We start from the raw sequence: 1,026,598 nt of genomic DNA, 5'->3' as shown, positions 1-1,026,598 counted from the left end.
GTATTGAAAATTGGGTTTTTATACATTATAAAATAAGTGCTAGAAATTGTTATAGATAGGTACCTAGTTACCCTTCAAAAAAATGTCGATTTCACATCAAACAATCAAACACGGATACGATAACTTTTAAAACCCGCCCTGTTTCCGCTTTGCATTTACATGTCAGTTTAGCTCGGCTCAAACAGACTGGGACAGCAAAATTACTGTCTCTCACATATATGCTAATAGCGTTTTAGTGTTTATGATCAAATCTATGCCATCCCGACATTTATACATACATATTGTATGACAGCTATGACACCGTAATTATTATACATTTACCGTTATAGCGATGACGCATCGGCGCGCGTGTAACAGGCACACAGCTGAGCATCAGCTGAGTTCGTTTCATTCGTTATCAACTCACGGCCGCGTGCCGCGTGCAGTACATAATATTATCATACGAAATTATCGATACAATAGAAAACAAATAAACGTGTGTATTCGTAATACCCGTGTATTTATATTAGCAGTTAGTCTCGTTGTTTTTATATGTGGCTACAGACATTTTTTTAAATTGTATACCTGTGTTTATTGTTTAGTGTTTCGGACTGGCGTTTTTCTCGTATTTTACTTATTTACGACATTTATTTATCGATAGTGTTTCGGACTGGCGTTTTTGTGACTTGTGTTTTTCTCGTGTGTTCTCATTTACGACATTTGTTTATCGATAGTGTTTCGGACTGGCGTTCTTGTGACTGTGTTTTTCTCGTATTTTGTTTATTTACGACATTAATTTAGTGTTATTAACTCAAGACCGACTTTATTTTATATTTGTAACAATGGCTAATGTAATTAAAAAAACATATAAGGCTCTTACGATCGCCGAAAAAATGAATTTGATTCGTGATGTCGACAATAAAGTTGACAGCAAAGGAAAGCTGGCAATTAAATACGGCATACCGAACTCATCGTTGTCCACCATCTTGAAAAATCGGGAAAATGTAGAAATGGCATTTCACCAATTCAAGATGAATGGTGATAATTTTCGATTGCAACACGCGAGTCACGAAGAATTAGAGTCTAAACTATTTGAATATTTTTCAAATATACGATCGGCTAATATTCCGATATCGGGCCCGTTGTTAGTTGTAAAGGCGAAATCGTTAGCCAATCATATGAACATTGTCGATTTTAAGGCGTCATCCGGTTGGTTGACTTGATTTAAAAAACGTTTCAACATTGTATGTTTGGCTGTGTGTGGCGATGCTCAGAAGGTCGACGAGACAGGTCTCAAATTGGTTGCAGACCAACAAAGATACCATTGATGGATATCAGCCAAGAGACATATATAATATGGATGAGTCGGGTGTTTTTTATAATTTGTTACCAGACCGGACGTTGGCTATAAAAAGCGAAAAATGCCACGGAGGCAAAAGAAGTAAGGAGAGACTAACAGTTGTTTTGTGTACAAACATGGACGGATCCGAAAAGACGAAATTAACTATAATTGGCAAATACAAGCGACCGAGATGTTTTAAAGGTGTTAATATGGCTAGTTTGTCAATACACTATGAGTACAATGGAAAGGCGTGGATGACGAGGGAAATTTTTAAATTATTCGTTATACGACTACAGAGAAAGATGGCCGCATTGAATCGGAAAATTTTATTACTGCTCGACAACTGTACAGCTCACTTTGTGCCCGAGCTAAATACGCCAAATGTAGTTTTTATTTTTGCCTCCATACCACTAGTATTTTACAGCCACTCGACCAGGGCATAATAAATAGTTTTAAATGCCATTTTAGAAAAATATTATTAAACTCTTGCATCATTCAATTAAATAGGGGCTGCTCCCCGAATAGTTTGCGGAAGTGGACAGTTTTGGATGCATGTCGGGCAATGTCGACCGCCTGGCAATCAGTCACCAGAGAGACAATTTCAAATTGTTTTAAAAAATCGGGAATATCGTGCCACCCGGTCGATCCGATTCCGGAAGTTCAGGAGGACTCGATACCGGAAAATGTCATATTAAACCCGGCTAATTTTAGTGATTTTGTTTCGTGCGACGACGGATTGGTGATATCTGCTGTGCAGACACAGAGACCGCGTCAGTTGCGGCGGAGCGTGAACGTGATGACGTAGTGGATGATGCAATTTCGGAAGATGATGGCGATGCCGATGAAACACCTCCTTTGCGTCTGCCCTCAAAAGTTGAACTATTTAACGCTCTTGACATCATGCAGATGCACGTCCTGTCGGGAACATCAAATATGCCGCAAAATATATTAGATTGTTACCACCAAATATCTAGACATTTGATAAGGGAAAGTGAATTAAATTGTAAAAAGAGACAAGGGAAAATTGTGGACTACTTTAAGTGATTTATTTTGGTATTTTAATTAGTGTTTTGTTTGAAGTGTTTTATTGTGCACCTATGTAACTATACCTATTGTCATGTTGAACAATGTGCTCATACAAAATTATTGCGGGTTTGTTAAATTACCTACTTTCAATGAATTTAGTATTTTATTGTTTGTCCCATTAAAAATATTATCACGACTGGCAATACACAATATTGTAATATTAGTCTATGGTACTGAAGTCTATGGTACTGACAAAAGGTAAATAGATTCAGATTGTCACTTTGTTTTGATTTGCAATGTCCAAAGTACTAAAAGTAAAATTTCTTGTGGTAATTGTAGGTATCTTTTTCTCTCGTGATTATTTTTTGTTGTTTTTTTTCAATCAGAATTTCTTCTGTGCAAACAGTAACTTATAGGGGTTAGTGTTTTTATTATATTTGACGTGTTTTGTATGTAACTTAACCTATCAATGTAAAATACACAAACAAGTTATCATTTCATTAAATGTTTTATAGTTCATTTTAATAGGTACCTATCGTTGATATTGTGATTAATTTGGCATTTGCATAAATAAACAATGAATTTCAATACTAAATACCACCCTAAGTTTGCCTACCAAAATTGCATTTGAGACATTTGGAGTTTTCGAATTGGATTTCGAATTACCGAGGTTTTACTGTATTTAACAAATTATCTGAGGAAATAAAAATGATATCATTTTTATCACGTACAAAAATGGAAAAGTAGTAACTACTTAATTATAGTACCTACATAATTATGGCGTAAAATAGTAATAATTGATTATAATAATATTATTTGCAATAAATGTCTATGCTATTTGAAATGTCACATTACTGTTCGATGTTTTCTTGGATTTTCACAAATTCTAAATTTGAAAATATACCGACACGTCAACTAATTAGTGAAATAAAACAAATGACAATCAGACTCGGAGTTAGACAGCTGGTGTGATTTCCAGTGTCGTGTTCTTAGATTATATTTGCGTAGTAATTAGTGAAGAAATATGCATATATTTCTTGTTAAAACTCATGGTACGCCAATATGCCTCTTACAGATTTGAATAGCTTTGTGGAATTATCATTGTGATTTTCTAATATCGATTATATAGAAAGTTTTAAGAGACATTATAATCAATTTGCGATAGATGGACAGCAAGACGCGAAAATGTATGGTGTTATGTTCATTTTTTAACGTAACTAAATTTGATACCGCTGGCAACCCCGACGATTATCTATGGTCACGTCGATGGAACGTACGCGATTTGACATATGTCGCTGATGGAATTTCCGGCAACAACGAAGGTCGCGAGGTGTAGAACAAGCAACTAGGCTTTTTGATTCTGACTGTCGTCTAGTATAGTCGTGCTCCGCTTGAGTTTACCCAACATTTACCATGGACGTCACTTAACGGAGCACGATTTCAGCCGCCGTGCCTGAAGCCTCTGATCGTTCCAGTTTGGGTATTTTAAAACTATTATTTGATTCACAACTCTTCCAATGTTTCTTTTCAAACTTAGCTGCTTGTATTTATCTTAGCATTTCCAAATTTCAGTATCGAGCCGCTTAACACATTGATCGCCAACTAGTTTTACATAAAATAGTTAAAAAATGATTATTTGTTTCTAAGGTATTATTTGATAGGATATGAAAGAATATAATGTTTTTTTTCATTTTGATGATTTTTTTACGTAAATATTGGTTTTTATGATGTACCGGCCACATGTGTCCGTCGCGGTGCCAACAAGTTAATTTATTCTATTGCGCCGGGCCGGCCATTTCGCCGGTCACCTGCCCATATGTGTTGACGAAAGCATGGTGCCATTTCGCGGTCCAATTATATTTAGATTTAGATAGTATAATAAACAGAAAAGGCACAAATACGGAATAAAAGTTTTCAAATTGAGTAGTATAATACACATACACATAAACTGGAAATATACGTATACATACCTTATAATCATTTTTGTAATTCTATTTTTTTATTATTTACATAATTTTTATAACTTACATTTTTATAATCTACTAGCTGAAGTACCCGGCTTCACACAGGGTCGCTTCGTGGTTATATTTATCTTAGATATTTAAAAAATAATAAGAGGTAATTATTTTTTTAATATTAAAATATCTGTGTAATACAATATGGCAATATGAAAATAATTCTAATAGGAGTAAAGGTCAAACAAAAAGCACTAAATTAAAATCGAATCCAAAATATGCAAACGTTATTGATGTTATTAATATGTAGTAAAAAAAATCAAAATTGCATGGAACAAACAAACAATAAACGTATTTTATATAATACTAATTTAGAAACCTTCGCAGGTGTGCGCACAACAACTGTCAAAAGTTTCATCGCAATCGGATGAATGTTATATGAACGCATACGAATAGAAGAAGATGATTTTCTAATTCAGAAATCGTCGGGGGCATGCACACGACAACTCACCAAAGTTTCATTGCGAATAGAAGAAGAAGAAGATGGTTATTCTAATTCAGAAACCTTCGCGGGGCTTGGCACAATTATTGACGAAAGTTTTATTGCAATCGGATGAATGGAATAGAAACGCAATGAATAGAAGAATATAAAATAAAAGAAGAAGATGGTTGTACTAATTCAGAAACCTTTGCGGGTGTTACCACAACAACTGACGAAGGTTTCATCGCAATCGGATGAATAGTGTAGGAACCATACGAATAAAAGAAGATAAAATTTTTGTTGGTATAATATTTTTTGCATGGTCATGCATAATTTTGTTAGTGACCGACGCCACTCAATCACTCCACTCCTGGATCTCCGGACTCGCAAATACCCTGCCAATACGATAAATAAACCAGCGCCGACAAAATACACCGTGCGTGGTATGCAGACTGGCTTTTAGGCACCCATATGCGCTAAAGCTGCACGAAGAGCGGCACCACAGAAACCTTCGGCCGCATGAGTGCCAATTCTGTCATAGCTCCTTCAGGAGGAGATGTGAATTACAGAATCACATCGAAATCCATTCTGCCCAGAGGCACGCTTGCCATCTGTGTCAGAGGGATAACAATACGAGGAAAATATTGCGTCGGCACATTAAAACTAAACACGAGTTTCAATGTGACCGACGCCACTCAATCACTCCACTCCCGGATCTCCGGACTCGCAAATACCCTGCCAATACGATAAATAAACCAGCGTCGACAAAATACACCGTGCGTGGTATGCAGACTGGCTTTTAGGCACCCATATGCGCTAAAGCTGCACGAAGAGCGGCACCACAGAAACCTTCGGCCGCATGAGTGCCAATTCTGTCATAGCTCCTTCAGGAGGAGATGTGAATTACAGAATCACATCGAAATCCATTCTGCACAAAGGCACGCGTGCAACCAGTGTTTTAAGGATTTTAATACAGTGCAAATATTGCGTCGGCATATCAAAACGAAGCACGACTTTGAGTGTGACCGATGCCGCTCAATTACTCACTTATTCAAAATTTTTGTTGGTATAATATTTTTTGCATGGTCATGCATAATTTTGTTACTTATTTTATAATTGCTTGACTAAGTATAACTACCGCCCCAGAAAATTATTGCAAATATCCTAAGCAAGCAAGCGGGGTCACCCGCCAACGCTCCGTCCGATAAATCATCAAATATCCGATCCCGATACATTCGCTGAGTCTCGATCTACCGCAAAACAGACCATCAACTTCACCAGAGATATAAAGCAGTATAATTCATCCGAATTAACCTACTTCTCACACCCGCCGTCCGCAAGCACACATCGAAGACCAAAAGGGCAGAAATAATTGTAGCTCGCCGAGCATATAATTGATTCTCCGCCCCACAAACCACCAGACCGCTGCCACCATGGAATTTGAGCCTACGGAGTCAACTCTGGCCAAACTATCCCACGAGCTAGCTGGACAGCCTCTCGAAAATCAAGATCCTCACTCTTTTGTTTACCAGGAGTGGTCTGCCTCTGCCTCGTATATGCGGGGTATGCGGACTGAGGTTTAGGCACCCATACGCGCTAAAGCTGCATGAAGAGCGGCACCATAGAAACCTTCGGCCGCATGAGTGCCAATTCTGTCACAGCTCATTCAGGAGGAGATGTGAATTACAGAATCACATAGAAATTCATTCTGCCCAGAGGCACGCTTGCCATCTGTGTCAGAGGGATAACAATACGAGGAAAATATTGCGTCGGCACATTAAAACTAAACACGAGTTTCAATGTGACCGACGCCACTCAATCACTCCACTCCCGGATCTCCGGACTCGCAAATACCCTGCCAATACGATAAATAAACCAGCGTCGACAAAATACACCGTGCGTGGTATGCAGACTGGCTTTTAGGCATGGGAGCTAATGAGACACGAAGGGGAGGCACATCCGATGCTCAGGCCGCACCAGTGTCAAACATGCAACTTTGCATTCAAAACCCGAAAAAACCTACGCGAGCATGTGAAAATACATGAACCAGACGTACCTTGCCCCAGCTGTAGCAAGACGTATAGCACTCAAAAACAATTGAGAAGGCATATACTACGACTGCACAATCACCAGTGTCCGCGTTGCACCTTGAGAATTTTGACAGCTCTGGAGTTGTTGGCGCACGACACCAAGGAACATCGATGGCGTCGTGCGATGGCAGCCATGGGATTTAACACGTAATAGGCTATTTTTAAATAAGTAATTATAATATTTGAACTTAGCCTTTCGTTGTATACTTAAAAAACGTATTAAAAATTGGGTTTTTATACATTATAAAATAAGTGCTAGAAATTGTTATAGATAGGTACCTAGTTACCCTTCAAAAAAATGTCGATTTCACATCAAACAATCAAACACGGATACGATAACTTTTAAAACCCGCCCTGTTTCCGCTTTGCATTTACATGTCAGTTTAGCTCGGCTCAAACAGACTGGGACAGCAAAATTACTGTCTCTCACATATATGCTAATAGCGTTTTAGTGTTTATGATCAAATCTATGCCATCCCGACATTTATACATACATATTGTATGACAGCTATGACACCGTAATTATTATACATTTACCGTTATAGCGATGACGCATCGGCGCGCGTGTAACAGGCACACAGCTGAGCATCAGCTGAGTTCGTTTCATTCGTTATCAACTCACGGCCGCGTGCCGCGTGCAGTACATAATATTATCATACGAAATTATCGATACAATAGAAAACAAATAAACGTGTGTATTCGTAATACCCGTGTATTTATATTAGCAGTTAGTCTCGTTGTTTTTATATGTGGCTACAGACATTTTTTTAAATTGTATACCTGTGTTTATTGTTTAGTGTTTCGGACTGGCGTTTTTCTCGTATTTTACTTATTTACGACATTTATTTATCGATAGTGTTTCGGACTGGCGTTTTTGTGACTTGTGTTTTTCTCGTGTGTTCTCATTTACGACATTTGTTTATCGATAGTGTTTCGGACTGGCGTTCTTGTGACTGTGTTTTTCTCGTATTTTGTTTATTTACGACATTAATTTAGTGTTATTAACTCAAGACCGACTTTATTTTATATTTGTAACAATGGCTAATGTAATTAAAAAAACATATAAGGCTCTTACGATCGCCGAAAAAATGAATTTGATTCGTGATGTCGACAATAAAGTTGACAGCAAAGGAAAGCTGGCAATTAAATACGGCATACCGAACTCATCGTTGTCCACCATCTTGAAAAATCGGGAAAATGTAGAAATGGCATTTCACCAATTCAAGATGAATGGTGATAATTTTCGATTGCAACACGCGAGTCACGAAGAATTAGAGTCTAAACTATTTGAATATTTTTCAAATATACGATCGGCTAATATTCCGATATCGGGCCCGTTGTTAGTTGTAAAGGCGAAATCGTTAGCCAATCATATGAACATTGTCGATTTTAAGGCGTCATCCGGTTGGTTGACTTGATTTAAAAAACGTTTCAACATTGTATGTTTGGCTGTGTGTGGCGATGCTCAGAAGGTCGACGAGACAGGTCTCAAATTGGTTGCAGACCAACAAAGATACCATTGATGGATATCAGCCAAGAGACATATATAATATGGATGAGTCGGGTGTTTTTTATAATTTGTTACCAGACCGGACGTTGGCTATAAAAAGCGAAAAATGCCACGGAGGCAAAAGAAGTAAGGAGAGACTAACAGTTGTTTTGTGTACAAACATGGACGGATCCGAAAAGACGAAATTAACTATAATTGGCAAATACAAGCGACCGAGATGTTTTAAAGGTGTTAATATGGCTAGTTTGTCAATACACTATGAGTACAATGGAAAGGCGTGGATGACGAGGGAAATTTTTAAATTATTCGTTATACGACTACAGAGAAAGATGGCCGCATTGAATCGGAAAATTTTATTACTGCTCGACAACTGTACAGCTCACTTTGTGCCCGAGCTAAATACGCCAAATGTAGTTTTTATTTTTGCCTCCATACCACTAGTATTTTACAGCCACTCGACCAGGGCATAATAAATAGTTTTAAATGCCATTTTAGAAAAATATTATTAAACTCTTGCATCATTCAATTAAATAGGGGCTGCTCCCCGAATAGTTTGCGGAAGTGGACAGTTTTGGATGCATGTCGGGCAATGTCGACCGCCTGGCAATCAGTCACCAGAGAGACAATTTCAAATTGTTTTAAAAAATCGGGAATATCGTGCCACCCGGTCGATCCGATTCCGGAAGTTCAGGAGGACTCGATACCGGAAAATGTCATATTAAACCCGGCTAATTTTAGTGATTTTGTTTCGTGCGACGACGGATTGGTGATATCTGCTGTGCAGACACAGAGACCGCGTCAGTTGCGGCGGAGCGTGAACGTGATGACGTAGTGGATGATGCAATTTCGGAAGATGATGGCGATGCCGATGAAACACCTCCTTTGCGTCTGCCCTCAAAAGTTGAACTATTTAACGCTCTTGACATCATGCAGATGCACGTCCTGTCGGGAACATCAAATATGCCGCAAAATATATTAGATTGTTACCACCAAATATCTAGACATTTGATAAGGGAAAGTGAATTAAATTGTAAAAAGAGACAAGGGAAAATTGTGGACTACTTTAAGTGATTTATTTTGGTATTTTAATTAGTGTTTTGTTTGAAGTGTTTTATTGTGCACCTATGTAACTATACCTATTGTCATGTTGAACAATGTGCTCATACAAAATTATTGCGGGTTTGTTAAATTACCTACTTTCAATGAATTTAGTATTTTATTGTTTGTCCCATTAAAAATATTATCACGACTGGCAATACACAATATTGTAATATTAGTCTATGGTACTGAAGTCTATGGTACTGACAAAAGGTAAATAGATTCAGATTGTCACTTTGTTTTGATTTGCAATGTCCAAAGTACTAAAAGTAAAATTTCTTGTGGTAATTGTAGGTATCTTTTTCTCTCGTGATTATTTTTTGTTGTTTTTTTTCAATCAGAATTTCTTCTGTGCAAACAGTAACTTATAGGGGTTAGTGTTTTTATTATATTTGACGTGTTTTGTATGTAACTTAACCTATCAATGTAAAATACACAAACAAGTTATCATTTCATTAAATGTTTTATAGTTCATTTTAATAGGTACCTATCGTTGATATTGTGATTAATTTGGCATTTGCATAAATAAACAATGAATTTCAATACTAAATACCACCCTAATTTTGCCTACCAAAATTGCATTTGAGACATTTGGAGTTTTCGAATTGGATTTCGAATTACCGAGGTTTTACTGTATTTAACAAATTATCTGAGGAAATAAAAATGATATCATTTTTATCACGTACAAAAATGGAAAAGTAGTAACTACTTAATTATAGTACCTACATAATTATGGCGTAAAATAGTAATAATTGATTATAATAATATTATTTGCAATAAATGTCTATGCTATTTGAAATGTCACATTACTGTTCGATGTTTTCTTGGATTTTCACAAATTCTAAATTTGAAAATATACCGACACGTCAACTAATTAGTGAAATAAAACAAATGACAATCAGACTCGGAGTTAGACAGCTGGTGTGATTTCCAGTGTCGTGTTCTTAGATTATATTTGCGTAGTAATTAGTGAAGAAATATGCATATATTTCTTGTTAAAACTCATGGTACGCCAATATGCCTCTTACAGATTTGAATAGCTTTGTGGAATTATCATTGTGATTTTCTAATATCGATTATATAGAAAGTTTTAAGAGACATTATAATCAATTTGCGATAGATGGACAGCAAGACGCGAAAATGTATGGTGTTATGTTCATTTTTTAACGTAACTAAATTTGATACCGCTGGCAACCCCGACGATTATCTATGGTCACGTCGATGGAACGTACGCGATTTGACATATGTCGCTGATGGAATTTCCGGCAACAACGAAGGTCGCGAGGTGTAGAACAAGCAACTAGGCTTTTTGATTCTGACTGTCGTCTAGTATAGTCGTGCTCCGCTTGAGTTTACCCAACATTTACCATGGACGTCACTTAACGGAGCACGATTTCAGCCGCCGTGCCTGAAGCCTCTGATCGTTCCAGTTTGGGTATTTTAAAACTATTATTTGATTCACAACTCTTCCAATGTTTCTTTTCAAACTTAGCTGCTTGTATTTATCTTAGCATTTCCAAATTTCAGTATCGAGCCGCTTAACACATTGATCGCCAACTAGTTTTACATAAAATAGTTAAAAAATGATTATTTGTTTCTAAGGTATTATTTGATAGGATATGAAAGAATATAATGTTTTTTTTCATTTTGATGATTTTTTTACGTAAATATTGGTTTTTATGATGTACCGGCCACATGTGTCCGTCGCGGTGCCAACAAGTTAATTTATTCTATTGCGCCGGGCCGGCCATTTCGCCGGTCACCTGCCCATATGTGTTGACGAAAGCATGGTGCCATTTCGCGGTCCAATTATATTTAGATTTAGATAGTATAATAAACAGAAAAGGCACAAATACGGAATAAAAGTTTTCAAATTGAGTAGTATAATACACATACACATAAACTGGAAATATACGTATACATACCTTATAATCATTTTTGTAATTCTATTTTTTTATTATTTACATAATTTTTATAACTTACATTTTTATAATCTACTAGCTGAAGTACCCGGCTTCACACAGGGTCGCTTCGTGGTTATATTTATCTTAGATATTTAAAAAATAATAAGAGGTAATTATTTTTTTAATATTAAAATATCTGTGTAATACAATATGGCAATATGAAAATAATTCTAATAGGAGTAAAGGTCAAACAAAAAGCACTAAATTAAAATCGAATCCAAAATATGCAAACGTTATTGATGTTATTAATATGTAGTAAAAAAAAAATCAAAATTGCATGGAACAAACAAACAATAAACGTATTTTATATAATACTAATTTAGAAACCTTCGCAGGTGTGCGCACAACAACTGTCAAAGGTTTCATCGCAATCGGATGAATGTTATATGAACGCATACGAATAGAAGAAGATGATTTTCTAATTCAGAAATCGTCGGGGGCATGCACACGACAACTCACCAAAGTTTCATTGCGAATAGAAGAAGAAGAAGATGGTTATTCTAATTCAGAAACCTTCGCGGGGCTTGGCACAATTATTGACGAAAGTTTTATTGCAATCGGATGAATGGAATAGAAACGCAATGAATAGAAGAATATAAAATAAAAGAAGAAAATGGTTGTACTAATTCAGAAACCTTTGCGGGTGTTACCACAACAACTGACGAAGGTTTCATCGCAATCGGATGAATAGTGTAGGAACCATACGAATAAAAGAAGATATAATGAAGAAGAAGAAAAAGATGGTTTTTTTAATTTAGAAACCTTCGCGGGTATATCGATACCCTAGTTCTATAGGGAAACAAGTCAAAATTTCAAGGTTTTGAGTTAATAATGCCATTCAATGTAGAACGGTTGTATCTTCATAATTCAATAAAAAAAAATAAAAAAATCTATTCAACGGGTCAAAAACTCGAAAAACCGTTTTTGGGATTAATCATTAATTCAAATATTAACGGGAATGTCTGAGTTAATTATTTGTTAAACTGTAACATTTCATTTTGCATTGCTAAGTTCATTTGAACCAAATAAAAAATAAATACATTTACTTCAAAAATCAAGGCTTTAACATCGAAATGAAAATTTGTTCAAAATTTTCAAAAGCCATTATCTTGGAACAAGGTATTTTGAGTTATTTCCCTATAGAACTAGGGTATCGATATGTACAATAACTGACGAAAGTTTCGTCGCAATCAGATGAATGGTTTAGGAACCATACGAATAAAATAAAATAGAATGATGAAGAAGAAAATGATAATTTTTCTAATTCAGAAACCTTTGCGGGTGTGCATACAACCACTTACCAAAATTTCATCTCAATCGGATGAATGGTATAGAAACGCATACGGGACAGAAAGACAGACAGACAAACAGGCATACAGACAGACAGACATTCATTTTTATATATAAGATATAGCCTATACTCTTCACGGAAGTGCATGCAATAAGTTAACAAAGTTTTATCGCAATCGGATGAACGGTATGGCAGTGCATACAATACGAACGAACAAACAAACAAATATTAATTTTTATATATTAGATTTAATTTTATTTTTATATCAATAAAAGCACATTTACAATTTAAAAGGAAAACTTTTTTTTTCATTATGTTCATTCTTTACATTAGTGAGCCTATATTTTGTGACTGGAAAGACATATTTTCAGGCCAAGTGGCAGTAATATACAGAAGGGCCATGCCGGTCACCACGTATCGAAAAATGCACTGCGCGTGTGCCCGGCAGAGCTGTAGAACAACTCTAAGGCAGGTCTTCTTTGCCGGTCACCGGTGACCCCCATGGCCCCCTTAACGTAATCCTATGCCGGTCTCCGGTGACCCCCATGGCGATCAACGTGTCAATAACCTTTTAATGTATTTTTAATTTCTTGCTTTTGCTATAATATAGTTTCAGTCATGTATATGAATCGCTCTTTTATTTATTGTTCCCACTTTATTCCCCACTGATAAATAATTATTATCTTTCACGGTCTTAAGATCGTGTGGCGTCCAAGACTTAATTATTGTACATCTTAAACCATGGATTGCACAAGCCTTCTGCCGTGCAAATCCCTTTGTTTCTAATTAAATTTTACAGTTGTCAGTTGCGAGGTTGCAGAAGTAATTATTGTTCGGCTTGAGAAAGATCAGGTAATTCACGGCCCTCGTTTCCCTTGTGTCTCATGCTCTTTGCTTTAACTATACTTTACACTTTTATCTATCCTATTAAGAAACTCTTTTATTTTGTAATTATGACGACAAAGATCACAATAATTTATCAATGGTGACGGATATAAAACGCGATTTAAAAATGATATTATCTGTGATTGTGTCGAGTTATATCAGATTGTGCCGGATTGAAGTTAATTTGGGACTCTAAAAAATGAATTGAAATAGATTAAAAATCAACAAAATGGTATTTAAATAAAAAATCCTTTTATTTTTCCTTTTAATTTCCAAAATCTCTTATGACAATAATATATAGGAGATTCTTGGGTCCTGGTAGTATAAACTCTGTATATCGGCCGGGCTGCTAAAAGGTTAATGTAAAACCTTTAATTAACTAAAATTTAAATTCAACTTCCATCAAATACCCTCGTCAACAGTATTATTTGTTCTAAATATGTGTAATTTTACGACAGATTCGAATTACAGACCTACAAACCTATCTGTAGAATGGCCAAAAATGGAAATACAAACTACCATAGCACGCCATTTTGAAAATTTCGTTCAAATGTCAGATTTTGTCCGTCACGAGTCTTGATTGGGTAGTTTTCGACAGTGGCTCCCCATCCCATTCTTCAGATAAGTTTGTAGGTCTATAACATGATTATACTCTCTAGCGATAACCTCATATCGTGATTTATACAAAAAAATTTCAAAAATCAAGCCGGATCCCTTAATCATCCAATTTTGTAGCTACACAACTGCAACAAATTTGGCAATGACATTTTTGGTCTGGCATATAATTTATAAATGACAACATAGAAGTATTGTTCATGTTCGTATGTCAATACAATAAATTAATATAATTAGGTTTATTTATATTCACAGTGAAGGGAAACGAGAATGTTGTCATAGATACAGAAATGCAATACTAGAAAACTATTATATACTTGATATTGGGAATCTTTTCACTTAATTACGTATGTTGTATTCTCTACTTCTTTCTACTCATTCGGTTTTTCTTCACAGTGCATACAACATTAACCTTGTTCATACATGGTATCAATGCTATCACAAACTTGTTAGAATAAAGTCACCGGTGATCTTCCTCTTCTCCCATGCACCAACATCGAATGTTGAACTACCAGTAGTTCCCACTTCTTGACACTTAACTTCATCCTGAAAGCAAAAAGATTGTCAACATAAAGAACAATATCTTTTGAAGATACATATCAATTGACCCATAGTAAAAAAGTATTATAGCACTCGATGGCAATTGTGGAGTATTTTAGTGTAGAACTTATAGCCACAGAAAACTATTATTTTGTAAGTTTTTTTGACCATGTTCGATCCTAATAATATCGTATGGGTCTCCGCAGAGTGAAGGTTTCTATTAACTTTATTATGAGAAATGGATGTTAGCCACTTGCTCAACCTATTAGGTCCATACTCTCAACTCCAAAAACAAATCGGAAAACAATAAGTATATTTGCCAGACCCGTGATTGAAACCTGGGATCCGCGACATTATAAGCCGAAGTGTTAGCTGCTTGGCTATCATGGGCGTAAGTTGTAAGCTGGCATATTGAAACTATGGTGGCATTCATTTTGTATACTCATTCGAAGAATAACATCTTCAAGCAAAAATAATGTTTTTATACACTTGATCAGAAAACACACAAATAATAAGTATTACATATCTCTTATTTGATATCCCTTTATATATTATTACATAATATATCCAATGACTAAGAGCGAAGCGACTGCAAGTGGGGGTGAGGACGCATCAGCGGTGCGTCCTCACTTCCGTTCGCAGTCGGATTACAACAGTCTCGCAACGCGGACGCATGGGCGGATTCGCTCTTAAACTGAGACACTTTCACAGACATAATCTCTTTTTTAAACTAGGTACACACGTTAAAAGAATTCCTCAGAATTTAATAGAATTTTTCAATTCTTCTTCTCCTCGAGCCAACTCCTAACGGAGGTCCGCCACCATCAAGGCGATCTTTGCTTTATAATCTGTTATCCAGAACAGTTCGGTGGAGTTGCAATCGTACCAATTACGGAGGTTCTTAAGCCACAAAATGTGACATCGTTTACCGCTGACTGTTCCTTGGATGACAAATTGGAGAATGCTGAAGACCAAAATAATTACTGGTAGATCCAAGGGTTGAGTCATTGGGAGGCATGGGCGGCGGTGGACCGTCCGTTGAACTCCTTTGAAGGATCGCAGACGTGCAGAGACCTAGAAGCGGGGCTTCTGATGGCTTTCTTCCATGGCTGGCACTCTACCAGCTTCCTGTGAACAAAAAACAAAAACGCTTGAGAGACTGGTCACAATAAAATTAATTGACACAGTAGAGCAGCGATTTCCAAACTGGGAGGCGCTCCACCCTGGGGAGCCGCAGACTATTACAGAATGATGAATTTGGATTGACTATTGTGGAAAACTAAAAATTGATTGAATTAACATGCGATACTTCGTCTCTTTTCACTAGGAAGTGAAGTGAACTCAAAGTGAAGAATGTAATATTTTGTCATGCAAAACAATGCGAGTACTGCTCCCATTCGTAACATCATATTTATGCGAAATGGGATTTTCTGCATTAGCTGCAATGAAATCTAAATATGGAGCCCGTTCAGTAGAAGATTAAGAGCTATTAGTAGTACTCTCCTCAATGACACCTACATGTTATAAACGTTGTGCTAATAAACAAACACATACATCATATTAAAAACCAATTAATCTAAATATGAATACATAGAAACCATATAATAAATAGAACGTTGGTATTATTCTGTTGAAAACTTTTATTTTTTGTATTGATACATAAAAAAAAATTAAAATGGGCCTGTATTATTGTTTTAAATAATGGGGAGGCGCGAAAATTAGATTTTTTTTTTTAAAGGGGGGCGTAGTAACATAAAGTTTGGAGATCACTGCAGTAGAGTGACTTGATGTCATTATTGTGATGTACGGTAGCAATGAACTAACCAACACGATTATTTATTTCGGCATATTCAGGTGAGTGACCGCATTGATTTTTAAGTACATAGGTACATCCATACAACATCTTAGATATTGGAGTTATGAAAGGATGATATTGTATAAAAATACTGTATAAAATATAAAAAATGGAGCAGCATTTTGGCGCTGCCTAGGGGCGGCATTTTGTCTAGGGAAATCACTGGTTCCGTACTCGGTAGGTAGAAATATAAATAAATAAAAGCGCAAAGTTGTCTCTGCATTTCTGTTTGTTGGCATAAAGGTAAATTTCAAAGGGGAATATTTTTTTTCTGAAACGGGGACAGAGGGCCAAATAAGTTTCGGAATATTTTAGACAGAACAATAAAATAGGTACAAAAAAAAATAATTACTGTCATGAAGTGCATTATCCGATATCTCCGACGGCAGGTTAGTGGCAGAGGATGGCGGCCGGTTACTGTGCATCATGTCGGGTGTCAATCGCTACCATTATCATACGCCACTTTTCACCGTGTTCAGAGGATGGCGGCCTGTTAGCGTGCATCATGTCGACCTTTATCATTTATACACTTCTTTTTTATTATTCTGAAATGAGACAAAGAGTCTATATTAAAACAGTGTTTCTCAACTTTCGGCAAAATAAAGATTTAATGACCCACTAACATCGACTTGCTAAAAAAACATCCCAATAAAACATTTTTATTATCATGTTTTGGTACTTATTAACCTATCAAATTCATTGATACAATGGAACAAAGGTGCCCAACCGGTGTGCTGCAGGCTTTGAGTTAGGATTCTAGACCAAAAGTTTCTTTTAGGGGGAAACCCAAAAAAAAACTGAAAAACGAACGCTAAAAAAATGAAAAAGGTCTTGAGTTGGATTTAAAGCTGAAAAATTAATTAATTGATTCATTTATTAGCCCCGGTAACAAAGAATTTGGGGTGATGGAGTTTACCAAGAGTGAGAGCATCACTGCACCCAATTAGTGGCCAAAAAATTAAATAATAGTTCATAGTAAATATTCTTCCGGGAACATTTTTGTGTGCAGACCAAATCTACAACATTCGATGTCTTCTGAAGCAGAGCCACAGGCTGAATGGTTCATTAACCTGCTGCTTAATGGATTAGTGTGGTCTTTTCAAAGAGTTGTGGAGAGGTAGATGTATCTTGGTCTGGACTAGACATCAGAATCGGGTTTAAAGTGAAATTGTATTAAAATTATTTCACATCACACCTCTAACGATGGAGTTGATTCTTCAGTCTTCTTGGGTAGGGGAGACCGAGGTGGGTTGAGATAAAGTTGAGTCAACACAATGACAATATCTCAAAATGTATAATTTTTAAGGAGTATTCCAATATTGCAGTTTGAATTCTTTTGACACGTGTACCGATCTGTTAGTACATGGCAAGGCTGTGTGACAAACGGTTATGATATTTTTTGGGATAAAATTTGATTTGATATTCAAAATTGTAATTTTTATATCCAAGGTGAGTTGAAAGAATTTGTTTAAATTCACTTCCCTTCAGAATATTACACACAATTATTTATGTATATTATGAGAGGTATTCTGGTATCAGATTCTTGTGACAGTGCAGGTGACTTATTTAGGTGTTGGTATCGTTACTTTCAAATGACACTAACACTGCTCCAAAGTAATTTTGTCATGGCCGCTATGTCAGAAGAATCTGTCTTCTTCTAACTATGGTTTTTTTGTTTTAGAATTCAGCTGTTTAATCAGATACTCTTGAAAAAGAAGCTTTAGAGGCAATAAAAGCAAACTGAATAGGTAGAATAAATCTGAGATTGAAGATAATGGAGATGACGATTGCGTTTGCTTGTGCTACCTAGAGCCGTATGACAATAGCAGATCTAATGAAAAATGAGTGCAGAGTATTTATTTGAGACAGTACCTAAGTCCTAAAGGCCGGTTTCACTTCATGTCAACCAGACTACACCAGATGTTAATTTGAACTAGAACTAAATGTTGTTTATATTGTATATTTTTTTTAGAATTCATTGATCGCATTGAATTGTTTTGTACCTACTAAATTAATGGATGCCTAAAAAGTGTCTTAAATATTTTTAGTTGTTTTTACAGTTACAAAGCATTGTTTCAACCCATTTTACTTGGTGTTTCAACTTACCTTGGTACTAGGAGCATGGCCCCCACATCCAGAAGCGGGCCCCCAGGCCAGGATCTATGGCGGGGGTCCCTACCTACCGTTAAGGTGGAGGGCAGTGTGACACTTTATAGCAGCGTTTCCCAACTGATATTGTGCATAACCCCAGGGTTCGCGGAAGGGAAAATGAATGGTAGTCTCTATGTTCAGAGATTTTTTTGAATTTTAAATAAACCCACATGAATTATTGTATTAAATTGTTAACATTGGAAGCACTGGTCATAACCTATTTTATAATAGCCAAGTGACCAGTATCATATTTTCAGTACAAATACATAATCAGTTTGATGATCCAGTAGGATAACGTGAAAAAACCATGAACAAGGAACATACAAGATAGATTTCTCATTGAAATAGATCTAGTCAAACCAATTTACTCAAATATTATAATATGGTGTATTATGTTAAATTTTTCACATAAAGACCTAAAATTTCCTGTGTAGATCAAAAATTACGAATGTTCACAATTATCTTGGTTTTTGATCAATGACGCACAGTAAACAAAAGTTGAGTATCCTCCACGTAACCTTGCCATTGTACACAGTGACAAGATTTTGTGTGTAGATGCAACCGTATAATTGTATTAGTAAAAGCCAGGCACTTGATTGGTTTACTCACGTACACCGTATAATTGTATTAGTCAATTTAATTTAATTCAAAAAAATCTATTCCAAATGTCAAGCTTACGTGACGGCTGTCTACATACATAAATATTTCAGCAATTTATTGATAAATCATAAAGATTCATACTTTTTAACATATGTGCATTTTTAATTGTTCAATTTAAGCATTTATTTCCTTAAAACAGAAAATGTCCATTTGCCGAAATTGCTTGCGTGTGGATTTGGCGGGTATTGGAAATAGACGCCTCATATCTCTTATTTGATAACCCTTTATATATATTATTACATATATCCAATGACTAAGAGCGAAGCAACTGCAAGTGGGGGGTGAGGACGCATCAGCAGTGCGTCCTCACCCTCACTCGCAGTTGGACTACAACGGTCTCGCGACGCAACACGGACGCAGCGCCCATGTGGCTTCGCTCTTACACTGAGACACTCCCATAGACAAAATCTCAATTTTAAAGTAGGTACACACGTTAACAGAATTGTCAGAGTTTAATAGATTTTTTCAATTCTTCTTCTCGAGCCATCTCCTATCAGAGGTCCGCCACCATCAAGGCGATCTTTGCTTTATAATCTGTTACCCAGAACAGTTCGGTGGAGTTGCAATCGTACCAATTACGGAGGTTCTTAAGCCACAAAATATGACATGACTGTTCCTTGGATGACAAATTGGAGAATGCTGAAGACCAAAATAATTACCGGTAGATCCAAGGGTTGAGTCATTGGGAGGCATGGGCGGCGGTGGACCCTCCGTTGAACTCCTTTGAAGAATCGCAGACGTGCAGAGACCTAGAAGCGGGGCTTCTGATGGCTTTATTCCATGGCTGGCATGCTACCAGCGCGTATCCTGTGAACAAAAAACAAAAACGCTTGAGAGACTGGTCACAATAAAATTAATTGACACAGTAGAGCAGCGATTTCCAAACTGGAGGGCGCGCCTCCCTGGGGAGCCGCATACTATTGCAAAGGGAGGCGCGAACAGGATGATGAATTTGGATTGACTATTGTGGAAAACTAAAAATTGATTGAATTAACATGCGATACTTCGTCTCTTCTCACTAGGAAGTGAAGTGAACTCAAAGTGAAGAATGTAATATTTTGTCATGCAAAACAATGCGAGTACTGCTCCCATACATAACATCATATTTATGCGAAATGGGATTTTCAGCATTATCTGCAATGAAATGTAAATATGGAGCCCGTTCAGTAGAAGATTAAGAGCTATTAGTAGTACTCTCCTCAATGACACCTACATGTTATAAACGTTGTGCTAATAAACAAACACATACATCATATTAAAAACCAATTAATCTAACTATGAATACATAGAAACCATATAATAAATAGAACGTTGGTATTATTCTGTTGAAAACTTTTATTTTTTGTATTGATAGATAAAAAAAAATTAAAATGGGCCTGTATTATTGTTTTAAATAATGGGTGGGAGGAGGCGCCAAAATTAGATTATTTTTAAGGCGATGCCTAAATTACACATATAATGTGACTTTTACGCCATCTATTTATATTTAAAGGCATCTACCATGAATTTCTAAAAATCTGTTACTAAAAACTTTGGTCGATTCCAACCAGATGGCAGTAAGTTACCATAATAAGTTGCAAGTATGATGAAATTGCCAGATGAAAAAAATCGCTAGACAAAAATTCATTTACATATTATAAGAATATAATATATTCTACTTACTATAATATTATTATATATATACTTATTCAAATAATTATTAATTTTTTTAAATAAGTACAATATTTTATTATATCGTATTGACATTTTTATGATAGTATAATAGTATATTATAATATATTGTAGGTATATAATTTGATCAAATTCAATTACACAAAAAACGTTGTTTATGGAATTACCTTCACTTATTATAATATAAAAAAGTTCTACTAGTTATTTTGTAATATGTGACAATCTAATTCACTGTGAATTGACACATATAATTTTAAATCGTCTGCCAAGAGTAAAAACTGGATTCCATTGATAACATTGACAATGTCACAAGATTTGATATAATACACATGATATGATATAAGAAAATAAAATATAATCGCTAAGACACTTCGCTTTCTTCCATTTTTTGTGATGCAAGTGCTTTAATCGTATGTTTTTAATTAAATCAAAATTGAATCATTTTGGGTAGCGACACGAAGAGCCCGATGATTTTTTTATAAAGAATGACTTGTCAAATACATTATATATACATTGGTAAAATACCTTCACTGCAGCATTGACGCCACTAATCGAATATAAAATTTCCCAATCAATATTCTGAAATTCGTAATACATATGCAATAGGTCGCCCTTAAAGAAGTTCCACAAATTATTATTAATAAACTTCGATTCAGTACATTCACTGTCTCCATTTCCAACATTATGATGTTGAATACGACTATTTGTGAACCGTAAAGAATTTAATGGCAAATCTATTGAGAGTGCAGGGTGATATTATGCATCTTCAGGTATAAGTGGGTCGGCACAGGCATGTACCGGTACACAACAATCTGAATCCGCCATAACTAAGTCTAAAATTCGCGATTTCACATTTTGATACACCCCTGTTACAGGCGGGCTTCTCCCGGTGTAAAATAATCATTTAGTAGTCATAAGTCGAAACGTAACCCTGACCTCTAGAAACGGCTTCATAAAACATCTAATCTGATTCCTTGCTCAACTACATAAATTTTTTTTATTCATAAGTAAAGGCCTTCGTCCGGTGTGTGAAAATCACATACTGGGCGGAGGTGTAATTAAGATAAATTTAATTTGATTTAAAAAGTTTAAATGATGATGGATGAGAGAGATAATTTTAAGACTAAATATAAGTATTCATATATAATAAATTTTGCCGTGCTTGCCAGCAACGTTAAAATCTCCACGCGCCTGCGCCGGGGTGGTCCTCGTGATTCGTCAAATCAAAAGCATCACGCGATAAAATTTGGCCAATCACGAGAGTCCTTTTTGCTGGACGGCGTGGGTACGGGGAATTTGAAAAAGAAAGTTAGTAAGCGTCCTTTGTAAACCGTGTACGGACCTGCGTAACTAATTGTAAAAACAAAATATGTAATGGACTATAAAGTAACGTTGTCCAACCAAATATTAAAATATATAACGCTAAGACCGCACGAGAAAGACTTAGTGTTTTATTTAATTTTACCAACATATATAAATCCTTTTTTTATTTTTTTTTTGTGAATCCGGGGTTCGATGGACACCTGAGCTAGCCGCTGGAACCCCGGGTATCTCAATTTCTTATCTCTGAAAACTGCTTGAGATTCATACAGGATAAAAAATGAGATGAATACAAATTGAAATCACCAATGATGGTTATACAATTATCAACTGGCAAGTTTTCAAAGTATGAAAAGAACGAATTATATGCATCGCGAGACAATCGCGGTGGAAAATACACGCAACAGTGAAAAATGACCCATTTCACCGTAATCGAATAATAACGACGTCAATAGCTGCAGCAAAGTGACAGTCAACAACAGATATACTGTCTGGTCGGTCGGAGCGTACAGCAATGAGAACGCCACCACCTCTCTGCCCAAAATAAAAATTGCATTATAGTGAATTTTTTTTTAGCTTTATAAGCTGGCGACCCCACAGAAAACCCGTCGCGTTCCGAGGTTGGGAACCCTTGCAGTGACGTCCCTAGACAAAATGCCGCCCCTAGGCAGCGTCAAAATGCCGCCCTATTTTTTTTATCATCCTTTCATTACTCCAATATCTAAGAAATGTGTTGCATGAAGCATGGCCCCCGCATCCTGAAGCGGGCCCCCATGCTAGGATCTTTGGCAGCCCCCCTACCTATCACTAAGGATAACGGCAGTGTGACGCTCTACAGTAATGTTTTCCAAATGGTGTACGCGTTAAAATTGATGTGTATATTTAGTGTTTTTTTGTATATTTTAATACACCCATTTGAATTATGGAGTATTTGAGTATCGCTACACAATTATAAATTGTATTGTACAACCACATAATTTTAAATATTACTATTATTGAAGAAAATAGCGCCGCAGGTGAATTTTTTGCTATTAGAGCAAATTTGTGATATGTGTCTATTTCACTTATCGAGCCCGGGACCCAGGCTAGAGCCCTGTCAGCCTCCCCTTGTGGGGGGCATGGTATGGATGGATACATTACTAACAAAATATATACCTACCACTAAGCTGAATCATAAAATATTAAATTAATATATTAATAAATAAATAAGCGAATAAATATAATATTAGTTAAACACTTACCCAAATCACCAGAGTCTGAGATGCCATTTGGTTGATATGTCTGACACATTTGGTCTGTACCATTTCGTAATACCTACGCAGACGTAATATTTTTACACCATTTTTTCTATGCTATTATTGTACCCTACAATATGTAAACACAATAATTTTCCTCATTATTTATTTAATATAAACCTATTTTTAATCATAAATACACTATTAATTAATAGTCTCAACACTCAACCGTTGATGATTGAAATAAAATACCCAAATCCACACTATTATCAGCACAAAATATGTTTACAAGAAAATGACTTAAAAAGAGGGTATTGTTATTCACAGCACGATAAATACGATATAATCTAGGTAGGTACCTAATAGTGTACATTTTTATTACAATTAGCTGGTACTTAAGGCCATGCATTAGTTGAGGCACGGTCTAAAAAGATCGTTGCTAGGCGATGCGCGGACTGCGGGTCGCGGGTGCAAATGACACCTGTCAAACGAAATATTATTTTTCATATAAATCCAACATACGTTCATTTTATATTCTGTTTATTGTTCTATTAGTAACAATAATAATATATTCATTGACATGTTTTCTTTTTAAAGTAAATGGGTAACGTTTTTAGTCATCTTTACACGATTTTAGAATTAATTGACCCGTCGCCATCACGCAGCAAAGTGACGTGCTTCTGCCTCGAGATTCTCTCAGTGAATGGCAGCGAGTCCAAAATTTCGTCGCGCCTACAGTTGGAAATTATTTGGCGTTTCACTGATGCGTCACCTTAATGTAAATACTATTATATGCACGAATACTAATTGATTATGACAAATGTCAATGGATTAATAATGATTATGAATATCTATTTTGCAATAGGTACATCCGGCAACTTTTATATCTCGGGAGTGACTGGCAAAAATATTTGGATAAATTAAAAAATACGGAAGTATGTACCTACCTATAAATCTCTACCATAATTTTCCTTGTTTCCTCACCAACGTTGAAATCTATATAGGTAATATTATTTTGTTTCAATACCTACCTACGTCGCTTGTTCGGCGCGACTGAGGTAGGTATTGAAACATGGCGCGACGGCTTTTGCGCGTATACCTACATAATATCACTGTTATGAATGGAACTCTTTAATCTGAGTAAATGACATTATATTATTATATTATGACTGATTTATTAAGGTTTTTTGGTATTTTACATGTATTATTCTTAATGTGTCTACGTGCCAAGAGTAGTAAAAATATTTTTTATTGGCATTTGTATACGAAACCGAGCAGTCAAAAATAAAACAAAAATTTCTCGCGAAGCGTGGTGACATCATACTATAATATGTACTCTAGTAAGTAGGTACTGGATAAAAAAAAATATCCGGAAAAAACATCTCCAACGCTCTGGTTATAATATAACTAATATAGGTAGCTATTTCTATATAATACCAAATAATTCTCCTCGATTTGCCGCCCTTCGAGTATCTGCCGCCCCCAAGCGACGCTCAATCTGCCTACCCCCACGGGACGTCACTGAACCCTTGGTCTAAACAGTCATCTCGCTCGAAAGTTTAGCTTTGCCAAGAAAAGTGCTGTTAAAACATAGCACTAATTGTAACAATTACAACAATTCGATACAAACCTTCCTTAGATAGCAGCGGGAAGCGTCTTGCGTACATAGTCTAAGGAATAGACACGCTGGATCCAAACACATGTTTGTGAAAAATTGTTTAGGTTTAGGAATCAGGTTATAGAAAGTATTGAGAATACTAGACGTGTTGAAAATAAATCTTGGTGAATATCTTCACCTTGGAAGTGAATAGAGGTAATCCACACAAAATTCAAAAACGTTTTTATTTGACCAAACAATTTTTGAAATACTTATTGGTTATAATTATTATTATGGTGAAGAAAAATAACTGATTTTTTTACAGGAACATGTATTTCCATCAAATTTGCTAAACAATCTAATACACAAATGACATCCGTGAAGCTCTATTCACTTCCAAGGCGACGATATCAGGAAAACATGTATAATAAATAGTAAAACGCATGCGTAGATTAGAAATGCTTTTTATTATCGCTCAAGTCCGACAATTCTAGGAATATATTCTGGAAGAATTGCCAAAGAAACCAAAATAACCACTAAATAAACTAACTATATATGGTATATAATTATATAAAAAAGTTCCACTAGTTATTTTCATTAAAACATTTTAGAATATAATAAATCATTGGTTACATTGTATAGCATTGTAAATTAATAATAATTATGAGATATCGTTATAAGCATAGAACACGAAAAATCTGAAAACCATCGTGAAAATCCACGAAACAAGCATGGCATGCATAAACAGCTGCAAAAGAAGTTGTTTATTCTAATGAAGTATATATAATAAGCAATATTATTGAAGTTAACCCTCGAGCCATCACGTGGCCCTACATTGGTTGATGTGAAGCATCTAGTTCAGTTTTAGGCTGGGAATGCCCTAGGAAAAGATACCCAGGACTAAGGTTGCTACGCTCAAAGTGAGCTCTGACTGAGTTTAAAGAAGTTACTTTCTAATGCAAAGTTCCGGGGAGAGAAGAGCGCAAGGAAATTATTAAAATAAAAATAATTCTATTGTATATATAAAAAAATAATGAAGCTAATCATACGAACAGCAAAAATTACGTGTAGAGATCTTCACGCCCGCAGTAAGACGCCGCAAATTTTTTAAATGCAGGATAATTGGCCTTAGTAGCAACCAAGTCGGACGGCCCGATGGGCCCAACAGCTGGTTGGACCGACCTGAGCATCTCCTCCCGTTCGGGAGCACATTCTAAGACATTCCCAGAGGATGTGGTTGGCATCCTGAATTACCCCTCCGCATGGACATGTCGGACGGCTTACAAGTCCAAGCTCAAAGAGCTTGCCAGCGAACCCACCGTGTCCAATCACAAATTGATCGGTGTGATGGTCAGGAGTCAGATATTTGAGATATTATCTCCAATCGCCATTTAATGTCTGGAAAAAATTAAAATGTGTGCCGGCCCTTGGTTGATTCATTCCACCGTCGCTGCCAGGTCTTCTATGCCGCGTCAAGCGTCAATAGACATATAGTCAGGTTACTTTTTCAGCAACATGCCGAGGAGGCGGGGCAAGGTGAAAGTCACCAACAACGGCCTCCTCACCTTTGAGGAGCTTCGTTGACGGACCGCTGACCTGTATGTGCAGGTCAAGTGGAAGAATACGGCCAGGACCGGAAGCGCGTCCGTTGAAGTTGATCGGTAGGCATTTGTGATTTCTAAGAGCGCACTACGTAGTCTATCAGTTTTATGGATATGCGAAATTCCATGTCCAAATGTCAAGGAAAACTATGACATATTTATTGCGAGAATTATATCAGAAGTCAACATAAATTACTTTTTTATTTTCTTCGCTTTAGTTTGCAAATTATTTAATATAAACTCAGGTTCGCGAATTCTCATACCCCGTTGGATACGGCTATCAGCTAATTCTGGAAGAAGGCAATCATTATAAAAACTTATCAAACGCGGTAGAACACGTGTCTCAAACTGTGGATCTGGCAAAAGTCGTATGATTTCGATTCCACTGTCGGCATATACAATTAAATCACAGTATTCCTTCTTCGCAATGTACAACTGTCCCTGTATTTGAAACCAATAATTATGTGATTCTTTTAAGTGAAGTACGGAGTTCACAATAGTTAAACATAATATATTGTTTTGTAATGCTGCCTCTAAAATTGGTTTGGAACCGATGGACGGAAGACATTTAACTTCAATCAACCCATTTTCCCCAATTAAACCGTCGGGGCTTGCTCCTAAAAATGGGAATTCCGTTCTTACAAAAAGACCACAAGGCATAACAGTGACTTTGTTTTTTGCTTCATATAAGGCAATAGCAGTGCATTCATTCTTCCTGCCATACATTATATCCTTTGTCACAATATCACTTGGGAAAAGCATATTTTTAACAGTATTATGCCGTGGTGTCGTATTTCTCATTTTGAAAATATTCCCAAACTTAGATGCTGTCAAACGTTTATGCCTGGCATCAATCCACAAATAATTTTCACTTTGCCCTACTGTCGCCAACTGCAATTGCTTACAATCTGTATCGCAAGAAACCCCAGCCTGTAAAGATTCCATAATTTCTTTCATTTTCTCCTGTTAGTCCTGAATCGGCAGCATGCGGGCCATATTCACAGTCAGCTTGGTTGCTTACAGGGACAGTTGGTTTTTTATACCTGAAAGTAAAATCTAAACGTCTCGCCTTAAGACGATTTTGACGATTTAGCCGACTAATAACAACACTTTTAATTATTTGACTAGGAGACATACCGGTTATATTTTTATGCATACCTAAAATATGTGCTGACCCCAGCGAATGAGCTAGTCCAGCACCATAACATCTACCCTTATAACTACTGCCTCTGGAGAAATCAACTCTTTTTCCACCTGTCAATTTGCTCACCAATGACATATAATTTTCTGCCGAGTTTGTGGTAACATTCGTTACCAGTCTATCAGCTTTTTGAATTATTCCGTCTAGATGGAGGCGTATACCTTTCATCATCAAAGATTTTTCCAAATATGGTACACATCAGGATGTGTCTTCTTGCAGTAATCTGCACGGCACTCAGAGTGTTCGCCAAATACATGATTGGGTCCATTTTTCAAATCCAACTTTAACTGAGTGATATTGCCTTCGCATCGTTTAATAGCGAATTATATTATAATCCCCATAATTCGTAATTCGAATTTTTTTTCGATTTTCGGTCCCACGGAATTCGTATTAATGAGGTTTTACTGTAATATGGTTTATTTAACGTTTTATAATGACAATAATTAATACAACACGGGTATAATAGGTTTCCTATTACGGGTAAATGTATAAGGCGAGGACTACAGTGTGCCTGATCATGTACCTAGTTCAATCGAATGGCTCATTCAACTCTGGTAGGGCTTACTGAATATAGCATATCCGTTTTCAGAAGTACCGCTAATGAACTGAACTAGGAAAGTGAGATCTTTTGACAGAGCAAACTCAATTGATAACTGAAGGTCAAGCAACCCCTTATATAGCTAAGCTGGCGTCAATGATAATGTTAGCTGCGCACTGTGGTGGGAGGCGCATGTACGCTACTCCGACATCCGAATGAGTAAGGAAAGAGTATTTGAATGCTCCCCATGTGGCAATTCAACAATTATCTTTATTATTATGAAACATTTTTATTCTAATTCGGCAGTCGCATTGAACAAAAGGTAACCGGACAAAACAGAAACAGCCAGGGGAAAAATAAAACATAAATTTTTGTGGAATCTATTTAGGTTACGTTATGTTAGGTTAGATCATTATTACATTGTACCTAGTCACCCAATCATTTTGAACATATTATATTGATTAAGATGAGATATCCTAAGCTTGCCGGCAACACCGAGTTAAGTCCCGTTTATTTGAGGCTTTCCAGCGATTAGGAATGCAGAAATTAGGTATATAATTTGATTAATTATGGCGTATTGAAAATCTGTGCTATTAAAAATCCATCAACATAATAGAGATAGGACAATTCGCTATAACCAAGACAAACCAAGCGCATCGTGCAGCACTTTTGAGATGTTTAATCTCCTTCCGCAATAAGCTTCGGCTTTTCGTATCGTATTTTACGTTATTAACCATCGTATAAAGTTTGCTAGTGTAGCATTTGACCATGTGATTCGCGCATTCCATTTTTTTAATTTTATACCCAAACGGTGCTCTCTCACGCACCCTAGCAAATACACTTGAATCACCATCCCCTATTAAAAATTTTACCCATACTTGATGTTTGTCAAAAATATAATTTAGTCCCTCAACTACAATGGTTTGCTCCATGCCTGTCGATGGTCCAGAAAAGGATATATTACACTCATGTTTCTTAGCTGGTTTTTTTTCATTGGCTGCGATGGTACAAATGTGGCAATATTTGTTCTTAACACCTAGGTAAAGAAGTTTTCCTGTTCGTTTTCCGATGATGCATGCCACTCCGGATTTGGCAGAAAAACTATGGCCATAACTCCTTCTTGACCAACCTCCGTCAACAATGACCGTTATATAGGGGTGTTTTTCATCAATTTCATTATTTTCTATAGCCAACTGTTTCTCGATCTCTATATCCTTCGACATTTGATCACACAAATGAGTTTTCCATGACTGGCCAACTTTTTTTTCATGCCTTTGGAACGTTCCCGAAGACATGAATGGAATTCCCACAATACCGCATAATTCCTGTGCCTGACTGTAACCAATCCCGATATTTAAAGATCCCCAAACAAATGATGTATTAATCGTAGACGTTTGGGGTTCAGTTAATACTGACGCTGTTTTCTCACAACACCTGCATTCAAAATGCAATGTTGACTTAATACCGTCTCTTGTTTCTCTTTTTAGGACCATTTTTCCTCCAGTGCATTTTAACGGATGACTAAAGACTTGTTCCATCTGTTTAAACAGGTATCCAATGTCGACGATGCGTCTGCCAGAAGGCATATAGCTCTGGATGTCTTCGTCGACACAATTGTACTCAACGACTAAAGGTGGTGGATTGTCCGAATCATCTGTGATGGTTATATCCAAATCATTATATATTACCGGAACAGGTTCGATAACCGATGGTTTAGGTCCGGTCGTTTTCGAATACGTTTTCAATTTTTTCGGCCAACAGCTCTGAATGTCTTCACAACTCTCAAGTCTCACACAATAATTGTGCTCATCTGTCAATACTGGAAGATTGTCTGGGTCATCCGAGATGGATACATCACTATTTATCACCGGAATTGGTTCACAAGCAACGGCTGTGTTGGATGATACTAACTTCCGTTTCCTAAAGTATTCATCACGACTTTCCATCAATATTTTGGTAGTTTTAGATAGTTTTGTATTTTTTCTAATGTAGGACTTATATTTTTTAACACTTACACATGGCACATCCATAATTATTAATAAAATATAGGTACTAGATCAATATGTAACAAAGATTTATATTCACTTATCACACACCTCTGGTATTCACTATTTAATTAAACTACACTGAATGTGTGATGTAATTTAAACACTCACAATATAATTTATCACAACAATATCACGTAATTTGCACTGAGTAACATAAATTATATAAAAATGCATAAAACAAGAATAACAACACGCCAAACGTCAGTAGCTACAACATAACCTAATAAAATAATTTTGGTTGCAGAAAATCATACAATGTGTGATTTCTTCACCAAAAATCAATCAATAATCACACGACCTACTTAGTAACGAAAATGTTACTGATTAGTCAATTAATTTATAATTAATTACAATTATTACAATTAATTAATAAAAAGAAAAAAATGATTGGCGGTTGCCGTAAGCGCGTGGTGATTATTGATGGTGCTGCCATATGTCAAAATGTGAGATTTGTTTATTTTTATCATAAATAATGGTAAAAAACAGTTGTAATTTAAGCAAATACTAATTGAAAATAATTTTCAGTATCAAATTTTGAATATAGGCAGGTTCCTATGTATATTAAGTAAATATTGTAATTTTAATTTGTTAAGTTATTTTTATTCATATGGCAATTTCGCATAGAATTAGTTTTCCACAAACTGATTTTTGCCAATGTTCAGAGAAAAATGTTATTTTGTCTTGTCTATGTGTGAGTTTCATTTTCAACGTCATGTTATGGTTGTGTGTGTATTTTGTATGGAGATATTTTGTTTCCAAATAATTCCACGAAGGCAGCACCATACGGCCAAGCGTCGGCTAAGTGTTGTCAGCATGTTGCCAATTTGAGCAATTATTATGGTTTCGATTTCTATCGATTCGTTAATATACAAAAATACAAGATTAAATTTAAATAACTGCCGTAAAAATTAATAAATAATATTTTTAATAGAAACGCTAATCGTTTTTTGCGATAAATTGCGTCTAAACCGAGATTTTTCGATTTTAATTGCATGCTTCTAACCTCTAAATCGATGTTTTTTAAATTTGAAAAAAAAGATATAAGGATATAATAAATTCCAATTTACGTTTAGCGTTTCGCTAGGTAATAGATTTACGTATATTTTTATCGTAATTTTGATAATAAATCTTATGTCATTCATTCTTACCACCCGATAGAAATGTACCGAATTTGACACGTATTTTTGGTATATAGAACTCCACGATACATCTTAATTTTTTATTTTATTTTTCTCATTACTTTTGAATATATATTTACCGATTAATAAACTTTTCTAGCTATTTTTCGATAACAACTTTACCTAGAGACATCACCTTAAAGGGGCGTAGTAACATAAAGTTTGGAGATCACTGCAATAGAGTGACTTGATGTCATTATTGTGATGTACAGTAGCAATGGACTAATCAACACGATTATTTATTTCGGCATATTCAGGTGACTTGACCGCATTGATTTTAAAGTAAGCACATATCGCCTTTTAAGAAACAGCACTGCGTAAGTCCCCATTTGGCGGTTTTGAGTTTTGAATAACATTCGGTAGGTAAGAAAATCCTACACCATGTTCCTTCTATGGAAAAATTCTTTTTGAATGGAAAAAATGTTTTTTTTTTAACTAAACACAAAAAAAAATAAGTTAAAAGGTATCAATTTTCAATTTTTTGAGACGTTTTTTGTTTCCCCTGAAAATTTTAATTAACTGACTTCTGCGGTGTTGTTTCTTAAGCGACGATATTATGCAGAGTGAATCTTTGTAGCTATTTACAGTCAAATATCTCCAAAATACGTAGGTACTCACCAACATAACAAATCCACTTATAATAAAAAATTAATAAACCATAATATGTTTGTACAAAGATAGGTGTTTTTATCGTAAAATGCAAGCAGCAAACTGCAGTCCAGTGTTGCCATGTTTACTGAAATTTTAGTACATCCATTGATATTTTGTACAAGAAAAGAAGAACATATGATTTTTCATTTCTATCATCCGAGGAATGGAATTTGAATTTAAATTCTATGCAGTGGAGCTAAGATAAGCGAGCGATAGGGAGGCCACCGTATGGTGCCCATATCCTCCAACTAATGCATTGATGACATTGACCTACTTTACAAGCTGCTTGTTGGCGAATTTATAAACGGATGAGTCAGCTAGTGCGATTGTGATGACACAAAACTTTCCACTAGCTCAGAAGCCAACAAGCTAGCGAGTTGAAATCGTCATTTATGGTACTATTTTGACAGGACGTATTGAGTAGTTCCTTTTTTACCGGGAGGTCGCCACTATCACTCTACTGCGCAGACGCATTATCGGCCCACAAGCCAGCGTGTAGCGTGTAAAGTTCCGCTTGTTAGCTTGTTCGATGATGACACTGGGCGAGTTTATAAACAGATTGTATGTTCGCTAACAAGCAGCTTGTAAAGTAGCTCAATGTCATCGAGCGGACATGGTTAAAGAAGAAACTTATGCAGACGTAGATATTGAAAATAACATACTCTTGTTTAAGTTCATCCCATATTTTTCCACAGTCTAGGATTGTACCGACTTCGCTTATTTTCATGTTCCCTGATGATAAAATGGAGGGATGGACAGAGGGCAAAGGGCATGATATCAATATAACACCAGTGCCCTAAATACAAAATTACGAACAGATGATTAATTTCGTTTCAACAATAGACAAGATTATTAGAATAAGCCGGCAGATATTTACTAAAAATTTATCATATAAGATCACCTTACCAATCAGGAAATTGAACTAGGAATCTTTTGAAGGATACCACGATGCTTAAAGTATCTAGCCAGAGAGGATAAAATTGAATATTAATGCAATCAAAATACATATTGATTGGGTTTACATATTTAATTGTGGGCAGTGGCGCACCCAGGGGGGCCTGGCACCCCCCAAACATGAAAATTATCAGAATGATTTTAAACATTGAAAGCCAATAAACTATACCTTTGGGCTTAGACAAATAAAAACACGGCAAAAAAAATATTTGTAATTCTCCAGCACCCTTTTTAGAAAAATTTCTTAAATTTTAATTTCTAACACAAAAATTTCGAAACACTAATGTCTGGTTTTTTTAGAAACCCAATCTCTAATGAACTGTCAAAAAATTCTCGGTGTCCACTGAATTCCGAATTGGTGTAGGTCATGGCTGGGGAGGGCTGACGGGGCTCTAGCCTGGGGGCCCAGCGTGTCGGGTTGACCAGATAATTGAAATAAACACACATCATAAATTATCTTTAATTGTAAAAAAAGTCGCCTGCGGCACTATTATACTTCATGGCCATGAACATTTTCAAATATATAATTGTGCAACATATTTTTTGATTATTATGTGTCGATACTCGACAGCTCCATTATTAAAGTAGATGTATTAAAAATCGCCAATAATACACTTTAATTTGAACTAAAACACAATTTGAAAAAAGTGTTTCACACTGCCTTTAATCTTAGCGGTAGGTAGGGGGCCCGCTAAATATCCTAGCCTGAGGGCCCGTTTCAGGATGTAGTGACCATGGTGTAGGTACACCGAGTGCAATAGACAAAAGGCCGATAAACGAGAAATTAAGCTGTGAAGAAGAAAAAGAGCCTATGGGACTAATTTACATTTTCCTCCTTGGGCCTCCCCCAGTATTAAATCCTGGGTGTGCCACTGATTGTGAGTATAACTATAAATTGAAGGCTAGATATAATACTATTATACGGAAATAGTAATTTAATCTGTATAAAAGATAAAAACTAGTAAGATGTAGCAGATACGCAGGATTTTCAGAAAATTATGAGTCAACGGATTGAAGGAGTACAAGCGAAATCCTTGCCCGAGGCGCATGCAACAGTTGCGAAATTATTGGAATTCCTCCGTGGCTATTTAAATTGACTGCTGTCAAACGCACGATGTAGTAGTAATAATATAGTTTCATAAACCCTAATTTCTGACGTGTCCGTATGCAGTTGGCAGTATCAGTGTTGGGATCAAATTAATATCTAAATAAAACAATAAAAAATACGTAATAAAAACGGAATACAAGGGAAAGACAAAATAGAGTAGGTAGGTAAATTAGAAATACAATCATAAATCTATCAAATATCTGACAATAATGAGTGTTATTATCAAATATTTTATATCAAAGTAGGAGTACCCGGCATGCGTTGCAATGCCACTCAAAGAAAGAAAGTGTTTATGTTTTAATTCCGTCTATTGAAGTGCTTTCAGATACACAATATGTTTTGTTTTTCCGTTTGGTGCATACACGAATAAATCAGGTTTCCCAACATGTGAGCAGGTCATATACAGCTATCCATGTGAGAAGCATGGATTTTCCAAATTTGGTATAGGAACGCATACGAATAGAAGATGGTTGTACTAATTCAGAAACCTTCATGGGCGTGCACACAACAACTCACCAAAGTTTCATCTCAATCGGATGAATGTTGTAGGAATACATATGAATACAAGAAGATAGTTGTACTCATTCAGAAACTTTCGCAGGCGTGCGCACAACAACTCACCCAAGTTTCATTGCAATCGGATGAATGGTGTAGGAACGCATACGAATAGAAGATGGATGTACTAACTCAGAAACCTTCGCGGGCGTGCGCACAACAACTAACCAAAGTTTCATAGCAATCAGATGAATGGTATAGGAACGCATACGAATAGAAGAAAATAGAAGATGCTTGTACTAATTCATAAACCTTCGCGGGCGTGCGCACAACTCATCAAAGTTTCATGGCAATCAGATGAATGGTGTAAGAACGCATATGAATAGAAAATAGAATAAAAGAAGATGATTGTACTCATTCAAACCCTAACCCTAGACGTAAACCCGCTGGATAGACGAGCTCGGTGAATATATGTGGCAGCGAAGAAATAGGGACCGAGAAGAGTGGAGAAAGCATAGGGAGACCTTCATCCAGCAGTGGATCGACCCAGCTGACGATGATGTTTGACATTGTTATATTATTTTTTTAATATTTACTCCAGAATCGAGTGCTAAAATACGAAGAAATAAATAATTATGTAATAGAAGTTTTTTACTAACCCTTTGCTTACGTGTGACGATCCGAGGACTAGACCTGGTTCAGCGGAGTGTTGGAATGACACCCATCTCTGGTTCAATCAGCCAATCGACCAACAGCGTTTCGATAAATGGCACCAGCTGGTTATATTCATAATCATTCCGGGGTGACCTTGGAAGAGCAAATGGCGAGCGACGAGGGTTCTTTAAGGCAGCCGTATGCTCCGATAGCAGACATGGACAACGAAGAGAATAATCTGAAACAAACAGGATTGTTGTTCTCGATTAGTTACATAGTCCACAAACGTTATATTTATGTAGTTTCATGGAGACGAACCTCGTGAATTGGTCTCCTCGTTCGTCAAGCTTGTTTGCGCGCATTCTATAGAATAAGGAGGGCGGGTGATATCATTTTTCCAATGTTGTTCCAGTATTTGGGTCTTTTTACTGGTTCTCCGCCACCGCTCGCTGTCATCTGTCAGTGAGCGCAGTGTTGCCAACCGAACTATTATTATAGTACATTTTGGTTCACGTACTATTAGAAAATTAACATTTTCGTCCGCGTACTATTAAAAAGGTATAGTACGTCAAAAATACCAATTTTGAAAAATGGAATTAAGTGCGAATATTCCCCATTGCTTTTTCATTGCGTTTAAAAGTTGTCGATGTTTAAAGTTCCGTAAAATGTTCGTACTTCAATCACAGCAAATCGTAATAACGTGAAGCGAGGGACGTAGTAGGTATAATCTATATCTCTATATATATAAAAATCTCGTGTCACGATGTTTGTGGTCGAACTCCTCCGAAATGGCTCGACCGATTTTTATAATTTTTTTTATGTATATTTTTTAGGTATGAGAATAGGTCAACAAGTATATTTCATACCGCTAGATGATTAGGGTATCTCTATCCAGAAAAATTTTCTTTTATTATTTGGCATAAAAAAATACCTATAACCCCAAATTTTCACCCTCCTACCCCCACCCTCCCATTTTTTAATCGCGATTTTATTATTTTTGTATGAACAAATTTAACCGTCGTTCGTATTTTCAAACAGAACGAAATTATTTATGTTGTTGAATGACAGATGGCGCTACGTCCGAGAAGAATTCAAGAGAAGCGTCGCGTCATTTTGACATTTCATTCGGCATATCACAACGCAGTGCGTGCAAAATTTTGTACGATTTATTTTGATTTATCTATTTTTATGTGCGTGTATTACAGTACACAGTGCCAGCAAGACGCAAGGGGGGCCATTTGGGCCGTCGAACGAATAAAGGAACAAACATGCGAAATAGTAGAGCAGAAAGAACAGACGAACAAATCCAACAAGATAACAAAAACGTGCGTGTAAGCATGTCGCAATTGCGTGCATCTCAATCACAAGAGGCACGAGCTGAACGAAATCAACAACGACAATTGGAACGGAGCCAAGCGCGCCGGTTCGTAGTTAACACACGCAGAGCAAATGACCGACAACTCCAACAAGTACATCGAACATTTACATCCGCTTCGTTCCTTCGTCTCGCATTCGAGTACGAGCCAGATATTGAATATTCCGCTCATCCGAAAGTGCTGATTGGTGCTATGGACATAGAATGTCCCCATTGTCATGCGCTCAAATTCCAACATGAGTCAGCCGGGATGTGTTGCGCATCAGGAAAAGTGCAACTACCAGAAATTGAGATACCACCAGAACCATTGAACGGCTTGCTCATCGGCACGGTTCCAGATTCAAACCTGTTCCTGAAGTCCATTCGCACATTCAATTCATGCTTCCAAATGACTTCGTCCGGAGCAACAGAAATAGTTCATAATACTGCGGCAAATGGTCAACAATTCCATTCTACGTTCAAAATCAAAGGCCAAGTATACCACAAAGTAGGCTCATTGCTGCCAATGCCAAACGAACCACATACATTTTTACAAATCTACTTCATGGGCGAGGTGAGGACATCAATCATGTGGATGCACGTTGCGGCTCCAATAGCCTCAATTCGCCTGATGCCAGGCGCATCGTCGGCGAACTGGACGCCCTGTTGAATGAGCACAATGAATTATTGAAATTCTTCAAAGCACACATGCACGAATTGCAAAGTGACAATCACGCTATTGTCATCAATCCTGATAAAACACCAGCTGGAGAGCACGTGCGTCGATTCAATGCGCCTGTTGTTGACGACATTGCTGGAATCATGGTTGGCGACCGCACATCGACGCGAGAAATCGTGATTCGAAGAAGAAACAATAATCTGGAGTTCATCGCTGACACACACCGTTCATACGACACTCTCCAATATCCGCTAATTTTCTGGAAGGGACAAGACGGATATTGCATAAACATTAAACAACGAGATCCTGTCACAGGTAATTCATTCATTATGAACATCATTACTCATTTTGAATTGAGAAAATGAATGGTTGATGTTTTTTTGTTTTTATCGGCGGTCATCGTCTACAGCGCTCTATTCCTCTTTCTGTCATAGATCCCATCCCCACACACTTACGATACATTCGTTATTTTTTATTTAACAACTAAAATATTCACTAGAAATAATTTATATGGCAGAACAACGTTTGCCGGGTCAGCTAGTAATATAAATAATATAAGATCTCAGTGTGCAATATTAGTCTATGGATGTAGTCTTGCGTTGTATACTCTAAAAAACTAACGTGACAGTCGATGACGGCGGCCGGTGGCATTTTTGGTCGTAAGAGGTGTTTTAATAAAGCAGGGCATCGGAATTTCTCGAATTCTCCGATATGTCTGTGTGATAAACAAAAAACTTACATTTTCAACGTCCTATAATTTTTGCCGAAATACTATAATGTCTTGGAACCGCGTACTATAATTCGATGACAAAAAGCTGAATGCCAAAATGGCGACTGACAGATAAAGACGACGGAGAACCAGTAAATAGCACCCAGTATTTTTTAATATGTAACAAGCGATCAAATCTTTTTGTATTCAACCAACAAAATACGTAGGTGGGAGGTTTGATATTTCTCCGAGTCTACTGAAATGATATCCTGCAAACTATATGCCTACAGTTACAGTTTTAATAAATTAGGAGTTATCATTTTCTGAAATTATTTATAAAAAAAAAACAAATGTATTTTCACATTATGGGATGTAATCGTTAAAATTCGTGATGTAACCTTTTGTTGTATTTCATAATTCGATTTTTTCTGTCCCTTCAATTTCGTTTACTGTATACTTAATGTGACCAGACGTCCCGTTTTCAGGCGGCGTGTCTCGGTGAACCCGAAAACAGCATCGGGACGCCAAAATGTCCAGTTTTCGAAAAGAAAGAAACTTGTGATCAAGATACAGTAATATTTGACGAGTATTCACTTTTTTCTAATTACATTACACGGCAAAAAGTGTCTGAATGGAACGCTAGGAATATTTCAACCGATAGTCGTTGGGTGGAATTGTTCAAATACTTTCGCGTCAATAATTTGGATCAGAAAACTTTTCATACGAAACAGAATTAACTAAAAGTGAATTCAATTCTACTTAAAGATGGCTAAAAGTATTAAAAAAATGCATTGGCATCGTGTTCTGATATATTTTAAAAGTTTCAAATGTCTAGCTAGTCGAGAAGTTAGTTAAAAATCGATTGCAAGATTTGTACCGGAAAAATAAGAATACGAGCTAAGAAAAACATAATAATAAAATAGGTAATCTAATATGACATGGAAAAACAGTACTATCTTGTCAATAATTGTATTGTGTGAAAGTGTGAGGCGCCTAAAATGGATAAGTACCACCTAGTGTTGCCAGCCGTACTATAATTATAGTATTTCTACTACAATTTTCGTCTGCGTACTATGTACGATATAAAACAGGTATAGTACGCCCAAAATATTATAATTTTGAGAAATCGGAAAAAACGTTGCCAATAGAAGAAAAACAATGCCAAAATAATGTGAGAAGCAAAAAAAAAAATAATCCCATGTCTAAAAAAAGGTGACGTTAATTACTTAACACAGCGATTTCTAAACTGGGAGACGCGGAGTGTTGCAAAGGGAGGCGTGAAAAGTTTAACACAATTAATGTTGCCACAGGCTTCCAGTTTGCAAATGCATAGTTTATAAAACGGCCGCTAGTTCTACACAAAAAAAACAGTCCTATAAAACGCCATAAAACCAACGATATATTACTTGTACAATATTATCAAAATCACTATCGTACATTTGGTCATCGCTTTCTTCTATTCTTTGCCTTTTTGAACAAGATGGCCGATACATTGTCAATGAGGAAAAAAATGAAAATCACTAATCACACAAACACAAGGGATCACACGCGCTAAAACGTCGGACAAAGTTTATATTCACACGGAATTTATCGAATAACTATATCAATATTATTTATTTCATAATTCATTGTACCTACTACATCGTACACAATATTTTTCTGAAAAACATAGGTTCCATAAATTATTAACGCATTTTTTAATTAAAAAATGTTGTAATATCAGAGTCCGTCCCAAAAAAAAAGACAACGGATGGCCGGAGTCTACTTATGAGTTTATGAAATAGAGCCGCCAGACAAACTTACGACGTACAGCATACTCTAACACTCTTTACTCTACTCATATTCACATCGAGAAGCGCTTTGCGCCCAAACATTTCCTGAAGAAATGGTTATAGTAATGAATTTCATTATCAAAGTAACTAACAGCATCTTGGCCAAACCCTTCTATCATCGCCAATTTAAGGTACTCTTGGACTTGGAAATGGATAGCGAGTACCTAGATTTACTTCTGCACAGTAAGGTTCGCTGGCTTTCTAGAGGTAACGTACTGAAACGCTTTGCTTCATGTTTAGAAGAAATAAAATTGTTCCTACACGAAAAAAACATCAAACATCAGGAATCAAGAATTGAGATCACAACGATATGGAGTAGAGTATCTTTACCTAGCTTAATAGCCTAAACATGTTGTCAATTGAAAAGAGAACTGAGACTGAATGGTCATAGGATATCGTGTTTAATTTCAAAGCATCTGCCTAATATAATACCAAGTTACAGGAAGGAACGTACCTCAAGGCTGTCTACACTTGTGTGGATAGGTAGGTACCTTTATACATTTCATAGAATAATATACTTTGCAAAGAGAGCTCGTTATCTGAATTGGAATAGCTAGCCGCTAGAGAAACAATGTCTAATAAAAATCGTTGCGATACTTACTAAATTTGAAGTAGTGGCGACAGCTATCGAATCGCCGTCAAGGAACTTGAGGCCGAGAAACTTCCATCTCACGTGGTACCTGTCACTGGTCCCTTGGCCACTCTTTGTCGCCTTATTTTTGTAATCTTTATATTGGCAACGCAAACTCTGCCATTTCCGTGTGGCATCATCCACCGAGTACTGAGAACTGCTTTCGCTGCTTTCAAGGCCCAAATCTTGTACGATTTGGACCCAAGCAGCATTTCTTTTGACCCTGCTTTTGTAATCGGTCAGTGTCAATCTCACAATAGTTGATTACCTTCCACCAATCCGTTTAAATTAATAATTGCTTCATCCGTCCACTCTAACACGATTTTGCGACTTCTTTTCTCCATTTTTTACTAGGTATTCTGTAATCTGTTTCGTTGTATAGTCAAGAATGTCAAGATGGCGTTCGAAATAAAAGACAGAAAAAACACTTCCCGCGCAATCTATGACCCGTAAACAATAATATATGACAACATGCAGTGTTGCCAAGTCAAAATTTGAAATTTAATAGAATGTGGAAAAAAATTCAGTAGATTCGACAAAATATCAGTAGATTTCTGTTTCTCAATTTAGACGAGAAAAATTATTTCGCCGCGGGCCGCAGGTTCCCTATTTTTCATAGTCGGCTCGTTTTTTTTAGGAGAGAAATTTCGCACAGACATGGAATTATACAAAATTACCAAGGTGCTTACACTGAGCCGAAAATCTATTGCTTCAAATACACTCTATGACGATCGGTCACATATATGTCGAAAAACCCGTTTCTGATGTTGGCGTCCTGTGTCACAGAGTGTAAATACGATGTCATAGACTGGCACATATATGTCAAACGATCTATGACAGCCTTCTATGTTATAGATTTTCGGCTCAGTGTAAACTCCTCGTTAATTATGTGTGACACTAGTTCCATGTCTGTGACATCTATGCCAAACATGTTGTCATATATCTGTACCTTAGAGGCAGACGGATGCAAGTGCCAAATACCCAATTGTTCAGGAGAGCCAAAAAACAATTTTTATTTTAAACGAATATTCATAACTTCTAAGAAAATATACATACAATGATCATTATTTTTTTTATTCTAATTCAATTAAAGTACTTCTGGAATACGTAAGAAAGGAATAAATATAATACAATTTTATATCTAAAAAAAAAATAAAATAAAAAACGTAGTGTGGATTTGCATCCTTCTGCCTCTAAAGATATTTTGTCAAATGTGGATTTGTATCTTATTTACCTAGCCAAAATAAAACAATTTATAAGTTAAAAAAATTTATAGGTATAAATATAACAAAGCAAAACACATTTAAAAAAAAAATATTATGTATTCATCATCATCACCAGCCTGAATCTATTCACTGATGGATGAAGGCCTCGCTAATCTCCAAGTTGATTCCACTTCTCTCGTCCCTGTGCGTTGCGTTGCCAAGTTTTTCCGCAGAATTTTATCATTTCATCGATCCAGCGGCCTCTAGATCTACCTTGCGGATGTTTTGTACCTCTTGGATACCACTGGATGAATAAATTTGTCCAACGATTGTTCTTTCTTCGACCTATGTGTCCAGCCCATTTCCATTTGAGGTTTTTACAGTGACGTCCCGTGGGGGTAGGCAGATTGAGCGTCGCTTGGGGGCGGCAGTTACTCAAAGGGCGGCAAATCGAGGAGAATCATTAGATATATATAGAAAGCTACATAAACTTAGTAATAACGGAAATATCTTCCCATTAAAAAAAATCAGCTCACTGGTTGGAAACAAAATATACCTATCAATTAATTAGGTACTTTACAATTTTCAACAGGAATTTATTTTTTGTCATGTTCGCGATGTCTAGTTTACTTCCGTTGTCCTTGGACATCACGTTCTTCACAGTCACTCGCGAGTCATGGAAGTTGTCAGGTGTATTTTTAAATGTACCTATCTGAAACCGTAGACTCGCAATACATATTGTCTATTGAAGCAGAGATGGCATTTAAGTTAGATTTAGTAGTATAGGTACCTATATCTTGTTAGTAATGTATCCATACAACACAATTCTTAGATATTGGAGTCATGAAAGGATGATAAAAAGTACTGCATAAAAAATTTGGCGGCATTTTGGCACTGCCTAACGGCGGCATTTTGTCTAGGGACGTCACTGGGTTTTTAGCAAACTCTATCACATCATTAATCCTTGTCTGTTCCCTTATCCACTCATTCTTCTTTTTGTCCGTTTGCGTTATGCCCAGCATGCACCTTTCCATTCCACGTTGTGCTACTCTAATTTTCTGGATCTCTCTTTTACTAAGGGTCCATGTTTCACACGCATGTGATTACGGGAAGTACACACTGGTTGAAAACTTTACACTTTAGGCACAGTGGGAGGTCATTTTTGAAGAAATTATTCAGGCAACCAAAAGCACTCCAGCCTAGCTTTACTCTGTGAACAATTTCATCAAATATACATCCATCTATAGACACTTGTTGTGCCAGATAGATGTAGTTTTTTACCTGTTCGAGCTGAATGCCATTGATGAGGATCTCTTTTTGGCTCGCAAAGCAGTTGAACATGACTTTCTTCTTTGACACATTTATTCTCAAGCCTACTTTGTTGCTTACTCCAGCGAGTTCCTGCATTCTGCTTTGGAGGTCTTCTGAGTCTTGCAAACTACTATTTATTGTCATCGGGAAAGCGCAGATGGCTCACGTATTCTCCATTTATGGGGGCCCGCGTCATTCCAGTCAAGTTATCTAAATAAGTCTTCAAGTGTAGCTGTAAATAGTTTAGGTGAGATTGTATCACCTTGTCGGACTCCTTTGCTGATAAGAAATGCGCGATGGTTTATGGAGATGTTGTTGCGCTATTGTATATATTATTGAAAATATTTATATAGCGCCCGGGGATTCCTTGATTTCTGAGTGCATCGCGTATTGAAAATTTCTTTATGGGTTTGAACCCTTTCTCATAGTCTATAAAACCCATGGATAGCGGCAGCTTGTATTCCTGTTACCGCTCTGATTTCTCTGATGACTTGGATGTGGTCCATAGTGCTGTATCCTCCTCTAAAGCTCGTTCTCCTGGCTGGTTCTCGTCTAGTACATATTGCAGACGGTTTGAGATAATTTTATCTTAGTGGATTATTGGATTTGCATCCTTCTGCCTCTAAGGTAGGTATGGCACTTGCATCTTTATTCTATGCATATCTTGGACTAGGACTTCCATCTCTCTGCTCTCATCCGTTAAAGCCGCAAACAAATTATTCTTGAAATATAATACTATTTACAATTTTACATACATTTTTAATATCATGTTGCTAAGGTGTCATTATCTCAGCTCCACATGATTGTGGACTGGCTACATTATGCATAACTACGTTCAATTATTGTAAAAATCCAATATTTACTCGATCCAGCTTATAGGGCGGACAAGTGCCAAAAGGACACTAAAAGACGGTGAAATTCACTGGATTGACAAACAAAAATGGAAGTCACGACAAAGAATTAGGGACTGGAAAAAGTTAAACACTATGGATAGGCATAAATAATAACCCTCTATCCAGCAATAAAAAGAAGCCTAAATCTAAAGATATCATACTGGACTTGTGCTGCAGACGCCTCACAATAATCTCAAAGACGCATGAGAGATGTGACGGTGTGCTCAACCCAATGATTCAAAAAAATACTTACAGCGTCCATTTCGGCATGTAGGTGACGCCAAGTACCCAAGCATGTCCATTGCACAACTGAAAAAACAACAAAGATTAATTATTTGTATTTGCCCATTTCCAAGCTTTGTGTGACCATTACAATATAACGCGCTGTACTCAAATGATATTGAAATTTTACCAGTGTAGGTATAGAAATCACGGTGGGAGATGTTTGTTAGAAAGCATTCAAGTCCTATCATTATGGTGTTTGTGAAATTGCGTATTACATGAAATCGGCAAAATTTTGTCAAATTCATGAAAAATGCAAGCCCGTTGCCTTTATTCATGAATTAGGCAAATTATCTGCCAAGTACGTGAATTCGGCAGGGTATAGAATTCTTAAACTGTCAACATGACAGTAGAAAAAGTAAATTTAATACGGATGGTTTTATTAGTTATAATTGGACATAATATTATAATATTATTATTAGGTTCGGTTAGGTTTTGTAATTCTGAATTCAACTGAATATCCATTTTAAGGTTACCTAACACCTGTCAACAAACTATCAAATTTAATCATACTATCACAAACAAACAATCGACTATTGCCTGATACCAAAGCTCAAATCAAATCGCGAAAATACCTTTTAATAAAATTCTCCCGTTATCATATTATAGTTCTAGATTTTTTGGGCATAGTAATTGGAAATGAACGTCATTTTAGTTATTAATAGGCATATTTTTATATAATCAATAACATTTGACATCTGGTTAGTTTGATTATTTGCAAAAAACTCCACCGGAGCTCCACTATCTATATTGACCAATGCATGAGCATTTGACAAATTTGATTTACTTGGAAAAAACACCACCGGAGCGGAGCGCCAATATCTAATTTGCCCTATGCATGAACTAGGCAGAAAAATTACTGCCAAATTCACGCACTCGACAGATGTTTTGCCTATTTCATAAATAAGGCAATGGGTTTGCATTTTTATGAAATAGGCAAAATTTAGCCGATTTCATGTAGGTAATACGCAATTTCACACGTAGGCGTAACATATACATACATATATCTACCTAAATATTTATAATGCCATTATCATAATCAGTTTGGATCAATACATATATAGACGAAGTCCTTTCTAACCCAATTACTTCCTCTCAGATCTACGAGTTCCTTCTTTTATCAACATTTGTTTCGATATGAACGTCCCGCACCGGGAAACATTATATAAAATGTTAATTCAAAATTTGTTTTTTTAAATATTATTCTATAGCTGCAAGCATTTTTTTTAGACAATTAAACAAAATAATTTAATAGTTATATGGCTAATCTTCATCTATTACCTCAAGGGGATACGCGTGAGATTAATATAAACGTTATATTATTGAATCGCAATCAAATTACCTGCTATTCTGCTAGGTCTAGCAGCTTGGGATGGTGAATCCAGAATAGACTCTGCATATGACGCCAAATTTATATCGAAAGTAACGACTTGCAAATTGTAAAAGTGAAAAATCAGCGAAATGTCAAACGGCGCCGTCTCTGCATACCTCACAATTTTAATAAAATTACCTAGCGAGACCTAGCGAGACAGACTGGCGAGAGCCAGCTGGCTCAGCTAGTCTTTCATTATTATTATCCTAAGATATTTTGGAAAATACGTCAACTTTTTTATTTAAACACCGTTTTGTTGATTATTAAAGGAATTCACTTCAATTTTTAGAGTCCAGAATTTACTTCAATTTGAATCGGGCACAATCTGATATAACTCGACACAATTACAGATAATATCGTTTTTAAATAGCGTTTTATATCCGTATAATCATCTATTATATATCCGTATAATCAATTATTACGAAAAGTATTTAATTTCACACACGTTTTAGTAGATTTCAATGTGTTTTTCACCAATCCGGTTGTGTTTTGTTTCATATTCATTTGACATTTGAAAAATCCAGTAAACAAAATATAAATATTCAAAATAAGAACTCTCGACCTAATAAACTTATTTTCATAGGATAAATATTACGATGTATTATACTCCATTTTAACCTCTCTGCTGCGAATGTCCCAGAGCAGAGTACGTATGGTTAGTACGTTTGATTCCTGATCGGTGTGCCATCTGTTGAAAGTCACATTGTTTTTTTTTTTTTTTTTGTAATACCTCATGGATTCATGAGTGTTTTCATTTTGGATATGATCTGGAGAATGACGAATAATTATTTATTTGTAAGCCAGTTAAGATGACACAACGAAAATCGTAATTTACACATTATTATTTAAAATAGAAAGGCTAGATCAAAAAAAAAAAATGGCGCATCAAAAATGTTAAAAGATAAAAATATACAGTACGACAAACACTTATTAAATCAATAAGCACGATATGGTCACAGAGTTTATTGAATCGAGATTAAGATAGGTCCATTTACCTGGAACACCCAATGTTAAAACTCCAACTTTTTTTTTCGTTTGTGCACCTATAATAACCGAAAAATTCCAATTTCAAATTGGGTGTTCCAGCTAAACGTTGGGTCACCCAATGTTGAAATTTCAACTTTTTTCGAGTGCATTCGTTTGTGCATCGTTAGTGCACGTTTGTGCACGCGTTTTTTTTCGTTTGTGCACGCACATTAAGGGGGTTATTCGCATTTCAATTTGGGTGACCCAGCTAAATGCTGGATACTTGTGTCACTAAACATGTGTTTTTCCTTAAATTTAAATTGTAAACACTTGTGCGTTGGTAGTGAACGTTAGTGCACGATTTTGTTTTGCTTTTTCACCTATATTCAGCGTGCTATTTAATTTTAAAGTTTGTATGCAAAACCTGACTGGGTGGGTTTAAAAAAATATTTTGTAGTGAAATATCTTGTTGCATAGCTAGTGCGCAATTCTGAATACTTTTTTATTTTTTTTCTCATATAGTGCGTGAGTTATTCTATATGAAATATTTAATTAACGTTAAGTAGAACCACCCAACAAACTTTTTTAACTTTTTATTAAGTCATCAATTTGTCTATTATTGGCTTACGTTTGTGCACGTGCTTTTTTTGTTTTATCGATTATATCGTGAGAGATATTATTTTTTAAAATTTAGTGACTTGATACTTGAACCATTAAAATTGCCTTAAAATTTTTTTGTTTAGTGTATCCATTAAGTTAATTTATGTAAACTTTTAGCACGATTTTTAAAATTTTTATCTCTTATATTAAACTAGTAATTAGATTTTGAGTGGCCGTCAAGTTTTAAAACCAAACATTTTTTTTCCACATTTTTTAAATGCACACCTTTGAGTAATTTAATTACATGATTTTTAATGAAATTTTTATTGTCTTTCCATTTAAATTACGCGAAAAATTCGCTTTTTTCCATTTTCACTAAGTACCCCGTCAAAATGTCCTGAACAAAAACGACCGCATCCATTTGGAACATCCAGTCAAAAGAGTCTCCTCAAAATAGCCAAAACGGTGTAAGGCTCACTAAATATGTCGGTTTATAATAGACTACTTCAAAATTGACAATTTGATTACACAAAAGTGTCAAAATTACAAAATCATTCAACTTTCTTAACATTTATCTATTTTTTTATGATTTTGAATGGATCAATGTCAGTTTCATAAGGAAAAATGGAGTAAATTATATAATTATACTTACCTACTGTTTTTTAAAATGATCTGTAATAAAAATAAATACCGTTAAGTTATTAGAATACAATTAGGTATGCATACTTTTGAAAAATGCAATAGGTATGTTTTTATGCAACGATATTTTCTTCAAAAGATAATATTGGAATGATATTTATATTTTTTTATATAAAGGGGTTAATTTGCAGGCACTTAACTCTTCCTAATAATATTTGCATCTTCTTTTTCTCTGTTTCTCCAGGTGGTGCAACGTATGCTTGTAGTTCTGGTAGGTGTTATGTTAGGAGAGAAGTGTTAGTCACTTCATATTATGCTATTCAGAATCGATATCAAATAAAGTTTTGTAGGTTCTTTAAAAAGTTATTGCCTCTGACAGCTTCGACAATTGTTTCACGCAAATGGTTTTCTTTTGAATGTGTGTGTTTATTAGTTCTTAAACAACGTACCTACTTACATGTATGTTTACATTTATATTTAAACTCATCACGATTATGAGTTTTTAAATGCCATATTTTTTTAGGTACTACTTTCAAAATTAAATTCATCACACGCAAATGGTTTTTCTCCTGTTTCGTTTTATGAGCGTTAAGATAATTTTGTTCCGAGCCTCCGTATAAGTAGTCAATTTATTTAAAAGGTTATTCACCATTCTGTGTCTTTACATATGTTTGAAGATTTCTCCGTCGCGAGCATCCAAATGAACATACATTGCATTTATAAGATTTTTCACGAGTATGTTCTATATAATATGTACATATTCATTTCATGTCTTTTAAGACAACAAAGTCGTACGCATTTATATGAATATACATCGAATTTTAAAGGTTTTTCACCAGAATTTGTCATTTGTTAGTTTTTAAGATGACTTAGTTGCGAGCATCTATATGAACAAACATTGCATTTATAAGGTTTTTCACCATCCACCAAAAATGGCCGCGCGGCTTAAGCATTGGCATATTGCGTCAAGTGTCCCTAGTTCCAATCCTCGGTCCGGTAAGTGTGCATATTATTCGCGAAAATCTATATGAACATACATTGCATTTATTAGATTTTTCATCGGAATGTGTCATTTTGTGTCTTTTAAAACTTTAATTTGCGAGCATCTATATGAACATAAATCGCATTCGTTAGTGTGTGCACCAGTATTGTCATTCCACATGTTTTAAGACTACTAGGTTTTTTAAATGACATATTTGATTACATTTCAAAGTCATCACTCATTACACGCAACTGGTTTTTCTCCTGAATGTGTAAGTTTATGAGTTCTTAAACAACGAATTCGATACGATGCTGCCAAAAGTTGGTAAGTTGATAGTTTAGGTATTTTGAGTTTACCACGGATAAGATGTCTATACTTATATACGTTAATGGCATTGATATCGATTCTGAATAGCATAATATGAAGTGACTAACACTTCTCTCCTAACATAACACCTACCAGAACTACAAGCATACGTTTCACCACCTGGAGAAACAGAGAAAAAGAAGAAGCAAATATTATTAGGAAGAGTTTAGTGCCTGCAAGTTAACCCCTTTATATAAAAAAAATATAAATGTCATTCCAATATTATCTTTTGAGGAAAATATCGTTGCATAAAAACATACCTATTGCATTTTTCAAAAGTATGCATACCTAATTGTATTCTAATAACTTAACGGTATTTATTTTTATTACAGATCATTTTAAAAAACAGTAGGTAAGTATAATTATATAATTGACTGCATTTTTCCTTATTAAACTGACATTGATCCATTCAAAATCATAAATAAATAGATAAATGTTAAGCAAGTTGAATGATTTTGTAATTTTGACACTTTTGTGTAATCAGATTGTCAATTTTGAGGTAGTCTATTATAAACCGACATATTTAGTGCACCTTACACCGTTTTGGCTATTTTGAGGAGACTCTTTTGACTGGATGTTCCAAACGGATTCGGTCGTTTTTGTTCAGGACATTTTGACGGGGTACTTAGTGAAAATGGAAAAAAGCGAATTTTTCGCGTAATTTAAATGGAAAGACAATAAAAACTTCATGATAAATCATGTAATTAAATTACTCAAAGGTGTGCATTTAAAAAATGTGGAAAAAAAATGTTTGGTTTTAAAACTTGACGGCCACTCAAAATCTAATTACTAGCTTAATATAAGAGATAATTTTTTTTTAAATCGTGCTAAAAGTTAACATAAATTAATTTAATAGGATGCACTAAACAAAAAAATTTTAAGGCAAATTTAATGGTTAAAGTATCAAGTCCCTAAAATTTAAAAAATAATATCTCTCACGATATAATCGATAAAACAAAAAAAGCACGTGCACAAACGTAAGCCAATAATAGACAACTTGATGACTTAATAAAAAAATAAAAAAGTTTGTTGGGTGGTTCTACTTAACGTTCATTAAATATTTCATATAGAATAACTCACGCACTATATGAGAAAAAAAATAAAAAAAGTATGCAGAATTGCGCACTAGCTTTGCAACAAGAGATTTAACAACAAATAATTTTTTTAAACTCACCCAGTCAGGTTTTGCATACAAACTTTAAAATTGAATAGCGCGCTAAATATAGGTGAAAAAGCAAAACAAAATCGTGCACTAACGTTCACTACCAACACACAAGTGTTTACAATTTAAATTTAAAGAAAAACACATGTTTAGTGACACAAGTATCCAGCATTTAGCTGGGTCACCCAAATTGAATTGCGAATAACCCCCTTAATGTGCGTGCACAAACGAAAAAAACGCGTGCACAAACGTGCACTAACGATGCACAAACGAATGCACTCGAAAAAAGTTGAAATTTCAACATTGGGTGACCCAACGTTTAGCTGGAACACCCAATTTGAAATTGGAATTTTTCGGTTATTATAGGTGCACAAACGAAAAAAAATCGTGCACAAACATGCACTAACGATGCACAAACAAATGCACGCAAAAAAAGTTGGAGTTTTAACATTGGGTGTTCCAGGTAAATGGACCTGATTAAGATACAAATTTACTGACGTATATTTATGTTTGGCCCATAATATATACTTGTAATCTCTATCTATCTATCGGTTTGTCTGATTTTAACGCAAAATCCACTCAACCGATATACCAATTATACAACCGAATATAGCAATTCAAATGACAGAAAGGAATAGAATCAGGCTAGGGAGGCCTTTATCCAGCAGTGGATTGGTTCAGGTCGACGTTGATAAGGATGATAGAAATAGGTATAATATCACAAATTCGTTTGACCGCTAGTAATAGAATCAGGTTGAGGAATCCTTCATCCAGCAGTAGTTTGACCCTAGTTGATGATGATGATGATAACGATATGAATATGTAAATAAATATAATATTAACGATTTTGATAAATACAGCAATTCAAATGACAGAAAGGAGTAGAATCAGGGTAGGGAGGCCTTTATCCAGCAATGGATTGTTTCAGGTCGATATCGATAAGGATGATAGAAATAGGTATACTATCACAAAATTCGTTTAACCGCCAGTAGTAGAATCAGGTTGCGGAACCTTTCATCCAGCAGTGGATTGATACTAGTTGATGATGATGATAATGATAACGATATGAATATGTAGATAAATATAATATCACTTATAGTAGGTATGGTATTTTTTTTTCACATGACACACCGCCATTTTGTTAAGCAGTCGATCCAACATATTTCTACTATCTGGACTGCATACAGATCATTTAATATCTCTGTGTATGCCTGATACACCTTGAAGAATGAGTTTGGACTGTTTGGAGAGACTGTCAGCCAGTGTTGCCATATTTTGAAAGTGGACTTATAGTACAGAGCCTCCAAAATTATAGTATTTGGGGATGAAATATAGTACGCATTGTCATCTGTTGAAAATATATGGGTTTTTTGTTTCTCAGAAGAAAAAAAAATAACGGAGAATGTGTAAATATTTCACCGCGGGCCGCAGGTTTCCGATTTTTCATAGTCGGCTCGTTTTTTTAAGGAAAAATATTTCGCCGCGGGCCGCAGGTTCCCTATTTTTCATGGTCAGCTCGTTTTTTTAGGAAAAAAAATTTCGCCGCGGGTCGCAAATTTCCAAAATTTCGCCGACGACTCGATAGCGAAATGGCAAATGCGAAATTATAGTACGATATTCAAAATTATAGTATTTTGGGGATACTATACCTATTTTATATCGTACATAGTACGCGGACCAAAATTATAGTACGCCCAAAATACTATAATTTTGAAAATCGTACTATAGTTTTATATAGAAGTACTATCATTTTGCATTTGCCATTTCGCAATCGAGTGGTCTACGAAAATTTGGAAATTTGCGGCCCGCGGCGAAATGTTTTTCCTAAAAAAAACAAGCCGACTATGAAAAATTGGGAACCTGCGGCCCGCGACGAAATATTTTACCTAAAAACAACAGATGACAACGCGTACTATATTTTATCCCCAAATACTATAATTTTGGAGGCTCTGTACTATAATTCCACTTTCAAAATATGGCAACACTGGAACAGTGTTAATGTGCAATTTTGACAACGCCGTGGCTGTCACTTCGGTGTCATTTAAACTTTCAATTAGTTAGATTTAATTAGAAAGAAAATTTATATATACTGACCGAGAAACAATGGCATACTTAATTCAACCGGACTATGTGCAATACGCATGCACTTGTGGCAAACTGAAACCCATCACAAACATATACTTTTGTAGACATTGCTTGAAAGTTCGGTGTGGATTTTGCATCTGTCATGAGGCAAGGATTACATGAATTATTGAGTACTTATATTTTACTACATTTATGATTTTAAAAGCTTATTTTATATAAATATGTTTTCGATTTCAGGTGGACTCTCTTTATTGCGCCAACTGCTTAGAAAACATGCCTTCCTCAGAAGCCCGATTGAAAAAGAACAGATGCGGTAGCTGTTTCGATTGCCCTAGTTGTTTTCACACACTCTCAACACGGGCGACGAATGTTTCTCAAGCCAGGCTGTCAATTGCTTCTGAGGATAGCACTAAAGCCGAAGCAAAACCCGACCCGAAAGTGGACCCGAAGGCTCCGAAGAAAATGTATTACCTGTCTTGCTCCAACTGTAGGTGGACTTCTAGAGATGTTGGCATGCCCGATCAGTCTGTTGGTAAGTGAAAAATGTGTAGTTGATTGATAAAAAAAGTAGCGGACCTAGCTGACAGCGGCCAACTGTTTCACAAGCTGGCAAACGCCGTTTATTCAATATTGCAACACAATTCTATGGGAATGTTAACTTGAAGAGAAGCCTTCATTTAGCAATGAATTTATTCAGACTGATCATGATAATTATGAAATGAATAGGCCCTCGTAGTCCAGTGCATAAGGCGCTGGCTTTCCATCAGGATTAATGTTTACCAACAAGAATATGTGAGTACCATTTTGATCCCAATTTATCTATTTCATTTTTAGCAACCGGAGGGTGGCCAGAACACATGAGTGTGTACTCCCAGAGGATATCTCTGTTGCAAGACCATTACAAGTCTCTGGCTATGCAAGAAAAGCAGACTAAGTTAGAGAGGGAACGCAAGAAATTCGTAATGAGTGGAAAATATTTAACATTAACTGTAAGTAATCATTTGTTTTTTATGAAATACCTAAAATCACAACTTTATGATTTAACTCTATTATAATGAAATTTAAAAAGTAGTTGTGCAACTAAAGCAAATTTCATTAATATTGGTTACCGATTTTTGTGCTTTGAATCTTAAATCTTGTGAATTATCAGTTGAATAAAAAAATAGTTTATCAAATAACTTTGAATATTGTTACATGTTCTAAAGTGATAATTTTATCTAAATTTTCAGGACAAAATAGGTTTGACAAGCGCAATGGCCCGTGCGAGAGTCAGCGGGGCAAGCTCTCTGGGCATCGGAGGTGGTGAAGGAGCTCCCATCGCCTCACCGGCTGTCCCCACATCTGATCCAAACGATTTACCAAGTGATATATTCACAAAACCAGTCAATCTTAAATATGGTAAAACATCTATTTGTTCATTAAAATTTTAATTCGTTTATTTAAAATACCTTTGATGTGAATTGAAATTCCAAGTTTCAAAAGCTGCTAAAACGATTTTAGGTACGAGGGTGGGTCAATAAGTCCTTAGAAAAGCCGACAGGTGGCGCGACTAGTACTGTAAGCGGTTTGTTTTCATGCAGCGGCACTACCGATTCAGTATGCTGCGAAGTTTCAATCAGATTGGTCGGGTTGTTGTGTGTTTCTCGTACATTTAAAAAAAAAATTTGCTTGTGGAAAATGGAAAAATGGAAAATGGAGAAAATTGAGTTTAGAGCTGTTATTAAACATTTTAATATAAAAGGGTTAACAGCAAAGGAAATAAAAAATGAGTTGGATTTAGTTCACGGCATATCTGCTCCTTCACTTGCAACTATTTATAACTGGTTAAATGAATTTAAACGTGGTCGTACATCAACAAAGGATGAACCACGCTCAGGACGTCCTGTAGAGGTGACTACACCAGAAATGATCAATAAAATCCACGATATGGTGTTAAGTGACCGAAGATTAAAGTTGAGTGAGATAATTGAGGTTACAGGGATCTCAAAAGGTAGCGTCATTTCTTTTTTACATGACAAATTGGGCATGAAAAATATTTCTGCAAGATGGGTGCCGCGTTTGCTCACAGTCGACAATAAACGCAATAGGGTGGTGGCCTCTAAAGCCCTGTTGTCGCTCATGCAACGCAATCCGGATGAATTTTTTCGTCGCTTTGTGACTGTATATGAAACATGGATACACCACTATACTCCCGAGACGAAAGCACAGTCAAAGCAGTGGATTGCGAAGGCAAACCATGTCCAAAGAAGGCGAAAACCGTAAAATCAGCTGGTAAGGTTATGGCTACTGTATTTTGGGATGCACGTGAAATTATTTTCGTTGACTATTTGGAAAAAGGAAAAACAATAACAGGGGATTATTATGCATCTTTATTGGACCAGCTAAAAAACAAAATTGAAGAAAAACGGCCTCATTTAAACAGGAAAAAAATCCTCTTTCATCAGGACAATGCCCGTGTTCACACATGTTTACGATCAATGGCTAAAATTGAAGAATTGAAGTTCGAATTGGTCGACCACCCACCGTATTCGCCAGATTTAGCTCCCAGTGACTTTTTCCTTTTCCCAAACTTAAAAAAATGGCTAAGTGGACAACGTTTTTTTTCAAATGAAGAAGTCATCGATCGGACAAATGCTTATTTTGAGGACCTTCCGAAAACTTATTGATCTGACGGTTTAAAAAAAATTGAGAAACGTCCAACCAAGTGTATTGAGCTCCAAGGAGATTATGTTGAGAAATAAAAAAAAAATACAAAAATAAAAACTGTTTTAATGCTTTTTTCTAAGGAATTATTGACCCACCCTCGTAGTTCTGAGAAAAATGAGAAAAACTCATCTATTAAATCTGTGAACTTTATGTATTTATGTTTTAATTCGTTACATTCTAAATAGTATTTTGGCTTTCCATTTTAGGGGTATTTGAAAAGCACACCCAACCATTTTAGCGGGTTTTAAAATTTACCTTAATTTTTGATCATTTGATTCATTTTGATTGACGGTTTTTGGCGTTTTTTAAAGTTCAATCTTTGGCCATCATATAGGTAACAAAAATATCCATCTAAATACATTGGTATCTAACTCAAAAATTTTCAAAAACTGTTTTAGGGGGATTTGAAACTAGGCGCTTCTGATTAATTAAAAACACATTATGCGGAACATAATGGCCCAGCTTTACTTCATTCCAAAAGAGGTATTCTAGAAATGCTTCCAACAATTTCTTCAGCTCCAACCGCTGAGAGATGCAATGTTAGAGAGACTATTTTGAAAGGGGCTAGGGTTTAGACAAAAACAGATGCAGACAATGAACAGACTTCGTATATTAGTGAAACATGAATTAAAATAAATTATTTATGTTTTAATTTGCATAAGTGTTTCGAAGAAATTTATAACTGAGCAAATAGGTTATAGCATTGGTATTTTATGATGATTTATCACATTCGCAGTGACCAACATGGAGCAGAGACTTGCGCAGCCGGAATATCAGCCGCCGACTGTGGATGGACTGTTCCCGTCAGCCAAGCAGTTGTTCATTAAGAGGTCACAGAGATGTAGACAATGTGACCATAATGTCACCAAACCTGAATACAATCCCGGGTCTATTAAGTTCAAGATTCAACTATTTGCTTAGTAAGTTATTGAATACTGAAGTATGAATATACCATGTTAGTACAGCGCAAGGTCGACCATGTCCGATCCTTATAAGATCATATGGGCCTCCACAGAATGGAGGTTTGTATTAACAGATTTTGTTTTTACGAGAAATAGAGCAAGGTCGGCATACTTTAAAGTGGTATAAACTAAGTGCTTTAAGAAAAAGATGGATTTAAAGATCAACCGTATTTTAAATTTTTTTCTGAAAAAAAAATCACTTGCAACTAAAATTGGTAAAGAATTATCATTACTTTCTCCAACAACTCTCTCCATCTGTCCCTATTGTAATTCTGTCTGTAATTCGATTCCTCAAGTATATAAGGTAAGTTGGCGGAATATGCCTAATTTTTATATTCAAAATAAAAACATCATTATAATAGAAAAACACTTTATTATATTATTTAGCAACAATATTATTAAAAAATTAACTGGAACAGTATAAAAACAAAAAAAACTAAAAATGCCAACTTCCCCCACTTTGTCGGGGAAGATGCTAAATAAAAAACTAAAAAAAAATAAGACTTCAGACACAGATCGCAAATGTCCGGATTGGATGTGCATGTTGCATGTAGCCATTTTTTGGCACCTTACACATGCAATCCAATCAACTGTAGGGCTTTCTCTGTCAAGTAATATCCCTTGCAAATGGCGCAATAGTTTTCTTCATCACTGAATTCACTCACATCAGAAAGGCTAATTTCGTTACAATAGGTACTGCAATATCGAATTTTTATATTACTTTGTCAATGACAGAAATACGTTTTAATGTTAATGCAATAATGATTAAAGATGAGGCTTTGAAAAATACTAAAAACTGAGATAGTGAATGACCAAAAATATTCAAAATGGCATCTTCCCCCATTTGTAAGGGTAAGATGCCAAGGACAGAAATAAAATAACGCCGGTATGCCACATAACCTCAAACAGTAAAACGTGATGGCAAACATAGTGTATTATTCAATGAAACTGAACTTAACCATGAATCAAATCAAATCTTTATGCTGAGAATATTTTGAGTAAATGTGTAAATAAGGTACCTACTACCAAAAAAATGGGTACTTACCTCGTTTTATAAGCGTATTTTTTCAATTTAAAATTTTACAGGACCAACGCCTAGCATGTGTTCTCCGGTACTAATGACAAATCCTAAAAATGGTTACTGCACCAACATCTAGCGATGGATGAATAAATTCATTGAGCTTTGCGTCTTCCCCCATTAGGCATATTCCCCATACTTACCTTACGTTGTAGTTATTGATGGCTGCATTTAGCCAACAAATTTTTGGCCTGTTTCTGCACCTTATTGGATTGCTCAACAATGCTCTCTTTGCTGTTGGTTCATGCAGTGCACATGATGTAGCCAGCGCAGTCTATCAATCATCATTGATTAGTCGTATAGACTAATATTTCCGCCTTTCAATCTTTGATTGTTGCCATCCGTGATTGATCCATAGATACGGTGGAGAATTTTGTAGGACACGAGCAAATATGCGGAATAAAAAGAAATAGTAAATAAAATAGAACATTGTCAACTGAATCAGCGGACGAAACCGATCCTGATGATTATTAAATTATATAGAATAAGTATGTACTACATAATAATATTGTGTTTTTAATACGATGTCTTTCCACCAAGAATTGTTTCAATTTCACACAAAAAAATGCTAACATCATGTTAGTAAACCTACTAACTAAAACTTACTGATCATAGCAGAGGATCAAGAAATGTACTATGTATTGTACTAGAAAATTTCTGTTGTTACTGCATTACCAAAGAATATTTTTGGATCGAGTTGTTTTTAGAACAAAATGTACCTATCCTTTTCAAGTCAGTTGCGATGGACTCATAAATGATGATCTACTATCTGGTAGGAAGATGTTCTATTTTTTAACAATGATTTTTTTTTATTTCCTTACAGTTATCACATTCCTGAAGTGCGGATTATATCTTGCAAAGACTTACGGCCTGGACAGCCGGCTGAATTGGTCTTGAAGCTGTCCAACCCAACGGGACATGACACGACCATTCATCTATTGCCAATCTCAGAAGCGCCAGCTCAAGAGGTTCCCCAAGAGAGTGGAGAAGAAGGAAAGACTAAATGTCAAGAAGTAAGTTTATAGATGTTGTAGTGTTGTGGTTGTTCCTTGCTGGTAGGATACAACAACTATTATAATTATCTTCAGCCCCCCCCCCCTTGTGGGGGCCATGCACATAAGCATGAAGTTCAATAGATTGACAGAAAATATGACGTAGTTAGAGCGAGACACCGAGCGAGAGAAAATGATGCAATAGGTCTCATAAGAGCAGTCGGAAATAATAACGGTAACAATAATTAAATTTACCCTATGTAATTCACGTGTAGTAGAAGAAATCGCAATCTGCGTAATTTCAAAGTTAAGTTGTTTCACTATAGTACCATTTGTACTCTGAACAATGTTTACTATCAGCTAATACTACGAGGGTGGGTCAATAAGTCCTTAGAAAAGCCGACAGGTGGCGCGACTAGTACTGTAAGCGGTTTGTTTTCATGCAGCGGCACTACCGATTCAGTATGCTGCGAAGTTTCAATCAGATTGGTCGGGTTGTTGTGTGTTTCTCGTACATTTAAAAAAAAAATTGCTTGTGGAAAATGGAAAATGGAGAAAATTGAGTTTAGAGCTGTTATTAAACATATTAATATAAAAGGGTTAACAGCAAAGGAAATAAAAAATGAGTTGGATTTAGTTCACGGCATATCTGCTCCTTCACTTGCAACTATTTATAACTGGTTAAATGAATTTAAACGTGGTCGTACATCAACAAAGGATGAACCACGCTCAGGACGTCCTGTAGAGGTGACTACACCAGAAATGATCAATAAAATCCACGATATGGTGTTAAGTGACCAAAGATTAAAGTTGAGTGAGATAATTGAGGTTACAGGGATCTCAAAAGGTAGCGTCATTTCTATTTTACATGACAAATTGGGCATGAAAAAACTTTCTGCAAGATGGGTGCCGCGTTTGCTCACAGTCGACAATAAACGGAATAGGGTGGTGGCCTCTAAAGCCCTGTTGTCGCTCATGCAACGCAATCCGGATGAATTTTTTCGTCGCTTTGTGACTGTAGATGAAACATGGATACACCACTATACTCCCGAGACGAAAGAACAGTCAAAGCAGTGGATTGCGAAAGGCGAACCATGTCCAAAGAAGGCGAAAACCGTAAAATCAGCTGGTAAGGTTATGGCTACTGTATTTTGGGATGCACGTGGAATTATTTTCGTTGACTATTTGGAAAAAGGAAAAACAATAACAGGGGATTATTATGCATTTTTATTGGACCAGCTAAAAAACGAAATTGAAGAAAAACGGCCTCATTTAAACAGGAAAAAAATCCTCTTTCATCAGGACAATGCCCGTGTTCACACATGTTTACGATCAATGGCTAAAATTGAAGAATTGAAGTTCGAATTGGTCGACCACCCACCGTATTCGCCAGATTTAGCCCCCAGTGACTTTTTCCTTTTCCCAAACTTAAAAAAATGGCTAAGTGGACAACGTTTTTTTTCAAATGAAGAAGTCATCGATCGGACAAATGCTTATTTTGAGGACCTTCCGAAAACTTATTTTTCTGACGGTTTAAAAAAAATTGAGAAACGTCTAACCAAGTGTATTGAGCTCCAAGGAGATTATGTTGAGAAATAAAAAAAAAATACAAAAATAAAAACTGTTTTAATGCTTTTTTCTAAGGAATTATTGACCCACCCTCGTAACATTTTTCGACACATATTTTGTAGAATAGCATTCACATTCATCACATTATCTCTTGAGAATGGCCTTTGTAATAAGCCTGAAATGACGAGGAAAGAAGTACACACGGTAACAGACCAAAATACGATAGCAAATAGTATGTAACTGTAAAAGTCTCGAGTATTGATATCATATCATCATGCGCCTTCAAAACTTAACAGGAATGACAAAAAACGCTGCAAATTTTAATGATTGCGTCCAAGAATATGGAGATATTTTTTTTAAACACTTCCAAAGTATCTATAATCAAATATTTGTGGGTATCTTTGTTGTGTGAATAAAATGTTATTTTATTTTTGTATGCATAACCATTTAAAAGGTTCAAAAAGTATATATACATATGTACAGCAACATGATCGTTTTAATTCAAACTTGATGAAAATAACTTGATGTACACATTGCCAGTTTTGTGAAATGGTGTGTTGAATTATTCAAATTTATTTTGTACGCAAACCATGAATAGTGTGCAGATATAGTGCAGAATAGGGCTTTGAAAGTGCAAGGACGATGTTTAATTAAATTTGTGTCTTCTAGATCGACAATGAGTATGCAAAGACCAACATTACTTGCAACGCAAACCTATTACCGCCTGCTGATCAACTACGATTGCCTCAACGAGACGATGCATCGGAATATGTAGATGACACTCAGAACTACAACGATGACCCAAAGTAAGTATTAGTAACACATATGGTATAATATTAAAAACTGATAAGATAAATAGCAAAAAATTCAATTGTCTTTCTTCTTTCAGGGTGATATTGTGGAGAAAATCCAATAAACTGGCTGTGAATATGGAAGTAGTACCGGAAGAATCATTATCTGTCGGAGACAATGTGATTGCAGGCTGTGCATTGACTTATACTTACACCAACACTGTGGCTAGCACGCCACGCCCTCCGTCGACTCATACGATACAAATTTCATTATACTTAAACCTTGGAAAGATTGTCGCTCCGGCTTAAGAAATAAACAAATTATAATATAGTTATGCAAGTAACGCTTTACACTAGTAAAGGGTTTAATTGTATTAATAGTATAATGGCTTACATAATATATATAGGTAACTCATTTTTGCTTTAAGAAAACTAACTTATTAATTATTTTATCCATTGGGATTCAGTATCAACCCTCTGTTAGGTTTAATAAATTTTATAATGATTATCGTTTGTGTGAATTAGGTTTAATAACGCTTTCTCAATATTATACTCACAATATTATAAAAGATTTTTTTCCGTTTTCCACTAAGTTTTAGTTTTATTTTAAGCCTTGAAATACCTGAGAGAATTATTTTTTTTTGAACTACTTAATTTAAATTTGTACTTATGTGCCTATATTATCTAGAACTAAATATGTATAGCCTTCAATATTATTGATTAATATTCTGTTTCTACTTTGTCGGTGGTAAAAGTAGAATTGCTAGGTACATACTAACTTAATCCTTTCTATGCCGCAATTAGTTGATTGATAGTAATTAACATAAGAATCGGTGTAATTAAGGCGTCCAAAGACGCTCTTTATAATATAAATCCTTTTCAATAAAATTCATGACTGTTCATATTATGCAGTACAGGTATCATGATTTACATAATATTGATTTTTATCATCACTATTCTACTTTATAAAATGACTTTATGTTTAATAACTATTTATCCTACTATTATAAAACACCTTTTTTAACAATTGATACACAGTAGAATTTAAAAGGAACCGTATTTATTGAATAATATGTAAAAGTTAAATAATTACATTATTCTCATTAACAAAATTATCTTAAAAAGAGACTACATAATATGAATTTCGGTATATTAAGTATATTTTTAAATGAGAAAATATAGGTTATCTTTTATTTATGACCTTTTTGCTATCGTTAACAGTTCACCTTTTAATTCAAATTAATTGGACAGATTTCAGCATATCCAGTCAAAGAAGTGTTCTGAAATCTTTTTTTTATTTAAATTTAATTGATAGTGTAAGAGAACAAACAGGAATCACTATCTATTTTACTGGATACTGCTAATGATGTATAATGTGTAAAAAAAATAAAATAAACATATAAATTATTTATGTTAAATAGTTTTATTTAAAATATACACCTCTTCGAATCCAAACTTCCAACAATTACCAAATTAGAAAAAAAAAATTCTGCATTATTTACATAGAATGTATGTAACACCAATTCTCTATATATTTATAAAAACCAGCATAACATGTAATCTGATTCTTAAAATAACGCTTCATAACATTGCAGCTGCCCTTGCCAAACATATATTATATAAAAATAAAACATTCGTAAGAACCTTTACAAGCAAGATTCCTTCATAAATAATGTCATACGATTTCCAGTATTTTTACACCCCCCCCTCCCCCAATCGTCATACTGTATCAAAAATATTTACCCCCTGTCTGAAATACATCATATTTTAAACCACCTCCTTTTATAAAAAATGAGTTTATATTTTGTTGGTTTTGTGACATTTCCTACCACCAAAGGGATCAGAAATCAAGACATTATATCAGACCCCTCCCTCCCTAGGGAATGACACCATAATATGGTATATATTATATGGTGGTCCCCTAGGTCAAAAGCTGCACTTTTTTCGGCTTATTAAGATTGTATCGATATATACAAAGACATTGTATGATCATTTTCTCAAACTTTTTCATACCACGACCCCCCCGATATCCGAAAAAAAATCCAAGGCTCCCTCCCCAAAAATTTTAGTCTTTAGAAACCAACAGTATTTTATTTAACATTAATTATGGTACAAGTCGGTTTACGGCAAGCCAGGCGGAACCGCGCTAATAATTTTCATAGCCGATTTTGGCATAATTCATAAATTATGAATGAAAATCTAACAAATGATCCAGTATATCAGCTTTTTTCAAAATTTGTTTGCCACTTGCTTCCCTTAAACCGAAAGTTACATTTTTATTAAAAATAAATGATTTCATTCATCTAGTGAACACGTTTTCATATTTTTTTCAAATACTGAAATATTTCGCGGCTCCTTAGCAGGAGCTCCAGGGCCCCCTAGAGCAGTACTTCTCAAACTGGGGGGCGTGGCCCCCCAGAGGGCCGTGGAGCTCCTCCCAGGGAGCCACGGAATATTTCAGTATTTGAAAAAACAAAAATAACGTGATCACTGGACACCTGATACAAATCAGTTAAAATTGCGAGGTTGAATTTTTCCACGATCACAATACTTTATCCGATATGAATAAGAATTGTAGAACTTAGTAATGAACTTCGCCTTTTTCTTCGTGACAATAAATCAGATTTTTCTTCACACTTTAGTTATGAAAAATGGATGTGTTTTGCTTCATATTTGCGGATTAGTAAATGAATTGGATATTTCTCTTCAGGGAAAAGATATCAACATTTTAATTCTGAATAAGTATCAAATTTCAAGCTTTCTAAAAATAGTTTTCTTCATAATCAAAAGGTTGCACTGACATGTTTTCATGCTTGAATGAGTTTCTTACTAATAATATCACTCTCGACTTCAATTAAGTGTTATACCTACTTGATCACATTGTCGAATCACAACGATGTTTCAACATATATTTCCCAAACTTAAATGAATACCAAAAGTACAATTGCATAAGAACACCATTTACGAAATCCTTAAAATATGACCATATTACATGGGCAGCTCAAGAAGAATTTGTGGATATTAGATCCGATAATTAATTCCCTAGAAGTCGAATTAAATGAAAGAAGTCTTGCATAATTTTGGATAAGGCAACAGCAAGAATATCCGTCAATCGCAAAAGCCGCATTGTTAATAATTCCTTTTGCGACAACATACCTACCTATGCAAAACAGCATTTTCATCATTACTGGTAATAAAAATAAACATAGGTTGTGTCTTTCAATAGAGACTTTGGAGCAAACCCTGCGAATTAGCATTTCAAACATTGTACTGCATATTGTTTTTGTAGCTGTAATAAATTTTAAGTTAATTTTTGATTTACAAGCAAGTACTTATTTGTTACTTTGTTATATTACTTTTAATAAAAATGTACCTATAATAATAATTAATGTTAAATAAAGGACTGTTCGTCACTAAAGACTAAAATTTTTGGGGTGGGGTGGAGGGGAGCCTTGGATTTATTTTTTCTGATTTCGGGGGCCGCGGTATGAAAAAGTTTGAGAAGCACTGCCCTAGAGGGCCGCGCCCCCCAGTTTAAGAAGTACTGGTATAATGGACCCATGTTATGGAAAAACATCAGCAAGCATGGAAATTTATACAAAATAGAACATAAGAGGGCTCGCACATCAGAACTCGCCGCATGCGTCTTACGACGAATTCGTCGATGTGACGTCATCGTAAACCAAGAAACAAACGTTATCAAATGGACCTTCGCAGATTGGCCGATGCAACTGCAACTCTGCGACCCTGCGACATTCGTCTAGTTGCAATGGCCAAAGCGTGCATGTCGATCTCGGGAATGTCGCCTCCGCGCAAGCGCACAGCTGGCGGCCATCGGTCATTTCTGTCTTTGTCTCTGTCTACAATGTCATTGCTCGCTCACGCCGCCGCGTTTGACGTTTGTTCATACAATCAACACAATAAAAATGGCAGACGAGAGACTTCTCTTTTTTCGTGTTTGACGTTTGCCGCTGGGCAGATGTGCGAGGATGTACGATGCAACATTCGTCGAAATTTTGTCAACTTTTGATTTATGGCCGTTAGGCACACAAGGCGAATTGTGATGTGCGAGCCGGCTAAATGATTACGAAAGACAAACATTTTCAGTAGCCTTTCTAGCAGAGAGGATGACATCATTGACACCCACACCATCATAAGATGACCCACACAAGGAAATAGGAAGTTGATTATCATTAATATACTGCCGTATTCTATTGACCCTGTTATGATGGCCAACCACATATTGTGGAATACATTTATTTAGAATATTAACTTTAAACGTATCGGGCTGAACGTCAATTCCCAAAATATCTTTAACTTGCGATAACGCAATATTGAGTACGAATTCTTCAGTTGGATTTTCGCCGAAATATTGTTTGAACCATTTACCGCCCATCATTGCGGTGAGGACGGTGCCTTTTTGATTAGGGAAACAGCAGGAGTCGAATATCACACCGAGAATTGGCAATTTTTCTGCAGGGGGCACTAAGAATCCAAAAGCGTCATGTTTTAATAATTCCTTTGAATTATATTGCAAATTAACTACTGCTACATTAACAAATGGGATGTTTCGTAATTCATCCGCGAGTTTCGGATGTTGGTTCCTTACCAGCGGTGCCAACTCGAAGGCTGGAATACTACTGATTAAATGTTGTGCGCAAAACGCGTATTTGTCTTTGATTTTAACGCAGACTTTCTTATTGTCTTTGTAGAATTTAATCTCTTCAACTTTATGATCTGTACAAATGGTTCCACCTGTTTGTTGTACAGATTCTCGTAATGAAATAGGTAATGTTTCAAGTCCACCATTTAAAGAATAAATACTCCATTTTTCTTCTTTTGCTTTCTTCGCTAAATTACTGAAATCAATGTCGTCGGGTTTAGATTTAGAGAAAGCCGATTTTATAAGACCTTTCACAACTCCACCGTGCTTTTGTTCCATTTCAAATAATGAACTCAAAAGAAATTTTACGGAAATTTCTTTAGCGTCTCCTGCACAAATTCCACATAACATGGGACTAATAGCATAGTCAGCGAGTTCTCTTCCAAACCTCCTCTCAACAAAATTGTACATTGTATCATCTGTCAAATTGTACTTTGCTTTTGATTTCAAATCATGAAGAAACGCACTCGCTAAAGGTTTAGTGAAAGGTTCTTTTACTAATAACGCTCCTAATAATGTAGAAGGCAGTAAATGCAGTTTTTTCTTTGCGTAAATCATCCGATTTTTAGCAGCAGTACTGTCTGGCAAAATAGGTAAAACTTTTTCAGTTAACCCTAATTCTTCAATCAAATTAAGGGTGTTAATGCCCGGTACGCCTTTCGGGCGTATTGTTCTTGGCCCCGATTCGAAGATGAATCCGGGATTATCTGTTGTATCCACCCAACCGCCGCATCTCTCGGAGGCTTCAACGAGGATAAGTTTTAAGCTAGACGGAGAGAATTTCTTTCTGAGGTAATAACCGGCGGATAATCCTGAAAGTCCTCCGCCTAATACGATTGCCATTCCCGAACTTTAGCATAAAATTATAACTAAGGCAGAAATGTAATATGATAAGTATGCACAAAGCTTCCAGTTCGATGCGCAATTTTTATTGATTCGCGCTATCGCCTAATAAACACTAATCAACTTGACACGACTATAATAAAATTTTAAATACGAACACGTCAAAATGTTTTGACATTTCACATTCATGTTGCTGCTACAAAAACATGTCTAAATAATTAATACTTGATCTAAATAATGTATTTTTTACTATAGCAAAAATAGTAAGGTCAAAAAGATAACTAAAGTAAATGTATTGAGTTATTCTGTTTTTATTAAATTAACTTAATTTGAGTCAACGCACTTTTTTATTTACTACAAAAAGAACAATCAATGTAAAAAAAATGACCCACTGGACCCATTATTATTACGCTATAACGTTAAATTGTCTTATTTAATAAATATTACATAATAATGTAATAAATGTATTTATTAAGTTTTTAAGGTAGGTTGCCATTGCCATTCTTCTTTTAGTGTCAAATTTGTATTCGGGGTGCTTTTCTCTCTCATAAAGTTGACTCTCTATGTACCAAAAATCAGTATTGGAGTGTTGGTTACATAGTACATAAGCATGATGGTGGTCTAATTCTAGATTACTCAATCCACCAGTTTGAATTAATTTCATATTCATATAGCAATACCAATACCATTCTGTTGGTTAATCGGCGCAATGAATCGGCGGGAAAACTTTTGCCGGGCCTGGCTGTCATTGACATCTAGTTCTAGTATTTCTTGTGAATTTGTTATTAATATTTTGTGTACCCAATAATAGCAGTTACATAAACTTTATACTCAAAATATAATATTTTATTACAATGAAGTGTTCTATACCAGAAATTTCGTGGCACGATCGAGGACCAGTTTTGAGTGTTGATTTTCAACCACAAAGAAATCAAAGTGACACACTTCGATTAGCAACTTCTGGAACAGATACCCATGTCATAGTAAGTGTGAAAATTGTCTTTTATTACAGTTTAATCACTCTCGTAGTATATTACAATCACAGTGTAGAGATATCAAATTATTAAGATCCCACTTTGTCATATAAATGAAAATTCTTCTAGATCTGGTATATTAAGCCCGAAGGAGAAGTAGTGTCCATAGAAGTTGCTGCGGATCTGACAAGACATCAAAAGACAGTGAACGTGGTCCGATGGTCTCCCAGCGGAGAGTTCCTGGCTTCTGGTGACGACGAATCAGCCATTTTTATTTGGAAACAAAAGAGCGATGTAGATCCACCCCAGCTTTTCGAATCGACCAATGAACAGGATAGAGAAATATGGCTTGTTTACAAGGTATTTTCTATACATAATTTGTAATATATATTTTTGGAAAGGGCTTAAGGCAAATGAAAATTTAACCCTCATCCATCGAAATCCTGACGAGAGAACTTTAATTAAAATTATGTTCCTGGGTCAAGTCTTATTCATATCAGAATGAAGAATGCAGTAATACCACGACTACGCGAACTCGGACTTAGGCGGTTCTTTATCCGACACTTCAGATCCAGCTCCACCAGAAAAGCACATGACAATTTTATTGCAAGCTTGACAGAAGGTCTCAACTCGATTGAAAAGGGCTTAAAAATTTTAGAAAACATAGACTCCAAATTTCATTCATTCCGACCATGTCCGATCCTAATTGTATCATATGGGCCTCCACAGACTGGAGGTTTGTATTAACAGATTTTGTTTTTACATGAAATGGATGTCAGCCACTTGCTCAACCTATTAGGTCCATACTCTGACTCATACACAAATTGAAAAACAATATGTGCACTTGCCAGACCCAGGTTTGAACATGGGACCCACGACGCGGCCATCGTCCAACTAAGAATGCCTTATAGCTAGAAAGCAAAGAATATTAAAATTATTAGCTTGCTACGAAGAAATCTGACTCATACACAAATTGAAAAACAATATGTGCACTTGCCAGACCCAGGTTCGAACATGGGACCCACGACGCTATAGGCCGACGTTTAAGCCACGTGGCCATCGTCCAACTAAGAATGCCTTATAGCTAGAAATCAAAGAATATAAAAATTATTAGCTTGCTACAAAGAAATTCTGCTTGAAAAAAAGAAGCCATTGTGTCGTCAGACCAATTTGTTAGATTTTATGAAGCCGTCGACTAGAGCTTCCAAATCAGTTTTAACCAAAACCGGGTAATTTTACACGGCTCACTCTTTAAATCTTAGTAGATATTTGTATGAGAGAGTCAGTTAAATAGAATATTATAGGAATAGATTGACAACAAATATATTATTAGGTAGGTGATGAAATTTCTTTACATTATAAATGTCACAATAAGTTATTTATTATGCAGGCCAATATGCTAGGTCAGTTGTTTTGCATCTGGTCTTTAGAGTAGGTCTAAAAAGTAGTAGTTTAAAATTATTAGCTACTGCAAGTAACGTTAAGACTAAAATATGGAGAGATCATGACGCTGTTATAAAACAAGGCAAGTAATTATTATTGGAACCTTAATTCAAACCACAAAAGCCAGTCGCCAATATTAACAAATTTGAGAAACATTTCGCTTGCATAACTATTAGTTAATTTCATCATAATTAGATAGGGTCCAGGTGGCTAAATTGCTAAAGTGTATTTACTTGAATTTGATTGATGTCCTGCCTGCACCATATTTTTTTCAAGATATTTTTAATGGGCATTTATGTTTTTAGGTGTTTCCGAATTATGTGTGTTTAATGTATTTAATATTTGTAATTCTAATAAATACTTGTTATTTATTCTTTTAAGCTTTTACGAGGCCCTTTGGAAGATGTTTACGATATCAGCTGGTGCCCATTTAGTAACTTTCTATTGAGTGGTTCAGTGGATAACTCGGCTATCATTTGGGACATTCACAAAGGAAAAACTGTTTCGATGTTGCCAGATCATAAAGGTTTTGTGCAAGGCGTATCGTGGGACCCTAAAAATCAATATGTCGTCACAATGTGTAGTGATAGGTGTGTATTATCATGTTATTCAATCACTATTTTTTTTTTTTTTTTTTAAATAATTTGTAGTTTTAAGTTCACCCTACTGCTCTCCAGCTCTGAAGCATGGAGCCGAGAAACAAATTTGCTCCCAAAGTTGTTGACAGAAACTTCTATGTAGACGAAGCCTAAATGTAAGAAGAATTAATTGTAAAATACTCAGTCAGTGGAAATATCGATGGTAGACACATACCTCGAGAGACATGAAAATGAAAAGAATATCAGGACGTGAAGCTGAGAAAAGGTTACTAAGACCCATAACGATCAAATTTGAAGTGAGATGGCAAAACATGATGTTTTTTCTAAATTGTTCAGGAGAGCAATTTTAAACTTCGAAAAATATTCAAACAATGAACAAATCACAAATTGACAGCTTATTCCTCCCGACCGATAAGACCTAGACATACCATATTTTGATATCTTGTAGATCTCACTGAGACGGGGCTGAAGGTACACATAACTCAATATGCCAAAAATACAGACATATCATGTTTTGCCATCTTACACAGAAATTATCTGCAAGTCAATTCATATTCCAGATTCATTTGTAAGAAACTTTACATTGTTGTCTCTCGCATTCCGCAAATTAGTTTATTATATCAATTATTATTGAATATATGGATTGCCAGGATAAACCTTGAAACTTGAATTCATTATGAATAGATATTATTGTTTTATTAATTGGGTACACAATATATTTCCATTATAGACCAACTTCTATATCGAGTCTTCTACGTCATAACGCTGCATGCGCTGACACTGTTACATCATCTGGTTTTTACGCGCTGATACTGTTATGTCACATGATTTTTGTCTGTTGACTTGTCATAGCAGATGCTCTATCTCTGGCACTATTGAGAGGAATTAAAAGCTTTTATTTTCTGTTTCTCCTCCTTACAATACTTCTACATTCGAAATAATGCTCTTCGTCTGCTTCCACGTAAGCATTTTAATGTTAAAAACACTTCTTGCGATATCGAACACACACTGAAGTGTGGAAGCTGGGAATTTAGTGGTGGGAAAAGTAAATGCAGGAGAGGGTTTTAGTTCCAGAAGCGACCGTGGTAACGTAGAAGACTTGATATAAAAGTCACACTTACCATTATGATTCTGAGATGTGCGACGTATATTGACCTAGCATACAATAATGTAGTTATTATTGTTGGTGAATGGAGATACTCCATTGATTATTGTACTATTATAAGTAGCCAAATATGTACGGTGAACAAATGAATTTAGAAAATTTAAATAAACACAAAAAATCGCAAATGTCATACTTACATAATAACTGGTTACCATATTTCAATGAACTAACATAAAAAATAGGTATTTAATTTTTCCATTACTACCAGTTCAACATTAAAAAATATTTTCTCCACAGAATATTTCGAACGTTCGACGTAAACACAAAGAAAGTAGTCGCACGGAGCACTAAAACAAAACTGCCTGTCCCCGAATCTCACCCGTTGCACGGCCAAACAGTCAGGCTATTTTACGATGGAACTCTTCAGTCATTCTTCAGACGGTTGGACTTCAGTCCTGATGGAGAACTGATCGCTGTACCGACTGGCCTCATCGAGAGTGAACAACCGAGTGGCGGAGTTAAGCCAGTCAATGCCGCTTACATTTATTCAAGATACTCATTAAAGACGTAAGTTTCGTTATTATACTATGTCAAAATAAAGTCAATATTTTCTATTTCTTCATCTCTATTCCTACAATGGGATTAAGTAAACTGCTTATAATCAATCATCATCGAAACGTCTGTTAAACAACCTCATACCTTCAAAATATCACTGTAAACATACCACATCTGAAGTTTGATAGTTTTGGCATGAAACAAAACATAGTCGGAGGGGCACTGAGTGAGAAAATACAATGAAATACACTTGGCTCAGTTGACAATAGCAACTGGTCGCACAGGCAGAGAAGAGATGACATCTGCGCATTTTCTTCATAGTGACCTGGATGATTTGGCCGTTTGATAGCCTTTACCACAACTTGACTCTATCCCTCCCTGGCATTCAACCTGACCGAATATCATAAATTTTTTCCAGATTGTCTTCTTCCATGCAGATTATAATTATGACCAAGTTAAATAGTACACTTTCTAGATTGAATTTGCACTCACCAGGTTATCAGTGAGTGTTCCTACGTGATGCTGACGCCAAGCAAGCTAGCAGTTGCGACTTAAAAGGCGGGTCACTGGAATGTTCGAAAGTTTCCCGCGCTTTTCCCGTTGGGGTAAGCTGCTGATATTCCTAGAGCAGTTTCAAGGAATTTGTGAACTTGCCGTATGCACAGTGCTTGTTTGTGTTCGATTCATACCTGCAATTTTTGACTTACTTGTTTTATACTATATAATTGGTGACACATTCATTCTTATATTGAAAGATTTTTATTGCGAGCGGTCCAGTGCAACTCCTCTATCCTATACAGTTACTGAGCTCACGCTTCTATATATTGCGGCATCATGTCAAGTCAGGCAAGATAATGGCGTAAGGTGGTGTCCCATCTGTGGGAGGCAAATTCAATGAGAATGCTAATATAAAAAAACAGTGAAATATGCAGCAATATACATTGATAACTTCTTACCTCCTTGAAGTCGACCCCCGTAGAAGTGTCATCTATGTAGCAGGAAAGATACACAATATTTTTATTGTCGGTTCTGTGAACGGGCAGGTCAGGAAAGCAGCCGAAATATGAGGCATATACCATTTAAATTTACAAATTTACCAGAAAAACCTATCATCAAGTAATTTACTGATTGGCGAGTAGTGACTGCTAATTTCGAGGGTCAGATGTAAACATTACATAATATATTCATTTTCAGGCCTATCTGTGTTCTGCCTTGCGGTGAATCTCCAGCCTTGGCTGCCAGATGGAGTCCTGTCAGATACAAAGAGCGAGACGGGGGACCTCTCTCTCTTATAAAGCTACCTCAACCGGGACGGTTGATCTTGGCGGTTGCAACTCGTCACGATTTACTCATTTATGATACCCAGCAGTCTACTCCCCTGGCAATTGTATCCAATATCAACTACACCAGGTAGGTCATATGAACCATGTGCTGTCTTAACAAGATTACTGAGTAACCTCAAATAAATAAATTTCCAATGAAACTCTTTGTATTGCAACACTACTTGACAGTGTTTTCAATGCTGTTGATAGCTATTTAAAAGCTCATTTTCTCAGTACCGGTAACAATGTATTTCAAATGGTGATGTGCTGTCGCTGCTCTTGCTTTGGTTACTTACATATTATGTTATTTATGAAATTGTTTATCTAAATAATGCATTGATATAATTATAATATAGTGTCACCTCCGAAAGGGGGGGGGGGGTGTGATGATGTAATGGTCATGTCTCGGTGATATCGTCTGCTGGCTTCTTTCGGGGACATGCTTATGTTGATTTACAACGCGGAATTATGGCGAAAACGGCGTTTTATTGTTCGGAATACATTTAGGTACAAAGTACTACAGCGTAGAAATATTCAAAAATATTTAAAAAAAAAAAAAAAATTAAAATGGCGGTGACGCCGGGAGCGCGGCGCCACAGCCGACGTCCGCAGAGAGCAAAAACCGAATGAATCAACCTTTTTGGAGTAGGTTAACTCAGGCAAGAATTAAATATTACCTACAAATTCTGTCACTGAAAAATGACAAAAGGACAGCCTTTACACCCTATGTACCTGGCTGGTAGGTACATTGGGTGTCACATTTCTGAGAATTTTTGCTAACCACAGAAATATTCAACCAGACCTTTTCCAGGTACATGCTTTGAAAGGGACTGCATTTGCTGGGATTATCATTACTGCACTAAATTACATCTTGCTTGTATGTTTAAAATTGAATAAGTATAAAATTTATAATGACGCTAGGTTTTACTTTGCTTGCATTCTAGAATTAATGTAGGTATAAAGAAAATGCAGGATTTTACATACATTAAGGGCTAGAATGATTTCATTTGTTGAAGTTGCAAAAAGGATGACTACTAGAGGTGGGAAAACTGGTCGATTTTGAAGACTAAGTATACTTACTACCAGTATAAAAAAATACTTGGTATCTAAACTTGTTCCAAAATACTTACTAGTATTTGAAATATCAGCTTTAATAGAATCGTTAAAAATACGTCGGCTTTTTGAAATGTCCCATTTTCGAGACAGGTACAGCTAGAACTGTGGCGCTAGTCACTCATGTTTCAGTAGTTATCCATTTATACAATCACGCATATAATTTGAATTCAGTTTATGTTTACAAATTACAATTATAACACTAAAAAATCGAGAAACTTGACGTGACGAAACCAGATAAACGCGTAGTCAGTTAACGTTATCAGAACTCCGTTATTCCGGCTTGCGACTGACGTCAATTCGATGTAAATGTCTTACTCAACTAAAACTAAAATTAAAACCCGTCGCATACTAAGCATACGCGAGTCGCGACGCCGAAGCGATGATTTCATACGTGGCAAAACTACGAACTAGCTAGCGGTCGGCGAGATCTCATACCATGTGTCGAACTCCTGGACTCGATAAAGTTTCATACTCAACTAAAACCAAAAACCAAAAACTCTTTTAAACCTAAAACCCTAAGGCGAACTCAAAAGTATCCTATAAAACGAACACGTGACCATTTCTGTCCTTCACTATACCAACTTTACAACAGAGGGGAAAGAACAATGACAGTTGAGTATAATATCACGGCTAGACATACGTGTATCATGATATCTCGCTCGCGCGCATTTAATATCAATAGCGCTGAATAGCGAGTCACGGCGCATATATTAGCGAATGCGTTCGAATTCGAACATCTAATACGTTTCAAGTTTCTTGAAACAAGTTTATTGGGCAACAAATACTTAGTATGGGTATTTTCATCCGAAACTTAAGTACACAAACTTGTGACAGTATTTCCAAATCACCTCTAATGACTACCTATAAATTTTCATACATCTAAGCTTACGGGCTAGTAATTTGTTTCGCAGTCGATCTGTTCATGTTTGCATGAATCAGCCCAATGATGATTCAGGCCTCATGGCCTTGGATCCTCTGAGGATGCCATGGTTTAGGCGGTATCAATAGGATACATTTGTAGCTAAATTCGCATTGGTTTAACCTGTTTATAGTTTTTGACATTTAAGAATGACTGACATTCCGCATAAGGTAAATAGGAACCTGTTTATTGGCAGATCCATTGGTATTAGGCAATATGCAATCAATGGGGTTTCACTCGCAATCAAAACTGACTGGACTCTGGACTCTGTATAATTTTTGAACATATGAGCATCTCCATAAACAGCACCATCATGAATGAATGATATATCATTTTTTTTAAAACTGCATTTAAGATCCTTTTAAATGTCCGTTCAGTCGAGGTTTCAGTTGCCAGGTCAGTTCGGAATCGGCGGTGTATATTTACGTATTTTTATCCACTAAAAATGAATATTGTTTTTATAATTACTTTCTAAACATGCTAGTTGATTTATAATATTTCAATCCAAATTAGAAAAGTAGTATTGCCAATATACTAATTTACACGTCAATTTAACTGGCAACTCTAAAAACGGATACGATAACCGGTAGAAAAATCCATCTTGTCTCGTCTCCGTCTTGGTTTCACTCGGCCGTTGAAGTTTTGCATTTACACGTCAGTTTAACAGACAGCTCGACGTAAACGGAGACTGATTGGATAGCAAAACTAATCGTTTGAAAGAGCACCTTTAGGCTTGTAACGCTATGTATGCATGGCATTTTTATCTCAATGTAGCCTCCATAAATAAATCTCTAAAAATCAAAGTACCAGAGTGAAACTTGGTAAATGAATGCGAATGTAGCGAATTTAATAAATAGCCTTTGTAAATTTGTTATTTGCTTCACTTTCAGATTATGAAGGCTTTATTTTCATAGAAGACTTTTCTTTAACATCTTTCTAAAATAACACATTTTTTTGAGAATGTGTTGCAGAAAAATTGAATATGTATTTTCTTATTTTACAGACTTACAGATCTATCATGGTCGAGCAATGGTCAGATCCTTATTGTCTCAAGTACAGATGGATATTGCTCAGTAATCAAGTTTGCCGCAGACGAATTAGGAGAAATAATCCAAGAACAGGAAACAATATCGACAAAATTGGATGAAGAAAAGGTGACACTGATGGATCTTGATTTGAGCAAGAGCGAAATAACAGAAGTCAAAGAGCAAATAATCGAATGCGGTGAAAATATTACGGAAACAGTAGCTGCAAAAACAGATACGGCATACAAGACTCCAAATAAAAAAGAAACAAAACCTATCCTACAAACAAAAACACCCAAATCAAAAGACATTACACCGGGCAAGAAGAAGGCTAAAGGAACGGCCACACCGGGTAGTGGTAAAAAGAACAAAGCCGAAGAAAAGAAATCGGACATGGTCATGGTCATTGACGAAGCAGCAATGGAAGCCTGGTCGCAGGATGGCATCTCTTCAAAAATTAATAACACTCCCGCAGTAACTAACCTAAATGAGTCAGATGACAATACTGAACATATAAAACTTGTTTACGAAGGCACGGAAACAGGTACGCCAGAAATTGCTGATCCTATCATCCAACAGAAGGAAATTAAACTGTCTCCACCGAAAACTTCTGTTGTTCCAATTCCTGCAACGTCACCAGCCGTATTGCCGAAAACTCCCCGTCGTGTTAATTTCATAACTCTTTCTAGTCCGAAAAGTAAAAAGAAGCTTTTGTAGAAAAAATAATCAACATTAAATAGAAAGAAAAAAACAAGATAATGTTGGTGTAGCAACCTTTATTATAGACTTAATTGAAAAAAAAAAATATTGAAAATTTTATCCATCGCTCTCAGGGGACATTTACATTTTGAAAATGTCCCTCTGAGGCGAACGTAACCTGTCCAATTATTTAATAAAAGTGGAATCAATACGAAAAAATTTGTGTTTTTATTCAAATTAATAATACAATGCATCTGCATGCATGCAGTTACATGACGAAAACAGCACTGAGTATACTATTATATATTTTAGAAAAATAATATATGTCAGTTTGTCTTCAAAGACACTTGAAATTGTCATTATAACATCATATTATCATGATGACCAAGCAGCTGATTTAATAGGTTTTCACTAGCAAATGCTTTTGGATGATCATACTTTCTACTTGTAAATGCACTAACATTACTTTGTACGTTTTTAAGTGGTTAAATTTGTTTGTTGAAAAACACCCACGGTGGCCGCGTGGCTTAAGCGCCAGACTATAACGCCGTGGGTCCCAGGTTCGAATCCTGGGTCCGGCAAGTACACATATTGTTTTTCAATTTGTGTGTGAATCAGGGTATGGACCTAATAGGTTGAGCAAATGGCTGACATCCATTTCTCGTAAAAACAAAATCTGTTAATACAAACCTCTACTCTGTGGAAGCCCATATGATCCTATTAGGATCGGACATGGTCGGAAAAAAAAATTGTATACAAAGAAAGATTGCATTTAACTGGGTTTTGATCATTTGTACATATCTGTAGTTATTTTGATTTGTAGTGCACGCATAAGCATGGGCGCCTGCAGCGTGGTGCAAGCGCACCACCTTCGATTCATTTTTTTTTAGATAATTGTCTAAATTTTAGTTAAGCATTTCATTGATAATTACTCATACACATATCTACATAATATACTCCGTATGTAGACAACACTGCCGGCGCCTATGCGTAGGTAGCAAAAATAATGTGCATAATTTTGTTAAAAAATGAAATTATTTCAGGAGGTATAACATGTCAATCTAAAAGGTACCGACAACGAAATATTCTTGGTTGTATAGTTTAGGTATGAATTACTAGCCGATTAAACGGTACCGTTATAGTAAGGTTTAAGTGAATGTCGAAGGGACAGGGGACTTTGGGGTGTCTGCAAATCATAAACTGCGACGTCTACGCAAAATAGCCAACATTTGGTGGAATAAGAATATGAGTTTTCTTACATGCACCACCTTACACAAAATCCTTGCGGCACCCGTGCGCATAAGAACTAGCATCGGTTTTATTTAATTTGGTACGTTAGACATAAAAAGATTTGCCATCGCTGGACTGCTAGTCAATTATGTAGACCTATTGACTATTGAAACAAAGATGTAATAGTCAAATTCATAAATTATTATTAGCACTGGAATGTAAATGGAAATTAAAAAAGGTTGGGGAAAATGAAACTCAAAATTACTTAAAAATAATGTATATGTATTTGCACTGGGAACAAATTAAACTAATGTCATCTCAAAAGAATGTTATGGTATGTTACATAATACTAGTATAAATTTACATAAAAATGCACTGGGAATATTGTGGTGTTGATATGCAAGTAGAGACTTTTTTGTAAATCACTTAATTATTTCGGACCTTTTCGAAATATTTCTTCTTTTCTACCGGATTGGGTATAATCTGAAAATAAAGTTTTTGTTTATTATAATAGTATGAAAACGTTTATAAGGCAGTTGAATCTACTGAAAAATTCTATATATATATTATATACAGTGAAACCCTGATTTTATATTTTTTAAGGGACTGACAAAAAAATCGAGCCTGGCTGAGTGTGATACATGATTGTTTGTAAATGAGCATGTGCACTAACATTTGTGCCAAAATGAAAATGACTAAAATAAAAGATCGCTCCCCAACTGCACCCTATAAACTTGGCCTTGTACACTCCAGCCGTGTTTATAAAAAAGGAATGCGCATATGCATCAGCAGTTACAAGGCAGGCGTATTTATAAAAAAAATTATAGTATGCGTCTCAACTCTCAACTCAAATTTCAATGATTGCCTTGGAATGACGTGTTAAAATAAATTTGATTTTTAATTATAATTGAATTTTGAATACTAATAATAATGTAAAACCGGGAATTATATGTGCTAAAATGTATCAAAGTATAAAGGTTTAAATAGACTATATTATTATGACGATCGGGCACATAAATGCTAAGAGCGATTTAGTGTCTATGATCATATCTATGCCATTCCAACATATTATACATACATATTGTATGACATCATATTTACACTCTGTGACACCCTGTGACACAGGACGCCAACATAAGAAACGGGTTTTTCGGCATATGACCGATCGTTATAGTCTATTTGAGCCATAACAGAAGCAGAAACTATACACAAATAGCGGGAATACATGAATTCTGGGCACGTAAAATCGTATATTCAATGTAATCAGACTCAAATTTAGATGTGGACTTTATATCATTATTCTTGTTTGAGGCAATACGTGTAAGGTACATATACCACTATTTACTTATTAATGATACAAAATATTATCAATACATTAGCAGAGTAGATCAAATATATTAAACACGAATTTGCAATATGCACCCCTAGGGCAATGTAGGTAGAATTCATTTTCAACCATAATGCTGAACACTATATTGAATAAAGGGTATATCAGAAACCAGATGACCAGATACAAAGCACAATACAGACCTACAAACTTATCTGTAGAATGGCCAAAAATGGAACTACGAACTACCATAGAACGCCATTTTGAAAATTACATTTGAATGTCAGATTTTGTCCAGTTACGAGTCTTGATTGGGTAGTTTTCGACAGTAGCTCCCCCATCCCATTCAGATAAGTTGTGGCAATATTTAAGATTAGCAGAAAGGACAACAATGATGTAAAGATGTGCATACGAATTTCCAATATTCACCCTTATTGCAATTTAAGTAGAGTTTATTTTTCAACACATTAATCTGCGTTAAGAATTAAATTTGCAATATGAACATCATGGACAACATGCAAAATTGGTTAGTCTTATTTCAACATACCGTATCCTGACCAGGTTTCCATCCAGCCGGGCATACCTCCCCATGCTTATCAGTATACTGGAATGCCTGCACAAGACGGAGAGTCTCGTCAACTGATCTCCCAACTGGTAAATCATTCATTGTAATCTGTCGCAGGACACCCTTATCATCAATGATGAACAGCCCTCGCAGAGTGTGGCCGAGATCTTCCAAAAAGACTCCATAATCTTTGGATATCTCGTGTGAGAGATCGCTCAATAGAGGAATCTGTATCTTTCCCAAACCTCCTTCTTTCCTTGGAGTATTGATCCACGCCAAGTGAGTGAAGTGAGAGTCGACAGAGCAGGCGATTACTTCCGTATTGATCTTGCGGAATTCATCGGCCCGGTCTGAAAATGCCAAGATCTCTGTTGGGCAGACAAATGTGCTGAAATAAAACAGATATTATTTTAATTTATCATAAACGTAGAAATATAGAACATATCGTCAAGGCAATCAATAATATTTATAAATGATAAGTAATAAATTTCATAAACATGTAGTACAATAATGATCGTGAATGTGGGTAACAAAAAACAGTTTATTCAATTTTAAAATAAAAATATGTTTACTTATTTAATGTCTGTATTTACATAATCCAATTCAATGTTATTTGTTCATTGGGAAAATGTTGAATATTGACATAAGATTGAAATCATCGCTGAACTTATCGATGGCTAAGTTCCATAGTGCGATAAGTAAAAAATTTTAAGTTTTGAGTTATGTTAGCCATTATATTAGTATATCGCTCCTCTTTAGTTCCACAAAATTACGACATGAAAAAAATACTAGTTGTCCTTTTATGGCCTATGTTTTAGTCACTTTTCTACAAGTCAGTATGGTGAGTCAAAACTTTGATCAGCCATTACTGAAAACTACTAATTCCTAGTTGTAGCACTATGGAACTGAGCCATCGTATAACAGTGGCGAAGATCGCCTGTTGAAAAGAGGTAAACAATTATTTATATTGATATATAAAATACAAAGTAGGTTTTGATTTTATAAGAATTATCGCCATTAAGTCATGAACAACTTCATCATAAAATTTGACAATAGACACGTGACAAGAACTACTAGGTCAACAGTTGAACTCTAACGGCTCGTCTTAGGTAAGCGCATTCGGCGGCGCGTGCAACTCAAACCTATAACCAAAAAAATACATTGTCTACGAACATTCTCACACACGGTTATACGTTTGAGTTGTGCGTGCCGCTCAACGCTCTGCCGACTTCGGCCACGTAAGACGCCCAGTCACGATTCGTCAAAAGTACACCCAACTTCAATTTTATTCCGATGAAGCACGCATTTATTTTTGTAATGGAAATGAGATTTTCAAATAAATAAAATAAAATTATTACTATTTTTTTTTCTGAATGGCAACTGTATTGAGTTGTATAGATGTTGTAAATGGCTCATTACACGGCACTGCTTTACAGCCAACATTCCACAAATGTATTTTAGCCATTAACCCATTGGACCCAATTCCGTGCCGCTGTTACAGGATGCAGGACATGGTGAAATTCAAACTATTTTAATTATATTTTGATTTTTTTAAAGTTGAAATTACTTAATAATAAGTGTAGCTATCATTTTATGATGTTAGTTATATACAGTCTGATATATTTTTTTAAGAATTATTTGATTTATAATCTATTTTTATTTAAATTTGTCAAAATAATGATCAGTTTGTTGTTTCAGTCAGTCAGGTGTTTGACACACTAAAAAATGGTCCTAAAAATGGTAATGGCCCTCCATCTTCTAAATATCTTGAAGAGTATTATATTTAGCTTCAGTTTTAGTATATCTTTCTTTTATCATTTACTACTATTATCGACTTTTTATCTATGTCATTTTGTATAAAACCCAAAAACTATATTTGACATGATTTTTTATTAACTTTAAAATATAAATAAATAATAGACAAATAATTCAATACCTATAAATATTTAAAATATTTATTTGAATTAAATGAGTATCAATTTTAGTAATCAGTGTGCCCTTTTAAGAGCGTACTTCAGTGAAACGGCAAATAATTTTCAACAGTAGGTGCGACGAAATTTCTCACTAGTCGCCAATCGGAGACCGACAGTCGAGGTATCTGCACGTCGATTTGTTTTGTCATGGCGTCGGATGATAATATTCTTAAATTGTGTAAAGATGACTAAAAAACTTTACGTATGTAAAAGAAAACATGTCAATGAATATACTATTATTATTAGTAATATAACAATAAACATAACATTACATGGACGCATGTTGGATTTTTATAACAAATTATATTTTGTTCGGCACGCGTCATTTGCACAATCCGCGCATCGCCTAGCCACGATCTTTTTAGACCATGCCTCAGCAGAAGTATAGCCTTAAGTCATCCTGAAAAATTCACCCTGTCTCCAATGGGTTAAGTGAGTTATTTGTCTAAGAATGTCATTTAAATTAGATATTGAAAGAATGTTTATATGCATATCATTGAAAGCTAAAACAAAATATGTGGTAGAAACCATACAAGTTCATGAAATATTTAAAATACAACTGAAATGTCAAAAATTTTAATACAGTATTGATTACTTTGCAGTTTTGACAAAATACTCAAGATATTCAATTCTAGTAGGATTATTTATTTATGGCCTAAAGAAAGTTATAAGTTAGCAAAATATACTATATTAGATGAGATATAATATTCTTATCTATTTCAGAAATTAATATATAATAATATGTTAAAGCTAACTCAATCATTATTTGATTTGAGATAAAAATTTCCAATGCAATAACTCGTAAGTACTACGTAGTACATAATATTCTGTTAAAATCTCCGATGTCGCAATTTTGTCAAAATGGTTTTTATTTATATTTTTCATTCCTTTGTATAAGACTGCATAGTTTACTAAAACCTTCAATGTACTATATAACACCAACATTGAAATATAGGTAATTATGTATAGAAATCTCCATATAACATGTCTCGTTTTAACAACAGTATGATTTTATCGTATATGAAACCAAATTGAATGTGTACCTTCAAATCAGGGCTTCGAACCGTTATTTTTTTTCATTTCGGTTTTCGTTCCGGTTCGAGTAAAAAAATATTTAGTTCCAAAAAAAAAATAACGGTTCTTCCGGTTTTCGTTTCGGCTCCGAGTGATTATTTTTAAACATTTTTATTTTCTACCATAGTTTAGAGCATTTTATGGTACTAATTGAATGATAGCCCGCCACCATGCTTCGAAACCAATGGTTATGCTGCACCGCATGTCCGTAGCCATAAATTATGAGAATTATGTAGAGATGTGTCACGACAACTGAAGCAGGGAGTACTTAACTTCATGTTAACATGCATGTTTGAACATGTATCGAACCGAAAAAAAAATATCGTTTTTCTGGGTTCGGTTTCCGTTCCGACAAAAATAACAGATTTTCCGGTGTTCGGTTCAGTTCCGGTTCGAAGGCCTGATTCAAATAGCAGTGATTTTACTTGTGTGATCATCGAACTGAATGCCTTGAACAAATGCATATTCCTACCTACTTAGGAATCGTTGCATAAGTGAAAACACCGCTTAATACCAACGTCAAATGTACGTAATCATCACATTGGAGCTATTACAAACACTCGATGAGGATGACACGCCCCCCCACTACTTGCTATTTAGATAAATGAAGTCCAAGTTTTGTACTATTCCATTTGAGTCAGTTTTTGCAACTAGGATTTCACTCTTCATTTCAAGAACTATGCGCACTCATCAATGGTAAATGCACGATGACAGAATAGAGTTAATTCTCATTCATATATATATATATATATAACAATTAATTAACACAATAAAAGAATATGAAAACATTATTGCTAGGTAAAGAAGCTAGTGTTGGAAATTTTAATTGTTCGGAAAAACCGTAGATACCCACTGTTAACAAATTTAGCAATGAAATAGTACAAAACTTCAATCAATTTAAATTAAAAGACAGTCAATAGTATTCATTTTATAAACCAAGTCATTCAGAGATTTACAAACAAAATTGAAAAACTACCTTCATTTTTATGCTTTGAACACAACCTCCTCTGCACAATTTTAATTTCGTCACACCAGAGGTTTTAATAGCTCTATGATATATTGCTACAAAATTTACTCAGATAGCTTCCAACATGTTATGAGTTGTCATTTAAAACATAAAAACAAACCAAAATTCAACAGTAAGTAAGCCTGGGTATGTATTCATAAGTTACCTTATAGGTTATGTCAGTATTATACATGCGTACTAAAATTTCTTATAGCCTTGCATACAACTTATTTGCCATTTTCACATAAAACAAATTAACTGAATATATTGATTAACCTATGGCCCTTTATATATAGAACTGTTATCTTTTAAAATATTATATTGACCTCTTGAAATAGGGTAAAGTAAAACATGCGTAAGTAGTTAACTAATTTTATTCATTATCAGCCGGAGTTGATCCACTGCTGGACGAAGACTTCTCTTAGCTACTTCCACTCTTCTCCATTCCTTGTTCTAAGCTGACACGTTTTTCATTTGTAATTAATTACTTTACAGTTTACACCTACTTATTGTCGACGGTCAGGTGTATTTTTATTCGAATTCTGTAGTTATGTGCGAAGTTGAATATCACTATAGAGGCCAGAAGGTCTTCCACGCAACATGGTGTAGGTACTTAAATACAATATATTTATATTACTTAGGTATATTATTTATATAAAATTCTTCCGGTCTGATAAAGGCCAATTCTAGATGTAGATTGAAAATAGGAAGGTGTAGTCAGCTTTTTATAGGAATAGATATTTAAAAACACAGAATGGTAGTAATAAATTTTGTGGTGAATTTATTTATAGCCTATGCCCTATATCTACATTCTACACCCACAGAAGAGTAAACTGCGAAAACTCTAACTTGAGGTGCGGCGGTTTGGAGAACTTATAGCTTGCAATACTCACATTGCGACACTAGTGCCCCAAGTTACAGTAACCGGCGTCTAGCAAATCTCGTGTCTGGCATATTTTTTTGTAAATCTGTATTTGATCGAGAGCATGGAACCGATCACCTAACTAACAACTGTTCCTCGTAAAAATCTTACTCCACTCCACGGAAATCCATATGATTGGCGTTCAACTGAAAATGGTGATTTACACAAACTATAATATTCTCTATTGAAGCAATTATTTGAATATGATGAGAGTAGGTACCTAATTAATACTGCAATAGTGTCTAATTAATTTTGATTACATTACCTTAAATATTGTATAAACTATAAATATATACCATGCTTCAAAATTCTTTCTAACATTAATTGCAAAGTTAGAAGATGTTTATGTGTATATTATTATCAGCATGTTTTACGTAGATAATTACGTTATGAAGTTGACATACTACAAGCAAGACATCTTAAAAGATCAGCAAACCACCCACAAATGAAAAATTCAAATAATTAATAATGTCTACCCACATAAAACTAGGTAGGTACCATAAGTGTAAGCACTGACTCTTATTTATTTTGACAGATGACGTTGAAAACAGCTGTAAATTTAATGTCTGCTAAATAGAACAACAGTATTGTAATATTTGATAACTTACAAATCCAATGGATAGAAGAAAAATACTACGTATTTTCCTTTGAAACTGCTAAGCGATAAATGCGTAAATTCTCCATTCACGACAGCTGTAGCTTCCCATACCGGTGCTGGTTTCGATACTAAAATCAAAGAAACATAAATGAAAGATTATATAATTTACGACGGTTTTAAATCTCTGATGTATAATAATACACCGTACTCACTGACAGCCTTTGTAAATTGTAATTTGTGGTCGATTTTCTTGTTTCCTTCGGGGAAAACATTGCCACCGGCATACGAATGACAAGTTCCGTCATCAAGAAATGCATTGACAGCAGTGTTTAAACACGCCGCCTTTATGAATAACAAAGCCACTATCTTCATTTCACTTTTATCGCACAGAGAAATTTAATTAGAATTTAATATTATTGTTTATAGGCAAACAAAGTAATGATATTCGGAATATTCAAAAAATTGTGCCACCTGTCAATTTTTTTACATTAGGACACATTGGTGGTTGGTGCTACTGCTATGTGCTTTTGCTTTGCTAATGTTGCCAATATTGTTATTGCAAGAATTTGGAAAGTGACTAACTTCACGATATTCGTTCTCTGTTACTAAGCTTTTGAGAGAAACAATAGATGCCATTGACATTAATTAATATATTGCAATATTACTATGTACATGATCTTAATATTATTTTTTTTGTTCGATTTTGACAAAATATGGACTGGTCTTATCGATAATAATGTCGCCACAATTAATATTTCTATGGTCGCTACATTGAGTAGGTTCAGTGTTGCCAACCGTACTATAATTATAGTATTTGTACTATAATTTTCGTCTGCGTACTATGTACGATATAAAACAGGTATAGTACGCCCAAAATACTATAATTTTGAGAAATCGGAAAAAAAAGTTCCCAATAGAAGAAAAACAACGCCGAAATAATCCGTGAGAAGCAAAAAAAATAAATAATCCCCATGTCTAAAAAAAGGTGACATTAATTACTTAACACAGCGATTTCCAAACTGGGAGGCGCGAAAAGTTTAACACAATTAATGTAGCCACAGGTTTGCTGTTTGCAAATGCATAGTTTATAGTAAAACGGCCGCTAGTTATAATCTACACAAAAAAAACAGTCTTATAAATATAAAAGGTTGTATGCAAACCTTTCTGCAAATATTGAGACCAATTTTATAATGCTTCACTTCTATACTATTGTCAAGCGCAATGGCTATCTCGTAAAAAAATTAAATAAAAGGGTCAAAATTAATCATAATGTTTAAATTTGAGGCAAATTTGTTTAGGAACGATAATTTTGTTGTTAAACTTGTCTATTTGGTTGAAATTTAAAAAAAAATGAGTGAATATATCAATCCAAGGACCACTAATGCATTGACTGATTTAAAATGACAAAGTGAAGGCATTCATAAAAAATTGGAGCTTAGGAAATCAAAATGACAAAAAAAAAGTTCGCCATGTCTCCACTTTTAAATGATTTCTACGCCAGATATATTGAAGCAAACAAAAATCTATTTACTGAGTTCTTGGTTTGTTTGCTAATGAACTTTTCACATTATTATTAATAGCAAAAAAGTAGCCTGCGGCGCTGCTTTGTTTCAGTCCTATTAAATATTTTAAATATATGGTTGAAAAATCCTGACCCGGGGGGTCTGCTTCAGGATGTGGGGTCCATGATAGAATCCAGAAACGAAGATGAATTTGGATTGACTACTATTGAAATTGATTGTGCTAATAAACAAGCACATTCGTCAAAAAATAATGTAATATAAGTAGTAAAACCTTGTTTATTTTTTTTCATTTTTGTATTTGTAAGTAGGTACATTGTTGACTATTTAAAAAGGTGTATTATTTAATGAAATAAGGGGGGGGCGCCTAGATTAATTTTTTATCTATTTATTATTATCTACTTATTATTTAAGGTAGGCGTAGTAACATAAAATTTGGAAACCACTGACATAACATTTGAATTTTGTTTAAAAAAACGAGACGTTAATTACCCTTCATGGATATTTTGTCTAAAAAAACAAGACGTTAATTACCCCACGTTTAATTTTTTGAAAATGCAGAAAATTATTGGTCACTTAACGCGTACTATATTTTTTGCCGAAATACTATAATTTTGAAGGCACTGTACTATAATTCCACTTTCAAAATATGGCAAAACTGAGTAGGTTACACTCCACTGTAATCATTGTAATCAATTTGGAAGAGAATATTTTTTAACTCGACTAAATGCGTTTAATAAGATTCTTGTCTTCACATAATTTGTATATTATAATATAATATTAATATGTATCCCAGCGATTTCCAAACTGGGGCGCGGAATGTTGCAAAGGCAGGCGCGAAAAGTTTAACACAATTAATGTTGCCACGTGTTTGCAGTTTGCAAATGCATATTTTACAAAACAGCCGCTAGTTATAAACTACATAAAAAAACAGTCCTATAAAAGGTTATTTTGCAAACCTGTCTGAAAATATGGAGACTAATTTTATAATAAGTACCTCACTTTTATACTATTGTGAAGCGCACTGGCTATCTCGTGAAAAATGAAATAAAAGGGTCAAATCATAATATTGAATTTTGAGGCAAATTTGTTTAGGAACGATAATTTTGTTTTTGGTTGAAATTTAAAAAAAATTGACTGAATAAATCAGTGCAAGGACAATTCACTGATTTAAAAAGACAAAGTGAAGGCATTCATAAAAAAATTGGGTACTGTTCGGTTATACCGGAGGCAGCGGAAAACGCATTTTGAAAATAGCCGATAAACTGGATTATTTGTTAGTTTGGGTTAGTTTAGGTTCGGTTAAGTTGGGTTAGGTTAGGTTAGGTTAGGTTAGGTTAGGTTTGGTTAGGTTAACCTAACAAATAATCCAGTTTATCGGCTATTTTCAAAATGCGTTTTCCGCTGCCTCCGGTATAACCGAACAGTACCAAAAATTGAAGCTTCGGAAATCAAAATAATTTGATCCATCCGTTTGCACTCTGCAGCAGTGACGTCCCGTGGGGGTAGGCAGGTCATGCATTGCTCAGGGACGGTACATTAAACGGGATCCTTATGCCAACAGAGAACCTAGCGGAAAAATACGAAGCTTGGAATTTGAGATTTTTTTTTGATAATTAACAATTTCAACTGTATTAATTTATAAATATTAAGTACCTATCGGAAAACATTAAAAAAAATTTAAGTCAAAGATGAACTTACAATTGTAAAAAAATGTGAATTTGTTACATAATATCTAGGGACGGCAGGATATATGAAGGTATGGTGAGGCAGGCTGGTAATCAAGTTATGGTAGCACTTCAACGTGCGTCACATTGACGCTCAGTTTGCATTGGTAAGTCAACGTGAAAGGTTCACCTGACGTAGGTAATATTCAGTAAAAATGGTTGTGTGTAGCGTGTTAAATTGTAAAACCGACAGCAATGAAAAGAATAAACGCTTAGGAGCCGTGACGTGTCACAAATGAGTATGTTTAATTGAATTTATACACGTTAAAATAATAATCTTAAATAATTTCGACTGCAGAACGCCTGCTGAAATTCGTTTCGTATTACTCTGTTTACACAGCACCCGTGTATGTATTGCTCAGGACCGCATTAAGTGAAAGCATTGATTATTAATATTATAATTGAATATAAGAAACACGTTTTGATTTTATCGTATATTTGAGTATTGTTATATCATTGTATGCGTTGATACTTTGATATTATTTATTGTTAATTCTTCGTGGAATCCCAGTACACAAGATTTTTTAAGATATATAGGTATATATATTTATTTTGTTTACCAAATTAGTCGATTATGAGACGTGTTTGTGTTCAGATTCATATACCTATATATTATATATGTACGTACTACTTATATTATGTTTTAGTATATCAGTGTTTCTTATTTTTAAATGATTAGTTGATGTTATTAATTCGAAAATTACTTATTAATTCTCTTAATATTTATCATAACAGAAATATTGTAAAGTTGGTAAGTATAACCTAATTAAACCCGAACTAATTACAAATATGTAAGTTAAAATTAATTAAGGCTGAATTAATTACAGTGATGGGATATTTGCAAGAATTTCATAATATTTTTCAATACATACATAGATATACATCTTTATGTAAACTTTATTTTTGATTATTATAATAATATGATGACATACTATATCCTTTTATAATTTTATTTACTTTAATTTCTTTATTGCTATTATTATAATTACTTTATTACTTGTATTACTTTTGAAAGACATGTAGGCAAGCACCTAAATAACCTACCAATCTTTTCATAAATACCCAACTTTCAAATATAATTATACTAAAATCCCAGTTAATTAATTAATAATTATACTAAACAGTGTTATTATTTTAAACTTTTCTTCGCTTAACATTATTATATTATTATACGAGTACGTTATAACTACGGTCAAAGGGCCAACGTAAGTCCTCCGTGATGCCCTGCATTTTTTTATCCCGTCGCTTTTTCTCGTAAGTTGTCGGCTATTGTCGGCATGCTTCATTAGCTACGTCCCCATTTAGTCACTTCAACGCCGACTTCCTCTTCAACTTTTAAATTCTGGTTTTACACCGAGAAGTTTTGTGCATGCGCAGAGGAGATGAATCCGTTTTACTGTCTACATTCGTTCATCACAGCTTACACTTCGTTGAGTCATATATTATACATCGAAATAGATTCGCAGGTGATGAATAAAATTATTCACGGTAATACAGCGCCACCACGGAGCGTACGGGAAACGAGTGTAAAATGTTAAAAGAAAACAGTAAAATTTAGAATAACAAATACTTAATTATATTAATTATTTTTTTAAACTTATTATCACAATCATATTTGTAATAAATGAGCATACTTGAGTGTGTCCTAACGACAAACCAGTCATGGAACTAGTTTAGTGCCATCTATCGGTGCACTTTGTATTAAATTAATGATATTTATTCTTGTATGGATATTCACCCTCGAAATTAAAATATTCTATGCCAAAACGTCATGCGAATAATTCTGTTTCTCAAAATAAATATTACAATTATACTAGGTATATTGTAATTACATCAATTTAAGTTGAAGAGATTTAAATTTAATGATATAATATATTTTCTGACTACTGTTCGGAATAATGAGGGCAACAGAATCGAATGAAAACGTCCTTTTTCAGAACTTGACACGGATGTCAAAGGCAAAATGGATGTCAGCCACTTGCTCAAACTATTAGGTCTTACCCTGACTCACACACAAATTGAAAAACAATATGTGTACTTGCCAGACCCAGGATTTGAACCTGGGACCCACGGCATAATAGTCTAACGCTTAAGCCGTGCGGCCACCGTGGGCGTTATACATAATACGACACATCAATACCTACTACAATACCTATGTCATTGAATAGGTAGGTACCTACAATAACTAGATAATAATATTATATTCGATACAACACAACAGTGACTCGTATGAGAACCACGAGGGTTCATTTTTGCTGTAGCCCCAGCTCAACTCATTGTTGTTTCCTTAGTCTTGTGGAGCTCTTTTGAAAAATACGAACTCAAGCTCTCAATTTTATTTTTAACCCCTATTATCGACATGCCATTTGACTCATGTCTCATATGCAAACCACGAGGGTTCATGCTTGTTGTCAGCCACAGCGCCACTCTTTGTTTCCTTTGTATGGTACTCCTTGGAAAAGTAGAACCGTAAACATTTTATTTTTACCCCTAAAACTGACATTCCAAATTTTCCTGCCAATAACATGTAGGTAGGCATCATTGCGCTTCAGTTTGTTCGTATAGTCTTTATGGTTATATGCCATAATGCGCAATGTGCCCCTACTCTCAATAAAATCTATTGTAATCATTTCAGTCGACATTTTGCAAAAAATCGTAATATTCCAATACTAAAATGCATCGAATATGATCAAATAGACTCAAATAAATACATTTATTGACAACGCAACTGACAGCCAAATGCACGAACGACCCGAATCTTACCGAAAAAATACGAAGCTGCTGGGGTGTTGAATAGAAATCCAAGCCGGTCGGATCGCAGTGCGTTAGTACTTTCATCACAAAATGGCGGCCATTTTCGAACCGATTTCAAGGTCGACGACGCATGCCCTGAGTTCAATTCGTGAGACGTATGGAAAAGTCCCGAGTGTAGACCCGGCTATTCGATTGCATGAGTGAACCGTTTCTTTGCCTATCTCTATATTTATACATCTATGCATAATATCTACGTTTATACGACTTTTTAAATAATGTGCATTATCAAACTAACCAATAAGTCAGTATACCTATAGATTTTTGTTTGCTTCAATATATCTGGCGCAGAAATCATAAGTGGAAACATGGCGAACTTATTTTTTTTTGTAATAAATAAGTATATTATGTATATTATAGTGAATTTTTATGAATACGTATTTACATCGCCGTATATTTATTTATTCAATAATCTTATTTCATCGCGGACTCGAACCATTAAAGCTGTTGAATGCTTCGTTTTATCCCAACAGATGTCGTTACAAAATCGAAATTATTTCAAACGCACATGTCCAGCGTGTTGTCATGGCTACACGGGCGCATCTACTGGCGTCACCGTCAAATTCCCACGCAAACGAAAATTTCAAACACCTATTCCCGCTCCGACGGGCGGGCGCGTTGGATCTCTTTGTAGTGTCGTGACAATATCTCGCTATGGCATTTCAATCCGAACGAATCTTACGACTATAATTTATAAAAAACGAACGTAATTAAAAGTGTAAATAGTACATAAATAACTGAACAAGTGTTATTATTATTTTTAAATATTATACATAGTGTTCGGAACTAAGTTTTTACTGGGCAAAAGAAAGTCAGTAAAGTTTGTGATCAGTGGCCAACGGCATGCATTTAAAAACTTTATAAAGCAACAAAGTTTTTAAATTGAATGTTATAGTTTTTTTTACTACAGTTCTGTGACCGTTTGCATGATTATTGTATTAAAACAATATGGTATTATTACAAGCGATACGTGTATAATGTACCTATATAAAATAGAAACAAATGTAAAGTTTTAAAGTCTTTTTATCCAGGTGTGTAGATAAATAAGTGGTCATCATGCCGTTCGTTCTGCGCGTGGTGGAGCCGAAGTATTTGTCCAGGACCAGTTTGCACGACGCGGACGGCGTGCCGAAGGTCAAGGAGGACGAATTGCTGGCCGTCACCAACTGCACCCTGAGCAGCGCGCTGAAGCAGCTGGCGTCCCTGGTGCTCCTGGCGAACGACATCTTCAGCGACTTGGCGAACCAGCTGAACGACGTCGGCGACCGCTCCAGGATCGTGCAGGAGAAGATCAGCAGGATCGGGCTGAGAGTCGAGGAGTTTGATCCCAAAAAAGTTACAGTCCGTAAGTATCAAAATTTCATTGTTATATTTTATTATTTAATCAATTTAATGTATGTGTACGTTTTACCTACTTATTTATTGTATTTTTCTTCTGGGACTTGACACGGAGGCCCCGGGTGCGGCCCAATGATATGGTCTTGCTATACGTAGGTACACAATAGTTTCGAAACATTGATAGATCATACTTAAAAGGTATGCATGCTAGGTAGGTACCTACTTATATTTAAATCTTATTGGCTATATTGAGATAGATACTTACTTATAACTTTTTTGTCGAACCGGATATTATTCTAATTTTGAAATAGGTACATTGTTTCTACAAATACTCGATGACAGATTTTCAAAATAAATGAATGTAGTGTTACTGTCATTTGATGACGCTGTTTTAAAAATAATGAAGAGCAATGAAAAAGATCTATCATAGCAAAGCCTCATACCACACTTGCTCCCATAAGGAGTAATATTGGACCGCATGAACCAAACGCCACTGCTACCTATAGTCATAGAGGCGTAGAAAATAAACAGATGGAGTGTTTTTTATACAGAAATACTACCACATAATTACATAGTACCTATGCCAGAGAATTTAAGTCAACTCCATGAATCAACAATGTTGAACCTATTGGATTCTACCATTTTCATTTTTTAAGACGAACCATCCCATGACAGTGCCAATAGCATGCCTCGTTTTCAATCGGTCTATGCTCAGGAATTGTATATATCAGTGGTAGCCAAGTTGTTTGTTCGAGCGACTTTTTACGTAAAATTAGTCATGATCTACCTACCTATCAAATTCGCCAAATTTTAGACGGTACTTCATTGAAATTACACCTGCGGACATGTAAAAAAGGGAAAAATTTTCGCGGACCACAAATACTGAAATAAAAATGGTTTTTTACATAATATTTTTTTTATCTTATATTGTGACAGATGGACATAACTATAACTAAGTAACAAATATACATATTATAACAGTCTGGTACAATTCAAATTTAACTAAAACAATGGGTTTTTTTCAACAAACGAATGCGAAACCTACTGTTGCATCTTTGCTTCACATTAATAGTTTTATAGCTTTACAGATTAAAGATGGATATTCATCTTCCACTGATATCCAAAACTATGGAAGTAATTTAATGTTCCTTGGGCGGTCCGGTACCGTTTGATCCACGGACCGGGGGTTGGGGACCACTGTTTTAGACCGTGCCCCAGCTGAAGTATAGCCTTAATACAGTAACACGTCATCTTCAAGAAGGATGGGTAGGTATTTAATAAGTAAAAAATATTAATGGCTATGAGCGGAATGAAGTTTGCTAAATAATATATACCTACCTACATTATATAAAGCCAATTCGCATACCTAAGTACCTATGTAGAACCAAAACAAGGATGGATAATATTCACAATATTTTAAAAATATTTGGGTGTTTTTGCATATTACTTACTTACATAATTATTATTATTATTATAAAATTATAAAAAAATTGCTGCCTTTTCCACCTGACTTCCAGTAAACAGACTTGTACCGAAGATTTTTATACAACTTGTTTAATGTCCTTACTAAAATGTATCTTGGCCTGGACTAGAACAACTTACACGCATCGATATGATAATTGAATCTCATCAAGTCATTCATAACTAATGTCAGGTATATAAACGTGGAATAAGTAAGTTGTTCAATCGGAAATCACTCACGTTTTGCCACTCAACTATAAAATATAATAGGTACATAATAATATGTGCTCAACAAAGAGTTTGAATAAATGCCCAACCTTGGGCACCATCGCCAGCCATAAATACATAATATAACTTTAATAGGTATAGGTATTGTATCAGTTCCACACCGTAATTATATTATTTCATACGCAACGTTGAAGTTGCAGCATCATCATATAGGTACATTTAAGAATAACCAAAAATAATAATCATTTAACTAGGTACCTAGACCTACAATGTTTTATATTTATTGTGAATTAATTTATTCACAGTGTAAATACTATAAATAGACTGACCATTTCACAATAATACGAACACACTTAAATATGCATTAGCGAAGGGTGGAGGTAGGCTGTTAAGATTCGACCTAAATAGTGCACACTAAACTTTGCCAGTCAAACAACGAATTTGTTTTCACTGAACTAAGACTACAATTTTTACAAATAGTAAAAAAATATTCGTTTATCTATAAAATATCTAAAAGTATACCTTTAAAGTATTAAACCGTACATAATTTTAGTTATTTTATAGATATAAGAATATTTTTTATCGATTACGGTTTGGTATAGGCATGGATGGCTTAATGAACTATGGCTTAAAACTAACCAACACCACCTGTAATATGTATTCATAATTCAACGAAAACAAATAAGTATGACTGACAAAGTGCGCACTATTTTTGTCAGATCGCCCATAGCATCTAAATATTCTAAACTATTATGGTTTGGTTTAGGCAGAGTTTAATTGAATTTAAAAAAAAAACTAACCAGCACCATCTGCAAATTGTAAATTTCTAAAGTTCAACGAAAACAAATAAGTGTGACTGACAAAGTTTAGTTTGCACGATTTATGTCGAATCTTAACAGCTTACCTCCACCCTTCGCCACGGCGGGGTTTAATTGATTTTTAAAAACTAACCAACAATATCTGTAAATTGTAGTCTTAGTTCAATAAAACCGAATACGAATGACTGATAAACTTCAATGTGCACTATTTAGGTCGAATCTTAACATCCTACCTCCACCCTTCGCCACTGCGCCACGCATATGGTTTTCTTTGTTGAAAATGTTTGTTTAAGTTAAGCAGACGAAACCGACCCCGATCTCTGAGGAAATCAGTTTATAATAAGTAATAATGATCATGAATTTTAGCACCACTAAGTAAACTCTGATGTTTTTGAGAAGATAAATTAATTTTATTTACTTATTCGAATTTCCAATCCAGCAAAATGGATCCTCCACTTTTCAATGAATATCAATTAATACTATCGACTGAGAGTAAGGTACCGACTTGATGGAATTTCATACTAAATTCTAATTAATGAAAGTCGTATACATATAATTCCTCGAAAATCCATTGGAATATAACAAAACCTCATGGAAAAGTACAAAACGTTCATGAGTTTGAATGAATTACTTACATACAATAAATTTTATATTATTATGAGGTAGTGTGATCAATAAATCGAAGCCATATCCGGTTTTCTTTTTATTTATGTAACCATAAACTAAGTATACCTACACGTAAGTACCTAATATATTTTACCACGTTTTTATTAGCTCGTATTCTTGTTTGTCCAGTACAAATCTTGCAATCGATTTTTAACTAACTTCCCGACTAGCTAAACATTTGAAACTTTTAGAATATATCAGAACACGATGCAATAATTAAGCAGAATTGAATTCATTTTCAGTTAATTCTGTTTTGTATGGAAAATTATTTCGGAAAAAATCATAAAAAGTAAAACACTATTATTGGTTGCTAAGGGGATCCTAGCAACTAAATCATTAATATATACGTGCGTTACTATGGAAATCAATATGAAATGTCAAAATGACATTTCAGTATTCTATATTTATTCAGTATTTCTATCAAGTATAAAAAAAAGTATTTATATGATTCGACAGAGAATTTAAAAAAGTGGTAGGTATATAAAAAGTTCTTTTTATTTTGTAATTATTTATAACATTTTTTCTACCTAAAAAGTTGTTTGAAACGGGATAAATACCTACGCCGTATTATAGGTAAACGTTAAACGGTTACGTTGATGTATCACAATCAACAGTGACCTACCATACCGGAATAAGATGGCCGTATAGCATTGGAGATAAAAAATGACGCGTTATTCGTAAAGTAATGTTCCAATTTTATTAGATTCAATTACAACATTAATTTCATGTTTATTGGTAACATTTAATATTTTATGATAACGCTGCCATTATCAGTTATTTAATATGTACGACTTGATACTTACAGGGGAGGGGTACTGTTCGGTTATACGGAATACAGCGGAAAACGCATTTTGAAAATAGCCGATAAACTGGATTATTTGTTAGTTTAGGTTAGGTTTGGTTAGGTTAACCCAGTGGTCGGCAAACAGCGACTCGCGAGCCACGTGTGGCTCTTTGGCCCCTTGTGTGCGGCTCTGCCACAAATGCCCTCTGCTCTATTTGACATGGCTACAAAGAAGAAGCAAAGAAAAACGGAAGACGAAAACCGTGAATTTAAAGTTGAATGGACCGAGACTTTCGCGTTTTTTCAAAACTTAAATGGCCTACCGACCTGTATTATTTGTTGGGAAAAATTGGCGTATAAGAAGAAGTCAATTTTGGAGAGATACTTTACAATTTAACACGCCCTATCGCGTCATTTAGCACTAAACATCCTGCCGGCGATGCAAGAAGAAAGCAGTTTAGGAACTTTAGAATAGTCAAGAAAAATCAAGTACTGTATTTAATTACTGAATACGACCTTCCAACAGTGTTAATATTGCAAGTTTTGTGGTTAGTAAAGAGATTTATAAGAGAGGATATCAAGGGTAAATTAAGACGTCGTCTTATTGATGAGAACCTGGAATCGTGCTTTAAATTAAAAGCAACAACATACAAACCTGACTTCCATAAACTTTCGAAGGAGATGCAAAGCTATTATTTACATTGAGTGTTTGACAGTCAATGTCATGATTTAAATTAAATTTTTATCAATAAATAAGATCATTATTATGTATGATATCAAGTTTTATTCAGTGTACCTATAGTTTAATGAAGACATGAAACTTTAACTAAAGTTTATTAAGTTAATAAACAGTGTATGTACCTACGTTTAGTATGTACCTAAGTTTAGTTTAAGACAGTTGGCTCTCAAAAGGAATCTCAATCGTTGTGCTGTTGATATTTGGCTCTGTTGACTAACGAGTTTGCCGACCACTGGGTTAACCTAACAAATAATCCAGTTTATCGGCTATTTTCAAAATGCGTTTTCCGCTGTATTCCGTATAACCGAACAGTACCCTTACAGGTACTTACTTACTTGCTAACCTACTTTTGAATTAATTAAAATTTATATTGATATATAGGTACTTACGATATGATTGTATTCCTTATTACCTTCTTTTTTTAAGTGTTTTATTTAGACATAAATTGGATCTCAATGCTATACGGCCATCGGTTTCCTATACAACAGCTCACGGTGATGTGTGATACGGCCAACTGCATACGTACAAATATTATTACAAGGATCAAATATTTTCATAATGTGGATTTTGAGCATTCACTCCAGCGAATAACAACTAACGGTCGCAAAAGTCGGTAGGTACATTCGTTCGGTACCTACACGATTGTTCCGTGGATTTAAAGTACCTACATAGGTACCTACATTGTGCACTACCATAAATCCATGAGCTGTCCCCAAAATGGAACAAAGGCCATCGGAAGTGCTTTCTTCTTTGATTTTCTTATTGTTCACAGTCCGCATACATGCTTTGGTTTGCCATTCTTGTGATCTTGTGATCTAAATCTAAATTTCAGACATTGTACAAATACGTACTGTCGCAAATAGGCTTCAGATTATGTATGTTAATTTTATTATTTTGGTATTCCAACTTTGCCTAGAATGTGCGTGCTCACGGCGTTTCTTTTAGTTTATACGAAGGCTGCAAACCTCAGATGAGTAAGTTAGCAAAGTTATTCAATGGTTTTTAATAGCTTTTAAAATTTACTAGTACCTACACTGTGAAATATAGTCTAATGCTCGCCTTTGTTTCATTAGCAGTGGAAATAGAACATATTAATAACGTATAAATGTGCACGTAAGTCGCCATAGGTAGACCAAGACATTGACAGCAGTTTTAGGTTATAATGACAAAGTGTTTGCAAAGCATAAAAGAGGTACTAGGTAGTAGGGAATCCAATCCCGAGCTAAAATTCTGATCCCGGGATTTCGGGATTACAATTTGACAATCCCGGGATCCCGGGACTGGTCCCGGGATTGGGATTTTTTTCCATTGTTAATATAAAATTTTTATATTTACAAATAACATTGATAAAATCGGTCAAAAATAAATCTAGTATAATTTATACTATTTAAGACATTTATTGTTAATATTGTATACGTTAAATCTTGGAAATACACAAGTTTAATGGAGTAAATAATATTGTAATATAAATAATAATGTGAATTTAATATGAGATTGCTATTTCTGATAGTAAAGACATAATGAATAGATCAGCGAGATTTAAAATAGTAAAGCAAATAATCATGGCGTACTTATGGCCTTTCCGCTTCATAAATCTAATTAGTCAGCCAAATATGAAACTGCCGTAAAACGTATGATACCATGGTGGAATTACTTTGTTAAAAGTGCGAAGCATTGTTTTTTTACCAATCTTTCTCATTTTTAATAATCTATGTGAAAAAATAAAATGAATCGGCAACCTACACATCAAACTTCATTCAAACTCAGTTTATTTCTAATGTAGTTATTTTGAATTAAAAGTATTTTTTCTGTTATATTTTCCATAAAAATTGATAAAAAAATCAATCCCGAAATCCCGGGATTATGTTTATCAATCCCGGGATTCATAGGTATCGAAAATAGCTCGGGATCCCGGGATTCGGGATCCCGGGATTGGATTCCCTACTAGGTAGCTAATACGACACCTTACCACATTTGCTCACTTAGTAAGCGGTACTGAGCAGCTAGTATGTCATTAAGTTTATGACATTATTATTTTATTTATATTATAATATGAATATGTAGTTTGGAATAATTAAGACCTAAGGCGAGTGCCGCATCCAGAGCATCTATCTATCTATATTCTTTATTCTGTATGAACCGCACGCCACTGGTCAATGATTTTTTGTCTTGTTGCGAAAAGTGTAATTTAACTTACTTACGTAAAATTGTTTGTATGTTCTTCAGTTTGGCTTTGAAGTACCTCGCTTGCTTCCATAGATTGATTTGATTTGTGAAATTGATTTTTAGATGCAACATAACATGGGTAACACATTTTTTGCATTGTGCTTCTAAAATAAAACTGCTGGGGAATGTACTTCCTATTTTTTGTGCCATTGTTGTGCCATTGTGAGTCCGAATGTTGGGCACATTGTTGTAACGTGCCAACGGACGAGTTTTGCTGGCCTCCGGATGCGATAGTGCCGCATGGCGGACCACACCTGGCCTTTTTGATAGCAGGAAAACATAAACCACGATGGTAAATTTGTCAAAATATGACACAAAAAGTTTCGTATGAACGCAAACAAAAAAATATAACACTTATACGCGGTAGGTATCGCTTTGTTTGGATTATACAAATTTCCAAGTATTTATTACGTATAGGTATAATAATTACTTAGGTAGGTACCTATACCACAAACTTCTGAACCTACAATATCAAATCGGGTTTGAAAATGACATTTAATTCAACCCTTATCATTCATTTTGTACTCACATTTAAGATAACATCACTCATTTTGATTTGAACACTACCTACATCTCAATATTATTCTGACGGATTATTGATAAAATTATTATTGAGAAGAGACGACAGAGATACAATTTCCGTTAATAAATTCTTGCGCATTCAACTTCTCATAAGTTCCAATAATTCTCCGTTTCTCTCATTGACACTTTCAATTTCAATTCGATAATTTTTATTATTAATTTCGATGAACGTCAATAATAGATAATTCAACGTGATAATGTAAATTTAATTTCTTGTATTTTCAAACCAAAGCGAGTACATTATAATATATTTCAAACCCGGAGCATAGATCTATTGACAACGAGATAACTTTTAGTATTCCAATTAGGTATTGTCAGTACCTAAGGTTATGAAAAATACCACCATACGTTCTCAGTGTTTACGAATCATGAAATTAGTTTAAATTTCAAATTCAACATGTCGTACCATTTCTCTATGTAAACGCTACATCTGTTTATTTAACTTAATCTGAGATGTGGGTATCATTCATGTATTTCGTGACGTGTGAATCATATCATCGTCGGCCTGAATCTATACACTACCTCTCAAAGCTGAGTCCACTTCTCTCGCTCACGTACATTGAGTTATTTCCTCATAACTTAACTATTTAGCCGATCCAGCAGCCTTTAAATGTACTTTTTCTACCTATTGGGTAACACTGGGTGGCTATGTTTGTCGAGGTATGTGTCCAACCCATTATAATCGAAAAGTTTAGTGAATTATGTTATGGTAGGTACCTACACACCTGCGAGTTTGCAAGTAGATGCGTACCTACAGCGAATGCACACCGTTGAGTTGTGCGCATTCCCACTTGGAATCATTTTTTATGGCGAAGTTGCTCTATCTATGACAAATATCGTAAAGCGAAGACGCGGTATGAATGGAGTAATAAATAATGTTATGTTGATGATGCTCATGCGTTGCGCTAAAAACTCAAATGGTTCATGGCTCGCTCGTTGGTCGTTCGTTCTGTGCGCGGGGAAAACTTATCTGTTCTCGCGCTGGGCTCAACTGCCACATTTTTTGGTGTGTACGGTGCACTGCATCAGGTACCCCGTTTGTTTCCATATTCAGTCATTATGTTTTTATCCTTTCGAATTATGCCTAACATGTACCTTTCCACGCCAAGCTGTGCCACTCTGAACTTCTATTTTACTTATATTCCGTGTTTTTCACACATATGTATGTGATTTCGAAGTAGGTTCCTAGTAAGTATACTAAATGCTGCATACCAATGTCTGAAGCATATCTAACTTCATATGGATTATTTATGTAGCCTAGGATTAGTTTGGGCAGTAGGTAATATAATATATTTTAGCCGCTAGACTGGACCCAATAGTTTTTTTTATTACCATACTGTTTTGGCGGCAAATCATTCAAGATCACTATAAAATCAAAATGGCGTACTAGTCAAATCGGCGTCCACCAAATAGCTATGTAACTTAACTCAAGAGTTGTGTCTCCATTTTATAGTTTAGTTTAGTTAGTAGGTATTTGATTTATTTTCGATAGTTTCTATCCATATATTTCTATGTTGTTGAGTTTTGACAGTGTAGAACGCCTAAACGTAGAATATTATCTTTGGTTTGCCTACATAAACTGGTTTGAAAATAGCCGGCAGGATTAGACAATTTTTTGCATGATCGAGCCGAGCAAAAAATATGTCTCAATTTCCCGGATTAGAATGATTAGATTAGATTAGATTAGATTAGATTAGATGAAGCCACGCATTTGGCATTAAGTGGGCAGTAGTAGTCAGTGTGCCAATGCAATGTAACTAGTTAGTAGTTACTGATACAAAATTTGTTGTCTTGTTTCGCTATAACTATAAGTTTGTTCCCGTCCTGATTACCTATCTATATTAATCACAGTGGGGAGTTGCTTCGAAATTTTTGTGCGCATGGAAAATACTGGTATTTTACTCACACATGTAAAGAGAGTTGATTTGAATTTGGAAGTAACATTGACATTTCGCCAGTAAGATGTCTTTGGTTACGACTGTTATGTGTTATGAGTTATGACTAGGGAGCGGATTTATATGCAACAAAAAACATGATTATATGCATGCACGTATGCACTTAAAATTAATAAAATATGCACTAAAACCGAAGAAATATGCAGTTAACAAATTGACATTTTTGTGGAAAAAAATTGTAAATACCACATACCCACTTTACCCAATATTTACTGACAAAAATCGAACAACTAGTTAATATTTTTTTTAACATAATACGATCGCAGAACAAGAAAACACAAACAATGAATAGGTATAAAGTTAATCAATTACAATTTTCAAAATAGTTTTTTCACAAGTACCTACAAATAATTGAATAATAAATGCAATGTAAAACAAACATAACTTAAAAAACAAAAACGACACACTTAACTATTCCTAAAAACTGTTTTCGGTTTTTTGCCCGAAAAAAATACAATATTTTTTTGAATATTATGCTCTGGCATTAAAATTTTCCACATAGGTATCTGTCAATATTTTGTTTATATGCGGAAAACGACCTCTCAACGTCCACAGAGGTGATTGGGCAAACTTAAAATAAAAGTGCCCGAGTTGACTTCACTTTTTCTGATAAATCCACAGCTCGGAGATGGCATTAAAAATGCAAGTGCATCTAAACTATCTACCTTCCTAACTTAGTTATATTTCGATAAAACGATTAAAAAAAACTAATATTATAAATTCAAAAGCTCTAAAATATGCATTTATTTATGAAATATGCACTAACGTCTCAAATATGCATTTATATGCACAATAAAATTTTATTTTTGGATTCTGTGTCTTTCAAAACAGATTTCTGTGCAACTCTCATAGCTGTGCATACACCCTAACAAAACATGCACTAGCATATAAATCCGGGCCCTAGTTATGACGCTTATGTCATCTCATATATCACTTTAATTAAACCTCGTTGGCATTTTGATTTTAGAGTTACCTGAAGTCACTGAAAATGAGCCTTGAACTTAGGTTCCTATTTGATCGGTTGCGGAAACAGAATTTAAACCGCCGTGAATACAAGTACAAGCGAACAACAAATCGGTTTTCAAATGGAAACATATAAAAATATGCTGTCGATTTACTTTCTGAGATTAAATCAATCCGCTTTTAACACAGGTATTTCGAAAGAGTCTGCTTTTTGTGTGTTAAGCAACATCTTAGAAGCCCGTCGCAAATTTCACACTTTCTCACTGAATTGCGAGTTACGCGGTGGTTGTGCTATTTATTGATTGCTTCATTTCCACAATTTACCATATTGCAATTGCTCCAAGTATGTATAAGCAATAACTAGCACTACGGTCGACATTTACAGTTTCGTGTCACAGTCTTGACTATTATAGTGGACCTTGCTTTGAAACAGTTATTACAGCAAACTATTGCAATACACCCGCGAATCATGAAGCCGTCTAAAGTCAGACCGCGGCATTAAATGGCGAGTTCCAATGGTAGTGCCAGTTATTGCGCAATTTCGAATGAGACGTGGTCCGCCACAGCCTACAATACTCATTGCAAGGTTGCCATATCCACGGAAGTATAATAGAAATCTGACATTTGTACTAATTTTAATGAGGTACCCACACATATTTTATTGACGCGACTTCAGTCAACACCGGTTGTGGCTGATTATTTTAGCCCCAATTATTGTTTCTGTTGCCTACAAAACTATGTTCTTTGACACCTTTCGAAACGAAGCCAATAAGTCAAAACCCCCCGGGATACTGCTGATTTGCGTTTGTTCTAGCTTGGATTATTTTTGCATTATTTTTTATTTCGGCGAAGTCTAGTAGGTACCCAAGTCAAGACCGTTGTTTTTCCATTCGCGCTCACTTTTTTTGTAGTTGATTGACAATCTTTGGCATTTCCGCAATATTCTTACTTTTAATAACTCATTTGGTGCTAACACCGCGACTGGCGCGTTTGGAGTAATTGGCCATTAGATATAATTAACATGTTATTTAATTGACTGCAATATAGATAGATAGGTACCCAATTGTCTTCCGTACATGAAAAATAAACCATTCCTAAATAACTTGCACTGTATTTGTAGGTAGTTCAATCAAAGTTTTCGTCAATCCGAAATAATTGTCTTCGAAATGTTTCCTTTCGTAAAATTAGGTTTGTATCATTGACGTATTAAATTAAATGGACGAATCATATGTACCCTAGTAATAACCATGTACCATAATGTTACGTTAATTTAATTGAGGTTAATTCCATTGATCGATTGATCCTACGAACAAAAAAAAAATATAAATTTAACCATGTCTCTCATTATAATACTAACTCGGGGCCTTCATTTTACAAACTTTGCAATATTATCCATTAACATTAAAAACGATTAAACTATGTATAAATAATTTATGTTAAGTGAGTTATTATATTATTTTTTTAACAATACCGAGTAACTTAGAGATAGTTATCTACCTTTGTGCTCCAAAATACCTGACTTACAGGTGAACTATTACATAATTTATCAAATTAACAATAAGTTCCTGGTGAGCAAAATATTATACAGATGGGCGAACAATGTGTGAGCTACAAAAGGCTTCGGAGCTCTGCTCCGAGGAAACGCATTGTTTTATTTGACCTCGTCGCGACGCCATCTAGTTTTAGCGAAATATGATACGCTTGCAATGTTGGTAGGTATTTTGGTTTTAACAAAAGTATATTCTAAGAATTCTATCAAGGATCATAATATGAAACTAAAATGGCAATTTAAAATACGCGCACACTCAACTAACGCTGTTCGCCCACTATAACGTGTAGCCGTTACGTTGCGACTTGACTTCCGTACAGACCTTACCCGCAGGGAGTCAGGGACACAGTTTAACCAATGTGTGCATGTATGTATGTGAAACATGTAACCTTAACGTATGAGATATCAAAAAATTACGAGTAATGCAAAAAAAAAACAATTAATAAGGAGACAGACAAGACTACACTATGTCGCTCAGCGAATGGACAATCGTTGGACAAATGCTGTCATAGATTGGTACCCAAGCGGATAGACGAACTCGTAAAATTCGGTGAATGTAGGTGACAGCGAAGACACGGGGCCGAATAGAGTGGAAGGAGTTAGGGAGGCTTTCATCCAGCAGTGGATCGATCCAGGCTGATGATAATTGTTTCGGTATATTTATTTCAATTCAATCCTCATTTCTATTATTGTAGGCACCAAATTAGATACTTAGTTAAAATATGTAGTAAGTTGTATTTAGATAAGTCTTATCATAACGTAGTGCGTTTGAGTAAATGCAAGTTCATGTTGCGCTTGACCTTTTATAATATTGTATTGCAGTTTGTTAATCAATGATGAGTCAGTGACGTGCCATTTTTTATTGATCCAATTAATTTTAATACATGGTGTCATCAAATCCACAGACCACATATGTATATTTATTTGAACCTTGTTATATTGTATAATTAATTATTACTTATCGATTATACACGTCATATTGTTTATTTATTACATTATTACACTGAGCACAAGTAAAAAAATATAAGAGTAATCTGTCAGCCACCAAGATAATGAATAGATATTTTTTGATTTTCTTCTACTTTTGACACTGTCTAGCTCACTCTAGCAACACGACGTAATAGTATGTTATGAACCAATCAAAATGATCGTAGTGATTATAGAATTTGTACACGAATAGTTAGGTGTTGGTAATTGCTAAGTAACATGAACGATTGCTCACGAGTCACGACATTATCCGTGAGTCTTCGGGTCTGTGAGGGTGCTCATCGAATAATACGAGTACAATTAAAACTGCACAATATTATTATAGTACCAAATAAAAACGAAATACAAATACCTGCACTAGTGTTCTTGTGTAGTGAACTTTCCGTTATAACGAACCAATTTGAATGGGTCAATTAAAAGTTCCATATTATGAACTGTGTTAGTTTTGTTCGTTTATAGCGTACTTACCCGGTCAAAACAAACTTTCGGATATAACGAACCCCTTTTGCATGTAAATTTTCAAAAGTTTTCCGGTTATAACGAACCAATAGTGGAAATGCATTGTATTATTTCTTAATTTAATACAACGCAAAATTATATAATTTATATTTTTATAAATGACGAAGTACGACAAAAATTTGCGTCTTATCAAATAAAACTAAAATAAACTACTTTTCAAGTAGACAAGCATGCATATTGTATTATGACTAAATTCTATTTACTCGTATTAAAACATTGGATTTTTTTTAAAATTTACCAGTATTTATCGAATATGAAATAATAATGGTTTAACTGAAAACATCAGGGTTTTTTTTACTGTACGTTATCGTTATCTTCGGATATAATGAACCATTTTCCGATCCCTCGTTCGTTAAACCGAACACTACTGTATTTTTATAAGTATCCCCATTAAAAACAAAAAGTACTCGTTGGATCGGTGGAGACCACAAATTAAATCTATACGTCTCTACTTTACATATTCAACAGACAATCCCAACATATTATTTGTACGGCGGATTTACACCGTTTTGTTAGCTGGACCTTTACCGTTTATGACTTTATTTTAAACCCCACAAAATATAACAATTGAATGCGAACACATTTTTCAATTGTTTTGATTTCACGCCAGACATAAAACCTGGAAATCCCGTATGGAGGAAATTATAGAACGTTGTTTGTTGCCAGATGTAGTATTTTATTGGAACTAATTCAAAGATTTTATATGCGTATTGTATAGAATGGCTGTTTTATGGTTGTGTCTGGGGTATTTTTACAGCGCGGTAAGTTTACATTTTTTTTTTATTATGGCATTCTGATAGGCAAGTTAACCACAGTCTCCAGTTAACGTTCACTTTGCGATATTATTATTGCGACACATCTTTTACAATAGGTACTCTTACTTCACAGCTGTTATGTAATATTAAAAAAGTACGATGATTGATTACCATGCCAGAGATAACTGATTGTATAAGAAAATAGTTGCTAGCTCTTCATAAGTAAGTATATAAGTAAGGGGTAACGATTAGTGACATTGTATTGTAATATAAATACATAATTATTATGAGTAATATAACGTAATACGTGCATCATAATTCATAAAATGGTTATTTTGATTCTGTTTGACAGAACACTTTTAGTAAGTAAAATATCTGGGAATTGACTGATAAAAATTAAGGCATGGCCCCCACAAGTGAGGGGCTGACAGGGCTCTAACCTAGGGGTCCAGGCTCAGGGGGGCCCGGTGTGGTGAGTCGACCAGATAACTTCCTGTAATATCAAGAAAAGTTGCCTGCGGCGCTATTTTACTATAAAATTTTAAAATATGTGGTTGTTTCATGAAATTTTTGATTTTTGTGTGTCTGAACAATTCCATAATTCGAGTGGATGTATCGAAAACAGAAAAAAATGTTAAAACTACACTGAATACTTACGCCTCATTTTACCTCAATCACCATTTGGAAAATGCAACTCTAGTTACATTTTCAAGTATGCAAAAAATCTGCTCTTAAATAGGAGATGCGTGTAACATTCGTAATGTGTGGTATTCTCCATTTGATGTTATAAAAAATAGTGATTCACAGAAGATTGTTGGCAACACCGCCATTTGGGGCAGCCCTTCTTAAATATGTCTGAGATTGTAAACATTTTATTATTTAATTATTCACGTTTAATTTAGCCAATTTATCTTGATTTTATTTGTACGTTTACTTCGTATAGGTATGTTAATCTTTTATTTTATATATTTTCAAATATATAATTATACAGAAGGTTAAAACAATATTTTTTTTATTCATGTATTTGTTCAATATAATATATTATTTACTATCTTATTCTAATATGTATTATTAATTTACTCGACAGAATGTACTGTACTGTCATATTGGTCAGGTGAGAACAACCTACGTCCTACGACCTACCTACATCAACATTATTGGCGTAATATATTATCTCAATGCAGTCCTGACAATATAAATCTCGGACCGCATACGTGCAAACTTAACACAAACGAATCATCAATGCAAAGTTACTTAAAACTGTTTTTTTATAAAAAAAAAATAGCTTCATTTTCATACAATTAGGTTCAGTTTCTATATAACAAGTTTTTTAAAACTTTCCTGTCTTGATAATATAGTTAAGTTAATTTTTTTTGCTAAAAAATTACATTATAAAAAATAGATTCCACAAAAATGAATGTTTTATTTTGTCCCCTGGCTGTTCTGCTTTGTCACTGTTCTGTTTTGTCATACCTATAACCTTGCATTACACCTCCTTAGCCTGAGCCAGTCGTATCAGATTCCCAACGGTTTGGTCATTTAGCCACTTATGGATGTTGCATTGCCAAGAGAGTCTCCTTCTACCTACGCTGCCCTATACCTTCCCCTGTAATTATGCGTTGTAGTAAATCATACATCTCATTACGGAAATTATGGCCGGCGTATGCAGCCTTTTTGCGCTTGATAGTGGTATAATTACATATATGCAAAACAGCGTGCGTATAAATAAGTAAACGTTATAAAAAGAATGGTTTTAATTAAATAATGTTTCAATATATTATTATTTTCGAATGTGGAACATAATCCACTGGTGTCACACCGCTGTAGATGATCCTTTCCTACCTGGGGCTCCCTTTTTTATTCACTTGTACGACCCTTCGTTACCGCCTGTATTGGCCTTTTAAAAAAGGTAAAGGCTCCTCTCTACATAAGCCCGTTTCCGACTGCAATGGTCCACCCGTGAGAGAACTAGGCTACAATATGCTCAACAAGTATCTATCATCTTCTCGTCCGAATGCGGAATTAGCATTGTTAGAAAAAACAAATGAATTACCAACTTGTATTATTATTACTATGAAATAGTATCTCATTGAAAGATTTTTTTATTGTACTCATAGATATTATGGTCACACTGATATTAATGAAGTACTTAATAGTTCATTGTTATTATTGTTAAAATTAAATTATTTGGTTCTTGTGGGGTTACAGGAAGCCAGCAGCAAACAAAATTTGAAAATAACCGATATACTGGATTATTTGTTAGGTTTTTATTCTTGAATATTAATGAATTTTGCCAAAATCAGAGATGACCGTATACCTACTATACCAGGGGGAGGGGGGGGCAAACTGCGGGCCGCATGTGGCCCGCCGAGTATTTTTTTGCGGCCCGCCATCATTAATTGTACTTCTGATTACGAATAACTTTTTTATATATTTTTAAAAAATATTGACAATAGATTAAAATTTGAAGAATTTGTTGTTTCGTAAATGTATTAAGTATCTCAGTACGTCTTCCTTGCGTCTCGTCTTACACTATGTAACCACTATTTTCTACGTTGAACATCGTGACACATTTAAATACTTTTTACTCCGAGTTGCAAGGAAAAAAAATATATGCCCATGATGTGGTAAAAATTTTGAATGGATTTAAATTAAAACTCAAGTTATTCCTTCGACAAATATCGAATAACAACTTAGACCACTTTCCAACTTTGAAGTTGCTGAATATACCTGAATATAAATTTGAAGAATATGGTGAAATTATTAAACCTCTGAATGACGATTTTTCACAAAGATTTGGTGACTTCCGAAAAATTTAGACAAGTTTAGCAATAGTACGCGATCCATTTTCAATAGATATTGATAGTGTACCGACAGAGCTACAACTTGAGATTATTGATCTGCAGTGTGACACTGAATTAAGAGAATTGCATCGTTGTGAAGAAATCTCCAAATTTTACAATGCCCTTAATTCAGACAAATTCGACCAACTTAAAGATTATGCAAGAAAAAACTTCATTATTTTTGGATCAACCTATATATCGTCTCTGTTCTGGCAGAACACACTAACTGGAGAATACTAGTTTTGAGTAATTTGACTTTGAAGTTGTTAAAATGTTTGAAATGGTCTATCACGTGAGTTTATTAAGTAATCGTAAAAAGGATGACTTTAAAATAAAGACTGTTTATTTATTAAGAAGGTTTCCAGACGGTAAAGTTTGAAATAAGGATCATTTTGGTATAACTAACTCAATATGTCATTTTTTCGAATTAGTGTCTTCTGTCAGAACAGTGACGATATGTGAACAAACATTTTCGATCATGAACCTCAATAAAAATTCTTTACGATCAAATATCTCCGATGCCCATTTACAAGCAGTTTTGAGAATATCAACTACAAAATTAACACCTGAATAAAAAAAAAAAAAATGTTTAACAGTTTCATTCTTCTCATTATTTTTTTTGTAATGTTTATTTTTCGTGATTATAAATAGTGTATACCTATCTAAAATGGTATTTTACTTGCGGCCCGCCGCTCATTTTGAATTCTTGAATTTGGCCCTCCATCCAAAAAGTTTGCCCGCCCCTGTACTATACGGTCATCTCTTTCCGAAAAGAAAGCTCTTGGTGAAATGTAATACGTACAATGTACATGTAACCACTGTACTCGATGTCTATATGCCCATCAAAATCTATAATATGCCACCCGTCGCCCACTTTAAATCATTCGTTTACACCAGGGACGGCAAACCGCGGCTCGCGAGCCACATGCGGCTCTTTGGGTATTGGCATGCGGCTCTTTGCCAAATTCCCGATTTACATTTTTTACAAAAAAGATATGATTGTTGTTGTTTTAAATCCGCCCATTGCAAAAGTCGACAAATTAAATTTTTCTCCATTTCACATTGACACGAGCTCTTTTGAAATATATTGTTTTTGGTGGATTTAACAAGCAAAGAGTTGTGTAGCTCCAAATTTGTAGGTCGCCACCAAAATTGAGGATTTGGTGAGAGAGACATTCAATTTAATTTCACAACACAGCGGAGCGCTCTAAAATAATAAGGTAGATACTACGATGAACAATATAAATAGCATTTAGAGAAGCCAAATAACCGATGAGAATTTGGAGTCACGCCTAAAATTGAAAACTACAAGTTACATACCAAACATACAGACACTCCAAAGAAATGCAAGGAAGGTCCATTGTTCACATTAGTCTTAACCCTTTACTGCATGATTTTTTTTTTTTGAAAAATTTTATTTTTTCTTGGTGTCAAAATGCCTTGTGAATGAAGGAAAAATAATAAAAAAATTTTTTTTTGAAAATTTCATTAAATTTTGTATGTTACTGCGTGGTGTCGCAGATTTACGACATTTTGAAAACTTACATTTTAGTATGACAAAATACAAAACCAAATGAAAACAATTATAAAAAACCAATGTACACACCTTATTTGATGTGTAGATATTTTTATTCAACCAATTTCGATCTTCCGTATATATTTTTTTATTTATTTACAAATGCGGATTTTCGCGTACATACGAATTCGTCAACTGTCAAAGCAGAAATGCAGAGACTATAATGTAGAAATGCTTTATTTCTTGAAATGTCCAAACAAAATCGGTAAAGTAGTATGTTTATGGTAAAACAGTTTTCTAGGCATCGAAAAAGGATATTATTTGATAATTTACACAGATGGCATTGGCTATATCAAAATAGTTTGAAATGTCGCAAATTTGCGACACTATGCAGTAAAGGGTTAAGGAATGCGTGAAAATTGTATGTAACTCATTTTCTGTAAAAATTATATTTATAATGTCAACAATAAAAAAACTTATATTTGCGTTAGTTTTATTCGCAAAATCTTCTTCACTTGATAAATAAACAATAACATTCACTTAAATATATTATATTTATAAAAAAATTATGTATGGCTCTCGAAAAACAAAAATCGTTCAGATACTCATATTTGGCTCTTTTGGTCCAAGAGTTTGCCGACCCCTGGTCACTAAACTTTACACTATTAGGTACGCGTAACGCACTTCAAATATAAATCTCCATAGTACGAAGGTAACGAGTACTTATTTACTTTATTTATTAAAACAACAATAAAGTCATTAAGTTCTTTCAAGCCTTTTTTTGTAACATCAATAATTACAGTGATGTTCGGGTATTCCGGTTGTTTCATCCTTCCTGGAAGTGATTTTCAAAATGTTTTCTGTAACGAATCTGTTTCCAGAACGTCGGTAGGTACATACCTGTCCTAATCCACCTTTAAAATCAATCACCGTCAATGCATTCATTGTGTAGTTTTAATACTTTTAATGTAGCTAAGTGTTTTTCAAAGTAAATGGAGTGGGGCCGAGTGGAGCCCTTACTTTTGTATCAGGTCATAAATTCAATATTATAACATAACTTATAATATTTATATAGGTACTTACTTAAAGTAAATATATATATAGAATTTTAAATATTGTGCACTTATCTAATTCACCTTTTCTACCCAGTTAACCGTGGATTAATTACGAAAAACATAAAAGAAAGAAATGATCCTTACATCACCATCATATCTTTTTTTTTAATATACCTAGATATTATCTTTCATCTGATTTCATTCGTGGCTTCAACCCTTCTCGGCGCGTTTGTTTTTATTTTTTAATCCACGATGAGCATTAATTATTCTCCTTGCGAATAAAAGCCGTAAAAATCCTCCAAATGTCACATGGAATAATCCGTACCATGTCAAACTTTTGTACAACGAACATATCCCCGCGATGCGCAATCCACGGATTTTAAGTTAACATCGTGGTCTATTTTCTTATTTCTTTCAGTCTTTTATTACTTAGTTTTTATATCAGTAACATTAAAAAAAAACTTTATTCAAGATAAGAAAGAACATCGGACTAAATTATACAGTTCATTCTCACCCCGAAACTAGAATTTAACTGAAGGTTTATGCACAGAAATGATTAATAATTTATCGTGTTTACTATATACTGTCCATACACATTTTCTATAGATTCAAACATAGATTTATTCAAAGTTAACTTTGACAAATATATACTTGTGAGCGAAATACGTGTCGTAAAACATTTTTTATATGTGGCGAATACCAAGATTGATTACAAACACTTTTTAATATTGTAAGTCAAGCACGTAACATATTTATCTAAGTATAGGTATTAAAATTTCATCTGGCGACACTGTCAAACATTATTTAAAAGTTTAAATACTATAAAAGGTAATTTTTATAAAATATCTTTTATGAATGACATTGTATTTCACATAATATAGATATACCTACCTTCTTACTATCCTACCATAAAAGTTTTTATAAAATATTCTTCATAAATATCTTTTCTAATACATACCCACCGGTCTTACGCTGTCGTGTTGCATTTTTTTTAATACGTGTGAATGGCCTTTAATAATCGTCTAAATATCTCAAATTTACGGATATGAGTTGAGAAGTTGGGCGCAGATGTAATAAATTTGCACTAGACAGCCGGAGAAGCCGCTTATTTCTAAAATTGGTTGCACAATCTAATTGCAACTGACTAATCCGAAAAAAAATAGTTCTCACGTCATCTTTTTTAGTCCACCGTTCTCACACCATCGCTAATTCGTCCATTGCTCTCATTTCCAAAGTGCATCATTAGTGTGATAAACTGCGTCCATTTCTAAACTTTTCATGCAAGTGTTAATAATCAAAGGAAAAAACATACAATAATTAACACTGACTCAGGCAATTAATGACGTCTTTAAAAGTTAAATAAATTAACCACGGACATCTAGCGGTTAATTTAAGAAATTAATCTTCACTGACCGCTATAACTAAATGTTTACAATAAAAACAAATTTTAATTGATGAGACATCTGTACTATTCTATACTTACTATGAACATAAACATAGGCTTAAGCTTAGGTACTAAATTAGCAAAAGAATAACCCAAAGTACATAATATTATGTAAATTTATTTTCTTAACTTGGATGTACATAGTATAGGGACGGGGTGAGGCCTCGTAGTAATGGCCTAATTCTGAAAAACAATCAGTGAAACTACTTGTACGAAAACACATGCTTAGGACGATTTGCAAAAAAAAAAAATCGCAGTCATTTTTAACGAATATCTACATAACATATTTAAGATAATGATTGTGAAATTTATTTTGTTAGAGAAAAAATATCTTTCACCTAGATTAAATCAGAGAATTCGACATTTTATCCGGACAAACTACATATTTCATAACAATAATGGACAGTGTTTACTAATATTTTATATTACTTTTTAGCCATGTTAAATTGTCTTTATTTATAGTCCTGCAATATATAACGAACAATGCAACGAATGAAATTATCATTATACACAGACAATATTTTATAACGCAAATGTCATTTTTTTGATATTTCGTACAAATTAATACTGATCGACAAGAAATGAAAATATAATTAATATTAAATTCTACAGGTTTTTAAAAAAAGGTTTGTCGATAGCTATTTCGGTTGTAACACCATTATCAAGACTAGATAGTTCATATAATGGTGTTACAACCGAAATAGCTATCGACAAACCTTTTTTTTAAAACCTGTAGAATTTAATATTAATTATATTTTCATTTCTTGTAAAATGGAATTCTACCAAGTAAATGCTAACTCAATTAATAATACTGATCGCGTCGTTGCTGCTCGAAACTGTTCGACGACAGTGTCCTTCGATCATACAATGCTCTTTTATAAATCGACGTTATCGTTTCGGCCAATATCCCTGCATACAAATTACCCACGCCGAAAATCTTCCACGCTTTTGCGATGTATCATCATTAATTATACTTTATCGACGCGACACTAGTGACATCTAGTGTAATGGATATACCCTGTTTTGATGGATACGCAATTGTTTACCAATATGGGCACAAAAATATGCCTTATGCTATTTTATCTAAGAAGTACTTACATAAATTAATATGCGGCAACACTTGGTGCTCATACGATATTTTCTATAGAAATATGAAGCAATTATCATTTTTATGATTGCAATAAAGAAGAGTTTTTCCAAACATTTTAATATTTCAATCGCGCTTGGCTGATTTTGATATTGCGTGCCAACGTTTATTATGCAAGAGATACCTATGATATAAAATATAATGTTACACGAACATTCTAAAATCTAGATCTACTCTCATTATTACCCACGTTATGAAATAACTGTAATACATAATTACTCTTATAATATTTTCACGGCTTACGGTGCAAATAATAGTATGACAACATGTATTGTCTTGTTATAGAATAAAATTATACATGTCAACATTGTCAACACTGGCAATACTTAATTTTCAATATTGTTTTCCCAATCTACTGTCAAATAGTGGTCCAGTGAGCTCTTCTATCGCTAATCTGTTTTCCTATGGTCAATTTGTCTATTTGGATCATTGGTTACAATTGGCTATTCTAACTAGTTACCTCGGTAACATAGTGTTTTCGTTATTTTGAAATAACACGGATATCACTCGGGTCAATTCTGTAAAAAAGGCGGTTGACTAAATTGGAAGTTTAGCTTTAATTAGAACGCTTTACAGACGCTGCGCATGCTACTGACTTATTTTATATGTTACTTTAACATTTTTTAACCTAAAAGTACCTGAAATTATGTACTTATATACACTATGATAATCTCAGTTAGTTTTCATATGGCGTTTATAATATATAATACATTTCACTGTCATTTCACAGACAGTGGGCGTGTAATATGCCAACTATGGTTTGGCTCGCTGCGCGGTGATGGTGGTATCGCAAATAGTCTTGGTAATGGTGTTATAACCGAAAATAGCTATCAACTTGTAAAACATCCTGTAGAATTTAATATACCTAATTAATATTATTATCTAGATTCTAGACGCATGCTCGTATTATATTCAAACAATTCTGATGGGATACTTTATTAAAATTAAATAAATCAATCTTGACTCAAATATTGAATTTTCTCATAATGTTACACGTGTGGGATGGGTCTTGAATGCAGAGATACGTCTATTTGTAAAATAACCAAGTAAATGCTGACTTAATTACTATTTGTCGTATAGACATTTCTGAATCTGTCTTATTTCCTTAAAAATGCAGGTTGACCCAAATACCTATGATGACGCAAATACTTTTCTAGCTACGATTACAAACTCAATAATTTTGATACTATTTAAAAATTAAAGGTGGCGCTAGTTTATCATGTTGTAATTTCGATTTGTAATCTTTAATTACGTTAAATAATCGCTTAGTATTGGGCAGTGTCGAATGATGGAGGTAGGCTGTTAAGATTCGACATAAATAGTCCACACTAAACTTTGTCATTCAGACATATTTGTTGTCATTTAACTAACACCATAAAACTGCAGATGCCAGATAGTGTAGGTTAGTTTTTAAAATTCAACCAACCCCGCGCGTAAATCAAGCCATAATAGATATAGTTAAAAGATATTCGTTTATCTATATAATACTAAAAAATGTACCGTGAAATCATACATAATTTTAAATATTTTATTTTATCTATTATGGTTAGGTTTAGACGCCCTGTCTAGGTTTAGACAGGGGTTAATAAATTTAAAAACAACTGACTAATACCATCCTGTAACATTATGTATAGGTACGTGGTTCAACGTCAGCAAATATGTATGACTGAAAAAGTGTTCAGTATTGTTGTTGAATCGCCCATTGCATAGGCACATAAATTTATTATGGTTTGATTTAGGCAGGTTTAACTTATTTTTAAAAACTAACCAGCACCATCTGCAATTTGTATTAATGAAAAGTATGATTGACAAAATTTAGTATCCACATTTATATCAGATCTCAGCAGCCTACCCCACTCTTCGCCACCGGTATCGAGTCTTCGTAGTTTGACAGGCGCAGTGAAAGGGAAGTATAAGTGATGGCGGGTTTAGCAGATTTGATTTGTAGTAATTGAATTCGTTAAAGAACTCTTTAGTGGCTACAATGTTCACTGACGAGGATTTATGGCTGAAACCAATACAGTTATGACTGGCTTACAATATATTTAATAAGCTCAAAGAGGCCTGATATCCTTAAGTCTGGTGCTTGTTAATACGATTAATGCCCATTATATTTTATACTCGCACCACGTCAATGTTTATTGGGTGCACGCAGTGTTGCCATATTTTTCTATGCTGTCTGTACGAAGGTGTAAAATTATAGTATAACCTCTACTATTTAACATTTTTCATGGAGTTAAAACTACATAGTATTGTACTATAGTTATATAACAATCAGCAACACTGGGCGCAAAGCTTTCACTTATTCATGTATGTTTAGTTTTTACACAATACGTGTTTCGTGTACGTTGTAAACATCGTCTAAGTATGTAGGTATGACATGTGTGTATATTGTATATTATGATAATTAAGATTTTTTTAATCATCACGAAATAATACCAACAGTTTTCAAATTTCGGGCTCTCGGTTAGCCAAAAAAGGTAGTGGAATTCCAAAACATATTAATAAGATATAAATGCGAAACCAGTTGCTATAGATAGATCAACATGTATGATAATAATGTCCTCAAATAATATTACCAATATTATAAAGTCGTAGGTATATATTGAAAATATATTCTTTAATACGTTTTTAAGTTTATCCCATATTTTTTATCCATGTACCTACTCGAGAATTAAACCATCTTACAATCATACATAAAAGGTCTTTTTGCAATTGCAAAGGTTGACAGTTTTTTTGATACTGGGAAGAATTTTCAATTCCCGGTTTACGGGGATAGACAAAAAATCGATGGAACGTTTTCAAAATATTTGCTCATGTCTGCAAGGTATAGTATCCTCCACGTAACTTTGCAATAATTGTACACTGACAAGATTTGTGTGTAATACACACTGCGTATTAGTGTATTAGTAAATGCCAAGCACCTGATTGGCTGATTTCATCAAATAATTCAAAAAAATCTATTCCAAATTTCAAGGTTACAAGGTGGGTGGTCTACTTACATACATTATAGATTATAATATTATGAATTGCCGAAAATATACTAAATTTTTTTACATCAAGTACTTTTTGATTGATATTGTAATGCTCAATATATAATTTTATAAAGATTAGTTTTTTATCTGACCCGTAACAGCGGTGTGAGAATTTAATATATTTTACCACGTTTTTATTAGCTCGTTTTCTTGTTTGTCCAGTACAAATATTGCAATCGATTTTTAACTAACTTCCCGACTAGCTAGACATTTGAAACTTTTAGAATATATCAGAACACGATGACAATGTATTCTTTTAATACATTTAGCCATCTTTAAGCAGAATTGAATTCATTTTCAGTTAATTCTGTTTTGTATGGAAAGCTAGTTCGGAAAAAATCCGCAAGGTGGCGCTTCGACCGAATTCAATGCTTGCACTTTTTCGTAACGGCGTTCGACGATTTTGAAAAATGAATTAACTCGCTTTCTTGTTTTTTGTTTGTTTGTTTTTTCTTCATATCAAGTACAAGTTTTAAAAATCTGATACCTATATGTTATTCAATTAATAAATGTTTGAAAATTTCTTGTATTTGCCCTCTTTATTACGTACGCATTTGATCATTTTCTTTCAAGTTGATGGGATAACTCATCAAAAAATAAATAAAAAAAATTATTAATACATAGAATTGTCAAGTTTATAATATGATTCAACAGAATTTAAAAACGTTCTTTTTATCTTGTAATTATTTATTTATATAATAACCATTTTCTCATAAATCATATTGAGACTAATCTTGAAATAACTAATCCTGATATTCCAACATCTTTAATACCGAGATATCGGGATCAAGGAATCGAACGGGATCCCAGAATTTCAAACCCTAGTTAGACAATGGAAATATAATTCCTCTTTACAATTAATTTGTACATACTGATTACTACACACCCCTTCAGATAAGCACAAACCCCACCAACCACTCATGGAATATTCTCTTCGCGGTATGGCTCATAATATCTGAACCCGGCTGAAAGAACATATAATTTTAATTTCTTGTCATTGCTAAAAGATTATAAATTGAAATTAGTAAACAAAACCGAATGTATCTCACGATAAATATATTTTAGTATTGAGAGACTCCTTTATTTACTGCGTCATGCCTAAGTAAACCGAACTAATTATTAGCTATAAGTAATTATAATATCGAGAGTGGTAAGTCAAAGGGTGTTGCGTACGTTATGGTGAAAATTAATTACTTTTGAGGTTAGGTTTATGTTTAAAATGTCATATTATTCAGTATCCCAAAAGTGCGTCATTAAGAGTTATTCCTTTTTAGCAGGGCGGGGTAGTAGGCAGAGAAGATTTTATGACGAAAGCAATATAACTATTTTTTCATATTGCTCTTTAATAAAATTGCAAATCGTTATATAGTATATTTCAGAGCGTTGGAGCAGACCCTTTTTTGAGTTGCTCCGCTCCGGGATCTAATAGTTGCTCCGACTCCGCTCCAGGGTCTGCTCCGCTCCGGGTAAAAAGTTATAATCAGTATTATATGTATACAAATGTTAAAAAAATAAGTAGTTTTTAAAATAATCGTCATTTTCATTATTAATTCTATTAACTCATTCGCTGCTGACTATATTATAATGAGATTTTAATTAGCACCTTTAAAATGCACGTTAATTACATCGATCGGCCGCCTGGTCATTACGCGCATGTGCGTCTTCAGCGTCCAAAGTATTAAACAAAATTACCGACAGAAAATCGTCTCTCATTATTTGCCTCTTCTGTCAAAAAAGTGAGGTTAGTTAACACTCGGCAGTGTTGCCACATTTCAAATAATTCAAGTGTCAATTCAATAAAAAAAAAACATCCGGAGCAGTGGAGCACTACACATGTTCGGTGCTCTGGCTCCCCTCCTGCTCCAGGTAAAATCCCATTGCTACAGTGCTCCGTGCTCCTGCTCCAACGCTCTGGTATATTTACAGTTTTACAATGAATATCCCATCTCGATCGTTGTATGACAAAAAACCTTTACACAGGTAAGCACGAGAAATTATTGTTTTTAATATTACCGAATATTTAAAAGTGATGAAAAAACAGCACAATTTGAAATATAATATTGTTAAATCGGTAAACGAAGCAACTGACGTACCTATTAGTATCATTCAGAGTGTAATGCGGAAAGGCAAACAATCGATAGATATGACGTAAGATAAAAAATTTGATCGGTTAGATCTTAATTACACTCCGAATAAACGGTAAGCACGTTATAAAAATCGAAGATTCTTATAGGGAAAGTGATTTAGAAATAAACACACATGGAAAACTTGATAATAAACATTGGTGCGGGTCGGATGACAGTGATGATTATTATTTTCAGAACAGAACATTGAATCAAATGAGATGTAATAGTAATGCGCGATTTATATTGTAAGTAATGTGATGTAGGAAAAGGTAGATAGGTAGAAGGTGGGTAGGATTTATGATGGGTAGGATGGGAATTGGAGTGGAAATATATAGGCAGGTGCGCCTGGGTATGGAGAGGGTGGATATGGGACAGGAGTGCGGTAGAACATGAGACTAGGGGAATGCAGGGTCGTGGGTGGTTTGACATTACCTCTAAAACCTCAGTTACCCGTCCGGTTGCTTTACTCATTCGTTTGTTCCTGTAATATAAAAGACATAGAAATGCAATGATGAATATCTCGGTTTGAGCGCCACTCTATGAAATGCATAAAGACAATGATAAAGGTAATTTAAATAAAACGCGGGTAAAGAATTTTAACAGAAGTATAATTAATATATAAAAATTACTAGCGGGCGAGAGTGTATAAAGGTGTAAAATAAGTTAAATCAATTACGAGCGCCTAACGTAGTATAATTTAAACAATTTAGAACACAAATAAAATGCTAATTCGGTGGACAATAAATACCACAATACAAATATGATCTCAGCTCTTCGCCGTCCTCGATTCCTTCCAGGGCGGAATCGAGGAGTGCGTCTTCAAATGTTTCGGGACCATGGGCTTCCTTCGATCTCCTGGCCTGAGAGGGACGTCCTTCGGTTGACCATAATAATCGTCTCCAAACGTCAGGAACTGAGAGCCATGTGCCCCGGTCCGAGGCTCGGAAGAGCGGTCTTCGAGAGAGGTCTTCTTCGCACCAATGTTCAGAACTGAGAGACTGAATTTCGCTTCGCCTTGATGTTAAAAAGCCGTCTCTCTTTTTAGCGCCGGAAATAGTTTAACGAACTGTATTCAAACTATCGTAGTGCGCATGCGTACTGAGGTCGTCATTTCCACTGTGTTTCTATAAATAAAGTGTGTCATCTGTGAATAACATGACAGTAACTTAATAATCTATATTGAAAGTAATTTTAACGATTTGCTACGTGTAATACGGGCTGCCGTTTTCGTAACCAACCGAAAACTTGCGAATCCGACATCCGAACTTCAAAAATGTCATGCTTATGTTGTCTAGTTATAAAACTTTGAACCAATTTATATTTTTGAACATGTGAGTACCTACTTACCTCTTTTAAAATGAACATAATTGGCAATCACACATTACTTACAATTTTAACCTTGCGCCACAACTTTTTAAAACGGAAAAATGTATAATACTCTGTCAGTTAATATATCAGAATAAATTAAAATTATTACATTACATAGATTTAATATACAATATGATACGGTTACATACATCCTGATAAGCCAGCTTTGCAAATCTTTGCTTGATTGGGTTTAGAGTCGCCTGTCTGACATTTGATACACTTACCCGTAACTTTTAATGAGGTTAGCCAAGTCGAGTATACTGTTACATAGTAGTTATTATTTATATATTATTAAATAAACTGTTAAACTCATATAATCTAATACATGTTACTAATACAGTATTTGCGCAATATTGTGTCCAAGAATTTTACGCAGCAGTGAACGCATCGCAATAATCCGCTTATGCAAATCTATAATTTATTTATGCTACTTAACCCAGAAAATAAATGTAGCTGCCATTTTCTTGTGGTGCCTACGGGTTGTTTAGGAAAAAAATCCGGTGAGTGAGGACGCTGCATGTTGTTAGGAAAATATCGATTGCAAAGTAATTGATATATATATATATATACGCAAATGGTGGGTAGACCCTTAAGAGAAAGTTTCACACAAATACTAAACCTACAATGCACGATAAATAATTTTGATGTAGAGATTAGCTATTTTTTAGAATTTGCTGTTATCAACTAAAGTGCCGTGATTTACGTCTTCTGTTTCTCTCACTCCTGCTTCGGGCCGTAAGTGACACAATTTGAATTAAGCGATACGACGAGGTCATGTGGGTTTGAAAGAATGAGCGATAAAGATGCATTGCATTCGGGGCGTTTAGATTGATGAGATCAATGGTGCCTTAACGGCCCACGTGCTCGTCGTAGGTCAAAATTGAGTTTTTATTGTATTTTCAAACCATGATCCTGGACACTCCTTAAACGTTATAGATAATCTATTTATATAATTTTGAAGCCTTATTATCCTTTATAGTTATTTTAAACATTTGATGACTGCATAAAGTATTTTTGTTACATAAAATAGTATTCTTTTAAACCTCTCGCTCTAATGTTTTAGAATATAGTCATATTTCGGTACATAACTGTGCAGTGGTGTTAAGATTTTTTACGTTTATTAATTTTTAAACGCATTTTTGAAACCATTAGTATAATTTATTACGAGATAATTTTTGTAAAATATTCACGATAAAAAATTATATTGATAATCTCTGTGATCCCAAATTTGACAAGAATTAGGCATTTTATTATTCAAAAAATCGGCAAGATTAACACATTTGAAGATGATTCTAAAGATTTTTATTATAAGCTATGTCTTTGACCATTCAAGTGTGATAAACATCTTATGAATAATGATTGCTTTATAATAATTATTGACCTAAGAATAAGGTAGAGTTTTTTTGAAATACGCCATTTCTTTTGTCATTCCCCAGTGGTTAAGCTACAACATACGGCCGTAGCCATAAATTGATAAACTATAATTGAAGTAGGGAGTAAAATGATATTGACGCGCGTGTTTATAGAATAGATAATAAGGCTTCAAAATTATATAAATAGATTATCTACAACGTTTAAGGAGTGTCCAGGATCATGGTTTGAAAATACAATAAAAACTCAATTTTCACCTTCGACGAGCATGTCCCCCCTTAAAGTAAATCTTTATCAAATGCATTCATTGCTTATTAATACATTATAAGAATAGGCTTAAAACTGCGGGGCTATAACATACTTAGCAGAATAAATAATGAATTTGTTATAACAACTTAATAAACTTGGGTATTAAATTGTTTTCAGTATAGTAATGGAAATCTTACATTTGATCTATGTTATCTGGTGAGAAATACACGTATAATTAGATACTGCCAGTCGTCTGTTATTAAGTATCACCATTACGCCACTTGCTCCAGAATTGCTGTAATACATATAGGTACCTAATTTAATTAACCCGACAAGGCATAGCAGTCATAGCATAGACGCCATAGACAAAGGCAGCAAGTAACTTATTTACCTTAAAGGTGTATGACTCGTTGTATGTTTGTAACAAACGGTCCATGGGTTAATTTTACCCAAAGATCGACAATACATGGGGGAAAATGGAAATAGGTACCTGTCTACTGTCACTCCCAAGTACCTGGTAGATAGTAGACCGTTTTATGATAGAAGATTCCCGGATGGAATCGACATGTATGTCCATATTTTCATTTATAACCGGAAACTTAATTACACTTATTAAGTTCTTCACATAAAACACTCGGTCAGTACAAAATTCACCCATTTTACGTGGAATGTTATTTTCATAGTTTTACAAAAATATAGTATGTACCTACCTACGGTGACGTCGCGTGGGGGTAGGCAGCTCATGTGTTGCTTAAGGGCGGTAAGTTTTAAAGAGTATGTCGAAGAAGTAACGAATATTAATATTAGAACTTTTGAGAGTGTCGGTTTTCCATGAACCAGATGATGCGGTCGATAGAAAGTATCGACATCTAAGTTTAAAAATAAATCGAATCATATTCTGACAGCATACATATTGTATTAATTTTGTAATACATAGTGTAATCGCAGTTTATCGCGCAGGTAAAACTTTCACAAGGGTGCCTCCAAACCTGTCAGTGTCACAGCTTTCCAAGTACCCTTTTTTGAGAGTGGATTTCGTAGAAATGTTCTAATTCTCAGTGTGTGTTTGGGAAATTTAAAGACTTTTGGTGTATTTGTCTGTTTTACTGTTTAATATAGCCGCAAATAAATAATAAGGTAGATAAGTAGGTACCTAACTAATTTGGATACAATTTGAAATTAAAAATATAAGGAGACTGTTTTCTAAGTCTGCTTAAGGGCGGCGCTTTTCCAACGAACGTATATAATATTTATTGTTGATCTCGCGTGCTCATCTAAGCATTCTAAGCGGTAGGTGCAGTGTTAAAAACGATATTGTTGACAGTTGACGTTTAATAACCCCGAGGTATGTACGTAACACTTGAAATACATCATAACATTCATAAAATCATAACATAATATAATTTATCACATTTTTTTATGATTTTGGAGTTAAGTGTTACGTTGGAATATATCTTCTGAAGTGTATAAGTAGGTACATTTTAACCGCATTCTGTAAACGTATGTATATAAACGTATATAAACTATAATATACATAGTTACAAGTGTGATCATTTGATCAATATGTAGTTGGTTCGATAGTAAGTAAATATGATGGGTGTGTTTGCTATTATGCAATGTGATATTATTGATATCGTATCTTCCGATTATATTTCTTGACAATAAATCGATTCACGAAAGTCGACGTTTGGCTTTCATAAAAAGTGAATACCTATAGATATTATATCTCCAATGCAGTTTAGATTTTATAATGTGTCATCGATCATTTCTCTCAAATGCATTCAAATGGAATAGTTTCTAGAACAGTGTAAATAATAAATATAGTGCTGTCAAATATTGTTTGTATGCATACCTGTATATTATCTGTACCTACACCGGTAAAGTAAATATGTATTGATAATAAAATAAGTAAAAGTCACCTGCCGATAATGATAGTCAATACTTGCGTGAAGTAGAACAACTGTAACTGTGGATAAGACATACGTATTACCTACCACTGATGTATAATACTGGTAATATTATTCTATGGAAGGCCACGTGCACATGGTAACCACTCGTGGGTTCGACATATTGTAACGACTGAAAGTTGAGCATCTTAGCATCTACTAGTAGATTTAACTACAAACCAGGATTTGTCTCCTGGTCCTGCGGGGAAGCAGCGAGGTGCGGTAAGGTACGAGGGTGGGTCAATAATTCCTTAGAAAAAAGCATTAAAACAGTTTTTATTTTTGTATTTTTTTTTTTATTTCTCAACATAATCTCCTTGGAGCTCAATACACTTGGTTAGACGTTTCTCAATTTTTTTTAAACCGTCAGAAAAATAAGTTTTCGGAAGGTCCTCAAAATAAGCATTTGTCCGATCGATGACTTCTTCATTTGAAAAAAAACGTTGTCCACTTAGCCATTTTTTTAAGTTTGGGAAAAGGAAAAAGTCACTGGGGGCTAAATCTGGCGAATACGGTGGGTGGTCGACCAATTCGAACTTCAATTCTTCAATTTTAGCCATTGATCGTAAACATGTGTGAACACGGGCATTGTCCTGATGAAAGAGGATTTTTTTCCTGTTTAAATGAGGCCGTTTTTCTTCAATTTCGTTTTTTAGCTGGTCCAATAAAGATGCATAATAATCTCCTGTTATTGTTTTTCCTTTTTCCAAATAGTCAACGAAAATAATTTCACGTGCATCCCAAAATACAGTAGCCATAACCTTACCAGCTGATTTTACGGTTTTCGCCTTCTTTGGACATGGTTTGTCTTCGCAATCCACTGCTTTGACTGTTCTTTCGTCTCGGGAGTATAGTGGTGTATCCATGTTTCATCTACAGTCACAAAGCGACGAAAAAATTCATCCGGATTGCGTTGCATGAGCGACAACAGGGCTTTAGAGGCCACCACCCTATTGCGTTTATTGTCGACTATGAGCAAACGCGGCACCCATCTTGCAGAAATATTTTTCATGCCCAATTTGTCATGTAAAATAGAAATGACGCTACCTTTTGAGATCCCTGTAACCTCAGTTATCTCACTCAACTTTAATCTTCGGTCACTTAACACCATATCGTGGATTTTATTGATCATTTCTGGTGTAGTCACCTCTACAGGACGTCCTGAACGTGGTTCATCCTTTGTTGATGTACGACCACGTTTAAATTCATTTAACCAGTTATAAATAGTTGCAAGTGAAGGAGCAGATATGCCGTGAACTAAATCCAACTCATTTTTTATTTCCTTTGCTGTTAACCCTTTTATATTAAAATGTTTAATAACAGCTCTAAACTCAATTTTCTCCATTTTCCATTTTTCCATTTTCCACAAGAAAATTTTTTTTTTAAATGTACGAGAAACACACAACAACCCGACCAATCTGATTGAAACTTCGCAGCATACTGAATCGGTAGTGCCGCTGCATGAAAACAAACCGCTTACAGTACTAGTCGCGCCACCTGTCGGCTTTTCTAAGGACTTATTGACCCACCCTCGTAGTATATGGGGTACGAGCCGAAGTCAGTGACTACAACTGGCTGTGGGCCAGTGACGTCCCTTGACAAAATGCCGCCCCATTTTTATACAGTATATTTTATCATCCTTACATGACCCCAATATTTAAGAAATGTGTTGTATGGATACATTACTAACAAAATATATACCACTAAATCCAATTTAAATGCCATCTCTACTTCGATAAATAATATTGCGAGTCCACGGCTTCAGATACATTTAAAAATACAAATGACAATTTTCAAAACACGCGAGCTAGGTATGTAGGTACCTACCTATAATTCAAAATATAATTCGCAAATCTGCACGTGTCATTGCTGGTCATCAAGGACGTGACGTCCAAGGACAGCAGAAGTAAACTAGACATCGCGAAACCGACAAAAACAATACAGTCCTGTTAAACCTTTTACGTTAATTCTTAATATATTTTGATTTTGTTTCCAACCAGTGGGCTGATTTTTTTTAATCAAAGGGTATTTTCGTTATTAGGTAGTAAGTTTAGGTACCTATTTCTATATAATATACCTAATGATTCTCCTTGATTTGCCGCCCTTCTGTCTACCTCCACAGGACGTCACTGCTGTGGGCATTTGAGTAGCGTCCCATATAGTATAAGTCAGTGGCGAAGGGTGACTTTTGGAAACAGGTAGGCTGTGTAGAAAGCACACTTGTTAGATGTATTTATGGGAAATAAGAAGGTAATCCGACATAACTACTGATGAATAGGTAGGTACACAAAAACCGATGAAATTTCAAAAGCTCACTGATGGTATAAAATTAAGCAATTAATTTGAATAATGTATTTTCTTAATTATAAACGCAAGATACGCTCAAAATATATTGAAAATATCCGTTGTTGTGAATCTGTTCCATAACAATTTATAATTTAACCCGTAAACTATACATTTTAAAATACTTCTATATTTAAAACACAGACTTAGATACAATATCAGATTTCAACTTACATAATTGGCTGAATAAATTGTCTTAAATTAACTGACAAATAAAAATCACGAGATAAATTATTTATTATTTTTAACAACAATCAATATTTATATGTGATTGAATCCCTAGAAATTATTTTTTTAAATTATCTTATAAATTATTTTGAATAAATGTGCGTAACGTAACCGAATTTTTTTTAATTTTTTTTTAAACGGTACATGTTCAAACACGCGCGTCAATATCATTTTACTCCCTACTTTAATTATAGTTTGTCAATTTATGGCTACGGCCGTATGTTGTAGCTTAACCACTGGGGAATGACAAAAGAAATGGCGTATTTCAAAAAAACACTACCTTATTCTTAGGTCAATAATTATTATGAAGCAATCATTATTCATAAGATGTTTATCACACTTGAATGGTCAAAGACATAGCTTATAATAAGTATCTTTAGAATCATCTTCAAATGTGTTAATCTTGCCGATTTTTTAAATAATAAAATGCCTAATTCTTGTCAAATTTGGGATCACAGAGATTATCAATATAATTTTTTATCGTGAATATTTTACAAAAATTATCTCGTAATAAATTATACTAATGGTTTCATAAATGCGTTTAAAAATTAATAAACGTAAAAAATCTTAACACCACTGCACAGTTATGTACCGAAATATGACTATATTCTAAAACATTAGAGCGAGGGGTTTAAAAGAATACTATTTTATGTAACAAAAATACTTTATGCAGTCATCAAATGTTTAAAATAACTATAAAGGATAATAAGGCTTTAAAATTATATAAATAGATTATCTACAACGTTTAAGGAGTGTCCAGGATCATGGTTTGAAAATACAATAAAAACTCAATTTTGACCTACGACGAGCACGTGGGCCGTTAAAGTGCAGGTTAGGCTGCGCGCACACGGCAAAGCGAAGTTTCGGATTCATCCGCCAAACGACGTTTGCGTTTTATTTGCGTTTTATTTGCGAGCCGATTGCGTTTTAAATGCGTTTCAAATGCGTCCATATTTCGACAATGCTGTCCAAGAGAAAACACGGTTTTCAAGGGGATTCATAAACGCCTTTTTTTGAAACTGCACCCTGCTGCGAGAGTATTTATCTTTCATTACAGTGGCGTACAAGGGTAAATAAATCAATATAAAATCAGTACGTAATATTGCATTATACCTACATTTATTTTCCCACTATTGCTTCTTTTGGAGCTGGACTGTTTTATATCGAAAGCGTTTTGAAAATTACCTATTGTTGAGCCTATTATATACCATCATCATCAATACTATCGACCGAGGGTACTTGATGGAGTTTGAATTTAAATTCTAATTGATTTAAGTTTTGTACTATTATTATTTATTAATACAATAAAAAAAGATTATAAGTTAATACACGAAGAAAGGGTAAAAACCTTATTACCTAGATACCTACTAAGTAAATGATGAAGTATAAAAACATAATATTTTGAATAATTTGAATATTTGCAGTGTTTCTAAAAAAACCCGTTGTAAATACGATTAATACATTCGGTAGGTAAGCGTATTAAAATGTCATTTCTCGTAAACAATAGTTTTCTCGTTGTGCAATATGTTGGGAGTTTAATAATATTAACTAATGAGAGATGTCACCAACTGTAACTACTCACTAAATAAAAAAAAAAACGAATAAACAATGTTAAGGTATAGTTCGTAATATGCAAATTTAAATAATTTTTGATGAATACCTATATACCTATACCGAAAATATTTATATAAGTACCTATAGATACGTATTGAATTACCCACCTACCTATTCATATTATATGAAATACATATTTAAAATAACACCATTCTTTTGGGAAGAATACAAGTAGGTATGCATTTGGTTATATTCGATATTAAATAAGTATGTATCTTTAATAGAATCATGCCTCCTTTTTAGTAGTAGAATCTTTATGTAGGTATCGAATCTATAAAATATTTTTATTAAATTTAATCTGTTTTTAAGCGTGAAGGCTCGCCATAACTATAAGGTAAACTAAACCATTATTATTTATTTTGTAGTAAGTATGTACTTCTTTAATTATTTTTTTTATTAGTTGACACTTTTATCTTCTATAGATACACTAAAATGGAAACGGGTGCCAATAATAACATATTGAAGTGAGAATAATGAATACCTTCCTACTACTATCGATAGGTATGTTCCTGTGTACTTGTGTAGGTACATGTATATTTATATTAATTATTGTTTTCGTGTTATAATATATTATTTGCGATTAATTGATAACAAAATTTAGATAATTTATCTATTCACCCGCTACAGTAAAATCTATAAAATATTTTAATTAAATTATATCTGTTGCTCTACATTGCATGAACGCCACTGAAGCAATGGAGTAATTAATTATGTCATACAATACGTGCCATGAATATACTACCTACCACATGTTCTTTTAAATCTTCCCATTTAGGCCAGGACCGAACTTTTGAAAGCTGAAATTTATGGGGGCGCGTATTAAGAAATATTACTGATTAACCACATAATTATGTTCAGAAAGGCCTAATAAATTTTATTTACCAATGACAAACTCATGACCGGATGAGTGGGTATTTTTCATTAAAAACTTGGGTATAATGTAAAGGTTTAAGCCTACGCAATCTGCACCTAGCACATTGTCATATATAATAATATGAAGAATGTTAAATCTCAGTCGGTTCCATGACAAAACAGGACAGTGACAAAACAGAACATGACAAAACAGAACACCTGGAGAAAACCTGGCTGTTCTGTTTTATCATGTTCTGTATTGTTATTGTTGTCGAAGTCATGATGAATTGTTTGCAACCAGAAAGATTCACTTGAATGATTAATGCTTATTTGGACTATGTCTGCATTTGCGTATAGCTAACAAAAATCCGCATGAAAGTAATTAAAAATAATTTCTACACTATGAAAATATCATCAAATTAAAAAACGCTTTCGATATAATATAACAGAATTCTATTCCAAATCAAGCAATAGTGGAAAAAATAAATATAGGTAAAATGGTAAAAAATAAATACTTAATAATTATGTAGGTATTGTTTACATATTATATTTTTATATTTTATTTATCTTAGTTCGCCACTGGCGACAAAAAAAGGTTTTTTTTAATTCTTCGGATAGTGCAATAAATAAATTCTTACATAATAACACTAACGGTGAAAACAAAAAGTACTAATATCCATAATAGCTATAAGTTGGCGAACACAATACGGCACATATTGTATGACATAATTTATTACTTAAAAATTAAAAAAATCTTCCTTCTTTCTTAATTAGTGTCATCAAGAATTTCACAGTGGCGTTAATGCAATGGGGAAAACAGATATAATTTAATTAAAATATTTTATAGGTTTTTTGTATATAATTTGTTAGAACAATGTAATATATTATTATACCTATTGTATCTTTTATTAAATAAACATTTAAAACATATTATTCATAAACATTTGAAATATCTCCCCTTAAAATCTGTTCATATTTCCAATAGAATATTATTGCTTAGAATTCAATAGCTACATATTAAAAAGATAGCTATTGTAATGAGACTATATCAGGTAATTTCGTGTTAGTGTACCTACTAATATTTCAATCTATTTTTTATGAAAGGTGTTTTGAATTCATAACTACCAACTTTTTTTGAATATGTAATTGAATAATATGTTACTGTAGCGGCTAAATAGATAAATTATCTAAATTTTATTGTCAATTAATCGCAACTAATATATTTTAACAAAAAAACAATAATTAATATAAATATACTTGTACCGATACAAGTACACAAGCACATACCTATCAATAGTAGTAGGTGGGTATTCATTATTCTCACTTCAATATATTATTATTAGTACCCGTTTCCATTTTAGTGTATCTATAGAAGATGACAGTGTCAACTAATAAAAAAATTAATTAAATAAGTACATACTACAAAATAAATAATAATAGTTTAGTTTACCGTATAGATATGGCGAGCCTTTCTTCTCGTGAAATACTTCTTCTCATAGCTGTGCTGTGTCACAACTTTTTATTATATTTTGTAAAACTGCTTACCTACCGAATGTATTAATAGTATTTACAACAGGTTTTTAGAATACTGCAAATATTCAAATTATTCAAAATATTATGTTTTTGTACTTAATCCTTTACTTAGTAGGTATCTAGGTAATAAGGTTTTTATCCTTTCTTCGTGTATTAACGTATAATCTTTTTTTATTGTATTAATAAATAATAATAGTACAAAACTTAAATCAATTAGAATTTAAATTCAAACTCCATCAAGTACCCTCGGTTGATAGTATTGATGATGGTATACCTACTAATATTTCAATCTATTTTTTATGAAAGGTGTTTTGAATTCATAACTACCAACTTTTTTTGAATATGTAATTGAATAATATGGTACTGTAGCGGCTAAATAGATAAATTATCTAAATTTTATTGTCAATTAATCGCAACTAATATATTATAACAAAAAAACAATAATTAATATAAATATACTTGTACCGATACAAGTACACAAGCACATACCTATCAATAGTAGTAGGTGGGTATTCATTATTCTCACTTCAATATATTATTATTAGTACCCGTTTCCATTTTAGTGTATCTATAGAAGATGACAGTGTCAACTAATAAAAAAATTAATTAAATAAGTACATACTACAAAATAAATAATAATAGTTTAGTTTACCGTATAGATATGGCGAGACTTTCTTCTCGTGAAATACTTCTTCTCATAGCTGTGCTGTATCACAACTTTTTATTATATTTTTTAAAACTGCTTACCTACCGAATGTATTAATAGTATTTACAACAGGTTTTTAGAATACTGCAAATATTCAAATTATTCAAAATATTATGTTTTTGTACTTAATCCTTTACTTAGTAGGTATCTAGGTAATAAGGTTTTTACCCTTTCTTCGTGTATTAACTTATAATCTTTTTTTATTGTATTAATAAATAATAATAGTACAAAACTTAAATCAATTAGAATTTAAATTCAAACTCCATCAAGTACCCTCGGTCGATAGTATTGATGATGATGGTATATAATAGGCTCAACAATAGGTAATTTTCAAAACGCTTTCGATATAAAACAGTCCAGCTCCAAAAGAAGCAATAGTGGGAAAATAAATGTAGGTATAATGCAATATTACGTACTGATTTTATATTGATTTATTTACCCTTGTACGCCACTGTAATGAAAGATAAATACTCTCGCAGCAGGGTGCAGTTTCAAAAAAAGGCGTTTATGAATCCCCTTGAAAACCGTGTTTTCTCTTGGACAGCATTGTCGAAATTTTGACGCATTTGACACGCATTTAAAACGCAATCGGCTCGCAAATAAAACGCAAATAAAACGCAAACGTCGTTTGGCGGATGAATCCGAAACTTCGCTTTGCCGTGTGCTCGCAGCCTTAAGTATCTAACTCTGTATATCTTTTTGGGGATATTGAATTTAAAAAAAAAACAGTCAAACCTTATCGGAAGTCCATAGGACGAGATATCCAAAATGGTGACAAAATGACCGCCGTTCAATGATTATAAATTTATTATTTTAAGTTACTTAAGTATATGTTTTTTAGTCATATTTTCTCTCAAAATTATCGAACTTCACGCTTATGTGGTATGTTTATAATATTAGTATTGAATCTTCGCCATCGTTTCTGAAAAAATTACTTCTCTCGATGGCCTTCTCCAAGGATCCATCATAGAACCATTATTTACGGTGATACCTACATCATTTTGTAGATTACGGTAAAATTATCAGTCGAAATAGCTTATTTTCTATATTTTTTTTTCTAAATCAAAATTTAATATTTTTATGTCTCGCAATAAAAAAAACAATCCGAACACATGCAGGTTCATCTCGCGATGTGGCCTGGCTTTATTATAATATGTGCAGCGTTAAACAAATGTCCTGCAATTTGCGCAAAGAATGAAACATTCGTCTTGCAAATGGCCGCTGCATTTCACATGAAGTGGTTATGAATAAATAATATTAACACTGGATTTATCGGTTTTCTTGGTGAAATAGGACCTACAGTGGAGAAATCATTCAATGTTGCTAAAGAAATGATTACTTTTGCCAACATCTTTATTTAAATCGACAATCGCAACAAAATTCTTTCGGGTTAAAGTAGGTAGGTAGATAGGGATCTGCATATCAAAATATTTAATTTTGAGATAATTAGGTACCGCAGATTTTTTTTATTAATTATAAAACACCTTAATAATATACTGTTTATTCCACATAAATGACATAATATCGATCAGAACCAGTTTCGTTCTTTTTAATGTATCATTATCATAATAATTATTGTGTTTTATTATAATTAAATCAGTACTATGCTATGACTATACAAAGAATTGACGGTTGGAACCAGTAAAGTGATTTATTTGCTTTATGCATGTTTTGCAACAATTGTAAATTATAGAAATTATACATAATATTATAGCAAGCAGTTTGTTTTATAACGAAATAAACAGATTGTTTTTTGTATTCATTTCTATTTACCCATGTAATAAGCTCCATTATTATTTTAAATTATGCGTCTTGGAAATATTTCGGATTATTAGAATAGGAATATGACGTAGGGGTGTACTGAATAAAAATATGGTAAGTATATGAGTATTATTATTATAATCAGCATTAAAATTGTGTTGAGCCGTTATAACTACTAACTAACAATCTTAAAACACATACACATCTATTTTTTATTAGCCTGAAAGTGGATTTGTCGAAAATCCCGTACGATATTTTGTGACTCCATTTTTACTATGTAAATCTGAATAAATACATGTTTTTTTCTGATATCATAAATAACATGTTTTTACCGTAACAGATAGGTCGTTTGAATTCATTGAAAGTGTGAAGTAGAAAACCAAAATATTTTTGCAATTTCCAAACTAGTCCGAGCACTCCAATGAAAAGATTTACTGGACGGATGCCAAAACGAAGTCATTTAAAAAGAAAAATAATTACCCAAGTTGTGTTATTTATTAATCGTTAAGCGGATATAAAATGTAAAACAATACTAAACCTCAAAGATTTTTTTAATATTCAGATTATTTTTTATTTAATTATATATTATATTATAGTATTATATTAAATTGAATTACTTAGTTTGGTGATGTAATTAATGTAGTGTGAGTTGCTAGATTCCCTAAAGCAGGCATGTCCAATGCAATAGACTTTGGTACATCACACCATTTTCCCACTAGAACTGAGTCATGAAAATGTAAAAAGCGTGAACACACGTGCTTTTATCTCTCTTGCTCTCATCTTATCGTTAACTTACTCATGGCCTGCCGCAGGAGTGAGAGAAAGAGAAGACGTGAATCGCAGTCGTAGTTCTATTACTGTCGCACAATGGGCTCTTTGCACAGTGGGCTAATAGTTTGACGATGAGTTCAATGAGTGCCCAAAATATGACATTGAACTAATTATTTCCACGACGAACGGGAAATTGAGAAATTTGCAACGCTTCGATAATGTCTACTAGGGAATCCAATCCCGAGCCAAAATTCTGATCCCGGGATTTCGGGATTACAATTTGACAATCCTGGGATCCCGGGATTGGCATTTTTTCTATTGTTTATATAAAAATTTTATATTTACAAATAACATTGATAAAATCGGTCAAAATAAATCTAGTATAATTTATACTATTAAAGACATTTATTGTTAATATTGTATACGTTCAATCTTGGAAATACACAAGTATAACGGAGTAAATAATATTGTAATATAAATAATAATGTGAATTTAATAGGAGATTGCTGTTTCTGATAGTAAAGACTTAATGAATGGATTAGCGAGATTTAAAATAGTATAGCAAATAATCATGGCGTACTTATGGCCTTTCCGCTTCATAAATCTAATTAGTCAGCCAAATCTAAAACTGCCGTAAAACGTATGATATCATGGTGGAATAACTTTGTTAATAGTGCGAAGCATTGTTTTTTTTAATCTTTCATTTTTTAATAATTCATGTGAAAAAATAAAATGAATCGGCAACCTACACATGGGTATAAATCAAACTTCATTCAAACTCAGTTTATTTCTAATGTAGTTATTTTTTATTAAAAGTATTTTTTCTGTTATATTTTCGTTTTTATTTTATTTTCCATAAAAATGGATAAAAAAAATCAATCCCGAAATCCCGGGATTATGTTTATCAATCCCTAGTGTCTACAGGTAAATATGATACATTTGTTCAAGTTAAAGAATGACAATGGGAGAGTGATAGATAACTATCTACTAGTATTTATACAGCCTACGCCCTACTTGAAGATAGAGATGTCTGCCCCAAATCAAAGTGCATGAAATAAAACATATTTCAATGCATTTACACAAACCCTACCATAACGCTTGGGGCCAAATGCACGGTCATATTTAATTAAGTGCCAAAAATAATCGAAGTGTTTATTATGAGAACGTCTTCGTTAGGCGAACTTAACGTTGACGTCTATGCATTTTGTCACAAGAAATTGAAAATGATAGGTAACCATATAGGTAAGTATTTAGTTTTTAATATTTATATAGTTACTGGATAGATGTCGTAGATCAAATTTTTCATGGTTTTATAAGAATCCAAACGGAATTTGACATACTATTTATTATACATATTTTTACTATCCAAATTGTACAAAAATGTACCAGCAGAAAAGTATTCTAATCTATTATAATGTACTGAAAATTTGTACGTCTGTTCGACATACTTATGAAAGTAATTGTAAAATCTAAGTACTGAACAATTTTAACGGACGAACATTTGGAATCATTTTTGAGAAATATTTTGAGTAATTACACCCCTAATTATACAAAATTTGTAGACGTCTTACAATGTAGGATAAGAAATTCAAGTTCTGTAGCATCCGAAACTCAAAATAAAATGTATGTATTCAAAATAAACTACAGTTAGATATGTAAATAAAAGAAATTCTATGTACAACGCTTTATTTAACTTTATTAGTAAGATTCTATTTTGATTTTAAAATAAGTCTATTATATACTATACTTATATATAATATGTCCTATGTAAAAATTAGTTGTCACCCAGAATTTTAGTTATACCTACTTACATACATTATTTCTGCACAAATACATCGTTATTGTATGCGATATCTTGTTTTATCGCAATTATATTATGGGCGCGAATTTTAGGAGTGCTATTATTTCTCTGAGGTGTTTTAAAATGACATATGTAGAGTTGGGTATTTCCCGAGAAAATCTCAATCTCGAGATTCGGGATTTCCAGAAAAGAATTTTCGAGATATCGGGAAATTCAAAAAACATGTAAAAATCCTAAAATCAGTGTAAAACAGACAAATTCCAAAAAAAATGTTTTTTTTTTTAATTCATGTAAGAAGACAAACAAAATAGAAGTAGGAAAACTAATATAATTCAAAACATTACTTATGAAAATAGAATTTCAAAAAAGACAGACTGTGAATCGCTGCGTCTGACAATCGCGTACGCTTTTGAGACACAAAATTCCCTGATTTTGCAAAAATTGCGCTCATTTTGAGTCGTCGTTGGCTTAATTGTGTTAAATGCCGCGATCAGTCTTTGAACGTTTCGTGTTTTCTGTCCACTTTTTTTCATATAGAACATTGTTTTTTTTCATTTAATATTTGATAATAAATAAATCCCTAATCCCGAGAAAAAATTCTCGAGATCCTGGATTTCCCGAAATATTAAAAATTTCAATTCTCGAGATTCGGAATGGAAAATCTCGAAAAATTCTCGAGAATTCCCGTCGGCAAATTCCCGAAACCCAACTCTACATATATGTAATGATATTGGAATATCTAAAAAGTCACTTACCTATGTTTAGCTCGTATACCACTTATCCACATTGCACAAGTCTTAATACTTGATGACAATCTCAAACTTGGCTTTCAAGTTATTTTCTTAACCCTCCAGCCTGAACCGAACTCTCCGAGTGTTAAGAACTCCGACTACTTCTTCAGGAATAACTACTGAAGGGATCATTGTGTAATCTCTTTGTACAAGTCTATTTCGAGAGTCAAACCTCCGCGGTGCAACCCTGGTAGACCCCGCTGGGGTTGGTTTAAGCTTCAAAACTATCTAAAGGTTTGGTCCCTCTATCCACAATTAATTTATTATCCTTAGCTCTTTACCAGGAATAATAGATTACTCTACTTCTGGGGTAATAAGTCAGTTAATGATTTTACTTATGTGTGTTGTACTTTTCTCTGTTTATAATATATGCATACTTACATATATAACTAAAAGAAGATTGCTTCTCAATTGTTTTACGATTTAGTTACCAATATAATAATATATGACGTGTCTAAAATTGTAGCAATATTGTGACCAAACCAAAATTAGATTCGATGTAAATATAATGAATATATTCTTATAGGTGTAGGTACTGGTTTTTATCTTTTAGAAGTTTTTTTTTAAATAAACATAACAAACATTAAAATTACGATTTTTTCAAAAATATTTACAATGAGTACATAAGAGAATAATAACCTTGATAAATTACATTTTAATCTTAAACATAACCATCAAATAATCGTGTCCGGAAATTTGTAAGTATGCAGTTCACCGTATCCCACTTCACCTCGAAATGTTGTATCGGAAATATATGGCCGTATATTAAAGACCGTCCACCCTCTTTGGGTCGTATAGTACTGAGGTAAAATTAATGTCTAAATAAAACACGGTTCTTGTCGGTTTACATGAAGCCAGCGGCAAACAAATTTTGAAAATAGCCGATATACCTACTGGATTATTGTTATGATAGGTTAGGTTTTCATTCTTGAATTCTGAATTTTGCCAAAATCGGCTATACAAATAGATATGACCGTATAGTATAAGATCATCTCTTTCCGATAAGAAAGCTCACGGCGAACAGTGCTACGGTGAAATGTATTACGTACAATTTACATGTAACCTCAAACAATACGTAATACTAAGATGGAATCCGTTAACGAGTTCACAATTTATAGTATATCTTTGACTTTGAATAAAAAATATTTTTCTTTCATTCAATCAAATTATCTACCTGTACACCAAATAGCCAACTTGATTCCTGATAACATTTACTTTATTAACATAATGCCGTGTCCACACTGGCAACAAGTTGCTGGCAACCTCATTGAATTTCACGATAATTATCAAAATTTGTTTTACCAAAAATTATTTTAAACGAAATTTAATGAGATTGCCAGCAACTTGTTGCCAGTGTGGACACGGTTTTATATGCAGGAGGGTGAGAGTCACGCCCACTACGACGGTTAGTGGGTGGGACACGTCGAAACAACTGGCGGGTAAGCCGCTTATAGGTGAACCATATGGCGCGGAAATGGGTAGATACGCTGTATGCACAGAACAGATTACTAAGATAAAAATGTGAAAATCAGTCGCCATAGACCAAGGCTTTGACGCCATTTTTGGTTTATTACTTAATGACGCTTATCCAATAAAACGCAAGAAGACCGCTGAGTGTGCCCAAATGTTACTAATATCGAATGCGCGTTTCGTTTTCGTGACAAACTTTAATACGTGACGTAAATATTTTGTTCCGTGAATGGGTGCTTCCAGCGATTTTGCAACCTACTCCAAGCTACCCTACCTCCCACTTCCCCGCCTCAAGCTTCATCTACACGCGAGCATCAATACAATCACTTGCAGTTAACCACCGGTGGTAACGCTCACCCTGCGGCACTATTTTCTTTTCAGTATATTAACATTTTAAAATAAAAATGTGGTTGTGTGATGCAAATTTTGATTATTGTGTGTCAATATTCGAAAACTCCATAATTCAAATAGATTTATTCAAAAATACAAAAAATCGATTTTAATACACTTAATACCCTTAATTTTACCTGGAACACAATTTGGAAAACGCTTATGTAGAGCGTCACACTACCTGTAACCCTAGCGATATGTAGAGGGGGGCACGCCAAAGATCCTGGTCTGTGGGCCCGCTTCAGGATGTGGGGGCCACTGTCAGCATCCAAATGTCCTCGATTCAAACACACCAACTTTACACACAAGTGTAATTTTGTTCTAACTTTGATCCCAAGCATAATTTATTCTTCTCTGTTCTTATAATAATGTAATTTATTGAATATAAATACATGACGTACTGATTTGTACTCGAAGGTGACGTTATGTTTATTTGCTTTTATAATTTCATTGAACGAGCTTTTAAAAAATAAATTTGATTATCCCGTGAATCATTATTTAGATGCACACATCAGTATATCAATATACAATACAATGTTATCTTTATCGTTGAGCTTCTTGACGATTTCGAATACGTACGACAATCTTTTCAAAGATAAACTCATTTCGTATTCACGATACGTGCAACGCAATGAATGCATGGGCATTTATTTTTCCTTGCTTAGATCATTAAATGTATTATTAGCCAATGTTTCCTGTTATCAAAATTTTACATAATTCTCATGAATTATTCTTGTTATTGATTGAGTCAGAATCCTGTTTAAACCTCACAAAGGATGTTAAGATGTCGTACTGATTCTTACTAAATAATAATAATATTTATACTCCCAATAGTCCCAATTAGTCAAATAATAATTGTCATACGCTTCAGTCAATAGTAACATGGTTTTTACGTTTTTATCGTAAGGTATGACTGGAATTTAGTGATGATACGATAATGATCTGAAATAGGTGTAAAGATATTCTATAAGCATTCAATATTATGTCCCACGTCAGGGAAAAATTCAATGTACGAATGACTAAAAACGACTCTTCGTTAAAATGTTCCATAACCAAGGCCTGAACAAAAACAAATCATAAGTGCGAGTGAGAAAGCATTCGGCACGCATATATTCTCCGTAATATCCGTTAGAGTAAAATATAATTTCTACGGCTGAATTAAATATTTCTGTGCACGTCGCCGGTAAATATTTATTTGGACGACTACAATCATTAAGAGATACTTAATCATTTGTCCAAATAAAGTTCATATTATTATGTAGCTACTTATATGGTAGGTACGTAAGTACACTAAAACTAAAAACAAAATATCATTTACAAAAATGACATAATATGTACCGAGTTACTTTTATAAATAAATCACGGAGAATTCTTCGTCGTGCGCCATAACATTTTATCATACGACAATAATTAATATACCTGTATGTCCACTTGGATGAGATGATGCCAATTATTTACCTTCAATAATTTTTGATTTAAAAATAGAATTGTTAAATATTCAGACAGTATTACGGGTAGAGAACCTCGTATATTTGTGTTATCCGTGTCTCTACAATGACGCGTTCGTCTTCTTCCGTGTATCCTGGAAAGCTTATATAATTATTATTATTGAACATCCGATTTGAATATCTATTTGCATTAACAAAATCAATGGTTTTACAGTATGTATTGTTGTGTTGTATTAAGTTGTGGACATGACCTATCCATCTGAGTCGTTCCATCTTAACGCAATGTTAACAAACGGTATTTTGTGTGACTCCATTAAGTACAGTTAACGAAACATTGTTTTTTTCATAGCAGCCTCTAGTTTAGTAGATCAGCTAAAATTAAACCTTCGTCAGAGAAGTCTATTTGAGTTAATTCGTTTTTAATCGTTCGCTTTGTTTTCCTCTCTTAACTCATCCGCGCCTTTCGTTCGTTTAATTATCAATTTTCCTCTCTACGTGTTCAATTAGGATAAGCACGAGTTCGGCGTTGAACAAGTTATCTCTATAGCAGGCTTTTCTGAAAGTTTAACGAGTGGATTTTTGCACAAGTTTGTACTTTCCAGCTAATGGGACGAGTAAGGCGCCATAGTTTTTTTATCACATACATTAAATCAAGCGTAACCTAACCTACGTGTATTGTAATATCTAAATAAATTTCTAATTACTTTTAAATAAACTATTATATTATTATTTAATATTATAAGATTCGTAATCTTCGAAGTATGTTTAAAGTACACAGTAAGAGTAACGTATAATGATAATGCAAAATTGATTATTAGCCCCACGTTGGGCGCCATGTTAAAATAGATTTAAAAAAAATCATCGGTAATTGTAGATATCATTCATCATCACATGAATAGCCCATCCTATGTGGCGGCATTTAATTTGTCACGAGTTTATACACTTATACCCCGTTTACACATGCATGGATTTACTGGTGACAGTAAGTATTATCGCAGCCATAACAAGAATATGTATGGGTAAACATGTATTATCCTGCAGTTGGCAAGATTGCATGCATGAATCAAAAAAGTTTGGAAGCTTCTGATTTTTCATGCAACAGTAGGATTTTTTCGATCTGCGCCTGTGCAGTAGAACGATAGTGGTGAGACTGCCGAACGAACTACAAACGAATTTGCAGGCTGACCGATTTTATTCTGTCAAATAGTACGAAATAGTACCATAAAATGACAGCATCGCGACTCGCTCACTCTTAAAGAGTGAATTGGAGAGACAGTCAGTACTTTTACGTGTAAACAGTTATTGTCACGATAGTTTAAAATACTCACTGTTGCTCCCAGTAAATCCATGCACGTGTACAGGCGCTATTAGACTCGTTAGTAAAAGTCGTTTATAAAGTGAGCCATGAAATCAAATGCAAAGTAATCATTGCTTCAATGGTATACTAATCTAACTAAATCTAAACGATTATCCAGATAAACGAAGATGCGGCTGTACAAATTTTTCGTGTGATCAATGCTGTAATCCGGGGCTGATACATGTATCCTGTACACCACTGACTGTCACAAAAATCATCGTGTTTGAGTTTTGGATATTCCAAAAGATCATCGAGTGGATATAACACGTAGGAAGGATGAAGATGGACAGTACATCAGCGTCGAAGTGCTTAACATCAACTAAGATAGAAATAAGGATGACGCCGCGCTGTGCGATCACAACTCCAGAGGCTGAACGGAGTAACAAAATAGACGTTCCAGAGTATCCATCTGGCATTCCAGGGAAAAGGAGAGGAGATTTCGGAAAGCTATCTTGGAGGCGGCCGGGTCTATCACCTGACCGTAGAGCCTTTAATGATTATAAATAATAATTCTACGTATCATCAGAAAGTTTCAATGCGCATTTCTTAATTTCTTTTTAACGTTTTTTTTTAAATTTCTTAATGCAATTTAAGACTGAATGTACGGGAGTTTTAATATTTACCACTCATCAAAATCATCTACCTATACCACTAATTTGTTTTGTTAATAATAGTATCTATGTAATTGCAGAGCAGTTTCACACATACGACAAAATTATTAATGTCACGTGTAATTTCAACTTTTCAAGCAGCTGTCACAAACGTAGGTGCAATATACAACCTCTCACACGTGCGTCTCGCTAGCAAGCTTCGACAAATTACGCCCGTAGTATGTTGTTGGTAACACCGTCGTCTTTCTTTGCCATTTCTTGGGGAGGTTTTTTAATAAAAATGAAACTCCCCTCACACAAGAAAAAAGACGTACAGGAATATCTCATTCAGACATATCCTCTTAAATTTATTAAAACTAATCAATAACGCTTGCAACCTGTCGAACATGTTAAATGAATACTATTGGGTAGAGTCGGTAGGGTGACGATTTTTTGAATTGACGCTTATGAAATCTGTATGATCTTGTTTATCTCCTTGGTTACGGAGTAGTTGACAAATTCCTGCACATTTATAATTCATTTTGAATATAAAAGAAACACATTTAAGGCCATGTCCAGGTGCTGCGATTTTACTCACGCGCATTCCAGGTACATGTGACGTCATTGAGCAGTCCACATGTGATCGCCACGTGTCACTTCTCGCGCGCGGTCGAGGTACAGGTGACCTCATTGAGCTGTTCACATGCACTCGCGGCGTATTGTGGCGAAACGCGCGTAATCTAGACAAGTTCTTAGGGAGAATATTTTAAAAATCAGTTTCTATTAACCATCAATAATAATATTATATTAAACATTTATTGAATCGTATTTGAACGCATTTGTTCAATTCTTAGGTAAGTACTCGATGGTAGCAGCGCCCATTCCGTAGCTGTTTTATTATTTATAGGAAACACACAATAACAAAAAACATAATTCCTAGTTGTAATTGTTGGGTTTAGTTATCAATCTGTTTGACAGTATTGAGTGGGGTGGTCATCAGCCTCTACTATCCTAGTCTTAGAGCAATATCTTAATGTATAATTATATCAAATATCTATCGGAAAAGTAAGACGTCATATGGAAAAGTATTGACTCAAAATGTTTGACATAATAAATAATGTATAAGAATCGACGTACTTATGTAGGTATATGACAACGCCACGAAAATGATGCTTGTGCAAACAATAGTTGTTCTCCATATTTTTGTACTATGTCGAGTCATGGATCCTGAGGGCAAGGAAGTGGAAGGTAAGTGATGCCTTCGAAATGTGGTGTTGGCACCAAAAAGACAGCGCACAGGACGAATCAGTCAATCAATCATCAAGAGACTGCAGATGAAGAAACGGATCTCGACAATATATGTGAGACGCATTCTGCAGTTTTTTGACATATTGTTTGACATGGACCGGATAACCTGGATAGAGGGAGGTTTTTGGTAGCCTCCAGGGAAGTCGAAGTGAAGGAACTTACTGGAGACAGCCTTCGCTATATTATGAGAAAAGCAGAGGATCGAGAGGGATGGAAAGTTTTAGTCGCTCAGAATATGACGGAATTTCAAAGTGCTCACAATCCTCAGCCATGGGGGAACGACCAAAATAAATTTGAAATTTCGACTTGATAAATTAAATGGGTACTTCTTTATTTCTCAGTTATCTTGTCCCTATTGGTTTCTATTTTTTGTAATTTGTATACTGCCACCTCTTGCTTCTAAACTTAAAGCGCACAAATATGACTTGAGTAAAGACCAATGAGTAATCAAAAAACCTACTAAAATATTTACACGCATTAGGATCCGCTACATACCCAGTGTAACGTGGGTGTGGAAAAAGATAGAATATTATCCATTAGATATTATATTTATGTAATACGTAACAGAGTTGTTGTTTTCAATAGAGAATTTCTATTTATAATGTGCATATTTTTAAAATCTATACAAAAATCTCTCCATGTATAAACCAGGTAAATCAGTTTCTTATTTAGTGGGTAGCTTTTTTATTTATAGAATGTTTTTTTAAGCTCAAGATTGAAAAAAATGGGGAGAAAATTCAATTTGGTTTCGCTTTTATGTTTTACGGCGTTTTCCTTATGTTTATCATATTGAATTTTAGTGAGTTTACACACATGCTTTTATATTACTTAATATTTGACAATACCAACATAATGGTGTTTTTATTAATCTGGCAAGTCATACCTGTTAGAATTTAAATGCCACTCGATACAAATTTCATTACAACACCATATTCTATAAAATTACGAAATCTTTTTACTAATCGATCACTCTAATATCGTTAACTATGAGCTCTTTCTTGCTCGTAATACTCGTAACGCAATCAATACAATATGTATGTATAACATATTGTTGTTCATCGAAAGTAATAGTCATTTTTTTACAACCCAGTTAATCCTAGCGTCCTTTGGCGGTTCTCTGTAACTATAATAATAATTATTATAGGTAATTATTACATCCCTACAGAAAGGTTTTATGTGTCTATGATTTACCGTCTTCATGCGTAGTTCCGTATTTTGACTTTCATCAGAGATTAATATATTATTTTTATATTTGCGTTTATTCTTATGATCTGCCGCCTTTTGAAATTTCAAGATATAAATTGACCAATCTGAACGATTGCCAGTCAGAACGATCAGAAAGTCAAAATTTACATTCAGTTTGGGAAGCACTGAGTCAAAAAGTTGAAGATCACTGGATAAGTGATAGGTACTAGATACTAATTATTATAGCATTTGACATACCGGATATAATTTGTATTACGAATATTATTTAATCGTTACTTTTTAATTAAATAATAACTACTTACGGAGATACTTAAGGATTGTGCTAAATTGTAGTTATATTACGTAGGTAGTTACAAAATGTTGTAATTTTGAGACATGCGAAACGGTCGACCGTAATTACACTGGCACACCTTATAAATTATTTAATTTTCTAAAGGCAGGACTCCAAATAATAAACTTTAATTAAATGTATACGTAGGTATACCTAATGTTCGAGATTTGGCTTACATTATACCGTGTGTCTATACTGTCCGAAAAATGGCAACATCGCGTGTTAAAAATAATATTGTGTTCTTTTTTCAAAAACTTTTGGCGGGACATTGCATGTTTAGGCAGCATCGGTGTGAACCTCTTCACTCCGAAAGATTTTTTAATAATTTTTAATATTTTTTCAGCTTAATAAAAATTATTTACAGAATGAGCTAAGGATCTTCGATTTAATTACTTACGTTTATATCCAGCATGTACCTCCTTCCCCTGAACCGTGGGTTCGACCCACAGCTAGTAAAAAATAAGGTTTTTTTCAATCTGTGTGGTTGCGCTTTTTGCAGTGGACTGTATTTTTAAGATGCTTCTGGATTACGGAATTAATGCCCAACCACTGTGTTAATCCAGTGCAAGAATTCATGTACACATCTACTACGGTTTTTATGGATATTTTCTAAATAAGTAGCAATTATTTTGTCCATGAATGATAATTGTCAATAAATACCTCATTTGACACCATTTCATCATAAATCATGTTATACCTACATTTATTTATAAGTAAGTAAGACATAAGTATTTTATCTAATTTGTCAACATTTATTATGTTTCCTAAATAATCCGTAAAATTTAAAACGAATTCGGGTGTTGAGGCGTTTTAATGTTGCGTGAAGAAGCTAAATTTGCAAACTTTAAACCAAGTTCCGACTCTTGATTTTAATTTACTAACCTACTTATATAGTTTTTTTCTTCCGCTCGTACCTATATTAAATTTGTTTCATGTCCTTTGCGATTTTTTAAACAACGAAAACACACTATTTATCCTGTCATCTGGTTCATATTCCTTTCATATAACCCGCCAAACGTTATTTACTACGAGAATCTACCAATGGTTTCCACCTCGACTAGGTTGTCAAGTTCATGATTCATATTTTGTCTGTGATCCAATTTGATGACAGCCACGAGGAAAAAATCTATCAAGGTCAATCCACATGGGCTAGAACTGGAATCAGTTCAGATCCATGACTGTTTTCATCAATCTTCTGCAAGTTGCAGGGCTGTTTGACTTAACCCTTAGTCTTTTCTATTTCTTTATTTTTTTTTCGACCATGTCCGATCCTGATAGGATCATATGGGCCTCCACAGAGTGGAGGTTTGTATTGACAGATTTTGTTTTTTACGAGAAATGGATGTCAGCCACTTGCTCAACCTATTAGGCCCATACCCTGACACACGCAAATTGAAAAACAATTTTTGTACTTGCCAGACCCAGGATTCGTACCTGGGACCCACGGCTTTGTAGTCCAACGCTTATGCCGCGCGGTGGAAATTCATGGTGGAAATGCATTGCAGAATGGCAGTAGTGTAGTGAAACAATAATACCTATAGTTAATAATATAAGCGAAACAATCACAAACACCCACACTTTGCATAAATATACTGCGACCTCTTAGCGATCGAACCAGGAGCCCCCGTATGAATGTTCAGCGCCTTACGCACTGGACTACGAGTGCCGAGTTTGAGAAGAATATGCAAAGTTTGGTGGGTATAATAAAATGTTGGTCATTTTTTAGCTTTAGTTAGTGTTTGTTTAGTCTATTTCGCCCACGGAACAGATTATTGAGATTTTGATGCAATAGCCAGTCGCAAAAGGCTAAAGTATTTAAGCCGGGCTTAATTTTTTACTCTATGACAGTCAGACGATAATACCCAAGAGTCCTCTAATATCACCAATATTTTACACGGGTTACGTTTACGAGACAAACTTTAATGCATACATTGAAAATAACATACTAATTATTGTTTAACACGCGTTTATCCCATTTATTCCTCACTTGATATTTAAATATTGTTAAAATAACCACATCCAGAGACAATCTATTATTTTTGTGTTCCCTGATTTAGGCATACGTAAAATATGTTATTTTATACAGTCTACGATATTTCTGCGTCCAGAAATTGGCTGCAACTGTAAGGGGAACGTTGCCCTGAAAACGGTTGTTCTGGAAAATAATACTGTATTTATAACACTGCAACCACATATAACTATAAATTACTGAAAGCTTCTGGTTATATAGAAAATAAGTTCGAAGCAATTCCTTCATATCCAAATTTTTGCGTTACTTTTCTTCCGTGAATTATTGGGGTGATTTTACATTTTATTTTTGCTAAATATGTCAAATTTATGCAGGTCCGTTTGATACGTTTTCACCATGCGGCGGACGGGTTAAGAGTTACAAACCCTTTCGCAGTCAATGATAACCACTGTTAAAGTTTTACGGACCAGCCAAAATGACTCCGAGATAATAATATTAAACAATACAGACCTTTCCAGACATCGAATTATTTACGATTAGACCGACACGGAGTCTTAAAATGCAGGGTTAAAACGTTTAACCCTCTCCTGACCATGCACAAATAAGTTTTTTTAAAATAAAACAGAGATTCAGCATCACATTCTTTATATTACATTAGTATACCTATACAATTTATTAAACCATTACGTCAACAACATTTTTATTTTATTTTTACGAAATTTAAATTTGTGAAATAGGTATTCGATTCTAGATAATCCAATCTAAATAATATTAAACAAATATATATCTGGTACAGATCTTATTGTTTTCTATTTTCATGTAGGTACCTACTTACCATTGACTGAATTTATTCCGTGATAGGTTTTTGAATTTTCAAAATAAAAAAAATGTTTATGGTACATCTTTGATAACAATCTTGATGTTAAAGAAATATATTATAGGTATGCACTATTGATTAAATAAAGAAAAATAATGTCACCCTTATGGATCTCTTGTAACTCGACATAATGATATTACAGAAGAAATCAACAAGAGAATCATGTCTGCGAATAAATGCGACTTTGGCATGTTAAGACATTTTAAGTCTCGCAAACTATCTCGCCGAACTAAAAGCACTCTTTACAAGACACTTGTAAAACCAGTGCTCACCTACGCATCGGAAACCTGGACATTAACTCTGCGAAATGAACGAGCCCTGAACATCTTTGAAAGAAAAATTCTCCGCCGTATATATGGACCGATCAGGGATGACACCAATTGGAGGAGAAGATATAATGCTGAGCTCTACGGGCTGTGCGAAGATTGCAGCGCAGTTCAACCAATTAAGATTGGGAGACTACGATGGCTAGGTCATGTGCACCGTATGAATGACAATGAACCGGCAAAGAGAGTGATATCCAGCAATCCAATAGGACGTAGAAGAAGAGGGAGGCCAAAGATTCGCTGGTTGGATGGAGCTGCCAGTGACTGCCGTATTCTGGGGGTACCAAATTGGAAAGCGGCCACACTGGATAGGGACAGGTGGAGGGAGCTGTTGGAGGAGGCCAGGACCCACTCCGGGTTGTCGCGCCCCTGATGATGATGAATGTCACCCATATGAATTAGGTTTCAAATAAGAAATTAAGCGTAACTACTCGCTGAAATGAGGGAACTGTGATACAGTGGCGAGGGGCTGAGGTAGGCTGCTGAGATCCGATATAAATAGTGCATACTAAACTATATAGTTTAGGTATGCTATGCACGATCCGACAAAAAGAATGCACACTATTTCAGACATTCTTATTTGTTTTCGTTGAATTAAGTATTAAGAATACATATTGATGGTGATGGTTAGTTTTTTTTTAATTCATTAAGCCCTGCCAAACCAAACCATAATCGATAAAAAATATTCTTCTATGTACTTATTTATAAAATATTTTTTGACTATTATGTATCTACTATGGCTTAATTTAGGCAGGGTTTAATTGAATTTAAAAAAAAACCAACAAACTATCTACAGTCTATACAATGTAGTCTTAGTTCAATGAAGACAAATACGTGTGACTGACAAAGTTTAGTGTGCACTATTTATGTCAGATCTTAATAGCCTACCTCTACCCTTCGCCACTGCTGTGATAGCATATCCCCAACTACTCGATAATTTGTATGAGTTTTAGCAAAAAAAGAAAAATTACAATATTAAACAACGTCGACACTCGAATAATGAGAATTATTTATGCTAATGATATTATTTTTGATGGGTAATAATAAAAATCAATGAAAATAAATATAATGATTTTTCACGTAACAAAATGATTGTTATTCCTATTTATTAATACAAGAAATAATATTTTAGACCCTTGTAGGTATATCCGAAGATTAATATATCGATCGTTTAATTTGATAGATTTTCTTTTATCCATTAACAGTAAAATAAATATTTTTTAAATTATTTGAAACAAGGTATTTTATATGATTTTATTGGCAAGCTTTTATAGTAACTATATGTAAAATATTTGCCTGATTGATAATAATAAAAGTATAACAAAAAAACATATACCAATCAAACTCAAATTATGAACTAGGAACCTAACATAGAATTACCAAGAAACCTCTCACCTTAGCTAAACTTCTCCAGATCATGTTTGTAAATAAATCAGTTTTTTAACTTTGATATAGTATTCAATTACTTAGCTTCATTTTAGTATAAATTTAAGACCGAACTAAGGTACTTTATAATTATTACGGAGGACACTATTTTCTACAGCTCCATCATACTGTGTAGTCACTCACTCGTGACTGTAGTCAGTAAAAATCTAAAAGCGAGTCGGAAGAAATCGACTTATTTACGATGCAATATAATATAACATATTATATAACTCAAGAATAGGGACAAAAATACTTATAAAGCAATAAAAGCAAACAGGCAAAATGTTTATAGGGCCAACACATGGAAAAGTGGTACTTCGCCTCAGGCACGGGGAGTATTGGCACCAGAAACACTTTCCGGGAGCTACCTGATTATTCTGAGGCTGGATTTTGAGTGGAAATTGTTCTTGGTAGACGGATAAACGGTAGAGATAACAATAATGTTTTAAGTAGGTATACCTCAAGGGTTGAACAACATCTAAGCATAAGTGTGAGTGAGAAAGGATGCGGCCTGTGATTAATCATTAATATTTGTTAGAGTAAGATGGCATGAATGTTTAAAATACGTTACACAGGATCGTAGAGCCAATAAATTGATCTTTGCCTGATAGGTCATCATAGAGTGATACGGCAAATATTTATTAGGCAGTAGGTACTTACGTATTTTTTAAAACGAAGAATTCAGAAAAGCAAGACGATATAATTAATATAAGGGTGGCGAATGTCTTTACGCTTAGGTGTCAGCAATTAAAAAAAATATATATATATAAAACGGGTGGCATGCTGCAGGTTTTTTTTTACATGAGGTGAGTACCTTTGACGTCGTGTTTCCGTTCAGAGAGTTATTGAGAAAACTTTGTAATTTCTTTAATAGTTAGACATTGTAATAAACGAAATAAAACACAATATACCTAATACTTATTCAACAGTATTTAATGCCAGTTTTGTCAGTTTCAATCGGACCAGTTAGTGTTTCATTTAAGCGGATGAAACCGGTATTGATGTTTATTAAATATTATGAAATAAGTAAGTACGTACATATTGTGTTTTATTTTTATGAATCTAAATTTATAACACTGGCAAAGAGTGCCTTTTGAAGACAGTCAGGCTATGGTAGATAACTGAAAACATGTCCTAGAATAGCTATATTTATAGTAGATACTTGCATTTGAATTTTGTTCGTGTTCAATATTTCACTGAACAAAAACATATTTTATTTAACCTACCTTTTTATATGAAATTATATGAAAAAGTATACCAGGCACCAAAATAGATATTTATAAAAAAATGCCCAACTGCGTCAACCACAATTCGAATTCGATCTAAAATATTGTGTTGTCACAAGCGTCGGACGCTTACTCATCAGGACCACTGTACAAATCCAGCGGCCATTCAAAAGGCCTGTAGGGCTCAATAACAAAAAGCCTCAGGTTAGGTGGTAGAATGACGCTGGTTTTGACATAGTATGTATGCGTTTTTTATAATACGTGTGTAATTAATAATTATGTGTGAAACGTACAAAATTAAAGCCTTTATATTATTGTCTTGGTTTTTGCTACGTATTAGTACAGACCAACCCAATTAACAAATATAATCATTCTGCAAAGACGAAACACTACTTTGACTTAAGTTGGTAAAGTAATATACCGGAATCTAGATCGTAAGGATAATAATTATTGTGTCGAATTAGGCACTTACTTGAATTCCCAGCCGTATCAAAACTGTAATTTCTTGTGCATTTCAGTAAATGTTGTTGGCAATGTTACAATATTTAACACCATTAAATACAACAGCAACGTTAAACAAGCGATGAACTCACTAGGTGATGAAGGATGCCAGGATCGTTACTGGGTTATAGAAACTAGAAACAACACACATCAATTCTAATGATGATCAACCTAACATACATGTAAATGTACCCAATATATTATTTTCTACATAACGTGAAAACTTAAGTTAAAAACACAAAAAATCGCAGTGTTTCGAGACATTCTTTTTCATATTAAACATTCTATGAATATAACACAATAATATTATGGTCCTTTTAAAATATAGATTTGTTTCTGTGAAAAGTAAGTAAATATTTTTGTATAGGAAAGTACGTATTTGTTTATTTATTCATTCTTTGATGAAGTTTTTACGTCATAGTAAAAGTTTGCGTCGAAATATTGAAGAAAATATAGGCGGGACTCATCTGTTTTTTTATTCACCTTGATATTAGATCGTAATATTATTAAGTACAATATTTCATTAATCCGTACCATTTTCGTCAGTGGTGTGCGGTGAAGCACATACGCTGGACTAACGGCTGTGATCGAGAAATCTCGTACCAATCTCGAATTCTCTAGAAAACACATATTCTTTATTACGAGAATTATCGAATCTCGAGAAATGAAAAATGTTGAGAGATCACAACCTCTACGTTGGATAGTTAATCTGTACCATTTTGTATCACTCGTTTGCTTCTAATTGCAATAGTGAAATTACAAAACTTGACTTTAAAACTCTATGATTGCACTCTAAAATGAAAGAATTCTAAAGAATATATCTCCCAGTACGAGAATAACAACAAAATAGTGATAAAATAAAATTTAGTACACGAAAAATCAATATTTTAATTAAAAATTAGAAACCATATTATTATATTCTCAATTTGACAGTTAGTTTTGGTCGCCAGTAATTTGCGGATTATTTCCCGACTTGTGTCCTAGCCATGGCCCCACTAGTGGGTCGGGGGTTTAACAGGCTCTAGCCTGAGGGCCCGCACTTAGAGGGTGCCCGGCGTGACAGATCGACCTATTTAGTGAGCTAAACACACACCACACAGCGCTATTTGACGATTGGAATTTTATTTTATAATTATTTTTTCGCGTATTTCTCAACTAATAAACATGACTTAGTCACTTGGCTAACACAAAATGGGGTCGCGTTCAGTGCTTCATAATATGATGCCGAGTGCCGTCAATTCAAGTGGATTTATTTAAATGTACCAAAATTCACTAAAAAAACACAGAATACCCATTATTTTACACGGAACCCAGGAGTTCCGCGGAATACCATTTGGGAAACACTGCTTTGTTTTCCCACCACCACCCGTCATGTATGTACAACCGTGGATATGCACGGCCGCCTTCCATGACGTTATAAACGTGTCTGAAAGAAGTGATTTTAAGTGCTCATTCCGTCCCATTGGAGCCGCACGGGACTGATGCTATAACCATGCACCGTAGTGCTTAAAGAAGAATGTTAAGAACTGTAGAACCATTCTTGAATTTAATATAATTATATTATATCATGTGGAGAACATTACACTGCCCTAGCGATATGTTGGAGGGCCCGCCAAACATCCTGCCCTTTTGGGGGCTGTGGGGGTTATGATACTTACTATCCCTAAGAAATTATGAACATATTGAATAATTAACTCTCTCTATATAATTTAATATTTTTATGATAATATCTCAAAAATTTATATTTTCTTTGTGTACCTAAGTGCCTACCATATTATTAGAATGATTATCTATCTGCTCTGCTTTCAAAACAAATTACTTATTTATTTTCTTGGAAATATTGCGAAGTGAAAAAGAATATCTTTTTGTATTTCGTGTCGAATTTCTGAAATATCTGGGAGCAAAATATAATAATGGAAAAGTTACGTTCAAATGTGAATTGGTTTTATTTTTCATTACTGAGGGCTCGTAATTTTATTGGTTCGGATTGTATTGAATTCCGACGACGATTTCCTATTGTGTAGTAACTAAGTAGCTATTTGACACAATATGTGATTTTTTGATTAATAAACCGATCACTAGGGTATATTTTCAGATATAATGATTTTCTCAATTTTCACAATTAGATGTATAAATTTTAAGAAAAAATGTTAATTTTTCAAAATCGTAGATAACGCAATGTATTTTAACGACTGCTTCAAAATTACCAAAACTAGTTGGTTCATCAACGCTCATTCGATTCTATAATTATTTTTTTTAAACTCTACTACACTAACTGGTTTTTACATGATGATGATAGCTAAGAGAATCTTCTTTCTTGAAATACGACGTCTTTTTCGTAATACAGAGCTCTACCTAGACCCGAGACTGACTATGGTTCTCTTTTATGTAATTTTAAATCTTTTATATGCAATCTAGTAAAGTAATCTGTAAACTAAGAAATAACATGGAAAGACATTCGAGATGTGAATGTGTTGTAGAAAATCATTGGACTGACAGGGTAACAATTAGAGACCGGAACGGACCGGACGGAAACCGTACCTATGTGGTTTTGAACCATGTGTTATTCTAAACCTATGATTTGTGTTCATAGAAATATATTGTCACTGTTAGCATAATGATCGTATAAGTATATCTAGTAAAAATGTATTTATACATGTTGTATATAAATCTAACAGAAATCATAGGTTTATGGCACACTGTTCAACGCCACACGCCGTTTCAGTCGCGAAAAGACTGTCTGCATAGCACAAGGCCCACTATAATAGTCAGGCCGTAACACGAATCTGTAAATTTCATCCGTATTGCTAGTTATTGCTTATAATTAGATTGCAATATGGTAAATTGTCTGTAGAAAATAATGATTATATCATATTGAAATAAATGGTGATACGATTTTTAATTTGAACGAAATATAAGTACCTACTTCATTCTTCTTCATATAAATATCTATCATAAATCTTCATGTATTGCAAACAGGTTACCGCATTGTATTTGAAAATAATCAATAACTAGGTATCACTACCGTCGAAACTCGCAATTCAATGTCCTAGCATGTCTATAGTCAGCATTCGCGTATATATTATGAGTGGACAAAAAATATATTTTCCAGTTCATTATCCAAGGAAATTATTTGAAATGTCCTTAAAAATTACAAAAAAATCTAATCTCCTTATTTACGGTTCGATTAATATAAATTGCAATAGATGATTAAATTCCTAACACGTCTACAAAAATTCAATGTTAAGTGACATTTACTAACCTATTTACACATATTATAATGTTATGTAGGTCTACTATTTTTCTCCACCAAACTGATTTAGGTAGGAGACGACGAAGTGAAGATCGTCCTGATGATGGCAATCATTCTGATAGAAGATAGAGGATGTCACAAGATGAAGAATGTGTTATACAATTATTTTTCAATTCAAGCAAGGTCTTTCTTTATAATAATGACTGTAATAGTAGATACCTAATTTTAAAATCCGAACTCTGTTGTAAGTATACGTATATTAGTACATACTTCAGATATTGTAATTAACTCTGTGTGCATTGTTAATTAGAAATTAACAGAGCGTAAATATAATACATGAATATACATTACTTCATGTTTATTTTACTGTAAGTGTAAATCAAGTTCAGTTATGTTATAATTAACATAATATGTTAATTATAACATAACTGAACTTGATTTACACTTACAGTAAAATAAACATGAACCATAAACATAAACATAAACATGAACCGAGAAATAAAACAATATTATTATTGCTTCCTTTATTATATTATAATAAAGGAAGCAATAATAATATTGTTTTATTTCTCGGTTTCATTATAATCGCCTACGCGAATGAAACAATGCTAGGGAAACTAACTCATAAAAGCTTTGTTCTGCTCTAAAAGCTCATTTGAACTGTGTCTCAAGACAACGTTTTAGATTAGTATGTTTCGCAGATTTCGCTAGGTTTAATACGTTATTTATATTTAATCAATGCTAAAATGATCAACATTTGCACCACCATGTTAGTTTTTGGCTGCAGGAAATGTCTCTGCTCTATTTAGTCAGCCACTAGCCCCCCTCATTATTTGCCTTGAAAATTCAGGAATACTGTATTCCAACCTCTGACATGTTCTCTCGAATCCTATTTTGTATGTTGAAGAATTGCTTCTTTGATGGTATAGTTTAGTGTCTTCCATCCTTGAGATCCTACCTAAGACAGTCGATCCACTTTCACCTGTGATATGATAAAGCCTTAACTATACAATGCTTATTAATAGTCCATGGTTGTATCTACCTCGCACGCGGCAATTTTGTCGCTGAAGATTATTCTCAAAATCTTACTTAAGATATAAGTAAAGATATATTACATTCCTTTAATTTTTATATGGTCCATCACTTCGATCCATACACCAATATGACCCTGATGATGGCTTTATAGTAAACTATGATGAAATAGTAGGTAGGTATCATAATAGTAATATTTTATTGAATAAAAACACCACAGCCATATTATACGATTCAATTTTATTTATTTTACTTATATAACCTATGTCAAATTACTAATTGAAAGCGTTCACGAGATAACATAAAAATAAGTGTTTACAATATTTAAATAAAAATACGGGGCAATATGAGTATGTTTTAAGTACATGGAAGCAAGCACACGGGATGAAGTAAATAGTAGACCCTGTCTTAAAAACCTATAAAAAAACGTCCACCTAAACTCACTCTCACGTAAGTGGTTTATATCAACATCGAAAGAGATTTGTACAAGCAAGACGTTTTCCACCCGTAAATGATGTAAAACTAATTAACTTTTTCTCATAATGAAAAATACAGTTCGAAATCTACCTATACCTATATCGTAATCTAGTCTGCAACAGCAAGTGAGATAATAAAGTTAATACAAAAATATAAGTCCCGTGTTTTAATATTATATAACAACCATATGATACGTTGTGCAATGTACAAGGTTTGATTTTTAAAAAATTGTTGACACTTTCCTATTAAGTAACTTATTAATGTTTAATTTCATAGAACTTTGTCCATCAAACTTTCAATAATTTACCATACCCAGCAATAAATAATTTACAACTTATTAAAGTCATAGTTTTATAGCCGAAAGCTGTCAGATAATAATGTCAGGCACTTATTTTCAATATTCAGTGGGAGCTTTACAGGTGTACCTATATACAGACAGCCTGGTAATAAAAATAAATAATATTAATACTCCCCAGGCATAATATAACGGGAGAATAATTTATGACACAAGCAGGTAGGTAGGATACATATGTATGGATGGAAATTTTATTCTAATTACGTTTTTGAAGTGACGGTTTTATGAGTTCCTACTTAGTCTGACATGTAAAGATTGTAAAGTAGTTACTTATTTTAATCATCAAAATGTCCCTATCTAGTTTAGCTGGAGTGTACTCAGTCGGTAGGGAACTAGATGCATAATGTCCCAAAACTCACAATAAAAGTTAATTTATGTATTATGTTTTTAATTCTACATTATTTGATTGTAATTAGTGATACTTACACAATGAAGACCGGTTTCGTATGTGAAACAGATATTATTCTATGCATTTGGCCGTATCTCAGTTAACCGTAAGATGTTGTATCGGAAACCGATGGCATTGTCTAAGGCCAAGAATATACGGGCAACTTCGTGTTGCTGCTGCAGGCAGCAAACGAGCTGCCGACCAAGGCTCATGCTGCTGACAAAAGAAAATAATATGTAGGTAAATACATTATAAATAAGTACGATAATATCTTATATAAGTACCTACTTATATGGAATTCTGGTTGATTGGAAAGTAGGTGCTCGTAAGTATCAAGCAGTGACGAAGGGTGGATGTAGGATCCGCCATAAATAGTGCACACTAAGCTTTGTTAGTCATACGTATTTGTTTTCATTGAAATAAAACTACAATTTACAGATGGCGTTGGTTAGTTTTTAAAATTCAATTAAACCCTGCTAAACCAAGCCTTTAAAAACTAACCAACACCATCTGTATATTATTGTAGTCTTAGTTCAATAAAAACAAATATGTGTGACTAACAAAGTTTAATGTGCACTATTTATAGCGGATCTTAGCAGCCTACCTCCACCCTTCTCTACTGGTATCAAGTCGTATCTACCTATCAAATATGATATTAATATTCTTACTGAATCTAATAAAATTGGAACATTATTGCCTGGATTGATCCACAAACAACGCGTATTTTTTATATCCATGTTATATATGGGCACCTCTTTATATAGATATATGGGTATATAATATTTATCGTTTCAAACAAAACCCTCCATAATTAGAAAATCATTATTTCGCTTAAAACAGAATTCCACCAAGTTTACATACTAGCTGATTAATTAATATTAATGTATACCAAAATTAAATCTTGTATTGCTTTAAATCAATTAATTATTTGAAATACATTCACTACAACTGCAATGAAATATTTACACTACAGGGTGGCTGGTAACTAGGTACATATCAAATTAATTATTTGCTGTTATAATCCCCTCTCTTTGTAAAGTTTCTCCTGATCAAACAATGCTAACCCGCTCAATACCGCAGTCGTTAAAACAAATTTAATTTATAAATCGCGTAGCCCCGTCGCTAAATAATGGGATAGCTTTTAATGTTAGAGGTAAAAATTGAAAAGGGGGCTTTTGTTAATGTGATAATTGAATGGGTGGCTATATCCCCAAACGAATTTTATTTCACCAAATCGATTGTTATTATTTTATCATTACAGAATGACACCATTATAAATGCGATCATTCCACATAACGCCACGTGTAGTTTAATATCTACTAAGGCAGGGATGGCGAACCTATGGCACGCGTGCCCCTAGTGGCACGCGAGATGATTTTGCATGGCACGCGAATGTTTCATTTTGAAGGGATAAGAAATTACTATTTTATATATATTAAAAAAAAATGACGACATAGCCGTGTATATTTTCTTCGGTTTTTCATATTATGTTTACCAATCGATGCGCAACAACGAAATTCATGCATAAATGACAACTCGCATTGTATAAAAATTGCAGACAAATCCTGTTCAAGAATAATCATTACGTTTTATGTAAATATACAATTGCATAGGTCGGTCCCTAGGATCGGGCAAATAAAAATATCCAATCAACAAACCTTGTGAATTTAATTATCGGCAGTCATTAAAATATAATAACTGCTTGTTATTATGTTATTTCGGTTCAAACATAATCTCTAAAATTGGAAAACCGTTTAGTGATGGAGAATATAATATTATGAAAGAAGAGTGGTTGAAATGCTTCCACGATCTCTTTGAGAATTTTGAAAACAAGGAACAAAATATATGCCTTCGGCTATAAAAACAATGAATGATAGAATATCAAGAACTCAATTGTAATTTTTAAACTTTTTTAATAGAATTCTTAAAAACTATTTTTTTAGAAAACTTTAAAAACTTTTTTTCGCCATGAAAAACTGCTTGGCACGTCAGACAGTGTATAAAATATTTTTTGAGAAATTTTGGCACCCGTACGCAAAAAGGTTCGCCATCCCTGTAGTAGGGTTTGCAATTCCGGGAACCCGCTCGATTACTTGATACGGAAATTAAGGGTTTAAAAATGTTGGAATACCGGAATTTCGTGATTACTTTTGACAAAAAAAAACATAAGAATATTGCAGTGATGGTGAAATTTTTCCAACTAATGGTTTAACATTGAAACTCCAAATCAAATAATAATTATTACTGTACAGTAATACTCGCGAAGCCGGAGTATGCGGTTCTTTATCCGTCACGTCATACCCAGTTCCACCAGAAAAGCACATGACAATTGCAAGCTTGACAGAAGGTCTCAGCTCAATTGAAAAAGGGCTTAAAGCTTAAACGAAGAACGCATTATAGCTACAAAGCAAGGAATAAAAAACATACTTATTAGTTTTCTACGAAGAAATTCTGCGTGAAAAAAAGGTATTGTGTCGTCAGACGAATTTGTTAGATTTTATGAAGCGACAACGATATAACTTTTTTACGTAACTCTACTAACTAACTAACGTAACTTTTTACTTTTTAATATTTTGTACATAATAATATTAATAATATGTACAAAGAACTGCAATTTTATTAAATATTTTTCTTTTAACTAGTGTTTTTATTAGTCCTTGATCGCAATTAAACAAAATATATATTTTATTATATGCGAAGTTGTACCCAGACTTACGCGAATTCTACTTCAGCTATTAATTGTCGTCGACCCACCTATCGCGTAACTTCGGAGTATTACTATAATCGCAAAATATTGAGTCGTCCAGCGCAAATTCTGGACATTTTGCCGAATTCGCTCCGGATATTTTTAAATCTCCTTTTATTATAAATTATATGATATTTTCTCGCGAAGTGGGGTATTTTCGATGATGAGAAAATTATATTACACTAAATTGACCGCCGGAGCTTTGAAAGGGGCTTCTCGTTCGTTACGCTACGCCATACGGTATGAAAGCATGTTTATTTTGTCTTATTTTGTGTGTATTATTGCGAATTAGCCAATAACTTTTATACCAAAATATATAAATGAATTATTAGACAAAATTATCTATTCACTTACTCTATTATTCACTTCATGTTTACTACGCATTTCCCGCAACATAATAATAATATGTCATATTTTACATTGCGACAATTCTAGTTCAAGAAAGCTTTCACGGTGCAAGAACAAGTCGCGATCCCAATTTCATAAAGCCTTAACTTTCCAAAGCATTATAACATGGCTTGATCCCCGATTCGCACTTGCTGGGATATTACATTATGAGACCTTTGTTAAAAGCCCATCATTCAAGTGTAAATACTGGAGTAAGGGACCCTTGACGGTCATTAAGGCGGGCCCATAGTGATGTCGGAACAGCGGTTACCGTAACCACACACATAGTAGTGCACTGCAAGTCTTATTAATTATTTACCATCGACGGGCCGGCATTAATTTACCCCTCGGGAAAAAGCTCGGCGCACAAAGGCCTGGTGCAATACGTGTCTGGTTTAAGTTAATGATTTAAGATATCACTAGGTAGTTTTATTAAAAATATGTTAGTATTTGAAATCAGTAGACTATGAAGTAAGTAGAAGGTTTTGACAACTTTACCGACAAACAATAAACTGCTTTTTCTAAACTAATAAAGTATCGATGACATAAGAAACTTGTATTAATATAGATGCTTACGAATTACCTACATACCTATAAGTATATAGTTTTTACAACATGTCGATAGTCATATATTAATTATTTGATATTTACTGCTGCTACTACCTCACACTGTCACGCCTTAGTGTTGGGGCATAGGACAACCACAAGGTCGCAACGCTGCAGTGTGTGGGAGCCATGTGCAGGGCCATGGTGACGGAACCCTTGAGTTTTCTGCCACAAGGGTGCGGAGTTTCGCACTCTCTGTGGCAGCATCCCATTTAATATTTAGACGCATTTCTCCCACGGACGCGACATTATTTTGTTTAAATTGATTGATATGCCGAGGGATTCATTTGCAACTTTATTGCTAAATACGGAAACCACTCCCCTCCCAAGACGGTATTTTCACTTTATTTGAAAGATAACTGATTGTTAACCATTGACTTAAACCGATTGGGTGCACGCAGGGAACTCAGAAAATAAATAATGAAATACCTAACGGGTGTGGAGGAACAGGCGACCGATCTCGAGTGTGGAAGAATATGGGATCAACTTAAACAGTGTCAATAATACGTTATTCTAAGCTTGTCCTTCGTTCTAACAATTGTTCTCGATTTATGCACTTATGCTCGTTCAATATTGTTTTAATTTAAGGTTGCAATACAGTATTGCACGCCTATAATGCATGGTTCATTTTCGTAGGACACTCACACATTCAAATCCTTACCTCAAATTGTAGTGTATTGGGGTATAGCTTATCGGAATTGTATTTAATAATCTGTTTTGTGGGTGCATGCGTTCGATCAGAACACATAAGTCAAGTTGCAAAATCGCCTCGACTAAGATATGCTGAAAAAGCAACTTTTACACAAACACCGATGCGATATTTTGCTATTCCATCTGTTCCCCATATCGAGTGAAAATTGTTACACGCGACAAGCAGATGTTTTGTTTTAGATTTAGACACTATGCGCGAGCGTACAGTTAGTTACATGTGTTTTATGAATGACAACAATATCACATCGATAAGTCCGACGTGTTGCAGTTGAGCCGAATTTATATGTGCGACAGTATTAATTGGATAAAAACCGCTTGGTAATTCGACCCAGTCGCGTAGCTTAAACCCAAATAAATACTCAGTGAGTTGATTGAAAATACCGGTAGGTACTTACTCAGCTAATCGATTATTAAATTTATCCCAAGCGCTCACTGTAGTAAAATGTCTGCTTCTAAATCCGAGGGTAGCAACTCATATTCCGCGTCTGGAAAATTCACTCACCAACAACTATTTCTCATAAAAAACGTTCATATATTGTGATTCTTGAATTTATTTCTCATTGTAGCTATACTTTTTTCCAAGGGACATAGTGAATGAGTGGAAAGTTTATTAATGCAAGGGAAGTGAAATAATTATCAACCCTCCGAGTAGAAGGCATACGAGGGAGGGGTTGGCGATTGTTTCAGTGTTTTTGGTTCAACGGAAGTTGTATTACTGCAATTGAAACTTTGTTTTATACCTATCACTTTCTCTATCTGTTCGTTTATTACATCTATTTAGAATAACTACCCGTGCGTCTACCTTGAATGTGAATGAATACTTTGTTATAGGTATGTCTACCTTGAATGTGAATGAGTACTTTGTTGTAGATATCGTATTTTATTAATGCTGCGATTTTAGCTGACTTTTCACGTTTTTCGTTATTTTATTTACGCTTTATTTTATGAAGGTAAACAAACAGTTAGCTACATTGGTTATAAATGTATAAAATAGATTAGGGAGAAGATGTTGCAACCAGCAAAGTTTCCACATATTATATAATATGTACGTAATATAATACAGTAAAGCCTAACAAGATAGCGATAAAATAAAATATAAAGATAATATAGAAGAAACATAGTAAAAGAATATTGAATAATTATAAACGAAAAGGTAAAATTTTTATAATTTATAATATATATATTCACACATGTGTTGGTACATTATGAGAAACGTAAGAGGGAACAGAAAAAGAAAATAAGAAAAGACAAAATACACACTCGTTCACTTGAAATTATTGATGGCGCGTTTAAATGAAACAGGTGAAATATGGTGGTGAAATAACTATCATAATTTAAATAAGGCCGCTGAATAAAGGAGTTTCGTGTAAACTTAGAACCACTACGATTAAAGCTATTGACTTGTGATTAAGTGACTACGTAGACAGAAAGTAGGTACATATTGATAAAATTGTTTTTGTCTTTTATCGAATAAACAAATTCTCATGTAGGTACCAATTAAATTTAGGTTTAGTAGTTTAATGGGTTTATAAATACAATAAATGGTTCTTTGATCGCAGTAATTAGCAATTTGGTTAAACGATTAAGACGTTAATTACCTCTTTAATGATAATTTTATTGAGCAAATAAAACACACTTGTTAAAACAATAATGTTATTTGGGTAACATTCGATAATTTTATTTTCTTATTCAAGATATGTTTAGATTATTTATTTAGATATGCGCAGTAATCTGATGAGTGATGAGTCTGATATGATGACCATTCTTACAATTACCCGATTACCGGCAATACGAAGAATTCAATACATGACGTAACAATACAACATGTTGTAATGTATCATTCTTCATTGAACGTACATTATTTTGACTGCAAACTTAGAATCATAATTATTTGAAAAATTCTAGCAAAATATTGCACAGTTTATTGTTTATTCATTGCTCAGTAGGCATGTTTATTATATTATTAATATTATAATATTATGGATATTGTTAGTTGAACTTGAATACTTGAATGTGATATGAAAATTTACACCTGAAAAACATTTGAGGTTAATAAAAATGTGAGCATGTTTAATTTTTCTTTTGATAAAAGCTTTCACAAAAGCTCCAATGTAATTTGACGAGGGTCAGTGCAAAGTCAATGCTGTACGGTTGACTTATGCGTTTCACAACAATGAAGGTCCATTACAATGAAATTATTCTGTCGACTGCTGTTTGCGATTCACAAAATCGGTTCGATTTACCATTAAAAGGGGTTCGATTAGCAAGTCACCACGAATTATTCCGAATCGATAACCAATATCCGCCAGAGTCTGTCACTTTTCATTGAAATATTGCATTTCTGTTCATTAAGAAGAATGTGGATTGATTGAACTAACATTTCCATGATACATCAACAACACCATGTTTTCTTATAACTGTTATACCTACTTCAGACGTCGAAGATAATCTTCTTCTGTGCAGTTTTACCATTGTATTCCGATGTATTATTGCGGTCTAAATAGTTGTTTGACTTAATCACACTAAGTTTTATTTTTCATTCAAAATTCCCGCATTTTCCGGTCACAATTCAAAAACATACCCTTGTAGCCGTATAAAAAGTATCACGGATCGCGTTAGCTACAAAGTGACTGCATTCGAAGACAACTTCACACTTATAATATGAGATTTATTTGATAAATTGTATAGCCCATGAAAGGACAATTTATAGCAACCGATGACACCTACAGCAAATCTTTATTTAATTGATCCTGTTACTTATTTTTTTAATTGCATGTAAGTAAGTAAATAGTGTAAACACAACGAATATCAAAAAGTAGAAGCCATTGCTTGAGTTACGAAACGGTAATGCCAACATAGGGGCAAGCCATGTTATTATCTGTGCAGTTTATCAACTTAACCATGCTTCATAAATGTTCGTTAATTACATTTAAATGCCATAATAAAAATAGTGTGTAAGAATACTGTTTTTATGGTTACATGTAATTTACATGAAACATGATACCTACCTACGATCCATCAGAACATTTACTCAAGATGTTATCAAGATTTAGATGGTTTGTTTTCATCGCTCTATTTGAAAATGTGATGTACCTACCTACCCACTTAAATTAAAATAATGCACCTGGATCCAATGCAGGATCAAATAATCAAACAATTATAGATAATTGTAAATTGTAGCTTGATAGTGAGAATACAATAAATTATCTGTAATATATTAGTTTTCAATTCACGTTTGCGAACAGGCATCCGCTTAATCGTACCCTCCTGCATAAAGCCAGGTAATCCCATTAAATTGGCTGATTTTCCTAAGAACCTGATTAACGGCTTTCAATAAACGTCCCTGCGCAGCAGCCATGTTGACCTCACCTTCCAAGGGAAGAATTAAAGTCAACCGAAAATTCCCCAACGCAATGATACCAAGGATCCCTAGTTAATCTTCAGGGCTTACCATAGGCGTTACCAATACGCATTCAGGAATATATTTGTATGCAATATAATAATATAGGTATAACAAAATGACTTCCACCCTTTGATAATACATTTTTTAAACATTAATGCACCCCCTACAATGTGGAAAGTATTTAAATACTTTTTAATGATTGGTTGTTAAAGATTCGCTTTAATACCATAATATATGAGTTCCTAAGTTTAACTTTACTTGATATACCTATGACTTTCTGTATAATCTATATTTGTATACTAATAATAAAATTAAAGTGTCTGACTATAGTTTGGAATTGTTTACCTTTGTACCGTTTTGACTGTTTCAATGACACACCATAATCATAAAATACGAGTATATCTAGTTTTATTTATGTCTGTTTCGCTATAAGTCAAAAACCATTTTAACAATATTTATGAAACTTGCAAGACTTTTATAGACATTTTTTGAACCAATTTAATAGTTTCATCTCTTTTCCGAGGGTCCTTCTCTCGAACCGTTTCGAAAAAAAACACTTGCATCAACTCATCACGAGTAGGTAAAGTGGTTACATAGCATCGGTGATAAGGTGGGGTGAGAGTAAATGGGCACGCGCTCATATCCAACCGTGATCTACCTCATTAATTTGGGGGGGGGGATCTAATCGACCATTTTGTTATATTATGTTTTCTTTTTATTTCTGGACAAAGTGTTGGGTTCTTGATGGTACACAATGTGTACTACATATTATTATATTGATTGGAGATGTAGTTCAAGGAATTTTAACACTGGTTACATAACAGAATAGAGTTAAAGATGTTAATATATTGAAAGGTTAACTCTACACTACTCCACTGTTGGAAGCTTTCCGTATAAAATCTAATATAAGAATCTCAAGACCGCTTTTTGCTTTTGGGATGAATCTAAACCCAGAAAAATCCAGATGATCCGTATACCTATCTAAATTCTAGTCGGGATTTTTCCGTTATAATAAATATTGTCAAAAAATCAACTATCTTATACATATACAGGAAGGGGAGTGAGATTTTTTTTGTCTTTGGTAATAAACTGGAAAATAACGCGTCGCGTTTATAATTTTAATATTTATTTTTATCGTATTGCAGTTATATTACCAGGTTGGTACCATTGTTTATGCGTTGTTACAATTTACAACTATGTTGTTATTTTTATATGTCTGAAGACATCACTTTTTCTCGCAAGCAGGTACGTCAAAACATAAATAATTCACGTCCCTAACTTTTCTCCCCACTTATGTATTCACTATGCTTCTACGTATTGCCTTTGGAAATAATAGATCAGGTAACATCGATATCACGATCAACTCTCTATTGTAAACACATTGACTTTGAGGGGTGATCCCCTTAAAATCCGGGAAAAGCTCAAAATGCATTTTATGTTTTCTCTTTTGTTGTTGCACTTGCCACCTTTTGTCGCGGGACGCTTTGCGTTGAAAGCTCTCGACATTCTTTCTCCCTCCCGCTCGCAGCGGTTTCATAAGTGCCTCCTTGTCGCTGGAGCTTTTACTATATTTGGAACTATTAAGGGTGGATTTTACTGCATGTCGCTGACATGAGTTCACAGTGCAATATGTATGTTGCTATACATGTAAAATTATAAGTACCTACCTAGTAACTTTGAATAAAATTTATAAAAAAATATGTAGGTAGGTATTTAACATCATCATCATTGGCTGTCCAATCCGATATAGGTCTTGATTCTCGACTGCCTCCCGACGATATTGGTTTGACTTATGTTGGTAGGGGCCGTCCATATAATATGACGTCACGCTCTAGGGGGGTCAGAGAAAATATGACGTCACAAAGTAAACAAAAAATATAAAATGATCTGAAAACACATTTTGTGGATCGGGGATTTAAGGATAAATATGTAAAAATGAAAACTTTTTTTAACGTTTAGGTTTTTGTAAAAAACGTACTGTTGTGTATCATACGCAAAGAAAACGGCTTCGTATGGCCATAGAGAAATGGAATTATTCCATTAATTTTTAGTAATATTGTTCTGGAGTTGGTGCACCTTTATGGAAACTTAATAGGCGCCCTAGATTCAAATATGCATTGAAAGAACTTGTGAATTTGCCAGTCCAAAGACACTGTTTCAGAAGCAGACAGTTTGCCACTCGTCCAACGCAGTCGCCTAATACAATGCTATTATTTTTATTAAGATTTACCGTATTCTTGCGTATGCATTTATCCATTCAAACATGAATCGAAGCAATAAAACTATTGCACGATTTTATAAGTACCATATCAATTTATAACTACTACCTATATACAATATGAATAAAGTGATTTCCACCCACGGTGGCCGCGCGGCTTAAGCGTTGGACTATAACGCCGTGGGTCCCAGGTTCGAATCCTGAGTCTGGCAAGTACACATTGTTATTCAATTTATGTCTCCCAGGGTATGGACCTAATAGGTTGAGCAAGTGGCTGACATCCATTTCTCGTAAAAAACAAAATATGTTAATACAAACTTCTACTCTGTGGAGGCCCATATGATCATATTAGGATCGGACATGGTCGAAAGAAGAAAAGAATTTCCATACAAATGAAAACAAAAATATTCTTCTTCATATTTCATAATACGTACAAAAAGTAGGTATATGATGTTTGTTTACAGTTCTTGAAAATATGTATATCAAAACCTTATTTTCGTCCCATATCCGTTATCGGACGTCGGTGATGCATTCGACCATTTTATCCCTGACTATCGCTGCCCTAAATAGGAATGGAGTGCTGGACTCAAACCAGTCTCTGAGATTCTTGAGCCAGGACGTTCTTCTTCTTCGGCTATTCTGACATATCACTCAACTCCAAAATCAATAAAAGATAATACATATTATGATATGCCATATTCAGAGAGTTAATATCCCGGTAAGTCAGAACTGTCAGGCGTAATATTTTTTTACCTCAAATACTGTCAAATGGTGTTGAGTAACACAATTAACACGTCTTAGTTGATTCGAACACATGCATTTAGAATTAAGTAAGATGCAGTGCGGTGTGTTAATATAAATAAACTAAATAAATAAAAATAAAATATAAATAATTGACTTGTTTATGGAATTGCTTTGAGTGATGTCCGTGTTATTTGGAGCAATAAAAATAACGAAAACGTGTTACCGTGTTAACGGTTTAGAATAGCTCTGATGGAACTCGCTTACCGGGAAATCTTCCATTCAATAATAAGATGCAGACGTTGATATCTCTCGGCATGCCCCATGATGTTGCCAACTTTACATAATGTGTTGTACCTTATGCCGGGTCCACACTGGCAACATGTCGCCGGCAACCTCGTTAAATTTTACGATAATTATCATACTTATCGTAAAATTTAACGAGGTTGCCGGTGACATGTTGCCGGCGACATGTTGCCAGTGTGGACCCGGCATTACAACCAAACCTACATTACATATTATTATGTGTTGTTATTCGGACGAGTACGTTAGAAAACATATACTTTTTTTTTTTTTTAAATCGTAGTAAATTTTTGGATATATACTACGTAAAAAGTACCAATATTTGGATCTAAAGTTCTCCATTTTTGTGTAGCTTTTGATTTCACAGTTATGATAGTATACTTTAGGCGTAGGGACTCACACACAGTGTCGTATTTTAGAATATAGGAAAGTGAACGCACCAAATTTACGGTGTTTTTGTTTTTTTGATGTAAGTTTATAGCCGAAAGTGATCATAAAATTATCGATCGTACACTTTTACGTGCGACTTGCACTCTTTAACGGCCACTCCGCGATGGCGCTTAGATTGTTTTACTAGTCAGTTTTACGGCCGGCTTTGCATTTTTGAGCTTTTGTTTGTTGTTCGGGCAATAAAAGTTAATCCTATTTCACATTATTACAAATTAAACAGAGTTGAAGTCCTAAGTGAGATGCTGGAAAATAAAAGCTTTAGCACAAAATTTAGGTAGGTACCTATACATAAAAACAACACGTCTTATCAAATATTTTTATTTTTAATATCAATTTATTCTGGTTTATCTATTCTTCCAATTATAGTATGTAAATTTTATTTAAATACTATTGTCATATACAAATTTATCAAAACAAATGGTTCTTGTCTGTTTAGTGGAAGCCAGCGGTAAACATTTTTTGAAAATGGCCGATATTATACTGGGTTATTTGTTAGGTTAGGTTTATGATTCTTGAATAATTCATAAATTTTGCCGAAATCGGCTATGAAAATTGTCGTTGTTACCAGATATCAGATTTGAACAAAACAAATTAAAGTGACAAATTTTTACATACCTACTGTACTGCAAATTATATAGGATGGTAATACCGAACAGCATTTTTAATTCTAAGATTAAAGTAATAGCATTTTCACAATCCAAGGCATAGACAAGACAAGTGAAGTTTTATAGGTTTTAGCATGTAAATACTGAAGTGGGTAAGTAATATAGTTTATTTTATTATGTAACAAAAAAAAACGTTTTTTAATTTATTTAAGAATTGATTTTCTCTTTATTGTAATACTCGTACATTAATTATTATGCATATTATTTCCTATCATATTATCCCGCGAAACTTAGGAAATAAATGCTGTATTTAAATTGCACTTTAATAGTTGACAAATCATGTAACATGTAATTGCGAGAAATCGAGAGGGATGGTGGAATAATTGCTATTTGCTTTTTCTTCACCCCTCGGTGCGTCGCTTCTCCTGATATGCGGCAGTATACGTTGGTGTTACAAACGTTATATCGACACTCAAAATTGTGTAAGAAGTGTCTCAGAAGCAACTTCGAAAAATCATGGTGTGCGTGTGAAAATCCTATAAGTAATATGTTTTTTGAAACGTTAGAATTTTTCATTAGTAGAATATAATACATATTTACATTTCGCTGTTAATCTAATGACATCTCTTTATTTGAATAATTATAATATATACTTAACGATTATTTATTGGTATTTTAAAAAACATGCTCTTTATTGTCTGTGAAAAGTGCAGAATATAAATATCATCGTTATATCGAACGAAAGTATCTACTTATACTTTTCTTTATAACCTTATAAACTTTTTTTCTATTACATCTTCTAGTAGACGTCAATTAGTATAGCCCTAGGGACGGCAGGTTATATGTAAGTATGGTGAAGCAGGCTAGTATGGTGAAAAAGTATGGTGAGGCGGGCTGGTAATCAATTTGTGGCGAAATTTGAACGTTAACATTAATTATTATATGAGTACGTTACAATGACCAAAGTAAATCCTCTGTGATGCCCTGATTTTTTTTTTATCACGTTGCTATTTCTTGTAAGTTGTCGGCTATTCTTGGCCTGCTTCATTCAGCTGTATGAGAAAGCCGATTCCTTGCCCCTCTTTTAATTTAATATCTCTATGGTATAGCCATTGCGATATTGGGTAAATTTATCTAATACGATGACATTTGGATATCTCAGAAAAAATATACTTTTGAAAAGTATGCGTAGGTACCTACGTTAAATAACGAATGCTACATTCTTAAATTCATTGAATATAATTTACCAAAAACATAAAGAAATACGTTGCCTAATATCAAATATCTAACACACAATAAAGTATTTTAAAAAAATGTCCGTCGTTTGACAATAACCATAATGTAATCTCCCTTCCACGATAAACTGACACTACACAATATTAACTTTATTAGGCAACAGTAACCGCATGTCTAAGTATACTTAATAAGATTAATTATTCAGCCCGCAGAATCTTCGAGAAGATATTATTTTTTACGCGAACACAAAAAATAGAGGGAATAATAAAAAACTTGACAATACAAAAAGCTCTCTCGTAACTTTGTCTGTCACGTGACGTTATGAACGGCAGCTGATCGGAAGTAGCTCACCGCTACGTTCTTTTCAAACCGGATGTCCCAGGTTCGAGTCCTGTCACTGTAGAATGTTGGTTGCCTAGTACCGGATCATATTTTCGGAGCTTTTTTGTTGTTTCAAGTATTCCCCCTCTGGGCACGTATAATAGAGTACGCGAGAGATTTATTGAAGTCATGTGGATGATATGACAGAAGTTAGGGCGTGTGAGGATTGGGTCTGCAATATTCGTCTCCAGACATTGTTTAAATTTAATACAGGTTGGCAAATAATGGTTTCCTCTACATGTATAATAAACAAGTATTTATTTAATTGACTTTATCCTAATAGATTCAAAACATCCACTCGTAGTTATCGTTTTTTGTACCTGCTTGTACCTTTTTGGCCTTCAGGCAAGGATCTTTGGCGGGTCCCCTCCCATCGCTAAGGTTAAAGGCAGTGTGCTGTTCTACAGTAGCGTTTTCCATATGATATTTAAAGTAAAATTAAGGGTTTTCGAATTATGAATTATGGGGCTGTCGAGTATCGACGCCCAATAACCAAAAATCGCATGGCACGATCACGTTTTTTTTAAATGTTAATTAATAGTCATGAAGTAAAATAGCAGGTGACTTTTTTACTATTAGAGTCAGTTTGTGATGTGTGTTTATCTCATTTATCTGGTCGATCCGCCACGCCGGGCCCCCCTTGAGCCAGGGCCCGCAGGCTAGAGCCCTGTCAGCTTCCCTCTTGTGGAGACCATGCTCTTCACATTGTTCTGTACAACGAGATAATAATATGACGTAGGTATATAACGGTGATGAGAAAGTGATTTAAAACAAAACATCGGCAAAACCAGAGGATAATACTTTTGAAATTAATGTGACAAAAAAAAAACTAAATTATTAAGTGTATCTAAATACCAAACACATCGAATCCATTGATGGTATGACCCTTCATAAATATTTAGGAATAAGGGTCAATGCTCAATATTTATTATTACAACGTTTTTATTAGGTCGTATTCTTGTTTGTCCGGTGGTTGTTTATCCAGTACAAATCTTGCAATCGATTTTTAACTAACTTCCCGACTAGCTAGAACATTTGAAACTTTTATAATACAGGAGGACCTCGACTTTCGCACATAATTGGTTCCTGAAAAGGTTTGCGAATGTTGAATGTTCGAAAGTAGAGGGAAGTAAAAAAAAAAAAAGAAATTGTGTGTGAAAATGTTGTTATCAAGTAAATATAAGATGTTTAATAAGAGACATGTTTAAGTGGGGGTTGCGGGTGTTTCCCTTAAAAAGTTATCAAGAGTTAACTGTTTGCCACTCTTCTTTTTCTTATTTTAAATAAAATATTTTAAATGGTAAATCATTAACTAGGGGGGACATGCTCGTCGAAGGTCAAAATTGAGTTTTTATTGTATTTTCAAACCATGATCCTGGACACTCCTTAAACGTTGTAGATAATCTATTTATATAATTTTGAAGCCTTATTATCCTTTATAGTTATTTTAAACATTTGATGACTGCATAAAGTATTTTTGTTACATAAAATAGTATTCTTTTAAACCTCTCGCTCTAATGTTTTAGAATATAGTCATATTTCGGTACATAACTGTGCAGTGGTGTCAAGATTTTTTACATTTATTAATTTTTAAACGCATTTATAAAACCATTAGTATAATTTATTACGAGATAATTTTTGTAAAATATTCACGATAAAAAATTATATTATATATAAAAATTATAAATATAATTATATAAAATCGGTTAGGTACATGTTCAAACACGCGCGTTAACATAATTTTACTCCCTACTTTAATTATAGTTTATCAATTTATGGCTACGGCCGTATGTTGTAGCTTAACTACTGGGGAATGACAAAAGAAATGGCGTATTTCAAAAAAACACTACCTTATTCTTAGGTCAATAATTATTATAAAGCAATCATTATTCATAAGATGTTTATCACACTTGAATGGCCAAAGACATAGCTTATAATAAGTATCTTTAGAATCATCTTCAAATGTGTTAATCTTGCCAATTTTTTGAATAATAAAATGCCTAATTCTTGTCAAATTTGGGATCACAGAGATTATCAATATAATTTTTTATCGTGAATATTTTACAAAAATTATCTCGTAATAAATTATACTAATGGTTTTATAAATGCGTTTAAAAATTAATAAATGTAAAAAATCTTAACACCACTGCACAGTTATGTACCGAAATATGACTATATTCTAAAACATTAGAGCGAGAGGTTTAAAAGAATACTATTTTATGTAACAAAAATACTTTATGCAGTCATCAAATGTTTAAAATAACTATAAAGGATAATAAGGCTTCAAAATTATATAAATAGATTATCTACAACGTTTAAGGAGTGTCCAGGATCATGGTTTGAAAATACAATAAAAACTCAATTTTGACCTACGACGAGCACGTGGGCCGTTAACTGTTGGCACGAAATGTAAAGTGAACCAATCTTTTAATATTAACGCAGTAAACCCAGGCTTTTTTATTTGATTACTGGAAGCAATTCTTTATCCTTCCCTTTCAATGCTCTAGGATTTTCTGGTTGATAAATTAACATTGGCATCAATTTTAAATCACCAGCCATGTTTCCACCAAGAAGCAATGTCAATCGGTTTTTAGAATGTTTATGCCCAGGGGCAACTGATTCTTCCTTAGATAAGAATGTACGACTAGGCATTTTTTTCCAAAATAAAACTGTGTCATCTACTTTAAATATTTGGCTAGAGGTATATTCTCCATCTTCAATAATTTTGGATAATGAGGAAATAATTTTTTTTTGCAACATCTTTATCCGCATCAGCCGATTCTCCAGTGAATTTAATATAAACCAACCGTTACTTGCTTGAAAAATCGTGTTCGAATCTTCTTTTAATCTAGCCTTCCAATCTTTGTGCAAACTAAGAGCCTTCGCTTGAATAATTGAAATATTCAGAGGGACATCTTTTTGATGTTGGTCGTCGATCCATCGTCGCTGTAGGATTGGTTTCCCGAATAGACCAAATGTTCAGGAGACGAAAAACAAATTTCATAATCCTATATTTAAATACATGGAGATATTTAAATTGTTATTTTTACAGCATATGAATGATGTATTCATAACCATTACAAAGTAATTTAAAGAAAGGGATGGTTCTCGTCCAATTAGATACAAAAAAAACATTTTGCATTAAGAGGTCGATTTCGACAAAAACGGATATTCGGGAAACCAATCCTACAGCGACGCCATGATGACAAATATTTTTTCCATTTCATCCATAACTATGCGAACGTCATGTGAAGTTTATAAGTCCTTGATTTCTCTTTGTTCGTATCAACACTGCAGTTTTTCTGTTTCTCAGAGGCTTTCTGAGCTAGAGGGGGATATCTTTACCCCACAGCGCGATGTTTAAAAGATTTTTTTTAATGTGCGAAATAGCGAATTGTGCGAAAGTCGAACGTTCGAAAGTCGAGGTCCGCCTGTATATCAGAACACGATGCCAATGCATTCTTTTAATAATTTTAGCCATATTTAAGTAGAATTGAATTCATTTTCAGTTAATTCTGTTTTGTATGAAAAGTTATTTCGGAAGAAATCCGTAAAAAGTAAAATACTATTATTGGTTGCTAGCGGTCTGGGGTCCAAGCAACTAAATTATTAATATACACGTGCGTTACTATGGAAATCAATATGAAATGTCAAAATGACATTTCATGACGTTTTCTATGTTTATTCAGTATAGAACTATCAAGTACAATTTTTTTTTTGATCGTTTAAGCTAGTAAAGTCAAGTTTATATGATTCAACAGAAAATTTAAAAACGTTGTATATAAAAAGTTCTTTTTATCTTGTAATTATTTTAATCTCTATAATTCACTACAGTAATTTCATGTAGCATCCTACAACTGTTTTTTTCTCTCTTCTTTATTCGATTGTTGTAATCTGCTTACGAATTGTTAGCGGAGTAATATAAATTGGGGTGTAGAGAAATGCCTTGCTTAACTGGCCCCACGGTATGTATGGTTCAAATCGTGCGTGTAATAATAGAAAATATTACTCCCCATATTTCCAGTTTTATAACATCGTTACCGTAATACCAATACCTGTGTTACCTAACCATAAAGTTATATTATCGTAATTTAACCATATCAGGTTAACTAACCTAACCTAACTTCAGCTACCATTTGACATTCAATAGGTTTACTACCAGTGCAAATATAATAATTATTATATTATTTATTAGTTTATTACTATTGCCAATTACGACAGGTTAATTTAGATATGAATGGATATTATTAAGTATTATTTTCATATTAGATACATAACAATATAACATATAACGATATAGCATACTATAACTAATTGTAAATAGATGCAATTACCAAATGAACAACTGTTGTCAATAACAAGTACATATTATTTTATATACGATAGTTGAATCATTGTTTTACATTTTAAATACTATTATTGTTCTTTAATGTATGTAGAAATCGTTCTATAAAGATATGTAGGTACTTAGTATTTCAATTTATTTTAACGCATTGTCGACAAGGAATATTATTATTTCAATACGTTCGAAATATGAAATTTACATGTTTTTAAATAATAATATAAAAATTTAAATTTATAGCAATAATAGTGACAAATGATATCTATAGAAACAATGAGAAATCATCCACAGAGTGACTATTTCCACCACTTTTTTATTTATTTATTTTTGATGACATATATATATATTATTATACTTGCGGGTTGTATTTTTTGAAATTGAATTTTGTTTCATCTTCAGTATTTTACGAATAAAATTTACTGTAAATTCATAATATTATTATATTACAATCGTTTTATTTTTCCGTATGGTCCATAAGCTTATCAAAAAACGCCTGCTTCACACATACAATCTGGCACATAATGTGTGACGTTATCATCGTGTCTGTTTCAATTATTGTGTAATTGAACGTGGATAAGGCTGCTAGTAATATGTATTACTTTTTCCACCACAATTCTCTTAATAATTTACATTTATTTTTGTTAATGTATTTATTAAAATAGGCTCTAAATAATCGAATATAGTGCGCCTTGTCGTCAGCTGATCACAGTGATCGCCTAGTAAAGCGTATTCGTAACGGATATGATAATAATATCGTACCTACTTATATTATGTATATACCTATATGGATATGGTTTTGGTTACCAGGCTGTGCGACCAAGAATCCCCGTTATCAAGTATGTCGTTTGGTGTTCTAAACCTGTCTAGACGTTTGATGTAATAATCGAGAATTGGAAAATTAATTACCTATCTCTAATGAAGCCTATGCGTCAATCTTTTAATTGTATTTATATTCATATTTAGTATATTTTCTTTAATTTACGTCAACTTAATTCTCATTGGTTTCACTTATTGCGGGAATTGTCGATGTAAATAATACAACATCTCTGATGGTTAACGTTAATGTATACGCGTGCCTGTCCTGCCCAATGTATTGGGGAAGTAACGAATGCATTTTGAAGGTCCTGCCTACTAAATATAAACTAACTATACCTACGGCCGGTTCTCGCCGGTCGATACATCCTGTGTGAGTCATGTAATAGATTGAAATGAACTGATAAAATGCAATTCGATTCGTTTATGTTATTAAGTTATATTGGATGACATTCTTTGAAAGCGACGATGTGGAAGTTTTCAAGGATTATTAAGTTTTTGGAGTACCTATACAGTGACATCCTTTCCTTGGGCACTCCTAGTAGAGGTGGGAAACTGATGGTAGGTATGGATCCGGGAAGATTTAATAACAGCGATAGCCAAAAGAATAACGAAACAACGTACTCTCCTATAAATTAACATCATTCAATGATTGTATGATCTACAATCTACATCAGGGGGCGGCAAACTGCGGCCCGCCGGGTATTTTTTTGCGGCCCGCCATCATTAATTGTACCTCTTTTATAATTTTTTAAATAATACTGTCAATAGAATAAAATTTGAAGAATTCGTTGTTTCGTAAATGTATTATCTCAGTACGTCTTCCTTGCGTCTCGTCTCACACTATGTAACCACTATTTTCTACGTTGAACATCATGACACATTTAAATACTTTTAACTCCGCGTTGCAAGGAAAAAAATATATGCCCCTGATATGGTAAAAAAGTTTGAATGGATTTCAATTAAAACTCAGGTTATTCCTTCGACAAATATCGAATAACGACGTGGACCACTTTCCAACTTTGAAGTTGCTGAATATACCAGAATATAAATTTGAAGAATATGGTAATAAAGCTCTGAATGACGATTTTTCACAAAGATTTGGTGACTTCCGAAAAATTGAGACAAGTTTAGCAATAGTACGGGATCCATTTTCAATAGAAATTGATAGTGTACCGACAGAGCTACAACTTGAGATTATTGATCTGCATTGTGAGACTGATTTAACAGAATTGCATCGTCGTGAAAAAATCTCCAAATTTTACAATGCCCTTAATTTAGACAAATTCGACCAACTTTAAGATTATGCAAGAAAAATATTCGTTATTTTTTCAACCTATATATGTGAACAAACATTTTCGGTCATGAACCTAAATAAAAATTCTTTACGATCAAATATCTCCGATGCCTATTTACAAGAAGTTTTGAGAATATCAACTACAAAATTAACACCTCCATTTAAAAAAAATGTTAAAAACAGTTTCATTCTTCTCATTATTTTTTTTGTAATGTTTATTTTTCGTGATAATATATAGTGTAGGTATATCTTAAAATGGTATTTTACTTGCGGCCCGCCGCTCATTTTGAATTCTTGAATTTGGCCCTCCACCCAAAAAGTTTGCCATTCCCTGATGTACATTCTACATAGTTATGCGTCTTACGTATTTTCAATACAGTCCAGCGGCGTAACAAAAGAATTGTGCACTTCTTCATAAACATATCAACTTTGCGGAACATATTATTGAAGGTATTCAGCACGTCCGTTTCTGAAAAATTGTACGTATGCAGTTGGCTGTATCACAGCTCAGAGAAGTTGTATCGGAAATAGATGGCCGTATAGTATTGAGATTAAATTCCTGTCTAAATAATACTCTTACAAAATACGTAATAAAAACTAACTAAATAAAAATAAGAGACAGAAAACAATCATATCGTATAATTTATATAAAATTCTGGTAGGTGCTCGAGAGTAGGTATCTGATAATAATGACAACGTCATCATCGGATATTTGACACAAATAAAGATCAAATTAATGTTCTTATTAAATCTAATAAAATTGGAACATTACTCTCTGCAATGGTCCACGCATATTTTTTTTTTATCTAAATGCTATATGGCCACATCTTTTCAGTACGACACCTCACAGTGAACTGAGCTACGGTGAAATGTAATTAATTCGTACAATTTACATGACTTCGCCCAGAAGCCCATTAACGAAAAGATGACTGCCAAAATTTAAATGTTCCACTAATTTGATCAGCTATGTAGGCACTTATATGTTTCCATATAGGTACCTATTATATACTCATACGATATATTATATAATATTTCATTGGTATTTCTAATAATATTATACCTTTGTCACACACCGGTATTTTAATATGGCTTCCTTGTTACGTATCGGAATACATTTTCCTCTTACGCTTGCACTCGTTTTCAACAATCGACCCCTATTTTTAGTCTGTTTCTAATATTACCCTTTTAAATATTAGCCATACAGTGCATTTTCCTGTGCCAATAAATACTTTCTTATGACCTTTTTTTAAAAAGCTTGTATGGCTTTACATGCCGTGTTGATTAAAACAACAACTCGTTGTCGGTTTAGATATTAATTTCTGATACACTGAGGAAATGTCATAGCATGCTCTATCTAGTAGTATTATCTACATTAAATTTTAATAAATCGAACATACAGAGGGGAATGGAAAAATGTACCTTGTATTAATCGGAAATACAGTATAATTTTGATAGCACCTACTATAGAGATTTACCCTTTAAATACTTCCGTAAAAACTGATTCTTAATTATAAAACCAATGAGTAGTTATATTAGAGCTATCAAATAAATCAACAGCGCGATATCGTCGCTTAAGAAACAACACCGCGGAAGTCAATTAATTAAAATTTTCAGGGGAAACAAAAAACGTCTCATAAAATTGAAAATTGATACCTTTTAACTTATTTTTTTTTGTGTTTAGTTAAAAGAAACATTTTTTCGCGGTGTTGTTTCTTAAGCGACGATATACAGCATCATGAAACACCTCGTCGGTTATACGGTGGGATAACTTGAAAACAGCAGAATTATAAGTGAAGTTGGTGGGAAGCCTACATTGAGGGTATTAAATTCAGAAATGGGAAAAGGGTCCATTAATACCAACAAATATTTTTTAAAGGTTTATTAGAATTTCAATGTTGTATGAAAAGTTTTGAATTTTTACATCATGATACAATAACTTCACAACGTTCTAATAAGTATGTCTTCACTGAAGATATTAAATTCAGAAATAGTTGGTGGGAAGTATAGAAACAAAAAAATATGTATAATAAGGTATATTATAAGGATTATAAATATACTCAGGAAGAAGTAGAATAAAATGTTTTAAACGCAATTACCGTTGACAAAAATTGTATTTATCGGATTTTTTAAAAAAATATTATTGTCGTAAAGCAGCGGTGCACAACCTATTTGAAAGAAGGACCAATTTATCCATTTTCTAATTTTTTACCAGCCGCAAGTAGGTAAAAGTGTAAAATACTAAATGAGACATTCATTTTATTATTTCAAATTTAATAGTTACATGATATTATCAGGTACTCAAATCACTCTCCTCTCTGCATTTACGTACTTACGTATTTGCACGATAGAACTTAGTATATAGGAAATTAGAATTTTGTCGTATTCAATGAGAAATTTGGTGATCAAGTAGGTACCTACTTGTTATTTTACACGGTTTGTGCACTGTCGTAAAGGAAGAATCTTCATGTCCTTAAATAAATAAAACCGATAAAATGTATTGCAACAAATGTTGTTAATCAGTTAAACTTAACATAATAATAATGTTATAACTTACTATATTGTATTCAGTGATAGCTGAAGTACCCGTTTTTATATGCCCGATATACATTTTATTTTGCTTAAAATGATGATAATTACATTTTTAGTATCAAAATAACTATGATTTATTTATGCAATCAATACCTATGTCAAAATAAAATAATTCTGACACCAGTAAAAGTCAAACGAAAGAACATTGAATCAAAAATATCAAAATTTTCAAATTTGGAAGAAATAAACAGACATACTTGCTATTTTAAATAATATGAAGTAAGTATACTTATTTAAGAGTAGGTACTATATTAGGCTAACTTATACAAACAATCTTAATGTCAACCCTATGTATGCTATTATAAGTATCCACTGGTAAGCCATACGCAAACCCCGGTTTCATGATGCTTCTGGTTAACCACAAAACCACGCGTTGAACTAAAAGATTAGTAATAATATCTCTGACTAGGCAAGTTATTAATATCAATGGACATAGGGGAAAGGTGTTAACACAATTTATTATTGTTATGCTGTTATATTATTATTTGATAAATATCAGCATTGAACATATTTATAAAAGGGGTGTACAATAATATGGGTCTAGGACGATTCGGCGCCGGGACAACTGGGCGCTACGCAATCGAATGAAATTCGAAAATAAACAGACTTTCGTTACTATATATTTTTATATTATTTAATACTCGGTGAGAATTTAAATATGCATACGTAAATAATGATTTAATTATGCATATTATGTTTAAGTCCCAACGAGAAACGAGTTCTTTTATTTTTACATGAAGCGTCAGGCCTAATAATTCTCAACCCGAAATAAACAAAAAAACATTATTTTAAGAACAAAATCAATTAAAACTACTACGTAGTAGATAAAGACTTCTTTAACGTCCTCGTCTACCTTCTCTATCAAATTGTAACAAACGAATATTTATTTCATTAATGAACGTTATTTCATTCGACATTGCGGCGCCCATTTGTCCTAGTGTCCAGTTGTCCCAGTGCCGATTTTTCTTCTGGCCGCTCCTGATCGTTGTTTTCATTAAGTAGCTACACCATTGATATACTACTGGATGAATCATATGCTTCTTAAAATGACGCCCGATTTTCAGCGACTCGGCCAACTTACTGAGTAAGCCCGATTTAGCTTGCATCTTACTCTAACTAATAGTCAGCGCATGACGACTTGCTCTGTCTGCTTTGGGTTGCAGCCACCCTTAGGTTCACTATTCCAAGAACGCAAATTTAGTTTTACAGCCAGGGCAATACGGGTGAAATTCGGGAATCCATGTTAACGGTCTTAACGCATTATACCTACAAGGAAATATTATAAGACGATATTCGTAATATCTTTTGTGGTACATTTTTAAAATGACACTTGTATTGGAACTCCTCATCTAGTAGTATATCAATGAGCTACACATACTTTTTTTATTACGTTCTAATATTGTAAATACGGGTCACACAAGCCACAAATGTCGCGTATTATGATATTTTCCCCCGAGCGTGGACATAATATTATTATTTATTTATTTATTTATTTATAAAAAAGAGTATTACGGCATTACAGCTTTTGGCCAATGCGCCATAATACATACAAATATATAAAAATATCTTAATTACAAATAACAACTAATATGACAAGAAAGTGGAAAAGACAGCATGTGTAAATATTAAAGAAATATGATAATATATACAATTATAAATTTATCATATTTAAAACGTCTACAAACATTATATAATTAATAAAAAACAAATCAACCTTTATGGTGCCATCAAATAAGCTAATTGCACGATACACAGCATCATGAAACATAACATCTGTCCTGCGACGAGGTATCTTGAAGACCGTGGAGCTGCGAGTGATATTGGTGGGAACATGAAAATTAATATTTGCCAGTATATGCGGATTGTAAATGAACCCACGAAGAAGTAAAAAGAAATGCTTTAAAAGAACAATCACTCTTCGGGTAGACAGGGATTGCATTGATAGCATACCCAGAAGAAAACGAGTCGGGAAATTCATTTTATTGTCATTATCATAAGGAAAGAACCCGTATGTTCTTAAGTAGAGAAATCTAAGAAATCTATTGTGGACTCGATCCAGCTTAATTGTGTGCATGAACCTATTAGGACTCCAAATAATGCTGGCATATTCAAGAATACTCAACACAAATGATACGTATAATGTACGTAGCACTCGGACGTTTTCGAATGATTTTGAAACCCTCATAACAAAACCAAGCATTTTGCTAGATCTAGTACTGATGTTAAGAATATGCTGATTGAAAGTGAACTTTGTATCATACAATACTCCCAAATCTTTTATCTCCGTTACCCTACTCAATATTATACCAGACAATGTGTATGGGAACAATAAGGTGTGCCTTGAACGATTGAATGAAATAATATTACATTTGGAGGTAGCGAATTCAAGTTTATTTAAGATAGACCATTGCGAGATAGCATCTAGGTCAGACTGCAACATCGCACAGCATAATGGGGTTTCAATAGTTCGAAAAAGTTTAAGATCATCTGCGAATAGCAAACAAGAAGAATTGGTTATAACTTTGACAATATCATCAAAAAATATTAAAAACAAAATTGGGCCAAGATTTGAACCTTGAGGAACACCAGAGTTTGTTCTAAAAATCCGCGATTCATTCCCATGGTAATCAACAAATTGACGGCGATTTTTCAAATAAGAAGCAAAAAAACATATTATACTATATGACGCGCCAAATGTACAAAGCTTTTGTAATAAAATATCGTGATCAACACGATCAAATGCCTTGGAAATATCTGTGTACACAGAATCAACTTGAATTGACTTATCCATAGAATTTGTGAGGATAATAATTGAATAGGTACTCAGATACTACGTCACAAAAATTGGTAGTACTGCATGGAAATAAATAAAAAAATGCTGTATAGTTTTTTTAATCAATTAATTGACTATATTCATTGTCGCACTAATATATCGCGAGGAAAATATTTCTCTAAGCTACGATTATATTATGTAAGAACTTTTTTAAGCATTTTTCCTAAAAGGTGAAGATTTTCATAATATTCGATCATTTGAATCTACAATTGACAGTTGGTATAGCTTTAATTAATAATATAACGAAAGTCTGTCGATATTGATCTTTATTGCGTTAAGTGAATTAAATTGAAGTGGGTAACTAAATTGTAAATCTATTTAAGTCTCAAATAAAACACTCGATAATTTAATTTCGAATTTTACCTCTCGTCCATTTCTCCTTCTAAAGCTCCTTTTTCAAAAGCTCACTCTATCTATTCTGTAAGTACCTGATTTATCGTTTTAATCGCTGCGTTATTGGAATTTTCTATGCAGATACTTGCTTTTTTCTTGTGGCCAGTGGCGTGCAGTGGTACATTATCAATTATTTAAAGTATATAATATGTATAGTAATTCGTCAAGAGAATTAAAGAATTCTATAACTTTTATATTTGTAATGCAATGAGTATTGTGTTATAAAACTACACACCTGTCTATCTAAACGCATTCCTTCTAAAATAAAATAAAAATAATACTGTTTTAGTTGTCATAGCATAGTAATATCAGTTACAAGATTAGATTTTTAAAATTAGGTACCTACATTAGCCAGCCAATTTTTACTAGGTGGACACATGTAGGCCAGCTATTTTTGGAACACAATAAATCACTTAAAATATGAAATGGCGAAATAGGAACATAATTATAAATATTTGTGAAAACTAACCAAATCAACATGTTTCTTGAATGAGTTTATCGTGAATATTTTCACACTAAAATAATAAATATTGTTTAGAAAATATACATAATTTATCCAGGACTTGTGATGTTTACAAGAACGCACGAGTTAACTCGTCTATGGCCAGACGCGACATACATGCTTTGACGAGTTAACTCGACTCTGGCATGATCAGGAAGTAATAATGTTTTTTAAACTACAACTACTTTTACTACTACTATTACTTTTTAGGTCTACAAAATATAGTTTCTAATAAATTATCACAATTGACATTTCATTGTCATTGACAAATCTATTGGTTAACTAGAAATTAACAGCTAATACCTACAAGTGTGCACAAAAGAATTTCCATAAATTATCCGAATATACTTATCGAATTTGACAAGCAAAAGGGACGTAAGTGACAGTGTTAATTTTTGCATGCGATCCAGAAGAAATTATAATTTTATTCATTTCGCATTATGTATTTTTTGCAACATCGTCACGAAATAGCTTTTGCTGACCGTTGGGACGTTGAAACTATTTTAATTAGGTACATAATATTTTATCTTCACAAGTAATTCATTTTCGCTAAAGTGTTCCTTGCGCCCTTTTTGCTTAATAATCTTAATATAACATTATGCTTTGCGAAACTAACCGTGAAATTGTTTACAATCGCAGATTGCTGTTCATCATTTGATACTTCATTAATGAATTGTATTTTATAGATACATCTTTGTGTTATTTAACTTTGGTATAACTTTCACACGCCACTGTTTATATCCTATAGAAATCACAATGTAAATTCAAGGAATACCTCTCCCGTAGCGGAACACTTGAAAACAAAATGTATCTCCACTCGAATTTAGCTGTCAAAATATGTACGTGGATTCCAAGCTAAGTTAGACAACTCGGTGGAAGAAAGTATTGTAAGCAGTTTTTGTTTATTTTCACTGTCGCATTGTTTCAATGACGAAATACCGAACGTAACTTGACGGGAATGAAACCACTCTCGCACTATATAGTTTTAATTTCTTTTGAGAATAGCTATGTCCTTTATAAATAGCACGATTGCTAATGCATTTACTTATGCATTCAATTCATCTGTGGCCTGTGTGTGAAAAAAAACGAATTAAAATAAAATTGCAGAAGCAATTGACATTTTTTCCTTATCATATAGAACGGACATGTACAACTTCAAGTAACTTGTGAATGTTATGATGTAGTTGTCCAGTATCTAAACTGGTAGTAATTTCCATACTTTCCCATTGTGATATTTCCCTTATTTAACTTGAACAAATGGATTATATTTGGCAAGTATAGGTATACACTGAGGCGTTACAACTAAAAAAAACACTTGTTTTTTGATCATCACAAAGAACATAAATGTGTGAAAATTATGAGTTATGGTCATATTTTGGGCACTCATTGCACACATCGTCAAATTATTCATAATTTAAAACTACCTAAAACGATCCACTCCTCAGTGTATTTTTAGTACACTTTATTTAGCCGCGTAGCATACAATCGCACGAAGATGATTGTAATGTTGATTAATAAAGTGATTGTGAGCCCAAAATTGTACACAAAATATGAAGTAGATATCTGGGTAGCATGAGGTGTTAAATTTTAAGATTAAAGAACCGCAAAAATGAAAGCATTTAAATTATATCTAAAATATTCAAAACAAGTGCAATGAATTTTAACGTCGTATCAATGAAACTTGATAGTAATATAATCATATTTATTATGTAACTCAACCTATGGTATAATAATGTGATTTAATAAAATATTTTTTTTAAAATGAACGGATTTTATTTGTATTTTAATGCGTTTAAAATAGTTAATTTTCAGTCTAATGGTCTAGTTTTGCTTCTGCTGCGTGAGGATTGCCATCTACATTATAATTCTAATGGATTCAAGCTCTGTACTATTCCACTACCCGGGTTTCGCCTTTCGGCATCTTCAGGCGCCATGTACACTCACTCATGATCTATTATTAGGTTTTGACGACTTAATATGCTATCGAGTGTATTGTTATTAATAAGATAGGGTTCTTACTAATTATGTTTTTTAGTTACACTTCAACTATTCATAATTTGTTTATTGTATTTTTGTGACGTTTGACTTGCTAGGTAGGTAATGGAGTTTTTACCTAGTTTATTGTATTGATTTATTTTATTATATAAGCTAGAGTAAAGAGTGTTCGTTGTCAGCGTGTGTTTCCCTTTGGTGAGTGTACACCGCGCCTGAAGATGCCGAAAGGCGAAACCGGATCGCAAAAAACGAATTAAATGGAATAGTACAGAGCTTGAATCCATTACAATTTAAATTCAAATTCCATCAAGTACCTTCGGTCGATAGTATTAATATTACACTATAATTGCACGTACTTATTTTTTCCGAAGTCGTATAGCCGTAGCTTTTACGGAATTAGGTACTTATGTGGAAGAATTTAAAATTGTAAACAGAATTTGGTGTAGGTAAATCAAATTAAAAAAAAAACTTGGTACCTAAGTACTAACTAGATCACTAATATAATTATTTATACCACAGTGCATATACATTATACAATATGAAATGCCTCAATATTAATTGTTTTTTTCTTTTTGTTCTAGGTAAGTACCCTGTTTTCCTGTGTTTCTGCCATATTGCAATACCAAAAACTCTGCAATCCAGTTTTGGTAAGTTCTTCCTTTCATAATAACAAACTTCACACTTTTAGCATAATACCTACTTATAATGATTTGTAGTCAGTAGAAAAATAAATATGCATGGACATTCTTTATTTAAATTGATCAAAATACCTGCACAATACCGCGTCAATGGTCGTTCCGGATACCGTGGTTGATCCACTTGAATCGCAATTAATAAAGAAGTAAACGATTACTTGCGACGTCGAAAAATGGTGCTTATTAAATTTAACCTACGCACGATATAAGCAACACGAGGTATGTATACGCTACTATTAATACCAAACCAGAAAGCATGCTGGTGCAGTGACGTCTCGTGGGGGTAGGCAGATAGAGCGTCGCTTGGGGGCGGCAGTTATTCGAAAGGCGGTAAATCGAGGAGAATCATTAGGTATAGCTATGTAGAAATAGCTACCCAAGCTTAGTAATAACTATTAATTAACATAAAAGGTTTAACAGGACTGTAGTTTTTTTTGTCGGGTTTGCGATGTCTAGTTTACTTCCGTTGTCCTTGGACGTCATCTCCTTGATGACCAGCGATGATTCGTGCAGATTCGCGAATTATATTTGAATTATCGGTAGATACATACTTGCATACTTTAAAATGTATCCAAAAATATTTTTGCCAGTCACTCGCGAGTTTTGGAAGTTATCAGGTGTATTTTTTCATGCATCTATGCAAATTGTCTGTCGAAGCAAATATGCCATTTAAATAAAATTAGATTTAGTGGTAATTATATTTTGTTAGTAGGTAATGTATCCATACAACACATTTCTTAGATATTGGAGTCATGAAAGGATGATAAAAAATACTGTATAAAAAATGGAGCGGCATTATAGCCCTGCCTAAGGGCGGCATTTTGTCTAGGGACGTCACTGTGCTGGTGTAATATTATGATACCAACTTGCGTTACGCGCCAAAATTACTCTTATGACCGGGGACAGTATGACGTATGATATTGTGTAAAGAATTGTCTCATATTCCTTTTTTTCGATTACACGATGTTGCAGTGAAAGGAGTGCAGGATACAATTCAAAATTATTGATCACATATTGTCTTCATGCACATGTGTCCCGAAGCCCAATTATAGTAGTGTAGCAGTATCAGTGAAAAATCAAAGAAATAACTCCTAATACAGGGATGGCGAACCTTTTTACGTACGCGTGCCAAAACTTCCCAAATATTATTTTTCGACTGTCTGGCGTGCCGAGCAGTTTTCCATAAAGAAAAAATGAAGAAAAAACATTTTTAAGAATTCTGTTACGAAAGTTGGAAAATTACAATTGAGTTCTTGAGATTCTATCTTTCGCCGTTTTTCTAGCCTTTTTATATCTTTTATTCTTTGAATAATTCTTTCCATGTTCAAAGAGATCGTGGAAGCATTTTAACCACGCTTCCTTCATATATTCTTCCATTTTTAGCGATAATGTTTGAGGCAAAATAGCAATCAGCTGTTTGTATTTGAACGAATTTCGATAAATTTCATCAGGTTTGTTGATTGAATATAATCATTTTCATTGGTCTCAAGCATTGTGAATCGATCAGAATCAGACGTTCACAAGACGGCTTCTCCCGCCGCCTGATGAGGTCAGTGCGATAATATTAGATATGTGTCTATGTGTGATGCATAAAGCCTTAGGACCGACCTATAAAATTATATATTTACAATTATTTTACAAACTTAATGCTTATTATTGAAATGTGTAGTATTAACATGCTATTTTTTATACAAGGCGATCTGTCATTTACGCATTTCGTTGATTCCATTTGCGCATCGATAGGTAAATATTATTCGGGAAAATAATATTAAAAATCGAAGAAAATACAGATGGCTATGTCGTCATTATTTTTTAATTTATTTGTAAAACTCTTTTGTATTTTTTTAGTGTCATTTTTTCTCTTCAAAATAAAACATTGGCCTGCCATGCAAAATCATCTCGCGTGTCACTGGTGGCACGCGTGCCATAGGTTTGCCATCCCTGTCATAATACCTCACCGATAATCAAACCCGGTATTCGTAGTATGAAAATACGCATTGTTTCATGAGAAGATATTCAATTAGTATTATTTTTCGATGCATTCTTCCGTAAATTTACAGTCAAATAAAATATATATCAATAAACAACATGATGACTCCAATAAAAGTCTGTAATTGACAGTAGAATTGATCGCATGATATTGTGTCGAATAGTAAATCACATCGCGTGGTTAATGCGCATAGCACATGTTAAAAGCGGACACAACATGTGCGAGCAATAATAGTGCAACATATTATTATCATCTGAACTGATTTGAATCACATCGGCTATTATAAATTGCATTCAGACTGAGATGCTTTTATGATAACACTGGTGTCGTGACAGTGCATTTTTTAATATCTCCGCTGTCATTAGCGATTTTTATGCCATATATACCTACAGTCAGATTTTATGATAGTTTATTCTAGCCAGAAAATAATGTATTATATTGTTTCTATTCTCAATAGGAACGATTTAATAATAATATGTAGTCGTACAATGCAGTACAGACCATGGGTGCCTCCTAAAGACGTCTCATAAAATAGTACTTAGTAGCAATTTTATTATTTATGTATGGTTTCTTACAATCTTTTATTATGTTGATTTAACGTAGATGCGCCTTAAGCAATCAGATAGCTAAATCTGACAAGCTGTCCCTGTCTTTTGATGTATGTGACATTATATCAACGTGTCTTTGACGCATGTAACGTTAAAAAATAATTCAATTACCGATTTAAGTATATGCCACCGTCGCTTTTAAAATGGCACATCGTGTTTGATATTAGATCCCAAGTGGTAGGTACTGTGCTAAATTATATTGGCAACTGCGCGAGAAATTTGTCAAAGTGAGATAGCATGTATATTTCAGCCATATGCCTTCCTAATTATTCGAATCGTGCATTGTTGGTATACAGACCACAATACAGTAAGTCCGATTTTGTGCCCGCTGTATATTTACCATTGACAGATATATTATATACGTAATATAGTGCCTGAAGATATCAAAAGTAGAGCCCGAGCTACAAAGAACGACTCAATTGAAATAATACAATTATTTCATAAATTAAAATCTTAAATTTTGTTTGCGACTAATGGTTGTTGGGCTGTTGACTATTCGTTCAACCCATTATGTGCATGTTCTGAATTCAAACAAAAACATCGCTGTTGGACATAACACAATAAAAAATTGAACCGAGAGACCTTTACTACGAAGTGCTTTCGACAATATTATTCGCAGTTTTTTTATGTGTTTTTGGATCTGGAATTTAAATGGCATGGCAAAATATCCATGAAAAAAATATCTGGCTTTACCTGTCATTGGCTTGAAAGCGTGTCACAGTCTCCACGAAAAGTAAGCTCTACTGCTGTAGGATTACTTTTCGAAACTTTTTGGCATTGTCGAAATTGCAGCTTCGATAAATTAAATATGGCAGCTGTTTTATTAGCCAAATCACCGAAATAAGAAGCTTTTAAATGACCCGAGACTTTCAGAAATTATAATGGTTTTAATAATAAATAGATGTGTAAGTAAATTCTTCCTTTAATAGCTAAGGCCCAGATGCGTAGAATGCCAAGTTAACGTAGTCAGTATTTTTTTTTTAAATAAATACAATTCATAGTTACTTATTACAGTTTAATAATTATACGCACCGGTTTTGTCCGATTTAATAGAAGATTATCAAGTGATTCTAATAAGTAATAATAATGCCTTTACACCAAGGTTTGACAGTTACTTACCTAATGCAATTAAAGAAATAGACGCCAAAATGCCATGCATAGATAAAAACTGAACGACAGCCGGAATCCAAATTGTATGAAACTGCACAATATAAAATGAATAATAATTTGTACTACAATGTTGTAATGAATAATATTTTTTTAATAATTCAATGGTTACTGTGCCACATTGTTAATGCACACATGGTGATAAAGTTTACCTACAGTGGCGTGTGTATAGTATTTCCATTTATTGATACAGCAAGAAAGTCGTGCACCGTACCAAGGTGGCATCTGTTTACGAAAGTATAATATTATGTCAATCTTTATAATACAAGTCTTTCGTATTTGCGTATATAATCGATGCTCAAAATAATTCCATTGTTAGGAACAAGCAAACGGCATAATATTATACACTATTTATTTAATTTCCGGTTAAAATGTGACTTTTATCAGATTAGCAGCTTATCCGCAGCACTCACACATCTGTATAGGCATGGCAGTGGCGAAGGGTGGAGGTAGGCTGTTAAGATTCGAGATAAATAGTACACACTGAACTTCGTTATTGAATTGAGTCATACGAATTTGTTTTTATTGAACTAAAACTACAATTTACAGATGGCGTTGGTTAGTTTTTAAAATTCAATTAAACCCTGCGTAATCCAAGCCATAGTAGATAATAGTTAAATCTTTTAATTTATGTATAAAATATCTACAAGTATGCAATTAAATCATAGACAATTTTAATCATTTTATATTATACAGAATAATATTTTTTATCTATTGTGATTTGATATAGGCGGGGCTTAATGAATTTACTAACCCCATCAAAAATACGTACTCTTAATTCAATGAAAACAAATAAGTATGACTAAAAAGTATGCATTATTTTTGTTGGATCGCCCATAGCATACCTAAACTATTACGGCTTGGTTAAGCAGGGTTCAATTGATTTAAAAAAAAAAACTAACAAACACTATCTGTAAATTGTATTCTTAGTTCAATGAACACGAATAAAATATGACTGACAAAGTTTAGCGTACACTATTTATGACGAATCTTAACAGCCTACCTCCACCCTTCGCTACTAACGCATGGGTACTAGAACCTAACCTATCACAATCTCTCGTTAATGGCTAATTACCTGACAATCGGCTAATTAGTGTTTAGTGGTTCGTAACATTGAATGCATTCAGCCTAACAAGATGCAAGGTAGAAAGTTTGGAGAGGTATCGGTGATTTTTGGCCAGCAAAATACCTACCAAAATAATTGACCAGCATGAATACGAAATCCGTTTAGCATGAATTAAGCATAAAACTAATCATTAACATCTATATACCTTATACTATTAGTAATAAACTTTTTAAATTAAGCTTACCCTCAGTTAATTAAATCTAGTTTAAATTTCGAATAGGGTCCGTTACTACAACAGACTTTTTATTTTCATCGCTCTATTGAAGCAGATGTTTTGATGTGATCTACGCACGTCGGTCTATTTAATTCAAACTATGTTTAATCAGCTTTCCCGGCATTTTGAATGTTAACCTAAAAGCTCGGACAGTAATATAAAATAATATAAAGTCCGTACTATATCAACGGCATAATCCCTGAAGACTTTAATCCATCAATGCAAACAAACGTTTGACAATGTTCCAGGTTTATGTCGACCATAACACACCTTTCGACTTCCCCTCTCAAAATTTTGAACTCGATATTACCTGTCTGTGATACGGCGACACACATGCAATATTTCGTAGTAATTCATAAATGTATCACCATTTATTGAAACACCGGAAATAAAACTACTTGATTTTTAATATTAATACTATCGACCGATGGTACTTGATGGAGTTTGAATTTAAATTCTAATGGATTTAAATTTTGTACTATTTTATTTTAGTCGTTTTTTGCGACCCGGGATGCCGAAATGTGAAACCCGGGTCACCCTTGTAGTCAAGTGTATAAGGCACTGACTTATCATACTTGGAGTTCCGGGTTCGATCCCAGCGAGGTCACAATATTATTTAAGTATGCGATTATCTCAAGCCTTGGTATTTCTGTGATTGTTTCATTGCTACTATTACACTACTGTAATTGGGCCCCGTGGCCTCTTACAGTGTTAATAAGAAGAAAAATAGTTTATTTCAAATTCCGTTAATATTACTTCCTGGTCACCTTATTTTCTAATTATTCAAATAAAACACAATATATAGGTAGCTAATATTATTATTCCACATTGTTCAATAATCAGCACGACCGGTTTATCCCGCCTCAGTGGGACCAGTTGACAATGTTTGGTTCAAGCTGACGAAACTGGTCCTGATTATAAACTACGTGGAATAAGTACTACATAGTATTTTTTTAAATTTTGATTAATAGTTTGTCTTTGACTAATTGACAGTTTGACACCCACAGTGGCCGCGCGGCTTAAGCGTTGGACTATAACGCCGTGGGTCCCAGGTTCGAATCCTGGGTCTGGCAAGTACACATATTGTTTTTCAATTTGTGTGTGTCAGGGTATGGACCTAATAGGTTGAGCAAGTGGCTGACATCCATCTCTCGTAAAAAACAAAATCTGTCAATACAAACCTCTACTCTGTGGAGGCCCATATGATCCTATTAGGATCGGACATGGTCGAAAGAAAAGAATTGATAGTTAACACCATTAAATATATTTCGTAATTTTTAATATAAGTATTAATTGTTGTAAGTCGGCACTAACCCTGATTTCTAGATGGTGTCTTCCAAATATAGTTTTAAAATAGGTTCACTTACTATTTTTTAGATTACATTTTTAATATAAGTAATTAATAATACATACAATTTAAGAATGTAGCCTTCTTTATTGACTAACTATTTTTTCATGAAATATTACAAATACTTTCTGTGATGCATGAGAAGGATTAGAAACAATTTCATATAAAAAAAATGGTCATATTAGTAAGAGCTTTCACATTATATTTTCCTCGACATATTTCTATTTACAGCAATTTATCGTATTGATTTCATCTTAATCAGTTATATTAATATGCTCCACTTAATAATGTCCGGGAAGCGAACGAAAAATTGCCTATCAGAATTTTTGATCTCTTATTTACGTCGTTTGCCATATAAGTTGCCATTACTAGAATTAGTGTACCCTTAATCCGTATGAGTAGATATTAGCAATATTAATATATTATATTATATCAATACGATTGAAAAAAATAATCCCGATTGATGTGTACGTACACCAAAGTTCACGAGTTTCTGAGTTCACAAAGCATACCATTTTGAGCCCGGGTAGATGATGAAGGTCTAAATTTTGCCAAAGTCATTTCAACTCATTCAACAATATTCAATAATTGGAATTCATTAATGCAGTCAGTCACAGTATCAGCTTACTGCAAGTTATAAACCTGATCACTCCCTCTCGACGTAAATAGGTATTGCACACTTCCCTGCATTCGTTTTATTCTTCTGGCACTACAATCCAGAGTGGATCTTGGCTACCTTAAGCAGACTCATCTATTCTCCTTCTCTAGTCGACCATGGCTAGCAGTCGTCATTTTGTAGATCATCATGCCACCGAAGTCGTGACATTTCCGTCATGCTTGTTCATTGATACGTCTCACGTTGCAATCTGACAACACAAGATACATCAATGCAGTGACGTCCTGTGGGGGTAGGCAGATTGAGCGTCGCTTGGGGGCGGCATTTACTTGAAGGACGGCAAACAGAGGAGAATCATTATAAATAACTACTTAAAGTGAAGTTAAATACTTAACGAAAATATCTTTCCTTTCAAAAATTCAGCTCCCTGGTAAGAAAAAAATGTATTAATAATTAGCACAAAAGGTTTAACAGGACTTTAATTTTTTGTCGGGTTCGCGATGTCTAGTTTAGTTCTGTTGCACTTCGACGTCCTTGGTGACCAGAAACGACACGAGCACGGGTGATAAAAATTTTGTATAAAAAATGGGGCGGCATTTTGGCGCTGCCCAGGAGCGGCATTTTGTCTAGGGACGTCACTGCATCAATGAGCTTGTAGAGGATCTCAGCTGCCCTCTCTTTCTTCAATTATTAGTACTCTTTAGTCTGATCAACCGGTGGGTACCCACATAGAAATGAATGCGTTAATTTTACTATTTCTTATTACTATTTTCCTGAGGGAATCTATAGACTGGAGTTTATATTAACAGACTGTTACTAGTAATAATAATTATTGTAGTTAGGCATTCACAAAAAGCAAATAGATTGACGAATGACATGTAATTTAGGCGAGACGCATCAGGGTTGGATCAACAGCCACGTCTGTCGCTTCACCAACTACGCCATCATTCGTAGGACTCAGTTCATTAAGTTTAGTTTTTTTTGTAATATTATATTATTTGAAATACCTACCTACTGAACAATGCGAGGTTTAATTTATTGGCTAATTGTTTAATGGTAATAATTAATAATACACATAGGTATTTTTGCAAACTTCTGTCTACAGGACATAATATAACACACCAAAGATCCACAATATTCTCTTCGTGTGACCGTTCTTTTCATTAAACCATAATTATTATTACCAACCCTCCGTACTTGAAATAGGAGTAGGTAGGTACCTACTATAAGGGATGGCAATCCGGTTGTTACTTCAATGCAGGGACCGTTATTCTCCAACCAATCACGCGGCGTGGCTACACCTGTCAGGTGTCAACGAGTTGCGTCTATGGATTATTTGAAATATTACGAACGGTAAATGAAATTTATTTTTTGAGGTTTATTATATAAAAACTAACTTTATTCTGAGGTCAATATCAGTTGTAGAAAATTTATTTAGGCTCCATATCAAATGAGTAATAAAATTTTCTTCCAAATATTTTTGCGAATTTATATTCTTACTTATTATTAATAGTTCTCCAATAATATATGCTAATCACTATATCCGAACATATAATATGTACTATTATTGTAAGTAGGTACCGACACCAACTTAATTATTTATTGTTTTACATTAGGTACATTTATTTCTTCCACATTATACTGTTTTTGTTTAACCCATTGATTACTATTTTTTCATAAGTGCTTTTCCGTTTGACAAACCTATACAATAAGGTTATTCATTTTCATTTAGATAAACCTGTGTTTCTAAGGAATACGGGTACTAGTTAGTTGAAATTGATATTTGTTGCTTTTGTTTTTATGTTCTCTCTACTTGAAGTGTTTTACTTCATCCTTTACAATTTTACATCAACAACAAAGTATATTTGAATATTTTTATAATTTTTATAAAACAAATATATATGTATAAGTGTTCCCTTGAATCTACATGTCCTACACCTACGATACCTACGTTCCAGTTGCGAAAGGTAGAGGTAGGCTGGTAAGATTCGCCATAAATACCTAATATAATATGACATACTAGCAACCGAGGGTACTTAATGGAATTTAATATAATGTGTATATTATTGTCGTATCTTGTGTACATATACATAGATCTTTTCTCTTCCTTATATATGTACCTACCTACTCGTAACTTAACAGCATATTAAATTTGTTATCCTTTGTAAACATAATATATTATATGCAGTCATATCTCGCATGCTTTTGTCACGAACTTGCAAATATAAATTCCTTACCCAAGATATTTTCTCATGTGCACTTACAAGATATATTGAGTAGGTATGTTCTTTTATCACGTTTGCGTCGTCTCTCATACAACATGCTGTTACTCTCTTGAATTTTGTACGGCATCTTATCACAACAAAGTGGCAGTTAACAACCAGCTTTGCTAACTTTGCATTTTTCTTGTCAGATCTAAGATTTTTTAGTAGGCACCTAGCTTGCAAAATACTCATATTTCTCATAAAGCTCACTGGAATATTATTACTCCAGATTTACTTGAAATTAACTGTAAAGTTATGTCCACAAATGTGACTTACGATAGTTTATGCATTTACTAAATTCCATCCCTACATAAATTTTTTGTTCTATAAATTATTTATTGGTAAATCATCTAATCTTCTTTAAAATTGGTTCTTGGAAAACAGTCTTCATTCAGTTATTAAAAAAAACTTGTTTCCTGTCCTGTCAACTAGTTTATTTTCTTACCCTGTTTGGCATATTTCTGTTAGTGACTATTCGCCTTTCCATAATATGCAATGAAACTAATTCTGAAGATATTTATTTTTATACTAAATGTACATATATGTTGATTTTGATTGACTCCTTACAAACTGATCATGATTGAATGTGCAAGGGTTGCGAAAATAAGTTGGATACTCAAGAGTAATAATATAAAGAGAGTGGCTATTGTTCGGCAACATGAACCCATGTTTCTCGCGTATAACGCACAGTAGAACCTCAATTTTAGTGTTATTAACTTAACTATGAAACGTTGTACTATCATGATGCTTTACAGTACGGCTACTTAATTTAAACACAACATATTTAAACATATTATTTTCTACTAATTAAACTAAAAATAATTACCATTAACTTTATATGTAATACAAAAACAATAAATTTCGGCAACACTTGCTAGCAGTTTTTAATTAAATGAATGCAATCATTAAAATCAATATTTACCGGCGACGTTTCCAAAAAATATTTAATTCAGTCGTAGAAAATATGCGTACTCTAACGCATATTGCGGAGATATAAGCGTGCCGAATGCTTTCTCATTCGTACTTATGGTTCGTTTTTGTTCAGACCTTGGTTGGATGTTTAAAGGCTTCGATATACGAACGGTGTCAAGGTACTCAGGGTGTCGATGTGTCCTGTGGGAATTACGATTGGTAGAGGAGATTATCTAGCCTGGGTCTATTTCGTAAAAAATCCCGGACCTATCGTGAATTTTGGAACTTAGTTGATAATAAATCCATAAATTCAATGTTTTTTTCTACACTTCTGACTTACACGAATGAGATTATTTGACAGATATTTGCTGCCTCCATCATTCATTATTCAATAATTCGAACGATTTTTGGCCGTAGAAATCTACCTTAATTTAACACGCGTTCTGCAATCTTCTACGTCAAATTTTAATTATTTTTCAGTCTATTTTTTAATCACCTTGTATGGTATTAGAATAATAAATTATATATACAAAATACCTATCCTTGAAAATTATTATCGCATGGAAGCATGCCTTTGTTTCAAAACATCACAATTTTAATATAGTTGACAATTATAATTAATAAACTTAATCTTTCTTTGCTAAACGTTATGCTAGCCACTTTAATTCGATAAGTAGGTTTTAATATTCCATTACTTAAACCAACAATAATAATAACTCTCAACTTTACTGATTGAAAAATTGTTCTGACGCGTAAACTTTAAGCTTCTTATAAGGATTATATTTCAGGTTAGGGGAGGTCCTCTACAAACAATAATTGAAAGCCCGCCTGTGCTTTAAGCTTCACCTTGAATAACAATATGGGAGATAAGGTTTCACCTGGCTAATTATAAGTAACTAATACCTCTCATTTTCGGCGACTTGGATTTACGTTTTTCGCAAGGTTGTCGTCCAAAGAGCTTCGCATTAATTTCATTGTGTAAGAACATAATAGTATTACCGAGAAGTTTCAGTTTTCTGAAATATTATATATTGACCAATCAGCAGATGTTGAGTTCTAATAATGTGTAAACAAAACTATCTAAACTGTTTCAAGATGATTAATGCAATAGAGATCGAGCCACGACCGTGTTCTTGCTTATATTACGATATGGTGAATAATACAATAACAGTATATTACGGATAAATAACTTAGGTTTTTTGTGGCAGCGTGGTCTACACTCATTTTCTTAATACTAATTACAATCATCATAATGAGTAGGAAGGGTGCTACAAATGGCAAGTACTAATTGTTTTTATTGTTTAATGTTCTCGTGGTTCTATCATGTGAGCTTATGTGACGTGATGGTAATGTGTTTCTATCATCAGCGTAATCGCATCAATATTACAAATTAAAGCGACCAAAACGAAGTCGAAGGTACTGAAACCTCCCGGTATTTTGTGGATTATTGCAAGCAATTTTAATATTAACTGGTATTATCGAAACAAAAGTGAAATTGACAATGTAAATGATAACCGCTTCAAGAAACATTGTGCGCGTACTTGGTGTCTGTGGTTTGGTTTCTGTGTGTAGTATTCCGCATTCTGCCGCCATACGAGAAGAAGGAGACAAATTTATCGATGTAGTTATCATACATTAAACCTACTATAGGTATATAAATTATCTGATTTTGTATATGAATAATAAATATGTACAAGAACTAAACTTCTAACAATATTTTTTGAGTGGGAGAGTGAATAATTTGAAGTCGAATGAAGCTTTTTGATAAGATTTTCTTTTACCATCAAAAGCTTATTTTTTTATCCTATATCTATTATAAAAGAATTTATGTTGGCATTACAATTTAAATAATGCATCCATTCATTCAGTGAGTTAAGATAGAAAAACGTTTTAACTTAATCTCCCGCAGCGTGGAAGTGGGTTATTTAAAACTTCTGTTTGTTTTTCCCGCGTAAGTACATAAAGACAATCGCAATTTTCAGCGAGCTTTTACCATCCCTTCTACTAACAGTTCTTGCACCAGATTCAGGGCCGCCTCGCTCCTACGTGCTTTATCTTAGCTGGCACACCAGCAAACAACTTAGGAAGTGACCTTCATGAATACAAATGCTTACGTATCATCACCATCGTTACTACAACCCAATGTGGTGATACCTACGTCTGTCTAATGAGACTATAATGAAGGTTGCGGTGTAGAGAGAGTTCAATAATAAAGAGTTGTAGCGGAGAACGGTGTAATTAACGATACAATCAGCGTAAGTACGTGTTTCCAATATTTTAAGCAGTCTAGAATAGACTGGGCAAGCGTAAAACACCAAGCCCCCGTGACAACCGCGTAAGGTAGCGTGGCCTGGTAACTGCGGTCTGCCTTCACGGAACTCAACAGTCTAAGCAGGTTGTTATTGTTACAATTAATCTTACAGCCAATTTAAATACAAAACAGTAATAAAAACCGTCCCATTTTCGTTAAAAATTAAAACAAATTATAAACACTATACTAAGTGACGACAATGCCCGGTATTTAGGAGATTTGCAAATATTTCCAATACACGGGAACGATACAGGAACCGTATTTTTTCATTGAATTTTGAATTGATTAGAATATAATTATTATGTTAACATATTATTACGTGTTTTGGGTAACCTATTCTAGATAAATCAAATTTGTAACCAAAATGGGATTAATGAGTTTACAATTACAAAATTTACTGAAAATATCCCTTTTGTGGATGGTAACTGAGAAAAGTGACAAAAGAAAAGATATTATGCGTCATATACCTATTTAATATTCAGGTGGTCATGTTCGTAGCGTCGGCCCTGAACAGGGGATAGTCCTCGAAGCTCTGAGTCTGATGCAGAGAGATTGAACCGGAAGGGGTTGAAAGGTTTCCGGTCGTTTGCGACACCCGCGCGCGAAAGCCTTTTGTTTTACGGCCTTTTTGTTTTGTTTTTATCGAGTAGCCTGTGTGCAAGTCTCTACACTCGACAGTAAGGTGACAGATCGTTGCATTTTTTCGAAACTTCATGATCCGACCATTCCTATTTGTTTGATAAAGAGGAATGGAAGATTATTTAATACTTACCGCGAATTTTCTGGTGTTGAAATGCTTTATTCCCGAAGACTTTGTAGCCTGTAGGCACTACATGGGATTTACATTATAAGAAATATTACCCTTACAAAAGAGAAGAAGAGAATATATATAATAATAATTTAAAAAAAAACATAAGTAGGTACTATTTTATATAGAAAAATTAAATTTTGAAAACAAAAAACATACAATTTTGTACAGAAAAATAAAATTTCGATTACAAAATACATAGTACGTCACTGAGAAAGTTTACGTCTTTGGGGAGCGCATTTACTAGTCTTGAACCCCTCCTGATGATCAGCTTGACACGAAGAAACGGTCCCGATCCAGAATAAGTCATGGCTGCGACCACGTAGGTGATTTACAGGCGCATGTAAATTCAAATTCTTAAAGACACCAGGATTGGAAACCATCCCTCGCGATAACAGGCAAAAAAAAATCAAGAGCAGAAGTGACCTACGAGATTCAAGAAATTGAAAAGTAAGCATGCCTTTTAAAAAGGCAGTCGGAAAATAATCATTTGACGAATTATCGTGTCTTCCATTTGTACAACATAAAAAATGTATATATTTATTGTGGTAACATCACCGAAAATCCAGTTCGGAACCCTGGATGAGAAGCCAGTGCCTTTCGCATTGGACTACGATGTTTATAAACATGTCTATCCAATTTCAACGAAATTCTACAAGACATGACCATCCATGTTTTTGCTAACCTCTAAAACCACACCCTGTAAAACAGTGGCGAAGGTGGAGATAGACTGTTAGGGTCCGACATATATATATAGTGACTGCACACTAAACTTTGTCAGTCAAATATATTTGTTTTTATTTACCTATGAGTACAATGTGTATATAGTGTTTGTTACTTTTCAAAATTCAATTAAACCCTGACTAATCCAACCCTCCATCCCTTACCACCCCTTTTAAACCTATCACAACGACGAAGAAGAAGAATTTTCGCGATTTGCTTATTCCGTGTGATAAAGATGTTATGGTCACTCTATTCACTGATACTATTTGCTCGTCCTTGTTGCAAAGTATTAATATAATATTTATCTGCATAGTGTTTTTGTTGACATACAATGCGGCCTGCTCCCAAGGGTTACGCACTTAAACACACTATTAGCGGAAGGTGTAATTGAGTTGTTATTTACCAAAGGGATAATAGCAACACTAACATTACTTGCACAAGGCCTCAAGGGATGAATATGCTTCAGTGTGAAAGACTGCCAGTTTTAGGCAGGAGGTAAACGATTCGTAGCTGAAAAGTAGTTCTACACGTGTACGTTCTGCAGAAATCCACATAACGATTTTGAAACAATGTTTTTGTTAATTCAACAATATTTGAACTATATATCGATATCCTAGTTCTATAGGGAAACAAGTCAAAATTTCAAGGTTTTGAGTTAATAATGCCATTCAATGTAGAACGGTTCTATCTTCATAATTCAATAAAAAAAAATCAAAAAATCTATTCAACGGGTCAAAAACTCAAAAAACCGTTTTTGGGATTAATCATTAATTCAAAGATTAACGGGAATGTCTGAGTTAATTATTTGTTAAACTGTAACATTTCATTTTGCATTGCTAAGTTCATTTGAACTAAATAAAAAATAAATACATTTACTTCAAAAATCAAGGCTTTAACATCGAAATGAAAATTTGTTCAAAATTTTCAAAAGCCATTATCTTGGAACAAGGTATTTTGAGTTGTTTCCCTATAGAACTAGGGTATCGATATGTTGACAACTATTCGGACCATCCAAAAATCCATTTTTTTCTTACATTTTCACGATCAATAGTCACATTTACTCATACTACTTAGGTCTGAGGATGAGTTGAATCCCAAAAAACTGATAACAAACATAATTAAAACACTTTCAAAATCATCTTATATGTTAATTAATCGCTATATTAAAGGATCTTAAAATAGATGATCATGCGGTTTTTTCGACGTAGAACCGGTAACACTCGTTGCGTGTTTATAGGCATATTTTTATCTTTGATATTTGAAAGTATTGGTTATTTAGAGTTTTCGTTGTCGTCTGGAACTCAAGCACGCAGACCATTTTTCAGTGTTCAACCTGTAGCATTCTTTATTCCTCCTCGCTCTCCCCGACCTTCGACCTGCCCAATATCACATGTTTTACAGGTTATCTTTTCTGAGAGCAATGACAAAAAAATGAGAGTCCAACGAAGGCAAACTGAGAACAATCTGCCTTGAATCTGGAGTACGCTTATTATGAAGTCGTAGGTACGTTTGTTCATCCACGAGATACTCAGCGTCCGTTTCCAGCACCACATTTCAGAAGTATCTAGCCTCTGCCTTTTTCTTGCATTTACCGTCCAAGTCTCAAAGCAAATAATATACATAATGTTGTTTTAGTAGTATTTTTGTTCTTCCAAAATGGTTGGAGTTTCTTCTTAGCATTTTTTTTTCTTTTTGATATCAGTCTCCCATCCACCTTTCTCAGATATTTCTCCTGATTTCCTGATTTCCTTGAAAGTTCCTGATTTCGTAACGATGGAGTTGGTAGCAGGAAAAACATGTAGGCAGTTTCCCTCGCCTAATGGCGGATGTTATCAGCTGTGTTCTTGTAATTGGATGAATTATTATTATATCAAATTGACGTCAACAAGTCACATTCAGAATACACTTGGGAGTTTGGACAATAATATTATGCTCAAAGGTTTTAGGCTTCGCCTCTCGAGCCTACCGTGTTGCATACATTACGGTAGACGGGACTGAGGTCCGTGAGGTAAAGTCCATACAAAAAAAAAACAGACATTCATCGCTCAATAATCTGATACATAGTATATAATATAGATGATGAGAGATAGCGTTGTTGCATTTTTAAAATATTTAATAGATGGTTCCGCCTATATTGGTAATAATACATTACTACATATTATATACGATAGCATTGTCTGATGACGTTGGCAAGTAAAATTATTGTTGTAGAATATAAAATAATCAAGTTATTATTATCAAACATGTACGTTAATATGCAATTCAAAATTACTTTTCTTAAGAAAGTATGCTTTAAATAATAGCCTAGCATGGAGTCTTCGCCACTGCTTAAACTAAACGACCGAAATATGTGTCGTAAAATATTTTTTTTTTTTTTTGTATATGAAGTGATAGATTGAAGTGGAAATGCCACGTCTTTAAAGAACAGATAACCGCACAAATATCATCATTAAAGGCCGGATCTTTCGAGTCTTTAACCGTCAACCCATAAAAAAACACATTAAAATGGTGGACGAATCCAATATCCTAAGGAGACTTTTGCCCAAATGATTCTTAGTATGGATTTCTACAATTAGTCAGTTGTTTTTTCTGGCAGCTCAGGTGCGATGATAATTATTGTAATTAAAATAATCGTCTTGCCAATATTATAATGCGAAGTGTGGCCACTTCAAACGAATTCAAATTCGCAAATCGCAATTAAAAAGATCGCATTACAAAATTGATGTTTTGTTTTATTGCAGGTAAGTAATGGTAAACCATTTTTATAAACTGCGTGTACAATATGTTTTTCATAATTAAATATCGAATAGCTTTTGCGTACCTACCATTAATATAAATACAAATATTGAAAGATTTTGTCCGCTGACCCGTTTTATGTTCTAAATGTATCATATTGATACCTATTAGTATTACCAAGTGACAATACCGATATCGCAAAAGTACCTACATATCTTTTATTTTGTTAACTGTTAATTCATGGTGGAACTGCATTGTATAATTGTTTAATTTAATAAAACGCAATTTTTTGTAGTACTTGTACCACTTTTAATCAATAAATTAGGACCGGTTTCGTCCGCCTCAGAGGGAAATGAGTTCAGCCTTTATGCCTTCAGTTGAAAATGTCCCTCTGAGGCGGACGAAACCGGTCCTAATTTATTGATTAAAAATGGAATAAGTACTACAAAAAAATGCGTTTTATTAAATTAAACAACAATACCTACATATCGATAAAAAAGTAATATACTTATATATTTATTTAGATATTTAAGTATTTTGAGGATGCTCTGCCCAATCTGGTCTATTTGATTATAAACTATTGACATTGAAGAATTTCATCAAATTGATCGTAAGAAATTTCCTCTTCAAAATACCAGTGGCGTACGGTCTATAGAATACATATGTAGATGCGAGACATCCCTGGAAATATTCGTTTGAATAATTAAAATACCTACTATTATAATATTGTGTATTGCATAAGCCGTAATTGCATTTTTCTAAAAGGTTTGCAGTATAATATTACTTCAGATTTTCACTTATTGAATAGGTTTATTATAAATATTACGTATTACGTTAATATATTTAGATTTAGAATATTCCAGAGCTACTAATCCGCAATGCCACACACTAAACTACTCACCGTGATTAAATTAGTTATAAGACCTTGAGTAGATAAAATGCATGTTACAGACCTACAAACTTATCTGAAGAATGGGATGGGGGAGCCATTGTTGAAAACTACCCAATCAAGACTCGTAATTGGACAAAATCTGACATTTTTCAAATTTTGACCAATTTTCAAAATGGCGTCCTATGGTAGTTCGTAGTTCCATTTTTGGCCATTCTACAGGTAAGTTTGTAGGTGTGTAACGTTAAAAAAAAGTCCCGCCGTCCCATTTAATACTTCAGATTTTCACTTAGTGATTGTATTGCGTTAATATTTATTGTTGTTTAATTAAAAAAACGCATTTTTTGTAGTACTTATTCCACTTTTAATCAATAAATTAGGACCGGTTTCGTTCGCATCAGAGGGATATTTTCAACTGAACAAGGGAAGATTCAGTTGAAAATGTCCCTCTGAGGCGGACGAAACCGGTCCTAATTTATTGATTAAAAGTGGAATATGTACTACAAAAAAAATGGAGCCATTGTCGAAAACTACCCAATCAAGACTAGTAACTGGACAAAATCTGACATTCGAATGAAATTTTCAAAATGGCGTCCTATGGTAATTCGTAGTTCCATTTTGGCAATTCTACAGGTAAGTTTGTAGGTGTGTAATGTTAAAAAAAGTCCCGCCATCCCATTTAATTCATTGTACGCTAAAGGCGCGCCGATTAGGTGGCCATTCGACATAATTAGCATTATATTTAAATGTTGTTGTTAAAAAGTAATTATCTGATATATGATTATATTATGTATTTGATTTAAATACTTACATATTATAAAGTGTAAAGAACTATTCATCACATAAAACGACTAGTACCTAGAATCTAGATACATATTTCATTAAAACACTTTATATGTACTTTCGTACTTTTTCCACATTTATTCCATAATGTTGATATTCAACCGATTTTATCCTAATGGACATTTTCAATTGAATAACAGTACAAAATATAGGTAGGTACATATTATTGCATAAAAAGTCAATTAAGTATAGAGGACGTGGGAGTCGATTGTTTACTTGAACTAACTTGTTGGTGATATTTGTCCTTATTTATTAAATGACTGATTTATATACATTAAGAAATAGCGTAACTTCAAAACTGTGAAAAATTTGCTGTGTTTAAAATTCCACATAGGTGTATGTATCAAAAAAGGTTCCCGACCAATGACAAAAACTTGAAGACGATTTTATTGCTTTTGTCGCATGATACGTACAAGAAGTCCACAACTTAAAAATGAATTATTTTCCATACGATAGTATGTATCATCATCAGCTGTAGTATATACCAATATTGTATATAAATTTATGTTTACATTTTAGATATAATAGTGCAACCATCTATAATACCGTGGATTTACAAGAATAAAATTACAAAGCAAAGGATAATATTTGCAATGTGCTTTTAAAACAATATGAACGGCAGGTTTACATAGGTCGTAAGTGCATTTGCTAGTCACGCAGCCTTCGCTATCGAGGCTTGATAATTATATATTATATACTTACACAATATTATATATGTGACATATTATAATATTTATTAATATTATATTTCATCCATTGTTGTTATTTTTAAGTTAATAAGTCAAAAGAATAATATCAACTAAGATTTAATAACAATAAACAAAAATGCAAAATGTACAAAGTGTTTAAAAGTACCTTATATACCTTCTAGAGGAAAGTGGTATAATGGTCCCTATATCTAAAGGGTACGAGTGGCAAAAATATTAATCAATAAATTCTAATTGATTTATGTTTTGTACTAGGTATTCTATTAGTCATTATTTACGACCGGGTTATGCCTTCTGGCTTCTTCGTGCACTATGCGCATCACCGATCGTAAATGCACATTGACATAATAAAAGATTGTTAAAACCTTCTTACCTATTAGTAAAGGATCAAGTAAAAAACAAATTTTGATTATCTGAAGTGTTTGTGAAAAACCCGTAATGAATATATTACATACTATTAATACATTCAATAGGTAAGCCCGTTAAATCGTCATTTCCCGTAAACAATGGAACCAGCTAATGTGAAATATCACGAAATATACCTACTCACTAAATAAAAACAAATAAACAATTTTAAGCTATAATCCATAATCGTCAAAACTGAAGTGATCTCGGATTTTAAGAAAATACGTAGATCAGTTAACAAACGCGCAGGTTAAGTTTTTTTTGTTTTTTCTACCACATTACTATAACATCAAATTATAGTTTCATGTGTGAACTCCCAGATTGGATAAAGCAATGAACTATTAGAACCAAGGTCAACTTGTTAAGGCAAATGGTAGGCACTGCAACTGTGTTATACCTATTTATATCTAATATTTTCTTGATAAAATAATTTATTATCAATGGTATTAGGTACTATATATACACAATGTATCAATGTCGACTAATTATGATTGTATCATTTTGATAACTTCCGAAATAAATAATTATATCGGGTTTATATATTTCATTGAAATAATACTATGATATATAATTTATAGTATTAGGGAGTAGCAATTAACAGAAAACGCATGTACTTACATATTTTGCATGATGAATATAAAGTGTTTGAAAATGGCCTATAAAAATGTCAAAAAAAACATTACAACATCAGTACCTACCTATATATTAAAATTTAATATCTCAATATGTCCAACCACTTGCTTGAAACACAAAAGTACGATTTGAAGTATCTTTCGTACGAAACTTTTTCTAAAGGGTTTCATTAACCACGTAGGTCCGATATTCCCCATTTTACCTATCCATAAATCCATATAATATAATAATATGTTTTCATATTATATATTTTCGTAGTATCAACATAATATACGAAATCATTCAGATTTGGTACGATTTTAATAATACGCTAGCTGTCAGGTCCTTCTCATTATGGGAGCAAGTGTGATTTGTTATTTGATAGTGAAAATAAAAGTAGTTTAGTAGAAATTTTAAACTTTGATTTCAATAATAGGTATATAAAAAGTGGAATATTATTAAATATTATAGATATTACTATTAACAACTAATTCTTCCACTCTATACGTAAGCGCTTCATTAATTTCTCTAAATAGTATAGTATATCTACTAATAGCAGCGTTTCTATATAATTAAGTATCGATAAAGTCTCTTGCACATATTATCAATATCATTTATTTCATATTTCATTGTACCTACTACATCGTACAACTTATTTTTCTGAAAAACATAGGTTCCATAAATTATTAACGCATTTTTTAATTAAAAAATGTTGTAATATTCGAGTCCGTCCCAAAAAAAAAGGACTCCAGATGTCCGGTGTCTAATCATCATCCAGCAGTGATACCTGAAGATATATTTAAATACCAGTCGACCAATTGGATTATCGAGCTTTGCGAAAGTACACGTTAATTAAAGGCTATCACAGAAAAAAGTGGAAACAGCAAATAAAGATCCACTGATGGATCAAGATTGGCTGTGATGATAACGATCTTGTGGTGAAAAACTATACTATATCGTATATATTATTCGAGTTCAACGTTTTCTCTATTTTTTCTGTTGTGTGTGTCATAAACTATTGGCATTGAATTTTAAACAAAAATATGTGCGTAAATATGCGACATTATTTTACGTACCTATATCAATGAACTCGTCTAATTATTATGCCGCGAAATAAAATACATACCTTTAATCTGATATCGCGAAAGCACTAATCTGATATTGCATACTAATTTCTACAAAAATTCTGTGTAGGTTGGAAACATATTTTGTGGGGATATTTTTACGGGTGTACATGCGGCCCACTGGATGTCAACTTGTGGCCCGTGGAGCAGTGAGAAAATAAAAATAATAATAAATCAAATAGATGTGCTAATTTCGCAAATTGGGATCAAATATTGGCTCAAAATTTTAAAAAGCACCGTGTGCTTTTTGCTGCATTTGCAACGCCTTTCTCCGTAGACGTGAATTTATTACCGGGAAATTCACAAATGGAACATTGTGAAATATGTTGCGATGAACAGTTGAAGGAGAAATTCCATCAGGTTGGTTTGGAAGAGTTTTACAAAACATATTTGAACAAGGAGAAATATCCTGATGCTCTTCGCTATTTGGAAACACTTACACGTGTGAATAGCTTTTTAGTCGGATGAAGCATATCAAATCCCGAGTGAGAACACGAATCACTGATGTGCATTTGGAAAACTGTTTGCATATAGAAACAACCTCACTCGATATCGATATTGATGCACTTAGTTCTGCCACACAAAATCAAACTTCTCACTAAAATTTCTTATTTTTATATTATTTTTTTTTATTTTTTATTAAGTATTTAAAAAAAATCCAATCTAATAATATGTTTGATTCTCATTTATGTTTTATTTTATTAATATATATATTTCTTTTTTGTTTTGTATAATAAAAAAAATCGGTTGTGCGGCCCGGTAGGAAATCTCATTTTTAGAATCTGGCCCGGCTGCTGAAAAGGTTGGCGACCCATGCGTTAGAGGGAACGTTGTAATCGAGCTACCTACTTATAGTTTACGCATAATCTGTGGCAATGCTTTGTGGCAAACATGCATGAAAAAAGACGATATAAAACCAATGTGTCATTTATTCAATTATAGCTCCGTTGATATTTATCTTTAGCTAAGTAATAAAATTCTTGAATTTTATTGCCTTTCATGTAAATCTAAAAGTAGGTACACGAAATGATTAATTATATATTTATATGAGTGAATCAGCACTCGAAATGGACGGGAATGCACCGGAGCACATCTCCGGTTCGTGAAATTCTCAAGACTACTTTAAAAATAACTCTCCCCAGTTCGGGAATTATTAAAATAAATACATTATTTTCCACTTTTTTAAATAAAGTTTTTGGGTGAACTTAATATCTATTCAATTTCGGTCTTCAGCGGCAGACTTTGTTTTTTTTTTATTATATTGCGTTCATCATAAAAACAAAGTTTTATATCAACACGTCCTAACCAAAATATTGCCTACACTAGTAACAATATTAATTTTAATGTTCGATATACATGCACACAAGGGCATCTTTAGTTGATATAACTAAAACTAATTAATATCATCATCAGACTGAATCTATCCACTGCTGGATGAAGGCCTCTTCAAGCTGCTTTCACTTCTCTCGGTCCCGTGCATTGCGTTGCCACGTACTTCCGCCCTTGTCTGCTTCCTTATCCACTCATTCCTCTTTTTGTCCTTTCGCGTTATGCCCAGCATGCACCTCTCCATACCACGTTGTCCTACTCTAAGTTTCTGAATCTCTCTTTTACTTAGGGTCCATGTTTCACACGCATATGTGATCACGGGAAGCACACACTTGCGATGCGAAGCACATTCTGAAGGTCACTTTTGAAGACATTATGCAGGCGGCCAAAAGCACTCCGGCCTAGCTTTACTCTGCGAACAATTTCATCAAAATATACTTCCATCTATAGACGCTTATTGTCCTAGATAAATGTAGCTTTTCACCTGTTTGAGCTGAAAACTAATTAGTATATATTTTTACTATTACAAATTCGCATTCCGAAATCTTCAATATCTATGGATATTGTTTGATATTAGATATCAATTTAACTACTTCAACGATCGTAGATAATACATTATTTTATGAGTACAAAGCAGTGACATCCCGCGGGTTTAGAAAAACCATGCACTGCTTACGATAAAGGAAGGAAAAATAATAATACCATTTTTGACAGGATATTTCGTAAGAGTAGGATTTTTGAGCATTTCGAGCGCTGTGTATGACAGCGTACTGAGCTTTCTTATTCAATACGTCTTCTATTATTCCTACTCTATCTATAATTCTATTCAAGAGCTTTACACGCCTACACATAATTTTCTTCTCGCCACATTTTACGATGCACTGTCAATATGCTAGTGAAACAACATCAATCTGTAATGTGTAAAAGTTCTCCACAATATATTATGCAACATTGAACATAATTCATTTGTCTACATTATAGCTTTGTAATTTTATTATATAAGTATCAAATAGATAAATAAACTTATTTTCCTAAAAACGTCTTAGGTACAACTTTCCGTAAATGTTAATTTATTTTACATACCGACTCAAGTACGAGTATATCAACAGGTTTAGGCACTTACTAGAACTTTAGAATTAGAGTAGGTTTATTATTTTATTGGACGAGCGGTAATTCGTCCGGCTTATAATGTCGTGGGTCCCGGTTTCTAAGGAATAATATGTCGCTAAGCCGGCTCTCACATCAAAACTCGTCTCGCCTGCAACGTGTCGAATATGTCGATGTAACGTCATCGTTATTCATAAAACACACGTTTGGAGATCCGCAGATTGGTCGAACAACATCTGCTGTTGCAATCGCCAAGTTGTACGCTTCTCGGGCTCCGAGTCGAAGACGCCAGGACATATACAAACACCTACGAATTGGTCTTTCCTATACCGGCTCGCCGATCCTCGCACCCAAATATAATATATACGTTTCGAAGGTTACTTGCGACTGCCGCTAGGTAGATCTGTGTGGATTTCATATGCAACATCGGATCGTTCTCGGAAGGTTTGATTTATGGCTTTGCGGCAGACGGGCGAGTTTAGATATGAGAGCCGGCTAACATAAATTTCTCGTAAAAACAATAAAACTCTGAATACAACCTCCACTATATGGCGGCCCATATGATCTTTGGATCGAACATGGTAGGGGAAAAATCTATATCCACCAAAGCATGAACAAAAACGAACCATAAGTGCTAGTGAGAAAGCATTCGGTATGCTTATTGACTTTTTTCGTACACGTTTTAACGAATACCTAATATATTCAATAAGAAATACCGGTATTGATATTTTCATTCGGTATTGCAATCCCTAGTGCGTATGTTTCTGAGGTGTTTTCAAATTATTTATGTAATCATCGAGAGAAAGTTAAATATAACATCATTAGAGTGAGAATATTAAAATAAAAACAAAATTCAAAAAACAACGTAATAACTAATAAGAGAGTATAAAATAACCATAAAAATATCTATTCCGAAACTGGAATCATCCTACATTGACACAGAAAAGGCGATTGGTAGTCATATTGGTTTTGTTAGGAAACAATTCATTATAATACAGCTGAATCTCTTTTACCGTACCAGTAGTGCCTTAATTTATAAAACTTATTTTAAGAATTTATAAAACAACGTCAACATAAACACAACCTCACACGAGTGGAAAATGTCGCTATTCAAAGCAATTTGGTTGAACACAGTTGTGCCCTCACAATTGGCATTAATATTTGTGCACATTGGAAGAACCAAGGGAGAACAAATAAGCGACTCCCCAGATTTATTAATTAACGAATCATCAGGGAACATAGAATTAATAGGAACTGAAATACCTAACGAGTGTAGAGTAACAAGCAACCGATCCCAAATGTGGAAGAATATGGGATAGACTTAAACACATGTCAAGAATACGTCATTCTAAGCTTGTCCTCCGTTCTGACAACTGCTCTCGGTTTATGCACTGACGCGCATTCAATATTGGTGTATTTGAAAGTTGCAACACACTAATTGCAGGTCTATAATGTGTGATTCAATCAAAACCCTGCTTCAAAATGAAGTGTATTGGGGATAGCCTATCTGAATTATATTTATTAATCTGTTCTGTTCTAATCGCGTTTATCTATCTAATCTATTGGCGTTTTTTGTTTGAAAGCAAATACAATATAATGTCATGTCATGTAAAACGGACTATGATTCTGTCAACGCAACGCTAGCTCCGTCTACCGCGATACATTGTTTTTTTAAAAGAAAAAATGGAATTCACATTTTTCGATAGATGGAACCAACGAACATTTCTTGCTTAAACGACATAACTGACTGATTCAAAATGGGGCTTGAGTTTAGTATACCTACGCATATTGCATACTGTTATATGACGATAACTGCTCGTTATTAATTAGTAATATATTTCATGTAAACTATTCACATCTCCTTTTTCATTCTTGCCCATATCTCTATCGACACCCCGCTCGATAAATCTCCATACAATGTAAGACAACATAATTTACAAAAGATAGCTTGTTTTTCACACACACACAGAACGCCGGAGTTAACCTACATTCTAATCATTATTAATCTATTTTTAAAATGCCTACAGATTTCATCAAAATAAAAGTAAAACGTTTCAAGATACGTGCACTGAATTAACATTTCCTAACACCCGGAAAATTCAACCAATATTTATTTTAGAATTCTGATTAAACGCAGTGTCATTTCCTCAATTAAGGTCATGCCCGATTTCCTCTGCTTTATAAAAAAGTACAGTGAAAAACATCAACGTGAATATAAATATATAGCTTATTGTTATGAATATATAGTACACATATATATATTTTAAATTCATATGTACACAGTGGTGGGCTTAGAGATTTGAAAGCACTCCACGATAAAAATAAATATAAATTCCAACTACCTACTAGTAAAGATAACGTATCGATTCCCTATCGAATTACTATTGAAGACAGTGATAACACAAAAATATTAAACATATATAATTTAGAAAAACACTTTCTGAGAGAGTATATTATAACCAATAGAAAAAATCTTTTTTGAAAAAAGTAAGCCACCCCGGCCGGGATCGAACCTGCATCTCCACGGGTAAACCCCCCAAACGTCGCATTTATCCAATATGCTACGGCGTAACATACTAATTGTGACAAATTTTAACTATTGGTCACTTTTAATACTTACTCATCAGCGATTTCGAAGAGCGTATGCCTAGTCATGCCTAGCCATGAGATTCCGACGAAGAAGGAGAATAATGGTGCTTACAAGTAATTTATAACACATCAGAAGTCAAGATGCATATAAAATTGAAGCGAGCACGCGGTTCTCTTAATATACTTAAATATCTACATAGTTATTTACCTACACCTACCTATACCTACAAGAGGCGAGGGGTGAGACCCACGGCTGGCACCATAACTTTATGTACCTATATTGTATACTATCGTCCAGGTTAGACGAATGACAAAACAAACTGCTTCTCTCATATTATGTGAACGATAAAGGTCTCGGGCACCTGAACTAGTGCGCTTCTAACGGTTGCTAAGCATTCGCCTTACCTTTAAGGTTCTTGCACTTGATCAAACACACGTTGAAAAACACTAGATGATTTTTTGCGCGGCCACCGAATAAGATCTGTGCTCGATTGCTTCAGAGATGGCCGCTTAAACAACTCTGTCAATGTGGGGGGTATCATACATTCATATTATGAGTTATGACTATTATGTCAATGATAATGATTAAAAAAAACCCAGTAGGTAAATTCCAGCTAATGTAGACGTAATTCAAAGTATGAATAAAGCTAATCTGTTATAACGAGTTTAGTATATAAATTCACATACTGACACACTACCATAAGAAGGCACACAAACACCACGGATATATAGATAAGAGATAAGTCAGAAGTATCTTATAAATAACACCCCATTTTTTATTCGCGTTCGAAATTTCTTGATTATTTAGATGCAGGGCTGCTTCTATTTTATCGCCATAGATTATAGATTTATTTTAAATATCTTATAGAAAGTAGTTGTAAGGTAGTCGGTAAAACGTATTGCGCTAATAATATTAGGTATCACATCGATAATATTGACTATGGATTGCACTACTGGAATTTTAGGATTCATGTTGTTTCAATTAAATTTGTAGATAATATGGAAGAAGTTCTCTAGTTGTACCGTAATACCGAGAGGAGTAATACAATAATTATTGACAAAGTCATGTTTGATTTAGAGTTTGTGTTTAAAGACAATTTTCTGGTATAGGTATGTTCTGTTATTAGCCAGTTAATAATGACATAAGTGATATTTAGTGTTAACAATCACACATACACTTTCAGTTCAATGAAATATATCATTAAAGATAGTCTTAAATTGAGTTAAATAAACAGTGTTTATGTACATAAATAATACGAAATTATTGGGCAAGGAATTACCGAATACATGTTTGTCCTACTATATAATATTTGTCCTGTGACTCTACCAATCAGGTAAATGGTATAAGTACTAAATAATTAAAAGTTAACCTTGTTTTAATCGAACCATACTCTGGTTTCGATACAAGTCTTATAATTATAATACCACCCTGGATGTCGCCCTAATGAATAAATCGAGCTGGAACCCAGGTTTAAAGATTCCTAGATTGCATTTTCTATAATGTAGCTTTAAAGTTATGCATCCATACGTGTTTCAGTTCACTATAGTGCGACTTTTATATTCTGGCCGACATGCCATCACGCCCGTCGAGGAAACTAAAAACCCCCGGCACTTTCACATAGCTGTACACCTATATGCCGCCACCCTCGCTTCCGTTCTTTATAATAATAAATTGTCAAGACAGTTTTTAGAATTACGTATACAAACTCTGAAATAGTGGTAGGTACTTGAAAATATGTTGAAGATAGGATACATGTTATATTGAATAATGCCGTTTCTTATCAATCGTACGTGATAAACTTTACCCTATAAACACCCTTTGACTAAGATAAATTAATAATTAGGTATTATCGATTTAATGAACACTTACTCTGCCCTGCTAAGTAAAAAGACAGTATTTTGGTTTTAGTGAACCCAAGTTTTAAACTACTGTTTCTCTGCTGGTAAAATTATTGGATTCTTTTGACATAATTTTACATAAACAGTAGTTTAAAACTTGAGTTATCTGACTTCACTTAAACTAAAATACTGTCTTTTTACTTAGCTGTACCTAATAATTCATATAGCAATGATTTTTTTGGCTCCTTAGTCAGAAAAATTGGTACCTATAAGTAAGTGTACGTGTTTCTCACTGTAGTGGGTAATTTATTAAATTTAAAATTTTAATTCAATAACGCAACATTCTTTATTGAACGTGAATTATTTGAAAAAGAGTTCGATATGTTTGTTCAATAAAGAGTGTGGTGTTATAAGACATTGTTTTATATTAATAAGTGAAACTACGTTCAAACTTCTGGACGACTTCTGGAAAACAAAGCTAGTAGTTAACCCATGGTTGACTTTGATTTAAAATTACTGAAGATGGTCGCCAATATTAACGGAATTTCACTTCAAATACGCGTTGCATGATTATCCCACCGTCGTCTCACGCGTGAAAGTGAGGCGACTCCAATGGGCCTCGCCAAGTGTCGGGAATGACATACATCCAACCACCAGATCGGCTTCTCTTCAATCGCCTATAATGGAACAAGAGGATTGGGGACTAAGACTGTGTTGGTTGGACAGTGTAAAAATAGACACAACATCCCTGGGGCCAAGATCAGGGAGAAGAGACGTTTTCTGGAAGAGGTCTACATTGGGTTGTAGTGGCCTAAAATGTATGTTCAAAAATTTCTTCTTGATTCGGTAGTTTGATTGGTTAAGTAATGCGGTTTTGAGTCCCATTAACACAAACGAAAATATAAAATTTTATATTTCTGAGGTTGTTCATAATAAATTATGTAGTTTATACTTATACTATTTTTAGTGTTGATGGATTTTTTTGTTATTGTGAAGATAGTTAACACTTTTTGAAAGCTCTCTTTATTGAAATCGTGTGATTGGGCCTAATAGATTGCTCACACCTGCCGGAGCTTTACCTTTACCAAACAAACCAGTGCCGTATCTGTAAAAGCTTGCATACCAGCCGACATTACCATCACCTAATCTGGAAGAATGTTCTGCGTAGGAAGCGCCCTCTGTGGCACTTAAATAGATTTTGTATGTAAGGGGGGTTGAGATTTGAGCATAACACTAAAAAAATAATGCCTGATTTTTAGGCGAAAGCGGTCTAAGTAAAAAATTATATGTTGAAAACATGTGGTAATAAGTAACTACCTATTTTTTTTTGCATTATGCTACTTTCAACCCTTAGAAAGCTTTTCAAACCCCACGAAGCTCGGTAAAGTGACATTGAAAAAAAAAATCGTATGCTGACAATGTAAGATAAATTTAACCTCACCCATCAACTATATAGAATATATCTCTACGTCAGAGACAAGCCAGTATCTTGATATGCCTTAAATGAGTACCCACAAATTTTACACCTAAAGTATCGTATCGTTCAGAACCGATTCACCTATTGATAACAATATCCTGAAATGCCATAAAGCCGTGAGTACATTAACATTAAGTGCCTGAAAAATCTTTAACGGCGAAAGTTTTCTTTTTGGACTTAGTTCTAGTATTTAATATTTGATAGAATATATACTATTTTATAAAAAAAAAACCGCTCGCAAAATTGGCGAATTGAATTCTGCTGTGGTGTTTGCGCCATATGCTTTACTTACTTTCACTCCAACTAATAAATCTAATTACAAATACTGATGGTTCTTGTCTGTTTAGTCATTAGTGGAAGCCAACGGCAAACACATTTTTAAAATAGCCGTTATACTTGATTATTTGTTAGGTTAGGTTAGGTTATCATTATTTAATTTATGAATTTTGTCGAAATCGGCAATAAAAATTGGCGCTGTTCCTGGTTCCTGGTTTCCCGTACACAGACTTACACCAAACTGATAATTCTACAATTGAATATTAATTAATGCTAAATTATATTTTTCTGGGTCTAGCTATACTATGAAAAATCGAATTGGACATATTATTATTCATAATGTGTTGACAACTTTACATAATTTATTGGATGATAAAGTTTTTACATACTTTATTGTATTAATTTATTACATAAGTTAGAATACATTGTATTCGTTGTCAGTGTGTATTTATTTACCTTTTGGGTGAGTGCACATAGTGCCTGAAGATGCCGAAAGACAAAACCCGGTAGCAAAAAAGACTTAAATGAAATAGTTTTTTTTTCGACCATGTCCGATCCTAATATATGGGCCTCCACAGAGTAGAGGTTTGTATTGACAGATTTTGTTTCCTTTTTACGAAAAATGGATGTCAGCCACTTGCTCAACCTATTAGGTCCATACCCTGAGTCACACACAAATTGAAAAACAATATGTGTATTTGCTAGACCCAGGATTCGAATCTGGGACCCACGGCGTGATAGTCCAACGCTTAAACCGCGCGGCCACCGTGGGCGAAATAGTACAAAACTTAAATCCATTAGAATTTAAATTCAAATTCCACTATGTACGTATTCTTTCAAAGATTTTACGTGTGTGTGACATATCGATTTTTGTTATAAGACGCATCAATTATGCGACTGACAACGTGTTCTTCCACACTATAATCATTGTTAAAAACCGCACTGGCATTGGAAGAGGTTGTATCCACAGTGTTAATTAAAAAATATTATAATTTAATTATTCATAAAATTGAAACTCCCCCTGTACCTACTTGAAGTACACTCACGCACAAGATGTCTAGGAAAAAATGATAAATGTAAACACAGGGCACCAGTTAGTGAGATGACATTAAGATAGGACCGGTTCTCCGCCTTCTACTGGCAACCCTTTTTTATCTACAATCAGGAGTTTTAATAGTATTACTGTTTGCCTAATAACGCCTATTCATTATGTATTCATTTTCGTTACACTCTGTAGATTGATTAAATTCATGACATGCTGTAAATAGTGTTGCCATCTTTTTTGTGTTGATTATAGTACACAATTTTAACAACTTGTTGAATCCTCAAGAGTTTCCAATTAAAAATTCCATCTCCTCAACCGTAAGTAGGTACAATAACTTAGAATTTTACCAACTATCTCTTTCCCACCTATTTTCTGACTCCTACCTCCCCACACATTTTAGATAATTATTTTAACATTACTTAAACTTAAACATACATATTGGTAATCATGATTGATTTATCACTCACAGAGAATATCAAGTGATAACCCGATTTTATAAACTATCATACTTTGAATTACCACATGATTACCACCCAAGGCCCACTATAATCAGGCAGTGATACATACGACACTGATAACTTCGATGTTAGTGTTTGTTATTGCTCATACTTAAAATGTATAATAAACTACTTGTAGAAAATTATGATTTTTACATTTTGAAAAAAAAATTGCGAGCATGGCATGGCATTCGAAGATAATTATTAATAACCAGCGGTTCTATCGTAATTCACAATTAAGTGCCGCTGCCTGTACATAGTCGGCCTTCATTATCTATCATCAAATAGACGCTGAATCTCTCGGAAAGTTTCAATTAAAAGTGATTAGGAAGTGCAATGTACGTTAAAATTAATATTTTGAGAGATTCTGACACCGTTTAAAAACCAAGTTAGTCCATATTGTTTAAGCCGGTATAATATCTATTTACTTGATAAAAAAAAAATTGTGACATTCAAAGTGTGTTATTGTTAATAATATCACATGTTTCTTTAAAAAAAACACTCAAATATGACCTTTAATTCAATATAATATAAATATAGTATATCAGTAGATCTACTGAAATTTTAGTAAACCTATTAACACTCAGTGTCTGTTATGAGTTATGACAACTCATCATTATAAAATAGAGTACGGCAAGAAATGAACCAACTAAAATATGGATGAAGAACACTAAAAATATGAAATGCTAATATAATTATATATTATAATAATCGCCAACGAGAACAAAATTATACGTAAAATACTACAGGACAAGCCAGCATAGTTTCGTTTTCCATTTTTTAAACATAACTTTTATAAAATTATTTTATGCAGTTGAATCTGTCATCTGATTGTTTTATAAAAGAAAAGAGCATGCTTGAAATGCTATAAAACATTTTGTCCAAAGTCTTTTATACTCTAATACCAGTGTTATACCTTGATTCAAAATAACAAAAGGTGGTCGCCTATAATAACGGACAACATCTCAATGTCGACTTTGAATTTCTATATCATTAGTATCTGGGTATGAATGATAGATTTAACCAGAAAGAATATAAAATGTATACTTGCAAAGGTTCTAAAGGTTATGTATACTGCAATTTTATTTATTGCGAATATTCAAAGAGATAATTACTTACAATTAATTACATTCACGTTTGTGTGAGCTTAACATACTGGTATTAAAAATTGCTAGATTAGAGTTTTAAGTGAAATCTGTAGTGACGTAAGTTCCTCTGTTTATTTCTTCAATTTTTTTAATGACCAGAATTCAATATTTTGTGTAGTGTTCATGTGTTATTTTGTTGTTTATTATTTTGTGATTATGTTGGAAACACAGAAATCCGACAGCCCATTGCTCATTTCATAATTTTGTTCACTCGTCAATGACGTGCCATAATGTTTGAGACATGTAACCATCACATGGACAAGCGGTCCACTGCAGATTGTTGTACAATCCGTTGTGGTACATAAACCATTATCAAACGTTTTAATGTACAATATTGTATTTACTAAAATTTAGAACAACGGTTTGAATTAATAAGAAATTTATAGTACCTACATGGGAAGAAGAAAAATACTACTGCATAATTTAAATAAACAAGCGGGCGGCGTTGCGCAAATAATTTGACCGTACCCCCAGAAATGCGTTGATTAAAATTTCATAAACAATTTCGATTTTGTTTAGCTGATTGAAAAATATGATTGATTTTGATTTGCTGTTTGAAGAAGCATGCCGCGTAGGCCGCGGAGATATATTTTAAAATTGAGTTCGTAAAAATAATCCATTTCAATATCGCGCTTGTGAAAATCTCAATCACGATTTTGAAACTCAAAAGGTTTTTTTTAATTCAAAGAGTTTTTTTATAACAAATATATACAAGAATACAAGCAAGCAACCAAGACTGAATCAATGTAACAATGATTGATTCATGAATGGAAAAGTATACGTGTATGTACCGCCCTCCCAGCAATAAATGTAAATATTGTTGCTTTGGCATTTTGCATAACTACTGTGAACGGCATACCTTGTTAAATTTTATAAATAAAACACTTTAGTGTGGTCAAATTGGTAGCTAGAGATTATTAATATCATGTAAAATACATTAAAAATGGCGCTTACTGTCGAACAAGAACTTCTTGTCCACGTGTTAAAACTGTGAAATAACAAGTTCCTCCTGTTTAGTTAATCGCACTTCCGTTTTCAAATGAGGAACACCCCTTTATCATTTCATTTTACGCTTCCGTGGTGTACAGATCTATAAATTTACATAATGTGATGCTTTTTATAATAAAAATATGTTTAAAACAATCAGGAAAAATATAAAATTATTATTAGTAAACTTTTTGCTTATTGTGAAGAAGAAAAGCAGTCGTACCTAAAAAGAGAGCCGATACATTATTTAAATAACAAGCGTTGCCGCCATGACAGGTACGTCACTGAGAAGTCTACTGTATGCGACTACAGCGACTTCCGGTTATTGACGAGATCTTGTTGTCGGACAGTAGTTTATAGCTGTCATCTTTGTCAGATTTTTTGACTTTTCGGTTTGGTGTAGGTACGTATAACATACGTGCATAACATTTATCATGTTATGTTTCTTCTGAATATTTTGACAGTAATATTTCTGCTGATAATTTCACATTGAATAGCGATTTGACGATAAATCTGTTGACAGCTAACAATTGGTATATTCGTCTAACTCGAATATAATTTACGTATATAATAATTATCATCAACCGGAATCGATCCAATGCTGGATGAAGGCCTCCCAGCTCTTTCCACTCCTCTCGGTCAAAATTCTTCGCTGCTACGTACATCCACCGAACTTTATTTATAACTTTGTCGATCCAGCAGGTTTTAGGTTGTCCCTGTGCCCCTTTTATACTACGGTGTGACTGCATTTGTCCAGCAATTGTCCGCTCGCCGTGCGCTATGTCCGACCCATTACCATTAATAAATAAATCTACACTTTCACTGTGTTAACGAGTCTAATTTACTTGAAATGCTTGCATTGTGAAGTTTTCTACTTGAATTTCAATTTAATTTGGAGGTAATTGCAGCTATTTTAAACGTTCTTTTTTATCAGTTTCATTTTCATATTTTTATTATTTGAAAAATACGAATATTACTTACAACACAGCCATATTTTGTTTTAGTTTGTACATATCCTTTTAATCCAAAAAAACTCTGTCTAGCTCAGAATAGTCAGAATTCGTAGGGGATAGTCTCACGGGATTCGCTTTGTAAATTGAGATTTGTAACTGGTCATTAGGTCTTATTAGTCTTGGTACAAATGTGCACCAACTTTGGCCTATCTTTTGTACTTTGTACCTCTTGTACATAATTCAACTGTAACCGTGTGATTCATTGATTAATATATAAATAATACTACTATCCTATTATATTATAAGGTAGCTCTCTTATATTGGTCTCTCTCACTCCTAGTAGCAGTAGGACGGTATATGTATATAAAATTATAAACCGTTCTTAGAATGACGGAAAGTAATATAGAATTCTTAAAACTGTGGAAATGATGCACATCACGTTGTAAAGTCGAATGACAAATTTTAAGCTGAAGCATGTAAAGATTCTTAGGGGCCAAATTGATTCATAGTTCTCTAATATTTGTTGATGCGTGAGCAGACAATATGTCCAGCATGTTATATTCGCAAACGCCAGTTCAATCATTTACAGCCCTCAGAAAGTAGGTACCTACTACACAACACGTATTCATCATCATCATCATCAGCCGGGATCAATCCACTGCTGGATGAAGGCCTCCCCAAGCTTCTTCCAACTCTCTCGGTCCTGTGTCTTTCGCTGCCACGTATTTCCGCCGAACTTTACCAGTTCGTCAATCTAGCGGCTTTTAGGGCGACCCTGTGGCCGTTTCGTGCCCCTTGGGTACCACTGGATGACGGCATTTGTCCAGCGGCCGTCCTTTCGGCGAGCAATGTGCCCCGCCCATCTCCATTTCAGTTGTTTGGCAACGTCTATTAGATCGCGTACTCCTGTCTGCTTCCTAATCCATTCGTTTCTGTTACGGTTCTTTCGCGTGATGCCCAACATACACCTCTCCATGCCTCGCTGTGCGACTCTTAGCTTTTGGACATTTCTCATGTTGAGGGTCCACGTCTCGCAGCCATACGTGAGCACGGATAGCACACATTGGTTGAACACCTTACGCTTAAGTCATAATGTTAGGTCACTCTTGAAGATACTATTCAGACGTCCGAAAGCACTCCATCCCATCTTTGATCTTCGAACAATTTCATCGTGCATGCTTCCGTCTATAGGCACCTGCTGTCCGAGATAGACGTAGCTGCTGACTTGCTCGAGTTGGGTGCCATTAATACAGATAATCGCAGGTTCAGAAAAAAACCCGACAACACTTATTAATGACTTTAAATTACAAAGATTGTAGCCATTTCCAAAAAAGGAATTTGAAAAACCTCTAGTTATCTGAAATTATTCGCATGAACGAAACCTGATATCTATATCTTGAATTAGTTAAGAGCACCCAGCCGAAAATTTAGTACCTACTGTATATACATTCGAATTGAAATTTATTTATTATTCATTTATACTTAATGAACTTTACAAATTATACATGCAATAATATGTTCACAACATAACATGAGGGGCAAAGCAATGTGCATAGGATTAATAAAACATTTAAAAATATAAATGGGGACAAAACTTATAAAGTAGATAGGTACATGGAAGTACCTACACCGAATGAGCTTAGTAGACGCTATTTTAAAATATATATATATATATATATATATATATATATAAACAATGTCCACTGACATGACCCCGAAATGTTGGCCTTCAGAAAATACTGAACTCTGTTTTAATCAATGTTAAAATATATACTGAATGTGCCAACCTCATCAGACCCCACACACTTCTGGGACCTTCATTGTTGACCACCAGCCGTGGCAGACCTAGCCAAGCCTGGTGAATCACACCACCTAAACTCATTTTCACGCAAGATGAATATAATATGATGCGACTTGGTTGAACACAGCTATTGTCCCCTTAATTGGCATTTCCAATAGCATGTTAGTTTTGCACCTTGGGAGAGGAAACAATTGATGATCCTGAAAACATGATAAAATTACGTATTAAATATACAGCGCATCTGTAGGTATAATACGACAACTATTAATTCGATTTAGCACTGTACTTAATACAGAGATTTTTTTTTTACTTAGGTAGCATCTAATTAAACTTATATTATAATAGTAAGGAGTCTTCGCCACTGTATAAATACATAATATTGTCGTGACTTATTATGCTTCACTTTGTAAGGAATATGAATCTAAATTATCATTCTTCTAATATTCGTCGCCCTTAAAAGGGTACGTTATATTATATCTAACGAAAATAAAATAAGTTATATCATAATAAATTATTATGAATGCATACCGTAGCTCTGCCTACATTCAAACTTGCCCTTGCCCTCGAGCGATATGTCCTGCCTACTACAATTTTACCTTTCAACATATATTATTATTATTATTGCTGTTATGACGTGATGTCTACTTTTTCTATGGATATTATTCTTGTATCATTGAACTTGCTTCGGCAATGCTTACATTAATAATTCTGTTACCCGTGTGCTTTTTACAATATTATGATGCTGTTTCATAAAGCATTACAAATTCCAATATTTTATATAAATTGATTTATTTTTTTCTATAATTATTGTAGTTTTACATGGAAGTATCGTCAGAAAGTACCAACATCTTTAAAATACGTGTGCGTATTTTTCAAAATCTGAATGTAAAAATATATATAAAAGCATTAACAAATCCTAATAACATAACTGTCTGTCACGAAAGGGGATACAAAATGATCATACACAAAACCATGCGAGAGATAGTGAAGAAATATTATAATGTGCAAGGTAAGAGAAAACATATGTAAATGTGTTAGAAAAGGGGAGAAAGAGTAGTGGTAAGGTAAGACAGAACATACACGTAAACGTTTGAGAGAGAGGTAGACAGGGAAAAGGTGTGTTATGTTGACAGGTGGCGCTGCTACCTTCCATTTTTGTTTATTACTACATATTACTATTTACACATTCAATAGAAATTTAACATACAGGCAAATATTTCGCAAAAGAGGTTTACAAACATGTCAGCGCCTCGGACCTCGACGTACCTAAAACCACCTCCGACTGGAGAGATGATTGAAATAATACCTTGCAGCTATCTATTTACATTCATATTAAAAAAAAAGTAAATATCACATAAGAATTATAATATAAACTTTGATAGATTTGAGAATGTAACATTTTATATATTGAACATACATAACTTGGAAACACCAACACACAAATTAGTCAAAGTTAACGAATTTGATAAGCATTTCATGTAGGACCTACTAGTTAAAATTATCGTAATTAAGTAGGAGGCCCGTAGTTTAATTGGCCAGTGGATATACGTATCCAAATCCCGTTGGGCGTCGTATATTTTTCAAATGTGATTTTTTCTAGTGGGTATATACCTATCTGAGGTGTTTTCAGGTTATGTATGTTCAATCTGAAACGTTCGTGCGGCTATTGGTAAATAATAATACATATTTTTAATACAAACACTGATTTGATATAAAATATCGAAAGAATTTTCAAAATCCATCTAAATATTTTAAGTCTCACGACATAAATCGTTTAAATTTCCACAATTACCGGTCTTCACTTGCACATCTAAACCATTTGCGGACTGCACAATAACTTCCCGGGCATGCGTATTTTGTCCAGTTAATAGCCTACCTCCACCCTTCGTCACTAATAAATGCAATAGGTAAATATTATCTATGATGGTTTTCGTTGTGAAAAACGGGCATTTCCCCTTCGATAATACATAACGAGTAATATCACAGATCGAATCAACTATGTCACCTGTTCACTGTCATAAAATAAACAATAATAATAAAATTAATATAACTTATAGAGGTTTGATGCTATACATCACAAATAAGAAATTTCATATAGCATCAGTCGGTGATTTCAAACTCAATCTATCATTATTCAATCCAGCGAACGACTTCACTTATATATCTCTATGTATGTATGTATGTACCCACAAAACAAAATTACCAATACCGGTTTCAAACGATTTCGGAATACATTCGGTGGAGATGTACCGAAAATACATTCGGAGCATTTTTATTTTAAAATGACATTCGTGATTCATCATTTTACCCTGCCTCCTGCTCTTATAGATCAGTTTATTATTAATTACAAACTATAAATGTTACATTTCGTCATCGTCAGATATTCATTTAATTCATTCAATTCATTCAATTCATTTTTTTTTTTAACATATTGTGGACATTACAAATTATAAGTTTAAGACGTTCACAACATGACATTTAGAAACAAAGATATATAAATATAACAGTATTACATAAAAAAGAGATATATCAGTAGATGAATTAGATAGGTACAAGGAAGTACACCGGATGAGTTAAGCAGACCCTATTTTAAGAATTTATAAAACAACATCCACCTAAACTCATTCTCACGTAGGTGGAATATATCAACACCCGAAGCAATTTCGTTGAACATAGTTATCACTCTCCCAATTGGAACACCCACGATGGCCGCGTGGCTTAAGAGCCGGTCTATAGTGTCGAGGGTCCCAGGTTCGAATCCTGGGTCTGGCAAGTACACAAATTGTTTTTCAATTTGTGTATGAGTCAAAGTATGGACCTAATAGGTTGAGCAAGTGGCTGACATCCATTTCTCGTAAAAATAAAATCTGTTAATACAAACCTCCACTCTGTGGAGGCCCATATGATCCTATTGGGATCGGACATGGTGAAAAGAAAGAAAGAAGAAATTGGCATTACCAGTGGCAGGTTGGTTCTGCACCTTGGGAGAATAAACAACTGATGGTCTCTATTTCTAAGATAGTTATCAGGGACACACAGGTCAACACTGCCCAGAATGGCAGAATTCTCATTTATACCTTGTATAAGTCGAAAAAATACGTAGCTAAATAAAGATTTCTTCTAAATTGCAGACTGCAGTATGTAAGCATGCCTAAGAGATAGTCAGTTGGATAAAGCCACGGATAGTATCCATACAACCTCAAGTAAAGGAGTCTCAAGAATTTCTTCTGTACCCTCTCCACCATAAGGCCATACTTCAACTGGTGCGGTGCCCAAACAATAGACCCACTCTCAAGTCTGCTTCGAACTAAAGAATTAAATAAAAGTTTTAATACCGTAACATCTGAAAAGACCCGGGAAGTACGCATGACGAAGCCCAACATTTTAAGCGCTTTGTTACAAATGGTAACTATATGGCTAATAAATGTCAGTTTACTCTCAAACGTAATGCCTAGATCCCTTACAGATGATATTCGTGACATAACTCTGCCATGCATCGAGTATTGAAAAAACAACACTTTTGAGGCTCTGGTAAACGATAAAAGATTGCATTTATTATCAATATTGAATTCTAGTTTGTTACGCCTGCCCCAATTTAATACATTATCTATATCTAGTTGGAGCTGCCGACAAACGTCCAAGGTGACAACTTCCAAAAAGAGTTTCAAGTCATCAGCGAACAACAAAAACATAGCATTTTTTATTACCAATGCTATGTCATTTATAAAAATCGTGAACAGCAACGGCCCTAAGTTTGAGCCCTGGGGGACACCAGAAAATGTGTAAAAGATCTGTGACTGATAAAGGCCGTACGTTACGTATTGTTGACGGTTCCTAAAATAACTCCCGAATAGCTTCAAAAATCGATCCGACAATCCAATAAGTTGGAGTTTTTCCATCAGGGTGTCATGATCGACCTTGTCAAATGCTTTCGAGAAGTCATTGTAAGAACAGTCAACCTGGTGGCCTCTATCCAGTGCCGATGACACATAATTGGTAAATACCATCAGGTTAGTTTCCGTTGATCGGCCTGCTCTAAATCCATGCTGTTTATTTATTATAAATGACTCAATTTTTGGAGAAATCATGTTGTGCATAATCATCTCAAGAACTTTTGCTGGTGCAGAGAGAACAGCTACCGGCCTGTAATTGTAGGGTTGTTTCCACAGAACAGATAATAAATATAATACCAATAGGCTATATTCAATACGCCACATGGTGAAGCAAGCTTTTGAATGTGTGAGTGTCCTACGAAAATGAAGCACGTATTATGCTCGTGCAATAGTGTGTGTAATACACCAACATTAAATGAGCGTAAATGCATAAACCGAGAGCAGTTTTCAGTATTCGACGTTAAACGTATTCTAGACACGTGTGTAAGTTTAACCCGGGTTCATCCTTACTCGAGTCGGTTACCTGCTATCGCCTTACCCGTTGTGTATTTCAGTTCCCATTATTTCTGAGTTCCCTGATTGTTTCTATGCTCGTTGTATCGGTATTGAATAAATTATAATATGATATAACGCCGTCATTGATAATGAACGCCGTAGTGTTTTTGAACCAACCTTGCAATTTTTAACTGTCACCGATCTAAGAAACACAAAAGTAATTGAAAGTGCATTACCTTCTGGTTGTGGTTGTAAGATATTATACATACGGGATAAACTTAAACACTTGTTGAAGAATATGTAACTTTCAATATTTACGTAAGTATCTACATAACATGTATCATACATAACATAATAATAATAATATGTATTAAATTTTGTGACGTTAAAGCAACGCACATTTAATATTGATAATATTTGAAGACATTCAATTATATATTATGTACACAAGGCGGCTATCAACGGTAGTTTATCATATTAATGCATTGAGGTATTATAATAATTATTACAATAAATTAGCCGTCTAAATCGTCGTCGAGAAGTTGTGTGTAGTATCAAAACCAGGAAACTACAGTACTCGGCCACATTATGAGTCGACGAAAGTACAGCATTCCCCAACTTGTCATTCAAGGAAAGATCAATGGTAAGCGTAGCAGAGGACGACGCCGCATTCCATGGCTTAAGAACATCCGTGATTGGCACGAGTTCAGCCCCACTGAACTGTTCCGGGTAGAAGATGACAAAGGTAAGATCGCCTTGATGGTGGCCTACCTCCGCCAGAGGATGGCACAATGAGAAGAAGCCTGCTAAACTGTCTATCTCGCTCGTTAACACAGCCAAGAGAGGGACTATTATTATAACAATCAACCACCTCAATACATAAATATGATAAACTGCCCTCGATAGCTGCCTTGTGCATAGAATATGCCCATTATTAATTAAGCATTAATGACTTGCATATAAAATCAAGACAGCCTATATTCAGAACGTGGCACTGAATTGCAAACTGCGACGGTAATGCTGGTTATTGATTATCATCGAATGCAATGCGGTAACCTGTCCGCGATAAATGAAGATTTTAAAATCAAATATACCAATATTCAACAATCATAATTTTCTACAAACAGTTAACCATGTGGTACTCCAAGTATGAGCAATAACTAACACTACCGTCGAAGTTTACAGTTTCGTGTCACGGCCTGACTATAGTGGGCTTTGGCATAAACCATAACTGTCGTCATTGACTTGTTAAATGGCGTCTGGCTTACGCATTTCTATCTTATTAATCTGTTTTGTAATGCTCATCTATGACGACCACGTAGTTAAAATCGATGATTCAAATTTGAAATTTATCTTAAAGTTGATTTATTTTAATATTAGGAATCACGCAATTCAATTAGTAAACATATCTTCATTTTGATTCATTTTTTTTTCATTACTCGGTTTGTTTATTTCCTAATTCTTAGTTAGATATTGTTTGCAGTATTCATTGGTAAACAGTCCTATCTATAATATCCTATCTGAATCCCAGATAAAACCACTTAACCTATTCATAAATTATTGTTTATAGATAATACTATTTAACGTAGTAAAATGCATCTCATAAAATATCTATTTATAACTTTATAAAGTTCAGATTAGTATTAGCCTTTACAAGTGAGTTCCATGCTAGATATTGCCGCCATCTGGCATTTGTAAATTCGAAAGCTTCAGACAGACGTTTGTGTTTATTCTTTATTTTCTCGAGTCTGGCTGAATCTCTCGGCTTATCAAAACAGGTATCTTCTATTGACTTCAGAGCTTTTCAATCAATGATGATATTAATATTATGACACATTACTTACTTTATCATATCACTCTCCAGTCTCGGATCATAGGAGACGCCCAGGGTCATGCTGTTACCCTTGGATCTAATGCCACATCCTGCGCCCCTCAGCTCGCGTAAATCGTTTTAGAATTAGAATAACTAAATTAAGTAGACTATATAGATAGGGTAGTCTACTTAATTTAGTTATTCTAAACTATATAGATCTAGACTATATAGATAGGGTGACACCCACGGTGGCCGCGTGGCTTAAGCGTTGGACTATCACGCCGTGGGTCTCAGGTTCGAATCCTGGGTCTGGCAAGTACACATATTGTTTTTCAATTTGTGTGGTAGTCAGGGTATGGACCTAATAGGTTGAGCAAGTGGCTGACATTCATTTCTCGTAAAAAACAAAATCTGTTAATACAAACCTCTACCCTGTGGAGGCCCATATGATCCTATTAGGATCGGACATGGTCGAAAAAAAAAATATATATAGATAGGATAGATTAGGAACGGTGGTGTGGGCTCACTTAGGTCTACTACAACCTAGAATATGTCGTTCGGCGAGTGGACAACTGCTAAATACAGTCAAACAGTGATGATTATCCAATGGGCAATAAACACCCACGATCGCCCTAAAACCCACTAGATCGACGAACTCATTAAATTCGATCGATGTATGTGTCAGTGAAGGATTAGGGCAGGAGATAGGAAAGGCCTTCATCCAGTTGTGAACATAAAAAAAACTATATCTTTTGTGATATAAACATTCTCATTTTTACCTATCTATAGGTATTACGTTACAATATATTATTATGTCTACAAAGGTTATGTGTATGTATTTATTTGAATATAGCGTAGAAATTCATTTATTCTAAATGTAAAAAAAATTCGTTATAAATTCATAGATTATTTACTAAGTTATCTTGATTCATTTTTAAGTGAAATATATCTGATTATAAGCAGTATAATATATTTACGTCTGCCTATTAAACCGTGTGTATATGTTTCCAACACAGAATTCATTTTGATTTTTTTATGAGGTAGGTACCTACCTACATTGGCCATAGTTGATTGTTGTTAGGCTTGCTATCTATGGTTATACTGTAATCCTTTTTTATAGATTTCTATTGCTGGGATTAAAAATAACTTTGACCTACCAAATCTTTTGAATTTAACTGTGGAGAGACTTTAAATCCATAACGTAAAATAAAATTATTTATTTGAATACATTTAAGTATGCATATTTTTACATGCTATTGGTACCATACACTGCGACGATATTATATACCTACTCCTTTTATAGAGATTTTTCAATATATTAAATATGTCTTATTGTGTGTCAAAAGAGGAACACCGGATACAATATCTTTTTCATTATATATTATATTGGTATATTCATTCAAGATGATATACAAGTGAAACACAAAATTCGTAATGTTTCGACACACTTATTTTCGTAACAAACACATTATGAGTAAAACAATTTTTTTCTTTTTTCGAAAGATATGTTAGTATATTACAATGGCGAAGGGTGGAGGTAGGCTGTTAAGATCCGCCGTAAATAGTCCATAATAATCTTTGTTAGTCATACGTATTTGTTTTCATTATGGTAATATATTTAAACTATTATGGTTTGGTTTAGGCAAGGCTTAATTGATTTTTAAAAACTAACTACATCCATCTGTGAATTATAGTCTAAGTTCAATAAAAAACAAATACGTATGACTGACAAAGTTTAATGTGCACTATTTATCTTAACAGCCTACCCCTATTCTTTGCCACTGGAATAGTATTATGTTAATTATTTATGGAAATATGAAGTATATTTAATTTATATTTAGTTTTCCTATCTTCAGAGGTTATTTTATAATTCATAGCAAACAGAATAGCAAACGTGTGCATCGAAATTATGATAATATAATAGCAATAATCGTCCAGTTCTATTGTAAGTTGTGATCGAGAATTGTCGAGAAATAATCAGAAAAGGTCAATCTTAAATCTTGTGAAATTAATTAAGCTGTAGACTGATGATTCTGAACGGAATTTCTAAAATTAAAAAAAGTATCTGGAGAATTCTCGAGAAAACAAACATTCTTGAATTAGAGAAATCACCAGCTCTCTATCTACTAGATCGTAATAATATACATATAGCTATTTAATTTGTTGATTCACTTTGAAATTAGGATATCGACAATAAGTCAATAATTATTATCAGCATAGCATTATTCAGGGAGTTTTTTTAATTGGGTATAGAATCTCGCAGGCCCTTCTCATTTTCGGGCCTTCTAGCTGTAGAGCGTAGGCATCGACGTGGATATTGCACAAAAATTTAAATTTTAAAAATCATACCTAATATTCTATCGTGCACTTCATGGTAGGTAGTCAATTTTATCGCCGCGTAGGAATTCAAATGATTTCGCGACTATGGTATGGTGAATCCTGATGTAACATCGTACGAGGTTTGATTATCATGGTTGTTTGCCTATACTTTTGGAGCGACACATAAAAGACTTCACACGAAGGAGAGGATTAAAAAGTTAACCTTTTTAAAGATTGCAAAATACTGGTGAAAATAAAATAACAATTTTCCTAACTTTTTTTGCTTAATTATGGTTTACGACCCCACTGCATTTTTATGGTTATAAATACTTATACTTACCTAAAAATAAATGTATAAAAAAGTGCTTCCCTTAACGGCTTTACGCGCCCCTACTAAATCAAAAACACATACGTTTTTTTAAGGATTATCAAGCCATATGGTTGAAGTTTATTTATCACTTTATTTTATGACCTCTTCTTTATTTCAAAGTGGATATTTTTATTATTATTTATATATACAAGATTTACATCTTGTCATTTTCCTCGGTCGGGCTCAATGAAGTTTACTGCTCTGAAATACGTGCCGGAGTAACAAAATCTCTTGCCACTATTAAACACACTGTACATTTTGTATGTGTGTTCAGCGTGCGTGTGTGGTGTTGCTCATTGATAGAAGCTTTAGCATTAGGGTAGCGATCGTATAATATGGTATCTTTTATGATTATAATAATAAAAAAAATATATTGTGTCGCGGAATATGTCACAGATTTGCAACAAATCTTGCGGCATCTGTTACCAATTTGAAACGCGTTACGCAGAGGCTTCTAAAACATTTTTTTATGAGTATCATTTCATTTTGCACCGCTTAATAAAACTCACATTTATGTTTATGACTTAAATTAAATCGCTTTCTTTAACTGACCAGTGGTTAGTACGCTCGTCTCCTGAACGATAATTCTAATCCCATACCTGTGTCTAATTCGCATAATAAACGGACGAAACGGCGTTGAATTAATGACTAAAAACGACTTCTCGAAAAAGTATAGGTACTTACAGGTGACATGTTGTAGTTGTTATTTTAATTTGTCCTTACGTCCAACCATTAAGAGCCGTTTCACACGGAACACCTGTGGCAAGCCACCGGCATGGCGAGAGATTTCGCGTTTACATAATATAAATGAACGCGCCCATTCAGTTACGTGTAATTGCGGAATCTCGGCGCCCAGGCCCCAGGTGTCCCATGTGAAACGGGTCTAAGTTTAGTTTTTTTTTTATATGGATACATATTTGATTAATAAACACATAACTGTTTTGTGGTTGTTTATTGTTTTACTAGCGTGAATCGACTACATAATCTAATATAATAGTTAATGTCATCATTATGTCAACTGTTTTTGTGAAGAGTACTTCATTATCGACTGAGACCGTTAGTTCTATATTATGTCGGTAGATGTTACCATAATCTGAATGAACTGTAATTTGGGTTTTGATGGCCCGGGGTCGATTTCTGATGAGGTCTCGATTTGTTTAAACAATTGATGTTTTTTGATTGCTTCACTTATTTTACTGTCATTAAGCCGCAAAAACAAGAATAATACAACCACTCTACCTTACTTATTATTCCATTACTTTAGGACTTTTAATGATTTTATCATAGTACATGATTGATATTGTCATTTTGTAAAATCGATTTCTTTAATTTATAGTAACGCTCATTATGACCAGTTTTGTATGATCAGGTGTCCGGAAATTTGTACGTGTACAGTTCGCCGTATCACACTTCACCGTGAAATGTTGTATCGGAAATATATGGCCGTATATCGTCTCTGTTCTGGCAGAACACACTAACCACTAACTGGAGAATACTAGTTTTGAGTAATTTGACTTTGAAGTTGTTAAAAAGTTTGAAATAATGGTCTATCATGTGAGTTTATTAAGTAATCGTAAAAAGGATGACTTTAAAATAAAGACTGTTTATTTATTAAGAAGGTTTCCAGACGGTAAAGTTTGAAATAAAGAACATTTTGGTACTAACTCAATATGTCATTTTTTCGAATTAGTGTCTTCTGCCAGAACAGTGACGATATTAAAGACCGTCCGACCTCTTTGGGACGTAAGTACAGTACTGGTATAAAATTCATGTCTAAATAGAACACGGTTCTTGTCGGTTTACACTTTACAGGAAGCCAGCATCAAACAAATTTTGAAAATACCCGATATACTGGATTATTTGTTAGGTTAGGTTTTCATTCTTGAATTCTTGAATTTTACCTAAATCAACTATGAAAATTGAATTAATGTTCATCTAATAAAATTGGAGACCATATACGGTCATATTTTCCGATAAGAAAGCTCACGGCGAACTGCGCCACGGTGAAATGTTTTACGTACAATTTACATGTAACCGTATGATCAGTATTATATTCCTTCCCTATATAATTTTCACTCGCATTTAAATTGAACTTTTCACAGTTTCCAGCGCCCCACAGTTGGAGTGACATTGGACATCACATTTGCCGAAATCACGCACGCCTTCAATAAATTCCACATCCTTGATGTTGGGCACTTTACAGTATTAAAAAAATAAATCCAAGACTCTTGAAATGATATTGTGTACGGGATCGCGTCACGTGTTGTTTTATTGTTAGTTAACACTCCCAACTTGGTAATCGAACAGTTGGTGGCAGTTTGTTTATTCGTTCACTGGCTATTTTGATATACTCTCATTCATGAACTAAACTTGAACTTTGTAGTATTTCACTACTTATCATGTGTTTAAAATAGACACGTTTGTATATGATAGGTATACTTATGTTCAGGGACGTGCGATGTGGGGGTGTTGGGGGCGCACAGTACCTGGCGGGAGGATTCAGGGGACGGCAAAATAAACAGAAAATACATTTTATAATACTTAATACAATTTCGTGTCCTGTCATGATACTCGCAGGCATAAAATATTTCTGCACAAATTGTAATGTAGGTATAGCCACGAAAATAACGTAGTATCGACTATAACCTTAGACCTATACCTTAGAAGCTATAACCTTAGACCAATGATACGCAACCTTTTTTTTCTTCGGGCCAAATACATATATTTGTAAAGTAACGCGGGCCGCATCACTACTGGTGTGACGAAAAAAATCATGAAACCCCCCCCTTTTTTACAAAACATTTTTGAGATTTTAGAAATTATGCGTGTTTTTTAAATTAATCGTGTGCAATAGCAACACTCTTATAGCAGATCTGATGTGGACCATAATGACAATCCTCTTCGGGTGTCACTATCTGTGCATCAAAGTCGAAACGAATCTGAAGATATACGAAATTCCTGATAATAAATGTGTTTCGGGCCGCACATAAAAGCTTAAAGGGCCGCAGGTTGAGTATCGCTGCCTTAGACTATAGATACATCTAGACGCCACCCATTGCATTGCCAAATGAAGCTGCGTGCCGTGCGTTTGGTTTGTGGGCGAGAGAACGCATTCGTACACAAATGTTCGAGACCATAGACCATTTCGCTAGTGCTCGCACTAGTCGCTCAGAATTAAAATATAATTTTCTATTTTTTACGTTATATAGTATTTTTAAGCGGTCAAAATGCAACCATTAGGTAAAGATATCCATAATTTAAGTTATTTTAACGAAACACTAGGTCACTGATATTAAAATATATAATAATATACAAATAAATTATCACGAACATGTATCAACTTACTATGAAACGTAATACCATCTTCTTGCTTATCAGTACGGCTACCACATTTTAATACAACACACAGAACCATCTTTTCTACTTAACTAAAAATATTTACCACTGACTTTATGTTTAACACAAAAATATCAATTTTAGGAACACGCACTCGCAGGTTATTGACGTTTTTCAACACTACGTTTCAACAAACTAAGATTTGGCGGCGACACCACAGAAATCATCTCACACATCTGTAAACCTTTTATCTTACTCTAACGCGTGTCTTAGAGATTATAAGGGTGCCGAATACTTTCTCACTCGCACTTATGCATAGTTTTTGTTCAGGCCTTGGCTATAACGTTTGAAAGTACATTAGTATTATCTGAACATTGGTTTGATGCATAGTAAAATGAAATCAGCTGCAGAGCAATGCATTCTTCTTATTAAACATTGTAGAAAAAATGTGATTTCAATTATTTTCATGTCATGTATATTTTCATTATATAAAAATCGTTATAGGTATTTAGAGTTGGCGGACATTTTAGGTTAGCAACAAGGCAGCAACCATCCTTGATGTGTTCTGCCCATGTTCATACACCGGCGTAGAGCTACTTTTTCATTTCTCGAGATTCTAGAATTCTCGATATCAAGAATAGTTTTTTGATTTCTACGCAATTACCTCCTGCCGTTTTTTTTTTCATTCTCTAGTTAAGATTTTCCGTCTCAAAAATTCTTTAGATACCAACTGAAATTTATACCGCTCAAAAAAAAATAACCAGAAAATTTTAAAAATCCATAATCCAATTCGTTTTTTTACCGAGATATCAATTTTATTTTTCTTGAGAAATGCCATTCCTTTTTAAATTCCGGTTGCGGTCGGCAGCTTGGCCTAGTAACAATTTCTTGAGAATCTCGTTGCTGTTTTTTCAAATTTGGCATTTTCTGATCATTTCTCGAGATTTCTCAATCACAATCTCTATACCAGTGGTAAATACTGAAAATTGGGTTATATAAAACGAAAAGGATATAAAACAAACAAACATAAACGGCGATGAATGTGTTTATTACATATGTGAAATTTATAATATGAATACTATAGTCTAATCTTGATTCTAGCCAGATAGCGCCAAGTAACAGGTGACAATTCGCATACATTTTTGGCTCAACCCTCTAGTATACTATATTCAAAACTCTTGCAAAAACCCTGATAGCGTCACACAAACAATTTATTTAAGTAATATAGCATCACTTTCGATTTAATAAATCCTTAGTCACTCAACTAATTTGTGATTATCTTTATAGGTACTATAAGTATATCGCATCAATATTGATTCAAAAGCTTACTTACATAGTATAGAAAAATTATACTTCGAAATCGAAAGCTTTTAATGCCATATGGAAGATCAAAACATCCCTCCAGTGATAGTAACGAAATAGAACACAATGCCCGTAGATGAAATAATATACAACACATTCAATGAAGTTAGACGTATGTAACTATACGTAACAGTTGCTAGATTCAATGAATAGATATATAGCCTTAGGGCAGGTCAACCTTTGATATCTAAAAGTATTATTTCTATAATTTAGTAGATTTTTTTTCTTATCCCTTAAATTTGATTTCATAATATTGAATGTGATTGAAGTATACCGTTAATGGTATATTTCATTAAATATATCTGTACCTATATTTATTCTTTTTCAACTGATTCTATTAAAAGTTAATCAAAATATGTTTTCTTTTTTTAGGTAAGTATCCAGTTCTATCGATTGTCACATATAATCATCTGAAAAAATGCGAAACTTTTATGTAAGTGATTAATTATTAATCTATTATATACTAATAAAACAATAATTGTAGTGTCTGTCTGCCTATTTGTTCGTTTATAACTCAAAATCTACTAAATCAATATTGATGAAACTTGAAAAGAAAATTCTTGATAATAATGCACTTGCAACAATATGCGTGGATAGAGGAGCCGGCGTAATGTAATTATATAAGTATACCTACTATGAGGCCTTTTGAGAATTGTGTAGTGAAACAGTAGTGCAGTAATAAAAGTGAGGTAACTTACAATGTAGTCAATGTATTGTGACCTCACCGTGAATCGAACCCGGATCCTCCGGCTGAGAGGCCAACGCCTTTTGCACGAGGCCAAAATTATAACATCGTCATCACGCCGTGGGGTAGTGAAGCCGGTTGATGCGTTAATCTCACATATGGTGAAAATTAGATAAGCGAGTACATCTAACTTTTGATAGTTAAGTACGTATTTTTATATTTTTGGCAATGTATATTTGATCCAGAGCGAGACCCCAATTAGTTAAGTGAATAGCGACAGTCTATTAATAGAACATCCGATAGGTGCCCATTAGATTCGCTTGTAAGCGAAAATAGTAATTTACATTAGTGTTATATTATCATTTACGTACTATACGTTATATTATCATTATAACTTGCTAATCAGTTTTCATCTCCGTTTTAAGTGTACCGTTGGTGAGTATGCATAAAGCCGGAAGATACTGAACGGCTAGAACTGGGTCTCAAAAAACGGCTGAAATGGAAAAGTACAAACCTTAAAATCAAATTATTATTATAATAGTCTCAAACCATTTCAACGAATTATTTTTCTAGGTTTGAGAATATAACGTTCTATTTATTGAATATACTTAAAATATCTCAGACATATATACATATAATATATGTATAGGTAGGTACAGGCACAAGTCCAGTCGGGCGTCGTATTTTTTTGAAAAAAGATTTTTTGTATGTAGGTATATTCAATAAATATAATGTTATATTCTCAAATTTTGTGAATTTAGCAAGTACAAGTACGTTAAAAACTAAAATTTTGGAGCGATCCGGTCGTCGGTTAGTAATTTGAATGATTCTTTAATTGTAAAACACAAAAACCGTTAGTCAACATTAGCACAATTTGATAAATATTTAGTAAGCACTACCGGTTAAATTCATCGTAATTAAGCAGGATACCCATAGCTTAATTTGTTAAAGCTCATAGGCGCGAATCCAGTGGTTACAGTTTAATGTCACATCGGGGTCGTATTTTTTTCAAAAAAGATTTCTTTAGTAGCTATATGAGGTGTTTTAAAAATGTGTATTATAACAGTATTGTTTTACGTATGAATTGCTATTAATTGGTAGTATAGCATAAAAAGGTTTCTCATCAATGGTGCGCGTATCTAATGCCAGAAAAAGGGCATATGTTGCAAAGGTGCATATAAAATAAATTAATCTCCATTTAAACTTTTTTATATACAGCTCGCAATAAAACTAACATTAGCGTATTAAAAAGAATCATCTGCCACATATCTATCTACTGCTCTATTAACAAAGCTTTATCCATCGACTATGACTATGATAATAATACATTATAAGAGGGGGGGTTTCAAGCGTAAAATTATTTGCAATATGTGGTTGATTGTTAAATTGAACATGTGGGATTTGTATGGGTAGGGGATGAACATTATTTAACAAGAGGGATCGATATAGATGTTGATAACAATTTCATAATTAATTTAATGCGGCTACAGTTAAAGGTAGAGTAGTTTTTTTAGATGATTTTCTTTTAAGTTGCTTAGTCGCCCACTGTAAGGCAGAGTTCCTGAGGATTCGTCCTCGAATCCCATCAGGTCAACTTTACCAGCTCGACGTCTTTCTTACCAATCTATCATTTTTTGAATAGGCGTCGAGCGCTTTTCGCCCCAGCAAAAATTTCTCATAACATACAAAGTTACATACATAATTTGAAAAATCTCACGTATAGATGTTGTTACAGGTTAGTTAGTATATACATGTGATGTTTTCAAATTATATGTGTTCAACATAATATGTTGTATAATAATATTTATAATGAGTGAGGTCCCGTGGGGGTAGGCAGATTGAGCGTCGCTTGGGGGCGGCAGTTACCTAAAGGGCGGCAAATCGAGGAGCTACCTAAACTTAGTAATAACGGAAATATCTTTCCATTAAAAAATTCAGCTCACTGATTGGAAACAAAATGTATTAATTAGGTACTATAAAAGTTTTAACAGGATTTTTTGTTGGGTTCGCAATGTCTAGTTTACTTCCATTGTCCTTGGACGTTACGTTCTTGGTGAACAGCAATGACACGTGCATACATAATTTAAAATTTATTCAAATATGTTTGCCAGTCACTCGCGAGTTTTGGAAGTTGTCAAGTGTATTTTTAAATGTACCTAGGTACCTACCTATCTGAAACCGTAGACTCGCAATATTGTCTATTGAACCAAAGATGGCATTTAAATTAGATTTAGTGGTAAAACAACACATTTCTTAGATATTGGAGTCATGAAAGGATGATATAAAGTACTGTATTAAAAAAATGTGGCGGCATTTTGTCTCGGGACGTCACTGTACCTATATAATATTTCATTCTCAAATCTTGTGAATTGTTCCTGATTAAAAGAAATAGTATATTATAGAAAGTTACACCAAATTTGTTTTAAAGTCAACGTGTATGCCTTTTGTACAATTTGTACGATTTGTACGGGGATCGCACAGTCCTTTCAATTTGGGCCGCCTTAGATGGCTAGGCCAAATACACATACGAATACCTGGTTGACCTCGTATAAGATGGATTGTTTTTTCAATTAAATAATTATGTCGAAGTTTTGTACCTATTATTGGTTCATTAACAATAGCAGCAAATTTCATTTAAATTATTTTTAAACACTGTGGGTAGGTACTTTAAATGTATCTTTACATTTGTTGGTATATTTTGTATCAGATGAGAGTTTTCTATTGAAGCTATAGAAACCAGTCCTGACCTATATTAAATTATTTTGAATAAGTTGATACTACAATATTTCTCACAACACACGATACTTGAGTTGTTTAAAATTATTTCGTACCTATATGCGCATTAATTTCTAGTTGTACCTATGACTTATTTTTTAGTTGCTTAACATTAAATACTTCTTCCAACATTGTTCTCGTGAAAACAATTAAAATATACCTAGTGTCGAAGAATTTTCGTAAAATTTAGATTCTGATATTAACCCTTTTCAATTTTAATTGTTTTTTTTTTAATATTCTCGATATTATATTCAATAAATGTCAAAATATTTTAATAAATAGTATTAAGCAGAACGGGTAACCGTACCCCTTGCGTAACCTTATAACCTAACTTTTACAAATGTAGGAAGAGGGCTTCACATCATCAAAATCTCTCATAGTTCTGTGAAGGTCCTATATCGAACAATGTCTTATTTCCTGTAGAACTATTATATACCATGGAATGCTGATGGTAATTTATGTTGAATTCCCTAAGCATATTAACCCATTACTACGAAGACTCGAAAAGTAGACACCCTAGTAACGAAATGTATATTATGAAAGTTTGCAAATTTCAAGTCGTTTGAAGTTAAATTTCATATTGAGCGGCCATTATCATTGGTGTATTACCCTATTCAAATGTGTTTTACTATATCTACGGGTTTCTAAATTTGTCATATTTTGTAAAGTAATTACTTAGGTTTTTTTTTATGTAAACACGTATTTTGATTTTTTGAGATTGTTGAAAACTTGTAGCTGAATCCATTGTTACAATATTATTCGAAATAATATTTATACACACTATCCAGCATAGTTTCATTACGGAAGTGAACCCTTTTCAGTTTAGTAGAGATCCATGACCGACCCTCCGGATTAAAAGACTATCAAAGTTTCTTTTTCGTATTATTGCAAATCCTTTTACATCTCCCATGCCGACCCATTCAGTAACATACAAGCAAATTCGAAAGACCCTCAAACATTTGTATTTAAGAAATGTGCACCTTTCGATATTAATAATATTATAATTTTTTTTTTTTTTTTGTGATTTTACCGAGGCTTTGACTGCGACTCGCTGTCATATCGCCTCTTCTCTTCTAGAAGGGGATCCTTCGATCAGGTCCTCACTCCTATTCTGTTAAATGGCTTTATAATTATTTTGTCTAGCTCTTCCGTCTTTCTTTCTTTCTTCTTTAGACGCCAGTGTTTTATGCACCAGAATCGCTCTCCTCCGTATCCATCCCTTCTGTATTTTCGATACATCGTGTAATCATTGAATTTCAGATAGTCTAATTCAGACCTCAGCCAAGTCTCTGAGATTAATGCTATTGAAATTTTTTGTCTTATTAAGTAGAGTTCTATATCATCCTTTTTTTGCTTCATACTTCTGGCATTCCATTGTAAAATCCTAATTTGTTTTTTACTATCCATTTTGCTCCAGAACCTCCCCTAGAATTTCCTTTAAGTGTCCTTCTTTGAATTGTTTGCATACCCAGTCCACTGCTTTAATTATTAGTTGTTTAATGATCTGCTGCCAGTCTCCCCCTTTCAGCAAGACTTTCATAATTTCTCCCATCGCGTTAACCTCTGTCTTCCCCTTTGAATTTTTCTTATTTTTTGTAGGCTTTACGCTACTACTTGTAGATATTATTGTTGAGCCTGAAGCTTCTACCACCGCTTCTTCTTTCTTTTTGTTTTCCTTAGTTTTTTGAATTGTTTCGCTTTCATCTCTTCCTACGATTTTTTTCTGTTTTAATATGTCAGCATAGCTATTATTTAACATATTTTTTTTTGCTTCCTTGAAAGGTATGTTCATTTTTTTCATTGCTTCTTTGCAATTCTTTTCCTCTTGCCACTTTGGGCATTTTTGGCTGTTTGCCGCGTGGTTACCTTTGCAATTGATGCACGTAATTTCCTCATTTTTTTCGCAGGTTTTGTGGTTTTCACCACACTTAGGGCACGTTTCTACTGTACGTCCGCAATTGTTCGCGATATGCCCATATCGCCAGCATTTGTAGCATTGCATAACCCTGAATACATACGGTTCTACAGCAAAAGAGACTCCATATATGTAAATTGTTCTCGGCAATATTTTCTCCCCAAATTTAATACTGACTGACGAGGTCTTTGTCAGCTCTCCTGTATCACCTTTTCTTGTCAACCTCTTAAGGTTGATTACTTTTGCATCACTTTTGATTTCCATTTGCAGTTCTTGGAGGTCCATATCAATATCGACTTTTCTTATTACTCCATAAGAGCAGGAGTCATTCTCTTTGGTCACAAAACCGAGATCTTTGAGTTCTCCAGCTTGTTTCACTTTATCTGCTTCTTTTTCGTCTTCTACTTGGATGTACGTCTTTAAATTTTTATTGTAAATTTTCTGTACTTTTACTCCTGCCTTATGCAGCATCTGCGCTATTTTCAATTTTAATGGAATTTTACTTCCCGTCGCTATCATGACGATGTTTTGGTTTCCCTTTGGAGTGACCCCAGAGTCTCTTCTGGGTTTTTTTCCAGAGGTCACCGTCTGCCATTCTTCTTCTTTTTCTCCAACCACTTCCTCTTCATCATCGTTTCTTTTCTTCTTCGTTTTTTTGGTTTCATTCACTTCCATCGTGGTGTTTTCCATTTTATTGCTTTTGCCGTTCACGCGGTCTTGGAATTCGCGCAACAGTGTGAACAAAAAACAGTGTGGACAACCCCTCGCTTCACAGCGTTTGACGCACTCCCCGCACAAAGTGCACTATCCGTGCAACAATAAATATTTTTCACTTTTTCTCAAGCACTGGCACTGATTGTCAAAATCACATGGGACCACACATGTTGAGTTTATTGTCAAATTCATTTACAAACAATATTATTTTTGTTGTATCCCGTATTTATAACCGTTCGCGAGTAGCCAGGCGAATAGCGTCCCGAATACGCAAGCGAAGTTGTACAACCTCACTCCACCGCTGTTGGCTTCCGACTGCGATTATAAATTTAATTATTAATCTTAATTCAGAAGCGGGGAACTATTCAATTTCTAATGTCACAGAAGAGCATATCAGTCGAAATCGATATGCGAATTAAATATATTTTGACAAATTACATATAAATAGTCAGAGGCGGATTTAGCGGTGTACGTGCAAGAGTAGTGCCCCACACTGATAAGAGCCCACAAACTCAAACATATATTAAACATATAATAGCCAAATGGTCGGCAACAAAGTTAGAAAAACATGGAAATGCTATCCTTATTAGGTATTGTCATATCTCAAAATATCTGTCATCTAATGACGAAAAGATTTTTTGATTATCAAATTAAATAGTAATATATTATAATGACGAATAATATTTAAAAGACAAACGCGCAACGCATCCTAAAAGATGTTCTATGAGGACCTAAGGCAAGTGAGACCATCAATAATTAAGACTACACTATCTATGATTAAGACAGTCTGTCACGAGGCTTTCTATAGAGAACCGTTCTCTGTGACGTTAGTGATATTAGTTGTGAAGATGAAGAAGAGAAAATGATCAATTAAATCGATATTGCAGCAACCTCATTTCATTTTACATGTAATAAAACGATATGAAGTAAAGCTTTAAATCTTAGTAAATAGATACTTACTAAATTAGAGGATATTGATTTTGTAATTTTAAGACAAATGCAGGATTTCGCGTCACTTAAAGTTTGTAAGCAATGTATAATTTAAAGATGTAGGTATTCTTTTATTTTGTAGGCCCCGAATTGTTAAATCCGCCTCTGTAAATAGTATAATAACATTTAAAAAAATAGGTGGATAACTAAAATTTGTAGTCATTCATACAAACTTGTATTTATTCGCGGGTTTTGTCTTTTAGCATTTTCAAGTTTTATGAATACAATCAATACGTACTATATGTAGGTAGGCGCCTGCAGGTAATGAAGCAAAATCGACCCCTATTTCAAATCAACTGTTTATTAAATGAAACTTATATGTAATCGACTCAGCCTTTTGGAACAACAGTCCCAATCTATATAAATGTAATATTCCGTAATAACAGTAAAACCATAGCATACCACATCCTTGACCAGATCGACGCCAAGAAAAATAGAGGAGGAGATCTATGCCTTCAATGGATCCCATCGCACATGGGCATTGAGGGAAATGAAAGGGCACATGAGCTGGCAAAGGTAGCCGGCCATTCAGGGGTACCATATCAGTGGATACCAGAAAACCTGGACTGGAATGAGGCTATAAAGAAAATGTGCCATAGTATGTGGATAGATTTTCACCATAGGGCATCATTAGAAAAGGGGAAATGGAGTAAGTCGATTCTACCAACACCACGAGAGGTGCCCTGGTTTGTAGAGTCTTCTTTGACGAGGAATGAGCTTAAGTTAATACTGAGGCTAAGAACAGGGCACACCATGGGCAAAAGATTTGATGTCCTCATGGGAAGAAGCGAATCGCAGCTCTGCGATGAATGTCATGTTTTAGAGGACATTGTACATATAGCACTGCAATGCCCCAAATATGAAGTTCACAGAGTACAGCTGCGAATTGCAGATATCTATGAGAATGTCGACGAATTGAAGGGTGTCCTGGCGGTGGGTAAGACGGAAGAGTTAGGCAAAATTGTAAAGTTATTTAACAGAATAGGAGTGAGGACCTGATCGACGGATCCCCTTCTAGAAGAGAAGAGGCGATATGACAGCGAGTCGCAGTCAAAGCCTCGGTAAAATCACAAAAGAAAAAGAAAAAAAAATATTCCGTAAGCTTAAGATAACATCTCTGTATATACTATGTTATCACTTATGTATGCAGAGGCAAACGGCGAAATTGATCCAATGATGTTCAAAGATCTATGAATATAAACTATGGAAATCAATACTTATTGTTTTCAAAATTAATTCCTACTCCTGATTTAAATCGAAAAAAATATAATAATTTTATACTTACCTAATAATCGATTTGTTTATATTATAATTAATTAATTCTTAAATATATACAGATTGACAACAGTTTGTTTTACGTTAGGTTACCTGAATACTTTTGAAAACCAATACCTTTAAGATACATCGATATGAATCCTTTTTTTCTAAAAAAATGTCTTTAGATGTCTCTCTTATGTTTCGTATTGGAATGAGGGTTTTTAGATCTTTTTTTTTACTTTTACAACGATACAAAATACTATAGGTAATACGGGTATTCCCAATAAATTACACAATTTTCATAATAACATGTACCTACGTAGTAAAAATATATTTGTTTTGTAGAACCAAATAATTATTATTAATTAAGTATAACATTCTTTTGGCATTCTAATACATACTTAATGTACATTTATATTTATCATTCAATTTACTTGCTTCCGGCTGTCTATCTGGACCGCACAGCCGTTGTTGTCTCATTCATAAATTAAACTTTTCTTAACGCTCGTAATTTATAAATAATTTTTGCACTTATATTTCTATGCTGGAATGAGTAAATTATCTGTTAAATTATTCAAAAGGAACGACGTAAGGGAACTAATGAACACGTTAAATAATATAACGTAGGTATATCTCTCGCTGCGATTATTTCTGGAGGTTCAGATTCTGATTATTCAAGAAAAGTGTAGAATATGAGTCATATTTTTCTCTACAATTGAGATACAAATAAATAATAAAAGTGAAACTATTAATTTTATCTCTCACATCATAAATGTTTATCTTTTGTTACCTTTAGTCAAATTCGTCGTTGAATTTTGTCGGAAATATCTGTAAGCCGGCTCCCACATCTAAATTCGCCCCTCTGCTGCAAACCCATAAATAAAACCTTCTAGGAACGTCGATCCGGTGTTGCATATGAATACCGCGCACATCTACGTAGCGACAGGGACTTGCGGTCTACCACCCGTCGCGAGCAGTCGCCTTTCCGTGCGCTCCGACTCCAGCTGAGATTTTCCTACAATCGAGACCTTCAATACATCGCAGTACCAGCCGACCTAGCAAATTCTACCTACTTTGCTACATCCTGCCGACCAGCAAAATTACCTACTTTTTGCCGCAACCTGCCGACCGAGCAAATTACCTATTTGCATACCGCCGCAAGTGACCTGCCCAGACGATACATACCTACCGCACTATGGAGCAAATCACCATAGAAATTACCAAACTCGCCGCATTCCGACCTACCAAACTTCGGGACCTCATGACGCTGCACTTACTACTCCTGACGGCATATCAGGAGCAGGCCGAGTCAGCGTTCCCCGCAGACCCTCCCGCCCGCCCTCCTACCTGGAGGAAGAACTTCAACCCGCCACGACGATCGACACCGCAAACTTGGACGAGGAGCACGAAACACCACCACACCTCATCACACCACAACAGCGCGCCGATCAAGGAGGCACACCCAGCCACCCACTCAGGACACGATATCGACCAAATATCGGTCGTTATCAGGGGCTTCCCGATCGGCACGCACACGGAGGACATTACAAACGATCTTCTTCGTAGAGGCCTCCCGATCATCAGCGTCCGGAGAATGACGCGGGGCAGGAGCCGGCATCCAATGCCTCTTGTCCTGGTCAAACTCTTGGACAACGACAGAGGGAGGCAGATACACTCATTACAACACGCACTACACCGCAACATCACAATAGAAACACCGAGGAAGAGCACCACCATCATCACACACCGAATCCAGAAAATATGCCACCAACTTTTGCCACAGTTCAAACAATCTTCTAACATCTATTTATAGTTGGCAACCAAGTTGCAGTACATCTCCCTATCCTGGGCCTATCGTAACAGATCGCCAACGCCTTGGATATTGAGCCACTTACGAATATTGGGTAGATAAGAGAATCTTCTTCAACCCAAGCTACTGCTGTCTTCTACTTCTCCCGGCATTCTCCGTTGGAGTAAATTCCAGAACATATATTATGACGGAAATATTCACCTTTTCTGCGCTTGATCACAAACACTCTAACGAGGACTTGGACTAGCATGTCCTAGTTAGTGGAAATTACACATATTCTGTAAATATATAATGCTTTCATTAACTATATTTTTAATGGTCGTCTTAAAAATTGCGGAGGCCAATTACGGCATTATTAGCGGCATTATTTTATCTTAAAATAGTTACGTTAATACAATTTATTATTATGAATTAATTACAGTTTATTTAGTTTATGTATTGAATTTAGTGTATGTAGTTTAACATAATCGCGAACGGACACCGTGTGCTTCAAACGACTGGTGGACAGTGTATAAAATATTATATTATTTACCTGAGCTTCATTATTTGGCTTATAGGTGTCGCTACATATTTTCACGCTTAGTTTTAAATTATTGTGATTGTAATGGTCGTCCCTTAATAAAATTAATAATCTACCGATCTCTATCGTCTATCAGCACCCCTCGCGGAACTCATTTGGGAAACGCTGATCCGATTTGAAGTGCACGTAATTAAAATGTACTTATTGTTACTTTCATGACTTTTTAACGATGCGTCGTTTTAATGCTCGATCTTCCATTGCGATAACATCGTAAATTGTGACCTTTGACTTAATTTTATTCAAACAAATTAATAAATTACATACTTCTAACCAAAATATTTCGTCCTTTTTACCCTACAGCCGAATCCACTGATTACCGCTGCATAGTTTTGTGGAATGCCATTTGTGTTCAATTTTCAGTAGTTGAACTGTAAATCCAAAGACAATAAAAACGGAAGCTGGTCGACTGGCGATGTGTCGGAAGAAATGCCGGTGTATTCGAATAATAATTATGATGAAGAGATGGAAGCACCGCATCCATAATCCAATCATAATTTTCACTCATTTTCAGTGACGAATCGAGAAAAAAAGAGCTTTTTTTACTGTCTATAATATCTAGTATCTACTCTCCAATATAAAATTTGAGATAAAATCCGCAATGCTTTTCTGTTAAGTTTTCATGTGACGCTGAATTGCCTACTTTCCATATTTCAATTCAGGTGCTAATGCGGTGACAATATATTTCATTATACTTTGAGAGCGATCTGGTACTCAAAATATGAGACTCCAACCAATGTTATTATAAACTATGTTTTTAAATAACGATTTCAGGATAGAAATTAAATAAAACACGGGTGTCGTCGATCTATTTTTCGAGATAATGGAACTGAAGCATTGCGTTAGTACGCGTCATCGTTTTGTGCATGTAGTGAAGGGAGATTAGGAGATTTGGTGGGGGGTTAAAGCGAGGTCCAGAGCTCCACTATTAGGTTCATAAATTGACATAATATAACATCTACATTACATGGCAGATATCTACCTATTCGTAGATTTTAGAATCGAAAATCAGCGCGTGTTGAACAATATAATATATACACGTACCTATATTAATCACAAAAGATTACTCATCTGAGTCATCCATCATCCACACTCATAGCTAAGTATTATTTTTGTACCTGCCAATAAGAAATGATTTTAAAGTGGAAAAAATAACCTCTTTATTTACACTTCAAGTCTTCAAATATGTAATAAGAATGTAATGCCAAATATGTAGGTACATCTATTTCAGGCACTGATCATCTTTGGTAATTCTATCTATAATGGCATAAGCATGGCGTCTGTTCCGGTTCCGCTGTATGCAAATTCAAATATTGTTTTTTAGGGAGAAAGCACCAAGTCCATTTTTCTACGCCATTTTTATTTTATCTCACCCCATGCCTCGGTTTTCGACATCTATCACGTTTCTTTGCTAGGCTGACATAAGTCGCAAAACTTGATTTAAAACATTTATCGATAAGTACTTTTAACAATTAAAATAAAACACAATATTGTAGTAAGTATTTATTCCACGTGGTTTAATAATTATCACAATGACAATGTCGGTTGACAAAATCGATCCCGAAAAATATTGAATATCCGTTCTCTTCCATATTACGGAAGTATCTTCTACATATTATTGTATTACGATGGGCCAGGCGCGTGACATGTATGGATGATCAAGCCTCAAAAAATCACCTCACGTTTAGTAAACCGGGAGAAAATTAATCGTTAGCTGGTTGCAGAACTATTCTAACTCACATTTGAAATGTTTTGCAGAAGAGTTTTTTGAAACAGCCTACTTCAGTTATTTATTATTTATGTATACAAGTATACCTATACACTATTTTTTTCATCAATAATCCTACTAAAATATGATGCGTACATCGTACATGTATCAATAAAGATAATAAATAATTTCAGTAAGTTGTTTCAAAAAACTCTCTCCTCAAAAATTTCAATTGTAAGTTTTGTTGTAGTGTTAGATTCAATTCAATTGTAGTGTTAGATTTGTGTATGAAAGACCATGGACTTGGCGGCTTGATAACCTACAATAAAAGAGAGTACTAAATACTAATAGATCCCACAATCCAACCCATTCCGTACCACAAAGAGAGTGGAAGACCGGACATAGTGTAATTAGTCTACTTGAGACAGCCAAGCTTCACCCCTGACTGTAGAAGAAAAAAAATAATAAATGTATAAGATTTATCTTGCAGTATTCTCCCCGTAAACCCTTTAAAAATATGCATCCAGTGACGTCCCGAATGAATTATTATTGTAGACAGAGGGCGCCCCTATTGTAATTTTCGTTGCGGTTGGTTCACCTTTGCTATTATTCACTTTGTCTAACTTTAGTTCCACATTTAGGTTAGCGCTTCCACGCCAGCGGCCACAAATGTACCGATAATTTAGGATTTGCTCATTCGTATAATTTTATGCATTTTGTAACATTTAGTTTATTCTATTTCCTTTGTACAAAATTTTCCTCATAATTCGAATTTCGTCTTTATTTTTACTTGCTCATAGCGATGAGGATAATGGTTACCATCTTAAACCATCATCAAAAGCATACAACATGGGTAGATCCACTACGCGACGAATTCCTCCCCGAGTTCCTTCCACTCTTCTCGGCCGTTAATTCTTCGTTGCCACCTACATCCACCAAACTTTATGAGTTTGTCTATCCAGTGGGTTTTTGGGCGTCGTTGTATCACTGTATGACAGCATTTGTCCAGAAAAAAACGTTGCAATCTCTCAAATGTTACGAGTCAATTGCAAAATTCAATGGAAAGTTTACCGAATATAATTACTTCACTACAATATAATATTATTTATTAATATAAATTAAAGATTACTGCACGTATTGAAAAAAACTACGAACATCTGATGTACTAAAACATGACTTTATTTTATATTTCAAATACCAACGTTTCCAATAATACCCTTTGGGGGTTGTATGGGGTTGATATTTCCTATGGTCTACTATCAAACGCAGAAAAGTTGCGACCATATTAAATAAGTATATCATAATTTTAATACTCATAATGCAGGAAAAGGTAGACGGTAGCATAAGCGTAGATAGAAGGAGATTCTCTTGGCTACGCAACCTTCTTAAGTGGCGGAATGTCTACGAAATTGGAGATCTTTTATATAACTGGCCCAGGTTTAAGAGGTGTACTGCAGTTTGGTCGCCAACCTTCGATAGAAGACAGGTCCAATTAATAGAAGGAGATGTTCATTAATGTTGATTTCTAGGATGAAAAACTATAGGACATAGTAATAGCATTCCTACAATGATTGCTGGATTTTTTTTCCAATTTCAAATAATTAAATAGGCACCCACGAAAGAATACACCTTAGATACTTAAAAATACAATTAAATTATACATTTTTTTTACGGTTTCACGTTGTTTAGTACTGGTTTAATCAATCCGTTGGGTACATATTAGGTATGTACGGTTGGACCCTTGAACCGAACCGAGCAAGACTGAACCAATATTGTTGGTTCTACTCTGCACTCCGTCCTTTGTAGAGGGTTCACGGTCTCAACTATAATGTAAACAAAGCTTACGTCCATATACCCGACAGAATAGTAGGTATACTCATATACATACATAATACTGGATACCTATTAGAAATTATAGTCTACAGTGGCACCCGGCATGATTGTAAAGTTCAAAGTTGTGCTTTCCCTTAATGTTGTATAATGAATGAATCTGTGTTGATCGCATTGAATTGTCAATTAGGCCGGTATTAGACTAACAATGATGTTTCACACATGTAATACCTTTACATTTTATAAAATCTTTAACAGTGTACCTTGTATAAAATGATAATAGCACAACATTACCTTTTATCCGATATTGTTCTATGATAAACGTGTTTTGCAGTGTAACCAGATGAAATTGTCAAAATTCAGTAGATTGAAATAATATATAAAAATCAACGAGTGATGAAAAATAAATAACTAACCATTAGTGTGCTATTATTATAATCAATAATCTCACAAGTATCTTTAAAAAAATGAAGCAAATGTGACATTTAATCCAATAGTAAATATTAGTAGATCCATTGAAATTTCGGTAAACATTTCAGCACTGTTGCTGTGACAAGTCGTTTAAAAATTGATCACACTTTAATTATTATTAATTGTGTAATTAATTGCGAAAAATATGATAGAAACACAAACCAAATAGGTATGCCAAAATAAATATTTGTCCATTTTTCAATCTTAACTTTTATAAAACATTTTACACGGTTTAAAATGCTCTCGCGTTTTATAAAAGAATGCTATAAAATATTTGATAAAGTATCTTTGTCAAATACGTCAAAAATTTCTTGTTGTTTGACTATGTCCATACTTCCACCACATACAATAAGAAATGAATGATTATACATAATATAGGTAGGTACCCATCTAAAGTAAATCAATACAACTTACAATATTAATATTATAACAATTTGCAACGTTCTTCTACGACTAAACGGATAACGGTAAGTAGTCATCATCTATTTTGGACATTACAAATTATTAATTCACAACATAAAATTTAGATTTATAAGAATAATACATTACAAAACTAAATACAAAAATTCATTGAAGTCAATACAAAAACACACTCGCACAAAAGTGAGATAAACACACATCACAAATCCTAATAGTAAAAAAGTCGCCTGCGGCTTTAATTTTCTTCAAATTTTAATGTTGATTATGGTTTTAAAACATGTAGTTAAGTGATGCAATTTTTGATGTGTGTCGATTCTCGACAACTCAATAATTCAAGTGGATGTATTAAAAAATACTAAAAATCGCTAAAAAATATACTAATTACTCTAAATTTGACCTCGAACACCATTTGGAAAACGTTACTAAAGGGCGCCATACTGCCTTTAATCTTAGTGATAGGTAAAGGGCCTAACAAAGATCCTGGCCTAGGAGCTCGCTTCAGGGTGTGGGGGCCATGCTGTCAATACTACTATAATAAAAGTATCGGAGTATCGGTCCATCCAAGTATTGATGATTGTTCGCGAAGGATTTTTTTCGAAAAAACGAGAAATTTAATATCGAAAGAAAAGTATTTCCCAATTATAATAACAAAACAATGAGTGAATTGATGTTTTGATAAGTTAGTGATAGTAGGAGACAGGAGTTACTACATTAAAAAACTACTTATAGATTGTTTTCTGTAGTTTCATATTATCGAATCTATACAAGAACATACATAAAGAAATGATTGAATTTCAATATCAAACATGCAATCATAAAAAAAATGAGTGTTGGTTCGATAATGCACTAGAATAATATGTCAGCTGAAGCCGTGTGAACTGAATGACCATATTACATGCCTACGCCATATATATACGTATGTATATATATATATATATATATATATATATATGCACAGATAGCGTCATGTAATTCATTATAATCTCCGTTCACAATCGTCCACTCTGCAATGTATTGTCATTCCATTTGAATCTGTTTACAAACGACTAAACAACAACAATGTCGGTCACTGGACTCACTAGTCAATGGCCACCGGACTGCCATGTCATATATCACAAATGAAATAATATAATATAGTATCTACAATGTATGCATATATTATAATTTATTATACAGTATTAACTTAACCATACATAAACATACCAACAAAATTAGGAACAGAAAGATGTACCTCCATTGTACAGGCATATTCAACGTCAAGTAGGCTGTGATCCAGTATGCAAATGGACAGTGGTCTATTACATTGTCATTCTTCAACTTGAACAATCATTGAGGACAATTAAACTATCATTCAATGTTACAGATTAATAGCTACTTAATTTCCCATTCGTCGGAAAATTATAATTTATGGGCATTCTGTTGTCAAACTATTCTCCAATGAGCCTACTGCGCGATGGTATGGAAAAAACTACACCTCAATTTAAAGCGCGGGGACGCGCACCTTCTTTTTCTTTCACTCCTGCGCCAGGTTGTAAATTATGCAGTGCGAATCCAGTCATACGACGATATCAAGAGGGTTTTCTCGTAGTTAATTTGAAAACGACTCACTGGTTAAGGAAATAAAAATAGGATTGGTTAATATCTCCCCTTCAAAATCATGAAATCATATTATATTACAATAGAATGTACATACACGCAAGTTATGTTTATCTGAATCTTAGCCTATAGAGCGATCGACCAAAGTCCGTCCCATCGCGTTGGACATTCCTGTATTATATTATGCGTAAGTATGTAGGTATATTGCCAATATTATTTTCATTTGTATCATCACTGTTGCATCTTGATATGCATCTTTCTACACATCTACACCCTACATTGTTCCCATCCCTGCGTCGCTGTTATACATAATATGGATCATAATAATGACGTTTTTTTCCGTCAATTTTGCTTGCAGATGACCTCGGGGGATTTATTTATTTAAGTATGTGAACAAAATATTGTGGACATGACAATTCTAAATTCAAGACGTTCACAACATGAGATTTACAATATAACAAATATTACCCTCACAAGAGTGAATAAAATATATATAACACAAAAAAAAACATTAGTAGGTACAATTCAGAAAAAAAAATTTTGAAAACAAAAAATATACAATTTTATTCAGAAAAAAAAATCGAAAACAAAATACATAGCATGCCACTGAAAATTTATATGTCTTTCGGGAGCGCATTGACTGGTCTTGCACCCGTCGCTAATGGTGCATGATAGGCTTGACACGAGGAAACGGTTACGGCCCAGAATATATCATGGCTGCGACCACGTAGGTGACGGCGTATGTAAATTCAAATTCTTTAAGACACCATAATTGGAAACCATCCCTCGCAATAGCAGAAGTGGCCTACGAGATCAAGAGAGTGAAAAGTGAACATGCCTTGTAGAAAGGCAGTCGGAAAATAACCATCTGACAAATTATCGAAAGGCATTGGTGAAATTTCTTCTGGACGCGTTATAAAATAAGCTTGTAGGAAACCTCATAATGACACCAGATAACCGACCCATATTTTAGAATGCTACGCACCAACGAGACGCGTGCGTATGACATTTGGACTCTTGCATGGTTTGGCTTATCGCTTGATGAATGCTACAAGCTTACTCGCACGTTTTACTCGTTATATATTGTTTTCACTCAGCACACGTATGTATTGCTAATTATTATTTACTTCGTACAAATTACCACTTCGACAAGGATATCTATGAATATTTCAATCGGCTTGAAGTTATTCTGTCATTCGTGAATCGACCTGATAGTTTCGGCCAATTATACGCCGTACAAATTAGCGGAGACCATTTGATTTGCTTTGCACGACAATACTTATTTTAAGATTAATAACTACGTGCAATATTACTTCATAAATCGAAAACAATGTAAGTAAATTTACCTTATATCAAATATCGGTTTATCGTTTTACAAATGTTAGTAAATGTATTTTAATCTGTACGTTCAGTTATTACCGGTCGTTAAAACACCTGTAATAAAAATTGTCTGGGAAATTTATGAGAACTTCAAATTTGATATTACATTAGTACATTACAATGGACACGGTACATTGTGAAAGCGATAATATTAATGATACCATTAAACTGTATATGGATGAGGTACCATGTCGATATACAAGAATGTATGCTGTAATAAATCGTACTCATTCATTTGTTAATTTTATGTTCAAATTTTGTCACTCAGAAAATGGCAGTTTGTGACATTCATTTTAAATAATTCTATCGGATTGTTGCACCTCCACAGTTCTCGATTTTTGGGCGCCACTTAAAAACCCTTACACATGAGCATCGCGTAGGGCCTTGTCTATATGACGAGATTTGATTCAGGTACATGTGACCTCATTGAGCATGTAATCGCCGAGTGTCACTTCTTGCGCACGATCCAGGTACAGGTGACCTCATTGAACTGTCCACATCCACTCGCGGCGTATCGCGGCGAGACACGCGTCGTCTGAACAAGCTATAAGTCTGCCACTGTGGTGCTTCTTTGTTGGAAATGAGTCAGCTGTATATAGTTTGGTATCAAATAAATGTGTGCAAATTATTACTATATTATATGGTATTGATAACTATCAACATGAAACTTACCGGCACTTAAAACGGTAACGTGTAAGCGAGCTAAGCCCGGTGGCACATACATAAATACATAACGCCGGCAATGTTGCAACTCTCTTCCACGCGCACAGCCGAGATCATACCTACCGCGATAGTGGTGTAACATTTTGCTATTACACTTCGAGTGAAATTTGTTACATGCAACAAGCAGGTATTTTTTTCTATCATAAATGTCGCATCAACGTGCGGCGGTACATTAAGTTACATGTGTTTTGTGAATGAATTATAATATGTGCGATTGGGCTAAGGAATCTTCAGTCAGCTGCAAAATAAAACGACGATGTTTGGTTTTATAAATTTTACAATCGCAGTTTCTTTTCTCGGTTTACACAGAAAAAAAAGCTTCCAAACTCTTTTAGTAAAAATTGTTACTTTTGAAATTATTGTAAGGTCTCATCAATCATATTTCTGATCGTCTCTACTGAATGAATGTTGAGAACGCTTCCCTGACAGTTTTGTGTAGGCACTCTGATTATACTATTTCATTCAGCAAGCCGATTTATAAATAACTTTACCATAGCTTTGAGATGTTGACATCAAGTTGACGGTGTTGACGTTTATACAGGTTGACATCTAGATTCTAGAAAGGGAAACGCTCACTTGTGAAACGGATGTGAAGTATTACCAGAGACTTCCGCAACTCTTAATTGCACTGAACGGCATTGAAGTTCTTTAAATGTTTAAATGGCTGACAACGGAAGCTAGCGATGGAAAGTCAAATTGAACCAAACTAAACTCTCTTGTAGAATTTAAACATTGAATAATTTGTCGCTTTGTGACAGCGAGTGTCACAACAGGTAGATTTTTCATTGTATCAATTGATAAAATGATACTAAACGTGTACGAGTACATTACATATGAGCTAAGTTTGTTATTTATATGTTATAAATATTTATAGGTAGGTACGTAATTCCCTTTACTTGACATCACCATCGCCAGATTGCTGGATGAAGGCCTATCCAAGCTAATTCCTGCTCCTCCATTCATGTGTTGCGTTGCCACGGTCTTCCGATTATCAATTATATCAATCCAGGGGTTTCTACGTACCAGATTACTACATTATTTGTCCAACAATATCCCATTTTTCGAACTAAGTTGTGTTTTTGCAAACTCAGTCGAATTCCCTCCAATTATTTCGTTTTTGGCGTTAAGCGTTACGCCCAGCATGCACCCCTTCATACCACGCTTTGCTAATTTCAGTATATGTATCTGTCTTTTATTAAGAACATACTTCAGTGAAACGGCAAATAATTTTCAACTATAGGTGCGACGAAATTTCGGACTCGCTGCCAATCGGAGAGCGAAAGTCGAGCTGTGAACACGTCAATTTGTTTTATGATGGCGTCGGGGGAATTAATTCTTAAATCGTGTAAAGATTACTAAAAAACGTTACCCATTTACTTGAAACAGAAAACATGTCAATGAATATATTATTATTATTACTAATTTAATAGAACAATAAACATAATATTAAACGGACGCATGTTGAAATCTTCGGGTCGCGTAGTCACGATCGTTTTAGACCGTGCCCCAGCTTAAGTATAGCATTAAGAGTCCACTTTTCGCACGCATACATATTGAATAGGGAAATTATACACTTTGGGTTTTAGACTCTTCTTGGTGATCACATTATTCCTGTGACCAAGAGCACTCCAGCCAACTTGGTTTTGCGAACAATGTCATAAAATTTACATCTATGTAAGCACTTATTGTTCCATATAGATTTAGTTCTTCGTCTGTTCGTAATATTGATGAGGATCGCTTTTCTACTACTTGGGACTATTTTTACTAAATTAGATTACTAAGGAACGGTTCAGACTTTCGAGGTGTGGGTTTACAATAAAAACCTAAGAATAACACATGGGATCAAATAGTGCGCAACATAGCAGTACCTAATCGAAAAATTGTTTTAACAAAACCATTAATCGTATTCATTCACAGTGAGGAGATTAACAAATATTATGTAAAGAAAAAGAAAAATAATGGTATCTAGTATCCCCGAGATGAAATAAATAATAAGTGATTGATTATACTGGCAATACAATAATGAATTTTGTGGAATTGTATATCCGAAAACGAAATTAATTTTACCCGAATCAAGAGAATATATAATATTATTATGTAATGAGAAAATCTGTTTTTATTCAGATGAGCGAGCATACAATATCAATAATAGGTATATAGATGGTCGCCATATTTTTTGTGTAGTATTAATTCTACGAACCTCATTTTTTACATAAGTATCAATTAAATAATGAATTATTCTTAGAATGCTGACTCAGACAAACATATTTTCCAGAATTGAAAACTAATATCAACTATACACTTATAGTAGTTATTATTACATTTTACTATCCATATTATAATTACATATTACATATATATACATATATATACATTCGAAGAAATGTCTTCACCACAGCAATTTGTGCCTATTATATTTTTTACGACAATAATATTTCAATACACAACATTATCTTCTCTACCATCTATGTACAACAGTAATGTTGTCATATTTTTAAAACATAGTTGTACGCAACAAGAAAACTCTTTTTCTTTTATTCGCAAGTCAAAGAAACTCTGTTTTTTATGCACCTACTTATAAAACATCCTCTTCCCTCATTAAAAAAACAAAATAATGAATAGGTACATAGATACGTATATGTTCTTAAAAATGTTATTCGTTTATTACTATATTGAAACATGTAATTATTTATACTCACCAGCATGGAACAAAAAAATAATATAATAATAAATTTACTATAATATAAAATTAATAAAATAAATTATTAATCTGTTCTGTGCTCACCACCCACCACCTTGCCAGTTTCTTTCTGGATTCGGCGGCAAAAAATTGGGTTCAATGAGTTAAAAACGAAATAAACACATCTTTCAAATTTCTCGAGTCTCTCTCTCGAATCAATAAATCAATCTCGAAGTCTAATCATCTTTCATATTGTAATCAAATAAACGTCATTAAAGGCGTTAATTAGCTGATGTAGCAATGCGATCTATAATTATGACTGTAGACCAGCGGATGAATTATTTATTGTCTTCTTAATTTTTTTCCTCTATGGCGCCTCTGGGAATTTCTTCTTCTTATCGTGCTAAACTGCTACCCTTTATCGGAGAACGGCCACCATCTATATCTACATCTATATATATCTATAGTCTAAGAAGGCCACCATCAGGGCAATCATTAGTTTGGTGGAGCTGTACTTGTACCAATCACGGAGATTATTAAGCCACGAAATACAGCGTCGTCTTCTGCGACGTTTACCAGTGATCTCACCAATCACCAATCACCAGGGATGCATAATATCCCGGATTTAAAAAAAAAACAAACTAATTCGATTATTATTAGTATGTTATCTAGACATAATATTAACAGGAAAATATGTTGGCCGGAAGAGCTAAAACAAAAACTCTAGACTTTCATTCTGGACTAGGGATTGCAATACCGGTATTTCAAAACCGGTATTCAATTATTTAACGATACCGAAATACCGGTTTCAAAAATCCAAAATACCGGTATTTTCAGTACTCATTTAGCGCTAACACCGCGACTGGCGCGTTTAGAGTCGTTGGCCATTAGATATAATGAACGTGTTATTTAAATGTGGTAATTAAAAGGTGTCGGTAAAAGGTACAAGGTTAAATAATAATAAAACAAAATCCTTCATAGATAGTTATAGAATTGTCGCGAGGAATTAACATATTTCGAAAGAGAAAACATCCGATATAATACATTTTCCAATTATTCTATAACTATTGATCCATCGTTGATATAAGACCCAACAAACGTTGAATTTGAGAGAGATTTTCCTGTACCTAAACTTATATTATTTGTAAAAATTCTAGCAGTACTAAAATATTATGTTCTATACATATTTATAAAGGTCAACATAATAAATGTAAGTATGTACTTTATCTTGCTATAAAATAGTGTTTCAAATAGATTTAAACAGCTATATTTATTGATAGGTAGGTACTTCTTTTTGTCTATAATAATATGTATTGATGAATACCAGTATTATACCGGTATTCAATAATAAATACCGGTATTGAAATATTCATTCGGTATTGCGATCCCTATTCTGGACGTAATACCATAATACCTTAAATATCTCGGATTTTTTTGGTTGGAAGATGATCAGAAGAGATGTACCTACCTAATCTTTTAAATACAATTTTAAAACAGCTTTCGACTCTCAATCGGACTGGAATTTCCAAAAAATGTTTCGGAATTTTCTTGCAATAGCAGGTTACAGTTGGCGACCCTAGTGGACATATGCCATGACCGACTTATAGTCAGTTCGCGGCACGAAATGGCGAACTCCGATTGTAGTGCTAGTTATTGCTAAACTTCAACTGCAATGCGGTAACCAGTATGCATTAAATACAGCTTTTCGATTGCACATTTCATCATATCAATTGTCGTATTACCACTGTGTTTTCAATATAAAACAATCATCGTTGTGTACAAACAGTTTACCATATTGTATTTAAGAATAAGCTATAACTAGCACTACTAGGTATTCACACTTTGCTGCTGCGGCCTGCATATTGTGGGCCTTTGTACACGCGTTTATCTGCATACTTGTGTGATGTATATTTATATATATTTTTTAAATTCTACTTCCACATTTCATGATATTACCAAATTCCATGTTTAAATTGATAAACTGCGATCACTATTAAAAATAGTCATCTCTACATTGTACATTGAATACAGTATAGTCACGCAGGGCTGGCGAACCTTTTTACGTACGCATGCCAAAATCTCCCAAATATTATTTTTCGACTGTCTGGCGTGCCGAGCAGTTTTTCATGGGGAAAAATAGTTTTCAATAAATCTAGTTTAAAAATATGATGTTCTAGATACCACCCACATAACATAGCACACATGTAGCTTTATCATTTTTTTTCAATTACGCCATACATTTCGGTCTACCAATTTTGAAACCGTCTGCCAGAATTACCTACTACTACTAGCACCACCAAGTTTTTTTTTTCTTATTTCGTGCAGCCATTTTTTTGGGTAGAAATTAAATTGTTTGTTATTGTTAAATTAGTTCGGTTCTTTACGCACAAATTGACACAAGAATTGCTCCGATCAGATGAGGTATTATCTCGCTATAGTGATCTCAATACTCTAGGACAGGGGGGGGCAAACTTTTTGGATGGAGGGCGATATTCAAGAATTCAAAATGAGCGGCGGGCCGCAAGCAAAATACCATTTTTAGATATACACTCTTTATTATCACGAAAAATAAACATTACAAAAAAAATAATGAGAATAATGAAACTGTTGTACATTTTTGAACATTTTTTTTAAATTCAGGTGTTAATTTTGTAGTTGATATTCTCAAAATTGCTAAAAAAGTTATTCGTAATCAGAAGTACAATTAATAATGGCGGGCCGCAAAAAAATACCCGGCGGGCCGCAGTTTGCCCCCCCCCCCCCCCTCCTCTAGGACTATAATAATAAATACTCTCTGGACGCATAAAGCCTAAGGTCCGACCTTTGTAATTATGTATTTACATTAAACGTAATGTTTATTCTTGAGTATTTGCCTTCTTTTTTTATACAATGCGATCTGTCATTTATTATTATAGGTATTTTTTTCTCTTCAAACACGTGCCATGCAAAATCATCTCGCGTGCCATGGGTTCGCAACCACTGGTATAGTGAATCGTTAGAAACACGATTAATAGAACACACGTTTAAAATACAGTTAAGTAGATATCTATACATAGGTTAACTTAATTATTGTATCCAATGCTCATGTCTTTCTACATGGTCATGTGACTTCTCACTATGTCTCTACGGGGCCGTAAAAATTCAAATAGTATTCTAATGATTGCCTATTTTTAGCTGAATCAGAACATGACATGCTCTATGTCTAATTCAATTGTATGACTGACCCAAATGGGAGCGAACTGTTTTTCTTCTTGGTACCTATGGAAAGCACGCACGTGTGCCGAATTATTTACAAATGATCCGTTTAAATTTCCATTCATCACTTTGTCGGTTGGACCGACGTTGATTCAATAGACTCAGTTTGGTTTCACAATGCATTACAAGACAAATAAACATGGCCGTAGTAAGTACTCTACTATTACTATTACCATACATCTACCTGGTAGGTACATAAGTTGACTACTGATTACAAATTACAGGTGTGTTCTTCACATGTGACTCCTCCATTGTTGAGTAACAGTGTAATTGGGCAATTTTTTCTGTTCTAAAAACGTATTATATGAGAACAGTTCTCAAAATGAATATTTATGTATTAACAAATCGCCGTCTTAATTTTAACCGGCTCTCACATCATTCTAAACTCGCCTCGTATGCAACGTGTCGAATACGTCGAGTGTGACATCATCGTTATTCACAAAACACACGTTGCCAAATAGAACTCCGCAGATTGATCGAATACGACTTTTTAGTGCTGCTATTAACAATATAACGATCTAGTGCTGCTATTAACAAATCGCATGCTTCTCGGGCTGTGCGAGTCGAAGACGCCAGAAGACTTACGAACACCTACGAATTGGTCATTCATATATTGGCTCGCCGATCGCCGCATCCAATAATATGTTTATGTTTCGAGAGGTTACGTGCGACTATCGCTAGGTAGATGTGTGCAGTCTTCATGCAACATCGGATCGATGTTCCTAGAAGGTTTGATGTATGGCTGCGCGGCAGACTAGGCGAGTTTAGATGTGAGAGACGGCTTACTCGGGCTGGTAGCGTCCAGATGGTTGCCTATCATAAAAAAAGGAGTGTCGCAGTCGGGTGTAGCGAATCCAATAAATATGAATCTGGGTGGTGAACAGTTTACAATATTCAAGTTGATTAATTTAACTAGGCAGGCGCTAACGTTATCCGGTCGCTTTTGGTGAGAGGGCGGATTTTCCTTATCTGTGACCTCATATGAGCGGCAAGTGACTATATCTGATTATCCCCTTATCTCTCTCGCCGATGGCTTCAATATTCAAGTTGATTAATTTAACTAGGCAGGCGCTAACGTTATCCGGTCGCTTTTGGTGAGAGGGCGGATTTTCCTTATCTGTGACCTCATATGAGCGGCAAGTGACTATATCTGATTATCCCCTTATCTCTCTCGCCGATGGCTTTCTCTTTTTCCTGAAAGCATCTCCAGAAACGGGTCATTGGTAGAACATGCCGTCTCAGCATATAATCTGTTACATTTTAAATTTATTAAAACTACAAATATATACATAAACATATTAACTAAATTGCAGTTGACTCCTGGTTACAAGACCTTTAAAAGCCAGTTCCGGATATAATATAGAATTCAAAACTTTCATCAATCATATAATATAATTTAAATGTAATTCCCATTAGATATGGGAAAACTGTCGATTTTGAAGTGTACTTACTACCAGTATACAAAATACTTAGTATATAAACTTTTAATCAAAATACTTACTAGTATTTGGAATACTATATAGATCGTTTGGCGTGCGTATGCGACAAAAGTTTCATACTCAACTGAAACTAAAACCAACTCCATATTAGTATTTTGAAATACGTATCGGCTCAGGGAACTCTGACTGTGTATCGGCTTCAATAGAATCGCCAAAAATACGCTGAGCTCCGCTTGTCGAAAAGTTCCATTTATTTTTAAATTTTAAACACATTTTAAATTTATGAGTTGTTTTTCTGTTAGGTTACAATATTCTTGTTAACAAACATGAATAACAGTGATTTTTTTTTAAAATTTTAAACATGTTTTGAGCGGTATATAACAAACCTAAGGCTTGTGCGTCATCTCACCACTGTGCTGCGACACAAAATGTAAGAGCTATTATTCATACATTCGAACGCAATAGACTAATAAATTAAAATATACCTTTATTCAAGTGCTATCTCGTTCGTGCGCATTGTCAATAGTGTTGAAAGTCTACCAACTGGCGAGTGCACAGAACAGCGAGTGATATCATCACAAGTTTTTTGGAATAAGTTTATTGGGCCACACATACTTAGTATGGGTAGTTTCATCCGAAACTTGAGTACACAAACTGGTGACAGGATTTCCAACTCACCTCTAATTCCCATCAATCAATAGCACTAATTTGGATGCTATTATCAGAAATATATACCTTTTTGTTTTTTTTTTACCTTTGTGTATATATTGTAGGTATGTGGTTAGTTAAAATTAAGTCAAGTATTTCACTAATGCGCCTGAATTGAACTGCTATGTTACTTTTATTTATAAGACACTATTTGAACACTACCCACAAATTAAATGTAATCTCTCATCCCGCGTCATTAAATTCTCAATAAATTCATATTACTATCCTAGCCTCCGATTAATAGACCCAACTGACCAGTGATTCGATTCATTGTCAGTGAATCATTAATTATCAAAAGTAATCTTTTGTCGAGGGTGCTGACTTGAATGTGACCCGAACCCACGTCAGCTGATTAGTGATTACCGCAGCAGTGTTGCCACCCTTCCCAAAAGTTCGCAACAAACGTCAGTGGACAAATACATAATTGGGTAACTTTGGCCGTGACATTTCTGGTCACTTGTCCTATTCGTAAACAAAACACGTAGGATATTACTTCTTCGCTTTTCCTGATTATCAAACACGTTAGCACCAGGGGAAAACCATGTTATACATACCCTACATAATATTATTGTTATTATTATTAATTAAAACTTGAACGAATCGTAGACCTGTGCCGCGTTTACAAGTGTCGATTTTTTGTTGTTCAACCCTCTGTTGAATGTTTAGTATTGTAAAATAAATTGATGGAAATTTTCCCTCATGGTATTCCATGTTGTTACCAATTGGTATTCAACATAATCAATAATATGGCATTAAGTGAATTTGTGAGTTGGGATGACGATTTCATACTTAATTCAGAAATTTAAACAAGGGCACTCCTGTGACATATAGCAACCAATGAAATGCAATACAATCAAAATAACTGTCTTCGCTTCCGTCCTCGCTTACCTATGCAATGCACACGGTTCCTCAGTAAGAAGTGTGGAAGACAGTCGACGGGGGTTCGTTCTATGGTTTACATTTAAAATGAACGTAAAGTAGAAATTATCACAACTTATTCAATTCCACTTATAAGTTGATAAAAATTGTTAAAATATGGTTCCCACTACTTATCAATCAACTGTCATTTAACAGACAATTGGACGACAAAAATCGACAAGTGGGAACGCGGCATTACGTATCTCATTTACGCTAATCAAATGCGATGAACGTACGCACTTCTCGCACAAAGACAATTCGTGTTATAATAGCTACAGATATGTTTTTTTGTAACAGCGGATATAAATATAAATAACTTAAATATCGTAGAATTATCAAAAACTTTGTTTCCCTCCATTATATACAAAATAGATAGTAGCTTTAACAAGTAGTCTGAAATGTAATTCACTGTTTGTTTTCTTTGTTTTCAGGTAAGTACCTGTCATATTCTATTCCAATGTTACCTACACCAAGTATTATCAATTTGTGGTAAGTTTTAAAAGTTATACTTATATTGGAAATCTAAAATTCTTATTTTCGATTAGAATATTTAATTTTTAATCGTTTTCTAAGTACGTACATATTAAGGCGAATGCTTAGCTTACCTGAACAATACGAAGCTTGCAATTGGAGACAATAATTTACATTTATAAGTCTTTACAATAAAATAAATATGAAATACAATAATACCAAAGATGTTGTAACTAAAACCTCCTTCTGTATAGATGGGAGCGTAAATGTATGAAATTGAAGCAAAAAAAGAAACTCTGGTTAACTGATTAAGTTAGATTCAAATGACTTCACATTTCTACTATGACACTCCACTATAATTTCAGATTCACCCAATTTGTTAATTACATACTTACATGATTCCATGTGTAGATATTGCCAAAATAATACCAGTGAAAAAATACCCTCATTATTTTTAGGATTATTCAATCATGTGAAACACGTAGAAATGCACACGTGGGTTATTTCAACAAAGCAACAGACTTCAAACTAGAACACGGACCGCCATTTTATTTTTGGGCTGCTGCCAATAGAAAAAGAATATAATGAACTTGTGATGAACGTACAATCGAACTGCTTTCAAAATTCCTAGTACAGAATGTGTATGATTTATATTTAGAGTAAAAATTCAAAACTGTGAATTATTCAAAGACATTTTGGCTACATCGTAGAAAACTTAATAAACCTAATTTTGATAATAAACACAGTCATAAAACAATAAATATGTACTTAATAATAAAATAAGATCTATCAACGAGTTCACAATTTATTTTTAATTGTATGTTTATCTCTGACTTTATTTTTTTAATGTTTCTAGATACGTATTGATTTAATTAAAAGAATTTGAAATGTAAATTGTCAATAGATTTTATCAAAATTGCAAGCTTCGTATTTTTCCGTTAGGTGCTTCTGGTAGGCTGAGCATTCACCGTTAATAATCTCGAATTAAACTGAATATAAAGCAATACAATTTATTGAAGCAGTTAGTTAGTTGTTGGCGATAGATACCAAGCAATAATTTTGTCTAAATATATTATAGTAGATGAAATATGCGGTTGTCAACATAATCTCTGTGTAGATAGATTACCAAGAACAATTTATATAAAATTATATAAATACCTACGTAAGATGAAATTACATTTGCAAAATTCTCAATGGTCCTCAAAGTGTCACCGCATCAAGTTGAATGGTACGCAGGGTTGCCTTTTGTCCGGCCGCACTGTCCGTCACATTCCCGCCTCCAGATTAATCCAACGCCATTTTCCATTACTCGCGTCCTCCCCATTCCTGGTCTCCACGCACTCTTGGAATACCACCCCCCGTCGCCTTTCAACATTTCTCCGGGTGTCGTCTGCATCCACCCGCCCATTCACGAGCGGGACGACGAGAATGCCGCCTATGCGAAGATATTTATCACTTTCGTTCTGTAATTTTATTAATGGGACAATTTGATCTTTATTATCTCTTCGGTTAGTCATCATTATCGCTTATTGCCTGCTTATTAGCTTAGTTGTGTAAAATTGAAAATCTTTTCTGAAATCTGCATTGTTCTATTTTTAAAATCTTTTTTTTTTTTTTTAATAAATGGCAATACTATTTATCATCATTATCAGACTGGATCAATCCACTGCTAAACGAAAGCCTCTCTATTCTTCGTGCCTCTGTGTTTATTTATCCATCAATGTGCCACAATACACAATAATAGGAGCATACAAACTATACAATAATTATAAATAATAAAGTAGGTACCACCTATTGTACCTTTACTACTTATGGTACGTTACCTGGTATAAATGTATTTCTTGACACCCCACCGTAAATGAAGTACATTTTATCAATTACCTATCCCTCGAATCGAAAATAAGTACCATCAGTGTCTCAGTAGTTGGTTCATAAATTACATGTGTGAAGCCCATACTGTCATAACAAAATCGGCGACACCAATGTAATACAATGTCGAAAGAATATATTCTCGGTGTTAAAATTTAGACGTTGTTCAAGAAACATCATTATTTAAATCAAGACATGGCTTTAAAATTCTTTCACTCAACATTTTTCAGTAGGTACATACCTAATTATTTGTTTTATATTGTGACAAAGGATTCTATTTGTAATTTATGTCAAACCGTAGATTTTTTTTTAAATATTTATTTGGCCAGTGCGCCAATAAATTATAATAAATTAGTTGTAATTGTTACAATAAGTGCTATGTTTTAACAGCACCTCTCTTGGCTGTGCTAAATTTTAGAGCAAGATAGACAGTTTTGACTGTTCAGACGGCTAACTTATTGTAACAATTATAATACTTCAATACAAACATATGATAAACTACCCTCTTTAACCGCCGATAGCGGCCGATATTAGTTTTGTGTATAGAATAGATGCGCAGGATCACATTTATAGCCACAAACTTATACATCTTTTACGGAATTCAACATAGGTATACATTTGACAAATAAATTTAATGTTAGTTCGATTTTTTTATGTATTCTATTCAATAACGTTGTATTAATTAAGTTTAAAATTTTATTTAACAGCTTTATTAAATATAATGAAATAAATAATTATACAGCACTATCATAAATAGACTAAATCTGCGTCGTTATCCCGCTAGGCGACGGCACTGTTGGTTGCGATTTATTAAAGCGCCAAATGTATGCAGTTCTAAATATTTCTGGAGTCGATTAATTTGCTTGTTACCATACATCGACGTTAAATTTAACATAATATCCAATCAACCACCACAAAATTTTAATTGCAATTATGTTTATTAATTAATTAAAAATAATAAAACAATTATAATATAGTTTTGAAATATATTAAATGCACAAATGAGTCTGTGAGCGCCCGTGGCCACAGGCATAGACTAATATACTTTTATAGATCGGCCACTCAGGTATACCAAAGTGGTTCAAAGTGGCCTTAAGGAATGTTAGTGATCATAGCGAATGAAGTGACCATAGCATATTTGAAAGTGACCTACCTCAACAAGTTTGTGTAGCTTGTGTCGTTATTTTTTTTTATAATATGTGGTGTTGCAATGGTAAAGAAAAAAAACCCAGAAAATTAATATAATTGTTGTTTTTATTCCAGAAATACAAATGTACAACAAAAAATAATATTACATAGCATGATAAATAAATAATATTACACAGCAATATAATGCGATCAGATTACAGAAAATGAAATAAGTACAAAGAGTTTATAAACAAAACTATGACAATATAAATTTTATCAAATACAATGAAATTGTGAATTACGTAAGGATTTTACATATTTCAATTACTCCAAAAAACTAATTATAGTACTCTGATCAAAAGCTTTTAAAAATCATAATTCAATTTGGATTTTAGTCATCAGAATTCCAATTTCAACAGTTGAATAATGATTATAGATACGGATATTAAATTATATAGCTTGTTGGAAATGAAATAATTAATTCGGTACATAAGTATTATTAATTGCATGTTATCATGAAAAGACTATTATTTATTTAATTTAAAACCCTGATAACCTAAAAAAACTGAATATTTAAAATGCTAAAGTCAAATTTAATTTTGCATTTATGGGCATAAAAAGATAGCTATATTGTTCTAAATTGAAGTTAAATCATCATTTAATTACAAGATTGGTCTGTCAATCACTACATAAATTCGATTTGACGTTAATACGCAATCATTCAAACTGAACACACATGTAGGTAATTGTTTTAAAACTTACACATTGTTACATTTATTAGAAAATTAAATTTATCAATTTTTTTAAATTTAATTGTTTGAAATTCTTTAAAGAAAACGTAAAACATGTGTTGTTTTCAATGCCATATTACTTTATGCAAATCCACATATAAATAAAAATTCTTTACAATTATCGGAAGAAATTACGATTTGTTTAAATGAACTTGCCAGTTTATTATTATTTTTCCAAGACGGAATTTTATATTAATTATTTAATATTAGATTAACACGAAATAAATAAATAACACCATAATAGATATAAAGATTTAATTTTGAATATTGATCCAATATCCCACAAGCTAGATTGGCATGAAAAAATAAATATAAAATGACACTGCCATCTATCTGTAGTGGTCGACTTAGATTTGCTTTGAACAAGTACTGTTATTTCAGTTTCCCACCCCTGGCCACAGGGTTGAAAATCCTCGCACTGCGAATTAATTAGGTAGGTAATCAACATATTATATTATCATAGATGTGGTCAATGGACAATGACTCTTGATAGGTGCAATTTTAATGATTTACTTACTATTGAATAGGGTTCGTTCATATTATTTATAGATTTATAAAGTCAGTACTTTAAGTAATTAATCTAAAACATGGATGCTTGTAATAATATTCTCATTTTCCTTACGCCTATGTTCATTCAGTAAATTTTGTGGGTCTAGCAAACGGCTCAAAACACTCGAAAAAAGGTTTCTACTATCGAACATGACCTTCTTGTCAACGTTAAAACTGTGAACTAATAATAATAAGCCCCTCCTGTTTTTAACTACACTTCGACTGCAACTACTTCCGGTTATCGACGAGTTGTCCACGTGTTGATGCTGTGAACTAACAAGCCCCTCATATTTAGTTAATCTCACTTCGACTACAGCGACTTCCGGTTATTGCCTAGATCTTTTTGTCGTTCAGTATGTTCACGTCCGCAGAAAGACGCCGCAATTTTTTTAAACGCAATAAAATTGGCCTTAGCGGTCGGACGGCCCGATGGACCCACCAGTTGGTTGGTTGGACCAACTTGACTGATTTGATCATCTTTTCCCTTTCAGAACACATTCTCGAACACTCCCAGAGAATATGGCTTGTTGCATCCTGTAGTACTCCGTCATATGTAAGATATTGGCAGCGACATAACAGTTTAGTAAGATAGAAATGCAAAAACCAGTCGCTATAAACCAAGACTTTGAAAGCAGTTTTGGTTTATGTCATGACGATCAGGCCATTAAATGCAATTTATTAATACTTCTAATAAAACTTTAATAATGGCAAGTTATGCCTACTTTTCACGAAATGTTGCAAATTATTGCGGGTGCTTGGCACAATCTCACGGTTCTCACAATTCTCAGTGTTCAATCATATATGAAGCCTTGGTTGACAATCACTGAATTATAAATAGACGCTGAATATTCAAACATTTATAATTATTGTTATTTGTTGTACGAAATAAAATGTAAAACACATTCATAAAAATCAAATATAATTATATAATAAAACTATTTTAGTTAGTTGATCACGACGTCACACATTTTGGAGAAATTCGTAGGTTAGTTTTTGAGTTGCTCCGCTCCAGGGTCTGCTCCGCTCCGGGTTAAAAGTTTTAATAGGTGTTATATGTACCTATACAAATTTACTTAATGCTAATTTTTTTTTAAATAATTAGTTTTGAAATAAGGTTTATTATTCGTTCTTTTCACTGTTAATTTATTCTATTAAACAAAATTTCCCGGCAGCAAATCGTCTTTCATTATCTGCCTCTTCTGTCAAAAAGTGAGGTTATTTTTATCACTCGGCAGTGTTGCCGTATTTCAAATAATTAATATTAGTTATTTCAAATAAGTGTCAAATATAATATTTTCATCGGATTATAGGACGAAAATTTAATAATAATAAAAACATCCGGAGCAGTGGAGCACAACAAATTTTCGTTGCTCCGGCTCCGCTGCTGCTCCGGGTAAAATCCCATTGCTCCACTGCTCCGAGCTCCGCTCCAACACTCTGGTTAAAATAAAAATGCTCGATAATACCGAACGGTGTTCGTACAGACTCCAGGCAATATAATGGAGTAACAGAGATTCAATCCGCCTCGCGTTGTCTTTTGTAACGTATCTCGTCAAAAGTTTTTGTTTTTTATCAACTTATCATTGGTAAAGAAAAACTGGTACCTACCCATTCTAAATTGCATAATAGTAGATAAAGCCAACGACCGAATTAATAAAATATCTTCAAAAGACGCGGAACTGAAATTCTATTTAAATGATTGACGTATGAATGGACGTAACCTTGTCCAAACATTTCAAGAGATGCTACGAGTATTTCGACTAGGCACTAATCGAGTTTTGAATTTCTAAACCAACATTTAAAATAGGATAATCTTAACTCAAAATAAATAATGCTCGCAGCAGATTTTGTACCACTATAAATCCATCTCTAGCCTTTTTTGTTATTTATTCTATTTAATATTTCGTTCGGTAAATGTGTTCAAATGTCATAACATTATAGAAACAGCGTATAAGATAGATACTTGTATATATGTTGTATAAAATCTTTTTTCGTATCGAACACTACAGGTAGGTACCTACCTAAGCCTGCGCGTCTACTAGACTGATTAAGCCGGGATATAGGTAACTAGCTTGCTGGCAATACCGAGTTGAGTCCCGTTTAATTGAGACTTTCCAGCGATTAAGAATGCAGAAGTTTTTACGGCTTATTGAAAACCTGTGTTATTAAAAATCTATGTAACCATAATATAGAGATACGACAAGTTCAATATTAAATGCTATATTTTTCCTGAAATCTCATAGTTTCTTCATGTTCTGTTTATTCATGGAACCATTAGTCTTTATCACATTATTAGATAGGTACTTGATCCTTCTGGGTTTCGTATTTTTTCTATTGGTTATATAATATTATTTCTCCGAAATATTTTCAAACTATGTACTTTATGTTTCATAAAATAATGTGACATTCTTAAATCTTGTGGAATTATTCGTTGAATAAAATAATAGATAATTATATTATTAGCAAGTTCAAGTACGTTATAACAAAAATCTTAGAGCAATCCCGACTTCAGTTAGTAATTAAAATAAGTTAATAATTTGATTTACGAAAGCCGATTGCCAATAATTTATAAAGCGCTTCATAGATTATTGTAAGATCCATTAGTTAAAATTCGTTGCAATTAAATATGATACCTATAGCCATATAGCATAGTGTTCAGTGCACATGGGCGCGAGTCTCAAGGGACGTATGTTCGTGTCCTGTTGGGTGTCATATTTTTTTCAAAAATACCTTTTCTATTGGTTATATATTTCCCAGAAGTGTTTTCAAATTATGTAGATACTTGATGGTTTGATACTGCACATAAAAAAATAATATGAAGAATATACGGCGACTGCCTAAAAATAAAATACAATTTTTAATACTTAATACAGATCTAACATTCTTAAATTTTGTATTTATTTGATTAAATAAAACAATGATACCTTAATTAATTACAATAGCATTTCATCAACTTTCGCCAGTCAGGATCGACCAGGACTAGTTAAAAACTTTTGGTTACCTTATACCTACTTAGTTACTGCGAGATAGTTTTTTTTTCTTCAAATCATCGTTCTGGGATGTAATAACATTTAAGGAAGCTATTTCACACGATATCAAGTTGATAGTGTAGTCATGCCTTGGTTTTTGACATTATCGCGCGTATTATCAAATTGTTCGAAAAATACGCTCGCGGCTTATCCATTATGTGAGTATCTAGACATTTCGTAAGAAGACCGCAGATTAATGACTGCTCTCCTGGGTGGAACAAATGAACAAGTCATTGTATGTAAATAGAAGAGTGGCATCACATTTTACTCCTCAAAACAAAGGGAATTTACTAACCGGCTTTTCATATACCTACGTTGACGTTTTAATTATTTTTTCGTGTTTTTCACTAATAACGTTTGTGTCAACTGTCTATTCTACACAATTCTTTGGGATACAGTGCATTTAATCAATTCTTTCTTAGCGGCTAGTGATGACAATTCCACAGTGTATGTAAATTATTAGGCGGACGCATCGTCAAAAAATATAGTTAGTATCTTTTAAATAATATGCAATAATAAATTAGTATATTAGTATTTTACATGAATGTGTTAGCCGGGTCGCACATCTAAACTCGCCTCGACTGCGATTATGTATATGTCGATTTGATTTTGTTGGTATTCACAAAACACATGTAATTTAATGTACCTCCGCACGCAAGTCGAATATGGCATTTTAGTTTGAAAAAATAAACAACACGTGTTGCAAGCAACAAAATTCACTCAACATGGGACGCAGGTATTATACTAAAATGTTGTAACGGCGCATGTGCATAACCTGGTTTTTCATTCGTTTTTGCCAGCCACTTGACGTCACTGCCACGTGCAAAATTGCGCCCGATTTTAATTTATAATTACATTACTATTGCCATTCTTAGTTTATTAGTAGTATTGACATGTGTGTATCCCTGATGATATCTTAGAAATCGGGAGCATCCGTTGCTTGTTCTCTCAAGGTGCAGAACTAACCTGCCATTTATAATGCCAATCGGGAGGGCAATCAATATGTTTAATCAAATCGCGTATGATATGTTCCACTTACGTAAGGGTGAGATGAGGTAGACGTTGTTGTTGTCAATATTATAAGACATGTTTTATGTCATGTCATGATTCGTGAAAGCATTAAATTTGTAATTTGTCATGTTTATTAAATGTAAAACAAATTAATTTTAATCCCGGTCGAGACGATTTTCAGTGTGCGACCGTGCTTTTTGTTCGTTGAACTTTCTAGATGGAATGAATCACCAAGAAATCGATTGAATAAACAATGACTTATTTTATACAAAAATAATATTTAGACCTTTTTTTTAAATATAGTAAATCAGTAATACTAAACTTTGGAATACCATATCTAGATAAACTACTACAATTATTAAGTGATGTATAGTAATAAAACCATATGTGTATAGTATATTACCATACCATAATAAAATCCATTCCACTGCTAATAGCATTGAGCCCTTTGAATGCTTTTGAAGCCCTAGGTGCAAATTAGTTAATCAATTAAGATAAATTTTCAATATTATTTTTATATAACGCAAAGTACCTCACGGGCCTCACGGTGAGCCAAAACGTCTTATTTTAATGAATTGAAGTAAATTCATGTTTATTACGAGTCTGAAGTAGAAGTACACTCAACTAGGGGTTGCAATTCCGAATGAAAATGTCAATACCGGTTTTTCGCTATTTCTTATTGAATACCGGTATTTCCTAAACATTAAAAACACAGAAGTAGGTGCTTATCAATAAATATACATAGCTATTAAAGTCTTTTTAAAATATTATTTTATAGCAAAAACCTACATACCTACATTTATTATGTTGACATTTAAAAATATGTATTGATCATAATTGTAGAACTAGTGATTTTTTACAAATAATTTGAATATATTGATAATTTTAACTAAAGCCCTCAAAAGTTCAATTGCAAATAAGTCCGGCTGCAGGAAAAGCTTTCTATATTCAACGCTTGTACAGTCATCAATAATAGAATAATTGAACATTTTTGTCACGGATGTTTTTATTTCGAAATAATATGATAATTTGTAAAATATATTTGATGAAATTTTTTGAAAAATTGAATATTTTTTCACCTCTGCAGCCCTATGTTCTAACTAGTGATATCAAGTTACCCGACGACATGACGTAATTGTGACGTCAGCCAATACACGCTCGAGGCAAGCCGCCCAACACACACTGCTCACCATAGATATTATTACGCTGAAACACCTATTTTCGTATGGGGACAATGAATAACGCCAGCATTTGACTAGCGTTATTTTCTCGAATGCTATTATCACTCCGGTAGTACGTCACAATGATGTCATATGACGTCATGTCGACCGGGAACCTTGCACTCGCAAGTTCTAACATAGGGCCCCTGTTCGATTCACTCAATATATTTACATTTTAGCAGCACATAACATGTAATTCATTTTCAAAAACATTACGAGTGTGCTTTCTTAATACCGAAAATTCCGGTATTTTGGAATTTTAAATACCGGTGTTGCAATCCCTACACTCAACAAAGTTCTTGAAATATATTTCATCAAAGTGCCTCAATTTGTGAGACTTTAAGGGCCCTGTCAGTCCGTGGACTTTAGATGAGTATCTTCTACATCTACGCCTTTGGGGCAATTCACCACCGCCCACCGGCTACTACTCATTTTAGTTTTATACACATAGTGTTGGATAAAACGTCTGTGTTTAGAGTAGGGATTGCAATATTGGAGTTATTGTATTCATCGCTACCGAAATACCTGTATTTTTAAGATTAATAAAGCAGAATAATTGCAAAAAAGCTGGATGAAAGTTGTTAAGGGCAAAAAAGCTTTTGGGCAGAAAAGTTTACATATGAAAAAATATTCTACATTTATTAGTTGATTTTGAATACATGAAATAATAAAACACTCAGTGCCAAAAAATGAGATATTATTTGTGAACTGCTTGATTGAAAGGTTTGATATCGATTACTCAGTATATCTAATACAATATTATAAGTTTGAGTGACGAATACTTCTTTATCAACTGAGATCATTAGTTATATTTTATGTCGATAGATGTTACTACTTATAATAGTGTATTAATTTCAATCATTTGGTTTTATGACAACAATTTCAATTTTATACGTCGTTATTAATATTTTTTTATATGTTGTTTTCTATATTTTTGCCTTTAATTACTTTCGATAAAGTGGGCGTCTTGTTAGTAAGTTCACTTTGTTTTTGTATATATATCAGTAATAAATTATTACCGTCCAATATAATTTAATGCAGGATTTTTCGGTCTTAAACTCCAAAATAACAATGCACTTAAACTTTTTTACGGTAAAATTCTTCACATAAATTATTTTCGCAAGAAGTTCAAAGCTTACGCAAGCTGTTAACTTGATTTATCTATTGTGAATTAAATAATATTATCTTAAAAACAGGCAGTTACTTTACTCATAAAGGCTTCTTCATTTCTTAAAATATGGGTTTTTCTAAAATATTAGATGGTTATAATGGTTTTTATGAGTATATTACATAATACAATAAAAAATAATGACTTCTACTTTGAACAGTTTTCAGCGAAAGTGATACGACTCCAACTGACAGATTTAGAACATTACGTGAAAATAAAATTAAAAGAAATGAATTATGCGAGAAAATGCCACATAATCTAATATATAAAAATTAATATTTGTTTGTTGGTTTGTTTGTTTTTTTGTTTATTTGTTTGTTCGTATTTTATGCGCTGCCATACCGTTCATCCGATTGCGATGAAACTTTGTGAACTTATTGCTTGCACTTGCGCGAAGAGTATAGGCTATATCTTATATATAAAAATGAATGCCTGTCTGTCTGTTTGTCTGTCTGTCCCGTATGCGTTCCTATACCATTCATCCGATTGCGATGAAATTTTGGTAAGTGGTTGTATGCACACCCGCAAAGGTTTCTGAATTAGAAAAACCATCTTCTTCTTCTTCTTCTTCATTATATCTTCTTTTATTCGTATAGTTCATATGCCATTCATCCGATTGCGACGAAACTTTCGTCAATTATTGTACGCACACCCGCAAAGGTTTCTAAATTAGAAAAACCATCTTCTTCTTCTTCATTATATCTTCTTGTATTCGTATGCGTTCCTATACCATTCATCCGATTGCGATGAAATTTTCACCAGTGGTTGTGCGCACGCCCGCAAAGGTTTCTGAATTGATACAACTATTTTCTTCTTCTTTTCCTTCTATTCTATCTTCTTCTATTCGTATGCGTTCTTTTCGTATTCGTATTTTGATCAAGTGTTTTGCTCACGCCCGCAAAGGTTTCTGAATTGATACAACTATTTTCTTCTTTTTTTCTTCTATTCGTATGCGTTCTTATACCATTCATCCGGTTGCGATGAAATTTTGACCAGTTGTTGTGCGCACGCCCGCGAAGGTTTCTGAATTAGTACAGCCATCTTCTTCTTCTTCTTCTATTCGTATGCGTTCCTATTCCATTCATCCAATTGCGACGAAACTTGTGTCAGTTGTTGTGCGCACACCTGCGAAGGCTTCTAAATTAGTATTATATAAAATAAAAGGTTTGTTGTTTGTTTGTTCCATTCAATTTTGATTTTTTTTTACTTCATATTAATAACATTAATAACGTTTTCATATTTTGGATTTGATTTTAATTTAGTGTTCTTTTGTTTGATCTTTACTCCTATTAGAATTATTTTCATATTGCCATATTGTATTACACAGATATTTTAATATAAAAAAAATAATTACCTCTTATTATTTTTTAAATATCTAAGATAAATATAACCACGAAGCGACCCTGTGCGAAGCCGGGTACTTCAGCTAGTATGTTATAAATTTATCTATGCAGCGGAGACTCTCGTTAAACTTGTCGGTCGCTTAGTCTGTTTCTCTCCAGACTCTCTACGTCCCCTTTGACGCTCGTCTCCTGGTGTGGCCCAGAGACCCAAGTCTATACTGGAGTTCATTCACAAATGTCATGGAGGGCTCTAGTTCATAACCGACCCTTTCGACTCATCGCGCTCGCGCTGAATATATTAAGGCCATGCATTAGTTGAGACACGGTCTAAAAAGATCGTCGCTAGGCGATGCGCGGTTTGCGGGTCGCGGGTGCAAATGAGGCATGTCAAACCAAATATTATTTGTCTTATATAAATCCAACATGTGTCCATTTAATGTTCTGTTTATTGTTTTATCAGTGACAATAATAATATATTCATTGACATGTTTTCTTTTTAAAGTAAATGGGTAACGTTTTAAGTCATCTTTACACGATTTAGGAATTATTACGGCCGTCGCCATCACGAAACAAAATGACGTCCTTCCAGCTCTACATGCTCTCTCAGAATGGGAGCGAGTGCAAAATTTCGTCGCGCCTATGGTAGAAAATTATTTGGTGTTTCACTGATGAATCACCTTAACTATATTGGACTTGAATTGTGGAAAAAATGTCTCACGATTGTGTCGAAAGTTTTACACCTATACAGAACTATCGGCTTCACAGTGTCATTGTACACCAAGAGTTTTGTCTTCTTGGACAGTGCAGCTTGGAACAACGCTGCATTCTCACTTTTCATCTGCTGGCAAGTTCTAGGTTTATCATTATAGAGACTATAAAACTAAATCATTTGTCCTTGCTAAAGTATTTTAATTACAGAAATAGGTTATTTTTGTACTCTGGATTTATCAGTATTAACGTAAGTACCTAAGTTACATAATATATGCGCTGTAGTTTTTGATATTGAACTGATTCAGAATGACATAGTTTAACTAACATTCCTCCACATCTATTTCTCCATACTTTTATTTATTAACAGTCTTCTTATGTTACAATAAAAATCACAGCAAACTGGATATATTTAGGGCCGTCATATCGAAAGAAAAAATATCGATACCCGATATCGGTATCGTATCGAAAGAAAGTATCTATACTATATTTATACTAGAACCACCATATCTTGGTTACGGTTTTATATCGCTGTATGCAGTGTTACGGACTATAGCAGGGGTCGGAGGCGTAGACTTCTACCTGAATGTGCGGAGGGTCTGTAGCACAGATTATTTCTGAGTTCCCTGGTCTGTAGCGTTTGTCTGTTTAGACAACCGTAACTATTATAATGGTAACATAGAACAGATTAATAAATATAATTCAGATACGCTATAAAAACACTACATTTTGAAGCAGGGGTTTGAATGTGTGAGTGTCCTACTAAAATGAAACACACATTATAGACCTGAATTAGTGTGTGTTGCAATCTTCAAATACACCAATATTGAATGAGTGACAGTGCATAAACCGAGACCAGTTGTCAAAACGAAGTAGATGCTTAGAATTGAGTATTCTTTACACGTGTTTAAGTTTATCCTATATTCTTTCACACTCGAGATCGGTTGCCTGTTACTCCACACCCATTAGATATGTCAGTTCCCATTAATTCTGTGTCACCTGAATGGTAAGGTTATAGTACTTGCAAGTATCGATACTTTTAATATTATAAAAATGAAAATATTTTCTTGAAAACAACAATCATTTTACAAGACTTGTTTCTAATAGATTAGGACGCCAAGTGACCTGCAAGGTCTAGCGAGGCAGCTGGCTCTGCTAGTCATATTTTATAATACCAAACTATCTATAAATTATCTGATAAAATTTGAGTCAAAAAACGACAAAATGTTTTGAAAATAGCATAGCAATCTCACCACATCACACGGTAGGTACATATTATTTACTTCGGTATGCTTTAAATATGGTTCATGTTACTAGCACACTGTGAGGGTTGGATATTTTTAACACAACGGATGAAAACAACTATTACCAAATTATGAGCTCTAAAATAGTGTAAGAGCCGCAAGTGCATGTGGACAGCTCAATGAGGTCACATGTACCTGGAATGCGCGCGACTTTTTACATGCGACTCAAATCGCGCCATCTGGACAAGACCTAAGTATTTATTGTTCGATATATTTGTTACGTTATTATTATATTTATTGGCGAACAATAGACAGGCCAATATTAGAACAAAATAAGTTTTGTATCACTGAAAATAGTGGTTAAAATATTGCAAATATATCAGCATTTAAATATGAAGCGCCTAGTTTCAAAAGCCCCTAAAACGATTTTATGTAGTTCTGAGAAAAATGAGAAAAAGCATTTTAGGTAGCTTTGAGAAAACTGAGAAAAAATCATATCTATTAAATCTGTGAACTTTATGTATTTATTTTTTAATTCGTTACATTCTAAAGAGTATTTCAGCTTTCCATTTTAGGGGTATTTGAAAAGCACACCCAATTTTGATCATACATAGGTATTGATGGTTATTGGCGTTTTTTAAAGTTCAATCTTTGACTATCATGTAGGTAACAAAAATATCCATCTAAATACATATCTAACTCAAAAAATTTCAAAAACCGTTTTAGGGGCTTTTGAATCTAGGCGCTTCATATTTCAGTTATCGATAAAGTCTGGAATGATTGAAAAAGTGTCAATACTTTTTTGACGACTTTACTCGTAGATAACACTACACGCCACCAAAATGGGTAAGATTTTGTTTCTCGAACAGTGATGCCAACCGTACTATAATTATAGTACAATACTATAATTTTGATTTCGTGAAAAATGTAAAATACTATAATTTTACACCAAATATACCAAAATACTATAATTTTAAAGGATTGAAGACGAAAAATGTTCCTGTACTATATATTTTTCAGAAATACTATAATTTTTACGCCTTTGTACTATAATCAGCATAGAAAAATATGGCAACACTGTTCTCGAAAATCTTGTCCATACCTGCTACAAGTCTTATTACAACCCATAAAACAACAGTATCAATTTACTGTGAGTAACATGAAACTGAATGACACAAAACGCATAAAACTTTTTACAGGTAATGGAGCGTTCACACAACGCTTCTTATGAGCGTTACTACCTTCCTGAATTTAACGGTGCCTACTTACATTTTTTACTTTGTTGTAAAAAATTCGTTTATCAAAAGGGTTTCTTATATATTTTCTTGTGATACGTGCGGGTAAAAACATATATGTTGGGTACTTGAGTACTTAATAACATTATTACTCTCAAATGAAATAGCTAGCCATTAATTCGGTAATGTTTTTATTCATTTACCAATGATACAGGAAAAGTAAAGTAAAAACATAATGTAATGCAAAAAACCGTGGAATTAATTGAACAGTAAGATAATAAATTTTATTCTTCTGTGGTCAAACGTCCACGGCGGCCGGTTAATCAATAAATTTTTCGAAAATTTTATTCGATTCAGTATGTATGTTACGCCGAATGTGTGAAATTGCGTATTACATAAAATCGGCAAAATTTTGCCGATTTCATGAAAAATGCAAGCCCGTTGCCTTATTCATGAATTAGGCAAAATATCTGCCAAGTGCGTGAATTCGCCAGTAATTTTTCTGCCCAGTTCATGCATTGGGCATATTAGATAGTAGCGCTCCGGTGGTGTTTTTTGCAACTAATCAAACTAACCAAATGTGTCAAACATCATTAATTATATAAAAATATACGAATCAGTAACTACAATGACGTTCATTTCCATTTACAATGCCCAAAAAAATCTAGAACTATAATATGACAACGGAAAATTTTTATTAAAAGGTATTTTCGCGATTTGATTCGTGCTTGGGTCTCAGGCAATGGTCGATTGTTTGTTTGTGATTTGATAGTTTGTTGACACTTGTTAGCTAACCTCAAAATGGACATTCAGTTGAATTCAGAATTAAAAAACCTAACCTATCAATATTATACTATGTCCAATTATAACTAATAAAACCGTCCGTATTAAATTTACTTTTTCTACTGACATGTTGACAGTTTAAGAATTCCATACCCTGCCAAATTCACGCACTCGGCAGATAAATTGCCTAATTCATAATAATGAAGCCCGTTGCCTTATTCATAAATTAGGCAAAATATTGCCGATTTCTTGTAATACGCAATTTCACACATTCGGTGTAACATGTATCCATTTACGCTTCAATTAATCTTGTCAGAAATAACGTATGCCAAAGAGCTATGGATAGTAATAATTTATAGCAGGGCCATCGATTGTATAGTAAAAAAATGCGCCGCAGGCGAATTACTTCTTCAAGTTTTAAAAAATGTTTACTATGGTATGTATATCAACAGGATACTTTTTTAAATCTAGAAAATACGCCAATGACTAAATAAATATTTAATATGTTAACGATGACTTGCCACCGTACTTCTGAATGCAAAAATAGGGCCGAGTAATAATTACCCATATCTTAATATATTATAATTTTAAATTATATAGGTACGTACTGTGACTCTATTAGTTGACATTTAATAATGTCGTCAGCTGAATGCAGAACTATAGCTTTTTGAAACATTGAAATGTATCCAATAATCATACTAAAATAATATGATGGTTACAATAATTGATCCATAAAAATAATAAATAATTTCAGTAAGTTGTTTCAAAGAACTCTAATGTAAAATATTTCAAATGTGATTTAGAATTTAGTTCTGCAAGTCAGCTGACGATGTATTCTACAGTACCTACTTTACCAAAAACCACCAACCTCGCGGCAGGTTTGGTCAGCAAGTGCGAGGCCCGATTGGAGGATCTACGCGAGGGTCCTTAGGTATATTATTTTCGCCTCCAAAAACGGTTGATGTTGCTTATTAGTGGGCTCGCACATCAGAACTCGCCGCATGCGTCTTACGACGAATTCGTCGATGTGACGTCATCGTAAACCAAGAAACAAACGTTATCAAATGGAGCTTTGCAGATTGGCCGATGCAACTGCGACGCTCGACGATCCGCATATGCAACATGTCGCATTTGCTACAGCCTGCATGTTGAAATCTAAAAATGTCGATTCCGCGCAAGCGCACAGCCTGCGGCCATCGGCCATTTCTGTCTCTGTCTCTGTCTACACTGTCATTTCTCGCTCATCGCTGGTCACCGCGTTTGACGTTTGTTCATACAATCAACACAATAAAAATGGCAGACGAGAGACTTCTCCTTTTTCGCGTTTGACGTTTGCCGCTAGGCAGATGTGCGAGGTTGTAGCATGCAACATTCGTCGGCGGTCTCAGAAAATTTGATTTATGGCCGTCAGGCACACAAGGCGAGTTGTGATGTGCGAGCCGGCTAAGTGTGTATAGTATTGTTGAAAAACTGTTTTTTAAATCTTTATACTATTTATCAGTTTACTATTAATTAACAAATAAAAGTTGCAAGACAGAAAAATATTGGCCGCTTGTATTCCGGAAACGTTGTTGTTTTGTATTGCATCTTCCATAATGCCAGTGCGTTCATTTTTAATGTGTTATTCAATAGTGGTCTAAAAAGCTTCATTATATACATGTTGTTTTAGATTTTTCCCGAGAATTATATGATTCTAATGCACAAGTGCCCCGCGTGCTAAATGTTTTATACTTACTCTAATATTTGACGGAAATTAAAAAAATATATTTATTAAACAAATATATCGTTGGATTTTTTTTTTTGTTTTTTTTATTGCGACTCACGGAGCGAAGCCCGTTTGAACACAATCGGTCAAATCGCGGAAAGACCGAGCCTGCCTCGCGGAAAACTCTAATGTAAGCCGTAATGAAAAATTACAAAAAATAAATAAAAATAAGCACTCATCAACCCAAGCCATAGGCAGAATACCAAAATATTCAAATCGCAGCCTATAGCTTAGTTTGATGTATCAAAAGGTAGGACTGAATATCCTTTTGTAGTAGACCTCTGTCAACCTTTTGGGTCGCCCGCAAATATATATATTATATATTTTTTGAATAATCTAATTTAATTAGGTTAGGTCAGGATAGATTAGATTAACCAACATTGTATAATATTGACTCGTCGTATTATTGTACCCACTTCTTAGTTGACGAAGGCTTAGGGTCTCGGGTACTTCGAAGGGTTGGCTGGGAGATACTGGCTAAATTACTTTTTTTAATTTATGTGTGTATTTTTTCTGACGATTTTAATGTAACTAAAACCTGCCTGTATACCTACTGTAGGTATAGTCACATTTAACTGAAGTCAGTGTAAGTAAGAAATTTCATTTGCGACTTAATAAGCGACATTTCGCATTTTGAAGGCCATTATTTGGTAATTCCTCTAATTAATTTATGTCGAGCACATGGGCACCACGAACGTTAGGTACGTGCATTGTGCAATCAAACTGAATAATTATTCAAATGGTAAAAAATTAAATTTTAATTTTATTCGAAATTTTAAGTTTGTTGACAGTGACGGAACTTTTAATGGAGGGTTTAGGGATGGTAACTCGAATGAACCATTCAATTGTTCATACACAGCTAATAAATTGTTGAATGCCACAACATATGTTATAACTTTCATCATTATATTATTCTATTCTATATACTATTCCGTTATTTTTTGTCAATTATGGACAAGCAATGTTTTCTTACACTTTTATTACAATTTTTCTCCATGCACAGCAACTTCTTCAAGTACATTTTTCATATTTTACCTAATAAATTGTGCTTGCACCGTACTATTTATTTTTTAGGGATGTGTTTGGACCCAGAATATGACAGGTAGACCAAGTGGCTAAACGACGCTACATGCTAACATTTGACATATCATTCAATATTTTTTATACTATGGTAAGCTTAGTTCTAAATTTGAACACCTGACGATTTATAATGGTACCTATATCTATAGCTCCATACTGAGGTGGCGCATAATATGATTTTCTTAAGATCGAGCATGTTAAAAAAATGTATAGTATACGGTATTCAGCATTATATATATTTTTCTGTTTAAATTCGGGGATTCCTGTATTTTCGGAGCCTTAAGTAGGTAGTTACGAACTTGCTTTCATATCAGTTTGATTAGGTACTTAGTTGCGTGTGATTAATACAGCGAAAAAATAAACTAGATCGGTTTGCTATGGAATTATTATATAATATTTATGACCGGTCGGTACTATATATAGTAAGTGTTCATCTTGTGTATAGAAAAAAAAGAAAACGAAAATATTGTTCTTGTTTCCCAGTGAAACACAGAAACAATGCCCCATTGCCTGTCAAAGGAGGAGACAATATTTCAAAAGTGTGAACTGTAAACTGTCAGGAAGATTGATGCAAAGTTAGACGCGGTGAGTTCGGATCGCGAATGGATCCGAAACGGGGGACGACACGATAAAAGTGTCAGGATACCTATCTAATTCAAATCAGATTTTGTGCTATTTCTTATGTGTTTTTTGTAATTGAGAGATATTCTGCAGATGATAATTAAATGAATGATCAACTAATCATGTAGTTAACTGCTATTAAATAATATCTTAACTACCTATAACCGATTTCTTTCGTTCAACCAACGACCGTTATGGTAAGAAAACATTAGTTCAATATGATGAAGTTTTCTTTTCTTTAATTCTGTCCAATTCTTCGTGGTAAGACATTCTAGTAAATGCAATAAAACACAATATGTAGTACTTATTCCACTTGAAGCGCCATGCAGAAACATCTGGATTATCTAAATAAACACCATCCATAGGAGCTAATTGCGTTTGACTTAATTAAACCTGTCTTGGCCGTAATGGTTTCATTCTGGGCCATTGCCTTTTTTCCGTAGATTTACTACCATGGCGTATTATTATGTTTGAATACTTTAGGCGACGCTATCTAAGTTGCCGATAATGGCCTCTCAACGATAGTCGCGTATTTTAAAGATTGATGTAGTTAGTATGTCTCAGACATCAGTTGAAAATGTCCCATTGAAGCGGACGGAGTTATTATAATATTATGTGGGAAAAGTACGTACCTACTACATATTGTGTTAATAGCTTTTACTATGTTAGCTTTATAAGCTGGCAATTTTCGCTTACAGGCATAACCAAAATGACGTCTACTTATGTGTATATACGTTTAAATTCAGTGTTTTATGATCACATGGGGCCTATCTACGATAACAGTTTTGAGATAAAAGCAAATAAATATTTTGCTACTATGAAATTCATTAAATAAAGTACATTTTACTCGAACTATATCTTGTAACTTGGGTGCCACGGTTGCCGATGATGGTGGTATTTCTAGTGAGCTTGGAATCCGCATGGGTGTGGCGGGCACTGCGTTCAACCAACTTGGAGTCGCATGGAGGTCAAGGCTGTATTCTGTGAGGACCAAATGTCGTTTGATTAACGCGTGCGTGCTACCTGTGCTGTGAGACATGGCATCTTACTAAGCTTCAAGAGTCTCGGCTTTTGAGCTTTGAGAATCGATGTCTCCGCAGAATCTTAGGGGTACATTGGTACGACCGCGTTACAAACATCCGAGTTCGTGAGCAGACACAACAGCCTTCGGTGATTGAAGTTATCACGAAGAGACGATTCACGTGGCTGGGACATGTATTCCGGATGCCGCCAAAGAGTGCGGCACTTCGTACCCATGTGGCACAGCCTCAAGGGTTCCGTCGCCGTGGCCGGCCCTCCCTCACCCTGCAGCGATGCTACAAAAGCGACCTACGTGCTGCAGGTCTGACATGGCGGGAGGCACAGGAGTTGGCGATGGACCGAGGGAAGTGGCGCAACTTGTGCTTGCCCTATGCCCCAACGTTGGGACGTGACAGGGTGAAAGAAGAAGAAGAAGAAGAATATCTTGTAAACGGATAGGTATATTATGTACGACATAGAGCTTTGTGTTACCAATAAATATGATTGCGGCATTATCTAAACCGGGGCTAACTAAAAACATGCATTTTTGTAGTTAGGCCCCTCACCCCTGTGATCATTATCACCCGTATTTACCCATTAAAAATGGTAAATAAAATATATTAAAAATTAATTAGTCAATAGCTATTTAGAATTTTACGTCATTTTAGAGTACCTATACCTACGTTTTATAACTTTGCACTTTTTACTAAACTTATACGCCTCTTTGCCTGATTACCTCGCATACAAATAGATCAAATGATATTCACTTGTAATTAATATATTATGTAGTACTTAATAAATAAATAAATATGTGGAAAACATATATTTTTAGAATATACCTACTACATCATTTTCATCCTAGAGCCGGAGTGCAAAGTTATGAAGCGTATACTCTACCATTAACCAATACAAATAATTAATGATTTGTTTCAGTTTTTTCTGATTGAAACTTAAGACCAGACATTCTTAGGTAATTAGTATCCAGTCTTATGTACCTTATTTACTATGGGTATTATAATTTTTGGTACCAGGCGTAGTTAAGTTAAACCACTTGATTTTTTTATTTGAATTATAATCATAACTTAATAAATATAATAAAAATTATTTTTGATGAAATATCCTCTATTCATCTGAATAAAACTTAACAAAAAATGTTGCAGCCTCATATTAACGTTGGCGTTTTGGCAACAGGTTTTTTTTGTTTAAACCTAAAATGATCTGAAATCAGTACAGAGTTTACTTACAAAATCCATATAAATATGTTTGCTAATGTAGTTGTTAATTCATTTACGAGGTAGGGGTTACCATTTGTAATTTGTTCAACTAGGTACTAAGTTTAAGTTTTGATCTGGATACATAATTGATCGATTGACATAACTGTTTATAATGGTTATTTATTTTGTGCCTTTGTACATTTTGAAGAGGTATATATTTAAAAATTAATAATTTATTTATGTATCTATGTTAATTTAGTATTTAATAGTTTTGTGTCATTTTAGGACAAACAGATAATGCGCGAAACGACTAATTAATTTAAAGGTTAATTTTAAACGCTTATTTGAAAGGTTTGATATCGACTAATTAATGTGGTGTTGGAGTGACGAGTACTTAATTATCGTCTGAGGCCGTTAGTTATAATTTATGTTGATAGATGTTACTATACTGATAATAGTGATAATAGTGATAATTATTGTCAATTTAAGTAACTTATTGTAAATTAAATATGAAACTTCAATTAAGTTAGTTTCCTGACTAACTTTTCTTATCATATTCCATAATGTGCACGCTTAACTAGGACGTGTATGACTTGGAGCGTTATCTCTACTACAGCGCTTATTTTCCCGCCAAAATCCTACGTTTAACCCTCGCCGCCCCTCCCCGTATATGAAGACATCTCTTTGCGGAATTAACCCGAAAAGCATATGATTAAATGCCTACTAATCCACCCCCACTTACGCACATGTCAGAGCAGGGTTGAAGTGTGAATTTTAGGAGGGTGCTAGATTTAAAAATAGAATGTGAATGATCCGTCGAAGACAAATCTGTTCAGTATTTCTTAAAGTCGTAATTTAATATACCGAATGACATTCACAATTGAAAATATTTATTAAATTAATTTATATTAGGTGCTATCGATGGAGTCTACGCTGAATATAGACATTTAATATACATACCTACTAATATTAGTATACATAGAGTTTGACCTACGGGGATTAATATTATGAACTTTAAATTATATTTCACGGTGGATTTTTAGTGTGTTAAACTTCTTGCCGTGGCAAAATAATACTCTACGTTTTGATGTTATTGCAACATTACAGCATAAATACTAATGTGAATATTTTTTACGTGTTATATTGTACGTATGCGTATCGTATAGCTGCGTACTGTATGTATGGTTTACTCTTTTTTAACATTACTACAGGCCATGAGGCCCAATGGTAGTAGTGTATGGAAACAGTTATGTAAGTAGTAGAACCACATAATGTTATGTCGCTAAATGTATTGTGACCTCACTGCGATCGAACTCGGAGCCCCCGGATGAAAAGCCAGCGCCTTACGTGCTAGACTACTCTCGTATGGCAGCCCTCGTACTTCACCTGGGGGATCCGGGTTCGATTCCATGTGAGGTGAGGTCACTAAACATTTATGCGATTTTCTGAAAACCCATATGTTATTATTTCACTCAGTATTCACAAAGTAATTATTTCACTTCTACCCATTGCTGTTTTGCTACAATACTATCATTAGGCCGCATTTCCTGTTGTATTGTTAAAAATCTTAATAATATGCGTTAATCTAAATCAAAATTACTTAACCTTATTGGGTTCCTTCCACAATGAGGCAACGGAAACTCACCGCATCCATTCCTCAAGTCCAGACACTCCCTGCAATGAATATTTAGTCTGCAATCTATCGCATCCACTAATAGCTATCGTGTGCGAGCAGCCGGTGACACAATTTGTTGAAATGTTCTAGCGCCGTATGACTTATGTTATGAATAAAGGCCGGATCTTTCAAGTTTTTAACCGTCAACCCATAAAAAAACACATTAAAATGGTGGACGAATCCAATATCCTAAGGAGACTTTTGCCCAAATGATTCTTAGTATGGATTTCTACAATTTGTCAGTTGTTTTTTCTGGCAGCTCAGGTGCGATGGTAATTATTGTAATTAAGATAATCGTCTTGCCAATATTATAACGCGACTTGCGGCTACGACAAACGAATTCAAATTCGCAAAATGCAATTAAAAAGATCGCATTACAAAATTGATGGTTTGTTTTATTGCAGGTAAGTAATGGTAAACCATTTTTATAAAATGTGTGTAGAATATGTTTTTTCATAATTAAATATCGAATAGCTTTTGCGTACCTACCACTAATATAAATACAAATATTGGAAGATTTTGTCCGCTGACCCGTTTTATGTTCTAAATGTATCATATTGATACCTATTAGTATTACCAAGCAACAATACCGTACCTACATATCGATAAAAAAGTCACATACCTACTTGTTTATTTCTTTAGATATTTAAGTATTTTGAGGATGCTCTGCCCAAACTGGTCTATTTGATTATAAACTATTGACATTGAAGAATTTCATCAAATCGATCGTAAGAAATTTCATCTTCAAAATACCAGTGGCGTACATCTGAAGATGCGAGACATCCCTGAAAATATTCGTTTGAACCTACTATTATAATATTATGTATTGCGTAAGCCGTAATTGCATTCTTCTAAAGGTTTTGCAATATAATATTGCTTCAGATTTTCACTTAGTCATTGTATTACGTTAATATTTATTGTTGTTTAATTTAATAAAACGCATTTTTTTGTAGTACTTATTCCACTTTTAATCAATAAATTAGGACCGGTTTCGTTCGCATCAGAGGGACATTTTCAACTGAACAAGGGAAGATTCAGTTGAAAATGTCCCTCTGAGGCGGACGAAACCGGTCCTAATTTATAGATTAAAAGTGGAATAAGTACTACAAAAAAAATGGAGCTATTGTCGAAAACTACCCAATCAAGACTCGTAACTGGACAAAATCTGACATTCGAATGAAATTTTCAAAATGGCGTCCTATGGTAGTTCGTAGTTCCATTTTTGGCCATTCTACAGGTAAGTTTGTAGGTGTGTAACGTTAAAAAAAAGTCCCGCCGTCCCATGTAATACTTCAGATTTTCACTTAGTGATTGTATTACGTTAATATTTATTGTTGTTTAATTAAAAAAACGCATTTTTTTGTAGTACTTATTCCACTTTTAATCAATAAATTAGGACCGGTTTCGTTCGCATCAGAGGGACATTTTCAACGGAACAAGGGAAGATTCAGTTGAAAATGTCCCTCTGAGGCGGATGAAACCGGTCCTAATTTATTGATTAAAAGTGGAATAAGTACTACAAAAAAATGGAGCCATTGTCGAAAACTACCCAATCAAGACTAGTAACTGGACAAAATCTGACATTCGAATGAAATTTTCAAAATGGCGTCCTATGGTAATTCGTAGTTCCATTTTTGGCCATTTTACAGGTAAGTTTGTAGGTGTGTAACATTAAAAAAAGTCCCGCCGTCCCATTTAATACATTGTACGCTAAAGGCGCGCCGATTAGGTGGCCATTCGACATAATTAGCATTATATTTAAATGTTGTTATTAAAAAGAAATTATCTGATATATGATTATATTATGTATTTGATTTAAATACTTACATATTATAAAGTGTAAAGAACTATTCATCACATAAAACGACTGGTACCTAGATACATATTTCATTAAAACACTTTATAATATGTACTTTCGTACTTTTTCCACATTTATTCCATAATGTTGATATTCAACCGATTTTATCCTAATGGACATTTTCAATTGAATAACAGTACAAAATATAGGTAGGTACATATTATTGCATAAAAAGTCAATTAAGTATAGAGGACGTGGGAGTCGATTGTTTACTTGAACTAACTTGTTGGTGATATTTGTCCTTATTTATTAAATGACTGGTTTATATACATTAAGAAATAGCGTAACTTCAAAACTGTGAAAAATTTGCTGTGTTTAAAATTCACCTGCCGTAGGTGTATGTATCAAAAAAGGTTCCCGACCAATGACAAAAACTTGAAGACGATTTTATTGCTTTTGTCGCATGATACGTACAAGAAACCCACAACTTAAAAATGAATTATTTTCCATACGATAGTATGTATCATCATCAGCTGTAGTATATACCAATATTGCATATAAATTTATGTTTACATTTTAGATATAATAGTGCAACCATCTATAATACCGTGGATTTACAAGAATAAAATTACAAAGCGGCAGGTTTACATAGGTCGTAAGTGCATTTGCTAGTCACGCAGCCTTCGCTATCGAGGCTTGATAATTATATATTATATACTTACACAATATTATATATGTGACATATTATAATATTTAGGAATATTATATTTCATCCATTGTTGTTATTTTTAAGTTAATAAGTCAAAAGAATAATATCAACTAAGATTTAATAACAATAAACAAAAATGCAAAATGTACAAAGTGTTTAAAAGTACCTTATACACCTTCTAGAGGAAAGTGGTATAATGGTCCCTATATCTAACGGGTACGAGTGGCAAAAATATTAATCAATAAATTCTAATTGATTTATGTTTTGTACTAGGTATTCTATTAGTCATTATTTACGACCCGGCTTATGCCTTCTGGCTTATGGCCTTCTGGCTTCTTCGTGCACTATGCGCACTCACCGATCGTAAATGCACATTGACATAATAAAAGATTGTTAAAACCTTCTTACCTATTAGTAAAGGATCAAGTAAAAAACAAATTTTGATTATCTGAAGTGTTTGTGAAAAACCCGTAATGAATATATTACATACTATTAATACATTCAATAGGTAAGCCCGTTAAATCGTCATTTCCCGTAAACAATGGAACCAGCTAATGTGAAATATCACGAAATATACCTACTCACTAAATAAAAACAAATAAACAATTTTAAGCTATAATCCATAATCGTCAAAACTGAAGTGATCTCGGATTTTAAGAAAATACGTAGATCAGTTAACAAACGCGCAGGTTAAGTTTTTTTTGTTTTTTCTACCATATTACTATAACATCAAATTATAGTTTCATGTGTGAACTCCCAGATTGGATAAATCAATGAACTATTAGAACCAAGGTCAACTTGTTAAGGCAAATGGTAGGCACTGCAACTGTGTTATACCTATTTATATCTAATATTTTCTTGATAAAATAATTTATTATCAATGGTATTAGGTACTATATATATATACAATGTATCAATGTCGACTAATTATGATTGTATCATTTTGATAACTTCCGAAATAAATAATTATATCGGGTTTATATATTTCATTGAAATAATACTATGATATATAATTTATAGTATCAGGGAGTAGCAATTAACAGAAAACGCATGTACTTACATATTTTGCATGATGAATATAAAGTTTTTGAAAATGGCCTATAAAATGTCAAAAAAAACATTACAACATCAGTACCTATATATTAAAATTGAATATCTCAATATGTCCAACCACTTGCTTGAAACACAAAAGTACGATTTGAAGTATCTTTCGTACGAAACTTTTTCTAAAGGGTTTCATTAACCACATAGGTCCGATATTCCCCATTTTACCCATCCATAAATCCATATAATATAATAATATGTTTTCATATTATATATTTTCGTAGTATCAACATAATATACGAAATCATTCAGATTTGGTACGATTTTAATAATACACTAGCTGTCAGGTCCTTCTCATTATGGGAGCAAGTGTGATTTGTTATTTGATAATGAAAATAAAAGTAGTTTAGTAGAAATTTTAAACTTTGATTACAATAATAGGTATGTATATAAAAAGTGGAATATTATTAAATATTATAGATTTTACTATTAACAACTAATTTTTCCACTCTATACGTAAGCGCTTCATTAATTTCTCTAAATAGTATAGTATATCTACCTACTAATAGCAGCGTTTCTATATAATTAAGTATCGATAAAGTCTCTTGCACATATTATCAATATCATTTATTTCATATTTCAATGTACCTACTACATCGTACAACTTATTTTTCTGAAAAACATAGGTTCCATAAATTATTAACGCATTTTTTAATTAAAAAATGTTGTAATATTCGAGTCCGTCCCAAAAAAAAAGGACTCCAGATGTCCGGTGTCTAGTTATGAATAATGAATTACTGTTGCCATTAAAAAAAAATCCGGTACTGTCATGTGAATGTGAGTCCAACGTTAAAATTTATTCAACACCGTTGTCACACGTTCTCTAAAAGGTCTGTCGGAAATGTATGTTCAGTAAAGTACACGCCATTATGTATCCGCCATTTGCATTTTCATCTTCGAGTTTCGCGCCATGAAATAATCCAACAGTATGTATGACACATTGTGCAATATTAAACGCCTGACGTGCAAACATTGCCCACTTATGGAGGCTATATTTTGAGGCTTTCCTGGACTTTCTGTTGGAAATATACATAACCGGTGTTAAGAGAATTGTATAGAACATTATCACATAATTATATTGTACTTATATTGGGTAGGTACGATAAAACCTGATACAGTCTGTGTTATATTGATAACTTAAGAATTTTCGTGTAAAGTGAATAAAACCGATAATAATTTTGGTTACATATAAATTGTGCGTATGACATTTCGCTGTAGCACAGTTAACTGTAAGCTCTTTTACCAGATGGCCGTATAGCATAAAGATCAAACATTACGCATTGTTCGTGGAGCATTGCAGACAGTAATGTTACAATTTTATTTGATCCAATAAGAACATTAATTTGATATTAATTGATATCAAATATCTGATAATAACTCTGCCATTGTTTAATAATGTTTTACTTAGACGTGAATTTGATTTCAATACTATACACTATACAGCCATATAATTCCGATGCAACAGCTCACGAGAAACTGTGATACGAGCAACTGCATGCGTACAAATTTGCTGACACGTATAAATAATGATACCTGAAAAATCAGTGATATTTCTCGTAGTACCTAACTTGTACATCAAAAAATATTCTTTTGGAAAACATTATTAATTTTACCATTATGTCATTAAATAAAATCTTATGTCGTTAGGTAATATTATGGGTTTATGTATACGTTTTGTATCATTTTTATGAATATGCTCCATATTTGATTTACGATATTGCCAATTTTATCACTATGCCCTTACTCGAGAATACCGTTTTCACAAAAAAAAAATATAATCAGATTTCAAGGGGCTTCGCTTTTTACCCATTTATATGAGAATATCCGATCAAAATCCATATATTTTCTTTACGATATTATGATTTATGAATAACGGTGAAGCGATATTGGAAAGATTCTGTGACATATATCACGCAAATAGTGGGACGTCATCTCGACATCTGTCATTCTGAAAAAGTTTAGTTCCCTCCGAAGATTTTGATCCATACATATTTTAGTTGCAGAATAGATGTTCTGTTTTTTCAAATAAAAAACGACGATTCGTTTAACTGAACCCATGTTCACGCCAAACAAACAATATCATTGGTTATTTTAATGTTTTCAATGCATATACCACGTTTAATTATGAACCTCACAGTAACGTGCATAATTTTTAGAATTCTAGGATCTCTTCTCGATCGTTTCATTACAGTTAATTAATTGTTATTACCTTGAAATGCAGTCATATTCTCAGCGGCATAGACTCTTCATCCCTTACACTAGCCATCTGCTTCTCCTAGGGTAGTAGGGCAGTTGCCCTAAATAAACTCATATACTTGATATGTCTAATTCGCTATTCTTCTCAACTTCTGTTTGGCCTTCCTTACCAAAAACCATCGGTTTCTCCGGGTTATCTGGTCCGCGCTGAATAATATGTGGGTATAAATTATTGTGGAGAGCCGTTCCTTTATTTGTAGTCTGGATGATTGACTAGTTCGTCCTGTGCTATGTGCAAAAAATACGTATCACATTTCTATGACATCAATTACCTTCCGCTCCATTGCCCCCGTGGTCCATGATTAGACAACGTACACATATAGAAAACACTGATGTTTGCACAAGAATGATTTTTATGGAAATTGTAATTCTTAGTCGGTAAGACATGGTGTCATCTCATTTTTCGCAATCTTTTTATTTCTGCTTCACATCCGCTTTTTCCATGAATGGTCGATCCGAGATACAATATAACCTCGTCCATTGTTGTGGTTAGTTAGTTAGGTTAGTTAAATTAACCAACTAGGATGATAATTGGCGTTATTTTATAAAATATCGATGCAAATCATAGGTAAGTACTGCATTAAAACCTCTCTTAAAATTAACTTTGAAATTAATATATCCTTTTAAACATTTTACTAGACGTCATGCATGCATCACTCATTCTTATGTGTCGCATGATTTATAAATTAATACTGGCTTCCAACATGAAATTTGATTACGTGATTAACAATAGTTTATATTTGGTACCTATAACGTGTATTGGGATTAAGAATTGCGCATACTGGGGTTGGCAACATGATTATTTTGGCGCAATAATGTATAAATTATAAATCAAACACCTCATACACATACTTACATAATTAAAAAATATTTTTTCTAGTAGGTTTTCCTGACTTGTTTCCAAACAAATTACTAAATATATGAAAGTATCAATTAACCTATAGGCCTATAGGGAAACCTTCATCCAACAGTGGATTAGCGACAGATTATAACGCTTAACGAAATTAGTCGGTAAAATTTTAAAGATACATTTAAAAATGCAACAATGATTTTGTCATGGCAGAACAGTAACTGATGTTTCATAATGTTATTATCATACGTTTGGTTACACTTGTATAAGCTTTATAAGCGGCAACTCGGTAAATTTTAAAAGTATGTAAATCAAAGCATTAAAAGTTAAAAAAAAAAAAAAAAAAACTAACTTTATCACCAGAGATTATAAACGTTGCGTTAATCTCTTGAACCCTTAAAAGTTTCTTATGTACGAAAGCTTTCCCCTTTTATATAAAGCTTTTTATTCCAGAGCTTTCGAGTAAGGCACACCGTTGTTTGTGATATGGCTTTTTTTCACTACGCCACGAATTCTATTAAAATGTTGCCTATCGTATTTGTGCTCGTCCTTATTATTTGGAGGAGGAACTTCCGCAGGTATCGGATTACATGTTGTATTGATTCTTTCTTGCATAGAATTATTAATAATAAAAAGCTTCCTTCCTTGTATGCGAACATTATTTAATTATCTTGTTCGGTACACACTGACTATACGATCATTATAATTATTGTTTGAATCCAGCAAAAAAAATACGAACCTGAATACTTACTAGATAATTTCTGTTTACATTTTACATCACCATGTTCGATCCGAAAGGCAATCATTTGGGCCTCCACAGAGTGGAGGTTTGTATTAATTGACAGATGTTGTTTTTACGAGAAATGGATGCCAGCCACTTGCTCAAGCTATTGGGTCCATACTCTGACTCATACACAAATTGAAAACAATATGACGTGTACTTGCCAGACCAGAATTCGAATCTGGGACCCTCGACGCTATAGGGCATAGGCCGATGCTTAAGCCGCACGGTCATCGTGAGCAACAGCGTTTTGGCCGTCGATTATCAAGTTCTTACTACCGACTCTTTTTTACCGTCCTTATTTTGAAGAGGAACATACATCAAGGCATATTATATTATTCTCACCGTTCATTCATAATTTCAAACAGATCTTTTGTCTCATTCCTGAGTGAAATAATAATACTATTTTGTGATCATTCACTGTCCCTTTTCATTAAACGGCCATCCTTATCCTCTGGCTTATTATTAAAGCAACTAAATTTAATGTCATCTAATCCTTCAAACTGACATCTCAATGCTTTTTGTATTCGAGTGTTTTCACTTACCGAACGGTTCTCGGCGTATTGTCCTGTGTTTATTTGTAAATCGTAATGTTATGATTTATATTTATAATGTATTACCTTGTGATGTACTGAAAGTTACACCTGTAACGTACTTGTTCTTAGTATTTTTTATAGTTATTTTAGTTTTTATTTTATTTTCCATAAAAATTGATAAAAAATCAATCCCGAAATCCCGGGATTATGTTTACCAATCCCGGGATTCATAGGTATCGAAAATAGCTCGGGATCCCGGGATTGGATTCCCTAACGGGGATCAACAAAAATGACAAACATTTTCGTGTTTGGAAACATGTACGTATACATTTTGGCCGTATCAAAACCACCGGAATATTAGGGAGTGTCAAATGAAAATAGGTAGGTATCTACATTAGAAATACAATCATATCGTATATATTTATATTAAATTCTGGTAGGAGATCGTAACTATCAATTCGTACCTATCAAATATCTGACAAAAATGACAGCGTTATCATCAGATATTTGACACTAATCAATATCAAATTAATGTTCTTACTGAATTTTATAATCTGCAATGCTGACGGACAACGACGTGTTAATTTTTGACCTCAATGATAATTATAAGGCCATCGTTTTCCGGTACGACAGCTCACGAGTGAACTGTAAAAGTGCGGCCACACCGGCAACAAGTCGCGCGACAACTCGTTAAATTTTACGATAATTATCATAATTGCTTAAGAAATTTTACGATAATTATCATGCTTATCGTAAAATTTAACGAGTTGTCGCGCGACTTGTTTTCGGTGTGGACCCGGCATAATACTTACATTTCACATGCAACCAAACATTTTCACTTTACGCTCACTGGATAATGTTTTTGTAGTTGTTATTTTTTATAAATGCATTACACAAGCTCGTGGATTACTGGTTGGTAATCACTATCAGTAATCACTGTTATGTATTCTAAATTTTACCATTTAGGTATTAATTAGTAGAATTCCATTTTAATCGATAATATAAATTATGTTAAATTCTACGAGCCTAGTAGTCAAAATAATAATGTGACATCGTGGTAAGTATTCATTAATGAACCAACATGTACAAATCAATGTTAATATAATTTATATTGTTATCTTTTTTTGCATACTAAGCCTTTTGTCTTGACCATATCTTTTTAGATATAGCGTGGAATAAAAATACACTATAATTATACAGGATATTTTAGCAGTGTTGTTTGAAGTAAATCTTGATCGATTTCTATAATACGTGCCATATCAGACAGCTTCAACTAACAGAGCATCGTTAATTTGTTTCCTCCCTTATTTTAGTTAGGGTGCGCTTACATGAAAAGCCGCAGAGTCCTGTAAATACATTTTAATATTAAATTAAAATAAAACATTATATTATGTACTTATTCGAAATAGTTTAATAATAATCATGACCTGTTTAGTCCGCTTCAAAGAGGACATTGTCAACAGATAATATACAAAATATTATACATTATTAGACCTTGGTTGGGCCAATTATGGTCGCTTTTCCCACCTACCTCAAATTCCCAGATATTGTCACAAGACCAGGCGACCAGCAGTCAAGGGTCATGAGTCGACCGTGATTACGTTACATTCAGTTACTTCAAGACAGCCGACGCACCTAGGCTTGTTAATGCTAAAACTCTATCGCGCTCTATCTGATAAGCTGCGACCGAGGCCGCGTTAACCTTAACCACAGCGTGACTCACCTAAAACGCGTCTGTTCAACCTTCGTTGCGCCAAATCTGATACGGTTTGAGTGAACGTCGCGTCTATCATCCATCCTAAACTTGTAATTTCAAATCAATTTTCCCAACAAAACCCAAGTGAACCCGTGGGCCGTGAGAGTGACATTCCGAACCCCCCCCCCCCCCCCCACGCACTAGATCCGTAATCCACCAGCATCTTCAAATTACATTCCACTGCAAACAGTGCAACCACAGCTATTTACAAAATTTAAAGGTAAAATTATTTATTGAAGATAAATCAAATGCCTACTATTGCATAATATAGTGTACTATTTTAATTAATACAGTTTCTTTCCATCAAGAATTGGCAGTTGACACAGTTAAAGAAAAAAAATATTCCTAACCTTTATTTATAATGCATAAACTATAAACCTCTTATTCGTCATACATCTTCACTTATATCAGACCCTTCCCCTCATTAAATCGTAATGCCATATATACATGGACGACCCTATATAATACGTAACTTTGACATTAATAACTGTTACGATGTAGCAATAAAATGTAGTCAACTATATTGTTATATTATTATTGATAACAATAAAATAAACATAGAGAATGTAGTATAAAAGTGCGGCCACACCGAAAACAAGTCGCGTGACAACTCGTTAAATTTTACGATAAGCATGATAATTATCGTAAAATTTCTTAAGCAATTATGATAATTATCGTAAAATTTAACGAGTTGTCGCGCGACTTGTTGCCGGTGTGGCCCCGGCATTATGTACATATAATATATATACAAACTTCTTGTCACAAAAGCAGTAAAGTTGTATTAACAAATGTCTGTCGACGATTCGTAAATCTCGTGGGAAGTATTGAACTGATTGATTGTTTAACGTCGTGTTACAAATTCACAACACAGTCTAGGAAAGTTCAGATTATAGCATACATTGAAAGATCTTTCATGCTCCAATATTAATACTAGTGGGGGTATATTTTGAAATCTCAAAAAGCATATCGACGACACCCATTTTTTTTATCTCTACCTAGGTACCGTCCTTTCAGAATCTATTAGCCGGCCACCACATCAAAACTCGTCTCGTCTGCCTCATCCAAAAATATATACGTTTAGAGACGTTACGCGCAACTATCGCTAGGTAGAAGTGCGCGGTCTTCATATGCAACATCGGAACAACTTTCTAGAAGGTTTGATTTATGGCCGCACGGCAGACAAGGCGAGTTAAGATGTGAGAGCCTGCTTAGTGGAGGTTTTAGGTTGACAGCTTCATTAACAAAAAGGTAGTTTGTTGTAGTATAGAATCATCATGTTTGGAGAATCCTGACCACCCCATCAAATATGTATTAATTGTCACCGCATCGTGTCATCTTGTATGTCTCTATTAAGTATTTATTCTCTTCACGTGATATACTTATTTTTCGTGCCGGTTTCCATCAAGACTCCATTATTAAGACTTTCTTTATTTCTGCGCACATAATATTGATACAAACATTTTGGGAGCTTCTTAAATCCAATAACAAACGTCTCATTTCAAGAAGGGCTCTGTCCCAAAATTCTGAGAAACCGAGACTCTTACCCTTTGTTGTTGACGTGTCAGTAGGCTTCGCGCAGTCGAATTATAATCCACAATAATCTTTTGACTGTCAATATGTTGTACTGTACCCAGTGTTGCCAACCGTACTATAATTATAGTATTTGTACTATATTTTTGGTCCGCGTACTATGTACGATATAAAACAGATATAGTACGCCCAAAATACTATAATTTTGAATATCGGAAAAAATATATAAAAAGAACTAAAAATTCGATATTTCCATTCGATAAATTAGTGCAAAGTACTATAATTTCGCAATATAAGAAGATTTGGAGAACTTGGAAAAAAATTGCTCGAAAAACGTAAAAAAATCCCTTGACTGGTTTAAAATGAAATTTCTTGAATTCTTCGGTAAGCATTTTTGGTCGGAAGAGGTACCTAAATAAAAAGGGGTCTCGGAGTTTCTCAAATTCTCCGTTATTTTTTTTTTCTGAGAAACAAAAAACCTATACATTTTCAATAGCTGACAACGCGTACTATATTTTTTCCCCAAATACTATAATTTTGGAGGCTCTGCACTATAATTCCACTTTGAAAAGATGGCAACACTGATTGTACACATCTCTAATAAACAACGTTGTCCGTTATAACTGTCTTAACATTTAAAACTCTCCTTTTCTACCCATTTTAACGCCTACGATCACTGCAATGTTTTTATCACGTCGATGGCGACGAATCAAAATGGCGGTTAAACATAAACAAACATTTTGTTTAAAATGTTGTAGTGAAGATTAGAAAGTATATCTAATATTATATAACTAGGAAGGTAATTTCCACATAATAAATTTGACGCAACGTAGTATCAATAGCTGATAATGCAAAAGGAGCATTTACATTATTGTAGAATTCATGGCTGCATGGACAACAATCGACGGTGTATGCTTTATTGGGAATGTTGTTTTCGTGTTGTTGGCACTACGATAAAAGCTTTGCCAGTCAAATGCACCGACAAGTCATTGTGAATTTAATCAATATCGAATGCATTTTCTCACGTTTATCTCCATGTGGGCGTATACCAGATGATTCATATTATGCATTTTTTAATGTGTTTAAAGACTATTAATAAAAATGTTGAATGAGTAAATAATTATGTATTAACATTATATTATAAACATAAACACATCGATTCACGCAGTTAAAATTATCATAGGTATAAATAAAGTATTCGCTAATCTTCTCCATCAACGCCTTTTAGAATATACAGAAAGCAATATGGGAGAATGCGCGCGATGGCCGAGGGTCTCGGGTTAAAATCCCGGGTCTGGCAAAATTCACATATTGATCAATTCAATACCCAATTTCTAGTGAGAAACAACTCAAAATTTCAAGGCCTTGGGTTAATAATGCCATTCGATGTAGAAAATGTCTTTTCTTTAAATAGTTTAAATTCAACAAAAAAAAAAATTTAAAATTTCTTCAACTGGTCATAAAATCGAATAACCCTTTCTGGAATTAATTATTAATTCAATTATAAACGGGAGTGTCTGGGTAAAGTATTTGTTAAACTAGAAAATTTCATTGTGTATTGCTAAGTTTATTTGAACAAAATGAAAAATAAACACATTTACTTCAAAAATCAATGTTTTAGAGTTTTTCTATAGTTTGGCGATAGTGCCCATAGAACGCGTCGAGCGGGCGAAGTCGGCGTATGAAGCGTTTATTCATAACCATAATCACACGTCTCTTGCCCTTCACCTATGTAATAAGCGGCCCAAGCAGCACAAAATAATTATTATTACAGCGTCTCTCATAACAAAGCAACAAAAATATTATATTATTTCGGGGCTTGTAATTAATATTTACGACGACATTATTCAACCAGTGAAATATAGGACACGGAATAAAATTAAACAATGACTTCTCTGTTATCAAATAATGACTTCTCGCCCGTCGAACGACGACGCTTCGAGCAGCGTGATTTTGGTAGCCGTGTTCAATGAATGGACTTCTTTGTATTTTCATTAAATCGTATCGCCGAGAAGCGAAAAACGGTGACTCATGCGGCAGGCGGGGCACAAGGCATCGTCAAGTCCAGTGTGCGCTGGCGTATTTGATTACGTTGTATTTTCGATGATTTACGCGCCACTTGTAGAAATTTTGCGCGAGCGCCGCACTCGCTGCGTCAATGGGCTTTATGCCTTAGAGTTAGCTCATTTACCTAGAGCAAAATTTTCAAACGGCATTATCTTGGAACAAGGTATTTTGACTTGTTTCCTTATAGAACTAAGATTATTAGGTTAATGTTGGCCAATTATTGGCTTAACATCCATTTCTCGTGGGGCGTCCAGAATCCACATCGGATTGCAGATTTAAGATCATCAATTTAAAAAAAATATGTGGGAAAATAATGTGTGCTCCGAATGACACGAAAAGTGACGGTCGATCGCTGACCAATTAATTGTGTAGTATACCTGCATACCATATAGATCCTAGAATAATGTCATACATTTTAGATTGATACCGATCACCACGAATCATGAAAGAAACAGCGTCTTTTATATTATGTTTACTCAGATCCACCATGCCGCCTGGACTAAACCTAGGTTCTAGTTAGTGGCATTCTAACTAACATATTTCACTTACGCTTCCTAGTCACTATTGGGCCTTATATACTGACAAAGCTTAGTGTGCACTATTTATGGCGGATCTTAAGAGCCTACCTCCACCCTTCGCCACTGATATATTATAATATATATTATATGCGTGTGACGACTCGGAATTTTGATTATAATCGATCATTATTGAGTTAGTTTTACAGCTATGTTCAGTAATAAGTACTTAATTATTGTCAAATAACCTTTTATGGTATAAATTAGAAAATGACAGGTATAATAATTAATATTAATAAGCTACCTACTGAAGATAAATTGAATTAATCAGTTTGAGTTAAAGTTAAAAACAATTATAACGGGTGACGGAGGTGATTATTGTAACGTGTAGCGCAAATAATTGAGGTATTTTCGGATTCAGCCAAAAACTAATTAATTTCATTATTCGAAGGGCGTGTCTGCAATCAACCCGCTATTAATTATCAGATATAACAAGCAGCCGACCAGTGACGTTCTGATATTCAGCAATATGAATCACTGTTCAATTTAATAAAACAGCATATAGTAAAATAATCATATATAAATACACATTGCGTTTTCCTATCTGAATACTATAATCTTCTAATCGCCCAAACACATGCCAAAGATCGCCATATAATGTTAAAATAGCTAGTCGCAATTTAGTGAACGTTGTTTGGTACTTCATTAAATGCTTGCATTTGTACATTCCAGTGCCTCTCACGCAACTATGCCATGTCCCGGTCGATATATATATGACTTGCACTTTGGTTATAGAGAGTGTCATCTATAAATAATATTATAATGACAATGATTGACCAAGCCAAATATAACATTACTAAATCTAGTCAAAACGTATCAAAGCTAAATTTACGTAGCAACGTTTAATTGAGAAGTACATCAATAATTGTTCAAGTCAATAAGAAATTAGTGATTATTTCCAGCTTCACAATTTGACAAAATATTTTTTTTGTTATCCTCTGAACTCTCCTAACTATATCGTTAGATTTTGTGTTTTGATAATGGCGTGACAACCTAAATAGCTATCGGTTAATAACACAACCTGTAAAATTTAATATTTTTTTTAGACCATGTCCGATCTTAATAAGATCATTGTGGGCCTCTACAGAGTGGGGTTTGTATTAACAGATTTTCTTTTTACGAGAAATGGATGTCAGCAACTTGCTCAACCTATTAGGTTAGGTCCATACTCATACAGAAATTGAAAAACAATACGTGTACTTGCCAGACCCAGGATTCGAACCTGGGACCCACGACGCTATAATCCGACGCTTAAGCATCCACGTCCCACGTCTAGAACATCCATTTTTTGTATGAATACGAAGCCGTAGATAGCGGGTTCAAATCCTCGGCTAGTCAAAGAAATGAGTTAATTTTTAAATACCTATTTGATTAATCGAAAAGATCCGATGAGTTGTGCAAGTGGCTAAAACTATGTGAAAACTACCTCCACTCGGTGAAAGGCCAGTATATAATACTCCACTTTATGGAATTCTACCAATTAAATGCTAACTAAATCATAAAATATAACGGTTTGTTACTAATCATTTTTAAGTTGTTAGTTTTTACCACACCACTGGGAATATTGCAGGCTTACGATATCGTTAACTTTTAACGGAATTCATCGCGTAACGTTATCTGGGCAAGCCGAAAACGTAATCGTGTACAAAAACTTCGCTTAAACACAGGTTTATATCTGTGCATCTCTCCGCTGACGCCATTGCACCCTCCTTTACCCTTTTGTTTTCAATTAACTTTTTTACGCTAGAAATAAAATCGTGGCCAAGCAAGCCTATTTTCAATGTAGCTAACTGGCTTTTAGGTTAATAAATGGAGTAAAATTCACCACAACAAATTAAATTAAGGGTTTTATTTTTTTTTCATTTTAAAGGGGAGTAACAATGCTAGTAGAGACATTACACAGCGGTAAACGAAGAATGCAATTTAATAGGTTACTTTACATTTAATTTTTTTTTAATTTATCAATAGGTCAATATCGGAATTTTTATTAATTGTATCTTTTTCTTTGTTTTCAGGTAAGTACCTACCCATCCTGTTTCATTCCAGTGTTAATCATATCACCGCAAATATTTATTCGAGGTAAGTTGTAAAAATTATGTGAGGTTTCTTATTCATCATGATAATACATGAATGTATTCGTCTTACTAATCATCGTGAAAGTACTATAACTTGCCAGGTGGAGCATATATACACCCCAATTTGTTTAATATATTCAGCAATACTTGTAAAATAATATTTATAAAGTTTTAAGACCAAATATACATAAATTATTTAATTAATATATACTTTTAGATATGTAAGACTAGGGTCTACGACGATGACCAAAAAAAAATTAATAAAAACTTTAGAAAACTAAGAAGCAATGGAAACTCCTGAACCGCGACATTTTTTAGGTCCGGGTTTTCAGGATTCAAATTTAGGGGACCCAGGGTTCGATTCCAGTTCCAGCTTTGCGACTATACAGTACTTGGGGTTGACCTAACCCACATTCCAGTTGCGGCTCTACCTTAGAGGCTTAAGGGAATAATACCCGGTAACAATTAAATGAATAATTATTAATTAAATATGTAGGTATTTAAATATATTTTATTATCTATTGAATAATAATACATTTTGGTATTTCGTTTTCCCAACTATAATCCTACTAAAATGTAATCATCGGCCAAGGGCGCTGATTTTGCCAGACATCGCTGTCTTATACGAATCTGGCAATGTTTGAATGTTTAATGTATTGTGTATATTCACTTTGTGTGCGTTTAGTTGATACCACGTTAGGTATTATTGAAAAAAATAATTCAATGCAGCACATTCGTAGATAAATGTATGTTAAGATTCCTCCACTTTCTGAAAATCCACACACTATGTTTTGTAGCAAAAATGGTTTTATATTATCAAACACTTTTCCTATCGTTTGAATTAAAAACCAAAGTAACGTTTAGTAATAAAGCCTCAAACGAAAACAAAAGACATCATATTTTGCGGTTCATAAGCACATAAGCACGGGCAGATTGAGTTAAGTGAAAATACGTGTCCACTGGCAGGCATTATGCTGCATGGCGTACGTATGTATGTGGATAATTGAGATGATATCTGGAATAAAAGCATGCTGTGGCAGTTCATCATGTCACATTATGTCTGACAGATAACCACTGAGAAACAGCAGGCTTATTGTATGAAAAATAAATGCATGGTCAGCGAGTTACATGGCACAATGCGAAGGGAAACATAGAATTAGATATTAACGGAAATTACATTGAATAGATACGCTTGGTTGCGAAATTCGCTAAATTCTATGATGCTAATCATATGATATTTGAGCCACTGTAGTAGCGCCTCGTGAGTAAGGCCCATTTCAGACGGGACACCGGTGTCGCGCTCGATATAATAATATAGGAGGCCTTTGTATTCGAATAAAGGGGCCTTTGTATTATGTTTATGAACGCCAATGAATCTTTACAAAATATTTCAAAAATTGTTTGTGTAGGTACTTAATAAGGTACCTTATTTTATTGTAATAATTTATTATATAAACGAAAATTAACTGTATTCGTTGTCTGTGTGCATTTACCATTGGTACACATAGTGTATAACGAAGCCGAAAGACGAAACTCGGGTCGCAAAAAAATGACTCAAATGTACAAAACTTAAATCAATTAGAATGTAAATTCTAATTCCATCAAGTACCAACGGTTGTTAGTATTAAGTACCTACTGAGTAGGTCATGGCCCCCACAAGGGGGGCTGACAGAGCCCTAGCCTGGGGACCCGAGCTCAGGAGGGGGCCGGCTAGGCGAGACGACCAGATAAATAAGATAAACACAGATCACAAATTTGCTTCACTAGTAAAAAAAAGTCGCCCGCGGCGCTATTTTCTTTCAATAATATTATTATTTTAAATTACGTGGTTCTACGATACAACTTTTAATAGCATATCAATCCTCAACAACTCCATAATTTAAATTGATACACTACTACTACTACAACCTACACATTAATTTTACCGCGTACACCATTTGGAAAACGCAACCGTAGAGCGTCACACTGCCTTTATCCTTAGCGATAGATAGGGGGGCCCGCCAAAGATCCTAGCCTGGGGGGCCGCTTCAGGATGTGGGGGCCATGAAGTAGGTACCTTTTAGAGTTTGCTAAAACCAAGTTCGGAGCATAGATTGATTGACAACGCGATAAATTTCAGTATGTCATTAGTACTGTATAGGACGATTCGATGATTCGTGCATTTATAATTATCAAAATATGTAGTAAGGTGGCACAATAATTGTTCCAGCATTCTAGATTCTTCAGTAATATTTTTGTATATATTTTTTTCTACGTCTATGGTTAAAGCAAATAAGTGTAATGTTAGTAGATAAATGGGTAAATCGCATAGTATGTCGAAGACGAGACGAAATTAAAAAAATCAAATTAGTACCTATCCAAGAAATATAAAATGTATTAATTGAGTTAGCATTTATTTTGTAGAATTCCATTTTACAAGAAATGAAAATATAATTAATATTAAATTCTACAGAAACAGGCTACAGGAAACCTGTAGAATTTAAAATTAATTATATTTTCATTTCTTGAAATATAAAATGACTGAAATGGCGATTTATTAGCGAAAACTTAGCACACATGACTCAGGACCGAAATGAATGAAATCCGCTTGGGGACAGTCGTCAAGCAGTGTATTGATCCAGGCTGATGATAGTCTAGTGGAGTATTATGCCGGGTCCACACCGAAAACAAGTCGCGCGACAACTCGTTAAATTTTACGATAAGCATGATAATTATCGTAAAATTTAACGAGTTGTCGCGCGACTTGTTGCCGGTGTGGACCAGGCATTATATACAAAGATGCGTGTGAGATATAATCACTTGATACTTCTACGTCCCTGTAAAATTCGTGGGTTTAAAATTTAAATATTATTTTCAATGAACGAACTTCTCGTTCAAAGTTGTCACCTTTCATGAGTAATTGACCTTTGTGATTTTAATCAGATTATACACGTACGCAGCTTTCTCAACATGTTTTGAAATCAGTCACGCATGAAACTTTTCTCTAAGCAAATGTCAACGTTGTTTACTAACCTCAAATAATTTAAGTGTGTACAGCACACGCTCATGTGAACTCAACCGAACCAACTGACACGGTGTCTACCTATAGAATTTAGATGAATATTACATACTTTATTTTAAATTAGTCAATATATTTATTTATAGGTACATCCACTGACACCTAGCTCCATAATTTAACAACGAACGTTATAAAATACTTCGTAAAATGATTTGAAATTAGTATATTGGGATATCAACCTAGTATCCAAAAGGTCCCATCCAATCCTATCCATATTATATTAACATGAACATGCATTATTAGGTATTGAAATTCCGAACATTCGAATTGGGATTCCGTGTTGAGGAATTTGAAATGTTGACAAACATCAAACAATATTTAGTAATTGTATAAAAATATGCAATGTATTGTATACTTATGATTAAGTATTACCAACTCTTTTTTTTACATGTTGTTAAATCTGAAAATTCCGAAAAAAATACATAGCCTTAAAGCCTTGAAACAATTTCCACTTCAATTTATAATGGAAAGCAATAATAGATATCTGCTTTCTCACAAAAATAAAAATCATTCACGAGAATCAACACATTGGTGTATCTACCAACTGAATCCAAATCATAGGTACTTGCTATGGACCCATCTCTCTTTCTAATTCCCTCGACGGCTAATGACTAAATATTAAAAAAATATATTATAATGGATACCGGATCGTCGTAGATCCTAACATTCCTAACGTTATAATATTTATTATGTTACCATGGATGCAGAATTTATGAAAATATCTAATCACAGAAAATTTTCGAACACATTTCATTCGTGATTACCTGAATAACGAACGAACTGCGTTCTGATATCAGTGATAAACTAATCAGTAAAATAGTCACCGTAAAGTCAAGTATATTTTAAAAATCGTTTAATTATTATTTAATTGGTTGATTAAATGCAATCTTAGAATTTCACTCTATTTGCACCTGTTCAAATGCATTCTTTGTACATCGTGCGACATTCGCAGCATGCAGCACGTGCTCGAGGTCAAGTTAAGTTAAGTTACCCAATGCTGCGATACTTGTCGAGTATGTTCATTCTCTTTCCTCCAATTTCAACTTAATGTTCGTTATTTTATAAGTTTCAAGTGAACTCGTAAATATTTTAATTATCACTGTGATGTTATTAGTTAATCGTTTTCAATACATATGTGATATCAAGTTCACCGGTTGCAAGTGCACTTGTTTAGGTAAATGCTGCTGATTACGACATACTTCCTACCTACATCTGCCTATCACTAGGATTCAATATAATATAACAAGAGTGCATATTTTAAATATTATAAACACACTAAACTTTTTGAAGGTTTGAAGCCCTGCCATGTTGTCGCATTAGTAAGAAAGTAGAAAGGATATTATTAAATTTTTGATTACCAATGCCGACATTATAATTATGGGAACATTATATTTAAATTAAACCGCATTATATTCTGCTACACACAAACTATATTAAATTAAATAAAAAACAATATAATATACTTAATACTTATTCATTTATTTTATATATATCGGTTTTGATTGGGCATAACCTGTTAACTGCAAAATGTTGAATTTACAGGAGAGCCATTTTAAGCTTTGAATTACCCAAATAAATTTCACTTCATTTTTTTGTTTGAAATTGAAAAAAACATTTTAATATAAATAACTGAAGAAGAATATGGCAATACTTAGATTGTCAATTATTTTACTAATTAGGGAAATAAGATCACTTAGCAGTGATAAAACTATGATAAGGTCTTTGGTCATGTTTTGACCAAACTAACCACTGTGTTTGTTCACATATCATCATATTATTACAATAGCATTTCGAGCATTTTAAGTGAAATGTAGATATCGGGTTATTACCAAATGGAAGATAATACTATAATCACCCAATTTTTACTCTTAACATAAAATGACCAAAAAAGCAGTTATCAGTTTATGCCCAAACAACACCGATTTTGAATTGGTTTCGTCCGTTTTAGAGGGATGTCAATGACAAACTGATAGTCATACTAACCAATTTCAGAAAGAAGACAGAAATATTAATTAGAAATTTAATAAACTTCTAAGAAATCGACTATTCAAAATAAACCAAATACATTTATTTACCTAGCTTATCCGAAAACATTAGTATAATCTCATTGACAGGTAGGTACTTAAGCTAAATAAAATGAATATTAATATTACCGTAATAAATAATTAGGAACCCAATATAAATATAAAACAATAAAATTCAAGATAATTACACTGAAAGTACTAGGCATATGTTGGTAGGTGTTTTTATTTAAATTACCCAATAAAATTTATTTCCACTGTAAATTGTTCTGTATTCAATTGACGATCTGCTATTACCTATTTCCAGAGATTTTTTAAGTTATCACCCACGTGCCGCGCCAATGGTATGTAAATTAATTTAATAAAAGGAAACACTTAAACACTTTAGGCAAATTGGGAACCCATTTTACACAGTTTTGCAAAAACAAGACATGTTTTTTATGCTGTTTAATTCTGCTAATCCGGATAAACGTCATTGCCTTTATCGAAGACTGACTAAACACACTGCACTGCTTATATAATACTAAGTAGGCCTATGTGAGCTTTTTAAATGTATGCGCAGGTGTTCAGACGTTCTTCCGAGAGGTAAACGAAAAGCTCGCGATGGGTAGGTACTTGCACTTTATTCAATATGAAATCAAGCAAGTACAGTTTTCATTTATTTATTTAATATTAAATAGGTACATAGACGCACGCTTTTGCAGGTTGTATTGCCGCCTCTGGCAGTCAAGTAGCGGCTGCTACTTCTGGTGTTTTTCATTAAAGCTTCCCGTTTTTCATTTATTTTAATAATTACTACTTACTGTAAAACTTAACGCGAATCGTGATGCTTTTACGATTTATGTTAATTGAATTTAACTACGTATCGAATCGGTAAGGAAATTAATTATAATATGTACCTATAGGTATTTTATTATCAGATATTATTGAGAATACATAGTATACGTTATTCAACATTGAAAGTTTGTATACATGTTGGGAATTTAATCTACTAATGCATTTTATTTGAATAGAAGCTTATCGAAGCAATTTGTTTGTTAAATGTTAAAGGTATTTGTAGAAAAACCTGAGTAGTACCATATTTACATAGTTATTATCGTATTAATTGGCTACCATATTGTATTAGGCAACAGTCACTCACTATATTATAATCTTAATCAGAATAAATTACAATAAGAATGTAGTTGTTAAAGATTATTTTTATTATAAAAATTAGATTGTTTAAATAAATCTTTTCTTGTATGAAGTCCCTATTTCAAAAAATTCACAGATTAAAATTGCTACACAATGTAACTACAATACATGTTCGCAATGCATGCTAGTTACCTGGTAGTAATCATGTTGTAAACTCGCTGGATGACTACCTATTTAATTATATGAAACTTTTACAATATTTTGATGATCTTTTAAAATTTTATATTTATAAACCAATCGTCGTCATTTAATTATTTTTAGTTGTAAAAAAAGTGCAGTTTTGTCTAAAAATATATCCGGGATTTATAGTTTAAATCCGGGAATATTTCAATCCCGGGATTTTGGCATTAAGAAATCGCGACTCCCCTGCCACATTGTTATATAAAATCTTTTTTCACTTTATATTATATGTTTGCAATTAAATTAGCAATCTTCTTTTTTTCTTTTATTGTACTCTTTTTCCACGTCGCTCAACAGTGGTTTGGGAACAAAATTTTTTGTTAATATTATAATATTTAGATATTTACCTGATTTAAAGTGATCAGTGTGATCAGTGTGATCACTATCTACTGTCTACGAACAATAACAAACATTAAAATATACGTCCTATAAATAACTATCCCGTTATCATATATAATTACCCGCTGGCGACCATGTATTAAATTTGTTACTTTTCATCAGTATTTATGAGAGTAGTTGGCGACTTCCCTGACACTAAAGTCTAGGTCATGTCACCAAAAAACCTTCCGCGTGCCACTTGTTGTCTCTACCTACTTGGTACATTCATTTACTGTTTTATATAGCGATCATAATATTGTCGAGTTATTTATAACCACGACAAAAACTGTCATTTGATATGAATTAATTGATATAATTTCTACATTCTCACAGCCTTCGCTAACAATTAAAATAATCATAATATAAATTAGTTTCGTTGTTTTTTTTACTATCCATAAATAAGGAATTTATTTTGTAATATTCAACGCCAACCCCATATGTAATAGCTCTCGTGGGAACCTATTTCTGGCGCCCGTACTAAAAGGCTTCGGTCTTTTTGGGTCTCGGTGTTAATAACTATCATATTGTGACGCGGTGACACTTATGGTGACTGGTGTTGATGGGCCCTCGGGTACTAAAAATCCCACACTGCTCATCGCATAAATCTAAGACCAACCCTTTGTATGTATGTTTTCACACACCGCCATCATCATAAAAGTTACAGCATTACATATTATTTGTTTATATTATTATATTATTCTTATATTACACAATTTTTCGCTAATGCGGTGTAACAAAAAATGCCCAAAGGCTTACTGCACAGTGTTCCAAATTGTATATGTTATATTCTTCTGGTTGTCCCAGAGCCCACAGCACGCGGTATAAATTGAGTGGTTACCCATATAAACATTATCCACCAACAATTCTGTATAATTTCAATATTTCAACCAGAAGTGAGCATGTTATTACTTGGCTTTGTAAATATCCTAGGCCTAGTATATGAATTTCCTTATTAAGAATATACATGCAAATTATAATGAACTATACTCAAGTTGTGTTTCATTATATTTCATTATAAATGGCATTTTATTAAATAGCTACATGAATAACGTTAGTTTGCATTTGAAGGACCCGTTAAAAACATAAAGAAAAGCTTGGTATGGTGTAGAATAAAACATTATGATATTAACAATAATACGTAAAACTACATTATTCTGCAACTTAAAAATAACTTATTATATGTATACCTACACGTACCTAAATTATAAACGAAATTATAAATACTTAATAAATTCTGTGATATTAATCCGTGTTGCGTTTTATAATAATATGTAGGTATGCAATCAACTGAGAGAAAATATTAGTTTAAGTTAGGCCCGGTCCACCTGTACCTGTACCTGTACGAGGCTGTAGGTAGGTATATCCCAACGGTGGTAGCCACGACTGATTATGTCTGCTCTAGGCTTTAGCCCGGTCGCATATTGAAAATCGTATCGACTGAAATAATGAAATAAAAAGTAATAATGAAAAATCGGTTTCACATGCGACATATTAGTATTACCTATGCCTGCACCCCATGTCGAGTGAAATTTGTTGCTTATGACATCACTGTATTTTTTGTTCGAAGTAATTCATGTTTTGTGAATACCAATAAAATATCGTCGACATATTCGACGTGTTGTGTAGTCAAGACAAGTTTGGATGTGCGACCCGGCTTAGACTTGGGCTTTTTTGACCAACCGACAACATTTTAACTGATACACCAACTCAATTTTTAATCAATTTAAGTATCTACCTCTTCCGGAGGTTCTGTGTTTTCGGTGCGGTTGGTTACAAAAGTCTATGTGATTTCTACTCATTGCAGTCTCTTTATATTACTGTCATTGGGCCTCATGCCCTGCAATGTTGTGGTTTTATAAAATGCAGTGTATAATGTTAAACACAACATTAAAATATACCTAAGATAGTGAAAAATAATTCAAAATTAATTTTTAAATTATTATAAAAAGGAAGTTTGCTTTATAGTGTATAGGTACATAAATGCTAACTCAACTGAAAGCATAATATTAATTATATGCAGACATTATTATCCATTTTGCCTTTTGCGTTTGCCATTTGTTAGAGCAACACCTTTCACGTCATCGAGGTAGATTATGCTAATTATATACGCTGTTAACTCTAAATTATGGTTCACAATTAGCTGTGGTGTTTAGTTACCATCTTCAGTGTTGTGTTTCGTTTGGCTACCACTCCTTCGGTAACACCCACCATTTTTTTATAAAATATATAATTAGATAAGTAGGTACCTATGCTTGTTTTTGTTTCACCTCTGGTTTGTTGAAACCATAGAAAATTATTTATTGTATAAGCATAGGTATATTGTCATCAGCCGAGGTCGATCCACTGCTGGATGAAGGCCTCCCAATAACTCGTTCCACTCTATGTTTCGCTTTTCAGCATCTTTAGGCTATTTACAACCGATTTGTAGGTATGCAACTAACATAAAATAAAAGAACATATATAATTCTGAAAACACTCATGAGAAAATATAGACAATAGAAAAAATCTTTTTCGAAAAAAGTAAGACACTCGGCAGGAATCGAACCTGCGTCTTTTGCGTTTCGCGCCCTGTGCATACCCATGTCCATGTTTTCAGAATTATGTATGTTTAATAATTAGAATGGTACATTCTTAAATCTTGTGAATTATTCGTCGAATAGAAGAAATAGTTAAGTATATAAATTAAAAGAATTATTATTATCATAAAAATGCTATACGTATGCCCAGGTGCATTTTAACGGTATATGATATATATATATATATGGACCTCTACGTTAGTTAGATTGATAATTACAATTAGTATTCTTAATTAAATTTAAATTCTTAATCAATTTATTAACATGAGTGAGCATTGAAAATATATGTACTTAAGTACTTATGTGTAAAATGTTCACAACGTGATATGAAACATAATTACAATTACAATGAACAGTAATATTATATTGTAATTTATACATATTATAGTAGAAAGTCAACCGAATGAACCCACATACAATATACCGTCACTGTTCTGGCAGAAGACACTAATTCGAAAAAATGACATATTGAGTTGGTTATACAAAAATGTTCCTTATTTCAAACTTTACCGTCTGGAAACCTTCTTAATAAATAAACAGTCTTTATTTTAAAGTCATTCTTTTTACGATTACTTAATAAACTCACATGATAGACCATTTCAAACATTTTAACAACTTCAAAATCAAATTACTCAAAACTAGTATTCTCCAGTTAGTGTGTTCTGCCAGAACATAGACGATACATACATTCCCAAACAAGAACTATTGATTTTGATAGCCATCAGCTGACTTGATTGGCAAAGTGTACAATCTTTATTTAGTTCATCTTAGATAAGTCATCTTGGTCATATTTAAATATTATGTTTTAAATTCCTATGATATTATATCTGTGTCAAATTAATTTATAATGTGTTCACAATATTCATACATAACTCTTTTTATCATTTCATTCGTTCCGTGTCACCGAGCTGTTTAACCATTTGAGACCCGATCGCATTTTCGAGACACTCTTTCGCAATCACCATAACCGGTCCCCCACCTTCCCATCCGGTCGTATACCGACTGGCATAGGGTTGCCATGCATCTCTTGATCTCCATCGATAACGCAATTATTTCGCGACCAATCATTTATAACAATTGTTAGTACAATTGATATAAAAGAATTAACACCAAATAAGCATAAAAATGAGAAGGTCCGCCATAACCATAACCTCGAATAACTGCAAAAGATATGATAAGATATCTATCGGATGGCTTGCTAGACTGCTGAAATAGCAATTGGCTAAAATGTTACTTACAAAACTGACCACGACAGAGTCACCGTTTTATATCCGCTTAATATACAATGCTAACAAAGACACACTAAAGAGTATTTCGACTTCATATTATCGACAAACTGGTTGACCGAAGGAGTTCAGTGCAAGCACTCTGTAAATAGTTAAAGTAGTTAAACCATATGGACGGGAAGAATCCAAAAGTGGCCTTAACATTTAGTGGGTATGTCTTGGTTATGTAAATGGGTGTAATAAGTTCTGCATACATTAATTTTAACCTTGTTCTTTATATATAATCAAAATACACAAAATCTGTTGGAGCATTACTAAAAGTTGACAGTTGACATACCAAATTTCCATTGGCTCTAGGTACGTGGCATATTAAATGAAGATGCCATGACGTACCATTATAAACCTTTTTAATAATCAGATCGCATACATAGACTAATTGACAACCAATAATTCCAATGATTGGATATAACATACAACGAAGGGTGATGGAGCAACCGGGGTGGAAAGTAGCACAACATATAAATAAAAAAGTATAATGGTACAATGATCAATTATATTAGTGGTAGGAGACTAGTAGAACATAATTATATGTAATTTACTGAAGTAATAATGACTAAAAAGAATATCTACCTAATAGATGGACCACAGAACAGATCGTCCCTGTTCTGGCAGAACACACTAACTGGAGAATACTAGTTTTGAGTAATTTGACTTTGAAGTTGTTAAAATGTTTGAAATGGTCTATCATGTGAGTTTATTAAGTAATCGTAAAAAGGATGACTTTAAAATAAAGACTGTTTATTTATTAAGAAGGTTTCCAGACGGTAATGTTTGAAATAAGGAACATTTTGGTATAACTAACTCAATATGTCATTTTTCGAATTAGTGTCTTCTGCCAGAACAGTGACGAGATAATAAATAAAATTCCGATAGGCTATATATATACCAATACAGTACATTTCAACACATGGTTTTGAATGTGTGAGTGTACTACAAAAATGAACCACGCATTATATACGTTCAATGGTGTATGTAATACACCAATATTAAATGAGCGTCAATGCATAGACCGAGAGCAGTTGTCAGTATTCGACGTATGACGTATTCTTGAAACGTGTAGGAATGTATCCCGAATTATTCCGTAGGCCCGTTTCAGCCGACACCGGTGTCGCGCCCGATATAATATAAGAGGTCTCTGTATTCGAATAAAGGGTTATTTGTATTATGTTTATGAACGCGCCCCAGAGCTAATGAGTCAACCGCATAATTTCACGTTATAAATTAGAACATACAACTGGCTGCGGTAATACAAACAAGTGTATCCGCGGCTTGAGAATGTAGCGGCCGACGGAAAAGTGTACCGGACACGCGTTGACTCATTAGCTCTGGGGCGTTCATAAACATAATACAAAGGCCTCCTATATTATATCGAGCGCGACACCGGTGTCCCGTCTGAAACGGGCCTTACTCGAGATCGGTTGCATGCTTTTCTCCTCAATCGTTAGGTATTTTAGTTCCCATTATTTCTGAGTTCCCGGAGATGGACGTAATAAAAAAACAGCAGTCTATGACGAGAGACCATATCTGTGTTACATGTCCACGCTATTTCTCAGCATTGTATCATTATAATTATTAAAAAGCGGCCATTTAGGTCGCCATGTTGGATATCTCGTCCTATGGACTGCCATTAATGATTTGGTCCCTTTACTCATATTCAAATACTTAATTTTAATTTTATGGTGACTGATTTGGGAATAAGTTGGGATTATGTAGTCAATGTAGTGCAAGTATAGGTTTTTGAAAAAATATGATGCTTGGTATCTTATATTTATAAACCATATTAATACACAATGCTTTGGTCTTAATTAGATAATAAATTCCCGTTCCAATATCCTATGATGATTGACTGTCAACCCTGTCGGGCAGTTAGTTAGTTACCTCAAAGACCCGGCGTGCATTGTGTTCGTGTTTTTGTCTGCTTTTATTTTACCGTATTTATTCTTCCATTCATTGATGCAGCGGAGACAAAGCCAAAATGGCGGCTCATTCTCTCTCGCGAACTCTGCGATCGAATAATAATTTGTCGCGAACACTGTTCGCATGTGCACAGCCGACCTTGCGAGACGGGGTTTGAGCAGTTAAAATTTGTAACACACAAACGGCCAGACTGTTTAGAAATGTATTCACATTTGCATATCAATGCAGTGTCGTGTGTTTGGTTCACTATGTAGCCCTCATTATATGATAATTGCAATAGAATGCTCTTTTGAAACAAAATGTTTGGAGAATATTATATATAAATTACAAGAAAACAATACCCATAGTTTAATACTTATTCCACATAAGTTAATTACGATTAGTTTGTCATTTAGTAGGACATTTTTAAGGCTATACTTCAGCCATGGTCTAAAAAGATCGTGCTTACGATTGTGCAAACGACGCATGACGAACAAAACATAATTTATCATAAAAATTCAACATGCGTCCATTTAATGTTATGTTTATTGTTATTTATGTAATAATAATAATATTCATTGACATGTTTTGTTTTTCGAGTAAATACGTAACGTTTTTTAGTAATCTTTACACGATTTAAGAATTAATTCATCCGACGCCATCACAAAACAAATTGACGTGCTCACATGTCGACTATTGCTCTCCGATTGCCAACGCGTGCTAAATTACGTGCTACCTATTGTTGAAAATTGTTTGCCGTTTCACTGTTGATGTTCGTCTTTTGTCGTTGAAGCGGATGAAACCGGCGATGATCATTGTTATTCGTAAAGTGAACTTTACAAATTACAAATTCAAGACGTGGTGATGATAATATACAAATTTACGGATGTGCACATAACGGGTGGAAATGGGTTACCTAAAATTAGTTGATGTTACAACACTGTTATACGGTGGGTATTTTTAATTATTATTATTATGTATATTACACCCACGGTAATCGAGTTGGTAGAGCGGTCGTCGTTTTCAGTTTCAAACTTCGCCAGGGAAACCAGCTATGTGATTAAATCATCGTTATGATGTTACTAACACGACTTATTAGGTGGCATCAGGTGTTAATTAGATTTTTTTTTATTATTTAATACTTTCCATTATTATTGCAATATTTACGTATATTATTTAACACAGTATCAATGAAGAAGCATTGTCTTGACAATAAACAACATTTTTTACAAAGTAAGATTACTAAAATATAAAATATCGTATCGAACGGGTCCAGTCACGAACATGTTAAATAAGTAATGAGCCACCTCGCCATTCATGCACCTGGTGCAAAGTTGCGAAATATAACCGTTGCAATTTTTTCAAGCAAGACATCTTTAGCACTTTACCGTGAGAATTAAATTTTATTTTTTTATTATTCGAGTGAAACACTGTCTTGGTCCCTTGCGTAAAACACTCACCTGTCTCTATGGGGGTAGGAATTAGAGCCCAAGCGATTAATGTTATCCATATACATAATTAGGGTTTACTCATTTAAGTACCTAGGTATTTTTATTGCGTGAGAGATGGCATTTATTACTGTTCTTTTTAGTCATTTTTTTTATAATTTTAGGTCAGTAAAACCATTTTTGTTGGAATACCTACTTTACAATTTTACCGTGCTCTTCTGTCTTACTAAATGCAAGACCATATTTCAGCTCATATAATATGTTCTCAAAGACATCTGCAAGTTGTATCTCTACACATTTCAATACCAATTGTGTATATAGTCCAGAATATAGTATAAGTCGGCCCGCACATCAAAACTCGTCTCGTCTGCAACGTGTCGAATACGTCGATGTGACGTCATCGTTATTCACAAAACACTCTGTGCCAAATAATGGAGCTCTGCAGATTGGTCGAATGCGACTTAGTGTGAAAAAAAGCATCTGCGGACTGCGAGTAGAAGGCGCCAGAACGCATACGCATATATACGAATTGGTCATTCATTGGCTCGCCGGTCGCCGCATCCAAATTATACGTTTCGAGAGGTTATGCGCGACTGTTGCTATGTATATGTGCGCGATTCTTATATGCAACACTGGAGCGACGTTCCTATAAGGTTCTATTTATTTATGTGCGGCAGACGGGTGAGTTTAGATGTGAGACCCAGGTTAAGCTTTGCCTTCATGTATTTTGATTGAACGCTATTTTCATACCTATATAAATTATGTTTTGGCATAACCAAGGTACACAGGCGGTTGTCGTGGTGCAGTGGGTAAGGCGCTGGCCTTCCACCCGAGAGGTCTGGGTTCGATTTCCGGTCAAAAACATTAATGTGTTTTTCTCAAAGCCCCCGGGTGTTTGTGATTGTTCAAAATTACTAACAACCACCTTGTACGAAAAAGCAAGGACATGGTTATTAATAATTCTATAAAAAAACCCAAGGTACACAAAATTAACAGAAACTGGCTTACCGTACTGAGTGTGGTATACCAGGGTACGGATCTCGACTGTGGAAAAATATGGGATGAACTTATGCACGTGTTAAAAACATGTTATTTTCAATAGTTACGTTTGTCCGTACACATAATGCGAATTTCAGCGAAGTCAGCGCGCTTTGTGTCCTTTGTTTTTACATCCTAAAGTTGTAATGCTATACAAACAATAATTAACTGTATTCGTTATCAGTGTGTATTTACCATTGGTGAGTGCGCATAGTGCCTGAAGATGCCGAAATGCGAAACCTGGGTCGCAAAAATTACTCAAATGCAATAGTATAAAACTCAAATTATGTTAGAATAATATTATTCTTTGTAATATTGAGTGCATCAAAATGATGAATGTAGTTATTCTTTTGAAATGCAAATAACTCCGCACGAAAATATAATCTTAACAGCATCCAACCGAATCGTGACTCATCTTTATTGCCTATTTAAACTCTGGAGCTTGCCGAAAGGTCACCAAAGGGCTATCGCAAAAATTAAAATACCGTCATACGTTGCATGAACATAATAGAAACAGAAAAAATATATTTCATCATGTATAAATATCAGACAATCTCTCTTTGCTGGCATGCTGTGCTCTTGCATAAATATGGATTCAGATAAAGACCTTTTCGACCTTTGCAATGTAATAAAAAGCGGAAATATTGATAGCGATGTTATGTTTTATTAGAGATTTTGGGACCATTTTCAAGTCGCGTTTTACCGCAGTAAAAATAATAATCCATATCAATACTGCCACACGAGTGTCCATTCTTCTTATATCGACAAAATAATAACAGTTCAGTAATTGAACATACATAAGTTTGAAAAACACTTTCTGAGAAGGTATATTATAACCAATAGAAAAAATCTTTTTTGGAAAAAGTAAGCCACCCCGACGGGGAATCGAACCCTGTATCTCCCGGGTTTACGCCCCATCCGTCGCATTTATCAATATGCTACGTAGTGACATACTAATTGCGACAAATTTTAACTATTGGTCAATTTTAATACCTACTCATCAGCGCTCTTCAAAATCAAGCTACTTTGGCAATCGATTTTTGTTTCTTAAATCAACCTATTACTTCGATTACTAACCGACGTCGTGGATTTCTCCAATATTTTTTATGATGTAATTTACTTGAACTTGCTAATCTAATATATAAAAAATAATATTTGTGTGTTTGTTTGTTCGTATTGAATGCGCAGCCATACCGTTCATCCGATTGCGATAAAACTTTGTAAATTATTGCTTGCACTTGCGCGAAGAGTATAGGCTATACTAATATATAAAAATAAATGTCTGTCTGTCTATCTGTCTGTGTGTCTGTCCCGTGTGTGTTCCTATACCATTCATCCGATTGCGATGAAATTTTGGTAAGTGGTTGTATGCACACCCATGAAGGTTTCTGAATTAGAAAAATCATCATCATCTTCTTCTTCTTCATTCTATCTTCTTTTATTCGTATGGTTCCTATACCATTCATCCGATTGCGATGAAACCTTCGTCAGTTGTTGTGTTAACACCCGCAAAGGTTTGTGAAATAGTACAACCAGCTTCTTCTTCTTCTTCTTCTTCTTCTTCATTTTATCTTCTTTTATTCGTATGGTCCCTATACCATTCATCCGATTGCAATGAAACCTTCGTCAGTTGTTGTGGTAACACCCGCAATGGTTTTTGAATTAGTACAACCATCTTCTTCTTCTATTCTATATTCTTCTATTCGCATGCGTTCCTATTCCATTCATCCGATTGCAATAAAATTTTCGTCAGTAATTGTGCCAACACCCGCGAAGGTTTCTGAATTAGTACAACCATCTTCTTCTTCTTCTTCTTCATTCTATTTTCTTTTATTCGTATGGTCCCTATACCATTCATCCGATTGCGATGAAACCTTCGTCAGTTGTTGTGGTAACACCCGCAATGGGTTTTGAATTAGTACAACTATCTTCTTCTTCTTCTATTCTATATTCTTCTATTCGTATTCGTTTCTATTCCATTCATCCGATTGCAATAAAATTTTCGTCAGTAATTGTGCCAACACCCGCGAAGGTTTCTGAATTAGTACAACCATCTTCTTCTTCTATTCGTATGCATTCCTATACCATTCATCCGATTGGAATGAAATTTTGATCAAATGTTGTGCTCACGCCGCAAAGGTTTCTGAATTGATACAACTATTTTCTTTTTCTTCTATTCTATCTTCTTCTATTTGTATGCGTTCTTATACCATTCATCCGATTGCGATGAAATTTTGACCAGTTGTTGTGAGCACGCCCGCGAAGGGTTCTGAATTAATACAACCATCTTCTTCTTCTTCTATTCGTATGCGTTCCTATACCATTCATCCGATTGCAATGAAAATTTGATCAAGTGTCGTGTTCACGCCCGCAAAGGTTTCTGAATTGATACAACCATTTTCTTCTTCTTTTTCTTCTATTCTATCTTCTTCTATTTGTATGCGTTCTTATACCATTCATCTGATTGCGATGAAATTTTGACCAGTTGTTGTGAGCACGCCCGCGAAGGGTTCTGAATTAGTACAACCATCTTCTTCTTCTTCTATTCGTATGCGTTCCTATACCATTCATCCGATTGCAATGACATTTTGATCAAGTGTTGTGCCCTTGCCCGCAAAGGTTTCTGAATCAGTACAATCATCTTTTTCTTCTTCTATTTGTATGCGTTCTTATGCCATTCATCCGATTGTGATGAAATTTTGACCAGTTGTTGTGCGCACGCCCGCGAAGGTTTTTGAATTAGTACAACCATCTTATTCTTCTTCTATTCGTATGCGTTCCTATACCATTCATCCGATTGCGATGAAACTATTGTCAGTTGTTGTGCGCACACCTGCGAATGTTTCTAAATTATTATTATATAAAATACAAAGTGTGTTGTTTGTTTGTTCCATCCAATTTTGATTTTTTTTAATACATATTAATAACATTAATAACGTTTTCATATTTTGGATTCGATTTTAATTCAGTGTTCTTATGTTTGACCTTTACTCCTATTAGAATTATTTTCATATTGCCATATTGTATTACACAGATATTTTAATATTAAAAAAATAATTACCTCTTATTATTTTTCAAATATCTAAGATAAATATAACCACGAAGCGACCCTGTGCGACGCCGGGTACTTCAGCTAGTAATTTATAATTAACTTAAATTAAGTAATTGTAATTAAAAACCTTTAAAAGTAATTTAAATAGTTTTTAATTATTGACTGGTTTTCTTTTGATATTATATCTCTCCACCATGTAAAATCGATAGGTAACAAAAATAATGTACCTAATTTAAAAGTCGATAAGCAGCTGTTTAGTTTAAAGAAATTAGTAGGTATATTGTTATAATCATACAAATAAAAGGCCGCCTCACGATATATCACGATATAATCACGAAGAGTCGCTTCATGTGGCTGGGACACGTGTTCCGGATGCCGCCAGAGAGTACGACACTCCGTTCTATCACCGTAGCCGACCCACCCTCACCCTGCAGCGGTGCTACAAAAATGATCTACGCGCCGCGCCGCAGGTCTCATGAAGGGAAGTGCGAATTTGTGCTTACCATATTATTCTCCAGTGTTGCGGCGTAACGGGGTAAAGGTAGTACCTAAGTTAAAATGACTACCTGACCAAAATATCAATATGAATTTGACAACACTGCCGGTATAAGTATTTATTTTCATAAATATATAGTATACTCCGTCAATCATGCGTACCTACCATACCTACCAGGGTAATACATCGATAGTAGTGTCGTGAGGTTTCACACACAATTATTTAAATCCAATTACTGTTCGATAATTTCATACAACAATATCAACAAACAATTTTACGATTCGAGTATGTATGAAACCAAATTTGGCACGTTAACAAACGAAACTTATCGACTTGTCGTATATAATAAACTAATTATGACAATGTTACAATATTATGAATCCATAGTATTATAAATTCGTTATGAAATGACCATTGAACAATTTATTTGAAGAGACAGAAACTACCATGTATTTACAATTAAATAGGAAATTCGTTCACTCATTCATTCATTGTTTATTTCTTGTTTTCAAGTAGTCATTGACTGTTTTCAATACCTATTGTAATGTATTGTTTTAATTGCTGTTACGTCTTAAACCTGTATTTTACAACAGATAGAACTTAACCATAGACTATTATTACTCCGACTTTATCTTAACAGTGTCAATGTTTCAAAGTGCCTCGTTAAAATAATGCTTTGCTAGTCAGTACATAGTACATACTGCATAATAATTAACAACTCAAACCCGAGCGCTGTTATTAGAGTCGTCCCAAGTGTATTCTGAATGTGATTTGTTGTCGTCGATTTGATCGCAAACTTCCAATGGTAATAATTCATCCAATTACAAGAACACAGCTGATAACATCCGCCATTAGGCGAGGGAAACTGCCTCCATGTTTTTCCTGCTACCAACTCCATCTATCGTAACTAAAAGTTCTTATCTCAACGTATTGAATTCCGGGCATTCGAACTAGTTTGGTACATTGTTAGAAGATATTAATTAACCGCGAATTTTGTATTACTATTTGAAAATATCCAATATGCCTTTACTATGGCTAGCTATTATATGAGTTAAATGTTGAAGTGACGTCCTATCATGCACCTGTATCAGTATTTTGGTTCTTGACTCATTCGCCTGCAGGCTGTTTCACCATTTGAGCCGAAAAACATCCTATAAAAATATAATTATCATATTCTTTTATAAAGCAAAGAAAAATCTGACTTAGTACGAAGGTAGTGCATGAGACAACTATGTGGGCACATCCGTTGTTTGTTGTTTGTTGTTCCACGGTCCAGAACTAACCCGCCATTAGTAATGCCAATTGGAACGGCGATGTTCAATCAGATCGCTTCGCATAATAAGTATACTTTACTTACGTAAGGCCTTGTCCACTTAGCGCATTTTAACTCGCGCTTAACAAATTACATGTGACCTCATTGAGCCGTCCATATGCACTCGCGCCGTTACGACTGTCACATGACAAGCGCCCGCGATCGCTAGACTTTCGAGATCGCGGCGTTTACAGCCATTCCAAAATACGATCGCCAGTTTATATAGCTTCTCCAAAATAAATTACGTCATCTAGCTTGTTAAGTGGCAAATGGAACGCGTTATATGGACGGAACACATTTATATATATTTAATATATATATACGGTGGGACACGCGCTATCTGGACAAGGTTTATAAGGGTGAACTTAGGTGGACGTTGTTTTAAGCTTTTATGTTAGGGTCTATCAACCTTGTTCACTTGGTGTGCTTCTATGTTCGTCTATCTATCTTCTATTTACTCATATTACCATGTATTTTTATTTCAATAGGTACCTATTGTTAACACTTATTGTTTATGTCATGTCGTGAACGCTTTGAATTTATAATTTGTCATGTTCATTTTATGTAAAATAAATGATGCGTGTAGGTACATGAAAAAAATGTACTTAGTGGAAATTATACAAATCTTTATGTATCTGTAGGTATACCTATATCTTTTTAATCTTATAATTTCCATGTTAACTTAGTCTTTATTTATTGCATATTGATATTATTATGTGTGTCGATCAAATATAGAGTTTATAGTTTATACATATAATAATCAGGAGTTTTGGTAGGCGATATACGAAATGTTCTACAATATTATCGGTTAAATTGTATAATTAAGTATAGGTATAATTTACACGAAACAAATTTACCGAGTGTTTGTCTACATTTTTAAACTTATAAAAACGCTGCCAAACGTTCAGTTTCACATATTAGTTGATTCTGAATATGTCTAAGTATTGACCGATTGACCAACACTTAATAAAATAAAAATAATACCACTAAGTTTATTTACTACACGAGATCGGGATATAGCATGTTAACATGATAGAGATAGATTATGCCAGGAATCTTAGTAAATACATAGATAAATCGCCTCTTGAGCTTTTGTAAGTTCATGAAAAGTTTTGCTATCTTCGATTGCCTTATATTGTAAGCATTTGATTACTTTCAGATAACTAACTACCCTCTTGTATTCGTAACAACGTTTCTTATTAAAACTTTTATATCTTGTTAATAATATAGTATCGTGTAACTCTAACACGACTGTTTTAGGTCAATTATATTAATTTATTGAATCAGAATACATATTTTATTTAGATGGAAGCATTAAAAGACAATATTCGTAAAAACTAAATCGATATATATTTCTATACTTGTCCATAATTGGAAAACACCTCAGAGAAATATTTAACCACCTATTTTTTTTTTTGAATCCCAGCAGGATTCGATAGTCACATTCTTGCATGTGTCAAAACAGTGACACTATGTGAACCACCCCTGACCATGAAGCAATGATAGATATAGCTTAACGCAGCTATTATTATGATATCGACTGGAACGTGGAAACCATCCACGACTACGTCTTGAAACTGTCTAAAAAAATCTACAGTTCCATGACAACAGACTTCCCCAACCAGTCGATTACAATTACGATCCCGAGCAATATTACTCTTTCAGGTTTTCTTAGCCTATTTTTCCCTCCTTTAGTAGGTGATAAAATAGAGCGCATTTAGTTCTATTTTAATATGCATATATACTAATTTTCTTATTTAATAACCACACTATAGCCCCTTTTTCAGACCCATGACGAAGGACCATGAGCTCTTCGTTAATAAGTATACTAAAGACGATGAGCATAAAGAGCCGTTTGATCTTGGTGCCACATATTACACCTATAATAATATAATTATTTATTAGTAGGTACATTGACAGTTATTAAATTATACAGAATAATACAGATTTCTGTTGTAACTTGACTAGTTCTTAATTTACATAATGAATTTGAGTAGTATTTTATATATTCCATATCTTATTTCAAACCGTATAATAAAGCTGTATTTGATTATCTTCCAGCAATAAACCGGTAAGATTAATATTCGATGCGTTTGCTTGATCTAGCTAGGAAGAAAAATGTTTAACGTGTCATCCTGGCCTACCAGCCAAGAGCCGTTTGAACAACTTGTAATGTTAGTAATCTTTCTTTCCTGCCACCATCCGTCTCAATCTATGCGGGACATTTTTAAATTGGTCTAATCTTTTTGACACCCTTGCGCTTTTGCTTGTAAGCATCGTGGAGACCCTTATCGATCTTTCTAATGGATGACACAAATTAAAAAGGTAGATCGGTGCGCTTTTCAGATTCGCGATGTTCGTTGACCTTTGCAACCTGCTTTGAGCTTAATTCTTTATTAGCAATAACAAACACTTGAACGTATTTAATCCTAACTATGTTTTCAAATTGATGACAGATAGTTTAACAACAAAATATTATATAAGCTTTTTCCGTTGACACATTATAATACTCGTATCATCATAAACCATCGCACGCGCGTATAGTTCGTTGTTATGTCTTTCTAGTCATGTAGTTACCACATCTTTGTCTGTCAACTGTCGTTGACAAAAACATGCCAGACGGGGTCGAAAACAAGCTATTTTGGCAGGAAAAACCCTAGATTTTGTGAAAATAAAATTTCGAAAAATTCGGGTAAAAAGCACACCACATTTTCCCAGAAACTCATTTCAAAATTGCGGTACGTAATAATTAGGTAGGTAATACCAGAGAGTGGAATCCCCGATAATCGTCAATCCGATGCCACATGCCTAAGCATACCTGATACCATTATATCACTTTACCTAAGGCCAAGAGTGTTCCTATTACTTCATTGTGTTGTTTTATTTCTCAAGTATCGACCTACCTTCATTAAATACCTATATGATGGTCAGAAACGTGATGTACAAGAAAATAAATAAACTAAATATGTAACTTCTAAAGCATCAAAAAACGCTATCAAAAACGCCATATGTTAGATGCCTGTCGAAAAATGCTAAGTTGGCAACGCTGACCACATCCTCGCATATGGCTCCGAAAATCCTTCTCAATATCTTCATTTCAAAGATTTTCAGCTTTACAGTTTACAATGTCAATATGAATGAGCCTGATGATAGTTTTGTATAACGTTGCCAGTTTTCCTGAATAATGTCTTGATCAGAAGTGTCTTTGTAAGTAAACTGTAATAGCATTTATTTTCCAGAATAATTCTTCTAATAACATAAATCTGATGTCATTTTGAGGTGTTTTGACAGGCAAATTTGTAGCCTTTGATCGTGAGCTAGAGATTACTCCTTACTCGCTGATATGTATTTTGTTGTAGCTCCATTCAAAATCATATTTTTTATAATGATTCCCAACCAGAATTCCGCGGGCAGTGTCATGGGTTCCGCGAGAATTTCCAATGCTTGCCGGGGAAAATGGAGATTTCCAGGTAGGGGTACCCCTAAATTTGACAAAATGTTGAAAGGATTCCGCTAAACAAAATAAATTGGGAATCGCTGTAGTACAAAGGGACATCGTCAACTGGTAACGATATCCCTTTGAAGCGGACGAAACCGGTCATTATTATAAAAGTGAGTGGAATCAGTTACCTTCTATGTATTGTGTTTTATTTTAATTAATCACTGTTTTAAAAAAATCAGTAAACGTCACGAGTAACCCAGTTAACATTTTTACATATGAATGTACATATTATACATAATTAGTTACCTCAGAAACACAGCCATTTAAAAAAAAACTAAAGAAAATATAGTTACCTAAGTACCGAGCAGGGGACTCCAACATTATAATATGTATATTAATTAATAACTATGTCATTAGATATGGTTATGGAATTAATTTTGGCGAACGGGTTTTGTGGTTTGAATCAAGGTACCTACCAATAATAGGTAGGTAGTTACATTTCCTAAGCAGCGTCAGGGTCTCCTGATTGATGTGTTCTGAAGTGTTTCCGAATTATGTATGTTCAATAAAGAATTTTGCATTCTTATTAAATCTTATTAAATTATTCGTTGTAAAAACAGTTCAACATATTATAGTATTGATTAAATTAAATATACATATTACTATATAATAAACAGTTGACTATTTGTACCGAATTCCATGCAATAATCTACAGCCTCCCTGTTACATACAAGTGAAGTATTACTGCCGGAAGTTTGTAATAATTGCTTTGCGTCTGACTCTCACAACAGTTTATCCTTCCACTCTCGAAGACGCTTGTTTATTGCCGCGTGACATCTCCGATCTAAGATATTATATCTTTGTCTTATTGCTATTTTCCTCCTCTTCTTCTTGTATCTTCCTCGCACAGCAAAGACGCCGTCTTGGGAATGCGATCCGAAGTTTACTCCAACGATTAAATTTATTTATACACAAATGAATACAAGGGTCTATTTATTAATACAAGACAGTAATATCTTCATGTATTTTGATACTGTGATAATAGTAAATTGACAGATTTATGCGAGTAGTTCAAACATGACTATGTAATCAATAATCATAGATTGTATGTTCACATGACCTTAATATAATATATTATTACAACAATAGTATCATTAGTCTCGGTCAGTGTTTTCGAAAACGAAGGACATCGATGAGCTCGATCCAGGGAGCGGTAGTAGGCTCGGAATTTGGAACCAATTGGGGGACGTTAAATATACATCGGGGGATGGTGAAAGCATAAAGAAAGCAGAAGAAAAAATTGACAACAACTGAAATTGAATTGAAACACTATTCTACATATTTCATGCGTTGGTAACATACAGTTAAAGTCGTAGTGATTTCTATGTATTCTAAATAAACACTCATATCTGCTGACAGGTCTTGGCAAACAAGAGGTAAGGGGTGAACGTGTCAGTAAGAATGTGTGCTGCTGACAAAAAACAGATTCATTCTTCTCTTTAGAATTATTTTAAATTTCATTCGTAATTTATCATCACGTTTTCTTTACTGTGGACTACGAAGGAGATTGTCTTTTTCTAAAAGGGGGACAGGCAGTGAGCCAAATAAGTTTGAGAATTTCTGGTCTAGATCCAGGAAATCAGAGATTATTTTTCTGAAAGAAGGGGGGTGAGCCAAATAAGTTTGGGAATTTCTGGTCTAGATCCAGGAAGTCAGAGATTATTTTTCTGAAAGAAGGGGAGTGAGCCAAATCAGTTTGGGAATTCCTAGTCTAGGTCGATTTACCGCTCGATGAAAGCCTTCCCCATTATTTATTTATAGATTGTGATTTCTCGACTTTTCGTGGTGGCGATGAGGTAACACGCGATTACGCAAGGGAAATATTTGTTATGAAAAAAAATCCGCCCACATCAGAAGCGACAGTTTTTTTGCTTGCAAAATATGAGTTTTCTTGCTCCTACAGTTATTCTTCTCAATTTTTCTCCATCCCTAGATTTTTTTCACTTTCAAAAGTATTTTTTTCCCAGAATCCGGACCGAAAATCTCACTGTTTAAATATTCAATGAATACACACGTAAAACTCTAATTTTCAAGAATTTCATTTACAAATTCTGGAAAAAATCATAAATTAGAATGTTCTACCATTATAATAAAATTCTTAAAGAAAAATTATTAAATTATCTGAATAATTGACCTTCTTAAAATCCATTAAGTATATTATTTTCGTTCACTTTTCACATAAAATTTCTCTTCTATACCAATTGCTAAGCGTAGACAGCGCCATCCTGTTAGATTTGCGTAAATATATTATTAAATTTAATGTAGGCCTGCAGTAATTTGTATTTATGTTTTCGATTTTTGATTTTATTTGTTTTCTCATTTTAAAAGGATTTTATGAAATGATTTTAAATGACTATGTTAATTATTAGCTCCATTTTATAATATAAACCATCTTTGTAAATTAACCATATTATTATTTTCCAACAAAATAACTGATATAAAAAGATGCAGATGAAATATCGTTGCTGTGGTTATATAAAAATATTTTCAATTATCAGTGTTTTATTTTATTGAAAATTGAGTCGTTAAACGCACTTCATTAAACATATAAATGAAATAAAACGCATTTACGATACTTTTATAACTTGTACCAAATAAAGAAATATCCATTTTTATTGGATTCGGCAGTATTTGGATCGTAAAACTCAGTGTAATGTAACATTTTATCTCTGTCTTTTCATTTTTAATCTTAACCTCCAGCGCGAATGTCATTTAGCGGAATAATAATAGCCGTATGAGCTGTTTCGCATGTCTTATTCCACCCAATATACCGATTTAAGCTCGAAATTATTCATAAACATAAATTAATAAGAAGTTAAAATCAAATCAAATCGAATAAATGAATATTTTTCGCGGACCATTCCTGTGTGACACGTGGGCTAAGCTAAAATATTGAATGCAAAATTTTGTACAAAAAACTTTTTGTAAAACATTAATTTATCTAAAATCTGATTAATTTTCAAAATCTACTTATCCTTCAACACTGGAATCCTTAAAATTTACCTCAACAGCACCATCCTTGTTTTTTCGCGTTCTAACTATAAGCTTGTGATGTCTCGACTTTTTTTATTTTTCGAGATACTCGATTTGAAGAAAATTTGTTTTCTCGAAAATTCTCATTACTAGATTACTTCTTCCCTATTTTTTCCCATTTTATCTCTATACATAATATATATAATACTTATAATAAAGTGTTCAATTTATTCTAAGTCACGATTAAATAATTTACATCGGACATACAACAAATATTTCACTAAATTGTAAAAAAAATCTTTTGGCAGGTACTTTCTCAAATCGTTTTTGTTAAATTTATAATGAACCGTTTTTTTTAATTTTATTTATTAGTCACGTGATTATTATTTCTAAAATTGCATATTTCGTTCAAACTATTATATTTTCTTTCAATATACAACCTCATATTCAATGAACAGTTTACCATATTGCATTCGAAGTATGAGCAATTACTAGCACTACCATCGAAGTATGCAGTGTTGTGTCACAGCCTGACTACAGCGGGCCTTGCGATCAGCTTTAAACGGTAATACGCGCTGGGAATTTTCTTTATGGATGTCCGTTCGGGAAATAAAATATAATTTTATGTAGGTACAGCATTGGGCACGTGAGTATACTGGGCGTTTTTTTATGCGACATTACACCGTCTCTTGGATAACATCTCAACGGCCGAGACGCTCTGTCTGCCCAACATTTTCGACTTAATGAATTCTGATAATGTAAACCTGTTTTGTCGGTAGCTACAAGTATAATTGAGCAGTTTATTTTTTTATGTAAGGGATTAACGTGTTCTTGGTAAGTATTATAATTATATGTAAGATAGTATCATTTTTTCCTGTTTGTGTTACTTACTAACACCATCTTTTGGTGACGTCAACTATATGGACGCTCCCCGAGCACTATCGGTAATAAAACCGATTCGCCACGTTTGATTTACGCTTACTCCAGATTCATATGAACTTTGAATAGGGTTCTTGAATTCCGTTCCGACCTCCCTGTCGAACCAAGAATGCGCAGATTTAGGTAAATACTTCTCCCCGCACACGTATTGTGTAATTAAACATATATTATACGTATCTTGTAAATACTGTGCCTCAATACATCCGTTTGCATAATCAGTGTTCATCCTGAAGCAACCCCCTTCCCTACCAAAATATTCAACCCGGCGGCTCTCGCGGGTCATACGTAAGACACTTGCCTTCCACCCGAGAGTTCTGGGTTCGATTCCCGGTCAGGACACAATATTTATGTGTTTTTCTCAAAGCCTGGGTGTATGTGATTGTTCAAAAATTACTAACAACCACCTTGTACGAAAAAGCAAGGACATGGTTATTAATAATTCAAAAAAAAAAAACCCCCTCCACTCATTCCTCTCTGTATTCGCCACGAGTCAAAGGGCGGTTTGTTAATATCTAATTACCTTCATTATTTCTCGCTGATTGGATAAACCTGCATCCAGTTCGACCTAAAAGACACGAAACAATGATAAAGCCGCTGCAAACTCCACATACACGAGGGTAGGAATAAAATTGTCCACAGTTCTTCACTTCCACGTACATGAACCGAACTTTATGTATTATTCATCTATCCAGCGGGCTTTAGGGCGTCCCCGTGGTCAATTACCATTGGCTTCGGTACCACCGAATGACGGAATTTGTTCGGCGGTTGTCGTCCACTCGCCGAGCGACCATCGTGTACTTTTATCTGCTTTCCTATCCATTGATTTCTTTTGTGGTCTTTCCGCATTATGCCCAACATGTACCTTTCCACGCCACGTTGCGCTATTAATATTCTTTTGATTTCTCTCATATTAAGAGTCCATGCTTCACACGCATACGTGAGCACTAGTGGCACACATTGTTCGAACACTTAAGACACAATGAAAGGTCACTTTTGAAGGTCACTCTGTACTATTTTTGTTCTGCGATCAAGGTGCCAGGTGAAGTGTCGTCCAAATAATTCGACCCCTTAGAGTCAAAGAAACGTATTTCATTTTTCTCTACTTTACAGGAGACCCCAAACACAAGTAAATTTACATTCCACAGACATTAACAAGAAGGTGTTTGCATGAGATGTGTATTGACTTATCTTTTATCCATTGAATTTTTTGATAAGTTTCTTTGTCACTTAATATAACATGCCATTTAATGTCCAGTACCATACGTAACTCAAAATTGTTAAAAATTAAGATAGATTTCTTTGACTCTAGGGGCCGAATTGTAATGTATATATCGCCGTAATGGATCCAGACTCTAGTATCTAGTATCTTAAAAAATGCAGTTTTGAATTAACTATACATCTTGTATTATTATTCAATCCTCTATCCGACAGTAAACTGCGATATCTAAAGTATTCACAAAGTTCTGCGAGCAACCTTGTCGTACCTACATACAACCGTCGATTGACATTTGTTGTAGATATATATTTGTATGAAATAATAATTATACAACCAAACTGACTCCACCATATTTATTTAGAAATATTTTTTATCTGTTTCACTATATACTTACTGAAAAAGTTCTATGAAAACCTACTTGATATTCCAAATGTGGGAAGCAAAATATATGACCCTATTATAAGAATCAGTTTCGGGTCTACTTTTGCTATCCGCGGAAATCTATGGCGATAAATCAAAGCGATACTTTTTCATTTCATTCTCTACGCACTGCACGCTTTTCTATCAATGGGGTTTCCTGGAAAAATTCTTTCGTCACTTGCAAATGTTTTTTTTCCTATCCCGAAAACTGTCATGGCGTCCCAATACGCTCCGATAAATGCAATGGAAGTTACTGAACATTTTCGTCGAATGCCTATTTCGCTACCGCTTTGGAGGCTTCTTCGTCATAATCTGTATTTTTCCAAGCATTCGCTTACGCACCATTAGAGAAATAAACCTAATGTCTCATTCATTTTCTCCTCGTGGTTATCTTTATCTATTACTATCTAGCAAAGGTACTTTTGTCCATGTATATGTTACGCCGAATGTGCGAAATTGACTATTACTCGTACATGAAATGGGCATAATTTTGCCTAATTCATGTAATAGTCAAGCCCGTTTCCTTATTCATGAATTAGGTAAATTATCTGCCGAGTGCGTGAATTCGCCAGGGTATGGAATTCTTAAACTGTCAACATGACAGTAGAAAAAATAAATTTAATACGGATGGTTTTATTAGTTATAATTGGACATAATATAATATTATTAGGTTAGGTTAGGTTTTCTAATTCTGAATTCAACTGAATGTCCATTTTGAGGTTAGCTAACAAGTAGTGTCAACAAACTATAAAATCATACTATCGCAAACAAACAATCGGCCGTTGCACGATTGATACCCAAGCACGAATCAAATCGCGAAAATACCTTTTAATAAAATTCTTCCGTTATCATATTATAGTTCTAGATTTTTTTTTGGGCATAGTAAATGGATATTAACGTCATTGTAGTTATTGATTGGTATATTTTTATATAATCAATGATATTTGACACATTTGGTTAGTTTGATTAGTTGCAAAAAACACCATCGGAGCGCGACCATCTTTTTTGACCAATGCATGAGCATTTGACACATTTGGTTTAGTTGCAAAAAACACCACCGTAGCGCTAATATCTAATTTTTCCAATGCATGAACTAGGCAGAAAAATTACTGCCGAATTCACGCACTTGGCAGATATTTTGCCCATTTCATGTAATAGTCAATTTCGTACATTCGGCGTAACATATAATATATACTTTTATTTTCGTTTGATTGTGTGTTATTGGTATCCACATAAGAATGCCTTTTATAACCCAGTAGAATTACAACAGTATAAATAAAGCGTCAGTTTTTAAAGCACATGGCTGATTGAATCAGGATCGTTGTAATTTGTTGTCGAAACTAGGAATTAAAATGTGTTATTTGTTATGTATAGGTACCTACGGAAAATTACTTTAAAATTTGTATAGGTGTATGATTGTAAAAACCCCGTCGGGGACTAATTGTTACAGGGTAGGAGGGAGTTGTTTTTTACCACGTTTTTCTTAGCTCGTATTCTGTTTGTCCGGTAGTTGTTTATCCAGTAAAAATTTTGTAATCGATTTTTAACTAACTTTCCGACTAGCTAGACATTTGAAACTTTTAGAATATATCAGATAACAGGATGCCAATGCATCGTTTTAATACTTTTAGCCACCTGTAGAAATGAATTCATTTTCAGTTAATTCTGTTTTGTATGAAAAGTTATTTCGTAAGAAATCCGTAATCCAATCCACTATTATTGGTTGCTAAGGGGGTGGTCCTAGCAACTACATCATTAATATATACGTGCGTTACTATGGAAATCAAAATGACATTTCAATATTCTATATTTGTTTGTTGCAAAATAGCAAAAAAATGATTTGTTGACAATTGCCTTATTTGTCCTAAATTATTAATACATAGAATTGTCAAGTTTATATGATTCAACAGAAAATTTAAAAACGTGGTATATAAAAAGTTCTTTTTATCTTGTAATTATTACAAATATATTTTTCAATAATGATACGCACATAAATTAGAAAACAGCAGCTCAGTTACTAAAATCACTTTCTACCTCTGATTGACAAATATCATTCATAAAAGATACATTTTCATACACTGATCTACATTTTGGTAATTTCCTCATGCCACGACCGCCTGCTAAAGCAATCTCGCAAACGTCACAGCTACTCTACTCGTTGGTATTATTAGGATTTATATATTTTTAAAATTTCACATACAGTCCATATTATTATGACGATAGAGAATATTTTATAGTATCTATGATATTCTAACTAAAATCTAAATAAAGTAATAGTGAAAATCAATATTGTTTCCTTGTTTGTTCGTATTTTATGCGCTGCCATACCGTTCATCCGATTGCGAGAAAACTTTGTCAACTTAATGCTTGCACTTGCGCGAAGGTTATAGGCTATATCTTATATATAAAAATGAATGTCTGTCTGTCTGTCTGTCCCGTATGCGTTCCTATACCATTCATCCGATTGCGATGAAACTTTGGTGAGTTCTTGTGTGCACACCCGCGAAGGTTTCTGAATTAGTACAACCATCTTCTTCTATTCGTATGCGTTCCTATACCATTCATCCGATTGCAATGAAACTTTGGTGAGTTGTCGTGCGCACGCCCGCGAAGATTTCTGAATTAGAAAATCATCTTCTATTCGTATGCATTCCTATACCATTCATCCGATTGCGATGAAATTTTTGTCAGTTGTTGTGCGCACACCTGCGAAGGCTTCTAAATTAGTATTATATAAAATACAAAGTTTGTTGTTTGTTTGTTCCATCCAATTTTGAATTTTTTACTACATATTAATACTATTAATAACGTTTGCATAATATTTTGGATTCGATTTTAATTTAGTGTTCTTTTGTTTGTACCTTTACTCCTATTAGAATTTCTTTCATATTGCCATATTGTATTACACAGATATTTTAATATTAAAAAGATAATTACTTATTATTATTTTTTAAATATCTAAGATAAATGTTTCCACGAAACGACCCTGTGCAAAGCCGGGTAGTTCAGCTTGTATACCTATAATACATAAAGGTGTGTTGTCCATAGACAATGAAAACATGTATTGATAATGACAATGAGCCATGTCTTCAATTTTTTTATAAGTCTGTACTTACTTATTTATTTAAAAACAAACAACACATCTTGTTATTATATTTCATTGCTTCTCAAAAAAATCTTATTTTTATTGGCGTATTTCAGATAAAAAAATCAAATGAAAGCGAATGCCTTAATTCAGGGATTCCATATGAGTAAATTCCAGGATGGCTATCTGTTTTTACAACGTCTAATGTAGGTCAATTTAAAAATAAATTAGTTGCTTTATTGTTTTATGTTTGTCTGACATCAAGCGATGTTTTCGTGGAACCAGCAGTAAACTTTTATCTTTCTTAAAATATACATGCAATTAGCGAAAATGCGCATAATTTAAGAGTCAGTTAAATGATCATGGAACAGGAACACATTCACTGCTGTTTATTAACCTTTCCAATTCTGTGATGTCAATTCACGTTACACGGGGTCTTAATTATTTCAGTAATATGCATTTCATCTAGGAACTTCATATTTGTGTATTCCTAGATCATAGATAGTGACGAAGGAATATTTTTACATCCATATATCTTCTTTTTTCTTGCTATATATATTATATTACTGTGAAACTAGTATTGTATCGTAATAACGTTATGACATATTGTCACAGAATGGAATAAACACAGCAAGAAAAGGTTAACAAAAAGAATTAAACCATTTTTAACCAGTTGTCATTAATATTAACATAATTTGGACCCTAAATAAATAATAAAAAAAAGGAATAATAATATTAATATGTATGGTAAATTGTTACATTAATTTTGCTCCATATGTTAGATTTAGTAATTTTGTATAATATACAACTACATTATGTAATACCAACTTATACCGCGATATCGGTGAGCAATAACTATGTCCAACTAAACTATTTTATTAATAATATATTCCATGTGAAGTTGTAGGTGGACGATGTTTTATGATTTTTTTTAGATAGGGCCTAATTGACTCATTTGCCGTACTTCGCTGTAGGTACGTTTATAATTTGGTGTATTTGCTGTTTATACTCATTTTATATTGTTTATATACATTGCTTCTATTTCTTTTGTTTTTTAATACTGTTAAATACTACTTCTTTGTTTTTTCGTGTCATGATTTGAATAATTGACAGCTAGCTGTAAACATAAAAATTCAAATTACTGATTAAGTACTTCAATAATTGTTCGTAATGAATTGTGGTATTCCCATTAAAAGGGACTTTATCCGCCATATTTTCGATTTTCAAAGTGAATTAGTTTAATTATTCTCTTTCCCGCCGTCTGCGAAATATCTACCACAATTATTGGCACACGCGTAGAAGTTTTCGAAGTATTTCCCCGATCAATGCATTCCTTGAACGCTACGACGTAGACTCCTATATGCTGCAAGGGGGTAGTTTGTAGAGCACTGCAGACCGCGTAGCTTTATACCATTATGTAGAGCCAATTTTCCGGATATATTCCGTTGTTAAAACATATATAGTTCTTTCTCTATCTTTCTTAAACGTGCACGGTATAACTTTCGTGCATTTTCACATTATTTTTTAACGAGATCATGTGATACTTTCACGGCTATGAATTGGTATTATATTTTGTTTTTGGACTGTCACATATTGTTCATTTTATTTCGTCGATGTCTAGAATGTACTTTGCAATAAGCCGGAAAAGTCTAGAAAATTGTTAGGTAGTTAGTAAGTTGGTCCTTAACCTACTGCACCTCTCTCCAGTCGGTCATACTCAGCCTCACTGAATCTCTCTAGTCAAGAAGTTTTCCCCGCATTTCCTTCTGGGCGGTCCAGCGCATTTATTATATACACAAGACTGCTTTCGGCATTTACGGCAGCTAAATAGGGTAGGAAAGTAACAAAATATTAACACTTATTGTAACAATTACAATAAGTTAACTATCCGTCGGAACTGTCAAAGCTGTCTATCGCACTCTAAAATTTATCACAGCCAAGATAGGTGCTGTTAAAACACAGCACTTATTGTAACAATTACAACTAACTTATTGTAATTGTGACAATAAGTGCTAATACTTGGATACTTTCCTACCCTAGATAGCGGCCGAAAGCAGTCTTGTGTATAGAATAGATGCGCAGGTTCCATCATAAACTTTGACAACGCATTGATTATATTGGGCTTAAATTATTATTCGCAAAGGTCAGCATTCATACAGTTGCGCTACCTTTGGTTTAATATGACAGTGAAAAAAAAAATATTTACAGATTGTTTAAACGACGCAATAGCGGCTATAGCCAATCTGCCTACTCGGTGACGTCAGCTGTACCTAAAGTTGGGTATTTTCCGAGAAAATCTCAATCTCGAGATTCGGGATATCCCTAAATGATGAAATTTTGAATTCTCGAGAAATCGGGAAATTTCAGAAAAACCGTCCTAAAATCTGTGTAAAAACAGACAAATTCCAAAAAAATATGATTTTTTTAAATTTATGTAAGAAGACAAACAAAATAGAAGTAGGAAAACAAAAATAATTTAAAACATTACTTATTAAAATAGAATTTCAAAAAACACAGACTGTCAATCGCTGCGTCTGACATTCGCGTAGGTACGCTTTTGAGACACAAAATTCCCTGATGTTGCAAAAATTGCGCTCATTTTGATTCGACGTTGGCTTAATTGTGTTAAATGCCCCGATTGGTCCTTGAATTTTGTGTTTTCTGTCCACTTCTTCCATATTGAAAATCGTTTTTTTTTTCAATTAATCCCGTCGGGAAATTCCCGAAACCCAACTCTAGCTGTACCTACCTGTATTTTTTTGGATTCAGTTGGGATTATTAACCGATGTCTCCCACAATATGCTGTTATAAATAAACTGAAGACAATTTTAACAAATGCAATCTTATTATGTAATGTATGAATTTAACAACGTTCGTGAATTATCATATGGGTCATACTCATAACACTCATAACAGAGTTGAGGATATAAAGGGGACTGTCTATCAGCCATCATATCGATTGGGTTAATGTTCCGGTTTATACTGCGATAACATCATTTGTTTCAGACAGAGTTTGATTTTTCTTATTTTCCAATGAATTATTAAAAATCTTTGCGTCAATGACGATTAAACATTATATTTTAAGCAATTTTCAAAAACACTTAGAACTGTCGAAATACCAATAGATTTTTCTTTCGTTTCAAATTACAGATTCATCAAATCATGAAACAAGAGTTTCGATTCTAAATGGGGTTCTTATGGTTCGCAAAATTGGTTTTCATCACTAGTCTTTAAACTTCTGCCTTGTTTTGATCTGTATGTATTAATAATGATCAAAAAAATATTACTTGGTACGTCATCCTATCAACCTCAAAGACAGGTCAAACAAAGTGTAATGCCGCCAGATCACGCGAAAATTAATATGATATTGTAATTCTAAAATCACTAAATCTACATCAATCGAGTTTAGATGAAACGATCTCTACGTGGATAGCACAGGCTCTACGGCGTAGAGTGTAGACGGTAGCGTCGAATACAAGCGACGTCTCTTGAACCATTTAAGCGTCGGCGTAGCACCATATTGCGGTGGCTTGCATTATTATTTGTACTATGCTTCTTCCTAACTAGAATCTATTACTTACTTTTGCCTTGCACCCTCTTTCTACGAATGCGACCTGAAATATTTGCAAATAATATAAGTATTACTGTATACATTGTATATAAATATATATATATGGGATAAAGGCCTGGAGAATTGCATCTTTTTACGTACGTACGTATGTCGAGTAAGAATAACTTACTTCAATTAAATTAATAATATCTTGAATAGATTTTATGTACTTATATCTACATACTACTCGTAGCTTAGAAAGTGTATATGTGGTTGAAATTAAATTATTAGCCTCTTTAAACTTCATAGTCGTCCTGTAGTGTTTTTATGTTGATGCTTTGTAAAACGCCCACGATGGCTGTGCGGCTAACACGTCGGCTTACTTAATAGTTAAGTGATAAAGTGTTTACCTACTTTATTGTAGTAATTTAGTATACTTATTGGTTAGAATTAATTGTATTCGTTGTAAGTATATATTTACCTTTTGGTGATTGCACATAGTGCCTGAAGATGTCGAAAGGCGAAACCCGGGTTGCAAAAAGCGACTCTAATAGAATAGTAAAAAACTGAAATCCATTAAAAATGTAATTCAAATTCCATCGAGTACCTTCGGTCGATAGTATTACAGTCAATTCGGGTAAAATTGGACAACTTTTAGGTTCTTTTAGCGATTGATTGGTTTTTGGAAATAGTCAGCTACATCTATTTATATTATTAGGTGTTCTTATAAGTTTGTTAAATTAATTTTAATATCAAAATATTTCAAAACATAGAAAAACATAACTAAAATGCTGTTTTTTATGGGTGGTTCAATGTTAAATGAATAATCGAGTAACTTTGGACTTTAGTATTTTCGATGACCAAAGTCCCTGATTTTTAGCTGAATACGCTATCGCTATCTAACATTGGAATGTATTTTTTTTTATGTAAAAACTCTAATCTAATAGAAAATATCACAACTAAGTATCTATTACCCATACTTACATGTCTGGTTTAGGCGAAGGTACCTATAACAAGAGCGATGATGAATTGAAAATGACCTTTCAAATACAGAATACTGCTCTTGCTACAATAACGGCTGTTTCAAAATAGTTTGACAGGTTAGTGTGGTTTGTTATGAAATCCATAGAAAGAAAGTAGATTGGGTGTGCTTTTTCAATCAATTGTATTAATGTCTCTTAATACCGGCCACCAGAAAAAAATGCAGTTGCTTAGGTTTTGTCCAATGTTACATTGAATTCTAATGTTACCCCAAATTACTGTAATATATTATTAATTATACTTACCTACTTATAAATTAACATTTCAAAATAGTGAAGTATCATATTTTATAATAAATACAATCGAGCGACAGTGTCTGATGAGTGATAACAAAAAAGACAACACTGATTTTATTCGCCTCCCTTTGACAGTTGTTAGATAATAGTCCAGTGCAGTAGTTTATCTGATGCAAAACTCCCCATTTGCGAACTGGAAAGTGTGAAGTAGTTTGCCAGTTCAGTAAACGCCAATACATCAGTGCACTTGAATACAAGAGTATGTTAGGAAAAGAGCAAAAGATCGTGAATTCCCCTACTGCACTGCATCGCGAAACCCGTTAAAGTTACCATGGATAAAGTTGCCTCTTCAGTTTTAAAACGTGCATTTTCGTCTTGTAAATACTTATATTTGTATCTACCATTGATCTAGAAACACGGATGAGACTGCATTTGGGAAGTAATGCACATGTAGTGAACGTGCAAATGAAATGCGGTACACTAAAGATCTACCATCGTAAGTTGGCAGCCGGTCGAATTTGAAACTAAAATTGTTTATCGAGGATAAATTTGTTATAAATGCCATTTAATTTTACAACATGTTTCTCGAATTATGGATTGCATAATATTTGTACAGAAATCTACTACCAATAATAAATTATAAATTACTATTTTTTTGTTAGTTATGGTAAAATTCTCAATGTCATACTAGCGCCCTCGCTGAAACGCCAATTTATGATGGTAGATCTATAACATTTAATATCTTTTCGACAATGTCAATTAAAATTTTAAAAATATTAAAGAGCTTCCTAATTACTTTGTATACAGTATTCAATAATGACAATACAATAATTGGATTACTCAGTATTTTTCAACCTTTTTGAATTAGCAACACACTTTATAACTAATTGAGATTTCGTGACACCAAAATTATGAAAGTGTGGCTTGAAATAATGACACATTATTTACAGTTATTATTGTTTTCGTAAAAAGAAATAGCAACACTGGTATAATTATTCACCAAATTGGTTTTAATCATGAATTCTGTGTTTGTAGAGTAAAAGATCTTAAATCGCGTTTTACGAAATTAAGATTGTAATGCCAAAGTGCGTAAAGAATTGTACTCTTTTTTTGTGTATCATAAATTTTGTCACATGTAAGCAAAATAAATAGATATTTTAATTTGTAGAAATAGCTTAAATTATTGAGAAAATCGTTTTTAACTCTAAGTAAAATTACTTATCCAAAACATTGAGTAGGTATAATACAATATCAAAAACTTAATTATAGGTACTTACATATTAAATAATGTAAAATATTTTTTTATAAAAATATACACCAATTAATTGTAGCATGAGTATTTAGATCTCACAATATTCATTAAAAAGCATGGTATATTTACGTACGGATTATTACAGCCTTTGAACGCAGGGGTATTGGTAGGAAGTAATATACAAACACATCTTTATATTATATACATACATATGGACAACATTATATTACGTATATTCTTCTGCTATTCTGTTACTGATTTATAATGTAAAATAAACTTTATTTTTATTAAGGTAGGCGCTATATTATACTCATGTAGTAATGAGCGTTCGCCACTAGTGGACAGAAATTATGCATGTCCAGTTTTGTATGTTTTGAAAAACTCTAATTTGAAACAATGTCAATTATATCCTATTTTTTAAACATACATCATTTTTACAGTATAAAAAATGTATAGTGTATATACACTATATACGGGTGATTTGTGTATAATAACTCAATTTCGGTTAAAACTGAACATGCGATATCTGTACACTAATCCGGTCGATGTACGACCCTAAAACTTCATTTTATTTCCCATTAAATCTTTTTGTTCTCCAATGATTATCTCCACACGCAGTAGCTGCGTTTCCGTCCCGCAATGAAAGAAATAAACCTCTCACGAGGACAATTTATAGCGGCCTTATGTAATAGCCGGTCCGGAGTCAATGCGCTTTCGAGGAATTGGAGATGAGTCCTTATACGGCCTGCGGGGACGGTCAGTCCTCTTGAGCCTGTTCGAGTGAGTCTACTCGAGACGCTAGAGGCCCAATCGACGTGCAATACATCACAATGTTCCCGCGGTATCTACTGACAGTGTAAATTGTGATTTGTAGACGATTCGAGGTTTTTTATATGTCTTCCCCCAAGCCAAAACCATTGAGAGTGTTGCAGGGGTTATTCAATTTGACTTGCATTGTATTAGAACCACATCTCGTTTTTCTTTTAAATTTAAATACATTTCTTCAATTTCCACTTGTAATGGTGATGATAATGAGAGATTGTATCGTGTAGCTACAGTGTGACTTCTAATTCAAGTCTTCTACGTTACCTCGATCGTTTCTCGAATTAAAACCCTCCCCTGTAATATTCTGTGCTCATAATTCAGTGTGTATTTGGTATCGCGTGGAGTTTTACTAACATTAACATGCCTAAACATAGACATACTATACGAGATTGCGGTGTTAAGACGAGCCAAGACAAGATAACTTATATATTATCAAGCTCAGCAAATCAAAGAACTAGAAACCCAGAAAAATGGAAGGAGCTGACGATGAGGATGATATATATCATAATATATTAGGTATATAGAGCGCAAAGTATTTCGATTTCTCAGAAATTACAAGTCAATTACAAGCTACAAGGGAAATTTTACCGAATATATTAAATTTGACTATAATTAATGTTTGCACGTGTTTTCTTGAATTGTCAGGTAAATAAATATGCAAGCGGCGCAACAGCGCGTCTGTCAAATCTCTCTATAACGAACATGGATCAATATCTTTGCGTATTCAATTTAAACTCAACTTCCATCGAGCACACTAAGCCGATGTATTAATTAGGGATGAGAATCCCGGATTGAATTTTGAATACCGGAATCTCGGGATTAATATTCTCGATCCCGAACCCGATTAATAGAAACATCAAATTTTTTCAATTCTTTTTTCATTGTAATTATACGAAAGTGGGTAATATAAAAATTCATTCGACATTTTACATTATTTATTATGATTCAGTAAGGAAGAAGTTTTCTAGCAATGTAAAAAGAATGACGAACCTACATACCGGAAAAATCGATTCGCTGTTGTATTGGTGGGTATAGCTTTCTAATAATTAAACAGGCATCGTAGCGAATGAAAGAATTTCCTACCTTGGAGTACCTACCATACACCTGCGAATCGCTCATGATGCCACTGTAGCACCGAACAGATTAATAAAGTGTTCCCTGCACCGTAGCATGATTTACCTACTCCAGTGACGAGGACTCGATAGCATTCGATTACTTAACATTTAACATTTACCTTGTTTTTGACTGCAAAGTACGATATAATTTTGTTTTTTTCTTTCTTTCCTAGATGCCTTTATGGATACCTCTTGTTTATTATCGAAGTTTATTTAAGGAATTAGGCACGCAAACTACTCTATTTGATGCTAGTCAATGGACATTTGTGCAGGCTGAGAAATATGTCTTATTGAAAACCATTCGTTTATCCGCAGGGTATTGCGAATTTGAATTCGGCCAGGGCCTATGAAACCACCTCGCAAAAACCCTGGAAATTCTTTGTAATGCAAGGCAGAATATTAATGTTTATTTATTGGTAAGGTTAATTACACATATCTCCATAGAACCAATAAATTATTTTATTCAGTGTATTCGTCGAGTTAGAAATACACAGAAGCCGATGTTATAAATGTCATAAGTATTATGCGTGTCTCCGTAGAAAAAATACCCAGAAAACCAAATTGTATAAAACTGTTTAAACAGTAAGTTAATAATTAGAAAATCAACAATCATTAGATTTTTGGGCAGTCACTGTGTGGTCTTCCTCTTACTTTTGTCATCTCTTAAGAATTACCTCTGCAAAGCGGCCGAAACGTGGATGAACGAGGGAAGAAAATGTGGTGACAAAACTATTATACTATCAAGTACCAAGCTAGTGCTACAGTCCATTCAGGTCCCATGACCGATTTCACAACGGTCCTTCATGAATCTCTAACCCGAGCTCTTTCTCTCTATCTACACTCACGCCTTAACACTTTAACCCTTTGCGGCCGAAGACCTGAAATTAAAGCAAATAAACAAAAATTTTAAATGATTTTATAATAACATATTGTGTTTATTATAAATAAAGAAATATATATGATTTTTTTTTACATATAGTTCAGTTATAAAGTGGTTATACGTATTAACTAGTACCGGGTAACTTGAACAAAAAAACATTTTTACAAAGTATTTAACACATAGAAAATAGCAACTAATTATATGTAATTTAACATTTGTAATGAATTGAAAGGACGTTTAATGAATTATGTATAGGTATTTTATATTACGACTACATAATATAAATAATACCTACTTAGAAAGACTCACCAGACATATTATGATCTTTTGAATATAGTGTAATCTTTATTTGAAATTACTTCACGTGACAGCACTCAAAATATCTAACTTCGGCAACATCATTTGGGTAGAAATCGGTTGTAACTGTTTTTAGATCGTGAACTTTATTTTTAATACATAGATGACTATAGTAAATAGTTTATCACTATAAAAAATGTGGCTACACAAAATTAGATGGCAATGGCAGCACAAAAATAATAGCGAGTGGTTTCTCAGTGAAACCACTGGGCAAGAAAGGGTTAACAATCATTAGTCCACACAAATTCTCTATTAATGTTAAAACTCTATCCTTTATATTGTCAATCCCACATAATCATATTAAGAAATCAAACGCATTTTTTAATTTATCAGAAATGTTAATAGAATGCGTAATTCTAGTAGGTATACCGAAAGATTATCAACAATCGTTTCGTGATAGTTCTGTTGAGTAATTTTTTTTTTATGTTAGATTAGGTTAGACTTTTAATTATGTTTAACAGACTAAACTCACCGCTTTTCTGTTCCGTAGTAAGTACGATACAGTGCTGGTAGACGTCTCTCGGGTCATCCGCAACTATTTAGACGAATAAGGATATTCAACTTCGTTAAAAGTTATGGCTTTGCCGACAGTGCAGTGGATTCAGTACCCACCTACTTCTTTTCTCCTCATATAGCGGGGAGAGGTTTATATCCTGGTGTTACTCCATTCTAACTGATTTCTCTATATTCGCACAAACAGTTCGCGGAAAAACGATACGCGAATGCCATATCAAACCTATTATACTGTGAACATAGAAAAGATAATATAAAATCATTCTTCACACATTATAATAACAATTTTCTATACTCCACAGAGGTCATCTAGTGACTAGTCCTTAGTACTAGGGTATTAATGCAGTAAATAGTCGTCTCTGTTCTGGCAGAACACACTAACTGGAGAATACGAGTTTTGAGTAATTTGACTTTGAAGTTGTTAAAATGTTGAAATATGAGTTTATTAAGTAATCGTAAAAAGGATGACTTTAAAATGAAGACTGTTTATTTATTACAAAGGTTTCCAGACGGTAAAGTTTGACATAAGGAACATTTTGGTATAACTAACTCAATATGTAATTTTTTCGAATTAGTGTCTTCTGCCAGAACAGTGACGAGATACAACAGGCAGACAAACGTCCAAGTTTAAGAAAAACACATATCGTTACCTGAAACCCACAGTGAGACAAATCAAAATATTAGTTTCGAGCTGGTTTAACAGTTATGCTTGTTTAATATGCCTTACTAAAAACGAATACCTATCTAGTTAAATACATACCTAGATAATAATAACCACAGCCATAGGAAGCAAGTAAAAATTATCGGGGCTAGGTTTTTTTTTTTTTTTTAGAATTATTAATAAATAACCATGTCCTTGCTTTTTCGTACTAGGTGGTTGTTAGTAATTTTGAACAATCACAAACACCCAGGCTTTGAGAAAAACACAATTGTTTTTGTCATGACCGGGAATCGAACCCAGAACTCTCGGGTGGAAGGCCAGCGCCTTACCCACTGCACCACGAGTATCGGGCTAGGTTAGTAAGAAATGAAAAAAAGGAATGGTGAATGCTCCCCTTCAAATTTTCATTGAAATCAAATGTTTGGGTCAATTATGGTAGCGCCAATTGCATACAAACTCCTGACCTACCTCTCACAATGATTGTAGTGTGTCCAAGCATTTTATAAACAATTCAGTTATCATCAGACCATCCAAGCGTCAAGACTTGCACTAGTTTGACCGCCCATAGCGTCATCAAAGAAGTACCTAATTCCATGACGAGTTACGGTTCGCCCAATGCCGCGTCAGTCACCGTAATTCATATACAATCATAAACTCATTACCCACCCATCCATCACAAGTGCAATGTAATCATGAGAGTGGTCGTATTAGTTGTATGAACGCGCCCGCCTTATCAACATCAATGTTAATGCCTAGATTCCATCCCTGTGTAACCCCCCCCAGCATCTAAATCATCCCCTTCGTACAGTCCACTAAAAACGCCACCATCATATTATATCACAACTAAATTTACACGCTTTTTACGTTTACGTTTACACGATTAAATAATTCTTATTGGCCTATAGTGTGCGGTCGACACGTTGGGCATCCTGCTGTAGATCGATGGCTGAAGTGAAACATTGTCTGGCAGAATCATAGACGCCGTATAAAGCAGAATGTCTTGTTTGAAAGGTAGATAAATATAATGGACGATCCATCAGCATTAAAATGAATACACACATCTATGAACTCTGCTGACCTTATAAAGTAAGTTACTGGTAGTCCAGTCACTATATAAACTCACATTATTTATACCTGTTGAAGTTATGACTAGCTAACTAACTAGCATGAATGATGCAAACTTGGTAACACTATAGAATAGGGTGGGCGAACCTTTTTATGTACGCGTGCCAAAATTTCCCGAATTATATTTTTCGACTGTCTTATGTGCCAAGCAGATTTTCATGACGAAAAAAATATTTTTTTAAGAATTAAAGATACTCATCTTTCGCCGGATTTCTATCCGAAGGCATATCTTTTATTCTTTGAATATTTTTTTTCTTGTTTTCAAAATTTTCAAAGAGATCGTGGAAGCATTTAAACGACTCTTATTTCATACAATATCCTTCACTAATGGTTTTCCATTTTTAGCGATATGTTTGCGGCAAAATAACAAGCAGTTATTTTATTTGAATGAGTACCGATAATTAGTTTTATAAGGTCTGTTGGTTGAATATTTTTATTTCAATTGGCCGATCCTAAGGACTGACCTTTGCAATTATATATTTACATTAAATGTAATGATTGCCTGGTATTTTTTATACAATGCGATCTGTCATTTATGCATGAATTTCGTAGTGTCCGTTTGCGCATCGATTGGTAAAAATGATATTAAAAACCGAAAAAAATACGCATGGGGGGGGGGGGGGCGGGGCTATGCGTCTTTATTTTTTTAATATATAATAAAATAAGTAGGTACTAACTTGTAAAACTTTTTTTAAATTATTACAAGTGTTTTTTCTCTCTTCACAATGAAACATTCACGCGCCATGCAAAATCATCTCGCGTGCCATAGGTTCCCCATCGCTGCTATAGAAGCTGTAACAAATTGAAATTATAAACTCAATTTATTAGACGTGACGAACTTTCGAAATGTGAAACGAATAATAATATGACGACACACATGGTTATAATTAATTGTACACGGCTTTATTTTCTTTCATAATATTAATTAATTAAATAATTACCATGTGTCTTAAGGAACAGTTATCTGCTGGAATTATAATAAACATCTGGTTTTAATGTTTCAATGATGACTTTGATAAATCAAATCAATTATTAAAATAACTGCAGTCAGCAAATGCAGATTTAAATCATTCACAAGATACTCTGTCGTTATACAGAGTATGAAATAAAAATCAGGAGTTTTAATAAATAATAACATTTAAGTATAATATTATTGATGTTTTATGAAATTTATGTTAGTCTAGACTCTAGGCCTTGTCCTGGTGGCGCGATTTGACATGCGCGTAAAAACTCGCCCGCATTCCAAGTACATGTGACCTCATTGAGCCGTCCACATGGACACGCGCCGTGACGTTTGTCGCCGGACTCTCGAAAATGCGGCGTTTTTATGGCCATTCCAAAATGAATTACGACGGCTTCACGCTAAAAACGACTGGCAATTTCAAAATAAATTACTTCACCTAGGTTGGACAATGACTAGAAAAAATCCCAGTTTAATGGAAAAAATACGACACCCGACGGGACTTGAACCTGTAACCGTCAGATTCGCGTCGGTGTGCTTTTTCCAATTAAGCTACCGGCATCCTACTTCATACAACGAATTTAACTAGTAGTTCTTACATAAAATGCTTATCAATTACGTTAATAATGTTGGCTATATTTTAAATCAAAGTATATAAATCACTCCAAATATTTAGTTTTTATAATGTACTTGCACTTGCTAATAATTTAAGAAACTATTTATTTTATTCAACGAATAATTCAAAATATATGTGAATGTATCTAACATTCTATATGTGGATCATAAGTAATACACAATTTGAAAACATCTTATATGTTTTCAAATTATGTATGTTCAATGTGTAGAATGTTACATTCTCAAATCTTGTGATAATTATTCTTTGATTAAAAAAAATAGTTTATTTGATTCTACATACATTGGTGTTATACCTTATAACATAATAAAACTACACAATATTTCGTCGGCCCCACCCACAAAACAATGAGTTCCCTGGCCCCACCTTATTGAATATACATTTTTTAAAAAATCGCTTTTATTAGTTATATACATATATAAATGGTCAGTATGAGCTGACTGCTGAATTGACAGGAAAATATCGCTCAATAAAATTCTATCGTCGTGAATTGCTCATCTAAGGGTCAATTGCTTACTTGCACTCAGAAATCAGAACCTAGTCATCTCATATCTTGCGGTAAGTTGCACAAAGTTAATGTACTAGAACTAGAATATACAGTCCACTTGTTTTTATTATGTTGTGTGTATATACGTATAGATACATATATGCAGATGCACTATTTGACGTAATATGTGGTGCATTCATTTAATTATTAGAAAATATTACCCCATATTGCTTAGTATCTTTAGGATTTACCTGTTCAATAAAAAATAATGAAGCATCCAGTTTCGATGTCAAAGTCATGGTTTATGTTTATATTATAAGTATAAATATAAGGACTCTATGGTGCAACTGAGGGCAATGGACAAGATATGCACGCAGAATATTGTTAGACATGTTTAGCTGTTTGCTATTATTACTATGTCTCCTAGAAACATCGTAAAACTATCAGAAGACTCACTAGTAAGTCTAGACTCCTGAGCATAGACCAATGATCCCCAATCTTTGTTACTTGGGACATTTTATAGATACTCAAGGAACCATACCTGTCATACATATATTAGGGTCCCGATAGGAAAACTATAAAAGATACATGTAAAGCAGTAGGCAGTAACATAAATCGACAAATACGCAGTCTTTTATTATTTTATAAAATATATTAACACATAACAATTAATAGTATTAAAATATGTAAATCATTTCTGTGCTGTCACTATAAATAGCGCTATCGTCCAAATTTTCAACGTTTTCACAGAAATAAAATGAATAAACAGTTCATAGTATGTAGGCGTAATATTAACCTTTATTACTAATAACTGGAACCCTCGTTTTTTACTTTAAATTGAAATCTTTGTTTCCCAAATTCCCTCCATAAAATAAAATAATGCAAGTTAGGTTTCAAAGTATGTGTTTTTGGGGATTCTGAATTTAAAAAAAGCTCTATAACGTTGGTGGAAGTCAATTGGATGAAATATCCAACATGGCCGTTTTAAATTAATTATACTTTGATAAGTACAGATTTTTTTTATTATTTTTCGTCTGACGTATTTTACGAAACGTATGCAATTTTTTTAAATATTTTAAGTACGATGTCTCCCAATGCGAATACATAGTAAATAAGAATGTGACTATTACAATTAATTATCGCTACTATTGTTTATATTAATTTTAAGTTAAACAGAATTAATATACATTTGAAATAAACAAAGATTCTTCCATATTATTGTCTATAATAATATTCACTGTTTATTAAATAAAGTTCACTGTTTTATCTACTGGCATATTTGAAGTCAAATGACATTATTTTTATCATAATTATTTTGTATAGTTGATCATTGTGTATGAAAGCATATCTGCCATATGCGGTTTATACCTTCTTATATATTATTTAATATCATGTCATTAATATAATTATTCTGAGTAATTCAATTGATCAACCACTACAACATTTGTCCAGAAATGAATTGACCCGGCCTGAATATGATTAGTAATTGATTACGATAATAAATACAATCTTCATGTGTGCAGTAATGCAATATAATTCTTACTAAGTAATTAAAAATATAGTAGACTGAAAATAAACATTGTTGCATCTTTGAAAACATTCCCTGCGGTCGGCGGTCGTTCTGAGAAGAAATCAAATATTTACTTTGGCGAGTTATACTTTTAATATTATCGTGGTGCGACTGAAGTATTCGTCTTTATTGATTCCAATTCAATATTTACATTTCTTGTCGTCTGAACGTGAGAAAGTTCGTCGACTCGATCAATTTTTTTCTTTGTCACACTAAACTTTGTTTTATAATAATTTATTGAATTTATCACGTAGGTTCGTACAGAAAGCTATATAGAACAAACTCAAAATGAAACTCGAGAGATGCAATGTAAATACATAACCTGACACACGCCTTGATTGCACATTGATGAGTCCAGTGCATACATCATTTTATTTCCATAACAATTTGTTCACTCATATGACGGCGGGGTGTATTTTATATACTTACATGGGAAGATAATTTAATGATAAGTACATAAACAGTTTCACTACAGAACCTTAATGTAAAATTTACACCAGCGTTCTCAAACTGAGATATTCATACTCATGAAGGTATGCGAAAGTTTTGAAGGAATCAGCTTTTGAATTTATTTTTATAATAATCAGAGCTGGAAATAGAACTAGGACCGAACTCGAAACCCCTATGAACCCTTTTATTATTTTAAACCTAAACCCTTTAATTAATCAGGGTTCCGGAAGGCGATTGTTGGATATTTTTTTAATATTCTTATTCTGCTATGTATTGCTGTAACTAGGTATCTCATAAAAAAATAACATAATACGCTCCAACGTAATTTTTTTTTTTATTAATTTGGCTTAATACCTAAACATTTATTACCCATCTGGTGAGTTTTAAACCAAAATAAAATACCTATAATATATCCATAACCTATACCTACGAACCCGAACCGAACTCTATTTATTGACAAAACCGACAATTTTTAATTTGATGCAACTGGAATCGAAATTGGACCCCACTGGAACCGAACCAGGAACCGAATTTTTAAATAAACTGTGGGCTTAACAGCTCTTATAAAACCGAAACGACTCGAGTACTCGCATACACACGCTTGACAACAGTAGAGACGTGCGGATCGGGTAACTATAGCAGGTAACAGGAGATATTATGCTGTCTAATCTCGGAGAATCTCTATTTGACTCGACTTGACAATAATATATTAAAGTCCATAGTGGTAAATTACAAAATAGATATTATGTAAATCAATTAGTCAGCAGTGACATATCTAGGCAAAGTGTCCTTATTGTTTGTGCATGGATATCGTATAACGTTTGTATTTCAAAACAAAAGCTCTAATCTCAAATCTACACACGTCATGTAAATTCTAAAGTAGGTACATTAGAATTTAAGCATTTTGTCGTAATATTGTCTTGTCCACGGAAACTGCCATTAGAGGTTGTATTGTTCGGATTCATTCTTTAATTTTCCGCTCGTTTAGAATGTGCGCAGCCTTATAAGAAAACCAAGCGTTTTTTTTTCTGCGAACTAGCTTATTTTCTTATACTATCTGGTCCAAACACTAGATATATTATCCTATACAAATTTGACTGTAGATACTGATTGTTTAGAGATAGAAACATTGGGATGGAGATAGTGATTCAATATCTCTGTACATAGATATTATATGTACCTAAAAGAAAAAGAATATTCTTTTAAATTCTTCGAATAAAATTACCATTATCGCAGACATCATAAATCTTACATGGTATTAACATGAACGATAGTGACTAAGTTATCTCACCGCCTCAACACATAATCCGTGAACCTGGAACCCCGTGCGTGGGATGTCGAACCTATTACTAGTTTATTAGGTTTCGTTTCTAATAAAAGAATACTAAAGTGTTGCCTTAGCACGCATACCCAGTGGTAAGGGATTTGAAACCGTTTCTATGAATTGTATTCTCATCCAATTTTCTCTCCGAATAGTGGTAGGAAAATTTCAATGCTATAATGTATTTCGTCTTGAATGGCCACTTATCTAAACAGATTCACATGCGCAGGGCTTGTGCTCAGTTTTCGATTAAAATATAATTTTGAGCCTGCTCAGAGCTAAGATTTTATTGCTATTATATAACTGCATTAATACGAGGAATGGGTGCTTGCACTGGGCCGAATGGTTAAATGTAAATTGTACGTATTACGTTTCGCCGTAACACAATTCACTGTATGATGTCTTAACTGGAAAAAGGTAACCGTATAGCATTGAGATTAAAAAAACGCATTGTTCTTGGAGCATTGGATTTACATATTATATTAGATTACAATAAGAATATTAATTTGATTTTGATTGTTATATCAAATAGTTGATACACAATGAATATCAAATTAATAAGTTCTTAGGTGTATTTATTTTTTTAAATAATTTGTTAGAATAAGTTTTATTAAATTATATTTATAAACGATTATTCGAATCAAAACTAATAATATTAAGTTGCTAAGAGCATACTTCAGTGAAACGACAAATAATTTTCAACTATAGGTGCGACGAAATTTTGGACTCGCTGGCTATCGGAGAGCGAAATTCAAGCTGTGGACACGTCAAATTGTTTCGTGATGGCGACGGGGGTATTAATTCTTAAATCGTGTAAAGTTGACTAAAAACGTTACCCATTTACTTGAAAAAGAAAACATGTCAATTAATATATTAGTATTGTTACTAATAGAACAATAAACAGAACATTAAATGGACGCATGTTGAATTTTTATGACAAATTATGTTTTGATCTGCAGGCGTCGTTTGCACAATCTTCGCGTCGCGTAGTTACGATCATTTTAGACCGTGCCCCAGCCGAGGTGCCTTAGCATTAGCTGTAAGTTTTGTAGTCGCATTTACTTGGTCGAAAAAAATTCGACTAATCAAAGCTCAAGTCAAATGCCATACTCCGGCAAGTCATGGGAAACGATTCAATGAGTCTTAAAATTGGATATAAATCTTAGCGTCAATTGCATGTAATATCTCGTTCTTACTGATTAGGTTATTCACGAGTCACGAATAACAAACAAAATATTATATTCTTATCGTTCATCAAGCGTTCACAAAGTAACCTTTGACTCGCTCCTATCTTCAGAGCATTCACAAAAGACGACATCTGAATCAGTCATGACGCATGCTCATAAAACCTGGTATTTGACTATTTTACACCTTTGGATTGTCTCTCAATCACACATTAAGCATCTGGCCATATTTATTTTATAAAATTTTAAAATTATCGCTATTCATCGAGTAAATAAAAACTTGACTTCTGTGTATTGTACATTTACATGATATTATTATATTGTCTAGTGATGGTTGTGGATCTCTATCCGACTAGTGGTGTAGTCGTTCGCCCACGCGTGCGTTAGTCCCTGGTTCATCCCATAGTGACTAGCGCATTCATTCATTCAAAGCAATTATTGTACCTAAGCCTACCACATTCATATCCTGCTACATCATCCTTAATCGACCGATAGTGACTACTGTTCATTTATCACGGTATCGCGTCAAAGGAATACATTTCAGTACATCTATCTAGCTACATTCATACGTCGTCTGAACGTAACATATCATATCACTTAGTGAGTTTGTAAGGTGGTCAGAACTTTGGAGTTACCTCTTTTGTACATTCTAAATGTGCACTGACTTTAATCATTAATTTAATTTACTTAATATAATCCACGGCATTCTCTCACACTTTGTTCTGAATATTAGTTTTATCATTGTACCCAATTTCTATTTATTTATTTTTTTAATTTTTGCGCTGCAAAGTTTTTCTTTTTTCAATTTCAATTCAAGATTATTTACTTGATAAAAATATCTGATATTCTAAAATATAATACATGCCAAAATTAAAAAAACTATTTTTATTTATTTACGAGTTATGAGTATTATGGTATTAGTTATTTGGAAATGCGCCTATAAAACACCTATTAAAATAAAATAAAATAATAAAAGCAATTATAAATCTAGCTTATTTAAAATGTCTACAAACAATATATAGTTATAAAAAATTAACCTTTATGGTGCTATCAAATAGGCTAACCGTACGATACACAGCATCATAAAACATCACATCCGTCCTGCGACTTATCGAAGTTTCAAGTTAGTAGTTTATAATAATGACGTTTGCCATACTTTTTTCTTATATCTTTATACACACATATTTTATCATTAATAATTTTTATAATTATTTTATATATACTTATACTTACTTGAAATCTGCAAAAACTACTTAATGAAAATCCTGGATCCTAAGTGAGTGAGTGCAAAACTATTTTTTTTCAACCAAAATAGTATGGCTAAGATAGTACCTATTTAACCTTGAACATGCACAAATGCGTATTTCTTCTACTACGCACCAATTAAACAGGGCGCATTCGATTATTGTTATGAATGCTAAATTCTAGATAGCTTTCTCTCGTTTGTCGTCGCTCCAACTATGTCATGTTTTTTGTCAAGACTATCGATCTTCACCAGGGAACACTGGATCTGTGAGCTTCACGATAATGTGGTATATTAATAATACCTATAGTATAATTGATTTTTGATCATTTAAATGTATCGAAAGCATAATACTATTTTTTTTTAAATATAGGACATTATAAAGTATGTTCCTTGCATCTATCGAACCAAATTTTGACAATCTCTGCATAATATAAAGATTTTTTTAAATCTGTAGGATATTTCTGGTGTTTTAATAATTTTCTTACTGCAATAATATTCACACACCGAAATCATGTTAGGTTAGGTGAGCGATCCATTTAACATCACCCTTAAATACATTGTCGTATTTTAGCAATCTATACGGGCGGACTCACGGGCAGAGACGGCTCTAGTAAAGGAGCAAAGTGTGCACTGCACTCCCATCATCGATTAAATAAAAATATATAATATACAACCCCCATGTATTCCGAAAAATGCGATATCGAAAACTTATACGAAATCAATCATTTTGAATTCCGCGCGCATTCGAGCAATAGTGATTTCGACGCGCAACGCCACCGTCTACCAATACACACGTAACTACACCAATGAGACGCGACTAATACACATACCTCCATCGGTGAGACATGGCAAGGAGCAAAATTCAAAGTGTACCTTGAGTTTACACTATTTTTCACGCATACATTTAAAAATTCACAACAGCAAATGAGGCTAGTAGAATCAAAACCAACAAAGTTCTATAAGACTACATGAATCTTCGTTGGAAATGATGTTTTCCAAGTTAATTCTTCAGGAGGTTGTCTGTACCTAATGCCATAGCACACAAAGCTTAACTCGGCGTTCGGACAATAAAACCATACACTGGCCGATATAAATATTCCAACACACGCGCTTAGGCCACGCGTCGAGATATAGTTGGAAGCCTAATTATTGATGACTAATGTCATGTCGATGCATGCCGTGCAAAAATAGAAACATATTCCCAACTTATTTATCAAACGGTTAGTTTAGTAAGTTTAGTTCAACGTGAGCCGCTCCCGGTTTCACCGATTTCGCCGATATTATTATGTTAACGTTGGTGGATTAATTTTTTTATTTTCATTTTGAGATTACCCTATTACTATTAGTGTTTCAATAGGTAGGTATCTTAAATTTGATGTACAGTACAGTTCAGTTCAGCTTGTTGATTTTTTTAATCAGGTGGGTATTTCACAGAAACGCTGTTATTGAGAATAAATAGGTACCTACTTAGGTGTAGAATTGTAGACGTAGGTGGGTGGGTAGCTTTTAACAATTAGTTATCCTAGTGTTTGTCGTATTGAAGTAGGTACCTAGTTACATAGGACTTATAATATTTATTATTACGTTTATTTTGTACAGATAGGTAGGTAGGTATCTATTCAATAAGAAGGAAATGGAGCATAGGTACTGTCGTTGAATGAGAATTTTACAAGTGGAATTATTATTGTTCATCGTTATTTTAATGAGCGATTCACATCGAGACGGATGACAGTTTACATTGGCCGACATTATTAGCTCAGCCAGGTATTCATTCATTGAACGGTACCTACCTACCTATTTATAATTTTTCTTATTTGAAACGATAATGGGGCCCTATTTCGTGGTCGATTTGAGATTAGGTGGTACCTATTTTGATAGGTAAGTAAGTACGATAAAAAGGCCCCATTTCTTTCGTGGTCATTTTGAGATTAGGTAGGTATCATTAACCTTATCATTAGGTAGGTAACTGTGTAGGTAGTATGTCGATAACTACCCACTGTCCTATAGTTTAATGGGAATTAATTTTCCGAGTCGAATTCATGAAGCAATTATTATTCACATCGGCGCATCATCTATTCTATAGGTGGGTAAGTATAAAGACTGCTTTCGGATCACAATAAGTGCTAATACTTCGATACAACCCTACCTTGGATAGCTGCCGTAGCGGCAGAATGTCATCAATGGGAATTTAGAGCATAAATCGACGATTCAATGCAATAACGTCATCGTAGGTATCGTGACAATGCATTCATTAAACGAAGTTGCGATTTTATATGACAGATCACAGCACTGTCGTGTCGCGGGAACGTTCTGCGATTTGAATCTGACATGGGCTGATTTTAAAGAAAATACCGAAGATATTGATTTTTCCCACTCAATATCGACGTTTCGGTTTAAATATGTTCAATAAGCATGTCACTCATCATGTTAAATGTGCCGAAATTCCTTCGTTGCAAAGTTTATATCATTTTTTGCAGTTCGACGTTTAACATAGGGGCAGATTGGCAATGCGCGGAGGTGACATTTATTTTTTATAACTTTTATTATAACTATCTTATTACTCGATGGACAACGTTAAAACTTTGGGGAATATGTAAATATGCATCGTCTGAAACATATCTACAATGCGGCTGCACTCAATGAATTTTTAAAAATCGGCGGTCACAGTTAGAGTTCCGTAAACAACGCGACCGAATTATGCCAAATTATCAGCTATGTTTCGCATTAATCATTTCAAAATCATACGTATATTTAAAATGTGTACTGAAGAGAGCTAGCCGCCTACCTAGCCGGCTGGCTTTATATTTTAGTAAATGAATTTTTTTAAATCGGGTAATTTAATACTTAATTATAAATAATGAATAATTATTATTAACGTGACAAATTTTAACTTAAAAATGAACTAATAGTCTTATACAGTAGAGAAGATTTCTACGTTACTGTTGGAGCATTATTGCTACTTCAACTTTTCACTAATAATAATTTACTGGAAGTATTTGGCAAAAGTGTTACCCTATTAAAAATAATTTGTACAATCCCGATGATTTCAGTAGGAAGTGAGCGTTGTTTCTCAACTTTAGAAAAGGTTAAGTCATTTTTGAGAAATACAATGACTCAAGACAGGCTAAATGCTCTTGCGATGTTAAGTATAGAAAAACAATTGATATCGTCAACACCAGACTTTAATGTTCGTGTTATCGACGTGTTTTCAAAATCGATGGAAGATGGGGACTTCTTGCATAAATAGGTGAGTTTTTTTTTGCACTCCCTCATATTCTTGTCACCGGCCGCCACTGCTCACGGGGCAATGAGGTAATTTATATAGATTAGTTGCGTAAGGCCACGCTCACGCAGAAACTAAAATCTGACGAACTTGTTGGTGATGGAACTCATAAACTGGCCAGTGACTGATGCCTCGCACACGGGTTAGTAAAACCTAATAATCTCATAACCTTAAACTGTCAAACCCATTGTCTTTCCCATTTCACTCTAAGCTTTTTTCCGTAATAATCTTTACGGGAATATTCTGGCAGCCTTTAATTATACAGGAGTATTTCTCAACATCTGCCATATTTTTTAAATTAAAAATCGGTAGGCCTTCTTTAACTTTTGACGTCTTGGCTTGTTATTTCTTCTTCAGTTCAGTTCAGTGCTACCAATATTAGTAAGAAAATATGACTTTTCATCGAATCTACTGTTATTGGTACCACTGTTTTATGGATGACTGGAAACTGGGAGACTAGCATGTCGCGTCTCTTCGGTTTCAGTCGCGAACGTTTTGAAACTGAGAGATTCCAATCTTGCAGTCAGCGAGCCGCTGTTGAAATACATTAGCTAGATACTGGAGTTTCAGTCTCGTCTTTTTTGAGTACTCACGTGAGCGGATGGTACATGATCTAAATATTGTAAATGCTGAAATTGTGTCGTTTTTAAATCAGTAGGTACCTACCTACTGTCAGTCACTCGCTTCATTACAGTTTGAATCACTTTATTTTAGGAACAAGTCAATCATCTTACTTCAAAATCAATCCTTACTAGAATTTTATATTCATTAATAATTGAATTCTGCACTCTACGATGCGATGACTAACATATTGTACAATGGCGAAGGCGTCAGGGAACTCCGATCTCGTATTAAATTATTTTATTATTTCATGGCCGTATGAATCATTGGGGGGGTCACTCAATATCATATAGTATAATGTATTTATTCATTAATCATTGCAATGTTGAATAATATCATTCTGATATAACATTATTCCGCATTAATTAAAAACCAAATGGCATAGTTTATGAATAGATTATTTTATCAATGTTTTGACAGTGTATAGTTTAATAATGTCATTAATCGTATAAATATTAAAAAGTAATTTGGGTCGGTACCAAACGTAGTTACAAATAAATATTTATATACATTTTAATTTTACAGGCGTTTTATAATTTAATAATAATAATAATGCAATTTCCACACATTATCAATAAATAATTGTATTATTTAATACGGTATATTGTATAGAGCGGTGGTTCCCAAACCATTTCGCGTCACGGAACATTTTCAAACTTTTAAATTAGATACATAACAAATTTTGCGTATTTTACATAAACACTACTCTTTAATTCCTGAATATGATATTTTAACGACGAGATACATTGCCTATAGAGATATGCCACGTGGGACATTGAAAATCGTCTCGTCTGGGATATGGTCGTAAATCAAAATCGGGCGCATTGGTGCAACTGTGTTCCCAGCGCACAGGCGAAGACATGGCGGAACGGTGACGTTACCCGACTAGCCGAAACGAATGAAAAAGCAGCTTCTGCATACGTGCCAATACTACATTTTGGTATTATACGTGGCTCAAAAACCTCAGGGACTGGTTTGAGCTCAGCACTCCATCCCTATTCAGAGCAGCGACGGACAGGGGCCAAATGGCCAAATTCATCGCCGACGTCTGATAACGGATATGGCACACAAAGAAGAAGACGTGCGTCCCATGTCGTGTGAAATTTGTTACTTGCTACACCAGCTTTTAAAAAAAAAAAAAAATGTAGCATTCGAGCTGCAGACAGGTACTACATTAAGTTACATTATTGTGATCTGTGAATACCAACAAAATCACATCGACTTATTCGACTCAATCGGACGAGTTTAGATATGCGACCTGGCATAGAGAATAATATGGAATAATGCCAAACATAATTTGAATGCCAATGTCATTGCGTCAAATGCCATGAATTTTATTATGTGACGTTAAGAAAACGCTTAATTTTTACAATACTCACCAATATATTATTACTTATTACTTACACAACGCAAAGGTTTGGAAGCTCTAGTATAGGACATAATATTATGCAGATTATTCGGGTTACACTATTACGAGATTGTCATGTTTAATGCGTACAAAGTTAAGATAAATAGGTCGGTATCGAATTTAAAAATAATACTTTCACAAATCATTTATTATTATCTAATACGTAGGTACCTACTATAATATATTTTGTTTCCACCATTCTGTTGAAAAATTACTAGCTCGACTCCTCCGCCGTCCGGTATGGTCTAGTGGCTAGGATACCTGGCTCTCACCCAGGAGGCTCGGGTTCGATTCCCGGTACCGGAATATTTTTTTCTTTCGTCAATCATTAACCGAAACAGTTTTATTAAGTTTTTTTTATTTTATAATAATAATGACATGATTTCAGCTGAATAGAGGAACGAAAATATTTTTTTCAGTCAAATTAAAGTGAATTAATTACGTTTACCGTATTTTAAATATTCATGAAAACATCCATCAAACTAAACTAACTTGTTCTCACCTAAATTTAATATTATCATTAATTTATTACCTAACATTTTATATAAGCATTTTGTTAAAACACAGCTATTACCCTCCCGATTGGCATCATCAATTATTGTAGGTTAATTTTACACCTATGGAGAATAACAAAATAATGCTCCCAATAATTTATCAAATGTTGTATAGGTATGTATGTACTTCTAATTTACACCACGCAGCGTTATGGAGCAATTATTCTTAACACACACAATATTATCATGTTAGTATGGACAATTTGAAAGCTAGATAGTAAATTCTGCGTGGGACGAAACGTTTACTTTAACATAAATTTCTGACAAACTTTTGACACCCAATCGTTATATCACAAGGTTATTTTGCATGTGTCTGGAATTACAATTATAAAGTAAAACATTATGAGAATAGAATATGATATCCACAATATGATATTACCATGTGTAATAATGCAGTTTTTCTCAAGCTTTTTTGGGCTTGTGATCCCTTTCTGATACCCCCAATAGTTTCTCGTTAGAAATAAAATTACCATTTATTTATATTTCTGTAATAATTTCCTTATTGGATTTTAATCGTTTTCCATTGGTTTTCATAATGTGTTCTCACTTTGGCCCTTCTACAGTTTGCTGTGCCCCCCCTCCCCAAAGTTGATTTTTGACCGGTGCCTCTGTCATTTTATGTGATTCCAAGGGGTCACATGACCCCCGGTTGAGATACACTGCTTGCGTATTGTAGTCAGTCATCAAGTTTAATTGTACCATTTTCATAATTCTGTGTGTACGATTTTGTTTTATACTGTCGGAAGAACACGATAACATGTATATTATCCAAGACTAATATCGACTTGTTTGTTTATTTTTCAGGTAAGTACCTTCCACCTGTGATAATTTGTATCATTCGTATCATATCACGACTGCAATACTATCGACGTAGAACCAACCCATCACAAAACATATATTGAATGCTGGATTAATGTAAGTAACAATATCACTTAATTTACTTAAATGAAGTACCTAAGTATTCATGCGTGTACTGCGACTGCACCCCATAAACATTATTATTTAATACTTCTATAATGTCCTCACACGTGGACACATTATAGACTATATTAGCTGGTATTGTCTTTAAGCATTTTCGCAAAACATACTACCACTGAAAGACGAAATCTTTTTTATTTAAGCCATAAATATTCAATAATTTACTTATATATAATTTAAAATCTACTTCCATGACCCTCGATCGAGAGAGATAATTAACTATAGACCAGCTTTGATCTCGATTTTTACGTAACTTGTCATACTATTGGCACTATAGAGAGGAATTAAAAGTTTTCTTTCCTGATTCTCACAATTCGAAATAATAACTCTTCGGCTGCTTCCGTTAAGGTTTATGCATTTTTATGTTGATAAAACTCCACACGATATCGAACACACACTGAATTACTGATGCGCGGAATGTAAAATGCGGGGGGGGGGGTGTTTAGTACTAGAAACGACCGTGTTGACATTGATATAGAAGTTGCACTGTATGTTTAGTTTATATATTCAATTATATTTTAGTAGGTATATTGATTGTATGTTATAATCTGTTCCTGTCGCCCTTTCCATAAATAGAATTACAGGTAGAAACAATAATATAAAAATGCTTGTCTGGTATAGATAATTTATTATTCAGAAAATACACTGCTAAGTATGTATGCATTTACAAAATGTTTTAAGTCTTTGTCTTTGTGATTCGTCTTGGTTACAGTTAGAATTAACATTATTTTTCTTCTATTTCTGTCTGGCGTTGCTGAGCCGCAAGTAGCAGCTGTTTTGTCATTTTCCTGTTTTTCTTTCGGCGTCGATTTTTCGCGACGTCGCACGTGACACGATTCGTAAGGGACTACTTTTTTTACTTTTACCAGTTTGCGTCCGTCTGGAATCCAGCTGGATGCAGTTTTGTTGGAATAAGCTATGTGTACAGATTTATTCAGAATACGTTTCCAGTGTCGTGAGGAAATAAAATTATTATGTCTTTTCGGGATCATTGTAGATGTAGGTAGACTCTGGTATGAAGTAATCAACAGTAACTTGCGTGGCCAACGTGTTGTCCTACATACAGGCAATAATTATATGCATATACTATTTACTAATTTTATTGCCAGCTATTTATTTCTTGTCATAATTACACGATTGGCGAGTTATGCATTAATATACGATAAAAACAATAATGTAAAGGGGAAGATAGAAAACTCTAGACCTGAAATGTCCACGTGTAGATATGATTGGTAGTGCATATTACCACTGTTTTTTTTTCTATTCATTACCTGTAGGTATCATACTATATTATTTCACCCTGTCACACCCCAGCATTGAGCCATAATCCAAGCGCAAAATCGCACCACATCCTTCGGACTCTTCCGCCACTCTTAAATCGCTTTTGTAACACCGCTTCAGCGTAAGGAAATCTTGGTCCCGGTAGATCTATACAAAATGTATGGCTATGTCGTCTATGGATTATGTCGGTATATTGTATAAGTATCATATACTTACAAAAATATACCTACGACCTACACAATAAAATTGTCAATCATAAAAATGACTTATGTATTATTTATAACAGTTTTATCGCTTTTTCGAATTGTTTTTTTGTCTGAACAGAAGCATAATCATTTAGAAAATTTAATATGACAGTAAAAATGATTTATATTTTTCATTATTGTTTATACGCCGAACGGCATGTTATTATACCAGATTGGCGATCTCTATCACATTGCGTACTCTTGTCTGTCTTCTTATGGATGTGTTTATTTTGCGGTTCTTCCGCGTTATGCCCAACATGCACCTATCTATACCACGTAGTGCTTACATTAAGTTTCCATATTTTACTGCATACATCTCACTGGTAGCAAACATTGGTTAGACACTACGCTTTATGAATAATATAAAGTCACTTTTAAAAACGTCATTCACGTGCCAAAATACGTTCCATCCCAGTTTGGTTGTGGAATTTGTGATAAATATTTGTATTTCAATATATAGATTATAGTATAATATACACCGCATTCACGTAATGTTAATAAAACTTACGCCTACAGTGTGCACCGGAATTTATTGCTCTTTACTATCCAAACAAATAGCAAAATGTAATACAAAGTGCATTTATTATATTCTTGATACTCACTAACGGATTTTGATTGGAAACTGGTCCTTGAATACAATTTGACTTAAAGTTCATTGGTAAATATTTTTTTTTTTTGAAATAAAGAATTATATAATTATTTATTTATATAGATTATTAAAAAAAAATTACCACACATTCGATTTGGCGTCCTTTTAATCACATAATTCTTGGTAATAAATAATAATATGCAACACGTTAACAATACTTATATCCAAACATACTAGGTAAAATGTGTACTCATTTCGCGTTCAGTGGCAATAAAGTGAACTTCTTAAAATATGCAGCAAATTCGACTTAAACCCACAAACATTGCAACCCGGGTTTTGCGCTGTACCGTTAATTTCCGTGTGTTTCTGATATGAATGCTTTATACGTTTGCGTATAATTCAGTTGAATAAAATTAGTTTGATTCAAATCTGTGCACCGAGTCAACCATATCATATACAATATTGTATAATTTCTAAAATCTATAAAAAAGTCGATTTGCTCATATGTCTCGATGCTCGATCTTGCTCAATTTTTTTCCCGTCTGGTGATTGATTTACAAATGCATAATCATCTGTATAGATATTGTCTTATGGCTGTAGGACTATTTTGCCGCCACTATCTGGAGATAAATCAATAAAAAATACATACATTCTTTTATAATTAATTGTATGTACGTTAATTATGTTCTATCGTACGTGACAGATGGCGTAATTTGTTCATTGGCATATAACGCATACAATCCATATAAGGAAAACGTATTTTCTGAAGGACGTCGTGGGCATATTAGTAACTATTACCTAGTTAATATTATGTTATTTTATTTGTGCCAAGTCCGTTAAAAATATGTATCGTGTATGGCGTAGTTTCATGGCAATGTTAGAATCAAATTCGACCTGCGTCCAGGGCATAAATCAAAACCAGTGCCCGAAAGCAAAATCCGCTAACGCAATGGCCATAAATGCACTCGGTTGCCGTGTTTATGCCATCTGCGTTGTTATTTTCACGGTGATTGATTGCTGATTAGTAAATTGGGAGTCATGAATATTGAATTTACAGGCAGATTGATTTTAAATTGCATATCATCTATGTGTCGCGTCAACTCATTAATTATTGATATCGATTTATGTGGTCGTAAGCTTTACATTTTACATAATAACATTGTCAATCAAGCATTCGCGATGTTACTGCCAAAAGTTTGTACGAAAATCGTGTTATGCATCAAAATCAGTCATAGTCTAAACGTTATTGAAGTTAGGATTGTAATTATGTTGATTTAATTGAGTATGTTAATTGCTCCACATAATCTAAGAATAATTGTATACAATATGGTTATTTATTAGAAACAATCGTACTTAGAAACTTTTGGCAGATAAAATGATGCACACTGGAATTTTTTATTGTGCATTATTGATTATCAAATTTACACGTTTTTAACGATACAAAACGATAGATAGCTAATTTTCATTCGATAAAATTTTAATTGAATAATACTTTATTAGATAAATGACAATCTGTAAGCGTAGTTACAAGCTTTTAATATAACATTTTTTTAAATCAGAATGCTATATTGTATATTGTTACTCGGTGATCTCTCATTAACTTAGTTTTAATATGGATTGTATATTTTGTATCAGTTGACGATGTTACATTGAAGCGGACGAAACCGGTCCTGATTAGTATTGAATACATACTACATATCGTGATTTATTTTAATTAATACAATAACCAAAAATGACGGATTGAATTGAAGTGGTTTTACAAAACTTTGGCTGTATGTGCATATGTTCGTTAAACGTTCACCAGTTTAACCTCAAGAAATTGTTTAGTGTTTAAACAAACTTTTTCTTGACCAAATGTTGACAAAACTGCAATTATAAACTTTTATCAATAATATGACGAGGTGTCCAAATACCACTTTTCCGTGATATATCGTTATATAGAATATGAATGTGTCAGATTATTTTTTAATTGATATTCATGTAAATTCACATATTTAATAAATCGAGTTAGGTACTCGTAACTCAAGTTATCCAAAATGTAGACTTATCAACGTTTGGCAGCAAACACAAGCAAGCAAGAGAGCAGTTTTTTGCTAATTGTTGTGCAGAATTTAATGATACACACCACGATACGTTGGATCTGGAACCAGTTGGGACTGACTTTGAGTCCATCAGCTGGTAATATTTTGTGGTTGGAGACTATTGGGGAGTTTTCAAACAAACGTGTATTATATGTAAAGTCTTAATACACATACGCCTATATTATAACATAACTGTACCAGCAAAAGTTTTGCATCATCTCGCAACTTTGATATTATCAATGAACCTTATCAATCACAAAGTCGGTCACATTTACTATTATTACCTGCAACTTATTAATTCATTCGGGTACATAATACTTACCTTAATTCTGTAGTAAATATTAAGATTGCAAGGCATCTCTCGTCGTCCAGTGTGCAATGCACTGGATTTTCATCCGGAGGCTCTCGGCTCGATTCCAGATAAGGTCACAATACGAATACATACATATATGTAATTTTCTCGTGCTCCTGGGTGTCTGTGATTGGTTCACTTTTACTCCAATACTTTCACCGAATCTCATCGACTGAATCAAGTATATACCTACGTTTATTACTATTTTCTTTTCCTTTCACATGTTGCACCTAGGTGCATAGAATGTTTTTTTTATCGTGCTTTGTTTTAAATATTATAATGTTGCCATCTAAAACATCAATAAACCTTATACTTAAGGTAATTACCTTAAATATTAGGTTTATTTTTATTCATTAACTGACATTTTATTATATCTTGATGATTGAATAATAGGGCAGGTCTATGCACATTATTTTCTCTGTTTCTATGGCACCTAAATATACAAGGTGCATGGACTAAGTCCCCGTTATCAAATTCGCCCAACGTCCAGTTCATAAATTATAATGTCGTCCCCGACAGTAGAGACCCGCCGAGCAATCACCATAAATGCTCCAGTCCATTCGGCTAATGTCCCCGAAATATGGCGGCATGCTGTAAATACATGATGCATACACTATAGTACAGCCATTGTCCTAGCTAGAACCTTTTACGTTTGCGTAATATCACGTGACATTGTTAAAATTTTGACAAAGTGACATAAAACATCTAATGAGGCTTTTAATCATAAATTAGTCTCCGTTGAATATGGTACAGTAAGTACCTACAGACAATGCTAATTTTTAAAGGCCCATTGTTGTGTTAATATACCTGACAGTCATAGTAAAACTGCATTGTAATGGTTTTATTAGTAAACTATGTTTTAAAATGATTGTGGCGTCAACGACTCAGGTAGTCCACTGCCGGCCTCGGCGCTGGTAAGACGAACACTTACAAGTAATTTGTAAATAAACTTTTAACATAATCAACCAATATAAAATATTTTTATTAAATCAATCGATTAAAAGAGCGGCATCACACGAAAAATACACGTATCCGACGAATTACGGATTACCAGTTTACTGGCGTGTCTTTATACGAGGGCGCCGGCATGCGATACGTGCAGTTGTTTTCGCATGTAGATCATTTGAAGAGCCAATAAATATTTTTAAATAATGAATACTTACACAACTAAAAATAAGTTTACAAATAAAGTCATTTATAGATGCAGGTATTCGGCCATACACTTGCCCCACAATTCTGCATCGCACATATAGAATTGTCGTTATCGAAACCGTAGACATACTGCCAGTACAACAGTCTGCAGGAACGAAAAACAAACAATATCATCTTATACAATATAAAGCACCCTCACGGTGAATAGGTAGGTACATAATGCCATTCTCTCATGTGTTTGGTCCGCTGTTTGGGTACCGTATACAGCCCAACAGCCAAGCTATCGCGACGCGGTAAGGCATGAGTATCGCCATGTGAAAGGTTCCATTAATACCTCTATGGTTCCACTTGTTTTAATTTAAACTCAGAATCTGTCATCCCAGTATCAGATACGCGTTTCCTCCGTGTGAAGCCACCCTAACAGTGCAATATTTCTTAAGTTTATCCCATATTTTTCCACACTCGACATCAGTAGCCTGTTATACCACACCCAGTAGTGTAAAACAGTTGCCATTAATTTAGTGTTCCCAGGATCCAGTGTATAGCCCTTCGATTGTGGGTAAATTGACTACACGCGTCTGCGATTCAATAATTGAATACTATCGTTTGGGATTCATATGTATTCTTTGGGAAGATTTCTCTCATCCTTGAATGATCTCTCCTTATCGCAGTTTTTACTGAGTACCTATAATGAAGCCGCTTAACAATGAACATGCGTACATGAGATTTCTTTTCTTGTGCAGGAAAGAGGCGGGGATGATGTTATTATTTTCTATCAACTGCAATTACATCGCGCACGTTACGTTATATCGCATTATCTCGAAAGACAACATACCCACTCTATTTTGTTTTCTGTCCAAAATATCGAAACTTATAATATCCGTTTTTGGATGATACTATAAAGTTCGGTTGATAATTAGCACTAAGTATAGCTTGTTTTTTTTATGAAACTTTTGATAATATAAGGTTGGTTTTTTTGTTTCATTATACTTCCCCACGTACCTATGTACCTTCTTTCCAAGAATGTATGATGGAATATTTGAACAAATTAAAAAGCTTAACGAGGGAATTAAAAACTAATTACCATTTTTCGTCGGTCCCTTTATAAAAAAGCTCCTCACGACCATTGAGCACCAGCGCGTCAAAAAAGGTTTCTCCATGAAAAATCACAGCTTTTAGAATTTAGATTAGATGACGTCATCATGCGGCCCGCGTGTATCTATTCTTAACTCCTATTTTAATTCCACATAATCCTAATTCGTTTTGTTATGAGGATGTTAAGTGGTTTTTTTGCGTTAAACGATCACCAACCAATGGAAATCAGCCAAAAACTATCATTAAATTTTTAATAAGTAATGAAACTTAATCAGGGAATTAAGTTAGATGAGTATTAGTCAATTTAGTGGTGTTACACTTTTAAATGTTTATTTTAATACTTCAAAAACTTATAGCATGAGATGCGACGGTTTTGAGACCTAATAGCTCGCAATACACCGAACATACTCACATCGCAACACCCGCGCCCCAACTTACAGTTGTCGATCGCTAGTTGTTATTATTATATATAATTTCATAATGATCAGGACCGGTAATCCTGGATACCAAACCAGACGATCTTAGATCGACTGGAAAGCTCAGACTCGGGTGGTCGGACGGTGTCAACAAAGATGCTAAAGTGACAGGCGACAAATGAAGGATACTTGCCCAGGATATGTGTAAATGTAGGAAGTTCTTAGAGTACGCTTGGGTTGTCAGGCTATTGATGATGATGAATAGGACCTAATTCCCGCTACAATACAATGTATAATATGTTGATAGCTTAATTTGCATTCAATTCCATTATTAACTCTTAGCACTCTCTTGGCCAGACAGTCTGGCCCGAACGATTCTAGTAGGGAGCTCACGTGGCCAGGGGGTCTGGCCCAGAGCAGGTATACATTTACTCCCTGATTTATCAAAAGCGCAAGCGAATTCTACAAAATATTATTGTCAACAAATGTAGTTAAACATTATAACATGCAGGATAAACCATCAACTTTACATTAGTATCAACCGTTGGGTTGAATAAATTCATGGAAAAATTGATGTATCTATTCACCTGATTAAATATTTTCATTGTCAAATATTTTTGAGACAGTCTGTCGTAATATCCTATAAGGGGCGGACTTTTAATGCTTTTCCCACTTACAGTGACCATATTTGTTTGTATTATGGGACTAATTTTTTCGCCTTGTAAGTATATTCATATTTTTAGATATTGTTATTGTTATTTATTACAAACAATAATTTCAACAGTGTCTAATCGAACTTTGTCTAAATATTATTAACACGTGCGTCAGTTCTTAGTATTTTTAAAAATATAAAAGGGTACACATTATGTATATTATGCATAATTTTGTATTTTGAATATTCCTCAAAGATAGAAATTACCCAAAGGATTATATTATTTTATTACATGCCGTTCGCCGAAAGAGATTAAGCAGCTGGGATTTTTGAAGAAGTGTAGTTATCCATTGTTGACAATACAATTTGAAAGTAAAAATAAAATTTTAATGGTCAATAATTGCTAAAGCATTTTATGGTTATCTAAGTAGATATATTTTGGAAAAAGGATGAAGTAAAGTAAACAAAATGATGTGTAGGTATTCTGTAAACAAACCCATCGCTGGTGATTGAGAATTTTTAATATTACCTACTAATTAAAGATATATATTATTATAATCTTAGCATTGGTGAGTGGTGACATAATTTTCGATGTTAGTTAAATTTGTTCAAAATAAATATACAGTGTTGCTTTTAACTAACAATAACATTTCTATAATATTTTCATCACAATTTTACATGGCTTATTTGAGTTTTAATATTATAGATAAGTACATAAATATTATGTATCTATAGTTTGTGAAAAACTCAAATAAATCATGTCAAATGGTGATATCGTACACGATATCTCGTAGATTTTAATTAAAATATCAATTGGATTTGAAAAGTCTGTAATGGTAAGTAGGTACTTAAATGCATATACTTACCTCCTATTCACCTATTGACTATGATTTTTATAAATTATGAAAACCACTTTAAATAGTAACTACCTAATTATTATTTCATCCAATTTAAATCGGTCTGAATTATACATTTTGTAAAACTATCAAAATAAATAGGTATGAATGGACAACTGATATAGTAAACTGTTTCTTTGAGAAAATATATATTAAAACTCTACGCAATCAATTAAATAACAATAGAACATTTCAATAGCATACTACTTGAATGCAAATTATTTAATTTTTTTTCAGTTTATAAAAAAAATGCAAATCCACACCAACAAAATAAATTTGATTATTTAAATTTGAGAGCGTTAGTACACATTTATTTCAACCTTTTAAATAAATAATAAAAATCATAAAACCTCATATTAATTAACGTAACTGAGCTCAATTAAGAAATATACTTACTGAAGTTTCATGATTTATGTTGACAATAGAATATAATCAATCTATATTTAATTATAATTGGCAATAACATTCATTTTAACGATAGAGATTAAAAATACAAACGATAATTAATATGGTCATAATTTATATGAAATTTTATAATCTAATAAGTAAGTGTCCCTACTTGTTTAATTATAGAAAGGTATTATAAAATTAGATGCACAAATAAAGATACTCTTAAAAAAATAGAAGGTAGGTACTGACAAAGGAATTTCTCTTGTTTATACAGATACTGTATGAATATCATTTGAGATAGGTACCGAATCATAATTATCGAATGGGCTTGTAATACAAACCTAATAATTATATTGATTATAATTTTTTTATAAAGATTTCTGATGATGAACAGTTGACTGCGGTAGAACGAAAGTATTAAATCTCCCTTTCATTAATAATTGTTAGGTATACATAGCATTAGTTATTTTGTTAATCTTCTTCTTTTTTTTATTAAGTCAATTACTATTATTAAATTAAAATTGTCTTAGTGATTTACATGGCGATTGACGTTATGTTTTTTGAACAGTTTTAATAAAAATTGTGTTGTAAAGAATAAAAGAACATTTCTTTTAGCTATTTTTTAAATCTAATAGTTACCAATGTTATGTACTAATTTCTTATAAAACTTCTTTATTATTCCATTATTAACATTTTTTCTGAATGTTTATTGTTTCGTAATGTACATATTCTCATTATTTATAAAAATATCAATAATAATTTACAAAAAAATTAAAAAAATCATACTTAAATACTTTTAAATTATAAAAACTCCGTATAAAAAAATATATATGTCAATATATCCTCATACTCTTTGTTAAAACTTTATAGACACGCTGTATTATTTTGAGTTAAACATTGCGCAATGATGGTTCTTCCGTAAAAGAGCATTATAAATATAGTTGTACTAAATAAAATCGTATAGAGTAAAAAAAACGCGACGTAAAACACGGTTCAATCTCACAGTATGAGTCTGTTACGCGGAGTCTGTAATCTATTTCGTCCGCGCAAAAGCATGTTGAATCAAGTCAAAACACCAAGCGCGTAATATTATTCCAAATAAAAACGATTTTTTGACATTATATCAGCTGTTTATTAATTAATCAACATTAAATTTTGATAGGAATATAGACCATAAAATGGTCTATCTGATTTACTTAAATAAGATAAGAAAAAACTCACTCATTTTATATGATGAATTTAATAGCGTAAATATTTTAGTTTTTTCGCTCTCCTGAACATTTGTGATTTTAGACTTACACCGGTATTTCCTGGGGCCGTCGAATTATGATTATTTATAATCTTAGTAGGTACTTTCTTACTTCTTAAAACTTTCAACTTCAGTATTGTCTCGACCATGATCGTAAATACGTGCGTCTAGAACGGTTAAGAAATAATTGTCCAACAGAATATAATCTATTGTAATTATTATTACATTCTAATAAATCCAGTTTAATTAATATAAATTCGTGTTTAATGAAGTTCATCTCGCCGTTCCATAACAGTACCTATTAATAATAATCATAAATATCTACAGTAAATAACGTGATTAAGAAAATAATTAAATAACAATCACCATGGAAAACACCAAAAATAACGATGGTGATTATTTCGATACAAGTGACGACGAAGATTTGTATACTTTTGATAATATTGATTTTGATGACGTTGAACGTGTATATAATCGAAATTCAGGAAATGGGATATGAATAGGATAGGGATAGGAATATATGGGAGGTGTAGATAGAGCAGATCACTATACTTCAACATACTGCTTCCTAAGGAAGACATTAAAATGGTGGCGAAAGCTCTTTTTTTGGGGTTTAGAAGTTTCGGTGGTCAATTCATATATTTTATACAAAGAAAATAAGAACAAAAACAATGAAAAACCATTGAGTCATCTTCAGTTTGTAGATAAGCTAATTAATCAGCTGGTCGGAAATCATAGAGAAGGATTAAAAACAAGAAGAGGAAGACATTCAATAGATCCAGAACAGCGGTTAAATCACATCAATCTACATGTCATTATGCCTGATATACAGAAAAAATATAGGGATTGCGTTGTTTGCGGTTCTAATAGGAAAGAAAATCAAAGAAAACGAACAATGTATTATTGTAAAACTTGCGATAACAAACCGGCACTTCATGTGGGCGAATGCTTTGAAAAATACCATACTTTAAAAAAATATTCTGATTAGTGCAAAGTTACATTGGTTTAAAGTTTAAATCGTAAACTATTTTCATTGTTATAACAACATTTAAAATAAATATCATTAATTAAGTGCATTGTAAATTTTATGTGTTAAACACCGTGTATAGTGATCAAAACTAGTGGAATAGCTTGTTTATACTTTCTACCCAAAATAAATATCATTAATTAAGTGCATTGTAAATGTTATGTGTTAAACACCGTGTACAGTGATCAAAACTAGTGGAATAGCTTGTTTATACTTTCTACCCAAAGATACGCCCCTTTTACGTAAGTAGCCTATAAACAAATCAATACCAGACGTCATTTTGAATATTACAGCCAATAAATAGTTTGCATGCGAAAAAATTTGCAATGAGTCACAGGATAAATAAAAAGAAACTGCTCCAAGAATTTAAGTACCATTTACGGTTATATTACCTGTGTTCTGAACTATGAACATAATATATTGGTAATTAATAGATGACTATACAACATATTTAAAGCATACGTATTACTTTTAGTAAATTTAAGTCCAATAAAGCATTTTTTTTTTGCGAATCGTACCAAAAACCCATTGCATCAGTAATGGTCATACGAATCGTCAAACACGGTGTCCAATATGTAATGAAGTTTTTTTTTAATATCAAATTTAGAAAAATGAGTTTTTCTTGTATATTCAGGTACTACAGACAAATTTATTGACATTTTCACTCGCTGTATCAGTATTAAGTTATTATTGAATATAAACATCACAAGTTTTCTACTTTAAACTTCTACAAGAAAGTTCCGAATTTAGATCAGAGTAGCTAATACGTTTTGAAAAAAAATGACCAGAGTGGAAAAGGTTAATACTGTATTTTATACACTAAGTTATTGTTTTTTGGAAAGTTAACAAATTTAATTGAATCCTATTAAATATTATTATATGAGTTTATTATTTATACTTATATTAAATATAACGCAGGACCGGTTTCATCCGCCTCAAGGAGACATTGTCAACTGGTGAACAAAAAGAAGAAAAAATAAATTTTAGAAATTAATGGATATAAATTCTCTACATAATATTGTTTTATTTTATTAATACAATGCATTTCCACCAATAATTGACAGCGAACACCATAAACGCGTGTGTAATGTGCTAGTCTTTCATCTGGGGGGGGGGGAGGCAAGTTCGATTCTCGGTAAGGTCACAACATATTTATGTGATTTTATCAAATCCTGGGTGTGTTTATGTTTGTTTCTCTTCTATTGTCACTACGCCACTGTCGTTAGGCTTCATGGCCACTTATTATATTTTATAGGTATAAAATATATTTTATTTATTTAAATATGTATTATAATAATTTGTCAAACGGTATTTTTTTGTATGGAAATCTACATACATCTTACAAGTAACTAGTTTTTCTACTTGGCCTTAACAAAGTTTCATTTCATTGTCGTAGTGGCCATTAAGCACCACTGCATTTGATCTTCACGCATGATGGATGAGTTTTTGATGAAAGAGTAAACCGCGTCGTAAACCACACGGACCGCAATAAACGCGTCCGCGGTCCTTCTACTCTACCCCCTCTTCTTTAGCCTAAGGTTAAGGACACGACAAAGCGTAGCGGTGAATGGAAAGCGATAATTTTAAGCGTTCACAAAGATAGGTAAGCTGTCGAAGCAAAATTATTGAACGCTACCAGATTAGTGTTGGTAAATGTAAGTTAGACGGCGTGATTGGATTTGATTGCTTAGTAGACTTTCTTTTCTTAGACAATGTTATATTTAATTCCCGGGAGGCCCATTTAAAGAACTTTTTGTCTAATTAACCAATTCTGTGAATCCGAGGTTGTAGTCGTATGCTGGTTTCGGTAGTACCAGAAATATTAAATATAACATTGATGAGTACTGTCTTGGTATATAATGTTATAAAATAATGACGAATAATAAATTTATGGAAAAGCTCTTTCATATTTTATCTGAAAAGTACGACTTGTTTCCGGATTCTTCAGTAATAAATAAGCGATAAACAGAAAGTCATGTATTTTCAAAAAAACGAAGCCGCCAATTTGCCCTGCAACCCTGCCTTTTATTAGTCTAAGTATTTTTATTAATTAAAATAAAACACAATAATATATTGTACCTACTTATTAAACAATGTGGAACAAGTACTACATACTATCATTGTAGTTTATTTTAATAAATTCAATATATTTTCACCAAGAATAGGCAGTTCATACCATTAAAGAAATTAATCTTCTTTTTTTTTAGATAGGATCAGTATCCTTTTTTATATATTACATACATAATATTATTTCTGTTTAAATTCTAGCTTACACCCTTCATACAAACAACTATGGCAACCCTAGTACCTGTTCGTTACAGTAGAAAAAGGCTGTCGAAGATCATTAGCAGAGGCTATGATAATTTATGTGGGAAAAAATTATTACAGCTAAGTGTAGGTACAAGTACCTAAGTAGGTACCTAAGTCAATTTGTGAGTAATTTACTACATAAATAATATCCAGTAACCTTTTCAAACAACATAATAGAGATTAGATAAAGTTTATATTATTGCTAAAATTTGTTCTTGCTAATATACCTACCTTCGCTTACCTTTTCCGCATCGCTTCACTCTCTTCATAACCTAACACGTTGTATTTATTATCTTTGAAGATGCATTCTGTCAGTAGTCAGTAGGTACCTATATAAATGTAGTTCCGTACAAAGGACGTCACTCAACTGTCAAGTGAGTTTCCGTGTGTCCGCTATTTTTAAATAATTTGACAGTTGACTGAGTTGACACTTGAGCTAATTCTGGCACTCCGTTAACGATACGCTTCGTAGGGTATACCTACATTGTCCAAATTGCTCATGCTATTTACACATTAGCCACTCCACTTGCCGTTTGTTAGGACAGGCCAAGATAGATATAGAACACCCACAAAACCGCCTGATGTGTAAAGTTTACTCTACATAAATCACGTTATCATTATCGTGCCCTCATTAGTTCTCCATTCGATACAATTAGCGTGTTATTTAAATGTGGTAATTAAATGCTCCGTGCTCAGCGCATATTATCTGTTTTTTTACTGCCGCCACGGTGAATGTCCACTGGAAAACTCGTCGTAGTCCGAGATCAAGGTTGACCACCCTTGTTCCGTACAGGGATGGCCGTACCGTTTGCCGCTGCGAGCTGTAATGCCGACACAGGTCGTCCACGCTCGTCCAGTGTGGGTGGAATGACAGACACGTCGCCCCCAGTATCAATTAAATACCGCCAAGCCAAGGCCCTATCTGTCCACTGTGAGGCGGCCTGTTGAAATGCCTCCGTCGTGCAACACTAGTAACTGTTGACAGGCCCGGTCGTTTCCCGACCTGAACGAATACGGGTTTCTGCATCGCTTCGCATCTACTACATACGTTTCTTAGAACCAACAAATCTTCCATGTCCCTATTGGTGTTCGGCCGCGGATATCCAGGTGTGCGATATTGTACATGTCTTCGACAGGTCTGCCTATGATCTTTGGCTCGAGGCGCTCCGCCTGCTGCCGTACTGCGCAAACTTCCGTCTGGTTGAGGACTTCACGTTCAGCTAGGGCAGCCATCTTCTCAGTGGGTTCTCCAACGTTGGTTGTAAATTTGTGGTCACTTGTACATTTAGCAGTACCTTTTGCAACCACAGACTTCGTATGAACCAACTTTCTCGGTCATCGCCTGCGACAGTCTGCGTCTGACGTAACAGTTCGGATGGCTTTTAGTCCTCCAGCTCCATCTGAGTGATCTTCTGTAATTGGAACTACGGTGGAATGGTCGATCAACCTTTTTTGAGAGCGGTGTAAGAGCGACGTACGGTCCGCAACAACGTCGCTAACAACCTAGTGCGTTCAATCGTCGCAATTTGCCAGCACTGCATTAAATTTGGTGGTCTCATCCGTGACACGCGCGATCATAAATTGAGCGTAGTTATGCACAAAGCAGCCAAGCCACAATTTTGGAAAAAATGAGTTATTGTGATTTCCATAATCGCACACGTTTGTTTTACGTTCTGCACAAATCAGCCAAGCTGCTGTCATACAAACATCTCATATAAATGCGTTTTAAAGATTTTGCAAATCGCAGAATATGACATTTTCGATTTGCATAAAGCAACCAAGCTGCTGTCATACAAAAATGTCATACAAATGCGTTCTAAAAATATGCAATATTCGTTTTGCAAAAAGCAGCCAAATGATAATATTATGTACTTACGTAAATTTTTAAAATCGCGACTGTAAGGTGTGTTTTTCTACATTCAATTAATAAACATTATTTTCTCAATTACATAATATGTTTTTCATTTTATTATATATAATATAATATACAGATTTTTCATATAAAAAATGGTGCCAGGCAGCTAAATATTGATGTATAATTTACAAGTTTTTCGAATTATTTTCAGAATTTTGAAATTCCCATAATAATTTAGTAGCTTAGAAGGCTATTTTTAAAGAAAATAATCAAAAATAAAGACTTTTCTTACAAAAATAAGAGATGGCTGCATTCTGCAAAATGCACATTCTAGAAAAAATCATTTTACTCAAAACACCTGGACTGATAAAACACCAAAATTTCATAGATTATATGCTTTTATCTCTTCAAAAGTTATACAAAATCATATATATATATAATATCTATCATTGAAAAAGTATACACAGTATACAGAGGCTTTGCTGATTTAAAGAAACACAATTTACATAAAAGTGCTTCTATCTCTGTTTGAGGTTTGTGTGGCTCGGCTGCTTTGTGCATAACTACGCTCAATTGCGCCTAAATGCGCGCGAACCAATTTTTTACATTGTTGGGACAGAAAGGTGGAATTTTTAAAGATATCGCGCTCACTTCTGGCATGGTAGGGTTGTCCATTTTCACTTTTTGCTAACCGAAAGTCGTTCCGTAATGTTTGTATTCTACTCACGTCAAAGGCACCATTTTAGAATAATAGTTATAATATTTAATGTCTTTATTATCTATTGTATCTAATATAATAACTAATAACACTAATAATTCACATCGTATTCGTTGCTATCTATCTTGTATATCGTTGTTGTTTGGTTGCTATGGTTTCCTACTCTTCTATTTTCCGCCTGTCGCCGGTGTTGCTATATTATCTACTGCCACACTATAATATAAAACTCCATATGGTTATTAAAATTGTGTGAAAACTACCGAACCCATTTAAGTGTCTTATGATTTGATTAAAAGGTCTGAGGTTCAAGACGAGTGGTATTAAAAAACTGAAAGCTTTCTTTTACTTGCGTTATTATCCCAACAAGCTACTATTATTTAAATTAAATATGTAGGTACTTAATTCACACCATTTATTGTACGGTCGGTTTCGTTCGCTTTGAAACTGTCAACCAATTTCAAACCAAGTCAAAAAAAAAATGTTCTGTGGGAAAACTGATCAATATCATCAGTATCAACACCACTACAACCCTATGTGGACTCTAGGAAACCTCTCCACTTCCCTATTATACGGAAAGCTTGCATTAGCCTCAGGGATTCTTTTTTTACTACACATGTCCAACCAACCCAAACTAGGTCTCCCGACCCTCTTTTGGTATATTGAAAGTCAATCAGTTTGGCGTATTTTATCTTTGGAACATCGCCCCATATTCATGTCTGAGACTAAACTGACGTCACTACGCGTATACATATTCATAATAATAAAATAAAATTATAGTCGTGATCATGGTGTTACAACCATAAATATCAACTAAACTTTAAAAAATCATATTTGATGAATTGGATAATATTATTACTAATACTACTAGGTAACCTATACGATTGTTTATTACTCATTTTACTTTAAAGATATTTTAAAAAGAACATTTTATGGTAGATATGTGCCTACTCGATACGGACAGCGTTGATAAATTAATAGAAAATAAATGATTTTAAAAGAATATAAGTCGAGGTTTGGTTACAAGCTGGGTAAATTGCCGGGAGGGAGATATTCGTGCCACAGATTGTTCTCTTTCCAATTGAACCGCCGTGAACCTGCAGCGTGACACAAATTCGGGATGACATATTAGGAAAGCAAACGCTGCCAACCTAACGGAGCGAGTGCGCATAACGACATGCGCGTGTCATACTCGATCATCATAAACACGATCTCTCTTCTATCTGGGAAGACTGAAGATTAGAGACTAACGATTTAAACTTCGATTACGGGTTAAAAGTGAGTTAAAACTTTTCGACGGTATTATCTTGTCGCTCGTTGTAGATTATATTTTGGCAGAGACATTATGGTATGCTTACGATTAAATAATCTATCAAATATTGTCTATTGACAATTTTTGCCGAGCTATTCAAGATAGCTTCTTACCAGGTTAGTTTGTTTTGTTATTAAAACCAAACAACTAATTACTAAACGAACAAAGTAAATACATAATTTTTCTGAATATTATACATGAGACACTCACCCATTAGAAATGCGTTAATATTGGCATCAATTTTTTTATTATTTTCAATCACTAGGTGAATTATTATCAGAAAAAGTAGGTCGGTACAAAATGCTCTTAATTGTTATGTATTATTCATTGGAATGAAAAATAGTTTATTAATACTTTGGACGCTGAAGACGCACATGCGCGTAATGACCAGGCGGCCGATCGATGTAATTAACGTGCATTTTAAAGGTGCTAATTAAAATCTCATTATATAGTCAGCAGCAAATTTAAACATGGATATTATTCACATTTTACATTAGTTATTAGAACTAATTTTGTATAAGTACCTGATACATAGAAGAAGGTGTGACGAGCTGACAATTGCCGTATTCGATCATTTGGATAGTATTTTCAAAAATTACTGAACTCACTGGCAAATCATACTACTTGGCAAGTGTAAATTCAATGATACGGTGGTACCTAAGGGGTGGGGTACCTACTGAAAAGGACACCTTTAAGGCTTTGCTGTATTAGCGAACTGATTGGGTTCGGCCTGAATACATAGCAATGAAAGGCTACTTCCTAAGAAGGTTAAAAAGAATCAGAGGCGATGTTCGTCTGGCAGTAGATCGATGGTGATTATAATGAATTCATCCTCATTTTTCTGAACGGGTTTAATATGAGGATCAATTTATGTTATTATGTCAATTATTTTGCTACTCTTCCAACAAACGTTGTTACTACGAAATTATTTTAGTATTACCACGTCTATGGGAATAATAATGATACATTTTTAAATATATTGGCACTAGTGGTGAAGGGTGGAGGTAGGCTGTTAAGATCCCCCATAAACTTTGTTTAAACTTTGTCACTCATACGTATTTGTTTTCATTGAAATAAGACTACAATTTACAGATGGTGTTAATTAGTTTTTAAAATTCAATTAAACCTGCGAAAGCCAAGCCATAGTAGATAATAGTCAAAAAATACTTGTCTATCTATCTTCTTTCTTTCTTCTTTGCCCATATCCGCCCCTTAGCTGGAGCATATGGACACCACGCGGCGCCTCCAAGAATCCCTGTCGCTCGCCAGTCTTCTTGCTTCGTTCCAGGTCAAACCAGCATCCCGTAGCTCTGCCGTATACACTTTGTAGATTGTATTTAGCGGCCTTCCAGGACGCCGGAGTCCGGTCGGCTTGAAGAACAGGCAAGCCAGGTTAAAGTTCTCTTCTGGCATCCGCAGCACGTGGCCGAGCCAGGTCCAACGTCGCCTCTTCACTTTCAGCGTGATGAGAGGCTGCTTGGTACGTTCTCTTATCTCCTCGTTGCTCCTAAAGTCATACCACCCCACCGCACACCCAGTATTCGTCGCAAACATCTGTTTTCGAAGCTCAGTATACGGTTGCTCTGAGCCTTCGTAAGGTGCCATGATTCGCTACCGTAAAGCAGCACCGTCAGAATGCAAGCGTCGAATAGGCGGCATTTGGTTTTGACTGAGTACAATCGTGAGTCCCAGACATTTCGCATCGAGTTGAATGTTGCTCCAGCCATTCCCATTCAGATAGCGAGCTCTTTCTGCAAAATGTCATGTCCCGTGATATGTACCCCCAGGTACTTGAAGCTGTCGACGGTCTCGATGTTTTGTCCATCGCTAATCAGAGGGAAATCTGGATCAGGACAGGTACTATTGCACAAGACGTTGGTTTTCTTTGCGTTGATTTTCAAACCAACGCGAGAGGAGTTGTTATGCAACCTGTCGATTGTCTCTTGAATGCCCTCGATTGAGTTGTCGAATAGGACAGCATCATCGGCTATCTATAAAATATCTAAAATTATGCAATTAAATCGATCATTCATAACTTTGAATTATTTATAGATATAATAATATTTTGTATCTATTATAGTTTGGTTTAGGCAGGGCTTAATGAATTAAAAAAATTAACCAACAATATGTGTAATATGTATTCTTAATCCAACGAAATCACCTAAAATATACGTAAACTATTATGGTTTGGTTTAGGCAGAGTTTAATTGATATTTAAAAGCTATCCAATATCTGCAAATTGTACTCTTAGTTCAATAAAAACAAATACGTATGACTAACAAAGTTTAATGTGCACTATTTATGGCGGATCTAACAACCTACCTCCACCCTTCGCTACTGATTGGTACGTAGTTTAAGTAATATTGTGACCTACAGAGTCGTTCTCATGTACTTGGAAATTGTTTTAAATTACTATCCAGATATGTAGACCAAGTACCTTATATACAATTAACTACAAAATCCAAATTAGATAAATATATTTTTTTTAACCGGCACTAACAATACACACAAGTATTACACAGTTTTTCTGCAGCTTTCTCCGGTGTAAAGTTGTTTTAAATTATCTATGGGCAAGTACACTTTTATAAAATTGACCAATCAAGGCCACAAAAATATAATAATTTGCTGTACGTCCATTTATAAAAAATGGTCTTCACACCAATCTCATACACAATTTCTTTCAGTTTTCTCCATTTTCATATTGGGTATGATTTTACACGTATTTTTGACTTTACTATATTTCTTTTGGCGCGTTTGGGAAATCAGATCAGAGTGTATTTTTGGTGTCTGACATGTAACACATAATTTATTTTTTCACACGAAAAAAAACGCACTCGATTGGATTCCAACCACCGATTGTTCGGTTATCAGCCGAGCGCACTATCTTTACGCCACAATATGATACTGCAATCGAGACGATTATTCAGTATAATATTATAGTTTCGAATTGTTCCGTTGCCTAGGCAGCGAATTTATTATTGTCGGCCATTTGTAAACAAACTATTAAACGTCATAGTGGCAGATGTTACTTTAAAAATAAAAACAACAATAAGTAATTATATAATTTATTAATATAAGTTAAAATTTATAGAGATAAACCAACGGCGCTTCAATAAGCGGCCGGTTTTCTTACGTGTGTAATTTAACAAGATAATTAAGAGCTAGTCGAAGAATCTAGGTTATCACAAGTTTTGTTACGCCAAAGAAATATAACTTCTAACGCGCGTACATAAGTACACACACTGATTTGGTAGAGGTTTTATACAATCATTTATTTGATCTAAAAGATTTATTCGTTAACTATCAACATCGATTAAAAAAGTTAGCTAATAATTCTAACACTGTGTAAGTAAACTGTCTTGCTCTTTGTAGATATTAGCATACCAGGCATTCACGAAGAACGAAAATTAGTGCATTTAAACATATTGTAACTGAATTAAACTTGCCATGGCATGGAAGGTCTGGTTCCTCGTTCCGACTTAAAACTGCAGTTGCCAGGTTTTATTATCGTCTCACTCTGCGCGGCCGCCTACCCTCTGCGCCAAGAAAGGCGTCTGCCGCCCTCCTGTTAAATAATTATTCCGTACTCCGCCTTTCAGCGGTCGTTTTGAAATACTGGCAGACAATAACACCGTACAAAATTAATGCAATAACGAAATTTATTATGGGTGTTATGTTTTATAGTTTACACAGACAGTCACTTAGCAAAGTCTTTTCTGATGTATCTCGTCTTAAGACACATCTTTGTCCACTGAAGAATAGGTATCATTAATATCATCATCAGTCGAGGTCAATCCACTGCTGGACGAAGGCCTCCCGTAACTTCTTCTACCCTACTCGCTCTATTTAGTCCAGTAAAAGTTGTCCACTGAGTGAGGGCCCCACATGCTAATATTTCACATATCACTCAATACTTTTTATACTGTGATGAGCTTAGTTCTAAATTCGAATACTTGCCAATTTATGATGGTAGGTATATTTATTTTATAACATGTCCAACATATTCCATTTTCATCTTCTTGGCGACCTCTATCACGTTGTGTACTTTTGTCTGCCCACTTAGCCATTGGTTTATTTTGTGGAATTTTCGTGTTGTTCCCAACATGCAGCTTTCCGTGCCACGTTGCTCTATTCGTTTTTTTTTTTTAATTTTTGTTGAATAAAATTGAAGACCCATGTTTTATATGTATATGTAAAAACAGGTAGCACATATTCGTTGGACACTTTACGCTGAATACACCATTTATACATTTAAAGATCCTACTATTCAGGAGCTCTAATGCGCTCCATGTTAGTTTCATTCCCTGAGTAATCTCGCATATCACTGTCACGCATATTCGAAATCCCTTTATCTTCCATCCAACAATGCTTCAACCTATGTGTCTTACTTTCTTGAGAAATTCAATATATTTTTGGTGTACCCACTACCTTAATAATTAATAGTCTCCCGTTGTAGAGCACATGTTAGCGCGTTACTCTTCTGTCCAATGGATCACATCCCGCTAGTTTGATAAAATTCGTATAAGTATTTTTTTAGTATTATTACTCGTTTTATTAAAATACAAGACGTGCAAGTTTGTAATATGATTTTTACGGCAAGATATGTCGAAAGTCTTATAAATATTGAAGATATCGCTGTTACCTCCATATTATGAATTCGAACAAATCAATGAATGGCAACATTAAAATAATATTGCCAACCGAACAAGCAAGAGCAGATCAAACCTTAATAATTACTCTCCACTCCGAAGTCCGTCTATCAAGACGTAAATCAATTCAATATTCACGTGTACACAATATTTCTGGTCGTTCAAGTTCGTTCAATTACCCAGTTGATAAATTTGAACAGTGTAACCGCGACAATATATTCAAATTTTTCTATCCTGCTGCCAATCTAAGGCCCGTTTCAGACGGGACACCGGTGTCGCGGTCGATATAATATAGGAGGCCTTTGTATTCGAACAAAGGGGCCTTTGTATTATGTTTATATACGACGTAGAGCTAATGAGTCAACGCGTGTCCGGTACTTTTTTCTGTCGGCCGCTACATTCTCAAGCCACCGATACACTTGTTTTTATTACCGCAGCCAGTTTTATGTTCTAATGTATAACGCGAAATTATGCGTTGACTTATTATCTCTGGGGCGTTACATAATACAAGGTCTCCTTTATTCGAATACAAAGGCCTCCTTATTATATACGAGCGCGACACCGGTGTCCCGTCTGAAACGGGCCTAACCCTCTATACGACATTCTACACCCAGTATAAGCTGCATGGTTGGCAACTCAACCATCATTTTCTAACCAGCTCCAATATCACATATTCATATTCCACGTGATGAGTCCGATTGGTCCGATTTCTTATCTCCTGGCACGAGAAACGGATTCTTCCAGTAGACATGAACCAAAAGCTCACAAGTACATTATCACCTGATTTGTTTTAAATATTTAATAAACATTTATATTTTAAATAATGTAGAGCACGGAAATATATCCGACGGGGATAATTTAAATTCAACGGAAGTACACCGTAGACAGAGGAGAGAAAGGCGGTAACCTGACAATCTCATATCCCTTTTTTATTTCCTTAACGATCGGACGTTTGGAGCTGGAACGGCTAGGCTCATGATACCACTTCGAATATCGCCATACTTATTCCTCGACTGTAATGGCTGTTGGAAGAAGCTAAATAATTTTGATAGCCATCGCTTTTTTACTATACACATCTGCACATTTCAGTGCTGTTGCTTTCCTATTCAAACGATACGTGGATTGCCTCAGTAAAATTCAAAATCGTCCTGGATAGGATGATAATTTATTGGTACCGTTTATAACATTGAACTTTTGTGGAATTGAAAAATACAATTTTCCGTCGAAGAGTTTTAGCTGCCAGTATTATAATCGCTTACCAAACCTTGGAGACTAATGCATTCGAAATAGTGTAACCTGTATTAATTGGGATTGCGTTTATGTACTCTTTATGGAATTACATTTAATAATAAAAATATATTCATTCAAAGTAAAATGTTATAGGTAATAAAAATAGGTACCTATTAACATCAACGAAGTGTAACGATTCCCGCTTACGGTCACAAACCTCGATGTATTTAAGTATGTATAATTCATTCCTCCCAGTCACTTCTGAACAAGGAGTTTGGGGTTCAGTATCTACCTTCCTGTTGAAATATTAAGACGTATTCCTTTAACATTTTACATTAGTCGACACTCGCATGACAAAAAAAATCGATGCATGTACTTATGTACGCGCGTTAGAAGTTATTCTTCTTTGGCGTAACAAAACAAAAACAAAACTTGTGATAACCTAGATTCTTCGACTAGCTCTTAATTATCTTGTTAAATTACACACGTAAGAAAACGGGCCGCTTATTAAAGCGCCGTTGGTTTATTTCCATACATTTTAACTTATATTACTAAATTATATAATAATGTATTGTTGTTTTTATTTTTGAAGTAACAACTGCCACTATGACGTTTTAATCGTTTGTTTACGTATGGAATTGCATATAACCGACAATAATAAATTCGCTGCCTTGGCAACGGAACAATTCTAAACTATAATATTATACTATATAATCGTCACGACTGCAGTATCATACTGTGGCGTAAAGGTAGTAATGCGTTCGACTGATAACCGAACAATCGGTGGTTCGAATCCAATCGAATGCGTTTTTTTTCGCGTGAAAAATAAATTATGTGTTACATTTCACACGCCAAAAATACACTCTGATCTGATTTCCCAAACGCGCCAAAATGAAGTCTAACTTCAAAAATATGTACTATAATTTTAGTGTGCATGCTATGGACGATTATAATTATACGTAGGTATATAGGTAGAACGCCAAAATATATTGCATATTGATTGACTCATTCAGTAATTCGAAAAAGATTGTTAATGATAAAATGGTACCTATCATTGTATCAACTTGTTATTTATAGTCCCATTCTATGGATCCATGTACTCATATGTCATTATTTCAGTCGCGGAATTCGACCCCGTGACAATCGTCATCAAGAGGTATATTCCAACTACGTATTATAATTATTTGTATAAAACGATTATCTAAAATGCTAATATTTGAGTTGGTTTCCCGAAAACCCGCGTTTCTCCCAAAGTCCAAGCTCGTGGTGGTTCGGACGATAACGTGCAACGTACGCGCGTGCGCAATGCACTATCGTTAACGTCATAATAACATGACAGCTCGAGCAGTTATCCAATTAACATACCTTGCAGACCTGCTGTTAAAAGTGTTATTTTATACTTAACGCATGGAATACATCATAGAATTTTTATCACAATTTTGTATTAATTTGGAGTTAACTGCTGTGTTGGACTAGACTTGCAGAAGCAGACATCCTACCACTCAACCACTACGCCACTACGGTCGTCATGTGAGGAAAATACTATTTAAATTACAATAAGTAATCTTATCAGTAGGTAGATATATTAAAATAACCAAAAATGTTGTGAGTATTGTGACTATGCATTACCCGCTCAATATACATTTGAAAACGTTTCTATATAAAGTTTTGACCCTTCTTCAAGATGAACAAGTAACAATGTGTATTTTAGAGACGCAATTTTATAATGTTAATTATCTCAAGACTGCAGTTTTTCTTATAAAGTGGAGGGGAGGGCAAATATAATTATTATGGTGAAACTTTTCCGTCACAGCCAGAGGGGGAGGACACTTGGGAGGACGTTCAGGCAAAACTTTTTTCAGTGGGTCAAAACGAAGGGGACTCTGAAACACGAAAGCGTGACTCGACATTAATTAAAATCGATAAATAATGATTTTATTTGTGTAATGATTCGTGTGCGAAAGAAAGATTATGATTTAATTAGTTTTATCAAAGTTGATACGCTGATTGCACATTTTAGCACAAACATTCAATGTGGTGTGGTGCAAAAAAACTTATTTATATATACAAAACGTCATACATAATTTTGGCTAACGTTTATCACTATCTATTTATAAACCGTTTTGATATGATTACTTCGATTTAATTACAAAGCTGAATTCTTCACCTTGGCGTAGTTCAATATACTTCCGTTCCCATAAATATAAAATTTGATTCGCATCAGTCATAGCCGGACCGATAGCTGGAAGATTGGATGCTATAGGGTAAAGAAGTGCCCACCGCCCTTCAACTTTGGACAGGTCTAATGCACGACTTTTAAAATGAATTCAAGTAGCTCTAAGGACGAATGGTGGAAGCTTTGTGGTTCGAGTTCCACTTGGTCTACTTTTTTCAGGGTTTTAACGCATATTTAAGGGAGCCTGACAAATAATCTTAATTTGATCAAAAATACACCGATAGAGCAGATTATAAAATGTAAATATGTGGGGGGAAATTTAAATAAAATTGCAGCCGTCTCAGGATGAAAGCACAGCCAAAACCAAACGACGACGTTCAGATGCTTCGCATTCAAAACCCTTATAAAAATCAACAGATCCCAGAAAAAAAACGTCGAGTATGCTGGTCAGATTGGGAGACAGATAGGAATAGAAAAGATACACTAAACTAAGATCTCACACAGAGAACTCAGAAATAATGGTAACTGAAATACCTAACAGGTTTGGAAAAGCAGATAACCGCCGTGGAGGAATACGGGATAAACTTAAACACGTGTCAAGAATACGTCATACATAGAATACCGACAACTGCTCTCGGTTTATGCATTGACGCTCATTTAATATTGAAGGTTGCAACACACACTATTGCACATCTATAATGCGTGGTTCATTTTCGAAGGACACTCATACATTCAAAGCCCTGCATCAAAATGCACCCTATTGGAATATAGCCTATCGGAATTCTATTTATTAATCTGGTCTGTGATCTCATACATTATGATGCACGTAAGACCCTGCTAAGCTGATGCTGCAAAGCTGCCAAAAGATGGTAAAATAGCTCTGGGGCTCAACTTCGCAAAAATCTGAATAAAACAGACCTGTAAATTTTGGTAGTACATATTTCGAATGCAATATGGTAAACTGTTAATAATAATAATGATGATTGTTGCATATTGAAATAAATGGTAATACTTTAAATGAAATATGCAATTGCATTTGAAAATATCAATAACTATCACTACCATCGTAAATCGCAACTCGTTACCACGTTCTGAATATAGTCAGTATTGGTCTACACTCTACAAGAAGATTGAAAAGACGTAGAAAGTTACTATCATAAAATCGGCCAATGTGATTAATCTGCTGATGTGTGATGGATTCTCTTCCGTGATGTTAAATATAGCACTACGCATCGAATATATTATAAAGAACGCTTTTCCTGACCTATTGTATTCAATGAAAGGAACCTGACGAGTAGTTTGAAGCTATACAAATACGTGTAGTTATTATACAGAATCCAATTAATTACGTATTAAAAAAATACTAACTATTACTAGTAAAAGTGAACGCAAATGTTTTATTCGATTGACTTATTATTTTCATGTGTTTTTATTAAGAAAGCTCTTGTTTATCGTAAAGTATATTTTTGTATTGCAATAAAAATAACAATCCGCTGTCCTGTGTTTTTCCTTAATATTGAGTGGACCATAAAAATGAATAATACAACATGAATAATGCATATCACTCAAAATAATACATATATATATATATATATATATATATATATATGTACGCATGTGCATCCATAAATACACATTTACGTACCTACTTATAAGACCATTCTTCGTAGAAATGCATTACATCGGAACGACAAAGATAAACAAGAATGACCCTCGCTACTTGCAGTAACTTTTATTTGGTTTCCAAGTTAGGGGTTAGTTTGTTTCTTGTTTTCCCGAAAACTCTATATCTACAGTAAAATTGCGAATTATCTTAAATGATTTCGGCTTACTCAACTGTATATTTTACTTAACTAATACTACACGAAGTATTTTGAAATATCAGCACATTTGATGTGATCCATTTTAAACACATACATTGAATAAAATATTAATATGAATTATATAAAATTCTTCGGGTTGTTTTATTAGCCGATAATGATTTCTCTGTGTTTAACTTTAAATATTTAACTCACTCACAGAAAGAGACGGGATATTCTCTCTCACTTACTCCAGCAACTATTCGCGAATACTATTATACAATATGGAAACCGTATTGACTTACTTAACTACGCTTTCTTTCTTTATATTGTCCACGTGAATAGATGTATATCCATGGCCTCTGGCATTAAATTCTTATTATTCACATTATGAAATTGGACCCACTTTGTAGACCTATTTCAGTGTGATTTTGGAATTTTATTGAGTAAATAGTAACTCAATTATTAAATTATTACATTCAAATTTTCTCATATAGTTTTCGGAAGCGTTCACCGGGCAGTACATACCAGTGATTAACCCAAAGTCCGCTATATTCAGGCCGTGGCATGAAACTACGATTTTAGATCGTAGTGGTAATTATTGCCTATATGTACCTCGAATGCAATCAGTTTTATGAAAACCGTAGCACGGCGCTTCCAAACATTTTTTTTTTTAAATGAGAGTTATGTTAGAAACACGTCACGTGAGCGCACGTGCACGCACATTGAGCTCGAGCCAAGGGGGAAAATGTGTACAATGTCGTTTTGCTTGGTATACCTAAAAATAATGTCATTAAAATCTGCCAAAATGCATCAATACCTCACAAAGGTCGCCCAAGCGTATCAAGCCACACCACCAACCTAACGTTCATTGAATATTCTGATTGTTATATCACGTGCGCTCGTGTGACGTGGTGGTAATGTGTTTATTGCATTATTGTTGAATGACTAAATATAAATTACCTGCTACTATTTCAATAAAGAACTTAGCTGTACCTCAATTGAATTTTCACATGAAGTTTATTTTAATGCCCATAATTAAATTATTTTCTACAAGCTGTAAATGTTAAATAATCGATGACTAATCTATCAATAAATCTTTGTCACTGCCTTCTATGGGTAAAATGTTATTCCTTACAAGAGTTATTGAACTTGTCATCTAAGACTTGTGGAAAGTGAACGAACCCCCTAAAATTTCATTCCCAGTGCAGCCCACCGTCGTAAAAATAAATGGGAAACAAAAATAAGTATGCAAACTGTGTCGCCGTTCACCCCGCCGGCAAAACACCTCGGGGAGAAATTTCCTTGTAACGCCCTCATGATTTCACTACTATGAACATGAAAAAATCTTTTGGCCGTGGAGATGCAGATGAAGGTTTTATGATTTTCGACCGTTCCTTATTTTTTTCATTCCCGTATGATGGACTCTTAGATTTTAGTTCTTTTCAAAATGTAAACGTTGTTTTGTCAGAACTTTATCCGAAAAAACCATTTATAATTTGTGTTTAAAATTTAATTTGCTACTTATTGAAATTAGTAGATTGTATTGTTTAAAAGTTTAAAACATGTGTGCCTGTGGTTTCTATTTTGTATTTATTTCAATGCTGTATTTGTCTAAGAAATGAGAGTCACAACTAAAATAAAATCGTATCGATATTTGATCGGCATTGAATTGAAGTATCCTGACTCCGTTACCATAATGATATTTACAAAAATTGTATCAACTCCATTTGGGCTGTATAGTAGTTATAAATGGACATTGCAATCCTAGGAAGGCAACTTGAACTCTTTCTAATAGGCATTTCTTAAATATTTTGACGTAGGTAATATTAGAACATAGTTATGTTTCTAAAAATAAAATAATTGTCAAAATATTCAGTGCAATCCTGATAGGATCTATAAAAATGTCTTCATTCAACGGTTGTTTCTGCTACCGTATATAGGTATACGTAGGTACCTACTCAGTGACAACGAAAGACAATACATACTGTTGATGTATTAATAATATGATGTCGTGGGTCCCAGGTTCAAACTCCTGGGTTTGTCAACTACACATATTGTTTTCCGATATGTGTTTGGAGTCAGAGGATGGGCGTCTGTAGAGGCCCATAATATATGACTTTTTAGGATCGGACGTGGTTTTAAAAAAAAATATGATTTATTAAATAAGAAAGTACCACACTTCGTAAGTACTCTTGTGGCACATTCTCAAGGATTCCGTCTCCGTGGTAAACCCTCCCTAACTCGCTGTAAGTCTCACAAGTCACTGATTCTTATGATAAATAAAACCCTCTCGTCTATCGCGATGGCGTATAGGTATACAAGGGGTTAGCTAACAGTTTGTCTTTAAAATGGTTTTACTTCTTAATATGTATGAATAGGTAAACCTATCGATGTAATAAGCAAACATTTCTCTTAATAATTATATTTTTATTTTCAAATACCTATATAATAAGGGTTGTTTTTCTTTATTGTGGTTTCATCTGTCAAGCGTTCGCTGGTTAGGATTCTAAAACAAACACCTCTACCTTATCCGGGGTAGAGAAACTCGGCCCACTTGAAAAATACTTAAGCTAATTTGGGTGCGAGATAACAAGTAGGTAAGTAAGTTATTTCGGAGAAACTTTGCCGCCCACTTGCTGCAACTAAAGCTCCCCCAGGAAAAGTTTAGCGGTAAGTACAAAAGCCCCGGCACACGCCGCGGAAAGCTCCGCTTGAAATGCAACATGGCGCCTAATTGGGACACCTTGAATGTTGCTAGCTTAAGAATGAGGCATATGTTTGAAGCATTTCACGGTAAGATAAGTAAGGTATGCCAACTTTTATACGCCCCAGAGATATGTTTTTATACGTAAGTTTTGTCGTAATACACTAGCTAGCAGGTGGCGCATTTTTAATGCCTTATATCCGAAAGACAAATAGTTTGTTTAGTTGGCGACGGCTTAGAAATAATGTTGGCTTCATATTATTAGCTTACATATTATTATGTTCTTCGTCGTGTCGGGTCTTCAATATCTACAATGTGTCGCTCCAGAAATTAGCAAAGGCAACACCATTTTCCTTGGCTTGTAGGATCTCTCATAATATTATAAAACAAAGTAAAGGAATATGGTCATCATCTGATTCTTACTACACCAATACCGTTGATGTAATTTTTAAACAACTAAAAATAATTGACATCTGGCTCCCGCTGTCAGGTGAATTACGTTTTAATTATTCTTGTAATCGATGCCTGTATAATATATGATACATGGAATATATTATTATAGAATGTAAACTATGCTAATTCGATTTGATTTTTCTTCAAGTCAACGAGGTAGGCGATGAATGAATCTATAATAATATATACCTATGCCTCTGCGCGCGCCCTCTATCTGCACATCACCTCACCAATCCGTCGTTGCTGTCTGTTTTTTTTCTACTCGCAGTGAATTGTTGCAATTGCATTATTTCCGGGAAATTTTATCTTAATTCATAATGAGATATCGCGATAAAACTAATTTAGCTAATTGCATACAAATTTTATTCTATAAGCAGTCTATAAGTTTTTGAGTTATAACGGATAAACAGGCAAGAGTCTTATGCTTATGTATCAAATAAATAGTCATAAAGCTAATCTAAAGGCAAATATTTCGAAATCACAGATATCAATTTCATTTTATTATTTGTATAGACGTTTTACTTTTCATTAAAATTAACCCCACTCTCAATAGATTATATAACACATTTTAATTAAAATTCACTCAATTTTGTTTATGTACGCCCAAAGCCACACTAGAGTATAAAGTCTGGCTTTGGTATACACCGTGTCGAGCAGAAATAAAATATAATAGTGCAGGATCCCATAGACTTTTCGTATACATAATATGCGGAACGCATTCTGACAATTGGAATAGGTTTTTGGGGCCACAAAGATATATAATGTCGATGTTGCCAGGCGATATTAGTGGTCAATTTTTTTTTATTGAGGTTTTAATTTTTTTCCTTATAATCCACCAAAAATTGTTCTGAGTTCTTCCATAAAACCAAGACCGAATCAGGGATTGATTGAAAATGCAATAATTGTACCATGCCATCGGCATGGTCATAGAACGGTTCGTCCCATTTGAAAAAATAAAAATAGCGGGTAGTGCAATGTGTTCAAAATTATCGATTCTTAGGATCAGCACAAGTTTATTTATGGAAAAGCTCATCTAATCCACTATTTGAGCCTGATGATTTCCTACAACTTGGCTATGAGTTACGAGAAAATAGTTTGTATCCAAGACAAATATGACGAATGAACCTCTACCAAATTATTTAGTTAAACCATGCAAATGTAATTCTAACTGCCGTACATTATCATGTAGTTATAAGAAATCGGCTTTGACATCTATATCATTGTGCAAATCTGTAAGTAGTGTTTGTAAAAACTGTGATGATGATACTTAAAGCAGTTTGAACACTTGACTCGTTTCTTTTTTTTTTTTTAATAAAGTGCAATTAGTGTGGTTAGTGGTTATCGTTATTTCATTTATTTACCTACCTATATGTGCAACCTATACTGTTTCTGGATTGACCATTATACTAAAACTAATGTCATATGCATATTTATGGTAAAGAAACCAATCTGGGTGATTCTATACAAAAATATTACTAAATAAAATAATTTAAGCCAAGGAGGATCCTAAGAAACGATAATTTTGAACACATTGCACTACCCGCTATTTTTATTTTTTCAAATGGGACGAACCGTTCTATGACCATGCCGATGGCATGGTACAATTATTGCATTTTCAATCAATCCCTGATTCGGTCTTGGTTTTATTGAAGAATTCAGAACAATTTTTGGTGGATTATAAGGAAAAAATTAAAACCTCAATAAAAAAAATTTACCACTAATATCGCCTGGCAACATCGACATTATATATCTTTGTGGCCCCAAAAACCTATTCCAATTGTCAGAATGCGTTCGGCATATTATGTATACGAAAAGTCTATGGGATCCTGCATTATAATATATTACACATAGTGACATGGACTATATATTGTTAATTGTTAATGTCACCATGTGTAATATTATAATATAATATTATAGTACCTACGCGTACAAGATTTAAACGAATTGTTTGTCATGGTCCATGGACAATGGTATTAGGTATCACATATTAGTAATAGATTCATCTATGAACTTCTTCCACATATTATACAATGTATAATAGCAAACTGCTCCAAAGGAATACGGTAATTATTAATAATGGTGATGTAGTCAGCCTAGTATACGCGTAGGGTAGTAATTTCTAGCGTTGGTCTGTTCTAAGAAAATTTGACATACTATTCAAATGAAATTGCCCACATTAATTATATATTTATTTATGATACAGGTAGATACTAGATATGTCTACTATGTGACCATAATAACAACGCCGTGTGCCTGTGTGTTATCAAAATATATTTATTATGAAGGAAATTCATTGCTTCTGCTTATTAGTATAATAATTATTGTAATAGAGTTGGCAATATCATAGATAGAACTTGACAATGTTTCTGAAAATTACAAATTCCACGTTTCATTATTCAAGAATTGTGCGAAATAATTAAAATATTAGCCCCCTCCCCTCCCCACCTCCAAACGAGATAATAATTATTATTGACCCCCTTTCTTACTCTTAGTTAAATTCTTCAATTTTCTCTCTTGTTTGATAGAAGTCCCGTGACACCAATAAATGTATAGAACAACATTTTACTGTTATCTTTTCATTTAATTTTACTGGGCTCGCTGTTTTTCTCTACTTTTCTCTTTTTAAAGAGAAAGGATATCAATCTTTTTACTTAACTTTAATTAACTTTTTTTATAGAAATAGTGATCAATAATAACATAATTAAACATCAGAACTCGGACATCTGTATCGGTAGGCTATATTTTTTGTAAATTTATGAATAAAGTTATCTGTCACACTCAGTGGCGGCTGGCCTTATAGGTCAAAAAGTCAATGACCTCCCAAAAATAAATATCTTATAATCTATATACATTAAATAATGTCAATTGTCTCCTATATATTATTATCTTACGCCTTTTCCCGTTTTGGCGAGCGATTGTAACGTGACGCACACTAATGTATATGTACATGTATCTAACCACCATAAACACACACGTATCTCAACTCTCACAGTCATTCGCTGCTCGGTCAGTTTCATAAATGCCGAGATTCATATTTTTTAATAATATTTCTTTCTCTCTCATTTGTCATATGTGAGACAGAAAGAAAGCACAAAACACGCCTTTTTTTCATATTGTTTTATCGCTTGCATACACAAAATTTTGGTCATTGCTGGAAACGAGATGGCTATACTATTTTCAATATGTAAAATGAAACAGAATGATATAAAACATCTAAACAAATATTTAAAGAGTTTTGTTCTGTGGTACAAGGTCTTATTTGAGCGGTAAACCTTTTTATTCTTATTTGTTATCGCTTATTATTTCAAACTGACCATTGTTCTCTGAAAGTTTCATATGTTATTAATTGTAGTTCAGTTTAAATCCAACCTTTGAGTAAAACCCATCGACTGCATTTTCTGTATTAAACCATTGTATACAAGTTACCGATTAAAATGTAATCTGCTATATTAATCATAAAGTTACCTTCTAATAAGAACAGTGGAAATATAAAAAGTGTTTATATATAAATGATCCCGCCATTCCATGACACTAGGTATTATAACTGAGATTTTATTAAATATGTTTGATTGTTTTAATCGTATGTACTTAAATAGTATTAAGTACAACAGTTATTAGGTGTATAATTGTACACACAACGTTTGGTTTTTGACCTAATTTACAAAAAAATATAACGTGTTGGGTGCAATTTCGGTTAACGATGAGTTGACAACTTGTTACTTGGACAAATTGAAAAATGGAAACTTTTTTAAGGGTAAGTAACCTACCTATAACAATTTCTAGCACTTCTTTTATAATGTATAAAAAGCTAATTTGCAATACGTCTTCTAAGTATACAACGAAAAGGCAAATTAAAATAATATATTCAAAATTGACCTACTCCGTTTTCAGGCTTAAAGCCACCAATGGTCACACTATATACAGTCGCTGTCATCAGAATTCATGAGCATGTGCCTCGCTTCTTCTTCTTCCATGGTGCTACAGCGTAAATCGAGTCTTGGTTTCCTCAATTTTACGCCTCCACGATACTTGGAGCTCCGTTGCTTCCCTGCAATTATAATTATTGTCATACTCACCACCTTAGCGAGCAGTTGGTATTGTCTACCCATGAAATCCACCAAAGAATAAACTACAATGTATATTTTTCATTCAATAAATGGTTCCCAAATGTTGATGTATCCTTCTCCAATGTAACTGCTGTGATATATCTAATTAGTCAATTCCATTAGATTCCCAGTATTGACGATTTTACACTTATTGAATGTAGTATTTATTGATTATTATTTAATGATTTATATTATTGGGGTTTTGACAATGTATGCGCTTATTAATTGTATTATTAGTGATATGGTTTGTTTACAAACACAACTATTAATGATTTGTTGGTTATATTTTTGTTGTGATCCTTGACTTAATAGGTATGTGATGAAGTTTTTACGCACTTGATTGTATTAATTTATTATTTAAATTAGAATTAATTGTATTCGCTGTCAGTGTGTATTTACCTTTTGGTGAGTTCACACCATAGACTATAATATATACATATAAACGCCACCCGTTGCATTGCTAAATGAAGCTACGTGCCGTGCGTTTGGTTTGTGGGCGAGCGAACGCATTCGCCTATAAATGTTCGAGATCATAGACCATTTCGCTAGTGCTCGCCCAAAATGCTCGCACTAGACGCTCAGAATTAAAATATAATTTTCTGTTTTTTTACGTTATATAGTATTTTTAAGCGGTCAAAATGCAACCAATTAGATAAATATATCCATAATTTAAGTTATTTTAAAGAAACACTAGGTCACTGATATTAAAATAAATAATAATATACAAATAAATTGTCACGAACATGTATCAACTTACCTATAAAACGTAATACCATCTTCTTGCTTATCAGTACGGCTACCATATTTTAATACAACATGCAGAACCACCTTTCCTACTTAATTAACTAAAAATATTTACCACTGACTTTATGTTTAACACAAAAAATAGCAAATTTAGCAACACGAACAACACGCTACGTGAAGCGATTCAACACGATTTGCCAGCGATATTTTTGGAAACCAACTCAAAAATATGTAGACCTTTTATCTTACTCTAGCGCGTGTCAAAGAGATTATAAGGGTGCCGAATACTTTCTCACTCGCACTCATGCATCGTTTTTGTTCAGGCCTTGGTTCACACAGTGTCTGAAGATGCTGAAAGGCGAAACCCAGGTCGCAAAAAACCACTCAAATGGAATAGTACAAATCTTAAATCCATTAGAATTGGTGTATTTGAAGATTGCAACACACGTTATTGCATATTCGTAGGACACTCACACATTCAAAACCCTATTTCAAAATGTAGTGTATTTGGGTAGAGCCTATCTGCATTATATTTATTAATCAGTTCTGTGATTTCAACATATCATTTTTGATTTCTCAATATAACCGAATGCTAGTTTTCGTGGACGTTTTGGGGTTGCATCGAAATATCATTTTTGATCGATTGTTCACATGTAACTATTAATTATTGTGCGGATAACACTCGAATTATGATATCACCTATATTTATATCGATTAAGTTTACACGAACAAACGAATTATCAAATATTATAGTAACCGTTTGTCATCTACTTTCATAGATTTAGAATCATAGACTCGTAGGCAAGAATACCATTTTTGTTTCACCTTCATTAAAATTCCCGCCAAACAAACGTAAACATAATGCGCTGTTTTAATTGTATCCGCGTCCCGCTGGCAGAAACTGAAGCTCGGTAATTAAAAAATACATTGCACTCTGTGCGTCTACTACTCTACTGTGTTAATTAAATGAATTAAGCTCCATTATTCCTGCCACTGCATTTTCCCCTCAGCGAATTTATTCTACTTTTTGCGCAATGTACAATGTGGCACAAACACACTAACCTATTTTTAAATAATAGGCTGTATTATTCCATGCTAACAAACAGTGTGAACGGAATACTAACACCTAATTAATCGCTACTTCCGATTAAGGGTGCTCGATGCATGAACGCAATTAGTTTTGTCGGTTGTTTACAATCGCCTGTGTTTAAGATGCTGAAAAGCAAAACTGGGTCGTGAGTAAGTAGGTACACTTATTTTAATCTACCTACCTACATTTTTTGAATCGGATTTAAAAAAAATACATTATCGGAGTTCACAGATCCAGCATAGAAGAATATGCAATCAGTGGCAGGATTAGGGACATGGAGGCCCGAGACACTGACTGGGATGAACTGTTTCAGGACCACTATTATTTTTAATCACGAATCACTGTTGTCTCCAACCGTCGGTAGGAATAGTGATTTAAAAAATATATTAGTGTTAATTCAAATCAATTTTATATATTAACAAAAAATATATTGCTGTTTGGTTGCAACGGATACCCAGTTTTTATTTAATGGAATAGGCCGGGATGGAGTCGAAAAGATCATGTCTACATATCCGTTTCCAGGATTTAGTATAGAGATATTATCGCAAAACAAACATATCTCGAAATCGCTGCTATTTTGTTTGTCTTTGACTTCCAGACCAACATATTATACGCGTGACGTCACATAACACACATCATGTCTCCCCAATTCACCCCTGCAATATATAAGCCTACCTTACACTTCTCTGATCTTAAGTCAGGTCTTAAAGGAGGATGGATATAAGATATATGATAATATTATATACTAGATACACAACATTTAATAACGAATAAGACTGACATTTAAAAGGATAATTGAATTGGTTTTAACTTAGATTAATTATTTTAAAAATTTACACAGTTGATACACAATTTAATTAAATTAAAAAAAAACATTTGAGAGATTTTTTCAATTTTTAAGTTCTTAGAATGTAGGTATATTATGTTGTATTAGTAAAGTAAGCGAAACCGGTTCTGCTCGTTATTTAAGTGCCTGGTATAAGTACTGGGTACATACTATGTACTACACCAGACGTGTTGAATCGGCGGACTCGGGCAACTAATAATTCGGCCTATAGGTACCCCAAAAACCTAATTTGTCCTTTTTTGAAATTCTTAGTTTTTAGTGAAAAAAGCTTTCGACGAGATTCTTAATGATACGCAGAAAGCGTTTTTGTCAGACAACATTAAACTAGGAAATTAATTAGTTATGTTAGATTTTGGACGGTTTTTTTTATAAAAGATGTGCGGCATGAATTCCTCTTCATTCAATGTGGCCCAGCGAAGTGAATAGGCGAGCTACACCATTAATATGAATATTATTTGAATTTCAATTAAGGTGTATTTTGAGTGTAAAAAATAACTTCCTTTTTTTCGGCCATGTCCGCCCCTTAGTTGGAGCATATGGACACCACGCGGCGCCTCCAAGAATCCCTGTCGCTCGCCAGTTTTATTGCTTCGTTCCAGGTCAAATCAGCATCCCGTAGCTCCGCCGTATACACTCTATAGATAGTATGTAGCGGCCTTCGAGGGCGTCGGAATCCGGTCGGCTTGAAGAACAGGTAAGCCAGGTTGAGGTTCTCTTCTGGCATCCGCAGCACGTGGCCGAGCCAGGTCCAACGTCGCCTCTTCACTATCAGCGTGCGAGATGATAACTATAAAGACAATATTTAAAGCTATAATATAATGTGGTATTATAGATACAGACCTTAGCGGCGATCTGTGGAACTACAAAACCCCCGTGTTCTGCTTTCTACACTGCATACAGCGCTATGAAATCCATGGTTATTCGCTACCTGAAACCAACAGTGAGACAAAGTGAAAAAAGTCGATTTTGATAAGTATGCCAATCGATTGCTGTAAGCTATAGGTACCTTCATGATAATTATTTTAAATTATAATACCCTATTTAAAATAAATAAATATACTGTTGAATTATTAAAATTTTCCATTAACTTCAAAGCAACAGTGGGATAACTGATATACCTTACTGTCAATAATGGTATACAAAAAATCCTACCGTTGCCATCTATTACAAACCGTAGATAAAACATAATAAACACAATATAGTCAATTAGTTGAAATAATCTATAAAGTTCAATCGTCTCGAAACTAATACTTTTTCTTCCAGTTATCGATATGTTCGTTATATAATAGTTACCACTATTCCTGTTGTTAGCAATGACTTAATTAATTGTTCATTTATGACGTTTTGTTATCACGTTGTTCGTTTAATACGCAATATTTCTTCAAATAGACTATTCAATTCGCAATATTCAGCGTGTTTCTGTTTGACTTTCCTGTTTGTTCATATTCCAGCCGCTGATAAAACAAACCCTTTCTGGTCTCTTCCGTGCTATCAAGATCACCCTGCAGCCGGCCGTCCTTTTTTGATTTCTTTCTAAAAGCATTTTATAAGTACAAAACTTATTTGATTATAGACTTACTTAGACGTCACATATATTTGAGAGGCTAAGGACTAAATTACTGCAAGAGACATAATATAGGTAAAAATGGAGTCGCAGTAGGATTCAAAGATGTAACTGCATGCGTGAAAACTCATCATTACTATCATCAGCCGGGGTTGATCCACTGCTGAATAAAGGCTTCATCTTGATTGTTCCACTCTTTTCGGTCCTTAATTATTCGCTGCCACGTCCATCATTTTTATAGCAATGTAAGTAATTAATTTTTTGTCTTGACATTAACCTATCCTCTGTAAACTTCTGCAAATCCGATGAAACACGGATTAGCGATTACATAAATGATTTGTAATTGAATGCACATTAAATTTTACGAAAATTCTCGAGAATTATTTATTATAAATTTTCGAGATTTTCCATCCCGAATCTCGAGAATTTAAATTTTTAACATTTCGGGAAATCCCGGAGCTCGAGAATCTTTTCTCGGGATTCGGGATTTCTTTATTATTAAATATTAATTGAGAAAACGATTTTCTATATGAAAAAAGTGTACATAAAACACAAAACGTTCAAAAACTGATCGGGGCATTTAACACAATTAAGCCAACGTCGACTCGAAATGAGCGCAATTTTTGCAACATCAGGGAATTTTGTGTCTCAAAAGCGTACGCGATTGTCAGACGCAGCGATTGACAGTTTTTTTGAAATTCCATTTTAATAAGTAATGTTTTGAATTATTTTTGTTTTCTACTTCTATTTTGTTTGTCTTCTTACATAAATAAAAAAACATATTTTTTTGGAAATTGTCTGTTTTTACACAGATTTTAGGATTTTTACAGGTTTTTTTAAATTTCCCGATATCTCGAGAATTCTTTTCTGGAAATCCTGAATCTCGAGAATTCAAAATTACATCATTTCGGGAAATCCCGAATCTCCAGATTGAGATTTTCTCGGGAAATACCCAACTCTATTCTCACCTGTAGTTAATAACTATGTTGTTCGGGTAAAACTATACAATAGTAAGTATTAGCCTAAAAATAATTTGAATTGTGGTTTTCTTTAATAGATTTGAGTATATTCTAGTATTTCAGTATGTTAAATAGTCCACAATATCTAATAGTTACAGACAAAATGTTATTTATTAAGGGGGGACATGCTCGTCGAAGGTCAAAATTGAGTTTTTATTGTATTTTCAAACCATGATCCTGGACACTCCTTAAACGTTGTAGATAATCTATTTATATAATTTTAAAGCCTTATTATCCTTTATAGTTATTTTAAACATTTGATGACTGCATGAAGTATTTTTGTTACATAAAATAGTATTCTTTTAAACCTCTCGCTCTAATGTTTTAGAATATAGTCATATTTCGGTACGTAACTGTGCAGTGGTGTTAAGATTTTTTACATTTATTATTTTTTAAACGCATTTATAAAACCATTAGCATAATTTATTACGAGATAATTTTTGTAAAATATTCACGATAAAATATTATATTGATAATCTCTGTGATCCCAAATTTGACAAGAATTAGGCATTTTATTATTCAAAAAATCGGCAAGATTAACACATTTGAAGATGATTCTAAAGATATTTATTATAAGCTATGTCTTTGACCATTCAAGTGTGATAAACATCTTATGAATAATGATTGCTTTATAATAATTATTGACCTAAGAATAAGGTAGTGTTTTTTTGAAATACGCCATTTCTTATGTCATTCCCCAGTGGTTAAGCTACAACATACGGCCGTAGCCATAAATTGACAAACTATAATTGAAGTAGGGAGTAAAATGATATTGACGCGCGTGTTTGAACATGTACCGTTTAAAAAAAAATAAAAAAAAAATCGGTTAGGTACATGTTCAAACACGCGCGTTAACATAATTTTACTCCCTACTTTAATTATAGTTTGTCAATTTATGGCTACGGCCGTATGTTGTAGCTTAACCACTAGGGAATGACAAAAAAAATGGCGTATTTCAAAAAAACACTACCTTATTCTTAGGTCAATAATTATTATAAAGCATTCATTATTCATAAGATGTTTATCACACTTGAATGGTCAAAGACATAGCTTATAATAAATATCTTTAGAATCATCTTCAAATGTGTTAATCTTGCCGATTTTTTGAATAATAAAATGCCTAATTCTTGTAAAATTTGGGATCACAGAGATTATCAAAATAATTTTTTATCGTGAATATTTTACAAAAATTATCTCGTAATAAATTATGCTAATGGTTTTATAAATGCGTTTAAAAATTAATAAATGTAAAAAATCTTAACACCACTGCACAGTTATGTACCGAAATATGACTATATTCGAAAACATTAGAGCGAGAGGTTTAAAAAAATACTATTTTATGTAACAAAAATACTTCATGCAGACATCAAATGTTTAAAATAACTATAAAGGATAATAAGGCTTCAAAATTATATAAATAGATTATCTACAACGTTTAAGGAGTGTCCAGGATCATGGTTTGAATATACAATAATAACTCAATTTTGACCTTCGACGAGCATGTCCCCCCTTAAGAAATGCCATTTTTTACAACCTTTAGCAGAAGATTTTACACATTTCGATTTTTATTGGGATTAACAACTAACTTTGTAAGTATAGTTACAAACTTTTGGTTTAACATTTTTTTTTTAAAATCAGAATGCTGTATTTTGACACTAAGTTTTACATACCTTTTGCTGTATGGATAGGATATTCGTTAAAGGTACAACGATTTAACATAAAGAAGTGTCGACTTACAAACTGTTCCCTGACCACATATTGAAAAATCGGAAGTTACAAACTTGTATCATTAATATAATCAGATCCATTTTTTTAGCCATAAATATTTTCCTGAATACACATCTTCGTCTTCTTCTTCGGCCATATCCGCTCCTTAGTTGGATCATATGGACACCACGCGGCGCCTCCAAGAATCCCTGCCGCTTGCCAGTCTTGCTTCATTCCAGGTCATACCAGCATCACGTAGCTCCGTCGTATACACTCTATAGGTAGTATTTAGTGGCCTTCCAGGACGCCGGAATCCAATCGACTTGAATAATTTCACTTCACCAAGCAGCCTCTCATCATGCTGAGAATACACATAATTGATTATTAATTCACAGTTACTAAGCTGTCGACGTACCAACTTTTGACACCAACCCCACGACATAGTGTAATGTGCCTTATAGAGTTTGGTAGAATGCATTTTGTAAAAAAACTTCGGCAAGGTCGGTTTTCCGATGTCTAAACATCACCTAACCTAACGTAAAGTTTGTTCAAATAATCCTTACTAATCTGAAAACTACCCAATTATATAAATTGATGGATTGATACATCTGAAAATTTAAAAGTCTTCAATGTCAAAAAATATTCAGATAATGAATGCCCTTTGCGTTACCTACACACATTTTGTATACATTGCCACTATAAAATGATACCTCTCTACGTGAATAGTAATATGAATATGAATCAAAGGCGCGTTACAATAATCCAAGGGTTATGAATGGTACTGACCGTCACATTCCTGGGATTACCTACTCCACGTCGAGTATCACTCCATGTCCTCTCTATCATCCCTCAGCGACGGCTTTAAACTCGACGTAGGTACTCTCTACAACGCGGTTCGTGAGGACTCGTTCATTCATTTTATTGTATTTCGTGGAAGTCTGGTCGAGTGGCATGTTAGAGATTATAACATCGAAAGGATACAGTAGACCAGGTCTGCTTTTGTTCTTACAGTACAATTATTATCGTCGGGAATTATATCAGGAAATTTAATTTCGAACTTTTCCTCCCGTTTCGTTCTCGCTTATCGTTGAGAATACAGGCATGTCCAACTTCAAGTAGACTGTATTATCTACTTATCTACTGTAATCCAGTATCAAAACTGGCAGTAATCTTCTGCACTTCCATATTATTTATTCTTCAACTTGAGTAAACCTATTATATTTGACTGAGGGCAATTAAACAACAACACTGGCTTTTCACCATCACAAGTAAATACTTAATTTAACATTCGTCGTGAAAATGATTTGTTTTTGTCTTCTTTTGGGCACTCATTGTCAAACTATTGTACTACTACTGTACAAATTTATTAATCTACTGCACGCTGGTAATTGGAAGAAGAAAACGTTGGCATCTTCTCTTTCCTCATTCATCAATAGGAATGAGGTGATACGACAAGGTCACACGGTTCTCACGGTTAATTTGTAAATATTTTCACGTAAATAAATACAAATAGGAATGGTTAATGTTTCACTTTCAAAACCTTAATGATATACATTATAATTATAACAACTGAATGTACACACTTTTTACATGTCACGACATAATTTCTATTGGCTTATAGTGCGATCAACTAAAATCCATCCCATGATCGACGGGTTCTGCATGCTTGATTAAGATCATAGAGAACGCTCAAGGTTGCGAAATTTCACATGATTTAACATACTATCTCCAACACTTGTTATCACAGTAGTTCACAAGATCACCGGCTATTAGTAGTCGGTGGTAATAAATGTCAAAGGTTAAAATATTCTTCTGGCCAGAATTTCGAGCACTCGTTATAAGCGACACCCCTAAAATTTACCGAAACTAAATTTTTGTAAAGTAGAGAATTTCAGACTTGTCAAGCGGAAAAAAACAAAAGAATGTTTTGTCTTTTGATCAATACGAATCAATACGAATAATACGATATTAGGTATTGCCATGATGATGTCGGTAAACTGTCACTTGTTTATTTTTAAACCAAAACTTTTCCATCCTTAGCTTAAAATCGCTCGAAGAAAAGGGTTTTCAAGCAAATTTCGTCACGAAACATCGTAAAGTAATAGGACGGCATGTTATGTAAAGATATTTTCGATTCTATGGTTAACGTACCTGTTTAAAATAAAAACAAATTTTAAATATAGAACATTCACAACAAGTCAAATGAATTTTATTGCCAGATAGCGGTAGATATTTTGAGTTCTATGACCGATAATATTGGCTGCATGTGAAACGATGGTTTCGTAGCCATTATTAAATTTAAAAATCTTGTCACTGTATTTAGAACAATACTGTTGCAAAGTAGACATACAGGTTTTTTTTATCCCATTACGCTTAACTAAGTTAGTGTTTATGTTCCTTTTGCCAACAGCATAATGTTACCACTTAAATATGTGCGATAGAATATTACTCACAATTTGCGAATAATATGCCACTGCCCTGAGCGTTTGGTACATCCAGCAGGTCTATTCTTAACGGTTATCACTTTAGCAAGTTTCCGTTATTTTCATTGTTACAAATTAACACGGAAGGAATTATATACACTAAATGGTTATCGGCGGCTATCTCGAATTCGTAATACGGCGAAAATTTAGGATGTTATACATGTCGGTCAAATTCGGATATGTTCGTGCTACCGAACCCAAACGGATAAAGTCGAAATAGCGCCATCTAGTCGATAATGAGCCGAACACAAGAATTTTGTATTAACACGTCAGACATATCAACGTAACCTACAATTTTATTAGTCATGTCATTGCAATTCCAGCAAAACAGTCGGTCTTGCATCTCAATTCTCAATATGTAAAATTGACGTCTCGTTCTCAAAGTTAGCACCTTTTTACTGTTCAGACAATTAACTTTTTTACATAATTAACCACCAGAATTAGCTCTCTTTTGATGTTGATAGCATTGATATACTACTGGATGAATCATAATATGCTTCTTAAAATGACGCCCGATTTTCAGCGAGTCGGCCTTTGTTAAAACTTACTGAGTAAGCCCGGTCTAGCTTGCATCTTACTCTAACTAATAGTCAGCGCATGACGACTTGCTCTGTCTGTTTTGCGTTGCAGGCACTTAGGTTCACTATTCCAAGAACGCAAATTTAGTTTTACAGCCAGGGCAATACGGGTGAAATTCGGGAATCCATGTTATCGGTCTTAACGCATTATACCTACAAGGAAATATTATAAGACGATATTCATAATATCTTTTGTGGTACACTTTTAAAATGACACTTGTATGGGAACTGCTCATCTAGTAGTATATCAATGGTTGATAGTGATAAGTTAGAATAGGCCTGCTGGACTAGATGTGATTAATGTTAATATATTATTATTAATGCGACATGATAATACTGAGGTAACACATCTGCATTTCTTTCGTCTCCATAAACATACAGCGCTTGCATTTTGATGAATGGATGGTCCTTCATGACTTCAATTTGCTCTTGAATGTCCGTCCGGCTTTATTTATTTATTTGTTCGGTTGGTAGAAGGTGCCGCACCAATTAATAATCGTCAATCACGAATAATAAGATGTGTTCTGTTACATATTATTATTATTATGTTACGAAATTAAATTTTTTGATTCTGCTAGTGATGATTAGACTCTGTAAGTCTATTAAAACAAGTTTTTCAATGTATAGACAATCTTGACAAATCATGTGTATTGAATAATTATGTTTTATTCTTTTCCACGTACCTTTTATCCAATGGTATAGCCTGATAAATTTTATTTTAATTAATGTCGTTTAACATACATATGAAAAAATCATTTTTGTAGAAAACAATTCTACACCAGACGGGACTTGAACCTGTATCTGCTGAATTCGCGCTTGCGATGCTTCTCCAATTAAGCTACGGGCATCTTATTAAATTACAACGATTTAAACTAGTAGTTCTTAGATGAAATGTTTATCAAATTGCGTTGGCTATCGGTTTTAGTATATTAAATTTAGGTAGTTTTATACTAGAATAATCTATATCTATATTAGAATCTGTACTAGAATTGTTAGAAAATGTTATATATTATCTTTATATATAATTATCCTAAGAGATTTTGGAAAACGCACCAACGGCTCATTTAAGCGACATTTTATTGTTATTTTTACATCTTCACTTCGGTGCGCTACCGAATTATCTACCGATTGAATTGACCAAATTTGAGAAATATCCGATGATTTTCCAGAAACGTGACGTATCCGATATTTTCTCATATCCGTATACGATTCGCCATATTTCTTTTAACGCACAACGGAATGACGTCTTCGTCGCTTAATACATTCTAATCCTTTATTGACAAACGGAATCGATTATTTTTATTCAAATATCGTAATGTAGGCATTGGCGCACTTTTTTTCGGTGAGAAAGCCATAATCTTGGTACAATTCACTACGTAAATTAATGTTATATATTATATTAATCTACGATTCTACACAATGATTTTTTCTAGTGTGTATATTCATGAGATGTTTTCAAATTGTGTTTGTGCAATGTATAGTATATGACATTCTCAAATCTTGTGTCTTATTCGTTGAATAAAAGAAATAGTTCATTAAATGTCGTTTAAATTTGAAAAAATCCTTCGCGCACGTAAAACCTATGAATTCTGACAAAACAATACAGAATAATTTATCTCGCATAGTTGCACTTTGGGACAGTATTGTATCATTGCTGGTGTGCATCAGTTTTTTGTTTTCCAAAGGTGCAACACTAACCTGCCATTGGTGATGCCAATTGGGAGTTAAATTACTCTGTTCAACGAAACCTCTAACCTAAACGAAATTAACAAATAATAATATGGCAAAACAATAATCGCTTTGTTTTAACCATTAATAACATTTACGAATACGGATTGGATTTCTCATTTATAATTTTGAATCATGCAGCAAACATAAAGTTATCAAATTACTATTTATGGTCAGTGGTCAATCGTCCGCAAAATACTAATATAATAAAAACAATATCTCAAAATAACTAAATACTGACCCGTGTTTACATTTCGTATCTTGAAAATATAATGCCGTAAAAAAGAAATCAACTGATCTTTAAAAGCTTCATGTTGCTTTACTTCAAATCCACGTGTTTTTAATATCACGAAGTTGACACTGAGCCAAACATAAAGTTGTACAAAAGAAAAAGCTCGCGATACCTATGTTTTGTTTACGATAGCGCGGTCGTAGCGGGAGTAAATAAAATTTTTGTCGGTCGTTCGAGCCGACAAAAGCTTATCTCTCGAATACCAGGTGAGCTTTTTTGTATTTTATTCTGACTTTCGATCTACGTTTTTTATTTAATCTCGCCTTCCAGCAACCTTAAATCATCTCCTCGGTTTCCAAGTATTTCATGTGTTCGGTTTAATTATTACTACCAAGAAAATAATAAAAAAAACAATAAAGACTGATTATTCAAAATCACTAATGGTCTTATGCATATAATATCGACATCTAAAACTAACTATTTAAAAACGCTATGTATAGATAAAAGTAACCATAACAGGGACTTATATTTCAATGTCGTTTCCCGTGTATTTTTAAATCATTTTTTTAATGTTGATACAACGTTGAAAATGTGTACCTAATTGAGTAGGTAAGAAGCAACATTGCTTTTCTACATTTTTTAAATGCACAACTATCACGTTTTGAAATATAGTATCAGAATTCAAGTAACAGTATTCAAATAAGTCAGTTGGTTTTATTTCTAAACTTCTAATTTTTGCACTTTAAGGCTCGTGGTTCAGTGCGTAAAGCGCTGGTGTTCCATCCGGGAGTTCTGGGTTCGATTCCCGGTGCCGTCAAAATATATTTACATAATCTAATATGTAAATTCCTCAAGCCTGGGAGTTTTACCACTCACTGGGCTTCACGGCCTGTTGTGGTGATTAACAAAGAAACATATATAAAAAAAATAGGTTTAAAGTGCAATTAATAGACTCTAGCCCGTTTCACTTTTGACTGCGAGGGTGTCGATCAAATTATTTGAAAATAAAGATGTTGGCAACATTTTTAGGAACGCTGGTATGCAAGGATGCCAAAATAAAACACCGGAAAATAATGGACTATTATTTATGTTCCTGGATTTTAAAAGTTTATTTTGTACATTCTACGCTTTGAAATCGAATATTTTACATGTTACCATTCAACAACAGGGAATTTGTAAAATGAATGATGTTTCCACGGTATTCCTTGGCAAAGGAAATAATATTTCTGGCGTTATACAGTAATTCTCTGAAAATCACTAGATCATGCGACATATGAATTCCAGCCGAATTCTATATTCTTTTCGAAATTACACTTCTTTTGACGTTTTGAGTGTATTTTTGGCGTGCGAGATGGTCACACGAAAAAAATCGCACTCGGTTGGATTCGAACCACGATTGTTCGGTTATCAGCCGAACGCACTTGATGCCTTTACGCTACAGTATGATGATGCAATCGTGACGATTATACAGTATAATATTATAGTTTATTTCCGTTGCCTAGGCAGCGAATTTATTATTATATGTACGAAGAATTGTTCCGTTGCCTAGGAAAAGAATTTATTATTGTTGGCCAAAATAAAATATAAACAACGAGAAATAATTAAATAATTTATTTAGTGATATAAGTTAAAGTGTCTAGAATAAACCACCGGCATTCCAATAAGCGGCCCTCCTTTATTCTAGTTTTTATTGATACGGGGCTATTAAAACGTCAATTCTATCTTATATCATACTTTATTGTTTGACATATCTGAAACATGACGTCTCACGCAATAATGTGATCATAGCCGACCTTATTGACCTTAGAATAAGCAGTATGGATTATTTTGCTTGGGGAAAAATATTCTTTCGCGTTATGAATTGTACCTACTCCTTTTTATATGTGATTAGCTGTCAAAACTAAGCTTAATATTTTTAAGTGTGATAGGCAAGTTACTTTTGTTTGGCATTACATATTTAGTTTATGTGAAAACTATTTTCTAACTGAATATTTTTGGCAGATGGAAATTTTGCGGTGTGCTATTATTTTATTTTGTTACGCCAAAGAAGTTTAGCTTCTAACGCGCGTACGTACACACACCGATTTTTGTATACTTATTATATTTTCTAGACGAATTCTATAATATTCCATTTGGCGGAGAAATACAGGATTCAAACCATATCCTCTGGTAATGTCCTTGATTGTGTACGGAAAGGGAAGAGCTGCCCAAGTCGGTACAACAAACTGTTGCTGACTTTCCAGACTGGCTAGCCCGGGTCCGTTCGTTGAACACGACCGACATTTTAGTCGTAAATTTTAATAGTTTGGATTATGTTGGGTTCCCAAATTATTTGTAGTCTTCGCTGTTGTGACTATGAACTACAGTCCATCTTCATTATTATCTCTGTCCAGGATCTGTCTAGAATCAGAAGAAATAATATGTTATTTTGAATAATCGTTTAAAATAGACACATTCCGGCTTCAAGACGAAGTTTGGACCCCACCACAGTATGATAGTTACGTACACATTTACATTTCGCCGTATCACAGTTCACCGTGAGCCATCGTACATGTAAAAGATGGCCGTATATCATTAAGATTTAAAAAATAACACGGTTCTTCGTAGAGCATTGCAGACCGTAATGCTCCAATTTTATTAGATTCAATAAGAACATTAATTTGATATTGACTGGAATCAAATAATTTATTATCAGATTACATCTCTATATATATAAAAATCTCGTGTCACGATGTTTGTGGTCGAACTCCTCCGAAATGGCTTGACCGATTTTTATGAATTTTTTTATGTATATTTTTTAGGTATGAGAATAGGTCAACAAGTATATTTCATACCGCTAGGTGATTAGGGTATCTCTATCCAGAAAAAATTTCTTTTATTTTTTTGACAATTTTTTTTTGTATTTTTTTTATTATTTGGCATAAAAAAATACCCATAACCTCAAATTTTCATTATCCTACCCCCATCCTCCCATTTTTTAATCGCGATTTTATTATTTTTGTATGAACAAATTTAACTGTCGTTCGTATTTCAAACAGAACGAAATTATTTATGTTGTTGAATGACAGATGACACTACGTCCGAGAAGAATTCAAGAGAAGCGTCGCGTCATTTTGACATTTCATTCGGCAAATCACAACGCAGTGCGTGCAAAATTTTGTACGATTTATTTTAATTTATCTATTTTTATGTGCGTGTATTACAGTGCACAATGCCAGCAAGACGCAAGGGGGGCCATTTGGGCCGTCGAACGAATAAAGCAACAAACATGCGAAATAGTAGAGTAGAAAGAACAAATCCAACAAGATAACAAAAACGTGCGTGTAAGCATGTCGCAATTGCGTGCATCTCAATCACAAGAGGCACGAGCTGAACGAAATCAACAACGACAATTGGAACGGAGCCAAGCGCGCCGGTTCGTAGTTAACACGTCACGCAGAGCAAATGACCGACAACGCCAAAAAGTACATCGAACATTTACATCCGCTTCGTTCCTTCGTCTCGCATTCGAGTACGAACCAGATATTGAATATTCCGCTCATCCGAAAGTGCTGATTGGTGCTATGGACAAAGAATGTCCTCATTGTCATGCGCTCAAATTCAAACATGAGTCAGCCGGGATGTGTTGCGCATCAGGAAAAGTGCAACTACCAGAAATTGAGATACCACCAGAACCATTGAACAGCTTGCTCATTGGCACGGTTCCAGATTCAAACCTGTTCCTGAAGTCCATTCGCACATTCAATTCATGCTTCCAAATGACTTCGTCCGGAGCAACAGAAATATTTCACAATACTGCGGCAAATGGTCAACAATTCCATTCTACGTTCAAAATCAAAGGTCAAGTATACCACAAAGTAGGCTCATTGCTGCTAATGCCAAACGAACCACATACATTTTTACAAATCTACCTCATGGGTGCGGCGGTGAGGACATCAATCATGTGGATGCACGTTGCGGCTACAATAGCCTCAATTCGCCATCGCGCCAGGCGCATCGTCGGCGAACTGGACGCCCTGTTGAATGAGCACAATGAATTATTGAAATTCTTCAAAGCACACATGCACGAATTGCAAAGTGACAATCACGCTATTGTCATCAATCCTGATAAAACACCAGCTGGAGAGCACGTACGTCGATTCAATGCGACTGTTGTTGACGACATTGCTGGAATCATGGTTGGCGACCGCACATCGACGCGAGAAATCGTGATTCGAAGAAAAAACAATAATCTGGAGTTCATCGCTGACACACACCGTTCATACGACGCCCTCCAATATCCGCTAATTGGAAGGGACAAGACGGATATTGCATAAACATTAAACAACGAGATCCTGTCACAGGTAATTCATTCATTATGAACATCATTACTCATTTTGAATTGAGAAAATGAATGGTTGATGTTTTTTTGTTTTTATCGGCGGTCATCGTCTACAGTGCTCTATTCCTCTTTCTGTCATAGCTCCCATCCCCACTTTTTATTTAACAACCAAAATATTCACTAGAAATAATTTATATGGCAGAACAACGTTTGCCTGGTCAGCTAGTAATATAATATAAATTATCAGATAGTTGATAGGTACGACTTTCCAGAGTTTACCAGAAGCACTTACCAGAATTGTATATAAATTATACGATATGATTGCATTTCTAATTTGCTTACCTGCATATTATTTTCTTTTGTCTTTTCCTTGTATTTCGGTGGTTTTTATTACGCATTTTGTAAGTGTTTTATTTAGTCATGAATTTGATCTCAATACTATACGGTTATATATTTTCTATACAGCATATCACAGTGAGCTGCATACGTACAAATTTTCGGATATGTAGTATGGTAATAAGATTTTTAATATTTTTTGTAATAGAGTAGAGAATTTAAACCTACAACTTTTCATTAAATTTTAACTTTTTTTTAAATTTATAATTATATAAATACATACGTATTTAGTACTTGTGTGTAAGAGGGAAGCCACAAGATAATAATAAATTATTATTTTAAGTCTCACGGCTGTCGTTAAGGACTGCAATATCGGTATTTCAAAACCGGTATTCAATTATTTATCGATACCAAGATACCGGTTTCAAAAATCCGAAAAACGTTTATTTTCGGTATTTAGAATGTGTACACATGTATGTTTTTAGAAAATTAATTTACTGTTATTTTTTCATTACTTACTACCTATGTATATTGTTTATTAAATATAGTATATAAGTTGTATGCTTCCAAAACGGAAATATATTGGCTGAAACCAGCAAAAGTTAAATAATATTAGTATGACGTAAATCTATATAAAATTTAATGTTTCAACCCACCTCACTTGCTGTTTCAACTTACCTCGGTACTAGGTGGGTTGGAACAGTTGGAACGTTTCTCTTAAAATGGGTTTGTCACTAATAAGTAATTAATTGCTACTGTACGGCTTTTTAAAAATAAAAAAGTATTTTTTCATAGGCTTAGTAGTGAAACTGAGCAATTTATGAGACAAAATGTAAAAATTGTGTCAACCCACCTCGGTATCCCATACAACAAAATCTTTTGAATATACTTTATAGAATTGTCGCGATTACCTTTTTCGTAAAAGAAAACATTCGTCGCAAACATTTCCAATTATAACTATTTATCAATTTTTGATAGTACCTATATCCAACAAACGTTGAATATGAGAGAATTTTTCCTGTACCCGGACTTAAAAATAGCAGTTCTAAAATATTATGTTATCAGTGACGTCCCTAGATAAAATACCGCCCCTAGGCAGCGCCAAAATGCCGCCTCATTTTTTTATAGATTATTTTTATCACCTTTCATGAGTCCAATATCTAAGAAATGGGTTGTATGGATACATTACTAACAAAATGCCAGACTAATTATTCGCAAATCTGCACGTGTCGTTTCTGGTCACCAAGGACGTCGAAGGGCAACGGAAAGAAACTAAATATCGCGAACCCGACAAAACCATTGAGCTGATTTTTTTAATGGAAACATATTTTCGTTATTACTAAGTTTAGGTAGCTATTTCTATATACATATATATATATATCAAATGATTTTCTTCGATTTGCCGCCCTTCGAGTAACTGCCGCCCCCAAGCAACGCCCAATCTGGTAGGCAGATTCATCATGGGACGTCACTGTATGTTATATACATATTTATAAAGGTCAACATAATAAATGTATGTAGGTACATTAGGTTGCTTTAAAATAATGTTTTAAATAGATATTAATAGTTATATTTATTCATAGGTATTTATTTTTTCTATAATATGTTTTGACAAATACCGGTATTCAATAAGAAATACCGAAATACCGGTATTGATATATTCATTCGGTATTGCAATCCCTAGCAGTCGTTATAAAATTCTTGTAAAATTACTCTGCAATGAAAATTTCTCGTCCAATTATAAAGGAATGAAGCTCATTCAGCAATACTGTCATTTAGAATTTCGGACGCTTATTAAAATTTCAACTCCTTTTAAAATACCTACCCAAAAAAGATATACTCAAACGGCACAAGGTTGTTGTATATTTACGGAGATTTTTAATCAAAATTTCGCGCTCAAATGTCGTACTTCAAAGTTTTTAAATATTCCGCGGAAAATTTATATTACCTACATTCTACGTGAATGCTATGGAATTTCGGTATATTCTTGGTAATTTAAATCTGATGACGTGACTAATTTCGCTAAACGCGTATTGAAGGTCTTATATAACTAAACATACCTAAACGATCAAGCATTTATTTACAATAGTAGTTAAATAATCATTGTTCCTGCATTTATACGTCAATAGATTTGCCAAAGTCATCATCATCATTATCATTATCAGCTGAGGTCGATCCACTACTCTGTAAACTTATGAAGGCCTCCTCCAGCTCCTTAAAATCTTCTCACTCCCTCTCTAGTTCTTCACTACCACGTACGTGACAGCATTTCGTCGCTGTATGATTGCTTTGTCGAATATACCAAATTTCAAATGTTCATGAGACTAAAAACAAATTTCATTAACCTATATTTAAATACATGGAGGTATTTAAATTGATTTTACAGCATATGAATGCTGTATTCATTACAATGCAATTTAAAGAAAAGAATGGTTCTGTTCTATTTAGATACAAAAAATCATTCTGAATTAAAAGGTCGATTTCGACGAAAACGGATATTCGACAAACCAACCCTATAGCGACGATTTGTCTAGCGATTGTCCACCCACCAACTGATATGTCCAGTCCATAGCCATTTAATCTGCTTAGCGACATTTATCACAAAGCGTATCTTGTCTGCTTACTTATCCATTGGTTTATTTTGTAGTCTTTCTGCTTTATGCCCAACATGCAGCTTTGATTTCTCTTATATGTATTATGAATCCATATTTCATATTCATACGGAGACACTGGTATCACAAGTTGGTTTAACACTTAAGACACACTGGGAGGTTTTTTAATGATAATATTCAGGCGCCCAAAGTAAGTTAATTAATAAAATAGATGGGCGACCTCGTCCTCGTTGACTGTGTATCGTGGTCACTTGAAGACAGGTACTGTGGAACTCTTGAAAAGCTTTTTCCATCTCTCTATATGCAGTGGACGCTATCGGTTTTCCAATAAAAAAGACCCTGGCACACAGCGGACAGTCTCGTGCAGTACCTACCTACACAATAAGTTAAAATAGAAATTAAATAATGCACACAAATTGCGAAATAGGGAATCTCAAGTACCATGCAAATAAAATTATGCTTTATTATTATTAATTTATGCAAATAACACAAGACGTGTTCTTCATATTTTTCTACGATGTTGGGGTGTGTTGTCGTGTAAATATAAAAGTCAAGTGTTTTACATCTCGATTGAGAAACATCTTCCCATGGTTGATGAAATTTTCTTATTCAATGCTGCAAAAAGAAAATGCTAGCGCTGCCTTCCTTCAAAGCCTGCGCCGTGTAAACACTCTCATATTTTTTATTACTACCGGTTGTCGATGTAATGGAATCAAATGTAATCATTTTAGAGTATTTTATTCCGACTGACGATAGTGATCTGAACTTCTGAATAAGTTAGTGTTATTTACTTATGAGAAAGCTCTTAAATTGTACGTTTTATTCTTTTTTTAACATAGTTGTTACGCGGAGTTTTTACGTAATGTAATATAAAATGTTGAAAGCTTTTTGAATAACGTACTTTTTATACAACTTTATTACATCTGTGTCGTCACTTTTTATTAGTTACTAAACTTTTCTTTTAGTGCCTATACGAAATTATGAATACGCACTCGCCCCACTTGTTCTGAGAAATACTAATATGTTCCAAATGTCATATATACCTACATACCTAATTCCCTTCGGTTTTAATACCATTTTATATTAAATTTTTATATTTTTACTGTTCTAGAATTGTACTAGACATTTTTTGTTATTTAACTTAACCTTAAAGTTCAATTAAACCCCGAGTGGTTAATAATAAATATATTTTACATGTTTATTGTTTTTATTACTGAGGATATTTGCAGTAAATCAAATTAGGAATTTTATCAACGTTACATTTTCAGGCTCTGAATTATGGATATACCGATATTATGTACTATGTACATATAGCTTAGAATTTTATGTATGCTAGACACTAGTTTCTCATGCAGGATTAAATTCCCGATGAGGTCATATTTGCTCCTTAGTAGAGCATATGGATATCCACATTTATGTAGGTTTTATTAACAGAATTTATACGAGCTATGATTGTTAGCCATTCACACTGCCGACCATGTCCGATCCTAATAAGATCATATGGGTCCCCACATAGTGGAGGTTTGTATTAACAGATTTTGTTTTTACGAGAAATGGATGTCAGCCACTTGCTCAACCTATTGTCCATACTCTGACTTATACACAATTTGAAAAACAATATTTGTACTTTGCCAGGATTTGAACCTGGGACCTACAACGCTATAGACCGACGCTTAAGCAGCGCTTACCCTAGATCAAACACGACTTGAAAAAATAACACGAATTTCTCGCTCAACCGCGGGTTCAACCCGCAACTCATAACTTCAAAGACGGCCACTCTACCAACAAGGTCACGGTAGGTTCCGATTTTATCCAAGAACAATCCTAAACATAATATAATGTACAATTATTTATTGTCTGAATTGTTTCGGGCTATTTGTTCAAAAGTCCATAAGCCAATTGCACGGTGTTAAACCTTCCAGCGATGCAATAAATTAGATGTCACAGTGTCTTTACTACCTCTCTTAGCACTAACTTGCATTCTGCATTTCCTCCTCGTGTCGCTGAAGATGCATTGCCTTTCAGGATGTGCAATAGGAGCCTCGGCTGATAAATCTCTCGGTAATTCGACTCGATACATGTATGTCTTATCTTGTCGTTTTAAATGTAAAATTCGCTGAGAACATTCTTCACAATCTATACATTTACTTTCAGATATACGAAATTACTTTTAATTATTATTGAAATGAATTCGAATTTATTATAATGTGTAATTAGATATTGCAATACCGAATGAAATAATCAATACCGGTTTTTCGGTATTGCATATTGAGTACCGGTGTCCATACCGATATTCGCTACAACAATAATAAAATTCTTTCACGACATCCAATTTTTCATCCAAAAGTTGAGATATTTTCCGGCCAAACTAAATACAATAAGGTGGATTTATATTAAATTATTTTACTTTTATTGCCTCATTCAGTCATCTGAGAAGTAGTATTTTCAATTCCTCTGCTTACTTAATACTGAAAATACCAGTATTATAGATTTTCAAAACCAATATTTCGTTATCGACGAATAGCGGGATCCAGGTTTTCAAAATACCGGTATTCCAATCCCTATGTGTAATACAGAACCTCTGGTAAATCGCCCAAATGCGATCAATGTCAGTTTGGTTCTACGATAAATTTCGCATTTCATACCACCCTCAATTATTGAAATCGTTGTCCCAAGATAGACGTAACTAGTAAGTGACATTATTATATTATATTGTAGATAATACTGTATCACACAGAGGACACAAAGGAAACATCATATTTAATGGATAAGTGTTGTAAATAAATGTAAATATCATTGACCCACTATTATTTGATTTAGACAGGTATACCTACTGATCTCGGTAAATAAAGATCTGAATGTTATTGTAAGTTAAATTTAAAGGCGTAGGAAAATCTGCCGCTCCTTGGCGCAACCAACCCGAGCCTGTGGGTGGGCCAGTACTTGCATTACGCTGCATACGATCTTTAGTACCTTTTTGTAGGCAACGCTGCGCTATGTGAAGGATTTTCTCAGATATATTTGAGATGTGACAGTCTTTCATTCGGTTTTTCGTCAGATACTATTATCCTGCTAAATGAATTTTATGCTAATTTAAAAAAAACACGATATTTTTGAAAATGGAATTTTATCCTAAATTGTACATATAAATTTTCTCATATGGTGTTCCGTGGCTATACTATACTATATTTTGGTCCCAGAGCAAGAATACTAGAGATATAGGGTATTGTCCGGCTTTATGTAGCCGTTTTCTTTTGAATGACACACAGTAAACCCTCAATTTTATTATTATTTACGTATCTATAAAACGTTTTACCATCATCTTGCTTCTTAGTACTTACGGCTACCAAATTTGAACACTTAACAGTAATTCATATTGCCTACTAAATTAACCAAAATATTGACAAAAAACAACTTTTTATTTCGCATAATAAAATAAGTACATATATTTCGAACCAACATTTATCGGCTTCACTTCTAGCTTTTAGTTATGCATATGTCTTCTAAAAAACAATATTTGTATTATTTAAACATGCCAATACTTTTTCAATTTAAAAAAGTAAACTAAAGTAACATCCTTTCAATAACCTATAGCCCCACCCTCTCCTCATTGCGGGGTATTGAACAATATAGTTGCGCCACAGATTATGATAACCATGTAGATTACATGTTATAAATCAATAATCACCTAATATCTTAATGAACCAATTTAATGTCCAATAATATGTAGCATTCTAAATTAAAAGTCGTCGCTCACTTATCTTGGAAGATACTAGAATTATCTTGTCACCGTTTCATTGCGTTGTATTGAACGAAAATCCTTTTTTATCAGAGCTTTGCAAACATTTTAGTCGTGTTTGCCCTTCAGTTATTATTCTCCTTTCACTGTAATATAGGTACATCGACGACGCAAAAAAAATCATATTTACTTAAATTATTTTATTCATAAGGCATATTTTAGTATTCATAAAAGTCAAATATTTTCTGAGTAAAATAGTTTATTGTGTTGTATCTAAGCAAGCATAAGTTATAGAAGAAAGCTTTCGGAAACTTTTATTCCGATATATATATGAATGTTTCGAACAAACTATATAAATTTAATGTGTCTCCTCAAATTGAACTATGTAGGTACCTACACCAATATTTCAATTAGGCGGGTATAAGAGGTAACTTAAAAAATACAACGTTTTATTGGAATAATAAATCACTAGATTATTTAAATAAAAAAATCTGTTTAAACAAACCTCCACTCTGGAAGCCCATTATTAGGGAATGGGACGATTTGGCACCGCGAACTGGCCTCCGCCGATTGGCCTCCGGTAATTGGCCGCCGGTACAATCGGACGCCTTCCCAATTGGACGCCGACCCAATTCGACGCCGACCCAACTGGCCTCCGGGAGATTGGACGCCGCACAATTGAATTAAATGCGCAAAGGAATAGACGTACGTTACGATTTGTTGGAGTAAATAAGCAAGTCAGTTTAATATGCTTCTATCTTCTCAGTAGGTGTACCTTATACATTTCGCGCTTGACACATTTTTAATATAGATTGAGAAAAATTATTATGCCTGATGATGTTTATTAAAAGAAAATAATTCTTCCTTCGCTAAAACTTAAAGATGTGCATAATCAATTAATTTATTGTAAATACATGGGTACTTATTTATATTTACAACAAATATTTAAAATAATGTTAGATGTTAGAATGAAAATTACATTATATTTCAGCGTTTTATCGACTTAATATTATAATAAAGCTTAAATATGTATATTATTATGCATAAATGCGTATTTTAAGATAGTATGAAATTACAAACAAAATATTAATTAAGTTATCTGCTAAGTATAAATGTTTCAGTAGTTTGATTGATAAACTACTTAGGTACTGGGTGCCGGACGAAATCCCGAAGGCCGAAATCCCGAATGCTGAAATCCCGAATGGCCGAAATCCCGATAAATGAAAAAATACAAACATCAATAATTGCGCAATTTTTGCAAGAGAGACAAAAACCCATTTTTTGTGGAAATATAAAAAATGTAAAATACAAACATCAATAATTGCGCAATCGTGAGCGCAATTTTTGTAAGAGAGACAAATCCCATTTTTTCGGAAAATGGGTTTTTCTGATTGCGCAATTTTTTTCAGGAGAGACCATTTTGTAGAACGAATGGATTTTGTGCATCTTACAAAAATTGCGCAATTCACGATTGCGCAATTGTTGATGTTTGTATTTAACATTTTTTTATATTTCCACAAAAAATGGGTTTTTGTGTCTCTTGCAAAAATTGCGCAATTATTGATGTTTGTATTTTTTTTATTTTTCGGGATTTCGGCCTTCGGGATTCCGGCCATTCGGGATTTCAGCGTTCGGGATTTCGATATTCGGGATTTCGGCTTTCGGGATTTCGGCCTTCGAGATTTCGTCCGGCACCCAGTACCTAAGTAGTTTATCAATCAAACTACTAAAACATTTATACTTAGCAGATAACTTACTTAATATTTTGTTTGTAATTTCATAATATCTTAAAATACGCATTTATGCATAATAATATACATGTTTAAGCTTTATTATAATATTAAGTCGATAAAACGCTGAAATATAATGTAATTTTCATTCTAACATCTGACATTATTTTTAATATTTGTTGTAAATATAAATAAGTACCCATGTATAGACAATAAATTAATTGATTATGCACATCTTTAAGTTTTAGCGAGGGAAGAATTATTTTCTTTTAATAAACATCATAAGGCATAATAATTTTTCTCAATCTATATTAAAAATGTGTCAAGCGCGAAATGTATAAGGTACGACTACTGAGAAGATAGAAGCATATTAAACTGACTTGCTTATTTACTCCAACAAATCGTAACGTACGTCTATTCCTTTGCGCATTTAATTCAACTGTGCGGCGTCCAATCTCCCGGAGGCCAGTTGGGTCGGCGTCGAATTGGGTCGGCGTCCAATTGGGCCGGCGTCCGATTGTACCGGCGGCCAATTACCGGAGGCCAATCGGCGGAGGCCAGTTCGCGGTGCCAAATCGTCCTAGACCCCATTATTATGATCTTCCTTGGATCGGACATGGTCGAAAAAAAAAGATTATTTCAAGAATGATATAATATAAGAAATATCTCATGATTTCTTTATTTTACGGTATTAAACAGAATTAAAAAGATTATCAATATGTAGGGAGAAACGTTGGATGAATGTAATTAGCACCGCAGCAATTAAATTGAAAACATTTTTGTACTATTGTTTTTGTTTGTTTGTTTTTTGAGAAAGTTAAATTATATATATATTATGTAAGTATTAACATGGTAGTTATGAAGTGATAACCATTTTTTGTATTTTTTTCTGAAATAGAAAAGTCTCCAAAGCGGATTTTGTGACTCGACGACATATGATAATATATTAGATCAGCTGTCATTTGTTTAAGTTATTGTTTAATGACTTTCTAATTGGATAGATTTTTGTATTAAAATCTTTTGAGAACCTCTATGTTCTTATGAATATATTTATATCTCTTCTCAGTACATTGGCGTCCGTGCAGGGTGGCCTTCCTCAAGTTTTACCCAACATTTTTTTTATATGAAACCCATTAGCGTCCGAGGATAAGGTAAAGAAATGCCATAAAAGAATATCAATTTCAAAGGCGTTAGATCGAAGGCAGAGAACCTTTGTTTTTTTTTTATCAAAAAAAGTATACTTTTACTGTAATAAAATGCCATGTATTTCCAGAAAACGTGACTTGAATTTACTTTTTTCTATAGTCTATTATATCGTTAAATCCAATGTAATTGGATTACCAATGAGAATTTTTGTATTACTATTTCCTCGTAATCTCATTCTTATTGATGCAAAACTAAATTAATTCCACTATTAAAATTCATAACAATGTGACTATGTAGTTTAATTGCACCCGTTTATCGCTTTGCAAAATTAAGTAGGTACCCACGTACTTTTTCACAATATATTTTTTTGAAGATACTATGTTATTTAATTTTAACAATTTTGAAGCTTTCGAGATGTGGCTGTATAGACGCATCCTCAAAATCCCTTGGACTGACCGGGTGACAAATGTTGAAGTTCTCAATCGAATGGGGAAGGACCGATAAGTTCTACGTAGTATCAAAACCAGGAAACTATAGTAGGTACCTCGGCCACATTATGAGAGGATAAAAATACAGCATACCCCAACTTGTCATTCAAGGAAAGATCAATGGGAAGCGTAGCAGAGGACGGCGCCGCATTTCGTGGCTTAAGAACCTCCGTGATTGGTACGTGAGCAGCTCCACTGAACGGTTCCTGGTAGCAGACGACAAAGACAAGATCACCTTGATGGTGGCCGACCTCCGCTAGGGGATGACACAATAAGAAGAAGATTCAAAAAATGAACATTTAGGCATTCTTTAATCAATTAGCTTTCAATTACTAGATAAACAAGTAAACCGAATTATAAATTATTTAAATATAATCTAAAAACTGTCAACACACCATTATTAATTAGTAGGTTACAATATTCAATTGTAGGTACCTATATAAATGTCAGTACAGTTAGTTAACCCTTGTAGTGGATAAATAATCATTGAAGTTAATAATTTCAAAATCGGTTACTTACCATAGTCCGCCACGATCTTCGTAGTAGTCCAGTGGTTGCAATAATAATATTATATTTATGTGAAGTCTGGGTGTTTGTGAATTGTTTCACTTGTATTACTAACTATACTTACTACTGCCATTTTTCCTCATGGCCTGTTATAGTATTAAAAATATAATGCGATAGTTGATAAAACTGTCGAGCACATTTAGGGCTGCAAATAGAATATTTCTTTTTGCAAGAATATTAGAAAACGCGAACTGTATAATAAAATTACTTACCCAAAAGTCATACAAATATGTATAATGTTAAATTATATCATCGCCCTTGTTGCTACAACAATTTGTACAACAAAATGTCAATTGACGGTGGGTATGTATGACGTGTTGCTTGCAGAATCAAACTGGCATGGAGTGCAATTGTGCACCTGAATAGTATCTGCAAAAGTGACCTCCCCAGTAGCGCGACGTGGCATGGAAAGATGCATATCAGGCATTACGCGTAAAGATCACAAACGTAACCAATGAATGATGTGATAGAGGTCGCTAAGCAGATGAAATGGCAATGGGTTGGATATGGTCCTCATAAAGTTCGGTGGCTATACATGACAGCATATAACTAGGGACCGAAAATAGTGGAGGGAGCTAGGGGAGACCCTCGTCCAGCAGTGCATCGATCCCGTCTGATGATGATGAAGTGTTATAGCCCTGTAGTTTTGCGCATCTGTCCTCTATTATTATCAATACCAAGTATTAATAATCAGCATAGCGAACGTCTGGCAATGCATTTGATAAGGTTTGTTTGATCGCCCATTGTTTCTTGCCTACTTTCATATTCAATGTTTTATAACTCCTTTTCTTACCAACATAACGTCTGAGATTGATATAAGTACTTAATATTGATAAGGTTTGTTTTATATAGAATCATAGTAACTTTTCAAGTCAGTATCAACTCAGCTCTAACTAAGGAAGCATCAACTGTATTCAAACACATTACCAACAAATTATTGTCCAACACATAATACATAATGTAGTATTACCAAGTTATTATATTATATGTACATAATATATTACATTCTAATAAACCCAGTTAAAATATAAATAAGTGTTTACATGAGTATAAGTTTTCTTCCTTTTTTAATTTAATTTAATATTTATTTATTCATTTTAAATGATACTATGGTGCGTCTGACGTTAATAAATTACTTCCATCATTTCACTTATTATCATGTTGTTATATAGAGAGCATAATATTATAGTTACTATTGGAACGTAATAGGTACATTTTCTTTTTTTTACTTTGTAGTTTTATAATATCATTTTATGATCAGTATTTTCATTGATACAGTTGAATGCAGTCAATTATTCCTTTATCAACTTATTTTCTCTTTGTTAAAAAAAAACAATAAATAAAAAATGTTACCTTTATCGTTATTCGTTGGCCCGATTATAATATTTATTGACCATTGTTCTGTTACTGGGTAGGTGAGTATACGGTATTCATACAATAATATAGGTACAAGCGCTTTGGGTTTAACTCTGCAATCAGCATCATCATCTTCAGGATTTACCGATATCATGATTCATGATACAGGTTTAAAATTCACAAACCATTTTTACCCACTTCTTTGGTAGTATAATATTATGACGCCCTGCATATCTATGCCATTACTTATTGTGAATGCGCCGCCTACTAGAGACATCTAGCGGGAAAATGCGAAACTTGCAGTTTAAGACAATTTTTCATTAATTTACCGCGTATTCTTCTTCCTTTCCTCAACATTCCAAACTCGTTACATAGGCCATTTCATAATAACATGAGAATGGCTTCTACAACGAGCCCGATTTCATGCGGTGGAAACCCAAAAATCTATTACGATTCTATCTTATTATTAACGTTTTCTCTAATATATTCGTATTTAGGTATATCGTAATATGGACGATGAGCTTAACTTATTAAGCTACCAATTCAACTTGATGTGTTAATATTGGCACCATTATTTAGTAATTTTAAATCAAGGTATTAACAATATTACTTAACTTTGTTTCCTAGATGACGTCCAGATCTCTATAAGTTTTAATTAGAAACTGATTAAAATTCCTCGTCTGCGTTCTGTATACGTGTCTACGACAGTGCGGCGTCCAATTGTCCTGGCGTCCAGTCATCTCATTCCCCTTACAACTCACTTAAACAACGTACTTACACAATTACTCAACTCATCGAGTCCGTCATGCGACACACTACTATCCTCACGAGTTCTTCGCTCGATGTAGTAAACCATCATTCCATTCCACTGGAATCAAGTCTCTCAGGTCATTAACATAATCAATCTCTTGATCACATCCATCTTACCAGCACATTAGCCGCGAATATAATCTCAAGTTATCATCCTTATTCAGTGTATTTTTGTAACGATCAATAAACTCTCCTCCAAACATCCACGCAACAACGACCTTCTATCTCCTCCACCAAATCATCGACTGCCAAAGTGGTGACTCCGACGTGATTTAAACACGCAACGAACTCGACGTGATCCTATTCATCTACCGCCATTTTTTTAAATCAAAAAATACTATCGACCGAGAGTGCTTCACTGATTTTGAATTTTAATTCCAATTGATAAGTTATTCTTTATTTAATGAATAATCCTACAAAAATGCAACCCATTTTTTTCAGTCAACTCTCGGTTTGAATATACTCTATCAACTATCTATGAAACACAATAATAATTATTGTAAACGTAACTGTAGTTAGTAAATGTATGCATTAATGGAAGTCTTTATAATGCAAGATTAAATCAATTTCTTAGGTTAGGTACTGAATAAAGGAATTTCCTATGCAAAATTATTTATTTCTTAGAAAATGCCAAGTCATTTAGCATACAAGTGTGCTTATACCATTATAATGCTTCCCATTCACATGGTAAAGCTTCTATGAAGCACTTTATTGCAGAATATATTTTAGTTAAACAACGGATTTGTTTATTCACGGGACTTATGTTTGAACCGTAAGCTTCGGCATATTTTATGAATAAAATACTGTTTGAATTGATGAAAATTATGAGACATTGTAGAGTAAATAGCGTATAAACCTCGCATTTCCTGCAGTGGTGTTACAAAAATAATCAGTAGGGCTATCTAATTAGCATGATATTACGTTTCCGTTATTTTACCACGTTTTTATTAGCTCGTATTCTTGTTTGTCCAGTATTTTTTTTCTTGTTTGTCCAAGATTTATATTGGACGATTGAAGATTTTTAACTAACTTCTCGACTAGCTAGACATTTGAAACTTTTAGAATATACCAGAACACGGTGACCATGCATTATTTTAATACTTTTAGCCATCTTTAAGCAGAATTGAATTAATTTTCAGTTAATTCTGTTTTGTATGGAAAGTTATTTCGGAAAAAAATCGTAAAAGTAAAACATTATTGGTTGCTAAGGAGGTCCTAGCAACTAAATTATTAATATATACGTGTATGTACATCAACTTTGGACATCAATATGAAATGTCAAAATGACATTTCAGTATTCTATATTTATTCAGTACTTCTATCAAGTACAAAAAACAGTATTTATTAATACATAGAATTGTCAAATGTATATGATTCAACAGAAAATTTAAAAACGTGGTATATAAAAAGTTCTTTTTATCTTGTAATTATTTAATGATGTGAAATAACATGGATATCACCTAAGTCAATTCTGTATACAAGGCGTAATACCACTACAACTTGTTTATATTATGTGACGTTGACGTTTGTGTATCCTAAAAAAGAAGTGAAATTATGTATACGCTATATCTCAGTTTCCAGGAATCTTTATCCCGAGCTCTCTCTCTCTCTCTCTTCAGAAGCCTCTGCAACCCTCACGATGTTATCCGCCCATCTCCAGGTGCGGCCCAGGGTCCGAGTGCCTATAAGGGTTCCTTCATAAACTTTATTGACAGATCTAGATCCAACGCATCTAACAACGTGGCCGACGTGTATTATATATGTCGTTTATAACATGTATTACATTGTACAAACAAAGGTACATTGCCTTTGTAATATTTTGTTTTCAATAACATTTTATAGCTAGCAGGCGTATAACACGCTACCTGTGGCTTGGCTCTATGAACGGTGGCGCTGGTGTTCAAAATCGCCGTATCTTAAGATATAATTACCGTCCTATATCTTACATTGCGACCACCGGGTTTGCGTTAAAAAACGTCACGCCTAATAAATAGTTCATATCCAAGGATAATCGACAATCTATCACATTGTTTGTTGACTTTGTAGTCATATGTTAACGGCGAGATGTCTGCATCGAGCCTTAAGTGCTTTATCGTCGTCATGATAGATGTTCAGGACATGGCGCTGGATATGCCAGATAAATAACTGGATGGGGTATAATAATCGTAGTAGATATAATTTTGAACCAACATCTAGGTACCATGTATTATTTCGTTCTTCGTGCCCTTACTTGACGTTCCTCTACCACTATTAACATCGCATTCTTCACAGGTTATTTCAGTGGTACGGTACAACCTTGACTGTGTCGGTTGTTATGAGCCTCTTCAAATTTCTGCAGACGATATGGGTCTTATCACGTGTACAAAAGAGAGCGCTGAGGGTCTATCTCAGATATCAAGGTCTGATGGGGTAGCAGTAGCATTATTTCTCGATTTTTCAAAATTATCGTATTTTCAACAAAAATATAGTACATAAACGCACAGAGCACTGGCCTTAGATATAGAGCACCGTTATAGATAACATAACTATTTTTATAAAAAGAATCAAGTGCGTACCATAGTTTGAGAAATACTGCAGACAATGGAGTATCTTCCTCCAACACAAAGACAATTTTAGACTATATTTTACTTCCGTTTCAATCAGCCTTTAATGGTGACTGAATTGCGAAAATGTCAATGATAAATGTTACAACAATATATATAGCAAAATAATAAATTATTGTAGACATAATCTTGTGTATGTAAATTATTAATATTTTCTACATATTTACAAAACATTTGTGTACAAAATATTCGTGCCTCATTCTATAATAACAAAATAAATGATGATTTCGAAACTGCCTTTGTATATTTTAGAGTAAACAATAACAATAGTAATAATTGATTTATAATTACTACATACTAACTACAATATTATAATAATTGCGTTTGTATTATGACTTCCTATTACGTTTTACTTTTTTTGTTTGCTAACAAATTCACAATATTATCCTAGGAACCTCTTTGAATATTGCTAAGTTTGCTTCCAGATCTCTGATAGAGCCGTTAAATTGCAGATACGTCACTCGTTATTTAACGATTGTAAACAACTCCAATTGTATTCGATTGTATTAATATGCGGTACCTATTTTGAAATATTACAGTTTCCAATTGACTATTTACTATTTTATAAACATATATTTTTAATGAATTGTTTATCCTACACATTACAAATTGTCCAAAACCATATTTTCTGTAGGTACAATATATAATTTTACAAGGGTTGATTGTCCGCCATTATCAACTCCTCGTGGGAGGATGAAGAGAGGGCAAACCACAAACGCTAATGCCTGTGATCTAAATACACAAATTAAAACAGCAGCATGTTAAGTTTATGCGACCAACCGTATTTAAGCCCTGACCAACAGTCCAACGCGACGGATATCAAAAAAATATTTTTTTACTCTTTCGGTACCTAAGTACCTGCAGGAATACCACATTTTAATTTAGTATATAAATGTTTATTAAACCATGAATATTTATTCTCTAAACTAATTAAATACAATATTCTTAGAATTAGAATTTAAAAATTCTCTAGGCTTTAAAAAAAGTTCTCCGTGACCTGTCGAACGCCGCTTTGACACCCCGAATTTCCACGCGGATTATTTACATGTCCAAACGATTACTAGTGTAATCTGCTATTTCCTGTAACTTGTGGTAACATCTAGATGTTCTTGTATAAGGGCAGCTTTAGTCAATACCATCCACTTTTCAGGACAGTGATTGATTGAGTAATTTAATATAGGTATTATATCTCAATTCAATTGAAATTTGGGCGAAAAAAAAACTCGAATTTAATACTGATAAATGTGTGTATAATCAAGATCTCCAATTATTTTCAACTATAATATGTCAAATAGATTACTGAAGCGTCAATCAGAAGTTAAAGATCTTGGCATATTGTTTGGCTCACGTTTATCATTTCTCTTGCACATCGCTTCTACGGCATTGCGTGCGAGCAAGCTTCTAGGATTCGTCATGAGACAAGCCAAGTCATTCAAGAATCCAACTGTTTTACGTACACTCTATGTGTCGTTAGTACGGAGTATTCTTGAGTATGGCTCCATCATCTGGAGTCCTTATGAAGTTTCCTATAAGCTTGTTTTAGAGCGTGTTCAGAAAAAAATTCTTCGTCATCTCTATTTAAAGTTTATAATTATTTTCCTTTTGACACCTTCTCAAACGAGTCTTTTCCGACTAACTTTCTTCAAGGCATGCTCGCCTTTCATTCTCTTGAAGCTCGTAGGTCACTTCTGCTCTTAAAACTTTTTTCCCTGCTCTCGCGTGGTATCATTTTCAATCCCGATATTCCAGAAAATTTAAATTTTTACGCACCCGTCAATTACATGCGTGGTCGCAGCAGCCATGACTTATTTGGGTGAAAGCTGTTTCCTCATGTCAGGCTCACCAGGCACCAATAGCGAGGGCTGTGCGGTTGTTCAATGCACTCTCTAGAGATGTAGATATTTTTGGCGATCCATTATAATATATTCTGTTTTTTAAATTCTATTTTATTGTTTAATTTGTAATTTTTGAATCATTGTTGTTTTTTTTGTATAAAACTATTTTTGCTTTCTTTTTTTCTTCCACTTTGTTTTTTCTGATTTTCCGAACTGATTACTTGTAATTTTTATTCTAAATGTCATGTTGTGAACGTCCTGAATTAATAATTTGTTATGTAGGTACTCAACGTGTTTTTTTCAAATAAATAAATAAATAAATATTTTTTTTTACTATTTTGACATGATATAAGTATCGAACAATTTCACAGAATAAGATATCCTCCTCTACTTTAGAGGCCCATACAAAATGATTGTTTACCCTTATTCTAGAAGATGTTATCATGTAATTATCTACAAGATATAGATATTCAATGGTTTCGATGACGGCTTCTTCATTTTTTTGATAGAAGTCATCCACGTGATTCATTCTCTATAAATTAACGAAATAAGGAAACTAAAAATAATCTGACTTGATGTCTATCATAGTTTTTTTGGTTAAGAGATTTTTTAAGTAATATAATGATGATAATAAAATTGTACTTTGATTACGAATTGAATATTATGCAAAAATACATATTAAAATGTTTTTTCTACTTAGTTGTGGGTACGTAAACATGATGTATATTGACATACTACAGCTATGTTGTTATTTAATTTTTTATCCTGGGCGAATTTACATCTATGCAGCTCATGTCATAATAATAATATATCACAACGAGTCGTTTGCAAAATGTCATTGTTTGTTGTTTTTTTCATCTGTCTATTTTTCTACAGCGATCGCGAAGTATTGTTCGCGCGAACAGCGAAACAATGGATGACCCACAAAGAATGATTTCCACAACAGAAACACTAATATCGTGCACAATATATTGTAGGTTTATGCTCGTATACCTACTTCCTACTGCAAAACAGGAAGGCGTTATTCGTCATGTAAAATAATAATCAAAGCAATAGTTGGTACTACTGAGAGAACAAACCCAATGTTTACATCTGTGTACAGTTTTTAATTGGTGATGCAATAATTATTTTCAATTTTAAATTTCACGAGTATGTTAACCAAACAAATTTCATGATTTCAGTTAACAGTAAGGTACTGATAAACTGCCCTCTTCCTCATGAAGAATGGTTGCATGTAAATTATACATAGGTATTGTTAAATGGTAGATTTGAGATCCAAAAATGACGCGTTGTTCATGGATTATTGCATACAGTTTTGTTCCAATTTTATGATTATATAATACCTAACATTACTTTGATAATTGGTATCAAATATCTGATAATAACGCTGTTATTATTATCAGATATTTGATAGATACGACTTAACCTACGATATGATTGTATTTCTAATTTACTTACCTACCAATTTTCTTCTCTCCTTCCCTTATTATCAGGTGGTTTTTATTATGTACAGCCCCATCAGTTTCCGATACAACAGGTTACTGCCAACTGTATGTATATGTATAATTTTCCGGAGACGGAGTGAATATAGGGAATAGCGGAGATGAATATGTCACGTGCCGAGTAATATACAACCAATGATGTTATATTATATTATAGGTATCAATGTATACAACCAAGAATTACACGTGTGTAGAATGATCGCTCAGTGATTTCACAGGTGAAAGACGAGCAACTATAATATTGGGTAGTCGATGTCTCAAGGACGGAGGAATGTGCTGTAGTTAGATTGTCTTTAAAAAGACAAAACAACTTTACGGTCAAGGGAGTTAATAGATTGGGGTGAAGACGAATACCGTAGGTGATCAAGACCCTTACTTGTATTTGATTGTAGTTCCGATGATTAAACAACAGCCTTCTTCGTCGTCGTATCTGATCTTCGATGGCTATAGCTAGACTTGGGTATTTCCCGAGAAAATTTCGATCTCGAGATTCGGGATTTCCCGAAATGGTGAATTTTTAAATTCTCGAGATTCGGGATTTCCAGAAAAGAATTCTCGAGAATTCTCGATATATCGGGAAATTAAATAAAAACTGTAAAAATCCTAAAATCAGTGTAAAAACAGACAAATTCTAAAAAATATGTTTGGTGTCTGCAATGCTCCACAAACAACGCGTAATTTTATCATCTCGCTGCTATATATTTCCGCCAAGAAAGCTCACGGCGAACTGTTCTACGGTTAAATGTGATACGTACAATTTACACGTAACCTTGCTTGGGAGTACAGAACCCAATTTCACCATATTTTCTTAAGTACATCCTACCATGGTTCTCAGTCTGTGTACACTGTCTGTATTACACATTCTTCGAGACCCTCGGAAGCCAGATTCGCTTTCTACTTGGTAGCCTTCGAGTAAGATAGTTAAAGCTTTGGTTGTTATTATAACATCAAAGTAATATATATATATATATCCGGATGCTGGTTATTCTGATCATTTTGGCCTTCTAATGTTGTATTATATCGATGTTTTATTTAAAAAACTTTTGCAGCAGAAACCTACTAACTTACTAAATGCACAATAATTACTATGGCCTTCCATCAAGCCAAAGAATAAAAATAATGTTAATTATTACAGTGGTATTTGATATACGTAGGCCAGGGATGGCGAACCTATGGCATGCGAATGTTTTATGTTGAAGAGAAAAACAATAGATATAATTTTAAAAATATAATTTTTACAAAAAAGTGTTACAAATAGGTACCTAAATATATTGCATAGTATTAAAAATGCGTATTTTCTTCGGTTTTTAATAATATTTATCAATCGATGCGCAAACGGAAACGACGAAATTCACTCATAAATGATACATCGCATTGTATTAAAAATAACAGGTAGATACTCTTCAAAAATAAGCATTATAATTATTAATTTTGATTGCATAGATCGGTTCTTAGGTTTTATGCATCACACATAATAATATTATAGCACTTGACCTCATCAGGCGGCGAGGGAAGCCGCGTCGCGAACAGGACGCTTCACATGATCCGAGAAATTTTGACGACAATTTGTGCGTAAAAAACCAAACTAAGTAGGTATTATTAGATTAGATTAGAACTCGATTACTTATAATTTTTGAACTTGTTTAATACAATTTTTATTACTATTTTTTCATTTTTCGAACTACTTGAAAAACTGCTTGGCACGTCAAACAGTCTAAAAATAATATTTGGGAGATTTTGGTACGCGTAGGTAAAAAGGTTCGCCAACCCTGACGTCGGTACTATTATATATTTTGATACGCCTTACAGTCCATCGTGCGAACTAATAAAAAAGTTTTTTTTGTATTTTGAAATACCAACATAATAAATGTCTACACACCTATTTCCTTTAGCCATGTTCCTAATTCGGTCAGTTGTATTGAAAAACAATAATTTACGTCGCAATCTTGCTGGACGGACATTTTATACGACATGTTTGTGGCATGAAGTACTTTCGTGTTCCCAAATAATAAACCAACATAAAATCGAATGCCTTCATCAAAACTAGATGACGGAATAAAACCTGGTATTCCGTAAAGCTGAGCTATAACTAATTTCCTAATGCTAAGATTTGCAATCTACGAGTATACTGGACAAATATCTTCATGTCGAAGGTTGATGTAATACGACGTGAAATTAATTTATACTTCTACGTGGGTTTGCGTAGATTATTTATATTAATATACTACTAGCAAGTGGGTAGGTGTGCACCAATATAACTCGTAACTACCCTATCGCAGCACGCATGTAATGTTTCATAATGCCGTTTATCGTGCGGTGAGCCTATTTGATGGCGCCATTAAGTTTGCTCTATTTTATTTTCGCAGGCTGCTCATCACTTATCTACATAGTGCAATAATCGTAACATCGTACTGGTTTCGTATGCTGCGTCAGACATTTTCAACTGAACATTCTCATCGGGTAATATTCATTAGTTGAATATGTTCGTATCGTCGGAAGAAATTGATATATGGGAATTCAATATCGTCCAATAAATTTGTATTACTAATTCATTATTATTAAAAGGTATTCTTATGCATTCTAGTGACATGCATATTTCTGTGGTTGCAGGTTAAAAGTTATTAAGTCGCATTTTTACGATATTAAGATTTTAATGCCAATGTGTATAAATATGTGCTCTTTTTTGGTGTATCATAGATTTTGTCACATGTAAGCAAAATAAATAGATTATGATTTGTAGAAATTTTGAGAAAATCATTTTTAACGCTATGTAAAAGTTCTTAATCAAAACAATGAATATAACACAATATCAAAAATTTTATTATACATGAATAATGTAAACGAAATTAAAATGATACACCAATTATTAACTTCTAAGAAGAGTATTTTCAAATTAGTGATTTATTCCATGATTATATCAGCAGCACTGCAACCTAACTGATTTTTACCCCGAGTCCACAGATTTGGTAAACCGGCAAATCTTAAAGCGCTGTAGTTAGTAGTGGATATGTATTCAATTCCGCATCTGGTAAAATATATATGTTGTGATTTCAATTTGTGTTTGATTTCGATCAAGGACTGGGTTGTGCAAACGGGTCAGTTAATGCAACTTCTAATCAGTACCAATGTAGATAATATTATCGTTGCTTCTCTGATTATCCATCCAGCTGTGTTTAAAATTTTCCTGGGTTATTTTTATGTTGTGGTGGCCATATGTTCCGTCTAGTAATGAGTATAGTTAAATAAAAAATGGATGAAAGAAAGCACAAACGCAATGTCAAAACACCATTTTCCGTTTATTTTCCCTGGAATTCCGGAATTGGAGGAAGTCTATCGGAAACGAGTGTTTTGCTAATAAAAGAGGGTGAACTTGGAAGAACTGCTCTTTCCTCGGGCGAAACGGGTGCTAAATTAGTTTCTGACGATTTCCCATCGACTTTAACCCCTTCAATCAGGCAAATCATGGCGTTCAGTATAATCTAATCAACTTAATGTTGCACAGTCGTGATAGTTACAACGTGTTTGAAGAATTAACAATATTTATTTTCGTGCATTGTATTATTAAGTAGTCATTAATAAATTTTTTTTTTTTTTTCATGAAGAGGTTTCGGAACATACGTTAGTCACTTGCTCATTTTATTAGATCATTGCTTTGGGTTCAAACACACATTGGAAATCAGCATGTGGATTTTCCCAGACCCAGGACTCGGAACCCGTGAAATTCGACTTGCCAAGCGGATACATTACGTAACACTCAGCTATCGGAGCGCTTTTGAAGTAAATAGTTTCTCAATTAATACACCGTATATTGATCTACTCAGTCTATTCCAGAGGTGGCGAACCTATGGCACGTGAGATGATTTTGCATGGCACGCGTTTGAAGAGAAAAAAAAAACGCTTATTTTTATAATAAATGACATATCGCATTGTATAAAAAACAGCAGGCAAATACTCTTCAAGAATGAACATTACGTTTAATGTAAATAATTATATAATTGCATAGGCCGGTCCTTAGACGTCGTCTTTCTACCGTCACATATATTATAATCACACTAACTTCATCAGGCGACGGAGGATGCCGCGCCGCGAACCTCTGATTTTGATCGATTTACAATGCTTGAGACCGCTGTAGCGAAATAATGCCTCATCTGATAGGAGCAATTCTCGTGTCAATTCGTGCGATAAGAACCAAACTATTTTATACATTAACACAATTTCATTTCTACCCACAAAAAATGACTGCACCAAATAAGAAACAGAAACTTGGTGAAGCTAGTACATAGTAGGAATTCTGGCAGACAGTTTAAAAGTTGGTAGACCGAAATGTATGGGGTATTGAAAAAAGTGATAAAGCTATACGTGTGCTATCTTCTGTGAGTGGTATCTAGAACAGCATCATTTTATAAATAGAATTTTTAAAAACTATTTTTTCCTGCTCGGCACGTGAGACAGTTGAAAATTAATATTAGGGAAATTTTGGCACGCGTACATAAAAAGGTTCGCCAACCCTGGTCTATTTTATTGCTTCCATTCTGAACTGTGCGAAAAGATTTTTTTTTATTTCGTCATTATTTTGATAATGGTAATACACCTGAAATAACTTAATAGTATATTATGTTACTTGACTACTTTACAATGGAACTTTGGTTACATGTAAATTGTACGTAAAACATTTCAGCGTAGACATAGTTCGCCGTGAGCTTTCTGTCGGAAAGAGATGACCGTATACTATGCGGTATCCAATTTTATTAGATTCAATATGAACATTAATTCAATTTTCTTGGCCGATTTTGGCAAAATTCATTAATTCAAGTATGAAAACCTAACCTAACGTAACCTAACAAATAATACAGTATATCGGCTATTTTGATTTGATCATACTTCTTTCGTTAGATGTGCGAGTTCTTTAACCAAATATTCTTAGTTGAAAGCATAAGGGACCGCCTTCTCATCCGGGGCACCGGATTTTATTATCGGTTAGGTCACAATACATTTATGTGATTTTATCAAAGCCTGTGTGTTTATACTACACTACTGAAACTGAACCGTGTTGTAGTAGATATTTAAAAAAAATCTAGGAATTTTATGTTTTTGATGCTTTTCCAATTTAATGTTTACCTATCATTAAAAATTCCCCAATTTAATTTCGTATTTTTGTGAAATAAAATAATATATTGTATTATATTATATGTATTGTATAATATTTTGTATCAGTTGACAGTGTTTATTTGAAGCCAATGAAACATGTTCCGATTATTATTTAATTTTGTGGAATAAATACTACATAGTACATATTATTGACTTTTTAAAATTTATATACCGTCCCGCCAAGAATTGATTGTTAACAGTTAACACCGATAAAGAAAGAAATGTATCCATTAGTTTTCCTTCGAAATATTTTAAGTTACCAACATTTTAGTATTAATCCAAATTCTAAAATTGTTTTTCACACCATTATCAGATTGGCACGAATGAAATTGATATTAAGTATGGGTACTTTAGCTGTTTTTGTGTCAGAATAGCTGTTCTGGGATAGTTTGACATGTCGTTTGTAACCCGATACGTATTCCAAACAAAGTTGAATATATTATACTAACCACAATAAATAAACAAATAAATAAAATTGCGCAAAGGAAAGATATAATATGTTTTCTCATCATTTCTATGCAGTAATACTATAGCCAGTTATTTTCTCATTTTAAAACTATTACACGATTAATATCACCGTGATATAAATTATTACCGTCTTCAAAATTAATGATATTATACGTCGTATTCCAGGAAACTAAAACTCGTCTTTGTATTAATAATTCTTAACCGTTATACTCGTAAATATCAACGGAAATTGAGTTCAATATATTCGTAGTTAGTTTATTAACATCTTTTGATATGAACATACTATTATATATGAAAGGTAAGTTGAATAAATAGTGAATTAAATATTTTAAATTAATATTGTTTCCATGAAAATATGTGGGTAGTTTTGAATAGTTAATAGTTTGAGATTGCTGCCAAAAGTTGTTAAGTCGATAATTTAGGTATTTAGAGTTAACAGCGGATTATATATGCTAGAACAAAAATAAAAGTAATCGGATATAGAATACAAGCACATATAGCATAAATAAATTAGCAATGTGCCTGTTTTTAGAAGGCATGTCAAACTTAAAATTGCAATTACTCTATAATAATCTATAACATGATTTCGAGACTTACCAACTTTTGGCAGTAACCCGCTATATATTTTAACCTCTCAGAAAGTTAAAAAAAAAATGTTTTAAAATAATACGGTTTACAAGCAAGTAGGTATGTATTATTCTTGAATAGTCCCAGAGTGAGGGAGAGAGACCAAGCCTTATTATTATACGAGTTTTATACTTAAGCTTAGATAAATCGTTTGTCTTTGTAGTCTTAATAAAGGTGTTACGACCGAAATAGCTATCGAATTAAAAAATATCTAGTAGAATTGAATTAATACTATAACACATACCGGATTGGCCCTACTCCTTTCGGCATTCTACGACTCGTAAGCTATGTGGCCACCGGATGACTCGTGGCATTAATAAATTGGTGCAACTGAGGGGCATCCAATGTTTGATTTCATATTGATATGCGGCGTGTCTGAAAGACAAGACAGCGCGGATGACACAAACCAACACTACCGGTCCTAATAATTATGAGGGTTGAGCCTCGCAAACCAGCTCGCAATAACATCTAAGTGAACACCCGCGTTTGAAGCAAATATTTTATTGGCGGAGTAAATGTGGAAGTCAATGGCACCTACTATATTTTCTTAACCTCCCACAACCCGCCGTTTTAAAAATCGATAAAATAATATTATGGATATTTTTTCAAAATTTACCTCCCCCAACCATTTTTCTGTATAGTGGTGGTAGACGAAACTTATATTAACGGGTTATTTACGGTTTTTAACCATGATATCGATATCGTGGATTCAAATACTCTGATTTTATTTGACATCCAAATACGTAGCTGGATTCAAACCAATTACCCACGGAACACAAGTGCAATGCGCAAGGTTTACGGCTCTAGAATACTGAATATAATAATTAATAACATTGCTTATGTTAGGTTAGCTCCTTATTTTGTTATCGTTCATCTTATTAATTTGTTTCACAGTGAAAGTTATACCCTCAATTACACCATAATGTACTTTTCTATTGCCAATTATAAAATATATTGAGCAAAATAAAAATCATGAAAGCGAAAGAAAGATAAATGAAAGTGATTTCTATGATCTCCATTTTGTTATTTTACCTTGTCTAATAGCATGTTTTTTTTTATTTCAGGTAAGTACCACTTTGCAACCCTTTTTGTTATCGTCGAGTGAAACCTCCTGACTTTAATTGAATTCCAGATCGGTAGGTAAGTCGATTAAATTTAAACGTTTTTTTTTTTTATTGAATTTACAGCTTGACGAAAATGTAATTTTCTTTTTTCTAATTGATTCCGTTACAAGTTTAACGAGTAAAACTTTTTGATTTTTTTAATGCACTATAAAGAAATGAAGGTTATAAATTATGTCGTATATATTATTATATTACATAATACTCAGGCTGTGACTAAGTAGGTAGGTAACGTATTAAACGTAACGGGCGCGATTTTACATTATATTATTTAGTTACTTTCGGTGAAATATTTGAATGTAGCAATATTTGTCAATTGACATTTATAAGATATTTGCCACTGCACTAAAACAATCCGAACACAGGAACGCCAATATATTGATTCCACATTCTAACGCGATTTACAATTCAAACCTAACTTTCAAAATATACACCAGCTTACGTTATCGATCAAGAATCACCATCAAAGATCACCAGACGAAAATGCGTATTAACGGTTAATACAAATCAAGAATCTTTGTTCTTCTTAATCCATGTCCGCGCCTTAGTTGGAGCATATGGACAGCAAATGGCGCTTCCAAAAATCCCCGTAGCTTGCCAATTTTCTTGTGTCTTCTAATATCACTGCCATATACACCCCATAAATGATATTTAGCGGCTTCTCAGAACGCCGGAATCCGATTAACTTGAAGGACTACACGATCAGCTTGAAACTATTCAGGGGTCTGTAGCACGTGACCGACCCTGGGGCAACTTCTTCACTTTCAACGTGGCGAGAGGAATATAGAGAACTAATACCCGGATGCACAGTATTTTCATTAATTTTTGAAAGGATATTTCTCAAATTCTTCTACAATAAAGATCTTATGGACTCTATTTCTGTGCTCTGCGATATGACAAGTAGATGTAAATTCATTATCGCAATTGTATTATCTTCAATATTCTTACTTCGTGTAAACCAAGTCACCTTTGAACAAATCGCATCGGCGTGACTTTCTCTCGAGCGATTACTTCTAATTGCTTTTAAAAATCTCATACCGGGCGCTTTAGGATTTAAAAGCTTCATATGAATTTATACACACCGTTTCGTGGGGCCCTTTTTGCAATCCGTTTTCATTTATCGCTTCATTAGATCCCCTTTTTTGTTACCGCCCGGGGGACGCGGCCCACCCCCGTGTGAATTTCTTTAAATTTTCTTAACTCCGATTGCCATTTTCCACTTCTCCGGATAGAAATCTGCCAGCGATCAACCAAAGCGTTCCGCGAGAGTTTTTCTTTTTATTTTGAATATTGATGATAAATCAAAACTTTTGGGCAAACACTGAGGCTTCATAAAATGTGCGTTTTATTCAGTTTACAAAGTTTTATTTTGAAAGTTTGTCTTACTTTACCTTGTGTAGATTTTAAAAGTCTCGTTGAAAAACTTGGGCTCGTTTTTTGTTTATGATTTTCTCATTGAAATTTCAATTAAATCATAATAAATATAAATAAATCAACATTCCCGCGACAAGGCGAATGTTTAAATGCTTTCTTTATTGACCAAACACAATCTTATATCTATAAAATCTAAAATTATGTATGGGTTAATAATGGTGTACTTTTATATATTTTATAGATAGACGAATATTTTTGACTATTATCTACTTTAGGCAGGGTTTAATTGAATTTTAAAAATTAACAAGCACTATCTACACGTTGTGTCGTTCAATGAAAACAAAAACATTTTACTGTAAAGTTTAGTGTGCACTATTTATGTCGGATCTTAACAGCCTACCTCCATCCTTCGCCACTGTTACATACTACATATTTCGCACGTATAAGTGTGATAATATATTTATTTTCTAAATCACAAATATGTGGTTACTTAATTTTTTTTATCCAAAAAAGAAAACAATCAGTGCTTATTGAAATTCTCTTTATTATGAAGTGACAACACTGTTCTTTATTGTTTAATATTAGAGAAATGTCTCTTCTTCTCCCATAGTATATAACTACTGCAATATGTATCTTTTTATTATATTAAAAACTGTTAATATCATAAACAAGGCATATACGAAAAATCTGTATTTGCTTATATTCTATCATTCTTCGACATTTATATTTCTGCTTTGGTTGTTTCTATCGTATCTCGCTATCTTTAGTCATTTCCATACTGCCATTTAATTTGTATACATAACGGATACTGGGCTTCGTGCTCTGTGCTTTCGTCAAAGGAAATTTGAATACCGTATACTGCTATCGAGAGCGATTATTAGCATTTTGTTGAGCAGACAAGCGTTCTCTGTCGACAAACGAACAATTATTGTTAGGGCCATCAAAACAATTTATTACTTCACAGACTTACCCAAAAACTAATATCTGTGAAGTTCCAAGCAATCGGTAACCGCGAAGCATGGCCCCCACAAGGGGGGGCTGACAGGGCTCTAGCCTGGGGGCCCGGCGTGACGGGTCGACCAGATAAATAAGATAAACAATCACAAATTTCCACTAAAAGTTTCCTTTCGCGAGTAGTGGTTGTGCGGTGCAATTCTTTATTATTGTGGCTATACTCGACAACTCTATAATTCAAGTGGATATAGGTATTCGTAAACACAAATCGCCAAAATACACTGAATACCCTTCATTTTACCTCTAACATCTTTTGGAAAACGCTACTGTAGAGCGTCATACTGCCTTTCTTTAACTTTCGTGATAAGTAGGGGGCCTGCCAACGATAGTTTGATGGTAAGGCTCAGGGTGTGGGGGCCATGCCGAGAAGGAACTGACACTTTCAATCATAAGATAAAATTATTAATTAATTAATAATTAATAAGAATAGGGTAGTAGAGATAGGACCCGTAATTTTCGTGCGAGGAAAACAGCTGAAATTTGGCAGTCATGTAGCCTTTAAGGCTATACCTCAGCTGAGGCATGTTCTAAATAGATCGTGACTAGGCGATGCGCGGAATGCGGGTCGCGGGTGCAAATGACGGAAGCCGAATGAAATATAATTTGTCATAAAAGTTCAACATGCGTCCTTTTTATGTTATGTTTATTATTATATTCGTAGATAATAATAATAGTATACCCATTGACATGTTTTATTTTTTAAGTAAATACGTAAAGTTTTTTAGTCATTTTTACACGATTTAAGAATATTTTCATCCGACGCCATGACAAAACGAATCGAGGTGCTGCCGCCTCGGCTATCGCTCTCCGAATGACAACGCGGCCATAATTTCGTTCTACATACAGTTGAAAATTATTTGCCGTTTCACTTATGTACCTACGCTGTTAACTGCCTTATTGACCAAATAAGTCTGACATGTTTACTGTAGAATAACTATACCCCATATTGCATGGTAAAAGAGACATGGCGAATGAAGAGGGCGAAGGAGTTGGAGTGATCGAGTAAAAGAATTCATTTGACAACCAATAACATTCACCTCAAGGCTTGCAGAAGACCGAAAAAACCGAAAATGGCTTATCCAAAATGTCACAGTACCAATTGCACAGTCATGAGAATTACGACAAGGAAAAAAGTAGGGACTATGTATAATATATCAAAATATTGAACATGAAAAAACATCACCAGATTTTTTTAAATGAAATATCTATTATTGGCCAGATGCAGAGATATCGCCGTTAAACTAACCTTCACGATACTTACGCAACTACATAAGTTATGCAGTGATAGGATTGAGAAATGCAAAAGGCAACTTTCACAATGATTAAATTAAATATATCGTAAAGACGTTAATGGAATTGAAGCACACTTGTAATGTGTCGTTTATTCGTACGCAAGATGAAATATACTTGAATTCCCTGTATGATACTCTTGATTATTCTGCAGTTGTTACTATTTAGTGGCATCTCTAGTCACTAAACGACATTTAGGCAACTTACGCCCATAAGCATCACTGAGCATCTGACCATAATATTGCACCATTGTGGGAATAGCTTATACCTATTTCAATGTAGAATTGACAACCCTACGTGTACTGCGACCGCGATTTGTTGAAGTCTCTGATCAAAGTCTCTTTAGTAAAACGGCAGGCAATTAGCGACAGCTTAAAACGTCTTCGGGTTATTTGTTTTACATGGCGTAGATATTTATTTGTTTGTTTTCAATACGAAAATGTTATTCTAATGTTAAGGGAAGACAACACCTTATGTACCACAGTATATACAAAATTGTCTAAAATTGGCGAACTGCTGTATCGATCGCTTTGAGCTATCCTAGTCTTGCTTTTCAGCATCTTAAGACGTCATGCATTCAGTAGATGCATATGTATTTTACACAGCTGTCAAAAACAGCTAACCACTTATGCATTATTAACGAATCGATCGTACAACTGTATTCTATAGTATTTTACGTATTAATTAGTACAAATAAGGCTCAAGACTCAGAGTAATAATATCTATATAGAGAGCGTCTATTTTTCGGCAAAATGAAGCCGTATTTCTTGCGTATAACACACAGTAGAACCTTGATTTTATTATTATCATCTTAACTATGAAACGTTATACCATCGTGTTGCTTCTCAATACGGCTACCAAACTTAAACACAACATAGTTAACAATATGTTCTACTGAAATAACTAAAAATAATTACCACTAACTTTTTATTTAACACAACACAATAAATTTCAGCAACACGTGGTCACAGTTTTTAAATGAATGTAATCAGTCTAATCCATTTTTACCGGCGACGTTTTGAAAAAATAATTGACTCAGTCGTAGAAATTCTATCTTACTCTACTAACAATAATAATAACTAATAATAAGTATCTATATATAAAATATATATTTTTAGAATAAATTACGTCATATTCATCCTAGAGCCAGGGTTCAAAGTTATGAAGTGGCAACTCTACGCGGATAAAAAAATGTATTACAAATACTATAATTATTATAGTACGAGTACATACTGTCGGCAGTTCCCTCTAAAAATTATCTAATACTGTTGATAACTTCCAATAAGGGTCGCGGTAAATAAAATTAAATCTGGCAAAATGAATTTCACCCTCGATTTTATCCAATAACATCAAAATGGCTAATCCCGTCCCAAAATATTAACCGACCATGCATCTTCATTTCCACAAGTCTATCCGCGAGTAAAACTGGGCGGCAAAATCCGGAGGCTTTCGCGGCAGAATGCCCCGTTGCCACCTCGTACTCTTGCGGGGCACCCCGGATGTCGTCATAAATAATTCCGCATTTAATTAGCAAGACATTAAGGATGCCGTTATCTTAAAGTTCGTGAGCAAACCCAGGTCTTGGTAATTATTCGAAGTCGTGGCTCCACGATCGTGAATATTGTCTATTGGTTTAGCAGTTGTAATGTGGTACTAGATAGAGGCTTCTCCAGAAGATGATGGTGTATGATTTACTGTATATAAGAGATCGATGAACTTGGGTAAATTGACCCAACAATTTTTGTGGACAATGAAGGCGCAAACAATAAATAATAAAACTCAAGGTATATATTAATAAATACAAAATAATCATAAGCCTGCATAGCATGTGGAAATGATAAAGATACTGCAGTCTTTGTGAACAAGGATTTTTTATTTTAAATTTAGCACAAAGTACAGAAATCGCTTGAATCCCGAAAACAGCATCCAAGTTACCGCACGATGACCTGATTGTGATGTATTACATCTGACGGGAGCACCGCATTTTTCGTAAGCATTTCTCATGTCCAGACGGTCCGTGTAATGAACACATGGCCTTCGGTTAAACCACTTTCAACGTCGAACCGTTGTGATCTGTGTGGACGACTATTTAGTATCTAAAGAAAATAATTGCTGTCTTGTTTACTTTTAAACAAGGGAGGTAAATGTTGTCATTAAATAATAAGAATAGACTTAGGCTAGGCCCACACTACCGCGGAAATTTTCGGAACCGACGGAACGCAAATCAACCAGACCAAGACAGCCGATCGTCGACCGATGACGGCAAATTATACGTAATAAACGTATTGGCGTTGCGTCGCGCATCCTCCACGACGGAATTTCCGCGTAGTGTGGGCCTTAGGGTAATATCTAAAAAAGTTGGCCGACCCCTGCGATAGATGATATGAGATAAATTGTACTAATTTCTTACCAGTATAAAATGACTGCGTGTCAAAAAAGGGAACTACCTATAACCTCTAAATCTCCAATGCCACCCCACGTGATTTCCGCTCTTAAACGTCCAATAGCAATAAATGACAATATTATGTATTGTCATCGTATAAATATTTTCCCACATTTTGAAATTATAGATATTTTATATCAATGTTTCTTAAAGCAAAATGAAACGATTTGTGGAAGATAAAACACATTCACTTCTAGTTCTGATAGCTTCATCGAATGATTTTATTTGTATTCATAATCGGTTTGTTTTGCTTAAACTAATATGCGGACTGGTCTTTGTCAATAATTAGTTTAAAAATAATATGTATTTCGATTAATATTAATTTTTGAACAAAATAATTAAAAATTGTAATAACCTTATATGGTGAAAAAAGGGCAATTATAATAAATATTATTATACATTTTTTATACGAATCGTATTTGTAAAATGTGTAACTAGCTCTATATGCCTACTTATGTTAATAGAATTTGTGGTAGAATATATGAAATGCCACAATTATTAATAATATGGAAAGAATTCCATTACGAAGTTATCGAGATACATAAAATAAAAGTTAATATATAACGCTTTGAAAAATGCTTTCAAAAGCTTTCGAAATGCAGCGGCGTTACAAGGGCTGATGAAAAACTGTAACAAAACAAAGCAAGCGAGAAAACGCAGCCAAAGAAAAATGGCGTTATATCCAAAACATCCATTCTGTCTTCCCCCTGCTTTAAAACCACTTGAATATTTATCACTCTTTTATTGCAGTATTTGTTTGAATTTTTAAGTAGTTCAATTCGAATCCTGACTTTTGAAAAATGACGACCGATTCTCGCTACATCTCCTCGCATTTTTATATATGCCGTAGATACTATCCACAGGGGGGCAATTTTCTATAATTCGCTTCAAGAATATACTATATCATCGATTTTTTATTAATTTAAGTTATTATTCTAACTATATTACTCCCCCCCCATTATGCTTGAACGTATAGTATCCTTTCGAGATTCAGAAGACTACTAAAACATAACGCGGGAACTCTCCGAAGTAGTGAAGTAAAAAGTAAAAGATTAATATAAAAATGTTTAATTGTTTTAACCGAAAATAGATTTCGTCAATGAAACTCAGCTCGAACAAGTTAGTGAAAAAATCTACATCTAGCTAGGTCTATATTTGGGTATAGTCGCTTTTTACATTCTTGAAGCTCATGATAGGTCACTTCTGCTCTTAAAGCATTTTCCAGTTCTATAGGATAATATCCGTCGTGATGTTCTAATTTTTTTATGTCGGATCTATACAACATACTTTCACTTCCTTTCGCCACTGGAAAATATATCAATTTTTTAAAGGCAAAATTATTTATTGAAGATATGAACAATACTTTCAATCAATTATTAAATGTATCTATCTTTTTGGAAACACTATTATAATCATATTTAGATACTGTAAAAAGTGAATATTAATATTTTCATAGGTAATGAATAATCGTGAGGAATTTAATTTGAAGCGAACAAACCGGTCCTAATATTATGAGTCACTACTGATTGTATTTGATTTTAATTAAAACAATATTTCCACCAAGAATAATTGATAGTTAACACAATAAAATAAACAAACTGCTTTATATCATCCGAAGACACCGACGCTAGATTTTTCATTGTTGTGATTTTAATTAAGTTTGTAGACTGCTACTTGAGAGAAATTTAATACAGGTAAGTTAATTGAGTCTGCAAGACGTCTACCTCGTCAAATATTATTTTTCTCAGCGTTGCTACAAAACCTTGTAATATCGACAGTATAAAGTTTGCACTGTGTATATTTATTATAATATGGTTATCAAATTAGTAGGTACTATAGAATTTTACAGCAGCTATTTTTTCCACCAAAATTGACATTATTTTCTTGAATATTGTTTGGCAAATCATCATGGAAAGATACACAATTGTACAGCGTATGAAATTGTTAAATTATAATATACCAATTATGAATCTATTCCAGCTATCGAGGCTCGGGCATTACGTGAAATTTATGATCAAAATAATCGACCGACAGAACTTACTATTCGTAATTTAATTGGGAAATTCGAGTCAAATGGTAATGTTTTTTATGTAAACATTCCAAACCGGCAAAAACGTAAACGTACTGCTGACAATATCGATGTTGCGAAACAAAATGTGGATAAAAATCCAGAACAATCAATTACACGGCGTTCTCAAGAATTTGGTCTTACGACACTACAATCTACAAGGAATATTCTTCATAAAGATTTGCATTTATTTTGAAGGTGTATAAACTACAGTTAACATAAGAACTTAAACCGAATGACCATTTGGTGCGTCGAAATTTTGCTGATTGGGCTTTAGAGCAACTTGAAAAAGACCCATTATTTCATGAAAAAGTCATTTTCAGCGATGGAGTCCATTTTTGGTTAAATTACTTCACTAATAAGCACAATTATTGTCGCATTTGCAATGATAAAAACCCTGCTATTATTAAAACATCTTTACATCCATAACAATTATCAGTCTGGGGGTGCAATTGAACCGTATTTTTTAAAAACGAAAATGGCAATTCAGTTACTGCCAATGGATAACGCTACATAAAATTGATTAAGTACTGATTTTTTTTGACATGAATTAGATGATTTTGATCTGGACGATATGTGATTCCAACAAGATGTGCAACATGTCATATAACTCATGACACAATTAACTTATTGAGAGAAAAGTTCAGTATATAGATATATATAATATTCTTTTTGTTAACCCATTATTACACTCTAACGCCTAACAGAATAATTAGATTCCTTTCACACATCTCCTTCTTATAACGTTACAAGTTATCCAATTTTGCATATTATATCTTACAGAGACGACAAAAGCGAGCGCACACAGGTGTCTAAAAGCTATGAAGGCAAATTTTACTATCGCCGCCCAACAGTACCTACCGAGCAATCAATTTTTACGACACCTTTTACTGCCCCTTCCTGCACCGACGTGGTTTGATCGATGTTGAATCAAAATGCAAACTGCAGCAATGAAGCAATAATGTCGCCGTAAAAAGTAATTGTTCATATTTTAATGAATCGTCGATTGTAATGATTTTTATCTGCCAATTTTAACAGCGTGAGATTGATGAAACGTATTTCCAATAATTAATCAGACTGGTAGTTTTCAAACTTTATTAATTTCGAAATACAGAAAAAAGTATATTTTTAAATGAAACATAAATCTGAACGACTGTCGTAATAGATTCTTGGATTCCACCGGGTGTACTTCATCCTTCTTTCCTCGACGTTTCGGCCTCGTTGCAAATGCCATTATCAAGAGATATGTGTTAAGAATTATCAGCGGCGAGTGTTTCTAAGCCTAATAAGTATGATTATGGGAAAGTATACACCTACGTACTACTAAATTCTAATTGATTTAAGTTTTGCACTATTCCATTTCCAAAATTATTAATTTTATTAAATTCCCAACACTTTGTCTAGTAAGAATATATCTGTACGTTAGAGGATCAACCACGGAAGTCCAGTTTTTACCGTTTCTGAGTTAAATATGCAGAAAATTTTCTTTTATTTCATTACACAAATGAATGAAACACTGAAGTCCATAAGTAGTAAATTAACCGATATAGCTAATTAATAAATCACTGAAGTCCAATTCACTTTGGTGCATAAACAACGGGTGTCCTTTTTACGATGTTTATGCTCTAAGAAAAATGTTAATAAACCATTATAATAATTCCATAAACACGGGAGTCCAACAAACGTTAGGTAGGTACGTTTTATCTATACTATAATTTTCGTTTTTCTTTGTAAAAATCCACACGCGCAGTCGGATTTCGACAAAATTTGGACAGTAGACGGGGGTTGACGAGCCGGAGTGCGTGGTCGGGGTCTCAAATTTCAGATTTAACCCGTTGCAACCCGGGGACAGTTTTACGGTTTTTACGGGGAAAAAGTCGCTGCGTACAAGGTCTTGAAACGCGGAAGTTAATGCTGCAACCCCCATTTTTTTTTGAAAATGTCGCTAGAATGTGTACATTTAAAAAATATTGGCGTTTATTTCAGCTTGATCGGAGGTCAAATGGCAAAGTTAGATTAGAAAAACTAATAACCGCCAGGTTGGCGCGGGCGACGTGTTACGCGTAGATCGGAATGCTTCACTCACGGACAATAATTGTATGTAGTGGCATCAGAGCCGGAGTGCGTGGTCGGAGTCCCGAATTTCATTTTTAACCCGTTGCACCCCGGGGACGCATCAGAGCCGGAGTGCGTGATCGGGGTCTCGAATTTCAGTTTTAACCCGTTGCACCCCGGGGACAGCCCGGGGGCTTGCAACAGAAAAAATTACCAGTATGAAAGTAATAATGGTTGACTTGGAGAAGTGTTTACCTACTCCATATAATTTCCATCTGAGAAAATTGTGGACTCTGAATTTTACAATAATGTACGATGATGCAAGTGGTGAGTGAGACACAACACTGATGTGGATGAAATAAAAAGTGGAAGGGGTGGCAATAAGATCGGCTGCTGCTTGATGAAATGGGCATCTAGCAATGTTTTAGCAAATATTGAAGAGCTGACGATTTGGTATGATAATTAATTGCCCTGGCTAAAATAGGAATATCATGATTATTTTTTCACATACCTGGTTTCTGAAAACCATTCCTACGCTGAAAATCATAAATCACAAATTCCTATTACGAGGCCATACACACATGGAGATAAACACTGACCAATCTATAACAGAACGTCAAAAAAGATGCTGAACGGTATGCAGATTGTTACTCCATGGGATTGGGTTCAGTTTGTAGGGACATGTAAAAGAAACAAGCCTTTTAAAGTTATTAACATGGAGTTAAATGATATAAACAATTATTGCTCTTTGTATGCATCATCTTCAGCTCCTTTTGTGGCTCAAAAAAAGAATATTGATGGCACACCTTTTTTTTCTTTTTTATTTATATTCTAAGATGGCGCTGGTTATCTACGTTATAAGGCAAAGTTCTCCGATGAAGATTTCCAAACTGTGGACCTCCGACCTTCTCGCTCGCCGTAAAACGCCTCAAACTTTTTAAAGCTGACAAATTTTTCCCCCGTAGATACCAAGTCGCAATGGCCGACCGGTCCAACTGAGGGTCAAACCGACTTGAGAAGCTCTTCCCTTTCAACCGAAATAATATGTGGACACTCCCAGAGGATGTGATCGGCATCCTGCAATTCGGCACATAAGCAAGTCGGAGATTCTATTAGGCCAAGAGCTTCGAGGCAAAACCACCGTGTCCGGTTATGATCTGCAAACTATACAATGGATATCTCCAGAATTTCAAGAATTTTATGATAGAATTCCACATAATTCGTCATCAACTGATGTACCGGAGAATGACCAGGTACAATTTTCATTGCTTTGATTTTTTTCTACAGCAATAATAAATTTCAAATAATCTTGTATTTATGTAAATTAAAAAATATATAATTCCTTTTCATATTTAGACTTACTGAAATATTTTGTGTATTTATAATAAAATAATTATTAATAATATGATGCACAGGAAATAAAAATAATTTATATCTACCTATATGGACTTCCGTGTATTATCTATAGGTGAAGTATTGCTTAGTGGTACTTCTACATTATGTGTTAGAACATAAAACGCGGAAGTCCATTAATTTATTAATTCTAAATAATTTGGTATTTCTATCTATACTATGGTCAAAAATAAATTTAATTATGAATAATACCATTTACAGACCCTAATTACTATAGTTCTTTAAAAATTTATAGAGTTTCAAACATTTAACCTACACTAAAACCACTCTCCTGAACAAAAGTCTAAACGTGACTTCCGTGGTTCTTCCTCTAAAGTAACGTATTGATATTAATAGTGAGTACCTAATGTAGGTATCTACTAAAGTATTTTGCTACACCAATTCGAATACTTGCTTCATTACGTTATAATAAGTGTTTCACGTTCTTTTATTGTATCAATTTGTTATATAAACGAAAATTGACTACATTCTGTGTCAATGTGCATTCACCATCGCAAAAAATTGATGAATACAACACCCAAATCATTTGGAATTTAAATTCAAATTCCATTAACTACCCCAGTCGATAGTATTATTTACTTGCTATTACATACTTCACCCTTATATGCTTTATTATTAAATCATATGGCAAACACGAGGTCGCCCATACTTACATCCATCTGTGAATGAACGTGACTTTATTGTATTTTACCTGTGTGTATGAATAGTAATTAATTTTGAAACAAAAATGAAAATCTCCTTTATGTGGCAATTATCTTACTTTACACTTGACGTAGCAACTTAGTCTCAGATCGCTTTAACTGGAATATATAACTGTGATGTCTATGAAATGTTGCCTCTCCTGTCAGACTAGCTTTACCATAAAAAGCCGAAGCCGTTCTGGCCCCGTGCTTTTCATATAAACAGGGAATAATAAGTCACAGTCTCTTGGTTCATAGACGCATTACATATATTATCATCGAACCAAAAATGAAACTACAGTTTATGATAAAGAGAAGTAAATACATATTTTTCTTATCAAGTAGGCACAATGCACGTTTGTTCATTTTTTTAATAAAAATAATATTTATTTCTCCTTATCAATCAAAACATTTTTTTATTCAATAAACAATACAAAGATTTATGAATAAAGCATCAGTTATTGTACGTATTAGTACCAACTTTAGAACAGTGTTTCCCAACCGGTGATCCGCGAATATTTGGCGTTCAAATGCTTATGCTAAAAATTTCAATGACATATTCAAAACCCGTGCACCACGTGCAACTGTTAGTGCATAATGTTTTTGTTTTTATAATAGATTAAGTGATGGTTTTACGTGATGAAATCAACCGCGATCAGACGTTATTTTAAAAATATTTTTTTTATGGCTGCGTTAGTGGTCCGCAGTGTAAAAACGTTGAGAAACACACTAAACTATACCTGTTAGAATAAAAATTATCTAATGGGACCTGAATCTGTATAATACTAATAGCGCAGACCAACAAATATTATAATAGGTAGGTATATCTCAAATTCCGTTGATATTTGTTACCATCTTTTGCGAGTTCTAAGCGATTATGAAAACACTTTATTAAACCAAACAAAATAAACGGCATATTATATAAAATAACTGTGAAATAAACTGATAAAATAACATTAATTTTGTTCCGTGTTACAGCAGTCTACGCTTTTCTTGCTTGTTCTATCTGTACTTATTGTGTAAAATTTGTTGATAACTTTACTGTCAAATAATCTACGTTACCTGCAGGAAACTCGGAAATAATGGGAACTGCAATACCTAACGGATAAGGAGTAGGTAGTAGCAGGCAATCGATCTCGATTGCGGAAGAATACGGGATAAACACCTGTCAAGAATACGTCATACGTCGAATACTGACAACTGCTCCCGGTTTATGCATTGACGCTCATTATAATATTGCTGTGTTCATTTTCGTTGGACACTCGCACATTCAAAACCCTGCGTCAAAGGCCATCCTCCCACGGCGCAACTTATGTCCGTCGGAACTAAAACTAAAATTCCAGCCAGTATCTAGCTAATGTATTTCAATGGCGGCTCGCTGACGGCGAGACCGGAATCTCTCAGCTTCAAAACGGTCGCGAAGAGATGCGACATGCTAGTCGCGCGGTCTCTGAAGTTTCCAGTCACCGTAAAACAGTGGTACCAACATCATTATATTTCGGTGAAAAATCATATTTTCTTACCAAAATTGGTAGCACTTCGTAAAGCCGCTAGCGTCATATCGTAAAAACCGAAACAACCAGAGACGTCAAAACTCAAAAGTACAAGATGAGTGAAGCGAGCATGTTTGTATTTTCTTTTTGAATAGCAGGAGTGATGATCCTAACAAGCTCGAGGTAGCTTTCCTTGGACATTCTATAGAAAGCCAGAAATTTGGAATCGACTCCTGTATTGATACAAAACCAAAGTCTCCTCGTCGCTTGACCCGCTCGAAGACATTGTTTGTTAAATATTAACTTAAATTAAAATAACCTAATAAGCGCGCGTGTTTTGTACAACACAGCTGATAGTCCAGTTTGACAGTTTGAGGTTATGTGATTATTATTTCAACTGAGTTTCAGTAGCGCCGTGTGCGAAGCATCACATTGGCCAGTTTATGAGATCCTTCACAAACCAGTTCTGTCAGATTTCAGTTGCGCCGTGGGAATTTATTAATCTGTTTTGTGGTTATCTGTGTTAACATTACATTCATACCTTTTTTTCTAGATGGTGCCAAAAGTAATTTCTCCACATTAATAAAATCAATAATAAATAATCATCTTTTTTATTTCTACAATCCGAGCCATTTCCTATAGAGGTTTTTAACATTTTTTTTTACGAAATAATATATTATTTATCATTATCTATTCTCTTAACCTACTGCGGTGTTACACTGAAAATATCACGTAGATATGTTATTTGGTCCAGCCACGGATTTAAAATCCGCGAACTGCTAATTTAAAAGTAGGCGTCCTGTCTATTACTACTCCGCAGTGGTCTTTTATGTAACGCATTTTTGAAAAACACACTCATCCACATAATCTTTCTCTTGTAAAGTCACGTAGTTGGTATCAGTTCTTCCCCTTTATAATAATATCAAAGAAAATAATCCGTGAACTCTTGGTCTAAGTAAGTACCTGGTATGTTCTCTTTTTGGTTTTATTTGATTTTTTCCTTTTAAAAAATTCCAAAGGCACAAACCTGCTAATGAGCGCATTATACTGCCTTATTATAAATAAAGCCGCTCATCCACGGAGGCATCAATCACTGCGTCTTTTAACTTTTGTTGCCAACCAGTTTTGAATATGCCAGCCCCAATGATAAATTATTTCATTATGCATCTAATTAATAACTTTGTCCTTTTGATCTGCTTTTCTTGACTTAATTTAAAATTTCATCACGAAGTAAATGGATTACATTTTTGAATTTATTAATGCCAGATTTATCATTATTATAATCAACATCATTTGACGACCACAGCCAAGACCAGTAGACTTTCTCTATCGTCTTACTTGCTTACGTCTAAAAAAAATCCGGATATCCCGTGGATTGATGTGACCTATCAATCACTGAAGTACAATACGACTTCTATATAAGTCTTCAACGTCACTACGGTCGTTTCTGGAACTAAAAGCTTCACCCTGCTACTACATTCCTGGCGCCCATAATTCAATATGTGTTTGATATCGCGTAGAGTTTTATTATCATTAAAGTGCCTAACCCTTTGCGAAAGCAGACGAAGATCATTATTTCGAATGTAGAAGTATTGCGAGAAGGAGGAACGGAAAATAAAGCTTTTAATTAACTTCAATAGTGCCATATAGACTTAACGTATCTGCTATGACAATTCAACACACAAAGATCAAGTGACATAATAGTATCAGAACGCAAAAACCACGTGACGTAGAAGCCTTGATATAGAAGTTGGTCTATAACAGGTTTGGCGAAAAATAGAAAAAAAAAATATTTTTGAAAAGTATAGGTTAGAAGCGTAATCGAACTTGCACCCATCATATTTCAACCAATATACCTACATTTTAATAACTATTCCAAAAGACTATAATATTTAAATCACTCAACTTGCAGGATGTTTGGCCACTACGCCATGCAGTCGTTTATGTGAATGTTGATATATTGTTAAATTAACAAACCGTCCATCACTCTCTATCATCAGAGTTCATGGATCTGACTTCATGCTGCAAGTTAGCACTTTCAACGTGAGTGCGCGTCGTGTCCATGAAAAATATACAGGATGACTGGTAGGTACTTATCGTTGAAACTGCTAAAATTAAGCTTTTTTCAAAAGGTAGAAAAGGACAATGATTTTAAACACCTTTATGAGATGACATACATTATTGCATCTACTTTCATTGTTTTATTGTTAAAGGTTGCAATTAATATCACGTACCTACTTATAATGACATGTACTCATACATGAACAGAAACTTCAAAAAACCATTACCTATTCTTACTCATAGATAAAAATTAAATTTAGACCATCGGTATAGCATTGGGCCACATTTTTTTCTATATGGGTTTATACATAATATACGTAGGTTTCCGTAACATAGTAGGTACTTGCAATGGTATTCCCAAAAAATATTTTAAGTTCAACTAGAACTAACGGCACACTTCTAAAATATCAAAAACCTTTATATATTCCCCATATTCTTTCCATAAATTAGCACCCTCAGGAATATTATAATATTGTTGTAGGGACTTAATTAGAAATTTTGGATTTCCATTATCTTTCTTCGAAAATTCCACTACTGTATTACGATTCAGAATATATTATTTAATAGACAAAATATTGTTATTGTATAAATTTAATTATTTCGTACGTGCACATGTGGTTGAGTAATAACGGAGCGTCCATTTTTAAAGCCCTAAGGTTGCTGTTTCGAATCCCGCGGTCTGTTTTTTTTCAGTTAATATTTAATCCCTATCAAAAACCCGATGAATTGAACGAGTGACTAATGGTCATTTCACGTAAAAATGCTCTCGAGATAAATTTACTACACTCTGTGTCTGACATATACTTACTCCGAAGTGATTTTAAAATCTTTAATACTGTTTTTAACATCGTTGTAATGGCACAAATACAAAACAAGCCAAAATACACTAATTATATAACTTGACATGATATAATAATATCATTTACCTACCCAAGAGTTAGTGGAATATTACCCTATGTGGGAAACAGAATGGCTATGATTTTTAATACAAATGACGAGGTTATAACCAAAAATGCTGAAGCTGCTGATTTCTTCCTAAATCTTTGAGATGTAGCCTAAACCATTGATATACTCAATGGCCTAAACGCCCTAAACATACGAAAGAAACCATGAAGAGTTTGAAGGATTTGCGGTTGATATTGCATAGAAAAATGCCACTTACCTCAAACCGAAACATGTTTCTAATATTTTGACAAGCATACTTTTGAGATTGCTCCATTTGTCATAATCAACGTCTTCGGTTGTACCTATGTTGAATTCCTTTTCACGTATAACTAAGTATTTATGTGGTATTGGGAAAACTGTTCTATAGAAAGAAGATACCCAAATTGCAGCCTATCGCCTTGGACATGTAGATACATACGGGGGTTGCATAGCCAAGAGAATCTCTACGTACTGCTACCAAATATATTATACACCATCAATAATCATGTATTCGACAGAATTAGATAGAAACCAGTGTGTTGTTACTAACTTTTAAATAAATTTAACAAAACGATCGTTGAATGCCAGACCGGGACACATAACGAAACAAAGTGAGAAAGTGAAATGAAATATTTAATATGAGTACCGAGGCTGAAGGATAGATTAAACTGCAGGGTTGGCGGACCTTTTTACGTACGCGTGCCAAAATTTCCCAAATAATATTTTTCGACTGTCTGGCGTGCCAAACAGTTTTTCACGGCAAAAAAAGTTTCCTAAAAAAATATTTTTTAAAAATTCTATTAAAATAACTTCAAAATTACAATTGAGTTCTTGATATTCTATTTTTCATCGTATGTCTATCCGAAGGCATATCTTTTATTCTTTGAATATTTTATTCCTTGTTTTCAAAATTATCATAAAGATCGTGGAAGCATTTAAACTACCTCTTCTTTCATATTATATTCTCCATCACTGAACGGTTTTCCATTTTTAGCGATTATGTTTGAGGCAAAATAACAAGCAGTTATTTTGAATGACTGCCGATAATTAATTTCATAAGGCTTGTTGATTGTATATTTTGATTTTTAATTGCCCGATCCTGGACCGACTTATGCAATTGTATATTTTTACATTAAGCATAATGATTATTCTTGAAAAGGACTTGCCTGTTATTTTTTATACAATGAGATTTGTCATTTATGCATGAATTTTGACATTTCCATTTGCGCATCGCTTGGTAAACATAATATGAAAAACCGAAGAAAATACGCATGGCTACGTCGTCATTATTTTTTATTATTATATTAAGTATATATGTAAGTAGGTCTTACTCATATATTTATTTGTAAAACTTTTTTTATAAAAAAACAGGTTTTTAAATATACATAAAATAGTAATTTCTTTTCTCTTCAAAATGAAACGTTCGCATGCCATGCAAAATCATCTCGCGTGCCATAGGTTCGCCATACCTGGATTAGAGAATAAGTTTAAACCGCCTAAAGTAACTCGCCACCTTTTTCCGCGACAAAGTATTTTTACTTCAATCTATACCCATATCTCATATTTCATGTAAAAAGCCAAATACTCATAATATTTCATTTCTCCGAATCCATGATTTTAATTAAAGTTTAACACTCTGACATAAACCCATCCATATCATTACCTATCTACTGCCCTTTCCTTGGATTTTGAACAGGTACTCAGCCCGTGATTTTATTTATTATGTCTTCAATTGTGCAGGAATGCTTTTCTTATAAGGATATTTTCGACTGTACAATTATTCCTGGCACTCTGTATATTGCACCCACCTCACATTACATTACATCATTACTCGCAGCCAGCTTCTGAGACGTTTCGTTGTGCGGAATTGAGACTTCTTCTAGGCACGGCTAATTAGTTCCGCCTGCGAGTTGCAACACGACGTATTTACCGCAGGTAATCCGCTCTTCGATGCACGACGCGTTGTGTAATGTGTTGCAACTTGCAACGTACAACACCGGCACTAAGAAGTTTTACTCAGGTACTGTGTGTTCTTCGCTGACTTTTTGATTTTTTTAAAATCAAGAACGCCGCCTTCCAAGTTCTAGGCCTTCTGAAATGACGATATTCATATTCTGTTCAACGTTAATTCGTACGTTTTTTTACATTATTCACTCAGTTATCAAAACAAATTCAAATTCTATGGATTAAAGTTTTGTACTATTTCATTTGAGTCGTTGAATTCTGACAACTAATACAGTTAATTACTCATACTGTGTAAATTTGAAATTGAAATACAGGTAAGTAAACCATTTTTGTTATTTAACGAATAATTTGAGAAACGCTTCAGTTGCACGACTATCAGTTATTTTGAGTTCCACCGTTTCCATTTTTTTCAAAGTATTTTATGAAGTCTAAAATTATGTTGAAAATTAATTTATTAGTTCTTGGCGTTGTTAATAATTGCGGCCGATAATAGTTTAAAGTTTGCTACAAGCGAATCTATAAGTCGACATATCTCAGGAGGTAGTTTTCATTGATCAAAAAAATTCGATATTTTCATTCCTCCTTCCTAAAATGTTTATGTTTATCAGCAGTGAAAAAAAAGTATGATTTCTCTGATCACCTTCATTTATAAATATGACATTCAGCAAGATGACATTATTTGCAATAACGTGAATTGTTGAAATGGATTTGATGCTCTTTGAAAGTTATTAAATAGATAGTTCAAAAAAATATATTTTTTAAATACTACAACATGCCATGAGGCCAGGCCAATGACAATAGTATTCTATATAATATATTATTCTTAAACTATCGTGAAATGTTTCTCCTTCTTAAAACCAACCTGTCACCCTTGTTATAAGTTTTTTTGTAAATATATCGAATCAAAAATGTAATATCATTCTTTCGATACAAATATTATTACTTCTACAGAGTTTATATTTGTATTGAATTGCGAGCAAGCAGACGTACAGTGTTGCCATGTCTACTGAAAATTCAGTAGATCAACTGATATTTTTGCCAATATACTGAATTTTTGATTTTTTTTCGAAATTCAAGAAATCTACTGATATTTGTGTTTCTCCATAATTGTAAATTAACTGATGATTCTTTTAATAATAAACTTGAAATGCTTTACGCATGACCTTTTTTGATGTTATACACTTCTAAATTGACATAAAAAGCATTGTAACTCTACCCAAGAGCGCCATTTTACCCATTAATATCATCATTCCATTGTTTACAATAAATTAATATTATGAGTTATTGTTATTCTTATTAGTTTTAAATCATATCTAATAAACCACATTTTTCAAAATCTACTGATATTTTATGAAATCTACTGAATTTTTTGTCAAAATCTACTGAAATTTTATATTTTGACTTGGCAACATTGCAGACGTAGACGGACGACAGACGCAGACGGTTGAAACCTTTTAACGTTTCGAGCTTTAATTAACTCTCCCCAGATCACCCGTTATCTTTTATTTGACGTGTATTACTTCTGGATTGGAACTGTTTCTCGTCTTGAGGCAAGCTTTGGTTTTCTAAAACAGGCATCTTTAATCTATCCATCTTCTATTCTAGTAGCAAACTAATAGTTTCGTATATACGTACACACAGGCTAGTGCAGTTTAGTTAATAGTAGATGCAGTTGGGTATGGTTAAATAATTCTTATCCGGGATGCATCTTATAAATTCATCTTCGATCTCTAGTAAATTTCATAAAGCAGAAACTACCACTGACACGATATTGAAAACGCTACATTTATATACAACTATATATACTATATCAATCTTTACGAAACGTTTTCCTCGCAAATTAAAAGAAAATTACAACATGTTTACAATATAAATATACGTGAAAGTCAGGGGCACAAAAAAGTATAATATATATACGGTTCCTGATTTAATTTGGATTTGGGACTCAAAAACAAAAACCTTTTTTATTTTCATTTAGCCTGTTTTATAACATGGTTGAAATACTGATAATTAAATGAATTCAGGTTATATAGAAGCAAAAATGAATTAGAAGCAGTTTTAAAAAGTGATGTTGTTACTTACCTATTTATGCAAAGAAGAATCCAACTTGTAACCTCACTGCTTTATATAAAAAAGTATGTTATATTTCTTTATATTAGACTAGACTCCATATACCTACTCATTTGCATATACATGTTGTTATTATTTTAACATAGGAACATTAGGAACGTGCATATATTTAATTTTCCTCTGACATGGACCCTTCCAAAGAATCAATACATGAATTGTTACAAATAACCATTCATATTTAAATATAAGCCCTAATAATTGATCGATAGAAGATAGAACATGCCCACCCAGTTTTCAATTATTTAGAAATTATAATCGAAAGAGTCATTTTAATCCTCGGCTCCTCGATTACTTATCTCTTGTTACGATCGTAATAATACATCGGTAATACTTGTGAACCGGTGTATTATTGTGATTGTGATTGTGACCAAAGTAGAGCCTATTTGATTTTTGTTTGAAATTCGTGCCTTTTAACATAGCGCATTCTGAAAAAGTGGCTAAAATAAGCATTTTCATATTTTTATACCTTATAGGATGATCAGATTCAAAATGTAACTTCCCCAGGTTTATTTTTAATGCATCGGAGCGTGTTGTAATCTCGAGCCCCTGTAAATAAGTTAAAAATCAAAAACATAATCTGTATAATTGCTATTATATTAATGTGCTTTCAAATCTGTAATTCAGTATCTGAATATAATATAATAATTATGTTTATTTAGACCCAACCGTAAATGAAATACCAATAATCAATTTTCTACCACTCCACTCCACCCCTCGAATCGAAATTTGTATGATTGTTTAATAAGGACATTATATTCAATTAATAGAAAACGTCAAATTTAATATTAATTCATAAATGCTAAGAATTCAAAAAATACATTCAATAGACTACCTTGGCAAGAAGAATGCTATGAAGGAGGAAGCCATAGGTCTGCTTTTTTCCTTATTATCGCTGGTATTATTGTGCCTTCGTGAATAAGACCTGAAATTGAAATCAATTAAGAAACAAACAAATGAATGGTATTTTAATTTGAGAAATAAAAATGCCGAAAAATAAATACAATCAGTAGGTAGGTATAAGCTATATAATATTTTTAACTGCGGGTACTAAGGGTACTAATAAACTTTATCTGGCAGTAACTGTATAGCCCCAAATAGTTAAGCTTGTTTTTCTGGAATTTTTATCTGAGCAAAATTATGATTTAATGAATGAGTCGGTTTAATTACCTATTCAGATTTTATATTACTGTAATATTTTTTTCCTTTTTAAGTGGCTGCAAACTTTAAAAGTCTAATATTTCTTCAAAAATACCACCATAACAAGTTAAAAAAAATCGAGCAAGATTTATCCAACGTCACTTTTAATGGTATTTTTTCAAGCCTTTTATTATATTTGGCTGTAGGAAAGAGAAATGAGAAGATTCTTGGCAAATTATTATTTTTTTAGGGAATTCGCTGATGACTTTCATCTCTGTCATTGCCTCGTTCGTCTTTTTATTTTGATTATATTGCTTATTTTAATCCACGACTTTTTAAAATGAAATTCCCTCATTTATATGACAACACTTTTCCGGATTTTTAAAATGTTTGTTTAATTTATTTTATGTCCGCAATTTTCATTGTTTATTCGCCTATTTATAGTGTATTTTTATATAATTATTTATATTTGAACTTCAATTGTATTTTTAGAATAATTTAAATAGTATAGTTATGTATTACTTACCGCATGGCCCCCACATCGGGCTCCCAATCGTAATCGGGCTACAATCGTTCTCGTAATTCAGTGCCTCAGCCTGTCTTGAGTCGTCCTTATTTGTCATTCTTACGATTACTAGCCAATACTTCCATACTCTTAAAAAATATGCTAGATTTCAATTTGCACCCTTCGTGGAGATTGCATTATACAATTAGTTTTAGCAAATTGTCGCATAGGTTAAACAATCCTTGGTATTCCCCATATATATATATGAATACCAAGTGAAATGATACCTTTTATAAATTAATCATGAATTACTAATAAATATTATATTATATATTACGAATTACTACAAAGTAAATGCTGAATATTTAATAATCGAAGTTTTAATCAACATTTAATATCGAGTACTCGTCGCAGGATATCAATACATACAATTTAGGAAAATATACCTCTGCCTTGGTTACGAAATGCGAAGAATATTAATAATTCTCGTCTTCAAAGATATACAAAATAAAAATCTTATCAATAATACATAACAATGGCTGGCATGTTTACGGAATCTTGTTAACTGGAAAAAGCATTTTTGAGGTAATCAAATAAAAAGTAACACCGGCGCCGCTGGTAATTGAATAGGTATCACACAAAATGGCGTCTAATGTGAAGTCAGTAGCGAGCTGGCGCCGAATTTTCCCGCCAATTGTCATTATTCTTATATGAATCGATAATTTGATATTGATTTTGTTTCGACAAAATTCTACAATTCTGTACACAAAGTATTAATATTTTCACGGGGCATTTTTCATACATCAATAATTTACTGTAATCGTAGCAACGATATATGTATTTTATTTAATAATCAATAATAATAAAATCGAACTTATTCATTCGACCTTATAGATGCTGAAGAAAAACATGCTTATAATAATCCAGATACGCAACCTTTTATAATATATAAACGTGAAAATTAAGTAGGTAATTAAGTCCCACGGTGGCCAGGCGGCGGCTTAAGCGTCAACCTATAACTTCGCGAGTCCCAGGTTCAAATCCTGGGTCTGACAAGTACCTACACATATTGTTTTTCAATTTATGTATGAGCCAGAGTATGGACCTAATAGGTTGAGCAAGTGGCTGACATCCATTGTAGGGAGTAAAATGGTGTTAACGCGCGTGTTTGAACATCTACCTAACCAATTTTTTTTAACGGTACATGTTCAATCACGCGCGTTAACATCATTTTACTCCCTACTTCAATTATAGTTTGTCAATTTATGGCTACGGCCGTATGTTGTAGCTTAACCACTGGGGAATGCCAAAAGAAATGGCGTATTTCAAAAAAAACACTACCTTATTCTTAGGTCAAAATTAATTATTATAAAGCAATCATTATTCGTAGGATGTTTATCAGTTATCACACTTGAATGGTCAAAGACATAGCTTATAATGAGTATCTTTAGAATTATCTTCAAATGTGTTAATCTTGCCCATTTTTTGAATAATAAAATGCCTAATTCTTGACAAATTTGGGATCACCGAGATTATCAATATAATTTTTTATCGTAAATATTTCACTGTAATAATGTCGATATAAATTATCCTCAAGCAATATTGTACTAAGTATAATAAATTAGTATAGTAGTGACACGAACAAAAACGCCGACCTTCAGTTAGTGTTTGGGGCAGAGTATGGTTTAACGACATAACTATACAAATCTAGCCTTGTAGTCAATTCTACTTCTCAATAGCCTTGCGACAACCTCACGACACGGTTCAGACAGGATATATAAGTCCCATGGTTCTAAACTATGGAAGAATCAAGAATGAAATGGTCAAAGAGACCATGAACAGGTAACCAGTAGCGTAATCGTTTAGTATTAGGAAGTAAAATGTATGTTGTTAACCTTTTCTTTGTAAATGTAATAAAATTTTACGTAAAAAATTTCGCCTCCGAAAATCGAGACTGCTAAAGAGTAATTGGAACGCTGTGACCACAGGCCTCGAGATGTCACACCGCGTAAGCTTAGCGCGATGTATTTTTTAATATAAATTTCCGGGAAATCTCTATTAAACTTAGAAAATAAGTTATGGAAGAGATTGTTTACGTAAAATTTAGCAAGTACATGCTTCAATAACTTTTATAGCAATAATGGAAATGTATGAAAATTGGAAAAGAAAATTGAATATTTATAAATTTATATACTGTATAATTATGAATAAAGAATTTTAATACTAATTTTATCAATACAAGATAGAAGCTAACTACTGTTATAAAAATACTGTAAACGCGTACCTATACTTATAGACGCGTAATTATAATTATAGATTTTGTTAATGCTATAACTTGCTGACTATAATGAATATTGTAAAAATAACAATTGGAAAAACTTAAGATTCTGGTATAGATGGGTTTCTACCCATAAATAATAATAAATCTTAATCGCATCTTGGGTAAATAAAAGAATTAAATACTGCAACTAAAAATACAAATTGGCGTGTGACCTTGAACTTTAACTGAATTCTGTCCGACTAGAATTTACGGCCCAGCTGTGCTGGCTCGCGAGGTAAAAATAGATTCAAGGTTACATCCATATTACTATATAAAAGTCACTATGCAAGATTAAATAAGTTAGTAACTACTTATGTATAACATCTTGTTAGGATTAAGCATTTATATATTTAAGTTGAAATGTTAAGTATAATATTATAGTATTTTCTCGTAATAATATTCGTCCGAAAAGTAAATATCGAATGAGAAAGTTTCTGCGGCTCCAAACAGTTTTATTAAAACTTAGTAAAATTCTATTGGCCTAAAAAGGCCAAGAGTGGTGGAAAGGACTAGTACGTGGGTGTCAACCTTTCATTTTGACATTTTAAATTTAAAGACTGCCATTCCCTTATTTAGTACCCGAATACTTATTCCGATACCTCGTTGGAAAGCTAGAAACTTTCCCCTTCGTTTGAACACGAAAAATCATATAAAATCAACTATTTTGCTTACGTCATCCCAACTGCGCATTTAAGGAACATGTTCTAGAGGGTGCTTAAAACACCCCTATTAAGTCTTAATTTTGCGAAAATAAAGTAGAGTAAATTTAACCCGACTAAATTAGAAGATATCTCTATTAGAAAGTTGCCAGGAACGGGAGATATACGTAAATTCATCCCGTGAGAGAAAGATATACATCTGCTATCCCTTACGGACTGTTTCCTGTTAAACCTCTATCCGAAGGGTATAAAAGGCGACCACTTTTCCCGTAAAATCATTAGTTTCTACACTCTTCACCAGCGATCTTCAACAAAGCAGCAGTCCTACCGCGGATATGAGACATGGTTCTCAGTAGTTTTCGTGAATTTTACATACAGTAAGTCCCCATCGACGGGCAAAAAGTAACGCGAACAACTCGTATCTGCCGGTAGTGACGAGCTCGCGGAGTAATCACTTTTTCATTACGCATCGTACGAGGTGACGTAATCGGGATAAATTACGTGATCGGATTTGTTTTATAAAAACAAATTAATAAATTCAGATTATAATAATAAATTTTACAAATCATTTCGGAATTTTAAAATAAACTTTTGAAACTTTATTAAGTAAACATAATTATAAAAACAAATTTTAGTAAATAAATTTGTAAACATAAAAATAAATTTTAGTAAATAAATTTGTAAACATTAACAAACCTTTTGTAAACAAGTTTGTAAACACAAATAAATATTTGTAAACATACTGTGAACATAAATAAACGTTATAAACAACAATAAAATAATTCTATTCTTTTATAAACCTAATACTGTGTGACCAAAGAATAATTTATATTTTCTTTCTTATGGGAAAATATTTCATGAATTAAAAATACCCAAAGAATATCTGCGTATACATTCTCTGAATTAGGTGTGACTTTTTGGGAACTTGTGAAAGATTTCACAGAGATCCTATAGTGAACAAATAAATAGTTTGCTGATACTTTAATGAGATTTAATTACGGGAACAATGACAGTTAACCTTATTGTGTGACCGTGAACTCTAGTACCTGAATAAATTCGGCACCACACCAGCTGAGAGTTTTATTCGGGAATTCAAAAGTTGTGATACTACAAAGGAGATCCACCTCTCCTAGTTCATCACTAGTCTCCTCAGTGACGGCCCGGTAGCATTATTGAGCTAGCCGTGAGCTGGGTCATGTCATTATGGCGCCCAAATGCGTGCGGCATCTTCAGGTTGCGAAAACCTGAACGATCCTACAACTAAGATCTACTAAAAGATTTTAAAAACAATATATTGTGAAGTGTATCAATCAATTGTGGTTACCTGAGAGGTTTTAAGAACCTTATACCGGAGCTACAAGAGCGATCTACCTCAACTTTATAAATGTGAGTACAATGAAATAAAGTGTAACTCGCATTAACGAGGAACCAGTGATGAATACTTTTGAAAAATATAATTTGGAGAAGAATATATACGTAAAGGCAACTATATATAGAATACTTTTCTTGATATACTTGGAAAAGGAAAGAATAAATAAAATAAATACTTTTGGTAATTTATTAGAGTCAGATACCGACATTAAGCAAAAGTATGTCGATGAGACTATCCAAAGGATCTCTCTGACCCTTTTAAACCATAAAGAAAGTATAAAAATAAATTGTGTTACTCACCGTAACAGAAATAATAGAATTAAGAATAAAATGCACAATAAAAATTTCGTGTGAATTTTTAAGCTTTTTTCTAAATTAAAGTTGAGTACCATACAAGTATAGGTACAAGAACCCAGACAAAGAAAAAAATTTTTGAAAAAAATAAATTTATACTACTTTGTACATTAAAATCTCGATAATTATCATAATTACCGTGACGTCATGGGTATAGGTACATGAAGGCCTGTACCTATTACAATATAAGATTTTAAACGGAGAAGATTGGACGCTTGTAACAGGAGTTGCAAGCCTTCAGGGTTATCAGCGACAAGCAGCGCATGCCCTCCAAAAACTTTAAGCGTCGATTGCGGACGAACGGGTGGTCGTAGGAAGCTGAAAATTGGCGCAATCGATAGCTGAATTTTTATATGAATTTACGGTCGAAGGTCCGCTTCTTCCAACTCCAGGGGACGGAGGAATTCGAAGAAATTATGCCGAACCCTGTTCCGGGTCCGAGTGTAGAAGAAGACTTTATATTGGAAGAAGGCTTGCAAAACGCGCAAGTATTCCCCGAAGAGGATTCATTTTTGCAAGTAAGCACGTCGGCTCCCAAACAAAAAATGGCACCACCAGAACCAGCCGTATGTACCCCGTGCCATGTTAAGCCGGAACTCCATTCCACCTATGAGGGTAGCCCAAAGCAGAGCGTTGAGCTTTTTCTCCGACGCTGCAAAGAATATTGCGAAGCTGTGAAGTACCCAGCTGAGAATTGGACAGAGTTGGCTATACGTCAGCTCAGAGGAGAGGCCAAGACTTGGGCCAAAAATATTGACACATCGGACAGTTGGCGGTCGTTTAGTAACGACCTGAAAGAGCACTTCGAATCGCCTTCAAGACGTCGTGCTCAACGAACGGAGCTCGAACATAAAGAGCAAGGACCTCAAGAGGGAGCTTATGGTTTCCTCCTGAAGAAGATGGAATTAGCCGAGGTACTCCTTCCGGAGATGAAGTCGGAAACCCTGGCTTCAACCTTTTATGACCTACTCACTGTGAGCGATCAGATAAGGGTTAATCAAGAGAAATGGAAAACGATGGACGAGCTGCTTGAAGTAGCTCATACACTTCGACCATTGAAATCGGCATTGGCTTCCGTGCCATCTCCAGCAAATGCCGTCAAGGCTAACAATGAAAAGAGGCCCGCTCAGCAAAATACTTGGCGCGAGAAGCCGCGTTCGGTACAAGAGATTAACGCGAAATCTGATAAGACCACGGAGGCTGTTGATAAAAGGCCTCCACGGCAATCAGACCAGCAAAACAATTCGGAAAGACCTGCGTACCGCCCACGTCCTCGCATTGAAGAGCGAGGCGGTGCCAGACAAAGGCGCTGTCAACATTGTCCTGGCTTCCATGAAAACAAGGATTGCCCAGACAGGCAAGCAGCTCAGCAGACCAGAAAGGAGCCATGAAGACGGCTCGCGGACCGGGTTGATCGTCGATGGCTCCAAGACGACGAACACTGGCGGACCGCCGAAGAGAAGACTCAAGAAGGTGACACGAACGTTCCTCGAACGCCGTTCAGCCGAGTTCTAGCTAGTGACATAGACGCTCTTCTGGCGAATAGGGTTAACTGTGAAAGTGAACTGAAGGACACCCTTCCGGTGAAATCATTTAACCCTAAGGTTCACTGTGAGGTCGAAGCTGGCCCCAGTAACCAAGTTAATCTTTGTACAGGTCCTCTTGTAAAGGATAATAGCGTAAGACCGGAGAAACATCGCAAACGTGATATTAAGAATTCTGCTAGTAAAATAGTAGAAAATTTTAATCCTTTTACCGGCGGCGAAATAGAATATAAAAAGTTTTTAGATAAATTAGAATTAGGAAGTTATGAAATAAATGTTGGCGGCAAGGAAGAAGGTTATCAAGATAAGCAGTTAAAGACAGCTAGCAGTGGATGCGGCGAAGGTGTAAGCAGTGGCGCTCTTGGTGTGCTGAGAACATCGGCAAACGTAAGTAACTGTAGCTTCGTCGATACTGACGACAGATCTCTTGTAACAAATAATTTAACGAATTATTGTGCTTCCGCTAACCATTTGTGTAAAAATATTAATAGTACTAATTATACTAAAGCCGAAGCTGGCAGTTTACTTGATATTAATAGCGATGTATGTAGTTTAGATAGTCGATCGTCGTTGCAATCGAGCAACGAAACTTTAGGAAGGGACTTACCTTTTAAATTAGCGAACAGACCCCACGAGGCTGACGTTAAGAATATTATTAGGAAAAGTCGAACTAATCGTCGACTACAAAACATTAATACCTTCGGTAAATTAAGGCGAAATAAACTTAATGAAGAAGAGCTCATAGCATTAGATGACTATAATCGTTATCTTAAGCAAAAATCAAGTAAATGTAAGTCCTTTAGTATTAAGAATGTTAAAAATAAGTTATGTAAGCTTAATAAGATCAATTTTGATAGTGTTAAGTTTGAACTAAGAAATATGAACTTAATGTACATAAATAAAGCTAGATATAGTGACGAAAGAGTTGTTGTGTATGATCATCGTCTCAAGGGCGGTGATATACTCAATAACGGAGAACAAGAGTTATGGGACTCAGCTACGGCTGCCCATAACCAACAAAGCAAAATTTCTACGGATTTTCTCGGTTCTGTAAATATTTTAGATCCTAGGGACAGGTGTAGTCGGGGACAGAATTTTGCAGCGTGTCAAAAGACACTACCATCTGTAACGACTGCAGACCGTCCAAATAGCGTAGTCAGAAGTATGTGGACAATTGTAGGTAGTACGTTGGATGCGCCGGGTGAAGAGAAATTGCCAACTACTGCAATTGCACGTAATAAAAATAGTTTACCTCATAAAGATTTAAATATTAAACTTGATAAAAATGTTAGTAATAAGAGTGCTTTGAATACTAGTGTTAAATTGATATACATGATTATGATAAGCGTGATATACATATCAGTGATAAGTGTGATATATTTTAAATTAATAGCGGAGAGAGTGTTGCTAGTTAAGGCGTGGGGAAGCGCATGGCTTCCACGCTAAGTCCTTTACTAGTATTCGGAGCTGCGGTGCGAAATAGTTTGAGAAGAATCTGGCTAATGAAAGAGCAGACAACCCAGTGGTATCACCTACGCCGCTTTCCAAAGCTACCAACGACAGAGACGAGGGAGTGCACGCCCTGTCAGAACGTCGTATGGATGCGCAGGAATGTGCGCGGGAAGAACTACTGGCGAGTTCAGGAACAGATTCCGAACTTAGCGATGGAGGAGTTGAAGTGGAAAGAATTGTTGACTCGACAATATCTAATGAAGAGATGACCCTTGGCGAGAGGCTGGATGCGTTGGACGCAGTCCTACGGGACGCCCCCATCAAGATAGCGCCCCCCAAGAGAGAATTTAGGAGGATGGGACGATTGGGAGGGCGGCGCCCTGCGCGGACCGACCTCCCAACGCCCGGGAGCAAAGATCAAGGTACTACCTTTGGCGAGTGGCGGGATGTGTTGGACGCAGTCTTACGAGACGCCCCCATCCGGAATGCGCCCCCCAAACGTCAGTATCAGCGTGTAGGCCGATCAGGTAAGCGTCGCTCGAAGCGATCGCTACCGCCGTCGCCTGTAAGTTAAGTCTCTAGTTAGAGCGACCAATAAGTCTCTGACTAAAGCGAGCTATAAGTCTTCGAGAGGAGCGATACAGAAATAAGTCTATTATCGAAGCAAGCGACAAGTCTTCGAGAGGAGCGATAAAGAAATAAGTCTATTATCGAAGCAAACAACAAGTCTTCGAGAGGAGCGATAAAGAAATAAGTCTATTATCGAAGCAAACAACAAGTCTTCGAGAGGAGCGATAAAGAAATAAGTCTATTATCGAAGCAAACAACAAGTCTTCGAGAGGAGCGATAAAGAAATAAGTCTATTATCGAAGCAAACAACAAGTCTTCGAGAGGAGCGATAAAGAAATAAGTCTATTATCGAAGCAAACCACAAGTCTTCGAGAGGAGCGATAAAGAAATAAGTCTATTATCGAAGCAAACAACAAGTCTTCGAGAGGAGCGATAAAGGAATAAGTCTATTATCGAAGCAAACCACAAGTCTTCGAGAGGAGCGATAAAGAAATAAGTCTATTATCGGAGCAAACCACAAGTCTTCGAGAGGAGCGATAAAGAAATAAGTCTATTATCGAAGCAAACAAGTCTTTTCTCGAAGCGAGAAAGAAATAAGTCTTCGGGGAGAGCGAAACGAAGAAAGTGTTGCTAATTAGGGCATGGGGAAGTCCTTGACTTCCACGCTAAGCCCCTAATAGTATTCGGAGCTGCGAAATGAAGACGTGATGCTAATCTAGGCGTGGGGAAGTTCGTAACTTTCACGCTAAGTCCTTATTAGTATTCGGAGCTGCGAAATGAAGAGAGCGTTGCTAATTTAGGCGTGGGGAAGTTCGTAACTTTCACGCTAAGTCCTTATTGGTATTCGGAGCTGCGAAAAATAAGTCTCTTGATTGGGATTGATTTCAAATTCTTGTAGAATGTAATATATAGCTAGGAGTATTGAGCGTTAGATTAAATAGGTTTAAATGACCCTATGTGATTTAATATTAAAGGTATTGTCAGGGGAGTCTCCCTGGCATATCATGGTACTATGCCGTATTTTCTAGTAAGCGGGAACGTGATTCGCGACGGGAAGTCGAACTCTACTTCTGTCCATGGGTCGTAAAGGGAGCGTCTCCGTGAGCCCTCTTCCTTGCGGTTGTCCCTCGGCAGGAAAAGCAGTAGTCGTCCCATACAGCACTCACCGTCCTCAAAATAAAATTTTTAACTTCAGAATTATTACAATGTATAATTTTCTTTTATTAATTAGAATTTTAAGACCTGAATCTGGGCGAATATTAATTACAAAAAGTAAAAGAAAAACTTTGTGTGCATGCGCAGATTTTGTGTATTTTATTTTGAATATGCTTTACTGTTGCTTTATCGCTTTGCATTTTTACGGTGTCCTGAGGTGTTGCAATGGTGAATTGAGACTAGACATATACAGTTATGTCTTTATTAAGGGTGGGCATTTGACACGAACAAAAACGCCGACCTTCAGTTAGTGTTTGGGGCAGAGTATGGTTTAACGACATAACTATACAAATCTAGCCTTGTAGTCAATTCTACTTCTCAATAGCCTTGCGACAACCTCACGACACGGTTCAGACAGGATATATAAGTCCCATGGTTCTAAACTATGGAAGAATCAAGAATGAAATGGTCAAAGAGACCATGAACAGGTAACCAGTAGCGTAATCGTTTAGTATTAGGAAGTAAAATGTATGTTGTTAACCTTTTCTTTGTAAATGTAATAAAATTTTACGTAAAAAATTTCGCCTCCGAAAATCGAGACTGCTAAAGAGTAATTGGAACGCTGTGACCACAGGCCTCGAGATGTCACACCGCGTAAGCTTAGCGCGATGTATTTTTTAATATAAATTTCCGGGAAATCTCCATTAAACTTAGAAAATAAGTTATGGAAGAGATTGTTTACGTAAAATTTAGCAAGTACATGCTTCAATAACTTTTATAGCAATAATGGAAATGTATGAAAATTGGAAAAGAAAATTGAATATTTATAAATTTATATACTGTATAATTATGAATAAAGAATTTTAATACTAATTTTATCAATACAAGATAGAAGCTAACTACTGTTATAAAAATACTGTAAACGCGTACCTATACTTATAGACGCGTAATTATAATTATAGATTTTGTTAATGCTATAACTTGCTGACTATAATGAATATTGTAAAAATAACAATTGGAAAAACTTAAGATTCTGGTATAGATGGGTTTCTACCCATAAATAATAATAAATCTTAATCGCATCTTGGGTAAATAAAAGAATTAAATACTGCAACTAAAAATACAAATTGGCGTGTGACCTTGAACTTTAACTGAATTCTGTCCGACTAGAATTTACGGCCCAGCTGTGCTGGCTCGCGAGGTAAAAATAGATTCAAGGTTACATCCATATTACTATATAAAAGTCACTATGCAAGATTAAATAAGTTAGTAACTACTTATGTATAACATCTTGTTAGGATTAAGCATTTATATATTTAAGTTGAAATGTTAAGTATAATATTATAGTATTTTCTCGTAATAATATTCGTCCGAAAAGTAAATATCGAATGAGAAAGTTTCTGCGGCTCCAAACAGTTTTATTAAAACTTAGTAAAATTCTATTGGCCTAAAAAGGCCAAGAGTGGTGGAAAGGACTAGTACGTGGGTGTCAACCTTTCATTTTGACATTTTAAATTTAAAGACTGCCATTCCCTTATTTAGTACCCGAATACTTATTCCGATACCTCGTTGGAAAGCTAGAAACTTTCCCCTTCGTTTGAACACGAAAAATCATATAAAATCAACTATTTTGCTTACGTCATCCCAACTGCGCATTTAAGGAACATGTTCTAGAGGGTGCTTAAAACACCCCTATTAAGTCTTAATTTTGCGAAAATAAAGTAGAGTAAATTTAACCCGACTAAATTAGAAGATATCTCTATTAGAAAGTTGCCAGGAACGGGAGATATACGTAAATTCATCCCGTGAGAGAAAGATATACATCTGCTATCCCTTACGGACTGTTTCCTGTTAAACCTCTATCCGAAGGGTATAAAAGGCGACCACTTTTCCCGTAAAATCATTAGTTTCTACACTCTTCACCAGCGATCTTCAACAAAGCAGCAGTCCTACCGCGGATATGAGACATGGTTCTCAGTAGTTTTCGTGAATTTTACATACAGTAAGTCCCCATCGACGGGCAAAAAGTAACGCGAACAACTCGTATCTGCCGGTAGTGACGAGCTCGCGGAGTAATCACTTTTTCATTACGCATCGTACGAGGTGACGTAATCGGGATAAATTACGTGATCGGATTTGTTTTATAAAAACAAATTAATAAATTCAGATTATAATAATAAATTTTACAAATCATTTCGGAATTTTAAAATAAACTTTTGAAACTTTATTAAGTAAACATAATTATAAAAACAAATTTTAGTAAATAAATTTGTAAACATAAAAATAAATTTTAGTAAATAAATTTGTAAACATTAACAAACCTTTTGTAAACAAGTTTGTAAACACAAATAAATATTTGTAAACATACTGTGAACATAAATAAACGTTATAAACAACAATAAAATAATTCTATTCTTTTATAAACCTAATACTGTGTGACCAAAGAATAATTTATATTTTCTTTCTTATGGGAAAATATTTCATGAATTAAAAATACCCAAAGAATATCTGCGTATACATTCTCTGAATTAGGTGTGACTTTTTGGGAACTTGTGAAAGATTTCACAGAGATCCTATAGTGAACAAATAAATAGTTTGCTGATACTTTAATGAGATTTAATTACGGGAACAATGACAGTTAACCTTATTGTGTGACCGTGAACTCTAGTACCTGAATAAATTCGGCACCACACCAGCTGAGAGTTTTATTCGGGAATTCAAAAGTTGTGATACTACAAAGGAGATCCACCTCTCCTAGTTCATCACTAGTCTCCTCAGTGACGGCCCGGTAGCATTATTGAGCTAGCCGTGAGCCGGGTCATGTCAGTAGGTACGGACATACATATTCTGAAAACACCTCAGATATAATTGTACCTACTAGATTTTTTTTAAAATACGACACCCAACTCGACGGAATTGTTTAATATTATAAAGAATGTTACATTCTAAAGTCTTGTGACGTTGTATTCGTTTTATTTCTATAGTATAGTACGATTGTCAACACTGCTCATAGCTTTCGTTCTGAGTTCCATATATTCAATATTGGATAGTTCTACTATTGATTCTAATCAACTCAACTATATTTTTTTTACCCTTTATAGTATTACTGTATACTGATAATATATAATTTTACTTTTCGTTTGAACTAAGAACACTAGCACAATATTATTAATAACATATTATTTATATTGTAAAAACCCTACTATTCATTTTACATGTAATACGAAAACTATTATTGCTCTTGTATCCCAACTGCGCGTAACAACTGTCAAATACACCCCTGCGTAAAAACTTTTTTGACTTAAATAGATTTTCGGCGTAGAAAATAATTTTTCCAACGAGGTACTTCTTTCTTCTCATTTGTAAAGTTCCTCCTATTGCTTTTTTATGTGATCATTAACTTTTTTTACGCGAATATTCTATGGGTGCTCAATTATACATTTTACACTCGCGAATTAAGTAATGTATTTTTTATTAGCATGTTGATTATAATATTGTCGATATAATCGTGAAACAGCCACGGGATTCGTGGTGGTGTTTATGCTTAGCATTTGCCCAACTGATATTCTGACCATTTTTATTATTGTTCAAAACACTAGACTTTTCTCGCCAATCGTTCTATCTGCAATAAATCGCAAACTGTAAAATAAATTGATATACATTTTACCTCTTTTCAAAACCTTCAACACAACAGATACACAGTAAATAATCCAAGATAATTCTTTGAACAATGCATCCGAGATGGCTCTACATGTTTAATACATAGAATTTATTGAATAAACCTTTTTATTGCAAAATTATTCTACATATTATCTAAAAACGTGTTTCTCCATTCCATTTTATTAGAGCATTTTTTTTTAATAAATGTAGGTAGACTACCTTTTGACTCAGTTCTTTATACGTATAGCCGATATTTATTAAATTTCAAATGAAATTGCTGCAACTTTTACACATTTCAAATCAATTCGTATGATCTATACAGGTTTCCACAAAAGCCATAAATAAACGTCAAAATGTGCCCAGTTTTTGAAATTGGAACACGAGCAATGCTTTCGTGGTTGCCAGGTCTGCTAGACATTGTAAATAAACGTTGCCATAGCGATTTTATCAAACGGATATCTGGATGCACTGCATTCGGCCAAAGAAAGCTATAAACATTATTTCGTGGTGGTTACTTGATCATGATCGAGATAATTTCATAGCGTTGTCAATGCGATTTCGCATAAAGACCTTTATCGGTTGTCATAATATTATTATACCTTTATTTTATAAACTTACATATTGATGGACACATAATACATATGTATATACTTACATATGATACATTTTATTCTGAAATAAACCACAACTAGTGATGCATATTGTTGTGTTGTTTGGTTATGCCATCGGTCATGATCAGATCGTCTGTGAGATAATTCTATCGGATGTCAGGTAGCCGTGACTTACTGTCTGGAAAATCACATCGTTTATACCAGTAATTAACCCTGTGTTTCATCCTCACTCGGGGTTAGTCCTCGGTGTGAGTCTCTACATGTATATTAAGGGTGAACAGAAGATTCCGTACACGAAAATTGCGGACAGAAAATTCCACACACAGAAAACTCCAGACATAGAAATAATTTTATCTGTCCGCAATTTTCGTGTACGGAATTTTCGTGCTCTAAATAACCACTGAACCGTATACCTACATATACGTAATGGATACGTTTTTTGTGCCATTAGCCAAATTTATTCCCACATTTTTTTTCTTTTAGTCAATTTTGCTCGATCAAAAATTTTTCATTGTTTCTCTAAAAATAGGATAAATGATGCGTCAACTGACAACATCAGTCTGTTAGGAGGCAACACCTGATTTGATTTGGTTGACCATGGACTATGTTGGGCAGTCAAAATCAGAGTGTGTAGTGCCTTTAATGTTTAAATGATAACATTTAAGATTTGGAAATAAATATAAATACTAAATATTTTTTGACCTTTTCTAATAATATTTATTTTTCTTTCTCAGGTAAGTTACCTACACTATTATGATCTTAACTGCAAGATGCCATTCCATTACTGTTTAATTGGTAAGTAAAAGGTTATTTCCTTTAGTAAGACTTCAATAATGTAATAAACCAATCAAAAATTGTCTAAATAATTAGCTCTTTATAACGAGCAAAAACGCCATTCGTTTAAATGTTTTTTTTTTTTTTTTTCTTTATTTGGAAGCAATTGAGCTCTTCTCTGAATGGAAGGCTATTCTGCTTAACAATGGTTTACAAAAGTATACATACATTTTTTTAACGACAGGCATAAATAGTTACATTATTAATGATACAGAATTACATTTTTGTTACACTATACACTAGACATTTACGTTACATTTTTGGAGAAATTCATGTACAATTTTCATAACTGAAATATTTGGTTTTGCCAGGAACGAATTAATCGTAAAAGGAGGCTATAACCTGCATTTTCCCAACTTATTCAATAACACCTCTCTCTCCTGGTCATAGGCATCACATTGCCAGACAATGTGGTTAAGATCTTGAGTGGGATGTCCACACTGACACTGAGGGCTATCTACCACTTTAATTTTGTACAATGATTCGTTTAGACTGTAATGCCCTGTCCTGCTTCTAGCTATTGTCACTATTACATCTCGCTTTATTTTACAATGTTTACTAAACCAAGTTTTAGGAGATCTACTATAAGCCGGCTCGCACATCACAATTCGCCTTGTGTGCCTAACGGCCATAAATCAAAAGTTGACAAAATTTCGACGAATGTTGCATCGTACATCCTCGCACATCTGCCCAGCGGCAAACGTCAAACACGAAAAAAGAGAAGTCTCTCGTCTGCCATTTTTATTGTGTTGATTGTATGAACAAACGTCAAACGCGGTGGCGTGAGCGAGCAATGACATTGTAGACAGAGACAAAGACAGAAATGACCGATGGCCGCCAGCTGTGCGCTTGCGCGGAGGCGACATTCCCGAGATCGACATGCACGCTTTGGCCATTGCAACTAGACGAATGTCGCAGGGTCGCAGAGTTGCAGTTGCATCGGCCAATCTGCGAAGGTCCATTTGATAACGTTTGTTTCTTGGTTTACGATGACGTCACATCGACGAATTCGTCGTAAGACGCATGCGGCGAGTTCTGATGTGCGAGCCCTCTAAAAGTTTTGATAGTAGTGTGTTCCCTTTTCTTTCCCAAGATTTCCTAAATATTTACCGTTATTTTCGCTCATTGTTTGTTTAAACTGGGCTTTAAAATCTGTGTATGGAATTCTTTTTTTTCTGATGGGTATTTTACAGATTTTTTTGCCAATTGATCAGCAATTTCATTGCCATAATTCCTTTATGTGCTGGAATCCAGTATATCTGTATATTTGTACCGTGTTCGTTACTATTGCTAAATTTGGAAATGTTGGTTCTAATATTAAGAATGTAGTCATTAGTTTTGATGCTGAAATTTGGATTTTCGAGCGAGTGAATCAGACTTAAGGAGTCAGTGAAAATGTTGATATTTTTATTTTTGTAATTAAGTGCAATTTTAGTGGCTTCACTCTAAGCTCCTCTAGTCTATTAAGAATGCTTCTTGTATTCCAGAAAACAATACGTATCATCAGATTGAATAAATTGGTTAACTTTGTTGCTGGAATTATGCATTATGTTATTGTTCCTCTTGCCCTTCCAACGAACTAATATCTTCACTGGAAACTTTTAATTGTGGATTACTGAGTCTTTTCTTGATCCTTGTTATGCGACTTTTAATGCTGCGTTCTTTTAAATAACTATAAATTTCTGTGAGCATGTTATTAAGAGCTTCTATATCAGTAGTAAATTCATTAGCAATCATTTCGGTATTGGGATTTCCATGTGTTTTCACAAGGAAACTGAGTAATGTTTCATAGTCGATGGGAAACCTATGACGATTACTTTCAACATGTTCCTTGGCAGGTAACAACAGTTCATTTGTATCCTCAGTGGATACTTTTCTCGATTTTTTTGGTGTCTGTTGGAGTGCAGGAATGCGTGTGATTGCATTCCTTTTCACTGTATCTTCAAATTCAAATTCTACGCTGCTGATATCAGTTGGACTGGTCAACGGCCTTTTTGAACCGATTGGCGTATCCTTGTTGATAATAGAGTTGTCCGACTCTATATCTGCGGCTAGTTCATCCTCCTGGAGTGTATTTTCTCTCTCTAACAAAAGAGAGGTTAACACCTTTGGTACATTGAGAGAGTCAGGCAATTGTACAGTGTGAGGTTCATTATTTCCAGTTGTTTTACAATATTTGGCCAGATGGCCCTCTTCTTTGCATATAAAGCATGTCAATTTTTCGGTGGAGAAGTAAATCCAGTACAGGGTATTTTCAAAATTTATTTGCATTGACTCTGGCAGTTTTATTGTGTCTTCTGGGTTTACATAAACCTGTCTCCGGAAACTTAAAATATGTGCATAACCCGGTTCGTTAATACCAGCTCTGATGCTTGTGATACGTGATGTAGTTTTTATCTTTAATTCATTTAGTTTTGATTCCAAAACGCTGTGTGGGATTATAGGACACACGTTTGATATTATTACCCTCTTTGATTTGGTGATCAGCGGCCTGATTTCTAGTATGTGGTTTCCAATTTTAACTGTTTCTTGATTTTCTGTTAATTTATCTGCTTGTTCTTCACTACTCAAGTATATACATATTCTTCCCTGGGAAATCCTAGATACATATCTTATATGACATGGACCTACCTTATTCCCGATCCATAGTGTGTATTCTCGTATAGAGATGCCATCGATAGCATCTAGAACGATGGCTTGCTCCTTCTTCGGAAATTGCATTTTTTGTGCAACTGATGCATACGACATTGTTTGTTGGGTTTCTTTTTGATGATCCATTGCTGGCAACGTTTTTTTTTTGATTTTTAATAAGCGCCCCTGCAGTCAGAGACACTTAAATGTAAACAACTTTGTAACAATAATTTATTGTTACGCCGCACGCACAACTGGTTATTATTAATTTGTAAACACTCGCTATCTCGTTATTGGAGACGTCCGAATATTGTCGATCCCACGGAACAACTGTCGTTTAAATGTATTAATATATTTAATTGTATGTGCCAGAATGACTGATCACTGTAGTGATTTTCAAGGTGTGTACCGTTATGTTCTGGACTCGGTTATTTTCCGTCAGTACGTCCCTGCATTGCATCCCATCCGGCATCAAATTGTCTATGAGGTGAGATTATGAGATGCGCGGGAATTTGATGTCTATAAATACATTATGGTCTGGCGGCATTCTTCAGTCACCATAATGGTTCTCTATCGAACCTACAATGTTGATAACAATAATCTATGATTCCACGCGATGCTGTCAGATAACGTGGATAACTTTCATTATTTATACCGACATAGCGAACCTACGGCCCGCGGGCCAAATTCATTCCGGCCGGTAAAGATTCAAGAACGTAATACATGAGCTATTTCTTTTCTGTCGATTGTATCTAATCACTGTATCGTCTACAACCTAATAGTTTTAAATTATTTTGTCTGGTTTATGAACGCGTTTGACCAAAACATCTGATCTTATCGTAATGGCTAAATTATATGAACAGTCTCTCAGACTTACGCCGACGCCATGACCGATCTACACACAACAATTCAGATACATATCGGATCGTCTCGATGCTTGTGACCCATAACATATATTGCGCTCATATAACATAAACATAAGGAAATGGTTTGCCTTCCGGGTGAAGCTGTAATTTCTGGGAGTGACGAGAAATATGCGATAAACTTAAAACAATATGAAATATTCAATAGATACGTATGTGTCATAATATGCATTAATGATTAAATTTTGCCGTGTAAGCGCATTTAATATTTGTAACATTTGAGTGTATGTACTCATCTGGATTTGTATTTATTTGGTTTTATTACTTGACCAACATAAAAACATAATAAATAAAAATTGGTTTCGAATTCTTCCTCTATGGCAATTGACTTTTGTCTACATATATCGTCGCTGTAGAATTGGTTTATCGAATAGACCAAATGTCAAATGTGCAAGAGACGAAAAACAAATTTGATTATCCTATATTTAATTACATGAAGGTATTTAACTTGTTGCTGTTACAACATATTAATGCTGTATTCATTACAACGCAATTTAAAGAACAGGATTGTTCTGGTCCATTTAGCAACAAAAAATCATTCTGCATTAAAACGTTGATTTCGACAAAAACGGATATTCTTCAAACCAATCCCATAGCGACGATATGTTGATCAAAAAATATCTTCTAATTAAACAGTCTTACGTTCTAAAACGAAATCGAATCCAGGGTCTGGCAAAATTCACAAGTTGTTTTTCAATATGTGCTTGGTCCCAGAGTATGGAACTAATAGGTTAAACAGTGGCTAACATCCATCTCTCGTAAAATGCAGTACCTATATTCAAGAAATAATATTTCAATCGAAATTAGAAAAATAGTATGAAAAATACGACAACACAGTGCATCGCCGTACCGATTAAAACTAAATGTTCGGACATGCATAAAGGCTCAGATTCACTTCACTGAATAGTGAATAGGCACCTAAATTAATTAGATAGGTACATTCTTTCTCAGTTACAAAAAAAACGATGCTTCTATATTTCGTTATTTGATTATTTTCTTATTCTTCTCGAATAAAGCTTCTCTTTTATTGTCGATGAGGCGATTACTCTTTTTTCATAAATTGTCTCGATAAATCTCAATAAACTATGTCATTAAATCATTTACACATCAGTATGATTGACAACTCTAAAAACTGACACGATAACTGAAGGCAAACCCACTCTTGTCACGCCTCCATTTCAGTTTTTGCGTTCACACATCAGTTTAACTGACAGCTCGACTGAAACAGAGACTGAACGGACAACTAAACTAATTATCGATTTAAAGCAACTTTACCAGGCTATAAAACAAATGTGTATTGGCCTCTAAGAATTCGAAATTCATAATTAAAAGTAACAAAATCAGAGTGTTGACACTATTTAAATTGAATAATTTTATTTATCTATACTCCACCTGCATCGAATACCTTGACGATCCCACTTGAGAAGTGTTTATTACCGCTGATCGAAGCGATCGATGCTTTTGTATAAACTTTGGATTAACTTTACAGCTATTTATAGATTTAAAAACCTAAAATAGCCTGCCCTTCTCTTCTTGATTTTATAGTAGAGTAAATTGCGCCTTAGAAGTTATACAATTGGTATGACAATGCTTACGGTAGATATGTCGTTTTATAATATTATAGATAGATATGTACTTATAGAACTTATTAAATCGAAATTCATATATTATATATGCTTTATTTCGAATATCTTCATAAATCTACAGCTCCTATATTTACTTGCATAATGAATACAAAAGAATATTAGATACAATTTTCGCTCTTAATGATGATCGCAATGCCTAATGATTTTCATTTTAAATAATCAATACGTACATATCTAATCATATTTAGCATACAAATTTTGTTTGAAAATTTCATAGTTTAACGTGTTTTGTTTCTAATATTTTTTTAAAAAAAGCATCGGTTGTTGTAGAAAATATAAATGAACTTGAAATCTTTTTATTTATATTGATTCGAGCTTCGATATTGTGACCGCATCAAAGCTCGATTCGATTCACATTATAAAAAAAATCGTGTTATACTTATTTTTTAATTATAAAAAACGAATAATTATTATCGCTTTCCATTCGCTTAACCCTCAATCTATTGGTTCCTTTCTCTGGTTCAATCACACATGAAAAAAAAAACAACATGTTTTTTTTGTCTTTGCTTACTGTGGGGATTAGGAATACTTGTCAATAAACCGAATTTTAAACAATATACGATGGCATTTTAATCGTTGACGTCTACGAGTTTGTAGTTATCTGTGCACATTATTATTTCAAGTTGAATTAACTGGTTATTGCACCTATTCGTAATTTTTCTTAAATGGCCGCTGTTTGGTGTGGCATATTGACGGGTATAATATTTATTTTAGCAAATGACTATTTTTTAACTCATTTTTTACAATAGTAATGTTGTTTTGTTTCTTCACCCATTTTTTGCTTCGGTTTCAAAATAATTATTGTGTTCGATATTTAAACTTTTAATAGGTAGGCAGTTTTATAATAGGTTCGGGGTTAAAGTATGTAATACAATTGACATATAAATAAATATGGGGTAAAAGCAGTTTTGTTATTACTGTTCACCTAACACACATCAAACGTCAACTGCATTTTGTTAGGTGCATAGGTACTAAACTATACATTGTAATAATATGTTGTTATTAGGTACTTGTTACTTTCATAATAAATTATCCAATTTTAAAATTTTTGTCTTCAAACACTAATAAAAATAAAGAAATATTGACATATTTTCTAGGAATAGTAATGATAGATTATCCGAGAACAATAGTCCATTTTCAGAATGCGAAATTGAATGAATCAAAATTTTCATTATTTTAAGTTACATAGTAGTCAGATTTTCACAAATTAATGTTTAACTTCACCCAATAAAAGTTTCTTGAATCTTGTTGGATTACAACTTGTAATTGAATGTGGCCTTCCAACATGAAAAGGTTGCTCATCCCTGTGTTAATATATGCACGTGAATCATTTTATTCCTCAGCTCCACAGCTGTAGAACAAAATGCATTCTTTATTATAATGTTTCGTTATCAAAACAGTATGACAACCGTGGAACACAAAAGTTTTTATCAGGGAGAAACTCGCTTACCCTGCTGGGTGTGGTGGCTACGGATTTCGAGCGTGGAAAAATATGTGTTAACATCGGTATTTTTAATAGTTACGTCTGTGACATAATAATATGCATTAAAGTTTGTCACTTAAATATAACGCGCATTCAATATTTGAGGGTAATCGGTGTACTTTGTTTTGCTTTTGTTTTATGGCCTGACCGTCATAATATACCCTGTTTCAAAACATTGATCCATGGCGATTGCGTTTATTTATCTGTTTTGTGGCTTTTATACATAGTTCAAGAAACTATTTAAAACAATTATTTTGAAGTAGAACTCCTTGAAACCATCGAAGGCCGCCGACATCTCAATGTACATTAAATAATATTTATTTATGTTTAAAATAACTTCGATATTTTTAATAACTTCGTGTAATAAATATATCGCAAGACTGCCGTGAAGTTGCTCCAAAATGTTGAAACACTAAAACGTCAGACATAAACAAAATGGACGCCATAAAAAGTTTTACATCCTGACCCGAAGGTATAAAAAAATGGATATCAAAATAAACGCGGCAAGATATTGTGTGGCACCGCATGATGCCGTGATGCCGCCTCGGCCGCGGCCTGAACTGGACATCACAAACAATATATCTCGCGTCCAACAATGGCGGGAATGATTTCAACTTCTTTGAACTGGACAAGGTTGTCAGCATTTCAATACAAATAATAATGGCGGCCCCATACTAAATGTAATCAACTGAAAAGTTATTAGTTTTCACTGTTTTTAGGCAACCGATGTCACTAAATAATACTATTTTGTTTTATAGCATAATATATACCTTTGTCAACTGATGTCGGTAAAGAAGCCGACGCATAAATATAAAGATATAAAGATATTATGCAAATATTTCAAGCTAAATTAATTAATTTATGACGGCCATTACGCATCGCTGTGGTTTAAATTTAATCATTTGTATCAATCTATATAATATAATTATATCACTTAATGAATTTATGATATGATAATTATTTGAATATACATATTCGAAAACTGATTTATTATAAAGCTTCATTCAATTTACTTAAAACTGAACCTGACAATGTTTCAAAATGACAGATTGGATACCTACATTTTTATGTCTTAAATTTTCAGAACATATCGTCTCTGTTCTGGCAGAACACACTAACTGGAGAATACTAGTTTTGAGTAATTTGACTTTGAAGTTGTTAAAATGTTTGAAATGGTCTATAGTGTGAGTTTATTAAGTACTCGTAAAAAGGATGACTTTAAAATAAAGACTGTTTATTTATTAAGAAGGTTTCCAGACGGTAGAGTTTGAAATAATGAACATTTTGGTATAAGTAACTCAAATGTAATTTTTTCGAATTAGTGTCTTCTGCCAGAACAGTGACGATATGCAAACGTAGTTTTCTAATATATTGTATGGAAAATGTTTTTCAGGGAACTGGAAGAAAGGGATTTTTAAACTAACATCATTAATCTATGAAAACAATGACCATGGTTTTTTAGACGACTTTACATTTGTTTTATTTTGAAATCCCCAACTTTTGCCATTATTTTGAAAATCGTAAGTACTTTATTTTTACCCGGAAAATACATGTCACCGCATGGGCAAGAAGAAGGCCAGAAGTTGGAACTGTGAATTTTTATTTTAGAAAAGACTAGCTGAGCGGAAAAATTGGTAAGAAAAACGCATTTACAGTTGTAAGACTGACACCAACGAGATAATTCCATCAACTGTGTGTCTTTTCCAATTAGTTCATTAATTCGTATGTAATGTTGGCTCTTTCATTGCTTTAAGCGCGCCAGCTAGACGCTCACACAAGCTTAACTGCGCAAACTGGTTTGTAACGGGAAGCCCGTGTGTATGGAATGGAAAACTGTAACTCGTGCAAACCGAAAAGCGCTGTAAAAGTAGTTTGCACAAACTATACCGCGCAGGCAAGTCACAGCCGTCTAACTGGCGCTTAACTCGAAGTTATACTTATTTTTGGTGCTGTCTTCTATCGAAGGTTGGTGACCAAAATGCAGCACGTACATCTCCCTGCCATGTCAAATCACCAACGCCTTAAACAGTGGTCCACAGTAGTTGCGTTGCCAACAAAATCTTCTTCCATCTACACCTCTGCTGCAGAGTCGAATATACCGTGTTCAAATACCATTGGTTAAAAGAAACCCGTTGTCTTATTTAATATGTAAGTAGTATTATAAATATTGCATCAGGGAATGTTACCTTCATCTGGTTTTCTCCATATACTGGAAATTTGATTGATCGATCAGATAACAAAAATACAAATCCTCGCACAAAATGTAATAATATATACTCCTGACATTGTGGAATGTGTTTGCTTCGTCGGAAGCAGATATGAGGAGAAAAAAACATATGCAATTTTAATTTGACAGCTGATGTTGGCAACCCTGATTGCTACCAAGTTGGATTCCAACGGTCCACAAACCAAGGCCGTGCATTGAAGCATCTCTTGGTAAGCGCGATTATAAGTTACCCTGCCGTTTAAACGTGAGTAGAAGATTTTCAGATCGAAATTTATGATTAGGAGAACAATGCACGAAAACCACTTTTAAGTATACCAATGGGCAATGGCTATCTCTATTTCTATAATAATAGCCCATTTTTTGCAACTTTTGATGTAATATTGTACCAGAAATCTTGGTCAAGTACCGGATATTCGATTATAGATACCTACATCTTACTACACACAATGTAAGATACGCTGATACCATTTCTTCCCATGCGCAAGACAGAAGTGAAGTATGTTCAAGTAAAGGCGCGTTTTCATGCTGTCGTTAGATAATTTATTTAGTTTAGAATGTACATAATAGCTAGTATTCTTACTTCGTCCACCGATGCGCCTTCCAACGATAAATAGACACTTTGGAGTCTACTAGAAAAGCTATAATATAATGCCTGTAGTATATTAGTAGTAACGCAAATGTAATCAATTTTGGTTATATAAACTGATTAATAAAATGCTATTAATTTCTTCACATTAAACAACATGCATAACTATAAGTGCGATGATGTGCACTAAAAAATGTAAGTCTGTTGGGTGACATCTGAATAAAAATTCAGTAAAGCATAAAACAATTTAGTTATTTGGTAACCCGAAAAGACATACGGCGTCTTCATAGTAACCAATTTAATTTCACGGTATTGAGATTTAAAAAAAATGTAGGTACCTAATTACCAGAACGACCTTGCGAAACACCTTCGTTGGTGGAACTTGGTTTAATCGGTTTCGCTACTCTAAAAATTTCAACCTAATAAAATCAATCCGTTGTTATTTATTTTTTCTGCAGCTAGGTATTTAGTTTCGAAAGTGAATGTTATCGTTCAAATTTGGAGCACAATTTTTTGGACAGTTTTTACTTTTTACTCTGATAAATTGAAAACTTTTGAAAATGTACTGAATTGATTTGATTGGGCTAATTCTATCTGAATGATAGTTTCGGAATAGATTAATTTTAAATTCGCAGGAAGGTACCTGCGGATTTATTTGTTTAAATCTAGCTCATTGTTTCTCTTAATATGAAAGTGTGGCGGCCTGGTTGGGGAGGCCATGTCTCTATGACGTAAGATATACGATATCCTGCCAAGTACTGCGCTCTTCGATGAATCGGAAACGACAAGGAAGGTCACGATAACTGAGTTAACTGAACCCTTGTGAGGTCTGGGAGGCAGGCCTTGGTTTAGTGTCCTTGATGATAAGGCAGTTCTGAGAACATTTAAGATTACAGTGGCGACAATAATGATAGTACTGACACCATTGTCAGAACCTCCCTTAAACGGCCTTATTATTACTGCGCTTATTTGGAAACAAGGTAGTTGGTCCAGGGTGATTTTGTTTTAGTATGCGCCGTAGGGCGGGTTCCAAGTTTCAAAAAAATGTGAATGAAGCTAAGTACAATGCAGTGTATCTTTACAGTGAAGGTGATAGTTATAAGTCCAAATTAAGATGTATTTATCGATCTGGCTTAATTTTATAGACCTGTAATCATATTACAGCTGTCAGTGTCCAGCAATTCCTTTATATTAACCGATCCTGGTGTAGGGTGGCACCGCGTCCTAAGGCCTACCTTCCGTTTATTTGGCCGCCAATTAATTGCAGGGTGTATCTTATTTTCATTGGGTGTCCTTTACGCCATTAATGTCATAGATATAATATAGATAAATTCGGTATCTACTCGATCATCCTATCTGTCAACTTCTAAACTGTACGTAGAGTTCACTGATCTCCTTTATATTCTTGAATACATTTTATTTGAGGTTATATAAACGTCGGCTGTAGTAAAATATGTAATTATCTTCGAAAGAATATACGGTATAAATCTATTCAAGGTGTTACAAAGCACACTTTATTATCCAAAATAATGGTTTCTGGTTTAATATAGGATAATAATTATATGCCCACGCACGTCACACAGTTGAGTATGGACCAATATAATTTAATTGTTAGGAAGAACCGGTATAAGAGCATTGTATGTCTAGGCTTGGGCAATGTAAAGCTTTGTTATATTGATCTGAAAGCTTTTAGAGTAGCTAGCTATAAAGAATAAGTAGTACCAACACACAGTTTTTTTATTTATTAAATTGGTATTTTCAATCATAATACAAATAAATTATTAAAAAAAACTGAATAGTAACGTCCAGGTTATACGGAAACACTTGTTATCAAAGTATTCGTTTTCAAAATGTAAACCATTTTACAAATATTTAAAGAGATTTAAAAAAGGTTACATACTATAATAGTTTAAAACTTTGTATTTGTCAAAGAATGAGTGAAATCAAAGTAGATGTATAAGGGCAATTCACATTTTATTGTTAGTGTATGAATTATTACGACTGGGTGTAGGCAATTTAATAATCAACAAGAACTTGCGGTTCAGGTAATTGGTAGGTATGAGTGGGTAGATAGATGATGACAGAGCAAAGATCGCTCCGATGGTGACCTACTTCCGATAGGGGATGACACGATAAGAAAACGATACACGTATCCGCAAATTTGTACGTATACAATTAGTCGTATGACAGTTCACCGTGAGCTGCCTTACTGGAAAATGTAATACGTACAATTTACATGTAACCGAAGAAAGAAAAGCTACTGTTGACGTACGTATTCATTGGTACCTACATCAAATTAGTGATACAAAAAAACCGTGTTACACCTGACGCGCAGGGGCCAAATTGTTCAAATCGATGTTCTTGTTTTTCATAGTGTAATGTTATGTAAACCACTACGTAACTTCGCTGCATTCCTTCACTCTTCCTAGAGTTTTTTTCTGTTTACATTTTACGATATCCTCGTTTGCGGTAGACACAATCCCGCCTCCCTTCGAGATTACTGACTAGAAAAATATTTATTATGATTCATTAAAAATGTGGAATCGAACAACCTTTACGTATCAATGATTTTGTCGATGCTTTTTTAGCATTGCCACTTTATTGCCTAATATGAAACTAACTTTAATTTCCTATAAAAAATAATATAGGTATATATAAATAAAATAAGTATCATTGTGTATTTTTTTCGTCTATTACTCTATCTATACCAAAGAGGTGGAAAATGACAGTTCGCCTACACAGTACTTAACCTCTTTTTTACATATTCGTATTCACGTGCGCAATGTAGAGATAATAATATTAGTACAATAGATTTAAGGATCGTTCATATATTATTAGATAATTGATGTCACATGACTTTCGGTAATTGACCCCGCCTACCTCTTCTCGTCGTCACATTTCGTTGAAAAATCTTGTACCCCCTTGTCTAAGACATGATGAACCCCCCCCCCGCATTCCTTGAAAATTATTGATTCCAGTATTATTAGGTTTCAGTAGCGCCGTGTGCGAAACATCAGTCACTGGCCGGTTTATGAGTTCCATCACCAACCAGTTCGTCAGATTTTAGTTTCTGCCTGAGCAGGTGGCCTTAGGGCGTGACGTAATATTTAGATGACTTCTTAGAGTGACTCGACTAGACTGAAAATCTATATTTATTAGCATCGGTCCCTAACCGATCGCTTTGTATTCCCAAGCATAGCACCCACTCACTGATTGCAGGACTATCCCAACTATGCTGTTGTCCGAGTGCTTCACTCATCATTTATGTCCTTTACAAAGTTTATTTGTTTAGTTACGGATTATACATCAGGTTTCCGATACATACATTGCAACTGATCTTATTAGTGTTTTGTACAAAATGCATTTCAGTTGTATAACGTACCACCTTGATTATACCGTAGGGGCGTAGCGATATATATATTGACTTGCATAATTCTTTTATCTATTTCATTTTATAGATTATCAATGTATCCATATTATTCTATCCCGTGTTTTATTATATTATTATAACTTCCTTTAAGAATGATCATTGAAGAGCTATTTTCAATCATCAAACGTATAGTAACAACTATTGACAGAAAATAAAAACTAACTGTCTCAGTCGATAATAAAAACACACGTCACTGAACGGTCAGTATAATTATTCTTAGCCCATCCGAAATTGATGTAAAACTAATTAAATGTATTTCGTCATATAACCTATAAGATTGAACTTCACAATATATATTATGCTAATAACTTACAAAAGAGATTTTATTACAAACCAACTACAATTAATTATTAATGGTAACCTCGACGAGAGTGAGTTAGTGGAGATAAACCGTATTACGTATTATATTATTATATCTCAAGTTATTTTTTTTTCAGTGAACAAATGGCTGTTCATCAAAGTAACTAGTTATATTATTTTATAATCGATATTATTAAAAACACTCTTCGACGAGAGAAAAGTTTCCTTGCCCTCGACGTCAAGTATCAGTCTCGTCTTGCCATAATATAAGATACCAGCCGAACTGCTTTTTTATATCTGTTTCGCCGTTCATATTATGTAGTTTTATAACGTGGAGAAGTGCATCGGACTCACTGGAAGCTGAGAACATTGTCGTGTAGCTTGTAGTGTGATTTAAAATTCATAATGCATTAGTTATAAGTTACAATATTATGACGATAAGTTAAAGGCGTACCTTGATATCAATAATATAACTAGCTTCTCGAAACAACTCCCTACCCCTACTCAGTGTTGCCAACTGCCATTCACACAAATAAGCCAGATAGGGTAAGAAAATAAGCTAGATGGCAGAAAAAATTTGCCAGATTTACTAGCATTTCAAAAAAAGTGTCACAATTTATTATAAACATCGTTTTTACAAGAACAAAGGTCGAAAAATAATTTAGTATTTTATAATATTAAGGCTATACCTCAGTTGAGGCATGGTCTAAAAAGATCGTGGCTAGGCGATGCGCGGATTGTGCAAATGACGCGTGCCGAACGAAATATAATTTGTTATATAAATCCAACATGCGTCCATTTAATGTTATGTTTATTGTTCTATTAGTAACAATAATAATATATTCATTGACATGTTTTCTTTTTCAAGTAAATGTGTAACGTTTTTTAGTCATCTTTACACGATTTAAGAATTAATACCCCCGTCGCCATCACGAAACAAATTGACGTGTTCACAGCTCGACGTTCGCTCTCCCATTGCCAGCGAGTCCAAAATTTCGTCGCACCTATAGTTGAAAATTATTAGTCGTTTCACTGAAGTACCGTCTTAATAGAATAACTCATAAAATTTAAAATAAATTCAGTTAATAAATTTGGTCGTAGTAACATTTTTAATGTATTCTTTTTTAACAAGATGTATATACATACATATATTTGTCTTGATTTGTATGTCTGCAACACAGCGCAAGACACACATAGACGCAAACACATACTCTATATCTGTCTGCTCATTGAACACCCTGAACGCATTGAGCACATCGTCTTCAATGTTGACAGGTGTCACTGCCAACTGGTATTTTTTCCTAGTAATAATATAGAGTACGTAAGACCAGCATGTTGATTATCAAGCAAATCTGGTGTAATGTTCTAGATTTATTATGAAGTTTTAAAATGTTTGCGGTGTCGAAAAACGCTAGATATAACGCCTTATGCCAGATAAAAATTTTGCAAGCTAGGTGCCTATTCAATAACGCCAGATCTGGTAAGAAAAACGCTAAGTTGGCAACGCTGCCCCTACTCCGCTGTTGTATGGGTTTTCCTATTTGCTAATTAAAAATAAAATCGGTATAGTAGAACTTTTAAACCTTAGGTACCTATTTTTAATATTAAGTACCTAAGTACCTACATGAAAGTGGAATAATATATATCTTGGTATATATTAAAAAATAATTAGTAAATGTGTTAATAACTGTATCTTGTCCACTTCACACACATTTTTTTAGATGGCAATTGTTATATATGCAGTTAAAAAAATTCTCAACTCAACCAAGTTGCTATGATTATGATAGGGTTTAAAATTCGTAGCAATCAATAAATAATCACTAGAATTAGAAGTGGACTGCCTTCAAATAGGAAGACCCGGTAACTGGAGAAGTGTGGCGAGAGACCGGAGTGAGTGGAGAGCGGTTGTGGAGGAGGCCAAATCCCACCCCAGGGTGTAGCGCCGTGGAAGAAGAAGAATAAATAATCACAGATATCTACAGTTTCCCAGCTTCAGGGTGGGTACCCTGAGCGAATTTATCTATCATATTCTCTTCTTCATTTTTTGATATAATACACAAATAAGTTGAACCGAAACATGAGTGTAGAATTTCACTCCATCTTTTAAAATTGGTCAAAGTATTCCAACCGCTACAAGGCAATAATTGGTACTACACCTCAGTTTAAAATGCGGGGATTTACATTTTATCTTTCTCTCACTCCTGTGGCATCCCATACGAATCAAGTAATACGATGAGGTCACACATTTGTTTTATAGTTAATTTGAAAACTTCTTTCACGTAAGTTAGGTTAAGGAAATAAAAATAGGAATGGTTAATGCTTCCTATCTTAATGATCGATGCGTTGGACATATCTGGTATATTCTAAAGTCAGTATTAAATGAAATATTATCAAAACAACAAGAATAATTCGTGCAATTATTCATCTTTGTAGACATACCGAACGTAAACGTTGCGTGCGCTCTCATTTGGATTTGTTCTTGCAAAACTAACGAACTCCGAGAGTGAACTTGGACAACGGCCAACACATCGTCTGGAGCTGTAATCACCGAAAACCACATTCAAGTGCAGCTTTAACTATGCACTGATTTAATGCAGTGGTCTATAAAAAATGCGCGATAATCGTCCATAGCAAAGATGTTACAGAAATAGCCAGAAAGTCAGTCGATTTTAATATGCATTGTTTTGTCTATTTTAATTATTTAAACCATTAACATCTATTAACTATGAAAAAATTATGTATGGTTTAATGGCATAATTTAAAATATTTTATAGATAAACAAATATTTTTTTGACTATTATCTACATTCTACACAGAACAGAAGAAATATAATTCAGATTGAAGCAAGGTTTTGAATGTGTGAGTGTCCTACGAAAATGAAACACACATTATAGACGTGCAATAGTGTGTGTTGCAACCTTCAAATACACCAATATTGAATGAGCGTCAGTGCATAAAACGAGAGGAGTTATCAGAACGAGATACATGCGTATTCTTAACACATGTTTAAGTTTATCCCATAGTCTTCCACACTCGAGATCGGTTGCCTGTTACTCCACACCCTTTAGGTATTTCAGCTCCCATTGATACTGTGTTCCCTGATTATCTACTATGGCTTGGATTAGGCAGGGCTGAATTGAATTTTTCTAATAGGTACTGTAGGCCTCCGAATCCTCGGCTAGCTCCGGGCCTGGAGTGGAGGTACATTCAGTTTTTGGGAGAGCAGGTAGGCACGGCAATATAGTTATTAAAACTAATATTCACTTTTTATTATAGTTTATTTATTGAGTTCCACTGTCACCAAATTAAACAAAGTCAAATTACTAAAACTCTGAACCACAAATTGTCACAAAGAAACTAATTTATTATATAAGGCTAATTATAGACCAACACACAATTTATTTATTTAATTATTAATTATTATTAGTTGTAGTCGAGATTGCACGAGCGCGGGGGCTTATTGTGAAAGGTTGAGGACCGGGTCCAATAATGAAGAAAGTTAAAAAATGCGCGAAAACGACTAAGTCGCTGACTGACGTTAACTCCGCGATCTGTCAGATTGACAGTAGGTATAGAGGAATAGGTATCGGCCAGTAGGTATTTATGGACCTTGGCGAGTACCTCCTCACGAGTCTCGGCGACTTGTATGGAAAAATACAGATAAAATCACGCCGCTGACCGTCGCAGGTTCAGGGTCGTGTAGGCGGAAGAAGACTGTTAATGAAATTCAAAATTGGGGGTTTATATGCAAATCTGCCCGATTTCATCCCTTATTCCGACGTTTTGAGGGTGACAAAATTAATTAACGGTTTCCTTACGAGATTGGCAGAAATTGTACAATGACTAATTACCCGCGACATCTACGCAAGGGCCGACTAAGTAAAATTATAGGCGTAAGGCGGCGCTCGCCGATGGGCGGCGTCGCTCTCGCGTCACTTACGTACTTCGAGCACTTGCTAGTACTGAGAGTGCGCAATTGCTGTAGCAGTAGCACCTTGTTTCTGGGCCAGCCCCACGAAAAACGCACCTACGAAGGTGTGCGCGGCATCGACGGATTCGTGGTTGAATTGCCTATCGATACAGCACACCCCCTGCGCGGTGGCGTTCCCCATGGCTGAGGGAGGGGCGTTCCCGCGGCGGCCGGCTTTACGGGCCCTAGCGGCGCGAAGGTACCTCTCACTCAGAAACGAGAGTACTACAAAGTTAGCCTGGATGATAAGGCGTCATATGCCAGTGGTTAACTTGGCATATTTGTGGCACCAGGCCTACGACAGCGCATACCAATCCTTCGGCCAACTACCGTTGGGGGGTCCAACTTTGAGGCGCCCCGACGGCCTGAATACCTACTTGACGTCAGTCTAAGAACATGAAATCGGTAGATTGTTAATTTAGCTACAAAATGAATGCTTAATATTAAATAATATCAAGCGGGGAAGTTACTTTATTCGAATATATAATTGTACTGGTCGCGCAATCTTTACTATCTTACCAACTAATATAGCTCGGTGTCGCCACTGGCACATACTTACGACTAGTTGACGGATGTCATTCCGTCAACCAAACATGTAGGCAGTAATAATTGCTTAGTACATACTCATACCTCGCCGATCAAAGATTTCCCACACTTTATTCCAGTACGTGGTCTCCTTGATCGACCAAAATCATTGATCCGATTCTCGCGTCAGAGCAGGAAAGCTGCCGGAATACCGATTCGGAAACGCCGCGCGCGGAACAGCCGTGGCTATTTGAAATCGAATTTAGTATGAAAATTAATTACGCGGGATCGTGATTGAAATCGGATCGATGATTGCCCTACGTGTTGCTATACTTTGTGATTGCACATATGTACAAATGGAAGCTTTCGCAACAGGCCTATGAGCATATGTTAACAATTATTGTGCCGTGTACGCGCGACGCGTAGCGACATCGATCTATATACTCTTAACATTACATACACCTTAACTACCTTAATTATTATGTACCATTAACGCCCATCCATAGTCCCCCTTTATTACTTTGTTATCCTTTGCATTACATTTTAAATTTACCTATTATATTACAATTTACATTACATATTATCTTACATCCAAACCATATTTTATATCTAATTTAATTTAATTACCCTTTACCTAAGCATATTATATTTGATCCAAAATTTTTAACCCTATACCATATTACCTGTTACCTATATTTACATGGTCTGTGACCGACTTAACCATCCACAGTTCACTCTGAGAAGTCGTGGGACCTGTCAGAGCAAACCGCGGGACTTATACATATGAAATATTTTGTTCGGCTTTGCCAAGGGTCGTCATCATTCCATCGGTGGCACATTGACTACCAGGGTCAGACCGAGCGGCTGGGGAGCACTACTCCTTATGGGAGCGCCCCCCTCAGGGGCGAAAAATCAGTCGGTGACAGTACCTATGTCTGCGAGGTCTTTCCAAATTTTATTTATTAAAGTACTTATATCAAAAATATTTAAAAACACTTTATTTTAAAGTTCAGACGGTTTAAACCGTTTACCCGGTTAGTTATTCGAATAAAAACCGCTAACCGGGGGTAGTATTTCTTCTCCGGTTAATAGGATGCCCTATCTACCTATAATATGTTTACAATACACGAGTAAATGTATGATACTGGCATGTGTTTTGTGTTGAATAACTCAATTTCGCTAACAACTCCATGTGCTTTTATGTGAACTTCAAAATTACATACCTAGAGAACGTAAGCTATAAACTATTCACTCTTCACTGATGCACAAATTCTTAGCTGCGAATATGCTACGAAAATAGCGAGTTCCCAGATGTGAAAATGAGGAAACAATCGCGAAGTTTACGATGAGTCAAGTGGGGCTTTTAATAATATGCAGCTTAACAGCTCTTTAGCGAATTTATCGCGATAACTTGGTTTGAATTGGTGGCTATAATATTCCGGACGAATTCAATTTTAGGGCTATTCGATCGATTTCCGGTAAATATAAAACGTCGGAATTGTCGTTAAATTTGCAAATGCACGTTTATTTCAAGTACACCTAAGACTTGGTAAATATTTACAGTATACTTAAGGCTCGCGTAGAAATGGAAACCCTTTTAAATGTTTAATGGTATCATGTTAATAAAGTCTTTACTTTATTTTTACACTCTTCTAAATCCATACCACAAATTAGTGTGTAGGTACTAACCAAATTAAACTATAATAATACAACAAATTTACTTATATACGTATTGTGTTGTCATTATCAAAGTAAAACTCAATTACTTTATGTAATATATTTGTAGAGGGAGATAAGTTTTTTTAGTCAAGAGGCAGATTAACCTAAATTTGGTTAAAAGTCTAATATTAATCGGACTCAGTAGAAATTGTAATTAGTTGCAAAAGTAATTAAAATGAAAGTATTGAATGAAAAGAGGACTGTTTGCCTCGGAGCCCGCAAAGGAAGTAACGTGCTCTGGCGGAGACAGTGTTGACGACTGTCATTTACAAACATGTTCCAGACAGGGTAAGAAAATAAGCTAGATCGAGATCAGAAAATAATTCTTTATTTTTTTGTACATTGTAATCTAACATTTCAAAAAATACTTAGTATTTCCAGTATGAAATATACTTATAGGTTTCCAATTCGCTACATAATATTGATTACCCCTCAAAAATGTTTTATGAAAATGCTAATCAATTTGAGAAATGCATAGTACAACAATATTGTAAGCATGTAAGCAAAAGTGGGTCCATCCCTACTATAATTATAAAAAAGATAAGCATCACACGAATATCAAAATCAATTGAAAATATCTAGAAATGTATCCATGGTTTAGTTAGTACATCCGTAAAAGACGTGTTTCAACCCTTATTGTCATTTTTACGTGTTGCCTTTTCAAAGTGCGTTTAAACCAGATAAAATATACGTATAAATATAATATCAATATGTTTTACGAATGACTAACTACTCCACCCTGCAGAGACTCATATTTCCGCGTGAAAGAGTAAATAGATTTTAAATGACCCCGTCGGGATTTGAAGCATGCTTATGTAAGGCATTCCTCCACACAAGCATCGGTAGTTTTTTTTTGTTTTATGGTTGGAATTTACAATAATTTTATGTTTCGATTTGTTAATTAATTTAGTTTATAAATTTATATTTATTTTTTTAATATGAAAAGCTTATGTATGAAAAATAATATAGATATACCTAGATCAGTTGCATTTGTTTTGATAGTAATCATCAAAAGACTTGTCATCAGTCAATTATCTATGTACATATCTACATATAAAATCTTTCCGTGGAGTATTTGACCACAATAAGGATGTTCGGTAATTGAAAGTTTTTCGCATATTGCATGGTTCGCATCTACATTCTATTTTGAATCTATTGTCACGACTTTTTCGACTATTCCCAATTATTTTTATGGCAAACTTTAACAAACTCATAAATAATAATATGCTACAGTAACTCTTAATACGTTCGAGTTAAGGATTACTGTTGCTGAAGCGGTATAACTACTGTGCGTAAAAGTTTATTAATATTTATTATGTGTGTGCGTGTACATAAAAATATTCCCAAAGTTAGAGAAGAAATTGCGCTAGGGTGCACATAACAACCGTTTTTATTATTTAAAGGTTTATTTTATCTGCTCGTATTATGGAATCGCGTATAATTAAAGCCGCTTACTGCCGACATGTTCCTTAATGGCTTTCATACTATCGCGTATATTTTTGCGGAACTGACAACTTGTTTGTGATGAATTATATCTTGCGCAAATCTATACATCTGTACGAGTGTTTCCCAACCGCCGATCTGCAGAATTTTTCTGCGTACTACCTACTTGATAGAATTTGAATTTATATTCTAATAGATTTAAGTTTTGTAGCACCTATTCTATTTGAGTCGTTTTTTTGCTACCCGGGTTTCGCCTTTTGGCATCTTCAGGCACTATGTGCACTCACCAAAGGGTAAATATATACTGACAACGAATACAGTTAATTCTAACTTATATAATAAATTAATACAATGAAGTAGTTAAAAATTTTATTCTACATGATAAGGGAACTCAAATGGAATAATACAAAACTTAAATTCATTATAATTTACTATTTTTTGTCTAGCTCTTGCAGTTACGTGTTCATGTTGTGTTTTGTTTTAAAAATAACCCAATCGAGTTGACTTCTGACGCCACTATGGTGTCCAGACGTAAAATCAAACATTGTCTGAGTTTTGGATATCACTGGAAAAATATACATTTCTAAGTTACAAAGCCATTAAATAATCATTGTCTTTTTTATTATCCATATCAGTAATAAAAATGAAATTTAGAAACCGAATGAATGTCAATCCATCAATCTTATCATTTTTTATATTTACGAGAAATGGATTTAAGTTTCATGCTCAACCTATTAGGTCCATACTATTGGTCCAAACAATATGTGAAATTTTTCCAGACGCGGGATTCGCACCTGGGACCCATGATATTATAAGGCTGATGCGTGTCCGCTCAGTCATCGTGGGTGTATTGACTCATCGGACATCCCTGCTATTTAAGATCAAAATTTGACAGATATTTTGTTTTTGTGGTTCCGTTCCGACGAGATAACCGCAGTTGAAATCTGTCCGTGTAAATTTATTTATTGTGATGCTTGTGCGTTGCGCGAAGAAAGGGGGCGTTAAAAGGAAAACGCCTGTAATTAAAGGCTTCAATTCATCTTTTGTGGAAAATAAACTTAATATGCTTCTCCGTGCAGGGCTACAAACTTCCCTCGCTTCTTTTGACAAAGTATCCATAAAGCAAGCAATATTTTCTAAGTATCAATAACTTTGGATATTCGATAATATTCTCTGCGTTTGAATATTCGCGCGGTTTGGATGTTTATTTGTATGTGGCGACACTAAGAACGTGGATACTTTTGCATACACACTATCACCGCGTTCTGGCGTGGCGATTTTTGTCGTTCAGCTGGCTGTTGAATGTAGAAGAAATTGAAAGGAATGTTCCCAGTTCCCACACATGGATTTAAGTTGAACCTATAGTCATAATCAAAACAGCGTCAAGTGAAACAAACGATTGTCTATCTATGCGATTTGTTATCACTTTGGTTACCTACTTTAAGCGACTTGCTAGGCAAACAGTTGACTCGAATGATAATTCACTGTGGAATCGACTACAAGTCGGAAGAACTCCATTCAATTCAATTGAAATATGGTTATCAATCAACTGTCATTCAACATACAGTTGAACATCAATATATCTACGTGAGAACGCGGCTTATGAGTATTGCATTCGTCTTGAATGACTTCACTATAAATAGTTCACTCTAGCTTATTTTTCTATTAAGAGAAGTTCCAGAATATGTAATATAATGTATTTTGTATAATATATTAAACTAAATGTTTCCGGAACGCTGCTGTAGAATTCATGTTTAAAAAAGCTTCCTGCATATAACGGTGACCATTCATCATCTACAAGGAGCGTCCTCTAGATTTTTTTCTCTTTCCATATTTTCGTTGGAATTTTGGAGACTTGCTTGATTATTAAGGATGATTTAATAATTATTATCAAGAAAACATTAAACAAAACGACACAAATTTGATTTCTAAAAGAATTTCCTGTTGGACGAAGTTTTAAAAAGTGTCGTAAACGTAAATCTACCTACTCTATATATTTTCATCAAGAAACCACGATTACCGTATCACGTACCTACCTATATATCGCTGGTGGCATTCTGGTGACATCCAGTTTTAAAATGTTTTAAAATAAAGAAGCCATTTAAAATACGACGCTGTGTCCAAAATCCGCGGCTGTAACTTTTTACAAGTTATACCCCTCAAGGTACCAGCGTGTATAACCATTGATCCGACAATAAACAATATCGATATATTGAGTGTATTATTTGTTAAATGTTAGTTGCAGGTCGTTAGGCTGATGATACAATATGATGCATTACCTGGGTTACGTTTAATAATAAATCAGCATAATATCGTATGTAGGTATAAGTTTTCAGAAGATAAGTCATGTACAGATTTTGAACCCAAAGAATCATAATATCTTTCAAAGCCCTTTAAACCGAAATACCGAAAGCCTTCAAGCGCACACAACATCTTTAATTACTTTTTATCAAAAGTGTTTTTGGGATATACTTTAGGTCTCTGATACAGATGTAATAATTTGTATAAGTAGGTACGTTTAAAATCAAGCTTTAGTCCAATATTTCCCAAAGTAGCGTTAAGGTTCCCCTTTCCCCAGGATGGAGCGATCCAGGGGAAATTAGAAGAAAATTTTGGAAAATCGTACGTTCATATTTCATATGTTGTGTAAATACAGTTAAAAACAATCGTAGTGATTTCATACTTATTTTCCAAATATACACACAAAATGCATTGCATTTTGATATCAGCAAAAACCTGTCCACTTTTCCGTATTCCACGTTTTACAAAACCCCAATGTTGGAAAAAAAATCCCAACGATCGATTTTTTTAGATAATATCTTAACTGGACATAAAGAAGAAAATGTAGATAATATGCCGCAATGATTTCCAACCCTAGGGCACCGCGAGTAGTGCCGGGCGTTCCGTGAAAGTTTTTAAACAATTAAGTATTTTGAAAATGTTCGCATCAAACGCATCATTATTTTTTAGGGACACCACAAGGTGATGGCAAATTGAGGAAGGAATGCGAACGATATATATTTTGAGACTAGATTTCTTGGGAGATTTCAAAATTTTATATCCATGTAATAATAAAATGACTTTAAAAATTGACGCTGTGTATAGTATACGGCAATTTGAGTCTGCTTATGGTCGGCACTTTACTTAGGTATTATATATTATCACTGGTTACTGATTTAATGATCAACAATTGTGTTGCGTTATGAAAATTTAATAACTACATAAACAAACGTCAATTTTTCAATCCATCGTTTTGTTTGTTTGGTCGTTGAAAGTAAATATGTAGATTTCCAGAAGTTTTTCTTTCTCTGAAAATGGAGCGGTAGGCAAAATGTGTTTAATCAATAGTATTAATTTCCTCAAGTATCAATGTAGCAAACATCATTGTAATTCGTTTTATCAAGCGCGTAATAACGAAGTTTACTATATATAATTAGTAATTACCCACGGTGGCCGCGCGGACTATGACGCCGCTCAATTTTCGAATCCTGGGTCTGGCAAGTACACATATTGTTTTTCAATTTGTGTGTGAGTCAGGGTATCGACCTAATAGGTTGAGTAAGTGGCTGACATCCATTTCTCGTAAAAAACAAAATCTGTCACTACAAACCTCTACTCTGTGGAGGCTCATATATTATGATCCTATTAGGATCGGACATGGTCGAAAGAAAGAAGAATTACCTATGTCGAAAATAAAAGCTTTATTTGAATATAAAGTATAAGATAAAAAAACTTTTCGCAATACAATGTGTTCAATTATTGTATTATAATATTTTATCTTTTGATAGCAGCCCTGCTGGTGTAACATTCTACCTTTATATTCAATGTATAATGATTAATGAATATTATTTAACGGAGACGCCTGATATCATGCAATATGTTGATTTTATTTATGGGATAATTAGTGAAATTAGCAGATTTGCGTATATTAATATTTCGCACACTTGACGTATCTACGTTACATTGTCGTATTTCAATGGCGACCACACATATTCTGCAACATTTTAACACGTCAATGGGTTAGTGCGTATATGTATTATGTTTTAGGTACGTCCAGTTTTGTAAATAAAATACAAAACAAAATAAAATGAGAATTAATATTTATTTCAATGAGATGATATCTTTTCAAATAGGTACTACCCAATTTCGACATACCCATTAACGATAATTGGAAAAGATTTTATTGGTTGACGAGTGAACATTTTTTTAATGTTTTAATGTGTGCGGAAAATCAAGGGTATGGTTCCTAATAAACTAATCATACTATAGCATATTAGCTATAGCATACTATAACATATTATAGCCGTGTGAATCCAGTGTTGCCAACATTTTTATGTTGGCTATAGTACCTACTTAACATAATATTATCTAAAAAGGTGCAACAATTTAAATATTTTAAAAATATATAGTAGGTACGAGTAAATCACCATAAAGTGGCACCATGGGCACGGTTTGCAGAGATGTAATGGTATTAACAATTCCATTATCTATGGTGCCACTGTAGAGTAGAATGATTTACCAATACGTGGTATTTTTTCTTGTAGAATACTTAAAAATGGGTATATAACTTACTATATTACAGTTTATGTCGAATCAAAAATATACATATTATATTATAATATTAAAAGTATAGCATTTTTGCAACACAGTGAATATTGTTGCATTATAGATAGATATTTCTCCATTTTTTACGATTTATTGTGAAAAATCTTCATGTAGATGAGAATTTGTTGTACAAATTCAGTTTATTTTTGCAACATTCTAATTTACAAACAATAGTAAAATTAATCATACTTTTCTATCTCTCGTGTAGGTACAACTACCTACACACATTCTAGTATTTTTATTAATTTAAAATTGTCATTAATGTAATAGAAAACAATTAATTTCCATTAATTAATATGAGCTCATTATGTATGCCTAATAGAGTTTACGAAATTAGCCCCAATTAATTGTGTCCTCGGTATATTATTGTTTTGAAACAACAGTCATAATATGTTAGGGACAAAATTGCATGAAGCACACCTGTGCGTAGGACCTTTAAGTTATGCACATGTTAGTTCCAAAACAAACCATTTTAAAATACGGAAATGACCCGTTCAAGTTTCGGTCTAAAAGCGGATTTAATTACAAAATGACCTGAAGTAAACTAACAAAATATCATTGTGTACATATTCATAACAGTACCTGAATATAAAAAAAATGTCAATATATTGTATGATGAAAGCCTTTCCAATGTTGTTTCACTCATATCATGCGATAATTATTTAAATGAAACCTGACGGATATCTACCAATTATATTTATTTACATAATATACGATTATATGAAGATAGCGAAGTGCATTAACTGAAATACTTGCAGTTTAATCGACTGGGTGACCTAAGGTGACATTAGCCCAGTCGCACATCGAAAATCGTCCGACTGTGATAATAGTAATAAATCAAAACTGAGCGCATCATGCAACTTTCTTATGTGCGTAAACAAGGCCGTGCGAGAGGACATTGGCGTCACTCGGCAAGTGAAAATGAATAACGGAAGTGCGACATTTCGGGATTATACCTGCGCTGCATGTAGGGTGATAATAGTTGCATGTGCCTCCAGATGTTTCTTTTTCAAACTAAAATGTTTTATTCCAGCAGTTTGCGAAGGTCCATAATATAACGTGTGTTTTGTAAATAACGATGACGTCACATCGACGTATTCGACACGTTGCAGACGAGACGAATTTAGATGTGAGAGCCGGCTTACAGTAACGGAAGTGTTTAAGAAGGGCAAAGTCAAACCAACACCTTCAAATTACACACTTGCTATACAAATAATAAAACAACATTTTATACACAGACTTTCATATAATGTAGATAATCCAATGTTAGTAACACCTAATACCTAGTAATAATAAAAATTTACTTTATGTCATAGTAAATTTTACTCCGACAAAGCAATAATGTACGTAGTTCATAATAAATTAATTTAATAATAAAAGTATTTAGAATATAAATATGCTTATTAATTTTCAAACGAAGGAGTTGGTATTGTGTTGATGTGAAAACTGCTGTATACACATCATTGACCCGTATCTCACTTGTAGGCTATTTAGTCCTTTAAGTCTTAATTATTATAATTGCATTGTATGTCGGTCGATAATACAAGAGTATTTTTCAGAAATCCTGAAAGTCTTTTGTTATTTGCTTTTCTTTACTGCGAGTTGTCAATTTTCTTGTATTCAGTTAACTTTTTTTCGCTCTTGGCTTTTCTCAAACTTGAAATGTATTTACATTGTAGTAAGTATAAAGAAGCTCAACTGCGAAAAATTCTCAGTCAGTCTTCTAATAATATTTTTCTTGGAAAATAAAAGCATTTCCTGGTATTTTTCATTTGTACAAACACTACAAACTCAGCGAGATGAAGCACTCTCAATATTACCGTGCAAACATGAAAGTGCACACATTTTAAACCTCCCCTCTGCGAAGGTAAACGATCATTCGAATTAATTAACTAAATAATTAAAATATTTTTGTAGAATATTTATCACTACTTATTTCTTGATTGAAACCCCATATTCTTCGCGATTGAACGTCGGGATAGTAGTTTGTAGTTATTCGTTATTCCAATTATTTTAATTTGATATTAATTCCAACTAGTTTAGTTGGGTTTAGTTTTTTTTATATGGATACATAATTGACTAAACACTTAACAAATTTCATGGTTGTTTAATGTTTCATATGTATTTTAATGTTACAAACACAACGATTATTCAATTGGGAGATTATCCTGTGAACAGCGTGATTAAAAGGTTTGATATCGACTACTCATTATGTCTAATACAATATAATATGACAATTTCGAGTCACGAGTACTTTATTATCGACTGAGATCGTTATTTCTATTTTATTTCGATATATGGTACTATAAGTCTATGACCGTTCCATACCGCTCGCCAGTTTTTTTGCGTGTTCCCAGATTATATCAGCACCTGTAACTTTATTGTTTATGTTTATACACTGTGGAAGATATTTTGCTGTTTTTAGATACCGGAATTCGGTTATTTTGGAGAAAATGCAAGAGAGGTTGAGACTCTCTTGGGCATTTGTAGTCCACGTTCAACGTTGTATCTTCACACCCACTCTCTTATCTCAAAGTTCTACTATTTAACACATACATGCCTTAGAAATGAACCGTTTTATCCACACTTCCATTCAAGGTGTATTCTCTTCTTAATGATAATCTATAGGAGTTTTTTGAAATTGGAATGTTATTGTTTTAAATCACTGTGCTACCCAGTAATACCAGGGCCGACTATACACAGGCCGTGGCACTGAATTACGATGCGACTTACGATGTACACTGTACAGTGCTAATTAATGATTATCTTCGAATACAATTCGGTGAGCTGTTCGCAATAAATGAATATGTTCGATTGCATATTTCGTACCATTATTTCAATATGGAATAATCACCATTTTATATGAACAGTTTACGATATTGCATTTGAAGCATAAGCAATAACTAGCACCACGATCGATGTTTACAGTTTCGTGTCACGCCCTGACTATAGCGGGCTTTTCAGTAATACATATTAATATAAATACAAATATAAATTATTCTCTTACATATTTTGGAGATAGTTTGTCGAAATAATAGTCTTACGAATTTGTACCGTAAAAACAATTAGGTAGGTACCTACCTACTTTATAGTATGGATATTAAACAATTTTCATAAATAATAGAACATTCTCAAATCATGGAAACAAAATTCCATTTAAAAAATGTCAATTCCCATCGCTCTATTTTCGCTGAATCTTTTGACGAGCGCTTTTTTCTGAAAGCTTAAAGTGGGAATGCCACGAACTTATTTGCATCCAAAAGGTTATGCTAATTGGACATAAAAGCTTGGTGTCTTTTTGTCATCATTTTGGAGACTTGCCTAATTTAATCATCACCAAACCAAATACATCAAGAAATTTTCTTTTTATTCGTGTTGTTGCCTTATTAAAAGGCCTTAATTTGGCACAACTGGCAGAAATGATCGTGCTTACAAATTTGTTGTGTTTGCTTTATTTATAAAAGAAAGTTGATTATCTTCCTTTGCTTAATATCGAAAATGTTCCTAAAATAATATATTATTTACCAGTAGGTAGCTATTAAATTTAAATAGCTAATATTATACATTATTGGTTTATTTAATTCAATATATTATATACCTAATACATAATAATATTGACTTTTCACCATGCTTTGTTGGCTAAAACATGTTGATTTTTATTTTTAAAACTTAACTCTTAACAGACAGTGTACAGTCAAATATAAAATATAAATGTATATACAAACTTAGTGTTTATTTATATTATACACAATGTTTAATTTGTATGTCATACTAAATTGAAATAAGTTTTAGTATTTTGAACACCAAACAGCTCGTACCCATATTTTTTTTATTATGGCAACTTATTTGCTTACCTACTTTACGATCCAGGATCGGAGTATACCTATGTCAAGCACGAGGTTGCACCATTTCTTCCCCGTCCCTCTCCCTTTGCGACGTCAAAGCTGCAGCGCGTAAATCGTTGTTGTAGCATCGCCGCTAAAATTCATAGGCTGTGTCTCTATAGTACACAATATTGCCGATATTTATTATGGAGGATATTTAGTTAGGTGGTGAGTATTTAACTAGTAGGTACACGTACCATAATGACATTTAAAAATGGGTTAGGATCAGTTTCTCCATCACCACAGACGTAATAATATTTAATTTACACATATAACTGCTTGTACGAAAAGACATAAACATTTTATTCCCAACATTGAGCATATTCCATCCAACATGTATATATATAAAATGTCGTTATTATTTCCATAGCAAACGTTTATAATTGAAATGTTTTGACTTGACTCGTCTTCCTTCGAAAATTAATAAATATAACTTTTTGATGGAATAGCAATAATGCATCATTTGAGCATCATCTCTCATTTACAGAATTTGAAAACAGTTACGCTACAATCGCATATTAAACATTCAAGTCGATTTACCCAACTTGGTTACCCTAAGAACCTCAATAATTATATTGCAAATCCTGAGGTAATTTTCGAAACACGAAAATTACGTAATGCAGATTTTTTTTTCAGTTTTTTAATTAATTTATTTTCAAAATCTTCCCGCCGATTTTTAAATTCGTTTCCACTTTTACAATCGTCTTATAAATAGAATTTGTAATTAAATTATAATCTTATTCATGTCCTGCTGTTCGCAACGCAGTATTACGCTAATATTGTTTTAAGTTTTTGCCCCCCCCCCCCCCATTCCACAAACTCCTTCCAACCGGATTGCATTAAATTTATAAAGCACCCTATCCGAAGAATTTCCCGCACTTTTAGCTGTCTCGCGGGCCAAGGTTGCCCCATCAGTCTTGCCATTATTGTTTATTAGTAATGGTGGCTATTTTCAATGTTTCTCTGTTTGAAATGTTATTGAGACATTATAATTATTTCTTGTTTTGTAAGTTAATACTGAGATATTATCTCAAATTCCATTAATATTGGTGACAAATTTAATGATTTTTAATTAAAGTATTTTAAATTCTAATGGATTTAAGTTATGTACTATTCCATTTGAATGGAATGGGAGTAGAAAGGACTCAATTGGAATACTACAAAACTTAAATCCATTAGAATTTAAATTCAAATGCCATTAAGTACCTTCAGTTCTGTTGATAGTATTAATATTATATTGATTCCTTGAAGGTTTCAGGATCTCTCCGCATCTTTGCTTCAACGTGCCACTTGCGCTTGATAACATTATTTTTTTCATTTATTAACATAGATAACTCAAGTACATAGTGAATAGAATTAACCAATATGTAGGTGTTCTACCACGTGAACGTCAGCTCAATAATATTATTAATTTATTTTCTTCGCTCTATTAAAAATGCCCTTTTTGTAAATGCGGCGTTGGCTAGCAGTTTATTTGGCTTTTATAAAAAGGCGTAAAGACTTAAAAAATGTTGAGAACTCGTGCTCTAACGTTTTCTCCCAGGGCCTCACATTTTAATTGTTTTCATTGAACTTACTACATTATTTAATGCAGTAGTGAGTAGTGAATACGTTTTGAAATATCGCATCATTAAGCACAGTAACTATTTTTAATTCTTTCAAATTGTTACCCATTCCATTGGTCTGTTAGCATATTCGACATCACCATGGTGTATGCTCCTGTATGTCAAAATCTCAAAGATTTTCAAGATTTAAGTCACTGAAGCCATGCAGTGTGTCATATATTTCTTCATCGGTCATCCACGTAAGTTTTTTTTTTTACCAATTGAAAAATGTTGCCATTGAATGGCCCTAAATTAGTGTGGTGACCCTGTAACAAGTTATTTTAATCTTCAGACGCCGACAGTAATTGGTCACGTTCTGACATAATAACAAGTTAAATCAGGCGGCTTGCCATTTGTGAGATTTGCGACATTTTGAAAGACTGCACCGGTTACCATCCACTGCACTTATATTATTAATTTATTTATTGTAATCACTTTAACTCTTCAAATCTTTTTTTTTCGTCTGATCGTTGAATAGTTTTGTTGGCACAAGCGAGTCATGACTATTAGACCATTAGTTAGTGTGCATCTAACGAGGACTCAATAAAATTAGAATCATACGTCATGCCATGCACTCGTAACAAACAATTAGGTATAATTAAATTATGCCAGTTAAGCTGTTTACAAATTAGTATTTTAAAGGAACTAAATCATTTCTGTTAAAGCTCATTAGAAATTATTACATTCTAATAAAATGACAGTGACTTAAATAATCGATTATTTTATAATATAAGAATCCAAATGTCATACGTACACTCTACATCTCATTGGTGCGTAGTATTCTTGAATATGGGTCTATTATCTGGTGTCCTTATGAAGTTTCCTACAAAGTTATTTTATTTATTTTAAGACGTTTAACGATTTTCCTTTCGAGAATTCGTCAAAACCATTATTTTCTAAACAAAAATCGCAAAATCTGTGTTGCCATCGATATCAAAGTATAGCTGGTCGTATATTATAATACAGGTAGTATGCTGCCATGCCAATGTCCACTATTATAGTCAGGCCGTGACACAAAACTTATGGTACCTAGTGCTAGTTATTGCTTATATTTCGAAAGTAATATGGTAAACTGTTTGTAGAGAATGATGATTATTACAGATTGAATTAAATGTTAATAATTTCAACGAATTTTAATTTTAGCGTCGTGGGCCCAGGTTTGAATCCTAGGTCTGGCAAGTACACATATTGTTTTTCAATTAGTGTATGAGTCAGAGTATGGAACTTATAGGTTGAGCAAGTGGCTGACATCCATTACTCGTAAAAAGAAAAATCTGTTAATACAAACCGGACATGGTCGAAAGAAGAAGAAAGAAATTTTAACGAAATATACAATCGGAAAACTTTATTTATTGCGAATATGTTACCGCATGACATTCGGAGATAATCAATAACTAGCATTACCATCGTAATTCTTAATTATTCATTGGTTACCATGATATGAAAATAAAACAAGATGGAACTAATAACTTTGATACCATTTTTAAATAACAATAAGTTTATTAAAAAGCGTTGGATAATTGCATACACCTTTTCCACAATTACATACACTGCAGAATAAACTGTCAAAAAGTATTATTAGGTTGGTACCGAGGTACCATGATTTAGAATATTTGGATGAATATAGCAGTTTCTTAATATTAATGACGTAAAATTTTGCCATAAAAGAGTGTGACACATTTTCTTAATCAAAGTAAATTTTACTCACTTGTTACTTCTTGTAGTATCAGAAAACGCAAAGTCGCTGTATCTATTCAGTTATATAGCATTGAAAATGGTAGGTATGGAGATAATTAATGTTTTTTTTTTACTGTCACTCTTTCACGAAAGCTATTAATTCAAGCAAAGAGATTGCTTTGAATAAAACGGAATTTAACACGGCAAAACATTAATAAAAGCGTGAGAAATTTTTCTTCTCTTCATTTTCAATTATTTTACATAACACGCATTTTTGTAAGTCTTTTGGACAAAATAAAAATAAAAACAATGGTCATCCCTTTGATAAACAATTATTATTGTACTACTGGAGTATTTACTTTTTACAAAATGGTTAGTAAATAGATATGTTATTATAAATTTGAAAGTACAAATGCATTAAGTATACCTACGTTATAACTATTTGAATTGTTCCGTGTAGAAACATGTAAGTAACACAACATACGAAGAGGACTGACTTCTTAAGCCATGTAATTCGGTGGCTTTCTCTACTTCTACTACGTATGCGTTGATCTTTCCTTGGACAATTTATGGGGACATATACGCCTGTACTGTCTCAAGGCCTATGTGGAGTACACTATTATTTCACTACAGCACTCATAGGGGCGCATGACCTAGTGCTGTGCTGCCATGTACTTCTGTCGAAATCGATGAATTCGTCGATCCAGCTGGTTTTTATGCGCCTTGGTCAATCGCCAACCGAATTGTCAGACTCATTGCCATTTTATCAGCTTGGCGACCTCGATCATATCGCATACTCTTGTCTAACTCCTTATCTATTGGTTTAATTGTTGGTCTTTCCGCGTTATACCCAACATGCACATGCACTCTACTTTGCCACATTGCGCTACTTGTTATTTTGGATTTGTCTTACATTGTTGGAACTGTCAACACACATATTGATTGAAAATATCCATCAGATATTTTAAAATACGACGCCGGACAGGACCTGAACACGTATCCAATAGATTCACGCCAGTGTGCTTTACCAATTAAACGCTAAAGCACATTGGCGCAAATTGTCTGGATACGGGTGCAAGTCCCTTCAAGCGTCTTATTTTTTCAAAGATTTTTTCAAATCGGCATATATCTTAGGTGTTTTATATATAAATAAATAATTTCATGCGTAGTGATAAATAATTATAATCATTAATGAGAACATCAGAACTACGTCTTGAAACATGACATTAATTTTTGGATTACCTAATAACACTATATGAATCTCATTCAAAGATTTAAACTCTAGATTATTTATCTGTATGTAGTTATATTGATCAGGAATCCACTTAACTAAGCTCCCATGGCCAAAATCTGGCGTCTCATCTCATCCCCGAGCCGTAACTATGTACTGCACCTCGTGAAAGAGTAGGGTCGGCCGTCTCTCCCGAACAATCCAATCCAATCTAATCAGTCTGTTTTATTTTTATTTTTTAACGCGGTATTTGGAATTCTCGGATGCGTTTCGAGTTAAGGCGAAGCCGAACGCCATGTTTCATTTGCATCATCTTTGCCCTGGCAGTAAGATCGTGATAAGTCAAAATCGGACATTGCGCGGGCACTAACGCAATGTGTATTTTTCTTCTACAGATCTTAAAAATCACAATATTAATACAATATTACTCTACGTTAAAAATATCAAGTTATAATTAATGAACTTGTCATCTATTTACAATAAAATCTTGAAAGAACTATACATAAACAATATGAGAGGCTAAAGACATAACATTTAAAAAAAAATAGTGAGGAACCGTTATTACACCATAACTCCATAACATATCAATCTGTGAGGTGAGGAGGAGTGCGGTTAGATCCAAAATATTGAAGTTAAGCGTCCTCCATCGAAACCCGCCCCGCACCACACTCGGTCTTAATCGAGCGTATCACGGGGCCCTACAATTGGTGATGTGAAGCATCTGAAATAATTGGACTGAGAGTGTCCTGAGAGAAGATGCCCAAGATTTGAGTTGCTACGCTCAAAGTGAGCTTTGACTGAGCTTATTTTAATGCAAAGTGCCAGGAAGAGAAAAGCACATGGAAATTACGAAAAGAAAATTAAGTTATGTTGTGTATAAAGCAAACGAAGCTAGTCATAGGGACTGCAAAAATTATGGTAAGAGATCTCCACACCCTCAGTAAGACGCCGCAAATTTTTTAAAAGCAAACTAATTGGCCTTAGTAGCAACCAAGTCGGACGGGCCGATGGGCCCAAAAGCTGGTTGGGCCGACTTGAGCATTTCCTTTCGTCCGGAGCACATACTCAGACATTCCCAGAAGATGTGGTTGGCATCCTGTATTTCCCCTCCGCATGGGCATGTCTTGTCTTTTGATTTACTCGATAAAATTCAAATAGAATTTCTGTATAATATATGTTTCCTTTTTTCCGTATTTCACGCCGACGAAGTCTCGAGTTTTCGATAGTTATTTGTTTTAATTATTGTGATCTGTTATAGTTATACGATCATGGAATGACTGATCGGCATGCCCAACTAGCAGTGGTTGCGACATGCCGCTAGTTGGTTCCATATGCACATAAATATTATTATGTAATATGTACCTAATGTACAAGTATCTACTGTATTATTCAATATAATATTGTACAGCGTTTAGTATGCGATATTATATTGAAGAATATTATTGAATTTCTTTGTTGTAGGTATTCAACTCACGATGGGCGAGTAATACGATATCTGCATGGTAAAAGGGTATCAGGTTCGAATCTCAACTTTGCCAAAATGGACCTAATATGTTGAGCAAGTGTCTAAGATCCATTTATCGCAAAAAAAAAAACTGTTATGAAATCTCCTTGTCAGGCGGCTAAAATCCACATCGTATTGTAGAGCCAATGAAAAAAGGATATATTCAGCCCATAAAGAAATCAGTGACCCTATGCAGCACTCCATTCTCCAAAAGATCCTCGCGAGTTCCTTTAGTTTCTTACGCTTACTCCCTTTGGGTCCTGGTACCCCCTTTCTTCCCCGAAACATCTTCCGAGAGGTATTTCGATCATAGTCATTTTAGAACAGTTACATAGACGTGCGCACTTACACAATAAATTGGGTTTTATCTTGTCGTTTTTTTTAATAAAATGTAATAACTATATTATCATTCGTATTATTTATAAGACGTTCCCTTGGATAAGCAATATGAGAAATGATTTGTTAAGTATTGGGGACGTTGATTAATTCGTGTCCGGAAACCTGTACGTATGCAGTTCACCGTACCACACTTTAACGTGAAATGTTGTATCGGAAATATATGGCCATATATAAAAGACCGTCCAACCTCGTATAGTAGAGTATCCTCCACCTAACCTTGCCATTTGGAATACATTTTTTTAAATTAAAACGTGAGTAAACCAATCAAGTTCTTGGAATTTACTAATACGATTATACGTCGTACGTGAGTAAACCAATCAAGTGCCTGGCTTTTACTAATACGATTATACGGTTGTGTATACACACAAATCCTTGTCACTGTATACAATGGCACGGTTATCTGGAGGATACTCTACTGACATAAAATTCATGTCTAAATGAAACACGGTTCCTGTCGGTTTACACTTTACAGGAAGCCAGCAGCAAACAATTTTTGAAAATAGCCGATATACTGGATTATTTGTTAGGTTAGGTTTGGTTACGTTTTCATTCTTGAATTCATGAATTTTCCCAAAATCAACTATGAAAATTGAATAAAATTGGATAACATATTGAATCAAATAAAATTGGAGACTATAGTATACGGTCATCTCTTTCCGATAGAAAGCTCACGGCGAACTGTGCGACAGTGAAATGTTTTACGTAACCGGTTTTTACATTATATAGCAGGACGAACAATTGCATAAAAAATAAAAAGACACCGAATAACAAAGTCCAAAGTAGGCACCTCCTTAAAATCTCCTTTTGCTTGTATCATATCCAATCACTCAACATACAATCCGTCACCGTATTATGTATTTAATAATAACGAGAACATAACACTATCGTAATAAAGCTAGTTGCCACTTTTATCATGCGTTACCTACTTTGTGTCATGTTTAGAATACCCACCCTAATCGTTTCTACGCAAGCCACTGAGAGGTCCTCGTACCATGGTGGTAAGGTTTATGGGAAAAGAATGTTAGCAGAGCGCAGAAGTGTACTTTAACTTGACTTGCTTTGTTTACATATAGCTGGATAGGTAAAATGCACTTAGCCATAGATATATAAAGCGAATCGTGGATTCCGATATAAAAAAAACTCTGCTTTACACATTATCTCTATCCGTATAAAACATAATTTGTATTTTTAGACTTTCCCTTACATCAGACACCTGATTTACTGAAGTCAGTGGGATTGTTGTATTTATGCAGATTCCAGATAATAAAGTAATATACCTACTCGTATATTAAATTAACTTAATTAAATTCCTTTTATTCAACGAATAGGACACGATATTTTGATGATGTAACATTCAATATATTGAACATACAAAATTTGAAAACATCTTAAAACTCAACAAAAAATACGACTGCCGGCGGGACTTAAACCCGTAACCGCTGTATTAAATTATTAGCAAGCCTAAATACGTTATAAAACAAAAAAAAATGAATTATCCGTAATGTCAGTTGGTAATTAAGGAATTAATTATTGATACCTACCTTAATTTAATATTAAAAAACCGATATCCAATATTGTAACGCAATTTGATACGCATTTAATGTAAGGACTACTAGTTAAAATTGCCGTAATTAAGTAGCATGCCCGTATCTTAGTTATAAAAGTACACTGGCACGAATCCAGCGGTTACAGGTTCAAGTTACGTCGTGTGTCATATTTTTCCTAAAAAAGATTTATTTCTAGTGGGTATGCATGAAATGTTTTCAAATTATGTATGTTTAATGTAAGTATATAATATTACCTATTATGTTAACCCGCAGAACAAGGTAGGTATACTATGTATTGTATTAAAGATATGGCAATTATGTATAAGTACGTCGTTTATTTTTATTAATTTATATTCCACTACTATTATTCCTAGCTTCACGTTACTTTATAATCGAATTATTAGAATTGACAATATTAATATTGCCAAATCACTTTAATTGTACTAACTGACAATAATTTGTGCAACGATAATATGACATTAATTAAAATAAAATACAGTGTGTAGGGGCATGACTTTGGAAAGAGGCCCACAGATGGCGCTACCCATTGACTGGAAGTCGCAAGCGTTATGTAGGCGGATTAGGATTTAACCCTATGCTAATGCTAATGCTTTTTTTTCTCAGAAAAAAAATAACGGAGAATTTGAGAAACTCCGAGACCCCTTTTTATTCAGGTACCTCTTCCGACCAAAAATGTTCACCGAAGAATTGAAGAAATTTCATTTTAAATCAAAGTCAAGGGATTTTTTTCCAAGTTCTCCAAATCTTCTTATATTGCGAAATTATAGTACTTTGCACCAATTTATCGAATGAAAATACGAAATTTTTATATATTTTTTTTTCGGTATTCATAATTATAGTATTTTGGGCGTACTATACCTGTTTTATATCGTACATAGTACGCGGACCAAAATTATAATACAAATACTATAATTATAGTACGGTTGGCAACACTGGCTCTGACCCTTTTGATCATACAGGTCCTTTATTTTTAAACTAAGCACCTCACACTATCGAGATTCGTTTCTAGTGTTAAGTGTGGTTATCTAGTTGTCAAATGCGATACCTACCTAAACTGAACTAATTCTTTGGTAAGTTCATCTGGTTATTGGGTCAAGTGAGTCATCTTACCTTGTTAATCTATTTTCGTGTACCGTTTGAAATATGTTCTGTTATAGCTGATAAACTTTTGTGGACTCTGAATAACTAAATGAACTAAAACCGGAAGTGTTTATATTTTATAAATAAACCATACTACCTATAAGTGTTTTTATTTTAATTTATATTGTCAAAGCTAAAATAGCCCTTGCAATACTGATGGAGCTGTAATTTTTAATTCACCGATATCAAATAGTGTCTTTGGACTCTTTGGTATAACTATAAACTAAAGTATCCCCATAGCAATATTTCACCACGCAGAAACTGACCATGAACGTGGGCCAAAGAATAAAAATTGGTAGAAACATATTTGTTTATTTTAGGTTATTTTTATCTGGTTTGGTAGGTAATTAATAGAACATTACTAAGTAGTAGGTATTTATCCGTTGGAAGGATCTGTCTATTTTTTTAAAGTCCTGTTTAACATCCTTTACAGAGTTGTTTAGTTTAAATTAAACTTAAATATAGATTGGATTTAAAGATTTAAAAAACAAGTTCGTCGGAAATGGTCGGTTAAATCTCAATCACACGTTTAATTTAGTTTTCGTAAACGCGGGAAGTATTAATCCAGAATGAGTTGAACATCTTTTAAACTTCTAAAAGTGGTAGGTATATTTTTAAATTGATATCTTTTTGATTTTTTTTTCTGTTCATGAATAATTCGTAAACCTCAAAAACAAAATCTTATTTATCAATATTGTTTATATTTTCTATAGGCGCGACGAAATTTTGGACTCGCTGGCATTCGGAGAGCGAACGTCGAGGTGTGAATACGTCAATTTGTTTCGTGATGGCGACGGGGGTATTAATTCTTAAATCGTTTTAAGATGACTAAAAACGTTACCCATTTACTTTAAAAAGAAAACATGTCAATGAATAAATTATTATTGTTACTAATAGAACAATAAACAGAACATTAAATGGACGCATATTGGATTTATATGACAAATTATATTTCGTTCGACATGCGTCATTTCGCAATCCACGCATCGCCTACGATTTTTTTAGACCATGCCTCAACTGAGATATTTCACAATCAAAGTAACGTCAAGTAACGTGTCACCGTCACCATAATATATATTTTTAATGTGCATAGTCCATTCTCGGCAGTAGTATACGATTTTCTTTGGCGCAGATTACGCAATTGATTCGTTAAAAAAATAAGGGGGGTCTTGAAACAGTTCAAACCAGTCAAAAAGTTATTAAATTACCTATACCAAATTTTAACAATATGCGTGTTTCTCACTATTTGAATACAAAACATTACTCAAAAATCATTACAATATTATTCTAATTAACATCAAAGTGGCCTATATCATAACCACTCAATCACATCCTACTTGTACAAAAAATTTTCATGTTATCACCAGTAATAATTATTTTTAGTTATAACGTGTGAATCTGGGAAATTACTAGGTACGTTGGTGGTTGAAATGTATGGTTTTTATTTTATTTTTTATCATGAGGGTCTCAAAATCAGTCAGTAGGTACCTATCTCGGGATTTCATTAAACCCGCCACTGGCAGTAGGTAAACTTCATTGTTATAGCAACATTTTTATTCTACAATTACCATTGAGTCACAGTCTAAAAACGAAACGGTTGGTTTATGATAACTGATAACTAATCTTGATTGAATTTTATCAAATTTTCCTGCGAATACTACGCCAGTGGTTGTTCCGTTGCTGCACCCCATGGCCCCCACAAGGGGGGGGGGCTGACAGGGCTCTAGCCTGGGGGCCCGGGCTCAGGCGGGGCCCGGCGAGGCGAGACGATCAGACAAGTGAGATAAACACACATAAAAATTTTGCTTTAATAGTAAAAAAAGTCTATTTTCATTCAATAATAATAAAGTTATGTGGTTGTACGATACAAATTTTAATTGTGTATCAATACTCGACATCTCCATAATTCAAATGGATGTATTAAAATATACAATAAAACACTAAACATACACATTGATTTTATCGCGCACACCATTTGGAAAACGCTACTGGAGAGCGTCACACTGAATTTATTCTTAGCGATAGGTAGGGGGGGCGCCAAAGATCCTAGCCTGGGGCCTGCCTTACGATGTGGGGCCCATGCTGCACCCTTATAAAATACGCAAGAAATACCTCATTTATTTTATGAAAACGAGCATTTCAATAAATTACTCAATCGGTATATATAAGTACCTAATATTATGACGATTATGAACGTCTGTCTGTCTGACCTACGACATTTGTATTATAACACTGCCTTCTAGACATTGCTAGAAGGCACTGAAGGCAGTGGTTATAATCAATTCATTGGTCTTATTGGAAAATTCATTTAATTCATTTCGAATGTTCGATATTTAAAAATTGTTGTATACTTAATTTTAATCAATTCGAACACATTATTTTATTTCCGTGAGGAATTTTGGTTTCAAATTCATTCGTTCGGAAGAGTTTACATTGCTTATTTATATTAAAAATTGCATCTCAGATGTTTGATAATGTCGAGACTTGAACCCAGAGCCAGAGATCACTACTGCGCAAAATCGACTATGGCAAAATTATAATGTCCTCCGATTACATCCACTACAAAATAAATATTCGAAAACTTCCCTCCGTCAAGTGTCCGGCATTTTGGTCGATTTGGCACAGACGTAATACGTAATAATAGTTCAAAAGTTTCTTCAAAGGCAAACCCTTTCTCAAAGGGAATTGTCAATACCTAATATTACCTACATTTAGGAATGTTTATAAATTCCGTAAGTAGCTTGTAAATACCATTATATTGACAAAGTTTTGAAAATTTTATTGAATAGTGCGACCACTGTCCTGATATAGAATCTACACTATTACGGCATTTATTAGATGTGCTATTTTCCTTAAATTCAATAACGATTCGTTTAATATAATATTGTATATAGAGGGCAGTATCTATAATAAATGTTTTTTTATTGTGTATTTTTTATATTTTCGCCAACACGTCACTATATTCATCTAGGGCAGTATTTCCCAACGGACGGCGCCTGTCCGCAAATAATGGTCGCCCATTTAAAAATGTCTATGCCAAAAAAAATTAAATACCAGGGAATTTAGAAATAATGGGAACTGAAATACATAACGAGTAAGGAGTAGCAGGTAATCGATCTCGAGTAAGGAATAATCCAGGATAAACTTAAACACGTCTTAAGAATACGTTATACGTTGAATACTGACAGCTGCTCTCGGTTTACGCATTGACGCTCATTTAATATTGGTGTACTACAAACACTATTGCACGTACATAATGCGTGTTTCATTTTCGTAGGACACTCACATATTTAAAACCCTACATCAAAACGTAGTGTACGGAACATTGCCTATCGGAATTCTATTTATTATCTGTGTTAAATACCCATACTATATTGCCAGTAATAAAAACGAAACAGAGAAACCAAATGGATGTCAATGCGTCTCTTTGAAACAATACTTAAGACACAGTTTTCAACTATTCTAGTAAATAAGCAGCTGCAGATTAAACAGTTTTTCGCTGTATAGGTACCTAATGGTTTTTCAAAATTCCAGAAATTTTATTATTTACTTATCGGGCTCTGATTATTTCAATTAACAATAGAATTTTACTTAAACCTTACTTACATGTTTACTTCGAGCGGCGTTTTCTGTATGTACCTACGTTTCCATTTCACTTCTCCCCCTGTGATGAAAATGATGAAGCTTGTATAAATCTCACCTCGTTCAATTATTTTCGAAGCTACGTGATTGGCTCATTACACAGATACGTCTTCTTTGATAGTACCGCGCGTACTTTTAAATTATTCCAACATTCGGCGTCTCAGGCTAATAACGAAACGTCAAAGACTCATCATTCGTTGCCTCAGACTCAAAAGGTCATTCGTGCATTTTTTTACCAAGGCTATTGACCCATATCCAGTATTTATAATACTGCCCTCAACTCAGCTCAAATAGTCTTAACTCACATTTTTACAAAATACTGCTTACAAAAATATTAATACAAGCATGTTTTCATGATTCTTTAAAACCTTTTTTGTTAAAATAACTTTTAGCAATACCTTGCTTAGCGGACGAAACTAGTCCTGATCGTAATTAAATTATCTGAATCAAGTACTATTCGTGTAATAATTTTTACTAATTAATAACAAATCAGAGGGTTGGAGCGGACCCTTTTTTGAGTTGCTCATGCGTCTTTCATTATTTGCCTCTTCTTTCAAAAAGGGTGGTAATTAATTACTCGGCAGTGTTGCCGTATTTCAAATAAGTCCAGTGTTGCAAAATATCAAATATAATATTTTAAATATACAAATATATAGAATAGATATAATAATAGATAAATAAAAACATCCGGAGCAGTGGAGCACTGCAAATTTTCGGTGCTCCGGGAAAAACCCCATTGCTCCACTGCTCCATGCTCCTCCGAGCTCCGCTCCAACGCTCTGTAAAAAATAATCATTCATTATTTATTAACAATTACCGTTCATAATAATGATTTTTTAAATGTAACAACATGTTTTCAAACTGTCTCCCAATTCAAAGTGGTTCCCGCGAATCGTTGCGATCTGGTTGTGTGATATCGTTTTTTTATATATTTTTTTCGTACCGTTCCTGAATCCTGATAGAACTAATTTATGGTATATTAAACGTAATTTAAATTTAACTAATTGTCGTATGTAGTAATATTATCTACGTAGATATAGTGCTCGAATCCCTGGTGATCGCAGTAAACAAAATTTAGGACAGCCCGATTCATCATGTCCATCACTATCATACAAGGATGTATCTTAAAAAATTGATAAAATAAAAACTTGCAACCTTGTAGTTCTGATGTGACGATTTGATATTCGACGCGGAGGTCCAAAAGATGAACATTTTATCCGGGAACGATTTTAAAATGCAAATGTATTTTCGGTATTATAGTCACAAAAAGAAATAGCTTTGTTAGAGAAAAAGAAGCCTTTTAGAATACAAATAATGAAAGTGTTTTCTCTGTTTAACTAACAAAGCCCTATTTAAAAAGTAATTACAAATGAAATGATTGCCTTTCTATTTATTTTAATTACGATTGGAAAAAACACCAGTTTTTTTCTTTGTTGTGAAAATGAAAACCAACATATTTGTCACAATGCACAAATATAATATATATATTATATTTTTCTTAAAATATGACAGCGTTTATAAATTATACAAATTAATTAATATAGCTAATATACAATAAAGTGTTTCATAAAGTTCTCTAATCTACGATTGGAACATACGTATAGATAGACCAAGAGCCTTATATGTTTGTCCGTTTAAATTTGAAGGTTTTTACTGGATGTTTTCATTTATAACATTTTTTATATGATCTCGTTTGATATGCATGTTCAATGTTAATTATTCAATCGCATAGAAGTGTACCTACCTAGACGAAAAATCTGTCGAAACCGAAAATTATATATAAAATTATCAAAATGATTATGCGTATAAGTTAGAATTTACAGGGGGAAAATCAGGATATGTCCAAAGAAATAGGCTAAGAAGATTTAATATTTTACAATATTTTATGGTATGAGTGTTATCTAATAGGGAACCTTAAAACTTAACTGTCTATTATAGACAATACATATTTTTCCCCTGAACAAAATGGAAATTTCACGGTTTTAGCCTGTATGGTAATTTGGAATGCTCTATAATGCTTGGACTATTACTGTTAATGCAAAAAAAAAAAAAATACTATCTTGTAGTACTTGGTTCGATTTACGAGACTGCATTGCCAGTTAAAAACAATAATGTGACAACATGTTCTTTATCTGTATTCTGTACCCTTCATTTTGACATCGACCTTTCAATTTCTATCTTATTAATCTGTTCTTTGGGTTAAATATATATTAGTACGATATAGTAGGTATACAAACAGACGATGCACGTTTTTATTTCTTCGATATTCTTCGACATAAACTTTCTAAATTTTGTTTGCGACGAATTATAAAATAATCAGATATACCCGCCTTTCGTAAGAATTGTGTTTTGTTTAATTCATAATATATGTTCAATATCAATACTATCGACCGAATATACTTGCTGGAATTTGAATTTAAATTCTAATGGATTTAAGTTTTGTACTACTCAAATGGAATACTTAGTACCAATCTTAAATCCATTAGAACATAATATGTTTGTTGTGAAAAATAGTTCCCCGAAACTTTGGGAGTGTTTTAATCATGGTTACTCTCAACTGATTACTAATTCTATGTAACAATTTATAATTAAACCACAAGTGACAAAAATAATGTACCAACTCTATAAATAAAATTATTCCTACCAGCATATTTTAATATCTCAACCAGTCACTTACGGATAATCTAATAATATTTGACGTTTGATTGTACCAGCATGAAGGCAATCCCTTGAAAATAATAAATAATTAAGCTTTGATCTCGGACATTTCAACATGGTGTAATATTCAACTTCTGTATATTGTATATGAGTTGTATTACCTCTTTTACAGAGCCCGAGGGGCATACACTTTATAGGTACGCTCTTTTCACATAGTATCCTAGATTCTATGTGAATATTAAAATTACTATTATGACATTTAAAATGTGAAAGAGGTTACATTGTTTTTTTTTTTACATAATCATATACTTATTTTGCATTTGTTGACTCAGTTTCCACCACTGTTATCAAATTATTTATACACAAACTTTAAAGACGGCATCTTATGATAAGGAATATAATATTGTATGGTATTACAATTACTTCAATAAATTAAAGGCAGTGGTGTCTTCCAGTGGCGCACCCAGGGGGGGGGGGACAAGGGGCCCTGGCACCCCCCAAAAATGAAAATTATCAGAATGATTTTAAACATTAAAATTCAAAGCCAATAAAATATACCTTTGGGCTTAGACAAATAAAAACACGACAAAGAAATGATTTGTAGCAGCACCCTTTTTAAAAAAAAATCTTAGATTTTAATTTCTAACACAAAAATTTCGAAACAAAACTGTCATAAAATTCTCGGTATCTACCCGAATTCCGGAGTGGTGTAGGTCATGGCTGGGCAGGGCTGACAGGGCTCTAGCCTGGGGGGCCGGGCTGTGGGGGGTCCGGCGTGTCGGGTTGACCAGATAAGTGAGACAAACACACATCATAAATTAGCTTTAATAGTAAAAAAAGTCTATTATATTTCATGACCATGAACATTTTCAATTATATAATTGTGCAATATATTTTTTGATTATTATATTGTGTCGATACTCGACAGCTCCATTATTATAGTAGATGTATTAAAAGTCGCCAATAATTCACTGTATGAGTACCCTTAATTTGAACTAAAACACAATTTGAAAAACTTTAATGTAATGTTTCACACTGCCTTTAATCTTAGCGGTAGGTAGGGGACCCGTCAAATAGCCTAGCCTGAGGGACCGTTTCAGGATGTGGGGACCATGGTGTGCAATAGACAAAAGGCCGATAAACGAGAAATTAGGCTGTGAAGGAGAAAAAGAGCCTATGGGACTAATTTACATCCTCCTCCTTGGGCCCCCCCAATATTAAATCCTGGGTGCGCCACTGGTGTCTTCAAACGAATGGCAAAATGACCGAGACGTTATGCGTTGCATCAAGACTTGAAAACTATTGTAGGTTCCACGGCCACATTATGAGTGTAAAATAAAGCATTGCCCAGCTCATTATCCAAGTAAAGGTAACGGTAGGTATAGGTAAATCATTCTACAGTAGCATCATAAACGGTAAAAGTAAAATGGGCATACCTCCAGAAACCTAAGGATTGATGGCGAGAGATAGGTCGAGTTGAGAGAAGATGGCATTGACGTATTATAAATGGACGAAGTATGTGAAAACTAAAACGAAACCAGACCGCATGCATTTTTGTTTGCCAGAATCATCTTATACAAATCTTATTCTTTAGTTATACGGATGAAAGAAAAATTTACCCTACGCATTATAATAATAGTCAATGTGAAAAATCCGTTAATTTGTTTGCGTCGTTATTGTTTTTTCTTCTATCTTGCACTTAAAACCAAACTCTATCTGCATTGCAATGCAGGGGATTCTTCCAGATTGTTGTTAAATGTCTAGGTATAACCATTTCTGGAAAGTGCATCTAATTTTGTGTTCAGATATTATATTGAATATTGTATCCTCTATCAACTTATATACATAGTAGTAGGCATTCGTGAATGGTTCCAAAGTCCACCATTGTAAGTAAGCTAAAAAGACGCCTGCTTTAGGCACACACCAGCGTTCTTTATAAATTAATTGGTAATTTTGATAATGTCTGCTCATGAATCCATGGATCACGAGTTAGAATCCCACGTTTGGAAAATTTCACATAAACGTGCGTAGAACTGGAGAGCAACATCTTATAAATACTTGATTATTATGTTTTAAAAAAAGAACCTCATCGGAAGGCTGCCAAGATTCACAATGGACTGTAGAGTCAATCGACTTGCAAGTACGCTGTATCTGTGAAGTAGTATTATAGGTACTCGAGTTCATTTACTGCAATTTGCAGTGATCGCAGGAGTGCTTTAACAAATAAATGTACCATTGTTCGTGCCGAGTTCGTTAAGTCTATTCGTCATCGAGTAAGATCGTAAAGCAAACAAGAAAAAAAACATGAACATGCACCATTGTACTAAAGCATTGCAATTGTGCATAAAGTTTTTGTACTTTGATCTGAAGGCGCCACCATTGTGAAATATTTACAAAACTTATCTATGTCTTTTGATAATCTATTTATTACAAGGGTCGGAAACCTTTTCAGACTTGTTGCCCGCATTTGTTTTTGCAGAAATATTTATAGGACGAGTTTATGAAATACATACATAATTTATAAAAATGTAACTGTATCAAAAAAATATTATTGATAAAAACAAGGATAATAAAATGCATCAATGTTTGTCTCCCTGATAATTATTACTTTTGTGGCTGATTTCAATTCCTTGGCCAAATTATACCTATACATGCATAATATATCCAATTTAAAGGCTGAGGTTAAAATGGTGAAAAATAAGTATTGTTCTTTCTAAAAATCACGAGTATACCTATAAAAAAAATGCTTATTATCATGTTACTTAATTCCAAAATTTAGTTGGTTTGATACATCATCAAAAATACATCATTAAAAATACACATTAAAAGGGTTAAAACATTCGTAATTCGCTATCATTTGCATGAAAATTTAGTTGAAACGTCAGTTTCTAAATCACAAACGAAAGTGCCCTTTTGTGTTTTCTGATAGATCTACAACATATGAAATTATGTAGATTTTTTCAATAATAAAATAATTTGCGTAGGTATCAATAAATTTTAAAGAAAAAAATATATTCAAATAATTCAACACACGGATTGTCAGTTGCCGACTGCCGACCTGTTACAGTGATATCTAACCTGTTTCGATAAATCGATAATCTGTTTGTAGTATTTACACTTAAGTCTGTCTAGTTATCAATCAGTCGCATCTTATCGTAATGTCATTTTAAAGCATTCAAAATAATATTCTCTTTACTGTCCCAAATTTGTGTAAATGTAAATAATAATTTGACATAATAATTTATGTACGAATGTATTACAGTGAAAGTAAATTTACTATTCATCTATAATAATTAATTAGTATCGAACTTTCTGAAAGTCAATATTGTATAGCATGAAACTTGCCGAAACGAATGTTCTATCTATATCTTGTTCACGATGAAAGCATCTACAAATTTAATAACATACAATCGGTACTTTCAAATAAAACAGTATCATATTTTTTACGTCCATAAAATGTAGTCGAACAATCCGTGGCGGGAAACGACAATGTTATTTCAAATAAGATGGTCGCAGTAAGCGTGGAAAAGATTATTTTTCTTCAGTTGCCTTCTTTAATCGAACATCGGAAACCATATCGGTTGCATTAATTTTTCATTATTTATTTTTTATTCGGCAAACATTTTAAACTGCGTAGTTAGAAAACAGTTCATTTCATTACCTACTTTAAAAAAGCTTCACTTCTACTCAGCATATCCTGCACACACACACACACCAATGTTATTTTAATATACAATACATACCTGTTTAATATCTAATTATTATCGTTATCCAAATTGCATTATCAATTTTCCAGAAACGCATACACTCATAAATTTTAAGTTACTTACTATCTTTTATTATTTTAATCGATTATATTATTAGAAAGTAGAATTGGTGCAATGGATTTCTCATATTTTACTTACAACAACAGACGTCTATCATGGATTTTACAGCAAAACAAAATTATAGTTATTAATAATGTTCCGTTCAGTCAAAAGATGTTTTAGTTCAACTCCTGATGATTACGATTATTTTAGTTATACCAAAGGTATTGTAGATCATTTGTTTTTCTTTATATCTAAGAATTATATTATATACATCTTGTTATAGTTAATTATATGTTCATAATCAAAAGATAGTGTGTTTTTGAACAGCTTTTAAATATTCTGTTTGATATACAATGTTCTATTGAGTGATTTCTCGTAAATGTTCTTATTAATAATAATTGTCGTGTTTTAGGAAACAATGCGATTTTAAATCGTGAATCGTGAACTTTCTCCGATTATAAAATTCGTGAATTTTCGACCGTATTAATTTCTCGGTTATTTTGCGAACACGTTCGAAACACAAAAAAAATATGGAAACCATTTTATTTGAATATAGAAAATACAAATTTGAAAACATCTTCCGGTCTTTAATGGAACAGTATTCCGGAATTAAATGAATTTTCTTTAGTTAATGTCTGCGAGATTTCACCATACACAAGAGAATCTGGGTTAAATTTATAATCCCTATATAAATTAGGATTCTGGAAATGTTAATATACCTAATACACTGCGTTTCCGATTGGTGGTAAAATGGAGCAGATTTTGAGGCCCCGTCGTAACCTACTAAAAATATCAATGTATCTTTTCCCTAGAATCACACCTGTAACTAAAAAAATAATGTTTATTAAATATTGTGATGATAACGAATAATTTATTCTGTGTAAGTATGAGTTTGTTTCAGTGTTTCTCTTCGTAAGTTGCGGGGATCGTTTTATGCTTATGGGTAAAATATTATACGTACCTACTTATCTAATTTGAGAGACTTTCTAAGATGCTGATATAATTTTATTGAATGACTGGCCTCCTTTTAAGTTTTCTGACGAATCGATTGCGTATTCTGCGTCAAAGAAAATCTAAGCGTACAAGACTTTAAAGTTGCATTTAATAATAATTATCCATTATGAGGGTCTAAAATCTAAATACCTACTCCAAATTATATCACGTTTTCTAGCAAGGCCCGTTATATAGTTAGGCCGTGAAGTAAAACTTCGATGTAAGTGTTATTGCTCGTACTTCGAATGCAATATGGTAAATAATTAGGTAATAATTGTTACATAATATTAAAATAAATGGTAATAATTTGAACGAAATATCGAATCGAAAATCCTAATTTATTGCAAACAAGTTACCGCATTGCATTCGAAGATAATTCAAATTCAAAATTCAGTGCCACGGCCTAAATATAGTCGGCCTTAATTTCGACATGTAGTACGAGATATGAAGATTTCGTCACTGTTCTGGCAGAAGACACTAATTCGAAAAAATTACATATTGAGTTAGTTATACCAAAATGTTCCTTATTTCAAACTTTACCGTCTGGAAACCTTCTTAATAAATAAACAGTTTTTATTTTAAAGTCATCCTTTTTACGATTACTTAAAAAAACTCACATGATAGACCATTTCAAACATTTTAACAACATCAAAGTCAAATTACTCAAAATTAGTATTCTCCAGTTAGTGTGTTCTGCCAGAACAGAGACGATTTCTTTGCTCATATGTATGCGATGTGATAACTACTATTTCAAATCTGATATTATCTTACCCTGTTTAATAGTAGCTATCATGCATTACTCATTTTTGTGTCTGTCGATTGACCTCTAAATGGATAATAAATTTCAATGGTCATCACAATGTAAGATATCACAGTGACTGTCAACGAAATGTCAGATAAATGAAAACCATCTGTGTATAGCTAACTCCCTTAGCACATTTTCTTAATGTCGTTCATTTTTCGATTCCGTTTTGCCATGCTTTGTCATTATTTTGCACTGAAATTAAAGATCGCTTTCTTTTCTTTCTTCCAGCTGAAGGAGATCTCACGGCGTTTGCTTTGAGGAAGGAGCACTATACCTGCAAAAGTCTGCTGAACTCCGATTTATTCACACCTGACACCAGGTAAAAAATAATGAATGTTATTCTAATTGTACAATGGAAAATCTAGTTTTTTATGTTAATTTAATTTAGTTACCGTAAACTGAGGTCACTTTACCCCACTGGAGGTAACTTTACTCCACAATAAAAAATGCTTTGACGTTACTGACCAAACTAACTAAATAAAATTTTTGCCAGAGACGAGATATCTCGTAAACTTTTTACTAAGGTATTTATTTTATTCTATCAAGGAAAACAAACAGTTACATTGATTACAAATAATATGTAAGTATATAGCAACTAGCAGTTTCCATAATATACAAATTATGATAATAATTATAGTAAAGCCAAACACGATAGTGGAAAAAGAATATTGAACAATTATAGACAAAGGTAACATTGTTGTAATATGTACATATTATGTATATAATTATTGTCAATTAAACAATATTTTGGAGATATCGCGTGTATATTGTTAGTAGGTACCAAATTATTCTGCCTAATCAACTAATTTTAAAATAGAACACATACCTACTGACATTCATGGCCCCCACAAGGGGGTGCTGGCTGGGCTCTAGCCTGGGGGCCCGGGCTCAGGAGGGGCCCGGCGAGGCGAGTCGACCAGATAAATGAGATAAACACATTACAAATTTGCCTAAATAGTAAAAGCGCTATTTTCCTTCAGTAATATTATTATTTAAAGTTATATGGTTGTGCGGTACAATTTTCAATTGTGTATCAATACTACAATCTCCATAATTCAAATGGATGTATTAAAATCTACAATACAACACTAAACATATACATTAATTTTACCGCGTACACTATTTAAAAAACACTACCGTAGAGCGTCACGCTGCCTTTATCATTAGCGATAGGTAGGGGGGGGCACCAAATATCCTAGCCTGGGGCCCGCTTCACGATGTGGGGCCCATGCTGGCATTTATCCAAATCTATCCTAAATCCACTTTTTTCAAGAGAAACTGTTGTTTGCGTACAGAAAATAATAATTGGTGAGTTTTTAGTAATTAAAAAAAGGATAAACAATTTTTCGCAAATTATATTTGGGGTGGCAGATACCTACTGCCATTTTTATGGGTGCCAAAAGCTTCATAGATGTATACTGAAACTAATCAGCAACAATGTATTTTTAAATTGGACTGAAATGCCAATTTTGTAGTAAAAGTAAATAAAAAGTGTATTATTATTCACATCAATCTGCAATATTTTACCCCTGTTATTAGGTATAAAGTATTAAAATTTATGGAATAAAGTAACTGTTATTAACTGAATAAAGTAACTGTTAAAAAATTACTGTATCCAAAGAACTTAATATAAAAATCTTAATAAACGTTATTTATGTTATGATGACATTTGACATTATTTTGCAATCGTATTTAGTATAGTTAAGTTGGTAAACTCCATAAATATTAAGTTCGCTCAGTCCCCATTCCGATTTTTTACATACGCAATAGCGGCCATTTTTACGTCCATTGTGATTTCTTAACGGTTTTACACAAGTTTTATATGATTTTTCAAGTCGCCGCGGCTAATAATTGTCTTTTTATACACCCTGCAGATTGACAAATAAATGGCATAGCAGTAGTGTGAAGCACTTGTAACTAATTTCATATATGCACCGATATTTCTTTTTTTGGTTTCAATTTCATACATTTAGCCTCCATCTCTATAGATAGATTATAGAAGTAGGTTTTTAACGTCTTTCATTTATTCATAATAAATCTGTAAAACTTCACCCCTGTATTATTATAATATGAAGTATTATACTTTATGGCAGTGGTTTCCAAACTTTATGTTACTAAGTCTCCTTTAAAAAAAATCTGATCTTGGCGCCTTTTTAAATAGTCAACATTGTACTAATACAAAAATGAAAAAAATATATAAATGTAAACAAGGTTTTACTACTTATATTACATTCATTTTTAAATTAATTTGTTTTGTAAGAAGTCATTTAAAAGTGGAAACATGGCGAACTTATTTTTTCCAAAGCTCCAATTTTTTTATGAATACCTTCACTCTGTCTTTTTAAATCAGTGAATGCATTAGTGGTCCTTGCATTGATTTATTCACTCAATTTTTTTAAAATTTCAACCAAATAGACAAGTTTAAAGTTGACTCAAATTTCAACATTAGGTTGACCCTTCTATTTCATTTTTTCACGAGATAGCCAGCGCGAATCACAATAGTATTGAAGTGAGGTATTATAAAATTAGTCTCCATATTTTCAAACAGGTTATCAAACAACCTTTTATAGGACTTTTTGGACTCCCAGTTTGGAAATCGCTGCTTTATGGCATAAAGTATATACGTAAAATCAATAGTTTGCATAGGCTTTAAATGTAGGTAATAAAATAAATGAAACATTAAGAAAGCATATTATAATTTATAGGTTATATTTAACGACAATTAAATAGGAAAATCAGCGAAAAGTTGAGTAAAGTAAACTCGTTTTACTCGGTACCTATGTTATTTGTTTTCGTAAGTTTAATATGGGAGAATCTCTTGTCTGGCATAGAAATATAAATTGAATCTGTGAAGTTGAACGTCAAATTTAAAACTTGCCTCGCACAACTTAAAATAAAAAAGTTTTCCTATAAATTCCGGGCCAGAGAGGTAAGATGATTTGCTGAAAATTGCAACCCTTTGTTTACTAGCGCAAACAACGATATTATCTCGTTTAAGGGGGAGTGTAGTGTTACTAGAGACATAAATAACGACAGAATGCGAAAGGTACAGTGAGTGTAATAGACAATTATTTGATAATTTACATTTTGAAGTCCTAATTAATGTATATTAGGTAAGTACTCGTATCTAAAATTAAAAAAAAAAAAAAAAAAAAATTGTATAAATTTAAACGATTTAAAAATAAATTTATATTATACCTGCCAATAATTTGTAAGTCACACGTCATTTATGGTTAGTTTTATCTTTAAAATATAGTTTAAAAACTTCTTATCAATACAATATAATTATAGTTTTAATTAATTTAAAAAAACATTGAATTAATAAAAATGTTTTTTCCCTGACTTTTTTTTATTTATATCTAATCGAGGTGCGGTATTGTGACTATACATATATTTATTTTTAATTGTTTTAGGTGGGTGTATATTCATTGATAATTAAATACTTTATAGTGCAAATCACTATATTTTATTAATTATTACATTGCTTCATATTCTATCGTTAGATATTCACAGTAACCCACCCTACAGTATCCCGGCACAAGTTAAGTTATTTAGTAATATTGGTCGCCATTTAAGAACGCACCCATTACACTGGCTAGTCGCTGCAACTCGACGTAACGGCCGGTCGGTGGTCTAACCACTGACATTTTCGACGCTGAATGATCCCCTCTCGTTGTATCTTTGCACTTTTTTCCATATTGCACTGAACGCCTTTTTGCCTGAGTGCCTCGCATAAAATTAAATCAATTGATATTCACTGTTATTAATATTTATGTAATAATAAGAAAATAGATAACATATTATGTAAAATATATATTTTTAGAATATAGTACATCATTTTCATCCTAGAGTCGGAGTGCAAAGTTATGAAGTGGCATCTCTACCCCCTGTGCGTATATTACCGTGTATTATTACATCCGCATTGGTACTACCGATTTAGCCCGCAGAGTCTATACGCGTATGGTAATGTTCACACTGGTTGTTGCATTGAGTTGGACCTAGGGATTGCAATACCGGTTTTAAAAATCCAAAATACCGGAATTTTCGGTATTAAGAAAGCACACTCATTTACGTTTTTGAAAATGAATTATAAGTTATGTGCTGCTAAAATGTAAATATATTGAGTGAATCCAACAGAGGTAAAAAAATAATAAAACAATCATCAAATATATTTATTTGAAATATTTTGAAATAGAAATACACATCCGTGACAAAAATGTTCAATTATTCTATAAGCTTTGAATTTAAGAAGCTTTTCCTGCAGCCGGACTTATTTGCACTTGATGACCTTTTGAGGGCTTTAGATAAAATTATCAATATATTCAAATTTGTAAAAAATCACTAGTTCTACAATTATGATCGATACATATTTTGAAATGTCAACATAATATTTTTTTATGTAGGTTTTTGCTATAAAATACTATTTTAAAAATATTTTAATAGCTATATTTATTGATAAGCATCTACTTCTGTTTTTTTATGTTTAAGAAATACCGGTATTTAATAAGAAATGCCGAAAAACCGGTATTGATATTTTCATTCGGTATTGCAATCCCTTGTTGGACCGGTTGGCCGCGTAATGGACGGTGGTGGCTCTTACGAATGCGATGACAGAAATCCGTTTTTTGATTGGACTGAAAAATTTACATTTTTCATGTAAGTTACCTTACCTCTAGGGTCCAGAAGCCGTAACCATGCTATGTGAAATATCTCACTTAAAACTTATTCTGTATTTCCACCGCAATTTTGTTTATTCGTTTATTTATTTCGTAAACTATTTTCCCTTCGCCAATAAAATAAATTACTTAAATAAAATGTATGTCTATTTCTATTTATATTACATAGGCGGCGCCGTAATACAATTTCCGTGTTTTTATTCATCTGACAGTTACAGCAGACACCGTTTTAGCGGACAATAAATTCTGACCGAAATTAGGTAAACCCCCCTACCCTCACAGAAATGGGATTGTTAAAAAGGATTTAGGGAAACGAGATAAGGTGGGGTCGATTTAGAGACACGGATAAAAGAGAGTACCCAGCCAAGGCGCGGATTTAAGGCGACGGATAAATGAAGGGGACATGTTTTTAAAGAGATGGAAAATCTTGTTTCCGGGAAAGGGTTAGCCTGGGTTGCCTGTGGGGAGAAAAGTTTTAAATGAAACGTACTTTTGGGCTATTTATTAATTATCGTTAATTACTTTTATTGAGTAATTAAATTATCACTATGGATAGGGTTACCAGTGACAAACATTAAAAAGAAAGACAATCTTTTCTACAACCGATTGAAATGGATGTTATTTATACTTAAATAAAAATCTAAGATTAAAAATATATACTTTTTTAGGTACGAATGTACACATTGAAACCTTTACCATGGTACCTACTGATTCTATCCATTTTAGCATACTTTTAAAGCTGCCTATACGCTTCATAACTTTGCACTTTTTACTACACTGATGGGCCTCTTTGGCTGATTACCTCGCATAGAATTAGATCAAATAATAATATTATATTCACTTCTATTAATGTATGTTTGTATGTAGCAATAGCAATAAATAAATATAGATATGTACCTACCTACTTATAGATAATTATGTAAAAAAAAAAAATTAATACTTATATTACATGATTGTCACCCTAGAGCCGGGGTGCAAAGCTATGAAGCGTTTACTCGACACGGCAAAGGCCCACTATAGTCAGACCTTACACAAATCCGTAAACCTCTATGATAGTGCTATGATGATTGTTGCATATTGAAATACATGGTAATAATTTGAACGAAATATGCAATCTAAAATCTTAATTTATTGCGAACTATCCTATGTACTTAGTATGAAAGTTTATGATAATATACTATCCAGTATCAAAACTGGCAGTGTTTCTACTCCAATCTCACATTGTCATTCTTCAACACAAACGTATTATACTTTGCTCTTTCTTTACACTTTCTATCACTCCTGCGTCAAGCCGTAAGTGATACAATAAGTGGTATGAAAAGATCACACGGGTTTCCTCGTGGTTAATTTGAAATCGACTTTCACGTAAGCTGATTGGGGAAATGATAAATGGGCTTGGCAATGCTTTCCCTCAAAAATAGTAAATAGCAATAGCAACCATAATAATAATATATTTATGGTTGCTACTGCTATTGTTATACCGCAATCGACGCGTTGGACATGCCTGGTGTATAAGTATTCGGGCCTTCGGTGACTTTACATTAAGAGCGGGTTGCAGAACTAACTATCTAGAATCTTTCTAGATTAACTTGGGAGTAAATACCTTCCAGAGTAACTTAGCTCGACTTGTTAGGCGTGACTTGACCGTATTTTAAATGGTTTCGTTCTTAACCACTGTCTTTGTAGATGTAGATTTCCTACCTGCTATATGACGTATTATGTATGGATACGGAAGGCGACGCAATCTAATTTGCCGATATTGGCCTTAAAGATTTGCGCGTAACTTTAGGGACTTTTCGGGTATCGCTCTTATCTATCTATCACTCGTTGGTAAATCGACTGTTTCACTGCCCCCGCTTTTAAACCCCACACAACGTTTTCATTGCAAGTATAAATACAACAGAAATAAATGTTTAAGAAGCAAATTATTAAAACAAAAGATAGATACGTTCCAATTTTTCATGCAGCCTATGATTTTAAAGAACTCAACCTTTTTTCATTTGATTTGCACGTGCACTGCGGTTGAGATTAGAATTGTGTCTAAGTCAAGAAATATAATAAAGTAGGATACTTTAAGATTGTTAGAAGACATCATACATATTTAAATTGACAATGGAAGACATTCGTTCCTTTTATGCTAAACACTGTGGTTGGGTTGGTAAAGCAAATATTGCTCTCCAACTGCTGTGTGTAAGAGAGATATATAACTACAGAATCTTAATTCTTACTGCACTAATAATGAAATTCACCTGTATTTTCAAGGCCAAAATGCTTAGTCGACCTCTACTCTTCGGCCGGCCGCCTCTCTCCTCAGCCCGACGGATCGACGGGTCCTCGAGCTGGCAGACGATCACCCCTCATACTCTGCACTCCAGTTCTGGGCGCCAGGAGACGAAAACTCAGGGAGAAGGTGGATGTGGAAATAGAGACCAGACTGGTAAGCATTGAATTTGTATATTATTGTAGTTTGTACTTTCGCTTTTACCCAATCCGTCAGTCACTGACGTGCTGTATGACCGTCTCAGAATTTTAAAACTAATCAAATTTGTTCAGAAAAATAAATTACAAAATAATATTAATCTTAGCTAAATTGCAGCCAACTTTTCTGATTATAAGACCGTCAGAAGCCGGTTTCGGCCTAATCAATTTAATGGATACTAGGTACCTTAGAATCCTTTATTAACATTAATTTGGGTCTTTGATATTATTGTAGGTATTATTATATAAGGTTGTTAGGTATATATTACTATGCATTCTGAAGGTAATCTTCCAACATTTTCTTTGTACACCGTTGGTGTACCTGAAGATGTGAAATTTGGTTCATATAATGACAATACGTTATACCAGAATCATATCAGGTGTTCAAAATCTTTTTAGTACTTACGAGTACCTAATTTATTAATTAATCTAAATTATGTTATTAAATTCGCACTATTTTTTCTACACTAACCTTATGTCTTATATACCATTCCGGAATCACTAATCTTATAACCCCATTCTGAAGGTTAGGTGGGAAGACTATTTGACCCTTAAAAATTAAAGCTAAATAATTTTATAATATTATCGATTGTATTAATGCTTATTTTTTATATAATTTGACAGCAATATCTAATTGCTATATGGTTCGTAAGGGTTAAATTTAACACTAAAAAACCTATTATTTTATCAGTAATACACATAAAGGCAGGGCACGGCTTTCTTTGTTTTATTTTTATTTTTTATGAATGCCTTTCATGCACTTTTTATTTCTGTTTCTTTTACGCCCTGTGAATAAACGTGACCTATTTATTATATAATCTTTCTTTGAATCACTCCACAAGTTATGAACATTTTCATGACAACATTAATTAATATTATTGTGTGTTTATAGACATGTACAAAATTCAACTAAAGTCTACCAAAGCACAAAATCTAGCTGTTGTTTTTTAATCCTTGTCTATTTGTTTTTTGTTACGTTATACCTACCTATCTGAAAAACTACAGGACTAATAGTGATGAAACTTGCACAGCATAAACTGGTGATATCGGTGTTATTGAGCTTCCTCTGGGTATCTCAAAATGTTTCAATTTTAAAGTATAAGTATTTTTGTCTACTTATGTTATATTTTCGTATTTCACGCAGGAGTTAAACACGCTCGTGTTAAATATTAGCAGTAAACCTTACTATAGGTAATAGGTATATATATGTACTAATTATAACCATGGTTGTGGAAGCCTATTTATTTTGTAACTTCCCTGGAATTCAATACAATACTTCCTGAAGATGTCCAAAGCATTTTGAGAGTCCAATTTCAACCAGCTGTATATAATTCAAGAGGCAGGAAAAATTCTTTGGTTCCGAAAGTAGGTATTTAGTGTTTAAGTGTAGGGTAACCGACTACTTGCTCGAAACCCTTGGCACTTTCAGATTCTGCTGCCAGCTACCCAATATTCAGTTTAATTTATTTTTTATGACATTATAAATGGCACATGATAGGGACGAATTAATATGTAAAATATAAGTACATATTATTATTATCAATCGTTACACATGAAGGCATGAACTGTCAACAATATATGGTTGAATTGTCGTTATTAACGCCTCATATGGGGCAGTAACATGATTTTTTATTCGCATGCTTGCCTCGTTGGACTCTTTATCTGCAGTTTTTGAACAGTCCGTTGTCGGCATTATACATCAGCAGCATCCACACTCCCGTGTCAATTCCATTCTTATTGAGATTATTAACGCCATTTTTCGCCGTTTGAGGCCGTTTTATGTGAAAACTTAACTAAATTATCAAGTTAAGTAACACAGAAGAGTTTAAAAAATAAAGCTAAACCCATTCATTGTCAAAGACGCCTGATGCAATTATTCATCAATAACGGAATAAAATGCATTTACTTATATTTTTCGTAAAAATCGATATTTTTAATTTAAAAAAAACAACATTAAAACCATGTACCTATTATTAATTGACAAAATTGTCCCAAGAAAACTCATTATACAACATTCAATTGATAATTTTATTTCAAAAAGCTACATGGAACAATACAAAATCACGTACAGACCTACAAACTTATTTAAAGAATAGATGGGGGGACCACTGTCGAAAACTACCCAAGACTCCCCGGACAGAATCTGACATTCGAATGACGTTTTCAAAATGGCGTCCTGGTAATGGTAGTTCGTAGCTCCATTTTGACCGTTCTTTAGATAAGTTTGTAGGACTTGTAGGTACAGTCGAACCCCTATTGCCATGTTGTCGCTTTCTCTTTGAAATAAAATAATATTTTTATTTTTCCCATTTTACCTATTTAGATGGAGATTGGTCGATTAAAATATGATTAAAATTTCAATTTGACAATAAATTCATATTCTTTTCCCCCTTAAATAGTAACTTTTGATTCATTGTATAATAAACGTTTTATTTCCGCATGTTTTTATTATACTAAATCCGGCGACATATTAATTTACCGATAAACCAGAATATTTTAGAATTTCTATTCACTATGCATAGTATGATAGGTAGATGGCTATCATTAATTTGTCGGATAAACTAATTAACCGCGACCGAACTAATGGCAACCCTAATAAAGCTCTTTGGATCTGTTGTTGTGGTCATGCGCATGCCCAAAGAACCGGTTGTCCGTTCAAAGCCCGCCGAGATTCGGACGAGTAATTTTTTCGAAAATATTCCGGCATCAACTTCCTCCTTTCGCGGCGGTGTCGCTTTTTTAAAGACAATTCTTAACCCTACGAAAGGAATGCTATATTTTTTTTTATTGTGGCAATGTTTTTAACTATCTTGTAATATTATTCAAGCCCATTGATGATTCTAATATGAAATAATTCAGTATGCATGTGCGAATCATAACATAAATAATATTGTATATAACAGTTGGGGTAGTGATTTTGGGAATGGGACAACTGGACGCCGCACTGTCGTAGACACGTAGACGAGGAATTTTAATCAATTTCTATCTACTACTTAGTAGTTTTAATTCATTTTACTCTTAACAAAATGTTTTTTTTATTGCGGATTGACAATTACCATGCCTAAGGCTTTATATAAAATAAAAAAGTCTTTTTTCGTTGGAACTTAAACATATGCACGATTAAATCATTATTTACGTGTGCATATTTAAATTCTCACCAACTTTTAAATCCCTATAATTAATTATCCCTAATATTAAGTACCTAACGTCTATTTAATTTCGAATTGCGTTTGGCGTCCAGTTGTCCCGGCCCAAAATCGTCCTAGACCCGTAATTTTAAACCTTTATTGGTCGATGGCGTTTTGTAAATTCTCGAGAAATCTATATACGGATGACACCACACTATTAAGATCCAGAAGGGTAGGTACTAGATACATTATATATATTATATTATATATAAGAGAAAAATGGCGCCCATAAGCAAACACACATTTTCGCCCCTTAATGTCCATATTCAATTATAATATACATATCTACATTTTTTTCATCTCTACAGAATCTGCTCTTAAAACTTATTATTTGCCTTTCCTTCTTAATTTTCCGTCCCCGAAAAAAAACTCGCATCACGGGCATAAGCATTTCATATAACAAGTACTAGTTTAAACCGTCGTAATTTGGTAATATGTCCGTAGCTTAATTGGAAAAGCATAGTGGCGCGAATCTAGCAGAAACAGGTTCAAGTCCCGTCGGGTGTCGTATTTTTTTCTACAAATTGATTTTTTCTAGTGTGTATATGCATGAAATGATTTCAAATTATGTATACTCAATATATAAAATGTTACATTCTCACATCTTGTGCCTCATTCGTTGAATAAGAAAAATTGTTTATTGTACCTACTTAGTAGTAGTTGAAAATATTAAATAATAATTGATAAGCATGGAAGGGTTATTTTTATTATTCGGAGACTGGTTCCCATGTATGGCAATGTCTTTGACCATTTGCGATCGCCTTTTGTTTTCTTTTCCGATTACTCAATATGTTTTACCGCCAAATATGGCGAGAATTTTTCGGACAGGTTCCACAACTACTAACGGGACACATTTTTTGTGAATCAAAGCGATTTCGCTGTGGAATAAATTAATTGAAAGCTACACGATTTCGTGCAAATGGTGTGGCAAAAAGTTTCTTTTATACAGTGACTAACGTATTGAACCAGTCGATGTCAAAACATAACCACCCAACTATGAAGTCGCCAGTACCTATGCGATTACAGCCTTTTAGTGGAGAAGGTTCAAAAGAAATAAGACTTTTTTACGTGAATCTATGTTGACACTCTTCGTGTCTTAACCAGCTGACTTTCATATCATATATTATCATAATCAGCCGGATCAACCCACTGCTGGATGAAGGCCTCCCGTAGCTCCTTCCACTTTTCTAGGTCTCTAGTTCTTCGCTGCTGCGTACATATCTCAATTGAGATGTATCAGTTCGTCTATCCACCAGGTTTAGAGGCGTAGCTGTGGTCGGTTATTGCGCCTTGGGTACCACTGTATCACGTCCAGCGGTTACCATTTCACACACAAACATAATAATATACTGTAGTTTAATTGTTAGAAAAGATCTGAATTTGGCTACGTATTTTTTCACTGTGGTTGAAATTGAGAACTCTGTCATTCTTGGGAGGATTTTTCAATGTGTCTCGACAATTATATGAGAAATCGGGAGTGAGTACTGATTGTTTCTCGATATAGGTATTCCAATTGTGTAAGGTGAGTTTAGATGAACGTTATTATAATATATTTTTACAGTTGGATCTGTTTAACTCCTCCGGTAGACTCCTCACTGTTCTTATTAATTTATAACTTGTTTGAACTTAAACTAAATGGCATAATTATTGATATTGTATTGAACTAATAAATTTTAATGTCTCCTATGTAAAATAAAATAAGAGATCTTTATTTAGCTGAGTATTTTTCAGACTTATACATGGTCTAAATGAGAACTCTGCCAGTGTTGCTAGTGTTGATCTATCCCACCCGCCCAAATAACTGACTAAGAAATCGGGAAGCTCAGTGAGGTTGTTTGTTCTCCCAACAAACCTGCCATATTGTGACGCTGAATGAATTTATTTAATTCACTTCTGTATCTGTCCATTATTTTAATTCTAGTTTTATATTTTCTTCTACCATGTATAAGTATTATTATGTCCTTTTTTGTTTATTAGATAAATATCTAATATCATGTTGCAAAATGTAAACATATATAATTATATTGTAATGACCACAATGTGTTAAATAAATTGAATTTGGACATAAACATATTATGACAACTTTCTTGAAATCGCATTTATTCTAGGTTTTTAAAATATATCACATGTGTTGTCCACACAACAGATTAATAAGATAGAAATTATGTGTAAACCAGTCACCATGGATCAAGGCTCTGAAGTCTTGCGTTTTATTGCTGAGGATTTTATGATGATCAGGCAGTGGCGATTCTCCCTTGAGAGCGCTGGGGCGGTGCACACCCACCCACTCAATTTATGCGAAAAGACTTTTTTTAAATGAGTATTTAATTTATATTTGATTAATTAAAAGTGTTCTGATCTATTACCGTAGTCATTAATTCATATACAAAAACAAATTCTAATATGTGTTTTTAACCGGCTATTTTAAATAATAATATTATATGTTGATGGGAGCGATATTCGCCATCGCTCGACCAAAGCGCCCAGTAATCTAATTTCGATTTCTTTGCAATGAGAAAGAGCGTCGTCTGTCGCGTGGAATAGCAATACGTAAATATTTTTTCTACGTGCTCGGGAGCGACAGTTTCAGTCGCTCTCGGCCCGAACGCAGATTCATCGGTTTTAAAACAATACAGCCCGTATCACACATACAATTATTGTTTGACAATTTTTATTCAATATTATTATAAAAATAAATTCTTTTCACAGTACGCATTTAAATTTCCGCACATGTTGACAACATTTCTCAAATTTAGGCGAAGCACAATTTAAAAATAAACTTCAAGTTTGTTTTCAGTTTGATAACTAAATTCACAATGTTTATCAATTATGATATCTCTCCAAACTAGCTCTGTAATAGGTCTGACTTTTTAGATAAAAATAAACTCAAAAATGAATTGTCTGTTATTTACAGCTTGGATAATTTTTATAATGCTGACACATTTACGGAAACGGTTTTACTATTAAATTTAATTTTTACTATTCCGATGACATCAGTGGAAAGCGAAAGATGTTTTTTCACACTCAAACGGATCAAGTGTTTTAGTAGAAACACCATCGCGCAATCAAGATTGAACGCATTATGTATACTCAGTATCGAAAAAAGAATGATACAAGAGATTCCTGACTTCAACAAACGCGTAATTGAAAAATTTGTGTCGATGAAAAACAGAAGAATGGATTTCTCATACAAATGAACAATAAATCCCGGTCACTGCCAGATACGAGATATTTCGGTAGTACCAATAATTCGGTCAAAACAAAATAGTTCGTGTCAACCAGTTTGTGTTAAAGTTTAAAATCCATTTTTTTCAAGAAAAACTGTTTTAAGAGGTACAACAAATAATAAATAGTGAGTTATTTATGATTTCTTTTAAATGTACTAAATTAAAAAAACCAATAGTTTTTTTTTATTTTTTGGTGAAGTTTTGATGAAGGCAAATGCCTTTTTACGGCAGTCAAAAGGTGAAAAAAGTGAACTCCCAGTAAAATAACTCACCGGTCGCCACTGTGATCAGGTCAAACACAAGAAACACAAAGTGTGCTGAGTCTCTTCAAATAATACCAACATTGAATGTGCGTTAATTCTGTGACAACCTTTAATGCATTTATAATGCCGGGTCCACACTGGCAACATGTCGCGCGACAACCTCGTTAAATTTTACGATAAGTATGATAATTATCGTAAAATTTAACAAGGTTGTCGCGCGACATGTTGCCAGTGTGGACCCGGCATTATGATACAGATGTAGATATCTATTGAAAATAAAGCTTGTTACAACCTCAACCAGAAAGAAGGCAATCCATTTCTGATTATTTTTGTGTTATCTGTAAAATATATGTATACAATGTCTTTTCCAGCCCGCTGCCATTGAAGAGTTACGTAAATGGACTTCCAGCGAAGCACTCGGAGACCTGACCGTCCTCCCAGACGGGAGAATGAGAATCACAACCAATCTCACGCTGGAGGACACTGTAGATTCTTGCGGAGGACTCAGCTCCGGTGACGATGAACCCTTAGATCATAAATTGCCGAGTCCTGAAGAACAATTAGGCGCTATAGCTTTGAAGTAAGTATTTGCATCTAATTGTCAACCATAATAATTAATACTTCTTGTCTTATAAATTGTTATTCCAAATTTTTGTAGTTCTTATGTAGATCACTGTAAAATGACAATGTAATTAATTTATAATATTAATACTATCGACCAAAGGTACTTGATGGAATTTGAATTTAAATTCTAATGGATTATGGATTTATGATGGTTTACATGCGAGACTAATATATTATGGTGTAATGGTATTGATATAAAACATTTATATGTATGTATTCGGATGTATAATATTATATTATGTGTGTATTCATTGTCAGTGTGTATTTACCTTTTGGTGAGTGCACATAGTGCCTGAAGATGCCGAAAGGCGAAACCCGAGTCGCAAAAAACTACTCAAATGGCATACCTAGTACAATCTTCCATCTATTAGAATGTAATTAATTTACTTTTTGTTTAATATATCCGATCGTTATGTTCCAGATTCCCTCCAGAAATGGTTCCGATAGATACGTCCGGCCGAGGCTTCGACCGGATGTGCATTTCCAGAAGATCCCTCCTCCACGTGGACACATCCTGCGATAGGAATGTCAACGGCATAGACACGCAAACTGTTAAGCGAAGAACGAGGTCAAGGAAACCACGCGGTAAAAGACGAAACACAATAACTGGCACAGATCAGAAAGAAATTAGAGATGCAATCGCGGGGTAAGCTTCATAGACGCTTTATAGATATCACTAGTGCAAGTTACCTATTGATCGAGAGACAAACTAAATTTATACAAGAAAATATCTTAATCATTTACATATAAAGTAAATGTTTGTTTACAATTTAATGAGATATTAATGCTAAACTTTTGTATACAAAGGTTGAACTTTGGCTGTTTGTTATACAAAAATAGTCCACATGTCATGGGTTTACCAGTGGTAAATGGTAGAGGTATGTTGTGGAAATCAGAGATAAATAGTGCAAGCTTTTTCAGTCACACTTATTTGTTTTCATTGAACTAAGAGTACAACTTGCAGTTGGTATTGGTTAGTTTTTAAAATTCAATTAAACTCTGCCTTGACCAATCTTCAATTCTTCTATCTATAAAATATATAAAATGATGTAAGATTTAATGGCATAATTTTAGATTTTTTATAGATTGAAGAATATTTTTTATGTAATATCTATTATGGTTTGGTCTAGGCTGGATAATTGAAATTTAAAAACTAACCAATACACACCATCTGCAAATTGTATTATTAGTTCTATGAAAAGAAATAAGTATGACTGACAAAGATTAGTGAACACCATTTATGTTGGATCTCCACAGCCCACTTCCACCCTTCGCCATCCCTGGTCTATGGTATATCAAAAATACTATAGCAGATCGGCAGAGAGAGAGAGAACGGATGCGATTTTTTCTAGTACGCACGAGTTACACAAGGCAAAGTTGATTATTGTTACAATATCTATTCCCGATTTCACTTACATCAAGCCTATTGCATCGCTTTCTCTCTATCGGCGCCGCTCCGACTATGACTTATGTTCTGTCAAAACCATGAAACTAATCGCTAATGCGGTATGTTTATATGTAACTTGCATGTTGTAACTCACTGCCTCATAGTTTAAAGAGACTGTTCTGCAAACATCTAATAAAGTAACAATTCTGCAGTTTGTAGAACTCATTTTTAAACAGCTTTTCAAATAATATATTGTATTTTTATTAAATATTAAAAAAAATATATATATATATCATTTTGCTCATATCTAAGTATAATTCAATGCAAGATGTGAAGGAGTTGTTTACAACTATTTAGTTATGGTTTAGCATTATTTTCGTATCAATTTATTTGTCTCTGGGTATCAGTAGGTATAACAATTCACAATCTGCATCAGTGCGACCACCACAAAAAAATTTCATAAGGCTTTGCACTTAATGTGTGGTACGTTTGCTTATTCATAATCCGATATGTTTAACCTTTACATAACTTTGGCACGTTTGAGCAATGTTTAAATTCCCTTTACTAAATTATTGATTTATGAACATCATGAATGACGTCCGGCATTCACCCATTTGGCTTTCTTGTACATTACGTCAGACATTACAAAGTATGTACAAATTTGTGTTAATTTCTACGATTAATAAAGACCGCTCGCACCACACTCTGTTCTTGAGAATATTTTAATATTCCTCTAAAATTTGCTGGAACTATATGCATTATATTGCGAGCCTATTACTACAAGGTTCCAAGTGTTCATCTTTGAGAAAACACACCCAACAATGAAGGAGTATTCTAAGCTGCCTCATTGTTACTTATGTTTCGTTAAGGACAAACACTTAGAACCTTGTAGTTCTCCACTCACAATATTTTATTGAAGCATTTTTATTAGCTGACAATCTTAACTGAATATCGTGGAGTGTGGAACGAGCGAGCTTTACGAGTCGGTTTTCCCTACTAATCGGCTCGGTGTGTTTGCCCCAGGGACGAAACGAGCCCCGTGGACGATCCGGGAAGTCCGGACTCGGGGGCTGCGACGCGGTCGCGCTCCGGCGACCTTCTCAAGACCTCGAGCCACAAGAAGTCGCACTTTGACAGCCTCAAGCAGTGGGGACGGAGCCGACTCAGGATGATGAGCCGGTCTCCCGGCGGGGGAAGCCGGGACCCCTCCAAGGGGGAACGGAGCGAGAGCGGCAGATCGCCCGCCGTTCGGGACGTTGATGACGTCAACGCTTACGAAACGGTCACGATGCGCCGGAAGAAGACCGCGGGCAAGCAGCAGGATAGGAAGATTTCTCACGAGAGAAATAATTCATACTCCTCGTCCGAAAAGAGTGCAGGGATCGCCGTCGCGTCAGGGGCACTCTCTCTGGCCGTCAGGCTGAGGGAGGCTAGCGCAGGGGGGCGGAGAAGGAGGGCACGCGACGAGCCCCACTCCTCAAGTGGCAACTGGTCGGCCAGCTCCGAATCGGGCCGGACCAGCGTCGGCTCCGAGATCACCTCCACCACGGCCGCTCCCAGGAGTACCACCTCGGCGGCCACCTCCAGCAACTCCCTGAACGTCGGGCACGGCCCCCCGAGTTCTATCGTCAGCCGGCGCCGGTTCCTCAACACCTCCGGCTCGGGTAGCGTCACCAGCGAAGGCACCCTCACTCCCGATATCATTCACGATCTGCACGATGATACAGAGACCGGCTCTGAATTTTCGTGCGATACTGAAGGGTACTACACCTCGTTCCATGTGGACTCTGGCCTGAAGACTCTGAAGGAGGAAGAGATAAGTCTCCCGATCACGCCTCTACACACAACCAGCACTTTCACCGGTTCCGCTAACCAAACAGCGGAGAATGAGTATGAGCTATTCGGGAAGGGTTCCACCAGTACCACTACCAGCTCCGCAGGCACCGTCTGCACCACTTTGCTCGCAGCTGGCAGTGACCGCTCCCTGGTCCTCGGCCCTGCTGTCCCCGAAAGAAAGAGCTCTCTCACCAAACTGAACAGGAGCCGGAGCAGTTCCAGCGGGTCCGCCGTCAATCCCGATAGAAGCCTGTCCAATGGAACCGCAGGTTCCAATTCTGACAGGATGGGAACCATCAAACGCAATGGGATGTCAAAAAATACCCGCAGCGGTCCGCCTGCATCTACAGACTCTTTATTGAACAGATCGCTGAACGATAACCCCTCTGTGCTTGTTCGCGACGAGAAAGTCACTTCAGAAACGGTGACGGCGGACGTCCACCGAACCGGCCTGAACCTTCTGCCCGGTGGCACCGGAGCCGAGTCTCCGGACTCTGGGCACAACACTTCCAGTTCCCCGGTCGACGATTCTGTCTCCAGCGCCAACGGTGGGAAGTTGAGTTATTCAGAACTCGATTTCTCCGAATCGTCCGACCTGGAAGGGGTCGATAGAATCGAGAGGATCAGGGTGAAGACTACGATAAATAGCTCGAGAATTCCGTCTATGTGTGTCATCACTCCTCACAATTCCGATGATGAAAGCGTCAAAAGCTCTAAAAGAACATCTTCAGACAAGACTGACGGTACTACACGGACGGGCTCATCATCAGCGCTAGACGAATGCGACCGATTCAAAGATAAAATCGGAAGCCGCCCCAAACTCGATCTTCCCCCTCAGGAGACTGATCTGGATACCTTGGTTTTCAATGATGCTCATAAGTCTGTATCGATGAGAAATATTCAAATAATCGATAAACCCATAGACGCTTTTCAGGCCGACGGTATTTTCGGCCTGAAATCCAAAACTAAAAAACCGATTTCCACCAAACAGAGCGATACCCGAAAACCTAGCACTGTGAGATCTTACCGAATGCCTCTCAATAACTTGATGTGTCGACTCAAAGAAGCATTCCCCCAAAAATTATCTTTGAAAAAATCACCCGGGCCGAAAGACGATCGACCAAATGAATCTCCGTACGGTGATAACGGGGAATATGTGACAATTGCCGACGTAAGAAATAACAATCAAAAGGTTAACATCAATTCTGGAGGTGGTGTTTACTACTCTAACGATACGGTGAAGAGAAATTTGCAAACGGTTCTGTCTGGAAGACTGCAAGAAACCGAATATGTATCCCTCAACGAACTACCAGCAAATATTTCAGCAGAGACGATGAGTTCTCTCAATGACAGCACCGATGAGAAATTGGAGAGAGCGCATGATATTTTGAAGAAAAACGGAGCAAGAGTCACTCTTGACTCCGCCGGGAAAGTCATTTATTCATCCGACAGTTTGAAGAGACGAAAGGGAGCTCACACCACCTTCGAACCTGGACCTTTTGTCAAAGATGTTCCAGATATTGACGCCGATGATCCCGCTGACTCCGAGAGTCTTCAGTCCATGACATTGTTAAGATCCTCTAATTTATCCGATAATGCCACAATTGTTCCAAAAATTTTGTCCAGATTGAGTTCTCCCACCCGCAATATCCTACAAGATAAGCAGCAATTTTCAGTTCCAATGGACAGTAATCGACCATTGTCTCCTCAACTTGGAAAAGTAGTAATTCGCGCGCCCAGCGTCAAATCAAACGTGGCCGTTCCAACTTCGGAAGTAGTGAGAATGCCCCCTTCCAGTATAGTGACTCCGAACACTGGTCTGCGGCCAATGTCACCGAGGAGTGTGGCGAAAGGTGCTTATGTTAATATCCAGGACGCCCACGGGGTCAGCCTCTCGCCGATTAAAGATAACGACCAAGGTAAGGCCCGCAATGGAAAGTCACGCTTGTCCGGTTGTGTTTGTAAAAATGTCCATGTGAAGTCGTGTCCGCATCATGTTACGCGGGACGCCTCCTCCACTCCTCGCTTCCTCTCTCCGACATTCAAATCCGAACCCAATTCAAACTCCAAACAGAATGCTAAGAGCGCTGAGGTCATGAAAATATTCAACTTAAAAAACAACAGTATTCCTGGTGAAAATGATAAGACAGCCAACGATAGCAATGCGTCGGCTCGTCTATCAGCTTTTTCTAAAGTCGTCATCAATATGCTAAATGACAATCGTGACAATAGTATTGTCAGAAAAGTGAAACGGAGTGACAGTTACAAAATGGCCAACTCCCCATTAATGCCAATTAGAAGATTGCTAAATGGCGATAGTTTTGGCTTAGCAAATAAAAACACTAAATCAATCGAACAGATTGAGTCTGAAATAGCCGCGGATTTACTGAGAGACCGAATCAACTATCCCCCTACCGTCTCTCCTAAACTGTGCAGTAGAATGTGCATGTACAATGACCTTAATAACATCCAGTTTAAATTTACTGACGATATTGATAAAAGCAATGGCACATCCTTGAACAATTTAACAGATGACTTTGAAACTAAACTTACAGAGCTTTCGTTGAGCCCTCTTAACAGTCCAATCTATAGCCACCCCAGGCCGACAATAAAAGTCCACATCGAGCCTGAACAGCTGTCGTGTGACGAATTCCTCGACTCCGATTGCGAGGAGAGTCCGAGACCTCATCCTTATCCTTACATCTCATCTCCGAACAAAGTGACAGTGCCCATTGACGGCTCCAATCACCGGGCGAGGGTTTTGAGTGTTGCCAATAATTGCGACACAGAAATTTGGTGAAAGAGTGACACTCGGTTATTTGAAACACTTGTATATATTATAATTCAGAAGTTGGTTTTGGTCTCACTGTCGGGGGGTGTGGTATTAATTCGGGCTCCTCACAATAAAATGCAAAATTTCTAACGCCTCTCACTTATGTGTTGTAAAAAAATTCTCACTCGCCTCCCTGGGAAAATGCCCCTCTTGTAACATAACTCATAAATTGGTTTGTGTGTGTTTAGTATACAATGTTTTATCTGCACTTGTGACCTTTCTAAAACCACAGTAATCTTTCATTTTAATGTTTTTATTTTCTGACTATTCCAGGAATCTTCCTGTTTTATCAATTTTAACTGTTTTGTTTTCTTGTCGCTTCGCTGAAAATCAAGCTACATAGTTTACAATTTAAATACATGATATAGCTAGTGTAACATTAACTCAATTGTGACTAAAATGCTGTTGAGATAAATCAATATAGAATAAAATCTGTCACATAATTTACAAATTAAAATTAAGCAATGACTTCTTTAAAAAAAAGCGTAACTATGTTAACTAATTAATGATATTGAAACATTCAATCATAATCATATTATAGTGTTCGATTACAAATGAAATTTGTGATATATTTCTATTTTCAGTATATTTTTTTAATATAAGTAACCAAAACCTACTTATAAGAGAAACATTGGGTTTTATAAATGAATTTCGATTTAATGATATTAAATAAAATATTAAAAATCTAAAACATTCCATAATATTAATTATTACAAATATACAAAATTAAATCTATATTTTATCTAGTTATTTTTTGAGATATTTAATTCCCTTGATAATAATTAAGTATGCATTATAGGTAGTATGTATATTTATGTCTTTAAAATGCTCTAAATATAAATACAAAATTGAATCATTGCATTTAATAGATCTAATTTTATATCACACATTTAATTAGGTATATAGGATAAATTATCAGTTTTGTACATAGCACTTTATTATTTTTAAATTGTCAATATTAATTGAATTAATGTATTATTAATTTCTAAGATGCAATGCATGTAATGAATTTTATTTGTCCAGTATACAGTCCATATCAACAATTCATTGCTTTGATATGTAAGTGCATGAAGTTTTGTTTATAATAATGATATTGTGTGTGTTTTTGTAACATAAAAATAATGAATTTGAATTTTTGTGTATCCATGTGCCAAATAGATTACAAATTTATTTCTGTCAATGTGCCAGTATTTTATTTTTAATTTTGCACCTTTTTAAAATCGCATGTCACAAAATGCTTCAATGCACCCCAAACTACATGGTGTCACAATTTCCCACCTCTCCATCCAGTCATCTCTCAGATTACTCATTAAAGCATTTAGTTATGAAATCTAAATATAACTTTTTTCTTTTAATAAAATTTAAGCTGATTTCAAATCGTCTAACCCAAACTAAACAATGTTCATAAATATTGTTTTACCTTTAGGCAATGCATATTTTTTCATTAATTTTTAATTGTAAGTAGGTATTTATTATGATTATGGGGTACCCAGTGTATTGAGTATTCTATCACTGTATCTTTACAAGGACGACAGAAAGATTCATCATAGATAAATTCTTTGTTATATTATAATCTTTTATTATATTCATCATTCAAGTATCCTTTAAATCGAAAATTCATTAAAACATATTTAATCCATTATGATGTACTTATAATTCCAACAAAATTAACATAATATCTTTTCTTTAAGATTAAACTAAAATTCTTATTTAATTAATTACCTACATTAATTTGACAAGTAAATACCTATTAAATGCATAGCCATAGATAGATAATAAACACTGTTTTTGTTAATTTAATTAATTTATTATCTATGGATATATTTTCCACTCAGTAAACAACATTAAATTTATTTTAAAAAAATATTATTATTATCTATGTCAGATTGTGCAATATTAGGAATTTTGAAAATGATTCATTTATGAGTAAAGTTAATGACAGTTCAGTGGTTATTAATCACTCATTATGATTGTTTAATAAGTTATAATAAGAAATTGGGAGATGACAAATAATAATTGTTTCCTTGATTAATTTCCTTTCATAATTCTTTCCATCCACTTGTGTTAATGCAACCTGTGAGTGTTTTTCAGCACGTTAATTTATTATTAACCGAAGTGCTGTTTCCTGCAAGCCATTTGTACAATTTTGCATATCAACTGCCTGCATTATTTGCATTTTTCCATATTACTCTCACTGCAATTGAAAGGTAGTATACCATGTCCTATTTTGTTTTTAATTATTTTTTTTTAGAATAATATTACAAGCTGTTTAATATGTATTTGTTTTGTAGTGTAGTGAAACAGTCATGCCATAATAATTTACCAATGCATTTTTAATATGTAGCAAGGTAAATATTACAACATTATGTCTAGAAAAAGATCTTGTTAATTGTGCCGCAGATGCCCGCATGAGCTTTTATATATTTTTTTAATGAAAACAGTTTTTTCCATGTAGACAATTACTATTTTCTACTATAATTTTTACTACTACTATTTACTAATTTCCATGTAGACACATTGACTGCTGACTAGATAATTTCTTTTTAATTACCACATTTAAATAGCATGCTAATTATATCGAATGGCCACCTAATCGTTACGCGCTAGGTGCGTCTTTAGCGTCCAATGTATTTAATACCTTTTTCTGTCGGCACAGATGCTTTTGAATCCAATAATTGTTAATTTAAAATTTGAAATTTTCATACATTTTGAAGGATCATTATCACAAACTAAAATTATATTCGGTTGGAGTAGGTTTGGTTTGGTCTAAAAAGAAAGTTTTAAAATCTCATGCGAGCATCTGCGGCATATTTACCAACATCTTGAAGATATATAATAGGTATATATTTCAAAAAAATCCTATTTTAACTGAACAGAAAACTATGCTTCTTTTTGTTTCAATAAATTAGTAGGGTATGTGCATTTAGAACCATATTTTAAACAACATATTTTTTAAATCTTGACACAAATAAAACAACTGAATATTTCATTAAAATGACTATTCTTTTGTATCACTATAACTAGGTACTAATTATTATAATTACATATTATATTCAAAAGCATCGTTTTTCACATAAGTAGGTCATCAAAAACTGGATTGTCAAAAAAATGTTGCCTGCCATTTATTTTATCACCCTGTTTATAAGGAAAATAACTTAAATTGCCATCAATTATGTAGTTTTGGTCTCTCTTCAGTAGGTGTTGCTTTTTTGATTCACTGGCTTAAGTTGCTTCCTGGAATCTGGAATTCTACTGGGCTGTTTATACCTACATTGCATATTTGGATTCAATCTTGAATAATAACTAAAAACCAATAAAATACACCTTACGTTACGTTAGAACATGAGTGATGATTTATGGATGATATTTAATTTTGTTAAATAGTTAGACGTTAGTTCATTTGAAGCAGCATGGCTGCTTGATGGAAGGTGAAACTCTACTAGGTAGACTGCGGCAAGTTTAACGTGAAGCGTGGCCGTTCCGAGAACTACAATACAGACAATCCTTTCTATATCGCAGCGCCACGACAATTCAACTTATAATTTTCGCACTCTATATACTTTGTTCCCGGACAAAGTGAAAAATAATGTCAATTCCATAATAACACCTAAATGATATTTCTCTTCAAAAAATCAACATGTCTACAGTCTCAAACTCTAAAACATTCACATTGTTAAGGTGACGCATCAGTGAAACGGCAAATAATTTTCAACTGTAGGCGCGACGAAATTTTGGACTCGCTCACATTCAGTGAGAGAACGTCGAGCTAAAAACACGTCACTTTGCTTCGTGATGGCGACGGGCCAATTAATTCTTAAATCGTGTAAAGATGACTAAAAACGTTACCCATTTACTTTAAAAAGAAAACATGTCAATGAATATATTATTATTGTTACTAATAGAACAATAAATAGAACATAAAATGGACGTATGTTGGATTTATATGACAAATATTTCGTTTGACAGGCGTCATTTGCACCCGCGACACGCTATCCGCGCATCGCCTAGCAACGATCTTTTTAGACCGTGCCTCAACTGATGTACGGCCTTAAATGTATTCTAATTAACTATTTAATTAAAAACTAATAAAAAATAATTAATTAATAAACGAGTTTCGTTTTGTTTAGCTTTATATATAACATTCTAACATAGCTATAATTTGACACATTAAATGGTTATGTTGATATAATGAATGAACTAATAAAATGACTAATGCTGTAGAAAAATTCATTAATAAATTATCATACACCACCAGAAAATTGAGTCATAAAGTATCCCTATGAAAGAATAGAAGCTGTTTATGTTTATCATACGTAATATTTTTTAAAACTATTTCAATTAAATAATTTAGTCAGTTTAATTTTGCTTAGGTACTTAATTAGGTCGCTTGCATAATTTTAGATTCTTTGATTTTCTAGTTAAATACATATTATAATACTATGTGTATAGTTTTTGTTTAAGGGTGAAATATTTTTTAATATATTATCAAAGTTAATTTCAAATACTTTTGCAGACTATCGACATTCATCGGCTGATCGTCTCCAGCAGGGAATTTCTTCTCACCTCGCAAATCCGCCACTGCAACCGGATACATATAACGCATCGCAATCGTCCAGTATGCCGAAGCGAACCGCCCAGGGCGATCAAAACTTTACTGAATATTCGCGCTCGCCTCAAAAGGTGGGTCCCGATTATTGGACCCTTCAGCACAGGAAGCCGGCCTCTCATATTTTCACCGATGACAGTGCGTCACAGCGTTCGGTCACCCCGAATATTCAAAGAGACTTGCGGCCGTTCCCCGCCGATAACTTGAGCACCTTTAGAAATCCTCACGATGGAGAATACCAAAGACTCGTTTCGCCCAATATTCATTCCCTAGGAACACCCGTGCAGATTCCAAAAATAGTCTCGGCTGCAAACGTTTCATTCCAAAGGGCGTCGGATAATTCTTTTGTTCCTATAAACAGCTATCGAGATCAAGGAAGACTGTTGCGCGGATATAACAGTGATCTGCTCAAAATGTCTCCCATAGACCCGAGAAACGCCGGAGGTTTCCAATCGTCTACGCCCACCCGCGAGGACACCGCCAAAGAGAATAGCATCAACGCCACAAATCAAATGACGTCCCCCCTCAAATCGACGATGTCGAACGAGGAACTGTATGCTGTGATTCACAAAAGTAAAAAAAAAATGAATATTAAGAGTCCACCACTGGACAGGGCCGGATCTCCGGCGCTCTCGGTCTCTAGTCTCTCCCCCGGAAGCTCGGAGAGTTCTATTCCCGGCAGGATAACCCCCGTTAAAATGCCTGAAACTGGATATTTGACTGACGCGAGAGGGCGACACAGTTGGTCGCCAAATAATCAAGATAATTTTGCATCGACCGCTTTCAATAGAAATCCTGAAACCTCATCGCCCAGGCAACACGAAATGGGTCCACGGCAAAGCTGGGCTTGCGCAGACCGCCTCGGGCCAGCCCCGCAGACTTCTCGGTTAGATTTCAAAAAACTTCTTCTCCAGCACGGAGTCAAATTAAATTTGCAGTACACTCAAAAGCAGCCCGCTAAAGTTTCCGCCGTCGAAAGGTTGAAACTGTCGAAGGAATCTCCGATCCCCGGGCAGTCTCGGATTAATAATCTCTCCAACGTGAACATTCTTGATCTCAGCGGGTCCCCTAAAACGTACACGCACAGACGAATGATGCGAATTGGCAATAATCCAAATCCGTCATCCCCATCTCGAACTAACACGTTAATAAAAGAACACAAAGTTACTCCGAAAATTTTGCTCTCTCCCAAAACGCAGTGGCGATTCCCGAGCCCCCGCTCTGATGTGCTGTCATCTCCCATTCCTGAAGCCTTTAACGAAGACGACAGCCCCAATGGATCTGGCGATAGAGATCAACGAGAGATTTTGACAGATTTTTCAAATAAAACCACCGCCAAATCGAGTCCTAAAACCGCAGAACCAAAGCCAGGTCAGGGTTTTAGGAGAAGCCTTATACCTACAATAAGAGAAAACGTTCTCAGTGATAATAGCGTTCCTCGAACTGAAGACTTAGATAACGGAATATCGCCCATTAAAGATAATCTGTTTTTGAAAACCCAGGAAAATAATTTTACTAAATCAGAATTGCAAGCGCTAAATACATTTGGCCAACCACAAAAACTGGGCAACTCCCAGGGAAAACTGACGAGGGCTGAATACATCCAAGCTCAAAAGGCGCAATTTCTGTCGCAAGATGCACCCGTTCCAAATATACCCAGCCAAATAAAGAGTACGCCCCGACACGGACCAAAAAATGTCGCTCCGATAAGTGAACCTGTCAAATCTCCTTCGCCCCCCACCTTGGAGACGGCTTTATGATACACTCACTAATTCCTCCTGTGGAATAAATATTACTACATTGTCAATGGATTGTCGAATTTCGACCTGAATAATAATGTTAAATATATCCAGTAATAATGTCCGCCTTTGGATAGTGTTATTAAAATAATATAAATAAATATTGTTGATGACGTTGCGAAGTTATTTTAATGCACAAATCTCTGGTCAAGTGTGTAGTTATCTATTTAAATGTATTAAGCCTTCTTCGTTCCCTAAGGATAATATTAATGTTTTAGAATTTTTCATACGTTTATCGACGATAAGGGTTTATATGTATTAGAGAGTGAATTATCTAGAAGTGCTAGACGATTTTGTGGTCTTTTTATATCATTTATAAAAATTACTTTCACAGGTCAGTGTAGCGGTAAATACAGCTTTTATGATATATTTTTCTGGGACCAATATGATTTTTGACTTACACAATCCAAATGAGATAGAAAACATCCCAGACTGAATTTGATTACATTGTTTTACAAATTTTAATATTTTAGTTATTTATTATACATGCAATCACAACAGAAATGATTTGTTTTTCGAAAATGATGACATGTTATGATGCAGCTTTTAATTTATTTAAATAAATTAATATATGATATTTATTGAGTTTATTTTATTTCAATCCCTTGTGTTTTTTTTCTTTTAACTGTACCATTGTTATTGTTAGGAAAATGTAGAATCAAGCTGACAAAAGATCTGTGGTATATCAATCAATTCATTATATCCTAATGGATTTAAATTCAAATTCCTTCAAGTACCTTCGGTCGATTTCTTTGTTGACACAGAACTAGCTGATTTAAGTTTATCACTTTTCATTTGAGTAATTTTTTCCAATCCGGGATTTACCTTTGGACATCTTGAGGCACTGCACACTCACCAATGGTAAATTCGCAACTGACACATAACATAATATAGTTAACAGTGGCGAGAGGTAGGCTGTTAAGATCCGATATAAATAGTCCACACAAAACTTTGTCAGTCATACTTAAATTTGTTTTCATTTAACTAATAATGCAAATTGCGGATGGTGCTGGTTGGTTTTTAAATGTCAATTAAACCCTGACTAACCAAGCTATAATAGTTTAGGTACACTATGGGTGTTCCGACAAAAATAATGCACACTTTTTTAATCATACTTATTTATTTTCATTAAGTTTATTAAGCCACGCCTACACCAAACCACAATATCTAATATAATTATGAATGATTTAATGAGATATTTTAAAAATAGAGAAATATTTTTTTGAGTTATTATCTATTATTGCTTGGTTTACGCAAGATTTAATTTAATTTATAAAAATACCCCAACACCATCTGCAACTTGCAGTCTTAGTTCAATGAAATCAAATACGTATGACTGATAAAGTTTAGTGTGCACCATTTATATAGGATCTTAAGAGCCTACCTCCACCCTTCGCCACTGATATTTAATTACCATATATACATGTACCAGATTAGTACGTATCTATATTAATGATCATGAAACCATTATAGTAAGGAATTATAAGTGTTAGGAAATATTATACATTAACATACACTCCCAATTAATAAATTCATCAAGCCTATTTATAATGCCATTACTCGTAAACAATGGAACTGCACAGGAAATATTGGAAACTTTATAAACATTGGATAATGAGACATGTCAATAAGTGACAACTTGGATCGATTAGAATTAAAATTCCATATATAGTTGATAGTATTATAAATAGCGCCCGTGCACGTGCATAGATTTATCGCCACCAATAGTGCGTATATCGCGACCATAACAAGAAAATGTCCATGTAAACATGTATTATCCTGCAGTTGGCAAGATTGAATGCATGAATCAAAAGAGCTCGGAAGCTTCTGAATTACTCACTGTTAGCAGTAAATCCATGCACATATAAAGGAGGTATTAATGTAAGTATAGTATTAACGATAGTAAACAAAGCCACGCTACACACATATGACAATGCTGCTAGAATATTTTTTATCTAAAAAGAATAATTGGTAAATACATGATTTACATTTTCACTATTCCAATTCAACAATGATGAAAATAAGATATTCACATATACCTAACACAGGACCTGCACTGCCCGCCAGATGCTTTTTTTGCATGCTGCCGATATGTAAGCTAAATTGAACGTACAATTTTTACCTTGCTTTGTGCAATGTTCTCCCTCCGAGTGATTCTAAGCATAACCGATAGATGTCGCGTTTATAATAATATTATTGTACGTACGTATGAAGTAGGTAAAAATTTCCCGCGCAGTATTTTAAAATACTAGGTATATTATTATTTCATACGTTATGAGGTAAATGCTCCCTTGTTTGATGCGTCATATTAATATTGAACCAATCAAAATATTGATTAGAGTAATATTGTTATCATTAAGTTAGGTACAGCCATCTCACCAAACAAATACCGATTTTATAATTATTTTACATTTCAAAATTAAACATTAAATAATTTTAATATAAATCTACAGTAAAATAAATAACATAATACGTATAATATACCTACTTATACTTATTTTTGACCTTGAATGTCTTTCAAATCAGTCCCATTTGGAGTGCAATTCTGGAATTGAGGTGTACAAAAGTAGTAGCAAATTTTTAACACAAGTGATATCCCGTTGGAAAATTAATGATCCATGCCTAGTGTTTATAAAAATGATACAGCGCGTATATGAGAATAATGTGGGATGACAAATAAGGATTTTGCAGCTTTTTCTCAATGAAACATGTCTAAAATACTTAAATTAGTTACGATTTATGGAAGTTACGAGTGACAAACTTGGTAACTATGTCAGCACATATGAAGTGTAATTAGGTACAATAAAAAACGAAAAGAGTGTGTACCTATTGCCTTTTGCATCATACCGAGGCTTTGTAGTAACTTTGGCAACAAATAAATGCTGTCCGTGAATGTAAGCGTCGTTTAACATACACCACGAAGGCTATCGCAGATTTTTTTTTCAATACCACGAATAGGAATATGCATGTCTTTATTTGCACTCCCTAATTTTATTATCACCGGCCGCCACTGATCTACGGACATGGCTAAAGGCTCAGATTAATTTCGCTAATTAGGTACCTACATTCTGAGTTACAAAAAACGATACTTACTGTATTTTGTAATTTTTTTTAATATTCGTAAATAGTCAATAAATCTCAAAGAACTCGACAATGTGAATAAATTAGTCATCCACACGTCAGTTTAACTGGCAACTCTAAAAACTTATACAATAACTGATGGCAAACCCATCCTGCCACGTTTTTGCATATACACATCATCAGTTTACCAGTTAACTGATAGCTCGACTAAAACGAAAACTAAACTGATCATTTAACCGTTTCGCCACGGAGCATTTAATTACCACATTTAATCCTTATAATTCGATATAATTAGCATGTTATTTAAATGTGGTAATTAAATGCTCCGCGGTCAACAAGTTAAATAGCATGCTTTTTATATATATTGGCCCCCTAATGAGGGCACAACAGCTGTGCGGTCAATGAGTTAAAAACACCTTTATCCACAGAGTAATTACTTACCTTCATAGACTTTTTACAAGAAATGGATTTCACTATTCACTATATATAAAAAACATGTGAGTTTAATTCACTAGTAGAATTTAAACCAACTACTGCAAGATGAAGGCGTCCAGTACTCCACTACAAGCTCAACAAAATTTATGTGGCTTAGTTTAACCCATTAAATACCGGGAGATATTAGTATGGTGGTACCTGGTGGGCTGCAAATTTCTATGAAAGAAACATCTTCTTTGGAACTACATTAAAAGCATATCATAGAGACTTGTATTTCACCATAATTCCAAGGGATGGCAGTGTGTGTAATAACTAATATTATAATTATTTACAAAAAATCAACCGTTTAATGAGTCTAAAGTACAGCGTGTATATACGCCCATTTTCTATAGCCGGCTTTGTGCGCACGGAATTATAGATCGTGTGAATGCGTTTGTGGCATACTAATTATAGCAGAATCAAAACCAGTATTGAGAAGAGAATTTCAGAAAAAATGTGAAGTTGCTTTTAGATACAAAAACTATTTAACACAAGCATTTTTGATTTCACACTAACAAATTAAATGATAAATTCAGAGTAATCGAAAATGCAAGTAATCATGCCAACCTATTCCAATTACCTACTTTTGACTCATTGTCGATCGTAAAGTTTCTAATCCTTTTCAGTAGGTATCTAGTAACGTCCACTAAATTGCCCCCTTCGAGAATTAGACAGGAACCAGATTCTGACAGTTTTATAACAAGGTGTTAGCAGCGACAAATATTATGTTTTAAGTCCGTCCCGTAATGTCCACATTTAGGCAAAAGATGGTACGAGGGTGGGTCAATAAGTCCTTAGAAAAGCCGACAGGTGGCGCGACTAGTACTGTAAGCGGTTTGTTTTCATGCAGCGGCACTACCGATTCAGTTTGCTGCGAAGTTTCAATCAGATTGGTCGGGTTGTTGTGTGTTTCTCGTACATTTAAAAAAAAAAATTGCTTGTGGAAAATGGAAAAATGGAAAATTGAGTTTAGAGCTGTTATTAAACATTTTAATATAAAAGGGTTAACAGCAAAGGAAATAAAAAATGAGTTGGATTTAGTTCACGGCATATCTGCTCCTTCACTTGCAACTATTTATAACTGGTTAAATGAATTTAAACGTGGTCGTACATCAACAAAGGATGAACCACGCTCAGGACGTCCTGTAGAGGTGACTACACCAGAAATGATCAATAAAATCCACGATATGGTGTTAAGTGACCGAAGAATAAAGTTGAGTGAGATAATTGAGGTTACAGGGATCTCAAAAGGTAGCGTCATTTCTATTTTACATGACAAATTGGGCATGAAAAAAGTTTCTGCAAGATGGGTGCCGCGTTTGCTCACAGTCGACAATAAACGCAATAGGGTGGTGGCCTCTAAAGCCCTGTTGTCGCTCATGCAACGCAATCCGGATGAATTTTTTCGTCGCTTTGTGACTGTAGATGAAACATGGATACACCACTATACTCCCGAGACGAAAGAACAGTCAAAGCAGTGGATTGCGAAAGGCGAACCATGTCCAAAGAAGGCGAAAACCGTAAAATCAGCTGGTAAGGTTATGGCTACTGTATTTTGGGATGCACGTGGAATTATTTTCGTTGACTATTTGGAAAAAGGAAAAACAATAACAGGGGATTATTATGCATATTTATTGGACCAGCTAAAAAACGAAATTGAAGAAAAACGGCCTCATTTAAACAGGAAAAAAATCCTCTTTCATCAGGACAATGCCCGTGTTCATACATGTTTACGATCAATGGCTAAAATTGAAGAATTGAAGTTCGAATTGGTCGACCACCCACCGTATTCGCCAGATTTAGCCCCCAGTGACTTTTTCCTTTTCCCAAACTTAAAAAAATGGCTAAGTGGACAACGTTTTTTTTCAAATGAAGAAGTCATCGATCGGACAAATGCTTATTTTGAGGACCTTCCGAAAACTTATTTTTCTGACGGTTTAAAAAAAATTGAGAAACGTCTAACCAAGTGTATTGAGCTCCAAGGAGATTATGTTGAGAAATAAAAAAAAAATACAAAAATAAAAACTGTTTTAATGCTTTTTTCTAAGGAATTATTGACCCACCCTCGTAACTAATCTTGTACCTGAATGTTCTGCCACTGACCCATTTCCGAAGTCACCCCGCTCGTCTCGCTGTTACCAGAAAATGTCAGGTAACTCACCTGTGTGGTCCATTTTAATTCTCCATTTATAGAACAAAATAAATATTGCATGTGTTGATTTTTAAAATATTATTTTAATGGGTGCGCCTCAGATTCTCAGTAGGTATATAAAAAATGAAGGCAATAATATGTTTCAAGTATTATTTATTATAAAAATTACATTTAGTTTCATGACATACATACGGTACTTATCATTAACAAATTTACAATAAAATAATCAGATTGCTTAGTTTCATATGTCAGTTTGAGTCTCTTTTATATTTTTTGTCCAATCGGGTAAAGCAGAGTTATTGTATTATGTTTCAATCAATGAATGCTAAGTAAATAAAAATTAAGACAACTGAAACTCACTACGAAATCAGCATACCATTATTCAGAACACTATTAAAATAATCTGTAAACATGAGATTAATAATGAGACAAATTCTCAAAGACTAAATTCAAAAAGATCTTCGTAATTTGGTTAATTTTAGATAAACAAATTGTCACTATGCAATCCTGATTAAGATTAGTCTTTCACACTTCCAACTTGAAGATTTCACTCACGAATTTTTGATTTGCGGTGGACCGTTCATCATAGGCGGTCGCATCGGTCCCATAGGTCCCATTGGGCCCATCATTGGACCCATAGGGCCCATCATGGGCGGCCTCATACCCATCATAGGTGGCATAGGACCGTGGGGGCCCATCATCATCGGAGGCATAGGGCCTGGAGGTCCCATCCCAGGCGGAGGAATCATCCCCGGCGGTGCGCCTTGCGGAGCGCCCGGCGGTCGTTGCGGAATTCCAGGTCCTCCGAGATTAGCGGGCGGAGGGATCGCTACACCCCCTTTGGAGGTTGCGAATGGGTTCTGAGCTATCTTCCCGGCTTTGAAGGCCGCAGTCGTCGCGTCGATCAAATGCTGAGCTTGCTCCTCCATCCATTTCTGATAATAAAATCGTACGTTGTCTTTATGTTTGCGTCCTGTACAGTGAGTCTTTCTGACGCTGGGTGAATCGTGAGTTAAATAAGTATCGCAATAATCACAGTAATACTTTGGCATTTTAAAGGCTTTAGCTTTAACAATATCAAAGAAAATGTTTTGCTAATAATTCTAATAAAACTTTACGTATATTGTCTATGAACAAAACGTCAAATTTTAGGTTAACTGGTTTGAGTTTTTTGTTATTGAGTTGGTCGCAATGGCACTGCTTGTATTTTGTCGTTTAGTGTGGCATACTCACAGACTACCTAATATTTTAAGTGTATACTTAGACATTGATGATACATCAATATTATTAATCATTGATGGAATTACCAAAAATTAACCATCATGTTCTTTGTTTGTAGATAGAGAACAAAATTATCAGATTATTAATCAAAAAAGGATGTGTAGCGAGCATACAGACGTCAAGTAAATCCTAAAAAGTGTATAATGAAAAACAAAAGCAGGCTCTCACATCAAACCTCGTCTGCCTGCAACGTGGTATCGAATACGTCGATGTGACGTCATCGTTATTCACAAAACACATGTTGCCAAATGGAGCTTCGCAGATTGGTCGAATGCGACTTTTTGTTTGAAAAAAAACATCTAAGGTAAACGTACCAGTAGTTGACCACTGTTTGTTGAAAATATCAACAAAAATAACAAATAACGTTTAGCATTAGACCGAATGTTCGCAAAGCAAGTCTACTCATAATGGATCAAATGTCTTAATTAATATGACAAGACAAAAATTAAGAAAGGGTCTGTTACAAAAAAAATGTGTTCAATCTTTCAAAACCATGTTGCTGTTTCAGTAGTTGACCACTATATTTTTCAGTAGTTGACCATGTCTAATCAGGAGACTTCATGGCAAATCTGTCATCAGAGTTGCCTCAGGGCTTCCTGTCAGACCACTCTAGTCCATAGCTACTTGAATCAACTTGGTAGCAATGGGCGGTTCAGTAACAAGTTACATAGGAGAGGATTTTGTTTGACAGCCAATCATCAGATTCGTTCAGGGGTAACAAAAGGTGCAGAATTAGTAACTTCAAAGTAAAAACACAAAAATATATTTATTTTAGCAACTAAGTACTTATATACATACTACATAGTAACGCATAGGCTCAGTACTTACCAAAATAAAACTTAACATGAAAATCCTTAGATATTCCAAATAAAGTCCAATTCCGGAACTAAAAATTAGGTACGAGTTTTGCTTACTTGTGTCGGGTCATTCATGTGGGATACTACCGCCTTCCATTCATAGCTAAGTAGGTACATCGGGTCGCTCTGGCCATTTCCATAGTCTCCCGCAGTTTTGCATCGATGAAATAGTAGCTTTTACTTTAGAAATATGGACGATTTTCCCCGGGAAGTATTATATTATAATGTTCAATAATGACTTTCATAACGGGCAGCCATCGAGTTTTAGGCTAAAAGCTTTCATCACTAGACTCAATCATGCCATTCACTCTCTGCTGAGTCTGAAATGTGAACACTTGGGTTAGAAGACTCAGAAGAAAAACGCATTTTCTTCTTGACTGCTTTCAATTTCCCCATTTTTTTTCTTTCTTTGCTTGCTCATTCAGTTCTTTCTTTCTTTACCTCTCTGCAGCTCATTCTTTTTTCAACCGTTCCATTTCTTCTTTCTTCCTCTTTTTGTTTAGGAAATACTTCTGGCACAGTTTATCGGAAACACTGGTGGGGTTTTTTCCCTTTTTGCTTTCTTCTTGAATTTTTCTTCCCCTTCACCGGGGAAGAAGTAATGTCTCTTGAATGGACTACGAACATTTGATGGACCAGCCACGGGTTCACTGGCGATTGGAGACAAAGTATCATTACAAATCCTTATACCAGCCTCAGGTGCACTGGCGATTGGAGACGAATCACCATCACAAGTCGTTAGACCAGCCACAGGTGCCCTAGCGATTGGAGATGAAACATCATAATAATTCATAGTATTCCAGGCAGCCAAAGACGTCATATCATCGGATTCCTCTTCTTGCAATGCCTCATCGATGAGTCTGACCGGCTCAGGTGGAGTGATATTTTCCAACACATTTTTTACTTTTCGTCACAGTGCGAACAGTGACTTGTCATCTTGATCAGGTTCGTTGTTTTTGCGGAATGATTCAAGATTTTCCGCATCAATTTTTTTACTCAGGAACTGCAGTCCTCTCTCTAAATACCGCTTACGTTACTCTGATATAACCATAGAAGGCACAATTTCAGATTCTCCTGGTACTGTTACAGCTTGAGGGCTCCATGGACAAAGTCTACATTTTCGGAAATTTCTTGAGGAATTCTTTTGTAGTTGTAGAGGACTGTCGTTGGTGTGACAGCCCCACCGACACTCCCTGTTACTATGAGGGCTATGCATTCTTTATCATCGGCATTTACCTGCTGGTACACTGTCTTGTTTCGTTTTTTGGCTAAGCCCCTGCTCCCCTAGGGGCGGCAGGTTATATGAAAGTATGGTGAAGCAGGCAGGTTATATAAAAAAAGTATGGTGAGGTAGGCTGATCATCAATTTGCGGCAAAACTAACGTTAACATTATTAATTATATGGGTACGTTATAATGACCAAAGTAAATCCTCCGTGATGCCTGCATTTTTTTTATCGCGTCGCTATTTCTCGTAAGTTGTTGTCTATTGTTGGCCTGCTTCATTCAGTTGCTATATATTCAGGGCTATAATTCAAGAAATTTTTGTTTTCCGAAGAAAAAATACACGAACCCGTTGCCGAAAAAACAAAAAATTAAAGTTGACGCCTAGGTCATCTACTGGACAGAACCACCCTAGACACTTCTAATTAATAAATAATCATCGTTCCATACTTTGAATGTAAAAATTGTTCAGTGAAATAATTTTATTTAATTTATCTAGTAGTTGACCACCCTGGTCAACTACTGAAAAAGTATTACAAAAAGTTTTGAGTAGTTGACCCCCCCACAAACTTGCTTCCTTGTAAATATAACTTAAAAATTACAAATGATCTCAATACTTCAATATTATAACTGCCCATAATGCATTAACTTGATATTATGAAGTCAAAAACATTAAATTGCCATAATATGCTTACATCCACTGATATCCTTAACAATTTACTTAAGAAATTAAAAATAAAATGCTTAGGGCGTGATATGTTGTTTTCAAATAGCTGCTATGACGCTCCTATGACATATGGTGATGTGTTAGTTCCTCAATCCGATCACAGATGGCTTCACTTGTCTGAACTTTACAATTTAGAGCAATCCCGCATCCACGTTTCTTATTTTGGATATTTTATTGAAAAAAGGTCAACTAATGGTACATCGACAATTTGCATGCTTTTCGGGCTGCGAGTAAAAAACTCTAAGACGCATACGAACACCTATGAATCGATCATTCCTATACCGGCTCGAAGAAGAGAGCTGCAAACATTTTCTTCCTGTTGGAATGCCATGCTAACTGGTCTTATTTGCACGTACCTACATGCAGTGGCGCACTCAAGGTTTAATATTGGGGAGCCCAAGGAGGAGAAAGTAAATTAGTTCCATAGGCTCTTTTTCTTTTTCATATAATTATTTTTACATATTTTCACAATACACGGCTGCATATTTTTACAGTTTCTCCTAGTTTTTACTAAATTTGAGGCATAGTGACGGCAGTGGCGCACCCAGGGGGGGGGCAAGGGGCCTTGGCCCCCTCCAAAAACATTGAAATTGAAAGCCAATAGATTAGACAAATAAAAACACGGCAAAAAATGATTTGAAATTCTCCAGCACCCTCTTTCAACTCAAAAATTTCGAAACACTAATGTCGGGTTTTTTTAGAAACTCAATCTGTAATGGAAATATCAAAAAATTCTCAAGTGTTTCAAAATTTTTGTGTTAGAAATTTAAATCTAAGAATTTTTTCTAAAATGGGTGCTGGAGAAATACAAATCATTTTTTGCCCTTCTTTTATTTGTCTAAGCCTAAGGTTTAGTTTATTGGCTTTCAATTTCAATGTTTAAAATCATTCTGATAATTTTTATGTTTGGGGGGTGCCAGGGCTCCATGCCCCCCCCTGCCCCCTGGGTGCGCCACTGCCTACCTGATATTCGTCCAGTTAGACTCCTCAGCCTGTGTCGACTGCGTATGTCGTCAGGAAGTGATTGAATTTTGGTCTGTGTATCAACCCTGAAGATCAATTCGCGGAGCCACCACATGATGTCATGTTGGGCCTGTGGTGGGATTGTCGCCAATTGGCGAGGGTGGGACATCAACAATAATTGATGACAGGAACGTTGTAGCCGGTGGCAATGCAACCTCCATCGTGGACTGACGATGCGAAGTTGAGTCGCCCCAGAAGGGATCGAGCCTGTCTGAGCTTGTAGATCATATTCTTGTCCTTGTGCTCTTTGATGCTGTTTTTTGGCTCCCCTTTACCTAGGTAGGTATATCGTCGTTGATCTGTAAAAACCTCCGATGTGACAAAATTGACATTTAACAGTAGAGTGAAAAAACTACTTTATAAGCACAAAAACGAATATAGACTTCCAATTTTCTTCGTGAGTCTCTGATTAGCTTCCTTTATCTAAATAACAACAGTCATTGATATTTTGTAATATTTGGTAATAAAATTTAAGTTGTTACATTGGAGCAGTGGCGCGCCCAGGATTTAATATTGGGGGGGGGCCAAGGAGGAGAATGTAAATTAGTCCCATAGGCTCTTTTTCTCCTTCACAGCCTAATTTCTCGTTTATCGGCCTTTTTTCTATTGCACTCGGTGTACCAACACCATAGTCCCCACATCCTGAAACGGGCCCTCAGGCTAGGATATTTGGCGGCCCCCCTACCTACCGATTAGATTAAAGGCAGTGTGAAACACTACATTAACGTTTTTCAAATTGTGTTTTAGTTCAAATTAAGGGTAGGTACTCATACAGTGAATTATTGGCGATTTTTAATACATCTACTTTAATAATGGAGCTGTCGAGTATCGACACATAATAATTAAAAAATATATTGCACAATTATATAACTGAAAATGTTCAAAGCCATGAAGTATAATAGCGCCGAAAGCGACTTTTTTTTACTATTAAAGCTAATTTATGATGTGTGTTTATCTCACTTATCTGGTCAACCTGACACGCCGGGCCCCCAACAGCCCGGGCCCCCAGGCTAGAGCCCTGTTAGCCCTTCCCAGTCATGACCTACACCCCTCCGGAATCCGGGTGGACACCGAGAATCTTTTGACAGTTCCATTAGTGTTTCGAAATTTTTGTGTTAGAAATTAAAATCTAAGAAATTTTTCTAAAAAGGGTGCTGGAGAATTACAAATCATTTTTTTTGCCGTGTTTTTATTTGTCTAAGCCCAAGGTATAGTTTATCGGCTTTCAATTTCAATGTTTAAAATCATTCTGATAATTTTCATGTTTGGGGGGTGCCAGGGACCCTTGCCCCCCCCCCCCTGGGTGCGCCACTGCACAAACCTACCCAACAGAACACAGCCTAATTTCTCGTTTATCAGACTTTTGTCTATTGCACTCGGAGTACACCACTCCGGAATTCGGGTGGACACCGAGAATTTTTTGACATTTCCATTAGAGATTGAGTTTCTAAAAAAACCCGACATTAGTGTTTCGAAATTTTTGTGTTAGAAATTAAAATCTAAGAATTTTTTCTAAAGAGGGTGCTGGAGAATTTTAAATCATTTTTTGCCGTGTTTTTATTTGTCTAATCTATTGGCTTTCAATTTCAATGTTTTTGGGGGGGGCAAGGCTTGCCCCCCCCCCCTGTGTGCGCCAAGGCCCCTTGCCCTCCCCTGGGTGCGCCACAGCATTTATATAGAAAAGGGTAATTTATTGAATAATCTGTTACAATCTTTTATTAAATTTGTTGTTTTTTATGATTCTCTGTACATTTTCAAAAGTAAAAGTATTTCAATTTAAAGTATGTACGTATTAAAAAAAAGAATTTCACCTATTAATTTTAAATTGAAATCAATTTAATCAATATAAACAAAAAATATATAACTATCTATTAATAAATAAGTATGTACTATATAATAATAATAAGTAGGTACTTAATTATTTTCTCTTATCTTGGTTGGGTAATGCATCATAAAAGGGATGGTGGTATTTTTCAATAACTGATTTCATTTTCTGTAGGTGTTATAATTTTTCGTCAGAGATTGGGAGCTGGAACTTATGTAGACTTTCACTGTAACGTGTTATATTTTTGTTTTCGCAGCGACTCGGTAATCATCATCATCATCAGGGGCGCGACAACCCGGTGTGGGTCCTGGCCTCCTCCAACAGCTCTCTCCACCTGTCCCTATCCAGTGTGGCCGCTTTCCAATTTGGTACCCCCAGAATACGGCAGTCACTGGCAGCTCCATCTAACCAGCGAATCTTTGACCTACCTCTTCTTCTACGTCCTATTGAATTGCTGGACATCACTCTCTTTGCCGGTTCATTGTCATTCATACGGTGCACATGACCTAGCCATCGCAGTCTCCCAATCTTAATTGATTGAACTGCGCTGCAATCTTCGTACAGCCCGTAGAGCTCAGCATTATATCTTCTCCAATTGGTGCCATCCCTGATCGGTCCATATATACGGCGGAGAATTTTTCTTTCAAAGATGTTCAGGGTTCGTTCATTTCGCAGAGTTAATGTCCAGGTTTCCGATGCGTAGGTGAGCACTGGCTTTACAAGTGTCTTGTAAAGAGTGCTTTTAGTTCGGCGAGATAGTAAGCGGGACTTAAAATGTCTTAACAGACCAAAGTAGCATTTATTCGCAGACATGATTCTCTTGTTGATTTCTTCTGTAATATCATTATGTCGAGTTACAAAAGATCCAAGGTATATGAAACTGTCGACCGTATCAAACTTGTATGCACCAATATCTAACTTTGGTGCACTCGGTAATGTCTCCCAATTTTCAGAGAAATCTAATGTGAATGCACGCTACTATTTTGGCAAATATTTTATCTGCCTAATATGTCAACAACTAATATATCCCCTGCTTTATTGTCTGGTCTAATTGAGGAGAAGTTTGATGGGATGTGATATTTCTTGAAGAAAGTATAATCTAAATTTTGTATGCAATGTGGATTTTTCTGACTTGCTATTCGCATTCGTACAATATAGTCGGAAGGTGAGTTAACTGGTGGATAAAAAAATCTCCAAGAGCTGAATGTACTGAGTATGCCTCCATCATGTATGTCCTTTTTCTAAATATAGTTGGTGGATGGTTATATTATTTTCTTTTGCAAAGTCACTTAGAGCACTGGACAAGATTTTATAGTTTAAGATAGTTGCATCCATCCAAAATTAATACAAATATTCTAAAATTCTTTGAAATATTTGTCAAGTGGTCTACCAGGCATGAACTAAACTCATTACTACTAACACCACCATTAGCTTCATGCCATACGTTGAAGTCGACTATGAGAGTATATCGTGAAATTGTGAACCTGCAACTTCATTTTATAATAACATCGGGAAGCTAACGACTTGGGCAACCAACAGTTCATCACTAACACTATCATTTAATGCTTTTTTGGCAATTCTCCCAGCTTCCTTCTTCTCTCGGTGGGCATCCTAGATATCCTTGGGAACATTTGATTTGCTAAAACCAACACAAATATCACACTGATCTTTACGAGGCTTATGAATTGCATGTGTTTTAAATATGTGTGTTGCTTTACATTTTCTGTGCACCATTGTATGCGTATTTTGTACATGTGGCTTTTAGAAGTAAATGATTCAAATAGTTCAAACTTGATGATGCTCTACAATAATGTGAAGGGATTTTTGGTATTAAAGTTACCCTTCACATATTCTAAGAGTAAACCTCTATTCTTTGATCGTCTATTTGATATAATAATATGTTTGCCGAGATAATCATCAAAGTCTTCATTTGAATTTGTTACTTTATTATTTTTTTCCTTAACCCAACATTTGAGGCTATCCTCTCCCAAGGATAATGTGTTAAGGAATAACAATCTACAAATTTTTATGCGGTTACCTTCTACGCCCTTCAAAATTTTTTTAGAAGGCTTGTTTTGAAGAATAGTTTGACCGGTTTGTCTTCTTTGCCGGACAGATCTTGTTTGAACTAATTTTGTAATGAACATTTCCATCAAATCCCACGAACTCAAATTCCAAAACGAACCGAAGATTAATTTTCTATTTTCTTCTGATAATTTGTCATATAAATAAGATGCAGTTGTTATTTTTATGGGAGTTCTATGTTTACATCTCCCTTTAATATATTTCGCAGGCCGTAAGATATTTTGGGTAACTACTTTATTTTTTATTGTTTTATAACCTACGTTTCTTTTCCTCTATTTCATTGCAATTTTGCTTTTTTTCTTGTTTCATTTACGGATAATCTTTTATATCTAGTAGTGCAATATCTCCGAAGTGCCCAGATATACAACAGGTTGTGGGGGACTCATCATTTTTGACTGTTTCCCACATTGGAGCTATTACTGTCTCATCATAATAAGACATATTACATTGGAGGTTTCTATTTTCGATTATATTTTAATCTGTATGCTATAAGGAACAATGGAGGTTTTATGAAACCATGCGCTCTAATACGAAGAAACAGAAAATGCAAAAATATCATTTTGACAAAATTGTCACATCGGATGTTTTAACAGCTCAACGACGATAATATCATTCCCTTGATTATCTATCTCACTGGCCACATTCTCCTTGCTCTGACAGCGTCCTTTTTGGTTTGTCGGGTTTTTGCAGTGTTGCGTGGAGTTTGTTTGATATGGCTCAAGGAAACCAACTAGACGTTACCTGGAGTTTTTTTATTCAATAAATAATTCACAAGGCTTGAGAATGTTACATTCTACATATTGAACATTCCTACCTACATAATTTGAAAACATACATTATCATGCATATCCCCAATAGAAAAATTTGTTTTAGAAAAAATACGACACCTGACGGGACTTGAACCTGTAACGGGCTAGATTCGCGCCAGAGGATATGCATGAGATGTTTTCAAATGCATGTTCAATAAGAATTTTAATGATAGGTAAAACTCCTTTCAGTATTCGCTTTTAACTCCTAAATCCCTCGAGATCCTATAATATTAATATGTACTATCGACCAAGGGTTCTTGGTGATATTTGAATTTAAATCTCTTGAGATAATATGTTTGTTTTCACTTGGTAAAGCAAGATAAGTCTCACAAAAGAAAGTGGTCGAAAATAAAAATGGCTTGTATTCCCATGGTATTTCTCGCTTCTAACTTCAGTATACCGGACTGAACAGTGAAGCTAATGGGTTTGGTTCCTTCTCCGTAGCTTGTGCCTTTGGAAAAATTTCAAAATAATATTATAGCCTCTTCGTGCCGATAATTACCCTCTATCGGATGTCTTGTATGGGGCAATTGTCTAACCAATTTGGAGAGGCCACTGACATTCAAACACTGTCTAGTCAACCAAAGACTATCTACAGATAATTGAACGGCTCTCGACTATAAATATTTGAGACGCATTTCGCAGTTTTTTGGACATATTGTTGCGCGCGGACTGGATAACCTGTGGAGACTGGTGGTTTTGGGTAGCATCCAGGGAAGGCGAAGCAGAGGAAGAACAGTGTGCTGGAATAACCAAGCGAAGAAGCTTACTGGAGGCAGCCTTCACTCTGTCTTGAGAGAAACAGAAGATCGGCTGGGGTGGAACGTTTTGGTCGCTCATGACGATATTTCAAGGTGATCACAATACTCAGCCATGGGGGCAAACCAAGGAGAGAAAACATTGCATAATATACATTATAAAAAATTGGTAGAACAATCCAATTGGATATTCGAATCTAATGCATTAGCGGAATCAAGTAAGTATGTTGCAGTCTAGGTACTACCTATGACGTATTTAAAAAAAATATTACACTATCTAGATTCTAGGTACTTATTAACGACACTAGAGGCGCTATTATCGCAATGTACATAATAATTGTCGTAATTTATCTCGCTCTAAAATGGTTAACACACTCTGAGTTCCCTGGGTTAACAGTTAACACAGTTATGAGCGGCCGTGTTAAAAAAACATCACCATAGCTGATAACATCACGCAAAAACATCACACCTAGTTCACATCGCGGTATAATTGACTACATATTTAAATACGATACCTACAGCGGCATACAGCATATTAATTATCACATGTTTTATTGGTTTTGAATAATATTATGTTAGAATATGCAGAAGAATAGCATATTATCAAACAGTGCTACCAAAAAGTTTTTTTTGTTATTTAAAATATTTTTTGGGTTCCATGGCCGCCTATTATAATAATGGTCCATATTATTTAGTCATTAGTGGCTAGGCTATATTATGGTAAATTCGGCACTGATAATAAGATACACTGTAATTTTAGACCAGATTTTTTAGAAATACTATAATTTTGGTTCGAAACGATAAATGTTTATTTAGCCTAGTCGCACATTGAAAACTGTTGAAAATCGTCTCGACTGGGATAATAGTCATACTTAAATCAAAACTGAGCGCAATAAGCAACTTTCTTATGTGCGTATAGGCAAGGCCGTGCGAGGACAGTGACGTCACCCGCAAGCCAAAATGAATGACGAAGTGCGACATTTCGTGATTATACTTGCGCTGCATGTCGGGTAAAAATAGTTGCATGTGACTCCAGCTGTTTTTATCAAACTAAAAGGTTACATTCATGGGGTATGCAGCGGTAAGTGTTTTGTGAATACCAACAAAATGACATCGACATATTCCACATGTTGCGGTCGAGACGAGTTTAGGTGTGAGAGCCGGCTAATCTTTCGTTGAATCTGGTTGTGTCTGCGAGTCTGCTAGTAGAAATTATGCCTTTATGAATTTTATTCGTTGCAAAACAATTAATTATCTTTCAATATAGGTATATATAGGTATATTGCTAGTTTTTAGATATTCTTTTGAATTATAAAAAATCTAGCGTTATTTTCTGCCATCTAGCTTGTTTTCATATCCTATTTGTAGCAAAATTTTTGTGTTTGGTTGGCAATACTGTTCATAACGATATTATTTTTAATTGTATTGTGTAGGTACCTACCTACCTTTTAAAAATTATTTCAATCAGTTCAGTACCTACTCCATACGATAGTACTCAGTATACATATATACATACCTATAAATTTGTGGGTAAAACCTTAAACAATAATACGCGGTGATTCCCCCCATATAAGAGATAAAATTTAAAAAAAAGTTGAATAGTTAAGATTGGTGTAAGTAAAGAAACAGTACCTAGGTACAAAGGTACCTAGTTATTACTCAAAAATGAAATATATTTTAGTGACCGGTGGAAATATTACTAGATACGGAGAAAATGAAGTATCTTGGGGATTAGGCGTTTTGTTACGGTCATTAAAATTAAATGTGACATTTGTGAAAATCGACCCTTATTTTAATATTGACGCGAGAAATTTTTCTCTAACGGAGCATGGTAAGGATGATAATATAAATATAATATTGTTTTATATTACACTTAACTATTTATTCTGACAGTGCTAATTTACAGGGCCCACCATATTTAGTAGGCTGTGGCACGAAACTGTGAATTTATTTTTTGTCTGCTTATGGTTTCTATGTCATTGGGGCAACTGGGGCTAGGCCCTTTATACCTTGCATCTGAGTGAATGTGGTTGAGGGAATTATCGTTATCGCGTTCAGCGAGATGATCTGGCATGGTTGAATTTGAAGTGTTCTTCTGGAACTGCGGCACGGTTCACGTTCGTTTCTTTATGATATCTTGCCAAGTAATCTGTTCTCTTGGGCGATGGTGTCTCTGAGATGGGAAATCATTTTTTTTATTTCATCTGGATTTTATTACGGTCTGTGTTCTGGAATTGGTATCGCTTTGTAAGATCGAATAATGTGGGGCATACGATTTTTGCGTTAATATTCTGATACGGCATGTCTAAAAGAGAAGGCGAATGACACAAATGGACACTAACGATACTAATAAATATGACTGTTGAGCCTTGCGCGTTCGATAGCCATGTCTTGTGTGGATACGACGGATATTAAGATAGTTATACCTGCAGACCAGATGTAGGTATATCGCTGGATTCAAAGTTTCTGGGCATGACGAATTTACCCGGAAAAGTGCTGTATTTCGCCGAAAGATTTTTTTGAATATTTTTTTCCTACTTATTTAATTAAAACGCAACTTTTCGTATCTGAATTCAGAAAAAAAGTTCTACGGGCCACCCCAGTGTTCACCTACGAGTTACTGTGAACTATCGCATCCACAAGTGGTTATCGAATGCCAGTGGCTTAGGATCGTTTGTGTCCGTTTGTGTCTACCGCGGTGTCTTGTCTTTTGGACATGCCGCATCAGAATAATATCAAAGCAAACATTGGGTGTCCCAGAGAGTTGCATCAATTTATGAGTGCCATGGGTCTTCCGGTGGCCACATGCCTTGCGTGTCGTAGAATTCTGAGAGGAATGAGGCTAATCCGTTTATAGGCTCTTCGACGGCCAAACCATCCGGGTCGCGATGACTTTATTCCGCCCATGGAACTCAGAATGATTAATATTGCGCCCCTTTCCAGCAGCGACGCCTTGAGCCCTTATCAATAGAAAACTCATGGAACCAAAGGGATTGAAGACTAATCTCTTTGCGTGGAACTCATATTTGGTCTGTTCATCTGGAGGAAGTTTACCCTCGTCTTCTCTAACTCATCGATTCACTTTATTTTTTGGTGGGGCAAAACTGCATAGAATCTATTTGAAATTGGATTGTTTTTTTCCATCAAAATCGATACTGTTTTCCAAAGCCATATCAAGTAGGTATACGTGCCAGTCTTGCGTTTTTTCATTTTCTAATGTTGTTCTCTATATATACAAGGTATTATAATATTATTATGTGGTATATTTTCAGTGAAAATTTTACGTAGGTAAATTGTATGTACCTAGGTACCTACATAATTTATTACATTTTTTTATTTGACATGCATACTTACAATAAAATAATAGTACCTACTTATTATGTTGGTACAAATGCGTGAAGGCGGGAGGTTTTTTTTGAAAGAAAACGGAATATTATGTAGATAAGTAGAGAAAGAACATTATTTCGCCAATGAGAAAAAGAGAGACAACATGAGTTGCCGGCGCTGGCAATAATTTTCCGGTGTCCAATCGGTTGTTCTCGCTCTTCGCAGTAAATGAAATAGCTTGAGCTGAGACGTCAACGTCAAGTCAATCTGAAACCGCGAATCGCGAATTTGTGAAAATGTGCGCGTTATCGAGTGCCATGACTGCCATGTCCAACATGAAGTATATATTAGTAACCGGTGGTGTTATTAGTGGAATCGGCAAAGGTGTCATCGCCAGTTCAATTGGAACTATCCTCAAGAATTGTGGAATCAGTGTGACGTCTATCAAAATCGATCCTTACATCAATATAGATGCAGGAACATTTTCTCCTTACGAGCATGGTATGTACATCATTTTACATCGACACACTTTGGAATTTTGTGAAATTATTCAGTTTTTATCCAAGACCTTCGGAATTTTGACGGAACGGTCATTATGTATTATTTTCTGGCAAAAAATCAATTATTAATCTACACCTGACCATGTGTTTTTGTGACGCCATGATACGTATAGGTTATTTTCGTATTCATCAACACCGCCAATTGAATGTCAAGATTAGAAAAAAGTACAGATTTTGTTGATGAATTTATTACGAAGCAGATGTATTAAAAAAAATCCATTGTTTTTTTTATGCAATCTACGTCTTATTTACTTAGTTTGAAATTATTGCTTGGATATTTTCATGTAATGGAAACAATAATAAGTAAATGAAAAACTGTGTTTATGTTTTTTATTAAGTTATTATAAATCTATTATTCTAGTTACAGTTCTGCGCTTTAAAAAATTGGAGAGATCTTTATTTGGCTATGTATATTTTCTCTTCCATATAAATGAAAATTCAGCCATTCTTGAGAGGGTCTATTTATGTTTCCGTAATGATTATAATAATATTATGAGAAAACAGGAAAATTGGTCGTTTTTTGTTGATTCCACCTGATTTTCAGATAGACATTGTTTTATAATTACTTACTTAAAATTGGATATAATATCTAATTCTCTCGGTAGGCTAGACTCCACATGAGTATTTGTCATTTCTCACTGTATTAAGTAAATATTTACTTTAAAACTTGTTTAAAAAATGGCATATTGAAAACACATTGAACTAATAATTTGTAATGCGTTTCGAATTGACTACGGGTTCTGTTTTAGTGTTTATACAAAAATTCCTTTCACAAATAATTACCTCCTCATGTTACACATTTATTTTATGACATATTCTGTTCCATTATATTTTGTTTTTAAATATTTCCAGGGGAAGTATACGTACTGGACGATGGGGGCGAGGTGGACCTGGATTTGGGAAACTACGAGAGATTCTTGGACGTGACGCTGCACCACGATAACAACATCACCACCGGCAAGATCTATCAGCAGGTCATCAGCAGAGAGCGCAAGGGAGACTACCTTGGAAAGACAGTTCAAGGTTTTATAAATGTTACTTTATTTTTAAAGCTTCGTGATTATTTTGGTAATAAATACTTTAAAAACTGCTAATCGTAACTTAATGTTGATATTTCTCACACAAAATTTTCGTCGACATCATGTTTATCTTTTAGAAGATCGTACAATTGCATTCGATCCATCTCATAATTATTAAACATGGTATGAATAAGGGCTTTTGGAGTTTCAACCTTTAGTAAGTTAATCTTCTTTGTCGTGTCCGGTCTTCAATAGCTACAATGTGTCGCTCCAGGAGTTGGCGAAGGCAATACCATATTCCTCAGCTTGTAGGATCTCGTCGTAATTGCAGCTTACTGGGCGATCCTTGCACGAAAATAGGTTAATAGGTTAATGCAAATGGCTTTTACTGGGGAAGAAACAAGTGAATGCAAAGTATGCTGACATAATTACAATTATTAGATTTTACTTAGTTTATATTTTACTCTTTTATTAAACTTCGTAACACATAATGTTGGGAGAGCGAGACAGGGAGAAGACATTAAAATGGATAAGGTGAGAGAAAAATGTACCTGTAAATGCAAATTCTAAATTTGAAAAATATACTGATACGCAACTAAAGGAATCGTTTATTTTAATCGAATGATAGGATACTCTCATAATAGTTTGGCAGATGCTTACAGTGCATTACACGACGCACACAATACAATTAATTGTAACAGATTGACGGAAAGGTGTAAAGAAGTATGGTGTCAGATAAGAAACACGATTTTTAAAATGAAATAGGTATGTTTAAAAATATGCTCGATTCAAAATTAAGATAATTCGAGCATGGATGAATCGATTTTACCAGTAAAAATTTCTGTTGTAGAACTAAGCCACATCCGAGAATGTTTATAAGTGGCGCTGCCATCTTGTAATTTTTTCTGGTGAAACCACAAGGTTTGACAGCTTTAAAATATTAAGATATATTATATACTAGAGGTGGGAAAACTGGTCGATTTTGAAGACTAAGTATACTTACTACCAGTATTAAAAAATACTTAGTATCGAAACTTGTTCCAAAATACTTACTAGTATTTGAAATATCGGCTATAATAGAATCGTTAAAAATACATCCGCTTTTCGAAAAGTCCCATTTTCGAGACAGGTACAGCTGGAACTATGGCACTAGTCACTCCTGTTTCAGTAGAAAATACTGAAGCATTAAAAGCACTGGTTTCATTTATCTGTAAAGCATTTTCATTTACAGGTGGAGCTATTTTTTGCCTGGCGAATTCAATATGAATAGTTGGGTGCTTGCGCTGTAAAAGTTTCTTCAAATTTGACATTGACTTGTATGAATTTTTTATTTTACAAATATTACAGATGGCTTAATTTGTAACTATTTCTTTGGAACGATTCCACACGAAACTTAACCTTTTACTAGCCATTTTTACACAAATTGTTTATTAAGTATAATATAATTATTATCCATTTATACAATCACGCATACAATTTGAATTCAGTTTATGTTTATAAGTTCCAATTATAACACTAAAAAATCGAAAAACTCGACGTGACAAAACCAGATAAACGCGTAGTCAGTTAGCGTTATCAGAACTCGAATACTAGTACATTATCCTGGACTTGCGACTGACGTCAACTCGATGTAAATGTCATACTCGACTGAAACTAATTCCTAGTATTACTAAACATACGCGAGTCGCGACGTCCGAGGTGATGATTTCATACGTAGCAAGACTACGAACTAGCTAGCGGACGGCGAGATCTCATACCATGCGTCGAACTCCGGGACTTTAGACTAACGCCAACTCGATAAAGTCTCATACTCAACTGAAACTAAAACTCTTAAAACTAAAACTAAGCGAACTCAATTAATAGTATTACGATTAAAACGAACATGTGACAATTTCTGTCCTTCACTATACCAACTTTACAACAGAGGAGAAAGGGAGAACAATGACAGTTGAGTATAATATCACGGCTAGACATACGTGTATCATGATATCTCGCTCGCACGCATTTAATATCAATAGCGTTGAAAGTCAACCAACATCACGGAATGGCGAGTCACGGCGATGATATCATCGAATGCGTTCGAATTCGAACATCTAATACGTTTCAAGTTTCTTGAAACAAGTTTATTGGGCCACAAATACTTAGTATGGGTAGTTTCATCCGAAACTTAAGTACACAAACTGGTGACAGTATTTCCAACTCACCTCTATTATATACCAGTGATAAGTTGACCACTAACGAATGCATAAAATAAGAAATAAATAAATTTACATAACTACCTATAAGGTTTGATTTCTTAAAAATAATAAGATAACTCATATTGATAAAATATTATTTAAATGTCATATTTGTGCATAATATAAGTTGGAAGTTTGACCATTTTGTTACCACTTAAAATGGTTTCGACTATTGAAGAGACATTTAAATGTGATGTATGAGATAGACATTTGACCACTTTAAAATATTAAAATGTCACATGTGATAACAACTAATGTATCCTGACGTTCAAGTAGAAAGTATCAGTACACATAGACCGACCGTATTTAATTTGAACATTTTGGCTTGGCCTTATCCTTCGTTTTGTGAAATGGGTAATATTTGATAATTTTAGAAAGAGACCTCACTTAGGGAATGTTGAAAACAGTTATGTTTAGCTACATATATTAGTTCACCTCTCAGCACCTGAATTAATGTACCTTTTTTTCTTTACATTACCTGGAATTGCTTTTTGGTTGTAATGCCTTGTCCTGACCAAGATACGTAAGTCTACATTAAAAATATAGATTAGTATCCAAATTTTTGCTACACAAATGTAATGTCATTGCTTGAAAGTTTTCACACATCGCATGTCCACACATGCAAACACATTACAACAAATTAAATGTAATTCGGTCAGTCTACTTCAGGGGCGGGCAAACTTTTTGGATGGGGGGCCAAATTCAAGAATACAAAAAAATAATGAGAAGAATGAAACTGTTGTACATTTTTGAACATTTTTTTAAATTCAAGTATTAATTTTGTAGTTCATATTCTCAAAACTGCTTGTAAATGGGCATCGGAGATATTTGATCGTAAAGAATTTTTATTGAGGTTCATGATCGAAAATGTTTGTTCACATAAATATAGGTTGATCCAAAAATAACGAACATTTTTCTTGCATAAACTTTAAGTTGGTCGAATTTGTCTGAATTAAGGGCATTGTAAAATTTGGAGATTTCTTTGCGACGATGCAATTCTCTTAAATCAGTGTCACACTGCAGATCAATAATCTCAAGTTGTACTCTGTCGGCACACTATCAATATCTATTGAAATCGATGTTCAACGTAGAAAATAGTGGTTACATAGTGTGAGACGAGACGCAAGGAAGACGTACTGAGATAATACATTTACGAAACAACAAATTCTTCAAATTTTAATCTATTGTCAATATTTTTTAAAAAATTATAAAAAAGTTATTCGTAATCAGAAGTACAATTAATGATGGTGGGCCGCAAAAAAATACCCGGCGGGCCACATGCGGCCCGCGGGCCGCAGTTTGCCCTCCCCTGGTCTACTTCATACAAATTTTTGCGCTTTAATCAAAACAACATTCCACTTTTAATAAAACAAAAATGTTTCTTCCCCAAATACGGCCATACTAACTTGTTTGTGAGTACATTTACACATACTTACGATCAATATTGTATGAAAATGTTTCAAATGTGTTTATACAAATGATTGTGTATAGTTTTTATACAATCTCCGTTTGTTTACGGACAGATGTATCTCGGTCTAGACAAGGCACGTTATCTATAGTGGTTTCAGTTTAATATTGTACTTGTTTTCCAGAGTAATAGGGGCTTTACACATGCGTAAATTTATTGCTGGAAATACTATTGTTGCATCAAAAATGTATAAGTAATAAGTATGTACCTATGCATATTGTTTACAATTTAAATCCATACATGTGTAAACCCCAAATAAATCCCTAAATGATTTACATTATGACATTTGAACGCATTTACCGAATGAAGGAATCATGGTTAGCTTAATATTTTGAGCAGATATTAACACCGCTAAGTTGGAAATTATTAACTCAAGTAATGGCTGCCATTTTCAATATTCATTGTGTGTTCACTGTTAGCCTGCATTATAAACGATTTTACAAGATTTTCAACAGTATGTATAGGTAATAATTCTGATGTGCTGTATTAATGACTGCTTGCTTATCGTGAAAGATTGTTTTCTCATAAGTACGCCCTGAAAATTAGCAAATAAATCTCATTGGGGTGTGAAGTTCTCTTTAATTGAACCTGCAATGCAAAGTCCTGTAGTTAACCTTATCAATAGACCAAGGTCCTTATGTTTCTACGTTTAGGGTTAGAACGGATTAATAAGATAAAATGTGAAAACCAGTCACTGTGGACCAAGGCTTTGAAACTGGATTCGTTTCATTACTTTATGATAGTCAGGTTATAAGATGCAAGAAACACAAAGCACGCCGAACAGTGTCCTCAAAATATATTACTTACCAATATTGAATGCGCATTTAGTTTACGAGATAAACTTTGCATATTTATTATATGTACTATTGAATTAAATTACTCATGTAAGTCTATTTCATTTCTCCACATTTAAACGTTGTTACAATCTCACCAGAACGCATCCGCCCACTTCCCACTGTTTTTGTGTTCCCTGGGCTTCATCTATATTCTATATAGATGATGGTTTTCTTCAAAATCTTCGAGTCATTCTTTTAGGACATGTTAAAAATAAAAAAAATTCACTGTCCTTTATATTGGAGTCAATTTGGTGCTTGTAACATTCTTTTCACATGGGAAAATTTCAAACCATTAATTTTTTTCAGCCATTATTAATTTTATTGTGTTTGCTCCAAATATAATTTGTACAGGATAGTACAATAGCTCTTTCAGTGTATAAATTACTTTCATATTTTTATGGACTCTGTTTTTTCTTTATGATTCATTCACAGAGAACTTGCTTTGATTTGCTTAATTGACCACCAGTTTGGTGTGTTCACATAAAAATAAAATTTTACTATAATTATAAAGGTCTGCATATGATTTAATTAGTACCTACCTACATATTATTAATAAAATTTGTCCTAGTTGTTTTGATTCAATTGTGTTATATTTTGATAACTACTTAATATTTGGAAAATTTTAACACAATATAATATTCCTTGTAATGAAACACATATCTATGATTTAAAAGTGGAAATTATTATAATGTTGGTTTTCTCTTATAATAGAAATATTTACTATACATCGAACCAGTGTTTCCCAACCGCCGGTCCGCAAATAGTTATGGCCGTTTTAAAATGTCAAAAAAAAAATTCCAAGCATTATCAACTTAATAATATTTCTCTTGAGGGATTTTCCACAAATATTTTTATGCTGATAAATAAGATGGTCGCGTGCAAGAGTAAGAAATATAAATAATTTTACCTTTGTTAGATTTTTTAATTGCTGCTGACGTCAACCGAAAAGTCGTAGTAAATATAATAAGTTATTTCACAACATTAATCGCTATTATTCCGAAAATGAGGATCCTCATCAAGGATTGGCTTAATCGTTAGGACCTAATTGTGATTATCTTTTTATTAAAAAAAGGAAACCTAATTGAGTGGTCTCTGGTATCCAAACATAAAATACAAACTTTGTGTCTAATTTAGATATCACTGGACAAAGAATATCTATCTCTAAGTTACAAACCCATTGAATTATTGTCATATTCATCATTTTCGATTTCCTATTCATGTGAGAAGACCGTTGAACGTCAAACAATAACTGAATAGATGACAATGTAGCGCTCCATCTCTCCGAAACAATACTGAAGCTATCAGCTATTCTAGCAATATTAGTTATAGGTATAGGTAAATCATTCTACAGTGGCACCATGAGTACGGAAAAAGCGACTTCCAGTTGTAGTGGTATTGTTTGTTAGCATTAAATCAGACATTGCAGCAACCAATTCCAATACATACGGGAATCGCCTATAGTGTCAATGTAGAATGATTTACCTATACTTATATTTTTTATACTAGCGATCAGACTGTTATAATAATATAATACCTGTTATCGCTGTTATAGAATGAAAGAAACTAATGTTAATACCAACTAGAGGTGGGAAAATTGGTCGATTTTGAAGACTAAGTATACTTACTACCAGTATTAAAAAATACTTGGTATCGAAACTTGTTCCAAAATACTTACTAGTATTTGAAATATCGGCTATAATAGAATCGTTAAAAATACATCCGCTTTTCGAAAAGTCCCATTTTCGAGACAGGTACAGCTGGAACTATGGCACTAGTCACTCCTGTTTCAGTAGAAAATACTGAAGCATTAAAAGCACTGGTTTCATTTATCTGTAAAGCATTTTCATTTACAGGTGGAGCTATATTTTGCCTGGCAAATTCAATATGAATAGTTGGGTGCTTGCGCTGTAAAAGTTTCTTCAAATTTGACATTGACTTGTATGAATTTTTTATTTTACAAACATTACAGATGGCATAATTTGTAACTATTTCTTTGGAACGATTCCACACGAAACTTAACCTTTTAGTAGCCATTTTTACAATAATTGTTTATTAAGTATAATATAATTATTATCCATTTATACAATCACGCATACAATTTGAATTCAGTTTATGTTTATAAGTTCCAATTATAACACTAAAAATCGAGAAAGTCGACGTGACAAAACCAGATAAACGCGTAGTCGGTTAGCGTTATCAGAACTCCGTTATTCCGGCTTGCGACTGACGTCAACTCAACTGAAACTAAAACTAAAACCCGTCGCATACTAAACATACGCGAGTCGCGACGCCGAGGCGATGGTTTCATACGTAGCAAGACTACGAACTAGCTAGCGTACGGCGAGATCTCATACCATGCGTCGAACTCCTGGACTCGATAAAGTTTCATACTCAACTGAAACCAAAAACTCTTAAAACTAAAACCCTAAGGCGAACTCAAAAGTATCCTATAACACGTGACCATTTTTGTCCTTCACTATACCAACTTTACAACAGAGGAGAAAGGGAGAACAATGACAGTTGAGTATAATATCACGGCTAGACATACGTGTATCATGATATCTCGCTCGCGCGCATTTAATATCAATAGCGTTGAAAGTCAACCAGCATAACGGAACAGCAAGTCACGGCGCAGAATTTATCGAATGCGTTCGAATTCGAACATCTAATACGTTTCAAGTTTCTTGAAACAAGTTTATTGGGCAACGAATACTTAGTATGGGTAGTTTCATCCGAAACTTAAGTACACAAACTTGTGACAGTATTTCCAACTCACCTCTAATACCAACCAGTTACACTTGACACACAAAAATGAAATTTCCTGCTAATATTGAATTGTGTACTTTTTGATGAGGTGGAGATAAGGGTCATTGTTGCTTGCTTGTTTGTAGGAGAAATCTTCACTACCTGTGATTGATTTGGAAATCCAATCAAAAGCACGGATGACTCAAGAAATTTTTGACGTCTGGTTTCGTCTTCATTTTATACAAGAGGTAGAAGAATATTGCAAAGAAAATAACCTACCATTTAAGATTTTATTGTTAGTTGATAATGCACTGGGTCAATCCGCCTTGTGACTGTAATGAAAACGTAAAAATAATGTTCCTTCCTCCAAATACTACCTCCATTTACACGATTTGAGAATTCATTTGAAAACACTACTACATTCTCAAGAACTAATATCTCTGAATGCAATACTTCTGTCATCAAAAAAATATAATATACTGTAAGTCCTCAACTTACACGATTTTTCGACTTACATGAAAACCTTCGGAACGAATTAATCACGGAAGTCGAGGATTTACTGTATGTATTTAATCCGCAAATTAGATAATACAAATCCTGAAAATAGATAGTGTTTACTGTACTTACATTATATTATATGTTTGAATAATTCTTACGCATTAATAGATATGTTGATGTGAAAACTGTGCTAAATATTTTTTTACTTGTCATCACTTAATCGTCTTGATTACTCAAGAACTGTTCAGAGCAGTTACCTGCATGATTGGATCAGTCACGGTTGCCATCTTGTATTTTGTAACTAGGAGTGGACTCACTAAGTAGAAGTAATTATTGCATTTTGTGTTTTTCAGTTGTCCCGCACATAACAGATGCGATTCAAGAGTGGGTGAGTCGCGTCGCTCACATTCCGGTGTGCCACGAGGAAGTGCCGCAGGTGTGCATCGTGGAGCTCGGGGGCACCATCGGAGACATCGAGGGGATGCCCTTCGTTGAGGCGTTCCGACAGTTCCAGTTTAGGGTCAAGAGGGAAAATTTCTGCTGCGCTCACGTGTCTTTAGTACCACAGGTAATCAAAATGGATTTGTGAACTTGTCAATTATTTATATCGAAATACTTCTTATCCATGGTTAGAGTTGCCATAATTTTTAGTGTCAAGTCCAGACACTGGACAAAATTAAATATTGAATTATTAAAATATCATCCAAATTCGTTTGCCGCATATTTTTGGCTTTTTTTAATTAAACTCTTTCAATATTGTAAATTGATTTAAAAGTTTCATTTTGTACATCACCAATGCTCGTAATGTAGTAAAATAACTTTCTAGGGACACCAATATACCTCATAGTATCTTCTTTTGTTGAAAATGGATTTAAGTGAGTCAAATGAGAATTTTTCTTTTATGTTTTGTTTCTTTTTTCTTTTATTTTTCGTTGCCGATACATTATTTGAACATATGTAAACAAACAAAAAAAAACAACACAGAACAACTCAAACTTAACAAAAAAATGTAAAAATTATGTAAACAATATGAAAGAAAAATATGACCATTCGAGCCAAAACGGGGACTGATGATGGGCCTTGTTACACAGCAGCCGTGTCTATAAAAAAGGAATGCGCATAATTTGCGTCAGTACTTACAAGGCAGGCATATTTATAACAATAAACGCGGTTGAGCCTGCGACTTAAAATTTCAATGATTACATACTTATATATGTAATTATACGTGAATGTGTTAATAAAATAATTTTTAATTTTAATTGAATTTTGAATAATGTCGGCTTCACTGGCAAACCGCTTATCTCCAACTCCATGTCGGCATGAGAAATGAATAATTTGTATCAGAACTTTTTTGAGGTACGGTTTAAATTATTGTTAAATCTTGAATGTCAAATCAATATTGTTATTTACATAACATAATAAATGTGAAATTCATTAGGAAATATTGCTTAACACCGAATTTATTTAGTTTTTATACCATCCTGAACATTTTACTAAATGTAGATGAGCAATTTCCAAGTTAAGCAGACGAAAATACATAATAATATTATCTATTTCAGCATAATTTGCGGGAAATAAAAACTTAAAACTGTTAATTCAATGAACTAAAGAAACTATATCTACGCATTTGTCAGGTTCTGGCCAATCTGCTTTACCAATTAAGTTGATCAGTTGATGCATGGTCTAAAAGATCGTGGCTAGGCGATGCGCGGATCGTGCCGAACGAAATATAATTTGTCATAAAAATCCAACATGCGTCCATTTAATGTTGTTTATTGTTATATTACTAATAATAATAGTATATTCATTGACATAACATGCTGAAATTTACTAAAAAATATGTTTCCGATACATCCCAAATGCTATTAATATTCGATGTCGCCAGGATCTCTACTAATTTTAGTTTAAGTGTACTGGCACTTGCTAATAATTTTTTATTTAATGCCACCTTGGAATCAAGGAATCTTGGAATCAAATTCCTATTTCTGAGTTTTAATAAGAAGCTATATGATATTTTTCCAATATCATCAGATATTTCAATGTTTTTATCGTTATTTCAATTCGATGTGTGTATTTTATTTTAAACATAATTTGAATTGCAGCCCCGCGCTACAGGAGAACCAAAGACTAAGCCGACACAATCTTCAGTGAGGGAACTCCGTGGGCTCGGCCTCTCTCCAGATTTGATCGTGTGCCGCTCGGAAACTCCCATTGGATTTGCTGCTAAGGAAAAGATCTCCAATTTCTGTCATGTTGCCCCAGAACAGGTTTGCATTAGTATATTAATCACTGGCTATTCTAAGTATCTCAAATTATTGCAATGTCTGGTAGAATAACTGGTATTTGCCAGTAGTCCTTGCTGATTATGTTAAATCATTCTTGATAGTATTAACGTTTTGAATTTGTCTGTAGCCGGTTTTTCCTATTGCTAGATGATTATAATCTTCGATGAGTGAATCTGTGCTATTAGTTACTCTTGAATAGATATTACATGATAATATATTAAGATTCATGTTTTTTAGAGCAGCGTTTTCCAAACGCATTCTGAAAATATTTTTTTTTTTAAAATTACACATTTGAAATTTACAATATTGTAGGTTTGTTAAAAGCCGGTAGACGAGACAATTTTAGGTCAGATCACTATTAATGCACAGTTATTGTGTACTAAACTCCCTTTGTAACTCAGAAACTGTATATCCCACCGACACTATAATTACACTGTACCTTCTTCTGAACACTTGAGAATAATGTGCTGACTGCTGTGATTGGTTATGCTCCGTATTTTCGGCGAAACTCCTTTCATTCGTCAGCATCAGTAAATGTAGTAGTCGCAACATCGTTTACACATACATACTGTGCATTTTTGTATTTGATAATTTTTATCAATTGTGCATTTCAATCATGCACTTTGTTCATGTCATATGCAAATTTAAAATTAAAAATTTTTAACATTTATTAAATCAACCATAAACCTAATAAGTTGAGCAAGTGGCTAACATCCATTTCTCATAAAAACAAAAATCTGTTAATACAAATCTCCACTCTGTGGTGGCCCATATGATCTTAGGCGTAAAACTCACTTAACGCAGCGAGTGGGGCGCTCGCGCAAAATTTCACAAGTGGCACGTAAATCATCGAAAATACAACGTAATCAAATACGCCAGCGCACACTGGATTTGACGACGCATTGTGTCCGCCTGCCCCATGAGTCACCGTCGTGTGGCTTCTCAGCGGCACGAATTAACGAAAATACAACGTAGTCCATTAATTGAACACGGCAAGCAAAATCACCCTCCTGGAAGTGTCGTCGATAGACGGGCGAGAAGCCATTATTTAATAACAGTGAACTTATTGTTTAGTTATTGCGTGTCCGATATTTCGCTGGTAGAATGATGTCATCGTGAATATTAATTACAAGCCCGAGAAATAATATAATATTTTTATTGCTTTGTTATGAGAGACGCTGATAATAATAATTATTTTGTGCTTCTTGGGCCCCTTATTACATAGGTGAAGGGTAATGCGCGGGTGGGAGGGGGCCTACTCAGTAGTGAGCGCACCGAGCGCCGCTTTGGTGGGCTTTATGCCTTAGGATCGAACACAGTAAAAAAAATTTTGCACACTTAGTTGAAAAAAAGGAACTTTACATTAAATTTGTGGTTCATGCAAGAGGACAGACAAAACACGTAGTAGCCTTTCAATTTGTACCGAGATGATAATTATATATCTGTTACTAAAATAAATTTAGACCCTTAGGCTAAAATCTGTCGAACTGGTTGCTGATGGAACTCATAAACTCATTTGCAATAATAATCTCATAACCTCAAACTGTCAAACCCATTTTCTAAGCTTTTTTTTGTAATATCTTTACGGGAATATTCTGGCAACCTGAAATTATATGGGCATGAGTATTTCTCAACTTCTGCCACAAATTTTAAATTAAAAATCGGTTCACCCATCTTTAACTTTTGACGTCTAGATTTTTATTGATTGTTCAGTTCAGTGCTACCAATTTTGGTAAGAAAATATGATTTTTCATCGAATCTACTGATATTGGAACCACTGTTTTATGGGAGACTGGGAGACTAGCATGTCGCGTCTCTTCAGTTTAGTGGCGAACGTTTTAAAACAGAGATTCTAGTCTTGCCGTGAGCGAGCCGCCGTTGAAATACATTGTCTAGATTCTGGCTGGAATTTTAGTTTCAGTCTCGTCTTTTTTGAGTATTCTCGTGAGCGGAAGTCCTTAGAGTAAACCCAATTAGAAATCCGAATGATATTGTGAATTACAGAAATGGTTTTGTATCTTTCTCAGGTTATTTGCATCCATGACTTGTCGTCTCTCTATCATGTGCCATTGTTGATGGAGTCGCAAGGTGTGGTACAATTTCTTACCGACAGACTTCACCTCAACATTGCTATACCGCGACCTGGAAAGTATGCACCTGTTTACTTATGTTATTATATTTACCTGATTACCGCCTGATATATCTAGTTTGTCTAAATGTCCGGCATTGGCACGGGCGGATATGGGTTTTAATGGTTATTTTTAAAATGTCCTGGATCTCCAGTGTAATGCCCAATTCATGGGATTGCCGAATCTATATAGTTTTAATACATTAAATAATATGGTAATACGCAGTAATGGTGATTGAAAATGCGAGGCAGCCTATCCTGAAAGAGGAATCAGCAAATATTCTCAATTGTCAAGATATGGGAATGAACAATCACAAATATGTCAAAACGCTTCAAAAAGTAAAACATAGATGGCAGCTATAAACAAGCTACTATTTTTCTACTTTGAATCTGCCTACTTATAATAATATATGAATTTTGATGCCAGATGTTCCAGAAATGCACATCAATATTATACCGTGCCATAATAGAGTTTCATAAGGCTCATTTTGGTTTTCTTTGAATATGAGTAGGTCAAAAGCAAAAGGTCTACTCTGTCACTAACATAATATGTACCTATTGATATATTATGTGTGTAAAAATAATGTCACAGTTTTGAGGGGTTTTAGGTACATTATAAGTTTTATTAAAGTATACAGAGTAATCTATAATCTAAATTAAAAATAAGATTGAATTTGAATATTGCAGAGAGTGACTTATGCATATTTAAAAAGGAGAGTAGCCTTTTTGCTTTTAACCTATTGATACACCCCTGTTACAGGCGGGCTTCTCCCGGTGTAAAATAATCATTTAGTAGCTCAAGTCGAAACGTAACCCTGACCTCTAGAAACGGCTTCATAAAACATCTAACCTGATTCCTTGCTCAACCACGTAAGTATTTTTTTTAATTTAAAAAGTAAAAATGATGATGGATGAAAGAGATAATTTTAAGACTAAATATAAGGATTCAAAAATAATAAATTTTGCCGCGCTTGTCGGCAACGTCAAAATTTCGACGCGCCTGCGCCAGGGTGGTCCTCGTGATTCGTGAAATCAAAAAACATCACGCGATAAAATTTGGCCAATCACGAGAGTCCTTTTTGTGGAATGGCGTGGGTACGCGAAGTTTGAAAAAGAAAAAGAGATAGTAAGCGTCCCCTTTCCGATAGGATAGGACCTGAAAAACTTATTGTTAAAACAAAATATGTAAACGTTTAAAGAAAATGTAAAATATAAGAAGACCACGTTACGAGCACGAAAGACCGTGTTTTATTTATACTCCAACCGTTTGAATTTCTTTTTTTGTGAATCCGGGGTTCGATGGACACCTGAGCTAGCCGCTGGAACCCCGGGGATCTCAATGGCGCCTTGGCAACGTGAAGCTCGAAGAATCGCATGGATTCTTCCGAACCCGCGAAATAAAATTTACGCCCGCGAACGCTAAATAAAAGTTTATGATCCAGGAGCCGGAACAACCAAGAAATGGTTAACTAAAAAGTGGACTCCGACGTGACCCTTATCAAAGAAGAAGTGCTGTCTCCAACATCAAACCGGGAGAGCCCTCCTCTGGTGTTCGAAGACAGTCCACATACGGAGCTGACCGCGCCTAGCGTCGTGCTGGAGACCGTAGCACCAGCGCGTCTCCAGTACGACGAATGGCTGCACAAATCCCACCTATGGAGACCAGACACATAATCGACGGTATCCAGCGAGGAGGGCTCGTAAAGGCCACGGCCCACTCGCGACGAAAAACGGCGAGCAAAATGCCGATTTTCCTAGGGTATCACTAACATGTTGTGTACCCTATTCGACCACGGGATATTCGGTGAGGAGAGAAAAAGGAAACGGGAGGCCAGGGAGCCTCAAAAGAGGGCTGAGAAGGCGCGCAAGCTGAGAGGAATCAAAGAAGCTGTGCAGGCGCAGGCTCGACCACGAGGAAATGAAGCAGGACCAGTCGCCAACCCTCGAGTCAAGGGTGAACGCCGAGTTCCTGTTGGAAGTGAAATGTGTAGATTATACGAATAAAACATCCGGAAATTCTTCTAATTACGGATACAAAGTTAATTAAGGACCCACTTTCTGAGCCTTGTAAACTTAAGTTCATTAGTAAGAAAAATGTACATTCTAGTTTTAAAAATAACGCTTCGCAAAGTGACGCCAATTCTTTCCGTTCAAATAAAGTAAATATGAATGAATTCGAAAACATTAACATTGAAAATCGCAAACAATTTTATAAACGGGAAAGAGGATATTCTACAGTAGCGCGAAACCTGTTTCAAAGTTACGCCGTGTTAATAATTTGAATCCAAAGAGAAACGAGGAAAATAGTATACGACCGTCACTATTATTTCTTTACAAATTACCAATCGTAAATTTAACACAGCGAAAACGGAACGGGAATAATAAGGCATCACTCGACGAAGTGTTAGTTGTTATGTTAAATTTTAATAATAAGTTAAAATTAGGTATAAAAGGATGAAAGTAGAGATTGTATGCTTGTGAAAGAAAAAAAAAATGAGTCAATAAGCCGTAAATTTCGCAACGGGGTTTCAATAATGAAAAAAAAATAATAATAATAAAACGTGAGAGGCACCGCAAATCGGCGCGGCGCGCCTTTGGAATAGGATGTCGGGCGCGTAAAACGAAACAATTTTTTTTAAATAAAATGGGTTTCACTAAAAATAAAGTTAATTACACAGTTTTAAGTGTACTGATTCAGAAATAAATATAATGAGAGGGTGGAATATTTCAATTTTTAATATCAATGTGATTTATACAGTCAATACAATGTTGCAAAATAATTATGGGTATTAAGGTAAAATATTAAATGTGATCACCATCACGCGATAAAATTTGGCCAATCACGAGAGTCCTTTTTGTGGAATGGCGTGGGTACGCGAAGTTTGAAAAAGAAAAAGAGATAGTAAGCGTCCCCTTTCCGATAGGATAGGACCTGAAAAACTTATTGTTAAAACAAAATATGTAAACGTTTAAAGAAAATGTAAAATATAAGAAGACCACGTTACGAGCACGAAAGACCGTGTTTTATTTATACTGCAACCGTTTGAATTTCTTTTTTTGTGAATCCGGGGTTCGATGGACACCTGAGCTAGCCGCTGGAACCCCGGGGATCTCACTATTATGGTATTTATCCAGAGATGTGGTGTTACCATATTCCTGTGTTAATTTGTTTTTATGTACAATCAGAACCGGCAATGCCATATGCCATTTTCATGGATCTTTCTAAATACCCATACACGACAATCGGTGCATGTATCAATCCTGTAGACGACATCGGTATCACGGAAGTTACCTAAAATTATTTTAGTTTTTCTGGATAATTGTTTTAGACTAGGTCACTTTATATTCGACATTTATATCTGAAATGATTATAGGTTCATGCAGAAGTGGCGCGACCTGGCGAGGCGAGTGGACTCTGTCCGCAAAGAAGTGCGCATCTCAGTGGTGGGCAAGTACACTAAGTTTGAGGACTCGTACGCCAGCATCGCCAAGGCGCTGCAGCACGCATCCATTGCCGTCAACCACAAGCTCATCATCAAGTACATCGAAGCCGCAGACCTCGAGAAGGCCACCAAGGCTGAAGACCCGATCCTCTATCACGAGGCTTGGCAGAATCTCTGCAGGAGCGAGTTAGTAACTGCTTTCGATTAAAGGGCTAGTATTGACACAGTGTCATCCCTAATATTCTTAGTAACAACAAAAGTCAAATTTTAACTGTGTACATAAATAAATGAAAACATTTAAAAATGAGTAGGTAGGTAATATAAAATCTATCTGAGTTTTTGTATATCAAAATTTGGTTGCCTGTGTGCACTATCTGGCATGTTTTCCTGCCATCAATAATAAAATTATTTATCGTTGATATTATTTTAAAAATTAAAGTATTTTTGAATAAAAAGATACCATAGTCTGAAAACACCCTTATTGGCCTAATTTTAAAACAGACTTTTTAGACAAATAGTTTGGAGGGGATTCTTACACAACTGACTTTTAACCATAATGGGAAATGATACAATTTTATCCCGAGGCTTTACTGATTTTTTGTATTATACACATGGATAGACATGGTGATGCATTTATTGTATTATAAAATATGTATGTGAACTGTCTGAGAAAGGTACAACCACCATTTTTAATTGTTTAAGGATTTCATGGGACGGGTTAATTAGACAATGAAGCATTTTAATAGTCAGGCTTGGTTAAGATATTCACCTGTTGGTTATTTATTATTGAACAATTTTATAAAATAAATGCTTATATTAACACAAACTCATTACAGACTATAATAATATACAAAATATTCATTTGTATCTTGTGGCCAGATGTGAAGAGATAATATTAGTCATTTCTCTTTTACGAATCTTTCAATGGTTCCTCCAACCAAAAAAGATAGGGAGATGGTTACACAATATCTGTGTATATATCGTAATAGATTTTTGGGTTTACACATCGTTATTTCTTCCTTTCCTCGACATTTCGGGATCATTGCAGAGGCTATTCTCAATGCCACTCTCTTGAGAATGGCCTCTGCAATGTTGAGGAAAGAAGTACATACATAGTAAGAACATGCGATGACATTATTTATATACATACTTTTGAAACGGCGATAATTACATTTATTAGTGAAATTTATTGTAAAATATAATAAAGATGTTACATACATTACAAATTATAAGTGTAAGACGTTCACAACATTAACAGTTTCGCTGCCTAGTATATACTATAGAATTGACGCCATGTGCCAATCCACGAAAACGTAAAAATTAGGTCAAGGTAGATGAAAACAAGTGATGACTATATTAATAATGTTTTTTTAGTATATAAACATGTCAATACGGCAGTAAAATATAATGTCACCGATCGGAGCCAGCGGCACTGCTCATGAACTTGGCTCATGAACTTGAACCGTATTTGTTATAAATAAGTTATGTTATTACAAGTCGTAAATTATAAAATTTTTCACAGTACTTAACATTGAAAACATTCAAGTGGGTTTTGTGAATGAAGGCCCTTGTAAAATGCTCGAAAATATTATTATGTTACGCAATTTATTTTATGGATTTTTTTATGGCCTGAGATACCGAAATTTATCAGTTCCCTAATTGATTTTATGAGATTTGGTGTTCACCATGTCATGAAAAGTATCAAATTTCAAAGCAATCCACTTGAGTAACACTAATGTGAATACCAATTAATATTTTCTTTGCACAGTGGCGTGCTTGACTAAAAAACTTTTTATCTTTATAAAATCATACTGAAAAATATTCTAAATAACCTAATGCTGCCACTGCCGAACATGCAATAAGTGATAATGATAAGTGGTATGTAGGTAGGACCTTATAAAACACAGTGCCGAAAAATGTCTATAAAAAAAACAAATTAAAAACCAACTAGCGAAAAATATCGGTAACGTATTCATCTACGATGCCAGCTAAGAAATAAATCACTCAATGGTAGTGCCAGTGAAATAATGACAATTTCGTGATTACCATACAGGCGGCTCCGATCGGATACGGCGGCACCGACTATGAATCGTGACGCGGCTCCGATCGGAGCCGAAGGCAGCGAAGTTGTTAAATGAAAAAATAAAGAAAACAAATTGAATTATTAAAATTATCAACAGATTTAAACAAAACAAAAAAACAGCATATCGTCGTTTCCATTGCAAAATTGAATATCTGCAAAATCTCAAGTTTTCAGGGGAGCATAAAAACAGTTTACAAAATGTATGGCACTTGAATAAATTCAAAAAAGGTTTTCATAATTTAATCGATAATGCAATTTTTGTAAATTGTGTTATTTTGCATGTGTGTAAAGGTGATTTTTGCGGTTTTAATTATACAAAAATGTCAAAAACGCATATTTTGCAGATATACAATTTTGCAATGGAAACGACGATATGTAATATGAAAATATAAACAGCATCATACAGAGTACAAGGCATTCAATTTAGTGATTCGTTATTAAAAATTTATAAGGCAACATTTATCTTAACTCACTGTCACACAAGTGGAATATAATACATATTAATAATTTTATGAGTGATTCAGTTGAAATCCAATATTGCCCTTCTGATTGGCATTACCAATGGCAGGTAAATTCCGCACCTCGGGAGAACAAATAACTGATGCACCTAATTCCTAAGATAGTTATCAGGGACAACGGTCAATACTAGCGAGAGTGATAAGAGTTCTCATTTAGGCGAATCTGTTTCTTTTTGATAGTGGAGTGGTGGTGCCGGGTGGTTTTGGCCAACGGGGAATGGAGGGCAAGATCGAGGCATGCCAGTGGTGCAGGGAGACCCAGAAACCCTTCTTGGGGATTTGCCTCGGATTGCAAGCCAGCGTCATTGAGTTTGCTCGCAATGTACTTGATCTGAAGGACGCCAACACAACAGAAATCGACCAGGAATGTAAAAACCCCCTCGTGATCGACATGCCGGAACATCATCCTGGGCAAATGGGAGGCACCATGAGGCTGGGAAAGAGGACCACTTTTCTCGCACCCAGTGTTATAAGTTAGTATTTACCGTTATCACCAACAATCATTAGTTTGTTGTCTAAACCAAAACTTAATCCAAAGAAAATCCAACGAATTACTTTTGACCACCATCTTGGTATTTTATAGGCAACATAAATTATATGTCCAAACTGAAAATCTATGTGAAAGTACTTATATTTAAAAAATTGATGAAGTACTTATTTTACCCTTTTACCACCCTTTTAGAATTTAGGGGTCCTTGGTAAACTGACAAGCGGCTCAATATCTTAAAAATTACCCTTAGGATTTGCCTATTCATCATGCCAAAGTTCATGCTTTTATATAAAAGTGCATAATTTTTTAGCTTTGCCACCAGACTAGTGAGGTTTAGATCTAAAGTAAGGTGTTACAGGGTAGGCTTTTAGCTAAATTCTCATAGGTTCGATGCGTACATAATTTGCGAAATTTCATTCAGCAAATAGGGCTGTTCGTTAGTCGACCGATTGTCATCAGTATATATGCAACGAATGAGGTGTTAGCTGGTACGAGCCAATAAGGTTTTATATCGCTAATGCTAGAAACAGATTACCATCATGCACTATTTCAGCATTGTTATCGGGATATACTCAGTCCGGCATTGCCCAGATATATGGCTGCACTATTATTGGTGGAAATGTTGCATGGCTATAGTTTTTAGAAATGTTTCCGGCAATGTGTAACTTTTGTTGCCCGTTTACAGCCCCCTTAATATCTCCATATTAATTATTGTTATAAATTTTAGAAGTTAGTACATAGTTCATATTTTGCAATGTTAAATAATTGGTTTTTCCATATTGTAGCATTTTACATCTGCATTTTTTTTTATAGCCCAGCTATATGGAAACAAAGAATCTATTGAAGAACGACACAGGCATCGGTATGAAGTAAACCCAGAATATGTTGACAGATTAGAAGCAGCCGGTTACAAATTTGTTGGTGAGTAGCTCTTTTATAATGTTGCGGTGATTATTAATGTTTTGTTGACTTTCTTCAGTTGTTGCACTTCCTACATGAAATTATTGAAACTTATATCACTCTACTGCTATCTTTTTTTCCAGGCAAGGACGAATCCAAAATGCGAATGGAAATATCCACAATTGAAAGTCATCCGTATTATGTAGCGGTTCAATTCCACCCGGAGTACCTCTCTAGACCGCTGAACCCAAGCCCCCCCTTCATGGGGCTGTTATTGGCATCAGTAGGAAAGCTTAAATCTTATCTTTCTAAAGGATGCCGGCTTAGCCCTAGGAATCAATCGGATATCAGCTCTGGTAAGGGATTTTTTAAAAATATTAATGAGCTACTCCGACATACGACTGATAAAATAATCTGAATCAACATGGAGTTTTGATTTATTATTATGACAAATTTGGTCTATGGTTTTGTCATTTTGCAGAGTATTTTGAACGATCACCATCTCTGTAAATTCAATGATGGAGAGTGCCAACTCTAATGTAGGTATTAGTATAGTGACTTCACGTGATATACGCGACGTTCATCATAATATATTTGACACTTAAGGTTTATTAATAATTACAAAAGCTGTTGTCTGACATATTATATTATAATATGAAACATTAAATGATTAGTGTTTTTTTTTTTTTTTGATCATGTCCGATCCTAAGGCATAAAGCCCACCAAAAAAGCGTTCAGTGCGCTCACTACTGAGTAGGCCCCATCCCACCCGCGCATTACCCTTCACCTATGTAATAAGGGGCCCAAGAAGCACAAAATAATTATTATTATCAGCGTCCTCATAACAAAGCAATAAAAATATTATATTATTTCTCGGGGCTTGTAATTACGCAATAACTAAACAATGAGTTCTATGTTATTAAATAATGACTTCTCGCTCGTCTATCGACGACGCTTCGAGGAGCGTGATTTTGCTTGCCGTGTTCAATGAATGGACTACGTTGTATTTTCGTTAATTCGTATCGTTGAGAAGCCAAAAACGGTGACTCATGGGGCAGGCGGGCACAAGGTGTCGTCAAATCCAGTATGCGCTGGCGTATTTGATTACGTTGTATTTTCGATAATTCACATAGAAAATGCGCGAGCTCCCCGTAAGCCTGCTTTAGTGGACTTTATGCCTTATGAGGTCATATGGGCCTTCGTAGAGAGGTGTGTATCAACGGATTTTTTTGTTTTTATGAGAAATGGATGTCGGCCATTTGCTCAACCTATAAGGTCAAAGATCTTGACCTCTGACTCAAAAACAAATTGAAAAAAAATATGCGTATTTGCCAGACCCAGGATTTGAACCTGGGACCCACAACATTATAAGCCGACGCTTAAGCCGCTCGGCCATCATTATGATTATTATTATTTATAAATAATAATTAAGTTTACGGGATTTGTCTTACCTTTGCACCTCTGCTCTATTCACAGATACTAATTGTATTTGGACAACTTCCAGTGATGAGGGCGAACAGTGTATTACAGGTATTCCTCGACTTGGACATTTCATACATGCAACCGAAAAAAAAGTACATTTTTGACTTATTTGAAAGATCATACGGAGAAGGACAGTATTATATTTTTTTTTAGTTTTTAATGTTACGCATGATTCTCAGATAATATTTTACAATGTGGGGTCTGTTTGACATAAAAACATTTTTCGCTAACCCTGTACACAATAAAAAGTAACGTGGGTAATAATACACCGAGGATAACTGTAATTTTCCCCGTAAGAAGTCTTTCCCAACTGTCGCATGGATGGAAGTATAACTCCACGATATCATAATAAAAGTATTCATTGTCATTGTGAATAATAAAAATATACTAGATTAGACACGACATTACACAATCCCTGCGTTGAAATTTAAAAATGATTGAAAAACAGAAAAATCAATAACTGAATAAGGATATTATATAGGAAGATAATCACAAGAAGACAAAGCTGTGATTATTACAGATTTTTCACTTGTGAACATCGTAATACATTTGAAGTCTCTCGAAACAAAAATGGCAATTTTAATTTTTGTAAAATCTTCAAAGTCAACCAATATCGTCTAAACAAAGTATTCTAAAATGCTAATGATATTTTAGATGATTGAGTAGCTAACGCGTCGGCTTAAAATGTAGCAGGTCTCAGGTCCAGGCAAATACGTATATTGTTTGTTTGTTTGGAGTCAGTATTGACCTAATAGGTTGAGCAAGTGGCTAACATCCATTTTTCGTAAAAACAAAAATCTGTTTATACAAACCTTCTACCGTGTGGATGCCCATATTAAGATTTTCTTAGAACCAGACTTTCGTTCGGGTTTTTTCTAAAGACATAATATAAGATGTTTTTATTGACTTGCCAATATTTTACGAGAATGGAAACTGCAGTTTTTGTTTTGTTATTACATAATTGTTCTGTGCAATTGGTTTACTTAAAATAATAATATAATAATAGAATAATAATTGTTACAAAATCAAGGGATTTCTCTAACCTTAGCAGATTTTTTTACAATGTTTTTATTTTATTTTTTGTATTTAAATACAACACTGCATCTTATAATTGATGCAATACGGTAATCGAGAGGCATTTTATATCTTTGTAATTTCAACAATCATTAATATTATATGCTATCGCAATGTTACTCGTCTGGTACAAAAATACAAACCTGATTTAAATGTGTTTATTTCAGATGAAGAGGACAGTCGCTTAGAAAAGATAGCTGAAAAGAATGGGGTAGATGCGTTAACTGATATCTTAAAGAAAACTAATTTAACAATACCGGTTATACCGGTTAATCAACAGAACGGGAATCAAAATGGACCCAAAGAAGAAATACAAAATGGACACCATTGAGTATACCTAGCCCTAGGAAATAAATAAAATGTTTCACATTCTGTTCTAATTAGGTACATCTAATGATTGTTCTAATGTCTATATAATATGTACTTAATTCTGTTACTATGTATCTCTATAATGGGTATATTCATTGTTTCATATTGGTTGCATAAATAATTTTTTTTAATTGTAGCTGCATAACTTAATGCAAACGTAATTAAAATTATGTAGGATTTACAATGGAAGCATTTTTGAATTAAAATCAACACAACGTAAAATGGTCAACAGCTTTATTGTTTATGAAATTAATTTGGTTTATACATATTTATAAAATGACAAAGTAACATTTTAAAAATAATAGATTGTTTGAATTCAATTATATAGTTAATTACATGTAAGTACATAACAAATTAGAAAATATTTAAATTAATTAATATCTGTTTCTCTACATCTATAATTATTATAGAAATATACATTTGCCAGCTATTTGAGATGTAATAATATATATTTTGAAAGTTTTTTTTTGTGATAGAAAAAATTCAAATATCATGTATGTAAACGACACACTGATACAGAAAAAAAATATTTTTTATGAAAAATGATAAAATATATAAAATGAAATAATATTATGTCTTCAGGACACACTTATGGAGAATGTGAAATTATATGTAATTCATTTTTTTAAATACTATTTTATTTTTTATAATACATACATTTGATAATAAATCTGCTCTTTTCGTTTCGATTGGTAAATAATCTAGCTGTAATTAATTAATAATTATGGCACATTTTATAGCCGATTGATTTTTTTGAAGTTCAACAAAATATGTTGATGACATAGGTAGCCCTTTTTATAATCATTTTTTATATTCCATGGAACCTATTCCAATTCTATTTTTATAATGATCCCTTTTCAAACCTTAATTTAATAATGCATGTACATCATTCTTTTAATGTCTGGTTTATAATAGTTAGTTAGTTTACAGTAAATCTGTCAACTTTTTGTTGCACAAGCTAAAGATTTTGCTTCACTGACATTATATGTTAACATAATATTAACAATTTCACCATATCTTCCGTAACCTCATGCGTGATATAAAATATACAGGAGTATAATATATTATACAATAGCCATTCATTCTAATTTTTATTGAGGTTCAAATTGAACTATGCTTTGTGACATACTACTACATAATATAAACTTTCTTTTAGTTGTGAATATTTTGTATAATTTTTTACCTTTAGTTTAAATGTCATTAATTATTCATTATCTTCCTAGAGTCTGTCTTCTATAAGCTGGCGTGCCGGTTTCCCCCCCTCGCTTCAGCATCCATCTCGTTCCCACGCCAGTATATAGAATACAGACTCTACATTGATTTTTTCATTATTCACTGCCTTCATTTTTTGTTTAATTTTTCTATATTTATAATTAAATATTATCCTTTATAGAAAATTCTGTCAATCAATTGACAAAATGAAATATATTGAAACGCATGTACCTCTTTTACGTTATAAAATTAAGATTGCCCCAGTGCCATTATAATATGAAACTCAATATTTTGTAAAACTATCATTATTATTAGAAACGTGCAGCTGCTGGATACCGACACCTATAACTTGAGGTATGGCAGTTTGGAAAACTAATACTCACATCGCGAAACTGTCGTGCCTTAAGGTATACTTGTCGCTATTCACTTATCATTTTAAGATCAAATATTCTGAACAGAAAAGATAATAACTGGAGAGCTAAGATCTATATTATGAAACTATGGTATTTATCAAGTACAGTAGATTTTAGTGTGACAGTTCAGTTCGGCTGTTCAATATTGCTTACGTTACTCAGTTTGAAGTTAAAGTACCTACTAATAAATTATGTAATCGTTATTTAGTGAACAATTATTCACATAACAAGCTAACATTAAAAACGTGGCTTCATTTTTTTGTATTATCAAGGCAATGTATACGCTCTCTATGTATTATCTTCTCTATGGTGATGTAAAGGTTACTGTATGGTCAATAGCAGATTTAAATAAATTTCAAACATCCACTGCTAGACATTTAAGTTTTGCCGTAGGTAATTAATGAAGTACCTAATTGTTATTTTTTTATATAAACTATTTCTTTTTTATATGAATGCATTGAAGATATTCTGAATTAATGTATTTTATTTTAGATAATTTTATTACGTGATTAAGCATTTTTGTTTGTTTTTTAAAAAACTAGTTTGCTAGATTTCTTTGACCAAGATATAAATATTTTTCTTATTTAAATATATTGTATTGGCAAATAAAGGTCAATAATTGTGTTTTCTTCATTTCAAGAGATTTGCAATTTATGTTGAGTGAAAATATTGCCACATAGTGAACGTAATCAAACATTAACAAATAAACGACCGTTGAAAACGTAATATGTATTAAACTATGTGCTATGGAAAAGGTTAAAACGAATTGTCTGATAGATTTAGTCCATATTTTTTTTTCTCAAATGGGTTCCATTATTGTAATATTATACATAGCAAATAGAATGAATTTTGTTCCTTTATTTACGCTTTGATAAATGATTTTTACTGAGAGCATTAGCCTACAGCAGGTGGTTTGGCGATGTGTGTAACATAGTAGTGAGATGTTTGACTTTCGTTTTCTCAAATAGTTGATTGACGGCGTATTTTTTTTTTACATTTTTCCTACCACGAAGAATCAATTGGTGAAAATTTCAGATCGATATGGCCAATCGTAAAAAATACAACTAGGTGACTTGTGTGGCTGATTAATAAACTCGCTAGCGGTGTAAACTGGAGACCTGCCACATTTAGTTCGCTCTAGATAGATTCTATATTGTTTCAGTGACGGCGACACTCAAAAAATTGACACACCGCCACCTCCTGTAGGCTTTAATATTTTTTTAACTCATAATCTTATTTCAATGTGTTTTAATAATGCTTTTGACTACATTATATAAAGTTACTGCATTTTGGATTTTCCTTTTTTTACCATTTCATAACTATAGATGACTCCTTCCTTATTCATGCTTTATGAATCAATTATTAAGGTTACTCGTGCTGCAAATTAATGTTACATATACTTCCATAATAATATGTACCAATTCTTTTTAGGATTACCCTTAAAAATGAAACTCCCTAATTAAATAATTCTTATTATGTTGTTAAATTTTGTTCTGCCATGACCTTTATAAAAGATATTTATCTTCAATATTTTTTTAATATCTTTTACTGTATTTTGCTTTTAATAGAATACAATATGATTAATTCTTAGAGGGTGGGTGCTTCGATTAAAATAAGTTGTATTAAAAATACATTTTTTCTGTTATGGAATCTGACCAGGAAAATATTTTTTATTTTCAAAATGTAATAATTATAAATGATTTATTTTTGACATAACTTTGACTTGAAAAATAAATTACTTCATAAAAAACTTCACAATTGTTTGTATTTTTCTGTGGCCTCTACACACTGCCTAATCATGGTTAAGTAACTACATTTTGTCTTGAGACTTGCCATTGCACCTTGCGAGATATGCCATTATTCAGCGATCATCAGGTTCGGTATGTGAGAAGGGTCTGAAGAAGGGATTGAAATTAACTGATCTACTATCATATCTTCATATCCCGTTCACCGAATGTTATTTCTGAAAATACGTTTTTAGTTCAAATGTCTCTCATTTTTGGCCTTTCCTGATGTGACGGGGGAATAGGCGTCTGATGTGGATCTACAGCAAACTGTTTAATTGTAATGATATAATAAAATTACGGAAACATTGGTGAGAGGTGGAGGTAGGCTGTTAAGTTCTGATATAGTGCACACGGAACTTTGTCAGTCATGTTTATTTGTTTTCATTTCACTAATAATACAAATTGCAGATGGTGCTGGTTAGTTTTTAAAAATCAATTGAACCCTGCCTATAAAATAAGGGATCTTTGAATTTTGCATTTAATATATTATATGATAATCATCAATCTTCAATTTTATATCAGTTGCCAATATCACTTTGAAGTGGACGGAATCGGTCCTAGTAATTTGAAAAATATGTGGAATAAGCAGTACATAGTGTTATATTTAAATTCATAATTAATAATTTCCATAAAATACGAGCAAAATGGATCGTTTTGTAATTTTTTAATATTCTACTCTACTTTTCAGCGCACTATCTATTCAATCTTCGACCATATCCGATCCTAATAGGATCATTTGGTCTATTCTATACTTATCGAACACTAAAGTGATAAATAGTATGAAACTTAGGGTAGGTTTGTATCAAAATATTAGCACTTATTGTAACAATTACACGAAGTTGGTTTTTATTGTTGCAATAAGTGCGATATTTTAACAGCAGCAACATAGGTGCTGTTAAAATATAGCACTTATTGCAACAATAAAAACCAACTTCGTGTAATTGTTACAATAAGTGCTAATATTTTGATACAAACCTACCCCAAGTTTGATAATATTTATCACTTTATCGGTCGATAAGTATAGAATAGACCCACATATGGGCCTCCACAGGGTGGAGGTTCGTATTAACAGATTTTATTTTTACGAGAAATGGATGTCAGCACTTGCTCAACCTATTAGGTCCATACTCTGACTCATACACAAATTGAAAAACAATATGTGCACTTGACAGACCCAGGATTCGAACCTGGGACCCTCGACTCAATAGGCCGGCGTTTAAGCCACGCGGCCATCGTGGGTGTAATAATAGGATAAAAAAATATTTCAAACAAAAGTTGTAGACGATTATGTTTTATACAAAATTGATAACTACATATTTGTATCGTTATACCTACTGGTGAAGAAATATTGTGAAAAAACTGTTTTTCCAAGATGGCGGCGTTATCCGGCGTGTGCCTAGATCAAAAATTTTGATTTTTTATTAGGACTACAAACTATAAAACATCCAAAAATCAGAACTACTTTTTGCATGGTAAGCCCTCTTTTTAGGCCCCGGCTACTGGACTATGTTTATATTTTCCAGATTTGCATAATAATGAGATATATTGGGGCCAGGACCGAGAAGAGATTCGATTGGTAATAAATAAAAGTCCATTATTTCAAAAGATACTTTTACTCTTTTTGATAAAACTTTTAAGTTACAAAAATGTAAGGCGATTATAATACTATCTTAACAATATAATCATTTTTATGTACCAATATATAAAATTATTGCAAAATATTTTGAACAATTTATCAAACAGCCAATGGATCACCGAGGGGATCTCTGTTCAGTTTAATTCGTGGTAAAATTGCAACATATTGCTTTTCAATAGCGCCACCGCGACGATTTCTCTTCTTTCCGTTGATGCCATATTTTTTATCTTCCGATTTAATAGTGTGGCCCGACCGTGAATTCGAATGTTTCCCGAACGTATGCAGCGCAGACAAGAATGCTGATTCAGATTTCATTTTGGAAAAAGTCTTAAGCATCGCTTTGACAGCCGGTGCGAATAGATCGCTCTTGCTTTTCAAGCCATCAGTGATAGAATTGAAAAAAGTATCCAATTCAATTGTCTCTTTATCTGTCAGTCCCACGATAGGCTTTTCCGGTAATGATTCTGAATCAGTTTTAATATTGACACAGTCTTCAAACGGTGATGCAGGTTCAGGTAACGGTTCTTCTTCTGGAATATTGGGATCGTTGCCTGTGGCTATTCTGTATAACATGTCTTTAAAATCTTGTGGAATCTGTAATACGTCTTCAGGATTTTCTATTTGATTTATTACTCCGCACAGATGCTTGCAAACTCTACCTGCCCTCCCGTGTTCGCATGAACAGATACAATGTCTAACATCCACCATATATTTAATTCCATAATCAGATTCACTAGGAACAAAGTAACAACTAGAGTCGACTTCGCTGTGAATTATTGTGCTAGGGTTAATAATACAAGTGGGCGGCATATATTTATACAGTAAGCTCTTACAGACTCGTCCGTCAGAGAAATCAAGCAATCTCCTTCGAATGTAAGCTTCATAATGTACGAGTATGAAATCCACCAGTTGCGTTAAATTATAGTTTTTAATTCTCTCTAAAATACAGTCTTTCATTATTTTAAATGTAATTTCGACGTAATTAAGATCACAGTTTCCACCGATAGGCACATTACTGCGATAAGCCGATGACCATAGCGGTCTATTCGGCCACATATTATTTAAATACGTAACAAACTTCGGTAAATTGCTATGATATTTAGTAACTAACATGGTATAGAGTTCACATAGCTCTTTCTCGTTCTGACAATATATAAGTCTTTTGATTGAGTAGTACACTTCCTCGCGCATAGTTTTCGGTACGTTATGATTACAGTTTAACCAATTCCACGCGGCTTTTAACACTCGGTATTGACATAACAGCATCACGGATTTTGGCCAATGAAGTTTTAAAGGACCTTGCTCTTTCAGATCATCGTCTGTCATTAAAATACACGGAAATCCGTTTCCATAAAATGATTTATCAGGAGGGAAACAGCGTTTTAATGTAAGCAGAGCTGCATTTAATACTTCTTGTTTATCGGTATCTGTGATTATGCAACCGAGAGGTATCGATCCGGCCGGCGTAGGCGATACAATAAAATATATCTTATGTCCTTTTTTGTCTGTACTTCCGGAGGCTTCCATCATCGCCATTTGGTAACTGTGCGGGAGTAGTTCGTGAGCTCTGCTCATTATAGGAGAGCAGATTGTAACAAATTTACTGTCACCCATTCTGCCCATTTCTGCTCTGCCAACCTCCGCAGATATATTGTAATTATTTATCAATTCTTCCACACCGGGTTTTATACAATTTACATCTTTCGAACCCGTCACTCCGAATGTGTGGTTGAATAGATACTGAACTTGCGAAAGGGTCGGGACGTAGAATCTGTCGGCAGCTATTTCAAAATATTTATCATCATTGTCGAGAAACAATTCCAGTTTTATACTTTCCAATGCCGAGGCAGCCGTGTGCCCCTTTTTGAATAGCAATATTATCTTTTCTTTAATTTCGGCTCCTAAAGGTCTAAAACGTAATACTTCAGCTGTGTTGAGAGGATGATTATGCACAAACTTCAGTTCAACAAAACAAGGCCATTCAATGAGGGATGGATCGGATCCTCTCGATCGTTTCGCTTTAGATTTCTTCACATATCTGTAAAAATAAAGAAAAGAATAATATTAAACATATTTTACACATTACTTAAATGTAAGTATGTATTAGAATTATTTATAAGAATTGCTGTCAATTATAATGTTAGTGACATATACATATGTACGCATACAAACAGCTTGACAATGTACCAGAGCCATTGTGTCGAATGTATGATTTTGGAGATGGGTTCGGTACAGATCTTGTGTCTAAGGTATTATATTACCATCTTTCAGAGCCAATTCACCTTTTGTGTCTATTCATGTCGGAATGCTGAAATTCCTAAAATCAAAAAGCCAAAAGTCTAGACATCTAGCGGCATAAAAATCTTAACGTGCTTCTTCCTGACTGTTCTTTTTGGACATATGACGCACTGGCTCTCAGGTACAGATAGTATAATTAAGTCATTATGTATGTGCATAATATCAATGTCATCTCTATGAAATAGTTTTCTTGTAAATCAAATTATTGCAGGCTTTCTTACATCTCAAGTATTAAATATTCACATACAATGTCAGATATCGGGTTGTATACATTGGTTTTCAATCTTTTTCAATTGAATATTATCCCCAGAACCACATTTGATAGTTTTAATGAAATGTGCCAATCCGTGATTGGACATTCAGAAGTGAAGTCTTATCCGAATTTGAATCAGTGTGTAATGTCTGCGATAAGTGAAGGGCAGTTGAAACTTTGTTATCGAGTGAAGAAAACAGCCACCGAAGCCGATAACTAGTCTATGAATATCTATAATTTAATCTATAAAGAAGACAATAGAGAGTACCTACCTCTTGATTGTTAGAACTAAATTTGACGGACATCCAGTATGTTTAGAAATATGACTTTTCTTTCTATCTTGAGCAGCCTTAAATTTGTAGTTAACATTGTGTTGACATTTCATCGCTATTTTATAGACATTACATCTTCCAGATGCGGGATAGGTTCTTTGCACCCGCCATGTAGTTAAGGTGCAATCACTTAGTTTAGCTATCCATTTCTAAAAAATAAACAGTCACACATAAACCAAAAGAAGTACAAATGAGATAAGTATACATTTTCAAGGTTGTTTTTGACGTAGAATACGTCTGAAACAACCATGGTGCCCAAAGATGGATTGCATTTGATGCTGCGAGCATAGCTAGCCCGATTAGATTTAATTAAAAAAAATAATTAACTACTATCTCAGCACATATAACTTTTACATACGCGTGCCAAAATATCCCAAATGTTATTTTTTGACTTGACAGTTTTTCATAGGGACAAAATAGTTATAAGAGTTTTATTAAAAAAGTTAAAAAATTATAATTGAATTGCTCCGATTAGATAAGGGATTTTCTCGTTACTGTGGTCTCAAGCATTGTAAAATGATTGAAAATCGATCAAAATCAGAGGTTCGCGGCGTGGCTTTCCCAGCCGTTTGATAATATTATGACTGACGCATAAGACCTAAGGACCGACCTATGCAATTTAAATTCAACATAATGTTTATTCTTGAAGAGTATCTGCCTGATATTTTTTATACAATGTGATCTGTCATTTAAGAATGAATTTCGTAGGTTCTGTTTGCGCATTGATTGGTAAATATTATTACAAACTGAAGAAAATGCGCATGGCTATGTTGTCATAATTTTTTAATATTATGTAAATTGTGAAACTTTTTTGTAAAAAATACATACCTAGGTTTAAAATTATTAGGTAAGAGAATATCTAATTTCTTTCTCTTCAACATAAAACATTTGCATGCCATCCAAAATCATCTCCATAGGTTCGCCATCACTGGTATAAACAATCAAAAAGAGTTTATACACTTTTTGTATCATACTTCTCATGCTACAGGTCTGTACTCCACAAAATCATGCTGACTTCCCAAAACGTATTCTAAGGCTAGAATCATTTTTGGTAATCTTATAGTACTCAATATCGTTTTTGTGATTGAGGTCTTCTGAGACCAAAAACCAAACCAAAATCTAACTCAAAAAGTGAGTGGATTGTTAGGTTTTGGTTTGATTTTTCATCTCAAAACACCTTAACCACGATGACGATATTAAAATTACCCCATTTTTTTTGTATACAGGGTTAAATATTTGATACACAATATTTGTAATATAATATACAAATTGAATTATTTACCTTGGCATCTTCTTCATTGTGTATTTTTCGTATATTTAGAGTGCATCGAAAATCTTGTTCATTCTTATATTTATAATCTCCAGCAATTATATATTCGTAGTCGTAGGGTAATATACTCAATATTCTATCTTTATCCATTATTTCGGACATAATAAATCACAACATAGGTTAAACTATTTGTTTTGAAAATTATGATTTACTTTACGGGTAAAAAAATCAATATAAAAAATAAAATTTCATTCGTATCAGAATTTTAGGCATTTTGATTAAACATTAGTTCAATAGTCCATATTATTTATATTATTCAAATCATCCGATTTATTTACTTCACCTGTCAAATGTAAAAAATCTTTCGATTGAATTGGCAACATAGATAATATACGTAAATTATTGGCAATGGCATGTCGATTGTCTTTGGTTAAAATTGTTGCTATATATGAGAAAATAAATAACTTATTTCATTCAAAATTGACACATTTCGCAAGACTGTAGAAACATATTAAATATTTCTAGTCTCGCGAAAGAGGTATTATTTTCAACGCGCACATGTAATATATATTATATACTACATGTGCGCATTGAAATTAATGCCCCGCTAATAACGTTCTTTTAAGAAAAACTTAAAGTCTGGCCTATAAATGTATAAATAATTAATAGATGCAGGCTATTTTGACAAAGATAAAACATTTTATTCAAAATTCATCTGATTTGGAGAATATTATGTTCTAACTTTAAAGAGATTTTTTTTATTAAAAAAAAAGATTTAAAATACTATTTTTGAATTAAACAGAATTCTGATATTAGTTGAAATATCTGAACCATATTGGGTTTTTTATTTTTTATCTAAATTGCATCACTAAGCCAGCTGTTTTTGACAGTATTGAAAATATAACCTTAAAATATGTATTAACCCCTTAGCAACAAGGTTTAAATATTTGTTCAATAATGCTTCAAGGTGCACTAAGGAGTCGATGGTGCCTGGCACGGTCAATCAATGCAGTGTTACTGCGTAGAAATAAAATTGAACCATTTTTGAATGGCGCTTTGACAACTACATCATTGTTTTCCCAGGAGAGACATGTAAATAGTATGAAACCATCGCTTGTTAGTCAAAGAAATTTTGTTACCGAAACTCCCGGCCTAGTTAATGCCCTCAAGTTTGAAGAAGTCTGTGAAGAAACTCTCGAATCTCTGTGTGAATACTTTGAAGACCTAATCGAAAAATGCCCCCATTTAAAAGGCTCTGATGTGGTATATGGGGTAAGCGTAATTTAAATAAATTTGTTTCTACTTAAAGTATATCTAGACTTTAAAGGTTCAATACATTATTTGGAATTAAAAGCTATAAATAAGTGACTCTACATCTTGGTTTGTATTGTAATTCACCATGAATAATAAAAATATCATAAATACCTAATGAAGTTTGTTGTTTTCTCTGTTAAGGGGCGTTCACATATGACGTCACAATCTATGGGGGGTCTGATATCTGATGATTTTGACGAAGGGGGAAGGGGGGGGGGTCAGAGAAAACGTGATATCACAAAGTAAACAAATAATATAAAAGGATTTGAAAGCACAATATTGTGGATCGGGGATTTAAGGATAAATATTATTTTGGTTTTGTCGGTTTACAAGAACCCAGTGGATTATTTGTTAGGTTAGGTTTTCATTCTTGAATTTTTCCAAAATCGGCCATGAAAATTCGCGTGGTTCCCGCCTGTCTTCCTGTAAACCGACTTGTACCATTATTTTTTTTTCTGTTTTTTAACATATAGTAGGGGGAGGGGGTGACGTCATCTGTGGAGGGCCCCTAATTCTTAATTTAATTCTTTAATATTATGACTGCAAAATGTCTACACTCACCGACAAAATTCAATTTGTCTATACTTATTCCTTTCAAAAAGTAAAGTTTCCTTCTTATGGCACGAAAACAGACAAGTAATTAAGTGCCCATTACTGTAATTCTTTATTTTTGAACTGATTGGTCGGTTAAATTTTATTAATTTAGGCTAAATCAATTATATTGCTAACCAAATCTATTTCTCTTCTTCTGCTGAATAGTCATTTTTATCTTACCCATTCTATCTTTCTGGTACTTTAAATGCTTGTCAAGTTTCTCTGGGCGTTGCAACTGACACAGTAAACTAGCACCTTCTTTTTACTCTCAGCAACGTTTACTCTCAACTAAACAAGACCCCTTTTCCACACACTTATAGTGGCATTCGCATTCATATACCTTAAAGTATACTTCAATACATTCTCTCTTGAGAATAGCCTCTGCAACTATTATTATAACCAACGACCATGAATGTCTCAAGTCTCAAACATTATATAATAAAATTATGACAGTCCAAGTTTTCGGCTACCCATTGTTCAGTCTTCAGGCAGTCTTCGGCTGATTACATATTGCATTATTATAATTTCAGGACGGTGTTTTAACTGTGGTGTTCGGCGAACCCTATGGCACTTATGTTATAAACCGCCAAACACCCAATAGACAAGTTTGGCTCAGTTCGCCGACGTCTGGTCCGAAACGATACGACTTTGTGATGGAGGGAGACGGATACTGGCTGTACAAGCATGATGGAGTAACTCTTCACCAGCTACTGCAAAAAGAAATCAACGAAATTGTTAAAAACCAAGCAGACTTCTCAAAGTGTGCCCATAGTTTAGTTTAAATTGTATTTTATTTTTATTAAAGTTTAAATTGTTATATTATTCTGTTCTTATTTTATTTTCTTTTCCTAAGTTTTTTGTGAAAGTGATTTTGAATCATCTTCACAATGGAGGTAATGGAAGAGGGTAATTTAATGGACAGAGTTCCAATATTACTCCAAAGAGATCTTCAATATTATCAGGTGAGATTGATTTTGAAGTTTTCTTGGCACTGATTTTTACAAAATAATTAATTTGAAAGCAGTAGGTATCTAATTATATTGTTTGTGTATTGTCTACAAGGCTATCGTACAATACATACTAATATAGTTCAATAAAATTGTTTCTCTGGAGATGCGCTACACATGCACTAATGTAGCCACGACCAGAGTCATTCAGCTATAGATGTTCATCATTTAATATGCTATTCAACGCACGCTGGTCACGGTCATTGTTGCATTGATGCGTATGTATCGTTAATCATGTTAATAGAAAATTGGACCAATGTGTACCAAATTTGTCTACTTCTTTACGGCCGACTACAGATTGTAGTTTAACAAAATAAATAAGAGCTGTAGCTACATTTAGTCATGGCATCCGGAAATTTTTGTCAATAGGCGAAAGTTACACAATCTTCGACTTCAACTTTAGCTTCAAATCAGTTGGTCCCATCTTTCTGCACCATAGACTATCTTACAAAATGATGATAAAAATGGACGATTGGTGACTGAACGCTCATCTGTTTCTGTAATCACCTGGATTGACAAATAATTGTTTGAGCGCTACCTATGTATCTATAGGAGATGGGATATCTAAAAAAATATAATATTTATAAAAAATGTATTTTTTTTTATAAAACTTGTTTTAAGAACAATATAGTTTTTTTCATTCTTTAAATTTTCTCTATTAGACAGAGCTTTGTGAGCAGTGTTTATAGCAGTAATAATATTACAAAAAAGTGAAATTTTGTATTATTTATATGAAAGGTGGGCGGAAAGATAGATCATTGTCACATTAATTCAGTTTTGAGATAAACTTAATAAACTTAATTACTTCCTTGCAAAATTAAAAGTTTTTACATTCCAGTTTAATATTAATTACAATCACAATTAACACAATGCTTACGGGCCCTTTCAATTAATTTTGTAATTAACGTGTTAATTTGCATTTGAAAAGTAATTAGCAAAAACACAATTTTGTATGGCCCGTAAGCATTGGGTTAACTCTAGTTAAGTAAATATTATAGTTTTGGAAAGAAAGAAAAAATTATATAAAAATAAACATTCTTTGTCAAAATGTTTGTGATAGTACTGATAATGATTCTTTTGAATTTCAATGTTTTCTTTCGAGGTCAGTGTTTGAACAATGATTTTATTATTTTTTTATAAGTATGCCACCATACAATATTACAATATATAACACGATACAAAATTATCTACAAGATGCCACCATTAACTTCTCAATTTACGATTTTTCTGGATAATGATCTTTCTTTCCGCTTACCTTTCATATGTTATAATTCGATAACAATAATTAATAGTCTATTTAATTGACATAACAGGCAAACCAAACGGTTCTGCAAGAGAGTATCTGTACTGGCATTGTCGGCGGACGCTTGGATTTCCCACGCAATGCGTCATTTGCATCAGTGAAACTAGTGATGTGGTGGGAAGAAGAATTTGTGGCTGCCTTTAGGTAAACACACAACATTATTTCAGTAATTAGTCAACAACTTACTTATTTATTTATTATTTCAGAAAAACATTATTATGATAATGATAACTGGTCAATGTACAATAAAACTAGAAAGTAGGTAGGTATGCAATAGTATATAGTATATTAGTCTATGGTATGCAATAAAGAACAAATAATTAATATAAGAAACAAAAGAAAGAAAGGTTTCAATAAAGAAACAAAATAGTGTCATCCTTTTGTTTAGAGCAATGTTGCCAAATATCAGCACTTGTTCAAAAAGAAAATTCAATTGATAAAAAAATAAACTTTAGCCTGTTATTTAGCATATCCACAATAATAACATAATTTAAGAGATCAACTTCAATTATCAAATAAGTTGTTAAATCATGGAACGTCACATCACTATACTAAAGATAAAAACGGGGCAGTGACAAAATATGATTAGATTTATTACAAAGGACTTGGGGCTCACAATAATTTTGGTGCTACATTATAATATAAAATAAATAGTGTGGTATAAAAATTACCTCTATATTATATTTTCACCACTGTGTGCCCAGCCCATATGATTTATTTATTCACACATGGTTAGAAATTGCAATACCAACTGAAAATACCAGTACCGGTATTTTCAATTGAATACCGGTATTCGGTAAAAATATAAAAAACAAACCAACAAAAAATATAGATATAAAAATCTCTAAAATATTATTATTTTATAGCAAAAATATATTAATAAGTACATACATGTAACTTTAAAAATAGGTGAAGTAAGATATGGTAGAGTATAATTATGCTTCATAACTTTGCATTCTGGCGCTAGGATGAATACGATGTAATATATTCTAAAAATATTTCTGTTACATATATTACTTATTTATTTATTTATTACTAGATATATTAATACAATTGAATATTATTTGATCTAATTTTATGCGAGTTAATCAAGCAAAGAGGCGTATCAGTGTAGTAACAAGTGCAAAGTTATAAAACGTATACTCTAGATATGCTAATGTTTACAAACACCTATATAGTTTGTAGTTGAACTATATAGGTGTTTGTAACTTTGCACTTTTTTGTTCAAAAAATTATTTTAACAGTTAGGCACAGGCACGTTAATTAGAGTAGAATTATTATTTCTATTATAATATTATTATAATACAAATAAATAAATGAGGTTACTAATGATTATACAAACGAACAGTATGTATTTAAACGCAATTTCAGATACATCTAAAAATAAACCTAACAACTTATAAGACTCGCGGGCGAATGGCGAAAATACCTATTTGGATACATTTAGAATTAGGGAAGTAGGTACCTACCTATAATGTAAATGTATTTCGCAAATCTGCACGTGTCCTTGCTGGTCACCAAGGTCGAAGGACAACATAAAGGATACACATAGCCTGACAAAAAAAAATACAGTCCTGTTAAACCTTTTATATTAATTATTAATACATTTTTTTTATATCCACTTTCAATACGGCATATATTGGTGTTGTCTGATTTTAAAAACCGGTATTCTGGTATTGAATCTCTACAATTATTATTGCAATCCCTACACATGGTGTATAAACTGTATAATGATGGCAGATACAATTTATTGTTCATACATAATTTGGAAACACCTCAGAAACACACCTATTAGATTTGCATCCATCGGATTTCGGCAAATGGGCGTTACTAATTATTCAGTTATCCAGCACTCTACCTTCATAATTATGACAAAATAAACTAATACCCATGCAATTGAAATGCTTCTCAATTTCGTTAATATTGTTTACTGTCTTTTGTGGCGTGAATCGAGTTACCAACCATCAGTTAGTACTTACCTTGATTCCTAGTTGGTGCCTGGATCTCTCTAAATTTTTGTTTTAATGTACTTGCACACTCATTGTTATATCTTAAAACTACTCGTTAATTACTTGTTGTATAAAAAAAAACCTAGTTTTTATATTTATTGTTAAATAAATGTATTCAGATCGATAATAGCTTTGTTATGAATGTTATTTATTTTTTATAATCATAATCTTAATGGCTTACACCTTGCCCAATAGGACCAGTGAATAAAAATAAGTATTTGCTTTAACTGCATACATACGCATTTAAGAATTGACTTAATAAAATTAATAAAAGTGAATAGTTATTTTTATTCACCTGACTCATTATTTCGAAATATGTAGAATGCCATCGGGGTTACTGGACGGGAGTGCTGATGATGACGAGGAAGTTGGAGGATGCGGAGGAATTGTGAAGGCGTCTGATCCCGACAAATTTGTTTGCATGGTCGTGAAGTCAGCAGAGCAGTTACTAGGTAAAACATTCTTATTGACTTTATTTACTTTGCCTAGGAACAAAGAATATGATCAACTCAATGTAAATATAATTATAAATAAACAAATTATATTATCTAATACATTGTGTCTATTTTTGTGGTTACTATGCTGGATGAATACTATTGAATATCTCAATTGATATTTTAATCTTTGGTTAGGTTCTTCAGATAATGTCTATACATAGATTTGTTTTATACATACATAATTTGATTACTAGTTTCAATATTGTTCTATCGTGTATTTCACACTTAAAAACGACTACGTTGATCATCTGACACTTTCATTCCAATTTATTCACAGATGCCTCGGGTTATGATATTATAACATCACATATTTTTATGCAACCTCAGACTTTTACACGTCTGTCAAAAAATTATATTGAAGGCATTTATGATTTTTCGATAGTTCAAAACTATTTACAGCACAGTGGCATACAATATTTTTTAACATTATAAAATATGTACCTATCAATTTATTATTGTGCACTGTTCTTTTCTAGAACATCTTCATGTATTGAGTCAAGAAGCATTGGATCACGCAGATTTACCTGTATTGACTGCAACTTTGGGAGCCGCTGCTTTAATCAAAAATAGCTTGCATGTATATATTCAGGCATCCAAAAATACAGGTGGCAATGAGCGGACGGGATGCTTACAGGTGAAGTATTTATTAAATAGTGCTCTGTTTTAGTCACTAGTTTACTGTCCAACAAGATGTTTTAGGCACAAGCCAGAAGGCGCTGTCGTCGACTAAATGGGAGGAGTTTGTTAGTTTATAATGGAAGTGCGATTAAAAATGGGAGGAGCTTGTTAGTTCATAGTTTTAACACGTAGCCAAGAAGATGTTGTTCGACAGTACAAAATAATTTTGCTCATTTCAAATACATTCACCATAAAATTCATTTCGACACTTTTTTTTTACAACAGGAATAAAATATAATATGATTTCTGTGATTATTGAGTAAATATTTTGTTCATTTATCCAATCTTCAGAGGTTTTTTAATAAGCCATCGCAAACAAAAAATTGAAAGTTTGCGTCGATATAGATGCGAGAATCGTCTATTTTTTTGTACTAAGTATTTTGTTATAATATTTAACTAAGGATACAGTTTTTTTGATTAACTCACTCTGAACTTAGATTGTACTATTACTATATTCTAGGACTACATACTTTTGAGCAAGAATTCACAATACTATCAGAGATCAGAATAAGATCATAATATAAGCCTCCACAGAGTGGAGGTTTGTATTAACAGATTTTGTTTTTACATGAAATGAATATTAGCCACTTGCTCAACGTATTAGGTCCATACTCTGACTCGTATACAAATACAATAGGTGTACCTACTTGCCAGACCCAGGATTCGAACCAGGACCCACGACGTTATTAGCCGACGCTTAAGCCGCGCGGCCATTGTGGGTATTTTAGACATGACTATAGAATAGAATATGACTGGTCAGTCCTAAAGTGGGAGTTTTCACGTTGGATGTCACCACTTTGGAAGATGAATGTTGGATGCTGGATGAGTTTACCTTAGTTTGAGGTTTGACTATTCAAGTGAATTGAGATTTACGAATTTATTGCTGTAAAAACGATATACAAGTTGTATAAGAATAAATAATGCAAGAGAGATGTTAGCGGTCCGAGACGCGGCGGAAGGATGCTTGTCCAATAACTTGTGATCAGCTATTTTTTGATGTTTGCATAATTGAATAATGCGCTGACTGTAAATGATTGAATACAGTGCTCGAAATAAAAAAATTTACGAACCGGAACGCTCAATATTTTTTCAAAAAACATGTGCAATATTCGATATAATAACTGTAATACAAAAATATCTCAGTTTTACATAATGTACTTTATAAAACATTTTCATCACCACATTCGCCCGAATAAGAATGTAGACTAAAGTAAATAGCATCATGACACCTACTTTTGTATTTCATAAACCATCATCTACTACCTACACTCTACAGGGATTATATAAGAACCTTATACATTCGCCTAGTATGAAAATATCATTATTCATTATTTAAATTTAGTAAGAATGCGAAAATTCTAAAAGAAATTGCCATGGTAACTATTAAACAATAATCAAAAACGAATTGTCTTTAATCAATTATAAAGCAATATAGGTACCTACATAAGTTTATGAGTGCCTAATACATTTTTTCCAGTGCATCGATAAGAATGTAGTGAATATTTGAAAAATAGAACATTATGATAATTTTATATTTTTTCACAAACAATCTACCTTATCTATGAGCTTTATATTATGAGAGCCTAATACTTTTTTTTTAAAATATGGAATATCAATATTATTTAATAATAGGTGAAAATTGTAGAAGGCATTGTCATTTCTTCATAAACAATCTACCTGCAGGATCTTATGCGAGCCTAATACATTTTTTTTTAAATATGCGATATAAATATTATTTTAAGTTAGGTGAAATTTCTAGAAGACATTGCCATTTTTTTAAAACAATCTACCTGCAGGGTTCTATGCGAGCCTGATACATTTTTTTCAAATTATGCGATATGAATATTATTTTAAGCGTAGTAATAAATAGGTGAAAATTGTAGAAGGCATTGTAATTTTTTCATACACAATCTACCTGCAGGGTCTTATGACAGCCTAATACATTTTTTTGAAAATATGCGATTTGAATATTATTTTAAGCTAGGTGAAAATTCTAGAAGACAATGACATTTTTTCAAAAACAATCTACCTGCAGGGTTCTATGAGAGCCTAATACATTTTTTTTTTAAATAGGCAAATCAAATTTAGGTGAAAATTGTAGAAGGCATTGTCATTTTTCACACACAATCTACCTGCAGGGTCTTATGACAGCCTAATAGATTTTTTTCAAAATATGCGATATGAATATTATTTTAAGCTAAGTGAAAATTCTAGAAGACATTGACATTTTTTCAATAACAATCTACCTGCAGGGTTCTATGAGGGCCTAATACATTTTTTTAAAATTTGCAATATCGATATTATTTTAAGCTCACTAATAAATAGGTGAAAATTGTAGAAGGCATTGCCATTTTTCATAAACAATCTACCTGCAGGGGTCTATGAGAGCCATTTTTTTCAAAATATGCAATGTCGACATTATTTTCAGCTTAGTAATAAATAGGTGAAAATTCTATTTTTAAATATGTATGTAATATATTTTAAGCTTAGTATTAAAATCGTGAAAATTTTAGAAGGCATAGCCATAACCAAGATAATTTTTAAATAATAATAAAAACTATTTTCATTAATAATTTGATTATAATATAATATACCAATATACACCTACCTGCAATGGTTTTATGAGTGCCAAATACATTTTCCATTGTATATAATATTACTATTATAAGAATGACGTGAATATTCGAAAAGTGGATTGATTGCATCATGATACTTTTGTATTTCACAAACCATCTACCTTACGTCCTTCTATAATCTATACCCATAATACCAGGTACCCTAAATAAATGATGTATTTTGTGATTTTGTCTGCACGCAAAAAAACATTGTTGTAATAATATACTATTGAATAAGAAAACGGAAGAGAGCAATACATCTAAAGGTGCTTTCTTCAATAAAAACTTTAATTTTTTTATTATTAAACACATGGGTTGTCAAGAAATGCATTGTTGGGAAAAAATATACCTAGCTCGATGTATTTATAAAAACAAAATTTTAACTTAGCTGATTGTGGCACCCATTTGTATCGATATATTATGTAGGTACAATAATCAGGGATTTTCAACCAGTAAAATCATTGTTTAATAGAAAGATAATTATTTTATTATGTTTCAAAATATTTTGAACTGGAACGCCATATGAAATATTCTGATGAGGCTCGAGAATTTTACGAGACATCTTGCTATCTGCTAGGATTCCACGAGAAGGAACGGTATATTCGAGGATTCCACGAGACGGAACGGTATTCTCGAGGAATTCATGAACCGGAACGGCGCTCCAGGGCGTTCTGCTCCATTCCGAGCGCTGATTGAATATTTATATATCAAAAAACTCTGTAATAGACAAAGAAAGGATTCCAGAAAATATTTGTTTCAGCATGAGAATAATGAAAAAGAACAGTTTAATTAAATACATTAAAAATTAAAATTTAGGAAACTATATTTATAAACCATCAAACATTATGTATTTAACTGCTGTACATTTTAGTCACAAGTAGATTACGATCATTTTGCGACTAATGTATAGTGTTAATCTATATTAATTTTTAACAATTGCCATTTGCATTGTAACCTTGTGCTCAAAGAAAAGCAGTGAGTTACAGTTTCATGTTATCTTTAACATTACAGACCAGTCAAAAGACGTATGCCGAGATGGCTGAAGCATTAGCGGAAAGAGTTCTGGATCTCCACGGGAGATTACTTTCATTATACGTCTTGCAGGGAGAATCAGGAGAATGTGGATCATCATCAGTACGAATGTGGTGGCTTTACATGCAGGGTAAGGATCTTTCAGGTCTTTTAATACTTCCTGTATATAACAACCATATTTATTATGTAATACATCTTCTTTTCATTTCATCTGTCATGTTGCTATACTGTCATATTGTGTGAAAAGAAAAAATAGAATAGTTAACTTATTTATTGAATTGTAGTTACGGCATAACCCATTAAGTTTTGCTGGGTGAATTATTACATAATTTAGACTTGATAGTAATGAAATTGTGTACTATAGTTAATTATGGGAAAATATACTTGTATACTTGTATTTTTAAGGTACCCGCCAAGATCTTTGGGATACTGTCCCACCAAAAATGGCTCAGAGAGTATTTGCAGGAATGTTAAATGAAACACTCACTATTTTAACTGTTCGCTACACCCAAGTAAGATATTTACCCTTTCTCAGTGACGTCCTTAGACAAAATGCCTCCCCATTTTTTTATACAGTATTTTTTATCATTCTTTCATTACTCCAATAGCTAATAAATGTGTTGTATGGATACATTACTAACAACATATTATATACCTACCACTAAAACACTGATTTTGTTTCCAACCGGTGAGCTGATTTATTTAATGGAAAGATATTTTCGTTGTTACTAAGTTAAGGTACTGTCATACCCATGATCATTGGGCCTCTCCCGATAGATACAATTAATTATTAGGTATAACCATGTCACCTGACCTCCTAGTCAACAACGGGCGTACGTACGTCCATTATTCCTTGATTAACTGTCAAAATATTCAACTTGTACTTAGCACGTAAGAATTATTGTATTTAATTAATAGTAAGGAGTATGTGAGGGGAGGATGGCAACACTGCTGGTCAGTCTATGGCAGCGAGCCAAAGGGTTGACATCCGGCCCTCACGACTCGGAGAGTGACACAAATAAAACTCGAGAAAAATACCAATTTAGTTTTTAATTTTTGTGAATCCCGGGTCCCACCAACATCCCGAGCTAGCCACCAGGTCCCGGGATATAACAGTACCTTCCGACCATGTCCGATCCTAATAAGATCATATGGGCCTCCACAGAGTGGAGGTTTGTAATAACAGATTTTTGTTTTTACGAGAAATGGATGTCAGCCACTTGCTCAACCTATTAGGTCCATACTCTTACTCATATACAAATTGAAAAACAATATGTGTACTCGCCAGACCCAGGATTCGAACCTGGGACCCATGACACTATGGGCCGACGCTTTAGCCGCGCGGCCATCGTGGGTGCTAGCTATTTCTATATATACCAAACGATTCTCCTCGATTTGCCACCTTTCGTGTAATTGCCGCCACCAAGCAACACTCAATTTGCTTACCCCCACGGGACGTTACTGCCTTTTCTACATGTTAAAAGACTCTTAATGCAATTCTGTAGTGAATTAATGATTAGTTGTGTCCAAACTGTGATAAATTTGTATTTGTGAATATAAATTTGTAGGAGCTCCCTGACCACAGGCGGAATGGCATAATGATGAATGACATTTTGAATATTTTACTTTGCGTGTCTCAACTCTTACCTGCCATCTGTTGCAAAGGAGAAGAGTTAATCGGTTTGAGCATATCATCTCTTGGAAAGGTGATAAGGGACGTGCACGCCAAATGTCATGAACTACTGATATGTTTACTGCTAAGAGGAGCGCCTTTGCACTGTCTATATAAGGTGATACCATTTTATATTCTATATTATGTATATATTGTTATCAGATGAAAGTATCAGTTCTTTATTGACCTTGTGTATTGTGTATTTTTAGATGTTCAGGCAGCCATCTGGTATTCACTTATTTGAGACCCGTCCGGGTTATCCGTCACTATGGTACATTTTGTCTATGCCGCACTTATTTTCCACCAAATCACCCGATCGCACGGTGCAGGCTTGCAGAGAACTTTCCACTTCTACTGCGATTGCTCTGGAATTGTATGTTTTACTGTCGCAACCTCAACCCTTGTGGCCTCTACTGTTGAAAGTAAGCAATCACATAATCATACTGCCAAAAGTTGGTATGTCTCGAAATCATGTTATGGAGTAATTGCAATTTGAAGTTTGACGTACCCTCTAAAATCAGGCATTCTGCTAATTTCTTTGTGCTTTACGTGCATGTTCTATAACATGTATATCGGATGATTTTTTTTTCTAGTATACATATTTATATAAATATAGACACATAGTTCGTTGTTAACTCTAAATACTTAAATTATTGACATACCAAGTTTTGGCAGCAACCCTATGAATTATGTGACTACTAAAAGCAATTTATTTTACCTGAAACTTCTTTAGTAAATACATAAGTACATACTTATAAATTTCTATGAAAAACACTTTTCAGGTTGTGTTTAGAATTTTATAGAGAAACTTCTGAATCATTTTTACTTCTGCAATGTGAACCGCTAGTTATTTCTTACGACTTTTCATGTGAAATATAGAAAGAAAAAGTAGACATAATATATTATGTATATACCTATACACTGAAAAAATGGACTGATTATTAATTATTAAAATTATAGACACGTGGTTCTCAACCCACATCATCTCATGTTGTTGTAAGTATATAATTTTCGAGAAGTTTAAAATATCGAGAATCGAAATGAAAGTGTAGTCTTTCCCTAGATACACCTATTAACACTACACTCCCCATTAAAGAGACGGAATATTATTACATCAGTATATAAAATAAAAATTCATAATATTATTATCTATAAATAAATATCTATTATTGCAGGTTTTATTGATGAGAGATTGCCGAGTCGCCTCAAGTTTGCTGAAACATTGCATTGAAGATCTGTCGACTGACATAATACCAATTTCTAACCATAATCAGGAGCCTACATCTTGCGGTGGTTTTTTGTGTGCTAAAGATGGTTCTTGTCTGACTGACAGGAAGGTTAAATTTTCAAATGAAGGTAACTCAATAATTTTATAACTGACCAAAGTAATAAGTATGTAGTGCATTAGTTAATCTATTTACGTCAGTATTAATGAATATAATGAACACGTTGAAACCAGTTTATGTGTATTATAACTTAGGTGATGCATGCATAGTTTCAGTTCAGTGCGATTCTAACATTTAAAGTAACAAGGAAAAGTAAGCGGGTTCTCATGTTACTCAATTTAGAATACCGTTAGTGATTTAGTCATTAAATTTTTTACCGAGAAAAGGAAGAAGTCGAAGGAGATCCATGAATGCATCTTGGTAGTTTATAGGGAGTTTGCCCCTTCAAATATAAAGTCAAATTTTCGCACAAGTAGCAAAATTAAGGTGGATAATCCATTAAAAGTGATCCTTACACTTAACCCTCGATGATATTAAGCGAGTTTACTAGCTACTAGCCGGCGAATTCACTATCTGCTAGTAAACTCGCCTAGTGTAGTCATGTTCACTAGCTAACTAGCAGATTGTAAGCAATCTACGAGAAAAGTTGAAAGCTGGGCTACTTTACTCGCTACTCTCTGGCGTGTGGGCTTGTTAGCTAATAAACTAGCCGTGTGTCATCATAGTTGCTAGTGAACTTTCTGCGAGTACGTCGGTGTTATTTCTTTTTATGCCAGAAAAGTTTAGTAAATTAAAGAAACAACATATGGTTTCAACTCACTAGGTAGTTGGCTACTGAGCGAATGGAAAGTTTTGTGTGTCATCATCACTATCGCACTAGCTGATTCGCCCGCTTTTAAACTCGCCGGCTAGTAGCTAGTAAACTCGCTCAATGTCATTGAGGCTTGAGTGACTGATGAAAAAAACATCTAAAGAAATATGTAAGAAAGTTAAAGTTTTAGTTTTAGCAGTGAGACGACTGAATATTTCTCAAATAACTCAACTTAAGTGGCATCTTGGCAGCTGCAGTTTGGAAAATCATTCATGTCCAATGTTTACGCTGAAACCATAATAGAAGGACAGTAAGACGTCCATGTTCCCAAGAGAACATGAAGTTGCTGGATGAAAACCCAGTAATTTTATTTCATTTTTTAGTGAAATCAGAAGTGGGTGTATTATAAACATTGTCAATCAAAAATGGAGTATATTAGAGGTGGGAAAACTGGTCAATTTTGAAGACTAAGTTTACTTACTACCAGTATAAAAAATACTTAGTATCGAAACTTGTTCCAAAATACTTACTAGTATTTGGAATACTATATAGAGCGTTTGGCGTGCGTATGCGACAAAAGTTTCGTACTCAACTGGAACTAAAAGCAACTCCATATTAGTATTTGAAATACGTCGCGGCTCAGGGAACTCAGACTGTGTATCGGCTTCAATAGAATCGCTAAAAATACGCTGAGCTCCGCTTGTCAAAAATGGCCCATTTATTATAAAATTTTAAACACATTTTAAATTCATGGGTTGTTTTTTCTGTTAGGTTACAATATTCTTGTTAACAAAAATGAATAACAGTTATTTTTTTTAAATTTTAAACATGTTTTGAGCGGTCATATAACAAGCCTAAGCCTGTGCGTCATCTCACCACTGTGCTGCGACACAAAATTTATGAGCTATAATTCACACATTCGAACACAATAGACTAATAAATTAAAATATACCTATATTCAAGTGCTATCTCGTTCGAGCGCATTTAATGTCAATAGTGTTGAAAGTCTACCAACTGGTGAGTGCACAGAACAGCGACTCACGATGCTATCATCAAAAGTTTATTGGGCCACACATACTGAGTATGGGTAGTTTCATTCGAAACTTGAGTACACAAACTGGTGACAGTATTTCCAACTCACCTCTAGAGTATATATAGTTGGTGCACAAGTCTTCGTTCTCATTATTAATTAAATAATAATAAATAATTGCAGGTACATCGACGAATTCATTTTCCAATGAACCTTCACTGAAGATGAACGCGGAGGTAGTATCAGCCCTCACATATATTGTGGTGTCAGTTTGTTCCGAAGAAGACATGAAGCAGGCTGTCGTCAAGTCTTTGGAAGGAACGGGAAATAGTTGGGCAGCTTGCTTGGATCGGAGACAAGTATGTTATTAAATGTATCGATTCTACCGTCATTCATATTAGGAGTTCCGGACAGGGTTAAACAGAAATTTGTTACTGTCACCGGGTATGTTTCTAAAATAACCGAAAATCAGGTAATTTTACTCGGTTAACTGATCAAAATCTTAGAAGGTTTACGAACTAAAGAGACAAAATGATGTAAAAGGAAATATTAACAAAGGCACAGCACAGTGTGTGGAATTATCAGAAGATGTGTATGCATCAAGTCTATGTGAATATGAAGGCCTATCCTATATGAATTAATGGTGTGGATTGACAAAAAATAAAGTATGTAGTTATGTAGGTACCTACATAGGTTTTTTTATTCACTTAAAATTATTTATTTATGCTTACTAATACTATCATTCTGAGGCCAGTTAGTCTTGTAAAGTGGAAAATATGATGGAATTGCTAAATTTCCGAGGAAATGGATAATAAAGCGGAGATTATGATTTTGTATCTTTCTTCAGTTGGAGTCTTCTATGGTTTATTTATAAAGTTTCAGTGTGCCGTAAGTGCCATTTTTGTATGGAAAAAAGAAATAATATGATGGAGAATAATATGGAGACTTTATATGGGAGTTAAATTTCCTAGAGGTCCCTTTTTGCTTCACTTTCATACTTTTAGGCTCCATCCTCTATACAATAAGAATTTCTTCAACATCTTTGATTAAAATGGTAAAAGTTGTGTTAATTTCACACTGTGAAATGTTTTCAGCTATGGGTTTTGAAGCACCCTCCGTGGTTGTCAGCCATCTTAGCGTTAGTTACGCCAGTGCTTCCCCCGATAACGCAGACTCTCATCAACGCTGTTCAAACCGGAGCATCCATGTACCAAGTAAATATCATTTTTTTTTCAAAATTGCTGATACTCGCCACCTCCGATGAATGAAACAATTCCAATAATCTTGAAGGTTTTCTGTCTTTGGCTCTACAATTCTTGCAAAGACAGATTACAAGATACTTGCTCAACTTATTAGATCCAAACACAGGTTACAAAACAAACATTTGAAGTTTTCAGACCCGGGACCCACGACTTCATAAGCGGACACATTACCGCTCATGAATCGCGTGTGATTCCAGAGGTCCTACAGCAAAATGTTAACTATTACGTTATCTTTTAGGCGATGTCATTGTGTCTTACATGTTTCTCTCAACTGTGGGACTGTATACCAAGATCGCTTCTCACATTGTCGGTACTGATTTCTGATATCCTGCCGGCCACATCGACACCAGTTGCCGATTCAGTATTGCTTCAATTCCTATTGATGGCTCTTTACGAGGATTTGATTAACGCGTCTGGTCTAAATGCATCAAAAGATTCCAAAGGTTAGAAATGATTTTATTTTAAACTTAAAGAAATTTTTGCCTGTTGCTAAAATAGTGTTCCTTCTGTGGAACTCTGCAATTATTATAAAATTGTGAAGGACAGATACAATTAACCCTTGTTCAATGCGATAACGGTGAGTGCAAATTCGTTATATCGCAAATGATTTTAATAATATTTTTTTGTTTCGCACATGTTTTGAAATGTGTCACATGCTGAATGGGTGGAATCATGCACGGACGATCTTTCTCACTCGCTCACATATAATAAAGTTACGAGCGCGAGTGAAAATAAAGTAAGCCGATACAGTGATAGCGAATCTTGATTCTTTTTTGCAATGCAGAACAAAATCAATGTTATTTTGTTTAGTTTATAGAAAAGTGATATAACTTTTGTTTTATATATGACGGCTTAGTAATATTTTAAATTATTTTATTAAATCCCCCTTTGACTGCAAAATTGCACTTACCATTCCACTTATCACGACCGTGTCTAAAGCATATCCCCTGCAATCAACTGAGGCTTATCTGTATTTGACAAGGATGTTTTTGTTATGCATAGTTTTATAATAATAATGCAGTTAAGTATGGTGCATTGTCTCATTTTATCATTAAGGTGAATAGTAATAGGTATTGAGTACTAATAGGTATTCCTGCAATGACATTTAGAGATGAATTCATATAGTTGACATATCAAAACCTTGGCCTATAGAGCACTATTATATAATTCCAAAGTAATCAAATATTCGCTGATGTCATCAAGAATTGATTGTAACATTTTAAGTATATTGGGTTGCTCATTGGCTTATAAAATGTGTAGGTATATAATTAATCGGTAGGTATTATTTTAAATAAAACTAAAAATTATTGAAGCGTTAGAGTGAGACAGTAGTTAGCTAGAGGACTTTCAGAAAATGCAACATAACTTTGCTCTCGCTATAATCTATATTCTGTCCTCGTCCATATATGTATGAAAGAAAGTGATATTAACCCAATGTTTACGGGCTCTTTTAATTAATTTTTTTAATTAACGTGTTAATTTGCATTTGAAAAGCAATTAGCAAAAACACAATTTTGTGCGGCCCGTAAACTTTGGATTAATAAAGATCAACCAGATATGACTTGTCGCATTGTTTTAAAATGTTGTTTCAATATATTTCAGCTACAACTCCAGAGGCGCCAGTTGTAAATTTGAAAGACACAAAAAAGAAATCTTCAAAGAAAGAGAGAAAGTCTTCAAGAAAGAAAGATAAAGGAAGGTCGGAAGAGAGAATAAGTATGATGAAATTAATGACAGTCTCTCTATTTAAAATTGAATATTAGGTGGAATCAAAAAAGTACTTTATCATTGAATACACTGCTACTTGCAGTTGACTTCATAATGGATTGATTATCAAATTACATGTGTTTATAAATAGATGAAGCAACATTTTAGGATATCTGAGCTTAAATTTTTTGTCAATTTTGTATGCAATCGGTTCCTCTTTGATGTCTATTTCCGTGAACAAATTATACACACGTCTGTAAACATTGGTCACAACACAAATGTTTGTACAGAGTTTTGTTTGAAACTCAACGCACGCCTGCTAATATTGCTATCAAATTAAAAGTAATTTTGACAGTCTACATTTTACAAATATACGCATTTTAATAAAAACAACATTCTTTAAAACCACGCGTTACTACTTCCGATGATACAGTATAAAAAATCCACTAGACATGGTCACGATTGTTTGTCAATATTTTTTTAACCTAAAAAACATGGATACCTATTGGTATTAAAACATTTAAAATGTTTGTAAACAGTTTTTGTGCTTCTTTCATACAGTTTTTATACAATGTTTATTTATTTACAGATAGATGTATTTGGTTTGGCATGGGTTTCAAAGGAACAAATGTTCTGTCCTAGTTCGTATTTGAATCCGAAACTTGCAAACGAAAACACTATTTAAATAATATTACTAATGACATCTACTTACTAAATGTTTTATTCATTTTAAATTATTAAAACTTTAATAACAGGTAAATGTAAATGTAATAAGTGTTAAAATATTTTATCTGTTCAAATTCTTGAACAAAAATATTATGTAGTTTCTTCAAAAAAAAGTTTTAAAATGATATTTTTTATTATCATGTTCTAGGTGCAGTTTATTCTGTGAGCTTTGACGGTAGCCTAAGCAGTGTGTCATCGATGGCGATGGCACTCGCAGAAGCGCTCTGCTCCATCGATGAAGAAAATAAACATACGGAACAGATTCAAGCGTTCATCGCACAGACTCAGAGACCTGTTGAAAATCTTGAAGATTTCAGTCTCGAAGGAATCGCTGAATTGATGGGAAAGTCTTACCCGGTAATAATTTAGTAGTTTTGAAGTTGTGTTGATCAGTAGTTCATTTAGTTTTGTTAGCATTAAAATTTGGCTATATTAAAGTCTAAGTAATTAATGTAGATGAAACTGATTTAACACATCAATGTTTAAACCTGAGTAGTAAAAGTTTTTAATGAAATAAATAGCGACATAACTTTGAAAAGCGACCCATAGATGGCGCTGCCCATTGCCTGGACGTTTTTAACCCTATGTTAAATCCGTAATTTTCAATCACAATCTCACAGCCAGTCAGCTTAGTCTGATTATCTCTGACCCTTTTGATCGTACATGTTCTCTATTTTGAAACTAAGCACCTTACACTATCGAGATTCGTTTCTAGTGCTAAGTGTGGTTATCTAGTTGTCAAATGCGATACCTACATGAATTGAACAAATTCTTTGGAAAGTTCATCTGGTTAATCGGTCAAGCGAGTTATCTTATCTTGTTAATCCATTTTTGTGTACCGTTTAAACGTTTAAAGTATTATCTGTTATTGTTATTCTTTAATAAATAAAACCGGAAGTGTTTCTATTTTATAAATAAACCATCCTATAAAATAAAAATACATAAATAGCAAGTGTTTAGTTTGGATTTTTAAGATTAGTTATCTTTGAAATCATTCTGAAGACAGGTTTATAGATAAACTCAAATAATATTAACAAAAAATTTTTGTTCAAAACAATAATTATAATGGACTTTCACTATGTAAATGGCAATCCAATTAATAAATTAATAATATAAAATAGGTTGTAATCTAGTAGGACAAGGATATTCAGTTACTTATTGATGATTGTGTGTAGGTGTGTAATAATAAAATTGTAAATAGAAAATTTATTGTTCTTTTAGAGTAACCCGGTAATAGACTGTGTGGAGTTTTCTGAAGGCGCTGAAGCCATGGTCAGTCAACTGCTGATGACTTCAACTGGAAGAAACAGTCTTCAAGTAAGTATAAATTTCCCAGTAGTGTAATAATATTTATAATGAATTTCAGGAATTAGTTTTTTGGTTGATAGCAATTGATATGATAATATGAATGATAGCATTCGAGTCAATTGGTTGCATAGGTAACCAAGGTGATAACAATTCGTATCGGCATGACAAAATTGTTTGTTTCATTTGATGCCATCTTGATTAGGACTATCGGTTCAACATATTGCACAGACCTACAAACTTATCTGTAGAATGGTCAAAAATGGAATTACAAACTACTATAGGACGGCATTTTGAAAATTTCTGTTTAATTTTGTAAATATGACAAACTGAGTATTTTTAATAACAATAAATGGACGGTATTATGCAACAAAGAACCGATCCACAAACATCTACTTATGAGATAAATGCCTTTAAGTTTTATGTGTTGGTTAACAATGTGGTATTCATGAACAATTGGGAGTTCAAAAATATTGAAGAATGCGCTATTGATTCTTTTTTAGGTAATGTACCAATACTTTTGTAAGCATTCTGATTGGATTCTGGGAGAGCTTGGCGCTGCTGATCATTTGCCGATGATCAACGATAAAACAGTTCCCGTCAGTTCCGTCTCATTGTTATACACCATGTTTTATATTGGCAGACGGCAATTCGACCAGGTATGTTTAATATACTACCTATATGTCGGAAGTGTGTAGAGGTGTAGAAGTTATCTTTTCTATATTTTTAGTGGTTTCAATTGGTTAGCACAAACGCTAACTAATATCAAGGTCCCATGGTAATAAGGTAATAGTGCTGGAGATGACTGCATGACTTTATGACTTTTTATAACATCCTTTTTAGACCAAACCCAACCTAACCTAAAACTTAACCTAACCTACCACAACCCAATCTAACCTAACATATGCTTAGTGTGTGATAATGATACATCGAAATGTATGAAAATATCAAACTTTAAATTAACAATTATTATTGGGTTGAAAAGCATCTGCGCCAACAGAAAAATGTATTTAATATAACTGTCTACATGTGATTAAACTGTTTCTACCAAAAAAAAATCATTAATGGTCATACATCTGTGGCACTATAACTGTAAAAATGATTAAAGAGCAGGCTACATTTTACAAAATTCCAGGTATACTTACAACGTGACCATGAAACTGATTGCTTTGTATGAGTATGAAACCTGGAGCAAGGGAAGGCTATCGAAGTATTCGTTCCGAAGAATACTTGGTCTGGTTGAAGAAAACTAAAGGTGGGCGCATACATATGAATGCTGAGCACTGCAAACAATTTAAACCCAATATAGTTGATATTTTCAGGGCGCGAAACACAGATGGATTCGTCACATTGTTAGATGAGATTGATCTAGTGCACTCCATAAAGTTTATGAAGGACACCCTGTATAAAATAAGATATCTCATCATTAAAATATGTATTGTCTTCCAGTTCTTGAGTGGCACATGGCAGTTTGACTGGTCTACCCTCCTGGACACTCCGCTGTCTCTGACGGCAGAACGGGCGTGGGCTCAGATATCCAGACGGCCCGAGTTCCAAAGCGTTGCTGTACTCTCTCTCCCTGATGCTGCCATGATAGCGGCCATTACTACGCAGATTAAAGATTTAATGTAGACATTATTTTAGCTAGAACCAGTTCCGAAGAGTGCCCGTTGAAGGGAAGTAAGCAATGCGTAACTAAAAAAAGTGCACAGTTAGACAGTAATACTTATGGAACGAGATACATAATTAGGTGGACATTTGCATTATATAATGTACAATTGATGTTTTTTTATTTGTATTAAATTGAAACCAAACATTTCAAACAAAAAAATAAAGTCACTATTAAACTCCATATCAATTTCAAAACAATTATCATTTTAAAAACATAATTTTATTTTTCTGGTAGCCGTAAGCTCCTTGATAATTAACTTATTTTATTGTGTATATGACATCATTACTGTGTTTTGTTAACATTTTAGTGACAGGTTTGAATAATCGAGTGATATCAATGCAGTTAGATAGATGACATTCCCTAATTTAAATAAGCACGCATGTAAATATTTGTTCTAGCACTTTTCGAGGTAAATAAATTCTTGTAACTTCTTTTCAAGTAAAGGTAAATGGTAAATATTAAATAATCGTTTGGTATCGAGTCTTTGCCACTAAATAATTGCTTAGTAAGGATTCTTCATCACTAGCTAGAGCAATATGTTGTTGATAGTTAATTAGCCGAACCATAAGAAGAAACCGTGTCGAGTGATATCAAGTCAACAACATTATCACAAATTTCAAATGCTGGAAACAAAGAATAAACATTATTTTAGTATTAAACATTATTTCGCTAAATGAAGCATAATTATATAGTTATCTTGTTATGGAGGATAATAGTATTTTTATGAGGGTAGGTTCACACATTCACTTCATATTTGGGGGTGTGAAGGAAAATAACAAAATGGACATATCTATGTACGTAGTGGATCCAAATAACTTCACGTGAATACTTGTTATGTGCGGTACTACTAAGAAAAATGAATACTGCTGATCTGTGACAAGAAACCGTTTTGATTTACTTGTCAAACGAAATAAAAAGCAAAGGCAGTGTGTGGGATAGATCCTTAGACCGTTCGATTAGCAAGTGTGCACCCAGCCGATTGGCCTGTTCAGGTGAGTAAGAATATGATATTCCATCATCGATGTAGAAGAAAACTATTATCGTAGACGCAAACCAATAAGTTATAACTTATTGTTATGTTAATGTTAACAGAGAGCAATATACATTGGGGAATTTTAATTATTTAAGGGGATATTGGATTCAGGTATTTTGAAAATAAAATTAAGAAAATCATTTTTTAATTAAGTGTTTTATTTCAAATAAAAATAATAATTATGAACGTTAAAACACAAAAATATTTGTACCTACTTTAGAACTGGTACATCGTTTATCTTCGGTTGGTACTTAATGTATACGTGTCCAAGAATATACAGTAAAACAAAAGGTTTCAAAAGTTTTACTTCTTTCGCGTGTACTCGTCACATTCACTCGTTCTATAGGAATACTGATTGCATCAAATGTAATTGCTTATATGTGTTATTTTATGATTTATTGTAAATAAAATTATCAAATATCTGTTTTATTTCTTATATTTCTTATAACCTACTCATAAAAAATTAACATAAATTAAAATTTTATTCACCATTTTCGCAAGGCCATCAGACAGCATAATATTATATCACCTGGCAGAGTGAGCATATTTTTTTTTGACAATGTTCCTCTCGATCATAAGAAGATCATATGGGCCTCCACTATATAGGTTTGTATTAACAGATTTGTGTTTTTACGAGAAATGGATGTTAGCCACTTGCTCAATCTATTGGGTCCATACTATGACTCCAAACACACATTGAACAACAATATGTGTAATTGCCAGACCCAGGATTCGAACCTGGGACTAACGACCATAAGACGTCGCATTAGACATAAAAAAAATATTTGCAGGCCGTTAGTGGCGTTACCACAGAACAGATAATAAATAGAATACCGATAGGCTATATTCAATACGCCGCACGTTGAAGCAGGGTTTTTGAATGTGTGAGTGTCCTACGAAAATTAACCCGGATTCTTCCTTACTCGAGACGGTTACCTGCTATCGCCTTACCCGTTGGGTATTTCAGTTCCCATTATTTCTGAGTTCCCTGGGCATTACCTACGGTATTAATTTTAAAAAAATCTACTTTTTCGATTCCACCAATATAAAAAAGGGTCTGATAACAAATCGTACAATTTGACAGTCGATGATTGAATGAAAACTGAAATATCTTCTCACATTTACTTAATCTCGCCAAATTGATTTTCAAAGTCCTCCAGGATTGCTTTATTGACGTCAGCTCTGTTGTCCGTTCAGTCGAGGTTTTCATTTTGGTCCGTTCAGTTTTGAAACGGCGGTGTATTTAGACCAGCGATTTCCAAACTGGGAGGCGCGGAGTGTTGCAAAGGGAGGCGCGAAATGTTTCACAATTAATGTAGCCATAGGTTTGCAGTTTGCAAATGCATAGTTTATAAATCGGACGCTAGTTATAAACTACACAAAAAAACAGTCCAATAAAAGGTTGTTTGCAAACCTGTCTGAAAATATGGAGACTTTATAATATGTACCTCACTTCTATACTATTGTGAAGTGCGCTGGCCATCTCGGAAAAAAATTAAATAAAAGGGTCAAATCATAATGTTGAAATTTGAGACAAATTTGTTTAGGAACGATAATTTTGTTGTTAAACTTGTCTATTTGGTTGAAATAAAAAAAAAATAGTGAATGAATCAATGCAAGGACCACTAATGCATTCACTGATTTAAAAAAAGACAAAGTGAAGGCATTCATAAAAGAATGGAGCTTTGGAAATCAAAATTACAATAAAAATATGTTCGCCATGTCTCCAGTTTTAAATGATTTCTACGCCATGTATTGAAGTAAACAAAAATCTATTTACTGAGTTCTCGGTCAGTTTGCTAATGCACTATTCACATTATTTTATTAATAGTAGGCGCTGCTTTGTTTCAAAATTGTTAAATATTATAAATATGTGGTTGAAAGATCCTGGCCTGGAGGCCCACTTCAGGATGTGGGGCACATGATAGAATCCATTTGTAAATGAACGATGATGAATTTAGATTGACTACTATTGAAATTGATTGTGCTAATAAACAAGCACATTCGTCGCATGAAAAACAAATTAATTTAAAATTGAATATAATTATAAGTAGTGAAACCTTGTTTATTTTTATATATTTTTTTCATTTTTGTATTAGTAGGTACATTGTTTACTATTTAAAAAGGTGTCTATATTATTTAATGAAATAAAGGGGGGGAGGCGCCAATATTAGATTTTTTTTAAAGGGAGGCGTAGTAACATAAGGTTTGGAAACTACTGATTTAGACGATCAGTTTAGCTGTCCGTTCAGTCCCAGTTGGCAGTTCAGTTGGAAACTGCGATATAGGTAAAAATGAATATTATGTTCTAAACCCGTCGTTACCTTCTAAACATATTCGTTGGTACTATAATGCAGTACTTAACTGTATTTGAAGAAATACCTAATAATATTTCAATCGAAATTAGAAAAGTAGTATGAAAAATACGGTAACATAGTAATTTACAAGTCAATTTAACTGGCAACTCAAAACGGATACCTACGATAACTGATGGAAATCTCATCCTGTCGCATCTCCGTTTCGGTTTCAGTCGGCCTCTTCAGTTTTGCTGACGACTAAACTAGACTGATCGGAGATCGTTTAATTTTTTAAATCACCTTTAATGTTAAGGTGATGTTATCTCAGAAGACCACACGACATCGTTCTTCGGCTGTATTTTCGCGTGTCCGGAAATTTGTACGTATGCAGTTCCCCGTATCACACTTCACCGTGAATTAACGTTACATCGGAAATATGGTCGCATATTAAAAAATACCGTCCAACCTCTTTGGGTCGTATAGTATGTACTGAGATAAAATTCATGTCTAAATAAAACACGGTTCTTGCCGGTTTACAGGAAGCCAGTGGCAAACAAATTTTGAAAATATCCGACATACTGAATTATTTGTTAGGTTAGGTTAGGTTAGGTCAGGGGTCGGCAGTTTGTCAAGTGAGAAGAGCCAAATTATCAAGGAAACAGGATAAAAAAGGTAACAGAGAGCCGCATAGGTATATTATGTAATATACCTACATCTGTATATGGATTTTTAGGGGGGAAAAGTTCAAGATTTTTTTTATTAAAAAAAATAATTAGAACGGCGTCCATGCATCGCTTTTGATAGCTGTACTATATCTGACAAATAGTTACTTATCTTTAATTGAATACATGATTGTAAATTTGCATCTATTATTCTGCTTCTAAGTTTATTTTTTATTTGGTTCATAGATGAGAATGTTTGTTTGCATATATTATATGTAGAGCCAAAGATTGTAAGAATACCAAAAGCTAGTTTTTTAACGTGTCATATTATGTTTCAGGCAAACTATTCCATGAATCAAATATTATTGTTTCTATTTTAGGCAGTTGTTTTATAGCTGTCCACTTGTGTTGAGAAATCAAAACTCATAAGTTATAAAGCTGCTTGGGATGAGGTGAAATTGGAGTTTATGTCTGAACAGCCCTAAACGTCTATGCAAAGAGCCGCTTCTGCCGACCTCTGGGTTAGGTACATTATTGTTTGCAATGCTCCACGAACATCGCGTAATATTTTCATCTCGGTATGTCTTCGTGAAATGTATTAGGTACGTACAATTTACATGTAACCAGACGGACTAAAATATTTTGATTCCCTTCCCATCCCTATAAATTTATAAATATGTATAACGACGAAATAATCATTATTGTCAAATTAATATCAACATCATCAGCCGGGGTCAATACACTGCTGGATGAAGGCCTCCCCAAGTTTCTTCCAACTCTCTAGGTCCTGTGTCGTTCGCTGCCACGTATTTCCGACGAACTTTACCAGTTCGTCAATCCAGCGGCTTTTAGGGCGACCCTGAGGCCGTTTCGTGCCCCTTGTCCAGTGGTACCACTGGATGACGGCATTTGTCCAGCGGCCGTCCTTTCGGCGAGCAATGTGCCCCGCCCATCTACATTTCAGCTGTTTGGCAACGTCTATTACATCGCGTACTCATGTCTGCTTCTTAATCCATTCGTTTCTCTTACGGTCCTTTCGCGTGATGCCCAACATACACCTCTCCATGCCTCGCTGTGCGACTCTTAGCCTTTGGACATCTCTCGTGTTGAGGGTCCACGTCTCGCAGCCATACGTGAGCACGGGTAGCACACATTGGTCGAACACCCTACGCTTAAGACACAATGGTAGGTCACTCTTAAAGATACCATTCAGACGTCCGAAAGCACTCCATCCCAACTTTGTTCTTCGAGCAATTTCATCGTGCATGCTTCCGTCTATGGGCACCTGCTGTCCGAGATAGACGTAGCTGCTGACTTGCTCGAGTTGGGTGCCATTAATACAGATAATCGCAGGGTCCGAAAATAGTTCCTCATCACTTTTGTCTTTGAGACGTTTATCTTTAGGCCGACCGTTTGACTGACATCCGCGAGTTCTTGCATTCTACCTTGGAGGTCTTTCGGGTCTTGCGAAACAATTTTTTTCACAAATTTCACAAATTAATACCTATATCTAATCATTTTTGATGACTTTTTCCTATAACATTATAAGCGCGATTAAAATGTACAATAATAATGATTTTGTGACGTTTGTTAGTTTTAACGACAATGCATAATGGATAGGTGCGAAATTATTCACTTTTATTAGTGTGAATTTTACGTGACCAGCTGGATTTTGATGACGTAAACTGCGTGTGGACAGTTCAATTTGGTTTAATTTGATATTTCCGCGCATCACTCTAATGTTTATGACCACATCACCACCACTTTAAACCGATGGGTTATTACGTTATGTGAGATAGAACATGGCATCTCCATTTTCACGGTTTTGTTCTACAGGCCAAAATTTCAGAGAGCACTCTGCTACTAAAATTCAATAAATTAGACATACCAGTATTTACCTAATGTATATTCCATCGTCGTTTTATTATGGAAATTATAGGCCTTGCAGTGACGTCCCGTGGGGGTAGGCAGATTGAGCATCGCTTGGGGGCGGCAGTTACTCGAAGGGCGGCAAATCGAGGAAAATCATTTGGAATATTATATAGAAATAGCTACATAAACTTAGTAATAATGAAAATATCTTTCCATTAAAAAAATCAGCTCACTGGTTTTATCGGGTTCACGATATCTAGTTTACTTCCGTTGCCCTTCAACGTCCTCGGTGACCAGAAACCAGAGACCACACTTGCAGATTTGCTATTAGTCTGATATTTTGTTGGTAATGTTTCCATACAACACATTTCTTAGATATTGGACTCATGAAAGGATGATGAAAATAATGTATAAAAAAATGAGGCGGCATTTTGGCGCTGCCTAGGGGCGGCATTTTATCTAGGGACGTCACTGAGGCCTTGCCATAGTACATTGTATGAAAAATAATGGAATAGAATATACCCTTAATGACAACACCCAGAGCAGGATTTACCATAGGGTTATGCTTCTAAATTAGTAGGGGAAAGCAACCCTTGAAGCAGAAGAATGCAAGAGAACTTCTCAATTATTATAAGTAAGTACGTAGGTATCTTTCTGAGCATTCGAATCGCACTGAGGAATTCACAGTAAATATACATCTACCTGTTATTTTTTTCATGTCTGAGGATCAGTGACGTCTTGCGGGGGTAGGCTAACCAGGCGTTGCTTAGGGGCGGCAAATTAAGCAATGAATACTTACTACATATAATTACAACTTTTGAAAGCAGTGGCGGTTTTCCATTAAGTGGACGATGCGAATGCTTCGTTAGAAAGTATCGACATTAAACATATTTTGCCTAGGGAGATTACTGCTGAGGATCGCGACCTGGATGATTTGACCATCTGAAAAATTCCAATGGAAAAATATATTAGGTTATATCAATGAAGTCAGAAATCAGAGACTTTTATTGAAGTTGCCTCAATACATTTTTTTAACAGGGTTGGTCATTAAACTAGTTCTTCGCTCAACAGGTCCATCCAATAGTCCCAATCACGTGTATTGATTGAAAAATAAGAAACTTATCTTTTGCTAACCTTATATTGACTTCACGTAGGGTGTATTAAATTCCAATGGCGTTTTCCTTAAATAAAATTTAAAAAAAATGGTTAAAGGCTTTGAAAGTTAAACTAAAATATTTATCGTGTCGTAAAAGAAGAACGCGATCATGTAGCATTGATAAACGCAGGATTTGATCGCAAGTTTTTGGCAATAATGCAATGAGCAATGAAGCAACCCTTATCAATGACGGTATTACGAGGTGTGGAGGCAGGTGAGTTGATTGAAGCAGCAGCGGTGTAGATGGATGTATATGTTGATTGTCTTAATGCAGAGTACGAAGAGTTACAATGGTCGGAGTAAGATAACGGTACAGAGTATCACAGTAAGGTTGGGTGTTTAGACCGAGCCGCGATCCGGTGGTGATGGTGATCGGGTGACGAGCTCAGGAGTCTGTGCTCGAGAGACGAATGTCGAATGACGAGTGTCGAGAGCAAGAGACTGTGATCAAGTGACTGAGTCGAGTGACTGAACTTGATGGAGTGACGAGTTATTGATCGTCCTCGCTATTTATACACGTGAAATCAATACATTACAAGACTCATAGTCGCAATTAAATAACTCATAGTAGACACTGTTGATCTAGGTTATGATTGAAGAAACTGCTGACAATCGCTTCCGCCACTCAGATTTGTTTTGAAAACAAAACACGAATATCGAAGTTTGTCACACTTGTAATGCTGAGTGGTATGATTACTACTTTTATAACGAAGACTTATCGACGATTTGCTAATCGTGCTCTCTATTACATTTTAATGTGTCTTAATCTATTATAACGCACTTATTTAGAAATTCTATTATTATAAATTCAATGTGTAAAAAATATTTTGGTGTTCAATATTCCAATTTTATGGTTAGTTTTAATTTTAAATAATTTTGTCATAAATGGAGATGGATTATTTTGATTCCACAAGTCACGTATTGTCATTGTTACGTGTACAAAGGAAAGTGCATCTACCTACGTGCTACGTATTTGCTTTTTTATGCAAATTTATCACGGTTGAGTATTATATTCGCCACCGTTTTAATTTATCCAATTTCAAAGGTTAATACGATTATCGTTTCCAGGTACGATAAAAGAATTATTTATTCAGAATCATGTAATTTGGTGAGAAATAAAAAATGACAGTGTGTACTAACATATTATTATTTAATACAATATAGGTTTGGGTTTGTAATTCGAGATTCCGATCGATTTCTTGATCTCGAAATTCCGAGATTGAAGATGCTGTTATCGTGAACTTCGTAATAAAAGTGTTAATAATTTATAAACAAAAAAAAACGTTACAACAATGGAAATTTAAGTCCTCTCTAATTCCCCCAATCTACCGGAAGCTCACTCCACCACCTTAGCCCCAAAGAACAGTGTTTTTTTTTAAAAATAACCGTAATCTAGAATCTAGAATTCTAGATCGTCCGATCCGTCGATTCGGAATCGGAAATTCGATTTGACATTAATACGCAATTATTGGGACTGAAAAAAACCTGTTATTGTTTTAAACATTTTATTGATTAATTTGTTAATTTAAACATTAGAAAACGACAGATTTGTCAATACATATTAAAAAAAAATTAATGAAATATTATTTTATGCAAATCTACATATCATACAATTTTAAGATTATCGAAAGACAACGATAATTGCAACTTTTGACAGCTCGACTTTTTTATTTCTTTCGATGATCATCCGTTGGTCAGTAGCAGAGCATAGACAAATCGGACGATATATTGTCCTTAAAATTTTGGCTCACCAATGGAGCGCCTGCATTATAGTATCTATAGTCCGATGGTATCAATAGCTTGGATTTTGGCATGGTAAAGAAGCATACACTCTAGGGCAGCGGTGATCTTCTTATATGCAGATGATGCAATTGATTCGTCAAAAGATTTAACAGGGGGACTCTAAACATTTCACACCAGATTTACAATTATTATTATATTATATTAAATATTTACCAGCATAACCAAATCCCTGCAACTAATCTATTTTTACAACGTTTTTATTAGGTCGTATTCTTGTTTGTCCGGTGGTTGTTTATCCAGTACAAATCTCGCAATCGATTTTAACTAACTTCCCGACTAGCTAGACATCTGAAACTTTTAGAATATATCAGAAAACGATGCCAATGCATTCTTTTAGTACTTTTAGTCATCTTTAAGTAGAATTGAATTAATTTTCAGTTAATTCTGTTTTGTATGAAAAGTTAGTTCGGAAGCAATCCGTAAAAAGTGAAACACTATTATTGGTTGCTAAGGGGGTCCTAGCAACTAAATTATTAATATATACGTGCGTTACTATGGAAATCAATATGAAATGTCAAAATGATATTTCAGTATTCTATATTTATTCAGTATTTCTATCAAGTACAAAAATAAGTATTTATTAATACATAGAATTGTCAAGTTTATATGATTCAACAGACAATTTAAAAACGTGGTGTATAAAAAGTTATTTTTATCTTGTAATTATTTACCCTTATGCCTATGAGTATGTCAAAGAAAAGAATTGATTGAAGCATTGTCATTAATTTATTTACTAAAAATACCTAATAATATTATCTGAAGCTAGTCGTGATATGAAAAAACGTTAATGCCACATGTCAGATGTGATTTTTGTAATGTAGATTGGGTAGTAAAAAGAAGTAGTGGAAAGAAAATCGTTAAGTTTGCATTTCAGTATGCAAGTACAGTCCAACACTCCTAACGGTGATTTTCCACGGACCGATCCGAGTTTAGATGACGGACATTTCCGCCCGGAAAACATAACGGACAACGTGTGTCCATTATGTTCAACTTCGTAAAACCAGTAATCGCAGTCTTATCAGTAGGTGTTGCCATCTCTTTATATGCTGATTATAGATATAAGAGTCGTTAAGAGCATACATAAGTGAAACGGCAAATAATTTTCAACAGTAGGTGGAACGAAATGTCGCAGTCGTCGCCAATCGGAGAATGATAGTCGAGGTGTGAGCACGACAATTTGTTTTGTGATGGCATCGGAGAAATATATTCTTAAATCGTGTAAAGATGACTAAAAAACGTTTCGCATGTACTTGAAAAATAAAACATGTCAATGAATATACTATTATTATTACGAATATAATGATAAACATAACATTAAACGGACGCATGTTGAATTTTTATTACAAATTATATTTCGTTCGGCTCGCGTCATTTTCACAATCCGTGCATCGCCTAGTCACGATCTTTTTAGACCATGCCTCAGCTGAAGTACATATAGCCTTAATTTAATTTAATAAAACGCATTTTTTTAATATGGTACTTTTTACACTTTTAATAAATACATCTGGACCGGTTTCGTCCGCCTCACAGGGACATTTTCAACTAAATAATCATTACACAACAGACATTTATCAAAACAAATTTAAAAGGTGACACAAATAATCTACCAATACATTGAATTATCCATCCAATAATAGTTTGCCAATAACAATTAAATTTAAATTAATGAAATTGGATATTAATATTTTATAATACATCATTAAGGACATTAAACCAATTATTCTAAATTATTAATATAAAATAAAATTTGAAGCAATAAGCACTTACAATAACACATTTCAATATATCACCAAACAAATATTTATGATTAATAAATATTTAATAACAATACATTTGATTAATAATTCTTTTATAAAATTTACAAAAAAAAATATACAATATTACCACTTACTTGATGAACAAATAAATATAAACGAAAATATGAGTCAATATTTTAAGGTCTAAATACGATAGCATTTTTAGCATGGAGCAATTTTCGTTGTGAATCCTTCAAAATTGCTTTGGATTAATTTCTAAGCGAAAAATTACTAACTTGATCCAAAGCATGCGTTATAATACACGTGTGTATGCATGAATGCATGATGGATGTATAGGAATTTGTATATGTGTAAGAGTGGGTGAAATAATGGTTATGTAATTTTTAAACAAATTATAACAACGTTGTTACATTTCATGGGCATAAATTAAAATAATGCGTAACTATGTCCAATCATTCAAATCTAAAATGAAAACAATTTTCCCGGAGTGAATAAGTACTTACCATTATTTCAGCAGCTAATGCTCGATTTTATTATATGTAAAATAACCAAATTGTAAACACGACAAACACTGGCTAATTAATAATTCGCAGAAAGCTGTTGTTTCATTATGTTAATTCTCACCCTGGAAATTTCTCTAATACTCCACGCATCCACTGTTAAAACATTTGCCTAATTTATTATACTGTAATAATTTTATTAATTCCATTACTAATTGTATATGCGATTAAAAGTGGGTGCATAGTGTAGGACGAGGATACTATAGAAACGTGGCAAATGTCTGAATTTAAATGAATTGAGAGAAATTATTTCGAATATCGCGGGGTTGCTGCCAAAGTTGGTAAGTCGATAATTTAGGTAATTAGAGTTAACAAGTGATTATGTATATATATATATATATATATATATATTTATATGCTAGAAGAAAATCAAGGTAATCCGATATATCGATTATTTGCAGCAATAGTGAGTATTTTTAACTATCGTGACAATAACTTACTGTTTACACGTAAAAGTGCTGACTGTCTCTCTCTAATCTCATTCTTGAAGAGTAAACGAGATGCGATGTTTTGTCATTTTATGGTACTATTTGACAGGTCGTAAAAATCGGTTAATCTCAAAATGAGTCTCTACGCGGTGTAGTTCGGTTTTTTGCCGGCAGATTCGCCACTAAGGATTCTTTCTTTTTTCTCTTTCTTCGGCCATATCCGCCACTTAGTTGGAGCATATAGACACCACGCGGCTCCTCCAAGAATCCCTGTCACTCGCCAGTCGTATTGATTCATTGCAGGTCAAACCAGCATCCCGTAGTTCTGCCGTATACACTATATAGATAGTATTTAGCGGCCTTCTAGGATGCCGGGATCCGGTCGGGTTGAAGAACAGGCAAGCTAGATTGAGGTTCTTGTGGCCGAGCCAGGCCTAATGTCGCCTTTCAAATCTCAGCGTAATGATAGGCTGCTTGATGCATTCTCTTATCTCCTCGTTGCTCCTAAGGCATACCACCGCACACCAAGTATCCGTCGCAAACATCTGTTTTTGATGCTCAGTACACGGTTGCTCTGAGCAGTAAGGTGCCATGATTCGCTACCGTAAAGCAGCACTAGTCAGAATGCAAGCGTCGAATAGGCGGCATTTTGTTTTAACCGAGTACAATCGTGAGTACCAGACACTCCGCAGCGAGTTGAATGTTGCTTCAGCCATTCCCATTCGAATAGCGAGCTCTCTCTGCAAAATCTCATCATTAGGATGTCCACAATGTCTATAAATAATATTATTTGTATTGCTACGACCGAAAACATATTTGATTTTTACTAATAGCTTTTGAAAAAGTGTACAACTCAAACGTATAATATGAAAAACCAATACCAATATAAATCTCACTTAGTCAAGTTGAAATATAGGCTGGCGCGGCTATTGAAAATAATAATTCTTTCCGATGTTAATTGTTATTTAGGTCTTGTACGTCGCGACCTTTATTGAATGCCCTCCTTAAAAGCAGTTGCCACACTCGTGGCATGACTTCCACAAATAAAGTGAAACATCATCTCGGGGCAATAAATTGTTTTCCGCCCCTCTCGCCGGGCGGAAAGAAAACAATTTCCACGGCGCGGTCTGGTTCTATTGACAGCCCTGGAGCACGTTTCATGGCTTTACGTGAAAAATAATATCGTAGAGGGGCGCTTTGCAGGGAACAAAATATTTAGTACCGGGGGACTTTGGGTAGGTGCTAACGAACGCGAATTCAAAATACAACAAAAATTTTCCCCCATCTCTGGGGATTTATTTGTGAATATTGTTATGTTTTGGGAATTATGATCAGGTTGACATTCATTGATGTAAACACTGTTATGAATGTTTTTTTCGGATGTTCTCTGCTATAAAAATGATTATATTTTTCGAAATGTACGGATTTTTAGATGTTTTATTCAGAAATTTTCACATTATTATTATAATTAATAATTATTTATCCAAATGAAAAACAATTCTAACTTGAAAGAGCTAAAATTAGAAAAAAAACACATATATGACAAAGGTTATATTGTATATTTCTATAATAAAGATTCTAACATTAACGAGAAATATATAACCACTTAAGCGTCGGCCTATAGCGTCGTGGGTTCCAGGCTCGATTCCTGGGTCTGGCAAGTACATATTATATTGTTTTTCAATTTGTGTATGAGTCAGAGTATGGACCTAATAGGTTGAACAAGTGGCTGACATCCATTTCTCGTAAAAACACAATCTGTTCATACATACCTCCACCCTGTGAAGGCCCATATTATGATCCTATTAGGATCGGACCTGGTCGAATTGAATGATGAAAAAATGTACACTGACCGCAATGTTATTATTATACGTGTAATATCTACTTGCGACGAAGTTAACTAATGGTTTTTACATAACTCTGAAGCGCGTGTCGTATTTTTTTTTTTAATATTTTTTCCAGTGGTTATATTATATTATTTATTAATGTTTTCAAATTATGAATATCCAATAAAACAATGTTACATTCTTAAATCTTGTGAATTATTTGTGAAATAAACAATAATAGTTTATTAAATGATTAGCAAATGCAAGTACTTACGCTATTACAAAAATTTTGAGTGATCCCGACACCGGTTAGTAATTTATTATAATTCGTTACCTACTTTGATTTAAAATACAAAAACCGATTGCCAATAAGTAACGCAATTTAGGAAACGCTTCAGAGAGTGTATCATTATAAAGACTATTTTAGATTACTTTGCTTTTTTAACCTTATTGATTGGTGATACCTATATGATTAAAGTAATTATTTATAGGCAATTTAAATTTCTTATCGCTATCTCCCCTCGGATCTGACACGCCTCATGCCTCCCCCTTGTCTGCCCAGAAATAAACGCACGTCGAAAAGTTACTACAGGGCACCGCACTGTCATTACTCGTCGATACAGTTCAAAGGGAAGTACAGTGGCGTACATTTTTGAGGAAACACATGAGGTAAAACTTAAAAAAACAACTCGTAATATGTGTGGGTTACGAACGTGGTGTAGAATAATTTGGACCACACTATCATCGTAGGGCATTGATTAAACTCTTCTCCTCTAAAATTAAAAAGGATCCTTTGATTTTAGTTGCTGATTACAGGAGAATTTACCTTGCGATATTTAAAATGGATGTTTATTAAAAATCTGACAACAGATATATAATAACGAGTTTTTTTGTTGTTGCTTAGATATTATAGCTCACGAAACGGTCAACCGAGCTATGTTACTGTGCTCACTTTTCGACATTTAATAATTCTATCAATTTATTCAAATTTACTTCAAAAATCAGTCATCGATTTGTGCAACTTACAGACGTTGCTTTAATGAAAATTTGCGTTTAGCGATGAGGCTCATTTTTGACTTAACTTGTTTGTTAATAAACAAAAGAGACCCTATAGACTCCATTAAATCTGCAGAAATGTACCGTTTGGTGCGGTTTACACGCTAGTGGCATTATTGAACAATATTTATTCAAAAATGGGGCTGAAGCTCGTGTTTTTTTTGAAAATATAGATGCTATTGATTCGAACGAGATATGGTTTCAACAGCATGACGCTACGTGACTGCAACCACCAATTCTTTGAAATCAAAATTTGGTGAAAAGTTGATTTCGAGAAATGGACACGTCAATAAAATTGGCCCCCAAGTTCATGCGATGTGATACCTCCGGGTTATTTTCTATGAGTATCGAGTAATTGACGTCATTGAAGTCATCACAGTGCTGGACGTCTAGAATGTGATAGAGTCGACCCTTTTGCTGTAGTGAATGTAAAAGTCATTTGTCGCGATATGCCTGCACAGGGTGGTATAGAAGGGTCATACATAGATAAAAACACGACAACAACCGGCGTTAATGGGCGCGCATGCTATGTTGTTTGCCATGACATGTTATCTTTTTTATTGGGTTCAATTGGGTATTAATTCAAAATACTGGGAAGGGTATGAACTCGAAGCCCCCTCTTATTCGAGCATCTTGCTTGAGAGGAATTGGACAGAAAAGTTCGTTTACCATTGTTTTTCTTCAAGGAAAAAAAATAATTATATCAATTTTTTACTCTGATACCTACTAAACCCGCGAAATATGTCACCTTAAAAATGAAACCTAGCTGTTGTATTAAAAGAAATCTGCACCGTAATAATGTTTAGTTTACATAACTTAATGATGCATGTTGATGACACTGTATTTTGCCGCGTAAACATATTGCAGGGGGTGGTTTCAAAATGCGGCCTGTCTATTGCGGCCCTTAACGTCACTGGATAGACGTAAAAAGGGTGTTAAGTGGGGAGAAGGGTAGTTGGTATGTACCTACCTACTACCTGACGACAGGTAAGTGAGCTTTCCACTTTCCACTCTCCCACAGCTGACGTGTGTTGAAATAGAGTGCCGAGCGCCACTTGCCCAAACGCCACTTTCTAAATAAAATTAGCGATCGAAATTATTATGGTCGACTTTAGAGAGTCAACAACCACGCGAGAGATCTGATACATATTGTGTAATAATATGTAGTTTGTTTCAGTTCGGATAAAGCTTAAATAGTAATTATTCAAGTAGTTTAAAATAATTACCTAAGTAAATTAACAGAAAAATAGCGTAACATAACAAATTCAACTAAAATACTTCCTAGGTTTCATAGGAAGTAGTGTAATGCTAAATAAAAGAAGTCAAGTAGCCTTTATTAATTATAATATCTTATATAATATGGCGATATGAGATACTGTGTTTTAAGAATCTTAGAATGAAGTTAGCCATGTGGGCATTATTTCAACGTAAGGTAAGTGTGTTGTCTTCTCTTATACATGTGGTATTCTTTGGATAGGTATTGCAGATGAGATACGGTAGTAGTTGTTCATGATGGTGGAGGAGGCGAGATTTTATTTAAAGTAAAATAACTACAAGGGTACAATCGATGCAATATAATAAATATAACGGTAGTTCGGTGCGATGTGTCTTTAACGGAAACATGTAATCGAGTGAGATGTCCAATCGATTCTGACCCGCTATTTATACATATTTACACTATGAAATAATATTTTGAAATTTTTATGAAATAACATTAATTCGCAATGTTATGAAATTTGAGTCCGCTATCTCATAACATTACGAAATCATATTATAATAATATATAGGTACTGACGGATTGTACGTGAAAAATGAATATTTAATAAATAATATTATAATTGAGATCTGGGTTACAGGAATCAACACTGTCCACAAGTTAAAGCGTCTTCCTGAGCTATGTCGTATATTATAAATACTGTTAAGGGTTGGCGAATCCAATAAACAACTCACATCCATGTGACTTTTCTCGGAAATGACTCACTGGTAGGGCATTTAGGTAAAGGTATGTTATAATATTAGAGCTAATCAAACTTTGACCGAAATACAACTTGAAATTATTAGTAAAAAGAAATCCGATTAGCTGAGAGCAAACGCTGCTCAGTGTAATGCGGTCTATCAGTTCTGACGACCAGATATACCGGATCGAATATTAGACAGTGCCGGAAGTCATGGCATTTTTAACCGTAGTTCATCATCCCAATTAATATTTTCAGGGTTTCTATGGATTTCAATGGCTTCCTTTACCAATCGTGAGAAATATCCCTTATTCCGACCGAAACAATGGTGAAAGTCTAAAACATTAGAAGACAAGTTGAAAGACAATGAAGGAGTTAATTTTCTAAAATGCTTGAGTGCCTGCCTGAACATTATGTATAAAACAAGTCAATTAATATATTATGACCTATTTCGAAAGAGGATGATTTTTTGGTATTGCATCATATATTATAAGTTTTAATTTGTCATTAATTCATTATTTTACTATGGCAATCTTTCATTGCATTTGTATTGTAAACTATATTAATGTACAACAAATATACGAATAAAAAGATAACAAAACATTGTATTATTTCGTTGTATAAAATAAAGTGGTTGTATCTGACCAGATCAAACTCTGTCAATGTGCTTTTGTCGCCAATTCATATATTCGCCATTTTAAAGTGTGAAAACACTTGACAAATAAACCCGTTATTCTCTCACTCAATACTTTGTGTCGTCGTGCAATCACATAGTCAGCGAGCGTGGAAATAGCTACCAGGGTTCACACAATTTTCGTCATTATTATCATGACTAAAAAGACGGTTTAAAAAAAATGTTTCTTAAGCATCGGATTATAGGTTGCTTATAAGGTCACGCTGTTATTATCTTCATCAGACCTGCTTGTGTGTTTCTTTCTCAGACGGAATCCGGAATGCACGTCACACCTACGTGAAATCATGTGGGTCACATCACTTTACTAAAGACGAACGTATGTTTATGAGTTCGAGGGCTTGTAACAGTGTACTCCTTAAAGACATTGTACGCCAACATTAAAACTTGAGTTCATGTATGGGAATTTTCTAAGTAAATGTTTGGAGAACAAACGAGGTGCTATATAGTCTATTTTTGGACCAAATACTAACGCAATTTTTAAAAGTGGTACGCTTACGACGTACGTACGATGGTTGATCATATCGTAAGGATGCCAGAAATATTTATCGTATATGTGAGGCACTAGTTTGTTATTTGGAAACTCCAGGCTCGATCGCCGGCGAGGATATAATATATGTCTGTGATTATTTTACTACTATTACAAAACTATCGTCCATGGGATTAATGTAGTGTTGTGAAAAATAAAAATCAAGAAAACGTCATTAAAATTTTAATTATGTCCGGAGAGAAGAAGAAAAAATGGAAGATCCAAGTTGAAGATGGGTTGACTGTGTGAATAGAGACGCCACTACACTAGGTTTTCAAAACTGGAGAATTAAAGCTCTGGGTAGGCGGGCATAGAGAGATATCCTGAAAATGATCTACATATAATCGTAATGCCATTGGTGACGATTTCTGATTATATACGTTTATCCTGGATACAACGGCAAACACATTTTGAAAATAGCCGATATACTAGATTATTTGTTAGTTTGGGTTAGTTTGGGTTAGGTTATCCTAACAAATAATCCAGTATATTGGCTGTTTTCAAAATGTGTTTGCTGCTGTATCCAGGATAACCGACTAGTACCCGATTTCTTAATTCAGTTTCACGTGCTTAGAGGGATGTATTAATGAAATTTAAACCTCTAACCGGTAATGCGGACCCTGGCTGTTACGACTTTGGAGACATTTACGAGGAAAGCAGCCGCACTCCGCATCCTAAAGTAAATAAACGAAGGCTTAACTCAAAAAGCTCGCCTCTTACGAAAGCTGCGAGGAAAACTCCCTCTGTGGCAGTACCTGCTATTTCTTATTCGCGAATGCACCGTCGAAAGCTGCCAACGGATAATGGCATTGAGACTGGTCGCAAAGTGGACAAAGATTATTTTCTGCACAGATTTTGTGATGGTATTCACCGTTTAAGTACTGGAGACGAGACAGAGTTTATAGACTCATTTATTGTAAGTAGGTGATAATGTTTTTTCTTAATGGGACACAGTAAGAAAATAAATCACGTACACTAATTATATTAATTTAACTCTGTGTGTGATAAGATCGTAAGGCGAAATCGGTATTAGATTAATGTAAGAGCGGATTTAACCCAACTCGTGGTATCAAATAATATTGGAGCACTTGATACTCGTATATAAATAATTACAAGATAAAAATATTTTTTTAAATACCACGTTTTTAAATTTTCTGTTGAATCATATAAACTTGACAATTCTATGTATTAATAATTTAGGACAAATAAGGCAATTGTCAACAAATCATTTTTTTGCTATTTTGCAACAAACAATTATAGAATACTGAAGTGTCATTTTGATTTCCATAGTAACGCACGTATATATTCATAATTTAGTTGCTAGGACCACCCCCTTAGCAACCAATAGTAGTGGATTGGATTACGGATTTCTTCCGAAATAACTTTTCATACAAAACAGAATTAACTGAAAATGAATTCAATTCTACTTAAAGATGGCTACAAGTATTAAAAGAAGGCATTGGCATCGTGTTCTGATATATTCTAAAAGTTTCAAATGTCTAGCTAGTCGGGAAGTTAGTTAAAAATCGATTGCAAGATTTGTACTGGATAAACAACCACCGGACAAACAAGAATGCGAGCTAAGAAAAACGTGGTAAAATATAATATGTATTACCCATCTTACAAGGATCGCAAGGACGCATTGTTAACCTTATACTAGTATTTTAATAGTATAATAATAAATATTAAACGTGGTCGCTATAGTTTTTGGTATATCACCGTTTAAAGTTGATTCTTTTTTTTTCTGTCGATATTCATGTCCAAAGAATAATGTTATATCATCATATAAGATAATATATTATTCTTTGCAAAATATCACAGATACTACATACATCTATCGACATAACATAGAACTAACGATATCAGTCGATAATTAAATCTCTCGAACTTATCATGGTATTACATTGTAATTTAATAAACTATTTTTTATTCAACGAATAAAACACAAGATTTGAGAATGTTACATCCTATATATTGAATATACATAATTTGAAAACGTTTCATGCATATCATTAAATATGAATTAGAAAAATCATTTTGTAGAAAAAAATACGACACGTAATTAACTAAGATGCCCGTAGCATAGTTTGAAAAGCATACTGGCGCGATCCATTTTTTCAACAAAATGATTTTTCCTAGTATGTATATGCATGAGCTGTTTTCAAATTATGTATATTCAATATGGCATTGTATTAGATATAATGATTAGGCGATATCAATCCTTTTAGTCAAACAGTTCACAAATATTCTCTCAATTGAATAATTGTTTCTAGCATATAGGGTTTGTCCGCAATAAACGTAAAACTATTAAAATAATAAAGCCCAACTCTCATATAACATTAAAATATATAACATGAAACAATAAACAACCATTAAAACAGTTCAGTGTTTATTAATCAAATCCAGTATCCATATAAAATTAAACTTAGTAATTGGATATCATACCAAATAACTACGGCAGGTATTAAAGTTGTACTATGTTTTCTTAGCTATTTACGTATAATACGTCAGGAACAAGGCCCACTATAGTCAAGCGTTGAGTCGAAACTGTAAACTTTGATCGTAGTCATATTATTGCTCATATGTCTTGCCTAGAGTCATAATTTCCAAAAATCCAGTTTTGATATAATTGCAAAAAAACACTGTTTTTATAATTAGAAGAAAAGTATTGAACTTCCTTGAATATTAATGAGTGAGTCGATTTACATTTTTTAAATATATACTCGTACTATAATAGTCTTAAGTAATTGGACGTTGAAGATGCACCTAGCGCGTAACGATTAGGTGGCCATTGGATATAATTAGCATGCTATTTAAATGTGGTAATTAAAAAGTAATTATTAATTATCTAGTCAGCAGACAATGACAGCAGACATACAGCACACTGTGAGAAATAGGGCTCCCCGATTGGTTAGAAAAGCCTTGGTAGCAAAACTCACATTAACTGTCAACTTTGTTTGTTATGTCAACGATTTTCAAATGGTTTAAAGTGACTTTTGATACCCAACTATGTTTCTTTATATAGATGAATGTCTTTGGAATCATTTGGTATATTTAACAAAAAAATTACAAAATTTCAAAATATGAGTTATGACTCTAGGCAACTCATATTTCGAATGCCATATGGTACACTATTTGTACAAAACAATGATTGTTTCACATTCAAATAAATGGTAGTAATTAGAACGAAATCTACAATTGAAAATATTTGCATTCGAAGATAATCAATAACTAGTACTAATATTGTAACTCGCAATTCAGTATCACGGCCTGAATACAGTCTGAATTCGTCAGGGACAAAATTTTCTGTTAGTGAACGACACTATTCTCAAATGTGTGATCGTCGAAAAAGTTCCATTTCATCTTTGGACTTAAAAAGTTAGTTAATGTTGCTAGTAGCTCGCCATAGTAAACTAAACACATTGAACAGTCCAGCCTCTCTTTGACAGCCACGTTCCAGTAAGTAAGCAAGCACCTAAGTAGTTGGGCGATATATTGAGAATATGGAAAGTTCCGGTGGGATCGTTTTAAGCTTTTAAACTCTCGTAAGCCAGTAGCAGATGCTGGCAGGAGTTTATACTCACTTGCCTCCACGTCACATACACTGCTCATTCACGTACCTAGTAAGTATCTTACACGTCTAAAAGGGTAAATAACTTCTCTATTTAGTATGCAGTATATTTCGCCGGATTTTATTTATTTATAGTAATAAAAAGTCTAACCTCCGCATACGCCACGCAGGTGATCGAATCAACTGAGTTAATCTATCAGTTCCAATCACGCATTTTAAATATGCTGTGAGTCTCGTGTACGGAAAAATTAGTCTTTATTGGAGACAGATTCTGCTCGGTTTGCGTTGCTTTATTCTAGTTATAGCATTGGGTTACATGTAATTTGTACGTATCACATTTCACCGTTGCACAGTTTGCCGTGAGCTTTCTTATCAGAAAGAGATGACCGTAACTGTACGGTCTCCAATTTTATTAGATTCAATATGAACATTGATTCAATTTTAATAGTTGATTTTGGTAAAATTCATGAATTCAAGAATGAAAACCTAACCTAACATAACAAATAATCCAGTATATCGGCTGTTTTCAAAATTGGTTTGCTGCTGACTTCCTGTAAAGTGTGACAAGAACCGTGTTTTATTTAGACATGATTTTTTCAGTACTATACGACCCAAAGAGGTTAGATGGGCTTTAATATACGGCCATATATTTCCGATACAACATTTCACGATGAATTATTGTGATACGGCGAACTGCATACGTACAAGTTTCCGGACACGATAACGTTGGCATGTCCGTAAACGTCAAAAAAATCGTAATGTGTATATGTAACATATACACATATAAGTAAACCAAATGAGCTAAGTAGAGCAGTAGAATTTATTTAGAATATGTCAATATTCGATGCGACTTAAACACATACATTGTGTTCCCAATTAGCACTGCTAATAGCAAAAAAGTTATGCGCCTTCGGAGAATAAACAACTAAAAATGATTCATATAGTTGGTCACATGTAAATATTACATTTACCCATAACACAGTTGACCGTGACCTATCATACCAGAAACAGATGGCTGTATAGCATTGAGATCAAAAGATAATGCATTTTTTGCAGAAATTATTGTTCCAATTTTATTACATTCAATAAGACCATTAATTTAATTTTGTCAACGCTGTCATTATTATAAGCTATTTTATAGATACTTACAAGCACCTGGCAGAATTTTAAATAAATATATACGATATGATTGTACCTATTTATAATATACTTACCTATTTTCTTCTGTCTTTCTCTTGTATTCTGGTGGTTTTTATTACGTATTTTTAAGTATTTAGAGTAAACCGAAATTACAATATTTACTTCAATATTGTAAATAAATAATACTAAATTTATATTCCCTGTGTATTTTGATATTTTATGTTGCTACTGATATTTACAAGCAACTAATATATGTAGTGCACTTTAATGGTTAACTATCAACTTTTCGTCAGAAAACATTTCATTATTACTTCAAATAAAACATGTAGATATGAATTTGATCTCAATACTATTGGGCCATCTATTTCGGATACAACACCTTGCGATAAACTGTGATACGGCCAACTGCATGCATACTAATTTATGGGCGCGCTTATATCTTAGAAAGTCATTAGGGATACAACAGTGGCGAAGACTCCATACTAGGCGATTATTTAAAGCCTACCTTCTTAAGAAAAATATTTTTTAATTGCATATTGACATATTTATATACTTAATCACTTCATTATTTTATGTTATATAAAAATAATTTATTTTGCCAACGAGAGATGTCGTATATGTAGGAATGTATTACAGTATTACACAGTTTACAAAACAATCTACAAAGGTATTAAAAAATATACCACAGCGCGCCGTAAATAAATAATAAACGCCGCGACGTCTCGACGTAAATAAATTTCCGATTATGTGTGAAATAATTCTGTATTTTTTTCGTATGGACTTTACGTCTCGTAACCTCAGCAAGTCTGCTGATTTGTACGAAATAAGGTAAGCTCCTATCGCAGAGCCTAAAACATTCGCGCATAATATTGTTGTCACGACTGCGCACTTTGTCCAAAATCATTAATAATTAGATAATTAAAAAAATAATTTCAACGGCGTTTAATCGAATATTAATAAATAAGTAAGTATAGATTGTTTTTATAAATAAAATAAATTAATAAATAAATAAAATAAATTATTAAATAATTAAAATAAATTTTATCTAATGATTTTTGATGGGTATACATGTTTTGAAAAATACGTAATTTAAACACATCGCTCATTTTTATGTCGTCAATGAGTTTTTGAAGTTTCATTGAATTAGTGTGTCGTTGTCATTTATTAGTGTGTACCTACTCATTAGTAGTAAATATCGTACTATTCTTGTAAGTACACCTGTCAAGTGTGCTCTTTTTATCAGATCTCCACAGCCTACCTCTTTCCAAAAGTCACCCTTCGCCACTGGGATACACCATAAAAACCTATGCATCTTTGTTAAAATTCCAATGCTATTTTAAAATATCGCTAGTTTAATATAGGATTAAATAATCGTTTCGGCTTTTTGCCATATATATTTATATTTTAATTCGTTCCTACACTCACACAATTTTGTCGTTAGTGGTTTATTTAATATGAAAATATAAATGAATTATTATTAAATGAATTAAATCCCTCGTGTTCTAGATGTATTAAAAAAATATTATTACGCGGTACCTATTGGGATTTATTTTCCAACGCCACCAATAAATACAGCATGATTTTCCGGCAATGTTTGCTTTGACTAAATTCCAATTTATATGCGCCTTAATCCTTTTTAATTTCCCACCGAAAAAATGCTCTCGCCGATTAATGTGTGTGCGGAAAATATTATAGAAACGGAAAACCGATTGGATGAATATTTCAGCGGAAATTGAGCGGATAATTTTCCATTTTACACCGACCGCAGTGAATTACAAAAAATAAACAACGGAATACAGCCTCACGTGCCGAGAGCAGTGGATGACTGATTTGATTTCATCTCAATGTTTTCGAAACGTTTTTTTTATTAAGCCATGTCCACACCAATATACATATTATGTTCGCGAACATTTAAAAAAATTCAACAATGCCCAAAATCACCCAAAAAAGATGTTTTTTTTTTAATAAACAAAACCATTTCTTTTATTCAACGTAAAACGAATAATTTACAAGATCTTGAGAATGTAACATCCATATATTGAACATACATAACTTGAAAACAGCCACTAAAAAATCATATTTGAAAAAAATACGATGGTCGACGGGATTAGTATATCCACTGGTATCGCGCCAACTGTGCATTAATCAACCGATAGTTAATAATAACGTAATTTGATAAGCATTTCCTGTATGACCGAGTAGTTTAAATTGTCGCAAGTAGATAGGAGGCTCGTGAATAATTGGTTAATGCACAGTTGGCGCGATACTAGTAGTTATACGGGTTCAAATCCCGCAGAGCATCGTATTTTTCGCAAATATGATTTTTTTGTGGGTATATTATAATATCTGAGGTGTTTTCAAGTTATGTATGTTCAAGTATGCTATAATTTAAAATGGGAAAGTTCCTGACACCGGTTAGTATTTAAGGTAATTGATATTTTGATTTTAAACACAGAACCCGACTGCCAAACATTAATGCAGTTTGTGAAACGCTTCAAGATGGTATAAACTACTAGATGATTCCATAGTAATGAAATAGGACAGACATAGGTCAATTGATAAAGTTGTAAATGAAAACTCTGCCATTCTGGTAGTATTAATATGTATATCCCTGATAGTTCTTTCTTTCTTTCTTAGAAATCTCCCAAGATGCAGCACTAACCTGTCGTTGGTGTTGGTGACGATTTCTTGTCAAAGAGCTTGTTTTCATATCCCGTCTGGCATGTTTTTGTCAACGGCAATTGGCAACACTGTATACATACATCAAAACTAGGTACTCACTAACTGTCTAAATTTTAATTACAGTGTTAAAATTAGACACAGTGATAACAAATATCTTATGGTAATATACTATTTGTTTTTATAAGACGCTGAAGAAGAGCTTTTCTATGCTATAGATGGAATCCAAATGTATTAAATTGAGGCCGAAAAAAGGTTAGTCAGACTAATAATTAAATTTACATTGAATATTTATTTGTAACACACTTCACACTATTATAATGTCAAAAAGTATTTCAATACAATTTGCTATTTGCAATCGATTATTATTATTTATTTATTTCCTATATATATGTGTGTTATTATCATAATAGTGCATCATTCTAGCCCAGTGATTCCTAACCAGTAACCCGTGAGCGACTGGGAAGTTTATTGCAAGATTGCCTCCATAAATATTATTAAAAAGTCTAATAATAAGCACCTAATACTTAGTGCACATTTTCTCTATATACCTTATTAACCAAAACTGGTTGTCACGTGACTGAATCAGCGCTCGAAATGGAAAATTTTACGAACCGGAGCGCTCGATGATTTTACGAAAATATTAACATAGTTATCTAAATTTATGAGTATTTTATAAAAATAAGTGTTAGGTTTTTTTGTTTTATGGCCGATCTAGCTCAGACGGTCAAATTATTTTCCTACGAGATTTTATTAATTAGAACGGCGCTCCGGTGCGTTCCGGTCCATTTCGACCCCTGGTCACTGAATATATTATGCTGTGTATTATATAAGTATTATGTTGATTGAAAGTTCTAAAAAAATCGCCAAATATGACAATTATTATTAACAAAAAAAGTTTATAGTCACCATCTTTCAAACATTTCATCATTGAGTCCAAAACAGGTCGGAAACTGCATAGTACATGTTGCCAGGAAAAACGAGCTACCAGTAGTAATGTGTTACTATTTTTTGATATATAATTTGATCTAGATTTGGATAACGTGATCCAATTGGTATCTACCGTTAATAATACTGCATTACGGCATAAGAAATTTAGCTGCTTTTCTTAGGTGTGCTTATTATCAGTGGCGAAGGGTGGAGGTAGGCTATAAACTTTCTCAGTCATAAGTATTTGTTTTCTTAAATTTAAAATTAAATTGAAATCTTTTTTATTTATATTAAATCGAGCCTCGGTATGATTTATTTCAATGATCAAATTCTATCGTATCGGTCGTAAAAGACGCGATAAAGTTTTTTTCGCGTGGTAAAAATAGCATAGGAAAAATATAGCATTCGGAAATGAAAGTAATGAATAGGTCTGAGACCTAACTAATTTAGCCGTAAGGTCATTAGCAGGGAGACAAATTATAAACGGATGCGCAAAATGTAAGCCAGATTTTTTTAACGATTACGCTATAAAGATTAATGCCGATCCCTAGAATACGTCTTTATTACGACGGTTAATTTGGCGAAAGAGCAATAATTCCACTTACTATCCGATTACAATCTCCCTATCATGTTTTTATCAAATTTATTTGTTTGTAGTAATTACACAGACATTTTAAAAGATATGTTAAACAGATTAACGGATTCCATACCCATCCAAATCTAAATAAGTAAATATATGTGACGTTGAATAGAATTATGCTGACTGATGTGCAAACAGCATAATATATACATATACTGAATACATAATTATGTTGAAAACACTTCTGAGATACACACAAAAAATCTTTTTGAAAAAAGTAAGGAATTAAACCTGCATCTCTCGGGTTTCGCACCAACGCACATATACCACTGTGGTAAAGGTACCACACTTAATTACGACAAATTTTAACAAATGGCTCTTATAGTACTCTCTGTAGCGATTTCCAAATTGAGCTGCCATTGGCTATCGGCTTTGGTATTTTAAATCAAAGTTGGTATAACTTTAATTGCTAACCCAAGTCGCGGATCACTCCAAGGTATTTTATTATACAAACCTCTACTCTGTGGAGGTCCATGTGATCCTATTAGGATCGGACATGGTCAAAAAAATAATATTATTACAACGTTTTTATTAGCTCGTATTCTTGTTTATTCGATGGTTGTTTGTCCAGTATAAATCTTGCAATTGATTTTTAACTAACTTTCCGACTAGCTAGACATTTGAAACTATTAGAATACATCAGAACACGATGCCAATGCATTCTTTTAATACTTTTAGTCATCTTTAAGCAGAACTGAATTAATTTTCAGTTAATTCTGTTTTGTATGGAAAGTTATTTCAGAAAAGTTCGTAAAAAGTAAAAGACTATTATTGGTTGCGAAGGGAGTGGTCCTAGCAACTAAATTATTAATATATACGTGCGTTACTATGGAAATCAAAATGAAATATCAAAATGAAATTTCAGTATTCTATATTTGTTTGTTTTTTATTTACGTCATATCAAGTACAATTTTGAGCATATTGAGCATAATAATTCAACAGAAAATTAAAAAACGTTGTATATAAAAAGTTTAATACTATGTATGTTCAATAATTATTAGAATATTACATTCTTAAATCTTGTGAACTATTCATTGAATTAAAAAATTAATTAATAATTACACGAATACAATATTCTTTCTTTCGGTGTCTCTCACTGTTGATAAACATAAATTCTTTTTAACAAATGTCACATTTATAGCTCTTGAGCGATCCTTCCTTCCAGTCGTATACACAGGTAAATAATATTGAAATGGTCATAGCGTTCTTCACTAGTTGGTCGCACTATCGTATAGGGGCCCATGATTCTCAACCCTTTCTTGCATGACACTACATTATTTAAATTATAGAATTCGCGACACTTTGAAGAATACTTAGGTCAAGGAAGAGCCAAATATCTATAGCACAACGATAAAGTCATTTTGCTACAATTCTATTGATACCTTATCGTAATTATTAATAGTGCCACACATTTATCAATACTTTATTTTTATATAGCAATACGAATTAAATCAGGGTGTCTACAAAATCTTTTTCGATCTTAATTTAATTTAAAATGAAGTAGTTTTATTCTAACTTTTCACAAATTGTCGACTACTGACGTAACCCAACCATAAACAGAACATGAATAATTTTTTTTAGTCACAATACTTTGTGAAAATTACGTCACTGTTATGTACAAGAACGATATAGATTTAATACAATATATTCTCTTTTTTTGACCTAATATTCTGGTTCAGATAATCTTATTTTATTGAAGTATAAAATCATAGTAAGTGTAAATTTTTAAATTTAGAAATATAAATGTAAAACAATTTGAAATATGAGACATATAAAAATATGAACTAAATAAACTAATATGTTTGGAATAATGTATGTATTGTTATATTTAGGGAATCCAATCCCGAGCCAAAATTCTGATCCCGGGATTGGCATTTTTTCCATTGTTCATATAAAAATTTCATATTTACAAATAACATTGATAAAATCGCTGTTTCTGATAGTAAAGACTTAATGAATGGGTTAGCGAGATTTAAAATAGTAAAGCAAATCATGGTATACTTATGGCCTTTTCCGCTTTATGAATCTAATTAGTCAGCCAAATATGAAACTGCCGTAAAACGTATGAGATCATGGTGGAATTACTTTGTTAATTATAGTGCGAAGCATTGTTTTTTCCAATCTTTCTCATTTTTATTAATTTATGTGAAAAAATAAAATGAATCAGCACCTTACACATGGGTATAAATCAAACTTTATTCAAACTCAGTTTATTTCTAATGTAGTTAGTTGTTATTAAAAGTATTTTTTCTGTTATATTTTCTTTTTTATTTTATTTTCCATAAAAATTGAAAAAAAAAATCAATCCCGAAGGTTTTAGGATTATGTTTATCAATCCCGGGATTGAAATCCCTATTTATATTGAATAAACTCTACCTTTCATGTAAGTAAACCTTGTCATTTGCACTTATTATGGTTTTACACTCACGGTGAGTTATGCTCACTTTGATGATATGTTTATAGCCCAAAATAACTGTCAACATAAATAACTAAAACATTATAGGGTTAATCAAAAAAAACTTGGTTTTAATACTATTATAATGTAATTTTAGTAAATTGATGCTAGTTAAATCGATAAATTTTCTTTACAATTTCGTGCAAAGATGGTGCAAGGGCGATCGATATACAAGCAACTTTTTAAATAACTTTACTTAATCATCAATATCCACAAATATAATAATTAAATAAGAAATAATATTAACTACGATTCTATTATTCATTTAAAAGGATAGTAGAGTCCCTTCATGTCTAACTAGAGAGGTAAGTTTTTCATTATTATTCTTAGTATGGAGGTTTTGTCTCTTCGCCCGTGACTGTTTATTTTTGCTCGCTGAACATGGAGTTTTCTCTTTTGTTCCTAATATAATTTAGCATGAGCGTGGAATTATACATGGTTTGTTGAACAAACAGAGAATTATTTCAAACTAAGTTAAATATATTATATTATGTTTGTAAAGTAGGTACGTGATACAGCCATTATTATACGTAAACAAACATAATTAAATCGTAACGTATTTTTTCTAGTTTTTCCGCAGGTATAATTTTTATCATGACCCAGTTTAGTCTATTTTAAAAAACCACACATAGTACTACGGAACTAGTACTACCAACGTGTAAATTTAGCACTTTTCTTGTCAGATTTAGCATTTTTCGATATGCATCTAGTTTGCAAAAACTCATATGGCTTGTGGCGTTTTTACTAGCATTTTTTGATCCCTCCAACAGCTTTAAATGTGCCGAAAAAACGTTAGATATTTAGTTTATTTATTTTCATGTGCATCAAATTTCTGACCATCAGATACATACTTAATGCTGGTAGGTCGGTAGGTAGCTATTTGATGATTACCGGAATGAAGGAAAGGTATTGACTTCGTTCTTGGTAGAATAAATGAGTTTGCTTGCAATTTAATTTTCAGAAAATCAAGTGTTTTTTCTGCTTGTTTTCGTAGCTTGTCTGGAATGTTTTTGTCAACGATAGTTGGCAACACTGGTCAAAATCCATCAATATTAAATTCGTAAATTGAATTAAACTTAACTATTTTCAAGGCAGGAAATAACTGTACAAAAATACGTCAAACCAAAAAGAATTTTCTATGTTATGGTACTCACATAAATAACATGCATACTACATGCACAACCGTCAAAATATTCAATACAAAACTTTGGATAAAGTCTTAATGAAACTTTTTTTGTCAATGTGCCAGCAAATATTTTAATCTCGGCTTATTTATATGATATTTATAAAGAATAACATAGAATAAATTCATCACGATGACGAAAATATGCAGATGGATTGGTTATATATGTAGATATACAGCAGAATATGATACTCCATGGTCGATTCTAGGAATTAGTTTCAAATTAGTTTTTTTATAATAAATTCAGAGGTATTTTATAGATTACACTATATTTGTATATTTAAGTTAATCTATTAAGTTAGTATAATATTTATATATGGCATCTATGGAAATTATGTATATTTATAAGTTTCCGTCGACCTACGATCAAGTCCGTTAAAAGAAAAAAAACGAAAATCAAATAGCCTATCAGAAGAAACCCCGAAACCGGGTATGCTGAACTTATTAGTCATCAAAAATACCAACATTATAATAAACAACCAAGTCAACAAAGACAAGAACATATAGCAACCAACCCACCCCTCCCACATATATGAACATATTATAACAAGAAACAAAAACCATCTTCCAATACAGCTGGTCACCGAGGAAGATCACGACCATAACCCTCCAAAGGAAAATACAATCACGCTAACAAACCTTGCATCTATCCCACCAACCAAGATTTACATATATCAACCTATAATAGAACAAAAGGGAAACGCTACAGAGGAAGACCCCCCATGCGAGATGGCAAGACGACATCACAAAAACAGCGGGCCCAATTTGGCTACAAATAGCCAAAAACAGAGTCCAGTGGGATTTCTTTCTTTGGAGGAGGCCTTCAACCGAAGAGGGCGTCTTACAAACCAAACAAACTAGTATCTTAGCATTAAAAATATTATTTAAGTTACAAATACAAAAATATATACTAATATAAACGTTACATAGCACTGTTTAATATATAAACATTATTTATTAGTATTATATACAAAATAAAAATCTTAATATTATTATGTATATGTATTATACAAAAATATAAAAAAAAATATAGATAGATAGATAGATATATACACATAATATATATAATAATAGGTTATATATACATTAGATATAGTCAATTCACTGTCATTTACTTTTTTTGTTTGTAATAAATAAAAAGGATTTTTATATTTTATATTTATATTAGCTTCCGTGTGAGTAGCAAAGTACAACATAGCACAGGGGTGAAATAGATTGATCAAATTCTGTTTCAATTTTTATTTTCCCAGTAAAAGAGAACGTAAGGGAAAAGCTGCTCAATAAGGTACTCAGTGTGTTTCAAAAAACGTGTAAAGTATTGCAAGCGAAAGCTTGAATTTGTGGCGTGCAAAGTGCAAATTGCACTCTGCACTTATATGTCCAAACTCAACTGACGGGGCTTCTGTCCTTTCATTTCCCTGGTGGAAACGACACAAAGTCAGGGCGAGGTGACGTAAGTAATCATACAGAGACATCTGTCGTCGGACAGGGTAGTGCAGCACTTAAGCTTTGGAAAAATACAATAAAGGTCGTCTACAACAAGCAGTGGAAGCCACTGAGGGATTTGTGAGTGCTGATGATTTTTCCTATTCTAAAACAAAAAAGAAACACAGTTATATTATATTTATCTTAAAATATTGATTGATTTTTTATCACATGAAAAATATCCGTCTAATATGATTGGTTGTAGTTTATAACAATCAAGGATCGGTAACGTTTTCAGACTTATGGGGTGCATTAAACTATATAACAAAAAATATTTTCTCGAATTTAATCGTTTCAATCATAAAACATTCAGAAAAGGTAAAACATATTATGAAACAAACATAATTTAAGAAAAGAAGAATCAATTGCATCTGTGCATGTTCAAGGTTAAGTTGTCTCACTATACCAGCACCAGCAATGGCGGTTTTCCAGGAAACAGATGAACTGGTTGCTTCACCAGAAAATATTAACAATTTAACCATCATTATCATCAATAGGTTCTTCATTATTCTCGGTTACTAATTCTTCGTTGCCACGAAAAATCCACTGAAATTTTGAGTTCGTTCATCTATTTCATATGATTAGCGACCTCTATCACATCGCATACAATTGTTTGCCTCCTTATCTACTGGTTTTTGTAGCCTTTTCGAGTTAAGCCTAACATGCACCTTTTCATACCACGTTGCGCTACTCGTATTTTACAACGTTTTTATTAGCTCGTATTCTTATTTGTCCAGTACAAATCTTGCAATCGACAACTAACTTCCCGACTAGCTAGACATTTTAAACTTATAGAATATATCAAAACACGATGCCAATGCATTTTTATAAATATTTTTAGCCATCTTTAAGTAGAATTGAATTCATTTTTAGTTAATTCTGTTATGTATGAAAAGTTATTTCGATACCATTATTGGTTGCTACGGGGTCCTAGCAACTTAATTAATAATATATACGTGCGTTGCTATGGAAATCAAAATGTCATTTCAATATTCTATATTTGTTTGTTTTTTATTTACTTCATATCAAGTAAAAGTTTGAGCATATTGAGCATAATAATTCAACAGAAAATTTAAAAACGTTGTATATAAAGAGTTCATTGTATCTTGTAATTATTTTAGAAATATTAACACCACATAAAATAATCAATATGTTACAGAATTTTGGCAAAATTTGCTGTAGGTATTTGTAATACTAAATGGTAATTTTTGTAAGAGGTCTTCAAAAATGTAAATTAAATGGGCATACTTGTACCTGAAACCTCACTGAGTATAACTATTCCCGTTGTTACTTGGTTATGGAATCATCTACGTTTATTTATCCATTTAAAGATAAATGAAATCATCCGTATAAAATAATATCATACAATCTAACATGAGTAATATCCCTTAGGGCATAAAACTTATTATTAGGAATACGTTTTCGATAAATTTCAATGAATGTATGTAGCTCACATATATGCGATATATAAAACTACCCCAATAATACGCATTGCCAAAATGTGTATGCGAATACTGTAATAAAACCTCCTCTTCATTGATTCGGATTGAAAACAAACAAATTGTTCGCAATGGCAATGGAATACAAATTATCTCAAATAAGGTTGTAACGCGGAAAAAGAAATATATTGATAAATTTTGCCGGGAAACGCGGGTCGTATACATTGTGTTTCTTGTGAACGATGTACGCAACTATGTAATTCGGAGATTCGATCAAATTTGGCCGAAAGCGGAGATATTCTTACAGAATCACAACACAATAACAATAAAACAATCCATTTCATGTCGTGTTCTCTATATTGGCAATATTAAAAAAGTTCTGTTAGGTACAGTCATTTAAATTATTTCTTATTAAATAGTTCAAAATATTTATAGTCACTATTTCTTTTATTCAATGAATAATTCACAAGATTTAAGAATGTATCATTCCAATTATTTAACATACATAATTTTCGAATAACACTTTCTGAGAAAATATATTATAAACAATTAAAAAAATCTTTTTTGAAAAAAGTAAGCGAAACGAACCCTGTATCTCTCGGGTTTACGCCCCATCCGCGCATTATCTCTATGCTACGCGGTGACATAATAATTGCGACAAATTTTAACTATTGGCCACTTTTAATACCCACTCATCAGCGCTCTTCTAAATCAAGCTACTTTGGCAATCGATTTTTGTTTATTAAATCAAAGTAGATACCTATTACTTCAATTACTAAACAACGTCGTGGACTTCTCCAATATTTTTTATGATGTAACTTACTTGAAGTTGCTAATAATTTATAATTAACTATTTCTTTTTGTAATATATTTTCTCAGAAAGTGTTTTTCAAAAATTATGTATGTTCAATAATTGGAATGGTACATTCTTAAATCATTATTCGTTGAATTTGTTACATTAAAGAATTGTACATACTATTGTTAACATTTTTACTGCCATTTTAAGCGAGCATATATTGTATACTTACTAAGTAATTAATTTGGCATATTTAGCTTATTTTTAAATGTTCAGATTTCGTTTCCTTTCACACATAGGTAGTAAAGTTAGTTTATTAAATAATACAATTGCTTGCACTGACAAAACGATAAGCGTTAGACGATAAAATTTACCAGTGCAGAGTTTTGTTTTCAAATTAAGCAGAGAACATAAAAATTTACATGAAAAAACAAACATTAATGGTTGCAGTACAGTGTTGTTGATAATAACATATTGTATACCAATCGCATACAACAATATGGACTTTTATTACAATATAAATAAAGGTTTAGCAAATAATAAAGGCGTGTAATTCGGTTCGGCAGTGTCGAACGTATGTTTTCCACGTAGAGTAAGTACTAATTCGGAATTATGTCCCGGACGTGCGTAGCGTGGCCGGCGGATGCACTGCCAGCCGTAGGCTATGTTCTACGGTTAGATAAATAAAAATAGGGCTGTCACATACACACCCCTGAAATTAATGATGTCGAATATGTTTCGATGTTTTAATCCTAAAGAGATTTTAATACAAATCTATTTTAAACTGTATGTAAGTTTGCCTAAGAGAAAGTTAGTCGGATAAAGCGATTGATTCATACAGCTTTAAATAAAGATGACTTAAACATTAATTATTACTCACTGGCGTTCGGACTAAAACTCCGTATGTTGGACTTCCGCACTTTTGAAATGGGGGGACATGCTCGTCGTAGGTCAAAATTAAGTTTTTTTTGTATTTTCAAACCATGATCCTGGATATTCCTTAAACGTTGTAGATAATCTATTCATATAATTTTGAAGCCTTATTATCTTATATATTTATTTTAAATATTTGATGACTGCATAAAGTATTTTTATTACATAAAATAATATTCTTTTAAACCTCTCGCTCTAATGTTTTAGAATATAGTCATATTTCGGTACATGAATGTGCAGTGGTGTTAAGATTTTTTTACATTAATTAATTATTAAACGCATTTATAAAACCATTAGTATAATTAATGACGAGATGTTTTAGTAAAATATTTACGATACAAATTATATTGATAATCTCTGTGACCCCAAATTTTACAAGAATTAGGCATTTTATTATTCAAAAAATTGGCAAGATTAACACATTTGAAGATAATTATAAATATACTTATTATAAGCTATGTCTTTGACCATTTAAGTGTTATAAATATTTTACGAATAATGATTAGGTACATGTTCAAACACGCGCGTTAATATAATTTTACTCCCTACTTCAATTATAGTTTGTCAATTTATGGCTACGGCCGTATGTTGTAGCTTAATCACTGGGGAATGCCAAAAAAATTGCGTATTTAAAAAAAACACTACCTTATTCTTAGGTCAATAATTATTATAAAGCAATCAATATTCGTAGGATGTTTATCACACTTGAATGGTCAAAGACATAGCTTATAATTAGTATCTGTAGAATTATCTTCAAATGTGTTAATCTTGCCGATCTTTTGAATAATAAAATGCTTAATTCTTGTAAAATTTGAGATCACAGAGATTATCAATATAATTTTTTATCGTAAATATTTTACTAAAATTATCTCGTCATTAATTATACTAGGTAATGGTTTTATAAATTTTTAAAAAAATTAATAAATGTTAAAAATCTTAACATCACTGCACATTCGTGTACCGAAATATGACTATATTCTAAAACATTAGAGCGAGAGGTTTAAAAGAATACTATTTTATGTAATAAAAATACTTTATGCAGTCATCAAATGTTTAAAATAAATATAAAGGATAATAAGGCTTCAAAATTATATAAATGGATTATCTACAACATTTAACGAATGTCCAGGATCATGGTTTGAAAATACAAAACAACTCAATTTTGACCTACGACGAGCATGTCCCCCCTTAAAGCAAAAATTACTTAAATTGGACATCCACTCTTTCAGCTCTAAAGTGGACTACCGTCGTTTTAGAAGTAAGTATTTTTAAAACCATGTGACATTGGACTCCCAAATTAAGAGATTGTGAATTCTTAAATTTGCATACTTGTGACTTTCGCACTTTTAACCCTAAGGTACAGATTATTATGAACTATTTCAATCAAAACATTATCACTTACGTTGAGTTTTAATTTACTTAATCGAATTTATGACCAATTTTTACTGTAATTGGTTTGGTAGACAGAGCAAAATATATATTTAGTATGTTGGCAGATTGAAATTGAGATACACTTGTTTTTAAAGCCGCCGTATGACATAATTATTTAAAAAAATCTTTTATCAAACAAATAAAACTATTTTTCTTCTAACTCCTCTTCTCTTTTCTTCTAATTCGTCAAACGATTGTTTTTCGAGTGCCTTTCTTCGCGAGATGCTTGATTTTCACTTCTGCTTAAGATAATTTTTCATGCTCTCATGAAGGATCGTTCCTAATCCTGATATTTTGAAGAATCTCATTTTATATGCGATCGTCAATTACCTACGTACATAGGTACCTGGATCAGAGCTATTTATTTGTATCAGGATTAGGCACTATTAGAGTCCGAGACTAATCAATACGCTCAAAAGAGATAATAATATATACATGTTCGATGATATCCTGTGTATTATGTTTTTAAAATTTTATTTATTGTTCAAAATTATTTATGTTTTTATCTCTCTTATGAGGGTAATATTAACTAAATATTTTTATTTAACCTTCTGTTTTTATTTTTTTATTTTAAATTCTATATTATGAATTGAACTCTGTTTCTTATGTACGCAATGTTTTTTTTTTAAAGAAAAAAATAAATACCTGAATAATTACCAGGTAATCAACCATTGATTAATAATTCATCTCTAACTCATTCATTTCAGGATCCCATATTTTTCATTTTCAATAAGTTATTTATTGTCGTATATTCTAATTGATGTCATATTATGCCAATTAAAGTTAAAACTATGAAGATTCGACAACTTCATGAATTACTGGAAGGAACAGTTTTTAAAATAATGCATTGTCTTTGAATTAAAAATAATATATACATAAATAATGTTTTTAGTTATTAAAAACACTTTTTAAATTTAAATTTAAATTGTATTAAACTATTAGCCCCATATTCATATTCTGTAGCAAGATGTTTCTAGTAAATCTACTGTGGTACTGTACCACGTCTTCATATTGAATACATATTTTTAGTACAGGCATTATTAAGATCTCATTGTGACGACCTTGTTGAAAAACGATAAATGCTACGAGCCTCTACGACCGACGCCGACGCTGAGCCATAGAAATATTTGACGGCGCTCTTTGGTTTATAGGTCAATATGATTTTTGCAGGTATTTGTGCGCCACGAAAATGCACTTGGCTCTGCTACGCCAAAAGTAAATGTGCAAAGCTGTAAAATGTTTAAGTCCGCAATGCCATTCTACTTGTGGGCTTAAAGTTTTAGAGGATTTTAGTACATTGTTCCGGGTATTTCAAACATTTTATTGCGAAAAGATAAAGATTTATTATCTGCGGAATTTGTGAGGATTTGTTAGTATGTGGCAACAATATTTGCAGTATGTTAAGGACCAAATATAGTATAATAATAGTCTCCCTGTGATTTAGAAATATTTGACACAGCGTTTTGATTATTTCCATGATTTATTCGCACAAAAGATAGTGTTTATTTTTTTAATTTGCCTGTCTTGTTTTTATTTTTCTGTTGCGTTATCACCCAAAACATATTAACACAATATTAATGAAACTTGTAAAGCTTATTAAAGGTTATTACTGTAGTCATCTATAACCTTTAGTCAGCATGAATTTCGATAACGTAAAATCAACAAGTCATTTAACTATCAATTGCTTCATCTAGAATCAGTGTTTTTGTTACAGGCAATGTCATTAATACAGTTACAGAAATCGGCTATCTCATGCTTGCTCATCAAAATACCCCGTAAATCATCAAGACACAGCGATCAGCATGTTTTTCAATCATAAACTAGATCAACCATCATTTGGTATGATTTATTAACGTAGTTAAACAGTGACTTTTGTAGTTTATTGATGTAATTTATATAAATAAGGAAGGATGATTGATAAGTCTCATTATTTACTCCTCAACTACCGTCACTCCGTCATTCGTTCTCAGTATTATCGTTAACAGTAGATCGGTAGTCATCGCTACGGATCGCTGCTCGGTCTGAGCACGAGCTTACCGTGATTCCTCTACACTGTTAATATTTAATCCTACCATTGTAACCCTTCATCAAGATAATAAATGCTACATCCATCTTCACTACTGCTGCTTTTATCTACCCTCGAAACCACCACCTCATCATCGCCAAATTGCTAATTTAACAATTATATTCACGAGTATATTAAGTGATCAGATAGCAAAGGTGAAGTTATGACCTGAGATATGGGTAAAGGGGGGCATGTCTACATTAATAAATTGAAATGTAAAGTCCATCGTTATAGACCAAGGTTATGAAACAGGGTAAATTATGACAGCCAGGCCGTAACATCCAAGTATAAAAAAAACGTGCTGAATGGTCTGAATATTGAATGCACGTTATACTTATGTGACAAACTTTAATGCATTTATTATTGTCATATTAACGTGACTATTAAAAATTACATATTCTTTAACACATGTTTAAGTTTATCCCATATTTTTCCACACTCCATATCCGTAGCATATTATACCATACTTGGTAAATATAATAAATATAAATTTGTATTCCCTACCAATATCCAACCATTGTTGAACGTCGAACGCACAGTCTGAGATAATAATACCATTATATCACGAGTACGTGAAGTGCGAGTAGAATTGTGCGCTCCTAGATCCAACCGTTCTCTATATCATTAACAAGATGCAAAAGACGATACCTCTCACGATTATATGGCCAACGGGTGAGCGTCCTCAGGTTTTGACCTCCCGGCAAATCACAAAATGTTTGACTGAATGAAATATTATATTATCTATCACAGTGATGGTAAAAGAATATTTAATTTTAATATTGGCATGCACCATGTCTTAAATACAGGCTGAATGACACAATACGACACTAACGATTCTAATGATTAAGCTACGCATTTACGGTAACCAGTGGGTGAACAACGGTGCAGTGACTTGTAGATGAGCGTTTCACTGGAGGTTATAAACGTAGGTCAGGACGTATACATATATAATAAAAACGCAGTGATCTGAGAAAAAAGCACACTTGTCAGGTATACTTATGAGAAATAAGAAGATAATAATATGACATTTCTACTAATAAATAGGTACACACTAATAATAACGACACACTAATTCAATGCAACTTCAAAAGCTCACTGACGACATAAAATTGAGCGATGAACAATCTATATTTATTGATATGCGATTAAACGCCATAGAAATTATCTAATTATTAATTATTTTGAAGATAGTGCAGTCATGACAACAATATTATGCGCAAAGGTTTTAGGCTCTGCGATAGGAGCCTACCATATTTCATACAATTCGATAGACTGACTGACGTTACGCGATGTATACGACATTAATTATTTACGTCAAGACCTGTGGTATATACTTTTTAAACCTTTGCAGATTGTTTTGTAATCTGTATGATACATTCCCACATATAGGCGACATCTGTCGTTGGCAAATAAAATAAATATGTCAATATGCAATTAAAAAATATTTTTCATAAGAAGGTAGACTTTAAATAATCACCTAGTATGGAGTCTTTCCCACTGTTATATAGCCGGGATGGTATGAGGGTTTACAGTGGAAGCAACGTGACGCGGTAATAGTAGTCAGTGGTACCGGCTAGTTATGGACTTTTCAAACTTCGCAGTGAGTCGCATGTAAAATTATGGTAGCTAAAGATTGAGTCCAAAAACCGTTTAAAAAATTGCTGCATCAATAAAATATTAATATAATATCATCGTTATATATAATATTATCATGATATAAAGGTTTCTAAATACTCAGTGACCAAGTATGTTCTTGGGTTTCTTTTGTATTGTAAAATATTTTCGTACATGTGTGTTTCTTTGCGGAATCGCATTTCATATTATTAGAGAGAAGGAAAAGTCATCGAGATGTAAGGCAGAATGCCCATGTGATTTTAGCAAGGGTCCGCCTGCCTGAAAAGGATGAAAGGAACAATTTCACGGAGGACTCCCTGAGGGCAGGTAAAAGGTAAAACACTAGCGTGAAACGAAAAATTTTCATTGTGTAGCGATGCAGTGGAAAAATCTTATTTTCCTCTTATATTCAAGGAAAATTTAATGAAACAATTCCGACTATTAGGGCTTTCGAGAATTGCTGGAAGCTCGTCTGTATCGGCGGAAAGGTAGAAAAAAATTATTCCCAAAGGAGAGAAATTTTAAAGTTTTATACATCGGATTCGATTCGTTTTAGATACGAGAAAGAATGGATGGCATAAGGTTTTGATCAAAGAATGAAAATTCATAACACGTTTTTATGATTTAATCCGATAAAAATTGAATGTTTTAAACTAGAAAGCTATTACTGAGCAAACTAAATCTATGTTCATACTACATGTCCTCGTAGTTCAGTACATAAGATGCTGGACTTTCATCTTGGGGCCTCCGGGTTCGATGCCCGGTGAGGTGACAATATATTTATGTGATTCTCTAAAAGCTTGCCTGTTTTGGATTGTTTTACTTCAACATTCCTGTAATTGAAGCTCATGGCCTATTAATTGTAGAGCATAGTACATAAGTTTCACAGAAATTTCATCACAAATTTCATAGAAAAAAAATCATGGTTTTATAGTGCGTGTAGATAAGCCCACCAATCACAGACAAGTGTAGTAACCACACGGAATGGACTACATATCCCAAACGGTTTGTAAGCTATGTTAAACGGATACAACTCGTTATTGAGTTCAGAAGTTTAGCTATTCATTGCCATCAGCTTCCACTCTTAACGCTGTTAAGTCTGCATTGTAAGTCATTGTGATCTGGCTCACCCAATGGTTATCATGTCCTCATAATTTTAGATATTGTATTTTTCGTGAATCAAGGTTTATATCTCTAATATTATGTTATTCAATATTTATCTCCTAGTAACTAGTGGATATATTAAAAACGTGATATTTTTATCGATTTCACGGTTTCCCAATCGGGTGTTCGAATTCGGCAACTTAGTTTTTTTCTTTTCCCAAAAATATATCTTGGGCGATTTTATATGCATCAATTTTGTCGCAAAGTTCAGTGAAACGTGGTGCACAGGAAGCCTACAGTTTTCGTGAATTGATGATGTCCATAAAAATCTACATCATAAATAGGATAACGACAACCTACGAAGAAATACGGCCTTAAGTTGATCAGTAAAATACCAAATACAAAAGTGTAAGAAACCTCCCTATATACAAAAGAATGTGATAAATAATTTTAGTGCTATTATATACTTAGGTTGCACTCTGGGCGACAATTGACACCATTTCATTGAAAAATTAAGTAAAGATGACAGTAGTGGAGTCTGACCAAATGAGAATAAGTACTATATAACCATGAAGAAGGGATTAAAAACAAGAATGGTGATGCTATATCTTTTTGGCCTCCATCGCATATATTATATACACAAGACTGCTTTCGGTCCGCGAGGACAGCTAAATAGGGTAGGAAAGTATTGAATTATTAACACTTATTGTAAAAATTACAATAATTTAGTTATAATTATTGTTACTTGTTTAATTGTTGTTGGTTGTGATAAACTTTAGACCGAGATATACAGTTTTGACAGATCAGACGGCTAACTTATTGTAATTGTTAAGTGTTAATAATTTGATACTTTTCTACCCTATTTGGCTGCCAAAGTCTTGTGTAGGTATAGAATAGATGCGCTGGTCGGAGTAGAGGCACGGAGAGTTAATTAATACATATTTTTAAGCTTTTCAAACGAGTATAGATCTAGTATAGATGCATGGTTGTATTAGCTAAGTTGCAAACCTTGAAGATACAAAAGGTCAAATAAATAATGAAAAAAGTCAAAACTATAACGTTATAGTACTTTGGTTATATTATTTGATATGTAGAGAATTTGTAAATTTCATCATTTAAATGATTTCCGGTAATCGAGACCCTGGCAGAAGGGAAATATTGTCCTAATTAAAAAGTATCGGAGATTGGTTAAAACTCAACACTAAGTTTGATAACGGATATCGCATTAAAATAAGAAGATTACAATTTATGAGTTATGTTTGATGATTACTGGAGAAAGATATCGGAAGATGAAAATCTGTATGAGGCGGCAAGATGATTTAAAAAAAGATTTAAATTGTTGAAGTTTGTGCACGAAAGGATTATGAACGTTCAATTTTTACAATAAAATTAATTCTTGCAATCAATGCGAGGTAAGTAGGCAACAAAAAATCTATAAAAATCGATTCTTTAGAAAAGTGTTTGTTTAGATAACATCGATTAAGGATATAAAATAATAAAAATCATAATTCAAAAAGTGATGCCGTTGATGGGCGAGCGGGTAACGTGTCAGCTTATAATGTCGTGGGTCTTGTGTTTGAATCCTTGGTCTGGCGAATTCACACATTGTTTATCAATGTGTGTTTGGACCCAGTGAATGGACCTAAAAGAATAAAACAAAAAAAAATAATACAACCTCCACTCTCATATGTCATCTTAATTGATAAAGCTTCTGAGTACATTAAAAGAAAATGGGCACCATTATATTTGGTACATATTATTGTGCTATGCGAATAAAATTAATTGCACAGTTTTGAGGAGGTTTTTGTTACATTAGAAACTTTATTGTATTTGTATTATATTTATACAATAAAGCTTCTAATGCATGAACACACTGAGAGTATAATGAGAAACTAAATTCATTGTTTAAATTAAAAACAAAAACTTTATTTATCTTTATCTGAAGATTACAGAAAAGGTAGTTTGCATTTTTGAAGCTCTTTTGTTTCTAGTCTGCCTACTAAACTATTAAAATAATAAAATATCGATTAAATTTAAAGTTCATACTTTTCAAAAATAAATATTTACAAGATAAAAAGAACTTTTTATATACAACGTTTTTAAATTTTCTGTTGAATCTTATAAACTTGACTTGACTAGCTTAAACGATCAAAAAAATGTACTTGATAGAAATAATACTGAAATGTCATCTTGACATGTCATCTTGACATATCATCTTGACATATCATCTTGACATGTCATATTGATTTCCACAGTAACGCACTTATATATTAATAATTTAGTTGCTAGGACCCCAGACCCCTAGCAACCAATAATGGTGTCTAACTAAAATAACTTTTCATACAAAATAGAATTAACTGAAAATGAAGAATGAATGAATGAACATTGTGTATATTAGGCGAGTTTACAAATATATATATATATTTTTTAAACAATGTTATAAAAAAGTAGATACCATGCAAGAATGTTATTAAAGACTAATATCTCATTAGTTAACCCCATTAATTATTTTTCTTAGAATTGACGATTTAAACCTCTTAAGTGTAGTATTTTTATTGTTTATAATGATCTATTATTAGGTATTGACAATTTATTGTAATATGCTATCGAGTGCATTGTTATTAATAAGATAGGGTTTTTACTAATTAGGTTTTTTACTGACACTTCAACCATTCATAATTGGTTTATTGTATTTTTTGTGACCTTTGACTTGATAGGTAGGTAATGGAGTTTTACCTACTTTATTGTATTGGTTTATTATATAAGCTAGAGCAAAGAGTGTTCGTTGTCAGTGTGTGTTTACCTTTGGTGAGTGTACACGGCGCCTGAAGATGCCGAAAGGTGAAACCCGGGTCGCAAAAAACGACTTAAATGGAATTGTACAGAGCTTGAATCCATTAGAATTTAAATTCAAATTCCATCAAGTACCTTCAGTCGATAGTATTTATATTAATTCAATTCTACTTAAAGATGGCTAAACGTATTAAAAATGCATTGGCATCGTGTTCTGATATATTCTAAAAGTTTCAAATGTCTAGCTAGTCGGGAAGTTGGTTAAAAATCGATTGCAAGATTTGTACCGGACAAAGAACCACCGGATAAATAAGAATACGAGCTAAGAATAACGTTGTAATAAAATGAATCTTATTTTTACATCCTATTACAGTATTATCAGTCAAAGTAATCTCAGCTAATAATTAATATATTGGCATATGTCAAAGCAGTAATGTATTTAGAATAAGCCAACCATTTCCGATGGAGAGGCCAGATTCGATTCCCATTACGTAGGTGAGGCGTACGTAGGCTCTCACAAGCGTTATACCACTTCCGGTTGCAGTTAACAAAGCCATCCGCGACAATGGTCGGAGCCTGGTTATTGTGGAAGGCTGTTGAGGTGCGACAGAATACCTTCGGAATACTAATGCAACCGTCACTGTCGGTTCGATAAATTTCAAACACACAAATCAAATGTCACAGCTCTCGTCGATACGCTGTTTCCAATATACAGAGCCACACCGAATAAAAGGCATCACGTTAAGTACACCGGAATATTATTATCTCTAATGTATACATGAGGATATTAATTATTGAAATTACGTAAAGGCTAGTTTAGATGAATAATATTTTACAAATTATTGTTGGTTGTGGCAGTAATGTATACTCTGAATTTAAGTTCTTTCAGTGGTATTGATATGTATTATTAATTTTATTGATTGTTATATTTTCTTTCTGGAAAAAATGACAGATGAAAGAAAATAACACAACTTAATAATAATAATGTACCGGGTTCGAGTCGCGGGTTTGGAAAATTCACTGGAACATTGTTTAGACCTAATAGGTTGAGCAAGTGGCTTACATCTATTTCCCGTAAATAAAAAATCTGTTAATGCAACTTCCACCATGTGGAGGTTCATATTGACTGCTTAATCTGCAAACCGGCTAACTCCACTTGGTCAAATTGTTCAGGAAGGAGAAAAACTTAATAATTTAACTATCGAGCGGAATTTAACAATTACAAAAATATTCTTGGTTTTTTTACAAATAAACTACACTATGAATTAATATTCTATTTTAGATACCCTTTTATATATTATATATATATATAAAGAGCGGAGTTGTTCCATTTATGATAAATATTGTAAGTTTGGCACCTGCAGTTGGCTATTTTGTGTGAAGAACTATTTTATAACGCATTTTATATGTAGGTTTAGGAATGGTGAGCATAGAAAACATACTTTATAACAAAATTTCATGTTTGGTCAAAAGTACAGTTAGCTGATTTGCAGATTAACTTTTCGATATGATCTTTTCAGGATCGGGCATGGTTAATAAAATATGCTAATAAACTATTTCTTTTTTAACATTATTTATTTAACATACATAAGTGAATACATGAACCTTTCAAAAAATATTTTATCTGGTAGTAACATATTTCTCTGAGGTATTTTCAAATAATGTATGTTGATTATACTAATTAAATATTTATTTTTTGTAATATTTACAAAATATGTTATAAGGCGAAACCGGTTTTGGGTTCGTATAAAATGCGTAATAAATTATAATAATGACAATATTTAAACTGTTATGTTTAGGCCTTGTTCACATGGCGCGTTTTGACTCGCGCGCATTCCAGGTACATGTGACTTCATTGAGCCATCCACACGCACTCGCGCCATGACGACTGTAGCGCATGGTGCAGATGACCTCATTGGGGTGTTCACATGAACTCGCGGCAAATCGCGGCGAGACACGCGCCATGTGAACAAGGCGGATGTGGGGTTGATATTATACAGAGTTATGATAGAAGCGTATAATATGGTTTATTAAAGTTTAGATTGACAATTGTTAATACAACTCGAGTATTGTATAACTTTTGTTTCTAAACATTTACCCAGCTCTATTGACTTGCTTACTCGAGTCTGATAGGACTACTGGATATATCTTATCCGTTTTCATAGGTCAAGCAAGACTAATGTACTGAACTAGTTGAGCTAGATACTAGACTGAGCTGATCTCATTGATAACTAACTGAAAGTCAAGCAGTGCTTTATGTGAGCGCCACCCGGACGGTGGCGTGTGCGACGTCCAAACATTTGAGAAGAAAAGACTTATAATTTATGTTCATTAATTAAATTTTTTTGTATTTTGTTATATCAAACCTATAACTTGTAATGTTTGTGTCGTGAGAATGAATCGATTTTAAAGTTAAGATATTTGAATATTTGTATTTCGTATATACGTACATCCACAAATCATTACTTACCTATAAACTACCAAAAATACGCTATGTATTTCTTTTAAATATTTGAAAAAAGTTAGTGTGAGTGCTATTACAATTATTTTATTATATTTTTTATCAATAAATAATCGTGTATAAATAATCACGGATTTAGAAAATAGCGACATAAAAAATAAAAAAAATACGCATTTATATTTGTGTGAATCTGGATTTATTTTATAGCCAAATTAAAAGCAAAAATATTACCATTTTATTTAAGGCATAATTTTCATATTAAAATTAACGCCATTTTGTTAGCCGCGATAAATTAAACTCCAGCACCAGCGAAGATTATTTTATCGGAATTGTATTCGCAATAAAATCCGCGTTAAAATTCGTGTTAAAATATTTTACTAAAGGCCGACCCGACACGGTATAAAAGCGACCATTTAAATAATAATAAAAAAAGGGAATTATAAATAAGTGGTGTTGCAGTGAAATGACAGTGGCGGTCTAGTAAAATTCCAGTGCTATTCCTGGCGCCTGAAAACCACAGATGTAACAGCCAGCGGTGATAAAACTACCTACGCCATGCAGGTAGCGACGCGGCTTTTCAGAGAAGCTAAAATCTGGCTAAACAACGGTCAACTTAAATACAAATCTGTTCAGGCAACAACCGTCCACTGAGCTTTTGAAGTCAAAACAAAATCGGTAGTGATTGTACGGTGATATTTAAATTTTAATCACTGTTCATAAAAGAACTTTAGAAAGAAAATGTTTTATTATATTTTATATTAAGTAAAAATAATGAGTATGGGTATACATAATAATAAAAAATCCTTATGTCTGGTATTCCTAGAAACTTTTCATTATCGTTTCACTATCACGTTATGCAGAGTGAGTAAGAATAGAATGTTCATTTACTACAGTATCCCAAACGGGGGCGTATCGAACATGTTAGTAGACGAAGTATTTGATAAAAACATATTATACAAGTATTTTTCAGTGTGTGTTTAATACAGTTAGATGAATAGTTACAGTTATTCTCTGTAAAATGTCTGTTTATATTAGAATATAAATATGACTAAAAAAAGAAATTGATTACAATCCATGATTCCGGAGTTAGTAAGTAGTATCGATCGTGATTCCTATCCCAATGCTGTTTTATAAATCCCGGGATCTATGATTTAGATGTGGAAGTTATAAAAACGTGCTCAAGTGCTCCGTGGCTGGAACGTTAGTAAATAAAAGTAAGTAATAGTGAAGAAATATAAAGAAATTATTTTTTAAAATTATTCTGATTTGGTATTACGTAAAAGATAGGTTTCGCAAACATGATTATGTTTTTAAATACTTAGTTAATGCAACGCCCGCTAATAAGCAACACATAGACCCCTCCAAACCAACCCACCCCCGCACCATACTCGGTCTTAATCGAACGTAGCACGAGTCCCTACGTTTGATGTGAAGCATCAACAGTTTTTTTACGCCTGGGAATATCTCAGGAGCAGATGCCCAAAACTGAGACCACCACGCTTTCAAGTGAGTTTTGACTGAGTTTACTGAATGATGTAATTTAATAAATAGTGCCATGAGACAGAAAGGCATTTAAACTTAAATAAATGAATTCAATGATATATAAGAATATAAGATCAAAAACATAAAGCTAAAACAATACGGACAAACAGAACTATATGGAAAGATCTTCACGTCAGCAATAGGACGCCGCAATTTTTTTAAAATGCAATATAAATGGCCTTTGTGGCGACCAGGTTGGACGGTCCGATGGGCGCAACAGATGGTTGGACCGACTTAAGCATATTATCATAATATAGGCTACTAGGGGAACTTGGTTCAGCCGTTCAGCGACATAGCTAAATAATAATTGTGCACGTTTGTATAAAAACATAAACTTCGCCATGAATAGGCGTATCGTAAAAGTTTAAATTACAAAATGGCGATTTGATCGATTTCCAGTTTGCATTATGGTGCTGAATACGAATTCAAAATTTAGCTATAAAATACCAAGTAAGTGACCAAAACTTTACTGTGTGATTGGTTAATTCGACATTTATACTAAATTATATTTGATCTTTTCAATCAAAAGCCATGAAAAATCAAGATGACGGCAAAGTATATTTTTTTTAGTTAGATTGATCGTAAGCAAAGGTATTACATATTTTAAAACTTTCAAATGTACGTTTGAGTTTATGTTTTGTGATGATTTACTATTAATTGTTGATTGACAAAATGTAGGAAAGAAATAGTAGGTAAATTCATTGATAAAGTTTGTACGTGTATTGAATACCAAGTGACAACCCCATTTTATAATTGAAAATAATTCGTTCAGTAGAGTTTAGTAGGAGTTAGAAAATAGTCGTTTTTCATTATGTGTTTGGATTAAAGACGTGCATTTATTAAGTTAAGCTAGTGGTTAATTTTTATTTCTCATAAAAATCTGTTAAAAGGTCTTCATGGGAAGGCGATCAATATCAATTTCAGATTAGAGAGCCAATAAAAAAGAAGAAAATACTTTCCTTAGACTGCATGGTTTACAGTTGCGAAATGTACCATTTGGCGTCGCAAGTTGTCGGACGCGGGCGTCGACTCCGGCGTCGCTGGCAGTTTAATCATAATAATGCCATCAATCTGAATAATGTGTGCGGCGGACGTGGTCCTGCGATTGATGACGCATATTATCTGGATCCGCAACGATCGTTTCGTTTGAATCGCCAGTTGTGCTTTCGCGGAAGTCGGAAAGGCCATACGAGCGAATAGTTTTGGTTCGCGGTATACCGTACACACTCAAATGTTTACCTTGCACACCATCCAGGCTTCTATGAATGCAAATATTTGCATATTTTGAACACCTTACCTGTTAAAAACATGAATATGCACATGCTAAAATATTTACATACATTATAAATGATATTTCAGGAAAGAAAATTATGACTGAAGTGAATGGAATAAATTCAAACAATTAGGTAATTAACAATTCATTAACTGATCATTCTTTTTCTTCCCCATCTCCTCCCATAATGTATATATATATCGTCACCTCAATACTAGAACTACACAACTTGATTTTCACTATTTTTGATATAGTTATTGCATAATTGATTCTACATTTAATTCTCAATAAAATGATAAAACTAGGTAATTCAGATGTTAATGGGAACTGTATAATTTTATGTTTGAAAATATTATATAACTTTAAAACCATAAATACATTAAATTATAAATAAAATAATATATCTACAATACTTTTTCATACAATTGAAAATAATTTAATTGTTCCTAATTAGAAAAACTCAATTTTCCATTTGTAATTTAAATAATAATTATAGCCTAGATTTATGTTAATCAAGTAAAGTTTAAATTTAATTTTTCCAACAATGACCAAATCAGAGTATACGACACCTTCCATGACGCTTACAATGTGTCTGACAGAAAAAAATGTTATGTGCTCACTCTGCTATTACGATACTGAGCCGCACGAGTCTGATGTCACCACCATCCACCGCGGCGCTTAAAGAAAAAAACCAAGATTAAAGTGATCGAAATGAAAAGAAGAGTTTCTTTATCACGGCCATTCCATGTCATTAGAGCAACTTAATCTATAACTTTCTTTCAAAGCGTTTCAAAATTATGTTATTTAAAAAAAAGTTCGGTTAGGTACATGTTCAAACACGCGCGTTAACATCATTTTACTCCCTACTTCAATTATAGTTTGTCAATTTATGGCTACGGCCGTATGTTGTAGCTTAACTACTGGGAAATGCCAAAAGAAATGGCGTATTTCAAAAAAACACTACCTTATTCTTAGGTTAATATTTATTATAAAGCAATCATTATTCGTAAAATGTTTATCACACTTGAATGGTCAAAGACATAGCTTATAATAAGTAGCTTTAGAATTATCTTTAAATGTGTTAATCTTGCCCATTTTTTGAATAATAAAATGCCTAATTCTTGTCAAATTTGGATCACAGAGATTATTAATATAATTTTTGGTTTTAGAAATGCCTTTAAAAATTAATAAATGTAAAAAATGTTAACACCACTGCACATTTATGTACTGAAATATGACTATATTCTAAAACAAAAGAGCGAGAGGTTTAAAAGAATGCTATTTTATGTAATAAAAATACTTTATGCAGTCATAAAATGTTTAAAATAAATATAAAGGATAATAAGGCTTCAAAATTATATAAATAGATTATCTACAACGTTTAAGGAATGTCCAGGATCATGATTTGAAAATGGAATAAAAGCTCCATTTTGACCCACGCTGAGCACGTCCGCCCTTAAACGCCTTATTTATTTTACGCTGCTACCTGTATAATACAAAGTAATATTTTATCAATCAAGAAACTTAGAAACTGAAGGTATTATGTATGCGACGAGGAAATAAATGGTCAACAATACAGTTGTGTACGTAGATTAGGAAAACCCGGAAAATTTTTCTTCATTTACTTTCAAACTTTAAAATGCTGTTCCGCTAGAAATAAACTTTTTGGAATAATATTTACGTTTTTTAGTGATATATTGTAAAATGAAATGTAAATATTATTAGTGCACAGCAAATACATAATAAATCAGCAATGGAAATTTATTGAAACTTTTCGTTATTTTAATAAAAACTTTATAGCTACAACCTGAATTTATTATTATAAGTTTCATATCTCATAAATATTAGATGCAGCTTTCAAAATGACACACAATACCAACAATCTTAAACTATTATTTAAATTGAAACGGAAAAGAGAAATTGTGTTATTTTTATTCATAAAAAGTTTAATGCATGAATTTGGATTTTTTTTCATACAAGATTATCTCGGTTTCTTTATTGCTTTTCATGTTTAGCTAAAAAAACGCTTTGAAATATAAATATGGTTTATTAAATTAGTAATAAAATATTATATGATCGAATAATAATAGCTACTTTTATAATATACGCAGCACGCCTGCTGTAGCCAAATTGCACAATTGAATAATACTAATTTAAGGTGTATGAAGGTCCAATTTTCAAATTTTAGTTTTCACAATATTTATATTAGCTACATATTATCTAAGTGTAAGCATGATTTCCATTTGAATTACTTCTTTCGATCTATTTTAGAACATTGTTTAAGATATTTACTTTATACTAACATTACAATATATCCTAACAGAATATTAAAGAATATTTATTTTGTAAAAATATATACTTATGGAACTGACAAAAAAAAAATCTAAGATTGAAACAAGATATTGGTATAAATATACCATATTAGCGTGAAATTTGATAGTTTTGACCGAGTGATAGAATCAATTTGAGTACAGTCCAATATATCAACTGTAACAATAATTACATTCACCCTGCGTAATTCCTGTGCCCTAAAAGAAATCGCATCTGTGAATGTTCACGGATGAATTGTTCCACCATTTGGTAACGTGTGTTTTGTGAATAAAGATGACGTCACATCGACGAATTTGACACGTTGCAGACAAAACGAGTTTTGATGTGCGAGCCAGCTAATGTTCAAACAAATAGCCAACAACCAATCTTAGGAAAAAGTATGAATATTGTTGCGCTGTACCAATAACAAATATGAAGTTATAAATACATTTCCTCCACGAGGATATTATTATCAATCATGCATTTGATATGATTCAATAGCAACTATAGTTTTTACTAAGAAAAGCTTCGTAGTTGACTTGGCTAATAGCTACCTTTAAAGTTGTGTGAGAGATTCCACCATTTTACGCGCGCTGCACAAGAAATATGACATATTTTATAAGGTTTCACTGCAATATTCTTGGCCTTTCCAACCAGACGTCTCACAATGTCTTCAATTCTCATCTTTCTCTCAGACAAACAAATTGCTTACAAAATTAAACTTACATTTTGACTAATGTTGCACTAGAAATTTAGAACAAATACTATTCGTCAGGTAATGTGAACTAAACTTGTACGTAAGAATAACTAGATATTTTTATAAAAACATAATGGCTTCTTTCGATTAAAGACGGATAATTTTGACTTATCAGTGTGGAGATATTTTAATATACAGTTATAAGCATTTGTTGCATAGATAAGTTTTTTGCCCAACCTTCGAAAATGACTCGGTCTATCCCTTTTCACTTTCGTGCGTTACGTACGTTAGTAGAATTAAGTTGTGCTCACAGGCTGTTTAAAAAAATCTAGATAAATTAAATACATCAGCACGATGACAATAGTCTATCCTATACTATAGTTCCAATAGTGTATATATATATAACCTCCAATACGATCTAACGATATATATTTGTTTTTGAAAAGATCACATATTATCACGTTAGCAACAGGAGCAAAGAACATTCAGGATCTGAACAAGAACATTACTGAAGGTGGTTTCAGTAATGTTCTTTGTGTCTAGGAGGCCATGTGTTGCTTGGGTGCGGCAAATGAAGGCTAAGGAAGGAATGCGGATGATACAATTTTTTATGTCGGATTCTGTGCAGTCCAGAAAAAAATCGGTGCTAATAATCTGTCTATGCCCTATGCTTATCAGATAATATTATTTTTGTGTAGATCCGTTTATCGTTTAAGATAAATACAGTTTTATATTTTTTATTAGTAAGTAAATATTTAATGACTGAATAATTTGGAAATACTTCAGATATATGCATATTAGAAAAAAAAATCGTTTTCGAAAAAATAATTATGTATGTTCAATCAAGAAAGTTTTATTCTTAAGGCTATACCTCAGCTGAGGCATGGTCTAAAAAGATCGTGACTAGGCGATGCGCGGATTGTACAAATGACGCGAGCCGAACGAAATATAATTTGTCATAAAAATTCAACGTCCATTTCCAACGGACATTCGTCCATTTTATGTTATGTTTATTATTATATTCATAATAATAATAGTATATTCATTGACATGTTTTCTTTTTCAAGTACATGCGGAACGTTTTTTAGTCATATTTACACGATTTAAGAATATATTCCCCTGACGCCATCACAAAACAAATTGACGTGCAAACAGGTCGACTATCGCTCTCCGAATGGCAACGCGGCCGAAATTTCGTTCCACATACAGTTGAAAATTATTTGCCGTTTCACTTGTATGCTCTTAAATCTTGTGAAATATTCACTGAATAATAAACACTGTTTATTAATGTCTTTACATTAAGTTTGAAACTATAAGTAATATAGACGGGTACTTTGTATCTGTAGTGTGTTTATTACTGTATCAGGCAATGACATTATTAATGGACGACGCACTCAGTACAGTAGCTAGCAAGTAAATACGCATCGCATAGCGACATTCGCACGTGCATAGGTAGACGTCATGCAATATCCATTATGCGATATCACGCATCGGGAATTTATAGCAATATCACCTTTATTGTAATGGCGTTAGAACAGTGTTTCTAGTATTAATGTTCATTTGAGCGAACCCGTTCGAACCGAAACATTCGGCAGACCCAACAAAAAGCATTGGGAATTTATAGCAATATCACCTTTATTGTAATGGCGTTAGAACAGATTATGCCATTCGGCAGACCCGACAAAAAAGTGAGTGTCATTTTTATTCCCCGATGATTCGTCCATATTAATGTCATTGGTATCAGTTTTGATTTCACGGTTTAAGAAACTGCTTGAAGAATAGCAGGTTCACACATTCCACTGATTAGTATTTTTAGTGTGCAGTGAAAGAAAAAATGGTAACGCCTTCGTTGAACGCTGAGAGATGAAAACATTTGAAAACCACTGGCATACGCAATCATATAGAAACAAATAAAATGGGTCTAAGACGATTTGGCGCTGGAATAACTGGACGCCACGCAGTTCGAAAATACGAATACGAACAAATACGACGTTAGGTACTTATACTTAGCTTAAAAAAAAAAATTTAATATCATTATTTATACTTAAATTATCATATTATGATTTAATAGTTGGTGAGAATTTAAATATGCACACGTAAATAATGATTTAATCGTGCATACGTTTAAGTTCCAACGAAAAAAGAGTTTTTTATTTTTATATAAAGCCTTAGGCATGGGAATTTTTAATCCGCAATAAAAAAAACATTATATTAGGAGTAAAACGAATTAAAACTACTTAGTAGTAGATAGAAACTGATTAAAATTCATCGTCTACGTTCTGTTTACGTATCTACGACAGTGCGGCGTCCAATTGTCCTGACGTCCAGTTGTCCCATTCCCAATAAAATAGTGCGTGATAATTGTGAAATAGTACCATCACATACTGTTACTTTATGGTTCTCGTCTTTATTTTAGATATTTGATATCGTGATGGAAATTTGTATAAGTACTATCAATGTTAATTATTATCATAATAACATAACAATTGTCTAAATAAATCACATGTCATAATATTATGCTGTTCTATTTCCGTCTATAATTTAAATCTCAATATAGAAGATATGTTTTATTCAAACATAATTATAGCAATTGCTTTTGATATTAAGCGAATGAAAACTGAAATTTGGTGTTTATTACTATTAAAAAAATATTAACGAAAATATTTTTAATGGGAACGTCACGTATTAAATTGATTAAAATACATTAATAAAACACTAAGTTGATTATTTCGAAGAACTCCCATCTAAAATATTTTAAATATGAGGTAGAATAGTTGTGCATTTAGCTGACAGACTTTATTTCCGGAAATAAAATGAATTATTCAGTTAATTTCCACATCTATTTTTATCTTCAGCTCCACATATATATTATAATATCTCTCAGAAGTTTTCTGTCTCTATAATAAATAAATGCATTATTAAATAAAATTGAGTTATTTTATGAAAATAAGAAAGTATTTTACTTTGAAAAAAGAATTATGATCTGCATTTATGTGAATAACTTGATATAAAATAATACTTATTCGAAGCCCGATTTTAATAATAAAATCACGAATAAAATTCACCAGTGGTTCCAAAAACATGTCAAACAACAAAGTTTACCATAATGCAAAATAAGTAATTTACATGTATAATTCAGTTATCAGAAATCTGCTATCGGAATTACAATATAAATACGAGTAAACGGCTCATTTCCAGATTTCATGTATCAAAATGGGTATTTATGGACTATTAACTTTGCGAAGTAATGCCTTTCCTGCACGCGATGATTTTAGTTTTATTACTATCACATAAGTGTTGACAAAATTTGTGTAATTTTGAGCTTTCCTGTTTAAGTTTTTTACACACGGAATCTGTAATATTATGTGAAAACAAAAAATAAGTAGTTCAAACTCGTGGAATGAAAAATAATGAAATCATAATACAAATTAATCGTAAAAACAAAGCGAGGTATACTGATGGGATTAACATTAATATACTAAGAAAATTGTAAGAAATTCAATATGTATCGTTTTTCAAGATTACTTTAAGGTAGTTGTTGATAAACTGAATATAATCACTCTCATAATATGATGCAGCAATATTGTTTGAAATTCTAGAATAAAAAAAATGTAGTAAGGCAAAACATACGCATAAACGTATGGGAGAGAAGGAGACAAGGAGAAGACGTATTATAATATTTACATGTGGCACTCCCACTACATAATATAATAAACTTTTTTTATTCAACGAATAATTCACAAAATTTGAGAATGTGACGTTTTTATTAAATACACATAATTAGAAAACCATCAGTGGTCAGATAGCGTCGGCTTAATCGTGAGGTGAGGTGCGGGTAAAAGAGCGCGCGGTAACATATTATTATGACCTTTATCGAATAACGAGTTTGCCGTAATTCATCATGAATAGGTAAAATGGTCAGAATATAGCGGTATGTCGGTGACGTGATGTACGGTTAGAGGGCCTAGTTGCAACCAGTGATTGAAAAAAAGTCATTTATTTGTGAATGCTGGATGAAATCCCGAAGGCTGAAATTGCGAATGGCCAAAATCACAAATAGCGAAGACCGAAATCTTTAAAGCCGAAATCCCGAAAGCTGAAATAAATAAACACCGAAATCTCGAATGTCGAAATCCTGAAAAATAAAAATTATTGTATCCTCTTTAAACATAAGAAATGCACTCAATTACAATGTAAAATTGTCCGTTACAATTACAAATTAATATGAAATCGCAGAGAAATTATGATTGGTTATTTAGTTAGATATTAATAAATCTAAGCATTTTTTATTATCCTTTGCTTCATTACCGAAGATTCAGGATAGTAATACTTAAGTAAATAATTAACATCACTCAGTAAGATTTATATGTAAAATTTGCCTTATACTAGTGAAAGATAAGATCATAATTTATTTGTAAACAATATTTATACTCCTGGATATCTAAAATAATTATAGAATTTATACACAATAGATACTCTTCACAGAACAGTTAGTAAATATAATTCCGATAGGCAATATTTAATACACTACATTTTGATACAGGGTTTTGAATGTGTGAGTGTTCTACGAAAATGAAACACGCATTGTGCACTTGCAACAGTGTGTGTAATACACCAATATTAAATGAGCGTCGATGCATAAACCGAGAGCAGTTGTCAGTATTCGACGTATGACCTATTCTTGACACGTGTTTAAGTTTATCCCGGGTTATTGCTTACTCGAGATCAGTTACCTGCTACTCCTTACCCGTTAGGTATTTCAGTTCCCATTATTTCTGAGTTCCCTGATACTCCTTGATTTAGTATAAAGAGAATATTGAATAATTCGTTGAGTTATAGTGTTATTTTTTTAACTGCGAGTAGGTACATACTTAATAATAAGTGAGTGAAGAAATATAATATAACGTTTGTATTTAATATAGTCTTCTTTTCTTTCTTTCGACCATGTCCGATCCTAATATGATCATATGGGCCTCCACAGAGTAGAGGTTTGTATTAACAGATTTTGTTTTTTACGAGAAATGGATGTCAGCCACTTGCTCAACCTATTAGGTCCATACCCTGACAGACACAAATTGAAAAACAATATGTGTACTTGCCAGACCCAGGATTCGAACCTGAGACCCACGGCGTTATAGTCCTACGCTTAAGCCACGCGGCCAACGTGGGTGATATAGTACCTATTATAAAGAGTGGGTTTAGAATTTTTTACAGTATTTCAGCTTTCGAGATTTTGGCTATTCGGAATTTAAGCCTTCGAGGTTTTGGCTTTCGGCATCTCGAACCATATTCCTGCCCGTATATAATTACGCGGATGAAATCACTGGCTATCGTTAGTCGCAAAAACAAACATAAAAAAAGGTTATTTAAATAGCAAAATGGCGTATTGAGAATCCCCCGAGAAAGTTTTATTCAACTTTTCTGCAATTTATATTGATATTCTGATTTAGTAGCTAACTCAGCGAGACGCTGAAAAGTGCTTAACTTTTATAAATGTACCGGGAAAAGTGAAAAAATGAATTTCGGAGTGTTAATTATGAATTCGATCTCGAAACAGGCCTTTGCAATAAAACTCAGGCATTTTTATTACGGAGAAAAATATATTTTACTGCCTCGAATCTGATAATTGAAAATGAAAAAAAAATGAAAAGATAAAAAGGTGCTAAATATTAAAATTTATTTTAAACATCGTTTTTCAACGTAATATTATTTCAATGAATAAATTCACAAGTCAACAAGTAGGTGCGAAATTATCTAGTTATTCAGTTATTTATAATTTAAATGACAAATTATATTAAGAACTCTACCTGTAAAATTAGTATTTCGTTATGATAATATTTAAATACAATCTATTATAATTCATGTATTAACAAAGTTGTATAACCTGGGCATGGAATATGACATTGATGTCAATTAAGAAAGAATGCGTTTATAATAATAGTCTTTTATGACACTAATATAATATTTACAGCCCACTATGGCCGCACGGCTTAAGTGTCGGCCTATAGTGTCATGGGTCCCAGGATTGAATCCTAATAGGTTAAGCAAGTGGCTGACATCAATTTCTCGTAAAAACAAAATTTGTTAATACAAACCTCCAATTCGTGGACTATGATCTTATTATGATCGCACATGGTCAAATATTCACGGATCAAGATCAAGAAAAAATAGGGTATAACGATGAAATATATACATTTTCTACAAGTCTTATTACTATTGTTTTGGTATAGCTCACAAAGATGAAAATTCAACATTATTGTCCTTATGACACACCAGTGTCCTGGTTTTAAAATAATTACAAGATAAAAAGAATTTTTTATATACCATGTTTTTAAATTTTCTGGTGAATCATAAATATACTTGACAATTCTATGTATTAATAAATACTTTTTTTGTACTTGATAGATATACTAAATAAATATAGAATACTGAAATGTCATTTTGACATTTCATATTGATTTCCATAGAAACGCACGTATATATTAATAATATAGTTGCTAGGACCCCCTTAGCAACCAATAATAGTGTTTTACTTTTTACGATTTTTTCCGAAATAACTTTCCATACAAAACAGAATTAACTGAAAATGAATTAAATTTTGCTTAAAGATGGCTAAAAGTATTAAAAGAATGCATTGTCATCGTGTTCTGATGTATTTTAAAAGTTTCAAATATCTATCTAGTCGGGAAGTTAGTTAAAAATCGATTGCAAGATTTGGACAAACAAGAAAAAAATTGTACTGGACAAACAAGAATACAAGCTAATAAAAACGTGGTTAAAAATAAAATACACGATTCATTACAATAATAGGAAGCTACTCGTATTAGTTTCAAAGTCGGTTATCTCCATACTCCGCCTTTTTTAGATATTATGCAAAAAAACTGTCAAGAACATTTACAACACAGCATATTAATCAGTGATTAGAAAAGCGATAATATGTAAATTTGGTCGATTGATATAAAATAATGACGGAAGTCGAATATAACTGATTTTGTCATCTACCTGTGGTTTAATATTATTTTACTTACAAACAAAGTTGAATTTGATAGTATAATATAACTTTATAAAATTATCGAAAATAATAAAAAAATAAGGGAACTGTCTTTGAAATTAATAGCATCATATTATTTTCTTTATATATTTTTTTATTATTTAGTCAAATTACAATATTATTCAGAGGTAAGTCTTCAAACTTCAAGTTCAAACTATTAAAATAATGAATAAGATGGTTATTTTCTTTACATATTTAACCATTTCTTTTTTCTGGATTATGGGGAAAAATAAAGTTATAAACTCTTCTAAGGAAAAAAGATAAGTTTTGCATAAATTTATGAAAAGATCACAGATATGCAAGTCGGAAAGGAAACAAAAAAAGACTCAGAAGCATCTTACATTGTTGTAACGTCACTATTTATTAAGAAACACGTTTTTATTATTCCACCATCAGGGAGGTAGAGGAAAGAGTCTGACAGGTTTCGCAATATTTCCGAGTGAAGTTTGTTTTAGTGGAAAACTCAGAGTCTGCTATTTCATTTTTGATGAAATTTGTGACGGGCATCTTGCTCGGAGGGAAAACTTTTAAATTCCGCCGAGGAGGGAATGCAGCTTCCCCGAGATATTATTGCGTCTCAAAAGTTGTCACGTGTGCCGGCGGTTTTATACCAACAAATAACAAGAATTATTTCAGAGTGTCATTTAGTACGGCGGTGCTAAGAGACTAAATAAATGATATGATTATTTAAAATGGTCTCAATTACTATCATATTATATTTGTATGCATTCTAGAATTTGTATGTTTAGGAAGTGTGAAGTAGTCATGGGAAGTAAGTCACTCAAATGTGAACATGAATCTTTGCGGAAACTATAATATTTCATGTCTCGTTCTTATTGATTAGGTCGTTTAAGTCACGAATGACAAATTTTTTAATCAAACGCGTTCAAGAAAAGTATCCTCTGACTCACTCCTGCCATCACAGCATTCACAAACGACGCTGGATAGTTGGAAACGTAGTTATTATCCATGTTATCATAAATCAGTCATGAAATGCGCATCAAACTAGTGTACGACTGTTTCAGAAGAAACCTCTGATTCACATGTCTCAAGTCAGTTGTACATGGACGACGCGTAGCCTAGTATGCAAAATATAGCTGTATGTGTCCAAAAAAATGGAGTCATATCCAAGAATAGTATTAGCGACAATTTTACAAATACAAAATTTCTTTCGGTTCATCATCAATCAATTGCAGTATTTTATTACTACGTTTTTATTAGCTTTGTTTTTTTTCTTTTTATTTTTTCTTGTTTGTCCAAGATTTTTATTGGACGATTGAAGATTTTTAACTAACTTTCAGACTAGCTAGACATTTGAAACTTTTAGAATATATCAGAACACGACGACAGTGCATTCTTTTAACCATTTTTAAGCAGAATTGAATTAATTTTCAGTTAATTCTGTTTTGTATGGAAATTTATTATTGTTGATTGCTAAGGGTGTCCTAGCAACTAAATTATTAATATATACGTGCGTTACTATGTAAATCAATATGAAATATCAAAATAACATATCAGTATTCTATATTTATTCAATATTTATATCAAGTACAAAAAAAAGTATTTATTAATACATAGAATTGTCAAGTTTATATGATTCAACAGAAATTTATAAACGTGGTAGGTATATAAAAAGTTCTTTTTATATTGTAATTATTTTTAATAAAGTCCAAATGTGCAAACCACATTTATGTAACCTCACTCTCAGTAAAGTGAATAGTGAGTTACACCGAAAATTAACTTCCGGCTAACAGATACAAAAGAAAATTACCAATATTTAACGGCATATATTTCAATAGCGGACATCATTATATTTCATCGAGTATCGTTAAACAAAGTCAATTATATCAAAATAACTATTTATTTATTCAGTGAAAATACTGTTCACTGCACTGTATTGAGAAATTGCTCATGGTACATTTCCAGTCATACAAAATACTGATGCTTCACATCAAATGTAGGGCCCGTATATGCCCGATTAACACCGTGTTTGGTTTTTTTGGGTCAATAACATCAATATATCCAATGCCGTAATGTCACTTCGCGCGAAGAAAATTGTTGCCATTTATAAAATTACGATTCTATAATATTATAATATGATTAAATTGAAAAACCCTGCCACCGGCCACCTCTTGCAATATCTAATCATTATATATGAATCAGTGTCGAATTCATGTGATTCTATTCTTAGTTGGATGGCACCACACGTCAATTTGGGTTTATAGCTGACCGGAATCCAATGAAATCTGAGTCAACGCTCGAAATAGAAAAGTGTATGAACCGGTTCAACCATTTTTTGAAAATATTAAAGTGTGCGAGTTTTTTGTTATATACCTACCCATCTTAGAAGGATAAATAAAATAACAGTATTTATAGATAATATACGCACTACTACTAAAGATTTGGGCAGACAACGATTTTCAGCGCTGCAGGCGAAAAAAAATCTATTTTTGCACGTATGCAAGTATGATGTCAAAATCACAATTATTATTTTTACTTCTTTTATCTTTCGCAAAAAAACAGTGTAGTCTACCCCCGTTAGATATCACTGCATGTAATTATAAATAATTGTTGTATTATTTAATTTCGTTTAATAATTAGTTCAATTAATATAATACTTCAATTAATATAGTAATATAATACAATATCCACGGAATAAGAGGCTCTTGTGGTGCAGTGCGTAAGGCGCTGGCCTTACATCCGGGAGCTCTGGGTTCGATCCCTGTAAGGACACAATATATTTACGTGATTTTCTCAAAGCTTGGGTGTCTGCCATTGTTAAAAATTACTAGCAACTACCTTGTACGAAAAAGCAAGGATATGGTTATTAATAATTAAAAAAATATATCTATCCACAGACATTGAAAATGTTGGAAGGCGAATCCTGGAATACTAAACTCAAATTCTATGGAATGATAGAAGACTCTCATTGATTAGAATTAATATTACTTATATTAAGATAGGTAGCCTAAAATCTTTATAATAAAACAACACACAATAATATAATTATTGTTTGTAGAAATTGGTGTGAACGACATGTCAAGTTTATGAAAATGTAAATTAATTGAATGATTGCCATAATAATTCCCGAACAGAAGCGCCATTTTTAATTTTTCCACGAGATGCAGCGGTTATTTCGAAAATTTAACGAATTGGAGCTGCGCTCTTGTGCGTTCCTGTTCATTTCGAGCGCTGTAAGCTGAGTGCAATATTAAAAAAGCGGTACTGTTCGGTTATGAGGAATATAGCGGAAAACACATCTTGAAAATACCCGATATACTGGATTATTTGTTAGTTTGGGTTAGTTTAGGTGAGGTTAGGTTAGGTTAGGTTTGGTTAGATTAACCTAACAAAAAATTAAGTATATCGGCTATTTTCAAAATGTATTTTCATCTGTATTCCTCATAACCGAACTGTACCAAAAAAGCTTATAGGTATGTATTTAAGGTGTCCCAAATTATATATATATATATATTAAGAAAGAAATAATCCTATTGCCGTATAGCTCATGTACCTACTAAACTAGTTTCTAATATCAAGTTAAGTTGTCGGATTTATTATATGTGACTGATAAAACGACCGGCGTGGAATGAGAAAAACTGATGTTAATTTACTTTACACCGAAGGAAAGCTTACAAAGTTTCTGACATAACGGGGTACCATTTTATGGGCCATGTGCAATTCACCTCGTTCTCAATTTTCAATAAGGCTCAACTATACGGAAGGTGAGTGTACGTTCTAATTTAATAAATCTCGGCGTTCGTTGGCGGCACAAACATTTACGGGTTCTAAATTTGAAACTGACTGTTAAGTTTTCTCATTTGGCGACCGTGGCTCAGAGGCCAACTTTACGGTATAGACTCAGCTATGACGTTTCTTAAACGTAACCAACCTCGAATCCAGGGCGTTGAAATATATGGAAAGTTGATTTACATAAAGATATATTGAATTACTTCATGTAACAAAATAAGTAATAAGATATTTTTGTATTATTTATTTATTTATAAACGAAGCATGCATATTTTATGTAACAAAATAAATAAAATACAACATTAAAACATGTGCATATAATTATAATAAAAATATTACTGTCGTGTATAATTTATGCAACAACCATAAAATACAATAATTAATAATTAATCATTTATAAAAGTAGCAATGCTTATTACCTGAACGGGAGGTATTGAGCTTGAGCATGTCAATAGAAGACCTATTAAGTACATATAAGAAAGAGGATGAATCCTTGATATAGAAGTAGAAAATTCAATTAACTGAGGGAGAAATATTACCAGGTTAGCGGTTTTTTTACGAATAGCTAATCGGTTTAAAGCGAATCCTCTACCTACGAAAAGCACCTAACGGAAAAATACGAAGTTTGCAATTTGAAACATTTTTTGAAGTTATACTTCTTTTGTGACGTAGTGAAATCGAGAAACCGTATTGAGAAACCGTTACGGAAGTGGAAATGACGTTGCCGCGTATGGTTCACTTCGTCATAAATAGCTTCGTTCCGTTTTTCTACTGAAAATAATACCATATTTAAAATTTCTCTTTTCCATTATGCAGGTAAATTATTTTGTAATTATTGTCTACATGATGATAAAAATATGAAAACTATACAAAATAAATTCAATATGTAACTATAAAAATACAATTAATATAATTTAATGTCTCTGCAATTAGCGAATACGTGATTTTTAGAGCCCGTAATTTTTCCGGATATGGTAACACTGGGGTCTAGTCTGCTATTCAAATTTTCTTACTAAACGTCGTAAACGTCAGACGATGTTTACAATTTACAGTGATGCCATCATGGGAAATAGATTAGAAATAAAATTATATATATATATATATATATATATATATATATATATATAGAATGATTAAAACTAATATTACGAGTACCTTTTTCAAATTATTTATAATAATTTTATTTAACAATACAAAAACAATAACTGTGTATGTTTGATTATGCTTTTTAATCAAACCTTTATTGATTGTATTAAATATCTATGTTTTGTTATGCCAAAGAAGTATAACTTCTAACGCGCGTACATCAGTACACACACCGATTTTTTTTTATAATTACAATTTAAACTGTATTAATAAATTAATACATATGCATCTGAAAACATTAAAAAGAAAAATAAGTTTTTATTTTAAGTAGCAAGATAAACTCAGCATAAACTCAGCGATGAAGACTATGAAAAATATACAAAATACTCCCGCCTACTTTGGTATGGTATTAGTGTGGTGACAGGACAATTGCCCCCTGCAAAAATTCCCCAGATATAACCCCCTCGGTGCCCACGGTGGCCACGCGGCTTAAACGTTGGACTATAACGCCGTGGGTCCCAGGTTTGAATTATGGGTCTGGCAAGTACACATATTATTTTTCAATTTATCTGTCAGGGTATGGACTTAATAGGTTGAGCAAGTGGCTGACATCCATTTCTCGTAAAAACAAAAATCTGTTATTACGAACCTCCACTCTGTGGATGCCCATATGATCTTATTAGGATTATTACAATCGGACATGGTCGAAGAATAACCCCCTCAGATAATAACCCCCTAGGATAAAAAAAATCTCAGAAAATTAACACCTCACAAGTAAAATGTCGGTACATTAAATTAAATATGATAAAAAAGGAAATGAGAAAATATCGGATTAGAAATTCATGAAATTCTGGCACACGATTTGTAGCGCTGGTGAATATTTATATATAATTTCAATATTTTAGTTTTCCTCTCTGTCTCCTTTTATAAAATTTGCATATTAGATTTAAGTATAATTTTTAATTTGTATCAATTATTTTTTGTGCCAATGAAATCTGATTTAAACAGTTTTAATATTTATATGGGGGTTAATGTTTGGGGGGTTATTGATACAGGGGGTTATTGTCCGGAGGTAACTCTTCTACAAATATTAGCTTGCTTTTATATTATAAATATTATAATTAACTATGGCGGACGTTTGATTTTCCCTCAACTCGTACTTTTACCTGGCTCGTGAAACTTAATAGGCAAGTCCTGAATAGACCAATTTATCACAATAAACCCAATAGATAGTAACTTTATTATAATTTCTATTCATAGACATTATTTGCGGAAGTGTTACTTATCGAAATGGTTGTACTTATTATGAATTGACGTTTATTATATTTGATGATGCCGAGAATTCTATGAAACTTAATTTATTATGTAAATAATTTATCTACCGACAATCAAATTTGATTTCTCAAATACAATATGTACCGCAATGATATATTATATTATATTGTGTAACGAAATGGTTGGTTGTATTGAAATTGACAATAAGACTAACGAGTTAGTCTTTAAGGCAGTCGTGCCTACATATTTTGTTTGTAAATATATAGGAGCCGCGAAAATAGAAACATGTTCTTAATTTTAATGTTTAGTATATTTATGGTGATGAGAATACAATTAGTACATATTAATATGATATATAATTAAAAAAAATATTTAGAAGAAGCTAGCGATCGTAATGAGACCCCATCGCGTTACATTGAGACCGACCTTCCCATGAGTATAAAATAAATAACAAAAGATGGTGGCCAGAATGACACTTGACATACGTGCAAGGGTCAAGACCCACCCACCCTAGGTATTAAAAATAATAAATACTAAATTAAAAATAGATCAAGGGCAAAGCAAAAAAGATAAATTGCTACTCGAGGGAACTGCATCAGCCATCAAAGCGCTAAGATACCACACGTATTTTTACCGAGAGCAAACCGTTCTCGGCTTTTTGTACGTAGGGTGGACTTTCTTTCGTTTCTTCGATGATGACTTATGGATTCATAAAGCACTAAGCCCTAATTGTTGTTTTTTCTATGTTTGTTATACATATGTAAAGCTCACACTCCGGAAACCCAGAGCCACCGGAAGGAATCGACGATGGTTCAGGAAAAACTCATTACACACCACATAATACTTCACCTCGACATCTGGTGGTCGCGAAGCCTCCAGAGGTCGACTTAGAATCACCAATTATCCTACAGACAACCACCAGAGATGAAGGGGATAAAGGCCAAGCTCCTAGGTGCCCCAAAGAAGAAGAATACCATAAGTAGTAGTAGAAGCAGCTTTTATATTACCACGTACATATTTACGCGTAAAACATGCTAAAGTATGTCTGTTAATTCCAGGCATATAAATGTATGAAGAGTTTGGTATAAAATAAAGTCTCTTAGCCAACTGAAAAAGACGCGTTCTCTAATTCGTAAGTAGGTACGTAGTAAGAAAAGATCTGAACAGCCTGAAGATACGAACAATCACTGGTGACGTCAAAGGAGGAAAGTTGTGAGGGCATGCACCATCCAGACGTAGTGACGTAATCAACAAAGCGACTGAATTAACAATAATTGAAACAATTGGATCTGCACATGATTGCTCTAGACTAGATGAAAAGAGATTATTAGAAACGTGTGTAATTTAAGTAATCACCATCCTCAGTAATAAGACACATGATATGAAAAAGAAGAAGAGTTTTTATATCTTTAGACATTTCATGATACTCAGTTATTCATAGATATTTTATGGTTCGTGATTAAACCGCTATAATACTATTTTTTTTACAGATATAGCCAAGTATATACCCTGCGATCAAACATCACCAGTCTTTGAGAATAAAAGTAGAGGAGAAGGTTTATATAAGCTCTAAATCTCAGTGTTGTTCTTACAAGAATGTTACATATTATCTAAAAAACATTCTGTATATATTTTTTTGGCAAAGTATTTAAATTTAATATTTTGAGGTGATTTCAAATATCGATTAAGAACATTTTCATTAAAAGTTATTATTTTTTTAGTTGGAGATTACCAGAAAATACTTTGGGTTCCTTCTGAAGATTACGAACCATGAATTGGAAACACAAGTGTTAAATAAATATATGTATATAGGCAATATGATACGATAGTACATTTGCCAGTATTTGTACTATATACGGTACGCAATGTATACATAACGATATTTCAACAAAATGGCTGCCATGCAAATAAAAAATAATATTTAATATTTTATAATATATGAAAATGTCAGACGTAAAGAATTAAAATGATATTCAAATAAATTCTTAGAAGAGCCTGAAGCCGAACATCATGTTTTGTTTAATAAATTTGATGGATCTATTTTTAATTCTCAATAATTTGAAAAGTAATCGAAAATTGGAAATATGCCTAGATCGCTTCTTCAATATTATAATATTGGAAATGTAATAAAATATTATATTATCTACCTTCCTTTCTACCTGCCATAGACAGACTCTTCAATTTGTTGGTCATACAGCCGCAGGAAGGATGACAATTTAGAAAAAAAACATTTGTTATTTAGCTAGGTTGAATGAATGAAAAAGAGCTGTTTCCGAATGGATGGATCAAATCAATAATGCCACGGTTTTTCACTGATACTGTGTTTGGAAGAAGGTACTATTTTTTCGAAAAAGGTAGAAATATGTTATTATTTCAAGCAAAATTATTTATTTTAATAATAACTTTGGTGTGTCACGAAATTATAATTAGTTTTAAAATTTATCATTAATCAAACAGTTTAAAAAACATTTCGAGAAAAAAAATTGGCGATAAAACAATAATTTTAAATAAATATATCATTCTCTCCCTCATCGTCACCCTTATAACTGAAATTGGTGATCATTCTGTAATAGGTACTGCAGAGTTCTGGATTGACTATCTCCAACACTCCATATAGCTTGTACAAGCCTTGTGGTAGATGATGGTAAGTTTTCAATGAATTCCTTCACTTGGATACTCCACCTCCCCAGTGTTCGCTCGCTGTCCGATTTTTTAGGCATATTTCTAAAAAAAAAAAAAACTTTTGAGGCTTTCTGGGACACCATGAACAGTGTGTTCGAAGAATCCTTTAATAGTACATAGCATATTTTTCAAGCTAAATAATGGCCCCACCAAACCACAACCATCTCGCACCATACGCAGTTTTAATCGTGCGAATCACGGGATTCTAAGTTTGCATGTAAAGTACCAGTATTTTTTATGACTGGGAATGTCTCAGGAATAGTTACCTAAGACTGTTATCCACTAAAGTGTACTTTTAATTGAATTTACATTACTTGATTTTCTCTCCACCATCCGCCACGTCTCCACACCCGGTATGCAGGCGTATAACGTGACGTAACGAACGTTAGGTACTCTTGAAAAGTTGTGTCGGAAGTATCCTAGGAGCAAATTTCCATGACCTTGGATGGAGTGCACTAAAATGTGCGTGATACGGTCAATTCTCGATGAGAAATGGCCTTCTCGTTTGACGTAAAATGCTGCAAATTTTTTAAAGACTGAGAAATTCTCCTTCGTAGATACCAAGTCGCAATAGCCGACTGGTCTAACTGAGGGTCGGGCTGACTTGAGAAGCTCTTCCCTTTCAACCGACATATGACATACTACTTACAAAAAATTGAAAACGTCAAGGTTTACTCTAGCTTTTTTTTATTTCTTGAGATATTATGATCTCTTCATATAATGTGTCAGTCGGGTTATAGCTGACTTAGTAATTGTTATGCTATTATGTATTAATAATTCTATTGGTACAGTTAAATAATGACACAGTACAAATAACATTGCACGAATGTTATAAAAAAACTGGATAATTGTGGAATAATAAATCCACGTAGAATGTAGATCATGCTTACATTGAAAGGGTTCGAACGTAAAAAAATGTGTATAGCCGTTGATTTAGGAGGAGTGTTAAAATATTCCCGCGAGAAAATCTCTAAATAATGTTGTTTATATTTGGGATTTAAAAAAAACCCCGCTTCGAAAAATATAGATGCTATAAAACTGAAGTTAAATTTGTTTTCAAATTGATAGTATTTAAAAAAAATGGAATTTGGACTTGATTTACATTGGTAACAATTATTATTATAAAGCATAAACCGTCAAAAGCTTGCTATTATTCCAAATTCAGTATTTTTTTTAAAGCTTACCACTTTAGAATGACATAATTATTTAAACCCACAACAAAAAAAAAAACACAGTTAAAATAATAATAATAATAATATAATCGTGTCCGGAAACTTATACGTATGAATTTCACCATCAAATGTTGTATCGGAAATATATGGTCGTATATTAAAGACCGTCCAACCTCTTTCGATCATAATAATATAGTAATGAGATAAAATTCAACACGGTTCTTGTCGGTTTAAAGGAAGCCAGCGGTAAACAAAATTTGAAAATAGCTGATATACTGGATTATTTGTTAGGTTAGGTTAGGTTAGTATTGAATCTAACAAAATTAGAACATTATTGTCTGCAATGCTCTACGAACAACGGATATTTTTTTATCTCGGTGCTACAGAGATGACCGTATAGTATAGTATACGGTCATCTCTTACCGATAAGAAAGCTCACGGCAAACTGTGCTACGTACAATTTACATGTAATCTAATATTATAATATCACTAAACGATATAACACAAGTAAATAAACAAAATAATAATAACTTGTGTAGTCTTGTATACTGGAGTACTCTTCTGACAAATTCGCGGAACACCTGTATTCCGCAGAACATAGTTTGGGAAACCATGCGTCAAAACCCTGCGTCAAAGTGTAGTCAGTGACTACACTTTGACGCAGGGTTTTGAATGTGTGAGTGTCCTATGAAAATGAACCACACATTATAGACATTCAATAGTGTGTGGCAACCATCAAATGCACCAATATTGAATGAGCGTTAGTGCATCAACCGAGAGTAGTTATCAGAATGAAGGACAAGTGTATTCTTAACATGTGGTTAAGTATATCTCATATTCTTTCACACTCGAGATCGGTTGCCTGTTACTACAAACCCATTAGGTATTTCAGTTTCTATTATAAACAAGCAAACGTAACAATCAGAATCTATAAAGCTCGACACTCTGGACAGGTGAATTAACAACACATTCATTATTTTGTTTTTCGTAAAGTAGTATGGAACAGTGAAAATACACGAATATCAAGAAAATCGTCAAGCAAACTAAGTTTAAATGCTGGTGAATTAATTATACTTTTATAAATTAATTTAAAACAGACAATATATTTTGTAGTTACTGTATGCAACACTTTAAGTTACAATGTATTAACCTTGTGTTAAGCCATCTTCACGAGAAGATTTACTTTGGCTATAAAGGAAAATTGGTAGTCAACGCGACATAATTCAGGTAAATAAGTTCGAGAGGTGTGTTATGGTGTGTGCCCAGACGACGTCAAATATTTGGCAACAAGTTATTACACGATGTAAACAATAATTTGTCTCGTAATATTGTTATCAGACCTCCCCCGAAAATATAAACAGAAACATTAATTTATTCATTAAACTTAATATTATTAGATTATTATAATATAACCATCACATGGAAATATTTTAATGCTGATTATTTAATGATCCGTTTTTTTAATTGGCTCTACAAATATATGCGGGGGCGTCTCACGAAAAGTTTTTTAAATAAATTTTTCTTTACGAGAAATTGATATTATTCACATGCTCACCTATATGGCTTATACTCTGGATTCAAACATATATTGGAAAACAGCATGTGATTTTTTCAGATCCGGGATTGGAATCCGGATTATAAGCCTGACAATTACCCTATTATTAAGTAATAATAATAATAATAAGACATAATTGCTTAATTATTAATAATTTGATAAGCATTCCATGTCAGAACTATTGGTAAAATTCTTTATAATTAAGTAGGATGCCCGTAACTTAATTCGAAAATGACATTGGTGTGAATCCAGCCGTTACAAGTTCAAGTCCCATCGGGTGTCGTATTTTTTCTAAAAAGGATTTTTTTTATTGGGTATATGCATGAGATATTTTCAAATTATGTATTTTCGATTAAGTATTAATGTTTTATTTAAACAAAAAATATTGATTGTTTGTCGACAAATAATAATTTTGACATTTCTCGAGAAAATGAAATAAATTAGTCTCATTATTTCTCGAGAATTTTCGAAACGATAAATTTCTATTACGATCTCTAACCAGAGTTGGTATATAATATTAATTAATTTAGATATAGCTCTATCATTCTCTCATCTTCATATTGGATAAAAATCAGAAAAAAACTGAGCATTGGACTTTAATCACAATAAGATTTTTGATGTGAAATAATGGGTTCTTGGCTTGGAAATCTTCAGTTTATTGATTTATCCAATTTTCTGGTGACAAATCGGATGATCCCATCAACAGGATATATTTTTCATCTAATTCAATATACACGTTTCAAAACCACCTAAAATAACTAACCATCGTTTATAAATTTGAAATTCCTTTCATTAAAAGTTACTTGTATTGATGCTTAGTAAATAACAAGATGTTATGTTTCATTAAAACCAACATTTTAATAAACTATGCTACATGATTATCTCTAACACGTTATGCTCTGGGCCATCGTATAATAATCCTTACCATGTCAAAGAAAGAACGTCATAAATCATTATTTTACAAAAGCGCATATGCATATTAATATAAGAAAAAAAAATGTTCTCTAAAGATGCTGTGAAGAAAATCTCTTCTCACCTTTCACAAACAGCTGAGTTCCAGACAAACATTTCAAAGTAAGTCCCATACAACGTGTTTATATTTCCTATTATTTTTATTTTCCGTCTTCAACGACAATGATGTCGTCTATCGTGTCGTTGTTTTGAGGTTTATGTCAATGGTCGTTTACAAGAAAAAGGATGCGGTTTAACCTACGTACGAATCAGATTATTTTAAACAAATAAATTAATTAACTATTTTTTTATTCAACGAATAATTCACAATATTTAAGAATGTAACATTTTAATTATTGAATATACATAATTTTGAAAAACTTCTGAGAAAATAATATGTTATAATATATCCAATAGAAAATATCTTTTTTGAAAAAAGTAAGACACCCAGCAGGAAAGCTGGGGAAAGCGATTCAGAGAGTATTAAGCAATAGTTAAAATTTGTCGCAATTAAGTATGGCGCCTATATCATAGTGGTATATGTGCGTGGGCGCAAAACCCGAGAGATGCAGGTTCAATTCCTTCTGGGTGTCTTACTTATTTTAAACGATTTTTTCTATTAGTTATAATATATTTTCTCCGAAGTGTTTTCAAAATTATGTATGTTATTATATATGTAATTAATGACAGACGAACAATAATATAGGTACCCATCAGTGGAGAAGACTCCATACTACGCGATTATTTAAAGTCTACATTCTTAAGAAAAATAATTTTTAATTACATATTATCGACGTATTTAAATAATACCTTGATTATTTCTATTCTATAAAAATAGTTTAATTTGCCAACGTCCAACGATATCTGCTGTATGTGTAGGAATAAAATATAAATATATAATGAAGGTTAAAAAAATGCCACAGCGCCATCTTTCTTCAATTATTGTATCGAATTATTATACGAGGAATGAAGATTTTTTTTGTTTGGACTTTACCTTACGTGACCTCAGCCCGTCTATCGCAATGTATGCAATACCCTAGGCTCTAAACGCAAAGCCTAACACCGTTGCGCATAATAGTATTGTCTATGACTGCAGCTTTGCCGAAAATAGTTAATAATGAGATAATTTAAAAAAAATAACTTCTATGGCATTCAATCACATATAAATATAGATTGTTCTTAAAAATAAAAATGATTTTATCTAAAAACACGTAATTTAAACTCCTAGCTTAATTTATTTTATATCATCTGTGAGCTACTGAATTTTTATCTATTTAGTGTGTCGTTTTCATTAGTGTGTACCTAGGTATTAATCAGTAGGAATATCATATTCTATTATTTCCCGTAAGTATACTTTACAAGTGTGCTCTTTTTCTCTGATCTCCACAGCCTAACTCTTTCCAAGGTCACTCTTCTCCATCAATACCCAGCGTCGATAAGCTGCTAGATTAAGGTATCCTCTAACTCCTTCTACTGTTCTCAGTCCCTAGTTCTCCACTGCCACGTACATTCACCGACATTTATGAATACGTCTATCCAGAGAGTTTTAAAGCATTCCAGTAGTAATTTAATGCCCCTTGGGTACCACGTATGATGGTATTTGTCCAGCCTAAGAAATACGCTAAGATAAAAAGGCTAGTAGTCCCGTTATTACCGTATCCTCTCTAACATAAACATGCTGATGTTTATGTCCTACGGTTACATACAGAAACCTCTCCAGTACAAATGCACATAAAAAGAGCAATATTATAAAATTTGAATGTATTCGTTTTACATTTTCTGATTGCATTTTCCAGTAAAGTGACAGGAGAATGGAAGAACTTTCGAACTGGAGGGGAAATATTGTTTTCTCTAAGTTGCTACTTCCACCAACTTTCGAAAATAGAAAAGTAGTTTATTATTTTTGCAACAGCCAACTTTGCGTTCATATATTATCAAGCCGTATTTAATCGCGAGAAAAGTATTTGTAGAGCTGAAAGAGTTTAAAGTTTTACTCTAATATCCAGTTACTTTATCAATTACGTAAGATAAACACTGCATACCGTAATGCAAATCAATACAAGAATTTAAATTCGATTACCTTTTTACAACGTTTTTATTAGGTCGTATTCTTTTTTGTCCGGTGGTTATTTGTTCGATGGTTGTTTGTCCGGTACAAATATTGCAATCGATTTTTAATTAACTTCCCGACATTTGAAACTTTTAGAATATACCAGAACACGATGCCAATGCATTTTTTCAATACTTTTAGTTCGAAGTAGAATTAAATTAATTTTCAGTTAATTCTGTTTTGTATGAAAAGTAATTTTGGAAGAAATCCGTATATCCAATTCACTATTATTAGTTGCTAGGAAATTATTAATATATACGTGCGTTTCTATGGAAATCAATATGAGTGTCAAAATGACATTTCAGTATTATTTCTATCCAATACAATTTTTTTGATCGTTTAAGCCAGTCAAGTTAAGTTTATATGATTCAACAGAAAATTTAAAAATGTTGTATACAAAAAGTTCTTTTTATCTTGTAATTATTTGCAATTGAATTGGCTATTTCAATTAACTGTTTTCATTTATTCAATACGCTTTGAGATATGTCATGATTTTAATTATTAAAATATTACATATCCACACTTTCCTATTATTATATAAATCTCATCTCATCACATTCTTGCTTACATGAAATCATGAATAAATATTGTATAAGAAACAAACAACGTCACATTTATCAGTCTTACATAAACGAATCTTATGATGTTTGTTTATAAAATCGTGGGTTAGCGTTTGAACTCTGGGTCTGGAAAATTTACATGCTGTATTTTAAATGTGTGCTTGCAAGTTTCCTTTAGGTTGATCAAGTGGCTAACATTCATTTCTCATATTTTTTTATGATGTACTCTTTTATAGAGCCAATTAAAAAAATATGTAAACAACCCTCATACTATATGTATTAGAAATAACGTACACTGTGAAGTTATAATGTTATAAGTACTTACTTTACATATTAAATGTACCCGGTTTCTTCATTACAGATATCTTTAATTGGTAACAGATAGATTAATAGAATATCTATTATGTTATCACATACAACTACACAAACGTCATACAAATATAACTTAACGAAGATGCAATAATGAAATGAAAAGTATATACACTGGGTACGCGTATACTATACTCATGATTTAAAAATACAGCTACTATGAAAAACTGACATAATAATACAGTAATACCCTGACTTACGCAAACGCGATTCTTGATCCGACACATGACAATTGCAAGCTTGACAGAATGTCTCAGCTCAATTGAAAAGGGCTTAAAATTTAGAAAACATAGACTCCAATGAAGTACACGTTATAGCTACAAAACAAGAAAAAAAAATTATAAGCTTAGTATGAAGAAATTCTGATTGAAAAAAATGAATCATTGTGTCGTCATTGTTAGTTTTTTTTAGATTTAAGAAAGAACATTTTACATCAAACTTTTATACGTAACTCATTTTTTTTTAAAATTTCGTACATAATAGTATGTGCAAAGAAGTGCAATTTTATTAAATATTTTTCTTCTAAGCTAATGTTTTTCGGTACTGTTCGGTTATCAGGAATACAGCGGAAAACACATTTTGAAAATATCCGATATACTGGATTATTTGTTAGTTAGTTATCAATGATAATTTTACTTAAAAGTATACACTCCCATACAGTATTGAGATGTTAAATTTAATATTATTATGAAATTTACTCAGATAAAGAATTTCAAATGAAAAAGGACATCAATTATTCTTGTTTCTCTATTTTTTTTCGAGTCCGTATTTGCTCGAAATAATATCAGAATACTTTGCGTATGTATAAACACGCCCCGGAGTGTTGTAAAATGTTTCATATAATACATACGTGCAATGAAAGGCTTTTTTATATCCTAACAATTTTACTGAAATACTAAACGGTACACATCGGTGTTGCGTGCCATTTATATAGCGGTAGAAACATTTAAACGAATATTACATTGTAAAATGCAGTAAATAAAAACGTCTGTACATTATATTAAATTTTATAAAAAAACATTATTTTAATAATACACAAAATTTCTTTAGCGTTTTTAAAATACTAAAAAAATATATAAAGGTGGAATCCAACAACTTTGTTATTTTAAAATTGAAAAGTAAATGTTTATTCATATACTATGTATAACCCACTACTAACGATACGACTACTGTGTGTACGTGTAGGTGCACACGTGTGTAAAAATGTCCGCACAAATGTTTTCAAACTCCGCATACAGGCACTTTGTAGATAGCAGTAGGTATACAATGTTAGATTTTTGGTTTACCTAAATGGAATAGCGGCATAAATATTTTTCAAGTTAATTTATTTATCTACGCAAAACAAGGAAATTTACATACATAATTTTTTTTACATATTTTTGTAGTTGGGTACCAATGTATCACTGCATTTGTCTATCTCATTGCCATTTTATCTACTCGGAGACTTTTGTCACATTGCATATTCTTATCTGCCTTCTTATCCATTGGTTTAGTTTGTGATATTAGGCCCAACATGCACATTTCCTTACATAAAGGGTCCATGTTTCATTGGTGGCATACATTAGTTGAATACTTTACGTTGAAACCACAGTGGAAGAACACATTTGAAGAAAATATTCCGTCGCCTAAATGAGCTCCATGTTAGTAAGGTTCTGTAAGCAATCTCATCATATATTGAGACATTTGACTATATGATAGAAAACTTAGACAAAAAAAACTATACACCAATTCGCCCGAAAACATTTTGACAAATTTTACTTATCAGAAAGCAATACAGAGATAATTTTCGCGCCTAAATCAATGTAACTTTTGGCGACCGCATTTCAATGTCGCCCATACAGACTACAAGCTCGAAATTCTACTTGTTATAAATCAATACATCGGGGTACCTTTTAGTACGTACACTGTACGTACAACGTGTTATTTACTTTATGCAGCTTCAGTACATATTTAAATATGATTATAAGAATGTTTTCTGATAGGCTGAGTACATTTAATTGATTTATTGAATATAGAATTTTTCAGATTATTGTTTATATCTAGATGAAATTGTTCGCAGAGTAAAGTTAGGCTGGAGTGCTTTTGGCCGCCTAAATAATATCTTCAAAAGTGATCTTCCACTGTGCCTAAAGCGCAAAGTGTTCAACCAGTGTGTGCTTCCCGTGATCACATATGCGTGTGAAACATGGACCATAAGTAAAAGAGAGATCCAGAAACTTAGAGTAGCACAACGTGGTATGGAGAGGTGCATGCTGGGCATAACGCGAAAGTACAAAAAGAGGAATGAGTGGATAAGCAAGCAGACAAGGGTTTGCGATGTAATAGAGTTTATTAAAAGCCTTAAATAGAGATGGGCTGGACACATATCTTGAAGAAGAGACAATCGTTGGACAAATCTAGTCATCCAGTGGTATCCAAGAAGTACAAAACGTCCGCAAGGTAGACCTAGAAGCCGCTGGATCGATGAAACGATAAAGTTATGCGGAAGTACGTGGCAACGCAATGCACAGGACCGAGAGAAGTGGAAGCATCTTGAAGAGGCCTTCATCCAGCAGTGGATAGATTCAGGCTGATGATGATGATGCTGATGATGAATGATTTGCCCTTTTAAACTTACTAGTATATATGAATATCTGCATTATTATATATTGTTTATCAGTTGTCAATGTCTCTTTGAAACGGAAGAAAGTGATCTTGACTAATATTATAATAAGAGGGACAAGTAGTACGTATTGTGTTTTGATTTAATTATATCATTATTGTATTGCAAGAGAAGTATTTTCATTGTAATTGGGTACGTGTAATATTATATTACGTTTTTTTGTTACTAGCTAATTAAATATAAAGAAGAATTTTCACGACAAAAGAGACACAACTTTCAGTGTGGCACAATTACAAGTGGTAAAATTGTTGAGGGCAAATGCAGAATTAATTAAAAAAGTTTCTGCAACAATTCTACAACGTATCAAATAGACAAAAAGTTCCCTGGCGTAATAAACAAAAAGTTTCTCATCACGGCGCACTACATGACTATTATTATAGTTTCAAGCCAAAAAAATGAGTCCAATTAGTAGGTACTCTTATGGATTCATGGTTAAAATTGAAGCGACTAAAATAATATTCATATACATACCCGAGACTAACTTGTGTTCAATACGAATACATCACCAAAATGAGAAATTATTCACTTAAATACGTATGATCATGGTGTCATCATCATCATCAGCCTGAATCTCTCCACTGCTGGATAAAGGCCTCTCCAAGCTGATTCCACTTCTCTCGGTTCTGTGCGTTGTGTTGACACGTACTTCCGCAGAACTTTATCATTTAATCGATCCAACGGCCTCAAGGTCTACCTTGCGGACGTTTTTTACCTCTTGGATACCACTGGATGACTAAATTTGTCCAACGATTATCTCTTCTTCGAGCTATATGTCCAGCCTATCTCCATTACCAAATAATAATTAAAATATTATGGTTACTTCAAGTTATTTTATAGCACAAAGAATAAAATTTTAAAACATATTTAAGCTGACTCATAACGCGGTCGTGAAAAGGCGCCTTCACTCGAGTGAACATATAAGTAAGCTATTCTAGTTTTGTAACTGTTTCCATACAGTCCGTTTCCGACGAAATTTATATGCACAAGGACGAGGGATGAGTTGAAATTATTTGACTGGATATAAATTATATTCATATTTTTGACTTGCCGTATGAATTTTGAAAATAAAAATATTCGGTGCCATGTAAGCCACAAGTAGTTATGATTCATATGATAACTGTGTTTAAAGCACTTTCATTTTTTGTTTGAGATATAAAATATACTCGGTAGAACTTTCTGTTGGAGTTTGGTTGGGCCAATTATGGTGGCCGTCATTTCTTATTTTCCCACCTACCTCGAATCCTTATTTATTGTTGTCACAAGACCAGGGCGACAGCAGTTACGGGTCATGAGTCGACCGTGATTGCGAATAACCTTTAGTTACATTCAGTTACATCTGGACAACGGGCAAGTGTAGGCTTGTTAAAGCTGAGCCGTCGTTAACCACATAGTGACTCAGACAAAACACATCTGTTCGACCTTCATTCGAGTGAACGTCGCGTCTATCATCCATCCTGAACTTGTCATCATAATTCAACCCAAAATCAAGTAAAACCGTGAGAGTGACATTCCGAACCTTCCGTTTATCAGTGCGTGAGTGCACGAACACCGAACCGTCTCCAGTGCGCGCCAACTCTCTCAACATAAAAAGTCAGTGTCTGGCATCCTCTCCCCTTAGATCCGTAATCTACCAGCACCTTTGAAATTGATTAATTTTTATGAAAAAATATAATAATTTCCATGCGTATACTATATTATATAATATTATGTTGAAATACGAATAAATAGTCATAAAATCAAGTTTATAGTAATTATAACATATTTAAAGAATATGTGATTAACACAACATGTAAACAAAAATGGTATTACAACGGTTTTGTTAAATATTAAGAATGTCTAAGGATGAAATAATAATTTATCTTGTTATAAATATAATTGTGGACCGGAAAATAAAAATAATATATAAGTAACATAATAATGAGATAAATAATAATATAATATAATGTACGCGTTATTTATAACCGAGTCAATATTAATTTCAGTGAAGATCTATTCCATGAGTTTTATCAATAAAATTGAGATATGTCTTGCATTTTTACATGCCTTTATTTTTTTAGTTATTTTTATCAGAATAAACTAGTTTCACTTTATATTTTAAATCACAGAATTATGCACTTATGAGAGCGGATTCGTGTATAAAACAGTTTTACCAAAATACTATATTTTTTGAAACGTTGCAGTGTGCAACGTCACGGGTTATCGTGCCACTACAACTTGTTAGGTCACCAAACAATGGCGACACAAAGAGACAAAGGTGTATCTCTTCGAATAAAAGTGTCAGTAGCGTGATTACCTTTTATGCAAGTGGAATTAAATTTTTCAGTATTAAAATGCAAAGAGACAACTTGAAATTATGATAATGTTAATAGAGATTAGGAACTTGAGAACCCTGCATATAATTGCATTATGATCTATATAATATTTAAAAATCGATCGTAAATTAAATAAATGGTCGATTTCATAGATTGTCAACTTTTTGTCATTGAAAGTACATTTCAAACATTGAAGAAATCGCACGTATAAATTAAGTGATAATATAGGTGGAGACTCTTAAAATAGTGTAGATAATCGTTGTAATAAATGGCATAGACCTATAATCGTCATATCAAATCGAATAATCATCATAATTTATTTTAACATGTTATATGAGTTTCATTTTTAATTTTTATTTGGAGGTACGTTGAGTGGAGTTGACGTTTTAATGATGTTTGCAACTTGTGTATAGTCTATATATAGTGTATAATCTACAAGATTTAAAAAAGATCTGAAATAAAAAAAACAAAATTATAAGAAACACTAGTATATTCCATCAACTTTTTTAAATCAAAAGTTAAATATATATAACGTATTTTCCAAATATTATAGGTAAAAAGAGCAGGTGAAATAAACCAGTGGAAACGTTTTTAATTTTAGTTAGAAAGTTACAGTTAAACTTAAATTTAATGCAAAAAAGTATTTTTTTTATCAAATTGTATTATTTTTCACTGATTTTTGACTTTTGATCCCAGGAAAGTTTACTATGTAATGGCTAAAATATTCGGCACGTGAAATTCGTTCAGATTTTAATATTAATTATTTCTAAATTAAAAAAATGTAACGTAGCTGATATAATACCAAAAAACAACAACACCATCCCAAATTTTACACAGCAGTGAAAATTTTAAAGAAAATATGATTTTTAATTAGAAAAAGACTGCCAAAGTGTCATTAAACAGAATTTTAAATATGGATCAAAGCACAAACAAAACCTTAATGAATATGAAATTGGAATTTTTTCACGTCAGGGATAAAGTTTATAAGAAATTAGGTATTTATAAGGCTTTTACTTTGAACTTAGAAACTTAGAGGAAAATCTGATTATATTAAAACTTATTATATTGTGAAAGAAATCTCGTGGTTTTATTAAACTTGTATCATATTAGATGTATTGAGGATTCTTATTAACTTTACGTCTTTATTGTGTTTTATAAATTTATTTTATGGTTATAATGTTGGTTTTGTGACCCAAATTAATATGAATAAAATAAGACACATAAAATTTTTTTTGAATAAGACAAAACATATTATTAGTAATAACACTAGATCTTATTAAAATGTCTTTTAAATTTATTCGACTTCAATGATTATTTACTTTATAATTTACAACATAATATACATACACTGTGGTTTGTCTACTCCGCGATTATCAATGCAGATGAAACCAAGCTCTAAATTTCTTTGAATTCAAGATTTAGTATCAAGAAAAGGATCATCATCATCATTTATGGCACTAAAACCCTTGGCGAGTCTTGGCCTTTTGGACGATCCAGTTACTTTGACTGGATATTCTTAAATATTATCCTGTGGCGCATTTATTATACCAAAAAATATAATACAACATTTGACCCCTCAATTTATGATATTTTAAATAAAATATATGGAGTATGTTATTATGTCAAGATTGTTTAGTTTTGTTGAGAAAACTTTGCAACCCACTAAATATGCCAATCGACCCAATTTCGGGTCGCGACCCATAGGTATAGAACCGTTGCCTTAAATTTACATTTATCTACTTATTTATTATGGAAATTATCAATGTAAGATATTTAATATTTAAATATAATTTGTTGCATTATTTTCGTATGCCAATGGCAGAGCTATATTGTATGCCCAATAAAACCACGAACTTTATATGATTACATTCCACTAGTTTGCTCGTTTCATAACATTTTTAGTATATCTCTCTATATTATGCAGTTATATTATTATATTTGGTGATTCAACGAATCTTTCTTTTATTTTATCCTATTCGTACTAAACTTCGTAAAAAAATTACAGTGTTTCGCAACTATATAATAAAGATATATTACATAATAAAGTATTTTTTTCATTCAACGAACAATTCACAAGATTTGAGAATATAACGTTCTTAATTGAACATAAATAATAATATGAAAATACCTCAGACAAAATATATATTATAAATACTAGAAAAAATCTTTTGAAAAAATACGACGCCCAGTGGGATTCGAACTGATGTCCACTAGATTTACGTGTATGTGGTTTACTAATTGAGCTAACTTATTACAATACATAATTAGTAATCACTTCAGAAACCGGGCTCGATTTTGAACAATATGAAGTTATTCAACACTTTCCATCGGGATTACCATTTGTAGTTGTTTGTTATTTTAATTTTGTATGCTAAGTTTTATTTTATATGTATACATTTTTGATTATTAAATAAAAAATTGTTTAAACAGTTGTTTATTGTATGCACTTGTACACTATATTATATTATGAGGATATATTTAGATATTATTGGTTTTGTTATCTATGTGGATTTAATATTTAATAGTTTTACGTCATTATCGGACAAACACAGTATGCGAGGAATGATTCTTCAATTATTGTGAGATTGTTTGTGAACTGCTTGATTGAAAAGTTTGATATCGACTAATCATTACATCTCTTACAATGTCATATGATAAGTTCGAGTGCCAGGTACTAAATTATTGACTGGGTTCAATAGTTCTATTTTATATCGATGTTACCATAAATATTCTTAACAAATTAACCCATCATTACACTACCTAATGACGATGAAATAAACCATATAATTATCAAAATGGCAACATATTTTTAGGCAAGGTATTTAAAAGTACGTATGTGTGTTCAATGAAGAGTGTTAAATTCTTAAAACTTTAAAATTATTCATTTAATAATAAAATACTTTATTTTACTCTTAGAGGCATTTATATCTCGTTTTGGTAATAAATAGCTCTTTTAATATTCTATATACCTCAGTGGCAAAGACTCCATATTAGGCGATTATTTAAAGCCTACCTTCTCAAGAAAAATATTTTTTAATTGCATATTGACATAATATATAATATATTATAATCACTTGATTATTTTATATTCTATAAAAATAGTTTAATTTGCCAACGACATAATATGTCGTATATGTAAGAATGTATTATACAGATTACAAAACAATCGACAAAGGTTTAAAAAATATAGCAGAGCGCGCTATCTGTCTTGACGTAAATAAATGTCGAAAAATTTGTCAAGGAATTGCGTTATTTTTTCGTATGGACTTACGTCACGTTACCTAAATCAGTCTATCGAATTGTTTGAAATATGGTAAGCTTCTATCGCAGAACCTAAAACCTTCGAGCATAATATTGTTGTCAAAACTTTTTAATCGCATGTTAATAAATATAGATTGTTTTAAAAATAAAAATAAATTTTATCTAATGGTTTTTGATGTAAGATATAAACGTTTTGTAAAATTTTGTAGAGTTTTTGAAATTTTATTAAATTAGTGTGTACCTATTCATTAGTGGTAATATCGTATTATCTTTTATTTCTCGTGTAACTGACGAGTGTGCTCTTTTTCTCAGACCTCCAAAGCTTACCTCATTCTAAAAGTTATCATTCGCCATGTATGATGTAGCGCTGTCTTTGCATTTTATGAGTCATGATTACTTTACTTCCAGTTAATTGGATATATGTGATATAGTTATGTAATAACCATTCTGCATACTCGAGTAATAAGAAGTCATGTAAAAGCTATTCTATTCATTAAAATATAACATAATTATTACATATCGTCGTGGTAAATGCAATGGGTCGTATGTCAAAGATACCAAACTTTTCAGGAGAGACAAAAAACTATCCCATCTTAACCCCATTGCACCGATTTTTTTTCACAAATTTATTTACTTAGTTGAATTTGTTCCCTGTTAAGACTATTATCATCATTTTGACCTAAGATGAATATTTAGAAAGTTATGTTGACATACGACTATTTGCTCGTCAATGTTGGCCACTTTTGTTGACATAAGTCCAATTTTTATGTAAACATACCTAAATTGAAAACACTAAAATTAGGTATTTAGAATGAAACAAAATATAATATTATATTAATATAGACATATTATTATAAACTTGTACATAAACGTTTAAAAAGTAAGCTTAGACTAATGAAAACATCTTTTTTTTCAATAATTGGAGATATGTTTAAAAATCTCAGTTTAATTAGGCACTTGTATAGAAACAATTTCAATGTTTAAAAGAAAAGATTAATAGCTAATATTCAAAACATACAATATTTTTTTAAAAAGATTTATTTGAAAATATCATAGTTTAATTAAGTATTTGCATAAAAATAGAGCAGGTAAATACCTACTTAAAAGAAAAAAGAACAGTTTTAAAAGAATACTTTTTTAGAAAAATAATTTGTAGGTAGGTGGTTTTATTTTGTTTTCTTCCAAAAATTTGTGAATAGCAAGCTGCGTTGTTCATCACTGATTGTATCGCACTTAAAGTTTGTTTTTGGCCCACTATTTTGAGTATGTCACTATGCCCACCACAACGTGGACCTATGGTCTTAGATTCTTTTTTAGACGTCTGTCTATACTTGTCGGACTCTTCACACTTCTCAAAACCTACATAAGACTTGCCTAGCAATCGAAATTAAGAGTTTTTTTGCCTCTTCCACTCTTTACAATTATTGCTTTGCCCTTTTCGTTGTATTTGATTGACTTGCTCAGTAAGTCACCATGGGTGTCAGACTGCATAGCAAACTCCTCTAAGTCTTCTGATTAGCTTGATTGATTTGATTCAGGTTGATACAGAGCTTCAGAGTCACTACTGATGTCAGATAGTGAATGTTCAGGGCCACTTATATTCAGTCATCGTCATATCACAATCTATATTTTCTCCCGGGGCTGATTGTGTTGATACAATGTTCTCTGCTATCTCTATGTCCAAAGGTTGCCTCAACAATGATTCTGCTTGTTCTAAAATTGGAGTTTCGACAGTCAAAGTATTATTAACCTCAGCGAAATCGAGTTCTCTTTCTGAACCAATATTTTGAAACGTGACTTCTAATGGATGCTCTAAGACCAACAATTCAAGTTTCACTGCATTCCCAGGTTCAACTTGTAACGCCATATCATCAGGGGTTCCTACTACTCCATAGGTTATTTGAGGTCCTGAAGACAATAATGATTTTTAAATTTCATAATCGTTAATGCATCTCAGCAAAATATCATCTCCACTCCACATCTTATTGTTTGTGGCGACATAATCTTATTTATTCTTACCATTATTATCCGGTGAAGTAATGTCGCTGACTGCTAAAGATACCAAGTACCGCCCACGACTTCCATTAATCATTTTGATAGCTTTTCACAAAATAATTTTTAACTAAATAAACAGTCTTATTAAAACTGTCAATCGTGATTGGTAAAAAATAATTACTTTGGCAATAAATAAATGAGACAAAAAGTAATGTTAGATTATCTGTAGAAATTATCTTGAAAACAATAATGTAATTAAAAAGTAGATTTAAAAAAAACAGTGATTGGTTAATTACTTTCATCGTATTATTTGACGAATTCTTTAGTATAAAGTCAAGAACGAGGAATAAAAACAAACAAAAACATTACTATCATTATGATGAGCTCTGACATACGACTATTTGGCGTGACCAATATCAATGACGTGTCGGTTCGTCTTTTTGCAAGAGTTGGGATAGTCGACTTCTTATTGGTCTAACGACATAAGACCTATTGGAGGTAGTGTAGATGACTGAGCTGGTCACTATGGTGCAATAAAACAAAATTGAAATTTTTTTGAAATACGACCTATTGCATTTACCACGACGATATGCAGAATATATTAGAGTGATTTTTATCGTAAACTCAGTAGAAAATCATATTCAGATAGGAATACGAAAATAAAATATTAAATAGTATTCCAACCCAGCGAGTATTATGTTCGCAGATAATGAAACATCATAAAAGATACCAGATAAACTTTCTCTATTTATTTTTATTTTCCCTTGAGTATAACAGATAAAGTATCATGGATTTCTAGAAAGACAAAGCGCATTTATATAATTCTCGTTCCGCAAAACACGAATGCAGATTCAAAATCCTTCTTACGTAAGCAGACATACACTGAAAGATCATATGATGACTTATTACAATGCAAAGTTTTTATTTGGTACTATTTTAACGCACTACTTGTATTATTCTGTTACAACTAAATACTTTTATCTGGTAGGTTTCCACCCCTGAGGCTACCTTGAGCCTCCAATCCGACCTCCTACACGACTACTGTTATGAAGCCACTAGCACTTTTGCTACACGCGTAAAATACCAACGCGCACTAATGAGCCTGATTAGGTTCAAATATCTCGAAAAATAACTCGATAATACCTATGTTTTTTTTGAAGTAATAAAAAAAAATATTATGTATATTGTGACGATTTGAAAGCTTCAGATCAATATCATTAATAGTTATATGAAGAATCCGTGTTTGGAGTATTGAACCACCCCCATATTATGATACATACAATGTATTGTAATTGCATTAGTACATGTGTGCTGAAGTTTTAGTCTCTGGATATACATTACAATAATATGAAGTAGGCGAAAGGTATTTATGAGTGGTATAAAACAACTGAATACTTTGGACGCTGAAGACGCACCTGGCGCGTAATGACCAGGCGACCAATCGATGTAATTAACGTGCATTTTAAAGGTGGTAATTAAAAAATCATTATCTAGTTAGCAGTGAATGAGAAATAGAAAAATGTTGTCGATCTTTCTGTCGGCTAGACGCTCATGCTTTACTACAAGCTTACCTGCGCAAACCGGTTTGTATCGGGAAGCCCGTGTGTATGGACGGAAAAACTGTAGCTCGCTCAAACCGAAAAACGCTGTAAAAGTGATCGGTATTTTTTGCACAAACTAGGTATAAATACCGCACAAAAAGTCGTTGCCGTCTAGCCGGCGCATTAGTTTAGCTTTTTATATTATAGAACAGGTACATTATATTACAATGACACAATAAAATATTCTATAAAATTACTATTTTTAAATTTTGTAACCTATTGCGATTTTAAAATAATGCGGTAAAGTTAATTAATGAAAAATAAAGGAGTTATAAATATGAACATACTGCTAATTTACCATCACAAACTGATGGTTAGGTTAAATAGCATTGGTATTATATTATAAACTTTACAAAAAAAATCTAGTAATTTTCGTATGTAATGGTAAATCATATGGTTTGTTCACTAAAGCAGGTTTCAAATAATATTGGTTTGAATCCTAGCTTCAATTTGAATTCTCTCAATGCATCTTCACATGACCTAAACTAAAAAAAATATAATACTTTATTACAATACTAAAATTGAACGATACAATATAAATTTTATGCCATATATTATTAGAAGACTAAAGACGAAATATAATAAATGTATGACGAATAAAATATTATCCGTACAAAGTTTTATAATAGAGGATTTAGTATGTGGTTTGTCTTCGTACAAATAAAATTCACGTGTATGCTTACAAAGTTGCTTAAGACGCCAGCAGAATGCAGGTGGTACTCAGTTCTCAGGTGTCTAGGATAGAGTATTTTCTTCCGAAACTCGAATGGCTTAGCGTGTCAAATTATCCCCAGAGTATTCAGTACACAAATTTTACAACGTAATTTCCAGACATTAAAATACTATTAAGAAACATATTTAGGTAAATTAATTTACGACACCACAAATGCATTAAAAGTTTATTATGATAATTATAATAAATATCTATCAATAAACATATTTTGATGTATGTAGTATTTGTTTAATAAATATTATTGATGACGCCATTGTCTTCGTTGTCAGATCTCAGCGGTGAATACAGTATATTAATAATATAACAAATAATCTAATTGCCGAAGTATTATACTGAATATGTTTTCTCAGTATAGTTTTACGTTATGGAAACATGGATACTGAATATGTAAATATGGTTTTATCCTGAAGGTCCTGCATGTCCAGGTTAAGCTCTTGTTGTTTTGCGTGCTGTCATATTATGACCTCTTAAGTTTCAGAGTATCTAATGCTACGTTTACATCTGACACTTATATCGTCATACTTTATGTATGGCACCGTATTCACATAGTATATTTTATTACAACGTTTTTATTAGGCCGTATTCTTGTTTGTCCGGTGGTTGTTTATCCAGTACAAATCTTGCAATCGATTTTTAACTAACTTACCGACTAACTAGACATTTGAAACTTTTAGAATATATCAGAACACGATGTCAATGCATTCTTTTAATACTTTTAGCCATCTTTAAGTAGAATTGAATTCATTTTCAGTTAATTCTGTTTAGTATGAAAAGTTATTTTGGAAGAAATCTGTAAAAAGTAAAACACTACTATTGGTTGCTAGGGTTTTGGGGTCCTAGCAACTAAATTATTAATATATACGTGCGTTACTATGGAAATCAATATGAAATGTCAAAGTGACATTTCAGTATTCTATCATCGTTTAAGCTAGTCAAGTCAAGTTTATATGATTCAACAGAAAATTTAAAAACGTTGTATATAAAAAGTTCATTTCATCTTGTAATTATAATACTTTATATTACCAAGGTAACTCTCCTTGAAAACTGACAAAATATTCCCTAAATTCTTCTCGTACATCCGAAATCCACTGGTCTCATTCTCACAAAGTTCACAACTCTGACTCAAACACATCTCTGAAAGTAAATTACCTGACAACTACCTTCAAGACGACAGTAGTTAAATGAAACAGGAGTATATACTAACTAGGGAACCGCACAGAAATCTAGTCTTCGGTAAGGCAACAGAGGAAGGAGAACATTATCATACCACTTGATTCCTTTGCCTTCTTCCCTGAGGGTACGATTTACGATATTTGTCATATTGAATGTAGGAGAGCCGACAGTGTTGAAGAACGAATTACACGCAAAAAGAGGCTCTGGAGTCTGGAGTAATTGGAAGCAATACGCAGTGATAATATTGCAGTCTCTGGGAAAAGTTACGCCACCAGATATGCGTAAGAAGTTTCCTTCAATATCCAGTACACATGTAATTAAGATTAGAACCAATGAAAAGCCTTCTTAACAACCGAATAGATTTCGGAATTATCCGCAGTAAAAAAGATTGCGAGATGTTACGGAAAAGATGTCAGACGAGAAGCTATACTATTTCGGGTGTAATGTAAAACTTAAGAGGACGATAAACTACATAAGAATCGAAGTAACTTGAACCCAAGGGATACTCTGATATCACAAACTGCGAATTTAAATCTGTTGCACAATAGAATACATGATGGTCTGTCATGTCGATGACATGTTGAAAGCTAATGACGCAGCTATTCAGTTGTACAAATATTTTTATTCACTTTCAGCTCTTGACTTCTCTCTTTTGGCAGGGAATCAGTATACGGGTACAGAGAACATTATTTCATGTCACTAAAGATAAATAACAGCAGAGCAAGTCAAAATTATTTTTTAATTGTATTATACTCTTACTTTAAGCACCAAGGTGTATAGTTTCTACATAATCCCTGTGCAGTTTCATTTCGGGACAAGAAATTGTGGTACTAAAAGCGTATAAAAGCGTATAAACGTGCACAAATCGCGGCTGCATAATATACATGGCGGGTGGATATGGAGTAATTGAAATCATGTACATGCATGCTTAAATAATACAATATATTTCCCTTAGAGTTATTAATAATTATTAATATTGTATACTTAAATTAATAATAAGATTAAGTAAGAATCTAAATTATAAGACACAGTATCTCACGAAAGATATAAATTATACGTAGCTAAAATAATAGTAGAGTATTAAAATGATGAATGTAAAGATAGTAGTTAGAATGACTTTGCTATGCCATAAAAATGTTAACAAACGTACAGGTACTCAAATAAATAAATATCTTACAAGAAATTGTATGCACCTGCAATTTTGTTTGCCCAATGTGAAAGCTTTCCCTAGACTGATTTGTAAATATTACTTTCTATGAAAATTCCAATAGACCACAATATGTCAAAATTTATCGGTATTGAGCAGGTCTCTGGATGAGTTCTGGGATTGTGCAACGTTTCAATATATATTTTACATTCCTGATGGCATCTGGTGTACTATACAGTCTACAGTACTGCAAAAACAGATTAAGTAAGGTTTAATCAGTATGTAATCTAACTTTAGTAAGATATTATTAAAGACTTGAAAATGCTTTGAGTAGAATAATTATGACATTATTTTTTAGATAAAATATAAGATATATATTATTATCAACTATATATGAATATCTCAGTGGTTTATTTTAAAAAACCACGTACTTTTCCTCTCAACAACACTAACAAAATTATTGTGTATCTATTACGACTAATATACGATTAGTGCAATGACTTAAGAATTTTAATTATTAAAGTCAATAATTTTATATTCTAACATAAGTAACAGTTTTGAAGTGATTTTTGTTAGGAAACAATGTTGTTAGTCACTAACTCTACCTATTTATATGTATATATATATTATAATAGCTTTAAGTTTATATAATGTTATTATACTGATTAATGATTATAAAAATAAAAACAGAAAAAAAGTAGTTAAATAATATTACAGATACACAAAAAACGCTTTGATGTTTGGCTAAGCGATAAACATCTCAAGATTAGGTGATAATTGATCATTTTGAATTCTTAAAATTTCAAGGACCAGATGTAAAATATAAAAAAAAATATAATCTTGGCAACATTTTATTAGTTTGACGAGTTGATTTATTTATTTATTTATTTATTACGATACTGATATTTGTAATGTTATGTTCATATAAGTTATAACGGTTCATTTCTTATGTATTTTTTAAGATTTTAACACAAATACGAGGCACATTATGTTAAATGTATCTAATAACAGAAGCGTGGATCTTAATATAAATGAATCTGCAATGAGAAAAGACAAAAATATAAAAATGATTTTCCTTTAATTTATATCCCTGTATTTAGCATTTATTATGTACTTATATTATATAAAAGTCGAAGTGTGCTACATCTATACGTTTATACCAAAATGCATATTGTACTATAAATCGAATATCGGTCGCTAAATTTGTATGACATTTTGTATGCAATATACCTACTGTCATTTTTTCTAATAGATTTAAGTTTTATACGATTCCATTTGAGTCGTTTTATGCGACCCGGGTTTCGCCTTTTGGCATCTTCAGCCACGTGTACAGTCACCAAAAGGCGTATAATAAATCGTCAAAATCTAATAATAAATCATCAAAAATAATACATTCAAGTGGTGTAAAATCGTCAATTCTGGGAACAATGGTAACGCATTGGGAATTAATGGAGTCCTATTAAATGATAAAAATAAAAAAAATGCAACTATGTGTCCGCTGAGTAATATGCCTAAAAAACTGCAGAATGCATCTCAGATATGTTGTTGAAAGCCATTCCATTATCTGGAGGCTTTGGTAGACTGGTTCATATTATGTTTTGTCGAAGAAATACAAAGTATTTGGGATCAACACCACGTTTATAAGGCATTCATTTTAATGGCAATTGTGTAAAAATATTCAAAGTAAAAATACTATTAGCAAGGGTGTTTAAATGGATAGAAATCCTGAAATTGTCTAGGATTGAATATCAGTATTACTATTACAAAAGTCAAGTCACTTATATTAATGCAATTTAAAATAAAATCTTAAATGCATAGTTGTTAAGAAAAAATCTCGTATCTAAACCAGTCTTCTAAAACGGTCTCTAAGACTGATTTATAAGTCGCATTCGATATATTTTTCTACGATTTTTTTTTTCGAATAATTAATTATATTTATGCTGTTGTAAATTATATTTGCGATAAACCGTGTATTTAAACCGTGATTGCAAGCTTGACGTTTAAAGCGCCAACAATGAAATTTTAAAATGGGAAGAGCAATACTCGAAAGCCGCAGCCGTCGATCGCAAGGATTGCGGTAAATAAAATGAAATGGCGTCGGTATTTTTTCGAGACATTGTTGAATCGAGCTCGGATTCAGAGAATAATGGGCAATGAGCTTTGCGAGCAGGTGAAAGAGTGCACATGCAACCTGCAATGATGTCCCTTTTGCACACAGATCCGTTTCCGGTTGCCCGGACGCCACTCATGGAAAAATAATAAGATTAATAATATATAAGATCACAATGCAAATTTTAAAAAAATGGATATTTAATAATCTAGAATAATATTTAGTTTTTCCGCTATTTTAAAACCATAACCTCATAGGATTTTTCATAATATAATATACCTAGTGGAATATGGATTTCGTTGATAAACCAAAAGTCATGACGTTTTTAAACATAGGCCATGCTTATATTCAATCAATATTATCGGTGTATTTTGATACAAAATGTAGAATTTTTTATTGTATGATTCACATTTATATTGTCACCCCACCCACAGGAGACTCAAAGAAATCAGCACTTGTCACTAGTTTCTGTTATTTATATAGAGTTAAGGCAGTAAATGTGCGGGTCTATTTAGAGAAATTATAACTTATATTTAATTAATTCCTGGGAGTTGGTCTTAATACATGTTAACCTGATCACACATATAAACTCGTCTCGACTGCAACATATTGAATTAATCGATGTGATTTTGTTATCCTTCACAAAACACACGTAACTAATTGTACTGCCCTACATAGCGTCGGTGCGACATAGACGTAGATGCTGGTTTTTCATTTGTTTCGGCTGGGTGCGTAACGTAACTATCTTGAAATGTTCCAGCCAGCACGCGCGGAATTGGAACATTGCAGGCCATTTTGGTATATCCCCATATCCCAGTCGTGATGATTTTATATGTGCAATCGGGCTAACAACTATTTTGATTATTAATTATTTTTAACAAGGCCCTCTTCAATGAGCCCGAAACACCAAGGAAAAAAGACGGAAAAAATCCATGACAACAGTTCAATAATCAAATATTTTAAGCAACACGTCCTCATATTTTTAACATATTTTACATGAAAAATAAAGCGAATTGTTTTGTAAAATATAACACCTTTAGAAAATCCTGCACAACACATAATTACATCATCATGTTCGATCCTAAGAGGATAATAATATGAGCCTCCACAGAGTGAAGGTTTTATCATTTTAAACCTAAAATGGATGTTAGCCACTTGCTCAAATTATTTATTAGATCCATACTCCAGGTTCAAACACACAGAAAAAAACAATATGTGAATTTTCAAACCTGTAATCTCGCAGCCATCGCAGCCAACCTAAAAAATATAATTATTATTTGTGATTTAAGTATATAATATTTCATTTATTGTTCATTCATGTTGTTCACTATAATATTCAGTAGCGTGTAAAAATGTAATAATATATTTAATATATATTATTAGCCTTTGAAGCCTCAAGTTAGTCACCAAGACTTTTTCTAATCCCAAAGGATATCAGACGTCGTACTCACTACGGCTTCATACCCTTGTCACTGTGAATATATCAGAAGGTTTTAACAAAGACTTGCTAGTTTTGCACTGAGTGTTCTTGATAATATAATGTGAAAATAAGCGGCGAAGGAAATTTACATTGAATATATTTTCAAAAGCAATTTTTTATTCAACGAATAATTCACAAGATTTGAGAATGTTTTATTCTTTATTTAAAAAAAAGCACTTCAGTTTTTTATACTAAGAGTTAATTTCGTCGTAATTAGTTAGGATGGAGATGGCTCAATTAGTAAAGCACATTGGCAGAAATTTTCTAGATTATATAACTATTTATCGTAGCAAACCAAACGTAACAACGTTCGCAATTTATAATAAAGACATCGAGACTGCCCGCTAATGGAATTCGACCGAGTAGAGCTGTTTGCCATGGTCCGTGCACACACGGGCCCGATTGACTAGGCCAACTTTGAAGCATTTGAAAAGCTTGCTGTGTCGTATGGACGACGGAATAATTCCGATCTCTCCTTAGATTCACCACTTTCAATTCCTGACACCTTTGTTTCGAGAGAGTTTCAGTACAGAGGTACAGAGGACATTTCATATAACTACACATAAATTACGGCAGAACAAGTCAAGATTCTTATTTATTTTCTAAACTCTTACCAATGTGCATGGTCGGTACATCAGTCCCGTGCAGCTTCGTTTCGGGATAAGGAAGTATACCGCTAAAATCTTTTCATTCTGACACGTTTATAGTACCATGAAATGCAGCTATGTACAAATCGCGGCTGCGTATATGTCGGGTGGAGATGGAGTAACTCAAATCGTTTTTAGATGATGTATGATTATATAAAACTAATCAACAAGTAATAAGAATTATTTGACCCGAGTTGTTATGCTTTAGTTTTTCATTTAGCTTTGAGTTAGTTAAGCAAGAAAATATCGCTATTAAAAATAAATATTACTTCGATGATTCACTATGATGGGTAAATAGTGATCATACATTTTAATACTTATAGGTATTTGAAGTTTGTAAATTTAAATTATTATAGTAAAATGAAACTATACCACTGTTGTGCGAAAGTGTTCAAAGAAAATAAACTACTCGTAACACAATACATTCTCTCTTCTCACTTTTGAAAATTAGTTATTATTTTTCGCTCTAAAGATGGCTTTTTGTAGCACAAAACAGCTGTCAATATAAAATACTCAAATATTGTAGAGTTATTAACAACATTGTTCCTAAGCCCATTCTAATGGATTTCAACCACCTGAACGTGAATATTCAAATAATACCGTAAATTAGTAAATTTTCCATCAAAACATTATATACTATTTTTTTACATAACATCATAAAGTGATTATTTAAAAAAACAAAAATTAACAATCAAATGTATATCATCAGTGTATCTTTAAATTTGAAGAATAATTTCTAATATATATGTCTTTTATTTTGTTAACTGTCAATTCATGGTGGAACTGCATTGTATTGTTGTTTTTCTTTATTAAAACGCAATTTTTTTTTATAGTAGTTATTCCATTTTAATTAATATATTAGGACCGGTTTCGTCCGCCTCAGTGGGACATTTTCAACTGTGCGCTGTGTAACATTGAAAATGTCCCACTGAGGCGGACGAAACCGGTCCTAATATATTAATTAAAGTGGAATAAGTACTATAAAAAAAATTGCGTTTTATTAAATAAAAACAACAATCTAATATATATTATATTCCTGAAGTATAGAATAACGAATGCAACATTTTTATATCTTGTGAATTATTTATTGAATTTAAATGAAACATAAAAATATTCACACACCTTATCTATTTCAGAATTAAATATTTTTTTTACATATTACATATAAGTACAAACATGTAAATAATATTGTCTGCAGATTTTAAAGTAGCTCAGTTAAAAGCATTTACCAGGAATATGAAGGGGTGAATTCGAGTCCTACTAGATCCAATATTTTTTTTCTGAGGTTTAAAAATTACGATTTTTCTACAATAAACAATAGTTTAATTAGAAATACAGTTAGTTGGTGGTTAAAATGTATGTTTTATGTAAAGTTCCCTCGCCTGCTGCAATATTTAATTGACTAAAATGATATTTTAGTCTCTGAAATATATCTATGTCTATCTATTCAATGGAAATTCTTTGAAAATAATGGAAAATAAACGGATATGTGCCATTGCTTTATTGAGGCGATAAAAAGGCATCGATTCAGAAAGAAGGAAGTGCGACCCTGCCGGCTTCCAATAAAAACAAACTTCACAACCACGCCACGGTCCATTTCCGGGCACAATGCATTTCTATGGGAATAAAAGAATATCCGAGGAATATCGCTTTAATTTGTTGAATGAGTGCGCCATTGTTAAGCCCGTAATTTTTGAATGTCGTGTTTGAATTGTGTATCTCTCGCAGAATTCCCCGTGTATTTTTGTTCAGTTTCCGGGGCAAAAAGTCTCGTGTTTTTACTTGTTATCACGACTACTGTAAATTGGCAGTCGGTAAAAGCGATAACGCCTGTATATTCATTTACGTAGTGAACGACGTGTATTTTAATCTCATGCACTCCTGAAAATAAATATATGTCGCAATATGTAGACATAGCTTTAATTCTATAGAAGAACACGTGAAAATGATGCAGGTGCCAATTTTTCTAGTGGTACAACCACTCAAACCAAATAAAATGTAATTTAATAATTTAATAGTGAAGATCACACTAAGAGTTGATTTTATCGGCTTTCTAGGTTCTCTCGACTACTCGCCTATCGTTTTGTGATTTGTCATATCTAGTTTCCGAAATAATAAAAGAAAATATTTCACAACACTACTACTACTTAATTGCAAAATGCGTTATGTGGTACCTATCCACCTCGTTGCGCCGCCTTCTGTGAGCGTTTACTTTATATATAAATGGGTTGAAGATCTAGATTAATGTTTATACATGGTGTAAAGATAAGTAATATATGATTTAAAACCCGACAAATGCTTTTATACAAAATTCACTCATCGCCATTTTTATTGCCAAGCAATATAGTTCACGTTAGTCATAGCAGTCATATTTCGTGATATCAGAATAATTGTTGACCCAAGATTGACGTTACTCAACAAGTTTGATTCGATAATTTTCAAACAAACAAATACAGGGGTTTCTTTTGATATATAAAAAAATGCAATTTAATTAATGTATCTAAGTGCGCAATTCAAATTAATATATTAATAAACGCATCACTGCCTATATAAGTGGTTTCCAAACTTTATGTTACTACGCCTGCCTCCCTTTTAAAAAAAATAATCTTGGCGCCTCCCCCTCTTTATTTCATTAAATAATACAGACACCATTTTAAATAGCCAAAAATGTACCTACTTATAAAAAAATGATTTAAGAAGGTTTTACCACTTATATTATATTCATTTTTTTTTTTTTTTCATGCGATGGATGTGCTTCTTTATTAGCACACAGTGCTCTTTTTCTACTAAACGGGATCGATATTTGAATTTCATTACAGCTAATGCAGAAAATCCCGTTTCGCGTAAATATGATGTTATGAATCAATTGTAGCAATAATTTACATACAACTTGCATTGCTTTTATTGATAAATTATTATATTATTCTTCACTTCGATTCAACCAAAATCGCATGATAATTCTATCAATTTTTCTTTTTCAATAGTAGTCAGTCCAAATTCATCATCGTTTATTAACAAATGGCATCCTGAAGCGGGCCCCCAGGCCAAGATCTTTGACGGGCTCACCTACCTATCGCTGATGTTAAGGGCAACATGGTGCTCTGAAGTAGTGTTTCCTAAATTATACATGGGAGTTATCAATTAAGTATAGCAATCATCATATAGGTATCACATCAAATAATTGCAACGCACAACCACACATTTAAATATTTAATAGTTCTGAAGCAAATTAGCGCCGCAGGCGACTTTTTAAAACTATTAGAGTAAATTTGTGATGTGTGTGATGCCCGAGCCCCAGGCTCTTTATAAACTATGCATTTGCAAACTGCAAACGATGGCTAAATTTGTATCAAACTTTTCGCGCCTCCCTTTGCAACACTCCGCGCCTCCCCAGGGAGACGCGCCTCACAGTTTGGAAATCAATGACCTATATGGTTGACGAAAAATCTCAATATGAACATGCAAACTATATATTTTTTTCAAACGAAACATTTTAAAATACGATCATTAATAAACTGTTTTACTCTGTTTTTGTCTTTATCCATAAACGATTCAACCACCATATAGCAGATAATCACTGTCAACATCCGGTGTCATATATGTAAAAATTTGGAAATAGAATCGAGTTTCCGGGATTTACATTACTTTCCGTTTGTTTTTAATCAATCAATTAATTATCGTTTAAGTTTTGTAATAATATTATATTTTAAAAATAAAATATATTTTAATTTCTCTATACTCTACACTCCAATGGAATGTTATTTTTTTTGTAATTATGTTTGAATATTTACAAAATAACCATGCTCCACAATAAAAAAAGACATAAAAAATACGGTAGACACCAGTGGCGACGAATGTAGGTAGGCTATGGAGATTCAACATAAATAGTGCACACTAAACTTTGTCATGTTTATTAGTTTTATATGAACTAAGGATACAAATTGCAGATGATGTTGGTTAGTTTTATGATTCAATTAAACCCTGTGTAAGCCAAATCGTAATATATATAAAAAAAAATATTCTTCTACAAATAAAAAAATATCTATAAGTAATGACTGATAAATATTAGTGTACGCTAATTATGTCGGGTCTCTATAGCCTTATTCCACCCTTCGCCACTAGTAGACAGCTACTTTTGTGTTTTAAAATTAAAACCTTGGGTTGTGGGTTAGATCCCAAGACTGGATAAAAATGCATATTGTTATACAATATAATTAGAGCCCTATAGGTTGGAAAAATGGCCAACAGCCATTTTTTTTAAAATAGCTGTTACTATAAACTCCTTTCTGTGCAGTCTATGGTAATTAACATATATCTATAACTAAGTAAGCACGTACAAGTAGGTATGTGTTTTATTTTTATTAGAATAGAAGGTTTAACGTTTGATTTGATGAAATCTGGAACTGCATGACCTGGATGAAGGGTAGCAAATTTGGTTACTGAAGACGAAAAGTTATTTAAAGATATTTCCTGAAATTGACTTGTTTTAGTTTCCCTTATAGATTCACACATTATTTCTATAAAATTGCCACTTGTCAACTTACACGAGAGAGACTTTATTTTAGTTCAGTTAACATGTAGATACGATGCAGTTTCAGGATAAAATTGTTTGAATAATATTTTGTTCTCGTACTTACTTAATTGCACTACGCGAATTCAAAAGGAAATATAAATATACAATTTGATAATTGAATACTTACATAATTTAACAGAAATGACACAAAAATAATAACACTCGCTAAATTATTTCATTGATAATAATTAGTGACAAACGACGCTTTTGTGCGTCAAGCGTAAGTGGTTATTAACTTTAACGTTAGTATATATTTTATATCGTAATTTATTTTCAAATCTTTTTTAAGAAAACCTTTTTTGAAATGAATATACGACAAAAAATGAATAATAATGTCAACGTTTATTTATGTCACTTTAAATAATTGGTTTCTGTAAATCATAATATTTTTTAAATATTCTTTTTATTACGATTTGATGCATTTTAGTAGTTTATGTGCTTAACATAATATGCGAAATTGCAAATATATAAACATATTTTTCTTAGGTTACAACCATACGTATGATTAATTAGTTTTTGTAATTAAATAGTTTAATTAATGAATAATACATAAGATGTAGAATTCTTAATTGGCTATAGATATTTTTTCATAATGCATCAGCAAGATACTTATAGAAAATACAGAATTTAAAATATTGAAATTTCTTCAAAGTGACGAGTCAATTGCATACTCTAATGCAAAGTTTACCGAATATATTTTATTAAAAAATAAATTTTAAGGTACAATGCAGGCGTTAACAGAAGTTTATTATTGTAATAAAATATTTATTGTGATTGTGAACCAATGTTGATTTCAAGTTGAAAAATAGATATATATATTATCTGTCCTACAGAGTATACTCGTACATATGACTTAGGGTTAGTTTCCAAATATACCCCAAATTATTAATTTTCGACCATGAGTGTTAATTAATATAAATCGTTTAAAAACCTATTACACGTGTTCAAAAAAGCATCTCATGAACAATTGAAGATTTAAAGACATACTTAATGACATTTTAGTGTATTTTTTTATTGAGAACAAAAAAGGTTAAGTCTAAAATTATCATAGAACATCTGTAAAAGGAGTTTTGATTGGTTTTTATTATTAATGTTTGAAGCGGAAACCATCTTGGATTGAAGATGTTGCACCTAATATTTGTAATGATTTCAGATAAAGTAAGGAAAAAGTTAAGTCATGATTATAGAGTACATAAATTAGGTGCCTGAAATACATTTAATTTCTTAATTCAATTTATTCAAGGTCATTCAATACGTGATAAGATATTGGTTCATTGTTATCACGCTTGCGAGATATGTTTTATTTAAGACAGAAAGAGAAAATCACCGTAAATAATGCAAACAATATTATTTGAGGTATTTTGTGATAAAATAACAAAAATAAATATTACACTGTTTCCTTTTATTGCTTTGGCAGTGCATAGCTTCCCGTAGACGCTACCTTGCGATGTGTATCGAGGTTAGTCGGGAACATGCTCGCAAATGGCCTCTAAAGTGAGCTGTGAGGAACATTTATATGAAAAATCATACGACAAACAAGGCCGTTATGCTGTATTTTCACGATACCGCGCTGTTTGCTCAATCCTTTTTAGAAACGAAATAGAGTTTTTAAAATAAAAAGGGTCCGGGAGTTGCAAATCTCTAAAAGAATGAATAATTATAACAGTATACATTTTGCAACATTAAAATAAAAAAGATAGATGTTTTAGACAACATAGCAGAAATAAATCAGTTTATATAACTGGAAAATAAATACACTAGAAAAATTAAAAAAAATACAGATTACTAAATATGAATATAAATTTTACCGACTTTCTAGAAAACTGTTTATACATTATATTTTTACACTGTTCTCTTTTTTTATAACTGTGTAGGTATGTTAATTTTTTACGATATTATGGATAAAATTGTTTTTACGAATATTTCCAAGATATCAATATTCAAAACAACAAAAGTATTTTGAAAAGTAATTTTATATGCAAAAGAAAAAATGAAATAATTCCAAAAAACCAAACATAAAGCTCTCACATAAAGTTGTATAAAAAGCACCACCTATTGGAAAATAGTATTTTACAACATTTTTCTTAGCTCGTATTCTTATTTGTCCGGTAGACTGTGCAACGGTGAACTTTTACAATATATCAGAACATGATGCCAATGCATTTTTAATACTTTTAGCCATCTTTAACTAGAATTGAATTCATTTTCAGTTAATTCTGTTTTGTATTAAAAGTTATTTCGACACCATTATTGGTTGCTAGGGTTTTGGGGTCCTAGCAACTAAATTATTAATATATACGTGCGTTACGATGGAAATCAATATGACATGTCAAGTACAAATTTTTTTGATCGTTTAAGCTAGTCTAGTCAAGTTTATATGGTTCAACAGAAAATTTAAAAAGGTTGTATATACAAAGTTCTTTTTATCTTGTAATTATTTAAACTAAGGTCCCCTTTTATTTTAAGTATAGGTTTTGTTTTGTGATGATTTATTGTAATTTATTATTTTTATCAACACTTACTTAAAAGCAATTAGGTATGAAATTTATGTCTTGAATATATATACACGATGGCCGAGTGGCTTAAGCGTCGGTCTATAACGTCGTAGGTCCCAGATTCTAATCCTGGGTATGGCAAATATACATATTGTTTTTTTAAAATTTGTGTTTGAGTTAGCGCATGGACTAAATAGGTTGAGCAAGTTGCTAACATCCATTTCTCGTAAAAACAATCTGTTAATACAAACCTCCAATCTGTGGAGGCCCATATGATCTTATTAAGATAGGACATAGTATCTGATATATATTACACATATAATTTACATTTTTTAAAATATAATATTTAGAATCAATAACCATGTAAAAAAAGTAATAATGCTGTTTAATAAGCTTAATTCGAAATTGAAACAAATTGAAGATCTTGAATTTGTTATAAAATGGTACCTAAGTATAACATTTTCTGAAAAATACAGTTATAATTTTTATTATTATATGTATATAATTTTTATAAGGAATTATATCAAAACAAATATATTTAAATTTTTAAATAAAAAAGAGTTTTATCAAAAATTTCAAGCGCCATTATCTTAGAATGAAGTGTTTGACTTCTTACCGTATTGAACAAGGGTATCGAAATATTTCCCCATTATTTTCGGTTGTTTATGACAGCATCAGAAAAAAATGTGCTTTTTGAACAATCGTAAACATATGAGTTACACACATACGTCGTTTTATTTTGTAGACAGCTGTCTCACAGACGAAAAAAAGTAAAGCAAAATATGTTGCGTGTTGTAAAATCTTTCTATGCTACAGTTACAGTAGGTTAGTATAAATAACGTTACAGAAAGATTTACTTGTACATAAGGCTATATAAATTATTCATATGCGAGAAATATAAATCAGCTATATATATAATATAGCTAATTCTATTTCTTCATGTAGAAATAAAAATATGTAAGTAATATAAGTGTATATGTTAATTTATCAACAATATATTGCTAGTTACAAATGCTTTATTTTTGTGAGTTTGTTGTGCTTTTTCAAATAAAAATAAACCATTCATACTTTATGTGGTACCTGTCCTGATGCAGATTTAATATTGTGTTCTTAAATATGTTTGGGGAAACTTAATAAATATAACTACCAACAATTATTTATTAAACCCTATGTTTATCTTCGAATAGCTTTAAACTATATTTTGAAAATACATAAATGAAAAAATAACAAATATCTCATTAAAGCCTCGTTCACAAGGGACAAAATATCTACGTGACTCTGCAATGTTAAGTACTGTCCCCCAACGTTTCACGCAACATGGTGACCCGGGACATGTTGCATGGCGCACGGGCAGCGCGTTTGTCCCGTATTGGTGAGTGTAGACAGGTGCGCAACATGTCGCTTAACACGAGTCACTCGATTATCCACTCTTCTTTCTCTTTGTAGTGAGTAGTTCCGCACCCACAACCTTTTTTTCTCTTACGTTTAGATAAACTACTCGTTAGAATAGATATGTATGCAGCACTGACCAACACAACCTCCTCGGGTGACATTTATGCGACAACTGATGTGAGTCCTGGTGTGTAAAGGCAATATATTTCTCGACATTGTTCCCGAGACATCGACGTAGATGTTGAGCGACATGTATCGCAACATGGTGCTCCATTTGTCCCCTATATGGCTTTAATTGTGGTAAGTCTACTAAGTGCGTAATTACTTCAACAACCTGGTATTCCTATGTTTGCTCACAAATTTGAGTGTTTGTACAACTAAGATTTGGTGGAGACATCTATTGTCAAAGTTAAAAAGCCAAGACCTTTGAAGCTTGGTAAGATGTGATGTTTCATAGCTATATAACCGATCCACGCAATGCAAGTCTCATATGGCGTAAGTTGTAAGCCATGGCAATTGATCAAGGGAAGTGGCGCGATCTTATGCTTTCCCTATGCGCCAGCACTGCGCGTGATAAGTACCTAAGTAAATGTGTAATTTGGAAAATATATGGTACTTAATATTTTTTTTAGTAAATTTACAAAAAACCTATTTTGCAATCATAATTTTTACATATAATTTTACATTCTTACTAAAAAATAGGGTTGCCATCCTCAATATAGAGAAATTTCTTAGAAAAGTGAATTGAATTGCAAAAAATCAATAAGGTGAAATTATTAAAATAATTACATAAAGAAAAGGAATTCAAATGAATTTATTATCAAGTAAAATATATGATTAAAAAAACTTCTATTATGTTACCGTTGCTACTGTAATGATTAAAAATTATATGACTATATAGAGAAATCAAATATCCTGAACTAAGTAATCAAATACTAGTCTCAATAAGCAACTTGGGCCGAGCTTTGTAAGATGAAGACACACCCTTACTTGTTTAATAGTTGAACGTAAGAATCTTAGCAAAGCACACGGCTTCCTGTAAAACACAATAAGCTGGAACAATAGTGCTACGCTGCTACGAAAAAGGTCTACGTCAAGAAGTAATAGCTAACTCAGTATTGGTTTGTGCTACGGATATTGATGGATTTCATATAATTAGATGAAATTTAATAAGTGGCATTGATGGCACGGATGTCGCGTGCACTAACCACAGCCACCAGTAGTAACCATACGCTGCAGACTGTATTTTAAATACATTTGGTACAGAACGTCAGCGCAAGATGCGTAGCATACGTTGAACGTGTGAAATTTGCTGCAAAAGCAAATTAGCAAAAAATACACGTCTTATAGATGTGAGTAATTTTAGTTTTTCTACGCATACTACTTCACTGCGCCATATTGCTTTTATTATCAATTGATTTTGTGTTGATCCTTCAACTAGTTGCATGCACATGCACATGGAGTTTCGTTGATTATATTCATGTTATTAAGTAAAAAAGTACCCTTTTATTAACCAAATAAGTAATTCTCATAAATTAAATTGTCATAGTAACACTTTTTTTAATTATTATAATACATTTAATAAATTTATATTTTATTTTTCTGACGTAATGTAGTTGTTAAAGATCTACCATCGTAAGTTGGCAGCCGGTCGAATTTGAAACTAAAATTGTTTATCGAGGATAAATTTGTTATAAATGCCATTTAATTTTACAACATGTTTCTCGAGTTATGGATAGCATAATATTTGTACAGAAATCTACTACCAATAATACATTATAAATTACTATTTTTTTGTAAGTTATGGTAAAATTCTCAATGTCATACTAGCGCCCTCGCTGAAACGCCAATTTATGATGGTAGATCTATAGTCGTTGTAGTTGTTTCAGTACACTCGCTAATATTTTTCATATATTTAGATTAATATTATTAATACATCCAATTGAGTTCTGTTGGTATATGTTAAAACTTCGACGGTTATTTTCCAAAATCAAATTGGAAAATAAATACTTTGGAAATACCTAGTATAAATTTAAAAAATATATGTAATTTTGACACAGGTTCTAACTCATGTCTAAACATTCAGAAAAGATCACATTATCAATTACGACACCATGGTGATTAAAATGTATTATGCTCACCGAGTTTAAACTAGCATTTTATATATACGGTAGTTTATGTTTTCTTTTTTTTTGTATAATTCTATTGTATTTTATTTTGCCAACAAATTAAAATTGAATAAGTATAAATTTACATTACTGATTGATTTTATTAAAAAGCGGATGTGTATCAAATGAAAACTGAGCCGTTAGAGTAGTGCTACGACGACGCTAGGAATAAGGTCTACGCCAAGAAGTAATGTCTACAGATCTTCGTAGACTATAGAGATTCGCACAACAAGCTCCAAGTCTTTCGTTTCCTTTGAAGTATTACATTTTACTGTGAGTGAGAGAGATTCGAAAGAGATCGGCTGGCTACGATCCTTTGCAGATCACTAACTAGGGTAGTTTAGTAGTTTTGTTCGCTTTGAGTTCTAGTTGAACAAAAAACATCTGAGTTTTGTTTACACCAATATAATATATCGGATAACTAGTGTCTCAGTGATTTTCACACTATTTTCTTTATTAAACTTTACAATTAAATTACATTATTCTTTAGCTGAGTGATTTTTTTTCTAGTTATAGTACGTTATATTATTAGAAATAAAATAGAGAATTTGAAACTTATTTTTGGAAAATTTAGGCAAGTGGAAATTATCTCGAACTTTTTTGAATATTTTTTTTCACGTTGTTCTACTGCAAGTTTTTGAATGTTTACCTATTTTACTTTTGCAAACATATTGATTGATTACGGAAAGTACATAGTGGATGAACTTTGCCGATAAAAACATTATTCCTCACATTAACTAATTAAATATTCATTATAGTTAGAAACTCTCCCTTAGTTAGTAATTTTAAAATTAAGAATAGATAACTTTAATCAAAAATAGTAAGATCATGATAAAATAATACTATTAACTGATAATACTCCTAAGATTAGTATTATTCTATAAACATTGTTTTTTGCGAGCCAGGTTTCGCTTTCTGGCATCTTCAGCATATAATTTATTTTATAATAAAACCGAAAGTGTAAAATAATTATTATTATTCTAAACTGGAGATAGTCAAGCGGTGTAATTAAAGAATGTGCATTTTTGTATTTATGAAAACATGAAGTTCGAGCCCGAACAACGAGCCCGAAACGTCGAGTAAAGAAGGAAGAAGGAGACACGGTGAAAACCCAAGAATATACTACGATGACTGGTAGTGTTTGGCAGAAATTGCCAGATAGTAGAATCATTGCGCCACCAAAACATCTTGAGTAATTGCGCAGATCTTTCATAGTTCGATTGAGTGCTGCCAATGCGCATTTGTGCGCCATTGTGCATTTATCTCAGGTGATGATTTTACTTGCTATCAAAACTTTGGCCATTGCTGAGTGTTTCGCAATACTGCTTGTCGGTGTTTCAGTCATTTGAAGGTTTAACGGCAATTTCAACGCTGAATGAGCCATTCGGCATCCGTCTAACAACGTGGCCGCTATCCCAGAAGAAGCAACTGCTACAGAAATTTCGGATCTCGCACGAACAGTGGCCAAAATCAATGTCATGAGAAATGTCTTCCAAGTTCCACCAGGTGCATCGAGGAAAAATAAGCCACCATTTCCATCATCAATTGCCTTCATTAACGTATCGTACACTTCTTTCTGTTTGGGGTTCAACATTGGTACATTCGATCGAACCGATAAGTTCAATGCATCTTGATCATATTCACGTTCACGTTCCAATTCTTGATTAAAAGCGTCATTCATTCCACAATCAGGCGTTGGCATTCCTAACTTGACTAACAAACTTTCGCACATGAGATAACACATGTCTTTGATTAAAAGCAAAGCCTGGTTATGTATTTCCTCATTCACTTCGAGATCGGGATTCTCTGAACTGACACGAATTCGATGTAAAATGTCTTCTGACATGTCATCCTTGTACTTGTTCCACAGCTCAGGTGAATTTGATGGGAAGCATGTCGAAATAATGATAGCAAATAATGTGCGTATCTGACTTGGAGATGCAGAAACAAATGCTTTAGCGATTGTCATGTCCCAATGAGTATCATTTTCAAGCAAATTGAACTTTTGACATGCAGCACGAAATGTTGGGCACACTACACCATTGACAGTTCGAAGTGATTCAAATGATGTCGGCCCACGAACATTTATCAGCAACAACTGCAAGTAGAATCATTTGCCATTCTTCGGATGAACTGTGTAAATGCGACCAAGAGCATCAGTATAATGCACATCCGGATGATCAGGAACCGCATCGCCTTGCTTCCGACGTTGAAATTTCTTCGATGAAGCGTTCCAAGTGTAATAACGTGGCATCTTAGAGTAGAACAACGTTTGTGCAAACGGATCGCTTTGGCAAATCGAAAAGAAACTGGTCAATGTTGGCGCTGGAGATATTTCAGCACGTTGATCAACATTCGATGCGTTGAAATAAACTTGTTTACCATTCTCCAGATGCACCGCCAAATGTACAGCAGTGGGATGACGTTCATGAATGGGGAATGAGAGAATACGCCAAATCGCTTCATTGCAGCTCACATATCGACCAACTTGATAGTGCGTGATTTCATCGTTGGTATTGGGAGTTTGAACGCCAAAAACTACAATATCGCTGTCTTTGGTGACATATTTGCAGATGTATTTGATGGACTTCACTGAATTGAAAAACTCCACGTTGCAATGCGCCTTGAATGTTTTGGAAAAAAAGTGGCGAATACGGAACAATCCAAGTGTTGTCGACCACAATATCGTTTCACTTAATTTTCGTTGTGATAGTTCTACCGTTATCATTGGGTGATCGACGCCGATACAGTGGATAACCATAATTGGCAGTGATAGTCTCCGCCGTTAAACTTCATGGATAATGCTTGGAACACTTGCCGTTGACCATGCACGGTGATTGGGGGTTGATGGCGCCACACTGTCCATGAATCATGTAAGTAATTACAACATCATGCAGGTCTGGATCGGTTTCGGTATCAAGAATCTCGGCACATATGATGTCATCTTTTTGATCTGGTCGAATTATTTCGACTCTCTAAATAAGAATGTGTGCATGCGGCAAGCTTCGTTTTTGTCATTCAATCGAATGCATCCAGCATCGAGTATCCCCAAAGATGCGATGATTAACAATGTAGTTCATCAGCGACAGAATTTTTTGTTTAAACACACGTGCGGTGATGTCGTGCCTATCACTTGATGTTTGTCCGGGGAGTAGCAGTTGAACAATTTCTATTCATTTCGGATTTCATGTAAAGGTGATGAATAGATCTGGACGACCGTAATGACGAACATTTATGTCATTGCATCTTGCGCATATTCATGCATATGACGTGGGCTGCCAATGTACATCGCCGATAGAATAGTCAATCGACCAACATTAGCTGCATCTCCTATGGTGCTGATTGCATCGCGAAAATGAATATACTCCTCCGATCGCAGTTTGGCTTGGTTCAACCGAATGAAAGTGAGGCGCTCCGTCTCGATTTTAAGCAATTGACGAAATCGCAGCAAATAGTTGTCAGCATTTTGACGAATCATCAAATGATAAACACTGGAAAATTAATCACATAATTCAAAATTACATAATGAAGCAGTTATCGATGCACACACAATCACAAAATTGATAACCTCACAAAGTGAACATTTTCGAAGGCAACTTACCGTTTGAAAATCACGATCGAAATACCTATTTGCGCACCTAACTGGTAATCGGCTCGATTATTCACGTAGATCGATTGTTGAATGAAGTTTGAATGATGGTTTTTGAAATTGGTAGGTAAATAATGAGCAATACCAGCAATGAGATCATGTAATTTTATCCTTGGCTTTATTTTTGGACGCTGTCTAAGAAGTAAAAAAGATTCAGGCAGGACAACTTCCTCCAAAATTCGCCGGAGTATACAACAAAGTCTTTCGGGATTATCTGAGGCTGAACTGAATCAACTGTCAAAGGATAGATAATGCACACAACGCCCTCCATTTGTTTGTTTGTTTCTTGTTTATTCTTTTTGTCATGTATCGTTGTATATGGATTTAAATTTTTTGTGATTTTCTTTTATTTTCGATTGCGCGTTCATTGTTCAAAATGTCAATATGTATGAGAAAATTAATTTTCTTCATAATTTTTTTCCCGTGAATTTTCCGATGTTTTAATAGTTATTCTGCTATTCGGGGCTGAGACAAATCCAACATTGCAAAGATCGTAAAAATCGGTCCAGCCGTTCTCGAGTTATAAATGGTGTAACTAACCCGACTTTCATTTATATATTAAATAGATAGCAGTTGTTATTTGTTCCAAATTCAAAAGATGAGTGTCGATTTACATGTAAGAATTTTAAATAATAAATAAAAGAAAATCTATTGGAAAAATTCGAATTTGACAAAAAGTAAAACAAATGAATTTTGCTTTCAATGAAGTGTGACTCACTTAAGACTACCACTGAATTTAGAGTAAACATAAAAGTCGGATTTATTTTCAGTGTATTTTTTCGTGATAAAAACTAATTCAAAATTAAACTTGACATTTTACAATTGGAAGCCCATAAATATCAAGATGGTGTACAAATGTTCAATATTCCATAATTACCATCTGATTTGATTAATTTTCTGTTTAAAAATATATTTTATGGTGCTGAATACTAATTCAATGTTTAACTTTGTAATTTTTATAAGAAGTTTATGAAATATCAAGTGTATGGCTTAAAATTTGATTCGTTATTTTTTATACAATTATACTACGCATAAAAAGGGTTTTTGAAAAATATGTCACCTAACTATGAAGTATTTACAATGATAAAAAATAACAATCGCGGTGTTTTCCAACGTGTCATATTATATTTGTGCAATTGTAGTGATTTTAAAAATGAAAAATAATTAAATTAACAATATCCGGCTAAGGTGGAGCATATTATGATCATATATAATATATAATGGAGATTATTTTAGGAGATTTTTATGATGATTTTATGGTATTCATTTTACCCAACTCGTTGAGCCAATTCTCTGGAGGACAAAAACACGCACTAAATGGATTTGATATATGTTGTGGGATTTGATTCTATGACCTATATATGTAGAGGCTAGGACTGCCTACTAGGAGTGCCAAAAAAACGTCATATTAACAAAATGTACCTATTTAAAATAATTTATTTCACAAAAAAAAAACAAATAAAAAAAAATGTATATAAACACACGCTTGTATTTTCACAGTGAAATAATATAATTTAACTATTGTACTACAAAACTTTTTCATCTGATAATATCTACAATGGGAAGCGTAAAGTTGTATTCTTTCCACATAGACAAACCTGAGGGTTTCTTTCCAAGCGAGTGATCTGGAGTAGATGCCTTGCGGTCAGTTGAATTTTATCTCCACTCGATGTACTTACAATTGTGTTTGCGCAATTCAATACTGCGAATGACCCTTGTTTCTTGTGTCATGAACAAGTGTTCAACTATAAAAGAGATAGTTTAACTTAATATAACTAATTTATATTACTCATAGATAATAAATGATAACGAATTATTCTTACATCGATTAAAGTGTGTTTTATTATAGCTGGAGATTATAAGGAGTCATGTTTATCATAAACGAGTTGAATAAATCAACAATAACGTTTAAAACGTGCAAAATGATAATATAAACTATACCTAACTCGACAAGTTATTTTCTTAGTCGTTAAATATTTTGATGGCAACACCATTATCAAGACTAATGATGTTAGAACATAAATAGCCATTGACTAATAAAACAATCTAGAATATAATTTATAATTGTCATTGTAAATTCTACGATGCCGTTTATAATATGGTGTCCTAAAATGGTCCATATTTATTGTAAAAAAAAATATGTTTATGGAAATATTATGTTCGTTTGTAAGGGTACGCTCCAGTTATAAACATTTAAATTAGACACGTAGCTATGAAAGTGACAATATTAAATGCACATGTATAGAATGTAATCCAATATTAGAAATATTACCACTCAAAACTTTTCATGACTATTTAAAAAAAAGTATTAACCCTTATTCACGTATAAACAGGTACAAACGAGTATAAGGTGTTATTAAAACTAATCGGTGAAAGAATTTGAAAATCGATTATTTGAACAATGTAAAAATTTTAAATCTTTTATAATATTATCCTGAATGTAATCTAATTTGAAATATTAACAATTGTAAGTACGTTACAACAAAAATTTTGAGAGATGCTGACTAGGAAGTAATTTGAATTAAAATTACGAAAGATGATTGTCAATATTTATGAATTTTGAAATAACCAAATGTATAATAAATATATAGGTCTCTCGAAATCTATCAATCTAAGAAAAGTTAGAATTTTTATTAGTGGCCGTTTAGACACGTTGGTGCCGGATGCATAAGCAGATTTTAAGGCGATCTGGCGAACATTTTACTTATAATATAAACTACGATAGGGATATAGTTAAATTGTCATATTTAAAAAAAAATCCTTGATTTTGTACGGTTTGATTGATTTTTTACGGTCAGATTGTATAAAAATCGTATATTTTTTAAAAATACATACATTCTTACGAAGCAACCGCTTTATATTCTTCATGAAAAATCGCTAATGAATGTCGCAGATTTGAAAACTCATGCACTTGAGCAATTGTAAAACTTAAATAGCAATTATACGGAACGATTCAGTTACCTATTTGATCCAAAATAACATTTCACGATCGGATGCGATCGAGGCAGACTATCGGTGTGAGTCTTTGAAATAAATTGGATCTGCAAGTCAATGTAATTTAGACTGAATAATAAAAATAAGTTATAATAAAACAATATGACTAGGTATACGTCATATTTATGATTAATTTAATGATAAAAAAATAATATATCCTAGTTTAATTAATTTTAAAGTGGTTTGTTTCTCAAAGTGCACTGGGTAAATCAAATTTACTCAGTCTATTAGATTCTCCTTTGTAGTTTATCAGCGTTATGTAGTCGTCTCACCTTGTTCGATGAAATCAACCTACTGGAACACTGACAAAGTAGTCTGTAAAGTTTTGAAACCTTTTCTATTGTTGTATCTCCGATATACAGAAAGCTTTGATCCCGGGGGTATCCTCTCACTCACAGTCTGATAATAATACATTTTAAATTTATATAAATATATAAACAGTGACTATTTTCTGTTAAAAAATATACACAAGTTGTTTTGACTTAGTTAAGATGTTTATGTCACTGCATGTACGTACCAATCAAAAAATATTAAAAATAAAAATAAATATTTTTTTAAAACAAGGATAAACATATGATTAAAATAATTACAAGATAAAGAGGACTTTTTATATACAACGTTTTTAAATTCTGTTGAACCATATAAATTTGACTTGACTAGCTTAAACGATCAAAAAAAATATACTTTACATGTCATATTGATTTCCATAGTAACGCACGTATATATACATAATTTAGTTGCTAGGACCCCAGACCCCTAGCAACCAATAATGGTGTCGAAATAACTTTTCATACAAAACAGAATAAACTGAAAATAAATTTAATTCTACTTAAAGATGGCTAAAAGTATTAAAATAATTTATCGGCATCATGTTCTGATATATTCTAAAAGTTTCAAATGTCTAGCTAGCCGGAAAGTTAGTTAAAAATCGATAGCAAGATTTGTACCGGACAAATAAGAATACGAGTTAATAAAAACGTTGTAATGTAATAATATGGATGTGTGTTAAATTAAATTATTCTGAAATAAAATTACCTAAATATAATATATTGCATATTATAATATGTATTATACTGTCAATAACTCTCTACTATTTTCGCTCATTAGATCATTCATTCATCAAACTTTGTGAGTTCATCTATCCAGCTTGTTTTAAAGCGTCCGTGTGGTAGTTTAGTGCTCCTTGAGTACTGTTGTATACCGGCATATTTATCCAGCGATTGTTCATTTACCAAGCAGCATGCCAGCCTATTGTGACTTCAACTGCTTAGCGACATCTATCACATCACTTTCTGTTTGTCTGCTTCTTTATCTATTGTTTTCTTTTGTGAACTTTCCGCATTATGACCAACATGCACATTTCTATGCCACGTTGCGCTACTCGTAATTTTTGGATTTCTCTTATATTAAAAGCCCATGTGTCATCTTTTTATGACATATTATTATTTTTATGGTTCTATTTACATTATAAGAATTTTTTCCACAAAATATGAATATATTATATCAAATACTGGTTTTGTTGTGACGGGCATTATCAATTGGTTATGTTTAATATTAAAATGTAGTTTACTAAGTTCGCCTTAAGGTATATATTTGAATATTTCATAATATTGATGTATGGTCATACATAATAATATATTAGTCAATGGGTCACACTATTTAAACTCGCTTTAATATAAATAAAATGAATTTCATATATACATATTTCAATTATTGTATATTTTATTTGTTCAAATTAAATTAAATAGATGAAAAATATAAATTGATCAAAAATCTTTTCTCTACCTCTCAACTTCTCTACCTTTTTTATGCAATGAATAATTTGCAAGATTTGAGAAAGTAACAATATTCTTTATTGAATATAATTTGGAAATACTTTAGAAACATACTTCTTAGAAAAAAATCAGAAAAATTTGACGCCAGATAAAACTCAAACCTGGATCCATCAAAATCCGGCCAATGTGTATTACCAAATAAGCCACTTGCAAAATTTATAATTTGCTTCAGTAGCACTACTATATTTCGTTGCCATTAGGTAGGATTCAGGTGGCTAAATTGCTACAAAACATTGAACGCAATCCGATGGATATATGTTCGAGTCTGGTCCGAGGTCTTCTTTTTTTAAGATTTTTTATAATAAAAATGTTTCTGAGGTATGTCTAAATTATGTAAGTAAAATAACCATAAAGTAATATGATAATATGAAACCGTTAAACGAATTTGTACAGAGTGAAAAATTGTTGCTTATAATAAAGTAATCTACGAAGTCGTGCTACAAGGGCACGGAGTATCACGACAAGCGCCTGTTCGAGATCACATTCGTAACCATAAATATTTTACTAAAAATATGTATATAGCTAACTCAATGTTTATAATATATTAAAATAAAGTATTACTATAAATATATAGCGTCTACATACCAAACATTGTTTCCGAGTTCAAATCTAAATTTAAATCACAGGAAGTTTTTATTATTGACGTTTCTAAATTATAGAATAAATGGGTAATACCTCCTCATTTTAGTGTGAATAATATGCTACCTACATCAGAAGCGGATGAATAAAAACTATATATTATTATAATATACATATAAAATAAAACTATGTTCAGCATTACAAAAATTTACTCCAAAGATAGATAAAGGAGAAGAATAGTCGATCAAACAGTATTTTTTACGCCAAAATATTTATATCTAACTTAATAAAATATATGTCCATGATGGCCGAGCAGTAATGTGTCGGCCTATAATCTCTGGGTACCAAATATAAATCTCGGGTCCGGTAAAAAAATCACATGGGTTTTTTTCCAATGCATGTTTGGCTGTGCGTTGAAGTGGCAAATATCAATTTCTCATAAATCCATCCTGTATGATTTTTTTAGGATCAAACATAGCAATATAAATAATAATATATAATATACATTAAACTTTATTCCACGTTTTTATTAATTAAAAGATTTGCTTTAACTTTTAAATTCATGACTGAGCTTACGAAAAATAAAATACTTACAGGTGGAAGAAAATAAAAAAATATTTTCTACCGAACCTTTGAGATTAATCTTATTAAACCAAAAACATTAATTTGAAAGAGAAAAAATATGATTTCAAATAAAAATATGAAAAAAATAGCACGATATTTTTTTCAAAGTAAAATATATTTGGCGCGATTCGATCAAAAAAGATAGAAATATTGTAAAAAAGCACTTAATGAAATTCAGACCAGAGCCGTTGGTGTTGTGTTGTGAATGAGATTTTTTTCCAATCCGACGCCGATAAAAAGGCCCAAGTGAAATAATATTAAAACCCTAAAAAAACACGCCGCAATTGTGAGTTGGACCATTTTAAGAATGAGGTTTCTGGACGGATGTGAGCCTTCCTTTTTAACGGGTCTGACCGGATGTTATTAGGCGGCCGGAGGTTGTATTGCATTAAAAGGTTTCTGAAAGCCACCCTAAAATACTTAAATCAACTCGGTTTATGCTGAAACATATCAAGTGCGATGGGCTGACCAGTAAATTTGGTATACATCCTCGGAGATATAGTGTTTTCCATAAATATGTTATTCAAATGTGTATTGACTTCCTTTAAACCACATATATGCTTGTGCCGTAATATAATATACTCAAATAAATTAAGTTAGTTAAAACTATTATAGACTGCTACAAATTTACGTTTACACCCACTTAAGTCAAATTTTAAATACCATATATTCAGTAATAATATATAGTGTTAAATAAAGAAAAATACTGCAGCTCTATTGAAACTAATAACTCCATAAAATCTAGTCGTTATTTTTCTTAAACCGAGAAAACTCCGATAAGTTCTGGATCAATTTCTGTATACTAGATACTAGTCGGTTGTCATAATTATTGAAAGTTTACACATAACACCCCCTAAGCGTGTGCAATGCTACTGATATATTTTTGTATTATATCATGATTGGTTTTCAACCAGCATTTTATTCTGAATATTGAATACATATTAGAATATTCATATAGACGCAATCATAATATAAGTTAGAAGGCACCGCGTATTGCCAACATTGATATTATAAGTAGTGTAAAACCAATTAGAATTTTTATTCAGTAAAGTATAATAAATTGCTTTTTAATTTAAAGGCTTTACAGTTCTTTGTATACGCGTCGGAAAATAGTCAAGGTAAAAGTAGTCTCTTTAGCAGCAGCTTGTTAATAGTGGAAAATTGTTTTCCTTTACAGTGTTTTTCTTTTCAAGTTGAAATAATATTAATTTATTAGAAGCGAAGTCTTCTATTTCTGTTTGATCGTTTTTTAATCGCTCTGATAAAAAATAGCTTTTATTTTTCTATTCTCTCTCGCAATATTTTCAGAAGTAGTATTGCGCAGTTTTCGAAAAATAAATCAAATGGCATTATTTTTTTCTAGACCAGCATTTTCCTATTACATTTAGTTACGGAACCCTTTTATATATTGTATAACATAACAAACTTCTTACATATTTTTATGGTGAAATACCTTTAACATATTTACATAATTTAGAAGAGATCAGAAACGTATTATAACATATATATTAAAAAGGTATTTTTGAAAAATTATCAAGCGAGACTAGAAAATATCATGTCGGGGTCACCATTTTTAGTTGTTCGTTATTTTAAATATATTTTAATTTTGTATTACGTTCAACTACTCGTTTTTTATACGGATACATATGTGATTAATAAACACATAACTGTTTAATGGTTGTTTATTTGTTTTATACGAGTATTATATTTTAATACTACATGAGATTTTTTTTTCTTTATTTGGAAGCAATTGAGCTCTTCTCTGAATGGTAGGCTATTCTGCTTTACAATAGTTTACAAAAGTATACATACATTTTTTTAACTACAGGCAAAAATAGTTACATTATTAATAATACAGAATTACAATTTTGTTACACTATACACTAGACATTTACGTTACATTTTTGGAGAAATTCATGTACAATTTTCATAACTGAAATATTTGGTTTTGCCAGGAACGAATTAATCGTAAAAGGAGGGTATAACCTGCATTTTCCCAACTTATTCAATAACACTTCTCTCTCCTGGTCATAGGCATCACATTGCCAGACAATGTGGTTAAGATCTTGAGTGGGATGTCATGCCCTGTCTTGCTTCTAGCTATTGTCACTATTACATCTCGCTTTATTTTACAATGTTTACTAAACCAAGTTTTATGAGATCTACTATTAAAGTTTTGATGGTAGTGTGTTCCCTTTTCTATCCCAAGATTTTCTAAATATTTACCGTTATTTTTGCTCATTGTTTGTTTAAACTGGGCTTTAAAATCTGTGTATGGAATTCTTATATTTTCTGATGGGTATTTAACAGATTTTTTTGCCAATTGATCAGCAATTTCATTGCCATTAATTCCTTTATGTGCTGGAATCCAGTATATCTGTATATTAGTATCGTGTTCGTTACTATTGCTAAATTTGGAAATGTTTGTTCTAATATTAAGAATGTAGTCATTAGTTTTGATGCTGAAATTTGGATTTTCGAGCGAGTGAATCAGACTTAAGGAGTCAGTGAAAATGTTGATATTTTTATTTTTGTAATTAAGTGCAATTTTAGTAGCTCTGCTATATAAACGGAAGTGAATCGGTGGACACTTTTGGTAACCGACATGTTGGATTGGAGGAAGAACACTGCTACACCTACTGAAGGTGAATCGGGAATTTTGCTTCCATCCGTAAAAATTTGGACTACATTTTGATTGCTAAATTTGGACTTGAATAATAAGTCGGGAGAGTCGGAGTGCAATAGCTCCATTCCTATTATTACATGATAATATGGCTTTACAATTTTGGTAGTTTTATATATATTGCGGATAAACACAGTATGCGAGGAACGATTATTCAATTGAGAGATTTTTTGTGAACTGATTGATTGACAGGTTTGATATCGACTACAAACTTATATTATATTATGAGATGTCCAGTTTATGGCAACTGTTTTTGGGACAAATGCCTACTTCATTATCGACTGAGATCGTTAATTATATTTAATGTCGATAGATGTTACTATATATTATTGCCGATATGATTGATCAATTAAACAATATGTATAATCTTAATCACGTCAATTTTGTGTCCGAACTGTAATAGAAAATTTGGTAATAATTTAAGCATGTTCGATCATAAGAATATCATAATATATGCCTACATATGAACATTTTTAAAGAGAAATAGATGTTAGCCACTTGCACAACACATTAGGTCCAAACACACATTGAACAATAACACTTGGAATTTAATAGATCCGAAATTCGAACCTGGATCCCAGGACATTAAAAGAATGTTATGAAGCCGCTTGGCCATCGTGGGCGTCAAACTACATCTTGCGTATTATTCATTTAATTAAATATACAAAGTATATTAAAAATACTTTAAACACGAAGTTAAAATTTTCCAGGGAAAAAGTAAACAAAACAGAATGATAATCGTGACTGTTATGGATTGACTTGTAATAGAATTGGGTACTTGTTCTTTCTCTCCAAATTTGGAAATCTTTATTTTAGGGTTTATTTTTGTTTTGCTTTCATATTATATTGAGATTGCATCCATATAGATCCTTATCCTCATAGAAGAAGAATTTCTTCAAAATCTTTGTGAAAAACTTTTCATTCGGAGTTTGAATTTTTTATTTCTCTCTGGAATCCAAGAAAACAAATATAAATCGTATATTTCAAAAGGTAACCATCGCGTATATTATATATTTAATAAATAGTTTACATATACCGATTAGAGGTGTGTACATAATATGTCTAAATTATATACCTACATATTACACATAATAATTTGAACAAATACCATAAATGCCCTCTTTTCACGAATGTATTTTTAAATGGTGTAATAATAATATTGCACCGTTAAATCAATATTTATTTCACAATTATCAGTTGGCGTCGATCCACTGCTAAACAAATACCTCCCCATAGTAATTTTACTCCTTTGACGAAAAAGGTTCCAATAATAGCATCAGTAAAATTGCACACCAAAAAAATCATTCTTCTAGTCAAGTCAAGAAATTGTTGATGAATGAATTTTTGGTTTTCGGTTTACCATAATCAACTATTTTGTTTGTAAATTAATAATATTGGCAGAGGGTACTTGATAGAATTTCAATTTAAATTATAGCTGATTAAAGTCTTATTTTAGTCGTTTTTTTTGCAACCCGAGCTTTGACTTTTAGCATCTTCAGGCAGTATACGCAATTACCAATGGTACTAGACATCGGATACAAATTCTTGTTTATATAATTCATTATTACAATAAAACTAGGTAAAATCCTTATTTCCTTTCGGTAAAGGATCAAGTATATGTTTGTAAAAACCCGTATCCAAACAATGAATTCAGACAACGTGTTGGGAATTTAATAAAATTAGTTGGATAATGGGAAATCGTACTAAATATACCAGTGGCGAAGGGTGTAGGTAGGCTGTTAAGATCTGGCATAAATAGTGCACACTAAACAAAAGTCAAACATATTTGTTTTCATTGAACTAATACTACAATGTGAATTAGTTTAAAAATGTCCCTCTAAGGCGGACGAAACCGGTCCTAATCTCTTGATTAAAAGTGGAATAAGTACTTCATACAAATTTCGTTGTATTAAATAAAAACAACAATACAATGCAGTTCCACCATGAATTGACAGTTAAAAAAATAAAAGAAAATAGTAAAAATATTCATTTATTCATAAAATATCACGAATTTTAAAAAACTAACCATCACTATTTTTAATAATATTATATATTCCTAATTCAACGAAAACAAATAAATATGACTGAAAAATTGTGCAATATTATTGTTGGATCGCCCACAGTATACCTAAACTATTATGGTTTGGTGTAAGAATGGTTTAATTGAATTTTAAAAACAAACCAACACCATCTGTAAAGTGTATTCTTAGTTCATTGGGAACATATAAGTATGACTGGCAAAGTTTAGTGTGCACAATTTATTTCAAATATTAACAGTTTACACCTCGCCACTGAAATATACGAGGGTGGGTCAATAATTCCTTAGAAAAAAGCATTAAAACAGGTTTTATTTTTGTATTTTTTTTTATTTCTCAACATAATTTCCTTGGAGCTCAATACACTTGGTTAGACGTTTCTCAATTTTTTTTAAGCCGTTAGAAAAATAAGTTTTCGGAAGGTCCTCAAAATAAGCATTTGTCCGATCGATGACTTCTTCATTTGAAAAAAAACGTTGTCCACTTAGCCATTTTTTTAAGTTTGGGAAAAGGAAAAAGTCACTGGGGGCTAAATCTGGCGAATACGGTGGGTGGTCGACCAATTCGAACTTCAATTCTTCAATTTTAGCCATTGATCGTAAACATGTGTGAACACGGGCATTGTCCTGATGAAAGAAGATTTTTTTCCTGTTTAAATGAGGCCGTTTTTCTTCAATTTTGTTTTTTAGCTGGTCCAATAAAGATGCATAATAATTCCCTGTTATTGTTTTTCCTTTTTCCAAATAGTCAACGAAAATAATTTCACGTGCATCCCAAAATACAGTAGCCATAACCTTACCAGCTGATTTTACGGTTTTCGCCTTCTTTGGACATGGTTTGCCTTCGCAATCCACTGCTTTGACTGTTCTTTCGTCTCGGGAGTATAGTGGTGTATCCATGTTTTATCTACAGTCACAAAGCGACGAAAAAAATCATCCGGATTGCGTTGCATGAGCGACAACAGGGCTTTAGAGGCCACCACCCTACTGCGTTTATTGTCGACTGTGAGCAAACGCGGCACCCATCTTGCAGAAATATTTTTCATGCCCAATTTGTCATGTAAAATAGAAATGACGCTACCTTTTGAGATCCCTGTAACCTCAATTATCTCACTCAACTTTAATCTTCGGTCACTTAACACCATATCGTAGATTTTATTGATCATTTCTGGTGTAGTCACCTCTACAGGACGTCCTGAGCGTGGTTAATCCTTTGTTGATGTACGACCACGTTTAAATTCATTTAACCAGTTATAAATAGTTGCAAGTGAAGGAGCAGATATGCCGTGAACTAAATCCAACTCATTTTTTATTTCCTTTGCTGTTAACCCTTTTATATTAAAATGTTTAATAACAACTCTAAACTCAATTTTCTCCATTTTCCATTTTTCCATTTTCCACAAGCAAATTTTTTTTTAAATGTACGAGAAACACACAACAACCCGACCAATCTGATTGAAACTTCGCAGCATACTGAATCGGTAGTGCCGCTGCATGAAAACAAACCGCTTGCAGTACTAGTCGCGCCACCTGTCGGCTTTTCTAAGGACTTATTGACCCACCCTCGTACATACCTGCTAAACAAATAAACAATGTTTATATAATCCGTAATCGGTAAACTAAATGCATCAATCGCGTGTACCAAATTGTTAGGTTGAGGAAAGTATATTAGTTAGACGAATTTACGTGCTAAGTTTTTGTTATTATTACTATATAAATACAATTATAATTTCAACAGATGCATTTAGGTCAAAATTTGGTTTGTCACTCATGATTTTTTTAAAGGGTGTTTTTTGAAATTTTGTTAAATAGTATTTTATTATTGCAAACAAATAGTTACATATTATATTATATTGAGAATTATTAAATTATATAGAAAAACAATAATGACAATAAAAGAGTAAAACAAAATAAGTGTCAAAAATTAAATGATATAATAATATGTACATAATATAATATAAATAATCCAATAAAAGAACAATAAATTATAAATCTATATTGATACTATATTGAGGTTTCCCTAAGTATATGAAATACCTCCTTCAGTTCACTGGATATCTTTTTTTCGATCTTAATTAAGATCATATGGGCCTCCACAGAGTGGAGATTTGTATTATCAGATTTTTTTACGAGAAATGGATGTCAGCTACTTGCTCAACTTATTAGGTCCATACGCTGATTCAAACTCAAATTGAAAAACAATATGTGTATTCGCCAGACCCAGGATTCGAACCTAGGAGCCACGACGCTATAAGCCGACGCTTAAGCCACGCAGCCATCCTGGGTGTATGGTGAAAATACCTTTAGAATACATAAAACGGCAACTCCATTCATTACTTATATGGAATTATATGCTTATTTGCTGTCTCATGTACTCAGTTAAATAGCATTAACCGATTTTATCAGTCAAGCGACAACCAATCTCAGCCACCGTATTCAAAGCAACAGTCCCCAGGATCCAAATGTCTTGGAACTATGGGAACAGACAATATAAGTAGATGAAAGATAGTCATTTTCATTCATCACCAAAAGAGCTGTTGAACCTAAAGATTGAACTAAATATAGAGAAAAAGCAATATTAATCATAAGGCATTGTTGCAAAAACGAATTCTGTATAGTAAATTCTCTGCATACCAATTATAATATATCAGTCAAAAATTTCAACTGACTATAATGATTTCATCAAAAACGACCAAAAAATATCAAAAAACAAAATACGGATGGTGTAACATAAAAAAACAACATGTTTAATATCTAATTATCATTATTTAGTGCAAATATGAATGGCTTTGCTGAAAATTGCTGTGTATATAGAAGTGTTGAGTATTGTCAGAACTTCCCTACTTTAAAATAAAATATTCGAACATTTAAAAAAAAGAGTCCTGATTAATTAAAAGCGTTTATTTTGAAGGGTCGTCGCGTGTCCGTTGTAAGCGAAAAACCCTTTACGTAGGTACATATACATATACTGACGCACACATAAGTGGCCTCTTATATACGTGCACACTCACACGTCCATACAAATTATCTGTTCCTAAATTAAAATTCACAAAACACGGCTCGCGCTAATAAATAACAAGGGGCCCATTGTCTGGGGCCTCCTTTATATTATTTTGGTAGCAATAACTCTGAAGTAAAACAGGGGAAAGCAACTGCCGTGACTATTTTTTTAGATATATTATATTTTTTTTAAGATTCAGATAAATTAATTCACATACACTCATTATTAGTGTATGACGGTAAAACGGTGACGACAAAACGGCATGAAACTAAAGTAATGCTATAAGTTACACGCCCGTTAAGTAGATAACACCATGCCGTAACAATTATTGTTAGGTGACTTTTAATATTGAGTTCCCAATATCCCAATATCATATCCCAGAAGCAACATCGCAAGATCTTTTTTAGCGTGATTGCAATTCTGATTTAATTTATTTTTGATCGATTGAGTCTCTTGGCTCTCATAATACTCTAACTAGAGCTTGTGATTTATCAACGTTGTTGGATTATTCAGAATAAAGAATTCGAAAGAAGTTTATTGATTTCTTGAGAAAAATCTTCTTGCGCTCCATTTCTTACAGTGTTTTTAAGATATTTTGGGCAAAAAAATATTTACCGGAAAATTTAATCAAGTAATTTTCTTAAATATTTTTCTATTATGATCCTAATAATTCGCTGCTAATTTATTATATTTCTGCCAAAATTTTCTCAAATTCTTATATTGATGATTTCTCAAGAAATGAGAAGTTAGAAAATATATTTCTCGAGAAACATGGATCTTTCCGTATTATTTTTTGAAAGTTTTCGAGAGAAGAAACCTCATTCACAACATCCAATGCTGAAGATTATAATATACTAGCTTCGCATATATTTGGATTATATTTTGAAATACATAAGTCTCACCTTACACTAAATAAGAACAATATTAACGTTATGTTCATTTATATTATACTGTTTTAAAAGTTATAAAAAATAAATATAAAGTATATATATTTTATTATGAACGTACATAATATAAAAATAGTTGCCTTACGTGAAAAGAATACCAACACATTTAAAGTAATCATATTAAAATAATGGATTTTCGAAGAAATTGTTGGTCTCCCCTGAAATAGAGTAAACAAGCCAGTTTGAAAAGTAAGAACAGGAAACAGGAATGGGAAAAATACAGTTTTGTTTTTATTTTTATTTAGAAATGAACTTAAACAAAGAGAAAAGAGTAAATGTTTAGCAAAACAAAATAAAATATAATTTCTCTCTTGACATCATTTCAATTAGCTTTTTAATTCTTAAAAATTATGCCATAATTTTAAAAAGGTACATATTTTTTTTGTCAACGACTGTATTATTTTTTTAATATTACATTATTTTATAAAAAAATTAAAATATTGCCGACAACTGGGTACGGTTTATTTAATAATAATTATAGAATATCATCTAAGTCCCATTTCTGAATCCGTGGGTGCGAGATGAAATTTAATTTCCGGAAAAACAGACGCTGTCTGTCAATGTGTGTTTGATCTAAAACAATGTCTACTTAAGAGTGAAAATGGTACTTTAATATACGCATATGATTTAATTATGTCACTGTTATGCCGTAAATATTGTTGTGAGAGGCGTAAAAGTGAACCGAATCGACATTAGTTAGGCCTTGTCCAGATGGGGCGTGCCTCACCGCGCTTTATGCTCGAATACCAAGTATATACTGCGTCCATATAACGCGTTTTATTTGGCAGTGAACAAACTAGATGATGTAATTCATTTTTGAATGGGCATACAAAACAAGCGCGAGAGTGAGAATACAGACTGAAAACTCAAAAGTGACACACGGCTCCTCTGAGATTTAATATCTCGCGATATACCGTAAAAATTATCGGTATTATACGACGTAGATGATGTAATCTATTGTGAAATGCCCATAAAATTGTCATTTTGAGCGCGAAGCGGTCGTAGTTTATTTTGGAATAGTCATACAAATGTCACGTTATCGAGAGTTTGGCGAATGTTTGCGTTTGTGGCACGACAGATGACACGTCGCAAGTGCATGTGGACGGCACAATGAGGTCACATTTACCTAGAATGCGCGCGAGTCAAGTCACGCCACGTCGACAAGGCCTAGTAGGTCACCCGTGTCGTCGCTACAACGCGGTTCGTCATATCAAAATTGTCGTGAGCCGGAAACGGATGGCCGTATTGCATTGAAATTGCGTTGTTTGTGGAGCATTTCAGCGTGAAGTAAGTTGTACGTATGTTACAAAGTAATTGGTGATTTTTATTACTAATCTATGTTGTGCACTTTAATGGTATGAACTATTATTGTATATACGTATTATTGATGGAAAAACATTGTTTTTAATTATTATTATTATTTATGTCATTAAACAGAACCAATCATAGACAATTTCGTACAGTACAATAAATATTTTTAATATCGACATAATGAATAATGACTATTTTTGTAGCCTTTCTACCAATACATAATTATTAGGGTTTTGAGCATTCCTTATTTGTAACTGAAAGTACAATATACATATGGTTGATAGCAATGTTAACATTATCCGACCTCCGGTAAAAAAAAACTATAGGCGTAAAAATCAGGCTACGTAAAAAAATATACTTTATGCCCAGTTAGCCGATATCTTTAGTGAAATGTAAAGGAAAGTTTCGTCTATTGGAATGTGAAAAGACGATGTGATTAAACTAAAAAGTTTATCCAAGGAAATGAACGCAATTGGGCGCAGGATTAGCATATTACGACTGAAAAACCGCGAACTCTCTTGAGACTTGTACAAAGGCTGGCGCAGGAAATTGATATATTCACCCTAATGGGGTAAGTTTTTTTAATTATCCCAATGGTGTAAGGTTCCAATAGTAAAAAACGCACGATTTTTAATAAAGGAGGGGGGTGTCTAATTACGGCGCGATTCGTTAAAAATCGTTTTCGTTACCCCAACGGCATTAAATCCAATGGCAGTTTTCTTATTTTAACACCGTGGAGTTAGCAATAAGATCGACTTAATTGTGATCGCTGCGCAAACCGAACCGGAAATTATGCAAATTTGAAAACTGTCGCACGCAGGCGTTTCGAAGAAAATTCCCGTCAAAGTGCTTACATATCCTAACAACGGATATCTTTTGAAAGACGCCATGCGTTAGAAATCAAACAAATGTTTATCACGGGATAGTGAAGTTATCCAAGCTAATCACATATGTTGTAACGTGTATGACACAATTGAGAAATGTGCCAAAATGTTAAATATCGTCATTTTAGGTAAATTCATTCTACTTAGATACTAACGTGCATAGTATAAAAAAGGAATACGAGACAAAAACTAAAATAATTTGTACTTTTGCTTCCTTATAATATTATTTAATATTATGTACGTCGTTGGGTCAATTATGGTCGCACTCATCCCAATATTTCCCTTCTACCTATAATCCAAATCATTGTCGCAAGTCCAGGCGCAACTCAGTTACTGGTCATCAATCAAACCTGATTGATAAACAGTTAGTTATTCATACACAACGACCGGGTCAAGTTGGTACAGTGTGACTGTCGTTCAAAAAATAATTCAATTTTAGTATCCGTGCGAACTCAGTCAATCAAACCGCCTATCAAAGCCGTGTTACTGGCACAGGGTATCTCATCAGTCATACAAACTTGTCATGGTCATTTATATTCATAAGTGTAATAGTGAGAGTGGCATTCAGAATCATCTACCTACTAGGATGTGAGTGCATGAACATTTGATAAAATATTATCTTTTTCATACTCTAAAATCAGCCCAATAGACAATTTTACAAAATAATGAAACTTGATAATATATTAATTAACTATTTTTTATTCAACGAATAATTCACAAGATTTAAGAATATTACGTTCTTTTTATTGAACACACATAATTTGAAAACACTTAACACAGAAATATGTAATCGATAGAAAAAATCTTTTTGAAAAAATACGGAACCCTACTTTTTTAATTGGTTATAAATTTTTCAGAAATGTTTTCAAATTATCTACCTATGTTTGTTAATATAATTTGTCGCTGTGGGATTGGTTCGACGAATAGACCAAATGTTCAGGAAACGAAAAACAAATTTCATAATCCTATATTTAATACATGATATTTAAATTGTTATTTTTACAGCATACGAATGATGTATTCATTACCATTACAAAGTAATTTAAAGAAAAGGATGATTCTGGTCCATTTAGATACAAAAAAACATTCTGCATTAAAAGGTCGATTTCGTCAAAAACGGATATTCGACAAACCAATCTATAGCGACGATATATTGACATTAAATACCTACATACTTAAATTAAACAAAAATATATTTATTGAAAGTATTCTTTTTGGATTTGCTAGTTCTAAATAATAATTTTGTACACTAGTGTGCATGTAAAAAATTTAAAATTATTGTGTATCTGGAAAATGAATCTTCACGATTGAAAATATATTTCATAAGCAGCAAAAATTAATAATCAGAATTATGTAACAAATCGTATAATAAAGCACTCGGAAGCTGTCGTGAAGTTTTGCCAACTTGACAGTGCAAATTCGAGTCAAGTGTTCGCGAAGCGAGTTCCGCCCGCTACATATTGTAGGCACAATTCATTGCGCGACAATTTGAATATTCCGGAATAAAATTAATACATCGCGCTGATGCGGAGTTTGTTTGACGACAAATAATGTAACTTTAAACAAGTGAAACGCTCGGCAAATTTCAAGAGAGGTTATCGAAGGAAACAAAATGCTAACCTTCCATGTTTGAATACTGACAGTACTTTGTAAGTGATGACACTTAGCTATCTACTGGTTCGCTATAAATAGTGAATTAAAATGAAATTATAATGATTACTCTTGTAAATAAATAGTTTTAAGAGCGCCCTGCCCTTATGGGGTGGGTATATAATAAGTAAATAAACATTTAAGCTGAACGGTTTAGATAGGATATAGGTATATAGAACCGCTATATCTAAAGAAAAAGAATTGAAAGAAAGTATCTATACTTCTTTGACGTCCCTATGCGTTTACTTGCTTTACAATGAATTTTATTATAGTATCTTATTAGGCAAGTAAGTATATAGTAAAACGTACATTTTTATTAATTAACTATACTATTCTACCTAATATTTGATTTATAAAATACTTACATAAGAGCATTTTTTCAAATGAAAAAAATAGTTGTGAACGTATCTACTGTCGGACAGCTTACGCTCCCGTGGGGTACGGGTCTGTCAATTTACATAATTTGAAACTTATGAAATAATGTATAAAATTATCAAAAGTGATGTTAGAATTATTATTAGTAAACTTTTCAATTATTTCAAAGAAGAAAAAGAGCCGATACATTATTTAAATATGCCTCTAACAAGCATTGCCACCATGACAGGTACGTCACTAGAAGTATTCTACATGTGTATACAGTGACTTCCTGTTGTCGCTAATTTCTTGACACATATACTAATATGTGTAGGGCCGTCATATCGATACCTGGTAACGGTATCGTGTTAAAAGAAAAAAAAATCATGCAAAAGTATCAACACTTGCAAGCATCGGTGTCAAATTTATTGATGGTTGTATGCGAGAAATCGCATTTTAAGTCCCGCTTACTATCTCGTCGAACTAAAAGCACTCTTTACAAAACACTTGTAAAGCCAGTGCTCACCTACGCATCGGAAGCTTGGACATTAGCTTTGCGAAATGAACGAGCCCTGAACATCTTTGAAAGAAAAATTCTCCGCCGTATATATGGACCGATCAGGGATGCCACCAATTGGAGGAGAAGATATAATGCTGAGCTCTACGGACTGTACGAAGATTGCAGCGCAGTTCAATCAATTAAGATTGGGAGACTGCGATGGCTAGGTCATGTGCACCGTATGAATGACAATGAACCGGCAAAGAGAATGATGTCCAGCAATCCAATAGGATGTAGAAGAGGGAGGCCAAAGATTCGCTGGTTAGATGGAGCTGCCAGTGACTGCCGTATTCTGGGGGTACCAAATTGGAAAACGGCCACATTGGATAGGGACAGGTGGAGGGAGCTGTTGGAAGAGGCCAGGACACACACCGGATTGTCGCGCCCCTGGTGATGATGATGCGAGAAATCGTTTTCCGAAAAAGATCGCAAAATATCGGTAACGGCATCAAAACTAAGTATCAATACCGCTATTGGTATCGAAAGAAAAGTAAGTATACTTTTTGACTACCCTAATAATTATGTGTCAGTTTGCATTAATTATTGTTCTTGGAACATACACTATTTTGCCAAGATAATGAACAAATGAGAGCAATCCACTTACCTAATGTATTAACAACGAAACCAAAGAGGCCAGAAAAAGAAACGAAAGAGGCCAGAGATTAACACTTTGGAGGAGGCCTTCACCCGAAGAGGGGTTTTACAAACCAAACAAACTAATTACATATCATTGTTTAATTTGTAAATATTATCTAATAGTATTATATACAAAAATAAAAAATCTTAATATATATATGTATTATATAAAAATATAATAAATAATAATAATTAGTATTATATAAACTAGAAAATAAGTAGATAATACAATCATGGATAGATATATATACATAATAGATATATTCATTTAACTGTCATTTACTTTTGTTTGTAAGAAATAAAAAGGATTTTCTATTTCATTTTATATTTTTATTTATTTTATTAACAACGTTTAAACTATTTCTTTCTGATAATCACGTAATGTAAGGTTAAAACAATTAGTTTGAAAAGGGTAGCTTTATAAAGTGACATATCATTTTCAAAAGATGTCATCAGTATTATCAAACGATTGTGCGAACCGCTAGATACTCTTTATTAACAGCTGTAGGTACCACGAGAAAAGTTCTCTAGTATTTACCTTAAAGGAAATGCGATTTTCCAGGGAGACTCGCCTCGCGGTATTTACATGCTCGGTGGAGTTACCCGCACAACTTGCATACCATTAACTTCACACCAGCAAACTTTTAAAGGATGTAGTTTATGCATGTCGATTTATATATTTCTCGGGCGGGCTGAAAGGATCTTTTTAATAGTTGTGGATTAAGAGTGGCGGGACTGGCTGCAAATGGATTAACTTCCTGAAGCGTTTACTTGAGTTTTATACTGCTGCAGAAAAGTACACGAAGTTTTTTTTAACGTCTGGTTGAAGCAGCAATATTTCGTGGAATACTTATTATAAATACGGGATCGAAGAATATCGTTTGCATAACAAACTTTCCTAGAACCTGATAAATATATTAGAATGTAAATTAAAGCATTTCTACTAAGAATCTAAGTATAATATAATAAAACATTGCAATGTATACGTTTCCATATTAAATTATTAATAATTTCAAGATAAAAAGAACTTTTTATATACAACGTTTTAAAATTTTCTGTTGAATCATATAAACTTGACTTGACTAGCTTAAACGATCAAAAAATTTTGTACTTGATAGAAATATTGAATGTCATTTTGACATTTCATATTGATTTCCATAGTAACGCACGTATATATTAATAATTTAGTTGCTAGGACTCCAGATATCTAGCAACCAATAACAGTGGATTGGATTACGGATTTCTTCTGAAATAACTTTTCATACTAAACAGAATTAACTGAAAATGAACTCAATTCTACTTAAAGATGGCTAAAAGTATTAAAAGAATGCAATGGCATCGTGTTCTGATATATTATAAAAGTTTCAAATGTCTAGCTAGTCGGGAAGTTAGTTAAAAATCGATTGAAAGATTTGTACTGGAAAAACAACCACTGGACAAACAAGAATACGACCTAATAAAAACGTTGTAAAAAATGTTGTAAATAAAAATAATGAAACATCTAATAAGTAGACTATGATAATACAATAAAAAAGAGTTTTCTTTAAATAATTATCTCTATAATAAAATATGTGTTCTGGCTGCCTCCCCACTAAGTTTCTTAACATTTTTTTTTATAAAAAATGGATAACAGTCACAAAAAATATTTTGGGGAGAATAAAAAAAATATATTTATTTGCCTACTCTAAATTTACTAATTAAACGTTGGAAACTCTATGATCACCTTGGAACTATCTGAGAGTAGTAACTTATATCGATTAAGGGGGAGAGGCACGCCAGCAGAGAACCTATCGGAAAATTTGAAGCTTGCAATTTGAGATTTTTTTTTCAATAATTTACAATTTCAACTGTATTAATTAATAAATGTATCTGAAAACATTAAAAAGATTTTTTTTTAATTTAAAGATAAACTTCGTTGCAGGGTCACATCTTATTACATTATATTTTATGGTCATATAAATTTTTAAAATTTAGTTAATAATAATATAATATACAATAATAATATATAATAATAAATAATAAGCTCGATTTGATATAAATAAAAAGGATTTCAAGTTATACACATTTATATTTTTTTTATAAAAATCGATGTTTTTTAAAATAAATATAAAAAACATTAAAACGATGAATTAGTCAAAAATCTAAACAACGAAAAATTGAAAATTTAATAAAATAATTTTTTATAATAAATATGACGATAAAATATGTTGTAATAATAAGATGTGACCCTGCAATGAATTCACATTTTATTATATTTTTTTACAATTGTTTATCTTTAAATTTAAAAAAAAATAAAAATTCTTATTAAGTAAAAAAAAAATATAAATATTAATTCTGTAACATATTTATTAATTAATACAGTTGAAATTGTAAATTATCAAAAAAAATCTCAAATTGCAAGCTTCGTATTTTTCCGCTAGGTTCTCTGTTGGCATGCGTCTCCCCCTTAAGAACCCAGGGCGTAATATACTGTTGGTGCTTAAATACAAATTGATATTAAATTTCAGATGTACGCTCTCAAATGAAAATGTGCATACCTACTTCAATTAATAGTCCACAATATTATGTTTGATATATTAGATGATACCTTTTTTGCATCTTATATGAAACCTGGTTTGCGTCACATAATGTTTTGTAAGCGAGGTTGTATACATATACAGACCAAACATTATATCAACCCTGATTGTTAATACTTACTATAAAAACTTATGATATTAGGTTGCCTACGGGAAGCACATGTCAAAATAAATATTTGATATCGAAAATCGATAGCCTTTTTGCCGAAAAATAAATATTCGATGCTATTTTTGTTACTATATAATTTTTATCATTTTAGATGAAGTTTTTCAATTCTGAAAATAGCAGTTTTTAAAAAATGACCAGTTTTCCGGCTTTGATCAATACCGGGATCCCGGTTTTCATAATACCGACATTGCAATCCTCAAATCTAATAAAGCTCAAGTAAATCACTACTTAAAATATTTTTAAATAAAACCTTCATTAATTAATATTTTCTGTTTGTATTTTAAATGTGCCCGATTAATTTTAATGTCCTAAAAATATCGACTGACATATAGAAATTTTGGAAAAGAGCAATTTAAAAAATGACTCATTGGTTTTGTCATATATTATACAAAACATATTTGTAATTTTGACAGGGAATAACCCATCTTGACGCATTTACGCAAGACTGAAGGTTACATTTTACAAAAGTACTCTAACCACATAAATACATAATTTTCGATATAAACAATTAAATATGTGTCGCTAAATTTCAAAATCAGCCAAGTCCATAATAGATGAATAGGAGAAAAATAGCTTTTTGTTTTCTCAAATACACAGTCACAAGGGTGAAAGTTTATATTATTTCGAGTATAGAATATTTAATATTAATAAATTCCACATTTTGATAATGCAGAAATGTTTGAAAGCAGTAGTTCTTCAGCAATTCACAAAAAAGTCAAAAATACATAAAGGTGGACTTGGCTGATTTTGAAATGTAGCGACACATATACAGTATCATTTTGTTTATTTCTAATCAGTACTCTATACCAGGGGTCGGAAACCTTGTTGCAATAATGGGCGCAATACAAATTTAGAACATAGCTAGGGGCGCATAATATATACATATACTTTTCTTTAAAGCTGATAACTGTTAATAATCCCAATACAACTTCAAATCTTGATAATAACCCCGAAAAGCACAGAAATGTGGATTATTAATAATATTATGGAGTTCTATAAATTAAACACCGTATTAATCAATCAATTAATATTTATATAAGAGAAGATGCATCGATATATATCGACATAATCAGCATAACAAATATATAACTAATATTTCAAGCTTTAAAAGAAAAAAATACTTCAAAAAGAGAATCAGAAGCTTCAGCCATAGCTTCTTTCACTATTTCTAAATTTTCAAACGATTTTTTTCATCTTAGCTAACAAACGCGACATTTTGAAAGACGCGATTGTTGCATTTTTAGATTGGTGCGATGGTTTGTGAAAAATCTTTACTGCTTTGTAACATATCGGCTGTGTTTATGAAAAAAGACGTAACCATCGATTTTTCTAAAAGTGATTTTATTAGAAATTAACAATGTATACAACTAAATACATGTTTTATAAAAAAGAAGTAAGCCGCAAATTCCGAATTATTACCTAAATTCAGGTTTTAATTGAGCTTTAATTAAGTTTTAAGTTAAGGAAAGAAAGCATTTACCCTCAATTTTAATGATTTTTCTGCAATAACTTCTTTAATTATTATTAGATCAAAATATATTACACCAAATCATCAATCATTATGCATTTAATGTCTGTGCCTATTTTTTCTAATTATTAAACCAAAATCATTCAATAAACGTTTTTTGCCTCTTCTGTAAAATTTGTTCTGTGAGGGTTACGCACTTTTTCATAAACACGGTCGATATGCTTTTAACTCAATAATATTTATTATTATTTCAGAGTTCAATGGATAGGTAGAATAATTAAAAGTCATGTGAACGGTTTTGAAATGTTTTTCAACATTAGTTTTTTTAGCAACCGAAATACTAGCAATATCAAATTGCTAGTGAAGTGAAAGTATTATAATTTGATGGTATCAGGAGGGCGCATCAAATATTCTCCGAGAGTGCACTGGCGCTCGAGGGTGTGCGTTGGCGATCCCTGGACTATACACCAGCTCTACTACGCTAGCCGGCTTTCAATACTAGTGTCGTGAATATCGATGTACAAAGGAGCTGGTATTAGTATATAGGTAGGTTTTTGATTGACCACGTCGGTGGACGGCCACTCCAGATTGCATGCATTACATGTTACTACAATGTGAACATCAAAGTAGTTGTCTATACCTACTTTATTTCCATAATATGTAGATTTGTTGATTATAACAATATGAACAGCTTCTAGTTGAAAAGCATGCGAAAAACATTAGTCTTAAAATCAAATAATATTAAGAATCGCACACGATAATATTATATTTATTTACTATCAACTTGTACCATTTTAATCTTTTTACATTAACTATATTATATACTAAAAAAAAAGATATGATCTCTGTATTATAAGTATCAAAGACACGTGTCCACTCCATGAAACGTATTATCTTTCGTCTGGCTGCCACAAGCTCCTTCCATTACCATAACAGTGGGGATTCTGCGTTTCTGCATACACTGTCCAACCACGGGACAAGTCTCCAAACGTCTCTTTTTCTTACCGGTGTATTGAAAAGAAGCCTCTTTGGTAGTTTTCCACCATGATCTACAATAGGGTTTCTCTACTTTTACGGATAGTTTACAGAGTTTTACTTTCCTCGCTACCTGTCATCTTAGTACACTAGCCCCTTTTTTAATATCCAGTTATATTAATTTGGTAACACGACGATAAATTCTATAATTCAAATTGATTTATTTTACAAATAGTGAACTTTACTAAATATTAATTTAAAACGTTCACAAAATGTCATTTTAAAACAAGAAAATATATAATAAAGTACTAGCTGAAGTACACGGCTTCGCACAGGGTCGCTTCGAGGTTATATTTATCTTAGATATTTAAAAAATAATAAGAGGTAATTATTTTTTTATTATTAAAATATCTGTGTTATACAATATGGCAATATGAAAATAATTCTAATAGGAGTAAAGGTCAAACAAAAGACCACTAAATTAAAATCGAATCCAAAATATGCAAACGCTATTTATGTTATTAATATGTAGTAAAAAAAAATCAAAATTGCATGGAACAAACAAACAACAAACGTTGTATTTTATATATTACTAATTAAGAAACCTTCATGCATGCGCACGACAACTCACCAAAGTTTCATTGTGAATAGAAGAAGATAAAATAGAAGAAGAAGAAGATGGTTATTCTAATTCAGAAACCTTTGCGGGGCTTGGCACAATTATTGACGAAAGTTTTATTGCAATCGGATGAATGGAATAGAAACGCATACGAATAGAAGAATATAAAATAAAAAAATAAGATGGTTGTACTAATTCAGAAACCTTGCGGGTGTTACCACAACAACTGACGAAGGTTTTATCGCAATCGGATGAATAGTGTAGGAAGAAGATATAATGAAGAAGAAGAAGAAGATGGTTGTACTAATTTAGAAACCTTTGCAGGTGTTGGCACAACCACTGACGAAGGTTTCATCGCAATCGGATGAATGGTATATGAACCATACGAATAAATAATTAAGAAGAAGATGGTTGTACTAATTCAGAAACCTTTGCAGGTGTTGGCACAACCACTAACGAAAGTTTCATCGCAATCGGATGAATGGTATAGGGACCATACAAATAAAAGAAGATAGAATGATGAGGAAGAAGAAGAAGAAGAAAAAGAAAATGGTTGTACTTATTCAGAAACATTTGCAGGTGTTACCACAACAACTGACGAAGGTTTCATTGCAATCGGATGAATGGTATATGAACCATACGAATAAATAATGAAGAAGAAGATGGTTGTACTAATTCAGAAACCTTCGCAGGTGTTGGCACAACCACTAACGAAAGTTTCATTGCAATCGGATGAATGGTATAGGGATCATACAAATAAAAGAAAATAGAATGATGAAGAAGAAGAAGAAGAAAAAGAAGATAGTTGTACTTATTCAGAAACCTTTGCGGGTGTTACCACAACTGACGAAGGTTTCATCGCAATCGGATGAATGGTATACGAAACATACGAATACAAGAAGATAAAATGAAGAAGAAGTAGAAGAAGATGGTTTTTATAATTTAGAAACCTTTGCGGGTGTGCGTACAATAACTGACGAAAGTTTCATTGCAATCAGATGTATGGTATAGGAACCATACGAATAAAAGAAAATATAATGATGAAGAAGAAGAAGATGATGAGTTTTCTAATTCAGAAACCTTTCCGTTTGTGCATACAACCACTTACCAAAATTGCATCGCAATCGGATGAATGGTATAGGAATGCATACGGGACAGATAGAAAGACAGGCAGACAGACTGACATTCATTTTTATATATAAGATATAGCCTATACTCTTTGCGGAAGTGCAAGCAATAAGTTAACAAAGTTTTATCGCAATCGGATGAACGTTATGGCAGCGCATACAATACGAACAAAGAAACAAACAAACAAACAAATATTAATTTTTATATATTAGATTAGAAAAACAGCGTAACGAGTTAATGCAAATATTATAAAGTAGATACATTGAAGTACACCGAATGAGCTAAGTAGACTATATTTTATGAGTTTATAAAACAACGTCCACTTATACTCATCATGACGTAGGTGTTGGAAGTTGGAAAAATACGTCGCCAAATATACATATCTTCTAATAAAGCAGACATAAGAAAAATATAGTTGAATTAAGCCACGGATTATATCCATACAAGTAAAAAAGTCAAGATCTTATAAAGATGATATTCACTTATCATGCATCGAATATTGATGAATATGTTCGTTCTATTGTCAGTCCGAGCCATCGTAAAAAGATGTTTTTTAAAGTTTCGTTTTGTATTCATTTTCTTAATTATACGAACATAATATATTATATAATACTCGTATAATAAAAAAATAAAAAGAAACCTTTCTAGAAATGTGATAATAAAATGAATTAATTGATAATCAATGGATCTTTTAAAAAGCATATTGTTTTGAAAACGTCGTTCACCAATGATAAAGCAAGTAAAAATAGTATGGAGTAAGCTGCAGTAATTATTACCCATTCTAAATCCACCTTTTTAAATATCTTCCATTCATTCTAGCCTTTCTATTCATTTACCTAGTTTCCTGTCATCTATTTTACCCCTGTACCTGAGCCCAGTTCTCCAAACCGTAGGTTAATTAGGATCCTAATAAAAGATTTGTAAAGATTTATTTAGTTAAAATTGTTTATAATATTAATTTAGTAGTCGCTGCGGAACTATGATAGGCAAAATCAAAAACTTGTTAAGAATTTCATAGCCTAAAGAGAATCGCTTGACAAGTACTGGCGCAAACCGCATTCTTTGTAACAAACTTGCACGAGACAGTCACTTGTGCCGTATGTGCAGATTCTATCGCCGCATAATTGGCTCAAGTATGTGCCAAGTTGTGACACGTTCTGAACTATTTACTTCAGCCGATTTTGCTTGCGATGCACTTTCACGTGTAAGTTGAGCTAGGGCAGCAATTAAATGTATTTACTGCACATAAAATTTCTTTCTCTAAGTTATAAAAAATCAAAAATTATTGAATCCAAAAAAGGTAAACTGATGTTTTTGGAAAAAATGTTTTGTAGTCAAAATAAAAAACAAAATTTTCATATTGTCTTCGTACATTAATTATTTAGTGATTCATATTGGTATGTAACTAACTTACTATGTTTATAACATGTCATGATGTAAATTAAAATTAAAATCGAAATTTCGATTTTTGAATCGAATGAAAAGGTTTTTCAACAAACCCAGTAAGCCTTTCGGGCCCAAAAAGATGAATTGCGTGAATGGTGCTTGTTAGGATTAACAATTTTGCTTCCTCAGCAGAGCAGTGGAATAAAAAAACATCCTTTAATCTGTGTATGTAGGTTCAAATCCTGCAGCTGGGTCAAATTCGATTTTATTTGGTTAAACCCATTCCTCACAGAAAAGATTAAAATAATACACTTGTACTATAAATCCTGCAGAGAAGATGGAATTTCACCTTTAATTTGACATTGTTTCATTTATTTTCCAACTAAATCTATGATTAAACTATTTACTTAAGGGGGATCCTTATGCCAACAGAGAACCTACCGGAAAAATACGAAGCTTGCAATTTGAGATTTTTTTGGATAATTTACAATTTTAACTTCCTGCTTCCTTACCTATTGGCGTTTTTTGTGAACTTTCCTCATTATGTCCAATATGCACCTTTCCATAACACGTTCCGTTACTAATAATTTTTGGATTTATCTTACATTAAGAGTCCATATTTAACACTTATGCGTGAGGATTAGTAACAAGAATTGGTTGAACACTTTACGCGTAAGAAACAATATGGGAAGTCACTTTTCAAGATACCATTCAGGCGCCTAAATGCACTCCGTGCAAGTTTGTTTATGCAAACAATATCTAAATATATACAAATGTATATAAATCGACTAATTGAAAATATTCGTTATGACAAAGTAAGAAAAATAGAATATATTTATCACAAATATAACAATTGTATTCACTGGTGTAGCTAATTTAATTATTATTGTAAACTCAAGTTATTCAAAATAAAATGGAAGGAGGTACTCCAATTAATATTATCAATTGTTATTTGTTCGTAAACACGTCATATTGTCTATGAATGTCAATAACACAAATATTATTTTGTAATGCTCAAAGTGATTATTATTTTTGTCTGTATCGCAGTGAGTACCTATGAAACAGTTGTTTGAAAAAAGAATTGTGAATCACTTAATAATTAAAAACGAAAGCTTTTTGGTAATACTCGCAGAACTGTGAGTAAGGGACTTGTCGTACCAAAGATTCAAAATTCGATTCCTAATAGTCTGGATATTTTTTTGATTATTATACTACTGTAAACTAGTGGCCTATTGTAGTCTTAAAAAATAAGAGCATTTAACAAAAGCTCTCCCAAAACATATAAAAGTTTTTAATGGAAACTTAATGGACGTGTTATTTTGGTAGTGTTGTGTACTTATAAAAACACCAAACAGGAACTTCATCATTAACGAAAAATGTTTTAAATAATATGTTGGTATAACTAACGCTGTTTTTGGTGAATTAAGCTTTTTATAGACCACGTTAGGATATAAGATAAGTATTAACTACTACTACGATTGTTTCCCTTTATCCTAAACTAACACTTTGTCGACAGGTGCAGGTAGGTAGTTACCAAGAATGTTGGCATGTTTTGCCAGATAGTAGGTAAGCTTACTTATACCTTTAACCGGTGGAATAAACTATTGTGATCGTACATTGTGCACTCTTAACACCAAGGTAGTCAAAGTATCGCAAAGTATTTTAACTATTGGAAACTGTATAATATCACACATTTTGATTAATTGAGAAAATAATTAGTTCTCTCAAATAATACTAATAATACGTAGCGTATAATAATATGTAGCGGACTGACTTCGAAAAGAGACCCACAGATGGCGCGGCTCATTGACTAGACGGCGCAAGCGCTGTGTAGACGGATCAGGATTTAACTGTATGTTAACTCCGTAATTTTTATCTCTCACAGTCTTACAGCCAGTCAGTTTATAGTCTGATTAGTTCTGACCCTTTTGATCGTACAGGTCCTCTATTTTAGAATTAAGCACCTTACACTATCGAGATTAATTTTTAATGATAAATGTGGTTTCTAGTTGTCAAATGTGATACTACCTGAACTGAACTAATCCTTTGGGAAGTTCATCTGGTCATTTGGTCGAACGAGTCATCTTATCTTGTTATTCTTTTTTCGTGTACCGTTTGAAGTATTCTCTGTTATTGTTGGTTAATCTCTGTGAGCTCTGAATAAATACTAAAATCGAAAGTGTTTCTATTTTATAAATAAAAAAACATACTTTAACATTACAATATGACAAGGAGTCATTATCAGGAGACATTAATTTGCTTCTGATCTATTATTAGCACGAATTTCATCAACACTCTCCACTAGGCTAAATGCTCGTCAAAATTAAATGTAACATAGTTCTGCATAACCAACGTCCGAGCATAGTTCTAGGCTTTATAATATCGGCTTGTTGAAAGGGGGCTACCAAATTTTCAGAATATGAAGTCTCAGCCGGGACTTTTTTAACTGTACATTTATTATACTTATTTAGTTTTGTTTGTTCGTATTGTTTTAAATTTGTTTTTTGTATCTTATATTATCATTAAATTCATTTCATTTTGTTAATTATCCGTGCCTTTCTCTCCCATTGCACTTTTTAATAAATTACGTCTTTCAGTAAACTCAGCCAAAGCTCACTTGAGAGCGTGGTGACATCAGTCTTGGGTATCTGCTCCTGAGACATTCACAGGCATAAACAACTGTTGATGCTGCACATACAAATGTAAGGCCTTATGATCGCTCGATTAAGACCGAGCCTGGTGCGACTCGGGTTGGTTTGGAGGTTCCATTTTTGTGTTGAACATTTATACATAGTTGTTACAATTATTATATACTGTCAATGATTATAAAAATAAAACTAAAAATACATAATATTCATAATTAGTATATTTTTTTGTTTTTTAATACTATGATTCTTCATTTTTCAATAACATATTGTGCATGTCTTGAATTTGTAATTTGTAATGTTCACAATATGTTTTTTTTTAAAGAATCTTAAATACAAATGGGTTGGTGATATAGCTTGACTGCTGGACAATTATAATCATCTAACAGTAACCGAGAGGTCAAAAATGTCTGACAGATAGAGCTAAAAGCTACTGGATTAATGGATTAGTTAAAATATGTGGAAGTACGTGGAATCGCGATGCATTGGACCAAAAAGTGGAATAAGCATGGGGTGACCTTCAAACAGTAGTGGATAGGTTTAAACTGATGATCATGGTGAGTAGAGGACAATAGATAATAAATCTATTATGGTATGTATTTTGTGTAGATAAAAATAGTGTTAATATAATATGATTTTGTTTTAAGTAGGTACGCAACGTGTTAGTTTAGTTTAGAAGAATGTTTGTATATTATAGTTTATATACGTAATGTAAGTCAAGATACTATGAATATTGCATCGCTGACAGTGAATAGTGCAGCTTTCTCTACGTTGTTTGCTTTGTGAAACTGTGCAGCTGTTGTCAAAATTAACTGGGATTCATACCGCATTTTCAATCAAGAACTTTATAGGGTTTAAACTTCCTTTGAGTCATTTAATTTGATCACAATATAGTTTTGTTGTTTATCTAGAATAATAATACAGAATTAAATTAATTAATAATAATCAAAACACATTGTTGTTAACATCTTTTTTGGTCTGAATTAATAAATTTTACTTCACCAATATTATACCCAGATGATCTTCCATCTGAAACTCTTGGCTGCATCTCTCTCAGCAGGAGCTTTATCAGTGTGAAATATATGGTATTATTAGATCCATCAATTTAGATCGCTTCTTCTTCCTTTTAAACCTTCAACCTGACTCGATATCACTAGTTTCTGTAGGTTGTCATCTTTTCTGTGGGCTATATGATCAAGAATATTAAGACTCTGACAAAATCAAACCAATGAGAGTCTGTATCAAATTTAGACTTAATTTTTAGTTTAATCATAATTTAATATACTACTAATACAATTAAAATAAGTAATCACAAAAACTTTACTACGAAGATGGAAGCCCAATAATGACAATAAAGAACTTTTTATAATATCATGACCAACCTAATATTTCTTAAGGGGGGACATGCTCGTCGAAGGTCAAAATTGAGTTTTTATTGTATTTTCAAACCATGATCCTGGACACTCCTTAAACGTTGTAGATAATCTATTTATATAATTTTAAAGCCTTATTATCCTTTATACTTATTTTAAACATTTGATGACTGCATGAAGTATTTTTGTTACATAAAATAGTATTCTTTTAAACCTCTCGCTCTAATGTTTTAGAATATAGTCATATTTCGGTACATAACTGTGCAGTGGTGTTAAAATTTTTTACATTTATTAATTTTTAAACGCATTTATAAAACCATTAGCATAATTTATTACGAGATAATTTTTGTAAAATATTCACGATAAAAAATTATATTGATAATCTCTGTGATCCCAAATTTGACAAGAATTAGACATTTTACTATTCAAAAAATCGGCAATATTAAACATTTGAAGATGATTCTAAAGATACGTATTATAAGTTATATCTTTGACCATTCAAGTGTGATAAACATCTTATGAATAATGATTGCTTTATAATAATTATTGACCTAAGAATAAGGTAGTGTTTTTTTGAAATACGCCATTTCTTTTGTCATTCCCTAGTAGTTAAGCTACAACATACGGCCGTAGCCATAAATTGACAAACTCTAATTAAAGTAGGGAGTAAAATTATGTTAACGCGTGTGTTTGAACATGTACTTAACTGAATTTTTTGAATTTTTTTTTTTAAACGGTACATGTTCAAACACGCGCGTTAATATCATTTTTTTCCCTACTTTAATTATAGTTTGTCAATTTATGGCTACGGCCGTATGTTGTAGCTTAACCACTGGGGAATGACAAAAGAAATGGCGTATTTCAAAAAAACACTACCTTATTCTTAGGTCAATAATTATTATAAAGCAATCATTATTCATAAGTTGTTTATCACACTTGAATCGTCAAAGACATAGCTTATAATAAGTATCTTTAGAATCATCTTCAAATGTGTTAATCTTGCCGATTTTTTGAATAATAAAATGCCTAATTCTTGTCAAATTTGGGATCACAGAGATTATCAATATAATTTTTTATCGTGAATATTTTACAAAAATTATCTCGTAATAAATTATGCTAATGGTTTTATAAATGCGTTTAAAAATTAATAAATGTAAAAAATCTTAACACCACTGCACAGTTATGTACCGAAATATGACTATATTCTAAAACATTAGAGCGAGAGGTTTGAAAGAATACTATTTTATGTAACAAAAATACTTCATGCAGTCATCAAATGTTTAAAATAAGTATAAAGGATAATAAGGCTTTAAAATTATATAAATAGATTATCTACAACGTTTAAGGAGTGTCCAGGATCATGGTTTGAAAATACAATAAAAACTCAATTTTGACCTTCGACGAGCATGTCCCCCCTTAAGATTAAGTTTCCGATCAACGTTGCCAATTTACCCATTATCTTACCAGATTTAGCATTTTTTAATATACAACAACTAGGCATGATACGCATCTGGCGTATGGCGTTAAATCTAATGTCTTTGGACCTCATGTACCTACCTTATATTATTTTACGAATGTGACATACAATATAAAATTTAAATGATAACCATATTTCGTAGGTTAATTTTTGATTATGACTTATTTTTATAATATTTATTTTGTTCTCAGATTTTTTTGAAGTTGAAATTATAAAAAAAATCAAGCGTTTTTCTTGACAAATAGCTTTTGGCTGCACTTTTCTGTAGGTATATTGTATGAATGGGGGTTGAGGATTTGGTTGTTGCTGAGGGACAGCGGAAGCAGGGGTGCGTCTAGGCACTAGCCTTTGATGTTAAGCTGGTCCGGACTGCTGGTTCTTGGGGTGCCCTTTTGACTCCCAGGTCCTGCACACACACACTTGTTATTGATACTTATATAATATATAGCACTCTCACTTTAACATGAATCAACCGGAACTTTCTTTATATGGATGGTGACACTTAGTGGGTAATAAATTTATGATTGTAGCTCGTGACTGAATTATTCCTGTGGTGACGCGTGGCGGTTTTTATGTAACGCGGATGAACTGTCACTTATGAGTCACCCTGTATGCGTTTACGACTAATTCACAAAAGCCAGTATCACGGCTGACTAGGTGTTTAATCGAACGAGACTCGCGAATTGAATTACTGGGTTCACGACGGTCAAAATGCATCAAATCTTGATTTGCCCGTTTTCTGGCTATAATTGACTCTTTATTGATCATAGTCGACTGATGACTTCGTAATTGAGTTCAGCGCCTGGATGGCGACAATAATAATTATAGATTAGAGGTAGAAAGGTCGTTGATCTTTGCATTTTACCAGAAAATATTGTTTTCTGTATCACCAAGGGCCCACTTGCGACACGTAAGTCAAAATGGAGATTTTATGGTATTTTCCGTGTTTTTTTAAAATTCAATCTTTTGGACTCTACTAATTAAATTTAAAATTTTCAAATATTAAACTATTCCACTTCCGGGCACCGGCGGGTGATACTGCTAGTTTTTATTATAAAACAATCATTATTCGTAAGATGTTTTATCACATTTGAATGGTCAAAGACATAGCTTATAATCAGTATCTTCTGTCTTCTGTCTGTCTGTCTTCAAATGTGGTAATCGTGCCCATTTTTTAATAATAAAATGCCTAATTCTTGTCAAATTTCGAATCACAGAGATTACAAATATAATTTTTTATCCTAAATATTTCTATTATTTAAATAGTAAATAATTTTACTAATGGTTTTATAAATACGTTTAAAAATTAATAGATCTTAAAAAATTCAACACCACTGCACATGGATGTACTGACATATGACTATATTCTAAAACATTAGATCGAGAGGTTTAAAAGAATACTATTTTATGTAATAAAAATACTCTATCCAGTTATCAAATGTTTAAAATAAATATAAAGGATAATAAGGGTTCAAAATTATATAAATAGATTAACTACAACGTTTAAGGAATATCACGGCTTATGCTTTGAAAATATCATAAAAGCTCCATTTTGACCGACGTGGGCCGTTAGGTATTTTCTTTCAAACAGAATCGATACTTTCTTTTGAAACAATATATTTTTGTTTCTTGTAATATTTTTTCGGAGTAGGCTTAAAAATAAAAATATTTTTTCACGGACTAGGATCATTTAATAGATATTATTTTTTGTAAGAATCGATACTACTTTTCATCCATCACACATACAAGTATTGATAATTTACACACGATACTGATAACAAAAATCGATATATCATCCCTACTAATATGTAGTACGTTTAGGAGAGAAAATGATGATTTATCTCTTCCGCTTCAAAACATTAAAAAATAAAATTAAAAAACATAATTCTCACTGTGAAAAACTAATCACATTTACTGGCAGAAGTTTTGCAACTTTTAACGATCGCTGTAATGATTATTATAACACGAAGGTGACAAAGTAAGAAAAAAAGATAAAGAAAGGAGGCGACGTTAACGAGAAAAAATAATTACCCAGTCGTAGTTGTAGCGACGTCTTCCTTTTATAGCAGCCGTCAACCATTTTACGGGCGAGAATTCCCTGCAATCGAGTTACATTGACGTGCTCGGCGAGGTAATTTCGTGAAAAATTGTGATGTTAAAGCATTGCTAGGGTTTACATGAAGAATATTCGCTGAGGATAATATGCTTGGTTGATTTAACTGCGCTCATTTTTTTAAGTGAAAGTGTTAAGTAGGTACTAACCTTAATAGTTATTTAGTATACCGTATTGCTTCAAATATAAAACGAGATTTAAAAAATTAATATAAAACTCACAGTTTGTTTCCATTAATAGGATCTATATTATGTATGTGGACATGTGAGTATCATCACTGTGGGATTCATGGTGTTGTGGATGAGAAAGTCGAGATTTGGTGGTTGCTCCGATGGATGGAGAGGCGAGTTTTATTTGCAGCGTAAATATTCGGTACAAGAGTATGCTACAGTAGTTATGTTACAATACTTATGATACTGTTCCGAGGTCCGAATCTTGATAGAATGTAATGTTATGTGGAGCGATACAGAGTATGAGATACTAACAGACCCGGAATTGATATTCGAGTGACATGTCCAATGAATTATGATCAGCTATTTATTGACGTACTCACAATCAAAATATTATCTTGAAAAGAATATTTAGGAAATAATTATTATAATTGAATCAGCTACTATGTGGAGTTTGCATCATCGGATATACTTTGGTGACTATGTGGGAAAATGGATATCGCAGAAATAATAATTGCAGTAAGCTATTTACTAAGTTTGATCAATACGCCGATCAATATACTGGGATTGAGTTGTTTATCCACATAACATATTATTTATTTTCCTTAAAATTTCCAACGGTTTTTTCGTGTATGTTCTCTAAATGTATGAAAAAAGATCTCTGGTCTGTTAAGTAAGTAAGCCAAAAGTGACTTTGCATTGCAGTTTCATTTGAAGAGAACTTCAAATTTCAACCATGACATTTATTTGCCAATTTGCAGGACTGCTTTCAGACATAAAAATACCTCGTGGAAACATACTTCCTCGTCAATTTTATGTAGGTAGCCAAAACCAATATATTGACTATTGTTTTTAAAATCACGTAGGTGCATACCGAAAAATTTAAATAAATCAACAAACTTCATACCACGTAAACATGACTCCCCATTTTTTCCGGGTCGTTTTATTGTTTTATTGTTTAGTTTGTATTTTTTTATTACTTTTCTATAAAATATTTTTTTGCTTTGTTTTTTTCTCTACCTTGTTTTTTCTCTAGTTGATTTATTTGTACTTTTTACAACGTTTTCATTAGCTCGTATTCTTATTTGTTATCCAGTAAAAATCTTGCAATCGATTTTTAACTAACTTCACGACTTGCTAGACATTTGAAACTTTTAGAATATATCAGAGCACAATGTTAATACATTATTTTAATACTTTTAGCCATCTTTAAGTAGAATTGAATTCATTTTCAGTTAATTCTGTTTTGTATGAAAAGTTATTTCGGAAGAAATCCGTAATCTAATCCACTATTATTGGTTGCTAAGTGGATGGTCCTAGCAACAAAATTATTATTATATACGTGCGTTACTATGGAAATCAAAATGACATTTCAGTATTCTATATCTGTTTGTTTGCTTATTTGTTTTTTATTTACTTCATATCAAGTACAAGTTTGGGCTTATTAAGCATAATAATTCAACAGAAACTTTAAAAACGTTGTATATAAATAGTTATTTTTATCTTGTAATTATTATTCTAAATGTCATGTTCTGAACGTCTTGAATTAATATTTTTTTTTATTAATTTCTTTATTTCTTTACAATAGGCCGTGAAGCCCAATAATAGTGGTAAAACTCCCAGGCTTGAAGAATTTACATATTAGATTATGTAAATATATTTAGACATCACCGGTTATCAAATCCAGAACTCCGTGATGAAAGGCCAGTGCCTGCACTGCACCAATGTGTCTTTTTTTTAAATAAATAAATTATGAAAATAATGAAATAGTTAGGTACCAAATACAATCGTTCGATAAGATAATCAAATTACTTTTAAAATTCTAAATACAAAATGTGTATAAGACTTCTACCCAGACTCAAAAGTTTTTGAGTGCTTAAATACATTCTACTAATTCATAGACCATCACAATTAGGGAATCCAATCCCGAGCCAAAATTCTGATCCCGGGATTTCGGGATTACAATTTGACAATCCCGGGATCCCGGGACTGGTCCCGGGATTGGGATTTTTTTCCATTGTTAATATAAAATTTTTATATTTACAAATAACATTGATAAAATCGGTCAAAAATAAATCTAGTATAATTTATACTATTTAAGACATTTATTGTTAATATTGTATACGTTAAATCATGGAAATACACAAGTTTAATGGAGTAAATAATATTGTAATATAAATAATAATGTGAATTTAATATGAGATTGCTATTTCTGATAGTAAAGACATAATGAATAGATCAGCGAGATTTAAAATAGTAAAGCAAATAATCATGGCGTACTTATGGCCTTTCCGCTTCATAAATCTAATTAGTCAGCCAAATATGAAACTGCCGTAAAACGTATGATATCATGGTGGAATTACTTTGTTAAAAGTGCGAAGCATTGTTTTTTTACCAATCTTTCTCATTTTTAATAATCTATGTGAAAAAATAAAATGAATCGGCAACCTACACATCAAACTTCATTCAAACTCAGTTTATTTCTAATGTAGTTATTTTGTATTAAAAGTATTTTTTCTGTTATATTTTCCATAAAAATTGATAAAAAAATCAATCCCGAAATCCCGGGATTATGTTTATCAATCCCGGGATTCATAGGTATCGAAAATAGCTCGGGATCCCGGGATCCCGGGATTGGATTCCCTAATCACAATATGACACCTCTTTCAACAGTTCTAAGATTTCAGTAATACTTTTGCAATTATTACTCAAAATTTTACGGTAATACGCTATATATACGTTTGCTCTCCAATAGTTAATTAAAATCAAGCTCTATGAGTTTAAAATTTTCTCCTATTACTAGTTCAAACATTGTCAAATATGAATGATAGATACACTTACATCACATGAAATACTAGCTTTGCATAGTTATACTGATTCCTTGTAGTTTTAATGTTCTGTTATCAATGTATAAAAATCATTTATCCAAAAAAACTGACAAAAACCATGTTTTGAATAGCATATCCCCCCGTCCTTTCTATAGTTCTATACATGGACATGCAGTTATATTATTTCTACTCTCAGGTATTTCATAAACCAGTGACGCTCGTGATCTCTCAACTCGGATAATGAATGACTCTCAGTCTGAACCACTCCGGAAAGATGAAATATGCATCTACGCTACGAATCAAGAGTAAGAACATGAATATTTGAATGCACTATTGTAATAAATATTAATATTAAATTTACAAGAAAAATTTATGTTTTTAGTAAGTAACTGACAAAAGCTCTTTATGGAAATATAAGATTTTAATTGGGTATTATTATTATCTCTACCACTGTAAACATTTTGTTCTAATAAAAATAATAATTATATTAAATCTCACCAACTAATTAGTTGAAAACCAATATAAAATAATTTAAAAACAATAATGATCTACGCTGGCCAAATAGCAACCATGTCAATTTATAATATCATGGATCTCGGGCTTACACCTAGAATTCAAAGGCTATTTTTGAATGAATGTTTAGACCCTGAGTATAGGACTATTAGGTTGAGCAACTAGTTAACATAAATTTCTCATAGAAAATCTGTTATTACGTCATTCATAATCTGTGGAGGCCTATATTATGATCTTCTTAGGATCAAATATGATTAAAAAATATTATTATACTGTTCTAAAATAGAATTATGACCACAATTAGTCTTTGTTTAAATTTTAAAGACGTGGTATAATTCATCCCATAATCATCGCCGATATCTGATGATGGATAATATTGTACTTACACAAAATAGAACGTACATACGCAAAATTTGAACCTGTGACCTTTGAATCCTAGATTCTAGTTCACAATACGATAGTAACAATGTTAAGTACATGAACAATATACCTGTAATAATTATTAATTCATAGTTACCGCTATAATCACTTATTTAACTACTTGTGACGAATATAATCTAAAGTTCGGCGTATATAGTCGGTGATATCCTAGCAAAACTTTTCGGGAAGCTTTTGCCGTGCATTAAACTTTAACGAGTGCAGCTGTTGAGCTTACGCCATTTTCTATCAGATTCGGTGTTAGCAATCATTGTGATTAATAAATTCAAAGTCTTAGAATGCGTTCTATATACATACTCATTGCATTATTAATAGTTTCAGTATCACAGGAACATTATTACCTATGTATGCATGTATATCACACTATTAATAATATAGCTTACCAAAAATATAATAGCACGTCTTATCACTATGTATTATATTGTCATACTGGGGTTACACGATACTTTATATGATTTAAATTTTATATGAGATCGATTCGAGGTTAGGTAATTGATAATAAATAGGCACCTACTCAATTTTCATTTATTTCGGTTTTAATTAACACATTCAACAAAACGTATTTATATGATAATTTTACATGGTCATGGAATTGTTTTGAAATTATTGGAAGGAAGGGGCTCGAGATTACAATACGCTCTGTTGCACTGAAAAAATAAGCCTGTTGAAGTTATATGTTGAATAGAATGCTTATTAATGTTTCAAGTATATGAATTTGAAAGCGCATTTTTAGTTGCTTTCGCTGTAAGGAAGCTTTTCTTGCTAAAAAGACGCGAATTTAAAAAAAAGGGCTTTACTTTGGGCAATAAATCACGATAACTATAATGCATCAGTTTACACGTGTTACTAATATATTATTATGATGGTAACAATAAAGATCAAAGAATATTAATGAGTGCTGATGCTTGTCAAAACATTAGTGTTCTCCATAGTTTTTTTGCAATGTTGAGTCGTGAAACATGAAGGCAACATAACGTAAGGAAAATATTATTAATTCATTTGAAATATGATGTTGGTGTGAATGTTTTTCATTGTTTAGATAACTAAGAGAATGAACCAATACAGTACCACGGCTATCATCAATATGTCCGGAACAGCAGAGCAATTTTGAAGCAGAGTTAGATCGTAATAATCGATAAAAAAATAAAAACTAAAAGTGCTTTCTGGAGGTAACCTTTACTCTGTCATGAAAAAATAAGAGTACCGTAAGACATGAAGGTTCTTCATGTTCCAGAAGATGGTTATACTCTGACAGTGATCACCCAGTCATGAAGAAACGGCGGTTATGATAAGATATATGATTTTTTTAGGTTTTATGTAATAGTTTATGTAAATTTATTTATGGTAGATAAAAATAATAATATACTGTTAAATACATCTCGTGGTAGTAGTCTTTAGACTTACAATGAAAATTTAATTCAACTATTTAATTAATAAACTATTCTATATAGAAACCTAATAGATTCTCAACTTAAATTGAAAATGTTAAAATATATTTTTTATCATAATAAGAAATCTTATGCAAAACATGATTAATATTATTTAATAACAATGCAATAAAAACATTACTACTAACAAAACCTACACATAAAATTATTTATTAAAATGAATAACATCTATTAATTGTTTACAAAAAGATGATTATTGAATCACTATAAGAGAATAAGTAATTGTCTTTACATATATCGATGTGCCCTAGAAAAACCATGATAAGTCTGAAAATAGCGTTTTAAGTTTTATTAGCTTTTTATAATATTATATTTTTTGTGCATGTCCTGTAAAAATTTCAGGTCTTTAGCATAAAAATTGACAAAGTTAGGTTTTCGACAATGGTGCTCTATATCTACATATCGCATCGACCAAATTTGTGTTCACATAAATATCCGAGGAGTATAGTCATATATCAATAAAAAAAGTGTACTGCGTTTTATTTTACGAGTAAGAAGGTTGTTATACTTGCTATAACAGTCTTTAACGGAGATCCTAATATACGGCATGGTTTATATTGACGTATCACATTAGTTTTGGAAAATATATTGGTTTATCTTCGGAAAATATTGGAATTTGCAGTAGATAAATGCAGTTTTAGTTTAAAAGCTACTCACTAGTCACTAGTACTAGTGTTTTATTATCAAAATATTATATTATTGAATATAAAACAAACAAAATAGAAAAGAATTATTTTGTACTAATATAGGTAGGTACTTTTACTATACTAGGACACAGTAATAATGTTTAAATATTAATTTTGATTCATCAGCCAATTTCAATCCACCGCAAAATAAAGACCTCTACAAGCTTTCTTCGACTATTTTCGGTTAATTACTCTTCCCCTACCCTATTAGGTATATTAGTGGCGAAGGGTGGAGGTAAAATATTAAAATCGGCCATAAATAGTGCACACTAAACTTTGTCAGTCATATATATTTATTTCCATTTAACTAAGACTACACTTTACAAATGGTGTTGGTTAGTTTTTAAAATTCAATTAAACCCTGCGAAACCAAACCATAATAGATAATAGTCAAAAAATATTTGTATATCTATAAAATATCTAAAATTATGTCATTAAATCATACATAATTTTGGATATTTTATAGATAGAATAATATTTATTATCTATTATAGTTTGATTTAGGCAGGGCTTAATGAATCTAAAAATATTCGATAACAATATGTGTAATATGTATTTCTAATTCAACGAAAACAAATAAGTATGAATGAAACATTGTGCACAATTTTGTCAGATCGCCCAAAATATACAAAAACTATTATGATTTGGTTTAGACAGGATTGAATTGATTTTTTAAAACTAATTAATACCATCTGTACATTGTAGTCTCAGTTTAATAAAAACAAATACGCATGACTAATGAAGTTTAATGTGCACTATTTATGTCAGATTATAACAGCCTACCTCCACCCTTCGCCACATAGGTATCGAAAATAGCTCGGGATCCCGGGATCCCGGGATTGGATTCCCTAATCACAATATGACACCTCTTTCAACAGTTCTAAGATTTCAGTAATACTTTTGCAATTATTACTCAAAATTTTACGGTAATACGCTATATATACGTTTGCTCTCCAATAGTTAATTAAAATCAAGCTCTATGAGTTTAAAATTTTCTCCTATTACTAGTTCAAACATTGTCAAATATGAATGATAGATACACTTACATCACATGAAATACTAGCTTTGCATAGTTATACTGATTCCTTGTAGTTTTAATGTTCTGTTATCAATGTATAAAAATCATTTATCCAAAAAAACTGACAAAAACCATGTTTTGAATAGCATATCCCCCCGTCCTTTCTATAGTTCTATACATGGACATGCAGTTATATTATTTCTACTCTCAGGTATTTCATAAACCAGTGACGCTCGTGATCTCTCAACTCGGATAATGAATGACTCTCAGTCTGAACCACTCCGGAAAGATGAAATATGCATCTACGCTACGAATCAAGAGTAAGAACATGAATATTTGAATGCACTATTGTAATAAATATTAATATTAAATTTACAAGAAAAATTTATGTTTTTAGTAAGTAACTGACAAAAGCTCTTTATGGAAATATAAGATTTTAATTGGGTATTATTATTATCTCTACCACTGTAAACATTTTGTTCTAATAAAAATAATAATTATATTAAATCTCACCAACTAATTAGTTGAAAACCAATATAAAATAATTTAAAAACAATAATGATCTACGCTGGCCAAATAGCAACCATGTCAATTTATAATATCATGGATCTCGGGCTTACACCTAGAATTCAAAGGTTATTTTTGAATGAATGTTTAGACCCTGAGTATAGGACTATTAGGTTGAGCAACTAGTTAACATAAATTTCTCATAGAAAATCTGTTATTACGTCATTCATAATCTGTGGAGGCCTATATTATGATCTTCTTAGGATCAAATATGATTAAAAAATATTATTATACTGTTCTAAAATAGAATTATGACCACAATTAGTCTTTGTTTAAATTTTAAAGACGTGGTATAATTCATCCCATAATCATCGCCGATATCTGATGATGGATAATATTGTACTTACACAAAATAGAACGTACATACGCAAAATTTGAACCTGTGACCTTTGAATCCTAGATTCTAGTTCACAATACGATAGTAACAATGTTAAGTACATGAACAATATACCTGTAATAATTATTAATTCATAGTTACCGCTATAATCACTTATTTAACTACTTGTGACGAATATAATCTAAAGTTCGGCGTATATAGTCGGTGATATCCTAGCAAAACTTTTCGGGAAGCTTTTGCCGTGCATTAAACTTTAACGAGTGCAGCTGTTGAGCTTACGCCATTTTCTATCAGATTCGGTGTTAGCAATCATTGTGATTAATAAATTCAAAGTCTTAGAATGCGTTCTATATACATACTCATTGCATTATTAATAGTTTCAGTATCACAGGAACATTATTACCTATGTATGCATGTATATCACACTATTAATAATATAGCTTACCAAAAATATAATAGCACGTCTTATCACTATGTATTATATTGTCATACTGGGGTTACACGATACTTTATATGATTTAAATTTTATATGAGATCGATTCGAGGTTAGGTAATTGATAATAAATAGGCACCTACTCAATTTTCATTTATTTCGGTTTTAATTAACACATTCAACAAAACGTATTTATATGATAATTTTACATGGTCATGGAATTGTTTTGAAATTATTGGAAGGAAGGGGCTCGAGATTACAATACGCTCTGTTGCACTGAAAAAATAAGCCTGTTGAAGTTATATGTTGAATAGAATGCTTATTAATGTTTCAAGTATATGAATTTGAAAGCGCATTTTTAGTTGCTTTCGCTGTAAGGAAGCTTTTCTTGCTAAAAAGACGCGAATTTAAAAAAAAGGGCTTTACTTTGGGCAATAAATCACGATAACTATAATGCATCAGTTTACACGTGTTACTAATATATTATTATGATGGTAACAATAAAGATCAAAGAATATTAATGAGTGCTGATGCTTGTCAAAACATTAGTGTTCTCCATAGTTTTTTTGCAATGTTGAGTCGTGAAACATGAAGGCAACATAACGTAAGGAAAATATTATTAATTCATTTGAAATATGATGTTGGTGTGAATGTTTTTCATTGTTTAGATAACTAAGAGAATGAACCAATACAGTACCACGGCTATCATCAATATGTCCGGAACAGCAGAGCAATTTTGAAGCAGAGTTAGATCGTAATAATCGATAAAAAAATAAAAACTAAAAGTGCTTTCTGGAGGTAACCTTTACTCTGTCATGAAAAAATAAGAGTACCGTAAGACATGAAGGTTCTTCATGTTCCAGAAGATGGTTATACTCTGACAGTGATCACCCAGTCATGAAGAAACGGCGGTTATGATAAGATATATGATTTTTTTAGGTTTTATGTAATAGTTTATGTAAATTTATTTATGGTAGATAAAAATAATAATATACTGTTAAATACATCTCGTGGTAGTAGTCTTTAGACTTACAATGAAAATTTAATTCAACTATTTAATTAATAAACTATTCTATATAGAAACCTAATAGATTCTCAACTTAAATTGAAAATGTTAAAATATATTTTTTATCATAATAAGAAATCTTATGCAAAACATGATTAATATTATTTAATAACAATGCAATAAAAACATTACTACTAACAAAACCTACACATAAAATTATTTATTAAAATGAATAACATCTATTAATTGTTTACAAAAAGATGATTATTGAATCACTATAAGAGAATAAGTAATTGTCTTTACATATATCGATGTGCCCTAGAAAAACCATGATAAGTCTGAAAATAGCGTTTTAAGTTTTATTAGCTTTTTATAATATTATATTTTTTGTGCATGTCCTGTAAAAATTTCAGGTCTTTAGCATAAAAATTGACAAAGTTAGGTTTTCGACAATGGTGCTCTATATCTACATATCGCATCGACCAAATTTGTGTTCACATAAATATCCGAGGAGTATAGTCATATATCAATAAAAAAAGTGTACTGCGTTTTATTTTACGAGTAAGAAGGTTGTTATACTTGCTATAACAGTCTTTAACGGAGATCCTAATATACGGCATGGTTTATATTGACGTATCACATTAGTTTTGGAAAATATATTGGTTTATCTTCGGAAAATATTGGAATTTGCAGTAGATAAATGCAGTTTTAGTTTAAAAGCTACTCACTAGTCACTAGTACTAGTGTTTTATTATCAAAATATTATATTATTGAATATAAAACAAACAAAATAGAAAAGAATTATTTTGTACTAATATAGGTAGGTACTTTTACTATACTAGGACACAGTAATAATGTTTAAATATTAATTTTGATTCATCAGCCAATTTCAATCCACCGCAAAATAAAGACCTCTACAAGCTTTCTTCGACTATTTTCGGTTAATTACTCTTCCCCTACCCTATTAGGTATATTAGTGGCGAAGGGTGGAGGTAAAATATTAAAATCGGCCATAAATAGTGCACACTAAACTTTGTCAGTCATATATATTTATTTCCATTTAACTAAGACTACACTTTACAAATGGTGTTGGTTAGTTTTTAAAATTCAATTAAACCCTGCGAAACCAAACCATAATAGATAATAGTCAAAAAATATTTGTATATCTATAAAATATCTAAAATTATGTCATTAAATCATACATAATTTTGGATATTTTATAGATAGAATAATATTTATTATCTATTATAGTTTGATTTAGGCAGGGCTTAATGAATCTAAAAATATTCGATAACAATATGTGTAATATGTATTTCTAATTCAACGAAAACAAATAAGTATGAATGAAACATTGTGCACAATTTTGTCAGATCGCCCAAAATATACAAAAACTATTATGATTTGGTTTAGACAGGATTGAATTGATTTTTTAAAACTAATTAATACCATCTGTACATTGTAGTCTCAGTTTAATAAAAACAAATACGCATGACTAATGAAGTTTAATGTGCACTATTTATGTCAGATTATAACAGCCTACCTCCACCCTTCGCCACTGAGGTACATACTCCAAGCACAAATTGAAAAACAATATGTTTCTATTTTTAAGACCCATGATTCGAACTCGGAACCCACGATGCTATAGGCCGATGTTTATACCTAAAATCTTATGTTTTAACTTCAAAACATTATTTTATTTTCGGTACAGCATGACACATTTTTATTAAATTAGTTTTGTAGATAGATAATAACAACCATGCAGTATTTTCATGTTTAAATTACAAAATATTTTATTATTTAAAAGAAAGGACTTATCTAGCTAGTAAATACAAGAGAGTTTATTTTATTATTCTTTTAGTAAAATTCTTACTATTACGGAATAATATTTATGACTTAAGAAAGTGAAAAAAATCATTTTTATTATTACAAATGGTGAGAATTTCCGAAAGGCTTACTAATTGATTTGTACACATTGGGACCAACTTAAGCTCATTGTAAAACTTAAATACGTCCGACGTGTTAATTTTATGTTTGCAATAATATAAAAGGGTATGTAATATTTTTACTTTGTACATTGAATATTTCTCGAAAACGAGCTCTGTGGATTATAAATTATTATTACATGTCGGTCACCTAAAAGAAAAGATTAGCCGGGTTTTTTGAAAACTTATTTTATCTATTATTTTCAATAGAATTTTACCGAAAAATGTGTAATATAATAGTCAGTTTATGAATCATTTATTGTTGTCTAGAATCTAGGTAAATAATATGTATGAGATGGGATTAACATGTGGTATCCCCGGTAGGTAAAATATATAACAAAATATCAATTGGTTTTGAAAAATCTAGTACCAACTCTCATATATACATACCTCGTATTAATTTATTGAATATGATTGTTTTAAAATATGAAAACTAGCAAAAATAGTAATTATTATTTTATCTAAGTTAAATCGGTCGGAGTTATACAATTTTTAGATCGATCAAAATAAGATAAATAAAGTGATATGAATGACAACGGATATTAAAGATGTTTTGTTGATAAATAAAAAAAACTCTACGTAATCGATTGGATTAGATAACATAATGTATCATTTAAAGAAAATACTACTTGAAAGCCAACCGTTTAGAAAAATGCAGATTCGTACCACGATTATTTAAATTTTAAACTAAATATTACAATGTTGGGGAGGTACATACTTATTTTAACTTTCCAATTATATTAATGCAATCATGACACCTCATATTAATTAACATACTTAACTGAGTTCAATTAAGACGTACTTATACTGATATTTCATGATTTATGTTGACAATTAAATATAATCCATCTATGTTTACTAATCGGTAATTAAACTCATATCAACAATAAACATTAGAAAAACACAACGATAGTTAATATGATCACTGGATAAATATTTATAAGCTTATATTTACAATTTTACAAGATCAATTACCTACAGAAAGATACTCGTATTATGTTGCAAAAATTGAATTGAAAAAAGAGAATAGAAGGTAGGTACTGAAAAGGTTATCACTTATCACTCTTGTTACATAAGAACTACATAATGTTGTATCAATGTTATTTTAGATAGGTAATTACCTAATCGTGATTATAGAATGTGTATGTAATACAAGCCTAGTATAAATTTTATATGAATTTAACTTCTGCTGAACATTTTAATAATGCGATCTCATTTGATAACGAAAGTGAATTCAGCTGTCTTTAAATAATAATTATTAGGTTATAAATAACACTTTCCTTAGGTTTATTAGTATTAAAATTTTTGAAACTAATAAACCTACTTAAATATATTTTTTCCAACATTTCGATGCTTTGGTAGGTACATTTGTGCCAAATTGTTATGTATAATATTATATTCCACTAGTTATTTAATATTTTTGTATTTTTGTATTGAACAATAATAATTATGTGTGTTCTAAAGTGATATTTACTAATTTAATTCACTCAGTATATCCTTAATGTAAACTATTAACGAACTTACAATGATTTATTTAATGAAATATATTATCTCTCTGGTTTCGATAATTGTACTGAATATTAATTAAATTCAAATTGTTCTAGCGATATACATGACCATTAACATTATATTGTTTTTTTCTATCTATTCTATATTTTTAATGAAAAATTTGTTACGAAGTAGGTATAAAAAATAGATATTTTATTGATGGTGTAGTAAGTAGTGTTATGTACTAATTTCTTCATAACTTCTTTATTATTCCATTATAAACATTTTTCCTGAATGTTTATTATTTCGTAATGTACATATTCTGATTATTTATAAAAATATCAATAATAATTTGCAAAAAAACATAAAAAGTCATACTTAAATACATTTAAATTATAAAAACTCCGTATAACAATATATATATATCAATATGTCCCTATATCCCTTGTTAAGATTTTATAGACACGCTGTACTATTTCGAGTTAAATATTGCGCAATGTCAATTTTTCCGTAAAAGAGCGTTATAACTATAGTTGTAATTAATAAAATCGTATAGAGTAAGAAAAATGCGACGTAAAATAAGGTTTCTATCTCAGAATATGAATGTGTTATGCGGAGTCAGTAATCTATTTCGTCCGCGCAAAAGCATGTTGAATCGAGTCGAAATATAAAGTGCGTAATATTATTCCAAATAAAAACGATTTTTGGACATTATCTCAGCTGTTAATTAATTAATCACCATTAAATTTTGATAGGAATATAGACCATAAAATGGTCTATCTGATTTACTTAAATAAGATAAGAAAAAACTTACTCATTTTATATGATGAATTTAATAGCGTAAATATTTTAGTTTTTTCGCTCTCCTGAACATTTATGATTTTAGACTTATCATGGTTTTTCCTGGGGCCGTCGATATATTCACACTCTGGAAGTTAACATATTTCTTGAAATATTATCATGGAACAGAATTAAATTAATATGTAAAATTAAAATTATTATTGTTTTATAAATTTTAGAGAAAAGAGAATTTTCGATTATTGCTAATAATTGCGAAGGTTCCAATTATTTATATAAATATTTTGTTTGGGCAGATTATGTTCTCAATCCAATCCTTAAACCAGCACACATATCTCATATCTACTATCCTCAATTATTGTTGTCATCCAGGCGCTTAATTATTTAACGAGTCATCAGTCAAGCGTGATTAATAAAAAAGCAGTTATTTGTATACCGCGACCGTGACAACTTACTACTGTGTGACTGTCGTCCAAGTAATAATTCAATTCGAGTCTCATTACGAACTCAGTAAATTAGACTACGTAAATTAGACTTAGATCAAGCTGTATTACCAGCACAGGGAGTCTCGTAAAAACTTGTCATCATCATTCATATTATTTATAAGTGGATACCGTGGGACTGATAACCAGAACAATTTAGACAACTAATGCGTGAGTGCATGACCCGGGACCTGCTCCAGCCATAAAGCCAAACAACGTCAAGGTCAGTGCCTGGATCGACTTCCGTTTAAACTGCCCCCCCTCCAGCATCCATATCCACAATCATCCCAAAATACAGTCCACAAAAGCGTAGTCATATTATATACAATTATTATTATGAAAACTGATTTTAAAATCATAAAAATAGAATATAATATTATGTATCATGTAGCAGATCGGTGTAGTAGAATATTAACCTTTATGTGAGCAAATATACTAAAAATAACGTGAACTTAAACAGATTTCTATATCCGTTGCTTTCGTTTTATACGCCTTATTAATGTAGAGAGTGGTAAACCATGTGCACATTAAATCTTTATATGTCTAGTGTGAAGTCGTGTACATTTTAACGCGTATTTTAAAGACATTTTAGCCATATAAATATATTCGTATCTTTCAAGACACTGCATTTCACACATCGTATGAAAAACGTATAAGCCATTTGACTTGGTTTATGTACATATAACATTTTCTTGTTACAATTTCTACATTCTTATGTGAATTTACACCTTAAAATATATTTTTACTAATACTCAACCCTTTATTAACATATAAACAGCTTTTATTAATGTCTACGATGGCTGAGTGGCTTACTCGTTGGCTTAGAATGTTGTGGGTCCTAGGTTTGAATCCTGAGTCTGGAAAATATACATGTTATTATTTTTCAAATCCTGTTTGAAGTATGGATCTAATAGGTTGAGCAAGTGACTAACGTTAATTTATCGTAAAAACTGAACTCTGTTAATACAAACCTTCAATATTATGTAAAGGCTCATATAATGATCGGACATGGTCAAAAAAATGTTATTAAAATGCTTTCTCTATGCTCCAATGCTGGAGTATGACAGATTTATAAATACCTTAGAAACAAATCTATTAGGAAAAATCTTGCAAAAAATATATCGACAGATAGTACTCGAACCTATATTCATCCGATTTCGGTCAATGTGCTTTAAATATTTCCACCTACACCCAACTTAATTATGATGAAATTAACTAATAGTAATACTACTGAAGCGCTTCTTATATTTCGATAATATTGGATACTGGCTTTAGGGTTTAAATCAAGGTACTAATAATAGGTAATTACCTTTATTCATGACAGTTACACGGACCTCTGCAATTTTTTTAACGTACTGCAACTTGCTAATAATTAATAAACTATTTGTTTTATTCAATGAATAATTTAAAAGATTCAATAACACACTATGAAAATAATTTTGAAACACGTCAAAAGCATACATATTACGAAAAATCCACGTCGGCAAACAGGACTCGAAACTGTATCCATCGGATTCAAACCAATGTGCTTTACTTATTTATCCACCTACACTCTACTTATTTAATAGTAGTTATGTTATTGAAACGCTTCTCAAATTTCATTAATATTTGTTTAAATCAAGATACTAATAATATTGAATATACATAATTTGAAAATATCTCATGCACACTGGAAAAAATCATTTTGTGAAAAAAAAACACCCGATGGGACTGGAACCTGTATCTGCTGGATTAGATAAGCACTTCTACTAGTTTAAATTGTCGTAATTTAGTTAGATGCCCGTAGCTTAATTGGAAAAGCATACTGGCGCGAATCCAGCTGATACAGGTTCAAGTCCCGTCGAGTGTCGTATTTTTTTTCTACAAAATGATTTTTTTTATTGTGCGCAAGCATGAAATATTTTCAAATTATGTATATTCAATATATTTATATAATGTTACATTGTCAAATCTTGTATCTTATTCGTGTAATAAAAAAAAATGTACTAATAATAGACACTTCGATTTATAGCATGGCGTAATGATAATATAAATAAAATAGTAAATTACAATATTATGTAAAGCAGGAGGAATAGTAAATTGTAAGCCATTGCTTCAAATCATCCTTATGCTTGAGACATTGCAAAGATAACATATTGTTATTTTTGCCAAACGTAGAGATCGAACCCGATACCTGAACTCAGTTGCTTCTGTACGATGGTTACAATAGCTGGTAAAAGCACGTAAGTGATAAAATATTAGATTTTATATTAAATTTTGAATGCAAAAATTTTGCAAAGCATTAATCCAAACATTGAATCCGTAAAAATATATGAGATAATAAAGAATAAACACAAAGAAAATCACTAACAATGTTTTTTAATAAGCTTTTCTTACAAATTCTAAAGACTGATATATATTATATATATGTATATATATAGAGAATCCGTTATTAAGCCTATGGAGATTTGGCATAGTACGTCTTAAATGTTGATTGCATTATCTGGCTTGATGTAAGGAATCTCATTTCCTTTGAGCTATAAAAATATAACATTTTCATTGCAGGAAATTGCTGAAGTTATTAATTTTTATCTTGTTAAACGGGGTAAGGCGATAAAATTATCTTGTTCAGTAAGCGTGCGTTGCTATTCTTTCAAAATGAAATATTTTTCACTTCAGGGATCGTAAACTAAGAAAAAATATGTTTTTTTTCGAATTCTGTTATATTAGATTACTAGCGTTTTATACAGCTTTGCTTAGAGGTTATATTTTTACTGTTCAACGATATTTTATAAAAAATACGTACTAAAATGTGTTGTAAATTCTCTTTTGCAGAACTTCGGAATCCAATTGACTTGAAAAACAGGGAGGTCAGGTAAAAACTGTCTTGAACAGGCTGCAGATAAACATAATGTATTGTTATTAATTAGTATTCCTTTTACTTTTAGTTCATGTTTGCTCTTCAGTTGAATGATATGGACAGTACACAGCGTCTATCAGAATTCATGTCGCTCGACAGTCTTCTGGGTACGCCCATAGGATATAATATATTTTCATTTCAGGACATCAGAATCCTGTTGACTTGAACAGGTATTCCTGGATAAAACTCTCCTGAGGCATCTGTAGCATATGGCCGAGATAGGTCTTTACCCCTATTGTGATATGTGCTATGATTTACTACATTATATTTGACTTACTTTATATTATTAACTTCACTTATGTTTGATAAATACATACCTTCTCTATATAAATCATCATTGCTGGACGAAGGTTTCCTCTAGCTTCCCCCATTCTACTCTCTTCCGTCGCTAGTTACATATTTACTGCCACGTACATCCACCGAATTTTTATTGTTCCATATTACTTAAAAAACAAAATAATGAAAATGTTATTAGTTTTCTTTTAAAGAGTGTTGATACTTTATAGGTCCCGAGAATGCGTTTGGTTGATTAGGTTATATACTTTTAATCATAGATTATCTTTCAGCTTTTGACACAGAGAATATTTTTTTGAAAATTATTCTCATCTGCCATTAGGTTTTTGTGTTTTGTTATTATTTATGAATTGGAGTAATCTTTGACATCTATTTCCGGCAAGATACTCGTCTTCATTGAAAGATAAAGGTGGACAATCGACCAATTCAATACACTTAATTTTTGTCAATATACTCTTACTAGAAAAAACGCCTTACAAAGGCTCAAGATATTAAATTTTTCAGATACTTTTTCTGTCAAATGAGGTAAATTTTTGCAATCATGAGAATAGTATCATCCATAAATACCTGATTGTGAAATTGTAGATACTATCAGTCATTTTTTAATTAAAAAAGAAAATTATTTATGTCAAATAACTACTTCACACAACATTGTTGTTCAGTTACCAAGGTTACCGATAAACAAAATAATATAAAATGAAACATAGAATCCATAAATTAAAATTTTGATATAATTTTAAAATAAGAATATGAATTATTAGTAAACTATATTTTTATTCAACGAATAATTTACAAGAATTATAATGTAACATTTTATTATTGAAAATACATCATTTAAAAACACTTCTGAGAAATCTTTTTGAAAACAATACAACACCCAACAGGATTCAAAAATACGCCCTTTGAGTTTCGCGCCCACGTGCACTGATTATTATGTTGTTATCTAATTGCGACTAGTTTAATAATTATTTTTACAATACCGCCAATCAGTAACAAAATTTAGAAAACTCTTCAGAAAGGCTTCGGAGCCTTTAAATTCCGGAAAATTTTGTGTTTATAGTATAGATTACGGAACACCGGAAAACTTAAAAATAATGAAAAGTGAGTTACCGGGTTAATTATCGAGTGAGGAGAAATAAGGAATAACATTACATAAGTATTAAAGAATATGTTACTTTCTATGGTTAAATTTGTATCTAATATGCATTAAAGTTTGTCACGTAAACGAAACATGGATTCATTTATTGGGTTTGTGGCCTGAACGTCATTAATATATTAAGAAAATCTAACTTCAAATTATTGGTCTATGGCGACTAGTTTCACATTTTATTTATTAATCTGTTCTTTGTCATACACTCACGTTGTTCTAGCTTGAAAAGTGACTGTATTTGTATTTGACGGCTGGTCAAAAAATGTATATTGTTTTTACCTATTATGCTTTATTATGCTGGTAAATACTATAATAATTTAAATCCTACTTACTCTCTACTATTATTAGATTTTCCATCAAATTGTCATCCTCTTTTCAACTATAACTATATTTCAACTTATTACCTTCCCCGTTGCCAAGAATTGACAATGATATAAATATTGAATATACTAACGATACAGTTTTGTTGGTAGTAATACTTGAAAATAACCATTTATGAGCGAAACACGTACACCTAGTTGATAATTTTATATGTGGTGAATACATTTTATAAATGATCATGAATTCCCACCAAGTAAACGTTGAATCCCTTAATTACGTTATTTGATTGACATAAACACATGTTGAATCTAATATTTACAAAGTGAAGCTAAAATGTGTCACTATTAATGGCTGTCTCGTATTTTCACCTTTCCATATTATATTTACCCACACACGCACCTACCTAAAACACGTGTGTCGTTTTAATATTCATACGAAATGTGTTCTCCTCACATTACATATTATCTTAATAGTTTGTTTAATTTCCAAAAATAGAATAGGTTATGCAGTTTAGATATTTGGAAATATATGTCTTCAGCTACCAGGATTTCAATAGTGAAAGTAACTAAAGTTGAAAGATGTCTGAAAAACATTGCATGGGAAAATAATAGTCAATTTATAAATCTCGCCTCAGAACAATTATGAGATACATATGGAATTAATGCTAAAGCAGATACAGCTATGGATAAATGACATGCATTTATGTTGCGAAGCTTATAAACAGGGACATTTAGATGGATCGCAGGACTAAGCCATAGAAGAAATAAGATTTTCAAAAATCTCGGAATACAGACATAAAAAAAATTGGGACACACGTTGTATTGAACGGAAGATCTGCTGACCATCATCATTATCTCAGCAGACATTCAATAACAATAAAAGATATCTGAGAATCAAAATAATATGAAGAAGAAGAAATATTATAAAGTTAGGTGAAAGAACTTGTAAGAAATAAATGGTTGGCAACTTGAAAACCTTAAAATTAATAATTAACATAATTCCTGATAAAATAAATAATTGATCACGTTAATCGACTTAAAGAATCTTAAGGTTTGTAGCAAAGTTTTTAAGCTTTTTATAATTATTTATTATAGAGATACGATAAAATGTATTACAATCCTTGTTATTTGGCTCTTTTTACTGTGAGAAAAATTGAATAGCTATCTTCTTTCGACCATGTCCGATCGTCATAGGATCATATGGACCTCCACAGAGTCCACAGAGTGGAGGTCCATATTGATAGATTTTCGTTCGATTCATAATATTGATAGATTTTCATCATTGACAGATGTCAGCCACTTGCTCAACCTATTAGGTCCATACTCTGACTCATACATAAATTGAAAAACAATATGTGTACTTGTCAGACCCAGGATTCGAACCCGAGACCCATGACGCAATAGGCCAACGCTTAAGCCGCGCGACTATCGTGGGTGTACCTATAACTAGGACATATTTTTACTTTGGTTTAGTACTTTTAATACCAGGAATAGAATTATTAGTTGCAGTATGGTCTTGTCAATCAGAAAGACCTACCGCACAACGCGCTCGCTGTCTTGGTCGGGTCCCTCTCAATCTGAATATTCAGGTACATACACGGCGCATTCACCATAGTTCTTAAAAGTGACGAGGTGATCTTTTGGTGATTTTCATGTTACGTTGCCTCCGCGTCGTGATGGTGAAAAACCAAGTGGACTATTCGCCTAATGACGCTTTACCAAAGACAGGCATACATATATGATTTTTTTCCAAAAATTAAATGTCATACGGAGACAACCGATTTGAATCTGGAGCAATTCTTGACATAACTTCGTGGCTTTGCAGGCAGGCTCTATGAGCTTGGTTTTGTTACCCGTTTAACATATCCACGTGTCAAAGAAATACAGAAAGCAATCCACATCCTCCTAAAATGTATACGGAAAGATAGAAGCTGCTCAAGTTGATTGCATCAGCTGTTGTAGCCATCGAGGCGCCCGACCTAGTGACAGCCAAAGGCCAGTTTTGTTTCATTTTCAAAATTCCCGTAATAATATTGCCAACGTATAGATATCTCCATTTAAATTTAATGACCGTTTTATATAAGCTTTTATTACTTATTACAATTTTAAATTTTGCATCTACGTACCATTTTGTCTCATGGGCATTCTTAAATTAAAATCATGTAAATTCACTCAAAGCACACTTGAGTACATGGCGAACCCAGTCTTGGAGACCAAGTCCCAGACATTCTGACTCATAAAAAAAATGCTAACAAAAACGTACCCCCTTTAAAACCAAGTGTGGTGCGGCCTGTGGTTTGATGGTGTCATTCAATTTAATATGTAATGAGAATAATTATAAAAGTTTGGTTGATTATTTCACCTTACTACTTAATTTTGTATGATTAATTTGTTAGTTAACTCATTTTATCTCGTAAGGTGCCACTTAATCGGTGTATCTGTTAGACTTCTTTCACCCTCATGTTGTCGGCTTCTGTCGGTTGACGTGAAAAAAAACTGCTGCTTTTAAGGGAGTAATTTATTTCTATCGTGGTGGCATTATACAAAAGTGACACGGGAAAAACAATTTTAAAGAATAAAGAAAAAAAGGTTGAATATAAAAATGAAATGAAATGAAATTTTCATATAAGAAACTCTTTTTGTATTTTTCGCGCTCCGAGATTTCCCTGCGTGAGGAGTTTTTTTTTTTTTTTGAAATACCGCTAAGTAAACGGATTTTTTAATATTTTCACACTTGGATATTTATTCGCAAAGCTTTTGTGTTTCGTAAATAAACTTCGGAAACTTGTGGTGGGTAGTAAAATATAAAATATGAGTATTTTTAGTGGATTTGTAAAACGCTACGAAAGAAAAATATTCCCATTGAACAGGCTGCAGATAAACATATTATATTGATATTAATTAATCTTTTTAATTTATTATCAGTCCATGTTTGCTTTTCACTTGGATGATATGGAGATCACACGGTGCCTCTAAGAATACATGTCGCTCGCCAATCTTCGTATGCCCAGAGAGAGGATATAATTTATTTGCATTTCAGGACGTCGGAATCCGGTTATCATTTTTTACTCTTAATGAGATGTGATTTAATAAGTAATATTTTTTATTAATTTTGTCATTGACTTCACTTATGCTTGATATGTATATTCGCATACTTATCATCAGTACTTGATGGAGGCTTCCTCAAACCTCCACTCTTCTCGGTCCCGTGTTGTTTTTTTGTTGCCACGGACATCCACTGAATTTCCATCAACGTGTTTAAGGGAGTCTTTTAGTATCATTGGGTACCACTGTATGGCAAAATTTATCCAGCGATTGCGTAATTTTGTTCGCTTACTTACCATTGGTTTATTTCGTGGTCTTTCCGCGTTATGACCAATATATACCTGTTCATGCCACGTTCGCATTTTGGTGCAAGGTTGCATCACCAGTCCCGTGCGGCTCTGCTCGGGACAAAATGAGGGCTTAAATTCTTTGATCTGGCACACGTAAGGACTATGTTAGCCGGCTGGGTATGACGTGGTTGCATATATATAACGGGTGCGGAGGTGGGAGTTTTACACACCATGTTCATGCAACGTTGTGTTAGTCATATTTTTTGAGTTTCTTTTAAATATGATATGTGACGAGATATTCACGTCCACAGTGAGACGCTGATTAATTAATTAAATAACATTGACCTTTGTGGCGACTAAACTAGACGGCCCGATGTGTTTAACAGTTGGTTGGTTCACGAAGCGTCAAATGCACGCTGAAAAAAACATACATTTTGGCTGGTTCAACCCACGATAAACGGCTTCGTATGTATACAAAGACGGCCGTTGCTTTACTCACTAGGTTTATGTGGGAGCAAATATTATGTAGTTATTAAAAATTCAATAGGCTTAACACAAATTATATTGTAATATGTATTATTTTAATTGATACACCATTAAACTGTATGTACATTTCCAGTTAGACAAATAAAATAATACTGACTAGTAGATCTGGCTTTATCATAATGTGCATTACATGCCTGAGAATAAAACACGTACTGCTAAGTAACACCGTGGTAGTCTAGTGGGAAAATGCATTCAGTGAACCAATAACACTTTACGGCGCAGCGGCGCGCAACTCGGCAGTTTGTTTTATGTCCACTCCGGTTCGAGATGTGTGAAGAATAAGCATTGTTTGCTGCAAGGGACATGAAAGTCCAATGGTGCCTAAGCAATGCAAAACTGCTTTGGTACAAAGTCATGTGTATTTATTTTACGGTCTGCTGAGAATGGTTCACTAAGAGATAGTATGGAGAAGCCTTTTGGAATTTAGTTGCATTAACCACCAAATATTTATTTAAAATTGATAATTATAAATTGAATATTTGTAATGCTACCTAGTCTATCCTAGCTTTAAACGTTATTTATATAACAACAATAATTAAGTATACGCATGAAGCATGGTTAATTTGCTAAACTCCACAAATATTACTCAGGCAATGCCTGCATTTTTTCAGGTCAATTGTGATTTAAGTGCAGTTATAAACGGTTTCGTAAAAAGTTTACTGGCATTTTATGAAGTGTAGTATTATTGGCTGATTTGTGACTATTTGTATTTTCATATGCCCTGAAAATTAGTAAATAAATGTCATAGCAGTTGGTGTGTGAAGTTTTCTGCAAATTAACTAGCAATGCACTTTGTAACCAACATAAACAATGGACCAAAAGTCCCCTTTTTACCAAATTTTTATTAGCTCGTATTCTTGTTTGTCCAGTATATTTTTTTTTTGTTTGTACAATAAAAATCTTGCAATAATCGATTTTTAACTAACTTTTCGACTAGCTAGACATTTGAAACTTTTAAAATATATCAGAACATGATGACAATGCATTCGTTTAATACTTTTAGCCATCTTTAAGCAGAATTGAATTCATTTTCAGTTTATTCTGTTTTATATGGAAAGTTATTACTAGCAACTAAATTATTAATATATACATGCGTTACTACAGAAATCAATATGAAATGTCATGTTAAGGTAGTGAAATCAAGTTTATATGATTCAACAGAAAATTTAAAAACGTTGTATATAAAAAGTTCTTTTTATCTTACAATTATTTGTTTCAATTCCGTACATTAAAGTTCCATTTATATATGGTTTTTTCTACATATTAGCGTTATCTATATCAGTACAATCGACTGTTAATCTTGTTTAAAATACAAAAAGTTGCAACACATGGCTTTGATTTTCGCTGCATTCAACATGGTCTTTTAAATAAAGTATGTTTTTTCAGTAGACAAAATATATGGTATATATTATTAGGCATGCCCAATTTTAAATAGGCTGTGATCCACTGTCTAATATCAGTATAAATATACCACACTTGTTTTTCACCACCACAAAGAAATACTCAATTTACTATTCGACATGTTTTGGTTTTGGTATTCGTTTGAGTACTCATTGCACACATCGTCAAATTATTCTCCTATTACGCAGAGTCTACGGTGCTACGCGTAAGGCAGGAGGATTTACATATTCTCTTTCTTTCAATCCTGCGGCAGGCCGTGAGTTTAGCAACACAAATCAAGTGAAACGATAACGACACTCGGACTTTCTCATGGTTAATTTGAAAACGGCTTTCATATAAGGTGTATAAAAAAATAAGCATAGTTAATGCTCCTCCTTCAAAATCTCAATGATATCAGATTACATTATAACGAAATGTACACGATTTTTCAAAACTTAATTCCTATATGATCAAAATTCACCTCGTGGCCGACGCGTTGGACATGCCTGATATAAATAAAAAATAAATTTTATATACCATATACAAATTCAGATAATATAAACAATACGCGGGATTAATTCTTTAATAAAAGAGAATAATTAATGAGTTGAAGTTAACATTTAGATATTATATTTTTATAGATGGATAAATGTGGCTTTGAGATTGCATACAACTACATAACGGGCTGTACTTTACCCATCGCTGCTTTAAAGATTATGGGGCTACCGAATAATTTCAAAGTTTCACAAGTAGCCCGCGGGGCATCACATTTATACCTCTGCTCTATCGCTTATAATATAGCCTTATATTAATAGGATATCAAATAGAGAATAAACATAAACGGCAGCATAACTGTATTGTAATATGATAGTGGGATAAGTATTATTTAATGATTCGGAGAAAAAGAAATGTTTTATTAGTGGAGTTTTTCAAATCATTATAATCACATCAACATCAAATAAAACCTTTATATTTTTGTGCTTCAATTTGTGAAAACTTCTGTCAGTTTATCAGGAAAGTTTTCAATCTTTTCTACGCCCCATACCAATAGGAATTGTCTGATGAATATTTATACCCTTTCAAAAGTAACAAAAGCACATTTAAAACTAAAGAAAATTGTATTTTTTAATGAAAAATATTTTTTGAACACAATGATACTCCTTCAATCGTTGTACCATGGTTTTTAACACAATTGGTATAAAAAACCACCTTCACCTTAATAACATTATAGAGTTGTACGCACTGAGAGTTCTCATTTCTTTCACAAATGTCACTATTTCAATAGTGTGTTTGTAATGTGTTAAGACACAACAATAAGTTGTTGGATTTGTATATCGTCTGTGATCATGGCCCCCACATCTTGAAGCGAGCCCCAAGGCCAAGATGTTTGGCGAACCCCCAACCTATTGCTAAGGCTTAGGGCAGAGTAATATTCTACAGTATTGTTCCCCAAATGGTCTTCCGTGGAACTCCAGGTTCTGTGTAAAATTTAGGGTGTCCGTGTATTTTTCGCGATTTTTGGCATTTTTAAATAAATCCAATTGGATTGTCGGCACTCGGTATCATATCATGAAGTAATGGTCGCGACTCCCTATTGTGATAGCCAAATAACATGCGACCCTCCGCCATATTGGATAAATAGTTATTTTTAATAATAAGGAAACACACTAAAAATAATTATAAAACTACAATCCATTCGTGAAAAACAATTCGTGACTTTTTTACTATTAGAGAAAATTTGTGGTGTATGTTTATCTCACTTAACTGATTGACCCGCGACGCCGGCCTCCTCCTAAGCTCGAGCCCCTAGGCTAGAGCTCTGTCAGCTCTCCCCTTATGGGGGCCATGGCTGTGATATGTTTTTGTTACACATTTCTCAAATTTACTCTACCAGCATATTTTTATGCTGCAATAAGCTTTCAACCCAGTTTTTATCTCGTTTTACAAAACAGAATTCAATCCAGATTGACACAAGTAGACTATAGAATGAGGCATGGAGTACTTTTGCAGTTTTGTACCAATTCTAAGAAATGTAATCCTGTACGTTTCCTTAAAGACAAACACATTGATAATCTCAGCCAGATTCACTCTCTTCTAGAAAAAAATATTTCTTTCCGTAATCCAAAGAGCGAATGAAGGCTAATCAAGTAATAACGATCTTGAATGTGAAAAAAAAATCGTAGCTCATAGAATTGGTTGCGAGCCACTGATTTAAGTGTTTAACAAAATCTTCTAAAAACATTTAAAACTATTCAGATACAAAAAAATTTACAGTTTTAAATTATCCATAATATGTAGGTACACATAGAAGCCGTAAAATTTATCTCTACAAAAAAACTACACCATTCGTAATTCACCTGATAAAGCTTACTTTGTAAGTCGGCTTTAAATGTCGTGTGCGTAAAGCAGAAAAAATAATGAAATATGGTAGTTATAAATACATACCACAAAATAAAATTATTAATATTTTAAAAATAGTAGGTGAAGATAAAAATACAATTTATATGGCTTTGTATTACTCGTATATTATTATAATTACAAACTTCTAATGTTCTGGTGATTATAGCCTACCAGAGTAGCGGTATTCTAACATATCACTTAACTCCAAAATCAATAAAAAAGTGATAAATTTGCTGTGTCGTATTCAGACAGTTAATTATCCCGGGATGTGAGGCGTGATTTTTTTTTTAACACGGCCGCTCATTTTTAGAGCGAGATAGAATACAACAATTACATATTGAGAATTGAGATGCTGCGGTTGTAAAAATTTACAATGATCTGTCAAATATGGTTACATATTTTTAAATACGTCATTATTGATTCCTAATGCTTCTGATTAACTGAAGACGCATTATTATAGATAAACGCCTTTTATATGGAATTTCCCATGGTTTGTTTTATTTGCTGATGTATAGCAACTGTTTTATTGTGCTAATTTTAATTTATTTTTTATTTAATAGCTTTTATGTGTCCTCTTTCTATTGAAAGTTCTGTAAATCTTCCTGTTGAATGATTTTTAAAAATGTCTTGAGGTTGTATTCGGAGAATGAGAATAAAAATCAAGTTATATCTTGGATAAAAAATAAATAGTATTTTAATGAAATAGTAAGTCTGGTTAAATTATATAATATTATTACTCAAAGGCGTCGACAGTAAGCTAAAAAAAAGTAATGTATGCCTCGTGCTCCATTCTGTTTATGTTTGTATCAACAAAACATGCAAAGGTTAACGCGGCATTTATCCGTCGTTGCCTACATAGAAAATTTATAGATTTTGAAGACGGGCATGGATAAAATAACTCAGCTGATAGGTTTAAATTCACACATGACATAAAGGTCAAGCGTATAAAATCACCCTTTTGGAATTGGCCACTTTAAAGGGCACTTGAGTGTTGTTACTACGTGAAAAGTTTTACATTATTTGTAAACATGTCTTATAATGGTCAACATTATATTAGTAGAACATTGACATTATAGTAGAATCATTAACAAAAATATATTATTAATAATTATATTGCAATAAAGATGAATATTTAGTGAAATGAAAAAAAATATCTCAGCTTTTCAATGAAGCGTTTGCATAATAAACGTCTAATAAACAAAACTAAATATGATTTTTTCGATTTTCCTTTCGTTATCACACTCTTATTATTTATTAAGAAGCTCTTTAAAAGCCATATATTTATGTCAAACAACACATTCATCAAAATTTCTTAGGAGCAGTTATCCAACATTGAGTTCAACAAGTGTATTTTATATGAGTTTAAAGTGATTTTCACTAAGTTTAAATTTATTATTAAACGATGTGTTATAAGTAAGTACTGCACATTGTATTTTACAATAACTTTTCATCAAGAATTGAGAGTTAAAATCAAATTGACAATTAACTAATTAATGAACCAAAAATAATAAGAGTTCATTGGAGTCCTTATGAGGTTTCCTATAAGCTTGTTTTACAGCGTGCCCGTAGGAATTTCAGTGTATATACGAAAATATGAAGCTATTTTCTTTTTCATAATTTTTCAAACGAATATTTTCCGACAAACTTTCTTCAAGGCATGTTCGTCATTCTCTAGCATTATATAGGGGATTGCGATACGATTGATTGAGACCGAGTGTGTTGCGAGGAAGGTTGGTATAGGTAGATCCGTGTTTGTGTTGATAGTGTGAAAAGGTGGACTAAATATTACGTTCATTTTCATTAATTGTAATTCATTTATAAATATAATAAGACAATGATATTATTTTTTTGCTAAAAGTAATCATTACAAGTAAGACCGCTAAAGTGGCAAAAAGCTTTTCTATGTGATTTTTTCATTCGTTTGAAGGCTTTACAGTGCAATTAGAAAAACATCAATAAAAGCAATTGATAAGACCTTTAGTAAGATTTATTACACAGAAAAAAATATTTGAAACATCATAACGATTGCTTCAATTATTACAATTGTGAATTTGAATCGGCGGCGTGGTGGTGTGTTAATGTATGAACCATTTTGAGTCTCGTGGAAAAAAGAGACTTATTATTTCTAATCCACATAATTCTTTCTTCTTCCACCCTGTCACGTCCCAACATTGGGACATAGGGCAAGCACGAGTTGGCGCCACTTCCCTCGGTCCATCGCCAACTCCTGCGCCTCCCGCCATGGCATCCGGAATACATGTCCCAGCCACGTAAATCGTCTCTTCGTGAGAACTTCAATCACCGACCGTTAATATAGCACCACATAATATAGCACCATTAATCAGTTTTAAATACGTAATCACTTAAAATATTATTTATATAAGGACTTACTCTCTTGAGTCTCTTGTTGTGAAAAATTGTTCTTGTTGTTATAAAAGGTGTACAACATGAATGTTCGAAATATCAATAAACTCGAAAGAAAAAATACAAATATGGTAACATCTATTCCTAGAGTCAGGGCGTTCAATCCTACTTTCAATATAATTTCACATTGTGTACTGATAAAATGGACAAAGAGGTGAAAGCTTATGTACATAATATTCCAAACATAGAGTACAAGAAATGTTTTTCTTATCTTAGTATTCTTGTTGTAGTTTATTCAGATTTTTTTTTGCGAAATTGAGTCCCAGTTTTCTTTCCATCTTTTGGAAGGTCAGAAAGATGATGGCCAGTAGGTTTTCTGTATAATACGAAGTGTGGAATTCTAGGGTTGCATATCTTTTCTGCGTGTGCATTCTAGTTTTTTTTATTTGTTTTGGCCATCTGACCGCATACTCAACTTTCAAATGTCTTATATTTGATTATTGTTATATCATTAATTCTGAAATTTTTCGCCTAAAATTCATAATTAACTAATTTTTATTAACGAATTGGGAATTTACAAGATTTAAGAACGTAACATTCTTTTTTATTGACCATACATTAATTGAAAACAGTTCTGAGAAATATATAACCAATAGAAATTCCAGCAGGAATCCAACCTGCGTCTCTCGGGATTCGCGCCCACGACATTAACCACAATGCTATAGGTATCTTATCAAATTGGGACGAATTTTAACTAATGGTTCTTACAATATTCTCTGAAGCGCTTTCTAAATTGAGTTACTATTGGCAATCGGCTTTAGTATTTTTAATTAAAGTAAGTATGAATTACCTTAGTTAGTAACCATGTCATAGATTACTCTGATGGCGCGAATTCCGAGAGATGCAGGTTTGATTCCTGCTGGGTGTCTTAAAAAAGATTTTTTTCTATTAGTTATATATTTTTCAGAAGTGTATAAAATTCATAAGTATAATAATATTTTATAAACTAAAGTATCCCGCACAGTATGCTTGGTTTAAATGAGTTCAACAAATTGCCTTGACCGGATGGAATAGACTTAGAGAGGTGCAAATAAAATACTGTGATTTTATACATTCTATTAGGTACTTCCTTAAAGTTTGGAAAGATGAGCTATTGCGTGACTTATGAAACATTGGATCTATAAAAAGAGATAAATTCCAATTCATAAACAACAGAGAGATTATGCTGCTAAACATATAATTTAAAGTATACGCTTAACCGTACAAAAGTCGATAACAGCCTAATTAAATTGTATACAACAGATCCTAGAGAAATGTCATAAGTTTGACACGAATACCCATCACCCATTTATATCCTTTAATTTAGTAACGTAAGCAGAATATAATGGATAAGTTTGGCCTCCCTTAAAAGGGTGTGAGATTAACTAGACTCACTCTAGCTAAAGTGTAGTTATCAGGTTAGAATCAAACGTGTGACGTCGACGGCATTTGAAGTATTAAAAGGTCTCAGACAAGGAGATCTACTCGCCGTACTTATTGACATACGAATGGTCATAGAATATGAATATTTTAACAGCTCCCATAAACAACCCTGCCCATAGATATGCTGACTGAACTTTATTTATATAAACTTTATTTATTCATAAAGATGTAGTTAATATAATATATGAATATGGTTAAAAATTTTACTGTCCCAAAATTGAAATATTTGAGAAAATTATTTTAAGTTATCATTCACATCTATAACATTCTTGTCATATTCTGCTAACGCGACTACAGCTGTCTTAAAATTGTATTTAAAAAATGACATCTATTAATTTATATTGCAATAAAGGTGAAGGAGGTTTATAATCATGTATTCCACCAATTCTGCTAATGTGTCCACTTTAATATTCACATATTATGAAAGAGAACCTTGTTTATATGATCAGGTATACTGGCTTGGTTTGAAAGCTTTATATTAGGTATATTGCGTTTAAAAATAGCGGTATCATATTGTGTGAAATAAATAGATTTACACAGATTTCGCAGAGCTTTTAGGTATATCGTTTAGATAGGCACCTACTTTATTATATATATTGAAGTACACTAGTGGAAAATAAATGATTGAAAAACATTACCTTTTATCTATGTTTGGTTATATTATAAATTCGCGAAATTACATTAAAACTGTTATAAATAATTTTATATTCTAATGAATCACAAATAAAATCTACAAACAATATGTAATTAATGCACGGATGGATATAATACGACTGTGACATCGTAACATCAACAAATTACGTCACTATTTTATTGCACAGAGCGGAAAAGTAAATAATTTGGATATCACGATGTGACAATGTAAATTATGACATGCAATTTTATCGAATTTGATGATCACTATTATCCATTTTAGTGCTTTTTCATGTTCCCGAAGCTTAATTTGTCAAAGCTATCTATATGATTGATATTGCAAATTGCAACGAAATTATATTTTGTTTCAATGCATAATTATTATATTACGAGAATAATTTTATGAAAATAATACACTTGGTTAATCCTAATATTTTATGAAAGTTGAAATGATTTTTTTTTCAGTAAATGTTAATAATATTGGACTTACGTTTAAGGTGATTCATCAGTGAAACACCAAATAATTTTCTACCATAGGCGCGACGAAATTTTGCACTCGCTCCCATTCTGAGAGAGCATGTAGAGCTGGAAGGACGTCATTTTGTTTCGTGATGGCGACGGCCGTAATAATTCCTAAATCGTGTAAAGATGACTTAAAACGTTACCCATTTACTTTAAAAAGAAAACATGTCAATGAATATATTATTATTGTCACTGATAAAACAATAAACAGAACATTAAATGGACACATGTTGGATTTATATAAGACAAATAATATTTGGTTTGACATGCCTCATTTGCACCCGCGACCCGCAAACCGCGCATCGCCTAGCGACGATCTTTTTAGACCGTGTCTCAACTAATGCATGGCCTTAAGTGTAAAAACACCATTATTATGATTTTGTTGCTAATTAAAATAATTTTATGCCGGCGTTTTTTATAGTGGACTGTAATTTTTGTATGATTGTGATGGTAGACATGCATGGGAGTTAGTCTAGGGACTAAACTTATTGATGTTTAGCAATCTGCATATAGAGAAGACTACTAAACATGTTAACATCTACATTAATTAAGTCATCTCTAGACTTCTTTGAAGTTATACTTCTTTTGGCGTATTTGGGAAATAAGATCAGAGTGTATTTTTGGCGTGTGACATGTAACACATAATTTATTTTTTCACACGAAAAAAAAACGCACTCGATTGGATTCGAGCCACCGATTGTTTGGCTATCAGCCGAACCCACTACCTTTACGCCATGGTGTGGTACTGCAATCGTGGCGATTATACAGTTTAATATTATATTTTAGAATTGTTTCGTTGCCTAGGCAGCGAATTTATTATTGTCGGCCATTTGAAATTCCTTACGTAAGCAAACGATTAAACGCCAGAGTGACAGTTGGTACTTTAAAAATAAAAACAACGAGAAACCATTTGATAATTTAATAATATAAGTTAAAGTGTATAGAAATAAACCAACGGCGTTCCAATAAGCGGTCCTTTTCTTGAGTGGGTAATTTAACAAGATAATTAAGAGCTAGTCGAAAAATTTAGTTTATCACAAGTTTTGTTTTTGTTTTGTTACGCCAAAGAAGTACCTATAACTTGTAACGCGCGTATATAAGTACGCACACCAATTTTTATTTGTAATGTGTTGACAACTCTTGTTACATACATGTATTATAGGACCATGCGTTTTTACAATTTGACTACTCTCTATCTATAATGTACTTGACAAATTGTAAATCTATCTTACCTATTTTTTAGAATGTATATGGTCTTTATATCATGTACCTAATAAAGATTCTGCCTGTCTGACCAAGATAAAGTGCGGAACAGGGTCTAAACTTTAGAAAATACACATTATATCAATGAAGTGAATTTATAGGGTTTGATATTATAAAATGAATTCCCATGATGCTTTTTATTTCAGATACGACACATAAATTGTGAAATTTTAAAAGTTTAGTTACCCTTTAAAGTAATTGATTTGTATTATTTATGTAAATTATTTATGGGTGATTTTCAGTTTCAATAAATGAGCTAAATGTGGTTCTTAGACTGTTTTTCATAACAAGCACCTTTTCATTTAACCATTCCAATCCAGGTGCCTACCAAGGAATACATTGTTATTAATACTATCGACCGAAGGTACTTGATGGAATTTGAATTTAATTGCTAATGGATTTAAGTTTTGTACTATTCCATTTGAGTCCTTTTTTGCGACCCGAGTTTTGCCTTTCGGCATCTTCAGGCACTATGTGCACTCTTATTCTATCAAGAAATCATACAATTATTATAGCAAGAAATATTAGAGATACATATAACACAGTTGCAGAACCTACCTATCCTAAATGATCAACGTAGCTTTCCTAATTGTTCATTGCCATATCCTATATTATGATGGTTTACATGCAAAACTATTATGATGTAATGGTATGGATATAAAACATTTCTATGTATGTAGTGTAGAGTAGTGTGATGGTATGAAGTTTTAAATTAATGAAGTACCTATAGACATGATACCTCCACGTTTCTACGTGAATGGAGGACCCCTTTAAGATAAAGTACGAGCAAAGATATGGATGCCACATTCATGGTTCTTATAGTCCGCCAAGCCTAAGTCCTTCTATCGCCGCTCTATGAATAAAATGCTCTGTATTAATTAACTATAAAATATAAAAAAATACTAAATGATTGAGATAAAGGTTGGTCGCGTAGGATTAATATTTTTAGTAGTTTTCGAATATTTCAAAGACCATACCTAATGCTGTTCCTTTTGAGCCCAATTCCCCAAATTCAGTAACACGGCTACCTGGCGGGAAAAAAACCCATGGCGGGTAAAAGCCGAAGGTACCCGCCGCGGGCGAGAATGATAGAGAGGGGTGAATGTTCGGGGGTAGATTGAGAGGGACAGCGATAAAACCAAAAAAAGGAGACATGGCCCCGGCACGCGGTAGGTGTCTAGGCTGGCAAGGCAGTAAGATCCAGTCTTCGACCCCTGACGGGCTTCGTGACCTGCTTAGAGTTGACTTTGTGAAAAAAATATAATTTGTGCTGTTTACCTACTTTCTTTTAAAACGATTTCTGTATCGACAGGAATCTATCCGGTTAGTCAAAAGTGATCGAGTACGTACCGACTTCTCGTATCAGTTAAGTGACGTGGCTCGCGATTTGTTCATTTTTCATTGTCTACACAAGGCGCCCGGAGGTGTCTAGATAATTTAACAATCGAGAAATTAGCTTAGATAACTCTTCTATAAATAATAGTGTAGCCGTGCGATCACTGTGAAAAAAAATACAAATGAATCGACCCGTAAAAATTTAATTAATATTCAGCGATCTTTTGACCGACCTTTGATCTCAAATGTGCCTGTAACGTTATAACCTGTGAAAACTTAATAATTGTGTATTGTGTTGTGTATGTAACTTTTTGTGAACCCTAATTAATAATAAAAACTGTTGACCTTTGCGTCGATTAATTGGTGCGTTCATTATGCTTATCACCCCGACGTCCTATATTTACCCCAACTGTCAAGACATACCGTACACTGAGCGTGCTCTACCGAACTAAAAACCAGCTTCTATTGACCGCCCTGAACTATTTAAATCACTGAGCTAGTCGAAGGGTGGAAGCTGGTCGTGTGACTGACTCGTACCGACCGAAGGCACGCTACCAAGGCGACATTGACGCCCGGTCGACCGGAGAGTTGAGCGCGCGGAGGTCGGATCGGGCTGCGCGGCCCCGACTCCCCTCCCTACCCGGACTTCCGGGGTGTCAGACAAATATGAGATAAACTTAAACAGGTGTTAAAGAATATGCTATTTTCAATAGTTACATGACGTGTGTCATAATATACATTAAAGTTTGTCCAGTAAACAAAACGTGCATTCAATATAGATACTATTTTTAACAGTTAGCGTCCTTTGTGTTTCTTGCAATTTATGTGAGTGATTAACCGAGCCGAGCCATGGCGACTGGGTTTTAAATTTGTACCTTAGTGTCTATAGTACTCGTTATGCTGGCCGCTTTTGCGAGGATGGAGATTTTAACCAGACAGCAGGATTTGAATCCGTTACCCACCAATCAAAAACGTATTGCGTTAACCTGCTCTAAAAGTCAACTGCTTTCCTTAAATTTAATTAAAAATATTTCCATTATGCAGTCACTTCCATACTAAAATCAAAAGCTAATAAATAAAATTGTCGTGCAAACATATTTTATTTTATATAAAACCTTTATAGGAAAAAAGGCTCAAATGACATTTTTATTGGACATCGTGATGAATGTGGTGTCTCTGACCTCTGCCGTTGCGTAAAATCTGATTTTTGTCGCAGCAAAAAAAGACGAATTGCTTTATAGAGCCTTTTGAAAATCCACAACTTTGCGAAGCGAATTTTATTTTGATCAATTGATTTTGATGGTTTCGGCTTTGATTTATTTTGTCCAAATATTTCGCTTTATTAAATTTTATCTCTTCCATTTTATCAAACAAATATAAGTAGGTATTTTTAAAAGAAAATAGTGGTATATTAACAAGAAAATTATTATATATAGTTATATAATAATATATACCTATTAACGTTGTTATGATATACAAAGATCAATAAAAACTAAATAAATAACAGTTCATACTAAGACAGTGATTGATGTGTTATCTTTTAATATACAATTCTAATAATTAGGTCCAAAATACGCATGGATCGCCTGCGCATTTCCAATTTTATAACTATAATCTAAGATTATAACAAACAAGTCGATGACAGGTGAACAAAACAAATGAAAATGGTGTTGCTGTCATTAGCATTACAAAAAATAGATATTAAAATATACAATATTAGAACTTATATTATTATTATTGTGGGAAGTTATTAAAGTAATGAGGAATATGATAGTAGTTTTTCACGGTATAATTTAATTATTTTCCGACAGACGTTACACACCTAAAACAATTACAATTTTCAACTTATATTATACCAATCTTACTTTATGCAGGTATTCAGCTTATGTATTTACATTTATTTATACATTATATTATATTGTGACGATATGAATATTAAAAGGTTTATAGATACATGTGTCTGCTCATACAAATTTCGAAAAATAATATATTATTATTTAAGTATAATAAAATTTCAATAAAAACCGTTATTGCAAATCATCATAATTGTCTTCGAAGCACTACGAGTGTATTATTGTCCTATTATGCTTTGTATCGTAAGTTTATTATGCGTACCTACTATATTAGCACACACACATAAATTGCATTTGTAAGTAGTTTGTGATTGATCCATTTTACCCAGTGGAAACTAGTGATTACGACAATTACTGATAAACGATCATTTTCTGAGTGCCTTTATTCAAGGCATGCTTGCTTTTTACTCACTCAAGGGTCGTACGTTAATAAATATGTTCGTAAGACATTTTTGCTTGCTGTCACGAGGGATGGTTTATAATCCTGAAGTATTTAAATTTATATGCGTCCGTCAATTGATTGTAACCATACCTGTTCTGTATCAGAACTGTTTCCTTGTGTTATTCATATAGGCACCATTAACGAAGGTACGAGATTAATTAATGAACTCCCTAAAGAAGTAGAGATTTTCAATGATGTGTCGTGTATTCTGTTTTTTGAAATTTGATTTTATTCTTTAACATTGCTTATTTTTTTTCTTCTCTCTTCCGATGGTAATATTTGCTACTTATGTCTTATAATAAACATATTGGTTAGGCCACTTATGATGACCTTCATTCATTTTCTCCCAAACCTACTTCCAAATTCATCATTATTGTCGCAAGACCAGAGCGACCAGCAGTTACGGGTCAAGCGCCGACCGTGGTTGCGAATGTCATTTAGTGACCTTAAGAAAAAGAACGCGTGCATGCTAGTTATAGCCTAGCCGTCGCTAACTGGGACTTGTGAATTGTTCGTAGACCGCTGTGCATATAGAGTGATTTGTCCATCGAGTACCCTTTCGACGTTACGGGCAGTTACATCTAGACAACAGGCGCGTGTAGGCTTGTTAAAGCTAAGCCGTCGTTAACCACAGAGTGACTTAGACAAAACACATCTTTTCGACCTTCGTTGCGCTAAATCTGATACGGTTTGAGCGAACGTCGCATCTATCATCCATCCTGAACTTGTCATCGTCATTCATCATCAAAAACCAAGTGAAACCGTGAGAGTGACAATCCGAACCGTCCGTATATCAGTGCACGAGTGCGTGAACACCGAACCGACTCAAGCGCGCGCCAGCCCTCTCAACATAAAAAGTCAGTGTCTGGCATCCTATCCCCCCTTTAGATCCGTAATCTACCAGCATCTTCAATTTATAGTCCACTGCAAAAGCGCTACAATAGAACCAGTTATTTTTTAATCTAAATCTCATGATTTATTGTGTCCACAATTTTTTGTTTATATATCAATAAATAATCATCGTCGTAGATAAAGGACAGTTTTTTTTCTGATTGTGTCAGTGTATATGTTACGATATAATGAAAATAAGGTTGCAGAGTTTAACTTAATAAAAATATGACTATGCTCGATCAATCATACGTTAAGTGCAGTGCAGTGGACCCAGCCATGCATGAACTAAACGGTGTGCGGAAATAGCAAGCGGCGACTTTGCTAGTCCAGGAAATATTATCAATTTAAAACGTATATGGTACGTCGCATAAATTTTCTTGGAAGGTTATTCAAATTCTGAACGTTTGATTCTAAAGAGAAGAACACGATTGAAGGAAGCTTTTCTGAAATCGATTTTTAAAATGAAATAAAAATTATGTAGGTATTTTACATTCACGGATATAGAATTTTTTTTTTCTTTTTCTTTATTTGGAAGCAATTGAGCTCTTCTCTGAATGGAAGGCTATTCTGCTTTACAATGGTTTACAAAAGTATACATACATTTTTTTAACGACAGGAATAAATAGTTACATTATTAATGATACAGAATTACATTTTTGTTACACTATACAATAGACATTTACGTTACATTTTTGGAGAAATTCATGTACAATTTTCATAACTGAAATATTTGGTTTTGCCAGGAACGAATTAATCGTAAAAGGAGGTATAACCTGCATTTTCCCAACTTATTCAATAACACTTCTCTCTCCAGGTCATAGGCATCATATTGCCAGACAATGTGGTTAAGATCTTGAGTGGGATGTCCACACTGACACTGAGGGCTATCTACCACTTTAATTTTGTACAATGATTCGTTGAGACTGTAATGCCCTGTCTTGCTTCTAGCTATTGTCCCTATTATATCTCGCTTTATTTTACAATGTTTACTAAACCAAGTTTTAGGAGATCTACTATAAAAGTTTTGATAGTAGTGTGTTCCTTTTTCTTTCCCAAGATTTTCTCCTCCTCTGGCGTACGTCCTGTCTCGCCGAAGCACCATAAAACCTGGGAAGCTAATAACTATGTGAGAAATGGTGTCGTTTAACCATGTTTCCACGCCTATAAAAATATCAATTTCATCTAGCATCACTCTAAGCTCCTCTAGTCTATTAAGAATGCTTCTTGTATTCCAGAAAACAATACGTATATCAGATTGAATAAATTGGTTAACTTTGTTGCTGGAATTATGCATTATGTTATTGTTCCTCTTGTCCTTCCAACGAACTAATATCTTCACTGGAAACTTTTAATTGTGGATTACTGAGTCTTTTCTTGGTCCTTGTTATGCGACTTTTAATGCTGCGTTCTTTTAAATGACTATAGATTTCTGTTAGCATGTTATTAAGAGCTTCTATATCAGTAGTAAATTCATTAGCAATCATTTCGGTATTGGGATTTCCATGTGTTTTCACAAGGAAACTGAGTAATGTTTCATAATCGATGGAAAATCTATGACGATTACTTTCAACATGTTCCTTGGCAGGTAACAAAAGTTCATTTGTATCCTCAGTGGATAATTTTTTGGTGTCTGTTGGAGTGCAGGAATGCGTGTGATTGCATTCCTTTTCACTGTATCTTCAAATTCAAATTCTATGCTGCTGATATCAGTTGGACTGGTCAACGGCCTTTTTGAACCGATTGGCGTATCCTTGTTGATAATAGAGTTGTCCGACTCTATATCTGCGGCTAGTTCATCCACCTGGAGTGTGTTTTCTCTCTCTAACGAAAGAAAGGTTAACACCTTTGGTACATTGAGAGAGTCAGGCAATTGTACAGTGTGAGGTTCATTATTTCCAGTTGTTTTACAATATTTGGCCAGATGGCCCTCTTTTTTGCAAATAAAGCATGTCAATTTTTCGGTGGAGAAGTAAATCCAGTACAGGGTATTATCAAAATTTATTTGCATTGACTCTGGCAGTTTTATTGTGTCTTCTGGGTTTACATAAACCTGTCTCCGGAAAATTAAAATATGTGCATAACCCGGTTCGTTAATACCAGCTCTGATGCTTGTGGTACGTGAGGTAGTCTTTATCTTTAAGTCATTGAGTTTTGATTCCAAAACGCTGTGTGGGATTATAGGACACACGTTTGATATTATTATCCTCTTTGATTTGGTGATCAGCGGTCTGATTTCTAGTATGTGGTTTCCAATTTTAACTGTTTCTTTATTTTCTGTTAATTTATCTGCTTGTTCTTCACTACTCAAGTATATACATATTCTTCCCTGGGAAATCCTTGATACATATCTTATATGACATGGACCTACCTTATTCCCGATCGATAGCGTGTATTCTCGTATAGAGATGCCATCGATAGCATCTAGAACGATGGCTTGCTCCTTCTTCGGAAACTGCATTTTTTGAGCAACTGATGCATACGACATTGTTTGTTGGGTTTCTTTTTGGTGATCCATTGCTGGCAACGTTGTATTTTTTTGATTTTTAATAAGCGCCCCTGTAGTCAGAGACACTTAAATGTAAACAACTTTGTAACAATAATTTATTGTTACGCCGCACGCACAACTGGTTATTATTAATTTGTAAACACTCGCTATCTCGTTATTGGAGACGTCCGACTGTCGTCGATCACACGGAACAACTGGGATATAGAAATAATAGATCGCTTTTTGCATTTTTTTTATTATCGTGTTCATTGTTTACTATTATATAGTACAAACTATATAATGTAATATGATCTATTATACTAAAAAAATACTTATTATTTCTAATTATATTTTTAGTATTAATTTTACCATATTATTTATAACTATCATCAGATATTTGATCGGTGAAATTAAAGACATTTCCGTAGTGTCAAATTATAGTAAAGTTAGTAAATATTATTTGATTGTTATTTCCGCGATATCTATATTTTATACAATAGTCAAATACACGGATGTCCATTGGTGCAAATGCCATTTTAGTCGCTGACTCGATCAATATAATTATTTACTAAGTTATAATGAAAAGAATATTATTTTGTCTGTATAAATAGCTAATAATATGTCAAAGACATATAACTCGAATATAAGTTAGAATCTCATTCTCCGTATAGTCCCGCACAACATCTCATTGTACCAAGATGCGGACTTCGGACCCGTATTATAAGTATTGTAACGTAACTACTGTAACATACTATTATACTGACCGTTACGCCTAATAAAACTTTCTCCTGCATCCATCTTAGACTTCTTCATCATCATCCACCACGCCATGGCTATATATCAACATCATCAGCTAAGATTCATCTATTACTGGATAAAAGCCTCCCTTAGCTCCATCCACTCTATTCATACATTCACCGAACTTTATGAGTTCGTCTATCCAGCGGATTTTAAGTCATACGTGTAAACGTTTAGTGCTTTTTGGGTACCACTGTATGACGGCTTTTGTCCAGCGGGTGTCCACTCGCCAAGTGACATATTTAGCCCTCATCTGCTTAGCGACCTCTGTCACATCATGAATTCTTGTCTGATTTCTTATCCATTGGTTTATTTTGTGATTTTTAGCGTTATACCCAACATGCACCTTTCCATGCCACGTTGTGCTATTTGTAAATTTTGGATGCATCTCACATTAAAAATTTATGTTTCACACGCATATTATGTGAGTATTGGTAGCAAACATTGGTAGAATATTTAAAATTTAAAACACAACCAATAAATTGATGACAGTTATAATCATTATATCGATTAACGTTCATGCGTTCAACAAATATTTTTTTTGTTTAAATCTGTAAGTATAAATATATATATTTATATCAGTTAATAAAGTCCCATTGAAGTGGACGAAACAATACGTATTGATCATTATTAAATTAATTAATTGATCTAAGGCTATATATTACTATCTAGTATAAAAAAACTACAATATATATGCATTTTCATTCTTAAACTTAGAAAAAAGTTTTTTATTCGGCTGGAGAATTGAGGCTTTAAAAATTAAATAACAACACTTAAAGCTTCACAAATAAATAGTTAAGTTTTGGTATCATTTTGGTCACTCATTGCACTCATCATCAAATTAATCTCCTACTATACAAAAAGCTTACTATGTAACTTTAAGATTAAATGAAGTTTCAAAATAAAACACGAAGAAACATTTCATCATCTTTTCTCTCATTAAATCTTACGGCAGGACGTGAGTGATACAATACGAATCAAGTACAATTGACCGATTTATCACGATCTACGTATTGGACATGTCTTTTATATACCGTAAAATTATACTTTAATATGTTTTAGTATTATTTGATAACCTACATATAAATCTTCATCTTTATCTATGCTATATTCAGGACGGGATTTCTATAAGCGTCATCCACAGACTCCTATTCCTCGTCAGTCCTCTCCGATTTCCATACTTTGCCATCCTTTTGCAATCTTTTTCAAACAGTCAATTCATTTCATTATTGGTCTCTCTCTTTGTTGTTTTCGCTGGAGTACCCACCTCGTTAAGATTTTAACTAGAAATAATTAATTAAAATGCAAGTACGTTATAAAGAATATACATGTATGTTGTGTGTGATGAATTAAACATTAAAAAAATTCAGGATATGCTTCTAATAAATATGTATTTAGTAAGCAATCTAACTACTTACTTATTGTTATTTACAATGCAGTGTATTTTAGTGTACGATAGTATTAACTCAAAGAAATGGGAACGAAATAATAAAAAACTAACCGTGAAAGCTGTATAAAAATTTGTTTGAAAAAAAACTATACAAATACGTTGATTGCTTACGCTTTTAAGTGCTCACTTGCAATGCATAATAGCTTGTTATTACTAGCATTATAACAGCGTGTGTTTTTTAGTCCGATTTTTAACTACACAGAAATAATTGAGATTTTTATTTGCGTGTTTTTTTGATTTATTTTTTATGTTTACGGTAACATTTATAAAATGGTAAGAAAATCAAAAACACACTAGAAAATTATATTTTATAGCATTCAATTGCGATTTTTTTCTGCGCGAAACACATGAATAAATAATGTTATAAAAGTAGTATATAAAAGTAGAGTATATAAAAGAAAATAAGTAATAGATATTTTCAGTATCATATTTTATATTGGTAGGTAAATTAGGTAATTATAATACTCGTAAAAAGACAAAATTTTGCATTTATTTGAATCAATATTTTTTTTATGTTTAAATTTTTGTTTGTAAGTAATATTTATAAGACTAACTAGTTAGTGCTTTTTGATGCTTATCCCAACATGAGACTTCACTGATAGTTTTCATCTAGTAATTTTTTTACTATTTAAGATATTAAATGAAATGCTATTAGATTTTTACCACATAATATGTAAGTATGTATCAATTTTCCTTCATTAGATTTACAGTAATTGCGGAAAAACCAACTGATAAGGACACACAAAAATATTATACTTTAAAACTTTTGTAAACAGTAAAATCGTTGATCACGAGGAAAATATTAAAATCACATTTATTACAGAGTATATAAGTAAGTATAGATTACATAATTGGTATATAAAATAGATTTTCCGTAAACATATTTATTTTACGAATCAAATAATGATACTAAAATTAACTTACGTTAGTACTGTTGTTGAAACCTGTTGTCTCTATTTGGACTAGCAGTTGGAAAACTTTGGCTCACAAGCCACATGAGGCTCTTTAGTACACATATACTAACAGTTCTTCAAACATATTAAAATTGAAAATAAAATTAGCACACACTTAAAACAAGACATAGAAAACAATTTCTCCATTAAGTTTATTGTTTCTGGATATCATTTTTTAAGTATAGGGAATTATCGACTTTTGGGTATTCTTCGTCTTTTTATTCAATATTATTTACGCTTGTAATCATTGCCAATCTCTGGCTACACATAGAGCCACGAAGTAATATTTCAATTTGGATGTTGATGTATTTATGAGAAACGAACAAATTCTGTATGGTTGGCAACCCGCCAAACATATTTATTTTCACAGAAATTTTAACAACACCGCAAAAGATACATGCTTAAACTCAGTTTGATGTATTAATTTGAAAGAAGGAAGGGTATCTTCGAGATTATAAACGTATATGAAAATGTAGCGTTGACATAAACAAAAAATAAATGAATAACAATTATTTATATTCTTAGCAAAATTTCGGCCAACTTTTGAGACAGTCAAAGTGCAGTAGGGTCTGATTTTAAAAAAAGGGTCAATTTAATGGATGTCCGTAAAAGATATATAAAAATAGTGAAAATACATACACTCCACCTATAATGATGATTTAATTTTACGATAGGTATACACAACTTATAAAAAATGGCAGTATCATTCAGTGTTATTTACGTGAATTAGAATAGTGTCATAAATCATGGGGTATTTTAAATTTTATCAAAAATCCTATCATCATCATAAAGTATCACCACTAATCAACTTGATTTATTTATCTCATATTTTGCATTCATCGATTTGACTTAATATTATTTTAATAATGCATACATAATAGACATGACGTTCTTTCTGATTAGAAAGTATAATATAATTTCAAACTTTGAAACAGCATTGATTCGGAGTTAACAAAATGATGATCCCGATTTCGGTTTAATACATTTGATGTATAAGCAGAATTATTTTTAGGTTGAAAGAACGTTACGTTTTTTTTAGCTGATATGCGTAAATAATTCTGAAACACAAAAGTAATAAAAGAAAAGTTTACAAGGCAAACTTTATGTGGATGTGAGTTAAACCACTCTGCCGAGGCTGCGTTTTCATTGAAAGCTTCCGCGAGTTAACATATAAACTGAGCTTTGAAAAAAATAGAGTAAATGTTATTTTTTCAGTCCAGCGGTTTCGCATTACACGGGTCCATCTTGCAACTCAGGACCGGCCACTTGCCATTACGTAACGAATTCAATTTGCAATTCAAATCGCCAGCAAATTGAACATAAATCCAATTTGCGAACACTGAAGCCAATCCGGCAACGAAAAAAATAAACACAAAGGGATGAAATGTGTAAAAAAACCAAATGAGACCTGGAAATAAAGCGTTGGCAGGTTAGGACGTCCCAACTGCTTTTTTTGCGCTACATCCCCCGTTGCTATTTTATCCTAACTGAGAAAGAAAATCTATATAATTTATGAGGTATGGCGGTTAGGTAGTTAACTATTTAAAATAATTATTCTAGACAAGAAATAGCATTTTAGGCATGATATTTAGCTTTATAAGTATAATAGCAAATATAATTATTATGTATACATGAAAACTGCTAATTTTATTGCTGTTCTGAAACTGGAAGTAAATCAAAGACACTGAAAGATAATTAATTGTATTTTGTCTGTTTAGTGTATTACAACGTTTATAATTTTAAAACTAGGCACACATTTATATTGGAATCAATCTACAGTAGCACCGTAGTTCCGAAAAAAGTTATTTTTAGTTTTATTGTACTATTTGATAGTATTGAAACAGTCATTGTAGCAAAAAATATAAATACAACTGTAAAAATCGCTTATTCCATCCCATGGTGCTACTGTAGAATGATTCCAGTAAACTTGTTTAGAAAGAAATTTAGTACACTTTTGACGTTATAAAATTATTAATTGTATTTTAAGCCATTGACAATTAATATAAAAATCAAAGTGTTGAGTCAAGTCAAAAGTGAAAGTCAATTGCAATGTTCAATGGGAAGTTTGTCGGATAATTAAACTATGTGATAATATTTATTAATAAATTAGCTACAATCACTGAGATCTAATTTATCAAAAATAACTTAATTCTCAGTTTTAAATAGAGACGTTTACAATAATATTTTATTATGGTATTAATATATTTTTTACGATCGTAAAAATGTTGATTTCTGGAATGAATAAAGATATGAAACGTATTATATTCTAATATATTGTTTCAATTCCGTTACTATGTGGATTGTTATATTATTAATAATCTAGTATAATAGCCACATAATATTATTTTCTCTTATAGCCATATAAAATTCTTGTATTTTGTCTATGAATACCAGTAGTCAGTACTACCAACTGAATAAAGTTAACTGTCATTATTAAAATAATAATTATCACAGACAAGACCTATTAGTTACAACCTGTATTTAGTTTTTACTGTTAATCTACATATTTATTATATGTATACATATATGTATCCTACAAAGTAAATTCGATTCTTCAGACATAGGTCTCAAAGAAACACCAAATTATTCATTTTTGACGTTTACACTAAACATCGGCCCTTAATTATTGAAAATTTTCCATTCCATGCATATTGTTAAATAGTATTTACCAAAACGATTACGCTGTATATGTAGGGGTTGAGTAAAATAATTATACGCAATCATTATGTAAACATTGGATTAAAAATGCCAGCTTATTTCGCATCAGCAACGTTTTAAACGTAATTTATAGTTAATTCACTATACAGGTTTCTAATGTAACGTATTATATTTAATTTAATATTTTATGTTATTTTAAACTTTTTTTTTATTCAACAAATAATACACAAAAATTAAGATTGTAACATTCTTAACTGAGCATGCATACTTTGAAACACCTCTGAGAAAAATATAACTATAAGAGAAAATCTTTTTGACACCCAGCGGGTTTCCAACCCGCGTCCCCTGTGATTCACGCCTATGTACTCTGACCGCCATGTTATATAATATGTCCTACCTAATTGTGACAAAATTAACTATCGGAACAGAACGTGGACGTGAATTTCGGAAGACGCGGGTTCGAATTCTGCTGGGTATCGTATTTTTTGCATCCAATGAATATATATTTCCCATATGTGTTTTCAAATTTTGTATGTTTTATTTTTTAATTCATATGGTAGAATTTTCCAAAAAAATAATTATTGATAGTTTTTTATTCTTTTTACGAAGCTACAGTTTAACTCAAGATTTAAACTTCTTTGCCACTTTTATCTACTCACGTGTCTCTCCACCACCTTTTCAGTGCATCCATGTCGTCTACGCTGGTTTCTTTCTTCACGAATTAGCTAGAAAAAAAATCGCATTTGTCGTATTTGAATCTATGAGATATCTTTACAGATATATATTTATATAGATATATTAGATGTAAAGTTGCTATTTTTTACGTAGTATTGGTTCAAACTTCATACACAATGCAATCTATAGGGTTCTTTCCACGGCCTTAGTACTAATCTTTAGAACTCGCTATTTGCATACTAAAGTAGTATTAGTGACAATAGTGAGTACCAATGATTACCATTAAGACAATGTACATAGTTATTATCCATCTCCTGCTTTGTCTCATACAAATAATTGACATTTACTAAAATAATTTTGAATATATTATATTTAAAAAGAAAAACCGTTTTTGCGGCCAACCGGAGAATATGAGCCTCCACAGATTGATTACTGTTTTAACAGCTTCTTTGCACGATGAATTATTATTGTTAACCATTCGTTCAATTTAACCTTTAAGGATTATTGCAGTGGATCAACATAACATACAATTTATTTCAATATACTCGTAATATAATAATAATAAATAAATTATTTCCCAAGCGTAGTATTGATTCCACGACACACGGTTTAATAGACAGGCGCTTTATTACTTCGGGCACTGTGAGTGCGAGCTTATTTGTTTAATTTAATTTAATGAAAGCTTTTAAATTACGAGTGTTCTTGCAGTCATGCTAAATTAACAAAGTAGATATTAAATTGAAAAAGAAGTTGTAAGTCTGAAAATAAATGATATTCTAATCACAAACAGGTACCTACGAAACAAATTATTAGCATAAAATAAAGTTTTTTTTGAAACTAATTCATTTCAAAGAAAATTCAGACTTAATGAAACGAATAACAGAATCAAACAGACATGAAAATATCATTTTGATTTCGGCTAATTAACTGATTCCATTTAAATTATTTTAGTCTAATGAGTTTGTTTTATTTATATTGTGTAAAACAGATGAATTTTACGCTTTGATGTTATTAGTACTAATAATGGGTAAATAAACCGGTGGGCAGTACCGAGAGAAAATTATTTCTAAAAGCTCATCATACAGATTGACAAGTCTTTGACATTTAATTATTTATAATTTTACTAAAGATACATAAACATCAATTAATATTAAAGTTGAAGTTAATGGCCTGAAGCGAATAATCAGCATTTTTACAATGTTTTTATTAACTCGTATTCTTATTTGTTCGGTACAAATCTTGCGATCGATTTTTAACTAACTTCCTGACTAGCTAGACATTTGAAACTTTTAGAATATATCAGAACACGATGCCAATGCATTTTTTATATATTTTTAGCCATCTGTAGAATTGAATTCATTTTAAGTTAATTCTTTTTTGTATGAAAAGTTATTTCGGAAGAAATCCGTAATCCAATCCACTATTATTGGTTGCTAACTGGGTCGTCTAAGCAACTAAATTATTAATATATACGTGCGTTACTATGGAAATCAAAATGACATTTTACTATTCAATATTTCTATATGTGTTTGTTTGTTTTTTATTTACTTCATATCAAGTACATGTTTGAGCATATTGAGCATAATAATTCAACAGAAAATTTAAAAACGTTGTATATACAAAGTTCTTTTTATCTTGTAATTTTTTATAACTGAGAATGTCTCAAAGTCAAAGTCAGAAATCGTCACGCTCTCAAGTGTGCTCCACGTTTATATTATTACGACGTGTCTATGGGATAGAGAACCACGGAAAACAGACTAATAAAACAAAACTATTGTAAAAGATTTTCATGTTTCCTGTTTGATTCCGCATTTTTTTAATGAAACAAAATTAGTCTTTGTGGCAGGCAGGTCTGAATGCCGGGTGGACCAGCTAGAGCTACTCTTACTTTTTGTGTGCATATTGGAAAGTTGATAAGATTATCTTCATTGAAGCCACTATGTTCACTCAAAAATTGGTTGCTGTGATAATCCGGAGTCAAAACCGTTTTTGTAAGAAGAGGTTTTGTTGTCCTTAACAATATTTAAATTAGCCAAATACCAATAGTTTGTCAGATTGTCATTCTTTTTGCCAGATATATGACCAAAAATGTCCGGAGCCCGATAATACATTTAATGAAGGTGCAGTGCGTAAGGCACTGGCCTTTCACTCGAGACTTCTGGGTTTGATTCCCGGTGAGGATACAAAATTCATGTGTTTTTCTCAAAACCTGGGTGTTTATGATTGTTCAAAATTACTAACAACCACCTTGTACGAAAAAACAAGGACATGGCTATTGATAATTAAAAAAAAAAATCATTTAAATACCGTTAACGATACTCTCTACTCTCCACAGTCATGGCATCTATTGAAATATAGGTATACCTATAATTATATGTGTACGTGGTATGGAAAGGTGCATGTTGGGCATAATGCGGAAAGAACCCAAAAGTAACCGATGGCTAAGGAAGCAAACGAGAGTACGCGATGTAGCAGTGTGGCAAAGGGCGTTAAACAGATTATATAGCAAAGGGCTGGACATGTTCCTCTGCAAATGGTGTGATACATTAATGTATTAGTGTGGTCCTAGATGGCCACAAAACACCTTCAAACCCGCTGGATAGACGAACTCATAAAGTTCGTTGGGTATACGTGGCAGCGAATACTAGTGAAAAGAATATGATGAGCTGGAAAAAACCTTCATCCAGCAGTGGATTGATCCCAGCTGATGATGATGATGACATATAATTATAAATATATACATATATAGTATTATATAAATTAGAATACCTCCAAAGCAGAATGCAGGAACTCGCTGAAGTAAGTAACAAATTAGGTTTGAAAATAAATGTAACAAAGACAAGTCATGTTGAACTGCTTTGCGGGCCAAAAAGAGATCCTCATTAATGGCACTCAGCTCGAACAGGTGAAAAGATACATCTATCTGGGACAACAAGCTTAGTGTCTATACATGGATGTATATTTGATGAAATTGTTCGCAGAGTAAAGCTAGGCTGGAGTGCTTTTGGCCGACTGAATAATGTCTTCAAAAGTGACCTTCCACTGTGCCTAAAGCGCAAAGTGTTCAACCAGTGTGTGCTTCCCGTAACCACATATGTGTGAAACATGAACCTTAAGTAAAAGAGACATCCAGAAACTTAGAGTAGCACAACGTGGTATGGAGAGGTGGATGCTGGGCATAACGCGAAAAGACAAAAAGAGGAATGAGTGGATAAGGAAGCAGACGAGGGTTTGCGATGTAATAGAGTTTATTAAAACCCTTAAACAGAGATGGGCTGGACACATAGCTCGAAGAAGAGACAATCGTTGGACAAATCTAGTCATCCAGTGGTATCCAAGAAGTACAAAACGTCCGCAAGGTAGATCTAGAGGCCGTTGGATCGATGAAATGATAAAGTTATGCGGAGGTACGTGGCAACACAATGCGCAGGACCGAGAGAAGTGGAAGAGGCCTTCATCCAGCAGTGGATAGATTCAGCTTGATGATGATGATATATATCCCATACATATACCTACACACACATAACCATATTATATTTATATACATATGCGTATATAACCATTATTTGTAGTAAGTGACATTGCAAAACGCTACTAATATAGGTATGATTTAACTATTTTCTATTATCGATGAAAACTTTAAATGAACAGAGTATGAATCTGAAGCATTGAATGAATTGGTTTTAGTTGAAATTCAAATTTAAAACGTTCAACAATTTGTATAACATGGCAACAAATTGGATTGCTGCACTTATAGCCCAACAACTCTAAAAAGCTGTGTGATGTTTGACCAGTTCGGTACTGAGTTGAGTGAATACTTTTCTCCAACGGTCGAAACTGCGTGGTTGGAGTATATTTTGTAAGATCCTCTTAGCCGATTGCATATTTCGTCTCATTCAAATTGGTCACTCGTGTTTTGAATTTGGAACAGTTTTAAAGTTTGATTTGCGGCTTTGTACGATAACATACATATACTAGATTTGTACAAATGATGCAAGCGTGTCTGCAATTACTGAATTGTCGGTTATTATTATTGATATAGATAAAGATGTATCACCAGATAAATTTAAAAATAATTAAATGGGCAGTCAGTGTGAATAAAATACTATTTTTCCCTTCTCAAATTTATCTCGTATTACCTATATCATATTCAATAGTTGGGCTCAAACTATTGAATATAATATATTATTACTTCTTGAGTTCACCGCCAATCTATTATGCATAACATTATAGATATTTAGTGCTGATTTGGTAACACCGTGTGACTACTGACTGATGTCTGACCTATTGCTATTTTATGAGCTTGGTGACTTTATTTACATTGCATACTCTCGTCTGCATGGTTTGTTTTTCATCTTTCCGCGTTATTGCCAACATGAACCTTTCCATGCCTTATGTCTATTGTTATTGGATTTCTCTTTTATTAAAATTTGATATTTTAAAAACATACGTGAGTATCGGTAGAACACTATATAATTATATTGGTTAAGTATATATATATGTATATCTAAATAAAATAAAACGGGAGCACATGTCATATTACTACCGTTGAAATAACATTATTTACCAGACAAATTTCCACAATTGCTACATTTTCTTATTTGTTAGCATTATATACAAACTATAATATATATAATACAAACTATATAAAATATATAATACAAACCTACAAACTTATCTGGAGAATGAGACGGGGGAGCCACTGTTGAAAACTACCCAATCAACTGGCAAAATCTGACATTCGAATGACGTTTTTCAATATGGCGTTTGTAATGTCATTTTTGACCATTCCCCAGATAAGTTTGTAGGTATGTATTTAGGACTGTATTCGATTTTCAAATTATGTAGTTATCATAAAAAAATAAAAGTTAATTAGGTAGTTATATGATTATGACAGTAAATTATATTATTTGTTATTCTAATAATATTTAAGATCTTAAAGATGTTAAGGTAGGTAGGTATTTTATTTCATATTGTGAAAATATTATAATACGAGTATTATGCTCCATGGTGTAAAATGGTAACGCTTTTTATTAAATCAAATACTTTTTATTACTTTAATATAACTTTGTATTAGCATTCAGTATTATGTTAAATTATGAAATAAGATATTATAATATGATGTAACTATTTTTTTTAATTGGCTCTACAATCCTATATGGATCTGGGTAGTCGCGTGAAAAGGTTTCATTACGGATTTTTGTTTTACGAGACATGGATGTTCGCCACTTGTTCAACTTAATAGTTCCATGCTCTGGGTCCAAACACATATTGAAAAAAGAATGGCATGTGAATTTTCCATGCCCGGGATTCGAACCCGAGACTCATGGATTTATAAGCAGACACATTACGGTTCGGTCATCGCATGCAACTAAATACATCGGATAATATCTATAGAAAAAAATACCATTACATTTTCCTCATTTCCATCAACTGAACTGTCCTTTATTTTTATGAGTGCTGCCAAATCAATTCCTATTCCCCCTTTTTCGCCTTTCTCTCCTTAATTTTAAAATAATAGGTATCGTAAATATTAACTACGCAAAATAACAAAACAGCTATCTGAATTTTAATTGCTAATAAATTTAGATAATAAATTGGAATTTGCAGTTTACATTCCTTGGACACAACGTGTATTTAGTCGTGTACATCCTTATTATCCAATGAAACCTATGTTGAAAAAATAAGGGTTACGTCATTAATCCTTTCGATATTATAAAGATTATCACTATACTTATTTTTCATGATAGCTGCTATATAATAATTTATACACACGCGCTTTACTTTCATAATTTTGGACCACATCGCCTGCGGAAATTGTGATAAGTACATTGAAAAAGCTTTTGATGAATATTAAAGTTAAAGATTAGAAAATGTAAGTGTAGCATTGGGTCCAATTATTATCATACCAACATATATCGACACAAAACCCACAAGACTATATTAATTTTTCTATTGATACTTGATACATGTTCAGGAATAATAATATGTCTTATGCCACTATAATTTTCTACGTCTTTATTTTTATTATTTCCTTTGTCAAATACTTTTTTATCCATCGTGGATATTGTTTTAAACAACCAATTAAATAAAGATATTTTAAAATTAATATTATATTAATTATGTTTTACGATTAATAATGTTCAGATAACTCTAAATAATAAGTTATTTAGAACATACGTTTTATAATATTATACTGACATTTTTATCTTATTGACCTTTGTAATCTGGGTGTTTGGCATTTCCCAACATTACTTTTAATTGAATGTATATTTCCAAGAATCGTTCAAGTATCTTAATGATTGTATAATACCTATATGTTTTGCATTTTTACTTTCGATTTTAGAATACTTGATTACTTCATAAAATACTTCCGTGGCTTTATTGTAACTAATAACACATTTATAAATTCATGGATTCACTGCTGACAGTAAGTATTATTGCGGCCAAAGTATTAAGTATCATGCAACTTACAAGATTGTATTAATGAATAAAAAAAGTTTGGAAGCTTCTAAATTTTCACGCGACAGTTGGAATTTATTTTTTATCTGCGCCTGTTTAGTAGAACGATAGTGGCAAGCCAGCCGGTAAAAAACGAACTACACCGCGCAGACTCATTTTGATGTTAACCAATTTTTACAACCAGGGGCTATTATACTATTCTCGGCTATTATACTATAGTATTCTCATGGCCAAATTCGTACGTGAAGAGGGCTTGTGCTAATACACATCGGAGGCCCCAAATCATATTTTATAACATTTCTTTTAAATAATACTTATCTTCTTAATAATTCGCAAAATCACCCACTATTTCAATATTTAAGACTACGTTTGCAAATATAATTTTTGTGTTTAACATTTTCCATTCAATCGTTATGGTCAATAGTAATATTGCAAGTAATTTGTAATTCGTGCACCACAATGTTTTTTTGTCTTTGAAATATAGATGCAAATAAGTACGTATAGAAACTTGAAAAGAATCTTTGATTTTGATTTGATTTGAACGTTTGTAAATAATGCACTTTACTCGTATTCTAGAATCGAAAAGTTAACAAATTTGCGCATGATTTTGCCGCAAGGTTTTTTCGTGGATTTCGGGTGCCCTACTAATTTGCAGACTTTGGATAGCAGCTCCTTAAGCTCTATGATGAATTCGATCCTGAGCATTCGTTTCCATTATACAATACATGAAGTTGAAAGCGGATTATTATTTACTTTGTACGTGTACTATGTACGAGAAACACACAACAACCCGACCAATCTGATTGAAACTTCGCAGCATACTGAATCGGTAGTGCCGCTGCATGAAAACAAGCCGCTTACAGTACTAGTCGCGCCACCTGTCGGCTTTTCTAAGGACTTATTGACCCACCTTCGTATTAACATTATGTTTACTTTTCTAAGACTAATGCTTGCTTTGTATTTTAATATAATAATCATGTAACTTATTTGATTAGAAGCAGTTCTTCTTTGAATTTAAATATTATGTTGTGGATGTTTTGAATTCTGATGTATTATTTACTAATTCAGTGTTTTGTTTTAAATACATTAAAAACATACATAAATGATCTGATACATCATCAATCTTTGGTGAAGGATGTAATCATGAATAAGCGCTCCAGATGTCGCCAGAGAGTGTAAGATTTTGCACCCTTCTGGTTTTTCGAATTCCATTGTTTTATTAAGTTCATGCAGGTGCTGAAATGTATTTATTACCAGCCATGTACAAAAATTTGGCTATTAAATAAGTATTGTATAATATATAAAATTATTTGGGTTTTTTTGAAGCAATGCTCCGCGGCACACCTAGCATCGTATCGCGGCACACCAGCTTATAGAATAATAGAGAAAAATGTATTTTTTTACTATAAAGTGTGCAATATTGTATTTTGTTCATTAGAAAACAATACCTCGTATGCCACAAAACACGAGGTGGAAAAAACTCTCTATGGTCACTTTTAATGTATAAAAATTCTTCATTTTTTATATTTCACTATTAAAATTTTTCGTAAAAATTAAATTTGTTAATACAAACCCAAGTTTGTGGAGGCCCATATGACCTTATTATGATCGAACATGGTACAAAAACTGTAACAATTTTTTAACTTCGTTTCTGTAACGATCAAAAATTGGAGGCGGTCCGATATTCCAAGCACGAGATTTCAATGGGCCAACCGGTGGGCTTATTTGTGGATGTTTTATATAAAAATTAATAAAAAAGGAGCATGTTAGAATATTTGTTTAATTAATATAACTTTTTAAAGACTGATATTATTGATATAATATCACATTAGTTAACTCCATTATGCTTCCAATGGGTTGCCTTTGTTTTCCCAGTATTTGAACATTATACACCCCTTGAATGTAGTAATAGAACTGGTGTTATTGATTATTATCTAATGATCTATTATTAATGATTGTATTATTAGTGATAGAGGATTTTTACAAATATACTTCAACTATTCATAATTACTATTGTTTGTTATTATTTTTATTGTAATCCTTAACTCAATCGGTAGGTGATAACGTTTTCATCAACTTTGTTGTATTCATAATATAAGTTAAAATTAACTGTATTTGTTGTCAGTGTGTATTTTCCTTTTGGCGAGTGTACATAGTGCCTGAAAATGCTGAAAGGTGAAACCCGGCTGGCAAAAAACCGACACAAATGAAATAGTGCAAAGCTTAAATCCATTAAAATTAAAAATCAAATTTCATCAAGTACCCTCGGTAGATAGTATTAAAATTAGGTTATATTACAGTACCTACTATAATTTTGAATCCGCGAAAAATATTAAATACTATGATTTTACGCAAATATGCCAAAAATACCATATTTTTAAGGGTTCGAGACGAAAAATGAATGTTCCTGTACTATAGTTTTTCAGAAATACTATAGTTTTAACCCTTTTACCAACTGCAATCTCAGACAGGATGTTCAATTTCGCGGTTAGTTATGAAGAAATAAAAAAAATCCCAGTACGTATTTTATAAATGACATAGTATAAATTTATTCAAACAGAATAATATACATACAATAATTTAGGTATACAAGATATTTTACATTTCCTACCACATTTCTTACAATACAACAATAAAGCAAACTTATATTAATTTGAGGAATACGATTAAATTATATATGGGTTTATTTGAATTGTATTTTTAATATATTAAAAAAAATATTCTGAATTTAAATAAACTACTTATGTGTCAGGCCCAAGCCGTGCGGATACGCGTCGGTAATATACTGGTCGTGGATCCTGGTTTCAAATCCCGGGTCTGGAAAAATTCACATGTTATTCAATGTATGTTTGGACCTAGTGTATAGACCTAACAATAATATTACCTATGTTGAGCAAGTGGCTAACATTCCTTTTTCGTAAAAAATAGGATACGAAACTATTAGGATCGGACATGGTTAAATATTATATAATATAAACATAGTATGTGTAAAGCTATTTTTAATTTGTATTGTAAATGCATCTATTTTTTAAACCAATAGCTGTTAGAATAAGTCAATGCATGAAAAAAATATTTAGAATGGACGTGCATTGTCAAGTCATTTATTTGACCTGCATTCTGCAATGATTAAGTGAAGCATTCGGTTTTAATTGCAATTAGTGAAATTATTTGTATTAAAAAATAATAAATGAATAAAATATTTTTTTATTCGCTATTGTTATTTACATATTTTTATTATTTCACAGATAAGAATGCAAATCATAATAATATTATAGCCTACCACTCATTTGTCGCATTTGTCTCTGGGTATCTCAAAATTTCCTGAATATCCAGATAATTGTAACGCACCTACAATATTCCTGAGAATATCTTTGAAATAATATAAAAGTTATTAACTATTTTAGCACTGACTAAGAAAGTATATAGGTGTTGTTATTCCTCACGTTAAATATTATTGTGTTTTTACGGTACCTACAGTATTCTTTATCCATGTTCGTGGTAATTAACTAATGTAATAGCTACTAATAGTAATTATTGATAATTTAACCTCAGTGACTTTAAACAGATGTGGTAAGGTGAAATGTTTCTTTTTTTTAATGGGAAAATTAGAATAAATTATGACTCACCCTTGGGCCAGGAAGGCCATCTAGTCCATCCATCCCGGTACCCCCAAGAATTCTCTACTCCTTCATGACCCGGTAATCCAAAAGGACCCATGCCTCCGTGTTGTTCCTTCAATGGGTAAAAAGTTCACGTTAAACTAAAGACAAACTCTACCCAAGAAATTATGATGTAGATCGATGGCACACATATTTTATTTACATTTCAATCTGGAAATGAACATAAATAGTGTAAGTGAATGCTTCATGTGAAGGAAGATGTTAATTTATAATAGCGATAAGTAAGACGAGACATTTTATTGTTATTTATAGCTTTTCTTTTAAAAATCTTCGTAAGAAGAATTAAAGTTCTTCCTACGCTCTTCCAAAAAAAAACATTCAGAATCAAAGTCAAAGGATTTTTCTAGCTTCCTCAAAATTTCCATTTTAACTAGGTTTCAATTAATTTGACGGGAATGTTCCACATGCCACTAATTGAAGTTTTTCGTTCTACATAATTATTATTTTCCAATTTCCAACAGAGTTTCTCCGAATCGTGATACGCTTTCCACATCTTTTTTAGCGTTATTGTATGGAAATCCTATGTGTAGAGCATCAATCTACCCTTTTTATGGTTATATAAAAACTATATAAAAAAAACAAATAGATAATAATATGTACGGTGTGTGTAGTAAGTTGTTGCACATACAAATAGTAAGATATTTATTCCTAAGTAGTATTTTTATCTAAACGTCGCGTCCCTGGCAGTGTCAACACTACAAATCTGGAATCAATTATACTAATATTGGTTATTATTTATATATAATCTGAAAGTGCGTTCGGGCAGATGTGTGTATTATCTTAATAAAAATATGAAAAAAATTGATTTACATGCATTCCAGGAATGCAAGGTTGTCCTTGATCTCCTTTGTCACCGTGCATTCCACTAAATCCTGGTCGTCCGGCATATCCTATATCTCCTTTTTCTCCCTGAAATTTGGTCTTAGATGATACTTTACATAACCATGTCATGATCTAGTATTGAGATATATTTGAGATAAAAGTGAACTGAAAGCAGACGTCTGAAAGTGTTGATTTTAATAAAGGTTATTATTTATTTATTATATATATATAATCTGAAAGTAAGTTCGTGCAGATGTGGATATATTAACAAACAAAATAAACTTTATGTATTTATTATCTTAATCAGAATGGAAATATGAACAAATTATGAATTACATGCATGCCAGAAATGCCAGGTTGTCCTTTATCTCCTTTGTCACCGTGCATTCCACTAAATCCTGGTCGTCCGGCATATCCTATATCTCCTTTTTCTCCCTGAAATTTGATCTTAGATGATACTTTACATAACCATGTCATGATCTAGTATTGAGATATATTTGAGATAAAAGTGAACTGAAAGCAGACGTCTGAAAGTGTTGATTTTAATAAAGGTTATTATTTATTTATTATATATATAATCTGAAAGTAAGTTCGTGCAGATGTGGATATATTAACAAACAAAATAAACTTTATGTATTTATTATCTTAATAAGAATGGAAATATGAACAAATTATGAATTACATGCATGCCAGGAATGCCAGGTTTTCCTTGATCTCCTTTGTCTCCGTGTATTCCAATATATCCTATATCTCCTTTATTACCCGGATATCCCATTGGTCCCATATCTCCTTTTTCTCCCTGGAATTTGGTTTTAGTTAATGATACTTTACTTAACCATGTCATGCTTTAGTATTGAGATAAATAACTAGCATAAGGTCACTCCACTACCTTTGGTCTATTATCGCTTTTCATTTCTTCCTTTACGCGACACTAAGTGAACTGAAAGCAGACGTCTGAAAGTATTGATTTCAATAGCGTTTATTATTTATATATATATAATCTGGAAAATATGTTTGGGCAATATGTTTTAGATGATATTTTACATAACCATGTCATGATCTAGTATTGAGATATATTTGAGATAAAAGTGAACTGAAAGCAGACGTCTGAAAGTGTTGATTTTAATAAAGGTTATTATTTATTTATTATATATATAATCTGAAAGTAAGTTCGTGCAGATGTGGATATATTAACAAACAAAATAAACTTTATGTATTTATTATCTTAATCAGAATGGAAATATGAACAAATTATGAATTACATGCATGCCAGGAATGCCAGGTTGTCCTTTATCTCCTTTGTCACCGTGTGCTCCAATAAATCCTGGTTGTCCGACATATCCTTTATCTCCTTTTTTTCCCTGAAATTTGGGTTAGATGATACTTTACATAACCATGTCATGATCTAGTATTGAGATAAATAACAAGCATTGGTCTATTGCCACGTTTCACTTCTTCCTTTACGCGACACTAAGTGAACTGAAAGCAGACGTCTGAAAGTGTTGATTTCAATAGTGGTTATTATTTTTTTATATATAATCTGAAAGCCACTGCCAGAGCCAATTTAACTCGTCAAAGCATTATGTTGCATCAGGCCATGGGCGAGTTAACTCGTGCATTTTTGTAAAAATTATAACTTCTGAATAAACTGTTTGTGTATATTATCTAAGCAATATTTATCATTTTAGTATGTAAATATTCACGATAAACTTGAGAAATATTTGGATTTGGTAAGTGCTCACAAATATTTATCATTCTGTTCCTATTTAAAAAATTTTAAGGGATTTATTTTATTCCAAAAATAGCTGGCCTACAGGTGTCCACCTAGTAAAAATTGGCTGGCAGTGAAAAGGCTAATCAAAATGGAAATATGAACAAATTTTGAATTACATGCATGCCAGGAATGCCAGGTTTTCCTTGATCTCCTTTGTCTCCGTGTATTCCAATATATCCTATATCTCCTTTATTACCCGGATATCCCATTGGTCCCATATCTCCTTTTTCTCCCTGGAATTTGGTTTTAGTTAATGATACTTTACTTAACCATGTCATGCTTTAGTATTGAGATAAATAACTAGCATAAGGTCACTCCACTACCTTCGGTCTATTATCGCTTTTCATTTCTTCCTTTACGCGACACTAAGTGAACTGAAAGCAGACGTCTGAAAGTATTGATTTCAATAGCTTTCATTATTTATATATATATATAATCTGGAAAATATGTTTGGGCAGCTATGGATAAATTTCAAACAAAAACAAGTATATCTGTAACGAAATATAAATATTTTTACGCTCCAGTATTGGAGTAAAGGGCAAGCACAAAATTCCACCACTTTCCTCGTCAATTTTATAATTTACAGGATTTTTTTTCCTAATTTTTCATTTTCTATGTCTGGATTTATAAGAGTGCACTAGTAAATATTTTTAAAATTGCCAATCATTGTGCCAGATTTCAATAATTGCTTTCTTTGTAAAATTAAACTATTAAAAATTCCAAATTAGTAGGTAAAATACTTTAATGTGATACAATAAAATTGGAAGTACCTAGTCACTAAATACCACTAGTTAACGAGCTTGGTAAAGCAGAGTCATGGAGATGGCTTCATCTAGATTTTTAGTCTAAATGATTTATGGAATATTTAATAAATTAAAATCCTCTAAATATTTTATAATAATATATCCAATCTTATGGTCATGCATCCTTTTTTGATTATAAGTATATAAAAATGGTAGTAAACAACTCTTTGTCTAGCAATTCCTGGCCATCCTGGAGGACCAGAGATTCCTGGATAACCTTTCTCAACAATCAGTCCAGGAAATCCTATCGGACCAGGATTTTCTGTTTTTTCCAGGCTCCTTTTAGATAAATTTAAACTGCAATTAGTAATGCAGAATATTATGGATATTGTTAATTATTTAAAGAAGTGCTAAAAACAAATGTTATTTTTTGTTTCTCACTTTAATATTTTTGAGAGTATTTGCTAACAGGCCTAATCCAGCTGATTCTAAATCCTTAAACAAAAAAGATAATAATTTATAAATGATGACCACTTCCATCTTATCACTAAAAGGTCATTGAGATTATTAATTTAGATATCTTACAAACCACCACTTTTTTCTCATTATAGTACTTAAAGTACAATCTTATAAGTGTATATGTAGGGCCGGAAATAAGGAATGTACAAGCAAGGTTACCTAGGTACTCTTACAACAAATTAAAATATAATTGCTAACTGCGAAAACCTTTCATTTATAAATTCGATTGATTGATAGAAATTGACTTGTGAATAATGGAATAGCTGTTAATTGTAAGCTATAAAAACAATGAAAGTGTCATTGCTATTGAACCATTAGATACTATAAATGTACATGACTACGATTATGACACAGAACAATTTTTAAAAATGTATAATATTTCGATCAGCAACCATTTAATAAATTAATATAATGGTATATTATTCTACACCTACCTACATATTTTTGGTGACTCTATAAAGCTTATAAGGTATGGACATCTTCATTTTGAAAGCAGAACATAAATATTGCAAAACTCGCAAGTAACTACCTAGGTATTTACCTAGCAGTATAGTGTTATTTTGTAACTACTAATTAAAACTTTTATTATGTGGAAGAATATTTTCTAATAATACATAGGTACATTTTCAAATTTTTAATTTGAAAAAGTGACTCAGTTATTTTAAAATAAATGACAATAATAAAAAGTGAAAGTATGACATTTGTTTTTAAAACAAATAAAAATGCAGTAAACTGCCATATCGCTCGAGCTTTCATTTATTATTTACGCCAATTGATGTCACTACTGTAATATTTGTTATAAAAAATAATCAAACGCGAAATAGCGTCTTTAATTTAGAGGCCTAGAGTTACAAAACCCGCTCTGGGCGATTTTTCAAAAAAAAATAAAATAGTTTTGATTGTACGCAGGGGCTCTTTCGTAAGATCTATCTTCTGTTCTAGGCGAGAGTTTTAAATTTCTCTCTGTTTCTTCAAAAAGTCAAAATAGATATCGAGGTGACTGATTAAACCCGCTCTGAAAATAAATTTGTTCTGGTAAAACCCTCTCTGCGTAACCGGCCAATCAGACGCCGCGATTTAATTAATGACTCTTCTCGAATGCTTTAATCACCGTACAAACCGTCAACGCGATAAGTGAGGAAGGTCGTAATTTTGCTCCGACTATTTTACTATTTTTTATTTTAAATAATGAATATTTCCAATCGAATTCGAATCTCAACTAGGACAATCAAGGAGGGGTTTGAGAAATCCAGCTGCGTGGAAATATAACCTGTTACCTCAAGAAACGTATTTAAAAATTGGCTGTATTTTGCTGTATTGTTATGAATAATCCAGTGGTACCTCATATTATTTTGTAGTTTCACCTGTTTTTTTTTGTTGTCATTTATATTAAATAATCTGTGTGCTATAATAAACTATCATAAGAATCTCAAGTACACGTTTTTAACATTATTTGATTTGACGTGTCAAAAATATAATTAAAGGAAAACAATTTTCTGTCGGGGAGATGCTTTTTGTTTGATAATGTTTACTATACAAATGATAGATTTAGTAGATAGGTTATGTTATGTTACGTTAGGTTATTTTTTTTCATATCCCCAGACAAAAAAAGATATTCCTTATCATTATATACACGGGACAAGTTGTTTTCGTCATAAAATTGTATCATTCGTTAATATGAATGAAAATGAATTTTAATTCTTACCAATGTTTATTAATGTATATAATGTAGAAATGCCGTTATTTTTATAATGCGTTTTGCAATAAATTTAAGAAATCCCACGTTTACTATTTATTACCTATTTGTATGTAAAAATTAGTCCTTTATTTGTCGGATTTGGTGTTCTGAATTTAATGCTATAAAATATCTAATATACCTAAGTAGATTTTAAATAATATCGCTTGAAATTATTATCATTTTATTTTTAAATTTAATAAATAGGTTGGTAGGTAATGGTGGGTTTCCCACATATAAAAAAATATAAGAATAGAAAAGTTCAAAACCTACCCAGTAACAAAACATATGAATCTGGTTATATTACACAATTATACAACTAAATAGTGTAAACCAATGTTTTGTACCACTGGTGCAGTAGTATGTTTCCAAATCAACTTAACATTTCAGTCATGAAAAGCAAAACGACGATCGTTGTTAGCATTTCTGGCCATTATCAAAAACAACGATATATCGTTGCGTAGCATTCTAAGGGTTAAATGTCGGTAATTTATTCCGCTGGGCTATTTCATAATATATGCTATTGATATTATTAAATTTGTTATTGTTATTCTAAATAAATATAAATGCTTTGTACCAACAAAAAGCATTTTATTTTCAAGACAAGTGCATACTACTATTTAAAAAAAAATATTACATACCAATATAACAGCTAAATATGTAGGTGAAATGCGAAAATTATACAGCTGCCAGTAGGTAAGAATGGCTGCAAAATATTTTCTAGACAAAGTGAATAAAATTCAAAAATATATTACATAATTAAAATATTTACGGACCGCTACTGAACTATAATCTCCTGTCGACAATGTACCACTGCGACTGACAAAAACCGCTCTAGGGATAATTAAAATGCATTTATTTATTATAAATTAACTTTAATATTTTATCAGCACATTCTGTCCACTATAGAAAAATGAAAATAAAGTTTTATTCATACAAAATATATATATATATATATATATATATAAACAATACTACAGATTGTTGCTGAAAAGCAACACCGTGCAATTCAGTGTTAAAGTTGGCTGTTTATTATATGAATGTAGTCCAAATTATAACATTAAGATCAAAATTAAGATGCCAACTTTAAAAAAAAAAATTAACCGATGTGTTCATCTTATATACAATCGATATATAATTCTGGGCACTCAACAAAGAGTTATCAATTAAAGCCATACTAATTAATTTACAGTCTAAATTTTCATATGCAATATACTGATCTGATACTGGCTGATCGGGTCTAGGACGATTTGGCACCGCGAACTGGCCTCCGGCGATTGGCCTCCAGTAATTGGACGCCGGTACAATCGGACGCTAGCCCAATTGGATGCCGACCCAATTCAACGCCGACCCAATTGGCTTCCGGGAGGATTGGACGCCGCACAGTTGAATTAAATGCGCAAAGGAATAGACGTACGTTCCGATTTGTTAGAGTAAATAAGCAAGTCAGTTAAATATGCTTCTATCTTCTCAGTAGTTGTACCTTATACATTTCGCGCTTGACACATTTTTAATATAGATTGAGAATAATTATTATGCTTATGATGTTTATTAAAAGAAAATAATTCTTCCCTCGCTAAAACTTAAAGATGTAACTTATGGATTGCAATACCGAATGAAAATACTGATACCGGTAATTCGGTATTTTCAATAGAATACCGGTATTTTTGAAAAATATAAAAAAACAAATACTAAAAATATATATTTTATAAAAATCTCTTTCAAATAATAATATTGCATGGCAAAAATATCTAAATAAGTAATAATATAAAAATAGGTAAATATAGGTAAAGGCAAGATATGGTAGAGATACGGATGTTTACAAATACCTTGAATTATTGTTACTTTCTTTCTTTGTCACCAAGGTCAAAACCCAACGGAAATAAACCAGACGGACAAAAAAATACAGTCCTCCTAAACGTTATATATTAATTAATAGATTTTATATCCACTTTCAATACCAAATATCGCTATTGTCTGATTTTTAAAACCAATATTTAATATTGAGATACCGGTTTTGAAATACCGGTATTTCAATCCTTAGACTGAATTACTTTAGGGCATTTCTTTTAAAATACCGTATTCTAAACTTTAAAACTAATTAATTTTTTTTCGATTTATGGGTGTTATAATGAGAATTGTGCCTTTTTTTTAGCATTGTCGTCTAGTTGTGGGTCCTATTAAGCTTAATATTTAAATAAGTGGGGTTATACGTTAAGTGGCCGATTGTGGGACGCACAATACATTACGAGTAGTTAAATTGAAAGTGAAATTTGAAGTATCACACACATATATATTGTAGATAGAAATTAAGTAATGCTAACTTGTGGTCCTGGTGCTCCTTGGGGTCCAAGCGATCCTTGAAATCCCTGTAGCCCCATCGCACCAGAATTTCCTTGAGGCCCTTGCGGTCCAGAAGATCCTTGATCTCCCTTAATTCCTGGAAGGCCATTAATACTGGCATCTCCTGGTTGCCCCGGAACACCCATAGATCCTTGCTGACCCTATTTATTGAATGTATTTTTTATGATTGTCACAACGCATTTGATTTTGTCAATAAAGGATTATATATTTTTACTAAAATGCACGTGTAAATATAATTCATAATTCCGGGATATGGTTTGGCTTCCTACGACAACTCTTTACATGTTTCCATCCGTAGTGACCGCTTTTTAGGTAAGTATCTTCTGCAAGCATATTATGGCTATCGGTGACTCCGTCTAGTCTGCGATTTTTTGGTCTGTCTCTTCTGAAATAATATGTTGCCGGGTACTCTTTTGCCGGCTCCTTAAAAATCGTAAGATGCATTTGAAATAGTCAGTATAATAACCTAATCTTTGTTGATTAACACATAAGATACATTTTATTACTTTTCCAATCGATCACATTTATTGTATAATTACAGGGCTCGGAATGAAATAGAGCGCACTGGAAGTCAAACGAATAAAGCAACAAGCATGCAAACTAGTAGAGCAGAAAGAACAAATGAACAAATCCGACAAGATAACGAAAATGTGCGTGTGAGCATGTTGCAATTGCATGCATCTCAATCACAAGAGGCACGAGCTGAGCGAAATCAACAACGGTAATCGGAACGAAGACAAGCGCGCCGGTTCGTAGTTAACACACGCAGAGCAGAGCAGAGCAGAGCAATTGACTGACAACGTCAACAAGTAGGCGGCTCTCGTGGTGCAGTGCGTAAGGCGCTTGCCTTCCGCCTGAGAGTTTTTGGGTTCAATTCCCGGTCAGGACACACAATATTTATGTGTTTGTCTCAAAGCCTGGGTGTTTGTGATTGTTCAAAAATTACTAACAACCACCTTGTACGAAAAAGCAAAGACATGGTTAATAATAATTCAAAAAAAAAAAAAACGTCAACAAGTACATCGAGCATTTACATCTGTTTCGTTCATTTGTCTCGCATTCGAGTACGAGCCAGATATTAAATATTCCGCTCATCCGAAAATGCTGATTGGTGCTATGGACAAATAATGTCAGCCGGGATGTGTTGCGCATCAGGAAAAGTGCAATTACCAGATATTGAGACACCACCAGAACCATTGAACGGTTTACTCAACGGTACGGATCCAGATTTAAACCTGTTCCTGAAGTCCATTTGCACATTCAATTCTTGCTTCCAAATGACTTCGTTCGGAGCAACAGAAATAGTTCACAATACTGCGACAAATGGTCAACAATTCCATTCAACGTTCAAAATCAAAGGCCAAGTGTACCACAAGTAGGCTCATTGCTGCCAATGCCAAACGAACCTCATAATTTTTTACAAATCTACTTTATGGGCGGTGAGGACACCAATCGTGTGAATGTACGTTGCGGCTACAATAACCTCAATTCGCTTAATGCTAGACACATCCTCGGCAAACTAGACGCCCTAAAAAATGAGCACAATGAATTATTGAAATTCTTCAAATCACAGATGCACGAATTGCAAAGTGACACTGAGCAGGACAAGGTGGATTCTTTTTTTTTGGATGCACCAGGTGGAACTGGCTAATCATTTCTCATTTCGCTAATTCTCGCCAAAATACGATCAAATAATGGCATCGAATTGGCCGTTGCATCATCTGGCATTGCAGCAACTTTATTGGATGGAAGCAGAACAGCTCATTCAGCATTTAAGCTACCACTGAATATTCAAAATAACCCAGACGCAGTGTGCAACATAAAAAAACAATTGTCCGTGGCCACAGTGCTGAAACAATGCAAAATTATCATCTGGGATGAATGCACTATGGCACACAAACATTATCTTGAGGCGTTGACAGAACACTCAAAGATATAAAAAACAACGACAAACTATTCGGCGATACTCTGTTACTCCTTTCAGGTGATTTTAAACAAACACTTCCCATCATTCCACGTTCAACGTACGCTGATGAGATCAACGCTTACTTGAAATCATCGCCACTGTGGCGTAATGTTGAAAAAGTCAAGCTAAAAATAAATATGCGCGTCCGAATGCTACAAGATCCATTCGCTGACGTCATTTTAGAACCAATTGTTAGATATCGACGGTGAAAAAGTTGCTGTCTATGAAAATACTGAATGCATTAAATTGCCCACTAATTTCTGCACAATCGTTGATTCGCAAAATGCTCTCATTGACCGCATATTTCCCGATGTACGCACACAATACATAAATCATGCGTGGCTGGCAGAAAGAGCCATTTTGGCAGCAAAAAATGTAGACGTCGACGATTTAAACTTCAAGATACAGCAGTCGTTGCCAGGCGACTTGGTATCATACAAATCGATCGATACAGTTTGCGATGCCAACGAAACTGTAAATTATCCAACAGAATTTTTGAACTCACACAGGCATGTCAACACACCTCCGACTGAAAGTTGAATCTCCGGTTATTTTACTTCAGAATTTGTACCCACTACGGCTATGCAATGGCACGCGATTGTTCATTAAAAAAATGATAAAAAAATTATCGAAGCCACCATTTTGAATGGCAAATTCCGAGCCGAAAATGTTTTGCTGCCACGAATTCCAATGATTCTCACAGGCGTGCCAATTGAATTCAAACGCGTTCAATTTCCTATTAGATTGGCATTCACAATAACAATCAATAAGTTGCAAGGCCAAACGATGTCTGTTTGCGGTTTAAATTTGGGCACACCGTGTTTTTCACACGGACAATTATACGTGGCATGTTCTCTCGTAGGCAAACCATCGAGCTTATCTGTGTTGGCTAAAGACTAAGAAAGCTAAAGAAAGTTGGCTAAGAGGCGTCTAATTTCAAAAAGCGATAAGTCCACATTTTGTCAAAATCGAGAAAAAAATACGCACGTATTCGTTGTATAATTTTACTCAATATGTATTGATCTATAAATTCCAAAACGCGACAAAACCCTACGAAAAAAAATATTTTAAGTCTCGATTTATTACAAAAAGCGCGAAGTCCGTGTTTCATATTATATAAAGCTTGATTGATTTTGCGCGTGTTTAAGTCAACCAATAAGGGAACGATCAATATTAAAAAGGGCGTCTCCCATGCTGTAGCATCTGGTAAACTCGTGACAATGCCACGGAAATATGTACCTTATGCTTAATTTTATTTTGCCTATATTTATTACATTTAAGAGTTTATCGGCTGAAACAAATTGCTATTTGGTTTTAATTTAGACATATAATACAACAGAAAAAACAATCTCACGTTTAAAACAAATAATTGAAGCTTGAAACATAAAAACGTTCTTTCCCGAAAATATTGAATTGTGGACTTGTCGCTTTTTGTAATTAGACGCCTCGTATTAACAATTTAAATTATCATTATTACTTGCCTTTACACCAGTCCAACCTATTATTCCTTGATCGCCCTTATCTCCATGCTCTCCTTTAATTCCTACTGGTCCAGGAATTCCTTGATCACCCTTTAACCCAAAAAATCCTGTTATACCCGCATTTCCTTTCTCTCCCTTCAATGAATGAAAAAATAACAATTTTCATCAAAGTCAAAACGCATCAAAAAATAATATCGATACGCATTTTTCCTACAAAGTATTATTTATTTATATATTCCAGTTTAATAATAATGATTATTATAATATTGATTATTATAATATTATAGATACGAGAGCTTGTGATTTCTCGACTCTTTTTATTTCTCGAGATTCGATAATAATTCTCGATATCATTAATATTTGTTTTCTCAAGAAAAAGAGATTGGTATTCTTGATTTCTCAAGAGCTTTCGAGATTATTTTTCTATGTTTTTTAGATCTTATGGCAAAAAAAATACCGATAAATCATTCAATAAATTCCGCTCAATGTGAAAGTCGATAGCATTATTTTTTATAACCTGCAGCAAAAATTTGTTTTTCGGGAATTTTAAAAAATTCCATTCAGAATCAATGACAAAACCTTTTTTAACCTAGAAATTAAATTTTCTTGAGAAATTATCTGTTATCGTTTAAGCAGCGGTTGCAATCGGCAGTTTAGCTTAGTGATGATTTTACGACTTCTCAAGAATCTCGTCGATGGTTTCTTGAGATTCAAGATAGACAGGCCTTTTCTGATAATTTTTAGAGAAATCTCGATACGAGATTCACAATCTCTATGTACAATTAATTTATCCGTGGTGAGTTTAGACAGATCTTCATAAATGAAATAAATGCCTTTTTATTTCCAAAATGAAATAGAAAGAAGAATATATTTCAACTTACTTGCATACCAGGACTGCCAACTGTTCCTTGATTTCCCTTATCTCCAGATACTCCCTTAATACCTTGTGGTCCAGTTAATCCCATATATCCAGGATAACCTGGAAACCCATGTAGACCTATGTCTCCCTTTACTCCCTTTAATTAGTGATCGATAAGTTAATAAAAGCACAATAAAAATAAAAAAAATATTCGAAATAACAATATAAGTTATATTATAAGTCAATGTTCACTCAAGAAATAAATAAATAATTTATTTTAACAATATATTTTATAATATAGCTCAATGTTATAGTTAATGTCTGCAAGCCGCCTGTCTGTATTTATGATAATTCAATAATAGCTAACAAACTTCTCAACCAATATTGCTGAAACTTGCACAGCAAGAAAACAAGCTAGTATTTATGAAAAAAATAACATTTACTAACCTTTAGACCAGGAGGTCCACTGTTTCCATAGACACCAGGTGTACCATCTCTTCCTGTATCACCTTTATCACCTTTGATTCCCTAAAATAGTCGTTTCAATAATTATTTACAAAATAATAATGGTTATAAAATAGTAATATTTTTCCATGATGTCAAATTTTACCTCTATCATGTCAGGTAATTTACCAGCAATAATTATTTAAGTAGAAATTACGATCTCAAGATTCTTTTTTCTGCATCTAATAATATTATTATAATATTGTCACAATTGTATTGGATCTCATAGCTGACGGCTTATTTGCATTACATTATTATTTATCAACAATTTATTTCCTAAATATTTATTAATTAAAAACATCTAGTGGTTTGAGGTTAAAACTATGTTTTTAATAAATTAATTATTAAAACAATTCAAAATAATAACTTCACAAAGTTACCATGTCGTCAGAAAAGTTTTTTTTTATTAGGAAATTTTTATTAGAATATGCCCGACGACTAGTTTTAGTTGAGGTAGTGACGGAGCCGTCTAATGTGTTGGCTGCAATCACCAACACCTCACGCAATTCGGTGGATTCTCCTAACAAATTGTCTGGAATAATGTCCAGACATACTCTGAAGGCGATTCCACCGACTGCAAAAAAACAATATCCATCGCGAGTCTGCCAAGTATGTGCTGCAGATAAGAGGCGACGAGAGACCAGGTACCTTTGTAAAGAGTGCAATGTGCCTCTTCACAAAGGATCTTGCTGGCAAGCATACCATACTAAAAATGAATATTGATTAAATTGTAAAAAAATCTGAGTTTTATTCCAATATTCCCATAAATATATCTTTTGTAAGTATTTTAGTACAACACTATGTGATGAAAGATTTTTCTGAAATCATGCCGGTGTGGTAGGGTTTTCTATTTTTTTGCCGGTATTGAAAGGGTTAAATAATCAATTTCAATCAAAACATTTATTGTAAGATGAAGAGATTTTAATACTGCTATCAATAAATTGAAAAATTTCAGACTTACGAGTAATTAGTAAGAAGAAACTACATTATATTATACATATTGCGTTCTTCTCAATAGTATAGTAAATATCACATACTTACATATAAAATAGATAGTTTTTTTTTTTTTTTAGAATTATTAAAAACCATGTCCTTGCTTTTTCGTACAAGGTGGTTGATAGTAATTTTGAACAATCACAAACACCCAAGCTTTGAGAAAAACACATAAATGTTTTTGTCATGACCGGAAATCGAACCCAGAACTCTCGGGTGGAAGGCCAGCGCCTTAGCCACTGCACCACAAGAGCCGCCTTAAAATAGATAGTTATATTGATTCAGTAATAATAATTGTATTATTTTTATACTAAGGTAGGTAAATGAAATTTGTGTGACATCTAATACAAGTTATTAAAAATTAATGATATTAGTTAGTTAGTTATTAAAAATTACAGTAACCTTTCTTCTTCTTTTATATCATTAGTAGCTATTAATACTCAATAAAAATTAAATTGCAATAATGTTTTTTTTAATAATTATAATAAATATACTTATTGTCAAATATAGACGATTATGACCTTTTTATGACACAATTAGGTACAATAAGTAAGTACCTGCTACTTTTTCCATTTTTGTACATGATAAAAATAATATTGTTTTATTTCCCCACAGAGATTATTTGTTAAATAATAATTTTAGCATATTTTAAGTTATTCATTAGTATAAAGTACTTACGAATTTTAAAAATAAAGTATCATTTTTGCTCCTAAGCAAAGCATATTTTGGACATCTTAAAAGACATTATGAGAAATAGTTTTTACATTTTTTCAATCTAATGGGATCTTCCCCCATTGAATAAATATAACGTACTCGTATTATAACACAATAATCTAAATGTATGAAAAATAAGACCATCCTGCAGTGGCCAGCGCTCGAAATGGAATATTTTACGAACCGGAGCGCTCAATATTTTATGAAAATGTTAACATGGTTATCTAATTGTTTGTGTATTTTTTTTAAAAAATAAGTGTGTTATGCCGTGTCCACATTGGCAACAAGTTGCCGGCAACCTCATTAAATTTCGATTAAAATAATTTTTGGTCAAACAAATTTTGATATTTATCGTGAAATTTAATGAGGTTACCAGTGTGGACAAAACTTTTAGATTTCCACGTTAAATGGCAAATCTAGCGCACTGTCAAATTAATATGTCCACGAGACGGAGCGATAATTTTGGTGATTTTACGAACCGGAACGGCGCTCCGGTGCGTTCCGGTCCATTTCAAGCCCTGGCAGTGGCGATGGGTGGAGGTAGGGTAGATCCACTATAGATAGTACAGACTAAACTTTGTTAGTTATACGTATTTGTTTACATTGAACTAAGACTACAATTTACAAATGGTGTTCGTTAGTTTTTAAAATTCAATTAAACCCTGGTAAAACCAAGCCATAATACGCATCTGTCTATAAATTTTTTTAAATTATGCATTAAATCATACATCATTTTGGATATTTAATAGATAGAATAATATTGTTTACTACTATTGTTTGGTTAAGGCAGGGTTAACGAATTATAAAAAAACTAACCAACAACATTTGTAATATGTTTTCTTGGTTCGACGAAAACAAATAAAAAGTATGCATGAAAAAGTGCATATTAGGTATATTCTATGAAAATGTCAATAGTAGCAATCGGCGATTGCCAGGTGTTTTGCTAGGCCTATCAGTCTGAAGTGGTGTCAGACGATATTGTGAAGGCCAAACTCCAGAATAGACTACGCATATGACGCCAAATTTATATTGGCAGTGACGACTTGCAAATAGTAAACCTGATAAATCAGCGAAACGTTAACCTTCTTTTGAAGTTAAGCGCCCTCCACCGAAACTCGCCCCGCACCACACTCGGTCTTAATCAAGCGTATTACAGGACCCTACAATTGGTGATGTGAAGCATCTGAAACATTTGGACAGGGAGTGTCCTGTGAGAAGATGCCCAAGATTTAGGTTGCTACGCTTAAAGTGAGCTTTGACTGAGTTTATTTTAATGCAAAGTGCAAGGAAGAGAAAAACACATAGAATTTACGAAAAGAAAATGTCTGAGGTGAATGAAAATCCACCCCGAAGGGAAAACTATGGCACCGTCTATGCAAACTTCACAATTATATTAATATCCAACACCACCAAGCCGTCTGCAAGACCTAGCGAGACAGACTGGCCACCGCCAGCTGACTTTGCTAGTATGTAATTAATAAATGATAATTTAATCGTCATTTAGTCTATGCTTTTCAAGTTTTTAATCATTTATTCCACTTTATGGCACTGTAGCTAATTACGTATCAATTTGACTAGAAAAAAAATAATATTTCTATAAAATTAGTGAAAACTGTCTGACACCTACCTTAGTGTCTACAGATGAGAAAATATTTTGAAAAAATCGACTCGTTTTAAAAATGGCGACGGCTATTTTCTTAATTTGTTCCCGAAAGTAATATGACAGAAGGACAAGGCCCTTTTATCGCTCCTACTATGGACTATAATATCATATATTAGATAATCGATATTAATAATTATATAGAGGTTTACTCTCATATATTATTATGTCATAAATGATAAAATAAGAAATAGTTTCTTACTTACTTTAATATGTTTGAGAGCCTCTGCTAACAACCCTAATTCAGCTGCTTTCAAATCCTTCAAAAAAAAAATTTGCAAATTTTATTAAAACTACAGCTGTATGCGATTTTTATAATTAGTACCGACCGAGAACAAAAAAATTTAGTATCGCCTCTCGTCTTTTCCTTTTACGATAAGCCTACAACACAGTATTATTATGGACACCGCTATGATGTGTCAGTAAAATCACCAATTGTATTCAGATAAATGTAATTAAGGCACCCATATATTAATATTTTTCTAGATCATTTCTAAGGATTTAAAATATATATATTGTATTTTCAATAAAAATACTTTTAAATTATTATATTTAATGTGTCTAATTTATCATATTACACCAAAGTACTCATATTATATTTAACAAAATTAATCCAATAATCAAGTTATCATTCATGATGTGGAAAGATTTGGTGGTATACTTACTATTAGACCGTTTGGAACCATGCATTATTATCAATAGTAATATAATGTTATCTGACAAAACTGACAGCGAATGTAAAATTGAAATGGGAAAATACTATTAAAAAAGTACTTTACTAGCTAGTTTTTTTTATTTAGTAACGATGAGATATACTAACATCTATCGAGATAAAATAAAATTTATGGTCTTAGTCGATATAAAACTTTTCAATAAAGGTATTCACAAATAATCGTTTAGTTGAATAATCGTTCCTCGCATACATACTGTGTTTGTCCACAATACACATAAAACTATCAAAATAACAAAACCATACTATCATGTATTATTAAAATATACATGAAACAATAGACAACCATAAAAACAGATTTATATTTATTAATCAATGTGTCTGTATAAAAACTAAACTTAATACAAAATCAAAATATAATTAAAACAACGAACAACTACAAACAGTGATCCCGAAGGAAAGTGATGAACAACTATAGAGATTCCATTATGATTTTAAAATCCGGGAATATAGGTTGGTTGGAGTGGAAAAAAATATATGGACAATACAACATTGCTTTTTGAGTTTCATGGAAGCTCTTGTGTTTGTAAGTGGATTATTATTTGATTTTTATTGTGAAAAAAACCCTCAAATGTCAATGTGATCAAAGTTTAATTATTTTCTATCAAAAGTGTCAATCTAGTCGTGAAGGAAACATATTAACTTGCAATTGTCTGCTCACAGTATATAAAAAGAACCCTTATTTTGTTCTACAGAAAATGTTTATAATTATTCATATAGATTTTAACAAGTCCAGAGATGGGAATTTCTCTTTGTCGAGAATTAAACAGTCTTATGTTTATTGTTATGTAGTTTATATATAATATTTAAGATTTTTTTTGACAATCAATTTCATACCTTAATATTAGCGAGTTCATCGTCTGATTTTTTCGCCTCTCGGACTTGTCTTTTTAATGCCTGCAAAACATATTTTGACGGTATGTAATATAATAAATATTAAAACCTATAATAATAAGTCTACAATTGAACCATATATGTATAGGGTTTAACAATTTTTTCGTTTTTATTTAACACTAGCGAGTACCCAGCATGCGTTGCAATGCCACCCACAGAAAGAAAGTGTTTGTATTTTAATTCTGTTTATTGAAGTGCTTGTAGATAGACAATATTTTTGTTTTTCCGTCTAGTTTATACACGAATAAATTAGAAGATTTTCCAACGCGTGAGTAGGCCACATACAGCTGTCCATGTGAGCGGCATAGATTTTCTAAATTTGGTATAGGAACGCATACGAATAGAAAAAGATAGAATAGAAGAAGAAGAAGAAGAAAAAAATGCTTGTACTAATTTAGAAACCTTCGCGGGCGTGCGCACAACAACTCACTAAAGTTTTATTGCAATCGGATGAATAGTATAGGAACGCATACGAATAAAAGAAGATAGAATTACGAAGAAGAAGATGGTTGTACTAATACAGAAACATTTGCAGGTGTAGGCACAACAACTGACGAAAGTTTCATCGCAATCGGATGAATGGCATAGGAACGCATACGGGACAGGTAAACAAACATTAATTTTTATATATATAGATACTCTATTCTCAGGTATTCTAGTTATAAGAAATATTGCTATAGTATACCATAATTTGTTACATATAAATAGGCAATAAGTCACAGAGCATCTCAAAGAGCATATACTTTGAAATCACTGACCATTCTAGTAGCGAAAACACATCAGGTAACTAAAATTTGGTCGAAAAAGCTTACATGCGCAAACCGGTTTGTATCGGGAAGCCCGTGTATATGGCCGGGAAAACTGTAGCTCACGCAAATCGAAAAGCGCTGTAAAAGTAGTTTGCACCAACTATACCGCGCAAGCAAGTCGCTGCCATCTAAGTGGTGCAATAGTCACATTTAAATATTGTTAATAAAGACTTTGCTTACCCCTTTTCCGTTAACATAACGTTTATTTTTGTGTGAAGCGACCATTCTGGCAAACATAAAATTATTATTTTGATCGTTCAAATCTTGATTTATTTTAGTATAGTATGGTTCTATTCGTTCTCCCTTATCACCCTTTTCTCCTGAAATAAATTTAATGAAACATATTTAGGTGGATAATTAAGTGTATGTTATTATCACATTGGATTTATTATATTTTACCTGATCTTATTTTCATCACAGGCATATTTATAACCAAATATGAAATGGCGGGCAAATAAAATAATATGTAAGAATATGTACTACATATATATTTGGCAAATACATAACCGTTTTATTTTACTCTATGTGCTCCTCTCTCCTATGGGTACTCTTAATTATTTAAAATCATCTAAATTTTGTCAAAAAACATTTAAGTGCATGGCAACCCAAGACTTGGGTAACTGCTCCTGAGATATTAACGGTCATAAAACATGATACTTCTAAACGAAACGTAGAGTCCTGTGGTACTACCGACTAAGACCGGTGTGGTGCAGGGCGAATGTGATTTGGTGGGGCCATTAGTTTCAATATTAACAGTAGAAACGCTATAATATTAATTCCGCTATGTGACGACTATGATATTATTTATTCCATCATATAATCCAATTCAAAGTTAAATGCAACAAAAACGTGGGAAAAGGGAGATTTTCTTGACTATGCAATCTTCGCAAGATTTGGGTATCAGATATGACTGGTCCAGAATGGGAAAGTTTACTGCAATTTTATCAACCAACCAAAAAGAGAAATATAAGGTAATATAGATAATTTTATTCAGATTAGATTTGAAAATATTGTAACAAACCTTTTAAGCCATTGCAGTTTGGTATCTTTAAAACTGTTCCGCTCTTCTCAACTGTTTCCTCTTTTAAAGTTTTCACCTCTTGCCAGCCACTTGGCATTGAATATATTCCAATATTTTTGCCATTATTAATAATGTTCATTCTTTTCTGAATTCTGGTAAATAATTCATTTTCAAATTTGGTCCTAAGGAGATCACTTGATACCAAAAATTGTTTGTCTTCTAATATTTGCTTCATTTCACTCAGTTCTCTTTGCAACGTACCACATCTCAACGTGGCATAAAAACTTAAAATAGCACACAAACTCCACAATATTTTATTGAATTTACCATTGTCTAAATAATATTTTTCTTCAAACTTTTGCTGACTTAATAAAACATCACTCTGATTTTCGATTACCTTGTTTGGATTATTTTTATACATTGTTAATAATATGGTTACACTTTGGATATACTTAATACATTAATATATTATTTTTTATAATATCAATTAGAAATAAATGGGTTTTACTCTTGTTTCATTACATTCAGTAGCTATCGACTAATAGAATATTAATTAAGTCACGTCGAGTCATGGATTTTATATTGTTATATTAGTATTTATCTCGTTGACCTTTAGTTTTTTATCTGCTCAGTTGTTTTTAATTATTGTGGTAATTTAGAGATAAACATATACAAACAAACAGGGTTACATCAAGGATGCTTTCCGCCCTCCAATCAATAAGCATATTTAGGAAAATTGAAGAAATGTGTAAGTACATTATAACAAATCTGATATTTTATTTTTATTACAAAAAATATTCTGATTTATAAAATTTATATGCATATTAATATCAAAACATGAAGTGATTTAAAATTATTATGTTGATGTACACAATATTATATGAAATTTAATATGCAGGTGACTTACTTATTTACCTTTTGCCATACAAATATTTATTATTTCCTATAATATTTTATTTGTATACAATTATACTGACCTATTGAGATATCCCGAGTTTTGTGCTAGCTCAGGGTATTGGTTGAACTTAGGATTCACAAAAATGAATCAAATAAAAGTCCTTGTTTTTTGGTAATCACGTGGCTTTGTATTTTTCTATGATTTTTTTTTACAAGAAAGAAACTTATGTTAAACAGTGACATATATATTTATTATTATAGTTTCTATAGTTCCTTAAACTTAGTTCCTTAATTAACTATATCTTAATATCATTTATATTCTAGTTATTAATGGCCGACATTAGTTTTATTTTTGGCGCGCGAGCTTGCGAACTCAATTCCACGCATATATAACAGACGTATATATATATATTTAAATTTAATTTTATTGTTGACTTCAAATGTCAATATCTAGTGAATTAAATAAGATCATACGTTAAAAATAATTGCGTTGATCTTGATATCGGCTAAGGAATCTTTAGATTTCTAGAGCCTGCTGTTAGCTATTAGTCGGTTAGTATAAATAGCCTTATAATTGCAGTATTTTGTATCAGCCGAGATTATCGTTTTGAAACAAACACATTGTCCAGTCCGGGTCATTATTAAACTGTGTAAAATTAGCACTACATATTATGTTAGTATTATTTTTTTTAATCATCATATTCGATTCAGATGAAGAATAATATTGTACTCACAATGTGGAGGGGTACCGTAAAATATTTATTATGTGGGCATATTGTTAGCTCAGCCAATTTTAGGTGATTGAAAGAGAAGGGAAAAGAGAGAGGCCAAATGTCACAAATATTCGTGATTGGAATCTAAATTTACATAGTAAACGAAAGAAATATATGTGTGAATGTAAAATTTCTGAAATGCTGATTTGAATCGAAGACTACCTTTATACGATAGCTACTTTGCCAATTAGTTTCAGAAATTCTGGTTCTATTTTTTCAATTGTTAAAATTTAAAAATATGTAGGTATTTATTATGTATGTTTAAAATTTAAACATAGTATAAACCTCAAGTATACAGAAAAAAACTCTTACTATGCCAGAGGTTCCGCGAGAATTCACATCAACTTTTTAGTCGGTAAAAACAAAATTAACTGCGGGCGGAAGTGCTCAGCGTGGGTCAAAATAGAACTTTTTTTCTATTTTCAAAGCATGATCCTGGACATACCTCAAACGTTGAAGATAATCTATTTATAGAATGTTGAATGGGAAATTTTATATCCGATTAGTGACGTCAATGCTGCAGTGAAGGTATTTTACCAATGTATATATAATGTATTTGACAAGTCATTCTTTATAAAAAAATCATCTGGCTCTTCGCGCAGCTACCCAAAATGGTTCAATTTTGATTTAATTAAAAATATACGACTAAAGCACTTGCATCACAAAAAATGGAAGAAAGCGAAGTGTCTCAGCGATAATATTTTATTTTCTAATCTGCGTAGGAGTGTGCATCGTTCCATCGGTGATGCGTATAATTCATACATTGATGGTATCGGGGGGAAGTTAGCTTCAGATCCTAAATCATTTTGGAATTACGTTAGAAGTATGCGCGACTCTTCTGCTCAATTATCATCTATGTCTCTGGAAGGGAATGTTTTGAGTGGCTTTCAGTCCATTGCTAACGGTTTCGCTCAATATTTTATGTCTGTCTATTCTAAAGCTCCTTCAATATTGCCCACACCTCACCCGGATAGTATTTTATCTTCCTGGCCAGTACTAGATATTGGTCTTCTGGATGAGACTGACATAGTATATGCTTTCTCTCGACTATATCCAAAATCCTCAGTAGGTGCTGATGGTATTTTGAGTCTATTTTGCATAGGTATATTTATAAACATGTAGACGGTCAACTGACTGATGGTCAGCATGGATTTCAATCAGCTCGGTCAACAGTTACAAACCTTATGACGTATACTGAGTACATATCTCATTCGCTGAGCGTAAATTGTCAAGTGGACGTAATTTATACAGATATGTCAAAGGCTTTTGATCGGGTAGATCATGATATTCTCATTAACAAATTAAGTGCAGTAGGTGGATCTATAAATTTTATCAATTTTTTCAAATCTTACTTTTCGCATCGCTGTAAATATGTGGAGTATGCAAGGTGTAGATCCGACGTCTTTCAAACTTATTCACGTGTTCCCCAAGAATCAAATCTTGGCCCAATTATGATTCTTATATTCATTAATGACATTGTCAATGTTATAAATGGAATCCAGTTTTTACTCTTTGCAGACGATTTAAAATTATATGCGTCAATTCACAGTTAATTAGATTGTCAGATATTACAAAATAATCTCAATTTAGTTGAAATTTGGGCGAATTTAATACTGATAAATGTGTGTGTATTAGCTTTTCGAAATCAAGATCTCCAATTATTTTCAACTATAATATGTCAAATAGATTACTGAAGCGTCAATCCGAAATTAAAAATCTTGGCATATTGTTTGACTCACGTTTATCATTTTGCTCGCACATCACTTCTACGTCATGAGACAAGCCAAGTCATTCAAGAATCCAACTGTTTTACGTACACTCTATGTGTCGTTAGTACCTACAGAGTATTCTTGAGTATTGCTCTATCATCTGGAGTCCTTATGAAGTTTCCTATAAGCTTGTTTTAGAGCGTGTTCAGTCGCCAATTACATGCGTGGTCGCAGCCATGATCTATTTTGGGTGAAAGCTGTTTCCTCATGTCAGGCTCACCAGGCACCAATAGCGAGGGCTGTGCGGTTGTTTAATGCACTCTCTAGAGATGTAGATATTTTTGGCGATCCATTATATATTCTGTTTTTTAAACTCTATTTTATTGTTTAATTTGTACTTTTTGAATCATAGTTGTTTTTTTTTAATTTTATTTCTTTTGTATAAAACTATTTTTGCTTTATTCTTTTCCTCCACTTTGTTTTTTCTGATTTTCCGAACTGATTACTTGTAATTTTTATTCTAAATGTCATGTTGTGAACGTCCTGAATTAATAATTTGTGTAATAATTATGACCGATTTATTTTTTATTTTTTTTAAACGGTGCATGTTCAAACACGCGCGTTAACATGATATTACTCCCTACTTTAATTGTAGTTTGTAAATTTATGGATACGGCCGTATGTTGTAGCTTAACCACTGAGGAATGACAAAAGAAATGGCGTATTTTCAAAAAACACTACCTTATACTTAGGTCAATAATTATTATAAAGCAATCATTATTCGTATAATATTTATTACACTTGAATGGTCAAAAACATAGCTTATAATTGATATCTTTAGAATTATCTTCAAATGTGTTAATCTTGCCGATTTTTTGAATAATAAAATGCCTAATTCTTGTTAAATTTGGGATCACAGAGATTATCGATATAATTTTTTATCGTAAATATTTTACAAAAATTATCTCGTCATAAATTATACTAATGGTATTATAAATCCGTTTAAAAATTAATAAATGTAAAAAATCTTAACACCGCTGCACATTCATGTACTGAAATATGACTATTTTCTAAAATATTAGAGCGAGAGGTTTAAAAGAACACTATTTTATGTAATAAAAATACTTTTTGCAGTCATCAAATGTTTAAAATACATATAAAAGATAAAAAGGCTTCAAAATTATATAAATAGATTATCTACAACGTTTAAGGAATGTCCAGGATCATGGTTTGAAAATGCAATAAAATTTCCATTTTGACCTACGCTGAGCATGTCCCCCCTTAACATGACCTATTTTTTGCAAGGAAGTTTTTTGAAAATGTTGCTTGATATTCGAGAAATATATTTAGGAGAGGAAATTTAATGGCAACAATGGATGAAGCAGAAATAAATAAGGAATTGAGTGGTCGGTAATGAACATCACTGTTTATTTTATTTCTGTGAAAGAAGTTAAAATATGTACGCTAATGTTACAGAAAAATGACGAAATAACTGAGTGCAGAAAATAATTTTTTTTTTTCAAAAGTATTAGTTAGGTAAATTATAATTTACTGATTACTGTTAGAGATGAGTAATTCAAGTGGTGCGTTATTGAAGGGAAGTACATTATTAAGGGGTGGTTAAGTAGGAAATGTGAATAATATAATCTTTGAGAAAGCAGATTCCGTGAAAATATTATATTTTCTCCTGCGGTGCAATTTTATTTGACTATTTTTAAATGTGTATCTCAGAATAGTATATAATTTATATACAAATTGTATTCATTTTAAAACAATCATACAGAAGATAATGAATAAAATTTTGAACGATCACATCTCCGGCAACAAAACAGGTTAAACATCATCAGATTAAAGTATTATTATCACTGTAATAATATTTTTGAGATATAAACATAAAATACTGTGATTTATTATCTATATATATATATACAAAACAAAGTCGGGTTAGTTACACCATTTATAACTCGAGAACAGCTGGACCGATTTTTATGATCTTTGATTTGTTAGATTTGTCTCCGCCCCAAATAGCAGAATAACTAATAAAATATTAGATAAATCACGGAAAAAATACATTATGAAGACAATTCATTTTCTTATACATTTTGACATTTTGAAAAATGACCTCGCGCATTAAAAAATAAAAGAAAATCACAAAAAAATTAAATCCATATACAACGATACACGACAGAAAGAATAAACAAGAAACAAATGAAAGGCGTTGTGTGCATTATCTATCCTTTAACAGTTGATTCAGTTCAGCCTCAGATAATCCCAAAAGACTTTGTTGTATACTCCGGTGAATTTTGGAGGAAGTTGTCCTGCCTGAATCTTTTTTACTTCTTCGACAGCGTCCAAAAATAAAGCCAAGGATAAAATTACATGATCTCATTGCTGGTATTGCTCATTATTTACCTACCAATTTCAAAATCCATCCTTCGAACTTCATTCGACAATCGATCTACGTGAATAATCGAGCCGATTACCAGCTAGGTGCGCAAATAGCTATTTCGATCGTGATTTTCAAACGGTCAGTTGCCTTCCAAGATGTTCACTTTGTGAAGTTATCAAATTTGTGATTGTGTGTGCATCGATAACTGCTTTGTTATGTAATTTTGAATTATGTGATTAATTTTCCTGTGTTTATCATTTGATGATTCGTCAAAATGCTGACAACTATTTGCTGCGATTTCGTCGATTGCTTAAAATCGAGACGGAGTGCCTCACTTTCATTCGGTTGAACCAAGCCAAACTGCGATTGGAGGAGTATATTCATTTACGCGATGCAAGCAGCACCGTAGGAGATGCAGCTAGTTCTATCGGCGATGCACATTAGCAACCCACGTCATATGCATGAATATGCGCAAGATGCAATGACATATGTTCGTCATTACGGTCGTCCAGATCTATTCATCACCTTTACATGAAATCCGAAATGAATAGAAATTGTTGATCGGCACGTGTCTTCAAACAAAAAATCTTGTCGCTGATGAACTACATTGTTAAGCATCGCGTCTTTGGGAAACTCGGTGCTGGATGTATTCGATTGAATGACAAAAACGAAGCTTGCCGCATGCACACATTCTTATTTGGTTAGTCGAAAGAATTCGACCAGACCAAAAAGATGACATCATATGTGCCGAGATTCCTGATCCCGAAACCGATCCAGACCTGCATGATGTTGTAATTACTTAAATGATTCATGGACAGTGTGGCGCCATCAACCCCCCCCCAATCAGCGTGCATGGTCGACGGCAAGTGTTCCAAGCGTTATCCATGATGTTTAACGGTGGAGACTATCACTGCCAATGATGGCTATCCACTGTATCGGCGTCGATCACCCAATGATAACGGTAAAACTATTACAACGAAAATGAAGTGAAACGATGTCGTGGTCGACAATACTTGGATTGTTCCGTATTCGCCACTTTTTTCCAAAATATTCAAGGCGCACTGCAGCGTGGAGTTTTGCAATTCAGTGAAATCCATCAAATACATCTGCAAATATGTCAGCAAAGGCAGCGATATTGTAGTTTTTGGCGAACAAACTCCCAATACCACCGATGATATCATGCACTATCAAGTTGGTCGATATGTGAGGTGCAATGAAGCAATTGTCATATTTAAAAAAATAAAAAAAAGTGTAAAGTAGTATCGTTAGAATGATAATAGAAATGAGTTTAACAATTGTAATGCACAATTGTTAAACTTGGAGTGCCAACTAATTCAATCGATAAAACATGAAATATTAAGTACTATTAATCTCAAGCATATAAGTTCGGCTTTCTGTTAACTTAAACCTTCTGCAAATAATGCTTTATACCTTTATCTACCTCGAATAAAATGTCATTTGTAAACTCGTTTGAAATATTAAATTATACTTTTTGGGCGCCTTGAACATATTATTGTGTGTATTTACAAATTAAATATAACAATATAAAAATAAGAACACAGCTTAATCGTTAAAAGTGTTATTTAATTACACAAAATCAATTTCGTACGACAAGCGTACTACATTAAAATTTAAAATTGATACAAAAAAACAAATAGAAATTTTAATACAAATTCGAGATGCGTTCGTTTGGTATGGGTCATAGAGTATTTTTAAATGGTTTTGATTACTTAGCTTTTATATTTTAAATGATGGCTGCTATTTCGGCTTGGCTGGGACTTTATATCTTCCTGTCCGAAAGAGAAGCACAAATGGCATTGAAACTGTTTCTATATGTTAACCAATGACGTCCGAACTGCACTGAATCTAATCCCGGAGTGAGATCTTGTGGGCGGAAATGAGTTGTTTGTCTGCATCTTGCTTTCAACAAAGCGGGAAGAATCCTCATTGGTTCATTTTTAACGGTCATTGTTTTAGAAAAACAGGGTTGACACACACTGTTAACAAGGTTGTGCCAAATTTTGTTGTTAATTAATTAACATTATTTATTTAAGTCTGCGTTTGAAATGTAGACATGTCACGTGAAATGTAACATGACACAATTTGGCGTATTCTCTCATTCCCCATTCATGAACGTCATCCCACTGCTTTGGCGGTGCATCTGGAGAATGGTCAACAAGTTTATTTCAACGCATCAAATGTTGCTCAACGTGCTGAAATATCTCCAGCGCCAACATTGACCAGTTTTTTTTAGATTTGCCAAAACGATCCGTTTGCACAAACGTTGTTCTACTCTAAGATGCCACGTTTTTACACTTGGAACGCTTCATCAAAGAAATTGCAAGGTCGGAAGCAAGGCGATGCGGTTCTTGATCATCCGGATGTGCATTCTACTGATGCTCTTAGTCGCATTTACACAGTTTATCCGAAGAATGGCGAATGATTCTACTTGCGGTTGTTGCTGGTAAATGTTCGTGGGCCGACATCATTTGAATCACTTCAAACTGTCAATGGTGTAGTGTGCCCAACATTTTGTGCTGCATGTCAAAAACTCAATTTGCTTGAAAATGATACTCATTGGGACATGACAATCGCTAAAGCATTTGTTTCTGCATCTCCAAGTCAGATACGCACATTATTTGCTATCATTATTTCGACATGCTTCCCATAGAATCCACCTGAACTGTAGAAAACTACAAGCATGACATGTCAGAAGACATTTTACATCGAATTCGTGTCACTTCAGGGAATCCTGATCTCGAGGTGAATAAGGAGATACATAACCAGGTTTTCCTTTTGATCGAAGACATGTGTTACCTCATGTGCGGCAGTTTGTTAGTCAAGTTAGGAATGCCAATGCCACATCGTGGAGTGAATTACGCTTTCAATCTAGAATTGGAACGTGAACGTGAAAATGATCGAGATGCATTGAACTAATTAGTTTGAACGAATGTACTAATGTTGAACCCCCAACAGAAGGTAGTGCACGATACGTTAATGAAAGCAATCGATGATGAAAATGGTGGCTTATTTTTCCTCGATGCGCCCAGTGGAACTGGGAAGACATTCCTCATATCATTGATTTTGGCCACTGTTTGTGCAAGATCCGAAATTGCTGTAGCAGTTGCTTCTTCCGGGATAGCGGCCACGTTGCTAAAAGGATGCCAAACGGCTCATTCAGCGTTGAAATTGCCGTTAAACCTTCAAACGACTGAAAAACCGATATGCAATATTGCGAAACATTTAGCAATGGCCACAATTTTGGTAGCAAGTAAAATCATCACCTGGGATGAATTTAGAATGGCGCACAAACGCGCATTGTGAGAGATGTTTTGGAGGCGCAATGATTCTACTATCTGGCAATTTCTGCCAAACACTACCAGTCATTCCAAGATCGACCGCTGCTGATGAAATAAATGCTTGCCTCAAATCATTGACTCTGTGGCGCTATGTGAAGAACCTTCAGCTGACGACAAACATGCGAGTTACATTGCTAAACGATCCGTCTGCCGAAGATTTCTCAAAGCAATTTCTGACTATCGGTAACGGCCGTGTTCCTGTCGACGAATCAAACGGATTGATTTCGTTTCCGCTGAATTTTTGCAATTTTGTGTCAACGATTGGTTGAGTGAACGAGCAATTCTTGCGGCAAAGAACAAAGATGTGGATCACTTAAACTTCGCAATTCAAAATCAAATCGTTGGTCTACTGCATTCCTTCAAATCTATCGACTGTGTAAGTGCTCGGCCGTAGTAATTTGGCGGGCGTGGTGCGGTGGTGTCTTGCAAAACTCAAACGTATAGCCATGTGTATTATGCCCGAAAAAAGACACTGTCTAAGAACGTTTTACACACGGTTATACGTTTGAGTTTCGCATGATGCCAACGCGCCACCCCCGCGCGGCCACTACGTTCTTGCACTAACAAACGAAGACGAAGCAACCAACTAGCCAACTGAATTTTTAAACTCATTGGATCTTCCTGGCATGCCACCGCACAATTTACAACTGAAGGTTGGCTCAGTAGTCATCATGCTTCGAAATCTGAACCAACCAAAACTATGTAATCCATTTCATTTTGGTTTGATTTTTGCACATTTATTGAACTTAATTCATTTTGAAAATTCATTTTAACTTAATAAAAAAATGAATTTAATTCAGCTAATAAGTTAACACAAGATTATTGATTCTGATGCGGTACGAAGTTTGCCGGGTTAGCTAGTATAAAATAAAAATGAGGATGTAGGATTGAACTCTTAGATTCAATAGAGGTGTATGTTAGGTACATTGCTATAATATGGAATAAAGACATCTGGATTAATCCAGTTGGTAAGAATAAAAACAATAATGCCAAGCGATAGTTATCTTCGTTCACTAGCTTTAAAATTAAAGTGTCAAAATATTTCACGTTCATTGGATAAAAGGCGCCCGTTTGGTTAGGCCGACAGAAACGCGCTTCTTAAATTATCAGGAACCAATAAAGGCGAGCTTTTGTAGTCTTTATCTTCCACGTATTAGAGTCGTTTGGGCCCGTAGAAATTACAGCCCCTAAGCTTCACTTCCTTTCGATGAGACTTATCGGCCAAAAGAGGGCCTAAGAATCTTTGTGGGGACGGCTTCTTTACTTTGTCCGCCTCTTTCAATGAACACAGACTGGAGGGAACGTTACCGGGATTCACGAAGTCCCATAGTTTTCCAAAGGTACACATTTCTCTATTTATCAAACAGTAAATACTATCATTTATATATTTTGACTTTTTTAAAGACACACTGAAGTATATTACCACGAACTAGGAATATTTTTTGATTACCAATTACTACAATCAATTTTATTATACTAATAAACATAGCCTGAATTACAGCAATTTTATTTGAAATGCACCCAAAAAACTTGTAATTAGACTTGTAGTAGACTCACGAGCAAAAGCTACCCCCATAACGAATAAAAAATGACAAATAATTATTTTTAAATGTTTTTTCATAAAGTAATGATGCAAATGTTTACCTGATTTTGTTTTATCTAATAAATCTTTCTTTAAAGTATATTAGGTACCTAATTAAATTAAAATACGTCTTAATATTGACGCTTTTGAGATATAGTGTTGGAAAAGCTAAAAATGGATACTATATGCAATAACTGGATGCATTTATGCATTCTGGATGTAATACAAGTAAAGGATCGACTTTTTAAAAATTTGTCTCAAGATAGTTTTGAAGTTATTTGGTAACATTGATAGATAGAAGAATGATAATTTGAAATTGTCAACAGACTTGGGAGGAATAGGTTGTTTACTCTTGATATGAAAACCAAGGTAAGTAAATTTAGTATAAACAACTTAAAAACTTTTGTTATATTATCTGCTACTTTCAAATTGACTACATATTTTTTATTGAACGACATGATTCATTTCACGCGTTTCCAATCGCACGGTTGTACACGTGGTAGAGCAAGGATGAGTAAAACCTGAAGGGTCTCGTTCAATTGTACGGCATAGGCTCCAGATAACGAATGTGTGATTAGTATCAAGACTGTGGTTTTCTTTTGTCTTTCCCTTGTAATCCAGTGGTTTTTATTTGCTTTTTTAAGTGTTTTATTTAGACATAAATTTGATCGATGAATGCAATATAATAACCGGTTTCCGATACAACATCTCATAGTGAACGATGGCACGGCCAACTGATGCACACGGGTATATTGTACAGTCCTATAATTTATTCTGAAAGAAATACCTTGATTATTTATATAGGTACAAAAATAATATACTAATATATTATTATATTATACAATACAACTAACGCAAGTAATCCGGCCGAATGTTTGGACTGCTCGACTAATTATTAATAATTATAAAGATTTATAATTAATTTAAAATGATTAATTTACTTTTACACTCTTATATTTTATGAATCCCGGTAAAACAACCGTCTTTAATTTGTGGCTGAGAAGATTTTTACAGACTGGTAGAGTAGTGACTTGAATTGAGTAAAGGAAAACTCAGTATTTAACCGTATATATTTCACCATTTCGTCTACTAATTAAAGGTAATTTGTTACCATACTATTATTGTAATAATTATATATGGCAACGCCACTACAAATAATTAAGATGTTGATAAGAAGATGTTTTCTATTATGAATATTAAAAATTAATATGTTTATGTATAATATTTACACTACAGCAAACAATGAGGTCCAAATAGCAGTGGTCTAATTAGTAATACCTATAAGTAAAATAATCACAACAAATGCCCAGGCTTTGATAAAATTAGATAAATATATTTTGACCTCACCGGGAATCAGACCCGAAGCCTCCGGATGAAAGGCTAGCGCCTTATGCACTGGGATACGAATGCCACTCGAGTACAATAAGCATATTTTTTCGATGACAATATTCAGATTTTGTTTATACCCCTACATTAATTGTAAATAATACTCGTACAATATAAAGCCATATTAATTATATCACGTAGAGTTGTTCAAACCTCCGATGTGGCAATTCTCTAAAAATTATTTTTTTTATAGATTCTGATTATATTAGATGGTATAGTTTAGTAAGTCCTCAATAAACTATCATAAATAATATAACAATATATTTAATTATATATGTACACATCTGAATAAATATTTATCATTTTAATAGGGTATGATCGTAAAATTCTTTTACCACTTTGGAGAAGGTAAACAACTTTATTTATCATATTTCAATAAATAATATATAAGCAATATAATTTGTAAATTAATAAAAAAAAAACAAAATAACTACTGTAATCAGTCGCGTGTAGTCAAACTACTGCTAGACAGAGGCCTACCCTAGCTCCTTTCAATCTTCTTAACGAATTTTATGAGTGTCTGCATTCAGTGGGTATTTAGGGTATTTCTGTAGTGCTGTTTAATAACACTATATGGTATATATTGAGCGGTTGTCCATCCGCTGAGCGGTATGCCAGCTCATTGCCATTTAATGTACTTATTTGAAATCTCTATTACATCGTATACTCCTGTCTTCCTCTTTATGCGGCGTCGAAGACCTGACAGCGAAAGAGGGATGCTTTTGTCAAAGGCAGGCAGATATATTTGTTATTTCCAAATATACAATGGCGATTGGAGATAATCAAATTGACTCCTGACCACTACACCAGTCAGTTTTTGACAGACCACCTGGTCGCCACAGAGGCCAATTATATTGCATTTAAAAAAAATTGCGCCGTCTTATTGCTGACGGGAAGATCTCTTAACATAGTTTTGTTTGTCTGTATTATTTTAGCTTTGTTTTTTGTATCTTAAATATCATTAAATTCATTTAATTCTGTTAATCTCCCTGCCTTTCGCTCCCATGGCACGTTTTATTAAATTACCTCTTTCAGTAAACTCAGTCAAAGCTCACTAGATAGCGTGGCAATATCAGTCTTGGATATCTGCTCCTTGGACATTCCCAGGCGTAAACAACTGCTGATGCTTTATATTCAAACGTAAGGCCTTGTGATATGCTCGTTTGATCAAGTGTGGTGCGGTTGGTTTGGAGGGGTTCATGTTTGTGATGCCTCTTTATTCATTTTGTTATGTACAACATGCACATTTTCATGTCATATTATTTTCTCTTAAATGAAGTCTTCATGTTTCTCATGCATACGTCAGCATCGGCAGTGCACATTTTACACTTCAGGCCCAATGGAATGTCACATTAGTTGAAGATACTATCCAGATGCCCAAATATGCTACCTATGTAAATATGTAGTTAAATATTATTATTATAAAGATTCTAATTTCGCTTTATATATTAAACGTTTTTTAGGCAAACAAAATTATCAAAAGTTGCTTTTATTTGAGATTCACTGAAGTTTTCAGTTCAATATTATGCATATATGGTAATTTGCGGCATTCAAAATCAGCAATTACATGAAATTTTACCACCCTTTGACAGGAATAAATGTGTTCCAGTACGACATCAATAATATTAGTCACTTTGATGAGAAATACGGAACCAATTATTAATAAGTAGCGGAATTGGTTATTGGAAAGCTTTCACCGGCGATGTTTACAATAAGTTGGTCACCCTCTGGTCATCTGTCCGCTTGACGTTTTGACTAGGTAATGAACTACTGATGATCCAATCGATTCGACGGGGGGTTAAATGATTGATATTTGAGCCTTAGAAAGGCTTTCATAATATTATTATAATGTTGTAAATTACTATTAATCTAATAGAGTGGTGGGTGAATACCTAAAAAGTATACACACATATTTCATTAAAGTAATCATTATAAATTAAAAATACTAAAATAAGATGAATGAAAATTAAAAGAAACAAAGAATATTCATATTTAGAGAATTGTAAGCCGTTTATTTTCACGTTGTGATGCAACTTGGGATGACAATAATAGTAGGTGTATTCAACCAAATTGCTCTGGATATCGATCAATGTTATGTATTCAATAGATGCTTAGTTGCAGAGTATCCTTAGAAATATTCGATAAATTACTACCTACGTAATAATAATAAGAGCAATTTTATGATTAACTCATTCCGTAAACTTATTTAAAGTTACCTACATAATATATATATATAATTTTACATCACCTAAAATATGTATTATATAACTACTTATAGTGTATTATATATTTTTATTTATTTATAAATGTTTCGTGCCATGTTGTGAACGTCTTAAACTTTATATTTTTTGTATTAAAATTCTTAATGAATTCATTGGAAAATTTAGATTATAGAAATACATAACACAAACGGTAGAATCGAAATAAGAATACTTTTATAAAGACTTTTCTTATCATGTGGCCGAGTTAGTGTAGTCTTCTGATTTTAATAGTAGGTACGCAGCTTGTGAATTTTTGAAAGTTTGAGGAAGTGAATACTTGTAACTTTGTTAGTTCAAGGAATTTTGAGGATACATCTATACTAGTTATTTACAACGAAGATCTGCGTGAATTCGGAAAAGCTCACTCTAAATGTAGCTAGATAGTAGATACACCTTAAGGTGAAGCCTTTGGCTCAATTTACGATGAAATGTGACTTCAACGCCATCTAAAGGCGTCTTACCATGAATTTCTAAAAATGATTACTAAAAACTTTGGTCGATCGCAACCAGATGGCAATAAAATTTAAAATAAAATGTTGAGTGTCGCCACATATTAAAAATCATAAGCTTGATAAAAATGCATTTAAATTTATTATATATTTACTTACCTATGTAAAAATATTTACAATAGATATTAACCCCATAAAATATTTACAATTCTCACATGTCTATTTGATTTGATTTAAAGTGTTTATGATTTTTTCATTTTGTTTACCGTAGTTTTTTACACTGGCAATAAAGGGTAACTTCTCCAGTCAATGAACCAGATTTTTTTACGTTGTCAATACTAAAATAAATATTTTTCTACAGTAAAGTTTATTTATAGTAGTGAATGAACATTTAAGTTCAAATGTTTATAAAATTGAGTTTAATCTTGAACAATTGACAATTACATCAAATTTCTAGAGGTGGAATAAAAAAAAGATATTAAATGAATAGCAAAACAAATGCCATTCGAAATATTATTAAACAAAATAAGGAATATACAGTCGTACTTGGTTATAACGAGGAAGGTTGGACCGGCTGAATTTGCTCGTTATAAGCGGTACTCGTAATAACAGAGAATATGTATTTTTATTGTCGGCGAAAACAACAATTAGAAATTTAACTAGTGTCATAAACGTAATCCGTCCCCGGCGGCATCTTGTCCGATCGGATTTAATTGCTTAGGGTCGAAATGTTTTGAAACGATCAACACATTAACAGTATTTTAGCTCGGTATATCCGATAAGTTTCTCGTTATAACAGTGAAAAAAATGTAAGGAGAAAATCATATACCAAATGTCAACGATTGTTTTCTCATTACATCCGAGATCTCGCTATGTCCGAGATTGTAATAACCGAGTTCGACTATAGTTGTTATAATAATTATGACATAGTCGATATATAGACATCCCAATTCGTTTCGTTTCAACCATGTCCGATCCTAATAGAATCATATGGGCCTCCAGAGAGTAGAAGGTTTGTATTAACTAACTAACTATATCCGAGATAAAAATAAAGTAAGACACGCAACGAATTGAATAAAAAAGAAGTTGGAAGTAAGAAAAAACGTAAATAAACATGGGAACAAATCTTGATAAGCAAACCCAAGGATAAAATAAGTGACAAATTTAAAAAAAATTGTAAAACATAAGAAAGAAATTTAGAATTTGAGGTAAGTGCACCACTCATTACATAATATTCTAAGATAAAAACAGAACGTTATTTCGTTGAAAAATTCTAATGTTGATTTTAACGAAAATGCAAAATAAAATAAAATATAGTTATATTTATATTACCTATGTTATGTAAGTGAAATGGATTTGGAGAAACCTTTTTGGCCCATTGGTTTCTAGGTGTGGACTTTTGTAATTTCCTGAAGATCTCGAATAAATAATTAAAAATTATCAACACCTATACCACATTCCTAGGTATCTACTATGATTGAAAAGTAGATCTTAATTTTTTGGGTTTATGATTGCTTCGTAAAAAAAACAATATTTACGGCTTTATGATGTGGCAGATAAATGAGCAACTAAATAGTGATCCAAATATTAGGAAAAGTCCAACTTTCAAAGCATCACGGCATAAAATTAGTAATACTACGGTTATACACAATTTATTGTACCTACCTATTGTTATAATTTTCTTAGTTAATTTAATCGTTGTTTTAATTTAATTTATTTGAATTCAAATTCATCTCTTATGTGTTCATTCACTGAATTGTTTACCCTAGCTAGCGGTATATTCTTTACTATTCTTAGCATACTAAATTATCAACCTTATTGGTATCAATGCTAAAAGTAAAGTTTGCATACCCTGAGTTAAACCAATGTAGTGACTATTTGGAAAGTTGAGCTTGTTCAGGTTTAGATATTGCATCATAGTTATTATTGAACTAGAGCAAATTCTTTGAGAAATTTTAGGGCACAGCCTAGCAGAAAACAACTATCTGAAAGAAGAAAAATTAAAAAAATCAGTAGTGTTAAAAACTGTAATAATATAATTTTTAAATATGTACCAATTTGTTTACTAACCCTACAGGCAGTGTCATACCGTACTGGAAGGATGGTCGTAAGGCGTCATGTTATAATGATATGTATGTATACATGACATATTGTATACGGCATGACATAATATGTATCAGCCTAGAAGGGGTTCCGCGAGATTTAAAAAAAAAATCTCAAAGGTACCGCCAAAAAAAAAAGTTTGACAATCATTGGATTTTACATACCTACGAAGAAGGTTTTAGCTCTCTATATGCAATTTACCGCTAGTAATAGGCCGTAAAACAATTATTTCGAGACAAAATATTCTATATTTAAAATGAATGTAGGTATGTATTTAAATTATAGAAACAATTTTATTGTTATAATGACTTCGAAAACAACTTTGAGGTGTTATAATTATGTATTAATAGATGCTATTAAAACTTTTCCCTCAGATAGTCACGTATTGAGACTGATACATATATTATTATTATTATTATTTGATAGTATACTTTCGCTTCTTCATTCATTAGTTTGCCCCTAAAGAATAATTTATAAAAATGTTTTATAAGTAAAATTTTAATTGAATTACTATTATTAGTTTGAATATGTGTTTAATTGGTTTAGTTTGCTGTACATTGAACGGTAATGTTTCACACAAACGACATTTTGCATGTTACCATCTAATTAATTAAAATTCTATGTTTTCATAACTATCAGTTAGCGTTAGGGAACGGTCCCGTAAAATTATAATCATTTCATTTGACCTGTTGAGAAATAATGACACAACTTATATACTCACCTGTTCGCAACATTATTTTATAGTATATCTACGTTTGATAAAATGTACAAGTATTGTGTTAACGAAATAAATGAAGTAGATACTGTAAATTAAACCAATATTTCCGATTACCACATAATAGTATAGATGATAGATGAGTAAAGCAGAGAAAGAATCGATATCGACCAATATATATTAAAAAAAATCGGTGTGCTTACTTATATACGCGCGTTACAAGTTATAGGTACTTCTTTGGCGTAACAAAACAAAAACAAAACTTGTGATAAACTAAATTTTTCGACTAGCTCTTAATTATCTTGTTAAATTACCCACTCAAGAAAAGGACCGCTTATTGGAACGCCGTTGGTTTATTTCTATACACTTTAACTTATATTATTAAATTATCAAATGGTTTCTCGTTGTTTTTATTTTTAAAGTACCAACTGTCACTCTGGCGTTTAATCGTTTGCTTACGTAAGGAATTTCAAATGGCCGACAATAATAAATTCGCTGCCTAGGCAACTAAACAATTCTAAAATATAATATTAAACTGTATAATCCTCACGATTGCAGTATCATTCTGTGGCGTAATGGTTGTACGTTCGGGTGATAACCGAATAATCGTTGGTTCGAATCCAATCGAGTGTGTTTTTTTGTGTGAAAAAATAAATTATGTGTTATTTGTCACACGCCAAAAATACACTCTGATCCGATTTTCCAAACGCGCCTAAAGAAGTATAACTTAAAAAAAACCATTGTCTACTGAAAGCATATTTTGATCTATTTTATTCATGTAATTAATTATATACCTGCACCTAGTCATACATATTATATTTAGATGTAACATAAACATAAAACCTCAAGATATATACCACGACAAATCACTATTTCCACTCTAAAATAGAGAATTATTGTGTTTACTGATGCAGAATTTAATGTTTTTTTTAGGAAGGTTAGCCCATTCACTTCGTCCAACACAACTGGTGCGTTGCCCATCAGGTGCCCATTAGATATAATTAGCATGTTATTTAAATGTGGTAATTTAATATTAATTAAAAAATCAAGCATTTATCCTATCTCTTCACTAAAGTACATATTATCATATATTATAATATTATCATCTTATTGGGAATATTGAGAATAGAGGACGATGGGGTCAGTTGCAGCAATCGATTTAAAATGGCCGCCAATCACGATTTCAACGAAATTTATTATTTGTACGTCAGATGGTAGTGTAATACATACCGTGCTCTAAAAATCAGTTAATCATATTGCGTCAGATAGGAGATATCATTAAAAGTTTGTTTTCATTTACTCATAGTTTTTTTTAAAATGGTAAATATTTTCTGTTACTTTTATACTTTATTAATTTGGATATCTGTATTATATATTTTCTTGCCAAAGTATTGTAAAATATATGCACGGATCTTAAAATCAAGCAACATAATGAAACTGATCCGAAGTAAAAAAAATGTTATATAATATATATATATATATTATTTAATAATAATAGTGATACGGAAACATAATTAATAAACTGTGGTTGTGTAAAAGACCGTTTGGTATCAACAAATGAAAATTGAGAGATTTCATACGACGAATCTTGTATGGATTTTTAATTTTGTGTGGTTTCCCACCAATGGAAATAAGGATAATGAAACATGTGGGCATACTTTATTTGTACCAATATAATGCATTTTACATACTCGTAATATGTATCAACTGCAAATCAAATGTCCCTGATGCCTCCGAGTAGATGTTGCAATTTGCCCCAGAGGTGCTGCAAGTAACCCCGCTGTCGGGGGAGGTTGCAACGATTCTCCATTTTTATATATAAATACGTATATGTATTTATTTTCTATAAATTAACTAGTTTATTCATAATAATGTATACTTTAATTATCAATTATTATTTCTTCATTGGAATACATTGCGTAAGTTTGAAAATAAAAAAATACAAACATAGAAACATCAAAAGTGTTGCAACTAACCCTATCTTCCCCTATACAAGATTATTAAAACCATAGAATACATTATAGACTTACGTAGGAAATAATTATGTAATTAAGTACCTATATACAAAATAATAATAATAAAAAATAAAACAAAATGACAGTTAAACTAGCTGTAAGATTATATTATTACATAAATAGTTTTTATAAAACTTTTGATAATCTCCTACAATCAATAGTACCCAAAAAATAGCAGCAACACTGTTCTTTAGATTTATATGCTTATTTGCTGCCTCAGGTACTCAACTGAACAGTACCCATCTGTTTTACCAGTCAAGCGACGATCGATCTCAGCTACCGTCTTCAAAGCAGAGGGTCTTCATTTTGAGATATACATGTAACATATTTTATCACACCGAATAATTATTTTCAATTTAAAATAAGCACATTACAATGATGACAATTTTTTTTCAAAACAGTTGAATTTTGCCCTTACTTATCATTGCTTGCACGTCACTCGACAAGATTAATTGCGTTATATTTATTTATAAATTATATTTTGTACCTACATAATATGTGATATAATATAAATGATAATATTAGTTCATTTTCGCCTCACACTGTCACATATGCTCACATAAAGAGCAGTACCGAAAAAATGATATTAGTAAATTAAAAAAGTAACTTGAGAATCTTAACCTAGATAGTGGAATCATCTACTTTAGTGTACTCTAAGAATACGTCAATTAAGGTACTTATTAATTAATATTAAACGAAAACATGTGCCAAATAATAAAAATGCGAGTTATGTGAATTTTTTACAGTATTTTTTTATGCGTGGAAAAAGATTCAAAAATGTAATTGCTTTGTAAGAAAAGTTATAATAATACCTACTGGATATTTTCAAATAAAAATTATGTTAATATTTTTATAATAAAACGAATATAATTTAAAGAGTTTGACTCATAAACCTTCAAGCACTAAAAATATCGATACACATAAAGAATTGTAGGTAATTCTTTCCTTCGAACGGTGTGTAATAATATTCGAAATATTTGAAAAAAATAATAATACCTACCTCGTTTATAGAATATTGAAAAAAGGTACATATTATTATAATATAGAATTTAAAATCGCGCATTTAACTGCAAAGTTGATTTACAAAGCTTGGTTTACGATAAACATGTATTAGTTCAATAATTATAAGTTAGAAGGCTAATGATGTTTTGAAAACGATGAGTAAACATATCCTATACATATTATATTATGTATTTGAGTTGTTTGATTTATTGTGATTTGTTTTTTGTTGTTTGTTGTTGTTGTTTGATTATAATGAGGACTTTGAAGACAACAACGGAAGTTTTACATTCTAGTAAAATGTGGGCAAACCGACAAAAAAGTTTTATTTCATTTTAATAAATGTAACATCTCAAAGGGTTTTAAAATATTATTTCTATAATAATTAAAAATAACATTTTGGAATATGTTTTTCAGAAGATATAGCTAGCTATAAGAGAGAAATGAAATATTTTCACTGGTTTGGTAATATTTTTACAGAATGAAAACCACCCATTTTTCCAGAGCCCTACCTTTCCGATTTTTGATAATAGGCAAGAATTGTTTCTGTCAGTAAAATTTAAACACACTCAAAGAAATTAAGCTTATATGAGTACTATAAATGATCAGTATGTATATACATACTAATGGTGAAAGATCAGTTTTATATTTAATATCGAAACGTATAATAATTAACATGCTTATAATATAAAATAAAAATAAATAAAAAATCATGGTAGCTTGAGATATCCAGTTGTGAGAAATATGTTTTGTTTTATTCATTTTTTAAAACACTTTTCGTTGATAATTTTGTCGTCTGAGAAGTTTAGTGGCCGCCATTTTGGTTTCAATTAGCTTATTGGTTTGTACTCCACAAAATGACCTGTCAAACTTGAAACAATTTCAATTACTAATTCATACAACTTTAACAATTTAGAATCAAGTATTATATTCAAAGTTCGAACAAGTTCTGCAACAACCGTAACTTGCTGGAAATCATGCCGAGTTTGTCCCAAACACAGGTTATTAATACCATTATTAACTGGATTAAAATTGCCAAAAACACATTACCAAAGAAGTCGTGGGCTGTTTTAGATATATTGGATAAATAATGGAGACCCTAGAAAGTTTAAGGCCATTGGTATACTTGGATATATTGTAGATATTAACAATTTAACGGAAATAATAAGCCGAAGTGTATTGAAAATAATACCGGGCTGTTGTAATGTGGTTAATTCATTTTTCTGCCCATGAGATTTGAGTAAGTAGGTACTCCATAAATAGATTGAATGCTGTTAAACAATATTATTTAAGCATATTTTATTTAGCTTTCTGGGATCACTACGTATTGTACTAGTGCATATTATAAATCTTTACTCAAACAGTTTTTAACCTACTTCTGATACTACTTAAGGCTTATACCTCAGTTGAGGCATGGTCTAAAAAGATCGTGGCTAGGCGATGCGCGGATTGCGGGTCGCGGGTGCAAATGACGCCAAACGAAATATAATTTGTCATATAAATCCAACATGCGTGCATTTAATGTTCTGTTTATTGTTCTATTAGTAACAATAGTAATATATTCATTGACATGTTTTCTTTTTCAAGTAAATGGGTAACGTTTTTAGTCATCTTTACACGATTTTAGAATTAATACCCCCGTCGCCATCACAAAACATCGTGTATTCACCAGTGGCGAAGGGTGGAGGTAGGCTGTTAAGATTCGTTATAAATAGTGCACACTAAACTTTTTTAGTCATATGTATTTGTTTTTATTGAACTAAGACTACAATTTACAGACGGTGTTAGTTAGTTTTTAAAAATCAATTAAACCATTCCTAAACGAAACCATAATAGTTTTGGTCTAATTTGGGCAATACGACAAAATTGTGCACACTTTTTCATTCATAGTTATTTGTTTTCGTTGGATTAAAAATACATATTACACATATTGTTGGTTAATTTTTTTAATTCATTAAGCCCTGCCTAAACCAAACTATAATAAATAAAAAATATTATTCTATTTATAAAATATTCAAAGTTATGTATGATATAATTGTATAATGTTAGATATTTTATAGATTGGCATGTATTTTTTGACTATTATCTATTATGGCTTGGTTTCTCAGGGTTTAATTAAATTTTAAAAACTAACTAACACTATCTGTAAAATGTAGTCTTATTTCAATGAAAACAAATATGTATGTCTGAAAAAGTTTAATGTGCACTGTTTATGGCGGATCTTAACAGCCTATCTCCACCCTTCGCCACTGGTATTCACACCTCCACATTTGCTCTCCGAATGCCAGCGACTCCAAAATTTTGTCACGTCTATAGTTGAAAATTATTTTCCGTTTGCACTGATGTATTGTCTTAATAATAGGGTACATGACGTCAGTTCACATGTCGCAACGAAAATTCAATGCATTACACTAAAATTTGACGGCAGTCTGGTACTCGAAGGAAGAGTTCTGATATAATATGATGACTTATGACGAAAGAGATAGGGGATATTATAGAATCATCTTAAATAGATATAGAAAATAAATCACCTTCTCCAGTGTCCAGTTAAGCTTTTTTAAGTCCATTCATAATTGAAACCAGATATTAAATCTGTTTGAAAATTAATATAAAAGTCTATTTTTTCTAATTGCACAATAAATATTTACGTTTTATGCTCAGAATAGGTTATTTTATTAAATTTCTTCACCTCAGAATCATGTGCAATTTAAAAAAAAACTTATTCATCTTCGAACTCATTAAATTTTGTAAGAATTGTGAACATTAATTCAAAATTTTGTAGAGGTGGAGTACAGAAAAAAACTAACAAATTTATGATACTATTATAAAGCGAAACTGCAAAATGATTAAAATTAGCTGCAAGCTTTTTATAATTGCTTATTCATTTACAACAGGCGTCATACTCCCGGTTTATGATTTATTTTCCAGTGATGTACTTACTAGAGTAATAAGTACTTTATATTAGTGTCACATACCTATAAGAAGGCTTGCATACAATCAAATTTTGAATCACTGTTATGAAAAATACATAAAGTCGCAAATGATAATAATATGTAAGTCAGTGACAGTCAGTCAGTCAAAGCAAGGTGTCGACAGGTGGAATCAATTTTCCTTCTTTTCCATTCAACACTACCTATGCAAATAATATTATTTTTTTTGAGTATTGTAATACAAAAGGTTCTTTTTCCATTATTTTGCTCCATGATTCGAACAAAAGAATAGGAAATATTAGCCATTTTCCAAGGCCCATAGTCCATTAGGATCTACAAACATAAGAAAAAAAAGTAAATTTTCCAGACCCAAAATCAGGAAATAGAATTAATGGGAACTGAAATACCTACAGCATGTGGAGTAACAGGCAACCGATCTTGAGTGTGAAAGAATATGGGATAAACTTAAACACGTGTCAAGGATACGACATTCTAAGCTTGTCCTTCGTTCTTACAACTGTTCTCGGTTTATTGGTGTATTTGAAGATTGTAACACACACTATTGCACGTCTATATTTATTGAAAATTGCAAACTTCGTATTTACAGCATTCGTATTAGCAACCCGCTTAATAACCTCCGTGATTGATACTTAGCTTCATAAAATTGTCCCGGATAGCAGATGATAGAGTCAAAATTTTTAAGATGATGGTCGACCTTCGATGACAAAAGAAGAGGAAGAATGTCATACATATATATTCTATAAAACAGACACATTGTTTAGATTTACTTCTGGGACACACATAAAATTCTTAATTTTTCGACCTTAACACGACACGTCGGCCCTTAACTGATAAATAATAACCTCATGCTTCTAAAATAGAGATTGGAAAGGTACGAGAGAAGTGTACTGCTCTGACATAGGTGTGGCATTTATGCACAATTTAGTGCTTACACTTCAGTGCCATTCATAAAAAAATATGTTATGGATCAAAAAAAACTTTATAGAGATATTATTAATTGGTGTCTGCAAATTTAATTAATGTTGTGTATTACGCTCTTAGGGGCTTGTATTCAGGAGATTACAAAACATGAAATTAAATACAAAAAAATAATACAGTTAATGGTATTGTCATTGAACAATATGTATTTCAAAATGAGTATTATTTAATATTGATAAATTGCTGTCATAGAGTGTAAGCTTTCGAGATGTGGTTGTATAGACGCATCCTCAAAATTCCTTGGACTGACTGGGTGACAAATGTTAAAGTTCTCAATCGAATATCAAACGACTGAGAAGTTTTGCGTAGTATCAAAACCAGGAAACTACAGCACCTCGGCCACATTATGAGAGGACAAAAGTGCAACATTTCCCAACTTGTCATTCAAAGAAAGAGCAATGGTAAGCGTAGCAGAGGACGACGCCGCATTTTGTGACTTAAGAACCTCCGTGATTTGTACGAGTGCAGCTCCACTAAATTGTTCCGGGTAGCAGATGACAAAGCTAAGATCGCCTTGATGGTATATATTTCGATATATCTCAAGATTTTTCTAAATTTTAGTTGGACGTAATTGGACACTAATATTAAACTGATATTGGAGTTTGAAGTTCTCTCAAGGGCGTAGAAGAGAATTTAGAATATTTATTTGTTACGCTGTATTTTTTTTAGATTATTTTATAATTACAATAGTAGACAATTTGTATGTTTATTGGCTCTTGTATCCGATGTAGAAATTTTTGCCTCATGAAATTTTTTTAAACATATTTTTACAATAAATGAATGTTAACTCTTGCTCAGCATATTAAGTCAATACTCTGGGTCATAACATGTATTTAAAAATAATATATAAATTTTCCGGATTTCGCATTTGAGGAAACTTAATCGCCCACCGCAGGCATCGTAAAATACTTATTTTTATTAAATAATATAATAAATCAATATATTATAATATTCAATACAATTAATCAATTTTTCTTTCATTTTTGTGCGTTATACCATCCATCGCGTGGTTTTATAGCATAAATGTACATGCTAGTTTTTAGGGAGTAAATATATTAAATTTAACGACACTCTATGGAGGACCTTCCACGACCCAATCCAAACTACTCCACATATGTTAACTTTCAGCAACACACGTGAGACTATAAGCAAAAGAAAAATCCTGTAGAATTCTTAATTTGACACTTTCACATAGAACGGTTGCTTCTAACATTTCCCTGACCTCTGAAAAAGCAATACTTTGTTTTCTTATTTTGATTTCAAATATGGTATGGTTTATAAGCCATTTTCTATTTACTAACAAGACCAATAATTACAAGACCCTTTATAATAAGATCGTGACAGGAAACTATAAACTTCGATCAGAGCTCTAGTTATTGCTCATACTTCGAATACAATATGGTAAACTATTGGAGAAAATTATGATAGTTACACATTAAAATAATTGGTAATAATTTATACGAAATTTGCAATCGAAAATATTCATTTATTGCGAACAGGTTACTGCAATGAATTCCTGGATATAGTAAGCATTGGTTTACTTATATGCAGCGCATAGAATAACTCATGGTAGCATCGTTGTAATGTACACCTCCAATAACAGTTATAAGACCACTGTAATATGAATAAGCGGTCAAAATATTTATTATATTTTCTGTCATATTTAGAAGAGTGGTGCAGGAATGGCAATATTTAAGTTAATGTCCGTATCTTACCACACCCGATGTTAATCGTGCACATATCTGAACCTTACGTTTGGTATGAAGCAACATTTTTTTATGAGTATTAATTTTTCAGAAGAAGTTATCCAAGACTAAGTTCGCCACGCAGTCAAATGTACTTTGAGTGAATTTACATGATTTATTTTGATGCCAAAAATTGTGGGTGAAGATAAAATGCTGAGCTATGTAGTCTGTATAAAGATTGCATATTAGTTCAATAAATTAATATTGAGAAACAGGAAAAACTAGGTCATATGCATCGTATGCATGACAACGTACCAGTAGAGAGTATATTGTCAAGGATTTCAATATAATGCAAAATAAGAAGCAAGTCAAAAATTCGCTGGCTACCTGAATGGAGAGTGGAAAAATGCTATTATGGACTGAGATAAGCACAGAGACTAGTGCTAGAAACACATTTACATCACGTCACATGAGAACACGTGCAATATTAATAAAATATTCAATATTACTAATTGACAACCTACCAAAACATTGTGTCAATTATCATCAAAGATAAGTGATCCAAAAATGTGTCAATTGTTAAAATACTAAAATACACACGTGAAGTGATCTTAATGTATCTCTGATACATTTTGGCAGATTAAGCTGACTGATACTATTAATTTTCATCTCACAATGTGCTACAGTATGCGAAGATCTGTCTGATATATATCAATAGCAGCAATCATCAATGAATATTTTTAACCCGTGGCGCGAGCACACCGCGAGCGCTGACGTGACGTGATTTTAATGTGTATTTAGCATTACAGGACAGATTAAACAGACCAATTTATATTTCGAGTAGTTTTTCTAAATAACAAAAATAGTATTACAATTTGATTAAATTAAGATTAATTCTTTTCCGATTGCTACCACTGAATATAGTGACCGGTGGATAGTAACTAACTGGCTGCAAATTTAATGTAGCTAGGGTGGTAGCTTATAGATGAAGCTATACGAAGATGGGAGACGGATAGACATACTGGGCATAGTTCAGGGGTACATAGCAACCCAATTAGTCTAGGGGTAGGTAGGCGTCGCGCGTTGTGCCTTTCTCACTGAATACAGCCTTTCTGTCGACCAGCTTGCCTATTCAGCGAGAAATATAGATATGATAATATTATATATTATATATATATATTATATATATATATATATATTATATATATACACACATATTATCTTGTCAAATCTCAGCATTGAACAGATAGATAAATTATCCGAATTACATTAACTTATACGAAATTAACCTTATTCGTTTATTTTTTGGATAGAAAGGCGTCATGTTAGCTGAAAGAAATTAACAAAAATAATTTAATTGGGTTGTAATATAAAAAATTGTAAGTGTATAAAAATAATTCGTAATATTTCTCACTATTGATGGTCTAAATACTTTGCCTGCAGTAGAAATAATATAATATAATATAGGTTGGTTTACCATTTCATTATAGAAAAAATTATTATATTCTTCATAATAGACTATGGTGCTCAAGAAACCCTATCGTATGATAAATGTCGTATTACGTGATGGTGTCAATCGAGTGGTTAGCTTGTTTGAGAGCACTATTAATTGATGTTATTGTATTTTTTTTTGTTAAAAAAAGAAATATTGAATTAGTTAGGTATATAATTTTATTTTTAATAAAACTATTGATACACTATAATTATTGATGGTGGAAATACATTGAATTATTAGTTCAAATAAAATTCAAATTTTATCGTACTGATTCCATTTTTATTAAAAATAACTGAACCACTTTTGTCCGCCTCAGAAGGTTATTTTCAGGGTTGACATTTTTGAAAAGTAGTATTTTTTTGAAACTAATTATACTATAGTTATATTGGTAATAATAATATTTTAAAATCTCTATTTTGACAAACGTGACACGTGGGTCCTAAAGAAATCTCCCCATTGATTTGTACATAAATTATTTTTTATGTTGTAATTTTTTCATATTAATATTGTTTTTTACATAACGTTGCATTGACTAAAAATTATAACGTAAAGATATTTTACGAAATAAATACTATTTTTTTCTGAAAATTAAATAATTGTTATTATTTTTTATTGTATTACTTAATATATAATATTATGTAATATAAAGTAAACATGTTAAGATATTCCAATGAAATGAAACATATTTATTTAACTCACTTTGATATTTTTTCCACTGTATACTTGATATTAGTCATTATATTAAAAATGTTATTATTTCTTTATAATAATGCAATTGATTTTTGCCTTTTAATGACCGACGAAATAACCCGCTTATAAAAAGTTGATTGCATAAATATACATTTTTTTAAATGAATTAATTTCTGATAATCTGAATAATTCTGATGATATTATTTTATTTAGTCGAGTTGCATTCCCTGAAAAATAGGGTACTGGTCATCATTGGTTGACGTAGTAGGTATGAATAAAATCAGTTTTTTTTGTGAATCTATCTTTAGTAGATATAGTCTCCATAGCAAATTTTGTGACTTGACTACTCTTGAATTTAAGTTTATTGTTAAAAAAATATTAAAAGGATAACTTTCATGGTTTTAAAATGAAGTTTTTATAATCAATTTTTTTATATTGATGTACGAAAAAACTATTCTCAAAACAACATAAATAAGGTAAAAAATTTAAATATAATAAATACTCCGCAATTCATATCGAAGAGAGAAAATATATTTTAATAATAAACGGATAAGTTTAATTAACATATTTGAAAAAATGAGCATTTATAAATTAAACAGTTAAGTACTAATAATTGAGATTTTTTCACTTCAGAGAATTCATTTAGTGTAGATAAGTAAATTATGTTATCCGCTATGTGACATTTCAAGTGGAATCGCCTCTATTTCTGTCAGTGGAGACATAAACGTAGCCTGGAGGAGGCTTTGGAGGTATCCTACCTGTAATTAACTCAGGTGCAAAATTAGTGACAGTGTCCGCACCCAGCTTGGGATGAATAGCCAACAGATATATGTACCTGCAAAATGTGTACTACTTATATCAAAATATACAGAATGATTCAACAATAATATATAATGTACTTGCATTAAAATATTTAGTAGAATATTTAAAATAAATTTAAGATAATAAATATTATTCATTCAACAAAAATTCACAATATTTAACTTTATTGAACAGACATAATTCAGAAACACAGCAAAAACATATCTATTAGAAATCTTGAAAAAATATGGGATCTGACACAAATCAAACTTGCATCTATCGGATTCCGATCAATAGTCATCTGTGCCCTACAACGAATTTAACCAATGATATTATGTATTCCTAGTCGACGTCAGAATCTCCACAAAGTTAATATCATTATAATTAGGTAGGATCTAGGTGGTTTTGTTGGTCTAAATCTGATGGATACAGGTTTGAGTCCTGTCCTGGTTTTTCAACATTTTTTCTTATATATAAATACTATATTTATGAAGTGTTTCCAAATTTGCATCAAGTAGGTAAGTCTTATTTTCGGATTATCGTATCATTATAATATTTTGATACAAACCTACCTTAAGTTTGATAATATTTATCAATTTATCACTTTAGCGGTCGATAAGTATAGAATAGACCCACATAGTTAGGATTATCACGTAACTTAGATTTTCAATATTATGGATCAATACTAAACTATATTTTACCACGTTTTTATTAGCTCGTATTCTTGTTTGTCCAGTACTAATTTTTTCTTATGTGTCCAGTACATTTTTTTCTTGTTTGTCCAAAATTTGTATTGGACGATTGAAGATTTTTAACTAACTTCCCGACTAGCTAGACATTTGAAACTTTTGGAATATATCAAAACACGACAACAATGCATTCTTTTAATAATTTTTTTATAATAATTATTTAAGCAGAATTGAATTCATTTTCAGTTAATTCTGTTTTGTACGGAAAGTTATTATTAATGTTTGCTAAGAGGGTCCTAGTAACTAAATTATTAATATTATATACGTGCGGTACTATGGAAATCCATATGAAATGTCAAAATGACATTTAAGTATTCTATATTTATTCAGTATTTCTATCAAGTACAATAAAAAGTTTTTATTAATACATAGAATAATTGTCAAGTTTATTAGATTCAACAGAAAATTTAAAAACGTGGTATATAAAAAGTTCTTTTTATCTTGTAATTATTTAGTTCATTCAATATACAAAAATAATTTAAAAAACATTCCAAAAATTCCAAAAAGTTTATTTCGCATCCGGGCAATAATAGTGGCACGACTCGAAATCTTGTTTTTGAGGAGAGCAGTTTGAATATTTTATTTTGGTCTGTTAAATCAGTTTTTTTTAATTTACTTTAAAACAGCGTGAAGTTGACACACTTGAGTCATCTCATTTTGAATCTTAACCGCAATAACAGTGACACAATGATCATTGTGCCACTATTTCTGCTTGAAGTCAAGTAAAATCTTATAATATGATATTGACAAAAATGCTTTTAAGGCCACCATTATATTTTTAAGTATTATGCCGCTATTTGTGCTGATATAAATGATATCTTGGAACATTTCTGTATACTTAACTCAAGAATGACAAATTTGGACTTGTGTCACTATATTACCTGTGTGCGATATGAATCAAAAGAAAATTTAAAAACGTCGTATATAAAAAGTTCTTTTTATCTTGTAATTGTTTTTAGATTATTTTGAAATTATAATTAATTAAATTTTAAAGACTCAATTCTCAATGTTAAACCTATAAAATAATTATTATAAATAGTAAAATTCAATGAATACTTTTTTGTGTGTATCGGTAGTTTTGTTTACCTCTGTGGGTCTATTCTATACTTATCGACCGCTAAAGTGATAAAGTAATAAATATTATCAAACTTAGGGTAGGTTTGTATCAAAATATTAGCACTTATTGTAACAATTACACGAAGTTGGTTTTTATTGTTGCAATAAGTGCTTGATACAAACCTACCCTAAGTTTGATACTATTTATCACTTTAGTGTTCGATAAGTATAGAATAGACCCACTGATCCCCGTAACTAACAAGAATGTCATAGCAGTAAACGGGTGCTATTTTGGTCTATAAAATCAGATAAAGTTCCGCATTCTCCCTGTGGTACAACAATTCAGATGTACAAGACGTTGCTCCAACCAATACCGATCTACAGGTCAGTGTTGGATTCTCACCAAGGTCGATGAGCGTGCGCTTGATTTATTCTAGGGGATGGGATGACGTAGGGTGTATGGGCCCATACTACAAGTGAAGAATGGCATATTTCACGTAACCCGGAGCTCTACAACATTTTTCAAAATAATGTATCTCCGCATATGTTAAACTTGGTAGGCTCTGATGGTTGGACCATATTGCAAGAATAGACAGTGTTCAACCGCCAAGGGGGAATCCTGGATATCAGATCGGACGGTCAGAGATCGATTGGAAGGGTCAGAATCTAGTAGTTGGATTGTGTAAACAAAGATGCTAGAGCAGCCGGTGCATGCACCTGGAGTACACTGGCTAGAGAAAAAATAATGAACTCTTTATCATAATATTCAGTTTATTTTAAAATGATGAATATTGACATTATTACTTGGTATAACAGTAGGTAATTATAATATATTGATCACTGTCCAAGTGGTATTGATATTATTTTTGTTTGTTATAGTCGTTAACTTCCATAAAACAGGCAGTATTCGTCACTGATTGACAGTAATCACTTATAGTAACATCTATTAACATAAAATAGAACTAACGATCTCAGACGATAATTAAATACTCGTCACTCGAATTTACCATATTAAATTGTATAAGATATAATGATTAGTCGATATCAAACCTTTCAATCAAGCGGTTGATATTTAATCTCCTAATTGAATAGTTTTTTCTCGTATACTGTGTTTATCTAAGAATGACGTAAAACTAATACAAATTTCATATAGTTATCAAAATTAATATTATCTAAGTATATACACTCTACTTCATCGTGCTCGATCCTTAAAAAATCATAATATAGGCCTCCACTGAGTAAAAGTTGTATTAACAGATTTTTTGTTTTTATGAGATATGGACGTTAGCCACTTGCTCAATCTATTAGGTATACTCTGACTCAACACAAATTGAAAAACAATATACGTATTTGGCCATACCCAGAATTCGAACCTGAAACGCACGACGTTATAGACCTACGATTAAGCCGCTCGGCTACCGTGGGCGTCATATACAATATATAAATACCTACTCAAAATATAATGCAGTGGACATCATACATACAATAAACAACCGTTAAAATAATTCTGAGTTTATGAATCAAATATGTATCCATATAAAATTAAACTTAGTAATTGGACATCATACCAAATTAAAATACCAAACATCTACAAATGGTTACCCCGACGGAAAGTGATGAACAATACAACGCTAATTTAAATAATAATACTTGTAATAGGAAAATTAAAGAAGTACATTAGGTGCATAAATAAATTAATTAAATCGAGTGAAAATCATAATTCTCAGAAACAGATAAATTCATATACAACTCTTTATACGACCTACTATTTTCAACTAAAATCATATAAGTACCTAAGTATTATTAAAATAAATTCATCCGGGTTTAATTTAGTATTAATAGCTAAGAGATTAAATCGTTGAGTTATCATAATATAGGAGAGGGCTTTTTTAGTAAAATTTGCATTGACCTTACGCGTTTTGATATGAAATACAGTCAATAAGGTGTCAGTTTGTTGGTATGGAGCGGTTTGCAGCCAATGAGTCGAATCTGACAATAATTAACTGAATTAAATTGGTGCTAAGTACAACCCACATGTTGCATACGTAAATTGGAAAATTAAAATGTTGTTTTTCAATATGGACCCAGAGAATGGACCTATCGGATTGAACAGGTGGACAATATTCATTTCTCGTAATAATAAAAAGCTACAACCTATACCAATCATACAACCCCGAATGCGGTGATTAACTTAAGTTATTTGTAAAAGTTATATGTATGTGTGCGTATGCTAGATGTGAAGTTTTCTAGGCAAGAATGAAGAAATTAAAATTTATTAACAACAATAAAGTAAAAACACCGTAAGTATTATTAGCGACATCGTGAAAAATCGTAATTACTTTAAAAGAAAGAAAAAAATCGCACTCGATTAGATTCGAACCACGATTGTTCGGTTATCAGCCGAACGCACTGCCTTTACGCCACAGTATGATAATGTAATCGTGACGATTATACACTATAATATTATAGTTTATAATTGTTCCCTTGCCTAGGCAGCGAATTTATTATTGTCGGCCATTTGCAATTCCTTACGTAAACAAACTATTAAACGTAATAGTGGCAGTTGTTACTTTAAAAATAAAAACAACGATAAATAATTATATAATTTAGTAATATAAGTTAAAGTGTATAGAAATAAACTAAGGGCATTCCAATAAGCGGTCCCTTTTCTTGAGTGTGTAATTTAATAAGATAATTGAGAGCTAGTCGAAGAATCTAGGTTATCATAAGTTTTCTTTTTGTTTTGTTACGCCAAAGAAGTATAACTTCTAACGCGTGATACTACGGTTTACTGTCTAAAGTACACAAACCGATTTTTTTTTGAATAGACTCTCCAATACATTTATGTTAATCAGTATTTTATTTAAATTTACATATATCAAATACTTAAAATAGAAACTTCGAATTTCGACCCAATATGAAGTTATTAAAAGAATGTTTTGGTGAGTAATGGAAAAATTTTAATCTGTTTAATTAACGGATACATGTATGTAATATAAATATTATTTTGAGGGTGAAGTATCGATCCGTTTGAATATTCAGGTCGAGAGAAAAATAATGAAATAAATTTTGTTCATCGCTTTCGTCTTCGGTACAAATGGAAAAATTGATCGAATTATTTCGCGTCAGTGCGGCCAATCAACGAATCGAAGGAAATTGAATTTATTACAAGGCTGAATTGTTAGTAAGTATTCAAATATTTCGCGATTAACGGGGAAATGTTTTTACTTGTTTGTCCTACAATTTTGTGTTTGGTATTGACTTCATTAGTAGCGTAACATAAAATTCAATAATGTTTCCTGTAATTTTCATATAAAAGTTAGGTACCGGAAGACTAATTTCAAATCGTTAAACCATGCACAGTCACGGTCAAAATCGCATACGATATAAAATACTGTACGATGACTTTAGAAGAGGGGCAGATTTTTAATAATCTACATCTATTTTTTTTTTTAAATTATTTATTATAATTGGCACGTTCTTAAATTCTATCCTAATTATATAAACAGTTTATGATAAAAGAGTTACATTGGCACTCTTAAGTCTTACTGAAATTAATCGTCATATTTACCATAAAAAGTAAAAAAAAAGCAGAATACAATCTTAATTACTAAAAAGAGCATATTATGTATTTGCATTGGGTGATTGATGTAATGTGATTCAATTTATTGAATTATTCCACCAAAAGTAATGAAAAAAATTGGCAGGCATTGCATTATTAGCTGAACTTTTGAAACAGAGAATTACAACTTGTACTAACTTATTTCTATACATGGTGAAATTTTTCATCAAGTTTTTCCGTCAATGTCCATATTTTTTTTCTTGTATGACTCTATGGATACCCCGCATTTAATATAAAGGTTTATTTAAAGACTTTGGCATGAAAACTACTCTACTTGATAGTCAAAGGAAAATTGTGCCAGTTGAGAAAAATGCCTTATTGAAAACAATTCGTCTACCCCCATCGGATAATGCTGATTTGGATTTGGTCAGGGCCTAAGGAACAGCTTTGCTAAAACCCTTGAAAATTATTTTGTATTGCAAGGTGTTTGAATATTTTGTTGTATTTATTAAAAAATGAAAACAGTTTCGTAGAATAAATGTCGCATATGAAAATTTCCTGCAGAGTTTTAGGTTACATTAAATAATCTGACCTAAACGTGACCACACATTAACAGCTTTAAACAACATTCATTTAAAGCTTTTCCTTATATAGAAAATAGGCGAAAACATAATTTGAAGTTTAAAGGTAAGTACCTATAAGAGTAGATAATAATATATACATAATAAAGAACCTAAGTGAAGTGAACACTATATTGTATTCTTCTTAGTCCATGACTAGACGGCATCTCCAAGAATTCTTCTCTATTGCAAGTCTTCTTGTGTCATCCGTGGATAGTATTTGGCGACCTTTTAGGACATCAAAACCAGGTTGGCTAGGATAACAGGCAGGTTAGGTTTAAATTATCTTGACGTCTCAGTACGTGGCCAAGCCAGGTTCAATGTCGCTTCTTCGATATCAATGTGGTGAGAGATTACAGGGTCCGTTTTATTATCTACTAATTACTTGTAAAGATATACCACCACACAGTGGCGAAGGGTGGAGGTAGGCTGTTAAAATCCACCATAAATGGTAAACACTAAACTTTGTCAGCCTTACGTATTTGTTTTCATTGAAGACGACAATAATGTACAGATGGTGATAGTTAGTTTTTAAAATTTAATTAAATTCTGCGAAAACCAAAAACAATATAGATAATGTTAAAAAATACTCATCTATCTATAAAATATCTATAATTATGCAATTAAATCATACATTACTAATTTTTTATAGATAGAATAATATTTTTTATCTATTATAGTTTGGTTTGGGCAGGGCTTAATAAATTTAAAAAAATTAACCAACAATTAATATGTGTAATATGTATTCTTAATTCAATGAAAACAAATAAGTATGAATAAAAAAATGTGTACAATTCTATCGTATCACTCAAAATATACAAAAAATATTATGGTTTTGTTTAGGCAGGTTTCAATTGATTTTTAAAAACTAACCAATATCATTTTAAATTGTAGTCTTTAGTACAATAAAAACAAATAGATATGACTAACAAAGTTTATTGTGCAATTTTTATGGCAGATCTTAATAGTCTACCTCCACCCTTCACTACTGCCGGCACCACATAATATATTCTTTGAATCTATCGCAGTTAATACACAGTTAGTAAAAAAATACCTTGCTGTATCGCATGTGCATATTCTTCCAATATTATCTGCAGAATTATAAAAAAAATATAAAGGAAAATATCGATGCATCAATCTTGTTTTCTTTGAAAGCATTTCACAGTCAGTGCAGTGCATAAAGAGTGCAGTGCAAGTAGCTCAGCCATCGCAGTGGCGGCAACCAAAAACAGAAAGCCGGATGCAGTTCGCGATGCGTTCCGCATTGCATTGCATCGCCAGTCGCCAGTTGGACAGGCAATTTAAAAGTTTGAGTCTGCCCCCCACGCTTCTCTGCCACTGATAACGTTCAGCCTCGGACAGTTTGACGTGGTTTGTTTATGCTTGGATTCATGTGAGATTTTTTCTACGATGTAGTCTATAAACGACCGGCAATATCTATAAATTTGACCCAACGAAGTCATGGAAAAAATAATAATATACAGTTTCTATTTGTATGTATAATAAATATCTATTATGAATTAATATAAGTTGGTTATTAGTTAAAGTAGGATAACAATTATTAGAATGTCCAGTATTTGCGTCATGAAAATACAACATACTTAAACTAAAAATTAAATAATTTTGAAAACATTTCTGAGAAAATAATTATATTATAACCAATAGAAAAATCTTTTTGAAAAAAGTAAGACACCTCGCAGGAAGCGAACCTGCATCTCTCGGATATCGTGCCTACGCACATAGTCCACTATGCTAAAGGAGTCATACTTAATAACAACAAATTTTAAATATTGGATTTTTAATACTCACTGAAGTGCTTCCCAAATTGAGCTACTTATTGGCGATCGGCTTTCGTATTTTAAATCAAAGTAGGTATTACTTTAATAACTAACCGACGTTACGAATCACTCCAAGATTTTTTGTTTGTAACTTACTTGAACTTGCTAATAATTTTTAATTAAGTCTGGTGAATTATTCGTTGAATAAAGAAATAGTTAAATAAAAATGAAATTTTACATGAAGTGAACTGTTCATATCATGAATTAATACCTTTAGTTTTTTTTAATATTCACTCAGAAAAGATGTGAGTTGAAGCTCTGATGGCATAAAATAAGGAAAATAAAGTAAATGGAGTCCTTATCAATAACTTACGTTATGCAGACAATACAATGCTCATTGCAGACACTCGGAAAGATTTGCATAGACTCATACATAGGGCAACGGAAGTCTGCAACAAACTGGAACTGGGAGAATGACAATGATAAGATACTTTATCTTTTCATTCCTACTATACGGAGTGAATGCGTGGATACTCACAGAAATGACGCTCAAGATACTTGAAGTTGTCAATGTGGTTAAGGGAGACGTTGTTCCTGGCTCAAGAATCTCAAAGACTAGTTTAAGCTCAACAGTTCATTTCTATTCAGAGCAAAGGCAGGCAAGATTTAAATAGTCAAAAACGAAAGTCTCACTTTCAATAATAGATATGGCACATAACAACTTACTTAAATTGGTGCTACAGACCATTCCGGTTCATGATCGACTGCACAACCGTTCTCCAAGAATTTTAATTTTAAGTCTTCTCTCTACAGTTGATTAGATTCTCTGCACCCCTTTCACATTATTCAACCATCTGGCGTGCGGCGAAAAAATACATGATGCAATACACATCATTTGGTAACGTCCTGAAATGTGTAAGCAAAGAGAAGAGATGCTCATGTCAATCCAAGCAGCTGCTGGGCTCATCGCACGGTCCGACCTGATCGCCTGAAAAGTCAATTGTATTGTTTTAAAAAAATTGCGGCTTACTATGTACGTGAATGTTCGCCAATTTTGTATTAATTGCTTTGTTTTTTTTTTTTTTTACATATATTTATTAATTAGAGACATTTATTTTTTTGTTAGTTCACCGTGCTCCTCTCTGTTATGGGCACTATTTGTTAGAATGAGTCATAGTAAAATCACTCAACAACACATTTTAGTACGTAGCGACCTTAATCTTAGGTATCTGTTCCTGAGACAAACGCAGACAAAAAAACCGCCGATGCTTCACATAAAATCGTAATACTTCGTGATACGCACGATTAAAGTCGAGTGTGGTGCAGGGCGGTTAGTTTGGAGGGTCTATGATTGTGATGTCCGACCATCTACTCCGAGGTTGGCCTCGGATATTCCTGCAACGATTATAAAAATATAATGTACTTGTTGTTTTAATACACAAAGTGAAATATGTTTTAAAAAGTTATTCATTTTCAATATGTAATAAAATATATTTTTACAACGAATTGCTGGAAAATATGTATTTAGTTTGTCTGATAAAATGGACTGTAGAGGTTAATCGAGTGGTGTGTGGACTCGCATGAAAGCGAAGGGTCAACGCCTCACACTGTACATACAACTGAAAGACTTTATCTCAAGCAGGATGTCCGTCGACTGTCTCATTTTTGTTTTGATCTTTTGAACTGGACTTGTATTGAAACCGAGTAGGTGGTTAATGAAAAATTGGAAATACAGAAAGTTATTTCATTTTAGTGAACACACAATCAGTGTTGCCAACTGTCATTAATACAAATATTATGCTTTATCTAGCTATCATACCGTAAAAAATAAGCTGGATGATTATCTCAAAATTAAAAACATTGTTCGTTAAAATTTCAGGATTTGTGAAGTGTCAAAAAAGCCTCCAAAGCCATCAAAGTTTGTTGACTAAAATGGGCTGGTCATGTTAATGAACAACGAATGGACATGGACTAACATATTCGGAAAGTATTTGATGTGAAGCCATCTGGGTAGAGAAGAGTTGAGAGATGGAAATTGTATAATGGTTGAGGCTTTCACGGTTGTTTTTTTTTTTATCGTAGTAGATTTTTGGGTTTCCACCGTGCGTCCTTCTTCCTTCTTTCCTCGACGTTTCGGGCTCGTCGCAGATGCCATTATCAAGAGATTATATGTTTTATGATGAAATGTAGTGTAGGTATATGAATGTAAACGTTGGCCTCTGCAATGAGCCTGAAACGTCCAGAAAAGAAAGAAGAAGGACACACAGTGGAAACCAAAAATTATATTAGGATAGATGGAAATTGCGCTGGTTGGATGGTGTGGCCCAGGATGTGTGAGCGATTAGAATTCCAGATTAGAAAAGGATTTATGGAGTAAGGAAAATGGTTTAAGGAGACATGGGCTCATCCCGGGTTGTTGCACCACGAATGGTGATGTTTAATGAATGGACAAATGAGGATTTACTTTATAACAGAATATAGTATGCGCGTTTCGCTGTGGCAGAATATATTGTGCCAGATTGTAGAAATAGATCAAAAAAATAATAATATTGTAATCATGTATCAAAGCAACTAATTTTATTGCTTTACATGCACCGTCTGATGATACTAAGAGGCTCTCATTAAATTTAGTCCATTTTGTTTTCATATTTTAACTGTTGTGTCAAAAGGAGTAATCATTTACAAACACAGTACGGCAAAATATAAATGTGCTTGTGCAAAGAAGTAAGCTTTTGCATGTATCATCATTAATTCAGGAGCGGCCCGCGTAACGATATAGTCCGTGTTTGAAGCTAAATAAATATAGCCGAAACCACACTACGTTAGTTACCTTCTGCCGAATGAAAACAATATTATTATAATCACGCAAGGTGTTAATATAATATTGTAGGAAAACCTCTGTATAGTTTATACAATGTCACACATTGACGATTATAAGGCTATAATTTGATTAAACTTCAACTATAAATAATTGATAAAAGTATTTGTGATTATAAAGTATTTATAAATTTCCCAAACATATTTAACATTTTGGATAATTCTGGAGGTGAAGGCATAGGGATAAAAGACTGGTTGGAGGTTGCTTGAGTGAATCAATGACATACAGGCGTTACAAAAATAAATAACGCAGGAGAGATGTTAGCGGTCCAAAGCACGGTGGAAGTAATGCTTGATTCCCACGCAATAAGAGAGAATGCTTCAGAGCGGGTATGACGAGAGAGTGCGCTGGTCTGAGGCTCCGTGGATTTAAGTACTATGCGGTGAGATCTGCTCAGTCCGAGGCACGGTGATAGTGTGGACTACTATAATATCCCATCGACTGTGATTCGCTATTTATTAAAATGCATGTTCGATAAATTGCGGCAAGCCATTATGCATCACTGCAACTTTGCGGAGTTTCGCTGACAAGACCTGTGGTTGTCGACACTCATCGAAGTATGTGTCACTTGCAGAATGTGATAACCATATATGAGGTGATGTGCGATAATTGTATAACTCGCTGATTATCGAGTCTTTGACCATTCAGTTAACCACTGGGGAATGCCAAAAGAAATCGCGTATTTCAAAAAAACACTACCTTATTCTTAGGTCAATAATTATTATAAAGCAATCATTATTCGTAGAATGTTTATCACACTTGAATGGTCAAAAACATAGTTTATGATGAGTATCTTTAGAAATATCTTCAAATGTGTTAATTTTGCCCATTTTTTTAATAATAAAATGCCCAATTATTATCAAATTTGGGATCACAGAAATTATCAATATATTTTTTTATCGTAAATATTTCACTATAATAATGTCAATATGAATTATACTGACGGTTTTATAAATGCGTTTAAAAATTAATAAATGTAAAAAATCTTAACACCACTGCACATTTATGTACTGAAATATGACTAATTCTAAAACATTAGAGTGAGAGGTTTAAAAGAATACTATTTTATGTAATAAAAATACTTTATGCAGTCATCAAATATTTAAAAGAAATATAAAGGATAATAAGTCTTTAAAATTATAGAAATAGATTATCTACAACGTTTAAGGTATGTCCAGGATCATGCTTTGAAAATAGAACAAAAGCTCCATTTTGACCTACGCTGAGCATGTCCGCCCTTAACAGAGATAAAGTTTTGAGCTCAAAGCAATCTCTGAGATTATTAGCCCAGAACGATCTTTTTCTATCAGAGCCATCCCTTGAATTATAAAATATAGTTGATATCTTTCGGAATGCCGCATGATGTGGCCAAATTATGCCAACATACGGATTTTTATTTCTCTGATTATTTATTTGATTTTTTACATATATTTGTCTTTACAGTTGATACAGAGCATGCGTCTGTAATGTAGACTCATATTTCAAAAGCTTTACCATGAGCATTATTTCTGTGAGTATCCACGCATTTTTCCGTATAGCACGAATGAAAATATATTGTACATTTCTCTGCAGAGCTTCAGGTATACGTCGTGGCTACATAGTATTTTTATCAGTCGTGTAAAAGCATCTCTGGCGTTGCGATTGAGTATTTCAGTTCAATGGTGTGATCCTAATTATCATCCAGAGTGGAATATACGTATATATCGGAATGTGCTTACTCCAAGACATTCCATAATCCATTTTATTTCGCAAGTTCTGCCAACTATTTATAGGGAACGTGCTTATACTCATATATTATATTTTTTAGACAGCCTTTTATTGAGAAGGTATTTGAAAACCTTCTTGACTGTCTGAAAATAAGCGCTGTATCATCACTGCAGGTTATTAAAATAAGATTGAGTTTATAAATTTATTTTTAAATTATGTAATATAATAGCCTGTTTATTGCGGCCAAAACAAAAAAATCCACATATCTTATAGTGGCAAACTTGTCAGAAAATAATACAAGCACACCACACAGAGCATTTTGACGTATACCAATAATCACAATCTATTAAATAGCACCATACAATGACAACAACGTGTCTCACTTACGCTGAAGAATACGATTGGCGAGACAGTCAGTTCTTTTACGTGTTATTATGTGTGCAAAAGTTATTATTGCGATAGTTTAATTTACACACTATTGGTGCCAATAAACAATGCACGTGTATAGGCACTATAATAAATTGCTATTATGATAATTTGGTTTTTAGCCCAAAATGTAAATATATATATACCTATAAGTAAAGTGATTTAAAAATAATTACTGAATCAACAAAAAAAAAAACTTTGTTTTAAAAATAATTCTAGGTTTTTATGTAATTGAAGTATGTAACAATTAAAGAAAAATATCCATTTTGACTCAAAAAAGATTCTTGATTTTTAATTCATATTTTAACTTCTAAATGCGATTCTTAATATTGAAATTTACGTTTATGGTCCTATAATCGTCAATGTGTGATATTATATTATGCAAACTTTTCATTATAGTTTCAATAGTAATCTTAAAATCGTAGTCAAATGCTAATGTGTTTCAATGACTACTTTTACGCGGTATATAATATAGATTGCATTTACATCACCATGTTCGATATTAAGAAGATCACGTCATGGGCCTCCACTGAGGGCAGGTTGTATTAACAGATTTGATTGAGAAAGTAACTAACATCAGTTACAAAGGCGGCTCTCGTGGTGCAGTGAGTAAGGCGCTTGCCTTCCACCCGAGAGCTCCTGGGTTCGATTCCCGGTCAGGACACACAAAATTTATGTGTTTTTCTCAAAGCCTGGGTGTTTGCGATTGTTTAAAATTACTAACAATCACCTTGTACGAAAAAGCAAAAGGACATGGTTATTAATAATTCTAAAAAAAAAACATCCGTTACAAAATGTTAATTTTATTTTACCACCATATTTATAATATACAAACCTTACTACATTATAATATATTAGTATGTTAGTATAATAAAATTGTTTTTTTTAACTCACAAATTTGTTCATGAGAAAAAGATGATTAATAAAAATCCATTTTACAATATTGCAAGACTGGTTTAGACTTATAAAAATCTCTGAATCACGATACGCTTATTATTCATCGGAACTGTTTATAATAACTATATTTTATTTGACGAATTTAAAATTAAGAAGGTACGGAAAAATGAAATGTAGAAAATTGACAATTGGAATAAAAATATTCGACCGTAAGCAAAGTTTTTCATTTCCATACAGAAGAATACATCAAACAAATTAGACAACCATTGCCGACTAAACGCTATTCGTCATTGTATTAGTGAAAGGGCTTAGTTAGGGAAATTCCCGAATTGGCCTCGTTCGGTAATTTCATTGGAATTCTCCGTAAACTAAACTACTTAGTGAGACAGTTATCTTCGCGTTTCTGATCAAAGTTATAAATTGATGTCGCGAATTAGCTTTAAGAAAATCGTATTAGAAAATGAGCATATTTATATAAAGGCATGCATGATCTACGTTATTATTATTTGTCCTCGTTTAGTTAAGAACGCCATTTTGTTTGTAAGCAAACAAGAAAAAGTTATAGAACAATATACCATTAACGGCCCACATGCTCAGCGTAGGTCGAAATGGAGCTTTTATGGTATTTTCGAGCGTAACCCTGGACAATCCTTAAACGCTGTAGATAATCTATTTATATAATTTTAAGCCTTATTATCCTTTATATTTATTTTAAGCATTTGATGACTGCATAAAGTATTTTTATTACATAAAATAGTATTCTTTTAAACCTCTCGCTCTAATATTTAAGAATATAGTAATATTTCAGTACATCTATGTGCAGTGGTGTTAAGATTTTTTAGATATATTAATTTTTAAATGCATTTATAAAACCATTAGTAAAATTAATGTTAGCATTATATAGTGACATATTTACAATAAAAAAATATATTTTATAATCTTTGTGATCCCAAATTTGACAAGAATTAGGCATTGTATTATGCAAAAAATGGGCACGAGTAACACATTTGAAGATAATTCTAAAGATACTCATTATAAACTATGTTTTTGACCATTCAAATGTGATAAACATCCTACGATTAATGATTGCTTTATAATAATTATTGACCTAAGAATAAGGTAGTATTTTTTGGAAATACGCCATTTCTATTGGCATTTCCCAGTGGTTAAGCTACAACATAAACCATAAATTGACAAACGATAAATGAAGTAAGGAGTAAGATCCTGGTAACGCGCGTGTTTGAAGATGTACCGTTTTTTAAAAAATATTTTTTTTTCGGTTAGGTATGTCTATCGATTAGTACGTTGGTAGCTGGAATTTATGTATTAATCGTGGAGGTCTCAGGGGCTTGGCCCTCTATGTTTCTTAACTCACCACTACATTGGTGAAATTTATATTCTGCATATCTGACCAACATATCAAAATAGCAATCTTAACAGTTGATGATTCTAAGATATTCTGAAGACACGTTTATTGTTAGATTCATGGTTTAACTAACGCCAAAGACATAGTATTTTAATGAATGAATTTTTCCAAATGTAGAAAATAACATAGGTATACTTTTTCTTTATTTATATCTGCCTTATACTTTGACTATATGGACATCTTGCAGTGGGCTAAAGATCCTTTGTTGTTCGTCAGCGTTCTTACTTCTTCATTTAGCTGCCCCGTTTACACTCGCGGACTTTCATGGGGTCAAAATTTGATTGAATAAGCTATCCTAGATTGAGACTCCTTTCAGGCATCCGTAGTATGTGATTGATCCAGGTTCAATGTGTCATCTTCAAGTGAGATATCACGACAAACTGTATGGTTTACTTTCTTATATAATTGTATATGAAGAAGTGATACATAGCTCACATGATATCTTGATACTCAGGTCACTGATGTTTTAAGTACATAATAATTTATTAAATTTTTAAGGCTTCATAACATAATACTGTAGGGGTTGTCGATGTGAGGGCCAATGGTGTGGTGACGAGGAGAGATGAGAAGTCGTTGTCGTGATTATGAAGGGTGTGAGTTTATTTATATTGCGTAAGTACATGTCGTATACAATATTGTTACAATAATGTGAATCACAGCACAGAGCGATATGCTTCGATCGAAAACTTACAATCAAATAATTCTCTTTTTATCAATCATGATGTACTGATTATTATTTTATCAACTTATAATTATGTAATAATTAGGCTATTAACTAACTAAGTGAGAACATATATACAAAGATTATTGTCGCGGTCATTGATCTACAAAGTTAGCTATACTTTGATACCTACATGCAGCGCTCGAAATGGAAAATTTTACAAACCGGAGCGCTCGATAATTTTATGAAAATATTAACGTTGTTATCTAATTGTATATGTATTTTATAAAAATAAGTTTGTTAGATTTTTTATTATATGACATATCTAGCTCAGGCTGTCAAATTAATGTTTTCACGAGACGGAGCGATAATTTTGAAGATTTTATGGTCCATTTCGAGCGCTGCCTACATGGAAATGTCTATTAATTCGATTTGTAATATGTAATATCGCCATAATACTATTAAGCAGTACTGTCAGAATTGGCTCGTTAAAGAGTCAGAATTATTTCCGAGTAGAGCATAAGATATTCTACATTTAATTAAATACTGTTTTAATTATAAAGGAAAATAGTGTGTTTTCCTTGCTAAATACCATCATCTGTGATATTCACACTCAAGATCTTAAAGCTTATCTATTCATTCGTAGTTTCGATTGGAGTTAGAGTCTAAATCAGGATATAATATTAATAACTACTAAATGACAAAAAAACATGTTTATCCCTTTATAGGTCATAAGCGAAAAACGGATAGTTTTAAGACCGGAAACATTAAGGTCTATATTTCTATAATTTTACAAGTTATAATCACTCTTATGGGTTTTAATGATTCTCAGATAATGCACAGAGGTCTTGAATCTGACCAATCGCCCTGAAGTTTGCACATATTGAGTATATTACGAAAAATGTGTCCCGGTCAGTTATCTGACCGGTGTCCATTTAGCGACATGATAGCTGCCAGTTTTTCAACAAAAGTGTTGTTCAGTGTGTTCTTGTTTTTCAAAAATTGTGACTTGTTTATTGAAAACAAAGTATGCACATTTATACTATATATAAAAATATATAGTTTTTTGTATTTCACCTATAAATTGTATGTGTTATAGTAAAATAATATCAAATTATTGAGTGGCATGTCGAAAATCTAGCCTAGATAGGAATAATTTCTAAACCACAATACATCTAATTTTAAAAAATAGTGAAATTTCACAATTACTAGTCATTTTTGTGGATAATTAGTCGATATCGACTTATTTGATGATATGTGTCATTCTTTGAAAAAATGTTTTCCTTAAAAATCGCGGGTAAAAATAATGGTTTTTGTTTTCATTCAAATTGTAATCATTTTTTGAAATACATATCTCAGAATAAAATAAAATAGTTATGGAATGTTATATGTATAAGTAGAAGCCTATATTGCAGAACAAAATTTTGTTTTTATTGTCTGAGGATGGAAAATGGGAGAAGCGGAGGTTTTAGTGTGAAAGACCTTGAAGACATGGGTAAAGACGCATTCCTGAGATTATTTGAAGGAATTACAGAATACCAATGTGTGTTGGATAATGAAAAAAAGACCTATTACACATCTTCACTTTAGAAACAAGTTGGCTGATCAGCTGATAGGATCTTTTACTTCACGAAAAAGGGTTGGTCGACCTCCATTTCCTGACGATATCAATTCAAATCATTATCCAGAAAAATGTACACTTCGTAGATGTGGTTATTGCAGCACTACGCTGAAAGTGATACGAAGTTCAGTAACAAATTGCAAAGTATCCCTTTGCATACCGTGTTTTATGCCGTATCAATTATCTGAACAAAAGAAAAGGCCAACAAGGCCTTAGAAATGTTTATTATTTTGAGAAACTTATATAAAATTATTAAAGTAATTATTATTGTTAAAGAAATAAATGAAATTATAATTTTTTCATAAAAAAAAAAATTATTAAAAAAAAATTCTGTGAACAAATATTTTTTTTACCTAAATGGACACCGGTCAGAAAACTGACCGCTAGGAAATCGATAATTACGAAAAAACTATATACATTTCAAAAAAAAAAATATTTTTTCTGTTCAACAAAATGAATATAGAATACATAAAAAAAATAATTAAGCACATACCTTTAAAAAAATGTTGTCCTATAAAGGGTTATACCTATGGATTACGATAATTAACGTTTACATTAAATATACTTACTTACAAACTCAAGCATATTAAAATATACCGCAATATATTTCCTTTCTATGAAAACCTTGCATGGCGTATTACTAACGTCTCATATAAATACATATTACATAATATTGCTTTTCAAACTATATTCTGTACGCTTACCCTTCAAAACTTGTTCATTCCAAATGCGGTAGGTTCGCCTATATCAAAACTTCAATCGATACAACTTTGTTCGTAGTTTAATTGATCAGCCAATAATATCTACCATGGCCACATACGATCGAAAGTTTACACAAAGAAAATGTGTTGTATAAATGAAAATTTGAAATATTGTACATGTACAAAGTATACAAAATTAGTCTTATCTTCCCGTACCATAAGAATAGTTACCTAATTATGATAATAGAATATAAAAATTCGTATTAAGAAAAACGTGTCCGGAAACTTGTACGTATGCAGTTCGCCGTATCATACTTCACCGTGAAATATTATATCGGAAATATATGGCCGTATATTAAAAACCGTCCAACCTCTTTGGGATTGTATAGTAGTGACATAGAATTCATGTTTAAATAAAACACGGTTTACAGTTTTTTTTAAAATAAATAACCATGTCCTTGCTTTTTCGGGTACTAGGTGGTTGGAATGGTAAGTTAGTTAGTTACACTTTACATGAAACCAGCAGCAAACAAATTTTGAAAATAGCCGATATACTGAATTATTTGTTAATTTAGGTTAGGTTTTTATTCTTGAATTCATGAAGTTTGCCAAACTCACCTATGACAATTGAATTAATCTTCATATTGCATCTAATTAAATTGAAGACCGTATAGTATACGGACATCTCTTTCCGATAAGAAAGCTCACGGCGAACTGTGCCACGGTGAGGTATTGTAACCCTAAGAAATAAGCTTAGTATTTTTATAGAGCGGATTTCTCTGAAGACGTGAATCGTGGGTTCGATTTCGGGACTGAACAAACATACTACATAATATTATATGCTATGTTTTTTAATGTGTGCGATCCAGTGTAAGGATCCAATTAGTAGAGCGCATGGGTAACAGCAGCCATTCCTTGTAAAAAGTATATTAATAGTCCCTCACTTAAAATACTAAGACTACATATGTCTCTAGATTTATTTATTTAATATGCTGTATACCATTAAAGTATCATGGTAAGTATTTTAGAATATTATTCATATCAAAAGAGAAAAAGTTCGTATCCTAGTCCGTGCGACACGGATTTAAAATACTATAACTGGATGGATTAGGAGTGTGGTTAATTCATAGCCACAGTATGGGCCCATTATAATAAAAGAATGCTTAAGAAGTAATCCTTATACGAAAATAATTACATGGTAAAAAGAACTTTTTATAAACAACGTTTTTAAATTTTCTTAAACGATCAAAAAAATTTGTACTTAATAGAAATAATACTGAAATGTCCTTTTGATTTCCATAGTAACGCACGTATATATTAATAATTTAGTTGCTAGGACCATCCGCTTAGCAACCAATAATGGTGTCGAAATAACTTTTCATACAAAACAGAATTAACTGAAAATCAATTCAATTCTACTTAAAGATGGCTAAAAGTATTAAAAAACGCATTGGCATCATGTTCTGATATATTCTAAAAGTTTTAAATGTCTAGCTAGTCGGGAAGTTAGTTAAAAATCGATTGCAAGATTTGTACCGGATAAATAAGAATACGAGCTAAGAAAAACGTTGTAATAATACATTAAGATATCTTTAGACTGTAGCTTTACCTCACTATAGATATAAAAATGGTCAAGTTTGTGTTCAGTGGGTTATCAGTTGTTGTGATCGGTATCTTTAAACAAGCAGTGTGGAGTTTCTAAATAAGGCAAGAAAGCAATGAGCTGACCATAATATACACAGAAGAATGATGAAATGTCTAGAGAAATAAGTATCAGATACTACAGATTGTGCTATCTGAAAAGATTTATGGAAGAAAGAGTAAAGAGAATAAGTAGCTGTAGAGCCTATACATAATATTATTCTTCTGTCCTGTTAATACAAAATAATTACAATATATAAAGAACGGTACAGTTCGGTTATGAGGAATACAGCGGAAAACACATTTGAAAATACCCGATATACTGGATTATTTGTTAGTTTGGGTTAGTTTAAGTTAGGTTAGGTTAGGTTAGGTTAGGTTAGATTAGGTTAGGTTAGGTTTGGTTAGGTTTGGTTAGGTTAACCTAACAAGTAATCCAGTATATCGGGTATTTTCAAAATGTGTTTTCCGCTGTATTCCTCATAACCGAACTGTACCAAAAGAACTTTTTATATACCACGTTTTTAAATTTTCTGTTGAATCATATAAACTTGACAATTCTATGTATTAATAAATACTTGATAGAAATACTGAATAAATATTATAGAATACTGAAATGTCATTTTAACATTTCATATTGATTTCCATAGTAACGCACGTATATATTAATAATTTAGTTGCTAGGACCCCTTAGCAACTAATAATAGTGAGTAGTAAATATTACTTTTAACGTTTTTTTTCCGAAACATACAAAACAGAATTAACTGAAAATGAATTCAATTCTGCTTAAAGATTGCCAAAAGTATTAAAAGAATGCATTGTCGTCGTATTCTGATATATTCTAAAAGTTTCAAATGTTTAGCTAGTCGAGAAGTTAGTCAAAAATCTTCAATCGTTCAATACAAATCTTGGACAAACAAGAAAAAATTTGTACTGGACACACAAGAAAAAAATTGTACCGGACCAACAAGAATACGAGCTAATAAAAACGTGGTAAAATGTGTCCAAACTTTTCCAGTACAACCACTAGACCGAGACCAATCGGACAGACCAAATTGTGGTTTCCTCAATAGAACATTTGCAGTTTGTATAATCATGGAAGTTTCGCCAATTCATCATATAATTCTTAATTATGATTATATCTATCCATTTGCTATACCCATTTAAAAGATTATCAATTAGTATTTAGAAGTCTGTGCCCTGTGCAGTGATATAATTTATCATACCATCTCGCTGTACTCATTTCTAAAATTGCTTTGGTTATCATGTGAAAGGTAATATTAAATTTAAGTATGATTGGGTCACACAATTGACATAAATGAATATAGTTGGAGTTGTCCAGGGATCATGATTATTGGAAGAAAAAAAAAGTAGGAACCTACCCAGTAAAATATACATTATCAGTAGCATTACGATCCAATGTACGTTTTGGCCACCCACATTAAACACCTACACTCTTCTCTTTAGGTATCCAGTAAGATCTTTCTCTATACTACCTTAGTCGTATGGTGGATGCTGTGTGTTTTTGTACATTTCAACCAACGCAGAGTTTGCCTTTTCCTTTCTATCTTATTGAAGATGGGGCTATTACGTAACGTAACTTCTGTTCATGAGAGATGGTATGTCTTATATAATTCCCCCACTTATAAAAATGTAAATCATGCAGGAATCATTATACAATGTATATTATATATGAGATTTTACCTTTATTGTCGAGCGCTATATTCGCTGCATACGTCTTTGAAAATATTAAGCAATATTTTTTTTTAGCATTCCGATCGATTTGTCATTGGTCTGATGAAGGTTTTGTCTAGCTTATATGTTGTCTGAAGTCTTGATTTGAAGTGTCTCTGTAAATTGAAGCAGGATATATGAGTTATTAATAAAATATAAGTTATTGCAAAACGCATATTCCAGTAATATATGGTATATGTACCTAATTATTATATAAAATATACATTACATAAGTGACGTCCCTTAATCGATAGCTATAGGAAAGGTTGCTACCATCTGTTATTCATGTGAATATGTAGACCGTAAAATGACCTCCCTCGATTTTCCTACCCACCCAAAAACCCAAACCCCCTAAGTTCGGAACGAAATATGTGGCGTCCAGGAGGGTTGCGTGAAGCAATTCGTCGTCGAAGTTTGATTGGCATGTCTCATTATTGACCAATTACACTGTTTTTCCGATCGATTGTTTACAAATTTATAATGTTTATTTTAAATATTAGAATCTATTTTGACCACGTGAACATTTTGACATAACAATTCATTGATTTATAAGCCTCACTTTGTAGACAGTGTTATTTCATACAATTTTCTAAAATAATATTATGTTATTAATAATAAAATATCAATGTGATTTTAACTCTGTATATATAATATATTAAATCCTTTTACTAATTTGTTTTTAAACTCGTACAGACTCCATACGTATTTCTCATAAATTTAGAGACGATGACGGTGGTAATGCTTCCAATATTTTTATATGATTATTTTATCTGCTGTGATTTAGAATACTTAGATAAAAAGTTACGAAATATCGTAAACAACATAATATGTACATTATATAAGTAAATGCCAAATATGTTATTTATAGTTGCCATCTTCCAATGCACTTAAATAAAAAATATTTATTTTTTTGTTACTGTCATCCACACTAAAAATATTTTAGAATCATCATACAATGCTATATATATATTGTAATAATAATGCGTAGTTAATTCCATCGCTAAAATAATCTTAAATTCTTAATTAATGTGTATATTTAATCTTGGATACATGTTATGATTGAGAAATCTCGTTTAGAAAATTCTTCGGAAATAATCAGGAAAGGTCTCGAGACAATAATTTACCAATCAGTGAGAATCTTGAAAATTTGATAAATTCTTAGATATTAGCCAAAAATAACAACGGAAAGTTGAAACGAAAAAACAAAGTTGCCAACTAGAACCAGATTTTTTAGGTAAAAATAGGTGTGCACAATGAAATCAAAAATAAAAGCTTTCAACTTAAATTCGCAAGTGAAAAAAAAATAGCAAATGATTTAAAATAAGATATTTTACGAGAGATCAATATTGGATTCTCGAGCAAAAAAATATTCTTAAATTTGAGAATTCTAGAATGTCAAGGAACTAACAAAGTCAAGATGTCACAAGCTCAAATCTTGGATAAAGGTAAAAAATATTAAATCGTCAATTTTGATTAGTCTTGACGTCGACTATAATTTTTTTGTAGCTAGGTTATTATAGTCATAGATCGGTTGCTTAATAGATAAGAACCGTCACATATGAAGTGAAGGGTGTAATTTAGAATACTAGTCGGTATATTTTTTCCAATGTTTTTTGGGGTTTTAAATATACTTGTTACTAATATTTGTTGAGTTTAATATGGCGGAAAATTGCCGAGAAAGTGCGTTCCTTGAAACGATATGTGTTTCGTTTGGCTGGTCGGCTGTCGATCGCCAAAAGCTGTTAACCTTTTTGCAACCATTCGGGAAAAGTTTCGGACGGTCGCCGACCGGTGTCCGAGAAAAATCATTGACACAGAATAAGCGCAGGCGGTGCGAATGCTTTTGTTAGCGTGATTTGGCCAACGCTTACTAAAATTGCGTAATATGAATCGAGCAGTTTATTTTCACAAAGGGCAGGGAAACTACTGAAAAATTCACGCTGAATTTTGACGACATAATAACTCAACTAGGTGACCAGTGCTGTCGATTGCCGAAATATGCCAGAAAAAAGGTTAGAAAATAAGTTAAAATGCTCGATTTCAAAAATAAACACAGAAATGGCTAGAATCCAATATTATGTTGAAATAAATACTTAGTTAAATTTTTGAAGAACGGATTAAAATTAAATGAACAAATACCTAATAACTTGAAAACAATTCAGATATACCCATCAGAAAAAAATATATATGAAAAAAAATACGAATCTTTCAAATATAATTTTCTCTAGTGGGTATTATATCTGAGGTATTTTCAAGTTATGTATGTTCAATACAATATCGAATATTACATTCTAAAAATCTTGTGAAGTATTCATTGAATAAATAAAATGGTTTATTAGAACAAAAAGTAAGTTAAAAGTAAATGATAAAAGTATGAAATTTAATTTACTTTCGATTAAATATTGTACATTACATATAATTTAGTATTCAAAATAAATGGAAAAAAGTGTCAGAATGTTAATTTTAACGTGAATATCGTGAAATATCTATTATAAGTTTTTTTTTTAATATTTGATCTTTGGAACAGAGTCGGTATTAGTGTCGATATTTCACTCATCTGAGTTCAGAATCAACTGAAGAATAATCGTAATGAGAATAAGAAGATGATCACCATGATTCTCAGTGGTGAAGCACCAACTGAGTGAAAACTTCATTTCCAAACAAAAATGAAAAAAATAAATGTATGACTTTCGGCAATAATAGAAAGCTTTCCATAAGTTTCAAATATTTGAAAAGTGGAAAAAATTTATGAATGAACTTAATATCATACATACATCATATTTTGAAGGTTAGCATATTTTAAAATAGGGTATAATTTGAATGCATTGACAGATCTGATATATATATATATATTGTGAATGAATAGTTTAACCTATTTGAACACGTTTCAGCAACATATTTTTCTTAGTATCGTAAATATGTCAGAGAAAACATAATAAAACACTTAGACCTTTCATGTTGTGCTGTTAGGAGAGAAAAGATAATCAGCAGGATTGCTATTTACGCAACAATGCGTTATTAAGTGAATGTGAAAATCAAACTAATGTATTATTATTAAGATAACTTAGCCTCACGATTAAATGTGTGTCAATTTTGCAATATGTTTGCTATGGATATAGCAGATCTATTTGTTTTAAAAATTTGATATCGATTAGCTTATTAAGTTTCTGAATATAAAAGTTCTTTTAAGAAGAGCTTTTGTTATTTTAAATGAAGGTTTCAAAAATACCAATTACCCTGGTCGTCATTGTTTTCTCTGAATGACTCTGAAGATATATTATATATTAAGCAGTCATATGCTTTCATTAAAACCATTAATTAAACTATACTATGTTATAATTTATATTACGTTTAATATTAATGGTATTAAATGTCAATTTTTGGTGGCAAATATGTAGTAAATAGGTACTCATTCCATACTATTTCATAATGATCGAAATGGGTTTCAGTTGAGATTATCCCATTGACATGGATGAAACCGGTCTGGATCAATATGTATTATGTAAAATAAAAACTATATGCTATTGTGTTTTAATTTAATTAATAAATTATTTGTTTTTCATGGAAACTTAATAGTTACTTATAAACCATTTATTTTAGTTTAGTATACTGTTCATTCAATGAATAATTTGGTTCATTTTTTATAGAACATACCTGCATAATTTGAAAACATCTACTAGAAAAAATCATTGACAAAAATATGAAGCCGGATGCGACTCGAACCCGCATCTATTAGATTCCATGCAAGTGCTTTATCAATTAAGCTACCTATATTCTACCTATTTTCGACGAAATTCGCTAATATTCATACACCTGAAGCACTTCACAGTTATGAATAAAGGAAATTGGCTTTTGACGTTTGAATTGACTACTCATCTTGATTTCTAGCTGACGTTAGCATCTCGCCAAATTTTAATCTTAACGTACTCGCACTTGCTAATGATTTAATAAACCTTTTTTATATTTAGCAAGTAATTCACAAGATTTGAGAATGTAATATTCTTTATTGAATCCTTCTTCGCCATGACCTTATGACTGGAGTGATCGTCAAACAGCCTTCTCAACGGACTGGTCCCTTTTTTCGGCATTATACGAAATGCAAGGCCTGTGTCTACTTGAAGGACCCGTAGCACTCATAAATTGGTGCAATTATCTGGAGCATCCTATGTTTGCTTTAATATTCTGATGCGGCATGTCTAAAAGACAAGACAGCTCGGATGACACAAATGAACACTAACGTCTATAATAATTATGACTATTAAGCCATGCGCTTACAATAACACGTAGGTGAACACCGTAAGTTATTTATACCTGTAAGCCACTAGACTAAAAGTGCGGAGTTTCTTGGTATGAATAATAAACATGGATTAGTGATAGCAACACTCACGATGGTCGCGCGGCTTAAGCGTCGGCCTATTGCGTCATGGGTCCCAGGTTCAAATTCTAGGTCTGGCAAGTACACATATTGTTTTTCAATTAGTCAGAGTATGGACCTAATAGGTTGAGCAAGTGGCTGACATCCATTTCTCGTAAAAACAAAATCTGTTAATACAAACCCCCACTCTGTGGAGGCCCATATGATCCTATTAAGATCGGACATGGTCGAAAAAAATCGTGAGGAGGATAGTCGGTGGGGTAAATGTGAAATTCAGTGACACCTGCTAGATTTTTATAATTTTTTTTAATGGACCCCCTCCAAGCTATTTCTGTTCCCGCTTTGCTCAGAATAGACACACACACAATTTGAAAAAAAAACCTATTAGAAAAAATCTTATGAAAATATACTCATGAATATAATATTTACTCATGTAATGTTATTATTTTATAGTAGTAACAAACAAAACACTAGTTCCGCAATTCTTCTACGTACTTATCTTATTATGATGTCATATAATTTTATTATTTTTATTTATTATAAATTAAAGTAAATAGGTTTTATGGCTGAGACTCTACTTTATCAGTATAGGTAACTATTCTACTAAATCTTGTAGTATTCCTCAATAAAATCGCGTCTTAATATACTACAAGAGATGGCACACTATTGTAAATGACACAGGGTATATTATTTTTAAGCATCTATAGAGCTTTAGTAAATCTTATTACGTTTTCCACTATCTGACATAAGAATCCCACAGAAGCGTCTTCTTTAGAACGGACAGATAAGTCCACATTGCATTTGTGGCTATTTTAGGAGCACCTGGGGAAAAACTTTGATACAACCGAAATCCGATTCCTTTCCACCGGCTGTATGTATTTTATTTGAAGCCGTGTGAATGCCCAAAGGAAGCCTAGACGTATTTGCCCACGGGATCTGAAGACGACTGTCGGCAAATCACGAGAAACATCGTATACCTAACTTTACGACATCGAAGACATTTAAAATATTTTACACCAAGAAATATATCTACCTCCGTCCTATCACGTTTAATACAAATAAGTAAACTAGGTATATCTTTGGAAAGTAGGAGAATTCAACTAGCAAATTATTTTACCTATCATTCCAATACAGTGCAGATATGGATATTTTACTCACCTTTGTTACTATTATAATAACACGTGTAAATCGATAAGTATATTATTATAGTTCAATTTTCGTTTGAAATTGTCGCCGTTTAGCAAGTTTTAGCAAGATGCGTGGTTTCCTAACGAAAGCGGTAGTACAGTGCTTCCACATGTTTATACGTGAAAAGGATCAGTTACCCTTCTACCGTGTTGCTGTTAAAAAGTAGCTGATTCAAAAATGTAGCTTACCCAAGCTAGTTTTTTACTGGACAGAGAGCGTATTGCAATCTTGATCTCCGTTAATAAGTTAAAAGTAAATTCTAAATTGACGTTTATAATTATCATGTATATGTGCTTTGATGTAAATTAGTACCAAAATAAATGTGTTTGGTCTGACTGACTGCAAAAGAAGTACCTATTATTATTTACATATCCCTTGTAATCGTATAATCAAAATAATATAAAATTTCTGCTATTCCCCATAGTTTTATATTATTTGACTATTAATTGCCCATATACGCAGAAGCTTGAAAAACTAAAAGAAGGCTCTTTTGATAAATTCTGGATTCAATAATCTGAACTTATGTCAGGTTAAGTAGATACTTGTAAGATGAAATATTTATTTAATTATTTATTATCCATTTGAACATGTGAGTTCTTGACACTGCGAATAATGCGGTTACGGTTTTTGGTATACTTAAGGTATCCAGGATATTGGAATAATATCTGTTATGTACTTGGTAAGGGATGTAAGATATTGAAATAACTTTTATTTATATACATATGTATTGTTATTTAAATATTGTAACTTGTTTTTATTGATATCACAGTGTTTAATGTATCTGCAGATGTATTCTAGTTGTAATCAATTTTATTATTAATCATGATGCAATATTTACTTATTAAAAAAAATCTTGTTACTATGTATGTATACAGACAGAATCGGTAATGCGTCGATGACAATGAGCTAGTTTACAAGCTAAAAGCCGGCAAATTTACAATCTGCTTGTGAACTAGCTCAGTGTCATCATAGAACTAGCTAACAAACAGATTGTAAACAATCTACCGAGAAAAGTTCAAAGCCGGGCTACTTTACTCGCTACTCGCTGGCGTGTGTGCCGATCTGCGTCTGCGCAGTAGATCGACAGTGGCAAACCTGATGGTAAAAAAACGAACTGCTCAATACGTCCTGTCAAATAGTACCAACAATGACAGTTTCAACTCGCTAGCTTGTTGGCTTCTGAGCGAGTGGAAAGTTTTGTGTGTCATCATCATAATCGCACTAGCTAACCCGCCCGTTTTTAAACTCTGAATAGAAGCTTGTAAAGTAGCTAAATATCATCAACGCTTAAAACAATGTAAATAAAGTATAAAGAATAAAAATAAAATAACTAACAAAATTATGTGTTTATTTATTAACATCACATTTTTACACCAAGAAAGACTTGGTGGACAATTGTTTTATTTTATTTTGAAGTTGTATTTAAGCTTTCTATGCTGTATATCGGTCGTTGTAATAAAGCCTGTCTTTCCAATGTTATAGCAATGTATTTATTATACGATATTATATGCGTGGAAATAATGGTATTTTTTATAATATTTTTACTCAATTTATTTGGGTACGATAAATAGATTTTTTTATTATTTATTTTCACAATCTTCTTTTATCAGAATATACTTATTGCGTATTTTCCTTTTTATTTAAGCTCATTTTACGACATATCCTGGCATCGTCGTAAATTTTCCGTGCTTTATTGCCCCATTAATGTCCTTTTTGGGGATTTTTTTCGGTAAGCTTAACGTGTTTCAGCGATCTATAAATGCAATTTGATTAATGACGTAGCTAAAAACGTCATTGTTTGATTCAATATTTGTAAAAATACGAATGAAAAAAACATCCAAATGTGTACAACTAGAAGGCTATATAAGTAATTTACGAACGTACATTTTTGCGGGAATAATAACACGGAGTACTAAAGTAAGTTGATTAATGTATTTTTAATGTTATAAATACTAAACTGACTTTCCCATTGATTTTTTTTACTTTGTAGTTATGTTTTAATATATTACCTAAAGATAAATTCACACATCATTTATTATTACCTACAAGCTATATATTATGTATGTAAAACTAGCCAATCATTTTAACCGATACCTATTTAACTGTTACGTTGTGTCGGTAATGATTAAAAATTGGTTTAAACTAAGTATTATGAGTGACATAAGTTAACAGCTGTTTTGAGGTACGAAAATATCACCACAACAGTAAAAAGATAATAAATACTAAAAAAAATAAACATTGAACGTTTGCGATTCGCAAACTCAGGTCAGAATTAAAGTGTGTTGTGTAAACCTATCCGTATCACACTATAGCAAATATACATCACTTCTCTGAAGCAGATTTAGATACTGTTTTTTTTTATTAATTATTTATTAGTTTCCAACTGGAATTTTATACGATGGAAATCCATTAAAATGTCGAAACAATAAGTTTTTTTCTAAGCTTCTACAGTTCGAGACGGTAGCCACCATTTTGAGATAATTGCGAAAAATAGTCAAGCACATTCAAGACTGAAAATAGAATACTTCTTTTAACCAAAATAATAAAAAAAACTTTTAGAAAAATCGATTAGGTAAATGAAATGACATAATAGTCATTAATATATTAATTTACCAACAAATATACTTGGATTTATTAAGTACTTAAAAAAATCAGAAACAAAACATAAAAATGTAGATTACCAACTATGGAACTAACAAACGTCATTATATACATAAAGATGTGTCGTACAAAATTTTTAACAGTTGAAACTTAAAATTTTCCAATACTCTAGTAACATAAGAATAATAGTAAGTACGTTTATGATCTTGTAATATAGTACAAGCATATTAATATATACTTATATAAATATATTCTTTATAACACTACAACAGGCCAAGAGGCCCTATGACAGTAGTGCAGTGAAACAATAGTGTATTTAGTAATATAAATGAAACCATCACACACACCCAGGCTTTGAGAAAAATCACATAAATAATATATTGTGACCTCGCCGGGTTTGAACGCAGAGCTCCTAGATGAAAGGTCAGCGCCTTACTCGTTGCACCACAAGGGCTACTTAAAATCTGAAGATGCCTATATGCGAAACTAGGATCACTAAAACGATTAAAAATGAATGATAACCTTCATTATCAGACTGTATCTATTTTCTACTAGATAACTGCCTCTCCTGGCTTTTTCTAATTTTCTCGTTCCTTATTTTTCGACACGTAGGTACATCCTCCAAACTTTATGAGTTTGATAATCCTAGCGGGTTTAGGATGTCCCTGTAGTCGTTTTGTACCCCTTGGGTACCACTGAACTTATTATTTTGTTTTGTGGTCTTTTCGCATTATGTCCAATATGCATCTTTCTATAACACTTTACAATAATCGTAGTTTTTAATTTTTGTTACATTAAAGGTTAATTTTTATATGCATATAGATACACCATTTCAATAATGAAGCAACTCAAAATCTCAAGGTTTTGAATTAATAATGACATTAGATGTAGAAAGGTAGTCCGCTCCTTGTAATTCAGTAAAAAAAGTTTAAAAAAATTCTTCAGTGTGCCATAAAATCGAAAAACTTTTTCTGAGATTAATCATTAATTCATTTAAGTATATACAGAAATTTATAGGTTATTTCCTTATTAAATTGTAAAATTTCATTGTGCATTGCTCATTTCCACTAAATTAAAAATAAAAAAACATAATTTTGTCAAAATCAAGGCTTTAAAATTAAATTGAGAATTTATGCAAAAAATTCAAACGCCATTATCTTGGAACAAAGTTTTTTGATTTGTTTCTCTATTGAACTGTGGTATCGAATGTGATATTAAATAATTAACATACTATAAAGTTTATTTCGCATCATAACTTTTCAACTAAATACATACGTCATGTGCCATTAGTCGTCTTCTATTGTCACCAGTCAAGCAGATTAACATCGAATTAAATATCATAATTGAGATTTGACGACAATCTACCGATGCATCAAGATTCATATTCCAACATTGTTCTCTTAACTTGTTCTTTGATGCAGCGACGTTAAGGTTGCCTCTGTGACCGTTTCGTGCCTCATGATTACAACTCGATGACCACATTTTCCAGTGATTACCCACTCACTGAGCGATATGTCCAGCCAATTAACAGTCATAACATGGCGACATTAAATAATATTATTTGCTTCCATACACATCACTTTCTATTCAAGTTTTTTATCATAATATTCGATATAATGCAACAAAAATATATGCTATTTTACAACGTTTTTCTTAGCTCGTATTCTTATTTGTCCGGTGGTTCTTTGTCCAGTATAAATCTTACAATCGATTTTTAACTAACTTCCCGACTAGCTAGACATTTAAAACTTTTAGAATATACCAGAACACGATGCCAATGCATTTTTTAAATACGAGTACTTTTAGCCATCTTTAAGTAGAATTGAATTTATTTTCAGTTAATTCTTTTTTGTATGAAAAGTTATTTCGGAAGAAATCCGTAATCCAATCCACTATTATTGGTTGCTAAGTGGGTGGTCTTACCAACTAAATTATTAATATATACGTGCGTTACTATGGAAATCAAAATGACATTTCAGTATTCGATATTTGTTTGTTTGTTTTTTATTTACTTTATATCAAGTACAAGTTTGAGCATATTGAGCATAATAATTCAACAGAAAATTTAAAAACATTGTATATTATAAAAAGTTCTTTTTATCTTGTAATTATTTATAGTTAGTTATAATAGTCAAGCATCCTAAATTATTAATATACTAGCTGAGCCAGCTGGCTCTCGCCAGTCTGTCTCGCTAGGTCTTGCAGACAGCTTAGCGTCCTAATGTATGGTATTGAATTTTAATAAAATTGTGAGGTATGCAGAGACGGCGCCGTTTGACATTTCGCTGATTTTTCACTTTTACAATTTGCAAGTCGTTACTTTCGATATAAATTTGGCGTCATATGCAGAGTCTATTCTGGATTCACCATCCCAGGCTGCTAGACCTAGCAGAATAGCAGGTAATTTGATTGCGATTCAATAATATAACGTTTATATTAATCTCACGCGTATCCCCTTGAGGTAATAGATGAAGATTAGCCATATAACTATTAAATTATTTTGTTTAATTGTCTAAAAAAATGCTTGCAGCTATAGAATAATATTTAAAAAAACAAATTTTGAATTAACATTTTATATAATGTTTCCCGGTGCGGGACGTTCATATCGAAACAAATGTTGATAAAAGAAGGAACTCGTAGATCTGAGAGGAAGTAATTGGGTTAGAAAGGACTTCGTCTATATATGTATTGATCCAAACTGATTATGATAATGGCATTATAAATATTTAGGTAGATATATGTATGTATATGTTACGCCTACGTGTGAAATTGCGTATTACCTACATGAAATCGGCTAAATTTTGCCTATTTCATAAAAATGCAAACCCATTGCCTTATTCATGAAATAGGCAAAACATCTGTCGAGTGCGTGAATTTGGCAGTAATTTTTCTGCCTAGTTCATGCATAGGGCAAATTAGATATTGGCGCTCCGCTCCGGTGGTGTTTTCTCCAAGTAAATCAAATTTGTGAAATGCTCATGCATTGGTCAATATAGATAGTGGCGCTCCGGTGGAGTTTTTTGCAAATAATCAAACTAACCAGATGTCAAATGTTATTGATTATATAAAAATATGCCTATTAATAACTACAATGACGTTCATTTCCAATTACTATGTCCAAAAAAATCTAGAACTATAATATGATAACGGGAAAATTTTATTAAAAGGTATTTTCGCGATTTGATTTGAGCTTTGGTATCAGGCAATAGTCGATTGTTTGTTTGTGATAGTATGATTAAATTTGATAGTTTGTTGACAGGTGTTAGGTAACCTTAAAATGGATATTCAGTTGAATTCAGAATTACAAAACCTAACCGAACCTAATAATAATATTATAATATTATGTCCAATTATAACTAATAAAACCATCCGTATTAAATTTACTTTTTCTACTGTCATGTTGACAGTTTAAGAATTCTATACCCTGCCGAATTCACGTACTTGGCAGATAATTTGTCTAATTCATGAATAAGGCAACGGGCTTGCATTTTTCATGAATTTGACAAAATTTTGCCGATTTCATGTAATACGCAATTTCACAAATTCGGTTCAGTTCAATTCATAGAACAAAAAATAGTGGACTCAGCTTAGAGAGGCCTTCATCGAGCAGTGTATTGATCCGGTGTAATTATGATAACGATGAAATGAATATATTATTATTATTTAAAATGTTTGATAAATGCAGCAATGTATATAAGAGGAATGGAATTAGTTCTGAGACGGCTATATCGAGTAGTGGATCGATCCTGGTTCATGGTGATAATGAGGATATAAATGGGTAGGTACATCAATTTTGATAGATATAGCAATTCATATGACCAAGAGGATTATTGGAATAACCTTCACCCAGCATGGAATCTTAATAAGCATAGTGACACACATTGATTCTTCTATATAGTAACCACATGGATGTAAATAGTGGATAATAATATGACGTAGGTACTTCATAGTGCGATTATGGGATGAAATGATCATAATTGACTTTTTTAGTTGTCTATAAAGCATGAATTTTTCTTATATTGTGTAATAAAACGTTTAATTCAACATTATATAAATACTATATATTAATAAAATTGTAAAAACCTTGTGTATTTATTACGTATAGTAAACGTCATTTTTAATTTACCTACCTACGTTGTCTATGAATATGACAGCTAAAATAAAAGTATTTTGTCTATGGTTCAAAATAAATAAAAATGCATGCGTAAATGATGCTCCGTCAATATTTTTTTAGGATAATTTGATTAATCAACGTAGTTTTATATTTAGTTTTAATCTTTGATCATGATGATAATCGTTAAAATGTGGCCTTATTATTAAATTTAAATAAACTCATCGAATATTGTAAAGAGGCAAGGCAATGACGTACCTATTAATACATTGTTGTGTGATTTGTGACAGCCAGGAATTTTCGGATTAAATATGGGCAAAAATATATCTATAGGAAACGTATTTCTGAAAGTGATTGACTATTGTTTTTTTATGCTCGTTTATAGAGACATTAAAATATTATATTTATTATGCAATTAACGTAAACATTAACAATAAATGTCTTGATTGAAATTGATTATTTAATATGCTAATAGAAATGTCACATTTTTCGATTATTTCTGCAAATTCTAAATTTGAATTTTGACACGTCAAATGAACTTGTTTATATCACAAAAGAAAACAATTGAAAATCAATCATCTATTATTTCAGTTTGACAGATAAATAGCAGTGACGTGGTTTTAGATTATATTTTCGTAGTAATTAGTGAGGAAATATGTATTTATTTCTTGTTCGTACGCCAATGTGCTACTTACAGATTTGAATAATTTTGTGGAATATTAATTTAGATATTTTGCAATATTGATTATATAGAAAGAATTAAGCGACATTATAATCGATTTGCGGTAGACGAAAGGCAAGATGCGAAAATGTATGGTGACGGATGTAAAACGCGATTTAAAAACGATAGTATCTGTGATTGTGTCGAGTTTTATCAGATTGTGCCCGATTCAAATGGAAGTAGATTCGGGACTCCAAAAATTGAAGTGAATTCCTTTAATAATCAACAAAGTGGTATTTAAATAAAAAAGTTGACGTATTTTCCAAAATCTCTTAGGATAATAATATATAGGAGATACTTGCGTTTCTATGGAAATCAATATGACATGTCAAGTACAATTTTTTTGATCGTTTAAGCTATTTAAGTCAAGTTTATATGTTTCAACAGAAAATTTAAAAACGTTGTATGTAAAAATTTCTTTTTATCTTGTAATTATATACTACTAAGGTACATTACTATTATAGCAGCTATCATAAAATATTATCCCAGTTACATACAATATTAATATATACGGTAAGTTTTCATTATATTGAACTAGAATGAAAAAAAAATGCAAAATTAAATGTTAATTGTATTTTTACAATTATAGTTATCTTTTGGCATCTTCATTGTTATGTTGATTTTAATAACCTACTAAGGATTCATTATTTTTCGAAAAGTAATCTATTGAGCTATGTTTTTTAGTCAACAAATAATTAACAATATTTAAAAAATCCGAGATTATTAATACATGACATATTTATTAGAAAAAATCTTGACAAAAATATGCCACCGGACAGGACTAAAATTTATATTCATCGGATTCTGGCCAATGTGGTTTACCAATTTTATCTAACTGCGTCTTATCTAATTACAACTAAATTAACTAATAGTCATTTAACTACAACTCTCTTTATAAATTTTGCTAGTACTGACGACTGGTTTTCGTGGTTTAAATCAAGTTACCAATAATTAGTACTTACCTGTATTACTAGCCAGCGTCAAGATCACTCGCTAAAACGCTTCAGTTTATTTTAGTTAAGTTCAGTCAATACCGTAATTTGATGTGTACAAGTTATTGTAGGTACTGTCCGGTGAAATATTATATTTTCAAGATTTTTTTTCTGATATACTTATATGTATCTGAGGTGTTATATTATGTAGGTTTAGTATATGTTTTTATTGGCAATAAAAAGATATTTAGAAAATAATAATCTTTTACCTCTCGATTCCGCGAAAATCTTTTCACAAGTGTTACTAGAGCAAGACGTTTATATGTCTTCTCAAATTCATTCCCTTGATGTTGGAATAGTTTCTCGAAGCTGCCTTTGAGTGGTCACACTAGCTTTGTTCGATGAAGTCTCACACATTTCTCACATAATCATTTCGACGTATAAATTTGAAACTGCCGACTATGCGATATAACTTTGAAATACTGTTTTAGATAAAACTATTTTATACATCGTTTCGCCGAATGAAAGCGTATATCAATAAAGATTTTTAACATCCACGTGATTTTGTACTTTATTTTATTGTAAAACAATGTATCTTTAAAAAATAACGATGGCAAAAACTTAGGGTAAAGAAAGGATTGTATTTTTTTTTAAATATAAATAATCATGCCCTTGCTTTTTCGTACAAGATGGTTGGGAGGGTTAGTTACATTGATGTATAGTAGATAATTATGTTTCTTTATTTATACCTTTAATTTTCTTTATGGCCAGAATTAAATATTTAGAGAAGTGTTCTTGTGTTGTGTTGTAAAGTATTTCGTAAAGTTTTTGAAGGTCAATTTAGATAGATTTACATAGAGTCCTGAGAGTCCATTGCTTCTTTTTAGTACAGGGCAGTCGTTGATGACATGCCACACAGTTTGAGATGTATAGCCGTCACATGGACAACTGTCATCGTCCCTCAATTTTAATCTTCTTAGACAGGCTCACACTGCTCCGTGGCCTGTTAGTATCTGTGTAAGTTTGTGTGATATTTTCATGTTCCTGGGAAAAGTAATGTTTTGAATATATTTCTGCGATATTGATCCTGTGACGGATGTTGTGGATCTGTTGTTCCATAGGTCTATTAGAAGAATAATTTTTAGTCATTCTCAGCCCATTGGGTTGCTGGGGATCAAATAAGTAGACTCTGAAAAAAATTAACATGCATTTTTATAGCCATGACCTATGCTTTAGTATTATTTATAAAAGGACGGTCGCACTACCAAATAGTTTAATATGGTGCATTATTATACGATGAAAATTGCATGGATTCTGTTGCTTTGGTACCGTTTGTAGCCATTTATCTACAGTGACCGACAAATTCATTTATATTTGCTCATAATTGAATTGGTATTATTATTACAGTGTACATTATACTCAATATTGTAAGTTGACTCTTATTACAGACCAAGAAAAACAGAATAACATTTGGGGCACTTTATTTTAATAGTGATTACGAAGAAAGGCCCGAGTAAACAATGTTTATGTATCTTCGTATAAAATTCAGGACAATAATAATTGCTCAATTTTACAGAAAGCACATTCTTGCCCATCTAAATCTGAACAACAATATGTCCGGTGGTCTTGGGAGAATGCTTTTAAGCGTATGTATATTACAACGGATATCGCCAAAGAAGTGAGCTTTGAATTGTTTTATTATTAATATTTTTATTCATTTATTTTTAATGTTATATAGCTCTATGACATCCAAAGGTGCAGTAAGAGAAGTTAAACATACACAGAAATATTTAAATCAGGCGTATTCACCCGCGGATAGTAATGCGACCCGGGCACTAAAATGTTTCGCAGAAAAGTTAGGCAGGAAGAGTTTTAGAGTTAGATTGTGGTGATATGTATTGTGTTCTCACTGGTAATCAAATCTAGAGCCCCCAGTGTCTTGCGTGTTGGACTGCTAAAGCTACCAAATAATATTACTGCAAATACCCTAGTTTAAAATACAAATGTCAATATGAGATCAAAAAAAACTTTCGATAAAATTCTCCTATCGGCCGCCAAGAATCCAAACCCAGAACTAGATAATAATCATAAGGTTTCGATGATCCACTGTTGAATGAATTTTAGCTTTTGTTTTTCGTCCCGATTATTACTTCTTTGCTGTCACGTTAGTATACCTACCAAGGTGTGTGACTTTGTAGTTCTAGCGGACGTTAGGTGTACCTACTTGTATCTGTCTACTTATTCATTGGTGTATTTTGTAGTCTTTCCGCATTATGATGGACGCGTTTTCCATTTACGTTACACTTTTATGTAGTTATATCATTTTACTCATTGTTCTGTTACTTGTGAAAAATTTATCAAGTTTCTCCATCAATAGACATGGCTATCTTCGCAGACTAAATTAAAAAGATTATTATAGGTACACGATAAGGAATATGAAGAACATTTGCGTTATGCACCGATGAAATCATATTGTGGCTTGATTTTTATTAGTTTCGGTAATTTGCTTAGGTCAGCACAGATACAATTATTGGGAGAGAATCGAGTGCAGAATTTGAACTGTTTATGAAGACTTTGGCCTTATATAATAAGGTAATGAGGAAGGTGATGAGAATAATGAATAATCTAAACAAGTCATTGTCTTAGACGAGATATTTTTAAAAACAATTAGCCAGTGATGAATTGAATCCTAGTTACTATTATAATACTATAGTCTAACAACATCTTCTTGGCTACGTGTTAAATCTGTGAACTAACAAGTTCCTCCCCTTTTTAATAGCAATTCCATTATAAACTAACAAGCTCCTCCCATTTAGTCGATGACAGCGCCTTCCTGCTTTTGCCTAAATCTTCGTGTTGGAGAGTACATTACTATAGAGTAAATAATACTATGGTGTTGTGTGAGATTTGTTATTTAGTTTAGAAAAATAAAATGTATCATCAATCGACGTCGATAACATTTTAAAAAAACCACAACACTATAATTTTTGAAAAATCTATCACCAAATATTCAGGATAATCTATTTAAAGAAATAAATATCCAGCAATTATTAGGTTGTGTGTGTCAAACTTAATGCTTAAAGATTGTTTCTTTTTTTCACCGCTTTGTATACATTTTAATCGTATTTAAAATTTCGAACAATCTTATATTTTTAAGCAGATAAATCATTTATTGTCATAGCTACCTAGAGATTTGGTGACTTTGCGCTAATTTACAAGCTGCTTGTTGGCGAGTTTAAAAGCGGGTGAGTCAGCTAGCACGATTGTGATGATGACACACAAAACTTTCCACTCGCTCAGAAGCCAACAAGCTAGCGAGTGGAAACCGTAATTTTTGGCACTATTTTGACAGGACGTATTGAGTAATTCGTTTTTTCTACCGAGAGGTCGCCACTATCGCTCTACTGCGCAGACGCATATCGGCCCATACGCCAGCGCGCTGCAGCGTGTAGCGTGTAAAGTAGCCCGGCTTTCAACTTTTCTCGGTATATACGTAGCTCGAATAGATTTATTATTGTTGTAATAAATTTAAAAATTTGTAATCGCTGTTAGTACAAGTTTTTTTCTGATCTTTCCATGATGATTTTCCAAACAATACTGAACACAAATGTTAATATTGGCGGGAATCAGAAAAAAATGTCTGCCATGACGTTAATTTTAAAATCCTTTATAAGGTTAGTATAAATGACTTTAATAATCTTAGATAAAGCAATAAATACTAAGAGATTAATTTTATGATAGGGCCATGGAATAAAGGCGCATTAAACTACGCGTTCATTAATATTGCGCAGAGTGGACCCCGTGCCATATCCTTTGCGTTTTTAATGCAGATTGGGTCTCGGGCAGACCTAAAATGATTTATTCAAAGGGCATGCGTGCGGGTTGGGACTGGGTACCAAACTTTATTATGCAATCCGTGAAGGAACCTAACTCGGTTAGTGGGAAATGTGTGTGGTCACGATCCAATGGCATGGATAAAATGTGATCAAATAAAAAATCAATCTTTGAACCATAATAATATTATCTAGGTAATATTAAAATGTGGGTATATTTAATCATCACTAAGTGAGTTCAGCCTTATACTTTTGATTATATCAAGAAAATCTAAGTACGTCGTGTTTTATTTAAATAATTCACTAACGTAAAATGACAAATAATAAAATAATATTCAATATTGCAGTATTTATCAAATTATTGCTAGAGAGGATAATAAAGAAATTTTTTATCTCTGAGTATAAAGTAAAAACCTTAATTTAGACAATTTGCTTATTGTTAATAATCTGGATAATAATACAATATTTATTATGAAATAGCTATTCTAGAATTTTGTGAACCCAAATTATATTATACTGTTGAAAAAATAATTCTAATAACTAATAATTAACGTAATATCGATTATTAAATGTATTCATTAATTAATGGAATGCAATATTAAAAATAATTCAATTATTACTTATTATTGAATACTGAATATAAATGTTGATAATGGCATGTAATTCCTATTATTGTAAATAGATACATTGAAAAATCTCAGAAACGAGTCTTGAAAACCTACACAGTGGGATTCGAACTCACATCTTTAACTATCTGGATGAGAGCTGTTATTTTCTTGATATTGGTATGTTTATAATCTATGAAAATTAATTATAATAATTAATCCATCACAAGGTGTCTCAGTGTAAAGGAATTATTGATTTTATAGTATTTTACTAAATGCTCAATTGTGGAATAATTTAGCAAAGTTAAGGTAAATGCATATAGTGACGATCTGATGTTAGGGGGATGTTAACTATTGACTCTATTAACCCTGTTGAAATCCAGCCTTGGAGCATAGGAGAAGCATACGTCACGTACCGCACTACATGCTTCGCTTTATAGCGCTTAGAATAATAAATAGGTACCTGCCTTAGTATTTTTAAAATATAATTTTTAGATACTATAAATTGAGAAAATACCAAGTAACTAAAATCGAATAACGGGGAATAATAATCATAATAAGTATTTTTGACTTCAGTCTCTACTGTTATTGTCACCATCATAACGATGCATCACGAAAGATCGTAAACCGATGCGGTTATTGTGATTGAGATTTAACGTGATCTAAACGTATTTGGTTTGTTTTAAAATTTCGCGCCATTCTTACAGTCTGACTGAAAAGTGCACAATGGTACCGAGAGATGGCCACGCAAATGACCAAAAACTTATCGCAGCAACCAGCGGGTCTATTTTATATACAAGGCTGATTTCGGTCCGCTACGGCAGCTAAATAGGGTAGAAAAGTATCGAATTATTAACACTTATTGTAACAATTCCAATAATTTTGTTATAATTGTTACAACAAGTACTATGTTTTAACAGCACCTCTCTTGGCTGTGATAAATTTTAAACCGCGATAGACAGTTTAACAGTTCAGTGGGTCTATTCTATACTTATCGAACCCTAAAGTGATAAATAGTATCAAACTTAGGGTAGGTTTGTATCAAAATATTAGCACTTATTGTAACAATTACACGAAGTTGGTTTTTATTGTTGCAATAAGTGCGATATTTCAACAGCAGCAACACAGCATAATTAAAATTTAACGTAATATGTGTCTCTAGAACCTCTTTTTATAAAAATGTAACTAAGCCTCAGCATAATATTGTTACGTGGGACGATTATTCAGTTATATTTCGAACTTATAATAATAAAATTATCGTATATTATAGTGCTCTTTGATCTGTTTTAATATTAGAGTATTCGTATAAAAAAAATCAACTAGCGGTGTGTTGATTGCATGTAAACACTATGTTTTTTTTTTAAATTAGCACTCATCCCAACATATTGAAATCCCAACTCCTAGAACCTGTCGTTCGTTTGAAAGTGTATTTAAGTTCTGACATATTAACGGGCCACATGATATACCTATATGTAAAATTATCAGAATATGCATGTTGAATTGTTATTGTGTTGATTTCATTTCCTTTTCACCGCGGAGCATTTTATTACTATTTAATTACCACATTCAAATAACATGCTAATTATATCGAATGGCCAACTAATGAGGGCACAACAGCTGTGCTGTCAGCGGTGAAAAGGTACTAATTATTAGATTTCATTAAAAATGTCATATATTATAGGCGTTTTGCCATACAATATTAACATTGTGAATACTTGATTTTGAAAAAATACTAAATGTTTAAACATCTTATTAAAATATAATAAAAATAAGTATCTAGTTGAATTTTTATAAAGTGTAAAAATTGAGTAATATTTTAGTGGATTATTTAAGATTGATCGTGCATAAAATTCTTGTCAATAGAGGCGAGAAGATTAAAGATAATAATATTATGATTGAATGATACGGCGTATAGTATTATCATATTGAGTTGCAAAAAAAAAACATTATAAAATGAGGACAGAAAAGAAAATATTGTTGTTTTTTTTCTGAACGAAATTTCACGAATGTATTATGGACGTTATTAGGAGAATGAGAGTTACAAGGGTAGAATCTCGGGGATAAAAGTTAGTTCGGGGGATCGAGTGGTTCCTTAAATGGAATTTAAAAATTAATGACTCTCATTTTTTAATGGGTTAAAATATTTAACGGCGACCACGGTCCATGGACATTCTTTTTCTTTGCTATTGTCTTGATTTACGAGGCATAAATTTACGACGAAAATACGTAATTAATAAGCCAGCCTATTATAAATATCATTTGTAAAAGGAAAATCATAATGTATGAGAAACTTTTCTGATTTAGTGAAGCATTGTCTTCGTGGGTATTTTCAGATAATATCACGTTATTAAATTTATTTATAATTCCTTAATTAAAAGCAGGATTGAGAGTATAGCTATTGTTTGGGCAACGAATCAGTTAAAATACGTATATGGATACTACGTACTGTAGTCAAATATTTAGAAGAGATCTTTATTCGGTTACCTAAGTATTTTTTTTTTGCTTTTACGCGGTGCAAATGATTATTGCACTATGTAACTGGTAACAGTATTTATAATTGGAAAAATTAATTGTCTATTCTCCCAAAGTTTAGAGCAAATCTGACATTGGTAACGTCAATTGGGTGGACAGTAACTATATTCAAATAAATAAATTCGGCTATATCCCATGCATTACGTGTCAAAATAGAGGTTTACCTATAAAGTTTTCATATTTTGGATTATTATGTATTTTAGGGTGCTTTTTTCGAATTTTCACTTTTTTCCCTAAGATTTTTTTTGCTCGTGCCGTTATTGGATAAAACGTCGGAAAATAAATACAAATTCAGACACTCAAGCACTGCAGTAAATATTTTTTTTGTTGTTATTATTTACATAACTTGTTTTTTATAGTATTACCTAAACGTTATTGTATTTTTTCATTTTTCACAAATATTAACATGTATTTTCTTTATATACCAAATATATTTTCCTAATTGTATTTTATATTATTATTATTAATCTACAGTTTTTGATTTTACTTTATTTAATTCTAAGAGTAGGTTTATGTATATCATTCTTATTTGTTTGAAACTTTATAAACTGTTTTTTTAGGGCAAATGCGATTTTTATAAATAAATATGTACATTTTTGCAATAATTTAATGAAAGCTGGATGTGTCTATGAATTTGATTTAGTACTTTGTAGTTAGGTAGAGCACCAAAATGTCACACACGTGGCACCAGATAATATAAGCAGAGACACACAGCGTTGGCTTCAGGTGAGTCGCAAAATTAAACACACGGGTGATAAATAGTAGTAGTTACTTACTTACCTACCTTGGTAGTGCGACCGGAGTAGCTAGCAAATAAAACACGTCCTGGAGACTTGTTAATAAATTTACTTTTGTCTGAAAGTGGCACAGGTTTATCTTTGAGCAAGCTCAAAGACAAAGGACTCCTAGGTGATTGTTATTCGGGCTATGCCTTGATATAGCTGCTTCTCAGAAACTTAACCTATTTGATAATTTCTTTATAATGCCCGAAAACTTACTATATTAGTTGAACTAATTTTTGTGCTATAATAATTATATGATCCTCAAGTAGATAGATAGTAGCCAAGATTATTTAGTGGTCGATTATCTAGACTCTAAATAATTTACTTTTATAACGACTTGATCTAATATATTCATATTCACAGCCAGAATAAGGGCATTGTGCGTTATAATTAATATTATGCTTACGTAGATAGTAAGGATTGCAATGCCTACCGAATAAAAATGTCTATACCGGTTTTTCGGTATTTCTTATTGAATACCGATATTTCTTAAACATTAAAAAAACAGAAGTAGGTGCTTATCAATAAATATAGCTATTAAAATCTTTTTAAAATATCATTTTGTAGCAAAAACCTACATACCTACATTTATTATGTTGACATTTAAATATATGTATTCATCATAATTGTAGAACTTGTGATTTTTTACAAATAATTTGAATATATTGATAGTTTTAACTAAAGCCCTCAAAAGTTCATCAAGTGCAAATAAGTCCCGGCTGCAGGAAAAGCTTCTTAAATTCAACGCTTGGACAGTCATCAATAATCATAGAATAATTGAACATTTTTTGTTCTTCTCTTCTGGATGTTTTCTGTTTCGAAATAATATTTTGATAATTCATCGCGACAATTACTTACTTATATAAATATATTTGATGAAATTTGTTTCATTATTTTTTCACCTCTGTTGGATTCACTCAATATATTTGCATTTTAGCAGCACATAACTTATAATTCATTTTCAGAAACGAAAACGAGTGTTCTTTCTTAATCCTAGTAGATAGTAAGCAATGAATCCTACCTGTAGGTGTACTCCGATACAGGTTGGTTGAAAATGCATTAAACCAGCGTTTCTCAACCGGGGGCCACACGATATGTCAAGAGTATTATATACATAAAATCAATTTTTAGGGGGGCACAGAAAACTCCAAAGGTACAGTCAAAATAAAATATTAAATGTATAATATATAAAAACAATGAAATAAAATTTAATAATTAAGTTATAATATTAAACATCTATAGAGTCATTATATTTAAATATTTTTTTATGTTAACTGTGTAATCCTTCGTCAACATTTTGTTGCAAAAGTATTAAGAGGGCAGAGTTTTAAATTTCAAGTATAGAGAAATATGGGATAAACTTAAACATACGTTAAATAATATGCTATTTTCACGAGTTATATCTCCATCATAATAAATACACATTTAGTTTTGTCACGTAAATGAAAGACGCATTCAATATTGGTAATATTTTAGAACATTCGGTGGTCTTTGTGTTTTTTTGTGATTTATGGATTTAGTAATAAGCCTAAGCCAGTCTTGAAACCTTGGTCCATGACAATTATATTTTTATCCTATTAATCTATTCTGTTCTCTTAATAATATATTTAATAAGAGTTTACCAACTTTTCGCCAGCATTGTAAGGTTATTGAACACCCACTGAATACATACTGATAATATCGTTATCGTCGCGTTGTTGCACTACAGACAATATTGTATCGATATATATGAGTAGCAGACAGTTTGGAAAAGAGATAGCTGGTGGTAAGTGTAATATTACAATTAGTGTGATAATAATATGTGTTCGAAGTTGTAAAGATGCAGCACATACAAACGTTTCATGAGAAATCTATGGTTTGGCAGTTATTTAAGTGGTTATATCTGCGCCTTTTCTGATTTGTAAATATATATTATTAATAACCATATCAATTATTTCGTACAATATGGTTGTTAATAATTTTTGAATAATGACAAACACCAAGGCTTTGAGATCACATAAATATAATATTGTGTCCTCACCGGGAATCGAACCAAAAGCTTCCGAACGGTGTCTTACGCAGCACACCATGAAAGCCGCCCCAAGTCTAATATTATGTAGAATGTAGATGCATAATTTGAATATGGTTTTGATATAACTTAATTTTATTTAAAGCGCAACTATTATAAATTAATATAAAATAAAATTAATTGAATAATTATTGTATAGTTCTCTTAACGTGGATACAACTTTACAATATTTCCACATACCTAGAAAAGTGTGCGTAGGTAGATACAAGTACGCAACAATAGCCTTTTCTTCAAAATATTAATAAAATGGAAGGTAAGTAGGTAATAAAAAAGCTTATGGCAATATTGGAAATATTATTACTTTATCTTGTTATATAATAGCCTCGAATTCAAGGAAAAGTACAAGCTTCACGATTTCGTCTGGAGATATTATGACATAATTGTTTTCTTTTTGGTGTGTTTATTTAAATATTCAGAAAAAAATGTACGGTATAATAACAAGAGAAAGGTAGTTATATATCGATATTGCTATTAAATTAAGAAATTGTGAATAAATATATTAAATTATAAAAATACTTAGACATGATCATAAAAAAAAACAATAAAATATAAGTACATCGAATTTGGTCGCCTAAGATGGCTGGGCCCTGTACACGAGGTGGGTGAGTCACGCACGACAAAGAAACTGACATTCAGCTAGGGCTAGACGGAATGTAAACAACGCTCTGGTTGACCTTGTATACGATGGACGGAAAGTGTGGAGCTGAATTTTAAGCTGTTGGGTATGCAAAAATGGAGAATTGGCTTAAAATAAACCTGAATAAACTGAGGCAGATGGTAGTGAGGATCTAAACTACACAGACTTATAGCGCCAGTACGATCAAAAAAAAAATACATCGCAATGTTTCATAAGTTTTTTATTTTGAATTTGAGATGAATTAAAAGAACAAAGCCAATTTTAAAGCTCTGCGGGTCTATTCCATACACAAAGCTGGTTTCGGTCCGCTACGGCAGCTAAAGAGGGTAGAAAAGTATCGAATTATTAACACTTCTTGTACAATAATTTAGTTATAATTGTTACAATAAGTACTATGTTTTAACAGCACCTCTCTTCTCTGTGATAAATTTTAGACCGAGATAGACAGTTTGACAGTTTAGATGGTTAAATTATTGTAGTTGTTACGAGACGTGTTAATAATTCTATACTTTCCTACCCTATTTAGCTGCCGCAGCGGACCGAAAGCAGGCTTGTGTATGGAATATACTCGCTGATCTATTAAAATCAAAAAATATCATTTAGATAATAATATTATTGGATAATTACAGTAAATTTGAAATATTGTTAAACAAACTCTTTTTTGTCTCCAAGTTAAAAAAAATACAGACCTAACTAATTATTTTAATAACAATAAATGCTATCATTAACATGTCCGCGACACAATTATTTTAGTACTTATATTTTTGTGTGACAATCAAACAGTTAGTTTTATATCATGTCAATTTCCAATGTGCAGTGTTGTAAACACTCAATTTGAAATTTTTCCAATAATTTTAGTTGCTACCTATTATACTTATACTTAAAAATGTTTTTATAATATACATTTTATTAAAATATCGTTTTTTTTGGTAAATTGGTAACAAAGTAGCCACAGCGGTTTTCTTGCCTTTTCTCGAAACTATAAACATGTAAGTAAACATCTTTTGTAACTATATGAGTTATATGTCTTAATTAAATTATTGTCAATTACTACAATATATTACAAAATATGGTTATCGAATTCATGGAATTTATAATAACAACTCAGTTGTATAATAAAGTAAATCGTGATTAGTGGCTGGTTAAAAGCTTAAATGTTAAAGCTACAGCACCCGGAGTGTGATTAATCTGAGTTCAATTCCCATTTCTTGTAAACATACTAATAATTATTAACTAAATACGTTATGTATATTATATAGAATTATTGAAAATATTGTTTTGAAATTTATAAGATATAATATGAATAAAAATATGTTTTGTACCTTCATTCTAGAGCTGATTAAGAAAGCCTTGAGATGCTAATCATGCCATTTATTTATATTGAGATTGATTATAACAAGAATCTGGTGTATTTTGAAGTACCTTAAAATTATTCTGCCCTGTTCTCTGGGACCTCAATGCCGAATTGTTTACATTCCTTGCACGATGTCTTTTATGTGATACAGTCGATAGGCAAATACTATGTCCGAACACAGCGTTCAGCATTTTCGGCCAATGTATTTTTGTATAAGAAAAATTTTCTTTACCTCGTTCGGACAGGGTGAACGGCGAGAGTGGGTGTATTGTAATATTGCACGGGTGAGGGATGAAATTTCTCTTGTCTTGGGGGAGACGAAATATAAATTGAAACGTTGTCGAATATTAATTTAGTTTGCGAATGAGACCTGTCGGTAAGATATATTTGACACAGTGGAGGGTCGAAATATCATTAAAGATAGTGCAGATAATCTTATTTAAAATAATAATTTTTATTTTTTTAGTGGAATTAAGTAAAGTTTATTAAAATTATATATTGCATAGATAATTACGTAGAAAATTAATATATACTATAATAATTACAAGATAAAAAGAACTTTTTATATACCACGTTTTTAAATTTTCTGTTGAATAATATAAACTTGACAATTCTATGTATTAATAAATACTTTTTTTTGTACTTCATAGAAATACTGAATAAATATAGAATACTGAAATGTCACTTTGACATTTCATATTGATTTCCATAGTAACGTACGTGTATATTAAAAATTTAGTTGCTAGGACCCCCTTAGCAACCAATAATAGTTTAACGTATTTTTTCCGAAACATACAAAACAGAATTAACTGAAAATGAATTCAATTCTGCTTAAAGATGGCAAATGTATTAAAAGAATGCATTGTCGTCGTGTTCTGATATATTCTAAAAGTTTCAAATGTCTAGCTAGTCGGGAAGTTAGTTAAAAATCTTCAATCGTCCAATACAAATTTTGGACAAACAAAAAAAAAATTGTACTGGACACACAAGAAAAAAATTGTACTGGACAAACAAGAATACGAGCTAATATAAACGTGGTAAAAATAAAAAAGTATAACACAATAACAGAGACAAAAGGTGTAAAATTATTGATACAGGTGAGTACATAATTAACATTATTATTTATTATATAAATTAATATTTATAAAACTTTTAATATCCTAGGCTTCCCCTAGTAGGTATATAAAATATTTCCTCCATTCCCCTAGATACCTCGAGAGTTGCCAAAACAACGACTGCATTACCTCTTTAGATGTATATGCTTATTTGCTCTCTTAGGTACTGTTGAACGGCACCCACCTTTTTATCAGTAATTTACTAATACTTATTCTAAAGCATTGCCAATCAAGTATGGAGTACTAATATAATCATCTCCTAAGTGGTTAAGCAAATGAAATGGCAATGGGCCGGCAGATCGCTCCGTGAGTGGACAACCGCTGGAAAAATGCCGTCAAAAAAGGGGGCACTAAACGCCTTCAGGGATGCCCTCAAACTTGCTGGATAGACGAGCTCATAATATTCGGTGGATATATGTAGCAGCAAAGAGCTAGGGACCGAGAAAAATGGAGAGAGCTCCAGATCCAGCTGTGGATCGATCACGGCTGTTGATGATGATATGGAATCCATTTAGATTTATCTCAACATAAGTTGAAATATTTAAATATTTATGTATTTCAAGAAAATCAAATATTATTTATGGATAAGAATTTAATGAAGCCAAAAAAGTTCATAATTTTTATTACAACGTAAGAATAAAATAATATAGATTCACTCAGCTTTTATTATTTTATAAATAATTAAGTAATACATACGCATTTTTTAAAACATAGGTAGAAAGACTTCAATACTTCAACCTTAAGCCTTCAAAATCATAATATATTTACTGATTAGACGAAACCAGTAATGTATCGTAAATAAATGATAGACTAGGACTATTTTACTATTCATAGATTCTTCTAATAAGATATTAATGGCATCTTGAATGAATCCAAGAAAACTACTTTTAACTGATATTTATGTACCTACCATTTTAATAATGACTCAATAAAGTACGTAGACAATGAATTAACTAAGGTTTACGTGGTAGTAGTTTCTTTTTAAAATAAAAATTGTAAAATTAACAAAATGATTGTTGAACATACATAATTTTGAAAAAATACTTCTGAGTAAATAATTATTATAACCAATAGAAAAAATCTTTTTTAAGTAAGACATCCGGCAGGAAGCAAACCTACATCTCGTGGGTTTACGCCCCGCCCCGTCCGCGGATTGTCCACTATGCTACTAGGTGACATACTAATTACGACAAATTTTAACTATTGGCCTAATACCTTCTCATCAGCGCTCTTACAAACCAAGCTACCTACTACTTCAATTACTAACCGCCTCACGGATCTCTCCAATATTTTAAGATGTAACTTACTCGTACTTGCTGATAATTTTTATTTAACTATTTCCTTTATTCAACGAATAATTCACAAGATTTATGAATGTACCTTTCTAAATATTGAACATACATAATTTTGAAAAACATCACTGAGAAAATTATAAGCATGTTCGAGTAAGTTACATCATAAAATATTGGAACTACTTACTCGAAATTGGTAATAATTTTCTCTGAGAGTGTTGAGAGACCCAAATTTAGCTAGATGCGTGGATCAGGATGTACGAACCCCGACTGGATGAGGATAGACCAGACTGGAGAAGGTGATTTGAGGAAGCCAGGGCCCAACCTAAGCTGTTTTTAAATATGTGCATGGGAAGGCCATTTTTCAATAAGTACTTACCTATTTTGTTTTGCTTGTTTTATTATTTATATGAATATTAATTTTACTAATATTTTCCAGAGTAATTTGAGAAAATAGATATATTATAATATTGTTTTTATCGGTAATTTTTGAACAACTTTAAGAAAGTTGTTTATTGTATTTGAATATAATGCATTACAGAATTACATTGAAAATTAAGTTACCTGTATGATAATACAAATAAATAAAAATAATAAGGTTTAAATTCTCATGTAACTGTGAATAAAACGTTATTAAATAAGGAAATATTTGTTTTCAAGTCCGTTATATACTTTATAATACGTTTAATACTAAATGGCTATGCCAATCATTAGCTTAAATAAATTTAATCATAATTTGTGTATATATTATAGAAACTACCCTAACGATGTAAACGCTCTTCAAGCAATAATTTAGTTCACTACTTATCATTTTATATAAATCCTTCCTGCCGGTGTACTGAGGACGCTACTGTCCTGGGGGTATATTTCAACATCATGCCGCAAATGGATTCAGATAGACCTCCGTAGGTCACGTAATCTTGAAGGACATTTCATAAATACGTAATTATTACTTCGAAAGTAGAGAATCTTTCGAATAGCATTTTTTTATTTTAATCAGAATACCTGGAAAAATATTTAGCATTTTTCAACTTTCAGAACAAAAAAGTCATGATTATTTTGAAACTTGAAAGTCATGTCATTCTGAAGAAGCACTAGTTATAAAAATTTACATTTTATACTTGATAAGTTTGTTTTATAATAAATTACTACTTTCTTTAAAATTAAAAAAAAACTTGATAATGAATAATAATAATTTATGTTAAACTTCAAAAATTGTTTTACAACATTTTATTAAAAATATGTAAAAAATAATATTATTTTCCTGACTTATAATATCTCTTGTCCTTGTTTAAAAAAATATAAAACATAATATTTAAATATATAATATACCATTTCTTTTATTCAATAAATAATTCACAAGATTTTGAGAATGAAGTACCTATGTGTAAGACAAATAGTAACTACTATTAAAGATTTATCACGATGATAAACTATTTTATCAAAAACTGTATTGTCATTATCATTTCAAGTATACTTTCTTTGTGGTTATACTAAAAACGAAATGACACTACGAAGTAATTTTTACAACACTGATAAAATTCATAATGCTCGAATTGACGCGTTTTATTTCTCTGCATTGACTGCTCATAAAATGAAAATGATACCATTTAGCAAAATGCTTTCTGTTATCATTTCATGACAACACCTTTAACATATCAGGTGTATTGTATTATCATGCCAGGCAGAGCATAAAAGCTTATCGCAAGTTTTCCGACAATATTTTGTAGCCATAAAAAAGCGCGTACCCCAAAGCACTAAAACTTTCAATTTGTATTATCATCCGCCGAAGCCTACCTAGGCGTCGTCACATTCGCGAGGGCAAATGTATTTATATAACACAAAAGATTGTACCGTTATATGAATTGTTTGAAGTCAAAGCAGAGTTCTACTAACAGTAAATAATTATTATATAATATATATAAATATTCATATGGCAATATTTTATCAACAACACAAGAAACATAAATAATATAGCACACAAATATACACCAGTCTTAGCCTTGGCCACTTTGTTTATTTAATTACACTCTACGTTACTGTTTGCACTGACGACATTTTATTAATTTTTGAACATTTCATAACATTTCAAGCAGCATTTGAGTCTACTGGACGATCAATTTGATTGGTACTAGAAACTTTTAAAACTACTAGGCATATTTGGAACAATAAGTTACTGTCAGATATTTAAATTAATGACCTCACCAAACCATACCTATCTTAATCAGCTGTATCACGAAATCCTACATTGATGTGAAGCATCAGCATTTTATAGTTACTCAAGACTGAGGTCACCACGCACTTAAGAGTGGTACATAACTTTAAGTTAAAAATTGTTTACACGGGATTAGTGCACATCATTGGCAATTACTACTCGAACTAATACCGCTACGAGTAAATAGGCTGAATAAATTAGTAATAAGCATTATTATTTAGCACGTATAAATAAGCCTTTATGAGGCCCATAAGAGAGGAGGACACAAAGAAGCAAAATTAAAAATGGTATCAAATAATATGTCACATTATTACCGTTATTATCGGTGGTAGGCAGTATAACCTCATCTATACAAATAAAAATCTAAAATATTATATTTACTTATCTGACTATTTTTTTAAATGTTCGACATTAAGGGCGGACATGCTCAGCGTAGGTCATTTTACTCCCTACTTCAATTATAGTTTGTCAATTTATGGCTACGGCTGTATGTTGTAGCTTCACTACTGGGGAATGCCAAAAAAAAATGGCGTATTAAAAAAACACTACCTTATTCTTAGGTCAATAATTATTATAAAGCAATCACTATTCGTAGGATGTTTATCACACTTAAATGGTCAAAGACATACCTTATAATAAATATCTTTAGAATTATCTTCAAATGTGTTAAACTTGCCCATTTTTTGAATAATAAAATGCCTAATTCTTGTCAAATTTAGGATCACAGAGATTATCAATATAATTTTTTATCGTAAATATTTCACTATAATAATGTCAACATAAATTATACTAATGGTTTTATAAATACGTTTAAAAATTAATAAATGTAAAAAATCTTAACACCACTGCACATGCATGTACTGAAATACGACTATATTTTAACACATTAGAGCGAGAGGTTTAAAAGAATACTATTTAATGTAATAAAAACACTTTATGCAGTCATAAAATTTTTAAAATAAATATAAAGGATAATAAGGCTTTAAAATTATATAAATAGATTATCTACAACGTTTCAGGAATGTCAAGGATCATGCTTTGAAAATGAAATATAAGCTCCATTTTGACCAACTCTGAGCATGTCCCCCCTTAAGAAAACGTGTATATATTATGTTATAATGCAGGACAAATAATAATTTACATGTACGAATGATAATATGTTAATAATATTAATTTAAGTGTTGTTTACGTGATTTATTATAATAGTTTTATTATTAAATAGTTTATGAAACGTGATAATTAGTGAGGCAACAGGATCAGCGCAACATTTCTCTTGACCAGTGTTGTTTGCCACCAGTGTCAACGTTGACAAAAGTTTGCCACAGGAAACTTCGCAATTTTCAACAGTTTATGTTTATCAAATGAAAGACATCTTCTCCCATAATTTTTCCTCCAAATGACAGCAAAATAACAACGGACTTACTGACAGATTCAAAGACTTCTTCTTTCGTGGAACACAGTTTAGTAGATACTGCTATAAGCGAAATAAAATTCAATCACCATCCTCAATTATGAGGCAAATAATATTACATATTAATCACTTGATCTTCAACGTCCCCTACTGTTTCTAGAAATAGATACCTATCCCCGGATTACCCTAGCATCTATTTTGGGAATACATGCTCTATATCAAACGTTCCCATCCATGGCACATGCGCGGCTTAAGCGTCGGTCTATAGCGTCGTGGGTCCCAGGTTCGAATCCTGGATCTGGAAAGTACACATTATTGTTTTTAAATTTGTGTAAGAGTCAGAGTATGAACCTAATAGGTTGAGCAAGTGGCTGACATCCATTTCTCTTAAAAACAAAATTATAAACCTCCATTCTGTGGAGGCCCATATGATCTTATTACGATCGGACATGGTCGAAAAAAAGAAAGTAGACATAACATAGACAAAGAATATTACAAATGAATTTAACAAATAAATATTCGTATCCGGAAATTTGTACGTAAACAGTTCACCGCAGGACACTTATTCGTGCACCGCAGTACGTGAAACATAAGTTTGTATAACGTTTAATTAAATGACGAGTTCTTCGTTGAACATTTCACCGTGGAGTATATTTGTACGTATGCTACAACATGTGGCAAATTTAATGAGATGTCTTTACTAGGTTAGGTTAGGTTAGGTTATGTTGGGTTAGGGTTAATCTAACTAGAACAGTACTATTTGCAAACTATCGGCGCATTTTGTAAGATACGTACAAATGTATTCCACGGTGAAATGTTCAACGAAGAACTCGTCATTTGATAAAATGTTATACGAACTCATATTTCACCTACGGCGGCGCACGAATAAGTGTCCCACGATGAACTGCATATGTACAACTTACATGTAACCATGAATATTAGTTCTATTTTTAACGTTTAAAATTATTCCAGTAAAGTTTTTTTTTTTTTTTAATATTGTTAAATATTATATGAAACAGATTTATTATATCCAATCAACCAACACAAATTCAAGTGCAATTATTTTTTTGAATAGATTAAAAATTCTAAAAAAAATATTTTTATTATTTTTTAATTATAAAATGCACAAATGGCACACTTGTGCCCACGGGAACAGGGTTGAAAATCACTGTTCTACATTATTAAAAGTATGCATCGTGAAATTCATTATTTTACGTAAAAAAAATGGTATCTGCCAAATATACAATATATCCTACGAACACTCAATAATGCCACGTACTTAAGTACGTACAAAAGTTTTATTATTTTATTACGATAATATTATTATTAAATAAGGTAATCTATTTATTTTCTAAAATACGTTATTTCTGTAATATTTTTTTTTATCTTTAGTAAGAATCAAAACAAATGATGGGTAAAAACTATAATAAAAATATTAGTAGGAATAAGTCATCTCTATTTTAGGGCACTTCTATCCATCGGAGTGAAGTCAAATAAAAACACGGTTTATCTTCAATACACCCATCCACGGATAACCCGGATACATATTTCCGGGGTTCATTGTTTCGTCACCCGTGAAAATTGGAAAAGAAATCGAATATGCTATACTTAAAGAATAAGGTGCTCAAGTTATGGGGCGTGACTTTCTTTGTCTAATATAAAACGACGTCAGTGACTAATGGACCAGGAACAATGGTGCTGAATAAAATATCAAATTACTTTACCACGAAAAGAGATAAGAATCACATTGCTATAATGTACAAGTGTGTTTGCACTTTTCTAGGAATATAATTTTTCATTAACTACCTATTGGCAGTGATATCACGTTACGTCACATATGGTACTAACTAAGTACATAGTAACTTTATGGCTTTTTTATTACTTTAGTAACGTACTAAATCAGTCGTAAACATTATTAAATTGTGTGGATTAATGACTCCCTATATTATAATGTAACTTTTTTAATTAAACTATTTCTTTTATTAAACGAATACCTACTTGACAAGAATTAAGAGTATTAAATTATTTATAATGTTGAACATACATGTTTGAAAATACCTCAGATTTATACCTACCTAATATAAAAAAAATATCTTAAAAAAATGCGACGCCAGACGGGAATTGAACACGACGTAACTACTGGATTTGCGCCGATGTGCTTTAGAAATTAAGCTGCAAGTTTAGATGTTATACCTCTACGTGCGTATCTTTACCATGAGTACTCTAAAATTAAAGCCATGCAAATTTAGTCAAAGCACATTTAAGTGCATGTTGATATCAGTCTTAGGTAACTGTTCCTGAGACATTCCCAGTCAAAATTGATGTTTTACATCAAAATGTAAAGTCCCGTGATCGCCCGATTAAGACCGGGTGTGGTGCGGGGCAGATGTGGTTTGGTTGGGTCATTAACTTAAATGTTATACCGATATATTATTAAGACAACAATGATCATTAAAAAAATACTTATATACTATGAATAATGTACATAATCCTCTATATTGAGATAGAATTGGTGATTCGCAAAATATAAATATTTTAAAAATACGGTTACGATAGCTTTGACCTAATTGTATGAAATTTCGGTGCCGTAGTTAGAAATTTGACTTTTGCATGCTAACTGATGATGCTTGTGTAGTTATAATACATTCATAAGCCTTTGCTGAAATACAGCCTTCATGGCAACCAAGTGCGAAAGTTTAGTGGCGTCTGGGGAAGGACTGCGACATTGGCACATATACCGTTTTACCCACTTGAAGTTCTTTCCAATATTCGATCACCCGTTTTGCGTGCGACATTTGGACCAATTTGTGGGACTTTGCAGTAACTTATGTACGTAGATATAGCACTACTGGGAGCCTTTACCCTCCGCATGACAAAACAATAGAGGTATAACGTGAAATCGCTCTTTGGGATAGAAAATTGATGAATTTCTACCCTTTGTTGATGTTTTTTTTGGCAGGGGTTTGGATATAGTGATTATTTTTTGAATTCACGAAAATATTATTGTTAATATAAATGCATTAATGAATATTCAAGACTCCAAAAAGTTGTGCATTTTGAAATTTTTGTATTGTATTTATAAAATTGAATTACGTTAATAAATTATGTAAATAGGGCGGATTTTTTAAATCTTGTATTAAGAGAGTCTTAAGTAATTTTTCACATTTTCCACAATAAAAGTATGATTTACTCCAGCTTCAGAGTAATTATAAAGAGAGATGATATTGTACGGTTGTATGAAGCCATTTTACTTGTGTATGACGCAAAATAGAACCTCAATTTTATAATTTTTAACTTACCTATGGAACGTTATACCATCATCTGGGTTGTCAGTCCAACTACCACATTAATTTAAATAAAACATTTTTCACTAACTTTATATTTATACAAAGAACTATTATATATTTCAACAACAGGTCGCACTAAAAGTATTTGCATCAACCACATCCGTCAAACTAATATTTACCGACTTCACGTTCTAAAACCTACCTCTTTTATTTATATAATTATATTCTATCTTACTCTTTCCACCCGAGAGTTCCTGGGTTCGATTCCCGGTCATGACAAAAACATTTATGTGTTTTTATCAAAGCCTGGGTGTTTGTGATTGTTCAAAATAACTAACAACCACCTTGTACGAAAAAGCAAGGACATGGTTATTAATAATTCTAAAAAAAAAAAAAACGCATAATGCTTTCTCACTCGCGTTTATGATTAATTTTGATTCAGACCATGACTCCAGCTTATAATGCAGAAAAGATTGCAGATGCGTATGCAGAGGTGAAGATTCTCTTAGCTACCCAAAATCCATAAGAAACCGAAATATTACAATGCAGCTCCACCATGTATTGACAGTTAACACAATAAAAGAAATTAACAAAAATACAGTGAAATATTAAATAATCCCATATTTTATACCGATAAATTGTGTAATACAGTAAGATTTATTTAGAATATTTATTTATATTTTAATGTTTATTATTGCTCATTGTATTTACACGTATGGTGTTAAATCGAAAATGTCGCTTATCTTTGTTTATCCAGTTTTACTTTGTATGATATTTTATTATTTTTGGTTATATGTATATACTTTTGTTTGTGTCTTCAACCATTTATTGTTTTTTCGATTCCTGCGCGTTTTCGCTGCTCTCTGAAAACAACGAACAAACCGAATGCATGGACGAAAAAATGAAAATTTAAAATAATTAACAATTAATTAAATTTTCACATTTATTTGCGTAAATGAAGTTAAGAATGGAGACAAACTGTGTTGTGACCGTTAGGCTCTCTACAAGAGTACGAGCTATCAATTGATATGCTGTCTATAACACGGTCATCTGGATACGACTTTGCGAACTGTCGTTGATGACTTAAGGAGTCAATGACAGCTGAATTTTTGGGAAAAAGGACGAACCAGTTTATTTAGAGAAAAAAGGCGTTAATTATTTTACTATCCCAGTATGTATGCCATGAGCCTGACATCCTAAAGCTAGTTCCTAGGCCTAGGCATATTTGGCGGCCCCTCTACCTACTTCTAGGATTAAAGGTAGTGTGACGGATTATAGTAATGTTTTCCAAATGGTGTTCCAGGTCAAAGAATTGAGGGTATTCAGTGTATTTTAACGTTTTTTTTTGTATTATTAATAAATCCACTTGAAGTCATCGAGTACACATCAAAAATTGCATTGCAAAACCACGTGTTTTAAAATGATAAAATCTCTTAAGTGAAATAGCGCCGCAGGCGATTTTCTTTAACAGTTAGAGCGAATTTGTGAAGTTTGCTTATCTCACTTATCTGGTCGATTCGCCACGTCGGGCCCCTTTGAGCCTGGGCCCCTAGGCTAGAGCCCTGTCAGTCCTCTCCTTGTTGGGGCCATGCTATGCGAAACGATGGCCGACAGGCTTATAATGTCTTGGGTATCTTGGATCTGGCAATACACATATTGTTTTTTAATTTGTGCTTGGAGCCCTAGTAAATGGACCCAACAAGTTGAACAAGTGGCTAATACCCATTTATTGTAAAAAAATCGGTACTGTTCGGTTAAAGCGGATACAGCGGAAAACTCATTTTGAAAATAGCCGATAAACTGGATTATTTGTTAGTTTAGGTTAGTTTAGGTTAGGTTAGGTTGGGTTAAGTAAGATTAGGTTAGCTTAGGTTTGGTTAGGTTAGCCTAACAAATAATTCAGTTTATCGGCTATTTTCAAAATGCGTTTTCCGCTGTATCCGCTTTAACCGAACAGTACCAAAAAATCTGTTAATACAAACCTCTAATTAGACGGTGTAATCCGCAGAGGTCCATATGATTCTATTAGGATTGGACATCGTCAAAAAAAAGAAGTATGTCGGTATTTGTTATTCTAATCAATCTAGAAAAAAATAGGAAAATTTAAACGATTAGTGCAGGAAAATGGTGAATAGAAGAACGATCAATACAATGTTTTTATATACAAAAAAAAAACGACAGATCGAGGGACGATATATCGGGAATCCACTATATATTTAAAAATTAGAATTTGAAATATAAAATATCCCAAAACAACGCTATCAATAGTCTCAATTTCAAGTATTTAAAAAAAAAACGACATCAAATCTAATCTTCGGTTAACCCTTTCAGGACGGCGTGTCAGTCGCCGCCTGGGGCTCACGTGGCGCCCCCAAGTCCCCCGAGCAACATAGGCTCCAATCGAGTTAGGCTCGCCTAAACACTCGCACATATTATTTGCTTATCATATTTTTCCACGCTCCCGCACGGCATTCTATCCCCAAAGGAATGACTGCCTCAAATAAGGTGATTTATACCTTCGTATAGAGGTGGCTCAAAGAGTAACCACGGGAGGATGAGAAGGGTTGATATCGAGTTATCTCACAAAAAAACCTTCATTTTATTTTATACATTATAAATTTAATACAATATCATCCAAATAAGTTTACAAGTAATATTTATATTCTGTCTTTGAATGACATTGCGCGTTAGAGCGAAAGAAAACTTATATCAGCCTCAATTTTACTATATATATAAAATATATTTAACATACATAATATTGAAAAACACTTTCTGAGAAAATATATTATAAAATCTTTTTTTGAAAAAAGTAAGCTACCCCGGCAGGAAATCGAACCCTGCATCTCCCGGGATTACACCCCATCCGCATATTACCTCTATGCTACGCGGTGATATACTAATTGCGACAAATTTTAACTATTTGCCACTTTTAATACCCACTCATCAGTGCTCTACTAAGTCAAGCTACTTTGGCAATCGATTTTTGTTTATTAAATCAAAGTAGTTAGATACCTATTACTTTAATTACTAACCAACATCGTGGATTTCACCAATATCGATGTAACTTATTAGAACTTGCTAATAATTCATAATTATTTCTTTTATTCAACGAAATTATTTTTCTATTGGTTATAATATATTTTCTCAGAAAGTGTATGTTTTGCAAAATTATGTATGTTCAATAATTAGAATGGTACATTCTTAAATCTTGTGAATTATTCGTTGAATAAAAAAATAGTTAATTATAAAATATATTTATTTGTATGTAACAATAGCAAAGATTCCATACTAGACTATTATTTGAAGCCTACATTCATAAGAAAAAATAATTGTGAATTTTATATTTTACAAAAATAATATAATTTTCCAACGAAATATGTGTGTTTAATAATTTTTAATTAACCATTTTTTTATTAGCAAGTTCAAGTAAGTTACAACACAAAATATCTTGGAGTAATCCGTGACGTTGGTTAGTAATCAAAGTAATACCTACTTTGACGTAAAGTACAAAAGCCGATTGCCAATGAGCTAAATTTTGAAAATCGCTTCAGAGATTATTATAAGAGCCACTCGTTAAAATTTAAATTTTAAAATTTAAATGCAATTAAGTACGGCGCCTTTAACATTGTGGTCAATGCGCACGGGCGCGAAACCCAAGAGATGTCGGTTCGATTCCTGCGGGGTGTCTTACTTTTTTCAAAGTGTTTTCAAAATTATGTATGTTCAATACTTGGAATATTACTTTAAAAGTAAACAGGCTTTTTTCCGACCATATTCGATCCTAATACGATCATATGGGCCTCCACATAGTGAAGGTTTGTATTAACAGATTTTGATTTTTTACAAGACATGGATGTCAGTCATTTGCTCAACCTAGTATGTCCATGCTCTGGCTCATACACAAATTGAAAAATAATATGTGTACTTGCTAGATCCAGAATTCGAACCTGGGACCCATGACGCCAAAGGCCAACGCTTAAGCTGCGCGGCCATCGTGGGTGTACACAACACCAAAAAGGCTTTAGAAATGATAATACTTTAGAAACAATATCTGTACTAAACTCATCTTATGCAGACATCGTATTTGAATCACATTGGCTCTGAGGTACAGATGTAATAATAATAATATCTCATTTAAACTGATGGTGACTTTTTACATAATTCCCATATGACCAGAAACTTTAAATTCGATAAAAGGTGTAACTTAAATTATAATTTAGGCATGGCAAAGTACTCTATACTTTAATACAATGTTTATAAAAGATAACTCAAGGGTATTCCTTCACCAATAGATTCACTACAATAATGTAAATCGGTACCGTTGATATATTCATAAGTTAATTGACATTAATAAATGCCAGACAAGTCACACGTTTTGCGTTTATTTTATACGGTATTATTGTATGTACGTATAGTATTTTAGGATTTCGGAAAAGGTTAAAAATTAATCCTCGTAAAATAGCGTTAAGTTAAGTGTAAGTATTATAATATTATATATCAGTGGCGAAGGGTGGAGGTAGGCTGTTAAGATCTGACATAAATAGTGCACACTAAACTTTGTTAGTCAAACGTATTTGTTTTCATTGAACTAATACTACAATGTGTAGAATGTGTTTGTTCATTTTTAAAATTCTATTAAACCCTGCCTAATCCAAGTCATAGTAAATAATACTAAAAAATGTTGGTTTATCTATAAAATATTTAAAATTTTGTCATTAAACCATACATAATTTTAGTTATTTTATAGATATTACATATTTTTTTATCGATTATGGTTTGTGATAGGCAGGAGTTATTTAATTAAAAAAAAACTGACCAACACTATCTGTAATAATATTATGTATCCGCAAATCAACGAATATAAATAAGTATGATTGAAAACTCGTGCAAAATTTTTTGTCGGATCGCCCATAGTATACCTAAACTATTATGATTTGGATTAGGCAGTCTTAATCAAAATTAAATGTAATATGTAGTAATTTTATTATTCCATATAATATGATGTAAAATATACAATCTTACGGAAAATTTAAATACAAAGTTATTTATTGAATATATACATACATATATATATATAAGCATGGCCCCCACATCCTGAAACGGGCCTCCAGGCCTGGATCTATGGCGGAGCCCCTACATATCGCTAAGATTAAGGGCTGTTTGATTTTCTACAGTGGTATTCTCCAAGTGGGTTTCATGGAACCCCAGGGTTAAGGGTATTCCGTGCATTTTTAGCAATTTTTAAATAAATCCAGTTGTACCCTTATTTTAAATCTAAATTTTGTAAGTTAAGAAACACAGTTAAAATAGTTATAAAATAAAATTCTGCACATGAATTATTATCATTTAATTATGTGAATCATCATTTCACATCAAATTACAATAGAGATCTACATATTTTTAAATGTTAATAACCATTAAAGAAGACAACACCGTAGGCAACTTTTTTTTATTATTAGATCAAATGTGTGATGTGCAGTGGCGGCCGGTGACAAGAATATGAGGGAGTGCAAAAAAAACTCACCTATTTATGCAAGAAGTCCATCTTCCATCGATTTTGAAAACACGTCGATTAACATCGCAAGAGCATTTAGCCTGTCTTGAGTCATTGTATTTCTCAAAAATGACTTAACCTTTTCTTAAGTTGAGAAACAACGCTCACTTCCCACTGAAATCATCGGGATTGTACAAATTATTTTTAATAGGGTAACACTTTTGCCAAATACTTCCAGTAAGTTATTATTAGTGAAAAGTTGAAGTATCAATAATGCTCCAACAGTAACGTAGAAATCTTCTCTACTGTATAAGACTATTAGTTCATTCTTAAGTTTAAATTTGTCACGTTAATAATAATTATTCATCATTTATAATTAAGTATTAAATTACCCGATTTAAAAAAATTCATTTACTAAAATATAAAGCCAACCGGCTAGGTAGGCGGCTAGCTCTCTTCAGTACACATTTTAAGTATACGTATGATTTTGAAATGATTAATGCGAAACATAGCTGATAATTTGGCATAATTCGGTCGCGTTGTTTACGGAACTCTAACTGTGACCGCCGATTTTTAAAAATTCATTGCGTGCGGCCGCATTGTAGATATGTTTCAGACGATGCATATTTACATATTCCAAAGTTTTAGCGTTGTCCATCGAGTAATAAGATAGTTATAAAAAATAAATGTCACCTCCGCGCATTGCCAATCTGCCCCTATGTTAAACGTCGAACTGCAAAAAATGATATAAACTTTGCAACGAAGGAATTTCGGCACATTTAACATGATGAGTGACATGCTTATTGAACATATTTAAGCCGAAACGTCGATATTGAGTGGGAAAAATTAATATTTTCGGTATTTTCTTTAAAATCAGCCCATGTCAGATTCAAATCGCAGAACGTTCCCGCGACGCGACAGTGCTGTGATCTGTCATATAAAATCGCAACTTCGTTTAATGAATGCATTTTCACGATACCTACGAGACGTTATTGAATTGAATCGTCGATTTATGCTCTAAATTCCCATTGATGACATTCTGCCGCTACGGCAGCTATCCAAGGTAGGGTTGTATCGAAGTATTAGCACTTATTGTGATCCAAAAGCAGTCTTTATACTTACCCACCTATAGAATAGATGATGCGCCGATGTGAATAATAATTGCTTCATGAATTCGACTCGGAAAATTAATTCCCATTAAACTACAGGACAGTGGGTAGTTATCGACATACTACCTACACAATTACCTACCTAATGATAAGGTTAATGATACCTACCTAATCTCAAAATGACCACAAAAGAAATGGGGCCTTTTTATCGTACTTACTTACCTATCAAAATAGGTACCACCTAATCTCAAATCGACCACGAAATAGGGCCCCATTATCGTTTCAAATAAGAAAAATTATAAATAGGTAGGTAGGTACCGTTCAATGAATTAATACTTGGCTGAGCTAATAATGTCGGCCAATGTAAACTGTCATCCGTCTCGATGTGAATCGCTAATTAAAATAACGATAAACAATAATAATTTCACTTGTAAAATTCTCATTCAACGACAGTACCTATGCTCCATGTTCCTTCTTATTGAATAGATACCTACCTACCTATCTGTACAAAATAAACGTAATAATAGATATTATAAGTCCTATGTAGCTAGGTACCTACTTCAATGCGACAAACACTAGGCTAATTAATTGTTAAAAGCTACCCACCCACCTACGTCTACAATTCTACACCTAAGTACCTATTTATTCTCAATAACAGCCTTTCTGTGGAATACCCACCTGATTAAAATCATAATGCACCTAAGTACCAAATTAACAAGCTGAACTGAACTGTGTGTACATCAAATTTAAGATACCTACCTATTGAAACACTAATAGTAATAGGGTAATCTCTAAATGAAAATAAAAAAATTAATCCACCAACGTTAGCATAACAATATCGGCGAAATCGGTGAAACCGGGAGCGGCTTACGTTGAACTAAACTTACTAAACTAACCGTTTGATAAATAAGTCGGGAATATGTTTTTATTTTTGCACTGCATGCATCGACATGACATTAGTCATCAATAATTAGGCTTCCAACTATATCTCGACGCGTGGCCTAAGCGCTTGTGTTGGAATATTTATATCGGCCAGTGTATGATTTTATTGTCCGAACGCCGAGTTAAGCTTTGTGTGCTATGGCATTAGGTGCAGGCAACCTCCTGAAGAATTAACTTGGAAAACATCATTTCCAACGAAGATTCATGTAGTCTTATAGAACTTTGTTGGTTTTGATTCTACTAGCCTCATTTGTCGATGTAAATTTTTAAATATATGCGTGAAAAATAGTGTAAATTCAAGGTACACTTTGAATTTTGCTCCTTGGCATGGCTCACCGATGGAGGCATGTGTGTATTGGTCGCGTCTCATTGGTGTAGTTACGTGTGTATTGGTAGACGGTGGCGTTGGCGCGTCGAAATCACTATGTTCGAATACGCGCGGAATTCAAAATGATTGATTTCGTATAAGTTTCCGATATCGCATTTTTCGGAATACATGGGGGTTGTATATTATATATTTTTATTTAATCGATGATGGGAGTGCAGTGCACACTTTGCTCCTTTACTAGAGCCGTCCCTGGTGGTGTGTATTTCTCAATTAACTGGTTGACCCGCCACGCCAGGCACCCTCTAAACCCGGGCCTACAGGCTAAAGCCCTGTCAGCCCCCTCTTGTAGGAGACATGTATATAAGAATAAACTATTATAAGAAGTTCTTTGTTTAAAATAAGTCATGTCAAGTAATAATACAAACTCAATTTATTTGAGTAGAAAAGTAACGGTTAATTGTGTTGAAATGGTTACTTATAATAATTATCTGGCATTAAAATCAAATCATGCAGTTAGCTTCTTGGATTTGTGTACCATTTTCTGTATTTCTTTGAAATATGTATAAACTGGTGCTGAAATAACTGCAATTTCTCAATTTCCAGTGAGTATTTTCACAGTTACGCTGTTCGACTGTTCCAGAAGTCAATTTCATTACGGGAATTAGAAGCACGAACCGATGTGATTTGTTCAGCGATTGTCCGTTCCATGCACAACTCGGTAGAGTGGCACTAATGTATATGAGCAAACTTAAATTGCAGTTGTTACAAAATGTTTGTCCATTTTAAAAATAGTTAACTACTTGATTATTCAATATAGTATAAAATTTTTGTAGTGTTTTTTTACGAATAATAATTTCACCGGAAGAGAAAATCTGCCTAATGCGAAATTAAAAATTCTCAGAGAAAGAAATTATAGCAATTATAGAAAAACAAAAAACGCATACCGTAGGGTCTACGGTTTATCTACAGCGTAGAGAGAGTCATCTGAAAACGAACTTTTTGGTTGACAGCCATGTAATATACAACATAATTGGCCAAATGGAAATAGAAAATATGATTGTTTGTGGAAATACTTAATAAGATAGATAATAATGTATACGAGGTATATGAGGTGATACTTTTAATGAACCTCACATATTAATATGTATTGCTTTTTAATAATAGATATTTACATGCGGTTATGTATATTCTGTAACTCCTCTGTCTATAATATTTCCCCAATGACAGTAAATTATCATTTGTTTAATTTATCAATACTCTAAGTTACTAATTATGTACAATTGTTAAGAATATTCGATCGGTGTGATTTCGACTATTGCAATGTATCTACTCAATATAATATTATTGATCAACCCCAATTTATCCACCCTATCTAATTGTGTTACTACACAGATATAAACCCTTGTACATGAACTAAGCATCATTAATATTACGTACTTAATATTTCATTTGTATACTGTAAATGATTCTGATATCATTCAAATCGGACCATTCAATTTGTTCAAACTTAAGTCAGCTCTGCTCACTGAGTTATTTCACTGCGGATCGAACTATCCTGCGTTCTTTCCCTTTTATTTTTACACCATGTAACTATAAATTGAGACTATGACGAATAAACATCTCTAAATATTAACATTCATAGAGTTTTATTACTGACATACACCTTCCACTAGACTAGACCAAGTGAAGGATCGGGGCCCGTTGGTAAGGATTTCCGTTGCCGAAAACATAACAATGCATTCAAATAGCTATTTTACTAAAAATAAAGCAATACCCAAACCGGGAATCAATCTTGCGCTAAAAAATTACGCCCTCACTAGTTGACCTTATTATCCAATATATCTCTGAAACTGAGTTCACTGGGCGTAAAATAAAATAGTCCTACACGATATGCGCAAACTTAGGCAAAGTCCTTGGAAGCACGAAACGTTTCTTATAATAAAGCAGATAGTGCTAACATTTCAAGGGCAAATCGTCTCAAACTACATATATTAAAAAATGGATTATCCCAAACTGTTATTTGGGTGTGTTAGTAGAAGATTTGATAGACTCTGATACAGTATACCTATTTGTTGTAGGTGAATCCTAAATTCAAAACTTAGAGAGATATGGCTCTTTTGTTATATTTTTACATTTAAAATTTAAAATCGAATATATTTATTTACATAATTATAGTGGATTTCACAAATTAGAAATTCAATACAGTCACAATATTAAATGAAAAAGAAAAAAATGTTTTAAAACAAAATTAATCAAAGAAAGAAATAGAAGCAATATTAGTAAAATAGTAAATAAAAAAAAGAAGTACATGGAAGTACGCCGAATGAGATAAAACAACGTCCACATCAATTTACCTCACGTAAGTGGAATATATAAATTGTTGAGAGATAGCCGTCTAATTGAATAATATAATAGAATAAAGAAGTACGTGTCGATATCTAGCGCTCGCTGCGCAACTCTGCTAGATACCGATTATTCTTTGTAAGAGGGAGACAGATTCTTCTTCCCACTCTTACGCCGTACCTGTGTGTGTGGCGTGATAGTATTTAGTTCTCATCGGTTATTTGTAACACGCGCATATAAAATGTGATCCTTCTGTATAATGATATTCATGCAGATTAATATAAATAAAGTTAATCGTATATTAAAACTACTTTGTTTATTTACGATACTCAAAACAATCCACAATTCCCAACATAAATATCTTAAGTGATTTGGTTAAACACAGTTATTGCTCGCCCAATTGGCATGGTTATTGGCAGATTATTGCTGCACCTTGGAAAAACAAATAACTTACTCATGTTCCCGATTTATAAAAGAGTTATCAGGGACACGGAGTTTGCATCTACGCCGAGTAAAAGTAGGGCATGTATTTAGGTTAATAAAATCTATTGTTCTTAAGAAAGTAGGCTTTAAATACTCGCATAGTATGGAGTCTTTGTCATTGATGCATAATAATGTAATGTATACGTATAACAGATGATAATTATCATGATATAGGTACATTACATAAAATGTGAACTGTATAACTTAATTTATAAAGTTGTTGTAGCAGGTGGCTTATTGCGTTACTCACAATTTAAGTTATAACGTTATATTGGTAAAGTAATTAATAAAACTGAACAGCTGGAAGTGTATTACCCTTTATGATAAAAGTAATTTAATCATTCCCCTTCTAAGAATCGACCTTTTATATCCTTAATTATTTATTACGGGAACTCTTAGCTGTTAGAGAAACTATCAGCTATATAAAGCGGCTATTAGTCAGAATATACGTCAAGGTAGAAGGCTTCTTTAAAAAAGACGTAATTACTTCCATGTAGATAATAAATAATTAAAAGAAGGTATGATTACAATGGTCAGAGGTCCATGAAGCGCGGTGTTTATTAATCTTCCTAAAAATATATTGACTATACATAATTTAGACACAATATACATAATTTAGTTTTAGTAAATTGGAAAAACATACTGGCGCGAATCCAGCAGATACAGGTTCAAGTCCCATCGGAAGTTGTATTTTTTTCTACAAAATAATTTTTTCTAGTGTGTATATGCTTGAGATGTTTTAAAATGTTTTATGTTCAATATATAGAATGTTATATTTTGAAAACTTGTGTCTTATTCGTTGAATAAAAAAAAAGTTTATTAAAAATATATTGTTCTTGAAATTTATTATGGGTTAGTAGTCGATCAACCCCGGCTGATGGCGATGATACCAATGGCGAAGGGTGAAGGTAGGCTGTTAAAATCCGACATATATAGTGTATGCAGTCAAACGTATTGGTTTTCATTAAAATAAGACAACAATGTGTCGATAGTGTTTGTTAGTTTTTGATATTCAATAAAGTAGATAAACAAATAAATCAAGTAAAAGAGATTTCCAAAAAAATTGCTTAATATTGATGTAGGTAGAATAAAACATCGAATGAAAATTACAAATAGTGTGATTACATATAATTTAAAAAATGTGAGGTGAAAAATTTGTTCTTTTAAATGAAGTTATAACTTTTTTTAAAAAAAACGCATAAAGTTCAAGTTCTTCGCTATCTTGAGGATAGAAGATCTAGTGGAATGATTCGCAAAGCGCGGATACGCTAAACTAAGTATAATGTAAGCTTACTCAAATAAACTTTGTTCTTCATTATACAAACATACCATATAAGTATATTAGTTTTCGCATAGCCTGTCATTGAAAATTATATTTTTTTTGATGAAGTATTATATGAAAATAATAGTAGGTGATACAATATTTTTTTTTTAATTAAACGACTATCTTCTTCTTCATTCATGTCCGCGCCCCTTAGCTGGAACACCAATACGGTTCAAGAATTCCTGTCGCTTGCCAGTTTTCTTGCGTCATTCCAGGTCTCCTCTCTATATATTATAGTATTTAGTGGTTTGAAGAACAGGCAAGCCAAGTTGAGGTTCTCTTCTGGTATCCGCAGCACGTGGCCGAGCCATGTCCAACGTCACTTTTTTACTATCAGCGTGATGAGAGGCTGCTTGGTTAATTCCTCGTTACTCCTAAAGTTATTAATGTACCACCATACACCCAGTATCCATCGCAAACATCTGTATTCGAAGCTCAGTATACGGTGTATCTGAGCCTTCGTAAGACGCCATGATTTGCTACCGTAAAATAGCACTATCAGAATTTAAGTGTCGAATTGATTAGATGATTGGTATCCAAATTTTTTAATGCTATAATAACGTATAAATAAGAGAAATATATGCCAGGGTTAATGCTTGAAAAAACTTAATTAGTAGCCTGCATAATTTTTGTTTATTTTTTAAAACTAATAAGTAACATTTTAAATTATTAATTTGGCTATGACGAAAAAAATGGCTTGCAGTACTAGAAATGTCTTCAACAATCTTGATGATTTAACAAATGCAATAACCATACCGATTGGGATGCTCTGATCTAACGTAGATATTCCATGCATTTATGCAAAGTTTTGTGTTTTAGTGTTAATGAATAATTATATTTAAAATTGTTTGAAAATGTATTTAAAATATTAATTAATTTTGTCTTATGACAACTCTTATTAAAATATACGTATTTTTCTCGTAGTTTCACACGTGTTATTATGAGCTCGCGAACTCGCAACGATTTAGAGCGCGACTGACTCTCCGTGCCATCTAGAGACTAAGAGCTGAAAAACAGTGGAGTACTGTCGTATGATAATAATTTTAATTAAATATTGTTAAGACGTTAAAAAATATTTTTTTTCGAATTATACAATATTATGCAAATTAAGAATGTACCATTATTTTATTGAAAATAAATATCTTGGAAAAGCTTCAAAAACATACACTACTTGTATTAGAAATTCCAACAAAAAATCTTGGATGAAGTGGGGCTCCAATCCAACTGAAATCTAGTGTTTGCTAAGTGAGTTACAAGAATATAACCACTAAAATTTTGGGCAATCCTGACGCCATTAATGAATCAAACTTAACAAAACAGTAACCTTACTGGTTAAGTAATAATACTTAGTGACCAAAATACCACAAGAAGGATATTTAGTTCCGTAGTTTAATAGTTATAGTACTTGTCCAGTAAGCGATATATTATGTGCATTTTAATCCACTCAGTTCAAGATTTTTAGTATCAATGTTAAGCATGCGATCAACATTTTCTTTAAGGCTATTCAGGCAGGCTTCAGTTGAGGCATGGTCTAAAAAGATCGTGGCTAGGCGATGCGCGGATTGTGCAAATGACGCGTGCCGAACGAAATATAATTTTTCATAAAAATCCAACATGCGTCCATTTAATGTTATGTTTATTGTTATATTACTAATAATAATAGTATATTCATTGACATGTTTTCTTTTTTAAGTACATACGTAAAGTTTTTTAGTCATCTTTAAACGATTTAAGAATTTTTCATCCGACGCCATGACAAAACAAATCGACGTGCGGACACTTCGACTATCGGTCTCCGATTGGCGACTAGTGAGAAATTTCGTCGCACCTACTGATGAAAATTATTTTCCGTTTCACTGTAGTACGCTCTTAAGCCTTCAGTTTATTGCTTTGACTCAAATCGTTACATATCGGCCATACGAATAGAAATGATAGCGCTTATAGAAAGGTAAACTATTAAAAAGGACCTTTTTCAAGTTCTAGACTAAATAAACTGACTCTATCTTACTATTTATCAACTAGATATTTCGATTCCGACTGTTTGTACTGCGGTCGTACCGGTGTACTCATAAATCAATTTTAAATGTTAAAAAATCGAGACCCTTGATATGCTACCACGTATCACAGTCATATTAGAGTACAGATTTAGTATCAACTACCAATGTAACTCTATGTTGCTAAACTTAGTTATTAGCTTGGCAAGCCAAACAGAGTTTAGCAGAAGAGAGTCGGCGTGAATATACGCACCCCTGCATGTGGCTTTGGTAGTATTTGGATTAAAACCTATACGATTAAAGTTGAAATAAATTAAATTTTAGATTTTATTACAGCTACGTCTAAATGACAACAAAATAAATATCGTAGTATGTAATGGTCACCCTTGATTTCCGAAGAATCCGTGATACCACTGTTGCAGTAGTAAACTGTTTAAAATTCCATTTGAATGTTTCTCCATGAGAATGTTCTTAGCCGTATACTGTTAGAAGCGCATTCATTTCTGAAGAACTAAACCAATATTTTTAGTACGTAAATAGAATTGCTATTTATAGTGCAAAGTGTTTTTGACTTGCTACTACTAAGTCACTTTAAAAGAACTTATTACGACAAAGTTATTGAAAATAAAGATGGTTAACATTGTTGTAATCAATATTAAACATATGTTCTGCGAATGACCAAAACACTTCTAAAATTATATTTTACCACGTTTTTATTAGATCGTATTCTTGTTTGTCCAGTACAAATTTTTTCTTGTTTGTCAAAGATTTGTATTGGACGATTGAAGATTTTTAACTAACTTTCCGACTAGCTAGATATTTGAAACTTTTAGAATATATCAGAACACGACGACAATGTATTCTTTTAATACTTTTGGCCATCTTTAAGCAGAATTGAATTCATTTTCAGTTAATTCTGTTTCGTATGTTTTGGAAAAAAATCGCTAAAAGTAAAACACTATTATTGGTTGCTAAGGGGGTCCTAGCAACTAAACTATTAATATATACGTGCGTTACTATGGAAATCAATATGAAATGTCAAAATGATATTTCAGTATTTCTATCAAGTACAATAAAAAGTATAATAAGAAGCCCAGAGTCCGCAGAGGCTTGAGAAGCAGAGTCGAATTCCAACAAGAGCTGGAAAACAGGCTAGCGGCTTTCTAAGCTGAAAATGACCCCATCTCCCTACAAAACACCGAGGCAGTAACAAACATCATTATAGAATCTTCGGAAGAGACAGTTGCTGCTGTGGTTGAACGAGTAAGCAAACTTTCAAAGGAAACGTTGGATCTTATGAAGCTGCGTAGGAGTACGAAAAGCGTGCAACAAGTTGCAAATGATCTCGAATACTCCACGCTGTGCAAAACTCTACGTAAAAACATACGAGAAGATCTTCGTAAGTTCAATATGAACCTTGTAGAATCAATTGTTGCATCAGAAAGGAGCTTACATAAGAACAAGCAGTATCTGTCAATAGGGAGACGGCAGATCACGACACTAAAAGTGCAAGATGGAAGTATCGTGCGTAACTTGGACCATCTACTGGACACTGTTGTAGAGTTTTACAGCGCTCTATACAAAGATGACACTAACATCAACTCAGATCTTTCGGTGAACAGAGAATATGAAGATCCTCTTCCCGAAGTTACTACCACAGAGGTGGAATATGCTATAATGTGCATGAAGAATGGAAAAGCCCCGGGAGAAGATGGGCTGACTATCGATGTTCTCAAACGGGCAGGGAGGACGGTGAGCGATGTGCTCGCACGTCTGTTCACGTCTTGTCTGCACGAAGAGAACATCCCAGAGTCATGGAAAAATGCCTCCATTATTATTCTCCATAAGAAAGGAGACACTGAAGATCTGAAAAACTATCGACCAATTAGTCTACTGCCAATTCTGTATAAGGTTTTCACGAAAATACTCTCAAACCGTCTCGAAACAGTTCTAGACGAGAACCAACCAAGAGAAACAAGCCGGATTCAGAAGAGGCTACAGTACTATGGATCATATACAGGTCATCAGGGAAATCATAGAGCGCTACCAGGAATACAAACTGCCATTATATCTTGGTTTTATAGACTATGAAAAGGCGTTTGATTCCATCAAAAAATTCTCAATTATAGACGCCCTTAACAACCAAGGAATTTCCAGACGCTATATAAACATATTTAACAGTATATACAGTGATGCCACAGCATGCGTGAAACTCCACAAACGGTCGTGTAAATTCCCCATTAACAAAGGTGTCCGGCAAGGTGATACCATTTCACCTAAACTATTCACCGCTACTCTTGAGGACTTATTTAAGAAACTTGATTGGGAGGAAAAAGGTGTTCCAATTAATAGGGAGCACCTCAGTCACCTGCGCTTTGCAGATGATATTGTTATACTCTCTCAAGACCCGAAAAACCTCCAAGGTAGAATGCAAGAACTCGCGGATGTCAGTCAAACGGTCGGTCTAAAGATAAATGTCTCAAAGACAAAAGTGATGAGGAACTGTTTTTCGGACCCTGCGATTATTTGTATTTCTGGCACCCAACTCGAGCAAGTCAGCAGCTACGTCTATCTCGGACAGCAGGTGTCCATAGACGGAAGCATGCACGATGAAATTGCTCGAAGAACAAAGCTGGGATGGAGTGCTTTCGGACGTCTGAATATTATCTTCAAGAGTGACCTACCATTATGTCTTAAGCGTAGGGTGTTCAACCAATGTGTGCTACCCGTGCTCACGTATGGCTGCGAGACGTAGACCCTCAACACGAGAGATATCAAAAGGCTAAGAGTCACACAGCGAGGCATGGAGAGGTGCATGTTGGGCATTACGCGAAAGGACCGTAAGAGGAACGAATGGGTTAGGAAACAGACAAGAGTACGCGATGTAATAGACGTTGCCAAACAGCTGAAATGGAGATGGGCGGGGCACATTGCTCGCTGAAAGGACGGCCGCTGGACAAAAGCTGTCATCCAGTGGTACCCAAGGGGTATGAAACGGCCACAGGGTCGCCCTAAAAGCCGCTGGATTGACGAACTGGTAAAGTTCGGTGGAAATACGTGGCAGCGAACGACACAGGACCGAGAGAGTTAGAGAAAGCTTGGGGAGGCCTTCATCCAGCAGTGGATTGACCCCGGCTGATGATGATATGATTCAACAGAAATTTAAAAACGTGGTATATAAAAAGTTCTTTTTATCTTGTAATTATTTATTATAAATCAAATACATAATATACGTTGGGGTCGATTCACTGCTGTATGCTGCATGAAAGCATATCATAGCTTCCTCAAATTTTCTCAGATCTTAGTTCTTTACTGTTACTCTGTTGAAATTAGTTCATCGATCTAGTTCAGTGATGGTTTCATCCTCATTGGATACCACTGTATGACTATATTTATTCTGCGGTTATGTTCTTATAAAGTAAATACATTGCGTAATAATATAATATATTAAACCTTTTCCGTATTTCACTCAAACGTTTTTGTTTCTCAGTACCGTTTTTATAGAGATTTTTATTCTGTGATGCCTTTTTGTTCATGACACAGCTTCTCAAATTTTGGAATGAAACTAGTCACATCTAAACTCATTGGTAGTTTTATATTGAGTTTGATAAATTTCTGAAATTTATTCCAAAGAAATCAGCTTCACAAAGATACGTCGTGGGAAATGGAACCAGAAATTAATTGAGATTTATCACGCGACAAATATTTCAGATACTGAGATACTCTTCGTATACATAATATGAGACAGGCAGTTTATTTTATAACTCGTCTACCTATAATCATATAATATACAGAAATGCTATTTTTATTTGTTTTTTTCCATATGCCATCGATTTAAAAATAATGTTTTTAAGATTAAAACTCAGTTGGACTTAAGCATTTGAGTAGAACGTCCATGTCGAATAGAAAGAAAATTGTTGTTACCAGAATTTAATATAAATAAGTGAAGTCTGAAAGAAAGATTATTAGGTGAAAAAAGACAGCCGAGATTTACAGTGTATATATTATTTAGTGCATACATACTGCACAAATTAATATATTATTAATATTAACAGTGAGCAACAGTGAATAATAATTATTGTGGAACGGGAGAATTTAGTGCGCCAAACGTGGTGAAGCGAGGGGTTGTCCACACTGTTATTTGTTCACACTGTTATTTGTTCACACTGTTACGCGATTTCAAAGTCCGCGTGAAAGGCAAAAATATTAAAATAGATAACACTACTGTGGACGTGAATGAAACCAAAAAAACGAAGAAGAAAGGAAACGATGATGAAGAGGAAGTGATTGGCGAAAAAGAAGAAGAATGGCAGACTGTGACCTCTGGAAAAAAACCCAGAAGAGACTCTGGGGTCGCTTCAAAGAGAAACGAAAACATCGTCATGATAGCGACGGGAAGTAAAATACCATTAAAGTTGAAAATAACGCAGATGCTTCATAAGGCAGGAGTTAAAGTATAGAAAATTTACAAAAAAGAAATTAAAGACGTACATCCAAGTAGAAGACGAAAAAAAAGCAGATAAAGTGAAACAAGCTGGAGAACTCAAAGATCTCGGTATTGTGATTAAAGAGAATTACTTCTGCTCTTATGGAGTAATAAGAAAAGTCGACATTGATATTATGGACCTCCAAGAACTGCAAATGGAAATCAAAAGTGATGCAAAAGTGATCAATCTTAAGAGGTTGACAAGAAAAAGTGATACAGGAGAGCTTACAAAGACCTCATCAGTCAGTATTAAATTTGGGGAGAAAATATTGCCGAGAACAATTCACATATAAGGCGTCTCTTTTGCTGTAGAACCGTATGTATTCAGGGTAATGCAATGCTACAAATGCTGGCGATATGGGCACATTGCGAATAATTGCGGCAGTTAAGTAGAAACGTGCCCCAAGTGCAGTGAAAACCACAAAACTTGCGAAAAAAATGAGGAAATTACGTGCATCAATTACAAAGGTAACCACGCGGCAAACAGCCAAAAATGCGCAAAGTGGCAAGAAGAAAAGAATTGCAAAGAAGCAATGATAAAAATGAACATACCTTTCAAGAAAGCAAAAAAAAAATATGTTAAGTAACAGCTATCCTAACATATTAAAATAAAAAAAAATCGTGGGAAGAGATGAAAGCGAAATAATTAAAAAAATAAAGGAAAACAAAAAGAAAGAAGAAGTGGTAGTAGAAGCTTCAGGCTCAACAATAACAGCTACAAGTAGTAGCGTAGCGTCAAAGGGGAAGACAGAGGTTAATGCGATGGGAGAAATTATGAAAGTCTTGCTGAAAGGAGGAGACTGGCAGCAGATCATTAAGCTACTAATAATTAAAGCAATGGACTGGGTATGCAAAAACTTCAAAGAAGAAAAGTTAGGAGAAGTTCTAAGGGAGGTTCTGCAACAAAATTGTTAAAAAAAACAAATTAGGATTTTTCAATGGAATGCCAGAAGTACGAAGCAAAAAAAGAATGATATAGAACTTTACTCAATAAGACAAAAAATAACAATAGCATTAATTTCAGAGACTTGGCTAAGATCTGAATTAGATTATCTGAAATTCAATGATTACACGATGTATCGAAAAAACAGAGGGGATGGATACGGAGGAGTAGTGATTCTGGTTCATAAAACACTGGCGTCTAAAGAAGAAAGAAAGAAAGGCGGAAGAGCTAGGCAAAATAATTATAAAGCTATTTATCAAAATAGGAGTGAGGATCTGATCGACGGATCCCCTTCTAGAAGAGAAGAGGCGATATGACAGCGAGCCGCAGTCAAAGCCTCGGTAAAATCACAAAAAAAGATTAAAACTACGCATATGACCCTTGCGCATTTTATGATTAATTTTTCAGAAAATGTAAAATTATATATACCTACCTAAGATTATTTGAATATACTGATTAATACAATTTATAAATTATTTAGAAATACTTCTTACTAGTAAATACTGATTCTTTTGAAAAGTTTATAATGTTGGTTTACGGTATAAATCTACTTTCAATCAAAAGTTGAAACTAACATTTTCATTGGATTATTTTTTCATATAAATATCAAAATCAGATTCGCAAAAATAATCCCTCAAAGAAAACCGCCAAGGCAATGTAATCTTACAATACCAAAGATTTGCATTTTCATACAATAGGCTGAGCTTTTTTTCAATCTTTCCCTAAACCCTGACGCTTAAAAAACATTTCGTATAAAATTTATCACGTGTACCCCCGCTTAAGTTGCCATGAATTTTATTGGATTTTTCACGATAAAATATTCAAGATGCCATTCAAAGACAAACTTCTTGTGGAACCAGGAAAGGAATTATTTTATTAAGATACAAAAAAAAAACAAATCTTTTTTGTAATATATATTATTTTACAGTAATTGAAATACCTAATTCAAAACAAACATATTTGTTATTAAGTATTAAGCACAAAATGTAATTATTTGGTTATAAAAAAATGTCAAGGAAAAGAGATAAGGTAAGTTCTCTGAAAAAAATGTGCTAAAATCATTTCCTTCAAGAAAAAACACTCGAGAATAGTCTTATATCTTCTGGTAAAACCAAAAAATCATAAGCTTTTTTGGATCGACAAAAACCTAATAATTTATCGATTTACATGAAATTGATAATCAAACAATCTATCATTTCTATAAAAAGTTTGATTGCTAGTCACTATAAATGAAAAATGCTAGATTTAAAACCATATGCCAGATTTTGCAAGAAAAAAGCTTATTTATTTATTTATTTAACATATTGTGGACATTACAAATTATAAGTTTAAGACGTTCACAACATGACATTGAAAGTTGTAGTGCTGAATCTTGTGAATGGTATTAATTGAACACAATGATAATTAAAATGGACTATTTTTTTAAACTATTAAACGGATTTTTACCGTAACGTAACACACTGAAAAATATTATTATTTTTTTTATAAAAATTTCAGCTAGATATATAAAACTACGAATAAGTAGATATATATTAGGTAAACGTGTTTAATCAACTCTATTGTTGTGAATATGTACTTTTGAGGATCGTGAATTCCGATTATTTGTGTGACGATTGTATTTGAGTACTAAGTAACACATAATTAAGTTACATAGTTCAATATAAGATAATTTATCTATAGCTATACGAATAACAAGCTCTGCAAACTGTTTAAGCCTAATAATATAGTAAATGTCTTGAAGACGTAACGGGCCAGTTACTTTGAAACATACGATGAAGTTTATTAACAAAACCTTATAAGCACTTGGCCAAATGGAACACAGCGAAGTTGAGTGACTAGAGAGACAGTGAGCTCGGGATATATATTTTTGGAGGATGATGATGCAGTCTACTATATAGCACCAAATTATCTAACTATTTAATATCGCTGTTGATTATAAATGAAAATAGAATAATTTGAAATCATTGAATAAATAGAATTAGCAGTATTTTTTTCATTTATGTACCGAATCAGAAACAATACTGTCTTTTTATTGCTAAATAGTTTTTTCCCAACCGGGGATAATCGAATGGAGAAACTTTCTACTGGGCCACAATTCTGTGAGTGCTTATTTAGATTGCCTGTTTATTTATGCCATGATAAAAGATGCATGGGAATAGGTGGCGCCAGTCCTCCATCAAGTGGACACGGCAACAAATAATAGATGCGGCCCTGGGATTTTAAGCAAATGCGCGAGCTCACCAATCCAGACCTGTTAAATGTAAAGTCTCTAGGCTATTGTGTCACATTGATCTAATATGTAATTATTATTTACATGTTTGTATTTATGAATATATTATAGAAAAATGAAGCCGTGACCTTAGTGACAATTTTAAGGTATATTCCTGCACGAAAATTTGAAAGCATTACGTTCTCATAAATATCTAATGAGTAAAAAGTACGTAGGTACTTTTTATTAGGTTATTATGAGAAATATTGTATCCTTGGATAAGTGTATAGTTTTAAAAGTTGTTTTCTAATGTATAGCTCGGGCCTTGAGTTGTTTTTATAAATAAATAATGTTAACAATTTTGCAGAAAAACACACTAATAGTAAATAAATTTCTGTTGAATGAGCAGGCATTAATTCTGAATCTAAAATTAAAAAAATGGTTTTAATTTTATAAGCCACTTTTCACTTAGGTAGATAAAGTTTTCTGGGATTTAAAAAAAATATTGTCTACTTATATTATTTATAATCGATCTTAGTTTTGTAAATTTCCATTTGAGTAATTTTTGCAGCCCGGGTTTCGTCTTTTGGCATCTTCAGGCACTCGCACTCACTAATGGCAAATGCACACTGACTCAGAATACAATTAATTCTCATTTATATAACAATGCACGTGTGAAAAAGTATTTTCTGTTGTATATTATAATATAATATGTAGAATTAGGCCATATCAGAAGAGGTAGGCAAAAAGAAGGGTTGTTTTTCTTGTACCTTACAATTTTAGAGGCCTCAATTTTATACATATAAACAAAACTCACGGTTTTACGAATATCGATTAATGGACAATGTTAATTACTGCGTTTAGATTTTTTACCACCCCAATGAGTGTAAAAGAAGAACGTTGATAATTTAGTGTACCTACTTAACAAAAAGATTTAAAACTTTTGACGATCAATAATTAGTCAAGAGCAACTAAGTAGACCGGCGAGATTGTACGTACAACGATTATTCTGAATTAATCACGAAATTTGCTGGTGCGAAATAATTGTGAAAAGCTTTTGTTAATTTACTTTTGTATATAAATAAATAATTTTAAATACCATGAACAGAATATGGTATTTTATATTTTATTCCTCATAGTTTTGAATTAAAATAATTACAAAATAAAAAGAACTTTTTATATACCACGTTTTAAAATTTTCTGTTGAATCATATAAACTTGACAATCATATGTATTGATAAAAACTTTTTATTGTACCTGCTTGATAGAAATACTGAATAAATATAGAATACTGAAATGTCATTTTGAGATTTCATATTGATTACCATGGTAAGGCACGTATATATTAATAATTTACTTGCTAGGACCCTCTTAGCAACCAACAATAATAACTTTCCATACAAAACAGAATTAACTGAAAATGAATTCAATTCTGCTTAAAAAATGGTTAAAAGTATTAAAAGAATGCATTGTTGTCGTGTTCTGATATATTCGAAAAGTTTCAAATGACTAGCTAGTTGGGAAGCTAGTTAAAAATCTTCAATCGTCCAATACAAATCTTGGACAAACAAGAAAATAGTATACTGGACACACAAGAAAAAATCTGTACCGGACAAACTAGAATACGAACTAATAAAAACGTGGAAAAAGGCGGGAGTGCAAAATACCATTTGTCCAAGGCCTCAGTTTTTTCTCTGACATGCCATGTGTAAAATACATAATAATATAATTGAAGCTGTGGTGTTTGCGATAATACATTTATAAAATAGTAGAACTTATTTTACATACTCGGTAGCTAAAAATTAACGTCACGTATTAAAAATGTAAACATTTTAATTACAACTTCACTAACTTTTATGGTAATATGTACTCGTAGAATAGAATAGATTAAGCATATATAAATTTATTTATTTTAATGACTACCGAAATATTTAAGTATAGCGAAATGTGTATAATGGCATCATTTTCATAGATTCATTAGTACTAATTCGTAGACGCCTGTTATAATATTGATTGTGATTATTACTAAAGAACTAAAGTTGTCACTCTAAAATTGAAATAAATTGAAATAATGTATATATATATATATATATATATATACATTATAATATGTAATTTTAAAAATATTTCCTGTATATACAGAACCTTGAAATTTGGTACATATATGGTAATATGGTGTTAATACATTATATTCCAATTTAAGAGTGGTTAGGTTCTTAAAACAATAAATTGATCATCTAAAATTTTCTCCGATAGATTCCAAGTGGTCTGTTCCCAAATAATATATCTAAAATGTTAATAGGTAAGTCATAGTATTATATCAAGATTATTTTTTGTGATGCATCGGTGTCAGGTTTAGCATTTTTGATAAATCCTGAATGTACCTAATGAAAGTGTCTGACAATGCATAAAGTAAATCCCTCATCTATCACCATTATGTATTGATGATACCTTACCATCCATATTTTCATCATTATGCACCAGATTCTATGATCAACTTGGGTTCTATTAAGTAAATGAGTAATGATAATTCTTAGTATTATAACCTTGAATTTTGTGTTACTTAGGTCACTTTAAAAGTAGAGTGTTTCGAAAATGTTTTTATTTTTAAATTTGGAAACAAGATATTAATATATAATATATATGCATTATCATACTCGTAAGTGTAATTAACTAAACTATAAATGCGTATAAAGATGTGTTAGAGCTTTAAGTATTTGGCATGTGACAAAAGCTGACTCAAAGGTTTGTATGGGTTTTCCGATGCCCAGGGCGTTACCTTTCTCAGTTGGTTTCACAACCGATCCCCCCGTTTTGTAACCTCAGGCGCGGGTACAACAGAGATAATGAAATAACAAAAATTGTTTCGTATAACCGTGCATCGATTCGGAAGAAGTGAGTTTTTTGGAATTTCCTTCTTTGTCTTACCTTATGATTGTATGAAAAAATAAAATAAACACTGTTAATTTCTGTTACTGTTTCTAACTGTTAATAAGAATGTTTAAAATAATTGGGGGACAATACATTTATTAAATCAGCCTCTTTCATAAAGATGGATTCTTATATTTTTCAAGTTTTGTCTTATTCTACTTTCATTCTGATGTTCTACTTGTACTTAAATTGTAACATAATAATATGCTGTATACCCACTGACATTTGCCTTACTCAAATCACGGATAGTTTCCCAAAAGATATCAAATAAATTTAATTTTACAACCTCCTTCGATTTAATCTTTCCTGATTAAATAAAAAGGTTTGTTCTTTCTTTTTATTATATAGAGTTTTCAATGACTGTAAGGTGTCACTTCAAAAATTAGCAAATGCAATAAAATTTTTATCATCATCTAAAATTCAATAAAATTGGATTTTAGTAATCATGAATGACATGAAAATACGTGTTCGACAGTTTGTATTTCGGCACACATTCAGGCTTAATGACGAGAAAATCCTCAATTCACAGTATGCTCTACCAGAATAGTTCTCAGTCTATTGAGAGATTTCCAAGTTCGGTACTTGACACTAACTAAATGGAGAAGCTCTGCTCTAGTGACCCTTTGAGGTTAGATTGGTTTCCTATGCGGACAGTTGGTCAGTAAAGGCGCTCCGGATTTATTCCCGGAGAGGTCATGTTACATTTTATGATTTTTTGATGTAACTGCGAGTTTCTGTGATTATTTTATTCCTACTACTACTTTATTATTATATTATTATACTACTACTAATACACTACTATCTTATTAGGTATCTATGGTATAATTCTAATAATCCATATGTGACGATAATCCCGTATCTGTAGTTATTTTAACAAAAATGATACTGCCATTTAAGTAATTTCCCGTATCTGAACATTGCAAGAACAAACCTGTAATAGCCCTTGTATCTTGTTTCTATGCTGTCAAGCATGTTGCATGACGTGAGTTGAATTCAGCTTCAAAATGTCACTTTCGAATTATTTAAAAGGTAAAACAGTAAGCAATATAACAAATTTGGATGTTTATCTTTTTATATATATCACATTTTATTGGATGTTATCATTATATTAGGCGTTACGTGTTTTGCTTTACCATTTTTACGTTACGGATTATTGGCATCCTACGTAGTTACAAAATGTGCGCGCTATTAACACTCGGATACGGGATATTAAAATAGTTAGTTTTTTTAGCTTCCTGCACAATTTGTAAAAAGTCACTTACGGAATATTAACATTAGGTCATCGGTATGATATTTTGTAATTTTTCACCATAATTATTATTCTTAGCTGTTTGGTTAGGGGATGAAATAAGGATCAGGCGAGGTAGGTTGGTTTGACTCCCAAATGAATAACTCAGAATTTGGTGCGTGAATGAAACGAACCCTGGTTTTATTATCTCCTTCCAAATAAATATTAATTTAATTATTACAGATAAGTTTACAGATTATTAATAATTGATTTTAATTTGAACAATAATGCAGTTTTGCGCAAGATTGATTTTCATACAAACAACTTTTGTGCATATCATGGTAAACTTACATAGCATTATTTATTAATTTGCGATATTATTGATTGATTGAATTATTATATTATTTTGCTAAATTAGCTTTCTGTTGAAATTTGATTGACTCACATAAATTGCTTGTTTTGTAATTTTAACAATATTATGTTGCAAAATACATTGTAGTTATAAATTAATGGTTTCCTGCCAAGTCATACTGGATGGTAGGGTATTGACCCTACAGCTGTATTTTTGATTGATACCGTTTTATATTTTTGCATCAAAACAGCATAATAATGTCTGATTATAATATAATATTAATAATCATGAAATTATATATTGTATAATTTTTACCTATAGCGGAATATTGTTAAAGTTATTGGTCGGTAGTTTGAGTCACACATTTTGAAAATTCAAACGCTATTTTTCAATATGTATTCAATCCAGAGGAATTATCCACATAGTTGAGTAAACGACTGAACGCTAGACTGTTATAAAAAAATTAGAAATAATCTTAACCGTTGAATTTTTTCAAGGAATTGGGTCTATAAGAAATAAGTACAAAATAATTTCCGATGATTAGTCAGATCTAGAGTCAGATCAGAGTAATATTCCATACATTCTATTCGTGTAGTATTTATCTGGTTGGCACCAAAAACTTTGCCATTGCGATGAAAAGTTTCCCGCCATGGTGTGAATCTAGAATCGCCCGAAGTATTTCTTCAGTATCTACAATATTACCGCGAATTCAACGAAACTTTATATAAGTACTTAATCTATGAATTCTTTGTAATAATTATATTATAAATGTATACTGAAGCTATTTTGCATGCCCAATCCGAGACTGAGAAGACTTACAACTACACTATCATCTTTAATGTATTTTTAAGTAAATTTGTTGTCGAATGCCATACATATTGCAATAAAAAGGAAAAGAGAAAATTAATCTGATATTACACATTTTATTATTTGAATTCAAAACTATCGCTCAGTAAACCTGTAGTAAATATGTATTTTAATTATCCGTGTAGTTTATTATAGAGCGTTGGAGCGGAGATCGGAGCAGGAGCATGGAGCACTAGAGCAATGGAATTTTACCCGGAGCAAGAGCGGAACCGGAGCACCGAAAATTTGTGGTGTTCCACTGCTCCGGATGTTTTTTTTTATTAAACTTTCGTCCTAAAATCCTATGAAGATATGATATTTTGACACTTTGCAATACTGGAATTATTTGAAATATGGCAACACTGCCAAGTGATCAATAGACTCACTTTTTTGACAGAAGAAGCAAATAATGAGAGACGAATTGCTGCCGGTTTGTTTAATAGAATTAATAATGAAAATGACGATTATTTTAAAACTACTTTTTTAATTTATTTTTTTTACATTCTATACATATAAAACTTGTCAAAACTTTTTACCCGGAGCGGAGCAGAATCTGGAGTGGAACCGGAGCAAGTATTAGGTCCCGGAGTGGAGCTGGAGCGGAGAAACTTAAAAAAAGGTCTGTTCACATACAAATATTTGGGAAGACAGGTGTGTGAAGAAGATGATGCTGTGATGTAATGAGTGAATACATGTAGCTTCTGATGGAAATGGCGAGTTTATTAACGGATTGACAAGTGCAGTTTACATATGTACGAGTACATACAGGCAATAATACAAGGTATAAGAAATTAAATATTTAGCATAAAGCTCGGCGATACTGAGTGACTTTCATTCAATCGTGATGGGCTATTTTATTGAACCCCTCATAATTGAATAATGCTGACACAAAATGCTGGTAAATTAATTTTATTGAGTATTGGCTTTCTGTGTCAAAAATACATATTAATAAACAGTATTATTTTTGTCGTCAGTGTTTGATACCGCTGACGGCCTGTGAAAATGTACATTAAAATATTTGAATAATATTTTCGGGATCGACTCGTATGTTGCTGACAATGCATGGTTCCCACCAGAGTTGTTGCTCGCTACAAATATATAAATAAAACTAATCCATCTAATCTGAGAACAAAGCGTATTCTAAAATATACATTATCAAGATGCCGACTGTCAACCACCTCTTTGACTATCGGAAAATTAAAGATGTATCCGGCACCCTGGGTACGCGCGGATGGGTGTTTATTCCAAATCGCATGGCAACCCAACGACCCCTTTCTTTCTTTATCATCCAGCTGATAAAATATCAAAGTAAAAACACCGCCCGCAGCAATTTGTTTGATAAGACGAACCGAACGAAGGAGACACAGTAAAAGAAACTGCCTTGGTATTGATGATGCGAAAGGATACGGTGATGTTCAATTACCTTGAAGATCTCTGTAAAAAATACTCTGTAATAATTTAAGTATTTTTTATTCAATGACTGATACACTCGATTATATAGTTTGGAATATATCAGAAATATACATAAAATAAAATAAAAACTTATTATGTGCTGAGTAGAACTCGCACCTGCATCCATCAGATTTCAGATAATATGCTTTACTAATTTAGGCACCTACGCCTTACCGTATAACATTTTTTATGAATACCAGCAACCATCTATGCAATTTTGAATCAAGATATTAAAATAGATAGGATTATGCTACCTTAATTCCTAAATGGCATCTGGATCGCTCTAAATTTTACTGTTAACGTAATGTAAGTATTTTATTATAAATATATTTTTTTTATTAAATGAATAAATCCCAAGATTTAAAGTACCTAGTAGAATTCACCATTCAACATAAATAATACCTAACGTAAAATTGATTGAATGTGTGATTTTACATGCACATAGGTATTATTTAATGGGTTTTTTGCATATCCACAAACTTGAAATGCGGTATACAGCTGATGGTAATAGATTAAACAGAAAATAGGCTCAGTGCTGAAAATGGGTTCCCTTCTAAAATAAATTTCCACAAAATTAATGATAATTATTAATCCTTGACGTTAAATAAATAATATATATATTTTTTAAATAATTTAGATACCTACTATCACTTCCCTCCATTTTGGTACCGATTATTTCAAACTGTCACTTTTATTTTTAGTATGGTTTTTTCGTCTGGATTCTTGATTCCTGATTTGTTGGGTTCGATACCGATTCGGGCCTCCAAAAACACAGAGACATCCCCAAATGGGCTCCATACGGGGGTGCCACACTACGTATTTATTAATACGACATATTATTAAAAATATTAAAATATAAATCACAATTGCAAGTTTCATATTATTCCGCTAGGTGCTTCTAATAAGAGGAGTATTCACCTTAATGTGTTGAAAAAATAATATTTAAGTAACAGAATTTGGAACACACTGATTGGAAAAAAACAATTGATGCCAAGCGAACACGAATTTGAACACGAACATTTACGAAATTCCGTACGTACGGAAATACGTCTCGGAAGCATTGTGTTTTGTTTATTTCAGCATGATCATATGGTAAAGTGACTTTTTTTAATAAGCATATCAGCCGATGTATGCTACATTCTGTCCTGCTTGACACATTTTTTTAATACGTATGTTTCTGAGGTGTTCAAAATAATGTATGTCCAAGAAAATTGCTACATTCCTAAATAATGTGAATTACTCATTTTATAATTATCGTGTATTTCTGTGAAAACCAAATGTCTCTTGTTCAATGCGTGCGTACTACCTGTGCTCTAATATGTGTGTGAGACAAGAAACCTAACCAAACTACAAAAATCTCGACTCTTGAGCTTTGAGAATCGATGTCTTCTTCAAATCTTAAGGATACATTGGTACGACCACGTTACGATTACTCGAGATCGTGAGCGGATTTAACAGCCCTCATTAATTGAAATATTTACAAACAAATGCTTCACATCATTGGAACATGTATTCGGGATGCCGTCAGAGAGCGATATTCAGTACACAACCTTTCATCCTGCAGCGCTAATACAAAAACGCGTCTACGTACTGCATAGTGATGATAGACCGAGAAACGTGGCGCAATATTATGTATGCAATATGCTTCCATACTGGGGAATGACAGAGTGAAGTAAGTATCCTGTATTTCTGCTAAAAAATAAAATTATTAATTTCTAGCAATGTGCCGTATCTTAGTGTTTTAATACATCTACAGAAAACCACGGTATCGGTTTTTGGTGGTGCTGAAAAGTCCTTCCCACGTCATCCGATTGATATTTGAGGGGGAGCTGGGAAGCAGATTGCTTGCTCTGAGGTAACCTGTCAAATCGGAAATTGTGTCGCTCTACTACAGTCGAATACTGCTGGAAAAAGCTACCGTGAAAAAATACTCGCGAATAGATACGGAAATACACCGGCAGGGCTGGCAGTAGATATTTTTTATACTGTTCTACCGTGACTGCTTTGTATCTTGTAGAGTTCCGGAAAACCTTTTCATGTTCCGTTTTCTCTCATAGTCGATTTAAAGTTGTATATTATATAGATGATATCATCATCATCAACCACGGTTAATCTACTACTAGATGAAGACTTCTCCAAGTAGATAGTATCGTCTTCCACACATCATAATAATCTCAATAATCTAGCAGTTTTCACGCCTAGATTTAGGATATTTTCTACTCCTAAAGCGTCAATTAGATTAAGCTACTTTACGAGCTATTTCTTGGCGAATTTAAATCTGCCTGTAAAGTCGCCCAGTGTAATCGTCGAACAAGCTAACAAGCAGATTGTAAACACTGTACCGAGAAAAGTTGAAGCCAGTCAACTTTACACGCTACACTCTGGCGTGTGGGCCTACTGCGTCTGCGCAGTAGAGCGCAATAACAACCTCCCGGTAAAAAAACGAACTACGTTCTGTCAAAATAGTCGCTGGCTTGTGGTTTCTCAGCGAATGGAAAGTTTTGTGTGTCATCATCATAATCACAGTAGCTGAATCGCCCGCTATTAAATTCGCCAACAAACAGCTCGTAAAATAGCGCAATGTAATTGACGCATAAATGACTAAAATAGTAGGTATTTATAACTGTGACATAATGATATTAACCCTGATTATGACATTGTCTATTTATGTATCTATCAAATTTGCGGAGTATACCTATTGGTAAGATCGCCACATTAAAATACACGATTTCGTTTATGGATTAACATTCCTTGGTGATGGATGTAATAATTGCGAAGAATGTATTCTTGATACCACCAAATCTATGCTTTACTCGACACTCTACAATCTCTACTTTCAATGTAGCCGAACCTTATACCTTTTAAATAGTCATGCTACGAAAGCGATATACGTGTTACAGTCATGTTTCCCATAACAGAAGACGTAGAAAATAGCGATGGAGCGAGGGAAATTGATCTACTCTGTTCTTGCCCTGTACTAGTGTGGTGGAAGCCAGAAACCAGAGCGCATGGAATCTATGACCAAGGACTTTTTTACTAGATATTTTTATTTAAATCACGTGAGTACAGAAAATTATTTAGTTGTTACTTGGTAAAAAGTCGAGAAACTCAGTAAAATCAATGTAATATTGTAAGAGCTCCAAGTGGTCTGTTAAATTGCAAAGTAATTATTACGATAAAACGTTTTTTTACTGAGACCGGTAAAATTTTAAACCTTCGGTAAGTATGTATATTGAAAATGAAATATTGAAAAATGTGCTTTTGAGTTGAGGAGAAGGGATGATGAGGATTTTAAATACATAGCGACCTGGCACTATTTTATTTAGCATTTCGCCGTTACCTTTAATACTTCTAGAACGTAATGCTGTAAAGTGAGTATGTATATTATTTGAGCATGTTTCAGCGTAATACTAAATATACTTTATATTAGAATCAGAACAATTGTATTTATAAGTGAAATATAAATTTTTCTATGAAACAGATAATAAATATACCGGTATTTTGTGAAATAAATACAATATTGTGCACCCTTATAAGACATACAATAGAGTTGAATGTGATTTGGAATAGGTTGTAGGAATAGCTATTGAAATGTCTACATTTTTATTACTGCTCACAGTCGTCATAGAGTACTATAGGTATGCTTTTTATTATTATTGAGACATTTAAAATAATATCATGGACTTTCTCATTTATAAGGGTTTGAGGATATTGATTATTTGACGTTACAAATAACTTCTACAATAAAACGTAATGTAACGGAAAAATATAGAGATGGTTATTATGGAATGTGGTGTAGAAGTATTGAGATGTTAACGTAAAAATCATTAGGTAGCTTTTTTGAAAAAAAAAAACGTTTTAGGGTTTATATTGACAGTATTACATTGATGGGTTAATATATTATTGGGGGATGTGTGGAGAAGTTTGTTATGCCCGTTAATATATTATATTCAGACGGTTACTTTTGGATGTGGGATGTAATATTATAGGGGTCTCTACCAAAGAAACACGCATTGGTATTTATATTGTTTTGTATTTTGTATAAAACACAACTACATTGGTGATATTATAACGCAGGATAAGACGAAGGTATATTAATCTATGGTTTACAAGTACAGGTATATAATGATAGTTTTAACTTGGATATTTTAAGGAAAAGACGAGCGTCTCGTAAGGTCTTCATTTTCGAAGCTTTCTTTGATAACTGTGTTGTTTCCGTCTTTTTATTGTTATGCTCAAAAAATGAGCATAGACAATAACATGTCAGTTGTAGAGTTGGGTAAAATGTCTACAATATATTTATAACCAGGAAAATAGAGTTATTATAAAAAACAACAATTTCCATCATACTATACTTGTAATGATATATTGTACGTCCAAATAGGATAATTAAGAGGAGTTAATCTCATTTAAAAATATAATATTTAATTAGTTTTTGATTTTCAATAATTTTAAAACTTTTAAATTCGATTTTTCAACACATTCAAAACTGGATAATAATATATGAAATATATACATTGACTTTTTAATATAATATTATTATAAAATATTTAAATAAATTAACCATAAAAACCAACGATTTCCGAGCGGTGACGTGTCAATCTAAAATGTCATGAGTCCCGGGTTCGAATCCCAGGAGTGGCAAAAAATTCATATTGTTTTTTGAGTCTGTATTTGGATCTAGAGTATGAACCTAATAAGTTGAGCAAGTGGCTATCATCAATTTCTCGTTAAAAAACTGTTATATATTATAATATAACCTCCACCCTGTGGAGGCCCATAATATAATCTTCTCAGGATCAAACATGGTAAAAAAGAAAAGCATGAAAAGTAATGGCCAAGTAAATATACATAATTCATTTGATACTTATATGTAGGTATGAACAAAAAAAATTAGATAGGTAGGTTTATTATTTTAAATACCTACTACTTTGCGTATTTTAATGCAATCATAGTTGTCGATTGATTTCACATTTTTTTTGTAATACATATAACAGCAAAAAATATTTTAAAAACATTAAGTACGTTTTTATTCAAATTGGTACCTACCATCATTGTTGTAGATTGGCTTTCAATTAAAATATATTTTTTACACTCCGTATATTTTCAAACAACACGGCGTACAAATTGAGTGTGCTTCGTAAGCTTGCAGCTTATGTATGCTTTTTGATCTGGAGCTTTAATGGAATTCCTAAAGTTTAATATATTTTTATAAATAAAGCCAGCCACCTTTGTGGTAAACGTGGGGATTAAGATCTTTAAAATAACGAACCTATAACCTTTTCCCATGCCCACTTTAAATATGTTTGTTTGATCGCACGGTAGATATTGAGATTTTTTTAAATTAAAAAGGATACAAATTGTAATACTTTGACGCACGTTTATATATATTATATACATATATATTTATATTAAATAGAATTTTGAATATTTGTTTTTTTAATAGATTTGAGTTACTTATCATTGATCCACTATCAAGTCACGCTGTTTCGCCATGTAAGTTCTGCAGAATGTAGATCATTTTTGTAGCATATATATAAGGTTAAGGAGACAGATTATACTGGAGTAATATAATTATTATAATACTCGTATCATATTGATTACTATTATTCAATTAAGAATGGAATATTCCTTATTGAATATAGGTACATTAAAACTACGTTTCAAAACCATTATAATAATAATATGTAACGGCGCTTTTCACTGGACTGTAATATAATGGAATGATTCGGATGCTGATGAGGAGGGAGGGTTATGCCCTAGGGGCGTCAGGTTAGGTATATGAAAGTATGGTGAAGCAGGCAAGTATCGTGAAAAAGTATGGTGTGGCAGGCTGGTAATCAATTTGTGGCAAAATTTCCACGTTAACATTATATTATATGGGTACATTATAATGACCAAAGTAAATCCTCCGTGATGCCTTGCATTTTTTTTACCGCGTCGCTTTATCTCGTAAGTTGTCGGCTATTGTTGGCCTGCTTCATTTAGTTGTATGAGAAAGCCGATTCCTTGCCCCTCTTTTTATTAAACACCTCTATGGTTATGCCAATGATGTCAGGCACTTACCTTTAATGATGATGAGATCCGGAGAGCGGGATCCGTGGTCTGGTTCTCACTCACTCGTACTACCACTCTCGCGCGTTAACTGGCTATGAAGGGACTCTGTGCGCGGCAATTGACAGTCAAAACTAGTATACGTAATGACGTCTTAATGTATTACAGGTTATAGGTGCTTACAAGTACATGTTTGAAGAATGACTGCCTGTTAATGGTAGGCTTGAAAAGGATAATGATGTTGGGTGGGTAAGACATTTATTTTGTATTAGTGTTGCCATAATTGGTCCAACCACTACGTACCTATATAATTAGGAAACTTAGTTACCTAATTATTAGAGAGAAAAAAATATTGGTGCCAGGTGAGACTCAAATTCGCATCCATTAGTTTCCTGACAATATGATTTTTTCCATTAGATATGTTTATGACGTGTTTTAGAATGATAGCTTAGTAAAGTTATTATAAAAAATATTTACAATTAAATATGAATGAATGAAGAAATAAACACCATTGCTGCCACGCATTTTAACGTAAAAGTAGCCTTTAAACAGTAATTTATTGTTAAAAATGCATTTAAATAGGTTTTGAATATCAACATTTAGATTTGTGTAGGTTTTGAAAGTGGATCATATGGATTTAGGTTGTTTATTTGGATGGTCACTGGTAAATAAGTTGCATGGATAGCCCATTGCATAAGCTTGAGTCAGTTTTAAAACTAATTAGTATTTTTTAACATTCATAATATCTATATTTAGAACTGTTATGAAAATGGATGAATAGTCTTTGTGTCGATATTGAAATAGAGCACAGTTCGGCATCAAAATTCAAAAACAAAGATAGGAGGCTTTTGAAACTAAGGTACTTCGCGTATTAGGAAAATTTACAGTTTCAGCAAAACAGGAACAGATATTGTCAAAATATTTAGATACCTAATCACAATTATTCACAACCACGTCAAAGACATGTATCATTCCTTTCCCAGAGTGAACACAATTATTTAGAGAATATAAATTTTGCTCTGTCTACTAAATCAACTATACACTAAAAACGTTTTAGAAATACCATGTGTTTTAATACTAAAATTTCTTAATGTGTACTTACCCTTGTTATAATCAAATGCTTTGAAAACAACATATTATTATTTAAATAAATTATTTTTGTATGACTCATTATTACAGGAAATTATTCGTGCTCGCTATCTGGGTGATAACAAAAGTTTGGCATCTTACTTCAATTAAAATCTAAACAATAGATATACTTAGTTGAACGTCTATGGCTGTGAATGGTATAATTTCCAGGTTGTTTGTCCCCCCAAACAAACTTTTGTCATGTATAATTTTGAGAGTAGTAATACACGGATAATATTTCTTTGCTCTAGGCAGCAAAACAATCCTACGAGAATTGTTTCGTTTTGCCTGCGTGCGATTTGCGCTGGTGCAAATATTACGCGTGAAGATCCGGTCATGTATTTTTAAAAGAAAACACTACACTGGTTGTATTTAAGTCTCTTAAGGGGGGCTGAAGAGCTCAACATTCAAATATAATTTAGTATAAAAAGGACCTCGGCGTCCTAAGTACGTTAATTTAAATCGATCTTTTCGCAAAAATCACTAATCATCGGAGATTTTATTTCAAGAAACATTATTATTATTATTGATATTGTCTGCCGCTGAACATTATTATTATTTTATAAACACCTGCAAGATGTACGCCGATCAAAAAACTGGGCTGTCAAAATAATATTATGAATTCATATTTTTAAGATGTTAATTTCATCATAGTTTTTAATCAAACCTGTGCAAGTACGTACTGATAACTTGGGTGGATTTTGTAGCAAACATACTATTGATATATATATACGGGTATATTATTATTATAACCCAATTCAAATTGAACATAGGTTGATACTCAAATACTATTATAGTATGTTTATGATTTCAAGAAAATAATACCATGGTATAATTAATCCATATCAATTATTTGAAAACATTACATTCGCACTTTGCAAGATAACATCAAAATGTGTATATACTTATCTAAATGACGAATGACATTCATGAGTGAGCACGGCTGAAAGCTTGGAAATGTGTTTTTTTCTATTTCAAAATCTTTTAATTGTGTATTATTTTATTACAGATTCAAGGCCAACTTCATATAACTAATAAAAAATACTGTTTGTTTCTACGAATAAAAAAAGACAGGAAGGAAGATGACGTATACATATCATGGCAATCAGAAAGGCCGGCAAATATGGCCGACAATGCGTGATACACAAACATAAAATACACAAAATTACAAACACATTCGAAGTTTGCCGCACACGTACAGACCACGTGATATTTAAGTGAAAATCGTCACTTTTCAAAATGGCGAATTTAATTGCCAGACTTTACTGCAATGAATCAGTATGTTCCTTCTTGTTTTTTTTTATTCGTAGGTTTGTTTACTACGTACACCGAGAAATTTCCATTTATAAAATCGGAAACGATTTTTACAGAAGAGTTTTGGAATATAATGCAACCAAAACTGGAAAAATTCTATCATGGGTGTTGACTTCCTGAATTAGTTAACCCCAGGTCCATGCCTACGTAGTAACCACAGTGGATATTAAGCCATTTCCACACTGGCAACAAGTTGCTGGCAACCTCATTAAATTTTACGATACTTACCATAATTGCTTAAGAAATTTTACGATAATCATCATAATTATCGTAAAATCTAATGAGATTGCCAGGAACTTAACTTGTTGCCAGAAAACAAATGCACAAAACTTAAATAATATATATTATAAATAAAAATTTAAAATATTTATGATTTATGTCTTCGACAGCCCTGATGAAATATGAGTCGGATCGAGTCATAGAGCAAATTTATTGACGCAAACAACTTTGACACGACCTTTTTATATTAACTAGTAGACCAGATATTATGGACCACATGTTAAAAAATCATATTTTCAATTCTCAAGGCCAATTCTGTAGAACGTCCCCTTAAGCCTCAATTACATTGAGCTTCTTTACGAGCTGTTTATTGGCGAATTTACAATATGCCTGTAAAGTCGCCTAGTGTAATAATCGAATAAGCTAATAAGCAGGTTGTAAACACTCTACCGAGAAAAGTTGAAAGCCGGTCAACTGTACACGCTACACGCCGGCGTGTGGGTCTACTGCGTCTGCGCAGTAGAGCGCAGTACCAACCTCCCGGTAAAAAACGAACTACGTTCCGTCAAAATAGTCGCTGGCTTGTGGCTTCTCAGCGAATGGAAAGTTTTGTGTGTAATCATCAAATCGCAGTAGCTGAATTGCCCGCTTTTAGATTCGCCAATAAACAGCTCGTAAAGAAGTTCAATGTAATTGAGGCTTTATGCACTGTTGAATAGCGTTACATGTAAATTGTACGTACAAAATTTCATCGTGGCACAGTTCGTCGTGAGCTTTCTTATCGGAAAGAAATTTTATTAGATTCAATATGAACATAAATTCAATTTTCATAGCTGATTTTGGCAAAATTCACGAATTCAAGAATGAAAACCTAACATAACCTAACAAATAATCCAGTATATCGGCTATTTTCAAAATTTATTTGCCACTGGTATCCTGTAAATCGACAAGAACCGTGCTTTATTTAGACATGAATTTTATCTCAGTACTATACGACCCAAAGAGGTAGAGGTTTCCAAAATATGGTAGGTCTCATAATTGCTACCAATCTTGTTACTATCTGGCCGAGGGTGCGTAAGGGGTCTTATAGTACATATATAGTATTAAAATATATATAGATGATTTACCGATTGGAAATGATAATACAGAACACATAATTATTACATTAAAAAATACAGTAGGTATACCATATTTTCAGTTGGTGGATTCAAAACAGCAGAGTGGAATCAAGAGGTGGGTTTCAAATGTGACTCCATATCCTAAGAATGAAGCAATATTACAAATTATTATATTTTATTATTGCAATGTGTACATAATTATAATATTGTTAATAAATATTCATTTTTTTTATGTACGACCAGTCAATGTTATGAGATAGTGGATCTGCAATTTCATAATATTACGAATTAATATTATTTCATAAAAATTTCAACAAATTATTTCATGGTGTGCCGATCAATAAATAGCGGGTCAGAATCGATTGAACATTTCACTCGATTACAAGTTTCTATTAAGGACATATCGCACCGAATTACCGTTATATTTAATAATATATTGCATCGATTGTACCCTTGTAGTTATTTGAAACAATAAATAAACTCTCGCCTCCTCCATTATCACGAACAACTACTACCGTCTTTTATCTGAATTATCTATCCTCCGCCGAACCAGAATACAATATTACTTATAGCGGGGATATTAATTTAAATAATCACAATGCGCAGGACTGAGAGAACGCAATAATTTTGGAGAGTTCTTTATCGACCAGGCTAATGATAATATCGAATTATTTAATTGAAATCAACGAATTATCAAAATGATATGTAGCCCAATTAATCCAATATAACTTGATTTTTTCAAAAACATATTTACAAAAAATACCTATACGATATTTTCAAAAAATCGTTTATTAAGAGCGTACATAAGTGAAACGGAAAATAATTTTCAACTGTATGTGGAACGAAATTACGGCCGCGTTGCCATTCGGAGAGCGATATGCACGTCGATTCGTTTTGTCATGGCGTCGAATGAAAATATTCTTAAATCGGGTAAAGATGACTAAAAACTTTACGTATGTACTTAAAAAAGATAACATGTCAATGATTATATATTAGTAATATAACAATAAATATAACATAAAAAGGACGCACGTTGAATTTTTATGACAAATTATATTTCGTTCGGATTGCGTAATTTGCATCCGCGACCCGCAATCTGCGCATCGCCTAGTCACGATCTTTTTAGACCAAGCCTCAGCTGAGGTATAGCCTTAAGTTAATATGTTATACCGAGATTTGAATTTGGAACAAATTGCTTACATAAGCATATTTAGACAGAATTGGATATTAAATCTAAAGAAAAATGATGCTGATAAAAAATATCAATTAGACAATGGAGGGAATAGCGTAATAGACAGCGTGCTTGACTGCCGATCGAAAAGTCTCTGAATCAGGTCAGTTTATCGTTACGTTCCAGCGGGGTTCAGTCTACCGGCGATTGTTGTGTAACGCACAGTATTTATTATATTATATATTATATAAGTAGGTACTTCTGTTATGATTTCAGATTTAATTACGACGATTGTACTTTTAATTGGTATTTGTACTGTCTACCGGCGGTACGCGTTGTCTCATCAAATACGGCCTTTACGCATCTAGAAGTAAAGAAAATTGGCCCAAAAGGTGAAATTAAGCTGTGGTTTAAGTACTACATTAATAAAAGTGAGCCTGAATGCCTTTTCTAATTTCAAAAGGCACGAAGCACGCCTTTTGAATATTTCAACGCTTGTTAATGAATAAACGCAATGTGCATTGTTTCAGACGGGGTATTTACGAGCATACGGTCTTTTATGTTTTTTGTCGTATTTTGATATAATACAATTATCATTTGAATAAAGAATTACCAGTTAATTTTACAAGTCACAAAAACATTATTCAACTAACATAATTACTATCTCTTAAATATGTATATGTTTCCAATATTAAGTATTATATTATTTTTTTGGTTATTGCAAAAGTTAACGTTGATGAAAGTGACAAGGAAAGTTTGAGTTATATTAGCAGTTATTTTTTTAAATAGAATTGAAATATAAATTCCATTTAATCTATATTATTATTTAACGGCCCACATGCTCAGCGTAGGTCAAAATGGAGATTTTATGCTATTTTCAGAGCATAACCCTGGAAATTCCTTAAACGTTGTAGATAATCTATTTATATAATTTTGAAGCCTTATTATCCTTTATATTTATTTTAAACAGTAAAGTTGATGACTGTATAAAGTATTTTAATTTATAGTAAATACGCGCGTTATCATGATCTTACTCCTTACTTCATTTATCGTTTGTCAATTTATGGCTATGGCCGTATGTTGTAGCTTAGCCACTGGGAAATGCCAAAAGAAATGGCGTATTTAAAAAAAACACTACCTTATTCTTAGGTCAATAATTATTCTAAAGCAATCATTATTCGTAGGATTTTTATTACACTTAAATGGTCAAAGACATAACTTATAATTGGTATCTTTAGAATTATCTTCAAATGTGGTAATCGTGCCCATTTTTTGAATAATGAAATGCCTAATTCTTGTCAAATTTGGGATCACAGAGATTATTAATATAATTTTTTATCGTAAATATTTCACTATAATAATGTCGACATAAATTATACTAATGATTTTATAAATGCGTTTAAAAATTAATAAATGTAAAAAATTTTAACACCACTGCACATGCATGTACTGAAATATGACTATATGCTAAAACATTAGAGCGAGAGGTTTAAAAGAATACCTTTTTATGTAATAAAAACACTTTATGCAGTCATTAAATGTTTAAAATAAATATAAAGGATAATAAGGCTTCAAAATTATATAAATAGATTATCTACAACGTTAAAGGAATGTCCAGGATCATGCTATGAAAATAGCATAAAATCTCAATTTTGACCTACGCGGCGCACGTCCCCCAGAATCAGATTATTTTATTTAATTTACGACAAAATATATTGATGATGTAACATTCTACATTCAACATAATAAACTATTATCATCATATAGGTGCTATATACAATAGCTAGGTAAAAGATTTTTCTAACTCCATCCACTCTTGTTGGTTCAAAGTTCTTCGACTCCATGTAATTAGCCTAACTTGGTGAGTTTGTCCATCCATTATTCAGCTAAACTTAACCAGCAGTTTCCAGATCTATGTTTTGTTCGGTTTGCACTTCTTGGTACCATTTTATGACTTTAAAGATTTATCCAGTGATCATCTCTTATTTTAGCAATATACCTATTTTCATTTGAGGTTTTCAGAAAATTTTATAACATCTCATACCCATCTTAACGTGTTCCCTTATTTGAGCTTTTCATTTTTGCTCTCACGTGTTATGCCTTTTCTCTCTACTCTAGATATATTTTAAATCTCATATACAAGTGAGAGAACTGTACCGATTACTAGATATTTAAATTGAAAATAAAAATATATGTATCATTTAAATTATAAAATGTTACATACATGCAAGCACATAGCAAATGTCGATTGAAAATGAGGCAAGTTTTAGTATTATACCGATGCTATTAATATAATATTATAACGAATTGATATTTCTGTATATCAACATTCCATCAGTTTATTTACTCTCTCTATCCATATTACCTAAACCGTATTAAGTTCCCCTAGTAATGTATGTATTGTATAAATGAGAAATAATATTAGAATATGTAAAAAAAAAAACTACAAAAATGTAATTGAATAAAAAATGGTTTTGTGGGGTAGTTACTGTCTGCATAAATCTGTCTTGTATTGTATTGTATTGAAGAGAGAAGTGCCATCACTTATACTCATGGGAGTATGTTCGATTCAAGATTCGGGAGTTCTGTTAACGACAGGTCTGTTGGTCTGGCGTGTGGTCAAGTCACCCTTGTGAGTCATAAACCATCATCCTTCTAGACTGACAACCTCTTGGGGTAGATTATGTGTATCTACAATCGATATATCTATGTAGGTATTTTCCAATATGATACAACTTTACAGACATGAAATTATATATGAATATCTCGCGAGATGTTATTATTTTATACGATTTATTACTGAATTTGTTATTTGGGTACAAAGAGTGAAATAAATATTATAGCAGGTTTATTTTTAATACAACGATAAAAAAGGGAAATTAATTAAAAAAAAAATGAGTTGTAATTGAAATAAAATTTGAAACCACTGTTTAAAATATTCTATTTTTTTTTTAATTGGTACAGCGTGCAAAACTAAAATATGTATAAGTTCTGACGTTGTCTATAAAACATATTGCTAGTAATGTCATTTAAATTACGAAAATGTAGACATTGTAGTTACGATAGCCTTTATACTCGCACATAATTATTACTTATTTATTATTACGTGCTTAGATCAGGCATGGGCTAACTACAGCTTGCCAAGTATTTCTGTAGGGCCCGCGAGCTTTAATCATATTTCTAAAGAAAGTTTACTAACATTTTAACGCCTTTTTAAAAATAAAATTTGAATATACATGAATTTGTTGAGAAGAAATCTGCAAATTTTACAACATTCTTAATTCAAACAAATTCAAACAACTTAAAGATTCTGTTTGAAAATAGTTAGTTGTTTTTAGATAAACCTACATAATATGTGAACTAACATTTTTAATTATGAATAACAATCACCGATGGAAATTTACAAGCAGTTTTAAGTACCTACAGAATTAACACATGAAATTTAATACAATGTTAAAAATGTAAAACAAATTCATTTTTATCATTAAATTGTTGTCTATTAGAGAATCGTTTATTTTTTTAAAGATCGTATTCCCTTTTTATGGCAATAAATTATGTATGTCTAAAAATTGTATTTCTCTTGCGGCCTATCATTCATTTTATATTCCTAATATAGCTCTTTATCCTACCTAGTCTAGGTAATCCAACTGCTCTAAAAATAATACAAAGTATGCCTGTAATATTGTCATTTTGATTTCAGCATCCAAGATTTTTATAAAGGTAGTATACTGAAATCCACGAATATATATTATATTTATAGTAAACTCATCAGGTAGTGTCTGTAATTATAAAAAACATATTAGTTTCATGTAAATATAGGCATCTTGTAGTTTATTAATTGCACCATGTTGACACCGGGCGGGCTGACGTGTTGCCTCAAAATATTATCTAGGTATCTATTACTACATAATAATATATAGAGCAAGCCACTTTGAATGATCACTATAAGCTCCATATAAGAGTATGTTAGGAGAAAAATAATATTATTCAAACACGGTATGAGTACTGTAATACATAATAAAAGAAGAAAGATATTATAGATATTACATGTATATATTGCTCTAAATAATCATTTTTTATACTTCCTGAGCTGTGAACCAAATTAGGGCAATGGTTTTGATTTGTGACCCAAGATAAAATAAATAAAATAACACATACAAATAAAGATTTAATTAATGTTAATAATATAAAATATAGTATCGGTAACAACATAAGATCTTGCTAATGTGAACCTTGGATTTGGATAAATTTTGAGAGTTCATCGAATCTTGATGTTATATTAGACAGTCTGCACTAGGGAATCCAATCTCGAGCCAAAATTCTGATCCCGGGATTTCGGGATTACAATTTGACAATCCCGGGATCCCGGGACTGGTCCCGGGATTGGCATTTTTTCCATTGTTAATACAAAATTTTTATATTTACAAAAAAACATTGATAAAACCGGTCAAAAATAAATCTAGTATAATTTATACTATTTCAGACATTTATTGTTAATATCGCATACGTTAAATCTTGGAAATACAGAAGTTTACCGGAGTAAATAATATTGTAATATAAATAATAATGTGAATTTAATAGGAGATTGCTGTTTCTGATAGTAAAGACGTAATGAATGGATTAGCGAGATTTAAAATAGTAAAGCAAATAATCATGGCGTACTTATGGCCTTTCCGCTTCATAAATCTAATTAGTCAGCCAAATATGAAACTGCCGTAACACTTATTAGATTATGGTGGAATTACTTTGTTAAAAGTGCGAAGCATTGTTTTTTTCCAATTTTTCCATTTTTAATAATTTATGTGAAAAAATAAAATGAAACGGCAACCTATACATGGGTATAAATCAAACTTCATTCAAACTTAGTTTATTTCTAATGTAGTTATTTTGTATTAAAAGTATTTTTTCTGTTATATTTTCGCTTTTATTTTATTTTCCATAAAATTGATAAAAAAATCATTCCCGAAATCCCGGGAATATGTTTATCAATCCCGGGATTCATAGGTATCGAAAATAGCCCGGGATTGGAATCCCTTGTCTGCACCATAGGTTTTTTAAAAGCTGCAGTCTATCTGAATTTTAGTAAGAGCTAAAAACCCTGACTTGCACATATTGTATGCTGTTGCCAAGGGCTTTAGGTAGTAACGACAGTGCATTGCTTATTAATATTGGCTATTAAAATTTCAATCAAAATCCATTCAATGGTTTCTGCTGAAACTATAGCGAAGTACCTCGTCACTTTGTATTTCAATGAATTGCGCTTCTAATTTATTGACAAAATCTTAATGCAACTCGTTTACATTAAATTAAAATTATGTTTATAAGTATCCCAAAAATATTGTTTTGTTGAAAATATCTTGCGACCCACTGAATATGTCAATCGACCCAATTTTGGTTCGCAACTCATAAGTTTACAACCGCTGCTTTAAATATACAGTTATAAGAAATATGTGCAAATTCAGTTTAAATTGCTTGCATTAGCGCAGATAATATGGAGTTACTGAGAGTCAAAAAGAAGGCAAAAGACGAAGAGTACGTGGAATGACTTTGACCAGGCGAAGGATGCTACAGACTTATCTATTGCCTATAAATCTGTTTAGTACAAAAGTTAATAGTGGAGAATTGTCGAAGGTAACAGAGCTTTTCTGGTTGGCGTAGGTCGTGACCATTAGCTGTGAGATTAAGATACGAATAATGGAAATATAACAATATTTGAATAAAAAATGCGATTATAAAATGTGTATAAACCCTGATACGTGATAAATAAAATTTCGGATTTAGTACCTACACATAATTCTGTCATTGTTGAAGAGTTACAATAATTTTATTGGTATATTTTTTGACAGTACTACAATATGTATGGAAAACGGGTTCCGAATGTTATTTTTTTATAGTATTCAAGCTGTCATCCCTCCCCCATCGCGTGATGTGATTGATTTTTAAAAATAATTTGCGGAGCAAAATATGGAGTCCATTCTATTCTGAATGGATTTTCTGAAAGCTTCAGGTGTATTAGTGTACTTCCGTTTAATTTCCGGGCAGCTTTTCCATGTTTTCTTTTTATTCCTTACTCATTTCAGCGATTTGTTTCTATATTCTCTCGGCGAGTTTTGTGAAAATAACATTGAAATAATATAAAAATAACATCACGTTTGATTGGTTTTTTTTGGGGGAAGTTATTATGGCTGTTTCTAATCGGGCGAATAATCATTGAAGGTAAAATAGATTTTCACAAGCATGATGCTTTGTAAAATAATTTTTATTTTGAAAGCGGATAAAGCTCAACTTTCTAATTAATTTTAATAATAAATAATACAACATATTAATTATGATATTATATTAATTGACTAACCAACTTTATTTGACATATTTTAGGTTAAATGAATAATTGAAATATATCAAAGTACTTAGGTATAGTTATATTATTCAGGTTGTCCTTTAATTTTATCCTATAGCAATGCCACAAAGGCTCTAGGAAATGGCGTGACCTTGGGTTAGGAATAAGCTTCGATATTGATGCATGGAAGAATTTCTTTTAATTGATAATGAGGTAATTAGTTCTACAAGCAAAAATGCCGTATTCCTTCACCGACGTAAATTTAGATGACATCATAATATGTTGTTAAAATTTTGATTTTATTCTGTGCTTTACGATACTGCAATATAGGTTATTTTTGGAATGTTTTGATTTTGCAGTGCATATTTTTTTTAAATTTACAACTCTACAGAATAAAAAACAACGCAGAGGTGTAGGCAACGGCCGCTAAGCTTAAAGGCAGCAAGACTGTAAATATCGGTACAGTTTTCGCAGATCTCCAAAAAATACTGGCGGCTTTGAAAATCATCCGTTAAAATTGTTGTAATAATGTATCTATAATAAAAAAATATGTTACATATATTAATAAATATGTAGTTTTACAAATGGTTCAATATTATGACAATATTTTTTTTAGAGGCACATGTAAATGTTTTCAGAAATCTGTCAAACTAATATGAGAGTATTCTATATAGATTGTTTTCTTGCCTGCTCATCTATTCTATACATAATGCTGCTATCGGCGGCTATCGAGGGTAGTTTATCATATTCATGTATTGAGGAAGTTAATTGTTACAATAAGTTAACTGTCTGAACTGTCAAAAAGTGCTATGTTTTAACAGCACCTCTCTTGACTGTGTGAGCGAGATAGACAGTTTTGACTGTTTAGACGGCTTATTTATTGTAACAATTATAATAAATACCTCGATACATAAACATGATAAACTACCGTTAATAGCCGCCGATAGCTGGCGATAGAAGCCTTGTATATAGAATGGATGCGCCGACCAGATTGAAATAAACTATTCCAATATTTGCGTATCAGTTTATTTTTAAAATTTAGATTTTGCGTTTAAGTGTATATTTTTCTCACCTCACCCCTTTTAATTGGTCTTCTCCTGTGTTGCTCTCTCCTCTACACTTCTTTCTATGGCATTACAGATAAATCAAAACAAAATATATTTTTTAAACAAAACTAGCTTTAATGCAGTAACAATACTAACGTTTGAATCGATATAAATATAAAGAATGTCAAGTTATACACATTCATATTTTACATAAATATGTATTTTTTAAGTAAAAAAAGGTTTGGTACATTGAAAAATATTAAAAAAAATATATAAAAATAACATTTCGATGATAAAACAATGCTTAAGCGTTATAATAAGTATGCGTAAACAATACCAACTTACTTTTCTTTTATAGTGTTAACTGTCAATTCATTGTGGCACTGCATTGTATTATTTGATTAATAATTTCTTTAATTAAAAAATTATTCAATTAATACTAACTTTCAATCAAATTTTATACCGTTTATTTTTAAATTGTAAATTTATTCTTTATTTATTTTTTTAAAATATTTTTTAACCAAAAAATGAACAGGAAAATGTATTAAATTGAAGCATTTATATTCAGAAGTAGAGGTATTACAACCAGTGGCGGCCGGTGGTTTCCAAAATTGCTTTCATTGGGGGTGCACTAAAAATTTTCTTACCTTATTTAAAAAGCATATCAATTCAGCGTTGTTTCTGTTTAGCGAACACCTCAATCACTTCTCATTAAAGTCTTGAACTGTTAGTAAAAGTTTTTTCTCAATGCTTAACACAGGTAGACATGTCAAGTCAGTCCTGATTCATGGTAAGTATTTCTGAAAGACGATTTAATTCTTTTAATGGTTGAAAAACACTTTTCAATTTCCACAGATGTCATCGGACCATCCTTTTTTTATTCTGACTCTTATTATTATTATTATTATTATTGATAAAGCCTACGTTTACCGCCATCATTTTAAAACACATACACTTCACTGATTGAACTATAATTATAAGTATTAAGTATTATAAATCTTTTATTCAAAATTTATCATTTTAAAACACATACACTTCCCTGATTAAACAATAAGTATATATATTGTTATGAATTTATTTTTATGAACAAAACTATCGAAATAACGTGACAAAACACCTAAAAAAGCCGACTATACCAATGACGACAGAAATCATACTGAATTGTATGTAAGAAATAATATTTGAAGAAAATATTAAAAAAACAAAATGAGTAACTATCGATTGTTTTGAATAGGTAGGTACGTATTTTTCGACTCTCGACAAATCGTCAGTTTCTTCGTCTACAAAAAGCAATAAAACTCCAACAAAATGCCTAAATTGTTAAAAATATGACATCATGTTAATAATTCACTTACTTTGGGAAAGAACATGGTAACTAAGATTTTAATTTTTTATAAATTACAAGCTGAAGTACCCGGCTTTGCACAGGGTCGCTTCGTGGTTATATTTATCTTAGATATTTGAAAAATAATAAGAGGTAATTATTTTTTTAATATTAAAATATCTGTGTAATACAATATGGCAATATGAAAATAATTCTAATAGGAGTAAAGGTCAAACATAAGAACACTAAATTAAAATCGAATCCAAAATATGAAAACGTTATTAATGTTATTAATATGTAGTAAAAAAAAAAAGCAAAATTTGATGGAACAAACAAACAACAAACTTTGTATTTTATATAATAATAATTTAAAAACCTTCGCAAGTGTACGCACAACAACTGACAAAAGTTTCATCGCAATCGGATGAATGGTATAGGAACGCATACGAATAGTAGAAGAAGATGATTTTCTAAATCAGAAATCTTCGTTGGCATGCGCATGACAACTCACCAAAGTTTCATTGCAATCGGATTAATGGTATAGGAACGCATACGAATAGAAGAAGAAAAAGATGGTTGTACTAATTTAAAAACCTTTGCGGGCGTGCGCACAACAACTGGTCAAAATTTCAACACAATCGGATGAATGGCATAAGAACGCATACAAATAGAAGAAGAAAAAGATGATTGTACTAATTCAGAAACCTTAGCGGGCAAGGACGCAACACTTGATCAAAATGTCATTGCAATCGGATGAATGGTATAGGAACGCATAAGAATAGAAGTAGAAGATGATTTTCTAATTCAGAAATCTTCGTGGGCATGCGCACGACAACTCACCAAAGTTTCATTGCAATCGGATGAATGGTATAGGAACGCATACGAATAGAAGAAGGTGGTTGTACTAATTCAGAAACCTTCGCGGGCTTGCGCACAACAACTGGTCAAATTTTCATCGCAATTGGATGAATGGTATAAGAACGCATACGAATAGAAGAAGATAGAATGATGATGAAGAAGAAGATGATGATTTTTCTAATTCAGAAACCTTCATGGATGTGCATACAACCACTTACCAAAATTTCATTCTAATCGGATGAATGGTATAGGAACCAAGGAAGAAGAAGAAGATAGTTGTACTAATTCAAAAACCATTGCGGGTGTTACCACAATAACTGACGAAAGTTTCATCGCAATCGGATGAATGGTATAGGGACCATACGAATAAAAGAAGATAGAATAAAGAAGAAGGAGAAGAAGAAGAAGATGGTTGTACTAATTCAGAAACCTTCGCGGGTGTTGGCACAATTATTGACGAAAATTTTATTGCAATCGGATGAATGGAATAGGAACGCATACGAATAGAAGAATATAGAATAGAAGAAAAAGAAGAAGAAAAAGATGGTTTTACTAATTCAAAAACCATTGCGGGTGTTACCACAACAACTGACGAAGGTTTTATTGCAATCGGATGAATGGTATAGGGACAATACGAATAAAAGAAAATAAAATGAAGAAGCAGAAGAAGAAGAAGATGGTTGTACTATTTCAGAAACCTTTGCGGGTGTTAACACAACAACTGACGAAGGTTTTATTGCAATCGGATGAATGTTATAGGGACCATACGAATAAAAGAAGATAAAATGAAGAAGAAGAAGAAGATGGCTGTACTATTACAGAAACCTTTGCGGGTGTAAACACAACAAGTGACGAAGGTTTCATCGCAATCGGATGAATGGTATAGGAACCATACGAATAAAAGAAGATAGAATGAAGAAGAAGAAGAAGATGATGATTTTTCTAATTCAGAAACTTTCATGGATGTGCATACAACCACTTACCAAAATTTCATTGCAATCGGGTGAATGGTATAGGAACGCATACGGGACAGACACACAGACAGACAGACATACAGACAGACAGACATTTATTTTTGTATATTAGTATAGCTTTTACTCTTCCCGCAAGTGCAAGTAATAAGTTTACAAAGTTTTATCGCAATCGGATGAACGGTATGGCTGCGCATTAAATACGAACAAACAAACACACAAACACACAAATACACAAATATTAATTTTTATATATTAGATATTCAAATATTTGCAAATATAGAACGATTAAAGGATCGATCCAAAATATTTATGTTGATAATCAATTTGTATTCAATATCAGCCTATTTTCAATGAATTTATATGAGATTTAAATAAAAAAAATCTATTTTTTTATCAATCCTGCTAAATCTCAGTTACTACATTTTTCCGCGTAACTTTTGAGCTGCGTCCCAAATGGTCATACAATTTTGTGTATTCATGAGTTATTTATCGTTTTCACGTGTCGGGTTGAACTGTTATTACCCAATGTAATATGAACGCCAAACTAAGATCCATATTTGTGCGTTCACGACGAGCGCAGGAATTCGGTGACTGTTCACTGAGTATATGCTTTTGGTATAAATTTACATGGATTAAATTGCGATAAACGAGTGATGACTTATGAATAGCAATGTTGCACATTGAGTGATGTTTAGGAAAAAGCAGTGCAGCGCACATGCATGGTGTTAGGGGAGCCGCCGCTGATTACAACTACCATTAACAAAACCTTACTTACAAATAAATATAATAAAGCTCCATATTATGTAGGGATTGCAATACCGGTGTTTCAAAACCGGTATTCCAGTAATTTTCAATACTGAAATACCGGTTTTTGAAATCAGATAATACCGATATATTTAGTATTGAAAGTAGAGAGATTTCACTATGAAAAAATAATTATACACTATGATATAATGGACTTGCGTAAGTATATAATTTTTTGATGTCTTATAATAGAGAAATATATTGTTTTTGAACAAAGCAGTGGGCAATATTGTGTTTGGTTTTACTTCTTACGGGATAAAAGTAGAGAAATTAATAAATGTAAAAAGTGCAATAAATTAAGTACGTGGGATTACCAGTAGGGCATATATTATACATTTAAGAACACTTCATAATATAAATTTATTCTATAATCATTCGATGAAAAAAGTGCAAATAGTTCAACTCTTAGGTATTTGTAAAGATCAGAATCTCTTTACCTATTTTACAACGTTTTTCTTGGCTCGTATTCTTATTTGTCCAGTAGTTCTTTGTCCGGTACAACTAGACGTTTAAAACTTTTAGAATATATTATCAGAACACGATGCCAATGCATTTTTTAAAACTTTTAGCCATCTTTAAGTAGAATTGAATTAATTTTCTGTTAAGTCTATTTTGTATGAAAAGTTATTTCGACACCATTATTGGTTGAATTATTAATATATACGTGCGTTACTAAGGAAATCAATATGACATGTTAAATACAAATTTTTTTGATCGTTTAAGCTAGTCAAGTTAAGTTTATATGGTTAAACAGAAAATTTAAAAACGTTGTATATAAAAAGTTCTTTTTATCTTGTAATTATTTAAAGATATTTTTGCTATAAAATAGAAATTGTTTTGAAAGAGATCTTTATATCTAGGTATATTTATTGGTAAATATTTTTTCCATATATTTCTCGAATACCGGTATTCAATAGGAAATACCGAAATACCGGTATTGATCATTTCATTCGGTATTGCAATCCCTAATATTAGGTGGTCCGATTTGAAATATAAACATTAGGTGCGTACACAGAATTTGATGAAAGTATTTAGCATTGTTTTATTATATTTTATAATTAGTTTTATTACAACTTTAGTGGGAATAACAAAAATCATATCGCTTATCCTAGATCCGTGATCAACAAAGTTTTTGTAAGTAGGTGCATTATAGAAACTAACATGAAAACAAACAGTAAAAGTAGCATAACAGAAAATTCAAATTTATGAACAGAAAAATTTTATACAGTTGGATAAATGGATTTTCCGGATGCTGGAAAAGTTTTTAACTACAATAAGTTTTTTGCAGTAAATTTTGCCGAAATTTGCGTTACAACTCTTTTATGCGCTTACGGATGTACGTATACTACAAATTACAGCACTTGTTCAAATTACATAGTATAAAACAAAATCAATGAGTTTACGTGCATAGTTTTTAAACTTTTCATGGATATTTTTGAAATCAATATTTTTGCATTATTTGGTGTAGTTTGAGAGCAGTGAAAATATTTCTATATATTTAGTAATCTTATACAGGGAGTATGATATTTTATATCATATTTTTCACCATAATTATATTTTAATATGTACTTGTAAAAAAATTTCATATTTTTTATGACAAAGCAATCGAAAAAACAAACTTAATGTTCATTCTCTACAAATCGTCGGTGTTTTGTAAAAAGGGCGAATTAACCAAAATGCTACTTTACAGGAGGAGGATTTTTAACTTTTGACATTTATTTGTTTTTTACCTGTAGATGATTATAAATATCTAACAAGTTTATAATAAAGCTTAGAAAGAATACTGTCATTATAATAGGTATTATTATATACTATTTTAAAAGGCCTAATATGTCACATTTGCTTTTTATTTCGTAATTTTAATTAATTTAATTTTAGTCATTTATCGTTTTTAAGTACTTTCCTGTGGAGATAAAAATTCGCCCTTTTTACACAACAAAGCTAGTAGGGTATAATATATTGTATTTTCATTAAAATCTCGATTTCGCCAAAATGGTTGATTCGCCCTTTTTACAAAACACCGACGAAATATTGTGCGCATTTAGCTAACTAACTAATTTAGCTAACCTTCCATTACCCTACCATGCTATACCTGCGAATGCTAGAAGGTGCTCGACGTAACGATGGACCGTAGGAAGAAGTTTGACCGTGTGCTTGTTTGATGCTGGATGTGCTGGTAAGATGATAAGAGAGGGAACGATAAATAGGGTAAAGTAAAAAAGTACTTATACTTAATAATCAAACTATTATTTTTTAAACAAAAAATTCACAAAATTTTAAAATGCAATAAATTTTATGGAACATACACGGTTTAGAACAATATAAAAGATAATAGAAATCATAAAAAATCCACGGAACTAGACGCACATTCATCAATCTGTGAGGTGAGCTTAATAATTAGGCTACCGATATAATTTATGATCACTAGTTTGTTTTGAAATTATAAAATATGGTAACAAATATTAACAAAATTTGAAATATTATCTCAAATGTATAATTAATTGTTGGAAAATTTGGGTGTGATTACAAATTATAGGTAGCTTAGTCGACAAAAGTAAGAGACAGATTTGGTATATTTTATTGACGATTTTTTCTAATATGTAGGTGGTATGTGTCTGAGATTGCTTTGTTATGTATATATAGGTAATGTTAATATAATATATAAATCGGTATCCATCCATATACAAAAATACATCAGGAAAATTAGGAAATTATTAAAACAGGCCAACTATTGAAATTTCGTATGATGTGTTATTTATATTTTTATATGACCTAGCTGAACGAGAACTTGGATTTTTTTTAAACTTTAAAATATATAGTAGGTATGTATGTTTTTTCTTTACAGAAAAATATGTAAAATATATTGCTAATATCTAGGTACTAAATTGGTTGTTGAAAATTCATGTAAAATATGTGTTAACATTATGATTTTTTTTTATTGTTTTAAGTTTTGGTGAAAATAGAACTCATTGACCGAAAGAGACAACATTCATATTGTTATATCGTAGGGTTGCTGTCAAAAGTTCGTATGTCGATAATTTAGGATTTAGAGTTAACAACATATAATGTATCTACTTATATATTATAAATAATATGTATGTTATAAAAATCCACTGACATCCGATATATAATATAAAGTACAAAGAAATTAGCTTTTTGTCTGATTTTAGAAGGCATGTCAAACTTTCAAATTGCAATTAATCCATAACATGATTTTGAAACTTATCAATTTGTGGCACTAACCTCACGAATTATATTAGATGGAGATTATATTTAAAATATACTTTATGTGATATTCAACCAAAACGCTTTCAATTAGATTTTTTGTATTTCACTTTATATTAAATTTATTACTGTAAACAAACTGTGTTACATGTTTTTTTATGAAAACTGTAGATTAGATGTTTATTTTCATATTATAAGTTAGTCACAAAAAGTCGACCCTGGCAGTTTAATGCGTACGACACTGTCTCATATAGTAGTTCCCAAATCTATTCTCGGTGAGGTCATAAGAAATTGATGTGATTTTACCAGGCCTGAATATGTCTGTATCGATCTAATTATTTCTACACTTCTCTACTATTTCACTGTCTGCAGTAGATAATGCAATTGGGTGTAGTGTTTTGTTGTAGTTTTATATATTAAAAAAGCAGTGGCGCACACAGGGGGGGAGGGGGCAGAGGGCCCTGGCAACCCCCAAAATATGAAAATCATCAAAATGATTTTACCCATTGAAATTTAAAGCCAATAAACTATAACTTGGGCTTAGGCAAATAACACGGCAAAAAAATGATTTGTAATTCTCCAGCACCCTTTTTAGAAAAATGTCTTAGATTTTAATTTCGAAACACTAATGTCGGGTTTTTTAGAAACCCGTTCCTTAATGAACTGTCAAAAAATTCTCGGCGTCCACCCGAATTCCAGAGTGGTGTAGGTCATGGCTGGGGAGGGCTAACAGGGCTCGAGCCTGGGGGCCCGGGCTGTGGGGGGCCCGGCGTGTCGCATTGACCAGATAAGTGAGATAAACACACATCATACATTAGCTTTAATAATCAAAAAAATTGCCTGCGGCGCTATTATACTTCATTGCCGTGAACATTTTAAGTTATATAATTGTCCAATATATTTCTCGACAGCTCCAGTAGATGCTTAAAGTAGATGTATTGAAAATCGCCAATAATTCACTGTATAAGTACCCTCAATTTGAATTAAAACACAATTTGAAAAACGTTAATGTAGTGTTTCACACTGCCTTTAATCTAAGCGGTGGATAGGGGGCCCGTCAAATACCCTAGCCTGAGGGCCCGTTTCAGGATGTGGGGGACATGGTGTAGGTACACCAAGTGCAATAGACAAAAGACCGATAAACGAGATATTAGGCTGTGTTGTGGTGAGTAGGTTATGTATAAGTTAAATGCAATAATATTTTTTTTGTCCATTTTTAATTAATATTTTGGAACCTCAATATTACAAAACCAAAAATCTACGATAAACATTCGGCGAAAAGAACGACTACACCCACTACAGTTGGTGGTGGTGTAAATCAAAACAACATTTTTTTTCGGTGGAATTCGGCATAAATATTGTAGCTCTCTAGACCAGTGTTCCCCAAACTTTCGACATATGTGTACCCCTTCTATAATTCTCGTAACACTGAGTACCCCTCGTTAAAGAAAAATGCATATAAGTACTTTATTAACAATCAAAATATATTTATATTTTCCTTTTGTAGTACATAAACAAAATAATAATAAACGAAAAATAAATTCATTTATAATAAAATATAAATAAAAGTTATATTATAAAAAATAACATTCATTATAATGAATGAGAAGGATGAAATTGTTTATGTTGAAACGACAGATCATCGTAATTTGGTTCCCTGGTTATTAATTTTAATCTGAGATGCGGTTCCACACCATGAAGTTGGAAAAGGCAAGATGTATTTCAGGAATTTTTCTGTTAAAACTGGATACACATGTTGCATTTGCAACCTAAATGATGTTTAAGTACACTCCTTATATTTATTTTGCAAGAACCCATCTGAAGCTAATAATTCCAACAATTGCTCTTCTTCCGCATGCGATAAACCTTCTAGCATGGATGTTGTATTAATGCTTGTTGCACCAGGCGCAGCCATAGCCCGGTGCAGCGCGTACCCTCACCAAACTCTTTCCGTACCCCAGGGGGTACACGTACCACACTTTGGGAAACACTGCTCTAGACCAAGCGGGTAGCACAGCCGATATTATTTGAGTAATGTTTTAGCATACTAGGTGCACATGTCCAGCATGGTCGCTGTTAGTCACTTCCAATCCGCCAGTCGCCGATGACACGCTCAACGGTTACAGCCACTATGCCTCCAATTTAATAAAAACTAGGAGAAACTGTACAAATATATCGCCATGTATTGTGAAAATATGTAAAAATAATTATATGAAGAACAAAAAGAGCCTATGGGACTAATTTACATTCTCCTCCTTGGGCCCCCCCAATATTAAATCCTGGGTGCGCCACTGAAAAAGGGATGAAACAAAAATATTATTAATATTTTTTTTTATTTAGGTGTGTAGGTACGTATATTTTTAATACTATGGGTGCGTCACCAGTATTATGTTATTTCTATCTTTGCAAGTGATTTAATATAATAAATTAAACAGTTTCAAATTTCATTATTAAAATACCTACAATTTTTACAGATTAAAAATACTCCAGAACAAGACAAGTGTTTCTTTAATGTATAAGTTACTAAATTGTGAACCACAAATAGATCACAAGGGTGCCGCAGAAATGAAATAAGTATTCAAATATTTTACTGTAAAAAACAAGTAGGCAGTTATTCGGATTTAGATGGTATAACATATTTTAGAGAAAATAGTCAAAAAATGAATCGAATTCGGTTTAGGGCGCTGTGAAAAAAAATATGATGCACCAAGAGCTTCGTAAAATTATACCAGTGATACGCTAACTTTGGTTGATTGGTCAATATTTAGGTACTCAGTACTGAAATGTCCTCTGTATAGTAAGAATATTATTATGTACACGAAACTGTACCACGCAAGAAATGAATACATATATTATGAGTTATATATTTAAATTATATTATTTTTGAGGTTTTATGTATTTTTTTTAAACCCAGTTTCTTTTATTTCATCAAATTTCACTATGTCAAACAGAAACTTTGAGGGTACGTACTTGGTGGAATTTAAATTTAAATTCTAATATATATTATGGTAAGTTTGAGTGAATTATATAATAATTAACTATGTGCATTTTTCTTTGGTGACTACGCATAGTGCATGAAGAGGCTGAAAGGCGAAACATGAGTCGCAAAATAGAACTCAAATGGAATAGTGCAAAACTTAAGTCAACTTTTCCATTTATACTAGTTTACATAGGGATTGCTAGTATACTTTCAAATGATAATTGAATGATTAACTATTTATTTTATTCAACGAATAACTCACAAGATTTAAAATTCTTTATTGAAAATAACTATTTTTTCTTTTATTGTTTTAACTGTCAATTATTCATGGTGGAAATGCATTGTATGCATTATTTTTTTACTATTATTATTTGTTTCTTTATTAAATACCACAACAGGCCGTGAAGCCCAATAATAGTAGTAAAACTCCCAGGCTTGAGGAATCTATATATTAGATTATGAAGATATACTTTGATCTTACCGGGAATCGAACTCAGAACTCTGGGATGGAAAGCCAGCGCCTTACGCACTGCACCACAAGAGCCGCCAAAACGCTATTTTTTTAGTACTTATTCCACTTTAAATAAATACATCTGGACCGGTTTTGTGCGCCTTAGAGGGACATTTTCAACTAAATAATCTTTATAAAACAGGCATTTATCAAAACAAAATCAAAAAGTGACACAAATAATCTACCAATACATTGAATTATCCATCCAATAATACTTTGTCAATAACAATTACTATCTAAACTTTAACTAATGTCTCTTACTGTAAATACGAGTTCTTTCAGTGCGGATCGAAATTTTTATTTACATCATGTGACTGTACTTTATGACCATGACGATTAAACATCACTGAAGATTAAATTCTAATGAGTCTTATTACTGATATACACTTTCCACTGGACCATGCGAAGGATCGGAGTCAGATGGGAATGATTTTTGTTGCCGAAAAAATAACAATGACATATACGTTTTTTTCTCCAAAATCTACACATCGGTAAAACTCGCAAAGATGTCCCAGATTCTTAATTTTCAACATTCTCACGGCACTCCTGTCTTCAATAAAGTAAAAAAAAATCCTTTAAAAAATGAAAAATCAATTTCTTTTTAATAAAAGTACTTATATGTAGAATGAGAAATTATGGAAAACATTTTCGCTCAATGCTAATGATGACATGTTTTACTACAAATTTTGGTATGTTATGAATAATATAACTGTCATAATAATATAATATATTTGCTATAACAGTGGTTATAATATCCCTGGTTTGTACAAATCTGTATGCTTGAAATAAATAGACCCTCGCGAGGAGTTAGTGATGAGAAATGAGAAACAGGACCGTGTGATTCATATGTCGCATTAGAACCCTACCAGGCTCTCATAAGAGGGGGATCGGTTCAATTTTCCAGACCATTCGCCCTTAATGGAGTCGCAAGCAGTTCCCTACTATATGACTAATTTACTTCATTTCACAGCTCAATTACAGTTTTTTGTATACTGCCGCTTCTAGATGGAGCATTACCGCAAATTACATGTTTCGTGAAACTATATCATATTATAATAAAGTTACCGCATAGTTATTCGAATATTCATGTCAGGGTAGATTGGCATATAGTTTGCTGGCAGTGATATATAAGATAATATAGTCATTATTCAAGAGTATCATTTGAACATATTGTAGATTTTCAGGTACTTAGCAAATTATTATGATTTTATGACCTCAATTTTTTATGACTTTTTGGTTCCATAATGTTTAGGAATTTAAAGTGTAGAGAATAAAAATGCCATTAAAAAGTATACTACTAAAAAAATTAAATTATTGATTCAGAGCATTTTGAAATATATCTACTCTTACTTTGGTGATTATACTTTTATATTAAAATATAATAAAATTTAAGAACACTCTATTTCAATTAGGCACTACAAAAATACATTATTTGTTACTAAATTTGCTTAAGAGTGTCAATGTTAAATATTTAATGTAGTTTTTTTCTATCACTATATATTAAGTGTTTATACAATATAGGAATAGTTATACATTTAAAAAAATATCAATAATTCAGTGGTTAATATTATTTATCAAATAATATGGGCATGTATGTGGTTTCATTGGGTTTTAAAAAATATATATTTATAGTCTTTGAATTATATATAAATTAACAGCGATTTTTTCTGATTTAAAAATATTATATTTTTTATCAAGTATTTAATAAATGTATTATATTTTTTTTAATCAACTTAAATCAATATTTATATAGATAATATTTTCTTGAATATAAATCAGATCTGCTAAATTTAATATTTTTCGATGCGTAATATATTTCTGGTCTTTTCATATATACGTTGTACACACAAGAAAATAGATCTCGATTTTTGAGCTCTATTGTCAAGTTATTGTCAAAAATTCAGTTCTACATCAATAAAAACATCTTCATTTTTATTTCTTTCTTTCCCAGATTAAATGTGAGTGATTTTATAATATTGAAAGCTCGAATAAAGGCACTTTCTACAATGAAAATTTAAAAATATAAACTTGTATATTATATTTGTTAAGTTGTAAAATATTTTTTAAAAATATATTTAAATATATTACAGTAATTATTTTAATATTAAATAAATTATACAATATTCAAACACGTGTCACGAAAGTACGGTACCTGAAAGGTAAATAGATACTGTGTTAAAATTTAATGTCATAATAAATCATTTCTCAAAATGTTATTAAAAATATATTAATAATGGCTCACGCAGTTATTCCGTGCCAGGTTATCTATTACTTTTTTAATCGCATTTCGCAATTGCTGAGTAATTAATTAATTGGTACCTTGCCTTATGCGAATACATAAATCGTCGTTCACCTTTCAGTTTTATCTTTACTGCTACGAAATGTGTAGAGCCCGCTGCGTCGCTGTGAAAGTGTCATAAAATTACGTTCTGACAATAAACAAGTTTGTCATTTAAAATGTTACAGCCCTTCTTTACGGCACCCTTGTGATTAATAGTATCGATTATTTTAAAGATATGCTTTATGGATATTAAAATTTGCATTTTAAGAGACATAAACATTACTCTACACACCAATTAGGAAAGAAAAACAATTATTCTTTATCTATCTATAAATAAATACAACTCGAATATACGTAGAATGTAAATAAAAATATATATGACAATACATATTATACTCGTATAGCCATGCATATACAATAATTGCATTTGTTTCATTTTCAGTATTTTACTGAACATAAAGTTGCTACTCGTATAATACTATTATCATTTTTTGTAATAAATGTATTACTAAAAAAAGAACATGCATATTTTTGACCAGCTGCAAGATCAAACCTGTAACTCATGGTTTCGTGGACGGGAAATCTATTCTCTCGGTTCATAAAAATTAGGGAAGATACCTACATAATATTATATTCGACAAAATAAACTAAATTCGACACAAATAACAAATTTGACAGACAATAAAAAAACTACTAAATCACTAGATTGTTATTGTCATAGTATATCTTTCATTTGTTTTTGTTTTTGTTTTAAGCATGCTGCAAGCTTGTCAAAAATTGCTTGGTTTATCTATACAATTTTAAATATTATTTATGGAATTATCGGGGAGTTTGTTTACATTTTATATACGTGAAGTAGGTTAAAATAAACGTAAGGTTTCTTTGATTCTGGGAGTTATCACTGTCCAATTTAAATTAACACAAATAGACAGGTAGAATATTTTTCACCATAAATTAAGGGATGCAGATAAACTGAGTGTGAATAACTGTAAAAAGATATAATATGTGATAGAAATTCATGGAAGACGGTTATGCAGTAGGTATCAAACAACCTTACTTAAAAATATTATTTGATTAAAATACTTTCTTTTTAAAATCATAAAAATGTTTTCTTGTTTTTTCTGACAATATATCGTTTCCACTACAAAAAAAGATGACAAGTTTTTGTTCGCAGCAGTCAGAGACGGTGCACACACAATGTAATATTTCTTCATCTGTAGATATTGCTTTATAAAAATGACGCGTCAATTCGTTTCACCGAACTCACGAAGAATTTGTGCCGGAAAGAGGCAACCTATTGTTGTGTTCTGTCGTTTAGTTTGTGTGCGGTTTCATATTATATATTGTCACATAAATGTCGAAATGTTTTTACTATTTGATAAATACACAAGTTTCCGTTACTTTTAAATGATATTATCTCTCAGATCAAGCATGTCCCTATGTATATCTCATATCAGTAACGAAAATTCTGATATAAGAGTGAGTGAGATTAAACGATAATCTTTGACTTAAACATTAAAAACAAGAATTTGCTAAACATGATAAAATCATTAAATTTACATATTGCTAATCAATTTATAAATAATAAAATACCGTAAATAACTTGCAGCGTCTTTATATACAGTATGAATTAAATTATTATAGGTAATATTTTTATGAAGAAATCTAGCACTGTACTTAGAAGAAATAAGAAAATATCTATGAAAAATTATGTTTAAAATAAGTCTATTGGCACTGCGACAACTGGACGCCAGGACAAATGGGTGCTGCATTGTCGAATGAAATAAATATATGTTCGTTACGATTTGATACCGAAAGTAGACGAGGAATTTTAATACGTTTCTACTTACTAATTATTAAACTTAATTCATTTTGCTCTTAACGAAACTTATTGAGAATTATTATATCTGACACGCTTTATATAAAAATAAAAGAACTCTCTTCACACTGGGACTTAAACATATGCACAATTAAATCATTATTTACTTGTGCATGTTAAATTCTCTTCCTTCTTCTTTCGACCATGTCCGATTCTAATAGGATCATATGGGCCTCCACAGAGTGGATGTTTGTATTAACAGCTTTTGTTTTTACGAGAAATGGATGTCAGCCACTTGCTCAACCTATTAGGTCAATACTCTTGACTCATACACAAAATAAATACATTCTTAAATATATATTTTAAAAGTATCCCTAATTCACAAAAGTCTATTTATTTTGGAATTTAATTGCGTAGCGCCCACATGTCCCAGCGCCAAATCATCCTAAGCCCAGTGTATTTAATTTGATAAGCAACATCAAAATGTTGCGTGATACTATAATATAAAATATACTGTATAAATGGAAGTGTATATATTAATATTATTTTTGCTTTAATATAGAGTCCTTACGAGATTAAATTTTCTTGTAGATAATTTTGAGTGTTACCTACAACTATAATTATTGTATCAATGCTATTGTATAGGTACATAGTTAAACATGTAAACTATTTAATTTATGTATCAAAGAACAGTTGCCCTGAAAATTTATATCCGTATGGTGAATGACACTATTAGGGTGGAATTGAGTTTTGTACATTTAAACTTTACGTGAAATATGGCTATCAAATTATTTGACTTTCATGTATGACACGATATTGATTTACAAAATGAAAAAGGTTTTGTTTTGAGAGGCTTAAGTTTTCAAATGACAAGTGTATATTATGTAGGTGAATTTATTATCTACGAGATTGATAGAGATATACTATAGAGTATAGAGGCATATTAATTGTTAAAAAACGTATTACTACTAACTTCACCATTACTGCGTTAATAAATGAGTATCGATAAAAAATAGCATCGACTGTCGACTCATTCAGAAGCAGTTTATTTTACATTTTTTTTTGGTAGACAATCCAATGTATTTTTTTCAATTCTCCATATTTTTTCATGTATGTTGTCCATCCATACCCATTTCCATATACAGTTCTAAGTCAGTGTGAAGTTACGTAATATTTAAGTGAATATTTGATTGCAAGGTGAAGCATTAGAAAATAATATAATATAGTCTAAATATTTAATTTATTGTATACGGCGTGAATTTAAGCTGCAGACTGCACATACATTTTATTAAGGTGACAGGATACATACCCTCTGGACAAATCCCTCCCAAAAATTAACCCCTCATATAAAAATATAAACTCTAAATAACAAAAATGTTAACAAAACAATCTTGATACAAGACTTTAACAAAATAAATATTTAAAAACAAATGTGAATAGATTTTAATATTTTAAATGAATTATTTTTTCTCTAGTCTTATCCATAAATGAGTTTTTAAGCCTCATTATAATTAAAATAATAATATTAAACAACATTTTTTGTTAAAGATTTCAGTATTTCAAAAGCAACTAATTGTTCTCCTCCCTATTTTAAAAATGTATTCATATTTTTTTTGTTAAAAATAATATTTTGTCAAATTCATTTCAAAACATGTATTACGTCAAATATTTTTTTGTATCCCTTGCTTGTTGTATAAAGAAAATTTATCCAGGATATGTTTGTCCAGGGGCAACTATCCTGGAATATTTTGAATGATTACTTTGGGTTTAAATTGCATACTTTATAAAGTGTCATCTATAAAACTACATTTTAGTTTAATACTACCAAATATACTTTGATACCATTGAAAATAACACATATTTTATATAATAACATAATATAAAAATAGTACTGTTTAAAAAAATGAGCAATTACTTATTCTATGGTCAGATAAGCTTTTTTGATTCAAAATTTATTTAATCGTGTGATTAGTATAAATATTAAGACTATATCGAATCATTTATTATGAATTATATACAGATTTAATTTTAAAATTAATCTTAAACACATCAATGTGATTATTATTTAAATATTTAAGCCATGTTATTATAACGCATACTCTGATGGTTCGCTTGGATTATTACTAATGAAATAAATGAATTTAGTTCACTATTAATAATTATAACATATATCATTTTCAATATGTATCGTCTATCAGATGTATCACCGATTTGTTCACTACTTTGATTAAATACAATGCAATTTCCTTATATATTTACTGCGATCCATTCACATCGAGAACACATAGAAAGTGAGATATGCACACAGTTACTTCAGGCCGGCTCGCACATATAAACTCGCCAGTCTGCCGCACAGTCATAAATAAAACTTTGTAGGAATGTCGCACCGATGCTGCATATGAAGACCACGCACATAGGCACCTAGCAACAGTTGCACGTAACCTCTCGAAACGGCGATATGTATGAGATGCGGCAACCGGCGAGCTTCGAAGTCTTACAGGGATGGCCAATTCATAGTGTGTGTATGCGTAACTGCAACTCGGACCGCTTTCCAATTGCAAGTCGCATGAAATTTATTGCATGCAACGCCAGATGTTTTTTTTTTTTTTTTTAACTAAATTGTTTTATTCCAGCAGTGTACGAAGGTCCATAAGAAGTTTTATGAATAATGATTACGTCACATCGACGTTGTCGATATGTTGCAGACGAGACGAGTTTAGATGTGCGAGACGGCTGAGTGATTATTCTACCCAACAATAGAATAAATGGAGCTAAGAGAGGCATTCATCCAGCAGTGGATCAACTCCGGCTGATGATGATTATATAATAATTATATTATTATCAATTAGTATGACGTTGTGCATACATTTTGTATTATTGAATAATGATTAGCTTGGAGGTCGATAGAAATATTATAAAAATAATATAATATTATTATTAAAAAATCGTATAATATTATTTCAAAGATTTCTGTCATATCATTTTTGGAAGTAATGTGCAATAAAAATGATAAAAACACTTATGAGAAAATATAGCCAATACAAAAAATCTATTTCGAAAAAAGTAAGACACCCGGCAGGATCGAACCAGCGTCTCTTGGATATCGGGCCTTGTGCATTACCACTATGCTACGCTTGCGACAAATTTTAACTATTGGCCTTTTTAATATCTGCTCTACAATATTTATCCACGAGTGTTTTCAGAATTATGTATGTTCAATAATTAGAATGATACATTCTTAAATCTTGTGATTTATTCGTTGAATAGAAGAAATAGTTTATTAAAATTATTAGCAAGTTCAAGTTAGTTACAACAGAAAATATTGGAGTGATCCGTGACGTCGGTTAGTAATTAAAGTAATAAATACTTTAATTTAAAATACAAAAATCGATCGCCTACCGTAACTCAATTTAGAGAACGATTATGAGGGGATCACAGAGATTATCAATATAATTTATTATCGTAAATTATTTACAAAAATCATCTCGTCATAAATTATACTAATGGTTTTATAAATGCGTTAAAAAATTAATAAACCTAAAAAAATTTAACACCGCTGCACGTTCATGTACTGAAATATGACTATATTCTAAAACATTAGAGCCAGAGGCTTAAAAGAATACCATTTTATGTAATAAAAATACTTTTTGCAGTCATCAAATGTTTAAAATAAATATAAAAGATAAAAAGGCTTCAAAATTATATAAATAGATTATTTACAACGTTTAAGGAATGTCCAGGATCATGGTTTGCAAATGCAATAAAAGTTACATTTTGACCTACGCTGAGCATGTCCCCCCTTGTTTTGCAAAGCGACGTTTGATTTTAAAGGTACTGACGTAACCTCGGTCCTGGTATAACCACAAAGGCACTATACCCTCAACTGGTCCTGCCCTTAGACCAGGTTGAGAACCTTTGCTTAAGCTAGCTCAGCCTTAAGCAGGAGGGAGTAGTCACCTAAAGCTCTATTCGACACTATTAAACACACCGTAACAATATTATTTATTTAATTATCCAAAAAGAATCGCCACCTAGTAATAGGTTGACGCCAGGAGCTTTAATTACTTTATTAACCTCCAATTTAATTTTATTTTGTAACCATATACGTGAAATGTCAAAGATAGCTGATCGGCTGTCACTTGATTTTATATCGGATTATCTCTCCGTAATAAACATTTCAAATTTATTTAAAAATAAAACTCCTTAGTAACACAGTTTTAAATATTTATTAAATTATCTTTCTATAGATCAATTTATTATAGTAAATCATTTATTATCAATTTAACATTATATTTTAACTTTAAATAATTATTATAATTATTTTATAAACTTATTTGATTAATTAATTGTATAAAAACTAATCGTAATTATTTGTATATTTATTTAAATGTATAGCTGCACACTTATATATTAATGAGTCACCGTCTATAAAGTTTGGGAAACCATGTTCCATTTATAGAAGATCGCGAAGTACCTATGACGAAGTACTTAATGACGTATTTGTTTGTTTACGAATATTTCCCGCCGATGCGTTCTACGTCACTATGAGTGAGTGCAACGACACAGATTCAGATAACTTAGCTCTAGTATTGCAGATCGACGACTGACTTTGTATAGAAAAGGACGTCTTTTTATACCCTTCAGATGGGATTTCCCCGAAAATTGACGTCACAGATGCAAAATTCCCCCACTCTAAATTTATGTTTTCATCGATTATCTAAATAATCGTTCATAATTTTGATTAAGAAATTATGTCTACGCGTAAGGGTTCAAATACTTGTCGTTGAAATATTGATTTTATTAACTTAAAATACAGAAAAAGATAGGAAAAGGTCGTACATGACTTTTCGGGGCGTGTTCACACGCGAAAAGTGGACCAATGGGGCAGTTTTCCTACCTCCTCCATCAGACCAAGATCCAGATCCTTGGACCAATTACAGAAAAGCAGTTTATTTCCCGGCTTTTCCGGAAAATTATAGGTAAAAATAAGCGGCCTACAGGTACCTATAGGTGAAACAAGTTTCGTAATAACCGCAAAAGTCCCTTTGGTACTTTTGACACAGATTGGCTAAATATCTTCTGATTCATTTATCAGGATTGCGAAAATGAAAAATAAAAAAAAAACTATCGGTTCAAAACGGTGCGTATCGCTAATACGAATAACAAAATCAACTGTTCTGGTATGTCAGTGTGAGAGGAATGAGTCAAAATTTAATTCCGTCTTTTCTTTTATACCGGTACCTTCCGTACCGGTTCTACTCCGCTGGGGGGTAGGTACGATAAAAATTTATATAATTACATTTATGAGGTACTTTAAACTTGAGATAAAGTTTTAGATCTAAGTAAGATTCTTACGACAAGTATTGATTTATAAGGTTTGAAATTTAGCTGTTTAGGGTAACTTTTTACAATTTGAAAATGATCTGTAGGGCTTAATTGACAGACCTAAAAAATATTTTTTATTTGTAAATTAGCATAATAATAATTTCCTCAGATTTACATTATTAGAATTTCGATTCTTGAAATTCCTTTATCTACTTTTTATAAAAGTAGTTACTAAACTCGTACGTACTTTGTTACAATTATTAACATTTATTTATTATTTAAATTTAGTGTGCACAGCTAGTACTTACAATGAACAATCATTAGATTTTAATTACAACGTTATCTGATATCATATTTTATTTATTTACATATTTAACAATGTTCAGCGGCAAATACATCGCAACGGAATTTCAAATTCTTTTACGTAAACAAAATTTGATTTTATATAATTCAAAATTGGATTAGTTATGAATTGACATTTGCTAACAACATTTAGCTAATGATATCACATAAGTCGTTTACATAATATTATTTATTTTTAACCTTAATTCTAGACATTTTAGTTACTCACATTTTTTATACAAGACCGTTTGGTCTACCTGAAAGAAATTCATCCATAGTTCACTCTAAGTGGCCGTAAGCTGCTCAGACTTTACTACGGGACTCATTACATGATCATTATAGCTTTGTTTAGAGGTAGGCAGCGCAATTTCATACAAAAATTGACATTTACAATCGGACTGAAAAGTTGTGACGTCACAAAATCGTCATAAGAAATGCCGGCTGAAGGCGTGCATTTCGTGGTCATGTCAGTACATTTGGATAATTAATTTAGTAGCATTGTTTAAGCATGACTCTATTCATGATGAGTTTTTAAACTATAGTGCTCAGAAATATCAACAAGTGAGCATAATATCACAGTTCAGTTTGACATTTAACCCTTTCGTAAGTTTTTTCTAAGCAAAAAAAAAACATACGTTATATTATCACTCAATCTTTTCAAAATATTACAAAATCGAGTTCATTTATTCATAGACGTAGTAGGTATACTAATACTATATAAAAATTTTCTCATAATAAAAATGCGTAAAAAATTTGCAAATACAACACTTTCCGACAGAGTTTGGAATACAATAGTAATTACAGTCAATGAAAATTGAAAATGTACAATTAAAAATAATGACGCGTAGTTTTTCATTATTCGTATGGCGGGAATTAACATACTAATTGTAAGTATTTTAAAAATGTATTTTACATGATATTACATACATAAAAAATATAAGTGGGCACGTATATTTATATAAGTAACTTTGTAATAATATCGGTGTCCGGTGACTGTTTTAAATTAAACTTTTTGAATTTATACTTATTTTGGCGCGTTCGGGAAAACAGATCAGAGTGTATTTTTGGCGTGTGACGAAGTTGCGCGCGCCGATGCAACATAATTTATTATTATGATTATATTCCTTTCGGTCTTGAGTGTACATGCACATTCGCATAGTGTCATTTGGTTAGTCGTTCAATACAACCAAGTAAACAACACGTATTGTAAACATAACCAATATTTCTATACTGTTAATTTATATTCATAAAAAAATATTAATATTGGAGTGTATATTTATTTTTTATTGTAAAGATTGTGTATCAAGATTTTATGCCATATTTATGTAAGTATTATTTATGATTAAAATTATATATTAATAAATAAATAAATTTTGTAAATGTTGAGTTGGTAAATAGTTTAAAAAATATATTACAATTGATTTTTTATTAATTCATCATCGGCTTCTGAATCGATTATAACCGCTGTATGGCAAAGATGAGTTTTGGTCCAATACAATAATTAAAATACAATTCTCATATACTGTATGAGATATAGATGAATCGCGTACGTTTTCATCAACCTAATCCACTGTAATATTAATAGACTCAGGTAACGGCTTATTTTGTTTTGTTACGCCAAAGTATTATAACTTCTAACGCGCGTACATAAGTACACACACCTATTTTTTATATACCTACATATTTCGTGCATAATACAATTATATTGTTATATCATGGTTTGACCAGGCTGCTTAGGCTTTTTTCAAAATAAGTAGTTATGGATTTTATCTTATTAAAATACTTAATTTGATTCATTTATTTGACAATTGTATAAACAGATATTTAATATACGTAAGTTACCAGTATGAGATCTGTAATAAAAGTCCCTCCTAATGGTACGGCGCACTACTTTATATAGGAAATTTTACAATAGACATATTTTATTGTACCTGATATATATTCACACGGCCAATACTTGAATGGGTCCTACTGATCAATAGATTTTTGCAGAAAGCATCCTAAATATCGACCCCAGGATATACATCACAATTTATTATTATTTCTTATAACAAAACTTGTGGGAACATGCCTTCTCTATATATTTATTTACTTATTCTTAAAAGGTATCCCTTATTTATTGATTGAAAAATATCCCTTGCGATATTGAGAACATAACTCATATTACCGTGAAAATCTGGTCAGTTATTGACTTATATTGTATCATATTAAATAATTACATTGGTTCACATCACAGAACAGATAATAAATATAATACCGATAGGCTTTATTCAATACGCCGCATCTTGATGCAGGGTTTTGAATGTGTGGGTGTCCTACGAAAATGAAACACGCATTATGTACGTGCAATAGTGTGTGTAATACACCAACATTAAACGAGCGTAAATGCATAAACCGAGAGCAGATTTCAGTTTTAGAGACGTAAAACGTATTCTTGACACGTGTGTAAGTTTAACCCGGATTATTTCTTACTCGAGTCGGTTACCTGCTATCGCCTTACCCGTTATGTATTTCAGTTCCTATTATTTCTGAGTTCGCTGGTTCACATCTTATACATAATAATATTTCATAACAATATGGATCAGATTTGAATACATGACCATTGCATTCTAGGCGCTGAGGTTCAGTATGTTTCTATGAGGTGACCAGCTAAATATTTTACTGATAAAAATATTGACTGAAAATTCAATATGAAAATTTATTTGTAATCGATACCTTTTTGTTTTATGACCTTTTTTTATGACGTTTTTTGTGTATGGACGGACATTCTTCGGACGAAATTTCAAATTTAGTTTTATTAATTTTGTGTAAAGTTTATGCACGTACATCCGGATTAATGCGATACTCGTTGAACCTTGTCGACAGAAAATAAGAGAAATTGACAAAACATGGGAACAAATATTTCAGTTTTTACAAAAATTATAAAGCATAGAAAAAAGAAAAACAGGAAGTTACCAGGAGGAAAGATAAAAAAATACAATGATAGATAGTAAATAAACAGGCTAGTGATATGAAACCAAATGTAACGATTGCTAAGTTAAAAGTAAAAGCAAACACTATGCATAAAATAATGTTCGACAGTAAATATATAGAGCCTTTGTATAATGAAACCCAACGTAATACATTTTTTTTAATTGGACATAGTTAAGCAGAAAGTAGTCAGTCCACAAAAAATAAAAAAAAATGAGATATGATATAGATCAGATGCGAGAAGGTTTTCTCTACGTTCTGCTGAAAATATCCAAGCCGCAAAAAAATATTCTTGAAATAAAATACTATTTAAAATTTGACATTTGACATTTTACATTTTACATACATTTTTAATAATCACGTTGTTGCTAAAGTGCTATTATCTCAGCTCGACATTATTGTGGACTGGCTACATTCTGCATAACTACGTTTAATTAGCTATTGATAATGTATATTTAAAAATATACACATTAAAAGAAAATGTGATGGTTGCGAACTCCCATAAAAACATAAATAGACATATACAATAGTTGATAATATTATTATACGTGTAAAGTTTTATAGTCATCTATTTGTAATTAACTATTTCTTTTATTCAACGAATAATTCACAAGATTCAAGAAAGTACTATTCTAATTATTGAACATACATAATGGAAGAGCGCTGATGAGCATGCATTAAGGGCCAATAGTTAAAATTTGTCGTACTTAGTATGTCATCTTGTAGCATAGTAGACAATGTGCACGGGGCGTAAGCCCAAGAGGTTCGATTTCTGTCTTACTTTTTTTAAAAAGATTTTTTCTATTGTTTATAATATATTTTGTAATAATATAAAGTTTTTCAAAATTATGTATGTTATCTATTTGTGTTTTATTCATTTTATTAAACATGTATTTTTATGCAAATGTGGTGGGATTCTCAGCCTTATTGGTTATTATTAATAAGCATTGTAATTTCAAAAAGTTAAGGTACCAGTTCTCTAACAAAATGAAACCGGTTCTGATTATTATTCAATTATATTGATTAAATAAATACCTACCAAGTAGTAAGTAGTTATTTATTTTATTTTAATATGAAAAATCTGTATTTACATATTTACTTTATTCAGCGTATTGTCTTCCCACAAAAAGTTGACTGGTAAGCATAATATTATTAAAGTGTTATAATTTTAGGCACCTTATGAACTATCAACTATTCTCAGCGAGGAAAAATAAGAGAGGAAATCAACGTTTACGCATGTGATTGCGGCAACCAGGCAGAATTTCATGTTTACTGGCAACTATAGTTACCTGATACCAGTCGAAAGTAAAGTTTACCAGAGGTCTTACGGTTTAAATAAAACTATAAAAAATCTTTTTTTAATTAAAGAGAATAAGTAAAAATCACTATTCAAAGGATTTAGGAGATTTTTTCAAAAATCTTTTAAAGTTTGCTAAATATAAAAGGTCAAGTATTTTTTAATGAAATAACCATTAATTTTGTTAACTGCTCAACAAAAATATTGTAAAAGCATGGTGAGGTTGTTAAAATATTTCATCTCTCACAGAAGTACTACTACTATATGTTTAAAGGAATTTCGTGATTGAAAATAGCGCTTAAAGACGATTTTGCGAAATCAAATGTTTCAAAAACAAATTCATTTCAACTCTCCGAGCCCGTTGAACCATGAACTGTTCATTCAGAAATTAATTAAAAGCATTAATCTCTAACGAGAATGTATACGGTGTCCGAAAATTAATGTAGATACATTTATTATTGGTCCCTTATTACAGATAGAAAAAATCTTATTATAAAGTACAATGAAATTATTTAATTAATAATTAGTTGATTAATCTTATGCAGAAAGTACTCGCAATTGAAATATAAAGTGAATAGCTCCGGAAATAAACACACACTTATTATAGTATGTTTGGGTTAATTTATACATATAATAATTAAAACCATGGGTTCGTTCGGGGAAGTTAAACATTAGGTATATTTTTTTTTCTTCATACGAAATATAAAGCATAAAATAGACATTGATTGAAGTAACCAAATCTAGAAGAAAAATGGTTCAATAATGATTGTCAATATACCGCGAGTGTTTTGTCATTATAACCGATAGAATACTATTTTATTCGTTTACACTTTATGTTATTATCAAAATTTGGCTTGTAGATAAGCGCACTTCTTCTTTTTCTTTATTTCAATCAATTAAGATTGAGAGACTGCGATGGCTAGGTCATGTGCACCGTATGAATTACAATGAACCGGCAAAGAGAGTGATGTCCAGCAATCCAATAAGACGTAGAAGAAAAGGGAGGCCAAAGATTCGCTGGTTAGATGGAGCCGCCAGTGACTGCCGTATTCTGAGGGTACCAAATTGGAAAGCGGCCACACTGGATAAGGACAGGTGGAGGAGCTGTTGGAGGAGGCCAGGACCCACACCGGGTTGTCGCGGCCCTGATGATGATGAAGATAAGCGCACTTTGGCGCAAAAAAGATAAAGGCGGCGAGTTAGATGGTTTTAGGGGTTGCTTCCCGATAGGCAACTTTCTAATGTCTTCTGCACGTGGAGTCAGAACAACGGTATTTTTTACACTATTTTTATTTAACTGTTTCGTTGTGCGTTTCGATCTGGAATAGTACAATCGTGTTATTTAAAGTTACGCATATTATTATGTACAAGTTCTTTTTCTTCTCAACTCTGTCGGTTTAATGATTATTGATGGGGGATTTTGGCATTTATTACGATATTTGGTATCAATATAATATAATATATAAAACAAAACCGATGGGCATAAAATAATAATGATGATATGCAGTTATTTTTGCTTCTATTGAATAATCTATAATATGAGCAATCAGAAAATATATTTATCTCGGGTCAAGCATCTCTAATAAAAGTGTGACATTAAAAATAGAAAAGTAATAGAAGAAAGTCAAAACTGCAATCAATGAATCGCAAAAACAAAGCTACTGAAATACGCCAAGTTAAATGTATTGTCTTCCCAATTTTTATGCGTTTTGAAACTTACAGTGACTGAATAAGACTTGTAATATGAAACATGTTTGAAATTTTAATTGTATATGCAAACTGGTAGGTACACAAAATAATGTTTTGCGGAAAATATATTTGCTAAAAATATAGAAGAAGAAACAAAATCGTGACGATTGGTAATCAACGTGTAAAAATAGATAGTGTATAAATAGTGCAGGAAATATACACATTTAAAATATGGTGCTGGGGTTGGAACATAGCCCGTAAGAAAGATGACATATTGAAAGATGGATCGAATTAAGAATAGGTACTAAAAAGTTTCACTGATGGATTTTGATTACCGATAAAGGGATGAAGTCAAGCTGTGAATAAGATTATGCTACGGATAAATCACCCTATTGAGAACGGAGGGTTAATTTTTATCCTAAAAGTATTTATAAGTAAAATTATGAATACCTATTTTATAAAAGACGGCATGGAAAAGAGGAAAAGAATTTTATGCAGAGAAAAATCAATACAGTCATTTAAAACGAATCAAATGTAGAACACACTGTGCCCATACAGATTTTATATTAAAAGCTTTGTATATTTAAAAGTGTGCACAGTTACATATTGTGAAGACCTACCTATATGATATATAATCCACGTCCTCGATTTTCATTCTTCAGGAGAATGGTTGGGACGGATGATTACTAAGTACAATATGTTTTCTCATTATGGCGCATGTATTGGGACTGTTCATAGTCACACTCGTATTAACAAACTCTTTTGCTGTCTGCACACTACTGTTGGAAAGCTTTCCAAATGACGTCATATGGCAATGTTCAAAATGTTAAAAATATGCACCAAGCTTTGATCTGTAAAGCGCGGATTGCATTCAAGAAAAATATTTTTATGGATTATATAATTGGTTATAATTATGGCTTTTGCATCTTCAAGGAATATACGTACTGCTGACAAATACTAAATTCACACTGATACAGAATACAGTTTATTTTCGTTTGTAAAACAAATAAATTTAATAAAAGAACGTGAAATCTTTATAAATAAGTAACTAATATTACTTCACCCCATCACGCTCCAGTTTCGTAGGCATTGAGGCAGAAGGAAAGGACAAGTATGCGCCACTTCCCTAGGTCCATCGCCAAATCTCGCCATGTCAGATATTTCAATTTAATTTCAATTTAAATTTATTTATTTATTTTACATATTGTGGACATTACAAATTATAAGTTTAAGACGTTCACAACATGACATTTAGAAACAAAGAAATATTATTAAAACAGTTTTATGTACAGTATAAATGTGTAAATACAAAAAATATTAAGTATATAGGTACAAGGAAGTACACCGGATGAGTTAAGCAGACCCTATTTTAAGAATTTAAAAAACAACGTCCACCTAAATTCACCCTCACGTAAGTGGAATATATCAATATCCGAAGCGATTTCATTAAACATGGTTATTGCCCTCCCAATTGGCATTACTAATGGCAGGTTAACTCTGCACCGTGGGAGAACAAACAACGGATGCCCTCGATTCCTAAGGTAATTATCAGAGACACACAAGCCAACACCACCAAGAATGGCAGAGTTCACATTTACGCCGCGTATAAGTCTGAAAAATATGCAGCGCGTAGGTCGCTTCTGTAGCACCGATGTAAGGTAAGGGAGGGCCTGCCACGGAAACGGAACTCTTGAGGCTTTGTCATAAGAGTACGAAGTGTCCCGGCTACGTGAAGCGTCTCTTCATGATTACCCCAATTACCGAGGACTACCCTGTGCGCTCACGATCTCGAGTACTTGTAATGCGGTCGTTTTCGCGGGTTTTCCGAATCTAAGTGGTATACTGGTGCAACTGAGTTACAAATAAGTAAAGAAGCAAGTATAAAGACTAATATTTAACAAAAAATATTTGAAAACACTTCTGAGAAATATACATCCAGCAGGATTCAAACCTGCACCCCCAGGAATCGTGCCGATGTGCTCTTAGTTGGTCTGAATCAACAATGCATAGGTCTATTTATTAGTTATTATTTAATGATAATTTACATGACACCTCACAAACGCTTAAAGCGGTCGTATGCTGAGATTTAAAATAGAGAGTGTGGGGCATTGTAGCCTATCTAAGAAAGAAATAATAATATGTATAAAAGAATCTGATAGCACCTGTACAAGTGCATGGATTTACTTCCACCAATAGTGTGTATTTTAAACTATCGCGATAATAACTATTTACACGTAAAAGTGCTGATTGTCTCGCCAATCTCATTCTTCAAGAGTAAATGAGACACGATGATGTCATTTTATGGTACTATTTGAGAGTCATAAAAATTGGTTAACCTCAAAATGAGTCTTTGCGTGGTTTAGTTTGTTTTTAGCAAGTTTGCCACTATTGTTCTACTGCATAGGCGCAGATATCGAACAAATCCCAACTGTCGCCTGAAAATTCAGAAACCTCCGAACTTTTTTGACTAATGCATGCAATCTTGCAACTTGCAGGATTGCAGTAAATAGGGTATCATGCTATCATGGAATTGAAAATATTGATATCATAAAATTTTAACAAGAGTATACCTACTAGAAACTATACTATCAGTTAAAGTTTTCCTTCTGCAGAATCAACCAAAGTTAATTATGTTTGTTAATGAAAACTACAAAATTTTAAGTAAATTAATTAGTACAGTTTTTTGATTAGACCAAAATTTTTCAATTTTGAATAAAAAGTGTACTACAATAATGTTGGTAAACAATAATTCTTCCATTCATAAAATGACTATAATTTTTATAGTCTTTCTGAATTCAAGTTGAAAGAATATTATGCATAATTAGTATTAACGACATTACTGTCTATAAACGCGAAAGCAGACTAAATTAAATTTATATAATAATATTAAGCTTGGTTGAATGACTTAGAAATACTAAAGTAAAGCGAATTTAAATACTTTGAAATTCAATGTAAAAAAATAATATTTCAAAGCTGTAGATATTAGTTTTATTATTTTTGTAGATTTTTCTTTGCTTTTAACTTTAAAAAGCTGTCTGACTGTGAAAGTATAAACGCGGCTTAGGATTCCATCATATTTGTTCTTTTGTGTCTTTGCATTGGAGCTATATAATTAGTGTACCAATTAGTGACGACACAGGCGTTTGAGCATAAAGCCATTGGTATCATTAAACCTGTGCCACAACAAGCTTTTCAATTACAACGGATGGTTTTATGCTATAAAAAATATATGCTAATTATTTTATAACATTAATATAAATCTACTCTCTATTCAAATCAAAAATGTTGAGAAAAACATACATTTATAGAGACAGAGATTATAATATATTTGATATTAAAGCTCTGGTCTACCTAATTACGTTAGCTACAAGTGATTTTGCATTGTAGATTTATTTGAAAATAACATATAACACTTACACTATTAAATTCCTCTATAATACAAAATTCACTGAATTCGTTATTAGATACATAATCCAATGCACAGATTACATTATTTTTCATATGATCCGAATACTTAAATTCATAGTATTGTATAGTGTTTAAAAATCTGTCTACAATGTCATTCATCGTACAATATTATTGTCGTATCGAAGTAGACATTTCAATATAAAATGTATAACTGTGAGCATTATTATGTCTTCCTCGTTAATTGTGTGTTAGCAGCAGTAGCGTGCGGTACGTTTTATTTATGGGGATAGGTTTAAAAAATACATACAGTTATGTACATACTATTTACAATATATTAGGTATTAGAATTTTGTAAATAATTTAATTTCTACTGGCGGCCGATAAAATACTACTATGGTGTGTGTGTGTAAATTTTGCAGAAAGGTGGCACTGATATATTTTAAAATATTAATAATTAAATTTACGTGAAATTTACTGTACGATTGTATAATACATAACTACAAAATATTATTACACAGTGCTTTGGGATGCGTCGCATATGAAGCATCTATGGACTCCACGCCACTGTCACTGTTAGCGGTCAAAAGCAATAATTGACGTTAAACAATGTTTTTAAGATAAATAATCACGAAAAATACCAAAAAATGCATATTTAAATTATGTAGAAAATACAACAGATGTCATAGAGGAAGATTGCAATTTTGTTTTTGGGGCTATCAATAGAACGAAAAAAATTACTTACCCTGACGGCTAAAATTATTAAACATGGAACTAGTTTTGCCTACTGATTTTCTGAATGCTAGTTGTCTAAATTTGAAAGAAAATAAAATAAATTGTGGGGCGTGGGCTTACCGTCATTCCCGAAGCGCCGTTCGCGGCTGACTGTAGTCCCTCGCGGCCGCGCTACTTTTGTGACGTTATTTTTCGTTACGCCTGTGCAATTTTTTGCAATGAATCCGCCCGGTAGGTCAAGATAAAAGCATGTATCGATGCTAAAATAATGAACTTGTTACCGATATAACCACAGATATTATTCAAAAATCGAACCGCCTTCAAAGTTACTAAAACGAAATGAGAATAAGACCTAAGAATGAAATAAATTTCTTTCGAGGAAACCAGATGAATAAAGTATTATGTAAAAATATATTAAATGAATATGCAATTGAGATTCAATCAATTATTTTATTCAGCGAATTGCTTATTGTGAAAAGTGCACCGGGAAAGTTAATATATTATAAGAATCTTTAGAACCTTACTTTATTGAAATCCTGTCGGTTAGATAACATTTTTTTTCAATGCATATTAAATTTGTAATTAAAATCGAGGAAATGCATTTTATAGTTGAGTGATAACCATGCAATTATAAATATTTCTATAAAGACTGTTATAATATATCAACATCTATTCTAATAATAATGTTGTAGTATTTGTCTTTGATTTCAAAATATTAATCTTTGAAAAGCGTTTTGACTATTTCCATGATAATAAAGCATAAAATAAAGTTATTTTTAAAAAAAATATCTGCTGTCTGCACTACTAGACCAATATTGATGAACCGTACACCTGGACATATGTAAGGTTTCAAGATGAAAATTAAATAACGCACAAAAATAAAGCTCTTAAAATAATTCAACACGAGTGGGTAAAGTAGTGTAGCAACGGCGGAGGGAAGAGATGTGGTATGAATCTACATTATTTTAACTGTTGTCTTTTATACGGGCGTAATCAAAGTTAATGATAAAATTAAATCATTCACGATTCAAGTTGTTAAATAGCAAAGGTTGAGAAGTGAGTGAATAAAGAAGTATGTGCGCGAGATTCTACTACTGTCTTCAGTGGTTTGAAAAAAAAATCAAATCGGTCTATTTTTAAATTTTGTATATCTGTCTAGTTTTTATTTCTGTGTGTAATGCGGGCTATCGTTAAGCAGTAATATATATGCACAATCATTGGTTAATACCAAGTAAAATTTGAGTCTATACTACTCTACATTTACATATAAGTGTACTGAATAAGGTATACAGAGGTTATCATATTATGTAACATATCATTACATATTATAGGATATAGAAATAGGTATTTTGTAATTTGTAGATATATTATAAACTTGAATGTTTAAGACCTAATTGTAAAATAACAATTTATAATGAAAACTCCAATTGGATAGTTACCCCTCAAATGCACTATGCAAAAACTTATAATTACACTTTAGTAGAAATAACATTGTGACAATGACACGTGACGAATATAAAAAGCTACGCCGGAGATATCTCATTAGGAGAAGCTTTACAAAACTCAAATGAAAGCTCACCAGAGCTTATATAAAAAAAGGACGCACGGATATACGCTGCGATGACGCCTTTACTTAAAAGACAGTATAGTTATGGAAATTGAAATGTTGTAATTTTGAGTTTAAAATATTAATCCATTATTTTATCTAATGATATAATGTTGGCTACAAATTATGATGTGAGTATAAAAGACGTTATATAATCAAAGTTTGTCTCAGGTAATTTCATTGAACATCATAGTTTGACAATTAATTATTAACTTATATAATAAAATAATTACATGTGTGGATAAATTCATAAGATGCACATATAACCTTTACTTTCCTAAAACAATATTGAATTTATATAATACTTACTATGTTATTACGTCCTCGATGAATGACCGATAAGTTAACGGCTTATCTGTTTCTCGTATAAATAAAATTCTCCTAAGAAAATTAAAAAAAAAAACTCTGTGGAAGCCCACATGATTCTCTTAGAATCGTATATGGTGATATAAAGGTATTATAGTATTTTGTCAACTCCTTAGACGGTGAATAATATGGATAACATATTGTGCCTCTAAGAATCTCTCTTGCTTGCTAACCTAAACAAACCAATCCGCACCATACCACATTTGGTCTTATTCGATCGTATAATGAGACCCTAAGTTTGGTGTGGAGTATCATCAGTTTTTTACGCCTGAATATATCAAGAGTAGATACCTAAGTGTATGTACTTTGATTGACTTTACTATACAATGTGCATTGTGGGAGAGAGGAGTACGGTGAACTAACAAAAAAAGAATTCTAATTATTAAATGCATGGTAAAAAAACACAAAGCTTTCACTCATAAATCTTCTAGTGTCTTTCTAGATAATACTAGCATCGCATATCTCCCCTATATACCTACACTGTATATATTATTTAACGGCCTTTTAGAATAGAAAAATCCAGTTGACTTGAAAAAAGAGCAGGTCAGGTTAAGACGTACTTTAGGCATCCGTAGTAAGTAGTTTACATAGGGTCAACATCACGTACGTTAAATGTGATGACAGTTTACATACTCGTAGTATGCACTCTTATCTCATCATTACTCTTAAATAGGGAATCCAATCCCAAGCCAAAATTCTGATCCCGGGATTTCGGGATTACAATTTGACAATCCCAGGATCCCGGGACTGGTCCCGGGATTGACATTTTTTCCATTGTTAATATAAAATTTTTATATTTACAAATAACATTGATGAAATCGGTCAAAAATAAATCTAGTATAATTTATACTATTTAAGACATTTATTGTTAATATTGTATACGTTCAATCTTGGAAATACACAAGTTTAACGGAGTAAATAATATTGTAATTTAAATAATAATGTGAATTTAATAGGAGATTGCTGTTTTTGATAGTAAAGACTTAATGAATGGATTAGCGAGATTTAAAATAGTTAAGCAAATAATCATGGCGTACTTATGGCCTTTCCGCTTCATAAATCTAATTAGTCAGACAAATATGAAACTGCCGTAAAACGTATGATATCATGGTGGAATTACTTTGTTAAAAGTGCGAAGCATTGTTTTTTTTCCAATCTTTCCATTTTTAATAATTTATGTGAAAAAATAAAATGAATCGGCAACCTACACATGGGTATAAATCAAACTTCATTCAAACTCAGTTTATTTCTAATGTAGTTATTTTTTTATTAAAAGTATTTTTTCTGTTATATTTTCGCTTTTATTTTATTTTCCATAAAAATTGATAAAAAAATCAATCCCGAAATCCCGGGATTATGTTTATTAATCTCGGGATTCATAGGTATAGAAAATAGCTCGGGATTGGAATCCCTACTCTTAAAGTCATGTAACCTACATACCCAGTATTCATTGCAAGAATCAATAATTATTGAAACACAGTATTCACTTGCTTTGAGCCTTCGTAATATTGTGACATAACTCCTACAGTAAAATATTCTTGTCAGCTGAAGGCAGAACCGAGTACAGCTGTCAGTATCTAGGTAAATAATATAATTTCTATTTAGATAACGAGTTTTATTTGCAAAGTGATCTTTAGTGATGTATGGGTATTTAAATCAGTTGATACTCTCGATGTTTTCCCGATGCTAATCATAGGTATCTGTATCGTAACAGGTGTTATTGACTAAAACATTAAATTTTTTTCGTTGATATTGAAACTGACGCTAGGCGAATAATTGTTATGCAGCCTATCAATTGTATATTTGTGTTTTAATTGAGTTATCGATAAAAACAACATCGGCGTACTCTAGGTTACACAGTTTTACCATAAAGGTGACAGACAGCAGCTATCCCCTGGTCACGTGAAAACTAAAGTTTACATAAGTTATATCAAGAATTATAAAACTACCCTGGAATGAAAAAAAATGTGTTTCATCCGGGTTCAATTATTATTAAGTGGATTTTACGTAGCGGTTATTTTAAAACAAATATTATCGATGAGTGTGTAATCGTATAAGATGCATTTACTTAATCAGCTCATGATATTATTTCAAGTTCTGAATAAGTAGGTAGTGAAAATAATTGAAATACTATTATTATTATTTTTAAGCACTGAGTGATTTTATACACATGACTTTAAAACAATATTCATTTTTTTGAAGTTATACTTCCTTTGGCGTGTTTGGGAAATCAGATCAGAGTGTATTTTTGGCGTTTGACATGTAACAAATAATTTATTTTTTCACACGAAAAAAAACGCAGTCGATTGTATTCAAACCACCGATTGTTCGGTTATCAGCCGAACGCGCTACCTTTGCGCCACAGTATGATACTGCAATCCGGACGATTATACAGTATAATATTATAGTTTAGAATTGTTCCGTTGCCTAGGCAGCGAATTTATTATTGTCGGCCTTTTGCAATTCCTTACGTAAACAAACTATTAAACGTTAGAGTGACAGTTGATACTTTAAACATAAAAGCAACGAGAAGCCATTACATAATTTAGTAATATAAGTTAAAGTGTATAGAAATAAACCAACGGCGTTCCAATAACCGGTTCTTTTTCTTGAGTGTGTAATTTAACAAGATAATTAAGAGCTAGTCAAAGAATCTAGTTTATCGCAAGTTTTGTTTTTGTTTTGTTAGGCCAACGACGTATAACTTCTAACGCGCGTACATAAGTACGCAGACCGATTTTTTAAAATATATTTTCGTATGAAGTCATATTAATTAAACTGAAACGAAATGTGTAAGAATATTTTCCTCAGCAATTTATATTGTGCCTATAAGCATATAAAATTTGGCATGATAATTATATTAATAAATTAATCATAATATTATATTATGTGAATATATATATATATTTTATTTTATTTTATTTTATAAAAACTCAATTGTATTTCTGTAATTAAGGAGATATATAACAAATTCTCGTATAGACTGAAAAAATAATGTAAGAAAATCATACTTAGAATTAATTAAAATAAATTTACAGTTAACACAATAAAAGAGAATATCAAAACTTGTTTATATTATGAGATAATAATGTATACTAAGCCATCGTATATATAATTTAGTTTTGTTCGAAATTTAAGTAGTATTAACGAAGAAAAGAAAAACATGCTACTTTGATTGATAACTAAATTTAGTTATTTAAATTTAAAAGCATGTTGAACATAGCATATCACGGGTTTTAAATTAAGCAAGTTATTTGTAGTATCTGCATTAAAGTCATAACTACCTTTCATAAAACATTTTTACATTTACGATGGCCGCTAATAGATCACACTAAAGCCTGATATTTACCAGAATGCTATTATTTGTGACGATTTGCATGTAGTATACCAGTTACTGCTTTTATGGCCAGTAATTATGTGCATGCAGATAGGAGTTAATTGCCAGTAATTTGTACGCTTATATCTAACTACGGAAAGTAAATTTTTTGCAAAGGCGAAATTCAAAGTAATACTAATACAGCGATGGTAATGTTGTTTACTTAGTTTTATTAAACAGACATGAGCAGACTAGATACAGTTATATTTTCTCATAAATACATGGCATTGCAACGGCATGCACACCGATTTTCTGTAAAGTTTTAATTAAAAAAATCGAAGATAGATAAATAAAATACATGAAAATAATGTTATTATATTTTTCACACAGAAAATAGGTGAATAATTGATTTACTCGTGCATTATTATATAGTATGGTGTTCTCTTAAAATAATGAGAAACATTTTGCAAAGAATAAAAATAAATTGTTGGAAGATTTTAGAAGACAACCATTTACAATAGATTTCGTGTAATAACTACTAGTTAATTTCGTTGTAATTGAGTAGAATATCAGTAGTTTAAACGGTAAAGCACGTTTGCGTAAATTTCGTGGTTTCAGGTTCAAGTCCCGTCGGGCGTTGTTTTTTTTTTTTTTTTGTAGGTGTTTTGAAATTATGTATATTCAAACAGTTTTTTTCCCGACCATGTCCGATCCGAATAAGATCATGTCGGCCTCCATAGAGTGGAGGTTTGTTTTAACAGATTTTCGTTTTACGAGAAATGGATGACAGCCTCTTTCTCAAAATATTAGGTCCATACTGTGACTCATGCACAAATTGAAAAACAGTATGTGTACTTGCCAGATTCAGGATTCAAACCTGGGACCCACGACGCTATAGGCTGACGCTTAAGCCGCGCGGAGACATTAGAGATATTTCAATTTTGAAAATCGTAAATTATTTCCACTGATTGTTCAATGAGAGATTTTCAAAACAAGTGCAGGGCTCAAAATGGATAGGAGCGCACCGGAGTGCCGTTCCGGTTCATTAAATCCTCAAAATTATCGCTTCGTCTCGTGAAAAAAATAAATTGACCGTCTGAGCTAAATAGGTCATATAACGAAAAATCAAATAAACTTATTTTTATAAAATACACAAAAAATAGAAAACTATGCTGATATTTTTGTGAAATTATCACGCGCTCCGGTTCGTAAAATTTTCCGTTTCGAGCGCTGAACAAGTGAATGTAGTGTTGTCATTAGTTTATAATTAAATTATCTTTATCATAATATAATAACAGGAAACAGGAAAAAAATATTACTTATAGCAAAGTCCACACCACATTTTCTCCCATAGTGAATAGTATCAGACAGGTATCATTTTTATCATTTTACTAAATATACGTATTCGTTAAAAATTCACGTACTGTATGTCTACACACATTCTGTTTTATTTATAATGTATTCTGATTTTTATTCTTTTGATTCAGGCCTGTGGGACAGAGTAACTTGCAAAATGTAACAGAGCACCTTAAGCCCTTTAGCGATTTTGTTAAAATCTGCCGTAAAACACACTAAACGAATACAGAGTATGATAATTAGTCCATTTTTAATGACATCATTGCCTTTTGTGTATTCCCGCTAACAATAATCGGATTTAACTTTTATAATCCGAAAAGTATAACATCAAAGGTAATATCATTTATGAATGATACGAAAAACAAAAGCTTTTTATTTTGACATTAATTCGTTGCCACATTATTTTTAAAAGTTTGTAAGTGGGCAAGTATGTAAATGTAATATTAAAAATATGATAGTATAAGTATTGTTTGAAATAGAATTGTAATTTTTAACATTTATATTTTAAACACGTTTTTGTTTTATGAGAAATTGATGTTTGCCACTTATTCGACCAATTATGTCCATATTTTGGACGAAAAACACACATGTAATTTTTCCAAACCCAGAATTTAAATCCGAGATCAGTGACCCTGGATGGCTGAAATTGAGATGGCTGAACTGCGCCATGCATGGGAGATTTAAAGATTTAAATATGTTCTGTCAAAGCAACTGAGGAGTGTTGGCACTGGGTCGTCCAGGATGGAGAAAGTTTTTGAAGGAGGTCAAGACCCGCCAAGGGTTGTAGTGCCATAAATGATGATGATGATCCATAGCTTTATAAGCCGATGTGTAACCACTTGGCTATCGCTAAATTAATTTTAGAATTGTTAATCCAACACTAACAATAATGTTAACTACCAATTTACGGCGTCATACTTTAAACGTGAGTATCAATCTTTTTACTTATATTTTTCAGCAGTTTCTTTTATAAGCTATTGTTTTATAATTTAATATTTAATTTTTGTAAATTCTTCATGTTGTTTTATCCCATTGGCACACTTATTAAGTCTTTATAAATTCAATTAGAGCACACTAGAGTGCATGTCGACGTCAGTCTTGGGTAACTGCTTTTGAGACATTCACAGTCATAAAAAATGCTGATGTTTTATGTTAAAACGTAAGGTACCATGATATGCCCGAATATGATTGGGAGTGTGTTGGTGAGGCCATTAACTTCAATATTTAGGTCTTCATGATATGCATGTAGCACAAAGTAATAAATTTAACTCTTTCTTCCATTTGATTGGAATTGAGCTAATTATATAATAGTATAAATTGAATAAGTTTAGTAATTGAAAAAGTTAACTATCACTTTAGAAACATGTTATGGAGCTTACGAAGATAACAGAAAAAATCCAATCAACAAAATGACTTTCTAATAAGGTTTCTAAAACAAAGTTGTTCGGAATTCCTTCGTTATCTTATTCTTCCGGTTGAGAACTTCCCACAGCAGTCGGCGGATGGAGATAAACGACAGAATTAACTATTATCGTAATTAATGGACAAGAATTGAGCAAAGATTTTAGGACCGCTCCAAACACAATAACTAAACGCCTCATATCCGCCGAAAGCCACTCTACTCACAGATAAACAAAAAAAAAACAATATATTACATTTTATTTAATCGAATCAATTTGCGATATAACAATGAACAAATAAAAATAATATAAAATAGCGTAATGAAACTATTATTTAAAATAAAACACACTATGTAGTACTGTATCCACTTAGTTCAATAATATCCAGGACTAGGGATTCCAATCCCGGGATCCCGGGATCCCGAGCTATTTTCGATACCTATGAATCCCGGGATTGATAAACATAATCCCGGGATTTCGGGATTAATTTTTATCAATTTTTATGGAACATAAAATAAAAGCGAAAATATAACAGAAAAATACTTTTAATAAAAAATAACTACATTAGAAATAAACTCAGTTTGAATGAAGTTTGACTTATACCCATGTGTATGTTGCCGATTCATTTTATTTTTTCACATAAATTATTAAAAATGAGAAAGATTAGAAAAAACAATGCTTCGCACTTTTAACAAAGTAATTCCACCATGATCTCATACGTTTTACGGCAATTTCATATTTGGCTGACTAATTAGATTTATGAAGCGGAAAGGCCATAAGTAGGTACGCCATGATTATTTGCTTTACTATTTTAAATCTCGCTAATCCATTTGTTAAGTCTTTACTATCACAAACAGCAATCTCGTATTAAATTCACATTATTATTTATTTATATATATATATACCTATATTTAATATTATTTACTCCATCAAATTTATGTATTTTCAAGATTGAACGTAGATATACAATATTAACAATAAATGTCTTAAATATTATTAATTATACTAGATTTATTTTTGACCGATTTTATCAATGTTATGTGTAAATATATTTTTTTTATATCAACAATGGAAAAAATGCCAATCCCGGGACCAGTCCCGGGATCCCGGGATTGTCAAATTGTAATCCCGAAATCCCGGGATCAGAATTTTGGCTTGGGATTGGATTCCCTAACTAGGACCAATTTTATCAGCTACAGTGTGACATCCTCGACATATAAAAATAATATACAACACAGTAAATATTATTAATACTTACAAATTGTAAAAGAAAACTAAGTTAATAAATAAATAAAATTATCAGTTAAAAATCAATAAATTAACCTAACTTTTCAAAAAATATTGCTATAATCGTGTGTAAATACTTAAGCTGCATAAAATAAATATTAATATTTAAATAATGTATTAATGGGATAAGTTGTAATTATGATATATTGTACTTTATTTTAATTAATGCAATATTTTTTCATCAAGCAGTTAACACTATTCAAATAATTCATGTAAATATTCATTTACCTATATATTTTATGTACGCGCATGCCATGAACGTATATATATTCCAGTAGCAAAGGTTAGACGTAGACTGTTTGCCATAAATAGTGTACAACCTTTGTTGGTCATACGTATTTGTTTTTATTGAACTAAGACTACAATTAACACTATGTTGGTTAGTTTTTTTAAATCAATTAAACCCTGCCCAACCAAATCATAATAGTTTTGATATACTTTGGGCGATACGACAAAATTGTGCATACTTTTTCATTCATACTTAAGTATTTACACATATATTGTTGGTGCATTTTTTCAAAAAGGTACATTAATAATTATCCCATTCGCTGCGGATTTTTGAATTAATATTTAATTATGTACTATATTTATGGTGATGGTGTCGCCTGATGGGCGACTATAATAATGTCAAACTATAATAAAATTATTCTATCTATAAAATATCCAACGTCAGGTATGTATGATTTAATTGCATAATTTTAGATATTTTATAGATAGACGAGTATTTTTTGATTATTATTTATTATGGCTTAGTTTTGCAGGGTTTAATTAAATTTAAAAAAACTATCTAACATCGTCTGTAAATTTTAATCTTATTTCAATGAAAACATATACGTATGTGTAAATATAAAAAATATGAACATTTTTGTCCATTTCAGTGTATCGTTATTTTTGTTCAATATTCTAGTTATGTTTCTTCATTGATCCTAGTATCTATTTTATCGTCTAAATACTAACTGAATGGATTGTTACTACATTATATTAAATGTAATATAAATTTGCATTTATATTCATTTTTATACTGTGAAGCTATATTATGAGGATTGACATATTATTTCCATAATATCTAAAACAAGTATAAACTATTAATTAAAGTATTCATAGTATCTTTTTAATATGAATACATATCTAAATAGTTTTTAGTAGAAATTATATTACATAATATATAAAAAATATATATTCCTCCGACATATTAGTACTCTTTTATCAAGGAAGTCATTTAGGCTCACGTTTTCTATACATATGGGGACATTTTATTGTTTATTTTTATCAGATAATAGCATATCGAGACGAACATTTTGCCAATAAACAGTTTCCCGTTTGAGTTTATTGAATATCGATTGCCAATAAAGTGTTTGTTGTATACGTTATTCACATAAATTGGTATCATTTTGAGAATAGGTATTATTTTATTAAAAAAATATTTTATTGGTCTATTCTATTGAAGCTTTTCTATACAATAAACGATTATTAATAATAAACTATGTCTTTCATTCAATGAACAGTTTACAAGATTTCAGAATGAAATATTCTATATATTGAACATACATAATTTGAATACATATTATCATACCCATTAGATTTTTTTTAAAATACGACACCCGACAGTACATGAACCCGTAACTGCTAGATTTGCGCCAGTCTGCCTTTAAAATCAAGCTACGAACACCCTACCTAATTACAATGATTTTAACTAGTAGTTATTACATGAAATCTTTGTAAAATTGTCAAATTACGATACAATGTTGACTATCGATTTGTATATATTAAATCAAGGCAGATGTCAATTAATTTTTTTATTTACCAACGGACGTCACGGATCACTCCCCTCGTTTCTAAATAAGATTTATTGTAGCGAGTATATGCATAAGTTATTTTAAAATTACGTGTGTTTGATTATTAATTATATTAAGATTTATTTTAATCATGTTCGATCTTAAGAAAATCGTACGAACCTCCACAGAGTAAAGGTTAAGAACACGATATAATAAATTAGTTGTATTCGCCTACTTGTGTTGTACGTAGAGTAGCCGTTTTGTCTATAAATACGAAACCTAGTGTTTCGGGTTTGAAATTGTGGTTGGTCAAAAAATGCATGTTGGTTTTCAATGTATTTATACCAGTGCAAGGATCCAAAGGTTGGGATAATGGTTCTGAATTGTTCCTCAGCAAAAAATAAGTTAATATGACCTCCACTCCGTATGGGCCCATGTGCTCATGATTAAACATGGAAATTTATATTGCTGAATATATTAGATTATGTTTTTCTACCAAAACTGGTATAATGGTATAACTGATATAATATTTATCGACTTGATACAAACCAATTTTACAATAGGTAGTATATACATTGGTAGTAATGACGATTTGGTAGAGCTGCCATTTGTGAAGCCGTAGGTCGCAGGATCGATATTGTCTTTTATAGTCACATCTATCGGCGAAAAATAAAACTGTTAATAAAAGTCATTCGTCTTCAAACGGTTGATACAAGCAAACATTATCCATCCGCATGGATGTAAAACCAACAAAATGCATTTCTTTATATTATAAAATTATAGCTAATATATATATATATATATATATATCATAATGATACAGCAGCCTTCGGTAATTGAGGAAATCACGAAAAAATGCTTTACGTGGCTGGGATATGTGTTCCGGATGACGTCAGAGAGTGCGACGGTTAGTACCCATGTGACACAACCCCAAGGGTTCCGTTGCCGTGGCCGGCCTTCCTTCACCCTGCAACGATGCTACAAAAGCGATCTATGTGCTGCAGGTCTGGCATGTCGGGAGGGGCTCAAGTTGGCGATGGACCAAGGGAAGTGGCGCAAACTTATGCTTACCCTATGCCCCAATGCTGGGTCGTGACAGGTTGAAAGAAGAAGAAGAAGTTATATCATAATGTCGTCCACAACAGCAAGTCAATAATAAAAGTAACATAACAAAAGGTCCGTGTTTTAATAAAACTGTGTGGCCATCCAAATGTAATGTAAGTAATTATGTGTAGTAAGTTAAAAAGTAAATTACGTTAAAAACAACTACAAATTGTCACCGTAACATGAAACTATAATTAACTGTACATTTTAATGTGTGTTTGAATAAAATGCAAGGACTAATAATCATCGGGGTGCATTTGAATGAATTATAAATATACTATAACACTATAGCCTAGATAATATAAAATACATGAACGGGTGTATGACGTCTATTAAATAGCTATTTTTAGTTAACTTGAAATTGAAAACACATATTGATTGGTACACACTGGTGAGGTGATACTATCAATGTTGAAATAATACACTGATACATTAATAGTGATTGTAAACAATATGTAGGCACTTAGCATACATTGTTTTACATATCATGGAAAGTTCACATTAAACGGCAAATAGCAGGAATTTTGAAACAGTACACTGAATTATCGATTGCTCTAAACTGTTGAATATGATCCAGATTCATATCCTTACTAAGCCGACAAAAAATGCGATCATTTTCAAGTTGAATTTTTAAAGTCAATTATTTATCTATTATTTATTTGTTAATACGAATGATTCATTATCATTCTAATAATTATTAAAATTATATGTTTAATACCTATTCAAGCAATCAAGCATTGCAATAAATGATGTTTTGTGATGTCTATCTACTCAGGTTCTTTTTATAATTTGATATGCTGCTTTTATAGCGTCTGTAGACGTGCATGGATTTATTTGGAGCAATATTGTGTATTTTAAACTATCGCGATAATAAAATTTACGTAAAAATATTGACTGTCTAGCCAATCTCATACTTCAAGAGAAAACGAGACGCGATATTGTATTTTTATAATACTATTTGACAGGTCTTGAAAATCGGTTAACCTCATAATAAGTCAGCGCGGTGTAGTTATTTTTTTTTTACCGACAGGTTCGCCACTATCGTTATACTGCGCAGATATCGAACAAATCCCTACTATCGCGTCAAAATTCAGAAGCTTCCGAACTTTTTTGATGCATGCATGCAATCTTGCAACTTGCATAATAATACATTTACACCATAATATTATATTTTCTTGTTATGGTTGATAATACGTACTGTCAGCAGTAAATCCATGTACGTGTTTGTTTCTTTTATGTTATTTCAAATTTAATCGATAAATTATATTTTCTTATACTTGTATAATATTAAATGGCGATTGGATTGGCATGTTGACTCCTGACAAGCTCTTTGAGCTTGGACTTGTTACCCGACCGATATGTCCATGTGGGAGAAAAACAGGATGCAAACCATATCCTCTGGGAATGTCCGAGAATGTGCTCCGAGAGGGTAGAGTTACTCGAGTCAGTCCAACCAGTTGTTGGGTTCATCGGGCCGTCCGACTTGGTCACCAAAAAGGCAAATTATCTTCCATTTTAAAAATTTGCGGCGTCTTACTGCGGGCGTGAATATCTATTTACATAATTTTTGCTGTTCATACAATTAGCTTCGTTTTTTTGTTATATTTATTAAATTCTTTTCTTTTTTACTGATTTTCTTGTGCCTTTTCTCTCACCGGCATTTTTCATTGGAGTAAAATTAGTCAACTCAGTCAAAGCTCACTTGAGAGCGTGGTAACTTTTGTCTCGGGTAACTGCTCCTGGGAAATTACCAGGCGTAAACAACTGTACAGATGCTTCACATCAAACGTAGTGCCT

General features: G+C 33.1%; 11 protein-coding genes and 1 non-coding gene across 15 annotated transcripts; 7 read left to right on the top strand and 5 right to left on the bottom strand.

Annotated features, from left to right (window-relative positions):
* The first annotated feature begins 52,665 nt into the window (after positions 1-52,665).
* Positions 52,666-62,271, top strand: DCTN4-p62 (dynactin subunit 4). The gene is made up of 8 exons (XM_085952649.1): positions 52,666-52,908; positions 52,999-53,293; positions 53,596-53,750; positions 53,991-54,159; positions 56,204-56,387; positions 58,331-58,520; positions 60,738-60,874; positions 60,958-62,271. Exons 1-8 carry the CDS (start codon positions 52,780-52,782, stop codon positions 61,166-61,168), a joined length of 1,470 nt encoding a protein of 489 aa, XP_085808775.1. The 5' UTR covers positions 52,666-52,779; the 3' UTR covers positions 61,169-62,271.
* Positions 62,260-66,564, bottom strand: Ppox (protoporphyrinogen oxidase). The gene has a single exon (XM_085952655.1). The coding sequence runs from the start codon at positions 66,363-66,365 to the stop codon at positions 64,944-64,946; it is 1,422 nt and encodes a 473-aa protein (XP_085808781.1). The 5' UTR covers positions 66,366-66,564; the 3' UTR covers positions 62,260-64,943.
* A 507-nt stretch (positions 66,565-67,071) lies between these two features.
* Caf1-105 (chromatin assembly factor 1, p105 subunit) lies at positions 67,072-76,335 on the top strand. Its single transcript, XM_085952628.1, has 6 exons — positions 67,072-67,348; positions 67,469-67,699; positions 69,164-69,372; positions 70,784-71,053; positions 72,236-72,451; positions 75,402-76,335. The coding sequence occupies exons 1-6, from the start codon at positions 67,220-67,222 to the stop codon at positions 76,138-76,140; spliced, it is 1,794 nt and encodes a 597-aa protein (XP_085808754.1). The 5' UTR covers positions 67,072-67,219; the 3' UTR covers positions 76,141-76,335.
* A 1,278-nt stretch (positions 76,336-77,613) lies between these two features.
* Prx4 (Peroxiredoxin 4) lies at positions 77,614-85,314 on the bottom strand. The gene is made up of 4 exons (XM_085952640.1): positions 85,030-85,314; positions 84,828-84,945; positions 79,227-79,632; positions 77,614-77,835 (listed from the first exon to the last, which is right to left on the bottom strand). The coding sequence occupies exons 1-4, from the start codon at positions 85,187-85,189 to the stop codon at positions 77,779-77,781; spliced, it is 741 nt and encodes a 246-aa protein (XP_085808766.1). The 5' UTR covers positions 85,190-85,314; the 3' UTR covers positions 77,614-77,778.
* Positions 84,202-553,922, top strand: gukh (NHS actin remodeling regulator GUK-holder). 3 transcript variants are annotated; one of them, XM_085952611.1, is made up of 8 exons: positions 84,202-84,374; positions 91,907-92,220; positions 527,144-527,234; positions 533,854-534,028; positions 541,119-541,327; positions 541,793-542,017; positions 543,782-546,513; positions 551,941-553,922. In XM_085952611.1, the coding sequence occupies exons 2-8, from the start codon at positions 91,932-91,934 to the stop codon at positions 553,791-553,793; spliced, it is 5,574 nt and encodes a 1,857-aa protein (XP_085808737.1). In that variant the 5' UTR covers positions 84,202-84,374; positions 91,907-91,931; the 3' UTR covers positions 553,794-553,922. The 3 variants fall into 3 exon arrangements, with proteins under 3 accessions (XP_085808737.1, XP_085808730.1, XP_085808745.1); XM_085952604.1 differs by lacking the exon at positions 84,202-84,374 and adding an exon at positions 88,161-88,303; XM_085952619.1 differs by lacking the exons at positions 84,202-84,374; positions 91,907-92,220 and adding an exon at positions 88,161-88,303.
* On the top strand, positions 360,996-361,067 carry TRNAE-CUC (transfer RNA glutamic acid (anticodon CUC)). The gene has a single exon. It is a non-coding gene; the product is annotated as a tRNA-Glu (tRNA).
* A 5,753-nt stretch (positions 553,923-559,675) lies between the features above and the next one.
* snRNP-U1-C (small ribonucleoprotein particle U1 subunit C) lies at positions 559,676-560,736 on the bottom strand. The gene has a single exon (XM_085948754.1). It carries the CDS (start codon positions 560,589-560,591, stop codon positions 560,091-560,093), a length of 501 nt encoding a protein of 166 aa, XP_085804880.1. The 5' UTR covers positions 560,592-560,736; the 3' UTR covers positions 559,676-560,090.
* A 12,939-nt stretch (positions 560,737-573,675) lies between these two features.
* On the top strand, positions 573,676-598,108 carry Ctps (CTP synthase). Of its 2 annotated transcripts, none has more exons than XM_085952590.1 (10): positions 573,676-573,955; positions 574,867-575,037; positions 583,171-583,385; positions 584,920-585,084; positions 587,130-587,251; positions 590,605-590,859; positions 593,455-593,747; positions 594,578-594,685; positions 594,808-595,020; positions 597,388-598,108. In XM_085952590.1, exons 1-10 carry the CDS (start codon positions 573,751-573,753, stop codon positions 597,549-597,551), a joined length of 1,911 nt encoding a protein of 636 aa, XP_085808716.1. In that variant the 5' UTR covers positions 573,676-573,750; the 3' UTR covers positions 597,552-598,108. The 2 variants fall into 2 exon arrangements, with proteins under 2 accessions (XP_085808716.1, XP_085808722.1); XM_085952596.1 differs by lacking the exon at positions 597,388-598,108 and adding an exon at positions 596,141-596,586.
* Positions 598,109-602,601: 4,493 nt separating this feature from the next.
* LOC147079021 (uncharacterized) lies at positions 602,602-607,160 on the bottom strand. Its single transcript, XM_085948741.1, has 3 exons — positions 606,803-607,160; positions 605,461-605,669; positions 602,602-604,675 (listed from the first exon to the last, which is right to left on the bottom strand). Exons 1-3 carry the CDS (start codon positions 606,950-606,952, stop codon positions 602,737-602,739), a joined length of 2,298 nt encoding a protein of 765 aa, XP_085804867.1. The 5' UTR covers positions 606,953-607,160; the 3' UTR covers positions 602,602-602,736.
* A 518-nt stretch (positions 607,161-607,678) lies between these two features.
* Positions 607,679-609,517, top strand: fh (frataxin). The gene is made up of 2 exons (XM_085948729.1): positions 607,679-608,062; positions 609,229-609,517. Exons 1-2 carry the CDS (start codon positions 607,748-607,750, stop codon positions 609,478-609,480), a joined length of 567 nt encoding a protein of 188 aa, XP_085804855.1. The 5' UTR covers positions 607,679-607,747; the 3' UTR covers positions 609,481-609,517.
* LOC147079019 (uncharacterized) lies at positions 609,498-629,332 on the top strand. The gene is made up of 17 exons (XM_085948717.1): positions 609,498-609,660; positions 611,019-611,152; positions 613,339-613,469; positions 613,991-614,148; positions 617,819-617,969; positions 618,245-618,351; positions 619,408-619,629; positions 619,721-619,933; positions 620,687-620,867; positions 622,762-622,937; positions 623,673-623,792; positions 624,079-624,283; positions 625,443-625,556; positions 626,422-626,630; positions 627,495-627,590; positions 628,082-628,237; positions 629,028-629,332. Exons 1-17 carry the CDS (start codon positions 609,586-609,588, stop codon positions 629,208-629,210), a joined length of 2,631 nt encoding a protein of 876 aa, XP_085804843.1. The 5' UTR covers positions 609,498-609,585; the 3' UTR covers positions 629,211-629,332.
* Positions 629,333-829,998: 200,666 nt separating this feature from the next.
* LOC147079018 (uncharacterized) lies at positions 829,999-849,699 on the bottom strand. The gene is made up of 12 exons (XM_085955711.1): positions 849,449-849,699; positions 848,608-848,747; positions 847,562-847,621; positions 846,201-846,254; positions 842,571-842,651; positions 842,146-842,271; positions 841,265-841,354; positions 837,778-837,957; positions 832,573-832,689; positions 831,945-832,043; positions 831,365-831,481; positions 829,999-830,010 (listed from the first exon to the last, which is right to left on the bottom strand). The coding sequence occupies exons 1-12, from the start codon at positions 849,681-849,683 to the stop codon at positions 829,999-830,001; spliced, it is 1,311 nt and encodes a 436-aa protein (XP_085811837.1). The 5' UTR covers positions 849,684-849,699.
* Positions 849,700-1,026,598: the final 176,899 nt, after the last annotated feature.

This window comes from Rhyacophila brunnea, unplaced genomic scaffold, assembly GCF_057557595.1.
Source record: "Rhyacophila brunnea isolate RB1 unplaced genomic scaffold, BYU_Rbru_1.0 scaffold_10, whole genome shotgun sequence".
Taxonomy (NCBI): domain Eukaryota; kingdom Metazoa; phylum Arthropoda; class Insecta; order Trichoptera; family Rhyacophilidae; genus Rhyacophila; species Rhyacophila brunnea.
Note: the sequence above shows the minus strand (reverse complement) of the source record. Positions and strands in the feature narration are given on the sequence as shown.

Excerpts from the sequence above, each read along its gene's own strand:
- DCTN4-p62 (XM_085952649.1), top strand. The coding sequence starts at position 52,780 with ATGGCATACTTAATTCAACCGGACTATGTGCAATACGCATGCACTTGT. Across the intron at positions 53,294-53,595 it reads CATGCCCGATCAGTCTGTTG|CAACCGGAGGGTGGCCAGAA; the intron begins GTAAGTGAAAAA and ends TTTCATTTTTAG. Across the intron at positions 58,521-60,737 it reads GAAAGACTAAATGTCAAGAA|ATCGACAATGAGTATGCAAA; the intron begins GTAAGTTTATAG and ends TGTGTCTTCTAG.
- Ppox (XM_085952655.1), bottom strand. The coding sequence starts at position 66,365 with ATGGCAATCGTATTAGGCGGAGGACTTTCAGGATTATCCGCCGGTTAT.
- Caf1-105 (XM_085952628.1), top strand. The coding sequence starts at position 67,220 with ATGAAGTGTTCTATACCAGAAATTTCGTGGCACGATCGAGGACCAGTT. Across the intron at positions 67,349-67,468 it reads GAACAGATACCCATGTCATA|ATCTGGTATATTAAGCCCGA; the intron begins GTAAGTGTGAAA and ends AAATTCTTCTAG. Across the intron at positions 67,700-69,163 it reads AAATATGGCTTGTTTACAAG|CTTTTACGAGGCCCTTTGGA; the intron begins GTATTTTCTATA and ends TATTCTTTTAAG.
- Prx4 (XM_085952640.1), bottom strand. The coding sequence starts at position 85,189 with ATGAAGATAGTGGCTTTGTTATTCATAAAGGCGGCGTGTTTAAACACT. Across the intron at positions 84,946-85,029 it reads ACAATTTACAAAGGCTGTCA|TATCGAAACCAGCACCGGTA; the intron begins GTGAGTACGGTG and ends CTTTGATTTTAG. Across the intron at positions 79,633-84,827 it reads TTCTTCTATCCATTGGATTT|CACATTTGTCTGCCCAACAG; the intron begins GTAAGTTATCAA and ends GTTTTATTTCAG.
- gukh (XM_085952611.1), top strand. The coding sequence starts at position 91,932 with ATGCCGTTCGTTCTGCGCGTGGTGGAGCCGAAGTATTTGTCCAGGACC. Across the intron at positions 527,235-533,853 it reads TTATTCACACCTGACACCAG|GCCAAAATGCTTAGTCGACC; the intron begins GTAAAAAATAAT and ends TGTATTTTCAAG. Across the intron at positions 541,328-541,792 it reads TTAGGCGCTATAGCTTTGAA|ATTCCCTCCAGAAATGGTTC; the intron begins GTAAGTATTTGC and ends GTTATGTTCCAG.
- snRNP-U1-C (XM_085948754.1), bottom strand. The coding sequence starts at position 560,591 with ATGCCAAAGTATTACTGTGATTATTGCGATACTTATTTAACTCACGAT.
- Ctps (XM_085952590.1), top strand. The coding sequence starts at position 573,751 with ATGTGCGCGTTATCGAGTGCCATGACTGCCATGTCCAACATGAAGTAT. Across the intron at positions 585,085-587,129 it reads GTCATGTTGCCCCAGAACAG|GTTATTTGCATCCATGACTT; the intron begins GTTTGCATTAGT and ends TATCTTTCTCAG. Across the intron at positions 593,748-594,577 it reads TCTCGCACCCAGTGTTATAA|CCCAGCTATATGGAAACAAA; the intron begins GTTAGTATTTAC and ends TTTTTTTTATAG.
- LOC147079021 (XM_085948741.1), bottom strand. The coding sequence starts at position 606,952 with ATGTCCGAAATAATGGATAAAGATAGAATATTGAGTATATTACCCTAC. Across the intron at positions 605,670-606,802 it reads ACAATGAAGAAGATGCCAAG|AAATGGATAGCTAAACTAAG; the intron begins GTAAATAATTCA and ends TTTATTTTTTAG. Across the intron at positions 604,676-605,460 it reads TTAGTTCTAACAATCAAGAG|ATATGTGAAGAAATCTAAAG; the intron begins GTAGGTACTCTC and ends TTATTTTTACAG.
- fh (XM_085948729.1), top strand. The coding sequence starts at position 607,748 with ATGCTTCAAGGTGCACTAAGGAGTCGATGGTGCCTGGCACGGTCAATC. Across the intron at positions 608,063-609,228 it reads GCTCTGATGTGGTATATGGG|GACGGTGTTTTAACTGTGGT; the intron begins GTAAGCGTAATT and ends TTATAATTTCAG.
- LOC147079019 (XM_085948717.1), top strand. The coding sequence starts at position 609,586 with ATGGAGGTAATGGAAGAGGGTAATTTAATGGACAGAGTTCCAATATTA. Across the intron at positions 618,352-619,407 it reads TAACTGTTCGCTACACCCAA|GAGCTCCCTGACCACAGGCG; the intron begins GTAAGATATTTA and ends ATAAATTTGTAG. Across the intron at positions 619,934-620,686 it reads TGTGGCCTCTACTGTTGAAA|GTTTTATTGATGAGAGATTG; the intron begins GTAAGCAATCAC and ends CTATTATTGCAG.
- LOC147079018 (XM_085955711.1), bottom strand. The coding sequence starts at position 849,683 with ATGAAGCAAATATTAGAAGACAAACAATTTTTGGTATCAAGTGATCTC. Across the intron at positions 832,690-837,777 it reads AAGGAGCACCAGGACCACAA|GGAGAAAAAGGAGATATGGG; the intron begins GTTAGCATTACT and ends ACCAAATTCCAG. Across the intron at positions 832,044-832,572 it reads CTGGCATTCCTGGCATGCAT|GGAAAAAAAGGAGATAAAGG; the intron begins GTAATTCAAAAT and ends CCCAAATTTCAG.